Below are 1,153,433 nucleotides of genomic sequence, written 5' to 3' on the forward strand. Positions count from 1 at the left end.
ATGTGTTCAACCCCACAAGTTTGAGCAGAGGGGAGGGATATGTAATGCAGCGACTTGCTGGCATTACGGTAATGGTCCAGGATGTGTTTTACCTGACCATGTACCTTCCCCCTCAGGTGACTGGTCACATGACTGTGACATAGCACAGGTCCTGCGCGCACAGAATGTCTGTCTGATCACATGACTGTGGCATCAGCAAGGTCCTGTCAGTATGCGTGTGTGTGTGCACGGGATGCATATATAAACCCTGCTTGATGGGAGACAGGTGTGTTCGGTGTGAGGCGTGAGGCTCCGTGTGTGTGGGACACCGTTTGTGAGAGGCCTAGTGAGGCCGAGTGAAGCCTGGCTGCCTGAAAGGCAAAGACTGGATCCTGTGTGGATGCTAGTGGCCTTGAAAGGCAGAGGCTTGAGGAAGAGTCCTGAAAGGCAGAGCCTGGATCTTGTGTGGATGTCAGTGGCCTTTGAGGGAACGACGGCTGGAGACCCCTACCTGGGAAGCCGCATAGCCACAGTGGTGGCAAGCCTAAAGGACTGCAGCAGCTAAACCCGGCAAAGGTAATACCCTGTGTTATATGGATATTAATATGGACATTGCTATTTTATTACCTTGCTGAAGGCTGTTACTTGGGCCACTTGGGCCTGTCTGCTACTTGAGAGACTCCCGGATGTTAAGTGTGTAAACATGCTGGTGATAAACTAAGATGGACTGTGTGAACTGTGGTTTATGAAGTGTAATAAACTGCAGCATTAAGAAATACCGTAAGGACATAGCTGGTGTGCTTTGATTTACCCAGTGCAGCGAGTATTCCCCATTATGATGTCTAGCGCTGCCTTACATTACGTACGAGTGTAATGGCTTCTACTAACCCTCCAAATGGTATAATGGCTCACACACAGCCCTCCAAACAGTGTAATGGCCCCCACACAGTATAATGGACCCCATACAACCCTCTACACTGTATAATGTCTCTCCCAGAGTATAATGGCCCTCCGTACAGTAAAAATGGCCTCCACACAATATTATGACCCTTACACAACTCTTCACACAGTATGATGGACCCCACACAAGTATCCACATTGTAAAATGGTCTGCGCATAGTATAATGCCATCAAAACAGTATAATGGTCCCTCACAAAACCCTCCAAACAGTATAATTGCCCCACGCAACCCTAAATACTGTTTGATAGACCGTATGAAATGAGGTTCAGGGCCGGTTTCAACAAGCTGTGGGATGGAACTGAGTTGTCTTCGCCCTGGGACCCCTCTTCTAAATAGGAGTAAGAGTGGAGTGTACTGTGTGATGGAAGATTTTCTTTGCTCACTGTTAGTGTTGAGCCACCCCCGTAGTGTTCGGGTTCGGTTCGTCGAACACTGGCATGTTCGAACACCGTCGAACACTTTTAAAACCAATGGCAGGCAAACAAAAACACATAGAAACACATAGAAAACACATAGAAAACACCTTCAAAGGTGTCCAAAAGCTGACAAACTGCTCAGAAGATACAACTAACACATGGAAAAGTGACAAGTACATATAGTCATGCGAAAAGAAAAGAGGTGGAGGAGTAAAAGAAGTAGGAGACACAGATATAGTCATGTCATGCCCTTCTAAAATCAAGAAAGGCTGGAGTAAAAATCTAAAATCAGCCTACCAACACCCAGACGTCGTGACAAAAAAATTAAAAAAAGAAATATCTTTAGGTAGAATGGTGGTTCCATTCAGAACACTTTCCTTACAAGACGTAGTGGTATCCTGGTTGGGAGTCGTGCCAAAAACGGAACCCAATACATTCGGACTAATCCACCATTTGTCATATCCAAAGGGCAGGTCAGTAAACAACAACATCGACGCGGAACCAAGTACAGTAGTATATACTGTACCTCCTTTGACAAGGCAATCAGGCGGGTCAAGAAGTTGGGAAGGGGCACCCTAATGGCCAAAAAAGACATTGAGGGGGCGTTCCGGTTACTTACTACTAGAGATGAGCGGTGTTCGACTCGAACTGTTCGACAATCTCAAATTCTAGCTGTTTTGGGCGGTGTTCAAGTTGTTCGACGACCTCGAACGATTTGCAAAAAATTCGGCTGTTCGAGGTTTTGTTCGATAACTGTTCGTGCACCAAAAGCGTAACTGGATTTTTCCACAGTAATACTGTTAATTAGTGATGAGCGAGCATGCTCGCCACTGCTTGGTACTCGCCCGAGCATCTCAGTACTCGAGATGCTCGGAGCTCGCCGAGTACTTTCGAAATGCTCGGGCGGGAGCTTGGGTCCCCATCCTGCATGTCTGGTGCTATTTAGAGCACCAATCATGGAGCGATTGTCTGCCACTCACTGTAATGCCACAGCCATGGAGGTTGTGGCATTACAGTGGTTGCCCAAATCGATGGGAACAGTGCTCACAGTGAAACATGAAAAGCCGGCAATTCAGCAGCGGCATACACCGGTACCGACAATTTAGAACAGAAAGAATAGAGCATCACACATAGATTAGATAGATGAAAACATGTCAGTCACATATATAATAAGTACAGTGACAGTGTTGGTTACTGTACTTGTCATTTAGTGTTAAAATAAAGGATTTATTAAAAAAAAAATTGGTGTGGGGTTGCCCGTAATTTTAGTCTCTAGCGGAGGTTAAGCAGACGGCTGGGGCAGATGTTTGAAGCCTGTGAAGGGGGTAATACCCATGGAGCTTCCCTGGCTACTATTATCAGCCCCCAGCTGAATACCTAGCCTTTTTTAGCTATTAAAATGGGGGATCCAAAAAAAATGACGTGGGGTCCCCCTATTTTAATAGCTAGCAAAGGCTAGGCAGACAGCTGGGGTCTGATATTAGTAGCCTGGGAAGCTCCGTGGGTATTACCCCCTTCCCAGGCTTCAAACATCGGCCCCAGCCATCTGCTTAACCTCCGCTAGAGACTAAAATTACGGGGAACCCCACGCCAATTTTTTTTTTAATAAATCCTTTATTTTAACATCCTACTCCGAAACATGCTCAATGATGTTCATGTCTGGTGACTGGGCTGGCCAGTCCTTGAGCACCTTGATCTTTTTTGCCTGGAGGAACTTTGTTGTAGAGATGGATGTATGAGATGGAGCACCATCCTGCTGCAGAATTTGACCCCTTTTATGATTTGGAATGTAAGAGGTAGCTAATGCTTCTTGATATTTTAGGCTATTGATATTGCCTTCCACCTTGCAAATGTTTTGCACACCCCCATACTGAATGTAACCCCAGACCATGATCTTTCCACCACCAAATTTAACTGTTTTCTGGGTGTATTTTGGATCCATACGGGCTCCAGGAGGTCTCCTGCAGTATTTGCGGCGGCTGTGGTGTAATTCTACTGAAGATTCATCAGAGAAATCCACCTTCTGACACTTTTCCAGCGTCCATCTGTTTAGCAGGCTGTGGGACTTTGCAAATGCCACACGGTTTTTTATTTGCCTTTTGTTTAGTGCTGGCTTCTTGGCACTGATTCGACCATGGAGGCCATTTTGAGACAGAATCCTACAAACTGTTCTAGTTGACACAGGGACTTGAGGTGACCAGGCTGTTGGAGCTCTGCTGCAGTGGAAGAGGGGCTAGCTTTGGATTTTCTAACCAACAAACGTTCCTCCAGAGCAGTTGTCTTGCAGGGTCTGCCGGACCTGGGCTTGTCAAACACATCTCCAGTCTCTTCAAATCTTTCTTAAATTCTTTGTACTTGACGCTGAGACACATTAAAGGTGCCAGCCACCTCTGCAGTGGATCTGGTCTTATGCCTCTTGATAATCAAGGCTTTGATCGCAGGGTGGATTTTTGGCATATTGTCAGACCTCAAGTTGCAGTTCAAGTGAAGGTCTGGGGTGCTGGGTTTCTTTTTATACACACCCACTAATTAACCGATCATTTACTGAGCACTGGTGAGGATGTGAACTAGGATTGGGTGCATTATATGACCAGGCGACAAAACTTTTGTCTTGCCAAAATCTGACCATTCTGTGTTCATTAAATGATCAATATTTCAGCATTGATGCCAATTTATTTTCTTAACCTAACCCAAATTTGGGAGGGTTTCAGCTTTCAAAAGAGTAATTTATAAAACCAATGGATGAAAAGTTAGGTTATAAGCTTTTATTTACATAACATGGATAAGCGACATAACTTCTGTCAGGGAGTGTATAATGCCAATAAAAGTAAAATAAAAAACCAACCTCATCCTTACCTTTCCATGGCTCCCAGGACAGCTTCAGCTCTGCTACATTGACATGACAGGCTGGAGCGCAGCAGAATGCTGCCATCCAGCTTGCCATGCCGCAGACACTGAGAAGCTCCTCAGTGAAGCTCCTCAGTGTCTGGCTGTAACGGCATCCAGATAAGCCGAGTTCATGTCCCATGAACTCAGCTCACCTCATGCACGTCACTGACAGCGTGGGAGAATTCTCCTGTGCATACGGTGTCGGCAAATGACATCACCGCTTGAGCAGGAGAATTCTCCCACGCTGGGATGGCATTTAGATGACAGGCTGGATCGCAGCAGAGCGCTACCATCCAGCTTGTCATCCTTCAGAGACACTGCAGAGCGCAGGCATGCTTGCGCTCTGCAGTGTCTCTGAAGCACTACCTGCAGTGTCTCTGAAGTGCTGGATCGCAGCAGAGCACTACCATCCAGCTTGTCATCCTTCAGAGACACTGCAGAGCGCAAGCAAGGAAGGGGCAGTAATAGTCGATAAATCAGCAAGCGCTCTGTAGTGTCTCTGAAGGATGACAAGCTGGATGGTAGCGCTCTGCTGCGATCCAGCCTGTCATCTCAATGCCATCCCAGCGTGGGAGAATTCTCCTGCTCAAGCGGTGAGCGCAGGAGAATTCTCACACACTGTCAGTGACATGCATGAGGTGAGCTGAATTCATTGGACATGAACTTGGCTCATCTGGATGCCGTCACAGCCAGACACTGAGGAGCTTCACTGAGGAGCTTCTCAGTGTCTGCGGCATGGGAAGCTGGATGGCAGCATTCTGCTGCGCTCCAGCCTGTCATATCAATGAAGCAGAGCTGAAGTCGTCCTGGGAACCATGGAAATGTAAGGATGAGATTGGTTTATTATTTTACTTTTATTGCAGGAGATCGTTGGCTTCAGCTGAAAAGGGAGATACTGTAAATAGAGTTTAATTTAGAACATTAAAGGAATGTGTCTTTATTTCAATTAAAGGACTTTATTCTGGGTGTTTGTGTTTTTTTTAACTTTGACTATGGGGGTAGTAATAGGGGTGTCTTATAGACGCCTCTCCATTACTAACCTGGGCTTGATGTCAGCTGGCATTATAAGCTGACATCAACCCCAACCCTATTACCCCACTGCCACCGCTACAGGGTAGTGGGAAGAGCGAGGCTAAGTGCCAGAATTGGCACATCCTATGGATGTGCCATTTCTGGGGCGGCTGACGGCTGGTGTTTCTAGCCTGGGAGGGGGCCAATATTCATGGCACCCTTCCTGGGCTATTAATTTCAGCCCCCAGCTGTCTGCCTAGCCTTTGCTAGCTATTAAAATAGGGGGGACCCCACGTCATTTTTTTGGGGGGTCCCCCACTTTTTGGGGGGTCCCCAATTTTAATAGCTAGTAAAAGTTAGGTATTCAGCTGGGGGCTGATATTAGTAGCCTGAGAAGCTCCGTGGGTAATACCCCCTTCCCAGGCTTCAAACATCTGCCCCAGCCGTCTGCTTAACCTCCGCTAGAGGCTAAAATTAAGGGGAACCCCACGCCAATTTTTTTTTTCATAAATCCTTTATTTTAACACTAAATGACAAGTACAGTAACCAACACTGTCACTGTACTTATTATATATGTGACTGACATGTTTCTATTAGTGTTGAGCGAGCATGCTCGACACTGCTCGGTACTCGCCCGAGCATCTCACTTATCGGGATGTTCGGCGAGCACCGAGCATTTTCGGGTTACTCGGGCGGGAGCTCGGGTCTCCGCCCTGCATGTTTGGCGCTCTTTACAGATCCAATGAACATGCAGGGATTGCCAGCCAGTCCCTGTAATGTCGCAGCCATGTTGGTTGTGGGCATTACAGTGATTGGCTGGCCGAACAGCATCACCTCGAGTATTTAAAACCGGGCACCACCATCTTGGACACAGTCGCTCCGGATCAGACAGTGTAGGGAGAGTGCTGCTGAGCTAGGGAGAGATTTATACTGCGAAATAGGTAGTGTAGGGTCTCCAAAGACTGCAAAATCAAACAAACAGTCCTTCTGAGGACTAATATCCATCCCAGATAGACAAGGACTTGCACGGGGATAGTTGCAAGTCTGCATCTTCTGATGAAGCAAGGATCACTTCTGATGGGCACACTTTTAGGCAGTGACCTGGGTGTCAGAGATGCTTCCAGGGGTCTTCCCCATGCTCTTCCCATGTCTTTTCAGCACTATATGCATGTGTCACACAGCACATGGCCAGATAAGGTTGTAAAATGTTAAAATGACATTTCCCTGTGAATGCATTTGTCACGGTTGAAAGCAATACAAAAGTGCAAAAACGCATAAAAATGCTACTTGTGAACATAGCCCAAGGTGTGGAGGAGTATTTTTGTTTTTGGTTATTTATTTTACCTTATACACAAGTCTTTACCCTGGAAAGGATGTTCCTTAACATATTTCACAGGAAAACAGTTTCAGTTTCGTTTTTGAACGTTTTATTGTGAGTCCTTAAAAGTGGCTTAATACCTTTGACCACGTTGTTGACAGCAGTGACCTGGGGGTCAGAAATGCTTCCTGGGGCGATCCCCATGCTGTCCCCATGTCATTTGAGCACTGTCACTATCGTTTTGGGCACTTGCTAGGCTTTCTACAGACTGCCGGGGGTGCCGCCGCAAAAATGCTCGGGTCTCCCATAGACTAACATTGGGCTCGTTGCTCGGGTCGAGCACTCGAGTATCACGGTGTGCTTGGCCCGAGCTTTGAGCACCCGAGCATTTTAGTACTCGCTCAACACTAGTGACACCCGCTGGCACTGGTCGTGGACCCTGGGGTTCGCCCCACAAAGTCGGGTGCTTTGCTGACATGTGCCTGATCATGCTGGTGGTGGTCAGGCTGGTAGTTTTGTCACCCCTGCTGATGCTGGCCTGGCAGGTGGTACAAATGGCCTTTTTGGGGTTATCAGCAGAGTCTTTAAAAAATTCCAGACTCTGGAAGACCTACCAGTTGTACTGGCAACGTCCCTCATGCTGGTGTTACGGGGAACCGTTGCCCGCCTTCTCTCTGCGGCCACCACACTGCTTCTTCCTGCCTGTTGGGGTACTCTGCCTCCCTCCCCCTGTGTGCTGCTGGCCTCGCTCTGCGTGTCCTCGTGCCACGTTGAGTCAGTTACTAGATCATCCACCACCTCCTCCTCTTCCACTTCCGCACCACGGTCCTCTTCCTCACATCGTGGCAATTGTGTCTTGTCATCGTCCACTTCTTGTGACAAATTGCCAGCGTCGCCTTCCTGTGGCCGTGGCTGTTCAAATATTTGGCCATCGCTACATGGGATCTCCTCTTCCACCACTTCAAGTGGAGCAGGCGAGGGGCCCAAATCTGGAAATGGACCAGTGAACAGCTCTTCAGAGTGTTCAACTGTGGGATCAGTTGCAGTCTGACGACACGCGGCATGGTGGGAGGAAGGAGCATCAGGGTGAGGAGGAGTATGCGGTCGAGACTCATGGCTACTAAGACTTGACTGTGTGGAAGACAGACGGAGATGGTGGTGCACAGGTGACAGGAAGTATTATCTGCTATCCAACTAATAACCTGTTCACACTGATCAGTTCGCAATAGTGGTGTTGTTGTGTGCTTCCCTAGTAATTCGGTCAAGAACTGGGAGCGAGAAGATGTGGCTGTTGGTTGTGGCACATTTTCACCTCGGCCACGGCCCCGTCCTCTGCATGCACCATCACCAGAATGTCCAGTTCCATGTCCCTTGCCACGCGCCTTGCCCATTGTATATGAAGTAAAATAGCTTACGCTTGCACTATCAATGGCAAAAGGGTAATAGAAAGGAGATTAGAACCGTGGAAGAGGAAAACCACAGTTCTATTTCTCTGGCCTACACCAGAATCTTTTAAACAGATATATTTGTGTCTGAACAGTCAGCGAGACATTCAAACTGTTTTTTTTTTATGTAAAAAAGGCAAAAACGTGGATTACACCCAGATTTGAGCCGTGGAAGAGGAAAACCACAGTTCTAGTTCTCTGGCCTACCCCAGAATCTTTTAAACAGATATGTTTGTGTCTGAACAGTCAGTGAGACACTCAAACTGTTTTGTTTTATGGAAAAAAGGCAAAAAGGTGGATTACACCCAGATTTGAACCGTGGAAGAGGAAAACCACAGTTCTAGTTCTCTGGCCTACCCCAGAATCTTTTAAACAGCTATATTTGTGTCTGAACAGTCAGCGAGACACTCAAACTGTTTTTTTTTATGGAAAAAAGGCAAAAAGGTGGATAACACCCAGATTTGAACCGTGGAAGAGGAAAACCACAGTTCTAATTTCCTGGCATATACCAGACTTTTTAAAATAGATATATTTGTGTCTGAACAGTCACCGAGACACTCAAACTGTTTTTTCTTATTTAAAAAAAGCAAAAAAGTGCATAAACAGAGATTTGAACCGTGGAACTGCAAAACCACAGTTCTAGTTATCTGGCCGAAACCAGACTCTATTAAACAGATATATTTGTGTCTGAACACTCACAGACACACTCAATTTTTTTTTGTGGGGGGGGGGAAATACCAAAAGGTTAATAAGATGGGTATTTGTACAGTCTGACTGAAGGAAAAAAAAGAAGAGGATTTAGATGAAAAAAAAGGATTTTTCCTGGCCCCTGAGACCTGGGGCTAAGTCTAGCAATTTGAGCAGCAGCAGCACACAGGACTGTAATGCAGTGTTTGTTGGTATAACCACTGCGTCTCCTATACAGCCTGCCTGCCTGCCTGATATCTGGGATGGATATTAGTCCTGAGAAGGACTGTTTGTTTGATTTTGCAGGCTTTAGAGACCCTACACTTTCTATTTCGCAGTATAAATCTCTCCCTATCTCAGCAGCACTCTCCCTACACTGTCTGATCCGGAGCGACTGTGTCCAAGATGGTGGCGCCCGGTTTTAAATACTCGAGGTGACGCTGTGCAGCCAGCCAATCACTGTAATGCCCATAGCCAACATGGCTGCGGAATTACAGTGACTGGCTGGCAATCCCTGCATGTTGATTGGCTCTGAAAAGAGTGCCAAACATGCAGGGCGGAGACCCGAGCTCCCACCCGAGTAACCCGGAAATGCTCGGTGCTCGCCGAACATCCCAAGTAGTGAGATGCTCGGGCGAGTACCGAGCAGTGTCGAGCATGCTCGCTCAACACTAATTGTGACATAGAGTGTGATAAGTTTTGATAGTGTAATGTAATGCATGGTGTACAGTATAGGATAGGATATGGTAAGACATATGTTAGGACTTAGACATAAGATAGATAAGGTAGTGGTAGTGGAGGGTTTGACAACTACTCCCCTCCCCCCAATGATCAGCTATTCTCAGTGCCAGCAGCAGCCAGAAGTGAGCATTTGCAGAGAAGAACTATACAGCCTAATTAGCTATATACTGGCAAAAGCAAGGTACTGCAGATCCACCCCAATTCCAATGATGTGCAGTACCCATCCATGGCAACTTTACAGTTGACGGAACTGTGTAGTTCCACTCTGCAAACAGCACATTCAGCTGCTGCCAGCACTGAGAATAACTGATGAGCATCAGTGCCCCATCTTGCACCCCCACAATATGTTACCATTTTTTCATCATTTGCATATTATTAACATGTCTATAGATCCAGTGATTTCCACAACTCCATGACTTTTCCTTCTTGGTATTGCAATTTCATTGTTGAGGACTGTGTATGCGAAACTGCTAAACAGTTCAGGGTGAAATTGCGGTTAGTGCACTGTTGTGTGGTTAGTAGCAATGAATGTACTACATTTTTCAACCTAATTTACTGCAAACAGTAAAACATGTACAGTACAGACCAAAAGTTTAGACACACCTCATTTAAAGATTTTTCTGTATTTTCATGACTATGAAAATTGTACATTCACACTGCAGGCATCAAAACTATGAATTAACACATGTGGAATTATATACTTAATAGTGTTGAGTGAGCACTAAAATGCTCGGGTGCTCGAAGCTCGGGCCGAGCTCGCCGTGATACTCGGGTGCTCGACCCGAGCAACGAGCCCAATGTTAGTCTATGGGAGACTCGAGCATTTTTGCAGCGGCTCCCCCGGCAGTCTTTTAAAAGCCTAACAAGTGCCCAAAACGATAGTGACAGTGCTCAAATGACATGGGGACAGCATGGGGATCGCCCCAGGAAGCATTTCTGACCCCCAGGTCACTGCTGTCAACAACGTGGTCAGAGGTATTAATACACTTTTACAGGCTCAAAATAAAACGTTCAAAAAAGAAAGTGAAAGTGCTTTCCTGTGAAATATGTTAAGGATAGTGTTGAGCGATACCTTCCGATATCAGGAAATATCGTATCGGATTGGATCGGACCAATACCCAAAAAGTATCGGATATCGCCGATTCCGATACAGGAAACCAATGCAAGTCAATGGGACACAAATATCGGAATGAAAAAAACCCTTTCTTTCCTTGTAGGTTAATTCTACATGAAGTAAAACAACTAAGAATAATGTAGAATGTTTTACGCGAAAAGCCGGCAATTCATCAGCGGCATACACCGGTACCCGACAATTTACAACAGAAAGAATAGAGCTTCACACATAGATTAGATAGATAGAAACATGTCAGTCACACATATATGAAGTACAGTGACAGTGTTGCTTACTGTACTTGTCATTTAGTGTAAAGGATTTATTTAAAAATATAATAGTGTTTTCATGCACCGTCTCTTTAAAAAAGCCGGCCGGCAATTCAGCATCTGTACCCGACAATTTAGAATAGAAGGAATAGAGAATCACACATAGATTATATAGATAGAAACATGTCAGTCACATATATATGAAGTACAGTGACAGTGTTGATTACTGTACTTGTCATTTAGTGTTAAAATAAAGGATTTATTTAAAAAAAAATTGGCGTGGGGTTCCCCTTAATTTTAGTCTCTAGCGGAGGTTAAGCAGACGTTTGAAGCCTGGGAAGGGGGTAATACCCACGGAGCTTCCCAGGCTACTAATATCAGCCCTCAGCTGAATACCTAGCCTTTACTAGCTATTAAAATGGGGGACCCCCTCAAAAAAATGATGTGGGGTCCCCCCTAATTTAATAGCTAGCAAAGGCTAGGCAGACAGCTGGGGGCTGATATTAATAGCCCAGGAAGGGTGCCATGAATATTGGCCCCCTCCCAGGCTAGAAACACCAGCCGTCAGCCGCCCCAGAAATGGCGCATCCATAGGATGCGCCAATTCTGGCACTTAGCCTCGCTCTTCCCACTGCCCTGTAGCGGTGGCAGTGGGGTAATAGGGTTGGGGTTGATGTCAGCTTATAATGCCAGCTGACATCAAGCCCAGGTTAGTAATGGAGAGGTGTCTATAAGACACCCCCATTACTAACCCCATAGTCAAAGTTAAAAAAAAAAACACAAACACCCAGAATAAAGTCCTTTAATTGAAATAAACACACAATTCTTTATTGTTCTAAATTAAACTATACTTACCATCACGCCCATTCCAGCTGAAGCCAACGATCTCCTGCAATAAAAGAAAAATAATAAAGCAACCTCATCCTTACCTTTCCATGGTTCCCAGGACAGCTCCAGCTCTGCTACATCGAGATGACAGGCTGGACCGCAGCAGAACGCTGCCATCCAGCCTGTCATCCCGCAGACACTGAGAAGCGCAAGCTTGCTTGCGCTCCTCAGTGTCTCTCTGTGACGGCATCCAGATGAGCCGAGTTCATGTCCAATGAACTCGGCTCACCTCATGCACGTCACTGACAGCGTGGGAAAATTCTCACGCTGAAGCGCTGAGTGCAGGAGAATTTTCCCACGCTGTCAGTGACGTGCATGAGGTGAGCCGAGTTCATTGGACATGACCTCGGCACATCTTTATGCCGTCACAGAGAGACACTGAGGAGCGCAAGCAAGCCTGCGCTTCTCAGTGACTGCGGGATGACATGCTGGATGGCAGCGTTCTGCTGCGGTCCAGCCTGTCATCTCGATGTAGCAGAGCTGAAGCTGTCGTGGGAACCATGGAAAGGTAAGGATGAGGTTGCTTTATTATTTTTCTTTTATTGCAGGAGATCGTTGGCTTCAGCTGGAATGGGCGTGATGGTAAGTATAGTTTAATTTAGAACAATAAAGAATTGTGTGTTTATTTCAATTAAAGGACTTTTTTTCTGGGTGTTGTGTTTTTTTTAAATACTTTACTAGAAATTCATGGTGGTCATGTCTAATATTGGCGTGACCCCATGAATTTCGGGCTTAGGGCCAGCTGATAATGCCAAGCTGGCCTTAACCCCTTTATTACCCAGTGAGCCACCGCACCAGGGCCCTCGATGAGTTGGGTACAGCGCCAGAAGATGGCGCTTCTATGAACGCGCCATTTTCCGGGGTGGCAGCGGACTGCAATTTGCAGCGGGTGGGGCCCAGAAAGCTTGGGCCTCCCTGCGCTGCGAATTCCAGCCCCCAGCTGCCTAGTTGTACCTGGCTGGACACAAAAATAGGGCGAAGCCCCACGTATTTTTTTTTAAAATTATTTCATGAAATTCATGAAATAATTAAGAAAAAAAGGCCTTCCCTATATTGTTGTGTCCGGCCAGGTACAAATAGGCAGCTGGTGGTTGGGGGCAGCCCGTTCCTGCCTGCTGTACCTGGCTGGACACAAATATAGTGCGAAGCCCCACGTCAATTTTTTTTAAATTATTTCATGAAATAATTTTTTAAAAAAAGGGCTTCCCTATATTGTTGTGTCCGGCCAGGTACAAATAGGCAGCTGGTGGTTGGGCTCAGCCCGTTCCTGCCTGCTGTACCTGGCTGGACACAAATATAGGGCGAAGCCCCACATCAATTTTTTTTTAATTATTTCATGAATTTCCTGAAATAATTAAAAAAAAATTGACTTGGGGCTTCGCACTATATTTGTGTCCAGCCAGGTACAGCAGGCAGGAACGGGCTGCGCCCAACCACCAGCTGCCTATTTGTACCTGGCCAGACACAACAATATAGGGAAGCCCTTTTTTTGTTTATTATTTCATGAATTTCATGAAATAATTAAAAAAAAAAATATGTGGGGCTTCTCCCTATTTGTGTGTCCAGCCAGGTACAACTAGGCAGCTGGGGGATAGAATATGCAGCGCAGGGAGGCCCAAGCTTTCTGCCCCCCCCCGGTGCAAATTGCAGTCCGCAGCCACCCCGGAAAATGGCGCATTCATAGAAGCTGGATGCTGTACCTGGCTGGCATACAAAAATATGGCAAAGCCCACGTCAAAATTTTTGGGAAAAATTAATTAAAAAATAAATAATAATTTAGGGACTGCATCTTTATTAACTCCTCAAATGTCATTTAGTGTTAAAATAAAGGATTTATTTAAAAAAAAATTGGCGTGGGGATCCCCCATAATTTTAGGCTCTAGCGGAGGTTAAGCAGATGGCTGGGGCAGATGTTTGAAGCCTGGGAAGGGGGTAATACCCACGGAGCTTCCCAGACTACTAATATCAGCCCCCAGCTGAATACCTAGCCTTTACTAGCAATTAAAATGGGGGACCCCCCCAAAAAATGACGTGGGGTACCCCCTATTTAATAGCTAGCAAAGGCTAGGCAGACAGCTGGGGGTTGATATTAATAGCCCAGGAAGGGTGCCATGAATATTGGCCCCCTCCCAGTCTAGAAACACCAGCGGTCAGCCGCCCCAGAAATGGCGCATCCATAGGATGCGCCAACTCTGGCACTTAGCCTCGCTCTTCCACGCTGCCCTGGTGCGGTGGCAGGGGGTGATTGGGTCGGGGTTCATGTCAGCGCCAGCTGCTATGAAGCCCAGGTTAGTAATGATGGGCGTCTATAAGACACCCCCATTACTAACCTACAAAGTGTTAAAAAGAAAAAACACACACTACACCCAGAAAAAAATAATTTATTTGAAATAAAACACACAATTTTATTTAATTCTTAGTTTACTAAAAAAAAATAGTTACCTGTCCACGTTCCTGCGCTGTTCTCCCATGCACAGTTGTCACATCTGGAGATGGTGACAGCTGTGCATGGCTGCTGTAAGCTCACGCTGCCGGGAACACGTCCGCTCCCGGCAGCGGGAGCCACTGACTGAGGTCACCGGAGAGCATTCAGGCAGCGCAGCTCCGGAGACCTCCTTTACGGCACTGCTGTACCGTGGGAATTTCTCTCGATACAGCAGGGCCGTAAAGGAGCTAACCGGAGCAGCGCTGCCTGAACTCCGGCGAAACCTTACGGCCCCATCATTCTAGCGGCGGCAGCGGTTCAGAGCAGTCACATTCTATGTGGCTGCTCTAAACTGGAGATCATCGTGGGACACTCGTGGACTACTATGGAGGGGTAAGAATAAGGTTGTGGTTTATTATTTTATATTTTATTACAGGAGATCGATGGCTTCGGGGAATTAGGTGTCTAGGTGAGTATAGGTGTAGTTTTTTATTTTTTACATTATTTTAGGTGGCGATCGGCGGGGACAGGTAATGTATGAACTAATTTATTGTAGGTAACCACTGGCCGCCAATGACATGTATTTAAAATTTATTGGGGACACAGTAGGGCAATTTATATAGCAGTATCAGGCTGATGGGAACTACTGCTCCCATCGAGCTGATCCTGCTGGCACGAGTGGACCGGGGACAGACATAGGCCGATGGGAGTAGTAGTGTCACATCGGCCTATGTCTGCCTGCACGCACACACCCGCACACATCCCGCACACATCGCACAGACACCGCACACACTCGCAGACATCGCACAGACACTGCACACACTTGCAGACATCGCACAGACACCGCACACACCCGCAGACATCGCACAGACACCGCACACACCCGCAGACATCGCACAAACACCGCACACACTCGCAGACATCGCACAGACACCGCGCACACCCGCACACACCCGCAGACATCGCACACACTCGCAGACATCGCACAGACACCGCACACACTCGCAGACATCGCACAGTCACCGCACACACTCGCAGACATCGCACAGACACCGCGCACACCCGCACACACCCGCAGACATCGCACACACTCGCAGACACACGCACAGACACCCACACACACCAATCATGACGGGCTGATCGTCTGGGAGGTGACGCTGTGCGGCCAGCCAATCACTGTAATGTCCACAAACAACATGGCTGCGGCATTACAGTGACTGGCTGGCAATCCCTGCATGTTCATTGGCTCTGTAAAGAGCGCCAAACGTGCAGGGTGGAGACCCGAGCTCCCGCCCGAGTAACCCGGAAATGCTCGGTGCTCGCCGAACATCCCAAGTAGCTTGATGCTCGGGCGAGTACCGAGCAGTGTCGAGCATGTTCGCTCAACACTAATACTTAACAAAAAATGTGAAACAACTGAAAATATGTCTTATATTCTAGGTTCTTCAAAGTAGCCACCTTTTGCTTTGATGACTGCTTTGCACACTCTCGGCATTCTCTTGATGAGCTTCAAGAGGTAGTCACCGGAAATGGTCTTCCAACAATCTTGAAGGAGTTCCCAGAGATGCTTAGCACTTGTTGGCCCTTTTGCCTTCACTCTGCGGTCCAGCTCACTCCAAACCATCTCGATTGGGTTCAGGTCTGGTGACTGTGGAGGCCAGGTCATCTGGCGTAGCACCCCATCACTTTCCTTCTTGGTCAAATAGCCCTTACACAGCCTGGAGGTGTGCTTGGGGTCATTGTCCTGTTGAAAAATAAATGATGGTCCAACTAAACGCAAATCGGATGGAATAGCATGCCGCTGCAAGATGCTGTGGTAGCCATGCTGGTTCAGTATGCCTTCAATTTTGAATAAATTCCCAACAGTGTCACCAGCAAAGCACCCCCACACCATCACACCTCCTCCTCCATGCTTCACGGTGGGAACCAGGCGTGTAGAGTCCATCCGTTCACCTTTTCTGCGTCGCACAAAGACACGGTGGTTGGAACCAAAGATCTCAAATTTGGACTCATCAGACCAAAGCACAGATTTCCACTGGTCTAATGTCCATTCCTTGTCTTCATTAGCCCAAACAAGTCTCTTCTGCTTGTTGCCTGTCCTTAGCAGTGGTTTCCTAGCAGCTATTTTACCATGAAGGCCTGCTGCACAAAGTCTCCTCTTAACAGTTGTTGTAGAAATGTGTCTGCTGCTAGAACTCTGTGTGGAATTGACCTGGTCTCTAATCTGAGCTGTTGTTAACCTGCGATTTTTGAGGCTGGTGACTCAGATAAACTTATCCTCAGAAGCAGAGGTGACTCTTGGTCTTCCTTTCCTGGGGCGGTCCTCATGTGAGCCAGTTTCTTTGTAGAGCTTGATGGTTTTTGCAACTGCACTTGGGGACACTTTCAAAGTTTTCCCAATTTTTCAGACTGACTGACCTTCATTTCTTAAAGGAATGATGGCCACTTGTTTTTCTTTACTTAGCTGCTTTTTTCTTTCCATAATGCAAATTCTAACAGTATTTTCAGTAGGACTATCAGCTGTGTGTCCACCAGACTTCTGCACAACACAACTGATGGTCCCAACCTCATTTATAAGGCATGAAATCCCACTTATTAAACCTGACAGGGCACACCTGTGAAGTGAAAACCATTTCTGGTGACTGCCTCTTGAAGCTCATCAAGAGAATGCCAAGAGTGTGCAAAGCAGTCATCAAAGCTAAAGGTGGCTACTTTGAAGAACCTAGAATATAAGACATATTTTCAGTTGTTTCACACTTTTTTGTTAAGTATATAATTCCAAATGTGTTAATTCATAGTTTTGATGCCTTCTGTGTGAATGTAGAATTTTCATAGTCATGAAAATACAGAAAAATCTTTAAATGAGAAGGTGTGTCCAAACTTTTGGTCTGTACTGTATATTTGAAACTCAGTATTCATTCATACTGGTACAAAGTTCTGTTCAGAATTTTGGACAGTACAATGTTCTACAGCTAATAATGGTAAGTACATCAATTTTTCTCAATCTACCGTAATTTACAATTAGTACACAAGATGGAATTGAAACAGTAACAAATTCATTCACGCATATTAAAACAAAGATCAATCCATGTTCCTATGATTCTATTATTGAACCGAAAATAAAATAAAATTTATTATATTAAACTCATTAACTCATGACCTGTGGATCCAAGAAGCCTTTTGTTTATTCAGATCTGTGAGAGTCCCATTAATGGTTGTTGTACTTACTCTAAAATTTGGAATCCCAATTGGAATGCATTATGTTTGATAATTGCTAGAATATGAAGTTCACTGATATTAGGAAAAGAATAGGATAGAAGACACCAATGTTTTTTATTAATGCCCCAAATCTTATGACAGCACGGATGATATTTATTCACAAAATGCTATCCTACTCCTCTTATGATACACTCTCTAAAATATTTCCTTTCTCATTTTCCTTTCTCAATATCTTTTCTCTATACCCACTCATCTTATACAGTATATTGCAGTCATTTCATTGTCTGCCCTCCAAATTTACGAGGTGTCTTACAATTCCTCATACCCTCTGGAACTAAGAATAAGACAACACTTTCTTTAAATAAGGCAGATTATAATTATTATTAAAAAAGGTAATAAGCTATTTCTATCAATTGGCTTCATGAAAAGATCAGTTATTAACCCCTTCACGACGGCACATGTCGGAAGCGGATGTGTGGAGCAGGCTCACGCAACGAGCCCACCCCATACCAGGCAGGTGATGGCTGTGTATTACAGCCATGACCTGCCCCTAACAATAGCGGATGGAGCAGTGCTCCGCCCACGATTGCTAACTTGTTAAATGTTGCCGTCAATCTCTGACAGTAGCATTTAACACGTGCCGACATGCGCGCGTGTCATGATCATGTTGTGACGTGATTGTGGGTCGCCGATGGGTTTTCATGACAGCCAGAGGTAAGCCGATGACCCTGTGCTTGTCATTACTGAGCTCCTTTGAAACCCTGCCTGCTGCCGGGCTTCAAAGGAGATCATAACTTCTGCTATATAGCACAAGTGATCGGACGATCACATCTTCAAGTCCCCTAAAGAGGCTAAGAAGAGCAGTAAAAAGTAAAAAAAAAGTAAAAAAAATCTGAAACAAAAAAAACCTAAAAGTTCAAATCATCCCCCTTTCAGCCATTGAAAATAAAGATCTTAAAATTTTTAAAAAAATACACATATGTGGTATTGCTGCATTCATGAAAGTCCGATCTATCTATAAATATAATTGTCTTATCCCGTCTGTCTGTCTGTCTTTCTGTCTGTCTGTCTGTCCTGGAAATCCCGCGTCGCTCATTGGTCCGGTAGTGGCCAATCAGCGCCGCGGGATTTCTGAAAAAAGATGGCGGCCGTTAGCAGCTCATCTGCGGGACGGAGCTCAGCGGCAATGCAGCCGGGAGATGACCGGCGCGAGGCGCTCATCTCCCGGCCAGTACCAGCAGAAGGACCTCGACCGCCGGACCCATCTGCGGGACGGAGATGCAGCCGGGAGATGAGCGGCGCGAGGCGCTCATCTCCCGGCCGGTAGCAGCGGAAGGACCGCCGGAGTCGCTGACCTCCATGCGGAAGGGAGGACCGGGGAGCGGCGCTGCGGGTCGGGATACTTCTGCTGCGAGCGCCCGCTCATGTCCCGGGTTCTCGCAGCGGAAGTACCCGCACAGGCTGCGCCGCTCCCCGGTCCTCACCAAGACGATTCGATGATTGGTCGCGGACTCTGCCCGCGACCAATCACCGATTTGGGCGCCACATTTATATATCGGCCGCGACCAATCACCAATCTTGGCTCCACATTTAAACACCGCTGTGCTGATTGGTCGCCGACGCTGGGCGCAACCAATCATCGATTTTGGCACCACATTTAAATAGCGTCCGTGACCAATCAGCACAGCGGTGTTTAAATGTGGAGCCAAGATCGGTGATTGGTCGCGGCCGATATTTAAATTTGGCGCCCAAATTGGTGATTGGTCGCGGGCAGCGTCCGCGACCAATCAGCACAGTAGTGTTTAACTTTTGCGGCAAGATCAGTGATTGGTCGCGAGCCAGGACCGTGACCAATCACCGATTTGTGCGGCACATTTAAATAGCGGCCGCGACCAATTGGATGTCAGCGCCGCTCCCCGGTCCTCCCTTCACACCCTAGGCGCATGGATCCGCACAGGCAGCGGCGCTCCCCTGTCCTCACCAATACGATTCCGCTCCCCGGTCCTCACCAATATGATTCGCTGATTGGTCGCGGGCGGAGAGCGTGACCAATCAGTGATCTTGGCGCTAAAGTTAAACACCGCTCTGCTGATTGGTCGCGGCCACTGCCCGCGACCGATCACCGATTTGGGCGCCACATTTAAATAGCGGCCGCGACCAATCACCGATCTTGCCGCCACATTTAAACACTGCTGTGCTGATTGGTCGAGGACGCCAGCCGCGACCAATCACCGAGCTTGGCGCCAAATTTAAACAACGCTCTGCTGATTGGTCGCGGACGCCAGATGCGACCAATCAGCGAGATTGGCGCCAAATTTAAACAGCACTCTGCTGATTGGTCGCGGCTGCCGTCCGCGACCAATCAGCGAGATTGGCGCCAAATTTAAACAACGCTCGGCTGATTGGTTGCGGATGACAGCCGACCACGACCAATCAGCGAGATTGGCGCCAAATTTAAACAACGCTCTGCTGATTGGTTGCGGCCGCCAGCCGACTGTGACCAATCAGTGTGATTGGCGCCTAATTTAAACAGCGCTATGATCTCCCGACAGCAAGTGTGAACGGAGGACCGAGGAGCAGCGCCGCCGGTCGGGATGCTTCTGCTGCGAGCAGCCGCTCATCTCCCAGCTGCTCGCAGCGGAAGTACCCGCACAGGCAGCGCCGCTCCCCGGTCCTCACTAATGCAACGCTGATTGGTTGCGGCCGCCGGCCCCGACCAATCATCGATATGGGCAGCAAATTTAAACCCCGCCAGCCGCGACCAATCAGCGAGATTGGCGCCAAATTTAAACAATGCTCTGCTAATTGGTCGCGGTCGCCGGCCACGAACAATCAGCAGTATTGGCGCAAAATTTTAACCCCGCTCTGCTGATTGGTCGTGACCACCGGGCGTGACCAATCAGTGATTTTGGCGACAAATGTAAACCCCGCTCTGCTGATTGGTCGCGGCCGGCGACTGCGACCCATCAGCAGTATTGGCGCCAAATTTAAACACCGCTCTGCTGATTAGTCGCAACCACCGGCCGTGACCAATCAGCGATATTGGCGCCAAATTTAAACACCGCTTCGCTGATTGGTCGCGGTGGCCGGCCGCAACCAATCAGCGATATTGGCGCCATATTTAAACACCGCTTCGCTGATTGGTCGCGGTTACCGGTCACGAATAACAAGCATTATTGGCGACAAATTTAAACACCGCTCTGCTGATTGGTCGCGGCCGTGACCAATCACCATTATTGGCGCCAAAGTTAAATACCGCTCTGCTGATTGTTTGCGGCCGGCGGTCGCGACCAATCAGCATTATTGCCGCCAAATTTAAACCCCGCTCTGCTGATGGGTCACGTTCGCTGGCCGCGACCAATCAGCATTACTGGCGCCAAATTTAAACCCCGCTCTGCTGATTAGTCGCGACCGCCGGCCGTGACCAATCTGCAATATAGGCGCCAAATTTTAATACCGCTTTGCTGATTGGTCGCGGTTGCCGGCCTCGACCAATCAGCGATTTTGGCGCCAAATGTAAACACCGCTCTGCTGCTTGCGCCCGGTCGGCCGCATACCTATTCTAGAATAACCGATGCGTTAGAATCGGGCCACCATCTAGTCAAAATATAAAAGCAATTAACCCGATCGGTAACCAACCACCGTAAACAAAAAAAATTAAAGAACATCAAAATGACGTTTTTTTAATCGTCGCAATTCCACAAAAAATGCTGCAACAAGCGATGGAAAAGTCACATCTATCCTTAAATGGTACTAATAAAAACATTTTCTTGCCCGCAAAAAAATAAGTTATCACACAGCTCCATGAGCTGAAAACTAAAAATGTTATGGGTCTCGGAAAATGGCGACACAACCCCCAAATTTTTTTTTGCAAACTTCTGATTTTTTTTTCACCACTAAAATAATAAAAAAAATAGACATGTTTGGTTTCACTGTAATCGTATTGATGAGGAGAATCATAATGCAAGGTCATTTTTACCATAAATGTACAATGTAAAAACAATTCCCAAAAAACAGTGTCAGAATTGCTTTTTTTTTCACAATATCGCCGCACTTGGAATTTTTTTCCCGTTTTCCAGCACACTATGTGGTAAAATGAATGGTGTCATTTGAAAGTACAACTCATTCCGCAAACAACACGCCCTCATATGTCTATGTGGACAGAGAAATAAAAGTTGGCTGCAGTGTGAAGAGGTTAAACGTGTATCTTCAACGCATTTTCTCATTGTTATGCTGAACTGAGACAACTTAGGCTGCAGTTCTTTGGATGTATGTCTAGGTTTTTTTATGAACCCTTGGATGAGTCATTGATGCGCTATCTGTGAAATCTTGGCTGGCTAGTCACTCCTGGAAAACTTCACTATTGTTCAAGATACGGGATAATAGATAGAGAATACTTTGTCGTTTTGGGAAAATCCCTATAACATTATTTTTTCTTATTTCAAAATGTTTAAATAACTTGTAGCTAAGAAAAGATACTGCATCGTCACCTATCTTTAGACCTATCTTTGTATTCAGGACACATAGAAAATAAAAATACCAGCAACAAGATTAATCAAGTGTCTCCCAAAAATCATATATCTTTGAACCGTGTTAGCCAGTAGATAGAAAAATATTTAGATTTGAGTGTCCTCAGTGGTTGATACCTTTTAATGGCTAACTGAAAAGATGGTAACAAATTGCAAGCTTTCCAGACTACTCAGGTCTCTTCATCAGGCGGGCATTCCATTCTATGCCTGATGAAAAAACCTGAGTAGTCTCGAAATCTTGCAATTTGTTACCATCTTTTCAGTTAGCCATTAAAAGGTATCAACCACTGAGGACTCTCAAATCTAAATATTTTCCCCAAAATCAGTCACCAAGAGAAGCTAAAATCAGGCAGTCAGGCCTCAGATTGCACTCAGGGTTTATTCACAAATTATCATACTGGACTAGATGGACACCTTCTCTGCTCCTTGTGCTGAATTCAGACAAAGCATTCAAATATTTTAGCTGGAGATTTGTCCTTGCATATTGAACAACTGAGAGTCCCAGTTGAGAGATTCATTAAATCTGGATATTTGTGTTTTATCTGCAGGTAGAATCAATTTGAACTTTCTATGTTGTATCATTTCATCATTATTATCCTATTCAATAATATATAACTTATAACTATCAAAATAGTGTAGATTGTAAATTTACACAGATAAAAGAAATTGGGAGTGTTGTACATTTTTGGTGTGGTAGAGTTTTATTACATTGAGACCATGGAATATTTTAATCATTAAAAAGCTAAAAATGAAATATTGCCAGTGACCATAAATGAATATTATCAAGTAAATAACCCAGATTTGTCATGTTTTTGCTGTGTTTTTTCAGTGCAGATGTGTCACAAAACCTGAAGGGAATCCTGATGCAGCAAAGTGGATGAGAATCCTGAAGTCTCGTGCACACGTTGCTTATTTGTGATTAGCAGATTTAAATCTGCAGTATGTCAGTTCTTTCAGCGTTTTTGCTGCACATTTAACTCATACTAATGAGTGGGGAAAAATCTGCACCAAAAACTCATATAAAAAAACGCATCAAAAAGACATCAAAAACGTATCTAAAATGCGCCTATTTTCCGCAGCATTTTTCCTGCCAAGAGATGCAGAAATGGTGCAGAAATTTCTTCTGCAAATACTGAACGTGTGCACATACCCTAAGTACCACTTATTCAAATCCTTATTTTAATATTTCTAATTAGATAAAAGTTAACCTCCTGCACTGCACATACAGTGTATGGCATCTTTACATTTTCTATACATTATGTACCAAGCTCTATGAGACTTGCAATGGGATATTTTCTCTACATTTTATTCATTTATTTATTTTTTTTGCTTGCATAAACTGATTTTATTTCTTGGATAATTAATTAGATTTTTTAGTATTAAAAATTTATAAATATTAGGCAGGTGATTCTGTATTTTCCAGAAAAAGCTTCTGCCTAGCCTGAGAAATAACAGGATTTATTTTAACTGCATGATCTGAGTAGAAAGTGCCCTTTAAAGAAATAAGTAGGTCATTGGCAGGCTAAACTTTCCCAGTATACTAAACAATCTGATATGATTGGTGGTGATGAGGTCAGTTTCACTTTGCTTTGTTCATGCGGTGCTCTTGTCAGGAGGGATTCCTTCTGAGCCAATGAACAATAATATCAGGCTCCAATGGGCGCAGCATCTCTGCACGTGGCTGCAGCCCCTGGCATCCACAGTGTCCCCAAATTAACACACTGTTGCATGCTGGACGCTCATCGAAGATAAAATATAGGACACTGCGACAATAGTTCTTTTACTGCCGCTCACTGTCATGTGGAGCGTGTGCCCCTATATAATGGTTTTTGGCCATGCAAAGGTCAATAAATGATTGTTTTTAACAGTTAAGCCAAATTCCACATTAGATGCCCTCGAATGGTCGTTGGCTTGGTAGCTCACATACCTGCCAAAATTACAAATGTATTATTTAATCAGGCAGTAATTCGCTGTGTACTAAACTTTCAGAGTCTAGAGAAACCTGACTTTTTCTTTTCTCCATAAAACCAAACAATTTGCTCGTGTCTCGACCTGACGAATAAACAAGCGACCCTATAAAAATTAGGAGCACTTTTCTCATTATATCTATTAAACATCTTGTCTATTTATTTTATGTCGTCCTAAACGCACTTACGCCGTGATTGCAGTTTAAGAGAATCTATTCGGCTAGAAAGAGAAGAATGACACAATCTGTAAGGAGGTTCTACAAGGTTGCTCTGCTGACCTGACACACAGCATAGGCTGTCAGTCTCCTCACCCATGGGAAGCATTGCAGGGAGCAATCAGTGCCGCTTGCTCAGCCGGTGACAGTCTGTATTCAGCGGAATGATGGGAATCTCCTGTTCTTCCGGATCCAAACAATTCTGTGCTAAGATCTAGTCTGACAATGTGTGTTGTGACAATTTGTTTTTAAAAGAGAAAAAGCAAAATCCATGATTCCCAGTATAATATATATGTATGTGTTGTATGAAAATATACTACTGGTTGTCAGGGTATGGATTGTGATTTCCGATGATTATTTTAATTTGACCATATAATAAGGTTTAATACCCTTTTATGGATTTTTTGTACTTATAACTCTGGAATTGGCATCAGCCCATATGAAGTCTTCCTCTGTCACACGTACAATCAGCTGGATCAACATTGATGTTATTCTGCTTTTAGCATGTTATTGGTTGAGTCAATGTATTTACGTGCTGCATTACTAATTATAATTCCAGGCTGGCCAACGAGGGGCAATAATACAAGGTGGGCAAACATCATTTATGCAGACATCAACAGCAAAGACTTAGATAAATGATTGGGAGGGTTTTCACAGTTCATCTCTCTGGTCTCCTCCGCGCAGCATCTATAATCTCACTTGCAGAGGCCCTACTCTGCTGTCAGCTCCAGCTGCCTTCAGCATGTGAGGGGCTCAGATCAGCTTGGTTATAAGAACAGCTAATGAGCGGGTAACACATATGTGCAGCCATGCGGAAAGGCTTCATGTGATAACATCTGAGTCAGCTCAGCTCTCACCTGGCGCGGCCAGTCAACACATTCACCCACTAATGTCAACTAACAGATGAAAAACAAGCTCTTTCGGGCATCCAGTGATCAAACTGTCATACAGAGGTGCAATATAAAAAGGGAGGGATAGGAAATCCATAACCACTTCTTATGAAAGCTCGTTTCACAATAATCTCTTAATGTAAATGGGTTGCCGATCACCTGATGAACTAGCAAAAGGCACAAAAGATAATTATTCTCAGCGATTCATCGTCCTGCCGAGAACAAGGACAGCTTATTCACACTGAACGATCTAGCTCAGTAAGTATTGTTTAAAGGGAACCTGTCACCATGAATATAAAGTGCTATCTGCAAGCACCATGTTAAAGGGCAGGGGGAGATGGGCAGATTAATGTATATTTTTTTGATAAAAGATTCAGTATAATTTGTGATTTCATCATTTAAACCTCTGCTCTTTCTGGGATTTCAGTAAAGTGGGCGGTCCTACCAGTGACTTACAGCTTTCTTTGTAAAAGAGTAAATAGTCACTGATAGGACCACCCACTGGACCGAAAATCTCAGACAGAGCAGAAGTTTAAATGATGAAAGCACAGGCAATACTGAATCTTTTCTCACAAAATATATGTCAATCTGCTCTGCTCCCCCTGTGTCACACCAGTTGTGGGAAAGATTTAGTGCAACACAGAGGGAAGAGGGAAAGGGAGCCCAGACACTAGGGAAAGGGGGAAGTGGAGACCTCTTAGTTTGGTCTAGTGTCACCCTGTCTCAACTACCGTCCCTATATTGGCTCTTCACCAATCGCTGCACGCGTGCTTCACCCTGTCTTTCCCTGGCGTATGACTAAGGCTAGGGATGAGAGGAGATGAGCACTAGTCGATCTCCATTAAACTCTATAGACAACAAGGGTAGACAAACAGGGGGAGAATGCTTAGCTTTACACGACACCAGACAAATGCAAACTCTGCCTCAAGCTCCAGAGAGGACGAAATACTGCTCTTGCTAAGTCTTAACAAGTAGAAATGAATATAGCCGGCACCTCCCTCTCAGACACACCAGGTATATTTACACCCAGGCCAGGTATATTTACACCAGGTATATTTACACCCTAATTACCAGAGGGAGGTAGCCGCTAGGTCCTAGAGACAGCCTCTCATCTAAGAAGATGTCTTTAATGCCAAACATAGAAATCTCCTGCAATCAACTGCAGGGCGACTGTCTGTCACCTCTGATACACCCGTGACACCCTGCTCTATAACATGGTGCCTACAGAATGGACTGCATTTTCATGGTGACAGGTTCACTTAAATTTGGTCTTCCTGATTAAACAGGCTAATAAACAACTGCTGATTGGTGAATGTTTACTGATCAGCGGCTGTTTAGTGCTACCGGTCAGTCAGGGTAAATTAATCCTAAGATGTGATACGGGAATGAAGATTGAGACCCATCATTTAAATTACTAGCCATACAAATCCTAAAAACATTGGATGCAAGATTCTCTGGAAGTGTTCACCTCTGCCATTCTATACTTATCAAATATGCAAGTAGTTTCTCCAGAGAAGAAGAGGACTTGAACTCTAATGTCTCCTATTGAGGAAGCAATCCTAAAAGTCAATATCAATCCATTAACAAGCCTTGTCACATTACTTAAGGTAAGAAACCAAATCGGGCTTTTGTTGACGTGTTTTGGGGTGTTTTCAAAGTAAGAGGTCTGATTTGGCTAGGTCAGAGGCATCTGACAGTGGGTCTAAGAGAGAATGTTTCTCCTTATGGTGAGTGCCAAGCTGGTGTAAGGAGACTTATAGACCATGTAATGCTCCTTTGGGTATTTAAATATGTAAATACCATCTTCAGAGAGGAAGAGGACTTGAACTCTAGCGCAACATATGGGGATATCAATCCTAAATGTCATTATCGACCCATTTACGCTACGCTTTAAGCTACTTGACTTTGGATTAGATGATAAATCACACACTCCATTTGCAGACACGTGTTTTGAGCTGTTTGCCCATCATAATTGCAAAAAATGGGGGGCTGATTTGGTGAAGTGAGAGTCCACTGACAAGGGCACTAAGAGGTAATGTCTTGCTTTATTGAAAATGCCAAGTCAGCGTTAAAAAACCTTATAGACCATGCAATGCTCCTCTAGTAATTTAAATCTGAAAATAGCTTCTTTATAGAGGAAGAGGGCTAGAACTCTGGAGCCACCTACTGGTGTAGTGTGGCGCCCCTGAGGGTTTGGTCGCCACAGAGGTACTGCATCTCACCCAGAGGTGTGGTATCTCACTCTCAGGTAAGGAAGGAGTACAGCTCAGGACCCTAACACCTGCATTCATTACACCACACTTCAGAGGGCAGGGCGAGATTGCTCCTACGGGAGAGCACAGTCCCTGGTCCCTGACTGGAGTGGTGGGGGACCTAGTAAAGGAGAACCATGTAGTGGGTGTGGGTAGAGGACGTAGTTAAGGGGTGCAAATAGAAGGAAGATATAAGTAGAGAAGCCATCTTAGAGATTGAGATTAGTCTGAGGAGGAACGTGCCAGGAGCAGAGGCTCTGTAGGAGCTCTGCTCCAGAGGTGGGCCTAGCCAGTGAGGCCCAAGTCTGAGAGGAGAAGGAGAGAAGAGAGGAGAGGGAGCAGAGAGGCTCCAGGAACAGAAGAAGGGACCCTAGGGGTACAGGCCGTGCAGAAGGCCACCCGTACGCCCGCATCTACCGGGAGGTGGAGGGGTCAGGCTGCATATAGGGATCCAGATCCCTCAACTAGCAAAAGATTGTATGTCTTAACTAGAAACTGGAGGCTGCAGTATTTCATGTCCTGTAGCCAACATTCCATACAAGTCTCACCAGGAAGGTAGCTATATAGGACCCAGGGGACGGAACAGACGTCGCCCGCCAAGGCCCGCAAATACTGGACTGGGACACTTGGTATGAGGTTCAGGGAGACAGCCAGAGAGAGGACACAGAAGGGGGTCCTGCTATGTACTCTGGAGTTACCTGGGGGTGGACTGAGCCCCTCACTGAGTAAGCGCAGCACGGCACGGAAGTTACCTTGACGTCTGTAACTTGGACTGCAATAAACGTGAGTAAAGACCCAGAGGACTGTACCACCTTGTCTCTGTGTTTCTTGCTGCGCCATCACTCCCTGCACAGCAACGCCCAGCGGAACCTACAACAACATCTACACTGCCCTGGAGCTAGCTCTTCCTGTGGAGAGCCACACCATCCCTGCTGCAGTAACATCAGCTTCAGAGGACTGCTCCGCAGCGGCGGCTCCCTTTAGCCGCATTCCACAGGTGGCATCACAAACTTTAATATAAACTATAAAAATCCCCTGTAAATATAACCCCTTTTATTGACCGCCCTGGGCCACAGACCGGGTCACCGCCACTGTGACATTCCCCCAACATCCACCGGCCCGGCACCGGGTACCCCACGGCCCAGGGGGCGCGTCATACTTGGCATCACGAACAGGATATGTAACCCACCCGTTATCACCGGGTATTGTGCGCCTAGAGACTGTATTTAAAGACTGAATGTGATGCCCGCCCCAGAAGAACAGGCGCCATTATGTGCATGATCAAAGACAACAATTCCGAACCTCCCATCGTGGGCCGGGTCCCAGAATGGCGCCAAAAGCGCAACCAGTCCCTGCAACTGTGGCCATACACATAGATGTGTCCATCAAGGTGGGGAAGACGCCCCCAGGTGTGACCGACAGCAAGCAGCCATGGGACCGCCCCAGAAAGGGGAGAGGAGAAATGAAACCTGGGAAACAGGGTGTGGTCTCCAGCAGACCAGATAGAACACACCCGGCAGGCAAGATGGAGGGAGGTGAGCCTGAGACCCCGACTCGAGGCCTGCAGCCAAGCGAGACACCTCTTACCCTGGCGGAGGTGATCTACAAGCTGACCCTGGAGGACGTGGAGTTCCTTCATGCAGAGATGCGTGAGGTCAGCCGGCGGGTAGGAGAGGCCGAGAGAACAGCCAACGCCGGCTGGAAGAAGGAGGTGCTGAGGAAGATAGAGGCCAGGCGGCAGCGAGTCCCGTGTTCCACCCACAGTGTCCCGGCCCCAGCGGAGCCAAACCAGGACCAGAAGGCAGAGAGCAGTCAAGGAGCGGCCGTGGGAACAGGTAGGAAGAGTTTCCCTGTCCTGGGCGCAGACCGCGCTGACCTGCTCCTGGGCCCCCTGGCGGCGCCTCCTTACCCAGGCGCTCATGCTCCCGACTTGCTCCCAGGCCCAGAATCCACTACCCCGGGGGCCTGCTCCATCGAACAGCTCCGTGATCCTCTGGCGGAATCTCCATACCACCTGGCCAGCTCCGCCAATCCGCTCCTCGATCCCCTGGCGGAATCCTCGCACAACCCGGGCGCCTGCTCGGAAGACCTGCTCCTGGGGACGTTACCAGAGCCGCCTATCTCCACATCCAAGTGGGGATATGGTGTTAAGGGAGGGCAATAACCCTTCATGGTTGACCAAGTGAGTGTCAAATTATTATGTTGATTGCGCAATCCACAGAAAACCAAACGGAGGCAATGCATGCTCTGTATTGGGAGGATTCAAAGAATCTCTGATCCCGTTTAATTTGCTTAGCATTTAATATTGTTTTGAGTTTATTAATGTCCAATCATCTACTGCCATACTACAGGCTTGAACCAGTGTTAGTACAATTATTATGGAAACACATATAAGGTCATATTATCGTTAGTTCGAAGCACGCTGGAAATTTACAAGGTCAATCCTGGCCTAGACTAGTTAGATAACAGGAGCAAGGTGTCTGAACAAAATGTTCTCTTGAGAAAAAGTTAGTGCGAGAAAGTTGCTTGGGAAGAGAAAGAAAGAATGTATGTTATGCAAGGAGTGATAATAACATGATTTTGAAACAAGCAGACAAAATGGAGTTGCTCTAGCATGAGTATCAATATGTCCTTTACACTTGGATAGCATGAATATTAATATGTCCTTTACAACGGGACCCCAACCTTCGACTGGTCTGCCAGGAATGAAGGTCAGCAGAGACCCCCCCCTTGCTCCCACACCTGCGCCCCCGATTGCCTGCGCAGAGGGAGAGGAGTTCCGATGGGACAACCTGGAGGGGGACCTCATCGGGTTCCCGAGGGAGACTCAGGTCCAGGCCCTCCAGAGGGAAGAGCACTGCAGGAGGGAGCTCCTGCAGATGGAGAAGGAGCGGTATGACCGGCAGGTGCGATGGGAGCGCATGGAGGCCAGAAACATGGCGGCCAAGACACGGGCCCGCCAAGAAATGTCCACTAAACCCAGTCCCCGTCTGGAGGGGATAATAGTGAAGTTTGACTTGGATGCCGGGTGGGGCTTTATCCGGGAGCCACAGACAGATCGAGACGTCTTCGTCAACTGGCGGGACATAGAACCCCACCTCCATCAGGGGCATCCCGGTCGAGACCTCTATCCCGGTGACCATGTCACTTTCACCCGTCACAAAGGAGAGCGCGGGGGGTATGCCCTCCAAGTCCACAAGGTGGCAAAGGAAAGAAAGAATGTGCCCCCGCAGTACCAGGCTGAACGCCCGGCTGGGTCAGTCGGTAAAAATCAGGAGTTCCCCCGGCGGGAACGCCACTATTGAACATGTGTTGTAAGGAACTGTATATAGTTACCCGTAAGGGTAAAGCAAGAATGCTGCAAGTTTGAAAAAGTTTACAATTAAAAATTTTTTTTTTAAAAAAAAGTTCTTGTTTACATATGCCTTTAGCTACCCGTGAGGGTATAGAGACATTAGGGTACAGGACGGTGGTGATCTCCCTAAAAACTTTCCATTGTATATAATTGCACTTCTTAAAGTGCCCCTTATTGGTTTTATAAATGTACAACAAATGACTCAAGAACAAAAACCCATTTGGCGTGGCCGAAGACGTGGTCCAACACCTGGATCATCTATGCCCTGCAGCCACGCCCAGGGCCTACGTTGAGGGTTTTTGGACGGGTCCCTCATACTCAAGTTTGCACCTTAATAAAGAAAGTGGACACCTAGTTGCAGATCATGCTGTAACCTGTTAATAAATGTTTGATATGAAGAATGTTTATGAGAAAAATGTTTTATATGCGAAAGATGTGTTTATACAAGTGAAAAGAGTTTTATAATGTTTTGTATGGTAACCTGAAACGTTCAAGGAAATGTGCCTCCCATAAAGGGAAGAAATGTTACGTTGGTAATCTTATATGTGATGCATCTAAAATTTTGCATGTCTTTAAAATGCTTTGTCTTTTAATCTGTTCCAGCCCGCGGACGTGCTGTGTTTTACCAGGGGTGTGTGTGGCGCCCCTGAGGGTTTGGTCGCCACAGAGATACTGCATCTCACCCAGAGGTGTGGTATCTCACTCTCAGGTAAGGAAGGAGTACAGCTCAGGACCCTAACACCTGCATTCATTACACCACACTTCAGAGGGCAGGACGAGATTGCTCCTATGGGAGAGCACAGTCCCTGGTCCCTGGCTGGAGTGGGGGGGACCATGTAGTGGGTGTGGTGGAGGACGTAGTTAAGGGGAGCACATAGAAGGAAGATATAAGTAGAGAAGCCATTTTAGAGATTGAGATTAGTCTGAGGAGGAAAGTGCCAGGAGCAGAGGCTCTGTAGGAGCTCTGCTCCAGAGGCGGGCCTAGTCAGTGAGAAGGAGAGAAGAGAGGAGATGGAGCAGAGAGGCTCCAGAAACAGAAGACGGGACCCTAGATGTTAGGCATCAGGCTGTTGCTGGATTCAAAATGGGTCCAGAAGCTTCTGTGGTCTCCCATTGTAGTCCAGCCAGGGCTGATGTTGCTCAGCATCATCGTCAGCCTCAACACCTACCTGGTCCACGAGATGCACAGATCGTCTCTTGAATATTTGTGCCTAGCAATGTTAAGCATAGGTTGCGGAGGGAGACAGGGCTCTTGGAGTCTAAGTCCAGGATTCGCCGCACTGAGCATGCCCGTGACCTGGCGGACCGTGATTGGTGGTTTGGCAACCACCTGACCCGGTGACCTGGCACCGCCTGATTGGTCCACGGGTGGTGTCACCAATGGTGCAACGGAGGGCAGGGCTTAGTCTTTAAAAGGCCCGCCCACAAACATGGCGGCGCGCTCTGATCATTTAGCAAGTGATGCTGTTGTGTGGACGACTGTGTTCCACTTAGTTTCCATAGGCAGGTGTAGTGGAAATAGACAGGCTAATGGAAATAGGCAGACAGCTTCGTCTAGCAGTCTGGCTCTGCCAAAGGGGTCCCCTAACACCCCGAGCAGCCTGCAGATGTCCTATCCACGGCTATCGCCTGTCAGCCACGTGGAGTAGTACCCTTCAGTCCGGTACCACGCCGGCTGGAGGCACGTGTACCCGTCGACGTAGTCACACACGCATCCTAGCGCCGCCAGTGTAGTCCCTGTGCTGTAACAGGACTACAGATAGTTTTTCACCGCATATCTCTCGTGCTGCTAACGGAGATAGTGCGAATTGCTATACCCGTTCCAGTGCGCAGTAACACGGAAGGGTTTATCATTTAAGTTGGTTACTTTCCTTTTCACCCGGAAAGTGTTCGTCAGCAGTCCACCAGGCTGCATTGCGGACCCCGGAGTCGGTTGCGTTCCATTATAATAAAGTTGTTTGCAACCGCTCTCCTAACAGTATCAGAGCGCCAGGGTCTTGCCGAACATGGCTGACAACAAGCAACTGCAGCACTATATCCAGCAGCTTGAGACCAGACTTAGAACTCTGGAACAAGCTGACCCGGTAGCTCATATCACTGCAGTAGCTACCCAGGCGGCTTCTCAAGCAGCCAATCTGGTTAACTCGGCTGCGGTGAATGCTGCGACAGCTGCAACTGCCTCATTACCCCGTTTTGCTCTCGCGGAAAAAATTTCTGGAGACAGTAAATCTTGCAGGGTTTTTATTAATTTATGCTCCATTCAGTTGGAGATGATGGAGGCATGGTTCCCCTCCGAAAGAGCCAAAGTGGGTTATGTCATCTCAATACTCTCCCACAGGGCTCTGGAGTGGGCTACTCCTCTATGGGAGCGGAATGATCCAGTAATAGCAAATGCGGGTCTTTTCCTTAAGACCCTGAAAAGTATATTCCTAGGTCCTCAGGTCACGCATGATACGGCTCTTAAGCTTCTTGCGTTGATCCAGGGTTCAGCCACCGCCAGCCACTATGCCATCCAGTTCAGAACCCTAGCGGCTGAACTGGATTGGTCTGAGCGGTCGCTTATCCCGGTGTTCTGGAAGGGTCTGGCTGGGCATATTAAAAATGCTCTATCTACCAGAGAGATTCCAACCTCCCTGGAGGAGTTAATCTCTCTTGCTAACCGAATTGATTTGCGACATGCAGAACACAATTTAGAGTTGGAGGTTCCCAGACCTCAGTATCGGTTGGCAACGTCCTTCTCTAGACCCGTTTCCAAAACTGCGACTCCCGACCCGGAGCCTGAGGCTATGGATATATGCCGGACTGAGTCTAGTCCCTCTCATTCCCGACCTGCACGTCTCTTGGAGTACCCCATAAATAAGGGCTCCAAGCAGTCGGGATAACGAATAGGTCTTACCACCATTGGAGGAGGTGTGTTAGATTCTGGGTCTTTTCCTCCAAATTATTATATAAGGTGACATTGTCCTTTGGTACATCTGCAGTTACTGCCAAGGCGAGGGTGGACTCCGGTGCTGATGGCAATTTTTTGTCATCTACGTTTGCCCAGAGGCACGCCATCGCTATAGAGATACTGCCAAGACCAATGAACATTAGAGTAGTCAAAGGTTCACTCCTGGACACACAAATCACCCACCCATTGATTCCCCTCACCATGTCATTTCCTCAGGGCCACCGGGAGGTCATCTCCTTTCTTATTATTCCCGGTGGATTAGACGAGGTGTTATTGGGTCTCCCCTGGTTACGTTGTCACACTCCACACATTGACTGGAATACGGGGAGAATTTCTTCCTGGAGTGAGAATTATGTGTCTCAGTGTATGGTCACAGTCACCCGGAGGGTAGTCTCTGATCCCTCTACCGTAGTGGCTTCCGGTACAGATTCTTTGTCTGTCCCCAGGACCCGGGTCTTGTCAGACTATGTCAAAAAGAACTCTCAGGTAGAGAGGGTGGCTGCAGTGTCCTCTAACCAGGTTCCGTCGGGGAGGACGTTTGTTTCCCCTAATTTACAAAATGTGGTGCTCTCCTGGGCTCATGCCCCTAAGATCGGAGCTCATCTGGGGGTCAAACGTACCACTAAGTCCCTTCAACGGTCCTATTGGTGGCCCCGGTGGCGCCAGGACGTCAAGGAATTTGTTGTCACGTGTGCCTTCTGTGCGAAAGATAAATCATTCCGTCAAAGTCCGGCTGGTCTTCTCCATCCATCACCCGGGATGGACTCCACAGATAGAGTCGGTTGACACTTCTCGTCGTCCTGCCCCCGTATTCTATCCGGGCGACAGAGCGTGGCTCTTGGCTTGCAATACTAAATTATGCGGGAGATCTGCCAAGTTTGCTCCTCGCTTTATTGATCCGTTCAAAATTTTGGCCCTGGTAAACCCTGTAATGTACCGGTTACAGTTACCACGACACCTATGGGGTCACAACACTTTCCATGTGTCGCTCCTTAGACCCGTTCACCTGTCAAAACTTGCTGAACCCCAACCTGCTACAGACATCAGGGGTGATAATCTTGAGCTGCAGGATATTATGGGGTCTAAGATGGTTCGTGGAAAAAAAGGGTACCCTGTACACCGGAGGGGTCACGGACCTGAGGATCTTCCCTGTGAACCACATTCATGCTCCCCTGCTCGTTGAGGAAAATGAGCGTCAAGTGGAGGGGGATGTTAGAAGAGTGGATAATGTTAGGTGTCGGGCTGTTGCTGGATTCGAAATGGGTCCAGAACCTTCTATGGTCTCCTAGTCCGGTCCAGCCGGGGCTGATGATGCTCAGCATCGTCATCAGCCTCAACGCCTACCTGGTCCATGAGATGCACAGATTGTCTCTCGGGTATTTGTGCCTAGCAATGTTAAGCATAGGTTGCGGAGGGAGACAGGGCTCTTGGAATCTAAGTCCAGGATTTGCTGCACTGAGCATGCCCGCGACCTGTTGGACCGTGATTGGTGGTTTGGCAACCACCTGACCCGGTGACCTGGCACCACCTGATTGGTCCACGGGTGGCGTCACCAATGGTGCGACGGTGGGCAGGGCTTAGTCTTTAAAAGGCCCGCCCACAAACATGACGGCGCGCTCTGATCATTGAGCAAGTGATGCTGTTGTGTGGACGACTGTGTTCCACTTAGTTTCCATAGGCAGGTGTAGTGGAAATAGGCAGGCTAGTGGAAATAGGCAGGTAGCTTCGTCTAGCAGTCTGGCTCTGCCAAAGGGGTCCCCTAACACCCCGAGCAGCCTGCAGACGTCCTATCCACGGCTATCGTCTGTCAGCCACGTGGAGTAGTACCCTTCAGTCCGGTAGCACGCCGGCTGGAGGCACGTGTACCCGTCGGCGTAGTCACACACACATCCTAGCACCGCCAGTGTACTCCCTGTGCTGTAACAGGACTACAGATAGTTTTTCACCGCATATCTCTCGTGCTGCTAACGGAGATAGTGCGAATTGCTATACCCGTTCCAGTGTGCAGTAACACGAAAGGGTTTATCATTTAAGTTGCTTGCTTTCCTTTTCACCCGGAAAGTGTTCGACAGCAGTCCACCAGGCTGCATTGCGGACCCCAGGGTCGGTTGCGTTCCATTATAATAAAGTTGTTTGCAAAAGCCCTCTTAACACTAGGGATGCGGGCCGTGCAGAAGGCCACCCGTACGTCCGCATCTACCGGGAGGTGGAGGGGTCAGGCTGCATACAGGGAACCGGATCACTCAACTAGCAAAAGATTGTACGTCTTAACTAGAAACCGGAGGCTGCAGTATTTCATGTCCTGTAGCCAATATTCCATACCAGTCTCACCAGGAAGGTAGCTATATAGGACCCAGGGGACGGAACAGACGTCGCCCGCCAAGGCCCGCAGATACTGGACTGGGACACTTGGTATGAGGTTCTGGGAGACAGCCAGAGAGAAGACACAGAAGGGGGTCCTGCTATGTACTCTGGAGTTACCTGGGGGTGGACTGAGCCCCTCACTGAGTAAACGCAGCACGGCACGGAAGTTACCTTGACGTCTGTAACTTGGACTGCAATAACTGTGAGTAAAGACCCAGAGGACTGTACCACCTTGTCTCTGTGTTTCTTGCTGCGCCATCACTCCCTGCACTACAACGCCCAGCGCAACCTACAACAACATCTACACTGCCCTGGAGCTAGCTCTTCCTGTGGAGAGCCACACCATCCCTGCTGCAGTAACATCAGCTTCAGAGGACTGCTCCGCAGCGGCGGCTCCCATTAGCCGCATTCCACATGTGGTGTCACGAACTTTAATATAAACTATAAAAATCCCCTGTAAATATAACCCCTTTATTGACCGCCCTAGGCCACGGACCGGGTCACTGCCACTGTGACATTCCCCCAACATCCACCGGCCTGGCACCGGGTACCCCACGGCCCAGGGGGCGCGTCAGTAGCAATCTTAAAAGTCTGCATTAATGAGCCCAGCCACATACTGTAACATTGGATAAGAAGCCAAATCAGACTTTCTATTTGCAGATATGTGTTTCTGGACGTTTGCCCCTCAACAATAAAAGGCAGGTTTTACTTGTCTAGGTGAAAAGCCTCTGAGAAGTGGTCTAAGGCCACGGCCTCACTGTCAGTATTTGGTCAGTATTCGGTCAGTATTTTTTCTCAGGAGTGGAAGCCAAAACCAGGAGTGGCTGATAAATGCAGAATTGATGACTTGTTTCTATTATATCTTTTATCTGATTGTTCCTCTCCTGGTTTTGGCTCCCACTCCTGAAAAAAAATACTGACCTGATACTGACCAGATACTGATAGTGAGGCCGTGGCCTTAGAGGGAATGTTTCTTCTTGTGGAGAGTGTCAAGTTGGCACAGGGAGACTTATATGCCATGCAATGTTCCCCTGAGAATTTAAATATCCAAATATCCTCCTTATATTTATCAAACGTGTACCTTATGATACATTTGGCACAAATTTAAATTTAATCATTTTAGACAAGGTAATAAACTCCCTCAATGTGAGATAAGAGCGGGAGCCCAATGTTTTAAATGTTACAACTAGTGTTGAGCCACCCCCGTAGTGTTCGAGTTCGGTTCGGTTCGTCGAACACCCGTGTGTTCGCCGAACTGTTCGTCGAACTGTTCGTCGAACACCTTCGAACACCGTTAAAACCAATGGCAGGCAAACAAAAACACATAGAAACACATAGAAAACACCTTCAAAGGTGTCCAAAAGCTGACAAACTGCTCAGAAGACACAACTAACACATGGAAAAGTGACAAGTACATATAGTCATGCGAAAAGAAAAGAGGTGGAGGAGTAAAAGGAGGGGGAGACACAGATATAGGCATGTCATGCCCTTCTAAAATCCAAAAAGTGAGAAGCCGAGACGGCCAGTCCGCTCCTGCCCGTGCCACCTCCGTGTCGCCGGGTTTGTGCCAGAGCCGCGGTGAACCCTGACGGCCAGCCCCCCTCTCCCAATACTGGTGCCTGTCCGCTGGTGGGTCGAGAGAGCCCCCCTGTGGTGGAGGCAGCTCTAAGCTTTTTAATTTAAATTGTCCCTCTAATTTGAATGAATACACTTTAAATCCATTTACAAGGATCTATTGGAGGGCAAATCTCATGCCAGCAGCCGCGTAATTCCAGCTCCAGTAGCGTCCACTAAAGCTGCTGCAGTTAAAAAGCTTTTATAAGGATCGAGCTCGGCTGTCCACCGCAAGGCATCCTAGTGCCAGTCCCAGCCCCTATGCCTTGGGGTGCCTCCTGATGCTCTTCACTGAGTATCCCGTGGTCCCGAAGCATTTCCTTTGAAAAAATTAAGTGTCCAAACTACAGGTGGTGTAGCTTGCTTAACAGCCGGGAAAATCCGCTGACTAGCAGACACTGCTACTAGGCACAAAGTATTTCCTGGGCTAGATGCAGTTAAAAATTTGTAAGTAGATACTCTCGTTGGATGCTGAGAAAGCATTCCATAGAGTCTCCTGGCACGCCATATATGATTCTCTTAAAAAGCTTGGGGTAGGGGTCTAGGGGACCCTTTTATAGCCAAAATCACGGCCCTGTATCACAATACGTCACCTAGGCTGAAGATAAATGGAACTGTAGCACCGAGGGCTCGGTTGCTACAGACGTATTGCACCTCACCCAGAGGTGTGATATCTCACTCTCAGATAAGGATGGAGTGTGGATCAGGACCCGACACCTGCATGCATTACACCACATTGCCGTGGGGCAGGGCGACCAATATGCCCCTGAGATGGGCACGACAGTCCCTGTCCCTGGCTGGAGTGGGGGGAGGGAACACTGAGGAAGGGGAACCCTGCAGTGCAGGATCAGGGAGGAAGCAGTTCCTGGGTGCATTGAGAAGGGAGTATAAAAGGTGGGCACCATCTTAGTTCAGTGCAGAGAAGTCTGAGCAGAAGTGGCAGGGAGCAGGGGCTCTGCATGAGCTCTGCTCCGGAGGCGGGCCTAGTAACAGAGGCCCAGGCCTGCAAGAGGGAGAAGGAAGGAAGAGGAGCGGAGAAGGCTCCAGGAACGAGGAATGAAGGGATCCCAGGGGTGCGGACGGGCGAGTCGCCACCGCACGCCCGAATCCACCTGCGTGGAGGGGTCAGGCCAAAGGGGGAGACCGGTCCCCGAACTAGTGGAGGCAGGAAATGACCCTCAGCTAGAAACCGGAGGCTCTGACATTTTATGTGGCGCAGCCCCTTGCTCCACCCGCTAGGAAGGCACCACATAGGGTCAGGGAAACTGGCGCCAAGTTTACCAAGAGGAGGCCCGAGGCAGCCGGACAGAAGTGTTGGTAAGAAAGGCCAGACAAAGGACACACAAAGGGGGTCCTGTGAAGCGCTCCAAAGTTATCTGGGAGTTGTCTGAGCCCCTCACCTGGTGAGCACAGTACGACGTGGGCAGCCGTTACCTGCAGACGTGGTCTGGATAATAAGAACTGTGAGTAAAGGCCCTGAACTGCATCACTGACTCCGTGTCGTTACTGCTGCTGCCCTGCACCATCACCCCCATCCTCCGCATACACTGCCCTGAGGCTATACTCCTCCCGTGGGGAGTTATGCTACGCTCTGCTGCACCCACAACACCAGCCTTAGCGGTCTGCCCTGTAGCGGCGGTTCACTCTGACCGCAATCCACGGGTGGCGTAGTCGGACATTTAAACATCAAAACCACATAAATAGTTCCGCCACTGGTTTGACCGCCCTGAGCCACGGAACCGGATCGCCGCCACGAAGACTACAACCACCAGCATCCACCAAAAAGGGTCCGGCTCCGGGTGTCCCAAGGCCCAGGGGGTGCGTCAGAACATTTTCATCACCTTTCACAATCACCAATGGGACAAGGCAGGGATGTCCTCTGTCCCCTCTCTTATACATCCTAGTGACGGAGCACCTGCTCTCATCAATTCGCCATAACCCCAATATTAGGTGGATTGAGGTGGGAGGCACCGAGTACAAGTGCTCTCTATTTGCTGATGATGTCCTAGTATATATCACTCAATCACATATATCCATCCCTGCTGTTATGGCTGAAATAGATCACTTTGTTACATGGTAAAATTTTAAAATCAATGCAGCGAAGTCTGAGGCCCTCGATGTCTCCCTCCCTAAATCCATATAGGATTCCATCCAGTCCAACTTTCCCTTTGCCTGGCCCTCACAGGGTATCAAATACTTAGGAATTCCTATTCATAGAGACCTCTCCCATCTATGTTATCTTAATTTTGGGCCCTTTATTGAACAATTCCATACAGACCACGGTTGGCAAGTTAGAACTGTAAGATTCACTACGTAAACCACTGGTGTTTTGTGGAAAAGCACATGTACACCGCGTTCCAAATTATTATGCAAAAAGTGTTTAGGAGTGATAAGGGAAGAATTTGTTTGTTTGTCAGTTAAACTCATTGATGGTGATGTGTGTCAGGGCTCTTTATATCACTGTAAGCAATTGCAGACACCTGTGCTAATTAGTTTGGCAGGTGTGTCCAATGAAAGGCAAGACTACTTAAGAAGGCTCTCTCACATTATTAAGCAGCCTACATTTTCTGCCAAAATGGGAAAGAAAAAGGATGTGTCGGCTGCTGAGAAGCAACAAATTGTGGAGTGTTTAGGTCAAGGCATGACTACAATCAACATTGTGCGATGATCAGGATGAAGTGTCTTGGCAATCAAGAAGTATGTAGCTGATTCACAGTACACACGTGTGCGTGCTGATAAGGGCAAATTGAGGACTCTTTCCTACAGGCAATTACGTCAGGTTGAAAGAGCAGCGGCAAAAAAGCCTTGTCATAGCAGCAGACAAGTTTTTGAAGCTGCTTGTGCCTCCAACGTCCCCCGAACAACAAGATGCAGGGTCCTTCAGAGGTTTGCAGCTGTGCATACGCCATCCTGTCGACCTCCTCTATCCACTTCACACAAGCAGAAACGGCTCCAGTGGGCCAAACATTACATGAAGACTGATTTCAAAACTGTTTTGTTCACGGATGAGTGCCGTGCAGCGCTCGATGGTCCAGATGAATGGAGTGGAGGATGGCTGGTTGATGGACACCCCACGCAAACACGGCTACAGCGCCAACAAGGAGGAGGTGGAGTAATGTTTTGGGCTGGAATCATGGGGAGAGAGATTGTCGGCCCCTTTAGGATCCCTGAAGGCGCTAAAGATGAACTCCATAATGTATGTGGATTTTCTCAAACAGCACTTCCTGCCATGGTTCAAGAAGAAGAACCGTGTATTTCACAGCAAGATCATTTTTCTGCATGATAATGCACCATCTCATGCTGCACATAAAACATCTGCATCTCTGGCTGATATGGGCATAAAAGGGGACAAACTTATGGTGTGACCCCCATGCTCCCCTGACCTCTACCCCATTCAGAACCTTTGGAGCATCATTAAAAGGAGTGTCTATGATGGCGGGAGGCAGTTCACATCTAAGCAACAGCTCTGGGAGGGTATTCTGTCCTCATGCAAAACAATTGAAGCAGAAACCATCCAAAACCTGACAAATTCAATGGACGAGAGAGTTCAGAAGCTCCTTTCGAACAAGGGGTCCTATGTGAAAATGTAACATCACCTAGAATAAAGTTTTGAGTTGAAAACTGTTTGATTTCAGTTTCTAACAACCTGCTAATGCTTATAATTTCAAAAATGACCATTTTTTTGGTCTTTATTAAAATGAAAAGGTTGATCGAAAAGTTTGGGGGATCTAAGAGTGTGGCAACCCAGTAGTCATGATTACTTCGAATTCTGACAATATGAGGGTCATGCTGCAGGTAGTGCAGCAAGAAGGCACTTATGTGTCTTGCGCATCTCGGAGCCCCAAAATTATTTTCCGGGCTAGATGCAGCTAAAAATTATTTTTAATTTTAAATCTGGTGAAGCTTATTATAGATGGCCTAATAGGATCAGTGCTGCACACTGCTACAAAGCCCAAATTATTTTCCAGTCAAGATACAGATAAACATGATTAGTAATTTGAAAGCTTAAAACGGTTGGTAGGGTGATTTTAACCAATCATCAAGCTTTTACTCTCCCCAGGATGACACAGGGGTAGAAAAGTCGTTTCGGATCCATGATTTGTTCATCTTTATGAACGTGAGTCTGTCTACATTATCAGTGGAGAGCCGCGTGCGCTTATCTGTCAGCACACCACCAGCAGCGCTGAACACACGTTCAGACAGAACGCTGGCTGCGGGGCATGACAAGATCTCCAAGGCGTAAGTGGCTAGCTCCGGCCATTTATCCAGATTGGAAGCCCAAAAAGAGCAAGGGTCCAGTGACACAGTCGTGGCTTCAATGTTTACTTGGAGATACTCCTGTACCATCGTCTCTAGGCGTTGACTATGTGTCAGACTTCTTGTCTCCTGTGGCCTTGCAAAGGATGGGCTAAAAAAGTGGTGAAATGATTCCGCAAAATTGATGTTACCAGCAGATACTGTGGTTCTGTTACGGTTTGAGTGCTGAACACTTGACGGTCCCACGGTTGGCAAGTTGGAACTGTGAGATTCACTACGTGCACCACTGGTATTTTGTGGAAAAGCACATGTAAGATTCTGCAACAGTCTCTGCTGATACTCCTGCATGCGTGCATCCCTTTCTATGGCAGGAATAATTTCTGCAAATTTACTTTTGTACCGGGGATCTAACAGTGTGGCAACCCAGTAGTCAGGATTATTTCTAATTCTCACAATTCGAGGGTCATGTTGCAGGTAGTGCAGCAAGAAGGCATTCATGTGTGTTGCGCATCCAGGAGCACCAAGTCCCTGTTGTGTTGGTGGCGAGGTAACAATCATGCTTCCTTCCTCTGTCCTCTCCCCCCAACCTCGCACAACAGAAATGTGATCAAGGTCTCCCTCATCTGATGAGTCTTCCATCAGTTCGTCCTCCACTTCTTCCTGGGCTCCTGCACCTTCCTCACTAGTTTGGCTGCTACCATGCGCCCTGGTAAAATCATCTCCCCCACCCTCACATGCCTGCCGCCTTGGTGCTGCCGACCGTCTGGACCTTGCAGATGTTAGCCCTTCCGCATACAACTCCTCCTCCTCTACTTCCTCCACCTCCTCTTGTGCCACCACCTGACTCCGAATTCTGTTTAACATGTGCTCCAGCATGTAAATCACCAGAATAGTCATGCTGATAATGGCATCGTCAGCACTAAACATCTTCGTCGCCATTTCAAAACTGTGCAGAAGGGTGCATAGGTCCCTGATCTGAGACCACTCCTCCAGCGTGATTTGCCCCACCTCTGAATCTCGTTGGCCCAGGCTATACATCAGAACGTATTGCACCAGGGCTTGTCGGTGCTGCCACAGTCGCTGCAACATGTGCAGAGTTGAATTCCACCGGGTAGGCACATCGCATTTTAGCTGGTGAAGTGGCAGGCCCAACGACTTCTGTAGAGATGTAAGTCGCTGAGCTGCGGGATGCGAACGGCGGAAGTGAGCACACAGCGACCGTGCCCTCTGCAGAAGGCCATCTAGTCTGGGATAGTGGGCTAAAAATTGCTGGACAACCAGGTTCAACACGTGAGCCATACAAGGCACGTGTGTGACATTGCCCCGGCGAAGGGCCGCACCCAGGTTTGCAGCATTGTCGCACACGGCCTTCCCTGGTTTCAGGTCCAGTGGAGACAACCATTCATGAAATTGGTTCTCCAGAGCTGACCACAACTCCTCAGCTGTGTGACTCACATTTCCCAGACATTTCAATGTAAAAACCGCCTGATGACGTTGAGCCCTACTGCCAGCATAGTAAGGAGGTATGCAGGATCCCTTCTGCGCAGTTAGAAAGCTTGTGGCATGACCAGACAGGCTTTGGGTGCAGGTGGAAGACCGAGAGGAGGTTGAGGAGGCAGAAGCAGTGGAGGAACTTTGACATAAAGAGGATTGACGCACAACTCGTGGGGACGGCAAGACTTGGACAGCAGCCCCTTGTCCTGCTGTCACCATAGTTACCCAGTGCCCAGTCAGCGACATGTAACGCCCCTGTCCATGCCTACTCGTCCAAGTGTCTGTGGTGAAATGCACCCTGTCACACACAGAGTTTCTCAAAGAAGCGGTGATGTTGTGTGCGACATGCTGGTGGAGCGCAGGCACACCTTTCTTTGAGAAGTAGTGCCGACTGGGCATCTGGTACTGGGGCACTGCGACGGACATAAGGTCTCGAAAATCCTCTGTGTCCACCAGGCGGAAAGGCAGCATTTCTGTAGCCAAGAGCTTGCAGATGGTGAAATTCAACCTCTTAGCTTTCTCATGGCTAGGAGGAAATGGTCTTTTACTTGTCCACATCTGAGGGACCGAGGGCTGGCTATTGTGCTTAGACGGGGTTGATAAGGGTGTCCCCGGCAAACTGCCGGTCTGTGAGGAAGATGCAGGCGGACATGTTAGGTTGCCTTGATCCAAAGGTGGTGCTATCGATGTCGGACAGCGCTCAAGACCAGCTGGTGTTACCACCTCCAAAGAAAATGATGACCTGCCAATCACGCTGGCTGTTGCGGGTAAAGAGGTGGCAGGTCTGCGCCCCAAAACAGGTGTGACTGCTGTCCCCCCAGTCACAGAGGATGAAGAGGCCGCGGATGCACAAGACATGGCAGACGGTGGTTGGCCCGGCCGGCTAGGCCGCATTGTAGCACACTGAGCTTCCCACTGCAACTTATGCTTCATGTCCATGTGCCGGTTCATGCATGAAGTACTCAAACTATGTATTTTTTGGCCTCTACTTAGCTTTTGCTGACAAATGTTACAGATAACACGAGTTGGGTCATCTTTATCGATCTGAAAAAATGCCCAGGCTATGCAAGGCTTAGCACCCATGCGACCTGAAGAGCCACCACGACTTGTGGTGAGAGGCAGAGTTGTGTTTGAGGATGCAGTTGTTGACGTGCTTCCAGTACTACGTCTCTGTCCAGGAAGGCGCAACCTGACCTCGTCGTCACTAGCATCTTCCTCCACCTCCTCTGCTGACCTCATCTCTTGGCTGACTGTGGGTTGACAGTAAGTGGGATCTCCGACCTCATCATCATCACCCTGTGCGTTATCACACCCGTCGTCCTCAGAGCCAACCTGTTCCTGCCCTGACAAAAGACTAAAGTTGTCGCTCCAATCAGGTATTTGAGTCTTATCATCGTCTTCCTCATTGTCTCCACCAACAGGAGTTACAGTTTGGGAATGAGGGTCTACATTATGGTCAGAACCTTCTGCGTCTGGTCCTGGATCCGACTCATAAAGATTCTGGGCATCAGTGCAGATCATTTCCTCGTCTGGATTCACAGAAGCGCTGGAGTCGACCTCTGATTCCCAGGCTATAGTATGAGTAAACAGCTCTGCAGACTCAACCATCTGTTCTACCTCATACTCAGACGGGCAGCTGGAGATTTGGGAGCTGTGAGGAAGCAAGTGCGATTTGGGTGACACCTTTGAGGACTGGAGTATTTGTGATGTTGAAGTTGATGTGGAGGAGAGCCCACTTAAAGGAGCACTTGATATCCGTTGAAGCACCTGCTGTTTTTGTGCCTCATCTGGAATTTGTAGCGATTGGCGTGGCCGTAAGAAAGGGATCTTATCACATTGTCCGCTAAAAGAAGTAGACATTTTAGTTTGGCTGGAAGATGGTCTTTCTTCTGCACCTACCCCACGGACACAACCTTTTTTCCCCTTCCCAACACGCCTATTCCCCTTTCCACCAGCAGCAGGCCTTTTTCCACTCATTTTGGTGGTTAACTAATTCACAACTCTGGAGTTGTTTGCACAAAAAAACAATGGATGGTAACTGAGCAGAGCTGAGTGGCCAAACTGTGGTATTAGGCCAAAACTATTGGCTGGGTTAGATGCAGAAAAAAATTATTTTTAATTTGCAACCTGATGGAGGTCAGTATAGATGGACTAATAGACCAAGTCCCACACACCGCTAGAAGCCCAAATATTTTTTCAGAGCTAGATGCAGAAATTTTTTTTATTCAATTTGCAACCTGATGGAGGTCAGTATAGATGGACTAATAGACCAAGTCCCACACACTGCTAGAAGCCCAAATATTTTTTCAGAGCTAGATGCAGAAAATTTTTTTATTCAATTTGCAACCTGATGGAGGTCAGTATAGATGGACTAATAGACCAAGTCCCACACACTGCTAGAAGCCCAAATATTTTTTCAGAGCTAGATGCAGAAAAAAATTATTTTTAATTTGCAACCTGATGGAGGTCAGTATAGATGGACTAATAGACCAAGTCCCACACACCGCTAGAAGCCCAAATATTTTTTCAGAGCTAGATGCAGAAAAAAATTATATTCAATTTGCAACCTGCTGGAGGTCAGTATAGAAAGACTAATAGAACAAGTCCCACACACTGCTAGAAGCCCAAATATTTTTTCAGAGCTAAATGAAGAAAAAAATTATTTTTAATTTGCAACCTGATGGAGGTCAGTATAGATGGACTAATAGACCAAGTACCACACACTGCTAGAAGCCCAAATATTTTTTCAGAGCTAGATGCAGAAAAAAATTATTTTTAATTTGCAACCTGATGGAGGTCAGTATAGATGGACTAATAGAACAAGTCCCACACGCTGCTAGAAGCCCAAATATTTTTATAGAGATAAATGAAGAAAAAAAATATTTTTAATTTGCAACCTGATGGAGGTCAGTATAGATGGACTAATAGACCAAGTCCCACACACTGCTAGAAGCCCAAATATTTTTTCAGAGCTAGATGCAGAAAAAAATTATTTTTAATTTGCAACCTGATGGAGGTCAGTATAGATGGACTAATAGAACAAGTCCCACACGCTGCTAGAAGCCCAAATATTTTTTCAGAGATAAATGAAGAAAAAAATTATTTTTAATTTGCAACCTGATGGAGGTCAGTATAGATGGACTAATAGACCAAGTCCCACACACTGCTAGAAGCCCAAATATTTTTTCAGAGCTAGATGCAGAAAAAAATTATTTTTAATTTGCAACCTGATGGAGGTCAGTATAGATGGACTAATAGACCAAGTCCCACACACCGCTAGAAGCCCAAATATTTTTTCAGAGCTAGATGCAGAAAAAAATTATATTCAATTTGCAACCTGCTGGAGGTCAGTATAGAAGGACTAATAGAACAAGTCCCACACACTGCTAGAAGCCCAAATATTTTTTCAGAGCTAAATGAAGAAAAAAATTATTTTTAATTTGCAACCTGATGGAGGTCAGTATAGATGGACTAATAGACCAAGTACCACACACTGCTAGAAGCCCAAATATTTTTTCAGAGCTAGATGCAGAAAAAAATTATTTTTAATTTGCAACCTGATGGAGGTCAGTATAGATGGACTAATAGACCAAGTCCCACACACCGCTAGAAGCCCAAATATTTTTTCAGAGCTAGATGCAGAAATTTTTTTTATTCAATTTGCAACCTGATGGAGGTCAGTATAGATGGACTAATAGACCAAGTCCCACACACTGCTAGAAGCCCAAATATTTTTTCAGAGCTAGATGCAGAAAAAAATTATTTTTAATTTGCAACCTGATGGAGGTCAGTATAGATGGACTAATAGACCAAGTCCCACACACTGCTAGAAGCCCAAATATTTTTTCAGAGCTAGATGCAGAAAAAAATTATTTTTAATTTGCAACCTGATGGAGGTCAGTATAGATGGACTAATAGAACAAGTCCCACACGCTGCTAGAAGCCCAAATATTTTTTCAGAGATAAATGAAGAAAAAAATTATTTTTAATTTGCAACCTGATGGAGGTCAGTATAGATGGACTAATAGACCAAGTCCCACACACTGCTAGAAGCCCAAATATTTTTTCAGAGCTAGATGCAGAAAAAAATTATTTTTAATTTGCAACCTGATGGAGGTCAGTATAGATGGACTAATAGAATGATGCTATGCCCAAAAGATTTTACTTCACTAGGTGCAGTAAAAAAATTGGTATTCTATACACAGGTGGTATATCTTGCAACACAGATAGGCTACTCCACTGACTAACACACTCTGCAATAGGCCAAAAAGGATTAGCTTTGCTAGATTCAGCCAAATGCTGTGAAAAAAACTTGCACAGCACTGGCACAGACCTGCCTGGCAAAAACTGATAGGAACTGATGTAACCTAGTCCTGAAAAGGACTCCAATTACAATTAGTCTTTACTCCCACAATCTATCTATTTAAGAGCACAGACCTGCTTGATAAAAGTCGTAGGAAATGCTGTAACCTAGTCCTTAAAAGGACTGCAATCACAACTATTCCCTACTCCCAAGCTATCTGTATATTTGTGCGAAAATTGGCTTGAAATTAACAAGGTATAGCGCACACAGCAACAGCGGTGCCGTCTAACACGCAGCTGCAGCAGTGAGAAAATGGTGGCGACGGGGAAAATGGCTTGGTCTTATAGGGCAAGGACATGTGACATACACTGCCAATCACACATGCCCTTGCTTGTGTGAAAAAAAGCACTTCGCTCCGTGTGTGCGCTGCTGATAGGCTGACAGATTGCACCTCCCCACTGCAAATGCGGGAAAGAGAAAAAAAAATGGAGATCTTCATTGTTCCTGCAGAGATCCATCCCCTGCCCCTCCCCCCGCCCCGCTGTACACTCAAACTGCGTATTAACATTAATTTTCATCATTACTGAGAAAAAATCCAGTTATGATTTTGGTGCACGAACAGTTATCGAACATAACCTCGAACAGCCGAATTTTTCTCAAATTGTTCGTGTTCGCCGACCGGCTCGAACACCACCCAAAACAGCTCGAATTTGAGATTGGCGAACAGTTCGAGTAGAACAATGCTCATCTCTAGTTACAACTACAAGTTAATGTAGAATTTTGCATAAAAAGCAACTGTTATAAATGGTTGACACATAATTGTATTTGTTGCACACCTTTTTAAGACAGCGATGACCTGATTAGATTATGCAACTATTTTTTCAACTTTCATATAGAAATACATTGATAAATATATAGTACTTCACGTCAAAATGTTTACTTAGTCCCTTTACTCATCATTTTTAAGTTTTGGTGTAAGTACTAAAAAGATAATTATTACATTTCTTAATACGTTGTTAGATATGGTGCAGAATGTATAGAAATCTGCCAAATTTTGGGTTCAAATGCAATGATAAATGTTCCCCATTATGAGCTACAGAATTGCTTAGCAATCGATTGTTGGGTGCTATACACACAGCATTCCGTAAAGGTACTTTAAAGATTATGAAGTAAATCCCTAAATGAAATATCATGGAGCAGTTTATGTATTTCCAGATGCTTCCTCTGTAACCAGGTGTCTAGCACAGATGGATGTTCAGTGCTCCAGCTGTATAGTGGTGAAAGTGTTCTTACAGTAAAGCTATGATCTAAAGACCTTGCATGCCCTTCTATGGCACCTTGTACTGCATACTGAAAATGTGTTGACAAAAAAATGTGTAAAAAGATGTTGAAATCTTCTGATATCCAACTTTGTCGCAATCTGATAGTTTTCTCATCTTTTGCAATTGAAGCTAGCCTGGCAATCAGATAACGACTGAGCTAATGAAGTTGATGATGATCAAACCTACTCAGAAACTGCACACATACTATTTGGAATAATTCAAAGAAAAAGCATAATTTTATTGAACAGAATGAAATAAAATACATGATTACGCCCTTAAGTAACAATCATTACACCTTTACGGTGGTCATAAAAAGTATATTACAGTTGACACCCTGCTGCATTAACCACAATCAGTGAAGACAATCATGCTGTCAATAGCAACATGGGCATTTGGATCATTAACAGAGGAAAGGTGCTTCCTCTTTTACCCAGTCAGCAACCCTGCAACACGTATGCAGGGGGCCAATAGTTGCTATAGCAAACCAAGGCCATGAAATACCATAAGCCTGGTCAAATAGGCCCCCTGTTAGTGTAAGGCTAGAGCTACACCCGCAACATGTGTTTTGCGCAACCAAAACCAATTGTATATAATCATTAGTGTTGAGCGAGCATGCTCAACACTGCTCGGTACTCGCCCGAGCATCACGCTACTCGGGATGTTCGGCGAGCACCGAGCATTTCCGGGTTACTCGGGCGGGAGTTTGGGTCTCCGCCCTGCATGTTTGGCGCTCTTTACAGAGCCAATGAACATGCAGGGATTGCCAGCCAGTCACTGTAATGCCGCAGCCATGTTGTTTGTGGGCATTACAGTGATTGGCTGGCCGCACAGCGTCACCTCGAGTATTTAAAACCGGGCGCCGCCATCTTGGACACAGTCGCTCCGGATCAGACAGTGTAGGGACAGCGATGCTGATTTAGGGAGAGATATATCCTGCGAAATAGTTAGTGTATGGTCTCTAAAGGCTGCCAGATCAGACAAACAGTCCTTCTCAGGACTAATATCCATCCCAGATATCAGGCAGGCAGCCAGGCTGTATAGGAGATGCAGTGGTTATACCAGCAAATGCTGCATTACAGTCCTGTGTGCTCCTGTTGCTGAAATTGCTGGACTAAGCTCCAGGTATCGGGGGCCAGGAAAAATCCTTTTTTTTTCATCTAAATCCTCTTTTTTTTTTCCTCCTTCACACTGTACAAATACCAGTCTTATTAACCTTTTGGTCCCCCCCCCCCAAAAAAAAAAGTGTGTCTCTGATTTTTCAGACACAAATATATCTGTTGAAAATAGTGTGGTGTAGGCCAGAGAGATACAAGTGTGGTTTTGCAGTTCCACAGTTCAAACCTCTGTATTATCCACTTTTGGGCCATTTGTATCTAAAAAAAACGAGTTTGATTGTGTCGCTCACTGTTCAGCCGCAAATATATATATTTAAAAATGTCTGGTATACACCAGTCAATTATAACTGTGGTTTTGCTGTTCCACGGTAAAAAATCTCTATTATCCTGCTTTTGGCATTTTTTGCCGTAAAAAATAAATAATAGTGTCTCCTGATTGTTCAGACACAGATATATCTGTTGAAAATAGTCTGGTGTTGGCCCGAGAAATACAAGTGTGGTTTTGCAGTTCCACGGGTCAAATCTCTGTATTATTCACTTTTGGGCCATTTGTATCTAAAAAAAACAGTTTGAATGTGTCGCTCAATGTTCAGCCGCAAATATATCTATTTAAAAAAGTCTGGTATACACCAGTAAATTATAACTGTGGTTTTGCTGTTCCACAGTAAGAAATCTCTATTATTCAGCTTTTGTTTTTTTTTCCGTAAAGAAAAACAGTAATAGTCTCTCCCTGATTGTTCAGATTGTTTAAAAGAGTCGGATGTAGGCCAGAGAAATAGAACTGTGGTTTTCCTCTTCCACGGTTCTAATCTACTTTTTATTACCCTTTTTCCATTGATAGTGCGAGTGTAAGCTATTTCACTTCCTTTACAATGGGCAAGGCGCGTGGCAAGGGACGTGGAAGTGGACGTTCTGGTGATGGTGCGTGCAGAGGACGGGGCCGTGGCCAAGGTGAAAATGTGCCACAACCAACAGCCACATCTTCTCTCTTCCACTTCTTGACCGAATTACTAGGGAAGCACACAACAACACCACTATTGCGAACTGATCAGTGTGAACAGGTTATTAATTGGATAGCAGATAATACTTCCAGTTACCTGGGCACCACCACCTCCGACCTGTCTTCCACATGGTCGACTCTTAGTAGCCGTGAGTCTCGACCGCATACTCCTCCTCACCCTGATGCTCCTTCCTCCCACCATGCCGAGTTTCGTCAGACAGCAACTGATCCCACACTTGGAAACTCTGAAGAGCTGTTCACTGGTCCATTTCCAGATTTGTGCCCCTCGCCTGCTCCGCTTGAAGTGGTGGAAGAGGAGATCCCATGTAGCGATGCCCAAATATTTGAACAGCCACGGCCACAGGAAGTCGACGCTGGCAATTTGTCACAAGAGGTGGACGATGACGAGACACAATTGCCAGGAAGTGAGGAGAAGGATTGTGGTGCGCAAGTGGAAGAGGAGGAGGTGGTGGATGATCTAGTAACTGACCCAACGTGGCAGGAGGACATGCAGAGTGAGGCCAGCAGCACACACGGGGAGGGAGGCAGAGTACCCTAACAGGTAGGAAGAAACAGTGTGGTGGCCGCAGACAGAAGGCGGGCAACCGTTCCCCGTAACACCAACACGAGGGACGTTGCCAGTACAAGCGTTAGGTCTTCCAGAGTCTGGAATTTTTTTAAAGACTCTGATGATAACCCCAAAAAGGCCTTTTGTACCACCTGCCATGCCAGCATCAGCAGGGGTGACAAAACTACCAGCCTGACCACCACCAGCATGATCAGGCACATGGCAGCAAAGCACCCGACTTTGTGAGTCGAACCCCAGTGTCCACAACCAGTGTCAGCGGGTGTCACCACTGCTTCTCCCGCTGTTGTGCGTGCAATAGAACCCCCTGTTGTGTGTGCACCTGTACAACTGTCATACCGTCGGTTCAGCGTGGGTGGCCTGAGGACAGGGGGGAGGAGGAGGAGGAGAGCATGGTCAGTCGTCATCTTGGTGAGGACACAGAAGTCTTGTCTGTTACCAGTCTGGCACGCATGGCTGACTTTGTTACGCTGCCTTAACCGTGACCCTCGCGTTGTCAAAATGTTGGGTGACAGTCATTACTGGTTGGTGACACTTTTAGACCCCTGCTACAAGGAGAACTTTCACTCTCTTATTCCTAAGGTGGAGAGGTGTACAAAAATGGGGCAGTACCAGAAGGCCCTTGCTGCAGAACTGTTAAAAAAGTTCCCATCTGAACACGCTAGCGGCAGAGGTCACAGTTCGTTGACCAACCAAGGTGTGCAAGTGAGAGAGAGGCAACTCCAATCCAGCAGAGGCAGGGGAACACTGTCAACCTTCTGGGACAGTTTTCTGAGACCCACCCAGCTTACAGGCCCTGAGGCGCGGGGTACTCTCACAAGGAGTGGAAAGTTTCAAAAGATGGTGAGGCAGTACCTTGCCGACCGTACCAGCGTCCTCCGTGATTCCTCTGTGCCTTTTAATTATTGGGTATCCAAGCTGGACACTTGGAATGAACTCGCTCTGTACGCCTTGGAGGTCCTGGCCTGCCCTGCCGCTAGCGTGTTATCGGAGCGTGTTTTTAGTGCCGCTGGGGGAATTATAACTGATAAGCGCACTCGCCTGTCAACTGACAATGCTGACAAGCTGACCCTTATCAAAATGAACAAGGCTGGATTGGGCCAGACTTCTCATCACCACCAAATGACAGCAGAGTAACATAAAGTCAAATCCACTGTGTTTTGTCGGGAGGTGTATTCACATGCACCGCTTCACACCCACACATGGGTATAAGCTTCCTCATTTCGGCTGTTTTATGTTCTTCTCCTTATCCTCAGCCTCCACCACCACTATACCACCAGGGTGACCGTGGTCCGTGTTGCCATTATTGAAAGTTCCTCCGTCCTTATTTTTGTCAGCTTTTGCTTGGAAGGCATAAGCAAAGACTGTAGGAGACCCACTCCCCAATCATGGGAATAATATTTTTAAGAAGCTGTACTGTATGGCTCTTGTAAGGGGCATTGCAAGTTCCTCCGTCCTAAATTTTGGCAGCTTTTGCTTGGAATGCATAAGCAAAAACTATGGTAGACATACTCCCCAATAATGGGAATAATGTTTGTAATATGCTGTCCTGCATGGCGCTTGTAAGGCGCATTGCAAGTTCCTCCATCCTAATTTTTGGCAGCTTTTGCTTGGAAGGCATATGCAAATACTATGGGAGGCCGACTCCCCAATCATGGGAATAATGTTTGTAACATGCTGTACTGCATGGCTCTTGTTAGGGGCATTTCAAGTTCCTCGGTCCTAATTTTTGGCAGCTTTTGCTTGGAAGGCATAAGCAAATACTATGGAAGACCCACTCCCCAATCATGGGAATAATGTTTGTAATATGCTGTACTGCATGGCTCTTGTAAGGTTCATTGCAAGTTCCTCCATCCTAATTTTTGGCAGCTTTTGCTTGGAAGGCATAAGCAAATACTATGGGAGACCCACTCTCCAATCATGGTAATCATGTTTGTAATATGCTGTACTGCATGGCTCTTGTAAGGGGCATTGCAAGTTCCTCCATCCTAATTTTTGGCAGCTTTTGCTTGGAAGGCATAAGCAAATACTATGGGAGACTCACTCCCCAATCATGGGAATAATGTTTGTAATATGCTGTACTGCATGGCTCTTGTAAGGGGCATTGCAAGTTCCTCCATCCTAATTTTTTGCAGCTTTTGCTTGTAAGGCATAAGCAAATACTATGGGAGACTCACTACCCAATCATGGGAATAATGTTTGTAATATGCTGTACTGCATGGCTCTTGTAAGGGGCATTGCATGTTCCTCCATCCTAATTTTTGGCAGCTTTTGCTTGGAAGGCATAAGCAAATACTATGGGAGACCCACTACCCAATCATGGGAATAATGTTTGTAATATGCTGTACTGCATGGCTCTTGTAAAGGGCATTGCAAGTTCCTTCGTCCTAATTTTTTGGCAGCTTTTGCTTGTAAGGCATAAGCGAATACTATGGGAGACCCACTCCCCAATCATGGGAATAATGTGTGTAATATGCTGTACTGCATGGCTCTTGTAAGGGTCATTGCAAGTTCCTCCATCCTAATTTTTGGCAGCTTTTGCTTGGAAGGCATAAGCAAATACTATGGGAGACCCACTCCCCAATCATGGGAATAATGTTTGTAATATGCTGTACTGCATGGCTCTTGCAAGGGGCACTGCAAGTTCCTCCGTCCTAATTTTTGGCAGCTTTTGCTTGGAAGTGACGCGCCCCCTGGGCCGTGGGGATACCCGTAGCCGGGCCTGTAGATGCTGGGGGTTGTAGTCACGGTGGCGGTGACCCGGTCCATGACCCAGGGTGGTCAAACCAGGGTAGTCTATGTGTCTCTGTTATATATAGTCCGACTACGCTACCTGTGTTATCAGTAATGATAACACGGAGTCTTTGCAGTGCAGTCCTAGGGTCTTTACTGGTAGTAATTATATAGGCCCCAACGGGAGTACTTGCTAGGGATGGGGGCCTGTTCAGTCTGGGAGAAATCCTAGAATTCTCCTGGCCAGGTGGAGTTGTAGGCCTGCTGTTCTGACTGTACTCTTTGGCTATCCCGCTTTTAGTTGTGTTGTAGCCCACGTCCCTGAGTGTAATGTGCTGCTCACCCGTATGGCTGGCGACTCGGACCTTGTGTATTCCTCGCTTCTCTGTGGCGGTACTGGTCCTTCCGTGTGGCTGAGCCTCCGGGCTTCTGATGGGCCAGGAAACCTGCAATCCCCTGCCCTGCGGTATCTGCTGCTGGGCCTGAAGGGTCCCACAGCCTCAGACTCCGGTGTCCGGTCCTCTGTATGCTGTCCAGGACGAGCTATCTCAGCTCCAGTCCCTGGCTTCTTACTCCTGTGTCCTCAACTCGACTTAGACTGACTAACCCCGCCTCCAGATCCAGTTATATAGGGCAGGATCCTCCCCTTTCTGGTTTGGAGCAGGAGGTGTTGCATGTCGTGTGTTCCTGACCAGGAAACTCCTGTTTTGCTCCCAGACATGGCATTACTACCACTGTGGCAACCAGACCTTCTGGGGTGCCACATTCCCCCCTAGTAAATTTCAGTACTCCGGGACTGAACATATTTTGCAAAAGTAACAGGTAACAATAAACAAGGTACAGTCATGGCCAAAAGTTTTGAGAATGACACCAAAATTATATTTTCACATGATCTGCTGGCCTCTGGTTTTTATTAGTGTTTGTCTGATGTTTATATCACATACAGAAATATAATTGCAATCATATTATGAGTACCAATAGGTTATATTGACAGATAGAATGAGTTAATGCCGCAAGTCAATATATGCAGTGTTGCCCCTTCTTCTTCAAGACCTCTGTAATTCTCCCTGGCATGCTCTCAATCAACTTTTGGACCAAATCCTGACTGATAGCAGTCCATTCTTGCATAATCAATGCTTGCATTTTGCCAGAATTTGTTGGTTTTTGTTTGTCCACCCGTCTCTTAATGATTGACCACAAGTTCTCAATGGGATTAAGATCTGGGGAGTTTCCAGGCCATGGACCCAAAATCTCTATGTTTTGTTCCATGAGCCATTTAGTTATCACCTTTGCTTTATGGCAAGGTGCTCCATCATGCTGGAAAAGGCATTGTTGGGCGCCAAACTGCTCTTGGACGGTTGGGAGAAGTTGCTCTTGGAGGACATTCTGGTACCATTCTTTATTCATGGCTGTGTTTTTAGGCAAGACTGTGAGTGAGCCGATTCCCTTGGCTGAGAAGCAACCCCACACATGAATGGTTTCAGGATGCTTTACAGTTGACATGAGACAAGACTGGTGGTAGCGCTCACCTCTTCTTCTCCGAATAAGCTGTTTTCCAGATGTCCCAAACAATCGAAAAGGGGATTCATCAGAGAAAATGACTTTGCCCCAGTCCTCAGCAGTCCACTCCCTGTACCTTTTGCAGAATATCAGTCGGTCCCTGATGTTTTTTCTGGAGAGAAGTGGCTTCTTTGCTGCCCTCCTTGAAACCAGCCCTTGCTCAAAGAGTCTCCGCCTCACAGTGCGTGCAGAAGCACTCAAACCAGCCTGCTGCCATTCCTGAGCAAGCTCGGCACTGGTGGTAGTCCGATCCCGCAGCTGAAACAGTTTTAAGATACGGTCCTGGCGCTTGCTTGTCTTTCTTGGGCGCCCTGGAGCCTTTTTGACAACAATGGAAGCTCTCTCCTTGAAGTTCTTGATGATGCGATAGATTGTTGACTGAGGTGCAATCTTTGTAGCTGCGATACTCTTCCCTGTTAGGCCATTTTTGTGCAGTGCAATGATGGCTGCACGTGTTTCTTTAGAGATAACCATGGTTAACTGAAGAGAAACAATGATACCAAGAACCAGCCTCCTTTTAAAGTGTCCAGTGATGTCATTCTTACTTAATCATGACTGATTGATCGCCAGACCTGTCCTCATCAACACCCACACCTGTGTTAATGGATCAATCACTAAAACGATGTTAGCTGCTCCTTTTAAGGCAGGACTGCAATGATGTTGAAGTGTGTTTTGGGGGTTAAAGTTCATTTTCTGGGCAAATATTGACTTTGCAAGTACAGTAATTGCTGTTAAACTGATCACTCTTTGACATTCAGGAGTATATGCAAATTGCCATTACAAAAAATGAAGCAGTAAACTTTGGAAAAATTACTATTTGTCTCATTCTCAATACTTTTGGCCATGACTGTACATTAGAATATTACAAACATTACAGTCTTTATATGTCACGGTATCATCCGTAACCAGGTGTCCATTCCACTGAAGATATAGTTTGAGAGACCCGTCCCAAACCCTCCACAGGGGCCCTGGGGTGGCTACAGGGCATTCATGATCCGGATGTTGGACCACGTCTTCAGCTACCTCCATGGGTTTTTGTTCTGTGGTCTGGCACAAAAGGGGCACTTTATAGGAGCAACTATTTACAAGGTAAAGTTTTTGGTTATCCATTGTCCATATCCTGAAAGTCTTTTTGGACCCTGTTGGGTGACTGTAAAAACATATTTAATACACACATATACAACATTTGCAATAATACAGTTATACATTACACCTTAAATTCTCCAACGAGCAGGGATCTGACCTCTGGTGATTCTGGTAGACCTACGGAGTACAATTTCTGTCAGTGCTCTACCTTGGTCCCCTGTATTTACCCCTGGTGTGGTGGGCTCAATGTTCACCTCACTACAGGTGTTTGGAGGTGTCTCTGGTAGGTTGGGCAGCTTCCTACGGATTCTTCGGCTTACCGTGGGTACGACAGGCTCTCTACTAGCAGAGGGTAGATTCTCCTGGTCTGCTGATGAGGAATCTTCCGTCTCCGGGGCCAATGGTTTTTCCAACTCTATTGGGACTTCTACAGCTTCTTGAGGGGCTGGTTGGAGAAATGTAAGGACTGGCACAACTATTGCATTATTTACTTGTGTCCACGACCGTGGAAATTCTCCGAGTACTGTGCTGACCATTTCTTCCACTTCCTCTGCGCGTTTGAGGGATATCTTGGCCTTCTTCAGCGTGCTGTAGCTGCTCGAGACATTTCTTCAGGTGGTCTCTGGAAACCGTTGCTGTTGTCTCACCTCCGTCCTTACTTATGAGGCACACCTTGGTGTTATCATGGTTTGAGGGTAGAACGGTGTACGGCTCTTCCTCCCACTGGTCATCCAAGTTGTGTAGTCACCTTTTTCTCTTGAGGACTTGCTCTCCAGGTGACAAGGGGGCAGCAGGTGCATGTTGATTGTAAGTCCTCTCTTGCCTTTCTCTTGCTTGGGACAGACTTCTTTCAACACTTTCCTGTACCTTGCGGTATTGCTGTTGCCGCTCAGTGTCCCAATCCGCATCCGGTGAGGCGTCCTCTGGTGTCAAAACTCCCATATCCAGATCGATGAGCAGCTTACCAGGCCTCGCTCGCATCAGGTAAGCTGGTGTGCAGTTGGTGGAATTCACTGGGATGTAGTTGTAGAGATCCACCAGGTCTGGCAACTTTTCTGGCCACAGGCTGCGTTCCTCCAGGGGCAACATCTTCAGTAGGTTTATCACCACCTGATTCATCTTTTCACACATCCCGTTGGTCTGGGGGTGATAAGGCGTTGTCCTGATCTTCTTGCAGCCGTACAGGTTGCAGAACTCCTAGAATACCTTCTCTTCGAAGGCCGGACCTTGGTCAGTTAGCACACGTTCTGGGTAACCATGCGGGCGGCAGAAGTGCTGTTGGAAAGCTCTGGCTGCTGTCTGAGCCGTTTGGTCCTTGACTGGCACTACTACCAGGAACCGGGAGTAGTGGTCTACGATGGTGAGAGCGTAGACATAGCCTGACCTGCTCGGGGATAGCTTCACATGGTCCAGGGCTACCAGTTCGAGTGGCTGCTTGGTGATGATGGGCTGCAGGGGAGCCCTCTCGCTGTGACGGTCTTTTCTTCTCAGGTTGCGCTGTCCGCATTCTCGACACCACCTCTCGACTGCTTTCCTCATGCCAACCCAATAGAACTGTTCACGTAGCAGGACTTCCAGCTTCTTCCATCCAAAATGTCCCGCTCCATCGTGGTACACTTCCAGGACCATAGACGCATCTTGCCTCGGGACTACCACCTGCAAGACCAGCTCATGTGTCCGGGAGTTGGCAGTTCTTCGACACAGCTTCCCTTCATAGGTGAACAGCTTGCTCTTTTCTTTCCACAGCTGTTTGGTCTCTTCTGGAGCATCTGAATCAGGGTATGAGTCAGCTTGTGTCAGCAACTCTTTGACTATGTGAACAGCCGGGTCACTGTCTTGTGTTTCTGCCCATCCATGGTGGGGCAATGGATTGAACTTGGCTTCTCTGTTGGCAGAGCACCTGTTCTTCACACAATGGGAGCACTTCTTTATCCCATGGCAGTGGAACGCGGGGATTTCTATCTCTTCCAGCTCGTCTGGGTCTTCTCCCCCATCTGGAAAGTTAGGCATTCTGGACAGCGCATCTGCGTTTGCATTCTTGTGTCCAGCCCGGTACTTGATGGTGAATTCATAGTTAGTGTTAGAACCCTCCTGTTAGTTCTTTTTCTATTTTGTTGGTCACATGACTTTCTGCCTATTTAATCCAGCTCCGCCCTTCTGGCCTTGCTGGACTTCAGTGTTACATTTACTCTTAAGCTAGCCAGGTGCCTTGTACCTAACTCTGTAGTTTGCTTGGTCTTTTGACCACTAGTACTTTTTGTTTGTTTGTCTTTGCTCTGCTACAATTTCTGCTAGGAGGTGTCCAACTATATCCCAGTCCTTAGTTCTTGTAGGGACCCCTCCCTTATATCCATAGGTGTGAGTTCAGACTAGCCGAGGACTTAGGCGTGTCTGTTCACAAGGAACAGGTCTCCCGCTGCATCGTAGGGAATCAGCTTAGTCCTATTGTAGGGACAGTTTTCCTATCTTTCCTTAGTGCTTGTAGCAGTTCATAACAGTATGTCCAGCCAAAAATAAAACACTCTAAGGAAAGTAATCCAGAATTCAGCATGGTGTCGGTTCAGGAGTTGTCTCAACGCCTGCAGGGACTGTCTTTGGAGGTGGCCGAGCTCCAGCAACATGTGAGTAGCTGTCCTGGAGCACATTTTGTCGAACCGAAGGTAGGACTGCCAGATTTTTTTTATGGTAAACAGCAAGATTTTTTTTCCTTTAAAAATGCTTGTTTATTATATTTCGTTTAAGACCCAGATCCTCGGGGAATGAATCACAGCGCATTGGGTTTATAATGTCACTTTTGCGTAAAGAACCACAGGGATGGGCCTTTTCTCTACAACCTAATGATCCGTGTTTTAGATCTGTGGAAGATTTTTTTTCTGCTATGGGGTTGTTATATGATGATCCTGATCGAGTCTCATCTGCTGAAACGGAATTAAGACGTTTGAAGCAGCGATCAGGTGATGTGGAAAATTATTGTACATACTTCAGAAGATGGTCGGCCGAAGTGGAATGGAATGACTCAGCATTAAAATGTCTGTTTCTTGCTGGTCTAGGTGAAAGGGTTAAGGATCTGCTGATTGCCTTCCCAAAACCTGGAACCTTGCAGGAGGCAATGCAATTAGCTATACGTGTGGACAAGAGACTGCGTGCTAGGATTAATGAGGAGAAATCTACTGCTATGGCAGCTCCTAGTTTTCAGAGGGTCTGCTCAGAAGGTGGAGAACCGATGGAGATTGGGGTGATGTCACTCCACTCTCAGGAAAAAGACCGCAGGTTTGCTAAGGGATTGTGTTTTTATTGCGGTAAATCTGACCACTTTATTAAGAACTGTGTGCTTCGTTTGAACAAAGAAAAAAAAAAAGAGGTCAGTTACGCACGTATAGCTTGTTTAAACTCAAAAGGAGTATTTCTTTCTGGAAGCACCTCATTCCAGGAGGAGTTGATTCAATTTCGGGTATTTGTGGATTGTGGTTCTACACTCAATGTGATTGATAAGGGATTTTTGGAAAAATTTTAATTAGAATCCAAACTTTTGTCATCTCCTATTTCTGTGGTTGCTGTTGATGGCTCTCCCTTGAAATGTATTACTTACAAGGTTTTTGAATTTCCCCTCACCATTAATGGTATTGACCAAGAGAATTTGGATTTGGCGGTATTAAATAATTTGCCTTCTCCAGTGGTTTTGGGGTTACCTTGGATAAAATTGCACAATCCTGTACTGGACTGGTCTACCCATGAAATTAAGTCTTGGAGTCCTAAGTGTCATGATAAATGTTGTAACGGTCGCATTGCTGCTGTGGAAAGAGGGGAATTACCTGTACCTAGTCAGGATTTTTGGAAGGTTTTTTCTGAGGAGGAGTTGCAAATTTTGCCTCCTCATAGGGACTATGATCTCACCATTGAGTTTGTTCCTGGAGTTACTCTTCCCAAGAGTCGCTTATTTAATCTGACTATCCCTGAGAGAAAGGCTTTGGAGGAATACATACAGACAAGCTTGGCCGCCGGTCACATTAGACCTTCTAAGTCTCCTGTGGCTGTTGGATTTTTTTTTGTAAAAAAAAAGGACGGCTGTTTACGTCCATGTCTGGACTTTCGCGAAATTAATAAAATTACCGTACGCAATTCCTACCCACTGCCATTAATTCCTGACTTGTTCAACCAGTTAGTGGGGGCCAAGTGGTTCTCTAAAATTGATCTCCGGGGGGCATACAATTTGTTACGTATGAAGGAAGGTGATGAATGGAAAACTGCTTTTAACACTCCTGTGGGTCATTTTGAGAATCTGGTTATGCCTTTTGGTCTTACCAATGCACCAGCGTTTTTTCAGAACCTTATTAATGACATCCTAAGACCGTTGATTGGTAAGAATGTGGTGGTGTATTTGGATGACATTTTGATTTATTTGTCGGATCTGGAGTCTCATTGGCAGAGCATACGTGAGGTATTGCAGTTGTTAAGTGACAATTCGCTTTTTGCTAAGCTGGAGAAATGTGAGTTCGCTGTGCAGAGAATTAGTTTTTTGGGCTACATTATCTCCAGCGAGGGCTTTGAGATGGACCCGGTGAAGGTTCAGGCGGTGCAGGAATGGCCTAGGCCTATTGGTTTGAAATCGATACAGAGATTTTTGGGTTTCGCCAATTATTACAGAAAATTCATTAAGAATTTTTCTATAATTGTTAAGCCGCTGACCGATCTCACCAGGAAAGGTGCGAATACGGTTCAGTGGACTACGGAGGCCATTGAAGCTTTTGTGTATCTCAAGGAGAGGTTCAGTTCTGCCCCCATCCTTATGCAGCCTGATGAGACCAAGCATCTTTTGGTCGAGGTTGATGCTTCTTCGGTGGGGGTCGGGGCTGTTTTGTCTCAGGAAAACAAGGATGGAGTACATCCCTGTGCCTTTTTTTCAAAAAAATTTTCTGAGACCGAACTTAATTACGATGTTGGTAATTGGGAATTGCTGGCTATTAAACTCACATTTGAACATTGGCATCATCTCTTGGAAGGTGCTAAATTTCCCATTCAGGTTTTCACTGATCATAAAAATCTGATCTATCTTGATGCTGCCAAGCGCTTGAATGCCCGTCAGGCTAGGTGGGCACTTTTTTATTCGCGGTTTAATTTTTCTGTTACTTACATCCCGGGTACCAAGAATGTAAAAGCTGATGCTTTATCTCGCAGCTTTTCTCCCATGGTTGGTACCGAGAAAGAGGAGAGCATTTTACAGGAAGGTGTTGTGATAGCAGCATTGGACTCCGTTTTGGAAGATGGGATTCTGAAAGCCAAGGAGGATGCCCCGTCTAACATTCCCCATGGGAGATTGTTTGTGCCTAGGAACTTTAGGAGAGATTTGTTTGTGGAGTGTCATGAGTCTCGGTTGGCAGGTCATCCAAGAATTTCTGAGACTAAGAGACTTGTAGGTCGCAGTTTTTGGTGGCCTGGGTGGTAGAAGGAAGTCATTAAGTGGGTGCGTCAATGTACTGTGTGTGCTAGATCAAAGTCTTCACATGCTCCTGCTGCGGGGTTGCTTTGCCCTCTGGAGGTTCCTAGTTCACCTTGGACGCATCTTGCTATGGATTTTATTACTGACCTTCCTGCCTCTGAGGGTTTCACTCTCATCTGGGTGGTCGTGGACCATTTTAGCAAGATGTGTCACTTGGTTCCTTTCATCAAACTGCCCTGCGCTAAGACACTCGCTAAGGCTTTTGTTAAGGAAATTGTCAGACTCCATGGCGTTCCTACCGACATTGTTTCCGATAGGGGACCTCAGTTCGTGGCTCGTTTTTGGCGTGCCTTTTGTGACAGGTTGGGAGTTCATTTGTCATTTTCATCTGGATATCATCCTGAGTCAAATGGATAGACAGAAAGAAAGAACCAGGATGTTAAACAGTTTTTGCGTTGTTTTGTGGCTGACAATCAAGAGGGGTGGTCTGAGTTTCTGCCACTTGCTGAATTTGCTCTTAACAACCATACATCCTCTTCTGCTGGGTGTTCTCCTTTTTTTTGTTGTACTGGGAGACATCCGTCGTTTGGGTCATTCTCCAAATTGGTATCGGCTGTGCCGGAGGAGGAGAATTTTTCCGGTGATTTGGACTGATGTACGTTGTAACCTTCAAGAGGCTAACGAAAAATCTAAAAGGTACTTTGACAGGAAACGTCAAGAGGTTGAATTTGGAGGAGGCGAGATAATGCTTGAAGCGCTCAGTCACAGCCCAGACGATGGCAAGGAACTCCAACTTGAAGGAGCTGTAGTTCTCTGGGTTTCTTTCTGTGGGATGGAGCTTCCTGCTGGCGTAGGCTATTACCCTCTCCCTGCCTTGTTGGATCTGAGACAGCACCGCTCCCAGTCCCTCATTGCTCGCATCCGTGTGAAGGATGAAGGGCTGTCCATAATCAGGGTAGGACAGGACCTCGTCTCCTGTTAGTGCCATCTTCAACCTGGTGAAGGACTCCTCTTCCATCTTGTCCCATTTGAATGGTGGTTTCTGGTTCTTGGCCTTTCTGGACTGGCCTATCAGGAGGTCCTGCATAGGTGCCGCCATCTTGGTGAAGCCTGGTATAAACCTTCGGTAGTAGCCTACCAACCCGAGGAACTGCCGCACTTCTTTAATGGTGGAAGGTATCGGCCAGTCCTTGATTACAGTGATCTTGTCGGGGTCTGGTGTTACACCGTCAGCGCTTGCCACATGTCCTAAGTACTGTACTTTGGACTTCAGCAGGTGGCACTTAGACAGCTTCACCTTCAGGCCAAAGCCAGCCAGGGCTTCAAACACTTCCACCAGGTGCTTCAGATGATCCTCATATGTTTTGGAGTATACTATGACGTCATCCAGGTACAGGAGGACTGTCTCGAAATTCTTATGTCCTAGAAAGCACTCCATCAACCGCTGGAAGGTTCCTGGGTTGTTGCAGAGCCCGAATGGCATGCAGTTGAACTCGCTGAGGCCCATCGGGGTGGTGAATGCGGTCTTTTCCTTATCCGCCTCTGCTACAGGAACCTGCCAATACCCACTAGTAAGATCCAAAGTAGATAAATAATTAGCAGATTTTAACGCAGTTAGTGACTCCTCTATCCTGGGTAGCGGGTATGCATCTTTATGTGTTATGCAGTTAATTTGCCTGTAGTCTACACACATTCTCATTGTGCCATCCTTTTTCTTTACAAGAACTAATGGAGCTGCCCAGGGGCTACAACTGTCTCTAATTACCCCAGCCTCCTTCATCTCTCGCAACATCCCTTTGGCATTTTGGTAGTGTGCAGGGGGTACAGGCCAGTACCGCTCTTTAATGGGTGGATGGTCTCCTGTGGCGATATGGTGTTGAACCCCCTTTACCTGCTCGAAGTCGAGTGGGTATTTACTGAAGACCCTATCATACTCCTGGACCACCCGGTATACTCCTTGTTTTTGATGTGGAGGGGTGGAGTCAGTGCCCACATGCAGCTTCTGGCACCAGTCCTCCATCTGTCCATTGGAGCCATTGTCCTCCGCCTGTTTGGATGGAGGTAAGGGTTCCACTGTCTTTATAGAATTTTGGTTGACAGTGAATAGCTTGGCCAGGGTGGCATACCGGGGCAAATTAACTTCTTTTTCCCCAATGTTCAGGATGCAGACTGGCACTCTCCCATGGTGAACATCAACCACCCCCCTGGCTGTCAAAATGGTGGGCCTACTGTCAGAGTAGACAGGCTCTACCAGGGCCTGGTAATCTCTACCCCTTAGACCGATGGCTGCCCGGCACCATATCAGCATTTCACTTCTTGGGGGCATGGCAATAGGGAATGGGTCACTCATCCTAACACTGCCAATCTCACCACCAGACAGTTCTACCTGTTGTCTTTTCATCAGGGCCCTGATCTCTCTCTGTAGAACCCGCTGCTGGCTGGAACTAGTGGTCTCCGCAACCTGCTGTAACAAGACAATTACTTCTGCAAGACAATTTTCAATGACATTAGTGCCCAAGGTTATCATGGGATGACTTTCTCGGCGATCAATGTCGACAATAATCACTCCTTGTTCTGGCAGTTCGACCTTGCCAACCTTTATGGTCACTTCTTTGAACCCCACCTGAGGTACGGGTTGACCATTGCTGGCATAAATGCTCAAATGTTCATCTGGACAGCGGGTGATGTCAGAGTCAGTCCAGTACCGTTTGAAGAGAATGTAGGGGATGGTGGTCGCCTGGGATCCAGTGTCCAGCAACGCGCTCATTGAAAAGCCGTCCAGCACGACAGGTAGGACCGGTCGTCCTCCCACATATTTGTCTCGCCAGCTTGATGGGCCTGGTGGTCTTATGCCTGGGGGTTGGCCCTCTGCCCCAGATTTTGCTTGTTTAAATGACAGTACCTTGCATAATGTCCTGGCTGGTTGCAGCGGCGGCAGATGGGTTGTCTGTCCTGGTCGTAGCGGTCGCTGTTCCTCCCTCTGGATGGTGGAGTCCTCTTCTGGAGTCCTCTTTTGTCGGCGCCACGGGACGTCCTCCGGACTGGAAGCCAGCTGGATCTTTCCTTTAAGGGACACCTGCAAAGACTGCACAGTTTTGGTCAGTGCAGCTACACTTTTAGTTAACTCTTGGACCTGATGGTGCAGGTCTGTAGACGGGGCATTGTCCAGAGTCTGTGCATCAGCTCCTATAGGATCCGGGGAAAAGGGTGTCACCTCCTGGTGGTAGGTGATAGCTGGGTGCCGGTGAGCTGTAGCTCCACCTGGTGCTGGTTCCCGTAGCACCCGGATGGCCCTGTCCTTAAAATGGGCAAACTCCAAGTCAGGGTTTTGCAGAGCCATTATGCGCAGCTGAGTTCGGTGGGCGCTGGACAGTAAACCCTCAATAAATTGCTCAGTTAACAGTATGCTTTCATCACGCACACTTTCAGGGTCTACCTGTTTGATGGCCCTCAGTGCCTCCTGCAGGTTTAAAGCATAGTCCCGTACACTGTCCTGTGCCCGTTGTTTGCACCCATAAAACTTCATTTTTATCTCTGCTGTAGTACGGGTGTCAAAAGTGTCCTTTAGGCGGGCCAGTGTCTCTTTTACAGTCCCTTTTTCCCTGGTTGACCAGGACTTTACTTCTCTCTGGGCTGCACCAATCAACTGGCCTATTAGGATGCTCACTTTCTGCTCCTCAGACAGGGGGTATACTTTAAATAAACTGCTTAGTCTCTCCTTGAAGTCACTCAGGGTGTGCGACTCTCCTGACTACTGGGGCAACCACACTGCCCCCGGTATATAAGGCATGGTGAATGGCATTGTGATGCTTCATGCTCGAAAAAGTCCTTTAGTTTACCCTGGGTGATGGGGGATTCGGAGTCGGGTCCTATGATGGAGAGATGGGGTGCAGCCGTGGCCCGGACCCGACCCGTGCTCAGGGCCGTCACATTAAAAGGGATGGTGTGGGCTCGTCCGGGTTGAGTGGCTGATTTACGACTACGCCACCTGTGGTACCTGGTGAAGGCCACCAGCGCCGCTGCAGTCCACTGAGGCATGGTGTTATGGCGGCCAAAGTTCTTACTACTCCCCACAGGCGGAGCAAGGCCTCAGGGCAGAGGGACAGGATGGAGGGGTAGTAGTAGAGGATAACGGATGCCGCGTAGCGCGGTGTGGCGCAGAATAAACAGTCCGGGGGCCATGGGGGTTAACTTCCAAGGCTTTACGCACTTTAGAGATGGCAGAAGGAAGGCGACTCCCTGCTCCCCGCGGAGTCCTGCGGTCACCAGAGACGGGGGTCCGTCAACCTCCGAGTAAGTCCAGCATTCAGTCGGGACCCTACACCAGAGTGTTCCTGAACTACAGACCGAATCCTTTCCTGTCCGTGTGTGTGCGAATAGGCCGGGTCTCCCTCTGAGCTCCTCTCAGAACAAGGGCACGGGTGGCAGCTCCGCTCTGTCCGATACCCGGTGGGATCCTCAGGGCCTACCGGGCTTTCCCAACCAGGACAGAGAGTTGCAAGGTCGGGTGTCGGGGGCCGGTACCCCTCTTGCAGCCGGACTCCCTCTGAATATATCGGTGGGCGAGGACAGGTGACGTACACCGCTCCGTCTGCATCCTGCCTGGGATCCATTTGCTGTGGAGCCACACTCTTAAGCTCCGGGCCTTCTTCATCCTGGTCATTGGCCGGGTTGAGACATTTCCCGTCTGCAACCTGCCCCTCGTCCCAAGGCCGGGGTATGAGGACCGTGTCTCCCTCCCCTGCAGGTCCACACAGGATCCACGCTAAGGGTGGGAGATCACAGTCACACACAGTGTTTGACAGCACAGAACGACTGCTCGACAGACAAAGACCAAAACCAAAGATGGCTTTTTATTAAATATGAAATTTAAAGTGTAACTAACTTGTAAGTCCTCCACCCTCACCCACTAACTGGTTCCCCTAACTCTTGGTTCCCCAGTCTCCCTGTAACCAGGGGAGCAGCACCTAGTGCATACTAGCCCCCTCTGGTGGAGAAGTACGGTGTTGGATGCAAAGGTTGGGTCACGACTATCACACTGTTCTTACCTCAGAGGAGGAACACTACACTCCATTAGAGAAGTGCAGCATCCCTGTGGCGGTCGAACCCTCAGGGGCACCACAGCATTACTGCGGCAGCGGCCGCGCCGGTGGTTGAAGTTCCCTCCATACCAGGCGTCTTCCTCCCCCCCTAGTGAACCATGGCCTACCTTCCGTCTCTTTCCTTCAGAAGGCCGCAGTTCCGCAGGTGGTGGTCTCCGTTGAGGACCTGGCGTCGCACGCGTCTGACGTCAGCGCTCGCTGTGGCTCCTTCCAGGGCCTGGCGCTGCATCAGTGCGTGGGGCGGGGCTTTGGACGTCGCGCGTTTTCAGCGATCACGCCCCTCCTCTTCCCGCACGGTGACTTGAAAATGGCGGACAATGGTGGGAAAATGGCGACAGATGGCGGGGAATCTTCACCAAGGTATGCGACACAGTTTGTGAAGGCGCGCAGTTCCCGGTGGTACCGGGTGGTAATTATGTAGGCCCCAACGGGAGTACTTGCTAGGGATGGGGGCCTGGTCAGTCTGGGAGCAATCCTAGAATTCTCCTGGCCAGGTGGAGTTGTAGGCCTGCCATTCTGACTGTACTCTCTGGCTATCCCGCTTATAGTCGTGTTGTAGCCCACGTCCCTGAGTGTAACGTGCTGTTCACTCGTATGGCTGGTGACTCGGACCTTGTGTATTCCTCGCTCCTCTGTGGCGGTACTGGTCCTTCCGTGTGGCTGAGCCTCCGGGCTTCTGATGGGCCAGGAGACCTGCAATCCCCTGCCCTGCGGTATCTGCTGCTGGGCCTGAAGGGTCCCACAGCCTTGGACTCTGGTGTCCGGTCCTCTGTATGCTGTCCAGGATGAGCTATCTCAGCTCCAGTCCCTGGCTTCTTACTCCTGTGTCCTCAACTCGACTTAGATTGACTAACCCCGCCTCCAGATCCAGTTATATAGGGCAGGATCCTCCCCTATCTAGTCTGGAGCAGGAGGTGTTGCTTGTCGTGTGTTCCTGACCAGGAAACTCCTGTTTTGCTACTAGACATGGTATTACTACCACTGTGGCAACCAGACCCTCTGGGGTGCCACAGAAGGCATAAGCAAATACTATGGGAGACCCACTCCCCAATCATGGGAATAATGTTTGTAATATGCTGTACTGCACGGCTCTTATAAGGGGCATTGCAAGTTCCTCCATTCTAAATTTTGGCAGCTTTTGCTTGGAAGGCATAAGCAAATACTATAGGAGACACACTCCCCAATAATGGGAATAATGTTTTTAAGATGCTGTACTGTATGGCTCTGGTAAGGGGCATTAAAAGCGTCTTGTTAAGCTATTGCGACCTCCACCACTTTTCCGAGGGACATTAAAAGCATCTTGTTAAGCTACTGGGACCTCCACGTCTCTTCTGAAGGGCATTAAAAGCGTCTTGTTAAGCTACTGGGACCTCCACCACTTTTCCGAGGGGCATTAAAAGCATCTTGTTAAGCTACTGGGACCTCCATGTCTCTTCTGAGGGGCATTAAAAGCGTCTTGTTAAGCTACTGGGACCTCCACCACTTTTCCGAGGGGCATTAAAAGCGTCTTGTTAAGCTACAGGGACCTCCATGTCTCTTCTGAGGGGCATTAAAAGCGTCTTGTTAAGCTACTAGGACCTCCACCACTTTTCCGAGGGGCATTAAAAGCATCTTTTTAAGCTACTGGGACCTCCACGTCTCTTCTGAGGGGCATTAAAAGTGTCTTGTTAAGCTACTGGGACCTCCACGTCTCTTCCGAGGGGCATTAAAAGCATCTTGTTAAGCTACTGGGACCTCCACGTCTCTTCTGAGGGGCATTAAAAGCGTCTTGTTAAGCTACTGGGACTTCCACGTCTCTTCTGAGGTGCATTAAAAGCGTCTTGCTAAGCTACTCGGACCTCTACCACTTTTCCGTGGGGCATTAAAAGCGTCTTGTTAAGCTACTGGGACCTCCACATCCCTTCTGAGGGGCATTAAAAGGGTCTTGTTAAGCTACTGGGACCTCCACCACTTTTCCGAGGGGCATTAAAAGCATCTTGTTAAGCTACTGGAACCTCCATGTCTCTTTTGAGGGGCATTAAAAGCGTCTTGTTAAGCTACTGGGACCTCCACCACTTTTCCGAGGGGCATTAAAAGCGTCTTGTTAAGCTACTGGGACCTCCACGTCTCTTCTGATTGGCATTAAAAGCATCTTGTTAAGCTACTGGGACCTCCACCACTTTTCCGAGGGGCATTAAAAGCATCTTGTTAAGCTACTGGGACCTCCACGTCTGTTCTGAGGGGCAGGAAAAGCTTCTTGTTAAACCACTCTGAACTCCACAGCTCTTCCAAGGGGCATTGAAATGTTGTTTTTAATTGACTCTAACCTCCATGACTCTTCGAACGGTCATTGCATTTCCTTCTAATTTTTGGCAGCTTTTGCTTGGAAGGCATAAGTAAAGACTATAGGAGACCCACTCCCCAATCATGGGAATAATGTTTGTAATATGCTGTACTGCATGGCTCTTGTAAGGGGCATTGCAAGTTCCTCCGTCCTAATTTTTGGCAGCTTTTGCTTGGAAGGCATAAGCATATACTATGGGAGACCCACTTCCCAATCATGGGAATAATGTTTGTAATATGCTGTACTGCATGGCTCTTGTAAGGGGCATTGCAAGTTCCTCCGTCCTAATTTTTGGCAGCTTTTGCTTGGAAGGCATAAGCAAAGACTATGGGAGGCACACTCCCCAATAATGGGAATAATATTTGTAATATGCTGTACTGTATGGCTCTTGTAAGGGGCATTAAAACCATCTTGTTAAGCTACTGTGAGCTCCACTACTTTTCCGAGGGGTATTAAAACAGTCTTGTTAAGCTACTGTGACCTCCACGTCTCTTCCAAGGGGCATTCAAACCGTCTTGTTAAGCTTCTGGGAGCTCCATGTCTATTCCAAGGGGCATTAAAACCGTCTTGTTAAGCTACTGTGACCTCCACGTCTCTTCAAAGGGGCATTAAAAGTGTCTTCTTAAGCCACTCTGAACTCCACAGCTCTTCCAAGGGGCATTGAAATGTTGTTTTTAATTACCTCTAACCTCCACGACTCTTCCAACGGGCATTGCATTTCCTCCTAATTTTAGTCAGCTTTTGCTTTTCAATGAAAAGGCAAAAATTAAGGGAGACCCACTCCCCAATAATGGGTAGAAGGTTTTTAGTACGCTGTAATCCTCGTCTGTTTCAAGGGGCATTGCAGTTCCTCATAGTTTTTGGAAAGCCTTCCATTCACTGCTTAGGCCAACAGTGCACAGGAGACCCAGTTGCTATAAATGGAAAAAACGGTTTAGTTAAGGCCCTCTGACCTCCATGTAATTTCCAAGGGGCATTGGAGTGCCTTAAAATTTTTGGTAGGCATTGCACTCACTGTATGCCCTATAACTGTGTAGCTGAACCGCTCATTTTGTTACAGAAACATATCCTACAAGACATATGTGGTTGACTGGCCTGATATTGATGTGAATGGTCCCTGTTCCTCCTGCTCTTTCTCCTTTGCCACTACCTCATCCATCATTTATCACCTGAAGCTTTGTTTTAACGGGAGTCATAGAACTGAGATAGCAGCAGGAAAACATCCAGAAATCCTCGGAGGAGGTAGAATATGCGCCAAAACGCTGACCACCTAAGGCCTAGCTGCTACTACATACATGCGCTTGCATTCCAAGAAAACAAAACAGTAGCTAACTTCTATCCTCATCATCATCATGGTCCTCACCTTGGCACTCTCAACTCTCCTGATGGAGAAGCCAGGGCCCACCGGAGGAGTCTGGTTTAGAGATGAGCGGTGTTCGACTAGAACTGTTCGCCAATCTCAAATTCGAGCTGTTTTGGGCGGTGTTCGAGTTGTTCGACGAACCCGAACGATTTGCAAAAAATTCGGCTGTTCGAGGTTATGTTCGATAACTGTTTGTGCACCAAAAGCGTGTCCTGCATGTCTGGCGCTATTTAGAGCACCAATCATGCAGGGATTGTCTGCCACTGACTGTAATGCCACAGCCATGGTGGTTGTGGCATTACAGTGATTGCCCAAATCGATGGGAACAGTGCCAACAGTGAAACATGAAAAGCCGGCAATTCAGCAGCGGCATACACCTGTACCCGACAATTTAGAACCGAAAGAATAGAGCTTCACACATAGATTAGATAGATATAAACATGTCAGCCACATATATACGAAGTACAGTGAAAGTGCTGCTTACTGTACTTGTCATTTAGCGTAAAGGATTTATCAAAAAAAATAATAGTGTTTTCATGCACCGTCTCTTTAAAAAAGCCGGCTGGCAATTCAGCAGCGGTACCCGACAATTTATAACAGACAGAATAGAGCTTCACACATAGATTAGATAGATAGAAACATGTCAGCCACATATATACGAAGTACAGTGACAGTGTTGCTTACTGTACTTGTCATTTAGCGTAAAGGATTTATCAAAAAAAATAATAGTGTTTTCATGCACTGTCTCTTTAAAAAAGCCGGCCGGCAATTCAGCAGCGGTACCCGACAATTTATAACAGACAGAATAGAGCTTCACACATAGATTAGATAGATAGAAACATGTCAGTCACATATATATGAAGTACAGTGATAGTGTTGGTTACTGTACTTGTCATTTAGTATTAAAATAAAGGATTTATTATTAAAAAAATTGGCGTGGGGTTCCCCTTAATTTTAGGCTCTAGCGGAGGTTAAGCAGACGGCTGGGGCAGATGTTTGAAGCCTGGGAAGGGGGTAATACCCACGGAGCTTCCCAGGCTACTAATATCAGCCCCCAGCTGAATACATAGCCTTTACTAGCTATTAAAATGGGGGACCCCCCCAAAAAAATGACGTGGGGTCCCCCCTAATTTAATAGCTAGCAAAGGCTAGGCAGACAGCTGGGGGCTGATATTAATAGCCCAGGAAGGGAGCCATGAATATTGGCCCCCTCCCAGGCTAGAAACACCAGCCGTCAGCCGCCCCAGAAATGGCGCATTCATAGGATGCGCCAATTCTGGCACTTAGCCTCGCTCTTCCACGCTGCCCTGGTGCGGTGGCAGGGGGTAATAGGGTTGGGGTTGATGTCAGCTTATAATGCCAGCTGACATCAAGCCCAGGTTAGTAATGGAGAGGCGTCTATAAGACACCCCCATTACTAACCCCATAGTCAAAGTTAAAAAAAACACAAACACCCAGAATAAAGTCCTTTAATTGAAATAAAGACACAATCCTTTATTGTTCTAAATTAAACCATACTTACCGTCACGCCCATTCCAGCTGAAGCCAACGATCTCCTGCAATAAAAGAAAAATAATAAAGCAACCTCATCCTTACCTTTCCATGGCTCCCACGACAGCTTCAGCTCTGCTACATCGAGATGACAGGCTGGACCGCAGCAGAACGCTGCCATCCAGCCTGTCATCCCGCAGACACTGAGAAGCGCAGGCTTGCTTGCGCTGCTCAGCGTCTCTCTGTGACGACATCCAGATGAGCCGAGTTCATGTCCAATGAACTCGGCTCACCTCATGCACGTCACTGACAGCGTGGGAAAATTCTCACGCTGAAGCGGTGAGTGCAGGAGAATTCTCCCACGCTGTCAGTGACGTGCATAAGGTGAGCTCATGTCCAATGAACTCAGCTCACCTCATGCACGTCACTGACAGCGTGGGAGAATTCTCCTGCACTCAGCGCTTCAGCGTGAGAATTCTCCCACGCTGAAGCGCTGAGTGCAGGAGAATTTTCCCACGCTGTCAGTGACGTGCATAAGGTGAGCTCATGTCCAATGAACTCAGCTCACCTCCTGCGCGTCACTGACAGCGTGGGAGAATTCTCCTGCACTCAGCGCTTCAGTGTGAGAATTCTCCCACGCTGAAGCGCTGAGTGCAGGAGAATTTTCCCACGCTGTCAGTGACGTGCATGAGGTGAGCCGAGTTCATTGGACATTAACTCGGCTCATCTGGATGCCCTCATAGAGAGACACTGTGGAGCGCAAGCAAGCCTGCGCTTCTCAGTGTCTGCGGGATGACAGGCTGGATGGCAGCGTTCTGCTGCGGTCCAGCCTGTCATCTCGATGTAGCAGAGCTGAAGCTGTCATGGGAACCATGGAAAGGTAAGGATGATGTTGCTTTATTATTTTTCTTTTATTTCAGGAGATCGTTGGCTTCAGCTGGAATGGGCGTGATGGTAAGTATGGTTTAATTTAGAACAATAAAGAATTGTGTGTTTATTTCAATTAAAGGACTTTTTTCTGGGTGTTGTGTTTTTTTTAAATACTTTACTAGAAATTCATGGTGGTCGTGTCTAATATTGGCGTGACCCCATGAATTTCGGGCTTAGGGCCAGCTGATAATGCCAAGCTGGCCCTAACCCCTTTATTACCCAGTGAGCCACCGCATCAGGGCCCTGGATGAGTTGGGTACAGCGCCAGAAGATGGCGCTTCTATGAACGCGCCATTTTCCGGGGTGGCTGCGGACTGCAATTTGCAGCGGGGGTGGCCCAGAAAGCTTGGGCCTCCCTGCGCTGCGGATTCCAGCCCCCAGCTGCCTAGTTGTACCTGGCTGGACACAAAAACAGGGCGAAGCCCCACGTCAATTTTCTTTAAATTATTTCATGAAATAATTAAGAAAAAAAGGGCTTCCCTATATTGTTGTGTCCGGCCAGGTACAAATAGGCAGCTGGTGGTTGGGGGCAGCCCGTTCCTGCCTGCTGTACCTGGCTGGACACAAATATAGTGCGAAGCCCCACGTCAATTTTTTTTAAATTATTTCATGAATTTCCTGAAATAATTTAAAAAAATTGAAGTGGGGCTTCGCACTATATTTGTGTCCAGCCAGGTACAGCAGGCAGGAACGGGCTGCCCCCATCCACCAGCTGCCTATTTGTACCTGGCCGGACACAACAATATAGGGAAGCCCTTTTTTTCTTAATTATTTCATGAATTTCATGAAATAATTAAAAAAAAAGTACGTGGGGCTTCGCCCTATTTTTGTGTCCAGCCAGGTACAACTAGGCAGCTGGGGGCTGGAATCTGCAGCGCAGGGAGGCCCAAGCTTTCTGGGCCCCCCCCCGCTACAAATTGCAGTCCGCAGCCACCCCGGAAAATGGCGCGTTCATAGAAGCGCCATCTTCTGGCGCTGTACCCAACTCATCCAGGGCCCTGGTGCGGTGGCTCACTGGGTAATAAAGGGGTTAGGGCCAGCTTGGTATTATCAGCTGGCCCCAAGCCCAAAATTCATGGGGTCACGCCAGTATTAGACATGACCGCCATGAATTTCTAGTAAAGTATTTAAAAAAAACACAACACCCAGAATAAAGTCCTTTAATTGAAATAAAGACACAATTCTTTATTGTTCTAAATTAAACCATACTTACCATCACACCCATTCCAGCTGAAGCCAACGATCTCCTGCAATAAAAGAAAAATAATAAACCAACCTCATCCTTACCTTTCCATGGTTCCCACGACAGCTTCAGCTCTGCTACATCGAGATGACTGGCTGGACCGCAGCAGAACGCTGCCATCCAGTCTGTCATCCCGCAGACACTGAGAAGCGCAGGCATGCTTGCGCTCCTCACTGTCTCGCTGTGACGGCATCCAGATGAGCCGAGGTCATGTCCAATGAACTCGGCTCACCTCATGCACGTCACTGACAGCGTGGGAAAATTCTCACGCTGAAGTGCTGAGTGCAGGAGAATTCTCCCACGCTGTCAGTGATGTGCATGAGGTGAGCTCATGTCCAATGAACTCAGCTCACCTCCTGCACGTCACTGACAGCGTGGGAAAATTCTCCTGCAATCAGCGCTTCAGCGTGAGAATTTTTCCACGCTGTCAGTGACGTGCATGAGGTGAGCCGAGTTCATTGGACATGAACTCGGCTCATCTGGATGTCGTCACAGAGAGACGCTGAGCAGCGCAAGCAAGCCTGCGCTTCTCAGTGTCTGCGGGATGACAGGCTGGATGGCAGCGTTATGCTGCGGTCCAGCCTGTCATCTCGATGTAGCAGAGCTGAAGCTGTCGTGGGAACCATGGAAAGGTAAGGATGAGGTTGCTTTATTATTTTTCTTTTATTGCAGGAGATCGTTGGCTTCAGCTGGAATGGGCGTGATGGTAAGTATGGTTTAATTTAGAACAATAAAGGATTGTGTCTTTATTTCAATTAAAGGACTTTATTCTGGGTGTTTGTGTTTTTTTTAACTTTGACTATGGGGTTAGTAATGGGGGTGTCTTATAGACGCCTCTCCATTACTAACCTGGGCTTGATGTCAGCTGGCATTATAAGCTGACATCAACCCCAACCCTATTACCCCCTGCCACCGCACCAGGGCAGCGTGGAAGAGCGAGGCTAAGTGCCAGAATTGGCGCATCCTATGAATGCGCCATTTCTGGGGTGGCTGACGGCTGGTGTTTCTAGCCTGGGAGGGGGCCAATATTCATGGCTCCCTTCCTGGGCTATTAATATCAGCCCCCAGCTGTCTGCCTAGCCTTTGCTAGCTATTAAATTAGGGGGGACCCCACGTCATTTTTTTTGGGGGGTCCCCCATTTTAATAGCTAGTAAAGGCTATGTATTCAGCTGGGGGCTGATATTAGTAGCCTGGGAAGCTCCGTGGGTATTACCCCCTTCCCAGGCTTCAAACATCTGCCCCAGCCGTCTGCTTAACCTCCGCTAGAGCCTAAAATTAAGGGGAACCCCACGCCAATTTTTTTAATAATAAATCCTTTATTTTAATACTAAATGACAAGTACAGTAACCAACACTATCACTGTACTTCATATATATGTGACTGACATGTTTCTATCTATCTAATCTATGTGTGATGCTCTATCTTTCTGTTCTAAATTGTCGGGTACCGCTGCTGAATTGCCGGCCGGCTTTTTTAAAGAGACAGTGCATGAAAACACTATTATTTTTTTAAATAAATCCTTTACACTAAATGACAAGTACAGTAAGCAACACTATCACTGTACTTATTATATATGTGACTGACATGTTTCTATCTATCTAATCTATGTGTGAAGCTCTATTCTTTCTGTTCTAAATTGTCGGGTACAGATGCTGAATTGCCGGCCGGCTTTTTTAAAGAGACGGTGCATGAAAACACTAATATTTTTTTTAATAAATCCTTTACACTAAATGACAAGTGCAGTAACCAACACTGTCACTGTGCTTCTTATATGTGTGACTGACATGTTTCTATCTATCTAATCTATGTGTGATGCTCTATTCCTTCTTGTCTAAATTGTCGGGTACCGGTGTATGCTGCTGCTGAATTTGCCGGCCGGCTTTTTTAAAGAGAGTGTCTTCTGAGCAGTTTGTCAGCTTTTGGACACCTTTGCAGGTGTTTTCTATGTGTTTCTATGTGTTTTTGCTTGCCTGCCATTGGTTTTAACGGTGTTCGACGGTGTTCTAAGGTGTTCGACGAACAGTTCGACGAACAGTTCCTCGAACATCCCGGTGTTCGACGAACCGAACCGAACCCGAACACTACGGGGGTGGCTCAACACTAGTCTGGTTCTCTGGTGGGCTCGTATAATGCTGCCCTAAAGCAGGCCTGGCTAAGAAAAGTGTGTGGGGGGATGTTCGAAGGAGAAATAGGGGCGGCTGGGGACCGTTTATGGACACCCGGCTGCCCCCAGGCGGCTGGGGACCGTGTGTGGACACCCGGCCGCGGGGCGGCTGGGGACCGAGTATGGACACCCGGCCGCCCCCTGGCGGCTGGGGACCGAGTGTGGACACCCGGCCGCCGGGCGGCTGGGGACTGAGTATGGATACCAGGCCGCCAACGCAGCCATGACGTGGTGGCCAGATTCCGCCTCCACATGCCTAAAAGGCCCAATTTCAAGTGCAAGCTAGCAAGCAGTATGGTATTGCAGCCTGGGGGTGGGTGGGTGGTTGTCAGGCTGCTTACTTGCGCTTGCATTGCAAGGAATGGGGGAGGTACAATTGAACACTGCCCTGGGACAAGAACTTGCACGGGGATAGTTGCAAGTCTGCATCTTCTGATGCGGCAAGTATGACTTCTGATGGGCACACTTTTAGGCAGTGACCTGGGTGTCAGAGATGCTTCAATGGGTCTTCCCCATGCTGTTCCCATGTCTTTTCAGCACTGTATGCATGTGTCACACAGCACATGGCCAGATAAGGTTGTAAAATGTTAAAATTACATTTCCCGGTGAATGCATTTGTCACGGTTGAAAGCAATACAAAAGTGCAAAAACACATAAAAAATGCTACTTGTGAACATAGCCCAAGGTGTGGAGGAGTATTTTTTTTTGGGGTTATTTATTTTACCTTATACACATGTCTTTACCCTGTAAAGGAACTTCCTTAACATATTTCACAGGAAAGCAGTTTCAGTTTAGTTTTTGAACGTTTTATTGTGAGCCCTTAAAGTGGCTTAATACCTCTGACCACGTTGTTGACAGTATTGACCTGGGGGTCAGAAATGCTTCCAGGGGCGATCCCCATGCTGTCCCCATGTCATTTGAGCACTGTCACTATCGTTTTGGGCACTTGTTAGGCTTTTAAAAGACTGCCGGGGGTGCCGCCGCAAAAATGCTCGGGTCTCCCATAGACTAACATAGGGCTCGTTGCTCGGGTCGAGCACCCGAGTATCACGGCGAGCTCGGCCCGAGCTTCGAGCACCCGAGCATTTTAGTGCTCGCTCAACACTAATAATCATATTGAATCCTCAACTAGTGTTTTAATTTTAATCTCTTTCACAAAAATCAGAGTAGGTTAGGTTCACACTTATCCTGTGCTTTCATTCTATTTAGACTATAAGACGCACTCCCACCCCCCCCCCACACACATTTTGGAGGAAAATCAGTAATGCATCTTATAGTTCAAATCTAGCTTACCGGGGAGTTGCGGTGGTGGTGTAGCTGGATCATAGGAGGCAGGGTCTCTTTCTCAGGAAGCGGCGATGACAGAATCGGTGCAATGCTGCGTGCCCCATGTGGAAGGTGAGGCAGAGTGGATTGCATTGCTTTCCCAGAGGCCATTATCCTGAAACCATGGGAGATCTCTGTACAGCCGAGCTTTCAATGTACGCATGCGCCTCCTCTGGCAGCCATTTCCCTGAAACCCTTGTCATTGGGAAAAAGTGAAATCTGTGCTCCAGGATGAGGTTTTAACGGTATGATTGATCCAACTGGTTGGTCAGAATTGACTGACCAATCGCAGCGATCGCCAATGCAGAGGGTTTGCAATGTCCCCCTGGGTTGATGGAAGTCGGTCTGCTGACATCTTTACCTGATCACTGTGTGTTTTGACACGGTGATCATTTTCCCGCGTGACATACCAGTACATCCATTTGCAGGAAGTCATTGAAAAATATGACATAGAGGTATGTCACATGTTGGGAAGGGGTTAAAAGCTCCAAATTCAAGTGCTTTTGTCCTTACTAGGTTTGGCGTGTAAGTTTTTGCTGTTTGGTATATTGTGTGTTTGAAAATATGCCGCATTTCTCTTTGTTTGGCATTTTGCTGTGCTGGCTCCTCTCGCGTCACTTTGGTCTTCAACGGCAAATTTTAGCTGAAAGACCGCGTAAGCAGACTAGGCTATGAGTTCAACCTTTCGTTCAGCAATGACTCCTATGGCCATTTCAACAAGTCATATGGCAAACTTTAGCAGCATTCTTTTAAGTTTGTTGCTTTTGTTTCGTTTCTGTGTGGAGTTTTAACCTCCTCCTGGATCAGCTGCGGACTCATCTTGTTCACAAAGACACCTATATGCGACATATACAGTGTATTCCCAGATGGACGGTTACTAGTGACTCTGAGGTAAGTTTTGTTTCTTATTGAAAGTTATTAGCTTTTACTCTATACTTTAGTACATATAGTATTGTGTTGGTTGCTCTCTATATTGTTGAAGGATTTTTGTTTTAAATGTAGGTATTGTTTTTATGTGTGGCCATGGCTTTTTTTTTGTTGCTTTTTACTCATGGCATACCAATTTCTAGGGCATAGTTACTGTATTGTTGCCAGTATTGATTTCAAATGTTCATGTTGTTAAAGTGTTTTTGATTTTTTTTTTAATTTCTGTTTTGACTGTAATTTTCTAGCTACTGGCAATCCATTTGCATTCGTTTATTTAAATTTTCTGCTTGGGACTTCACCTATCTGTGGAATTGAGCATGAGATGTATAATATGTATAATATGATTTCGGACCAACTCAAAAGCCAGATGATACGTCATCTACACAGGACTCGTTGAAAATGAGTAGCATGTAGCACGTAGCACCACAACAGGCTTCAAGAAGCAGTGGGGTGGCCACAGATACAAGATGGGCAACTGTTCTCCAAAACACCAATACCAGGGAAGTTGCCAGTCCAACTGTTAGGTCTTCCCGAGTCTGACTCTTTTTTAAAGACTGTCCGGTTAACCCAAAAAAGGCAATTTGCCACATCTGCCAGGCCAGCATCAGCAGGGACAGCAAAACTACCAGCTTGAGCATCACCAGCATGCTCACGCACATGACAGCAAAGCACTGGACTAGTTGGGCCGAACGCCAGGGTCCAGAAACAGTGTCTGCGGGTGACACCACTGCCTCTTCACCTGTTGTATGTGCACGCCAAGCCTCCATCCATGATGCAGCGAAGATGCTTCCCACCCTGTACCTGTCGTTGCACACTTTCAACCATCACTGTCAGCAACCACGTCCACGTCCTTGTCCCAGCGCAGCGTTCAATTGTCCTTACCCCAGTCCTTTGAACGCAAGTGCAAATACACAGACAATCATACACAGTTCACAACACTAAACTGCCACATTTCTCAACTGCTTGCACTGGAAATGTTGCCTATTAGGCTCGTGGAGACGCAAGATTTCCGCAACCACATGGCGGCGGCCTTCCCTTGGTACTCGGTCCCCAGCCGCCACTATTTCTCCAGGTGTGCCGTCCCCACCTTACACAAGCATGTGTCCCAGAACATTACCCGTGCCCTCACCATCGCAGTTACTGGAAAGGTCCAACTAACCACGGACACATGGAGGGATGGTTCATCTTGCTGACGGCACACTGGGTTAATGATGTGGAAGCTGGGACCCAGTCAGACCCTGGGACGGAACACGTCCTCCTGATGCCAAGGATTGCGGGCCCTGGGTCAATCAAGGTTGACCCCACATTCTACTGCTCCTGTACCTATGTGGCACCCAGGGGATGGGGACTACTCGGCGCCCGGGCCTTAATGTCTGGCCTTGGGGGATGTCGCGGTGGTCGGCTCCCGGGCCTGTACCCTGGGGTCTCTCTTAAAAAGAAAGGGGTTAAATGGAAAATGAAAGTTCGTGACGCCACCTGTGGTGTCTGGTGAGGACCACCAGCGCTGCGGCAGTCCACTGAGGCCGGTGTTACGGCAGCTATGATGGGGTAGCTCCCCACAGGTGGAGCTAGGCCTCAGGGCAGTGATGTTCGGTAAGGTGCACTATATGGCGGTGACCCAGCCGGGTCAAAGGAAAAATGGGAGACACACTCACGTTTGGCTTCAGTACCTTTTTACTGGTGGAGTTGCGGTACCGCCCGGAGCACTGTAGGGTGAGGGGTGCACTGCAGGTCTCTCCCCAGTGAGCAGGTATAGGGCCTCCTGTATCCTTGCCGCTTGTGTAGTTTATGGCCTGTCTGAAACTAGGCCTAACTTAGTCCTTGTGTTGCGCCGGCTGACCTGGTGTTAGGGCCTTTTGCTGAAGAGCACGCTCCTGGTATGGCGGAGCCTCCGTGCCTCCTGGTCCTGTTACGTGTCAGCTACTGGGCTATCCTGAGACAAGTCTTCCAGGAAAGATCCGGTTGTTTTCCACAGAGGGTATACTGCTCTGCAGACTCGGAGCCTGTGTCCGGTATATTTCTGGGGTGAGCTTATGAAGCTACTCAGTCCCCGATGCTACTGTTCCACTAGCCTTCGGCCTACTCTGGGCCCTCACTAGGCTATACACACTGGCAGTAAGCTGGCTGCCTCTTCTGCCGCTCTTTAGAGCGTCGGCAACGCTCCTAGCTGTCTCTCTCTGAGCTGCTTGCAGCAGACTCCAAACAACTCCTCTCAGCAGAAACCTGCTCAGTCACTAACCTTCTGTGTCTCAGCAGAGACTCCTGACTGGACTCACTCCTTAGACAACTGACTGAACTCCCCCTCTTCCTGCCTCCACCCTCCTTTATATATTCACTAAAGGGCTCCCTCTGGTGGTTCTGAGGTAGGGTGGAGGTGTGTGTATGCTCTGAGGGCCTCTTGTGGAGAAAACCTGAAATGCACCCCCCTTTGGTCTGTGACTCCATGCACAGCAGGGCGTCACATTCCCCCCTAGTTAAAGTCAGCACTCCCGGGCTGAAGCACATTTTGTAAACAATAGAAATAACAAGCTTCCCTTTATGGGAGGTTAGAACACTTGAACGTTGCATAACAAAACATGAATAAAAATATATATATATACATTGCAAAAGCAGTAGGCAGTGAGCAACCAGAAAGTCCAAGTCTCTTCCGGAGAGGTTGCTCAAAGGGGCACTCCAGGGAGCGCAAATATTTACAAAGAAAATCTTTGGGCTGCACAAAGTCCTCAGCCTCAGAGTTCATATATAAGGAATAAACAGGTTAGGGTTAAAGTGTCTATATCACTTGAATTGTCCATTCAAAGGGAAGAAATATAAGTTACACACATTAATACAATACGTAGTATAATACATAATACCTCTGGGGTAACTATCTACATTCTCAGAAATTGTACTATTTTATTCAATGTACCTAGCAGGGGGTTTACCTCTCGTGCTGCGTACTGATCTGCGTAATGCAGTGGTCTGTGGGGTATCAATGTCTGTATCATCAGTTACCCTGTCTGCCCTTCGTGTGGGTAAGTGGTAAAATTGCCTTAACCTCTCTATGGGACTGGCAAGTGTACCATTGGCTGGGCCTTCTTGCTCTGCTCCAGCCAGAGATCCTTCTTGAGCTGGCTCTTCAGCAGCACTTACAGGTCCAACTTGCTGTAGAGAGTTTTCTGGTTGCTGGAAGAAGTGGAGTACTGGGACGATCACCGCTCCTCCTATTTGAGGCCAATCTGCCGGGAAGTCACCTAAGTCAGTATGGATTACTGCTTCTTCAGGTTCCTCCTGGATGATGAGGGGCACTTCTTCTTGGGGTTTTAGCAGATCCGGACACAACTTTAGATGGTCCCGAGATACTGTTGCAGTGGTTCTCCCTCCATCTTTGCTGATCAAACACGTCTTCCTGTTGTCAAACCTTGAATTCAACACAGTGTAGGGTTCTCTCTCCCACTGGTCATCAAGCTTGTGGTTCCTCCGCTTCCTTTTCAATACCACTTCTCCAGGTGTGAAGGGTTCTGCTGGTGCACTTCTGTTGTATTGCGCCTCTTGTTTATCCCTCACCCGAGTGAGACTGTCTTCGACACAGGCTTGTACTCTTCTGTACTGCTCCTGTCTGGCTGTGTCTCAGTCCTCAGTGGTCGCATCAGCTTCAGGTTCTACCACACCAAGCTCCAGGTCCATGGGCAACTTCCCAGGTCTTGCCCGCATTAGATATGCCAGAGTGCAATTGGTGGAGCTTACTGGTATGTGATTATACAGATCCACTAAGTCAGGTAAGTAGGTCTGGCCACTGGTTTCTCTATTCTAGTGGTATGGTCTTCAGTAGATCGATGATGATGTTGTTCATCTTTTCACAGAGACCGTTAGTTTGGGGGTGGTACGGTGTAGTCCTGATCTTTTTACACTCGTACAGATGGCAGAACTCTTTGAACAATTCAGTCTCAAAGGCCGGGCCTTGGTCAGTCAGTACCTGCTCAGGGTATCCATGGGGTCTGCAGAAGTACGCTTGAAACGTCTTGGCTGCTGTCTCTGCTGTCAGGTCTTTGACAGGGGCGACCACCAGGAACCTGGAGTAGTGATCCACCATGGTCAGGGCATAGGAGTATCCTGACCGACTAAGTGACAACTTGACATGGTCCAGGGCCACGATCTCCAAAGGGTGAGTCATCTTGATGGGTTGCAGGGGTGCCTCCTGGCTGCTGTAGTCTCTTCTTCTGAGGCCACAAGGTCCACAGTCTCTGCACCACCTCTCAATGGAGCTGCGCATCCCCACCCAGTAGAATCGGCACCTCAACAGGGTCTCTAGCTTTTTCCAGCCAAAGTGCCCCGCTTGATTGTGGTAGGCCTCCAACACCATCTGGATGTCCGTCTTGGGGACCACTATCTGCCACACCATCTCGTGGGTTTTGAGATTGACGTACCTCCGGCACAACTTCTCACGGTAGATAAACAGCCGGCTTCTCTCATTCCACAGCTGCTTTGCTTGGAGAGACGCATCCTTCTCCAGGGAGGAACCTTCTTGGGTTATCAGTTCCTTGATACGGCTGACAACCGGGTCGCTGTCCTGGGTCTCTTTCCAGCTGTGGTGAGGCAAGGGGTTTAACGTCTTACCGCGTTGCCTCCTGGAGGCTCGTAGCTCATGGGTCATCCCATTCCGGTGGAAGGCAGGTAGTTCAACCTCTTCCAGGTCATCCACTTCTTCTTCTGTGTCTGACTGGTGAGGCATCCTGGACAGGGCATCGGCGTTGGCGTTCTTGCGGCCCGCCCGGTACTTTATGGTGAATTGGTAGTTTGACAGCCGAGCCATGCATCGTTGTTCCATGGCTCCCAGCTTGGGTGTTTCAAGATGAGTTAAGGGGTAATTGTCAGTGTAGGCAGTGAACTTGCTGGAGGCTAGGTAGTGCTTGAACCTTTCTGTAATGGCCCAGACCAAGGCCAGAAACTCCAACTTGAAGCTGCTATTGCTCTCTGGGTTCCTCTCGGTCGGGCGGAGCTTCCTGCTTGCATACGCGATGACTTTCTCCTGGCCATTCTGCTTCTGACTTAGGACAGCTCCCAATCCTTCATTGCTGGCATCAGTATACAGCAGGAACGGTTGGCTGTAGTCAGGGTAGGCTAGGATCTCATCACCTGTCAGGATCTCCTTCATTTCTTGAAATGATTCAGCCTGTTCTTTACCCCAGTGGAACGGGGGATTTCTGCCCTTGGGGGACTGTCCTACCAGGAGGTCTTGCAGAGGTGCTGCTCTCTTGGTGTAATCTTTTACAAACCTCCGGTAGTATCCTATCAGTCCCAGGAACTGACGCACCTCCTTGAGGTTCTTCGGCTACGGCCATTTCTGGATGGCAGTGACCTTCTCTGGGTCTGGTGCTACCCCTTCTGGACTGACAATGTGTCCCAGGTACTGTACCTTCTTCTTGAGCAGGTGGCACTTGGAGGGCTTCAACTTCATCCCATACTGGGACAGTGACTCAAATACCTCCGCCAGGTGCTTCAAGTGGTCCTCATACGTCTTGGACTACACAATCACGTCATCCAGGTATAATAACACAGTCTCGAAGTTGCGGTGTCCCAGGCAGCACTCCATCAATCTCTGGAACGTTCCGGGGGCATTGCAGAGTCCAAACGGCATACTGTTGAACTCGCAGAGTCCCATCGGGGAGGTGAAGGCTGTCTTCTCCCAATCCTCCTCAGCCACAGCTACTTGCCAGTACCCACTAGTGAGGTCAAGGGTGGAAAAGTAATTTGCAAACTTCAAGGCAGCCAGGGATTCCTCAATACGTGGTAAAGGGTATGCATCTTTATGTGTAATGCGATTTACTTGACAGTAATCTACGCACATTCTTATGCTTCCATCCTTCTTCCTGACTAGAACTAGGGGAGCTGCCCAGGGACTACAACTATCCCTTACTACCCCTGCCTTCTTCATGTCATGCAACATCTCCTTGGCTTTCTGGTAGTGTGCTGGAGGTATAGGCCTGTATCGTTCCTTGATGGGGGAATGGTTGCCTGTGGGGATGTGATGTTGTACCCCCTTAATCCTCCCAAAGTCAAGCGGGTGTTTGCTGTATACCTGCTCGTATTCCTGAACCACCTGGTGTACTCCCTGTTTCTGGTGGGCAGGAGTGGTGTCTGTCCCAACGTGGAGCTGTTGACACCAATCCCCCTCTTGTGTTGTAGGGTCATTATCCTCCACTTGGTCTGGGGAGGTTAAGGACTCTGCCGTGTGAATAGAGTTATTAATTACAGTGTAGAGTTTGGCAATAGTGGCATAACGTGGTAATTTAACCTCGTCTTCCCCATAGTTAAGAAGACGGACGGGCACCCTCCCATTGCGTACATCTACTACCCCCCTGGCGGTTAAGAGTGTAGGTCTGTGCTCTGAGCTAAGGGGTTCTACTACCGCCTGGTAGCTCTGTCCTTTAAGACCTATTGCTGCTCTACACCAGATAAGCATTTCACTCATTGGGGGAATTACGATGGGTATTGGGTCAATTACCCGCACGTTACCAATCTCACCGCCGGTCAGCTGCGCTTGCTGCTGGTACCTCAGGGCTCGGATCTCCTTCTGGATCGCTCTCCTCTGCCCTGGTCTGGCAACGTCAGCGAGCTGTTGGAGTAAAAACACAACCTCCTCCAAACAGTTACCAACAATGTTAGTGCCTAGTACCATATTCAGTCCATTTTCCTCATTGACAGTCTTCACTACAATGAGTCCCTGGTCCTTTAACTCCACTCTCCCCACTTTTACTGCTACATTCTTAACCCCGAGTAGGTCAAGAGGGAGGCCGTTAGAGGCATATACTGAAATGTCTGGGTTTGGGGGTTGGAGACTGTCCATGGACCAGTATTTGCTATAGAGGATATCAGGTATGATTGTTACCTGGGATCCGGTGTCCAGCAGGGCAGGTATCGCAATGCCGTCAAGTATGATGGATAGGAAAGGTCTTCCTCCCACGAACCTGCGGTGCCAGTCTGAGGGGCCTGCTGAGTCTATTCCTGGGTGCTGGCCCTCGGACCCAGGGTTTGCTCGTTTAAAGGACACTGGTGCACTGTGTGACCAGCCTTCTGGCAGCGGTGGCAGACGAACTCTTGGTGAGGATGGCGCTGGTTGTTGGTCCTTCCTGGGGGTGGCGTTGTCCTCCTCTGGGGTGGCGATGTCCTCCTCCGGGGTGGCGACGTCCTCCTTCTCCTCCGGTTCATCCAGGGGACATCCTCAGGGCAGTCGGATAGCAGGATCTTTCCTTCCGTCTCTGGCTCAGTCCGTAGTTGCAGGGCACTCATCACACTGGCCAGGTTTTTGGTCAGCTGGCGCACTTCTGAGCGCAGACAGTCCAGCTCAGTAGGGGGCGCTGCCTGCACTTTGGCTTCAGCAGCCAGCGGGGAAAAGGTGGGTGCTGCTGGCGTTGGAGTGGCCCCACCCTGGTAACGCTGGATAGACGTATCTGCTGTCTCCAGGGGTTGCAGTCCCTTGATAGCCATGTCCTTAAGGGTGTCGAAGGTAGCATCTGGATGGTCCAAGGACCGCCAACGCACAGTCCTGCTCTCCGCTTGGGACCTCAGCCCCCGGACAAATTGGTTATGCTAATTGGACTAACCTGTTTTAGAGCTCGCAGGGCCACCTGTAAACGGCAGGCATAGTCCCGAACGCTGTCCTCCGGCTTCTGAGAGCATTGGTAGAACCTCATCCGGAGGTCTGCCTCAGTGCGGTCCTCAAAGGCAGTCTGTAACTTTTTGAAAATTGTGGACACTGATTCCTGGTCTGCGGCCGACCAAGTCTCTACTTCTCTCTCCGCAGCACCAGTCAATTGTACCACAACTACTGCAGCTCTTTGTTTGCCGGTCATAGAATACATGTCCAGGATGCTGCATATTTTGCGCTTGAATCCGGACAGGGTGTCCGGCTTGCCATTGTACTGGGGGAGCCACTTTGCTCCAGGCATGTACGGTAAAGTCAATGGTACAATAGGGGCTACAGGCCCTGGTAATGGGGCGGCTGCTCCGTCTTGCGCAGCGGCGGCTGCGGGCGCATCATCGGGGCTGTCAGCCTGGTCAGCGACGTCGGGCTGTTGCTGCAACATCTTGGCGCCCCCCTAGTGAACCGTGGCCTACCTTCCTTCAGTAGGCCGCAGCTCCGCAGGCGGAGGTCTTCTGATAGGACCTTGCATCTCTTACGTTCCACGTCAGAGCGTTCGCTTGGGCTTCCTGCCAGGTACTGACGCTGCGTCAGTGCGTGGGGCATGTCCTCGACTTCGCGCGCTTTCAGCTGTTACGCCCTCTAGTTTTCCCGCGGTTACGCCCTTCTTCTCGCATGGCGACCTGAAAGATGGCGGCCAATGGCGGGAAACTCCAGAAAATGGCGGGAAAAGCTTCACCACTGTGAGTTTTTTACAGTTTCTTAAGGCGCACAGTACCCGGTGGCAACGGGCACAACTCCTTCTGTTGCCGCGGGCACGCATTCCTGTTTATGACGCCAGTTAGAGAGATGTGGCACCCAGGGGATGGGGACTATTCGGCGCCCGGGCCTTAATGCCTGGCCTTGGGGGAAGTCACGGTGGTCGGCTCCCGGGCCCGTACCCTGGGGTCTCTCTTAAAAAGAAAGGGGTTAAATGGAAAATGAAAGTTTGTGACGCCACCTGTGGTGTCTGGTGAGGACCACCAGTGCTGCGGAAGTCCACTGAGGCCGGTGTTACAGCAGCTATGATGGGGTAGCTCCCCACAGGTGGAGCTAGGCCTCAGGGCAGCGGTGTTCGGTAAGGTGCACTATATGGCGGTGACCCAGCCGGGTCCAAGGAAAAATGGGAGACACACTCACGTTTGGCTTCAGTACCTTTTTACTGGTGGAGTTGCGGTACCGCCCGGAGCACTGTAGGGTGCACTGCAGGTCTCTCCCCAGTGAGCAGGTATAGGGCCTCCTGTATCCTTGCCGCTTGTGTAGTTTATGGCCTGTCTGAAACTAGGCCTAACTTAGTCCTTGTGTTGCGCCGGCTGACCTGGTGTTAGGGCCTTTTGCTGAAGAGCACGCTCCTGGTATAGCGGAGCCTCCGTGCCTCCTGGTCCTGTTACGTGTCAGCTCCTGGGCTATCCTGAGACCTGAAGTCTTTCAGGAAAGATCCGGTTGTTTTCCACAGAGGGTATACTGCTCTGCAGACTCGGAGCCGGTGTCCGGTATATTTCTGGGGTGAGCTTATGAAGCTCCTCAGTCCCCGATGCTACTGTTCCACTAGCCTTCGGCCTACTCTGGGCCCTCACTAGGCTATACACACTGGCAGTAAGCTGGCTGCCTCTTCTGCCGCTCTTTAGAGCGTCGGCAATGCTCCTAGCTGTCTCTCTCTGAGCTGCTTGCAGCAGACTCTAAACAACTCCTCTCAGCAGAAACCTGCTGATTCACTAACCTTCTGTGTCTCAGCAGAGACTCCTGAATGGACTCACTCCTTAGACAACTGACTGAACTCCCCCTCTTCCTGCCTCCACCCTCCTTTATATATTCACTAAAGGGCTCCCTCTGGTGGTTCTGAGGTAGGGTGGAGGTGTGTGTATGCTCTGAGGGCCTCTTGTGGAGAAAACCTGAAATGCACCCCCCTTTGGTCTGTGACTCCATGCACAGCAGGGCGTCACACCTACTCCTCCTCTTCAGTTTCCATCTTCAAAATGACCACATCAGTGGCAAGCTGGAAGCACTGCAGAACTGCCTTGGCCAAGCAGCAACAGTCTCTGCTGAAGCTTATCTGTTTAGACGACAAACCGCACACTGCTGCAGAGTTGTTGAAAGCTGTAACAGAGCAGGCAGATCTGTGGCTCTTACCGCTGAACCTACAGCCACGCATGATTGTGTGTGACAATGGCCGGAACCTGCTGGTGGCTCTGAATTTTGGCAACCTTGCACACCTTACCATTCCTGACCCATGTACTCAACTTAATGGTTCAGAAGTTTTTCAAAACCAACCGAGATCTGCCTGAGTTGCTTGTGAAAGTATGCCGTGTGTGTGCCCATTTCAGAAAGCCAGCTACAGCTTCTGCCGCCCTAACAGTGTTTCAGCAGCATTTGCAGCCTCCAGCTCACAGACTGATGTGCGATGTCACCATGCATTGGAACTCAACCTTGCAGATGTTGGGAAGAATTTGTGATCAGCAGAGGGCAGTTGTTGATTACAAGCTTCAACACACCCGTCGATATATACAGGACAGCCTCCGCACATAAGTGCTTATGAGTGGGTATGGATGTCTGACATCTTTGCCGTTCTCCAAAAGTTTGAGAACTCCACCAAGATGGTGAGTTGCAATGACACCATCATTAGCATCACCATCCCGATTTTATGTCTACTGAAATGCTCGCTGTTCACAATTAAAGAGGAAGCATTTCAGGCAGAGCACAATGAGATGGAGCAAGGAACTATACAGGGTGATGCCACACAGCCCAGCCTCATCTCATCTCAATGCGGATTGGGTGATAATGAGGAGGAGGAGTAGAAGGAGGAATAGGAGCTGGTTTCCTGCGCTACAGACTGTACTATCCACACCACATTCATGCCGTCTGTTCAGCGTGGATGGCCTGAAGAGGGGAAGGAGGAGGACCGGGAGGAGGATGAGGAGGAGAACATGGACAGTTGTCCTTTTGGTGGGGACAGGGAAGTCTTGGCTGATGACAGTCTGGCACAAAAGGCTGACTTTATGTTCCGTTGCCTTCCCTGTGACCCTCGCATTTTACACATTTTGGGCAACAGCATTTACTGGTTGGTCACACTTCTAGACCTGCACTACAAGGAGAACTTTCCATCTCTTCTTCCCATGGCGGAAATGTCTAATAAAATGTTGCAGTACCAGAAGGCCCTTGTTAATTAGTTATTTAAAAAATTCACAGCTGACAATGCTGGCGGTAGAGATCACAGTTCCTTAGACAACCAAGGAGTACAGGCGAGGGAGACACAAATACGATGCAGCAGAGGCAGGGGAACACTGTCAAAGGTCTGGGACAGTTTTCTCAGACCTGCCCAGTGCCCAGGCCCTGATGCGCGATGTACTCTGTCAAGGATGGAAAAGTTTTGGAAGATGCTGAAGGAGTATCTTGCAAACCGTACCAGCACCCTCCGTGATTCCTCTGTGCCTTACAACTATTTGGTATTCAAGCTGGACTCATGGCATGAACTGTCTCTCTACACCTTGAAGGTCCTGGCCTGACCTGCTGCTAGCATTTTGTCAGAGAGGGTTTTTAGTGCAATCGGGGGTATTAAATGCTGACAGGCTGACTGTTATCAAAATGAACAAGCGCTGGATTGGGCCAGACTTCTCAACACCCCCAGATGATAGCAGCAGAACATGAACTCAAATCCAATGTTTTTTTAAGGAGGGTCTATTCCCATGCACCCCTTCACACTTAGACACAGATATATACTTCAGGATTTTGTCTATTTTATGTAATTTTCCTCCTTATTCTTCTCCTCATTCTCCATCACCATATCACCAGGGTGACTATCATGCAACGCCAACATCATTTTTTTAAAGGGTGTTTATGATGCCTGTAGGAACTATTTTTAGAGGCCAACCATTAACATTCTATATAATATATATGTATGCCCCCAGGGATAAATGTTTTTAAGCCCAAGAACTAAGTGCATTGGCAATACCAGTCTATAAGACCCACTGCTTAATAATGGAAAATATTTTTTTTTTACTGAGGCCCTCCACTACATCTCTTCAAATTGGTATTGGAGTGCGTCCTAATTTTTATCAGCCCTTGAACTTGCTGCATATACAATCACATTCTATGAGACCCCTTCTTAATAATGGAAAATACATTTTTTACTGATGCCCTCCACTACGTCTCTTCAAATTGGTATTGGAGTGCGTCCTAATTTTTGGCAGCCCCTGAACTTGCTGCATATGCAATAATAGTCTAGGAGACCCTCTGCTTAATAATAGAATTTTTTTTTTACTGAAGCCCTCCACTCCGTCTCTTCAAATTGGTATTGGAGTGCGTCCTGATTTTTGGCAGCCCTTGCACTTACTGCATACGCAATAACAGTATAAGAGACCTACTCCTAAATAATGGGAAGGCAAATTCAAATCGATTCTACATTCTACAATATTAACTCTTATCTTAAATACTTGCACTGGTGAGCTATCGCACTATGGATAACATATTACACGCATCCAGACAGGGATTATATACTCTTGCTGCTGCAAACAAACTAAAAAAAATCTGTTCCCTATTAATACCACTGTTATCTAGCACCTGTCCCTATTCTAAATGCAGCTATCATTGGGTGTAAATGAGTGTTCATTCTGGTTGCATACATCTCTTATACTGTCTAATAACTTCATTGCTTTTTTCCAAAAATCATTGACATATTCATGTTTTTAATACAATCTACACGCAGAAATTCATCAAAGCAAGCAGGATTGCTTGCATTCCTACATAATTTGGTGCTGCCACGTACCAAAAAATCATAGCTGGTTAAAATCTATTTTTTATCTGAAATATCTTATGTTTATCAATATCTTATCTGAAATTTGTGTACGGGTGAGCTATTGCAGTATGGATAGCGTATTACACAGATCCAGCCAGGGATTATTGCCTTATCCTGTGTGCTGCTGCTGCAAAAATAATATATTCTATTCCCTATTGATACCTCTGTTAGCTGCTTTTAAAATAGGGACAGTTGCTAGATGGTATCATCAGCTGGAAATGAGTGTTCATCTTGGTCACATACATCCCTAGAACAATCCATAACTTGATTGATTTTTTCCATGCATTCGTTGACCGATTCATAATTTTTAACGGTGATCTTTACTCACAAATTCACAGTTTGGTGTTGGAGCATACCAAAAAAAACCTCTTCAGAGCCGGTTAAATTCTATTTTTTATTGTACAATATTACCTCTCTTATCTGAGATTTGTGTGCGGGTGAGCTATAACAGTTGGGATAGCGTCTTACAGGCATCTAGCCAGGGATAACTGTATTATACTTCGTGCTTAAAAAAAAATTATATTCCCTATTGATACCACTGTTAGCTGCTTTTAAAATAGGGACAGGTGCTAGATGGTATCATCAGCTGGAAATGAGTGTTCATATTCTGGTCACATACATATCTTCCACAGTGCATAACTTGATTGATGCTTTCCATGCACTCATTGACCGATTCATAATTTTTATGGTGATCTGTACTTAGAAATAAACTGAGGTTGACAGAAATTTATCATAGTCGACAAAAATTCATCAAAGTTGGCAGAAATTTTCCAAATTTGACAGAAATTAATAAAAGTTAACAAAATCTACTGATTTAATGTGTCCATTCGCAGTTTCTTTGTAGCTTTGGTATGTAAGGATAGTGTTGGGAGACTTGACGCTACTGGAGCTGGAATTACCACTTCAGAACTCTCCAGTGCTTTGTTTCCATCTATTTCTGGGTGCTTCTTGAAGTATTTTTGAGGTTATTGTTCTGCTGGAAGACCCATGACCTAGGATGCAAATCCAGCTTTATGACACTGGGCGCTACATTGCAACCCAAAATCCTTTGGGAATCTTCACATTTCATGATGCCTTGCACACAGTCAAGGCACCCTGTGCCAGAGTCAGCAGAACAACCCCTAAATATTTTTGAACCTCCACCATATTTGACTAGAAGTACTGTGTTCTTTTATTTGTAGGCCTCATTCCATTTACAGTAAACAGTTGAATGATGTGAATTAACAAAAAGCTCTATCTTGGTCTCATCTGTTCCCAAGATGCCTGCTAACCCTCTAAAAGTAGTGGAGGCAATCTGCTGGCACTCTATAAATTGTGAGGGCCGCCTGCTGGACATTCAAATTTCAAACTTTACAGAATATATATAAGAAAAAGAAAATTTGACCACCTAAGATGGATAGGTTATATTGCAGTAGAAATATATGGCTATGCAAAGTATAGCCGAAGTATAGCCGAATGATGGCCCTCTAACAATAGTGAGGCCAACTGCTGGCCCTTTAACAATAGTAAGGGCCACCTGATGGCCCTGTAAAAATAGGCTTAATAACTTTCAGAGTCCCTCTTTCATAATGAAACATGATGCATCTGATGATGTGTCACACAGCACATCGCCAGATAAGGTAGTAAAATGTTAAAATTACATTTACTGGTGAATATATTTTTCAACGTAGAAAGCAATGCAAAAGTGCATCAAAAACACTATGTGTGAACATAGCCCAAAGTGTGGAGAAGCATTTTGTTTTTGGTAATTTATTTTGCCTTATATACAAGTTGTAGCTAGTGTTGAGCCACCCCCGTAGTGTTCGAGTTCGGTTCGGTTCGTCGAACACCCGTGTGTTCGCCGAACTGTTCGTCGAACACCTTCGAACACCGTTAAAACCAATGGCAGGCAAACAAAAACACATAGAAACACATAGAAAACACCTTCAAAGGTGTCCAAAAGCTGACAAACTGCTCAGAAGACACAACTAACACATGGAAAAGTGACAAGTACATATAGTCATGCGAAAAGAAAAGAGGTGGAGGAGTAAAAGGAGGGGGAGACACAGATATAGGCATGTCATGCCCTTCTAAAATCCAAAAAGTGAGAAGCCGAGACGGCCAGTCCGCTCCTGCCCGTGCCACCTCCGTGTCGCCGGGTTTGTGCCAGAGCCGCGGTGAACCCTGACGGCCAGCCCCCCTCTCCCAATACTGGTGCCTGTCCGCTGGTGGGTCGAGAGAGCCCCCCTGTGGTGGAGGCAGCTCTAAGCTTTTTAATTTAAATTGTCCCTCTAATTTGAATGAATACACTTTAAATCCATTTACAAGGATCTATTGGAGGGCAAGTCTCATGCCAGCAGCCGCGTAATTCCAGCTCCAGTAGCGTCCACTAAAGCTGCTGCAGTTAAAAAGCTTTTATAAGGATCGAGCTCGGCTGTCCACCGCAAGGCATCCTAGTGCCAGTCCCAGCCCCTATGCCTTGGGGTGCCTCCTGATGCTCTTCACTAAGTATCCCGTGGTCCCGAAGCATTTCCTTTGAAAAAATTAAGTGTCCAAACTACAGGTGGTGTAGCTTGCTTAACAGCCGGGATAATCCGCTGACTAGCAGACACTGCTACTAGGCACAAAGTATTTCCTGGGCTAGATGCAGTTAAAAATTTGTAAGTAGATACTCTCGTTGGATGCTGAGAAAGCATTCCATAGAGTCTCCTGGCACGCCATATATGATTCTCTTAAAAAGCTTGGGGTAGGGGTCTAGGGGACCCTTTTATAGCCAAAATCACGGCCCTGTATCACAATACGTCACCTAGGCTGAAGATAAATGGAACTGTAGCACCGAGGGCTCGGTTTCTACAGACGTATTGCACCTCACCCAGAGGTGTGATATCTCACTCTCAGATAAGGATGGAGTGTGGATCAGGACCCGACACCTGCATGCATTACACCACATTGCCGTGGGGCAGGGCGACCAATATGCCCCTGAGATGGGCACGACAGTCCCTGTCCCTGGCTGGAGTGGGGGGAGGGAACACTGAGGAAGGGGAACCCTGCAGTGCAGGAGCAGGGAGGAAGCAGTTCCTGGGTGCATTGAGAAGGGAGTATAAAAGGTGGGCACCATCTTAGTTCAGTGCAGAGAAGTCTGAGCAGAAGTGGCAGGGAGCAGGGGTTCTGCATGAGCTCTGCTCCGGAGGCGGGCCTAGTAACAGAGGCCCAGGCCTGCAAGAGGGAGAAGGAAGGAAGAGGAGCGGAGAAGGCTCCAGGAACGAGGAATGAAGGGATCCCAGGGGTGCGGACGGGCGAGTCGCCACCCCACGCCCGAATCCACCTGCGTGGAGGGGTCAGGCCAAAGGGGGAGACCGGTCCCCGAACTAGTGGAGGCAGGAAACGACCCTCAGCTAGAAACCGGAGGCTCTGACATTTTATGTGGCCCAGCCCCTTGCTCCACCCGCTAGGAGGGCACCACATAGGGTCAGGGAAACTGGCGCCAAGTTTACCAAGAGGAGGCCCGAGGCAGCCGGACAGAAGTGTTGGTAAGAAAGGCCAGACAAAGGACACACAAAGGGGGTCCTGTGAAGCGCTCCAAAGTTATCTGGGAGTTGTCTGAGCCCCTCACCTGGTGAGCACAGTACGACGTGGGCAGCCGTTACCTGCAGACGTGGTCTGGATAATAAGAACTGTGAGTAAAGGCCCTGAACTGCATCACTGACTCCGTGTCGTTACTGCTGCTGCCCTGCACCATCACCCCCATCCTCCGCATACACTGCCCTGAGGCTATACTCCTCCCGTGGGGAGTTATGCTACGCTCTGCTGCACCCACAACACCAGCCTTAGCGGTCTGCCCTGTAGCGGCAGTTCACTCTGACCGCAATCCACGGGTGGCGTAGTCGGACATTTAAACATCAAAACCACATAAATAGTTCCGCCACTGGTTTGACCGCCCTGAGCCACGGAACCGGATCGCCGCCACGAAGACTACAACCACCAGCATCCACCAAAAAGGGTCCGGCTCCGGGTGTCCCAAGGCCCAGGGGGTGCGTCAGAACATTTTCATCACCTTTCACAATCACCAATGGGACAAGGCAGGGATGTCCTCTGTCCCCTCTCTTATACATCCTAGTGACGGAGCACCTGCTCTCATCAATTCGCCATAACCCCAATATTAGGTGGATTGAGGTGGGAGGCACCGAGTACAAGTGCTCTCTATTTGCTGATGATGTCCTAGTATATATCACTCAATCACATATATCCATCCCTGCTGTTATGGCTGAAATAGATCACTTTGTTACATGGTAAAATTTTAAAATCAATGCAGCGAAGTCTGAGGCCCTCGATGTCTCCCTCCCTAAATCCATATAGGATTCCATCCAGTCCAACTTTCCCTTTGCCTGGCCCTCACAGGGTATCAAATACTTAGGAATTCCTATTCATAGAGACCTCTCCCATCTATGTTATCTTAATTTTGGGCCCTTTATTGAACAATTCCATACAGACCACGGTTGGCAAGTTAGAACTGTAAGATTCACTACGTGAACCACTGGTGTTTTGTGGAAAAGCACATGTACACCGCGTTCCAAATTATTATGCAAAAAGTGTTTAGGAGTGATAAGGGAAGAATTTGTTTGTTTGTCAGTTAAACTCATTGATGGTGATGTGTGTCAGGGCTCTTTATATCACTGTAAGCAATTGCAGACACCTGTGCTAATTAGTTTGGCAGGTGTGTCCAATGAAAGGCAAGACTACTTAAGAAGGCTCTCTCACATTATTAAGCAGCCTACATTTTCTGCCAAAATGGGAAAGAAAAAGGATGTGTCGGCTGCTGAGAAGCAACAAATTGTGGAGTGTTTAGGTCAAGGCATGACTACAATCAACATTGTGCGATGATCAGGATGAAGTGTCTTGGCAATCAAGAAGTATGTAGCTGATTCACAGTACACACGTGTGCGTGCTGATAAGGGCAAATTGAGGACTCTTTCCTACAGGCAATTACGTCAGGTTGAAAGAGCAGCGGCAAAAAAGCCTTGTCATAGCAGCAGACAAGTTTTTGAAGCTGCTTGTGCCTCCAACGTCCCCCGAACAACAAGATGCAGGGTCCTTCAGAGGTTTGCAGCTGTGCATACGCCATCCTGTCGACCTCCTCTATCCACTTCACACAAGCAGAAACGGCTCCAGTGGGCCAAACATTACATGAAGACTGATTTCAAAACTGTTTTGTTCACGGATGAGTGCCGTGCAGCGCTCGATGGTCCAGATGAATGGAGTGGAGGATGGCTGGTTGATGGACACCCCACGCAAACACGGCTACAGCGCCAACAAGGAGGAGGTGGAGTAATGTTTTGGGCTGGAATCATGGGGAGAGAGATTGTCGGCCCCTTTAGGATCCCTGAAGGCGCTAAAGATGAACTCCATAATGTATGTGGATTTTCTCAAACAGCACTTCCTGCCATGGTTCAAGAAGAAGAACCGTGTATTTCACAGCAAGATCATTTTTCTGCATGATAATGCACCATCTCATGCTGCACATAAAACATCTGCATCTCTGGCTGATATGAGCATAAAAGGGGACAAACTTATGGTGTGACCCCCATGCTCCCCTGACCTCTACCCCATTCAGAACCTTTGGAGCATCATTAAAAGGAGTGTCTATGATGGCGGGAGGCAGTTCACATCTAAGCAACAGCTCTGGGAGGGTATTCTGTCCTCATGCAAAACAATTGAAGCAGAAACCATCCAAAACCTGACAAATTCAATGGACGAGAGAGTTCAGAAGCTCCTTTCGAACAAGGGGTCCTATGTGAAAATGTAACATCACCTAGAATAAAGTTTTGAGTTGAAAACTGTTTGATTTCAGTTTCTAACAACCTGCTAATTAGTGTTGAGCCACCCCCGTAGTGTTCGAGTTCGGTTCGGTTCGTCGAACACCCGTGTGTTCGCCGAACTGTTCGTCGAACTGTTCGTCGAACACCTTCGAACACCGTTAAAACCAATGGCAGGCAAACAAAAACACATAGAAACACATAGAAAACACCTTCAAAGGTGTCCAAAAGCTGACAAACTGCTCAGAAGACACAACTAACACATGGAAAAGTGACAAGTACATATAGTCATGCGAAAAGAAAAGAGGTGGAGGAGTAAAAGGAGGGGGAGACACAGATATAGGCATGTCATGCCCTTCTAAAATCCAAAAAGTGAGAAGCCGAGACGGCCAGTCCGCTCCTGCCCGTGCCACCTCCGTGTCGCCGGGTTTGTGCCAGAGCCGCGGTGAACCCTGACGGCCAGCCCCCCTCTCCCAATACTGGTGCCTGTCCGCTGGTGGGTCGAGAGAGCCCCCCTGTGGTGGAGGCAGCTCTAAGCTTTTTAATTTAAATTGTCCCTCTAATTTGAATGAATACACTTTAAATCCATTTACAAGGATCTATTGGAGGGCAAGTCTCATGCCAGCAGCCGCGTAATTCCAGCTCCAGTAGCGTCCACTAAAGCTGCTGCAGTTAAAAAGCTTTTATAAGGATCGAGCTCGGCTGTCCACCGCAAGGCATCCTAGTGCCAGTCCCAGCCCCTATGCCTTGGGGTGCCTCCTGATGCTCTTCACTAAGTATCCCGTGGTCCCGAAGCATTTCCTTTGAAAAAATTAAGTGTCCAAACTACAGGTGGTGTAGCTTGCTTAACAGCCGGGATAATCCGCTGACTAGCAGACACTGCTACTAGGCACAAAGTATTTCCTGGGCTAGATGCAGTTAAAAATTTGTAAGTAGATACTCTCGTTGGATGCTGAGAAAGCATTCCATAGAGTCTCCTGGCACGCCATATATGATTCTCTTAAAAAGCTTGGGGTAGGGGTCTAGGGGACCCTTTTATAGCCAAAATCACGGCCCTGTATCACAATACGTCACCTAGGCTGAAGATAAATGGAACTGTAGCACCGAGGGCTCGGTTGCTACAGACGTATTGCACCTCACCCAGAGGTGTGATATCTCACTCTCAGATAAGGATGGAGTGTGGATCAGGACCCGACACCTGCATGCATTACACCACATTGCCGTGGGGCAGGGCGACCAATATGCCCCTGAGATGGGCACGACAGTCCCTGTCCCTGGCTGGAGTGGGGGGAGGGAACACTGAGGAAGGGGAACCCTGCAGTGCAGGAGCAGGGAGGAAGCAGTTCCTGGGTGCATTGAGAAGGGAGTATAAAAGGTGGGCACCATCTTAGTTCAGTGCAGAGAAGTCTGAGCAGAAGTGGCAGGGAGCAGGGGCTCTGCATGAGCTCTGCTCCGGAGGCGGGCCTAGTAACAGAGGCCCAGGCCTGCAAGAGGGAGAAGGAAGGAAGAGGAGCGGAGAAGGCTCCAGGAACGAGGAATGAAGGGATCCCAGGGGTGCGGACGGGCGAGTCGCCACCGCACGCCCGAATCCACCTGCGTGGAGGGGTCAGGCCAAAGGGGGAGACCGGTCCCCGAACTAGTGGAGGCAGGAAACGACCCTCAGCTAGAAACCGGAGGCTCTGACATTTTATGTGGCGCAGCCCCTTGCTCCACCCGCTAGGAAGGCACCACATAGGGTCAGGGAAACTGGCGCCAAGTTTACCAAGAGGAGGCCCGAGGCAGCCGGACAGAAGTGTTGGTAAGAAAGGCCAGACAAAGGACACACAAAGGGGGTCCTGTGAAGCGCTCCAAAGTTATCTGGGAGTTGTCTGAGCCCCTCACCTGGTGAGCACAGTACGACGTGGGCAGCCGTTACCTGCAGACGTGGTCTGGATAATAAGAACTGTGAGTAAAGGCCCTGAACTGCATCACTGACTCCGTGTCGTTACTGCTGCTGCCCTGCACCATCACCCCCATCCTCCGCATACACTGCCCTGAGGCTATACTCCTCCCGTGGGGAGTTATGCTACGCTCTGCTGCACCCACAACACCAGCCTTAGCGGTCTGCCCTGTAGCGGCGGTTCACTCTGACCGCAATCCACGGGTGGCGTAGTCGGACATTTAAACATCAAAACCACATAAATAGTTCCGCCACTGGTTTGACCGCCCTGAGCCACGGAACCGGATCGCCGCCACGAAGACTACAACCACCAGCATCCACCAAAAAGGGTCCGGCTCCGGGTGTCCCAAGGCCCAGGGGGTGCGTCAGAACATTTTCATCACCTTTCACAATCACCAATGGGACAAGGCAGGGATGTCCTCTGTCCCCTCTCTTATACATCCTAGTGACGGAGCACCTGCTCTCATCAATTCGCCATAACCCCAATATTAGGTGGATTGAGGTGGGAGGCACCGAGTACAAGTGCTCTCTATTTGCTGATGATGTCCTAGTATATATCACTCAATCACATATATCCATCCCTGCTGTTATGGCTGAAATAGATCACTTTGTTACATGGTAAAATTTTAAAATCAATGCAGCGAAGTCTGAGGCCCTTGATGTCTCCCTCCCTAAATCCATATAGGATTCCATCCAGTCCAACTTTCCCTTTGCCTGGCCCTCACAGGGTATCAAATACTTAGGAATTCCTATTCATAGAGACCTCTCCCATCTATGTTATCTTAATTTTGGGCCCTTTATTGAACAATTCCATACAGACCACGGTTGGCAAGTTAGAACTGTAAGATTCACTACGTGAACCACTGGTGTTTTGTGGAAAAGCACATGTACACCGCGTTCCAAATTATTATGCAAAAAGTGTTTAGGAGTGATAAGGGAAGAATTTGTTTGTTTGTCAGTTAAACTCATTGATGGTGATGTGTGTCAGGGCTCTTTATATCACTGTAAGCAATTGCAGACACCTGTGCTAATTAGTTTGGCAGGTGTGTCCAATGAAAGGCAAGACTACTTAAGAAGGCTCTCTCACATTATTAAGCAGCCTACATTTTCTGCCAAAATGGGAAAGAAAAAGGATGTGTCGGCTGCTGAGAAGCAACAAATTGTGGAGTGTTTAGGTCAAGGCATGACTACAATCAACATTGTGCGATGATCAGGATGAAGTGTCTTGGCAATCAAGAAGTATGTAGCTGATTCACAGTACACACGTGTGCGTGCTGATAAGGGCAAATTGAGGACTCTTTCCTACAGGCAATTACGTCAGGTTGAAACAGCAGCGGCAAAAAAGCCTTGTCATAGCAGCAGACAAGTTTTTGAAGCTGCTTGTGCCTCCAACGTCCCCCGAACAACAAGATGCAGGGTCCTTCAGAGGTTTGCAGCTGTGCATATGCCATCCTGTCGACCTCCTCTATCCACTTCACACAAGCAGAAACGGCTCCAGTGGGCCAAACATTACATGAAGACTGATTTCAAAACTGTTTTGTTCACGGATGAGTGCCGTGCAGCGCTCGATGGTCCAGATGAATGGAGTGGAGGATGGCTGGTTGATGGACACCCCACGCAAACACGGCTACAGCGCCAACAAGGAGGAGGTGGAGTAATGTTTTGGGCTGGAATCATGTGGAGAGAGATTGTCGGCCCCTTTAGGATCCCTGAAGGCGCTAAAGATGAACTCCATAATGTATGTGGATTTTCTCAAACAGCACTTCCTGCCATGGTTCAAGAAGAAGAACCGTGTATTTCACAGCAAGATCATTTTTCTGCATGATAATGCACCATCTCATGCTGCACATAAAACATCTGCATCTCTGGCTGATATGGGCATAAAAGGGGACAAACTTATGGTGTGACCCCCATGCTCCCCTGACCTCTACCCCATTCAGAACCTTTGGAGCATCATTAAAAGGAGTGTCTATGATGGCGGGAGGCAGTTCACATCTAAGCAACAGCTCTGGGAGGGTATTCTGTCCTCATGCAAAACAATTGAAGCAGAAACCATCCAAAACCTGACAAATTCAATGGACGAGAGAGTTCAGAAGCTCCTTTCGAACAAGGGGTCCTATGTGAAAATGTAACATCACCTAGAATAAAGTTTTGAGTTGAAAACTGTTTGACTTCAGTTTCTAACAACCTGCTAATGCTTATAATTTCAAAAATGACCATTTTTTTGGTCTTTATTAAAATGAAAAGGTTGATCGAAAAGTTTTGGGGATCTAAGAGTGTGGCAACCCAGTAGTCATGATTACTTCGAATTCTGACAATATGAGGGTCATGCTGCAGGTAGTGCAGCAAGAAGGCACTTATGTGTCTTGCGCATCTCGGAGCCCCAAAATTATTTTCCGGGCTAGATGCAGCTAAAAATTATTTTTAATTTTAAATCTGGTGAAGCTTATTATAGATGGCCTAATAGGATCAGTGCTGCACACTGCTACAAAGCCCAAATTATTTTCCAGTCAAGATACAGATAAACATGATTAGTAATTTGAAAGCTTAAAACGGTTGGTAGGGTGATTTTAACCAATCATCAAGCTTTTACTCTCCCCAGGATGACACAGGGGTAGAAAAGTCGTTTCGGATCCATGATTTGTTCATCTTTATGAACGTGAGTCTGTCTACATTATCAGTGGAGAGCCGCGTGCGCTTATCTGTCAGCACACCACCAGCAGCGCTGAACACACGTTCAGACAGAACGCTGGCTGCGGGGCATGACAAGATCTCCAAGGCGTAAGTGGCTAGCTCCGGCCATTTATCCAGATTGGAAGCCCAAAAAGAGCAAGGGTCCAGTGACACAGTCGTGGCTTCAATGTTTACTTGGAGATACTCCTGTACCATCGTCTCTAGGCGTTGACTATGTGTCAGACTTCTTGTCTCCTGTGGCCTTGCAAAGGATGGGCTAAAAAAGTGGTGAAATGATTCCGCAAAATTGATGTTACCAGCAGATACTGTGGTTCTGTTACGGTTTGAGTGCTGAACACTTGACGGTCCCACGGTTGGCAAGTTGGAACTGTGAGATTCACTACGTGCACCACTGGTATTTTGTGGAAAAGCACATGTAAGATTCTGCAACAGTCTCTGCTGATACTCCTGCATGCGTGCATCCCTTTCTATGGCAGGAATAATTTCTGCAAATTTACTTTTGTACCGGGGATCTAACAGTGTGGCAACCCAGTAGTCAGGATTATTTCTAATTCTCACAATTCGAGGGTCATGTTGCAGGTAGTGCAGCAAGAAGGCACTCGTGTGTTGCGCATCCAGGAGCACCAAGTCCCTGTTGTGTTGGTGGCGAGGTAACAATCATGCTTCCTTCCTCTGTCCTCTCCCCCCAACCTCGCACAACAGAAATGTGATCAAGGTCTCCCTCATCTGATGAGTCTTCCATCAGTTCGTCCTCCACTTCTTCCTGGGCTCCTGCACCTTCCTCACTAGTTTGGCTGCTACCATGCGCCCTGGTAAAACCATCTCCCCCACCCTCACATGCCTGCCGCCTTGGTGCTGCCGACCGTCTGGACCTTGCAGATGTTAGCCCTTCCGCATACAACTCCTCCTCCTCTACTTCCTCCACCTCCTCTTGTGCCACCACCTGACTCCGAATTCTGTTTAACATGTGCTCCAGCATGTAAATCACCGGAATAGTCATGCTGATAATGGCATCGTCAGCACTAAACATCTTCGTCGCCATTTCAAAACTGTGCAGAAGGGTGCATAGGTTCCTGATCTGAGACCACTCCTCCAGCGTGATTTGCCCCACCTCTGAATCTCGTTGGCCCAGGCTATACGTCAGAACGTATTGCACCAGGGCTTGTCGGTGCTGCCACAGTCGCTGCAACATGTGCAGAGTTGAATTCCACCGGGTAGGCACATCGCATTTTAGCCGGTGAAGTGGCAGGCCCAACGACTTCTGTAGAGATGTAAGTCGCTGAGCTGCGGGATGCGAAAGGCGGAAGTGAGCACACAGCGACCGTGCCCTCTGCAGAAGGCCATCTAGTCTGGGATAGTGGGCTAAAAATTGCTGGACAACCAGGTTCAACACGTGAGCCATACAAGGCACGTGTGTGACATTGCCCCGGCGAAGGGCCGCACCCAGGTTTGCAGCATTGTCGCACACGGCCTTCCCTGGTTTCTGGTCCAGTGGAGACAACCATTCATGAAATTGGTTCTCCAGAGCTGACCACAACTCCTCAGCTGTGTGACTCACATTTCCCAGACATTTCAATGTAAAAACCGCCTGATGACGTTGAGCCCTACTGCCAGCATAGTAAGGAGGTGTGCAGGATCCCTTCTGCGCAGTTAGAAAGCTTGTGGCATGACCAGACAGGCTTTGGGTGCAGGTGGAAGACCGAGAGGAGGTTGAGGAGGCAGAAGCAGTGGAGGAACTTTGACATAAAGAGGATTGACGCACAACTCGTGGGGACGGCAAGACTTGGACAGCAGCCCCTTGTCCTGCTGTCACCATAGTTACCCAGTGCCCAGTCAGCGACATGTAACGCCCCTGTCCATGACTACTCGTCCAAGTGTTTGTGGTGAAATGCACCCTGTCACACACAGAGTTTCTCAAAGAAGCGGTGATGTTGTGTGCGACATGCTGGTGGAGCGCAGGCACACCTTTCTTTGAGAAGTAGTGCCGACTGGGCATCTGGTACTGGGGCACTGCGACGGACATAAGGTCTCGAAAATCCTCTGTGTCCACCAGGCGGAAAGGCAGCATTTCTGTAGCCAAGAGCTTGCAGATGGTGAAATTCAACCTCTTAGCTTTCTCATGGCTAGGAGGAAATGGTCTTTTACTTGTCCACATCTGAGGGACCGAGGGCTGGCTATTGTGCTTAGACGGGGTTGATAAGGGTGTCCCCGGCAAACTGCCGGTCTGTGAGGAAGATGCAGGCGGACATGTTAGGTTGCCTTGATCCAAAGGTGGTGCTATCGATGTCGGACAGCGCTCAACACCAGCTGGTGTTACCACCTCCAAAGAAAATGATGACCTGCCAATCACGCTGGCTGTTGCGGGTAAAGAGGTGGCAGGTCTGCGCCCCAAAACAGGTGTGACTGCTGTCCCCCCAGTCACAGAGGATGAAGAGGCCGCGGATGCACAAGATATGGCAGACGGTGATTGGCCCGGCCGGCTAGGCCGCATTGTAGCACACTGAGCTTCCCACTGCAACTTATGCTTCATGTCCATGTGCCGGTTCATGCATGAAGTACTCAAACTATGTATTTTTTGGCCTCTACTTAGCTTTTGCTGACAAATGTTACAGATAACACGAGTTGGGTCATCTTTATCGATCTGAAAAAATGCCCAGGCTATGCAAGGCTTAGCACCCATGCGACCTGAAGAGCCACCACGACTTGTGGTGAGAGGCAGAGTTGTGTTTGAGGATGCAGTTGTTGACGTGCTTCCAGTACTACGTCTCTGTCCAGGAAGGCGCAACCTGACCTCGTCGTCACTAGCATCTTCCTCCACCTCCTCTGCTGACCTCATCTCTTGGCTGACTGTGGGTTGACAGTAAGTGGGATCTCCGACCTCATCATCATCACCCTGTGCGTTATCACACCCGTCGTCCTCAGAGCCAACCTGTTCCTGCCCTGACAAAAAACTAAAGTTGTCGCTCCAATCAGGTATTTGAGTCTTATCATCGTCTTCCTCATTGTCTCCACCAACAGGAGTTACAGTTTGGGAATGAGGGTCTACATTATGGTCAGAACCTTCTGCGTCTGGTCCTGGATCCGACTCATAAAGATTCTGGGCATCAGTGCAGATCATTTCCTCGTCTGGATTCACAGAAGCGCTGGAGTCGACCTCTGATTCCCAGGCTATAGTATGAGTAAACAGCTCTGCAGACTCAACCATCTGTTCTACCTCATACTCAGACGGGCAGCTGGAGATTTGGGAGCTGTGAGGAAGCAAGTGCGATTTGGGTGACACCTTTGAGGACTGGAGTATTTGTGATGTTGAAGTTGATGTGGAGGAGAGCCCACTTAAAGGAGCACTTGATATCCGTTGAAGCACCTGCTGTTTTTGTGCCTCATCTGGAATTCGTAGCGATTGGCGTGGCCGTAAGAAAGGGATCTTATCACATTGTCCGCTAAAAGAAGTAGACATTTTAGTTTGGCTGGAAGATGGTCTTTCTTCTGCACCTACCCCACGGACACAACCTTTTTTCCCCTTCCCAACACGCCTATTCCCCTTTCCACCAGCAGCAGGCCTTTTTCCACTCATTTTGGTGGTTAACTAATTCACAACTCTGGAGTTGTTTGCACAAAAAAACAATGGATGGTAACCGAGCAGAGCTGAGTGGCCAAACTGTGGTATTAGGCCAAAACTATTGGCTGGGCTAGATGCAGAAAAAAATTATTTTTAATTTGCAACCTGATGGAGGTCAGTATAGATGGACTAATAGAACAAGTCCCACACGCTGCTAGAAGCCCAAATATTTTTTCAGAGATAAATGAAGAAAAAAATTATTTTTAATTTGCAACCTGATGGAGGTCAGTATAGATGGACTAATAGACCAAGTCCCACACACTGCTAGAAGCCCAAATATTTTTTCAGAGCTAGATGCAGAAAAAAAATATTTTTAATTTGCAACCTGATGGAGGTCAGTATAGATGGACTAATAGACCAAGTCCCACACACTGCTAGAAGCCCAAATATTTTTTCAGAGCTAGATGCAGAAAAAAAATATTTTTAATTTGCAACCTGATGGAGGTCAGTATAGATGGACTAATAGACCAAGTCCCACACACCGCTAGAAGCCCAAATATTTTTTCAGAGCTAGATGCAGAAAAAAATTATTTTTAATTTGCAACCTGATGGAGGTCAGTATAGATGGACTAATAGACCAAGTCCCACACACTGCTAGAAGCCCAAATATTTTTTCAGAGCTAGATGCAGAAAAAAATTATTTTAAATTTGCAACCTGATGGAGGTCAGTATAGATGGACTAATAGAACAAGTCCCACACGCTGCTAGAAGCCCAAATATTTTTTCAGAGATAAATGAAGAAAAAAATTATTTTTAATTTGCAACCTGATGGAGGTCAGTATAGATGGACTAATAGACCAAGTCCCACACACTGCTAGAAGCCCAAATATTTTTTCAGAGCTAGATGCAGAAAAAAATTATTTTTAATTTGCAACCTGATGGAGGTCAGTATAGATGGACTAATAGACCAAGTCCCACACACTGCTAGAAGCCCAAATATTTTTTCAGAGCTAGATGCAGAAAAAAATTATTTTTAATTTGCAACCTGATGGAGGTCAGTATAGATGGACTAATAGACCAAGTACCACACACCGCTAGAAGCCCAAATATTTTTTCAGAGCTAGATGCAGAAATTTTTTTTATTCAATTTGCAACCTGATGGAGGTCAGTATAGATGGACTAATAGACCAAGTCCCACACACTGCTAGAAGCCCAAATATTTTTTCAGAGCTAGATGCAGAAATTTTTTTTATTCAATTTGCAACCTGATGGAGGACAGTATAGATGGACTAATAGACCAAGTCCCACACACTGCTAGAAGCCCAAATATTTTTTCAGAGCTAGATGCAGAAAAAAATTATTTTTAATTTGCAACCTGATGGAGGTCAGTATAGATGGACTAATAGACCAAGTCCCACACACTGCTAGAAGCCCAAATATTTTTTCAGAGCTACATGCAGAAAAAAATTATTTTTAATTTGCAACCTGATGGAGGTCAGTATAGATGGACTAATAGAACAAGTCCCACACGCTGCTAGAAGCCCAAATATTTTTTCAGAGATAAATGAAGAAAAAAATTATTTTTAATTTGCAACCTGATGGAGGTCAGTATAGATGGACTAATAGACCAAGTCCCACACACTGCTAGAAGCCCAAATATTTTTTCAGAGCTAGATGCAGAAAAAAATTATTTTTAATTTGCAACCTGATGGAGGTCAGTATAGATGGACTAATAGACCAAGTCCCACACACTGCTAGAAGCCCAAATATTTTTTCAGAGCTAGATGCAGAAAAAAATTATTTTTAATTTGCAACCTGATGGAGGTCAGTATAGATGGACTAATAGAACAAGTCCCACACGCTGCTAGAAGCCCAAATATTTTTTCAGAGATAAATGAAGAAAAAAATTATTTTTAATTTGCAACCTGATGGAGGTCAGTATAGATGGACTAATAGACCAAGTCCCACACACTGCTAGAAGCCCAAATATTTTTTCAGAGCTAGATGCAGAAAAAAATTATTTTTAATTTGCAACCTGATGGAGGTCAGTATAGATGGACTAATAGACCAAGTCCCACACACTGCTAGAAGCCCAAATATTTTTTCAGAGCTAGATGCAGAAAAAAATTATTTTTAATTTGCAACCTGATGGAGGTCAGTATAGATGGACTAATAGACCAAGTACCACACACCGCTAGAAGCCCAAATATTTTTTCAGAGCTAGATGCAGAAAAAAAATATTTTTAATTTGCAACCTGATGGAGGTCAGTATAGATGGACTAATAGACCAAGTCCCACACACTGCTAGAAGCCCAAATATTTTTTCAGAGCTAGATGCAGAAAAAAAATATTTTTAATTTGCAACCTGATGGAGGTCAGTATAGATGGACTAATAGACCAAGTCCCACACACCGCTAGAAGCCCAAATATTTTTTCAGAGCTAGATGCAGAAAAAAATTATTTTTAATTTGCAACCTGATGGAGGTCAGTATAGATGGACTAATAGACCAAGTCCCACACACTGCTAGAAGCCCAAATATTTTTTCAGAGCTAGATGCAGAAAAAAATTATTTTAAATTTGCAACCTGATGGAGGTCAGTATAGATGGACTAATAGAACAAGTCCCACACGCTGCTAGAAGCCCAAATATTTTTTCAGAGATAAATGAAGAAAAAAATTATTTTTAATTTGCAACCTGATGGAGGTCAGTATAGATGGACTAATAGACCAAGTCCCACACACTGCTAGAAGCCCAAATATTTTTTCAGAGCTAGATGCAGAAAAAAATTATTTTTAATTTGCAACCTGATGGAGGTCAGTATAGATGGACTAATAGACCAAGTCCCACACACTGCTAGAAGCCCAAATATTTTTTCAGAGCTAGATGCAGAAAAAAATTATTTTTAATTTGCAACCTGATGGAGGTCAGTATAGATGGACTAATAGACCAAGTACCACACACCGCTAGAAGCCCAAATATTTTTTCAGAGCTAGATGCAGAAATTTTTTTTATTCAATTTGCAACCTGATGGAGGTCAGTATAGATGGACTAATAGACCAAGTCCCACACACTGCTAGAAGCCCAAATATTTTTTCAGAGCTAGATGCAGAAATTTTTTTTATTCAATTTGCAACCTGATGGAGGTCAGTATAGATGGACTAATAGACCAAGTCCCACACACTGCTAGAAGCCCAAATATTTTTTCAGAGCTAGATGCAGAAAAAAATTATTTTTAATTTGCAACCTGATGGAGGTCAGTATAGATGGACTAATAGACCAAGTCCCACACACTGCTAGAAGCCCAAATATTTTTTCAGAGCTACATGCAGAAAAAAATTATTTTTAATTTGCAACCTGATGGAGCTCAGTATAGATGGACTAATAGAACAAGTCCCACACGCTGCTAGAAGCCCAAATATTTTTTCAGAGATAAATGAAGAAAAAAATTATTTTTAATTTGCAACCTGATGGAGGTCAGTATAGATGGACTAATAGACCAAGTCCCACACACTGCTAGAAGCCCAAATATTTTTTCAGAGCTAGATGCAGAAAAAAATTATTTTTAATTTGCAACCTGATGGAGGTCAGTATAGATGGACTAATAGACCAAGTCCCACACACTGCTAGAAGCCCAAATATTTTTTCAGAGCTAGATGCAGAAAAAAATTATTTTTAATTTGCAACCTGATGGAGGTCAGTATAGATGGACTAATAGAACAAGTCCCACACGCTGCTAGAAGCCCAAATATTTTTTCAGAGATAAATGAAGAAAAAAATTATTTTTAATTTGCAACCTGATGGAGGTCAGTATAGATGGACTAATAGACCAAGTCCCACACACTGCTAGAAGCCCAAATATTTTTTCAGAGCTAGATGCAGAAAAAAATTATTTTTAATTTGCAACCTGATGGAGGTCAGTATAGATGGACTAATAGACCAAGTCCCACACACTGCTAGAAGCCCAAATATTTTTTCAGAGCTAGATGCAGAAAAAAATTATTTTTAATTTGCAACCTGATGGAGGTCAGTATAGATGGACTAATAGACCAAGTCCCACACACCGCTAGAAGCCCAAATATTTTTTCAGAGCTAGATGCAGAAAAAAATTATATTCAGTTTGCAACCTGATGGAGGTCAGTATAGATGGACTAATAGAATGATGCTATGCCCAAAAGATTTTACTTCACTAGGTGCAGTAAAAAAATTGGTATTCTATACACAGGTGGTATATCTTGCAACACAGATAGGCTACTCCACTGACTAACACACTCTGCAATTGGCCAAAAAGGATTAGCTTTGCTAGATTCAGCCAAATGCTGTGAAAAAAACTTGCACAGCACTGGCACAGACCTGCCTGGCAAAAACTGATAGGAACTGATGTAACCTAGTCCTGAAAAGGACTCCAATTACAATTAGTCTTTACTCCCACAATCTATCTATTTAAGAGCACAGACCTGCCTGATAAAAGTCGTAGGAAATGCTGTAACCTAGTCCTTAAAAGGACTGCAATCACAACTATTCCCTACTCCCAAGCTATCTGTATATTTGTGCGAAAATTGGCTTGAAATTAACAAGGTATAGCGCACACAGCAACAGCGGTGCCGTCTAACACGCAGCTGCAGCAGTGAGAAAATGGTGGCGACGGGGAAAATGGCTTGGTCTTATAGGGCAAGGACATGTGACATACACTGCCAATCACACATGCCCTTGCTTGTGTGAAAAAAAGCACTTCGCTCCGTGTGTGCGCTGCTGATAGGCTGACAGATTGCACCTCCCCACTGCAAATGCGGGAAAGAGAAAAAAAAATGGAGATCTTCATTGTTCCTGCAGAGATCCATCCCCTGCCCCTCCACCCGCCCCGCTGTACACTCAAACTGCGTATTAACATTAATTTTCATCATTACTGAGAAAAAATCCAGTTATGATTTTGGTGCACGAACAGTTATCGAACATAACCTCGAACAGCCGAATTTTTCTCAAATTGTTCGTGTTCGCCGACCGGCTCGAACACCGCCCAAAACAGCTCGAATTTGAGATTGGCGAACAGTTCGAGTAGAACAACGCTCATCTCTAGTTGTAGCATCGGCGTCTCTGCCCCCTGCCAGGCAGAGACGCCGTCCCACTCACCTCCTCGCTCCCCGCGCTCCCCGCTCTGCATTCTCCTGTGCTCCTCTTCTTGCTGCCGGTGCGCGCAGCTCCCCGGGCACTGTGCTTAGGGTGCGCGCGCGCTCCCTCCCTCTTAATGGGGCCGCGCGCGCCGTCCTAAGGAGTCCCTGGCCAATAGCCGAGGGTCCTCCCATATATAAAGCACCTCCTCCAAAATGGAGGTGCCCAAGCAAAAGTTGTTGCACAGTGTTTCTGACCTCTGCTTCAGTCCTCAGGTCCCACTGCTAGCCTGACTACCAGTCCTGCCCGCCAGCCTGTTACCTGCCTGTTACCTGCCGTACCTGCCAGCCCGCTCACCTGGGAGCACTTGCCTGTGACCTGCCTGTTACCCGCTCGTTACCTGCTGTGCCTACCCGGAGGCTCCTGCTGTCACTTGCCATGACCACCTGCCAGCCCACCTAGAGACTCCTGCCGTCACTTGCCGTGACCACCTGCCAGCCCACCTAGAGACTCCTGCCGTCACTTGCCGTGACCACCTGCCAGCCCACCTAGAGACTCCTGCCGTCACTTGCCGTGTCTACCTGATAGCCTACCTGGAGGCTTCTGCTATCCAGCCTGCCTGCTGTGCCTACCTGCTATTCTGGTCAGTCCCTGCCATCTGTACCGAGGGAGTCACCTAGTCCCTTACAAGGTCGCCCCCAGAGTAGCACCTGGTCCCTCTGCTGGTCACGGAGTCGATAGCTGCCGTACGACTAGGGTCGGACTGAGTTGTTACTTAGTTACGCCCCTCTGGGTCCTTCCTTGCACCGTAGCTCAGAGGTTCCCCCTCCCAGACCCGTAACAGTTTGCTCGGGCCATGGAACCTGGTGGCCCCCAAACCACCTCGCTTACAGACCTGTACCAGGAGGTTTCTCGTCAGAGATCCCAACAGGAAATCATTCTGAACTACCTGCGGAATGTCAACTCCCGTCTGGACACGCTGTCTGTCCCACCTGTATCCACCTCGAGTCGTGTGACTTCCGCTCCGGCAGCACCGCTGCCCACCAATACCACGGCATCCAGCCCAGGCCCCCGGCTTTCTGCGTCTCCTCGTTTTGGAGGTGACCCCGTCTCATGTTGGGGCTTTCTTAAACAGTGCACGCTGCACTTTGAACTTTTGGCACATCAGTTTCCCTCCGACCGGGCCAAGGTGGCGTTCATCATGTCTCACCTCACAGGGGAAGCACTGGCATGGCTAAATCCCCTGTGGGAGAGAGGGGATCCCCTGGTGTCTGACCTTTCGTCTTTCCTCGCTGCTTTCCGGAAAGTCTTCGATGAACCAGGACGAAAATCCTGTTCACAGCCTCCTCTCTGCTACGTCTCCGCCAAGAGTGTCTCACCGTGGGCCAATATGCCATACGGTTCCGTACCCTCGCTTCTGAGCTTGCCTGGGACAACGAGGCTCTGGTGTCCGTCTTCTGGGAGGGTCTTTCCGGTCAGATTAAGGACGAGTTAGCCGGTCGGGACATTCCTACCACCCTGGATGACCTGGTGTCACTAGCTACCCGGAATGACATCCGTTTCCAAGAACGTACCAAAGAGACTACCCGGGAGAGAAAGTTTCCTCGCCTTGCTCCTACTTTCCAGAGACCTGCCTCTCAACCAGTCACTCCCGGGTGCACTCGCCCGAACCTATGCAGATCGACCAGACCAAGGTAGTAAAATTTCGCCAAGAGTCACGCCGAGCTGAGGGGAGCTGTTTCTATTGTGGCAGTAAGGAGCACTTCATCTGTTCCTGCCCGGAGAAGCCGGGAAACTCCAGTGTCTAGGACTGCTCGGAGAGGTCGTCCTAGGCAAAAGTAAGCCCTCTCCATCCCTGACTTTGTCTGTCTCTATCTCCTGGGGAGAGAACCGTTACTTTGAAATTGCTCTCCTGGATTCTGGAGCTGCTGGAAACCTCATTTCCCAGTCCCTGGTAGAGAGATACCGGATTCCCACCAAACCTCTGGCTGAACCATTGTCAGTCGCCTCCGTGGATGGAAGACTCCTTCCGGTGACCATCCTGCTCGTCACTGAACCCATAACCTTGCAGGTGGGAATGCTGCACTCTGAGAAGATCTCCTTCCATGTGCTGTCCGGACCCTCTCACTCCCTATTGCTAGGTCTACCCTGGCCCCAGACACATGAACCCGTGCTGAAATGGCAATCCGGTGAAGTACTCCGATGGGGGCAGGATTGCCATAGGACCTGCCTGGTTCCGGTTCGCCCGGCTCGTCCTCCACCTTCCCCGGCTAATTTACCCGGTCTACCGGCACCTTACTGGTCCTATGCAGATGTCTTCAGTAAAAAGGAAGCAGAGACACTGCCACCTCATAGGCCATATGATCGCCCGATCGACCTGGTACCCGGCGCCACTCCACCCCATGGGCTTATTTACCCGTTGTCGTCGGCCGAAACCTGGGCCATGTCGGAGTACATCGAGGAGAATCTGGCCAGGGGATTCATCCGGAAATCTACCTTCGTCAAGAAGAAAGATTGTTCATTACGCCCCTGTATTGACTATAGAGGACTCAACCAAATCATGGTAAAAAACAAATACCCCCTGCCGCTCATCTCCGAGTTGTTTGACCGTCTTAAGGGAGCTAGGATCTTTACCAAGCTAGATCTACGTGGGGCATATAACCTGGTCCAAATCTGTCACTGAGACGAGTGGAAGACGGCATTCAATACCCGGGACGGTCACTATGAATACCGTGTGATGCCCTTCGGTCTCTGCAATGCTCCCGCCGTCTTCGAAGAATTGGTCAACGACATCTTCCGTGATCTTCTTTACTCTTGCGTGGTGGTATACCTGGACGATATCTTGGTCTTCTCTCCGGATCTTCCCACACACCGGAGGGATGTTCGTCAGGTCCTGCTTAGGCTCAGGCAGAATCACCTCTGTGCAAAATTCGAGAAGTGCCTCTTCGAGCAGACCTCTCTTCCATTCCTGGGCTATGTTATCTCCCAGACAGGCCTACGAATGGATCCCGAGAAGCTCTCTGCTGTCCTAAAGTGGCCCCGTCTGGAGGGGTTGAAGGCGATTCAGCGATTCCTGGGCTTCGCCAACTACTATCGTCTCTTCATCCCACACTTCTCTTCCCGGACTGCTCCCATATCTGCGCTCACCCGTAAGGGAGAAAATCCCAAGGAATGGTCGCCCGAAGCTGAGGAGGCCTTCCTTTCCTTAAAGCAAGCCTTCTCCTCTGCCCCAGTGCTGCACCGTCCGGACTGCAACAAACAGTTCTACCTGGAGCTTGATGCTTCCTACTCCGGAGCCGGAGCGGTGGTCACCCAAAAGTCTTCATCCGGGAGAATGGTAACCTGCGGCTTCTTCTCCAAACTCTTCTCCTCGTCTGAGTGCAACTACTCCATAGGAGAACGAGAACTGTTAGCCGTTAAATTGGCACTGGAGGAGTGGCGTTACCTGCTTGAAGGGGCTCTATACCCAGTGATCATCTTTGCGGATCACAAAAACCTGGCATATCTCCAGAATGCCCAAAGACTCAATCCGCGTCAGGCCCGGTGGTCTTTGTTCTTCGCCCGCTTCGACTTCGTCCTACATTTCCGCCCGGCGGACAAGAATGTCAAAGCCGATGCTTTGTCCCGATCCTTCCTGTCCTCCGATCAAGTGGAAGAGCCTATGCACATCATTGACCCCTCCAAAGTGATGAATGTGGTCCCCTTGGATATGACTCGTCTTCCACCCGGTAAGACGTTTGTAGCGGCACCAGATCGTGAGAAGGTTCTTCACTGGGGTCATTCATCTAAACTAGCCGGCCATGCTGGCCAAAAGAAGACCTTCCTACTCATTACCCGGCATTACTGGTTGCCTACCCTGCTCAAGGATGTGGTAGACTTCGTCTCGGCCTGTTCGTCCTGTGCCCGCAAAAAAGTTCCCAGACATCTTCCAGCCGGTCGCCTCCTGCCTCTTCCCATACCTGCTGCCCCGTGGCAGCACACTGCCATGGACTTTATTACTGATCTCCCTGTTTCTGCCGCTTGTTCAGTCATTTGGGTGGTCGCCGACCCCTTCTCTAAGATGGCCCCTTTCATCCCTCTGCCTGATCTCCCGTCTGCATCGGAGCTAGCTAAGGATTTCTTCCATCATATCTTCCGTCTCCATGGCCTACCCCTCCACATTGTGTCGGATCAAGGGGTTCAGTTCACCTCACGTTTCTGGAGAGCTATCTGTAAGCTACTGGATGTCACCCTGGATTTCTCCTCTGCTTACCATCCAGAGTCCAATGGCCAAGTGGAGCGTATCAACCAAATCCTTACCAGCTACCTCCGGCACTTTGTTAACGCTCACCATACCGATTGGGTGGAGCTCCTACCATGGGCCGAATTCTCCTACAACAACCATGAGAGCGAATCTACTTCTAAATCCCCGTTCTTCGTGGTCTACGGTCAACTTCCTCGGATTCCGTTTCCCATCTCCGCCTCGGTGGACAACCCTGCCGCGGAGGCTCTTGTCAGCGAATTCTACACCATTTTGGAAAATACTAGGTCTGCACTTCTTCAGTCCTCTGAGCGGATGAAGAGACATGCTGACAAGAGACGTCTGGATCCGCCTCAATTCCGCCCGGGAGATAAAGTCTGGCTCTCTTCCAAACATGTCCGACTCAAAATGCCCTCCTATAAGTTGGGTCCTTGGTTCCTCGGTCCAGTTGAAGTTCTCAAACAAATCAACCCAGTGGCCTACAAGTTAAAACTCCCGGCCACCTTACAGATTCCCAACTCCTTCCATGTATCTCTCCTCAAACCAGTTGTGTTTAACTCTTTTTTCCAACAATCCAGGTACTCTCCCTGCTCCGGTTTCCGCTGAGGACGTTTTTGAGGTAGAGAACATTCTGGCCACTAGGAGGGTAAGAGGAAAAACCTTTTATCTTGTGGATTGGAAGGGGTTTGGGCGAGAGGAGAGAACTTGGGAACCCAGGGAGAACATTCATGCCCCTCTTCTCCTTGAAAAATTCCTTTCTGGCCTAAAAAAGAGGGGGCATAAAGGGGGGGGGGTACTGTAGCATCGGCGTCTCTGCCCCCTGCCAGGCAGAGACGCCGTCCCACTCACCTCATCGCTCCCCGCTCTGCGTTCTCCAGCGCTCCTCTTCCTGCTGCCAGCGCGCAGCTCCCCGGGCACTGTGCTTAGGGCGCGCGCTCCCTCCCTCTTAAAAGGGCCGCGCGCGCCGTCCTAACGAGTCCCCGGCCAATAGCCGAGGGTCCTCCCATTTATAAGGCACCTCCTCCAAAATGGAGGTGCCCGAGCAAAAGTTGTTGCACAGTGTTTCTGACCTCTGCTTCAGCCCTCAAGTCCCGCTGTTAGCCTGACTACCAGTCCGCTCACCTGAGAACACTTGCCTGTTGCCTGCCTGTTACCTGCCGTGCCTGCCAGCCCACTCACCTGGGAGCACTTGCCTGTGACCTGCTTGTTACCCGCTCATTACCTGCCGTGCCTACCCGGAGGCTCCTGCCGTCACTTGCCGTGACCACCTGCCAGCCCACCTAGAGACTCCTGCCGTCACTTGCCGTGACCACCTGCCAGCCCACCTAGAGACTCCTGCCATCACTTGCCGTGTCTATCTGATAGCCTACCTGGAGGCTTCTGCTCGCCAGCCTGCCTGCTGTGCCTACCTGCTATTCCGGTCAGTCCCTGCCATCTGTACCGTGGGAGTCACCTGCTCCCTTACAAGGTCGTCCCCAGAGTAGCACCTGGTCCTTCTGCTCGGTCCCTCCCTGGTCACGGAGTCGTTAGCCGACGTACGACCAGGGTCAGACCGAGTTGATACTTAGTTACGCCCCTCTGGGTCCCTCCTTGCGCTGTAACACAGAGGTTCCACCTCCCGGACCCGTAACACAAGTCATTACCCTGGAAACAATGTTTCTTAACATTTTTCCAGGAAAATCCATTTTAGCTTTGTTTTTGTATGCTTTATTGTCAGTCCGTAACAGTGGCGTAATACTCTGACAACATTCTTCACAGCAGTGACTTGGGATTCAGAGATGCTTCCAGTGGTCTTCCCCATGTTGTACCCATGTTCTTTCAGCCCTGTTTTCATAGATTTGACCAATTTTTAGGCCCCCTCCAGACCTTTTGGTGGGGCCGCTGGAAAAATGCTTGGGTTTCCATTGACTTTAGATTGTACTCGTTACTCGGGTCAAGCACCCGAGCATTACGATGTCCTTGACCCGAGTAACGAGTACCCGAGCATTTTAGTGCTCACTCATCACTAATAATGAAGCCTATGGGAGTGTTTTGGATGCTGGCAACTTTTGATTTTCCAGAATGACTAGGTGGCTTCTGAACATGACTCCTGCACTTAGTAGCCTCTGACCCACCTGCACTCTATGTTATGATTGATGATGAGGGGTTTGGTCTCTCCAGACATGTTCTTCTGCCTTTTGCAAGTTGAGATTTGGACACACTGAAGCTCATAGTTAACCCCTTCACACTGTGCCCAATATCCAATTTTTCATTTTTTTCTCATTTTCTTCCTAGAACAATAACTTTTTTCCATCCACATAACTACATGAGGGCTTGTTTTTTTGGGTGACGAGCTGAACTTTTGAATGACACCATTCATGTTATCACATAGTGTACTGGAAAACAGGAAAGAAATTCCAAATGGTGAGAATTTGTGGAAAAAAATGCAATTCTGACATTGTTTTTTGGAATCGTTTTCATGGTGTACTTTTTTTTTCCAAAAATTACCTTGAACTGTGATTATGCTCATCAGTACAATTATGGTGATATCAAATATGTCCAGTTTTTTTATTATTTTAGTGGGAAAAAAAATAAGATTGAAAACATTTTTGGGGGGTTGTGTTGCCATTTCTGAGACTAGTTATGTTTTTATCTTTTGGTCAAAAGAGCTGTGTGAGATGATATTTTTATTGATACCATTTTGAAATAGATATGACGTTTTGATCGCTTGTTACAGCATTTTTTGTGGTATTGCAGCACAAAAAAATCCGCAATTTTGACATTGTTTAATTTTTTATGTTTACAGTGTTTAATGATCAGGTTAATTATTTTTATATTTTGATAGATTGGACTTTTTTGAAAGTGGCGATACCACATATGGGAATAATTTTCTTTTCTTTATTTTTAATTGAGGAAAAGGGGGGGTGATTTGAACATTTATGTTTTTTTGATTGTTTTCACATTTTTTACAACTTTTTTTACTTTTTACTATGCTTGTTAGTACCCATAGGGGACTTGAACATGCAATCAACTGATTGCTTATACTATATACAGCAATGTCATAGAATTGCTGCATGTAGTAACAATCACAGTCTCCTTTGAAGCCCGGCCACAAGCTTTGTTTGAAGGGGGCTCCAAAATGATAAGCATGGAGGTCTTTAACAGATCCCCGGTTGTCATAACAACTTATTGGCAACCCACGATCATGTGACGGGTGCAGTGATGGGCGCATAGAATGACGCCCCCAATGATAGAGAGAAGACTCAGTGTACAGTCCAGCCCATATGCTCCAAAATCTAATGAGCAGGAAATTTCAAATGGTGATAAAAAAAAACAACAAAGTGTATTTCTTCACCAAAGGTGTTAATTTAATTTGTATTACAGCTCCATTACAGTCATGTCTTTACTTTACATAACAAAATCTTGCTGAAATTTTCTCTTTAACCACTTACTGACGAATGGACTAATTATGAGAATGACGAGCTTATCAGCAGGCAGTAGCCATATCATGACAAACATAATTACCACAAGGATTGCGCAGGTAATAATCCTGTGGCCATGTGATAATTAGCAATGTAATATTAGCAATAAAAAGAAAGGACTAAATAGGCGAAAAATCAGCTTGACCTCATCACAGTCAACACAAGTGACACTCCACAAATTTTAATGTAATGCAAAGGCAAAATTACAATAAAACACATGCATTAAACAGTATCTTTAACAGAGGTGTAACTAGAACAGCCAAAGCCCCATAACAGACTTTTAAATATCCCCCTACGTATAATATTCCATGCAGCACAGATTGTGTGACAAATGTATGGTATTTTTGAACACTAGGATGCACCTTATTATAAGATGCAGCCCAGGTTTAAATATTAGAAATATTAACTTAAGATATCAGAAACTAGTAAAAACAAGTTTTCTAATTTAAACTTCCTTATTGGCATAAATAAGTGCAGGGTAGAGAGTAGGGATGATCGAATCTTTTGAAATTCAAATCCACCAGCTTTGCCAAATTTTACAAAAAAATCTCGATACTTCAAAATCTCTAACTGCTCAGAAAAGATGAGATGAAAACTCTGAGGTCTCCTAGGACTATATTGAAGCCCTTTTGAGATCTTTAACACAAGAACAGCCTTAGAAACCAAGTGATCTGAAGATATGTGGCTATGGGTAAATGAAAAGTAACTGGTGGTACCTAATAGCCAGTTTAATAACACAAACAGAATTTTCATGCTTCTCTAAAAAACTGTCCAAAAATTATCCCTCTTAGTCTTTTGTCATCAGGCACATCATTGTGTCGATGCGGGTAAGTCCATAAGAATGACTGATATCTGTATTTGGTACAACTGAGAATTCACCTACTTGGACCTGTGGTTTATGCATACCTAATTGACCATGGATTTTATAAATGAAGCAGGTTTTTGGACTTGATGATGGTCATACATTCTTGAGACAACAATGGAGTGTCTGTGTGACCTATCAAGTTTAGATGGTCCTTTACAAGGGGTAAAATGGTTCTTAGGCTAGGAAACAGAGTTATGTGTCCTCTTTTGAGTGAAACTCTCCATCAATGTGACTTCGTGCCAACAAATGGGATATTGTGAAGTTGGAACTGAAGGGTCAACAATAGATACTTCATCACCTGAAAAATTAGCAATTACTTATGTAGATTATTTGCTTTTGAACCTTAAATGTTTGAAGAAATTATGCCTTCTCATGATAACTTTAATATTGCCACCTCTTGAATATACCTCCAACAGTAATGAGGATTTATCTGTCTCCTAGCTGAAATTTGTTTCATAGTGAATACAGAAAGTATAATAAAAGAAACACAACCAGAGCCTTTATTTTAACAGTCCTGAGCTGGGGCCCAATATAGCACAGACCCCAAAAATAATTATTAGTGATGAACGATCACTAAAATGCTCGGGTACTCGTTGTTCGAGTCGACCAAATTGGAATGCTCGAGTGCTCGGACCGAGCAACAAGCCCAATGTACCGCACAGACCAAAAGTTTGGACACACCTTCTCATTTAAAGATTTTTCTGTATTTTCATGACTTTGAAAATTGTACATTCACACTGAAGGCATCAAAAATGAAACCGAAATGGATTTTCCTGGGAAATATCTTAAGGCAGAGGTCCCCAACCGCCGGTCCGCGGACCAGGACCGGGCCGTTGGGGTTTTTCAGCCGGTCCGCGGCGCCGCTGACAGTTGTAGAGGATCAGCAGGGAGAAAGCCAGCATGTGATCAGTAGCCTATAAGAAAAGAGAAGGAGGGACTGGCAGTGAATAGATAATTAGCCATGCGGCCCTACTCGCAGAATGTGCTCAGGCAGGAGCAGGGACAAGCAGGTCATGTGTGTCCAGCGCTCCTTCCCCTCCTGCTAGCTGCGAGTTGGAGGGGGAGGGGCTCTGGATGCTAACGGGCAGCTAGATATGACGTCAGGTGTCCCACCCTTATGACTCCTGTAGCTGTGTTCTGGTGTCGTGTGGCCCAGCAGCAGATTTTCTGGTTAAAGTGAAAAAAGCAAATAACAGTGAAAATTCATAGCAGCAGTGGCTGTGTCCAGTAGCAGCAGTAGTGGTCATCATCATCAGATGGGACCTAGATGGGACCGTCTTGTTGCAGGAAAACAAGCCCAGTGCTCCCACTGATCCAGGGAAACAAGCCTGGTGCTCCCACTCATTCTGAACCTATGGTAAGTTGAATCACATTCTCATTATAAATGTCATAATTATATGATAAGTATGCACTAAGCTCCACCCCTCCATAACCCCACCCACATATGACCAAAGCCCCACCCCCACCCCCACCGGGCCATTGAAAACTGGTCTTGCTTAAAGCCGGTCCCTGGTGCAAAAAAGTTTGCCGACCACTGTCTTAAGGAACATCCTTTCCAGGGTAATGACTTGTATATAAGGCAAAATAAATAACCAAGACCAAAAATGCTCCTCCTCACCTTGGGCTATGTTCACGTGTAGATTTTTGATGTGTTTTTACACGTTTGCATTGCTTTCAACCAAGACAAATGCATTTACTGGGAAATGTAATTTTAACATTTTACAACCTTAACTGGCCATGTGGTGTGTGATACATCATCAGATACATGCATACAGTGCTGAAAACACATGGGAACAGCATGGAGAAGACCCCTGGAAGCATCTCTGACTCCCAGGTCACTGGCTAAATGTGTGCCCATCAAAAGTGATCCTTGGTGCAAGCGAAGATGCCTCCCGCCATGCACCTCCGACCACGTCCTTGTCCCAGTGCAGCGTTCAGTTGTCCCTACCCCATTCCTTTGAATGCAAGCGCAAGTATGCAGCCAGCCACCCACCCACCCACGGGCTGCAATATTATACTGCCAAATTTTTGACAGCTGCTTGCACTTGAAATGTGGCCTTTTAGGCTCGTAGAGGCAGAGGGTTTTCACAACCTCATGCCGGTGGCTGCCGGGTGTCCATACTCGGTCCCCAGCCACCACTATTTCTCCCGGAGTCGTCTCTGCCTTCCACAAGCACGGGTCCCACAACATTACCCATGCCCTCCCCAGTGGACTTACTGGGAAGGACCGCCTAACCACAAACACGTGGTCAAGTGAATGTGGCCAGGGACGGTACGAAACCAGTCCACAGCTTTTTTTGCTGAGAGTTGTATGTCACCACAGCCATATTTTTTAGCTTGGTGAAAGTACTTGGGAAACCGTATCTACTCCAGCTGTTATTTCTCCCAGGAAGTCCTCTAAAGCTGCTAGCACTTGAAATGTGGCCTTTTAGGCTCATGGAGGCGGAGGCTTTTCACAACCTCATGCCGGTGGCTGCCAGTGTCCATACTCGGTCCCCAGCCACCACTATTTCTCCCGGTGTCATCTCTGCCTTCCAAAAGCACGGGTCCCACAACATTACCCGTGCCCTCCCCAATGCACTTGACGCGCCCCCTGGGCCTGTGCTGTGCAGGGGGATACCCGGAGCCGGATCGCTGGGGGTTGTAGTCCCCCGTGGCGGTGACCCGGTCCGTGCCCAGGGCGGTCAAACCAGTGGCAGTCTTAGGTAATAACAATGTCCGACTACGCCACCCGTGGATTGCGGTCAGTGGGGACCGCCGCTGCGCTGCAGACCGCTGAGGCTGATGTTGTTTGCGCAGCCGAGTATGGGATAACTCCCCACGGGAGAAGTATTGCCTCAGGGCAGCTAGTGTGGATGATGGGAGTGATGGTGTGAGCGTCCCAGTACTGATGGTGCTGGTGCGGCGATGAAACACAGAGACGTGTGGTGTAGTTCAGGGTCTTTACTGATGGTAGAACGCAGACCCTCCCGGGAGTACTGGTTAGCAGTAGGGGCCTCGTCAGTCTGTAAGCAAGTAGGATCTCCCCTGGCCAGGTGGAGTTGTAGGCCTCCCCGACTATCTGCACTCTTTCCTGGCTACCTTGCTCTATGCGGGTAGAAGTAGCCCACGTCCCTGAATATACCGTGTGGTGCTCAGCCATATGGCTGGTGACTTGGGGCCTTCCGTTAGCCTCCGCTTCACTATGGCGGTGCTGGTCCCTTGCTTGTGACCGTGCCTCCGGGCTTCTAAGGCCAGAGGACATGGAATCCCCTGCCGGTTGGATTCTGCTGCTGGACCTGGTTGTCCCCACAGCCTCGGACTCCGTGTCCGGGTTTAGTGTCTTCAGCCAAGGCGAGCTATCTAGCTTCCAGCCTCTGGCACTCGCTCCTGCTCCTACAGAGCTCCTGTTGTCACTTTCCCTGTGTCTGCTGTCCTCCAGACCAGACTGCGTCTCTGTCTGGGACTTCACTCCAGGCTCTGACTGACCTAATCCCGCCCCAGACCCAGTTTATAAGGGCAGATTCCTCCCCTCCCAGGTCTGGGTGGGCCATGTTGCATGCTTAGGGCTCCTGACCAGAGAAACCTCCCACTTGCTCTTAGACATAATATTTCTATTACTGTGGCAACCAGACCCCTGGGGTGCCACACACTTACTGGGATGGACCGCCTAACCACAAACACGTGGACAAGTGAATGTGGCCAGGGACGATACGGAGCCAGTCCACAGCTTGTTGGTGAGTTGTATTTCACCACAGCCATATTTTTTAGCTCGGTGAAAGGACTGACATTTGGGAAACCGTATCTACTCCGGCTGTCATTTTTCCGTCACCAGGTTCCGCCCATTGTCACACACAACCATGCCTGGCTGTATGTTCATTGGTGAGAGCCACCAATCAGGCTGCTTTATTACAGCTTTCAACAACTCTGCAGCGGTGGGCGGTTTGTCACCTAAGCATAAAACATGTTATCTTCAGCACAGCCTGTTGCCGCTTGGCCAAGGCAGTGCTGCAGTGCTTTCGTCTTGTGACTGATGTGGTCATTTCGGAAACGGAGGCTAAACTGGATGAGGAGGTACAGGAGCTGAACAATGTGATTACATTGAGGGTACATTGGCGACTCTGGTTTTTATACTAAAGAAAGATCCTACTGTGTTTTTTATTTTTATGTTATTTTTTAAGACAAATGCATTCACCGGGAAATGTCATTTTAACATCTTACAGCAACAATCTGGCCATGTGGTGTGTGACACATCATCAAACACATCCTGTTTCATTTATAATGGCGGGACTCTGAAAGTCACAAAGCCTATTTTTATAGGACCGTCAGGCGGCCCTTACTATTCTTAAAGGGCCAGCAGTTGGCCCTCGCTATTGTTAGAGAGCCATCAGCCGGCTATGCTTTGTTGTTCCCATTATTAATGAGTGGGTCTCCTATACTGTTATTGCATATGCTGTGACTGCAAGGGCTGCCAAACATTTGGAGGAACTCCAATGCCCTTTGCAAGAGACATAGAGATCAGAGAGCCTCCTAAATACAATGTTCCCATTATTACGAAGTGAGTCTCCCATAGTGTTTGCCTATGCAGTGAAGCAACGGCTGCCAAAAATTTGGAGGCACTCCAATGCCCCTTGCAAGAGATGTAGAGGTCAGAGAGCCTCCTAAAAACAATGTTCCCATTAATAGGAAGTGGGTCCCCCATAGTGTTTTCCTATGCAGTGAAGCAACAGCTGCCAAAAATTTGGAGGAACTCCAATGCCCCTTGCAAGTGACGTAGATATGTTGATATGGTACATATGGTGGTGATATGGTGGTGGAGGATGAGGATGCGGAGAAGGAGGAGGACAAGAGCAAATAGACAAAATCAGGAAGCGTATACCCATATCTGGGTGTGAAGACAGAGGTGCATGGGAATAAAGTTAGACCTCCCCAAAAAAAGACACTGTATTTGAGTTTATGTTACGCTGCTATCATTCGGTGGAGTTGAGAAGTCTGGCCCAATCCTGCCCTTGTTCATGTTTATAAGAGTCAGCCTGTCAGCATTTTCAGTTGAAAGGCGGATGCACCTATCGGTTATAATTCCACCGGCGGCACTAAAAACCCGCTCTGACAAAACGTTAGTGGCAGGGCAGGCCAGGACCTCCAAGGCGTAGAGAGCCATTTCATGCCACGTGTCCAGCTTGGATACCCAATAATTATAAGGCACTGAGGAATCACGGAGGACATTGGTACGATCTGCAAGGTACTCCCTCACCATCTTCCGAAACTTTGCACTCCTTGTGAGAGTACCCCGCACCTCAGGGCCTGTGCGATGACAGGGTCTGAGAAAACTGTCCCAGAACTTTGACTGTGTTCTCCTGCCTCTGCTGGATTGCATTTGTGGCTCTCTCACTTGTACTCCTTGGTTGTAAAAAAAACTGTGACCTCTGCCGCTAGCATTTTCAGATGGGATTTTTTTTAATAATTCCGTAAAAAGGGCCTTCTCGTACTGCACCATTTTATTAGGCCTGTCCTGCAAGGGATTAATAGACATAAAGTTCTCCCTGTAGCGTGGGTCTACAAGCGTCACCAACCAGTAATGACTGTCACCCAAAAGTTGGACAAGGCGAGGGTCATGGGAAAGGCAGCATAACATAAACTCAGTCATGTGTGCCAGACTGCAAAAAGGCAAGACTTCTGTGTCCTCACCTAAAGGACGACAGACCTTGCTCTCCTCCTCATCCTCCTCCTCCTTGTCCTCAGGCCATCCACGCTGAACAGACGGTATGACAGTTGTGCAGGTAGTACTGTCTATAGCGCGGGAAACTAGCTCCTGTTCTTCGTCCTCCTCCTCTTCCTCATTGTCACCAAATCAACGTTGGGATGAGATGAGGCTGGGCTGTGTGTAATCACCCTGTATGTTTCCTTGCTCTATCTCATCGTGCTCCGCCTGCAATGCATCCTCTTTAATTGAAAGCAGAGAGTGTTTCAGAAGACAGAGAAGCGGGATGGTGACGCTAATTATGGCGTCATGACCGCTCACCATCTTGGTGGAGTCTTCAAAGTTTTGGAGGATGGTACAGATGTCTGACATCCATGTTTACCCCTGAGATTTTATGTGTGGAGTCTGACATGAATACCGATGGCCTTGTTGATGCAGCTAGTCAACAACTGCCTTCTTCTGCTCACAAATCCTTCCCAACATCTGCAATGTAGAGTTCCCTTCGCGTGGGGACATCGCATTCCAGTCGGTGAGCCGGAAGCTGCAAATGCTGCTGAAGAACGGCAAGGGCGGCGGAAGCCGTGATTGACTTTCTAAAATGGGCACACAAGGGGCGTACTTTGACAAGCAGACCAGCAGATTCAGTTTTGAGAAACTGCTGAACCACATGGGCCAGGCATGGTACGTGTGCGAGCTCGCCTTGCCTCAGAGCCGCCACCAGATTCTGGCCATTGTCACACACGACCATGCCAGGCTGTAGGGTCAACGGTGTCAGCCACAGATCTGCCTGCACTTTCAGAGCTGTCCACAACTCTTCAGCGCTGTGCGGTTTGTCACCTAAGCATATTAGCTTCAGCACAGCCTGTTGCTGCTTGGCCGAGGCAGTGCTGCAGTACTTCCAGCTTGCAACTGATGTGGTCATCTGGGGTACATGTGATGAACATGGCGGCGCCAGGTCTTATATAGACCTGATGACGCTATGCGGCCAGCCAATCACTGTAATGCCACAACCAACATGGCTACGGCATTGCAGTGTGTTGCAGGTAATCCCTGCATGTTCATTGGCTCTCTAAAGAGCGCCAAACATGCAGTGAGGGGACCTGAGCTTACGCCCTAGAAACCAGAAAATTCTCGCAGAGCGCCAAGCATCTCGAGCAGTGAGATGCTCGCGCGGGTACCGAGCAGTGGCAAGCACGTTCGCTCATCACTAATAATTATTTATACAATAACTGATATTTTTGTTAAAGAAAATTGCTTAGAGGAATAAAAAAACATTTTTCTTGCTAAGCTATAACAATTTTTGCCTTTGTGCATCCTGCACAAGGGCCCAATCACCCAATCTGGCACAGGGTCCTACCTGGGGAAAGTTACCTGAGTAGATTCCTCCCCCAAAAATTATCATTTCTACAAAAAATGATGGAGAAACGGAGACCTAAAGAAAATTGGAAGTCATACAAACCAAACAATTCTTTTATAACAAAGTTTGCCCTTCATGCCAATGCCTGCACAATTTTGTTCAGTGTCCTAACCACGAAAAGTTGCCCTAGTAGATTTCCCCCCAAAACGTAATTTCTACATAAAAGGTTGGAGAGACGAAAAACGACAAAAATGATTTGGGAGTGAAACAAGACCAACAATTTTTATAACAGTTTTCGCTCTTTGTGCCCAACATAGACAGATCCTAAGCCATACTCCCAACTGTTCTGGATCCAGGATAAATATATAGTTGAATACAACAGTGTTTTGGAACTCCACTGTTCAGTCTGAGTAGAGATTGGCGGATCTGCAAAGATCTTCAGGTCAGCATGTTTGTATGATAGCATCTTGCTCTGTGGAGTGGACACTGGACACATTATACTGTGTGGAGGGGTCAGTCGGGGCATCATACTGTTTGGGGGAACACTATGGGGGCATTATAATTTGAGGTGTGGACACTGGGGGCATCATACTATGTAGGAAAACTGTGAGAGAGGTATCTGTCTATGTGATAATGTACTGTAGTGTTCATCATTCTGTGTGAGTAGACTGTGAGATCATAATACTGAATAGGGAACACTATGAGGCATCATACTGTATGGGAGGTTGTGAGGGTGCACTATGGAGGCCTAATTTATTAAGTGGCAACATCTTACAAGGGCTGCGTGTTTACCAGAAATGGAGTCTGTACTGGAGTACATGTACATGTCTGCTGACATTTACGCCGCTAAAATGTCGTAAATTTTGATACTTCATAAGGGCGGATTTAGTAACCCCACCCCATCCCATGTCCACCAATCTTGGCATAGTTGGTGTGAAAATGCCAAACGTGACACAATTTTTGAGTTGCAGAAAAAAAATTTATTGACTTTTTAAAGTGTTTTACTTCAGAATTCTGGCAAAAATACCTTAGGAATTACATTAATTCAACATCTCATTCTAAATCCATTGGCATTAATGTGAAGTTAGTGCCCCTTGTGCCTGTGTAAATATTTTCCCATTCACATCCAGAAGATCATTTGTGAGGTCAAACACTGATATTGGACAAGATAACCTCGCTTGTTATCTCTATTCTTGTACATTCCAAAGGTTTTCTGTAGGATTGAGGTCAGGAATCTATGCAACCTGTCAAGTTATTCCATTCCAAACTCAGCCAGCCAAGGACACCTTGGAGATTATAAGCGTGGACCATTTATACATTTATACAGTGAGTATTTTACCATTTATTTTTTTCTACTCTTATTAAGTTGGAAAGCTTTTTGTAATACCATGCAAGTCTTAGAAAGCTCCAGCATCATGTGTTGTAAGCTACATAGTAAGGACCAGCTTCTACTGATTGATAGGACTCTTTGGATGAATGCATACTGTAAGTAAACATAGAAATCTGGAGCACTGGTCATGGAGAAAAAATAGTTCATTAGAGAGAATGACCCATAATAACACATTGTTTAAAAGTTTCTGATTGCCAGGGGTCTAACTACTGGAACACCCACAATCCTGAAAATATGGTTCTGCAGTACCCAATTTGAGTAAAGTGATGGCCATGCATACTACGGATCCATACACGGTCATCAAAAGGACCAATGGAGATAGCGCAGTTGTGTACTTTGCTATATGTCTGCATTAGTCCCATAGACAAAGGACAAAATGAAGATGCACAGACATCCCTCCATTTAATAGGGGACTTTGGAGCCCTGTTCTTGGGATGGTCACAGTCTAAGACCCCAGAGATCAGATACTTAGCAGTTGTCATGATCAGTCAATCCTTTTAATGTTGGACATCATTTTGCATATTTCACATTATGAGAAGATTGTTTAAGTAGTTTTTTTTTCTTTCTTAATGTGATAATAATCATCTTTACAATGTAGGTATTCTGTATAACAGATGTGTCTAATAGCAAAATATGAGTAATATATATTTGGTAACCTGGCATTGCAGTAAAATGTGGGGGAAATACAGTACAGACCAAAAGTTTGGACACACCTTCTCATTTAAAGCTTTTTCTGTGTTTTCATGACTTTGAAAATTGTACATTCACACTGAAGGCATCAAAACTATGAATTAACACATGTGGAATTATATACTTAACAAAAAAGTGTGAAACAACTGAAAATATGTCTTATATTCTAGGTCCTTCAAAGAAGCCACCTTTTACTTTGATGACTGCTTTGCACACTCTTGGCATTCTCTTGATGAGCTTCAAGAGGTAGTCACCGGAAATGGTTTTCACTTCACAGGTGTGCCCTGTCAGGTTTAATAAGTGGGATTTATTGCCTTATAAATGGGGTTGGGACCATCAGTTGTGTTGTGCAGAAGTCTGGTGGATACACAGCTGATAGTCCTACTGAATAGACTGTTAGAATTTGTATTATGGCAAGAAAAAAGCAGCTAAGTAAAGAAAAACGAGTGGCCATCATTACTTTAAGAAATGAAGGTCAATCAGTCCGAAAAATTGGGCAAACTTTGAAAGTGTCCCCAAGTGCAGTTGCAGAAACCATCAAGCGCTACAAAGAAACTGGCTCACATGAGGACCGCCCCACTAAAGGAAGACCAAGAGTCACCTCTGCTTCTGAGGATAAGTTTATCCGAGTCACCAGCCTCAGAAATCGCAGGTTAACAGCAGCTCAGATTAGAGACCAGGTCGATGCCACAGAGAGTTCCAGCAGCAGATACATCTCTTCATCAACTGTTAAGAGGAGACTTTGTGCAGCAGGCCTTCATGGTAAAATAGCTGCTAGGAAATCACTGCTAAGTAGAGATGAGCGTTGTTCTACTCGAACTGTTCGCCAATCTCAAATTCGAGCTGTTTTGGGCGGTGTTCGAGCCGTTCGGCGAACACGAACGATTTGAAAAAAATTCGGCTGTTCGAGGTTATGTTCGATAACTGTTCGTGCACCAAAATCATAACTGGATTTTTTCTCAGTAATGATGAAAATTAATGTTAATACGCAGTTTGAGTGTACAGCGGGGCGGGGGGAGGGGCAGGGGATGGATCTCTGCAGGAATAATGAAGATCTCCATTTTTTTTTTCTCTTTCCCGCATTTACAGTGGGGAGGTGCAATCTGTCAGCCTATCAGCAGCGCACACACGGAGCGAAGTGCTTTTTTTCACACAAGCAAGGGCATGTGTCATTGGCAGTGTATGTCACATGTCCTTGCCCTATAAGACCCAGCCATTTTCCCCGTATCCACCATTTTCTCACTGCTGCAGCTACGTGTTAGACGGGACCGCTGTTGCTGTGTGCGCTATACCTTGTTAATTTCAAGCCAATTTTCGCACAAATCTACAGATAGCTTGGGAGTAGGGAAGAGTTGTGATTGCAGTCCTTTTAAGGATTAGGTTACAGCATTTCATACAACTTTTATCAGGCAGGTCTGTGCTCTTAAATAGATAGGTTGTGGGAGTAAAGACTAATTGTAATTGCAGTCCTTTTCAGGACTAAGTTACATCAGTTCCTATCAGTTTTTGCCAGACAGGTCTGTGCCAGTGCTGTGCAAGTTTTTTTCACAGCATTTGGCTAAATCTAGCAAAGCTAATCCTTTTTGGCCTATTGCAGAGTGTGTTAGTCAGTGGAGTAGCCTATCTGTGTTGCAAGCTACACCACCTGTGTATAGAATACCAATTGTTTTACTGCAACTAGTGAAGTAAAACCTTTTGGGCATAGCATCATTCTATTAGTCCATCTATACTGGCCTCCATAAGGTTGCAAATTGAATATAATTTTTTTCTGCATCTATCTCTGAAAAAATATTTGGCCTTCTAGCTGTGTGTGGGACTTGTTCTATTAGTCCATCTATACTGACCTCCATCACGTTACAAACTGAATATAATTTTTTTCTGCATCTAGCTGTGAAAACATATTTGGCCTTCTAGCAGTGTGTGGGACTTGTTCTATTAGTCCATCTATACTGACCTCCATCAGGTTGCAAATTCAAAATAATTTTTATCTGCATCTAGCTCTGAAAAAATATTTGGCCTTCTAGCAGTGTGTGGGACTTGTTCTGTTAGTCCATCTATACTGACCTCCATCAGGTTGCAAATTGAATATAATTTTTTTCTGCATCTAGCTCTGAAAAAATATTTGGGCTTCTAGCAGTGTGTGGGACTTGTTCTATTAGTCCATCTATACTGACCTCCATCAGGTTGCAAATTGAATATAATTTTTTTCTGCATCCAGCTCTGAAAAAATATTTGGCCTTCTAGCAGTGTGTGGGACTTGTTCTATCAGTCCATCTATACTGACCTCCATCAGGTTGCAAATTGAATATAATTTTTTTCTGCATCTAGCTCTGAAAAAATATTTGGCCTTCTAGCAGAGTGTGGGACTTGTTCTATTAGTCCATCTATACAGACCTCCATCAGGTTGCAAACTGAATATAATTTTTTTCTGCATCTAACCCAGACAATAGTTTTGGCCTAATACCACAGTTTGGCCACTCAGCTCTGCTTGGTTCCCATCCATTGTTTTTTTGTGCAAACAACTCCAGAGTTGTGAATTAGTTAACCACCAAAATGAGTGGAAAAAGGCCTGCTGCTGGTGGAAAGGGGAATAGGCGTGTTGGGGAGGGGAAAAAAGGTTGTGTCCGTGGAGTAGGTGTTAAAGCAACAGTAACATCTGCAGAAGAAAGACCATCTTCCAGCAAAACTAAAATGTCTACTTCTTTTAGCGGACAATGTGATAAGATCCCTTTCTTACGGGCACGCCCATCGCTATAAATTCCAGATGAGGCACAAAAACATGAGGTGCTTCAACGGATATCAAGTGCTCCTTTAAGTGGGCTCTCCTCCACATCAACTTCAACATCACAAATACTCCAGTCCTCAGAGGTGTCACCCCAATCGCACTTGCTTCCTCACAGCTCCCAAATCTCCAGCTGCCCATCTGAGTATGAGGTAGAACAGATGGTTGAGTCTGCAGAGCTGTTTACTCATACTATAGCCTGGGAATCAGAGGTCGGCTCCAGCGCTTCTGTGAATCCAGATGAGGAAATGATCTGCACTGATGCCCAGAATCTTTATGAGTCGGATCCAGGACCAGACGCAGAAGGTTCTGACCATAATGTAGACCCTCATTCCCAAACTGTAACTCCTGTTGGTGGAGACAATGAGGAAGACGATGATGAGACTCAAATACCTGATTGGAGCGACAACTTTAGTTTTTTGTCAGGGCAGGAACAGGTTGGCTCTGAGGACGATGGGTATGATAACACACAGGGTGATGATGATGAGGTTGGAGATCCCACTTACTGTCAACCCACAGTCAGCCAAGAGATGAGGTCAGCAGAGGAGGTGGAGGAGGATGCTAGTGACGACGAGGTCAGGTTGCGCCTTCCTTGACCTCGTCAACAACTGCATTCTCAAACACAACTCTGCCTCTCACCACAAGTCGTGGAGGCTCTTCAGGTCGCATGGGTGCTAAGCCTTGCATAGCCTGGGCATTTTTTCAGATCGATAAAGATGACCCAACTCGTGTTATCTGTAACATTTGTCAACAAAAGCTAAGTAGAGGCCAAAAAATACATAGTTTGAGTACTTCATGCATGTTCTGGCACATGGACATGAGGCATAAGTTGCAGTGGGAAGCTCACTGTGCTACAATGCGGCCTAGCCGGCCGGGCCAACCACCGTCTGCCCCATCTTGTGCATCTGCGGCCTCTTCATCCTCTGTGACTGGGGGGACAGCAGTCACACCTGTTTTGGGACGCAGACCTGTCCACCTCTTTACCCGCAACAGCCAGCATGATTGGCAGGTCATCATTTTCTTTGGAGGTTGTAACACCAGCTGGTGTTGAGCGCTGTCCGACATCGATAGCACCACCTTTGGATCAAGGCAACCTAACATGTCCGCCTGCATCTTCCTCACAGACCGGCAGTTTGCCGGGGACACCCTTCTCAACCCCGTCTAAGCACAACAGCCAGCCCTCAGTCCCTCAGATGTGGACAAGTAAAAGACCATTTCCTCCTAGCCATGAGAAAGCTAAGACGTTGAATTTCACCATCTGCAAGCTCTTGGCTACAGAAATGCTGCCTTTCCGCCTGGTGGACACAGAGGATTTTCGAGACCTTATGTCCGTCGCAGTGCCCCAGTACCAGATGCCCAGTCGGCACTACTTCTCAAAGAAAGGTGTGCCTGCGCTCCACCAGCATGTCGCACACAACATCACCGCTTCTTTGAGAAACTCTGTGTGTGACAGGGTGCATTTCACCACAGACACTTGGACGAGTAGGCATGGACAGGGGCGTTACATGTCGCTGACTGGGCACTGGGTAACTGTGGTGACAGCAGGACAAGGGGCTGCTGTCCAAGTCTTGCCATTCCCACGAGTTGTGCGTCAATCCTCTTTATCTCAAAGTTCCTCCACTGCTTCTGCCTCCTCAACCTCCTCTCGGTCCTCCACCTGCACCCAAAGCCTGTCTGGTCATGCCACAAGCTTTCTAACTGCGCAGAAGGGATCCTGCACACCTCCTTACTATGCTGGCAGTAGGGCTCAACGTCATCAGGCGGTTCTTACTTTGAAATGTCTGGAAAATGTGAGTTACACAGCTGAGGAGTTGTGGTCAGCTCTGGAGAACCAATTTCATGAATGGTTGTCTCCACTGGAACTGAAACCAGGGAAGGCCGTGTGCGACAATGCTGCAAACCTGGGTGCGGCCCTTCGCCGGAGCAATGTCACACACGTGCCTTGAATGGCTCACGTGTTGAACCTGGTTGTCCAGCAATTTTTAGCCCACTATCCCGGACTAGATGGCCTTCTGCAGAGGGCACGGTCGCTGTGTGCTCACTTTCGCCATTCGCATCCCGCAGCTCAGCGACTTACATCTCTACAGAAGTCGTTGGGCCTGCCACTTCACCGGCTAAAATGCGATGTGCCTACCCGGTGGAATTCAACTCTGCACATGTTGCAGCGACTGTGGCAGCACCGACAAGCCCAGGTGCAATACGTTCTGACGTATAACCTGGGCCAACGGGATCCAGAGGTGGGGCAAATCATGCTGGAGGAGTGGTCTCAGATCAGGGACCTATGCACCCTTCTGCACAGTTTTGAAAAGGCGAAGAAGATGTTTAGTGCTGACGATGCCATTATCAGCATGACTATTCATGTGATTTACATGCTGGAGCACATGTTAAACAGAATTCAGAGTCAGGTGGTTGCACAAGAGGAGGTGGAGGAAGTAGAGGAGGAGGAGTTGTATGCGGAAGGGCTAACATCTGCAAGGTCCAGACGGTCGGCAGCACCAAGGCGGCAGGCATGTGAGGGTGGGGGAGATGGTTTTACCAGGGCGCATGGTAGCAGCCAAACTAGTGAGGAAGGTGCAGGAGCCCAGGAAGAAGTGGAGGACGAACTGATGGAAGACTCATCAGATGAGGGAGACCTTGATCACATTTCTGTTGTGCGAAGTTGGGGGGAGAGGACAGAGGAAGGAAGCATGATTGTTACCTCGCCACCAACACAACAGGGACTTGGTGCTCCTGGATGCGCAAGACACATGAGTGCCTTCTTGCTGCACTAACTGCAACATGACCCTCGAATTGGGAGTATTAGAAATAATCCTGACTACTGGGTTGCCACACTGTTAGATCCCCGGTACAAAAGTAAATTTGCAGAAATAATTCCTGCCATAGAAAGGGATCCACGCATGCAGGAGTATCAGCAGAGACTGTTGCAGAATCTTACATGTGCTTTTCCACAAAACACCAGTGGTGCACGTAGTGAATCTCACAGTTCCAACTTGCCAACCGTGGGACCGTCGAGTGTTCAGCACTCAAACCGTAACAGAAACACAGTATCTGCTGGTAACATCAATTTTGCGGAATCATTTCGCCACTTTTTTAGCTCATCCTTTGCAAGGGCACAGGAGACAAGAAGTCTGACACATAGTCAACGCCTAGAGACGATGGTACAGGAGTATCTCCAAGTAAACACTGAAGCCATGACTGTGTCACTGGACCCTTGTTCTTTTTGGGCTTCCAATCTGGATAAATGGCCGGAGCTCGCCACTTACGCCTTGGAGATCTTGCCATGCCCCGCAGCCAGCGTTCTGTCTGAACGTGTGTTCAGCGCTGCTGGTGGTGTGTTGACAGATAAGTGCACGCGGCTCTCCACTGATAATGTAGACAGACTCACGTTCATAAAGATGAACAAATCATGGATCCGAAACGACTTTTCTACAACTGTGTCATCCTGGGGAGAGTAAAAGCTTGATGATTGGTTAAAATCACCTCACCAACCGTTTTAAGCTTTCAAATTACTAATCATGTTTATCTGTATCTTGGCTGGAAAATTATTTGGGCTTTGTAGCAGTGTGCAGTAATGATTCTATTAGGCCATCTATACTAAGCTCCACCAGATTTAAAATTACTAATCATGTTTATCTGTATCTTGGCTGGAAAATAATTTGGGCTTTGTAGCAGTGTGCAGTACTGATTCTATTAGGCCATCTATACTAAGCTCCACCAGATTTAAAATTAGTAATAATTTTTAGCTGCATCTAGCCCGGAAAATAATTTTGGGGCTCCGAGATGCGCAAGACACATAAGTGCCTTCTTGCTGCACTACCTGCAACATGACCCTCAGATTGTCAGAATTCGAAGTAATCCTGACTACACTCTTAGATCCCCCACACTCTTCGATCAACCTTTTCATTTTAATAAAGACCAAAAAAATGGTCATTTTTGAAATTATAAGCATTAGCAGGTTATTAGAAACTGAAATCAAACAGTTTTCAACTCAAAACTTTATTCTAGGTGATGTTACATTTGCACATAGGACCCCTTGTTCGAAAAGAGCTTCTGAACTCTCTCGTCCATTGAATTTGTCAGGTTTTGGATGGTTTCTGCTTCAATTGTTTTGCATGAGGACAGAATACCCTCCCAGAGCTGTTGCTTAGTTGTGAACTGCCTCCCGCCATCATAGACACTCCTTTTGATGATGCTCCAGAGGTTCTGAATGGGGTAGAGGTCAGGGGAGCATGGGGGTCACACCATAAGTTTGTCCCCTTTTATGCCCATATCAGCCAGAGATGCAGATGTGTTATGTACAGCATGAGACGGTGCATTATCATGCATGAAAATGATCTTGCTGTGGAATACACGGTTCTTCTTCTTGAACCATGGCAGGAAGTGCTGTTTGAGAAACTCCACATACATTATGGAGTTCATCTTTAACCCTTCAGGGATCCCAAAGGGGCTGACAATCTCTCTCCCCATGATTCCAGCCCAAAACATTACTCCACCTCCTCCTTGTTGGCGCTGTAGCCGTGTTTGCGTGGGGTGTCCATCAACCAGCCATCCTCCACTCCATCCATCTGCACCATCGAGCGTTGCACGGCACTCATCCGTGAACAAAACAGTTTTGAAATCAGTCTTCATGTAATGTTTGGCCCACTGGAGCCATTTCTGCTTGTGTGCAGTGGATAGAGGAGGTCGACAGGATGGCGTACAGACAGCTGTAAACCTCTGAAGGACCCTGCATCTTGTTGTTCGGGGGACGTTGGAGGCACCAGCAGCTTCAAAAACTTGTCTGCTGCTATGACAAGGCTTTTTTGCCGCTGCTATTTTAACCTGACGTAATTGCCTGTAGGAAAGAGTCCTCAATTTGCCCTTATCAGCACGCACACGTGTGTACTGTGAATCAGCTACATACTTCTTATTGCCAAGACACTTCATCCTGATCATTGCACAATGTTGATTGTAGTCATGCCTTGACCTAAACACGCCACAATTTGTTGCTTCTCAGCAGCCGACACATCCTTTTTCTTTCCCATTTTGGCAGAAAATGTAGGCTGCTTAATAATGTGGGACAGCCTTCTTAAGTAGTCTTGCCGTTCATTGGACACACCTGCCAAACTAATTAGCACAGGTGTCTGCAATTGCTTACAGTGATATAAAGAGCCCTGACACACATCACCATCAATGAGTTTAACTGACAAACAAACAAATTCTTCCCTTATCATTCCTAAACACTTTTTGCATAATAATTTGGAACACAGTGTACATGTGCTTTTCCACAAAACACCAGTGGTTCACGTAGTGAATCTTACAGTTCTAACTTGCCAACCGTGGTCTGTATGGAGTTGTTCAATAAAGGGCCCAAAATTAAGATAACATAGATGGGAGAGGTCTCTATGAATAGGAATTCCTAAGAATTTGATACCCTGTGAGGGCCAAGCAAAGGGAAAGTTGGACTGGATGGAATCCTGTATGGATTTGGGGAGGGAGACATCGAGGGCCTCAGACTTCGCTGTATTGATTTTAAAATTTGACCATGTAACAAAGTGATCTATTTCAGCCATAACAGCCTGCTGATGGATATATGTGATTGACATCATCAGCAAATGCAGAGCACTTGTATTCGGTGCCTCCCACCTCAATCCGCCTAATATTGGGGTTATGGCGAATTGATGAGAGCAGGTGCTCCGTCACTAGGATGTATAAGAGAGGGGACAGAGGACATCCCTGCCTTGTCCCATTGGTGATTATGAAAGGTCAGAGTGAACCGCCGCTGCAGGGCAGACCGCTGAGGCTGGTGTTGTGGGTGCAGCAGAGCTTAGCATAACTCCCCACGGGAGGAGTATAGCCTCAGGGCAGTGTATGCGGAGGATGGGGGTGATGGTGCAGGGCAGCAGCAGTAACGACACGGAGTCAGTGATGCAGTCCAGGGCCTTTACTCACAGTTCTTATTATCCAGACCACTTCTGCAGGTAACGGCTGCCCACGTCGTACTGTGCTCACCAGGTGAGGGGCTCAGACAACTCCCAGATAACTTTGGAGCGCTTCACAGGACCCCCTTTGTGTGTCCTTTGTCTGGCCTTTCTTACCAACCCTTCTGTCCGGCTGCCTTGGGCCTCCTCTTGGTAAACTTGGCGCCAGTTTCCCTGACCCTATGTGGTGCCTTCCTAGCGGGTGTAGAGAGGGGCTGCGCCACATAAAATGTCAGAGCCTCCGATTTCTAGCTGAGGGTCGTTTCCCGCCTCCACTAGTTTCGGGGACCGGTCTCCCCCTTTGGCCTGACCCCTCCATGCAGGTGGATTCGGGTGTGCGGTGGCGACTCTCCAGTCCACACCCCTGGGATCCCTTCGTTCCTCGTTCCTGGAGCCTTCTCTGCTCCTCTTCCTTCCTTCTCCCTCTTCCAGGCCTGGGCCTCTGTTACTAGGCCCGCCTCTGGAGCAGAGCTCATGCAGAGCCCCTGCTCCCTGTCACTTCTGCTCAGACTTCTCTGCACTGAACTAAGATGGTGCCCACCTTTTATACTCCCTTCTCAATGCACCCAGGAACTGCTTCCTCCCTGCTCCTGCACTACAGGGTTCCCCTTCCTCAGTGTTCCCTCCCCCCACTCCAGCCAGGGACAGGGACTGTCGTGCCCATCTCAGGGGCATATTGGTCGCCCTGCCCCACTGCAATGTGGTGTAATGCATGCAGGTGTCGGGGTCCTGATCCACACTCCATCCTTACCTGAGAGTGAGATATCACACCTCTGGGTGAGGTGCAATACCTCTGCAGCAACCGAGCCCTCGGAGTGCTACAGTTCCATTTATCTTCAGCCTAGGTGACGCATTGCGATACATGGCCGTGATTTTGGCTATAAAAGGGTCCCCTAGACCCCTACCCCAAGCTTTTTAAGAGAATAATATATGGCGTGCCAGGAGACTCTATGGAATGCTTTCTCAGCATCCAGCGAGAGTATCTAATTACAAATTTTTAACTGCATCTAGCCCAGGAAATACTTTGTGCCTAGTAGCAGTGTCTGCTAGTCAGCGGATTATCCCGGCTGTTAAGCAAGCTACACCACCTGTAGTTTGGACACTTAATTTTTTCAAAGGAAATGCTTCGGGACCACGGGATACTCAGTGAAGAGCATCAGGAGGCACACCAAGGCATAGGGGCTGGGACTGGCGGTAGGACGCCTTGCGGTGGACAGCCGAGCTCGATCCTTATAAAAGCTTTTTAACTGCAGCAGCATTAGAGGATGCTACTGGAGCTGGAATTACGCGGCTGCTGGCATGAGACTTGCCCTTCAATAGATCCTTGTAAAAGGATTTAAAGTGTATTCATTCAAATTAGAGAGACAATTTAAATTAAAAAGCTTAGAGCTGCCTCCACCACAGGGGGGCTCGCTCGACCCACCAGCGGACAGGCACCAGTATTGGGAGAGGGGGGCTGGCCGTCAGGGTCCACCGCGGCTCTGGCACAAACGGAGGTGGCACGGGCAGGAACGGACTGGCCGTGTCGGCTTCTCACTTTTTGGATTTTAGAAGGGCATGACATGCCTATATCTGTGTCTCCCCCTCCTTTTACTCCTCCACCTCTTTTCTTTTCGCATGACTATATGTACTTGTCACTTTTCCATGTGTTAGTTATGTCTTCTGAGCAGTTTGTCAGCTTTAGGACACCTTTGAAGGTGTTTTTTATGTGTTTCTATGTGTTTTTGTTTGCCTGCTATTGGTTTTAACGGTGTTCGAAAGTGTTCGACAAACAGTTTGACGAACAGTTCGGCGAACACAAGGGTGTTCGACGAACCGAACCGAACTCGAACACTACGGGGGTGGCTCAACACTACTGCTAAGGACAGGCAACAAGCAGAAGAGACTTGTTTGGGCTAAAGAACACAAGGAATGGACATTAGACCAGTGGAAATCTGTGCTTTGGTGTGATGACTCCAATATTGAGATCTTTGGTTCCAACCACCGTGTCTTTGTGCGACGCAGAAAAGGTGAACGGATGGACTCTACATGCCTGGTTCCCACCCTGAAGCATGGAGGAGGAGGTGTGATGGTGTGGGGGTGCTTTGCTGGTGACACTGTTGGAGATTTATTCAAAATTGAAGGCATACTGAACCAGCATGGCTACCACAGCATCTTGCAGTGGCATGCTATTCCATCCGGTTTGCGTTTAGTTGGACCATCATTTATTTTTCAACAGGACAATGACCCCAAACATACCTCCAGGCTGTGTAAGGGCTATTTGACCAAGAAGGAGAGTGATGGGGTGCTACGCCAGATGACCTGGCCTCCACAGTCACAAGACCTGAACCCAATCGAGATGGTTTGGGGTGAGCTGGACCGCAGAGTGAAGGCAAAAGGGCCAACAAGTTCTAAGCATCTCTGGGAACTCTTTCAAGATTGTTGGAAGACCATTTCGGGTGACTACTACTTCTTGAAGCTCATCAAGAGAATGCCAAGAATGTGCAAAGCAGTCATCAAAGCAAAAGGTGGCTACTTTAAAGAACCTAGAATATTAGACATATTTTCAGTTCTTTCACACTTTTTTGTTAAGTATAAAATTCCACATGTGTTAATTCATAGTTTTGATGCCTTCAGTGTGAATGTACAATTTTCATAGTCATGAAAATATAGAAAAATCTTTAAATGAGAAGGTGTGTCCAAACTTTTGGTCTGTACTGTATGTGCAATACAGATGTGTGCTTTCTTACCTTTGCTCTTAGCTGAGCACATCCATGGATGTGTAACATGAGATAACTAGCTTTTTAAAAAACGTAATTTTGTGATGCTCTGTCATGAGATGAATATGCTACCTGTGTCTATCTGTAGCCACTAGTGATGAGTGAGCATGCTCGTTGCTCGAGATTTAAGAGCATGCTTGGGTGTTTCCCGAGTATTTTCAGCATGCTCGGGTGATATGTTTGAGTCGCGCTGTGTCCATGATTTGTGACTGTTTGACAGCTTTAATACATGTGAGGAATGCCTATTTCTTAGGCATTCCTCACATATATTAAAGCTGTCAAATAGAGATGAGCGGTTTTTAACTCGAACTGTTCGCCAATCTCAAATTCGAGCTGTTTTGGGCGGTGTTCGAGCCGTTCGACGAACCCGAACGATTTGAAAAAAATCCAGCTGTTCGAGGTTATGTTCGATAACTGTTCGTGCACCAAAATCGTAACTGGATTTTTTTCACAGTAATACTGTTAATCAATGTTAATAGACAGTTTCAGTGTAGAGTGGGCGGGGGGAGGGGCAGGGGATGGATCTCTGCAGAAATAATGCCGATCTCCATTTTTTTTTTCTTTCCCACATTTACAGTGGGGAGGTGCAGCCTATCAGCAGCGCACACACGCAGCGAAGTGCTTTTTTTTCCACACAAGCAAGGGCATGTGTCATTGGCTGTGTATGTCACATGTCCTTGCCCTATAAGACCCAGCCATTTTCCCCATCGCCACCATTTTCTCACTGCTGCAGCTGAGTGTTAGATGGCACCGCTGCTGCTGTGGGCGCTATACTTTGTAGCTGTGTGAATTGCAAGCCAATTTGCTCTTAAATAGACAGATAGGTTTAGGGAGTAGGGACCAGTTGTAATTGCAGCCCTTTTGAGGGCTAGGTTACAGCAGTTCCTAGCACTTTTTGCCAGGCAGGTCTGTGCCAGTGCTGTGCAAGTGTTTTTAACAGCATTTGGCTAAATCTAGCTAAGCCAATTATTTTGGGCCTCTAGCAGTGTGTGTTAGTCAGTGGAGTAGCCTATCTGTCTTGCAAGCTATACCACCTGTGTATCTAATACCAATTTTTTACTGCACGTAGCCAAGTAAAACCTTTTGGGCATAGTAGCAGTGTCTGTTACTCATTGGAGTAGCCCATCTGTACCAAGCTACACCACCTTTGTATTTAATAACAATTTTTTACTGCATCTAGCCCAGTAAATACTTTTGGGCCTGTAGCAGTGTCTGTTACTCATTGTAGTAGCCCATCTGTACCAAGCAACACCACCTTTGTATTTAATAACAATTTTTTACTGCATCTAGCCCAGTAAATACTTTTGGGCCTGTAGCAGTGTCTGTTACTCATTGTAGTAGCCCATCTGTACCAAGCTACACCACCTTTGTATTTAATAACAATTTTTTACTGCATCTAGACCAGTAAATACTTTTGGGCCTGTAGCAGTGTCTGTTACTCATTGTAGTAGCCCATCTGTATCAAGCTATACCACCTTTGTATTTAATAACAATTTTTTACTGCATCTAGCCCAGTAAATACTTTTGGGCCTGTAGCAGTGTCTGTTACTCATTGTAGTAGCCCATCTTTACCAAGCTACGCCACCTTTGTATTTAATAACATTTTTTTACTGCATCTAGCCAAGTAAAACCTTTTGGGCCTGTAGCAGTGTCTGTTACTCATTGGAGTAGCCCATCTGTGCCAAGCTACACCACCTTTGTATTTAATAACAATTTTTTACTGCATCTAGCCCAGTAAATACTTTTGGGCCTGTAGGAGTGTCTGTTACTCATCAGAGTAGCCCATCTGTACCAAGCTATACCACCTTTGTATTTATTAACCATTTTTTACTGCATCTAGCCCAGTAAATACTTTTGGGCCTGTAGCAGTGTCTGTTACTCATTGTAGTAGCCCATCTGTTCCAAGCTACACCACCTGTGTATCTAATAAAATTGTTTTACTGCATCTAACCCAGCCAATCCTTTTGGGCTAGTACCACAGTTTGGCCACTCAGCTCTGCTCAGTTTCCATCCATTGTTTTTTGTGCAAACAACTACAGAGTTGTCAATTAGTTAACCACCAAAATGAGAGGCAAAAGGCCTGCTGCTGGTGGAAATGGGAATAGGCGTGTTGGAAAGGGAAAAAAAGGTTGTGTCCGTGGGGTAGGTGTTAAAGCAACAGTAACATCTGCAGAAGAAAGACCATCTTCCAGCCAAACTAAGATGTCTACTTCTTTTCGTGGACAATGTGATACGATCCCTTTCTTACGGACACGCCCATCGCTACAAATTCCAGAAGAAGCACAAAAACAGCAGGTGCTTCAACGGATATCAAGTGCTCCTTCAAGTGGGCTCTCCTCCACCTCAACTTCAACATCACAAATACTCCAGTCCTCAGAGGTGTCACCCCAATCGCATTTGCTTCCTCACAGCTCCCAAGTCTCCAGCTGCCCGTATGAGTATGGGGTAACACAGATGGTTGAGTCTGCAGAGCTGTTTACTCATACAGTTCTATGAAAAATTTGGGCACCCCTATTAATCTTAAGCTCAATGTTTTATAAAAATTGGTGTTTTTGCAACAGCTATTTCAGTTTGATATATGTAATAACTGTTGGACACAGTAATGTTTCTGCCTTGAAATGAGGTTTATTGTACTAACAGAAAATGTGCAATCTGCATTCAAACAAAATTTGACAGGTGCATAAGTATGGGCACCCTTATCATTTTCTTGTTTTAAATACTCCTACCTACTTTTTACTGACGTACTAAAGCACTTTTTTTTGGTTTTGTAACCTCATTGAGCTTTGAACTTCATAGCCAGGTGTATGCAATGATGAGAAAAGCTACTTAAAGTGGCCACTTGCAAGTTGTTCTCCTGTTTGAATCTCCTCTGAAGAGTGGCATCATGGGCTCCTCAAAACAATTGTCAAATGATCTGAAAACAAAGATTATTCAACATAGTTGTTCAGGGGAAGGATACAAAAAGCTGTCTCAGAGATTTAACCTGTCAGTTTCCACTGTGAGGAACATAGTAAGGAAATGGAAGAACACAGGGACAGTTCTTGTTAAGGCCAGAAGTGGCAGGCCAAGAAAAACATCAGAAAGGCAGAAAAGAAGAATGGTGAGATCAGTCAAGGACAATCCTCAGTCCACCTCCAGAGAGCTGCAGCATCAACTTGCTGCAGATGGTGTCACTGTGCATCGGTCAACTATACAACGCACTTTGCACAAGGAGAAGCTGTATGGGAGAGTGATGCGAAAGAAGCCGTTTCTGCAAGCACGCCACAAACTGAGTCAGCTGAGGTATGCAAAAGCACATTTGGAGAAGCCAATTTCTTTTTGGAAGAAGGTCCTGTGGACTGATGAAACCAAGATTGAGTTGTTTGGTCATACAAAAAGGCTTTATGCATGGCGGCAAAAAAACACAGCATTCCAAGAAAAACACTTGCTACCCACAGTAAAATTTGGTGGAGGTTTCATCATGCTTTGGGGCTGTGTGGCCAATGCCGGCACCGGGAATCTTGTTAAAGTTGAGGGACGCATGGATTCCACTCAGTATCAGCAGATTCTTGACAATAATGTTCAAGAATCAGTGATAAAGTTGAAGTTATGCAGGGGATGGATCTTTCAGCAAGACAATGATCCAAAACACCGCTCCAAATCTACTCAGGCATTCATGCAGAGGAACAATTACAATGTTCTGGAATGGCCATCCCAGTCCCCAGACCTGAATATCATTGAACATCTGTGGGATCATTTGAAGAGGGCTGTCCATGCTCGGCGACCATCAAACTTTAGTGAACTGGAATTGTTTTGTAAAGAGGAATGGTCAAAAATACCTTCATCCAGGATCCAGGAACTAATTAAAAGCTACAAGAAGCGACTAGAGGCTGTTATTTTTGCAAAAGGAGGATTTACTAAATATTAATGTCACTTTTCTGGTGAGGTGCCCATACTTATGCACCTGTCAAATTTTGTTTGAATGCAGATTCCACATTTTCTGTTAGTACAATAAACCTCATTTCAAGGCAGAAACATTACTGTGTCCAACAGTTATTACATATATCAAACTGAAATAGCTGTTGCAAAAACACCAATTTTTATAAAACATTAAGCTTAAGATTAATAGGGGTGCCCAAACTTTTTCATAGAACTGTACTATAGCCTGGGAAACGGAGGTCTGTTCCAGAGCTTCTGTTAATCCAGACGAGGAAATGATCTGCACTGATGCCCAGAATCTTTATGAGTCGGATCCAGGACCAGATGAAGAAGATTCTGAGCATAATGTAGACCCTCGATCCCAAACTGTAACTCCTGTTGGTGGAGACAATGATGAAGACGATGATGAGACTCAAATACCTGATTGGAGCGACAACTTGACTTTTCGGTCAGGGCAGGAAGAGGTTGGCTCTGAGGACGATGGGTGTGAGAACACACAGGGTGATGATGACGAGGTTGGAGATCCCACTTACTGTCAACCCACAGTCAGCCAGTCTATGAGGTCAGCAGAGGAGGTGGAGGAGGATGCTATTGACGACGAGGTTAGGTTGCGCCTTCCTGGACAGAGACGGAGTACTGGAAGCACATCAACAACTGCATCCTCAACAACAACTCTGCCTTTGACCACAAGTCATGGTGGCTCTTCAGGTTGCATGGGCTCTAAGCCTTGCATAGCCTGGGCATTTTTTCATATCGATAAGGATGACCCAACTCATGTTATCTGTAATATTTGTCACCAAAAGCTAAGTAGAAGCCAAAAAATCCATAGTTTGAGTACTTCATGCATGAACTGTCACATGGATATGAAGCATAATTTGCAGTGGGAAGCTCACTGTGCTAGAATGCGACCTAGCGGGCCGGGCCAACCACCGTCTGCCCCATCTTGTGCATCCGTGGCCTCTTCATCCTCTGTGACTGGGGGGACAGCAGTCACACATGTTTTTGGATGCAGCCTGCCACCTCTTTACCCGCAACAGCCAGTGTGATTGGCAGGTCATCATTTCATTTGGAAGTGGAAACACCAGCTGGTGTTGAGCCCTCTCCGACATCGAGAGCACCACCTTTGGATCAAGGCAACCTAACTTTTCCGCCTGCATCTTCCTCACAGACCGGCAGTTTCCGGGACACCCTACTCAACCCCGTCTAAGCACAACAGCCAGCCCTCGGTCCCTCAGATGTGGACAAGTAAAAGACCATTTCCTCCTAGCCATGACAAAGCTAAGAGGTTGTATTTCACCATCTGCAAGCTGTTGGCTACAGAAATGCTGCCTTTCTGCCTGGTGGACACAGAGGATTTTCGAGACCTTATGTCGGTCGCAGTGCCCCAGTACCAGATGCCCAGTCAGCACTACTTCTCAAAGAAAGGTGTGCCTGCGCTACACCAGCATTTTGCACACAACATCACCGCTTCTTTGAGAAACTCTGTGTGTGACAGGGTGCATTTCACCACAGACACTAGGACGAGTAGGCATGGACAGGGGCGTTACATGTCACTGACTGGGCACTGGGTAACCATGGTGACAGCAGGACAAGGGGCTGCTGTTCAAGTCTTGCCGTCCCCACGAGTTGTGCCTCAATCCTCTTTATCTCGAAGTTCCTCCACTGCTTCTGCCTCCTCAACCTCCTCTCGGTCCTCTACCTGCACCCAAAGCCTGTCTGGTAATGCCACCCGCTTTCTAACTGCGCAGAAGGAATCCTGCACACCTCCTTACTATGCTGGCAGCAGGGCTCAACGGCATCAGGCGGTGTTTACTTTGAAATGTCTGGGAAATGTGAGTCACACAGCTGAGGAGTTGTGGTCAGCTCTGGAGACCCAGTTTCATGAATGGTTGTCTCCACTGGACCTGCAACCAGGGAAGGCCGTGTGCGACAATGCTGCAAACCTGAGTGCGGCCCTTCGCCAGGGCAATGTCAAACACGTGCCTTTTATGGCTCACGTGTTGAACCTGGTTTTTAGCCCACTATCCCAGACTAGATCGCCTTCTGCAGAGGGCACACTCACTGTGTGCTCACTTTCGCTGTTTTCATCCCGCAGCTCAACGACTTACATCTCTACAGACGTCGTTGGGCCTGCCAGTTCACCGGCTGAAATGCGATGTGCCGACACGGTGGAAGTCAACTCTGCACATGTTGCAGCGACTGTGGCAGCACCGACAAGCCCTGGTGCAATACATTCTGACGTATAGCCTGGGCCAACGACATCCAGAGGTGGGGCAAATCACGCTGCAGGAGTGGTCTCAGATCAGGGACCTATGAAACCTTCTGCACAGTTTTGAAATGGCGACGAAGATGTTTAGTGCTGACGATGCCATTATCAGCATGACTATTCCGGTGATTTACATGTGGGAGCACACTTTAAACAGAATTCGGGGTCAGGTGGTGGGACAAGAGGAGGTGGAGGAAGTAGAGGAGGAGTCGTATGCAGAAGGGATAACATCTCCAAGGTCCAGACGGTCGGCAGCACCAAGGCGGCAGGCATGGGAGGGTGGGGGAGAGGGATTAACCAGGGCACATGGTAGCAGCCAAGCTGTTGAGGAAGGTGCAGGAGCCCAGGAAGAAGTGGAGGACGAACTGGCGATGGGCATGGAAGACTCATCAGATGAGGGAGACCTTGATCACATTTCTGTTGTGCGAGGTTGGCGGGAGAGGGCAGAGGAAGGAAGCATGATTCTTACCTCGCTACCAACACAACAAGGACTTGGTCCTCCTGGATGCGCAAGACACATGAGTGCCTTCTTGCTGCACTGCCTGCAACATGACCCTCGGATTGTCAGAATTCGAAGTAATCCCGACTACTGGGGTGCCACACTCTTAGATCCCCGGTACAAAAGTAAATTTGCCGAAATAATTCCTGCCATAGAAAAGGATGCACGCATGCAGGAGTATCAGCAGAGGCTGTCGCAGAATCTTACATGTGCTTTTCCACAAAACACCAGTGGTGCACGAAGTGAATCTCACAGTTCTAACTTGCCACCGTGGGACTGTCGAGTCTTCATCACTCAAACCGTAACAGTAACTCAGTATCTGCGGGTAACAGCAATTTTGTGGAATCTTTTCACCACTTTTTTAGACAATCCTTTGCAAGGCCACAGGAGACAAGAAGTCTGACACATAGTCAACGCCTAGAGAGGATGGTACAGGAGTATCTCCAAGTGAACATCGCAGCCATGACTGTATCACTGGACCCTTGCTCATTTTGGGCTTCCAATCTGGAAAAATATCTGGAGCTCTCCACTCACGCCTTGGAGATCTTGTCATGCCCTGCAGCCAGCGTTCTCTCTGAACGTGTGTTCAGCGCTGTTGGTGGTGTGCTGACAGATAAGCGCACGCAGCTGTCCACTGAGAATGTAGACAGACTCACGTTCATAAAGATGAACAAATCATGGATCCGCAAGGACTTTTCTACCCCTGTGTCATCCTGGGGAGACTAAAAGCTTGAGGATTTGGTAAAATCACCTCACCAACCGTTTTAAGCAACTCTGGGGCAATTGATGGCACCTGTGCATCTAATAAGAATTTTTAACTGCTTCTAGCCTAGGCAGACTGTGGGAACCCCCAACCAAACCCAGATGATCAGCCCCCCTACCGCCCCCCTTTCCTTGACAATACAATAATGTAACTCTTACAACTGGATGGGTGAGGTTCGGTCACAGCTTTATTAACTCTTTATACTCATTCCATTAGAAAGGCATTTTATTTCTAAAATAATTCAGCTTGTTGCAGCATGACCTGTGTCTCCACACCGGCAAGTTGGCCAACAAGTGTAACTCTCCAACATGTCCTTTCTATTTCCAGGCCACGGAGGATCCTGCATACTCGTATGCAGGACTCTGACCCCCATCCATCACTCTTAACGCTTGTTCCACTCTGTCCTGGAGTCCTGACAGGAATATGTCCATTCCAATATCCATTAAGTGAACACCGTCAGGCCATATGAGGCCTGCTTTATCTCCTTCCAGTTGTCGGTGTCGTATCACTACACCACCTCTGTCTCTTCTAAATTTTGCCATCCGAATATTTATTACCCGCCTTGTCCGTTCGATGGTCGTGATGTCTCACGCACCTTGCCATACCGCTATCGGCACAATCTCTGACCATACTATAGTTAGTTTTGTGAAAAATTCTCTGAAGCGCTCAGTGTCTAGTTTCATTATTGCCATTAGTTATGCGCTCTTGTGATGACCTAGGTCTTTTCCCCCGGCCTGTATAACTAAGATGATCGGACCTCTTGCCTCTCTCCCTACCTTGATTACCTCTATTAGTACCTGTGGCCATTGCAGCCCTCTAATACCTCTCCAGTTGAAATATGTGTTATGAAACTCTAATTTCCTCCCGCCTGGGTGGATGTTCGTGCTTTTTTCTGCCGAATATATATACGAGTGGCCTATCACCCACACTGTTGGCTTAGCGTCACCTGTAAAAGAAACAAACCACGTTAGGATAACAAGTCCGGTCTTATGTATCTCGCCAAACACGTGGATCGCCATCTCCCTATCCTCTGAACTTCCGTTTCTGACAGTCCTGCTCTTGCTGTTTCCGTGGCCGCGCCTATGCGAAATGAGTGTGTCCCGTAATCTTTGGGGTGGTTCCCTGCCCATGTTAGGCATTTATTAAATATAGCTTGGAACTGGTATCTTGATAATGGCATTCCATCAATGTGTGATAGGAAGAAATTACTTTGTGATCTGATGGTTATATATGTTATTACTATTATTACCCGACTCAGTGTACCGTTTGTGGGTTGTAGAAGTACCCAAGTGCCCCTGCCCGCTGGAACCGTTTTCGATTTGCGTATGCGTAGACGTATTGCATTATTGGCTATGACTACGTCCTGGTGTAATAAGCCTCCACTGGTGGTAATTTTGGATTGAGGGACTAATTCGCTTATGCATAGCGCCCCGAAGAAGGCGATCGCAAATGCAGTAGACAGTAGTGTTGCTTCAAATTGTGAGTGTCATGTTAATGGTGTTAGGGATATGATGTGAGAAATCAGTTTTAGTGACACGGGACGGGACGTCTACACTCCTGACTTGGCTGACCCCTTTTCCACCCTTTTATGGATTGTCTGATGATGAATCTCTTTGTCACATCTCCCCAATTCAGTAGTTGGAAGTGAAATGCTGCTCCGGTCAGACACCGCTGCGCTGATGCCCCTGATATGCCTTTCATCATTAGCTGGTGGAGAAATTCTATGGTGACTTGTAATCTGGCTTGTTCACATTGGTTAACCCGTCTGCCTGCTACTAGTCGTGTCCACTCTTCCCATGCCTTACCGTATGCTTGCCACGTCAACGGGGCAACTGACGCTCTGATTAATGGCATCAACTACTCGCCACTAGATCCCATAGGGAGGGTGGGCAACTGTTGCCCGATGGGTGGGTGTTGGGGAGGAGCTCTGTGAAAATCTGCCAATTGAATTGTGATAAAGCGTTAGCAGCAGCGTTAGACCCCTCAGCATCGTGGCTAGCGCGGACCCATGCATTGTGTTTTAGGCACAGGAATGCTAGCCGACATAGTAGGCCTAGCACTAGGAGAGACGATGATGCCATCTTATTAATGCAGTGCGCTAGGCTGGTGTTTTTTGTTATGAAGCGTGTATTTTTGTTAGCCAGGCGCGCGCTCCATATTTCTATTGCTACCACTATTGGGAAGAGTTCCAGGAGTGTCTGTTTTTTTGTCAGCACTTGTTCTGCCCAATACAGAGGTCATAAGCTTGTGCACCATTGGTTATTTAGTATCGCTGCATATCCACCTGATTCTGCCGTCCCGGTGAATAATATTAGTTCAATGTTGGACTGTTCTGCTGACATAAATAACGTGTGACCATTGAATGATTATAAGAAGGTTTTCCACACCTTTAAATCCGCCCATAGCTGCCTGCTGATTCTGATTCTATGACTCGGTTTTTTGATGCCCCTTTTGTTGAGGGCAATAAATGACGAGAAAAAACTTTTCCGACTGGCATCACCCAGCTCGCAAACACGAGGAGACCTAGTAATATTTGCATCTGCTGTAGTGTTACTTTCCATACTGCGCAAAAACCCTCGATCAGGTGTAATGTTTTTGTATTTTTTTCCCATGAGTGGCGGAACAACCTTGCTGTGGTGTCGATTTCGATGTCTAAGAACGATAGCTTTGTTGTGGGGCCTATGGTTTTTGTTGGGCATAATGGGATTCCAAACCAACGGGAGATGTTTGTGAATTCGTTGAGTAAGGAGCAGCGAAAGGGGATGACCAATCGCCACGGCCCGTGGAGGGGCCACCACAGTCAGTGACTCCTTCCTTATTTAGTATAGAGTCTACCAATACTTTGGGTGTAGTAGCCCAGCTGTGATGCAAGCTACACCGCCTGTGTATCTAATAAGAATTTTTAACTGCATCTAGCCCAGGCAATACTTTGGGCGTAGTAGCCCAGCTGTGAAGCAAGCTGCACCGCCTGTGTATCTAATAATTTTTTACTGCATCTAACCCAGCCAATCATTTGCTAGTATTGCTAGTAGCAGTGTCTCATGGGCTCTAAACCTTGCATAGCCTGGGCATTTTTTGAAATTGCTAAGGATGATCCAACTCATGTTATCTGTAACATTTGTCACCAAAAGCTAAGTAGAGGCCAAAAAAACAATAGTTTGAGTACTTTATGCTTGAACCGTCACATGGATATGAAGCATAAGTTACAGTGCGAAGCTCACTGTGCTACAATGCAACCTAGCGGACCAGGCCAACCACCATCTGCCCCACCTGTGTCATACTGGGGAGACTAAAAGCTTGAGGATTTTGGAAAATCACCTCACCAACCATTTTAAGCAACTGTGGGACAATTGATGCCACTTACGTGGTGTCTGTGCCACAATTTTTGGAAAAAATGGAGACTCTTTTTGGAGTCCACTTGCTGTGTTTTACATGACTTTGGCATCGTCAATTCCAGGTGGGTCGGGTCTCTCCCCCCCCTTTTAACCGTAAGAAACTACATACACTATGGCTTGGGGTAACGCAAATGGTTGAGTCTGAAGAGCTGTTTACTCATACTATAGCCTGGGAATCAGAGGTCTGCTCCAAAGCTTCAGTGTCTGCTAGTCAGCGGAGTAGCCACTGCCTGTAGATCTAATTACAAATTTTTAACTGCATCTAGCCCAGGCAATACTTTGGGCCTAGTAGCAGTGTCTGCTAGTCAGAGGAGTATCCCAGCTGTTAAGCAAGCTACACCACCTGTGGTTTGGACACTTAATTTTTTCAAAGGAAATGCTTTGGGCCCCCGGGACACTCAGTGAAGAGCATCGGGGAGGCTCCCCAAGGCAGAGGGGCTGGGACTGGCGGTAGAACGCCTTGCGGTGGACCGCCAAGCTCGATCCTTATAAAAGCTTTTTAACTGCAGCAGCTTTAGAGGATGCTACTGGAGCTGGAATTACCGCGGCTGCTGGCATAAGACTTGCCCTCCAATAGATCCTTGTAAAAGGATTTAAAGTGTACTCATTCAAATTACAGAGCCAATTTAAATTATAGAGCTTAGACCTGCCTCCACCACGGGGGGGGCTCGACCCACCAGCGGACAGGCACCAGTATTGGGAGAGGGGGGCTGGCCGTCAGGGTCCACCGCGGCTCTGGCACAAACCCGGCGACAAAGAGGTCGCACGGGCAGGAATGGACTGGCCGTGTTGGCTTCGCACTCCAGCGTAGTCCCTCTGCCCGCTCGCGACCGTAACCTCAAAGGGATGCGCAAGCGGCTTTTCTTCCCAGGGCTGTTCCCCGCCAAGCAGTACAGGTCGGCCTTCTACTGTACTCCCTTACCTCCCTCGCCCTCTTTCCTTCTTCCGTTCTCCATCTAACCCCTCGGCTCTGTGGTGTCCGCTCTCCCTCCAGCTCTCTCCTTCTCACAGGTGGACTACCGTGTGTATTCACACTGTGGCGAATCTTTTGGGCTCAGGCATAAGAAGTTGTCGAGGTAATGGATAATATGTGCCCCCTTAGAAACGTCCATTACAACCCATTCGAGGAAGCCACTAAACGCCTCAAATAGTGAGCAGGATCTGGACCACCCCATGGGCAAACAGCGATCTATATAGTATGCTCCTTCCCAGAAGCAGCCCAATAGGTGGACACTATTCGGAGGCACAGGTAGTAAGTAACCGGAACGCCGCATTAATGTCTGTTTTGGCCATTAGGGTGACCCTTCCCAACTTCTTGATCCGCCTGATTGCCTTGTCAAAGGATGTAAAGTATATACTACTGTACTTGGTTCCGAGTCGATGTTGTCGTTTACTGACCTGCCCCTTGGATATGACAAATGGTGGATTAGTCCGAATGTATTGGGTTCCGTTTTTGGCACAACTCACAACGGGGATACCACTACGTCTTGTAAGGAAAGTGTTCTGAATGGAACCGCCATTCTACCTAAAGATATTTCTTTTTTTAATTTTCTTGTCACGACGTCTGGGTGTTGGTAGGCTGATTTTAGATTTTTACTCCAGACTTTCTTGATTTTAGAAGGGCATGACATGCCTATATCTGTGTCTCCCCCTCCTTTTACTCCTCCACCTCTTTTCTTTTCGCATGACTATATGTACTTGTCACTTTTCCATGTGTTAGTTGTGTCTTCTGAGCAGTTTGTCAGCTTTTGGATACCTTTGAAGGTGTTTTCTATGTGTTTCTATGTGTTTTTGTTTGCCTGCCATTGACTGGTTGTAACGGTGTTCGACGAACAGTTCGGCGAACGCACCGGTGTTCGACTAACCGAACCGAACCCGAACACTACGGGGGTGGCTCAACTTTACTGTCAAACAGTCGCAAATCATGGATACAGCGTGACTCAAACATAACACCCGAGCATGCTGAAGATACTCGGCGAGCACCCGAGCATGTTCGCTTAAAGGGTTATCAGAACATACTCACTCATCAATAGAATCCACCCAATGAGTGTAAAGTGTGTTGCAGAATATCAAGGGTTTGTTCGCACATTGCAATAATGTATTAAATTTGTTTTGTGAGCAATTGGACTTGTTAACAAAATTCATCTATGTATATTTGCAGTAGACATTACGGAGAATGTACTTGATTTAAAAAATATGATTATTAATGGAAAGTACAAAATGTTCAAGCTTGCAATCATGAAATATCAAGACAGTAAAATGCTGTCATCCTGCTTCCCTGTGATATAAATCATGTATACTACGGAGATATTGTTTTGATGATGGATCAGCCATTACAAACATATTTAGGCATTGGAGAAACTTAATAGCACTGGGTCTTCATCCAATCTCAGACCCCATTGTTAATAGAAATGAGCATAAAGCCAAAATAAAGTATATTTGTGTGACAAACTGCGAGAAAGGAAGAGGAGGACGACATGTGATGTAAATGCTGGGTCTGCAGGACAGCAGTGGACCCCATGTGGCTTGGATTTGATATATTTTTATGCAATAATACAGATTCCGCTGAGGTGATCACACTGCTTTCTCTCAGCTGTGTCCAAGCATTTGGAGTTGGCGTCAGTCCCTGTCTTAGTAATGAGGCCCTTCTTTGTTACATTCCATTCCCTGAGCTGCTGCAGCCCTATACTCCCAGCCAATCCCATAATCTCAGTTTAATGGGAATTGGTTAACCCATTTACTGCTGGAGCAGCTGGTGTAGAAATGGCCCCCATGCATCCAGCCCCTACTGGCTGCCAAGTGGTAATAAAACACAGAGTATACCCAGAAAACAGCGGTCTAAACATCAGAACATCAATGCTTCCTGTGGTAATTGGGGTCGTAAGATATTTAATCTTTACCCTGGAAATTTGAGCTGTTCAGCTCAGTTTTGCCTGCTACATCCATTACTACGATCCAGAATGATCTATTGTATTCATTCTCCAGATCTCATTCTCTCTACCTCTCCCAATTTATAAAGATATATTTAATACTACCATAACATTTTGTCAGGAACGGAAAAGGCATGTGAACTGATGTCCAAATATCCAGGATCAGAAAACAGCGGCCTATTTATCATTGTTGGTAAGACAAGAAGGGGAGGGTGATGCTGCTCTTCTTTGCTCTGCTCAAAATTGTATTTCGTTCTTATCTTTCCACCATGGCATGCCCAGATGGTTTTTTCACTAGTTTAACGAAATTGGTAATTATGGAATTGTGCAAAATATTGTGTTCTTTTGCTAGAAAGACTTAATTAATTGTTCTTTAAAGGGTAAAATAAAGGCTAATAAAACTTTCATGTGTTAAATAGTATGGTTTCTGTTGAGCAACATTTTATTGTTGTTATATAGATGTAATCCTACAGTAACTTGTAAAATGCATTAAATCGCGTACCTTGTACAAATCGTGACTTACAGTCTATATTTTAATTCAGTATCGCTATCAAAATTCTGCAGGTAACATTATTGTGATATAACTTAGCTTAAAAACTGAGAATTATCAGGTTTATATATAATTAGGGATGAGCGAACCCGAACTGTGAAGTTCAGCCAAGTCAACCAAGTTAGGTGCAGCCAATCAACAAGCCTTTAAGCTGTGGGCACTTTTGGAGCCATCACAGCCATGCCAAATATTGGCATGGCTGTGTTTGGCCGATGTCACCCATAACCCGGCCAGTATAACCACCGGATCACTCGTGGCAATGCAGGTCATGTGAGGGACAGTGTAAAATAAATTAATAATTAAAAAAAAATACTTGCGGTCCCTTCCCGTTTTTATTAACCAGCCAAGGGAAAGCTGACAGCTGTGAGCTAGTGTTATCATGTTGGAAAGGGGATAATATCTAAGGAGCTTCCCAGCCTACTAATATCAGCCAAATAGAACATACACGTATACTGTATGTACAAACACCCTGCACATAGACATGTATATGCATTCACAAAGAGTGTACTGTATATACATGAAGAACAAACATACACACATATATGTGTATATATATATATACAGTACAGACCAAAAGTTTGGACACACCTTCTCATTTAAAGATTTTTCTGTATTTTCTTGACTATGAAAATTGTACATTCACACTGAAGGCATCAAAACTATGAATTAGCACATGTGGAATTATATACTTAGCAAACAAGTGTGAAACAACTGAAAATATGTCTTATATTCTAGGTTCTTCAAAGTAGCCACCCTCTGCTTTGATGACTGCTTTGCACACTCTTGGCATTCTCTTGATGAGCTTCAAGAGGTAGTCACCGGAAATGGTCTTCCAACAATCTTGAAGGAGTTCCCAGAGATGCTTAGCACTTGTTGGCCCTTTTGCCTTCACTCTGCGGTCCAGCTCACCCCAAACCATCTCGATTGGGTTCAGGTCTGGTGACTGTGGTGGCCAGGTCATCTGGCGTAGCACCCCATCACTCTCCTTCTTGGTCAAATAGCCCTTACACAGCTTGGAGGTGTGTTTGGGGTCATTGTCCTGTTGAAAAATAAATGATGGTCCAACTAAACGCAAACCGGATGGAATAGCATGCTGCTGCAAGATGCCGTGGTATCCATGCAGGTTCAGTTTGCCTTCAATTTTGAATAAATCCCCAACAGTGTCACCAGCAAAGCACCCCCACACCATCACACCTCCTCCTCCATGCTTCAAAGTGGGAACCAGGCATGTAGGTAGAGTCCATCCGTTCACCTTTTCTGCGTCGCACAAAGACACGGTGGTTGGAACCAAAGGTCTCAAATTTAGACTCATCAGATTAAAGCACAGATTTCCACTGGTCTAATGTCCATTCCTAGTGTCCTTTAGCCCAAAGAAGTCTCTTCTGCTTGTTGCTTGTCCTTAGCAGTGGTTTCCTAGCAGCTATTTTGCCATGAAAGCCTGATGCACAAAGTCTCCTCTTAACAGTTGTTGTAGAGATGTGTCTGCTGCTAGAACTCTGTGTGGCATTGACCTGGTCTCTAATCTGAGCTGCTGCTAACCTGTGATTTCTGAGGCTGGTGACTCGGATAAACTTATCCTCAGAAGCAGAGGTGACTTTTGGTCTTCCTTTCCTGGGGCGGTCCTCATGTGAGCCAGTTTCTTTGTAGCACTTGATGGTTTTTGCAACTGCACTTGGGGACACTTTCAAAGTTTTCCCAATTTTTCAGACTGACTGATCTTCATTTCTTAAAGTAATGATGGCCACTCATTTTTCTTTACTTAGCTGCTTTTTTCTTGCCATAATACAAATTCTAACAGTCTATTCAGTAGGACTATCAGCTGTGTATCCACCAGACTTCTGCACAACACAACTGATGGTCCCAACCCCATTTATAAGGCAATAAATCCCACTTATTAAACCTGACAGGGCACACCTGTGAAGTGAAAACCATTTCCAGTGACTACCTCTTGAAGCTCATCAAGAGAATGCCAAGAGTGTGCAAAGCAGTCATCAAAGCAAAATGTGGCTACTTTGAAGAACCTAGAATATAACACATATTTTCAGTTGTTTCACACTTTTTTGTTAAGTATATAATTCCACATGTGTTAATTCATAATTTTGATGCCTTCAGTGTGAATGTACAATTTTCATAGTCAGGAAAATACAGAAAAATCTTTAAATGAGATGGTGTGTCCAAACGTTTGGTCTGTACTGTATATATACTGTATGGGAGAAAGTTCCACAAAGTCAACTATCACTGCAGCCCTCCACCAGTCGGGCCTTTATGGTAGAGTGGCCCGACGGAAGCCTCTCCTCAGTGCAAGACATATAAAAGCCCGCGTAGAGTTTGCTCAAAAACACATGAAGGACTCCCAGACTATGAGAAATAAGATTCTCTGGTCTGATGAGACGAAGATAGAACTTTTTGGTGATAATTCTAAGTGGTATGTGTGGAGGAAACCAGGCACTGCTCATCACCGGCCCAAAACAATCCCAACAGTGAAACATGGTGGTGTCAGCATTATGCTAGGGGGTTGTTTTACAGCTGCAAGGACAGGATGACTGGTTACAATTGAAGGGAACATGAATGCAGCCAAGTACAGAGATATCCTGGATGAAAAACTCTTCCGGAGAGCTCTGGACCTCAGACTTGGCCGAAGGTTCACCTTCCAACAAGACAATGACCCTAAGCATACAGCTAAAATAGCAAAGGAGTGGCTTCAGAACAACTCTATGACCATTCTTGACTGGCCCAGCCAGAGTCCTGACCTACACCCATTTGAGCATCTCTGGAGAGACCTGAAAATGGCTGTCCACCAATGTTCAACACCACCTGACGGAACTGGAGAGGATCTGCAGGGAAGAATGGCAGAGGATCCCCAAATCCAGGTTTGAAAAACTTGTTGCATCATTCCCAAGAAGACTCATGGCTGTACTAGCTCAAAAGGGTGCTACTGAGTAAAGGGTCTCAATACTTATGACCATGGGATATTTCAGTTTTTCTTTTTTAATAAATTTGCAAAAATTTCTACATTTCTGTTATTTTTTTAAGTCAAGATGGGATGCAGATTGTACTTTAATGAGAAAAAAATGAACTTTTTAGAATTTACCAAATTGAAACAAAGAGTGAAAAATTTAAAGGGGTCTGAATACTTTCCATACCCACTGTATGTGCAGAGAGCACATACATACACATATGTATATACAGAGCACATGCAAAAACATGTATATATACACAAAGTATATATATAAACACATATATACACAGAGTACATAAATACACATATATGTATGCATAGGGCACATACACGGTAGTAGGGGATCCAGCACAAGTGAGTAAATGAAATTATTAAAACATTTTCATCAGTATATATTCTATAGCAAGAATAGGCAAAAAGTCTACATGAGATGGTTATAAATGAGTTATTGTGTGATTGGAACCTCTGAATTCCTAGTCATTGTTAGGCGTCGGTCTGGTGCTGCATTTGAAATGGGTCCAGGACCTTCTGTGGTCTCCTATTTCTGTCCAGCTGGGGCTGATGCTGCTCAGCATCACCATCAGCCTCAACGCCTAGCTGGTCCGCGAGCACTGTTTATCTCACAGGTAGTTGTGCCTAGCAATGTTAAGCCTGGGTTGCAGAGGGAGACAGGGCTTGTGGAATCTAAGTCCAGGATTTGCCGCACTGAGCATGTCCATGACCTGGCGGATGATGATTGGTGGGTTGGCACCCACCTGATCCGGTGACCTGGAACCGCCTGATTGGTCCACGGGTAACGTCGCCAATGGCGCGTCGGTGGGCAGGGCTTAGTCTTTAAAAGGCCCGCCCACAAACATGGCGATGCGCTCAGATCATTTGAGCTTGTGATGCTGGTGTGTGGACGACTCTGGTCCACGTGTAGTTTCGCTAGGCAGGTTAGCTCCATAGAGGCAGGTAGCTTCATCTAGCAGTCTGGCTCAGCCAAAGGGGTCACCAAACACCCCGGGCAGCCTGCAGACGTCCTGTTCACGGCTATTGTCTGTCAGACACGTGGAGTAATCCGCAGCAGGCCGGTAGCACGCCAGCTGGAGGCACGTGTACCCGTCGGCGTAGTCACTCACGCATCCCAGCGCCAACCCCTACTGCGCAGCGCCTGTATCGAAGACAGGGCTACTGCTTCTTCCCCGGTCGCACATCTCCCTGCGGTTCTTGGGGATTGTGTGAACCGCTGAAACCCGCTCCGTGTGCTTTAACACGGAGTGGTTTATCAGTTCAGTAGGTGCTATCCCGGACGCTCTTCTCCCGTGCAGTTAACGGAGATAGAGCGTACCGCTATGCCCGTTCCTGTGTGGAGAAACACGGAAGGGTTTAATATTTAAGTTGTCGCTTTCCTTTCCACCCGGAAAGTGTTCAGCATCAGTCCTCCAGGCTGCATTGCGGACCCCGGGGTCGGTTGCGATCCATTTATTAAAGTTGTTTGCAACCGCCCTCTTAACAGTATCTGAGCGCCAGGGTCTTGCCGAGCATGCCTGTCAATCAACAACTGCAGCGTTATATACAAAATGGGGTCACTTGTGGGGGAGCTCCAAAGTTTGGGCACACAGGGGCTTTCCAAACGCAACATGGTGTCCGCTAACAATTTGAGCCGACAATTTGTTAGCGGATATCATGTTGCAATTGGAGAGTCCCTGTGTGCCCAAACATTGGAGCTCCCCCACAAGTGACCCCATTTTGGAAACTAGACCCCCCAAGGCACCTATCTAGCACTTGGAACCCCAGGTGCTTCACAAATTGATTCATAAAAATGAAAAAGTGTTTTTTTTTTCACTTTTTCATTTTTACGAATCAATTTGTGAAGCATCTGGGGGTTCCAAGTGCTCAATATGCATCTAGATAGATTCCTTGTCTGTTTCCAGGACCCGGGTCTTGTCAGATTATGTCGCAAAGAACTCTCAGGAAGAGAGGGTGGCTACACTGTCCTCCAACCCGGTTCTGTCGGGGAGGACATTTGTTTCCCCTAATCTACGGAGTATGGTGCTCTCCTGGGCTCATGCCCCTAAAACCAGAGCTCACCTGGGGGTCAAACGTACCACTAAGTCCCTTCAACGGTCCTATTGGTGGCCCCGGTGGCGCCAGGACGTCAAGGACTTTGTTCTCGCATGTCCCGTCTGTGCGAGAGATAAATCTTTCCGACAGAGACCGGTGGGTCCTTTCCCTCTGTCAAACGTGAAAGATCCCACACATAGAGAACCGGTTGTCACTTCTTGCCATCCTGCTTCCCTCCCTAAAAAAGGGTATCCTGTACACCGGAGGGGTCACAGTTTCGTGAATCCTCTCTGTGACCCGATGGACCACATCCTTGCTCCCCGAGGAAAATGAGCATCAAGTGGAGGGGGATTATGTTAGGCATCGGTCTGGTGCTAGATTCGAAATGGGTCCAGGAACTTCTGTGGTCTCCCATTTTGGTCCAGCTAGGGCTGAGACTGCTCAGCATCACCATCAGGCTCAACGCCTAGCTGGTCCGTGAGCACTGTTTATCTCACAGGTAGTTGTGCCTAGCAATGTTAAGCCTGGGTTGCAGAGGGAGACAGGGCTTGTGGAATCTAAGTCCAGGATTTGCCGCACTGAGCATGTCCGTGACCTGGCGGATCATGATTGGTGGGTTGGCACCCACCTGACCCGGTGACCTGGCACCGCCTGATTGGTCCACGGGTAACGTCACCAATGGTGCATCGGTGGGCAGGGCTTAGTCTTTAACCCCTTAAGCCCCGCGGGTGGTTTGCACGTTAATGACCGAGCCAATTTTTACAATTCTGACCACTGTCACTTTATGAGGTAATTACTCTGGAACGCTTCAACGGATCCCCCTGATTCTGAGATTGTTTTTTTCGTGACATATTGTACTTCATGATTGTGGAAAAATTTCTTCGATATCACTTGTGTTTATTTGTGAAAAAAACGGAAATTTGGCGAAAATTTTGAAAATTTTGCAATTTTCAAAATTTGGCGAAAATTTTGAAAATTTTGCAATTTTCAAAATTTGAATTTTTAAGCCCTGAAATCAGAGCGATATGTCACACAAAAGAGTTAATAAATAACATTTCCCACATGTCTACTTTACATCAGCACAATTTTGGAACCAAAATTTTTTTTTGTTAGGGAGCTATAAGGGTTAAAATTTGACCAGCGATTTCTCATTTTTCCAACAAAATTTACAAAACCATTTTTTTAGGGACCACATCACATTTGAAGTCACTTGGAGAGGTCTTTATGACAGAAAATACCCAAAAGTGACACCATTCTAAAAACTGCACCCCTCAAGGTGCTCAAAACCACATTCGAGAACTTTATTAACCCTTCAGGTGCTTCACAGGAATTTTTTGAATGTGGAAGAAAAAAATGAACATTTAACTTTTTTCACAAAAATGTTACTTTAGACCCATTTTTTTTTATTTTTACAGGGGTAACAAGAAAAAATGGACCGCAAAATTAGTTGTGCAATTTCCCCTGGGCACGCAGATAACCAATATTTGGGGAAAAAACACTGTTTGGGCGCACGGCAGGGCTCGGAAGGGAAGGAGCGCCATTTGACTTTTTGATTGTAAAATTTGCTTGAATAATTAGCGGACGCCATGTTGTGTTTGGAGAGCCCCTGTGTGCCCAAACTTTGGAGCTCCCCCACAAGTGACCCCATTTTGGAAACTAGACCCCCCAAGGCACCTTTATAGATGCATAGTGAGCACTTGGAACCCCCAGGTGCTTCACAAATTGATTCGTAAAAATGAAAAAGTGAAAAAAAAACACTTTTTCATTTTTATGAATCAATTTGTGAAGCACCTAGGGGTTCCAAGTGCTCACTATGCATCTAGATAGGTGCCTTGAGGGGTCTAGTTTCCAAAATGGGGTCACTTATGGGGGAGCTCCAATGTTTGGGCACACAGGGACTCTCCAAATGCAACATGATTTCCGCTAACAAATTGAGCAGACAATTTGTTAGCGGATATCATGTTGCATTTGGAGAGTCCCTGTGTGCCCAAACATTGGAGCTCCTCCACAAGTGACCCCATTTTGGAAACTAGACCCCCCAAGGCACCTATCCAGATTCATAGTGAGCACTTGGAACACCAGGTGCTTCCCAAATTGATTCATAAAAATAAAAAAGTGTTTTTTTTTTCACTTTTTCATTTTTACGAATCAATTTGTGAAGCACCTGGGGGTTCCAAGTGCTCACTATGCATCTAGAAAGGTGCCTTGGGGGGGTTAGTTTCCAAAATGGGGTCACTTGTGGGGGAGCTCCAAAGTTTGGGCACAGAGGGGCTCTCCAAACGCAACGTGGTGTCCGCTAACAATTTGAGCCGATTTTCCATTCAATTTGTTAGCGGATATCATGTTGCATTTGGAGAGTCCTTGTGTGCCCAAACATTGGAGCTCCCCCACAAGTGACCCCATTTTGGAAACTAGACCCCCCAAGGCACCTATCTAGATTCATAGTGAGCACTTGGAACCCCAGGTGCTTCCCAAATTGATTCAGAAAAATGGAAAAGTGTTTTTTTTTTCACTTTTTCATTTTTACGAATCAATTTGTGAAGCACCTGGGGGTTCCAAGTGCTCACTATGCATCTAGAAAGGTGCCTTGGGGGGTCTAGTTTCCAAAATGGGGTCACTTGTGGGGGAGCTCCAAAGTTTGGGCACACAGGGGCTTTCCAAACGCAACATGGTGTCCGCTAACAATTTGAGCCGACAATTTGTTAGCGGATATCATGTTGCAATTGGAGAGTCCCTGTGTGCCCAAACATTGGAGCTCCCCCACAAGTGACCCCATTTTGGAAACTAGACCCCCCAAGGCACCTATCTAGATTCATAGTGAGCACTTGGAACCCCAGGTGCTTCACAAATTGATTCATAAAAATGAAAAAGTGGTTTTTTTTTCACTTTTTCATTTTTACGAATCAATTTGTGAAGCATCTGGGGGTTCCAAGTGCTCAATATGCATCTAGATAGGTGCCTTGGGGGGTCTAGTTTCCAAAATGGGGTCACTTGTGGGGGAGCTCCAATGTTTGGGCACACAGGGGCTCTCCAAACGCAACATGGCGTCCGCTAACAATTTGAGCCGATTTTCCATTCAATTTGTTAGCGGACACCATGTCGCGTTTGGAGAGCCCGTGATGTGCCTATACAGTGGAGCTCCCCCACAAGTGTCCCCATTTTGGAAACTATACCCCTCAAGGATTTTATTAAGGTGTATAGTGAACATTTTGAACCCAGAGGTACGGCACAGAATTTGTTTACATTAGGTCATCATATTGAATAAGTTGTCATTATTCTTGAGCGCAAGTGCTCGCTACTTGAGTTTGCTTCGGGTACTCAGGTATGCACCATGTACAGCGTGTGCTCGAGTGACATGCTCGAGTCCCTGCTCCGCATGTTTCACGGTTATTAGACACCCAAAAAAAAACATGCGGGGATCGCTCGTGCATGGCAGGCAATCCACGTAAAGTTTTTTGGCCGCGAAGCATATGGGGCAGAGACTCGAGCATGTCACTCAAATACCCACGATACTCAATGCATACCAGAGCACCCGATGCAAACTCAAGTAGCGAGCACTTGCTCTCAACACTAGTCGCCATATCGTCATCTTTTTTTCTTACTTTTGAAAAAAATCCCAACCCCAGCCCTAACCCTAGCACAACCCTAGCCCTAGCACAACCCTAGCCCTAGCACAACCCTAGCCCCAGCACAACCCTAGCCCCAGCACAACCCTAGCCCCAGCACAACCCTAGCCCCAGCACAACCCTAGCCCCAGCACAACTCTAGCACCAGCACAGCCCTAGCCCCAAACCCAGCCCTAACCCTAGCCCAATCCTAACCCAAGAGTTTATTTTTGACGCTGTTCCTTGTGCAGTATAAGTGATTAGACGACTTTATTCTTCGGGTCGGTGTGATTACAGCAATGCCAGAATCATATGGGTTTTTTATGACTGACAGCTGTCACACACTAAAAGACGCATTTTTTGTAAAATCTAGTTTTTGCATCGCCATATTTTGAGAGCTATAATTTTTCCAGATTTTGGCAGACAGTCATGTAACGGCTCGTTTTTTGCGGGATGACTTGACGTTGTTATTGGTGCCATTTTCAGGCACGTGACATTTTTTGATCGCTTTCTATTCCGATTTTTGGGAGGCAGAATAAACAAAAACCAACAATTCAGGAATTGTTTTTTTTTTTTTTTTTTTAATTCTGTTCCGCGTGTGGTAAAATTGATGAGGTATCTTTATTCTTCGGGTCAGTACGTTTACAGCGGTACCACATTTGTATCATTTTTCTATGTTTTAGGGCTTATACACAATAAAAGCTATTTTATAGAAAAAAATATTTTTTAGCATCGCTTTATTCTGAGAGCTATAACTTTTTTATTTTCCGGCTGATGGAGCTGTATGGTGGCTTGTTTTTTGCGGGACGAGATGGCGTTTTCAGCGGTATCATTTTTATTTATATGCGTCTTTTTGATCGCGTGTTATTCCACTTTTTGTTTGGTGGTATGGTGATAAAGCATTGTTTTTTGCTTCTTTTTTTTTTTTTTCTTTTTTTTACCGTGTTCACTGAAGGGGTTAACTAGTGGGACAGTTTTATAGGTCAGGTTGTTCCGGATGCGGCGATACCAAATATGTGTACTTTTATTGTTTTTTTTGTTTTTTTTTACAATAATATTTATTGATGGGTACATTATATTTTTATTTTTGGTGGATTATTTTTTTTATTTTTTTTTAATATTTTTGGAAACTTTTTTTTTTTTTTTTTCCACTTTCACACAGTTTATACACTTTATTACTTTGTCCCACTCTGGGACTTTCACTTTTTTTTCTCTGATCGCCTGCATGGCACAGGAATGCAGCACCATCCCTATGCCATGCAAGCTGTCAGAAATGCACAGTGTGAAGATTGCTTGGAGATGCACTGCGCATGTCCAAGCAATCTTCCTGCTGTCTGGTGACCCGGATGTTGTCATGACGACATCGGGTCGTCATGGCAACACCCGGGAAGCCTTTGCAGACTGCGCTGGAAGCCGGAAGAGGAGGTGAGTATCGGCGATCACCTCCCCTTGCCCCCGCAATGCCGCGATCGACTTCGATCGACTTCGATCGCAGCATCGCGGGGGTTAATGTACTGGGAGCGGTGCAGGACTGCTCCCTGCACATAGTACCGGGTGTCAGCTGTGACAATCAGCTGACACCCGGCGGCGATCGCGCCCGCACAGCCTGTGTGCGCGCGCGATCGCCATGACGTACTAATACGGGTCTGGCTCTTAAGTCCCAGGGCACAGACGCGTATTAGTACGGCAAATGTTGTTAAGGGGTTAAAAGGCCCGCCCACAAACATGGTGACGCGCTCAGGTCATTTGAGCTTGTGATGCTGGTGTGTGTACGACTCTGGTCCACCTGTAGTTTCGCTAGGCAGGTTAGCTCCATAGAGGCAGGTAGCTTCGTCTAGCAGTCTGGCTCAGCCAAAGGGGTCGCCAAACACTCCGGGCAGCCTGCAGACGTCCTGTTCACGGCTATTGTCTGTCAGACACGTGGAGTAATCCCCTGCAGTCCGGTAGCACGCCGGCTGGAGGCACGTGTACCCGTCGGCGTAGTCACTCACGTATCCTAGCGCCAACCCCTACTGCGTAGTGCCTGTATCAAAGACAGGGCTACTGCTTCTTCCCCGGTCGCACGTCTCCCTGCAGTTCTTGGAGATTGTGTGAACCGCTGAAACCCGCTCCGTGTGCTTTAACACGGAGTGGTTTATCAGTTCAGTAGGTGCTATCCTGGACGCTCTTCTCCCGTGCAGTTGACGGAGATAGAGCGTACCGCTATACCCGTTCCTGTGTGGAGAAACACGGAAGGGTTTAATATTTAAGTTGTCGCTTTCCTTTCCACCCGGAAAGTGTTTGGCAGCAGTCCTCCAGGCTGCATTGTGGACCCCGGGGTCGGTTGCGTTCCATTTATTAAAGTTGTTTGCAACCGCCCTCCTAACAGTCATGACTAGCCATTGTAGGGGAAATATTGTGGTTTTACAGCGTTCACTATATGTGTGTGATTCATTACCGCATAAAATCAAGATTTATACAGAAAGCACATACACATACTGTACATGCATTCACATAGCATATATATATATATATATATATATATATATACAGAAAGCAAAATAAACATATACAAAGGCACATACACACATGTATACAGAGAGCACATATATTCACATACTTATATGCAGCACACACACATGCACACAAACTTATACAAAAAGCACATACATAAACATGCATGTACAAGCAGAGCACATACATCCACACACATACATACATGTATATACACAGAGCACATACATCCATTTGCCTATACACACAGCACATACACACATTTATACATGGAACATAGGCACATAGGTATTTACACATAGCACATACACACATAGCTATACAGAGAGGGCACATACACACATAGTTTTGCTGAGATCACATACACAAATATACAGTCTTGGCTGAAAGTGTTGCAACCAGTGCCAGAGGCAGCAAAACAACCCCAAAACATCTTTGAATCTCTACCATATTTGACTGTAGGTACTGTGTTTTTTTCCTTGTAGGACTCATTCTATTTTCGATAAAAAGTAGGATGATGTGCTTTACCATAAAGCTCTATCTTGGTCTCATCTGTCCTCAAGATGCTTTCCCAGAAGGATTTTGACTTAATTACATACATTTTGGTAATCTCCAGTCTAGCTCTTTTATGTCTCTGTGTCAGCAGTGGGGTCCTCCTGGGTCTTCTGCCATAGCTTTTCATTTTATTCAAATGTTGACGAATAGTTCATGCTGACACTGATGCACCCTGAGCCTGCAGGACAGCTTGAATTTCTTTGAAATTTGATTGGGGCTGCTTATCCACCATCCAGACTATCCTGCATTGCAACCTTTCATCAATTGCTTTCTGCCGTCCTTGTCTACGGAGATTAGCTACAGTGTCATGGGTTGTAAACTTCTTGATTATGTTGCACACCATGGACAAAGGAACATCAAGATTAGAGATGAGCGTTGTTCGACTCGAACTGTTCGCCAATCTCAAATTCGAGCTGTTTTGGGCGGTGTTCGAGCCGTTCGGCGAACACGAACGATTTGAAAAAAATTCGGCTGCTCGAGGTTTTGTTTGATAACTGTTCGTGCACCAAAATCATAACTGGATTTTTTCTCAGTAATGATGAAAATTAATGTTAATACGCAGTTTGACTGTACAGCGGGGCGCGGGGAGGGGCAGGGGATGGATCTCTGCAGGAATAATGAAGATCTCCATTTTTTTTTCTCTTTCCCGCATTTACAGTGGGGAGGTGCAATCTGTCAGCCTATCAGCAGCGCACATAGAGAGCGAAGTGCTTTTTTTCACACAAGCAAGGGCATGTGTCATTGGCAGTGTATGTCACATGTCCTTGCCCTATAAGACCCAGCCATTTTCCCCGTTGCCACCATTTTCTCACTGCTGCAGCAGCGTGTTAGACGGCACCGCTGTTGCTCTGTGCGCTATACCTTGTTAATTTCAAGCCAATTTTCGCACAAATCTACAGATAGCTTGGGAGTAGGAAATAGTTGTGATTGCAGTCCTTTTAAGGACTAGGTTACCTCATTTCCTACGACTTTTATCAGGCAGGTCTGTGCTCTTAAATAGATAGGTTGGGAGTAAAGACTAATTGTAATTGCAGTCCTTTTCAGGACTAAGTTACATCAGTTCCTATCAGTTTTTGCCAGGCAGGTCTGTGCCAGTGCTGTGCAGTTTTTTTTCACAGCATTTGGCTAAATCTAACAAAGCTAATCCTTTTTGGCCTATTGCAGAGTGTGTTAGTCAGTGGAGTAGCCTATCTGTGTTGCAAGCTACACCACCTGTGTATAGAATACCAATTTTTTTACTGCACCTAGTGAAGTAAAACCTTTTGAGCATAGCATCATTCTATTAGTCCATCTATACTAACCTTCACCAGGTTGTAAATTGAATATAATTTTTTTCTGCATCTAGCTCTGAAAAAATATTTGGGCTTCTAGCAGTGTGTGGGACTTGGTCTATTAGTCCATCTATACTGACCTCCATCAGGTTGCAAATTCAAAATAATTTGTTTCTGCATCTAGCTCTGAAAAAATATTTGGGCTTCTAGCAGTGTGTGGGACTTGGTCTATTAGTCCATCTATACTGACCTCCATCAGGTTGCATATTAAAAATAATTTTTTTCTGCATCTAGCTCTGAAAAAATATTTGGGCTTCTAGCAGTGTGTGGAACTTGGTCTATTAGTCCATCTATACTGACCTCCATCAGGTTGCAAATTCAATATAATTTTTTCTGCATCTAACCCAGCCAATAGTTTTGGCCTAATACCACAGTTTGGCCACTCAGCTCTGCTCGGTTCCCATCCATTGTTTTTTTGTGCAAACAACTCCAGAGTTGTGAATTAGTTAACCACTAAAATGAGTGGAAAAAGTCCTGCTGCTGGTGGAAAGGGGAATAGGCGTGTTGGGAAGGGGAAAAAAGGTTGTGTCCTTGAGGTAGGTGTTAAAGCAACAGTAACATCTGCAGAAGAAAGACCATCTTCCAGCCAAACTAAAATGTCTACTTCTTTTAGCGGACAATGTGATAAGATCCCTTTCTTACGGCCACGCCAATCGCTACAAATTCCAGATGAGGCACAAAAACAGCAGGTGCTTCAATGGATATCAAGTGCTCCTTTAAGTGGGCTCTCCTCACATCAACTTCAACATCACAAATACTCCAGTCCTCAAAGGTGTCACCCCAATCGCACTTGCTTCCTCACAGCTCCCAAATCTCCAGCTGCCCGTCTGAGTATGAGATAGAATGGATGGTTGAGTCTGCAGAGCTGTTTACTCATACTATAGCCTGGGAATCAGAGGTCGGCTCCCGCGCTTCTGTGAATCCAGATGAGGAAATGATCTGCACTGATGCCCAGAATCTTTATGAGTTTGATCCAGGACCAGACGCTGAAGGTTCTGACCATAATGTAGACCCTCATTCCCAAACTGTAACTCCTGTTGGTGGAGACAATGAGGAAGATGATGAGACTCAAATACCTGATTGGAGCGACAACTTTAGTTTTTTGTCAGGGCAGGAACAGGTTGGCTCTGAGGACGACGGGTGTGATAACGCACAGGGTGATGATGATGAGGTTGGAGATCCCACTTACTGTCAACCCACAGTCAGCCAAGAGATGAGGTCAGCAGAGGAGGTGGAGGAGAATGCTAGTGATGACGAGGTCAGGTTGTGCCTTCCTGGACAGAGACGTAGTACTGGAAGCACGTCAACAACTGCATCCTCAAACACAACTCTGCCTCTCACCACAAGTCGTGGTGGCTCTTCAGGTCGCATGGGTGCTAAGCCTTGCATTGCCTGGGCATTTTTTCAGATCGATAAAGATGACCCAACTCGTGTTATCTGTAACATTTGTCAGCAAAAGCTAAGTAGAGGCCAAAAAATACATAGTTTGAGTACTTCATGCATGAACCGGCACATGGACATGAAGCATAAGTTGCAGTCGGAAGCTCACTGTGCTACAATGCGGCCTAGCCGGCCGGGCCAACCGCCGTCTGCCATATCTTGTGCATCCGCGGCCTCTTCATCCTCTGTGACTGGGGGGACAGCAGTCACACCTGTTTTGGGACGCAGACCTGCCACCTCTTTACCCGCAACAGCCAGCGTGATTGGCAGGTCCTCATTTTCTTTGGAGGTGGTAACACCAGCTGGTGTTGAGCGCTGTCCGACATCGATAGCACCACCTTTGGATCAAGGCAACCTAACATGTCCGCCTGCATCTTCCTCACAGACCGGCAGTTTGCCGGGGACACCCTTATCAACCCCATCTAAGCACAATAGCCAGCCCTCGGTCCCTCAGATGTGGACAAGTAAAAGACCATTTCCTCCTAGCCATGAGAAAGCTAAGAGGTTGAATTTCACCATCTGCAAGCTCTTGGCTACAGAAATGCTGCCTTTCCGCCTGGTGGACACAGAGGATTTTCGAGACCTTATATCCGTCTCAATGCCCCAGTACCAGATGCCCAATCGGCACTACTTCTCAAAGAAAGGTGTGCCTGCGCTCCACCAGCATGTCGCACACAACATCACCGCTTCTTTGAGAAACTCTGTGTGTGACATTGTGCATTTCACCACAGACACTTGGACGAGTAGGCATGGACAGGGGCGTTACATGTCGCTGACTGGGTACTGGGTAACTATGGTGACAGCAGGACAAGGGGCTGCTGTCCAAGTCTTGCCGTTCCCACGAGTTGTGCGTCAATCCTCTTTATCTCAAAGTTCCTCCACTGCTTCTGCCTCCTCAACCTCCTCTCGGTCCTCCACCTGGACCCAAAGCCTGTCTGATCATGCCACAAGCTTTCTAACTGCTCAGAAGGGATCATGCACACCTCCTTACTATGCTGGCAGTAGGGCTCAACGTCATCAGGCGGTTTTTACTTTGAAAGTCTAGGAAATGTGAGTCACACAGCTGAGGAGTTGTGGTCAGCTCTGGAGAACCAATTTCATGAATGGTTGTCTCCACTGGACCTGAAACCAGGGAAGGCCGTGTGCGACAATGCTGCAAACCTGGGTGCGGCCCTTCGCAGGGGCAATGTCACACACGTGCCTTGTATGGCTCACGTGTTGAACCTGGTTGTCCAGCAATTTTTAGCCCACTATCCCGGACTAGATGGCCTTCTGCAGAGGGCACGGTCGCTGTGTGCTCACTTCCGCCGTTCGCATCCCGCAGCTCAGCGACTTACATCTCTACAGAAGTCGTTGGGTATGCCACTTCTCCGGCTAAAATGCGATGTGCCTACCCGGTGGAATTCAACTCTGCACATGTTGCAGCGACTGTGGCAGCACCGACAAGCCCTGGTGCAATACGTTCTGACGTATAGCCTGGGCCAACGAGATCCAGAGGTGGGGCAAATCACGCTGGAGGAGTGGTCTCAGATCAGGGACCTATGCACCCTTTTGCACAGTTTTGAAATGGTGACAAAGATGTTTAGTGCTGACGATGCCATTATCAGCATGACTATTCCGGTGATTTACATGCTGGAGCACATGTTAAACAGAATTCGGAGTCAGGTGGTGGCACAAGAGGAGGTGGAGGAAGTAGAGGAGGAGGAGTTGTAAGCGGAAGGGCTAACATCTGCAAGGTCCAGACGGTCGGCAGCACCAAGGCGGCAGGCATGTGAGCGTGGGGGAGATGGTTTTACCAGGGCGCATGGTAGCAGCCAAACTAGTGAGGAAGGTGCAGGAGCCCAGGAAGAAGTGGAGGACGAACTGATGGAAGACTCATCAGATGAGGGAGACCTTGATCACATTTCTGTTGTGCGAGGTTGGGGGGAGAGGACAGAGGAAGGAAGCATGATTGTTACCTCACCACCAACACAACAGGGACTTGGTGCTCCTGGATGCGCAAGACACATGAGTGCCTTCTTGCTGCACTACCTGCAACATGACCCTCGAATTGTGAGAATTAGAAATAATCCTGACTACTGGGTTGCCACACTGTTAGATCCCCGGTACAAAAGTAAATTTGCAGAAATTATTCCTGCCATAGAAAGGGATGCACGCATGCAGGAGTATCAGCAGAGACTGTTGCAGAATCTTACATGTGCTTTTCCACAAAACACCAGTGGTGCACGTAGTGAATCTCACAGTTCCAACTTGCCAACCGTGGGACCGTCGAGTGTTCAGCACTCAAACCGTAACAGAAACACAGTATCTGCTGGTAACATCAATTTTGCGGAATCATTTCACCACTTTTTAGCCCATCCTTTGCAAGGCCACAGGAGACAAGAAGTCTGACACATAGTGAACGCCTAGAGACGATGGTACAGGAGTATCTCCAAGTAAACATTGAAGCCATGACTGTGTCACTGGACCCTTGCTCTTTTTGGGCTTCCAATCTGGATAAATGGCCGGAGCTAGCCACTTACGCCTTGGAGATCTTGTCATGCCCCGCAGCCAGCGTTCTGTCTGAACGTGTGTTCAGTGCTGCTGGTGGTGTGCTGACAGATAAGCGCACACGGCTCTCCACTGATAATGTAGACAGACTCACGTTCATAAAGATGAACAAATCATGGATCCGAAATGACTTTTCTACCCCTGTGTCATCCTGGGGAGAGTAAAAGCTTGATGATTGGTTAAAATCACCTCACCAACCGTTTTAAGCTTTCAAATTACTAATCATGTTTATCTGTATCTTGGCTGGAAAATAATATGGGCTTTGTAGCAGTGTGCAGCACTGATTCTAATAGGCCATCTATACTAAGCTCCACCAGATTTAAAATTACTAGTCATGTTTATCTGTATCTTGGCTGGAAAATAATTTTGGGGCTCCGAGATGCGCAAGACACATAAGTGCCTTCTTGCTGCACTACCTGCAACATGACCCTCAGATTGTCAGAATTCGAAGTAATCCTGACTACTGGGTTGCCACACTCTTAGATCCCCCACACTCTTCGATCAACCTTTTCATTTTAATAAAGACCAAAAAAATGGTCATTTTTGAAATTATAAGCATTAGCAGGTTATTAGAAACTGAAATCAAACAGTTTTCAACTCAAAACTTTATTCTAGGTGATGTTACATTTGCACATAGGACCCCTTGTTCGAAAGGAGCTTCTGAACTCTCTCGTCCATTGAATTTGTCAGGTTTTGGATGGATTCTGCTTCAATTGTTTTGCATGAGGACACAATACCCTCCCAGAGCTGTTGCTTAGATGTGAACTGCCTCCCGCCATCATAGACACTCCTTTTGATGATGCTACAGAGGTTCTGAATGGGGTAGAGGTCAGGGGAGCATGGGGGTCACACCATAAGTTTGTCCCCTTCTATGTCCATATCAGCCAGAGATGCAGATGTGTTATGTGCAGCATGAGACGGTGCATTATCATGCATAAAAATGATCTTGCTGTGGAATACACGGTTCTTCTTCTTGAACCATGGCAGGAAGTGCTGTTTGAGAAACTCCACATACATTATGGAGTTCATCTTTACCCCTTCAGGGATCCTAAAGGGGCCAACAATCTCTCTCCCCATGATTCCAGCCCAAAACATTACTCCACCTCCTCCTTGTTGGCGCTGTAGCCGTGTTTGCGTGGGGTGTCCATCAACCAGCCATCCTCCACTCCATCCATCTGGACTATCGAGAGTTGCACGGCACTCATCTGTGAACAAAACAGTTTTGAAATCAGTCTTCATGTAATGTTTGGCCCACTGGAGCCGTTTCTGCTTGTGTGAAGTGGATAGAGGAGGTCGACAGGATGGCGTACGCACAGCTGCAAACCTGTGAAGGACCCTGCATCTTGTTGTTCGGGGGACGTTGGAGGCACTAGCAGCTTCAAAAACTTGTCCGCTGCTATGACAAGGCTTTTTTGCCGCTGCTCTTTTAACCTGACGTAATTGCCTGTAGGAAAGAGTCCTCAATTTGCCCTTATCAGCACGCATACGTGTGTACTGTGAATCAGCTACATACTTCTTGATTGCCAAGACACTTCATCCTGATCATCGCACAATGTTGATTGTAGTCATGCCTTGACCTAAACACTCCACAATTTGTTGCTTCTCAGCAGCTGACACATCCTTTTTCTTTCCCATTTTGGCAGAAAATGTAAGCTGCTTAATAATGTGGGACAGCCTTCTTAAGTAGTCTTGCCTTTCATTGGACACACCTGCCAAACTAATTAGCACAGGTGTCTGCAATTGCTTACAGTGATATAAAGAGCCCTGACACACATCACCATCAATGAGTTTAACTGACAAACAAACAAATTCTTCCCTTATCACTCCTAAACACTTTTTGCATAATAATTTGGAACACAGTGTACATGTGCTTTTCCACAAAACACCAGTGGTTCACGTAGTGAATCTTACAGTTCTAACTTGCCAACCGTGGTCTGTATGGAGTTGTTCAATAAAGGGCCCAAAATTAAGATAACATAGATGGGAGAGGTCTCTATGAATAGGAATTCCTAAGTATTTGATACCCTGTGAGGGCCAGGCAAAGGGAAAGTTGGACTGGATGGAATCCTGTATGGATTTGGGGAGGGAGACATCGAGGGCCTCAGACTTCGCTGCATTGATTTTAAAATTTGACCATGTAACAAAGTGATCTATTTCAGCCATAACAGCAGGGATGGATATATGTGATTGAGTGATATATACTAGGACATCATCAGCAAATAGAGAGCACTTGTACTTGATGCCTCCCACCTCAATCCACCTAATATTGGGGTTATGGCGAATTGATGAGAGCAGGTGCTCCATCACTAGGATGTATAAGAGAGGGGACAGAGGACAATGTGTTGTAATGCATGCAGGTGTCAGGTCCTGATCCACACTCCATCCTTACCTGAGAGTGAGATATCACACCTCTGGGTGAGGTGCAATACCTCTGTAGCAACCGAGCCCTCAGGGTGCTACAGTTCCATTTATCTTCAGCCTAGGTGACGTATTGCGATACAGGGCCGTGATTTTGGCTATAAAAGTGTCCCCTAGACCCCTACCCCAAGCTTTTTAAGAGAATAATAAATGGCGTGCCAGGAGACTCTATGGAATGCTTTCTCAGCATCCAACGAGAGTATCTAATTACAAATTTTTAACTGCATCTAGGCCAGGAAATACTTTGTGCCTAGTAGCAGTGTCTGCTAGTCAGCGGATTATCCCGGCTGTTAAGCAAGCTACACCACCTGTAGTTTGGACACTTAATTTTTTCAAAGGAAATGCTTTGGGACCACGGGATACTCAGTGAAGAGCATCAGGAGGCACCCCAAGGCATAGGGGCTGGGACTGGCGGTAGGATGCCTTGCGGTGGACAGCCGAGCTCGATCCTTATAAAAGCTTTTTAACTGCAGCAGCTTTAGTGGACGCTACTGTAGCTGGAATTATGCGGCTGCTGGCATGAGACTTGCCCTCCAATAGATCCTTGTAAAAGGATTTAAAGTGTATTCATTCAAATTAGAGAGACAATTTAAAATAAAAAGCTTAGAGCTGCCTCCACCACAGGGGGGCTCGCTCGACCCACCAGCGGACAGGCACCAGTATTGGGAGAGGGGGGCTGGCCGTCAGGGTCCACCGCGGCTCTGGCACAAACCCGGCGACACGGATGTGGCACAGGCAGGAACGGACTGGCCATGTCGGCTTCTCACTTTTTGGATTTTAGAAGGGCATGACATGCCTATATCTGTGTCTCCCCCTCCTTTTACTCCTCCACCTCTTTTCTTTTCGCATGACTATATGTACTTGTCACTTTTCCATGTGTTAGTTATGTCTTCTGAGCAGTTTGTCAGCTTTTGGACACCTTTGAAGGTGTTTTCTATGTGTTTCTATGTGTTTTTATTTGCCTGCCATTGGTTTTAACGGTGTTCGAAGGTGTTCGACGAACCGAACTGAACCGAACTGAACTCGAACACTACGGGAGTGGCTCAACACTAATCATGATCTTTGGAATATGGACTTGTAACCTTGAGATTGTTGATATTTTTCAACAATTTTGGTTCTCAAGTCCTCAGACAGCTCTCTTCTCCTCTTTGTGTTCTCCATTCTTAGTGTGGCACACACAGACACACAATGCAAATATTGAGATAACGTCTCCCCTTTTTATCTGGTTACAGGTGTGATTTTCATATTGCCAACACTTGTTACTTGTCACAGGTGAGTTTGAACGAGCATCACATTCTTGAAACAAAGTTGTTTACCCCCAATTTTGGAAAGATGCCAACAATTTTGTCCAGCCCATTTTTGGGATTTTGTCTTAAATGATGTCCAATTTTCATTTTTTCTGTCTTTTTTTTGTGTTGTTCCAATACGCACAAAGGAAATAAACATGTGTATAAAAAACATGTGTAATTGCAATAATTTTGTGGGAAAAATACTTCATTTTCACCACTTTGTTGATCTATGTGCAGAACAGCCAAGGACTAGGCTGTGCAATATCTATTGTTCTCACCTTATAAATTAATTGGCTTTTAGGGAAACTCGTCAGGAGGGAAATTCTTGAGAAAGCCCTTCTTCCCTGTAACAAATCAACATAAAGCATGACTTCCGCCTAATATAAGGAAAGTTGATTTAAAACAGCAGGGACAGTCATCTGACTATTGGTGAGATTGTTTCTAATTTTTCTTATAATTCAGGACGTGTTGGTCAACACATTAGGGCTTGAAGTCTAATATAATTTAGGACATGTTGGTCAACACATCAGGGCTTGGAGTACAGACAATTTGGTTATATTTTTTGTGTGTTTTTTAATATGCCCCAGAATAGAAATTTGAAATGATTAATAAAAAGTTATATTTTACCTACTTTAATGCTGGGCTCCAATAATTAGAGAAAGCAGCCTAAAGGCCCATGGTCACTCTGGAGGAGTTGCAAAGATCCACAGGTCAAGTGGGAGAATCTGTCCACAGAACAACTATTATTCGAATACTCCACAAAAATGCACCTTTATAGAAGAGTGACAAGGCGAAAGCCATGTTTGAAAGCAAGCCATAATAAGTCCCGTTTGCAGTTTGCAAAAAGCTATGTAGGGGACATAGGTAGCATGTGGAAGAAGGTGCGCTGGTCAAATGAGACCAAACTAGAACTTTTTGGACTAAATGCAAAACGCTATGTGTGGCGGAAAATTAACACTGCACATCACCATGAAAACACCATCCCCACCGTCAAACATGGTGGTGGCAGCATCCTGCTGTGGGAATGCTTTTTTTCAGCTGATGGGAAGATGGATGGAGCACATTACAAATACAACTCATCCCATAAGAAACAAGTTGTCATACAGGTACAGTATGATGACAAAAAAATACAAATACTGTGACATCTGGAATTTGACAATGATAAAAACAAATAAGAAAAAATGCTTTGTTCTTAAAGCTAAATATGGGCAAGTCCTTAAGTGGGTTAACAATGTTTCATATTGTTATACATACTTTGCTCTGTGTTGCCCTTTTTCTTGGTAGGTGTGTGCTCATAGATGCTGGAGCATGAGCATTATTTGCCTTGTATCAGTTAAATAGACACTAGATACTGCTCAGTATGAGACTACAGACATTCAAGGACCCCCCCTCTGTGTTTGGTTTTGTTATATTGGTATGTGTATGTTTATGATAGATAGGCAAGGCATCACTGGCACAGGCTTCACATCATAGCATTTCTCCTATATAAAGGATAATGAGGTGCTGAGTGGAATTATTTATTTATGAATTAACAAAGTGAAAGAAGGAAACTGACTTGGGTAAAAAGAAAATCTTTGTGCAGTCTCGAAGTGGTTGAAGGCAACATATGTACTGAGTTTTTGGTAACAGTTGATTAATACAGTAAGGGAAAAGAAAATCCTGCAAAAGACAAAATCGCCTCCATATAAAAGATGACTGAGGTGGCCTGAGGTTTCCAATGGATAGGAAAATAGGCAGACCAGTGAATGTTATATTACTCAATGCTGTTGTCTGGGATAATCTACTGGGATGAATGATAAAGGTAACACAATGCAGAAACAAGATATTCAGGACATATTCATTATTGCTGTGCCTGGATATTATTATCTACAGTCCAATGTTTAACTTTTAATAATACATTTTCTTCAATGTAATTTAATATATATTATCCTATTATATACATATGTATGTGTTAATAAAAGGCTTAAAATATAGGGATATGTATTCTGAAAACTGAAACAGTGGTCACAAATCTTTAAGATACATTACCCTCTTATACTTCAAATTTTTCTCAAAAAATAACTGAAGCATATAAACTCCGCAAAGGTATAAATAGAAATTAAGAAAAAATAAAGCTCAAAAAGTATGGGCCTTAGTGATCACAAATGTCTAACACATATCTAGTCTTATTGATCATAGAATCAGAAAGAGCTTAGCTTTATTTTCAGCAAATACCTAGAAAAGGAGAAAGCTACACTCTGGCTGTTATAGACAACAAGGCATGTTTTAGTTAGTAATTGAGACAGCATATAGATTTTATATATATATACAGTACAGACAAAAAGTTTGGACACACCATCTCATTTAAAGATTTTTCTGTATTTTCTTGACTATGAAAATTGTACATTCACACTGAAGGCATCAAAACTATGAATTAACACATGTGGAATTATATACTTAACAAAAAATGTGAAACAACTGAAAATATGTCTTATATTCTAGGTTCTTCAAAGTAGCCACCTTTTGCGTTGATGACTGCTTTGCACACTCTTGGCATTCTCTTGATGAGCTTCAAGAGGTAGTCACCGGAAATGGTCTTCCAACAATCTTGAAGGAGTTCCCAGAGATGCTTAGCACTTGTTGGCCCTTTTGCCTTCACTCTGCAGTCCAGCTCACTCCAAACCATCTCGATTGGAATCAGGTCTGGTGACTGTGGAGGCCAGGTCATCTGGCATAGCACCCCATCACTCTCCGTCTTGGTCAAATAGCCCTTACGCAACCTGGAGGTGTGTTTGGGGTCATTGTCTTGTTGAAAAATAAATGATGGTCCAACTAAACGCAAACCGGATGGAATAGCATGCCGCTGCAAGATGCTGTGGTAGCCATGCTGGTTCAGTAAGCCTTCAATTTTGAATAAATCCCCAACAGTGTCACCAGAAAAGCACCCCCACACCATCACACCTCCTCCTCCATGCTTCACGGTGGGAACCAGGCATGTAGAGTCCATCCGTTCACCTTTTCTGCATCGCACAAAGACACGGTGGTTGCAACCAAAGATCTCAAATTTGGACTCATCAGATTAAAGCACAGATTTCCTCTGGTCTAATGTCCATTCCTTGTGTTCTTTAGCCCAAACAAGTCTCTTCTGCTTGCTGCCTGTCCTTAGCAGTGGTTTCCTAGCAGCTATTTTACCATGAAGGCCTGCTGCACAAAATCTCCTCTTAACAGTTATTGAAGAGATGTGTCTGCTGCTAGAACTCTGTGTGGCATTGACCTGGTCTCTAATCTGAGCTGCTGTTAACCTGCGATTTCTGAGGCTGGTGACTCAGATAAACTTATCCTCAGAAGCAGAGGTTACTCTTGGTCTTCCTTTCCTGGGGTGGTCCTCATGTGAGCCAGTTTCTTTGTAGCGCTTGATGGTTTTTGCAACTGCACTTCGGGACACTTTCAAAGTTTTCCCAATTTTTCGGACTGACTGACCTTCATTTCTTAAAGTAATGACGGCCACTCGTTTTTCTTTACTTAGCTGCTTTTTTCTTGCCATAATACAAATTCTAACAGTCTATTCAGTAGGACTATCAGCTGTGTATCCACCAGACTTCTGCACAACACAACCGATGGTCCCAACCCCATTTATAAGGCAAGAAATCCCACTTATTAAACCTGACAGGGCACACCTGTGAAGTGAAAACCATTTCTGGTGACTTCCTCTTGAAGCTCATCAAGAGAATACCAAGAGTGTGCAAAGCAGTCATCAAAGCAAAAGGTGGCTACTTTGAAGAACCTAGAATATAAGACATATTTTCAGTTGTTTCACACTTTTTTGTTAAGTATATAATTTCACATGTGTTAATTCATAGTTTTGATGCCTTCACTGTGAATGTACAATTTTCATAGTCATGAAAATAGAGAAAAATCTTTAAATGAGAAGGTGTGTCCAAACTTTTGGTCTGTACTGTATATATATATATATATATATAACAGTGGCATGTAAAATTTTGGGCACCCCTGGTCAAAATTAATGTTTATTGTGAACAGTTAAGCAGGATGCAGATGAAATGATCTCTAAAAGGCCTAAAGTTAAAAGTAAGGATGACACATTTCCTTTGTATTTTAGGCAAAAATTTTTTTTTTTTCATTTTTTACATTTTAAAAATTAAAATGAGGAAAATGAGCCAATGCAAAAGTCTGAGCAAACTTGAAAATTTGTGTGCTCAGATAACTGTGACCAAGATTTCAGACCTTAAATACCCTGTTAGGCTTATGGCTTGTTCACCATTAGGAAAGGCCAGGTGATGCAAATTTCCCAACCCAAAAAACAGCAGCCATGGGTTCTTCTAGGCAGCTCCCTAGCACTCTGAAAATGAAAATGGTGGAGGCCCACAAAGCAGGAGAAGGCTATAAGAAGATAACAAAGCATTTTCAATTTGCCCTCTCCTCAGTTAGAAATGTAATTAATAAATGGCAGTTAACAGGAACAGTGGAGGTCAAGATAAGGTTTGGAAGACCAAGCAAATGTCAGTGAGAGCTGCTCGTAGGATTGCTAGAGAAGAAAATCAGAACCCCAGGTTGACTGCAAAAGACCTTCAGAAATATTTAGCAGACACTCAAGTTGTGGTACATTGTTCTACTGTTGTGATACACCTGCACAAATATGGCCTTCATGGAAGAGTCATCAGAAGAAAACCTCTCCTGCATACTGACCATAAAATTTAGTATCAGAAGTATGCTAAAGAACGTGTAAATAAAGCTGATGCATTTTGGAATCTAGTCCTGTCGACCGATGAGATTTAAATGGAACTCTTTGGCCACAATGATCAAAAGTATGTGTGGAGAAAAAAGGGCACAGAATTCCAGGAAAAGAACATCATGCCAACCATTAAGCATGGTGATTCATCAATCATTTCACGGGTTGAGGGAAGAATGGGGTAGCCTGACTGCCATTAGATACCGAGATGAGATCCTCAGACCCCTTGTGAGGCCATATGCTAGTGGGATTGGCCCTGGGTTCCTCCTAATGCAGGACAATGCCAGACCTCATGTGGTCAGTTGCCAGGTCCTTCCATGTAGTTCTGGACTGATTCCTGACCTTTCTCAGAATCATCCTTACCCCACGAGGCGAGATCTTGCATGGAGCCCCAGACAGAGGAAAATTGACAGTCATCTTGTGTTTCTTCCATTTTTAAATAATTGTGCCAACAGCTGTTGCCTTCTCACCAAGCTGCTTGCATATTGTCCTGTAGTCTATCCCAACCTTGTACAGGTCTAGAAATGTGTCCCTGGTGTCCTTAGACAGCCCTTTGGTCTTGGCCATGGTTAAGAGGTTGGAGTGTCATTGATTGAGTGTGTGGACAGGTGTGTTGTATACAGGTAATGAGTTCAAACAGGTGAAAATTAATACAGGCAATGAGTGCAGAGTAGGAGGGCTTCTTAGCGAAAAACTACCAGGTCTGTGAGAGCCAGAATTCTTGCTGGTTGGTAGGTGATCAAATACATATTCTATGCCATAAAATGCAATTTATTTATTTAAAAATCATACAATATGATTTTCTATTTTTTATTTTTAGATTCTGTCTCTCACAGCTAAAGTTTACCTACGATAAAAATTACATACCTCTCCATTCTTTGTAGGTGGGAAAACTTGCAAAATTGTCAGTGTATCAAATACTTAATACTTATTTTCTCCACTGTATATGTAGGGTCGGACTGGGGCAGAGGGACACCGGAGAATTCTCCGGTGGGCCTTGGTCCTCAGTGGGCCCCCGAACAGGACGCACGAGGCCTCTGCTTAACATGGCCGCCGGTGCTCCACACTGCAAGGGCCTGGAGGGTCAGGAGGGCCCTTGCAGTGCGGCTAATGAGGGCAATCTGGCCTGCTTCTCGGATCCCCAGGCTCCATGGGGCCCATGGCCAGATTGCCCTCATCCTGTGTGATGGGCAGGGAGCAATCCCTCCAGCTCCGCTGCTGACAGGAGGAAAATGGCAGCGGAGCTGGAGGGATCCGTCCTCACCTTTGCTTCCTGCCCGCCGCTTCCTCCCTGAAACAGGATTGCGCTGCTTGATAATGTCATCATGCAGCGCGAGCCTGTGTCAGGGAGAAAGATGCCGGACAGGAAGCAGAGGACGATGCTGCGAGGGAGAGTGTCGAGATGTAAGTGGTTTTTTTGTAGCTAATAGACTGTACTGGAGATGGGGAGAAATGGGGACAGCAATGGTGATAGAAGAGGTGGGAGAGATGAGAGAGAGCAATGGTGATGGTGGGGGGAGATGTGGAAGAGCAATGGTGATGGTGGGGGGAGATGAGGGAGAGTGATGGAGGAGGTGGGGGAGATATGCATGACATGGTGATGGAGTAGGTAGGGGGAGATATGCATGACATGGTGATGAAGGAGGTGGGGGGAGATAAACATGTCATGGTGATGGAGGAGGCGGGGGGAGATATGACATGGCACTGGTGATGGATGAGGTGGGGGAGATATGGCAATGATGATGGAGCAGGTCGGGGAGATATGGCAATGATGACGGAGCAGGTGGGGGAGATATGGCAATGATGACGGAGCAGGTGGGGGAGATATGGCAATGATGATGGAGCAGGTGAGGGGAGATATGGCAATGATGATTGATGAGGTAAGGGGAGATATGGCAATGATTATGGAGGAGGTGATGGGGGAGATATGGAAATGATGAATGTGGGGGGGGGATATGGCAATGATGATGGAGGAGGTGGGGGAAATGTGGAAATGATGATGGAGGAGATATGACAATGATAGAGAAGGTGGGGGAGATATGACAATTTTGGAGATGGTGTGGGAGAGCAATGATGGAGAAGGTGGGGGAGAGCAATGATGGGGATGGGAGGGAGCAATGATGGAGGAGGTAGGGGAGAGCAATGATGGGTATGGGGGAGAGCATTGATGGAGGTGGGGGAGAGAAATGATGGGGAATTATTTGGATGCTATATGCTGTTAATATCTGGTCTGGTCACGGTGTGGTGGTATTTTTCCCTTGTATGTGGTATTATTCGGTCACTATGTGATGGTAATATGTGGTCTGGTCATGGTGTGGCGATATTTCTCCCTTGTATGTAGTATTATTCAGTCACTATGTGGTGGTAATATGTGGTCTGGTCATGGTGTGGTGATATTTCTCCCTTGTATTTACTATTATTCGGTCACTATGTGGTGGTAATATGTGGTCTGGTCATGGTGTGGTGATATTTCTCCCTTGTATGTAGTATTATTCAGTCACTATGTGGTGGTAATATGTGGTCTGGTCATGGTGTGGTGGTATTTCTCCCTTGTACAGTATGTGGTATTATTCAGTCACTATGTGATGGTAATATGTGGTCTGGTAATGGTGTGGTGGTATTTCTCCCTTGAATGTGGTATTATTCAGTCACTATGTGGTGGTAATATGTGGTCTGGTCATGGTGTGGTGGTATTTCTCCCTTGTATGTGGTATTATTCAGTCACTATGTGGTGGTAGTATGTGGTCTGGTCATGGTGTGGTGGTATTTCTCCCTTACATATGGTACTGTTGGTGTTGGTATAGTGGATTGTGTTGTGTATGGCGGTCATTTGTTCTCTCTGATATTAATAAGGAGAAGATTCTTTATTTCCATTAGTGATTAAATACTTGGAACAAGATGCACTTACAGGGGTTCTCCGGGAAAAACAAGTAATCACCTCTCCACAGGATAAGTGATAAATTATTGATTAGTGGGGGTCTGACTGCTGGGACCCACACTGCATTCCCTCAGTGGCTGTTCTTGTTTTTTTCTGGAAGCCCCAAAGAGAATGAATGGAGCTGCAGTCAGACGTCCCACCTGCTGTTGCATTTTAAAATGGGGATAAGTGTCCTGACAGGGATAAAACTTCTCCATTCTTCCGATAGGTGCGCTTTCCAATGTTCAGACCCAAACGATCAATAAGTGATCACTGATCCTGTGGATCCCATGGATCAGTGATAACTCATTTTAACCAAAGAACCCCTTAACTGCAAACTACCAGTTATGGTGGTGCACAGTAGATGTGCAGGAGCCGCCTGTGATTTACAGTCGACACTCCACTATAACAGGTATAATGGCTAGCAGGTATTTGCATATAGATGTAGGGTAGGCCCTGAGGATCAATTCCTCCTGTGGGCCCCAGACACCCCTTACCAACACTGTATATATGTGTATACATATTGTTAGCAGAGGATTAATCCGCGTGACATCCAGAGTTTAGAACACAGAATGTAGGTTTATTCATATCCAGCATAGGCACAGAATGGAGTCTGGTGTTACTGCAGCATGAGGAAATCAAATACATATATAACAACAACAGAGGAAGAGAAGGAGGGGGCATTCTGTCTGTGGGAGTTTTTTTTTTTTTTAACTAAACTTTGTTAACAACCTCACAATATGCACAACATATGAAACAGCACAGTAGTTGTTGCAATACACATACAGATTAATATGTATTATTCCAACACCTCCCACTCAAAAACTACTTATCCTCTTAGTCCCATTGTGGTTCTCAATTCTTGGAACCTAGCTCGTGGCAATGGCTTTGTCATAATGTCAACTACCATCTTATCAGTTTCACAATAGACAAACTGAATTATCCCACGATCTATCAAATCACGTAGATGATGATGTCTGACGTCAATGTACTTGGTTCTAGCACTGATCTTTTCACTGCATGCAAGTTTAATGCATCCTTGGTTGTCCTCATAAATCACCGTCGGCTGAGTTGTCGGTTTGCCAAGATCGTCCATCAATTGTCTTAGCCAAACAACCTCCTGGCTTGCATAGGCTGCGGACACATACTCCGCTTCTGTAGATGACAAGGCAACAACAAACATTTATTTCCTACTAGACCAGGAGATTGAACTTTCTCCAACTTTAAACAAGTATCCACTTGTGGATTTACGATGACGCGAATCACCAGCCCAATCCGCATCTACATAGCCGGTAAGTTCTAGATCTCCTGCTGCAGATAGTTTTAAATTTACATCTTGCGTTTCTTTCAAATATCGGAGAAGTCTCTTAACAGCATTCCAGTCTCTTTGGCGCGGTTTTTCCACATATCTGCAAAGGATTCCAACTGTTGTTGTGATATCCGGTCGAGTCATAGTTGATATGTATAGAAGTGCCCCACTGCCTAACGATATTTCTCATTGTTAGGCAACAGGTCATCTTCTCCTTCCAGCTTCAGGTAGGATGGTTCCATTGGGGTTGATATACCTTTGGCCTCTGACATTTTAAACTGATTCAGAATCAAATTAATTTTTGCACTTTGGTTTAGAAGAAAACTTCCATCTTCCTCTCTCTGGATTTTGATTCCTAGATAATATGTCACACTTCCAAGGTCTTTTGTTTCAAAGTGCTGATTCAGAATTTCAGTCATTTTTCCAATTTCTGGTCGTCTTGATGAACAACAATCACGTCGTCCACATATAAGAGAATATACATCCAGTTTCCATCTGTATATTTTGTGTATAAGCACGGATCTGCTTGACCTCTTTTAAATCCTTCTTCCAACAAGACTTTATTCATCTTGGTGTTCCATGCTCTTGCTGATTGCTTAAGACCATAGAGAGATTTTTGTAGTTTGCAAACAAGATTCTCTTCACCTTTTTTTACATAACCTTCAGGTTGAGTCATGTATAAGTCCTCCTCAATGTCACCATTTAAAAAGGCAGTTTTTATATCCAAATGTCTGACATACATCTTTTGTACAGCAGCTACAGCTAACAAAGCTCTGAACGTGGTCTGTTTAGCGACTGGAGCAAATGTAGCATCGTAATCTTCGCCATACTTTTGAGAATATCCTTTTTCGACCAACCTTGCTTTGAATCTGTGGACTTTACCTTCAGAGTCATATTTGGTTTTGAAGACCCACTTGCACTTGATTGCCTTTTTGCCCTGTGGTAGCTTGGTGAGTTTCCAAGTTTGGAGTTGATGAAGCGATTTGATTTCCTCATTAGCGGCATCGATCCACTTTGTTCTTTCATGGACAGGTAGTGCTTGCATTTCATCTCATGACTGCGGCTCTGACTCAGGTAGTGTCTTGACAACTTTGATATACAGTAAGGTTTTTAATATAGGCAGTATAGGTACCGTCCCAATTTAGGGTCACCTTGCCGCTGGTGGGACGGCTTGTATACTTTTTTTGATCAAAAATAGTTCACTAAGTACCCTATATTTATTATGCAACTTTGCTTTACATTTATATATAATGATGGTAGGGTATGAGATATATTTTTGTCTTCTGTAGGTTTTGCTTCTTTTTGCTAGTGTGAACATGCTCCTATTTCTTGCATGTCTGCCATCTTAGACCTCAGTTCACATTGCTTGGTTTTTTGTCTTGTTTGCATTCTGTGCAATTTAAGGGTGTGGCATACCCTTTGTTGAGCTGATTAGTATATATGTAGCTTACCACGGGCCTAGGTGGTCTGGAGTTGGGACCCGGTCCTATTTGTCTACCCTTTTATGTGCATTACTTCAACTTTGATATACAGTAAGGTTTTTAATATAGGCAGTATAGGTACCGTCCCAATTTAGGGTCACCTTGCCGCTGGTGGGACGGCTTGTATACTTTTTTTGATCAAAAATAGTTCACTAAGTACCCTATATTTATTATGCAACTTTGCTTTACATTTATATATAATGATGGTAGGGTATGAGATATATTTTTGTCTTTTGTAGGTTTTGCTTCTTTTTGCTAGTGTGAACATGCTCCTATTTCTTGCATGTCTGCCATCTTAGACCTCAGTTCACATTGCTTGGTTTTTTGTCTTGTTTGCATTCTGTGCAATTTAAGGGTGTGGCATACCCTTTGTTGAGCTGATTAGTATATATGTAGCTTACCACGGGCCTAGGTGGTCTGGAGTTGGGACCCGGTCCTATTTGTCTACCCTTTTATGTGCATTACTTCAACTTTGATATACAGTAAGGTTTTTAATATAGGCAGTATAGGTACCGTCCCAATTTAGGGTCACCCTGCCGCTGGTGGGACGGCTTGTATACTTTTTTTGATCAAAAATAGTTCACTAAGTACCCTATATTTATTATGCAACTTTGCTTTACATTTATATATAATGATGGTAGGGTATGAGATATATTTTTGTCTTTTGTAGGTTTTGCTTCTTTTTGCTAGTGTGAACATGCTCCTATTTCTTGCATGTCTGCCATCTTAGACCTCAGTTCACATTGCTTGGTTTTTTGTCTTGTTTGCATTCTGTGCAATTTAAGGGTGTGGCATACCCTTTGTTGAGCTGATTAGTATATATGTAGCTTACCACGGGCCTAGGTGGTCTGGAGTTGGGACCCGGTCCTATTTGTCTACCCTTTTATGTGCATTACTTCAACTTTGATATACAGTAAGGTTTTTAATATAGGCAGTATAGGTACCGTCCCAATTTAGGGTCACCTTGCCGCTGGTGGGACGGCTTGTATACTTTTTTTGATCAAAAATAGTTCACTAAGTACCCTATATTTATTATGCAACTTTGCTTTACATTTATATATAATGATGGTAGGGTATGAGATATATTTTTGTCTTTTGTAGGTTTTGCTTCTTTTTGCTAGTGTGAACATGCTCCTATTTCTTGCATGTCTGCCATCTTAGACCTCAGTTCACATTGCTTGGTTTTTTGTCTTGTTTGCATTCTGTGCAATTTAAGGGTGTGGCATACCCTTTGTTGAGCTGATAAGTATATATGTAGCTTACCACGGGCCTAGGTGGTCTGGAGTTGGGACCCGGTCCTATTTGTCTACCCTTTTATGTGCATTACTTCAACTTTGATATACAGTAAGGTTTTTAATATAGGCAGTATAGGTACCGTCCCAATTTAGGGTCACCTTGCCGCTGGTGGACGGCTTGTATACTTTTTTTGATCAAAAATAGTTCACTAAGTACCCTATATTTATTATGCAACTTTGCTTTACATTTATATATAATGATGGTAGGGTATGAGATATATTTTTGTCTTTTGTAGGTTTTGCTTCTTTTTGCTAGTGTGAACATGCTCCTATTTCTTGCATGTCTGCCATCTTAGACCTCAGTTCACATTGCTTGGTTTAGTGTCTTGACAATGTAGGATAGACGTTTAGCTGGTATACCTTTATTTGATCTTGATGATCTCCTGATTTCAGATTCACCTGATTTTTCTGTTGTTCCTTCATTAGTTGAAGAATCCAGCCAGACCTCTACATCCTCCTTGTTGCTGTCTTGTAATTGTGACTTCAGCTGGACTACTGGCGTGATGTCACAAAACTTGGGTGATACAAAGTTCTCATCAATCACTACATCTCTACTTATTGTGATCTTGTTTGTTTCTGGGTGTAGAATCCTATAACCTTTCTGGGTTTCGCTGTAGCCTACCAGGATACCTTCTTTAGCGTGAGATTCCCACTTAGTTCGCTTTTCTTTGGGAACATGTACAAATGCTTTACTTCCGAATATTCTTATGTGATGTAGTTTTGGCTTTCTGCTATTCCATTGCTCAAATGGAGTTTGTCCCTCAAATGTCCCTGTCACAGCAGGTGACAGGGACAGTCTCTGGGAAAACGGGCAGGTGGTCACGGCAAGTGACCGGGACAGTCTCTGGGTAAACGGGCAGGTGGTCACGGCAAGTGACCGGGACAGTCTCTGGGTAAACGGGCAGGTGGTCACGGCAAGTGACCGGGACAGTCTCTGGGTAAACGGGCAGGTGGTCACGGCAAGTGACCGGGACAGTCTCTTGATAGGCGGGTGGTCACGGCAAGTGACGGCAGAGCCTCCAGGTAGGCAAGCAGGCTGGTAGCAGGTGGACGCTCCCAGGTGAGCGGGCAAGAGTCTCTGGACAGGCAGGTGGTCACAGCACGTGACGGCGGAGCCTCCAGGTAGGCAAGCAGACTGGTAGAAGGTGAGCGCTCCCAGGTGAGCGGGCAAGAGTCTCTGGACAGGCTGGTGGTCACAGCACGTGACGGCGGAGCCTCCAGGTAGGCTAACAGACAGGTAGATGGTGAGCGCTCCCAGGTGAGCAGGCAAGAGTCTCTGGACAGGCTGGTGGTCACAGCACGTGACGGCGGAGCCTCCAGGTAGGCTAGCAGGCAGGTAGCAGATGTGCGCTCCCAGGTGAGCGGGCAGACATATCCATAGACAGACTGGCAGGGCTGGCAGGCAGACTGTCGGACCGCAGGAATAGTAGCAGGTTGACACGAGACAGGCAGGTATCAGACAGGAAACTGGCAGGAAACTGGCAGGTAACTGGCAGGTAACTGGAAATGGGACCTGAGGGCTGAAGAAGAGTGATGAACTGTGCTACAACATTGCTCGGGCACCTCCATTTTGGAGGAGGTGTCTTATATATGGTGAAGTCCTCCGGCCATTGGCCGGGGACTCCTTAGGACGGCGCGCGCGGCCCCTTTAAGAGAGGGGGAGCGCGCACGCGCGCGCCCTAAGCACCGTGGCCGGGAAGGAGCGCGCGCTGCTAGCAGAGCGGGAGGAAGACACCGGGCACAGAGCGGAGAGGTGAGGGGAACAGCGTCCCTGCCTAGCAGGAGGCAGGGACGCCGATGCTACAGCTTCTAGCAGTGTGTGCGACTTGTTCTATTAGTCCATCTATACTGACCTCCATCAGGTTGCAAATTGTATATAATTTTTTTCTGCATCAAGCTTTGAAAAAATATTTGGGCTTCTAGCAGTGTGTGGGACTTGGTCTATTAGTCCATCTATACTGACCTCCATCAGGTTTCAAATTAAAAATATTTTTTTTCTTCATCTAGCTCTGAAAAAATATTTGGCCTTCTAGCAGTGTGTGGAACTTGTTCTATTAGTCCATCTATACTGACCTCCATAAGGTTGCAAATTGAATATAATTTTTTTCTGTATCTAGCTCTGAAAAAATATTTGGGCTTCTAGCAGTGTGTGGGACTTGGTCTATCAGTCCATCTACACTGACCTCCATCAGGTTGCAAATTAAAAATAATTTTTTTCTTCATCTAGCTCTGAAAAAATATTTGGGCTTCTAGCAGTGTGTGGGACTTGTTCTATTAGTCCATCTATACTGACCTCCATCAGGTTGCAAATTGAATATAATTTTTTTCTGCATCTAGCTCTTAAAAAATATTTGGGCTTCTAGCAGTGTGTGGGACTTGGTCTATTAGTCCATCTATACTGACCTCCATCAGGTTGCAAATTCAAAATAATTTGTTTCTGCATCTAGCTCTGAAAAAATATTTGGGCTTCTAGCAGTGTGTGGGACTTGGTCTATTAGTCCATCTATACTGACCTCCATCAGGTTGCATATTAAAAATAATTTTTTTCTGCATCTAGCTCTGAAAAAATATTTGGGCTTCTAGCAGTGTGTGGAACTTGGTCTATTAGTCCATCTATACTGACCTCCATCAGGTTGCAAATTCAATATAATTTTTTCTGCATCTAACCCAGCCAATAGTTTTGGCCTAATACCACAGTTTGGCCACTCAGCTCTGCTCGGTTCCCATCCATTGTTTTTTTGTGCAAACAACTCCAGAGTTGTGAATTAGTTAACCACTAAAATGAGTGGAAAAAGTCCTGCTGCTGGTGGAAAGGGGAATAGGCGTGTTGGGAAGGGGAAAAAAGGTTGTGTCCTTGAGGTAGGTGTTAAAGCATCAGTAACATCTGCAGAAGAAAGACCATCTTCCAGCCAAACTAAAATGTCTACTTCTTTTAGCGGACAATGTGATAAGATCCCTTTCTTACGGCCACGCCAATCGCTACAAATTCCAGATGAGGCACAAAAACAGCAGGTGCTTCAATGGATATCAAGTGCTCCTTTAAGTGGGCTCTCCTCACATCAACTTCAACATCACAAATACTCCAGTCCTCAAAGGTGTCACCCCAATCGCACTTGCTTCCTCACAGCTCCCAAATCTCCAGCTGCCCGTCTGAGTATGAGATAGAATGGATGGTTGAGTCTGCAGAGCTGTTTACTCATACTATAGCCTGGGAATCAGAGGTCGGCTCCCGCGCTTCTGTGAATCCAGATGAGGAAATGATCTGCACTGATGCCCAGAATCTTTATGAGTTTGATCCAGGACCAGACGCTGAAGGTTCTGACCATAATGTAGACCCTCATTCCCAAACTGTAACTCCTGTTGGTGGAGACAATGAGGAAGATGATGAGACTCAAATACCTGATTGGAGCGACAACTTTAGTTTTTTGTCAGGGCAGGAACAGGTTGGCTCTGAGGACGACGGGTGTGATAACGCACAGGGTGATGATGATGAGGTTGGAGATCCCACTTACTGTCAACCCACAGTCAGCCAAGAGATGAGGTCAGCAGAGGAGGTGGAGGAGAATGCTAGTGATGACGAGGTCAGGTTGTGCCTTCCTGGACAGAGACGTAGTACTGGAAGCACGTCAACAACTGCATCCTCAAACACAACTCTGCCTCTCACCACAAGTCGTGGTGGCTCTTCAGGTCGCATGGGTGCTAAGCCTTGCATTGCCTGGGCATTTTTTCAGATCGATAAAGATGACCCAACTCGTGTTATCTGTAACATTTGTCAGCAAAAGCTAAGTAGAGGCCAAAAAATACATAGTTTGAGTACTTCATGCATGAACCGGCACATGGACATGAAGCATAAGTTGCAGTCGGAAGCTCACTGTGCTACAATGCGGCCTAGCCGGCCGGGCCAACCGCCGTCTGCCATATCTTGTGCATCCGCGGCCTCTTCATCCTCTGTGACTGGGGGGACAGCAGTCACACCTGTTTTGGGATGCAGACCTGCCACCTCTTTACCCGCAACAGCCAGCGTGATTGGCAGGTCCTCATTTTCTTTGGAGGTGGTAACACCAGCTGGTGTTGAGCGCTGTCCGACATCGATAGCACCACCTTTGGATCAAGGCAACCTAACATGTCCGCCTGCATCTTCCTCACAGACCGGCAGTTTGCCGGGGACACCCTTATCAACCCCATCTAAGCACAATAGCCAGCCCTCGGTCCCTCAGATGTGGACAAGTAAAAGACCATTTCCTCCTAGCCATGAGAAAGCTAAGAGGTTGAATTTCACCATCTGCAAGCTCTTGGCTACAGAAATGCTGCCTTTCCGCCTGGTGGACACAGAGGATTTTCGAGACCTTATGTCCGTCTCAATGCCCCAGTACCAGATGCCCAATCGGCACTACTTCTCAAAGAAAGGTGTGCCTGCGCTCCACCAGCATGTCGCACACAACATCACCGCTTCTTTGAGAAACTCTGTGTGTGACATTGTGCATTTCACCACAGACACTTGGACGAGTAGGCATGGACAGGGGCGTTACATGTCGCTGACTGGGTACTGGGTAACTATGGTGACAGCAGGACAAGGGGCTGCTGTCCAAGTCTTGCCGTTCCCACGAGTTGTGCGTCAATCCTCTTTATCTCAAAGTTCCTCCACTGCTTCTGCCTCCTCAACCTCCTCTCGGTCCTCCACCTGGACCCAAAGCCTGTCTGATCATGCCACAAGCTTTCTAACTGCTCAGAAGGGATCATGCACACCTCCTTACTATGCTGGCAGTAGGGCTCAATGTCATCAGGCGGTTTTTACTTTGAAAGTCTAGGAAATGTGAGTCACACAGCTGAGGAGTTGTGGTCAGCTCTGGAGAACCAATTTCATGAATGGTTGTCTCCACTGGACCTGAAACCGACAATGCTGCAAACCTGGGTGCGGCCCTTCGCAGGGGCAATGTCACACACGTGCCTTGTATGGCTCACGTGTTGAACCTGGTTGTCCAGCAATTTTTAGCCCACTATCCCGGACTAGATGGCCTTCTGCAGAGGGCACGGTCGCTGTGTGCTCACTTCCGCCGTTCGCATCCCGCAGCTCAGCGACTTACATCTCTACAGAAGTCGTTGGGTATGCCACTTCTCCGGCTAAAATGCGATGTGCCTACCCGGTGGAATTCAACTCTGCACATGTTGCAGCGACTGTGGCAGCACCGACAAGCCCTGGTGCAATACGTTCTGACGTATAGCCTGGGCCAACGAGATCCAGAGGTGGGGCAAATCACGCTGGAGGAGTGGTCTCAGATCAGGGACCTATGCACCCTTTTGCACAGTTTTGAAATGGTGACAAAGATGTTTAGTGCTGACGATGCCATTATCAGCATGACTATTCCGGTGATTTACATGCTGGAGCACATGTTAAACAGAATTCAGAGTCAGGTGGTGGCACAAGAGGAGGTGGAGGAAGTAGAGGAGGAGGAGTTGTATGCGGAAGGGCTAACATCTGCAAGGTCCAGACGGTCGGCAGCACCAAGGCGGCAGGCATGTGAGCGTGGGGGAGATGGTTTTACCAGGGCGCATGGTAGCAGCCAAACTAGTGAGGAAGGTGCAGGAGCCCAGGAAGAAGTGGAGGACGAACTGATGGAAGACTCATCAGATGAGGGAGACCTTGATCACATTTCTGTTGTGCGAGGTTGGGGGGAGAGGACAGAGGAAGGAAGCATGATTGTTACCTCACCACCAACACAACAGGGACTTGGTGCTCCTGGATGCGCAAGACACATGAGTGCCTTCTTGCTGCACTACCTGCAACATGACCCTCGAATTGTGAGAATTAGAAATAATCCTGACTACTGGGTTGCCACACTGTTAGATCCCCGGTACAAAAGTAAATTTGCAGAAATTATTCCTGCCATAGAAAGGGATGCACGCATGCAGGAGTATCAGCAGAGACTGTTGCAGAATCTTACATGTGCTTTTCCACAAAACACCAGTGGTGCACGTAGTGAATCTCACAGTTCCAACTTGCCAACCGTGGGACCGTCGAGTGTTCAGCACTCAAACCGTAACAGAAACACAGTATCTGCTGGTAACATCAATTTTGCGGAATCATTTCACCACTTTTTAGCCCATCCTTTGCAAGGCCACAGGAGACAAGAAGTCTGACACATAGTCAACGCCTAGAGACGATGGTACAGGAGTATCTCCAAGTAAACATTGAAGCCATGACTGTGTCACTGGACCCTTGCTCTTTTTGGGCTTCCAATCTGGATAAATGGCCGGAGCTAGCCACTTACGCCTTGGAGATCTTGTCATGCCCCGCAGCCAGCGTTCTGTCTGAACGTGTGTTCAGTGCTGCTGGTGGTGTGCTGACAGATAAGCGCACACGGCTCTCCACTGATAATGTAGACAGACTCACGTTCATAAAGATGAACAAATCATGGATCCGAAATGACTTTTCTACCCCTGTGTCATCCTGGGGAGAGTAAAAGCTTGATGATTGGTTAAAATCACCTCACCAACCGTTTTAAGCTTTCAAATTACTAATCATGTTTATCTGTATCTTGGCTGGAAAATAATTTGGGCTTTGTAGCAGTGTGCAGCACTGATTCTAATAGGCCATCTATACTAAGCTCCATCAGATTTAAAATTACTAGTCATGTTTATCTGTATCTTGGCTGGAAAATAATTTTGGGGCTCCGAGATGCGCAAGACACATAAGTGCCTTCTTGCTGCACTACCTGCAACATGACCCTCAGATTGTCAGAATTCGAAGTAATCCTGACTACTGGGTTGCCACACTCTTAGATCCCCCACACTCTTCGATCAACCTTTTCATTTTAATAAAGACCAAAAAAATGGTCATTTTTGAAATTATAAGCATTAGCAGGTTATTAGAAACTGAAATCAAACAGTTTTCAACTCAAAACTTTATTCTAGGTGATGTTACATTTGCACATAGGACCCCTTGTTCGAAAGGAGCTTCTGAACTCTCTCGTCCATTGAATTTGTCAGGTTTTGGATGGATTCTGCTTCAATTGTTTTGCATGAGGACAGAATACCCTCCCAGAGCTGTTGCTTAGATGTGAACTGCCTCCCGCCATCATAGACACTCCTTTTGATGATGCTACAGAGGTTCTGAATGGGGTAGAGGTCAGGGGAGCATGGGGGTCACACCATAAGTTTGTCCCCTTCTATGTCCATATCAGCCAGAGATGCAGATGTGTTATGTGCAGCATGAGACGGTGCATTATCATGCATAAAAATGATCTTGCTGTGGAATACACGGTTCTTCTTCTTGAACCATGGCAGGAAGTGCTGTTTGAGAAACTCCACATACATTATGGAGTTCATCTTTACCCCTTCAGGGATCCTAAAGGGGCCAACAATCTCTCTCCCCATGATTCCAGCCCAAAACATTACTCCACCTCCTCCTTGTTGGCGCTGTAGCCGTGTTTGCGTGGGGTGTCCATCAACCAGCCATCCTCCACTCCATCCATCTGGACTATCGAGAGTTGCACGGCACTCATCTGTGAACAAAACAGTTTTGAAATCAGTCTTCATGTAATGTTTGGCCCACTGGAGCCGTTTCTGCTTGTGTGAAGTGGATAGAGGAGGTCGACAGGATGGCGTACACACAGCTGCAAACCTGTGAAGGACCCTGCATCTTGTTGTTCGGGGGACGTTGGAGGCACTAGCAGCTTCAAAAACTTGTCCGCTGCTATGACAAGGCTTTTTTGCCGCTGCTCTTTTAACCTGACGTAATTGCCTGTAGGAAAGAGTCCTCAATTTTCCCTTATCAGCACGCATACGTGTGTACTGTGAATCAGCTACATACTTCTTGATTGCCAAGACACTTCATCCTGATCATCGCACAATGTTGATTGTAGTCATGCCTTGACCTAAACACTCCACAATTTGTTGCTTCTCAGCAGCTGACACATCCTTTTTCTTTCCCATTTTGGCAGAAAATGTAAGCTGCTTAATAATGTGGGACAGCCTTCTTAAGTAGTCTTGCCTTTCATTGGACACACCTGCCAAACTAATTAGCACAGGTGTCTGCAATTGCTTACAGTGATATAAAGAGCCCAGACACACATCACCATCAATGAGTTTAACTGACAAACAAACAAATTCTTCCCTTATCACTCCTAAACACTTTTTGCATAATAATTTGGAACACAGTGTACATGTGCTTTTCCACAAAACACCAGTGGTTCACGTAGTGAATCTTACAGTTCTAACTTGCCAACCGTGGTCTGTATGGAGTTGTTCAATAAAGGGCCCAAAATTAAGATAACATAGATGGGAGAGGTCTCTATGAATAGGAATTCCTAAGTATTTGATACCCTGTGAGGGCCAGGCAAAGGGAAAGTTGGACTGGATGGAATCCTGTATGGATTTGGGGAGGGAGACATCGAGGGCCTCAGACTTCGCTGCATTGATTTTAAAATTTGACCATGTAACAAAGTGATCTATTTCAGCCATAACAGCAGGGATGGATATATGTGATTGAGTGATATATACTAGGACATCATCAGCAAATAGAGAGCACTTGTACTTGATGCCTCCCACCTCAATCCACCTAATATTGGGGTTATGGCGAATTGATGAGAGCAGGTGCTCCATCACTAGGATGTATAAGAGAGGGGACAGAGGACAATGTGTTGTAATGCATGCAGGTGTCAGGTCCTGATCCACACTCCATCCTTACCTGAGAGTGAGATATCACACCTCTGGGTGAGGTGCAATACCTCTGTAGCAACCGAGCCCTCAGGGTGCTACAGTTCCATTTATCTTCAGCCTAGGTGACGTATTGCGATACAGGGCCGTGATTTTGGCTATAAAAGTGTCCCCTAGACCCCTACCCCAAGCTTTTTAAGAGAATAATAAATGGCGTGCCAGGAGACTCTATGGAATGCTTTCTCAGCATCCAACGAGAGTATCTAATTACAAAATTTTAACTGCATCTAGGCCAGGAAATACTTTGTGCCTAGTAGCAGTGTCTGCTAGTCAGCGGATTATCCCGGCTGTTAAGCAAGCTACACCACCTGTAGTTTGGACACTTAATTTTTTCAAAGGAAATGCTTTGGGACCACGGGATACTCAGTGAAGAGCATCAGGAGGCACCCCAAGGCATAGGGGCTGGGACTGGCGGTAGGATGCCTTGCGGTGGACAGCCGAGCTCGATCCTTATAAAAGCTTTTTAACTGCAGCAGCTTTAGTGGACGCTACTGTAGCTGGAATTATGCGGCTGCTGGCATGAGACTTGCCCTCCAATAGATCCTTGTAAAAGGATTTAAAGTGTATTCATTCAAATTAGAGAGACAATTTAAAATAAAAAGCTTAGAGCTGCCTCCACCACAGGGGGGCTCGCTCGACCCACCAGCGGACAGGCACCAGTATTGGGAGAGGGGGGCTGGCCGTCAGGGTCCACCGCGGCTCTGGCACAAACCCGGCGACACGGATGTGGCACAGGCAGGAACGGACTGGCCATGTCGGCTTCTCACTTTTTGGATTTTAGAAGGGCATGACATGCCTATATCTGTGTCTCCCCCTCCTTTTACTCCTCCACCTCTTTTCTTTTCGCATGACTATATGTACTTGTCACTTTTCCATGTGTTAGTTATGTCTTCTGAGCAGTTTGTCAGCTTTTGGACACCTTTGAAGGTGTTTTCTATGTGTTTCTATGTGTTTTTATTTGCCTGCCATTGGTTTTAACGGTGTTCGAAGGTGTTCGACGAACCGAACTGAACCGAACTGAACTCGAACACTACGGGAGTGGCTCAACACTAATCATGATCTTTGGAATATGGACTTGTAACCTTGAGATTGTTGATATTTTTCAACAATTTTGGTTCTCAAGTCCTCAGACAGCTCTCTTCTCCTCTTTGTGTTCTCCATTCTTAGTGTGGCACACACAGACACACAATGCAAATATTGAGATAACGTCTCCCCTTTTTATCTGGTTACAGGTGTGATTTTCATATTGCCAACACTTGTTACTTGTCACAGGTGAGTTTGAACGAGCATCACATTCTTGAAACAAAGTTGTTTACCCCCAATTTTGGAAAGATGCCAACAATTTTGTCCAGCCCATTTTTGGGATTTTGTCTTAAATGATGTCCAATTTTCATTTTTTCTGTCTTTTTTTTGTGTTGTTCCAATACGCACAAAGGAAATAAACATGTGTATAAAAAACATGTGTAATTGCAATAATTTTGTGGGAAAAATACTTCATTTTCACCACTTTGTTGATCTATGTGCAGAACAGCCAAGGACTAGGCTGTGCAATATCTATTGTTCTCACCTTATAAATTAATTGGCTTTTAGGGAAACTCGTCAGGAGGGAAATTCTTGAGAAAGCCCTTCTTCCCTGTAACAAATCAACATAAAGCATGACTTCCGCCTAATATAAGGAAAGTTGATTTAAAACAGCAGGGACAGTCATCTGACTATTGGTGAGATTGTTTCTAATTTTTCTTATAATTCAGGACGTGTTGGTCAACACATTAGGGCTTGAAGTCTAATATAATTTAGGACATGTTGGTCAACACATCAGGGCTTGGAGTACAGACAATTTGGTTATATTTTTTGTGTGTTTTTTAATATGCCCCAGAATAGAAATTTGAAATGATTAATAAAAAGTTATATTTTACCTACTTTAATGCTGGGCTCCAATAATTAGAGAAAGCAGCCTAAAGGCCCATGGTCACTCTGGAGGAGTTGCAAAGATCCACAGGTCAAGTGGGAGAATCTGTCCACAGAACAACTATTATTCGAATACTCCACAAAAATGCACCTTTATAGAAGAGTGACAAGGCGAAAGCCATGTTTGAAAGCAAGCCATAATAAGTCCCGTTTGCAGTTTGCAAAAAGCTATGTAGGGGACATAGGTAGCATGTGGAAGAAGGTGCGCTGGTCAAATGAGACCAAACTAGAACTTTTTGGACTAAATGCAAAACGCTATGTGTGGCGGAAAATTAACACTGCACATCACCATGAAAACACCATCCCCACCGTCAAACATGGTGGTGGCAGCATCCTGCTGTGGGAATGCTTTTTTTCAGCTGATGGGAAGATGGATGGAGCACATTACAAATACAACTCATCCCATAAGAAACAAGTTGTCATACAGGTACAGTATGATGACAAAAAAATACAAATACTGTGACATCTGGAATTTGACAATGATAAAAACAAATAAGAAAAAATGCTTTGTTCTTAAAGCTAAATATGGGCAAGTCCTTAAGTGGGTTAACAATGTTTCATATTGTTATACATACTTTGCTCTGTGTTGCCCTTTTTCTTGGTAGGTGTGTACTCATAGATGCTGGAGCATGAGCATTATTTGCCTTGTATCAGTTAAATAGACACTAGATACTGCTCAGTATGAGACTACAGACATTCAAGGACCCCCCCTCTGTGTTTGGTTTTGTTATATTGGTATGTGTATGTTTATGATAGATAGGCAAGGCATCACTGGCACAGGCTTCACATCATAGCATTTCTCCTATATAAAGGATAATGAGGTGCTGAGTGGAATTATTTATTTATGAATTAACAAAGTGAAAGAAGGAAACTGACTTGGGTAAAAAGAAAATCTTTGTGCAGTCTCGAAGTGGTTGAAGGCAACATATGTACTGAGTTTTTGGTAACAGTTGATTAATACAGTAAGGGAAAAGAAAATCCTGCAAAAGACAAAATCGCCTCCATATAAAAGATGACTGAGGTGGCCTGAGGTTTCCAATGGATAGGAAAATAGGCAGACCAGTGAATGTTATATTACTCAATGCTGTTGTCTGGGATAATCTACTGGGATGAATGATAAAGGTAACACAATGCAGAAACAAGATATTCAGGACATATTCATTATTGCTGTGCCTGGATATTATTATCTACAGTCCAATGTTTAACTTTTAATAATACATTTTCTTCAATGTAATTTAATATATATTATCCTATTATATACATATGTATGTGTTAATAAAAGGCTTAAAATATAGGGATATGTATTCTGAAAACTGAAACAGTGGTCACAAATCTTTAAGATACATTACCCTCTTATACTTCAAATTTTTCTCAAAAAATAACTGAAGCATATAAACTCCGCAAAGGTATAAATAGAAATTAAGAAAAAATAAAGCTCAAAAAGTATGGGCCTTAGTGATCACAAATGTCTAACACATATCTAGTCTTATTGATCATAGAATCAGAAAGAGCTTAGCTTTATTTTCAGCAAATACCTAGAAAAGGAGAAAGCTACACTCTGGCTGTTATAGACAACAAGGCATGTTTTAGTTAGTAATTGAGACAGCATATAGATTTTATATATATATACAGTACAGACCAAAAGTTTGGACACACCATCTCATTTAAAGATTTTTCTGTATTTTCTTGACTATGAAAATTGTACATTCACACTGAAGGCATCAAAACTATGAATTAACACATGTGGAATTATATACTTAACAAAAAATGTGAAACAACTGAAAATATGTCTTATATTCTAGGCTCTTCAAAGTAGCCACCTTTTGCGTTGATGACTGCTTTGCACACTCTTGGCATTCTCTTGATGAGCTTCAAGAGGTAGTCACCGGAAATGGTCTTCCAACAATCTTGAAGGAGTTCCCAGAGATGCTTAGCACTTGTTGGCCCTTTTGCCTTCACTCTGCAGTCCAGCTCACTCCAAACCATCTCGATTGGAATCAGGTCTGGTGACTGTGGAGGCCAGGTCATCTGGCATAGCACCCCATCACTCTCCGTCTTGGTCAAATAGCCCTTACGCAACCTGGAGGTGTGTTTGGGGTCATTGTCTTGTTGAAAAATAAATGATGGTCCAACTAAACGCAAACCGGATGGAATAGCATGCCGCTGCAAGATGCTGTGGTAGCCATGCTGGTTCAGTATGCCTTCAATTTTGAATAAATCCCCAACAGTGTCACCAGAAAAGCACCCCCACACCATCACACCTCCTCCTCCATGCTTCACGGTGGGAACCAGGCATGTAGAGTCCATCCGTTCACCTTTTCTGCATCGCACAAAGACACGGTGGTTGCAACCAAAGATCTCAAATTTGGACTCATCAGATTAAAGCACAGATTTCCTCTGGTCTAATGTCCATTCCTTGTGTTCTTTAGCCCAAACAAGTCTCTTCTGCTTGCTGCCTGTCCTTAGCAGTGGTTTCCTAGCAGCTATTTTACCATGAAGGCCTGCTGCACAAAATCTCCTCTTAACAGTTATTGAAGAGATGTGTCTGCTGCTAGAACTCTGTGTGGCATTGACCTGGTCTCTAATCTGAGCTGCTGTTAACCTGCGATTTCTGAGGCTGGTGACTCAGATAAACTTATCCTCAGAAGCAGAGGTTACTCTTGGTCTTCCTTTCCTGGGGTGGTCCTCATGTGAGCCAGTTTCTTTGTAGCGCTTGATGGTTTTTGCAACTGCACTTCGGGACACTTTCAAAGTTTTCCCAATTTTTCGGACTGACTGACCTTCATTTCTTAAAGTAATGACGGCCACTCGTTTTTCTTTACTTAGCTGCTTTTTTCTTGCCATAATACAAATTCTAACAGTCTATTCAGTAGGACTATCAGCTGTGTATCCACCAGACTTCTGCACAACACAACCGATGGTCCCAACCCCATTTATAAGGCAAGAAATCCCACTTATTAAACCTGACAGGGCACACCTGTGAAGTGAAAACCATTTCTGGTGACTTCCTCTTGAAGCTCATCAAGAGAATACCAAGAGTGTGCAAAGCAGTCATCAAAGCAAAAGGTGGCTACTTTGAAGAACCTAGAATATAAGACATATTTTCAGTTGTTTCACACTTTTTTGTTAAGTATATAATTTCACATGTGTTAATTCATAGTTTTGATGCCTTCACTGTGAATGTACAATTTTCATAGTCATGAAAATAGAGAAAAATCTTTAAATGAGAAGGTGTGTCCAAACTTTTGGTCTGTACTGTATATATATATATATATATAACAGTGGCATGTAAAATTTTGGGCACCCCTGGTCAAAATTAATGTTTATTGTGAACAGTTAAGCAGGATGCAGATGAAATGATCTCTAAAAGGCCTAAAGTTAAAAGTAAGGATGACACATTTCCTTTGTATTTTAGGCAAAAATATTTTTTTTTTCATTTTTTACATTTTAAAAATTAAAATGAGGAAAATGAGCCAATGCAAAAGTCTGAGCAAACTTGAAAATTTGTGTGCTCAGATAACTGTGACCAAGATTTCAGACCTTAAATACCCTGTTAGGCTTATGGCTTGTTCACCATTAGGAAAGGCCAGGTGATGCAAATTTCCCAACCCAAAAAACAGCAGCCATGGGTTCTTCTAGGCAGCTCCCTAGCACTCTGAAAATGAAAATGGTGGAGGCCCACAAAGCAGGAGAAGGCTATAAGAAGATAACAAAGCATTTTCAATTTGCCCTCTCCTCAGTTAGAAATGTAATTAATAAATGGCAGTTAACAGGAACAGTGGAGGTCAAGATAAGGTTTGGAAGACCAAGCAAATGTCAGTGAGAGCTGCTCGTAGGATTGCTAGAGAAGAAAATCAGAACCCCAGGTTGACTGCAAAAGACCTTCAGAAATATTTAGCAGACACTCAAGTTGTGGTACATTGTTCTACTGTTGTGATACACCTGCACAAATATGGCCTTCATGGAAGAGTCATCAGAAGAAAACCTCTCCTGCATACTGACCATAAAATTTAGTATCAGAAGTATGCTAAAGAACGTGTAAATAAAGCTGATGCATTTTGGAATCTAGTCCTGTCGACCGATGAGATTTAAATGGAACTCTTTGGCCACAATGATCAAAAGTATGTGTGGAGAAAAAAGGGCACAGAATTCCAGGAAAAGAACATCATGCCAACCATTAAGCATGGTGATTCATCAATCATTTCACGGGTTGAGGGAAGAATGGGGTAGCCTGACTGCCATTAGATACCGAGATGAGATCCTCAGACCCCTTGTGAGGCCATATGCTAGTGGGATTGGCCCTGGGTTCCTCCTAATGCAGGACAATGCCAGACCTCATGTGGTCAGTTGCCAGGTCCTTCCATGTAGTTCTGGACTGATTCCTGACCTTTCTCAGAATCATCCTTACCCCACGAGGCGAGATCTTGCATGGAGCCCCAGACAGAGGAAAATTGACAGTCATCTTGTGTTTCTTCCATTTTTAAATAATTGTGCCAACAGCTGTTGCCTTCTCACCAAGCTGCTTGCATATTGTCCTGTAGTCTATCCCAACCTTGTACAGGTCTAGAAATGTGTCCCTGGTGTCCTTAGACAGCCCTTTGGTCTTGGCCATGGTTAAGAGGTTGGAGTGTCATTGATTGAGTGTGTGGACAGGTGTGTTGTATACAGGTAATGAGTTCAAACAGGTGAAAATTAATACAGGCAATGAGTGCAGAGTAGGAGGGCTTCTTAGCGAAAAACTACCAGGTCTGTGAGAGCCAGAATTCTTGCTGGTTGGTAGGTGATCAAATACATATTCTATGCCATAAAATGCAATTTATTTATTTAAAAATCATACAATATGATTTTCTATTTTTTATTTTTAGATTCTGTCTCTCACAGCTAAAGTTTACCTACGATAAAAATTACATACCTCTCCATTCTTTGTAGGTGGGAAAACTTGCAAAATTGTCAGTGTATCAAATACTTAATACTTATTTTCTCCACTGTATATGTAGGGTCGGACTGGGGCAGAGGGACACCGGAGAATTCTCCGGTGGGCCTTGGTCCTCAGTGGGCCCCCGAACAGGACGCACGAGGCCTCTGCTTAACATGGCCGCCGGTGCTCCACACTGCAAGGGCCTGGAGGGTCAGGAGGGCCCTTGCAGTGCGGCTAATGAGGGCAATCTGGCCTGCTTCTCGGATCCCCAGGCTCCATGGGGCCCATGGCCAGATTGCCCTCATCCTGTGTGATGGGCAGGGAGCAATCCCTCCAGCTCCGCTGCTGACAGGAGGAAAATGGCAGCGGAGCTGGAGGGATCCGTCCTCACCTTTGCTTCCTGCCCGCCGCTTCCTCCCTGAAACAGGATTGCGCTGCTTGATAATGTCATCATGCAGCGCGAGCCTGTGTCAGGGAGAAAGATGCCGGACAGGAAGCAGAGGACGATGCTGCGAGGGAGAGTGTCGAGATGTAAGTGGTTTTTTTGTAGCTAATAGACTGTACTGGAGATGGGGAGAAATGGGGACAGCAATGGTGATAGAAGAGGTGGGAGAGATGAGAGAGAGCAATGGTGATAGAAGAGGTGGGAGAGATGAGAGAGAGCAATGGTGATGGTGGGGGGAGATGTGGAAGAGCAATGGTGATGGTGGGGGGAGATGAGGGAGAGTGATGGAGAAGGTGGGGGAGATATGCATGACATGGTGATGGAGTAGGTAGGGGGAGATATGCATGACATGGTGATGAAGGAGGTGGGGGGAGATAAACATGTCATGGTGATGGAGGAGGCGGGGGGAGATATGACATGGCACTGGTGATGGATGAGGTGGGGGAGATATGGCAATGATGATGGAGCAGGTCGGGGAGATATGGCAATGATGACGGAGCAGGTGGGGGAGATATGGCAATGATGACGGAGCAGGTGGGGGAGATATGGCAATGATGATGGAGCAGGTGAGGGGAGATATGGCAATGATGATTGAGGAGGTAAGGGGAGATATGGCAATGATTATGGAGGAGGTGATGGGGGAGATATGGAAATGATGAATGTGGGGGGGGGATATGGCAATGATGATGGAGGAGGTGGGGGAAATGTGGAAATGATGATGGAGGAGATTTGACAATGATAGAGAAGGTGGGGGAGATATGACAATTTTGGAGATGGTGTGGGAGAGCAATGATGGAGAAGGTGGGGGAGAGCAATGATGGGGATGGGAGGGAGCAATGATGGAGGAGGTAGGGGAGAGCAATGATGGGTATGGGGGAGAGCATTGATGGAGGTGGGGGAGAGAAATGATGGGGAATTATTTGGATGCTATATGCTGTTAATATCTGGTCTGGTCACGGTGTGGTGGTATTTTTCCCTTGTATGTGGTATTATTCGGTCACTATGTGATGGTAATATGTGGTCTGGTCATGGTGTGGCGATATTTCTCCCTTGTATGTAGTATTATTCAGTCACTATGTGGTGGTAATATGTGGTCTGGTCATGGTGTGGTGATATTTCTCCCTTGTATTTACTATTATTCGGTCACTATGTGGTGGTAATATGTGGTCTGGTCATGGTGTGGTGATATTTCTCCCTTGTATGTAGTATTATTCAGTCACTATGTGGTGGTAATATGTGGTCTGGTCATGGTGTGGTGGTATTTCTCCCTTGAATGTGGTATTATTCAGTCACTATGTGGTGGTAATATGTGGTCTGGTCATGGTGTGGTGGTATTTCTCCCATGTATGTGGTATTATTCAGTCACTATGTGGTGGTAGTATGTGGTCTGGTCATGGTGTGGTGGTATTTCTCCCTTACATATGGTACTGTTGGTGTTGGTATAGTGGATTGTGTTGTGTATGGCGGTCATTTGTTCTCTCTGATATTAATTAGGAGAAGATTCTTTATTTCCATTAGTGATTAAATACTTGGAACAAGATGCACTTACAGGCTTTCTCCGGGAAAAACAAGTAATCACCTCTCCACAGGATAAGTGATAAATTATTGATTAGTGGGGGTCTGACTGCTGGGACCCGCACTGCATTCCCTCAGTGGCTGTTCTTGTTTTTTTCTGGAAGCCCCAAAGAGAATGAATGGAGCTGCAGTCAGACGTCCCACCTGCTGTTGCATTTTAAAATGGGGATAAGTGTCCTGACAGGGATAAAACTTCTCCATTCTTCCGATAGGTGCGCTTTCCAATGTTCAGACCCAAACGATCAATAAGTGATCACTGATCCTGTGGATCCCATGGATCAGTGATAACTCATTTTAACCAAAGAACCCCTTAACTGCAAACTACCAGTTATGGTGGTGCACAGTAGATGTGCAGGAGCCGCCTGTGATTTACAGTCGACGCTCCACTATAACAGGTATAATGGCTAGCAGGTATTTGCATATAGATGTAGGGTGGGCCCTGAGGATCAATTCCTCCTGTGGGCCCCAGACACCCCTTACCGACACTGTATATATGTGTATACATATTGTTAGCAGAGGATTAATCCGCGTGACATCCAGAGTTTAGAACACAGAATGTAGGTTTATTCATATCCAGCATAGGCACAGAATGGAGTCTGGTGTTACTGCAGCATGAGGAAATCAAATACATATATAACAACAACAGAGGAAGAGAAGGAGGGGGCATTCTGTCTGTGGGAGTTTTTTTTTTTTTTTAACTAAACTTTGTTAACAACCTCACAATATGCACAACATATGAAACAGCACAGTAGTTGTTGCAATACACATACAGATTAATATGTATTATTCCAACACCCCCCACTCAAAAACTACTTATCCTCTTAGTCCCATTGTGGTTCTCAATTCTTGGAACCTAGCTCGTGGCAATGGCTTTGTCATAATGTCAACTACCATCTTATCAGTTTCACAATAGACAAACTGAATTATCCCACGATCTATCAAATCACGTAGATGATGATGTCTGACGTCAATGTACTTGGTTCTAGCACTGATCTTTTCACTGCATGCAAGTTTAATGCATCCTTGGTTGTCCTCATAAATCACCGTCGGCTGAGTTGTCGGTTTGCCAAGATCGTCCATCAATTGTCTTAGCCAAACAACCTCCTGGCTTGCATAGGCTGCGGACACATACTCCGCTTCTGTAGATGACAAGGCAACAACAAACATTTATTTCCTACTAGACCAGGAGATTGAACTTTCTCCAACTTTAAACAAGTATCCACTTGTGGATTTACGATGACGCGAATCACCAGCCCAATCCGCATCTACATAGCCGGTAAGTTCTAGATCTCCTGCTGCAGATAGTTTTAAATTTACATCTTGCGTTTCTTTCAAATATCGGAGAAGTCTCTTAACAGCATTCCAGTCTCTTTGGCGCGGTTTTTCCACATATCTGCAAAGGATTCCAACTGTTGTTGTGATATCCGGTCGAGTCATAGTTGATATGTATAGAAGTGCCCCACTGCCTAATGATATTTCTCATTGTTAGGCAACAGGTCATCTTCTCCTTCCAGCTTCAGGTAGGATGGTTCCATTGGGGTTGATATACCTTTGGCCTCTGACATTTTAAACTGATTCAGAATCAAATTAATTTTTGCACTTTGGTTTAGAAGAAAACTTCCATCTTCCTCTCTCTGGATTTTGATTCCTAGATAATATGTCACACTTCCAAGGTCTTTTGTTTCAAAGTGCTGATTCAGAATTTCAGTCATTTTTCCAATTTCTGGTCGTCTTGATGAACAACAATCACGTCGTCCACATATAAGAGAATATACATCCAGTTTCCATCTGTATATTTTGTGTATAAGCACGGATCTGCTTGACCTCTTTTAAATCCTTCTTCCAACAAGACTTTATTCATCTTGGTGTTCCATGCTCTTGCTGATTGCTTAAGACCATAGAGAGATTTTTGTAGTTTGCAAACAAGATTCTCTTCACCTTTTTTTACATAACCTTCAGGTTGAGTCATGTATAAGTCCTCCTCAATGTCACCATTTAAAAAGGCAGTTTTTATATCCAAATGTCTGACATACATCTTTTGTACAGCAGCTACAGCTAACAAAGCTCTGAACGTGGTCTGTTTAGCGACTGGAGCAAATGTAGCATCGTAATCTTCGCCATACTTTTGAGAATATCCTTTTTCGACCAACCTTGCTTTGAATCTGTGGACTTTACCTTCAGAGTCATATTTGGTTTTGAAGACCCACTTGCACTTGATTGCCTTTTTGCCCTGTGGTAGCTTGGTGAGTTTCCAAGTTTGGAGTTGATGAAGCGATTTGATTTCCTCATTAGCGGCATCGATCCACTTTGTTCTTTCATGGACAGGTAGTGCTTGCATTTCATCTCATGACTGCGGCTCTGACTCAGGTAGTGTCTTGACAACTTTGATATACAGTAAGGTTTTTAATATAGGCAGTATAGGTACCGTCCCAATTTAGGGTCACCTTGCCGCTGGTGGGACGGCTTGTATACTTTTTTTGATCAAAAATAGTTCACTAAGTACCCTATATTTATTATGCAACTTTGCTTTACATTTATATATAATGATGGTAGAGTATGAGATATATTTTTGTCTTCTGTAGGTTTTGCTTCTTTTTGCTAGTGTGAACATGCTCCTATTTCTTGCATGTCTGCCATCTTAGACCTCAGTTCACATTGCTTGGTTTTTTGTCTTGTTTGCATTCTGTGCAATTTAAGGGTGTGGCATACCCTTTGTTGAGCTGATTAGTATATATGTAGCTTACCACGGGCCTAGGTGGTCTGGAGTTGGGACCCGGTCCTATTTGTCGACCCTTTTATGTGCATTACTTCAACTTTGATATACAGTAAGGTTTTTAATATAGGCAGTATAGGTACCGTCCCAATTTAGGGTCACCTTGCCGCTGGTGGGACGGCTTGTATACTTTTTTTGATCAAAAATAGTTCACTAAGTACCCTATATTTATTATGCAACTTTGCTTTACATTTATATATAATGATGGTAGGGTATGAGATATATTTTTGTCTTTTGTAGGTTTTGCTTCTTTTTGCTAGTGTGAACATGCTCCTATTTCTTGCATGTCTGCCATCTTAGACCTCAGTTCACATTGCTTGGTTTTTTGTCTTGTTTGCATTCTGTGCAATTTAAGGGTGTGGCATACCCTTTGTTGAGCTGATTAGTATATATGTAGCTTACCACGGGCCTAGGTGGTCTGGAGTTGGGACCCGGTCCTATTTGTCTACCCTTTTATGTGCATTACTTCAACTTTGATATACAGTAAGGTTTTTAATATAGGCAGTATAGGTACCGTCCCAATTTAGGGTCACCCTGCCGCTGGTGGGACGGCTTGTATACTTTTTTTGATCAAAAATAGTTCACTAAGTACCCTATATTTATTATGCAACTTTGCTTTACATTTATATATAATGATGGTAGGGTATGAGATATATTTTTGTCTTTTGTAGGTTTTGCTTCTTTTTGCTAGTGTGAACATGCTCCTATTTCTTGCATGTCTGCCATCTTAGACCTCAGTTCACATTGCTTGGTTTTTTGTCTTGTTTGCATTCTGTGCAATTTAAGGGTGTGGCATACCCTTTGTTGAGCTGATTAGTATATATGTAGCTTACCACGGGCCTAGGTGGTCTGGAGTTGGGACCCGGTCCTATTTGTCTACCCTTTTATGTGCATTACTTCAACTTTGATATACAGTAAGGTTTTTAATATAGGCAGTATAGGTACCGTCCCAATTTAGGGTCACCTTGCCGCTGGTGGGACGGCTTGTATACTTTTTTTGATCAAAAATAGTTCACTAAGTACCCTATATTTATTATGCAACTTTGCTTTACATTTATATATAATGATGGTAGGGTATGAGATATATTTTTGTCTTTTGTAGGTTTTGCTTCTTTTTGCTAGTGTGAACATGCTCCTATTTCTTGCATGTCTGCCATCTTAGACCTCAGTTCACATTGCTTGGTTTTTTGTCTTGTTTGCATTCTGTGCAATTTAAGGGTGTGGCATACCCTTTGTTGAGCTGATTAGTATATATGTAGCTTACCACGGGCCTAGGTGGTCTGGAGTTGGGACCCGGTCCTATTTGTCTACCCTTTTATGTGCATTACTTCAACTTTGATATACAGTAAGGTTTTTAATATAGGCAGTATAGGTACCGTCCCAATTTAGGGTCACCTTGCCGCTGGTGGGACGGCTTGTATACTTTTTTTGATCAAAAATAGTTCACTAAGTACCCTATATTTATTATGCAACTTTGCTTTACATTTATATATAATGATGGTAGGGTATGAGATATATTTTTGTCTTTTGTAGGTTTTGCTTCTTTTTGCTAGTGTGAACATGCTCCTATTTCTTGCATGTCTGCCATCTTAGACCTCAGTTCACATTGCTTGGTTTTTTGTCTTGTTTGCATTCTGTGCAATTTAAGGGTGTGGCATACCCTTTGTTGAGCTGATTAGTATATATGTAGCTTACCACGGGCCTAGGTGGTCTGGAGTTGGGACCCGGTCCTATTTGTCTACCCTTTTATGTGCATTACTTCAACTTTGATATACAGTAAGGTTTTTAATATAGGCAGTATAGGTACCGTCCCAATTTAGGGTCACCTTGCCGCTGGTGGGACGGCTTGTATACTTTTTTTGATCAAAAATAGTTCACTAAGTACCCTATATTTATTATGCAACTTTGCTTTACATTTATATATAATGATGGTAGGGTATGAGATATATTTTTGTCTTTTGTAGGTTTTGCTTCTTTTTGCTAGTGTGAACATGCTCCTATTTCTTGCATGTCTGCCATCTTAGACCTCAGTTCACATTGCTTGGTTTTTTGTCTTGTTTGCATTCTGTGCAATTTAAGGGTGTGGCATACCCTTTGTTGAGCTGATTAGTATATATGTAGCTTACCACGGGCCTAGGTGGTCTGGAGTTGGGACCCGGTCCTATTTGTCTACCCTTTTATGTGCATTACTTCAACTTTGATATACAGTAAGGTTTTTAATATAGGCAGTATAGGTACCGTCCCAATTTAGGGTCACCTTGCCGCTGGTGGGACGGCTTGTATACTTTTTTTGATCAAAAATAGTTCACTAAGTACCCTATATTTATTATGCAACTTTGCTTTACATTTATATATAATGATGGTAGGGTATGAGATATATTTTTGTCTTTTGTAGGTTTTGCTTCTTTTTGCTAGTGTGAACATGCTCCTATTTCTTGCATGTCTGCCATCTTAGACCTCAGTTCACATTGCTTGGTTTAGTGTCTTGACAATGTAGGATAGACGTTTAGCTGGTATACCTTTATTTGATCTTGATGATCTCCTGATTTCAGATTCACCTGATTTTCCTGTTGTTCCTTCATTAGTTGAAGAATCCAGCCAGACCTCTACATCCTCCTTGTTGCTGTCTTGTAATTGTGACTTCAGCTGGACTACTGGCGTGATGTCACAAAACTTGGGTGATACAAAGTTCTCATCAATCACTACATCTCTACTTTTTGTGATCTTGTTTGTTTCTGGGTGTAGAATCCTATAACCTTTCTGGGTTTCGCTGTAGCCTACCAGGATACCTTCTTTAGCGTGAGATTCCCACTTAGTTCGCTTTTCTTTGGGAACATGTACAAATGCTTTACTTCCGAATATTCTTATGTGATGTAGTTTTGGCTTTCTGCTATTCCATTGCTCAAATGGAGTTTTCTCTGTAGCTTTACCTGGTAGTCTGTTCTGAAGATAGCAAGCTGTCATGATTGCTTCACCAAAATATGCTGTGGGCAGATTTGCATCAAATAACATGCTTCTTCCACTTTCACATAGTGTTCGGTTCCTTCTTTCCGCGACACCATTTTGCTCTGGCTTGCGGTCTGAAATAGGATTCCATTTTTCTTTAAAATGCTCTGTGTCTCATTACTTGTATATTCAGTCCCATTATCTGCACGTAGAATCTTTGGCATTCTTCCAAATTTATTATATACTTCAGCTAGGTATATTTCAAGTTTCTCTGGAACTTCCTTCTTGCTGTGAAGCAGGTGGACAACTGTATATCTTGAATGATCATCAATAAATGTGAGAAAATATCTCTTCTTCCCTGGAGTCAGAGTGCTCATTGGACCACAGACATCTGTGTGTATTGAATCTAGTGGCTGTGCTGTTGTTGTACTAATTCTCTTAGGTAAAGCTTTCCTAGACATTTTCCCTTTGATGCAGCTAGTACACTTCATTGTCTGGTTACAAAGATCAATTGTAATATCCTCAGCTAGTTGCTTTTGGACTAACTTTCTTATTGCTTCTGGGTCTCTGTGTGCCAGACGCCTATGCCACACATGAATACAGTTTTTATGCTCTTCTTGTTGCGCTGTATACACACACTCTTTGCATTTCAGCTGATAAAGTTCATCTGTGATGTTTCCTTCTGCTAGTGTGTGACCTTTCTTTGAGATGATGCAGCTATCATGCTTAAATGTAACTTCATTTCCTTGTTTTGTGAGTTTCTTCACAGATAGTAGATTACTTTCAAGACTAGGCACATACAGCACATCCTTTACTGGGATCTTCCTGCTTTGTGTTGGTGAGATTTGACAATCAATATAACCATCTCCTATGCCTTCTGAAGTCATGTACTGACCATTAGCCATAATCACTTTCTCTGATTTACTTTGGTCAAGCTTAGAAAAGAAGTCTCTGTTATTAGTCATGTGACTAGTTGCTCCAGAGTCTATACACCATGCATGCTTTGATGTATTTGCACTGACAGTAAATGCAGTTTCAGTATTCACAGAATCATTTTCTCCAGATACAGCACTTTTAACCCTTTGATGACTGCTTTGCTTTTTCAGCTGATTCATTCTAGCTTTCCAGACTCTGCAGTCAGCTTTCAAATGTCCTGATTTCTTGCAAGCAAAACATTCACGTGTTTCTTTTATGTGCTTCCTGTTATCAGTTAGGTTTTGTGTCTGTAAAGCAGATTCTGTGTTGCATGTCCTACTGTTTACACCTTCTGCCTTTCGCTTATATTCATCTATGAGCTTCCCCCTGACATACTCCAGTGTAAGCTCATCATCTGGATGTGCATCTAGTGCGGTTACAAGCGCATCATAGCTCTCTGGAAGGCCACTAAGCAGTAATGCGGCCACATGAAAGTCCTTTAGATCTTCCCCAATGCCGCTCAGGCGTTCTACAATTTCCAGAACACTTCTTATGTAATCCTGCATATCCTGGCCTTTCTGTAGCTTAGACTGGTACAGCTTTCTCATGAGATAGAGCTTATTGCTTAAATTTATCCTCTCATGTACCTTTTGCAACTGCTCCCACATTTCCTTTGCAGTATTACATTTACACACATGCACAATCTGGTCATCATCTATACTGAGTGATATGGTACTTTGTGCTTTCTGATCCATCTCTGTCCACTCCTGTGGCACTGGGTCAGGTTTAGGCTCCTGTGTGTATTTCCACGTACCTTCTCTTATCAGCAGCATTTTCACTTTGAATTTCCAGGATTGATAATTCTGGTTAGTGAGACTTGGCACTGTAAATTTCATGGAGCTGCTGCTGGTGGCCATCTTTGCTTCTTCTCAGTTTGCTGTCTTTCTTTCTTTTCTTTCCTCTGTGTTCTGGGGATCTGTGACTCTGGGACTCAGGTACATCTGGGCCCATAACCTGTTAGCAGAGGATTAATCCGCGTGACATCCAGAGTTTAGAACACAGAATGTAGGTTTATTCATATCCAGCATAGGCACAGCATGGAGTCTGGTGTTACTGCAGCATGAGGAAATCAAATACATATATAACAACAACACAGGAAGAGAAGGAGGGGGCATCCTGTCTGTGGGAGTTTTTTTTTTTTTTTTTAACTAAACTTTGTTAACAACCTCACAATATGCACAACATATGAAACAGCACAGTAGTTGTTGCAATACACATACAGATTAATATGTATTATTCCAACACATATACATAGATATATACACATATACAGTGGGGTAAATAAGTATTTGAAAGACTGCTGATTTTGCAAGATTTCCCACCTACAGCCCCGAAACCTAAAAGATATGGAGAAGATCTGTATGGAGGAGTGGGCCAAAATCTCTACTGCAGTATGTTCATTGTTCAAACTTGATCAAGAACTACAGGAAACGTCTGACCTCTGTAAATGCAAACAAAGGTTTCTGTACCAAATATTAAGTTCTGTTTTACTATTGTATCAAATACTTATTTCATAAAATAATATGCAAATTAATTCTGTAAAAATCATACAGTGTGATTTTCTGTAATTTTTTTAAGATTTTGTCTCTAACGGGTGAAGTGTACCTACAATAAAAATAACAGACCTCTCTATTCTTTAGTGGGATAACTTGCAAAATCAGCAGTGTATCAAATACTTATTTTCCCCACTGTACAGTATAAATGCAAAATTAAAAATTGTTTATTTTAACAACTTGACTTCTGGCTTTGATTAGCTAAACATTTCCATATAAAGCTGACTGTCAATCTGACACATCAAGGGGCTTCAAATGCGATCCTTCAACTGATAGTTGCAAACTTTGTTTAGCCATTAACAGGAGCTGGCTTCTGCAGGAGACCCCTGTGGTTGTCATAGCTGATCTGCTATGAGTGCCGTCCAGCAGTCAGCGGTTATAGTAGATGACCATTTTGTTACACATAGCAGGGCTGAAGCAATCGCAGCTTCGAGTCTCCTATGGAGACTATTGAAGCTAGTAAAAAGTAAAAAAAAAAGAAATTTTTAAAAATATGAAAAAAATTTAAAAAATATAAAAGTTGAAAACACCCCCTTTTGCCCCTTTGTAAACAATTAAACAAAAAATACACATATTTGGCATTGGCACATTCAGAATCTCTTAATCTATCAATATATAAAAAGGATTAATCTGATTGGTAAACGGCGTAAGAAGAAAACAAATCTAAACGCCAGTATTACGTTTTGTTGGTCACTGCAACATTGCAATAAAATGCAAAACATTTTATCTACCCCAAAATAGTATCAATAAAACCATTAGCAAAAAATAAGCCCTCAGCCAACTCCAGATCCCGAAAAGTGGAGACGCTATGGGTCTCGGAAAATGGCACCATTTTTTTTTTACAAACTTTGGACTTTTTTTATCACTTAAATAAAAAAGAGCCTATTCATGTTTGGCATCGGAAAACTCATAATCACCTGGGGAATCATAATGGCAGGTCAGTTTTAGCATTTAGTGAACATAGTAAAAATGAAATCAATGGTATTGTTCAAAAGTAGAACTCGTCCCACAAAAAAACAAGCAAGCCCTCACATGGCCATATTGATGGAAAAATAAAAAAGTTATGGCTCTGGAAAGAAAGGGAGAAAAAAACAAAAAACGCAAAATCTGAAAAACCCTAGGTGGTGAGGGGGTTAAAAGACACAAAACAATTGTTTTAACAACTGCATAGAGTGAAGTTTATGTGATCATTATACCATCCAGCTAAAAATCATTGAAATACGCTATATGCTTCGTCCGTCAACTATAATACACTTACATGAACGCCTACATCTTTTAGACTGGCGTCAACCCTGAACAAAAACAAGCTTGCGCAGCTTTGTACATTTTCCATGTGCAAGTTGAACTGATTCAATCTATTTCAGATTACTGTGATATTCTGTGTTAGTGAAAAATCCTTTGTTTTTGAAGATAAAATTATAAAAAGTGAAGACTTTTCAGACTTTGCTAAACAGGAGGAGTTGTGCTGATGCTCAGTTTAGAGAAGTTTTCCTATTGCAGTAGCAGAAATGATCAGTTAGTTCACCAGTACAATCCAATGTCAGAGCACGGCCAAGCTCCTGCCCAGCATCTCAGCATGCCGATAACAAAAATGTGTCTATTGCTAGAAAAACTGTGTAGAAAAATTATCTATTTTGAATAGAAAAATAAATATAACATGCACATAGACCAAGTCAAAAAGATCTCACAAACTGATGCTTTTCAGAGGAACTCGGCATCCTTAGTTATTAAGTATTAAGGACGCTGAGCAAATCTGAGACTCATTCTGGGAGAACCTTGTAACCTGGTCTTTGTGAGTTTTCACTGTATTCTTCTACATTATAAAGGTCTTCCTATTACTACAAATGACCATAATAAAGAGATCTTTTATAGATCAAGCTAGATTGTAAAATATATCAGTTAACATTTTTTCCCCATTTGGAAGAAATCTAAACACATTTTGCCCTTGTGCAGTTTTTAGGAAGTTCTTGCAAAGCCGGAATGCCGTCCTTCGTCTGGTCAAGTCCTCTTCCTTCGTGAGCAGTGTATGATTCAGACATTCTTCAATCACATTGATTTCTATGTGTTCCATTGAAGCCAATGTAGCTATAAGACATATGAACATGGCCGACCATGCCTAACAAATAGCAGTTACTCATCATTGTTAGGTGAAACATTTTTAAATTAAGTACTTTACAAAAAAGTTTTATTTTTGTAGTGATTTAAAAGCCATATAATGGGTATGGTACTGCCAGATGCTCTACGAGGAATGGTTAAAGGATTTGCGAATGTTCAACTTGCAGAAAAGAAGTCTGAGAGGATACTTAATAGCTGTCTACAAATATCTGAAGGGATGTCACAGTCTAGAGAGATCTGTAGCACCCTGAGGATTCGGCTGCTACAGGGGTATTGCACCTCAACCCAGAGGTGTGATATTCCACTCCCGGGTAAGGAAGGAGTGTGGAACTGAGCTCAGATAGACTGCATGCACTACATACATCCCATTCCAGAGGAGCAGGCCGACGGTACTCCCACTTAGAAATGTGCAGGTACAACCGAGCCTGTTCCTGGCTGGAGTGGGAGGGGGGTGGTACATCCCATGTAGTGTAGGGGCAGATAGGGGGAGCAGTCTGGGTAGTGATAGGAGCTCATTGGGTGCTGGTCACCTGAGCTCACACATAGAGGGATATATAAGGAGGGCACCAACTTAGATCAGGGTCAGACGCTGAGAACAAGTCAGTTGGAGAGGAGAGAGAAGGAAACAGCAGCCCTGGAGAGAGAGAGAGTGGAGCAGAGAAAGACCCAGAGGGGGAAGACTGAAGGGACCCAAGAACCCAAATTAGAGCACCGGGTGAGGAGTCAGCAAGAGGGTACCGGAACCCAAGCTGGTGGGGGCAAAGACATTCCCCAGCCAGAGACCGGAGACCGTGGGCAGTGTCTGTCACGGTCACCCACCACATTCACCCCGAAGGCACACCACATGAAGGGTCAGGGAACCCAGGGCCAAGGGTGTCCCAAAAGAAGGCCCGAGGGAGCTGGACCTAGGTGAATCACTGGTGGGGACGGCTGAAGAAAGGACAGAGGGAGAGCTCAGGGCCACGCTCCGGACTTGTTTGGGGGTTGGCTGGATCCAGGACCTGGTGGACGCAGCACGGCTCGGGTGGTCACTAGCAGCTGGAGTGACCAGTACAACATCTGCAGTAAGTAAACACCCTTAACTGCACAACCCGAGTCTGTCTTCATTGCCGGCTGCACCGCACCATCACAACCCCCATCCTCTGCGCCTGTCCCCTCTGAGGCTATACCCCTCCCGTTGGGGGTTATCCCACCAAGCTGCGCATCCACCATCAGCCTCAGCGGACCCTGCTGCAGCGGCGGCCACAGTGACCGCATCACAACGGGTGGCGTAGTCGACACAAAAGAACTTTAGTAACATCTGTAAAGCTGCCACATAACACTTAGCTTGACGCCCTGGGCACGGGACCGGGTCACAGCCGCTCGGAGACTACAACCCCCCATCTGATCCGGTGCCGGGTACTCCCCTCAAAAAGGAATATGTCCCAGGGGGCGCGTCAACTTTGGCGTAGTCGGCAGGATTACGTGCCCGCAACACCCGGGTACTGCGTGCCTGAAGAAAAGTGCAAGTTTACCTCAGAAAGAAGACTCCTGCCGGTTCCGGAGGGTCCACGCCATCGGACTCCATCACCAGTCGTTTCCCGCCGATTGTCCGCCATTTCCAGCTTGTTCCCGCCATCTGCAGAGTTTCCCGCCACTGGGCGACGCTTCCCGCCAAAACCGCAGATTTCCCGCCTTGGAAGAGCAGCGGACGCCATTATGGGCGTGCCAAAGGAGGGCAAGAGGCCACCTCCCATCGTGGGCCAGGACAGAAAATGGCGCCAAAAGTGGAAACCGCCCCCACCAACAGAGACTGTGATGCTGGAGGTGTCTGTCAGCGTGAAAGAACTCCCCCTGGAGCTGACAGTCACCGAGTTGCCCCGGGACCGCCCTCGAAGTGGGAGGAGACGAAAGAGAAGAGAAAAGATGGGTGTCGCTTGGAGCAGTCTGGAGCGAGCGCACCCGGAGGCAAGAGGTCTAACAAGGAGTAGCGGAGGAGCTCACCCGGAGATGGAGAGAAAGCAGAACAGCACCGGCCCGCTGGCCAGGAGTCTGCTAGAGACCGAGGAAGGAGGGCAGAGCAGCACCGGCCCGCTGGCCAGGAGCCTGCCGGAAGCAGAGCAGAGCAGCACCGACCCGATGGTCAGGAGCCTGCTGGAGTCCACAACCCCGCTAGGTCTAGCGGAGATCCTAGCGCAGCTCCCCCGAGACCGGGAGTGTGCACAAACTGCCCTGGAGGGCCTCGCAAGGAGGATGGCCCGGGTACAGCGGGAGATACTGGCGGAGTGGAGCCGGGAGATGGCTCAGCACGCAGAGACCAGTCAGCGGAGCACGCTACCCTGGAAGAGGAAGCAGACCGCCTCTGAGGATGGCGCAGGAGGACCCAAGGCCGGAGACGGCGCCGAGGAGGGAGCCGAACGCATGGAGGCAGGTAAAGGGGACGCCTATACCCCAAGCCGTGACACCGCTTACCTGCCCCAGCTCCCCGTCGCAGAGCCTGAAAGTCCCCCTGCTGTGCCCGTAGCCGCCACGTCACCGCTATGGACTAGGCCCCGACCGGAAGCCGCCGCAGCGACCCCTGTGACGTCACGCGCCCCGACCCGGAGCGTGACAAAGCAGGAATTACCACCAGCCTGGTCGCAAGGCCTAGTACCCCCGGGCGCCGCACCACCAACAGCGCCCCCTACCTCCGCGGAGCCTCCGGCCTGGCCGCAAGGCCAGGTAGCCCAGGGCGCCGCCGTCCTAACGGTGCCCTTCACCTTCCAGGTGCCCCAGGCCTGGCCGCAAGGCCTGGGCAACCCGGGCGCCACCACCACCGCGCCCGCGCCCGCAATACCTAGGGTGCCACACCTGGGGGAGGACCTCTTCGGCCAGCTCACATGGCCGGACGGGCGGCCCTTCATCTGGCCCGAAGGGTACCCTGAGCTGGAGCGGCAGCAAAGACTAGGGCCCTTGTGTGAGCCCCTAATCCCGGCTCCGAAGCCCGTGGCTCGGGTCTCGCCTCCTCTAGCAGAAGCCCAATTCGTGTGGGACCCCACGGGAGAAGATTTGATGGGGTTCACCGGAGAAACTCGGGCAGCCGCAGCTGAACGTACAGAGTGTTGCCGTCAACAGCTGGCAGAGTTTAAGAGAGAACGGGAGGAGAGGCGGGTCAGAGAACAACAGGCCCAAATCCAGAGCGCGGAGCAGAAGAGCCGGACTAGGAGGAACCCCCGTGCAGCGCATTGTCCCCGCACCATCGGGACAGTGATAAAGTTCAACCCGCAGCATGAGTGGGGCTTTATTCGGGACCGTAACCACCGCGGTGACGTTTTTGTGACCCGCAGAGACGTCGAGTCCCACCTGCCGGAAGGTCACAAAGGCCGTGACCTCTACGTCGGAGACGAGGTCACTTTCATCCGGCACAAGTGTGCCAAAGGACCTTACGCCCTCCACGTACACCGCTTGACGGAGGAGGAGTCAGAGGACCCGGACGGGTCTGAAGAAACATCATATGAAGAAAGAGCAGGAGGAAGACGCCGTTGAGTGCGGCCGAGAAGTGATGTAAATAGTTACCCAATCGGGGTATAAAGGAACTGAAACTGGAACTGTTGCTGCTGCTAAAATAGTCCCCGTTGGGACCAGTGAACTGTTTTACCCGTTAACCCCTTCATCCTACAGGCTGAGGACTGTGAGCAGCCATTCCCTTTCCTCTAACTGGCCGAGGACTGAGAGCGGCCAACTTTCAACTTCCCCTGTATATAGTTGCGCGTCCTAAAGCGCCCCCTACCGGTTTTATAGAAAACCAGTTTTTCTAAGAGACTGTCGCACTTTTCCCGGACACACGTTGCACAGTGTCCGGAGGAGGAACCAGAGACAAGAGAAGTCTACGAGAATGTTTATATAAAAAGTTTTATATATATAAAATGTTTATATGTTTTATATGTTCATATAAAAATTTTGTATGTTTTGGTGTTTTATGTCTTACAGCCCGAGGACGTGCTGTGATTTACCAGGGGGGAATGTAGCACCCTGAGGATTCGGCTGCTACAGGGGTATTGCACCTCAACCCAGAGGTGTGATATTCCACTCCCGGGTAAGGAAGGAGTGTGGAACTGAGCTCAGATAGACTGCATGCACTACATACATCCCATTCCAGAGGAGCAGGCCGACGGTACTCCCACTTAGAAATGTGCAGGTACAACCGAGCCTGTTCCTGGCTGGAGTGGGAGGGGGGTGGTACATCTCATGTAGTGTAGGGGCAGATAGGGGGAGCAGTCTGGGTAGTGATAGGAGCTCATTGGGTGCTGGTCACCTGAGCTCACACATAGAGGGATATATAAGGAGGGCACCAACTTAGATCAGGGTCAGACGCTGAGAACAAGTCAGTTGGAGAGGAGAGAGAAGGAAACAGCAGCCCTGGAGAGAGAGAGAGTGGAGCAGAGAAAGACCCAGAGGGGGAAGACTGAAGGGACCCAAGAACCCAAATTAGAGCACCGGGTGAGGAGTCAGCAAGAGGGTACCGGAACCCAAGCTGGTGGGGGCAAAGACATTCCCCAGCCAGAGACCGGAGACCGTGGGCAGTGTCTGTCACGGTCACCCACCACATTCACCCCGAAGGCACACCACATGAAGGGTCAGGGAACCCAGGGCCAAGGGTGTCCCAAAAGAAGGCCCGAGGGAGCTGGACCTAGGTGAATCACTGGTGGGGACGGCTGAAGAAAGGACAGAGGGAGAGCTCAGGGCCACGCTCCGGACTTGTTTGGGGGTTGGCTGGATCCAGGACCTGGTGGACGCAGCACGGCTCGGGTGGTCACTAGCAGCTGGAGTGACCAGTACAACATCTGCAGTAAGTAAACACCCTTAACTGCACAACCCGAGTCTGTCTTCATTGCCGGCTGCACCGCACCATCACAACCCCCATCCTCTGCGCCTGTCCCCTCTGAGGCTATACCCCTCCCGTTGGGGGTTATCCCACCAAGCTGCGCATCCACCATCAGCCTCAGCGGACCCTGCTGCAGCGGCGGCCACAGTGACCGCATCACAACGGGTGGCGTAGTCGACACAAAAGAACTTTAGTAACATCTGTAAAGCTGCCACATAACACTTAGCTTGACGCCCTGGGCACGGGACCGGGTCACAGCCGCTCGGAGACTACAACCCCCCATCTGATCCGGTGCCGGGTATTCCCCTCAAAAAGGAATATGTCCCAGGGGGCGCGTCAGATCATCCTTATTCTCATCTGCACATGGAAACATGAGAAGCAATGGAATGAAACTGAAAAAGAGAAGGTACAAATTAGATATTGGAAAAAACTTTCTGACTGTGAGGGTGATCAATAAGTGGAACAGGCGGCAATGAGAGGTGGTGAGTTCTCCTTCAATGGAAGTCTTCAAACAAAGGCTGGACAGACATCTGTCTGAGATGGTTTAGTGAATCCTGCATTGAGCAGGGGGTTGGACACGATGACCCTAGAGGTCCTTTCCAACTCTAACATTCTAGGATTCTATGAAATTAACTGTATGTTTTTATTTTGTTCAAGAAATGACAATTTTATAAGTTGTACCGTTATTCACATCCATTATGTTATAGATTTACAATTTGTAGAAGTTTTGCCATATACAAGCTGCTAATGTGTTATTTAGCATGTAATGTAAAATATGCCTTTAGATCTACACGCCACTGAAATAATAGCAGGTGTGATTGAAGCCTTAAATATAGATCACTAGCCTCTGTAACTTGCATGCACTGGCATCCGTCACATCAGTAGATTGGATTTCTGTTTAGCTTGGGTGAAAAAAAAAATCCTCAGAAACATGATTGTGATAGACAGGCAGGTAAAGAAGCAACGAAGCCCCTGAGCGCTCTGCTCACCCATGTCCTAATGCCACTGCGGCTGGGCCCTGTGGTTGACACTACGAAGCTTTGCTGGCTCTAGATGTTGCCATAGAAGCAGACGGACAGTCTGAGGTTACTGTGGTCTTGCGTCAAGATAATGTTTTAGTAAGCATAATTTGATCTCTGTCCTCCCTCACAAGACCTGCTCTGCTAGGGAATACAACCACCACAAATACATTGTTTAGCATGCATTATGCCTGCAATTATATAGTAATTTTCGGCTTTGAAAAAATATATCAGAGAACTGATTGTTTTTTTAGCACTCACATAATTATGCAATGATGGAAAGGCTTACTATATATTTAATGACATCATGCAAAAGATCAGTCTTCATATTTTTCAACGTATTTTATATGATGTCATTCCTAACACAATAGTCACAGTGTGGTTTCAATGGCTGCAACATCAACTGAAGATCTTGGAAGTTCCTTCACCTCTAAACAATGCCTCAACATTCATTTAAGTGTTGCAGCTGGATGTATAGCCCCTGATCTTGGGGTTCACAGAGATCGGATATTGATTATTTATACATGCTTATTTATTACATTTTATAGGATTCAAAAATGTATGAAATATACGTATAATACCATCCTTCCTCCATAGTATGATTGTATAGAAGAATGGTTGTAAATGAAAATCAGCAGTTCCCCACTTCAGCATTACGGAGCAAATTGTAATTCATGCCTGGTGGGAGTTTCTTTGGCCCATGAGAGGAAATGGTTATAAAGGCTTGTGACGACACAGAATTTAATCGTAATTATCCAGATGTCTATTTTCAGTAGATCAGGAGACTTTGTCATATTGTCTGAATGTTGACACTTGAGTTGATATTTATGCAACTTATTGCCTGTTAATTTTATAAGACAGAGACTGATGGTCTTTGAACAATGGATGTTTACTAATATTGCTAAATACAGTCATATGTAAAAGTTTGGGCACCCCTATTAATCTTAAGCTTAATGTATTATAAAAATTTGTGTTTTGGCAACAGCTATTTCAGTTTGATATATGTAATAACTGTTGGACACAGTAATGTTTCTGCCTTGAAATGAGGTTTATTGTACTAACAGAAAATGTGCAATCTGCATTCAAACAAAATTTGTCAGGTGCATAAGTATGGGCACCCTTATCATTTTCTTGTTTTAAATACTCCTACCTACTTTTTACTGACTTACTAAAGCACTTTTTTTGGTTTTGTAAACTCATTGAGCTTTGAACTTCATAGCCAGGTGTATGCAATCATGAGAAAAGCTACTTAAAGTGGCCACTTGCAAGTTGTTCTCCTGTTTGAATCTCCTCTGAAGAGTGGCATCATGGACTCCTCAAAACAACTGTCAAATTATCTGAAAACAAAGATTATTCAACATAGTTGTTCAGGGGAAGGATACAAAAAGCTGTCTCAGAGATTTAACCTGTCAGTTTCAACTGTGAGGAACATAGTAAGGAAATGGAAGAACACAGGGACAGTTCTTGTTAAGGCCAGAAATGGCAGGCCAAGAAAAACATCAGAAAGGCAGAGAAGAAGAATGGTGAGATCAGTCAAGGACAATCCTCAGACCACCTCCAGAGAACTGCAGCATCAACTTGCTGCAGATGGTGTCACTGTGCATCGGTCAACAATATAACGATTTTTGCACAAGGAGAAGCTGTATGGGAGAGTGATGCGAAAGTAGCCGTTTCTGCAAGCACGCCACAAAAAGAATCGGCTGAGGTATGCAAAAGCACATTTGGAGAAGCCAATTTCTTTTTGGAAGAAGGTCCTGTGGACTGATGAAACCAAGATTGAGTTGTTTGGTCATACAAAAAGGCGTTATGCATGGTGGCAAAAAAACACAGCATTCCAAGAAAAACACTTGCTACCCACAGTAAAATTTGGTGGAGGTTCCATCATGCTTTGGGGCTGTGTGGCCAATGCCGGCACTGGGAATCTTGTTAAAGTTGAGGGACGCATGGATTCCACTCAGTATCAGCAGATTCTTGACAATAATGTTCAAGAATCAATGATAAAGTTGAAGTTACGCAGGGGATGGATCTTTCAGTAAGACAATGATCCAAAACACCGCTCCAAATCTACTCAGGCATTCATGCAGAGGAGCAATTACAATGTTCTGGAATGGCCATCCCAATCCCCAGACCTGAATATCATTGAACATCTGTGGGATTCATTTGAAGAGGGCTGTCCATGCTCGGCGACCATCAAACTTAACTGAACTGGAATTGTTTTGTAAAGAGGAATGGTCAAAAATACCTTCATCCAGGATCCAGGAACTCATTAAAAGCTACAGGAAGCGACTAGAGGCTGTTATTTTTGCAAAAGGAGGATCTACTAAATATTAATGTCACTTTTCTGGTGAGGTGCCCATACTTATGCACCTGTCAAATTTAGTTTGAATGCAGATTGCACATTTTCTGTTAGTACAATAAACCTCATTTCAAGGCAGAAACATTACTGTGTCCAACAGTTATTACATATATCAAACTGAAATAGCTGTTGCAAAAACACCAATTTTTATAAAACATTAAGCTTAAGATTAATAGGGGTGCCCAAACTTTTTCATATGACTGTATGTTGATAAACCATTGTGTGGAACCTGTGGCTTGTTGACTCGCAAAACAGAGAAGGACAAACTATGCAAATTGATTAAATACTCAAACAATGAGACATGCGCCCCTGCTAACTTCCCCCGTTAACCTATGAATGATGACCTGAGCCACAGATGTAAATATAAAAAGGGATTTCTATCGTGCTGCAAGGAAAATCAGAGAGACTGTTCAGAACACCAGCTAGGACGCATGACTCCATCAAGAGGTATACAGATTTGACTTTATCGGATGTCACCTTAGGCGACCCCGGCCTCAGCTGAAGGGTTACAGATCAGCTCTATTGACCATCACTGACCCTATGGAGACGTTTGGTGAAACCAGGATTGTGACTCTCCGGTCACCTGGTCCCATGGATATGTTCTGAGAAGCCAGGTTGGGACCATCTGGTCACCTGGCCCCATGGAGACATTTGGGAAAGCCAGGATTATGACCCTCCAGTCACCTGGTCCCATGGATATGTTCGGAGAAGCCAGGTTGGCACCATCCGGTCACATGGAACCCATGGATACACTCGGAGAAAGCCAGATTGGAACCATACGGTAACCTGGTTCCATGGATACGTTCAGAGAAGCCAGGGTGGGACCCTCGGGTCTCCTGGCCTTGTATCTCAATGGACAGTCAGCTTCCTAAGCTAGCTGCTACCTCCTCTCTGTGGGTGACCACCCAAAGCGGGTTGCCACTGGTTGAGGTAGTTGGCCCTGGAGGTCCCAAAATCACAGCTGCTCTATTCCCAGCGGGCCAGCGGAAGGGTGATACTGTGTAATTTTGCACTGTCTTGGGTGTTTGCTGGGACTTTACTATATGTTTATTGTCTGTTTGGTGGTTCAATAAAGTATTGGCACACCGTATTGTAGTATTATGCCCATGGAAGACTCCATCTTCACAGAACAAATGTATTATTAATTAATAAACATTGTTGCAATCATTGTATAACCAGGACACATAATCAAAAGGGTCTAATAGGTTGTTTATTAATGAGGCTGTTCACTACATTGTATAATGCCCCCATCGATTTACCCCTTTCAACTAAGTATTTTTGTAAATACCTTCTGCTGTCATATGAGGTAGGTCCACTACATTATATAATGTCCCCATCAATTTACCCCTTTTAATTAAGTATTTTTGTAAATACCTTCTGCTGCCATATGTGCCTGTGAGCGGCGCTATTGTTGACCGCTCAGTTCACATTACATGCGAAGCCGCCGCTGACATCTGCTGATGTCTCATCAACTTCCGGATTTCCTAGATTCACCAAGGCGTGACACAGTCGCACACAAACGTTCTGATTGACAGGGCTGTGGGTGGCATTTCACCGCAAATCGCAGCCCAGTATGCAGTGAGCGCTTTCCTTCTCTCCTCTGCTTTCATTGGCTGCAAACATGCGCTGGATACTGGACTGTGACGTGCGGTGAAACGTCGCCCACAGTCTAGTCAATCAGGAGGAGGGTACGTGCAACTTGGTCACGCCTGAGTGAATTAAGGAAATCCGGAAATTGATCTGACAGCAGCGGATATCAGAGGCAGCTGCAGCCGGGGTCGCATGATACGGACTGAGCGGTCAGCAAAAGCACTGCTCACAGGCACATACGGAAGCAGAAGGTATTTACAAAAATACTTAGTTAAAAAGGGTAAATCGATGGGGACATTATATAATGTAGTGGACCTACCTCTCTAATTAATGGGGTGTTCCAGGCAATAACATTTTTTTTAAATTGTTACAACAGTAATATTTGCATTAAACATACATTCACAACTGTAATTAGTTTATCTGTTTCTGTTAGCAGAGGACTGCAAGCTGTCTACTTTCTCAGTCTCAAAACAGGATGAAAACATATCCTATGTCAGTTCATCACAATACCCCTAACTGGCATGATCATTGTGGCGGAAGTTCTCTTCACATTATTTGTACCCCTTCTACTTCCTAAAAGGCAAGCTGTCAGGTTTTTGCTTTGTAATCTGAGGACAGCATGTGGTAGCAGCTGAGACACTGAATTCAGCGCTGTATCACTGTGTGAGTAAAATCTTAATTATGCCAGACATACTTTCTGATGGCAAGAGCAGCACATCTTTATTTTTATGTTGACTCTTTAATCTGTGTTCTTCTTTAGTTGATTAACACAGACTATTATTTATATAACCCTGAATGCTATCTGCTTTGATGTGTATTTACAAGAGCCCCTGTGATACAAACTATGTAAATAGATTAGCTAGAACAATGAATGTTTGCTAGATATGTTAAATACCATTGTAGGGTGTTTGCCAGTCAATCTTGGGGGATGAGCTGTGGATACTCAAGCCCTGCACCTTTACCTTTCACCTGTGCTTGATGACCTCACACAGGTGTAAATATAAACATGGATGTCTGTAGTGCTAGAGACAGAATGAGACTTGAAGCAGAGTCAGAAGGACTTTGGAAGGAGAATGGGAGACATCCTTCAGGAAAGTAGATGGATTGCATGGCATCTAAAGAGACACAGATTTGTATTCTAAATGATTCTAGTCAAAAGGTACTGGTCCTGACTGAAAAGATTTGGATCTTCTCCATTAACATAGTAACATAGTAACGTAGGTTGAATAAAGACCTAGGTCCATCAAGTTCAACCTTTCTCCCCCAATTATACTCGCCATACCAACACTACACTAACATACTGGAACTACGCCTCACAAATGAATTACCATTTTTATTTTATTATTACTGCACTATTACAATTACAAATTAACCAGTTTAGAATTTTTTAACTATTTTTATTTTTGTATTACTGTTATAGTATTACTAAAATCCCTGTACCTAAATCTGTTGATCCAGAAGAAGGCAAAAACCCCAGGATACATTCAGCAAATTTTCATCAAGGAGAAAAATTCCTTCTTGACCCCGAGAAAGGCAATCGGTACAAGAACCCTGGATCAAAAGTACTACTATAGGTGTAACATTTTGTCTAATTTAACTGTAGCCAACAATGTTATGTGTGTCGAGGAAATCATCCAGCCCTTTTTTGAATGCTGTTATAGTATCTGCCATTACTACCCCTTGTGGCAGGGCATTCCACAGCCTGACTGCTCTGACAGGAAAGAACCCTTTCCTGTTTAGGTGCCAAAATCGCCTTTCTTCTACCCGTAATGAGTGCCCCCTGGTCCTTAGTATGGTCTTTGGAAGGAATAAGTCATGTGCTAGACCTTTGTACTGACCACACACATATTTACACATGTAAATGAGATCCCCTCTGAGGAGTCATTTATCTAAGCTAAAGAAGCCCAACTTTTTCAACCTCTCATCATATGAGAGGCCTTCCATCCCTTGTAATAATCTAGCTGCCTGCCTTTGAACTGACTCTAACTTCTGAATATCTTTTTTAAAATGTGGAGCCCAAAACTGGATTCCATATTCTAGATGTGGCCTCACCAGTGATTTATAAAGAGGTAAAAATATGTTGGGATCACGAGATTTTATTTCTCTTTATATACACCCTAAAATCTTGTTTGCTTTTGCGGCAGCTGCTTGACATTGAGTACTGCTGCTCAGCTTACTTGTGAACAGAATACCCAAGTCCTTCTCATGTTCTGTAGTCCCGAGTATACTCCCATTTAATGTATATGTAGCAATAGGATTACTCCGTCCTAGGTGCATTACTCTACATTTATCTACATTAAACCTCATCTGCCAAGTGTTTATCCATTCAGTCATCTTATCCAGATCACGCTGCAATATTGTAATGTCAAGATCAGATTTTAATATCCTACATAGTTTGGTGTTGTCAGCAAAAACTGACACTTTACTCACAATCCCATCCCCCAGGGCATTAATAAAGAGGTTAAAGAGAATTGGTCCTAGCACAGATCCCTGCGGCACCCCACTGCTGACTACGTCCCATTTAGAGAGCGTACCTTTATGACGACTCTTTGTTTCCTATCATTTAGCCAATTCCTTACCCATCTACATATAGTTCCCCAAAGTCCTTGCTTCTGTAGCTTCAGTATAAGGTTGCTATGTGGTACAGTATCAAATGCCTTCGAAAAGTCCAGATAAATCACATCAGCCACATTACCAACATCCAGATTTGCACTTACCTCCTCATAGAACCCCAGCATGTTTGTTAAACACAACCTATTCTTCATGAATCCGTGCTGACTATCATTTATTATATTATTCTCTGAGATGTAACTCTGCAGGTCATCTCTTATGATGCTCTCAACGCTGATGTCAGACTTGCCGGACAGTAATTACCTGGATCCACCTTCTCATCTTTCTTAAAAATCGGTACCACATTGGCTATCCTCCAATCCTACCCCTGTTACAAGAGAGTCTAAGAATATGAGATACAGCAGTTTATCAATTACTGAGCTCAATTTCCTCAGTATCCGTGGATGAATGCCATCTGGTTCAGGGGATTTGTCAATGTTTAATTTGTTAAGACGCAGTCGTACTTCTTTTTAACCATCAGAGAGACATGGATACATTTTGGGGAGTCCAGGAGATGACAAAGAAGTCACCTGGCCCCATGGATATGTTGTTTTGGGGTTGCTAGGAGGGACCCACCGGTCGCCTAGAACCCATGAAGACATTTGGAGTTGCCAGGAGGGACCCACTGGTTGCCTGACCCCATGGATACTCTCGGAGAGGTCAGATTTGGACCCAAGGGTCTCCTGGTCTTGTACCTCGATGGACTGCTAGCTTCCTAAGCTTGCCGCTACCTCCTCTCTGTGGAGGCAGGGGGCCACTGGTTGAGGTAGTTGGCCCTGGAAGTCTCCAAAGTCACAGCTGTTCTAGCCCAGGCAGGTCAGCAGAAGGATGAGACTGTGTAATGTTGTACCATCTTGGGTATTTACTGGGACTGTTCTGTATGTTTATTGTCCACTTTGTGGTTCAATAAAGTATTGCCACGCTGTTTTACCATCACCCTGTGCTGTCTGAGTAGCGTTACGCCCCATGGAAGACCCCGGGTCGTCACAGTCACTTATTAGGCTGTGTGCTGTTGTTTACTTTCAATGAAGGGTTTATCACTAGGACATTATCATCGCCTTTACCACAGTGCACATGAGCCCTGGTTCAACCACGCCCCCTCCTCTGATAAGCAGCTCACTGTTAATAGACAATGTACACAGAAAGACAGGGGCATCTATCTAAGCTCTGCAACATCTAAAAAAGTCTGATTGTGTCACAAATGCTGCAACAAAGTAAACTACATGATACATCATTGGAATCAGGGTCTCTTTTCCTATATTATGCTACTCTTGGATGAGGTAGCAAAAACCTGCTGACATATTCCCTTTAACCAGTATTCTTTAACCATATCTAGTATAATTAAACTGCCAAGAATAATACAGAGGTCAGGTGATGATATGATGCAGACAGCTGGGATTGGAACAAGAATAATGTGGAGAGGAAAGCCTACCCCACATTAAACTGTGGTGGCTAAGGGGTAGAGACCTGTGTGGGCAGGGTCCAATAATACTGTGAGACCTCAACCAAAATCTGTTTTCTCCTATGTTGAAAAAGGAGAAATCTTCCAGTTCTCTTCTAAGAAGACAGAAACTGCTAAAATAATTCAACATTTTTAATTGATTCAAAATACAAAGATCGTCGTTTAAACAGATGCTGTCAGTTTTAGAAGTGTGCGGAGATAATATAATCACCAAGTCATTTTGGCTAGACAACAAACCACTAGTGTATTGCTTTCTAAAAATTATTGGTATATCATGGATTTGCTTCAGTTCCTCTAATTTTTTTCTAAATGTTATTTTTATGTTACTGTAATATTGATTTTTTTATCCAATAAATAAAAACATGATTTTATCATTTGAAAAGGTGGGTTTTAAACATATTTCTAAAGGGTGTTTCTAAAAATATCTTCACTTGTACTATGTGTGTGTTACATAGAGGAAGTAAGATATCCTCATCTAGTCTGATCTTTATCCACTGGAATGTGCATTAGGTGGACTGAGGAAATAATACATTCTCAAAGCAGCAAAACTATAATTTAATTAAGCACCAAAATGGTTAAATCAATATAGAAAGTACAGAACAGTGGTGACAGAAAAAGACCAAGAGGTCCATTTACCCTCTCCTTTCTTTTCCTCTCCTTGAATGATCATATTTGTAAAATTATTATTAATCACCATCTTAACAATTATATATCATCAGCTTCCACTATATACATTTCATATAAGTGTTAGCTGAACTGCAGTGTATACTAGTAGGGAAAGTTCACTGTTTATTCACACAAGTACATATTGTTAGAATCAGAGCAAACTTCTCTAGAAAACATAACAATAGAAAATGGTCTTGTTTCCTGCATCAGAGCTGTGTATATATATATATATATGTATATATATATATATATATATATATATATATATATATATATATGTGGCACCCCAGGGGTCTGGTTGCCACAGTAATAGAAATATTACATCTGAGAGCAGGTGGGAGGTTTCTCTGGTCAGGAGCCCTAAGCATGCAACACTTCCTGCCCAGACCAGGGAGGGGAGGAATCTGCCCTTATAAACTGGGTCTGGGGCGGGATTAGTGAGTCAGTCAGAGCCTGGAGACAGTTCCAGACACAGGGAGAGTTACAGCAGGAGCTCTGTAGGAGCAGTAGCTGAAGACCAGGGCCTGGTGCTGAGCAGAGCTCGCCCTGGCAGAAGAAACCAAGTACCGGACACCGGAGTCCGAGGCTGTGGGGACTGATATCCACCCAGCAGCAGAAACCAGCCAGCAGGGGATTCCAGGTCCTCTGGCCATAGAAGCCCGGAGGCTCAGTCACAAGGAAGGGACCAGCACCGCCATCCAGGAGCGGAGGCTAACAGAAGGCCCCAAGTCACCAGCCATACGGGTGAGCACCACACGGTATACTCAGGGACGTGGGCTACTTCTACCCGCTTACAGCAAGGTAGCCAGAAAGAGTGCAGATAGACGGGGAGGCCTACAACTCCACCTGGCCAGGGGAACTCCTGTTTGCTCGCTGACTGACCAGGCCCCTTATGTTAGCAAGTACTCCTGGGAGGGTCTGCCTTAATATCACCAGTAAAGACCCTGAACTACACTGCAAAGACTCTGAGTCGTTCCTGCTTCATCGCCGCACTAGCACTACTAGTGCTGGGACTCCCGTGCACTATCACCCTCACCATCAACTACACTGCCCTGGGGCTCCACTCTCCCCGTGGGGAGTCACACTACCTCAGCTGCACACACCATCAGCCCCAGCGGTCTGCCTGGCAGCGGCGGTCCGCGCTGACCGCAATCCACGGGTGGCGTAGTCGGACAATTAACCTAAAACCCCCACAAAATATCGCCATCGGCCTGACCACCCTGAGCCACGGGACCGGGTCACCGCCACGGATTCTACAACCCCCAGAGACTCGGCTCCGGGTATCCCACACACGTCCACACGAGGCCCAGGGGGCGAGTCAGCTTTGGCATAGTCGGCAGGATTTCGTGCCCGCAAACACCGGGTGCTGCGCGCCTTCAAAAGACGGTCATACCTGCCGTGGTGAAGGTCCCCGCCATCCGAAGCCATTTCCCGCCATCCGGAGCCGTTTCCCGCCATCTTCAAAAGTTTCCCGCCATCTTCAAAAGTTTCCCGCCATCCGCAGTCGTTTTCCCGCCATCGGACGCCATCTTCGGGACGCCGCGCGGGAAGAAGAGGGGCGTGGACGCCGAAAGCGCGCGAGACCCGAAGCTCCGCCCCACGCACCGACGCTGCGCAAGGTCCTGGAAGGGAGAGAGAGCGACGCTGACGTCTCCAGAGCGCGACGCAAGGTCCTCCACCCTGACGATTGTCTGTGGAGCCGCGGCCTATGGAGAAGAGGCAACAGAAGGTAGGCCACACTTAACTAGGGGGGAGGAAGATGATGGATACGGAGGGACCCTCTACCACCAGTGCGGCCGCTGCCGCAGTAATGCCATTTACAATACTATATCCCCGGAGCGGCCTGGCTGCCCCAGTACTCAGGGGAGTCGCATACCCTAAGTGACTTTAAAGAGAGACTGTAGAGCCTGTTTAAGGTGTACCCCCTGACAGAGGGATAAAAAGTGAGCATATTGGTAGGCCAGTTAACCGGGGCAGCCCAACGTGAAGTAAAGTCCTGGTCAGTCCGGGACAAGGAGACTGTAAAAGAAATCTTAACCTGTCTGAGGGACACTTTTGATACCCGTACCTCAGCAGAGATCAAAATGAAATTCTATGGGTGCAAGCAGCGGGCCCAAGACAGTATAAGAGACTATGCTTTGAATTTGCAAGAGGCCCTGGGAGCCATTAAACAGGCAGACCCTGACAGTGTGCGGAATGCAGATGAACTGTTAACTGAGCAATTCATTGAGGGTCTGCTGTCCAACGCCCACCGAACCTAGTTGCGTGCAATGGCCTTGCAGAACCCTGGTTTAGACTTTGCAAAGTTCAAAGACAGGGCCATCCGGGTGCTCCGAGAACCGGCACCGGGTAGCGCTGTAACCCACCGGCGTCCTGCTATTACCTAACACCAGGAGGCAGCGCCCTTGTCTACAGAGTCTGTAGGAGCTGGTGCGCAGGCTTTGGATAACAACCCGGCTACAGACCTGCACCATCAGGTCCAAGAGTTAACCAAAAGCGTAGCCGCGCTAACCAGAACTGTGCAGTCTTTACAGGTTTCCCCTCCAGGGAAGATCCAGCTGGCATCCGGACCGGAGGACGTCCCATGGCGCTGACAGAGGAGCATCCCAACATCCAGAGGAAGACCCAGCGACATATACAACGAGGACGGACAACCCATCTGCCGCCGCTGCAATCAACCCGGACACATGGCAAGGTACTGTCATTTAAACGGGCACAACCTGGGGTAGAGGGCAAACCCCCAGGCATAAGATCATCAGGCCCATCGAACTGGCGTGATAAATACGTAGGGGGACGTCCGGTCTTGCCTGTGGTACTGGATGGCATTCCTATGAGTGCCCTACTGGACACTGGGTCACAAGTGACTACCATCCCGTACGTGCTCTTTAAGCGGTACTGGATTGACTCGGACATAACCCGCTACCCAGATGACGACCTGAGTATCATCGCCAGCAATGGTCAGTCCGTGCCGCAGGTGGGATTCAAGGAGGTGACCATTAAGGTCGGTAAAGTGGAGCTGGCGGCACAAGGACTGATTATTGTTGACATAGACCGTCATGAGAGCCACCTTAAAATCACCTTAGGGACTAACGTGATTGAAAATTGTCTTGCAGAGGTGATTCTCATTTTACAGCAGGTTGCCAAGAATGCCAGTTCCTGCCAGCAGCGTGTGCTCCACAAAGAGATCCGGGCACTGATGAAGCGGCAACAAGTGGAACTATCTGGTGGTGAGATAGGTAGCGTGAGAATGTGTGACCCGTTCCCTATTGCCATGCCCCCGAAAAGTGAGATGATGATCTGGTGCCGGGCAGCTATTGGTCTGAGAGGTATAGACTACCAAGCACTGGTAGAACCCGTCTACTCAGACAGTAGGCCCACCATTTTGATAGCACGGGGGGTGGTCGATGTACACCATGGGAGGGTGCCCGTCCGCATCATAAATATCGGGGAGAGAGAAGTATACCAGCCCCGGTATGCCATACTAGCCAAATTGTTCACCATAAACCAAAATTCTGTAAGGGCCGTGGAACCCTTGCCTCCATCTCAACCAGAGGAAGGTAACGGCTCTAAGAAACAAATGGAGGACTGGTGTCAGCAACTGCATTTGGGTACTGACTCCACTCCCTCACACCAAAAACAGGGAGTCTACCGGGTGGTTCAGGAGTACGAAAGAGTCTTTAGTAAACATCCGCTAGACTTCGGGCGAGTAAAGGGGGTAGAAAATCACATCCCCACAGGAGACCATCCACCCATAAAGGAAAGATACTGACCTGTACCCCTTGCACACTATCAGCATGCAAAAGGGATGTTGCGGGACATGAAGTAGGCTGGGGTAATCAGGGACAGCTGTAGCCCCTGGGCAGCTCCACTAGTTCTAGTGAAAAAGAAGGACAACACAATGAGAATGTGTGTGGACTACAGAAAGGTCAACCGTATCACACACAAAGATGCGTACCCGTTACCTAGGATAGAAGAATCTTTAGCTGCATTAAAATCTGCTAACTTCTTCTCCACTTTGGATCTTACTAGCGGGTACTGGCAGGTTCCTGTAGCAGAGGCAGACATGGAGAAGACTGCATTCACCACCCCGATGGGCCTCAGCGAATTCAACTGTATGCCGTTCGGGCTCTGCAACGCACCAGGAACCTTCCAACGGTTGATGGAATGCTGTCTGGGACACCGGAATTTCGAGACGGTCCTGTTATACCTGGACGATGTTATCGTCTATTCCATAACCTACGAGGACCATCTGAAACACCTGGCAGAAGTGTTTGACGCCCTGGCAAGCTACGGCCTCAATGTGAAACCCTCCAAGTGTCACCTGCTGAAACCAAAGGTGCAGTACCTGGGACACGTGGTGAGTGCTGACGGAGTGGCTCCCGACCCCGATAAGATCACCGTGATTAAAGACTGGCCAAGACCCTCCAGCATAAAGGAAGTGCGGCAGTTTCTCGGGTTTGTAGGCTACTACCGAAGATTCATTCCCGGTTTCACCAAAATGGCAGCTCCTATGCAGGACCTCCTGATAGGCCAATCCAGGAAGGCCAAAAACCAGAAGCCGCCCTGCAGATGGGAAAAGCTGGAAGAAGAGTCCTTCCGCCAGCTGAAGATGGCCCTCACGGGGGATGAAATCCTGGCGTACCCTGACTACAGCCAGCCCTTTATCCTCCACACGGACGCGAGCAACATCGGGCTAGGAGCCGTACTGTCCCAGATCCAGCAGGGGAAAGAACGGCTAATTGCTTACGCCAGCCGAAAACTACGGCCCACAGAGAGAAACCCTGAGAATTATAGCTCATTCAAGCTAGAGTTCCTGGCCGTGGTGTGGGCAGTGACCGAACGTTTCAAGCATTACCTTGCCTCTTCCAAGTTCACCGTGTACACGGATAACAACCCGTTGACACACCTGGACACTGCAAGACTTGGTGCCCTGGAGCAGAGATGGATGGCCCGCCTGTCCAACTATGAATTCACCATCAAATACCGGGCGGGACGCTCAAATGCCAACGCTGATGCCCTGTCAAGAATGCCAAACCTACCGGACGTAGGGGAAGATCCAGAAGAACTGGAAGAAATCAAACTCCCTGCGTTCCACCGCCATGGGATTACCCTGTATTCCCACCATGTGAGGGACAGGCGCTCTGCTACGTTCCACCCCTTACCCCACTACAGCTGGGCAGAGAGACAAGACAGTGATCCCGCAGTCCGTCTGGTGAAGGAAATGCTGACACAGGCTGATGCTCGTCTTGACCCAGACGCTCTGGAGGAGACCAAGCAACTGTGGAAGGAGAAAAGCAGGCTGTTTCTTTACAAGGAGAAGCTGTGCCGGAGAATGGTCAACTCTAGAACACATGAGCTGACCTGGCAGGTAGTGGTCCCAAGACGAGACGCGGCTATGGTTCTGGAGGCGTACCACGACGGAACAGGACACTTCGGATGGAAAAAGCTGGAGTTCTTGTTGCGTGAACGGTTCTACTGGGTAGGCATGAGAGGAGCCATCGAGAGGTGGTGCAGAGACTGTGGCCCGTGCAACCTAAGAAGAAAGGACCGTGCCAGCCAGAAGAGTCCCCTGCAGCCCATCATCACCAGGCAGCCACTGGAACTGGTAGCCCTGGACCATGTGAAACTGGCTCCAAGCAAATCTGGGTACGTCTACGCCCTCACCATCGTAGATCACTACTCCTGGTTTCTCGTGGTGGTCCCTGTCAAGGACTTAACGGCCCAAACAGCAGCCAGGGCCTTCCAGCTGCACTTCTGCCATCCACACGGGTACCCGGAGCTAGTGCTGACGGATCAAGGACCAGCCTTCGAAGCGGAGGTCTTCCAGGAGTTCTGCAATCTGTATGGCTGCAGGAAGATAAGAACAACGCCCTATCACCCTCAGACCAACGGACTATGTGAGAAAATGAACCAGGTGGTGATAGACTTGCTGAAAACGTTGCCCCTGGAGGAACGCAGTCTGTGGCCTGAAAAACTGCCTGATTTGGTGGACTTGTACAATCACATCCCCGTAGGCTCCACCAACTGTACCCCGGCTTACCTAATGAGAGCAAGACCTGGTAAGCTGCCTATTGACCTGGATATGGGAGTCCTGAAACTTGAGGACACCTCGCCAGAGGCAGACTGGGATACAGAACGGCAGCAGCAGTATCGGAAAGTACAGGAAAGCGTCGAGCGAAGTCTGTCTCAAGCAAGAGAAAGGCAAGAGAAGGCTTATAACCAGTATGCTCCCGCTGTTCCCCTGGTACCTGGAGAGCAGGTGTTGAAGAGAAAGAGACGGCTCCACAAGTTGGATGACCAGTGGGAGAAGGACCCGTACACCGTACTGCCCTCAAGTCATGAGAACCCAAAAGTATGTATCATCAGTAAGGACGGAGGAGAGACCACAGCCATTGTCTCCAGAGACCACCTGAAGAAGTGTCCTGAGCAGCTGCAAAGCCCTGAAGAAGATCAAGAAAACCCTCAACCCGCAGAGGAAAGGGAAGAAATGATCAGTACCGTACTCGGAGACTTTCCCCGGTCCTGGACTCAGATCAACAACGCAGTCGTGGTACCCGTCCTCACCTTTCTCCAGCAAGCCCCTCAAGGACCTACAAAAGAACAGGTAGTGTCAGAAGAGCAGCCGGCCCGGGAGGCAGAAGAACCCATACCAGCAGACCAGGAGAATCAACCCTCTGCTAGTAGTGAGCCTGTAGTGCCCCTAGTAAGCCAAAGAGTACGCAGAAAGCTGCCAGGCCTGCCCGTAACACCCTCTACAGCCTGTAGTGCAGAACCAGATAGTGGGTTACGTAGGTCCACCAGGAGCACTAGAGGACAGATGCCCGCTCGCTGGAGAATCTAAAATGTAATCTGTAAATTGCAAATGTTGAAAAAGGTTTATGTTTTTGTTACCTGGTTACTAATTATGTTTCTCTAGTTGCCCTTCAGGTTTTTTTGGACTGACAGGTTATGGACGCTGAGTAACCGGAACTACATGTAGATAGTTGCACCTTGGTGCCTCTTGCGAAGATGGCCGCGGAAGAGAAAACCTGTCTGGCGTGGCCTCCTTGTGGCCCAAAGTAGCTAGCTTCAGCCTTGCAGTCACGCCCAGGGCCAATGCTTGGGGTTTGCTTTGGACAGGTCCCCTACTCTTTGCCAAGACTTCACCTTGTTGGGTGATATGGACACCCGGTTATGGACACGCCGTGACCTCTAAAGACTAAAGCTTCTTGTATATATGTTGTTGTATTATTGTTTATACCCTGTATTTGTGTTTTCTTAAAAATGTGTTTATTCCCGGTGTACTAAAATTCACTAGGGGGGAATGTTGCACCCCAGGGGTCTGGTTGCCACAGTAATAGAAATATTACGTCTGAGAGCAGGTGGGAGGTTTCTCTGGTCAGGAGCCCTAAGCATGCAACACTTCCTGCCCAGACCTGGGAGGGGAGGAATCTGCCCTTATAAACTGGGTCTGGGGCGGGATTAGTGAGTCAGTCAGAGCCTGGAGACAGTTCCAGACACAGAGAGAGTTACAGCAGGAGCTCTGTAGGAGCAGTAGCTGAAGACCAGGGTCTGGAGCTGAGCAGAGCTCGCCCTGGCAGAAGAAACCAAGTACCGGACACCAGAGTCCGAGGCTGTGGGGACTGATATCCATCCAGCAGCAGAAACCAGCCGGCAGGGGATTCCAGATCCTCTGGCCATAGAAGCCCGGAGGTTCAGTCACAAGGAAGGGACCAGCACCGCCATCCAGGAGCGGAGGCTAACAGAAGGCCCCAAGTCACCAGCCATACGGGTGAGCACCACACGGTATACTCAGGGACGTGGGCTACTTCTACCCGCTTACAGCAAGGTAGCCAGAAAGAGTGCAGATAGAAGGGGAGGCCTACAACTCCACCTGGCCAGGGGAACTCCTGTTTGCTCGCTGACTGACCAGGCCCCTTATGTTAGCCGGTACTCCCGGGAGGGTCTGCCTTAATATCACCAGTAAAGACCCTGAACTGCACTGTAAAGACTCTGAGTCGTTCCTGCTTCATCGCCGCACCAGCACTACTAGTGCTGGGACTCCCGTGCACTATCACTCTCACCATCAACTACACTGCCCTGGCGCTCCACTCTTCCCGTGGGGAGTCACACTACCTCAGCTGCACACACCATCAGCCCCAGCGGTCTGTCTTGCAGCGGCGGTCTGAGCTGACCACAATCCACGGGTGGCGTGGTCGGACAATTAACCTAAAACCCCCACAAAATACCGCCATCGGCCTGACCACCCAGAGCCACGGGACCGGGTCACCGCCACAGATTCTACAACCCCCAGAGACCCGGCTCCGGGTATCCCACACACGTCCACACTAGGCCCAAGAGGCGAGTCATATACACTGCTCAAAAAAATAAAGGGAACACTCAAATAACACATCCTAGATTTGAATGAATGAAATATTCTCATTGAATACTTTGTTCTGTACAAAGTTGAATGTGCTGACAACAAAATCACACAAAAATCATCAATGGAAATCAAATTTATTAACCAATGGAGGCCTGGATTTGGAGTCACCCCCAAAATTAAAGTGGAAAAACACACTACAGGCTGTTCCAACTTTGATGTAATGTCCTTAAAACAAGTCAAAATGAGGCTCAGTATTGTGTGTAGCCTCCACGTTCCTGTATGAACTCCCTACAACGCCTGGGCATGCACCTGATGAGGTTGCTGATGGTCTCCTGTGGAATCTCCTCCCAGACCTGGACTAAAGCATCCGCCAACTCCTGGACAGTCTGTAGTTGGTGGATGTGCTCAATTGGATTCAAGTCTGGGGAACGAGTGGGCCAGTCCATAGCTTCAATGCCTTCATCTTGCAGGAACGGCTGACACACTCCAGCCATATGAGGTCTGGCATTGTCCTGCATAAGGAGGAACCCAGTGCCAACCGCACCAGCATATGGTCTCACAAGGGGTCTGAGAATCTCATCTCGGTACCTAATGGCAGGCAGGCTACCTCTGGCGACCACATGGAGGGCTGGACGGCCCTCCAAAGAAATGCCACCCCACAACATTACTGACCCACTGCCAAACCGGTCATGCTGAAGGATGTTGCAGGCAGCAGATCGCTCTCCACGGCGTCTCCAGACTCTGTCACGTCTGTCACATGTGCTCAGTGTGAACCTGCTTTCATCTGTGAAGAACACAGGGTGCCAGTGACGACTTTGCCAATCCTGGTGTTCTGTGGCATTTCTTTGGAGCCAGAGCGTATTAAATGCCACTGTCAAACTTTGACAGCGGCATTTAACAGGTTAACAGTCCTGGGCATTGCTCCACTCCACCCGCAATCGTGGGAGGCAAGTCCAGGCTGTAGATCACAGCCATCGCCTGCTGAGTATGGGGCAGGCTCACCCTGTGAACCATCTCCATACACCTGTTTCTGAACATATACGGTGGATGTCATGAAGCGGTTAAAATGCCCAACTAGAAGTTTATTTCATTCATCCACTACTATTATAGTGAAATAACTTTCTGTAATATTACTCATAAACTCTACACCTTCTATTTCACTTTCACTTGTCCTTGATCTTAATTCACGCTCAACTTCTTTAAGCAAATTACAAAAGAAATCACATTAACCATTTTCGGGCAAAGGGAGCCTGCTGGCAAGCAGAAATTATGAATTGGAAAAACTTCGAAGGAAAAATGTTATATATTTCCAAACCATCAAAAGAGCATATCACAAGCAAGTTTAAAGATGCATTGACCTGTTGAACTTGGCTTGAAACGCGTAAACACAATAGAACTATGCATGTCTGAATTTCTTATTTAATATGCTTTTGTGACATTTTGGAAATAAAAGGAATTAATTACTGAAGTACTGGACTTTTTAAAAATATTTTTTAACTTTCTAATGCTACTTCTGAATTTTATAAAGCAGTTTTTACAAGTGCATATGTGTGACGCTACTGGAAAGCCCTACCCTGGGAGATGGGGGCCTCGGAGCCGGGTCCTGTGTGGTAGATGGGGTGCAGCCGTGGCCTGGACCCACTCCGTGCCCAGGGCCGTCGCACTAAAAAAAGGATGGTATGGGCTTATCCGGGTTGAATGGCTGATCTCGACTACGCCACCTGTGGCACCTGGTGAAGGCCACCAGCGCTGCTGCAGTCCGCTGAGGCATGGTGGTATTGCAGCCATGGTTGTTACTACTCCCCACAGGCGGAGCAGTGCCTCAGGGCAGAGGGACAGGATGGAGGGAGTAGTAGTCTAGGAGGTCTGGTGCTGCGTAATGCGGTGTAATGCAGAATAAAGAGTCGGGAGGCCATAGGGGTTAACTTCCAGGGTTTTTACTCACGATGGAGATGGCAGTAGGAAGGCGTCTCCCTGCTCCTCGCGGAGTTCTGCGGTCACCAGAAATGGGTGGGTCCGACAACCTCCGAGTAAGTCAGGTGTTCGATCAGGACCCCGCACCAGAGTGTTCCTAGACTTCAGACCGGGTCCTTTCCTGTCTGTGTGTGTGGAGATAGACCGGGCCTCCCTCTGAACTTCACTCAGAAAAAGGGTACGGGTTGCAGCTCCGCTCCTTCCGTTACCCGGTGGGATCCTCAGGGCCTACCGGGCTTCCCTGACCAGGACATAGAGTAGCAAGGTCAGGCGTTGGGGGCCAGTACCCCTCTTGCAGCTGGGATCCCTCTGAATATATCAGCATAGCGAGGACAGGTGGCGTATACCACTCCGTCTGCATCCCCCCTGGGACCCATTTGCGGTGGAGCTACACTCCTGAGCTCCGGGCCTTCTTGGTCATGATCCTTGACTGGGCTGAGACATACATTATCTGCAACCTGCACGTCGACCCAAGGCCAGGGTATGAGGGCCGTGTCTCCATCCGTTGCAGGTCCACACAGGATCCACGTTCAGGGTGGGAGATCACAATCAAAAGACGACCAAAGAACCAAGATGGCTGAGCATTAAATATTAAATTTAAAGTGTCACTAAAATGGGAGTCCTCCACCCTCACCCACTAGGTGGCTCCCCTATCTCTTGGTTCCCCAGTCTCCCAATTCCCAGTAGGGGCAGCACCTAGTGCCTACTAGCCCCCTCTGGTGGGAGAAGTGTGGTGTTGGATGTGGAGGTAGGATCCTGACCATCGCACTGTTCTTACCTCAGAGGAGGAACACCACACTCCATTAAAGAAGTGCAGCATCCCTGTGGCGGTCGAACCCTCAGGGGCGCCACACATACACATTGATGACACCATGCTTTGATCACTAGAATCTATGGAATGTAAGGACCTCGGTCACTTTATCTGCGCATGACATGCACATGACATGACTGATACTGATAATAGCATGATGTATGTTAGCTATATGCAATAGCCATAGACCATCAGAAAATGTCTTGAATATTACCTGAAATAATCACTCACTTTTCTTTATCTTTCGATCTCATAGCTGATCAACATTTTACTAACATGAAGATCAAATGGCGAAATAGTGAACACAACTGAGACTTGTACGTCAGTCTACTAATGCAGATGTGCTTTTATCCATAGCAGATATTTAAAGTGTAATAAACACTTAAATTGTTTAACCTTTGTCATACGACAACCAGATTATTTCTGGGACTCACATGTGCACCACACGGTGTTATTTACTAACAGAGTGTAGTGTCCCATGGATTCAAGCAATGAGCTTCGGTCCGAGGCGGCAGATGTGGTCAGATGCTCCAGAAATAGCCAAAGTTCCAGGAAAGCAAATGCCTGGTGGCTGATTTAGTTTTTCCTGGCCTTGTATCTTACAAATATCAAACGCTAGTCCCTGGAGAGCAATATGTCAGCAGGTGGCCCTTGAGCAGTATACATGCTGCCCTGCCCAAACTTCAATTTTGACCCTATTTTTTATAAAAAGAAATCTGAACTTCTATCATGATTAGGAATTGCTATCAAACAGAGATCATAATGATCTTTCAATCTAGTTCCAAGAAAAATAGAATTAACTACACAATGTATAGGTGATGAAACACGTTACAGTATTGAATTTGTATATTGTTGTTGGTAATGTTGAAAAAAAGCACAGTTTGAAGTCATGTCTATAGACTTTTACTATAAAATTGTTAGAAAAATTTTTGATTAGTAGACACTGACAACAGAGATCACACACAATTGTCAGACCCTTTAAAGGAGATTGTTTGGCCTTAGGCTACTAGTCTGCAGTCACTATATGACTGCAGGCTCATGAATCCTCACAAGCTGTCCATTATGAGGATTCTCCAGTGCTGGTAAATACTTCCGACCACATTCTGACTAGACTCATCCGGCCTCGTTCAACACACTTACTTTGAGCGAGACTGTGCCCATCTATACTGTGTGCCGAGTTATTAGGCAAATGAGTCTTTTGATCACATGATACTTTTTATACATGTTGTCCTACTCCAAGCTGCATAGGCTTGAGAGCCAACTACCAATTAAATAAATCTGGTGAAATGCATCTCTGTAATGAGGACTGGTGTTGACTAATGACATCAACACCCTATATAAGGTGTGCTTAATTATTAGGCAACTTCCTTTCCTTTGGCAAAATGGGTCAGAAGAGAGATTTGACGGGCTCTGAAAAGTCCAAAATTGTGAGATGTCTTGCAAAGGGATGCAGCAGTCTTGAAATTTCCAAACTTTTGAAGCGTGATCACCGAACAATCAAGCGTTTCATGGCAAATAGCCAACAGGGTCGCAAGAAGCATGTTGGCCAAAAAAGGAGCAAAATAACTGCCCATGAATTGAGGAAAATCAAGTGTGAAGCTGCCAAGATGCCATTCACCACCAGTTTTGCAATATTTCAGAGCTGCAACGTTACTGGAGTATCAAAAAGCACAAGGTGTGCGATACTCAGGGACATGGCCATGGTAAGGAAGGCTGAAAAACGACCACTTTTGAACAAGAAACATAAGATAAAACGTCAAGAATGGGCCAAGAAATATCTTAAGACTGATTTTTCAAAGGTTTTATTGACTGATGAAATGAGAGTGACTCTTGATGGGCCAGATGGATGGGCCAGAGGCTGGATCAGTAAAGGGTGGAGAGCTCCACTCCGACTCAGATGCCATCAAAGATGAACTTGTGGGACCTTTTCGGGTTGAGGGTGGAGTGAAGCTCAACTCCCAGACCTACTGCCAGTTTCTGGAAGACAACTTCTTCAAGCAGTGGTACAGGAAGAAGTCGGTATCGTTCAAGAAAAACATGATTTTCATGCAGGACAATGCTCCATCACATGCATCCAAATACTCCACAGCGTGGCTGGCCAGTAAAGGTCTAAAAGAATTAAAAATAATGACATGGCCCCCTTGTTCACCTGATCTGGACCCCATAGAGAACCTGTGGCCCATCATAAAATGTGAGATCTACAGGGAGGGAAAACAGTACACCTCTCGGAACAGTGTCTGGGAGGCTGTGGTGGCTGCTGCACTCAATGTTGATCGAAAACAGATCAAGCAACTGACAGAATCTATGGATGGAAGGTTGTTGTGTGTCATCATAAAGAAAGGTGGCTATATTAGATCACTAATTTTTTTGTTTTTTGTTTTTGCATATCAGAAATGTTTATTTCTAAATTTTGTGCACTGATATTGGTTTACCTGGTGAAAATAAACAAGTGAGATGGGATTATATTTGGTTTTTATTCAGTTGCCTAATAATTCGGCACAGTAATAGTTACCTGCACATACAGATATTCTCCTAAGATAGCCAAATCTAAAAAAAACCCAACTCCAACTTCCAAAAATATTAAGCTTGGATATTTATGAGTCTTTTGGGTTGATCGAGAACATAGTTGTTGATCAATAATAAAATTAATCCTCTAAATTACAACTTGCCTAATAATTCTGCACACAGTGTAGTCGGCACATGACCGCATGTATGCAAATTCTCACAACACACAGTGCACGCAATGTCAGAATTCACAAGTCTGCAGTCACTTAGAGTGAAAGGCTGGACAACCCCTTTAAGTAAATTTTTGAGAACAAGATTTTTGTCATAACTCCTTCATGGAAACCTAGAAAATCTCTTATAAAATTCTTTGTTCGATAATTCAGTCATATTTGAATAGTGTCAATTGGTGTAATAGTGAGAACTGATATTTTCTTGTAAAGGGGTGTCCCATTGAAGTATCATTAATAAAGGTTCTGAATATGAACAACTAAGTTTTCAATCTTAATATTAATATAGTAAAGCATTTTTTCTCTGAAGAGAAAATTTTCATTTGTGTCACTGGTAGTGCCCTACATTTTCATTGGCTCCTGGACACATATATATTAATTTTCTTTTCTCTGCTGACATTACAATGGAACTAACTGTCATGCCCTACTAGAAGATAGAGTGGAGGGAGGGTCATGTGTTATGGTGCTGCTGATCCTCCAAAATACCCTTGCAAATCACAGAAAGGAGAGAACTAATAAAAATGAAATAAAGGGAAAATTATGTTTACAAATAAAGGTTAAGCAGATTTTTATCAAGAATGAATGTTATCTCCTGTTCTTGCGATAAGGAAACCACTGCAACCACCATCAATCCCAAAATAGGAGATCAAAAAAGTAATTTGTGATTGTATCATAAACAGAGATGGGCGAACTTGGACAGAAAAGTTTGTTGTTTGTACCTTACACCTAGTGTTCGGGTTCGGCAGCCCAAACATCCCTTGTTTCCCATGCAGTCATCTGTGTGACAGCGCGAGAAACACGGGCTCTGATTGGCGGTAAGATCATCATCTGACAGCGTGAGCCCGCAGCTGTGACTGTGACCGGTGGTAAAAAGTTTACTGCTGGTCACAGGCGTCGGCTGTAGAGAGAGTATTACTCCCATCAGCTTATGCTTGCTGTCGCTGATATCAGCAAGAGCAGGCACTGCTGATTAGAGTATTAAAAAAAATTGAATAAATAAATAATAAATATTGAAATAAAAATAAAACTGCATTATAGTCACCTAATCCCAATGACCTTGTCTTCTCTAAAAGACAAAAAAAGAAAAAAACAGCATAATACTCACCTTAATGCCTAATCCCCGATGCCCTTGTCACCTGTAAAAGATAAAAAATAATAAACCACCATAATACTCACCGGTCCGCTATGAAGATAATCCATGTGACTATTCTCCCCGGCAGCCAGCTCACACTGACAGGAGCGTAATTGCTCCTGCAGTGTGTAGCGCTGAGCTGCGGTGAGAAAGTTAAGTGGAGTTCATCAGCTGATTAACCACGGTGATCTCACGGCGCCGCTCGCTGTGTGAGAAAGTTCTCAAGCAGCAGCAGTGCCGTAAGTGAGTTTACCAGGTTCATCAGCTGATGAACTCTGGTGAACTTTCTCACAACAGCTCAGCGCTACACACTGACACAGGAGTGATTACACTCCTGTGTCAGTGTGAGCCTACTGCCGAGGAGAACAGTCACATCAGTGACTGCTGATGTGACTGCTCTTCAAGTAATCTGGATCGTCGTGGGACAGTATGCATTGCTTAAATTTGGACAGGTGAGGGATATGGTTGTTTTTGTTGTTTTTTTACAGGGGACAATGACTTTGGAGATTTGATGTTAGGTGAGTATCAATTTGCTTTTTTTATTTTTGTTTTTTTTTTAATAGGGGACAATGGCTTCATTGGATTAGGCATTAGGTGAGTATAATTGTGTTTTTTTTTAAATAAATGTGTAAAATGGTGTGGACATTAATTTCAAATAAAGGATTATATTCAGGCTGTGTTTTTAATTACAAATTTTGGTAATGAGGGTGTCTTATAGACGCTTCTCCATTGCTAACCCATGGGCTTTATGTCAGCTGCCAATGCAAGGCTGAAATGAACCCCAACCCTATTACCCCACTTGCCACTGCACCAGGGCAAGTGGGAAGAGTCGGGGCCAAGCCAAGGTAATATACTCACCTAACACCTAATCCTCTGAAGACAAAAAACAAATATAAAAAAACAACCATATCCCTCACCTGTCCGAAGTGAAGAGATAATCTATTCAGTCCCACGACCAGGTGACTTGGAGAGCAGTCCCTAATGACACAGTAATATAATCGCTCCTTTGCCAGTGTGTAGCTCTGAGCTGCTATGAGAAAGTTTTCCGGAGTTCATCAGCTGATGTTAGACTAGGGAATAGCCTTTAATCTTGGTAAAATCCCTATAAGTAGTCTTAAGATTAGATTGGTGTTTTGCAGTAACTGGAGTTTTGGGTAACACATTCATGGGATTAAGGTCCCCATACACATTAGTTTAAAGTAGACCGAGCCAGGCATCCAATGTGCATGTGGCCTCCCGACTCTCCATCAACAGCTGTTGATATGGCAATGTGAATTGAAGTACTCAATCTTTTTGATCTCCTGCTAAATAAACCACTGCCAAAGATGTTGGTATCAACCTTCTTTCCTCTTCCGCTTAAAAACACTTGAATCTTCAGTGAAGCCCAGCATTCATGTGTGTGGGGAAGTCAGGAGAGATAGCTGCTGGCTGAAGATGCAATCAGTTATTAGGCCAGCTAAGGTGTGTGGAAGTGTGGACACCATGACACACTGAGCAGCACAGACTGGACTTATAGTATTTGGCTTCCATTTTTTTTTCAAGTTTATACAAAGTGCAATTTTTTTTTATTAAAAATTGTTTTAGATCTAAATGTCAAAAACAACACATTAAAAAAACGCAGCCTAATTGTTGACATTGGCCTTTGAATGATGAATATATTGTTCATAACCACCATAAATGCCACATTTCTTTCTCAATCAACATTTCAGTCGAATCAGAAGTGAAGCTAATGTGTTTACTTAGCAACAGCCGGTTTACTTAATCATAAAATCAGACAATTTTTATCTCTGAGGATCTGTTTCTTCCAGGTGGAATGTGTATAATTTATTGCTCGTTTCTAATTTTCTTATCAAAATGAGAAAATGTTTCATTATGTGTTTTAGCTCCTCCATCTAAAATCAATTTGTACACGAGTACTAAAATGAGAATGACACTTCTTCAGTAAGGTACTTTGTATTGTTGCATAGTTTTCTTTCAGTGTAAGTCAATTAACAATGCATTTTAATAATCTTCATTTTTTTTTTCTAAACGATTATTGCATCTTGTGTTTCCATTAGGGAGATAGGTGGATTTGGGTTGGGGGTGAGGATAGTATTGATACTAATTTAGGTTGTGAAAAACAACAGCAAAAGATTCAGTGGTAAATATAATTATTGATGAGGACTGTAGATGAGCTAGAGGTAAATGAAGGGGCATGTGGTTGACCCTCTTGAAGTGCTATTTACAATCATGTTTGATTGTAATGTGACTGGCATTTGGAGGTGGCATGCTGCAAACTCTGTTGAAGGGGTGTACGTATGATACTAACAAAGAGAGCCTTTCACCAAATGTCCATGTTTAATTAGACACAGGATGTAATATGGCTGCAAAAATTAATACCTTTCTGTTGCAGATATATTAGCAATCAAAGTATTTGCCACCTAATAAGTCAACTTTTTTTAAACTCAAATAGGAGTTAGTAGACAAGTTTTCAATCGGGGGTGAGTACTTTTTCCACCTTTATGATGCTGACAAATCATAACCAGGCAGCAACACTCAAAGAAAAGAAGAACACACCTCCACCATAACTTATAGCAGATTTCTCAGTGTGTGAGATGTAATGACTAATGGTCCTGACCTCCTGCTCTAACCTCTTGCAAGAGTTAGTGAGGTGGGAGGGCAGTGCAGCTGAGTTTAGTTGTGTCACATTACAATGCCTTCTATCAGCTCTCCTGATTACTAAGTGTGTCAGTAATCACTAGAGATGAGCGGTGTTCGACTAGAACTGTTCGCCAATCTCAAATTCGAGCTGTTTTGGGCGGTGTTCGAGTTGTTCGACGAACCCGAACGATTTGCAAAAAATTCGGCTGTTCGAGGTTATGTTCGATAACTGTTCGTGCACCAAAAGCGTGTCCTGCATGTCTGGTGCTATTTAGAGCACCAATCATGCAGGGATTGTCTGCCACTCACTGTAATGTCACAGCCATGGAGGTTGTGGCATTACAGTGATTGCCCAAATCGATGGGAACAGTGCCAACAGTGAAACATGAAAAGCCGGCAATTCAGCAGCGGCATACACCGGTACCCGACAATTTAGAACCGAAAGAATAGAGCTTCACACATAGATTAGATAGATATAAACATGTCAGCCACATATATACGAAGTACAGTGAAAGTGCTGCTTACTGTACTTGTCATTTAGCGTAAAGGATTTATCAAAAAAAATAATAGTGTTTTCATGCACCGTCTCTTTAAAAAAGCCGGCCGGCAATTCAGCAGCGGTACCCGACAATTTAGAATAGAAGGAATAGAGAATCACACATAGATTAGATAGAAAGAAACATGTCAGTCACATATATATGAAGTACAGTGACAGTGTTGCTTACTGTACTTGTCATTTAGTGTAAAGGATTTATTAAAAAAAATAATAGTGTTTTCATGCACCGTCTCTTTAAGAAAGCCGGCCGGCAATTCAGCATCTGTACCCGACAATTTATAACAGACAGAATAGAGCTTCACACATAGATTAGATAGATAGAAACATGTCAGTCACATATATATGAAGTACAGTGATAGTGTTGGCTACTGTACTTGTCATTTAGTATTAAAATAAAGGATTTATTATTAAAAAAATTGGCGTGGGGTTCCCCTTAATTTTAGGCTCTAGCGGAGGTTAAGCAGACAGCTGGGGCAGATGTTTGAAGCCTGGGAAGGGGGTAATACCCACGGAGCTTCCCAGGCTACTAATATCAGCCCCCAGCTGAATACATAGCCTTTACTAGCTATTAAAATGGGGGACCCCCCCAAAAAAATGACGTGGGGTCCCCCCTAATTTAATAGCTAGCAAAGGCTAGGCAGACAGCTGGGGGCTGATATTAATAGCCCAGGAAGGGAGCCATGAATATTGGCCCCCTCCCAGGCTAGAAACACCAGCCGTCAGCCGCCCCAGAAATGGCGCATTCATAGGATGCGCCAATTCTGGCACTTAGCCTCGCTCTTCCACGCTGCCCTGGTGCGGTGGCAGGGGGTAATAGGGCTGGGGTTGATGTCAGCTTATAATGCCAGCTGACATCAAGCCCAGGTTAGTAATGGAGAGGCGTCTATAAGACACCCCCATTACTAACCCCATAGTCAAAGTTAAAAAAAACACAAACACCCAGAATAAAGTCCTTTAATTGAAATAAAGACACAATTCTTTATTGTTCTAAATTAAACCATACTTACCATCACGCCCATTCCAGCTGAAGCCAACGATCTCCTGTAATAAAAGAAAAATAATAAAGCAACATCATCCTTACCTTTCCATGGTTCCCACGACAGCTTCAGCTCTGCTACATCGAGATGACAGGCTGGACCGCAGCAGAACGCCGCCATCCAGCCTGTCATCCCGCAGACACTGAGAAGAGCAGGCTTGCTTGCGCTCCACATTGTCTCTCTGTGACGGCATAAAGATGAGCCGAGGTCATGTCCAATGAACTCGGCTCACCTCATGCACGTCACTGACAGCGTGGGAGAATTCTCACGCTGAAGCGCTGAGTGCAGGAGAATTTTCCCACGCTGTCAGTGAGGTGCATGAGGTGAGCTGAGTTCATTGGACATGAGCTCACCTCATGCACGTCACTGACAGCGTGGGAGAATTCTCCTGCACTCAGCACTTCAGCGTGAGAATTTTCCCACGCTGTCAGTGACGTGCATGAGGTGAGCCGAGTTCATTGGACATGACCTCGGCTCATCTGGATGCCGTCACAGCGAGACACTGAGGAGCGCAAGCATGCCTGCTCTTCTCAGTGTCTGCGGCATGACAGGCTGGATGGCAGCGTTCTGCTGCGGTCCAGCCTGTCATCTCTATGTAGCAGAGCTGAAGCTGTCGTGGGAACCATGGAAAGGTAAGGATGAGGTTGGTTTATTATTTTTCTTTTATTGCAGGAGATCGTTGGCTTCAGCTGGAATGGGCGTGATGGTAAGTATAGTTTAATTTAGAACAATAAAGAATTGTGTGTTTATTTCAATTAAAGGACTTTATTCTGGGTGTTGTGTTTTTTTTAAATACTTTACTAGAAATTCATGGCGGTCATGTCTAATACTGGCGTGACCCCATGAATTTTGGGCTTGGGGCCAGCTGATAATACCAAGCTGGCCCTAACCCCTTTATTACCCAGTGAGCCACCGCACCAGGGCCCTGGATGAGTTGGGTACAGCGCCAGAAGATGGCGCTTCTATGAACGCGCCATTTTCCGGGGTGGCTGCGGACTGCAATTTGCAGCGGGGGGGCCCAGAAAGCTTGGGCCTCCCTGCGCTGCAGATTCCAGCCCCCAGCTGCCTAGTTGTACCTGGCTGGACACAAAAATAGGGCGAAGCCCCACGTATTTTTTTTTTAATTATTTCATGAAATTCATGAAATAATTAAGAAAAAAAGGCCTTCCCTATATTGTTGTGTCCGGCCAGGTACAAATAGTCAGCTGGTGGTTGGGGGCAGCCCGTTCCTGCCTGCTGTACCTGGCTGGACACAAATATAGTGCGAAGCCCCACTTCAATTTTTTTTAATTATTTCATGAAATTCATGAAATAATTAAGAAAAAAAGGCCTTGCCTATATTGTTGTGTCCGGCCAGGTACAAATAGGCAGCTGGTGGTTGGGGGCAGCCCATTCCTGCCTGCTGTACATGGCTGGACACAAATATAGTGCGAAGCCCCACTTCAATTTTTTTAAATTATTTCAGGAAATTCATGAAATAATTAAAAAAAAATTGACATGGGGCTTCGCACTATATTTGTGTCCAGTCAGGTGCAGCAGGCAGGAACGGGCTGCCCCCAACCACCAGCTGCCTATTTGTACCTGGCCGGACACAACAATATAGGGAAGCCCTTTTTTTCTTAATTATTTCATGAAATAATTTAAAGAAAATTGACGTGGGGCTTCGCCCTGTTTTTGTGTCCAGCCAGGTACAACTAGGCAGCTGGGGGCTGGAATCCGCAGCGCAGGGAGGCCCAAGCTTTCTGGGCCACCCCCGCTGCAAATTGCAGTCCGCAGCCACCCCGGAAAATGGCGCGTTCATAGAAGCGCCATCTTCTGGCGCTGTACCCAACTCATCCAGGGCCCTGATGCGGTGGCTCACTGGGTAATAAAGGGGTTAGGGCCAGCTTGGCATTATCAGCTGGCCCTAAGCCCAAAATTCATGGGGTCACGCCAATATTAGACATGACCACCATGAATTTCTAGTAAAGTATTTAAAAAAAACACAACACCCAGAAAAAAGTCCTTTAATTGAAATAAACACACAATTCTTTATTGTTCTAAATTAAACCATACTTACCGTCACGCCCATTCCAGCTGAAGCCAACGATCTCCTGAAATAAAAGAAAAATAATAAAGCAACATCATCCTTACCTTTCCATGGTTCCCATGACAGCTTCAGCTCTGCTACATCGAGATGACAGGCTGGACCGCAGCAGAACGCCGCCATCCAGCCTGTCATCCCGCAGACACTGAGAAGAGCAGGCTTGCTTGCGCTCCACATTGTCTCTCTGTGACGGCATAAAGATGAGCCGAGGTCATGTCCAATGAACTCGGCTCACCTCATGCACGTCACTGACAGCGTGGGAGAATTCTCACGCTGAAGCGCTGAGTGCAGGAGAATTTTCCCACGCTGTCAGTGAGGTGCATGAGGTGAGCTGAGTTCATTGGACATGAGCTCACCTCATGCACGTCACTGACAGCGTGGGAGAATTCTCCTGCACTCAGCACTTCAGCGTGAGAATTTTCCCACGCTGTCAGTGACGTGCATGAGGTGAGCCGAGTTCATTGGACATGACCTCGGCTCATCTGGATGCCGTCACAGCGAGACACTGAGGAGCGCAAGCATGCCTGCTCTTCTCAGTGTCTGCGGCATGACAGGCTGGATGGCAGCGTTCTGCTGCGGTCCAGCCTGTCATCTCGATGTAGCAGAGCTGAAGCTGTCGTGGGAACCATGGAAAGGTAAGGATGAGGTTGGTTTATTATTTTTCTTTTATTGCAGGAGATCGTTGGCTTCAGCTGGAATGCGCGTGATGGTAAGTATAGTTTAATTTAGAACAATAAAGAATTGTGTGTTTATTTCAATTAAAGGACTTTATTCTGGGTGTTGTGTTTTTTTTAAATACTTTACTAGAAATTCATGGCGGTCATGTCTAATACTGGCGTGACCCCATGAATTTTGGGCTTGGGGCCAGCTGATAATACCAAGCTGGCCCTAACCCCTTTATTACCCAGTGAGCCACCGCACCAGGGCCCTGGATGAGTTGGGTACAGCGCCAGAAGATGGCGCTTCTATGAACGCGCCATTTTCCGGGGTGGCTGCGGACTGCAATTTGCAGCGGGGGGGCCCAGAAAGCTTGGGCCTCCCTACGCTGCAGATTCCAGCCCCCAGCTGCCTAGTTGTACCTGGCTGGACACAAAAATAGGGCGAAGCCCCACGTATTTTTTTCATGAAATTCATGAAATAATTAAGAAAAAAAGGCCTTCCCTATATTGTTGTGTCCGGCCAGGTACAAATAGTCAGCTGGTGGTTGGGGGCAGCCCGTTCCTGGCTGCTGTACCTGGCTGGACACAAATATAGTGCGAAGCCCCACTTCAATTTTTTTTAATTATTTCATGAAATTCATGAAATAATTAAGAAAAAAAGGCCTTCCCTATATTGTTGTGTCCGGCCAGGTACAAATAGGCAGCTGGTGGTTGGGGGCAGCCCATTCCTGCCTGCTGTACCTGGCTGGACACAAATATAGTGCGAAGCCCCACTTCAATTTTTTTAAATTATTTCAGGAAATTCATGAAATAATTAAAAAAAAATTGACATGGGGCTTCGCACTATATTTGTGTCCAGTCAGGTGCAGCAGGCAGGAACGGGCTGCCCCCAACCACCAGCTGCCTATTTGTACCTGGCCGGACACAACAATATAGGGAAGCCCTTTTTTTCTTAATTATTTCATGAAATAATTTAAAGAAAATTGACGTGGGGCTTCGCCCTGTTTTTGTGTCCAGCCAGGTACAACTAGGCAGCTGGGGGCTGGAATCCGCAGCGCAGGGAGGCCCAAGCTTTCTGGGCCACCCCCGCTGCAAATTGCAGTCCGCAGCCACCCCGGAAAATGGCGCGTTCATAGAAGCGCCATCTTCTGGCGCTGTACCCAACTCATCCAGGGCCCTGATGCGGTGGCTCACTGGGTAATAAAGGGGTTAGGGCCAGCTTGGCATTATCAGCTGGCCCTAAGCCCAAAATTCATGGGGTCACGCCAATATTAGACATGACCACCATGAATTTCTAGTAAAGTATTTAAAAAAAACACAACACCCAGAAAAAAGTCCTTTAATTGAAATAAACACACAATTCTTTATTGTTCTAAATTAAACCATACTTACCGTCACGCCCATTCCAGCTGAAGCCAACGATCTCCTGAAATAAAAGAAAAATAATAAAGCAACATCATCCTTACCTTTCCATGGTTCCCATGACAGCTTCAGCTCTGCTACATCGAGATGACAGGCTGGACCGCAGCAGAACGCTGCCATCCAGCCTGTCATCCCGCAGACACTGAGAAGCGCAGGCTTGCTTGCGCTCCACAGTGTCTCTCTGTGAGGGCATCCAGATGAGCCGAGTTAATGTCCAATGAACTCGGCTCACCTCATGCACGTCACTGACAGCGTGGGAAAATTCTCCTGCACTCAGCGCTTCAGCGTGGGAGAATTCTCACACTGAAGCGCTGAGTGCAGGAGAATTCTCCCACGCTGTCAGTGACGTGCAGGAGGTGAGCTGAGTTCATTGGACATGAGCTCACCTTATGGACGTCACTGACAGCGTGGGAAAATTCTCCTGCACTCAGCGCTTCAGCGTGGGAGAATTCTCACGCTGAAGCGCTGAGTGCAGGAGAATTCTCCCACGCTGTCAGTGACGTGCAGGAGGTGAGCTGAGTTCATTGGACATGAGCTCACCTTATGCACGTCACTGACAGCGTGGGAGAATTCTCCTGCACTCAGCGCTTCAGCGTGAGAATTTTCCCACGCTGTCAGTGACGTGCATGAGGTGCGCCGAGTTCATTGGACATGAACTCGTCTCATCTTTATGCCGTCACAGCCAGACACTGCAGAGCGCAAGCATGCCTGCGCTTCTCAGTGTCTGCGGGATGAGAGGCTGGATGGCAGCGTTCTGCTGCGGTCCAGCCTGTCATCTCGATGTAGCAGAGCTGAAGCTGTCGTGGGAACCATGGAAAGGTAAGGATGATGTTGCTTTATTATTTTTCTTTTATTACAGGAGATCGTTGGCTTCAGCTGGAATGGGCATGATGGTAAGTATGGTTTAATTTAGAACAATAAAGGATTGTGTCTTTATTTCAATTAAAGGACTTTATTCTGGGTGTTTGTGTTTTCTTTTTTACTTTGACTATGGGGTTAGTAATGGGGGTGTCTTATAGACGCCTCTCCATTACTAACCTCGGCTTGATGTCAGCTGGCATTATAAGCTGACATCAACCCCAACCCTATTACCCCCTGCCACCGCTACAGGGCAGCGTGGAAGAGGGAGGCTAAGTGCCAGAATTGGCGCATCCTATGAATGCGCCATTTCTGGGGTGGCTGACGGCTGGTGTTTCTAGCCTGGGAGGGGGACAATATTCATGGCTCCCTTCTTCCTGGGCTATTAATATCAGCACCCAGCTGTCTGCCTAGCCTTTGCTAGCTATTAAATTAGGGGGGACCCCACGTCATTTTTTTGGGGGGGTCCCCCATTTTAATAGCTAGTAAAGGCTATGTATTCAGCTGGGGGCTCATATTAGTAGCCTGGGAAGCTCCGTGGGTATTACCCCCTTCCCAGGCTTCAAACATCTGCCCCAGCTGTCTGCTTAACCTCCGCTAGAGACTAAAATTAAGGGGAACCCCACGCCAATTTTTTTTAATAATAAATCCTTTATTTTAATACTAAATGACAAGTACAGTAAGCAACATTGTCACTGTACTTCATATATATGTGACTGACATGTTTCTATCTATCTAATCTATGTGTGAAGCTCTATTCTGTCTGTTATAAATTGTCGGGTACAGATGCTGAATTGCCGGCCGGCTTTTTTAAAGAGACAGTGCATGAAAACACTATTATATTTTTTAATAAATCCTTTACACTAAATGACAAGTACAGTAAGCAACACTGTCACTGTACTTCATATATATGTGACTGACATGTTTCTATCTATCTAATCTATGTGTGAGGCTCTATTCCTTCTTGTCTAAATTGTCGGGTACCGGTGTATGCCGCTGCTGAATTGCCGGCCGGCTTTTTTAAAGAAAGCGTCTTCTGAGCAGTTTGTCAGCTTTTGGACACCTTTGAAGGTGTTTTCTATGTGTTTCTATGTGTTTTTGTTTGCCTGTCATTGGTTTTAACGGTGTTCGACGGTGTTCTAAGGTGTTCGACGAACAGTTCGACGAACAGTTCCTCGAACATCCCGGTGTTCGACGAACCGAACCGAACCCGAACACTACGGGGGTGGCTCAACATTAGTAATCACACTTATATCTGCTGTACTCAGGCAACTTGTATTCACTCTGTAGTAACATCAGTGCTGTCTTCACATATCACACAGGAGAAGCCTTTCTGTTCTGGACTATTCTTGTATGAGATGTAATGACACATGGCTCTGATCTTACTGCAGAGCGATTTCAAGTTGCTCTGAGCCCAAGAGACATAAGTATAACACTGACACTTTGAGATCTCACTTCTGAACAGGCAGTGTTGGGGAGGGGCAGTAAAGCAGAGTTGACAGAGCTAAGAGTAGATGTCTGATAGAAAGCCTTGTAATATGACGCAGCTAAACTAAGCTGTACTTTCCCCTCCCTAACGGGACCTTATTGGAGAGATGTTAGCAATCTGTGTTTTCTAATCATGCAACAGGTTAAACAAGGAAATCAGGGCTGTAGCATTACATCTCACTCACTAAGAAATATGCTCTAAGCTATGGTGGGAGCATGTCCTTCTGTACTTTCAGTGTTGCTACCTGCTTATGATTGGTCAGCATCATACAGGGTGACATAAATGCACATGTTACCAATAAAAACGTATTCAATATTTAGACCTAAGCAATTGTGAAATGTATATACAGCATAGATGCACAATAGTCAGTGGTGAGTATTCATAATATATACCCAACACTAATCAGCTAATAATATTCAGTGCTATGCACTCCGCACTACGTTCATATAGCATCTATATAGAATTAATACACCAATGTTTTAGAAGCTCTAGCATTGAGGATTCATATTTAAAGGGAATCTGTCACCAGGTTTTGCTACATCATCCGAGAGAAGCATAATGTAGGAAAAGAAACCCTGGTTCCAACGATGTATCATTTAGTTTACTGGGCATAACAGTTGTGACTGGTCAGACTAGCAAGCGCATGCCATGTAGTTCAGGCAATAATAATCAGTAGGTGATAAAAGTTTTGCTGTAAGTAAACAAGAGCACACAGCCTGATAAGTGACACATTGTGGAAATCTTTGTTTTAGCCCCTGCCTCATGCTGTCCTCACATTACATAGCAAAACACGCTGACAGATTTCCTTAAGGCTATGTTCCCATGATGAGCTTTGGGTGCATTTTTGGCACTTTATGTTTTTTCTGCATCAAAAATGCAGTGTCTTAGAGTTCCAACAAAGTGGATGGGATTTATAGAAATCTCCTGCCCATTGTGTTTTTTTTGCTCAGCACAAACTGACCTCCGGTGCGTAGTTCAGATCTGCAGCATGTCCATTTCTTTTGCAGGTACGCTGAGTTTTTCTAGGCAGATTTTTCCCATAGACTTGGATTAGATGAGGAAAATCTAAAGATAAAAAATGCACATGCGTTTTAGCGGCAGAAACGCAACAAAGACGCATGTAATCCGCACTTAAGTATATCAATAAAGTTTTGTCAAACCGAAATACCAGGAAGTATCAAAAAACAAAGCAATTTTATTTAAAGCATGACGCACCAACAAGAGACAAAAACGCAGAGTCAAAAATGTGATAAAAATGCATGTTAAAAAATTCACCCAAAAACACAATTAAAAAATGCAAGTAACCTAATTTATATAATAAGTGCAAAAATTCTGTAGCATCAAAAACTCAACAAAAGCTCATCGTGGGAACATTTACTGTTCAAAGGACTCCCAGTAGGAAAGACTCAATATTAAAGACTCTCAGTATTAAAGTCTTGAAGTCTCGAGTCTTAAATATTGAGTATTTTTTAATAAAATAAATATTTAATAAAATTATAATTTAATAGGTACAAAAAATATTGTAGCATGCAAGAAAACAAACGTGGCATATTTTGATTATTTTCTGGAGGTTCCATAAGTAAAAAACACTCAGTGATTCATTTATGAGCGTCTGCCCAGTTTTCTTCTACTATTAACACTGGGAAGAATGACCTAAGTAACTCTTACAGCTCTTGAACTACAGGACATTTTCTATCTTTGATGTTTTGCTACTTTTGTATGGTTTTTCTGAGCCCTACATCATTTCTGAATGTGCCTGATACTTTAGCTTTTGTTACTCTATTGCACTAGAAAGATACTATATATAATTGTACAGAATGTGGGTTGTGTGCACCATTCAGTCTTACATTGAGGACAGTATCGTTATCGTTCACAAGGAAATAATACTATTTAAACATATGCGTATAATAGTTATATGATACGGTACACTGGGAGGGGTTAAACTCCCCACGCTGTCTGTGAATGGGAGGTTTCTTCTCTCGGTCCCGATGATAATTGAGTAATCACAGAGAGATGAATACATGGAATATTAATGACACATTTAAGTGCCATGTAGAGATACATATTTCTTTCTTCTCCATTAGGCTCCTGAACGGCTCAGACTGTGCTACAACTCCAGAGCCATGACCTTACTCAACTGCAGACTGACTGCTGCCCATAATTGCCAATTAAGATAACTTTTTGCAAGATGGTAAAAGCTGGATGTAATTGGATCTATCAATTAGTAATTTGTAGCTGTTCTGTGAGGGAGACGTACCCTCCAGATGCTTTATTGCAGGCAGCAGAAATAAAACAGCCATGTGTATTTGGCAGTGGAAAGAAAAGAAACAGGGTTTTTTGGAGTGCGGCTGGATACTGCTGGGCAACTACTGAAGGACGTTGATGTTTGGGGCAGAGGCGTTAAGATTAATTGACAATTTAAGTGAAGTGAAGGCTGTGTGTGTCTGGCTGCTAAATAGCTGCTGCTTACCGAGACATGCTAGAAAATGAAGTCTTTATGATTTCCACTCAGTTTGTTTTTTTGCTTTATTTCAATCACTTAACGCCCTCCTCCCTTGCCATACTCACGTATATCTAGCCAAGCAATCTCAGCAGGGTGGGTTAGTCTATGAAGTTTTACACGTGTTGAGTCCTTAGTCTTTCCATCGTTACTGCTGTGCGAAAAGTAGAATCCAATAGGACTGAACCTTGCTTAGCAGAGAGAATGGATTATATAGTATGTTAGGAAATTGAAGAATCAATAATCCTATATTATCACATATATCTGTAGTGAGTACAGAATAGGGACATGACAAAGGGTATTGGCAAGTCATGAGTAACGTATCCCTCATTCTACCCCTCCCATTGAAATAACCATACTGCGTACTGAAATGGATTAAATTGGCCACAGCAGCCTTTTATTAGACAAAGAATGTAAATAACCAAAGTGAACAATATAGAGAAAATGGAGGGTGGTCCACAAAGTCCCATACTTAAGGCAGGTAGAATATGTCCACGATATTAGAAGTGGATGCTAGCTCACCTGTTGCGTTTCAATATAACGGAGCACAGATATGTGTCCTGCCCAGATGTGGAAGAATCAGGAGCTTTGACAAAGGACGCCGGAGCCACATTCGAAATAAATTGCATTTGTTCGTCAGTTTTATTATCCTGCCTATCATAGATTTGTTATTCTTCAATGAAGGAAATGTTTTTACCGGCGCTGGAAATCACTTTTTTTCTCCCGTAGAATATGTCCACCTCTGCAGTGGTTGTATCTTATTTCTAGCCATTGTGCACCATCTCATTCGCACCTGTTAACCAACCTGGCAATTAAACATAATCCACTACCTTCGGGCCCTTCAGTCCCTTAAGTTGGGATTTTTTACTACTCGTCACCACTTAATTAAGTCCACTTGGGGGGTCTGAACTTTGTGGGGGCTCTCCCCCACCGATCCACCATAAGCCACATCCACCAACTTCGAGGACCTCCCCCCGCCCCACTGCTATGACAAAGAGTTCAAAATTCCCCTAATTGATCAAAACTAAATAAAACTTCCACCACTCTAATGAACCAAATCTCTTGGTGAAACGCACCCAAATAACAAACAAGGGAGGTTGGTGGGGGGATTGCTTCACTCAAGGTTGCACCTTAAATGGCTGCCCCCTCACAATTGTCCCAACCTTTTAAACTTCTTCCAATGGCCCTCCTGCTCTGATGTCAACCCTTAGTCACAGCCTCACCACTAACCCATCGTAACCATGAATGCCTCTGTTCACTATATTCCCGCCCCAAACCCTGTCATGTTGGACTCCTTTTAAAGCCGGGGGCTCATTACGGCCTCTCTTTACAGTCGCTGAGCTGGGAATAAATTATAATCCTCATACTTTTCTGTTAACCTGTCAGTAGTCTACAACTATTTTGACAATTTTTGTTTTTTGCTTGAGATCCAGATTACAGACTGCCATAAATGGCTACCTGCACCCTTGAGTGAGCGAGGCCAGGTCCATCAGAGAAGGAGAGAGGCGTTCTCAGCTGCTCTCCTCTCTGCCTCAGCTTCACAGCACTGCTTCATGACTGAACCCCATTAAATGAGATCTATACTGTGAGAATAAAATAACTTTTCAAAATGTTTCTGCCAATTTTAAACAGACATATATAATAAAATAAAGACTAACATGATATAATCATTAGTGAAGAGCGAGCATGCTCGTTACTCGAGATTTAGGAGCATGCTCGGGTGTTTTCCGAGTATCTTCAGCGCGCTCGGGTGTTATGTTTTAGTCACACCGTGCGCATGATTTGCAACTGTTTGACAGCTTTAATATATGTGAGGAATGCCTGTTTCTTAAGCATTCCTCACATGTATTAAAGCTGTCAAACAGTCGCAAATCATGCTCATATTGTGACTAAAACATAACACCCGAGCACTCCAAAGATACTAATACTTGGCGAGCAGAAGAGCATGCTCCCCGAAAGGGTTAACAGAACATGCTCGCTCATCACTAATAATCATATATTATGGAATCCTATTACAGTTTATACGATATGTCCACATTAGATTTATCCATTTCAAATTTTCTACTCGAGAAAATGCACAATGAGATCCACGACATCAAAATCCACATTAAATCATGTTGTGAAAATGCTGTGGATCCGCTGGAGAAATCCACAGCATCAACCAAACTGCGAATGATTAAAAATCTACACAGCAATTTATGCGTCAAATTTTTTTATGCAGCACGCGGACGAGATTTTGTACAATTTCATGCACTTTGCTGACGTAGTGTCCAATGCCCTGAAGCTGGTAGACGGGCATATTGTACATTACATGCAGCTCTTGTTATACCCCATGTCTGGTCTTCCCTGATGAATATTTATGATTATATATTAGAGTGAGCCCATTTAAGAAATGTTAATCGTTCACAGAGGAATCATGTTTAAATTCATTTATGTATATAATTTAAATACTTGCCTAATTTATTTGGCCCAAAATCATAAGTAGTGTTTATTAATGTGATTATATTTGTCACTATGGTAACAGATAATAGACATGTCCTCAAAGTACCTCTCCAATTGTGCACAAGGGAAGCTTTTAGTCTGAAGCCTTCCCTCTAGTTTATACTTGTGCCTAAAGACCCCTATTCACATTTAATTTAAGTTGGCCAAACCTGCCAGTTTTTGGACTAGCCAAACATGCTGGTTTTGAGACTGACTGCACCTGCCGGTTTTCGGACTGGCTGCTCCTACCAGTTTGGGGACGGGCTGAACATACCAGCTTTGTGACTGTCTGAACCTGCATTTTTTGAGACTGGCTGAACCTGCTTGTTTTGGGATTGGTTAAGCATGCTTGTTTTGTGACTGGCTGAATCTGTTAGTTTTGAGACTGACTGGACCTACCGATTTGAGACAGGCTGAACCTGCCAGCTTTGTGACTGGCTGAACCGGCCTGTTTTTGGATTGGTTGAGCATGCTTGTTTTGGAACTGGCTGAATCTGACAGTTTTGAGACTGGCTGAACCTGCCGGTTTTGAGACTGGCTGAACCTGCTGGTTTTGGGACTGACTGAACATGCTTGTATTAGTACTGGCTGAACCTGCCTTTTTTGGGACTGGCTGAATCTGCCTGTTTTGAGACTAGCTGAACATGCTTGTATTCGGACTGGCTGAACCTGCCTGTTTTGGAACTGGCTTAACCTGCCTGTTTTTGGGACTGGCTGAACATGCTTGTTTTGGGATTAGCTGAATCTACCAGTTTTGGCATTGGCTGAACCTACCAGTGTCGGGACTAGCTGAACCTACCGGTTTTGGGATTGGTTGAACCTGTTGGTTTTGAGACTGGTTGAACCTAGCTGTTTTAGTATTGGCTGAACTTGCCTGTTTTGGAACTGGCTGAACTTGTCAGTTTTGAGACTTACTGAACCTGATGATTTTTGGACTGTCTAAATTTGCTGGTTTTGGGACTTGCTGACCAGTTAATTTGTATGGGGGTCCAAATTCAAATGTTTTATCCTTTTGTTCTACCGTGAAAAGTGTCTGTCAGGGGTTTTCCATGCTCTTCCCTTTAAAACACGTTGTTCAGATGAGCTTAATGTTCATATGTTTATGGGAATCAAGAAGAGACATACTGTCCACCCAACGAGTGTTCGTCCAACATTATCTAAAACCCCCAGACACAATGAATTAAAAACATCAGGATGCCGACCATCTAATGTATATGGGTCCTCTGCTTGGCTGAGTGTTCATGTGAATGGGACAGCGTTTTGCTGACAATTAAGAGTCCACATATATATTAGATCAGAAACTGATCGAACATCTAATACCCATTAGGCCTCATTTTTGGCGTTCATGTGTATGGGGGCTCAGGAGCGATGGCTGATGATTGAAGGTGAATGTTGTACACCTTAAGGTATATGTGCATTTGTAGGGTACTGATTCCATGAGTATTCCTGTCCAATCCAACCTCAACTTCTCCCCCACCTCACATCGAAACCCTGCTACCCTAATTAACATGGATCAGGGAAATGCTGTAGATATAGTATATCTTGACTTCAGCAAAGCATTTGACAAAGTATCTCACACCATCCTTATTGAAAAAATGACCAAGTATGCAATGGACCAGGCAACTGTTAGGTGGATTCATAACTGGCTTAGTGATCGGACTCAAAGGGTGGTTGTAAATGGCTTCACATCCAGCTGGATGAATGTCTCAAGTGGGGTACCACAGGGCTCCGTCCTGGGACCTGTATTGTTCAACATCTTTATCAATGATTTAGATGAAGGAATTGAGGGTAAACTGATTAAATTTGCTGATGACACAAAGCTAGGAGGGATAGCTAATACTAGAGAAGAGAGAGAGAGGATTCAAAAAGACCTAAATAAACTGGAGCAGTGGGCAGCAACCAACAGAATGGTTTTTAACAGGGAAAAATGCAAAGTACTACATCTGGGCAATAAAAATGAAAAAAGCATATACAGAATGGGAGGAATAGAGCTAAGCAACAGTACATGTGAAAAAGACTTAGGTATACTAATAGATCATAGACTGAACATGAGTCAACAGTGTGATGCAGCAGCAAAAAAGGCAAATACAATTCTGGGATGTATTAACAGAAGCATACAGTCTAGATCACGTGAAGTCATTATCGGTCTTTACTCCTCTTTGGTCAGACCTCATCTGGAATACTGTGTACAGTTTTGGGCACCACATTTTAAAAAAGACATAGACAAACTGGAGCAAGTTCAGAGAAGAGCGACCAGAATAGTGACTGGTCTGCAAACCATGTCCTATGAGGAACGGTTGCAGGATTTGGGAATGTTTAGCTTGCAAAAAAGAAGACTGAGAGGAGACTTAATAGCTGTCTACAAATATGTCAAGGGCTGTCACATTGTAGAAGGATCATCTTTATTCTCATTTGCACAAGGAAAGACTAGAAGCAATGGGATGAAACTAAATGGGAGGAGACACAGATTAGATATTAGAAAAAACTTTTTGACAGTTAGGGTGATTAATGAGTGGAACAGGCTGCCACGAGAGGTGGTGAGTTCCCCTTCAATGGACGTCTTCAAACAGAGGCTGGACAGACATCTGTCTGAGATGATCTAGTGAATCCTGCTTTGAGCAGGGGGTTGGACCAGATGACCCAGGAGGTCCCTTCCAACTCTACCATTCTATGATTCTATGATTCTATGATTCTAACATCAGCTGTACTCCTTCATCTCCCTCCTTCAACTGCGCACTGTGGAATCCACGGTCTGTATGCAACAAGCTTCCTTTCCTGCAAAATTACTTTCTGTCCAACTCTCTCAATCTGCTGGCCCTCACTGAAACCTGGATCCAGGACTCTGACACTGTCTCCCCTGCTGCTATTTCTCATGGCGGCTTGCATTTTTCCCATTCCCCGAGACCTGCGAACACACTTGGTGGTGGAGTCGGCTTACTCCTGTCCCCACAATGCACCTTCCAGGTCATCCCGCCAGTACCATCACTCTCATTCCCTTCTTTTGAGGTACACACCATCAGGCTCTTCCATCCCCTCTCCCTCAGAGTAGCGGTCGTATACCGTCCCCCAGGCTCACCCACCCAGTTCCTTGACCATTTTTCTGCCTGGCTGCCACACTTCATGTCCTCAGATTTACCAACCCTTATCCTGGGAGACTTCAACATCCCCATAAACAGCCCCACCTCCTCATCCGCATCCCAGCTTCTATCTTTAACCACTTCTCTCGGCCTCTCACAGCTTTCAACCTCTGAGACACACAAAGATGGAAACACCCTTGATCTGGTCTTTGTCCGGCTTAGTTCAATCCCCCACCTAAATAACTCCGCTCTTCCCCTCTCTGATCATAACATTCTCTCCTTCACGCTCACAAATCCTCGCCCGCCCCAGCACACTCCTACCTATCACACATTCAGAAATCTACAAGCCATTAACCCTCATACACTTACAGACTCCCTTCACTCATCACTGTTCCCAATCTCCTCTTCTTCCTGTCATAATCTGGCTGTAAACCACTACAATGACACTCTCAGAAGCATGCTGGACCAATTAGCGCCCCTCACCCTCAGAACCTCTAAACACAGAGTAAAACAGCCCTGGCTCACACCGCAAACCTGATTTCTCCAGCGATGCTCTAGAGGTGCCGAACGGCTATGGAGGAAAACTCGGACACCAGAAAACTTTATCCACTACAAATTTATGTTAAAAACATATAACTCTGCCCTTCACTTCGCCAAACAGACCTACTTCACCACCCTGATCTCCTCACTATCCAACAACCCCAAAAAACTCTTCGATACCTTTCACTCCCTCCTCAGTCCTAAAGCGCAGGCCCCCACCACGGACATTTGTGCTGAGGACCTGGCCTCCTACTTCGCAGAGAAAATAGACACCATCCGTCAGGAAATCAGCTCCCAGCCACAAAGTGCCGTCACTCCCACCCCCCCCCCCCACATCCCCTCTGGATCCCTCTCCACATTTGACCCAGTCACAGAACACGAAGTCTCCAGGCTCCTCTCTTCTTCTCATCCCACCAAATGCACCACTGACCCCATCCCCTCACATCTACTCCAGTCTCTTTCTTCAGTCATCACTACTCATCTAACTAAAATCTTCAACCTCTCCCTCTCTTCTGGAATCTTCCCCTCCTCCTTCAAACACTCCATCATCACTCCATTATTAAAAAAGCCCTCTCTTGACCCTTCCTGCACAAACAACTACAGACCAGTCTCCAATCTTCCCTTCATCTCTAAACTCTTGGAGCGCCTGGTCTACTCCCGCCTTACCAGCTACCTCTCCACTCACTCTCTTCTAGACCCATCACAGTCCGGCTTCCGCCCTCTACATTCTACAGAAACTGCACTCATCAAAGTAACCAATGACCTTCTGACAGCAAAACGTAATGGTGACCACTCTTTGCTCATTCTTCTTGACCTCTCTGCAGCCTTTGACACCATTGACCACCACCTCCTACTCTCTATGCTTCACTCAATCGGCATAAAGGACACTGCTCTCTCCTGGTTCTCCTCCTACCTATCTGACCGCTCTTTCAGTGTATCGTTCGCTGGCTCCACTTCTTCCCCTCTTCCTCTCACTATTGGTGTTCCTCAGGGTTCAGTCCTTGGCCCTCTTCTCTTCTCTCTCTACACAGCCCCATTTGGACAGACAATCAGCAAATTTGGTTTGCAGTATCATCTTTATGCTGATGACACACAACTATACACCTCATCCCCTGACCTCACCCCCTCTGTTCTACAGAACACCAGTGACTGTCTGGCCGCAGTTTCTAAAATCATGTCCACTCTCTATCTGAAACTCAACCTCTCAAAAACTGAACTTCTTCTGTTCCCGCCGTCTACTCACCTCTCTAAATCTGACATCTCTCTCAGTGTGTGGCACCACAATAATGCCGAGCAAGCAGGCACGTTGCTTGGGCGTTGTGTTTGACACCAATCTCTCCTTCACCCTCCACATACAATCTCTTGCCCGCTCTTATCGCTTGCACCTGAAGAACATCTCTAGAATCCGCCCCTTTTTCACCTTGGAAACAACAAAAACCCTCACTGTTGCCCTGATCCACTCCCGCCTTGACTATTGTAACTCTCTCTTAATTGGCCTCCCTCTCACTCGACTTTCCCCCCTCCAGTCCATCTTTAATGCTGCAGCCAGGGTCATCTATCTGGCTAATCGTTACTCAGACGCTTCCGCTCTGTGCCAGTCATTGCACTGGCTGCCCATGAATTATAGGATCCAATTTAAATAGCTTGCTCTCACCCACAAAGCTCTACACAGTGCGGCACCACCCTACATCTCTTCCTTCTTTTCTGTTTATCGGCCTACCCGTTTTCTACGCTCTGCAAGCGACTTTCGACTAACATCCACACTAATCCGTACCTTCCACTCCCGGCTTCAAGACTTCTCCCGAGCTGCACCTATTCTTTGGAATGCTCTACCCCAAGAAATTAGGATGAACCACAATTTACACAGTTTTAGGCGCTCCCTAAAAACACATCTGTTTAGGGTGGCCTATCACGTTCCCTAATCAAAGTCTTTTTAAATTCTTATAGCCCATTCCTTATTTCTCCAAACATAAGTCTCCACCTAACCAAAAAGCACTACAGATACTGGCTGGTGACGAGCTCATGCAGCCTTTATCTATCCCTCATCCCCTCAAGATGGCTGGACCATCCTTGTAAATAAGCCATTGTACTTTGTGTCACCCCCACCTCATTGTAGATTGTAAGCTCTTAGGAGCAGGGTCGTCATTATTTTTGCTGTAATTATTGTATTATCTTTAGCTATGTTACTTATGACTGTTGTACATGAACCTGTGAATTGTTAAGCGCTGCGGAATATGTTGGCGCTATATAAATAAAGATTATTATTATTATAGCTGGAGAGAAGCACCGGGTCACAGAACTTTCTCATCGGAGGAATCCACACAGCGTTGATTACCTTAGGTGTAATATTTATTTAAGAGCAGGCACTATATAATAGAATTTGCAATATATCTGTGACTATACAGTACTTTAGGCTGCTTGCTGCTGTTGTATTTGCATTTGTTATAGAATTATAAACTGTATGGGATGAAAACTACGGTAACATCTGTGTTAAAGGCTTCAATATTTCTTACCACTTGGGGGCAGCATTGAATCAAAAATATTTTACTACATGCGAGCTGGACTGAGCCCAGAACATACATTCACTTTTTCTCAGAGACACAGGAACCTGTATGGAAAGTGTGATTATTGTGTTCTGGGAATGTATAACACACGTGTGTGTGGGGGTGGTGGTTCATATAGGATGCTATATTTATATTCCATAATGATCCCTGGATTACAACGGTGAACAAACTAGGAAGTGAAAATTGTACAAACAGCAAAGTTTGTTAGTACGTGTGAAGCGGCTCAAATCTCCCAACTGCAAAACTGGGAATAATCCATGTTTCACATTACCGGGCCGCCCAGTGCTTCAGAGATCCCTGTGCTATGTGTTCATACTTCAGAAAGAAATCTCCTCTCCCGCTTCCTGAATCAGTTAGTAATGGATTATGGTGGCCACTTAGTGAACCAACGTGAGTTCTCCTATGCATAAAGCTATGCACAACAGTCATGATGAACGGTGCGCTGGGGTAACATGCGCCAAATTCATGAGACGTAAGAAATGTGATTCAGTCAGGAACTGTAGTTCATGTCTGTCATAACTTTCGCCACTTCTCTGGCATAAATTATGAGGAATTTGCTGGCCGCGCTCATCTACTCCTTCTTCTTGTGAAACTTCACTCACTTTTCAAAAAGTTAGCATGTCTGCTGCAAAAACAACAAAAGTCGCAAAAGTTTTGCACAACTATGAGTTGTGCACAAATTTGGTGACATTTCATTCAGTTTTATGCTAGAATCCTTTATACCAGAACTTTTTGATAACGCCCCTTTGTGTGCTATATTTTGGTCACTGTCCAGGACCCCTAGACGCCCGTAATGTCTCTTCCCACAGCCATCTGAAGCATGTACATCATTTATTTACTCAGGTATCAACTTTTTTACTTTTTTCTTTTTACCACTTTCTTGTAGGGCAGCACGGTGGCTCAGTGGTTAGCACTGCAGCCTTGGGGTCCTGGGTTCAAATCCCACCAAGGACAACATCTGCAAGGAGTTTGTATGTTCTCCCCATGTTTGTGTGGGTTTCCTCCGGGTTCTCCGGTTTCCTCCCACACTCCAAAGACATACTGATAGGGGATGTAGATTGTGAGGCACAATGGGGACAGTGCGGATAATGTATGTAAAGTGCTGTGGAATTAATGGCGCTATATAAGTGAGTAAAATAAATAAATAAAATAAATAGTAAAAGTTGTTAAAGGTCTGATGCACAGAAAGTACAACACTCCCAAGTGCTATCACATGCTGCTCCATGTCTAAGGTATTCTCAGCATTCAATGGAGAATGCTACTAGTTTTTCTGTTGGGTTTGTGAATATTCCAGTTTGACACCATGTAAAATCTGAGCTGTAGCAAGTCCCCTTTGAATAGATGTCGTCTTCCAATTTGTACAAAGATACCATTTGACTATGTGAATGAGGCACATGACAGATTTCCTTTGGAACTTGTACAAAGACAATCAATCCCAAAATGTCCAATAAGGCCTGACTTATACACCAGATTTATAACGTGGTTGTCCGATTTCTGACAAAAGTAGATAATGTATTGAAGCAATCCAATAGTCTGTACTTCCCTGAAGCCTCTTGCTGCCTCCCATTACTGTTTCCTTTAGCTGTTATGGAAATTATAGAGTTAAAACTTCTAAACTTTGCAGCCAGAGAGGGCAGGTATGATGCTTGTTAGTCCGCATTATTACATTACTTTAACTATTACCATTCCTGAATGAACAGATTAGATGGAATAGTACTTTCTGTTATCCCATCTACAACACATGACCGCTGCAGCCAATCACTGGCCTTAGTGGTGATGTTAAGATAAATGTCCCAACACAACTGAGGTGTAGGATTGCCTGCAGTGCTCACGTCTCTTAGACAGGACATCCACAATACTGCCAAGTAAACATACATGGTGACGATGAGGCGCAGGAGCATAAGGGGATTCAAAAGTACTACTTGTTTTTAATTACTCAATATTACCTGTCTGTGGTCCAATTTTACCTGATGTCCGACGATCCTTTTAACATCACTGGCATTTCATAGTGTAGTCTTAATGCGGGACATGTAGGAATATGATTTGCCAATTTCGTTAAGAGGTTCATGCCACTTCATGAAATCTGCGCATCTTCTCAGTGGCATGAGGCAATGTGCGCTTTGCCAGAAATGTTACTCTAGTCATGGATAGGAGTAATATTTTTAGTGTATGACACACTGTCACTTTCCATGAATTTAATGGACAGGGCGTAGATATGCCTCATCCTGCTATGGCTCCTCCCCAGGTCTACCCATTTTGTCAGAACTTGTATGAAAACACCAAAGGTTGCAAAGTTTTTATGCAACTCTGCATGGACTGTTCATGCCACGAGGTGGTCTGGATTCACACTCCACGAATCGTAGACCCAAAATGATTAAACAGAGAATACAATATTTTACATTATAATCATCTTAATATACAGTACAGACCAAAAGTTTGGACACACCTTCTCATTTAAAGATTTTTCTGTATTTTCATGACTTTGAAAATTGTACATTCACACTGAAGGCATCAAAATTATGAATTAACACATGTGGAATTATATACTTAACAAAAAAGTGTGAAACAACTGAACACATGTCTTATATTCTAGGTTCTTCAAAGTAGCCACCTTTTGCTTTGATGACTGCTTTGCACACTCTTGGTATTCTCTTGATGAGCTTCAAGAGGTAGTCACCAGAAATGGTTTTCACTTCACAGGTGTGCCCTGTCAGGTTTAATAAGTGGGATTTCTTGCCTTATAAATATGGTTGGGACCATCAGTTGTGTTGTGCAGAAGTCTGGTGGATACACAGCTGATAGTCCTACTGAATAGACTGTTAGAATTTGTATTATGGCAAGAAAAAAAGCAGCTAACTAAAGAAAAATGAGTGGGCATCATTACTTTAAGAAATGAAGGTCAGTCAGTCCGAAAAATTGGGCAAACTTTGAATGTGTCCCCAAGTGCAGTTGCAAAAACCATCAAGCGCTACAAAGAAACTGGCTCACATGAGGACCGCCCCAGGAAAGGAAGACCAAGAGTCACCTCTGCTTCTGAGGATAAGTTTATCCGTGTCACCAGCCTCAGAAATCGCAGGTTAACAGCAGCTCAGATTAGAGACCAGGTCAATGCCACACAGGGTTCTAGCAGCAGACACATCTCTACAACAACTGTTAAGAGGAGACTTTGTGCAGCAGGCCTTCATGGTAAAATAGCTGCTAGGAAACCACTGCTAAGGACAGGCAACAAGCAGAAGAGACTTTTTGGGGTAAATAACGCAAGGAATGGACATTAGACCAGTGGAAATCTGTGCTTTGGTCTGATGAGTCCAAATTTGAAATTTTTGGTTCCAATCACCGTGTCTTTGTGCGACGCAGAAAAGGTGAACGGATGGACTCTACATGCCTGGTTCCCACCGTGAAGCATGGAAGAGGAGGTGTGATGGTGTGGGGGTGCTTTGCTGGTGACACTGTTGGGGATTTATTCAAAATTGAAGGCATACTGAACCAGCATGGCTACCACAGCATCTTGCAGCGGCATGCTATTCCATCTGGTTTGTGTTTAGTTGGACCATAATTTATTTTTCAACAGGACAATGACCCCAAACACACCTCCAGGCTGTGTAAAGGCTATTTGACCAAGAAGGAGAGTGATGGGGTGCTACGCCAGATGACCTGGCCTCCACAGTCACCAGACCTGAACCCAATCGAGATGGTTTGGGGTGAGCTGGACCGCAGAGAGAAGGCAAAAGGGCCAACAAGTGCTAAGCATCTCTGGGAACTCCTTCAAGATTGTTGGAAGACCATTTCCGGTGACTACCTCTTGAAGCTCATCAAGAGAATGCCAAGAGTGTGCAAAGCAGTCATCAAAGCAAAAAGTGTCTACTTTAAAGAACCTAGAATATAAGACATATTTTCAGTTGTTTCACACTTTTTTGTTAAGTATATAATTCTACATGTGTTAATTCATAGTTTTGATGCCTTCAGTGTGAATGTACAATTTCCATAGTCATGAAAATACAGAAAAATCTTTAAATGAGAAGGTGTGTCCAAACTTTTGGTCTGTACTGTATACTTACCTTGTAATGTCTTCACATCCGGTTCCATACAGATGTGTCTGGATCCCTGAATTCCAAGCGGCGGAAGTTCGTCGACCGCCATATTGGGACACCCAAGTGAAGGGTGTCTCAATATGGAAACTACTGGTGGTATCAGCCTCTTGCGCGGTACCACCATCGGAACACCGTCTCGTACACACCGTACACGCCGCCGCCGGGATCAGCCGAATGATTCACTGACCGCCATATCTAATGTCAGGGATTCCTCAGGCAGAATTGCAGCAGACAACCTTTGTACTTTAAGATCCATGAGACAGTAGGATTCCCTGTAGTTTTATGCAGTGACGTCACAGAACCAAATGACAAACTCAGCTCTGCACCTGTACAATTCAGAGCTTACTAGCGCACTAGGTCCTGATACAACATGGCCTCATTACACTGTGTTCCAAATTATTATGCAAATAATATTTTCTCAGATTTTCCCAAATTACCTATATGAATTGCAGTCATTGTAATTTTCCAGTCAAATAACTATTAGAGTACAATTGAAAGGTTTTTGTACAAACTGCCTATGATAACAGTAGATTTTTAAAAAAATAAAAAACTCAAACTGCACTAAAAATGCATGTTCCAAATTATTATGCACAGCAGAGTTTTCAACCTTTTCATTTTAATAAAGAACAAAAAAATGGTCATTTTTGAAATTGTAAGCATTAGCAGGTTATTACAAACTGAAATCAAACAGTTTTCAACTCAAAACTTTATTCTAGGTGATGTTACATTTGCACATAGGACCCCTTGTTCGAAAGGAGCTTCTGAACTCTCTCGTCCATTGAATTTGTCAGGTTTTGGATGGTTTCTGCTTTAATTGTTTTGCATGAGGACAGAATACCCTCCCAGAGCTGTTGCTTAGATGTGAATTGCCTCCCGCCATCATAGACATTCCTTTTGATGATGCTCCAGAGGTTCTCAATGGGGTTGAGGTCAGGGGAGCATGGGGGTCACACCATAAGTTTGTCCCCTTTTATGCCCACAGCAGCCAGAGATGCAGATGTGTTATGTGCAGCATGAGACGGATGGAGTGGAGGATGGCTGGTTGATGGACACCCCATGCAAACACAACTACGGCGCTAACAAGGAGGAGGTGGAGTAATGTTTTGGGCTGGAATCATGGGGAGAGAGATTGTTGGCCCTTTTAGGATCCCTGAATGGGTAAAGATGAACTCCATAATGTATGTTGAGTTTCTCAAACAGCACTTCCTTCCATGGTTCAAGAAGAAGAACCGTGCATTCCGCAGCAAGATCATTTTCATGCATGATAATGCCCCGTCTCATGCTGCACATAACACATCTGCATCTCTGGCTGCTATGGGCATAAAAGGGGACAAACTTATGGTGTGGCACCCATGCTCCCCTGACCTCAACCCCATTCAGAACCTCTGGAGCATCATCAAAAGGAGTGTCTATGATGGCGGGAGGCAGTTCACATCTAAGCAACAGCTCTGGGAGGGTATTCTGTCCTCATGCAAAACAATTAAAGCAGAAACCATCCAAAACCTGACAAATTCAATGGACGAGAGAGTTCAGAAGCTCCTTTCCAACAAGGGGTCCTTTGTGCAAATGTAACATCACCTAGAATAAAGCTTTGAGTTGAAAACTGTTTGATTTCAGTTTGTAATAACCTGCTAATGCTTATAATTTCAAAAATGACCATTTTTTTGTTCTTTATTAAAATGAAAAGGTTGAAAACTCTGCTGTGCATAATAATTTGGAACATGCATTTTGAGTGCAGCTTGAGTTTTTTATTTTTTTTTAAATATACTGTTATCATAGGCAGTTTGTACAAAAACCTTTCAATTGTACTCTAATAGTTATTTGACTGGAAAATTACAATGACTGCAATTCATATAGGTAATTTGGGAAAATCTGAGAAAATATTATTTGCATAATAATTTGGAACACAGTGTATACTGAATGATTGGTCTGAGAAGACGGGATACAGAAATAGGGAAAAGGAGCAGTGCAGAGCAGGGTCAAGCGGCGTCAGCAAGCAGGGCAGCATGGCAGAGCGGTATGAGCAGGCAGAGCGATATGAGCAGGGAGTGCACAGCAGAGCGGCATGAACAGGCAGAGCAGAGCGGCATGAGCAGGCAGAGCACAGTGGTATGAGCAGAGCGGTATGAGCAGGCAGAGCAGAGCGGCATGAGCAGGCAGAGCAATGCAGCAGAGCGGCATGAGCAGGCAGAGCACAGTGGTATGAGCAGAGCGGTATGAGCAGGCAGAGCTGAGAGGCATGAGCAGGCAGAGCAAGGCGTGAGTAGGCAGAGCACGGCAGAGTGCGGCGTGAGCAGGCATAGCGCGACTTGAGCAGGCAGAGCGCGGCAGAGATGAGCGTGAGCAGGCAGAGCACGGCGTGATCAGGCAAGGCACAGCAGCGTGGAGTGAACAGGCAGAGCGTGGCAGCGTGGCGTGTTCAGGCAGAGCACAGCAGCGCGGCGTGAGCAAGGAGAGCGCTGCAGCGTGGCGTGCTCAGGCAGAGCGCAGCAGCGTGGCGTGCTCAGGCAGAGCGCAGCAGTGTGGCGTGAGCAAGCAGAGAGCAGCAGCGTGGCGTGTTCAGGCAGAGCACAGCAGCGCGGCGTGAGCAAGCAGAGCGTGGCAGCATGGCATGTTCAGGCAGAGTGCAGCAGTGCAGCGTGAGCAGGCAGAGAACAGCAGTGTGGCGTGAGCAGGCAGAGCGCGGCAGCGTGGCATGCTCAGGCAGAGCGCAGCAGCGCGGCGTGAGCAGCCAGAGCACAGCAGCGCGGCGTGACATTACCGCCCTCCCGATGTGATAGCATTGGGCCTCCATCTAGTTTTTTATAAAAGGACAGCTCATTGACCCATACAGATTCATTGACCCATACACACATCTCTTTTAAAAACAGATTTGTGTGTATGATGTGTGTGACATGGTGCATATCGCTTGACGGATCATGCTCAGCCATTATAACTTTCTAATTCAGTGTTCCATCAATGTTTTATCCGTTTTAACTGATCCATTGTTAAGAGTTAATAGACAAATAAAAGTGCAGACAGTTTATACATTTATACGTTTTTAAAAACAGATAAGAAATAAACGGATGCAACACCGAGTCAAAATGGTCCATTTTACATGGATATAAAAATACATGTATGTGTGAATGCGGCCAGGAATGAGACAGGCATACTGTGATTATTCTACTGATAACCTGTTCTCTAATGATTTTGTAGTTGTTTTAGAAATGTAAGGGATGTGTTACTTTGGTTATTATTCATTTTTATATATTTTTGCTATTTATACTGTGAAGATGTCCCTTCCATCGGCACTGAGTCCTGACTGCTTTAATCTTTTCCCAGATTCAAAGCCGGGCTTCAATGTCTAAGAAACTGATGACTTACATTTTGCATAGTCCAATGTCAGAATAGCCATGCAAAAGAAACCATTGTCTAATCATATCTGATGTGTGTTTAGTTCCGTGCCAGAGAATCACACTGAAACTATCCTTGGCATTCGTCACCAATATCAGATTGTGGGGTCTGACCACAGATACCCCAACTATTCCAATGTTACCAGATTCCCTGGCTGCAAAAAGTGTGCAGTGTAGGAACATAATAGCTGCTATTAAATAACTCCTTTTATCAGCATTAGAGACCTCACTAATGACCTGGAGCTAAAAGTGTATTGAGGTTCTACAACTTTGTGAAGATCTGACTTCAAGAATACAAAGTTTCAAAATTTTCTTCACTTGTAAAATTACTTAAATTTCATTAAAGTGAACCTGACAGGACATTTAGGCTTACCAAACTAATTACCTCTCTGGGAAGCAAAGTAAAGACAAGTTCAGACATACTGTACCTTCCTGCCTGGAAATTTTAATCAAAACCATACATTTCAATAAAGAGTCCGCTGCTGATGTTCTGCGCCAATTCTGGTCTTCTTCAGGTCTTCCAGTGTCCACACCTCATTAATCTATGCTTTATGTTCTACAAGGAAAATATGTTTATCTATTATGTAACAACTAATTGATCACCATTATTACTCCCCTGCTACCATGACTGAATCCTGATACTGGGAGGCTAATTCATCCAATGAGAAAGCCAAAACTGGTGAAGAACATCCATGAACGCCCATGTGCAACCCCTTCTGACCGAAACGTTTGCAATGGGAGCTATGGAAAGTTTTATATCCTTTTGAATATATTTTCTGTAGATGGGAATGGAGACATATTTGCTTTAGGACACATTTTAGTTTTAACTAACACCCTGAAAGAGGCTGTAGAGGGGGTGTTATAAGGAAATATTTTTTTGTACTCTTTCAACTGAATCAGCAATGCAGAAAAAGTAAATATTCCTGAAACACAAAAACAGTAGCTACAGGAACAAAATGAAAACATTATACCCAAGAAAGATATAACTTAAAGGTTAAAGCACAAAAATCAGCTATTCGAAACGGCTTAATAGCTGGAATCTGCAATGCAAGATCAATCAACAACAATATAGTCATCACACATGACGTATTCAAATCTCATGATTTAATAAATGAAATGTGGCTTGATGGAAATACTGAAGCCTCACTAAAAGCTGCCAAACCAAGGAACTACTTGGCACTGTACAAGGAGACACAGGGAAGAAAAGAAAGTGGGGCAGTGATCTGCTTCAAATCTACTTTATAGATAAAAAAAAGATCACACCTTGGTGCAACCAATTCTTTTCAATGCATTGGTGCCCAAATTTCAGCAATAAAGAGCATCAAAAAAGTCAAAGGCAGCTGGGAGGAGTAAAGTTAATTTCCTCCTGGTAGCCGGGCTTTCAATGAGTCAGCAGCTCAGCTTTAGGACGCTCTTAACCTGCAGATTAACCCAATATTTGAAGGTTAATAGCGTTATTTGACATTACTTGTTCTCGTTAATTCTTCTTTGCATTGTGGGATCTTCCCTGATCTACTAAAAGAAGCATCCATCAAGACTTCAAGGCTTCAAGACTTCAAGGCTTCAAGAAGTCATGGATCCCGATGCTATGAGTAGCTACATACCTGTTTCTAACCTGCACTTCTTGGGGAAAGTCATTGAAAAGACTTTTGCTATCCAACTAGATACCAGACTGTCAGGGGATTGCATCTATGACTCTTTCTAGTCTGGCTTCCGGAAAAAACACATAGCACTGAATCAGCATCACAAGAGTACTAAATCACATTACAAGAGACAGGGGTGAACACACCATTCTAATTCTCTTCTTTCTGCAGGGCAGTTGCCCATGATATCCTAATATAAAGACTTAATTAAATCTGTAGAATTGATGGCGCAGTTTTCCCATGGTTCAGTTCCTTCCTGGCTGTAAGTCCACAAAGAATATCTATTGTCTCCTCATCCTCCTGGCCTGTCTCGTCAAAATAAGGAGTACCTCGGGGCTTGGTTCTATCTCCAATGTTGTTTGCAATTTAGCAAAATTTCAACCTTCTACTCAAACACCTTTATTCCCGGGAAATACAACCCTTCTAATATCTGATCAAGCTGGGTGTAGTTATTGACGAGGAACTGTCACTCAGGAACTAAATATCATCTGTTATTAAATCTTCATTCTTCCAACAGAGAAACCCTGACAAAATTAAACACTTTATTCCACCAGGAGACCTTTCAACACTGGTACATAACTTCATAACCTACCAGCTGAACTACTGTAATGCCCTATTTGTAGGCCTTCCAGACAAAGCAAGTCATCAATCTTATCATGGCCCAATAACACCAGTCCTCCGCAAGTTGCACTGGTTGCCCAATAAAATCGAGAATAACTTTAAAAATTTGCCTTGTAAATGTTAAAGCTATGGACAACTTAAACAGAACCTGTCAGCAGAAATATCCATGTTAAACTAAAGGTATGGGCATAATGGCTCTGTCATACTGGTTTAATACATACCTCTAGTGTAAAAATCTGCAGCCTGGTTTTCGTTAAAGCATCATGTTAACTCATAATGATCTGCACTCTCACAGATCCAGCTGGGGGCAGTCTTCAGGAAAATGGGACAGGTGCATGCGCAGATTGGCCTCCATCAGTTTTCAGGAAAAGGAGCCGGGAGGCGGGGCATGCGCAGAATTAAATTTTGCTCAATAACGAGCTGAGATCTCATTCTGCACATGTGCCACCTCAGCTGCCATTTTCCTGAAGACTGCCGGAGGTCAATCTGCGCATGCACCCATGCCATTTTCATGAAAACACCACTAGCTGAATCTGCGAGAGTGCCACCTACAGCTAGGATGGTGCCAGCTCCAAATTTAAACAACCAAGATGATGACTGCAACCGAGGCAGTGGAGGGGCCGTGGCTGAGCCATCTGAGCCGAAAACTCTACCCACAGTCCCGCCTTGAAGAACAAAGCACCGAGGAAATCGAAATTTATCATGATGATTTAAAGAAAGCCAGGCTGCAGATTTTTACACTAAATATATGTATTAAATCAGTATGACAGCGCCATACTGCCCATGCCTTTAGTGAAATCACAACTCAGTAAACATCTGTTCAGATTGGCGTTTAAAGACAAATAATACACTCGCCCTCTACATCGGGCATTATATCATATTGGCTAATTTACTTTCTAAACATGCTTTAACTCCATTATAAGAAAAGCGGAATACAAATGTTTGTTATTGTTGGAACAGATGCATGACCTTAAATATTTCACATTTTTATTTCTATCAACAGATCTTTTTGACAAATGTGCCATAGATTAAAATATGTGACATGATGGATGCACAGCTTCAAAACTCAATCTTTTCCTACTTTGACCTTGTATAATAATGCACATAAAGTATGTGGTGTTCCAGGCTTGTGGTTAAGCATCTTCCTTCTTGATAGCAATGTCCATAGAATATACAATACTCGAATGTCCATGTGATAGCAAAAGACAAAAGTCCGTTAAATGGATTTCCAGCCCAGCATAATGACACCTTCACACATAGACCATCTTGGAGATTATAGGAAAAAATTTGTTGTTTTTTTTTAATCTAAGGACTTTTCTCATGACATATTTTTCCTGTGAGTGGCACTCCAAAAAAAAAGTGAGATTTCACAGATCATTGTCAAACCAATGTGAGCAAGAAGAGATTGCATTACTGGAACATAACATTTTAATTAGCAATGAAAAGTCAATGTATTGCAGCTGCTCTGAACCTTCAAGTCGAGGCCTTTTCCTGCATAATTCTGATAATACTCCATTACAGTCTAATTACCATCATAAAATACGAATCCTATTTATCAACAAGTTTCTTGACCTTGATGTAGATAACCCAAAGCAACGAGACGCATATTATCTTCTGCTTCCAGTCTTGGTCCAAGCAGCCAATTAACTTTTCTTTGACCAGCGTCCTTCCTTGTTTTTCGGTTTCTGTGCTGTGTCAGGGGATTATATTCCTCTCTTTAACCCCAGATTGTTGAATTTTAATCTAAATAAAGTTTTAAACTCTGTTTGTTTCTTCTAAAAAAAGAAAGCACACGCATTACAGTTCAGATGTCCGCCTGAGGCAGGAAAACGTGCAAACTCTCTGAGAGGTCTATCCATTGGGAAATATTGTGGAAATTAATCTGATTACCAGAAGCATAACACAACATTCATAGAGAATGTGAACTGTCAGCCCCCCTCCTCTGTTGATAAAGGGTGAGCCCTCCTGTTTGATATTGCAATATGTGAAGAATTCCATCCACTTCATGCAACATGAAGAATTATAGTAAAAAAAAAGATAAAACAAACCCATTTTAATCCAACGTAATCTGCAATGAATCACAGAAGCCAACAGCAGATAAGAATGGACCTATGCTGCTCATTATTTTAGGGGCTTTAAAACTACAGATGTTTCATCCTCGGCTTTATCGTGTGCTATTGATGCCAAGCATTTTAACGCTCTTTTAGGCTAAATTAAAGCAAACTTCCAAGTAGTAGAAAAATGATTGCAACAAATAGTGTGTAGCTGAGATCTTCTTCAATTTTGCAAGATCTGTACGAGTGACTGGTTATATGATGGTTCCCTTGCTTTCTACAAAATGGAGAGTTCCTTGTCATAGAGAAGTTGCGACAGTTTAGTCTAGACTGCGGTCTACGACTGGAAGAGCGGTCAATTCCTTTATGAACTTTGTTGATACAGTTCCATTAACTACATCCTCCCATTAAAGGTCAGTGCTGATATACCACACCACCCACCCATTACACTAAAAATAGAATTGAAAATGTATGTTGTTATGTTTTCTTAGCAAGTAAATTACTCTATTTTACGTCAGACTATTATCTGGATGGCATTCATACGTATGGCATCCATTATCTCTTATTCCAGAGACTTAGAGGTTTCCAGATTAGATTCTTTTTTTTTCCTTCTTTTGTGATTTGAAATACCACTTCTGCAACATACTAATTTATTTTTGAAAATCACTTATGTCTTCTGAACTCCGCACTTTAAATTTCCTTCTTTCTTAATATGTTTGGATATCATAAGGATAATACTTTGACAACAATTCTCCGAATATGGATGTATGACATGAAGTGTACATGGTGGAAATATAGTAAACATCAATAACTTTCATCAATTAATTTATAACTTTGTATCACTACCCCTTCCTAATAAATGTATGACGCTGCATAACATAAAGAAAAGCTAAAGCAGTAATTAAAAAGGAAGAACAAAACAAAAGTTGATCTTCCCCTTGAATTATTACTGCTCTAAGTTTTTTAAAATATTTTCTCTTTTTTTTTCCTATTACTCCTAAATACAAAGATTATAATGGATAATTGTGTTTATCGATATCATGGTACGGTCTTTTTTTCTTTTTAAAATCTTTGAATAAAATAACAACAAGAAGCATGGTTTGGGAATGGTAAAAAAAATCTACTTATTGATCTCCTTCCTGTGGCACTGCCCAGGAATCACTGGGTCCAGCTGCGTTCAGTGATGAGCTGCAGCGGTCACACACCATTCCTGACAGAGGAGCAGTAGGAAAACAATAGGTGAAGATATATCGAAAAAAGTTTAGGACAATTCTGTTAATGGAATATGAAACAATAGATGCAGGTACATGGTATTTCTATTGTGCTCTGCAAACTGCCACTGCATTTCCTCCAACATGAACTTTTATCCTGCATAAATGTAAAGTAGGAAATAGAAGAGATCGAGACATTTGTAATTTAGGATGGGAACAGTAATTTTATATATGTAATGACCTCCACCTTCAGCCGTGAGATAAACTGTCACTGTTCCACCTCTCAGGGTATCTGGGATGCAGTTACTGATGGCTCAGCCATCCATTCTGGTACAGGGGTGTTCTGAAGCTATCAGTACTTTGATTGACAACTCAGTGTTCAGTCTGGTGCAAGGGTGTGCTGAGTTGTCGGTATTTTGATTGACAGCTCGGCCATTCAATCTGAGACTGGGAGGTGCAGGACTGTCTCCAGGTGTTCATTGTCCCAGGTGATTGTCCGGTTACTTATCTGGGCTGTTAGTCCCAGACCTCTGCTAGACTTACATTCAGCTTTTGTGTGGCTTGTCTCTCTGTGCCTTGTGTTCTGTTAGTTGATCTTTGGTTGCCTGACCTTGGACCTTGTTCTGGCCATCTGTGTGTTTAACCCCTGTGTTATGATCCACTATCTTTCTGGTATTTTGACCTCGAACCGTTACCTGACTACGCCTTTGTCTCTTTCTTCTGTTTATGACTTACCCTCTTGGCTTTTGACCTTGAACTCCTTGACTATCCCAACTCATGGCTTGTCCATGAGAAGTGACTCAGCATCACATAAACAAAGTACATCCTCTTTGAATTCAATGTTTTTACATATCAGGATAAATTAGGTCTTAAAATTAGGTAAATGTAACCACAGCTGAATAATACACACATATTACAGTCTGTCATTATTTATTTAACAGAAACTAGGCCAAATGCAGAACTAGTTTGTGAAAAAATATGTAGACCCCAGGAATTAAAAGCTTGTATTACCACTTTTAGCAGTAATAACTTGAAGTAATTGTAAGAATTTTGGCCTACTCTTCTTTACCACATTGCTTAAATCAATGAGGTTTGTGGATATTTGATGGAAGTATCATCAAGGCATCAGGAATTTTCTCACCTTTGGAAATCCTGAAAACATGACCTGGTGGGGGGCCGTGAGGACTGGAGTTTAGGAAACACTGCTCTAGAAGATGACTAAAAGTGTAGAAGCCCTTTAAAACAATACTTCTTCACAGACTGATTCTGCTTGCGAAATAGGAAATCTGTTCTGAATTCCGCCAAACCGAAAAAGCCGACATAATAACAGATAAGTGTTCCGGCATTTCCTTTTTCTATTTACAGCTGTGGTCTAAATATTTTCATAACTGATATTTTCCTTTTCAACTTGTCTCAGCAATCATATTTTAAGATGGATTTAATTTGCATCATGTCAGACTTTATGAGATATAATGCAGATTATATTTTACTTCTTGCTTTTTGATAATATGACACTTGATTGGCAGACACAGTTCCAGAAATGTTGGATATTTGACTCATATATTTAATTTTTCATACTTTCATACTAACACAAACCAAGTCCCCTGCCTTAAAGGGGTTGTTCACTTCTATGATGTTGATGACTCTTCCATTGGACAGGTCATCAATATCAGATATTTGAGGGTCGGACACCAGGTTCCCCCATCAGTCAGCCATTACCAGCTCCCACTGGTGTCAGATGTAGGAGTAGAACAGGAGAGCTCCATCACCGAGTACTATAATATCCAATCACAGACATTGCACAATATGGCAGAGCTGTCTTGTTCTACTCCATACACTTTTTATATCATACCACTGCCTAACATGACAGCTGATCTGTGGGGGACGAAAACCTGGCACCCCACCGAAGGATAGGTCATTAATATCCCGGTAGTGGACAATCTTTTAAAATGACCAAAGAAGAACCATGAAATATACAACAGCACCTGTCTACCAGTCCCTACAGTACAGTGGTCATACCCTTAATATTTAGTCACACTGGAACAAGTAGCCTCAATTTGACATAATGAACTTTTGAATATTAATTATTTTTCTATCCATAAATTGAAGGTACCTATAAACATTATGCATTAATGAACAAACCTTCATTTATACATACAGTACAGACCAAAAGTTTGGACACACCTTCTCATTTAAAGATTTTTCTGTATTTTCATGACTATGAAAATTGTACATTCACACTGAAGGCATCAAAACTATGAATTAACACATGTGGAATTGTATACCTAACAAAAAAGTGTGAAACAACTGAAAATATGTCTTATATTCTAGGTTCTTCAAAGTAGCCACCTTTTGCTTTGATGACTGCTTTGCACACTCTTGGCATTCTCTTGATGAGCTTCAAGAGGTAGTCACCGGAAATGGTCTTCCAACAATCTTGAAGGAGTTCCCAGAGATGCTTAGCACTTGTTGGCCCTTTTGCCTTCACTCTGCGATCCAGCTCACCCCAAACCATCTAAATTGGGTTCAGGTCTGGTGACTGTGGAGGCCAGGTCATCTGGAGTAGCACCCCATCACTCTCCTTCTTGGTCAAATAGCCCTTACACAGCCTGGAGGATTTGTTTAGGGTCATTGTCCTGTTGAAAAATAAATTATGGTCCAACTAAACGCAAACCGGATGGAATAGCATGCCGCTGCAAGATGCTGTGGTAGCCATGCTGGTTCAGTATGCCTTCAATTTTGAATAAATCCCCAACAGTGTCACCAGCAAAGCACCCCCACACCATCACACCTCCTCCTCCATGCTTCACGGTGGGAACTAGACATGTAGTTCACCTTTTCTGCGTCGCACAAAGACACGGTGGTTGGAACCAAAGATCTCAAATTTGGACTCATCAGACCAAAGCACAGATTTCCACTGGTCTAATGTCCATTCCTTGTGCTCTTTAGTCCAAACAAGTCTCTTCTGCTTGTTGCCTGTCCTTAGCAGTGGTTTCCTAGCAGCTATTTTACCATGAAGGCCTGCTGCACAAAGTCTCCTCTTAACAGTTGTTGAAGAGATGTGTCTGCTGCTAGAACTTTGTCTGGCATTGGCCTGGTCTCTAATCTGAGCTGCTGTTAACCTGCGATTTCCGAGGCTGGTGACTCGGATAAACTTATCCTCGGAAGCAGAGGTGACTCTTGGTCTTCCTTTCCTGGGGCGGTCGTAATGTGAGCCAGTTTCTTTGTAGCGCTTGATGGTTTTTGCAACTGCACTTGGGGACACTTTCAAAGTTTTCCCAATTTGTCGGACTGACTGACCTTCATTTCTTAAAGTAATGATGGCCACTCATTTTTCTTTACTTAGAATTTGTATTATGGCAAGAAAAAAGCAGCTAACAGTCTATTCAGTAGGACTATCAGCTGTGTATCCACGTGACTTCTGCACAACACAACTGATGGCCCCAACCCCATTTATAAGGCAAGAAATCCCACTTATTAAACCTGACAAGGCACACCTGTGAAGTGAAAACCATTTCCGGTGACTACCTCTTGAAGCTCATCAAGAGAATGCCAAGAGTGTGCAAAGCAGTCATCAAAGCAAAAGGTGGCTACTTTGAATAACCTAGAATATAAGACATATTTTCAGTTGTTACACACTTTTTTGTAAGGTATATAATTCCACATGTGTTAATTCATAGTTTCGATGCCTTCAGTGCGAATGTACAATTTTCATAGTCATGAAAATACAGAAAAATCTTTAAATGAGAAGGTGTGTCCAAACTTTTGGTCTGTACTGTATATGTTAATATATTGCATCTTTATTTTATGTTATTTTTAGTCCATTTAATGGGGCTGAATCGGAGAATGAACGTTCCGGTATCGACCTGCAAAAATAGACTTGCAAACACCTTATGGACAAGCAAAACCGTAAATGAGGAAGGGGATAATTACACCAGAGGGGCTGTGACAGAGCCAAAAACTCTACCCACAGTCCCGCTCCACAGTCCCACCCCGATGCAGGAAGAGATTAGAAAACCAAACTTCTAATGATGATTTAACAAAAACCAGGCTGCAGATTTCTTCACTGAAGGTATCCATTAAATCAGTATGACAGCACCATTATGCCCTTACCTTTACTTTAACATGAATAATCCTGATGACAGGTTCTCTAAGCGTTGCAATCAATCTACTTATGTAGTCCTCTGTCTTGTCATCTTTGTCTCCTGTGATTTTTAGTAATTAGTCCACTTTATCATTTCCTACCATAATGCTATTGGTTTTCTCTTTAAGGTGTAATTTACAAAACTGTAATAATAGTATAGTATAGTATATCATCCTTCAGTATTTTTGCTTTATTGGTATCTTAACATTGAAGAAGTAATTAGCAGAGCATCCCTTGTTTCCAGTAATATTGAAATATTAGGTTGATATTGGCCAGATTTTATGCAAAGTGGGAAGGTGAAGTACGCAGAGTACACCACATACTTATATCTTACCAATATATTTAATTACATGGATTTAGGATGCAGCAAAGAAACCCATATCTCTTCTGTCGATTTCCATAGTGTTTTGTTTTTTCTTCAATCTTTAGGTGCGAAAACACAACGCAGAGACAGAGAAATAGACTAGATAGACATGTACACACCTGAGTATGCACCAGATATATTCATACACGGAATATGTTAAATCCACACTTCATAAATAGACAATACTTATAAAAAGAAGGTACTTCATGTATGAGCCATGAGAAGGAAACCTTTCTTTAACGGGATCAGACATGCCTCTCCTGGGTCAAAATCCTACACATTTAAAGAACAGGTAGGTTGCAGAACTAATTAATAAAGTTTTAGACTGTTTTTAGATAGATAGACAAACAGATCGTAAGCGTTAGGATCATTATAAGTTAATCTTCCGGTGGATCCCTACTTCCTGCTGGGTGTCCCCATGTTTGTCCCAGCAGTGATCCCCATGTGCTTAATTAATTTAGCCATACATAATACAATGAGCACATATTTGTTTGTTTGGATTTGGTTTCCGCAAGAGATTGGGAATGAAGCGCAGCCAGGAGGATAACATATGGAGATAGACCATGAGAAAGATAACTCTTTGGGCCAAGACTATTAGAGGATGCTGTTTACAAATATTGTTCATGAGCTTGTAAAGCCATTAAATGAAATGGTCTGCAATAACTTGTCTATAACAGCCCTTGTAAATCACCATGGCAGCTGCAGCAGACGCCGATGGTGTGTGTTAGACCGGCAGTGCTCTCTCCGCCTGGCTCGTGAAATCTACTATTATAGCGGTAATGTTATTGCAGGTCTAGCACTGTAAGATTGGCAGAGGCACTAAATCCTGTATCCCAGCTTGTAATCTCAATATTTGAGCCTGGGACTCGTGAATAATAATGAGAACATAAGAGGATCAGATTTTATGTTGCAGTACAATGTGCACATTGATAATTGACAACTCACATATGAATATCACTAGAACAGCTAGATTGCTAATTTAAATATTGGACATTTTAGTCTATCATTTTGATAACGTTGCTTACTCTACAATCTGGGGAAAGAACACTCCAGAGAGCATTATCGGCCATAACAACTCAGGTGGCTTTGATTTGCCATCACTTTTATTAAACTGATGAAAATTGAAACTTCTAGAACCTAATACAAAATTAGCGATAGGACACCCCCACTATTAAGTGTCACATTTACAAATTATAGCAATGGATTTCTCATGCAGGACAGACAGACATTTGGGGCTTTGTTATGCTTAAAGGCTTTTTTTTCATTCAGGCGTCAGTGATTTTTCTTGTATACAAAAAGCGATCAGAGTTTCGTTATCAGAGTATTATCAGAGTTTGATCAGAGTCTTAGTTTTTTCCATCAGAGTTTGATCAGAGTTTCATCCATTTTTCTCAGATGGAAAAAAACAAACTGATGGAGGCTTCTTAAGCTTCTCCTTTCAAACAGTCCATGAAAAACAGGCACCAAAACAATGCCATCCCAGTCCTGTCCCAATTTTTCATAGACCCATAGACTTGCATTGGAGAGTTTGATAGCAGACTCGTATCAAAATCGGATATATATCTGAGATTTTGTGCAGACCATTCTGTCAGCAGAAATACTCGGACATGTGAACAGCCCCATTAATAAGTACAAGTTATATCAATCAAAAAGCTCAGATAGAAATCGTACAAGAAAAGCTGATGTCTGAATGAGCCCTAACGTGAATGAAGTATGAGACAATGTTGCGCTGCCCGTGTGCAATTTCTCCACTAAATACTAATATGATAGGGTAAATACTTATCCAATCAATTCTTTTGTGTTGTTGGGGCAATTGTTCATTTTTTTAAAAAGATTTTTTTCACTCAGATATTTGAAAGTTTTTACTCTCAGCCTATTTTAGGGCTTATTACTACACAGCAAAAACGCAACGCGTGAACATAGCCTGAGGCTATGCTCATACGTTGCGTTTTTGCCCCACTTTTTTCCGCAGGCAAAACCTGCTCTCTTGGCAGTAAAGAAGCTGCTTACAAAAAGCAGTTTTTGCTGCTTTTTTTGCTGTGATTTTGTCAGGTACATTTGTCTATTTTGCATGCTGATAAAGTTTAGGGCATGAAAAAAAAAACATGGTTCAACTTCCTTCGATTTTTGCACCAAAATTGCTGCATTTTTGCGGCATTTTTGCATTTACCCATTGCTGTCTATGGGTGAAAAAAACGCTGAAAGAAGTGACGTGCTGCATTTTGCAAAAACATAGCAGTTTTCCAAATCAGTCAAGAAAGAAAAATGTGTGTGCATGAGATTTCTGAAATCTCATAGCCTTTGCTGGTACTGTAAAACGCAGATGGAAATTTGCATAAAAAAAAACACAGCAAAAAAATGCAGTAAAAACGCAACATGTGAACATCGCCTTATAACATAGCTGCATGAGTAGACATTTCAGGTCGATCTACTAAGGTGTTTTTATGCCAGAATTCAGGCATCAAACACCTTAATAAGTCGCAATATTTTTGTGCAATTCAGAAGTTGTACAAAAATATTGCAACAATTGGCGTTTTCATGTCTGTCAATAAGAGTGGGACAGGGCATGGCTACTCCTGCTTGTCAAATTCATGAAAAGTCAGGCCACTTTAGTACTGTAACTTAGTCCAGAAATGTACTCCACTTGTAAGATTCACCAAATTCATTAAGTGAAGCATTTTACTCCGGCTGCCTCGTTCATTAAAGGGGTTGCCCAGTCTAAATTGACAAGTCTGCAATCACTCTGTTTGACTGCAGACTTTTGATTCTCTCCAGCACGTGCACTGTGCGTTGCAAAAATTTGCCGGTTTCTGAGCTGGGAACGGTGGTGATGTATATGTTATGCATATGACGCGCCCCTGGGCCTGTGTCGCGCTGCGTTGCGCACGCGGGAGCTTACCGGGAGCCGGATCTCTTTAGGGTTGTAGTCTCGTGGCGGTGATCCGGTCCGTGCCCAGGGAGTCAGACTAAGTGGCGCTGTATCAGCGGTAGATGATGGACGACTACGCCACCCGTTGAATGCAGCTATGGAGCTGCCGCTGCAGGGCAGACCGCTGAGGCCGGTGGTAGGATAGTGCAGCGTAGATGGTATAACCCCCAACGGGAGGGGTATGGCCTCAGGGCAGCCGACGTGGATGATGGGGGTAGCAGGAACCACTCAGAGACGATGCGGTGTAGTTCAGGGTCTTTACTGGTGACAAAGATAGACCCTCCCGGAGTACTGGCTAGCGATTGGGGCCTAGTCAGTCCTTGAGCAGATGGGATCTCCCCTGGCCAGGCGGAGTTGTAGGCCTCCCAAACTAACTGTACTCTTCTGGCTACCTTGCTAGAGGCGGGTATAAGTAGCCCACGTCCCTGAGTGTACCGTGTGGTGCTCACCCGTATGGCCGGTGACTCGGGGCCTTCTAGTAGCTTCCGCTCCACGACGGCGGTGCTGGTCCCATGCGTGTGACCGTGCCTTCGGGTTTCTTGGCCAGAGGACCTGAAATCCCCTGCCTGACGGATTCTGCTGCTGGGTAGGAGTTAGTCCCCACAGCCTCGGTCTCCGGGTCCGGTAAGAAATCTTCTCAGTCAGGGCGAGCTCTGCAGCTGCCAGCCCCTGACTCCTTGTAACACTGCTCCCACAGAGCTCCTGTTGTTTCTTCCCATAGCTGCTTCTCTTCTCTGTCTCTACTTCTGGCATGGCCCAGGAGCTGGGCCCAGCCGGAGCCACAGCTCCCTGTCAGCCCTCTTGGCTGAACTCTCCCTCTGAACTCTCTAACCCTGCCTCAGCCCCAGGTTTATACAGGGGAAGTTCTTCCCCTCCCAGGACTGGGCAGGAGGTGTGGCATGCACAGGATCCCTGACCAAGAGACCTCCCACCTGCTCTCAGACATAACATTGCTTGTTACTGTGGAAACCAGACCCCTGGGGTGCCACACATACTCCTGGGCAGAACCAGTCTCGTGGGCATACACTTGTATAGAGCGAGGCTGCACCCTGTATAGTTTTGTGGCCATCCACTAGATGGGATCTGGCCGGGAGTATGTATAACGCATACGTACCCGCCAGTCTGGGCTCAGAAACTGGCAAATCCTCGCAGCGCACAGTACTTGCGCTGGGGGAATTCATTAGTCTGCAGTCACACACAGTGACTGCAGACTTATCAGCTTAGACTGGACAACCCCTTTAAGATTGGAGTGCATAATGCTGGTCTTAATGGTCGGAATCTTCTTTTATATCTTTAGGTTATCATCACTATAAAATGCATATTATCTACATATAAATAATGTTTCCTATGCAAGAATAAGCATGCTATTACAAGAAGCTGGACAGGTGAGCTGGTGGATTGGAAGCTCAGGGATCAGACATGGTTATCCTACAGAAAAAGACTTCAGGATGTAACACAAAGACAGTGGTAACAGCAGTTATTCATCAGAGTATGAGGCTGGAAAGATATAAAGTGCATCAGATTCATAAATCACACCCAGAGCTTCCAGGAAGAAAGATAGATGGCTTGGGACATGGGCTAATCTGTCCTCACTACATAGGCATGATAAACAAGCTTTACTTCTCCGGGGACTGGGAAAAAAGTCTGCAAATACACAAAATCTCAGAATTTTATTAGATGTCCATGAGCTGCATAGCGAGAACTATGGGCTGTCACCTAATACCGTCTGAATTCTTAAGATGTTTACATTGTTTACATTGTCCTAAATTATTTTGTTTTCTTGTTTTCTATATCGATACATGGGTAACATTGTATATCCAACCAAGTCAGAATGCAACAGGGGAAATGTATCTTTATATGCAGACCAAATACATCAAGCTTTCCAGACTTGGAGCGGTGTTTGGACTCTACTTTTGAATTGGACTTTGGGGCTTGATGTCATCAGATGACCCCTGTAATGTTATTCTTTATTGGTTTGAATATGTCTTGAGGATATTGCTGTATACCTTTTAGTGACTATCACTGTAGAGAAGCATACGGGAAGAAACAGTACAATACTATTAAGGTGGACAGTTGTTAGAAAGATGTTTAGAAAGTGTGTGAACTGATGAAACAGCTACATCAGAAAATAAAGATATAGGCCCTCAATTCATCAAAAAGTTTGCGGCAAAATTCTATCAAAAAACTGTTTGAAATTGTGCAAAACAGTTGTGTAAAAACGATAGTGTTAGTTATACTAGTTATTACAATTGTTATAATTGTGGCTGCACAGACTTTTTGAAAAGTAGCTAGAGCTTAGAGTGTATGGGGCATTGATTTGTGCGGCAGACAAAATCATTCTAATTTATGCCACAAAAGTGTTATAAATTATTATAGAAATACACTATAGTCCGTGTCTAGAGCACATTTCTTTCAGTGGCCCACTGCAGCTGTAAGATGCACCAAATTTATTAAGAGGTGCATGTCTTTGAAAGGGAATAGGTCATCATGTTTTTGAATATGTAATCAGAGAGCAACATAATTTAAGGGCAGAGAACCTGATTCCAGCATAGTGTCACTTATTGAGCTGTGTTTTGTTGTTTCAATACAATCAGTGTTTTATCAGCAGGAGATTATCACTACAGGACAACTCCCCTTGTGACTTCTAGTCCAACCACGCCCCCAGCACTGATTAGCAGCTCTCTGTCACTGTACAATGTGGGCGGGGTTATACAGAGAAAACTGTGATGCAACCATAACTGCAGCGCCCAGTAAACTAAGTGATAAATCTCTAGAATGAGGATCTCTGTGCCTACTTCATACTGCTGACAGATTGCATAGCAAAAACCTGCTGACAAATTCCCTTTAAAGGGATAGTCCACTCCTTGAAAACCCCCTTTTCAGTCTATAAGTTTGCCTACAGTAAAATAATAACACTAAGGAGACGGCACCACTCTCAGTATTTGGTCAGTATTCGGTCAGCATTTTTTCTCAGGAGTGGGAACCAAAACCAGATGAGGAACAATCAGAGAAAAGGTAGAATAGAAACAAGTCACCAATTCTGCATTTATCACCCACTCCTGGTTTTGGCTCCCACTCCTGAGAAAAAATACTGACCAAATACTTCTGGTGGGGCCGTGTCCCTATACTCACCTCCTGTGCCAGTGCCGTTTCAGGTGTGTGGGCACTGTCTGTCCTGAGGCTTTCTTAACATAGGTAAAGCGATCCATGTGGCCAATCAGTTTTAGCTTAACTCTCTCTGCCTTTGCACAGATCACATACATCTGGAGGAAATGAGAGCTGCTTCTCTCTCACTTCCTCTAGATATATGTGATATGTCCAAAGCCACGGAGAGTGAAGCCAAAACTGATTGGCCTCAGGGATTGCGTGACAATGTTATGTGAGCCCCGGGACAGACAGTGCTGACACTCTTGGAATGGCACTGACACCATAGGTGAGTATAAGGCCACGACCCCACTATTAGTATTTGGTCAGTACTCGGTCAGTATTTTTTCTCAGGAGTGGGAGCCAAAACCAGGAGTGGGTGATAAATGCAGAATTGGTGACTTGTTTCTATCATACCTTTTATCTGATTGTTCCTCACCTGGTTTTGGCTCCCACTCCTGAGAAACAATACTGACCAAATACTGATAGTGGGGCTGTGGCCTAAGCGTTATTATTTTACTGGGAGCAAACATTCAGATTGAGATGGGGTAGTCCAAGTAGTGGATAACCCCTTTAATGATCTTGCAGCCTCTTACTTCAGCATACTAGCATTCTTTCTGTGAAGTAAAACATTGTTTAACAGCAGGCAGTGAAATATTTTTACCTCACAAAAAGATTCAGCTGTGATCCCCTGCTGTAATATCTGTATACTGTTTTGCTTCCCCCCTGCCCAGGAGATGTGGTCTGATCAGACCATGTCCCTGTATGGTCAGACACAGCCATTGATTAAAATGAACTTTTATTCATGGGAAAACCCCTTTCAGTAGTTTATTTAAATACTCAATAGTTGTAAAACAGTATTTTCATGCATATATTCTATAGATAATGTGGGTGGGATATCCTGTATGAAAGAAGGGGAAGTACCAGGGATAATGTGTGAGCCGGAAGAACCGTGTACTCACACAAAACAATTGTTGCACATTTCACTAATGTCTCTTTCTTAAATACAGAATTTTCTCTGAATGTCTCTTGTTCTCCTCTGAACTTTCATGATCTTTTACAAGTATCAAGATGAGTACCATGAGACATGCTATTACAATCTGGATATTTTTTGTTTGATCCTATTCTTTCCTTGCAACTGTATGTGGTGGCAGTGCCAGCATTTTCACTGTGATCTTTTTGCATATTTTCTATAGTTCTACCACTATCCTGTCATATATTCAGGAATGTGGATGATTATGATCTGTAGAGATAATGTAGAGGCTTCTAGATTGTGCTACCATCAGTGCCATTCAAAACCATATAAAACCCTCTTAAAATGATTGACAAGGTACACCACAATAATGATGATATAAAGCATGGCCCAGTTTGTGAAATTGCATTGGGCTAGGGCTTTTGCCACATTGGCAAGGCGTTCTTACGACCCCCTAGAAGGTCATAACAGACCCTTTGGGGGACATGTTTCATTAATCATCTGAGAGTTTTCATTTGGCAGATCCTCCTTGAAATGGTTCTACTCCTTCATTGGAGTCCAGTTGTGTTTAATTAAACTGAGAGGACTTGATTTGGAAAGGCACACACCTGTCTATATAAGACCTCACAGCTCACAGTGCATGTCAGACCAAATGAGAATCATGAGCTCAAAGGAAGCTACCCAAGGAGCTTAGAGACAGAATTGTGGCAAGGCACAGATCTGACCAAGGTTATAAAAGAATTTCTGCATTGCTCAAGGTTCCTAAGAGCACAGTGGCCTCCATAATCCTTAAATTGAAGAAGCTTGGGACCACCAGAAGTCTTCCTAGAACTGGCCATCCAGCCGAACTGAGCAATCGTGGGAGAAGAGCCCTCGTGAGAGAGGTAAAGAAGAACCCCAAGATCACTGTGGCTGAGCTCCAGAGATGCAGTAGGGAGATGGGAGATAGTTCCACAAAGTCAACTATCAATGCAGCCCTCCACCAGTCAGTCCTTTATGGCAGAGTGGCCCAACGGAAGCCTCTCCTCAGTGCAAGACATATAAAAGCCCGCATAGAGTTTGCTCAAAAACACTTGAAGTACTCCCAGACTATGAGAAGTAAGATTGTCTGGTCTGATGAGACAAAGATAGAACTTTTTGGTGATAATTCTAAGCGGTATGTGTGGAGAAAACCAGGCACTGCTCATCACCTGCCCAATACAATCCCAACAGTGAAACAAGGTAGTGGCAGCATCATGCTATGGGGTGTTTTTCAGCTGCAGGGACTGGACGACTGGTTGCAATTGAAGGAAACATGAATGTGGCAAAGTACAGAGATATCCTGGATGAAAATCTCTTCAAGAGACCTCAGACTTGGCCGAAGGTTCACCTTCCAACAAGATAATGACCCTAAGCACACAGCTAAAATAACAAAGGAGTGGCTTCAGAACAACTCTGTGACCATTCTTGACTGGCCCAGCCAGAGCCCTGACCTAAACCCAATTGAGCATCTCTGGAGAGACCTGAAAATGGCTGTCCACCAATGTTCACCATCCAACCTGACAGAACTGGAGAGGATCTGCAAGGAAGAATGACAGAGGATCCCCAAATCCAGGTGTGAAAAACTTGTTGCATCATTCCCAAGAAGACTCATGGCTGTACTAGCTCAAAAGGGTGCTTCTACTCAATACTGAGCAAAGGGTCTGAATACTTATGACCATGTGATATTTCAGTTTTTCTTTTTTAATAAATTTGTGAAAATTTCTACATTTGTTTTTTTCAGTCAAGATGGGGTGCAGAGTGTACTTTAATGAGAGAAAAAATGAACTTTTTTGAATTTACCAAATGGCTGCAATGAAACAAAGAATGAAAAATTTAAAGGGGTCTGAATACTTTCCGTACCCACTGTATACTTATTGAGGACTATGTATAGAAAAATTAAAAGCAGTAAAATGAAGCCTTCTCTCCTGGGTTTCCGGCTGTACCCATCTGGCCACACGACCTGCAGCTGCAGAAACATTTATGTGGTCACTATTGTGTTCGGCCATGTTTCCAGTGTGCCCCTTAATGACCTCCATGAAAACACATACAGACAGTTGTAAAAGTGTTATGTTTATTGATCCAGAGCCAAATCAATATAACATGTCAGGAAATGTTATCAGCCTAAGCTGACAATCAGACCTGAGAGTCACAAAAGATTCAGTTGTTACACTTAATAAACCCTGAAAGCCTGTCCTGAAAATGGAGAGCTAATAGAAAGGAGAACTGTCTTACTCCATAACACTATGACACGGTGACGGCAAGAAGATGTCTTTGTCTTTGTAAAGAGACAGAGTTTTCAGCATCCAGTAAATCAGGAAGAAAGATGCTAGGAGCTGTTAAAAGGTAAAGGAAGGATTTATACATGTCCTGCTGCCCGTACATTATTCTTTATGCAGTGTACATTAACCGCAGTCCTTTGTACCTGTCACTTATCCCTGGAGTCACATGCCTATAAGGGACCTAAGAGAGAATCCTTATGTGTTACAGCACTTTTTTATTGTCTAATGTGTTTATCGTCTAATGTTACCAAACTTGCATTAAACATAAGAATACTGGGTTGTCTTTTATTAATACAAACAGCCCCAAACAGCCTGATTATTGCAAGGCTCTTGCATAGACATCTACTGCTATCTAATGGGATTTAATTATTCTGAAGTAGATGAAATATTGTGGTATGACACAATAAGCCCCCGGGAACAGATGCATGTATATGTATGTGTGAGCCCATCTTTTCATCTAAATATACTGTATTCATTATCCAAGCAATGAAATCCTGATTAGATCTAGGCAGGCAGAACCACATCAGTGGAGTGCCGGCACTGATCCTTCCACTTGTTGCGCACATTAGCCATGCACCGCTCTGAAATGATGTGCTCCCAAGGGGCCTTTTGACAGCAATAATCTTGTGGTTTAAGATGTCACCAATCCACTTAGATGAATTATTTGCCAATGAATCACTGTAATCCTTGCTCATCCTCCCATCCCTGTGTGCCTGCTACCACCTCTGTTTTTCTAATCCCATTTACTTGACTATATAAATATCCACGTTGGAAAGAAGCTAGATCACATTGAGTAAATTTTACAGGCAGCAATCCATACTTACACGGCTATATGTAACCAGCGGAGGATCTACAGTACATTATAGAGCTTCTGCCTAAGTTCCTCATCCAGTTCTCCTGCAGCACCGGACCCTATTAGGCCCTGTATTAGACTATGTTCAAACAGAATTTTATGAGGCATTCAAAAACACTGAGTTTTTCACTTACAGACAGCTTTGGGGAATGCTCTGTTTATGGCAAGTTTTTGGAGGTAATTCTTTTTTCCTGAAACATTTCCTGAAGGGGGTTTGGAAAAGTTTTAGAAGAGTTTTGTTTTGTGAAGGTTTTTTTCGCAGTCATTTAAGTTGACATTGTCTAGTTTGGAGAACATTCCTTCAGGAACACTTCAAAGAAGTGCATGCATTTTTTTTCATGGCAGGCGTATTTAAACATTTATTCAGTGAAAATAATTTTTTAAAAAAACTTCTCATTTAAGCAGCAAAGTGTATTTCCCATAGAAATAAATGGGAAAAGTTTTCCAAGTGTTTTTCATGCCATTTTTAAAAGATTTTGGAACAGATGGGCTCAAAAAATTCTGTGTAAGCATATAGCCCAATTAGGCAGATTAACCTTTCGGAAGTTCCAGAAAGCTGGGGGACAATTCATATGAGAGAAGTAATGGGACTGGTGAACAGGCAGACAATGCACTTGTGATTGGGTCATTGGGCAGAACAAACTCATCCCCTTGACTTCATTCTCAATAGTTATTAACTAAACAAGGGGCTTCTAAACAAGGAGATGGGGACCTAGCCTATGGGAGGTTCAAAAGGTGTAGAGGTAAAAGGAACACTTTTATTGGGTAGCTATACTTGACATAATTTTGGTGAGCGTCTTTTACATTTTTGTGTACTCTAATCTGCAGCATGTAAGCCTCTATATCAGGGTTGGGAAATCTGTGGCCCGTGGCTTCATTTGGTCTACGGGAACCTTTCCGATGGCAGTAGTGTTTGGGCTGCTGGCACTTTTTCCCTGGAGTGGAGGCACACACACGCAGCGCTCACTACTTTACACCACAGTGCATGCAATGCTGGATTAAGCCCTGACACTGGCTAATTTTGGCATCAGGACATTCTTTGTAGGCGGAGTTAGCGCTCTCTATGCTCAATTCCTGCTACTGTGGGACATGTGTATACCAGATTCAGTGTCTCCTATGTGATGTATTCACCAGACCCAGTGTCTCCTATGTGATGTATGTATATCAGCCTCAGTATCTCCTATGTGATGCTCCAGCTCCAGTGTATCCTATGTGATGTATGTATACCAGATTCAGTATCTCTTATGTGATGTATTCACCAGACCCAGTGTCTCCTATGTGATGTATGTATACAGTTATATGAAAAAGTTTGGGCACCCCTATTAATCTTAAGCTTAATGTTTTCTTAAAATTGGTATTTTTGCAACAGCTATTTCAGTTTGATAGATGTAATAACTGTTGGACACAGTAATGTTTCTGCCTTGAAATGAGGTTTATTGTACTAGCAGAAAATGTGCAATCTGCATTCAAACAAAATTTGACAGGTGCATAAGTATGGGCACCCTTATCATTTTCTTGTTTTAAATACTCCTACCTACTTTTTACTGACTTACTAAAGCACTTTTTTGGTTTTGTAACCTCATTGAGCTTTGAACTTCATAGCCAGGTGTATGCAATCATGAGAAAATCTACTTAAAGTGGCCACTTGCAAGTTGTACTCCTGTTTGAATCTCCTCTGAAGAGTGGCATCATGGGCTCCTCAAAACAACTGTCAAATGATCTGAAAACAAAGATTATTCAACATAGTTGTTCAGGGGAAGGATACAAAAAGTTGTCTCAGAGATTTAACCTGTCAGTTTCCACTGTGAGGAACATAGTAAGGAAATGGAAGAACATAGGGACAGTTCTTGTTAAGGCCAGAAGTGGCAGGCCAAGAAAAACATCAGAAACGCAGAGAAGAAGAATGGTGAGATCAGTCAAGGACAATCCTCAGACCACCTCCAGAGAGCTGCAGCATCAACTTGCTGCAGATGGTGTCACTGTGCATCGGTCAACTATACAACGCACTTTGCACAAGGAGAAGCTGTATGGGAGAATGATGCGAAAGAAGCCGTTTCTGCAAGCACGCCACAAACAGAGTCGGTTGAGGTATGCAAAAGCACATTTGGAGAAGCCAATTTCTTTTTGGAAGAAGGTCCTGTGGACTGATGAAACCAAGATTGAGTTGTTTGGTCATACAAAAAGGCGTTATGCATGGCGTCAAAAAAACACAGCATTCCAAGAAAAACACTTGCTACCCACATTAAAATTTGGTGGAGGTTCCATCATGCTTTGGGGCTGTGTGGCCAATGCCGGCACCGGGAATCTTGTTAAAGTTGAAGGACGCATGGATTCCACTCAGTATCAGCAGATTCTTGATAATAATGTTCAAGAATCAGTGATAAAGTTGAAGTTACACAGGGGATGGATCTTTCAGCAAGACAATGATCCAAAACACCGCTCCAAATATACTCAGGCATTCATGCAGAGGAACAATTACAATGTTCTGGAATGGCCATCCCAGTCCCCAGACCTGAATATCATTGAACATCTGTGGGATCATTTGAAGAGGGCTGTCCATGCTCGGCGACCATCAAACTTAACTGAACTGGAATTGTTTTGTAAAGAGGAATGGTCAAAAATACCTTCATCCAGGATCCAGGAACTCATTAAAAGCTACAGGAAGTGACTAGAGGCTGTTATTTTTGCAAAAGGAGGATCTACTAAATATTAATGTCACTTTTCTGGTGAGGTGCCCATACTTATGCACCTGTCAAATTTTGTTTGAATGCAGATTGCACATTTTCTGTTAGTACAATAAACCTCATTTCAAGGCAGAAACATTACTGTGTCCAACAGTTATTACATATATCAAACTGAAATAGCTGTTGCAAAAACACCAATTTTAAGAAAACATTAAGCTTAAGATTAATAGGGGTGCCCAAAATTTTTCATATAACTGTATCAGCCCCAGTGTCTCCTATATGGTGTATGTATACCAGCTCTATTGTCTCCTATGTAATGTATGCATACCAGTACATTGATGTATTCACCAAGCTCCAGCACCAACTTTATGATGTGTGTATACCAGAAACCATTGTCTCCTATGGGATGTCTGTGTACCAGCCCCGGTGTCTACTATGTGATGTATGTATAACAGTCTGTGTCTGCTATGGGATGTATGTTTACCAGCCCCATTGTCTTCTATGTGATGTATGTATACCAGCCTCAGTGTTTTATATTTAACGTATGTATACTATCCCCAATGTATCCTATGTGCTCAGGGGTGGAGAACCTTTATCCTGCCAAGGACCATTTGTATATTTATAACATCATTCGCAGGCCATAAAAAATTATCAACTTAAAAATTATCCAGTTATATTTGGTTAAACATTTAATTAACTCACTGCTAATGTGAATTGCTCAAACGAATTATCCATGGTGAAGGTGTGATATTAGGTGGTATTGATGATGCTACTCAAAACTGCTTTTCTCGGTTTGCAACTGTCAGTCTGGAGTGAAGTCAACTCTACAGTGAGGCTGGTATATACAGTGGGGAAAAAAAGTATTTAGTCAGCCACCAATTGTGCAAGTTCTCCCACTTAAAAAGATGAGAGAGGCCTGTAATTGACATCATAGGTAGACCTCAACTATGAGAGACAAAATGAGAAAACAAATCCTGAAAATCACATTGTCTGATTTGGAAAGAATTTTTTTTTACATTTTGGTGGAAAATAAGTATTTGGTGGTTGACCAAATACTTTTTTCCCCACTGTACATAACATAGGAGACACTTTTAATGTTAATTCTAGCTATATACAATATATGAAAAAAACATTAGCCACAAATACAGCTGTGTAAAAAACCCAGACATGTGTGTTTATTTATTCAGTTAAGGCTATATGTATTGTGTAACCTCTTTAATAGCATGCTGGCTCAGTGATTAGCACTGCAGCCTTGCGGTGCTGGGGTCCTGAGTTCAAATCCCACCAAGGAGAACATCTGCAAGGAGTTTCTATGTTCTCCCCGTGTTTGCGTAGGTTTCCTCCGGGTTCTCCGGTTTCCTCCCACACTCCAAAGACATACTGATAGGGGATTTAGATTCTGAGCCCCAATGGGGACGGTGCACATAATGTCTGTGTAGTGCCGGCGTCCCTGCCCTCTGCTAGGCAGGGACGCTGCTCCCCTCACCGCTCTGCTCCGTGCCCGGCTTCCTCCCCCCGCTCTGCTGTCAGCGCGCGCTCCGTCCCGGCGTCCTCCTCCTGCTCTGCTCTCAGCGCGCGCTCCTTCCCGGCCCCTGTGCTTAGGGCGCGCGCGCGCTCCCCTCCTCTTAAAGGGGCCGCGCGCGCCGCCCTAAAGAGTCCCCGGCCAATGGCCGGAGGACTTCATCATATTTAAGGCACCTCCTCCAAAATGGAGGTGCCCGAGCAATGTTGTTTGCACCTGTGTCTCACCTGTGCTTCAGCCCTCAGGTCCCGTTGCCAGTTTCCTGCCAGTTTCCTGCCAGTTTCCTGCCAGTTTCCTGCCAGTTACCTGCCAGTTACCTGCCTGATTCCTGCCTGAATACTTGTTACCTGTCTGCCAGTCTGAGGTCCGACGGTCTGCCTTACTACTCCTGTCAGTCTGTCTAAAGGACCAGCCTGCCGGCTCACCTGGGAGCGCATATCAGCTACCTGCCTGCTTGCCTGAGGTCCGACGGTCTGCCTTACTACTCCGGTCAGTCTGTCTATGGACCAGCTTGCCCGCTCACCTGGGAGCGCATCTCCGTTACCTGCCTGCTTGCCAGCCCGGAGGCTCCGTTGTCACGTGCTGTGACCACCAGCTATCTCAGAGACTCTTGCCCGCTCACCTGGGAGCGCATCTCCGTTACCTGCCTGCTTGCCAGCCCGGAGGTCCCGTTGTCACGTGCGGTGACCACCAGCTATTCCAGAGACTCTTGCCCGCTCACCTGGGAGCGCTTCTCCGTTACCTACCTGCCTGCCAGCCCGGAGGTTCCGCCGTCACGTGCCGTGACCACCTGCTATTCCAGAGACTCTCGCTTGCTCACCTGGGAGCACACATCTACCATCTGCCTGCTAGCCTACCCGGAGGCTCTGCCATCACAGGTCGTACCTACCCCTTACCCAGAGACTGCCCTGATCACTTGCCGTAACTCCCTGTCCGTTCACCCAGAGACTGCCACCCGCTCCCTTACAAGGGCCGCCCCCTTGTATAGTAGCTCAGAGGTTCCGCCTCCCGGACCCGTTACAGTTTGCTCGGGCCATGGAACCCGGTGGCACCCAAGCTCCCTCGCTCTCGGACCTCTGTCTTGAACTGTCCCGTCAGAGGTCCCAACAGGAGGCCATCCTGGGTCACCTGCGGAATGTTAATACTCGCCTGAACACTCTGTCTGATCCACCAACAACCTCCGCCAGTGCCATATCTTGCAATCCGGCAGCTCCGCTGCCCACTAATACTATGGTATCCTACCCCGGACCCCGGCTTTCTGCACCTCCTCGCTTCGGAGGCGACCCCGTCCAGGCTCGGGGCTTCTTAAATCAGTGCACCCTGCATTTTGAACTTTTGTCCTACCAGTTTAACTCCGACCGGGCCAAAATTGCCTTCATCATGTCCCATCTCACCGGGGAGGCCCTGGCCTGGCTGAATCCTCTATGGGAGAGAGGAGACCCCCTGGTGTCCAACTTGCCTGCTTTTCTCACGGCTTTCCGGAAAGTCTTCGACGAACCCGGACGGAAGACCTCATCTGCATCATCGTTGCTACGCCTCCGTCAGGGGAGTCTCACCGTGGGCCAATATGCCATACGGTTCCGTACCCTTGCCTCGGAGCTGGCCTGGGATAACGACGCTCTGGTTTCCGTCTTCTGGGAGGGTCTGTCCGGCCGTATTAAAGATGAACTTGCCGGTCGGGACATTCCTACCACTCTCGATGACTTAATAACTCTTGCCACCCGGATTGACCTACGGTTCCAGGAGCGTGCCAAAGAGGTCACCCGTGAGAGAAGGATTCCACGTTTAGCTCCTACTTTCCAGAAACCCGTCATTCCCTCCATCTCTCCCCAGGTACACTCTCCTGAGCCTATGCAGGTCGACCAGACCAAGATGGTCAAAACCCGTCAGGACTCACGCCGTGCCGAGGGGAGCTGCTTCTACTGTGGCAGTAAGGAGCACCGGATCCGTGCCTGCCCGGAGAGGTCGGGAAACGCCTGTGTCTAGGTTCGCTCAGAGAGGTCCACCTAGACAAGAATAAATCCTCTCCATCCCTGCTGTTGTCAGTTTCGATCATCTACGGGGAGAACCGTTATTTCGAACTAGCCCAACTTGACTCTGGAGCAGCCGGGAACCTTATTTCACAGTCCCTGGTTGAGAAATACCGCATCCCCACCAAACCTCTGGCTGTACCCTTGTCTGTCGCTGCCGTGGATGGGGGCCTCTTACCTCGCCCCATTCAACTCATCACCGAATCCATTACCCTGCAGGTGGGAATGCTGCATTCTGAAAGTATCTCCTTTCATGTTCTGCCTGGACTCTCTCACGCCCTCTTGCTAGGTTTGCCCTGGCTCCAGAGACATGCACCCGTGCTAGACTGGCAAACCGGAGAGGTCCTTCGCTGGGGACAAGACTGTCATAAAACCTGCCTGGTTCCCGTCCATCCCGTCCGTCCCTCTCCTACCCCAGCTAATCTACCTGGACTTCCGATTCCTTATTGGTCTTATGCAGATGTCTTTAATAAAAAGGAGGCAGAGACATTACCACCACATAGACCATACGACTGTCCCATCGATCTGCTACCCGGTACTACTCCTCCCCGTGGGCGTATCTATCCTTTATCCGCTGCTGAGACCCGGTCAATGTCCGAATATATTGAGGAGAATCTGGCCAGAGGATTCATCCGGAAATCTACCTCCCCGGCGGGAGCAGGCTTCTTTTTCGTCAAAAAGAAGGACGGCTCTCTCCGTCCCTGTATAGACTATAGAGGCCTAAACCTGATCACGGTGAAGAATAAGTACCCCCTTCCGCTCATTCCAGAATTATTTGATCGTCTGAGGGGGGCTAGGATCTTCACCAAACTGGACCTTCGTGGGGCGTACAACCTGGTTCGTATTCGTCAGGGGGATGAATGGAAGACGGCATTCAACACCCGGGACGGCCACTATGAATACCTGGTAATGCCCTTTGGTCTCTGTAACGCTCCTGCCGTCTTTCAAGAGTTGGTCAATGACATCTTCCGGGACCTTCTCTACTCCTGCGTAGTGGTGTACCTGGACGACATCTTGGTCTTCTCTCCGGATCTCCAGACTCACCGGAGGGACGTTCGTCAGGTCCTGCTCAGGCTAAGGCAGAACCATCTCTACGCTAAATTTGAGAAGTGCCTCTTTGAGCAGACCTCGCTTCCGTTTCTGGGCTACATTATCTCTCAGACCGGCCTACAAATGGATCCTGAGAAACTGTCTGCCATCGAGAAATGGCCCCGACCGGAGGGGTTGAAGGCCATTCAGCGATTCCTGGGCTTCGCCAACTACTACCGCCTCTTCATACCACACTTCTCTTCCCGGACGGCCCCAATTTCTGCGCTCACCCGTAAAGGTACTAATCCCAAAGAGTGGCCACCCGAAGCAGAGGAGGCCTTTCTTTCCCTTAAACAGGCCTTCTCTTCCGCCCCGGTGCTGCATCGCCCAGATGGCAACAAGCAGTTCTTCCTGGAAGTTGACGCCTCCTCCTCTGGAGCCGGAGCGGTACTTACTCAAAAATCATCTTCCGGGAGGATGGTAACTTGTGGCTTCTTCTCTAAACTCTTCTCCTCCTCTGAGCGCAACTATTCCATAGGAGACCGAGAGTTATTGGCCATCAAACTGGCATTGGAGGAGTGGCGTTACCTGCTCGAGGGGGCTCTTCACCCGGTAATAATTTACACTGACCACAAGAACTTGGCTTACCTCCAGCATGCCCAGAGACTTAACCCGCGCCAAGCCCGGTGGTCCTTGTTTTTTGCTCGTTTTGATTTTGTCCTTCATTTTCGCCCGGCTGACAAAAACGTCAAGGCGGACGCCTTGTCTCGATCCTTTCTGGTGTCTGATCTCGAGGAGGATCCGAAACATATCATCGATCCCGCCAGAGTAATGCAGGTGGCTCCCGTGAGTCTAAATCGTCTTCCTCCTGGTAAGACGTTCGTACCAGTACCTGATCGGGAGAAGATCCTACACTGGGGTCATTCGTCTAAACTAGCTGGCCACGCCGGTCAGAAAAAGACCCTCCAGCTTATTACCCGGCACTACTGGTGGCCTAACCTGCACAAGGATGTAATAGACTTTGTTTCTGCCTGTGTGTCCTGCGCCCGCAACAAAGTTCCGAGACACCTGCCGGCTGGCCGCCTCCTACCTCTGCCAGTACCTGCTGCCCCCTGGCAGCATATAGCGATGGACTTCATTACTGATCTGCCCGTCTCTGCCGGTTGTACGGTCATTTGGGTGGTCGCTGACCGCTTCTCCAAGATGGCTCACTTCACTCCACTGCCAGGTCTTCCGTCTGCACCCGAGCTGGCTAAAGACTTTATCCGCCACATCTTCCGTCTTCATGGCCTGCCCCGTCACATCGTGTCGGATCGTGGGGTACAGTTCACTTCCCGTTTCTGGAGAGCCACTTGTAAATTGCTGGACGTCACCCTGGACTTCTCCTCCGCTTACCACCCACAGTCTAATGGTCAAGTGGAGCGGATCAATCAGAACCTGACCAGTTACCTTCGGCACTTCGTTAATGCCCACCATTCTGACTGGGTGGATCTCCTGCCATGGGCCGAATTCTCGTACAACAATCACGAGAGCGAGTCTTCCTCCAAATCCCCGTTTTTTGTAGTCTACGGTCAGCATCCTCGGATCCCGTTTCCCGTCTCCACCTCGGCGGACAATCCGGCTGCGGAATCTCTTGTTAACAAATTTTCCTCCATATGGGAGAGTACCCGGTCCGCACTCCTTCTGTCATCCGAGCGTATGAAAAGACACGCTGACAAAAAACGTCTGGACCCTCCTCAATTCCGCCCTGGGGATAAAGTCTGGCTCTCGTCCAAATATGTCCGGCTCAAGATCCCTTCCTATAAGTTAGGGCCTCGGTTCATCGGCCCACTGGAGGTCATCAGTCAGATCAACCCGGTGGCCTATAAATTGAAACTCCCGGCCAACTTACGGATCCCTAACTCCTTCCATGTGTCTCTCCTCAAACCTGTGGTGCTTAACTCTTTTTCCAAGTCTACAGGTACGCCTCCTGCTCCGGTTTCTGCTGAGGACGAGTTTGAGGTAGAGAACATTCTTGCCACCAAAAGGGTAAGAGGAAAGACCTTTTTCCTGGTAGATTGGAAGGGGTTTGGTCCTGAGGAGAGAACGTGGGAGCCCCGGGAGAACATCCATGCCCCTCTCATCCTAGCTAAATTTCTGTCTGGCCTAAAAAAGGGGGGGCCTAAAGGGGGGGGGTACTGTAGTGCCGGCGTCCCTGCCCTCTGCTAGGCAGGGACGCTGCTCCCCTCACCGCTCTGCTCCGTGCCCGGCTTCCTCCCCCCGCTCTGCTGTCAGCGCGCGCTCCGTCCCGGCGTCCTCCTCCTGCTCTGCTCTCAGCGCGCGCTCCTTCCCGGCCCCTGTGCTTAGGGCGCGCGCGCGCTCCCCTCCTCTTAAAGGGGCCGCGCGCGCCGCCCTAAAGAGTCCCCGGCCAATGGCCGGAGGACTTCATCATATTTAAGGCACCTCCTCCAAAATGGAGGTGCCCGAGCAATGTTGTTTGCACCTGTGTCTCACCTGTGCTTCAGCCCTCAGGTCCCGTTGCCAGTTTCCTGCCAGTTTCCTGCCAGTTTCCTGCCAGTTTCCTGCCAGTTACCTGCCAGTTACCTGCCTGATTCCTGCCTGAATACTTGTTACCTGTCTGCCAGTCTGAGGTCCGACGGTCTGCCTTACTACTCCTGTCAGTCTGTCTAAAGGACCAGCCTGCCGGCTCACCTGGGAGCGCATATCAGCTACCTGCCTGCTTGCCTGAGGTCCGACGGTCTGCCTTACTACTCCGGTCAGTCTGTCTATGGACCAGCTTGCCCGCTCACCTGGGAGCGCATCTCCGTTACCTGCCTGCTTGCCAGCCCGGAGGCTCCGTTGTCACGTGCTGTGACCACCAGCTATCTCAGAGACTCTTGCCCGCTCACCTGGGAGCGCATCTCCGTTACCTGCCTGCTTGCCAGCCCGGAGGTCCCGTTGTCACGTGCGGTGACCACCAGCTATTCCAGAGACTCTTGCCCGCTCACCTGGGAGCGCTTCTCCGTTACCTACCTGCCTGCCAGCCCGGAGGTTCCGCCGTCACGTGCCGTGACCACCTGCTATTCCAGAGACTCTCGCTTGCTCACCTGGGAGCACACATCTACCATTTGCCTGCTAGCCTACCCGGAGGCTCTGCCATCACAGGTCGTACCTACCCCTTACCCAGAGACTGCCCTGATCACTTGCCGTAACTCCCTGTCCGTTCACCCAGAGACTGCCACCCGCTCCCTTACAAGGGCCGCCCCCTTGTATAGTAGCTCAGAGGTTCCGCCTCCCGGACCCGTTACAGTCTGTAAAGTGCTGTGGAAATAAGGTGCTATAAAAGTGAGTAAATTAAATAAATAATGCATAGGTTACTATAAGGTCAAAAGCTAGACTGGAAACCTCTGCGAAATGTAAGATTGAACAAAATTGCTTAAAGCTTTTGTATAGAAAATATTAATGTGTTGATCAGGAGATATTGTTCACATATGCCACAGTGTAAGATGTTTACTGTTTTACAGCGACACGTGTAATTCAGGGTTCCCCAATTTCCTCAGAGTTGGACTGATAATACATGTTTATATTTTTCTGCAAAAGACGGATATTGACTTTATCTCCTTCCTATAATTTAGATACAATACTTTAGAACAAGACTGCCAGGAAAGGAAATGAAGGAGGCTATAAATATACATAGATGAACTCTTTTATATTGCAAATAGTCCTCTCCAGCACAGACCACGGAAAGTTGAATTTAATATGAAGCACAACTAACCAAGTTACGTGTCAAAAGAAATAAAAAAGAGTGCAACAACTAAAGATTTCTGGAGTAGTGTTTGGTCACATACAGTAGACTTGCTTATTTTCTATGAAAGTTTCCTTTTTGGTAATTTTATTAGTAAATCTCTTGACAACTTAGAAACATTTTTCAAAAATTATTTATTTTGCTGCTAATGCTTGATGGCTGTAAAAGAATAAATAGAGCTTTAATTACCATCTGCTGCTCAAGCTCTGGCTCTCTGACGCAGACCCCGATTTACACAGTGGGTATGGAAAGAATTCAGACCCCTTTAAATTTTTCACTCTTTGTTTCATTGCAGCCATTTGGTAAATTCTAAAAAGTTCATTTTTTTCTTATTAAAGAACACTCTGCATCCCATCTTGACTGAAGAAAAACAGAAATGTAGAAATTTTTGCAAATTTATTAAAAAAGACAACTGAAATATCACATGGTTATAAGTATTCAGATCCTTTGCTCAGTATTGAGTAGAAGCTCCCTTTTGAGCTAGTACAGCCATGAGTCTTCTTGAGAATGATGCAACAAGTTTTTCACACCTGGATTTGGGGATCCTCTGCCATTCTTCCTTGCAGATCCTCTCCAGTTCCGTCAAGTTGGATGGTGAACATTGGTGGACAGACATTTTCTGGTCTCTCCAGAGATGCTCAATTGGGTTTAGGTCAGGGCTCTGGCTGGGCCAGTCAAGAATGGTCACAGAGTTGTTCTAAAGCCATTCCTTTGTTATTTTAGCTGTGTGCTCAGGGTCATTGTCTTGTTGGAAAGTGAACCTTTGGCCAAGTCTGAGGTCCAGAGCACTCTGGAAGAGGTTTTCATCCAGGATTTCTCTGTACTTGGCCGCATTCATGTTTCCTTCAATTGCAACCAGTCGTCCAGTCCCTGCAGCTGAAAAACACCCCCATAGCATGATGCTGCCACCACCATGTTCACTGTTGGGATTGTATTGGGCAGGTGATGAGCAGTGCCTTGTTTTCTCCACACATACCGCTTATAATTGTCATCAAAAAGTTCTATCTTCGTCTCATCAGACCAGAGAATCTTACTTCTCATAGTCTGGGAGTCCTTCAAGTGTTTTTGAGCAAACTCTATGCGGGCTTTCATATGTATGGCACTGAGGAGATGCTTCCGTCGGGCCACTCTGCCATAAAGGCCCGACCGGTAGAGGGCTGCAGTGATAGTTGACTTTGTGGAACTATCACCCATCTCCCTACTGCATCTCTGGAGCTCAGCCACAGTGATCTTGGGGTTCTGCTTTACCTCTCTCACCAAGGCTCTTCTCCTACGATTGCTTAGTTTGGCTGGACGGCCAGGTCGAGAAAAGACTTCTGGTGGTCCCAAGCTTCTTCCATTTAAGGATTATGGAAGCCACTGTGCTTTTAGGAACCTTGAGTAATGCAGAAATTCTTTTGTAACCTTTGCCAGATCTGTGCCTTGCCACAATTCTGTCTCTAAGCTCCTTGGGCAGTTCCTTTGAGCTCATGATTCTCATTTGGTCTGACGTGCACTGTGAGCTGTGAGGTCTTATATAGACAGGTGTGTGCCTTTCCAAATCAAGTCCTATCAGTTTAATTAAACACATCTGGACTCCAATGAAGGAGTAGATCCATTTCAGGGAGGATCACAAGGAAATGGACAGCATGTGACTTAAATATGAGTGTCTGAGCAAAGGGTCTGAATACTTATGACCATGTGATATTTCAGTTTTTATTTTTTAATAAATTTGCAAAAATTTCTACATTTCTGGTTATTTTCAGTCAAGATGGGTGCAGAGTGTACTTTAATGAGAAAAAAATGAACTTTTTAGAATTTACCAAATGGCTGCAATGAAAAAAAGAGTGAAAAATTTAAAGAGGTCTGAATACTTTCCATACCCACTGTATAGACTAGCTGCAACAGTGACACCCCAACTAGAGTGAAAACAAAAAACTGAGCTGGACTATATGCTGGTAAATCTGCAAAGAGTAAAAGCACATTCACATAATGGCCATTTCACAGACAAAACCCAAGAAAAAAATATGAGCATAAACCCTACAGCAAGTAAATAAGTAAATAGTAATAGTACATGTAAATACTATAAATAATATAGGGTACTTAGTTAGCGCTATTTTGATTAAAAAAAAGCATAAAAGCCATCCCACCATGACAAGGTTTACCCATCGGGACAGTCCTAACCTGTCTCTAGTATTAAAACTAGTGATGAGCGAGCACTAAAATGCTTGGGTGCTCGTTGCTCGGGTCGAGCAATTTATAATGCTCGGGTGCTCGACCCGAGCAACGACCCCAATGTAAGTCTATGGGAAACTTGAGCATTTTTTTGGCTCCCCCCGGAGGTTTGCAGGGGCCTAAAAATTGCCCTAATCATTGGAAACAGTGCTCAAATGACATGGGATGGTGAGCTGTGCCATAATTAGAGTCGCCATCCCACTTTTCTGTCTCCTGAAATGCTCGCTGCTCACAATTAAAGAGGAGGCTTTGCAGGTGGAGCAAGGAACTATACAGGGTGATGCTAGGTGGTATCATCAGCTCGAGATGAGTGTTCATTCTGGTCGCATAAGTCTCTTCCACAGTCCATAACCTTTTTTTTTAATTTATTTGACCTTATGTACAAGTCATTACCATGGAAAGTATGTTTCTTAACTTTTTTTTCCCGGAAAATCCATTTTAGCTTGTTTTTTGTATGTTTTATTGTCAGTCCGTAAAAGTGGCGTAATACTCTGACAACATTGTTCACAGATATGCTATTGGTCAGCGACCAACTGTGAATAGGTTTGAACACACAACTGTTATACTTTAAATGGAATATAATATCTGACACGCTGCCAAATATTTATGTATTATTGCGGCAGTAATATGAGATCAGATCATTTCTGATGAGTACGGTTTCAGTCAGTCGCCTAATAGTTTGTTATTTGTCAGCAACCAAGTGTCAATAGCTTGAAACAACATACACCTGCAAGACTTTAAATGGAGCGTAATATCTGACACGCACCCAAAAATTTCTGTATTAATACGGCAGTAATATGCAATCACGTCTGATGACCACGGTTTCAGTCAGTCGCCTAATAGTATGGTATTTGCCAGCGACAAAGTGTCAATAGTTTGGAACAACATACACCTTTAAAGACTTTAAATAGAAGTATGGTATTTGTCAGTGACCAAGTGTGAATAGGTTCAACAAAACACAGCTGGCTGACTTTAAATGGAGTGTAATATTTGGCACACTCCCGAAAATGTCTGTATTATTACAGCAGTAATATGGGATCACGTGTCATCATGGAAAAGTTTCTCTGCTTCCACAATACAGAAATGCGAATATAATCAAAAAAATCTGGCTATATTCTGCTAACAAGCAAATGGAGCAGTAAAATGGTGTACTCTGGATTGCTTTTTAAGCAAATAATCAGGTTTAAAAGCCAAAAGAAAATAGCCCAGATATGTAGGGCTATGGATATCTGTAACAGCAGCAGCAGACAGAACGTGCAATGGACCCTATTGTGCTGTATACACTTCCATAAACCCTGCCTGCCTAACTCCTGCTATCACCAGTAATATGGGCAGCTGGATTAGTCCTCAGAAGGACTCTTAGTTCTGATGGATATATATCTTGCTGTGGAATACCAATACCTAACTAATAAACTGCCATTTCTCTCCCTAGCTCAGCAGCAAAAGAGCATCAAACATGCAGGACGGGGACCTTAGCTCCCGCCCGAGTATCCTGGAAATACTCGAGGAGAGCCGAGAATGTCGAGCAGTGAGATGCTTGGGCGAGTAAAGAGCAGTGTTGAGCATGCTCTCTCATCACTAATTAAAACCTTACCATGTGTCAAATAACAACAATGTGAATAGGGGCAGAACAGGGTAGGGTTCAACTGACACACCCATCCATGGGAAGCTATGCAGCTATGCCCACTGTTTGTACAAAATACAAGAATTAAGTGCAAAATAAAAGAACTGAGCTGGACTATAAACTAGTATACGTGCAAAGTGTAAAAGCATGTTCACTGTGGGTATTTTTAAGGCAAAACCCAAGAAAACAAAAGAAAACCACAAAAATGATCATGAAGCCGACAGCAAGAAAATAAGTAATAGTACATGTAAATAACATTAGGTACTTAGATAGCGCTATTTTAATAAAAAAAAGTATAAAACCCATCCCACCACAACAAGATGTACCCATCTGGATGGTCCTAACCTGTCTCTGGTTTTAAAACCTTACCATGTGTCAGACTTTGTCAATTTGAATAGGGGCAGAGCAAGACAGGGCCCAACTGAAACATCCATCCACAGGAAGCTATACAGATGAAATACTACGTCCTCTGTTTGTACAAAATAGATGAAAAATTACAGCAACTTTGGTGCTGTAAAAATGTTGTAGTAAGAGCTAGGGGTTCTCAAAAGGAAGCAAAATGAGGGTAAGAGCAGGACAATTACCCTGCAAACAAATGTGGATAGAGAAATTACTTAAATTAACATGGAATAAAAACATAAAAAAATAATAATCTTGAACCAGGAGGCAGAGGTCCAAATGGAAGATTGGAGCAGTGCCTTGTGTGTGCAGTTTACTGTACTTGTTAATAAATAAAAAAATGAATGAAGAAAACGATGTGGAGTCCTCCCTATTTTTAATAACCAGCCAAGGGAAAGCAGACAGCTGTGAGCTGGTCTTATTATGCTGGGAAAGGGCCAATATCCATGGACCTTTCCAGCCTATCAATATCAAACGCCAGCTGTCTGCTTTGCCTTTGCTTGCTATTAAAAATGGGGGAACCCCACAAAAAATAACATGGGTTCCCCCCTATTCTTAATAACCAGCTAAGGCAAATCAGACAGCTAGGGGCTAATATTAATAGGCTAGAAAGGTCCATGGATTTTGGCCCCTTTGCAACCTAATAAGACAAGCCCTCAGTCGCCCCAGAAATGGCGCATCCGTAAGATGCGACAATCTGGTGCTTAGCCTCAGCTATTTCCAATTGCCCTGCTGCAGTGGCAATTGGGGTCATAGTTTTTGGGGATGATGTCAGCTGTGTAATGTCAGCTGGCATCAAGCCCAGCTCAGAGGCATCTATTAGACATCCCCATTACTAACCTTGTATTTAAAAATAAAAAGATAGTTTGTTATTTGGCCTCAATTTATATACAATTTTTGGGATATTTTGTGGGGTATTCCAGAGCAAATAAGGTTACAACTAGCCTTGAGATTGTTGCAAATCTGAATGATATGCACGACACCTTTTTGACTGGATAAAAAAATGGAATGCCAATCTGATATATGTCAGATTTTGGGGGCATGGCCACCAGCTATGTGAATTGTGGCCTTGAACAATCACTTATATACGCCTTTCTTGTAAACATCATTCTTTAGACAAAGAGTGTACAGACGTTATACAAACTATGTGGGTAGTCATAGCTTGCAGATTTTTGGATTTGCAGCCCTGCATTTCCATTTTTTTGGTGAGAACAAACAAAAACTCATCCATTGTCCATTCTACATGTCAACTAATCTGGTCTGGCTGAAGAACATTGTTATGCCTGAGCAAACTGAACAACAGTGGTTGCAGATATCATAGGGATTCTATGGCAATTCACACTTTCGAAACTACCTGGGTGCTTTGGATGGGAAGCACTTTCGTGTTAATAGGCCACCTTACTTTGGATCCTGATATTACAATTATAAGTAGAGCTGAGCGAACTTCTTGGGTTCAATTCGTTTTAGATTGGCGAACTTCCCGATGTTCTCTGAAAAATTTGTCAAACGGTTCGTCGAACATATCCGAATCCCATTGCAATCAATGGGAGGCAAAACCAAACGTATACACAACGTCTTCAATGGGACCCAAAAGCTGCCAAAACAGCTCAAATTAGGGCCAGACACAGGGAAAATGGCATCAATTGAACCACAGTACAAATAGTATAATTATTATTATTATAGTGCCATTTATTCCATGGTGCTTTTTATGTGAAAAGGGGTCACCGACTGGTACAGAAGGAGAGATGACCCTGCCTGTGGGGGCTCACAGACAATCTACAAGAGATGGGTGATGATACAGTAGTTGAAGGTAGAGCTGGTTGTGCAGTGGTATAGTGGAGCGAGGGTTACTGCAGGTTGTAGGCTTGTCGGAAGTGGTGGGTCTTCAGGTTCCTTTTGAAGATTTCCATGGTAGGAGAGAGTCTGGTGTGTTGAGGTAGAGCGTTCCAGAGTAGGGGAGATGCACAGGACAAATGTTGTATTCGATTGTGGGAAGACGAGATTAGAGGGAAATAGAGAAGGAGATCTTGTGAGGATCTGAGGTTGAGCGCAGGTAACTAGTACAGGGAGACTAGGTCACATATGTATGGAGGAGACAGGTTTTGGATGGCTTTGTATGCCAAAGTTAAGCTTTTCAACTGGAGTCTCTGGGCAATGGGGAGTCAGCGAAGGGATTGACAGAGGAGAGAAGCCAGGGAATAGTGGGGTGACAGGTGGATTAGTTGGCCAGTAGAGTTTAGGATAGATTGGAGGAGTGTGAGAGTGGTAGAAGGGAGGCCACAGAGCAAGAGGTTGCAGTAGTCGAGGCGAGAGATGATGAGAGCTTGCACTAGTGTTTTTGCAGATTCATGGTTGAGGAATGTGCAGATCCGGGAGATATTTTGGAGATGGAGTCAGCAGGAAGTGGAAAGGGCTTGGATCTCAGATTTGAATGAGAGATCAGAGTCAAGGTTGCGGAACTGGGGAGAGTGGGCTGCCATTGACTTCGGTCAGTTGGGGGGGTTGAATGAGATGATGGAAAGATGATGAATTCAGTGATACTGATGAGACTCAGATGCCTGAGGTGCACATGAACTGTACTGTGCTGTCAGGGCAGGAAGAGGAGTCGGAGAACAGATAGGATGACGATGAGTTTGTAGATCCCACTTGGTGTGAATCCAGAGGCATGTAACTGAGTAGCTCAGCAGACGAGATGGAGGAGGAAGACGTGGAGGTTATGTTGCGGCTTCCCGCACAAACACTGAGTGATGCAACCACGACAAGCACTGCATTCACATCCACAACTGTAGCTGTGGCCAGCAGCGGTCGCGGGTCTGCAGTTCACAGGGCCGGCAAGGGTTGCCTGCCTGGGTCTTTTTGGAGACTGCAAAGGATGACACAACTCAGGTTATGTGCCCACTTTGTTAAAAACGACTGAGTAGAGGCAAAAATTGCAATAATTTGACTACTACATACATGAACTGGCATATGCGCGATCAACATTCGTTAGACTGGGAATCTTACTGAGCTAAAATTCAGACTAATGGGCCTCACCAATCACCGGCAGCCCCATCAACCACAATTGCTGCTTCTTCCTCCTCCGTCACCATGGAAAGTGTTCTCACACAGGTCTCCGGCCGCAGAATCTCCACTTGTTCACCCGCTACAGTCGGGGTGAGTGAAAGCCCATCAGCTGTTATGGAAATGACATGCCTGCTGTGTTTGACTGATCCTAGACACCAATCAAACCCTGTCTTTCTCAATCCACCACTGCCACTTGCCCACTCTCCATTACTTCTCTAAGAAAGCTGTTCCTGCACTACACCAGCATGTTGCAGCCAGCATCATCCATTCCTTGAAAAAATCCATGTCTGCCAGGGTGCATTTCACCACTCACACCTGGATAAGCAAGCATGGCCAGGGGTATTACATCTGGACACTAAGTGACTCTAGTGGCTGTGGGGGCAGACAAGGAATGGGCTGCTCCACAAGTCTTGGAATCCCCAAGGCTTGCAGTATGCTTGGGGGTGGAGAACTAAACCATTACCCACCTGAAGATGGAGAACTAACCTACTAGACAACAGGTGTTTGAGAACTAAACTTCTAAACACTTAGGGTTGGAGAATGAAACAAATACACACCAAAACATGGAAAACTGACCTACTAGACAACAGGGGAAGGAGAACTAAACTAATAATCAGCTAGGGTTTGAGAACTAAACCATTACACACCAGGGGAAGGAGAACTAAACTATTAGACACCAAGTCTTGGAATCCCCAAGGCTTGCGGGACAAACCTCTGTATCTATCACTTCCTCCAGTGCTTCTGCCTCCGCCACCTCCTCTAGGGCTTCCACCTGCACCCTCAATATCTGCCTTAATGAGATACGCATTTCAACAGTGGAGAGAGAATCCCCCCCACCTCCGTACTGCGCAACCAGGGCTCACCGCAATCAGGAAGTGTTTTTATTAAAATGCCTTGGAGATCGCAGTCATACAGATCAAGAGTTGTGGACAGCTATCAATGCCGAGTTTGAGCAATGGCTGTCTCCACTGAACCTGGAGCCACGGAAGGCCGTGTCCGATAACGGTGCAAATCTGGTGGTGGCCCCACGCCAGGGCAAACTCACACACGGGCCTTGCATGGCTCACATCCTCAACCTGATGGTACACAAATTTCTCCGCCACTATCCTGGCCTGGATGAGCTGCTGCCGAAACCACGGTCGCTGTGTGCTCACTTCCGCCGTGCTCAACCTATAGAGATCTTTTGGCCTATCTGTTAACCGGTTGATATGCGATGTACCAACATGGTGTAATTCAACTCTGCACATGTTGCAGCGACTGTGGCAGTAGTGATGAGCCCTGATGCAGTATCCCATATCTTACAGTCTGGGCAAATGCAGTACAGACGTGGTGCAAATCACACTTGTGGAGTGGACACAGATGAAGGACCTCTGCACCCTTCTGCACATTTTCGAAAAGGCTACTTAAATGGTTAACGCAGACAATGCCGTCATCAGCATCACTATTTCGGTCATCTACATGCTGAAGCACACTTTGAATAGCCTGTGGGAGGAGGTGGTGGCCCCAGGGGAAGAGGACGAAGCAGAGGAGGATGCAGATGGGTTAACAATATCTCTAAGGTACGGTCTGTCGTCGCACAGGTGGTTGCCATGGGAGGAACAAATGAAGGAGGACAAGGAGGAAGAGGCGATGGACGCGCAACAGTTAGGAGATGAAGAGGATAAAGATTCCCACTTTGTTTTCCGTGGTTACCAGGAGGGGATGGAGGAAGCAAGCTTGAGTTTTATCCCACCACCAACACACTATGGATTGAACCTCATGAAAGAGATCGACCCATGAGCGCCTTCTTGCAGTACTATCTGCAACATGATTGTTGCCCGTATTGTTAGGATTAGAAATAGTGCTGACTACTGGGTTGCCACTCTGTTGAGTCCATGGTACAAAAGTAAATTTTGCCAGTTGCTTCCCATCCTGGAAAGGGACGCGTCCATGCTATAGTATCAAAACATGCTTGAAGACAATCTTGAGAGGGGTTTTCACGAAGAAAGCTGTGAGGCACACAGTGTGCATCGCAGTGATAGACTTCCAACCCCGGGAAAGTTGAGTCATCAACACAAAAACATTAGCAGCCTTGCAGCGCTAGGGTCCTGGGTTCCAACTTCACCAAGGACAACATCTGCAATGAGTTTATATGTTCTTTCCGTGTTTGTGACGGTTTCCTCTGCATACTCATTTTTCTTCCCTCACTCCAAAGACATATTGATAGCAAATTTAGATTGAGAGCCCCAATGGGGACAGTGCCACTAATGTCTGTAAATGTCTGTAAAGCGCTGTGGAATTGTTGTCACTATATAAGTGAGTAAAATAAATAAATAAATAGAAATTGATGCTACTTTAGTGGTATCTGCCCTTAATTATTGGAAATGTGGAGACTCCAAGTTGGGTCTCCTTCATTTGTGTTGCCTGAATTTGGCAACGCTCTAAGACCACCAGGCCTACACCTGTCACTCATCCACCAGTTATTGATCAAAATTTAAGCTAGAAATACTGCTCCAAGCCCTGTCCAGTGCTTCAGTGTGGCATGGTTTGCGAACCATGCTATTAGAACAAACCAATTTAAATTCTAAAATTTGGACTCCTGGATGGAGCACAATATTAGCACAAATATTTATCTGCTGAAATGTGGCCTGGTTTCTGGAGCATGCTATTAGCACAAATAATTTATATTGTGAAATGTGGACTCCTGGCTGGAGCACAATACCAGCACAAAATAATTAAAAGATAAAATATGGCCTGCTTTAAGTAGCATGGTAGTAACAGAAGAAAATAGATTTTTAACTGTGGATGAACCTTCAATACAGCAGAATCTAAACGCAAGAGTTACAACCTCAGATGTGGCCTACTTTTTGTTGCACTGTAGTAACAGAACAAATTTGGATTTTATCATGTCAACCCCTGTATGGAGAACAATATCAGCACCAAAGAATTAAATGCTGAAATGTGGCCTACTTTATGTAGCACAGTGGTAAGACAACTAACTTAGATTTTATCATGTGAAGCCCTGGATTGAGAACAATACCAGCACCAAAGAATTAAAAACTCAAATGTGACCTAGTTTGTGTAGCCCTGTAATAGCAGCAGATTTTGAGATTAAGTAATGTGAACCCCTGGATGGAGCAGAATATCAGCACCAAAGAATTTAAAGCTCAAATATTGCATGGTTTTTGTAGCACACTGGTAAGACAACAAAGTTCGATTTTATCATGTCAACCCCTGGATGGAGAACTATATCAGCACCAAAGAATTAAAAGCTCAAATGTGGCCTAGTTTGTCTAACACCGTAGTAGCAACAAATATTGAGATTTAGTAATGTGAACCCCTTGATGGAGCAGAATATGAGCACCAAATAATTTAAAGCTCAAATATGGCATGGTTTTTGTAGCACGGTAGTAAGACAACATAGTTCAATTTTATCATGTGAACCCCTGGATGGAGAACAATATCAGCACCAAAAATTACAAACGGAGATGTGGCCTGCTCTATGTATCACATTAGTAGCAGAAGAAATTAGTTTTTTTTTTTTACTGTGGACGTGGCCTGTATCCACAGAATATATGCGCTAGAAAATTACAAGCTGAAATGTGGTCTGCTGTATGTATCACGGTAGTAAGACAACAAACTAACATTTTATCATGTGAACCACTGTACAGAGAACAATATCAGCACCAAAGAATTAAAAGAGGAAATGTAGCCTGCTTTATGTAGCACTGTAGTAAGAAAGCCAATTTAGATTTTATCATGTGTACCCTTGTATGGAGAACAATATCAGCACCAAAAAAATTAAAAGATGAAATTCAGCCTGTTTTATTTAGCACAGAAGAAAAAAAACAATTTAGATTTTATCATGTGTACCCCTGTATGGAGAACAATATCAGCACCAAAGAATTAAAATTTGAACTATAGTCTGCTTTATGTAGCACAGCAGAAAAAAAATTAGATTTTATCATGTGTATCCCTGTATGGAAAACAATATCAGCACCAAAGAATTAAAAGATGACATATAGCCTGCTTTATGTAGCGCAGTAGTATGAAAGCCAATTTAGACTTTTTGTGAACCTCTGGATGGAGAACAATATCAGTGCCATAAAATAACAAGTGGAGATGTGGCCTGCTGTATCACGTTAGTACCAGAAGAAATTCAATTTTTTACTGTGGACGAGGCCTGTATACAATAGAATATATGTGCCAAAAAATTTCAAGCTGAGATGTGGCGTGCTGTGTCATGTTAGTAACAGAAAAATTAGATTCTTTTTACTGTAAAGAGCTCGGCATACAACTGAATTTCACCGCAAGAAAATTACAAGTTGAGATGTGTCCTGCTGTATCACATTAGTAAAAGAAGAAATTCAAATTTTTACTGTGAACAAGGCCTGTATACAGCAGAAGATATGAGCCAAAAAATGTCACAAAAAGATGTTACCTGCTTTATGTATCACGGAAGTAACAAAAAAAAAAAGATTTTTTACTGTGGAGCCCTGGATACAGCTGAATCGCAGCGCAAAAGAATTTACAAGGACAGATGTGGCTTACTTAATGTAGTATGGTAGGAACAGAAAAAATGAGAGTTTCAAAGGTGTACTCGTGCATGGAGCACAATATAAGCAGTGCACAACAGATTTCTATGCTGAAATGTGCCCTGCTGTCTCTGTCTTGACCTCACTATTAGCGAAAGATTGATCTGCAGGAAGGTAAATTTCACAGCCACATAGGACCCTACCTATCTAAACTATCAGAATTAGAAACAACCACCTAACTATTCAAAATCTCGTAGTATCCAGGACCAGCATCAGGAGCATCCTCTCTGCGCTATTATACTAGCAAAATGGCACTAAAGCAACATGTCCGCTCTTTATATTGAGAGGGACATGTGACTTCAGAAGCCAGTGGCACAAGCTCTTGTGTCTGGACATTGTGGATGGTTCCTGGGCCCTGATTGGCTTGCTGGAATCCACACACATTAAGTTAAAAAAAAAATTAGATTAACAACACTCCGCTACTCTAACCTCTCCCAACCTCCTCCCCTCATCAAACATGTACCCCCCGCTCATCATACAGCACCACTATCCTAACCAAAGTGCTAAAAATACTGTAGTGGAAACGCGATAATTTCCATTTTACACATTTTTGCCAATTTTAAGTAAAAATGCTTTGGTGTCCAATCACGAATCCGAATGTGCAACGTTCGTGCCAAATTTGAAATTGGCAAACGTTTTTTGAACATGGTTCACTCATCTCTAATTATAAGCAATAATTATCTGTAATGCTGTTAGTCTTGATGGATAGCAACTACCACTTTATAATTTTTGAAATTGGGGCCTTTGAAAGCTATGTTGATTCACGAATCTTCACAGCTTCCATATTGGATCAACGGCTTCTTAAAAGTCAATGGGACATCCACCAACTGTAGTTTCTGCACGAATCTTCAGGATCACCTGCCCCATTTGTTATAGTGGCTGATGAGGCTTTTGGCTTGTTCAATCATGTTCTGTGGCCTTTTCCCAGTAAAGGCCTGAACAGTCAGTGGTGCATTTATAACTAAAGGCTAAGAAGAGCCAGAATATTTATGGACTATTCTTTTGGGTTTCTCTCTTCCAAATGGCAAGTTTTGTTGAGAGGATTCAGCTTTGCAAGCCTAATTTGAATTCGGTTATTCAAGCCTCTGTCTTTCTCCATAACTTTGGCCGGATGAATGACACATCCTTAGATGAAGTTATAGACATTCCTGAGTAGTGATGAGCGAGCACTAAAATGCTCGGGTACTCATTGTTCGAGTCGAGCAAATTGGAATGCTCGAGTGCTCGGTCTGCGTAACGAGCCCAATGTAAATCTATGGGAAACTCAAGCATTTTTCCGACAGCTCCCCCCCCGGCGGTCCGCAGAGGGCCTAAAAATTGCTTGCCCAAATCAATGGAAACAGTGCTCAAATGACATGGGAACAGCATGGGGAAGACTCCTGGAACTATTTTTGACTCCCAGGTCAATGCTGTCAAAAATGTTCTCAAAGGTATTACGCCACTTTTACAGACTCACAATAAAACATACAAAAGCGAAACCAAAATGGATTTTCCTGGGAAATATGTTAAGGAACATCCTTTCCAGGGTAATGGCTTGTATATAAGGCAAAATAAATATACAAAAACAAAAATGCTCCTCCACACGTTGGGCTATGTTCACACGTAGTGCTTTTGATGCGTTTTTGCACTTTTGCATTGCTTTCAACTAAGACAAATGCATTCACCAGGAAATGTCATTTAACATTTTACAACCTTATCTGACCATGTGGTGTGTGATACATCATCAGACACATCCTGTTTCATTTATGATGGAGGGACTCTGAAATTCACAAAGCCTATTTTTATAGGGCCATCAGGCAGCCTTTACTATTCTTAAAGGGCTAGTTGTCTGCCCTTGCTATTGTTAGAGAGCCATCAGCCGGCTATGCTTTGTTATTCCCATTATAAAGGAGCGGGTCTCCTATAATGGTAATGCCCATGCTGTGACTGCAAGGGCTGCCAAAATTTAGGAAAAACCCCACTAACATTTTAAAGACACATAGATCTGGGACACAATAATGACATGTTCCTATTAGAAAGGAGAGGGTCTGCTATTCAGTTATAGGGTATGCAGTGAGTGCAACGGCTACCAAAATTTAGGAAAAACCCCACAAACAATTTAAAGACACATAGAGCTGGGCCAAAGTTAAGATATGTTCCCATTAGAAAGGAGGGGGTCTGCTATACCGTTATATGGTATTCAGTGAGTCCAACGGCTGTCAAAATTTAGGAAAACCCCCACTAACAATTTACAGACACGTAGAGCTGGGCTACAGTAACGACATGTTCCCATTAGAAAGGAGAGGGTCTGCTATGCAGTAATAGGGTATGCAGTGAGTGCAACGGCTGCCAAAATTTAGGAAAAACCCCAGTAACAATTTAAAGACACATAGAGGTGGGTCTCAGTAACGACATATTCCAATTAGAAAGGAGAGGGTCTCCCACACTGATAGCCTATGCAGTGACTGCAATGGCAGTCAAAAAATGGAGGAACTCCAATGCCCCTTGCATGAGACGTAGAGGTCGGAGGGCATCCTGAAAACAATGTTCCCATTATTAGGAAGTTGGTCTCCCATACTGTGTGCCTATGGAGTGAATCAACGGCTGCCAAAAATTTGGAGGATCTCCAATGCCCCTTGCAAGAGACGTAGAGGTTGGAGGGCCTCCTGAAAACAATGTTTCCATTATTAGGAAGTGGGTCTCCCATACTGTTTGCCTATGCAGTGAAGCAATGGCTGCCAAAAATTTGGAGGAAATCAAATGTCCCTTGCAAGAGACGTAGATATGCTGATATGGTGCATATGGTGGTGATATGATGGTGGAGGATGAAGATGCAGAGAAGGAGGAAGACAAGAGCAAATAGACAAAATCAGGAAGCATATACCCATGTCTAGGTGTGAAGAGAGGTGCATGGGAATAGAGTTAGACCTCCAAAAAAAAGACACTGCATTTGAGTTTATGTTATGCTGCTATCATTCGTTGGTGTTGAGAAGTCTGGCCCAATCCAGCCCTTGTTCATTTTTATAAGAGTCAGCCTGTCACCATTTTCAGTTGACAGGCGGATGCGCTTATCAGTTATAATTCCACCAGCGGCACTAAAAACCCACTCTGATAAAACTCTAGCGGCAGGGCAGGCCAGGACATCCAAGGCATAGAGAGCCCGTTCATGTCACGTGTCCAGCTTGGATACCCAATAGTTATAAGGCACAGAGGAATCACGGAGGATTTAGTACGGTCGGCAAGGTACTCCCTCAGCATCTTCCGAAACTTTTGCCTCCTTGTGAGAGTACCCCGCACATCAGGGCTTGTGCGATGGGAGGGTCTGAGAAAACTGTCCCAGAACTTTGAAAGTGTTCCCCTGCCTTTGCTGCATCGCATTTGTGTCTCTCTCGCCTGTACGCCTTGGTTGTCAATGAACTGTGACCTCTGCCTCCAGCGTTTTCAGATGGGAATTTTTTTAATAATTCCGCAACAAGGGCCTTCTCATACTGTCCCATTTTATTAGGCTTGTCCTGTGCAGTAATAAGAGACAGAAAGTTCTCCTTGTAGCGTGGGTCTAGAAGTGTCACCAACCAATAATGACTGTCACCCAAAATTTGAGCAACGCAAGGTCACGGGAAAGGCAGTGTAACAAACTCAGCCATGTGTGCCAGATTGAAAAGAGGCAAGACTTCCAAGTCCTCACCAAGAGGGCGACTGACCATGCTCTCCTCCTCATCCCTGTCCTCAGGTCATCCATGCTGAACAGACGGTATGACAATTGTGCAGGTAGTACCGTGCATAGTGCAGGAAACTAGCTCCTGTTCTTCCTCCTCCTTCTCCTCTTCCTCATTGTCACCCAATCTACAATGGGATGAGATCAGGCTGGGCTGTGTGTAATCACCCTGTTTGGTTCCTTGCTCCATCTCATCGTGCTCCGCCTGCAATGCATCCTCTTTAATTGTGAGCAGAGAGCATTTCAGAAGACAGAGAAGCGGGATGGTGACGCTTATTATGGCATCATCGCCGCTCACCATCTTGGTGGAGTCCTCAAAGTTTTGAAGGATGGTATATATGTCTGACATCCATGTCCACTCCTGAGGTCTTATGTGTGGAGTCTGAACTGAATACCGACGGCCTTGTTGATGCTGGTAGTCAATAACTGCCCTCTTCTGCTCTCAAATCCTTCCCAACATCTGCAGTGTAGAGTTCCAACACGTGGGGACATCGCAGATCAGTCAGTGAGCTAGAAGCTGCAAACACTGCTGAAGCACGGCAACGGTGGTGGAAGCTGTAGCTGACTTTCTAAAATGGGCACACAGGCAGCGTACTTTGACAAGCAGATCCGGCAGATAGGGGTAGGTTTTGAGAAACCACTGAACCACGAGGTTAAGCACATAGGCCAGGCATGGTATGTGTGTGAGCACGCCTTGCCTCAGAGCCGCCACCAGGTTTGTCACCTAAACATCTTAGCTTCATCACAGTCTGTTGCCGCTTGGCCAAGACAGTGCTGCAGTGCTTCCAGCTTGCAACTTATGTGGTCATATTGGAGATGAAGGCTGAAGAGGAGGAGGAGATGCAGAAGCTGTAGAATGATTGACCCAGGGCCCGCAATCCTCGGCTTCGGGAGGACGTGTTCTGTCCCAAGGTCCGACTGGGTCCCGGCTTCCACTATATTAACCCTGTGTGCCGTCAGCGAGATCTACCGCCCCTGTTCACAAGCACTTGTCCACGCGTCCGTGGTTAGGTGGATTTTCCAAGTAACTACGTTGTTGAGGACACGTCTAATGTTGTGGGACACGTGTTCTTGTAATGCGGGGATGGCACACCGGGAGATATAGTGGCGGCTGAGGACCGAGTACCGAGGGATACCATCAGGTTGCGGAAAGCTTCCGTCTCCAAGAGCCTAAAAGGCAACATTTAGAGCGCAAGCATTCACTTTGGATTCCCTGGGACAAGGACGTGGATGTGCTTGCTGATCGTGCTAGTTGAAAGTGTTCAACAACAGGTGCAGGGCGGTAGGCATCTTGGCATGCGCCATGGACAGGGGATTGGCGTGTATGCACAACAGCGGAACAAGCAGTGGTGTCACTCACAGACACTGTTGCTGGACCCTGGGGTTCGGCCCACTTAGTCGGGTGCTTTGCTGCCATGTGCCTGATCATGCTGGTGGTGGTCAGGCTGCTAGTTTTGCTACCCCTGCTGATGCTGGCCTGGCAGGTGGTGCAAATGGCCATTTTGGGGTTATCTGCAGAGTCTTTAAAAAATAACTAGACTCAGGAAGACCTAATAGTTGTACTGACAACTTCCGTCATGTTGGCGTTACGAGGATTGCTTTACCTCCTTGTGTCTGCGGCCACCACACTGCTTCTTCCTGCCTGTTGTGGTGCTACGCCTCCCTTCCCCTGTGTGCTGCTGTCCTCGTTCTGTATGTCCCCCTGGTTAAGTCAGTCACTATATCATCTATCACTTCATCTACCACTTCCGCACCCTGATCCTCCTCCTGACTTTCTGGCAATTGAGTCTCATCATAATCATCATCCACCTCTTGCGACAGTAATTGCATTTTCCCACCGTCGCCTTTGTGTGACCATGGCTCCTCCAATATTTGGGCATCGCTACACGCGTTCTCCTCTTGACTCGCTTGAAGCTGGCTGGGTGAGAGGCCTGAATCTACAAATGGAAAAGTGAACAGATCTTCTGAGTGTCCAAATGTTGTCTCTGGGTACTCGGCATGGTGGGAGGAAGGAGGATCAGGGTGAGGAATATGCAGTCCAGACTCACAGCTACTGAGACTTGACCGTGTGGAAGACAGAGTGGTGGTTGTGGCTAAATGACTGGAAGCATTATCTACTATCCAACTAACAACCTTTTGACACTACTCTGTGTTCAATAGTGGTGTTCTGCGTTCCCCTAGTAAATGGGACAGGAAGGTCGAGTGACAAGATGTGGGTGTTTGTTGTGGCACAATTTCAGCTTGCCCACTGCCATGTCCTCGGCCTCAGCATGCACCATCACCATGAAGTAAACTTCCCCGTCCCTTTCCACGCACCTTGCTTATTTTTAATGGAGGACTATATTTTCCACGTTCACGAGAAATGGCTGATTTTGTGACGCAGTTATATGTGATACGTCAGACAGAGAACCACGATTTTAAATAGCAGGCCTGTAACTTACTAATATTATTCTATACCGAGACCTAGTGTGAATAGCTTGACTGACACACTGCAATAGAATGGAAATGGAAGAAATGTCTGATTTTGGAACAGTCTAATAGGTGATATGTCTGACAGAGAACCACGGTTTTAAATAGCAGGCCTGTAATTTACTAATACTATTCTTCACAGACACTTAGTGTAAAGCTTGACCGACACCCTGCAACAAAATGAAAATGGAAGAAATGTCTGATTTTGGAACAGTTTTATAGGTGATATGTCTGACAGAGAACCCCAATTTTAAATAGCAGGCCTGTAGTTTACTAATACTAGTTTTCACAGACACCTAGTATGAATAGCTTGGCCGAAACACTGCAACAGAATGGAAAAGGAGGCCAATATTTTCCACGTTCAGTTTAAATTTCTGGATTTTTTCGCTAAAATATGGAACAGATCTGGCTTTATTCTGCAGTGAGAACAAGCAAATTGAGCAGAAAAATAGTGTACTCTGGATTGCTTTTTAAGCAAATTACCAGGATTAAGAAAAAAAAAATTGCCCTGGCCACTGATATCTGGGGCTATGCCTACAAATATTTGTAATTATTACAGCAGACAGGACGTTCAATGGACCCTCTTGTGCTGTATCATACACTGCAGTCTGCCACATACACTGCCTGCCTGCCTAGCACTGATTATATGCATCTGGATTAGTCCTCAGAAGGACTGTTAGTTCAGATGGATATATATATATATATATATATATATATATATATATATATGTTGTGGAATACCTATACTAACAGGACGTTCAATGGACCCTCTTGCACTATATGCACTGCAGTCTACCACATACCCTGCCTGCCTAACTTCTGCTATCACCACTGAATATACAGTATGCAGCTAGACTAGTCCTCAGAAGGACTGTTAGTTCAGTTGGATATATATATATGTTGTAGAATACCTATACTAACTATAAACAAGCAAATCTCTCCCTGATGCAGCAGCACCTCTCCCTACTCTGCCTGATTCCGGGGTAGACTATGACAAGCATAGCGGCGCCAGGTCTTATATAGACCTGATGACGCTGTGTGGCCAGCCAATCACTGTAATGCCACAAGCACCATGACTGCGGCATTACAATGAGTGGCAGGCAATCCCTGCATGTTCATTGGCTCTCTAAAGAGCGCCAAACATGCAGGGAGGGGACCCGAGTTCCCACCCTAGCAACTCGGAAATACTCGCTGAGCGCCGAGCTTGTCGAGCACCGTGATGCTTGGGCGAGTACCGAGCAGTGGCGAGCACGTTCGCTCATCACTATTCCTGAGTCATTCACATTTACAAATATAATTGAGGATAGCTTAGCTAAGCTAAGTTAGACCGGTAGCCTCTCGTTTGAGGGTATGAAACCAGTAAAAAGATTATTTTGCATCCCCTGAAGGCAGAGCGCCATGGCTGTTTTCATTCATGCATAATTGTGTGTTGTTTTTAATTATAATCTATGCACATACCGTATGTTATTAGTATATGAATGTTTTTAGGAGGCTAAGTTTAGCAAGAATTGAGTTACAATAGAATAAAAAATGCACTGCGCCCATCTGTTTATTACATTTTTTTTAAAGTTCTCAGACCAAGGCACCCCACTTTATCCAAAAATTTGGATAACAAAATAAAAATTCCACCTTGTTTTTTTCCTGTTTGAACAACAATGATCACACCCTCCTCAACATAATAAATACAACATAGTCCTTTACTATTTCAAACAACTATAAAACAACAACTGGGGAAAACACATCTACAACTAATAATGATAATATTTAGATGGAAATAAGGGTTTGGTCTGCTGGGTAAGCTGGATCTTTGAGGGGCCTGATGTCTTCGTAAAGTTGAAGGTCCATCATACTGTATGTACTGCAGATTGCATGGAATCGGGCATGAGCTTTGATAAGTGAATGGAAGATAAAGAGTGACATAAGAACAATCCAAATTTAGGTTATTAAAAGGTAGTTCTTGGAGGTGGACATGATAAGAATGTGCCTGATCATGGCTTAGTGCATAAATTGATGGGTTTGGCCCACAATAGGACATGTGAGGAGCTGGTGGGCTAGAAGCTGGCAGAGCCAAAAATGGTGTTGCACCAATATGTCCTGTGTAAGGATCTAAAGCTGAGAAACAATCTTTTATATCATTGGGTGGGGTAACTGCTTCCAACAATATACTGTGTGAATTGCTGAATGTACTGTACTCACTTTCTTTCTTTGTTCTTTACTGGTTGCTGGTAGTGGTAATTGCGACAGTGTTGACTTCAATATCATGGATGGTACTTGGCCTAGCACTTTAATACAGGGAATTCTTTCTCAAGACTCACAGGGTTTGCAAAATGGTTGGAAACATCGGCTTCAGTTGTCTACGCCTGTGGGAGATCTGTCTCTGTTTTAAAAATAAAACATTAAACAAATAGAGTAGAAAAATAAATGTGCAACATTAACTAAACAATATGTGGTATTTTGTAGTTTCAAAAAGGGAGCTTCCAAAGACCACCAAAAAAAGATGAAAAACATGGACAGTATCAAAGCATCCAATATCATTAGATTATACAGTACATATATTGTCTTGTGAATATCGTCCAGATAGATAAGATATCAAATGTATATTGGACAAGTATTGAGAGATACTTTATGCTAATGACATTGACAAAAAAGTGGCTTATTATAACACTTATTGTCATAAGTAGGCAAAGTTCACTAACTTACATCATTGATTAATAGTTTGAATTGCTACTGGAATATTCTTTTTAGAAGTCCCGACAAGTTTCTGACCAAGTCGCTTCTTTTCTATGCTTGTCACTGTAGGAGGGTCATGTATGTCCCACACAATATGCCTCTCCTTGACCAGAATAATCAAACGGTCGACATCCAGCCACTTCAGTATGACTGCAAAAATGCACCACAGTTCCCCCCCAACTACTTCCTGGGACACTTGCAGGTTTCATGTGTCATTACAAGTTGGTTCCATAAAAATTAGATGCCACATGAATGTACAAAATGCGATCCATATATTTTTTACTTTAATGGGCGATTCTCATCCAATAAATGCATGAAAGTAGCGCATGCTGAGATTTTTATCTCACAATTAAGCACCCAATACACCTGAGGCATCCATTTGAAACTGATGGGTTGCTTTCACAGTAAGGGGCCACATGAAGGCCCCCGTAACTGTCATGTGATTTCTCCTTTGACATCCAATTTGGGCATCATAGGAGACATTTTTACTATATACAGTATCCTATGTTTTTTCTGTATATAGTAGAAGCGCAGGTTCATGTCATCAATGGGGATTAAAAATATAAGTGAAAAAAAAAACATTTTTATAAATATATTCAAATAATAAAAAAACATGGAAATACCAGTATCGGTGTCATAAGTGCTGCATGTCCATTTGACATACTTGTGTATGTGTGCATCATCCGTATGGCATCCATGTGTCGTCCGTGTGCTGTCAGTGTGACACGTACCGGAATAAAAGACCTTGCAGAAATAATTATTTTTATGTGTTAAAGGTTTGCAAACTTTGCAAAGACCCTTTATAGATAGATAGATAGATAGACATCTAGTTTCACACCAGGACACATTCTGAAAAATGGCATCATTTAGTGCCTTGTATGTTGGCCTAATGTTACAGCTATTAACCTAATAAATAAATTTTTAAAAAAATGACGTGGTGTCCCCCCATTTTTTTACAGCTAGCAAAGGTAAAGCAGACAGCTGATAGTAGTAGGCTGGGAAGGTCCATTGTTATTGGGCCTTACCAGTTTAAGCTAGCACCTGCTCTGACTCACTGTTAGAGTTCCTAGATCAGAGCGCGCACACTTATCTCAGTCATCTTTACTACAGCCGATCCATTTTTAGCATGCAGTTGCAGCAAAGAGGAGAGAGCTCTGTGCACACATGCTCCATTCTAGAAATTCCGACAAGGTACAGGCAAAAGCTTTCTCCCGAGACAGCACTCTGGGCAACCAGCGCTTTCAATCACCAGAGTGGCACACACTAGATTTTTCCTGAGACTGCATTGTTTTGTACATTCAATCACCAGAGAGGAAGGAAGAAGTATCCACATTCAAGGTGAAGAACAATGCTCTGAAGCTGTCGGCTGTTCCAAGGGTGCATCGAGCACCCTACAACTATGGGAATAAAGAGAATTTTTAGCATAAAGGAGAGTTGGGTATATAGAGTAAGTTCCCTATACAACTATGTGTTTAGTTTGAATTGTGTTTTGGGGGTGGTAGATTCCCTTTAACAAGTTTACAAATTCCTTATCTGTCTGACACATTAATCTGTATTCCTTCACCCCATCTAGTTGCAGTCATTAGTTTCCAATGCATCAGGAAATAAAGCAATGGAGTATCCTCTGCTGTTTGTACAGACCCAGAGGCATGTAATGTAACAAGGATAACAAGGAAAGCAGGTTGACAAGTCTGTGCACACAGCAGTCCCTAGCAGCTACGTTATTGCTTGTGTGTAAACACTATCTGATTAAATCCCTTAGTCTCAGCTCTAAATAAGGTTTTCTTTATTCCCAAAGCGATGAATTTTTCTTCAGTAAAGTTAGCTGAAGGAGTGGAAAAACAAACTACAAGTAAATATATTTGTGTCCAAAGTAAACTAAACAGAGCCAAATAGAGAAAGGGCTTGATCTAAGTCAATGCACTTAATTTGCATTCATATGGTTGATTTATACAGTAAGGATTGACAGAGGGACAAGCTAGGAATGAATAATGTATGGCTTTAAATGATTTTAAACTTAAGGCTAAAGTATAAGTGTAGTACATTTCTTTAAAAGGCTTCACTCAGTATTTCTCGCATTGGCATAACTAAAGTCAGAGCAAATGATTTGGGGCCAAGGATCAGGGGGTTCAATCGGGTACAGGTTAATTGTTCCTCTTTGGGCTTACTCACACTGACGTATAACTTGGATGAGTTCTATGTGATGTTTTATATGATAGCATTCAAACCAATCTTATACTATGGGACAGTGCCGATCAGAGTTTTTTTTTCTCATGCCAATTTGGCATGAGAAAAAAACTTACATCATGCTGCGAGTGGTACCGCAAATCGGATCACGTGCACCTATTTAAGTCTATGAGTGCATGTAAAACATTAAACTGCACTTGGAGCTCATCCTAGTGCAGTCCAATTTACGGGGTCACTGACAATGGAGAAGATGGAGAAACTAAGTTCTCCATCTTCACCACACCTGTGCTGTGATTTTCTCAGCCAAGTGAATCGGATCACAGCAAAATGACACTCTGATCTGAGTTTGAGCCGAGTGTCATTACCATAATTGAGCACATTCTCCTTCTGAGAGAATCATCGCTGTTGTGAGCAAGCCCTTTGAGGTGAAAATAAGCTGGTGGTTTCTAGCTAGTGCAGAAGATTATACTTCTGGTCATCCCTCCATTGTTGCTCAAGTATAAGATGTTTTGCTGGTGTTTTGATTACTCTAAGATCAGATTAATGTAAACCAGGTGGTGGTGGTCCATCACTGACTTTGCTATCAAGCACTATGATTTATAAAAGTCAAGAGAAATGTCCATCATCAAAAATTTATTAATGCTTCTAACTTTATTTGAATTCCATAAAAAATAGTAGATTGGCATTTGTAGTTCTGATGGGTAAATGTTAAAGCGGTTTCTCCAAAATCATAAGTTCTCATTTCCATAAAAGTGGTAATCACTGGGAGTCCAATTAATGGGAGAGATAGACTCCAGTACTTCGAGATCAGCGAATCTTGAATGCAGCTAAGGTGAGCATGCTAGCCCTCCATTCTGTTCATTGTCTATAGGTCTTCCAGATAAAGCATAGTCCAGAACACAGTTCTTTCCAGCAGTCCCATTGATGCTAAATGGAGTTGAGGCTGAGCATGAACACCTCTGCTCCATTTAAGAAAGGGCTCCCCATTCTCAGGATCGCTGGGAGTCCCAGAGGTCAGACCCCCAATGATTAGCAAGTCATTCAATATTTTTTGGATAGTGAATAACTTGTAATTTTGGGAAAACCTTTATTTAACCCATTTTGAGATCTGTAATGCAAACCCAACTTATGGGTGTTAGTGATTTTTGTTGTATAAGAAAAACAGTCCATTTTCCAAGACTTGTAACATTTTCAGTTTTAGGTTGTTTTTTTATTGATATCATTTTGGTATAGATATTACATTTTGATTGCTTGTTGCAGCATTTTTTGAGGTATTGAAGCGATCAAAAAAATTTAATTTTGGTGTTTTTCTCCATTTACAGTGATTACCGATTGGGTTAATTTTTTTAATATTTTGGTAGATTAGACGATTCTCAATGCGGCGATACCATTTGTGTATTTTTTATTTTTTTTGCTATCTTTATTTTTAATATTTTTTTTTTCATATTATTTTATTTATTTTTTTTTACATTTTCAATGTATTTGTTAGTCACCTTAGGGGACTTTAGGCAGCTATTGTTTGATCACTGATGCTATATACAGCAATACCACAGTATTGCTGCGTATAGCATGTTTCCCCAGAAATAAGACCTACCCCGAAAATAATCCCTACCAAAAGTTTACTGGGTTTATGGAGTATGCTTGAAATATAAGCCCTACTCCAAAAATAAGCCATAGTTACAGTAAGGGCCGGCATTGGGGGAGTGTAAACTGGGCAATTTTTAAGGGCCCCCACTCTCTCAGGGGACTCCAGCATTTCTTTTTCGAGGTTAAGACTGCTTAAGGACCTTTGGTGACATCAAGGTCTTTTTACTGCAGGAGTCTAGAGAAACTGAAGAGGAGACATGTATGTACTGCATGTGCAGTGTGTGTGACGCGCCCCTGGGCCTGTGTCGCGCTGCGTTGCGCATGCGGGAGCTTACCCGGAGCCGGATCTCTTTAGGGTTGTAGTCTCGTGGCGGTGATCCGGTCCGTGCCCAGGGAGTCAGACTAAGTGGCGCTGTATTAGCGGTAGATGTTGGACGACTATGCCACCCGTTGAGTACAGCTAAGGAGCTGCTGCTGCAGGGCAGACCGCTGAGGCCGGTGGTAGGATTGTGCAGCATGATAGTATAACCCCCAACAGGAGGGGTATGGCCTCAGGGCAGCCGACGTGGATGATGGGGGTAGCAGGAACCACTCGGAGACGGTACAGTGTAGTTCAGGGTCTTTACTGGTGACAAAGATAGACCCTCCCGGAGTACTGGCTAGCGATTGGGGCCTGGTCAGTCCTTGAGCAGATGGGATCTCCCCCTGGCCAGGCGGAGTTGTAGGCCTCCCAAACTAACGATACTCTTCCGACTACCTTGCTAGAGGCGGGTATAAGTAGCCCACGTCCCTGAGTGTACCGTGTGGTGCTCACCCGTATGGCCGGTGACTCGGGGCCTTCTAGTAGCTTCCGCTCCACGACGGCGGTGCTGGTCCCACGCGTGTGACCGTGCCTTCGGGTTTCTGGGCCAGAGGACCTGCAATCCCCTGCCGGTCGGTTTCTGCTGCTGGATAGGAGTTAGTCCCCACAGCCTCGGACTCCGGGTCCGGTGATAACTTCTCAGTCAGGGCGAGCACTGCAGCTGCCAGCCCCTGACTCCTTGTAGCACTGCTCCCACAGAGCTCCTGATGTTCTTTTCCTATATCTGCTTCTCTGTCTCTACTTCTTCTCTACTCACTAACCCTGCCTCAGCCCTAGGTTTATATAGGGGAAGTTCTTCCCCTCCCAGGACTGGGCAGGAGGTGTGGCATGCATAGGATCCCTGACCAAGAGACCTCCCACCTGCTCTCAGACATAACATTGCTGTTACTGTGGAAACCAGACCCCTGGGGTGCCACATTCCCCCCTAGTGAAATTTAGTACTCCGGGACTAAACATATTTTTAGAAAAACATAACAAGGTATAAACAATAATAATACAATAAGAAAAACACATAAAGATGGTTACGGCGTGTCCGCAACCGGGTGCAGTTTTGAAGAAAAGCAAGGTGTCCATTTCACCAAAACAGGGAGACGTAACCAGGTAGGGGTCTGTCCTGCCCCGAGTCCTTAACAGTCTTTAGTCCATTCCTAGGTTATGCTCCAACCAATTGTACAAGGATTCCCGGTAAATCCACCAAGAACTCCTAAAAATAACTAGAAACACATAATTATTTACAAGTAACAAGAAAAACAGGTAACCATAAATAAAACAACTTATACACTTCAAATCCTCCAACGTGCGGGTAACTGGCCTCTAGTGGCCCTAGTGGACCTACGGAGCTGACTGTCTAGCCCCGAACTACAGGGTGTAGGAACTGTCAAGGGTAAACTGGGCAGCTGTCCACGGGCCCTTTGGCTCACTAGAGGCATGGCAGGTTCACTATAAGCAGAGGGTTGATCCTCCTGGTCTGCTGGTGTGGGGTCTTCTGCCTCCTGGACTGGCTGTTCTTCCAGCTCTACCTGTTGCTCCATAGGTGCTTGGGATGCTGGTTGGAGGAAGGTGAGTACGGGTACCACAACTGCGCCATTGACTTGAGTCCAAGACCGAGGGAAGTCTCCGAGCACAGTACTAACCATATCTTCCCTTTCCTCTACGGGTCGAGGGTCTTCTTGTTCCTCTTCAGGGTTCCGTGGCTGTTCGGGACACTTCTTCAGGTGATCCCGGGATACAATGGTTGTGGTTTCCCCTCCGTCTTTACTGATGGTACAGACCTTTGGCTTGTCGTGGCTTGAGGGCAGTACGATGTACGGGTCCTTCTCCCACTGGTCGTCCAACTTGTGGAGCCGCCTTTTCCTCTTCAAGACCTGCTCTCCGGGTACCAGGGGAACAGCGGGAGCATACTGGTTGTAAGTTTTCTCTTGTCTTTCCCTAGCTTGACAGAGACTTCGCTCCACGCTCTCCTGTACTTTCCGGTACTGCTGCTGCCTCTCTGTGTCCCAGTCTGCTTCTGGTGAAGTGTCCTCGGGTGTCAGGACTCCCATCTCCAGGTCAACAGGTAGCTTACCAGGTCTTGCCCTCATCAGGTAAGCCGGGGTACAGTTGGTGGAACCTACCGGGATATGGTTGTATAGGTCCACTAGGTCGGGCAGCCTCTCAGGCCACAGACTGCGTTCTTCCAGGGGCAATGTTTTCAGAAGATCTATCACCACCTGGTTCATTTTCTCACAAAGTCCATTAGTTTGCGGATGATAGGGTGTCGTCCTTATCTTCCGGCAGCCATACAGAGTGCAGAATTCTTGGAAGACCTCCGCTTCAAAGGCAGGTCCCTGGTCTGTCAACACTTGGTCCGGGTACCCGTGTGGACGGCAGAAATGCTGCTGGAAGGCTCTAGCTGCTGTTCGAGCGGTTAAGTCCTTGACGGGGACGACAACCAAGAACTGGGAGTAGTGATCCACGATGGTTAGTGCGTAGACGTAGCCACTTCTGCTTGGGGTCAGTTTTACATGATCCAAGGCTACCAGTTCCAACGGCTGCCGGGTGACGATGGACTGCAGGGGAGTCTTCTGGCTGGCACAGTCCTTCCTTCTTAGGTTGCACGGGCCACAGTCTCTGCACCACCTCTCGATGGTTCCCCTCATGCCTACCCAGTGGAACCGCCCGCGCAGCAGGAACTCCAGCTTCTTCCATCCGAAGTGTCCAGCCCCGTCGTGGTATGCCTCCATCACCACGGCTGCGTCTCTTCGTGGCACCACTACTTGCCAGATTAGTTCATGCGTCCGGGAGTTAACCATTCGGCGGCACAACTTCCCCTTATAAAGGAACAGTCGACTCTTCTCAGCCCACAGTTGATTGGCTTCCTCCGGAGCGTCTGGGTCAAGGCGAGCCTCTGGCCGAGTCAGCATCTCCTTCACCAGTCGGACGGCAGGGTCACTGTCTTGCGTTTCCTCCCAGTTGTAGTGAGGCAAGGGGTTAAACGTAGCGGCTTGCTTACTCCTTACCCGATGGGAATACTGGATAGTCCCATGACGGTGGAACGCGGGGAGTTCGACTTCTTCCAGTCCCTCTGGATCTTCTCCTACGTCCGGTAGGTTTGGCATCCTGGACAGGGCGTCCGCGTTGGTATTGGAGCGTCCTGCCCGGTATTTGATTGTGAACTCGTAGTTGGACAGACGGGCCATCCATCTCTGCTCTAGGGCACCGAGTCTTGCCGTGTCCAGGTGTGTCAACGGGTTGTTATCCTTGTACACGGTGAACCGGGAAGAAGCGAGGTAGTGCTTAAAGCGTTCGGTGACTGCCCACACCACTGCCAGGAACTCTAGCTTAAATGAGCTGTAATTCTCAGGGTTTCTCTCGGTGGGTCGCAGTTTTCGGCTGGCGTAAGCGATTACTCGTTCTTTCCCCTGCTGGATCTGGGACAGCACGGCTTCTAGCCCGATGTTACTTGCGTCGGTGTAGAGGATAAAGGGCTGGCTGTAATCAGGGTACGCCAGGATTTCATCCCCCGTGAGGGCCATCTTCAGCTGGCGGAAGGACTCTTCTTCTAACTTCTCCCATCTGAAGGGTGGCTTCTGGTTCTTGGCCTTCCGGGACTGGCCTATCAGGAGGTCCTGCATAGGAGCTGCCTTTTTGGTGAAACCGGGGATGAATCTGCGGTAATAGCCTACCAACCCGAGGAACTGCCGCACTTCCTTTACACTGGAGGGACTTGGCCATTCCTTAATTGCGGTGATCTTATCAGGGTCGGGAGCCACTCCATCAGCGCTCACCACGTGTCCCAGGTACTGCACCTTTGGTTTCAGGAGGTGACACTTGGAGGGTTTCACCTTTAGGTCGTAGCTTGCCAGAGCTTCGAACACTTCCGCCAGGTGTTTCAGGTGGTCCTCATACGTCTTGGAATATACGATGACATCGTCCAGGTACAGCAGGACCGTCTCGAAGTTTCTGTGGCCCAGACAGCACTCCATTAATCGTTGGAAGGTTCCTGGTGCATTGCAGAGTCCGAACGGCATGCAGGTAAACTCGCTAAGTCCCATCGGGGTGGTGAATGCGGTCTTCTCCCGGTCCGCCTCTGCTACAGGAACCTGCCAGTACCCACTAGTGAGATCCAAGGTAGAGAAGAAGTTAGCAGATCTTAAAGCAGCCAAAGACTCCTCTATCCTTGGTAAGGGGTACGCATCCTTGTCTGTGATACGGTTGATTTTCCGGTAATCTACACACATCCTCATGGTGTTGTCTTTCTTTTTGACTAAGACTAGTGGAGCTGCCCAGGGGCTACAGCTATCCCTGATCACCCCAGCCTCCTTCATGTCTCTAAGCATCCCCTTGGCGTGTTGGTAGTGTGCAGGGGGTACGGGTCGATACCTCTCTTTTATGGGAGGATGGTCTCCCGTGGGGATGTGGTGTTCTACCCCCTTGACTCGCCCGAAATCTAACGGGTGTTTACTAAACACTCTCTCGTACTCTTGAACCACCCGATAGACTCCCTGTTTCTGGTGTGAGGGAGTGGAGGCAGTACCCAAATGTAGTTGCTGACACCAGTCCTCCATTGTTTTCTGAGAGCCGTTACCTTCCTCCGGGGAAGATGGAGGCAAGGGTTCTACGGACTGTATGGAATTTTGATTGATGGTATACAATTTGGCTAGCGTGGCATACCGGGGCAGGTACACTTCCCTCTTCCCGATATTTATTATGCGAACGGGCACCCTCCCATGGCGTACATTGACCACCCCCCGTGCTGTCAAAATGGTGGGCCTACTGTCTGAGTAAACTGGTTCTACCATTGCCTGGTAATCTCTACCTCTCAGACCAATAGCTGCCCGGCACCAAATCATCATTTCACTTTTTGGGGGCATGGCAATAGGGAAAGGGTCACACATTCTTACGCTACCAATCTCACCACCGGAGAGTTCTATCTGTTGCCGTCGCATCAGTGCCCGGATCTCTTTCTGGAGCACTCGCTGCTGGCCGGAGCTGGCGTTTTTGGCAACCTGCTGTAAAAGGAAAATCACCTCTGCAAGACAATTTTCAATTACATTAGTTCCTAGAGTTATCTTTGGGTGACTCTCGTGCTTGTCAATGTCTACAATGATCAGTCCCTGTGCCGCCAGTTCAACTCTACCGATTTTAATGGTCACCTCTTTAAATCCAATCTGTGGCACGGGCTGACCATTGCTGGCGATGATACTCAAATCGTCGTCAGGGTAGCGGGTGATATCCGAGTCATTCCAGTACTGCTTGAAGAGCACGTACGGGATAATGGTAACCTGTGACCCGGTGTCCAGTAGGGCACTCATAGGGATGCCATCCAGTACCACAGGCAAGACTGGACGTCCTTCCACATATTTGTCGCGCCAGTTCGATGGGCCTGATGATCTTTTTCCTGGGGTTTGGCCCTCTACCCCAGGTTGTGCCAGTTTAAAGGACAGTACCTTGCCATATGTCCGGGTTGATTGCAGCGGCGGCAGATGGGTTGTCCGTCCTCGTTGTATCGATCGCTGGGTCTTCCTCTGGCCGGTGGGGTCCTCCTTGGTCGACGCCACGGGATGTCCTCCGGTCCGGATGCCAGCTGGATCTTCCCTGGAGTGGAAACCTGTAAAGACTGCACAGTTCGGGTTAGCGCGGCAACGCTTTTAGCTAGCTCTTGGACCTGATGGTGCAGGTCTGGAGCCGGGTCATTGTTCAAAGCCTGCGCATCAGCTCCCACAGGCCCTGCCGACAACGGCGCCGCCTCCTGGTGGTAAGTGGTAGTGGGGCGTCTGTGGGTCACAACGCCACCTGGTGCCGGTTCTCGGAGCACCCGGATGGCTCTGTCCTTGAACTGTGCAAATCACAGATGAGGGTCCTGTAAGGCCATTGCCCGCAACTGGGTTCGGTGGGCATTGCAATATAAACCCTCTATAAATTGTTCAGTCAACAGCCTGTCTTCGTTTCCCAGGCCGTCAGGGTCGGTCTGCTTAATGGCTCTCAGGGCCTCTTGTAGGTTCAGGGCATAGTCCCTTATACTCTCGTGTGCTCGCTGCTTGCACCCGTAGAATCTAAGCTTGATCTCGGCTGAGGTGCGGGTATCAAAGGTGTCCCTCAGCCGGGTTAGTATCCCTGCAACAGTCCTCCCCCCAGGTGGCCAGGACTTTACCTCCCTTTGGGCTTCCCCGGTTAATTGGGCCACCAGGATGCTCACTTTTTGCTCTTCTGTGAGGGGATACACCTGGAAGAGGCTATCCAGCTTTTCTCTAAAGTCATGCAGGGTATGTGACTCCCCTGAGTACTGGGGTAGCCAGGCCGCTCCCGGGATATAGGGCATGGTGAAAGGCATGACTGCAGCAGCGGTGGCGCTGGCGGGGGTTGAGGCAGTGAAGCTCTCCTCCGTATCCGACATCTTCCTCCCCCCTAGTGGACCGTGGCCTACCTTGCGATGATCCTCTTCCGTAGGCCGCGGCTCCGCAGTGGATCGTCAGGGTTGAGGACCTTCCGTCGCGCTCCTGTGACGTCGGCGTCTGCTGGGCTCCTTCCAGGACCTTACGCAACGTCCGGACGTGAGGCGGGGCTTCAGTTCTCGCGCGCTTTCGGAGTCCACGCCCCTCTTCTTCCCGCGCGGCGTCTTCAAGATGGCGTCCAACGGCGGGAAAACTCCACGGATGGCGGGAAGAAGGCAGAAGATGGCGCCGGATGGCGGGAAAACTTCGCGGATGGCGGGAAGAAGGTAGAAGATGGCGCCGGATGGCGGGAAACCTCCACGGATGGCGGGAATCTTCACCACTGGTAAGTTTGAACAATCTTTTTCAGGCACGCAGTACCCGGTGGTTGCGGGCACGAGATCCTGCCGACTACGCCAAAAGTTGACGCGCCCCTGGGCCTGTGTCGCGCTGCATTGCGCACGCGGGAGCTTACCCGGAGCCGGATCTCTTTAGGGTTGTAGTCTCGTGGCGGTGATCCGGTCCGTGCCCAGGGAGTCAGACTAAGTGGCGCTGTATTAGCGGTAGATGTTGGACGACTACGCCACCCGTTGAGTACAGCTAAGGAGCTGCTGCTGCAGGGCAGACCGCTGAGGCCGGTGGTAGGATTGTGCAGCGTGATAGTATAACCCCCAACGGGAGGGGTATGGCCTCAGGGCAGCCGACGTGGATGATGGGGGTAGCAGGAACCACTCGGAGACGGTACGGTGTAGTTCAGGGTCTTTACTGGTGACAAAGATAGACCCTCCCGGAGTACTGGCTAGCGATTGGGGCCTGGTCAGTCCTTGAGCAGATGGGATCTCCCCCTGGCCAGGCGGAGTTGTAGGCCTCCCAAACTAACGATACTCTTCCGGCTACCTTGCTAGAGGCGGGTATAAGTAGCCCACGTCCCTGAGTGTACCGTGTGGTGCTCACCCGTATGGCCGGTGACTCGGGGCCTTCTAGTAGCTTCCGCTCCACGACGGCGGTGCTGGTCCCACGCGTGTGACCGTGCCTTCGGGTTTCTGGGCCAGAGGACCTGCAATCCCCTGCCGGTCGGTTTCTGCTGCTGGATAGGAGTTAGTCCCCACAGCCTCGGACTCCGGGTCCGGTGATAACTTCTCAGTCAGGGCGAGCACTGCAGCTGCCAGCCCCTGACTCCTTGTAGCACTGCTCCCACAGAGCTCCTGATGTTCTTTTCCTATATCTGCTTCTCTGTCTCTACTTCTTCTCTACTCACTAACCCTGCCTCAGCCCTAGGTTTATATAGGGGAAGTTCTTCCCCTCCCAGGACTGGGCAGGAGGTGTGGCATGCATAGGATCCCTGACCAAGAGACCTCCCACCTGCTCTCAGACATAACATTGCTGTTACTGTGGAAACCAGACCCCTGGGGTGCCACATGTGCATATACATGTGTATGTACAGTGTATGTATGTGTGTGTATGTATAAACATATGCAGTGTGTGTATATACTTGTGTATTTGCAGTGTATGTATGTGTGTGTGTATGTATATATGTGCAGTGTGTGTGTATATACTTGTGTGTATATACATGTGTATTTGCAGTGTATGTATGTGTGTTTATATGTATACATGTGCAGTGTATGTATATACTGTTATGAATCGTGGTTCTGTGCTCCCACCTGGTAAAGGAGCTGGTTTGTTGTGGCGTTACTCCGGTCGTAAGCGTCGCCATTGTCCTGACCCAGGAGACAGAGTTACCACGCGTGCAGGGAAATTGTCCCAATCTTGTGGAGTGTCTGGTGTTGTGGGGTGTGTGAGGACATGGGACATTTTGTCCCTCACTGATTTCTCTGCCCAGGGAAGATGGGACGCTGTCTTCCCTGGTTGACAAGCAACGCAGGACACTGTTTTGTTTGGCAATATGCAATGGTGGGATTTTGTCCAGCCTGCTGTTGAAGATAGCAGGGAGTAGATGTCTGGGGAGGATTGGGAGGTTGTCAGCACCTGACCTTTAGGCAGGCTATATAATCCTTCTACCTGCTCAGTCCTTTGCTGTTTATTGTAGTTTCCCATGTGCTTGTTAGTTTGTGGTGTTAGCATTAGGTTTTGCTTTTTCAGCAGGGTTTTCTCATTTTCTCTTTTGGTTATGCTTTCTGGGGTTTCTGCAGAGGTACACACCTGGTTCTAAACTGGTCACCAGGTGCCACAGCTGTCTGGCGATAGTGGACCTGGGAAGGGCTCTGCCAAAGTCCCCCTTTCATTTAATGGGAGCTGGATGAAGAGTATTCTCGGGCCTCAAGGGCTCGCCTAGCTGGGCAGCTTGTGCCAAGTGCATCTGTGGCTGCGCCTTTGCTGGCTTGGTGCCACTCTTTTTGGGTCCCTCTTTGTAGCGCAAAACATATACATGTGTATGTGCAATGTGTGTGCTGACATGATTATATATGAATAAATGTTGATTTTTTTGTTCATTGTTTTTAATAGAAAAAAAATAAGACATCCACTGAAAATAAGCCCTAAACCAATGTTTCGGAGCAAAAAAATAATATATGACCCCATCTTACTTTCAGGGAAACATGGTAGTGAATCACCGGTCTCTTTTAAAGCCTGGCCACAGGTAGGGTTTCAGTGGGACTCTATAATGATAGGCATGGAGGTCTTCAACAGAACCCCGGCTGTGATAGTAACCCATCGGCATCCCGCGATCACGTCACAGGCGCCGATGGGTGCATAAAATAACTTACATGGATTCCAGCTCACAGTTGATATTAACCCAATCCATTCGGGGCTCGGACACTGGATCTGCCACGGCCTGGATAATTGAGTACTGAAGGAGGAAATCCAGCTCTACGAACAGATGCTTCTATATTCAAACATAGTTCATACAGAGGATGAAAGCAAAGCGATTAGCACAGGCATTGCGAAGACCTCTATGCGTTTCAGATGTTTGCACACCCTTTCTCATGATCAAGGATGTGTTTACACCTGAAACGTGTAGATGTCTGCGCAATGCCAGCGCTAATCTATTTGCTTTCACACTCTCCTATGTCGTCTGTATGAACTTTGCTTGAATAAAGAAGAACATGTTCGTAGAGTTGAATTTCCTTCTTCATTCCGCATAAAATGGTGTGCCCCCTTACTGACGCATTGTTAAAGTCACTGTCAGAGTTTGTCAGCGGCATTTAACAGGTTAACAATCAAGGGTGGAACTTTGCGCTAACCGCAATTGTTAGAGACAGGTTCTAGTTGTAACACACAGCCATTAACGTGAGCCCCCTCCATACACCCACTACCGACTTATGCCACACATGAGTATAGAAAATTTCTATACTCTAGTGATTGTGGAGTCTGCAACTGCCTTCCACCTGCACCTCACTCTAGCTGTGTGCACGCCAATTTTTGTAATCATTATGCCACACATGTATGATGGATGTCGGTAAGGGGTTAAGGTGCTCTTACTGCAATCCATAAAAGATCCACCAATTCACAGTCACACTGAGTGACTATGCAGGTACAGAACTTCCCTATATCACTTAAATCTTTGGATTATTATTCACAAAATAAGAATACTATACCCATCTTTAATGGGCTTCAGCTCTGCAGTAGTACACTATGAAATGTAGGACTTTTTCTATCCCCAAAGGTAGTAAGCTGTGTGCTCTTGTAAGGGTTAATCACAGTTTACCGTAATGTTGGAGATTTGTGATGTAATATATGATCTGGCCAATAAAAGGAAGCAGAGAGGCCAGAGTTGCAGTGCAGGGGTTTGGCTGTTGGTAACTGTTGCTAGGGGAGTTCAAGGAGAGAGCGAAGCTATGCATTGTTGAAAAAAGGTCTGGATAGAGCGGTGTGACTCTGTTCTGGTTTGGGTGACTCTGGGACCCGTTGTTCGGCTTGACATGAGCCGACTCAGTGAGGACAACCAAGGACACAGCATCTTGGGCTAGGCCATGTGAGGCCTTATTTCTAAGGACTTAGAGAAGCCCTGCATTTGAGAGATTGGCATTTTCTAAGAGATTCAAGTCAGCGTTTCTGATTATTCGGGACTCAGCCCAGCAAGGGCACTTCAGTCTCAGGACGTACCGGTACCATTTACAGCTGAATATATATGCGCATATATAAATAACTTTATGGAGGTATAGTTAGTTAGAAGAAAAGGCCTCTTCTGTAAGAGACAGTCAAAAAAAACTGCTCTGAGTATGCGATTACTAAAGTACTGGCACAACACTGTCTATTTATGGATATACGCATAGAAAAGGTTAATCGCATGTATTTTTTTCTTGCAAATAACTGTTAATTCTGTTAACTGTACCTGTCGGTGTTATTTAGAGTAACTGCTGTCATCGTATTTGTTATATATACGCTGTTTACCTACCCTCCTTTCCTTTGTTTTATAAACTGCTTAGTAAATGTTCATATTATATTATCTAATCTTTGTGCGTGTCTGCTGATTGCTGCTGTACCCCTCGTCCTGTGGCCATCCTTCGTCCACGTTTCACTCTTCTCTCCTAACATGTAAATGCATAACATAGCCTCTGCTTGACCAAGCCTCATCTTCTATAATGCAGTGATAGCTCCTTTATTTGCTGTGCTGGAGCATGTGATGTTATAACTGACATAACAAGCCCACTATCTTAGTCTTCAGCAATGTGTGAAATGGCTCTGGGCATTTTTTTTTATCCAAATGGCAGTGTTGAAATTTCGGGGACTCCTCGTTACTCTAATATTTTTTGCAATGCTGCCACTGATTATCGGCCAATCGAAAATAATGTTTCTTAGTCAAGATTTCTATAAGTGTATTCATGTAAGTAAACTGTGTGTATATATATATATATACAGTACAGTACAGACCAAAAGTTTGGACACACCGTCTCATTTAAAGATTTTTCTGTATTTTCATGAGTATGAAAATTGTACATTCACACTGAAGGCATCAAAACTATGAATTAACACATGTGGAATTATATACTTAACAAAAAAGTGTGAAACAACTGAAAATATGTCTTATATTCTAGGTTCTTCAAAGTAGCCACCTTTTGCTTTGATGACTGCTTTGCACACTCTTGGCATTCTCTTAATGAGCTTCAAGAGGTAGTCACTGGAAATGGTTTTCACTTCACAGGTGTGCCCTGTAAGGTTTAATATGAGTGCCCATCATTACTTTAAGAAATGAAGGTCAGTCAGTCCAAAAAATTGGGAAAACTTTGAAAGTGTCCCCAAGTGCAGTTGCAAAAACCATCAAGCGCTACAAAGAAACTGGCTCACATGAGGACTGCCCCAGGAAAGGAAGACTAAGAGTCACCTCTGCTTCTGAGGATAAGTTTATCCGAGTCACCAGCCTCAGAGATCGCAGGTTAACAGCAGCTCAGATTAGAGACCAGGTCAATGCCACACAGAGTTCTAGCAGCAGACACATCTCTACAACAACTGTTAAGAGGAGACTTTGTGCAGCAGGCCTTCATGGTAAAATAGCTGCTAGGAAACCACTGCTAAGGACAGGCAACAAGGAGAAGAGACTTGTTTGGGCTAAAGAACACAAGGAATGGAAATTAGACCAGTGGAAATCTGTGCTTTGGTCTGATGAGTCCAAATTTGAGATCTTTGGTTCCAACCACCGTGTCTTTATGCGACGCAGAAAAGGTGAAAGGATGGACTCTACATGCCTGGTTCCCACCGTGAAGCATGGAGGAGGAGGTGTGATGGTGTGGGGGTGCTTTGCTGGTGACACTGTTGGGGATTTATTCAAAATTGAAGGCATACTGAACCAGCATGGCTACCACAGCATCTTGCAGCGGCATGCTATTCCATCCGGTTTGCGTTTAGTTGGACCATCATTTATTTTTCAACAGGGCAATAACCCCAAACACACCTCCAGGCTGTGTAAGGGCTATTTGACCAAGAAGGAGAGTGATGGGGGGCTACACCAGATGACCTGGCCTCCACAGTCACAAGACCTGAACCCAATCGAGATGGTTTGGTGTGAGCTGGACCGCAGAGTGGAGGCAAAAGGGCCAACAAGTGCTAAGCATCTCTGGGAACTCCTTCAAGATTGCTGGAAGACCATTTCCGGTGACTACCTCTTGAAGCTCATCAAGAGAATGCCAAGAGTGTGCAAAGCAGTCATCAAAGCAAAAGGTGGCTACTTGGAAGAACCTAGAATATAAGACATATTTTCAGTTGTTTCACACTTTTTTTTAAGTATATAATTCCACATGTGTTAATTAATAGTTTTGATGCCTTCAGTGTGAATGTACAATTTTCATAGTCATGAAAATACAGAAAAATCTTTAAATAAGAAGGTGTGTCCAAACCTTTAGTCTGTACTGTATATAGATATTATTCTACCATTTTGTAATCACATTAATTAAATCTTGTGTAATCACAAGTAAAGTACGGTGCATATCATTTTAGTTATCAGATTGGTCACTTATTCTTTGAATAAGTATATAATGACTAGAGATGAGCGGTGTTCGACTAGAACTGTTCGCCAATCTCAAATTCGAGCTGTTTTGGGCGGTGTTCGAGTTGTTCGACGAACCCGAACGATTTGCAAAAAATTCGGCTGTTCGAGGTTATGTTCGATAACTGTTCGTGCACCAAAAGCGTGTCCTGCATGTCTGGCGCTATTTAGAGCACCAATCATGCAGGGATTGTCTGCCACTCACTGTAATGCCACAGCCATGGTGGTTGTGGCATTACAGTGATTGCCCAAATCGATGGGAACAGTGCCAACAGTGAAACATGAAAAGCCGGCAATTCAGCAGCGGCATACACCTGTACCCGACATTTTAGAACCGAAAGAATAGAGCTTCACACATAGATTAGATAGATATAAACATGTCAGCCACATATATACGAAGTACAGTGAAAGTGCTGCTTACTGTACTTGTCATTTAGCGTAAAGGATTTATCAAAAAAAATAATAGTGTTTTCATGCACTGTCTCTTTAAAAAAGCCGGCCGGCAATTCAGCAGCGGTACCCGACAATTTAGAATAGAAGGAATAGAGAATCACACATAGATTAGATAGATAGAAACATGTCAGCCACATATATACGAAGTACAGTGACAGTGTTGCTTACTGTACTTGTCATTTAGCGTAAAGGATTTATCAAAAAAAATAATAGTGTTTTCATGCACCGTCTCTTTAAAAAAGCCGGCCGGCAATTCAGCAGCGGTACCCGACAATTTATAACAGACAGAATAGAGCTTCACACATAGATTAGATAGATAGAAACATGTCAGTCACATATATATGAAGTACAGTGATAGTGTTGGTTACTGTACTTGTCATTTAGTATTAAAATAAAGGATTTATTATTAAAAAAATTGGCGTGGGGTTCCCCTTAATTTTAGGCTCTAGCGGAGGTTAAGCAGACGGCTGGGGCAGATGTTTGAAGCCTGGGAAGGGGGTAATACCCACGGAGCTTCCCAGGCTACTAATATCAGCCCCCAGCTGAATACATAGCCTTTACTAGCTATTAAAATGGGGGACCCCCCAAAAAAAATGACGTGGGGTCCCCCCTAATTTAATAGCTAGCAAAGGCTAAGCAGACAGCTGGGGGCTGATATTAATAGCCCAGGAAGGGAGCCATGAATATTGGCCCCCTCCCAGGCTAGAAACACCAGCCGTCAGCCGCCCCAGAAATGGCGCATTCATAGGATGCGCCAATTCTGGCACTTAGCCTCGCTCTTCCACGCTGCCCTGGTGCGGTGGCAGGGGGTAATAGGGTTGGGGTTGATGTCAGCTTATAATGCCAGCTGACATCAAGCCCAGGTTAGTAATGGAGAGGCGTCTATAAGACACCCCCATTACTAACCCCATAGTCAAAGTTAAAAAAAGCACAAACACCCAGAATAAAGTCCTTTAATTGAAATAAAGACACAATCCTTTATTGTTCTAAATTAAACCATACTTACCGTCACGCCCATTCCAGCTGAAGCCAACGATCTCCTGCAATAAAAGAAAAATAATAAAGCAACCTCATCCTTACCTTTCCATGGTTCCCACGACAGCTTCAGCTCTGCTACATCGAGATGACAGGCTGGACCGCAGCAGAACGCTGCCATCCAGCCTCTCATCCCGCAGACACTGAGAAGCGCAGGCTTGCTTGCGCTGCTCAGCGTCTCTCTGTGACGACATCCAGATGAGCCGAGTTCATGTCCAATGAACTCGGCTCACCTCATGCACATCACTGACAGCGTGGGAAAATTCTCAAGCTGAAGCGGTGAGTGCAGGAGAATTCTCCCACGCTGTCAGTGACGTGCATAAGGTGAGCTCATGTCCAATGAACTCAGCTCACCTCCTGCACGTCACTGACAGCGTGGGAGAATTCTCCTGCACTCAGCGCTTCAGCGTGAGAATTCTCCCGCTGAAGCGCTGAGTGCAGGAGAATTTTCCCACGCTGTCAGTGACGTGCATGAGGTGAGCCGAGTTCATTGGACATTAACTCGGCTCATCTGGATGCCCTCACAGAGAGACACTGTGGAGCGCAAGCAAGCCTGCGCTTCTCAGTGTCTGCGGGATGACAGGCTGGATGGCAGCATTCTGCAGCGGTCCAGCCTGTCATCTCGATGTAGCAGAGCTGAAGCTGTCATGGGAACCATGGAAAGGTAAGGATGATGTTGCTTTATTATTTTTCTTTTATTTCAGGAGATCGTTGGCTTCAGCTGGAATGGGCGTGATGGTAAGTATGGTTTAATTTAGAACAATAAAGAATTGTGTGTTTATTTCAATTAAAGGACTTTTTTCTGGGTGTTGTGTTTTTTTTAAATACTTTACTAGAAATTCATGGTGGTCATGTCTAATATTGGCGTGACCCCATGAATTTCGGGCTTAGGGCCAGCTGATAATGCCAAGCTGGCCCTAACCCCTTTATTACCCAGTGAGCCACCGCATCAGGGCCCTGGATGAGTTGGGTACAGCGCCAGAAGATGGCGCTTCTATGAACGCGCCATTTTCCGGGGTGGCTGCGGACTGCAATTTGCAGCGGGGGTGGCCCAGAAAGCTTGGGCCTCCCTGCGCTGCGGATTCCAGCCCCCAGCTGCCTAGTTGTACCTGGCTGGACACAAAAACAGGGCGAAGCCCCACGTCAATTTTCTTTAAATTATTTCATGAAATAATTAAGAAAAAAAGGGCTTCCCTATATTGTTGTGTCCGGCCAGGTACAAATAGGCAGCTGGTGGTTGGGGGCAGCCCGTTCCTGCCTGCTGCACCTGACTGGACACAAATATAGTGTGAAGCCCCATGTCAATTTTTTTTTAATTATTTCATGAATTTCCTGAAATAATTAAAAAAAATTGAAGTGGGGCTTCGCACTATATTTGTGTCCAGCCAGGTACAGCAGGCAGGAACGGGCTGCCCCCAACCACCAGCTGCCTATTTGTACCTGGCCGGACACAACAATATAGGGAAGGCCTTTTTTTCTTAATTATTTCATGAATTTCATGAAATAATTAAAAAAAAAGTACGTGGGGCTTCGCCCTATTTTTGTGTCCAGCCAGGTACAACTAGGCAGCTGGGGGCTGGAATCTGCAGCGCAGGGAGGCCCAAGCTTTCTGGGCCCCCCCCCGCTACAAATTGCAGTCCGCAGCCACCCCGGAAAATGGCGCGTTCATAGAAGCGCCATCTTCTGGCGCTGTACCCAACTCATCCAGGGCCCTGGTGCGGTGGCTCACTGGGTAATAAAGGGGTTAGGGCCAGCTTGGTATTATCAGCTGGCCCCAAGCCCAAAATTCATGGGGTCACGCCAGTATTAGACATGACCGCCATGAATTTCTAGTAAAGTATTTAAAAAAAACACAACACCCAGAATAAAGTCCTTTAATTGAAATAAAGACACAATTCTTTATTGTTCTAAATTAAACCATACTTACCATCACACCCATTCCAGCTGAAGCCAACGATCTGCAATAAAAGAAAAATAATAAACCAACCTCATCCTTACCTTTCCATGGTTCCCACGACAGCTTCAGCTCTGCTACATCGAGATGACTGGCTGGACCGCAGCAGAACGCTGCCATCCAGTCTGTCATCCCGCAGACACTGAGAAGCGCAGGCATGCTTGCGCTCCTCACTGTCTCGCTGTGACGGCATCCAGATGAGCCGAGGTCATGTCCAATGAACTCGGCTCACCTCATGCACGTCACTGACAGCGTGGGAAAATTCTCACGCTGAAGTGCTGAGTGCAGGAGAATTCTCCCACGCTGTCAGTGATGTGCATGAGGTGAGCTCATGTCCAATGAACTCAGCTCACCTCCTGCACGTCACTGACAGCGTGGGAAAATTCTCCTGCAATCAGCGCTTCAGCGTGAGAATTTTCCCACGCTGTCAGTGACGTGCATGAGGTGAGCCGAGTTCATTGGACATGAACTCGGCTCATCTGGATGTCGTCACAGAGAGACGCTGAGCAGCGCAAGCAAGCCTGCGCTTCTCAGTGTCTGCGGGATGACAGGCTGGATGGCAGCGTTCTGCTGCGGTCCAGCCTGTCATCTCGATGTAGCAGAGCTGAAGCTGTCGTGGGAACCATGGAAAGGTAAGGATGAGGTTGCTTTATTATTTTTCTTTTATTGCAGGAGATCGTTGGCTTCAGCTGGAATGGGCGTGATGGTAAGTATGGTTTAATTTAGAACAATAAAGGATTGTGTCTTTATTTCAATTAAAGGACTTTATTCTGGGTGTTTGTGTTTTTTTTAACTTTGACTATGGGGTTAGTAATGGGGGTGTCTTATAGACGCCTCTCCATTACTAACCTGGGCTTGATGTCAGCTGGCATTATAAGCTGACATCAACCCCAACCCTATTACCCCCTGCCACCGCACCAGGGCAGCGTGGAAGAGCGAGGCTAAGTGCCAGAATTGGCGCATCCTATGAATGCGCCATTTCTGGGGCGGCTGACGGCTGGTGTTTCTAGCCTGGGAGGGGGCCAATATTCATGGCTCCCTTCCTGGGCTATTAATATCAGCCCCCAGCTGTCTGCCTAGCCTTTGCTAGCTATTAAATTAGGGGGGACCCCACGTCATTTTTTTGGGGGGGTCCCCCATTTTAATAGCTAGTAAAGGCTATGTATTCAGCTGGGGGCTGATATTAGTAGCCTGGGAAGCTCCATGGGTATTACCCCCTTCCCAGGCTTCAAACATCTGCCCCAGCCGTCTGCTTAACCTCCGCTAGAGCCTAAAATTAAGGGGAACCCCACGCCAATTTTTTTAATAATAAATCCTTTATTTTAATACTAAATGACAAGTACAGTAACCAACACTATCACTGTACTTCATATATATGTGACTGACATGTTTCTATCTATCTAATCTATGTGTGATGCTCTATCTTTCTGTTCTAAATTGTCGGGTACCGCTGCTGAATTGCCGGCCGGCTTTTTTAAAGAGACAGTGCATGAAAACACTATTATTTTTTTAAATAAATCCTTTTCACTAAATGTCAAGTACAGTAAGCAACACTGTCACTGTACTTATTATATATGTGACTGACATGTTTCTATCTATCTAATCTATGTGTGAAGCTCTATTCTTTCTGTTCTAAATTGTCGGGTACAGATGCTGAATTGCCGGCCGGCTTTTTTAAAGAGACGGTGCATGAAAACACTAATATTTTTTTTAATAAATCCTTTACACTAAATGACAAGTGCAGTAACCAACACTGTCACTGTGCTTCTTATATGTGTGACTGACATGTTTCTATCTATCTAATCTATGTGTGATGCTCTATTCCTTCTTGTCTAAATTGTCGGGTACCGGTGTATGCCGCTGCTGAATTTGCCGGCCGGCTTTTTTAAAGAGAGTGTCTTCTGAGCAGTTTGTCAGCTTTTGGACACCTTTGCAGGTGTTTTCTATGTGTTTCTATGTGTTTTTGTTTGCCTGCCATTGGTTTTAACGGTGTTCGACGGTGTTCTAAGGTGTTCGACGAACAGTTCGACGAACAGTTCCTCGAACATCCCGGTGTTCGACGAACCGAACCGAACCCGAACACTACGGGGGTGGCTCAACACTAATAATGACTTATATGTTCTATTATAACTTTTCTTGGGTTAATCATTGTACCATATTTTCTTCTATTGGAGGTTACACTGATTTTAGGGGATATATATATATATATATATATATTGTAAGGTAGCGGTATTGATCATGTTGGGGGGCACTCACTTCACCGGGTCAATTAAAGCACACAAGGCACGTTTTCCAGTAAACTGAAGTCCAGCAGTTTATTACACATCATAAACTCCTTATAACATTGTCCATCTCAGTGGCTCGCAGGCATGTTACACATGTAATATCCTAGAGCCTTTCAGTGGCAGTTATGCCCGCTTGGCTTTAGATACAGACTTCAGCAAGGTACAGCATCAATGTCCATATAAAGAACCATTTTTACCTTTGTCGGGTCTTAGCTGCTTCTCTCAGCTCTGTTCTGCCACAGCTGTGGCTTTAAGGCTCCCCAACCGTGGTCTCCAAGCCACGTGCCTTCCAGGGCTACTGCGTCCAAAACACAGGGATCTAGCCTCTTGCCTCACCAGGCCTCTCTCTTCCAGCCTCACCAGGCTAATGGTGTCCCACACACAGGGATCAGGCCTCACGCCTTTCACACCTGTTTCAAAACTACCAGGGTTTATATATCAGTCTGTGCACACAGGACCTGTGATGATGTCACAGTCATGTGATCAGTCACCTGACTGGAGGTACATAGTCAGCCAGAACACACCCCCTGACATTTTAGCAATGCAGCAAGGCGCTGCATTACATATCCCCCCCTCTGTTCAAACTTTTGGGGTTGAACACATAATATACACAATCACATTATAACCCACGGTTCACACAGAGACTATGTACTTGACAATTGCGCTGCTCAGCCCCTGGAACATTAGTCACCAACATTAGCCCATTCCTTAGGAACCTACCATCTGTCATTGTCACTAACTTCGTCAAGTCACATTTCCGAGTCGTAACCTTGTCAGTCCTCCCCCGCTCCCAGTGGTCAGTCGTAACCTTGTCAGACCTCCCCCGCTCCCAGCGGTCAATACAGCAGTGTGACTCACTTGCCCTTGTATCTAAGGTCCGGTCCGACTCCGTACGGTCTCGTACTCTATTGGGTCGTTGGTATGGGCCTCTCAGACCTGAGTTACTGGACGTCTCACTACCTCTAAACCACGCCCACTATCCTCAGGACATCTTGAAAGGTCCCTAACTTCAGCTGTAGCTGTTCTGTTATTTAGGGGGCCCTTTCTCTGTCTGGTCTCACAATTTCTAGACGGCTGCCACCTTCTGCCGCTCAGGCGATGCTGTCTTTCCACTCAGTCTGGCGAGATTCAACTGTTCTACCTCTCGCAGGTAGGTCACTCGGTACTCCATCAGCATGCGTATATATGCAAGATTTTCTTCCGTTCCTACAGCGGTGAATGACACCATGCCGTCTTCATCTGGTATCCAGTCCTGACGATCACGAGGACTGCTTACTTTCATCACACCAAACTTCTTTACCATCATTTGCATGGCTTGGCAATTTCTCCCAATGAGCTTTCTCACCAGAACATGAGGCACCCGGATGACTTCTTCCCGCAGACTGTGAGCTTTTCTCATAAGCTCCAGTTGTCTAACGGCTTGTTCCGTCTTCAACCGGAGAAACCGCTTCGTGCGAATACATCGCCAGTGCATGTCACTTAGGATCGCCACCCTCTTCACTGTGACTTCAGTCGTGGACAGGACCACCAGCTGTTTAGCTTCTGAGGTCGAGTACACCTTACAGGCTCCCACTGCCTTCTTAAACTCTTCATGCACTGACTCTCTGGTGCATTCTTCTCTCAAATCTTTGGGTACATCTATGAGGCACTTGTACCGAGAGGTTTCTGTCTCACCAGTGGTCTCCAAACGATCATCTGGCTCAGGTTTCAGGGGCAACTGACCTGCTGCTTCTTCACCCTTTATGCTTCCCGTGAGCTGACTCACAGCTACAAATTCAAGAATTTTCATCTTGACCACTTCCATTTCATACTTATCTTCTGTTAACACTCTCTTAGCTCTCCTCAGGTCAACCTTCTCATGGTATAAAGGAGTAAGTGCAACTTGTTTGCCCTTTTCCTTCTCCAAGGAGGCCTCGTTCACTGAGTAATACTTTGCCAGGCGACCTTTGAGCTCGAAAACGTCTTCCTCTAGCTCAGCTACTCGCCTCTCAGCAGCCAGTTTCTCAAACTTCTCTTGCTTCAAATGGGCTTGTAGCGTCTCCTTGAGCTCCTTGATCTTGGCTCTAACATCCACCGAATCATCCGAGCTCGCCTTATTCGAGGAGGTATTTGCTTTATACCTCCCATCTCCAGTGGCCAACTCCTTGCCCTGGTCTGTGGCTTCTCCGATAGACTACTTCATCTTTTTCCGCTCTGCTTCCATCTTGCTGATTCTTTCCTTAAGGCACGTCTCTGCCCTCTGGAGATTATCACTAGTATTGAGCCACCCCCGTAGTGTTCGAGTTCGGTTCGGTTCGTCGAACACCCGTGTGTTCGTCGAACTGTTCGTCGAACTGTTCGTCGAACACCTTCGAACACCATTAAAACCAATGGCAGGCAAACAAAAACACATAGAAACACATAGAAAACACCTTCAAAGGTGTCCAAAAGCTGACAAACTGCTCAGAAGACACAACTAACACATGGAAAAGTGACAAGTACATATAGTCATGCGAAAATAAAAGAGATGGAGGAGTAAAAGGAGGGGGAGACACAGATATAGGCATGTCATGCCCTTCTAAAATCCAAAAAGTGAGAAGCCGACACGGCCAGTCCGCTCCTGCCCGTGCCACCTCCGTGTCGCCGGGTTTGTGCCAGAGCCACGGTGAACAATGATGGCCAGCCCCCCTCTCCCAATACTGGTGCCTGTCCGCTGGTGGGTCGAGCGAGCCCCCCTGTGGTGGAGGCAGCTCTAAGCTTTTTAATTTAAATTGTCTCTCTAATTTGAATGAATACACTTTAAATCCATTTACAAGGATCTATTGGAGGGCAAGTCTCATGCCAGCAGCCGCGTAATTCCAGCTCCAGTAGCGTCCACTAAAGCTACTGCAGTTAAAAAGCTTTTATAAGGATCGAGCTCGGCTGTCCACCGCAAGGCATCCTACTGCCAGTCCCAGCCCCTATGCCTTGGGGTGCCTCCTGATGCTCTTCACTGAGTATCCCATGGTCCCGAAGCATTTCCTTTGAAAAAATTAAGTGTCTAAACTACAGGTGGTGTAGCTTGCTTAACAGCCGGGATAATCCGCTGACTAGCAGACACTGCTACTAGGCACAAAGTATTTCCTGGGCTAGATGCAGTTAAAAATTTGTAATTAGATACGCTCGTTGGATGCTGAGAAAGCATTCCATAGAGTCTCCTGGCACGCCATATATGATTCTCTTAAAAAGCTTGGGGTAGGGGTCTAGGGGACCCTTTTATAGCCAAAATCACGGCCCTGTATCGCAATACGTCACCTAGGCTGAAGATAAATGGAACTGTAGCACCCTGAGGGCTCGGTTGCTACAGACGTATTGCACCTCACCCAGAGGTGTGATATCTCACTCTCAGGTAAGGATGGAGTGTGGATCAGGACCCAACACCTGCATGCATTACACCACATTGCCGTGGGGCAGGGCGACCAATATGCCCCTGAGATGGGCACGACAGTCCCTGTCCCTGGCTGGAGTGGGGGGAGGGAACACTGAGGAAGGGGAACCCTGTAGTGCAGGAGCAGGGAGGAAGCAGTTCCTGGGTGCATTGAGAAGGGAGTATAAAAGGTGGGCACCATCTTAGTTCAGTGCAGAGAAGTCTGAGCAGAAGTGGCAGGGAGCAGGGGCTCTGCATGAGCTCTGCTCCGGAGGCGGGCCTAGTAACAGAGGCCCAGGCCTGGAAGAGGGAGAAGGAAGGAAGAGGAGCGGAGAAGGCTCCAGGAACAAGGAATGAGGGGATCCCAGGGGTGCGGATGGGCGAGTCGCCACCGCACGCCCGAATCCACCTGCGTGGAGGGGTCAGGCCAAAGGGGGAGACCGGTCCCCGAACTAGTGGAGGCAGGAAACGACCCTCAGCTAGAAACCGGAGGCTCTGACATTTTATGTGGCGCAGCCCCTCGCTACACCCGCTAGGAAGGCACCACATAGGGTCAGGGAAACTGGCGCCAAGTTTACCAAGAGGAGGCCCGAGGCAGCCGGACAGAAGTGTTGGTAAGAAAGGCCAGACAAAGGACACACAAAGGGGGTCCTGTGAAGTGCTCCAAAGTTATCTGGGAGTTGTTTGAGCCCCTCACCTGGTGAGCACAGTACGACGTGGGCAGCCGTTACCTGCAGACGTGGTCTGGATAATAAGAACTGTGAGTAAAGGCCCTGGACTGCATCACTGACTCCGTGTCGTTACTGCTGCTGCCCTGCACCATCACCCCCATACTCCGCATACACTGCCCTGAGGCTATACTCCTCCCGTGGGGAGTTATGCTACGCTCTGCTGCACCCACAACACCAGCCTCAGCGGTCTGCCCTGTAGCGGCGGTTCACTCTGACCGCAATCCACGGGTGGCGTAGTCGGACATTTAAACATCAAAACCACATAAATAGTTCCGCCACTGGTTTGACCACCCTGAGCCACGGAACCGGGTCGCCGCCACGAAGACTACAACCACCAGCATCCACCAAAAAGGGTCCGGTTCCGGGTGTCCCAAGGCCCAGGGGGTGCGTCAGAACATTTTCATCACCTTTCACAATCACCAATGGGACAAGGCAGGGATGTCCTCTGTCCCCTCTCTTATACATCCTAGTGACGGAGCACCTGCTCTCATCAATTCGCCATAACCCCAATATTAGGTCGATTGAGGTGGGAGGCACCGAGTACAAGTGCTCTCTATTTGCTGATGATGTCCTAGTATATATCACTCAATCACATATATCCATCCCTGCTGTTATGGCTGAAATAGATCACTTTGTTACATGGTAAAATTTTAAAATCAATGCAGCGAAGTCTGAGGCCCTCGATGTCTCCCTCCCCAAATCCATATAGGATTCCATCCAGTCCAACTTTCCCTTTGCCTGGCCCTCACAGGGTATCAAATACTTAGGAATTCCTATTCATAGAGACCTCTCCCATCTATGTTATCTTAATTTTGGGCCCTTTATTGAACAATTCCATTCAGACCACGGTTGGCAAGTTAGAACTGTAAGATTCACTACGTGAACCGCTGGTGTTTTGTGGAAAAGCACATGTACACCGCGTTCCAAATTATTATGCAAAAAGTGTTTAGGAGTGATAAGGGAAGAATTTGTTTGTTTGTCAGTTAAACTCATTGATGGTGATGTGTGTCAGGGCTCTTTATATCACTGTAAGCAATTGCAGACACCTATGCTAATTAGTTTGGCAGGTGTGTCCAATGAAAGGCAAGACTACTTAAGAAGGCTCTCTCACATTATTAAGCAGCCTACATTTTCTGCCAAAATGGGAAAGAAAAAGGATGTGTCGGCTGCTGAGAAGCAACAAATTGTGGAGTGTTTAGGTCAAGGCATGACTACAATCAACATTGTGCGATGATCAGGATGAAGTGTCTTGGCAATCAAGAAGTATGTAGCTGATTCACAGTACACACGTGTGCGTGCTGATAAGGGCAAATTGAGGACTCTTTCCTACAGGCAATTACGTCAGGTTGAAAGAGCAGCGGCAAAAAAGCCTTGTCATAGCAGCAGACAAGTTTTTGAAGCTGCTTGTGCCTCCAACGTACCCCGAACAACAAGATGCAGGGTCCTTCAGAGGTTTGCAGCTGTGCATACGCCATCCTGTCGACCTCCTCTATCCACTTCACACAAGCAGAAACGGCTCCAGTGGGCCAAACATTACATGAAGACTGATTTCAAAACTGTTCTGTTCACGGATGAGTGCCGTGCAGCGCTCGATGGTCCAGATGGATGGAGTGGAGGATGGCTGGTTGATGGACACCCCACGCAAACACGGCTACAGCGCCAACAAGGAGGAGGTGGAGTAATGTTTTGGGCTGGAATCATGGGGAGAGAGATTGTCGGCCCCTTTAGGATCCCTGAAGGCGCTAAAGATGAACTCCATAATGTATGTGGATTTTCTCAAACAGCACTTCCTGCCATGGTTCAAGAAGAAGAACCGTGTATTTCACAGCAAGATCATTTTTCTGCATAATAATGCACCATCTCATGCTGCACATAAAACATCTGCATTTCTGGCTGATATGGGCATAAAAGGGGACAAACTTATGGTGTGAACCCCAAGCTCCCCTGACCTCTACCCCATTCAGAACCTTTGGAGCATCATTAAAAGGAGTGTCTATGATGGCGGGAGGCAGTTCACATCTAAGCAACAGCTCTGGGAGGGTATTCTGTCCTCATGCAAAACAATTGAAGCAGAAACCATCCAAAACCTGACAAATTCAATGGACGAGAGAGTTCAGAAGCTCCTTTCGAACAAGGGGTCCTATGTGAAAATGTAACATCACCTAGAATAAAGTTTTGAGTTGAAAACTGTTTGATTTCAGTTTCTAACAACCTGCTAATGCTTATAATTTCAAAAATGACCATTTTTTTGGTCTTTATTAAAATGAAAAGGTTGATCGAAAAGTTTGGGGGATCTAAGAGTGTGGCAACCCAGTAGTCATGATTACTTCGAATTCTGACAATATGAGGGTCATGCTGCAGGTAGTGCAGCAAGAAGGCACTTATGTGTCTTGCGCATCTTGGAGCCCCAAAATTATTTTCCGGGCTAGATGCAGCTAAAAATTATTTTTAATTTTAAATCTGGTGGAGCTTATTATAGATGGCCTAATAGGATCAGTGCTGCACACTGCTACAAAGCCCAAATTATTTTCCAGTCAAGATACAGATAAACATGATTAGTAATTTGAAAGCTTAAAACGTTTGGTAGGGTGATTTTAACCAATCATCAAGCTTTTACTCTCCCCAGGATGACACAGGGGTAGAAAAGTCGTTTCGGATCCATGATTTGTTCATCTTTATGAACGTGAGTCTGTCTACATTATCAGTGGAGAGCCGCGTGCGCTTATCTGTCAGCACACCACCAGCAGCGCTGAACACACGTTCAGACAGAACGCTGGCTGCGGGGCATGACAAGATCTCCAAGGCGTAAGTGCCTAGCTCCGGCCATTTATCCAGATTGGAAGCCCAAAAAGAGCAAGGGTCCAGTGACACAGTCGTGGCTTCAATGTTTACTTGGAGATACTCCTGTACCATCGTCTCTAGGCGTTGACTATGTGTCAGACTTCTTCTCTCCTGTGGCCTTGCAAAGGATGGGCTAAAAAAGTGGTGAAATGATTCCGCAAAATTGATGTTACCAGCAGATACTGTGGTTCTGTTACGGTTTGAGTGCTGAACACTTGACGGTCCCACGGTTGGCAAGTTGGAACTGTGAGATTCACTACGTGCACCACTGGTATTTTGTGGAAAAGCACATGTAAGATTCTGCAACAGTCTCTGCTGATACTCCTGCATGCGTGCATCCCTTTCTATGGCAGGAATAATTTCTGCAAATTTACTTTTGTACCGGGGATCTAACAGTGTGGCAACCCAGTAGTCAGGATTATTTCTAATTCTCACAATTCGAGGGTCATGTTGCAGGTAGTGCAGCAAGAAGGCAATCATGTGTGTTGCGCATCCAGGAGCACCAAGTCCCTGTTGTGTTGGTGGCGAGGTAACAATCATGCTTCCTTTCTCTGTCCTCTCCCCCCAACCTCGCACAACAGAAATGTGATCAAGGTCTCCCTCATCTGATGAGTCTTCCATCAGTTCGTCCTCCACTTCTTCCTGGGCTCCTGCACCTTCCTCACTAGTTTGGCTGCTACCATGCGCCCTGGTAAAACCATCTCCCCCACCCTCACATGCCTGCCGCCTTGGTGCTGCCGACCTTCTGGACCTTGCAGATGTTAGCCCTTCCGCATACAACTCCTCCTCCTCTACTTCCTCCACCTCCTCTTGTGCCACCACCTGACTCCGAATTCTGTTTAACATGTGCTCCAGCATGTAAATCACCGGAATAGTCATGCTGATAATGGCATCGTCAGCACTAAACATCTTCGTCGCCATTTCAAAACTGTGCAGAAGGGTGCATAGGTCCCTGATCTGAGACCACTCCTCCAGCGTGATTTGCCCCACCTCTGAATCTCGTTGGCCCAGGCTATACGTCAGAACGTATTGCACCAGGGCTTGTCGGTGCTGCCACAGTCGCTGCAACATGTGCAGAGTTGAATTCCACCGGGTAGGCACATCGCATTTTAGCCGGTGAAGTGGCAGGCCCAACGACTTCTGTAGAGATGTAAGTCGCTGAGCTGCGGGATGCGAACGGCGGAAGTGAGCACACAGCGACCGTGCCCTCTGCAGAAGGCCATCTAGTCTGGGATAGTGGGCTAAAAATTGCTGGACAACCAGGTTCAACACGTGAGCCATACAAGGCACGTGTGTGACATTGCCCCGGCGAAGGGCCGCACCCAGGTTTGCAGCATTGTCGCACACGGCCTTCCCTGGTTTCAGGTCCAGTGGAGACAACCATTCATGAAATTGGTTCTCCAGAGCTGACCACAACTCCTCAGCTGTGTGACTCGCATTTCCCAGACATTTCAATGTAAAAACCGCCTGATGACGTTGAGCCCTACTGCCAGCATAGTAAGGAGGTGTGCAGGATCCCTTCTGCGCAGTTAGAAAGCTTGTGGCATGACCAGACAGGCTTTGGGTGCAGGTGGAAGACCGAGAGGAGGTTGAGGAGGCAGAAGCAGTGGAGGAACTTTGACATAAAGAGGATTGACGCACAACTCGTGGGGACGGCAAGACTTGGACAGCAGCCCCCTGTCCTGCTGTCACCATAGTTACCCAGTGCCCAGTCAGCGACATGTAACGCCCCTGTCCATGCCTACTCGTCCAAGTGTCTGTGGTTAAATGCACCCTGTCACACACAGAGTTTCTCAAAGAAGCGGTGATGTTGTGTGCGACATGCTGGTGGAGCGCAGGCACACCTTTCTTTGAGAAGTAGTGCCGACTGGGCATCTGGTACTGGGGCACTGCGACGGACATAAGGTCTCGAAAATCCTCTGTGTCCACCAGGCGGAAAGGCAGCATTTCTGTAGCCAAAAGCTTGCAGATGGTGAAATTCAACCTCTTAGCTTTCTCATGGCTAGGAGGAAATGGTCTTTTACTTGTCCACATCTGAGGGACCGAGGGCTGGCTATTGTGCTTAGATGGGGTTGATAAGGGTGTCCCCGGCAAACTGCCGGTCTTTGAGGAAGATGCAGGCGGACATGTTAGGTTGCCTTGATCCAAAGGTGGTGCTATCGATGTCGGACAGCGCTCAACACCAGCAGGTGTTACCACCTCCAAAGAAAATGATGACCTGCCAATCACGCTGGCTGTTGCGGGTAAAGAGGTGGCAGGTCTGCGCCCCAAAACAGGTGGGACTGCTGTCCCCCCAGTCACAGAGGATGAAGAGGCCACGGATGCACAAGATATGGCAGACGGTGGTTGGCCCGGCCGGCTAGGCCGCATTGTAGCACACTGAGCTTCCCACTGCAACTTATGCTTCATGTCCATGTGCCGGTTCATGCATGAAGTACTCAAACTATGTATTTTTTGGCCTCTACTTAGCTTTTGCTGACAAATGTTACAGATAACACGAGTTGGGTCATCTTTATCGATCTGAAAAAATGCCCAGGCTATGCAAGGCTTAGCACCCATGCGACCTGAAGAGCCACCACGACTTGTGGTGAGAGGCAGAGTTGTGTTTGAGGATGCAGTTGTTGATGTGCTTCCAGTACTACGTCTCTGTCCAGGAAGGCGCAACCTGACCTCATCGTCACTAGCATCTTCCTCCACCTCCTCTGCTGACCTCATCTCTTGGCTGACTGTGGGTTGACAGTAAGTGGGATCTCCGACCTCATCATCATCACCCTGTGCGTTATCACACCCGTCGTCCTCAGAGCCAACCTGTTCCTGCCCTGACAAAAAACTAAAGTTGTCGCTCCAATCAGGTATTTGAGTCTTATCATCGTCTTCCTCATTGTCTCCACCAACAGGAGTTACAGTTTGGGAATGAGGGTCTACATTATGGTCAGAACCTTCTGCGTCTGGTCCTGGATCCGACTCATAAAGATTCTGGGCATCAGTGCAGATCATTTCCTCGTCTGGATTCACAGAAGCGCTGGAGTCGACCTCTGATTCCCAGGCTATAGTATGAGTAAACAGCTCTGCAGACTCAACCATCTGTTCTACCTCATACTCAGACGGGCAGCTGGAGATTTGGGAGCTGTGAGGAAGCAAGTGCGATTTGGGTGACACCTTTGAGGACTGGAGTATTTGTGATGTTGAAGTTGATGTGGAGGAGAGCCCACTTAAAGGAGCACTTGATATCCGTTGAAGCACCTGCTGTTTTTGTGCCTCATCTGGAATTTGTAGCGATTGGCGTGGCCGTAAGAAAGGGATCTTATCACATTGTCCGCTAAAAGAAGTAGACATTTTAGTTTGGCTGGAAGATGGTCTTTCTTCTGCAGATGTTACTGTTGCTTTAACACCTAACCCACGGACACAACCTTTTTTCCCCTTCCCAACACGCCTATTCCCCTTTCCACCAGCAGCAGGCCTTTTTCCACTCATTTTGGTGGTTAACTAATTCACAACTCTGGAGTTGTTTGCACAAAAAAACAATGGATGGTAACCGAGCAGAGCTGAGTGGCCAAACTGTGGTATTAGGCCAAAACTATTGGCTGGGTTAGATGCAGAAAAAAAATATTTTGAATTTGCAACCTGATGGAGGTCAGTATAGATGGACTAATAGAGAAAGTCCGACACACTACTAGAAGGCCAAATATTTTTTCAGAGGTAGATGCAGAAAAAAATATATTCAGTTTGCAACCTGATGGAGGTCAGTATAGATGGATTAATAGAACAAGACCCACACACAGCTAGAAGCCCAATATTTTTTCAGAGGTAGATGCAGAAAAAACTATATTCAGTTTGCAACCTGATGGAGGTCAGTATAGATGGACTAATAGAACAAGTCCCACACACTGCTAGAAGCCCAAATATTTTTTCAGAGGTACTGTAGATGCAGATAAAAATTAGTTTTAATTTGCAACCTGATGGAGGTCAGTATAGATGGACTAATAGAGAAAGTCCGACACACTACTAGAAGGCCAAATATTTTTTCAGAGGTAGATGCAGAAAAAAATATATTCAGTTTGCAACCTGATGGAGGTCAGTATAGATGGATTAATAGAACAAGACCCACACACAGCTAGAAGCCCAATATTTTTTCAGAGGTAGATGCAGAAAAAAATATATTCAGTTTGCAACCTGATGGAAGTCAGTATAGATGGACTAATAGAACAAGTCCCACACACTGCTAGAAGCCCAAATATTTTTTCAGAGGTACTGTAGATGCAGATAAAAATTATTTTGAATTTGCAACCTGATGGAGGTCAGTATAGATGGACTAATAGAGAAAGTCCGACACACTACTAGAAGGCCAAATATTTTTTCAGAGGTAGATGCAGAAAAAAATATATTCAGTTTGCAACCTGATGGAGGTCAGTATAGATGGACTAATAGAACAAGTCCCACACACTGCTGGAAGCCCAAATATTTTTTCAGAGGTACTGTAGATGCAGATAAAAATTAGTTTTAATTTGCAACCTGATGAAGGTCAGTATAGATGGACTAATAGAGAAAGTCCGACACACTACTAGAAGGCCAAATATTTTTTCAGAGCTAGATGCAGAAAAAAATTATATTCAGTTTGCAACCTGATGGAGGTCAGTATAGATGGACTAATAGAGAAAGTCCGACACACTACTAGAAGGCCAAATATTTTTTCAGAGGTAGATGCAGAAAAAAATATATTCAGTTTGCAACCTGATGGAGGTCAGTATAGATGGATTAATAGAACAAGACCCACACACAGCTAGAAGCCCAATATTTTTTCAGAGGTAGATGCAGAAAAAACTATATTCAGTTTGCAACCTGATGGAGGTCAGTATAGATGGACTAATAGAACAAGTCCCACACACTGCTAGAAGCCCAAATATTTTTTCAGAGGTACTGTAGATGCAGATAAAAATTAGTTTTAATTTGCAACCTGATGGAGGTCAGTATAGATGGACTAATAGAATGATGCTATGCCCAAAAGATTTTACTTCACTAGGTGCAGTAAAAAAATTGGTATTCTATACACAGGTGGTATATCTTGCAACACAGATAGGCTACTCCACTGACTAACACACTCTGCAATAGGCCAAAAAGGATTAGCTTTGCTAGATTCAGCCAAATGCTGTGAAAAAAACTTGCACAGCACTGGCACAGACCTGCCTGGCAAAAACTGATAGGAACTCATGTAACCTAGTCCTGAAAAGGACTCCAATTACAATTAGTCTTTACTCCCACAACCTATCTATTTAAGAGCACAGACCTCCCTGATAAAAGTCGTAGGAAATGCTGTAACCTAGTCCTTAAAAGGACTGCAATCACAACTATTCCCTACTCCCAAGCTATCTGTATATTTGTGCGAAAATTGGCTTGAAATTAACAAGGTATAGCGCACACAGCAACAGCGGTGCCGTCTAACACGCAGCTGCAGCAGTGAGAAAATGGTGGCGACGGGGAAAATGGCTTGGTCTTATAGGGCAAGGACATGTGACATACACTGCCAATGACACATGCCCTTGCTTGTGTGAAAAAAAGCACTTCGCTCCGTGTGTGCGCTGCTGATAGGCTGACAGATTGCACCTCCCCACTGTAAATGCGGGAAAAAGAAAAAAAAATGGAGATCTTCATTGTTCCTGCAGAGATCCATCCCCTGCCCCTCCCCCCACCCCGCTGTACACTCAAACTGCGTATTAACATTAATTTTCATCATTACTGAGAAAAAATCTAGTTATGATTTTGGTGCACGAACAGTTATCGAACATAACCTCGAACAGCCGAATTTTTCTCAAATTGTTCGTGTTCGCCGAACGGCTCGAACACCGCCCAAAACAGCTCGAATTTGAGATTGGCGAACAGTTCGAGTAGAACAACGCTCATCTCTAATTATCACAGAACGTCTGTAGCTCCTTCACCTGAGCTTCCAGACCTAGGGTCTTTCTGCGGAGATCATCATTTACATCACGGGTGTCCTGCAGAGTGGTCTCAATAATTTGGCGCCTGTGCTCTGCATCCGCCATATCATCCTCTAGTTTTTCCTTGACCTTGAGGAGATCCTCATAGTCTCTCTTAGTTTGTTGCAGTTCCCTATTGAACTTTTCATGCCTCATTTCTGCCTCTTTCATGGTGGATAGCTCCCGGTCTCGCTGGTACAGAGAGTCCACCAGCAGCTCCTTCTCCTGCATTAGAGGCTTTACTTGGTCCTGGAATTGCTGCAGCTCCCTCATTAGTTCACCATGCTCCTTCTTGGATTCACACTGCTCCCGGTTGAACTATTCACGCAGTCGTTCTAGGTCTTGTTCACCTCCAGAAACTTCATCCTGCAGTGCCCCTTTTAAGGCAGATAGCTCCCTATCCCTCTGGAGTAGACCCTCATCCAGCCTTTGCTTCTCCTACATCAGCTCTAACTGTACCAGGGAGAAATGATCTTTCATCTCGCAGAGCTCATCTTCAGACATCGCTTTGTCAAACTACAACTGAACAACCTCCTCTTGGGTTCTGCGGAGGTCCTCTTTAATTTTCTGGAACATCTCCTTCCATTTGTTGATTTCCTCGCTGCTTTCCTCCAGTTTTTGCTGCCCATCACTCTAGCACTGCTGCCTGATAGGCTCCAGCTCTTGGTCATGACTGGCCACCTCCTCTTTCAGGGCTGTCAGATCCTGATCCTTCTGTCTCAGTACTGTACAGGAGGTTGCTACTGGCAACGTCACCTCCTCTTCTGCCTCTAAAGGAGGATCCACAAGTGAAACAAAGGCACACAGTATTACATTTTCTTTATTTTCACTTTCAGCAAAGACTACAGGAGCAACCTTTTTGTGGCCCTTACGACGTCGACGACGAGAGGGGGACTTTCTCCCCTCGTCTAGCCCCTCCTGACTGAACGCTCTTTCTACTTTCATAGCGTCACCATCAGTTGTGGGGTCTGTGTCACTCCCCATGGAGTCGTGGACCAGCAAGTCACCTCCCACATTGATGTCAACCCCTTCTAGTGGAGCTACCCCGTTATCAACGGTCAAATTGTCATTTTTAGGCCGTACCAGCCCACAATCAGTAACAAATTTTGTTTTTTTATACTCCACGCTCTTTTGAAAATCCGCCCCCTTTTTAGACTCCGCCCCCTTATGGACAACTACACCTAAAAGGGGTACTTTAACAAAAAAAACCGCAACAGTCTTAGGACTCAGTTCACAACATCTCTTACTACCTCCCTAGGCACTCTGGCATAGTACCGGCGCCACAGGAGAACTCAAGGAATGGTCCGCTTCCACCATTCTGTAAGGTGCCAACAGCTTCTGCCGTTCCTGCACCAAGTCCTGTTGTTCGTTTCTCAAATACCTGCTGTTGTTTCTCAAATACCTGCTGCAAGTCCTGTTGCTGTTTCTCAAATACCTGCTCTTGTTTTTCAAATACCTGCTGCAGGCACTTTAATCGCTCAACAGCTTCAGTCTCATTTGCTGCTCCCTTCACAGCCATCTTTATCAGCTCCTGCATTTCTTCAGGATACTTTATTTTGTTGAAGAGCATTTGCAGCCGGTCATCTAACCCCTTCTCCATTCCGTCTGGGGATACTGCTCACACCGCTCTCCCCGGAAAAATTTTCGTGGCCCCACCAAGCCACAGCAAACCAGGTTTGAGTGCGACGACAATTTTCGTAACCCCGCCAAGTTACAGCCAGATGCTTTAATCTTCGTGGCCCCGCTGAGCCACAGCAAACCAGGTTTGAGTGCGACGATAATTTTCGTAACCCCGCCGAGTTACAGCCAGATGCTTTAATCTTCGTGACCCCACCGAGCCACAGCAAGATGCTTGCATCCACGTTCGTCGTCCTGTGCCGTTACCCCTAGCAACCAGGCTGCAGTTGCCCGCATTCTCTAACCAATTGTAAGGTAGCGGTATTGATCATGTTGGGGGGCACTCACTTCACCAGGTCAATTAAAGCACACAAGGCACGTTTTCCAGTAAACTAAAGTCCAGCAGTTTATTACACATCATAAACTGCTTATAACATAGTCCATCTCAGTGGCTCGCAGGCATGTTACACATGTGATATCCTAGAGCCTGTAACATACCTGGCGGCGTCCTTGCATGGTGGTCCTTCTCCCACTGTGCAAGAGGGCGCACTTGATCTCCTGTCCAGAATGTCTCTCTGGCTTCCCTCCATGCTGTCTGTTTGTGTCTGTTTCTGCTGCTTAAGGGCGGCGCCCGATCACTTCCTGCCTTTTGTACCTGCTGTGGGTCACACCCCTTGTGCGTCCTCAGCCTATTGCTGTCTGTCACTTGGTATATAGCTCAGCAGCTCCCTTCTATCCCTGCCTGAGCATAGTGTTTCCTTCAGTGTGTGCTTGCACTCTGAAGGTGCCAGGTCCCGTTCTTTGTTTCCTTGTCTGCCTTTCCTGGAGGCTGTATTTCCAGGCCTGTCTGAACTGAGTCCTGTATGTCTTCTGCTTTGCGGTATCAGCTCCCGTGTCTGAACTGAGTCCTGTATGTCTCCTGCTTTGCGGTATCAGCTCCCGTGTCTGAACTGAGTCCTGTATGTCTCCTGCTTTTCGGTATTAGTTCCCGTGTCTGAACTGAGTCCTTTCTGTGTTCTCTTGTCTGTCCTGTCTGAACACGCTCCTAGCCTGTTCCTCCTGCCTTCTAGGGGCCAATTACCTAGACCCGTTCCTGTATCTTGTCTGACCTGTCTGAACACGCTCCTAGCCTGTTCCTCTCGCCTTCTAGTGGCCGATTTCCTAGACCCGCTCCTGTGTCTGGTCTGTCCTGTCTGAACACGCTCCTTGCCTGTTCGCTCCGCCTTCTAGTGGCCGATTTCCTAGACCCGCTCCTGTGTCTGGTCTGTCCTATCTGAACACGCTCCTTGCCTGTTCGTTCCGCCTCTCTGGGGGCCGTATTCCCAGACCCGCTCCTGTATCCCTCTGCAGTGTCGGTCTCCTCCGTACACTCAGTTCCAGTCTGAACTCTCTCCTGTCCTTTACCTGTTTTGCCTCTATGTCCGTTCCCTTCCTTTTTCTGCAGAGTCTGAACTCGTACCTAACTCCTGCTTGTTGTCTCTGCAAGTACTGTGTGAGTATCTGGCTCTGTCTTTCCCTTCCTGTCTGTTCCGTGTGAACAGAGCCCTGTCCTCCCTGCTCAGCCTTGTCTGCACTCTAGCTGTGCTTGCCTGTAACCCTCTGCCTGTATTGTTCCTTAGTCCCGGTGTGTACTGGGTCCTATCCCGCCTGTGTTCCTACCTGCTAGTGCCTCCCTGTCTGCACTCTAGCTGTGCTTGCCTTTACCCCCCTGCCTGCATACCCGCCTGCCTGCATACCAGTCGTGCCTGCCTATACCCTCCAGTCTGTGTGCCAGCCTACCAGCCTGTTCCTGTATTTCCCTGTGTGGGTCAACAGCCGTGTCTGGGGTCTGTCCTGGAGTAGCACCTGGTCCCTCTGCTCGGTTCCTCCTTGGTGCACTGGCGTCGTATGCCGTCGTGCGACCCTGGTCGGATCGGGTGAATACTTAGTCACGCCCCTCCAGGCATTCACTCTCCGGCACGGTCCAGTGGAATTACTACCAATCACACGCACACGCCGCTTAGCCCGGGCGTGTGCATAACAGCATGCTCAGGCCATGGTTCCCGTTGAGCCCCACGGCCTTCGCTCTTTGTGAAGTTTTTCCAGCGAATACATGCATTAAAATAAAATAAATAAATTTTTTTTCCCCCTTTAGCTGAGTTCCAGGCGAATTACGCACCCGTCCAGATGGATCTATCAGCCCTCGTTCCTGCGGATCCGCCACGTTACTATGGGGATCCAAGACAGTGTCGTGCATTTGTGGAGCAATGCATGCTACACTTTAAGGCCTACCCTCTCTATTTTCCTTCCGATTGGGCTAAAGTGGCCTTTATGATTGACTACCTAGCGGGTGATGCCTTGAAATGGGTCACCCCCCTATGGGAAGCATGGGATCCTGTCATCCTTGACCTGCAGGCCTTCCTGGTGGCCTTTCGTATGGTCTTCGAGGACCCTAACTCTGAAGCCCCTGCTGAAGCTTCACTTCCCAATATCCCGGAGCAGCCCCGACGGGTAATGTGTGTGGGTAGCGCAATAGTCCTCCAGCCCAATGAGACTACTGCCCACCCAGAATCCTCACAGGGTGACTACGCTTTCCGGAATACTTCTCTCAACCTCAAGAGGCAGTCCAGACGTGCTAGACTTAGAGGCAAGCCGTCACGCCAGGGTCTGTCCTCCCTGAGACCTCCTGACCCCAGCCTTGGAGTCCCTACTGAAGCTTCATCTCCCTGTATCCCGGAGAAACCCCAATGGGTAATGTGCGTGGGTAGTGCACCAGTTCTCCTGGCCGAAGAGACTTCTGCCCATCCAGACTCCACACAGGAGAACTTCCTGCACCCGGCATCAGATGCTTCTTTCTCTTTAACCGGTGTGCATGTCCAAGGATGCTCCAAAGCTGTGGTTACCTCAGAGTCTATGCACCTCTACTACCTGGCGGAGGATCCCCTGTTGCCTCCTGAACCCTCCGGGATACCACTCGATGACAAATGGAGAGAGACTTCTCTACACCCGGTACTCAATACTTTGTCCGCTTCGTCCTGTGAGCCTGACAATGGGTACCCCAAAGTGGTAGTTACCTCCGAGTCTCTACACCCCTCCGACCAGGCGGAGGATCTCCAGTTGTCTCCTGAACCCTTCGGGGTGCTACCTGGTAGCGAAAGGACAGAGACTCTCCTATACTCTGTACCTGATACCTCGCTCGCTTCGTCCAGTGAGTCCAACCTAGTGTACTCCGAAGCAGAGGTTACTCCTGAGTCTCTACACCCCTCCGACCAGGCGGAGGACCTCCAGTTGTGTTCAGAATCCTTCGGGGTGCCACCTGGTGGTGAATGGACAGAGACTTTCCTATATCCTGTACCTGATACCTCGCTCGCTTCGTCCAGTGAGTCCGACCTAGTGTACTCCGAAGCAGAGGTTACTCCCGAGTCTCTACACCCCTCCGACCAGGCGGAGGACCTCCAGTTGTGTTCAGAACCCTTCGGGGTGCCACCTGGTGGTGAATGGACAGAGACTTTCCTATACTCGGTACCCGATACCTCGCCTGCTTCCTCCAGTGAGTCCGACCTAGTGTACTCTGAAGCAGTTGTTTTCTCTGAGCCTCTGCACTCTTCTGACCCGGCGGAGGACCTCCAGTTGTTTCCTGAATCCTCCGGGATACCACCAGATAACAAAGAGACAGTGACTTTTCCTCATTATGTACCTGATAACCCGTCTATTTTTTCCTGTGAGCTTGACAAGATGTACCTCGAAGCAGAGATTACCCTCAAGTCTCTGTCCCCCTCCAACCCAGTGAACGACTGGTCCTCGAATTCCCTGCGGAAGATTCTGGCAGGCCTGAAGAAGAGGGGGCGTAAGGGGGGAGGTACTGTAACATACCTGGCGGCGTCCTTGCATGGTGGTCCTTCTCCCACTGTGCAAGAGGGCGCACTTGATCTCCTGTCCAGAATGTCTCTCTGGCTTCCCTCCATGCTGTCTGTTTGTGTCTGTTTCTGCTGCTTAAGGGCGGCGCCCGATCACTTCCTGCCTTTTGTACCTGCTGTGGGTCACACCCCTTGTGCGTCCTCAGCCTATTGCTGTCTGTCACTTGGTATATAGCTCAGCAGCTCCCTTCTATCCCTGCCTGAGCATAGTGTTTCCTTCAGTGTGTGCTTGCACTCTGAAGGTGCCAGGTCCCGTTCTTTGTTTCCTTGTCTGCCTTTCCTGGAGGCTGTATTTCCAGGCCTGTCTGAACTGAGTCCTGTATGTCTTCTGCTTTGCGGTATCAGCTCCCGTGTCTGAACTGAGTCCTGTATGTCTCCTGCTTTGCGGTATCAGCTCCCGTGTCTGAACTGAGTCCTGTATGTCTCCTGCTTTTCGGTATTAGTTCCCGTGTCTGAACTGAGTCCTTTCTGTGTTCTCTTGTCTGTCCTGTCTGAACACGCTCCTAGCCTGTTCCTCCTGCCTTCTAGGGGCCGATTACCTAGACCCGTTCCTGTATCTTGTCTGACCTGTCTGAACACGCTCCTAGCCTGTTCCTCTCGCCTTCTAGTGGCCGATTTCCTAGACCCGCTCCTGTGTCTGGTCTGTCCTGTCTGAACACGCTCCTTGCCTGTTCGCTCCGCCTTCTAGTGGCCGATTTCCTAGACCCGCTCCTGTGTCTGGTCTGTCCTGTCTGAACACGCTCCTTGCCTGTTCGTTCCGCCTCTCTGGGGGCCGTATTCCCAGACCCGCTCCTGTATCCCTCTGCAGTGTCGGTCTCCTCCATACACTCAGTTCCAGTCTGAACTCTCTCCTGTCCTTTACCTGTTTTGCCTCTATGTCCGTTCCCTTCCTTTTTCTGCAGAGTCTGAACTCGTACCTAACTCCTGCTTGTTGTCTCTGCAAGTACTGTGTGAGTATCTGGCTCTGTCTTTCCCTTCCTGTCTGTTCCGTGTGAACAGAGCCCTGTCCTCCCTGCTCAGCCTTGTCTGCACTCTAGCTGTGCTTGCCTGTAACCCTCTGCCTGTATTGTTCCTTAGTCCCGGTGTGTACTGGGTCCTATCCCGCCTGTGTTCCTACCTGCTAGTGCCTCCCTGTCTGCACTCTAGCTGTGCTTGCCTTTACCCCCCTGCCTGCATACCCGCCTGCCTGCATACCAGTCGTGCCTGCCTATACCCTCCAGTCTGTGTGCCAGCCTACCAGCCTGTTCCTGTATTTCCCTGTGTGGGTCAACAGCCGTGTCCGGGGTCTGTCCTGGAGTAGCACCTGGTCCCTCTGCTCGGTTCCTCCTTGGTGCACTGGCGTCGTATGCCGTCGTGCGACCCTGGTCGGATCGGGTGAATACTTAGTCACGCCCCTCCAGGCATTCACTCTCCGGCACGGTCCAGTGGAATCACTACCAATCACACGCACACGCCGCTTAGCCCGGGCGTGTGCATAACAGAGCCTTTCAGTGGCAGCTATGCCCGCTTGGCTTTAGATACAGACTTCAGCAAGGTACAGCATCAATGTCCATATAAAGAACCATTTTTACCTTTGCCAGGTCTTAGCTGCTTCTCTCAGCTCTGTTCTGCCACAGCCGTGGCTTTAAGGCTCCCCAACCGTGGTCTCCAAGCCACGTGCCTTCCAGGGCTACTGCATCCCAAACACAGGGATCTAGCCTCTTGCCTCACCAGGCCTCTCTCTTCCAGCCTCACCAGGCTAATGGTGTCCCACACACAGGGATCAGGCCTCACGCCTTTCACACCTGTTTCAAAACTACCAGGGTTTATATATCAGTCTGGGCACACATGACCTGTGATGATGTCACAGTCATGTGATCAGTCACCTCAGGGGAGGTACATGGTCAGCCAGAACACACCCCCTGACATTTTAGCAATGCAGAAAGGCGCTGCTTTACAATATATACCGTATTTTTCGGACTATAAGACACACCGGACCATAAGACGTACCTAGATTTTAAAGGAGGAAAATAGGAAAGAAAATGTAAGCAAAAAATGTGGTCATGATGCCCTGTTATGCGGGAGGGGGTCTGCTGCTGACACTGGTATTGGAGTAATGTCCCCCAGTTCTGTAATATCCTCCATCCTGGTATGTATGGCCCCTCCTTCCTGCTATAAGTGGCCCCCATCCCATCCTGGTTTACCTGGCCCTCATCCGCATCCTGGTATGCATGGTACCCCTTGATCCCCCATCCTGGTATGCATGGCATCCCTTTATCCCCCATCCTGGTATGCAAGGCACCCTTTTATACCCCATCTTGGTATTCATGACACCTCCTGATTCCCCATCCTGGTATGCATGGCACCACTTTATCCCCCATGCTGGTATGCATGGCACCCCTTGGGCCCCATCCTGATATGCATGGCACCCTCTGAGCCCCATCCTGGTATGCATGGCACCCTCTGAGCCCCCATCCTGTTATGCATGGCACCCCATGAGCCCTCATCCTGGTATGCATGGCACCCTCTGAGCCCCCTTCCTGGTATGCATGGCACCCCTTGAGCCCCCATCCTGGTATGCATGGCACCCCCTGAGCCCCCATCCTGGTATGCATGGCACCCTCTGAGCCCCCATCCTGGTATGTATGGCACCCTCTGAGCCCCCATCCTGGTATGCATGGCACCCCTTGAGTCCCATCCTGGTATGCATGGCACCCTCTGAGCCCCCATCCTTGTATGCATGGCACCCCTTGAGCCCCCATCCTGGTATGCATGGCACCCTCTGAGCCCCCATCACGTTGCCTACAAAAAAAATAAACAATCATACTCACCTCCTCTCTCCTCCAGCGCTGTCCCGCTCTGCTGCTGACAATCTCACTGTGTGACCCGCGCATGGCAGGGGGCGAATGGGGTCCCTGCCATGTGCCCTCACACAGTGTGAGATGCTGTGCTTGAATAGTCACTGCTCCCCACGCCGGGACTCTGTGCGTGGGGAGCAGTGACCATTCAGTCTGTTCAATAGCTGGCACACTGTTCCGCAGCGCAGCTCCTGCTGCCGCTCTGCGGTCAGTGTGCCTGCTACTAAAGACCATGAATATTCACTACAACCCATGGGAGTGTGTTGTAGGGAATATTCATGAGCTTTAATAGCGGGCACACTGACCGCAGAGCTGCAGCAGGAGCCGCACTGTGGCTCCAGTGCACCAGCTATTAAGAAAAATGAATATTCATTGCTCTCCACGCCCATGGGCGTGGGGAGCAGTGAATATTCACTTTCTTTAGTAGCAGGCACAGTGTAGGCTGCAGCAGGCGTCTGCTGCCTCCTGTACCCCGCTGATCCCCTGCTGCCGCTCCCCCACAGCCACCACCACGCACAGCCATGTATATAGTATTTGGACTATAAGACGCACCCCCCACTTTACTCCAAAATTTTGGAGGAAAAAAGTGCTTCTTATAGTCTGAAAAATACGGTATATATGCACATGATATAATTCCTTTTATCTATGCTCTTTGATACATTAACAAGACAATATTTGTGACGGGCCAAAAATCAGTGGAGGCTGCTTTGAATGTAGCTCCGACTCCTAATTAATGTATATAAAATCTGTTTATCTTTTATCCGTATACCAGATGAAGGTTTGATTACATAAGCCAAAACACATTGTATCAATAAAATTCATTGTAGATACAGTATTCTCTTCAAATGGAGTATCGCCAATGAATAGTTGTCCATTTTTATACTTTAATTACAAAGTTATTGTACTCCAGTCCCTTGGAAGCTGAAAAATTTTCCACATTCATTAAGAGATGCACGCTATATCTGGCTTTGCAACGTTGCTACAACCAGGTGCCTGTCTTAATTTGAAAAACAAGCAGAGTTTCGATGGGGGCCACATATTCACCCTCTCTAACAAATCTGAATATGTCCTATTGGGAAAAGCATTTCATTTTTTCTGTTTCCAATTCTTACCATGATTCCACTTTCTGGTTTGGAAGATTCATAGACGATTTACTCTTCATCTGGAGAGGTTCTGTGCCTACCATACCAGAATTAGTGATTATTTCAACCGCAATTCTTTTAATCTCAGTTTTACAAGCCAATATCACCCAGATCAAATTACTAAATTTGGATTTGTCACTTTCAGGATGATCGGGCCAACAAATTTCCTCCATTATAAATAGAAAACCTATGGCAGGTAAAACTGTTCATCACACCAAGAGTAGTCAACCCAAACACACCATTAGATCTATACCTTTGGGGGAATTTATTTATTTGTTTGCACAAAAGGAAACTGTAGGGACAATTTCAAATTAAAACATTAATTTAAAAAAAAAAACATGCTCCTATAAGACCCTTTGCAAATCTTTTTGAATTCATCTGGGTCCAATACATATTCCATTAAACAGTTTATTAACTGCAATAGTGAGAATGTAGTATATATAATCACATGCACGCTATGTCATAAATATTATGTTGGTTGCACATGCAGAAAATTAAAAGTGCACGTAAGAGAACACTTAAATGACTTGGATAACATGAATTCAAACAGGCACATTTCGTCAGCAGCAGATCATTATATTTCAATACATAACAGGAATACATCCACTTTAAAAATATTTGGGATTAAGAAAATAAATAATCCACATAGAGAAGGGAATAAAAAAAGATGCCTTCTGGATGGAGAGGTGTTTTTGATGTTCACGTTTGATACAATTTATCCTAAAGGCATGAATTCAAGAATGGAACTGATGTTTTATTAAAGGGAATCTGTCACTCATTTCTTCATTACTTTCTCCTGTAGTTGCCACTCACAACCCGATGGCAGTGGCAGTAAGAGAGTGTCCCAGAACCGTAGTCAGCCGGGTGAAGAGGTCTGCATCTTCCAAGCTCGCTCCCCAAGACAGGACTGACTCTCCTTAGTCTCCCTGAGGCAGACCTGGCCACTCACCTCTAGCTGTACCCTGTTAATCCCCCTGGTTGCTGGATGCTAAACAACATCATGTGTGGTATCTACCCATCACAGTACCTACCTGCCGACTGAGCTCTGCTGAGGTAGAAGAGACAAATTTCTGGACAGTAACCAGGTGTCTGGTTAGTCCAGCTTCACTGTATCAATAGCAAGTCAATGGTCTGTGCTTCTCACCCTGAACTACGAATTAGCTAATTCATCTCGTGAGGTGAGCCCTTAAGAGGAATACTCAGGCCATTGATTCCCAAGGTGTAGTGGCATCAACAAGAATGCTGTTGAAAACTGAGAACTTAGTTATGCAAATTGTTGTGAGCCAATAGGATGTGGTACAGGGTGTGCGTGACCTCTCTGCCAATATGGATACACTGCTTTGCTCATCTGCAGTTTCATTTTTGGCTTCTCAACATCTGCCACAATTTTCTTATCATCGTAAACTTTCTTCTTGGGGATATTCCCAATATCTGCCCACTCCTGCCTGTTTTGAACGTGATCCAAATGCCTACCAGGGTTATGTTAACCAATGCACCATACATTTTTACTTTGTCCTCAACATTTTTTTTTATAGTTTTTCATTGCTTTCCAGTGAAGCCTTGACCTAAGTTGCGTCTTTATGGGAAAGAGATGATCCAATGATGCCCTCCATTCCATCCTTCTTACAAGTAATCTATAGATTGTTTGATGAACTAGGTTGAAGTAAAATAACTTTGCTTATGACCCTATTACAATTCAGGAAGCACACTTTCTCTGACACTCAAGCATTAGTTTTAGGATGTTTCTTCAGTAACAAAATTAGAAAAGAGGGATATTAAACTGCCCTTATAGTTTGCAGTGTGTCAGAGTAAAAAAAATGTGCTATGCTTCAAGGTGCTGTACTGCTGTGTATCAAGTATCAATCAATTCACAGACACACTGACTCTACAGGTTCTACATCTCACTATCACTTGAATATTGTATTATTATTCACAGACTGAGACAACATCTCTCATTTTCAAGATTCTTCTGCACTAAAGTAGAACAACACATTCAGATTTAGACCTTTCTATACCTACTGTACCTGTAATGAGCCGTGTGCGCTGAACTCCAAGCTTTAGATTGAAATATACTATAATGGCTGCTGCTTTCCCTTCCCTCAGCTTTTACAGGACCTTGGATAGTCCACACTGATTGCATTTGCAAGAACTTGTGATGATGTGACAGCTGCAAGGTAAAATGGGAAGCCCACGTGGCAGCAGCTGATATCATGAGCCTGCACTTTGAATGGTGCAATCCACAGAAATTTGTGAAATAGCGATGGGTATTATTATTTGGTGATCTACGCAACTCAAATTGCAAGTTATTTGAATTTGCTGAATCCTCAAAGTTGATTTACAATTGATTGTTTCGCTCATCTCTAGTCACTATAAATATCTTATGTCATTTTATTTGTGAAACCATTTGTCTGTAATCCAGCATTTTATTTATGAAATCTTTTGAGATAAATTATACTAGTGTGTTTTTGTGTACCTGGATGACATCTTGATCCTTCCATAAGACCTGGACTCCAAACATTTTCATGTCTCCTCTGTGTTAAAGAGACTATGACAAGATCATTTTCATGCTAAGTTAGAAAAATTTTAGGTGGAACAAGCGTTGACCTGGGAGGTTAGTACTATTTGATCTTTTGGCCATTTTACAGTGCTTGGGGTCTACTTTCCTAGAAGTGGAAAGCCATTTCGCAGCACTTCAAAGTTTCCTTGGCTTTAAATTAATTCAAAACTATTCATAAGTGGTAACTCACTTGAAAAGGTGCTAATTTAAGCATTATATATCTTGTTTTTTCTTGGCTCTGGTTCTGCACCATACAGATGTCTACAGGCGATTTTTCCTTTACGTAGATTCCTCTTCCATTGGTGTACAAGGTCCATCAAAAAATTGTTATGAATCTGGAAATTATCTCTGTGGTTTCTAAGTCTTTATTCTCTCTCTGTTGAACTGAATTACTCCATTGGTGATTGAGAACTTTTTTAAGCTATAAAACTAGCTTTAGACGTGGAGTCATATCTTCTTAAAGAAGGTAAGTTCCTAGTAAACATCAATACAGAGAGTAGCAATCTGGAGAATCCACAGTCAGTCCATAAACTGAAGCCTCATCAAGCTTGATAGATGCTTTTCTACTCACACTTTGACTTCATCCTTACCTATTGTCCAGCTAGTAAAACCCATAGGGCTGAGTCTCTTTCAGGTCCTTTGATTTTTGTGATGCCACTGCGGACAGACACTCACATGTAATTGAACACAACATATTCTTGCTTCTATTTCATTTTCAACTAATTCTCAAATAGTTAATTTTTTTTTTAGCATAATGACATCTCTAAAACACTTCACTAGAATGTCTTAACTTGGGCTCTTTTTCTCATGGTCACACAGAAGTAAAATGAACTGTTGCACTCCATTCCCATTTTGATTTATGGCCTGCATTGAAGCAGAATGTTAAAGAGTTTGTTGCATTTTTTCCTCACTCTCAGGCTGTGTTCACACGATGCGTATTTCATGCGTTTCCGCGGCGTTTTTGCAGTTGCGTAAACGCCGCGGAAACGCATGAAAAACGCATGGTAGAAGGGAAGCAATCTTCCCCAATGGAAATCCGCATGTGCTGTGCCCATGATGCAGATTTTTCCGCAGCGTTAACGCTGCGGTCAAAAATCCGCAGCATGTCAATTAATTTTGCGGAAACGCGGCGATTTCGCCGCCATTGACTTGCATTAGAACGCACCAATTCCGCAAGACAGCATTTGTACTTGCGTAATTGGTGCGTTCTAATGTGCGGATGGTACCCGGGTGTGGAGGAGAGGAGAGTCTCATCCACACCCAGGTACCATTAAAAAAGCTGTAAAACAAGAATAAAATAAAAAATAAATGTATTCTTACCATCTGTCGGCCCGCACAGCGCTCCCGCTTGGTTCCCGGCACTTGCAGTGAGTTGTAGGACCTGCGGTGACGTCAGAGTCATGTGACGGGTCACGTGACGCTGACGTCGGCAGGTCTTTCAATTCAAAGTTGCCGGTGAGGGAGAACAGATTGAGCAGGACAGCGCGGGCCATCGGAGGTAAGTATATACACTCTCTCGGTTCACACTGTATAAATCCATGCTGTTTGCATGGATTTATATAGTGTGACCTAGTTATCAAGCACTTTCCAGGTGATGCTAACATCGCCTGGAAAGCGCTTGTCAATCTGCATGCGGAAACGCATGTGAATCTGCATGTGGATCCGCATGTATTCTGCAGGAAAAACGCATGCACAATCTGCATGCGTTTTTTCTGCCAGGGAGATGCAGAAATGATGCAGAAATTTTCTGCTTCATTTCTGCATCGTGTGCACATACCCTCAAAGTGCCAAATTCAAATCTATTGAGCAAGCAACTTTAGATCCACTATAGCCACTTTCTATTCTACAAGAACACTTAACTGTAATTTTTAAGGACTTTGTTACTGTTCTTTCCAAAGCATATGGGATCACTACCATGTGGGTTGTGATTTACCAGTTTTCTAAGATGTCTCATTTTGTTTCATTACTAGTTGCCCCAAGTATTCTACAGAGATATTTTTGAATTCCACGGCCTCCTTGCTTAATTTGTACAAATTGTTTCCAGGTCTGGGAGGGCACTCTACAAAATTTTAAAAATCTCCTTAGACTTTTACTCTGCCTTTTACCCCAAATGAATAGGTAAACTGAAAGGATCAGTTTATAAACCATACTTTTGAATTTAAAGAGATTGTCTACTACTTTATCATTAATGACCAATCCTTAGGATAGGTCATCAATGTCTGATAGGTCGGGGTCTGACACCCGACACCCCTGCCGATCAGTCGATCTCAATGTTGGCGGCCAAGCCGCCAGCCAGAAATGCCCAGTTGCAGAGCTGCTCCGTCTTCTGATTTGAATAGGAGACGAATGTGTAGTACCCAGTCATGACCACTATTACAAGAGAGCATTTCTGATCATCAGTCACCACCGCTGACATGAGAACAGCTGATTGAATTTTGGCCATACAGGAGAAACCTTCCACAAGTGACCCCATTTTGAAAAATGACACTCTTCAAGGAATTCATCTAAAGGTGTGGTGATCATTTTAATCTCACAGGTGCTTCACAGAATTAAATAACTTTGAGACATAAAAATGAAAATTTTAATTTTTTCCAGAAAAAATATTGCTTTAGCCATCAATTTTTCATCTTCAGAAGAGCACCAAGATAAAGTAGACCACATAATTTGTTGTGCATTTTCTTCTAAGTACAATGATATGGCATATCTGGTCAGAAACTACTGTTTGAGCACAAGGCAGGGCTTGGAAAGGAAGTGGCACTATTTGACTTTTGGAGCACAATTTTGTCTGCAATACAGTAGATTGCGAATGCCATGTCACATTTGCTGAGCCACTGAGGTGCCAAAATATCAGGAATAGTAATGAGCGAGCACTAAAATGCTCGGGTACTTGTTGCTCGAGTCGAGCAAATTGGGATACTCGGGTGCTCGACCCGAGCAACGAGCCCAATGTAAGTCTATGGGAAACTCGAGTATTTTTCAGGCGGCTCCCCCCGGCGGTCTGCAGAGGGCCTAAAAATTGCCTAAATCGATGGGAACAGTGCTCAAATGACATGGGATAAGCATGGGGAAGACCCCTGGAAGTATTTCTGACTCCCAGGTCACTGCTGTCAACAACATCGTCAGAGTATTACGCCATTTTTACGGACTCACAATAAAACATACAAAAAAAAAAAAAAAGGATTTTCCTGGGAAATATGTTAAGGAACATCCTTTCCAGTGTAATGACTAGTATATAAGGCAAAATAAATAACCAAAACTACTCCTCCACACCTTGGGCTATGTTCACACGTAGCGTTTTTGCACTTTTGCATTGCTTTCAACCAAGACAAATGCATTCACTGGGAAATGTCATTTTAACATTTTACAACCTTGTCTGGCCATGTGGTGTGTGACACATCATCAGACACATGCATACAGTGCTGAAAAGACATGGGAACAGCATGGGGAAGACCTCTGGAAGCATTTCTGACTCCCAGGTCACTGCCTAAAAGTGTGCCCATCATAAATGATCCTTGGTGCATGCGAAGATGCCTCCCGCCATGCACCTGTCGTTGCAGACTTGTCCCGTCCATGCCCTTGTCCCAGTGCAGCATTCAGTTGTCCCTACCCCATTCCTTGGAATGCAAGCACAAGTATGCAGCCAGCCACCCACCCACAGGTTGCAATTCTATACTGCCAAATTTCTGGGCAGCTGCATGCACTTGAAATGTGGCCTTTTAGGCTCGTGGAGGCGGAAGCTTTTCACAACCTCATGCCTCGTGTCCATACTCGGTCCCCAGCCGTCACTATTTCTCCCGGTGTTGTCTCTGCCTTCTACAAGCGCGGGTCCCTGAACATTACTGCTGGTAATTTTCTGTGGGAATTTGCTTGCCTCCTACCAGCCTGGAATATTTCCAGTAAACTATGGTACGACGCCATGGTATTAGCACTGCCCCTAGTACCAGTAGTGAAGCCATCCCCAATTTCCTTCTCAGGAATTTTATTTGGTAGACTGAGTGGCTGCCCAAATACATTAGTTTCTCACAAAGGAGCTGAAGATAGAGTGGCAGTAGGTGCAAGTTTCTCCAGCCTGTTAGATATTAGAGGGTGAACAGCAGCACATTGGATCAGTGGTTAGCACTGAAGCCTTGCAGCATTGGGATCCTGGGTTCAAATCCCAGCAAGGACAACATCTGCAAGGACTTTGTATGTTCTCCCCGTGTTTCCGTGTGTTTCCTCCTCAGTAAAAAAGTAGCCATACAGTGTCCGGGAACCTTCCCACACACTTTTCTTAGCCAGGACTGCTTCTCGGCAGGGTTCAACGGTCCCACCAGAGAATCCTCTGGTGTGCCTTGGCTTCTACCTCAGGAGAGTTCATGATAGCACTAACTTTGCAGCTGCTATGGGGCTCTTGAGGGGGGAGAAAGGTGAGCCCTCAGAATCAAATCCTCTGGTGGGCACAATGTTTTTCAATCTGAAACAGCTTCTCAGTGGGAGTTGTATTTCACCACAGCCATATTCTTTAGCTCGGTGAAAGGACTGGCATAGAGGGTAACCGTATCTACTCGGGCTGTCATTTCTCTGTCACCAGGTTCCGCCCATTGTCACACATGACCATGCCTGGCTGTATGTTCAGCGGTGAGAGCCCCATATCAGGCTGCTGTGTTCCAGCTTTCAACAACTCTGCAGCACTGGGCGGTTTGTCACCTAAGCATTATGCATGTTATCTTCAGCACAGCCTGTTGCCGCTTGGCCAAGGCAGTGCTGTCAGCTTGTGATTGATGTAGTCATTTCAGAGACGGAGGAGGAGGTGCAGGAGCTGAACAATGTGATTACATTGAGGTTAAATTGGAGACGCTGTTTTTTATACTAAAGAAATATCCTATTGTTTTGGTTGTTTTTTTACGTTATTTTTTAAGACAAATGCATTCATCGGGAAATGTCATTTTATCTGGCAATGTGGTGTGTGACACATCATCAGACGCATCTTTTTTCATTTATAATGGAGGGCCATCAGATGGCCCTTACTATTCTTAAAAGGCGAGCTGTCGGCCCTCGCTATTGTTAGAGAGCAATCAGCTGGCTATGCTTTGTTGTTCCCATTATTAACAAGTGGGTCTCCTATACTGCTATTGCGTATGCAGTGACTGCAAGGGCTGCCAAAAATTTGAATGCAACACAATACCCCTTTGAAGAGACATAGAGGAGTGTCTCAGTAAAAAAAATGTTCCCATTATAAAGGAGCGGGTCTCCTATAGTGGTAATGCCCATGCTGTGACTGCAAGGGCTGCCAAAATTTGGGAAAACCCCCACTAAGAATTTAAAGACACACAGAGCAGGGCCACAGTAACAACAAATTCCCATTAGAAAGGAGAGAGTCTGCTCTACAGTTATAGGGTATGCAGTGAGTCCAACGGCTGACCAAATTTAGGAAAAACCCTACTAAGAATTTAAACACACATAGAGCAGGGACACAGTAACAAGTACGACATGTTCCCATTAGAAAGGAGAGGGTCTGCTATACAGTTATAGGGTATGCAGTCAATGGCTGGACCAAATTTAGAAAAAATCCCACTTAGAATTTAAAGACACATAGAGCAGAGCCACAGTAACAACAAATTCCCATTAGAAAGGAGAGAGTCTGCTATACAGTTATAGGGTACGCAGTGAGTCCAACGGCTGACCAAATTTAGGAAAAACCCCACTAAGAATTTAAAGACACATAGAGCAGGGCCACAGTAACAAGTACGACATATTCCCATTAGAAAGGAAAGGGTCTGCTATACAGTTATAGGGTATGCAGTGAGTCCAACGGCTGACCAAATTTAGGAAAACCTCACTAAGAATTTAAAGACACATAGAGCAGGGCCACAGTAATGAGTACGACATGTTCCCATTAGAAAGGAGAGAGTCTGCTATACAGTTATAGGGTATGCAGTTGTAAGAGGGAAGACCGAAGTGTAAGTACTTTCAGAACAAGGGATCTGGAACTGTCGGGGCTGTGCCTCTTGTTGCAGGGGGAAGACAGACAGCGAGACAGGAGTCAGGTGACCGGGAAGCTGGGGGTGTGTTCAGGGAGAGAGCTGAAAAGTCAAGTGACCGGGGAGCTGAGCTCGTGTCTTAGAAGAGTGTGGAAAAGGAGTTTTTACGCCGGAAAAGCAGCAGTGGACAGTGGGAGTCAAGCCCGACTATAGGGAGAAGAGACGCAGGATCCCTGGAGCCGAGCAAGTGAGGTGCACTGTTATGGACTAGGGGCTCAGCGGGTCAAACCGGAGACCGCCCGCTGCTGCCAGAATACGGAGCATTGTTTAGGCGGGGAAGCCGGAAGAAAGAAACACCGGCACCAGCCGGCAACTGCCTTGTGAGAAGCAAGAGTCAGCTAAGTGAAAAAAATGCCGATTACAATTAAAATTTTGAGAATGCGAGGGTCATGGGAAAGGCAGCGTAACAAAATCAGCCATGAGTGCCAGACTGCTAACATGCAAGACTTCCGTGTCCTCACCAAGAGGATGACTGACCATGTTCTCCTCCTCTCTGTCCTCTGGAATTCCACGCTGAACAGACGGTATGACAGCTGTGCAGGTAGTACCGTCTATAGCACATGAAACTAGCTCCTGTACTTCCTCCTCTTCCTCATTGTCACCCAATCTATGTTGGGATGAGATAAGGCTGGGCTGTGTGTAATCACCCTGTATGGTTCCTTGCTCCATCTCATCGTGCTCTGCCTGCAACGCATCCTCTTTGATTGTGAGCAGAGAGCGTTTCAGAAGACAGAGAAGTGGGATGGTGATGCTAATTATGGTGTCATTGCCGCTCACCATCTTGGTTGAGTCCTCAAAGTTTTGGAGGATGGTACATGTCTGACATCCATGTCCACTCCTGAGGTTTTATGTGTGGAGTCTAAACTGAATACCGACGGCTTTGTTGATGCTGGTACCCAACAACTGCCCTCTTCTGCTCACAAATCCTTCCCAACACCTGCAGTGTAGAGTTCCAACACGTGGGGACATCACACACCAGTCTGTGAGCCGAAAGCTGCAAACGCTGCTGAAACACGGCAAGGGCGGCAGAAGCTGTAGCTGACTTTCTAAAATGGGCACACAGGCGGCGTACTTTAACAAGCAGATCCGGCATCTCCGTGTAGGATTTGAGAAACCGCTGAACCACGAGGTTAAACACATGGACCAGGTATAGTACGTGTGAGCTCGCCTCGCCTCAGAGCCGCCACCAGGTTCCGGCCATTGTCACACATGACCATGCCTGGCTGTAGGTTCAGTGGTGTGAGCCACAGATCTGCCTGCTCTTTCAGAGCTATCCACAACTCTTCAGCATTGTGCGGTTTGTCACCTAAGCATATTAGCTTCAGCACAGCCTGTTACCGCGTTGCCGAGGCAGTGCTGCAGTGCTTCTAGCTCGTGACTGATGTGGTCATTTCGGAGATGGAGACTGAAGAGGAGGAGGAGGCTGATGAGGATGAGGTGCAGGAGCTGTAGACTGTGGGGGGCAACCCTGATTGACCTAGGGCCCGCAATCCTTGGCGTCGGGAGGACGTGTTCCATCCAAAGGTCCGACTGGGTCCCGGCTTCCACTATGTTAACCCAGAGTGCCGTCAGCGAGATGTACCGTCCGTGGTTAGGTGGACTTTCCCGGTAACTGCGTTGTTGAGGGCACTGATAATGTTTTGGGACACGTGCACACGTGTGTAATGCGGGTACGGCACACCGGGAGAAATAGTGGCGGTTGGGGACCGAGTACCGAGGGACGGCCGCCGCCATCAGGTTGCGGAATGTTTCCATCTCCACGAACCTAAAAGGCAACATTTCGAGCGCAATCAGTCGTGAAATGTGGGAATTTAGTAGTGTGGCCTGTGGAGCGTTGGCTGCATATTTGCACTTGCGTTCCAAGGACTGGGGTATGGACAACTGAACGCTGTGCTGGGACAAGAACGTGGACGTGATTTCTGATGCTACTACTTGAGAGTGTGCAACGACAGGGGCAGGGCAGGAGGCATCTTCGCATGCACCATGGACAGGGGATCGGCTTGCATGCACAACAGCAGAAGAAGCAATGGTGCCACCCGCAGACACTCTTCCTGGACCCTGGGGTTCGGCCCCCAAAGTCGGATGCTTTGCTGCCATGTGCCTGATCATGCTGGTGGTGGTCAGGCCGGTCGTTTTGCCACCCCTGCTGATGCTGGCCTGGCATGTGGTGCAAATGGCCTTTTTGGGGTTATCGGCAGAGTCTTTAAAAAACAACCAGACTCGGGAAGACCTAACAGTTGTACTGGCAACGTTCTTCGTGTTGGTGTTACGGGGAATGTTTGCCTACCTTCTTTCTGCATCCACCACACTGCTTCTTCCTGCCTGTTTGGGTGCTCTGCCTCCCTCCCCCTGTGTGCTGCTCTCCTTGCTCTACATGTCCTCCTGCCAGGTTGGGTCAGTTACTAAATCATCCACCACCTCGTCTTCCACCTCCGCATTCTGTTCCTCCTCCTGACTTTCTGGCAATTGTGTCTCACTCTTGTGACACTTTCTCACCGTCGCCTTCGTGTGACCGTGGCTGCTCAAATATTTGGGCATTGCTACATGCGATCTCCTCTTGCCCCACTTCAAGTGGACCGGACGAGAGGTCTGAATCTATAAATGGAAAAGTGAACAGCTCTTCGGAGTGTCCAAGTGTAGGATCAGTTGTCTCTGGGCACTCGGCATGGTGGGAGGAAGGAGGTTCAGGGTGAGGAACATGCGGTCCAGACTCACAGCTACTGAGACTTGACCGTGTGGAAGACATGGTGGTTGTGGTGGTGGTGGCTAAGTGACTGGAAGCATTATTTGCTATCCAACCAATAACCTTTTCACACTGCTCTGTGTTCAATAGGGGTGTTCTGCGGTCCCCTATTAATTGGGACAGGAAGGTCAAGCGAGAAGATGAGGGTGTTTGTTGTGGCACAATTTCAGCTTTCCCATGGCAAGCACCATCATCACCATCACATCCAGTTCCCCGTCCCTTGCCATGTGCCTTGCCCATTTTAAATGGAGGACAATATGTTCCACGCTCACAACAAATGACTGAATTTGGAGCGAACTTATATGTGATCCGTGTGACGGACAAACCACAGTTTTAAATACCTGGCCTGTAGGTAACTATTATGAACAGCAATCTGGTGTCAATTGCTTCTCTGACACACTGAAACAAAGTTTTAATGGAGGTCAGAAATGGCAATATTTTCTGAAAACGTATATGTGATCCGTGTGACGGAGAAAACACAGTTTTGAATACCTGGCCTGTAGGTAACTATTTTGAACAGCAAACCAGTGTCAAAAACTTTGCTGATACACTGAAAAAAAAATTTAATGGAGGCCAGAAATGGCAGTATTTTCTGAAAACGTATATGTGATCCGTGTGACGGAGAAAACACAGTTTTAAATACCTGGCCTGTAGGTAACTATTTTGAACAGCAGTCTGGTGTCAATTGCTTCACTGACACACTGAAACAAATTTTTCATGGAGGTCAGAAATGGCAGTATTTTCTGAAAACGTATATGTGATCTGTGTGACGGAGAAAACACAGTTTTCAATACATGGCCTGTAGGTAACTATTTTGAACAGCAAACTGGTTTCAATTGCTTCAATGACATACTGAAAAAAATTGTAATGGAGGCCAGAAATGGCAGTATTTTCAGCGCAATTATATGTGATCCGTGTGACGGACAAACCACAGTTTTAACCCTGTATGGACCCTGGGATTTTCCGTTTATGCATTTTCGTTTTTTGCTCCCCTTGTTCCCAGAGCCATAGTGTTTTTATTTTTTGGTCAATATGGCCATGTGAGGGCTTATTTATTGCGGGACGAGTTGTACTTTTGAACGACATTACTTGTTTTACCATATCATGTACGGGAATACAGGAAAAAAAAATCCAAATGCGGTGAAATTGTAAAAAAAAGTGCAATAACAAAGATGTTTTTTTAAAAATTTTTTATCACGTTCACTGAATGCTTAAACTGACCTGACATTCTTATTCTCCAGGTCATTCTGAGTTCGTGGATACCAAACATGTATTGGTTATTTTTTATTTAAGTGGTGAAAAAAAAATCAAAAGGTGCCATTTCCAAGACCTGTAGCATCTCTATTTTTTGCAATCTGGGGCCGGGTGAGGGCTTATTTTTTGTGCGTCGAGCTGAAGTTTTTATTGATACCATTTTGGGGTAGATCCGATGTTTTGATCGCCAGTTATTGCATTTTATTGCAATGTTGCGGCGACCAAAAAACGTAATTCTGGCGTTTAGAATATTTTTCTCGTTACGCCGTTTACAGATCGGATTAATTCTTTTTTTATATTGATAGATCAGGTGATTCTGAATGCGGTGATATCATATATGAGTATGTTGGTTTTTTATTATTTTATTTGGAAGGGGCGAAAGGGGGGTGATTTAAACTTTTATATTTTTTTTATATTTTTAAAAACTTTTTTTTTTACACTTTTTGCTTGCTTCTATAGTCTCCATAGGAGACTAGAAGCATCAACTGTCCGATCGCCTCTGCTACATAGAGGCGATGAGCAGATCACCTCTATGTAGCAGAAATGCTCCTGTGCTATGAGCGCCGACCACTAGGTGGCGCTCATAGCAATCAGTACATGAGAATCACTGGGGTCTGCTGCACACCCAGGGTTGTCATGCCCACCCATCAGTGACCCGCGATCACGTGACGGGTCACCGATGGGCGAGGTAAGTGACGCGCTTCCGGCGCGGCGCTGTTAAATGCAGCTGTGAGAGATTGACAGCGGCATTTAACATGTTAACAACCGCGGGTGGATTGCGATTCCACACGCAATCCACCCACAATCCACTCGATTGCGAGTCACAGTGCAAAGTTCAGAACAGAAGGAGCATCATTTTGGAGTGCAGATTTTGCTTGGATAGTTTGCAGGTGTCATGTTACAATGGGAGACCTTTAGGGGTGCAGTGAGCATATTAATACCTCAGGTTTGTCGCAGAATATTATAGAATTGGGCGGTTATGTAAAAATAATTACATTTTTGCCTCTAAAATGTTGTTACATCCCCAGATTTTACATTTTCTCAAGGATAAATAGGAAAAAATTCATGATTTATTACAAAATTTCTCCTGACTGTGACAATGTCCTACATGTGACTGCACAGTACAGTTTGACCACACAGCAGGACTTGGGAAGAATGGAGAACTATTTGACTTTTCGAGTGCAGATTTTCCTAGAATAGTTTTCAGATTCTACAAGTATTTGCCGAGCCCCCAAGTAAGAGAACAGCAGAAACAGCAGAAACCTCCATCAAGTGGCCCTATTTTGGAAAGTACACCCCTTTTGGAATTCATCTAAGAGTGTAGTTACAATTTTTACTTCATGGGTGTTTTTTCAGAAACAAGCAGCAGTGAATGTTGCACATAATACAGTATAGTGCCAAATATATTGAAACATCCACTTTATTGTGAGCAGCTTCTGCTTCTGGAAACATGCATTTGTAAATCAAGTGGTCTCTCCTCACTGCAGTAATGCTAAACATGTGGACATTAACTGTGGTTAAGTCTCATTTTGTGGCTCAGAGGAGGGGGCATTTGGATTTGGGAGCAGATTTTGCTGGATTTCTTTTAGGGGGGTGCCATAAAAATAATTTATTTTTATAGTGCCAAAATATTATGCAGCATTTTACAATTAAGCGGGGACATGTGTAGACAATAAAGACAATACAAAGTAACACATACAGGTGCTTCTAACAAAAAGTTAATTTATTTCAGTTCTTCAATACAAAAAGTGAAACTCATATATTATATAGAGTCATTACAACCAGAGTAATCTATTTTAAGTTTTTATTTCTGTTAATGTTGATAATTATGGCTTACGGCCAATGAAAACACAAAAGTCATTATCTCAGTAAATTAGAATACTTTATAACAACAGCTTGAAAATGTTTTAAAAATCCGAAATGTTGGCCCACTGAAATGTATGTTCAGTAAATGCACTCAATACTTGGTCGGGGCTCCTTTTGCATCAATTACTGCATCAATGCGGCGTGGCATGGAAGCGATCAGCCTGTGGCACTGCTGAGTAGTGTTGAGCCACCCCCGTAGTGTTCGAGTTCGGTTCGGTTCGTCAAACACCTTCGAACACCGTTAAAACCAATGGCAGGCAAACAAAAACACATAGAAACACATAGAAAACACCTTCAAAGGTGTCCAAAAGCTGACAAACTGCTCAGAAGACACAACTAACACATGGAAAAGTGACAAGTACATATAGTCATGCAAAATGAAAAGACGTGGAGGAGTAAAAGGAGGGGAAACACAGATATAGGCATGTCATGCCCTTCTAAAACCAAAAAAGTGCGAAGCCGACATGGCCAGTCCGTTCCTGCCCGTGCGACCTCCGTGTCGCCGGGTTGGTGCCAGAGCCACGGTGGACCCTGATGGCCAGCCCCCCTCTCCCAATACTGGTGCCTGTCCGCTGGTGGGTCAAGCGAGCCCCCCTGCGGTGGAGGCAGGTTTAATCTTTTTAATTTAAATTGTCTCTCTAATTTGAAAGAGTACACTTTAAATCCTTTTACAAGGATCTATTGGAGGGCAAGTCTCATGCCAGCAGCCACATAATTCCAGTTCCAGTAGCGTCCACTAAAGCTGCTGCAGTTAAAAAGCTTTTATAAGGATCGAGCTTGACGGTCCACCACAAGGCGTCCTACCGCCAGTCCCAGCCCCTGTGCCTTGGGGTGCCTCCCCGATGCTCTTCACTGAGTGTCCCGGGGGCCCGAAGTATTTCCTTTGAAAAAATTAAGTGTCCAAACTACAGGTGGTGTAGCTTGCTTAACAGCCGGGATAATCCGCTGACTAGCAGACACTGCTACTAGGCACAAAGTATTTCCTGGGCTAGATGCAGTTAAAAATTTGTAATTAGATACTCTCGTTGGATGCTGAGAAAGCATTCCATAGAGTCTCCTGGCACGCCATATATTATTCTCTTAAAAAGCTTGGGGTAGGGGTCTAAGGGACCCTTTTATAGACGAAATCACGGCCCTGTATCGCAATACGTCACCTAGGCTGAAGATAAATGGAACATTTTCATCACCTTTCATAATCACCAATGGGACAAGGCAGGGATGTCCTCTGTCCCCTCTCTTATACATTCTAGTGACGGAGCACCTGCTCTCATCAATTCACCATAAACCCAATATTAGGTGGATTGAGGTGGGAGGCACCGAGTACAAGTGCTCTGCATTTGCTGATGATGTCCTAGTATATATCACTCAATCACATATATCCATCCCTGCTCACTTTGGTACATGGTCAAATTTTAAAATCAATGCAGCGAAGTCTGAGGCCCTCGATGTCTCCCTCCCCAAATCCATACAGGATTCCATCCAGTCCAACTTTCCCTTTGCCTGGCCCTCACAGGGTATCAAATACTTAGGAATTTGTATTCATAGAGACCTCTCACGTCTATGTTATCTTAATTTTGGGCTCTTTATTGAACAACTCCATACAGACCACGGTTGGCAAGTTAGAACTGTAAGATTCACTACGTGAACCACTGGTGTTTTGTGGAAAAGCACATGTACACTGTGTTCCAAATTATTATGCAAAAAGTGTTTAGGAGTGATAAGGTAAGAATTTTTTTGTTTGTCAGTTCAACTCATTGATGGTGATGTGTGTCAGGGCTCGTTATATCACTGTAAGCAATTGCAGACACCTGTGCTAATTAGTTTGGCAGGTGTGTCCAATGAAAGGCAAGACTACTTAAGAAGGCTGTCCCACATTATTAAGCAGCCTACATTTTCTGCCAAAATGGGAAAGAAAAAGGATGTGTCGGCTGCTGAGAAGCAACAAATTGTGGAGTGCTTAGGTCAAGGCATGACTACAATCAACATTGCCAAGGCATTTCATCCTGATCATCGCACAATCAAGAAGTATGTAGCTGATTCACAGTACACACGTGTGCGTGCTGATAAGGGAAAATTGAGGACTCTTTCCTACAGGCAATTATGTCAGGTTAAAAGAGCAACGGCAAAAAAGCCTTCTCATAGCAGCAGACAAGTTTTTGAAGCTGCTGGTGCCTCCAACGTCCCCCAAACAACAAGATGCAGGGTCCTTCAGAGGTTTGCAGCTGTGCGTAAGCCATCCTGTCAACCTCCTCTATCCACTGTACACAAGCAGAAACGGCTCCAGTGGGCCAAAACAATACATGAAGACTGACTTCAAAACTGTTTTGTTCACCGATGAGTGCCGTGCAACGCTCGATGGTCCAGATGGATGGAGTGGAGGATGGCTGGTTGATGGACACCCGATGCACACGCGGCTACGGCGCCAACAAGGAGGAGGTGGAGTAATGTTTTGGGCTGGAATCATGGGGAGAGAGATTGTCGGCCCCTTAAGGATCCCTGAAGGGGTAAAGATGAACTCCATAATGTATGTGAAGTTTCTCAAACAGCACTTCCTGCCATGGTTCAAGAAGAAGAACCGTGTATTCCGCAGCAAGATCATTTTCATGCATGATAATGCACCGTCTCATGCTGCACATAACACATCTGCATCTCTGGCTGATATGGGCATAAAAGGGGACAAACTTATGGTGTGACCCCCATGCTCCCCTGACCTCAACCCCATTGAGAACCTCTGGAGCATCATCAAAAGGAGTGTCTATGATGGCGGGAGGCAGATCACATCTAAGCAACAGCTCTGGGAGGGTATTCTGTCCTCATGCAAAACAATTGAAGCAGAAACCATCCAAAACCTGACAAATTCAATGAATGAGAGAGTTCAGAAGCTTCTTTCGAACAAGGGGTCCTATGTGCAAATGTAACATCACCTAGAATAAAGTTTTGAGTTGAAAACTGTTTGATTTCAGTTTCTAATAACCTGCTAATGCTTATAATTTCAAAAATGACCATTTTTTTGTTCTTTATTAAAATGAAAAAGTTGATCGAAGAGTGTGGGAGATCTAAGAGTGTGGCAACTCAGTAGTCAGGATTATTTTGAATTCTGACAATCTGAGGGTCATGTTGCAGGTAGTGCAGCAAGAAGGCACTCATATGTCTTGCGCATCTAGGAGCCCCAAAATTATTTTCCGGGCTAGATGCAGCTAAAAATTATTATTAATTTGAAAGCTGGTGGAGCTTAGTATAGATGGCCTAATAGAATCAGTACTGCAAACTGCTACAAGGCCCAAATTATTTTCTAGCCAAGATACAGATAAACATGATTAGTAATTTTAAATCTGGTGGAGTTTAGTATAGATGGCCTAATAGAATCAGTACTGCACACTGCTACAAGGCCCAAATTATTTTCCAGCCAAGATACAGATAAACATGATTAGTAATTTTAAATCTGGTGGAGTTTAGTATAGATGGCCAATAGAATAAGTACTGCACACTGCTACAAGGCCTAAATTATTTTCCAGCCAAGATACAGATAAACATGATTAGTAATTTTAAATCTGGTGGAGTTTAGTATAGATGGCCTAATAGAATAAGTACTGCACACTGCTACAAGGCCCAAATTATTTTCCAGCCAAGATACAGATAAACATGATTAGTAATTTGAAAGCTTAAAACGGTTGGTGAGGTGATTTTAAGAAATCATCAAGCTTTTACTCTCCCCAGGATGACACAGGGGTAGAAAAGTAGTTTCGGATCCATGATTTGTTCATCTTTATGAACGTGAGTCTGTCTACATTATCAGTGGAGCGCCGCGTGCGCTTATCTGTCAGCACACCACCAGCAGCGCTGAACACACGTTCAGACAGAACACTGGCTGCGGGGCATGACAAGATCTCCAAGGCGTAAGTGGCGAGCTCCGGCCATTTATCCAGATTGGAAGCCCAAAAAGAGCAAGGGTCTAGTGACACAGTCATGGCTTCAATGTTTACTTGGAGATACTCCTGTACCATCGTCTCTAGGCATTGACTATGTGTCAGACTTCTTGTCTCCTGTGGCCTTGCAAAGGATGGGCTAAAAAAGTGGTGAAATGATTCCGCAAAATTGATGTTACCAGCAGATACTGTGTTTCTGTTACGTTTTGAGTGCTGAACACTCGACGGTCCCACGGTTGGCAAGTTGGAACTGTGAGATTCACCACGTGCACCACTAGTGTTTTGTGGAAAAGCACATGTAAGATTCTGCAACAGTCTCTGCTGATACTCCTGCATGCGTGCATCTCTTTCTATGGCATGAATAATTTCTGCAAATTTACTTTTGTACCGGGGATCTAAGAGTGTGGCAACCCAGTAGTCAGGATTATTTCTAATTCTCACAATTCGAGGGTAACAATCATGCTTCCTTCCTCTGCCCTCTCCCCCCAACCTCGCACAACAGAAATGTGATCAAGGTCTCCCTCATCTGATGAGTCTTCCATCAGTTCGTCCTCCACTTCTTCCTGGGCTCCTGCACCTTCTTCACTAGTTTGGCTCCTACCATGCGCCCTGGTAAAACCATCTCCCCCACCCTCACATGCCTGCCGCCTTGGTGCTGCCGACCGTCTGGACCTTGCAGATGTTAGCCCTTCCGCATACAACTCCTCCTCCTCTACTTCCTCCACCTCCTCTTGTGCCACCACCTGACTCCGAATTCTGTTTAACATGTGCTCCAGCATGTAAATCACCGGAATAGTCATGCTGATAATGGCATCGTCAGCACTAAACATCTTCGTCGCCATTTTAAAACTGTGCAGAAGGGTGCATAGGTCCCTGATCTGAGACCACTCCTCCAGCGTGATTTGCCCCACCTCTGGATCTCGTTGGCCCAGGCTATACGTCAGAACGTATTGCACCAGGGCTTGTTGGTGCTGCCACAGTCGCTGCAACATGTGCAGAGTTGAATTCCACTGGGTAGGCACATCGCATTTTAGCCGGTGAAGTGGCAGGCCCTACGACTTCTGTAGGGATGTAAGTCGCTGAGCTGTGGGATGCGAACGGTGGAAGTGAGCACACAGCGACCGTGCCCTCTGCAGAAGGCCATCTAGTTTGGGATAGTGGGCTAAAAATTGCTGGACAACCAGGTTCAACACGTGAGCCATACAAGGCACGTGTGTGACATTGCCCCGGTGAAGGGCCGCACCCAGGTTTGCAGCATTGTCGCACACGGCCTTCCCTGGTTTCAGGTCCAGTGGAGACAACCATTCATGAAACTGGTTCTCCAGAGCTGACCACAACTCCTCAGCTGTGTGACTGACATTTCCCAGACATTTCAAAGTAAAAACTGCCTGATGACGTTGAGCCCTGCTGCCAGCATAGTAAGGAGGTGTGCAGGATCTTTCCTGCGCAGTTAGAAAGCTTGTGGCATGACCAGACAGGCTTTGGGTGCAGGTGGAGGACCGAGAGGAGGTTGAGGATGCAGAAGCAGTGGAGGAACTTCGAGATAAAGAGGATTGACGCACAACTCGTGGGGACGGCAAGACTTGGACAGCAGCCCCTTGTCCTGCTGTCACCATAGTTACCCAGTGCCCAGTCAGCGACATGTAACGCCCCTGTCCATGCCTACTCGTCCAAGTGTCTGTGGTGAAATGCACCCTGTCACACACAGAGTTTCTCAAAGAAGCAGTGATGTTGTGTGCGACATGCTGGTGGAGCGCAGGCACACCTTTCTTTGAGAAGTAGTGCCGACTGGGCATCTGGTACTGGGGCACTGCGACGGACATAAGGTCTCGAAAATCCTCTATGTCCACCAGGCGGAAAGGCAGCATTTCTGTAGCCAAGAGCTTGCAGATGGTGAAATTCAACCTCTTAGCTTTCTCATGGCTAGGAGGAAATGGTCTTTTACTTGTCCACATCTGAGGGACCGAGGGCTGGCTGTTGTGCTTAGACTGGTTTGAGAAGGGTGTCCCCGGCAAACTGCCGGTCTGTGAGGAAGATGCAGGCGGACATGTTAGGTTGCCTTGATCCAAAGGTGGTGCTATCGATGTCGGACAGCGCTGAACACCAGCTGGTGTTTCCACCTCCAAAGAAAATGATGACCTGCCAATCACGCTGGCTGTTGCGGGTAAAGAGGTGGCAGGTCTGCGTCCCAAAACAGGTGTGAATGCTGTCTCCCCAGTCACAGAGGATGAAGAGGCCGCGGATGCACAAGATGTGGCAGACGGTGGTTGGCCCGGCCGGCTAGGCCGCATTGTAGCACAGTGAGCTTCCCACTTCAACTTATGCTTCATATCCATGTGCCGGTTTATGCATGAAGTACTCAAACTATGTATTTTTTGGCCTCTACTTAGCTTTTGTTGATAAATGTTACAGATAACACGAGTTGGGTCATCCTTATCGATCTGAAAAAATGCCCAGGCTATGCAAGGCTTAGCACCCATGTGACCTGAAGAGCCACCACGACTTGTGGTCAGAGGCAGAGTTGTGTTTGAGGATGCAGTTGTTGACGTGCTTCCAGTACTACGTCTCTGTCCAGGAAGGCGCAACCTGACCTCGTCGTCACTAGCATCCTCCTCCACCTCCTCTGCTGACCTCTTCGACTGGCTGACTGTGGGTTGACAGTAAGTGGGATCTCCAACCTCGTCATCATCACCCTGTGTGTTATCACACCCGTCGTCCTCAGAGCCAACCTCTTCCTGCCCTGCCAAAAAACTCAAGTTGTCGCTCCAATCAGGTATTTGAGTCTCACCATCGTCTTCCTCATTGTCTCCACCAACAGGAGTTACAGTTTGGGAACGAGGGTCTACATTATGGTCAGAACCTTCTGCGTCTGGTCCTGGATCCGACTCATAAAGATTCTGGGCATCAGTGCAGATCATTTCCTCGTCTGGATTCACAGAAGCTCTGGAGTCGACCTCTGATTCCCAGGCTATAGTATGAGTAAACAGCTCTGCAGACTCAACCATCTGTTCTACCCCATACTCAGACGGGCAGCTGGAGACTTGGGAGCTGTGAGGAAGCAAGTGCGATTGGGGTGACACCTCTGAGGACTGGAGTATTTGTGATGTTGAAGTTGAGGTGGAGGAGAGCCCACTTAAAGGAGCACTTGATATCCGTTGAAGCACCTGCTGTTTTTGTGCCTCATCTGGAATATGTAGCGATTGGCGTGGCCGTAAGAAAGGGATCTTATCACATTGTCCGCTAAAAGAAGTAGACATCTTAGTTTGGCTGGAAGATGGTCTTTCTTCTGCAGATGTTACTGTTGCTTTAACACCTACCCCACGTACACAACCTTTTTTTCCCTTCCCAACACGCCTATTCCCCTTTCCACCAGCAGCAGGCCTTTTTCCACTCATTTTGGTGGTTAATTAATTAACAACTCTGGAGTTGTTTGCACAAAAAAGAAATGGATGGGAACCGAGCAGAGCTGAGTGGCCAAACTGTGGTATTAGCCCAAAAGTATTGGCTGGGTTAGATGCAGATAAAAATTAATTGAATTTGCAACCTGGTGGAGGTTAGTATAGATGGACTAATAGAACAAGTCCCACACACTGCTACAAGCCGAAATATTTTTTCAGAGCTAGATGCAGAAAAAAATTATATTGAATTTGCAACCTGGTGGAGGTTAGTATAGATGGACTAATAGAACAAGTCCCACACACTGCTACAAGCCAAAATATTTTTTCAGAGCTAGATGCAGATAAAAATTATATTGAATTTGCAACCTGGTGGAGGTTAGTATAGATGGACTATTAGAACAAGTCCCACACACTGCTACAAGCCGAAATATTTTTTCAGAGCTAGATGCAGAAAAAAATTATATTGAATTTGCAACCTGGTGGAGGTTAGTATAGATGGACTAATAGAACAAGTCCCACACACTGCTACAAGCCGAAATATTTTTTCAGAGCTAGATGCAGAAAAAAATTATATTGAATTTGCAACCTGGTGGAGTTTAGTATAGATGGACTAATAGAACAAGTCCCACACCCTGCTACAAGCCGAAATATTTTTTGAGAGCTAGATGCGGAAAAAAATTATATTGAATTTGCAACCTGGTGGAGGTTAGTATAGATGGACTAATAGAACAAGTCCCACACACTGCTACAAGCCGAAATATTTTTTCAGAGCTAGATGCAGAAAAAAATTATATTGAATTTGCAACCTTGTGGAGGTTAGTATAGATGGACTAATAGAACAAGTCCCACACACTGCTACAAGCCAAAATATTTTTTCACAGCTAGATGCAGATAAAAATTATATTGAATTTGCAACCTGGTGGAGGTTAGTATAGATGGACTAATAGAATGATGCTATGCCCAAAAGGTTTTACTTCACTAGGTGCAGTAAAAAAATGTTTATTCTATACACAGGTGGTGTAGCTTGCAACACAGATAGGCTACTCCACTGACTAACACACACTGCAAGAGGCCAAAAAGGATTTGCTGTGCTAGATTTAGCCAAATGCTGCGAAAAAAATTTGCACAGCACTGGCACAGACCTGCCTGGCAAAAAGTGATAGGAACTGATGTAACCTAGCCCTGAAAAGGACTGCAATTACAATTAGTCTTTACTCCCAACCTATCTATTTAAGAGCACAGACCTGCCTGATAAAAGTCGTAGGAAATTATGTAACCTAGTCCTCAAAAGGACTGCAATCACAACTATTCCCTACTCCCAAGCTATCTGTAGATTTGTGCGAAAATTGGCTTGAAATTAACAAAGTATAGCGCACACAGCAACAGCGGTGCCATCTAACACGCAGCTGCAGCAGTGAGAAAATGGTGGCGACGGGGAAAATGGCTTGGTCTTATAGGGCAAGGACATGTGACATACACTGCCAATGACACATGCCCTTGCTTGTGTGAAAAAAAGCAGTTCACTCCGTGTGTGCGCTGCTGATAGGCTGACAGATTGCACCTCTCCACTGAAAATGCAGGAAAGAGAAAAAAAATGGAGATCTTCATTATTTCTGCAGAGATCCATCCCCTGCCCCTCCCCCCGCCCCGCTGTACACTCAAACTGCGTATTAACATTAATTTTCAGCATTACTGAGAAAAAATCCAGTTATGATTTTGGTGCACGAACAGTTATCGAACATAACCTCGAACAGCCGAATTTTTTTCAAATTGTTCGTGTTCGCCGAACGGCTCGAACACCGCCCAAAACAGCTCGAATTTGAGATTGGCGAACAGTTCGAGTCGAACACCGTTCATCTCTACTGCTGAGGTGTTATGGAAGCCCAGGTTGCTTTGATAGCAGCCTTCAGCTCGTCTGCATTGTTGGATCTGGTGTCTCTCATCTTCCTCTTGACAATACCCCATAAATTCTCTATGGGGTTAAGGTCAGGTGAGTTTGCTGGTCAATCAAGCACAGTGATTCTGTTGTTTTTAAACCAGGTATTGGTACTTTTGGACGTGTGGACAGGTGCCAGGTCCTGCTGGAGAATGAAATTTCCATCTCCAAAAAGCTTGTCGGCAGAGGGAAGCATGAAGTGCTCTAACATTTCCTGGTAGACGGCTGCGCTGACTTTGGTCTTGATAAAACACATTGGACCTATACCAGCAGATGACATGGCTCCCCAAACCATCACTGATTGTGGAAACTTCACACTAGACCTCAAGCATCTTGGATTATGTGCCTCTCCACTCTTCCTCCCGACTCTGGGACCTTGATTTCCAAATGAAATGCAAAATTTACTTTCATCTGAAAACAACACCTTGGACCACTGAACAACAGTCCGGGTCTTTTTCTCCTTGGCCCAGGTAAGACGCTTCTGGCGTTGTCTATTGGTCATGAGTGGCTTGACACAAGGAATACGACACTTGTAGCCCATGTCCTGAATCCATCTGTGTGTGGTGGCTCTTGAAGCAATGACTCCAGCAGCAGTCCACTCCTTGTGAATCTCCACCAAATTTTTGAATGGCCTTTTCTTAACAATCCTTTCAAGGCTGCGGTTATCCCGGTTGCTTGTACATCTTTTTCTTCCACACATTTTCCTTCCACTCAACGTTCCATTAATATGCTTGGATGCAACACTCTGTGAACAGCCAGCTTCTTTAGCAATGACCTTTTGTGGCTTACGCTCCTTGTGGAGTGTGTCAATGACTGCCTTCTGGACATTTGTCAAGTCAGCAGTCTTCCCCATGATTGTGGAGCCTACTTAAACAGACTAAGGGACCTTTTTAAATGCTTCAGAAGCCTTTGCAGGTTTTTTTTGTTAATTATTCTAATTGACTGAGATAATGACTTTTGTGTTTTCATTGGCTGTAAGCCATAATCATCAACATTAACAGAAATAAACACTTGAAATAGATCACTCTGTTTGTAATGACTCTATATAATATATGAGTTTCACTTTTTGAATTGAAGAACTGAAAAAAAATAAGTTTTTGATGATATTCTAATTTTGTGAGAAGCACCTTACAGTTACAGGAAGAATGAGGAGCCTGCTAGCAAGCTTACAATTTATAGGAAAATATGGAGGGGGGGGGGACACATAGGTAAAAAGTGCTTGTCATTTATAGTCCAGCCATCATTATAATAGGGCATTTCAAATATGCTGCATGATCCGGTTATCAACCAATACCTCTCTAAGCACAGCTACCAAGTGCTATTGAGTGCATAGAGGATGTGGAGACAGGTGAATAGGAAGGACCAGATTCTGAGGAAAATGTAAAAAGAAGGAACAGGGAAGAATTAGATTAGTGAAGTGAGGTGATATTCTCGTCTAAATTTAAGCACACTTAAAAATGTGAGGGATGGGTATTATTCGGATCGTCTGAGCTAGTGCATCCCAGAAAACTGGCACAGCACGAGAGAAGTCTTGGAGATGGAGGTGCGAGGTTTGGATAATGTAGGATGTTAGTCTTAAATCATTTGCAGGATGGACAGTGATGAGGGAGGAGATATAGTTTGGTGCAGAACTGTTAAAAGCTCTGTGGGTGAAGGAGATAAGTTTGTATTGTATTCTGTAGCTAATGGGCTACCAGGGCAATGACCGGCAAAAGGAGCAGGAATTAATGAAGCTGCTGGACAGAAATTCGACCTTCGCTGCCGCATTCAAGACAGATTGGACAGGAGAAAATTGGGCTAGAGGGAGACTGATCAGTAAACAGTTGCAGTAGTCCAGATAAGAATGAATAAGAACAATAGTAAGGCTTTGTGCCCACGATACGGATTTAATGCGTTTCTGCGGCTGTATTTCTGCCTTGGAAACGCATTATAATCGCTTGTTCCGATGTCTGCCATGTTTCCCAATGATAATCTGCATGTGCTGTGCACATGCTGCGGAAATTTCCACTGCAGATTATCATTGCGGAAAAATCCGCAGCACAACCATTTATTGTGTGATTTTGCGGCAAAATCGCCGCCATTGACTTGCATTGAACCGCATAACATCCGCATGTAGACTCTCCTCCAACTCGGGTACCATGGTACCTGCAAGATAAAAAAGAATTCAAAAGTAAAAAATAAATATTCATACACACCTCCCAGCGGTCCCCGCTCTGCTCCAGGCGGCATCCTCTCTTCTCGGTGTCCAGCGGTGTACTGGCAGGACCTGCGGTGACATCATTTAGTCAGCTGATGGTCACGCGACCGCTGATGTCAGCGGTCAGGTGATGGTCACGTGACCATCAGCTGACTAAATGATGTCACTGCAGGTCCTGGCAGAACACTGCGGGCCGCCAAGGAGAGAGGACGCCACCTGGAGCCGATCGGGGGCTGCCCGAGAGGTATGTATGAATATATATATATTTTTTTTACTTTATAATTCTTTTTTTTTTCCCCTATAGGTACAGTATTTTAAGCAGAAATCTCGGTCACACAATATAAATCCATGCCAATTGCATGGATTTATATTGTGTAACCAACTTGTAAAACCCTTTCCCAAGTGATGCTCAAAATCGCCTGGAAAAGCGCATGAAAAAACGCATGCATAAACGCATGTAAAAACTCTTAAAAAACACTTTTCCCTGGCTTAAAATCAGCATCGTGGGAACATACCCTAAGATTTTTTGCACTTTCAAGGTGAGAAATGCTCAGATTCTAAAGTTGTTTTTAAGATGCAGGTAACATGAATGAGTCATTGATTGGATATAGGGAATAAAGAAAAGTTCTGTGTCAAATATGATCCCAAGACAGTGAGTGTGGGCGTTATGATTGAACCACCCAAGGCAATTGCAATATCGGGTATAGGTAGGCTATTAGGGGGAGGAAACATGAGAAATTCAGTTTTGGAAAGTTTCCGTTTCAGACAGAGGGAGGAAATGATGTTAGAGAAAGCGGTCAGACAATCCCTGGTATTTTGTATTAAGGTGGGGGTGATGTCAGAAGAAGAGGTGTATAACTGGGTGTCATCAGCATAAAGATGACACTGGAAACTGAATCTACTCATGGTTTGTCCCATGGGGGCAGTGTATACAAAGAAAATGACTAGGATTGAGCCTTAAGGAACCCTGATAGTAAGGGGAAGATTAGAGGAATAAGAGCTGGCAAAAGATACAGTGAAGGAGCTGTCAAAGAGGTAGGAGGAGAACCAAGAGAAAGAGCAGTTTCTTTGAGGACTATAGAAGGGAGCATAATGAGGAGGAGCTGGTGATTCACACTGTCAAATTCAACAGAGATCGAGTAGAATCAGCAGGAAGTAGTGACCATTAGATATAGCTGTTAGTAGATCGTTAGAGACTTTAGGGAGGGCAGTTTCTGTAGAGTGTAAAGTGCGCAAACCGGATTGTAAAGGGTCAAGAAGAAAATTGCCTGACAGACACTGAATTAAACAAGAATAGACCAAGTGTGGCGCCCCTGCAACGGCGGCCCCATATAGCTGCATACTGCAGGTGGCGTCACGAACACTATATCTAAAAACTTTATTCCCCTTTTCCTTTAATTGATCGCCCTGGGTCACAGACCGGATCACTGCCACCGTGACATCCCCCAGCATCGACCGGCCCGTCTACCGAGTACCCCACGGCCCAGGGGGCGCGTCACAAGCGTTCCAAGAGTTTAGAGGTGAAGGGAAGATTAGAGACAGGTCTGTAATTATCACTGTTTTTTCTAGGAAATAAGTGATCAAATCACCAGCACTGAGGTTGGTGATGAGGTCCTGTACTTTAGGACTTGGCAGGGAATGGGGACTTGTTTTTTATGGGTTAAGGTGAAGCTTTTATTAGTAGAATTTGGAGGTACATAACATTTTGGATGACTTTTATGGTTTGGTTCACATTTATCTTCGGCTCCACATTGAGAACATACATTGGGGTCTCCGTCAAAATCTCCAAAATATATGATTCAGATGAAACCCTGATGGATCCATACATTATAATGAGGCAGCAGAAATACTCTCGACTCAAGCCAACATTCAGTGGTGCATAAAACTGTGGTCGACCACAGTTAAGTCGAGCTCCCTAGGTCAATTGTGCGGGCACACCTCCATAATTGCCAATACGTCCATTTGGAATGCACTGCAAAATAGGAAATATCGTTAAGTCCAATGTCAAGAACGGGTTAATAGTACTGCTCTTCTAATATGGGCCAAATGGACTTTTTGAGTTCCTCTAAACCCCATAACTGCAAACCTTTACACCACTACCACCATTTCATGGCACTTTCAACTTAGATGAGCAGTTTTCTTGCCTTGGTATCTATCCTGCATTGTACATTGTGTTACTACTATATGGTGCACCATGAATTGCTTCTTCTTTTCTTTTAATGCTCTTACTCATGACAGCGTAGAATGGCATATGATTGGAGACATGCATAGTCAAGTAGAAATATTATTTTTATTATTATTTGTAGTAACATGATTTCCTTACATAACTAATATTGCAATGGAATCATGATTACACCAATACCAATCATAACATTTACTTGAACTAAAATAAAAAGACAGAAAAACAAGCAAGAGGCCGTCATAACCATGCTACATTTTTTAATTAAAAAGATATAGATCAAAATGTTCTCTCAGTTAACTTCTCATTGTGTTCAGTCCATGCTTAGAAAGAAAGTCTCCAAGCCAATTGCACTAACCCGTGAAAAAGAAAAGCTTTATTTACCGCTGTAGAAGCGTTAGTCTGTAAAGCACGCAGTTATTGCTGTCATTCAAAATGCATTCACTATGATGTATAAAAAGGGTCAGTGCAGGTGGTGAGCCGTCTCTCCTACCGCTCTGAGCATCTTGACACAAACATCTCAATAATAATGCAGAGAGATTGCCTTTTGCACGGTCAGCCCCTCCTAGTAGAAGAGTCATCTCAGGACAGTGACTAGGATAATCACTGAAATGGAGCTGATTGACAGATCTAGACATTGAAAAAATATTACACTAAGTTGTTTAAAACAATTTTCTTGACCCGCATCAATGGAATGACCTTGCAGAATAGAGATGTAAGAATCTGGCCCAAATCAATTTGTCAGAACTATATTCTTGTTGCATCTTTATTTCTGCTGCATAGAATAGGGTTGGCTTGTCTTATAGTGGCACTCAGATCTGACCAGTATTATCTCATATATTTTGTAACGGGTCTGGGAGGCGGAACCTCTGAGCAACTTATACAAGGGGGCAGTCCTTGTAAGGAAGCGGGTGGCGACCAGGGAAGACAGGCAGGCAGTCACAGCAGGTGACCGGGACAGTCTCTGGGCAAACGGGCAGGAGGTCACGGCAAGTGACCGGGGCAGTCTCTAGGTAAACGGGCAGGAGGTCACAGCAAGTGATCGGGACAGTCTCTGGGTAAACGGGCAGGAGGTCACGGCAAGTGACCGGGGCAGTCTCTGGGTAAACGGGCAGGAGGTCACGGCAAGTGACCGGGGCAGTCTCTGGGTAAACGGGCAGGTACGACCTGTGACGGCTGAGCCTCCAGGTAGGCTAGCAGGCAGATGGCAGATGAGTGCTCCCAGGTGAGCAGGCGAGAGTCTCAGGATAAGCAGGTGGTCACAGCATGTGACGGCGGAGCCTCCAGGTAGGCTAACAGGCAGGTAGCAGATGAGCGCTCCCAGGTGAGCGGGCAAGAGTCTCTGGACTGGCAGGTGGTCACGGCACGTGACGACGGAGCCTCCAGGTAGGCTAACAGGCAGGTAGCAGATGAGCGCTCCCAGGTGAGCAGGCAAGAGTCTCTGGACTGGCAGGTGGTCACAGCACGTGACGGCGGAGCCTTCAGGTAGGCTAGCAGACAGATAGCAGGTGAGCGCTCCCAGGTGAGCGGGTAAGCTGGTCCATAGACAGACTGACAGGTGTCGGAAGGCAGACCGTCGGACCTCAGGCTAGCAAGCAGGAAAGCGGATGACAGGCAGGAATCAGGCCGCAAACTGGCAGGAAACTGGCAGGCAACTGGCAGGCAACTGGCAGGAAACAGGCAGGTAACAGGCAGGTAACTGGCAGGTAACTGGCAGGCAACTGGCAGGTAACAGGCAGGTAACAGGCAACGGGACCTGAGGGCTGAAGCAGAGTAGTGAACAGTGCAACAACATTGCTCGGACACCTCCATTTTGGAGGAGGTGCCTTATATATGGAGGGATCCTCCGACCATTGGCCGGGGACTCCTTAGGGCGACGCGTGCGGCCCCTTTAAGAGAGGGGGAGCGCGCGCGCGCGCCCTAAGCACAGTAACCGGGGGAGAGCGGGCGCTGCAAGCAGAGCGGGAGGAAGCCGCCGGGCACGGAGCAGAGAGGTGAGGGGAACAGCGTCCCTGCCTAGCAGGAGGCAGGGACGCCGACGCTACATATTTTATAGCATTGCATTAGGTTTGCCCATACTGTTGATAAGAGCTCACACTCAAGGCCAAATTACACGTCCATATTCGTACTCAATTCTTATTATTACAGAATCCAATGAAAAACAATGTCCCATAACATGTCAGTTTTTCATAGAAGCATAGAGAAAAGCTCCATCAATGGAATATTGGTCGCCGCTGATTGGCAGGGGTGTCAGGTATCCAAATGATAGGCCATCAATGTTAAAATTATGGATAAACCCTTTAAGAATAAAATGCCACGCAAAAGCACCACACATGTGTACACAAAGTTTCTGACTCCTTAACACCTTCACGACTTTTGACATACCTAAATGTCATGGTCGGGAAGGGGTTCCAGGTCAATGATGTAGAGATACGTCATGGCGATTGTGCCTTCACGGCCCCAGGCTAAATGCCACGATCAGTAGACCTCTGCATTTGTCAACTACGGCCTACGGTGGCCTGTTAGACCATGCCATGAGCATGGTCTAAAAGGTGTTCAGTCAGTGTAACACCATTGATCAGAGTAATACAAATTAAAGTCTGATGGAGGGACTAAGTAAAAAGGTTAAAAAAATGGAAAAATATTTAAAAAAAAATGACAAAAAACGTTATAGCAATAAATACAGAAATTTAAGTAAAAACAAAAATAAACAAAAAAGCCCATATATTTGGTATTGCCACATACGGAACAACCTGATCTACAGTATAAAACTGTCATACTAGATAACTTTTTCAGTGAACACTGTAAAAAAAGAAACGTGACAAAAAAACTATGGTTTTACATCATACCACTAAAAAAGTGGACTAAAACACAATCAAAATGTCAATTGTAAATAAAAAATTAAAAATTCCCTATAATAAGGCAGATGAAGGCACTGTGGATGCTGCCTGGCCTATTATCTAGTGGTGTCCGTCTAGTGGTGTCTGCATAAAAGCGCAGTCGGTCACCGTTTTGTGCACCTCTGAAATGAAAGACAATGAACAAAGGCCAGGATAAATGTGATCCAAAATAATACGGAAAATATTCCCAATAAACACATCAACTTAATCCAAAAAAAAAACAAGTCACCACATAGGTTTGTCATCTGCCAATGAAAATATAGGGGGCTTCCACGTTACTGGTAACACAAAGGCTGTGGAAAAGTGTTATGGCTCCTCACACTCCACAAGAAATCTAGTGAATTTTGCACTCCCAAATCCAAATGCCCCCATCCCTTTTGAGCCCCACAGCATGCTTAAACCATATTTAATGCGCACGTTTGGCATTTCTGTAGTGATGAGAGCCCATTTAATTAACGGGTGCGTGTCTCCAGAAGCATGAGCTGGGAATAATGTACCGGCACTACAATGTACGGGCACTACAATGGCAGTTTTGCAATTTTCACTCACTCACGGCGTCAAAATCATCACTACACCTGTAGATAAATTCCAAGATGGGTATAATTTCCAAAATGAAGTTACTTGAGGGGAGATTCTGCTCTTCTGGCACTTAGGAGCTCTGTATACGAAGTCTGCAAACTTTTCAACTAAAATTTGTTCTCCAAGAGTCAAATGGCGCTCCTTCCCTCCAGAGTAGAGCTGTGTGGCTAAGCAGTACAGTACAATCACATAAGGGGTATTGCCACGTTCATCACAAGTTGTGTAACATATTTTGGTGCCATTTTTCCCCATTTCCCCATGTGAAAATGTAAAATCTGGGGCTAAAAAAAACATTTTTTTGATAAAAATGTAATTATTTTTTCTTCACTGCCCAAAGATACCCGTGATGTCAATATGATCACTGCACCCTTAGATGAATTCATTGAGAAGTGTAATTTGGAAAATGGAGTCACTTATGGGGTTCTGCTGTTCTAGCACCTCAGGGGCTTTTTCAGTGGGTCATGGCACCCACAAATCATAACAGCAAAATCTGCACTACAATATGGTGCTCCTTCCCTTCTGAGCTTTCACTGTGCCTAAAAAGTACTTCCCGATTACATGTAAATTATTGGCACACTCAGGAGAACTTACACAACAAACTGTGAGGCCCTTTTCCCCTATTAGCCCTTATAAAAATTAAAAATGTATTACTGAAAAACATTTTAGTGTTAAAAATGTAATTATTCTTTATTCACAGCCAGTGGTTTAAAATTCTGAGGCACATGTGGTGTCAACATGCTCACTGCACCACTAGATGAATTAATTGGGGGATAGTTTGTAAAATAGGGTCACTTGCAGAGGGGTTCTGCTGTTCTGGCACCTTAGGGGCTTTGCCTCAACCTCAAACTATTTCAGCAAAATCTGAACTCCAATATGGCGCTCCTTTCCATCTGAGCTTTGCACTGTGCCTCAAAAGTAGTTTTTGACCACATGGGGTGTTGGCTTACTCAAGAGAAATTGCATAACAAATTGTACCATTCATGTTTTCCTATTATCCCTTTTGAAGATAAAAACTTGGGGCCGAAGCAACATTTTAGTGGAAAAAATGGTAATTTTCTATTTACTTAGCCCATTGCTATACAATTCTGTGAATCGCCTGAAAGTTAAAAATGCTCACTACACTCCTAGATTAATTCCTTGAGAGGTTTAGTTTCCAAAGTGGGGTCACTTTTGGTATTTTCTATTGTTTTGGCATGTCAGGGGCTCTTCAAATGTGACATTGCATCCGCAATCTATTCCAGCCAAAATTTTGCTCCAGAATTCAATTGGCTCTCCTTCCCTTCCGAATCCTGCCGTGTGCCCAAACAGTAGTTTTCTACCACATATGGGGTATCCATGTACTTAGGAGAAATTTCACAACAAATTGTGACATCCATTTTCTGCTATTCCTCCCTTGTGAAATAGAAACATTTGGGGCTAAAGCTATCATATTTTCCGGCGTATAAGACAACTTTTTAACCCCTGAAAATCTTCTCAAAAGTCAGGAGTTGTCTTATATGCCGGGTGTCATCTTATAGGGCGTATAATTATGATAATTTATAAGCCCTCCCTGTCTCCAAGACTATCAGAGCGGTAGCACATCCCTCTTGCCCGCCCTTGTATCCTATTACTGGTACCTCCTTCTTTGCCTCTCTGATCTTGCTCCTGAGGACTGCAGTGATGAGGCGAGGGGGTGCCTCACCAAGAAAGTGTAAGTGAAGCAAGCTGCAGGCGTCCGGGACACCCGGGGTATGGAAAAAAGAGAAAGAGCTGTGCTGTGCCCAGAAAAACACACCTCTTTTACTCGTCTGGCCCTCCCTTGTATTACCTCCTTCTCTACCTCCCAGAACCCACACATATGCGCCTGCACTGCTTCACTGCAGTCCTCATGAGCGAGATCTGAGAGGCAGAGAAGGAGGTACGGGTAATAGGATACAAGGGCGGGCCAGAGGGATGTGCTACCACTCTGAAAGTCTTGGAGACAGGGAGGGCTGGGCAGACAGGGAGAGCTGACCAATCCAAGCAGGATTTGTATACAACAACCAGCCAATCACCGGTAAGGTTCATCACTTTAAAATTACCATATTGAAATCAAATCTGATTTTTTTTACAATATGGCGAGTATATCCCAAACTCTATATTTTAACTGGAAAAGTTGGGGGTCATCTTATACTCTGGAAAATACGGTACATTTTTGAAGGAAAAGTGTATTTTTTAATTTTCATTGCTCAACATTATAAAATTCTGTGAAGTTCCTGTATCTTCAAGGTACTCACCACACCTCTAAGTAAGTTCTGTGAGTTGTGTAGTTTTCAAAATTGGGTCACTTTGGGGGTTTCCACTGTTTAGTCACATTAGGGGCTCTGTAAATGTGACATGGTGTTCGCTGTTTATTCAAGCCAATTTTAAGCTCCAAAAGTCAAGTGATGCTCCCTCCCTTCCGAGCCCTGCCGTGCGCCCAAACATTAGTTTATCCCACCACAAATGGTGTATCATTGTACTCAGGAGAAGTTACTTACAAATTGTATGGTCCACTTTCTCCTGTTATTATTAAGAAAATGAAAAAAATGGGGCTAAATCAACATTGTTGTGGGAAAAATTACAATTTTCATTTTTTCCTTCCACATTGCTTTAATTCCTGTGAAGCACCTAAAGGGTTAATAAACTTATTGAACATGGTTTTGAGCACTTTGAGGATAGACGTTTTTAAAATGGAGTCACTTTTGTTTATTTTCTGTCACATAGGCCCCTCAAAGTCACTTCAAATGTGATGTGGTTGCTAAAAAAATTGGTTTTATACATTTTTGTTGGAAAATTAAAAATTGAGGATTAACTTTTAACCCTGGTAACTTCGTAACAAAAAATTATGTTACAAAAAGGATACTGTTGTAAAGTAGACATGTGGTAAATGTTATTAGTATTTATTTTGAGTGGCATAACCATCTGGTTTAAGGCCAGAAAAATTAAGTTTGAAAATTGCTACATTTTCACATTTCTTGTCAAATTTTCATAAATACATGCAAAACATATCAACCAATATTTACCACTACCATGAAATACAATGCGTCATGGTAAAACAATCTCAGAAGCACTGTGATATGTTGAAGCATTCCAGAGTTATTACCTCATAAAGTGACATTGGTCAGAATTGAAACATGTACATCTTGTGTAAGGGTGTGACAGGGACTGTCATACACCTCTCCCCCTGAAAACAACGTGGACAAGGTGTGTTCTTAAATATGATTTTATTGCAATTTTGTGATGTGTGAAACTGCATAGAATTGTATAGGCACTAACATATGCGGTTCTCCTAATGTACTGTGATTAATGTATAGTGTAATTTGTGTATGAGATATAGGGAAAGTATAGGATACAGTGTAATGCTTAGGTTAGAGATGGCTAGTGACTTTAGATAGATGAGAACATGAGTATAGTATAAGGCTGATAGTTAGATTTAGGAAAGGGAAATATGCAGAGGTGGGCTTATTAGGTATAGGAAGTAGAACACAAGGTTAGATACAGTTATGTTTGCAACCAGACCAGCATGGGAGGGGAATTGATCATATAGAAGAGGGAGCACTTCCTGGTTAGATTAGCTGGAGACAGAGATTGAGAGATAGATTAGGTTTAGTGAGAGTTCAAGGCCAGAGGGTTGGAGGGCACGAGAAGTATGGATTTTTCTGGCAGTATGAAAGCGTCAGCAATGATCTTCAGCTGACATTCATGTAACATCCGGGGCCTATTGCCCAAATTAGGCTCTGGGAAGCGTGCCTTACTCCCTTTCAACAAGTTTAAGCCGGATGGGAAAATGCGTGATGGAGACAGGACGAGTCTAGTTAATACTGAGGAGTATCCTGGTGGCTGGAGTAACCAGTAAGTGAAGTGATAGCTCAGGCTGAACAAACGGAGAACATGGATACGTACTATGCTGTATCAATTGAACTCAGACTGTTAAGTAAAGTTGGACTGTTTGATAAGAAGTGAGAGTCCTCTGATTTATGTGCGGATTTTCCTAGACCAAAGGACGTGGATACAGAGGAGGCCTCCAGCCTGAATGTGAGTACATTGCGTTGTACACAATGTGACACTAAGGGACTGGGACACTGTTTATTTGTGGGGTGCCAGGGCATGGGAACGCAGCCCCTCGACCATGACTACCGCCCTGTACACCTTACACATGTCTGCTTTACATAAGTACCATCTGTAAAATGTTCTTTTATTTTGTTAGGATGTTGGAAACTTTGAAAATGTAGCAACAATTTTTCCTTTTTTTCATGTAAAATTAGAAAATTATTTTTTTAGGGACCTATTCATTTTAAAATGAATTTGGGGGATGAATCTGTTGGAAAAATCCCAAAAGTGATACCATTTTAAAAACAGCACCCCTCAACTTATTCAAAACTGCTGTCAGATAGGTTATTAACCCTGGCATGTACAAAACTGGTCTTATTGAATATTGGCCCTTATATACATGTTTTGACAGGTATATTAGGTTTCATCTAGTAGAAGTAAAGGATCAATTAAAGCTTGTTTTAAATACTATTTATTTGAAAAAATATTATAAATGTTATGGAACATAGTTGGCCATTGATCTTCAGTCAGTTGTATCTTCCGATCATTCTCTCATTTGAGTAAGTGGATGTCTTCGTAAATTTGGATTTATCTGTAAGAATGTTACAGAAGAAGGACATACCCTTTTTCTTTGAAGGTTACTTGTTGATAAATTCCAGAGTCTACGGTTCTTATTGTTTGTTTTTGGAAGTTTATGAAGCGGGAAGTTTTTTGGATTCATGTAGAATTGTTTATATTGTATCTGGTATTTTTTATGAATTGGAAACTAGGAGTCTCACTCTGGTCAAAAAGGGTAGCTACACTTAGTTGTCAAATTTAGCCTCTATAGCGGATAAGAATGTTGAGAGTTTTTTAGGTTCCATGGGATGTAGATAAGATTGGATCTAAGAAAGAAGAATGTACTCATCATAACCCTTTCAATATTGGGGGGTGATCCATGGAACTATTCTAATTGCCATATGTGGAGTTGGGAAGGAATTTTCCCCCTAATAGAGAGCTATTAATGTCTGCCCCGTGGGGTTATTGCCTTCCTCTGGATTAACATGTTAGGCTATAGGTTGAACTCAATGAACTTAAGTCCACCTTCGACTTTAAAAACTATGAAATATTAACCCATTGTTCATCTTCAGAGTCATGCCATCAGTGATTTAATTAGTCTAGTACGCAAGCTCTATAGTAGTCTCGTATGTTGGATACACCAAGTATTCCAACTTTCAAGTGTTTAGTCAGAATTAAAGCTAAGACTCTGGGAAGATGGAGGTTCCCTTTAAATATTTTCATTAATATATGGGCTCTAGAGAACAACGATGTCATAGAGCCTGTACCTGTAGCTCAGATGGCCACATGTGACTCGCGGTTCCATGAATTGTGGCTCGCACCTGTCTGCCAGTTTTGTGCACTAACTCCAGGTCTAGCAAACAGGCATGAAGAGCAAAATGGTGAATTTTGTAAGTAGTCCTGCACAGAAGAGCACATCTTGATGCACATATACTGTTCTTAGGGGTTTAGAAATAATTTAAGTATGGTACACTGGAGACAGGATGATACTGACGCACCCCCTGGGCCTGTGTTGTGCAGGGGAACCCGGAACCGGCCTGTTGTAGAATGCTGGGGGTTGTAGTCTCCGTGTGGCGGTGACCCGGTCCGTGCCCAGGGTGGTCAAACCAGTGGCAGTCTTAATGTATAGCAAATGTCCGACTACACCACCCGTGGATTGCGGTCAGTGGGGACCGCCGCTGCGCTGCCGACCGCTGAGGCTGATGTTGTTTGCGCAGCCGAGTATGGGATAACTCCCCACGGGAGAAGTATTGCCTCAGGGCAGCTAATGTGAGAGATGATGGGAGTGATGGTGTGAGGGTCCCAGTGCTAATGGTGCTGGTGCGGCAAGGAATCACAGAGACGTGAGGTGCAGTTCAGGGTCTTTACTGATGGTACAAGGCAGACCCTCCCGGGAGTACTGGCTAGTATAAGGGGCCTGGTCAGTCTGCGAGCAAGCAGGAGTTCCCCTGGCCAGGTGGAGTTGTAGGCCTCCCCGTTTATCTGCACTCTTCCTGGCTACCTTGCTGTCAGCGGTTACAAGTAGCCCACGTCCCTGAGTATACCGTGTGGTGCTCACCCGTATGGCTGGTGACTTGGGGCCTTCTGTTAGCCTCCGCTCCTGGATGGCGGCACTGGTCCCTTCTTTGTGACTGAGCCTCCGGGCTTCTATGGCCAGAGGACCTGGAATCCCCTGCCGGCTGGTTTCTACTGCTGGGTGTATATCAGTCCTCACAGCCTCGGACTCCTGTGTCCGGCTTTAGTAACTTCAGCCAGGGCGAGCTATATCTCTGCTCACAGCCCCTGGTCTTCAGCTGCTGCTCCTACAGAGCTCCTGATGTATCTTTTCCTGTGTCTGCAGCTTCACTCTCTAATCCCGCCCCAGACCCAGTTTATAAGGGCAGATTCCTCCCCTCCCAGGTCTGGGTGGGCCGTGTTGCATGCTTAGGGCTCCTGACCAGAGAAACCTCCCACTTGCTCTCAGACATAATATCTCTATTACTGTGGCAACCAGACCCCTGGGGTGTCACATTCCCCCCTAGTAAATTTTAGTACTCCGGGACTAAACACATTTTTAAAACATAATAACAGGGTATAAACAATTATACGATAACATATTTACAAGAAGCTTTAGTTCTTTAAAGGTCACGGCGTGTCCGCAACCGGGTGTCCATATCACCCAAGGTGAAGCTTTAAGCGAAGTAGGGGACCTGTCCAAAGCAAACCCCTTGCGTTGTCCTTGGGCGTGGCTGCAAGGGTAGACTAACTACTTTGGGCCGCAAGGAGGCCACGCCAGACAGGTTTTCTCTTCCGCGGTCGTCTTCGCAAGAGGCACCAAGCTGCAACTATCTACAAAACTGTTCCGGTTATCCAGCGTCCATAACCTGTTAGTCCAAATAAATCTGCAGGGTAACTGAGAAACATAATTAGTAACAGGCAACAAACATAAACCATAAACATTTAAACAGATAAATTCACAGTGCATTAGTTCAGATTCTCCAGCGAGCGGGCATCTGACCTCTAGTGACTCTAGTGGACCTACGGAGCTCACTAACTGGTCCTGCACTACAGGGTGTAGGAGGTGTTATGGGTAAGCTGGGCAGCTGTCTGCGCACTCTTTGGCTCACTAGGGGCACGGCAGGCTCACTACTAGCAGAGGGTTGATCCTCCTGTACTGCTGGTGTGGACTCTTCTGCCTCTTGGGCCAGCTGCTCTTCCAGCTCTACCGGTTCCTCTGTAGTCACTTGGGGGCTGGCTGGAGAAAGGTGAGGACGGGTACCACGACAGCGCGTTTACTTGTGTCCAAGACCGGGGGAAGTCTCCGAGTACGGTACTGATCATTTCTTCCCTTTCCTCTGCGGGTTGAGGGTTTTCTTGATCTTCTTCAGGGCTTTGCAGCTGCTCGGGACACTTCTTCAGGTTGTCTCTGGAGACAATGGCTGTGGTTTCTCCTCCATCCTTACTGATTACGCAGATTTTTGGGTTCTCATTTCTTGATGGCAGTACGGTGTACGGGTCCTTCTCCCACTGGTCGTCCAACTTGTGGAGCCGCCTCTTCCTCTTCAAGACCTGCTCTCCAGGTACCAGGGGAACAGTGGGAGCATACTGGTTATAAGCCTTCTCTTGCCTTTCTCTAGCTTGAGACAGACTTCACTCGACGCTCTCCTGTACTTTCCGATACTGCTGCTGCCGTTCTGTATCCCAGTCTGCCTCTGGCGAGGTGTCCTCAGGCATCAGGACTCCCATATCCAGGTCAATAGGCAGCTTACCAGGTCTTGCTCTCATTAGGTAAGCCGGGGTACAGTTGGTGGAACCTACAGGGATGTGGTTATACAGGTCCACCAGATCGGGCAGTTTCTCAGGCCACAGACTGCGTTCTTCCAGGGGCAATGTTTTTAGCAGATCTATCACCACCTGGTTCATCTTCTCGCAGAGTCCATTGGTTTGAGGGTGATAGGGCGTTGTTCTTATCTTCTTGCAGCCATACAGGTTGCAGAACTCCTGGAAGACCTCCGCTTCGAAGGCTGGTCCTTGGTCTGTCAACACTTGGTCCGGGTACCCATGTGGACAGCAGAAGGGCTGCTGGAAGGCTCTAGCTGCTGTTTGAGCCGTTAAGTCCTTGACCGGGACCACCACCAGGAACCGGGAGTAATGATCTACGATTGTGAGGGCGTGGCTTGGAGCCAGTTTCACATGGTCCAGGGCTACCAGTTCCAGTGGCTGTCTGGTGATGATGGGCTGCAGGGGAGTCTTCTGGCTGGCTCGGTCTTTTCTTCTCAGGTGGCACGGGCCACAGTCTCTGCACCACCTCTCGATGGCTCCTCTCATGCCTACCCAGTAGAACCGTTCACGCAACAAGAACTCCAGCTTCTTCCATCCGAAATGCCCTGCTCCGTTGTGGTATGCCTCCAGAACCATAGCCGCGTCTCGTCTTGGGACCACTACCTGCCAGGTCAACTCATGTGTTCGAGAGTTAACCATTCTCCGGCACAGCTTCTCCCTGTAGAGGAACAGCTTACTTTTCTCCTTCCACAGTTGCTTGGTCTCCTCCGGAGCATCTGGGTCAAGACGGGCATCGGCCTGGGTCAGCATTTCCTTCACCAAATGGACTGCGGGATCACTGTCTTGCGTCTCCGCCCAGTTGTAGTGGGGCAAGGGATTGAACGTCACGGAGCGCCTGTCCTTCACACGGTGGGAATACAGGGTAATCCCATGACGGTGGAAAGCAGGGAGCTCAACTTCTTCCAGATCTTCTGGATCTTCCCCTACGTCCGGTAAGTTCGGCATTCTAGACAGGGCATCCGCGTTGGCATTTGAGCGTCCTGCCCGGTATTTGATGGTGAATTCAAAGTTGGACAGGCGGGCCATCCATCTCTGTTCCAGGGCACCGAGCCTTGCAGTGTCCAGGTGTGTCAACGGGTTGTTATCCGTGTACACGGTGAATTTGGAGGAGGCAAGGTAATGCTTGAAACGTTCGGTCACTGCCCACACTACTGCCAGGAACTCCAGCTTGAATGAGCTATAATTCTCAGGGTTCCTCTCCGTGGGCCGTAGCTTTCGGCTGGCATAAGCGATTACCCGTTCTTTCCCTTGCTGGATCTGGGACAGTACGGCTCCTAGCCCGATGTTGCTTGCGTCCGTGTGGAGGATAAAGGGCTGGCTGTAGTCTGGATATGCCAGGATTTCATCCCCCGTGAGGGCCATCTTCAGCTGGCAGAAGGACTCCTCTTCCAGCTTTTCCCACCTAAAGGGCAGATTCTGGTTTTTGGCTTTCCGAGATTGATCTATCAGGAGGTCCTGCATAGGGGCTGCCATTTTGGTGAAACCGGGAATGAATCTTCGGTAGTAGCCTACCAACCCGAGGAACTGCCGCACTTCCTTTATGCTGGAGGGTCTTGGCCAGTCCTTAATCACGGTGATCTTATCAGGGTCAGGAGCCACTCCGTCAGCACCCACCACGTGTCCCAGGTATTGCACCTTTGGTTTTAGGAGGTGACACTTGGAGGGTTTCACCTTTAGGCCGTAGTTTGCCAGAGCTTTGAACACTTCTGACAGGTGTTTCAGGTGGTCCTCGTAGGTCTTGGAATAGACGATGACATCGTCCAGGTATAACAGGACCGTCTCGAAGTTCCGGTGTCCTAGACAGCATTCCATCAACCGTTGGAAGGTTCCTGGTGCATTGCAGAGCCCGAACGGCATACAGTTAAATTCGCTGAGACCCATCGGGGTGGTGAATGCGGTCTTCTCCCGGTCCGCCTCTGCTACAGGAACCTGCCAGTACCCGCTAGTGAGATCCAAAGTAGAGAAGAAGTTAGCAGATTTTAATGCAGCTAAGGACTCTTCTATCCTTGGTAACGGGTACGCATCTTTGTGTGTGATACGGTTGACCTTCCTGTAGTCTACACACATTCTCATGGTGTTGTCTTTCTTTTTCACTAAGACTAGTGGAGCTGCCCAGGGGCTACAGCTGTCCCTGATTACCCCAGCCTCCTTCATGTCTCTAAGCATCCCCTTGGCGTGTTGGTAGTGTGCCGGGGGTACGGGTCGGTATCTCTCCTTTATGGGAGGATGGTCTCCCGTGGGGATGTGGTGTTCTACCCCCTTTACTCGCCCGAAGTCTAGCGGATGTTTACTAAACACTCTCTCGTACTCTCGAACCACCCGATAGACTCCCTGTTTCTGGTGTGAGGGAGTGGAGTCAGTACCCAAATGCAGTTGCTGACACCAGTCCTCCATTGGTTTCTTAGAGCCGTTACCTTCCTCTGGTTGAGATGGAGGCAAGGGTTCCACGGCCTGTACAGAATTCCGGTTTATGGTGAACAATTTGGCTAGCGTAGCATACCGGGGCAGGTATACTTCTCTCTCCCCGATATTTATGATGCGAACGGGCACCCTCCCATGGCGTACATCGACCACCCCCCGTGCCGTCAAAATGGTGGGCCTACTGTCTGAGTAGACGGGTTCTACCATTGCTTGGTAGTCTCTACCTCTTAGACCAATAGCTGCCCGGCACCAAATCATCACCTCACTTTTTGGGGGCATGGCAATAGGGAACGGGTCACACATTCTCACGCTACCTATCTCACCACCAGATAGTTCCACCTGTTGCCGCTTCATCAGTGCCCGGATCTCTTTTTGGAGCACACGCTGCTGGCCGGAACTGGCGTTCTTGGCAACCTGCTGTAAAATGAGAATCCTCTCTGCAAGACAATTTTCAATCACATTAGTTCCCAAGGTTATTCTAGGGTGACTCTCATGACAGTCTATGTCCACTATAATCAGTCCTTGTGCCGCCAGTTCGACTTTACCGATCTTAATGGTCACCTCTTTGAATCCCACCTGCGGCACGGGCTGACCATTGCTGGCGATGATACTCAGGTCGTCATCTGGGTAGCCGGTTATGTCCGAGTCATTCCAGTACTGTTTAAAGAGCACGTACGGGATGGTGGTCACCTGTGACCCAGTGTCTAGTAGGGCACTCATAGGAATGCCATCCAGTACCACAGGCAAGATTGGACGTCCCCCTATGTATTTATCACGCCAGTTTGATGGGCCTGATGGTCTTATGCCTGGGGGTTGGCCCTCTACCCCAGGTTGTGCCCGTTTAAATGACAGTACCTTGCCACATGTCCGGGTTAATTGCAGCGGCGGCAGATGGGTCGTCCGTCCTCGTTGTATCTGTCGCTGGGTCTTCCTCTGGCCGGTGGGGTCCTCCTCAGTCGGCACCACGGGACGTCCTCCGGTCCGGATGCCAGCTGGATCTTTCCTGGAGAAGAGACCTGTAAAGACTGCACAGTTCTGGTTAGCGCGGCAACGCTCTTAGTCAGCTCTTGGACCTGATGGTGCAGGTCTGTAGCCGGGTCACTGTTTAAAGCCTGCGCATCAGCTCCCACAGGCCCTGCAGACAAGGGCACCGTCTCCTGGTGGTAAGTGATAGCAGGGGGCCTGTGGGTCACAGCGCCACCTGGTGCCAGTTCTCGGAGCACCCGGATGGCTCTGTCCTTGAACTGTGCAAAGTCCAGGTCAGGGTCCTGTAAGGCCATTGCCCGCAACTGGGTTCGGTGGGCATTGCACAGTAGACCCTCAATAAATTGTTCAGTCAACAGCTTATCTTCATTTCCCACGCTGTCAGGGTCTGCCTGCTTAATGGCTCTCAGGGCCTCTTGTAGGTTTAGAGCATAGTCTCTTATACTCTCATGTGCCCGCTGTTTACACCCGTAAAATCTGAGCTTTATTTCGGCTGAGGTGCGGGTATCAAATGTGTCTTTCAGCCGGGCTAGTATTTCCCTGACAGTCCTCTTCCTCCCAGGTGGCCAGGACTTTACCTCCCTTTGGGCTGCCCCGATTAATTGGGCCACCAGGATGCTCACTTTTTGCTCTTCTGTGAGGGGGTACACCTGGAAGAGGCTATCCAGTCTTTCTCTAAAGTCATTTAGAGTATGTGACTCCCCTGAGTACTGGGGTAGCCAGGTTGCCCCCGGGATATAGGGCATGGTGAATGGCATGACTGCTGCAGCGGTTGCGCTGGCGGTGGCTGTGGCAGTGGAGCTCCCCTCGGTATCCGGCATCCTCCTCCCCCCTAGTGGACCGTGGCCTACCTTGCGATGCTCTTCTTCCGTAGGCCGCAGCTCCGCAGTCGATCATCGGGGTTGAGGACCTGGCGTCGCGCTCTGATGACGTCAGCGTCGCTCTTCCTCCCTTCCAGGACCTTGCGCAGCGTCAGAGCGTGGGGCGGAGCGTGGGGCGGAGCTTCGGATCTCGCGCGCTTTCGGCGTCCACGCCCCTCTTCTTCCCGTGCGGCGTCCCGAAGATGGCGTCCGAAGGCGGGAAGCAGCTGCGGATGGCGGGAAGAAGGCAGAAGACGTCGGGAAACGGTCCAAGATGGCGTCTGATGGCGGGAATCGGCTCCGGATGGCGGGAAACGACTCCGGACGGCGGGAAACTTCACCACAGGTAAGTATAAAAGTCTCTTTTTCAGGCACGCAGTACCCGGTGGTTGCGGGCACGAAATCCTGCCGACTACGCCAAAGTTGACGCGCCCCCTGGGCCTGTGTTGTGCAGGGGAACCCGGAACCGGGCCTGTTGTAGAATGCTGGGGGTTGTAGTCTCCGTGTGGCGGTGACCCGGTCCGTGCCCAGGGTGGTCAAACCAGTGGCAGTCTTAATGTATAGCAAATGTCCGACTACGCCACCCGTGGATTGCGGTCAGTGGGGACCGCCGCTGCGCTGCCGACCGCTGAGGCTGATGTTGTTTGCGCAGCCGAGTATGGGATAACTCCCCAAGGGAGAAGTATTGCCTCAGGGTAGCTAATGTGAGAGATGATGGGAGTGATGGTGTGAGGGTCCCAGTGCTAATGGTGCTGGTGCGGCAAGGAATCACAGAGACGTGAGGTGCAGTTCAGGGTCTTTACTGATGGTACAAGGCAGACCCTCCCGGGAGTACTGGCTAGTATAAGGGGCCTGGTCAGTCTGCGAGCAAGCAGGAGTTCCCCTGGCCAGGTGGAGTTGTAGGCCTCCCCGTTTATCTGCACTCTTCCTGGCTACCTTGCTGTCAGCGGTTACAAGTAGCCCACGTCCCTGAGTATACCGTGTGGTGCTCACTCGTATGGCTGGTGACTTGGTGCCTTCTGTTAGCCTCCGCTCCTGGATGGCGGCACTGGTCCCTTCTTTGTGACTGAGCCTCCGGGCTTCTATGGCCAGAGGACCTGGAATCCCCTGTCGGCTGGTTTCTGCTGCTGGGTGTATATCAGTCCCCGCAGCCTCGGACTCCTGTGTCCGGCTTTAGTAACTTCAGCCAGGGCGAGCTATATCTCTGCTCACAGCCCCTGGTCTTCAGCTGCTGCTCCTACAGAGCTCCTGATGTATCTTTTCCTGTGTCTGCAGCTTCACTCTCTAATCCCGCCCCAGACCCAGTTTATAAGGGCAGATTCCTCCCCTCCCAGGTCTGGGTGGGCCGTGTTGCATGCTTAGGGCTCCTGACCAGAGAAACCTCCCACTTGCTCTCAGACATAATATCTCTATTACTGTGGCAACCAGACCCCTGGGGTGTCACAATACTACTTGTCAGAGGAGGTGCTTGAAGCTGGATGCAACAGTGTGCTGGGAGTGCTTGATGGGAGATTACTGAATATTGTGGGAACCCTTGGATCTTGGTATTCTGCTTCGGGGTGATTTTTGTGGAATAGCTTTGGTTATCATTTTACCCGTAATGGGGGCTTTGATTGCCACTACTGTGAGGGGGGCGAGATCTGAATGTGGCTCGCAAACCTCTCCCAGAGCTGAATGTGGCTCTCAAGGTCAGAAAGGTTGAGGACCACTGTCATAGAGAAATGTAAAAGGTTCTGAAAATAGTATAGGAATTTTGAAAGAAGCAACATTTTCAAAACTGCCACCCTATCACACTGAGAGATTATATATTTAGATAACTGTTGGGTATCACTTTTAATACTTTTCTAGAGAGGTAGAAGTTTGCTTCAAACTTTTGTAGGAAGATGAGACTAACTTAAGTCTTAGATAAGAAATCTCTTCAGATTGCGAGTCAAGAGTGAATGATTGCAAAAAGGAGAAGGGCAAATCAATTAAGAGAATATATGATTTAGTGCCATTAAGTCTGTAGCATGAAACTTTGCTGTATTCATCTAGCATTTTGAAAATCGCTGGCAAGGAATTGACTTTGTCAAAACTTATGGCACTGTGGGAAAACGGAAATATTTTGTGGCTTAGATCACCTGCTTTCCCTCCTGACAAATTGGGATTAGCGTGGATTAATTCAGTGAGTGGTTCTACAGATAATACAAAATAAATGGGTATAGTGGGCAATCTTGAAAATTCCTGTTGGAGAAGAGGATTAACTCTGGAACAGTTTTTTTAATAAAGACTTTTGGTGCTGTACTAAAGTAAAGTGCTTTAAATGCAGATAGTATGGGTCCTAAAAATCTGATTTTGAAATTCATAGTTCAAATTAAGAATTAAAACGCTTGTGGGCGATATTGAGTGTTCAGATCTTTGCACAAGGGCTCATGTTTCGGTCTGAATGCAATCTGTCAAAACATTGGATCAAATTTGGACCAATGTTATTCAATAACCGACTGATCAGAGCAAAAAAATCGCAGCATGCTCGATTTGCCTCCGATAATCAGATTACACTCAGTCATTCAAGTCTATGGGTCAGTGAAAAAAATCGGACTGCACTCGGATGACAGAATGGAGAAGATGGAGAATTTCTTTTTTATTCTGCACATCTGAGAAAAACTAATCCCACTTTGATCATACTCTGATCAGAGTTTGATTAGCATAATCCGACCGTTTTTCTTGGATGGAGAACATACAGCCATGTGACACTAGCCTAAGAAAAGGTATTCCTTTCATATTATCTAGGGTTTATCTGCCATATGTGAAGTCAGTTTGGCAGTACTTAAAAAAGAACTCCCATCAAAGTTTTTATCCTCTTACTGTATTGCAGTCATCATATTATATGGCACTGTGCACTTACAATTGCTCATTTTGCCTTTCTGCCCAGCTAATTCTTCTATTTTTTTTCTGTTCTATGTTGAAACAGGAAGTCTCTTGTCCCTTCATTTATCATCCCTTTCTTCAACTTCTGACCCAGTTGCTCCCTCCTCCCTCTGCCAGGGACATTTGCAGTGACTGATGACTCATGCAGGGAAAATTGATTCTTGAGCTTAGAAGGATTCAGCTTGTCAGTTTTTATTCATGTGATGTCATAGATCTAATGGAAATGAGAAGAATTAGCTGGGTAGAAGGGCAAAATGAGCAATTGTAAGTACACAGTGCCATATAATATGATGATTGCAATATATTAAGTGGATAAACATTTTGATGGGAGTGATTCATTAATCAGCAAAAGCACAAGACAGTCTAAGAGTATATGCACACATTCAGTTTTTTCAGCATGAAAATAATGATGTGTTGGCAGGAAAAATGCAGCGTAAAATAAATACATTTTGTACATGTTTTTTGCATGCATTTTTATGCATTTTTCCCCATTTACTAGTATGGGTGCAATCTGCAGCAAAAACACTGAAAGCATTGACATGCTGCAGATATGAATCTGCTGCAAATCAAGAATAAGATTAGCAACATGTGCATAAGGTTACGTGCACGCGTAGCGTTTTTGCTGCATTTCCGTGGTGGTTTTCCCACCACGGAAACGCTGAGAAAATGCTTGGCAATGGGTCTGCCAGGTATTTCAATGGTAATCCTGATGTGCTGTGCACATGATGCGGAAATTTCTACTCAGGATTACCATTGCGGAAGAAAACACAGCATGTCAATTGTGCACGCGTTTCCGCCGCAAATTCAGGCCCATTGACTTTAATTGAACTGCTGCAAATCCGCAGTTTTAATATCTATACCTGCGGATTTGCTGTGTTTCAATTAAAGCCAATGGGCGCAAATTCGCGGCAGAAATGGTGTGGGTGGTACCCGGGTAGGCAGAGGAGGAGTATTACTCTTTTCATCCGACCACCTCTCCCGCTGATAACAGCGAGAGCAGCGCAGCTGAGGGGAGTAGTAGTCTCCTCAGCCGAGCCGGGAACCACACTGTGTACTGTGTAAAAAAAATTTAAAAAGTAAAAAATAAAAAATACACTATACTCACCTGTCCGGCGCCCCCCGGTGTTACCCTGTTCCTCGGTCCCCAGCAATCTGATCAGGTCGGCAGCTGGCGGTACACTGCTGGGAGCGCGCTTGCTCCCTGCAGCATACTGTGCTGCCAGGACCTGCGGTCACGTGACGGTCATGTGAGCTCTCAGCTGAAGATCATGATGGAATCATGATGGAATCGTGGACTACATCGTGACAGCGGACAGGTGAGGGATATGATTTTTTTTATATTTTACTTTTTTACAGGAGACAAGGGATTTAGGGACTGAGAGTACAATAAAAAAAAATTTTAAAACTGTGTTTTTTATTTAATTAAAATACTTTATTCTGGCCGTGTGTTTATTGAAAAAGCAGCGACCACTTTACTACGCGGTTAGTAACGGGGGCGTCTTATAAAATCCCTCCATTACTAACCTGGGCTTCACGTCAGCCGCCAATACAAGGCTGACTTGAACCCCAGCCCCATTACCCCACTCGCCACCACTACAGGGCAGTGGGAAGAGCGGAGGCTAAGAGCCAGATTTGGTGCATCTTATGGATGCGCCATTTCTGGGACTGCTGAGGGGTAATATTATTAGCCGCGGAGGGGGTCAGGATCCATGGCCCCTTCCCTGGCTATTAATATCAGCCCGCAGCTGTCTTTTTAGCCTTTTATGGTTAGATTTTATAGGGGGACCCTACGTCAATTTTTTTCTGGGGTCCACCTGTAATCTAGCCAGTAAAGGCTAAGCAAACAGCTGTGGGCTAATATTAATAGCCAGGGAACATTTTTGTCTAATGGCCCCTTCCCCGGCTACTATCAGCCTCCAGCGGTCGGCTTTCCCTCTTCTGGTTATAAAAATGACGCGGAAGCCCACAACATTTGTTTTTTAAATTTTAGGCTCTGTGCCCACGATCCAGACGTAGCATCGCTTTGGACGCATATTTTTTGCTGTATCCAAAACGTTGCATTCTATTGAACGCAGGTAAATCCACATGTGTGCACTGAACTATGTGGATTTACAGCATTCAATACATTCTAGTGGTCACATTTCTGTTGCAGAGACTAGAGACTCCACAAGAGAATTTGACATGCTGCGGTCCTGAAAGACGCTCCACATGTCAATGTCCATGGGTGATTCGGAGCCTCTGATTCACGCATAGTGGATATAGGATTTCTAGAGATCCCATTCACTATGCTGTAACATCTGGACTTTGCGGGCTTGACGCTGTATAAACACGCCGCGTCAAACCTGCAGCGGCTCCTGAACGTGGCCACGTACCCAAACTCACCCGCAACATGTCAATTTCTGTTGCAGACACGCTAGTCTCCACTGCTGATTTTAACCGATTGAAGTGTCACTAGTACCGACAACAAAAGTGCGGCATTAGAACACCGTGTTTTGAATGCAGCAAATATACTACATCCAAAGCACTGCTGAGTGATGATCGGGGGGACATAGCGGCTAACGAAACAGCTGTGAGCTGTTAATTATAGCCAGGGACCATCTCTGCCTAATGGCATCTTCCTAGGTTAAAAATAGCAGCTCACAGCTGCCCCAGAAATTACATGAATGGAAATGCTAATGAAGATTGGGTGAATGGGATTAGCTGACACCTAGCTCTTTTGTTTGGTGATGACAGGGTGTCAATCAGCCCCTTTCATCACCAAGCCTAATTAAAGAAAAGTAAAGAGTTAAGTAATCACACAGACATAGAGTAAACACTTTATTTGAAATACAACAGATACATTCTTTAATCATTTAAATTGACCAATATACTCACCCCAGTTCTGACGGTAATCCAAAAAGCAATGTCCCACCAAATAACTTTATTTAGCTCCAAAAAGCATTCATTGATGTACAAAAATGCTTCAAAAACCGCATAAAATAAACTTCAAAAAACACATCAAAGCCAAGTAAAAAACACGTCAAAAAGGTGGCAAAACTGCACATTTTTTCCGCAGCGTTTTTTCCTCCCAAGGAGATGCAGAAACGTTGTGCAAACATAGCCTAAGACATCAGAGAAATCAGTTTTTGAATTGATATGCAAGTATGATTGTAGATCTAAAGCCTCTGTCACGTCAGCTCTATTCCCCACCCAGCTCCACCTTTCCCTACTTGACTGACAGCTCTTTTCTTTGAAGTCACCAAATATTGAGGCGTCAAGCAGGAGGAGTCGGGGCTGGGTGAGGAATAGAGCTGGAGTGACAGAGGCTTCAGATCTACAGTCTTATTTGCATATTAATTCAGACTCTGATTTCTCAGTAATGGAGGAATGGACTGGCTATGCAAAAGTATTGCTAGACTTGTCTTTGAAAAAGCTACATGCACTTATAAATAGTTTGAGGTTTGAAATCCTTCTGACAGATTTCCTTTAAAGCTGAGAGCATCTCTCTAGGAAATGTGCTCATGATGATGACAAAAGAAAATACTGTTTGCATATCATCTATTAGGATATGGGAAAAAAATCTAAAATCCATTAGAAAGCACATTGGGGCCACGAGGAATATCTAGGGTAAAATATATAAAGGGAACCTACCAGGTGATACATTCTGCCTGAATCTATAATTATTTTGAGAATCTTTAGTAAATGATTCGATCTTGAAAGTTCAATTTAAGAAATGTTGGCAAGTTTTATTTTCCCAAAAAGTCAAGCAATATATTGCAAGAGCTGTGGTGCTATTGCATTGTCTTTCACATTATATAAGTGGTAATAATAGTAATTAAATGCATTAGTTCTTTTTTCTTGGTGTTACTTGGAAGAATCTGTAAAGACGTAAAAAGAATTATAAATATGCTAATACTAACAATTTCAATGAATTGCTCAGTTTTACATCCCTAATTAATATTTGAAGCTTGTCATATCCATATTTTACCCAGTGGTATCTATGTTAAGATTCAGTGTACGTACATTTAAAATGCATATCTGTATCTTGGGTGCTAGTAACGAACAATTGTTTTAATTGATCGGAGTTTCTTATACAGTACATGGAGACTTTTGGCACAATCTTAAAGATGACATATTTATCATGGCAAAATGACTTTAACATCATTATAGTGATGCTTAATTGTAACAGCTTGAACTTGAAACTTGCTCTGGAAATAGATCATGGCAAAGTGGATTTATTGGATGAGTGCAGATAACAGGTCAGAACTCTGGCACTTGACAAATGCAGTAAGGTAAAAACCATTAATAACACATTACACCTATAATTTTCATTCACAGGATCCAGTACAACCTGACCTCAATAAGAGGTTTTTGACATGCAGGTAAAAACAGGTATAAAAAGCAGATTCTGACTATAAATAAGGAATTCAAGGTTTAGAAAGGAAAAGCTGCCGCTCCTACAAATATAAGGAACATGGGCAAAGAGCCATGGAACCAGGAAGGATAACAAAAAAATACTAGAAACTGGAAGAATTAAACAGTTGGTTTTGTTGGTAATTCCCAGAACAAACCAACAGAAAGGTAACAGTGTTATTGCTTTTGAAGCTGGAAGGAAAGCTGAATAAGTATTAGATGGCATATTTGAAACATGGCCAAGTCGCAAATCTCACAGGGTTCATTCTTTAATATATATTCAATCTTATCTAAATTAGAGAATCATGCTGGCAAGTAGTGGACCAGTTATCTGCAAAAAATAATCATTAGGAAACAATAGTTGTGCTTCACCAGAGATCCAGATACAATACAAGCAGGGGCAACTTCTTCTTTATGATCCAGGAAAAGAGTTGAGAATTTACAGCAGACACTGAGTATTACAGGGGTTGTCCGGCCTTAAGCAATAAGGGTCTGTGCCCACGGTCAGGGGCCCCGACGCTGCGGAGCAGCCGCGCGGCTTCCGCTCATTATGCAAATGAGCGGTGCCAATTTATTATTATTTTTTTTACATGCAGACTTTCCTCATAGAGGTTAGTCTATGGGGAAAGACCACATGCAGACCCACAAGAGAAATTGACATGCTGGGGGTCTAAAAGACGCGTAGCATGTCAGTTTTCGTGGGTGAGCCGCAGGTGCCCAGATACGCATAGTGGACATGGTATTTCTAGAATTCCCATCCACTATGCTGTAACATCTGGCCGCTGCGGGTTTGATGCTGCATAATACACAGCTTCAAACCCGCAGCGGCTCCAGACCGTGTGCACATACCCTTAGTCTGCAGATGAGTATAGTCGGAATGTGGCCGGAAGTTTGCAAATCGGCACAAGAAAATCCTCACAGCCCGCAGTGTTTGCGATATGAGGATTCACAAGTCTGTTGTCACATAGAGTGACTGCAAACTTGTAGCCTAAGGCCAGACATCCCCTTTAAGAACTACACTCCTTAAAGGGAATCTGTCAGCAGGCTTTTGCTATTTAATCTAACATTAGCATAATATAGGGCACAAGACCCTGATTTCAGGGATGTGTCACTTAATGGGCTGGGTGTTGTAGTTTTAATACAAACAGTGTTTTTTCAGCAGGAAATTATCTCTGCTCGGACTACATTTCAGGAGCAGAGCAGTCCAGCTAATCTGTGTAACCCGGCCCCCAACACTGACTGGCAGCTTCCTCACTATGTACAGGGTAGACAGGATGCTTCCAGTCAGTGCTTTTGGCGGGTTTTATACTGAGCTGCTCTGGTAAATCTACATCAGACTAAACAAGTATTCTATGAAAACTACACCAAGAAGCCAAGCAAGTGATACATCCCTGGAGTCATGCTTTCTTGCATTTTATGCTGCTCTCAGATTATATAGCAAAAAGCTGCTGACAGTTGCTTTTAACCCCTTCATCCCGAAGCCTGTTTTCACCTTCCTGACCAGGCCAATTTTTTTAATTCTGACCACTGTCACTTTATGAGGTAATTACTCTGGAACACTTCAATGGATCCCGGTGATTCTGAGACTGTTTTTTCATGACATATTGTACTTCATGAGACTGGTAACATTTCTTTGATATGACATATTTATTTGTGAAAAAAATTCTAAAATTTTCAAACTTTTAATCTTTATGCCCTTAAATCAGAGAGATATGTCAAACAAAATAGTTAATAAATAACTTTTCCCACATGTTTACTTTACATCAGCACCATTTTGGAATCAAAATTTTGTTTGTTAGGAAGTTATAAGGGTTAAAAGTTGACCAGCGATTTCTCATTTTTCCAACAAAATTTACAAAACCTTTTTTTAGGGACCACGTCACATTTGAAGTCACTTTGAGGGGTCTATATGACAGAAAATATCCAAAAGTGACACCATTCTAAAAACTGCACCCCTCAAGGTTCTCAAAACCACAATCAAGAAGTTTATTAACCCTTCACATGCTTCACAGGAATTAATGGAATGTGGAAGGAAACAATCAACATTTAACTTTTTTTTCACAAAAATGTTACTTTAGACCCAACTTTTTTTTACTTTTACAAGGTTAATAGGAGAAAATGGACCCCAAAATTAGTTGTACAACTTCTCCTGAGCACACCGATACCCAATATGTGGGGGAAACCACTGTTTGGGCGCACAGCAGGGCTTGAAAGGGAATGAACGCCATTTGACTTTTTGAATATAAAATTTGCTGGCATAATTAGCGGACGTCATGTCGCATTTGGAGAGCCCCTGACGTTCCTAAAAAGTGGAAACCCCCCACAAGTGTCACTATTTTGGAAACTAGACCCCCTCAGGGAAGTAATCTAGATGTGTGGTGAGCAATTTGAACCCCCAGGTGCTTCACAGAAGTTTATAACATTGACCCGTGAAAATAAAAAAAATAAAAAAATTTTCCCACAAGAATGTTTTTTAGCAAAAAATTTTGCACATTCACAAGGGTTACAGGCGAAAGTGAACCCCAAAATTTGTTGTTCAATTTCTCTTGAGTATGATGATACCCCACATGTGGTCGAAAACTACTTTTGAGGCATAGTGCAAAACTCAGAAGGGAAGAAGATACATATTGGAGTTCAGATTTTGCTGAACTGGTTTGAGGGTGCCATGTCACATTGGTAGAGAGCCTGAGGTGCCAGATCAGCTGAACCCCCCCATAAGTGACCCCATTTTACAAACTACACCTCTCAATGAATTCATCTAAGGGTGCAGTGATCATATTGACACCACAGGTGTGTCATAGAATTGTATACCATTGGGCAGTAAAGAAAAAATAATTAAATTTTTGCCACGAAAAATTTTGTTTTAGCCCTAGTAATGCAGGAATTATTTTTGGGGACTTTTTTTATGCCATTCCGCATGTGGTAAAATTGATAAGGCAGCTTAATTCTTCGGGTCAGTACGATTACAGCGATACCAGATTTATATCGTTTTTTTGGTTTTGCAGCTTTTACACAATAAAAACTATTTTATAGAAAAAATAATTATTTTGGCATCGCTTTATTCTGAGAGCTGAAACTTTTTTCTTTTTCCACTGACGGAGCTATATGGTGGCTTGTTTTTTGTGGGACAAGATGACGTTTTCAGTGGTACCATATTTATTTACAGGCGTCTTTTTGTTCGAGTTTTATTCCACTTTTTGTTCGACAGTATGATGAAAAAGCATAGTTTTTGCCTTGTTTTTCATTTATTTTTTTTACGGTGTTCACTGAAGGGATTAACTAGTGGAACAGTTTTATAGGTCGGGTCATTACCAATGAGGTGATATCAAATATGTGTACTGTTTTTGTTTATTTTTTATTTTTTACACAGATAAATATATTTATTGGATTAAGATTTTTTCTTTTTTTTTCTTTATTTTGTGTTTTTTTTAATATTTTTATAGTTTTTATTAACTGTTGTTTTTTTTTTTTTTTTTACATTGTCCCAGTATGGGCCATCTTTTTCAAACTGTCAGATTGCTGATCCGTTCTGCTATGCATCTGCACTGCAGAGCATCAGATCAGCGTCTGACAGGCAGGAAGGAGGCATTTCAATCCTGGTATGTGTGGCCCCCTCATCCCCCAATCCTGGTATGTGTGGCCCCCTCATCCCCCAATCCTGGTATGTGTGGCCCCCTCATCCCCCAATCCTGGTATGTGTGGCCCCCTCAACTCCCAATCCTGGTATATATGGCACCCCTCATCCCCCAAGCCTGGTATGCATGGGCCCATCACCCCCCAATCCTGGTATGTGTGGCCCCTCACCCCCCAATCCTGGTATGTATGGCACCCCTCATCCCTTTCACGCTGCACACATACAAAAAAAACCAAACACTTATACTCACCTTTCTTCCCAGTGCTTCGGCGCTGCTGTGTCCTGTTCTGCCAGAGGCCGGGGAGGAGAGTGGCGCCGGAGTACGCACGTGCCCATACCGCGCTGTCCGGCGCCATTTTGCTGAAGACACACTGCAAATGTGTCTTCAGTAAAATGGCGCCGGATATCGATATGCGCATGCGTTGACTCCGACGCCTTCACTCCTGCCCCGGTCTCCGGCGATAAGCGAGGCTCCGCGGCAACGCTCCTTCCGGTCAGGTAAGTATGTAAGTATGGCGTCGGTATGCGTTCAGTGTCTACGCATACCGCAATCTCCGGCGCCATACTCTCCTCTTACCTGTAACAGCTCCATGTGTGCTTCTGTCTGGAGCCAGACTGGACAGGCGTGACGCACTTGTGCAGTCTATAGAGGCTTCAGACAGAGGGACGCTTGTAGCGTTATTATATTATATTACATATTATTTTAATAGAGTGAAAAAGGAATTAAATGGAACCTTTGATGTGATATATGCTGTTCAGGCCAAGGACAGCATGATTCACAGAAAGGCTCCATCAATACATTATATTTTTTGTATAGGGAAAGACCTGTCAGTCAAGCAGAGCCAGGCGTGCAGTAGCTAGTATGGACGTGCCCCCTGGGAGCAGTCTTCTTAGTCACCTCATTTCTGAGTCCCTGTTCTCAAAATGTTTTCTCTGAAACACTGTATTGTTTTTGAGTAAAACATGAATTTTTGTAATGATGAAGCCGTTCTCTGATTCATGTTGCCCATGGTTTGATGAATCACAAGACAAGTTCACTTTAATTGTTTTGAGGATCTCTTCCTTAGTAAATGATTTATTTAATCTTGAAAGGTCAGCCTCTGAGATATTAAGAAGTTTTATTTTCCCCAAGAAGGAAAAAAATATCCCTTTGCAAGGGTTTTGGTGTTGTTACATCATCTTTCAGATTATATAAGTGGGAAAAGTAGTTTTGGAATGCATTAACTAATCCTCTCGATATGGAGGTATTAAAGAAGCACTCCCATGAATATTTGTTTTCATTAAATGTGTGTATATGTGTATGTAGTATAATGTGAATGTATGAATATACTCATCTATCGATCCAGCACCGCCCCTGTTCTCCTCTCAGTGAGGTCACCGCAATTCAGACTAGCCATCTCCACTCTATGCTCTATGTGTGAGCTGGAAGTCTTTTTTGCAACGTAACCTATGGATCCACATTCTGATGCTCTATAGGGTTACACTATTATAGCCACCTCCAAATCATGCAGAGCGTAGTGTGACCCTGAGAGTCTGCAGAGTGGTGACCTCAGTGAGAAGCAAAGCAAAACGGCGCTGGACACTGGACAAAGTGACAGTAGGTGAGTATATTAATGCTCTCACACTACACACCATATACATATTATACACACATTTATTGAAAAGAATTTTAAGCGAATGCTTCTTTAACTACTTCGTACCAGAGCCTGTTTTTGCCTTCGTGACCGGGCCAATTTTTTCAATTCTGACCACTGTCACTTTATGAAGTAATTACTCTGGAACGCTTCAACGGATCCCCCTGATTCTGAGACTGTTTTTTCGTGACATATTGTACTTCATTATAGTGGTAAAATTTCTTCGATATCACTTGCGTTTATTTGTGAAAAAATCGGAAATTTGGCGAAAATTTAGAAAATTTTGCAATTTTCAAACTTTGAATTTTCATGCCCTTAAATCATAGAGATATGTCACACAAAATAGTTAATAAATAACATTTCCCACATGTCTACTTTACATCAGCACAATTTTGGAACGAAAATTTTTTTTTGTTAGGGAGCTATAAGGGTTAAAAGTTGACCAGCGATTTCTCATTTTTCCAACAAAATATACAAAAACATTTTTTTAGGGACCACATCATATTTGAAGTCACTTTGAGGGGTCTTTATGACAGAAAATACCCAAAAGTGACACCATTCTAAAAACTGCACCCCTCAAGGTGCTCAAAACCACATTCATGAACTTTATTAACCCTTCAGGTGCTTCACAGGAATTTTTGGAATGTGGAAGAAATAAATGAACATTTAACTTTTTTCACAAAAATGTTACTTTTGACCCATTTTTTTTATTTTCACAGGGGTAACAGGAAAAAATGGACCCCAAAATTTTTTGTGCAATTTCTCCTGAACACACTGATACCCCATATGTGGAGGCAAACCACTGTTTGGGCGCACGGCAGGGTTTGAAAGGGAAGGAGCGCCATTTGACTTTTTGAATGTAAAATTTGTTTGAATAATTAGCGGACGCCATGTTGCATTTGGGGAGCCCCTTATGTGCCTAAACAGTGGAAACCCCCCCACAAGTGACACCATTTTGGAAACTAGACCCCTTAGGGAACTTATCTAGATGTGTGGTGAGCACCTTGCACCCCCAGCTGCTTCACAGAAGTTTATAATATTGAGCCATAAAAATAAAATTTTCACATTTTTCCCACAAAAAATGTTTTTCATTCCCTAATTTTGCATTATCATAAGGGTAACAGGATAAATTGCACCATAAAATTTGTTGTGCAATTTCTCCTGAACACGCCGATACCCCATATGTGAGGGAAAACCACTGCTTTGGTGTACGGCAGGGTTCGGAAGAGAAAGGAGCGCTATGTTGGCTGGGATAGGTTGCAGACACCGTGTCACATTTGAAGAGTCGCTGACATGCCGAAACAGCAGAAACCCCCAAAAGTGACCCCATTTTGTAAACTACACCTCTCAAGGAATTCATCTAGGGACGTAGTGAGTATTTTTTAATTTTTTAATTTATACCATTGGGCAGTGAAAAAAGCATAATTATATTTTTACCGCAAAAAAATGTTTTACCCTCAGATTTTACATTTTCACACAGGGCAATGGGTAAAAATGGTGCCGAAACGTGTCACACAATTTCTTCTAAAAGTGTCAATACCCCATATGTGGCTGTATCATACCGCTCAGCCATACGGTGAGATCTGGGGGGGACGGAGCGCTATTTGACAATTGGAGAACAAATTATTGTAGAATAGGCGTTTGGATTTGGGAGCACAAAATTTTCTGAATTTCTTTTGGGGGGCAAGGGCCATTTTGCTTTTCCAGAGCCTTTCTGCTACCAGTAACTTGGAAGTCCCTTATATTTTTAACATATGACGGACCTGAGTGGGGACTAGCTTTTTTTGAGGACTGAGTTATTGGGAACATTTTACGTAACATTTATCCGGCGCTCGAGGCTGAGCACTTACATCGGGGTTTCCATCTAAATTTCCAAGTGATGTAATTCAGATGAAACCCCTGCGGGATCCATTCACTGTAATGAGGCAGCAGAGTTACTCTGGACTCCGTCTGGCCTCTGTTTAGCAGTGTCCTTTTTTTCAGAAGTGCACAAAACTGTGGCCAACCGCACTTTTATGCACACCTAAAAAAACTGACACCGTGGGATCACAGGCCAGACGGCATCCACAGTGGCCTATATCTGCCTCATTACAGGGAATCTTCCGTCATGGGTTCCGGCTGAATCACGTATTTCAGAGATTTACACGGAAACTCTGGTGTAAGCGCTTAGCGCAGAGCGCAGGATAAATGTGAGAAGAGCCTTACTGCGATCTTTGGGAGACATAATAAACAAATCAGTAGCAGGTGAAGAATTGGTTTTATTTAATTTTTACGCCGTTCTTCGTGCAGTATAAGTGATGAGATTACTTTATTCTTCGGGTCGGTGCGATTACAGCGATACCAGATTCATATCGGGTTTTTATGACTGACAGCTGTCACACACTAAGAGACGCTTTTTTTTGCAAAATCTAGTTTTTGCATCGCCATATTTTGAGAGCTATAATTTTTCCATATTTCGGCCGACAGAGTCATGTGACAGCTTGTTTTTTGCGGGACGAGTTGACATTTTTATTGGTACCATTTTTGGGTACGTGCCATTTTTTGATCGCTTTCTATTCCATTTTTTGGGAGGTAAAATTAACAAAAACCAATAATTCAGGAATTGTTTTTTGAGTTTTTTTTTTATGCCATTCTGCGTGTGGTAAAATTGATCAGGCAGCGTTATTCTTCGGGTCAGTACGTTTACAGTGATACTACACTTACTGTATATTTTTTATGTTTTGGCGCTTTTACACAATAAAACAATTTTATAGAAAAAATATTTTTTTTGCATTGCTTTATTCTGAGCGCTATAACTTTTTTATTTTTTGGCTGATGGAGCTGTATGGTGACTTTTTTTTTGCGGAACAAGATGACGTTTTCAGCAGTACCATTTTTATTTCCATTTTGCTTTTTGATCGCATTTTTTTCCACTTTTTGTTTGGCGATATGATGAAAAAGCATATTTTTTTGCTCCTTTTTTATTTATTTTTATTACGGTGTGCACAGAAGGAGTTAATTAGTGTGACAGTTTTATAGATCGGGTTGTTTCGGACGCGGAGATACCAAATATGTGTACTTTTTTTGTTTTTGCATAAATATACGGATTTATTGGTTTAATATTTTATTTATTTATTTTTATTTATTTTGTGATTTTTTTTTAACAGTTTAAAAACATTTTTTTTAACTTTTTTTTACATTTTTACTTAGTCCCTGTATGGTACATTAATTTTTATATTTCTGATCACTGATCTCATGTAATGTAATAGACTTGTATTACATTACATGAGATCTTCGCTGACTGTTTCACAGTCAGAGTCTCCTGCCTGGCTTCAGCTGCAGGCTGAGCCAGGCAGGACACCATATATGGCAGAGCTGGAGGCGGTCATGTGACCTCCAGCTGCCATAGCAACGTCTGGTCCTGGAAGGTATCAGGGGTCTTCGGAGAGGTAAGTAAGATGACCCCCTCTCCTCCTGCTGTCTTCTATATGCCGCGATCACTATAGATCGCGGCATATAGAAGACAGCAAAGGGTTAACATCACTGGGACCTGATCCAATCAGGTCCCGATGATGTCCCCTGTCAGAGCTATCGCACTGCACCGCAAACGTAGCGCTTGCAGGACCCTGGGGGTCCTGAGTGCTGCGGGACCACCGACCGTTTTTAAACGTCCGCGCTGCACAGAGCCCAGCAAGCGCCGATGTTTATCTACAGTGGGCGGTCGGGAAGCGGCTAAAAATCTCACCAATGAGAAGTGCAATGCCCTTTATCAGCAAGGTTTGTGCTAATAAATCCTGATACACTGTTGGAGAGTGGTTTCAAAAAGAGGTTGTGTCCTAGATAAAGCCAAATTAAAGGGAACCAAGTCCTTTGTAGTATCTAAACTGCCCCCATTGCGTTGTTAGTAATGCAATGTGCATCACTAACATGCTTTTTTCATTAAAATCGGCGCTAATAGCATTTGTAAAAAACACTTTATATGTTTATATCCTACCTGCTTGTTTAATGATAGGGGTGTGATTCCTCGCATTTAGTTAGGATATTCTGCTCCTGGCTTGCGCTGATGTCACTATGCCGCGCTTGTGCAGTATGTCATGGACAGCCGTGCTTGTTGATCTGGGAGCCGCTCATGCGCTGTGGCGAGCAGCTCCCACGCGTGCACAGTGAAGCTGTGTGTAGTTCCCTGCTTCACTGTGTGCGGCCGGAGCCCTGCAAAGAATACGCCTTCACACAGATATATCGACTGAGGTAACGTTGGTTTCGGGGACAGGTCTGGTCTCTGCATTTCTTGCTCACCGGGTAATCTCTTTACAATACACACTGACAGTGCGCTCTCTTGCCGGCTCATCAGTTCTCATCAGAGGCGGTGAGGGAGAGCACTGTCAATGTGCATTATAAAGAATATTACACAGTGACAAGATCCTACTGAGCATACGCCTGCATTGACAACTGACACATCCTCAGTAGTGTATGGACTAGCCCAGCCCATGAAGCAGACCTCACTGATGATGCTTCAGGGTAGGGTCAGAGACTGCGGCAGTGAAGTAGAAAAAAAAAGTGTATTAGAAAAGTGATTTGGTTATTACATTAAATAGATAGAGATTCATGATTAAGTCAATGTTATTTGGACTACCCCTTTAATGTAATACTACTAGTGCAGGAGAAATGCCTGGATGAAGGTATACCATTACAAAATATCCTATTCAAAAACTATTAAAATAAAAAAGAAATAATATACTATGTGAAAACATTATTCTTTAAAAGTTAGCCACATTGTTTGTGATCTACTAAATCTTTCTCTGACAAAAACGTGTAAATGAATTAAACAGTTGTGAGGAAATAGATGTGATTGTACATGTTTGTACGTTTCTTCCTACACTCTGTGTTTATAGTTGGTGTGAGTTATGTCTATAAACTAAGGCCCAACCTGAAACACATTACATTCTCCCAGAGCAAGTTCAAAAAGGTTTGGTATCGTACAGTTTGGTCTCTTCCCATGAGTTGCACATCAGGGAATGTTAAAACATGCCAACATACACTGTTTAATACACCAGCAGAGTGATGTGTTTGTCACACGCCTCCAGTAAAAATAAACCCGAGTGTAGGCCATGACATCACATTACAGATCCTCAAAATAAAGATAACACGCACATACTGCCAGCGAGAAACTTGGTTCCAACAGTCCAAACATTGTCACACCGGACAGTTTCTACTATGAACACCTGCAAGATGATGAGCACACTTGTTACTACTGTACCGCAGCCAGGCCATGGAGAAATCACCTAAACCTTTTGTAATTGTCTTTGTCATGGACCGACAGCGAGGCTCCCACAAACGGCCAAAAGCCAGACCTACCTACAGCAGTAAATGGGCACACAAATTAATGAAGGGAAGTTAATGTGCGCCTTCTTCTATGCATGCGGTAGGCACAGTGTGAGACTGTAACCTTATCTTTTATTTTGGTTGTTTCAGGCACATTTTGGAAAATGTAAATGTTTGCTCACCCAGGTGGTATTTACTAAGAAACATCAAATGGTTGAATTAATCATGATAGAGAATAATCCAAGTACTACTGGACCAAATTCATTGAATAGCACGAAGCTCACTTAAAGCACCACTCCAGCATTTTTTTTATTGCACTAATGGAGAGACGCTTTAAAAGTAAGTCACCTACCCCTGGTCATAAAGTCATCCTCCGGTGTCTTCACCAGTTTTCGGGGCCGATCCGGCCCCGTGGCGCTATCTTGTAACATTAATTTCTTACTGGCTGGAAATCAGAAGCTACGTCATAAGCTCTCAATGTAAGTCTATGAGAGCGAGAACGAGGTAAGAACGAGATTCTCATAGACTTGTATTGAAAAGTGACCTCTGCACAGCTCCATGAAACACTGGAGCTGCCGGCAAGTCACTTTTCGCAGGAGTCCGACAGGAGGAGTGACGAAAACATGCCGAGTATGAGATAGGTGACAGGGGACTTACATTTAAAGCACCACTCCAGCGGTGCAATAAAAAAAAACGCTGGTGTGGTGCTTTAATAATGGGTTCCATACATATAGTATGCCATTATCTCTCCCACATGCAGCTTGCTCCAGAATCATCAGCAGGGCATTTTCCTAAAATTGATGTTTAATATGGCTCTTTATTCCTGCACTCTATTCTATACACATTGTCATGTACCAGAAGATGCGTCTGCTTGAAACAAAACATACTTGGCAAGTCTCCTGAACCGTCCATGAGGCTCCCAAAAAGTGCTGGAAAATCTGCCAAGCAATCTGCACCCTCAAGCCATACATACAGTGCAAAACAATGGCAGGGCAGGGAGCTGTAAATCCCTTAATGGAAATCTGTTACCAGGTTTTTGCCACCTAATCTGAGAGTAGCATGATGTAGAAAGATACCAGCGATTTATCACTTACTGGTCTGCTTGCTGTAGAATTGATAAAATCAGCACGAGATTACCACTAGAGAACTAGTAAACCTGCTGCCATTTAGTCTTCCACATTCATGAGCTCTGTATAACTTCGTCCCTGCCACTGATTGGCAGTTTTCTGCCTATGCAGAGTGTACACAGAAAGCTGCCAAATAGTTATGTGAGGGGAGGAGGTGGTTATGCTGTGCTCAGTATTCACAGAACTTCTAGATCCACAGCAGATAAAACAGTGATTTTATAAAAATAACAGTATGCAGCTCATTAAGTGATACATTACTGGAATCAGGGTTTCTGCCTCTATATCTTGCTGCTCTGTGATGGGACCCATAGTCTGTCAGCGGTCCAGAGAGCTAAAGGATGGCAGATGTATCACATCAACATTCTGCTTGTGCCTGGCCGCAGGCTACAGGAAGGAGGAAGACAGAGAAGATTGCTGCTTATTTTGGGACTGATGTGAGATGAGTTTAGGTTTATTTCTTTTTATTGGCACTAAAGATGGGCAAATCAGGCAAAATTCGAATTTGCCTGTTCATGCGTTTTTCCCAGGAAATTGATTAGTTAGTGTATATGCTTGCCAGAGGCAAGAAAGACCATGTGTATCCTGATTTTTTAGCCATTAATACTGCTGAGATGGTTGCTGCCAGGAGTACTAGAGGTGCTGCTGCCAGCAGTACTAGAGGAGCAGCTGCCAACACTTCTCACATTTTGTATATTTTTTTTCTCTCTCATGCTACCACATCCATTGCCAGTGCCTCATTTTGATTTCACATACATTTTTGACACAAGTATGACATTTAATTTGTTTGCAAAAATGTTAACAATAGCAAGCCAACCTAGGAAAAATATGGAATCATTTAGTAATGCTAGGTAGGGTTCATGTGACAGCCAAATAGTTATTGTGTGCCTTTTATTCCATAAAGCCCTTTGCTTCCTCCTCACTGATACCCTTGTGTGACGATATAGAGTAAAATCTTAATTATGTCAGACATACTTTCTGATGGCAAGAGCGGCACACCTTTATTTTCATGTTGACTCTTTAATCTGTGTTCTTCTTTAGTTGATTAACACAGACTATTATTTGTATAACCCTGAATGCTATCTGCTCTTTGATTCTGAAACAATGATGTGTATTTACAAGAGCCCCTGTGATACAAACTATGTAAATAGATTAGCTAGAACAATGAATGTTTGCTAGATATGTTAAATGCCATTGTAGGGTGTTTGCCAGTCAATCTTGGGGGATGAGCTGTGGATACTCGAACCCTGCACCTTTACCTCTTTCTTACCTATGCCTGTTGACTTCACACAGATGTAAATATAAACAGGGATGTCTGTAGTGCTGGAGTCAGATTCATTCTTGGGACAGAGAATCAGAAAGACTTTAGAGGTAGAATTATAGACATCCTTCAGGACAGCAGGTGGATTGCATGGCATCCAAAGAGACACAGATTTGAATTCTATATGATTCTAGCCTTGGGGCACAGCCCTGACTGGAAAGATTCGGATCTGCTCCATTAACCATCAGAGAGACATGGATACATTTTGGGGAGTCCAGGAGAGGATGAAGAAGTCACCTGGCCCCATGGATATGTTGCTTTGGGGTTGCTAGGAGGGACCCACCGGTCACCTAGAACCCACAGAGACATTTTGAGTTGCCAGGAGGGACCACCTGGCCCCATGGAAGCTCTCGGAGAGGTCAGGGTGGGATCCTCGGGTCTCCTTGTCTTGAACCTCAATGGACTGCTAGCTTCCTAAGCTTGCCACTACCTCCTCTCTGTGGGGGCCCTCCAGAAGCGGGGGGCCACTGGTTGAGGTAGTCGGCCCTGGAAGTTTCCAAAGTCGCAGCTGTTCTATCCCAGGCGGGTGGAGAAGGAAGGGTTAGACTGTGTAATGTTGTACCATCTTAGGTATTTGCTGGGACTGTTCTATGTGTTTGTTGTCCACTTTGTGGTTCAATAAAGTATTGCCACTCTGTTTTACCCTCACCCTGTGTTGTCTGAGTAGCGTTATGCCCATGGAAGACCCCGGATCTTCACACCTTGCAAAAGGCAAAGGAGGCCAATTGAGCATTTGGTACTACTACTGCTGGGATGGTTGCTGCCAGCAGTAGTAGTGGCTCTCACATTTTGTATAGTTTTTTTCTCTTACACTACCATATCCATTGTTAGTGCTAGGTTTTGATTTCACATAAATATAATACTTAAGTCAAAAATGTAACTTGTTTACAATATCTAGTCATCCTAGGAAAAATAATGAATCATCCAGTAAGGCTTGGCAGGGTTCCTGTGATAGCCAAAAAGCTAACGTGTGCCTTGTATGACATAACAATAATGTCTGTAAAGCACAGTGAAATTAATGGCGCTATATAAGTGAGTAAAATAAAAAAAAGAAAAAGAAATAAATGACCCCTTTTGCTTACTCCACATGAAAAGGAACAGCAGTATTTTTAAGTAATTCAGTTATGCAAAAATTACCCTTTTTGGCTTTTATTTTCTAGATTTTTGTTTTACATTCCCCCACCCTCATTACAAACATTTGATAATACTAAAAAACTGTGTCACACTTGCTACATAGGTGAATGCCCAGAAAAGAAGTTGCAGCCAGCAGTGTTGTTGTGGCACATACAATTATTATTATTTAATTATCTCCTCCAAATAAAAATCCAATGAAACGCTAAAATGGTACGTTGCAAAGTAGCTACAACTCAGTTCATCACTGCAAACAAACATGTGGAAATGCATTATGGTTTTGGGGTGTATGTTTGCATTTAAAAAAAGGATGGGACACAACAACCAAGTGTGCAAAAAAAAATTGCAACTCTCAAGCTTTGTGAGGTAGACAGTTGGGTTTAAATTTAAAGAAAATGGAGATTTTCCTTTTCTTTTATTTTCTTAACTTATTGCTTGGCCGTCTCACAATACAGGAAGTACAGTTTCTGTGACGCACAAGCCTTGGTTTCGGGATTTTAATTTAGCAAATTAGGACAAAGGGGTATTGAAATGTTCTCTTTGATTGCATTGTATGAATAATACCAATGACTTTTGTTAAGGTGTTGTTACTGAAGTATTTTACAGATCAATCAATTCAGTTACAGCTGCATTTCAAAAAGGATGGGAAAAGAAAAGGCAGGTAGGTTCACATCCAAAAAGCAAACACCAGCAACAGGCCACTTATTTGGGTTTCATATATGGGTCTAATATTAGACAAGTACAACAACCAAATGTGGAAAAAAAATTACAAGGCGCAAAGTTTGTGAGGTAGACAGTTGTGCTTAAAAGTATTTATTATGGAAATTTTTCTTTTCTTTTTTTTAATTATTGCTTGCCGGTCTCATAATTCAGGAAGCACTCTTGACACACAAGCCTTGTTTTCAGGATTCTCATTTAGCAAAATTAGAGCAGAGGGGTATTAAAATGTCCTCCTTGTTTACATTGTATGAAGAATTAAAAAGGCTTTTGTTATAGTGCTGTGACTGCAGTATTTTACAGATCAATCAATTCACAGTGACATTGAGTGACTATGCAGGTCCAGCACTTCCTTATATTGTACTTGAATATTTCTATTATTATTCACAGACTGAGATTTTTACTCCTATTTTCAATGTGTTTCAGCACTGCAGTAGTACACCAATTCAGATTAGGCCTTTTTCTATCTCTATGTGTAACAAGCTGTGAGCCTTAATGTCCTATCCCTATGCTGGAAAAACCTAAAATGGTGCTGCTTCTACCTTGATTGGCTGGACTATGCCATATGGTGTCATAGCTGCATAAAATTATGGGGAAGCCTGAGTGGCGCCACTTGACGTCATTAGCCTGCGGTCACTATCTTCAGCTGTTTATGAAATGACGCTGGCCATTTTTCTTTTTTTTTTGCGACTTTCTCAAATCGAATCACCTAAATGTTTAAATTTATGGAGACTTGTGAATTTGAGGAAATTAAACTCAAAGTCAATCCTCCCAACACAAATGACTGCCCTTTCAAAAGAAAGGCTCCACAATTGTTGGTGCTGTACATGAGATTCTAAAAGGATTGTGATATTTATTTTTACTAGCGATATGCTTTAATTTACATTTCTAAACTCAATAATATAGAAAATGCAAACCCCCCATAGCATCTCATGTTAATTATTTTAAACCATAACTCATTTATTATTAAATATTACAATAATATTATTGCACCAGGAAAAAAAATATCTGGTATATATAGAAATAACAGATGGTAAACATTGATAGTGATTCAAGGACTCAAAAAGTAAAAGTAGTTGAACCTACTTAATAAGCCTGTGAAAGTTGCTTTATGCAAGCTGTGTCAACCTTACAGGACTAATCTGGTTGTAATAAGCAAAGTCGCTCTAAAACAAAATGGAATTGTTTCTCTGTAGAGTGACAAACTAGAGTTTTAACAGTTAGATTTGTCCCGGCATAAAGAAATAACATATCAAGGAAGGCCATCCAAAGGTTATTACACTATCATGTGAATAGACAGCACCTTTATTGAGGCTTATATTATTTATCACCCAATAACATACTATCTACCTCTGGCTGTAAAGATGGTTGCTCTTTAGTTTTAAAACTCTTGGTGCCCATTTGTTTTTATTATTACATACTCTGACATTGTACTGAGCTTTAATAAGAAGCCAATATCAGAACCTATGGGACTGTTACTATCTTAACCGCTATAGTAAATTACAACAGAACCACTTGGAACAAGGAATATCCTTTAGGCTGAGCAAGAAAAAGTGCATACTTAGACAAGCAATAAATGAAAAGTGCCTAATAAGATAAAGAATAACTGGGGGTAATGCCATCAATTCAGAAACACTTCTATTGTTATTAGATTGAAGTAGCAATAGAGACCTCTTCTCACTATGTGGGAGAAAAGTAATTGCGTAGCTGATGTCCAGGGACTGGTTATGTTTCTAAAGATATGCATGGGTGAAGCAAAGTATAGGAAATATAGTTGGCTAACAGTGCATTCATTCTTGCACAGTCATGCCATTTTCACCATTTGTAATGAACTTCCTGACAGATACATTATTACATATCTATCAGCAGAAAAGCAAAAAAAGATCACAAGAGACAATTCATTTTGTAGACCACCCTATAAAACATTTTTTAGTCTTGTGAGAATTACTGTGCTGAGCAATTTTGGGGTCCTGAAATTTTTAAACGACTGAGTTCTTCAACAAGGAATTACTTAATTTAAACTTTATAACTTAAAAGTAGCAAATCTTGATTCTCATAGATGGTAATTAGTGATGAGTGAGCGTGCTTGCTACTGCTCGGTACTCGCCCGAGCATCTCACATTTCGAGATGCTCGGCAAGTATTTCATGGATGCTCGGGCGGGAGCTCGAGTCCCCGCCCTGCATGTTTGGTGCTGTTTAGACAGCAAATAGACATGCGGAGATTGCTTGCCACTCACTGAAATTCCGCAGCCATGTTTGTTGTGGCATTACAGTGATTGGCTGGCCGCACAGCATCATCAGGTCTATATCAGACCTGGCGTCGCCATGCTCGTCACAGTCACTCCGGAATCAGACAGTGTAGGGAGAGCTGCTGCTGAGCTAGGGAGAGATTTGGCAGTTTATTAGTTAGTTATAGGTATTCCACATCAAATTTTTATATAATTTTTTTTTGCAAGCTGTGTCAACCTTACAGGACTAATCTGGTTGTAATAAGCATAGTCGCTCTAAAACAAAATGGAATTGTTTCTCTGTAGAGTGACAAACTAGAGTTTTAACAGTTAGATTTGTCCCGGCATAAAGAACCAACATATCAAGGAAGGCCATCCAAAGGTTATTACACTATCATGTGAATAGACAGCACCTTTATTGAGGCTTCTAAGGACTAAACAAGCTATATATATTAATTCTGATGATAACAGGAGTTAGGCAGGCAGAGTTAGTGGAGAATGTAAAGAACAGAATAGGGTCCATTGCATGTGCTGTCTGCTGCTGTTACTGATATCCATAGCCCTAGATATCAGGGCTAATATTCTTTTTGCTCTTAATCCTGATTATTTGCTTAAAAAGCAATATAATCCACCATTTTTACTGCTTCATTTGCTTGTTAGCGGAATACAGACAGATTTGGTTGATTTAATTCGCATTTCTATATTGTGGAAGCAGAGAGACTTGTCCATCATCAGACGTTATCCAATATTACTGCCGTAATAATCCTGACATTTTGGGGAGTGTGCAAAATATTACACTCCATTTAAAGTCAGCCAGTTGTGTGTTGTTCAACCTATTCACACTTGGTCACTAACCAATACTATACTACAAGGCCATTGCCTAAAACCGTGGTCATCAGATGTGATCCGATATTACTGACGTAATAATCGTGACATTTTTGGGAGCATGCCAAATATTACACTCCTTTTAAAATGGGCAAGGTGCATGGAAAAGGACGGTGAAGTAGACGTGATTGTGATGGTGCATGCAGAGGCAGAGGCCATGGGCAAGATGAAACTGTGCCTGCTGAGGGAGCACAACAAACACCCATATCGTGTCGAACTACCTTCCTCTCCCAATTCACTGCCAGCACAGGAACATTTTATTTAAACACATCCAATTGTGGAACTTATTAATATTCCAAGATCTTTTAATTAAAATCAACTTTTGTTCGTGGGCAAACCCCTTTAAGCTTAATATTTTATGTGGACAAAAACACTTTGTCCCCAACTCCAAAGCTTGGGCCCCTAGAATGTCTCTTTTTGGCAGCTGAGGTCTGACTAAACTTGCACATTCCTCAAGTTCTCTCTGACCACAGACAGCCAATCTTTAATTTATCCACAGACTTTTCGACTGCTGGCATATTCATCACGGTGGTGGAGAAAAAAACAAAACGAGGATGAAGCCCAAGATTTCAGAAAAACTGAGATGTTTTAATTAATTCTTGATATTGATTGTTAATAGGAAAATCAGCTAACGGCAGATGTTCAACCCAGTCAGACTGATGATTAGACACATAACACTGAAGATTTTTATTGAGTATCAAATTAATACGTTCTGTCTGATCATTGATTTCTACATAGTAGGTGGAAGAAAAAAAAACAACTCAATATGGAACTTTTTACAGAATGCCTTCCAAAATTTGGAAATCAAGGAAGTCCCCTGATCAGAAACAATATTTTCTGAAAAACATGTGAATGTAAAATATGCTTGATGAATAACTTACTTAAAGTTTGAGAGTTAGGCAATCCAGACTGAGGGTAGTAGGTTAGTAATGAAGTACATTTGAGGTAGGTTCAAGAAGTCTTTGGTGCAGCTAAAGGCTAGAGAAAACACATTTCACAAGCAAGCTCATATTCCCTACGTTCCCTAACAATGGTTGGCCACCAAAAATTTCTGGTTACCAATCGCATGGTGTTACTAATTCCAAATCAGGATTGACTCTAGCCACTCCATTTACCAGATCTCTGGTGTTACCCTTGCTTTCACCATTTAACCTCTGTACAAAGGTCTAGTGTTACACATGGACCCAAGGGCTGAGGCCACTGGGTCAGCTCTTGTTTGGTGGTGCAGGCTGGCAGTAATAGTCTGCTAGCCAGGTGATAACCAGGAGGGCAGACACTGTGGGCCCAATGCTCTTCAGTCTGACACTGTTAGTGATGGATGGCTTTCTGACAAGAGCATTCAAGATGATAAAGTATTCTTATAGAACCGAACTAAGGAATATCATCTGGTGTGCTCTGGACATTACATTTTTGACTTACTATACCTGAAAAAATAAATTGTGCCTTTTTATGGGACACAGCAGTGTATTGTTTCTTTTTTCTTGTTTCACAAGCCACAGCTGGTAAAACGGATGAACACTTCCCATTATACTGTTATCCGACCCATGATGATATAACCATTTGGCTAGCAAAAGTAGGCATTTGACAAATAAGTATACATTGTGGCAAAATATGTCCACGTATTCACTAACCCAACATTTAGGGTTAGTAGTGTTTCTAGTCTTGTCTTTAAGGGGTTATCCATTACATGGACAGTCCCTTCTTTAATTCCTGAGTCTCCTGAGTAAAATAAAAACAGCTTATACTCCTGCAGGAGTATAAAGAGTAACATGACAATGTAACTCCAGTGCTGTAGCCAATTGGCGGCCATTGACTGGCGAAAGCCTTTGCTATTTTGTCAGAGCGGACATCCACGTGTATGGTGCCTGAGCGAAGTAGTCGTGGGTGAGCTGCTGCTTCTGCTCGCTTTGGCACCCTGCAGATAAAGTGTGTCCCCATCCCGGTGTGCTGCTGAGTATACCACCTACTTCTGGCCCACAGGTCCCACTAACTCCAGGAATTCCTCTTCTGGAAACAGGGCAGCAATCAATTCAAGGGACACGAGATTCATAAAAACAATCAAACTTTTACTGGGTAATTGGCAGGCTTTACAGGCAGGCATATACATATAAGGCCCAACTGGTCGACATCTTTCCCACAGGTACTGGACACACCTACAGCCCTGGTTCTCGGTATTGGTAGAGTATCCCTCTGTCTAACTTCTCTAGCCCTAGGGATTCTTTGCAACCACTAGCAGTATATTCGGATTCCATCTCACTCCTCTGAGAGCTTGAGTCCAATATCTCCTGCAGCTTAGGAGATAGAGTGTGCCCCTAGACCCCAATGTTTGTCTCGAGGTTCCCAGGCCAGCAATGGGACTCATTCAGAGGGGATCTCTGACAATCCACTGCCCCAACGTACTAAGCCCATGTTGTCCCTAGCAGCGCTTAACCTATCTCTGCTGCTTGTCACCACTCACAACTGACTGTCACTTCCTGAACTTGCCACTAACTCTTAATTTTCTCCTCCCCAATCTGGGCAGGCCTTAACCTTCACACTGCCTCTGTGCCTGCTGTGTAACTGGGCAGACTTCATCTTTTCCCTACATTCTAGACATCTTGTGACCGTTAGTTAATACTGCAGCCCACAGGGAAACATATTAGGAAAAAACATTATTCACGTCCTTTACCACAGCAGCATTGATGTCTTCAGGGGGAACATGGCAGCTGGTCTATTTCCTTACACATGCAAATATAATATAGATGAGCAGCAGCTGATCAGTGACCACTGATTGGCTGCAGTGGTCATGAGACATAAAAATTTCACATCACCCACCAGGAACAGCAGATCCATCATCGCTGGAATGGCATGCTGTGGGAGGTGAGTATAGATTGTGTTTATTTTCTATGGGGCACTGAATTGATGAAATAGTTTTTACAAGAGTAGATAACCCCCTTAAATGCATAGACAATAAAGGTCTGGAGGAACTGAAGCTTGAAAAATGGCTACACATGCTTGCTAGACGCGTTGGTTATAAAGCATTGTGAAACATTACATTCTGTTTATGTAAAAAATAATATTTTTTCTTTTTAAAGTATCAATCAAAAGTAAAAATGTATGTAAACTGAACAGAAGGCCATATCTTATCAGCAATATGATACCTAATGAGGTAGATTGCAATCCTTCCTGACATTATATATCTCAAAGCGAGCCACCAGCTTTTCTGATGCATGGTACAATACACAATGGTAGAGTTAGCACATTTCTACCATCACATTTAGCTGCTAATGTTCTCCCCTTTGGCTACTATTGAATTCATGTGCCCTTCCACTTAGTTCGATGATAATATGTAGGTCATGCAGTTGTACCAGGGAATATGCACTGAACCAGCTGGTTAAAACAAGTGAATGGCAACAAAAACCCTGGTTTACCCCAGTGCCACTATGCGCTGATCAAAAGGGTGTTAGGATTTTTATTGACCATTTCATCTACTTCTATTTAGCTCTACGATCTTTTGACGCTTTGGTTCTGAAAATAACTGCTTTAGGAAAAAGCACACTTTGATTTTTATAGAATATATATCCAAACATTGTTTAATCAGTTTAGTATATTAAAAATAATGGAGGTATGTCAGGTTAGGTATGTTGCTATAATACATCCTATAGGTGTGAGAATATTAGAGTTTTGTGACCAGCTAAGGGGCCATGGTACATGTCACTTATTATGTGTCTGTGTTCTGATGTTGAAAAAAAAGATGCTAATTATCTCACAAAACGTTTTGTTCTTTTTTCAAGAGACTTTACACTAGATACAATTTCATAAAATATGTTCTGCTTCCAAGGAGACTGTCAGTAAACCTAATCAATAGACTAAAGGTGCTCTTCACATCATCTGAGCAGTGAAGGGTTAAAAGTCAGCTTCCCTACGTTGTCATTTTGGCTGCTTTCTGTCGGTGCCGTTTGACGGATGAAGTGGAAGAGCGGGGCGGTTTATTTTAATGGAGGGGTAATGCTGCTGCTGCTCTTTGTTTATAAACACATTGAAACCACAGATGATGTTAAAAGAGTCTGGCATTAAACAAAAACTCTCAAGTTTTTCTTCCACGACTATAAAAATAAAGTGAATGAAACTATTTTTTTTTATCTTCTTGGCATTGCCGTTTCTCCTGTGAATCCAGCTAAGATTTACCTATCCAACTGCTAGAAAACGAGCTATGTAGAACTTGCTCTGTACTCCTCTCTATTAACCAAGTAGCAGCTCTTGCTCTGGAAGACTTGGACCATACATGCAGTGCAGGAATGGCTATTTATCTGAATAGCTGATATGTAAATATTAATGTATGATGTTTTTTTTTTCCAAAAGTTTGATTAGAGTTAAATAAATTTGCCACAAATACCTGATGCTCGAATTGCCCTGAAAAAATGTGTTTAACACTCCAACATAAATATCTATGTATGCTGTATATGTGTACTCTCTCTCTCTATAAAGAAAAAATCTTTAAAGGGATGGTCTGGCACCTAAACAACATGTATGTAAGTACCTGGATAAGCATGAAGTTATTAACCAGACTCAGTATGGGTTTGTAACTAACAAGTCATGTCAGACTAACTTAATTTCCTTCTATGACAGAATGGTGGATCAAGGAAATGCTGTAGATATAGTATATCTTGACTTTAGCAAAGCATTTGACAAAGTATCTCACACCATCCTTATTGAAAAAATGACCAAGTATGGAATGGACAAGGCAACTGTTAGGTGGATTCATAACTGGCTTAGTGATCGGACTCAAAGAGTGGTCGTAAATGGCTTCACATCCAGTTGGATGAGTGTCTCAAGTGGGGTACCACAGGGCTCTGTCCTGGGACCCTTTATTGTTCAACATCTTTATCAATGACTAAGATGAAGGAATTGAGGGTAAACTGATTAAATTTGCTCATGACTAGTGTTGAGCATTCCGATACTGAAATATCGGGTATCGACCGATATTCGCGGTATCGGAGTTCCGATACTTTTACAATATCGAATACCGGAATCGGAAGTTCCCATAATGCCTGCGCTCTGCCGTGTCTCTGAAGGATGACAAGCTGGATGGCAGCGCTCAGCTTACTGTACTTGTCATTTAGTGTAAAGGATTTATTAAAAAAAACAATAGTGTTTTCGTGCACCGTCTCTTAAAAAAAGCCGGCCGGCAATTCAGCAGCGGCATACACCGGTACCCGACAATTTAGAATAGAAAGAATAGAGCATCACACATAGATTAGATAGATAAAAACATGTCAGTCACATATATATGAAGTACAGTGACAGTGTTGGTTACTGTACTTGTCATTTAGTGTAAAGGATTTATTTTAAAAAATATTAGTGTTTTCATGCACCGTCTCTATAAAAAAGCCGGCCGGCAATTCAGCAGCGGTACCCGACAATTTAGAATAGAAAGAATAGAGCATCACACATAGATTAGATAGATAAAAACATGTCAGTCACATATATATGAAGTACAGTGACAGTGTTGGTTACTGTACTTGTCATTTAGTGTAAAGGATTTATTTTAAAAAATATTAGTGTTTTCATGCACCGTCTCTATAAAAAAGCCGGCCGGCAATTCAGCAGCGGTACCCGACAATTTAGAATAGAAAGAATAGAGCATCACACATAGATTAGATACATAGAAACATGTCAGTCACATATATAATAAGTACAGTGACAGTGTTGATTACTGTACTTGTAATTTAGTGTTAAAATAAAGAATTTATTTAAAAAAAAATTGGCGTGGGGTTCCCCGTAATTTTAGTCTCTAGCGGAGGTTAAGCAGACGGCTGGGGCAGATGTTTGAAGCATGGGAAGGGGGGAATACCCACGGAGATTCCCAGGCTACTGATATCAGCCCCCAGCTGAATACGTAGCCTTTACTAGCTATTAAAATGGGGGGCCCCCCCAAAAAAATGATGTGGGGTCCCCCCTATTTTAATAGCTAGCAAAGGCTAGGCAGACAGCTGGGGGCTGATATTAATAGCTCAGGAAGGGTGCCATGAATATTGGCCCCCTCCCAGGCTAGAAACACCAGCCGTCAGCCGCCCCAGAAATGGCGCATCCATAGGATGCGCCAATTCTGGCACTTAGCCTCGCTCTTCCCACTGCCCTGTAGCGGTGGCAGTGGGGTAATAGGGCTGGGGTTGATGTCAGCTTATAATGCCAGCTGACATCAAGCCCAGGTTAGTAATGGAGAGGCGTCTATAAGACACCCCCATTACTAACCCCATAGTCAAAGTTAAGAAAAAAAACAAACACCCAGAATAAAGTCCTTTAATTGAAATAAAGACACAATTCTTTATTGTTCTAAATTAAACCATACTTACCATCACGCCCATTCCAGCTGAAGCCAACGATCTCCTGCAATAAAAGTAAAATAATAAAGCAACATCATCCTTACCTTTCCATGGTTCCCACGACAGCTTCAGCTCTGCTACATTTACATGACAGGCTGGATCGCTGCAGAAAGCTGCCATCCAGCTTGCCATGCCGCAGACACTGAGAAGCACAGGCATGCTTGCGCTCCTCAGTGTCTGGCTGTGACGGCATCCAGATGAGCCGAGTTCATGTCCAATGAACTCAGCTCACCTCATGCACGTCACTGACAGCGTGGGAAAATTCTCCTGCTGAAGCGCTGAGAGCAGGAGAATTTTCCCACGCTGTCAGTGACGTGCATGAGGTGAGCTGAGTTCATTGGACATGAGCTCACCTCATGCACGTCACTGACAGCGTGGGAAAATTCTCCTGCACTCAGCGCTTCAGCGTGAGAATTTTCCCACGCTGTCAGTGACGTGCATGAGGTGAGCTGAGTTCATTGGACATGAACTCGGCTCATCTGGATGCCGTCACAGCCAGACACTGAGGAGCGCAAGCATGCCTGCGCTTCTCAGTGTCTGCGGCATGGCAAGCTGGATGGCAGCTTTCTGCAGCGATCCAGCCTGTCATGTCAATGTAGCAGAGCTGAAGCTGTCGTGGGAACCATGGAAAGGTAATGATGATGTTGCTTTATTATTTTTCTTTTATTGCAGGAGATCGTTGGCTTCAGCTGGAATGGGCGTGATGGTAAGCATGGTTTAATTTAGAACAATAAAGAATTGTGTTTATTTCAATTAAAGGACTTTATTCTGCGTGTTGTGTTTTTTTAAATACTTTACTAGAAATTCATGACGGTCATGTCTAATATTGGCGTGACCCCATGAATTTCAGGCTTAGGGCCAGCTGATAATACCAAGCTGGCCCTAACCCCTTTATTACCCAGTGAGCCACCGCACCAGGGCCCTGGATGAACTGGATACAGCGCCAGAAGATGGCGCTTCTATGAACGCGCCATTTTCCGGGGTGGCTGCGGACTGCAATTTGCAGCGGGGGGGGGGCCCAGAAAGCTTGGGCCTCCCTGCGCTGCAGATTCCAGCCCCCAGCTGCCTAGTTGTACCTGGCTGGACACAAAAATAGGGCGAATCCCCACGTATTTTTTTTTAATTATTTCATGAAATTCATGAAATAATTAAGAAAAAATGGACTTCCCTATATTGTTGTGTCCGGCCAGGTACAAATAGGCAGCTGGTGGTTGGAGGCAGCCCGTTCCTGGCTGCTGTACCTGGCTGGACACAAATATAGTGCGAAGCCCCACGTCAATTTTTTTAAAATTATTTCAGGAAATTCATGAAATAATTTAAAAAAAATTGACGTGGGGCTTCGCACTATATTTGTGTCCAGCCAGGTACAGCAGGCAGGAACGGGCTGCCCCCAACCACCAGCTGCCTATTTGTACCTGGCCGGACACAACAATATAGGGAAGCCCTTTTTAATCTTAATTATTTCATGAATTTCATGAAATAATTAAAAAAAAAAAATACGTGGGGCTTCGCCCTATTTTTGTGTCCAGCCAGGTACAACTAGGTAGCTGGGGGCTGGAATCCGCAGCGCAGGGAGGCCCAAGCTTTCTGGGCCCCCCCGCTGCAAATTGCAGTCCGCAGCCCCCCGGAAAATGGCGCGTTCATAGAAGCGCCATCTTCTGGCGCTGTACCCAACTCATCCAGGGCCATGGTGCGGTGGCTCATTGGGTAATGAAGGGGTTAGGGCCAGCTTGGCATTATCAGCTGGCCCTAAGCCCGAAATTCATGGGGTCACGCCAATATTAGACATGACCGCCATGAATTTCTAGTAAAGTATTTAAAAAAAACACAAACACCCAGAATAAAGTCCTTTAATTGAAATAAAGACACAATTCTTTATTGTTCTAAATTAAACCATATTTACCATCACGCCCATTCCAGCTGAAGCCAACGATCTCCTGCAATAAAAGTAAAATAATAAAGCAACATCATCCTTACCTTTCCATGGTTCCCACGACAGCTTCAGCTCTGCTACATTGACATGACAGGCTGGATCGCTGCAGAAAGCTGCCATCCAGCTTGCCATGACGCAGACACTGAGAAGCGCAGGCATGCTTGCACTCCTCAGTGTCTCGCTGTGACGGCATCCAGATAAGCCGAGTTCATGTCCAATGAACTCGGCTCACCTCATGCACGTCACTGACAGCGTGGGAAAATTCTCCTGCACTCAGCGCTTCAGCGTGAGAATTCTCCCACGCTGTCAGGGACGTACATGAGGTGAGCTGAGTTCATTGGACATGAGCTCACCTCATGCACGTCACTGACAGCGTGGGAAAATTCTCACTCTGAAGCGATGAATGCAGGAGAATTTTCCCACGCTGTCAGTGACGTACTTGAGGTGAGCTGAGTTCATTGGACATGAACTCACCTCATGCACGTCACTGACAGCGTGGGAAAATTCTCACGCTGAAGCGCTGAGTGCAGGAGAATTTTCCCACGCTGTCAGTGACGTGCATGAGGTGAGACGAGTTCATTGGACATGACCTCGGCTTATCTGGATGCCGTCACAGCCTGACACTGAGGAGCACAAGCATGCCTGCGCTTCTCAGTGTCCGCGGGATGACAGGCCAGATGACAGCTTTCTTCTGCGGTCCAGCCTGTCATCTCGATGTAGCAGAGCTGGAGCTGTCCTGGGAACCATCAAAAGGTAAGGATGATGTTGCTTTATTATTTTTCTTTTATTGCTGGAGATCGTTGGCTTCAGCTGGAATCAGCGTGACGGTAAGTATGGTTTAATTTAGAACAATAAAGAATTGTGTGTTTATTTCAATTAAAGAACTTTATTCTGGGTGTTTGTGTTTTTTTTTAACTTTGACTATGGGGTTAGTAATGGGGGTGTCTTATAGACGCCTCTCCATTACTAACCTGGGCTTGATGTCAGCTGGCATTATAAGCTGACATCAACCCCAACCCTATTACCCCACTGCCACCGCTACAGGGCAGTGGGAAGAGCGAGGCTAAGTGCCAGAATTGGCGCATCCTATGGATGCGCTATTTCTGGGACGGCTGACGGCTGGTGTTTCTAGCCTGGGAGGGGGCCAATATTCATGGCACCCTTCCTGGGCTATTAATATCAGCCCCCAGCTGTCTGCCTAGCCTTTGCTAGCTATTAAAATAGTGGGGACCCCACGTTTTTTTTTTGGGTTCCCCATTTTAATAGCTAGTAAAGGCTAGGTATTCAGCTGGGGGCTGATATTAGTAGCCTGGGAAGCTCCGTGGGTATTACCCCCTTCCCAGGCTTCAAACATCTGCCCCAGCCGTCTGCTTAACCTCCGCTAGAGACTAAAATTACGGGGAACCCCACGCCAATTTTTTTTTAAATAAATCCTTTATTTTAACACTAAATGACAAGTACAGTAAGCAACACTGTCACTGTGCTTCTTATATATGTGACTGGCATGTTTCTATCTATCTAATCTATGTGTAATGCTCTATTCTTTCTATTCTAAATTGTCGGGTACCGCTGCTGAATTGCCGGCCGGCTTTTTTAAAGAGACGGTGCATGAAAACACTATTGTTTTTTTAAATAAATCCTTTACACTAAATGACAAGTACAGTAAGCAACACTGTCTCTGTACTTCTTATATATGTGGCTGACATGTTTCTAGCTATCTAATCTATGTGTGAAGCTCTATTCTTTCTGTTCTAAATTGTCGGGTACCGGTGTATGCCGCTGCTGAATTGCCGGCTTTTCATGTTTCACTGTGAGCACTGTTCCCATCGATTTGGGCAACCACCTCCCCCAATACATTCTACATTATTGTTAGTTGTTTTCCTTCATGCAGAATTAACCTACAAGGAAAGAAAGGGTTTATTTTCATTCCGATATTTGTGTCCCATTGACTTGCATTGGTTTCCGGTATCGGAATCGGCGATATCCGATACTTTTTGAGTATCGGCCCGATCCAGTCCGATATTTCCTGATATCGGAAGGTATCGTTCAACACTACTGATGACACAAAGCTAAGAGGGATAGCTAATACTAGAGAAGAGAGAGAGAGGATTCAAAAAGACCTAAATAAACTGGAGCAGTGGGCAGTAACTAACGGAATGGTTTTTAGCAGGGAAAAATGCAAAGTACTTCATCTGGGCAAAAAAAATGAAAAAAGCATATACAAAATGGGAGGAATAGAGCTAAGCAACAGTACATGTGAAAAAGACTTAGGTATACTAATAGATCATAGACTGAACATGAGTCAACAGTGTGATGCAGCAGCAAAAAAGGCAAATACAATTCTGGGATGTATTAACAGAAGCTTACAGTCTAGATCACGTGAAGTCATTATCGGACTTTACTCCTCTTTGGTCAGACCTCATCTGGAATACTGCGTCCAGTTTTGGGCACCACATTTTAAAAAAGACATCGACAAACTGGAGCAAGTTCAGAGAAGAGCGACCAGAATGGTGACCGGTCTGCAAACCATGTCCTATGAGGAGCAGTTACAGGATTTGGGAATGTTTAGCTTGCAAAAAAGAAGACTGAGAGGAGACTTAATAGCTGTCTACAAATATCTCAAGGGCTGTCACATTGTAGAAGGATCATCTTTATTCTCATTTGCACAAGGAAAGACTAGAAGCAATGGGATGAAACTGAATGGGAGGAGACAAAAATTAGATATTAGAAAAAACTTTTGGACTGTTAGGGTGATCAATGAGTGGAAAAGGCTGCCACGAGAGGTGGCGAGTTCCCCTTCAATAGACGTCTTCAAACAGAGGCTGGACAGACATCTGTCTGAGATGATTTAGTGAATCCTGCTTTGAGCAGGGGGTTGGACCAGATGACCCAGGAGATCCCCTCCAACTCTACCATTCTATGATTCTATGTCTTTCTGTCTTAAAGAAAAATTAAAATCCAAGAGGCAGAGAAGTACACTTCTGAGGCAAAAGCTTCCTCTGTTCAAAGCACTGGTCCCAGACTTTCTGTAGCCAGTGGTCAGTGATGAATATTGGGGTTTGCATTGATCCAATATTTATAGGAGATATATTGTTGGCGTTGTAGCAAAGGGACGAACAAAATGTATTCACTCACATCACGGTAAGGCCATTCTAACCCCTGCATCTTAATATCAGTCTGATGGATGGTACTATGTATGCCATGTTTCATCTCTATAGAAAGGTAAAATCGCGATAGTAATCATGATGACAATATCTCCTGCCTGGGACATCCAGGGGTGAAGATATCCTGAATGTTGCGGATCTCATAATCTGCTAAAAGGCCTAGCACATCCCACAACCAGCTGCCACATTAGCTCACCGAGGGGAGGTATGTGGATGTAACCTTGATGTAATAAAAATCAGATTTTGTTTTTTTGTAATTTTTCATTTCTGGAAAACACAGTTCCCTGTGAGAGTGTACCATTTTCCTAATTGGAGCGCTTTCCTCTATAAAGATAAGAGCCATTCCTGCATCATCAGGTTTAGTATTCCTTTTTCATTATTACTTTTTACTTTGTGTAATTGTATATACCAAATTGTTTTGTTTTCATTTGGTAACATCTTTGTATATTTTTTATAAACACTGCTTACCTTTCCGGATTAAATATATCAAACGTAATAGCTTCTTTCCTTTTCTCTGTAAACTGCACCCCTGAAGCCATACGCTACCTGTAACAGGTGTCCAATTGGCCTGTATAAACGATTGGTTGTGGCAGCTAGGAGTTATTTTGTTACTGTGGAGTTGGCAGTGACCTTACCGGGTTATATATATATATATATATAAATATATAAATATATATATATATATATATATATATATATATATTCCATGAGATGGAATCGGAAGCCTAGTAGTGGAAGCAGCGGTGGCCTTGTCCATCACTGATGAATCAATTGTGTAATTGTCCTGACAATTGGAGGCAGCGGAGTTGCGTCCCCTGACACCTTCCTAAATATCTATCATTGCACCCCAACTACTTTTTTTAATTAGCTTAATTACGAAATAACCTACAATTCTCCCTATTTTTATTTATTTTATTTACTTATATAGCGCCATTTATTCCATAGCGCTTTACAGACATTATCGGCACTGTCCCCATTGGGGCTCACAATCTAAGTTTCCTATCAATATTAGTGATGAGCGAATGTGAATGCCACTGCTTGATACTCGACTGAGCATATGCGAGTATTTCCTGGTTGCTCAGGCGGGAGCTCGGGTCCCTTCCCTGCATGTTTGGCACTCTTTAGAGACCCAATGAACATGCAGGGTTTGCCTGCCACACACTGTAATGCCATAGCCATGTTGGCTCTGGCTTTACAGTGATTGGCTGGCCTCACAGCATCATCAGGTGAATATAAGACCGGGTGCTGCCATGCTCGTCACAGTACCCTGGAATCAGGCAGAGTAGGGAGAGGTGCTGCTGTGTCAGGGAGAAATTTGCTTGTTTTATAGTTAGTATAGGTATTCCACAACATATATCTATATATACACATCTGAACTAACAGTCCTTCTGAGGACTTATCCAGCTGCATATAATCAGTGGTGATAGCAGGAATTAGGCAGGCAGGCAGTGTATGTGGCAGACTGCAGTGCATATAGCAATACGGTCCATTGAAGGTCCTGTTAGTCTAGGTATTCCACAACATATACAGTGCCTACAAGTAGTATTCAACCCCCTGCAGATTTAGCTGGTTTGATAAGATGCAAATAAGTTAGAGCCTTCAAACTGCAAACGAGAGTAGGTTTTATGAACAGAAGCATAAATCTTACAAACCAAAAAGTTATGTTGCTCAGTTGAATTTTATTAAATTTTAAACATAAAAGTGTGGGTCAATTATTATACAACCCCTATGTTTAATATTTTGTGGAATAACCCTTGTTTGCAATTACAGCTAATAATCGTCTTTTATAAGACCTGATCAGGCCGGCACAGATCTGTGGAGTTATCTTGGCCCACTCCTCCATGCAGATCTTCTCCAAGTTATCTAGGTTCTTTGGGTGTCTCATGTGGACTTTATTCTTGAGCTCCTTCCACAAGTTTTCAATTGGGTTAAGGTCAGGAGACTGACTAGGCCACTCCAACACCTTGACTTTTTCCCTCTTGAACCAGGCCTTGGTTTTCTTGGCTGTGTGCTTTGGGTCATTGTCTTGTTGGAAGATGAAATTACGACCCATCTTAAGATCCTTGATGGAGGAGCGGAGGTTCTTGGCCAAAATCTCCAGGTAGGCCGTGCTATCCATCTTCCCATGGATGCGGACCAGATGGCCAGGCCCCTTGGCAGAGAAACAGCCCCACAGCATGATGCTGCCACCACCATGCTTGACTGTGGGGATGGTATTCTTGGAGTCGTATGCAGTGCCATCCAGTCTCCAAACGTCACGTGTGTGGTTGGCACCAAAGATCTCGATCTTGGTCTCATCAGACCATAGAACCTTGAACCAGTCTGTCTCAGAGTCCTCCAAGTGATCATGAGCAAACTGTAGACGAGCCTTGACATGACGCTTTAAAAGTAAAGGTACCTTACGGGCTCGTCTGGAACGGAGACCATTGCGGTGGAGTACGTTACTTATGGTATTGACTGAAACCAATGTCCCCACTGCCATGAGATCTTCCCGGAGCTCCTTCCTTGTTGTCCTTGGGTTAGCCTTGACTCTTCGGACAAGCCTGGCCTCGGCACGGGAGGACACTTTCAAAGGCTGTCCTGGCCGTGGAAGGCTAACAGTAGTTCCATAAGCCTTCCACTTACGGATGATGCTCCCAACAGTGGAGACAGGTAGGCCCAACTCCTTGGAAAGGGTTTTGTACCCCTTGCCAGCCTTGTGACCCTCCACGATCTTGTCTCTGATGGCCTTGGAATGCTCCTTTGTCTTTCCCATGTTGACCATGTCTGAGTGCTGTTCACAAGTTTGGGGAGGGTCTTAAATAGTCAGAAAAGGCTGGCAAAAGAGATCTTTAATCCACACATGTGAAGCTCATTATTCTTGGTGCCTGAACTACTTCTTAATACTTTTGGGGGACCAAACAGAATTCTTGTGGTTTGAGGGGTTGAATAATAAATGACACTCTGAATTAACTTTTAACGTTTTTTAAAAAAAAAAAAAAAAAAAATTTGCTGCAGTGCATTTCCCACTTCCAGGCTGATCTACAATACAAATGTCACAATGCCAAGTTAATTCCGCATGTGTCAACCAGCTAAATCTGCAGGGGGTTGAATACTACTTGTAGGCACTGTATATAGATATATATCAGAGCTAGGCAGGCAGGCAGTGTATGTGGCAGACTACAGTGTATAACACAGCACAAGAGGCTCATTTCCAGTTCTGTCTTCTGCTGCTGTTACAGATATTTCTACAAATAGCCCCAAGTATCAGGGGCCAGGGATAATTATTTTTTTGATTTTAGTCCTCATTATTTGGTTAAAAAGCAATCCAGAGAACAGTGTTTTTCTGCTCCATTTGCTTGTTGCCACAGCAGAATGCAACCTGATTCTTTCCATATTACAGTGATAAAAATCCAGAAATTTGTAGTGAAAGTGAAAAATATTAGCCTCCATTTAAATTTTGTTGCAATGTGTCAGTGAAGTTATTGACACCAGGTCACTGTGAAAAATAGTAACCTACAGGTCAGCTATTTAAAACTGTAGTTTACCGTCATACGTATCACATATCACTGTGGTTCAAATCCAGCCATTTGTAGTGAATGTGGAAAATATTGTCGTCCATTTAAAATTGGCAAGGCGCATGGCAAGGGACGGGGAAGTGGACGTGATGGTGATGATGGTGCATGCATAGGACGAGGCCAAATCCATGGGCAGCTGAAATTGTGCCACAACAAACACCCACATTGTGTCGCTCGACCTTCCTGTCCCAATTAATAGAAGACCGCAGGACACCACTATTGAACACAGAGCAGTGTGAAAAGGTTATTGGTTGGATAGCAGATAATGCTTCCAGTCACTTAGCCACCACCACCACCCTGTCTTCCATATGGTCAAGTTTCAGTAGCCGTGAGTCTGGACTGCATATTCCTCACCCTGATCCTCCTTCCTCCCACCATGTCGAGTGCCCGGAGACAACTGATCCCACACTTGGACACTCCAAGGAGCTGTTCACTTTTCCATTTATAGATTCAGGCCTCTCGCCCGGTCCACTTGAAGTGGGGCAAGAGAAGATCGCATGTTGAGATGCCGAAATATTTGAGCAGCCACGGTCACACGAAGGCGACGGTGGGAAAGTGTCACAAGAGGTGGATGATGATGAGGCACAATTGCCAGAAAGTCAAGAGGAGGACCAGGGTGTGTAAGTGGAAGATGAGGTGGTGGACGATGAAGTCACTGACCCAACCTGGCAAGGTGACATGCAGAGCAAGGACAGCAGCACACAGGGGGAGGGAGGTGTAGCACCACAACAGGCAAGAACAAGCAGTGTGGTGGCCATAGACAGAAGGCGGGCAACCGCTCCCCGTAACATCAACACAACGGAAGGTGCCAGTACAACTGTTAGGTCTTGTCGAGTCTGGTTGTTTTTTAAAAACTCTGCTGATAACCCCAAAAAGGCCATTTGCACCACCTGCCAGGTCAGCATCAGCAGGAGTAGCAAAACTAGCAGCCTGACCACCACCAGCATAATCAGGCACATGGCAGCAGAGCACCCGACTAAGTGGGCCGAACCCCAGGGTCAAGCAACAGTGTCTGCAGGTGACATCACTGCTTGTTCTACTGTTGTGTGTACATGCCAATTCCCTGTCCATGGCGCATGCCACGATGCCTCCTGCCCTTCACCTGTTGTTGAACACTCCCAACTAGCACCATCAGCAAGAAAGTCCACGTCCTTGTCCCAGCACAAAGTTCAGTTGTCCCTACCCAAGTCCTTGGAACGCAAGCGCAAATACGCAGCTAACGCCCCACAGGCCACACTTCTAAATTCACACATTTCGCTTGTGCTCGAAATGTTGCCTTTTAGGCTTGTGGAGACGGAAGCTTTCCGCAACCTGATGGCGGCGGCCGTCCCTCGGTACTCGGTCCTCAGTCGCCACTATTTCTCCTAGTGTGCCGTCTCCGCATTACATAAGCACATGTCCTATAACATTAGCCGTGCCCTCAACAATGCAGTTATTGGGAAAGTCCACCTAACCACGAATACGTGAACAAGTGCTTGTGGGCAGGGACGGTAAATCTCGCTGACGGCACACTGGGTTAACATAGTGGAAGCTGGGAGCCAGTTGGACCTTGGGATGGAACACGTACTCCCGACGTCGAGGATTGCGGGCCCTGGGTCAATCAGGGTTGCCCCCACATTCTACAGCTCCTGCACCTCCTCCTCTCAGCATCCATCTCCGAAATGACCACATCAGTAAAAACTGGAAGCACTGCAGCACTGTGTCGGCCAAGCGGCAACAGGCTGTGCTGAAGCTAATATGCTTAGGTGACAAACCACACAACGCTGAAGAGTTGTGAACAGCTCTGAAAGAGCAGGCAGATCTGTTGCTGACACCGCTAAACCTACAGCCAGGCGTGGTCGTGTGTAACAATGGCTGGAACCTGGTGGCTACTCTGAGGCGAGGCGAGATCACACACGTGCCATGCCTGGCCCATGTGCTTAACCTCGTCGTTCAGCGGTTTCTCAAAATCTTCCCGGAACTGTCGGACCTGCTTGTCAAAGTACGCCGCCTGTGTGCCCATTTTAGAAAGTCAGCTACAGCTGCCGCCGCTCTTGCCATTCTTCAGCAGCGATTACAGTTTCCGGCTCACCGACTGGTGTGTGATGTCTCCATGAGTTGAAACTCTACACTGTAGATGTTGGGAAGGATTTGTGAGCAGAAGAGGGCAGTTGTTAACTACCTGCATCAACAAGGCCGTCTGTATTCAGGTCAGACTCCACACATAAAACCTCAGGAGTTGACATAGATGTCAGACATGTGTACCATCCTCCAAAACTTTGAGGATTCCACCAAGATGGTGAGCGGCGATGACGCCATAACACATCACCATCCCGCTTCTCTGTCTTCTGAAATGCTCTCTGTTCTCAATTAAAGAGGATGTGTGGCGCCCCTGAGTGTTCAGTTGCCACAGAGGTACTGCATCTCACCCAGAGGTGTGGTATCTCACCCTCAGGTAAGGAAGGAGTACAGCTCAGGACCCTAACATCTGCATTCACTACACCACATTTCAGAGGGCAGGGCGAGATTGCTCTTATGGGAGAGCACAGTCCCTGATCCCTGGCTGGAGTGGGGGGAACCACAGTAAGGGGGAACCATGTAGTGGGTGTGGGTGTTGGACATAGATCAGGGGAGTACTTCAGTAGCTGTACAAAAGAGGGAACCATCTTGAAAGGACAGATCAGTCAGAGGAGGAGAGGTGACAGGAGCAGAGGCTCTGTATGAGCTCTGCTCCAGAGGCGGGCCTAGCCAGTGAGGCCCAAGTCTGGGAGAAGAGAGGAGAGGGAGCAGGAAGGCTCCAGGAACAGAAAGGATCCTAGGGGTACGGGCAGTGCTGGAGGCCACCCGTACGCCCAAATCTACTGGGAGGTGGAGGGGTCAGGCCACATACAGGGAACCTGATCCCTCAACAAGTAGAAGATTGCAAGTCTCAGCTAGAAACCAGAGGCTGCAGAACTTTATGTCCTGTAGCCACAAGTCCACGCCAGTCTCACCGAGAAGGTAGTTACATAGGACCCAGGGGACGGAACATACGTCGCCCGTCAAGGCCCGCGGGTACCGGATTGGAGTCACTAGGTGTGAGGTGCAGAGGAAGGACACAGAAGGGGGTCCTGCTAAGTACTCCAGAGATATCTGGGGGTGGACTGAACCCCTCACTGAGTGAACGCAGAATGACGTGGGCAGTTACATGGATCCCTGTTGTCTGGACTGCAACAATTGTGAGTAAAGACCCTGGGACTGCACTATCTTGTCTCTGTGTTCCTTGCTGCGCCATCACTCACTGCACTACAGCGCCCAGCACAACCACCAACATCCACGCACACTGCCCTGAAGCTAACTCTTCCTGTGGGGAGTAATAATACCCTTGCTGCAATACCACCAGCTTCAGAGTACTGTTCTGCAGTGGCGGCCCCTTTAGCCACATTCCACAGGTGGCGTAGTCGGACTCTTTAATAGAACCTATACACATAAATACCCTTGGATTGACCGCCCTGGGTCACGAACCGGGTCACCGCCACTGTGACTACAACCCCCAGCATCTACCGGCCCGGCACCCGGTACCCCACGGCCCAGGTGGCGCATCAGATGCATTGCAGGCGGAGCACAATGCGATGGAGCAAGGAACCATACAGGGTGATTACACACAGCCGAGCCTCATCTCATCCCAACGTGGATTGGGTGACAATGAGGAAGAGGAGGAGGAGGAGGAGGAAGAACAGGAGCTAGTTTCCTGCACTATAGATGATACTACCTGCACAACTGCCATACCGTCTCTTCAGCGTGGATGGCCTGAGTACAGGGAGAAGGAGGAGGATGTGGAGGAGAGCATGGTCAGTCGTCCTCTTGGTGATGACATGGAAGTCTTGCCTCTTTGCAGTCTGGCACACATGGCTGAGTTTATGTTACGCTGCCTTTCCCGTGACCCTCACGTTGTCCAAATTTTGGGTGACAATCATTACTGATTGGTGACGCTTCTAGACCCACGCTACAGGGAGAACTTTATGTCTCTTATTCCTTTGCAGGACAGACCTAATAAAATGGGACAGTACGAGAAGGCCCTTGTTGTGGAATTAGTGAAAAAATTCCCATCTGAAAACGCTGGCGGCAGAGGTCACAGTTCGTTGGACAACCAAGAAGTACAGGCAAGAGAGACACAAATGCATTCCAGCAGAGGCAGGGGAACACTGTCAAAGTTCTGGGACAGTTTCTTCAGACCCTCCCATCGCACAGGTCCTGAGGCGGGGGTACTCTCATAAGGAGTGCAAAGTTTCAGAAGATGGTGAGGGAGTACCTTGCCGACTGTACCAACATCCTCCGTGACTCCTCTGTGCCTTATAATTATTGGGTATCTAAGCTGGACACGTGGCATGAACTGGCTCTCTATGCCTTGGAGGTCTTGGCCTGCCCCTCCGCTGGCCACTCTATGGGAGACACACTTCCTAATAATGGAAACATTGTTTATAGGAGGCTCTTTGACCTCTACGTCTCTTGGTAAGGGCCATTGGTGTTCCTCCAAATTTTTGGCAGCCTTTACAGTTACTGCATATGCAATAACAGTATAGAAGACCCACTCGTTAATAATGGGAACAACAACGCATAGCCGGCTGATGGCTAACAATAGCATGGGCCGACTGCTGGCCCTTTAAGAATAGTAAGGGCCGCCTGATGGCTCTATAAAAATAGGTTTTGTGACTTTCAGAGTCCCTCCATCATAAATGAAACATGATGTGTCTGGTGATGTGTCACACACACCACACGGCCAGATAAGGTTGTAAAATGTTAAAATGACATTTCCCGGTGAATGCATTTGTCTTAAAAAATAACGTACAAAAAGAAAAATAAACACAGTAGGATCTTTCTTTAGTATAAAAACCAGAGTCGCCAATGTAACCTCAATGTAATCACATTGTTCAGCTCCTGCACCTCCTCCTCCAGTTCAGCCTCCATCTCCGAAAGGCTGTGCTGAAGATAACATGCTTAATGCTTTGGTTTCAAACTGCCCACCACTGCAGAGTTGCTGAAAGCTGTAATACTGCAGCCTGATCTGTGGCTCTCACCGCTGAACATACAGCCAGGCATGGTCGTGTGTGACAATGGGTGGAACCTGGTGATGGAGAAATGACAGCTGGAGTAGATATGGTTTCCCAAAAGTCAGTCCTTTCACCGAGCTAAAAAATATGGCTGTGGTGAAATACAACTCACCGACAAGCTTTGGACTGGCTCCGTACCGTACCTGGCCACATTCAATTGTCCACGTGTTTGTGGTTAGGCGGCCCTTCCCAGTAAGTTCACTGGGAAGGGCACAGGTAATGTTGTAGGACCCGTGCTTGTGGAAGGCGGAGACAACAATGGGAGAAATAGTGGCGGCTGGGGACCGAGTATGGAGACATGACCGCAGCCATGAAGTTGTGGACAGCTTCCGCCTCCACGAGCCTGAAAGGCCGCATTTCAAGTGCAAGCAGCTTTAGAGGACTTTCTGGGAGAAATTATAGCTGGGGTAGATGTGGTTTCCAAGTCCTTTCATCAAGCTAAAGAATATGGCTGTGGTGAAATACAACTCTCAGAAAAAAAGCTGTGGACTGGCTCCGTACCGTCCCTGGCCACATTCACTTGTCCACGTGTTTGTGGTTAGGCGGTCCTTCCTAGTAAGTGCCCTGGGGAGGGCACGGGTAATGTTGTGGGACCCGTGCTTGTGGAAGGTGGAGACCACACTGGGAGAAATAGTGGCGGCTGGGGACCGAGTATGGACACCTGGCTCCGCCACCATGAGGTTGTGGACACCTTCCGCCTCCACGAGCCTCAAAGGCCACATTTCAAGTGCAAGCAGCTGTCAAAAATTTGGCAGTATAGTATTGCAGCCTGTAGGTGCGTGGGTGGCTGGCTGCATACTTGCACTTGCAATCCAAGGAAAGGGGTAGGGACGACTGAACGCTGCACTGGGACAAGGACGTGGACAGTGATTGTTGCAAGTCTTCAATGACAGGTGCATGGCGGGAGGCATCTTCGCATGTGCCAAGGATCACTTATGATTGAGACACTTTTAGGCAGTGACTTGGGAGTCAGAGATGCTTCCAGAGGTCTTCCCCATGCTGTTCCCATGTATTTTCAGCACTGTATGCATGTGTCTGATGATGTGTCACACACGACATGGCCAGATAAGGTTGTAAAATGTGAAAATGACATTTCCCAGTGAATGCGTTTGTCTTGGTTGAAAGCAATGCAAAAGTGCAAAAATGCATCAAAAACACTATGTGTGAACAGAGCCCAAGGTGTGGAGAAGCATTTTTGGTTTTGGTTATTTATTTTGCCTTATATACAAGTCATTACCCGGGAAAGGATGTTCTTTAGCATATTTCCCATGAAAATCCATTGTGGTTTCGTTTTTGCATGTTTTATTGTGAACCCGTAAAAGTGGCATAATACCTCTGACAACGTTGTTGACAGCAATGACCTGGGAGTCATAAATGCTTCCAAGAGTCTTCCCCATGCTGTTCCCATGTCATTTGAGCACTGTTCCCATCGATTATGGCAATTTTTAGTCCTTCTGCAGACTTCTGGGGGGAGGCGCCGGAAAAATGCTCGAGTTTCCCATAGACTTACATTGGGCTCGTTACTCGGACTGAGCACTCGAGCATTCCAATGTGCTTGACCCGAGCAACGAATACCTGAGCATTTTAGTGCTCGCTCATCACTAATCAATATGTCTTTGAAGTGTGGGAGGAAACCGGAAAACATGGGGAGAACATACAAACTCCTTGCAGATGTTGTCCTTAATGGGATTTGAACCCAGGACCTCAGCACCAATCATGCTAATCCCTACATTTGTTATTTTTTTTTCTGAACTTTCCTGTGAAGTTTCTTTTAAGAGGAGTCTCAAATGCAACATCACAGGAGACTGGTGCTTCACTCACTCCGCATAGCATCTATAGCCCCTCTTAGAACTGGACATTCCAGGGGCCAGCGCTACAATTACTTACTACTGTTTCTTGTTTCTCCACGCTCTGAAGACATCCTGGATGTGGGAGATGTGAGTGCAACTCCAGCACTCTGCTTTTGTCTCCTCCATCGTTGTATGTTCTCACTGTAAAGTCTGAAGGAGGCCACAGGTCCAAAAGGCTGCCTCAGACAGACTTGGCACAAGCCGCTCCATCTGGCAGACTCCAGAAAAATCCAGGGATCTAGTTTTACAATAGGACCCAGTAGAATGCTACCATGGAAGGGTTGCCGTCCAGGAGTTGGAACGGTCGCCAAGCAGGGTCAGAGCAAAGAGGTCATGTCAAGGACAAAATCAAGATCCGTAAGAATAATCAGAAACAAGCCGCCGTCAAAACAGGAAAACACTAAACAAAACAGGAGCAGAAGAGGCAAGTCTAGCCAGGGAAACACTAAGCTATATCTGGCAGCTTCCAGCAGCAACCTGGAAGACTTAGTAGGGTGTGGTGGTCTCCAATAGGCTGGAAAAGGGAGCTGATAACTTCAGCAGGAAAGCACATACACCCATACTGCCAGACTGGGCGGCACTACAGGTCCCAGCCATTCTAACCTTAGTGGCTGGAAAGAGCATGCCATCCTGAGCTTCTGGTTCTGACAACTCTATCACCAGCGCCACCCGCAGAGTGAATATGGCAGCACCTGGCGACAGAAGCAGAAGTTGCAGGAGCAGGTTCAGGAGGAGATGTGGCACTAACTGAGAAAAAATGGTGGAGATATAAGAAGTGAGTGACACCAGCGCTAAGTGTAGCATATAGTGTAATACAGCAAATTGCAAAAGTGGTTAGCGTGCAAAGATATATATTTAGGAAGGACATTTTAGGTGCCTTTAAAGGTGGCATTAAAATATTGAAATAAAACCATGGTAAGGATACAATTAATAAGATTCATCATTACAGGAACACTATTCCTGTATTGTTTTAGGCTCTCCTAAAAACAGATATGATTCTTGTTGTGAAACATCACTCCATTAAGCAGAACCTCCTCTATAAATGACAATAAAGTGCATAGGTAAGCCCTTCGGTAACTCCAGTGCTCTTCAACTCCATGTTGCTGGACATAAATTCTATAGCATTGCATTCAGATAACTAGGATACGGCAACTCTTGGCATTGTAATTTTTCTCTGTAAGCCAAAATAACAGAAATAAATATATTTTGTGAGAGTTAATATGTTTAAGTAGAGACAGACATAGAAATTGGCACGTTAAGTAGCAAAGTATTTTCCAATGATAACTCATTATTTCCTATGATATAATGATAAAAGTGGGAGCTCTTCTGTCCTTTCTCATGCCCCTAACATGTAGGTTTCCTTAAGAAAAGTCTATTGTTAATAAACTTCTTTTACCTTCCTTGATCGTTGCCAATCATTGTTGATGTTATCTGGAGTGCTCCTTTGTTATTAGCGGAGGTTTATATATCTTCTGGATTATGGTTTGGCTTCCCTTGATTTCTTATAATTGGTTCCTGCCTTACAGCTTATTCAGCGTGATTTCTTGTCACATTGTGCTGTATATTATTACTTAGCCTGTGGAATTGGTTTCCAAATCTGGACTATGTGACAACAGAGGTCTTCAGGTGCCCATCTTTATATGCCATGGCAATGTGTAGAGTCTATCTGGCAAATTAATGTCACTTCATGCTAACAGAAAGAGAAAATGTTCTCGCAAAAAAAGAGCAATCAATAATGAAATATAATTTGTGAGTATCTGTTGCATATCCACCATTAACCAAATAAATGGTTTAAATGAACTTTAAAATATATACTGTATGGTCACTCAGTGGTTAGCACTGTTGCTTTGCAGTGCTGGGGTCCTGGGTTCAAATCCCACCAAGGACAACATCGGCAAGGAGTATATATGTTCTCTCCATGTTTTTTCCTCCCAAACTCTAAAGACAAACTGATAGAGAATTTAGATTGTAAGACCCAATGGGGACAGTTATTATGGAGAATTCCCAATTTAAATGTTCAACTTTTGTACATGGAAAATTAAAGGAACACTCAAGGCATTTTGTTTTGTCCTTTGAAGGACTTGGTGGTGGTCAATGACTAATAGACTTACTATTTTATTAATACCTGAACTGTGCACAAGAGAGGGACAGTGGAAGTCACATCATTTGAAGACTATAATTGATGCGTTAATGTATTTTTTGCATGCTGGATTGCACTATTGTTATTGCATAATGATTACATTGCAAAATAGTATTGCCAATTGGATAGGTTGTGTATGATACCTAATTATTGGTACATTGGACCTTTGAAAGGGGTTTTAGGTAAGAAGAGCATTAACATTTAGATGATATGTAGAAACCTCCATGCTGGGGGTGGCTTAGGTTATAAGAGGGGCTATAGAGGCCTGTAGAACCGGAGTGCCAGTGGTTGAAGTTTGGTGTAGTGTTAGAGACAGAAAGTCCTGCAGAAAATAAATTCAGAGTGACACAAGAGTGAATACATGTAGGGATAATGCTGGGAAGTGAGGAATGGCTACGAGTGAAGCAACACTGGGAGCATTGGTGGAGCAGAGCTGCGGGGAGTCCTGAGACTGCTTTGGGTTGAGAATGTTGCCCTGTAACAGTGGTGAACTGATAGGTATCAGCCTAATGTGGAAGTTTTATAGAAGGAATTTTAAATCTTGCCTCGTGGAAGCATCTGGGAAAGTAGCTGCTGTAGACAGATTACTGGGTATGTAAAGAAGTGACATGTTCTTCTGCGCCTGTATCACTGTGAGGTTGTGATGAAGAAAGTATGTGATGTGCTGCCAAGTGTGACTAGAAAGCTGAAGCTTCTGTCAATGTCGGATGAGAGAAATATCACATATTGTGTATGCTGTTCATTATACAGTAGTTGTTCCCCTTTCAAAACTACAGTAAATGGAATCCTATTTGTCATGATATTGACCTCATCTGCTTCCTTGTTTTTCCAGACAAGAAGGCATAGGTAGGGTTTTAGCACAGGAGGGAACAAAACACATGTAAGTAGGGTCCTAAACTTGGAAAATCGTGTTTAGAAGTATGGTGGTGCACTCTAATAGTGGGTATAGGGAACTACAAAATGGAGTGCGATATGACAGGGAGATCATAGTATTCATTGTATCAGTATGCTGATAGAGTGAGTGGTCACTCCGGTTAGACCTCACCTTGTGAGTGGCCCTATTCCACTGTAGCTATGCAACTACCACAACACAAATCAGGCCGCTGTCACCAGCCCACAAGGAAGCAGTTTAGGGTCAGGGTTGAAGCAGATGTGGTGAGGGTGGGAGCTGAGCCATTGACACGTTTAACACTGGTGTTGAGTGGTTCAAGACTGTATTTGGCTGATGGGAATCTTAATACAGGGTCTCAGGGGCCGCGTCTATCACAAATTTTATATCAGCTTCATCTATAGTAGTCCTCTAAGCATTACAGTGAAATGACTCAATAAATCTACTTCTAGTATATAACTATCCGGCTGCACTTTGCACTTACTCTCCATAACACAAAGGACAGGTTCCCATATTACCCAATGGGAAGAAGTAATATTAGCATATAGTTCTGGGCATGTGTAAAAGAACTGGCCATTTCTTCACATAATTGCTATGAGTATTAGTATTTGCTTTGCTTGTATTAGATTGTTTCAAAAATGTAATAAAAAAATATCAACTTTTGATAGATTTTTTTTTTTTTAATTGACTCACTTTTTCAGATGTGCTTTTTTAATTCAGCATTGTAAATGTGCTTTTGTTGTCCCGGATTTCCACACCAGAGTAAACACATGGAATATGCATTAGCTGGACAGGAATCAACCTGAGCAAAGCTTTCATCACAACGTGCTGCAATAAACCATTACACTAATTTCTGGCACTGGACGGTACAGCCTAAAGACTCCTGTAAGCTGCGGATTAATGCATTGTGATAGCAGAGAACTGAAATGATTCATATTCAGAGAATGTGTAGATCAGACAGGAACAGATGATTAATAATGAGAAAATAATAGGACGTCAGTTTAAGAATATCCACCTATATTGCAGGAATCAACTTGATTCATGTATCAGTTCCTCCCTCTCTCTGCCCTTCATCTTATAAGCTGCACTTTCCCCTGACTCTGTTTGTTATTCAGCCCATCACTCTTTTTCACTTTCCAGTTCTGCTTCTCATCTGTCTCTTCCTCTCATCCGTTGTTCCCTGGTGTCATAGCAAGTAGTATTGTGACTTTCATTTATATATTAGACGTGTCTCCTTGCTCTGAGAGTCATCAAACAAGCTCATCCTACAGAAAAATTCCAGCCACGGATAGCTCGATGAGTTATTCACTAGAGCAATGACACAACACTTCATCAGTGTACTGAGAAAAATGTTTGGATTGCCTGCTTTTCTGTCTGTCTCCAAATGGGGGCACTGTTCCATGTCTCATCATTTTCCTATTTAATAGATTCATTTATATCTGATTTACAATTACTTGATCTCATTCTACAAACTTGATGACTCACTGAATATTCTTCAGTCGTACTTATTTTTCAAACTGGATAACTGACAGTATCAATACAATTCATTTAAGTAGAAAATATAGAATTCCTAAGCGGTATAACAACGTTTGGAAAGTGGCATGGAGGTCACCCGACTGCTTCTTGCTGGCAAGACTGGATGCATGCATAGATTAAATCAATGCTTATTTGTACAATGGATAAAGCTTTTGTATCATTATCATCTGTTCATCCATAGCAATACTGTCCAATGCCTCGTAAGTAAGATGCTGTAAAAAATGGGATGTTCTTTCTGAGGTCTAATTTTTTTTTTCAAATGTATATAACCAGTCCACAAGTTGTTTTAGTCCAACCACAAAGAACCTCACCTATTATAAAGAAAGGGCTTTGGAGTGATGATCACACTTGCACAATGCTACTCAACTTATTGTCTAGAGGGCCGATGAAGATAGTCGAGCACTGTGCTTAGGCTCTTTTCACATTATGTTCTTGCCCACATTCAGTGGTCCCGATGGGGCTTGTGTTTGAACAGAATTGGAGAATATGCGCTGATGGGGTTATTGACTATAATGGTGTCAATGTGTGCTCTGTCATGATTCATTTTAGGGCATATACGTATACTGGAAGAGGACACCGAGACGTAATAGACGGCATCTGAGTGTCAGCCTCCAGTAGTGTACACGTCCGAAAATGATACTCCCAAAAATGATGCACATGTTCGGACGCAAGCCATGACAAGACCACTGAAAATGGGCAAGAACGCAATGAGAAAGGGGCCTAAGCAGTTTCCTTCAGCCCTATAGACAATGAAGACAGCAGCAGGACATGACCATCACTCCAATTACGCAGGAGAATCCAGAGCCTTGTTCTTGACATTACTGGGATCCTAGTGGTTGGATCCCCCTACGATCAGTAACTTTTCAGCTATTTGTAGTTTGCTCGTCAGCTTAGTTGTATAAACTGAGCTATAAAAAGTCATCCCATCAATTAGAGGTTGGGTAATTAAATAAATTGTCCTGTCAGATTATATTGATGACGTACTTGTGGCACCCCAGGAGTGCGGTTGCCACAGTGGCATGGCCTCCCTCACAAGGGGGTGATGCCATGCCTAGAAGCAAGAAGGGGTCCCCTAATCAGGTTTTGCTAGCATGCAACACTTTCCTGGCTCCAGACCAGCAAGGGGAGCTCCTCCCCTTAGCAACTGGGATCTGGAGTCGGGGTTAGTGTGAGGAGAGCAGAGAGGAGTTGAAGTCAGGACGTCGACGAGGAAAGACCTGGGGAGTGGAGCTGCACGGCAGTAAACCCCAGAGGAGAGAAGCACAGAAGAACCGGACACCGGAGTCCGAGGTTGTGGGGCACTGAAGGCCCAGCAGCAGAAACCGGAGGGCAGAAGACTGCAGGTCTCCTGGCCCCATCAGACGCCCGGAGGCTCAGCAGCACGATAGGGCCCAGCACCGCCATGTGGGAGCGACACTCCAGGAAGGCCCAAGATGCCTGCCATACGGGTGAGCACAAAGACGTTTTACTCAGGGACGAGGGCCACAGCATAGCTTCAAGCAGCAGGGCCAAAGAGATTAGCGCAAAGGGAAGGCCTACAACTCCACCTGGCGAGGTGGATTCCCAACTTGCTTCCTGGCCGCCCGCACCTCTACTACCAGCTGGTACCCATGCCCCGGTTTGCCTAACCACTGCAAGTAAAGATAAGAGGAAACCGCCATTAAGTTGTGGACTGATTATTAACTGCGCCATCCTCTGCACTACACCGCACAGCTACATCTATAAAATCACTACTTCCTGCCCTGGAGCTAAGCTCTACCTGTGGAGAGCTGAACCAACTCTGCTGCGTCATCATCGCCTCCAGAGGTTCTGCACCGCAGCGGCAGCTCCATATAGCTGCATACCACAGGTGGCGTCACGAACATTATATAAAAACTATAATCCCCTTTCCAAAATCCCCTTTTATTGACCGCCCTGGTGTTATGTTCTGCTACCAGAGCTAAGGAAAGAGAGGAGATCTGTCCCTACGATAGAACTCAGCTTTATCCCTACGATGTAACAGGGAACCTGATCCTGCGATCAGACCTGCTAAAGTCCTAAGCTAGTCTGTACGGAGACCTATAGATGTGGGGAAGGAATCCCTACAAGTACTAAGGACTGGGAGGAAAATGGGACACCTCCTAACAGAAATAGTAGCAGACAGACGAACAAACAAAATATATAGAACATAGAGGTCCGTAGACCAAGCAAACTAACAGAGTTAGATACAGAGCACAGGCTAGCTAGAAAGTAGTTAAACAATGAAGTCCAGCAAAGCCAGAAGGGCGGAGCAGGATTAAATAGGCCAACAAGGTCATGTGACCAGCAAAGGAAAAAACCTAAGAACAACGTTCTAACAGTACCCCCCCTTCTAAGAGGATCCTCCGGATCCCCTAGGACCAGGCTTATCAGGAAATCTCCTGTGAAACGCTCTGATAAGTCTGGACGCGGAAACATCATCCGACCTCACCCAAGAGTTATCCTCGGGTCCGAAACCTTTCCAGGCCACAAGATACTGCAAACTACCTCTATACTGTCTAGAGTTAAGGATGCGAGAAATTTCATATTCCCCGTCCTCCACCACCGGAGGAACAGAGGCAGAGGCGTCACAATCCGATACAACAGCTTTTTTCAACAAAGAGACATGAAAAACCGGATTAATTCTCCAGGAGGTAGGAACCTCCAACCTAACAGCAGATTGGTTGACAACCTGAAGCACCTTAAAGGGCCCTACAAACTTGGGACCCAATTTCTTAGAAGGAATCCTCAACCGCAGATTCCTAGAGGACAACCAGACCATGTCACCAACAGCGAACAAAACCTCCTGTCGTTTCCTATCAAAGTAGTCTTTAGATTTTCTGTTGGCCTCCTGAAGATTACCACGCACATCCGACCAAACTCTCTCCAAATCACCGGAAAAATTCTCCTCCTCAGGCACGGCAGATCCCAACTTGGAGAACGACCCAAACGACGGATGTCTCCCAGAACAACAAAAAAAAGGCGACAACCAGCAGAAGAAGATGTATGATTGTTCAGAGCAAATTCAGCAAGTGGCAGAAACTCAGACCACCCCTCTTGATTGTCTGCCACAAAACAACGCAAGAACTGCTCAACATCCTGGTTTTTCCTTTCTGTCTGGCCATTAGATTCAGGATGATATCCGGACGAGAACGACAAATGAACTCCCAACCTGTCACAAAAGGCATGCCAAAAACGAGCCACGAACTGAGGACCCCTATCAGAAACAATGTCAGTAGGAACGCCATGAAGTCTGACAATTTCCTTGACAAAGGCCTTAGCGAGAGTTTTAGCGCAGGGCAGTTTGACGAAGGGGACCAAGTGACACATTTTGCTAAAACGGTCCACGACCACCCAGATGACAGTAAAACCCTCAGAGGGGGGAAGGTCAGTTATAAAGTCCATTGCCAAATGTGTCCAAGGAGCACTGGGAACCTCCAAAGGACAAAGCAACCCCGCAGCAGGAGTATGTGAGGACTTAGATCTAGCACATATAGTACATTGACGCACCCACTTAATGACTTCCTTCTGCCATCCAGGCCACCAAAAACTGCGACCCACCAGTCTCTTGGTCTCAGAGATTCCGGGATGACCTGCCAACTGAGATTCGTGACACTCAACAAACAAATCTCTCCTAAAGGTCCCAGGCACAAACAACCTCCCATGAGGAGTGTTAGATGGGGCATTCTCCTGTGCTTTAAGAATCTCATCTTCCAAAACGGAGTCCAAAGCAGCTATCACAACACCTTCTTGTAAAATGTTCTTCTCTTTCTCAGCACCGACTATGGGAGAAAAACTGCGAGACAAGGCATCCGCCTTAACATTCTTAGTACCAGGGATGTAAGTAACGGAGAAATTAAACCGCGAGAAAAACAGTGCCCACCTAGCCTGACGGGCATTCAGGCGCTTGGCAGCATCAAGATATATCAGATTTTTATGATCCGTAAGAACCTGAACGGGAAATTCCGCACCTTCCAAGAAGTGGCGCCAGTGTTCAAATGCGAGTTTAATAGCCAATAATTCCCGATTACCAATATCGTAATTCAGTTCAGTCTCAGAAAATTTTTTTGAAAAAAAGGCACAGGGATGTAATCCATCCCCGATAAACCGGAGACAATACTGCGCCAACCCCCACAGAGGAAGCATCAACCTCAACCAAAAACGGCTTAGTCACATCAGGCTGCATAAGGATGGGAGCAGAGGTGAACCTCTCCTTGAGATACACAAAAGCTTCAATGGCCTCAGAAGACCACTGAACCGCATCAGCACCTTTCCTGGTGAGATCGGTCAGAGGTTTGACAATACTAGAAAATTTTTTTATGAATTTTCTGTAATAATTGGCGAAACCCAAAAACCTCTGTATCGATTTCAAACCAATAGGCCTAGGCCATTCCTGTACAGCTTGAACTTTAACCGGGTCCATCTCAAAACCTTCGCTGGAGATAATGTAGCCCAAAAAACTAATTCTCTGTACAGCGAACTCACATTTCTCCAGCTTAGCAAAAAGCGAATTGTCCATTAATAACTGTAATACCTCACGTACGCTCCGCCAATGAGACTCCAGATCCGGCGAATAAATCAAAATGTCATCCAAATACACAACCACATTTTTGCCGATCAAAGGTCTAAGGATGTCATTAATAAGATTCTGAAAAAATGCAGGAGCATTAGTAAGACCAAAAGGCATAACCAGATTCTCAAAATGACCCACAGGAGTGTTAAAAGCAGTCTTCCATTCGTCACCCTCCTTCATGTGCAACAGATTGTATGCCCCCTTAAGGTCAATTTTAGAGAACCACTTGGCCCCCATTAACTGGTTAAACAGATCAGGAATCAATGGCAGTGGGTAAGGATTGCGTACAGTAATTTTGTTAATCTCACGAAAATCCAGACAAGGACGTAAACCGCCGTCCTTTTTTTTTACAAAAAAAAATCCAACCGCCACAGGAGACTTAGAGGGCCTAATGTGACCGGCGGCCAAACTTGTCTGTATGTATTCCTCCAAAGCCTTTCTCTCAGGAATAGTAAGGTTAAATAAACGACTTTTAGGAAGAGTCGCTCCAGGGACAAATTCAATAGAACAATCATAGTCTCTATGGGGAGGCAAAACCTGCGATTCCTTCTCAGAAAAAACTCTCCAAAAATCCTGAATAGGAACAGGCAATTCTCCCCTATCCAAAGCTGCAATACGCCCGTTACAACACTTGTCATAACATTTATGGCTCCAGGATTTAATTTCACTGGTAGACCAATCCAGTACAGGATTGTGAAATTTTAACCAGGGCAATCCCAATATTACTGGTGAAGGCAAGTTATTCAACACTACCAAATCCAATTTCTCATGGTGAACACCATTAATAGTGAGAGGAAATTCACAGACCTTGAGAGTAATATTCTTCAAAGGGGAACCATCCACAGAAACCACAGCAATGGGGGATGATAAAGGTTCGGGTTTCAATTTGAGTCTTTCCAAGAATCGCCCATCAATAACATTCAGAGTAGACCCACAATCAACAAACACCCGAAATTCCATTAATTTTTCCTGAGCAATCGTGGAAGCAGCTAAAAATACACCCTTGGAATTTAAACAGGCAATACGGGCATGACTGACCATTTTTTTTTCTTTCTTGATACGAAGCTCACAGTCTTTAATCAAATGACCAGATTTTCCGCAATAGAAACACAAGCCTTCAGAAAATCTGCGATCTTTTTCTTGAGAGCGAGGTGCCATCGCTCCAATCTCCATCGATTCATCACTGTTAGTACACACATTCTCATAACCAGAAACTGACATAGCAGAGGATTTGCTCTCATTAACCCTTGCACGCAGTCTCCTATCCACCCGTATAGCTAATTGCATAGCCTGTTGCAAATCTTCAGGTGAAGGATAAGCAATTAGCAGGTCTTTAACCCTTTCACTGAGCCCAGCAAGAAATAGACTTTTCAGAGCAGAATCGTTCCACCCTGTTTGAGTAGACCATCGACGGAAATGAGTACAATATTTTTCCACATTACCTGATCCCTGTCTCAAACGTCTTAACTCTGTCTCAGCTGATGAGACACGGTCAGGATCATCATATAATAGTCCCAAAGCAGAAAAAAAACTATCCACTGAACTGAAGCATGTATCACTAGGTTGCAAAGAAAAGGCCCACTCCTGAGGCTCTTTGCGCAAAAGTGACATTATAAACCCTATGCGCTGGGAATCATCCCCAGAGGACTTGGGTCTCAAACGAAAATACAATAAGCAAGCAGTTTTAAATGAAAAAAATTCTCGGTGTTCACCAAAAAATAAATCCGGCAAACGTACCTTAGGCTCCAAGAAATGTGCTCCAGGACAGTTACTCACGTGCTGACGGAGCTCAGTCACCTCCAAAGAGAGTCCCTGCAGGTGTTTAGCCAAATCCAGAACCGACACCATGATGGAACAGAAAAAATCTTTCCTTAGAGCATTTGCTGGGCTGGACTTACTGTTATGTTCTGCTACCAGAGCTAAGGAAAGAGAGGAGATCTGTCCCTACGATAGAACTCAGCTTTATCCCTACGATGTAACAGGGAACCTGATCCTGCGATCAGACCTGCTAAAGTCCCAAGCTAGTCTGTACGGAGACCTATAGATGTGGGGAAGGAATCCCTACAAATACTAAGGACTGGGAGGAAAATGGGACACCTCCTAACAGAAATAGTAGCAGACAGACGAACAAACAAAATATATAGAACATAGAGGTCCGTAGACCAAGCAAACTAACAGAGTTAGATACAGAGCACAGGCTAGCTAGAAAGTAGTTAAACAATGAAGTCCAGCAAAGCCAGAAGGGCGGAGCAGGATTAAATAGGCCAACAAGGTCATGTGACCAGCAAAGGAAAAAACCTAAGAACAAGGTTCTAACACCTGGCTCACGGACCGGGTCACCGCCACTGTGACATCTCCCCTAGCAACGACCGGCCCGGCTACCGAGTACCCCACGGCCCAGGGGGCTCGTCAACCTCACAGGATGGGTCATCAAGTTTAGATATGGGGGGTTCTACATCCAGTACCCTCGTTGATCAGATGCTTGAACTGCCAGTGTTGGCCAGATGTAAACAATGAGCAAAGTTGCACTGTGGAGCTCCTTTATATTTGTAGTGGTTGCTGCCAAGCACTGCAGACAATGAAGGAGCTGATCTTCAGCACTGGCAGCGGTCTCTGCACAATGGATGGAGCTGTGCAGTGTAACTCTGCTCAATGTTTCCGTTAAGCCACTGATGGGGCAAAAAACTATTTATTGCTGGGAGTGCGGTGTCAGATCCTTATAATCAGATATTGATGACCTTTTAAAAGATAGGTCATCAATATAAAATAAAAGGACAATACATTTTCTGAGACCTGTAACATTTTAGTTTTCTGTCATGCATCTGTCTGAGGGTTTGTTATTTTGCGTGGCGAGCTAATATTTTAATTTGCTCCATTATGGGGATGATTTTTTTTTTGCTTCTTATTGTATTTTTTGGCGGTGGTGCCCTGACCAGCTATTTTTAAGTCTTTGCCGTATTGTTACTGATTGATTAATTAATTTTATACTTTGATAACGCTGACTTTTATGGATGCAGTGATACCATATATGTTTATTTTTAATGTCTTTATGTTTAGTGGGGACAAAAGGTGGGTGATTCAGATGTTTATTATTTTTATAAACTTTTTTTTTCCTTTATTTTTTAGTCCCCCTTAGAAGATTTGACCCTGTGATCATCTGCTCACTTGTTCTTTGTAGTGTAATACAATTGCATTGCATTATATAGACAAAATTGTGTTTTTCTATGAAGCTCCTACTAGGCTGGTCTTCAGGGGAGGACAAAGATAACAGCCATGGGTGGCTTCAGCAGATCCCCTGCAGCCATGACAACTGGATGATTGTGACATAGGGGTGGTGAGGCTGTGTTTGAAGCGAGTGTTTGCGAGCTTGTCGATCATGACATTTAAATGATGCTGTCAGCAATATAAGTGACATTTAAAATTCATTCAAGAAAAAGAATTCCAGCACTCATCATTCACCATGGATTTCCCCGCACTCCCTGCACAACGCCTGCATGTCCCGAGTATTGCAATAAATGACTGATTTTTAGGAAATGGTGAGTGCTGCATTTCTTTTTCTTGAATGAATTTTACACTACTCTTCTGCTAAGCACCAGAAAATTCCTTATTGTATACCGCACTGGTTGACAGAAGGGTGAATGTTCATATGTAATGGTATAGTGCCGAAGGCCGATTCTTCTTGATTGAACATTATTTATAAATGACATTTAAATGGCTTGATAGCAACGATTGGATCATCTGCAGGCTGAGCTCCTGAACCCATTGCATACATGAGGACCCAACATATGACATGCCATTTCGTCATACTGTCCGGAAAAGTTTAATGAATTATTCTCATGTTATGAAATAGGCAAATGGACAGTAAGCTAATCAAGTTTGCAATTAAAGGGAACCTATCAGAAGGATTTCACTTCCCAAACTATTAAAGAGCACATATAGCTCTTTCAAAGACAAGTTGTCACGACTATGTTGTCGGGTATCCCGGGACCAGGGGCTCCTTACCTGTCCCTAACGCTAGGGGCGCCCTAGCTGGCCCTGTTCCCCGGATTACTTCTGAAGGTGAAAACACCAGGGCTACGTTCTTTGTCTGAGCTCCTCAATTTGCCCTCAGTCTTTTCCCTCCTTCCACCCAGGGAAGCAGGGACTAGTAGTGTATTGCAATACACCAACCATACTAACAAGGTAATACAAACAGGGATAAAGGAAAATACCAATCATACAAATATATGCACACAAGCAACCGAGGATAACACCGGGGAGTAGAGGATGGGGAAAACCAAAGTAAGAGAAGGAAAGGATTAACATACACCCAAAACCATGCGAAAGTCTTAGCAAAATCCACCAAACGTCTTCTCAAACAACAAACCACCAAACTCCTAGAACCATGGAGCATGAAGCTAACTCTGGCAAAGACTCCTAGCCAGTGTCCAGTATATACAGGAGAGGGGAGTGACTAACAGTGAACAGCTGATAGCGCTAAGACAGGTAAGCTTCCAGGAGCTCTCAACGGAGCAGATTAACCCCTGCACTGCTAAAATAAATCTGCACCGTTTAATATGAAGGTGAAAGGCTTCTAATGAGTGCTGGAGTAGGAGGAATTTGATGCTGCGGACTTCTGGCTCCTCTCTGTCACAGTAAACCCGTGACACAAGTCAAACAACCCATCATAACCCACCTCTGATCCCCTTATCATTATACAGATCCTGATCTAGAGCTGCTTGAGATCGCACTAATCCCCTGTCAAGATGCGGCTCAGGATTGCATCCGCAATATCAGGACAATGTTTGGCATCACAGTCCAGCCTTTACCAAAAACACCCACCATCGTTCCTTCTCCTACTGCATCTAAAGCATTGGATGCAGACAAGGCTGCCTCACATAACTGCGGCAGGAGCGTGCATAGCTCAGTCCAGTAATGACAATGCTGTTGGTCACTCAAAGAGGAGTGTCCACCACAGAGCAATCAGGAAGTCGGGAGGTCGGGGAGCTGCGTGCTCCTGAAGATATAACTTAAGAAAACCCTTTGAAGATTAAAATCAAAGTAAAGTAGAGTAATCTCATCAATGAAAAATTCATCACAATGTTTATAAAAAACAATATCACGATGCATTTCCTCTATGAAGAGACAAACTTTCAATTATATCCCTCTTGTAAAACATTTGTGTAATGACTAATAGATTCGTTCACCATATAAATAGTAAATTATTTCTATACATTTTTGTTCTCAGACTCGAAAACTGTTCACATCGTATGTTTGTGTCATGGGTTTGTCTAGGCAGCTACTATCTTTTCTTATGCGAGTACCGACCATAACACAATAAGCAGCTGTGATGTACAATTATGTAACGTTCTACATTTAATTACATTAATATTTCAATGAAATTCAAAACTGCTGGTGAGGGGTGTGAATGTGTTCTGAGTATGTGCAAGTGTAAGTATTTTGTAGAACAACATTTTGTTTCTATTTTACAAGGTATTCAGAAGGAAAGTTCTTGCAAAATTAACGATAACAATCTAGCTACAGTGTGTAAAGTACAGAACAATACAGAGTGCAGGAAAAACGTATCACTTATATAGGAGAGATGGGATTAGCTTGAAGCATATAGGAAAAAAACAATAATGACCTATAGCGCAAAGCTGAGTTTCCAACAAAGCCACAGGTCCATGTAATATAGAATGTTAGAAGTGCCACAAGTATGCATCCAATTGGGAGGTCAGTTCTCAAAATTTCTTGTAATATAAGATACACTGTGGTTTATTTATAAAAACTATGAAATTGTATCAAACTAAACCAATCATTGTACATCATTCATTTTATAAGAGTAGAATATGGAATGTAAGCTGAGCTGTGATTGGTCTCTAAGAGTCACAAACACAGTTTCTCTTTTAGACTGTTTCATAAATAAATCTCCATCTATATGGGAGATATTTTAGATTAAAATGGTGCATGCATAAGAGCCACATTCATGTACCGATGTAATCAGGATTAATGGTTCACTGTTAACCCCTTAAGCCCCGAGGGTGGTTTGCACGTTAATGACCAGGCTATTTTTTACAATTCTGACCACTGTCACTTTATGAGGTAATTACTCTGGAACGCTTCAACGGATCCCCCTGATTCTGAGATTGTTTTTTCGTGACATATTGTACTTCATGATTGTGGTAAAATTTCTTCAATATCACTTGCGTTTATTTGTGAAAAAACGGAAATTTGGTGAAAATTTTGAAAATTTTGCAATTTTCAAAATTTGAATTTTTTATGCCCTTAAATCAGAGAGATATGTCACACAAAAAAGTTAATAAATAACATTTCCCACATGTCTACTTTACATCAGCACAATTTTGGAACCAACATTTTTTTTTGTTAGGGAGCTATAAGGGTTAAAAGTTGACAAGCGATTTCTCATTTTTCCAACAAAATTTACAAAACCATTTTTTTAGGGACCACATCACATTTGAAGTCACTTTGAGAGGTCTTTATGACAGAAAATACCCAAAAGTGACACCATTCTAAAAACTGCACCCCTCAAGGTGCTCAAAACCACATTCAAGAACTTTATTAACCCTTCAGGTGCTTCACAGGAATTTTTTGAATGTGGAAGAAAAAAATGAACATTTAGCTTTTTTCACAAAAATGTTACTTTAGACCCAATTTTTTTTATTTTCGCAGGGGTAACAAGAAAAAATGGACCCCAAAATTGTTGTGCAATTTCCCCTGGGCACGCAGATACCCAATATTTGGGGAAAAAACACTGTTTGGGTGCACGGCAGGGCTCGGAAGGGAAGGAGCGCCATTTGACTTTTTGATTGTAAAATTTGCTTGAATAATTAGCGGACGCCATGTTGTGTTTGGAGAGCCCCTGTGTGCCCAAACATTGGAGCTCCCCCACAAGTGACCCCATTTTGGAAACTAGACCCCCCAAGGCACTTATCTAGATGCATAGTGAGCACTTGGAACCCCCAGGTGCTTCACAAATTGATTCGTAAAAATGAAAAAGTGTTTTTTTTTTCACTTTTTCATTTTTACAAATCAATTTGTGAAGCACCTAGGGTTTCCAAGTGCTCACTATGCATCTAGATAGGTGCCTTGGGGGGTCTAGTTTCCAAAATGGGGTCTCTTGTGGGGGAGCTCCAATGTTTGGGCACACAGGGACTCTCCAAATGCAACATGGCATCCGCTAGCAAATTGAATGGAAAATCGGCTCAAATTGTTAGCGGACACCATGTTGCGTTTGGAGAGCCCCTGTGTGCCCAAACATTGGAGCTCCCCCACAAGTGACCCCATTTTGGAAACTAGACCCCCCAAGGCACCTATCTAGATGCATAGTGAGCACTTGGAACCTCCAGGTGCTTCACAAATTGATTCGTAAAAATGAAAAAGTGAAAAAAAAAACACTTTTTCATTTTTATGAATCAATTTGTGAAGCACCTGGGGGTTCCAAGTGCTCACTATGCATCTAGATAGGTGCCTTGAGGGGTCTAGTTTCCAAAATGGGGTCACTTGTGGGGGAGCTCCAATGTTTGGGCACACAGGGACTCTCCAAATGCAACATGATATCCGCTAACAAATTGTCGGCTCACATTGCTAGCGGACACCATGTTGCGTTTGGAAAGCCCCTGTGTGCCCAAACATTGGAGCTCCCCCACAAGTGACCCCATTTTGGAAACTAGACCCCCCAAGGCACCTATCTAGATGCATAGTGAGCACTTGGAACCCCAGGTGCTTCACAAATTGATTCATAAAAATGAAAAAGTGTTTTTTTTTTCACTTTTTCATTTTTATGAATCAATTTGTGAAGCACCTGGGGGTTCCAAGTGCTCACTATGCATCTAGATAGGTGCCTTGGGGGGTCTAGTTTCCAAAATGGGGTCACTTGTGGGGGAGCTCCAATGTTTGGGCACACAGGGGTTCTCCAAACGCAACATGTTGTCCGCTAACAATTTGAGCCGACAATTTGTTAGCGGACACCATGTTGCATTTGAAGAGTCCCTGTGTGCCCAAACATTGGAGCTCCCCCACAAGTGACCCCATTTTGGAAACTAGACCCCCCCAAGGCACCTATCTAGATCCATAGTGAGCACTTGGAACCCCCAGGTGCTTCACAAATTGATTTGTAAAAATGAAAAAGTGAAAAAAAAAACACTTTTTCATTTTTATGAATCAATTTGTGAAGCACCTGGGGTTCCAAGTGCTCACTATGCTTCTAGATAGGTGCCTTGGGGGGGTCTAGTTTCCAAAATGGGGTCACTTGTGGGGGAGCTCCAATGTTTGGGCACACAGGGACTCTTCAAATGCAACATGGTGTCCGCTAACAAATTGTCGGCTCAAATTGTTAGCGGACACCATGTTGCGTTTGGAGAGCCCCTGTGTGCCCAAACATTGGAGCTCCCCCACAAGTGACCCCATTTTGGAAACTAGACCCCCCAAGGCACCTATCTAGATGCATAGTGAGCACTTGGAACCCCCAGGTGTTTCACAAATTGATTCATAAAACTGAAAAAGTGAAAAAAAAAAAACTTTTTCATTTTTATGAATCAATTTGTGAAGCACCTGGGGGTTCCAAGTGCTCACTATGCATCTAGATAGGTGCCTTGGGTGGTCTAGTTTCCAAAATGGGGTCACTTGTGGGGGAGCTCCAATGTTTGGGCACGCAGGGGCTCTCCAAACGCAACATGGCGTCCGCAAACAATTTGAGACGATTTTCCATTCTATTTGTTAGCGGACACCATGTCGCGTTTGGAGAGCCCGTGATGTGCCTAAACTGTGGAGCTCCCCCACAAGTGACCCCATTTTGGAAACTATACCCCCCAAGGATTTTATTAAGGTGTATAGTGAACATTTTGAACCCAGAGGTACGACACAGAATTTGTTTACATTAGGTCATCATATTGAATAAGTTGTCATTAGTCTTAAGCGCAAGTGCTCGCTACTTGAGTTTGCATCGGGTACTCAGGTATGCACCATGTACAGCGTGTGCTCGAGTGACATGCTCGAGTCCCTGCTCCGCATGTTTCACGGTTATTAGACACCCAAATAAAACATGCGGGGATCGCTCGTGCATGGCAGGCAATCCCTGTAAAGTTTTTTTGGCCGCGAAGCATATGGGGCAGAGACTCGAGCATGTCTCTCAAATACCCACGATACTCAATGCATACCAGAGCACCCGATGCAAACTCAAGTAGCGAGCACTTGCGCTCAACACTAGTCGCCATATCGTCATCTTTTTTTCTTACTTTTGAAAAAAATCCCAACCCCATCACAACCCTAACCCCAACCCCAGCCCTAACCCTAGCACAACTCTAAACCGTAGCACAACCCTAACCCTAGCACAACCCTAGCCCTGGCACAACCCTAACCCTAGCACAACCCTATCCCCAAACCCAGCCATAACCCTAGCCAAATCCTAACCCAAGAGTTTATTTTTGACACCATTCCTTGTGCGGTATAAGTGATTAGACGACTTTATTCTTCGGGTCGGTGTGATTACAGCAATACCAGAATCATATGGGGTTTTTATGACTGACAGCTGTCACACACTAAAAGACGCATTTTTTGTAAAATCTAGTTTTTGCATCGCCATATTTTGAGAGCTATAATTTTTCCAGATTTTGGCAGACAGTCATGTGACGGCTCATTTTTTGCGGGATGACTTGACGTTGTTATTGGTGCCATTTTCAGGCACGTGACATTTTTTGATCGCTTTATATTCCGATTTTTGGGAAGTAGAGTAAACAAAAACCAACAATTCAGGAAATGTTTTTTTTGTTTTTTTTTATTCTGTTCCGCGTGTGGTAAAATTGATAAGGTAGCTTTATTCTTTGGGTCAGTACGTTTACAGCGGTACCACATTTATATCGTTTTTCTATGTTTTGCATTTTTACATAATAAAAGCAATTTTATAGAAAAAATATTTTTTAGCATCGCTTTATTCTGAGAACTATAACTTTTTTATTTTTCGAATGATGGAGCTGTTTGGCAGCTTGTTTTTTGCGGGACGAGATGACGTTTTCAGCGGTACCATTTTTATTTATATTTGTCTTTTTGATCGCGTGTTATTCCATTTTTTGTTTGGCGGTATGGTGATAAAGCATTGTTTTTTGCTTTTTTTTTTTTTTTTTTTTACCGTGTTCACTGAAGGGTTTAACTAGTGGGACAGTTTTATAGGTCAGGTTGTTCCGGACGCGGCGATACCAAATATGTGTACTTTTATTGTTTTGTTTTGTTTTTTTTATAATAATATTTATTGATGGGTACATTATATTTTTATTTTTGGTGGATTATTTTTTTAAATTTTTTTTAATATTTTTGCAATTTTTTTAAAAATTTTTTTTTCACTTTCTGGAAGCTTATATAGTTTATTACTTTGTCCCACTCTGGGACTTTCACTTTTTTTTCTCTGATCGCCTGCATGGTACAGGAATGCAGCACCATCCCTGTGACATGCAGGCTGTCAGCGCCGGACAGGGAGAAGATTGTTTGGAGATGCACTGCGCATGTCCAAACAATCTTCCTGCTGTCTGGTGACCCAGATGTTGTCATGACGACATCGGGTCGTCATGGCAACACCCGGGAAGCCTTTGCAGACAGCGCTGGAAGCCGGAAGAGGAGGTGAGTATCTGCGATCACCTCCCCTTCTTCAATCGCAGCATCGCGGGGGTTAATGTGCTTGGAGCGGTGCAGGACGGCTCCCTGCACATAGTATCGGGTGTCACCTGTGACAATCAGCTGACACCCAGCGGCGATCGCGCCCGCACAGCCTGTGTGCGCGCGCGATCGCCATGACGTACTAATACGGGTCTGGCTCTTAAGTCCCAGGGCACAGACGCGTATTAGTACGTCAGATGTTGTTAAGGGGTTAATAGCTATAGCTAAAAATGGTGCAGGAGTGTACCTACACCATTGGTGTCCCCATCAAGAAACTGCAACACCAAGAAGGAAAAGTCATGAAGTTATGGAAATCACAGGATTGATATTAATGAAAATGAGTTAAAAAGCGAATGAGAAGTAATTTGGCATTGAGCACAACCATGCAAGTTAAATACTTGTGGTAACGTGATGACAGCTCAAACTGTCAAGGAGAGATGATTCCTAACAGTCTGCGTATTGCACAATGTTAGGATTACCAAAGGGATTGGAGATGTCTTGAGCTGCTGGAAAGACAATACAAGATCCAAGGATCGATGAGATGTAAATGGTTGAATTGTCTATGGATGTCACGGGTGTCTTAGGTGTGACAGGCAGTCGTTCTGGATACAACTTTAGAAGGTCATTGCGCTTGGCTCTGCAGGCACCTTCTTGATCTTTTCATCTCTGTAGTGTAGTGATATCCTTCTCCTTCTAGAACCTAGCAGTGACCTTCACCTTCTGCTGCTAATTGACACACCCTTGCTGGATGTTTAAATACCTTCAGTCTCTCCAGAGAGTCGCCGGTGATAGCTCTATTTTTCTCTGTCCAGGTTGAAGTACTAGTAGTCTGCTAGTGTCTTCTTGGAGTTCCCTTGCTAGTTGGCATGATATCTCTGGTGTCTTCTCAAGCTAAGTGTTTCCCTTGTCTGTTTATCAGTTTGTCTTTAGTTGCAGTGGGGGCTGACTATTGCTCTCCCCGTCCCCTCTCTATCTAGGGCCTATCGCTAGGGGCAGTCAGGGATTAGGTTTCCTGCTAAGCGATAGGTGCAGAATCTATTTAGGGACCTTAGGGGAGCCAGGGTGTTGTCAGATCTGCCTAGGGGTCTCCACTCCCCCTTTCCCTAGTGTTTGGGCTTCCGCCCCATTTTCCCGTTGTTGTGCACTTAGTCTTTCCCTCACCTTGCGTGACAATAAGTTTCAATTGCAGGTTTTAAACCTTTAAACTTTCTCAATCATGGTTCACTGCTTTTCCTCTATTTTTTCTAAAGTAGCAATGGCCCCTTTGTTGCACAGTGTGCACATATGGTATGCCTAACATTTCATTAGTCTCATCTTATCTTTTATATTCTTTCTATTGTTTCTTACCATCTTCATCTGAGAAACCAAAAAAAGCATACAGTAAACTTGACATGGATATTAGGCAAAAGTCCCAGGACTGTTCTTCAATGTAATTAAGGATATTTCCTGCCTATTATTAAAAATATCACACAATTATCTGCAGAAAATCAAGGGTAGACATCTTGTGTTACTTATTTTAATGTCTATTTATCACTACTCAAAGCTCTTTTGTTTCTTTGCTTCTTTTTATAGCAAAGATCTTCACGTGTAAGCAATTACAAAAAAGGAAGAAAAGACAGTTTAGCTCCTTCGGTGCTTACACTTCCAGCTGTGGTGCATGACTACATGAGACATACAACACTATAAAAACCTGTTCAATGTTAGTCCCTTGTTATACACAAAAAACAGCAACAGGTTGCCTGACGGCATTTCTACTCTAAATGAACTTCCAGATTTGGAAATTCACATAGTCTAGGAGACATGACATCATCACTGCGTGCAGCGAGCACACACCACTGCCATCTTTATTTGCCAGAGATTCTTATACTGAGTAAAGCAGGAAATTAAGAAAGCAGAAAAAGTCATGATATGTAGCTAAATAGTAAAAACTAACATGTGCGCCTGTTGTAGTCATTCTCCATTAAAATTATTGGATTCCCCATTTCATGAGATTAGAGGATGTCTGGGCTACTTGTCCCCTAACTATCTAACTTTTCTTGACATTATCTTATTTTTCAAGTCTGAAAACATACAAACTACTACATCTAAAACACAAAAGGAATTTAAAGGAAATTCATCAGGCAAATTTTTCTGCTAAAATTACTGGCAGTATTGGTTCAAGTATGACAATAAAATTTAGACCTGTTTTGTAGTATCTGATGTGCTTGCACTGAGAAATCAAGCACTGAAGCCATATGTAAATTAGGCTGGAAGTGCATTGGGGTGTATTGATGCACAATTTGGTACACTAGGGGGAAATTCACACACAGTATTTTTTTAATGCAAATTTGGTTGCATAAACCTCTCAAAAACATAGATAACTGGTGCTAGGGGTGAAACTAGGTTTTCCTGCACCCTTAAGGAAAAATTCAGTTTGACTCCCCTTCCCATAAATAGCTAAAGCATATTATACATATGATATGAATCTTTTCTGTAAGATGCTACAGTCACTGGATGTCCAGGATGTGGCTCATTTGAAGTAGTAGTCATATGTAGGCAATTACTATAGGCCACCTGGGAAAGCTGAAGATATGGACAAACTCTTTATGCATCTGATGGCCAAGTTATCATAAAATATAATGGAGTGAGCATGGGAGATTTCAACTATCCAGACATTTGTTGGGAATTTCTCTCAGGCAAAAGTAACAGGTCCAGAAATTTCTTATCCTCTATTGCTGACAACTAGTGTTGAGCGATACCTTCCGATATCAGGAAATATCGTATCGGATTGGATAGGGCCGATACCCAAAAAGTATCGGATATCGCCGATTCCGATACCGGAAACCAATGCAAGTCAATGGGACACAAATATCGGAATGAAAATAAACCCTTTCTTTCCTTGTAGGTTAATTCTACATGAAGTAAAACAACTAAGAATAATGTAGAATGACATGAAAAGCCGGCAATTCATCAGCGGCATACACCGGTACCCGACAATTTACAACAGAAAGAATAGAGCTTCACACATAGATTAGATAGATAGAAACATGTCAGTCACATATATATGAAGTACAGTGACAGTGTTGCTTACTGTACTTGTCATTTAGTGTAAAGGATTTATTAAAAAAAATATTAGTGTTTTCGTGCACCGTCTCTTTAAAAAAGCCGGCCGGCAATTCAGCAGCGGTACCCGACAATTTATAACAGAAAGAATAGAGCTTCACACATAGATTAGATAGATAGAAACATGTCAGTCACATATATATGAAGTACAGTGACAGTGTTGCTTACTGTATTTGTCATTTAGTGTAAAGGATTTATTTAAAAAAATAATAGTGTTTTCATGCACCGTCTCTTTAAGAAAGCCGGCCGGCAATTCAGCATCTGTACCCGACAATTTAGAACAGAAAGAATAGAGAATCACACATAGATTAGATAGATAGAAACATGTCAGTCACATATATATGAAGTACAGTGACAGTGTTGATTACTGTACTTGTCATTTAGTGTTAAAATAAAGGATTTATTTAAAAAAAAATTGGCGTGGGGTTCCCCTTAATTTTAGGCTCTAGCGGAGGTTAAGCAGACAGCTGGGGCAAATGTTTGAAGCCTGGGAAGGGGGTAATACCCACGGAGCTTCCCAGGCTACTAATATCAGCCACAGCTGAATACCTAGCCTTTACTAGCTATTAAAATGGGGGAACCCCCCCAAAAAAATAACGTGGGGTCCCCCCTAATTTAATAGCTAGCACAGGCTAGGCAGACAGCTGGGGGCTGATATTAATAGCCCAGGAAGGGTGCCATGAATATTGGCCCCCTCCCAGGCTAGAAACACCAGCCGTCAGCCGCCCCAGAAATGGCGCATCCATAGGATGCGCCAATTCTGGCACTTAGCCTCGCTCTTCCACGCTGCCCTGGTGCGGTGGCAGGGGGTAATAGGGTTGGGGTTGATGTCAGCTTATAATGCCAGCTGACATCAAGCCCAGGTTAGTAATGGAGAGGCGTCTATAAGACACCACCATTACTAACCCCATAGTCAAAGTTAAAAGAAAACACAAACACCCAGAGTAAAGTCCTTTAATTGAAATAAAGACACAATTCTTTATTGTTTTAAATTAAACCATACTTACCATCACGCCCATTCCAGCTGAAGCCAACGATCTCCTGCAATAAAAGAAAAATAATAAAGCAACCTCATCCTTACCTTTCGATGGTTCCCAGGACAGCTCCAGCTCTGCTACATCGAGATGACAGGCTGGACCGCAGCAGAAAGCTGCCATCCAGCCTGTCATCCCGCAGACACTGAGAAGCGCAGGCATGCTTGCGCTCCTCAGTGTCTCTCTGTGACGTCATCCAGATGAGCCGAGTTCATGTCCAATGAACTCAGCTCACCTCATGCACGTCACTGACAGCGTGGGAAAATTCTCCTGCACTCAGCGCTTCAGCGTGAGAATTCTCCCACGCTGTCAGTGACATACATGAGGTGAGGTCATGTCCAATGAACTCAGCTCACCTCATGCACGTCACTGACAGTGTGGGAAAATTCTCACGCTGAAGTGCTGAGTGCAGGAGAATTTTCCCACGCTGTCAGTGACGTACATGAGGTGAGCTGAGTTCATTGGACATGACCTCGGCTCATCTGGATGCCGTCACAGCCAGACACTGAGGAGTGGAAGTATGCCTGCGCTTCTCAGTGTCTGCGGGATGACAGGATGGATGGCAGCGTTCTGCTGCGGTCCAGCCTGTCATCTCGATGTAGCAGAGCTGAAGCTGTCCTGGGAAGCATGGAAAGGTAAGGATGAGGTTGCTTTATTATTTTACTTGTATTGCAGGAGATCGTTGGCTTCAGCTGGAATGGGCGTGACTGTAAGTATGGTTTAATTTAGAACAATAAAGAATTGTGTCTTTATTTCAATTAAAGGACTTTTTTCTGGGTGTTTGTGTTTTTTTTAAATACTTTACTAGAAATTCATGGCGGTCATGTCTAATATTGGCGTGACCCCATGAATTTCGGGCTTAGGGCCAGCTGATAATGCCAAGCTGGCCTTAACCCCTTTATTACCCAGTGAGCCACCGCACCAGGGCCCTGGATGAGTTGGGTACAGCGCCAGAAGATGGCGCTTCTATGAACGCGCCATTTTCCGGGGCGGCTGCGGACTGCAATTTGCAGCGGGTGGGGCCCAGAAAGCTTGGGTCTCCCTGCGCTGCAGATTCCAGCCCCCAGCTGCCTAGTTGTACCTGGCTGGACACAAAAATAGGGCGAAGCGCCACACATTTTTTTTTTAATTATTTCATGAAATTCATGGAATAATTAAGTAAAAAAGGGCTTCCCTATATTGTTGTGTCCGGCTAGGTACAAATAGGCAGCTGGTGGTTGGGGGCAGCCCGTTCCTGCCTGCTGTACCTGGCTGGACACAAATATAGTGCGAAGCCCCACGTCAATTTTTTTTTAATTATTTCATGAAATAATTTAAAAAAAAAGGGCTTCCCTATATTGTTGTGTCCGGCCAGGTACAAATAGGCAGCTGGTGGTTGGGGGCAGCCCGTTCCTGCCTGCTGTACCTGACTGGACACAAATATAGGGCGAAGCCCCACATAATTTTTTTTTAATTATTTCATGAATTTCCTGAAATAATTAAAAAAAAATTGACGTGGGGCTTCACACTATATTTGTGTCCAGCCAGGTACAGCAGGCAGGAACGGGCTGCCCCCAACCACCAGCTGCCTATTTGTACCTGGCCAGACACAACAATATAGGGAAGCCCTTTTTTTCTTAATTATTCCATGAATTTCATGAAATAATTAAAAAAAAAAAAACGTGGAGCTTCTCCCTATTTTTGTGTCCAGCCAGGTACAACTAGGCAGCTGGGGGATGGAATCTGCAGCGCAGGAGGCCCAAGCTTTCTGCCCCCCCCCCCCGCTGAAAATTGCAGTCCGCGGCCGCCCCGGAAAATGGCGCGTTCATAGAAGCTGGATGCTGTACCTGGCTGGCATACAAAAATATGGCGAAGCCCACGTCAAAAGTTTTGGGAAAAATTTATTAAAAAATAAATAATAATTTAGGGACTGCATCTTTATTAAGTCCTCAAATGTCATTTAGTGTTAAAATAAAGGATTTATTTAAAAAAAAAATGGCGTGGGATCCCCCATAATTTTAGTCTCTAGCCGAGGTTAAGCAGACGGGTGGGGCAGATGTTTGAAGCCTGGGAAGGGGGTAAAACCCACGGATCTTCCCAGGCTACTAATATCAGCCCCCAGCTGAATACCTAGCCTTTACTAGCTATTAAAATGGGGGACCCCCCCCAAAAAAATGATGTGGGGTCCCCCCTATTTTAATAGCTAGCAAAGGCTAGGCAGACAGCTGGGGGCTGATATTAATAGCTCAGGAAGGGTGCCATGAATATTGGCCCCCTCCCAGGCTAGAAACACCAGCCGTCAGCCGCCCCAGAAATGGCGCATCCATAGGATGCGCCAATTCTGGCACTTAGCCTCGCTCTTCCACGCTGCCCTGGTGCGGTGGCAGGGGGTAATAGTGGTGGGGTTCATGTCAGCGCCAGCTGCCATGAAGCCCAGGTTAGTAATGATGGGCGTCTATAAGACACCCCCATTACTAACCTACAAAGTGTTAAAAAGAAAAAACACACTACACCCAGAAAAAAATAATTTATTTGAAATAAAACACCATTTTATTTAATTCTTAGTTTACTAAAAAAAAATAGTTACCTGTCCACGTTCCTGCGCTGATCTCCCATGCACAGCTGTCACATCTGGAGATGGTGACAGCTGTGCATGGCTGCTGTAAGCTCACGCTGCCGGGAACACGTCCGCTCCCGGCAGCGGGAGCCACTGACTGAGGTTACCGGAGTGCATTCAGGCAGCGCAGCTCCAGAGACCTCCTTTACGGCAGTGCTGTACCGTGGGAATTTCTCACGATACAGCAGTGCCGTAAAGGAGCTAACCGGAGCAGCGCTGCCTGAACTCCGGTGAACCCTTACGGCCCCGTCATTCTAGCGGCGGCAGCGGTTCAGAGCGGTCACATTCTATGTGGCTGCTCTGAACTGGAGATCTTCGTGGGACACTCGTGGACTGCTACGGAGGGGTAAGGATAAGGTTGTGGTTTATTATTTTATATTTTATTACAGGAGATCGATGGCTTCGGGGAATTAGGTGTCTAGGTGAGTATAGGTGTAGTTTTTTATTTTTTACTTTATTTTAGGTGGCGATCGGCGGGGACAGGTAATGTATGAACTAATTTCTTTTCGGTAACCACTGGCCACCAATGACATGTATCTAACATTTATTGGGGACACAGTAGGGCAATTTATATATCAAGATCAGTCTGATGGGAACTACTGCTCCCATCAAGCTGATCCTGCTGGCACGAGTGGACGGGGGACAGACATAGGCCGATGGGAGTAGTAGTGTCACATCGGCCTATGTCTGCCTGCACGCACAGACACCCCACACACACACACACCCCGCGCACACACACCCCGCACACACTAATCATGACGGGTCTGGGAGGTGAGGCTGACCTGTGCGGCCGTGGGAAAGTTCATGTGAGTTCATGCAGTCAAGCATGAACTCACATGAACCCTCTGAGGGCACCGCGGCTACTTCAAATGAACAGCTGATCGGCATCACCTGATACCTCAGCTGTTCATTTGAAATAACCGGCGGGAAAGCGCAGCACAGAACGGGAAAGCCGGCGGTGAAGTCTTTTCACTGCCGGCTTCCCCGCCCGGGTCCTTCGCTCCTTGGTGCTGCGCTCCCCGCCCGGTCCTAATTTACGATTGGGATGGGAGGTGGCGAGGGGAGCGGAGGATCGGGGTGGGAGGCTGCGGGGAAGCAGTATGGGGCTGTGTGATTGTTTAAAAGCCGGCGGCTTTTTACCGCCCGCCGGCTTTTAAACAATCAGGAGAATTCTCCCACGCTGGGATGGCATTCTGATGACAAGCTGGATCGCAGCTGAGCGCTGCCATCCAGCTTGTCATCCTTCACAGACACTGCAGAGCGCAGGCATTATGGGAACTTCCGATTCCGGTATTCGATATTATAAAAGTATCGGAATTAAGTATCGGAATTCCGATACAGTGAATATCGGCCGATACCCGATATTTCAGTATCGGAATGCTCAACACTACTGACAACTTTATCTTCCAGAAGGTAGAAGAGAGAACAAGGGGATCTGCTACCTTGGATCTAATCCTCATAAGCAGGGAGGAAATGGTTGAGGAGGGAAGGGTTGCTGAGACCCTAGGAGGCAGTGATCATGCTATCATAGAATTTTGGATAACTAGAGGAGGAAGACCTGGGAAGAGATAGACTTCAAGGTTGGATTTCAGAAAGGCAGATTTTAAGGGATTCAGAAAGAAGATAGGAGAGATCCAATGGCTTAATGTCCATATGGACAGAAATGTCCAGGAAGGATGAGAAATTTTGAAAAAGGAGATTCTCAAAGCACAATCATTAACAATCCCTAAAATAGGGAAGAATGGGAAGCATTTAAGGAAGCTAGGATTGATGAAAACAGAACTTAAACATATGCTAAAAAAGAAGAAAGAAATGTTTCTCAAATGGAAAGAGGTACGCATATCTAAAGTAGAATATAATGCTGTCTGCAGAACCTGCAGGGAACGCATCAGATTGGCTAAAGCTGATAATGAATTAAGGCTTGCAAGAGATGTCAAAAGCAATAAGAAAGGATTTTGGGGGTATGTCAAAAGTAAAAGAAAAGTCAAAGGTGCTATAGGATTTTTTACAGGATGAAAATGGTGAAATGGTAAAAAATCATGCTGAGAAGACCGAACTTTTAAATTCCTATTTTGCATCTGTTTTCTTTCTAAAATAAATGTAACATCAACTGATCTTCACTGTACTATTGAAGGAGTAGAAGAATCCACACTATCTATAAACAGAGCGATAGTGAGTGAATAGTTGTCTAACATAAATTCAAGTCTCCAGGTCCAGATGAACTACATCCTAGGTCACTGGTGGAGGTAGCAGAGGAAATTATTGAACCACTCTCCACAATCTTTGAAAATTCTTGGAGAACAGGAGAAGTCCCAGAAGAGTGAATGTTGTCATTATATTCAAAAAGGGGAAGAAGGTGGACCCAGGGAACTATAGGTCTGTGAGCCTTACTTGTATACCAGGAAAGATCTTTGAACAAATTATTAAATGTATGCAAGTACTTTTATGAGAATGAAGTGATTAATCAGTGCCAGTATGGGTTTGTAACTAATAAGTCATGGCAGACTAGCCTAATTTACTTTTATGACAGAATCACTAACTGGGTGGATCAGGGTAACACAGAAAATATAGTATGTTTTGGCTTCAATGGAATGGACAAGGCAACTGTTAGGTGGATTCATAACTGGATTAGTTATTGGACCCGAAGAGTGGTCATAAATGGTTACACATCCAGTTGGAAGAATGTCTCAAGTGGGGTACCACAAGGCTCTGTACTGGGCCCTATGTTGTTCAACATTTTTATCAATGATTTAGGTGAAGGAATTGAGGGTAAAATGATTTAATTAGCTGATGACACAAAGCTAGGAGGAATAGCTAATACTAGAGAAGAGAGAGAGGATTCAAAAAGATCTAAACATACTGGAACAGTGGGCAGTAACTAACAAAATGTTTTTTAACAAGGAGAAATGCAAAGTCCTTCATCTGGGCAAGAAAAATGAAAAAAGCATATACAGAATGGGAGGGATAGGGCTAAGCAACAGCATATGTGAAAAAGACTTTGGTAGACTAATAGATCACAGACTGAACATGAGTCAACAATGTGATGCAGCTGCAAAAAAGGTAAACACAATTCTGGGTTGCATAAACAGAAGCTTACAGACTAGATAATGTGAAGTAATTATCCCCCTCTACTACTCTTTGATCAGACCTCATCTGAAATACTGTGTCCAGTTCTGGGCACCACATTTTAAAAAAGAAATGAAGGAACTGGAGCAAGTTCAGAGAAGAGCGACCGGAATAGTGACCGGTCTGCAAACAATGTCCTATGATGAACGGTTAGAAGATTTTGGAATGTTCAGCTTGCAAAAGAGAAGACTGAGAGACTTACTAGCTGTCTAGAAATATCTCAAGGGCTGTCACACTGTAGAGGGATCAGCTTTATTCTCATTTGCACAAAGAAAGACTAGAAGCAATGGGATGAAACTGAATGGGAGAAGATACAGATTAGATATTATTATTATTAATTATTATAGCGCCATTTAGTCCATGGCACTTTACATGTGAAAAAGGGGTATACAATCAAGAACAATTACAATAATCTTGAACACAATGTGTAAGCGATTGGTACAGGAGGAGCGAGGTCCCTGCCCTCGAGGGCTCACAATCTACAAGGGATGGGTGAGGATACAGTAGGTGAGGTTAGAGCTGGTCGTGCAGCGGTGTGGTGGATCAGTGGTTACTGCAGGTTGTAGGCTTTTCGGAAGAGGTGGGTCTTCAGGCTCCTTTTGAAGGCTTCCATGGTAGGTGAGAGTCTGACGTGTTAGGGTAGAGAGTTCCAGAGTAGGGGGGAAGCACGGGAGAAATCTTGTATGCGATTGTGGGAGGAGGAGATAAGAGGGGAGTAGAGAAGGAGATCTTGTGAGGATCGGAGGTTGCGTGCGGGTATGTAACGGGAGACTAGGTCAGAGATATATGGAGGAGATAGGTTGTGAATGACTTTGTATGTCATGGTTAGGGTTTTGAACTGGACTCTCTGAGCAATGGGGAGCCAGTGAAGAGATTGACAGAGAGGAGAGGCCGGGGAATAGCGGGGTGATAGGTGGATTAGTCGGGCAGCAGAGTTTAGGATGGATTGGAGGGGTGCAAGAGTGTTGGAAGGGAGGCCACAGAGCAGGAGGTTGCAGTAGTCAAGGCAGAAGATGATGAGGACGTGCACTAGTGTTTTTGCAGATTCATGGTTGAGGAATGTGTGGATCCGGGAGATATTTTTGAGTTGGAGTCGGCAGGAAGTGGAAAGGGCTTGGATATGTGGTTTGAAGGAGAGTTCAGAGTCCAGGGTTACCCCAAGGCAGCGAGCTTGATGGACTGGGGAGAGTGGACAGCCATTGACGTTGATAGATAGGTCAGTTGGGGGTGGTGAATGAGATGGCAGAAAGATGATGAATTCTGTTTTGTCCATGTTAAGTTTTAGAAATCTAGCAGAGAAAAAGGATGAAGTAGCAGACAGACATTGTGGGATTTTGGTTAGTAAGGAGGTGATATCGGGTCCAGAGAGGTAGATCTGTGTGTCATCAGCATAGAGGTGATAATGAAAGCCATGAGACTCTATGAGCTGTCCCAGGCCGAAGGTGTTGATGGAGAAGAGCAGGGGTCCTAGAACTTGGGGGACACCGACAGATAAGGGGCGAGATGAGGAGGTGGTATGTGAGTGGGAGACACTGGATGTGTATATTGGAAAAAACTGTTTGACAGAGAGGGTGATCAATGAGTGGAATAGGCAGCCATGAGAGGTGTTGTTGAGTTCTCCTTCAATGGAAGTCTTCAAACAGAGGCTGTACAGCCATCTGTCTGAGATGATTTAGTGAATCCTGCATTGAGCAAGGGGATGGACCAGAGGACCCTGGAGGTCCTTTCCAACTCTACCTTTCGAAGTTTTTTTCTTAAGTTTTCTAAGCTCCCACCAGATTACACTCTGAATTTACACAGTAAAGGTGCTGTGTGAAGTGTCAGAGGTGGAATTCATGTGTTAATTATGTTCTTTCAAGCAAGATGAGAGACATTTACAATTTACAGGGATCATTAGACATTTGGGAGTCAGTGGAATATATGGGGCTTAGACAAAACACATTTTATACAATACATATAAATTACAATGGCCTATCTTCATTACACCCCCAATACTGTCCCCTCACACCTGCCTCCATGTTGTCCCCTCACATTTTTCTCCCCATACTGTCCCCTCACACTTTCCCATATCAAACTTTCCTCTTTCATTATTCCCTCCTTACATGTCACCCCATAGTGTTTGCCCACACTGTTCCCACCATAATGTCCAAACCCACTTTTCTCACCTATATTGTCAAGGCTCTCCTCCCAACAATAAAATTACTCTGTGCTTTGCACACGCCGGAACTGACTGGCATGTGCGTGATTAGTGATCCCACTGTGCCATGAACCGGAGAGTGCCTGGAGGGGCATAACTAAGTATCAACCCGATCCGACCCAGGTCGCACGACGGCTATGACGCCGTGCACCAGGGAGGAACCGAGCCCCCAAAAATGGCAGACAAACAGGCTAGAAGACACAGATAACAGGTCTGGGTATGCGGCCCCCAGAAGGCAGGACGAACAGGCTAGTAGCGTGTTCAGACAGGCTTGGGAATACAGCCTCCAGGAAGGCGGACAGGCAGGAAAAACAGAACAGGACCTGGCACATCAGAGGCAAGGAGCCCTCTGAGGATAAGAGTTGCTCAGGCACCAGCTTCAAGGTGGAGCTGGTTTAAATATCCAGTGACAGACAGCAATAGGCTGAGGACGCATTAGGGGTGTGCCCACAGCAGCTACAAAAAACAGGAAGTAACCGGGCTGCCGCCCTAAGCAGTCAGGACAGGGACAAGCAGACAGCATGAACAGAAGCCAGGCTGGCAGACTGGACTGAAGATTAAGTTTGCGATCTTGCATAGTGGGAGATGGTGCACTATACAAGTACGCCGCAAGGTATGTTACAGTACCCCCCCTTACGCCCCCTCTTCTTCAAGCCTGTAAGAGTGTTCCTCAGAGAATTTGGAGGCCAATCCTTCTATTCAAGAGGATTACCTCTTCTCTCCACTAGAGGAAATGAAACTGGTCTCATCATCTTGGTAACTAGGATGCTTCCTCTCATCAAGCCACCCTCAGCAACAGATGAAGTGGGTGAAGTACCAGGAGCAGCACACAGGAAAGTCTCTCTTCATTTATTATTAAATAGCACCCCGGTGGATTCAGGAGACAACTGGAGGTCCTCCGCCTGGTTGGAGGGGTGCAGAGACTCAGGGGTGACCATCGCCATGGCGTATACTTTGCCAAACTTACTGGATGAAGTGGGCGGCGTACCACGTACAGGATGTAGAAAAGTCTCACTCCAATTGTTACCAGGTAGCACCCCGGGGAATTCAGGAGACAACTGGAGGTCCTCCGCCTGGTTGGAGGGATGCAGAGACTCGGGGGTAACCACTGCTTCGGGGTACACCTGGTCAAACTCACTGGATGAAGTGAGCGAGGTATCCGGTACAGGGAGTAGAAAAGTCTCTCTCCATTTGTTATCAGGTAGCACCCTGGAGGATTCAGGAGGCAACTGGAGGTCCTCCGCCTGGATGGAGGGGTGCAGAGACTTGGGGGTATCCACCGCCTTGATGGATGTAAGACCAGATTTACTAGAGATGGTGGGTCATTGCTTTGGGACTATCTTCAATCTGGTTTCAGAGATGACCTGTCTGTGAGGTGGGGCGGTACCTGAAGCCAGATCATTGGTACAATCATCGAGATTGTGTGGGGACATTGCCTCCATTTCTCCTCCTTCAGAGACTTCAGCACACAGCGAGTCAGCGACTAGCAGATCTTGTGAAGAAGAAGAAGACATTGCTGACTGTCCTGAAGATATGGGGACTGGACACCCCTTAAACTTTAGCAGTCCCCCAGGATACACCATACCAGGTCTCCAGACCTGGGCGGGCACTAGATCTCTCGGCTCTGGACGACTTGTGGGTAAACCAGTCAGCACCTGAAATGAAAGCTTCTTCAAGTGTAATGCTCCAATCTGGAGCTTAATTTGTACAGACATCTTTTGACTATTTCTGAGTAGGGCTTGTCCTTCCGCTGACAATGCCCAAACCGGCTTTTGGAGTTTTCGGACGGGAATCAAGCAGAGATTCTTCAAGTCTTTATGCCCGAAACTTCCGGTTAATCCGAGGCTTTCACTTGCCACGGAGACAGTCATGGTCATCTGTGGAGAGGAAACACTAACGCCAAGAGCAGCCTCTCCTACAGGCCTAATGTCTTGGGGTTCTCCAACCTTCGCTGGACAAAGACCGTCAGGGGGTCTCAAACAACCGCAGCGGGACCGCAATCCGATTTTGTGACTGAGTTCCGGCCTCTGCTTTGCTTGCCGAACATGGTCAACCATCATGGATTCAGTGCGGGTAGCTGCTTCTACAGGCTGGGGAACAGGAGGTCTTTGGGAGGACAGAACCTGGCGTGATGGCTTGCCTCTATGCCTTGCACGTCTGGACTGACTCTTGAGGTTGGGAAGAGAAGTATTCTGTGGAGCATAGTCATCCTGTGAGGATTCTGGGTGGGCAGCAGTCTCTTCAGGCTGGAGAACTGGTGAGTTACCCACACACATTACCCATCGGGGCTGCTCCGGGATATTGGGAAGGGAAACTTTAGCAGAGGCTTCAGGATTGGGGTCATTGAAGACCATTAGAAAGGCCACCAGGAAGGCCTGCAGGTCAAAGACGATAGGATCCCATGCTTCCCATAGGGGGGTGATCCATTTCAAGGCATCACCCGCTAGATAGGACATCATAAATGCCACTTTAACCCGATCGGTAGGAAAATAGTGAGGATAGAACTTAAAATGCAGCATGCATTGCTCCTCAAACGCACGACTTCGTTTTGGATCCCCGTAGTACCGTGGCGGATCCACAGAAATGAGTGCTGATAGCTCCATTTGGACTTGTGTGTACATCGTCTGGACATTAGCTTGCGAAAAAAAATTTTCTTGGTGCACGTATTCGCCAGACAAGGATTCAAAATGTCTCTGACAGCAAAGGGCCATGGGGCTCAACGGAACCATGGCCTGAGCAAACTGTTATGCACACACCGGGACTGACTGGCGTGTGCGTGATTAGTGATCCCACTGTGCCATGAACCGGAGAGTGCCTGGAGGGGCGTAACTAAGTATCAATCCGATCCGACCCAGGTCGCACGACGGCTATGACGCCGTGCACCACGGAGGAACCGAGCAGAGGGACCAGGTGCCACTCCAGGTCAGATCCCAGACACGGCTGTTGACCCACACCGGGGAATACAGGAACAGGCAGGTTAGAGCACAGGCTGGGTAGGGTCCAGTACAGACTGGGAGACGGATTCAGAGCCGCAGATGCGGTAATCAAGCAGAGTAAAGCAAAACTGCAGGTGCGGTGGACAAGGCTGAGCAGAGCGAAACTGCAGGTGTGGTGGACAAGGCTGAGCAGATCGAAACCGCATGTGCGGTGGACAAGGCTGAGAAGAGCGAAACCGCAGGTGCGGTGGACAAGGCTGAGCAGAGCGAAACCGCAGGTGCGGTGGACAAGGCTGAGCAGATCGAAACCGCAGGTGCGGTGGACAAGGCTGAGCAGAGCGAAACCGCAGGTGCGGTGGACAAGGCTGAGCAGAGCGAAACCGCAGGTGCGGTGGACAGGGCTGAGCAGAGTGAAACCGCAGGTGTGGTGGACAGGGCTGAGCAGAGCGAAACTGCAGGTGCAGTGGACAGGGCTGAGCAGAGCGAAACCACAGGTGTTGTGGACAGGGCTGAGCAGAGCGAAACTGCAGGTGCGGTGGACAAGGCTGAGCAGAGCAAAACCGCAGGTGCGGTGGACAAGGCTGAGCAGAGCGAAACCGCAGATGCGGTGGACAAGGCTGAGCAGAGCGAAACCGCAGATGCGGTGGACAAGTCTGAGCAGAGCGAAACTGCATGTGCGGTGGATAGGGCTGAGAAGAGCGAAACCACAGGTGCGGTGGACGGGGCTGAGCAAAGCGAAACCGCAGGTGCGGTGGACAAGGCTGAGCAGAGCGAAACCAGAGATGCGGTGGACAAGGCTGAGCAGAGCGAAATCGCAGATGCAGTGGACAAGGCTGAGCAGAGCGAAACCGCAGATGCAGTGGACAAGTCTGAGCAGAGCGAAACCGCAGGTGCGGTGGACAAGGCTGAGCAAAGCGAAACCGCAGGTGCGGTGGACAAGGCTGAGCAGAGCGAAATCGCAGATGCGGTGGACAAGGCTGAGCAGAGCGAAACCGCAGATGCAGTGGACAAGTCTGAGCAGAGCGAAACCGCAGGTGCGGTGGACAGGGCTGAGCAGAGCGAAACCACAGGTGCGGTGGACAGGGCTGCGCAGAGCGAAGCCGCAGATGCAGTGGACAAGGTTGAGCAGAGCAAAACCGTAGGTGCGGTGGACAAGGCAGAGCGAGCAGGAACCGCTGGAGCGGTAAGTAAGGCAGAGCAGTTATGCACACGCTGGGACTGACTGGCGTGTGCGTGACTAGTGATCCCACTGTGCCATGAACCGGAGAGTGCCTGGAGGGGCGTAACTAAGTATCAATCCGATCCGACCCAGGTCGCACGACGGCTACGACGCCGTGCACCAGGGAGGAACCGAGCAGAGGGACCAGGTGCCACTCCAGGTCAGACCCCGGACACGGCTGTTGACCCACACCGGGGAATACAGGAACAGGCAGGTTAGAGCACAGGCTGGGTAGGGTCCAGTACAGACTGGGAGACGGGTTCAGAGCCGCAGATGCGTTAATCAAGCAGAGTAAAGCGAAACCGCAGGTGCGGTGGACAAGGCTGAGCAGAGCGAAACCACAGGTGCGGTGGACAGGGCTGAGCAGAGCGAAACCGCAGGTGCGGTGGACAAGGCTGAGCAGAGCAAAACCGCAGGTGCGGTGGACAAGGCAGAGTGAGCAGGAACCGCTGGAGCGGTAAGTAAGGCAGAGCAGAGATAAACCGCCGGGGCGGTAAGCAAGGCAGAGCAGAGGGGACAGGGCTCTGTTCACATGGAACAGACTGGAAGGGAAAGACAGAACAAGATACACACGAGGTACTTGCAAAGAAGTAGCGAGTGGACTCCAAACTCACAAACGGAAGTACAGCAACAACGAGTAGGAGTTAGGAGCAGGTTCAGACTCTGCAGAAAAAGGAAAGGTACAGACATAGAGAAAAACAGGTAACAGGCTAGGAGAGTGTTCAGACCGGAACTAAGTGTTAAGATAGGAACTGACACGGCAGCGAGATACAGGAGTGAGTCTGGGTATGCGGCCCCCAGAATGGCGGACAAACAGGCTAGAAGACACAGATAACAGGTCTGGGTATGCGGGCCCCAGAAGGCAGGACGAACAGGCTAGGAGCGTGTTCAGACAGGCCTGGGAATACAGCCTCCAGGAAGGCGGACAGGCAGGAAAAACAGAACAGGACCTGGCACATCAGAGGCAAGGAGCCCTCTGAGGATAAGAGTTGCTCAGGCACCAGCTTCAAGGTGGAGCTGGTTTAAATATCCAGTGACAGACAGCAATAGGCTGAGGACGCATTAGTGGTGTGCCCACAGCAGCTACAAAAAACAGGAAGTAACCGGGCCGCCGCCGCCCTAAGCAGTCAGGACAGGGACAAGCAGACAGCATGAACAGAAGCCAGGCTGGCAGGCTGGACTGAAGATTAAGTTTGCGATCTTGCATAGTGGGAGATGGTGCACTATGCAAGTACGCCGCCAGGTATGTTACTTCTTCTCCTCCTCCTCTGTGGCAGATGAGTGATATTAGCTGTGTGATCAGGTGATATGATCACTCTGCTGACATCACCTTGACACCAGAAGTGCTGGTGCTCAGAGCTTTAATTGTACTCATGACTGAAATATGCTAGTACAATTGAATGCAGGGAGCTGACCTTTTACATATTGTCAAAGCCAGCTGTTTGTTTAAATCTCACTCTCTGGCGGCGGCAAAATGCCGCCGCCCAGAAGACACCATGAACGGACACATTTGGCGGCCCTACATCACCTCCCTGCTGCCTGAGTACTAGACAAATGCGCCACCCCTAGTTATGTCCCTGACTAATACCACAACACTATTCTCATTATTTGGAGGAAAATCTGTATCTGTATCATTGGCAACATTTTTCTTTGCAGATGAAAAAATTAGTTCATAAGTAAAATGTTAACCAAGAGTACAAAATTTAGCCACACGTGGATTAGTCCAATTTTTTGATGTACACAAGACAGGGGAGTAACATAAGTAAAAAAAAATCTCACTTACTTTGACAGACACCCAACTATAGTTACTGGGTCAAGTTTTTAGCTTATATAGTATGTTTTGCATGTAGTCCCGGTGACTAAAATTGTGTATTTTTTTCTTTTGACTTATATTATTCATCTGTCTTGTACATGTCAGGTTACCAAAGTAACCCCAGACACCTCTGATGCCACTCTTCTTTTAAAGCCAGCTCGGGCGGTTGCATACTGCCTGAGCATCGAGGTAACAAGCCCACCTAACTGCCGTGTGCCACATGCAGTTAACAATTGGAATCATCTGACAGCTCTGTAATTGCTGGGCTCTGCAGCAGTCTTTACTAAGTGTCTTTCCTCACAAACACAACTCTACTAGTCAGCATATCTGACTTTGCATTACCAAAGTGCCTCACCACATACATGGCACTAAAGCTCCAAGGTGCAATCTGCACTTTTGGCTCTAATATGCCAAGATGCCTGACTGCTTGCATACTTACTATTCCCAGTTATGATATGCATACTCGGCTTTGCAATATCATGATGCCTGTCTTTCTACACGGCTGTACTGTTCAAAGGTGCTGTTTGCATACTCGTCTCTGCAATACCAAGATGCCTGACTTTATACACAGCTTAGCTCCACAAGGTGACTGTCCGCATCCTCAGTTCTACTGCTTCAAAATACCTGTTTGCACATCAGACTCCACTGTACCACATTGTTCCAAATTCCATTCATTATATTTAGTTCTAATGCTTCACATGCCGTCAAGAGTATCTAGCTCCACTTGTCCACACTGTTCCATGTGCTGTCCAGCATATCCAGCTTTACACTAGAGTTGTTGAGAATCTATTTGCATGTTCCATTCCATTGGTCACCACAGTGGTCTTTGGCCGTTACCATCTTTTTTTTGATTAGCCAGCCTATTGTGCTGTTTCATCACGCCAGACCACTTTCATAGCCAATAGAATAGGTTGATTTGTGCCAATGACTCGCCCCCTGGGCCGTGGGGCACCCGGAACATGGCTTCAGTGCGATGATGGGGGTAGTAGTGGCAACCCAATCCCGTGGCTCAGGGTGGTCAGACCAAATGCTGTGGCAGTCTATTTGTAGAGTTATGAATGTCCGACTACGCCACCCGTGGATTGCGGTCAGGGATGACCGCCGCTGCAAGGCAGACCGCTGAGGCTGATGTTGGTGTGCAGCACAGGGATAGGATAACTCCCCACGGGAAGAGTGTAGCCTCAGGGCAGGGTATGTGAATGCTGGGGGTGATAGTGCAGGCCGCAATAATCAGAGTTCAGAGACCGCTTCAAACAGTCCAGGGTCTTTATTGCAGGTATTTCTAATGACCCAACAGGAGTACTGGGTAGGAATGGGCCTGGGTGTCCGAGAACATTCGGGCGAGCCCCACTGGTCAGGGTGAGTAGCAAGGCCTACCGTTCTCTCTCTGCCCTTGCTGACTATCCCCCTTTTCGGGGTGTGATAGCCCACGTCCCTGAGCTGGCCGCGTACTTCGCCTGTATGGCTTGCGACTTGGGCCTTAGGTACCTTTTGCCTCTCCGTGCTGTACTGGTCCCTTTGTGTGGCGGAGCCTCCAGGCTTCTTAGGCCAAGGGACCTAAAATCCCTCGCGGGTTGGTTATCTGCTGCTGGGCTTGCAACCCTTACAGCCTCGGACCCCAATGTCTGTTAGTGTAGTCCTCTCAGCCATGACCGGCTCTCGTCACCTCTGTCCCTGGCTCGCAGCTTCTCCTCTGCCTCCTGGACTCCTCGGCTACAGCAGAACTGTCCCTACTCGTCTGGGACTAGTCTCAGCCCTGAGCTAGGTCGTCCAGTGCTCTCTAACCCTGCCCCCAGTTCCAGCTTTTATAGGGGCAGCCAGCTCCCCCTACTGGCCTGGGACAGGAGGTGCTGTATGCTAATTGTCCCTGACCAGGGAACCTCCCTCCTGCTCTCAGACACAGCCTTTAATATTTGTGGTATCCAGGCCTGGGGTGACACACCAACACTAGTTCACACTGTTACAAATGCTGTCCTGGTTTTCCAGCTCTTCTGTTGCACTTTATGCTGTTCTTCGCTCAAGCTTTGGCGAAGCATAGTGGAATAGGAAATAGAACAGTCTATTGGATTGGTCCATTCTTCTATATGGAAAGACTGGCTTGAACCATTCGAGAACAAATCCTGGTTGTGATAGCTTTTAACCTCATAAACTTCTAAAAGATAATAATAAATTTAATTACCTTTACCAAATGCTTTTTAATATTGTTGTCTTGTATCCTGATCTAGTATAGTGGCTTGGTAAACGGTCAACATGCAAGCATAATTTAGACCCCCCCATAGAAATCATTTAAAGTCTGTTACCTAAAATGACTGGACAAATAAGAAAACATAGGTCTTGGCCAATTGACTCCTATTTCAGTGACCAAAATTAGAAAAAATATTATTTTTTTTTTAAATAAAGAAATTACTTAGAACAGAAACTGGGACACAAAACTAAAGGAAATTCTTCAGTCTTAGTAGAAAGTCTTTGCTTCCTGCCATAGTAAAATAACATAAGTTTATTAAGTAAGTCCCATAGACTGCTTAATGGACTGATTGAGTTGGCCTGCATGTATAAAGGGTCTCTCCAAAGCCTCGTAGAGGTTAAGTGCTGACTTGTCTTCCCCTGCAATTCGCTGGCATGGATTCAGTGATTATTTTCTCAGTCCCCTCCTGCTTTCTAATATTCAGTCCTGACTTCTGCAATAAACACAGTTTTTCAGGCTCCCATAGGGTCATTTTAAAACCACCCAAGATGTGGCAAAAATATTAGTGACAGATAATACAGATTTGTTCCTCCTGGTATGCCGCAGACTTAACCCGTTTTCCACAGAGTAGTTTCTGAGCACTGATTTATTTTCAGTCCAAAAAGGATTAGAAAAATGTCTGTGTCTCTGTGAGAGGTTTTCATTTACATATCACAGCTGGATTTTTCATTATGTGATATCATTATATGTTACTGTATATACCATTTTCTGCAAGCTTAATTATAGGAAATGCAGCTATCTACCATTATGAGAATAGGATGTACAGTATGTATTAAAAATAGGAATCTGAGCTGTTTCATCAGACATTAAACGCATAGATTTATGTAAATGACTTAATGTATGTGTCCAGATGGAGAAAAGGAACCACTAAAACTTAAAAGTTTTTCTGGGACTATTCTGTTTTTTATGCATAGTGTATAGTCTGTACTGCAGCGATCAATGTGTTATTACCTTTGTCTTCTTATTCTGTGGCTACTTCTCCCTTGGGTTGCAGATCACATGATTACTCCACACTAGGACATGCCAACTTGTGACATCTCATTGACAGATCACTTCCTTGTCTTCTGCTCTAGTCTGTCATTGGGATGTCACAGCTGACATCACATTAGTTGACAGGAGAAGTCTTCCTAACCCAGCAGAGGTGAAGTGGGCTATTTTTACTGTGCTTGAATGTTGGCTCTCGGTAACTTTCAGACTGATTGGAGTGGGTGTAATGCAGGTACCGGAAGGCAAAACACAGAGACACAAGGCGAGGACAGTCAGAGATGAATATAAACAGTTTATATATAGATATAACAGGTATTCTGAACAAGGGAATAGCAACAGCGGTAATGAACGGTAATTTTAAATATTAATAAAATGCAAAGTCTCTCAAGGTAGTGTGATGCACCCAATCATGGGAGTTACCACATCAGTTCTTTAACTCTGTATATGGCCCTAGCAGGGGTCACCAGTTGGTCCCTCTAGGCAGAAAGTCTTTTCCAGGAAGACCAGATCAGAGCTCAAACGCAGCCGCTCTTTCAAGATCTGCCTCAGGGAAGGGTGTTTCAAGCCAGCAATCAGTTGGTTACGCAACACTTCATCCAATGGTCCCAGTCCTCGGTTCTCATCTTGAGTCTTCTTAACGATATGGGCAGTCACTTCCTGTAATGCATTAACATACTGATTTATGGTCTCATTTTCCCCTTGGACCCACTGAAATAGCCATAGGCGCAAGTGTCCCGGATCCGTGGTGTCACCGTGCATGTCCTCTAGAATTTTTATCACTTTGTCGACAGTGTCATGATCCCCAGGTGGGCGGTACATCAGAGTTTGCCAGGCCTCTCAATCAAGGGTTAGGAGGGCAAGTTCCACCTGGGCTAGGGGATCGAGGGGATACATACATACTTCTCAGTCTTTCTACCCAGTCCCACAGTGACATGCCATCCCCCGTGAAGTTGGGAAGATGGCTGAGCATAGCCCTCAGGGGTATATGGCTCCGGCCGGACCCAGCCACAGACTGATCCGCCATCTCTGCGTCTGAATGTTGCATCCTGCCGACTAAGCCAAATGTAATGCAGGTGCCGGAAGGCAACACACAGAGACACAAGGCGCGGACAGAACATTTTATATATAGATATAACAGGTATTCTGAACAAGAGAATGGCAACAGGAATAATGAACGGTAATTTTAAATATTAATAAAATACAAAGTCTCTCAAGGTAGTGTGGTGCACCCAATCATGGGAGTCACCAGGTCAGTTCTTTAACTCTGTATATGGCCCTAGCGGGGGTCACCGGTTATTCCCGCTAGACCAAAAGTCTTTTCCGGACCAAGTCAATTAAATCACGTTTAGATTCTTCCGCCCCAACCGTTCCCCTCCCAACCTGAGTACCTAAACCAAACTGGCCCCGGTATTGTGAGTGAACAGTAGAAATCACGGCCCTGTTCACGTATGCAGCTCCTCTGCTTTCACTGGCGTGACTTTCCTGGTGCGGCCGTCTGCCAACTCCTCTCTTCCTGGCTAATGGAGGCAGACTTGGCGCTCTGGCCTCTTATACCCAGGAACTCCTTCCTGGAAGTCACCTGACTGGGCCCAGTGTCTAAATCTGCTCCCCCTTCAACTTCCCTTGCACATGTTGGTTCTGCTTGACAGTGCCTGCCCAGCAGATGGCAATCTCTCTCCATCTTTGAAGCATCCTGTAAGAATTCTCTTAAAGGCTCTCTTGTCTCTACTATATGGGCATGAAATATAAATTAAAATGATGGTTACTGTTTAAGTAGGCCATGACAGATGATGGCTGAGCATTCATTCAGCCATCTCACATGACTCCTCATGTGCACAAACATTAGTTTTGGTAAAACATTTGTGTGATGTCAAAGGGGAGAACAGAAAAAGCTGCTGCCAAACATTTTCACCTATTTTCCCTTACATCGTATTTCAAGGGAGAGTTGGGAGATTCCCATACACTTTTTAGATTATTAGCTGATCCCATCAATATCCATGGGTTTGGCCAACTGTAGTCTAATGTGTACAATAATAAGAGACAATATGCTCACCTTGTTAGAACTATTATTTCTTCATGTGTTTAGGCACAGATAGTCAGCTGCTCGGGTGATGGGAATCATCAAAATGAAGATGAGCCAGTGTATAAGTCATAATGAAAACTTGGAAAAATCTTTATAATCCTCATAACCATTTAAAATGGTACTAGAGGTTAATACATCCAAAGAAGTGGGTGATTTATAAATACATAAGGACACGCATTTCGACACTGCACTAGTGCTTTTCTTAGAGGATGGATTTACCTTCAGTACCATTTTAACTTTTTTGATCTGCAGCATGTAGCTTTCATTGCTTTTGCTATTATCATATTCTTGATGCACATTAAAAAATGTCTATTTCTTCAGCATATGATAGTGATGCTGCTAAAAAAAACAGGGTGGCCAAATATGGTAAATTTGTCAATAAATTTTACAGCACAGGAATCAGAGATCCCCACTTCTGACCCATGGTTCTCACAAACTGAGTGCATGGTTGAGTTTTAAGCTGAGTTCACACGATGCGTTTTTCATGCGTTTCCGCAGCGTTTTTGCAGTTGCGTAAACGCCGCGGAAACGCATGAAAAACGCATGGTAGAAGGGCAGCAATGTTCCCCAATTGAAATCCGCATGTGCTGTGCCCATGATGCGGATTTTTCCGCAGCGTAAACGCTGCGGTCAAAAGTCCGCAGCATGTCAATTAATTTTGCGGAAACGCTGCTCTTTTGCCGCCACTGACTTGCATTAGACCGCATGGAATCCGCATCACTGTATATGTTGATGCGCTTTTCATGCGGTCTAATGTGCGGATGGTACCCGGGTGTGGATGAGAGGACTCGCATCCAGACCCAGGTACCATTAAAAAAAAAAGAATAAAATAAAAAATATATATATTCTCACCTTCTGACGGCCCGCGCTGCGTCCTGCTGGCTTCCCGGGCACTTCGCGGTTGATTGAAGGACCTTCGCTGACGTCAGAGTCATGTGACGTCGGAAGGTCCTAAAGTCTTCACTGCCGGCAGCCGGGACCGATGAAGCAGGACACCGGGGGCCATCAGAGGGTAAAGTATATATTTATTTTTTATTTTTTGACATTCACACACTATATAAATCCATGCCGGTTGCATGGATTTATATAGTGTAAAGTTGACAAGCACTTTCCAAGTGATGCTAAAATCGCTTGGGAAGCGCTTGTCAACCCGCATGCGGAAATGAAAGTGAAGACCGCTTCATTTCCCCATGTCCCTGGCAGGAAACCGCATGTACAATCCGCATGCGTTTTTTCCTGCCAGAGAGATGCAGAAACGCTCAGGAAAAAATCCTGAGCATTTCTGCATCGTGTGCACATACCCTTAATATGAAAATTGCCTCTTCAGAGATGGAGAGGACTTGAACTCTATAGCGCCACCTAGTGAGTTTTAGGAGTTCCTTTCTCCAATATGACCAAGTTGTGCTATAGTTCAGTTATCAGAAAGCAGCAATATAATTTATATAGTATAGTGTAAATGCTTCAGATTAATGGCAGGCTTTTGATGGCTCATATTAAATATATTTGGGCTTTTTTTATTAAATGAGACAGATTGGATGAGCAACCTGAAAAATATCATTCAGTTCAGACAGATTGGATGAGTAACCTGAAATGTCAATTCAAAATATCAACATAATTACTTTGCAAACTTCCTCCATCGATTGCTACAAACTACCAAACTCTTACTTTCAAATATGTGCCAGATAGGTGTGACACTGAGTCACTTTTCATGGCCAAGCCATGAGACGGAATAGTCAAGGAGTCCAAAGTCAAAAGCCAAGAGGGTAAGTCATAATCAAAAGAAAGAAACAAAGGCGTAGTCAGTTAACGTTCCGTTGGTCAGAAAGAATACAAGGAGGATAGCAGATCTGAGCAGAAGGGGTTAAACAGACGGATGGTCTGGACAAGGTCCAAGGTCAGGCAACAGAAGATCAAAACACAGAACACTTAGGCACAGAGAAACAAACCTCACACTAGCTGAATGTACATCTGGCAGAGGTCTGGGGGAAACAGCTCAGTTAAGTAGCCTGGCAGTCACCTGGGATAATGAACACCTGGAGATAGCTAGTTCCTCCCAGTCTCAGATTGGACATCCGAGCTGTGAATCAACACACTGACAGCTTCAGCACGCCCCTGTACCAGATTGGATGACCGAGCTGTCAAAGTACTGACAGCTCCACCACGCCCCTATATAAGATTGGACGGCTGAGCTGTTAGTAACTGCATCCTAGACACAGTGAGAGGTGGAACCGTGACAATAGGATTGTATGAGCGAAACAAAACTTTAATGCTTTTAAAGTATATGTCCAGCTTCATGATTTTCCAGTGGGTAAAGCATTTCCAAATTAATTTCTAAAGTGATAGGTAAATATTGAATTTGGTCAGAAATGCAGTTTCTCACAAACATACAGTATACATACACGATGCGTCAGTACACTGCGACTAATGAATCTATGAACTCTAATATTGCTGGAGGTACTTAGTGTTTTTGATCAAAGAGTGCAAAAGTCATCCAACTATGTCAAGGTGTAACTTTAAAGGGCACCTGTTATGCCTCCTGTGCCCACAGAACCCCCAGCAGTTGTGTCTGCATGTATAAACACCCTGCACCCTGTAGTACACTATACACATAACCAGATCTTTAGAAAAAGTATTTCTAAAGTCTGTTTATGATATGCAAATGAGGGCTTTGACTAGTCGATGGGGCGTTAGTGTCTCTAGACTAGTCGACCCTCTTTGCATGTTATCACGCCCCTGTGGGTATGATAACATAATTTACAAGTGCCGGTGTTATTGCAGTGCTATACTTACCTTGCTTCTTCCCCTCTCATCATTGATCCTTTGAAGTCAGGTATAACCGTGCCAGCTTCAGAGAGGCGCATTGCGCATGATCGTATGTCTTCTGAACTTCCAATTATGCACAGTGCGCCTCTCTGAAGCCATGATGACATTAGGTCACCATGGCAATGATCAGCCCCTTGCGATGACGTCACGGGGGCGCCGATCAGAGAGCAGAGGGGTCTCCCTCCCTCTGCATGCCTGTTAAATGCTGCGATCGCTAATGATCACAGGATTTAGGAGAATTAAGTGCCGGAAGAGGTGCGGCACCACTCCTGGCACTAAGTGCTGGGTGTCAGCTATCAAAATCAACTGACACCCGGCGACGATCGGGCGCGCACAACCTCTTTGTCCATAAAATCGCCTGGATGTACTCAGTACATCCAAGGTCGGGAAGCACTTCCCAACCAGGACGTACTGGGTATGTCTAAGGTTGGGAAGGGGTTAAAGAGGATCCATTACCAGTCTGGTGTGTTCCTTGGTTTTCATTAAGCTTTTTAATACTTAATATTCTCAAACAAACCTCTGAGGCCTTCACAGGATGGCTGTAGTTATATTGACAATAAATTACACACAAGTGAGCTCAATTTACTAATTATGTGTGTGCTTTTTCAAGGCATTGCATACTTGTAGGCCATGATTCATTAAAGTGTTTCTGCCCAATTTAATGCAACTCAAGGTTGAAGAAAAATTTTCAGACTTTTGCCTATTTCATGGCAGTTTTGCGCAGCTCAACATAAATGGACAGAATTCGAGTGATACTGAACTGGAATGTGGGCATGATGTTACAGTTCATCCATCTACTTCATGACAAGCTGTGGCATACCTTACACCACAAACCTTACTCTAGTTCCTGACTGAAGAAAGATTAGTGGCGAGGCAAATTTTTCATATGCACCTAATTCATTAACCCCTTTCTGACATTGTCAGTAATAGTACGTCCCTGTGCCCTGGGTCTATTGGACCAGGTACGTACTATTATGCGCAATGCCATCGCGCCCGCACACAAGCTGTGTGGGGCGATTGTCGCCGGGCGTCAGCTGATTCTCACAGCTGACACCTGGTGCTATGTGCCAGGTGCCAGGAGCAGTACATCACCGCTCCCAGCAAATTAACCCCCGAAATGCTGATATAGAAGTCAATCGCAGCATTCCGGGAGTGAGGAGAGGTAAGTGCGGTCCTCTTGCCTTGTTTCCGGGGTCCCATGCTGTGCCTGCTGCATCCCAGTAGTTGCAATGGTGACCCAGTGTCATGACGACATCCGGGTCACCAGGCATCAGGAACTTACTTTGATCATGCACACTGCACAATCAAAGTAACTTCGGCATGCAGGGCTGTCAGGCTGCATAGCATAGAGATGCTGCTGCTGTATCTCTATGCTATATGCGATCAGCCTGCAACAAGTAAAAGTCCCATAGGGGAACAAAGTGTAAGTGTAAAAAAAAAGTGTCAGAAAGTGGAAAAAAAATTGTAAAAATATAAAAAAAAAAAGTGAAAAAACAATCCCAAAAAATTAAAAATATACTGTACCCATAAATAAATATTATTATGAAAAAAACAAACAAGACAATAAAAGTACACATATTTGGTATTACCGCATCCGGAATGACCTGACCTATAAAACTATCCTACTAGTTAACCCATTTAGTGAACACGGTAAATTTTTTTTTTTTTTTTTTTAAAACGAAGCAAAAAACAGTGCTTTATCATCATACCCCAAACAAAACATGGAATAAAACGCAATCAAAAAGACAAATGTAAATAAAAATGGTACCGGTGAAAACTTCATTTTGTCCCACAAAAAACAAGCTGCCATACAGCTCCATCAGCCGAAAAATAAAAAGTTATAGGTCTCAGAATAAAGCGATACAAAAAAAATATTTTTTCTATAAAATAGTTTTTATTGTGTAAAAGCGCCAAAACATAAAAACGATATAAATGTGGTACCACTGTAAACGTACTGACCAGAAAAATAACGCTGCCTTATCAATTTTACCACACGCGGAACGGCATATAAAAAAAAAGAAAAAAACAATTCCTGAACTGTGGGTTTTTGTTTATTCTGCCTCCCAAAAACCGGAACAGAAAGCGATCAAAAAAATGTCACGTGCCCCAAAAATGGTACCAATAAAAACGTCAACTTGTCCCGCAAAAAACAAGCCATCACAAGACTCTGTCGGCTGAAATATGGAAAAATTTTAGCTGTCAAAATATGGTGATGCAAAAACTAATCTTTGCAAAAAAAAGGGGTTTTTAGTGTGTGACAGCTGTCAATCATAAAATCCCGATATGAATCTGGTATCGCTGTAATCATACCGACCCGAAGAATAAAGTCGTCTAATCACTCATACCGCACGAGGAAAGGCGTAAAAAATAAACCCAGGGTTAGGGTTGTGCTAGGGTTAGGGTTAGAGTTGTGCTAGGGTGAGGATTGTGCTAGGGTTAGGGTTGTGCTAGGGTGAGGGTTGTGCTAGGGTTAGTGTTGTGCTAGGGTTAGAGTTAGGGTTGTGCTAGGGTTAGGAAGGTGCTAGAGTTGGAGTTAGGGTTGTGCTAGGGTTGAGTTTAGCGTTGTGCTAGGGTTGGGGTTAGGGTTGTATTAGGGTTGGGGTTAGGGTTGTGTTGGGGTTGGGATTTTTTCAAAAGTAAAGAAAAAAAAGTATGATGATATGGTGACTAGTGTTGAGCGCAAGTGCTTGCTACTTAAGTTTGTATCGGGTGCTCGGATATGCACCGACTATCACGAGTGCTCAAGTGACATTAGCGCATCAGGGGCTCTCCAAAAGCGACATGGCGCCCGCTCTCGATTCCAGCCAATTTTGAGTTCAAAAAGTCACACAGTGCTCCTTCGCTTCTGAACCCTGCCATGTGCCTAAACAGTGTATTTTCCCTACATATGGGGTATCGGCATACTCAGGATAAATTGCACAACAGTTTTTGGGGTCCATTTTCTCCTCTTACCCTTAAATTTGGGGCTAAAAATCATTTTTGTGGAAAAAGTTTGATTTTTTTATTTTCACGGCTCTATGTAATAAACCTCTGTGAAGCACCTGGGGGTTTAGGGTGCTCACCACACATCTAGATAAGTTCCCTGAGGGGTCTAGTTTCCAAAATGGTGTCACTTGTGGGGGTTTCCACTGTTGAGGCACATCAGGGGCTCCCCAAACGCGACATGGCGTCCGCTAATTATTCAAACAAATTTTACATTCAAAAAGTCAAATAGCGCTCCTTCCCTTCCGAGCCCCGCCGTCAGGGCCGGCGTCAGCACCCGGCGCACCCGGGCAAGTGCCGGGGTCCTGAGCAGGCGAGGGGGCTTACTCTCCTTCGGGCACCCTGGCGCGCTATGGGACCTGTGAGCGGTGCAGTGCCGTAGTCAGCGCCCGCTTTCCCCCGCTTGCTCAGGGCCCCGGCACAATACTTACCTTTCCACGTGCCTCCGCAGAAGCTCCAGTCTCTTCTGCGGCGCGGTGGCATCTTTACACCATGCTCTCTCCTGAGCCGTCAGAGGCAGCACAGAGCGAGAAGACGCCTGCGCGGGTGAGGGGTCTGGAGCAGCGGCAGCAGATGAAGAGTGAGGTGAGTATTTGATTTTTTTTTTTTATATGTATGGAGGCATGGGGCATTATACTGTGGGGGAGAACAAGGGGCATCCTGCATGGCGCATTATATAGGGGGGGACAAGTGACATCGTGCATGGGGCATTATATGGGGGGAGGTGACATCCTGCATGGGGCATTATATGGGGGGGAGAGGTGACATCCTGCATGGGGCATTATATGGGGGGAGAGGTGACATCCTGCATGGGGTATTTTATGGAGGGGTGACATCCTGCATGGGGCATTATATGGGGGGAGAGGTGACATCCTGCATGGGGCATTATATGGGGGGAGAGGTGACATTCTGAATAGGGCATTCTATGGGGGGAGAGGTGACATGCTGCATGGGGCATTATATAGGGGGGGACAAGTGACATCCTGCATGGGGCATTATATGGGGGGAGGTGACATCCTGCATGGGGGGGAGGTGACATCCTGCATGGGGCATTATATGGGGGGAGAGGTGACATCCTGCATGGGGTATTATATGGGGGGTGACATCCTGCATGGGGCATTATATGGGGGGAGAGGTGACATCCTGCATGGGGCATTATATGGGGGGAGTGACATCCTGCATGGGTCATTATATGGGGGGGAGAGGTGACATCCTGCATGGGGCATTATATGGGGGGGAAGGTGACATCCTGCATGGAGCATTATATGGGGGGGAGAGGTGACATCCTGCATGGGGCATTATATGGGGAGGTGACATCCTGCATGGAGCATTATATGGGGGGAGAGGTGACATCCAGCATGGGGCATTATATTGGGGGGGGGAGAGGTGACATCCTGCATGGGGCATTATGTGGGGGCCAGTATTCTGTATGGAGCATTATAAGCGGACAAGTATCCTCTATGGAGCATTATAAGTGGGCCAGTATCCTCTATGGAGCGTTATATGGGGCCAGTAACCTGTATGGAGCATTATATAGGGACCAGTATCCTGTATGGAGCGTTATATGGGGACCAGTATCCTGTATGGAGCGTTATATGGGGACCAGTATCCTGTATGGAGCGTTATATGGGGACCAGTATCCTGTATGGAGCGTTATATGAGGACCAGTATCCTGTATGGAGCGTTATATGGGGACCAGTATTCTGCATAGAGCAATACATGGGGCCCATAATACTGTATGGAGAACTATACTGTCCGGTCTGCACTGTGCGTTGAGAGAATTCGCCGGTTTCTGAGCTATTGTACAATTTACAATAGCTATCTCTCATGTAATGTAAAAAGTGAAATCTTTGACATTGTACTACATATATATATAATTCTCTGCGGTATCTGTGCATCATGAATCGTGGTATGTGTTAAAGGGGCCCACTGAGACTCTTTCGCCCAGGGCCCACAAAAACCTGGAGCCGGCCCTGCCTGCCGTGTACCCAAACAGTGGTATTCCCCCACATATGGGATATCGGCTTACTCGGCATACAAATGGTATGGTGTAATTTCTAGTGTTACCCTTATGAAAATGCAAAATTGGGGGCTGAAAAACATTTTTGTGGGAAAAATGTGAAAATTGTATTTTTACGGCTCAGTGTTATAAACTTCTGTGAAGCACCTTGGGGTTCAAGGTGCTCCCCACACATCTAGATAAGTTCCCTGAGGGGTCTAGTTTCCAAAATGATGTCACTGATGTCTGCTAATTATTCAAACAAATTTTACATTCAAAAAGTCAAATTGCGCTCCTTCCCTTCCGAACCATACCGTGTGCCCAAACAGTGATTTTCCCCCACATATAGGGTATCAGCGTGCTCAGAAGAAATTGCACAACAAATATTGGGGTCCATTTTTTCCTGTAACCCTTGCAAAAATAAAAAAAAATGGGTCTAAAGTAACATTTTTGTGAAAAAAGTTAAATGTTCATTTTTTTCTTCTACAAATAAACGCAAGTCATATCCAATAAATTTTACCACTATCATGAAGTACGATATGCCAAGAAAAAAAATCTCAGAATCAGGGGGAACCATTGAAGCATTTCAGAGTTATTACCTCATAAAGTGACAGTGGTCAGAATTGTAAAAATTGGCCTGGTCATTAACATGCAAACCACCCTCGGTGCTAAAGGGGTTAAAAGGCATTTGTAGGTGTTGCCTCTTATTGAATTAGTAGAGTCTGTCTTCAACATGCCCTGTCATCAAAACCGGCATTGTTCATGTCGGACCTGATCAATCAAGGCCAATGTCTTTTAACTGCAATGGTCGCTCACTCATCTGTTTCCAAATATTCCAGGAAAGATATAAAAGTGGAAAAGAAAATGGAATTCATCATTCTCTCATTGAGGGGATGTCTTGAGTATTAAACTGCTATAGACAAACCATTTTTGTCTTAATGTGCAATAAATATATTTTTGGGGAGATCCCATCAATGATGTTCAAATTTATTTGAAATGTTCTTGCACTTCTAAATGTCATACACAATCCATAGCTGTATGTACAGAGCCTGTATGCTGTCTCTATGGCATACTTACCAAACTGGATGTCGGGAGCACTCCGAGATGCTGCCAAAGCTTTCCAAAGCCTTCTAGAAGGTAGAACTTTGGATCAGATTTTGTACCGAGATGCCAATGCCAAGATGTTCTTTTATCCAAACATACATTCAGAGGGTGCTTAAGTTAAGAGATGTGGAAGAGCATGGCTTCTGAAAAGGGTTGTGGCTGCTGAGGGAAAAATTACCTTCGCTACCACCTCAGAGATTCCTTTGCAAAAGTTAGCATGTATGACCAAAGATTTTATATATTACTGAGTTGCAGACATTTTATGTGCCTCCATATTGTGCCACCATGTGAGGCTTGCAATGGATACCATGTATAAAGTCAAAGTGTGGATATATATGTTTTGATAAAGTACAAAAGTTACCTCAAATTTAAAGTCCTATCAATAGTCATCTTACAATATGTTAAAGAATTTAAATGGTAGAAAAATATCAATAAATGTGAAGCATAATTAGTACATATCAACTAGAGGTGAAGGCTTTGGCATCGATCATGTACTTAGTATCCATTTTCCTGTCTGTATTACAGTTTGGTTGCCTTTATTTAATAGGGGCTTAAGGAACTAAATTTGTCACTCTATGCCTGTACTGTAGCCTAGTATAACTCCTCCCCTGGACAAAAGCCCACATTTGTCACTTATATTACATCTCCCTTCTTACTAAAGACTTACTTACCAGACCTGCGTCAGAACTGCATGAAAAACCTCCACCTGTTTGTTATTAAAAAGTTTCTCTTTCTCATCAAAATGCTTTATAGCGCTCTAATCCCACATTTCTTATACTCATTTTCCAAAAACATCACAGAAAAGTTAAGCTATAACCCATTCTATATGTAGCAGCATGCTGTACCAGGAACACTCTTTCAGTCCTCTTACTAACTCCTGTTACTAAAGCAATTTTTATCTTGGCATGGCATCTGGAAACAGCAGTTGAATGTAAAATTCTATAATTTTATCTGTGTCAGACAATGCAGTCACTTTATAGATATATTAGCTCTCTCATGAGACAAGACTTAGTGTTACTCATCTATCCTTGCTCCGGTGCTGGTCTGTGCGTCTTGCCTCTTTGGCAGCCGGCTCCCTCTATTGTGGTGTGTGTTGGGTTACCATGGTAACCTGGTGTGCAGCTCTGTCTTTAGACCTTTTAAGGCCTGTTCTGGTGGCTGCATGCTGCCTGAGTATTCAGGTAGTGCAGCAGTCCACATTAACAACGTTGCTTGGACTGCAAACCAAAATCTGCATTGCTGGTCTCTCTTTTTGTTCTTCTAATGTGTGCCTCCAGATAAACTGCTCTCTGCTGTTCAAACATTCAGCTCTACTGCAATGAGGTGCCTGCACGTATATGCTGCTCCATGGTTCTTCATGCTGTGCAATTATCCTGCTCTGCTGTATCTCTGCACCAATGCCTCTACTCCACACTGTCTATCCAGACCTAAGGCTTATCAAATCCATCTTACTAGGTGAGCCACAAAGCTTGTGACATTACATATTTGCCGATTGGTGTTTATGTGGCGCCCCTGCAGGTTCAGTCTTCACAGAGGTACTTTTTCTCACCCAGAGGTGTGGTATCTCACTCTCAGGTAAGGATAGAGTGCAACCCGGGACCCTAACACCTGCATCCAACACTACACTGCTCCAGACCAGCAGGAGGGGCAAGATGCGTTGCTTCCCTGCTGAGCCCTGTCCCTGGCTGGAGTGGGTGGAACCAAAGTGAGGGGGAACCATGTAGTGGGTGTGGGTGGAGGAAGCAGATTAGGGGAGTGCTTGTTAGGGATAGTATAAAGAGAGAAGCCATCTTGGGTGAGTGGTCAGTCAGTCAGTGGAGTTTGAGAGGAGAAGTAGAGGAGCAGGAGCTCTGCAGGAGCTCTGTTCAGGAGGAGGGCCTAGAGAGAGGCCCAAGACAGACTGAGGAGGAGAGGAGCAGGAGGAAAGCTCCAAGAACGAAGAAGGGATCCCAGGGGTACGGGCAGTGCTGGAGGCCACCCGAACGCCCGAATCTGCCAGGTGGTGGAGGGATTGAGTCGCAAAGGGGACTGGCACCTAACTAGTGAGAATTACAAAGTTCAACTAGAAACCGGAGGCTTCTGTACTTTCAGGGTGCAGTTGCCACATCCGCACTCAAGTCGCCAAAAAGGTAACCACATAGGATCCAGGGAACTCTAGGTTGCCCAGAAAGATCCAACGATACCGGTTTGAGACATTGTTTGGCGAGGCGCAGGGCAAGAAGGGTGAGGGCCAGCGCAGGAAGATGGCTGAGAAGGGCATATAGAACGGGGTCCTGTCAGGCACTCGTGAAACACCTGAGAGTTTGCTGAACCCCTGCCTAGTGAACGCAGCGCGACGTGGGAGGTCGTAATCCAGAAAGTGTAACCTGAGGAACTTAACAACTGTGAGTAAACCCTGAAGACTGCACCCCACTGTCTCTGTGAAATTATTGCGGCGCCATCACCCGCTGCACTACACTGCACCACGAGTGCTACTTCCATAACAGCAACTTCTACACTGCCCTAGAGCTAAGCTCTACCTGTGGAGAGCTAAACCAACTCTGCTGCATTAACACCAGCTCCAGAGGACCTGCACCGCAGCAGCGGCTCCCTTTAGCCGCATACGACAGGTGGCATCACGAACTATATAAAAGAACTTTAATCCCCCTGTAAATATTCCCCTTTTATTGACCGCCCTGGGTCACGGACCGGGTCACCGCCACTGTGACATCTCCCCTAGCAATGACCGGCCCGGCACCGAGTACCCCACGGCCCAGGGGGCGCGTCATTTAGACAGAAAGAATGGGTTTTCAATGCGCATACAGCAATCAGGAATAGATCGTTCAGTGAACATACAGTAAGCTGGCATTTTTCTCTGCAGCATATGTTCTGTTTATACACTATGAGGCGTTGCTGACAACGATGATTTCCCAACAAAGTTAAAAGATCATTTCACCTGACGAATGTTGTCTGGTCGTGATGTCTCAAAGAGGCCGCATTGCAGCCATGTCAGCACCACCCTCTCTGGCCTTACCCCAAACATAATACTTTTCCTCTTTATAACACTACCTGTCAATGGCACATTGGCCCAGCTCCTGGAGATGACAAGATTTGTGACCCTTAGGCCTGTAATAAAGCCTCATGAGTGTCAGCTTAAAGGGGTTTTCCCACAAACAATAGTTGATTTTAATCAATAGATCTTGTAATAATAATAAGTTCCATTGGATGTGTTTCAATTAAATGTTCCTGTGCTGAGATAATCTTATAAATGTGCCCCTGCTGTGTACTGTGTAATGGCTGTGTCTGACCATGTATGGAACACGGTCTGATCATACCACATCTCCTGTGCAAGGAAGGAAGCAAAAGAGTATACAGGCACTACAGCACGGGATCACAGCTGATTCTGTTTGTGAGGTAAAACATTTCACTCCCTGTTTTTAAACAATGTTTTACTTCAAAGAAAGAATCAGCTGTGATCCCCTGCTGTAATGTCTGTATACTCTTTTGCTTCCTCCCCTGCCCAGGAGCTGTGGTATGATCAGACCATGTTCCTGTACAGTCAGACACAGCCATTACACAGTACACAGCAGGGGCACATTTATAAGATTATCTCAGCACAGGAACATTTTATTTGAATACATCCAATTGTGGAAATTATTATTATTCCAAGATTTATTGAATAAAATCAACTTTTGTTCATGGGAAAACCCCTTTAAGGCCACGGCCTCACTATCAGTATTTAGTCAGTATTCAGCCAGTATTTTTTCTCAGGAGTGGGAGCCAAAACCAGGAGTGGGTGATAAATGCAGAATTGGTGACTTGTTTCTATTATACCTTTTCTCTGATTGTTCCTCACCTGGTTTTGGCTCCCACTCCTGAGAAAAAATACTGACCAAATACTGACCAAATACTGATAGTGGGGCTGTGGCCTAAAATAAACAATGCCTCTCTCTGCCTCTTTTATAAAGTATTAATACACCTTTAGAAAGTAATGATGCCCACTGAATGTCTCCTCCAAAAGTAATAATGCCACATTCATGCAGTCGGCAACAAAAATTAAATCCAAGTGGAAAAAAATGAATCCAAGTGACTGCTTCCTTTTCTCCCCTATACACTGAGTGAGTTGGCACAGGTGGCACAATGTAGTGATGTCATTGTACCGCCTGTGCCAGGATGCAGTTGTCCTATGGTTCCCTGCTCTACCACAGGATCCAGCAATATCATTTTCATGCCAGTGGCAGTAAAGTTCAAAGTGGCATTCGCCTAAAGATCTGGGGCCCAAGCCAAAAGTGCGGGGCATGTGCCCTGGATCTATAGAACTCTGCCACTGCTACCTGTTGGAATAGCATACCTAGTAAGAAGACTGTGGGAAATGATGAAGTAGAACTCTAAAACCACACTATAATGGGATAAAGGGTTAAATCTACAGTGTGGTTACAGGGCAAGTAGTGTAAATGAGTCATTCCCAGCTATTAGTTCCTGAGAGCAGGGAGGGGGCTCTTTGATGAAAGAGTCTACAGTATATCCAGCACTTAGTCCATTGCTTGTTGTGATAAGATGCAATCAAGACCTGCAGATAATCTCTGGACAACAACAATAGCAGGAAAGGCAGGACACCCCAACTCCTGTCTCCCCATTCATTTCGTCTTGTCTATTTTAAAGAGTTATGAGTAATATTCTGCTATTAAGGATTAACACGTGTTTAACTCTTTTGTAACTTTGTGGCTTTACAGTTGGATCATGATTAAATTGGTAACACAGTCTCTTCTGGTTTCTCAGGCTTCTGACTGTGCCATTTCCTTAAAAGCTTAAAAACAGCAACTTTCTATCCAGGAGCGGACACAGAGAGAGCAGGTCCCTTGTTCAAGAACAGTAGATGGGTCCTTTGTAATCTAATAGTTCATCATAATGCACTCGTTTATGTGTCTGTGACAGCAGATGCCTTAAAGCTGGAAATGGGCCCCATTACTTTTTTGGGCCACTGTGCAGCAGCGCAGGTTGTACCGATATTATATCCATCCCTGTTTCTAACCCCTTTGATTCCTCACAGTTTATGTAGATACAAAAAGAAACAAAAAATCATAAACATAATTGATATCGCTGCATCTGGAGCAACTTATGAAACTGTCACATTATTTATCCCAAATAGTGAACACCATGAAATAAAAGAAATCAAAACTGTGCCCTGCACTCGCATGGTTGTGAGTACCTTTTCCACCCTTCTATGGGCAGTGACGTCACCATTCTTCTGCTCAAGCAACGGCGAGTCACTGCTACTTCAGTAACTTGCCTGAGAAGAAGAACGGTGAGGACACTGCCCATAGCAAGGCAGAAAAAGTACTCATAACCGTGCGAGTGAAGGGCGAAGGTGCGGGATTCCGGCACCACAACTGCACGTCACATAGCACTGTAACGTACAGGGGAGGGAGGAGGTACCCAAATTAACACAGTAGGCAGAGTTTTCTTCCAGGCACTGCACGCCCCGAAGCCTGGAAGAAGTATTTAACATTAACTATTAAAAGTTTATTTCTCAACAAGACAAAAGCTATGAGGCATACAGGTAGGACTGTTTTAACAATGCTATGACCAAAATGCCCATAGTAATAGCTTAAAAGCATCCCAGGGGGTGACAGGTTCCGTTTAAAATTCAATACTTGAGCAAAATCTGCACAGAGCTGCCCACTAATAGTTCAAGTCACTTGAATAAGTGTGTTCAATTTTATTAAAGGCTTTATTGTTATGCAAATGACGCGCCCCCTGGGCCTGTGCTGTGCAGGGGGATACCCGGAGCCGGATCGCTGGGATGCTGGGGGTTGTAGTTCTCCGTGGCGGTGACCCGGTCCGTGCCCAGGGCGGTCAAACCAGTGGCAGTCTTAATGTAATAGCAAATGTCCGACTACGCCACCCGTGGATTTCGGTCAGTGGGGACCGCCGCTGCGCTGCCGACCACTGAGGCTGATGTTGTTTGCGCAGCCGAGTATGGGATAACTCCCCACGGGAGAAGTATTGCCTCAGGGCAGCTAATGTGGATGATGGGAGTGATGGTGTGAGGGTCCCAGTAGCAATGGTGCTGGTGCGGCAAGGAATCACAGAGACGTGTGGTGCAGTTCAGGGTCTTTACTGATGATATAAAGCAGACCCTCCCGGGAGTACTGGTTAGCAGTAGGGGCCTGGTCAGTCTGTGAGCAAGCAGGATCTCCCCTGGCCAGGTGGAGTTGTAGGCCTCCCCGACTATCTGCACTCTTTCCTGGCTACCTTGCTCTATGCGGGTAGAAGTAGCCCACGTCCCTGAGTATATTGTGTGGTGCTCACCCGTATGGCCGGTGACTTGGGGCCTTCCGTCAGCCTTCGCTTCACGATGGCGGTGCTAGTCTCTTGCTTGTGACCGTGCCTTCGGGTTTCTAAGGCCAGAGGACATGTAATCCCCTGCCGGTTGGATTCTGCTGCTGGACCTGGATGTCCCCACAGCCTCGGACTCCGTGTCCGGGTTAGTGTCTTCAGCCAAGGCGAGCTTTCTAGCTTCCAACCTCTGGCACTCGCTCCTGCTCCTACAGAGCTCCTGTTGTAACTTTCCTTGTGTCTGGAACTGTACTGTCTAATCCCGCCCCAGACCCAGTTTATAAGGGCAGATTCCTCCCCTCCCAGGTCTGGGTGGGCCATGTTGCATGCTTAGGGCTCCTGACCAGAGAAACCTCCCACTTGCTCTCAGACATAATATCTCTATTACTGTGGTAACCAGACCCCTGGGGTGCCACATTCCCCCCTAGTAAATTTTAGCACTCCGGGACTAAACACATTTTTTTTTTTTAAAGAAACATAAATACAGGGTATAACAATAATACAATAACATATTTACAAGAAGCTTTAGTTCTTTAAATGTCACGGCGTGTCCGCAACCGGGTGTCCATATCACCCAAGGTGAAGTTTTAAGCGAAGTAGGGGACCTGTCCAAAGCAAACCCCTTGCGTTGGCCCTGGGCGTGGCTGCAAGGCTGGAGCTAACTACTTTGGGCCGCAAGTAGGCCACGCCAGACAGGTTTTCTCTTCCGCGGCCGTCTTCGCAAGAGGCACCAAGGTGCAACTATCTACAAGCATTGTTCCGGTTATCCAGTGTCCATAACCTGTTAGTCCAAATAAATCTGCAGGGTAACTGAGAAACATAATTAATAACAGGCAACAAACATAAACCATAAACAGTTAAACAGATAAATTCACAATGCATTAGTTTAGATTCTCCAGCGAGCGGGCATCTGACCTCTAGTGACTCTAGTGGATCTACGGAGCTCACTAACTGGTCCTGCACTACAGGGTGTAGGAGGTGTTATGGGTAAGCTGGGCAGCTGTCTGCGCACTCTTTGGCTCACTAGGGGCACGGCAGGCTCACTACTAGCAGAGGGTTGATTCTCCTGGGCTGCTGGTGTGGATTCTTCTGCATCCTGGGCCGGCTGCTCTTCCAGCTCTACCTGGTCTTCTGTAGGCTCTTGAGGTGCTGGCTGGAGAAAGGTGAGGACGGGCACCACGATAGCGTTGTTTACTTGTGTCCAGGACTGGGGAAAGTCTCCGAGTACGGTGGTGATCATTTCCTCCTTTTCCTCTACGGGTTGAGGGTCTTCCTGATCTTCATCCGTGCTTTGCAAATTCTCGGGGCACTTTTTCAGGTGGTCTCTGGAGACAGTGGCTGTGGTCTCTCCTCCATCCTTGCTGATGACGTACACCTTTGGATTATGGTGGCTTGAGGGCAGTACGGTGTACGGGTCCTTTTCCCACTGATCGTCCAACTTATGGAGCCGCCTTTTTCTTTTCAAGACCTGCTCTCCAGGTACCAGGGGAACAGCGGGAGCATGTTGGTTGTAAGTCCTCTCCTGCCTTTCTCTTGATTGACAGAGACTTCGCTCGACGCTCTCTTGTACTTTCCGGTACTGCTGCTGCCGATCTGTATCCCAGTCTGTCTCTGGTGAGGTGTCCTCGGGTATCAGGACTCCCATATCCAGGTCAACAGGCAGCTTACCAGGTCTTGCTCGCATCAGGTAAGCCGGGGTACAGTTGGTGGAACCTACCGGGATGTGGTTATACAGGTCCACCAGATCGGGCAGTTTCTCAGGCCACAGACTGCGTTCTTCCAGTGGCAATGTTTTTAGCAGATCTATCACCACCTGGTTCATCTTCTCGCAGAGTCCATTGGTTTGGGGGTGATAGGGCGTTGTTCTTATCTTCTTGCAGCCATACAGGTTGCAGAACTCCTGGAAGACCTCCGCTTCGAAGGCTGGTCCTTGGTCCGTCAGCACTTGGTCCAGGTACCCGTGTGGGCGGCAGAAGTGCAGCTGGAAGGCTCTAGCTGCTGTTTGTGCTGTTAAGTCTTTGACGGGGACCACCACTAAGAATCAGAAGTAGTGATCCACGATGGTTAGGGCGTAGACATACCCGCTTCTGCTTGGAGCCAGTTTAACATGGTCCAGAGCGACCAGTTCCAGCGGCTGCCTGGTGATGATGGGCTGCAGGGGAGTCCTCTTGCTGGCACGGTCCCTTCTTCTTAGATTGCACGGGCCACAGTCTCTACACCATCTCTCAATGGCTCCTCTCATGCCTATCCAGTAGAACCGTTCACGCAGCAGGAACTCCAGCTTCTTCCATCCGAAGTGCCCTGCCCCATTGTGGTAGGCCTCCAGCACCATAGCTGCGTCCCGTCTCTGTACCACCACCTGCCAGATCAGCTCATGTGTCCGGGAATTGACCATTCTGCGGCACAACTTCTCCTTGTAGAGGAACAGTCTGCTCTTCTCCGTCCACAGTTGCTTGGTCTCTTCCGGAGCGTCTGGGTCTAGGCGGGTGTCAGCCTGGGCCAGCATTTCCTTCACCAGACGGACTGCGGGGTCACTGTCTTGCGTCTCCGCCCAGTTGTAGTGGGGTAAGGGGTTGAACGTAGCGGATCACTGGCCCCTTATACGATGGGAATACTGGGTAATCCCATGACGGTGAAATGCAGGGAGTTCGATCTCTTCCAATTCTTCTGGATCCTCACCTTCGTCCGGTAGGTTTGGCATCCTGGGCAGGGCGTCCGCGTTGGTATTGGAGCGTCCTGCCCGGTATTTGATCGTGAACTCAAAATTGGATAGGCGGGCCATCCATCTCTGCTCCAGGGCACCCAGTCTTGCAGTGTCCAGGTGTGTCAACGGGTTGTTGTCCGTGTACACTGTGAACCTGGAAGAGGCAAGGTAATGCTTAAAACGTTCGGTTACTGCCCACACCACTGCCAGGAACTCTAGCTTGAACGAGCTGTAGTTCTCCGGGTTTCTTTCTGTGGGTCGCAGTTTTCGGCTGGCGTAAGCAATTACCCGTTCTCTCCCCTGCTGGATCTGGGACAGTACGGCTCCTAGCCCGATGTTGCTTGCGTCCGTGTAGAGGAAAAAGGGCTGGCTGTAATCAGGGTACGCCAGGATTTCATCCCCAGTGAGGGCCATCTTCAGCTGGCGGAATGACTCCTCTTCCAGCTTTTCCCATTTGAAGGGTGGCTTCTGGTTTTTGGCCTTCCTGGACTGGCCTATCAGGAGGTCCTGCATAGGAGCTGCCTTCTTGGTAAAACCGGGAATGAATCTTCGGTAGTAGCCTACCAACCCGAGGAACTGCCGCACTTCCTTTATACTGGATGGTCTTGGCCAGTCCTTAATCACAGTGATCTTGTCAGGGTCGGGAGCTACTCCGTCAGCACTCACCACGTGTCCCAGGTACTGTACCTTTGGCTTCAGTAGGTGACACTTTGAGGGTTTTACTTTTAGGCCATAGTTTGCCAGGGCTTCAAACACTTCTGCCAGGTGTTCCAGATGGTCCTCATACGTCTTGGAATAGACGATGACATCGTCCAGGTATAATAGGACCGTCTCGAAGTTCCCGTGTCCTAGACAGCATTCCATCAACCGTTGGAAGGTTCCTGGTGCGTTGCAGAGCCCGAACGGCATACAGTTAAATTCGCTGAGCCCCATCGGGGTGGTGAATGCGGTCTTCTCCCGGTCCGCCTCTGCTACAGGAACCTGCCAGTACCCGCTAGTGAGATCCAAAGTAGAGAAGAAGTTAGCAGATTTTAATGCAGCTAAGGACTCTTCTATCCTTGGTAACGGGTACGCATCTTTGTGTGTGATACGGTTGACCTTCCTGTAGTCTACACACATCCTCATGGTGTTGTCTTTCTTTTTCACTAAGACTAGTGGAGCTGCCCAGGGGCTACAGCTGTCCCTAATTACCCCAGCCTCCTTCATGTCTTTTAGCATCCCCTTGGCGTGTTGATAGTGTGCAGGGGGTACGGGTCGGTATCTCTCCTTTATGGGAGGATGGTCTCCCGTGGGGAGGTGATGTACCACCCCCTTTACTCGCCCAAAGTCTAGCGGGTGTTTGCTAAACACTCTCTCGTACTCTTGAACCACCCGATAGACTCCCTGTTTTTGGTGTGAGGGAGTGGAGTCAGTACCCAAATGCAGTTGCTGACACCAGTCCTCCATTGGTTTCTTAGAACCGTTACCTTCCTCTGGTTGAGATGGAGGCAAGGGTTCCACGGCCTGTACAGCATTCTGGTTTATGGTGAACAATTTGGCTAGCGTGGCATACCGGGGCAGGTATACTTCTCTCTCCCCGATATTGATGATGCGGACGGGCACCCTCCCGTGGCGTACATCGACCACCCCCCGTGCTGTCAAAATGGTGGGCCTACTGTCTGAGTAGACGGGTTCTACCATTGCTTGGTAGTCTCTACCTCTTAGACCAATAGCTGCCCGGCACCAAATCATCATCTCACTTTTTGGGGGCATGGCAATAGGGAACGGGTCACACATTCTCACGCTACCTATCTCCCCACCAGATAGTTCCACTTGTTGCCGCTTCATCAGTGCCCGGATCTCTTTCTGGAGCACACGCTGCTGGCTGGAACTGGCGTTCTTGGCAACCTGTTGCAAAATAAGAATCACCTCTGCAAGACAGTTTTCAATTACGTTAGTACCTAGGGTAATTTTTGGGTGACTCTCGCGACGGTCAATGTCCACAATGATAAGTCCTTGTGCTGGCAGTTCAACTTTACCGACCTTGATGGTCATTTTCTTAAATCCTATCTGTGGCACGGGCTGACCATTGCTGGCGATAATGCTCAGGTCGTCATCTGGGTAGCGGGTTATGTCCGAGTCATTCCAGTACTGCTTGAAGAGCACGTACGGGATGGTGGTGACCTGTGACCCGGTGTCTAGTAGGGCACTCATAGGAATGCCATCCAGTACCACAGGCAAGACCGGACGTCCCCCTACGTATTTGTCACGCAAGTTTGATGGGCCTGATGATCTTATGCCTGGGGGTTGGCCCTCTACCCCAGGTTGTGCCCGTTTAAATGACAGTACCTTGCCATATGTCCGGGTTGATTGCAGCGGCGGCAGATGGGTCGTCCGTCCTCGTTGTATCTGTCGCTGGGTCTTCCTCTTGCCAGTGGGGTCCTCCTCAGTCGGCGCCACGGGACGTCCTCCGGTCCGGATGCCAGCTGGATCTTTCCTGGAGAAGAGACCTGTAAAGACTGCACAGTTCTGGTTAGCGCGGCAACGCTCTTAGTCAGCTCTTGGACCTGATGGTGCAGGTCTGTAGCCAGGTTGTTGTTCAAAGCCTGCGCATCAGCTCCCACAGGCCCTGCAGACAAGGGCGCCGTCTCCTGGTGATAAGTGATAGCAGGGCGCCTGTGGGTCACAGCGCCACCTGGTGCCGGTTTTCGGAGCACCCGGATGGCTCTGTCCTTGAACTGTGCAAAGTCCAGGTCAGGGTCCTGTAAGGCCATAGCCCGCAACTGAGTTCGGTGGGCATTGCACAGTAGACCCTCTATAAATTGTTCGGTCAACAGCTTGTCTTCATTTCCCACGCTGTCAGGGTCTGCCTGCTTAATGGCTCTCAGGGCCTCTTGTAGGTTTAGAGCATAGTCTCTTATACTTTCATGTGCCCGTTGTTTGCACCCATAAAATCTTAGTTTTATCTCGGCTGAGGTGCGGGTGTCAAACGCGTCTTTCAGCCAGGCTAGTATCTCTCTGACAGTCCTCTTCTTCCCAGGTGACCAGGACTTTACCTCCCTTTGGGCTGCCCCGATTAACTGGGCCACCAGAATGCTCACTTTTTGCTCTTCTGTGAGGGGGTATACCTGGAAGAGGCTATCAAGTATTTCCCTAAAGTCACTCAGGGTATGTGACTCTCCTGAGTACTGGGGCAACCAGGTTGCCCCCGGGACATAGGGCATGGTGAATGGCATGACTGCTGCAGCAGTTGCGCTGGCGGTGGCTGTGGCAGTGGAGCTTCCCTCGGTGTCCGACATCCTCTTTCCCCCCTAGTGGACCGTGGCCTACCTTGCGATGCTCTTCTTCCGTAGGCCGCGGCTCCGCAGTCGATCGTCGGGGTTGAGGACCTGGCGTCGCGCTCCGATGACGTCAGCGTCGCTCTTCCTCCCTTCCAGGACCTTGCACAGCGTCAGAGCGTGGGGCGGAGCGTGGGGCAGAGCTTCGGATCTCGCGCGCTTTCGGCGTCCACGCCCCTCTTCTTCCCGTGCGGCGTCCCGAAGATGGCGTCCGAAGGCGGGAAGCAGCTGCGGATGGCGGAAAGAAGGCAGAAGACGGCGGGAAACAGTCCAAGATGGCGTCTGATGGCGGAATCGGCTCCGGATGGCGGGAAACGACTCCGGACGGCGGGAAACTTCACCACAGGTAAGTTCAAAAGTCTTTTTCAGGCACGCAGTACCCGGTGGTTGCGGGCACGAAATCCTGCCGACTACGCCAAAGTTGACGCACCCCCTGGGCCTGTGCTGTGCAGGGGGATACCCGGAGCTGGATCGCTGGCATGCTGGGGGTTGTAGTTCTCCGTGGCAGTAACCCGGTCCGTGCCCAGGGCGGTCAAACCAGTGGCAGTCTTAATGTAATAGCAAATGTCCGACTACGCCACCCGTGGATTGCGGTCAGTGGGGACCGCCGCTGCGCTGCCGACCGCTGAGGCTGATGTTGTTTGCGCAGCCGAGTATGGGATAACTCCCCACGGGAGAAGTATTGCCTCAGGGCAGCTAATGTGGATGATGGGAGTGATGGTGTGAGCGTCCCAGTAGCAATGGTGCTCGTGCGGCAAGTAATCACAGAGACGTGTGGTGCAGTTCAGGGTCTTTACTGATGATATAAATCAGACCCTCCCGGGAGTACTGGTTAGCAGTAGGGGCCTGGTCAGTCTGTGAGCAAGCAGGATCTCCCCTGGCCAGGTGGAGTTGTAGGCCTCCCCGACTATCTGCACTCTTTCCTGGCTACCTTCCTCTATGCGGGTAGAAGTAGCCCACGTCCCTGAGTATACCGTGTGGTGCTCACCCGTATGGCCGGTGACTTGGGGCCTTCCGTCAGCCTTTGCTTCACGATGGCGGTGCTGGTCCCTTGCTTGTGACAGTGCCTTCGGGTTTCTAAGGCCAGAGGACATGGAATCCCCTGCCGGTTGGATTCTGCTGCTGGACCTGGATGTCCCCACAGCCTCGGACTCCGTGTCCGGGTTAGTGTCTTCAGCCAAGGCGAGCTTTCTAGCTTCCAGCCTCTGGCACTCGCTCCTGCTCCTACAGAGCTCCTGTTGTAACTTTCCCTGTGTCTGGAACTGTACTGTCTAATCCTGCCCCAGACCCAGTTTATAAGGGCAGATTCCTCCCCTCCCAGGTCTGGGTGGGCCTTGTTGCATACTTAGGGCTCCTGACCAGAGAAACCTCCCACTTGCTCTCAGACATAATATCTCTATTACTGTGGTAACCAGACCCCTGGGGTGCCACACAAACACTATTTTTCTCTGAATGCTATTTTTCTTAAATAGTTGATGCAAATGAGTCAGTATAATGTTCAAATTATCAAATGTTTGTGCATAAATCAGTTTTTATTGGGCAAACCTCCCAATGATAATAGGAGGTGATACACTTTTCAAAATAAAAAAAACTCAAAATGTACTGTTCCAAATTATTATGCACAACAGAGTTTCCAAACATTTTATAGGTTGTAAAGACTTGTAAATGGTCATTTTTTGAATTTGCAGAATTAAATGTTTACTGAAATCAAAAGCTTTTTCAATCAAAAACATTTTAACAGGCCAAGTTACATGTTAATGCAGTGGACGTAAGGGCCTAGGGTACTCGGTAGCCAGGCCGGCAGTCTTCCAGGGAGGTCACTGTGGCAGTGGCCCAGCTCCGTGGCCCTGGCCGAGCAGATGAAGGGAGTATTTACAGGGGATTCGTAGTCTTTATGTGACCTCACCTGTGGTGCCTGGTCAGGGATGACCAGCGCTGCTGTGTGGACCCTGAGGTATAGATGGTATAGCAGCTGGGATGAAACACTTCCCACGAGTGAAGCGGGCCCCCAGGGATTGAGAAAGCTTATATGAAGGATGGCAGCAGGGGAAACAGGGTGCAGAGAGCAGGGTGACAGCAGTGATGATAGTCGCAGTGGTAGCACAGCTGCGGGGAGGCGCAGAAGAAGAAGACAGACACGAGGAATGCAGTCCGGTTACCTTTACTGCAGAGAAAGCTGTGGAGTCCGGGGCACTGGTCACTAGGTCCAGGAGGGTCCGGTCAGCCTGGAAGTAATCGGAGTCCTCCCCGTCAGGTGGGTTTGGAGGCCTGCCTGCTGCGCTTCTCCGTTGCGGGCCCCGCTCCCTGTGAGCTATCATGCGGTCCCTTTTCTTCACTCCTGCCCTAAGCTCCGTACAAGCAGGCGGTGCGAACCTATAACAGGTACTGCCGTCTTGGGTGAAGCTCTGGGCTATAGTTATACCGTTGTGTTGCCGGGCCTCTGCTTATGGCCAGGAAACTTGCAGTCTCCTGTCCCCCAAATTCAATTGCCGGGACGTGCAATGCCTGTACAACCCAGGACTCTGGCGTCCTCTGCTCCACTGCCTGGGGTGAGCTCTTCACTTGCTCTGCTCCCCAGAACTTTCTCCTTCTCCCTCTGCTGCTTTCTCCCTTCCCTCTCACACTAACTGACTAACTCCTCCCTTCAGCCGGAAAAGGCAACTCCCCAAAATAGGGTGTAGAGCCCCCCCTTCAGGTCAGGGATCAGAACCTGTGTGTGCATGTGAGGTTTACCTAACATGGGGAGCTCTTCCTGCTTGCAAGCGTAATATCACCTCCGGTGATGAAGGCAACACTACTGTGGCAACCAGCCCTTGGGGAGCCACCTTAACATAGGACCCTTTATTTGATATCACCTCCTTCATACTCCAAAGGTTCTCAATAGGGTTGAGGTCAAGGGAGGATGGTGGCAATATCATGAGTTTCTCTTCTTTTGTGTCCTTGGCAGTCAATAACTCAGAGGTTTCTTTGCAGCATGAGATGGTGCATTGTCATGCATGAAGATGATTTTGCTATGGATGGTACGGTTCTTCTTTTTTGTACTATAAAAGAAAGTGGTCAGTAAGAAACTCTAAATACTTTGCTGAGGTAATTTTCACACCTTCAGGGACCCTAAAATGGCCTACCAGCTCTTTCCCCATGATCCCGGCTCAAAACATGACTCCGCCACCTCCTTGCTGACGTTGCAGCCGTTTTGGCACATGGTGACCTGTGGCACCCCTGCGGGGGATTACCACAGGATCCATAGGTGCAGGGAGAGATGTACACTTGGGCACACACAACACCTTCCACCCCAGGTCTGAGGGGAGGAGTCAGTTTCCAGGGACACAGCAAAAGCGGCAGTTAGTCTTGTTAGTGATGAAGGAGGAGAGAGACAGAGAGCTGTTGGCTGAGGACCAGTTAAGCCCTGAACTAGGAAACTGGTCTGTGTTGTGAAGCACCCTAGAGAGAGGGACGGAGGCTAGAAGGAGAAATAAAGAGATAAAACTATTATCCCTTTAGCTCACCCGGACACCGGAGTCCAATATTGCTATTAATTCAGGAATAGCATAGAAAACCCGGACAGATCAGGAGGATCTACTCCCCCTGAAGAAGAACAGGAAAGAGTTGCCAACTTGACCAAGTATAGGACCAGTGGGCCAGAAAGAGAATTGGTAGCCCCAATGAAAGGTCCTCATTGTCAGTTGTGGAGAAGGACCCCAAAGAAAGTAAAAGGTGGCACGTTCAGCTTAAGGCAGGACTGATCCCAAACAACGCACACATTGTTAGAGGAGGCCTCACAAATCTCCAGAGTGAATATCTCTACCTGCACCGAAAACCTGGTTACCCTCTTGAACTGTACCTGTTAGCGGACATCATTAACTGAAAGGTACTGAAACAAAGACTTAATATGTGTGTGTGCCTACTTTGACATTACTGCCTATAGCGTTCGTACAACCCGTATGCCGATCACCCCAGCAACCGTACACAGCGCTGGTAACCGATTTTACCAGTTACCACAGGAGGCGTCAGGACACAATACTCCCATCATCCCGACCCCCATCCCTTTACTGACGGTCCAGGGCACGAAACCGGGAACCAACCAACCGTGATCCCCACAGAAGTAACCCATCCATCCCTGTATCCGAGTACCCCTACCCCTGTCGAACAATTCAGTTTGGTGACACGAACAGGATTTGAACTTGGTAGAACCGGGTACTGTGTGCTTAAATTGGACTTTATTGAATGTTTGCGTACTGTAAAAAAAGGCGGTCATTACTGCGCCATAGAGAAATTAAACTGCGTCACAGAGCGGAGAGAGTCACGGGGGCGCGGCTAAAGGAGTGCGGGGATAGCCCTGCCGTTTTTTTTTTTAGAGTCACCGGTTACTGAAGGAGTTGATCGTAGCGGCTGGCAATGGTTAACTAAGGGGGCACCGTCATGTGTGAAGCAAACAATATCCGAGACCTTGAGCTAGGGGATGCCCAAGACGCAGCAGCAGCCGGTTCCTCAGCTGGTGAGGGAGCTGCAGCATCTGGAGCGATGGCCCCGATAATGCCATTTGCCTTGCCGTATGTACCGGGAGCCAAGTGGTTACCAACATATGAAGGTAAACCTGGTACCTTAGCAGCTTTCAAACGTAAAATGTGTGCGGTGCTGGACATGTATGCGATGACAGGAAAGCAGCGAGCCTCCGTTGTGTAGGGACAATTAATAAGTGCAGCAGAGCTAGAAGCTGAGACTTGGAGTCATGCTGATGGAGACTCTATAGAAAATGTGTTTGATAAGCTCAAAACGGCTTTTGAAAAACGCACACAGTCTGCACTAACGATGCTATTCTACCAATGCAAGCAGAGACCGCAAGATACCATCAGAGACAAGCGGCACTCCGGTCCATAAAACAGGTAGATCCAGCAAGTGTGCAGATGAAGATAAATTGCTTGCAGAACAGTTTATGAATGGGTTGAGATCAGACATTCACCGTCAGCAGGTGCACATGTGGGTCCTAGATCATCCAGATGTGGATTTTAATACCTTAAAGGACCGTGCTATAACTGTACTACGAGACCCATTACCTGCAAAACCTGCAATTCCATCCTGGCAGGTTAATACCTCTCCCATGAACTTAGAGCCTACCCCTAAAAACTCTGTAGAAGCGGTAGGACAAGCTGTCGCACCCGAATCTGCTGATGACCTACGTAATCAGGTGTTACAACTAACCAAAAACATGGACTACGTGCTAAAACTCTTGCAAGCCAGAGCGGAGGCACAATCATCAAGCAAAATCCAGTTAGCTGAATCCCCTGAGGATGTTCCATGGATGAGGAGAAAGCTCATGTCGCCCGTGCAGGGGACCAACGCACCATTCCAACGCAGAGCCATGTCGCCCGTGGAGGGGATCAACAAGTCGCCCATTCAGGGGACCAATGCACCATTCCGACGCAGAGCCACCGACCACACGGATTCTTCAAGACAACCCGTTTGCCTTCATTGCAACAAACTGGGTCACTTTGCAAGAAGATGTTGTTTAAACCCAAGATTCCTGGGTCCCAGGGCCAACCCCCAGGAATGAAACGGCAAGGCCCATATGACTGGCGTAGTCGGTATGTAGGAGGCTGCCTGTACCTCAACATTAAGCTAGGAGGAATCACCACATCGGCCCTATTGGACACTGGGTCACAAGTCACCACCATCCCACATATCCTTTACAAGCAATTTTGGTCTGATTCTGATCTTAGCCCCCCAGACTCTAGTCTTTTCATTTTAGCAGCTAATGGTCAACCACTGAATCAGGTGGGGTTTAGAGAAGTGACAATAAAGCTGGGGAGGGTGGAGTTAAGAGGCCAAGAGTTATGTGTGGTAGAAGATGACCCCAATAACAAATATTCTTACATGGTGCTTGGTACTAATGTGATTGAAAACTGCCTTGAAGAAGTGCTGTTTTTACGCCAACAGAGACTGCTGGCATTGGGCGGAGGAGAGTCCTTCAAAGAGAAATCCGTTAATTCACAAGCAACAGGTAAATCTGTCTGGGGGGGAGATTGGCAGTCCACGGGTCACAGACCCATTTCCCATTATATTACCACCAAACAGTGAAATGATGATATGGTGTCGAGCAGCTATGGGTATCAGAAGAAAGGAATACCAGGCAATTGTAGAACCGGTATATTCAGAGCATAGACCTACACTGCTGACAGCTAGAGGGGTAGTGGATGTATGCAGGGGAAGACTACCAATCCGTTTGTTGAATTGTGGTGAGGAAGAAGTGAAACTACCCCGGTATGCTACTGTAGCAAAGCTGTACACTGTCAGTAATAACAACATACAGACATTAGAGCCCTTGCCCCTGTCAAGTCAGGCGGAGGACAACAACCCCAAGGGACAGCTGGAGGAGTGGTGTCAGCAGTTGCACATAGGGACTGATGCCACTCCCGACCACCAGAAGCAAGGAGTTTACCAGGTAGTACAAGAGTTTAGCCAAGTATTCAGTAAGCATTCATTAGATTTTGGGAGGATAAAAGAGGTACACCATCACATAACCACAGGAGATCATCCCCCGATTAAAGTGAGACATAGACCCATCCCATCAAACCACTACCAGTGTGCTAAAGAAATGTGTGTCACCCCAGGCCTGGATGCCGCAATTAATAAAGGCTGTGTCTGAGAGCAGAAGGGAGGTTCCCTGGTCAGGGACCATTAGCATGCTGCACCTCCTGTCCCAGGCCAGTAGGGGGAGCAGGCTGCCCCTATAAAAGCTGGAACTGGGGCAGGGTTAGAGAGACCAGAACCCACTTCTGAAGTGTCCAGAAGGGTTCTCAGAGAAGAGGTACAGGTCAGCAGCAGCTGAGGAGTCCGTGAGGCAGAGGAGAGACTGCGAGCCAGGGACAGAGGTGACGAGAGCCGGTCTTGGCTGAGAGAAGCACACAACCGGACATTGGGGTCCGAGGCTGTCAGGGTTGCAAACCCAGCAGCAGAGAACCAACCCGAGAGGGATTTCAGGTCCCTTGGCCTAAGAAGCCTGGAGGCTCCTCCACACAGAGGGACCAGTAGAGCAAGGAGAAGCAAAAGGTACCTAAGGCCCGAGTCGCAAGCCATACAGGCAAAGTACACGGCAAGCTCAGGGACGTGGGCTATTACACCATGAAAAGGGGGATAGTCAGCAAGTGCAGAGAAAGAACAGTAGGCCTACACGCTCACCCTGAACAGTGGGGCTCGCCCGAATGCTCTCAGATACCCAGGCCCATTCCTACCCAGTACTCCTGTTGGGTCATTAATAATACCTACAATAAAGACCCTGGACTGTTTGAATGGACTCTAAACTCTTACTATTGCGGCCTGCACTATCACCCCTAGCATTCACATACGCTGCCCTGAGGCTACACTCTTCCCCTGGGAGTTATCCTATCCCTGTGCTGCACACCAACACCAGCCTCAGCGGTCTGCCTTGCTGCAGCGGTCATCCCTGACCGCAATCCATGGGTGGCGTTGTCGGACATTCATAACTCCATAAATAGACTACCAAAGCATTTGGTCTGACCACCCTGAGCCACGGGATCGGGCTGCCACTACTACCCCCAGCATCGTACAGAAGCCCGGTTCCGGGTGCCCCACGGCCCAGGGGGCGAGTCAGATGCTGCAGGACATGAAGGAGGCCGGGGTTATAAGAGATAGCTGTAGTCCCTGGGCGGCCCCCTTAGTCTTAGTCAGAAAAAAAGATGGCACTATGAGGATGTGTGTGGATTACAGAGAGGTCAATAAGATCACTCACAAATATTCTTACCCGTTTCCCCGGATAGAGGAGTCTTTTGCTGCATTAAAGACGGCTAAGTATTTCTCCACATGAGATCTCACTAGTGGGTATTGACAGGTCTCCGTTGCAGAAGAAGACCGGGAGAAAACAGAATTCACAACACCAATGGGCCTATGTGAATTCAATAGCATGCCATTTGGGTTATGCAATGCACCGGGGACGTTTCAGAGACTCATGGAGTGCTGCCTGGGACACCTAAATTTTGAGACGGTACTTTTATACCTGGATGATGTCATAGTGTATTCCAAAACCTATGAAGAACATCTGGAACACCTGGTGGAGGTGTTATGATCTGCAACATAAACTAAGGAAAGAATGGGAAAAGCTGTCCCTACAGTAAGACTAAGCTGAATCCCTACGATGTAGCGGGCAGCCTTTTCCTTGTGAACAGACCCGCCTTCGTCCTCGGCTAGTCTGAACTGAGACCTATAGAATAAAGGAAGGAGTCCCTAAAAGAACTAAGGACTGGGACAAAAATGGGACACCTCCTAACAGAAGTTGTTGCAGAGTAGTGTTGAGCCACCCCCGTAGTGTTCGAGTTCGGTTCGGTTCGTCGAACACCCGTGTGTTCGCCGAACTGTTTGTCGAACTGTTCGTCGAACACCTTCGAACACCATTAAAACCAATGGCAGGCAAACAAAAACACATAGAAACACATAGAAAACACCTTCAAAGGTGTCCAAAAGCTGACAAACTGCTCAGAAGACACAACTAACACATGGAAAAGTGACAAGTACATATAGTCATGCGAAAAGAAAAGAGGTGGAGGAGTAAAAGGAGGGGGAGACACAGATATAGGCATGTCATGCCCTTCTAAAATCCAAAAAGTGAGAAGCCGACACGTTCAGTCCGCTCCTGCCGGTGCCACCTCCGTGTCGCCGGGTTTGTGCCAGAGCCGCGGTGAACCCTGACGGCCAGCCCCCCTCTCCCAATACTGGTGCCTGTCCGCTGGTGGGTCGAGCAAGCCCCCCTGTGGTGGAGGCAGCTCTAAGCTTTTTAATTTAAATTGTCTCTCTAATTTGAATGAATACACTTTAAATCCATTTACAAGGATCTATTGGAGGGCAAGTCTCATGCCAGCAGCCGCGTAATTCCAGCTCCAGTAGCGTCCACTAAAGCTGCTGCAGTTAAAAAGCTTTTATAAGGATCGAGCTCGACTGTCCACCGCAAGGCATCCTACTGCCAGTCCCAGCCCCTATGCCTTGGGGTGCCTCCTGATGCTCTTCACTGAGTATCCCGTGGTCCCGAAGCATTTCCTTTGAAAAAATTAAGTGTCCAAACTACAGGTGGTGTAGCTTGCTTAACAGCTGGGATAATCCGCTGACTAGCAGACACTGCTACTAGGCACAAAGTATTTCCTGGGCTAGATGCAGTTAAAAATTTGTAATTAGATACTCTCGTTGGATGCTGAGAAAGCATTCCATAGAGTCTCCTGGCACGCCATATATGATTCTCTTAAAAAGCTTGGGGTAGGGGTCTAGGGGACCCTTTTATAGCCAAAATCACGGCCCTGTATCACAATACGTCACCTAGGCTGAAGATAAATAGAACTGTAGCACCCTGAGGGCTCTGTTGCTACAGAGGTATTGCACCTCACCCAGAGGTGTGATATCTCACTCTCAGGTAAAGATGGAGTGTGGATCAGGACCCGACACCTGCATGCATTACACCACATTGCCGTGGGGCAGGGCGACCAATATGCCTCTGAGATGGGCACGACAGTCCCTGTCCCTGGCTGGAGTGGGGGGAGGGAACACTGAGGAAGGGGAACCCTGTAGTGCAGGAGCAGGGAGGAAGCAGTTCCTGGGTGCATTGAGAAGGGAGTATAAAAAGTGGGCACCATCTTAGTTCAGTGCAGAGAAGTCTGAGCAGAAGTGGCAGGGAGCAGGGGCTCTGCATGAGCTCTGCTCCGGAGGCGAGCCTAGTAACAGAGGCCCAGGCCTGGAAGAGGGAGAAGGAAGGAAGAGGAGCGGAGAAGGCTCCAGGAACGAGGAATGAAGGGATCCCAGGGGTGCGGACGGGCGAGTCGCCACCGCACGCCCGAATCCACCTGCGTGGAGGGGTCAGGCCAAAGGGGGAGACCGATCCCTGAAACTAGTGGAGGCAGGAAACGACCCTCAGCTAGAAACCGGAGGCTGTGACATTTTATGTGGCGCAGCCCCTCGCTACACCCACTAGGAAGGCACCACATAGGGTCAGGGAAACTGGCGCCAAGTTTACCAAGAGGAGGCCCGCGGCAGCCGGACAGAAGGGTTGGTAAGAAAGGCCAGACAAAGGACACACAAAGGGGGTCCTGTGAAGCGCTCCAAAGTTATCTGGGAGTTGTCTGAGCCCCTCACCTGGTGAGCACAGTACGACGTGGGCAGCCGTTACCTGCAGACGTGGTCTGGATAATAAGAACTGTGAGTAAAGGCCCTGGACTGCATCACTGACTCCGTGTCGTTACTGCTGCTGCCCTGCACCATCACCCCCATCCTCCGCATACACTGCCCTGAGGCTATACTCCTCCCGTGGGGAGTTATGCTACGCTCTGCTGCACCCACAACACCAGCCTCAGCGGTCTGCCCTGCAGCGGCGGTTCACACTGACCGCAATCCATGGGTGGCGTAGTCGGACATTTAAACATCAAAACCACATAAATAGTTCCGCCACTGGTTTGACCACCCTGAGCCATGGAACCGGGTCGCCGCCACGAAGACTACAACCACCAGCATCCACCAAAAAGGGTCCGGCTCCGGGTGTCCCAAGGCCCAGGGGGTGCATCAGAACATTTTCATCACCTTTCACAATCACCAATGGGACAAGGCAGGGATGTCCTCTGTCCCCTCTCTTATACATTCTAGTGACGGAGCACCTGCTCTCATCAATTCGCCATAACCCCAATATTAGGTGGATTGAGGTGGGAGGCACTGAGTACAAGTGCTCTCTATTTGCTGATGATGTCCTAGTATATATCACTCAATCACATATATCCATCCATGCTGCTATGGCTGAAATAGATCATTTTGTTACATGGTCAAATTTTAAAATCAATGCAGCGAAGTCTGAGGCCCTCGATGTCTCCCTCCCCAAATCCATATAGGATTCCATCCAGTCCAACTTTCCCTTTGCCTGGCCCTCACAGGGTATCAAATACTAAGGAATTCCTATTCATAGAGACCTCTCCCATCTATGTTATCTTAATTTTGGGCCCTTTATTGAACAACTCCATACAGACCACGGTTGGCAAGTTAGAACTGTAAGATTCACTACGTGAACCACTGGTGTTTTGTGGAAAAGCACATGTACACTGTGTTCCAAATTATTATGCAAAAAGTGTTTAGGAGTGATAAGGGAAGAATTTGTTTGTTTGTCAGTTAAACTCATGGATGGTGATGTGTGTCAGGGCTCTTTATATCACTGTAAGCAATTGCAGACACCTGTGCTAATTAGTTTGGCAGGTGTGTCCAATGAAAGGCAAGACTACTTAAGAAGGCTGTCTCACATTATTAAGCAGCCTACATTTTCTGCCAAAATGGGAAAGAAAAAGGATGTGTCGGCTGCTGAGAAGCAACAAATTGTGGAGTGTTTAGGTCAAGGCATGATTACAATCAACATTGTGCGATGATCAGGATGAAGTGTCTTGGCAATCAAGAAGTATGTAGCTGATTCACAGTACACACGTGTGCGTGCTGATAAGGGCAAATTGAGGACTCTTTCCTACAGGCAACTACGTCAGGTTAAAAGAGCAGCGGCAAAAAAGCCTTGTCATAGCAGCAGACAAGTTTTTGAAGCTGCTGGTGCCTCCAACGTCCCCCGAACAACAAGGGTCCTTCAGAGGTTTGCAGCTGTGCATACGCCATCCTGTCGACCTCCTCTATCCACTTCACACAAGCAGAAACGGCTCCAGTGGGCCAAACATTACATGAAGACTGATTTCAAAACTGTTTTGTTCACGGATGAGTGCCGTGCAGTACTCGATGGTCCAGATGGATGGAGTGGAGGATGGCTGGTTGATGGACACCCCACGCAAACACGGCTACAGCGCCAACAAGGAGGAGGTGGAGTAATGTTTTGGGCTGGAATCATGGGGAGAGAGATTGTCGGCCCCTTTAGGATCCCTGAAGGCGCTAAAGATGAACTCCATAATGTATGTGGATTTTCTCAAACAGCACTTCCTGCCATGGTTCAAGAAGAAGAACCGTGTATTTCACAGCAAGATCATTTTTTTTCATGATAATGCACCATCTCATGCTGCACATAAAACATCTGCATCTCTGGCTGATATGGGCATAAAAGGGGACAAACCTTATGGTGTGACCCCCATGCTCCCCTGACCTCTACCCCATTCAGAACCTCTGGAGCATCATCAAAAGGAGTGTCTATGATGGCGGGAGGCAGTTCACATCTAAGCAACAGCTCTGGGAGGGTATTCTGTCCTCATGCAAAACAATTGAAGCAGAAACCATCCAAAACCTGACAAATTCAATGGACGAGAGAGTTCAGAAGCTCCTTTCAAACAAGGGGTCCTATGTGAAAATGTAACATCACCTAGAATAAAGTTTTGAGTTGGAAACTGTTTGATTTCAGTTTCTAATAACCTGCTAATGCTTATAATTTTCAAAAATGACCATTTTTTTGGTCTTTATTAAAATGAAAAGGTTGATCGAAAAGTTTGGGGGATCTAAGAGTGTGGCAACCCAGTAGTCATGATTACTTCGAATTCTGACAATATGAGGGTCATGTTGCAGGTAGTGCAGCAAGAAGGCACTTATGTGTCTTGCGCATCTCGGAGCCCCAAAATTATTTTCCGGGCTAGATGCAGCTAAAAATTATTATTAATTTTAAATCTGGTGGAGCTTAGTATAGATGGCCTAATAGGATCAGTGCTGCACACTGCTACAAAGCCCAAATTATTTTCCAGTCAAGATACAGATGAACATGATTAGTAATTTTAAATCTGGTGGAGCTTATTATAGATGGCCTAATAGAATCAGTGCTGCACACTGCTACAAAGCCCAAATTATTTTCCAGCCAAGATACAGATAAACATGATTAGTAATTTGAAAGCTTAAAACGGTTGGTAGGGTGATTTTAACCAATCATCAAGCTTTTACTCTCCCCAGGATGACACAGGGGTAGAAAAGTCGTTTCGGATCCATGATTTGTTCATCTTTATGAACGTGAGTCTGTCTACATTATCAGTGGAGAGCCGCGTGCGCTTATCTGTCAGCACACCACCAGCAGCGCTGAACACACATTCAGACAGAACGCTGGCTGCGGGGCATGACAAGATCTCCAAGGCGTAAGTGGCTAGCTCCAGCCATTTATCCAGATTGGAAGCCCAAAAAGAGCAAGGGTCCAGTGACACAGTCATGGCTTCAATATTTACTTGGAGATACTCCTGTACCATCGTCTCTAGGCGTTGACTATGTGTCAGACTTCTTGTCTCCTGTGGCCTTGCAAAGGATGGGCTAAAAAAGTGGAGAAATGATTCCGCAAAATTGATGTTACCAGCAGATACTGTGGTTCTGTTATGGTTTGAGTGCTGAACACTTGACGGTCCCACGGTTGTCAAGTTGGAACTGTGAGATTCACTACGTGCACCACTGGTGTTTTGTGGAAAAGCACATGTAAGATTCTGCAACAGTCTCTGCTGATACTCCTGCATGCGTGCATCCCTTTCTATGGCAGGAATAATTTCTGCAAATTTACTTTTGTACCGGGGATCTAACAGTGTGGCAACCCAGTAGTCAGGATTATTTCTAATTCTCACAATTCGAGGGTCATGTTGCAGGTAGTGCAGCAAGAAGGCACTCATGTGTGTTGCGCATCAAGGAGCACCAAGTCCCTGTTGTGTTGGTGGCGAGGTAACAATCATGCTTCCTTCCTCTGTCCTCTCCCCCCAACCTCGCATAACAGAAATGTGATCAAGGTCTCCCTCATCTGATGAGTCTTCCATCAGTTCGTCCTCCACTTCTTCCTGGGCTCCTGCACCTTCCTCACTAGTTTGGCTGCTACCATGCGCCCTGGTAAAACCATCTCCCCCACCCTCAAATGCCTGACGCCTTGGTGCTGCCGACCGTCTGGACCTTGCAGATGTTAGCCCTTCCGCATACAACTCCTCCTCCTCTACTTCCTCCACCTCCTCTTGTGCCACCACCTGACTCCGAATTCTGTTTAACATGTGCTCCAGCATGTAAATCACTGGAATAGTGATGCTGATAATGGCATCGTCAGCACTAAACATCTTCGTCGCCATTTCAAAACTGTGCAGAAGGGTGCATAGGTCCCTGATCTGAGACCACTCCTCCAGCGTGATTTGCCCCACCTCTGGATCTCGTTGGCCCAGGCTATACGTCAGAACGTATTGCACCAGGGCTTGTCGGTGCTGCCACAGTCGCTGCAACATGTGCAGAGTTGAATTCCACCGGGTAGGCACATCGCATTTTAGCAAGTGAAGTGGCAGGCCAAACGACTTCTGTAGAGATGTAAGTCGCTGAGCTGCGGGATGCGAACGGCGGAAGTGAGCACACAGCGACTGTGCCCTCTGCAGAAGGCCATCTAGTCTGGGATAGTTGGCTAAAAATTGCTGGACAACCAGGTTCAACACGTGAGCCATACAAGGCACGTGTGTGACATTGCCCCGGCGAAGGGCCGCACCCAGGTTTGCAGCATTGTCGCACACGGCCTTCCCTGGTTTCAGGTCCAGTGGAGACAACCATTCATGAAATTGGTTCTCCAGAGCTGACCACATCTCCTCAGCTGTGTGACTCACATTTCCCAGACATTTCAAAGTACAAACCGCCTGATGACGTTGAGCCCTACTGCCAGCATAGTAAGGAGGTGTGCAGGATCCCTTCTGCGCAGTTAGACAGCTTGTGGCATGACCAGACAGGCTTTGGGTGCAGGTGGAAGACCGAGAGGAGGTTGAGGAGGCAGAAGCAGTGGAGGAACTTTGACATAAAGAGGATTGACGCACAACTCGTGGGGACGGCAAGACTTGGACAGCAGCCCCTTGTCCTGCTGTCACCATAGTTACCCAGTGCCCAGTCAGCGACATGTAACGCCCCTGTCCATGCCTACTCGTCCAAGTGTCTGTGGTGAAATGCACCCTGTCACACACAGAGTTTCTCAAAGAAGCGGTGATGTTGTGTGCGACATGCTGGTGGAGCGCAGGCACACCTTTCTTTGAGAAGTAGTGCCGACTGGGCATCTGGTACTGGGGCACTGCGACAGACATAAGGTCTCGAAAATCCTCTGTGTCCACCAGGCGGAAAGTCAGCATTTCTGTAGCCAAGAGCTTGCAGATGGTGAAATTCAACCTCTTAGCTTTCTCATGGCTAGGAGGAAATGGTCTTTTACTTGTCCACATCTGAGGGACCGAGGGCTGGCTATTGTGCTTAGACGGGGTTGATAAGGGTGTCCCCGGCAAACTGCCGGTCTGTGAGGAAGATGCAGGCGGACATGTTAGGTTGCATTGATCCAAAGGTGGTGCTATCGATGTCGGACAGCGCTCAACACCAACTGGTGTTACCACCTCCAAAGAAAATGATGACCTGCCAATCACGCTGGCTGTTGCGGGTAAAGAGGTGGCAGGTCTGCGCCCCAAAACAGGTGTGACTGCTGTCCCCCCAGTCACAGAGGATGAAGAGGCCGCGGATGCACAAGATATGGCAGACGGTGGTTGGCCCGGCCGGCTAGGCCGCATTGTAGCACACTGAGCTTCCCACTGCAACTTATGCTTCATGTCCATGTGTCGGTTCATGCATGAAGTACTCACACTATGTATTTTTTGGCCTCTACTTAGCTTTTGCTGACAAATGTTACAGATAACACGAGTTGGGTCATCTTTATCGATCTGAAAAAATGCCCAGGCTATGCAAGGCTTAGCACCCATGCGACCTGAAGAGCCACCACGACTTGTGGTGAGAGGCAGAGTTGTGTTTGAGGATGCAGTTGTTGACGTGCTTCCAGTACTACGTCTCTGTCCAGGAAGGCGCAACCTGACCTCGTCGTCACTAGCATCCTCCTCCACCTCCTCTGCTGACCTCATCTCTTGGCTGACTGTGGGTTGACAGTAAGTGGGTTCTCCAACCTCATCATCATCACCCTTTGCGTTATCACACCCGTCGTCCTCAGAGCCAACCTGTTCCTGCCCTGACAAAAAACTAAAGTTGTCGCTCCAATCAGGTATTTGAGTCTCATCATCGTCTTCCTCATTGTCTCCACCAACAGGAGTTACAGTTTGGGAATGAGGGTCTACATTATGGTCAGAACCTTCTGCGTCTGGTCCTGGATCCGACTCATAAAGATTCTGGGCATCAGTGCAGATGATTTCCTCATCTGGATTCACAGAAGCGCTGGAGTCGACCTCTGATTCCCAGGCTATAGTATGAGTAAACAGCTCTGCAGACTCAACCATCTGTTCTAGCTCATACTCAGACGGGCAGCTGGAGATTTGGGAGCTGTGAGGAAGCAAGTGCGATTGGGGTGACACCTTTGAGGACTGGAATATTTGTGATGTTGAAGTTGATGTGGAGGAGAGCCCACTTAAAGGAGCACTTGATATCCGTTGAAGCACCTGCTGTTTTTGTGCCTCATCTGGAATTTGTAGCGATTGGCGTGGCCGTAAGAAAGGGATCTTATCACATTGTCCGCTAAAAGAAGTAGACATTTTAGTTTGGCTGGAAGATGGTCTTTCTTCTGCAGATGTTACTGTTGCTTTAACACCTACCCCACGGACACAACCTTTTTTCCCCTTCCCAACACGCCTATTACCCTTTCCACCAGCAGCAGGCCTTTTTCCACTCATTTTGGTGGTTAACTAATTCACAACTCTGGAGTTGTTTGCACAAAAAAACAATGGATGGGAACCGAGCAGAGCTGAGTGGCCAAACTGTGGTATTAGGCCAAAACTATTGGCTGGGTTAGATGCAGAAAAAAATTATATTCAATTTGCAACCTGATGGAGGTCAGTATAGGTGGACTAATAGAACAAGTCCCACACACTGCTAGAAGGCCAAATATTTTTTCAGAGCTAGATGCAGAAAAAAATTATATTCAGTTTGCAACCTGATGGAGGTCAGTATAGGTGGACTAATAGAACAAGTCCCACACACAGCTAGAAGCCCAAATATTTTTTCAGAGGTAGATGCAGAAAAATTTTTTATTCAGTTTGCAACCTGATGGAGGTCTGTATAGATGGATTAATAGAACAAGTCCCACACACAGCTACAAGCCCAATATTTTTTCAGAGGTAGATGCAGAAAAAAAATATATTCAGTTTGCAACCTGATGGAGGTCAGTATAGATGGACTAATAGAGAAAGTCCCACACACTGCTAGAAGGCCAAATATTTTTTCAGAGCTAGATGCAGACAAAAAATTATTTTGAATTTGCAACCTGATGGAGGTCAGTATAGAAGGACTAATAGAACAAGTCCCACACACTGCTAGAAGGCCAAATATTTTTTTCAGAGCTAGATGCAGAAAAAAATTATATTCAGTTTGCAACCTGATGGAGATCTGTATAGATGAATTAATAGAACAAGTCCCACACACAGCTAGAAGCCCAAATATTTTTTCAGAGGTAGATGCAGATAAAAATTATTTTTAATTTGCAACCTGATGGAGGTCAGTATAGATGGACTAATAGAGAAAGTCCCACACACTGCTAGAAGGCCAAATATTTTTTCAGAGCTAGATGCAGATAAAAATTATTTTTAATTTGCAACCTGATGGAGGTCAGTATAGATGGACTAATAGAGAAAGTCCCACACACTGCTAGAAGGCCAAATATTTTTTCAGAGCTAGATGCAGATAAAAATTCTATTCAATTTGCAACCTGATGGAGGTCAGTATAGATGGACTAATAGAACAAGTCCCACACACAGCTAGAAGCCCAAATATTTTTTCAGAGGTACTGTAGATGCAGATAAAAATTATTTTTAATTTGCAACCTGATGGAGGTCAGTATAGATGGACTAATACAACAAGTCCCACACACAGCTAGAAGCCCAATATTTTTTCAGAGGTAGATGCAGAAAAAAATATATTCAGTTTGCAACCTGATGGAGGTCAGTATAGATGGAGTAATAGAACAAGTCCCACACACAGCTAGAAGCCCAAATAATTTTTCAGAGATAGATGCAGATAAAAATTATTTTTAATTTGCAACCTGATGGAGGTCAGTATAGATGGACTAATAGAGAAAGTCCCACACACTGCTAGAAGGCCAAATATTTTTTCAGAGCTAGATGCAGATAAAAATTATATTCAATTTGCAACCTGATGGAGGTCAGTATAGATGGACTAATAAAGAAAGTCCCACACACTGCTAGAAGGCCAAATATTTTTTCAGAGCTAGATGCAGAAAATAATGATATTCAGTTTGCAACCTGATGGAGGTCAGTATAGATGGACTAATAGAGAAAGTCCCACACACTGCTAGAAGGCCACATATTTTTTCAGAGGTAGATGCAGAAAAAAATATATTCAGTTTGCAACCTGATGGAGGTCAGTATAGATGGACTAATACAACAAGTCCCACACACAGCTAGAAGCCCAATATTTTTTCAGAGGTAGATGCAGAAAAAAATATATTCAGTTTGCAACCTGATGGAGGTCTGTATAGATGGATTAAAAGAACAAGTTCCACACACAGCTAGAAGCCCAATATTTTTTCAGAGGTAGATGCAGAAAAAAATATATTCAGTTTGCAACCTGATGGAGGTCTGTATAGATGGATTAATAGAACAATTTCCACACACAGCTAGAAGCCCAATATTTTTTCAGAGGTAGATGCAGAAAAAAATATATTCAGTTTGCAACCTGATGGAGGTCAGTATAGATGGACTAATACAACAAGTCCCACACACAGCTAGAAGCCCAATATTTTTTCAGAGGTAGATGCAGAAAAAAATATATTCAGTTTGCAACCTGATGGAGGTCAGTATAGATGGACTAATACAACAAGTCCCACACACAACTAGAAGCCCAATATTTTTTCAGAGGTAGATGCAGAAAAAAATATATTCAGTTTGCAACCTGATGGAGGTCTGTATAGATGGATTAATAGAACAAGTCCCACACACAGCTAGAAGCCCAATATTTTTTCAGAGCTAGATGCAGAAAAAAATATATTCAGTTTGCAACCTGATGGAGGTCTGTATAGATGGATTAATAGAACAATTTCCACACACAGCTAGAAGCCCAATATTTTTTCAGAGGTAGATGCAGAAAAAAATATATTCAGTTTGCAACCTGATGGAGGTCAGTATAGATGGACTAATACAAGAAGTCCCACACACAGCTAGAAGCCCAATATTTTTTCAGAGGTAGATGCAGAAAAAAATATATTCAGTTTGCAACCTGATGGAGGTCAGTATAGATGGACTAATACAACAAGTCCCACACACAGCTAGAAGCCCAATATTTTTTCAGAGCTAGATGCAGAAAAAAATTATATTCAATTTGCAACCTGATGATTCAGTTTGCAACCTGATGGAGGTCAGTATAGATGGACTAATACAACAAGTCCCACACACAGCTAGAAGCCCAATATTTTTTCAGAGGTAGATGCAGAAAAAAATATATTCAGTTTGCAACCTGATGGAGGTCAGTATAGATGGACTAATACAACAAGTCCCACACACAGCTAGAAGCCCAATATTTTTTCAGAGATAGATGCAGAAAAAAATATATTCAGTTTGCAACCTGATGGAGGTCTGTATAGATGGATTAATAGAACAAGTCCCACACACAGCTAGAAGCCCAATATTTTTTCAGAGATAGATGCAGAAAAAAATATATTCAGTTTGCAACCTGATGGAGGTCTGTATAGATGGATTAATAGAACAATTTCCACACACAGCTAGAAGCCCAATATTTTTTCAGAGGTAGATGCAGAAAAAAATATATTCAGTTTGCAACCTGATGGAGGTCAGTATAGATGGACTAATACAACAAGTCCCACACACAGCTAGAAGCCCAATATTTTTTCAGAGGTAGATGCAGAAAAAATATATTCAGTTTGCAACCTGATGGAGGTCAGTATAGATGGACTAATACAACAAGTCCCACACACTGCTAGAAGCCCAATATTTTTTCAGAGGTAGATGCAGAAAAAAATATATTCAGTTTGCAACCTGATGGAGGTCTCTATAGATGGATTAATAGAACAATTTCCACACACAGCTAGAAGCCCAATATTTTTTCAGAGGTAGATGCAGAAAAAAATATATTCAGTTTGCAACCTGATGGAGGTCAGTATAGATGGACTAATACAACAAGTCCCACACACAGCTAGAAGCCCAATATTTTTTCAGAGGTAGATGCAGAAAAAAATATATTCAGTTTGCATCCTGATGGAGGTCAGTATAGATGTACTAATACAACAAGTCCCACACACAGCTAGAAGCCCAATATTTTTTCAGAGGTAGATGCAGAAAAAAATATATTCAGTTTGCAACCTGATGGAGGTCTGTATAGATGGATTAATAGAACAAGTCCCACACACAGCTAGAAGCCCAATATTTTTTCAGAGCTAGATGCAGAAAAAAATATATTCAGTTTGCAACCTGATGGAGGTCAGTATAGATGGACTAATACAACAAGTCCCACACACAGCTAGAAGCCCAATATTTTTTCAGAGGTAGATGCAGAAAAAATATATTCAGTTTGCAACCTGATGGAGGTCAGTATAGATGGACTAATACAACAAGTCCCACACACAGCTAGAAGCCCAATATTTTTTCAGAGGTAGATGCAGAAAAAAATATATTCAGTTTGCAACCTGATGGAGGTCTGTATAGATGGATTAATAGAACAATTTCCACACACAGCTAGAAGCCCAATATTTTTTCAGAGGTAGATGCAGAAAAAAATATATTCAGTTTGCAACCTGATGGAGGTCAGTATAGATGGACTAATACAACAAGTCCCACACACAGCTAGAAGCCCAATATTTTTTCAGAGGTAGATGCAGAAAAAAATATATTCAGTTTGCAACCTGATGGAGGTCTGTATAGATGGATTAATAGAACAAGTCCCACACACAGCTAGAAGCCCAATATTTTTTCAGAGCTAGATGCAGAAAAAAATATATTCAGTTTGCAACCTGATGGAGGTCAGTATAGATGGACTAATACAACAAGTCCCACACACTGCTAGAAGCCCAATATTTTTTCAGAGGTAGATGCAGAAAAAAATATATTCAGTTTGCAACCTGATGGAGGTCTCTATAGATGGATTAATAGAACAATTTCCACACACAGCTAGAAGCCCAATATTTTTTCAGAGGTAGATGCAGAAAAAAATATATTCAGTTTGCAACCTGATGGAGGTCAGTATAGATGGACTAATACAACAAGTCCCACACACAGCTAGAAGCCCAATATTTTTTCAGAGGTAGATGCAGAAAAAAATATATTCAGTTTGCATCCTGATGGAGGTCAGTATAGATGTACTAATACAACAAGTCCCACACACAGCTAGAAGCCCAATATTTTTTCAGAGGTAGATGCAGAAAAAAATATATTCAGTTTGCAACCTGATGGAGGTCTGTATAGATGGATTAATAGAACAAGTCCCACACACAGCTAGAAGCCCAATATTTTTTCAGAGCTAGATGCAGAAAAAAATATATTCAGTTTGCAACCTGATGGAGGTCAGTATAGATGGACTAATACAACAAGTCCCACACACAGCTAGAAGCCCAATATTTTTTCAGAGGTAGATGCAGAAAAAATATATTCAGTTTGCAACCTGATGGAGGTCAGTATAGATGGACTAATACAACAAGTCCCACACACAGCTAGAAGCCCAATATTTTTTCAGAGGTAGATGCAGAAAAAAATATATTCAGTTTGCAACCTGATGGAGGTCTGTATAGATGGATTAATAGAACAATTTCCACACACAGCTAGAAGCCCAATATTTTTTCAGAGGTAGATGCAGAAAAAAATATATTCAGTTTGCAACCTGATGGAGGTCAGTATAGATGGACTAATACAACAAGTCCCACACACAGCTAGAAGCCCAATATTTTTTCAGAGGTAGATGCAGAAAAAAATATATTCAGTTTGCAACCTGATGGAGGTCTGTATAGATGGATTAATAGAACAAGTCCCACACACAGCTAGAAGCCCAATATTTTTTCAGAGCTAGATGCAGAAAAAAATATATTCAGTTTGCAACCTGATGGAGGTCAGTATAGATGGACTAATACAACAAGTCCCACACACAGCTAGAAGCCCAATATTTTTTCAGAGGTAGATGCAGAAAAAATATATTCAGTTTGCAACCTGATGGAGGTCAGTATAGATGGACTAATACAACAAGTCCCACACACAGCTAGAAGCCCAATATTTTTTCAGAGGTAGATGCAGAAAAAAATATATTCAGTTTGCAACCTGATGGAGGTCTGTATAGATGGATTAATAGAACAATTTCCACACACAGCTAGAAGCCCAATATTTTTTCAGAGGTAGATGCAGAAAAAAATATATTCAGTTTGCAACCTGATGGAGGTCAGTATAGATGGACTAATACAAAAAGTCCCACACACAGCTAGAAGCCCAATATTTTTTCAGAGGTAGATGCAGAAAAAAATATATTCAGTTTGCATCCTGATGGAGGTCAGTATAGATGTACTAATACAACAAGTCCCACACACAGCTAGAAGCCCAATATTTTTTCAGAGGTAGATGCAGAAAAAAATATATTCAGTTTGCAACCTGATGGAGGTCAGTATAGATGGACTAATACAACAAGTCCCACACACAGCTAGAAGCCCAATATTTTTTCAGAGGTAGATGCAGAAAAAAATATATTCAGTTTGCAACCTGATGGAGGTCAGTATAGATGGACTAATACAACAAGTCCCACACACAGCTAGAAGCCCAATATTTTTTCAGAGCTAGATGCAGAAAAAAATTATATTCAATTTGCAACCTGATGATTCAGTTTGCAACCTGATGGAGGTCAGTATAGATGGACTAATACAACAAGTCCCACACACAGCTAGAAGCCCAATATTTTTTCAGAGGTAGATGCAGAAAAAAATATATTCAGTTTGCAACCTGATGGAGGTCTGTATAGATGGATTAATAGAACAAGTCCCACACACAGCTAGAAGCCCAATATTTTTTCAGAGGTAGATGCAGAAAAAAATATATTCAGTTTGCAACCTGATGGAGGTCAGTATAGATGGACTAATACAACAAGTCCCACACACAGCTAGAAGCCCAATATTTTTTCAGAGGTAGATGCAGAAAAAAATATATTCAGTTTGCAACCTGATGGAGGTCAGTATAGATGGACTAATACACCAAGTCCCACACACAGCTAGAAGCCCAATATTTTTTCAGAGCTAGATGCAGAAAAAAATTATATTCAATTTGCAACCTGATGGAGGTCAGTATAGATGGACTAATAGAATGATGCTATGCCCAAAAGATTTTACTTCACTAGGTGCAGTAAAAAAAATGGTATTCTATACACAGATGGTATATCTTGCAACACAGATAGGCTACTCCACTGACTAACACACTCTGCAATAGGCCAAAAAGGATTAGCTTTGCTAGATTCAGCCAAATGCTGTGAAAAAAACTTGCACAGCACTGGCACAGACCTGCCTGGCAAAAACTGATAGGAACTGATGTAACCTAGTCCTGAAAAGGACTCCAATTACAATTAGTCTTTACTCCCACAATCTATCTATTTAAGAGCACAGACCTGCCTGATAAAAGTCATAGGAAATGCTGTAACCTAGTCCTTAAAAGGACTGCAATCACAACTATTCCCTACTCCCAAGCTATCTGTAGATTTGTGCGAAAATTGGCTTGAAATTAACAAGGTATAGCTCACACAGCAACAGCGGTGCCGTCTAACATGCAGCTGCAGCAGTGAGAAAATGGTGGCGACGGGGAAAATGGCTTGGTCTTATAGGGCAAGGACATGTGACATACACTGCCAATGACACATGCCCTTGCTTGTGTGAAAAAAAGCACTTCGCTCCGTGTGTGCGCTGCTGATAGGCTGACAGATTGCACCTCCCCACTGTAAATGCGGGAAAGAGAAAAAAAAATGGAGATCTTCATTGTTCCTGCAGAAATCCATCCCCTGCCCCTCCCCCCACCCCGCTGTACACTCAAACTGCGTATTAACATTAATTTTCATCATTACTGAGAAAAAATCCAGTTATGATTTTGGTGCACGAACAGTTATCGAACATAACCTCGAACAGCCGAATTTTTCTCAAATTGTTCGTGTTCGCCGAACGGCTCGAACACCGCCCAAAACAGCTCGAATTTGAGATTGGCGAACAGTTCGAGTAGAACAACGCTCATCTCTATTGCAGAGCAAAAAGACAAACTGACAAAAAGTACAAGAGGTCCCAAAGGACCAAGCAAACTAGACAGAGATAGGCACCGAAGCACCTGGCTAGAGAGACAGGCAAAAAACACTGAAGTCCAGCAAAGCCAGAAGGGCGGAGTTGGAATATATAGGCAGCTGGTCACGTGACCGCAAAACACAAGATAGCAAAAACTAACAGGAGGTTTCTAACAGTACCCCGTCTTCTATGAGGATCCTCCGGATCCTCCAGACCCAGGCCTATCAGGAAACCTCCTGTGGAAAGCTTTAACAAGCCTAGGAGCAGAGACATCATCCGTCCTTACCCAGGAGTTGTCTTCGGGACTGAAACCCTTCCAGGAGACAAGATACTGTAATATTCCTCTATGCCATCTTGAATTCAAAATACGAGAAATTTCATATTCACCGTCTTCCACCAAAGGAGGAACTGTGACAGTGGCGTCCCTATTAGAAACATCAGCCTTTTTCAACAAGGAAACATGAAACACAAAATTAACCTTCCAGGAAGTAGGGACACCCAACCTGACAGCAGATGAGTTAACAACCTGAAGCACTTTAAATGGACCCACAAACTTAGGACCCAGTTTTTTAGAGGGAATCCTCAACTGCAAGTTCTTCTAGGACAACCAAACCATGTCACCCAGAGTAAACATAACCTCTTTACGTTTCCTGTCAAAATAATTCTTGGACTTCTTGTTAGCCTCTTGCAGGTTACAATGTACATTAGTCCAAACTCTCTCCAAATCACCGGAAAAATTCTCCTCCTCTGGCACCGCCGACCCCAATTTGGAGAACGAACCAAAAGACGGATGTCTCCCAGTACAAAAGAAAAAGGAGAACACCCAGCAGAGGATGATGTATGATTGTTAAGAGCAAATTCTGCGAGAGGCAGAAACTCAGACCACACCTCCTGATTGTCCGCCACAAAACAACATAAAAACTGTTCAACATCCTGGTACTTTCTTTCAGTCTGTCCATTAGACTCGGGATGATAACCAGATGAAAATGACAAATGAACTCCCAACCTGTCACGAAAAGCACGCCAAAAGCGAGCCACAATTTGAGGTCCTCTATCAGAAACAATATCCGTGGGAACGCCATGGAGCTTGACAATCTCCTTAACAAACGCCTTAGCGAGTGTCTTGGCGCAGGGCAACTTAATGAATGGAACCAAATGACACATCTTACTAAAACGGTCTACGACCACCCAGATGACAGTAAAACCCTCAGACACAGGAAGATCAGTAATAAAATCCATAGAGAGATGAGTCTAAGGCGCACTAGGTACCTCCAGAGGGCAAAGCAACCCCGCAGCAGGAGTATGTGAAGCCTTTGACCTAGCACACACAGTACACTGACGCACCCACTTGATGACTTCCTTCTGCTCACCAGGCCACCAAAAACTGCGACTGATAAGTCTCTTAGTCTCCGAAACTCCTGGATGACCTGCCAGCCGAGACTCATGACACTCCACAAACAAATCTCTCCTAAAGCCTCTAGGCACGAACAACCTCCCATGGGGAGTGTTAAATGGAGCATCATCTTGAGCATTCAGAATCCCATTCTCCAAATCGGAGTCCAATGCCGCCACCACAACTCCTTTCTGCAAAATGCTCTCCTCCTCCTCGGTACCGACCGTAGGAGAGAAGCTGCGAGATAAAGCATCGGCTTTAACATTCTTAGTAAAGGGATATAGGTAACAGAAAAATGAAACCGAGAAAATAAAAGTGCCCACCTAGCTTGACGGGCATTCAAGCGCTTGGCAGCATCCAGATAGATCAAATTCTTATGATCTGTGAAAACCTGAATAGGAAATCTAGCGCTTTCCAAAAAATGACGCCAGTGTTCAAACGCAAGTTTAATAGCCAGCAACTCCCGATTTCCAACATCATAATTCAGTTCGGTTTCCGAAAATTTTTTCGAAAAGAAGGCACAAGGATGTACTCCACCCTTGTTCTCCTGAGACAAAACTGCTCCGACCCCCACCGATGAAGCATCGACTTCGACCAAAAAAGGTTTGGTCTCATCAGGCTATATAATGATTGGGACAGAACTGAACCTCTCTTTGAGATACTCAAACGCTTCAATGGCTTCAGTAGTCCACTGGGTCGTATTCACACCTTTCCTGGTGAGATCGGTTAGAGGTTTAACAATTACAGAAAAATTCTTAATGATTTTCCTGTAATAATTGGCAAAACCCAAAAACCTCTGTATAGATTTCAAACCAATAGGCCTAGGCCATTCCTGCACAGCCTGAACCTTCACAGGGTCCATCTCAAAGCCCTCGCTGGAGACAATGTAGCCTAAAAACTAATTTTCTACACAGCGAACTCACATTTCTCCAGCTTAGCAAAGAGTGAATAACTCAATAACTGCAAAACTTCACATACACTCTGCCAATGGGACTCTAAATCTGGTGAATAAATCAAAATGTCATCCAAATACACAACCACATTCTTACCAATCAAAGGTCTCAGGATGTCATTAATAAGGTTCTGAAAAAATGCAGGTGCATTGGTAAGACCGAAAGGCATCACCAGATTCTCAAAATGACCTACCGGAGTGTTAAAAGCAGTTTTCCATTCATCACCCTCCTTCACGCTAACAAATTGTATGCCCCTCGGAGATCAATTTTTTGAACCACTTGGCTCCCACTAACTGGTTAAACAAGTCAGGAATTAATGGCAATGGGTAGGAATTGCGTACGGTAATCTTATTAATTTCATGAAAATCCAGACATGGACGTAAACCGCCGTCCTTTTTTTTAACAAAGAAGAATCCGACTGCCACAGGCGACTTAGAAGGTCTAATGTGACCAGCAGCCAGGCTAGTCTCTATGTACTCCTCCAAGGCCTTTCTTTCAGGGATAGTAAGATTAAACAAGTGACTTTTGGGAAGAGTAGCACCTGGAACAAACTCAATGGCGCAATCATAATCCCTATGAGGAGGTAAAACTTGCGACTCCTCCTCCGAAAAAACTCTCCAAAAATCTTGAATAGGTACTGGTAATTCCCCTTTTTCCACAGCCGCAATGCGACCATTACAACATTTATCATAGCACTTCGGACTCCAAGACTTAATCACATTAGTAGACCAGTCCACCAAAGGATTGTGCAGTTTTAACCAAGGCAATCCTAGAACAACTGGAGAAGGCAAATTATCCAAGACAACCAAGTCCAAAATTTCTTGGTGAACACTATTGATAGTGAGAGGAAATGCAGCAGTCTTGTGAGTAATACATTTCAAAGGAGTGTTATCAATTGCAACCACAGAAATAGGAGATGACAAAGGTTTGGATTTCTATTTAAGTTTTTCCAAAAACCCTTTATCAATCACATTAAGTGTTGAACCACAATCCACAAATACATAAAATTCAATCAAATCTCCCTGCAGATTAGCACACCCAGAAAGGAACACTCCTGCAGAGCGTAAACAAGCTATACAGGCGTAAATGACCTTTTTTTTTCTTTACTTAAACGACGCTCACAATACTTAATCAAATGATCATCTTTACCACAATAAAGACACAAACCTTCGACGAATCTCCGATCTCTTTCTTGAGAGCGGAGTGACATCGCCCCAACCTCCACTGGTTCTCCGCTGTCAGAGCAGATTTTCTGGAAACTATGACCTGAAGTTACAGGAGTCTTTACATCATTGACCCTGGACCTTATTCTCCTGTGCACACGAACAGCTAACTGCATAGCTTCCTGCAGAGTTTCAGGTGCAGGGAATGCAATTAGCAAATCCTTAACCCTTTCACTCAGACCAGCAAGAAATAAACTTTTCAGCGCCGAATCATTCCACTTAACTTCTGAAGCCCATCTCCTGAAGTGTGTGCAATAAATTTCAACATCATCTGACCCCTGATTCAAACGTCTAAGTTCTGATTCAGCAGATGAGATTCGATCAGGATCGTCATATAATAGCCCCATAGCAGAAAAAAATTCCTCAACAGAAGTTAAACACGGATCATTAGGTTGGAGAGAAAAGGCCCACCCCTGTGGTTCTTTGCGCAAAAGTGACATGATAAAACCAATGCGCTGTGATTCATTCCCAGAGGACCTCGTTCTCAAACGAAAATATAACAAACAAGCATTTTTAAAGGAAAAAAAAATCTTGCTGTTTACCATAAAAAATATCAGGCAGTCCTACCTTCGGTTCCACAAAATGCGCTCCAGGACAGCTACTCACGTGTTGCTGAAGCTCGGTCACCTCCAGAGACAATCCCTGCAGGCGTTGAGCCAACTCCTGGACGGAAACCATATTGATCCTCGAATTTCTTTCCTTTTAGTTTTTTTTTTTTGGGCTGGACTTACTGTTATGATCAGCAACATAAACTAAGGAAAGAATGGGAAAAGCTGTCCTTACAGTAAGACTAAGCTGAATCCCTATGATGTAGCGGGCAGCCTGTTCCTTGTGAACAGACCCGCCTTCATCCTCAGCTAGTCTAAACGGAGACCTATAGAATAAAGGAAGGGGTCCCTAAAAGAACTAAGGACTGGGACAAAAATGGGACACCTCCTAACAGAAGTTGTTACAGAGCAAAAAGACAAACTGACAAAAAGTACTAGAGGTCCCAAAGGACCAAGCAAACTAGACAGAGATAGGCACCGAAGCACCTGGCTAGAGTGACAGGCAAAAAACACTGAAGTCCAGCAAAGCCAGAAGGGCGGAGCTGGAATATATAGGCAGCTGGTCATGTGACCGCAAAGCACAAGATAGCAAAACTAACAGGAGGTTTCTAACAGGAGGTATTTACAGCTCTAACAAAGTATGGAATGAAGCTCAAACCATCTAAATGTTACCTGCTGAAGCCAAAAGTCCAATACCTAGGGCAAGTGGTCAGCGTGGATGGCGTAGCACCAGATCCAGAAAAAGTGACAGCTATCCAGGACTGGCTGAGGCCGACCACCATCAGAGAGGTACGTCAGTTCTTAGATTTGGTTGGGTATTACAGAAGATTTATTAAGGGCTACATGAAGATGGCAGCGCCCCTACAAGATCTTCTAGTAGGCCAAGCTAAGAAGAGAAGGTCTTCAGAGTCGCCGTTGGAATGGGGAAAGAAACAGGAAGACTCCTTCCAAAAAATGAAACAAGTCCTGACTGGTGAGGAAATCTTGGCGTACCCAGATTATAACCTACCATTTGTCCTCTACACGGATGCAAGTAATGTAGGCCTGGGAGCAGTACTGTCCCAAATACAAGAAGGCAAGGAAAGAGTAATTGCCTATGCCAGTAGAAGACTTCAACCAACCGAGAGGAACCCGGAAAATTACAGCTCTATTAAGTTGGAGTTTCTGGCTTTGGTCTGGGCAGTCACGGAGAGGTTCAAGCATTACTTAGCAGCTTCAAAATTTACCATCTTTACGGACAATAATCCGCTAACACACTTGGATACTGCAAAGCTTGGTGCATTGGAGCAGCGCTGGATGGCCCGGTTATCGAACTACGACTTTACCATCAAGTACCGAACAGGCCGTGGAAATGCAAATGCTGATGCCCTCTCCAGAAACCCTCAAGTACATTTTCAAGGACTTGAAGGAGAAACAGATGACTTGGAGGAAATAGAACTTCCAGCTTTCCATAAAAGTAGAAAATGGAAAATGACAGAAACCCATATTTACCAGAACCGTCAGGATGTTGCACTAAACCCGCTGCCTCATTATGGATGGAAAGAGACCCAAGATAGTGATCCGACAGTGAGCCTAGTGAAGAGGCTGGTAACCCAACCGGATTCCAAACTTGAGAAGAATGCGCCCCCAGAAGTCCAATACCTGTGGAAAGAAAGAAGCAGGTTATTTATCAATAAAAACCAATTGTGCAGACGGTATATCAATCCAAGGACACATTAAATGGTATGGCAAGTTGTGGTTCCAAAGAGAGATGTCCAAATGGTATTCGAAGCGTACCATAATGGACGAGGAAACTATGGATGGAGAAAACTGGAAATACTGTTACGTGAGAGGTTTTATTGGATTGGAATGAGGTCTTCCATAGAAAAATGGTGTGAAAATTGTGGCCCATGCTCATTAAGAAGAGGAGATCGTAACAACAAGAAAGCACCACTCCAGCCTATCATAACCAAACAGCCCCTGGAACTAGTAGCCTTGGATCATATCAAACTCACACCCAGTAGATCAGGCTATACTTATGCTCTTACCATGGTGGACCACTATTCCAGATTCCTAGTGGTAGCTCCTGTGAAGGACTTGACAGTTCAGACAGCAGCAAGAACCTTTCAAGCTTATTTCTGCAGGCCACAAGGATTAGAGATGAGCGTTGTTCTACTCGAACTGTTCGCCAATCTCAAATTCGAGCTGTTTTGGGCGGTGTTCGAGCCGTTCGGCGAACACGAACAATTTGAGAAAAATTCGGCTGTTCGAGGTTATGTTCGATAACTGTTCGTGCACCAAAATCATAACTGGATTTTTTCTCAGTAATGATGAAAATTAATGTTAATACGCAGTTTGAGTGTACAGCGGGGTGGGGGGAGGGGCAGGGGATGGATCTCTGCAGGAATAATGAAGATCTCCATTTTTTTTTCTCTTTCCCGCATTTACAGTGGGGAGGTGCAATCTGTCAGTCTATCAGCAGCGCACACACGGAGCGAAGTGCTTTTTTCACACAAGCAAGGGCATGTGTCATTGGCAGTGTATGTCACATGTCCTTGCCCTATAAGACCAAGCCATTTTCCCCGTCGCCACTAGAGATGAGCGGTGTTCGACTAGAACTGTTCGCCAATCTCAAATTCGAGCTGTTTTGGGCGGTGTTCGAGTTGTTCGACGAACCCGAACGATTTGCAAAAAATTCGGCTGTTCGAGGTTATGTTCGATAACTGTTCGTGCACCAAAAGCGTGTCCTGCATGTCTGGTGCTATTTAGAGCACCAATCAAGCAGGGATTGTCTGCCACTCACTGTAATGCCACAGCCATGGTGGTTGTGGCATTACAGTGATTGCCCAAATCGATGGGAACAGTGCCAACAGTGAAACATGAAAAGCCGGCAATTCAGCAGCGGCATACACCGGTACCCGACAATTTAGAACCGAAAGAATAGAGCTTCACACATAGATTAGATAGATAGAAACATGTCAGTCACATATATATGAAGTACAGTGACAGTGTTGATTACTGTACTTGTCATTTAGTGTAAAGGATTTATCAAAAAAAATAATAGTGTTTTCATGCACCGTCTCTTTAAAAAAGCCGGCCGGCAATTCAGCATCTGTACCCAACAATTTAGAATAGAAGGAATAGAGAATCACACATAGATTAGATAGATAGAAACATGTCAGTCACATATATATGAAGTACAGTGACAGTGTTGCTTACTGTACTTGTCATTTAGTGTAAAGGATTTATTAAAAAAAATAATAGTGTTTTCATGCACCGTCTCTTTAAGAAAGCCGGCCGGCAATTCAGCATCTGTACCCAACAATTTAGAATAGAAGGAATAGAGCTTCACACATAGATTAGATAGATAGAAACATGTCAGTCACATATATATGAAGTACAGTGATAGTGTTGGTTACTGTACTTGTCATTTAGTATTAAAATAAAGGATTTATTATTAAAAAAATTGGCGTGGGGTTCCCCTTAATTTTAGGCTCTAGCGGAGGTTAAGCAGACAGCTGGGGCAGATGTTTGAAGCCTGGGAAGGGGGTAATACCCACGGAGCTTCCCAGGCTACTAATATGAGCCCCCAGCTGAATACATAGCCTTTACTAGCTATTAAAATGGGGAACCCCCCCAAAAAAATGACGTGGGGTCCCCCCTAATTTAATAGCTAGCAAAGGCTAGGCAGACAGCTGGGGGCTGATATTAATAGCCCAGGAAGGGAGCCATGAATATTGGCCCCCTCCCAGGCTAGAAACACCAGCCGTCAGCCGCCCCAGAAATGGCGCATTCATAGGATGCGCCAATTCTGGCACTTAGCCTCGCTCTTCCACGCTGCCCTGGTGCGGTGGCAGGGGGTAATAGGGCTGGGGTTGATGTCAGCTTATAATGCCAGCTGACATCAAGCCCAGGTTAGTAATGGAGAGGCGTCTATAAGACACTCCCATTACTAACCCCATAGTCAAAGTTAAAAAAAACACAAACACCCAGAATAAAGTCCTTTAATTGAAATAAAGACACAATTCTTTATTGTTCTAAATTAAACCATACTTACCGTCACGCCCATTCCAGCTGAAGCCAACGATCTCCTGTAATAAAAATAAAATAATAAAGCAACCTCATCCTTACCTTTCCATGGTTCCCACGACAGCTTCAGCTCTGCTACATCGAGATGACAGGCTGGACCGCAGCAGAATGCCGCCATCCAGCCTGTCATCCCGCAGATACTGAGAAGAGCAGGCTTGCTTGCGCTCCACATTGTCTCTCTGTGACGGCATAAAGATGAGCCGAGGTCATGTCCAATGAAATCGGCTCACCTCATGCACGTCACTTACAGCGTGGGAGAATTCTCACGCTGAAGCGCTGAGTGCAGGAGAATTTTCCCACGCTGTCAGTGAGGTGCATGAGGTGAGCTGAGTTCATTGGACATGAGCTCACCTCATGCACGTCACTGACAGCGTGGGAGAATTCTCCTGCACTCAGCACTTCAGCGTGAGAATTTTCCCACGCTGTCAGTGACGTGCATGAGGTGAGCCGAGTTCATTGGACATGACCTCGGCTCATCTGGATGCCGTCACAGCGAGACACTGAGGAGCGCAAGCATGCCTGCTCTTCTCAGTGTCTGCGGCATGACAGGCTGGATGGCAGCGTTCTGCTGCGGTCCAGCCTGTCATCTCGATGTAGCAGAGCTGAAGCTGTCGTGGGAACCATGGAAAGGTAAGGATGAGGTTGGTTTATTATTTTTCTTTTATTGCAGGAGATCGTTGGCTTCAGCTGGAATGGGCGTGATGGTAAGTATAGTTTAATTTAGAACAATAAAGAATTGTGTGTTTATTTCAATTAAAGGACTTTATTCTGGGTGTTGTGTTTTTTTTAAATACTTTACTAGAAATTCATGGCGGTCATGTCTAATACTGGCGTGACCCCATGAATTTTGGGCTTGGGGCCAGCTGATAATACCAAGCTGGCCCTAACCCCTTTATTACCCAGTGAGCCACCGCACCAGGGCCCTGGATGAGTTGGGTACAGCGCCAGAAGATGGCGCTTCTATGAACGCGCCATTTTCCGGGGTGGCTGCGGACTGCAATTTGCAGCGGGGGGGGCCCAGAAAGCTTGGGCCTCCCTGCGCTGCAGATTCCAGCCCCCAGCTGCCTAGTTGTACCTGGCTGGACACAAAAATAGGGCGAAGCCCCATGTATTTTTTTTTTAATTATTTTATGAAATTCATGAAATAATTAAGAAAAAAAGGCCTTCCCTATATTGTTGTGTCCGGCCAGGTACAAATAGTCAGCTGGTGGTTGGGGGCAGCCCGTTCCTGCCTGCTGTACCTGGCTGGACACAAATATAGTGCGAAGCCCCACTTCAATTTTTTTAAATTATTTCAGGAAATTCATGAAATAATTAAAAAAAAATTGACGTGGGGCTTCGCACTATATTTGTGTCCAGTCAGGTGCAGCAGGCAGGAACGGGCTGCCCCCAACCACCAGCTGCCTATTTGTACCTGGCCGGACACAACAATATAGGGAAGCCCTTTTTTTCTTAATTATTTCATGAAATAATTTAAAGAAAATTGACGTGGGGCTTCGCCCTGTTTTTGTGTCCAGCCAGGTACAACTAGGCAGCTGGGGGCTGGAATCCGCAGCGCAGGGAGGCCCAAGCTTTCTGGGCCACCCCCGCTGCAAATTGCAGTCCGCAGCCACCCCAGAAAATGGCGCGTTCATAGAAACGCCATCTTCTGGCGCTGTACCCAACTCATCCAGGGCCCTGATGCGGTGGCTCACTGGGTAATAAAGGGGTTAGGGCCAGCTTGGTATTATCAGCTGGCCCTAAGCCCAAAATTCATGGGGTCACGCCAATATTAGACATGACCACCATGAATTTCTAGTAAAGTATTTTAAAAAAACACAACACCCAGAAAAAAGTCCTTTAATTGAAATAAACACACAATTCTTTATTGTTCTAAATTAAACCATACTTACCGTCACGCCCATTCCAGCTGAAGCCAACGATCTCCTGAAATAAAAGAAAAATAATAAAGCAACATCATCCTTACCTTTCCATGGTTCCCATGACAGCTTCAGCTCTGCTACATCGAGATGACAGGCTGGACCGCAGCAGAACGCTGCCATCCAGCCTGTCATCCCGCAGACACTGAGAAGCGCAGGCTTGCTTGCGCTCCACAGTGTCTCTCTGTGAGGGCATCCAGATGAGCCGAGTTAATGTCCAATGAACTCGGCTCACCTCATGCACGTCACTGACAGCGTGGGAAAATTCTCCTGCACTCAGCGCTTCAGCGTGGGAGAATTCTCACACTGAAGTGCTGAGTGCAGGTGAATTCTCCCACGCTGTCAGTGACGTGCAGGAAGTGAGCTGAGTTCATTGGACATGAGCTCACCTTATGCACGTCACTGACAGCGTGGGAAAATTCTCCTGCACTCAGCGCTTCAGCGTGGGAGAATTCTCACGCTGAAGCGCTGAGTGCATGAGAATTCTCCCACGCTGTCAGTGACGTGCAGGAGGTGAGCTGAGTTCATTGGACATGAGCTCACCTTATGCACGTCACTGACAGCGTGGGAGAATTCTCCTGCACTCAGCGCTTCAGCGTGAGAATTTTCCCACGCTGTCAGTGACGTGCATGAGGTGCGCCGAGTTCATTGGACATGAACTCGTCTCATCTTTATGCCGTCACAGCCAGACACTGCAGAGCGCAAGCATGCCTGCTCTTCTCAGTGTCTGCGGGATGACAGGCTGGATGGCAGCGTTCTGCTGCGGTCCAGCCTGTCATCTCGATGTAGCAGAGCTGAAGCTGTCGTGGGAACCATGGAAAGGTAAGGATGATGTTGCTTTATTATTTTTCTTTTATTGCAGGAGATCGTTGGCTTCAGCTGGAATGGGCGTGATGGTAAGTATGGTTTAATTTAGAACAATAAAGGATTGTCTCTTTATTTCAATTAAAGGACTTTATTCTGGGTGTTTGTGTTTTCTTTTAACTTTGACTATGGGGTTAGTAATGGGGGTGTCTTATAGACGCCTCTCCATTACTAACCTGGGCTTGATGTCAGCTGGCATTATAAGCTGACATCAACCCCAGCCCTATTACCCCCTGCCACCGCTACAGGGCAGCGTGGAAGAGCGAGGCTAAGTGCCAGAATTGGCGCATCCTATGAATGCGCCATTTCTGGGGCGGCTGACGGCTGGTGTTTCTAGCCTGGGAGGGGGCCAATATTCATGGCTCCCTTCCTGGGCTATTAATATCAGCCCCCAGCTGTCTGCCTAGCCTTTGCTAGCTATTAAATTAGGGGGGACCCCACGTCATTTTTTTGGGGGGGTCCCCCATTTTAATAGCTAGTAAAGGCTATGTATTCAGCTGGGGGCTCATATTAGTAGCCTGGGAAGCTCCGTGGGTATTACCCCCTTCCCAGGCTTCAAACATGTGCCCCAGCTGTCTGCTTAACCTCCGCTAGAGACTAAAATTAAGGGGAACCCCACGCCAATTTTTTTTAATAATAAATCCTTTATTTTAATACTAAATGACAAGTACAGTAACCAACACTATCACTGTACTTCATATATATGTGACTGACATGTTTCTATCTATCTAATCTATGTGTGAAGCTCTTTTCTGTCTGTTATAAATTGTCGGGTACAGATGCTGAATTGCCGGCCGGCTTTTTTAAAGAGACAGTGCATGAAAACACTATTATATTTTTTAATAAATCCTTTACACTAAATGACAAGTACAGTAAGCAACACTGTCACTGTACTTCATATATATGTGACTGACATGTTTCTATCTATCTAATCTATGTGTGAGGCTCTATTCCTTCTTGTCTAAATTGTCGGGTACTGGTGTATGCCGCTGCTGAATTGCCGGCCGGCTTTTTTAAAGAAAGCGTCTTCTGAGCAGTTTGTCAGCTTTTGGACACCTTTGAAGGTGTTTTCTATGTGTTTCTATGTGTTTTTGTTTGCCTGCCATTGGTTTTAACGGTGTTCGACGGTGTTCTAAGGTGTTCGACGAACAGTTCGACGAACAGTTCCTCGAACATCCCGGTGTTCGACGAACCGAACCGAACCCGAACACTACGGGGGTGGCTCAACACTAGTCGCCACCATTTTCTCACTGCTGCAGCTGCGTGTTAGACGGCACCGCTGTTGCTGTGTGCGCTATACCTTGTTAATTTCAAGCCAATTTTCGCACAAATCTACAGATAGCTTGGGAGTAGGGAATAGTTGTGATTGCAGTCCTTTTAAGGACTAGGTTACAGCATTTCCTACGACTTTTATCAGGCAGGTCTGTGCTCTTAAATAGATAGATTGTGGGAGTAAAGACTAATTGTAATTGCAGTCCTTTTCAGGACTAGGTTACATCAGTTCCTATCAGTTTTTGCCAGGCAGGTCTGTGCCAGTGCTGTGCAAGTTTTTTTCACAGCATTTGGCTGAATCTAGCAAAGCTAATCCTTTTTGGCCTATTGCAGAGTGTGTTAGTCAGTGGAGTAGCCTATCTGTGTTGCAAGATATACCACCTGTGTATAGAATACCAATTTTTTTACTGCACCTAGTGAAGTAAAATCTTTTGGGCATAGCATCATTCTATTAGTCCATCTATACTGACCTCCATCAGGTTGCAAATTGAATATAATTTTTTTCTGCATCTAGCTCTGAAAAAATATTTGGCCTTCTAGCAGTGTGTGGGACTTGTTATATTAGTCCATCTATACTGACCTCCATCAGGTTGCAAACTGAATATAATTTTTTTCTGCATCTAGCTCTGAAAAAATATTTGGCCTTCTAGCAGTGTGTGGGACTTTCTCTATTAGTCCATCTATACTGACCTCCATCAGGTTGCAAGCTGAATATATTTTTTTTCTGCATCTACCTCTGAAAAAATATTGGGCTTCTAGCTGTGTGTGGGACTTGTTCTATTAATCCATCTATACAGACCTCCATCAGGTTGCAAACTGAATATAATTTTTTTCTGCATCTACCTCTGAAAAAATATTTGGGCTTCTAGCTGTGTGTGGGACTTGTTCTATTAGTCCATCTATACAGACCTCCATCAGGTTGCAAATTAAAAATAATTTTTATCTGCATCTACCGCTGAAAAAATATTTGGGCTTCTAGATGTGTGTGGGACTTGTTCTATTAGTCCATCTATACTGACCTCCATCAGGTTGCAAACTGAATATAATTTTTTTCTGCATCTAGCTCTGAAAAAATATTTGGCCTTCTAGCAGTGTGTGGGACTTTCTCTATTAGTCCATCTATACTGACCTCCATCAGGTTGCAAACTGAATATATATTTTTTCTGCATCTACCTCTGAAAAAATATTGGGCTTCTAGCTGTGTGTGGGACTTGTTCTATTAATCCATCTATACAGACCTCCATCAGGTTGCAAACTGAATATAATTTTTTTCTGCATCTACCACTGAAAAAATATTTGGGCTTCTAGCTGTGTGTGGGACTTGTTCTATTAGTCCATCTATACTGACCTCCATCAGGTTGCAAATTAAAAATAATTTTTATCTGCATCTACCTCTGAAAAAATATTTGGGCTTCTAGCTGTGTGTGGGACTTGTTCTATTAGTCCATCTATACTGACCTCCATCAGGTTGCAAACTGAATATAATTTTTTTCTGCATCTAGCTCTGAAAAAATATTTGGCCTTCTAGCAGTGTGTGGGACTTTCTCTATTAGTCCATCTATACTGACCTCCATCAGGTTGCAAATTAAAAATAATTTTTTGTCTGCATCTAGCTCTGAAAAAATATTTGGCCTTCTAGCAGTGTGTGGGACTTTCTCTATTAGTCCATCTATACTGACCTCCATCAGGTTGCAAACTGAATATATTTTTTTTCTGCATCTAGCTCTGAAAAAATATTGGGCTTCTAGCTGTGTTTCGGACTTGTTCTATTAATCCATCTATACAGACCTCCATCAGGTTGCAAACTGAATATAATTTTTTTCTGCATCTACCTCTGAAAAAATATTTGGGCTTCTAGCTGTGTGTGGGACTTGTTCTATTAGTCCATCTATACTGACCTCCATCAGGTTGCAAACTGAATATAATTTTTTTCTGCATCTAGCTCTGAAAAAATATTTGGGCTTCTAGCTGTGTGTGGGACTTTCTCTATTAGTCCATCTATACTGACCTCCATCAGGTTGAACATTAAAAATAATTTTTTGTCTGCATCTAGCTCTGAAAAAATATTTGGCCTTCTAGCAGTGTGTGGGACTTTCTCTATTAGTCCATCTATACTGACCTCCATCAGGTTGCAAACTGAATATATATTTTTTGTGCATCTACCTCTGAAAAAATATTGGGCTTCTAGCTGTGTGTGGGACTTGTTCTATTAATCCATCTATACAGACCAACATCAGGTTGCAAACTGAATATAATTTTTTTCTGCATCTACCTCTGAAAAAATATTTGGGCTTCTAGCTGTGTGTGGGACTTTCTCTATTAGTCCATGTATACTGACCTCCATCAGGTTGCAAATTGAATATAATTTTTTTCTGCATCTTACCCAGCCAATAGTTTTGGCCTAATACCACAATTTGGCCACTCAGCTCTGCTCGGTTCCCATCCATTGTTTTTTTTGTGCAAACAACTCCAGAGTTGTGAATTAGTTAACCACCAAAATGAGTGGAAAAAGGCCTGCTGCTGGTGGAAAGGGGAATAGGCGTGTTGGGAAGGGGAAAAAAGGTTGTGTCCGTGGGGTAGGTGTTAAAGCAACAGTAACATCTGCAGAAGAAAGACCATCTTCCAGCCAAACTAAAATGTCTACTTCTTTTAGCGGACAATGTGATAAGATCCCTTTCTTACGGCCACGCCAATCGCTACAAATTCCAGATGAGGCACAAAAACAGCAGGTGCTTCAACGGATATCAAGTGCTCCTTTAAGTGGGCTCTCCTCCACATCAACTTCAACATCACAAATACTCCAGTCCTCAAAGGTGTCACCCCAATCGCACTTGCTTCCTCACAGCTCCCAAATCTCCAGCTGCCCGTCTGAGTATGAGGTAGAACAGTGGTTGAGTCTGCAGAGCTGTTTACTCATACTATAGCCTGGGAATCAGAGGTCGACTCCAGCGCTTCTGTGAATCCAGACGAGGAAATGATCTGCACTGATGCCCAGAATCTTTATGAATCGGATCCAGGACCAGACGCAGAAGGTTCTGACCATAATGTAGACCCTCATTCCCAAACTGTAACTCCTGTTGGTGGAGACAATGAGGAAGACGATGATGAGACTCAAATACCTGATTGGAGCGACAACTTTAGTTTTTTGTCAGGGCAGGAACAGGTTGGCTCTGAGAACGACGGGTGTGATAACGCACAGGGTGATGATGATGAGGTTGGAGATCCCACTTACTGTCAACCCACAGTCAGCCAAGAGATGAGGTCAGCAGAGGAGGTGGAGGAAGATGCTAGTGACGACGAGGTCAGGTTGCGCCTTCCTGGACAGAGACGTAGTACTGGAAGCACGTCAACAACTGCATCCTCAAACACAACTCTGCCTCTCACCACAAGTCGTGGTGGCTCTTCAGGTCGCATGGGTGCTAAGCCTTGCATAGCCTGGGCTTTTTTTCAGATCGATAAAGATGACCCAACTCGTGTTATCTGTAACATTTGTCAGCAAAAGCTAAGTAGAGGCCAAAAAATACATAGTTTGAGTACTTCATGCATGAACCGGCACATGGACATGAAGCATAAGTTGCAGTGGGAAGCTCAGTGTGCTACAATGCGGCGTAGCCGGCCGGGCCAACCACCGTCTGCCATATCTTGTGCATCCGCGGCCTCTTCATCCTCTGTGACTGGGGGGACAGCAGTCACACCTGTTTTGGGGCGCAGACCTGCCACCTCTTTACCCGCAACAGCCAGCGTGATTGGCAGGTCATCATTTTCTTTGGAGGTGGTAACACCAGCTGGTGTTGAGCGCTGTCCAACATCGATAGCACCACCTTTGGATCAAGGCAACCTAACATGTCCGCCTGCATCTTCCTCACAGACCGGCAGTTTGCCGGGGACACCCTTATCAACGCCGTCTAAGCACAATAGCCAGCCCTCGGTCCCTCAGATGTGGACAAGTAAAAGACCATTTCCTCCTAGCCATGAGAAAGCTAAGAGGTTGAATTTCACCATCTGCAAGCTCTTGGCTACAGAAATGCTGCCTTTCCGCCTGGTGGACACAGAGGATTTTCGAGACCTTATGTCCGTCGCAGTGCCCCAGTACCAGATGCCCAGTTGGCACTACTTCTCAAAGAAAGGTGTGCCTGCGCTCCACCAGCATGTCGCACACAACATCACCGCTTCTTTGAGAAACTCTGTGTGTGACAGGGTGCATTTCACCACAGACACTTGGACGAGTAGGCATGGACAGGGGCGTTACATGTCGCTGACTGGGCACTGGGTAACCATGGTGACAGCAGGACAAGGGGCTGCTGTCCAAGTCTTGCCGTTCCCACGAGTTGTGCGTCAATCCTCTTTATGTCAAAGTTCCTCCACTACTTCTGCCTCCTCAACCTCCTCTCGGTCTTCCACCTGCACCCAAAGCCTGTCTGGTCATGCCACAAGCTTTCTAACTGCGCAGAAGGGATCCTGCACACCTCCTTACTATGCTGGCAGTAGGGCTCAACGTCATCAGGCTGTTTTTACTTTGAAATGTCTGGGAAATGTGAGTCACACAGCTGAGGAGTTGTGGTCAGCTCTGGAGAACCAATTTCATGAATGGTTGTCTCCACTGGACCTGAAACCAGGGAAGGCCGTGTGCGACAATGCTGCAAACCTGGGTGCGGCCCTTCGCCGGGGCAATGTCACACACGTGCCTTGTATGGCTCACGTGTTGAACCTGGTTGTCCAGCAATTTTTAGCCCACTATCCCAGACTAGATGGCCTTCTGCAGAGGGCACGGTCACTGTGTGCTCACTTCCGCCGTTCGCATCCCGCAGCTCAGCGACTTACATCTCTACAGAAGTCGTTGGGCCTGCCACTTCACCGGCTAAAATGCGATGTGCCTACCTGGTGGAATTCAACTCTGCACATGTTGCAGCGACTGTGGCAGCACCGACAAGCCCTGGTGCAATACGTTCTGACGTATAGCCTGGGCCAACGAGATTCGGAGGTGGGACAAATCACGCTGGAGGAGTGGTCTCAGATCAGGGACCTATGCACCCTTCTGCACAGTTTTGAAATGGCGACGAAGATGTTTAGTGCTGACGATGCCATTATCAGCATGACTATTCCGGTGATTTACATGCTGGAGCACATGTTAAACAGAATTCGGAGTCAGGTGGTAACACAAGAGGAGGTGGAGGAAGTAGAGGAGGAGGAGTTGTATGCGGAAGGGCTAACATCTGCAAGGTCCAGACAGTCGGCAGCACCAAGGTGGCAGGCATGTGAGGGTGGGGGAGATGGTTTTACCAGGGCGCATGGTAGCAGCCAAACTAGTGAGGAAGGTGCAGGAGCCCAGGAAGAAGTGGAGGACGAACTGATGGAAGACTCATCAGATGAGGGAGACCTTGATCACATTTCTGTTGTGCGAGGTTGGGGGGAGAGGACAGAGGAAGGAAGCATGATTGTTACCTCGCCACCAACACAACAGGGACTTGGTGCTCCTGGATGCGCAACACACATGAGTGCCTTCTTGCTGCACAACCTGCAACATGACCCTCGAATTGTGAGAATTAGAAATAATCCTGACTACTGGGTTGCCACACTGTTAGATCCCCGGTACAAAAGTAAATTTGCAGAAATTATTCCTGCCATAGAAAGGGATGCACGCATGCAGGAGTTTCAGCAGAGACTGTTGCAGAATCTTACATGTGCTTTTCCACAAAACACCAGTGGTGCACGTAGTGAATCTCACAGTTCCAACTTGCCAACCGTGGAACCGTCAAGTGTTCAGCACTCAAACCATAACAGAACCACAGTATCTGCTGGTAACATCAATTTTGCGCAATCATTTCACCACTTTTTTAGCCCATCCTTTGCAAGGCCACAGGAGACAAGAAGTCTGACACATAGTCAACGCCTAGAGACGATGGTACAGGAGTATCTCCAAGTAAACATTGAAGCCATGACTGTGTCACTGGACCCTTGCTCTTTTTGGGCTTCCAATCTGGATAAATGGCTGGAGCTAGCCACTTACGCCTTGGAGATCTTGTCATGCCCCGCAGCCAGCGTTCTGTCTGAACGTGTGTTCAGCGCTGCTGGTGGTGTGCTGACAGATAAGCGCACGCGGCTCTCCACTGATAATGTAGACAGACTCACGTTCATAAAGATGAACAAATCATGGATCTGAAACGACTTTTCTACCCCTGTGTCATCCTGGGGAGAGTAAAAGCTTGATGATTGGTTAAAATCACCCTACCAACTGTTTTAAGCTTTCAAATTACTAATCATGTTTATCTGTATCTTGACTGGAAAATAATTTGGGCTTTGTAGCAGTGTGCAGCACTGATCCTATTAGGCCATCTATACTAAGCTCCACCAGATTTAAAATTAATAATAATTTTTAGCTGCATCTAGCCCGGAAAATAATTTTGGGGCTCCGAGATGCGCAAGACACATAAGTGCCTTCTTGCTGCACTACCTGCAACATGACCCTCATATTGTCAGAATTCGAAGTAATCATGACTACTGGGTTGCCACACTCTTAGATCCCCCAAACTTTTCGATCAACCTTTTCATTTTAATAAAGACCAAAAAAATGGTCATTTTTGAAATTATAAGCATTAGCAGGTTATTAGAAACTGAAATCAAACAGTTTTCAACTCAAAACTTTATTCTAGGTGATGTTACATTTTCACATAGGACTCCTTGTTCGAAAGGAGCTTCTGAACTCTCTCGTCCATTGAATTTGTCAGGTTTTGGATGGTTTCTGCTTCAATTGTTTTGCATGAGGACAGAATACCCTCCCAGAGCTGTTGCTTAGATGTGAACTGCCTCCCGCCATCATAGACACTCCTTTTGATGATGCTCCAGAGGTTCTGAATGGGGTAGAGGTCAGGGGAGCATGGGGGTCACACCATAAGTTTGTCCCCTTTTATGCCCATATCAGCCAGAGATGCAGATGTTTTATGTGCAGCATGAGATGGTGCATTATCATGCAAAAAAATGATCTTGCTGTGAAATACATGGTTCTTCTTCTTGAACCATGGCAGGAAGTGCTGTTTGAGAAAATCCACATACATTATGGAGTTCATCTTTAACGCCTTCAGGGATCCTAAAGGGGCCGACAATCTCTCTCCCCATGATTCCAGCCCAAAACATTACTCCACCTCCTCCTTGTTGGCGCTGTAGCCGTGTTTGCGTGGGGTGTCCATCAACCAGCCATCCTCCACTCCATCCATCTGGACCATCGAGCACTGCACGGCACTCATCCGTGAACAAAACAGTTTTGAAATCAGTCTTCATGTAATGTTTGGCCCACTGGAGCCGTTTCTGCTTGTGTGAAGTGGATAGAGGAGGTCGACAGGATGGCATATGCACAGCTGCAAACCTCTGAAGGACCCTGCATCTTGTTGTTCGGGGGACGTTGGAGGCACCAGAAGCTTCAAAAACTTGTCTGCTGCTATGACAAGGCTTTTTTGCCGCTGCTCTTTTAACCTGACGTAATTGCCTGTAGGAAAGAGTCCTCAATTTGCCCTTATCAGCACGCACACGTGTGTACTGTGAATCAGCTACATACTTCTTGATTGCCAAGACACTTCATCCTGATCATCGCACAATGTTGATTGTAGTCATGCCTTGACCTAAACACTCCACAATTTGTTGCTTCTCAGCAGCCGACACATCCTTTTTCTTTCCCATTTTGGCAGAAAATGTAGGCTGCTTAATAATGTGAGACAGCCTTCTTAAGTAGTCTTGCCTTTCATTGGACACACCTGCCAAACTAATTAGCACAGGTGTCTGCAATTGCTTACAGTGATATAAAGAGCCCTGACACACATCACCATCAATGAGTTTAACTGACAAACAAACAAATTCTTCCCTTATCACTCCTAAACACTTTTTTGCATAATAATTTGGAACACAGTGTACATGTGCTTTTCCACAAAACACCAGTGGTTCACGTAGTGAATCTTACAGTTCTAACTTGCCAACCGTGGTCTGTATGGAGTTGTTCAATAAAGGGCCCAAAATTAAGATAACATAGATGGGAGAGGTCTCTATGAATAGGAATTCCTAAGTATTTGTTACCCTGTGAGGGCCAGGCAAAGGGAAAGTTGGACTGGATGGAATCCTATATGGATTTGGGGAGGGAGACATCGAGGGCCTCAGACTTCGCTGCATTGATTTTAAAATTTGACCATGTAACAAAGTGATCTATTTCAGCCATAACAGCATGGATGGATATATGTGATTGAGTGATATATACTAGTACATCATCAGCAAATAGAGAGCACTTGTACTCGGTGCCTCCCACCTCAATCCACCTAATATTGGGGTTATGGCGAATTGATGAGAGCAGGTGCTCCGTCACTAGGATGTATAAGAGAGGGGACAGAGGACATCCCTGCCTTGTCCCATTGGTGATTGTGAAAGGTGATGAAAATGTTCTGATGCACCCCCTGGGCCTTGGGACACTCGGAGCCGGACCCTTTTTGGTGGATGCTGGTGGTTGTAGTCTTCGTGGCGGCGACCCGGTTCCGTGGCTCAGGGTGGTCAAACCAGTGGCGGAACTATTTATGTGGTTTTGATGTTTAAATGTCCGACTACGCCACCCGTGGATTGCGGTCAGAGTGAACCGCCGCTGCAGGGCAGACCGCTGAGGCTGGTGTTGTGGGTGCAGCAGAGCGTAGCATAACTCCCCACGGGAGGAGTATAGCCTCAGGGCAGTGTATGCGGAGGATGGGGGTGATGGTGCAGGGCAGCAGCAGTAACGACACGGAGTCAGTGATGCAGTCCAGGGCCTTTACTCACAATTCTTATTATCCAGACCACGTCTGCAGGTAACGTCTGTCCACGTCGCACTGTGCTCACCAGGTGAGGGGCTCAGACAACTCCCAGATAACTTTGGAGCGCTTCACAGGACCCCCTTTGTGTGTCCTTTGTCTGGCCTTTCTTACCAACCCTTCTGTCCGGCTGCCTCGGGCCTCCTCTTGGTAAACTTGGCGCCAGTTTCCCTGACCATATGTGCTGCCCTCCTAGCGGGTGTAGCGAGGGGCTGCGCCACATAAAATGTCACAGCCTCCGGTTTCTAGCTGAGGGTCGTTTCCTGCCTCCACTAGTTTCCGGGACTGGTCTCCCCCTTTGGCCTGACCCCTCCATGTAGGTGGATTCGGGAGTGCGGTAGCGACTCGCCCGTCCGCACCCCTGGGATCCCTTCGTTCCTCGTTCCTGGAGCCTTCTCCGCTCCTCTTCCTTCCTTCTCCCTCTTCCAGGCCTGGGCCTCTGTTACTAGGCCCGCCTCCGGAGCAGAGCTCATGCAGAGCCCCTGCTCCCTGCCACTTCTGCTCAGACTTCTCTGCACTGAACTAAGATGGTGCCCACCTTTTATACTCCCTTCTCAATGCACCCAGGAACTGCTTCCTCCCTGCTCCTGCACTACAGGGTTCCCCTTCCTCAGTGTTCCCTCCCCCCACTCCAGCCACGGACAGGGACTGTCGTGCCCATCTCAGGGGCATATTGGTCGCCCTGCCCCACGGCAATGTGGTGTAATGCATGCAGGTGTCGGGTCCTGATCCACACTCCATCCTTACCTGAGAGTGAGATATCACACCTCTGGGTGAGGTGCAATACCTCTGTAGCAACTGAGCCCTCAGGGTGCTACAGTTCCATTTATCTTCAGCCTAGGTGACGTATTGCGATACAGGGCCGTGATTTTGGCTATAAAAGGGTCCCCTAGACCCCTACCCCAAGCTTTTTAAGAGAATCATATATGGCGTGCCAGGAGACTCTATGGAATGCTTTCTCAGCATCCAACGAGAGTATCTAATTACAAATTTTTAACTGCATCTAGCCCAGGAAATACTTTGTGCCTAGTAGCAGTGTCTGCTAGTCAGCGGATTATCCCGGCTGTTAAGCAAGCTACACCACCTGTAGTTTGGACACTTAATTTTTTCAAAGGAAATGCTTCGGGACCACGGGATACTCAGTGAAGAGCATCAGGAGGCACCCCAAGGCATAGGGGCTGGGACTGGCAGTAGGATGCCTTGCGGTGGACAGCCGAGCTCGATCCTTATAAAAGCTTTTTAACTGCAGCAGCTTTAGTGGACGCTACTGGAGCTGGAATTACGCGGCTGCTGGCATGAGACTTGCCCTCCAATAGATCCTTGCAAATGGATTTAAAGTGTATTCATTCAAATTAGAGAGACAATTTAAATTAAAAAGCTTAGAGCTGCCTCCACCACAGGGGGGCTCGCTCGACCCACCAGCGGACAGGCACCAGTATTGGGAGAGGGGGGCTGGCCGTCAGGGTTCACCGCGGCTCTGGCACAAACCCGGCGACACGGAGGTGGCACGGGCAGGAGCGGACTGAACGTGTCGGCTTCTCACTTTTTGGATTTTAGAAGGGCATGACATGCCTATATCTGTGTCTCCCCCTCCTCTTACTCCTCCACCTCTTTTCTTTTCTCATGACTATATGTACTTGTCACTTTTCCATGTGTTAGTTGTGTCTTCTGAGCAGTTTGTCAGCTTTTGGACACCTTTGAAGGTGTTTTCTATGTGTTTCTATGTGTTTTTGTTTGCCTGCCATTGGTTTTAACGGTGTTCGAAGGTGTTCGACGAACAGTTCGACGAACAGTTCGGCGAACACACGGGTGTTCGACGAACCGAACCGAACTCGAACACTACGGGGGTGGCTCAACACTAACAAGGATATCCAGAACAGGTATTGACAGATCAGGGTCCTGCCTTTGAAGCGGAAATATTTCAAGAGTTCTGTAGCTTGTATGGATGCAAGAAAATTCGTACCATGCCTTACCATCCTCAAACTAACGGAATGTGCGAAAAAATGAATCACGTGGTTACAGAACTGCTGAACTCTACCCTTGGTAGACAGAAAAAGAGGGCCAGAGAAATTACCAGATCTTATTGACATCTATAACAACATCCCAATAAGCTCAACTAATTGTACCCCGGCATACTTGATGAGAGCGAGACCAGGAAAATTGCCAGTGGACTTTGAAATGGCATTGTAGTTCCTGAGGAAGACCACTCAAGTGCAGATTGGAATACTAGAAGAACAGAACAATACAAAAAAAATACAAGAGTGTGTTGAGAAAAGTCAAACAAAATCCAGAGAAAGACAAGAAACCAATTTCAATAAAAACACACAAGGAATCCCGTTAACCCCCGGAGAATTGGTTTTGAAAAGGAAAAAGAGACTTCATAAGTTAGATAATCAATGGGAAGAAGAACCATACACTGTATTACCATCCAATTTTGACAACCAGAAAACCTGTCTAATCAGCAAGGATAACGGAAAAACAACAGCAACAGCGTCCCGAGAACACTTAAAGAAGTGTCCTCAACCCTTACAACAAAAAGAATATATCCCTTGTCCCATACCAGAAGAAGAGACGCCAAGGACTATTAAGACAATCTTAGGAGAGTTACCCGCAGATTGGCCTCAAATAGAAGGAGCATACTTAATTTTCATGTTGACATTCCCACAACCAGTAGAAGGTTGAAGAGAAGAAGGACCACCTGCTGTAGCCGAGCCAGGGAATCCTGCAATCGGTGTACCTGCCATTCTTACTAGGGGAGTGGGAAGACACTCCGGCATACCTGTGCTACGTAGACCAACACATGAGTCAGTAAGTAGTGTTCGCTCCACACCAGGCTTACGCATCAGTGGGATACCAGTTTTACGGAGGTCATCACGTATTAATTTTGGACACCCACCACTCAGATACAGGGAGTAAACCATAACAAAAGGGAAATGTAAATAGGTTCAAAAATGTAAATATGTAGCTAAAGTCAGTATATAGAAGGGTGACGAGTAGACCAAAACAGGTTATACCAGGTACATAACATAAAAAAAGGGGTGAGTAGAGTTGGCATAAGAAGCTGTCTAGGGAGAGCAAAATCTTGGCCAATAGGTGACCACAGGGCCAAAGGGCCTACAGTGCTTATGACCGGGAGAGACCCCTGCAGTACCTAGGACTCTTGCGCCAAGGCACACATAGTAAATATTTTGTTGTGCATTGTGAATTATTAAGTCTATTTGAATCTTTAAACCTAAAGAGACTTTACCTGTTTGGACGTTTGAAACTTTTTGAAAATTTTAAAGAATGGACCGAAGCCACAGGACTGGTGATAGCAAAAACACATTCTCTTTAACAGCCTGCAACAGATCGACTAGCATTGTATGAACTGCTTATCCGTTTTTCCCATTTTCCCTGGTTATTGTAAATTTTATTTTTGAGACTCTGTTCAAATTACAAATATAAATGTTAATGTTATGTTATCTTTGTTAAAAAAAAAAAATGTTTCAGTCCCGGAGGACTGAAGTTAACTAGGGGGGAATGTGGCACCCCTGCGGGGGATAACTACAGGATCCATAGGTGCAGGGAGAGATGTACACTTGGGCACACACAACACCTTTCACCCCAGGTCTGAGGGGAGGAGTCAGTTTCCAGGGACACAGCAAAAGCGGCAGTTAGTCTTGAGAGGGGTGAAGGAGGAGGGAGAGACAGAGAGCTGTTGGCTGAGGACCAGTTAAGCCCTGAACTAGGAAACTGGTCTGTGTTGTGAAGCACCCTAGAGAGAGGGACGGAGGCTAGAAGGAGAAAGAAAGAGATAAAACTATTATCCCTTTAGCTCACCCGGACACCGGTGTCCGAGATTGCTATTAATTCAGGAATAGCATAGAAAACCCGGACAGATCAGAAGGATCTACTACCCCTGAAGAAGAAGGGGAAAGAGTTGCCAAACTTGACCAAGTATAGGACCAGGGGCCCAGAAAGAGAATTGGTAGCCCCAAGGAAAGGTCCTCATTGTCAGTTGTGGAGAAGGACCCCAAAGAAAGTAAAAGGTGGCAAGTTCAGCTTAAGGCAGGACTGATCCCAAACAATGCACACATTGTTAGAGGAGGCCTCACAAATCTCCAGAGTGAATATCTCTGCCTGCACCGAAAACCTGGTTACCCTCCTGAACTGTACCTGTTACTGGACATCAGTAAAAGAAAAGTACTGAAACAAAGACTTAATATGTGTGTGTAACGTTCGTACAACCCGTATGCCGATCACCCCAGCAACCATACACAGCGTTGGTAACCGATTTTACCAGTTACCACAGGAGGCGTCAGGACACAATACTCCCATCATCCTGACCCCCATCCCTTTACTGACGGTCCAGGGCACGGAACCGGGAACCGACCAACCGTGATCCCCACAGAAGTAACCCATCCATCCCTGTATCCGAGTACTCCTACCCCTGTCGACCGATTCAGACCATCCACCAATCATCCACTACTCCAGGGATCACGTACTCCATATACATCCAGGGATGTACGGAACTCATCAGTAAACAAGTCTTCATGCAAGTCTGGGATCACTGCAACCATTTCTAATTATGAGCACTGTTTAGTGGTGGCCGAATAGTAGGTTTATGCAAAACTGCAAGCCTCTGGAGAATCCTACACCTTGAGGTTCTCGGGATTCCTGAGGCACCAACAGCTTCAAATACCTGTTTGCTGCTTTGTGATAGTATTTTAGCAGCTGCTCTCTTAATCTGATGAATTTGTCTTGTTAGTACCTGAGAACTCTTTTCTTTCCCATATTGCTTGAAACCTCAGGCCTGCTTAATAATGTAGAACTTCCTTCTTAGGTAGTTTTCCTTTAATTGGGCTCATCTGCCAAACTAATTATCACAAGTATTTGAGATTTATTTCAGTGATCCAAAGACCCTGAGACATAATACCATCCATGAGTTTATTTTTCAAACAAAAAATTACATCTTTATGACACTTAAATCCAATCTTAAATATTATTGTATGTGTATGCATGGTCACTGTATATTAATAATATTTTTCTTACTATAGTGGTTTTATATCTTTATTTGCATGTTTTTGGAGGGGTGAAAACATCTGTACAGACCCCAGCTGTGCCATTGGGACTCCTACATTCAAGGAACAAGCAGTTGTGGGGCAGTTTTAAAGTTTGCCCTTGTATACATAGAACTTTCGTTAAGTCCCTGCTGAGATTGTTTTTAGATATGAGTCAGATTTATTATTTGACACAAGAGAAGCACAGGGAGATCTAAAAATGTAAGCATGATGTTAGGGAATTTCAAAACATTTTTACTGAGTGATGTATAGAAAGCAAAAATTTGTACTTTGAAGGTGAAAAGCTCCATTTTTTGCCAGCCAATAAATTAGCATGGATATCTAATTGCTCTTTGAATACCTAATTACTGTCCATGTTGGTCAGACCTCTAGGTCTAGCATGTAACCACTGAAGCACAGTACATGAAACGCTAAAGGGTATGGAGGTTTTCTATTTGTAGGCAGATAATTATTGTAATATTATCACAGTTAATTCCTGATTCTCTTTCCTGATGCTCCTTAAGGTTTCTGCGGTGATTCCCGAGGGAGGCTTGCTCGCTCTGGTCTGGTTAATATCTTCATTAAGTCTGATTGCTCTTGATTGCTCTCATCATCACGCCACAAAGTCATTTCAAAGAAGGAAGTTAAGAGCCTCTGGGGAACAACACAGAGGAATTAACAAGAAGTAACAATGTAAGATGTGTGAAAATCATGGCAACCAAATAGGCCATCCTTAGAACAGCAATCCTCAGTGTCTGGAAGCATTGTTTGTGTCGGCTGCGGAAGAACAGATACAATGTGACCTCTTCCCATTGATGTCATGTTATATAATTGATGTACAAATAGTTTCCAGTGCAGCCATGATTATCTGAAGATGTGGAAAACGGAAATCGGTACTAATGGCTTATCATCTTCGTATTTCTGTATTTAGGTGAAAATATATTTATCCGTCTTATTTTTGCAAACAGTTTTGTTTTCAGTGAGGTGCAGCGAAGCATTACAAGAAGTAATATGGTTTAGTAAGATAATATGTGCCTGGAGATTATAATGCTGGTTTGTCACATTTCCTATCGAGAATGTATCTAGATGGGATTTTAATTGCTTGCTTGTGTTATTTACTTTATAAGACATTAGTGCAGATTTTGAAGACAGAAGTTCCTCCAAGCAGTGTCTCGAGCTAACGTTTGCGGAAGAAGAGACAGATTTATAGTGGCGACATAATGAACTTAAAACAGCATCATTTTCCCGTAGTTACAGTGCCATTATATTAACCAGCAGTAACTATATTCCAGAAATTTTGATTCTACAATAAACAATAAAAATAACCATTGCCAGATTAACAGGAAATTATTTAGTCCAGATGGTCAGATACATTATCATTGGAGTTTCTGGGTCAGTATTAGGACACCAATATCCTGCATGAGGAAAACAGTATGGCTCAGTGAATTACATTGTTTCCATAACTCTTATTCACTTCTATAGGCATGATGGAAACCGTGTAGAGGAGTCCACCTAGCTATCTCTGTAATCCCATCCACCACTGCTGCATATTGAAACAAAGATAAGATAAGAATACTCCTCAGGATTTATAGGTGTTTTATTAAAGGGAACCTGTCATGTGACATAATGCTATAAAACCTGCAGATTAATTAATCTGCAAGTTAAAAGCGTTCTGAAACTGCCCGGTGCCGGGACTTTGAGCCACGCTGCCGGGAGGAAATGAACTTTATTTCTCCTGGCAGCATTTGGCTTTCAGCCACAGGATGGCACCGGATTGGGTTCAGTCACCGCTCTGTGTACAGAGAGCAGCAGCTGGAACCATGCCCCCTGCACTGACAGCCAGCAGCTCAGCATTAGGGCTGGGTTTCAGTGTCGGGGGCCCGGATACAGCTGCTGCTCTCTACCAGACTACCGTGACTGTACCAGAGCACCATGACTGAAACCCGAACGCTGACGGGAGGAATAAAGTTAATTTCCTCCCTGCAGCGGCGCTCTAAGTGCCGGTGCCAGGCAGGCTCAGAATGCTAATAGCCTGCAGATTAACTCCATATCTGCAGGTTAATAGCATTTTTTCACATGACAGGTTCCCTTTAAATATTTTTTTATTGCTTTTTTTTTAAGCATTCAAAGGTTTACAGTTTGTATGTAATTAATACCCATCTCTACATTACAGGAAGAATGCTATTTATGATCCTTAGGATTTTTTATGTGTAGGTTTCCTTTAATTTATTGATTCAATAATCATCATAAGAATAAAAATTATGTAATCATGTAATGGAGATATCCTGTAAACGAGGTGCAACTCTGCAGCAAAGTGCCTACTATAATGTGGCTACCAGTCTATATCGCACGTTTGTAGGAGTCTGTGATTGCTTCACATGTACAGGGTCTGTATATGAGGCAATGTCATGCTCACAAAATACTAAGTATAAAGCACAGCCAGGCACATCAGCAAATCAAAATGTGGGCTTCAGCGGAGAATTGCTGAAAATTTTCACTGTGGATTTTGTACTACAATTGAAGCCCACAGGAAGATCTACAGTGGGGAAAATAAGTATTTGATACATTGCCGATTTTGCAAGTTTTCCTACCTACAAAGAATGGAGAGGTCTGTGATTTTTACGCTTCAACTGTAAGAGACAGTCTTAAAAAAATCCAGAAAATCACATTCTATGATTTTTACATAATTAATTTACATTTTATTGCATGAAATAAGTATTTGATACAACAGAACTTAATATTTGCTACAGAAACCTTTGTTTGCAATTACAGAGGTCAGATGTTTCCTGTAGTTCTTGATCAAGTGAACACACACTGCAGCAGGGTTTTTGGCCCACTCCTCCATACAGATCTACAGATTTTTCAGGTTTTGGGCTGTTGCTGGACAACATTGAGTTTCAGCTCCCTCCAAAAATTTTCTATTGGGTTCAGGTCTGGAGACTGGTTAGGCCACTCCAGGACCTTGAGGTGCTTCTTACGGAGCAAATCCTTAGTTGCCTTAGGTGTGTGTTTCGGGTCATTGTCATGCTGAAAGACCAAGCCATAACCCATCTTCAATGCTCTTACTGAGGGAAGGTAGTTCTTGGCCAAAATCTTGCGATACATGACCCCATCCATCCTCCCTTCAACACAGTGCAGTCGCCCTGTCTTCTTTGCAGAAAAGCACCCCCAAAGTAGGATGCTTCATCCACCATGCTTCATGGTTTGGACGGTGTTCTTGGGGTTGTACTCATCCTTCTTCTTCCTCCAAAATACAGCAAGTGGAGTTAATACCAAAAAGTTTTATTTTGGTCTCATATGACCACATGACCTTCTCCCATGCTTCCTCTGAATCATCCAGATGGTCATTGGCGAATTTCAAACGGGCCTAGACATGTGCTGGCGTGAGCTGGGGGACCTTGCGTGCCCTGCAGGATTTTAATCCATGATGGCGTAGTGTGTTACTAACGGTAATGTTTGAGACTGTGGTCCCAGATCCCTTCTGGTCATTGCCCAGTTCCTCCTATGTAGTTCTGGGCTGATTCCTGATCTTTCTAAAAATCATCCTTACCCTATGAGGCGAGATCTTGCATAGAGCCCCAGACCTGGGAAGATTGACAGCAATTTTGTGTTTCTTCCATTTTATAATAATTGTGCCAACAGTTGTTGCCTTCTCACCAAGCTGCTTGCCTATTGACCTATAGCCCATCCCAGCCTTGTGCCGCTCTACAATTTTATCCCTGGCGTCCTTAGACAGCTCTTTGGTCTTGGCCATGGTGGAGAGGATGGAGTGTGAATAATTGAGTTTGTGGACAGGTGTCTTTTATACAGGTAACAAGTTCAAACATGTGCAATTAATACAGGTAATTAATGCAGAGTAAAAGGGTATCTTAAAGAAAAACTAACAGGTCTGTGAGAGTAAGAATTGTTGCTGGTTGGCAGGTGATCAAATACTTATTTCATGCAATAAAAAGCAATTTAATTATTTAAAAGTCATACAATGTGATTTTCTGTATTTTATTTTTAGATTCTGTCTCTCACAGTTGAAGTGTACCTTCGATAAAAATTACAGACCTCTCTATTCTTTGTAGGTGGGAAAACTTGCAAAATCAGCAGTGTATCAAATACTTCTTTTCCTCACTGTATCTATTACAGACTTCTTACTCATTTATTATTAGTCATAACAGAACAAAATCTTCATGATGATTCATATGACTTAGCCCATCTTAAAAAAATTAAACTTTACTACTAGTAGCTTTCTTGACAGCACCTTTCCACAGCTTCACATTCTCTGTAGATAGATGGCTCATCACATTTGCCTCTAGCGCATGTAAAAGAATTTTTAAATGTTTTTTGCCTATGGCCTCTTGTGCTTTGACTTATGTCAAACCTTCACATTTATTTACTTGTAAAATCCTTAAAAACATGGAGACAGGACAAATTTAACTTATACCTCATCACACAGTATAACTAATTTAACACAGTTAGAAGTACGGCTGCATTGGAGCCAATTAAATATTGACAAAGCCCCTGAGCCAGATGGCATTCATCCACTGATATTGAGGGAGTTGAGCTCAGTAATTGACAGACTGATGTATCTCATCTTCTTAGATTCTCTTGTAACAGTGTCAGTGACACAAAGTTGGAGGATGAGAGAAAAACTGTAGGGGAACAAAACCATTGAGTGATACCTTTTGGGTGCATGGAAAGTAAAAGGGAAATGCTCACCTGAGCAGGTTGTTTGCAGGCAAACTCCTATGAACTTCTGAAAATATCAGTTGCTGCTGCCTTGTGGCTGGGGGATAATATGCTCAAACATAGTTGACCAATTTGGACGATAATCCAATATCAAGCGGCACTGCTGTATTGAAGAATCCTTTGGACCAAGATGAGTTGAACAGTTTTTATTTCCACTACACTACTACTCTTTCACTGAAACAAATCATCAGGGGGTGGTGATAGAAGCAATGTGAGTGACACAAGCACCACCCTTTGATGATGATTCCTTTGAGAAAGGTGACAGAAGCTGTGGGGTGGCAGTGCTGTCACTTCCCCAGGGCTTTAAGGGTGTTGGATCACCCCTTTAAATATTGTGCTCTTAATTCAGATACTCATTTGTACTCTCTCCTGATGAAGGAGTCTCTGTGCTCTAAAAGCTTGTAAGTATACTTTTCTGTTTAGCCAATAAAGGTATCACTCCTAGGATACGTTTATCTCTTTTTTGGACATGAAAGTACTTGCATACAGTTAACTTGCCGAAACAGATGAGTGTGGACGTTTATTGCTGCAAGGTGATATCTTACTGCCTGATACTTTTGACACTACATTGATTAATATAACATATCAAAGTTTTAGTCAGTGGAATAGCTGTCCTTTTCTCTGCAGTCTCCACCAAGCCTCATTTCATCTGCATTCCTTCCCCCTCTTGTGGTTTGCGTATCCAGCCCAGAGATGGATGTTAAATGTGAGGTTTGTTCCATAAAATTAATGTCCTCGGTGGTGACCCTCAGAGGGAGTTACATGTGATTGAATGCAGATGCTGCAGTGTACACAGTCAATAGGTTAATTATCTGTAAAGGAAATAATTATGCATCAATTAAAGAGTAATTCTCCCATAATGGGATCATGTCCTGCATATAAAAAAATACTTCAGAGCCAGTTATGTTCCTTACGAATATGATCATCTGCTTCTGTGAAGAGTCATATTTATGTGACTTCATCCTCATCATTATGTATACCTCATGTCATTTCCATCATGTTTGTAAAGCCATCGGTCTATCATGTCAATCTGTGACGGTTCACATGGTGCAGTATTCCTTATAAGCAGTAATCTGTAAGTGAAAACTAGGAAAGTAACACGGATGCACTTAGCACTGGCATAAATATAATTGTGGATTATTTTCTAAATAGACATAAATAGTACAAGGAAGAATGAATTCTATTACATGATTATCAGTACCCAGAGAGTTAATCTATGATGTTACATAGGACTGCAGGTAAAATCTACTACATTATCTGTGCTTCAAGAGTAATCACTATGTTATCTGTTGTGCTACATAGGACTGCAGGTAATATCTTCTACAATCTATAATATAACCGGGGATGCATGTCTCTGTCTGAAGCCTCGATAGACTGCACATGCGTGATGCGTAGTCTGGCTCCAGACAGAAGCAGGCATCCAGCCGTTACAGGTAAGAGGAGGTGTATGGCGCCGGAGATCGCGGTATGTGTAGACACTGAACGCATACCGCGATCTCCAGCGCCATACTTACATACTTACCTGACCGGGAGGAGCGTTGCCGCGGCGCATCTCTTCGCCAGAGACCGGGGCAGGAGTGAGGTGTTGGATCGGCGCATGCACATAGCGCTATCCGGCGCCATTTTACTGAAGACACATTTAATCTTCTTGACCCCGCCGAGCCACAGCAAACCAGGTTTGAGTGCGAGGACAATTTTCGTAACCCCGCCGAGTTACAACAAGATGCTTATATCCACACTCGTCGTCCTGTGCCTTTACCCCTAGCAACCAGGCTGCAGTTGCCCGTATTCTCCAACCACATGTAAGGCAGTGCTAGTCATCATACTGGGGGACACTCGCTTCACCGAGTCAATTAAAGCACACCTGCAACATTTTCCAGTAACATGAAATCCAGCAGTTTATTACACTCCATAACTGCTTATAACATAGTCCATCTCAGTGGCTCACTGGCATGCTTACACACATAACATCCAAGTGCCTTTCAAGTGGCAGACAGGCCCACTTGGCTCCAGTTACAGCCTTCAGCAAAGTAACTATATCAATGTCCATATAACGCACCGCTATTACCTTTTGCCGGGTCTAGCGATTTCCATCAGATTTGTTCTGCCACAGCTGTGGTTTTACGGCTTCCCAGATGGGGGTCTCCAGCCCCCGTACCTTCCAAGGCTACTGGCATCTCTTACACACAAGGATCCAGCATCTTCCTTTCATGATTCACTAGGCTTCACCAGGGCTCTCCTGGCTAACGGTGTCCCACACAGGGAACAGGCCTCACGCCTTTCACACCCTGTTTCAAAACCACCAGGATTTATATATCCTCCAGCGCATACAAGACCTGTGCTGATATCACAGTCATGTGATCAGTCCATCTGTGTGCACAGGACCTGTGCTGATGTCACAGTCATGTGATCAGTCACCTGAGGGAGAGGTACATGGTCAGCCAGAACACACCCTGGACCATTACAGTAATGCCGCAAGCCGCTGCATTACACTACGTTCTATGTACTCAAAGAGTTATTAGTGTGGATTATCTGTGGTGTTACATAGGATACTAGATAATATCGCCTACTTTTTATATTCTCAGAGAATTATCACTGTGTTTTACCTGTGGGATTATATAGCACTGCAAACAACACCTAATATATTATACAGAATATACTCAGAGGATAATCATTATGTGAAATCTGCAGTGTTACGTAGGACTGCAGGTAAATATCTCCTACATTACATGTACTGAGAGAATTATCAGTGTGGATTAACTGTGATGTTTAGTGTTGAGCATTCCGATACTGAAATATCGGGTATTGACCGATATTCACTGTATCGGAGTTCCGATACTGAGTTCCGATACTTTTACAATATCGAATACCGGAATCGGAAGTTCACATAATGCCTGCGCTCTGCAGTTTCTCTGAAGGATGACAAGCTGGATGGCAGCGCTCAGCTGCGATCCAGCCTGTCATCAGAATGCCATCCCAGCGTGGGAGAATTCTCCTGCTCAAGCACTGACATTACATTATCTCCCTTACATTACAATTAAATGGAATAGCAGGAATTAATATTTTTTTAAGACGTTAATGCCACAGCCATGGTGGTTGTGGCATTACAGTGGTTGCCCAAATCGATGGGAACAGTGCTCACAGTGAAACATGAAAAGCCGGCAATTCATCAGCGGCATACACCGGTACCCGACAATTTAGAACAGAAAGAATAGAGCTTCACACATAGATTAGATAGATAGAAACATGTCAGTCACATATATAAGAAGCACAGTGATAGTGTTGATTACTGTACTTATCATTTAGTGTTAAAGGATTTATTTAAAAAAATAATATTGTTTTCATGCACCGTCTCTTTAAAAAAGCCGGCCTGCAATTCAGCATCGGTACCCGACAATTTAGAACAGAAAGATAGAGCATCACACATAGATTAGATAGATAGAAACATGTCAGTCACATATATAATAAGTACAGTGACTGTGTTGGTTACTGTACTTGTCATTTAGTGTTAAAATAAAGGATTTATTAAAAAAAAAATTTGCGTGGGGTTCACCGTAATTTTAGTCTGTAGCGGTGGCAGTGGGGTTGGGGTTGATGTCAGCTTATAATGCCAGCTGACATCAAGCCCAGGTTAGTAATGGAGAGGCGTCTATAAGACACCCCCATTACTAACCCCATAGTCAAAGTTAAAAAAAAACCTCAAATACCCAGAATAAAGTCCTTTAATTGAGATAAACAAACACACAATTCTTTATTGTTCTAAATTAAACCATACCTACCGTCACACCCATTCCAGCTGAAGCCAACGATCTCCTGCAATAAAAGAAAAATAATAAACCAACATCATCCTTACCTTTCGATGGTTCCCAGGACAGCTCCAGCTCTGCTACATCGAGATGACAGGTTGGACCGCAGCAGAACGCTGCCATCCAGCCTGTCATCCCGCAGACACTGAGAAGCGCAGGCATGCTTGCGCTCCTCAGTGTCAGGCTGTGACAGCATCCATTCTGGGTGTTTGTGTTTTTTTTTAACTTTCACTATGGGGTTAGTAATGGGGGTGTCTTATAGACGCCTCTCCATTACTAACCTGGGCTTGAAGTCAGCTGGCATTATAAGCTGACATCAACCCCAACCCCACTGCCACCGCTACAGGGCAGTGGGAAGAGCAAGGCTAAGTGCCAGAATTGGCGCATCCTATGGATGCGCCATTTCTGGGACGGCTGACGGCTGGTGTTTCTAGCCTGGGAGGGGGCCAATATTCATGGCACCCTTCCTGGGCTATTAATATCAGCCCCCAGCTGTCTGCCTAGCCTTTGCTAGCTTTTAAAATAGGGGGGACCCCGCGTCATTTTTTTTTTGGGTTCCCCATTTTAATAGCTAGTAAAGGCTAGGTATTCAGCTGGGGGCTGATATTATTAGCCTGGGAAGTTCCATGGGTATTACCCCCTTCTCAGGCTTCAAACATCTGCCCCAGTCATCTGCTTAACCTCCGCTAGAGACTAAAATTATGGGGAACCCCACGTCAATTTTTTTTAAATAAATCCTTTATTTTAACACTAAATAACAAGTACAGTAACCAACACTGTCACTGTACTTCTTATATATGTGACTGACATGTTTCTATCTATCTAATCTATGTGTGAAGCTCTATTCTTTCTGTTCTAAATTGTCGGGTACCGGTATGTGCCGCTGCTGAATTGCCGGCTTTTCATGTTTCCCTGTGAGCACTGTTCCCATCGATTTGGGCAACCACCTCCCCCAATACATTCTACATTATTGTTAGTTGTTTTCCTTCATGTAGAATTAACCTGCAAGGAAAGAAAGGGTTTATTTTCATTCCGATATTTGTGTCCCATTGACTTGCATTGGTTTCTGGTATCAGAATCGGCGATATCCGATACTTTTTGGGTATCGGCCCGATCCAATCCGATCCGATATTTCCTGATATCGGAAGGTATCGCTCAACACTAGTGACATTACATAGGACTGCAGGTAAAATATGCTGCATTGTCAGAGAGTTATCGCTATGGGTTATCTGTGGCTGAGGGGCCACAAGTGAGACCATGAATATATACTGTGTGGGGGGAAAGGGCGGCAAATCAATACAAATTCTGTTCAATATTAACATTATTATATTATTATTATTTTATATTACTACTAATTTTATTGATTATTATTGAGCAGATCAAAACAATATAATTTAGTGATTTTTATACCATTTAAAGAAAGCAGTAAATCATACTGTGCCTGTTATTCAGCCCTTGTACTATGATCAACAACTCCCCCTAAACCAATGTGATGTCACCACAGCCCCACACACAGTTTGATGCCCCTACTGCCCCCCAACACAGTATGATAGCCCCCATAACTACAAAAAAAGTATGATACCAGACCCAGTATGATGCCCCCACAAAGTATGATTGCCAACACACAATGACCCCCCACCACAGTATGGTCCCCTACAACTTCCAACACAATATGACAGCCTCCATAGACCCCCAAAATTATGATCCCAGACAGAGAATGATGATAATGATAATGATGACCACACAGCTACTTATGTATAGAATAATGACCTCACAGTGTGATCCTTTTTAGCCCACAGCACAATATGAGGGCTAGCACAGTCCCCAAACAGTTTGATGGCCCCCATAGCTACTTATAAAAAGTATGATGGTCCCAATGGTTCCTCATGCAACATAATCCCCCACAACCCGCAAATACAAAATGATGACCTCCTACAGTATGATCCCCCAGAATGATGGTTCCCACAATATGATCGCATACAGCCCCTAAACACAATATGATGCCACCACAGAACCCCCTACACAATATGATCCCCCACAATCACTCAAACAGAGTGATTACCCCCACAGTGTTATTTCCTACTGCCGACAAATAAAAATAATGACCCCTACAGTATGATGCCCCATAACCCACAGCACATTTTGATGGCTACCACAGTCCCCAAACAGTATGATGGCCCCCACAGCCAGTTATATATAGAATGAAGATCCCTCCCTCACCGTATAATCCCCTACAGCCCTCAAACACAGAATGATCATCCTACAGAGCCAAAAGAACAAAGAATGATTAACGCCACAGTCCCCAAACACAGAATGATGACCCCACAGTATGATCCCCGACAACTCCAACACAGTGTGATTACCACCCCATAAATTATGATTGCCCCCACAACCTCCCAACTTAGTATGATGAGCCCCATGGTCTACACATACAATATGACCACCTCACACAACACCTTTAACACAGAATAATAACCCTCACAATATGATCCCCACAGTCCCCAAATACATAATGATGGCCCCACATATTCCCCCCATAAGTGAATGAAGAAAAACAAGCAAACACTACTCATCTCACCCCTTTCCCCACGGTGTTTGCTTTGAACACTCAGGTTCCACAGTATATGCGATCTAATGTCATTGCGCGTGTTGAGCTGAGACACTCAGTTGCACAGCCTTAAAGGGGTACTCCGGGGAGATAAAAAATATTTGTACTGTCCCTGCCCTCATAAACTATAAAGATGAGATGCCCACTGCGATTTAATTATTTTTATAACCCTTGTAATTCCGTGTGACAGCAGCTGCTCCTCATTGCTCCCCTTCCCTTCTTGGACATTACATTACACACCAGTGTTCAGCTCCCCCTGTGAGGAACAGCCAGTCTGAAAAGAGAGGCATGGCCACATCTCCCACCCAACCCAGTGTTTTTCCGGTCAAAATACTTTTTTTTGATGCAGAAATTTCAGGAACAAATACTTAACCTGTGCACATACTCTTCCACATTGTGTTTTTTCCGACATTCAGTGCTTACATCTTAACACCCACCCCACTGCAAAATGAGATTCGAACATATATGCTGATGGAGCCATAGACTATAATAATGTGTGATCTGTATTGCATCATTTTCGGCCATACACAACGATACGTCTATTGGAGGTGGACAACAAGAAAGAGTAGACTAAAATCATATAATCCGAGTCTGAGTGGAGAACATTCATATCCCCCTGCAAAAAAGATTGAATAAAAAGTGTACAAAAAAGCTACGTGTACCCCAAAATAGTAACAGTGAAAACTACTGCTTGCCCCATACAAATTAGGCTGTCAAACAACTCTTTCTACAGAATAATAAAAAATTATAGGTCTCAGAAAATGGTCACAAAAAAACAAAAAAAAATATTTTTTTTCTTTAAAATTGTTTTTTTTTTTTTTTAAAGTAGTAAATCATAAACAACTAAATCAATTTGGTAGTATCATTATTATACTGACTTCCAGAAAAAGTAACATGATAATCATATTCCGTGGAGCTTAAAAATAATAAATTACAGAATTTCTGCTTTTTTGTAAAAAAAATATTCCAGAATTTCAGTTTTTTTGTTAATTTCGCTTCTCAAAAGTGTAATAAAGAGTGATCAAAAAGTCATATGTGCTTGAAAACGGGACAAGTGAACACTAAAAAGCCCACATACAGCTCTGTTGCAAGAAAAATGAGAGACTTATAAGGCTACGTTCCCACGATGAGCTTTTGGTGAGTTTTTATGATATTGCAGATTTTCTACAGCATTTCTACACCCATTAAATAAAATAGGTTACTTGCATTTTTTCGAAAATATGTAGCATAAAAAAACTCACCAAACACTCATTGTGGGAAATATGGTAAGTCTTAAAATATGGTAAAAGTAAAAGATTTTTTTTCAAACAATGTATTTATTGTATAAAAGTAGAAAAACATAAGAAAAAATCGATAGAAATTTGATATCTACAAAATGGTGCTTATCCACAGAATAAAGTGAATAAAGTTAACACTTTGTGTGACAAATGAAAAGCGTAAATTTGAAAATCTAAAAAAATAGCAAACTTTGTGTTTTTTTTCCTTCTCTTAAATTGTTAATAAAACTTACGTATTTGTCAGTGTCACCATTTTATGGCTTATGGAATTTGACAATGAAAAAGCACAAAAAAATTGTGTGGACAAATAAGCTATTACAGGGCTGGTTCTTAAATTATTATTAACAGAACACAGATTTCATAGGTAGTCCTACGTCCTGGTCACACAATATGTATGCTGCCTCTTAAGCAGAATACAAGCCACTGTAAAGAGCAGCCTGTATTCTGTATACTGTTATGGAATGATTTACATTCAAAAAATTTGTATAAAGCAAGAGAGGACATAATTAATATATCTATTTGACCTGCAATTCCATGTTCTTTACCACAACCTTGCCAATTCTTCCAAAACATCTAGGAGGCTCCAAAAACATGGGAGACTGTTGGAAAGGTTGTCCACTCAAACTATCTTCAAGCTAGCACTTCCCCTACCCTTTAGGACTTATTCACATATTCAGTATTTGGTCAGTTGAGTTGAAAGATTGACTCCTGTTCTGTGTTTTGGAGACACTCCTGGTCTTGGAAGAGAAATAATGATCAAAAATACTGGTGTGTGAATAAAGCCTTAGTATGAGACTGGATGGTGTATCGGTAGATTTAGCCTTCATCCAGATATAAATGTTTGGAGCAAGAACAGAGAGTGCAGTGTTTGGGGCAGGACATGTCACAAAACGGGGTATAAAAAATGTCAATAGCTTGCTTCATACACTGAAATTATAGATTTTCTGGATAAAAAGTCATCAAAGTTGGCAAGTATTATTATTATTTGTAACAATTGCTTTGCTTTCCACTGAGAGAATTGAAAGGCAGAACGGCTTGTATGCAGGTAAGTACTTCTCATTAATCAACGTTAAGAATGAAGGAAAAGAAGAAATGTCTTGGTGCAAATATGAGTTTTGTGGCTTATGCTGAATGAACAGGGAAACAATCTGAAAGTACTGATTGGCATGATTGGTCTTTTCCCTAATATACAGCATATGACAAGTCTCCCCAAATCTTCCAGAAAAAGGAAAACAAAAAAGAAAATCAGTCATAAAAATAAATGGTTTTGAAAACAGAATCCCCGAGCACGGAAACCGGCGTAATCAAAAACACGTCTTAAGAAGGAAAACAAAGCCCTCTACATAAAGAAAACATTCAGAGCCATTTCATTCATTGTAATTGTTTAATATAGAATTCTTTGCTTTCTCTCACTGGAGCCCGGGATAAGCGCCAGAACGAGTGTTTATATGGCTTTTATTCTGAAAGCTGATGCCGTGTATCCAGTGCTTAGGGGTGTTCAGTCTCCTCGCTTCTCACATTGAGAACAAATTATGTTCTTTTTCTTTTATGTACATGTAGAAATTATTATTTGTAGCATGTCATACATATTTTTGTATTTATATTATTAATGTCAATTTGCAATATAAATGTGCCCTCCACAGACCTACATGTCTAGCTCTAGAACAGATTGTCTAGGCAGGACCACCAGAAGGGCAGTACTGGCGGTCCTGCAGTCAGGAGCCAGAGAAAAAATGTAATGAAATGATTGGGTGTGGAGCTTGGTAGGATGATGGAGTGGAGTGTTGTCGGTAAATGGGCATGGCTTAGGCACACAATGGACATGCTGCCCCAAAAACAAAGATTTATGGAAATAAGTATTACAATTTTATCTAGTGATTGTTATGGTTTGTTAACCTATCTAGTTCTGCATGATGCACTTTTTTCTTACATTCTAAAAATTAATCTAGACAAAATCCAGATAAACTCCAAAATAATGAGTGGGGCCCGTCTGCTTCCATCTGCGTCACTAACACAAAGGATCCATTTTGGCCATGAATTCCACTTTTCTGCTCCTGAACCAGAAAAAATAAATCTTCCAAACAGAAATTTGAAGACAGCATTAATGGTGTACTGCAGGTGTAAAAAATGTGAGCGGTAATCAGTGTAGAAGAGAACAAGAAAATAGCACTCACCCGATCCTTTTTTTGATTTGACTCATAAAAGCATCGGCTAGACGCGAAACGACCGTCGTCCACCTTCCCCCCGCCTAGCTCCCCTGCATGCCGCCAAACTAATGTCCAAACTAGTCGGAATAAAGGACTTTTAACCACAAAATGATCAGGTGAGTGCTATTTTCTTGTTCTCTTCTACACTCAGGCACGGATTGGCCCACAGGAGAACAGGTGATTTCCCCGGTGGGCCTCCCAACCCTTATATAAGCAGAGTTTGGCACAGTAAAGCTATAGGCAGCATCTTGCCATTCATTTAACAAGCTTTAACAAATTCATTTAACCCAGTATATTAGTATATAGAAGCATGTACAAATTTGTGAACAAGGGTCAGGAAATATTGCATGTAGCTGAACAGTGGGCCCCCAGAATCAATGCCATTGGTGAACCCTTGGCACCCCAGTCAGACACTGTCTACACTGATTATGTATGTCTCAGCTTTTGTACCACCATCGTATATCCTTAAGAAGTTGACATTGTCATATACCACTTTGTTTAGCATGGGAAATTGGTACCTAGTCATTTCTTTTCTATGTGGTCTAAAAATGTGAGCGGTGTATACGCCATGTGTCTAATGTGTAAGCACTGTTTTTACTGTATGTGTCTAATATATGCACAATGTGTGTGTGTGGTATGTGTCCAATAAATGAGCTGTGTGTATAACAAGGGTTGGACTATAATGGGGGCAGTCTGGATTACCGCTCAGGTCCAAAAGCTCCATGGGAAGGGGCATGGGTTATATTTTTTTGCTTTGCAGGTGAGCATTCCTGTTGCTCCACTGCCAGCAATAGAGAATTGCAGCATAGCTATATGCCATTTGTCTCTTCAGAGAGGAAGACAACTTGAACTCTAGCGCTACCTATTGGAAGTCAAAATCAACCCTTCAACGAGCCTTGCAATATGACTTAGGAAATTGCAAGGCTCGTTAAAGGGTCGATATTGACTTTTAGAATTGCTGATTGCAATAAGTGGCAGTAGAGTTCAAGTCCTCTTCCTCTCTGATGAGACAATTTGTATTTTTAATTTCCCATGTCTTTTAAGTCTCTTCACTCTTGAAATGCCAAGCTTGACATGTTACTCTCCACAAGGAAAATATTTACCTCTTAGACCTCAGCATAGCCATAGTGAGCCGCACTTAGCCTCCTGCCTGGTATTTTCTCTATGAATCATCCGATGCAGTGAGATTATCACATTGGCTGTATCATATAGCATATACTCGGCAATCACAAGAAGATGGAAGTAAAGCTATATACGATCATCTAGAGCAGTTAGTTATTCCTATTTTTTTTTTAATTGAATGACCGCAGACAGGAAAAATTGAAAAGGTTGACAGGTCATGCACGCATGTATGTACATCTGCATGTCTATGATATGTAAAATACCCAAGTATAATTCCAGGAAAAGAAGACATACTACCAGTAAATTTAGATTGCAAAATCCAATTTCAACAGCGAGTTATGACAATGTCTGTATAGCACCGCGGCACAGACAAAAAAGGGTTTCTGTGCAAGAACAATATATGGCCCGTTTGCAGTGAAATAGTTCTGTCTATGTTGCTTTGGAGGTAGAAGTGGACCACCTTACTTTTCGGGCATCAATAATTTGTCCGCCCCTGCACAGCATGTTGGTATTATATAAGTAAGAAAAAAATAAAGAATGAATGAATAAATAATACATATAGGTACACTTAGCTTGGCTACTTTTGTTAGTGTCATAGACCAAAAATTGAGTGACCTACCATACCATTCAATTTCTCTACTGAACTTCATGGTCTTATGGCCAGAAGTGAATCATGGAAGAATTAGAGATACACATTTTGACTGGAATTGTCTTAGGACATGTGAAAGAAATATATAATTGTAAAGGAAAATATATCAGTAAATTAACTAGTTAAGGCTGCATCCAAATGACTGTCTCTACACAAAGGACATAAAATCTGCCTACTCTTATTGTAGGAACTCAGAACCACAGGAGGGTCTCCTGGGAGGATACTCAGAGGTGTCAAACATGGCACCTCGGCTCCTGGACCCTTAGCTTCAAGGGAGCTAGCAGATGGCTTGTAAATAGGAAGAATATTTCCTATTGACTGTATAGACAGGAGTGGGGGAGACATAGGATATTTGAAATGGAAGACCAAAACGTAGGCCATCGTCCAGTCACAAAAAGCAACTTTTCAATATGACAATTTGGGTCATCCTGCAAATATGAGCCTACAGTGGGTACATAAAGTATTCAGACCCCTTTAAATTTTTCACTCTTTGTTTCATTGCAAACATTTGGTAAATTCTAAAAAGTTATTTTTTTCTCATTAAAGTACACTCTGGACCCTATCTTGATTAAAAAAAAACAGAAATGTAGAAATTTTTGCAAATTTATTAAAAAAGAGAAACTGAAATATCACATGGTCATTAGTATTCAGACCCTTTGCTCACTCATATTTAAGTCACATGCTGTCCATTTCCTTGTGATCCTCCTTGAGATGGTTCTACCCCTTCATTGGAGGCCAGTTGTGTTTAATTAAACTGATAGGACTTGATTTGGAAAGGCACACACCTGTCTATATAAGACCCCACAGCTCACAGTGCATATCAGACCAAATGAGAATCATGAGCTCAAAGTAACTGCCCAAGGAGCTCAGAGACAGCATTGCGACAAGGTACATATCTGGCCAAGGTTACAAAAGAATTTCTGCATTATTCAAGGTTCCTAAGAGCACAGTGGCCTCCATAATCCTTAAATGGAAGAAGTTTGGAACACCAGAAGTCTTCCTAGACCTGGCCGTCCAGCCAAACTGAGCAATCGTGGGAGAAGAGCCTTGGTGTGAGAGGTAAAGAAGAACCCCAAGATCATTGTGGCTTAGCTCCAGAGATGCAGTAGGGAGATGGGAGAAAGTTCCACAAAGTCAACTATCACTGCAACCCTCGACCAGTCGAGCCTTTATAACAGAGTGGCCCAACGGAATCCTCTCCTCAGTGCAAAACATATGAAAGTCTGCACAGAGTTTGCTCATAAACACATGAAGGACTCCCAGACTTTAAGAAATAAGATTCTCTGGTCTGATGAGACGAAGATAGAACTTTTTGGTGCTATTTCTAAGCTGTATGTGTGGAGAAAACCAGGCACTGCTCATCACCTGCCCAATACAATCCCAACAGTGAAACATGGTGGTGGCAGCATCATGCTATGGGTGCTTTTCAGCTGCAGGCACAAGACGATTCTTTGCAATTGAAGGAAACATGAATTCAGCCAAGTACAGAGATATAGTGGATGAAAACCTCTTCCAGAGTTCTCTGGCCCTCAGACTTTGCCGAAGGTTCACCTTCAAACAAGACAATGACCCTAAGCACACAGCTAAAATAACAAAGGAGTGGCTTCAGAACAACTCTGTGACCATTCTTGACTGGCCCAGCCAGAGCCCTGATCTAAAACCAATTGAGCATCTCTGGAGAGACCTGAAAATGGCTGTCCACCAATGTTCACCATCCAACCTGACAGAGCTGGAGAGGATTTGCAAGGAAGAATGACAGAGGATCCCCAAATCCAGGTGTGAAAAACTTGTTGCATCATTCCCAAGAAGACTCATGGCTGTACTAGCTCAAAAGGGGGCTTCTGCTCAATACTGAGCAAAGGGTCTGAATACTTATGACCATGTGATATTTCAGTTTTTAGTTTTTAGTAAATTTGAAAAAATTCTACATTTCTGTTTTTTTTTTTTAGTCAAGATAGGGTGCAGAGTGTACTTTAATGAGAAATTTTTTTTTTAGAATTTACCAAATGGCTGCAATGAAACAAAGAGTGAAAAATTTAAAGGGGTCTGAATACTTTCTGTACTCACTGTATGGTCAGGACTATAAAAATCTGGATGGCACAAAAAATGTTGTTCGCATGTGGGGGCTGCCGATAATGCTTGTGATCCTTAATTAATTTTCTCCTTCCCCCATGGAAACAGAAGAACAATAGGTATTTCTGTTATTTCTCCCTTTTTATTTTATACCTGTTTTGCATATTAGTGTGTCGTTTTATTTTTGTCTTTGTATATCTTTTATTTTAAGCACTGTATATTTTTAAATTAAATCTTTAATAAGTTTGATCCTTGTATGCTCTAAAGAATCCATAGCCTTTCAGAATGTTTGTGATCTTTTGATTGTCTGAGAGTAACATATTAGAGGTGGCAGCGAGTTAAGAAATCGGGGTGTACTGAATGTGTCGGGGTGTGATTTATGCTCACTTTATAGTCTAGAACCGAGGTTGAGTGTTGGATTGAGTGAGAGGAGATAAATTAACCCTTGCAGGCACACCCCACATCACGTTCTCACAATCATATCGATGAGGTCCGATAGCTGGCACCCTCAGATTGTTTGCAGCATTTAAGGATAAATCATCAATGCATACGTCTGGTCTTGGACAAGGGTTTTAGGAAAACAAACATTTTTTTAGGTTTCAGATAGGAAACCTGTAAAGTTTTATTCTGCACATAACAATCTGTAGCTGAGAAGAAAGCTACAAATTACAGTTATAAAGAAAGCAGTAATGTCAGCTTTAACACTTTAGGCTGTAAACCATTTATTTATGAAAAGAGCTGCATAATAGCAGTTTGTAATTTTAGTTATATTTGTAGGGTTACAGAAAGTTCTATGAAGTTTATATTGACACCCAGAATTAGGGAGTTCTAAAGGACAGTCCATGGGCCTGTTACTGTAAGCAAGAGGAGAACATCTAAAGCTGAATAACACAAATGTCTTTAAGGCAGTAACACGCTTATTAGATAACACAGTAAAGTTAAAACTCTCAAATTACTGTATTGCTAGAATAAACTATAACATTTTGTTGTTATAGCTGAGTAAACTTTGAATTTTGCCAGTTGCTCACATAAACTGCACAAACACCCCAAGATGTGTCACTCACTGTGCCTAGCTTCCATACTAAGTAAGCTGGCATCTTAAGAAAAAAATCATTGGCCGATAGCTCTCTCTGGCAATTAGATCACACTTGGCCCTTCATATCTAGTAAAGGCCATAGGTGCAGAGAAACAGGACTTTGTGTTTGCCCCAAACTAAATATGTTTCAGTTCAATTGTTCTGTCTTCAATTACATTGATTTAATTCAATGTTATGGAACTATATTGATGCTGGAAGTAAACCAGCATGTCCGAGTTCAATGGCTAAAATGCAACGTAATGAGCCACAAAATAATTCAGTCTCCAATCCATTTGCAACCGTCAAAATTCCAGCCCAATTAGCCCTAAAATACCTAAGAGGACAAAGGAACCATCTCATCTGTATGGCAACCATTGAAGCAAAGACACCAGGGGCCCGATTCATCAAAGCTTTAACAGCAGAATTCTGGCATAACAACTTTGAAAACTAACAAAATTTTGTGACTTTTGGAGTTTCACACCAGTTTCTCCCAGGAGTGAGTGAGATTTCTTACGTAGCGCATGTTGGCGTGCACCACTCGTCAGATGCTTCAGGTTCATAAAGAGGCATGCACCTCTGCATGAATCAAGAGAATCTGACTACACCACACCCCCTCCTCAAGACTGATGTGAACCATACTGGTCATGATGAATTGGGTCCTTAGTGTAGATGTATGTGAGCAATATGGTGCCATTTCCACATGACACAACTGTAGTAGTGAGGAAGGACGTAGCTTCCCTATAGCACTGAAAGAGTTAAAAAGAGAATGTTCCCAATAGTTAGATCTCTCTGAGCTGCAGTTAGGTCCAGTTAAGGGGTTAGCTGTGATAATCCAGCCAGCAGAGTAGAGGGGGAACTTAGTGCCATGATCAAGCATAGAGTGTGTATAAAGCTTGTTTCTAATATAATTCCTTGTGGGCAGTAGTATTAGTAACCAGCCACAAGATGCCACTGTCCCTTGTGCAGATGCCAGGTTGAGTCTGCCAGCAGTATTGCAGACAGTGAAGGGGTTAATGTTGTGTGATGACAGCCCATAGAGGGTGGGCACATTAGGAAAATCTCTGTTTAGTTTCCAAATGCAGGAAGTGATGAGTCAGTGAGAGTTTGGACAGTGAACCTTACGGACAGCCTAATATAGTGGCTGCTAGGGTAGAAGGGAGCTCTGTACTCTCAGACAGTAGGATCACCAGTGTGAAGATCTCCCTACGCAAGAGTCCTGTTAGCCGGCCGGAGAAACTCAACGGAGGTATTGAGGACCCGGAGCACTTTCAGTCTGCAGGCAGCAGACGAAGATAAGACTCCAGGCTAATATGTGGGGGAGATATAAGATCCAGATACACTGTCGATAGTGAGGAACATTCTCTTGGGCTAGAGATTAGAGTCACAGAGATGCTTCACTTAAAGAGGGAACCAGGGCTTAAGATGTTGCCAGCGCCTGTCAGGGAGATGATAACTTGTCGGGCCTTATCCATTATATCTGCCTGTAAATACTGTATATATTCCTCTTCCCCAAGTAAAGTCCCAGTTATGGTTAAGAACCTTGTGTCCTCTGAATTTATTGCTGCCCTGGTCCCAGAAGAGAAATGCCTGGGAACAGCCGTGATCGGATGGTCTGAAGTAAGTGTAGAGCACCACATACACAGCCACACATCAGAGGGATGACACGTATTGTCTGCAGGGTGCCAGAGTGAGCAGGGGCTACAGCTTGCCCATGACTACCTCGCTGGGGCACCTTACACAACTTCACTAGAAATGGAAACAGTTTAGTCTGAAGTTTCTGGATGTAAAGGAATAAACAAATGAACTATTAGTTCTATAAACATTAGACCCTGTGGAACATTTGTACACTTGTTGCTCCAGTTTTAAGATATTATATCTTCACATTTCCTTCTTTTTGGTCACACGCTAAAAATACAACATTGCCTATTTTCATTAGTTCAGATTGCAAACTGATACTATTCAAAACATATTATGTTTTCATATATTTTAATAAGAATACCTGTGAGTAAACCATTGTTTTTTCGGCCTTTGATTATAAGAGAGACCACTCTTACTTTTGTTTCCCTGCTTTGAATCCTCTCTAGCTCTCTTATGTACATTCTATAATATGGATCCAAAATAATACATTGAGACCATTCATGGGAATTGCAGTGTGGTTAGATTATATTATATTGGGATCACAGCTTTCTTTATTATGCATTTAACTTTTACAGTTTTTTCTATCATTTGGTGCTGCTGAGCTTACTGATAACTGGTACATACATTCCATTATGAACAACTTTAAGTCTAATGGTGGCTGAGTGCGTGGAAAATGCCAGCAGACCACCACTACCACAAATATATACCCACTGGTACGTTCCCCTAGGATACATCTGTTGACCTGGTATGGACCCTGTGTACCTCTCACTGCAGATGTTCTCTTGGATAATGGTGATATACCACATAATACTGACTCTACAGGAGTCTCTTATCATACGACTTCAATTCACAACTGTGAAGTTAGGAAATTAAGATACTTACTCTTTTGCTGCTTTGTTAGTTTTCTGATTTTTTACATTAATGTGGCATTTCCAGATGTTTTAGACTGATACATTAAAAATGACTTTTAAAAAAGAAAAATCACAAACTTTGGTGTAATTGTACTATAGAGTCCCCTTGTAGTTATAATTTTAAGTACAGCAGTTACTTTGGTGCAACTCTTGCTCCATTTTGCAAAAAAAAGAACATTTTTTTTATTTTGCGTAGAATTAATGAAAAAAGTGTGCCATTATGAAAAAGTTCACACAATAAAGAGCAGCAAAAACCATTAGACAAAAAAAAATGACTTAAAAAAATGCACAAATGATGAAGTGGAGCCACAAACTGCAACTAAACTCAAATTTCTAACCCCTTACCTCTGCAGTTAATTTTCTTTTTTACACTTGCATTTCTCCATCCCCTTTTTTCAAGTCTTAACTTTTTTATTTTTCCAGTAACATAGCCTTATGAGGGCCAGTTTATTGGTGACAAGCTGTAGTTTTGAATGACAGTATCTGTTTTACCAAACAATGTAGTAAAAAAGATTAAAACAAACTGCAGGTGAAATGAAATGTGATAAAAGCAACTCTGCCATGTTTTTGGGGCTTAAAAACAGGCAAAATTGCATTATTCTCTCCTGATCATCCCACTTGGATTTTTTTTAATATTTTCCAGTACATTATATGATAAAATGAATGGTGCTTTTCAAAACTACATCTCATCCAGCAAAACAAAATAGCTCTCATACGACTATTTTGATGGGAAAAATAAAAATGTTATGCCTCTCAGAAGAGAGGAAAAAATGAAAATGCAAAAAAAAAGAGCAAAGACTAAAACTGCAAAAAAAATCACCGTAAGAGGTTAAATAACAATATAAAAAATAGGAGATCTATACCTCCTTTTTTATTCTTGGGCATAGTAATGGTTTTAGGTGGAGCTTAGTTGGAACTTGCATTTTAAAGTAGAATAAACTAAATTATTACACCATTTTTTTCGGCTCCAGGCTATGGATTCATGGACATTTCTTTCTTGTTGATGGGGTCACTAAAGTCTCTATATTTCCTAAGGGAAACTGCCAGCTTTTATCTTTCTTTGTGAGGTGTGAAGACATGTCAGAGATGCTAATCATGCAAATAAGACAGCAGAGATGACAAAATTAGAAGCATCCCATTAACATCTCCAGAGCTGACGGCTTTGATATGTATGCTAATAAAACCATGTTAACTTGGCAGTGGGTTAGAAAGTGTTAAAGGTACATGCCCTTCCTCAATGATATGTAACTTAATTGATACTGCTTCATTTTATAGTAAGGTACAATAAATGTGAAGTAAAATAAAGCCGCATCATGTATAATGTACAAGAACAGAAAAGAAAACTGCTTACCCACCACTAACATTCATCATCTATCCAATAAAATCTTATGTCAGAAAATCCCTCAAAGTATTAATGTATTATTATTATTGGTTATATTATATTGTATTAAAGGGGTCACCCGGGACTATTTTATTTTTTTATTATGGGCCTAATAACCAACAGGAAGGTAGTTACTAACTACTTGTCTGTTCTGCCCGCTGATCTCTGCCGGCTTGCTCCTGCCGGCGAATCTGTTGCTTCCGTTGATGTCAAGTTGGCAGTGCAGCTGCTTCTCTTTCGCTCTGCTCTGTCGACGGGACATGACTGCTGATGTCAAGCTGATTGACATCTGCCTCCTCGCTGCCTAGCTGTAGGAAGCCGGCATGAAGTCGGAAGTCACGACCCATCGACAGAACATCTCAGAAGAGGAAGATCTGCTCTGTTTGATGTGAAGCAGCAGAACTGCCAGCAGGAGTGGTCCGTGACCCTTCTGAGCTGGCGTGGGATGGAACCAGCAGGTAGTTAACAACAAACTGCCTTTTAGTTCTTAGGCACATGGTAAAAAAATAAACTAGTCCTGGATAACCCCTTTAATATGTCACGTAAACACATATAAAGGGTTTTATCAAGGTTTTAAAGGGAACCTGTCACCATAAAATGCAGTCCAATCTGCAGGCACCACATTATAGAGCAGAGGGAGCTGAGAAGATTGATACATATTTTCTGAGAAAAAAATCATTATATTCTGTGTTTTACTCATTTAAACTCCATTTATAGGACCGCCCACTGGACTGAAAATCCTAGAAAGTGCAGAGGTTTAAATGAGTAAAACACAGTTTATACTGAACATTTTCTCAAAAAGCTACATATCAATTTACTCAGCTTTCCCTGCTCTATAACATGGTGCCTGCAGATTGGACTGCATTTTCATGGTAACAGATTCCCATTAAATAATCTTCTATTGATTGGATAAATTACAGATTGCTGGGGGAATCCTCAGTGATCCTAAGAACAATGCCCTGCCAGAATAGAGCGTCTCTCTCTCCATTCATTCTGTGCTGCTTTGGTGCTGTACTTGGATGTCCTAAGGAGGTGTGATGGACAAGTGAAGCAGAGGTGTGCATGCTTACCTCTGCTCTATTCAGATAAAGCTCTGCAGAGCCTGGATTTTGTGCCCCCCAACGATCAGTAAGTTATCCACTTTTCTATTGATAAGGGATAACTTAAAAACAATTGTGTAGCAAATTTTTAAAATGAGACTATTGTACATTGCATATGCCAAATGTGTCATTCCCTACATGAGCGATGACCTTGAGGCAAACTTTCCAAAAATATCAAGAATGTAATAACATGTCCCTGTCGCATAATTCGAACAGCAGCGCATCCTAGTAGCATGTCATGACAGAATGCCGTCCGAAGAAATACAGCTCCCAAGACCTGTGTCTCAACTGACAGGAGCTGTTTCATAAACATACATACTGCCGAGGAGACGTGTGTGACAGGAGAAGAATAAATCTTCACAAAGAATTTTTATCTCCAGCCTCAGTCCTCCATGCTTAGTCAGTCAAGGAGAAGATTTATTTATTTTCCTGTCATATACTCCTCTTTGGCTCACTGAGCTATTTGTGCATATGAGACTTAACTTCTGATCGTTGAGACCCAGGAATCAGGAGCTGTTTTTCTTAATATGGCAGCCTGTCCTGACATGTGAGTAGGATAAGCTGCTGTTTGAATTACGCAATGGAGGCTACTTTGTTACAATCTTTGAGAACCTCTTTAATTTTGCTAATTTTGATTCTTCAATTAAAAGGAACCTGTCAGCAAAGAAAATAATAGATATTTTCGTTAAGACATAGTGTTAATCTGCAGGTAAATATCGTTTTAAACATACATGGCAGTCAATTTAAAGGAGCAGCTACAGGAGAAATGAAGTTATATTCTCCCTGCAGCCACTTGCTTCTGGTCATCGGGGCAACAATAGGGCAGTGATCAGTCAGCACGCCCTATACAGTGAATGAGCTGTAATCATTTCTCTTGCCCCCTGACTGACATACTGCTCTGCAGAGCTTGTGATCATAGGGACTGATTACAGCAAGCTGATTGTGTAGTGACTGGTCACTGAAAGGAAAATATGTCTTCATTTCTCTCCATAGTCTCTCTATCAGTTAGACAGCTAAAGATGTTTAAAACAGTATTTATCTCTAAACTATCACTTTATCTGCAGGTACTTACCTGGTTACTTTTACGTGTACCAAGATAAGCCAGAGGACAGACATTCAAGAGAGTCTAGAGATCCTGCTGGAGTAAGATATGCCAAGTTTAATGAGAGATGCATGTCTCCTAAAAATTTCTTGTGCATTTTTAGGCTGTCCATGTAACTAAACAGAATTTCCACACTAGCTATGATCTGGTAGAGATTTCAGCTACAATGATTTGTGCCACACAATATAATACACTACTACACTTGTAGTGCAGTGGTTGGCCTTGGTCTCCTTTGTCTAATTAATTTCTAGTTTTGAGAAAAATGTCGAGCCAGTGCAAAAAGACAAGGAATTACAGCATTTTTCGCAAATGACACTTTTTGAGACCTTCTGACACCAGAAAACTGAAATGGAGGAAATGATTAAGTTTTACTATCAGGATATAAGGTTGATTCAGACAAAGGAGAACAGAGGATTCAGCTAGATTGCTCACAACACATCTAGGGTCTTTTGTTGTTTGTTTCAACGTTAGTACCACCCTAAGTAATATGGTTGCTGTAACTAAAACTACACTTGTCAGACACTTGGAAGCTCAGCTCACTGTAGTATGCATGTTTTCTGAATGAGAAGAGAGACGATAGACACCTAAGACAGTGGCTCATGTTGCACGAGAGCAAAGGATCAGCCATGTTGAAATCCAACATTCCTGGTCCATCTTACCTTCATCTGCCATTTTTGGAGAGTTTTGTAAAACTAAGCAATAATACAGCATGGCTCTTTATGTACTATATTTTAAATCATAAAAAGTAGATAAAAGTCCTGACTAATAGGGTTTCCACCTGTAAGCAATTCCCTGCTCTTTGACTCAACAGTTGCCGTCATGTGATTGACTATGTTTGACATTTTATTGTTGCCCGTGTGTGGGGTTGCAATGCTGGTGATACTATTGGTGATTTCATCCAATTTCAAGGCACACTTACCCAGCATGGCTAATATAGCATTCTGCAATGACATGTCATCACATCTGGTTAGCAGCCAGTAGTACCATCATTTGTGTCTGAACAAGACAATGACCCAAAACAAATCCAGGCTATGTAAGGGCTACGTGGCCAAGAAGGAGAGGGATGGAGTGCTGCATCCGATGAAATGGTCTCCATGATCACTTGACCTCAACCCAATTATGAAGGTTTGCGATGAGTAGGATTGCTAAGTGAATGCAAAGTAGCCATCAATTGCTCAGTATCTCTGGGAACTCTTTCAATACTCCTGAAAAGCCATTCTCGGTGACTACTTGATTAAGTTGCTTGAGAGAATGCCAGGGCTGTGTATGCACTCCTGTCCTCAGCATTAAAATTGAAACAATAAGAAGGCAAAGTCATGGAATTTGGGAAATCACAATACCAGTAGACATGTTAATGATATGCAAATGGTGAAAAAATAGAAACAACATTTTTAAAACATTAGATTTATTCAGGATCATGACTGAGTCCAATGTGCTGAAATTGACACACTTACATACCCTGTCATGCTATCAATGAGATTATTAATGTTTGTGGAATATTCTGCCATGCTGACATATTGTGACAGCTCCTTTAGTTGACCAATGATGTCCCAGACGTGTTTGAAGGGAGACAAGTCTGCAGATGCTGCAGGACATGTAAGCTCATTGAGGCCATGCGCACTTCTCACAGTAGCATGAGCAGCAAGCAGCTCCTGGGACACTTGAACAAATGACTGTACCACTGTTTTTTTGACCAAATCAGTGTAACACCGAAATGATAGTGTACGTGGAATGAAAACTAGATGGGTTTGCCTCTTCATAGCATTGCCCATGTGGTATCCAGATGGAGACCAGAAGCTGGAATGCAGCAATGGAGACTGTAATGAAGGTTTATCTTCAGCTTTTGCCTTGGACACACTGATAGATGGAGATTGGTCCATGAGGGAACATCACATCAGTCCTACATCAGGATTCATGATGTGGGGTGGTGTAATGCACAGTCGCTGGATGCCTCTAGTCTTCATTCCAAGTACAATAACAGATCGGTGTTGAATTGATTTATTTGTGGAACAATTGGTACGGCCATTTCTCCACAATGTCCCAAGAGCCATTTTTCAACATGACAACACCAGGCCTTGTGCTAATCTGAGCAGCCTGCATGGCTCAAACATGCGATCATGGTCTGCAGCATCTCCAACCTTGTCTCCCACCAAGTAAATCTGGGACATCCTTGGTCGAGAATTGTAAAGGTTGCTGCCAGAAATGGATCTTGATGGTTTTCATGCTCAAGTGTATTCAGTGTGCAGAACATTCCTTAGACAACCATTAATAATCTCATTGATAGCATGGCAGGGCGTGTAAGTGCTATATTTCTGCAGATTATGCTCAGACATGATACAGAATAAAGGTAATGTTTTAAAAATTTTGTTTTCAATTATTTCATTATTTGCATATCAGTAACATGTCTGCTGATTATTAGATATGAGCGGTGTTCGACTAGAACTGTTCGCCAATCTCAAATTCGAGCTGTTTTGGGCGGTGTTCGAGTCGTTCGACGAACGCGAACGATTTGCAAAAAATTCGGCTGTTCGAGGTTATGTTCGATAACTGTTCGTGCACCAAAATCATAACTGGATTTTTTCACATCATGCAGGAATTGTCTGCCACTCACTGTAATGTCACAGCCATGGTGGTTGTAGCATTACAGTGGTTGCCCAAATCGATGGGAACAGTGCTCACAGTGAAACATGAAAAGCCGGCAATTCAGCAACGGCATAGACCGGTACCCGACAATTTGGAACAGAAAGAATAGAGCATCACACATAGATTAGAGAGATAGAAACATGTCAGTCACATATATAAGAAGTACAGTGACAGTGTTGGTTACTGTACTTGTCATTTAGTGTTAAAATAAAGGATTTATTAAAAAAAAAATTGTCGTGGGGTTCCCCGTAATTTTAGTCTCTAGCGGAGGTTAAGCAGGTGGCTGGAGCAGATGTTTGAAGCCTGGGAAGGGGGTAATACCCATAGAGCTTCCCAGGCTACTAATATCAGCCCCCAGCTGAATACCTAGCCTTTACTAGCTGTTAAAATGGGGGACCCCCCAAAAAATGACATGGGGTCCCCCCTATTTTAATAGCCAGCAAACAGCAAAGGCTAGGCAGACAGCTGGGGACTGATATTAATAGCCCAGGAAGGGTGCCATGAATATTGGCCCCCTCCCAGGCTAGAAACACCAGTCGTCAGCCGCCCCAGAAATGGCGCATCCATAGGACGCGCCAATTCTGGCACTTAGCCTCGCTCTTCCCACTGTCCTGTAGCGGTGGCAGTGGGGTAATAGGGCTGGGATTGATGTCAGCTTATAATGCCAGCTGACATCAAGCCCAGGTTAGTAATGGAGAGGCGTTTATAAAACACCCCCATTACTAACTCCATAGTCAAAGTTAAAAAAACCACAAACACCCAGAATAAAGTCCTTTAATTGAAATAAACACACAATTCTTTATTGTTCTAAATTAAACCATACTTACCATCACGCCCATTCCAGCTGAAGCCAATGTCTTCTGCAATAAAAGTAAAATAATAAACCAACATCATCCTTACCTTTCTATGGTTCCCAGGATGGCTCCAGCTCTGCTACAGTCACATGACAGGCTGGATCGCACCCGAAAGCTGCCATCCAGCTTGCCATGCCGCAGACACTGAGAAGCGCAGGCATGCTTGCGCTCCTCAGTGTCTGGCTGTGACGGCATCCAGATGAGCCGAGTTCATATCCAATGAACTAGGCTCACCTCATGCACATCACTGACCGCGTGGGAAAATTCTCCTGCGCTTGCGGTGAGCGTGAGAGAATTCTCCAGCGCTCACGGCAAGCGCCGGAGAATTTTCCCACGCTGTCAGTGACGTGCATGAGGTGAGCTGAGTTCAATGAACTCAGCTCACCTCATGCACGTCATTGACAGCGTGGGAAAATTCTCCTGTGCTTACGCTTGCCGTGAGCGCAGGAGAATTCTCTCACGCTCACCGCATGTGCAGGAGAATTCTCCCACGCTGTCAGTGACGTGCATGAGGTGAGCTGAGTTCATTGGACATGAACTCGGATCATCTGGATGCCGTCACAGCCAGACACTGAGGAGCGCAAGCATGCCTGCGCTTCTCAGTGTCTGCGGCATGGCAAGCTGGATGGCAGCTTTCTGCTGCGATCCAGCCTGTCATTTCGATGTAGCAGAGCTGGAGCCGTCCTGGGAACCATGGAAAGGTAAGGATGATGTTGGTTTATTATTTTACTTTTATTGCAGGAGATCGTTGGCTTCAGCTGGAATGGGCGTGATGGTAGGTATGGTTTAATTTAGAACAATAAAGAATTGTGTGTTTATTTCAATTAAAGGACTTTATTCTGGGTGTTTGTGTTTTTTTAACTTTGATTATGGGGTTAATAATGAGGGTGTTTTATAGACGCCTCTCCATTACTAACCTGGGCTTGATGTCAGCTGGCATTATAAGCTGACAATGACCCCAGCCCAATTACCCCACTGCCACCGCTACAGGGCAGTGGGAAGAGCGAGGCTAAGTGCCAGAATTGGCGCATCCTATGGATGCATGCACCATTTCTGGGGCAGCTGACGGCTGGTGTTTCCAGCCTGGGAGGGGGCCAATATTCATGGCACCCTTCCTGGGCTATTAATATCAGCCCCCAGCTGTCTGCCTAGCCTTTGCTAGCTATTAAAATAGGGGGGACCCCACGTAATTTTTTTGGGGGGTCCCCCATTTTAATAGCTAGTAAAGGCTAGGTATTCAGTTTTGGAGCTGATATTAGTAGCCTGGGAAGCTCCGTGGGTATTACCCCCTTACCCCCATTACACTATCACTGTACTTATTATATATGTAACTGACATGTTTCTATCTATCTAATCTATGTGTGATGCTCTATCTTTCTGTTCTAAATTGTCGGGTACCGATGCTAAATTGCCGGCCGGCTTTTTTAAAGAGACGGTGCATGAAAACACTATTATTTTTTTTAATAAATCCTTTAACACTAAATGACAAGTACAGTAACCAACACTGTCACTGTACTTCTTTAATATGTGACTGACATGTTTCTATCTATCTAATCTATGTGTGATGCTCTATTCTTTCTGTTCTAAATTGTCGGGTACCGATGCTGAATTGCCCGCCGGCTTTTTTAAAGAGAATGTCTTCTGAGCAGTTTGTCAGCTTTTGGACACCTTTGAAGATGTTTTCTATGTGTTTTTATTTGCCTGCCATTGGTTTTAACGGTGTTCTACGGTGTTCGACAGTGTTCTAAGGTGTTCGACGAACAGTTCCACGAACATCCCGGTGTTCGACGAACCGAACCCGAACACTACGGGGGTGGCTCAACACGAATGATTACTCCTTCGACAACCATTAATAACATCATTGATAGCATGCCAAGGTGTGTAAGTGATTGATATTTCCTTATGTGGTGCTCCTACTCAATACATGAATAAATTGAGATATTTTAAAAATGTTTCCATTTTTCCATCACTTAAACATAATTAAAATATGTATTGGTCATATTCTTTCCATAATTTCTTGAATTTTCCTTCTTAGTGAAGCAATTTCCATTTTCCATGTTGAGGGGTGGATATATTTATTGTTATGCACCTGTCTTGGCTGGGTCGGGCTTCCCCTATGGCCACTACCCTTTGCTGCACTTAACTTTTAAAAATATTTCTTTCATCAATAGAGCCTTGAGTAATGCTGTTTACCTGCAAATATAGGGTTTATCTGCAGGAAAAGAGTTACTATGGTGCTCGACCACCTTACTGAAAGTGCAGCTCCCAGAAGAAAATGAATTTTATTCCTCCTGGAAGATGCCGGTTTTCAGCGATACAGCCATGGCTACAGTGATCGATCACTGCACTGCCACTGTAAGCATGCCCCCGCACTTTCACTGATAGCCGCCTCAGCAGTGCATGAGTGCAGAGCCGGTTGTCAAAGTTAATTTTCTCCCTTTCAATATGGCAGCCGAGCACCTATCTAATACTATGTATCTACAAGCTAAGCATATATATGCAAGTAAATAGCATTATCCGACGTGACAGATTCACTTTAAGTCCAAATATGCATCCACTTTTGTTCTGATGGACATAGCCTGATGTAAAGCTGCAGATGTTCTTGGCTATCTAAACCCAAGAATGCCTTTTCTTATATGGCATCAAGATTCCATAGATTGACATACTATAGCCTTATATTAAACATGCCTTTCTCATAAAGCGCACCCGTGTTGTATTACACACATACTTTTTGGCTTTCTTCCCTTGCTTTCTGATGATCCATAATTCTTTAGACATACTTTTTTGGAAGGCTTTGGCCTTACTCTCTCATTTTTTATGCAACTGCTTTGGTTTAAGTTCTAAGGAATTGGGAGCGCCATAACATTGAAGTACTGGGAAGTTTCTATTTTCCACTGATGACTTCAAGATTCAAGGTCCAGATTCTTTCTCGCAGCCATATAACTTTCAATATAACACTTGTTTCTTCCAATCCGAAGGATTGTGCACCATCATCACTCAGAGATACTTTACTTCCACTGACAGCCTAATGCTGTTTACATGTGTTATCTACCATCACTTTTCAAAGAAATCTCCGTTTACTGATTTCTGTGCTACAAAACCCACTCAGATAATAATTTCATTCCTGTCTTTATGGGTGCATGCCTGTTGGGTGATTTATAAGGATAGATTAAAAATACACAGAGTTCCTAATGTTTTTAGAAGTACTTTGAGTTCCTGCGGTTATCTTGCATACAATTTTAGATGGTTTGCGGCCGAAGTTCCAGGTGCCGTATGCCAGATAGAAGATCCTCCGTCTTTCTAAACTCTAGTATTGAGTGAGGTTTATCCAAGAATATGTTTTACTGCACATTCAGCTGTTTATTGCTCTTTGTGTTACTTGGAATAGAAGATTTTCTCTGGAGAGCAGATTCCCATATGCAGGGCCAAAAAATCCTCAGTCTTACACATCTCGTCGTTGGAGAGTAGAAAACAGTACTGTACAATACTATCCTTCTGAATGTGTGTACATAAACAAAACAAAATATAATACGATATAATACTAATATTATTTGGATTTGTATAGACTAAGAACCCCCCACCATCCCAAAAATCCGCGTCTGTTTATGTGATCTACAATTTATATCAGCAGTAATTATTTCTTACGTCTCAATAGTTTTTTTTATACTCATTTTCTGTTTACATCAAACTCAAAGTAAAAGCTTTCTAATGTTCCTGTGGTGTGGCATGTGTAATCACAAAGTCTACTAGGCACTAAAAGGGTCTGCTTTGGCACGTAAATCCCTGAGCTGACGAGCCCAGCTTTCTTGCATATATACATGGTTTTCAGAGCTGTGCTTGAGTGCAGATCTAAGTTATGAAGAAGTGTGATTTCTGGCAATGGACAGGTAGGATTTCGTGGTCACATGATCTCATCCACAGAGACTGCAGCATATTTATCTGGTCTTTGTAGTATAAAGTGAGATAGATCCAAGTTTCAGTCCTGGTAGTAGTCAGGGGACTATCAATCGCCAGGACAGCCAGGTGTCTGATATAATCTGAAATGATGCTTCTACCAGGACTTCATTCATTTCCTTTTGTGGGTTAACCTGGCTCTCACAACTGAGGAAGTAACATACACAAATGTTTCCACATTTGAAATGTTTGTACCTGTGTCCTCCACAGAAAATGTGTGAGAGATGTGTCTGTCATCATTGCAACATTCAATCATTTTGATTATTTCGACATAGACATTGATCTGCAAGAAAGCCACCTATGTGCAAAACAAAGGTATGCAAATGTTTGTTCATCCAACTGTGGCGCGCCTGAGGGTTCAGTCGCCACAGAGGTACTGCACCTCACCCAGAGGTGTGGTGTCTCTCTTCTCTCAGGTAAGGAGGGAGTCCTGCCCGGAACCCCAACACCTGCATCCAACACTACACTGCTCCAGGCCGGCTGGAGGGGCAACATGCAGAGAGCAGCTGCTGAGCCCTGACCCTGGCTGGAGTGGGGGGGAACCCAAAGGTAGCGGGAACCAGTAGTGGGTGTGGGTGGAGGAAGTAGTTAGAGGGAGAACTTTGGTAGGAGTATAAAATAGGGAAGCCATCTTAGGGTGGCAGAACAGTGCAGAAGATAAGTGAGAGCCGTTCAGAAGAACAGCTCGGGACAGTTCAGAAGAACAGTCCGGGGGCAGAGTCTCATTAGGAGCTCTGCTCCACAAGTAGGGCCCAGTGTCAGAGGCCCAGGAGGGGAGCAGGGAGTAGGCTCCGTTCTAAGAAAGGATCCTAGGGGGTACGGCGAGTGCAGGAAGGCACCCGTACGCCCCACACCTGTCAGAAGACAGGGGGATCGTAAGCCGCATTCTAATCCCCAGTAGGGTCAAGTAGGTCCGGGATCCGACTTATAGAAAGGACTTCAGAGCACCCAAGCGGGATTGAGAGTGGGCAGCGCAGGGCAGGAGGGAGAAAGACCGAGTGTGAAGTCGGTCTAGAGAGGAACACGAGAAAGTGGGGTTCTGTCAGGCATTCCTAAATCCCCTGAGGATGAGCTGAACCCCAGCCTGGTGAACGCAGCGCGACGTGGGAGGCTGTAAGCTGACAGTGCACCCTGTGGAACTAAAGAACTGTGAGTAAAGACACGGATGACTGCACTGCACCGCCTCTGTCCAATTATTTCGTCCGCGCCATCTTACCCTCCCTGCACTACAACGCCCAGCGCAACCACCACTCCACCTTTCGCTGCCCTGGAGCTAGCTCTACCCGTGGAGAGCCACACTATCCCTGCTGCCGTAACACCAGCTCCAGAGGACTGCTCCGCAGCGGCGGCTCCCTCTAGCCGCAATCCACGGGTGGCGTCATGAACACTTAAATCTCCTATACCAAATATCCCTCCTTTTAAGTGATTGCCCTGGGCCACGGACCGGGCCAGCCACCGTGATAACCCCCGGCAACCAGAGGCCCCCCTGCCGAACACCCCACGGCCCTGGGGGCGAGTCACAACAACTGTTCCTCCCTTTTGCCCTTTGTTATATATATACGTCGCCTTGAAAAAGTATTCATACCCCATGAACGTTTCCATGTAACACCCACAAACTTACATGTATTTTGTTGGGATTTTATGTGATATGCCAACACAGGGTATTTGAGAAGCGTAAAGGAAATGATACATGGTTTTCTAATTATTTTAAAAATATAAATCTGAAAATTGTGATGTGCATTTGTACTCAGCTCCCCCCCTGTAGTCTGATAACCCTAAATAAAATCCTGAGTGACCAATTGTCTCCAGAAGTCTCATAATTAATAAATTGAGTGCACCTGTGTGTAATATATTCTCAGTACAACTACAGCTGTTCTGAGAAGGCCTCAGAGAAGAGCACTAATTAGAGATGCAGCCAAGAGGCCCATAGTCACTGCAGAGGAGCTGCAGAGATCCGCAGCTCAGGTGGGAGAACCTGTCCACAGGACAACTATTAATTGTATACTTCACAAACCTGACTTTTATGGAAGAGAGGCAAGAAGAAAACCAATAAAATACATAGAGTTTTGCGAATGTAACATGAAATAGTGTGGAAATGTCCACAGGATATAAATACTTTTTCAAGGCAATATATATATATATATATACATATATATGTATATATACACTGTGTTCCAAATTATTATGCAAATAATATTTTCTCAGATTTTCCCAAATTACCTATATGAATTGCAGTCATTGTAATTTACCAGTCAAATAATTATTAGAGTACAATTGAAAGGTTTTGGTACAAACTGCCTATGATAACAGTATATTTTTAAAAAAATAAAAAACTCAAACTGCACTCAAAATGCATGTTCCAAATTATTATGCACAGCAGAGTTTTCAACCTTTTCATTTTAATAAAGAACAAAAAAATTGCCATTTTTGAAATTATAAGCATTAGCAGGTTATTACAAACTGAAATCAAACAGTTTTCAACTCTAAACTTTATTCTAGGTGATGTTACATTTGCACATAGGACCCTTTGTTCAAAAGGAGCTTCTGAACTCTCTCGTCCATTGAATTTGTCAGGTTTTGGATGGTTTCTGCTTCCAGTTGTTTTGCATGAGGACAGAATACCCTCCCAGAGCTGTTGCTTAGATGTGAACTGCCTCCCGCCATCATAGACACTCCATTTGATGATGCTCCAGAGATTCTCAATGGGGTTGAGGTCAGGGGAGCATGGGTGCCACACCATAAGTTTGTCCCCTTTTATGCCCATAGCAGCCAGAGATGCAGATGTGTTATGTGCAGCATGAGACGGGGCATTATCATGCATGAAAATTATCTTGCTGCAGAATGCACGGTTCTTCTTCTTGAACCATGGAAGGAAGTGCTGTTTGAGAAACTCAACATACATTATGGAGTTCATCTTTACCCTTTCAGGGAGCCTAAAAGGGTCGACAATCTCTCTCCCCATGATTCCAACCCAAAACATTACTCCACCTCCTCCTTGTTAGTGCCGTAGCCGTGTTTGCATGGGGTGTCCATCAACCAGCCATCCTCCACTCCATCCATCTGGACCATCGAGATCATTTCATGCATGATAATGCCCCGTCTCATGCTGCACATAACACATCTGCATCTCTGGCTGCTATGGGCATAAAAGGGGACAAACTTATGGTGTGGCACCCATGCTCCCCTGACCTCAACCCCATTGAGAAACTCTGGAGCATCATCAAAAGGAGTGTCTATGATGGCGGGAGGCAGTTCACATCTAAGCAACAGCTCTGGGAGGGTATTCTGTCCTCATGCAAAACAATTAAAGCAGAAACCATCCAAAACCTGACAAATTCAATGGACGAGAGAGTTCAGAAGCTCCTTTCGAACAAGGGGTCCTATGTGCAAATGTAACATCACCTAGAATAAAGTTTTGAGTTGAAAACTGTTTGATTTCAGTTTGTAATAACCTGCTAATGCTTATAATTTCAAAAATGACCATTTTTTTGTTCTTTATTAAAATGAAAAGGTTGAAAACTCTGCTGTGCATAATAATTTGGAACATGCATTTTGAGTGCAGTTTGAGTTTTTTATTTTTTTAAAAATATACTGTTATCATAGGCAGTTTGTACAAAAACCTTTCAATTGTACTCTAATAGTTATTTGACTGGAAAATTACAATGACTGCAATTCATATAGGTAATTTGGGAAAATCTGAGAAAATATTATTTGCATAATAATTTGGAACACAGTGTATATATACATATATATATATATATATATATATATATATATATATATATATGTATATATATATATTTATACACGTATGCACAGTGCTGCTCACCATTATTGTCACCCCATCATTTCTTCATAAACTGTACAATAGCTTTAGAAATAAATGAAAGTGTACCAAAGTTATATCCTCAGGATTATTTAATTAGTGGTCCAAAGTAATACAACAATAAAACATTATTTTTAAACTTCCATATTGCAATTGCAAACAAAAAAAAGAATAAACAGCATATGCAGCAATAAAGGCACCTCTAATTAACACTTGGTTGCACATCCTTTGGCATTGCTGACAGTCTCCAAACATTTCTTGTAACCATCTATAAGCTTCTTGCACTTCTCAGATGGAATTTTCTCCAACTCTTTCTTTGCAATTTGTTTAAGCTCTTGAATGTTTGCAGAGTTCTTTTTCCCAATGGCAGGTTTCAGGTCACCCCAGAGATTTTCTATGGGATTGAGGTCAGGAGTCAGGACTCGTTGCTGGCCATTTTAAAACAGTCTATTTTTTCTTTTTCAACCATTCCTGTGTACATTTGAATGTATGCTTTGGGTCATTGTCTTGCTGGAGGACCCACGATCTCCGACTCAAACCAAGTTTTCTTACACTGGGTAGGATATTTCGCTGTAAAATATCTTGATAATTCCTTGATTTCATGATTCTTGTGATACGGTCAAGGCCTCCAGTACCCGGTGCAGCAAAGAAACCCCACAGCATTATGGATCCTCAACCATGCTTAACTGTTGGTAAAGTGTTCTTTTCCTCATAAGCTTCATTGCGTCGTCTGTAAACAAACTGTTGCTTTGCATTGCCAAAAAGCTCTATTTTTGCTTTCTCTGTCCACAGAACACATTCCCAAAAGGATTGTGGTTTGTGAAGGTACTGTTTGGCAAATAGTATTCATTCCTTTTCATGTCTTTTCTTCAGCAATGGTTTCTTCCTTGGCCTTCACCCATAAAGCTCTGCTTGGTTTAGTGTGCAACGTATGGTACTTGTTGAAACCATTACCCCAGACTGTTCCAGGTTGGCCCTCAGGTCTTTGGATGTTTGATGTGGTGTTTTTTCACCATTTGCACCAACATTTGAAGACATCTCTTGTCAATTTTCTTCTTTACCCCACATCCAGGGAGGTTCTTGACGGTCCCATGCTTGGTAAACTTCCTAATAACATTGTGCACTGTTGAAACTGGGATACCAGGGTCTTTGGAGATGGCCTTATACCCTTTGAAAATCTTGTGTTTGATAATGATAGCAGTTCTGATGTCCTCAGGCAGCGCATTTGTCTTCACCATTGTGACAAAGGAACAGGGCCTTCCAAGTGGCTTTTTCAAACACTGAAGTCATTTATTGGCTAATCCATGTCATATGGGCACTGACAATTAATCATAGGTGAATCTCTTTTGTGATTTACCACAGGCGAGTCAAAATGTGTTTTAATACTAAATTAATGTAAAGGGTGCCAATACCAGTGAAACAGCAAGCTTTAGGTTTTTCTATTTTTCCCTCCCATTGTTTTTTGTTTTAAATTATTGTTTATCATTTGCTATTTTCTATTTAACACGAGTGCTCTATACAAAAAAACTGTTTCACTTGATTCATGTTTTTCAGGAGATATTCCACATTATGTACTTAAACTTCATGGGTGCTCATAAGGATGACCAAGACTGTTTATATGTATGTAGTAGAGAGAGGAAAGAGGCCCTTGCCAACCAACACCATATCAAGATGCTTTTCTAAGTAGGCTAGAAAATAGAAAACTCTCAAATTCCTTGCGCATATTTTAACACGATTGATTTAGTTTACCAAATGTAATTAGTTTACCAACTCTAACAATTAGACAATAGATTTGATTGAAGTCACACCAGCAAATAAAGAGCAACTAAACTTTGGATTTTTTTTTAATATTTGTTTGGCCATTAATCGCTTAAAAGATTGATGAGAAGAGCACAGCTCCGGAAGCAGAAGTTCACACTTCTGAATGGAGCATAGAGTAGAGTATGAAAACAAAAGATTTTCTATTAAATCTGCAATCCGCTGTGTGCAAACTTTAACCAATTTTCTAATTCCCAGCAATGAGCAGCTGACAATCATTGAAATTGTTTATTTCCTCTATTATATTCCTTTCAAGTGGCCAAGCAAATCACCAAAGCGTGAAGCACTCTTTAAAATTACTCTCTGCTTTGGCTCATAAAAGTTGGGGTGGACTTTACTCTTTACTTTATGGTGGCCATATGATCCTATATACTAAACAAATGTCTGTCCAAAAGAAACCCTGCTTTGAAAAGTAAAGTGTCATCTAGAGATGAGCGGATAGCTTCACGCAACTCCAGTCCACGCACGGTTCAGATCTGTGCTCTCTGGCCATGGACATGAGCTGTGCAAATTTCCTGAGCTTTCAAGTTTTCCTGGTGCTACTCTTGATTTGCCGACCTGAAGTGACATCATCTATACACACAGGTAACCTCACCAGCCAGCAAATCATCAGCCGAGCCTGGTATCTTAGAGGGTAAGGAAATTTGCACAGCTCCTTTTCAGGGCCAGAGAGCATTGTTCTTGACCATGGACTAGGGTTGCGCAAAGTGATCCGCTCATCTCTAGTGTTATCATTTTAAAAATTTAGAAAAAGGTACATTTTTTAAAGCCCCTATAAAAATCTCAACATTTGTGTTTTAAAGTTGCCACCAGTCATCAGAAACTGAGGTTTAATCAATTATATTTGTTAGTGTGCTTGGTAGAACCCTGATGTAGCCAAGAGGCTCAGTGCACCATTCTGTTCACTAGTTTTGCATGGCCAGCTGAGCCAGTTTTGTCAGTCATCAGTGAGGAAGGCAGAGGCATCCGAAACAAGGAGGTAGAACAGTGCACTGAACCTTTTGGCTCAAAAAATATGAAGACTGGTTGACTCTATATTGGTGCCGGGAGATACATTTGTTTGATGGAGTCATGAACTCACTGATGTACTGCTCTATACGGAAGGAGAAGATGCTAACATCACTCCTTGCCCTTGATAGACGTGCACTTTTCTAACATAAGAAGGATCCAAAACACACAATAAAGGTCACTGTTGCATTTCCGAAGAAGAACGAGGTGAAAGTCATTCAGCGGTCAAGTGTGTCTCTTGATTTGATCCCAATTGAACACCTATCAGGAATTCTGAAGAGGCAAGTTGAGCATCACTTTCTATCGAGCATCTAAAATCTTAAAGAGGTCGTTCTTGAAGATTGGAAAAAGGTTCGTCTTGCAATATGTCACTAACTTGTTTATTCCATGCCTAGAACACTTGGTACTGGTCTTAAAAATCATGAAGGTCATACAAAATACTAGATATAGTTTATTTTTTTATATGGCATGTATTCTTTTTTGCATCAACTAATGGGAGTAAAATGGGATCATTTTTAATTAAAGTTATACTATTAACATTACTTTCATATCATGGGTTAAAAAAGTGTTCTATAAAACTTAATCTTGTCAAAATTGTGCAAAATGTTCTTGTGTTCAGTGAGATATTAATTAATATCTTACTTTTCAAAGGGGGTGTACTCATTTATGCTGAGCACTAAGTGTGTATATATATATATATATATATATATATATATATATATATACAGTGCCTACAAGTAGTATTCAACCCCCTGCAGATTTAGCTGGTTTGATAAGATGCAAATAAGCTAGAGCCTTCAAACTGCAAACGAGAGTAGGTTTTATGAACAGAAGCATAAATCTTACAAACCAAAAAGTTATGTTGCTCAGTTGAATTTTATTAAATTTTAAACATAAAAGTGTGGGTCAATTATTATACAACCCCTATGTTTAATATTTTGTGGAATAACCCTTGTTTGCAATTACAGCTAATAATCGTCTTTTATAAGACCTGATCAGGCCGGCACAGGTCTGTGGAGTTATCTTGGCCCACTCCTCCATGCAGATCTTCTCCAAGTTATCTAGGTTCTTTGGGTGTCTCTTGTGGACTTTATTCTTGAGCTCCTTCCACAAGTTTTCAATTGGGTTAAGGTCAGGAGACTGACTAGGCCACTCCAACACCTTGACTTTTTCCCTATTGAACCAGGCCTTGGTTTTCTTGGCTGTGTGCTTTGGGTCGTTGTCTTGTTGGAAGATGAAATTACGACCCATCTTAAGATCCTTGATGAAGGAGCGGAGGTTCTCGGCCAAAATCTCCAGGTAGGCCGTGCTATCCATCTTCCCATGGATGCGGACCAGATGGCCAGGCCCCTTGGCAGAGAAACAGCCCCACAGCATGATGCTGCCACCACCATGCTTGATTGTAGGGATGGTATTCTTGGGGTCGTATGCAGTGCCATCCAGTCTCCAAACGTCACGTGTGTGGTTGGCACCAAAGATCTCGATCTTGGTCTCATCAGACCATAGAACCTTGAACCAGTCTGTCTCAGAGTGCTCCAAGTGATCATGAGCAAACTGTAGACGAGCCTTGACATGACACTTTGAAAGTAAAGGTACCTTACGGGCTCGTCTGGAACGGAGACCATTGCGGTGGAGTACGTTACTTATGGTATTGACTGAAACCAATGTCCCCACTGCCATGAGATCTTCCCGGAGCTCCTTCCTTGTTGTCCTTGGGTTAGCCTTGACTCTTCGGACAAGCCTGGCCTCGGCACGGGAGGACACTTTCAAAGGCTGTCCTGGCCGTGGAAGGCTAACAATAGTTCCATAAGCCTTCCACTTACGGATGATGCTCCCAACAGTGGAGACAGGTAGGCCCAACTCCTTGGAAAGGGTTTTGTACCCCTTGCCAGCCTTGTGACCCTCCACGATCTTGTCTCTGATGGCCTTGGAATGCTCCTTTGTCTTTCCCATGTTGACCATGTCTGAGTGCTGTTCACAAGTTTGGGGAGGGTCTTAAATAGTCAGAAAAGGCTGGCAAAAGAGATCTTTAATCCACACATGTGAAGCTCATTATTCTTGGTGCCTGAACTACTTCTTAATACTTTAGGGGGACCAAACAGAATTCTTGTGGTTTGAGGGGTTGAATAATAAATGACACTCTGAATTAACTTTTTACGTTTTTAAAAAAAAAAAAAAAATTTGCTGCAGTGCATTTCCCACTTCCAGGCTGATCTACAGTACAAATGTCACAATGCCAAGTTAATTCCGCATGTGTCAACCAGCTAAATCTGCAGGGGGTTGAATACTACTTGTAGGCACTGTATATATATATATATATATATATATATATATATATATATATATATATATATATAGATATGTCACATAAAAATTAGTTCCCACGTATCACAAAAAATATCTATAAATATATATTTGAATCGCTGAATAGAGGAAAATGTCTGGGTCTTGGACTAGTTAATTATTTTCATAACTCTACTCTTTCTTAACTTAACTCTTACTGTCCTATGAACAGTAAACTGGCAGCCAAATCATAATAGCTATACCATGAGTATGATTTTTATTGTTCTGCAGTCTTTACATAATGCATGATAAGTATACCACATAAATCATCTCTCTGTATGACTGCCAAGCTTGTTGCAGTACTAAGGGATGTCTTGTAATATTATAAACCTTTATCTTTGAGTTGTTTCATACCACTTCCCCTCCTTTATTCTCTTACCATGTGGGTTTTCTGTGCATGATGTTTGATATTCACATCATTGTGGTATCATTGTGTGCATGTATATGGTGCACTTGGTGACAGGGATGTGTTATACTCAAACAATAGTAGTAGAAGTAGAAGTGAAACTTTTACGTTGATGTGCGTTCATATTTAATACTTTCATAAGTGGAGAGAGAAAATATACCTTACTCGGTTGTTCTTGTATCATATAAACCAGAACAAGCTGTTTTGCCCATCTCTTGTGTTACTTGCTTCCACCTGGATTTACTTTACAGGAAAGATCTTAAGTTAGTACGGCCATCATTCCATTCAGACAGCTTTTTCCTCTGAGCCTTAGATACTGTGATCTATCATGATCACCTCTTCTTATAACACATTTACACAGAGGGTAGATGAAAATGGACAATTCTGATGATTTAAAACCAGGAGAGAGAAAACTGTTTGACCCATAGGTGTCTGTTCTGATCTCGTAGTTACGCCAATACTTAGGTCCGCAGCAAGTAAGGATAAAATGTGCAAATACATAGAGAGTTACTCAGAAATAAATGTATCCTAGGCTTAAACACCATTATTCACATTATTATTAATTTGAAGGTAATAATGCAGATGTAAAGATCAGATGAATTATTTCCTAAATTATCACATGCATTATGGCATTGAACCAACTCTTTTCAAATTAATTTAAAAGGCATATTTAGAGAGAGTAACAGTGATTAGCATTGTTATATTGTTATTATAGCTAATGCTATATACAGTATATAGTTCTTACATAGTGTAGTGTGGCAGTGTTCACAGTGTGCTGTAATGAAGCACTGACCCAGGAAAAGTTCTTAATCAAATGTCTTTATTATCCAGAAACTCACAAAGTAACGTTAATTGTCATACTCTGGATCGCAGCCGGGCTGTCAAAGTACAGTCCGTTTCCAGACCCGTTGCCGTAAACGACTGCACCGTCGTATCACTCTGAGGTGTGTCAGAATTTTGCCTTTTTGGGCTCTGTGTTTAGGTCACACAGGCCTCTATAGCACAGAGCCTCCTGCTCTTCAGATTGTAAACACAAAACTGACCCACCCAAACCTTTTCTGCAGGTTTTTAAATTAAAACTGTGGACATGAGCCACTTGTAAGACCCGACTGGAGGGAGTGGACTGCCCCACTGCCATCCTGTAGTCCACTCCAAGAATAAAAGCCCATGTCGCGTTCTACTGAATCTGCCTTGGTCAAATAGCTTGAACAAGTCCAAACTTACTTTAATTCTGCACTGCAACCACAGCTATGTCTGTGATTGTAATGCACTCCAGTGGGTTCATTATGCTTCTATGCGCATCCTGGGGCATACATACCATCCCTTGCATATAATTCCCCTCACCACCTCACAATAGTTAGTTATTTTGAACAAGACAGGTGTCCAAAAACTCTTCCAGATTTAGTTGGTTGACGCAGAAGACAAAACAAATTCTACAGTATGTACGGAAAGTATTTATACCCCTTTAAATTTTTCACTCTTTGTCTCATTGCTGCCATTTGGTAAATTCTAAAAAGTTCATTTATTTTCTCATTAATGTACACTCTGCACCCCATCTTGACGGAAAAAAAACAGAAATGTAGAAATTTTTGCAAATTTATTAAAAAAGAAAAACTGAAACAACACATGGTCATAAATATTCAGACCCTTTGCTCAGTATTGAGTAGAAGCACCCTTTTGAGCTAGTACAGCCATGAGTCTTCTTGGGAATGATGCAACAAGTTTTTCACACCTGGATTTGGGTATCCTCTGCCATTCTTCCTTGCAGATCCTCTCCAGTTCCATCAGGTTGGATGGTGAACGTTGGTGGATAGCCATTTTCAGGTCTCTCCAGAGATGCTCAATTGGGTTTAGATCAGGGCTCTGGCTGGGCCAGTCAAGAATGGTCACAGAGTTGCTCTGAAGCCACTCCTTTGTTATTTTACCTGTGTGCTTAGGGTTAGTGATGAGCAAGCATGTTTTCTACTGTTCGGTGCTCGGCCGAGTATCTCACTGCTCAAAATGCTCGGCGCTCGCTGAGTATTTCCGGGGTTGCTGGGTGGGAGCTCAGGTCCCCTCCCTGCATGTTTGGCGCTCTTTACAGAGATTTACAGTGATTGGCTGGCCGCACAGCATCATCAGGTCTACATCCGACCTGGCGCAGCCGTGCTTGTCACAGTCACTCTAGAATCAGACAGTGTAGGGAGAGGTGCTGCTGAACTAGGGAGAGATTTGCTTGTTTCTAGTTAGTGTAGGTATACCAAACTATATTAGAGACATATATCCATCTCAACAAACAGTCCTTCTGAGTACTAATCCATCTGCAGAGATATAAGGCAGGCAGAGTATATAGGCAGGCAGGCAGTGTATATAGCAGACTGCAGTGCATATAACACAAGAGGCTCTATTCCAGTTTTGTCTGCTGCTGCTGTTAGAGATTTCTAGACATAGGCCCAGGTCTCAGGGGCCAGGAATAATATTTTTGGGATCTTAATCCTCATTATTTGCTTAAAAAGCAATCCAGAGAACACCGTTTTTCTGTGCCATTTGCTTGTTGGCACTGCAGAATACAGCCAGGTTATTTCCATATTACAGCACTAAAAATCCAGCTATTTAAAATTGTGTTTTCTCCGTCACAAGGATCACATATACGTTTTCAGAAAATACTGCCATTTCTGGCCTCCATTAAATTTTTTTTTCAGTGTGACAGTGAAGCAATTGACACCAGTTTGCTGTACAGGTCAGCTATTTAAAACTGTGGTTTGTCCGTCACACGGATCACATATTAGTTCGCTCCAAGTTCAGCCATTTGTAGTGAGCATGGAAGATATTGTCCTCAATTTAAAATGGGCAAGGCACGTGGCAAGGGACGGGGAACTGGATGTGATGGTGATGGTGCATGCAGAGGCCGAGGCCGTAGGCAAGCTAAAATTGTGCCACAACAAACACCCTCATCTTCTCGCTCGACCTTCCTGTCCCAATTAATAGGGGACCGCAGAACACCATTATTGAACACAGAGCAGTGTTAAAAGGTTATTGGTTGGATAGCAGATAATGCTTCCAGTCACTTAGCCACCACCACCACCACCCTGTCTTCCACACGGTCAAGTCTCAGTAGCCGTGAGTCTGGACCGCATAATCCTTACCCTGAACCTCCTTCCTCCCACCATGCCGAGTGCCCAGAGACAACTGATCCCACACTTGGACACTCCGAAGAGCTGTTCACTTTTGCATTTATAGATTCGGGCCTCTAACCTGGTCCACTTGAAGCGGGGCAAGAGGAGAACGCATGTAGCGATGCTCAAATATTTGAGCAGCCACGGTCACACGAAGGCGACGGTGGGAAAGTGTCACAAGAGGTGGACGATAATGAGACACTATTGCCATAAAGTCAGAAGGAGGACCAGGATGTGTAAGTGGAAGACGAGGTGATGGATGATATAGTAACTGACCCAACCTGGCAGGAGAACATGCAGAGCGAGGACAGCAGCACACAGGGGGAGGGAGGCAGAGCACCCCAACAGGCAGGAAGAAGCAGTGTGGTGGCTGTAGATAGAAAGCAATCAACCCTTCCCCATAACACCAACACGAAGGAAGTTGCCAGTACAACTGTTAGGTCTTCCCGAGTCTGGTTGTTTTTTAAAGACTCTGCCGATAACCTCAAAAAGGTCATTTGCACCACCTGCCAGGCCAGCATCAGCAGGGGTGGCAAAACTACCAGCCTGACCACCACCAGCATGATCAGGCACATGGCAGCAAAGCACCCGACTTTGTGGGCCGAACCCCAGGGTCCAGGAACAGTGTCTTCGGGTGGCACCACTGCTTCTTCCGCTGTTGTGCATGCAAGTCAATCCCCTGCCTATGGTGCATGCGAAGATGTCTCCTGCCCTGCACCTGTCATTGCACACTCTCAAGTAGCAGCATCAGGAAGCACGTCCATGTCCTTGTCCAAGCGCAGCGTTCAATTGTCCATACCCAAGTCCTTGGAACGAAAACGCAAATACGCAGCCAACGCCCCACAGGCCACACTACTAAATTCCCACATTTTGTGACTGCTTGCGCTAAAAATGTTGCCTTTTAGGCTCGTGGAGATGGAAGCATTCCGCAACCTGATGGCGGCGGCCGTTCCTCGGTACTCGGTCCCCAGCCGCCGCTATTTCTCCTGGTGTGCCGTCCCCGCATTAAACAAGCACGTGTCCCAAAACATTAGCCATGCCCTCAGTAACGCAGTTACCGTGAAAGTCCACCTAACCTTGGACACGTGGACAAGTGCTTGCGGGCAGGGACGGTACATCTTGTTGACGGAACACTGGGTTAACATAGTGGAAGCCGGGACCCAGTCGGACCTTGGGACGGAACACGTCCTCCCGACGCCAAGGATCGCAGGCCCTAGGTCAATCAGGGTTGCCCCCACAGTCTACAGCTCCTGCACCACATCCTCCTCTGCCTCCTCCTCCTCTTCTGCCTCTATCTCTGAAATGACTACATCAGTCACAAGCTGGAAGCACTGCAGCACTGCCTCGGTCAAGCGGCAACAGGCTGTGCTGAAGCTAATATGCTCAGGTGACAAACCGCACAATGCTGAAGAGTTGTGGACAGCTCTGAAAGAGCAGGCAGATCTGTGACTCACACCACTGAAGGTACAGCCAGGCTTGGTCAGGTTTGACAATGGCCGGAACCTGGTGATGGCTCTGAGGCGAGCCGTGTTTCAGCGGCGTTTGCAGCTTCCGGCTCACAGACTGATGTGTGATGTACCCACGCGTTGGAACTCTACACTGCAGATGTTGGGAAGGACATGTGAGCAGAAAAGGGCAGTTGTTGAGTACCAGCATCAACAAGGCTGTCAGTATTCAGTTTAGACTCCACACATAAGACCTCTGGAGTGGACATAGATGTCAGACATATGTACCATCCTCCAAAACTTTGAGAACTCCACCAAGATGGTGAGCGGCGATGACAACATAATTAGTGTCACCATCCCGCTTCCCTGTCTTCTGAAATGCTCTCTGCTCACAATCAAAGAGGATGCATTGCAGGCAGAGCACGATGAGATGGAGCAGGGAACCATACAGGGAGATTACACAGCCCAGCCACATCTCATCTCAACGTGGATTGGGTGACTGTTAGGCATCGGTCTGGGGCTGGATTTGAAATGGGTCCAGGACCTTCTGTGGTCTCCCATTCCAGGCCAGCTGGGGCTGATACTGCTCAGCATTGTTGTCAGTCCCAATGCCTAGCTGTTCCACGAGCCCTGCAGATTGTCTCCCAGGCATTTGTGCCCAGCAGTGTTAAGCATAGGCTGCAGAGGGAGACAGGGCTTGTGGAGTCTAAGTCCAGGATTCGCCGCACTGAGCATGCCCGTGACCTGGCGGATCATGATTGGTGGGTTGGCACCCACCTGACTCGGTGACCTGGCACTCCCTGATTGGTTCACGGGTAACGTCACCAATAGCGCGTTGCTGGGCAGGGCTTAGTCTTTAAAAAACCCGCCCACTAACATGGCGGCGCTCTCAGATCATTTGAGCTAGCTGTTTGGTGTGCACGCTTACTCTGGGCTCAAAGAGCCATAGCTTTAGTTAGGTAGGCCGGGCTCAAAGAGCCATAGCTTTAGTAGGCAGGTAGATTCGCCTCGCTCACTGGCTCTAACTAGGGGGTACGCCTTACACCCCGAGCCGCCTGTGAGCTAAATAGAGCGGGTTTGCTCGGTCCGGTAGCACGCCGGCTGAGTGCTCGATTACCCGGCGGGAATCACCTGCACGCTAGCGCTGTCTCCTATAGCGTAGCGCCTGTACCAAAGACTGGGCTACTGCTCATAGTCCGGTCACACGTCTCCCTGTGGTTCTTGGAGATTGTGTGAACTGCTTTAACGCCAATCCCCATAGCGTAGCGCCTGTATCAAAGACAGGGCTACTGCTGTTCCCACGGACGCACGTCTCCCTGCGGTTCTTGGAGATTGTGCGTACCGTCTTACCCTTCCGTGTGCATTAACACGAAGGGCTAAGATATTTGTTAGGCGCGTCGCCGGTCGCTCTCTCCTCCGTGCAGTAAACGGAGATAGAGCGTACCGCTATACCCTGTCCAGTGTGTAGTTAACATGGAAGGGTTTATCTTTTAGTTGTCGTTTGCCTTTCCACCCGGGAAGTGTTCGGCAGCAGTCCTCTAGGCTGCATCGCGGACCCCGGGGTCGGTTGCGTTCCATTAAATAAAGTTGTCTGCAACCGCTCCCCCTAACAGTGACAATGAGGAAGAGGAGGAGGAGGAGGAGGAAAAACAGGAGCTAGTTTCATGCGCTATAGATGGTACTACCTGCACAACTGTCATACTGTCTGTTCAGTGTGAATGGCCAGAGGACAGAGAGGAGGAGGAGGAGATCATGGTCACTCGTCCTCTTGATGAGTACACGGAAGTCTTGCCTGTTAGCAGGCTGGCTGAGTTTATGTTACTCTGCCTTTCCCATGACCCTCGCGTTCTCGAAATTTTGGGTGAAAGTCACTATTGGTTGGTGACACTTCTAGACCCACGCTACAAGGAGAACTTTATATCTCTTATTCCTGAGGAGGACAGGTCTACAAAAATGGGGCAGTACCAGAAGACCCTTGTTGCGGAACTATTAAAAAAATTCCCATCTGAAAACGCTGGCGGCAGAGGTCACAGTTCGTTGGACAAACAATGGCTACAGGCAAGAGAGACACAACTCCAGTCCATCAGAGGCAGGGGAACACTGTCAAAGTTCTGGGAGAATTTTCTCAGCCCCTCCCATCGCACAGGCCCTGAGGCGCGGGGTACTCTCAGAAGGAGTGCAAAGTTTGGGAAGATACTGAGGGAGTACCGTGCCGACCGAACCAATGTCCTCCGTGATTCCTCTGTGCCTTATAATTATTGGGTATCCAAGCTGGATATGTGTAATGAACTGGCTCTCTACACCTTGGAGGTACTAGCCTGCCCTGCTGCTAGCATTTTATCAGAGCGGATTTTTAGTGCCGCTGGTGGAATTATAACAGATAAGCGCATCCACCTGCCAACTGAAAATGCTAACAGGCTGACTCTTATAAAAATGAACACCACCGAATGATTGCAGCGTAACATAAACTTAAATCCAGTGTCTTTTTTTGGGAGGTGTATTCCCATGCACCTTTTCACACCGCACATGGGTATACGCTTCCTGATTTTGGCTATTTGCTCTTGTCCTCCTCCTTCTCCCTATCCTTCTCCTAAAGGGCATTGGAGTGCCTCCCAATTTTTGGGAGCCCTTGCATTCACTGCATAGGCCAATATTATGGGAGACCCACTTCCTAATAATGGGAACATTTTTTCATGAGGCCCTCTACGTCTCTTCCAAGGGGCATTGGAGTGCCTCCCAATTTTTGGCAACCCTTGCATTCCCTGCACATGTCAACACTATGGGAGACTCACTTCCTAATAAAGGGAACATTTTTTCATGAGGCCCACTACGTCTCTTTCAAGGGGCATTGGAGTGCCTCCCAATTTTTGGCAACCCTTGCATTCACTGCATAGGCAAACACAATGGAGACCCACTTCCTAATAATGGGAACATTGTTTTCAGGAGGCCCTCTAACCTCCACGTCTCTTCCAAGGGCATTGGAGTTCCTCCACATTTTTGGCAACCCTTGCATTCACTCCATAGGCAAACACAATGGGAGACCCACTTCCTAATAATGGGAGCAATGTTTTCAGGAGGCCCTCTGACCTCCACGTCTCATCCAAGGGCATTGGAGTGCCTCCACATTTTTGGCAACCCTTGCATTCACTGCATAGGCAAACACAATGGGAGACCCACTTCCTAATAATGGGAACATTGTTTTCAGGAGGCCCTCCTCTAAGTCTCTTCAAAGGGGTATTGGGGTGCGTCCAAATTTTCAAAGGGGTATTGGAGTGGGTCCAAATTTTGGGCAGCTCTGCCACTCATTGCATACGTAATAACAGTATAGGAGACCCAGTCTTTAATAATGGGAACAACAAAGCATAGCCGGCTGATTGCTCTCTAAGAATAGTGAGGGACAACTGCTGGCCCTTTAAGAATAGTAAAGGCCTCCTGATAGCCCTATAAAAATAGACTTTGTGACTTTCAGAGTCCCTCCTTCATAAATGAAACAGGATGTGTCTGATCATGTCTCACACACCACATGGCCAGGTAAGGTTGTAAAATGTTAAAATGACATTTCCCGGTAAATGCATTTGTCACCGTTGAAAGCAATGCATAAGTGCAAAAACGCATCAAAAACGCTATGTGTGATCATAGCCCAAGGTGTGGAGGAGTATTTTTGTTTTTGGTCATTTATTTTGCCTTATATACAAGTCATTACCCTGGAAAGGATGTTCCTTAACATATTTCCCAGGAAAATCCATTTTGGTTTTGTTTTAGTATGTTTTATTGTGAGTCCGTAAAAGTGGCGTAATACCTCTGACAACATTGTTGACAGCAGTGACCTGGGAGTCAGAAATGCTTCCAGGGGTCTTCCCCATGCTCTTCCCATGCAATTTGAGGACTGTTCCTATCGATTTGGGCAATTTTTAGGCCCTCTGCAGACCGCCGGAGGGAGCCACCTGAAAAATGCTGGAGTTTCCCATAGACTTACATTGGGCTCGTTGCTCGGGTCGAGCACCCGAGTATCCCAATGTGCTCGAACCAGGCAACAAGCACCCGAGCATTTTAGTGCTCGTCCATCACTACTTAGGGTCATTGTCTTGTTGGAAGGTGAACCTTCGGCCAAGTCTGAGGTCCAGAGCACTCTGGAAGAGGTTTTCATCCAGGATATCTCAGTACTTGGTCGCATTCATGTTTCCTTCAATTGCAACCAGTCGTCCTGTCCCTGCAGCTGAAAAACACCCCCATAGAATGATGCTGCCACCACCATGTTTCACTGTTGGGATTGTATTGGGCAGGTGATGAGCAGTGCCTGGTTTTCTCCACACATATCACTTAGAATTATCACCAAAAAGTTCTTTCTTCATCTCATCAGAAGAGAGAATCTTATTTCTCCTAGTCTGGGAGTCCGTCATGTGTTTTTGAGCAAACTCTATGCAGGCTTTCATATGTCTTGCATTGAGGAGAGGCCACTCTGCCATAAAGGCCTGACTGCTGGTGGACTGAAGTAATAGTTAACTCTGTGGAACTTTTTCCCATCTCCCTACTGCATCTCTGGTGCTCAGCCACAGTGATCTTGGGGTTCTTCTTTACCTCTCTCACCAAGGCTCTTCTCTGAAGATTGCTCAGTTTGGCTGGATGACCAGGTCTAGGAAGACTTATGGTGGTCCCAAACTTCTTTGTGTGGTAACCCAAATCAATAAATCCCCTTAAGCCACAGGTATATTGAATATTGAACACGTCCTATGCTGACGCCGAAATCATGCTATGCCTTGGGCTCTCACCTGTAAAGGGTCACACTAAATTGGACACAGTATTTAAAAGCATATGTGTCCACTGACAACTTACCCTTGACGAAGCTGCGGTCTAGCAGCGCAACGCGTAGGGTCTTCAGTGCCGGCAGCTAACTATCCCAATGCATTCCCTGAGCACATATCAATTCATGATATGACTACTCAGGGAGACCTTTACTGTTATTTATACTTTTGTGTGTTATCTTGCTCATAATATAGATGTCATGGCATTTTTGACAGCTATGTTTGCTCTGTACTTTGGGTTATGACAAATGATGTTCAATATACCTGCGGCTTAAAGGGGATTTATTGATTTGGGTTACCACACTAATACCCCCCCTTTTTTCTGCAATTGTGTAGTGTAATGTTTTGCCTTCTTTTAAACGTTTTTTTTATATTTTTTTGTGTCTATGGTCATTTGTAAAACTGTGATTAATAAAGATTTTTTGATATATCTTCTCTATTTTGTGGGTGTGCATAGTTTGTATACCTTGAATCTTGTTCTCTTATTATTGCACTTTAATCTTGCCAGGTTACTGTAGCACCCCGCCACGCTAATTTGTAGTTTTTGAATAGTTTATTTTTACCAACTAACAAAATGCACAGAAATAGAAATCAAATCAATATTTGGCGTGACTGACAATCCTTTGCTTTCAAAACAGCATCAAAGCATCAACTGTTTAAAAGAGCTCAGCAGTGAGTTCAAAACATCTTGGAGAACTAACCACATATCTTCTGTGTGCAAATTCTTCTGTCTCTTCATGTAATCCCAAACAGATTCCATGATATTAAGATCAGGGCTTTATGGGGGCCATACTTCACTTCCAGGAATTCTTGTTCTTTTTTATGTTGAAAATAGTTCCTAATGACATTGGCTGTACGTTTGAGGTTGTTTTCCTACTGCAGAATACATTTGGAGAGAAGCAATTACCTTCCTGATGGTGCTACATGATATATATTTACCTGCATGTATTTCTTAGCTTTGAGGACATAATTAATCCTGACTAGTGATGAGCGAGCGTGCTCATTTAACCCTTTCACTGAGCATCCTCAGGTGCTTACCGAGTGTCTTCGGTGTTCTCGTATATTATGCTCCAGTCCCTGCGTCTGCATGATTTATGGCTGTAAGACAGCCTGAACACGTGAGGATTCCCTAACAAACAGGTAATCCCTGCATGTGATGAGGCCATCTAAATCATGCAGGCGCAGGGACTCGAACATAATATACGAGCGCGCCGAAGATAATCACATAACACCCGAGCGTGCTAGGTGAAAGGGTTAAATGAGCACGCTCGCTCATCACTAGTCAGGATTAATTATGTCCTCAAAGCTAAGAAATACATGCAGGTAAATATATATCATGTAGCACCATCAGGAAGGTAATTGCTAATCCTGACCAAATGCCCAACTCCATTTGCAGTTGTGCTGTCCCAAACTTGTGGAAACTCATTATTATGATGCCCTTGCTGAATAAACGGTCTTCTGATTGAGCCTAGTATTAAAAAAATTGATCTGAACACCTGCTGATATTTTTCTGTTCATTATTTTCTATGGTTTTTGTACATAGTGGAGTTGCTTGGTCTTGTTTTAATGTCAAAGGTATGTTTTTTGGCTGCAATTCTTCAATGAAGGCCACTTTGGCCAGAATTCTCTGAATGGTAGATGGGGGGTAGGTAGGTCCCTCTAGCTGCTGCCATTACTGAGCTAATGGCACTGCTGGACATCTTTTGATTTTGATGAAGTTTGCATGATGTATCTTTCATCTGCTGCACTTAGTTTCTTTTTAAAAGCACTGTATCCATAGTCCCAAAATTGCCATTTCTTGGTGTCCTCAATGCTGAGAAATACAAGCAGATGCTTATCCATCATGCAAAACCATTACAAAGGCGTCTGAGTGGCTCAAAAATTCTCCTACAGCAGAACAATGACTTAAACATACAGACAATATCATTGAGAGCTATCTTCAATGTAAAGAAGAGCAAGAAGTTTTAAAAGTGATGATATGGCCCCACACACCTCTTATCTCAACATCAACCAATCTGGGATTATATGAAGAGACAGAAGAATTTGCACAAGCGACATCCACAGAAAATCTGGTTCTCCAAAATGTGTGGAACAACCTTTCTGCCGAGTTCCTTCAAAAGCTCTGTGCAAGTGCATATAGAAGAACTGAGGCTTTGTTGCTCTTTTGAAAGCAAAGGGCGGTCACACCAAATATTGATTTGACTTAGATTTCTCTTTTGTTTATTCATTTGCATATTGCGAATTGATAAAAATGAACTATTAACAATTCTATTTTTGAAAGCATTCTTACTTTTCATCATTTTTTCCAGACTTGCCTAAAACTTTTGCACAGTAGCTCAAATTTTCATACAAGTCCCAAAAGTAGATAAAGAGAAACAAATGTGTCAAAATATTATAATTTATAATTACTTATTGAGGGAAATTATCCATATCACATGTCTGTGAGTGGAAAAGTATGTGACCCTTTGCTTTTAGTATTTGGTGTGACCCCCTTCTGCAATAATAATTGCATCTAAACATTTCTGGTAATTGTTGATTAGTCCAGCACATTGGCTTAATGGATTCTAACTTATTTTTCACTAAAAAAACAGTTATTGGCGGGTTTTCTCCCAATAACTGCTTATTTCAGGTCCTTCCAAAACATTTCTACAGGATTAAGGTCAAGTCTTTGATTTGGCTATCCTACAGCTTTAACTTTATTCTTCTTTAACTAGTCTTTTGATGTGCAACTTGTGTGCTTTGGGTCGTTGTGGGGCATGATCCACATTCTTTTCAGATTCAGCTTAAGGAGAAGTCCTCATGTTTTCCTTTAGTGTTTGCTATTATAATTTAGAATCCCTTGTTCCATCAATGATGGCAAGCTGCTTTCACCCATATGCAGCAAAACAGACTCAAGCCATGATGCTATAAATACTGTATTTCACGGATGGTATAAGGTTTTTATGCTGTAATTCAGTATTTTCATTTCTCTAAACATTAGATTTCTCATCATTGTTCATTTAAATCAAAAACCTCTATTTTGTTCTTTTCTGTCCACAAAACATTGTTCTGGTAGCCTTCTGCCTTAATCTTTAGCAAACTGCAGATGGGCAGCAATGTTCTTTTTGGTGAGCAGTCTTTCTCTCCTTGAAACTGTGCCAAGCACAGCATTGTTAGCCAGTGTCCTGATGTTGGAATCATTCTAATGAGAGAGAGGCCTTTAGTGTGCTTAGAGTTTACCTTGGGTTCCTTTGTAACCTCACATACTATTATACGCCTTGCTCTTGGAGTGTTTTTTGTTGGTCAACCACTCCTGGAAAGGGTAATAATGGTTTGGAATTTCCTCTGTTTGTACACAGTCTGTCTAACTGTAGATTGGTGGAGTCCAAACTCTTTGTTACATGATACATTTCCCCAAACATGTGTTGTTGTGTATATCAGACTTTGATATATCTCTGTTCTTTAAATAAAATAATTTGTCCGTTCACAGCTGATTGTTATCCCCATGGTTGAAAATGCCACACTCTAATTTCTCTTTCAAATTATTTGATAATCCTAAAGGTTCACTTACTTTTGCCATCCACAGACATGTGATATTGGATTATTTTCCTCATTAAAAAATATATGAAGTTTAATATTTTTGAATTGTTTGATTTTTGGACTTGTGAAAATCTTATGTAGTTTAGGGTCACATTTATGCAGGAATTCTGAAAAATTCTGTACAGTTCTCAAGCTTTCAAGCACAGATCTATATTAATATTTGTGTTTGTGACTCCATCAGGGGCCTCTATTGCAGTTTCTGTCACATTTCACCTTCAACAGAAATCTAAAACTGGGTACTATTGGTTCTATCACATGGCGTATTCAGCTCTGTTTCACTTTTTATATTTGTAATGAAAACCCTAATGCTGATGTAAACAGAGACTTACTTGTTAGGTAAATGTCTCGATCAATTTTTCAAATTCTGGCATTGATTTTATGCTAATTCTTGTGTTAGAACATTACAAACTGTTACTGTAAAGAATTATACCTATTTTGTTATTGCAATTAATTTTCCATCCAACATGAAACCAATGTCACTGTTCTGTTAAGCAAATATTAAAAATGTCGATGTAACTTTTCATCTAGCGAATATATATTTATACATATTTATACATATTATGATAATATATTTAGCTTTTTTTCTACCCTTTTTATCACCTTCCATTCATTATTCTAATTCTTCTTTTGGAACGATCTTCAAATAAACAATTTCCTTTAAGTCTTTTTTAAAGTGTGGAACCCTAAGCTATAACGCACATTGAAGATGAGGTGTTGCAAATTATTTGCAGAGACAATGTTGCTTTCTTTTATTTGTAAGCCCCATATGTTGGAAACCACCATCAAATAAAATCCCTCTCTTTTTAATGAGTAATGGGGTTTATGGTATTCACCAGTGGCATTGCTTGGTCAAGGCATCAGAAGAACATTCCCGGGGTTATGTGCTCCATGACTCATTGCTGAATATCTACTATCAGACTAACTGATTATTACTGTATTTACTGGTCCTGTAAGTTCTGATAAAAATTAGGCATGCTATGGTGAAATTATTTGGATTTGTTCTAACACCTAGGATGAGGCAAGCATTTCATGTTGGGTATGTGTTGGGGTATATGCCTAGATGGTATTCCTCCTACACATAATCTTAATTCTTGGTACTTCTCCAATTAAACCAGAGCTCCGAGGTATTTTTACAGTGCAGAAATGCCACTGATCAAAGGTTTCTGTGTACCAACAGATGATTTATTGGCCATTTTTGCCAGTGACTCTTTTCCCGATTATTAAGGAGTTAGATAAAAAACAGTTTTAGAAGAATAAATATTTTTTTATGTTACTTTGGATAGAGTGTGGGAAATGTACCTGTTCATTTTTCTTTACCAGATAAAGACCACATGACTTTAATAAAGATGTCTGGCCTCAGATGGTAGTACTATTTACTGCACCAAGATAATATAGATCTACTCAGAGAGCAAAATAATTTTCTGCAGATGTCAAGATAGGGGTCCTATGGGCTGCTCAGCCTCTTCATATATTTTATGTCTTGTTTTAATTCACATTATGATTGTGCTTTGAATACTGCTCTATGGCTTATTTATGGAGTTAGCAGGACTGTATATTTTGCAAATGTCTGAGGTCCAGATGAATTAATAAAATGATGTCATAAAATAATCCTGTAACATTCCCCTAGAGGCTGAGGTCTGCATTAATGTTGCCAATTGCAAAATGACCGAGAAAGGATATGTCGGACTCTCTGATGATTCTGTGTATGAACAACTGTATAATAAAAAAAAAAAGAAATAACAGAAAATTGGAAGCATATGGTCAGTGCACACACCTAAATCACTCGGTGACTCTAGACTGTATTTGAACTGCGGCCACTCAGGGGGTTTAATCTTTTTGTATTACAATGATTTGCAAATTTGTTACTTTTTTTCCCTCCTGCCTCTGTTCTATGCCTGGTATGTAACTTATAATGTTTCTTTTTCATTTGATTAATATTTCCTTTCTTTTCCCCTTAAGAATAGGTATGACTGCTGTATACATGTCTATTTATCTACCCTACTAACGCATTTGGCTAGTACAAATCATGTTTCCTTGGTCTGTGTAAATGGACTTCTCCATATGAATACTGGCCAGTAATGTCTGGAGCGTTCATTATTCCTGATAGACCATTTTTAATAGTAGGAAAAATGCTTTGAAGTCATATGAAACGTTGGGCCAGATGTAGATCCTATGCTTCACAGATATTTAGCTCTAATTTTAGGCGTCTGGATGCCATTTTATAGAATAAGCCTAATTTCTAATTGGTATGATATATTTTAAGTGCAAGGTAGACACATTTCCTTTCTGCTAATTATTGAATCCTTCTCTAAGAGCTGAAAACAAACTACTTAAGAGTTTACCACTTCACTCTTTGAATATTAACAAGCTAGGAGCTTTGTAGGGCAATGTACCTAAAGAATGCTTTGTATTTATAGCATGGGAACACCATAACATCTGATGATTTGTCTTGTTATTTATGTATTTAGGGACTCTACATTGTGCCTTTATTATATATTGTAAGCTTAATAATCCTCATTGTAACCCCAAAGACATCAAATGGATCCAGAGTAGTGATGAGCGAGCATGCTTGCCACTGCTCAGTACTCGCCCGAGCATCTCAGTACTCGAGATGCTCGGAGCTTGCCGAGTACTTTCGAGATACTCGGGCGGGAGCTCGAGTCCCCGTCCCGCATGTCTGGCGCTATTTAGAGCACCAATCATGCAGGGATTGTCTGCCACTCACTGTAATGCCGCAGCCATGGTGGTTGTGGCATTACAGTGATTGCCCAAATCGATGGGAACAGTGCTCACAGTGAAACATGAAAAGCCGGCAATTCAGCAGCGGCATACACCGGTACCCGAAAATTTAGAACCGAAAGAATAGAGCATCACACATAGATTAGATAAATAGAAACATGTCAGTCACACATATAATAAGTACAGTGACAGTGTTGGTTACTGTACTTGTTATTTAGTGTTAAAATAAAGGATTTATTAAAAAAAAAATAATAGTGTTTTCATGCACCCGTCTCTTTAAAAAAGCCGGCCGGCAATTCACCAGCGACATACATTGGTACCCGACAATTTATAACAGAAAGAATAGAGCATCACACATAGATTAGATAGATAGAAACATGTCAGTCACATATATAATAAGTCGAGTGAAAGTGTTGGTTACTGTACTTGTCATTTAGTGTTAAAATAAAGGATTTATTAAAAAAAAAATTGGCGTAGGGTTCCCCGTAATTTTAGTCTCTAGCGGAGGTTAAACAGACGGCTGGGGCAGATGTTTGAAGCCTGGGAAGGGGGTAATACCCACAGAGCTTCCCAGGCTACTAATATCAGCCCCAAGCTGAATACCTAGCCATTACCAGCTATTAAAATGGGGGACCCCCCCAAAAAATGATTTGGGGTCCCCTCTATTTTAATAGCTAGCAAAGGCTAGGCAGACAGCTGGGGGCTGATATTAATAGCCCAGGAAGGGTGCCATGAATATTGGCTCCCTCCCAGGCTAGAAACACCAGCCGTCAGCTGCCCCAGAAATGGCGCATCCATAGGATGTGCCAATTCTGGCACTTAGCCTCGCTCTTCCCACTGCCCTGTAGCGGTGGCAGTGGGGTAATAGGGTTGGGGTTGATGTCAGCTTATAATGCCAGCTGACATCAAACCCAGGTTAGTAATGGAGAGGCGTCTATAAGACACCCCCATTACTAACTCCATAGTCATTGTTAAAAAAAAACACAAACACCCAGAATAAAGTCCTTTAATTGAAATAAACACACAATTCTTTAATGTTCTAAATTAAACCATACTTACCATCACGCCCGTTCCAGCTGAAGCCAACGATCTCCTGCAATAAAAGTAAAATAATAAAGCAACCTCATCCTTACCTTTCCATGGTTCCCAGTACGGCTTCAGCTCTGCTACATTCACATGACAGGCTGAATTGCAGCTGAAAGCTGCCATCCAGCTTGCCATGCCGCAGACACTGAGAAGCGCAGGCATGATTGCGCTCCTCAGTGTCTGGCTGTGACGGCATCCAGATGAGCCAAGTTCATGTCCAATGAACTCAGCTCACCTCATGCACGTCACTGACAGCGTGGGAGAATTCTCCTGCACTCAGTGCTTGAGCAGGAGAATTCTCCCACGCTGGGATGGCATTCTGATGACAGGCTGGATCACAGCTGAGCGCTGCCATCCAGCATGCCATTCTTCATAGATACTGCAGAGCGCAGGCATTCTTGCGCTCTGCAGTGTCTCTGAAGGATGACAAGCTGGATGGCAGCGCTCAGCTGCGATCCAGCCTATCATTAGAATGCCATCCCAGCGTGGGAGAATTCTCCTGCTCAAGCGCTGAGAGCAGGAGAATTCTCCCACGCTGTCAGTGACGTGCATGAGGTGAGCTGAGTTCATTGGACATGAACTTGACTCATCTGGATGCCGTCACAGCCAGACACTGAGGAGCGCAAACATGCCTGCGCTTCTCAGTGTCTGCGTCATGGCAAGCTGGATGGCAGCTTTCGGCTGCGATCCAGCCTGTCATGTGAATGTAGCAGAGCTGAAGCTGTCCTGGGAACCATGGAATGGTAAGGATGAGATTGCTTTATTATTTTACTTTTATTGCAGAAGACATTGGCTTCAGCTGGAATGGGTGTGATGGTAAGTATGGTTTAATTTAGAACATTAAAAAATTGTGTGTTTATTTCAATTAAAGGACTTTATTCTGGGTGTTGTGTTTTTTTTAAATACTTTACTAGAAATTCATGGCGATCATGTCTAATATTGGAGTGACCCCATGAATTTCGGGCTGAGGGCCAGCTGATAATACCAAGCTGGCCCTAACCCCTTTATTACCCAGTGAGCCACCGCACCAGGGCCCTGCATGAGTTGGGTACAGTGCCAGACAATGGTGCTTCTATGAACGCGCCTTTTTCTGGGGTGGCTGCGGACTGCAATTTGCAGTGGGCGGGGCCCAGAAAGCTTGGGCCTCCCTGCGCTGCGGATTCCAGCCCCCAGCTCCCTATTTGTACCTGGCCGGACACAACAATATAGGGAAGCCCTTTTTTTATTATTATTTCATGAAAATCATGAAATAATTAAAAAAAAGCGCTTCCTTGTATTTTTGTTTCCAGCCAGGTACAAATAGGCATCTGGGGGTTGGGGGCAGCCCGTTCCTGCCTGCTGTACCTGGCTGGACAGAAAAATAGGGCGAAGCCCCACGTCAATTTTTTTTTAATTATTTAATGAATTTCATGAAATAATTAAAAAAAAAATACGTGGGGCTTTGCCCTATTTTTGTGTCCAGCCAGGTACAACTAGGCAGCTGGGGGCTGGAATCCGCAGTGCAGGGAGGCCCAAGCTTTCTGGGCCCCACCCGCTGCAAATTGCAGTCCGCAGCCACCCCAGAAAATGGCGTGTTCATAGAAGCGCCATCTTCTGGCGCTGTACCCAACTCATCCAGGGCCCTGGTGCGGTGGCTCACTGGGTAATAAAGGGGTTAGGGCCAGCTTGGTATTATCAGCTGGCCCTAAGCCCGAAATTTATGGGGTCACACCAATATTAGACATGACCGCCATGAATTTCTAGTAAAGTATTTAAAAAAAACACAACACCCAGAATAAAGTCCTTTAATTGAAATAAACACACAATTTTTTAATGTTCTAAATTAAACCATACTTACCATCACGCCCATTCCAGCTGAATCCAATGCCTTCTGCAATAAAAGTAAAATAATAAAGCAACCTCATCCTTACCTTTCCATGGTTCCCAGGACAGCTTCAGCTCTGCTACATTCACATGACAGGCTGGATCGCAGCCGAAAGCTGCCATCCAGCTTGCCATGACGCAGACACTGAGAAGCGCAGGCATGTTTGCGCTCCTCAGTGTCTGGCTGTGACGGCATCCAGATGAGTCAAGTTCATGTCCAATGAACTCAGCTCACCTCATGCACGTCACTGACAGTGTGGGAGAACTCTCCTGCGCTCAGCGCTTCAGCTGGAGAATTCTCCCACGCTGGGATGACATTGAGATAACAGGCTGTATCGCAGCTGAGCGCTGCCATCCAGCATGCCATCCTTCATAGACACTGCAGAGCGCATACAGGGCAGTGAGAAGAGCGAGGCTAAGTGCCAGAATTGGCGCATTCTATGGATGCGCCATTTCTGGGGCGGCTGACGGCTGGTGTTTCTAGCCTGGGAGGGGGCCAATATTCATGGCTTCCTTCCTGGGCTGTTAATATCAGCCCCCAGCTGTCTGCCTAGCCTTTGCTAGCTATTAAAATAGGGGGAACCCTACGTCATTTTTTGGGGGGGTCCCCCATTTTATTAGCTGGTAAAGGCTAGGTATTCAGCTGGGGGCTGATATTAGTAGCTTGGGAAGCTCCATGGGTATTACCCCCTTCCCAGGCTTCAAACATCTGCCTCAGCCATCTGCTTAACCTCCGCTAGAGACTAAAATTACGGGGAACACCACGCCAATTTTTTTTTAATAAATCATTTATTTTAACACTAAATGGCAAGTACAGTAATCAACACTATCACTGTACTTATTATATATGTGACTGACATGTTTCTGTCTATCTAATCTATGTGTGATGCTCTATTCTTTCTGTTCTAAATTGTCTGGTACCGGTGTATACTGGTGATGAATTGCAGGCCGGCTTTTTTAAAGAGACAAAAACACTTTAATTTTTTTTTAATAAATACTTTATTTTAACACTAAATAACAAGTACAGTAACCAACACTGTCACTGTACTTATTATATATGTGACTGACATGTTTCTATCTATCTAATCTATGTGTGATGCTCTATTCTTTCTGTTCTAAATTGTCGGGTACCGGTGTATGCCGCTGATGAATTGCCGGCCAGCTTTTTTAAAGAGACGGGTGCAGGAAAATCGGAGGGCACTAGTGTGTTCCAAGTGCCCTGCTATGTTTTTCATGCACCCTTCTATATACCCTGCCTGACTGTCTGCCTATATATTCTGCCTGCCTGACATTTAATTGAGCACCGTTCCCATCGATTTGGGCAATTTTTGACCTTCTGCAGACCGCCGGGGGGGACCACCAGAAAAATGCTCGAGTTTCCCATAGACTTACATTGGGCTCGTTGCTCGGGTCGAGCACCCAAGTATTCCAATGTGCTCGACCAGAGCTTCGAGCAACCGAGCATTTTAGTGCTCGCTCATCACTAATCCAGAGACAATAGAAATATGATCATAACAAAAAATATTATGAACCAGCACTGCCACTAATTAAGGTGTATAAAGCTGCATACACGGATGCACGGTATGCCTGCATGAGTAATGGGTTTGCATTTGCATAATGCATTTAGCGCAAACTTTTCTCCTTTTCTAGAAATATAATCCAACATAGCTCTGCTTTTAGTGACCTGCTAAATTCACCATTGAGAAAAAAATTGTAGAAAAATCCAGCCCATGGGCCTTGTTCTCTTGATGTAGTTTCATAGTTTTTAAAGTTGAAGGTAGACATAAGTCCATCAAGTTCAACCTATAGTCATGTTGATCCAAATGAAGGCAAAAACCCCATGGGGCAGATGCTTATAACCCCATAATAGGGGAAAAATTCCTTCCTGACTTCACATATGGCAATCAGAATAGTTCCCCAGATCAATGCCTCAACACCCCATGACAGAATCTAGTGCCCAAAACCAGTAATTGTATATTTTTCTTGACCTTTCTTGAATAGCAATGGTTTTCAATCTGTAGTCCCATGGTTGTCCTAACATGCATTGAGTTAAGACAGTAACAGACACTACACTATGCAACTTTATAAATGATGCTGTCATACAACTGACAAATTACTCCGCCATGCATGCCACTTAGGTAACTTTGTTCCTTCCAAAGTCAAAGTTTCAGTCCACTTCCTGTTGTCAAATGTAATCCGTTTACAGCAGCAGAGACACTAAGAAGTGTTAGAGGAAGTCAGGATTGTACAAGTACTTATAATAGGGAGGTGGGCTCCCAGTTTAGGACAGCCAAGCCATTGGACAATTTCAGTTGCAATACATTCAGGGAAGTGAGAGTAGAGAAGTTAAAGCATCTATAGTATTGGTGGAGTTCTGAAGAGGAGGAACTGCCCACTGAAAAATGAGTGGATGGCAAGTTACACAGCAAGAAAATCAGTAAGCTCATGGATATGCTAGGTTAGTGTGTCCACAAAAAGATGCTTAGGATGTGGTAAAAGAGCAGCAAAATAATGCTCTTCTAGAGGCTTTGTGTTGGGGTATGCTCACACTGTGTCTTTTTAAACTGATTATTTTAGTGGGTCCACTCAAAAAAATGGTAGAAAAGGTGCTAACAAAATGATCAAAAGAAAGTTCCCATCAATTTGTATGGAAAAATGACTTGCTCTTCATTTGTTCAGGCTATTGAATTTCTTCTAAATGCTTCTGGCTTTCAAAGATGTCAAGCGTTTGATATACCATATTTTTCGGTTTATAAGACACACTTTTTTCCCCCCAGATTTGGGGGGAAAATAGGGGTGCATCTTACAAAGAAAACTCACCTTACGGCTGCAGTGGATCGGGGTCCCAGAATTGCTGCTGGCTGAGGCAGGAGATGGTGGCGAGGCAGGAAATGCTTTGGAGGCCGGAGTCGGGTGCGGGCCCTATGCTGTCTGCCACGTTCTGCTACAGGTGTTCAGTGGTGCGGGGGCTCCACCGACTTTTTGTGGAAGCCGGAGCCCTGCACCATCCATCCTCTCCTATGCCGGTGGCGTTTGCATGCTCAGATTGAGATCTCTGTGCCGAGAATCTGAGCATGTGCCGGTGGCCATTTTTCCAGGTAACAGGTAAGCTGATTATAACACGCACCGGTTTATTAACAAACATTTTTTTTCAATTTTCCTCCCCAAAATTAGGGGTGCATCTTATAAACCGAGGCATCTTATAATCCGCAAAATACGGTAAATGGAATGGAATGATTAACGTTCATCAATCTCAAAGTCAGCACGAACTTTGCTCATTCGGATTCGTGTTCGGATTCCAGAGCATTTTCCTCAAAATAGGCAAAAATCAGGCAAAGTTCGGTAAACAACTTTCCACTCATGCTTTTGTTAGACGGACTTTGTGTGGGGTAGGTGCGCTGTATAATGAGCGGGGGGATGTATTTGATCACACGTACCAGCGCTGTGGAATCAGCGGCACAGTTCGTGATGTTTCCCTGCACCATGTGCTGAAAGCAGCTCACATCATTGTTGGCTGCTCACACTGACATTAGAGCGACCATGGGACAATCATGGGAGTTGTCCTCATCAACCGCTGAGTACATTTTGTGTAAAATTAAGAATTGAATAAACAAAAACTGTGTGGGCTCCCACCAATTATTTATAAATAGCAGAGGGAAAGCCAACCACTGGTTAGCTGGTATTGCTAGCCAGGGAAAGGGCCATTAGCTAAAGATGTTCCCTGGCTATTAATAACCTCTCACAGCTATTTAATTAGCCTTTACTAGCTAGATTACATGGCGACCCCAGAAAAAAATTGACATGGGGTCCCCCTATAAATTCTAATCAACACAGGCTAGGTAGACAGCTGTGGAAAGGGAACCTGTCATGACCTATCTACTATGTAAACTGCCCCCATTGCGTTGTTAGTGATGCAATGTGCATCACTAACACGCTTTTTCAATAAAATCAGTGCTGATATCATGAGTATAAAGCATTCTATAAACTTATATGATACCTGCTCGTTCAGTCATAGGGGTGTGATCCTTGCATTCAGTCAGGGCTGGCACCACCCGCGCATTTAAATTCTTCTCCCGTCTCGTGCTGAAGTATGGGGTGCTTGTGCAGTATGACATGGCCAGTCAGCAAAGCTTGCATCGAGGGGAGTCATGCATGTGCTGTGACAGGCGCCTCCCCGCGCGTGCACAGTGAAGCTGCGTAGTTCCCATTTTCAGGCTGGGCTGTCAAATCTTCGCACTGCCCAAGTTAAAAATTATTTCTCGCAAGCATGGATTACGGCGTGTGACTAAACGTCGGACAGATGAGGGATATGGTTGTTTTTTTTATTTTTTATTTTTTACAGGAGATGATGGCTTCAATGGAATGTACGTTAGGTGAGAATAACTGAGTTTGTTATTTTTAAGTAAAAAAGTAAAAGTGTGTCTTTATTTCATAAATTTTACTATGAGGTTAGTAATGGGGGCATCTATTACTAACACCTGGGCTTCTTGTCAGCTGTCAATTTAAGGCTGACAGGAACCCCAACCCTATTACCCCACTTGCCACTGCCACAGGGCCAGTGGGAAGAGAAAGGCTAAGTGCCAAAATTGGCGCAACTTATTGATGCACCATTTCTGGGGCGGCAGAGAACTGATGTGTTTAGTGTGGGAGGGGGCCAATAACCATGGCCCCTTCCTAGGCTATTACTATCAGGCTGTAGCTGTCATGGGTGTATCAGAGGTGACACACAGTCGCCCTGCAGTTGGCTGCAGGAGATCTCTACGTTTGGCATTACAGACATCTTCTTAGATGATAGGCTGTCTCTAGAACATAGCGGCTACTTCCCTCTGGTAATTAGCTCCCTGGACTGGGTGTATAAATACCTGGTGTGTCTGAGAGGGAGGTGCCGGCTATATTCATTTCTACTCTTGAAGGCTTAGGAAAAGAAGTACTTCGTTCTCTCTGGAGCTTGAGGCTGAGTTCGCGATTGCTGAAGAGGCAATATATGGACGGTAGTTGAGACTGAGTAACACTAGACCAGTCAAGGAGGTCTCCACTTCCCCCTTTCCCTAGTGTCTGGGCTCCCTTTCCCTCTTCCCTCTGTGTTGCACAAAGTCTTTCCCATACCTGGCGTGATAGTAGCTGTCTGTTTAGCCTTTGCTGGTTAGTGAATATAGGGGGGACCCCACATAATTTTTTGCGGGTCTCCCCTATAATAACCAGTAAAGGCTACCTGTGAGCTGATATTAATATCTTGGGAACCTTTATAGGTATTGGCCTGTTCCCAGAATATTAACATTCGCCCTAAGCTGTCAGCTTTCCCTCTGCTGGTTATTAGTGATGGGCGAGCACTAAAATGCTCGGGTCCTCGTAGCTCGGGTCTAGCAGATTGGAATGCTCGGCTGCTCGACCCGAGCAATTGGTCCCTTTAAAAACAGGGTGGCACATGTTAAGGAGCTGAAACTCCTAAACCCTTCATCCAATTTTAATGTGGATACTCTCAAATGAAAGCTGAAAGTCTGAACTTCAACTGCATCTGAATTGTTTCATTTATGAAGGAGGGACTCTGAAAGTCACAAAGCCTATTTTTATAGGGCCATCAAGCACCCTTTACTATTCTTAAAGGGCCAGCAGTCGGCCCTCACTATTCTTAGAGAGCCATCAGCCGGCTATGCTTTGTTGTTCCCATTACTAAAGAGTGGGTCTCTTATACTGTTATTGCATATGCAGTGAGTGGCATGGCTGCCAAAAAATTGGACCTTTCTCCAATGCCCCTTGGAAGAGATGTAGAGGAGGGCCTCGTGAAAAAAATGTTCCCATTATTAGGAAGTGGGTCTCCCATTGTGTTTGCCTATGCAGTGAATGCAAGGGTTGCCAAAAATTGGGAGGCACTCCAATGCCCCTTGGAAGAGACGTAGAGGCCCTCATGAAAAAATGTTTCCATTATTAGGAAGTGGGTCTCCCATTGTGTTTGCCTATGCAGTGAATGCAAGGAGTGCCAAAAATTGGGAGGCACTCCAATGCCCCTTGGAAGAGACGTAGAGGCCCTCATGAAAAAATGTTTCCATTATTAGGAAGTGGGTCTCCCATTGTGTTTGCCTATGCAGTGAATGCAAGGAGTGCCAAAAATTGGGAGGCACTCCAATGCCCCTTAAAAGAGATGTGGAGGTCAGATGTAGAGGGCCTCCTGAAAACAATGTTCCCATTATTAGGAAGTGGGTATCCCATAGCGTTGGCCTATGCAGTAAATGCAAGAGCTGCCAAAAATTTGGACCTACTCCAATGCCCCTTGGAAGAGACGTAGAGGGCCTCATGAAAAAATGTTCCCATTAGATAGGAGCGGGTCTCCTATACTTGTAATGCCCATGCACTAAGTGTATGGGCTGACAAACATTTACCTCTGGGGGGTATACATGAACATACTGTATAAAAATATTTTTTTACGGGCATCATAAACATCCTTTAAAAAAATTATGTGGGTGTTGCATCACGGACCACAATCACCCTGGTGATATGGTGGTGGAGGATGAGGTTGAGGAGAAGGAGGAGGACAAGAGCAAATAGCCAAAATCAGGAAGCATATAGGCATGTGTTGGTGTGAAAAGGTGAATGGGAATACACCTCCCAAAGAAAGAAACTGAATTTGAGCTTATGTTACCCTGCTATCATTCGGTGTTGTTGAGAAGTCCTGCCCAATCCAGCCCTTGTTCATTTTTATAAGAGTCAGCCTGTCAGCAGTTTCAGTTGACAGGCGGATGCGCTTATTAGGCACTAAAAACCCACTCTGATAAAACGCCAGCGGAGGGGCAGGCCAGGACCTCCAAGGTGTAGAGAGCCAGTTCATTCCACATATCCGGCTTGGATACTCAATAATTATAAGGCACAGAGGAATCACGGAGGATGTTGGTACGGTCGGCAAGATACTCCCTGGGTATCTTCCCAAACTTTGCATTCCTTGTGAGAGTACCCCGCACCTCAGGGCCTGTGCGATGGGTGGGGCGGACAAAATTCTCCCAGAACTTTGACAGTGTTCCCCTGCCTCTGCTGGATTCGAGTTGTGTCTCTCTGACCTGTACTCCATGGTTGTCCAATGAGCTGTGACCTCTGCCGCCAGGGTTTTCAGATGGGAATTTTTTTAATAGTTCCGCAACAAGGACCTTCTGGTACTGCCCCATTTTTGTAGACCTGTCCGCCTCAGAAATAAGAGGTATAAAGTTCTCCTTGTAGCATGGGTCTAGAAGTGTCACCAACCAGTGATGACTGTCACCCAATATTTTGACAAAGCGAGGATCATGGGAAAGGCAGCGTAACATAAACTCAGCCATGCGTGCCAGACTGCTAACAGGCAAGACTTCCATGTCCTCACCAAGAGGACGAGTGACCATGCTCTCCTCCATTCTCTCTGTCCTCAGGCCATCCACGCTGAACAGACGGTATGACAGTTGTGCAGGTATTACCGTCTATAGTGCATGAAACTAGCTCCTGTTCTTCCTCCTCCTACTCTTCCTCATGAGATGAGGCTGGGCTGTGTGTAATCACCCTGTATGGTTCCTTGCTCCATCTCATCGTGCTCCGCCTGCAATGCCTCCTTTTTGATTGTGAGTAGAGAGCATTTCAGTAGACAGAGAAGCGGGATTGTGACGCTAATTATGGCATCATCGCCGCTCACAGTCTTGGTGGAGTCCTCAAAGTTTTAGAGGATAGTACATATGTCTGACATCCATGTCCACTCCAGAGGTCTTATGTGTGGAGCCTGAACTGAATACTGACAGCCTTGTTGATGCTGGTAGTCAACAACTGCCCTCTTCTGCTCAAAAATCCTCCCCAACATCTGCAGTGTAGAGTTCAAATGCGTTGGGACATCACACACCAGTCTGTGAGCCGGAAGCTGCAAATGCTGCTGAAACACGGCAAGAGCGGCGGAAGCTGTAGGTGACTTTCTAAAATGGGCACACAGGTGGCGTACTTTAACAAGAAGATCTGGCAGCTCCGGTTAGGATTTGAGAAACCGCTGAACCACGAGGTTAAGCACATAGGTCAGGCATGGTACGTGTGTGAGCTCGCCTCGCCTCACCTGGTTCCGGCCATTGTCACACACAACCATGCCTGGTTGTACGTTCAGCGGTGTGAGTCACAGATCTGCCTCCTCTTTCCGTCTCCACGAACCTAAAAGGCAACATTTCGAGCGCAAGCAGTCGCGAAATGTGGGAATTTAGTAGTGTGGCCTGTGGGGCATTGGCTGCGTATTTGCGCTTGCATTCCAAGGACTGGGGTATGGACAACTGAATGCTGCACTGAGACAAGGATGTGGACGTGCTTCCTGATGATGCTACTTGAGAGTGTGCAACGACAGTTGCAGGGCAGGAGGCATCTTCACATGCAACATGGACAGGGGATTGGCTTGCATGCACAACAGCGGAAGAACCAGTGGTTCCACCCGCAGACACTGTTTCTGGGGTTTGGCCCACAAAGTTAGGTGCTTTGCTGCCATGTGCCTGATCATGCTGGTTGTGGTCAGGCTGGTAGTTTTTCCGCCCCTGCTGATGCTGGCCTGGCAGGTGGTGCAAATGGCCTTTTTGGGGTTATCGGCAGAGTCTTTAAAAAGTAACCAGACTTGGGAAGACCTAACAGTTGTACTGGCAACTTCCTTTGTGTTGGTGTTACGGAGAACGGTTGCCTGCCTTCTGTCTGCGGCCACCGCACTGCTTCTTCCTGTCTGTTGGAGTGCTCTGCCTCCCTCCCCCTGTGTGCTGCTGTCCTCGCTCTGCATGTTCTCCTGCCAGGTTGGGTCAGTTACTATATCATCCATCACCTCGTCTTCCACTTCCACATCCTGGTCCTCCTTCTGACTTTATGGCAATTGTGTCTCATCATCGTCCACCTCTTGTGACACTTTCCCACCGTCGCCTTCGTGTGTCTTCTCAAATATTTGGGCATCGCTACATGAGATCTCCTCTTGCCCCGCTTCAAGTGGACTGGGCGAGAGGCCCGAATCTATAAATGGAAAAGTGAACAGCTCTTTGGAGTGTCCAAGTGTGGGATCAGTTGTCTCTGGGCACTCGGCATGGTGGGAGGAAGGAGGATCAGGGTGAGGAATATGCAGTCCAGACTCACGGCTACTGAGACTTGACCTTGTGGAAGACAGGGTGGTGGTGGTGGCAATGGGACTGGAAGCATTATCTGCTATCCAACCAACAACCTTTTGACACTGCTCTGGGTTCAATAGTGGTGTGCTGCGGTCCCCTAGGAATTGGGACAGGAAGGTCAGGTGAGAAGATGTGGGTGTTTGTTGTGGCTCAATTTCAGCTTGCCAACGGCCTCGGCCTCTGCATGCACCATCACTATCATGTCCAGTTCCCCGTCCCTTGCTATGCGCCGTGCCCATTTTAAATGGAGGACAATATCTTCCACGCTCACTACAAATGGCTGAATTTGGAGCGAAGATATATCTGATCCGTGTGACAGACAAACCACAGTTTTAAATACCTGGCCTGTAGGTAACTATTTTGAACAGCAAACTTGTGTCAAAAATTTCGCTGACACAATGAAAAATTTTTTTTAATGGAGGCCAGAAATGGCAGAATTTTCGGAAAATGTATATGTGATACATGTGATGGAGAAACCACAGTTTTAAATACCTGGCCTGTAGGTAACTATTTTTTACAGCAAACTGGTGTCAATAGCTTCACTTACACACTGAAACAAAATTTTAATGGAGGCGAGAAATGGCAATATTTTCAGCGCAATTATATGTGATCCGTGTGACGGACAAACCATAGTTTTAAATACCTAACCTATAGGTAACTATTTTTAACAGCGCCGACCTCGTGTCAATCAGTTCACTGACACACTGCAACAAAATTTAATTGGAGGCCAGAAATGGCTGAATTTTGAGCAAACTTATATGTGATCCGTGTGACGGAGAAACCACAGTTTTAAATACCTGGCCAGTAGGTAACTATTTTTAACAGCAAACTGGTGTCAATAGCTTCACTGACGCACTGCAACAAAATTTTAATGGAGGCCAGAAATGGCAATATTTTCAGCGCAGTTATATGTGATCCCTGTCACGGACAAACCACAGTTTTAAAGAGCTAGATTTTTAGCGCTGTAATATGGAAAGGACCTGGCTGTATTCTGCAGTGCCAACAAGCAAATGGCACTGATAATCGGTGTTCTCTGGATTGCTTTTTAAGCAAGTAATGAGGATTAAGATCCCCAAAAAATATTCCTGGCCCCTGAGACCTGGGCCTAGGTCTAGAACTGTCCAACAGTAGCAGCAGACAGAACTGGAATGGAGCCTCTTGTGCTATATGCACTGCAGTCTGCTATATACACTGCCTGCCTGCCTGCCTATATACTCTGCCTGCCTGATATCTCTGCAGATGGATTAGTCCTCAGAAGGACTGTTTGTTGAGATGGATATGTGTAATATACTTCTGTTCTACCTACACTACCTAATAAACAAGTGAATTTCTCCCTAGCTCAGCAGCACCTCTCCCTACACTGTCTGATTGTGGAGTAGACTGACGAGCACAGTGACGCCAGGTCTGATATAGACCTGATAATGCTGTGCAGCCAGCCAATCACTGTAATGCCACAACCAACATGGCTGCGGCATTACAGTGAGTGGCAGGCAATCCCTGCATGTTCATAGGCTCTGTAAAGAGTGCCAAACGTGCAAGGAGGGGACTCGAGCATCCGCCCGAGTATCTCGAAAGTACTCGGTGAGCTCTGAGCATCTCGAGTGCTGAGATGCTCGGGCGAGTACCGAGTACTTGCGAGTATGCTCGCTCATCGTTACTGGTTGTGAAATTTACAGGGGACCCCACACTGTTTTTTTTTCATTTTTTTATTTATTTATTAACAAGTACAGTATAATACTCACCCAAGGTAACCTTAGTTGACAGCCTCCAGGTCTTCCAGCAGTAGAAAACTCCAGTGAACATTAAATGTCCCTCAAATTTTCTCATGAGGTTTCCAGGCCCCGCAGCTGGTAGGACTCTGAACTTGAAAGTTCATGAGGTTTCCAGGCCCCGCAGCTGCTAGGACTCTGAACCTGAAAGTTCACCCTAGTTCAAGCCACCGGGTCACATGGTAGCTCTAGTACTGGACTGTTGAATGCCGGAGTTCCAAGTGCCGGACAGGTGGCGGGTACTTTGTGCCGCTCACATCATTGTCGCCTGATCAGCATGACAAGGTGACAATGATGGGAGCTGTAGTCAGCACCCGCAGTGTACATTTTGTGTAAAATAAAGAATTAAATTAAAAAAGCAGCGTATGCTCCCGCCGATTATTCAAAGCCAGCAAAGGGAAAGCCATCTGCCAGGGGCTGATATTACTAGCCAGGGAAAGCAGCCATAAACCCAAAATGTTCCTTGGCTAATAATATAAGCTCACAGCTGTTTGATTAGCGTTTACTGGTTAGTTTACAGGGTTACCCCATAAAAAAATTGACATAGGGTCCCACTATAAATTCTAAACAGCAAAGGCTAAACAGACAGCTGTGGGCTAATTTTAATAGCCAGGGAAGACACCATAAATACTAGCCCCCTTTGAGGCTAATAGCATCAGCCCTCAGCCACCCCAGAAGTGCTGCATCAATAAGAAGCGCCAAATCTGGCACTTAGTCTCAACTCTTCCCAATTGCCCTGCTGCGGTGGCAAGTGGGGTAGTGGGGTTGGTGTTCATGTCAGCCTTGTATTGGCAGCTGACATGAAGCCCAGGTTAATAATGGAGAGGCGTCTATAAGATGACCCCATTACTAACCCTATAGTAAAAGTTTTTAAATAAAGACTCTGCAAGAATAAAATCCTTTAAATAAATCCTTTTAAATAAAAGTCCACCCCATTTTTTACATATTTATTTAAAAATAAAAAACACAGTTATACTCACCTAACATTTAATCCCTGAAGCCATTGTCCCCTGTAAAAAAACAGAAAATAAAAAAGCAATCTTATACTCACCTAACGCCCAATCGATTTGAAGCCATTATCACCTGTAAAATAACAAAAATAAAAAACAATATCCCTCACCTGTGTGACATCATGAAATAATCCATACTGTCCCACGCCGATCTCACCTGTAGAACAGTTACATCATCAGATGTGACTGCTCTACAGGACAGCCGGCTACACACTGATACAGTCAGTGTGTAACGGTGAGCTGCCATGAGAAAGGTCACAAAAGTTCATCAGCTGATGAGCTCCGGTGATCTCACTTATGACACCACCGCTGAATGAGAATTTTCTCACGCAGCGGAGGTGCAGTAAGTGATATTACTGGAGCTGATCAACTAATGAACTCCTGCGACCTCTCTCATGGCAGCTCAGCGCTATATACTGCAGGAGAGATTATGCTCCTGTAAGTGTGTAGCCGGCGGCAGGGTAGAACAGTCACATCTACCTATGTGACTGTTCTACAAGTGAGATCGGCATTGGACAGTATGGATTGCCTGGATTATGGCGGATAGGTGAGTATTATGGTGTTTTATTATTTTTGATTTTTTACAGGGGACAAGGACTTTAGGAATTAGGTGTACGTAAGTATGCTTTTTATTTTTATTTGAATATTTATTAATTTTAACTTTTTTTTTCACTTGGAACACTGGCGCCGGCTGATGAATATTCCCATCAGCGGCGCCTGCGTGTTTACAGTGACAGCAGGCGTTGGCTGATGGGAGTAGTAGTCTCATAAGCCGACGCCTGTGACCTGTGGTAAGCTTTTTACCATGGGTCACAGTCACAGCTGTGGGATCAAGCTGACATCTGCAGCGCTTTGACCGGCTGTAACAAGGTTATCCCCCGATCAGAGCCCCTGTTTCCCACTCTATCACGCAGATGACAGTGTTGGAAACCACGGATATTTGGATCCCCCTTTCGGGTTTCGAGTTCTGGCTTGGGTACCCCAACCCAAACTTTTAATAACTGTTCGGCAGAACCTGAACATCCAGGGGTTCGCTCATCTCTAGCCACGAGACCGTGGACCAGTTCTACTAATTTTATGTGCATATGGACTAACATTCATGAGCATTCATATATTTTACATGCCAATGATTCTTACTACGTTCACATTGGTAGCTCTCCCTTTCATTTATAATAATTTCTGGAGGCAGATTTTCATGCAGATCTGGGTTGGCCCATAAATGTTAAAGGGAATCTGGCAGCTGGTTTTTGCTATCTCATCTGAGAGCAGCATAATGTAAGAAAAGAGAGTTCTTAGATGTAGCATGTAGCAGAGCTCAGAAAGCTTATCCTGCCCTCACCAGGCTCTCTATGTTTATAGTCTATAGACAGTAATCCCTCACAGGAGGGGGCCGGGTTGGACAACTTGGCATGAGGGAGCTAGTCTGTGCAGTAATAATTCTCCTGGTGATAAAACATTCATTGTATGGAAACAACAGCACGAAACCTGATAAGTAACACATCACTGAAATCAGTGTCTCAGCCCCGATCTCATGCTTTTCTCAGATTACATAGCAAAACTTGCCGACAAATTCCCTTTAACAGCTCATTTTCATATAAGAAATATGTGGATTTCTCTGAAATAAGATGTCAGATCACAGATATCAATGCAGCATTTTATTCAATTTGCTATGACCTGCATGCCCATGTAAATAGAGGAAAACTCAACACTTGGGGGTTGAGCAGTAGCATAGTGAAATTTTTTATTTAGGCAATCCAATTGCATTATACTGTATATTTAATGTTCCGGTCCTAGATTCCAAACCTTCATCAGAAAGTAATGAATTGTCGTGGAGGGGGTAGCTTCAGGAAATGAAGCACAAAGGAATTATGAACATAGTTGCACATGCAGAGGTGCTTCTTTGGCTTCTGGCATAAAATGAAAAAGGAACCTGGCATAAAGTTTGAGCGAGGGACAATCCACCAACAAAAATGGTCACATAAATCTTTCAAATTATGGTAAAACCTCAGGTAAACGTCGCTATGGAGTTTACTTTTTCTGTATATGGTAAGTTGTAGGCATCATGGCAGTAGCAAGACTAAAGTCCTCAAAGGTTCACAATGTCATTTTTGAGTAGTTTTCATTTCCTGATGCCCTTCTGAAAATGAAGTAGCAGAAGAGGGATATCAGGCAGACGGTTTCTGCTTAAGGCATGTTCGGGAGTCATGAAATTGCTTTCCATTTATTACTGTTCTGGGTGCTGAATTTATTCCCATTGACTTTTGCTGCCTGAAAGTGATTGAGGTCCTTTTTATATCGCTAAGAAAACAGAGATCAAATTGTATTAACTCGCTTTGACATTTGAAAACCAATCGGAATATTAATGGAAAAGCCCTCAGATCTATTTCCCACCTGGGATGTAAAACATTGTACATGATGAGGTAGACATAATGATTACAGGCATTCATGGATACTGTATTTGAAAAGAGTCTATATCTTTCTTAAAAATAATCTAAAGGAGACATATGTTGCAAGAATTGCAATTCCATACATATTGTAATTCCTATTCTGCTATTATCCTCAAGACACTCATGGGCCGATCTGACCTTTTCGTTCAAAAACATGAATCTTTGGCCGTAAGCCAAGTAGACATTGCCTTATCTACCTGCAAATGTTTGATGAAGGCTGCAAAAGTGGACACAAGTCCAAAAGCTCGACCTTTCTCAGCCTAAGAAGTCTCAAATGCATGCAAACTGAACCATTCTTCACAATTGTGGCCAAGCTTGTCTCATGTTGAATATAATTCCTTCTTATCCTCACATGCGCAGTCAGATATTTCTCTACATCATTCACAATAATTCTCCCATTTGTACACTTCCTATAATTAATATTTCATGTGCCAGTTTTTTGTTGCAACCTTTTACATATTTATCCATATTATTACGCTATAATACAGTAGTCACAAATTGTGAAATAAAAGTATAAAGCAGGAATGTATGCTTAGATCCCTCTGTCCATTGACTATTATTGGTAAAAAAGGAGCCATTATTTTTTTTCCCCTTTAGTAGCTTCAAAGATGTAGCATCGGTGTCTCTGCCTCCTGCCAGGCAAAGACGCCGTCCCCCTTACCGCCGCGGTCCTGCTCCGGCGTCTTCCAACCTCCCTGCAGCTGCTGTTGCACGCAGCTTCCCTGGCTCTGTGCTTAGGGCGCGTGTGCTCCTTCCCTCTTAAAAGGGCCGCGCGCGCCATCCTAAAAGGTCCCCGGCCAATGACCGGAGGACTATCCCTATAAAAGGCACCTCCTCCAATATGGAGGTGCCCGTGCAAGGTTGTTGCTTTGTGTTACTTACTTTGCTTCAGCCCTCAGGTCCTCTGCAAGTCAGTCCTGTCCACCAGCCTGTTCTACAGTCCAGTCTGCCAGTCTGACTACTATCCAGCCCGCCAGTCTGTCTATAGTACAGTCCGCCAGTCTGTCTATGGGCTCTGCCAACCCGCTTACCTGGAAGCACCTGCCTGTTACCTGCCGTGCCCTCCAGCCAGCATTACCTGGAAGCACCTGTCTGCTACCTGCTGTGCCCGCCAGCCTGCTTACCTGGAAGCACCTGCCTGTTACCTGCCATGCCCGTCTGCTTGCTTACCTGGAAGCCCTTGCCAGCTATCTGTTGTGCCCATGTGGCACCCTACTACTACAGGTACCACAGGACCCAAAAGGGTGCATGGACGGACTTCTCCACAAGAGGTCCTCACTACATTACAAACACCTCCACCCTTCCACCTCATACCACCAGAGGGAGCCCTGTTAGGGATATATATACATGGAGGGTGGAGTTAGGCAGTCTGAGAGACAGTGTGCTGGAACTTAGACCAGTGAAGAAGCAGCATGTGAGCTGCTGTGTACTGAGGGCCCCCAGCGTGGCCGGAGGCAAAGAGGAGAAAGGAGTTAAGGGGGCAGAGGAACATCACAGGCTCACCCCAGAATACAAACCGGACACCGGGTCCGCGCCTATAGGGTCCTCTATACCCAATAGGGACTACCGGCATACCAGGAGGATTACAGATCCCTGGTCGACCTGAAGCTAAACCCTTTACAGGACTAGGAACCACAAAGGCCCCGGCATCCAGGGATAGTGGTTGCCAGAGAAAGGTCCTACTACCAAGCGACAGGTGAGGGAACGACACAACACAGAAGCTAGGCCCAGTTGCAGGCTGGCCAGGAGCATAGAGAGAGAGGGAGAAAGGGACCAGGAGGCCTTATACCCACTCACTGAGGAGAGTCCAGAAGTGCACCCTTCCTACCGAGTACCCTGGACTGTACCTGACATCCGCACCAGTAAACGTACTGAAGTGAATCTCCTGTCTCTGTCAGTTACTCCTGCTGCGCCATCTCTTCTGCACTGCAACGCCCAGCATCACCATCTGCACCTACACTGCCCCGGGGACCCGCTCCGCCTGTGGGGAGCAGAAACATCCCAGCTGCCATCCCATCACCCCCGGAGGTCTGCAGCAGCGCCGGTAACTATTACCGGAAACCACAGGTGGCGTCACGAGACAAGCTGTACACTAAAACCCCTTTTCAAGAGAGACACCAGAGTACGGGCCCGGGAGCCGACTGTCGTGACATCCTAAACAAGGTAAAAGGCCCGGGTACCGAGTCCCCTATATCCCCCTGGGCGAGACACTCTCTTCCTGGTGTCACAAACAGGATTTCGTGCCCCTTGCCATTGGGTACTGTGTGCCGTAATTGAACTGTGTTTAAACTGTGGTGAACATCGCCGCCATTACCGTGTCGCTGCGCGGGAAGAAGAGGGGCGTAACCGCGGGAACCAGAGAGGCGTGACTGTTGGTAGCGCGCGAAGCCAAGGCCCTGCCTCGCGCCTCGACGCCGAACCAGGAAGCGTCAGGTCCTGGAAGGAGACCGTCGTCAAGCGCACACTCTGACGTCAGCCGCGAGGGAAACACAAGGTCCTGGAAAAAGACCATCGCCTGCGGAGCTGCGGCCTACCCGATCAAAAGTAAAGGAGGACAATGCCACCCCGTGGGAGGACCAATGACCAACGTCGCCCTCCAAGAGAATTCGTCTGCTACCGTTGCCACAAGGCAGGCCATACCACCCGGACCTGTCCTTTAAAGGGGCAAACCCTGGGGCCGAGGGCCGACACCCAGGAGTAGACCAACAAGGCCCATCAAGCTGGTACCACCGGTTTGTAGGAGGAAGGCCTTTCCTGTCCATCGTGCTGGATGGGATAGCAACACCTGCACTACTGGACACCGGGTCACAGGTAACCATCATACCAGACATCCTCTACAAAGGTACTGGTCCCTAGATGAACTCCATCCGCCAGCCCAAAATCTCTCTGTGTATGCATCCAATGCCCTTCCTCTTAACCTAGTAGGGGTTAAGGACATGACAGTGAAGGCGGGGAGAGCAGAACTAAAGGACCAAAGGCTGATTGTAGTGGAGTCTAACCCTGGTGATACAGACTTGTATATGATACTTGGTGCAAATGTAGTTGGTAACTGTTTGGGAGAAGTGTTGTTCTTACTTCAACAGATGGCTGACACTGCCAAACCGGGGCAGAGGAAGGTGCTCCAGAAGGAAATTCGAGCCCTCCTGTTCCAGCAGCAGGTAAAACTAACAGGTGGTGAGATTGGTAATGTACGGGTGACAGACCCGATACCCATTGTAATTCCCCCATTGAGTGAAATGCTGATTTGGTGTAGGGCAGCAATCAGTCTCAAGGGACAGAACTACCAGGCGGTAGTGGAGCCCATCAGTTCAGAACACAGACCTACACTCCTAACTGCTAGAGGGGTAGTTGATGTGCGCAATGGAAGGGTACCCGTACGCCTCCTAAATTGTGGGGAGGAGGAAGTTAAATTGCCACGATACGCCACTGTTGCCAGACTGTATACTGTGAATAATGATGCCATACACACAGTGGAATCCTTGACCCACCGGATACAGTGGACTACAATGACTCCAAAGCACAGCTGGAGGAATAGTGTCAACAGCTCCATGTTGGGACTGACGCCACTCCTGTCCATCAAAAACACAGTGTTTACAGAGTGGTTCAGGAATATGAACAGGTGATTAGTAAACACCCACTTGATTTTGGAAGGGTTAAAGGGGTACAACACCACATACCCACCGGTAACCATCCACCAATTAAGGAACGTTACAGACCCATACCACCAGCACATTACCAAAAAGCCAAAGAAATGTTGCATGACATGAAAAAGGCAGGGGTAGTAAGGGAGAGCTGTAGCCCCTGGGCAGCTCCCCTGGTCCTGGTCAGAAAGAAGGACGGTAGCATGAGGATGTGAGTAGATTATAGACAAATTAATCGAATAACACATAAAGATGCATACCCTTTGCCCAGTATAGAGGAATCCCTGGCTGCACTAAAATCTGCCAATTATTTCTCTACATTGGATCTCACTAGCGGGTACTGGCAAGTCTCTGCTGCTGAGGAAGACCGGGAGAAGAGAGCCTTCACCACTCCGATGGGATTATGCGAATTCAACAGCATGCCATTTGGACTCTGCAATGCACCCGGAACGTTCCAGAGGTTTATGGAGTGTTGCTTGGGATACCGGAACTTTGAGACAGTGCTGCCATACCTGGATGACGTTATTGTGTACTCGAGGACGTATGAAGACCATCTAAAGCACCTGGCGGAGGTATTTGAGGCATTGTCCCAGTATGGGATGAAACTAAAACCTTCCAAGTGCCACCTGCTCAAACAGAAGGTTCAGTACCTGGGACACGTGGTCAGCTCAGAGGGAGTAGCACCAGACCCGGAGAAGGTCACTGCCATCCAGAAGTGGCCTGAACCAAGGAACATCAAAGAAGTACATCAATTTCTGGGACTCGTCGGGTACTACAGGAGGTTCATTAAGGACTATACCAAAAAGGCAGCACCTTTACAAGACCTCCTGGTAGGACAGTCCAAAAGAGGTAAAAATCCCCCATTCCAGTGGGGTAAGGAGCAGACTGAGTCCTTTGCATTAATGCAGGAAGTCCTAACCGGTGAGGAAATCCTGATTTACCCCGACTACAGCCAACCTTTATTGTTGTACACCGACGCCAGCAACGAGGGACTGGGAGCTGTGTTGTCCCAGAAGCAAAATGGCAGGGAAAAGGTAATTGTCTATGCCAGTAGGAAGCTTCGGCCTACTGAGAGGAACCCAGAGAATTACAGTTCCTTCAAGCTGGAGTTCCTGGCCTTGGTCTGGGCTATCACTGAAAGATTCAAGCATTACCTAGCCTCAACTAAATTCAAAGCTTTTACCGACAATAACCCCTTGACACACCTGGAGACAGCCAGGTTGGGAGCCATGGAACAGCCTTGGGTGGCCAGTTTGTCGAATTATCAGTTCACAATCAAGTACCAAGCAGGTCATAAGAACACCAATGCTGATGCCCTGTCAAGAATGCCCCACCAGTCGGACACCGAGGATGAAGTGGATGACCTAGAAGAAATTGAATTACCTGCTTTCCACAGAAGCGGAATGGTTCTCGAGCAACACGCCTCCAGAAGACATCATGGTAGGATGCCAAATCCTTTACCTCATCACAGTTAGAAGGAGACCCAGGACAGTGACCCGGTTGTCAGCCTCATCAAAAGACTGATAACCCAAGAAGGTTCTCACCTGGAGAAGGATGCTCCTCCACAAGCCAAACACCTGTGGAATGAGAGAAGCCGGCTGTTCATCTACAGAGAAAAGCTGTGCAGAAGGTATGTCAACCCCAGAACCCATGAAATGGTGTGGCAGATTGTTGTACCCAGGACGGATATCCAGATGGTGTTAGAGGCCTACCACGACCAAGCAGGTCACTTTGGCTGGAAGAAGCTGGAAACCCTGCTGAAGGACTGATTCTATTGGGTTGGAATGCGGAGTTCCATAGAAAGGCGGTGCCGGAATTGTGGACCCTGTAGCCTCAGAAGGAAAGATTACGGCAGCAAGAAAGCACCCTTGCAGTCCATCAAAACTACCCAACACCTGGAGATTGTCGCTCTGGATCACGTCAAACTGTCGCCCAGCAAATCAGGCTATTCCTATGCTCTAACCATGGTGGATCACTATTACCAGTTCCTGGTGGTAGCCCCTGTCAAGGATCTGACAGCAGAAACTGCAGCAAGAATGTTTCAAGCCTACTTCTGCAGACCCCATGGATATCAGGACAAGGTGCTAACAGATCAAGGCCCTGCTTTTGAAGCTGAGCTATTCAAGGAATTCTGTCACCTGTGTGGATGCAAGAAGATCCAGACTACGCCATATCATCCGCAAACCAACGGTATGTGCGAGAAAATAAATAACATCGTCATAGATCTGTTAAAAACCCTGCCATTGGAAGAAAGGAACCAGTGGCCAGAAAAGCTACCTGACCTAGTGGACCTGTATAACCACATACCCGTGAGTTCTACAAATTGTACCCCAGCGTACCTTATGAGAGCAAGACCTGGAAAATTGCCCATGGACGTGGATCTCGGAGTGGTAGAACCTACCGCAGATATGTCCACTGAAGATTGGGACATGAGTCGGCAAGAGCAGTACAGGAAAGTACAGGCCTGTGTCGAAGACAGTCTAAACAGAGTAAGGGAAAGGCAAGAAGAACAGTACAATAAGCATGCACCAGCAGAACCCTTGGCACCTGGAGAAATAGTGCTAAAGGGGAAAAGAAGAGGTCACAAGCTTGATGACCAGTGGGAAAGAGAGCCCTACACCGTGTTAAACTCCAGATTTGACAACAGTAAAACCTGCCTGATCAGCAAGGATGGAGGTAAAACAACCACAACAGTCTCAAGAGACCACTTAAAATTGTGCCCAGGTCTACTGATGATACCGGAAGAAGAAGCACCTCTTGTAATACCGGAGAAACCCAAGAAGATGTACTTCATACAGTTCTAGGAGACTTACCTGTGGACTGGCCTCAAATTCATGGAGCAGTTATCATACCAGTGATACACTTCTATCAGCAACCAGAAGAACCTCCACCACCAGTAGAACCTGAAAGCGCCCTATAAGAACCTGCTCAGGAACAGGAAGAGTCCCCAGTAAGAGGAGGATCACCCGTTGAAGCAGAGTCTGAAGGCCCAGTGATCAGTGCACTTGCCAGTCCCATAAAGAGATTGAGGCAGTTCTATGACTTACCTACACGTAGACCTGAAAGGTTAGCGGAAAGTGTATGTACAAACACCAGTACCACCCCAGTGCTATGAAGGTCCACACGCAGCACGCAAGGCCAAATCCCTGCCAGGTTTAGGGATTAAAATACAAAATGCCTACATTGTAAATAGTTACCCAGTTGGGTATTGTTACTGTTATTTATGATGTGAACTGCAAATAATGTACTCATTTAGTTACCCGTAAGGGTATAAAGACTTGTAGACTGAGGACTGTGAGTAGCCAAAAACTTTCCTTGTAAATAGTTGCACTTATCAAAGTGCATCCTTATTTGTTGCATATAAAAAGACCTCAGAACAAAAACCCGTTTGGCGTGGCTGAAGACGAGGTCCAGGATCTGGATAGTCTATGCCCTGTAGCCACGCCCAGGGCCTACGTTGAGTGTTTTCAGGGGGGTCCCTCATGCTCCTGTTGTTACACCTTCATCAGCGAAATGTACTCCTGGTGACGGGACTTATTGTAACGTTGTTGTAGTTACTATTGTTATTGTTGTTACCTGTTTTAAAAATGCTTCAGTCCAGGAGTACTGAATTGTACTAGGGGGGAATGTGGCACCCTGCCACTACAGGTACCACAGGACCCAAAAGGGTGCATGGACAGACTTCTCCACAAGAGGCCCTCACTACATTACAAACACCTCCCCCTGGGCGAGACACCCGCCTGCCTGCTTACCTGGAAGCACCTGCCAGTTACCTGTTGTGCCCGCCTGCTTGTCTACCCAGACCACTCGTCAGTCTGGCTGCCGAACTCATCCGCTGTACCGGTCAGTTCCTGCTTTCTGACCCGTGGGAGCCACCTGCTCTCATACAAGGTCGTTCCCAGAGTGGCACCTGGTCCCTCTGCTCGGTTCCTCCCTGGTTCACGGAGTCGACTGACCCGCCGTGCGACCTTGGTCGGGCCGAGTAGATACTTAGTCACGCCCCTCTGGTCCCTCCTTGCACCGCAGCACAGAGGTTCCACCACCCGGATCCGTAACAAAAGATGGTGTTTTGCAATATGTTTACCCTGTATAAACTTATGAAATGTTGTGCTATAAGTTGTTATATTTTCTTTTGTTATGCAAAATAGCCATATAAAGAATGTGCTACATATGATCACTTCTATGATAAGTACCTCCCCACCTGTGCCTCGCCAACAACCAGTGTCAAAATGGGGTGCCAAGGGCCCACCAGTAATCAAATCCATGGCCCCACTTTTCAGCTACATGCAAATGTGACAATATCCTCAATCACAAATGTATATAACAATGAACTGGGTAGATTGATAAATGAATAATATGCTGCCTTTGTCTGTACATAGTGATTCAAGTATATTGTGCAAAGTACTGTTCATATAAGAGGGTGGTGGCCCACTCTTGCACAGGTGCCCGCTGGAGGATTCTCCTGCTCTCCTGTGGGCTAGATCAAGCCTGCCAACAACTAAGGGGCACCTCACTGATGAGGAATGCCCAAGGGCCCCCACCAATATCGACAGGTTCGGCCAACGGTCTTATATGTATGGTGGCGCCAGCCGACTGATGGTCGGGAGAGATGTCCACCACATTTGTCGAATTTCAGAATGCCAATTGTGTTGTTCTCCATAAGATAAGCCACCAGCCGACATGTCAGCAGGTAGCTTTCTCATAGAAAGAGCAGGAGCTTTCTGCCGAGTGAGCGCTCCAGTGCATAGGAGTGTCGGTAGAGATGGTTGAAGAATCATTCGACGGACAGTCATCTGATGTGTATGGCCAGCCTAACAGTTTGATAAGCACTGCCATAGAGAATGAATGCAATTGAAATCAAGCCTGAACACTGCGACTACACTGATTTAGAGGTTCTCACCTGTCCAATGGCGCTGTGACAACTTCTTATTACCGGAATACCACTTTAACTAAATGTATGCAACTTTCCTGCCTCTGTGTGTACCGCAGCTTTTATCTAGGAGATCTTACTGTTGGTCAGACATGGTTCCCCTTAACTCCTTCCTGACATAGGATGTAATAATATGTCCTACATTAAATGCTACAGAGATGACATCTGCCTATAAAAGTAGCAAACAGCAAGCTTTGATAATGATGTTAAACAATTTACCCTGTCTATGTCTGACAGTTGCATCTAAATGGATTGATTGTCGGTGCGTGTGCAACACAATTCTAGGCTGCCAATGGGATGTCATAGAAGCCAGGGCCATGCTGAAGGGGCCCTATGGCAGCGATCATAGTCCTCCTGTGAAGCCTAGCCTGTGAATAGTCTTGATAGTAGAATGTCATTTTTTATATTTCTATATATACTGAAATACTCTAGGGACTAAAATATAGAGTAAAACATAAAAAAAAAGTTTTTTATTTTTAAAAAAGATAGAAAGAAATTATTTAAAAATAAAAAAATATATGTTTGGTATCACCATGTTCATAAAACTTGTGATAAATGTCATAAAGAGGAACAATTGCCAAGATTAGTTGTTTTTTAGCAGACGCATATATTCCTAAAAAATGCCAAAAAGTTATCAACATATCGTATGTTCTCAGAATGATAAAAATAATTATATCTGCTCAGCAATCAAAAACCAACGCTCACACAGCTCTAGTGATGGGAAAATACAAAAAATATATATTTTCATTACTACGTAATTAAAAAAATATATACAAGTTTGGTATTGCAATATTTGTACTGACCAGGAAAATCATGTCATTTTTAATACACAATAAATACTGTAAAAATGAAAAAATCAATGATGGAATTGTGTTTTAGTCACCATTACACATCACCTTGGATTTTTTTCCCTTTTTCTAGAACAGTATATAGTAAAAAGAATGGAATCATTAAAAACTATAGTTCCTTCACAAAACAAACCCTAACACGACTATGGCGACAGAAAAATAAAAAAACTTATGGCTCTTGGAATAAAAGGGGAAAAAAAGGAAAGCACAAAAATGAAAATTGGCCTCAACGGGAATAGATTAAAATCAAATGATACATTTAATTGGAAACATGGTAATATAATTTCTCCTAGGATGCCAGGGCCAAAAATGTGTGTGGCAAGACGACAGGTGGTGGTATACCTACACAAAATACATAAATGATGTAAAGCATGGAAGCTGTAGCCAGACAAATGTACAGCTACAGTACTACATAATGCCTGCTAACCATTCCAGCAGAAAAGGTGATATTAAAATATTTCGGGGAAAGTGCATGACACAAGTCACTGACTGCCGAAGGGCTGAAACACTAAGCAGAGAAGGATATATTTCACTTCCAAAGAAATGCATCTGCAAATTGGCAGTAATGCATTGTGGGGCCCTCTGGCATTGGAAAGAATAAAGCTTTTAGTGAATCTTCTGTTTATGAAATATTCCTCTGTCCTCCCTTAGAGCAGATCAAACAGAAAGGTCCTCAACCTGATAAATGTTCTACAATAGACATCACAGGCGTTCTGACAACAGGCTGCTTGGGTGCTGCTTCAGACACGTGTGTCTATGTACTCCTGTGGGTCAGAAGGGTGGAGTTTTTGAGTTGGAATTAGGATCAGGTAAAGAGACCCTCTTATTTTGCTTCTGTGTGTCTTTCAGATTGATTGGGTGAATGGTGGTGCCTCCAGAAACAGATTCCAAGATCATTACTCATTGAGGCATAAAGCACTCGGCTGGCTGACATGAAAGGCTCTGGGCCAAGGGACCATTTGTATCAGTCTCGTGGAAATGTATCCCTGTAAAAAGATTATTATTAGCATAGCAGTAATTTCACACTTCCCTCAGGCCTAAGATTATAACGCAGTTGGAGTTTATGTCCTACAAGTCATTGAGTGAATAACTCCTGCTGGGACTAGTGACAGGAGGTCAACGAGGGCTCATGGGCTCACCCACACTGTCCCTTCCTCATATATTGGCTTGAACACAGAAGATGATGAATACGTTTAGTGTCTTACTCAAAGAAACTATCTAATCTTGTTGGAGAAGCAGGGATTTGTGATCCTAAGCCAGAGGAATTGTATTACTCAGGAGCTGTATTGATTTATTGCCCTCCATCATGAAATTGGATTTTAGTGAACTTTCTGATAAATGTCTCCAAGTAGTGCAGGCATCCTACAGAGAGTCTTAATAAAAAGAAGGTGAGAGGGAATGTTTACATGAAGTGCATCAATATGGGACCGCTGCTTGTTACAGCTGGAGCAGATGCTGCTGGGGAGGAGTATAAATCACAGACATGTTATATGGCTTCCCCCTCCCTACCGGATTCTCACATGGAGATTTTTCCGATGTGAGATAAATAATGATGTTAGAGTGAGAGCTGTGACATCTCCAATACCATCACGAATTACTGCCACTGTAATGCGAGATTAATCCGGCACAAAATGCTAAAAGTTAGGGGAGGTTTTCATAAATCGTTTCCTGGATTTAATATGGAATGTTAACAAGTAGAGAGATGATTTGCCAGATTCTTCTGTAAACACTTCTTTTTTTTTTCTCTAGAGATAGGATTTTTCTTAAAACTGGTGGACTATTGTATTCTGTAAAACATGTATTGTGAACTCATTGCCACAAGTGTGGAGAATGGAGAATGAAAAAGAGGGGTTGGGCAAGGAAATGACATAAGAAAAAGCTTTTTTTCCCCAACTTTCTTTATTTAGCTCCCAACAGCATTCATTGCTGTATAAAAACGCATCAAAAATGTGGGAAAACGTGCATTTTTTTCTGCAGCGTTTTTCCGGCCAAGAGAGGAAAAAACCTTAAGGAATTTTCTGCATTCAAATCCTGAACGTGCACACATAGTACAACAGTTCTTCTATGCCAAGTATATTTGATTATTTAGCACAAGCTAATATTGTGTAGGTCCACCTCACGTCCATATTGACTCCATGGGTAAAATTTGTTTTTGCAGCAGATCCCACAGAGGCTCAATCAAATTGAGATTTGGGAATTTGAGGTCAAGCCAATTTTTTTGTCTGGTACCTCAAACCATTGCTGAACAATCTTTGCAGGTAGGTAGGGAGAATTTTCCTGATGAACAAGACTACTAACATTAGGAAATGCATGAAGGAGTTTCTTGCAATGGTATTTAGGAAATGGACACGCATGAAAGTACCTTTCACATGAATGCCAAGACCCAAAATATCAATCATCAAAATGTCTCTTCCAGCTTATGTTCGTCCCATAGTGGTGACATTTCTTCATCAGGTAAACACACACATGTACTTCACATGATGTTAAAGAAAGCGGTTCGCTGTTTCTTCGTCAGGGGGTGTGTATGGAGCCAGGCCACGTCCACTAGATGGTTTCTGCCTGGGAGCATGCACATAGCATACATCATCGCCGTTCCCGGCTCAGAAGCCAGTGAATCCTTGCAGTGCACAGTGAATGCGCTGTATGGATTCATAAGTCTGCAAAGAACTTTTATTATACGGAGGGCAGTCTGGTCCGAAAGGCGCCGCTAGTTTTGGTCCGGTGCCTCCCTTCTTCTTGCAATACCATCCTCCTTCTGTCTTTGTGTGGATGGCGCATCCCTACGTTATCTACACATGGTTCCCAACATCTCACTCCTGTGCAGGCATACTTCTCTTGACCGACTAGGGCAGAATAAATTACTGCAGTGCACATGCGCAGGGGCTTTTTGACCTTTCCCGACACCTGAACACTGTAGTACTTTTTTCTGTCCTTGTATACAGAATTAAAGAATACAAAAAATATGTAAAACACAAAATAAAGTGGTGCAAGGCATATTAAGCAAGACTTTTGAAACATTTAGCTTCAAAAATGTCCTCCAAAGATTTTTGTACTGTGCTCACTCAACTTATCCACTCAAACACTATGTATCTTTTGCATTCCATGTTTGTTATATAGCAGCTATCGTATTCCTTGAATATGATTTCTCACATAACATTTTCATACACTGTCTATTTCTACATTTTTAGCCCCATATGATCAGCAATTAAAGGGAATCTGCCATCAGGTTCTTGCTACCTCATCTGAGAATAGCATTATGTAGGGAAATACACCCTGATTCCAGTGATGTATCACTTAGTTTACTGGGTGCAGTAGTTTTTATATACTCAAGTGTTTTCTCTACTGTAGATGAAGCAGAGCTCAGAAAGCTAGGCCCACCCACATCACTGATTAGCAGCACAGCAGCAAAACATTGTATATTAGCAGTAAGCTGTTAATCAGTGCTGGGGGCAGGGTTGGACAAGGGAGCACACTGGTAGCTAGTCCTGCAGTGATAATCTGTTGATAAAACACTTTGTTTTTGAAAGAGCACACAGCCTAATAAGAGCCACATTGCTGAAATCAGTTTCCTAACCCATACCTCATGCTACCCTCAAATTATATAGTAAAATCCTGCTGACAGATTCCCTTTAAAATAATTCATATACTATAGTTAGCATTTTTCTGAGTTGCAAAACATTTCAATTGGATATCATGTTAAGTTGAGATATGGTAAAAAAGGGAATATGATAAAACAAGGAAAAAATGATTGCACAATGTGTCAAAATATTAATTTGTAATCATCACCGCGAATTGAATCTGACTTCATGTTCAATGTGATATTCCTTAGACAGATGGTTTTATCTCTGAGTTCATCATTAGAGGATACAGCTTACTGTTCAGTCTGGGATTCGGGAAGGGTATTATTTTAGGATAGCGTCAACATTTTGCATCTAAAGTATTATGTTGGCTATTTTATTACGACCAGCACATTGTGACAGTATTGAAAAACCTCTCTATAGACTTCATATGTTGGAGATGAAGAGAGGGTGTAAAAACAATTGTCAACAGCATCATTGGTCAACTGAAGTGCAAATCACTATAACTATTAGATCATTTCTTGCTTTCATGTTCTGCTTCTAATTCTGAAATAGGTTACTTGTTTCCTCCTTTAAACTACTTGACAATATTAGAAAACTTGAGTTTGATATGTGGCGCCCCTGAGGGTCCAGTCGCCGCAGAGGTACTGCATCTCACCCAGAGGTGTGGTACCCCACCCTCGGGTAAGGAGGGAGCACTACCCGGGACTCACACACCCACATCCAACACCACATCACTCCAGTAGGGAAGGGAGAGATTGCTCCTGAGGGAGAGCACAGTCCCTGTACCTGTCTTGAGGGGGGAACTAGGTAGAGGAGGTGGGTGGAGGAAGTAGTTTGCGTGAGCACTGAAGGAAGGACTGATGGTAGAGGGGATCACGTAGAGTGACAGTTGGTAACGTGAGTCACATGACAGGTAGTATAAAAAGACGGGTAGAAAGATCTAGAAAGTCAGTTAGTCAGTCAGAGCAGTTGGTGACAGGAGTCTGTCACAGGGAGTGAAGAGAGAAGACCAGAGCAGTGAGAAGGGCTCCAGAGACAGAGAAAGAATCTTAGGGGCACAGGAAGTGTGGAGCCCACCCGTGCGCCCGAGTTCACACTGACAGTGAAGGGATCTGGTCGCAGCAAGGGACTGGCCCCAGACTGGTGGAGGACAGCAAGACTCAGCTAGCTAACCGGAGGCTGCGGTATCTCTAAGTGCCGTAGCCAAAAAACACACACATTCGCTGAAAAGGTGGCCATATAGGACCAAGGGGACAGAGAGGATGTTGTCCGACAAGGCCCGAGGCCACCGGCTCGGGACACTGTGTGTGAGGAGCAGGGCAGGAGGGCGAGAGCCAGTGCAGAGAGACGACCCGGGAAGGTACATAAGAAGGGGGTCCTGATCAAGTGCACTCAAGTTATCTTAGAGTTGGCTGGATCACTTCCCCGGAGGACAAAGGACTCGGTGGGCTGTTATAACATGGCTAGCAGTTGTAACCTGGAGCACCGTAAAAACTGTGAGTAAAGCTTGAAGACTGCACCCCGCTGTGTCCTTGACTTAATTGCTGCGTCACCTGCCTTGCACTATACCAACAACATCAAAGCCTACCTGACACGCCCCCTGGGCCGTGGGGTACTCGGTAGCCGGGCTGGTCGATGCTGGGGGATGTCACGGTGGCAGTGACCCGGTCCGTGACCCAGGGCGGTCAATTAAAGGGAAAGTAAAAGGGGAATAAAGCTTTTAGGAGATAATGTTCGTGACACCACCCCTGGTATGCGGCTATATGGGACCACCGCTGCGGTGCAGATCCACTGGAGCTGATGGTGACGCAGCGGAGTTGGTTCAGCTCTCTACAGGTAGAGCTAGGCTCCAGGGCAGTGTAGAGGATTTGAAGAGTAGGTGTTGTCGGCAGGGACAGTGTCATGCAGGGCTGAGGGCGCAGGTAATGAACAGACAACACATTAATGGCGGTTTCCTCTTGCTTTACTTGCGGTTTGTCAGAGCAGACCGGAGCACGGGTAGTAGCTGGTAGTGGAGGTCCAGGCGGCCTGGAAGCAAGTTGGGGATCTATGGCGCCCCTGCGGGTCCAGTTGCCACAGAGGTACTGCATCTCACCCAGAGGTGTGGTACCCCACTCTCAGGTAAGGAAGGGGCACTACCCGGGACCAACCCACCTACATCCTATACTACACCACTCCAGACCAGCAGGCGGGGCAAGATGCACTTGTCCACTGCTGAGCCCTGTCCCTGGTTGGAAAGGGGGGAAACAAGAGAGCGGGAACCATGTAGTAGGTGTGGGTGGAGGAGGAAGGTCAGTGGAGCACAGACATAAAGGGTATAAAAAACAGTGAGAAACATCTAGAAAGGCCCAGTCCAGTCCAGTCCTGCTCAGGAGAGCAGTGCAGAAGGGTCCATGCTCCTGGCTCCAGTGCTTGTGACTAGCCCAGGGGATGGGAATGACTCGGCGCCCGGGCCTTGTTGTTAGTTTGGGGGATGCCACGGTGATCGGCTCCCGGGCCCGTACCCTGGGGTCACTCTTTTACTGAAAAGGGTGGACAACTAAATAAAAGTTCGTGACGCCACCTGTGGTGTCTGGTGAGGATCACCAGCGCTGCAGCAGCCCACTGAGGTCGGTGATAAGGCAGCTTGATGGTACAGCTCCCCACAGGTGGAGCTAGGCCTCAGGGCAGCGGGGGAAGAAAGTATGCAGGGACAGACGGGACCCAGCCGGGTCAGACCAAGAACAGGGACAGACACGATAGTCACTTCAGTACCTTTTACTGATGGAATTTCAGGCATGTCCCAGAGCACTGTAGGGTGAAGGGTGCATATCAGGATCTTCCCCAGTGAGCGGGTATAGGGCCTCCTGTCTCTTGCCTTTGTGTGGTAAGTTTCTGACCTGCCTGGAGCTAGGTCTAACTTTGTCTCTGTCCTGCACCGGCTGACCTTGTGGTAGAGCCTTCTCTTGGAGTACACTCTTCCAGCTTGCGGGGCCTCTGTGACTCCTATATCTGATACGTATCAGCTCTTTGGTGATCCTGAGACCTGAAGTCTTCCAGGGGTCTCCGGTTGTCTCTACAAGGGGATATACGGCCCTGTAGACGTGGACCCGGTGTCCGGTATATGTTTCTGGGGTGAGCTTGTACTGCTCCTCTACCCCCAATGCTACTCACTCCTCTAGCCTTCGGCCTACTCGGTGCACTCACTAGGCTATACACACTGGCAGTTAGCTGGCTGCCTCTTCTGCCGCTCTTATGGCATCGGCACACCATAAGCTCTAACTGAGCTCCCTGAATCTAGCTAGCAGGAGCCTCGTGCTCCACTACTGAACTATTAGCTGAGTTCTCTAAACTAGATTGAGCTTCACTGCAGACTGACCTCTCTTAGGCTTCTCTACTGCAGGAACTCTTCAGAGGAGCTGACTGCCTAGCTCCACCTTCCCTATTTATATCCCTAATGGGCTCCCTCTGGTGGTCTGAGGTGGAAGGTGGAGGTGTGTGTATGCTGCGAGCGGCCTCTTGTGGAGAAATCCGTTAATGCACCCCTCTAGGATCTGTGGTACCAAGCGCAGCTGGGCGCCACATTCCCCCCTAGCAAAGCTCAGCACTCCCGGGCTGAAGTACATTTTGAATAAACATGAACAATAACAATCTTCCCTTTATGGGAGGCACATCCTTGAACGTTGCATATAACATTATATATAACAAATATATACATACAGACCATAAGCAACCTCAGCATTTAAGTCTCCTTTGGTGAGGTTCCCCGAAAGGATGTCCATCTCACAGAGCAGAGTACTTGGTAGCTTGAGGGACCTGTTCCAAACCCTCAACGTAGGCCCTGGGGTGGCTGCAGGGCATGAAGATCCGGAGTTGGACCTCCAAGAGAGCCACTCCAGACAGGTTTTACTTCTGAGGTTACCTAAAGGGGCACTCCAGGGAGTGCAATTATTTACAAGAAATAGTTTTTGGGCTGCACATAGTCCTCAGCCTCAAAGTTCTGTATGGGTATAACAAAGGAAATAATTAGGCAAAGTGTCCATATCACTTAAATTGTCCATTTGCAAGGCAAAGCACAAATTAATAAAGACATACATATAAAAAAGTACACAATATAATACAATACAATGTTATTTAGTACCCCAGGGGCAACTATCTACACTTGTCAGAGATTATACCTGACAGGGGGTTGACCTTTAGTACTACGCGTGGACCTGCGTGGTACTGGAATGCGTGAGGCACTAGTAGGTGCTCTACCTCCCAATGTGTCAGTACTAGGTGTGGAGGGGCTACAAGGCTGCATTGACCTCTCTGCAGGGCTGGCAAGTTCACCATTGGCTGGGACCTCTTGCTCTGCCCCGACCGGGGATCCTTCATCCAGGGATACTTCTTGAGCTGGCTCTTCTGCAGCACTTACTGGTTCTTCTTGCTGTGGGTAGAAGGTGATTACAGGGATGATTACTGCTCCTCCTAGTTGGGGCCAATCTGCCGGGAAATCTCCTAAGTCAGTGTGTATCACTGCTTCTTTAGGCTCCTCTGGTATGGTGAGAGGCACTTCCTCCTGGGGATTTAGCAGGTTTGGACACAACTTTAGATGGTCCCTGGACACTGTTGCAGATATTTTCACTCTGTCTCTACTAAATAGGCAGGTCTTCCTGTTATCAAATCTTTAATTCAACACAGTGTAGGGTTCTCTCTCCCACTGGTCATCAAGTTTGTGGTTTCTTCTCTTCCTTTTTAACACTACTTCACCAGGTGTGAAGGGTTCTGCTTGGGCACCTCTGTGGTATTGAGCTTCCTGCTTGTCCCTCACCTGAGTGAGGCTGTCTTCGACACAGGCTTATACTCTTCTGTACTGCTCCTGTCTGGTCATGTCCCAGTCCTCAGTGGTCACATCCGCTTCTGGTTCTACAACACCAAGCTCCAGGTCCATGGGCCGCTTTCCTGGCCTTGCCCGCATGAGATATGCCGGAGTGCAGTTGGTGGAACTTACTGGTATGTGATTGTACAGATCTACTAGGTCAGGCAGTAGGTCTGGCCACTAGTTTCTCTCCTCTAGTGGTATGGTCTTCAGCAGGTCGATGATGATGTTATTCATCTTTTCACAGAGACCATTAGTTTGTGGGTGGTACGGTGTAGTTCTTATCTTCTTACACCCGTAAAGATGGCAGAACTCCTTGAGTAACTCAGCCTCAAAGGCCGGGCCTTGGTCCGTCAGCACCTGCTCAGGGTACCCATGGGGTCTGCAGAAACACGCCTGGAACGTTTTTGCTGCTGTCTCTGCCGTCAGGTCCTTGACGGGGGCAACCACCAGAAACCTAGAGTAGTGATCCACCATGGTCAGGGCATAGGAGTACCCTGACCTCCTGGGTGACAACTTGACATGGTCCAGGGCCACGATCTCCAGGGTTCGAGTTGTCTTGATGGGTTGCAGGGGTGCCTTCTGACTGCTGCAGTCTTTTCTTCTGAGGCTACAGAGTCCACAGTTTCGGCACCACCGCTCAATGGAGCTGCGCATTCCTACCCAGTAGAATCGACACTTCAGCAGGGTCTCTAGCTTTTTCCAGCCAAAGTGTCCCGCCTGATCGTGGTAGGCCTCCAACACCATTTGGATGTCTGTCTTCAGGACCACTATCTGCCATACCATTTCATGGGTTTTTGGATTGACGTACCTCCGACACAGCTTCTCACGGTATATAAACAGACGGCTTCTTTCATTCCACAGCTGCTTTGCTTGGAGGGACGCTTCCTTCTCCAGGGAGGAACCTTCCTGGGTTATCAGCTCCTTAATACGGCTGACAACCGGGTCACTGTCCTGGGTCTCTTTCCAGCTATGGTGAGGCAAAGGGTTTAACGTCTTCCCAAGCTGCCTCCTGGAGGCTCGTTGCTCGTGGATCATCCCATTCCGGTGAAAGGCAGGTAACTCAATCTCCTCCAGGTCATCCACTTCCTCTTCTGTGTCTGACTAGTGAGGCATCCTAGACAGGGCATCGGCGTTGGCGTTTTTGCAGCCCGCCCAGTATTTAATTGTGAATTGATAATTTGACAGCCGAGCCATCCATCGCTGCTCCAGGGCTCCCAACTTGGCTGTCTCAAGATGGGTCAAGGGGTTAAGGGGTTATTGTCTGTGTAGGCAGTGAACTTGCTGGAGGCTAGGTAGTGCTTGAACCTTTCAGTGATGGCCCAGACCAAGGCGAGGAACTGTAACTTAAAGCTGCTATAGTTCTCTGGGTTCCTCTCGGTCGGGCGGAGCTTCCTGCTTGCATATGCGATCACTTTCTCTTGGCCATTCTGCTTCTGACTTAGGACAGCTCCCAGCCCTTCGTTGCTGGTATCAGTATACAGTAGGAACGGCTGGCTGTAGTAAGGGTAGGCTAGAATCTCATCGCCTGTCAGGATCTCTTTCATCTCCTGGAATGACTCGGCTTGCTCCTTACCCAAGTGGAACGGGGGGTTTCTGCCTTTGGGGGACTGTCCTACCAGGAGGTCTTGCAGAGGGGCTGCTTTCTTAGTATAGTCTTTTACAAACATCCGGTAGTATCCTACTAGTCCCAGGAACTGACGCACCTCCTTGAGGTTTTTCGGCTCCGGCCACTTCTGGATGGCAGTTATCTTCTCCGGATCTGGTGCTACCCCTTCCGGACTGACAATATGCCCCAGGTACTGTACCTTTCTCTTGAGCAGGTGGCACTTTGAGGGCTTCAGCTTCATCCCGTACCGGGACAGTGACTCAAATACCTCCACCAGGTGCTTCAAGTGGTCCTCGTACGTCTTAGAGTACACTATCACATCGTCCAGGTAAAGTAACAGTCTCGAAGTTGCGGTGTCCCAGGCAGCACTCCATCAATCTCTGGAATGTTCTGGGGGCATTGCAGAGTCCAAACGGCATACTGTTGAACTCGCAGAGTCCCATCGGGGTGGTGAAGGCCGTCTTCTCCCGATCCTCCTCAGCCACAGCTACTTGCCAGTACCCACTAGTGAGGTCAAGGGTGGAAAAGTAATTTGCAGACTTTAAAGCTGCTAGGGACTCCTCTATGCGTGGTAAGGGGTATGCATCTTTATGTGTAATGTGATTCACTTGTCTGTAATCCACACACATTCTCATGCTCCAGTCCATCTTCCTGACTAACACTAGGGGAGCTGCCCAGGGACTACAACTATCCCTTACTACCCCTGCCGTCCTCATGTTGTGCAGCATCTCCTTTGCCTTCTGGTAGTGAGCTGGTGGTATAGGCCTGTAAAGTTCTTTGATTGGGGGATGGTCACCTGTGGGGATATGATGTTGAACCCCCTTAATCCTCCCAAAGTCAAGTGGGTGCTTACTGAACACCTGCGCGTACTCCTGAACCACCCGGTGTACACCTTGTTTCTGATGGGCAGGAGTGGTGTCTGTCCCAACATGGAGCTGTTGACACCAATCCTCCACCTGGGTTGCAGGGTCGTTATCCTCCACTTCGTCTGGTGAGGTTAAGGACTCCGCCGTATGTATAGAGTTGTTATTTACAGCATGTAACTTGGCAACAGTGGCATAGCGTGGTAATCTGACCTCATCGTCCCCACAGTTGAAAAGACGGACGGGCACCCTCCCATTGCGTACATCCACTACCCCTGTAACAGTTAAGAGTGTAGACCTGTGCTCTGAGCTAAGGGGTTCTACTACCGCCTGGCAGCTCTGTCCTTTAAGACCTATTGCTGCTCTACACCAGATAAGCATTTCACTCATTGGGGGAATCACAATGGGTATGGGATCCGTTACCCGCACATTACCAATCTCACCACCGGATATCTTTACTTGCTGCTGGTACATCAGGGCTCGGATCTCCTTCTGCAGCGCCCTTCTCTGCCCTGGCCTGGCAGTGTCAGCTATCTGTTGGAGCAAGAACACAACTTCTCCCAAACAGTTACCAACAATATTAGTGCCAAGTACCATATACAAATTGGTATCATCAGGATTAGTCTCTACTACAATTAGTCCCTGGTCCTTCAGCTCCACTCTCCCCACCTTTACTGTCACATTTTTAACCCCGATTAGGTTAAGGGGGAGTCCGTTTGAGGCATAAACGGAAAGATTTGGAGCTGGTGGGCTTAAATCGTCCATGGACCAGAACCTCCTGTAGAGGACGTCAGGCATGATGGTTACCTGAGATCCGGTGTCCAGCAGGGCATGCGTCGGGATGCCATCCAGCACAATGGACAGGAAAGGTCTTCCTCCCACGAACCTGTTTTACCAGTCTGAGGGGCCTGGGGAACTTACTCCTGGATGTCGGCCCTCGGCCCCAGGGTTTTCTCGTTTAAAGGACAGCTCTGGACGATGTGGCAGGACTTGTGGCAGCGGTGGCAGACAGGGTCCCTCGGTGGACGGCGTTGATCGCTGATCCTCCCAGGAGGTGGTGCTGTCCTTCTCCTCCTTCTCATCCAGGGGACATCCTCAGGGCTATCGGCTAGCAGAATCCTTCCCTCTTCCTCGGGCTCCGTCCGCAGCTGCAGGGCACTCAGCACAGTGGTCAGTGTTTTGCTCAACTGACGCACTTCAGAGCGCAGGCTGTCCAGCTCACTAGGGGACGTTGCTGGAACCTTGGCTTCAGCAGCCACCGGGGAAAAGGTGGGTGTTGCAGGCACTGGGGATGGCATTTGTTTCCAGGGGCTGCAGTCCTTTAATAGCCATGTCCTTAAGGTTGTCAAAGGTAGCATCTTGATGATCCAGGGACCACCAACGCACAGTCCTGCTCTCCTCTGGAGACCTCAGCCCCCGACAAACTGTTCCTTCAGCATTTTGTTATCATTGTCGATGCTGGTTGGACTAACCTGTTTCAGAGCTCGCAGGGCCCCTTGTAGTCGCCAAGCATAGTCCCGAACACTGTCCTCCGGCTCCTGAGAGCAGTTGTAGAACCTGATCCGGAGGTCCGTCTCAGTATGATCCTCAAAGCCAGCCTGTAACTTTTTAAAGATTGCGGACACTGACTCCTGGTCTGTGGCCGACCAAGTTTCTACTTCCCGCTCCGCAGCACCAGTCAATTGTCCTAATAAAACAGCGCCTCTCTGTTTGCCTGTCATAGAGTACATGTCCAGGATACCGCAGATCTTCCGTTTAAATCCAGACAGGGTATCTGGTTTGCCGCTGTACTGGGGGAGCCACTTCGCTCCAGGGATGTACGGTAGGGCCATGGGTACGACAAGGGTTACAGGCGCTGGTGGTGGAGCGGCTGCCCCGGCCTGCTCAGCGTCGGGCGCGGGTTGTACATCAGGGCCATCCACCGGTGCTCCGGCGTTTTGCTGTACCTCGGACATTCTGGCGCCCCGCTAGCGAACCATGGCCTACCTTCGCTTCTTTTCTTCCGGTAGGCCGCAGCTCCACAGGTGTCAGTCTTCCTCAGGACCTTGCGTCCTACGTCAGAGCGCTCGTTGGTGCTCCTTCCAGGACCTGGCGCTTCCTGGTCTGACGTCGAGGCGTGGGGCGTGTCCAGGGCTTCGCGCGCATTAGCTGGTACGCCCCTCAGTTTCACGCCGTTACGCCCTTCTTCTCGCTCGGCAGCCCAACAATGGCTGCAATCTTTGCCACAGTTAAACACACAGTTCTTATTAAAGGCGCACAGTACCCGGTGGCAACAGGCTCAACACTCCGTCATTGCAGCGGGCACGGGATCCTGTTCGTGATGCCAGGAGAGATGACTAGCCCAGGGGATGGGGATGACTCGGCGCCCGGGCCTTGTTATTAGTTTGGGGGATGCCGCGGTGGTCGGCTCCCGGGCTGTACCCTGGGGTCACTCTTTTACTGAAAAGGGTGGACAACTAAATAAAAGTTTGTGACGCCACCTGTGGTGTCTGGTGAGGATCACCAACACTGTGGCAGCCCACTGAGGCTGGTGATAAGGCAGCTTGATGGTACAGCTCCCCACAGGTGGAGCTATGCCTCAGGGCAGCGGGGGAAGAAAGGATGCAGGGACAGACGGGACCCAGCCGGGTCAGAGCAAGAACAGGGACAGACACGATAGTCACTTCAGTACCTTTTACTGATGGAAATTCAGGCACGTCCCGGAGCACTGTAGGGTGAAGGGTGCATATCAGGATCCTCCCCAGTGAGCGGGTATAGGGCCTCCTGTCTCTTGCCTTTGTGTGGTAAGTTTCTGACCTGCCTGGAGCTAGGCCTAACTTTGTCTCTGTCCTGCACCGGCTGACCTTGTGGTAGAGTCTTTTCTTGGAGTGCACGCTCCCAGCTTGCAGGGCCTCTGCGACTCCTAGCTCTGATACGTATCAGCTCTTTGGTGATCCTGGGACATGAAGTCTTCCAGGGGTCTCCGGTTGTCTCTACAGGGGGATATATGGCCCTGTAGACGCGGACCCGGTGTCCGGTATATGTTTCTGGGGTAAGCTTGTACAGCCCCTCTGCCCCCAATGCTACTCACTCCTCTAGCCTTCGGCCTACTCAGGGCACTCACTAGGCTATACACACTGGCAGTTAGCTGGCTGCCTCTTCTGCCGCTCTTATGGCGTCGGCACACCTTAAGCTCTAACTGAGCTCCCTGAATCTAGCTAGCAGGAGCCTCGTGCTCCACTGCTGAACTATTAGCTGAGCTCTCTAAACTAGACTGAGGTCCACTGCAGACTGACCTCTCTTAGGCTTCTCTACTGCAGGAACTCTTCAGAGGAACTGACTGCCTAGCTCCACCTTCCTTATTTATATCCCTAACGGGCTCCCTCTGGTGGTCTGAGGTGGAAGGTGGAGGTATGTGTTTGCTGTGAGCGGCCTCTTGTGGAGAAATCCGTTAATGCACCCCTCTAGGATCTGTGGTACCAAGCACAGCTGGGCGCCACACTTGGAGTACAATAGAGAGAGAGGAGTCAGGCCTAGTCAGAGAGGCCCAGGAGGAGAGGAGAGAGTAGCAGTGGGACAGGCTCCAGAGAGACAAAGGGAATCCCAGGGGCACGGCGAGTGAGGATGCTACCCATGCACCCGAATTCATGCTGATGTGGAGGGATCAGGCCGCAGAAGGAGACCAGCCCCAAAACTAGTGGAGAACAACCAGGCTCAGCTAGCCAACCGGAGGCTGCCGCATTTTCAAGGTATTGCAGCCAAGATCCACAATTACATCGCCGAAAAGGTGGCCAGATAGGGTCCAGGGACTAAGAGCAAGTCGCCCAACAAGGCCCGAGGCCACTGGCTAGGGACACTGATTGTGAGGCGCAGGGCAGGAGGGTGAGAACCAGCACAGTGAAACGAAAGGTACAGAGAACTTGATCCCGTTTAAGTACTCCTGACATACCTGAGAGTTTTCTGGACCCCTACCCCAGAGGACACAGGACGACGTGGGCGGTTACACACTGGTAACTGTAACCTGGAGTGTTGAACAACTTTAAGTAAAACCTGAAGACTGCACCACACTGTGTCCTTGAATAATTGCTGCGCCATCACCGGCCCTGTGCTGCACCACACCAACAAACATCTACCTCATAAAATCACTATATCCTGCCCTGGAGCTTAGTTCTACCTTTGGAGAGCTGAACCAACTCTGCTGCGTCACCATCAGCTACATTGGATCTGCACCGCAACAGCGGCCCCATATAACTGCATACCACAGGTGGCATCACAAACATTATTCTCCAAAAACTTTAATTCCCTTTTTACTTTTCCTTTAATTGACCGCCCTGGGTCACGGACCGGGTCACTGCCACCATGACATCCCCAGCACCAACCGGCCTGGCTACCGAGTACCCCACGGCCCAGGGGACGTGTCATATTCACCTCACCAGGTGGAGTTGTAGGCCTTCCTTCTGCGCTATTCTCTTTGGACCTGCTGCTTGAAGCTATGCTGCCTCATAAAATCACTATATCCTGCCCCGGAGCTTAGCTCTGCCTGTGGAGAGATGAACCAACTCTGCTGCGTCACCATCAGCTCCAGGTGATCTGCACCGCAGCGGCGGCCCCATATAGCCGCATACCACAGGTAGTGTCACGAACATTATCTCTAAAAAACTATATTCCCCTTTAATTGATAGCCCTGGGTCACGGACCGGGTCACTGCCACCGTGACATCCCCGACCACCAACCGGCTTGGCTACCTAGTACCCCATGGCCCAGGGGGCGCGTCAAACATGGCGTCATGAATAGGATGAACCGACCCATTATACCGGGTCCCGTGCGCCTACCGACTGTGTTGAATACTGAAAGCGGTGCCCGCCCCAGAAGAACAGGCGCCATTATGTGAGTGATGAAAGATGACAAGAAACCTTCCATCGTGGGCCAGGCTCCAGAATGGCGCCAAAAGCGGAGCCCGCCCCCTGCACCTGCGGCAATATACATAGACTTGTCCATCAGTCTGGGGGAGCCGCCCCTGGTGTGGCCGACAGCAAGCTGCAATGGAACCGCCCCCGGAAGGGGAGAGGAGAAGAAAAACCTTGGAGACTGGGAGGGGCCACCAGCAGTGGAGACAGAACACACCCGGCAGGCACGATGGAAGGTGGCCAGAACCAGACTCCCACCCGTGGCCTGCAGCCAATGGATTCCTCCCTCAACCAGGAGGGGTCCTGGGTAAGCTTTCCCTGGAGGACACGGGGTTCCTCCGCGCCGAGGTACAGGAGCTGGGCCGGCAGATGGAAGAAGCACAGCAGGCCACCGTCGTGTGGTGGAACGACGAACTGCTGGTGAAACTGACCCAGCAGCGGTCCGCGCTGAGTCCCACCATCAGCACCCCAGCCCCGGCGGAGCCTGTCTTGAATCTGGAGGAAACGTACAGTACCGGAGCGGCCGCAAGAGCAGGTAAAGACAACACCCCTGCCCCCGGCGCCGACAGGACTGACACTCTCCTGGGCCCCCTGGTGGAAGCACATGCCCCTACACTCGGCTTGGTGTACAGGAGTACTGATTGGGACTGGTCCGTGAAATTTGAGGATCAGCAGAGTGCCCCTTTACTGCCCACGCCAGCGCCCGTGGTTGCCTGAAAGGAAGGAGAGGAGTCCAGGTGGGACAACCCGGAGGGTGAGCTCATGGGGTTCCCAAGCCGAGGCCCCCCAAAGGGAGGAGTACTGCCAGCAGGAGCTCCGAGAGTTGACAGTGGAGTGACCGGAGAGTGAGGAGCGGTGGGAGGCCATGGAGGCCCGCAATACGAAGGCCACAACCCGGGCCCGCAAAGTAAAGCCAGCCAAACCCAGTCCCCGTGCAGGGGGAATTGAGGTCAAATTTGACCTGGACGGAGGATGGGGCTTCATCTGGGAGCCTCAACTGGCCACGGACCTACAGTACAGACCAAAAATTTGAACACACCTCATTTAAAGATTTTTCTGTATTTTCATGACTATGAAAATTGTACATTCACACTGAAGGCATCAAAACTATGAGTTAACATAAGTGGAATTATATACTTAACAAAAAAGTGTGAAACAACTAAAATGATGTCTTATATTCTAGGTTCTTCAAAGTAGCCACCTTTTACTTTGATGACTGCTTTGCACACTCTTGGCATTCTCTTGATGAGCTTCAAGAGGTAGTCACCGGAAATGGTCTTCCAACAAACTTGAAGGAGTTCCCAGAGATGCTTAGTAGTGTTGAGTAGTGTTGAGCCACCCCCGTAGTGTTCGGGTTCGGTTCGGTTCGTCGAACACCGGGATGTTCGAGGAACTGTTCGTCGAACTGTTCGTCGAACACCTTAGAACACCGTCGAACACCGTTAAAACCAATGGCAGGCAAACAAAAACACATAGAAACACATAGAAAACACCTGCAAAGGTGTCCAAAAGCTGACAAACTGCTCAGAAGACACTCTGTTTAAAAAAGCCGGCCGGCAAATTCAGCAGCGGCATACACCGGTACCCGACAATTTAGACAAGAAGGAATAGAGCCTCACACATAGATTAGATAGATAGAAACATGTCAGTCACACATATAAGAAGCACAGTGACAGTGTTGGTTACTGCATTTGTCATTTAGTGTAAAGGATTTATTAAAAAAAATATTAGTGTTTTCGTGCACCGTCTCTTTAAAAAAGCCGGCCGGCAATTCAGCATCTGTACCCGACAATTTAGAACAGAAAGAATAGAGCTTCACACATAGATTAGATAGATAGAAACATGTCAGTCACATATATAATAAGTACAGTGATAGTGTTGCTTACTGTACTTGTCATTTAGTGTAAAGGATTTATTTAAAAAAATAATAGTGTTTTCATGCACTGTCTCTTTAAAAAAGCCGGCCGGCAATTCAGCAGCGGTACCCGACAATTTAGAACAGAAAGATAGAGCATCACACATAGATTAGATAGATAGAAACATGTCAGTCACATATATATGAAGTACAGTGATAGTGTTGGTTACTGTACTTGTCATTTAGTATTAAAATAAAGGATTTATTATTAAAAAAATTGGCGTGGGGTTCCCCTTAATTTTAGGCTCTAGCGGAGGTTAAGCAGACGGCTGGGGCAGATGTTTGAAGCCTGGGAAGGGGGTAATACCCACGGAGCTTCCCAGGCTACTAATATCAGCCCCCAGCTGAATACATAGCCTTTACTAGCTATTAAAATGGGGGACCCCCCAAAAAAAATGACGTGGGGTCCCCCCTAATTTAATAGCTAGCAAAGGCTAGGCAGACAGCTGGGGGCTGATATTAATAGCCCAGGAAGGGAGCCATGAATATTGGCCCCCTCCCAGGCTAGAAACACCAGCCGTCAGCCGCCCCAGAAATGGCGCATTCATAGGATGCGCCAATTCTGGCACTTAGCCTCGCTCTTCCACGCTGCCCTGGTGCGGTGGCAGGGGGTAATAGGGTTAGGGTTGGGGTTGATGTCAGCTTATAATGCCAGCTGACATCAAGCCCAGGTTAGTAATGGAGAGGCGTCTATAAGACACCCCCATTACTAACCCCATAGTCAAAGTTAAAAAAACACAAACACCCAGAATAAAGTCCTTTAATTGAAATAAAGACACAATCCTTTATTGTTCTAAATTAAACCATACCTACCATCACGCCCATTCCAGCTGAAGCCAACGATCTCCTGCAATAAAAGAAAAATAATAAAGCAACCTCATCCTTACCTTTCCATGGTTCCCACGACAGCTCCAGCTCTGCTACATCGAGATGACAGGCTGGACCGCAGCAGAACGCCGCCATCCAGCCTGTCATCCCGCAGACACTGAGAAGCGCAGGCTTGCTTGCGCTGCTCAGCGTCTCTCTGTGACGACATCCAGATGAGCCGAGTTCATGTCCAATGAACTCGGCTCACCTCATGCACGTCACTGACAGCGTGGGAAAATTCTCACGCTGAAGCGCTGATTGCAGGAGAATTTTCCCACGCTGTCAGTGACGTGCAGGAGGTGAGCTGAGTTCATTGGACATGAGCTCACCTCATGCACATCACTGACAGCGTGGGAGAATTCTCCTGCACTCAGCACTTCAGCGTGAGAATTTTCCCACGCTGTCAGTGACGTGCATGAGGTGAGCCGAGTTCATTGGACATGACCTCGGCTCATCTGGATGCCGTCACAGCGAGACAGTGAGGAGCGCAAGCATGCCTGCGCTTCTCAGTGTCTGCGGGATGACAGACTGGATGGCAGCTTTCTGCTGCGGTCCAGCCAGTCATCTCGATGTAGCAGAGCTGAAGCTGTCGTGGGAACCATGGAAAGGTAAGGATGAGGTTGGTTTATTATTTTTCTTTTATTGCAGGAGATCGTTGGCTTCAGCTGGAATGGGCGTGATGGTAAGTATGGTTTAATTCAGAACAATAAAGAATTGTGTCTTTATTTCAATTAAAGGACTTTATTCTGGGTGTTGTGTTTTTTTTAAATACTTTACTAGAAATTCATGGCGGTCATGTCTAATACTGGCGTGACCCCATGAATTTTGGGCTTGGGGCCAGCTGATAATACCAAGCTGGCCCTAACCCCTTTATTACCCAGTAAGCCACCGCACCAGGGCCCTGGATGAGTTGGGTACAGCGCCAGAAGATGGCGCTTCTATGAACGCGCCATTTTCCGGGGTGGCTGCGGACTGCAATTTGTAGCGGGGGGGGGCCCAGAAAGCTTGGGCCTCCCTGCGCTGCAGATTCCAGCCCCCAGCTGCCTAGTTGTACCTGGCTGGACACAAAAATAGGGCGAAGCCCCACGTACTTTTTTTTTAATTATTTCATGAATTTCATGAAATAATTAAGCAAAAAAGGCCTTCCCTATATTGTTGTGTCCGGCCAGGTACAAATAGGCAGCTGGTGGTTGGGGGCAGCCCGTTCCTGCCTGCTGTACCTGGCTGGACACAAATATAGTGCGAAGCCCCACTTCAATTTTTTTTAATTATTTCATGAAATTCATGAAATAATTAAGAAAAAAAGGGCTTCCCTATATTGTTGTGTCCGGCCAGGTACAAATAGGCAGCTGGTGGTTGGGGGCAGCCCGTTCCTGCCTGCTGTACCTGGCTGGACACTAATATAGTGCGAAGCCCCACTTCAATTTTTTTAAATTATTTCAGGAAATTCATGAAATAATTTAAAAAAAATTGACATGGGGCTTCGCACTATATTTGTGTCCAGCCAGGTACAGCAGGCAGGAACGGGCTGCCCCCAACCACCAGCTGCCTATTTGTACCTGGCCGGACACAACAATATAGGGAAGCCCTTTTTTTCTTAATTATTTCATGAAATAATTTAAAGAAAATTGACGTGGGGCTTCGCCCTGGTTTTGTGTCCAGCCAGGTACAACTAGGCAGCTGGGGGCTGGAATCCGCAGCGCAGGGAGGCCCAAGCTTTCTGGGCCACCCCCGCTGCAAATTGCAGTCCGCAGCCACCCCGGAAAATGGCGCGTTCATAGAAGCGCCATCTTCTGGCGCTGTACCCAACTCATCCAGGGCCCTGATGCGGTGGCTCACTGGGTAATAAAGGGGTTAGGGCCAGCTTGGCATTATCAGCTGGCCCTAAGCCCGAAATTCATGGGGTCACGCCAATATTAGACATGACCACCATGAATTTCTAGTAAAGTATTTAAAAAAAACACAACACCCAGAAAAAAGTCCTTTAATTGAAATAAACACACAATTCTTTATTGTTCTAAATTAAACCATACTTACCATCACGCCCATTCCAGCTGAAGCCAACGATCTCCTGCAATAAAAGAAAAATAATAAAGCAACCTCATCCTTACCTTTCCATGGTTCCCACGACAGCTTCAGCTCTGCTACATCGAGATGACAGGCTGGACCGCAGCAGAACGCTGCCATCCAGTCTGTCATCCCGCAGACACTGAGAAGCGCAGGCTTGCTTGCGCTCCACAGTGTCTCTCTGTGAGGGCATCCAGATGAGCCGAGTTAATGTCCAATGAACTCGGCTCACCTCATGCACGTCACTGACAGCGTGGGAAAATTCTCCTGCACTCAGCGCTTCAGCGTGGGAGAATTCTCACGCTGAAGCGCTGAGTGCAGGAGAATTCTCCCACGCTGTCAGTGACGTGCAGGAGGTGAGCTGAGTTCATTGGACATGAGCTCACCTTATGCAAGTCACTGACAGCGTGGGAGAATTCTCCTGCACTCACCGCTTCAGCGTGAGAATTTTCCCACGCTGTCAGTGACGTGCATGAGGTGAGCCGAGTTCATTGGACATGAACTCGGCTCATCTGGATGTCGTCACAGAGAGACGCTGAGCAGCGCAAGCAAGCCTGCGCTTCTCAGTGTCTGCGGGATGAGAGGCTGGATGGCAGCGTTCTGCTGCGGTCCAGCCTGTCATCTCGATGTAGCAGAGCTGAAGCTGTCGTGGGAACCATGGAAAGGTAAGGATGAGGTTGCTTTATTATTTTTCTTTTATTGCAGGAGATCGTTGGCTTCAGCTGGAATGGGCGTGACGGTAAGTATGGTTTAATTTAGAACAATAAAGGATTGTGTCTTTATTTCAATTAAAGGACTTTATTCTGGGTGTTTGTGTTTTTTTTAACTTTGACTATGGGGTTAGTAATGGGGGTGTCTTATAGACGCCTCTCCATTACTAACCTGGGCTTGATGTCAGCTGGCATTATAAGCTGACATCAACCCCAGCCCTATTACCCCCTGCCACCGCACCAGGGCAGCGTGGAAGAGCGAGGCTAAGTGCCAGAATTGGCGCATCCTATGAATGCGCCATTTCTGGGGCGGCTGACGGCTGGTGTTTCTAGCCTGGGAGGGGGCCAATATTCATGGCTCCCTTCCTGGGCTATTAATATCAGCCCCCAGCTGTCTGCCTAGCCTTTGCTAGCTATTAAATTAGGGGGGACCCCACGTCATTTTTTTGGGGGGGTCCCCCATTTTAATAGCTAGTAAAGGCTATGTATTCAGCTGGGGGCTGATATTAGTAGCCTGGGAAGCTCCGTGGGTATTACCCCCTTCCCAGGCTTCAAACATCTGCCCCAGCCGTCTGCTTAACCTCCGCTAGAGCCTAAAATTAAGGGGAACCCCACGCCAATTTTTTTAATAATAAATCCTTTGTTTTAATACTAAATGACAAGTACAGTAACCAACACTGTCACTGTACTTCATATATATGTGACTGACATGTTTCTATCTATCTAATCTATGTGTGATTCTCTATTCTTTCTATTCTAAATTGTCGGGTACCGCTGCTGAATTGCCGGCCGGCTTTTTTAAAGAGACAGTGCATGAAAACACTATTATTTTTTTTGATAAATCCTTTACGCTAAATGACAAGTACAGTAAGCAGCACTTTCACTGTACTTCGTATATATGTGGCTGACATGTTTATATCTATCTAATCTATGTGTGAAGCTCTATTCTTTCGGTTCTAAATTGTCGGGTACAGGTGTATGCCGCTGCTGAATTGCCGGCTTTTCATGTTTCACTGTTGGCACTGTTCCCATCGATTTGGGCAATCACTGTAATGCCACAACCACCATGGCTGTGGCATTACAGTGAGTGGCAGACAATCCCTGCATGATTGGTGCTCTAAATAGCGCCAGACATGCAGGACACGCTTTTGGTGCACGAACAGTTATCGAACATAACCTCGAACAGCCGAATTTTTTGCAAATCGTTCGGGTTCGTCGAACAACTCGAACACCGCCCAAAACAGCTCGAATTTGAGATTGGCGAACAGTTCTAGTCGAACACCGCTCATCTAGTGTTGAGCGAACATGCTCGACACTGCTCGATACTCGCCCGAGCATCACGCTACTCGGGATGTTCGGCGAGCACCGAGCATTTCCGGGTTACTCGGGCGGGAGCTCAGGTCTCCGCCCTGCATGTTTGGCGCTCTTTTCAGAGCCAATGAACATGCAGGGATTGCCAGCCAGTCACTGTAATGCTGCAGCCATGTTGGTTTTGGGCATTACAGTGATTGGCTGGCCGCACTGCGTCACCTCGAGTATTTAAAACCGGGCGCCGCCATCTTGGACACAGTTGCTCCGGATTAGACAGTGTAGGGACAGCGCTGCTGATTTAGGGAGAGATATAAACTGCAAAATAGTTAGTGTAGGGTCTGTAAAGGCTGCCAGAGCAAACAAACAGTCCTTTTCAGGACTAATATCCATCCCAGATACCAGGCAGGCAGGCTGTATAGGAGACACAGTGGTTATACCAGCAAACGCTGCATTACAGTCCTGTGTGCTACTGTTGCTGAAATTGCTGGACTTAGCACCAGGTGTCGGGAGCCAGGAAAAATCCTTTTTTTTCATCTAAATCCTCCTTTTTTTTCCCTCCTTCACACTGTACAAATACCCGTCTTATTAACCTTTTGGTGTGTCCCCCCCCCCCCCAAAAAAAAAAGCGTGTCTCTGTTTTTTCAGACACAAATATAACTGTTGAAAATAGTCTGGTGTAGGCTAGAGAAACAGTAGTGTTGTTTTGCACTTCCACGGTTCAAACCTCTGTATTATCCATTTTGGGCCATTTGTATCTAAAAAAAAAAACAGTTTGAGTGTGTCGCTCACTTTTCAGCCGCAAATCTATATATTTAAAAAAGTCTGGTATACCCCAGTAAACAATAACTGTGGTTTTGCCATCCCACGGTAAAAAATCTCTATTATTCAGGTTTTGGTATATTTTCCGTAAAGAAAAACAGTAGTGTCTCCTGACTGTTGTGACACAAAAATATATCTGTTGAAAATAGTCTTGTGTAGGCCCGACATCCCAGTGTGGTTTCGCAGTTTCATGGGTCAAATCGCTGTACTATCCAGTTTTGGGCCTTTGGTATCTAAAAAAAAAGCAGTTTGAGTGTGTCGCTCACTGTTCAGCCGCAAATATCTCAAATTAAAAAAGTGTGGTATAGCCCAGTAAACAATAACTGTGGTTTTGCCATCCCACGGTAAAAAATCTCTATTATTCAGCTTTTGGTAGTTTTTTCCGTAAAGAAAAACAGTAGTGTCTCCTGACTGTTGTGACACAAAAAATATATCTGTTGAAAATAGTCTTGTGTAGGCCCGACATCCCAGTGTGGTTTCGCAGTTCCATGGGTGAAATCGCTGTACTATCCAGTTTTGTGCCTTTGGTATCTAAAAAAAAAGCAGTTTGAGTGTGTCGCTCACTGTTCAGCCGCAAATATCTCTATTTAAAAAAGTGTGGTATACCCCAGCAAACAATAACTGTGGTTTTGCCATCCCACGGTAAAAAATCTCTATTATTCAGGTTTTGGTATATTTTCCGTAAAGAAAAACAGTAGTGTCTCCTGACTGTTGTGACACAAAAATATATCTGTTGAAATTAGTCTTGTGTAGGCCCGACATCCCAGTGTGGTTTCGCAGTTCCACGGGTCAAATCGCTGTACTATACAGTTTTGGGCCTTTGGTATCTAAAAAAAAAGCAGTTTGAGAGTGTCGCTCACTGTTCAGCCGCAAATATCTCTATTTAAAAAAGTGTGGTATACCCCAGTAAATAATAACTGTGGTTTTGCCATCCCACAGTAAAAAATCTCTATTATTCAGCTTTTGGTAGTTTTTTCCGTAAAGAAAAACAGTAGTGTCTCCTGACTGTTGTGACACAAAAATATATCTGTTGAAAATAGTCTTGTGTAGGCCCGACATCCCAGTGTGGTTTCACAGTTCCATGTGTCAAATCGCTGTACTATCCAGTTTTGGGCCTTTGGTATCTAAAAAAAAAGCAGTTTGAGTGTGTCGCTCACTGTTCAGCCGCAAATATCTCTATTTAAAAAAGTGTGGTATACCCCAGTAAACAATAACTGTGGTTTTGCCATCCCACAGTAAAAAATCTCTATTATTCAGCTTTTGGTAGTTTTTTCCGTAAAGAAAAACAGTAGTGTCTCCTGACTGTTGTGACACAAAAATATATCTGTTGAAAATAGTCTTGTGCAGGCCCGACATCCCAGTGTGGTTTCGCAGTTCCATGGGTCAAATCGCTGTACTATCCAGTTTTGGGCCTTTGGTATCTAAAAAAAAAAGCAGTTTGAGTGTGTCGCTCACTGTTCAGCCGCAAATATCTCTATTTAAAAAAGTGTGGTATACCCCAGTAAACAATAACTGTGGTTTTGCCATCCCACGGTAAAAAATCTCTATTATTCAGCTTTTGGTAGTTTTTTCCGTAAAGAAAAACAGTAGTGTCTCCTGACTGTTGTGACACAAAAATATATCTGTTGAAAATAGTCTTGTGTAGGCCCGACATCCCAGTGTGGTTTCGCAGTTCCACGGGTCAAATCGCTGTACTATCCAGTTTTGGGCCTTTGGTATGTAAAAAAAAAGCAGTTTGAGTGTGTCGCTGTAGCATCGGCGTCTCTGCCCCGTTCTAGGCAGAGACGCCGTCCCTCTCACCGCCCCGCTCCTGGCACGGCGTCCTCCAGCGCTTCTCTCCCCGCTGCTTCCGGCACGCACTCCTTCCCCGGCAGTGTGCTTAGGGTGCGCGCGCTCCCCCTCTTTTAAAGGGACCGCGCGCGCCGTCCTAAGGAGTCCCCGGCCAATTGCCGGAGGACCTCCCATATAAAAGGCACCTCCTCCAAAATGGAGGTGCCCGAGCAATGTTGTAGCACTGTTCACTACTCTGCTTCAGCCCTCAGGTCCCGTTGCCAGTTACCTGCCAGATACCTGCCAGATTAGTGCCAGTCTGCTGTCTAATTCCTGCCTCATATCCTACTACCTGCCTGCTAGCCTGAGGTCCGACGGTCTGCCTTCCAACTTCTGTCAGTCTGTCTAAGGACCAGCTTGCCCACTCACCTGGGAGCGCACATCTTCTACCTGCCTGCTTGCCTGAGGTCCGACGGTTTGCCTTCCAACTCCTGTCAGTCTGTCTAAGGACCAGCTTGCCCGCTCACCTGGGAGCGCTCATCTGCTGCCTGTCTGCTAGCCTACCAGGAGGCTCTGCCGTCACGTGCTGTGACCACCCGCCTGTCCAGAGACTCCTGCCCGCTCACCTGGGAGCGCTCATCCGCTACCTGTCTGTTGGTCTTCCTGGAGGCTCCGCCGTCACATGCTGTGACCACCCGTTTATCCAGAGACTCTCGCCTGCTCACCTGGTAGCTCACGTCTATCATCTGCCGCCACAGGTCGTACCAATCCTTTACCCAGAGACTGCCCCGGTCACTTGCCGTGACCTCCTGCCCGTTCATCCAGAGACTGCCCCGGTCACTTGCCGTGATCTCCTGCCCGTTCATCCAGAGACTGCCCCAGTCACTTGCCGTGACCTCCTGCCCGTTCATCCAGAGACTGCCCCGGTCACTTGCCGTGACCTCCTGTCCGTTCATTCAGAGACTGTCCCAGTCACCTGCTGTGACTGCCTGCCCGTCTACCCTGGTCGCCACCCGCTCCTTTACAAGGACCGCCCCCTTGTATAGTAGCTCAGAGGTTCCGCCTCCCAGACCCATTACAGTTTGCTCGGGCCATGGAACCCGGTGGCACCCAAGCTCCCTCGCTCTCGGACCTGTGTCATGAACTGTCCCGTCAGAGGTCCCAACAGGTGTCCATCCTGGGTCACCTGCGGAATGTCAGTTCTCGCCTGGACACTCTGACTGCTCTGCCTGCAACCACCGCCAGTGCCATGACTCGCAATCCGGCAGCTTCACTGCCCACTAATAACATGGTATCCTACCCCGGACCCCGGCTTTCTGCACCTCCTCGTTTTGGAGGCGACTCCGCCCAGGCTCGGGGCTTCATAAATCAGTGCACCCTGCACTTTGAACTCCTGTCTCACCAGTTTAACTCCGACCGGGCCAAAATTGCCTTCATCATGTCCCATCTCACCGGGGAGGCCCTGGCCTGGCTAAATCCTCTATGGGAGAGAGGAGACCCCCTGGTGTCCGACTTTCCTGCCTTTCTCACGGCTTTCCGGAAAGTCTTCGACGAACCCGGACGGAAGACCTCATCCGCATCATCTCTGCTACGCCTCCGTCAGGGAAGTCTCACCGTGGGCCAATATGCCATACGGTTCCGTACCCTTGCCTCGGAGCTGGCCTGGGATAATGACGCTCTGGTTTCCGTCTTCTGGGAGGGTCTGTCCGGCCGTATTAAAGATGAACTTGCCGGTCGGGAATTCCTACCACTCTCGATGACCTTATAACTCTTGCCACCCGGATTGACCTGCGGTTCCAGGAGCGTGCCAAAGAGGTCACCCGTGAGAGGAGGGTTCCACGTCTAGCTCCTACTTTTCAGAAACCCGTCACTCCCTCCGTCTCTCCTCAGCTACACTCTCCTGAGCCTATGCAGGTCGACCAGACCAAGATGGTCGGTTCTCGCCAAGAATCTCGCCGAGCCGAGGGAAGCTGTTTCTATTGTGGCAGTATGAAGCACTTCATCCGTTCCTGCCCGGAAAAACCGGGAAACGCCAGTGTCTAGGACCACTCGGAGAGGTCATCCTAGACAAAAGTAAGCCCTCTCCGTCTCTGACCTTACCGGTCTCTATTGCTTGGGGAGAAAACCGTCTCTTTGAACTCGCCCATCTGGATTCTGGAGCTGCTGGAAACCTCATCTCCCAGTCTCTGGTAGAGATATACCATATTCCCACCAAGTCCTTGGCTGAACCATTGTCAGTCGCCTCCGTGGATGGAAGACTTCTCTGGGAGACCATCCTGCTCGTCACCGAACCCATAACCCTGCAGGTGGGAATGCTGCACTCTGAGGAGATCTCATTCCATGTGCTGTCCGGACTTTCTCACTCCCTGTTGCTAGGTCTACCTTGGCTCCAGACACATGAACCCGTATAGAACTGGCGGTCCGGTGAAGTACTCCGATGGGGTCCTGACTGCCATAGGACCTGCCTGGTCCCGTTCCGTCCACTTCGCCCTCAGCCTACTCCAGCTAACTTACCTGGTCTCCCGGCTCCCTACTGGCCCTATGCGGACGTCTTCGGTAAGAAGGAAGCTGAGACGTTGCCACCCCATAGGCCATACGATTGCCCGATCGACCTGGTACCTGGCACCACTCCTCCCCATGGGCGTATCTACCCATTGTCTGCAGCCGAGACCCGAGCCATGTCTGAGTACATTGAAGAGAATCTAGCTAGGGGATGTATCCGAAAATCTACCTCCCCAGCTGGAGCCGGATTCTTCTTTGTCAAACAGAAAGACGGCTCGCTACGTCCCTGTATTGACTACAGAGGACTCAATCTCATCACGGTAAAAAACAAATATCCCCTGCCACTCATCTCCAAATTGTTTGACCGTCTCAAGGGCGCCAGGATCTTCTCCAAGCTGGATCTACGAGGAGCGTATAATCTGGTCCGTATCCGTCAAGGAGACGAGTGGAAGACGGCATTCAATACCCGGGACGGTCACTACGAGTACCTTGTGATGCCCTTCGGTCTCTGTAATGCTCCCGCGGTCTTTCAGGAACTAGTCAACGACATCTTCCGTGACCTCCTGTACTCCTGCGTAGTGGTATACCTGGACGATATCTTGGTCTTCTCTCCGGATCTCCCCACACACCGGAGGGATGTTCGTCAGGTCCTGCTTAGGCTTCGGCAGAACCACCTTTACGCCAAATACGAGAAGTGCCTCTTCGATCAGACCTCCCTTCCGTTCTTGGGCTATGTCATCTCCCAAACAGGTCTGCAAATGGATCCCGAGAAGCTCTCTTCCGTTCTAAAATGGCCTCGTCCTGAAGGTTTGAAGGCGATACAGCGATTCCTGGGCTTCGATAATTATTATCGTCTTTTCATCCCACAATTCTCGTCTCGGACTGCTCCCATATCTGCACTTACCCGTAAGGGGGCTAACCCCAGGACATGGTCGCCTGAAGCCGAGGAGGCCTTCCTTTCCCTAAAGAAAGCCTTCGCCTCTGCTCCCGTCCTGCACCGTCCGGACTGTAATAAACAATTCTACCTGGAGGTTGATGCCTCCTCCTCCGGAGCCGGAGCGGTGCTCACCCAGAAGTCTTCTACCGGGAGAATGGTAACGTGCGGCTTCTTCTCCAAAATCTTCTCCTCGTCGGAGCGCAACTACTCCATTGGAGACCGTGAATTGCTAGCCATCAAATTGGCACTGGGAGAGTGGCGCTATCTGCTTGAAGGGGCTCTCTACCCGGTAATTATCTACACGGATCACAAAAACCTGGCATATCTCCAAAATGCCCAGAGACTCAATCCTCGCCAGGCCCGGTGGTCGTTGTTTTTTGCCCGCTTCGACTTCATTCTTCATTTCCGTCCGGCGGACAAGAACGTCACAGCTGATGCCTTGTCCCGGTCCTTCCTGTCCTCCGATCAAGAGGAGGAAACTACGCACATCATCGACTCCTCCAAGGTGATGAATGTGGCCCCCTTGGATCTGACTCGTCTTCCACCCGGTAAGACGTTCGTAGCTGTGCCAGATCGGGAGAGGGTTCTTCGCTGGGGACATTCTTCTAAACTAGCTGGCCATGCTGGCCAAAAGAAGACCTTCCAACTTATTACCCGGCATTACTGGTGGCCTACCCTGCGTAAGGACGTGGTAGACTTCGTCGCGGCCTGTTCATCCTGTGCCCGTAACAAAGTTCCCCGACATCTACCTGCCGGCCATCTCCTGCCCCTTCCCGTACCTGCTGCTCCTTGGCAACACATCGCTATGGACTTTATCACCGACCTTCCAGTTTCTGCCGGTTGTACTGTCATTTGGGTTGTCGCTGACCGTTTTTCTAAGATGGCCCACTTCATTCCCCTGCCTGGTCTTCCGTCTGCACCCGAGCTGGCTAAAGACTTTATCCGCCACATCTTCCGTCTCCATGGTCTGCCCCTCCACATCGTGTCGGATCGTGGGGTTCAGTTCACCTCTCGCTTCTGGAGAGCCACATGTAAGCTGCTGGACATTACCCTGGATTTCTCCTCCGCTTACCACCCTCAGTCCAATGGTCAAGTGGAGCGGATCAATCAGATCTTGTCCAGCTACCTCCGGCACTTCGTTGATGCTCACCACTCGGACTGGGTGGATCTCTTACCATGGGCCGAGTTCTCTTATAACAACCATGAGAGCGAGTCCTCTTCCAAATCCCCGTTCTTTATAGTCGGTGGCCAACATCCCCGGATTCCACTTCCTGTCTCCGTTTCTGTGGACAACCCTGCTGCGGAGTCTCTTGTCAGCGAATTTTCTACTATTTGGGAGAGCACCAGGTCCGCTCTTCTTCTCTCCTCTGAGCGGATGAAGAGATATGCTGATAAGAGACGTCTGGATCCGCCCCAATTCTGTCCGGGAGACAAGGTTTGGCTCTCATCCAAACATGTGCGGCTCAAAGTACCCTCCTACAAGTTGGGTCCTCGATTCATCGGCCCCTTCGAAGTCCTCAGGCAAATTAACCCTGTGGCCTACAAATTAAAACTACCGGCCACCCTACGGATCCCCAACTCCTTCCACGTATCTCTCCTAAAACCCGTTGTCTTTAACTTTTTTTCCAAAAATCCAGGTGCCCCTCCTGCTCCGGTTTCCGCTGATGACATCTTTGAGGTAGAGAGTATTCTGGCCTCCAAGAGGGTAAGAGGAAAAACCTTTTTTCTGGTAGATTGGAAGGGGTTTGGTCCTGAGGAGAGAACTTGGGAACCCAGGGAGAACATCAACGCCCCGCTTCTCCTTGAGAAATTTCTTTCTGGCCAAAAAAAGAGGGGGCCTAAAGGGGGGGGGTACTGTAGCATCGGTGTCTCTGCCCCGTTCTAGGCAGAGACGCCGTCCCTCTCACCTCCCCGCTCCTGGCGCGGCGTCCTCCAGCGCTTATCTCCCTGCTGCTTCCGGCACGCGCTCCTTCCCCGGCAGTGTGCTTAGGGCGCGCGCGCGCGCGCTCCCCCTCTCTTAAAGGGACCGCGCGCGCCGTCCTAAGGAGTCCCCGGCCAATTGCCGGAGGACCTCCCATATAAAAGGCACCTCCTCCAAAATGGAGGTGCCCGAGCAATGTTGTAGCACTGTTCACTACTCTGCTTCAGCCCTCAGGTCCCGTTGCCAGTTACATGCCAGACACCTGCCAGATTCCTGCCAGTCTGCTGTCTAATTCCTGCCTGATATCCTACTATCTGCCTGCTAGCCTGAGGTCCGACGGTCTGCCTTCCAACTTCTGTCAGTCTGTCTAAGGACCAGCTTGCCCGCTCACCTGGGAGCGCACATCTTCTACCTGCCTGCTTGCCTGAGGTCCGACGGTCTGCCTTCCAACTCCTCTCAGTCTGTCTAAGGACCAGCTTGCCCGCTCACCTGGGAGCGCTTAGCTGCTGCCTGTCTGCTAACCTACCAGGAGGCTCTGCCGTCACGTGCTGTGACCACCCGCCTGTCCAGAGACTCCTGCCCGCTCACCTGGGAGCGCTCATCCGCTACCTGTCTGTTGGTCTTCCTGGAGGCTCCGCCGTCACATGCTGTGACCACCCGTTTATCCAGAGACTCTCGCCTGCTCACCTGGGAGCTCACGTCTATCATCTGCCGCCACAGGTCGTACCAATCCTTTACCCAGAGACTGCCCCGGTCACTTGCCGTGACCTCCTGCCCGTTCATCCAGAGACTGCCCCGGTCACTTGCCGTGACCTCCTGCCCGTTCATCCAGAGACTGCCCCGGTCACTTGCTGTGACCTCCTGCCCGTTCATCCAGAGACTGCCCCGGTCACTTGCCGTGACCTCCTGTCTGTTCATTCAGAGACTGTCCCAGTCACCTGCTTTGACTGCCTGCCCGTCTACCCTGGTCGCCACCCGCTCCCTTACAAGTACCGCCCCCTTGTATAGTAGCTCAGAGGTTCCGCCTCCCAGACCCGTTACAGTCGCTCACTGTTCAGCCGCAAATATCTCTATTTAAAAAAGTGTGGTATACCCCAGTAAACAATAACTGTGGTTTTGCCATCCCACGGTAAAAAATCTCTATTATTCAGCTTTTGGTAGTTTTTTCCGTAAAGAAAAACAGTAGTGTCTACTGACTGTTGTGACACAAAAATATATCTGTTGAAAATAGTCTTGTGTAGGCCCGACATCCCAGTGTGGTTTCGCAGTTCCACGGGTCAAATCGCTGTACTATCCAGTTTTGGGCCTTTGGTATCTAAAAAAAAAGTAGTTTGAGTGTGTCGCTCACTGTTCAGCCGCAAATATCTCTATTTAAAAAAGTGTGGTATACCCCAGTAAACAATAACTGTGGTTATGCCATCCCACGGTAAACAATCTCTATTATTCAGGTTTTGGTATATTTTCCGTAAAGAAAAACAGTAGTGTCTCCTGACTGTTGTGACGCAAAAATATATCTATTGAAAATAGTCTTGTGTAGGCCCGACATCCCAGTGTGGTTTCGCAGTTCCACAGGTCAAATCGCTGTACTATCCAGTTTTGGGCCTTTGGTATCTAAAAAAAAAAGCAGTTTGAGTGTGTCGCTCACTGTTCAGCCGCAAATATCGCTATTTAAAAAAGTGTGGTATACCCCAGTAAACAATAACTGTGGTTTTGCCATCCCACGGTAAAAAATCTCTATTATTCAGCTTTTGGTAGTTTTTTCCGTAAAGAAAAACAGTAGTGTCTCCTGACTGTTGTGACACAAAAATATATCTGTTGAAAATAGTCTTGTGTAGGCCCGACATCCCAGTGTGGTTTCACAGTTCCACGGGTCAAATCGCTGTACTATCCAGTTTTGGGCCTTTGGTATCTAAAAAAAAAGCAGTTTGAGTGTGTCACTCACTGTTCAGCCGCAAATATCTCTATTTAAAAAAGTGTGGTATACCCCAGTAAACAATAACTGTGGTTATGCCATCCCACGGTAAACAATCTCTATTATTCAGGTTTTGGTATATTTTCCGTAAAGAAAAACAGTAGTGTCTCCTGACTGTTGTGATGCAAAAATATATCTGTTGAAAATAGTCTTGTGTAGGCCCGACATCCCAGTGTGGTTTTGCAGTTCCACAGGTCAAATCGCTGTACTATCCAGTTTTGGGCCTTTTTTATCTAAAAAAAAGCAGTTTGAGTGTGTCGCTCACTGTTCAGCCACAAATATCTCTATTTAAAAAAGTGTGGTATACCCCAGTAAACAATAACTGTGGTTTTGCCATCCCACGGCAAAAAATCTCTATTATTCAGCTTTTGGTAGTTTTTTCCGTAAAGAAAAACAGTAGTGCCTCCTGACTGTTGTGACACAAAAATATATCTGTTGAAAATAGTCTTGTGTAGGCCCGACATCCCAGTGTGGTTTCGCAGTTCCACGGGTCAAATCGCTGTACTATCCAGTTTTGGGCCTTTGGTATCTAAAAAAAAAGCAGTTTGAGTGTGTCGCTCACTGTTCAGCCGCAAATATCTCTATTTAAAAAAGTGTGGTATACCCCAGTAAACAATAACTGTGCTTATGCCATCCCACGGTAAACAATCTCTATTATTCAGGTTTTGGTATATTTTCCGTAAAGAAAAACAGTAGTGTCTCCTGACTGTTGTGACGCAAAAATATATCTGTTGAAAATAGTCTTGTGTAGGCCCGACATCCCAGTGTGGTTTCGCAGTTCCACAGGTCAAATCGCTGTACTATCCAGTTTTGGGCCTTTGGTATCTAAAAAAAAATGCAGTTTGAGTGTGTCGCTCACTGTTCAGCCGCAAATATCGCTATTTAAAAAAGTGTGGTATACCCCAGTAAACAATAACTGTGGTTTTGCCATCCCACGGTAAAAAATCTCTATTATTCAGGATTTAGTATATTTTCCGTAAAGAAAAACAGTACTGTCTCCTGACTGTTGTGACACAAAAATATGTCTGTTGAAAATAGTCTTGTGTAGGCCCGACATCCCAGTGTGGTTTCACAGTTCCACGGGTCAAATCGCTGTGCTATCCAGTTTTGGGCCTTTGGTATCTAAAAAAAAAGCAGTTTGAGTGTGTCGCTCACTGTTCAGCCACAAATATCTCTATTTAAAAAAGTGTGGTATACCCCAGTAAACAATAACTGTGGTTTTGCCATCCCACGGTAAAAAATCTCTATTATTCAACTTTTGGTAGTTTTTTCCGTAAAGAAAAACAGTAGTGCCTCCTGACTGTTGTGACACAAAAATATATCTGTTGAAAATAGTCTTGTGTATGCCCGACATCCCAGTGTGGTTTCGCAGTTCCACGGGTCAAATCGCTGTACTATCCAGTTTTGGGCCTTTGGTATCTAAAAAAAAAGCAGTTTGAGTATGTCACTCACTGTTCAGCTGCAAATATCTCTTTTTAAAAAAGTGTGGTATACCCCAGTAAACAATAACTGTGGTTTTGCCATCCCACGGTAAAAAATCTCTATTATTCAGCTTTCGGTAGTTTTTTCCGTAAGGAAAAACAGTAGTGTCTCCTGACTGTTGTGACACAAAAATATATTTGTTGAAAATAGTCTTGTGTAGGCCCCACATCCCAGTGTGGTTTCGCAGTTCCACAGGTCAAATCGCTGTACTATCCAGTTTTGGGCCTTTGGTATCTAAAAAAAAAAGCAGTTTGAGTGTGTCGCTCACTGTTCAGCTGCAAATATCTCTATTTAAAAAAGTGTGGTATACCCCAGTAAACAATAACTGTGGTTTTGCCATCCCACGGTAAAAAATCTCTATTATTCAGCTTTTGGTAGTTTTTTCCGTAAAGAAAAACAGTAGTGCCTCCTGACTGTTGTGACACAAAAATATATCTGTTGAAAATAGTCTTGTGTAGGCCCGACATCCCAGTGTGGTTTCGCAGTTCCACGGGTCAAATCGCTGTACTATCCAGTTTTGGGCCTTTGGTATCTAAAAAAAAAGCAGTTTGAGTGTGTCACTCACTGTTCAGCCGCAAATATCTCTTTTTAAAAAAGTGTGGTATACCCCAGTAAACAATAACTGTGGTTTTACCATCCCACTGTAAAAAATCTCTATTATTCAGCTTTCGGTAGTTTTTTCCATAAAGAAAAACAGTAGTGTCTCCTGACTGTTGTGACACAAAAATATATCTTTTGAAAATAGTCTTGTGTAGGCCCAACATCCCAGTGTGGTTTCACAGTTCCACGGGTCAAATCGCTGTACTATCCAGTTTTGGGCCTTTGGTATCTAAAAAAAAAGCAGTTTGAGTGTGTCGCTCACTGTTCAGCCGCAAATATCTCTATTTAAAAAAGTGTGGTATACCCCAGTAAACAATAACTGTGGTTTTGCCATCCCACGGTAAAAAATCTCTATTATTCAGCTTTCGGTAGTTTTTTCCGTAAAGAAAAACAGTAGTGTCTCCTGACTGTTGTGACACAAAAATATATCTGTTGAAAATAGACTTGTGTAGGCCCGACATCCCAATGTGGTTTCGCAGTTCCATGGGTCAAATAGCTGGACTATCCAGTTTTGGGCCTTTGGTATCTAAAAAAAAAGCAGTTTGAGTGTGTCGCTCACTGTTCAGCCGCAAATATCTCTATTTAAAAAAGTGTGGTATACCCCAGTAAACAATAACTGTGGTTTTCCTCTTCCACGGTTCTAATCTACTCTTTATTACCCTTTTTCCATTGATAGTGCAAGTGTAAGCTATTTTACTTCATTTACAATGGGCAAGTCGCGTGGCAAGGGACGTGGAAATGGACGTTCTGGTGATGGTTCGCGCAGAGGACGGGGCCGTGGCCAAGGTGAAAATGTGCCACAACCAACAGCCACATCTTCTCGCTCTCACTTCTTGACCGAATTACTAGGGAAGCACAGAACAACACCAGTATTGAGAACTGATCAGTGTGAACAGGTTATTAATTGGATAGCAGATAATACTTCCAGTTACCTGGGCACCACCACCTCCGGTCTGTCTTCCACACGGTCAACTCTTAGTAGCCGTGAGTCTCGACTGCATACTCCTCCTCACCCTGATGCTCCTTCCTCCCACCATGCCGAGTGTCGTCATACAGCAAGTGATCCCACACTTGGACACTCTGAAGAGCTGTTCACTGGTCCATTTCCATATTTGGGCCCCTCGCCTGATACGCTTGAAGTGGTGGAAGAGAAGATCCCATGTTGCGATGCCCAAATATTTGAATAGCCACGGCCACAGGAAGTCGACGTTGGCAATCTGTCACAAGAGATGGACGATGACGAGACAGAATTGCCAGGAAGTGAGGAGGAGGATCGTGGTGCGCAAGTGGAAGAGGAGGAGGTGGTGGATGATCTAGTAACTGACCCAATGTGGAAGGAGGACATGCAGAGTGAGGCCAGCAGCATACAGGGGGAGGGAGGCAGAGTACCCCAACAGGCAGGAAGAATCAGTGTGGTGGCTGCAGACAGAAGGCAGGCAACCGTTCCCCGTAACACCAACACGAGGGACGTTGCCAGTACAAGTGGTAGGTCTTCCAGAGTCTGGAATTTTTTTAAAGACTCTGCTGATAACCCCAAAAAGGCCATATGTTCCACCTGCCATGCCAGCATCAGCAGGGGTGACAAAACTACCAGCCTGACCACCACCAGCATGATCAGGCACATGGCAGCAAAGCACCCGACTTTGTGGGGCGAAACCCAGGGTCCACGACCAGTGTCAGCGGGTGTCACCACTGCTTCTTCCACTGTTGTGCGTGCAATAGAACCCCCTGTTGTGTGTGCAAGGCAATCCCCTGTCCATACTGCATGTAAAGATGCCCTCTCCTCTCAGTCTTCACTTGTTATGGCAGTTTCTCAAGAAACAGAATCAACGTCCACGTCCCACCGCAGGGTTCAATTGTCCATATCCCAGACCTTTGAACGAAAGCGGAAATTCACAGCTAACGCCCCACAGGCCATAATCCTAAATTCGCACATTTCACGACTGCTTGTGTTGGAAATGATGCCTTTTAGGCTGGTGGAGACGGAATCCTTCTGCAATCTTATGGCGGTGGCCGTCCCTCGGTACTCGGTCCCCAGCCGACACTATTTTGCCTGGTTTGCCATCCCCGCACTACACAAGCACGTGTCCCAAAGCATCTGCCGTGCCCTCAACAACGCAGTTACTGGGAGAGTCCACCTGACAACGGACACGTGGACGAGTGCTTTTGGCCAGGGACGGTACATCTCTCTGACGGCACACTGGGTAAACATAGTGGAAGCCGGGACCCAGTCGGACCTTGGGACGGAACACATCCTCCCCACACCGATGATTGCGGGCCCTATGTCAATCAGAGTTGCCCCCACAGTGTACAGCTCCTGCGCATCCTCCTCCTCCTCCTCATGTTCAACCTCCATCTCAGATATCACCACATCAGTTACAAGCTGGAAGCATTGCAGTACTGCCTCCGCCAAGCGGCAACAGGCTGTGCTGAAACTCATAAGCTTAGGTGATAAACCTCACACTGCTTGTGAGTTGTGGACAGCTGTGAAAGAGCAGGCAGATCTGTGGCTGAGACCGCTGAACCTACATCCCGGCATGGTCGTGTGTGACAATGGCCGTAACCTGGTGGCGGCTCTGAGGCGAGGTGAGATCACACACGTACCATGCCTGGCTCATGTGCTTAACCTCGTGGTTCAGCGGTTTCTTAAATCGTACCCCCAGTTGCCAGATCTGCTCGTGAAAGTACGCCACCTGTCAGCTCATTTTCGCAAGTCGGCTACAGCTTCCGCCGCCCTTGCTGTGTTGCAGCAGCGTTTGCAGCTTCCGGCACACCGACTGGTGTGTGATGTCCCCACACGTTGGAACTCTACCCTCCACATGTTGCAAAGGATTTGTGAGCAGAAGAGAGCAGTTGTGGAGTACCAGCTGCAACAAGGCCGTCGCTATTCAGGTCAGACTCCACACATAAGGCCTCAGGAGTGGACCTGGATGTCTGACATATGTACCATCCTGACAAACTTTGAGGAGGCCACCAAGATGGTGAGTGGCGATGACGCCATCATTAGTGTCAGCATCCCACCACTTGTCTATCTTTTGCAACGCTCTCTGCAGAGAATTAAAGAGGAGGCATTGCAGCCAGAGTATGATGAGATGGATCAAGAAGCCGTAGCGGGCGATTACACACAGCCCAGCCTCATCTCATCCCAACGTGCATTGGGGGACAATGAGGGAGAGGAGGAGCAGGAGGAGGAAGAACAGGAGCTGCTATCATGCGTTGTAGACGGTAGTACCTGTACAAGTGTCATACCGTCGGTTCAGCGTGGGTGGCCTGAGGACAGGGGGGAGGAGGAAGAGGAGGAGGAGGAGGAGAGCATGGTCAGTCGTCATCTTGGTGAGGACATGGAAATCTTGCCCGTTACCAGTCTGGCACGCATGGCTGACTTTATGTTACGCTGCCTTAACCGTGACCCTCGCGTTGTCAGAATGTTGGGTGACAGTCATTACTGGTTGGTGACACTTGTAGACCCCCGCTACAAGGAGAACTTTCACTCTCTTATTCCTGAGGTGAAGAGGTCTACAAAAATGGGGCAGCACCAGAAGGCCCTTGCTGCAGAACTCTTAAAAAAATTCCCATCTGAACACGCTAGCGGCAGAGGTCACAGTTCGTTGCCCAACCAAGGCGTACAGGCGAGAGAGATGCAACTCCAATCCAGCAGAGGCAGGGGAACGCTGTCAACGTTCTGGGACAGTTATCTGACACCTGCCCAGCTTACAGGCCCTGAGGCGCGGGGTACTCTCACAAGGAGTGGAAAGTTTCAAAAGATTGTGAGGGAGTACCTTGCCGACCGTATCAGCGTCCTCTGTGATTCCTCTGTGCCTTTTATTTATTGGGTATCCAAGCTGGACACTTGGAATGAACTCGCTCTGTACGCCTTGGAGGTTCTGGCCTGCCCTGCCGCTAGCGTGTTATCGGAGCGTGGTTTTAGTGCCGCTGGGGGAATTATAACTGATAAGCGCACTCGCCTGTCAACTGACAATGCTGACAAGCTGACCCTTATCAAAATGAACAAGGGCTGGAATGGGCCAGACTTCTCATCACCACCAAATGACAGCAGAGTAACATAAAGTCAAATCCACTGTGTTATTTCGGGAGGTGTATTCACGTGCACCGCTTCACACCCACACATGGGTATACGCTTCCTCGTTTCGGCTGTTTTATCTTCTTCTCCTTATCCTCAGCCTCCACCACCACTATACCACCAGGGTGCCAGCATTGCAAGTTCCTCCGTCCTTATTTTTGGCAGCTTTTGCTTGCAAGGCATAAGCAAATACTATGGGACACCCACTCCCCAATAATGGGACTTATGTTTGTAATATGCTGTACTGCATGGCTCTTGCAAGGGGCATTGCAAGTTCCTCCGTCCTAATTTTTGGCAGCTTTTGCTTGGAAAGCATAAGCAAATACTATGGGAGACCCACTCCCCAATAATGGGATTTATGTTTGTAATATGCTGTACTGCATGGCTCTTGTAAGGGGCATTGCAAGTTGCTCCGTCCTAATTTTTGGCTGCTTTTGCTTGCAAGGCATAAGCAAATACTATGGGACACCCTCTTCCCAATAATGGGACTTATGTTTGTAATATGCTGTACTGCATGGCTCTTGTAAGGGGCATTGCAAGTTGCTCCGTCCTAATTTTTGGCAGCTTTTGCTTGCAAGGCTTAAGCAAATACTATGGGACACCCACTCCCCAATAATGGGACTTATGTTTGTAATATGCTGCACTGCATGGCTCTTGTAAGGGGCATTGCAAGTTGCTCCGTCCTAATTTTTAGCAGCTTTTGCTGGCAGGCCATAAGCAAATACTATGGGACACCCACTCCCCAATAATGGGACTTATGTTTGTAATATGCTGTACTGCATGGCTCTTGTAAGGGGCATTGCAAGTTGCTCCGTCCTAATTTTTGGCAGCTTTTGCTTTGAAAGCATAAGCAAATACTATGGGAGACCCACTCCCCAATAATGGGACTTATGTTTGTAATATGCTGTACTGCATGGCTCTTGTAAGGGGCATTGCAAGCTGCTCCGTCCTAAATTTTGGCAGTTTTTGCTTGCAAGGCATAAGCAAATACTATAGGACACCCACTCCCCAATAATGAGACTTATGTTTGTAATATGCTGTACTGCATGGCTCTTGTAAGGGGCATTACAAGTTGCTCCGTCCTAATTTTTGCCAGCTTCTGCTTGCAAGGCATAAGCAAATACTATGGGACAACCACTCCCCAATAATGGGACTTATGTTTGTAATATGCTGTACTGCATGGCTCTTGTAAGGGGCATTGCAAGTTGCTCCGTCCTAATTTTTGGCAGCTTTTGCTTGGAAAGCATAAGTAAATACTATGGGAGACCCACTCCCCCATAATGGGACTTATGTTTGTAATATGCTGTACTGCATGGCTCTTGTAAGGGGCATTGCAAGTTGCTCCGTCCTAATTTTTGGCAGCTTTTGCTTGCAAGCCATAAACAAATACTATGCGACACCCACTCCCCAATAATGGGACTTATGTTTGTAATATGCTGTACTGCATGGCTCTTGTAAGGGGCATTACAAGTTGCTCCGTCCTAATTTTTGGCAGCTTCTGCTTGCAAGGCATAAGCAAATACTATGGGACAACCACTCCCCAATAATGGGACTTATGTTTGTAATATGCTGTACTGCATGGCTCTTGTAAGGGGCATTGCAAGTTGCTCCGTCCTAATTTTTGGCAGCTTTTGCTTGGAAAGCATAAGTAAATACTATGGGACACCCACTCCCCAATAATGGGACTTATGTTTGTAATATGCTGTACTGCATGGCTCTTGTAAGGGGCATTGCAAGTTGCTCCGTCCTAATTTTTGGCAGCTTTTGCTTGCAAGGCATAAGCAAATACTATGGGAGACCCACTCCCCCATAATGGGACTTATGTTTGTAATATGCTGTACTGCATGGCTCTTGTAAGGAGCATTGCAAGTTGCTCAGTCCTAATTTTTGCCAGCTTTTGCATGTAAGGCATAAGCAAATACTATGGGACACCCACTCCCCAATAATGGGACTTATGTTTGTAATATGCTGTACTGCATGGCTCTTGTAAGGGGCATTGCAAGTTGCTCCGTCCTAATTTTTGGCAGCTTTTGCTTGCAAGCCATAAACAAATACTATGCGACACCCACTCCCCAATAATGGGACTTATGTTTGTAATATGCTGTACTGCATGGCTCTTGTAAGGGGCATTGCAAGTTGCTCCGTCCTAAATTTTGGCAGCTTTTGCTTGCAAGGCATAAGCAAATACTATGGGAGACCCACTCCCCAATAATGGGACTTATGTTTGTAATATGCTGTACTGCATGGCTCTTGTAAGGGGCATTGCAAGTTGCTCCGTCCTAATTAGTGTTGAGCCACCCCCGTAGTGTTCGAGTTCGGTTCGGTTCGTCGAACACCCGTGTGTTCGCCGAACTGTTCGTCGAACTGTTCGTCGAACACCTTCGAACACCGTTAAAACCAATGGCAGGCAAACAAAAACACATAGAAACATATAGAAAACACCTTCAAAGGTGTCCAAAAGCTGAAAAACTGCTCAGAAGACACAACTAACACATGGAAAAGTGACAAGTACATATAGTCATGCGAAAAGAAAAGAGGTGGAGGAGTAAAAGGAGGGGGAGACACAGATATAGGCATGTCATGCCCTTCTAAAATCCAAAAAGTGAGAAGCCGACACGTTCAGTCCGCTCCTGCCCGTGCCACCTCCGTGTCGCCGGGTTTGTGCCAGAGCCGCGGTGAACCCTGACGACCAGCCCCCCTCTCCCAATACTGGTGCCTGTCCGCTGGTGGGTCGAGCGAGCCCCCCTGTGGTGGAGGCAGCTCTAAGCTTTTTAATTTAAATTGTCTCTCTAATTTGAATGAATACACTTTAAATCCATTTACAAGGATCTATTGGAGGGCAAGTCTCATGCCAGCAGCCGCGTAATTCCAGCTCCAGTAGCGTCCACTAAAGCTGCTGCAGTTAAAAAGCTTTTATAAGGATCGAGCTTGGCTGTCCACCGCAAGGCATCCTACTGCCAGTCCGAGCCCCTATGCCTTGGGGTGCCTCCTGATGCTCTTCACTGAGTATTCCGTGGTTCCGAAGCATTTCCTTTGAAAAAATGAAGTGTCCAAACTACAGGTGGTGTAGCTTGCTTAACAGCCGGGATAATCCGCTGACTAGCAGACCCTGCTACTAGGCACAAAGTATTTCCTGGGCTAGATGCAGTTAAAAATTTGTAATTAGATACTCTCGTTGGATGCTGAGAAAGCATTCCATGGAGTCTCCTGGCACGCCATATATGATTCTCTTAAAAAGCTTGGGGTAGGGGTCTAGGGGACCCTTTTATAGCCAAAATCACGGCCCTGTATCGCAATACGTCACCTAGGCTGACGATAAATGGAACTGTAGCACCCTGAGGGCACGGTTGCTACAGAGGTATTGCACCTCACCCAGAGGTGTGATATCTCACTCTCAGGTAAGGATGTAGTGTGGATCAGGACCCGACACCTGCGTGCATTACACCACATTGCCGTGGGGCAGGGCGACCAATATGCCCCTGAGATGGGCACGACAGTCCCTGTCCCTGGCTGGAGTGGGGGGAGGGAACACTGAGGAAGGGGAACCCTGTAGTACAGGAGCAGGGAGGAAGCAGTTCCTGGGTGCATTGAGAAGGGAGTATAGAAGGTGGGCACCATCTTAGTTCAGTGCAGAGAAGTCTGAGCAGAAGTGGCAGGGAGCAGGGGCTCTGCATGAGCTCTGCTCCGGAGGCGGGCCTAGTAACAGAGGCCCAGGCCTGGAAGAGGAGGAAGGAAGGAAGAGGAGCGGAGAAGGCTCCAGGAACGAGGAACGAAGGGATCTCAGGGGTGCGGACGGGCGAGTCGCCACCGCACGCCCGAATCCACCTGCGTGGAGGGGTCAGGCCAAAGGGGGAGACCGGTCCCCGAAACTAGTGGAGGCAGGAAACGACCCTCAGCTAGAAACAGGAGGCTGTGACATTTTATGTGGCGCAGCCCCTCGCTACACCCGCTAGGAAGGCACCACATAGGGTCAGGGAAACTGGCGCCAAGTTTACCAAGAGGAGGCCCGAGGCAGCCGGACAGAAGGGTTGGTAAGAAAGGCCAGACAAAGGACACACAAAGGGGGTCCTGTGAAGCACTCCAAAGTTATCTGGGAGTTGTCTGAGCCCCTCACCTGGTGAGCACAGTACGACGTGGGCAGCCGTTACCTGCAGACGTGGTCTGCATAATAAGAACTGTGAGTAAAGGCCCTGGACTGCATCACTGACTCCGTGTCATTACTGCTGCTGCCCTGCACCATCACCCCCATCCTCCGCATCCACTGCCCTGAGGCTATACTCCTCCCGTGGGGAGTTATGCTACGCTCTGCTGCACCCACAACACCAGCCTCAGCGGTCTGCCCTGCAGCGGCGGGTCACTCTGACCGCAATCCACGGGTGGCGTAGTCGGACATTTAAACATCAAAACCACATAAATAGTTCCGCCACTGGTTTGACCGCCCTGAGCCACGGAACCGGGTTGCCGCCACGGAGACTACAACCACCAGCATCCACCAAAAAGGGTCCGGCTCCGGGTGTCCCAAGGCCCAGGGGGCGCGTCAGAACATTTTCATCACCTTTCACAATCACCAATGGGACAAGGCAGGGATGTTCTCTGTCCCCTCTCTTATACATCCTAGTGACGGAGCACCTGCTCTCATCAATTCGCCATAACCCCAATATTAGGTGGATTGAGGTGGGAGGCACCGAGTACAAGTGCTCTCTATTTGCTGATGATGTCCTAGTATATATCACTCAATCACATATATCCATCCATGCTGTTATGGCTGAAATAGATCACTTTGTTACATGGTCAAATTTTAAAATCAATGCAGCGAAGTCTGAGGCCCTCGATGTCTCCCTCCCCAAATCCATATAGGATTCCATACAGTCCAACTTTCCCTTTGCCTGGCCCTCACAGGGTATCAAATACTTAGGAATTCCTATTCATAGAGACCTCTCCCATCTATGTTATCTTAATTTTGGGCCCTTTATTGAACAACTCCATACAGACCACGGTTGGCAAGTTAGAACTGTAAGATTCACTACGTGAACCACTGGTGTTTTGTGGAAAAGCACATGTACACTGTGTTCCAAATTATTATGCAAAAAGTGTTTAGGAGTGATAAGGGAAGAATTTGTTTGTTTGTCAGTTAAACTCATTGATGGTGATGTGTGTCAGGGCTCTTTATATCACTGTAAGCAATTGCAGACACCTGTGCTAATTAGTTTGGCAGGTGTGTCCAATGAAAGGCAAGACTACTTAAGAAGGCTGTCTCACATTATTAAGCAGCCTACATTTTCTGCCAAAATGGGAAAGAAAAAGGATGTGTCGGCTGCTGAGAAGCAACAAATTGTGGAGTGTTTAGGTCAAGGCATGACTACAATCAACATTGTGCGATGATCAGGATGAAGTGTCTTCGCAATCAAGAAGTATGTAGCTGATTCACAGTACACACGTGTGCGTGCTGATAAGGGCAAATTGAGGACTCTTTCCTACAGGCAATTACGTCAGGTTGAAAGAGCAGCGGCAAAAAAGCCTTGTCATAGCAGCAGACAAGTTTTTGAAGCTGCTTGTGCCTCCAACGTCCCCCGAACAACAAGATGCAGGGTCCTTCAGAGGTTTGCAGCTGTGCATACGCCATCCTGTCGACCTCCTCTATCCACTTCACACAAGCAGAAACGGCTCCAGTGGGCCAAACATTACATGAAGACTGATTTCAAAACTGTTTTGTTCACGGATGAGTGTCGATGGTCCAGATAGATGGAGTGGAGGATGGCTGGTTGATGGACACCCCACGCAAACACGGCTACAGCGCCAACAAGGAGGAGGTGGAGTAATGTTTTGGGCTGGAATCATGGGGAGAGAGATTGTCGGCCCCTTTAGGATCCCTGAAGGCGCTAAAGATGAACTCCATAATGTATGTGGATTTTCTCAAACAGCACTTCCTGCCATGGTTCAAGAAGAAGAACCGTGTATTTCACAGCAAGATCATTTTTCTGCATGATAATGCACCATCTCATGCTGCACATAAAACATCTGCATCTCTGGCTGATATGGGCATAAAAGGGGACAAACTTATGGTGTGACCCCCATGCTCCCCTGACCTCTACCCCATTCAGAACCTTTGGAGCATCATTAAAAGGAGTGTCTATGATGGCGGGAGGCAGTTCACATCTAAGCAACAGCTCTGGGAGGGTATTCTGTCCTCATGCAAAACAATTGAAGCAGAAACCATCCAAAACCTGACAAATTCAATGGACGAGAGAGTTCAGAAGCTCCTTTCGAACAAGGGGTCCTATGTGAAAATGTAACATCACCTAGAATAAAGTTTTGAGTTGAAAACTGTTTGATTTCAGTTTCCAACAACCTGCTAATGCTTATAATTTCAAAAATGACCATTTTTTTGGTCTTTATTAAAATGAAAAGGTTGATCGAAAAGTTTGGGGGATCTAAGAGTGTGGCAACCCAGTAGTCATGATTACTTCGAATTCTGACAATATGAGGGTCATGCTGCAGGTAGTGCAGCAAGAAGGCACTTATGTGTCTTGCGCATCTCGGAGCCCCGAAATTATTTTCCGGGCTAGATGCAGCTAAAAATTATTATTAATTTTAAATCTGGTGAAGCTTTAGTATAGATGGCCTAATAGGATCAGTGCTGCACACTGCTACAAAGCCCAAATTATTTTCCAGTCAAGATACAGATAAACATGATAAGTAATTTGAAAGCTTAAAACGGTTGGTAGGGTGATTTTAACCAATCATCAATCTTTTACTCTCCCCAGGATGACACAGGGGTAGAAAAGTCGTTTCGGATCCATGATTTGTTCATCTTTATGAACGTGAGTCTGTCTACATTATCAGTGGAGAGCCACGTGCGCTTATCTGTCAGCACACCACCAGCAGCGCTGAACACACGTTCAGACAGAACGCTGGCTGCGGGGCATGACAAGATCTCCAAGGCGTAAGTGGCTAGCTCCGACCATTTATCCAGATTGGAAGCCCAAAAAGAGCAAGGGTCCAGTGACATAGTCGTGGCTTCAATGTTTACTTGGAGATACTCCTGTACCATCGTCTCTAGGCGTTGACTATGTGTCAGACTTCTTGTCTCCTGTGGCCTTGCAAAGGATGGGCTAAAAAAGTGGTGAAATGATTCCGCAAAATTGATGTTACCAGCAGATACTGTGGTTCTGTTACGGTTTGAATGCTGAACACTTGACGGTCCCACGGTTGGCAAGTTGGAACTGTGAGATTCACTACGTGCACCACTGGTATTTTGTGGAAAAGCACATGTAAGATTCTGCAACAGTCTCTGCTGATACTACTGCATGCGTGCATCCCTTTCTATGGCAGGAATAATTTCTGCAAATTTACTTTTGTACCGGGGATCTAACAGTGTGGCAACCCAGTAGTCAGGATTATTTCTAATTCTCACAATTCGAGGGTCATGTTGCAGGTAGTGCAGCAAGAAGGCACTCATGTGTGTTGCGCATCCAGGAGCACCAAGTCCCTGTTGTGTTGGTGGCGAGGTAACAATCATACTTCCTTCCTCTGTCCTCTCCCCCCAACCTCGCACAACAGAAATGTGATCAAGGTCTCCCTCATCTGATGAGTCTTCCATCAGTTCGTCCTCCACTTCTTCCTGGGCTCCTGCACCTTCCTCACTAGTTTGGCTGCTACCATGCGCCCTGGTAAAACCATCTCCCCCACCCTCACATGCCTGCCGCCTTGGTGCTGCCGACCGTCTGGACCTTGCAGATGTTAGCCCTTCCGCATACAACTCCTCCTCCTCTACTTCCTCCACCTCCTCTTGTGCCATCACCTGACTCCGAATTCTGTTTAACATGTGCTCCAGCATGTAAATCACCGGAATAGTCATGCTGATAATGGCATCGTCAGCACTAAACATCTTCGTCGCCATTTCAAAACTGTGCAGAAGGGTGCATAGGTCCCTGATCTGAGACCACTCCTCCAGCGTGATTTGCCCCACCTCTGGATCTCGTTGGCCCAGGCTATACGTCACAACGTATTGCACCAGGGCTTGTCGGTGCTGCCACAGTCGCTGCATCATGTGCAGAGTTGAATTCCACCGGGTAGGCACATCGCATTTTAGCCGGTGAAGTGGCAGGCCCAACGACTTCTGTAGAGATGTAAGTCGCTGAGCTGCGGGATGCGAACGGCGGAAGTGAGCACACAGCGACCGTGCCCTCTGCAGAAGGCCATCTAGTCTGGGATAGTGGGCTAAAAATTGCTGGACAACCAGGTTCAACACGTGAGCCATACAAGGCACGTGTGTGACATTGCCCCGGCGAAGGGCCGCACCCAGGTTTGCAGCATTGTCGCACACGGCCTTCCCTGGTTTCAGGTCCAGTGGAGACAACCATTCATGAAATTGGTTCTCCAGAGCTGACCACAACTCCTCAGTTGTGTGACTCACATTTCCCAGACATTTCAATGTAAAAACCGCCTGATGACGTTGAGCCCTACTGCCAGCATAGTAAGGAGGTGTGCAGGATCCCTTCTGCGCAGTTAGAAAGCTTGTGGCATGACCAGACAGGCTTTGGGTGCAGGTGGAAGACCGAGAGGAGGTTGAGGAGGCAGAAGCAGTGGAGGAACTTTGACATAAAGAGGATTGACGCACAACTCGTGGGGACGGCAAGACTTGGACAGCAGCCCCTTGTCCTGCTGTCACCATAGTTACCCAGTGCCCAGTCAGCGACATGTAACGCCCCTGTCCATGCCTACTCGTCCAAGTGTCTGTGGTGAAATGCACCCTGTCACACACAGAGTTTCTCAAAGAAGCGGTGATGTTGTGTGCGACATGCTGGTGGAGCGCAGGCACACCTTTCTTTGAGAAGTAGTGCCGACTGGGCATCTGGTACTGGGGCACTGCGACGGACATAAGGTCTCGAAAATCCTCTGTGTCCACCAGGCGGAAAGGCAGCATTTCTGTAGCCAAGAACTTGCAGATGGTGAAATTCAACCTCTTAGCTTTCTCATGGCTAGGAGGAAATGGTCTTTTACTTGTCCACATCTGAGGGACCGAGGGCTGGCTATTGTGCTTAGACGGGGTTGATAAGGGTGTCCCCCGCAAACTGCCGGTCTGTGAGGAAGATGCAGGCGGACATGTTAGGTTGCCTTGATCCAAAGGTGGTGCTATCGATGTCGGACAGCGCTCAACACCAGCTGGTGTTACCACCTCCAAAGAAAATGATGACCTGCCAATCACGCTGGCTGTTGCGGGTAAAGAGGTGGCAGGTCTGCGCCCCAAAACAGGTGTAACTGCTGTCCCCCCAGTCACAGAGGATGAAGAGGCCGCGGATGCACAAGATATGGCAGACGGTGGTTGGCCCGGCCGGCTAGGCCGCATTTTAGCACACTGAGCTTCCCACTGCAACTTATGCTTCATGTCCATGTGCCGGTTCATGCATGAAGTACTCAAACTATGTATTTTTTGGCCTCTACCTAGCTTTTGCTGACAAATGTTACAGATAACACGAGTTGGGTCATCTTTATCGATCTGAAAAAATGCCCAGGCTATGCAAGGCTTAGCACCCATGCGACCTGAAGAGCCACCACGACTTGTGGTGAGAGGCAGAGTTGTGTTTGAGGATGCAGTTGTTGACGTGCTTCCAGTACTACGTCTCTGTCCAGGAAGGCGCAACCTGACCTCGTCGTCACTAGCATCTTCCTCCACCTCCTCTGCTGACCTCATCTCTTGGCTGACTGTGGGTTGACAGTAAGTGGGATCTCCAACCTCATCATCATCACCCTGTGCGTTATCACACCCGTCGTCCTCAGAGCCAACCTGTTCCTGCCCTGACAAAAAACTAAAGTTGTCGCTCCAATCAGGTATTTGAGTCTTATCATCGTCTTCCTCATTGTCTCCACCAACAGGAGTTACAGTTTGTGAATGAGGGTCTACATTATGGTTAGAACCTTCTGCGTCTGGTCCTGGATCCGACTCATAAAGATTCTGGGCATCAGTGCAGATCATTTCCTCGTCTGGATTCACAGAAGCGCTGGAGTCGACCTCTGATTCCCAGGCTATAGTATGAGTAAACAGCTCTGCAGACTCAACCATCTGTTCTACCTCATACTCAGACGGGCAGCTGGAGATTTGGGAGCTGTGAGGAAGCAAGTGCGATTGGGGTGACACCTTTGAGGACTGGAGTATTTGTGATGTTGAAGTTGATGTGGAGGAGAGCCCACTTAAAGGAGCACTTGATATCCGTTGAAGCACCTGCTGTTTTTGTGCCTCATCTGGAATTTGTAGCGATTGGCGTGGCCGTAAGAAAGGGATCTTATCACATTGTCCGCTAAAAGAAGTAGACATTTTAGTTTGGCTGGAAGATGGTCTTTCTTCTGCAGATGTTACTGTTGTTTTAACACCTACCCCACGGACACAACCTTTTTTCCCCTTCCCAACACGCCTATTCCCCTTTCCACCAGCAGCAGGCCTTTTTCCACTCATTTTGGTGGTTAACTAATTAACAACTCTGGAGTTGTTTGCACAAAAAAACAATGGATGGGAACCGAGCAGAGCTGAGTGGCCAAACTGTGGTATTAGGCCAAAACTATTGGCTAGGTTAGATGCAGAAAAAAATTATATTGAATTTGCAACCTGATGGAGGTCAGTATAGATGGACTAATAGAGAAAGTCCCACACACTGCTAGAAGGCCAAATATTTTTTCAGAGCTAGATGCAGAAAAAAATATATTCAGTTTGCAACCTGATGGAGGTCTGTATAGATGGATTAATAGAACAAGTGCCACACACAGCTAGAAGCCCAATATTTTTTCAGAGGTAGATGCAGAAAAAAATATATTCAGTTTGCAACCTGATGGAGGTCAGTATAGATGGACTAATACAACAAGTCCCACACACAGCTAGAAGCCCAATATTTTTTCAGAGGTAGATGCAGAAAAAAATATATTCAGTTTGCAACCTGATGGAGGTCTGTATAGATGGATTAATAGAACAAGTCCCACACACAGCTAGAAGCCCAATATTTTTTCAGAGGTAGATGCAGAGAAAAATATATTCAGTTTGCAACCTGATGGAGGTCTGTATAGATGGATTAATAGAACAAGTCCCACACACAGCTAGAAGCCCAATATTTTTTCAGAGGTAGATGCAGAAAAAAATATATTCAGTTTGCAACCTGATGGAGGTCAGTATAGATGGACTAATACAACAAGTCCCACACACAGCTAGAAGCCCAATATTTTTTCAGAGGTAGATGCAGAAAAAAATATATTCAGTTTGCAACCTGATGGAGGTCTGTATAGATGGACTAATACAACAAGTCCCACACACAGCTAGAAGCCCAATATTTTTTCAGAGGTAGATGCAGAAAAAAATATATTCAGTTTGCAACCTGATGGAGGTCAGTATAGATGGACTAATACAACAAGTCCCACACACAGCTAGAAGCCCAATATTTTTTCAGAGGTAGATGCAGAAAAAAATATATTCAGTTTGCAACCTGATGGAGGTCTGTATAGATGGATTAATAGAACAAGTCCCTACACACAGCTAGAAGCCCAATATTTTTTCAGAGGTAGATGAAGAAAAAAATATATGCAGTTTGCAACCTGATGGAGGTCAGTATAGATGGACTAATACAACAAGTCCCACACACAGCTAGAAGCCCAATATTTTTTCAGAGCTAGATGCAGAAAAAAAATATATTCAATTTGCAACCTGATGGAGGTCAGTATAGATGGACTAATAGAATGATGCTATGCCCAAAAGATTTTACTTCACTAGGTGCAGTAAAAAAATTGGTATTCTATACACAGGTGGTATATCTTGCAACACAGATAGCCTACTCCACTGACTAACACACTCTGCAATAGGCCAAAAAGGATTAGCTTTGCTAGATTCAGCCAAATGCTGTGAAAAAAACTTGCACAGCACTGGCACAGACCTGCCTGGCAAAAACTGATAGGAACTGATGTAACCTAGTCCTGAAAAGGACTCCAATTACAATTAGTCTTTACTCCCACAATCTATCTATTTAAGAGCACAGACCTGCCTGATAAAAGTCGTAGGAAATGCTGTAACCTAGTCCTTAAAAGGACTGCAATCACAACTATTCCCTACTCCCAAGCTATCTGTAGATTTGTGCGAAAATTGGCTTGAAATTAACAAGGTATAGCGCACACAGCAACAGCTGTGCCGTCTAACACGCAGCTGCAGCAGTGAGAAAATGGTGGCGACGGGGAAAATGGCTTGGTCTTATAGGGCAAGGACATGTGACATACACTGCCAATGACACATGCCCTTGCTTGTGTGAAAAAAAGCACTTCGCTCCGTGTGTGCGCTGCTGATAGGCTGAGAGATTGCACCTCCCCACTGTAAATGCGGGAAAGAGAAAAAAAAAATGGAGATCTTCATTGTTCCTGCAGAGATCCATCCCCTGCCCCTCCCCCCACCCCGCTGTACACTCAAACTTTGTATTAACATTAATTTTCATCATTACTGAGAAAAAATCCAGTTATGATTTTGGTGCATGAACAGTTATCGAACATAACCTCGAACAGCCGAATTTTTCTCAAATTGTTCGTGTTCGCCGAACGGCTCGAACACCGCCCAAAACAGCTCGAATTTGAGATTGGCGAACAGTTCGAGTAGAACAACGCTCATCTCTAGTCCTAATCTTTGGCAGCTTTTGATTGCAAGGCATAAGCAAATACTATGGGAGACCCACTTCCCAATAATGGGACTTATGTTTGTAATATGCTGTACTGCATGGCTCTTGTAAGGGGCATGGCAAGTTGCTCCGTCCTAATTTTTGGCAGCTTTTGCTTGCAAGGCATAAGCAAATACTATGGGAGACCCACTCCCCCATAATGGGACTTATGTTTGTAATATGCTGTACTGCATGGCTCTTGTAAGGAGCATTGCAAGTTGCTCCATCCTAATTTTTGGCAGCTTTTGCATGCAAGGCATAAGCAAATACTATGGGACACCCACTCCCCAATAATGGGACTTATGTTTGTAATATGCTGTACTGCATGGCTCTTGTAAGGGGCATTGCAAGTTGCTCCATCCTAATTTTTGGCAGCTTTTGCTTGCAAGCCATAAGCAAATACTATGCGACACCCACTCCCCAATAATGGGACTTATGTTTGTAATATGCTGTACTGCATGGCTCTTGTAAGAGGCATTGCAAGTTGCTCCGTCCTAATTTTTGGCAGCTTTTGCTTGGAAAGCATAAGCAAATACTATGGGAGACCCACTCCCCAATAATGGGACTTATGTTTGTAATATGCTGTACTGCATGGCTCTTGTAAGGGGCATTGCAAGCTGCTCCGTCCTAAATTTTTGCAGTTTTTGCTTGCAAGGCATAAGCAAATACTATAGGACACCCACTCCCCAATAATGGGACTTATGTTTGTAATATGCTGTACTGCATGGCTCTTGTAAGGGGCATTGCAAGTTGCTCCGTCCTAATTTTTGGCAGCTTTTGCTTGCAAGGCATAAACAAATACTATGGGACAACCACTCCCCAATAATGGGACTTATGTTTGTAATATGCTGTACTGCATGGCTCTTGTAAGGGGCATTGCAAGTTGCTCCGTCCTAATTTTTGGCAGCTTTTGCTTGGAAAGCATAAGCAAATACTATGGGACACCCACTCCCCAATAATGGGACTTATGTTTGTAATATGCTGTACTGCATGGCTCTTGTAAGGGGCATTGCAAGTTGCTCCATCCTAATTTTTGGCAGCTTTTGCTTGCAAGGCATAAGCAAATACTATGGGAGACCCACTCCCCAATAATGGGACTTATGTTTTGAATATGCTCTACTGCATGGCTCTTGTAAGGGGCATTGCAAGTTGCTCCGTCCTAATTTTTGGCAGCTTTTGCTTGCAAGGCATAAGCAAATACTATGGGAGACCCACTCCCCAATAATGGGACTTATGTTTGTAATATGCTGTACTGCATGGCTCTTGTAAGGGGCATTGCAAGTTGCTCCGTCCTAATTTTTGGCAGCTTTTGCTTGCAAGGCATAAGCAAATACTATGGAAGACCCACTCCCCAATTATGGGACTTATGTTTGTAATATGCTGTACTGCATGTGACGTGCCCCCTGGGCCGTGTGTGCACGTGTGTGGGATACCCGGTGCCGGGTCTCTGGGGTCTGTAGTCTCCGTGGCGGTTACCCGGTCCCGTGGCTCAGGCTGGTCAAACCAGTGGCTGTCTTTCTTAGGTTTTGAGGTTAATTGTCCAACTGCGCCACCCGTGGATTGCGGTCAGGGATTACCACCGCTGCGAGGCAGACCGCTGAGGCTGGTGTTGTGTGCGCAGCAGAGAATGGGATAACTCCCCACAGGAGGAGTATAGCCTCAGGGCAGTGAGTGTGGATGATGGGGGTGATGGTGCACGAGCGCAGCAGGAACAACTCAGAGTCTTTGCAGTGCAGTTCAGGGTCTTTACTGATGATTATAAGGTAGACCCTCCCGGGAGTACTGGCTAGCATAAGAGGCCTGGTCAGTCTGTGAGCAAGCAGGAGTTCCCCTGGCCAGGTGGAGTTGTAGGCCTCCCCGTCTGTCTGCACTCTTCCTGGCTACCTTGCTGTAAGCGGGTAGAAGTAGCCCACGTCCCTGAGTGTACCGTGTAGTGCTCACCCGTATGGCTGGTGACTTGGGCCTTCTGTTAGCCTCCGCTCCACGACGGCGGTGCTTGTCCCTTGCTTGTGACTGAGCCTTCGGGCTTCTATGGCCAGAGGACCTGAAATCCCCTGCCGGCTGGTTTCTGCTGCTGGATATATAAGTCCTCACAGCCTCGGACTCCTGTGTCCGGTTCCTATTGTCTTCTGCCAGGACGAGCTCTGCTCAGCTTCCAGCCCCTGGTCTTTAGCTCCTAGCTCCTACAGAGCTCCTTGCTGTTACTTTCCCTTGCTCTCACTCTGACTCTGACTGTTCTCTGTTCTCTGACTCACTCAACCCCGCCCCAGATCCAGTTTATAAGGGCAGAATTCTTCCCTCCCAGGACTGGGGCAGGAGGATGCTGCATGTTTAAGGGATCCTGACCAGGAAACCTCCCACTTTCTCTCCGACGTAATATCTCTATTACTGTGGTGACCAGGCTCCTGGGGTGCCACACATGGCTCTTGTAAGGGGCATTGCAGTTCCTCATAATTTTTGGAAAGCCTTCCATTCACTGCTTAGGCCAACAGTGCACAGGAGACCCAGTTGCTTTAAATGGAAAAAAAGGTTTAGTTAACGCCCTCTGACCTCCATGTCATTTCCAAGGGGCATTGGAGTGCCTCGAAATTTTTGGTAGGCATTGCACTCACTGTATGCCCTATAACTGTGTAGCCGAACCGCTCCTTTTGTTACAGAAACATATCCTACAAGACATATCTGGTTGACTGGCCTGATATTGATGTGAATGGTCCCTGTTCCTCCTGCTCTTTCTCCTTTGCCACTACCTCATCCATCATTTATCACCTGAAGCTTTGTTTTAACGGGAGTCATAGAACTTGGATAGTAGCAGGAAAACATCCAGCAATCCTCGGAGGAGGTAGGATATACGCCAAAACGCTGACCACCTCAGGCCTAGCCGCTACTACATACATGCGCTTGCATTACAACAAAACAAAGCAGATGCTAACTTCTATCATCCTCATCATGCTCCTCACCTTGGCACTCTCAACTCCCCTGATGGAGAAGCCAGGGCCCACCGGAGGAGTCTGATAGTCCGGTGGGCTTGGCCAATGCTGCCCTAAAGCAGGCCAGGCTAAGAAAAGTGTGGGAAAGGTTACCGGGACAAACAGGGGTGGTTGGGGACCGAGTATGGACACCCGGCCACCCCCTGGAGGCTGGGGAGCAAGCGGGGACACCCGGCCACCAGGCGGCTGGGGACTGAGTATGGATGCCAGGCCGCCGACACAGCCATGACGTGGTGGCCAGATTCCGCCTCCACATGCCTAAAAGGCCCAATTTCAAGTTCAAGCAAGCAAGCAGTATGGTATTGCAGCCTGGGGGTGGGTGGGTGGCAGGCTGCATACTTGCGCTTGTACTGCTAGGAATGGGGGAGGTATAATTGAACACTGCCCTGGGACTAGAACTTGCATGGGGATAGTTGCAAGTCTGCATCTTCTGATGCGTCAAGGATCACTTATGATGGGCACACTTTTAGACAGTGACCTGGGAGTCAGAGATGCTTCCTGGGGTCTTCCCCATGCTGTTCCCATGTCTTTTCAGCACTTTATGCATGTGTCACACAGCACATGGCCAGATAAGGTTGTAAAATGTTAAAATGACATTTCCCGGTGAATGCATTTGTCATAGTTGAAAGCAATACAAAAGTGCAAAAATGCATAAAAAATGCTACTTGTGAACATAGCCGAAGGTGTGGAGGAGTATTTTTGTTTTTGTTCATTTATTTTAACTTATACACAAGTCTTTTCCCTGGAAAGGATGTTCCTTAACATATTTCACAGGAAAAAAGTTTCACTTTCGTTTTTGAACATTTTATTGTGAGCCCGTAAAAGTGGCTTAATACCTCTGACCACGTTGTTGACAGCAGTGACCTGGGGGTCAGAAATGCTTCCTGGGGCAATCCCCATGCTGTCTCCCATAGACTAACATTGGGCTCGTTGCTCGGGTCGAGCACCCGAGTATCACGGCGAGCTCGGCCCGAGCTTCGAGCACCCGAGCATTTTAGTGCTCACTCAACACTAATGCTTAGCACTTGTTGGCCCTTTTGCCTTCACTCTGCGGTCCAGCTCACCCCAAACCATCTCGATTTGGTTCTGGTCTGGTGACTGTGGAGGCCAGGTCATCTGGTGTAGCACCCCATCACTCTCCATCTTGGTCAAATAGCCCTTACACAGCCTGGAGGTGTGTTTGGGGTCATTGTCCTGTTGAAAAATAAATGATGGTCCAACTAAACGCAAACCAGATGGAATAGCATGCAAGATGCTGTGGTAGCCATGCTGGTTCAGTATGCCTTCAAATTTGAATAAATCCCCAACGGTGTCACCAGCAAAGCACCCCCACACCATCACACCTCCTCCTCCATGCTTCATGGTGGGAACCAGGCATGTAGAGTTCATCCGTTCACCTTTTCTGCGTCGCACAAAGACACGGTGGTTGGAACCAAAGATCTCAAATTTGGACTCATCAGACCAAAGCACAGATTTCCACTGGTCTAATGTCCATTCCTTGTGTTCTTTAGCCTAAACAAGTCTCTTCTGCTTGTTGCCTGTCCTTAGCAGTGGTTTCCTAGCAGCTATTTTACCATGAAGGCCTGCTGCACAAAGTCTCCTCTTAACAGTTGTTGAAGAGATGTGTCTGCTGCTAGAACTCTGTGTCTGGTCTCTAATCTGAGCTGCTGTTAACTTGCGTTTTCTGAGGCTGGTGACTCGGATAAACTTATCCTCAGAAGCAGAGGTGACTCTTGGTCTTCCTTTCCCGGGGCGGTCCTCATGTGAGCCAGTTTCTTTGTAGCGCTTGATGGTTTTTGCAACTGCACTTGGGGACACTTTCAAAGTTTTCCCAATTTTTCGCACTGACTGAACTTCATATCTTAAAGTAATGATGGCCGCTCGTTTTTCTTTACTTAGCTGCTTTTTTCTTGCCATAATACAAATTCTAGCAGTCTATTCAGTAGGACTATCAGCTGTGTATCCACCAGACTTCTGCACAACACTGATGATCCCAACCCCATTTATAAGGCAAGAAATCCCACTTATTAAACCTGACAGGGCACACCTGTGAAGTGAAAATAATTTCCGGTGACTACCTCTTGAAGCTCATCAAGAGAATGCCAAGAGTGTGCAAAGCCGTCATCAAAGCAAAAGGTGGCTACTTTGAAGAACCTAGAATATAAGACATATTTTCAGTCGTTTCACACTTTTTTGTTAAGTATATAATTCCATATGTGTTAATTCATAGTTTTGATGTGTTTTTGAAAAGTTTTTGTTTATTTGTTTAGTGTAGCTGGTTAAGGTACAAAGACTTATAGGTTGCGGACGTTGAGCAGCCAAAAACTTTATTTGTAAATAGTTAGCACTACTTAAGGTGCTTCTTGTTGTTTTTATCAAGACCACCGAACAAAAACCCGTTTGATGTGGCCGAAGACGAGGTCCAACAGGCGGATCACCTATGTCCTGCAGCCACGCTCAGGGCCTACGTTGGGGGCTTGTTGTGGACGGGTCCCCCCACTTTGCACCTTCTCCAGTGAGATGGACACCCGGTTAGGGGTCTCACTGTAGCCTGCTGAAAAATGTTTTATATGTAAGAAGAAAAATGTTAGTTAAAGACGTTTTATAAAGTAACCTGAAACATTCAAGAAAAAGTGCCTCCCATAAAGGGAAGAAAAGTTATTTGCTGTTCTTCTATGAGAATGCATTCAAAAATTTTGTGTTTCCAAACACCTGTGTTTTTACTCTGTTTCAGCCCACGGATGTGCTGTGTTTAACGGGGGGGTATGTGGCGCCCCTGTGCGTCTGGTCGCCACAGAGGTACCCCACTCTCAGGTAAGGAGGGAGTACTACCAGGGACCAACACATCTACAACCAACACTACACCACTCCAGACCAGCAGGCGGGGCAAGATGCACTTGTCCACTGCTGAGCCCTGTCTCTGGCTGGAAGGGGAGAACCAAGAGAGGGGGAACCATGTAGTGGGTGTGGGTGGTGGAAGTAGATCAGTGGAGCACAGAGAGTAGGAGTATAAAAAGGAGGGTGGAAGGTTCTAGAGAGAGTTCTGCTCAGGGGAGCAAAGGGAGCAGTTAAGCCAGTCTCCTGCTCCAGTGCTTGGAGCAGGAGTGCAGAGTGAGAGAGGAGAGGGGCCCAGCCAGAGAGGCCCAGGAGTTGAGAGAGAGAGACAAAGAAGAGAGGAGCAGTGAGGAGGGCTCCAGGAAAGACAGAAGGGATCCCGGGGGTACGGCGAGTGCAGAGGCCACCCGTGCACCCGAATCCACGTTGACATGGAGGGATCAGCCTTCAGAAGGGGACCGGCCCCAGAGTAGTGGAGAACAACCAGGCTCAGCTAGCCAACCGGAGGCTGCAGCATTTTCATGGTGTTGCAGCCAAGATCCACAATTACATTGCTGAAAAGGTGGCCACATAGGGTCCATGGGACTGAGAGCACGTCACCCAACAAGGCCCGAGGCCACAGGCTTGGGACACTGATTGGGAGGCGCAGGGCAGAAGGGCGAGAGCCAGTGCAGTGAGACGACCGGGAAAGGTACATAGAACAGGGTCCCATTTAAGTGCTCCTGAGGTACCTGAGAGATTGCTGGATCCCTACCCCGGAGGACACAGGACGACGTGGGCGGTCATTACCGGCTGCAGCGGTAACCTGGAATTGACTAGAACTGTGAGTAAAGCCTGAAGACTGCACTCCACTGTGTCCTTGACTCATTACTAGTGTTGAGCCACCCCCGTAGTGTTCGAGTTCGGTTCGGTTCGTCGAACACCCGTGTGTTCGCCGAACTGTTCGTCGAACTGTTCGTCGAACACCTTCGAACACCGTTAAAACCAATGGCAGGCAAACAAAAACACATAGAAACACATAGAAAACACCTTCAAAGGTGTCCAAAAGCTGACAAACTGCTCAGAAGACACAACTAACACATGGAAAAGTGACAAGTACATATAGTCATGCGAAAAGAAAAGAGGTGGAGGAGTAAAAGGAGGGGGAGACACAGATATAGGCATGTCATGCCCTTCTAAAATCCAAAAAGTGAGAAGCCGAGACGGCCAGTCCGTTCCTGCCCGTGCCACCTCCGTGTCGCCGGGTTTGTGCCAGAGCCGCGGTGAACCCTGACGGCCAGCCCCCCTCTCCCAATACTGGTGCCTGTCCGCTGGTGGGTCGAGAGAGCCCCCCTGTGGTGGAGGCAGCTCTAAGCTTTTTAATTTAAATTGTCCCTCTAATTTGAATGAATACACTTTAAATCCATTTACAAGGATCTATTGGAGGGCAAGTCTCATGCCAGCAGCCGCGTAATTCCAGCTCCAGTAGCGTCCACTAAAGCTGCTGCAGTTAAAAAGCTTTTATAAGGATCGAGCTCGGCTGTCCACCGCAAGGCATCCTAGTGCCAGTCCCAGCCCCTATGCCTTGGGGTGCCTCCTGATGCTCTTCACTAAGTATCCCGTGGTCCCGAAGCATTTCCTTTGAAAAAATTAAGTGTCCAAACTACAGGTGGTGTAGCTTGCTTAACAGCCGGGATAATCCGCTGACTAGCAGACACTGCTACTAGGCACAAAGTATTTCCTGGGCTAGATGCAGTTAAAAATTTGTAAGTAGATACTCTCGTTGGATGCTGAGAAAGCATTCCATAGAGTCTCCTGGCACGCCATATATGATTCTCTTAAAAAGCTTGGGGTAGGGGTCTAGGGGACCCTTTTATAGCCAAAATCACGGCCCTGTATCACAATACGTCACCTAGGCTGAAGATAAATGGAACTGTAGCACCGAGGGCTCGGTTGCTACAGACGTATTGCACCTCACCCAGAGGTGTGATATCTCACTCTCAGATAAGGATGGAGTGTGGATCAGGACCCGACACCTGCATGCATTACACCACATTGCCGTGGGGCAGGGCGACCAATATGCCCCTGAGATGGGCACGACAGTCCCTGTCCCTGGCTGGAGTGGGGGGAGGGAACACTGAGGAAGGGGAACCCTGCAGTGCAGGAGCAGGGAGGAAGCAGTTCCTGGGTGCATTGAGAAGGGAGTATAAAAGGTGGGCACCATCTTAGTTCAGTGCAGAGAAGTCTGAGCAGAAGTGGCAGGGAGCAGGGGCTCTGCATGAGCTCTGCTCCAGAGGCGGGCCTAGTAACAGAGGCCCAGGCCTGCAAGAGGGAGAAGGAAGGAAGAGGAGCGGAGAAGGCTCCAGGAACGAGGAATGAAGGGATCCCAGGGGTGCGGACGGGCGAGTCGCCACCGCACGCCCGAATCCACCTGCGTGGAGGGGTCAGGCCAAAGGGGGAGACCGGTCCCCGAACTAGTGGAGGCAGGAAACGACCCTCAGCTAGAAACCGGAGGCTCTGACATTTTATGTGGCGCAGCCCCTTGCTCCACCCGCTAGGAAGGCACCACATAGGGTCAGGGAAACTGGCGCCAAGTTTACCAAGAGGAGGCCGGAGGCAGCCGGACAGAAGTGTTGGTAAGAAAGGCCAGACAAAGGACACACAAAGGGGGTCCTGTGAAGCGCTCCAAAGTTATCTGGGAGTTGTCTGAGCCCCTCACCTGGTGAGCACAGTACGACGTGGGCAGCCGTTACCTGCAGACGTGGTCTGGATAGTAAGAACTGTGAGTAAAGGCCCTGAACTGCATCACTGACTCCGTGTCGTTACTGCTGCTGCCCTGCACCATCACCCCCATCCTCCGCATACACTGCCCTGAGGCTATACTCCTCCCGTGGGGAGTTATGCTACGCTCTGCTGCACCCACAACACCAGCCTTAGCGGTCTGCCCTGTAGCGGCGGTTCACTCTGACCGCAATCCACGGGTGGCGTAGTCGGACATTTAAACATCAAAACCACATAAACAGTTCCGCCACTGGTTTGACCGCCCTGAGCCACGGAACCGGATCGCCGCCACGAAGACTACAACCACCAGCATCCACCAAAAAGGGTCCGGCTCCGGGTGTCCCAAGGCCCAGGGGGTGCGTCAGAACATTTTCATCACCTTTCACAATCACCAATGGGACAAGGCAGGGATGTCCTCTGTCCCCTCTCTTATACATCCTAGTGACGGAGCACCTGCTCTCATCAATTCGCCATAACCCCAATATTAGGTGGATTGAGGTGGGAGGCACCGAGTACAAGTGCTCTCTATTTGCTGATGATGTCCTAGTATATATCACTCAATCACATATATCCATCCCTGCTGTTATGGCTGAAATAGATCACTTTGTTACATGGTAAAATTTTAAAATCAATGCAGCGAAGTCTGAGGCCCTCGATGTCTCCCTCCCTAAATCCATATAGGATTCCATCCAGTCCAACTTTCCCTTTGCCTGGCCCTCACAGGGTATCAAATACTTAGGAATTCCTATTCATAGAGACCTCTCCCATCTATGTTATCTTAATTTTGGGCCCTTTATTGAACAATTCCATACAGACCACGGTTGGCAAGTTAGAACTGTAAGATTCACTACGTGAACCACTGGTGTTTTGTGGAAAAGCACATGTACACCGCGTTCCAAATTATTATGCAAAAAGTGTTTAGGAGTGATAAGGGAAGAATTTGTTTGTTTGTCAGTTAAACTCATTGATGGTGATGTGTGTCAGGGCTCTTTATATCACTGTAAGCAATTGCAGACACCTGTGCTAATTAGTTTGGCAGGTGTGTCCAATGAAAGGCAAGACTACTTAAGAAGGCTCTCTCACATTATTAAGCAGCCTACATTTTCTGCCAAAATGGGAAAGAAAAAGGATGTGTCGGCTGCTGAGAAGCAACAAATTGTGGAGTGTTTAGGTCAAGGCATGACTACAATCAACATTGTGCGATGATCAGGATGAAGTGTCTTGGCAATCAAGAAGTATGTAGCTGATTCACAGTACACACGTGTGCGTGCTGATAAGGGCAAATTGAGGACTCTTTCCTACAGGCAATTACGTCAGGTTGAAACAGCAGCGGCAAAAAAGCCTTGTCATAGCAGCAGACAAGTTTTTGAAGCTGCTTGTGCCTCCAACGTCCCCCGAACAACAAGATGCAGGGTCCTTCAGAGGTTTGCAGCTGTGCATATGCCATCCTGTCGACCTCCTCTATCCACTTCACACAAGCAGAAACGGCTCCAGTGGGCCAAACATTACATGAAGACTGATTTCAAAACTGTTTTGTTCACGGATGAGTGTCGATGGTCCAGATAGATGGAGTGGAGGATGGCTGGTTGATGGACACCCCACGCAAACACGGCTACAGCGCCAACAAGGAGGAGGTGGAGTAATGTTTTGGGCTGGAATCATGGGGAGAGAGATTGTCGGCCCCTTTAGGATCCCTGAAGGCGCTAAAGATGAACTCCATAATGTATGTGGATTTTCTCAAACAGCACTTCCTGCCATGGTTCAAGAAGAAGAACTGTGTATTTCACAGCAAGATCATTTTTCTGCATGATAATGCACCATCTCATGCTGCACATAAAACATCTGCATCTCTGGCTGATATGGGCATAAAAGGGGACAAACTTATGGTGTGACCCCCATGCTCCCCTGACCTCTACCCCATTCAGAACCTTTGGAGCATCATTAAAAGGAGTGTCTATGATGGCGGGAGGCAGTTCACATCTAAGCAACAGCTCTGGGAGGGTATTCTGTCCTCATGCAAAACAATTGAAGCAGAAACCATCCAAAACCTGACAAATTCAATGGACGAGAGAGTTCAGAAGCTCCTTTCGAACAAGGGGTCCTATGTGAAAATGTAACATCACCTAGAATAAAGTTTTGAGTTGAAAACTGTTTGATTTCAGTTTCTAACAACCTGCTAATGCTTATAATTTCAAAAATGACCATTTTTTTGGTCTTTATTAAAATGAAAAGGTTGATCGAAAAGTTTGGGGGATCTAAGAGTGTGGCAACCCAGTAGTCATGATTACTTCGAATTCTGACAATATGAGAGTCATGCTGCAGGTAGTGCAGCAAGAAGGCACTTATGTGTCTTGCGCATCTCGGAGCCCCAAAATTATTTTCCGGGCTAGATGCAGCTAAAAATTATTTTTAATTTTAAATCTGGTGAAGCTTATTATAGATGGCCTAATAGGATCAGTGCTGCACACTGCTACAAAGCCCAAATTATTTTCCAGTCAAGATACAGATAAACATGATTAGTAATTTGAAAGCTTAAAACGGTTGGTAGGGTGATTTTAACCAATCATCAAGCTTTTACTCTCCCCAGGATGACACAGGGGTAGAAAAGTCGTTTCGGATCCATGATTTGTTCATCTTTATGAACGTGAGTCTGTCTACATTATCAGTGGAGAGCCGCGTGCGCTTATCTGTCAGCACACCACCAGCAGCGCTGAACACACGTTCAGACAGAACGCTGTCTGCGGGGCATGACAAGATCTCCAAGGCGTAAGTGGCTAGCTCCAGCCATTTATCCAGATTGGAAGCCCAAAAAGAGCAAGGGTCCAGTGACACAGTCGTGGCTTCAATGTTTACTTGGAGATACTCCTGTACCATCGTCTCTAGGCGTTGACTATGTGTCAGACTTCTTGTCTCCTGTGGCCTTGCAAAGGATGGGCTAAAAAAGTGGTGAAATGATTCCGCAAAATTGATGTTACCAGCAGATACTGTGGTTCTGTTACGGTTTGAGTGCTGAACACTTGACGGTCCCACGGTTGGCAAGTTGGAACTGTGAGATTCACTACGTGCACCACTGGTATTTTGTGGAAAAGCACATGTAAGATTCTGCAACAGTCTCTGCTGATACTCCTGCATGCGTGCATCCCTTTCTATGGCAGGAATAATTTCTGCAAATTTACTTTTGTACCGGGGATCTAACAGTGTGGCAACCCAGTAGTCAGGATTATTTCTAATTCTCACAATTCGAGGGTCATGTTGCAGGTAGTGCAGCAAGAAGGCACTCATGTGTGTTGCGCATCCAGGAGCACCAAGTCCCTGTTGTGTTGGTGGCGAGGTAGCAATCATGCTTCCTTCCTCTGTCCTCTCCCCCCAACCTCGCACAACAGAAATGTGATCAAGGTCTCCCTCATCTGATGAGTCTTCCATCAGTTCGTCCTCCACTTCTTCCTGGGCTCCTGCACCTTCCTCACTAGTTTGGCTGCTACCATGCGCCCTGGTAAAATCATCTCCCCCACCCTCACATGCCTGCCGCCTTGGTGCTGCCGACCGTCTGGACCTTGCAGATGTTAGCCCTTCCGCATACAACTCCTCCTCCTCTACTTCCTCCACCTCCTCTTGTGCCACCACCTGACTCCGAATTCTGTTTAACATGTGCTCCAGCATGTAAATCACCGGAATAGTCATGCTGATAATGGCATCGTCAGCACTAAACATCTTCGTCGCCATTTCAAAACTGTGCAGAAGGGTGCATAGGTCCCTGATCTGAGACCACTCCTCCAGCGTGATTTGCCCCACCTCTGAATCTCGTTGGCCCAGGCTATACGTCAGAACGTATTGCACCAGGGCTTGTCGGTGCTGCCACAGTCGCTGCAACATGTGCAGAGTTGAATTCCACCGGGTAGGCACATCGCATTTTAGCCGGTGAAGTGGCAGGCCCAACGACTTCTGTAGAGATGTAAGTCGCTGAGCTGCGGAATGCGAACGGCGGAAGTGAGCACACAGTGACCGTGCCCTCTGCAGAAGGCCATCTAGTCTGGGATAGTGGGCTAAAAATTGCTGGACAACCAGGTTCAACACGTGAGCCATACAAGGCACGTGTGTGACATTGCCCCGGCGAAGGGCCGCACCCAGGTTTGCAGCATTGTCGCACACGGCCTTCCCTGGTTTCAGGTCCAGTGGAGACAACCATTCATGAAATTGGTTCTCCAGAGCTGACCACAACTCCTCAGCTGTGTGACTCACATTTCCCAGACATTTCAATGTAAAAACCGCCTGATGACGTTGAGCCCTACTGCCAGCATAGTAAGGAGGTGTGCAGGATCCCTTCTGCGCAGTTAGAAAGCTTGTGGCATGACCAGACAGGCTTTGGGTGCAGGTGGAAGACCGAGAGGAGGTTGAGGAGGCAGAAGCAGTGGAGGAAAAATGACATAAAGAGGATTGACGCACAACTCGTGGGGACGGCAAGACTTGGACAGCAGCCCCTTGTCCTGCTGTCACCATAGTTACCCAGTGCCCAGTCAGCGACATGTAACGCCCCTGTCCATGCCTACTCGTCCAAGTGTCTGTGGTGAAATGCACCCTGTCACACACAGAGTTTCTCAAAGAAGCGGTGATGTTGTGTGCGACATGCTGGTGGAGCGCAGGCACACCTTTCTTTGAGAAGTAGTGCCGACTGGGCATCTGGTACTGGGGCACTGCGACGGACATAAGGTCTCGAAAATCCTCTGTGTCCACCAGGCGGAAAGGCAGCATTTCTGTAGCCAAGAGCTTGCAGATGGTGAAATTCAACCTCTTAGCTTTCTCATGGCTAGGAGGAAATGGTCTTTTACTTGTCCACATCTGAGGGACCGAGGGCTGGCTATTGTGCTTAGACGGGGTTGATAAGGGTGTCCCCGGCAAACTGCCGGTCTGTGAGGAAGATGCAGGCGGACATGTTAGGTTGCCTTGATCCAAAGGTGGTGCTATCGATGTCGGACAGCGCTCAAGACCAGCTGGTGTTACCACCTCCAAAGAAAATGATGACCTGCCAATCACGCTGGCTGTTGCGGGTAAAGAGGTGGCAGGTCTGCGCCCCAAAACAGGTGTGACTGCTGTCCCCCCAGTCACAGAGGATGAAGAGGCCGCGGATGCACAAGATATGGCAGACGGTGGTTGGCCCGGCCGGCTAGACCGCATTGTAGCACACTGAGCTTCCCACTGCAACTTATGCTTCATGTCCATGTGCCGGTTCATGCATGAAGTACTCAAACTATGTATTTTTTGGCCTCTACTTAGCTTTTGCTGACAAATGTTACAGATAACACGAGTTGGGTCATCTTTATCGATCTGAAAAAATGCCCAGGCTATGCAAGGCTTAGCACCCATGCGACCTGAAGAGCCACCACGACTTGTGGTGAGAGGCAGAGTTGTGTTTGAGGATGCAGTTGTTGACGTGCTTCCAGTACTACGTCTCTGTCCAGGAAGGCGCAACCTGACCTCGTCGTCACTAGCATCTTCCTCCACCTCCTCTGCTGACCTCATCTCTTGGCTGACTGTGGGTTGACAGTAAGTGGGATCTCCGACCTCATCATCATCACCCTGTGCATTATCACACCCGTCGTCCTCAGAGCCAACCTGTTCCTGCCCTGACAAAAAACTAAAGTTGTCGCTCCAATCAGGTATTTGAGTCTTATCATCGTCTTCCTCATTGTCTCCACCAACAGGAGTTACAGTTTGGGAATGAGGGTCTACATTATGGTCAGAACCTTCTGCGTCTGGTCCTGGATCCGACTCATAAAGATTCTGGGCATCAGTGCAGATCATTTCCTCGTCTGGATTCACAAAAGCGCTGGAGTCGACCTCTGATTCCCAGGCTATAGTATGAGTAAACAGCTCTGCAGACTCAACCATCTGTTCTACCTCATACTCAGACGGGCAGCTGGAGATTTGGGAGCTGTGAGGAAGCAAGTGCGATTTGGGTGACACCTTTGAGGACTGGAGTATTTGTGATGTTGAAGTTGATGTGGAGGAGAGCCCACTTAAAGGAGCACTTGATATCCGTTGAAGCACCTGCTGTTTTTGTGCCTCATCTGGAATTTGTAGCGATTGGCGTGGCCGTAAGAAAGGGATCTTATCACATTGTCCGCTAAAAGAAGTAGACATTTTAGTTTGGCTGGAAGATGGTCTTTCTTCTGCACCTACCCCACGGACACAACCTTTTTTCCCCTTCCCAACACGCCTATTCCCCTTTCCACCAGCAGCAGGCCTTTTTCCACTCATTTTGGTGGTTAACTAATTCACAACTCTGGAGTTGTTTGCACAAAAAAACAATGGATGGTAACCGAGCAGAGCTGAGTGGCCAAACTGTGGTATTAGGCCAAAACTATTGGCTGGGTTAGATGCAGAAAAAAATTATTTTTAATTTGCAACCTGATGGAGGTCAGTATAGATGGACTAATAGACCAAGTCCCACACACCGCTAGAAGCCCAAATATTTTTTCAGAGCTAAATGAAGAAAAAAATTATTTTTAATTTGCAACCTGATGGAGGTCAGTATAGTTGGACTAATAGACCAAGTCCCACACACTGCTAGAAGCCCAAATATATTTTCAGAGCTAGATGCAGAAAAAAATTATTTTTAATTTGCAACCTGATGGAGGTCAGTATAGATGGACTAATAGACCAAGTCCCACACACCGCTAGAAGCCCAAATATTTTTTCAGAGCTAGATGCAGAAAATTTTTTTATTCAATTTGCAACCTGATGGAGGTCAGTATAGATGGACTAATAGACCAAGTCCCACACACTGCTAGAAGCCCAAATATTTTTTCAGAGCTAGATGCAGAAAAAAATTATTTTTAATTTGCAACCTGATGGAGGTCAGTATAGATGGACTAATAGACCAAGTCCCACACACTGCTAGAAACCCAAATATTTTTTCAGAGCTAGATGCAGAAAAAAATTATTTTTAATTTGCAACCTGATGGAGGTCAGTATAGATGGACTAATAGAACAAGTCCCACACGCTGCTAGAAGCCCAAATATTTTTTCAGAGATAAATGAAGAAAAAAATTATTTTTAATTTGCAACCTGATGGAGGTCAGTATAGATGGACTAATAGACCAAGTCCCACACACTGCTAGAAGCCCAAATATTTTTTCAGAGCTAGATGCAGAAAAAAATTATTTTTAATTTGCAACCTGATGGAGGTCAGTATAGATGGACTAATAGACCAAGTCCCACACAACGTTAGAAGCCCAAATATTTTTTCAGAGCTAGATGCAGAAAAAAATTATATTCAATTTGCAACCTGCTGGAGGTCAGTATAGAAGGACTAATAGAACAAGTCCCACACACTGCTAGAAGCCCAAATATTTTTTCAGAGCTAAATGAAGAAAAAAATTATTTTTAATTTGCAACCTGATGGAGGTCAGTATAGATGGACTAATAGACCAAGTCCCACACACTGCTAGAAGCCCAAATATTTTTTCAGAGCTAGATGCAGAAAAAAATTATATTCAGTTTGCAACCTGATGGAGGTCAGTATAGATGGACTAATAGAATGATGCTATGCCCAAAAGATTTTACTTCACTAGGTGCAGTAAAAAAATTGGTATTCTATACACAGGTGGTATATCTTGCATCACAGATAGGCTACTCCACTGACTAACACACTCTGCAATAGGCCAAAAAGGATTAGCTTTGCTAGATTCAGCCAAATGCTGTGAAAAAAACTTGCACAGCACTGGCACAGACCTGCCTGGCAAAAACTGATAGGAACTGATGTAACCTAGTCCTGAAAAGGACTCCAATTACAATTAGTCTTTACTCCCACAATCTATCTATTTAAGAGCACAGACCTGCCTGATAAAAGTCGTAGGAAATGCTGTAACCTAGTCCTTAAAAGGACTGCAATCACAACTATTCCCTACTCCCAAGCTATCTGTATATTTGTGCGAAAATTGGCTTGAAATTAACAAGGTATAGCGCACACAGCAACAGCGGTGCCGTCTAACACGCAGCTGCAACAGTGAGAAAATGGTGGCGACGGGGAAAATGGCTTGGTCTTATAGGGCAAGGACATGTGACATACACTGCCAATCACACATGCCCTTGCTTGTGTGAAAAAAAGCACTTCGCTCCGTGTGTGCGCTGCTGATAGGCTGACAGATTGCACCTCCCCACTGCAAATGCGGGAAAGAGAAAAAAAAATGGAGATCTTCATTGTTCCTGCAGAGATCCATCCCCTGCCCCTCCCCCCGCCCCGCTGTACACTCAAACTGCGTATTAACATTAATTTTCATCATTACTGAGAAAAAATCCAGTTATGATTTTGGTGCACGAACAGTTATCGAACATAACCTCGAACAGCCGAATTTTTCTCAAATTGTTCGTGTTCGCCGACCGGCTCGAACACCGCCCAAAACAGCTCGAATTTGAGATTGGCGAACAGTTCGAGTAGAACAACGCTCATCTCTAGTCATTACTGCGCCACCAGCCCTGCACTACACCGCACCGACAACATCTACCTCATAACATCACTATATCCTGTCCCGGAGATTAGCTCTGCCTGTGGAGAGCTGAACCAACTCTGCTGCATCACCATGAGCTCCAGAGGATCTGCACCGCAGCGGCGCCCCAATATAGCCACATACCACATGTGGCGTCACGAACATTATCTCTAAAAAACTTTATTCCCCTTTTACTTTCCCTTTAATTGACCGCCCTGGGTCACGGACCAGGTCACTGCCACCGTGACATCCCCCATCACCGACCGGCCCAGCTAACGAGTAACCTACGGCCCAGGGGGCGCGTCATAAAGCTAATGTTTGGAGAGCCATTAGAACTAAAGAGGTTAGCAACTACTTTTTTTATTGATGGCTTATCCTTAGGGTAGGTCATCAATATCTGATCTGTAGGGATCTGGCTGGAGGTTATCGGATGCTGTTGGAACAAAGTAGCTTCATTATTTCAAGAATGTCTACTCCTGGGTACTGCTTCCACAGAATTTAAAAAATAATTAAACTTATGAAATAGGCCTGGACAGAAATGATGGTACTCTTGACTTAATATTTTGTGGAACAACCTTTTGAGGCAATCACTGCAATCAAATGATTCCTGTAACTGTCAATCAGACTTCTGCATCTCTCGACAGGCATTTTGGCCCACTCCTCATGAGCAAACTGCTCCAGTTGTCTTGTGTTTGAAGGTTGCCTTTTCCAGACGGCATGTTTCAGCTCTTTCCAAAGATGCTCAATAGAATTTAGGTCAGGGCTCATAGAAGGCCACATCAGAATAGTCCAAAGTTTTCCTCTTAGCCATTCTTGGATGTTTTTAGCTGTGTGTTTTGGGTCATTATCCTGTTGCAAGACCCATGACCTGCGACTGAGACCAAGCTTTCTGGCACTGGGCAGCACATTTCTCTCTAGAATCCCTTGATAGTCTTGAGATTTCACTGTACCCCACACAGATTCAAGACACTCTGTGCCAGATGCAGCAAAGCAGCCCCAGAAGATAACAGAGCCTCCTCCATGTTTCACAGTAGGGACAGTGTTCTTTTCTTGATATGATTCATTTTTCTGTCTGTGAACATAGAGCTGATGTGCCTTGTAAAAAACTTCCATTTTTGTCTCATGTGTCCATAGGACATTCTCCCAGAAGCTTTGTGGCTTGTCAACATGTAGTTTGGCAAATTCCAGTCTGGCTTTTTTATGATTTTTTTCAACAATGGTGTTCTCCTTGGTCGTCTCCCATGAAGTCCACTTTGGATCAAACAACGACGGATGGTGCAATCTGACACTGATGTTCCTTGAGCTTGAAGTTCACCTTTAATCTCTTTAAAAGTTTTCCTGGGCTCTTCTGTTACCATTCGTATCTTTGACTTGTCATCAATTTTCCTCCTGCGGCCACGTTCAGGGAGGTTGGCTATTGTCCGAAGGATCTTAAATTTCTGAATAATATGTGCAACTGTAGTCACAGGAACATCAAGCTGTTTGGAGATGGTCTTATAGCCTTTACCTTTTACATGCTTGTCTATGATTTTCTTTCTAATCTCCTGAGACAACTCTTTCCTTTGCTTCATCTGATCCATTTTGAGTGTGGTGCACACCATGTCACCAAACAGCACAGTGAGTATCTGTAGCCCTATATACAGGCCCACTGACTGATTACAATATTGTAGACACCTGTGATGCTAATTAGTGGACACAACTTGATTTAGCATGTCCCTTTTGTCACATTATTTTCAGGGGTACCATCATTTCTGTCCAGGCCTATTTCATGAGTTTAATTTTTTTTTAAATTCTGTGGAAGCAGGGTTGAAAAGAAGGGTTTAAAGCTGACTTTCATTTGTTCATTTTCATAGATTTTTAATTTAATTTTACTTTTGTCCGATTCAAGTTATTTCTGTGACCATTGTGTTTTTTTTTTTCATTAAATTTGGGGTACCAACAATTTTGACCACGTGTGTACTCCAGAGATGAACATAAGAAAAGCTAATTTGCCCCGTAGGATGTTTTTAGAGCATGTCGATTGTGCTGTGTATCACTGATGCCAGCAACCAACTCCTCTGATGTCCGCAACTCCTCATGTAGTTCTCAGGTTTTGTCCAATACATAATCATCATCATCTTCATTGTCATCCATGGTTCATCTGACAGGTTCCTCTGTATGTGAAATGGCTAGCACTCTTTGCCCCCACCCCCCTTCTCCTGAATCCCACCCCAAGGTTTACACTGACTCAGAGTGCTACTACCACAGACATTATCCCTACCACCTTGGCTCGCAAAACCTGCAATACAGATTGGCATTAGATTCATGTTGTCCATCTCCTTCAGAGAACAAAGGCTGACTGTTCATGTCCTCCAAAATATCAATTGGAAGAAGTTTTTCTGCTGTAGTATGTTCCGTAGCCCCCAGTTTGCTGTTGGTTAGGGGAATTTGGGGCAGAATAGAAACAAGTTTCATTGACAGATTGTAAATTCTACTATATATAACATTAACTAATATAGCGGCAGAGGAGTTGGACTGAGCAGAATGCTGACTCCAGCTGACAGTATCACTGTCAGAGGCTATATCATCCTGCTGTGATTGAGACTAGGGATGGGATATATACTCTATTATGCCGTGCACTTCCTTCCCTCTTGCGTTTGGTTCTAATATTGCTAGGACGATTGCTGCCAGCACTACTAGTGTTGGTAGAGTTGCTGTTAGCGGCAACCACATTATTATCCATAATATAAATTATTTTTCTATTGCTCTGCCTCATCTGTTGTCCATGCCATGTTTCTGCTTAGAATACATTTTAGACAAAAGTATAACAACTATATTTTTACATAAACTTTGTTAAAAAACCTTAAAATATTTTCGGTTAAAAATTGTCCCACCCTTGGCATAAAAAAAGTTTGATCCTGAATATAGAGGTCACTATGTAAGTAACTACATTTATGGAATGTCATTTGCAGCAACAGCATTATTAAACGTTAAACTCTTAATGTGACACCTCTACTCGAAAAGCCCTTTTCTTTACCCTGGGAGATGGGGGACTCGGAGTCGGGTCCTGCGATGGAGAGATGGGGTGCAGCCGACCCGTGCTCAGGGCCGTCACAGTTAAAAAGATGGTGTGGGCTTATCCGGGTTGAGTGGCTGGATAAAAACTACGCCACCTGTGGTACCTGGTGAAGGGCCACCAGCGCTGCTGCAGTCCACTGAGGCATGGTGTTATGGCGGCCAAAGTTATTACTACTCCCCACAGGCGGAGCAGTGCCTCAGGGCATAGGGACAGGATGGAAGGGGGCAGTAGTAGAGGAGTACGGGCTCCGCGTTGCGCGGAGTGGCGCAGAATAAACTGTCCGGAGGCCTTAGGGGTGAACTTCCAAGGCTTTACTCACATAGATGGCATGAGGAAGGTGACTCCCTGCTCCCCGCGGAGTCCTGCGGTCACCAGGGACGGGGGTCCGACAACCTCCGAGTAAGTCCAGCATTCAGTCGGGACCCTACACCATAGTGTTCCTGAACTACAGGCCGAATCCTTTCCTGTCCGTGTGTGTGCAAATAGGCCGGGTCTCCCTCTGAGCTCCTCTCAGAACAAGGGCACGGGTGGCAGCTCCGCTCCGTTCGATACCCGGTGGGATCCTCAGGGAAATTCCGCAGCGGAAAAGCATGAAAAACGCATCGTGGGCACGCAGCCTAACAAATATGTGGCAATCTGGTCGTGCCTTTAAAAAAAATCATGGGAACAGAAATCTAGGTAGAATTATGTCCCAATAACAAGAACATGCAACTGGCCGATGTATTCAGTTGGTATGTGTACAAGTTTAATACTAGACAATTGGAGCAATATAGGGTTAAAGAAATATTTTAAAAAAACTTGCATACTTTTGAAATTGAACACTTGTGTTTAGTTTTTAGAATTAGGGAAATTTATCTTTAAAAAAATGGCGCATCCCAAAACACAGGACTCACACTTTTATTTAGAGACAGAAACAAGCCTTGAATTCAGAATTTGGATTTAGTTGCAAAATCTGCAATGGCTGGTTTAATGCTAACCTTGTTTGCTGTCACTATGTGAAAAATAGTAGAAAGAAAGTAGCTGTCAAGGTGCTATTGCTGCTGTGTATCACTGATGCATTAATTCACAGTCACACACTGAGTAATGATAATGAGACTGCAGTTCACTGTATATCACTTGAATCTTGCATTTCTATTCACAGACTGAGACCGTCATTCCCATTTCCAATCTGCTACATCAGCATAAAAGTAATAAACATTAATCACATTAGGCCTTTATCTATTCCTATCCTGCGTGCTCTGATTGCTCCTATCCCTACACAATACAGGCAAAAAATGGCATTCTTTGGCCAGTCCCTATCTTTTATGCTGCCTGTTTTAGCCTCCTTGGTTGGCTGTGTTACACCATTTGATTAGATTGCTGCAGAGCTTTACGGGGAAGTACTCACTTCTGTTCCTGGTGCAATTAGTCCACTCACTAAGTGTGCAGCATGTGTGAAATGGTGCCTGGCATTTTTTTGGCCATCCTAGTCAATTGGATTGCAGATTGTTTGAATTCATGTGGAACCATGGATTCAGTAAATCTGAGTCGAATTCAATCTTCCGAAGGTCAATCCATTCATCACTAATTTTGACCAAGTCAAGCTTACTACATAGATACAATAACAGAACCAAGCTTACTACATAACAAGATGTATTATGTAGATATGGGAACAGAAACAGAAGTAGTGCAGACATCAAACCACCCCAACTTTTTTAAGGCATTGAAAGAATTTATGGTATTACTCCCCACAATCAACATTTTTTTGTGATATGAAAAATAGATCCACTCTATTAGTTTAAAAAATCCATAAAAAATAACATACAAGTGACATACAATTACATCCCCTTTTTGTATACAGTGCAAGATTTGAACACCTGGTGCAAATCTAGCTTCAGCTACATTACGTACATAAGCCTATACTGTATATACATGCTTATACACAGGAATATTTACATATACATACACTCGGTTTAAACATACATATACACAGCACACACTTTTACACATAACTAACCATATATATCTACACATACATAGACCTTAGAATATATTCATACATACACATATACTGTACATAGGCATGCAAAGGCATATTTACATATACATAGACATTATGTATACACATATGTAGGCATATTTAAATATATAGATAGTAATACAATCTATTCATATATTGGTGTACTTTTAGACTTAGTGTCATGGCACTGTTGCAGGATATCCTGGGGCTATGGGCTCCTTCTCTATCTCTCAAGCTAGGGGTACACTAGTCTGTCCTGGCTCCTTGGATTACTTCTGATGGTGAAGATGCCAGGGCCACGTGCCTTGCTGAGCTCCTAAATCAGCCCTTATATGTTCCCTCCCCCACCAAGGGAAGTGGGGAGTTGCAGTGTGTAAGAATACACAAACTAGGCTAACAAGGGAAGATGAACAGGGATAAATGAAAATGCTAATCATACAAATATGCACTCACAAACAACAGAGTGGAACACTGGGAAGTATAGGTAGGAAAAAACAAGTAGAAGAAGATTAAGATATGCACACAGACAAATCACCAAGCAATAGTCTTCTGAATAACACTCCAAATACCCTCCTCAAACAACCAACACATCTAATTACAGAAACATGCAGTATGCACTAACACTGATAATCTCTAAGTGCTAGAGGCAAGTATAAATAGCTGAGGGGATGGCCAACACTGAACAGCTGAGACCGACAAAGCAGGGAAGCTTCAGGAGCTCTCAACTGAACAGATTAATCCCTGCACTACCAGCAAGGAGAAAACCTGTTTAATATAATGGTGAAGTGCTTCTAACCAGTGCAAGAGTACGTGAAGCCAGACACCGTGGTCTTCTGCCCTCTCGCTGTCACGGAATACCCGTGACACTTAGAATATCTGGCAGCTCAGGCAGGGAGTAGAAGCCATGTCTGGCTCTTGAGAAGCCAGGAGAAAAAGTACAGAAATTGAAAGTGCACACAGCCGATACTTCTTCGGCAGACATCAGAGTCCTCTGCACACCATAGCCATATGTTAGCGTCAGACATTCTGAGCACTGTAGCTGCTGTATACCACATCCTGATACTTGCTTTTGTTAGGTCCTTGTGCAAATGGCCATTAACAATAAGCAATTCATTTATTCTGTAATTTCTAAAAATCCATTTACAAGCTGCTGTGACCTTTAGAATTATTAGAAATCCAGTATAAATTAATTGCTTAATGTTAATGGCCTTCCTGTCTTTGCACAATAGAGTGGCCATTAAGAATAAGCAAACAATATTCAGTAAAATTCAAATAATCCATTTAAAAACTGTTAAGACTTTAAAAAGTGTCCATAATGCAGCCATATCTTGGCCATTCCCTGAGCTTGCAATGATCACTACGAAGGACCCTGCAAAAAGTTTTTTGTTAGGGTTGACTTTGTACTTTAAAGCACCACTACAGTGTTTTTTTTATTGCAGCGATGGAGTGGTGCTTCTAATCTAAGGTCTCTGAATCTACTCTCAGACTTACCTGCTGTGGTCTTCATGTTCCATCGCCACCATTGCGGTCCGTCTCCATCAGTTTGTGAGCTGCCGATTTGCTCCAATCTTTGCTGTAGCGAGCCAGAGGTCACAACTCAATGCAAGTCCATGAGAACCTAGTTCTGACTCTCATAGACATGCATTGAGAACTTGTCACCATTACCTCTGACTTTTGGCCAGTCAGAAGTTGCAGTCATAAAATAGGACCGGAGCAGTGCCGAAAAAAAGGTGAAGGTGGCTGGTGGTGAGTATAAGAGTAGGGGCAAGGACCTTACTTTAGAAGCACCATTACAGTGCGGAAAAACAAACGCTGGAGTGGTGCTTTAATCACTCAGTGTTGTTAGTGATGGCACATTACAAAGGTGACAAAATAAAATAAAAAAAAGGTCTCACATTAAGGCATTAAAAAAAAGGTTTCGTGTGATTTAAAAAAATTGGCCATGAGTTGAAAATGCTTCCTCACTGCCAAGGAGTCTCCTGAGGGACCTGCAATGATGTCATTCCGTCTATTACTCACATGACCACTACAGTCAATTGAAGGTCTCATCGGTGACTTAGATGTATAACACATGACTGAGGTCAGGGATCACTTGCAGTGGTCACAAAAAGAATGACCACAACAATATCACCCCATTAGGTGGTAGAGTACTGGGGATTCAGCAGGTAAATGATAGTTATTTGTTTTATTTATTTATTTGATTGTTGTTTATTTTATTATTTCTTTAGTTATAAAATTCCCTATTCATAAATAAGCATTTTAAATTACCCGTAAACCTGTTTAAGATAATGTCCAATTATTCTATTACACACGTTATTGGAACCAACAATACATTTCAAGTAACTATTTGGGTGATGCGAAGGCTTCTCTGAGGCAGTCTTGAGACATCTGCATATACCATGAAACAAAGTCTCTATGTTCTCATTATTTAGCATCTAGAGAGCACTGTCATATTGCTGACACTATAATAACTGTGCTGCTCTGTGGCCTATCTAGCATGAAATACTACATCTTTATGTGTGGTCTGATTATTTACCTAGGCAGAAAAAGTGACAGGTAAGCTCCTTTGTATAATAAATGCAAGCATGATACTAAAAGCACATATCAGGTGTACCATTTGGTCGTACTTGTCAGTCTATATTATGATGTTTTTCAGAGCTAATAAGGACAACCTGAAGGTTCAAAAGGATAGGACAATTTATCTGCAACAAATTATTATCAAGTTGTTAGAAAAATATTGTCCACATGGCTCAGCTTTCTTCACGATCATCCTTGAAGCAGACTTGGTCCCTAGATGTCAAGGCAGCAACAATGCAAATGCAATATCAGTAAATAGAGCTGAAAATAAACAGCTCAAAAGTCTCGTTATTTCCCCACAATCAATAATTTGTGCATGTTGTGCTTAACAAATCGATGATTAAATCAGAAACTCTCAATCTTTTTGTTTTGGGGCCTTAACGTCCAGAACATGATGAGTGAACTTAAAATTAAAAAATTCTGCTTGATGTATCCATTTACCCTTCATAAACATTAAAATAATCCCCCAAAAAGTTAAATTTGTTGCTAAACCAGAAACTACTGTAGCTAAAGAAAGGCTTGTGCAGCTTATGATTACTTTTCTAAGTACAGCCTCCCCAACTCAGCCTCACCAATAATAGAGGGGGCCTCACAGATGGAGAAGCACTAGTCTAGACAATATGCAAATTGCCTCTTCAGAGTAGAGGAGGACTTGAACACTAGTACCACCTATTAGAAGTCTCCTTACCCTGGTATATCAGGCGTGTCCACAAGGATAGATGTTACCTCTTAGACCTCAGTCTGAGGCCTCTCATACAGCCAAAGCAGATATCGTGCTTTGCACTAATGAAGGGCAACACCCCTAAACACGTGTCTGCAAATTAAGATTGTGGTTTGGCTTTTATCCTAAGGCTCGATATTGACTTTTAGAATTGCTACTTACAAAAGGTGGCACTAGAGTTCAAGTCTTCTTCCTCTATGAAGAGGCAATTTGCATATCTAATTTCCTAAATGAGTAATGCATGGTCTATCAGTCTCCTTACATTGACATCTCAGGCACGTTACGCTCCACGAGGAACAACTTTACCCCTTTGACCTTATTTTAGACAAAATTTTAGTCAAAGTACAATATGCAGATTACACTTTGAAGGAATATTTTTTATAAAATTTGGCTCTATGTCTTCCACACATCAACCTAACATGTTCCTTGGTCCTTCAATTCTACTGCTGCATCACATATGTACAAGAGATGACATAAATGTCTATTACATATAGATCCCATCAATACTAATCCTGGTGAATTTGGAACTCCCATTAAAGTGAATAGAGAAATCCATGGAGATGCAGCCACTTCTGCCTTCACACTGGCTCAAGATGGGGCCCTATTCTCACAATAGGCACATGTCCCTGTGGTGGTGGGACGCACATACAGTACAGACCAAAAGTTTGGACACCCCTTCTCATTTAAAGATTTTTCTGTATTTTCATGACTATGAAAATTGTACATTCACACTGAAGGCATCAAAACTATGAATTAACACATGTGGAATTATATACTTAACAAAAAAGTGTGAAACAACTGAAAATATGTCTTATATTCTAGGTTCTTCAAAGTAGCCACCTTTTGATTTGATGACTGCTTTGCACACTCTTGGCATTCTCCTGATGAGCTTCAAGAGGTAGTCACCGGAAATGGTCTTCCAACAATCTTGAAGCAGTTCCCAGAGATGCTTAGCACTTGTTGGCCATTTTGCCTTCACTCTGCGGTCCAGCTCATCCCAAACCATCTCGATTGGGTTCAGGTCTGGTGACTGTGGAGGCCAGGTAATCTGGCGTAGCACCCCATCACTCTCCTTCTTGGTCAAATAGTTCTTACACAGCCTGAAGGTGTGTTTGGGGTCATTGTCCTGTTGAAAAATAAATGATGGTCCAACTAAATGCAAACCGGATGGAATAGCATGCCGCTGCAAGATGCTGTGGTAGCCATGCTGGTTCAGTATGCCTTCAATTTTGAATAAATCCCCAACAGTGTCCCCAGCAAAGCACCCCCACACCATCACACCTCCTCCTCCATGCTTCACGGTGGGAACCAAGCATGTAGTGTCCATCCTTCACCTTTTCTGCATCGCACAAAGACACAGTGGTTGGAACCAAAGATCTCAAATTTGGACTCATCAGACCAAAGCACAGATTTCCACTGGTCTAATGTCCATTATTTGTGTTCTTTAGCCCAAACAAGTCTCTTCTGCTTGTTGCCTGTCCTTAGCAGTGGTTTCCTATCAGCTATTTTACCATGAAGGCCTGCTGCACAAAGTCTCCTCTTAACAGTTGTTGAAGAGATGTGTCTGCTGCTAGAACTCTGTGTGGCATTGACCTGGTCTCTAATCTGAGCTGCTGTTAACCTGTGATTTCTGAGGCAGGTGACTCGGATAAACTTATCCTCAGAAGCAGAGGTGACTCTTGGTCTTCCTTTCCTGGGGCGGTCCTCATGTGAGCCAGTTTCTTTGTAGCGCTTGATGGTTTTTGCAACTGCACTTGGGGACACTTTCAAAGTTTTCCCAATTTTTCGCACTGACTGACCTTCATTTCTTAAAGTAATGATGGCCACTCGTTTTTCTTTACTTAGCTGCTTTTTTCTTGCCATAATACAAACTCTAACAGTCTATTCAGTAGGACCATCAGCAGTGTATCCACCCGACTGCTGCACAACACAACTGATGGTCCCAACCCCATTTATAAGGCAAGAAATCCCACTTATTAAACCTGACAGGGCACACCTGTGAAGTGAAAACCATTTCCGGTGACTACTTCTTGAAGCTCATCAAGAGAATGCCAAGAGTGTGCAAAGCAGTCATCAAAGCAAAAGGTGGCTACTTTGAAGAACCTAGAATATAAGACATATTTTCAGTTGTTTCACACTTTTTTGTTAAGTATATAATTTCACATGTGTTAATTCATAGTTTTGATGCCTTCAATGTGAATGTTCAATTTTCATAGTCATGAAAATACAGAAAAATCTTTAAATGAGAAGGTGTGTCCAAACTTTTGGTCTGTACTGTATGTCAGACATTTATGTTATATCCTTTATGGTTGTGTTCTAAATGTCAGTACGTATAAAATATCAAAACAAAAAATTGCAAACATAGCTCTTAACATTAACACAACATAAGACACCTGCTTTCTCCATTCCAGGTTTTCCCAGTAAGAGAAAAGTTGTATTAAAATGTTTTATATGATGTTTTTGGTCTCCGTGGAGTTCTCAGCATTTTCTTAGGATAGCGAAGGAGTTAACACATCTGTACTGATTTATTTCTTCGGACTCCATGAGGAAGAGAGAATCTTCTCACAAGCCAGAGACGCCATGAATCCTATTGAGACTCCGTTCACTTGTCAGTAGACTCCACTAATGAAAATAAACAGATGTGAGCTGGATAGGAAAAAATTGCAAGTCACCGCCACAGGCTCATCTCAGACACCAACACCTGGATACGACAGTCTTATTGGCTTCACTTGGGACCTACTTTCTGTTCAATCTATTGCTTTTAGGAGCTTGTCACATTTTGCTCCCATTTCCATCTTATATAAAACACACCTTTTTCTTAGAAGATATACGTTATTGTGCTGGTCATTTTTCTACTGTAATATGTATATTATGCATTATTAGACTTGAAGTAGATTCGGGGCCTTCAAGTTTTTAGAGTCATGGATGCATTTTACGTTAAAAACCATTGACATCACAGTCCTAGTAAACTGTTGTACAGCACCATGACGTAACACATCCACTGTATAATTCATGAAATAGAAAAATATTTGTAGATTGCAATACACAACTAAATGAGTCTATGAATAACTATGATATTTTCCTACATGGTAAGGTGCTACTAGATGTTCACAGTAGAGAGGAGCAAATCAGGCAAAATTTGAGTTTGCTTGTGCGTGTGGATTTCACCGCGAAATTCAATTTGTAGAGACATTATTCCCCGTGAATTTAATGTACCTTATTATGCTTTAAGGGTTTCTCTGAACACCAAAAAATAATAAACATAAAAAACTCATACTCATCTAACCACTCACCTCTCCGGCCTCTCCTGATGCTACCTGCCCACTGTCCAGTCCTCTGCGGAGATCTGAACAGTGGTCAGGGAGCAATGGGGGCGATCAGGTAGGTGAACCTTAAGATGAGTATGTTATTTTTCTTTTTATCCATTTTCCCACCCTCTACTGTTCAGCAAGATGGAAGTCACAGCTGGCTTCCATTTTGCTTAATTTGCGTGAAACAAATTACCAAAAAAACTGTAAACTTGAAGTAGAATTCAAATTCCCTTGAATAAATTTGCTCATCTCCTGCGCAGAGTATATAGCAAGTTCCAGTTCTCTGCATTGTGATGTTCTGATCACTGCAGAAAAGCCAATAATAATGGCTTGCAGGGCAGAAAGCTAGTTCTATTGGCTGCTATGTACTATTTGGTGAATTTTATGCAGATATTGGAAGAGTGACTGACATCTAGACTGAACTGATTCCTAGCTGATGGTATATGGTGCAACCCAGATAAGAGTCCAAGAATTAGGAAAGTCAAACTCACATTTACTTGCAGTGCAATAAATCATCACAGGTACATGGCCTGAGAATTAGCAAAGGAGTTGACATCAGAACAGCCGCTGAATATGCAGAGCTCATGTGAATCCCCAAGTGGATGTTTAAGCCAGGATATGGCTGGGGAATGCATCTCTGAGTTCAGAGGAGCGTTTTTTTTATTTTTGATGTTTTCACTTATTTTATCTTGTGGAAAAAAGATGTGTAGTTGGAAGGCAAAATTGGATTAAATGAAGTTAGAGACAAGGACACAGAAGTTCTGCTCTCAATGGTTTTCTCCTGTTCTTTATTGATGAGGTATAAAGTACATGCAAGGTCCTTACATCCAGGCACAAAACACATACAGTATGATGCCCTGCTCGGCAAAGCACTAGTGATGGGCAGACCCGTGGATGTTTGGGTCCATCGAGTTTGGCCTAACTTTATTAAAAAGTTTGGTTCAGGGAATAGAATAGTACCCCAACTCAATCCCAATCCCGGACAGCATTCAAATGAATGGGGGGCCGAAACATCCTGCGGTTCCCACGCTGTCATCTGTGAGACAGTGCGGGAAACGCCAGCTTACCGCTGATCACAGCGCTGCGCTTCCCATGCTGTAACACAAAAATGACAGGGTGTGAGCCAGCAGGTGTGACCGGTGGTGAAAAGGTTACCTCCGGTCAGGAGTCGACAGATGAATACTACTCTCATCATCGTATGCCTGGTCTCGCTGATAGGAGCGAGAGCTGGTGTACTCTAATGAGAGTAATCGCAAGCAGGTGCCTGTGCATAGAAAAAGATGTCAGCGAGATATATAATTAGTGCAGTATGTGTGTATTTTACTGTACATTTCTTTACCTAATAAATACATAAAAGAAAAAAATGGTTTGGGGTCCCCCCTATTTTTTCTAACCAGCTGAAGGAAAGCAGAAAGCAGGGGGCTGGTGTTGTTATTCTGGGAAAGGGACAATATCAATGAAGCAATAGAGAACTGAATGTCTAACAAAACCCCTTAGGGATGAGAAATCATTCTAACAAATTACCCAAAAGGTAAATGGACCCAACTTAAGGAATAATGTGATTAAAACTTGACTTTCACTGTAATTAATTAATATGGTCTAGCAAAGATTAAAATAGCTCAGGTGGTATTGCTGTGTAGCATTTCTTTGGGATTCCTCTATGGGATATCACTCTCCTAAAGCTAATATATCTCCTACCTAGAGATAGTCCACTAACTCGGATAGTTTTTCTAAGGACAAAGAAAAATGTCAGTTGTAAGACCAATAGAAGTGATTAAAATTCACTAGTAACCTCCCCGACATGTTTCTCCATGACTGGCTTCATCAGGGGACTGAGGCTAGACTAAGTTAAAAAACAGAGTGAAGGTCTTTTAAGGCTTCTGTTGTGACATCATCAAATTACGTCACCCGGTCACAGGCCAATCACCAAACCAAGATTGCAATGATGTCTAAGTCACATGTTAAGGTCCTGTAAAACAGAGACCACATTCAGTCCTACATTGATCATAGGCCAATCACCAAACCAGGATTGCGATGATGTCACAGTCACATTCTAAGGTCCTGTAAAACAGAGACAACATTCAGTCCAATTGTATCATTACTATTAAAATGTCCTATTGCATACTGTATATCATTGGACTCTAATCAATTTGCTCATACTGTTACTCTGCATATCAAGGGATCTTAAAAATCTTTCATTTAACAACCAATATAATTTCTAATAAACTCATATACCAACTATACCGTAGGTTTGTTCAAGGATCGTCCGGGTCCTTTGAAAGTATGCATCAGACAACATCTTTCTGATGTGATTAATCCACTTGCAGTATCCACATCTGCGGTTTCCAAACATTTTGCCAATATACACAAATGGGATGTGAGTGGCTTTAGATCCTGCGGCATAGAAAAGGTGTATCGACCTTATTGAGGAGGGGATTACAAACGTAAATTACTAAACAGAGAGTCCTATTGGATTTTCATGTTAGAAACTAGAACTCCCCATGGACTCAACCTTAAGCAGGACCTAATCCTACAATATTGATCATGTCTTTCCATTCTAGGCGCACTTTTCTTTGTCTCCACATACTATGTTGTGCTTAGGTACTGCTGTTGTTTTAATTTGATTTTAATGATCCATTTTGTCTAGCCAATCACATTGCTGTGAGGTTATGCCCTCAAAGGCATCTAATTTTACTTTCTTGACTAGGAAGTTAGACCATGAGTAAGACGCAAGTCAAAACACATAGGTTCTATCACTAGTACCTAAATGTACATCTATACTAATGTGCGCTCATAAGTAGATTGAATTTGCTTTTTAAGTGGCTCAATAAAAGCTTTATTTTATAACAAGATTCAAAGTCTACATCGCTGGATCTTCTATCTCTACATGTATTATTTAAAACATATACATACATATAAATATCAGAGATAATAATATAGAAGATAAAAGAAAAACTCTGCCTGAAACTTTATAAAGGATGGATTATTTTGTCTTGTTTTGCTATTTTGCTCTGGGTAGAATTCATCTCAATATGTGCTATGTCAAATCTTCAAAGAATGACACGACTCAATAAAGCTTGAAGCTGACTTGTGATGGCGTGGGTGGACCAAGGGTAACATGTCCTTTGCTTCAGTGATGCCAGATTTGCCTTCAGTGTGGTTATCAGTCTATTACAAGCACCAGGCAGATACAGAAGAAGGACAGATGCTGTACATCAGTACTATACCTTCAAGTAATAAGGAAAAAGGGATTATTCATGTAATAGCCCCTTTCTGATGTGGAGCGTAATAGTACGCCCCCCGTCAGATCCCCTGATCTATACAGCTGACATGTGCCCACAACAGCCGTGGGTGGAATCGCGATCCACCCGCGGCTGTTAACTAGTTAAATGCCGCTGTCAATCTCTGACAGCAGCATTTAGCTTGCACAAACCGGATGCGCGTCATTGGCCCCACCCTTTGGCGACCCCGTCACATGATCGCGGGTCATCCCAGGTTGGTATGACAACCTGGGGTCTACAGCAGACACCTGTGGTTGTCACTGACAGATTGCTATGAGCGCCGCCCAGCGGTCGACACTCATAACAAGTGAGCTAATCTGCTACATACAGGTGATCTGCTCATCGCCTGTGTGTAGTACAGGAGATCAGACAACTGCTGCTTCTAGTCTCCCATGGAGACTATTGAAGCAAGCAAAAAGTGTAAAAAATTGCTTTTAAAAATATTAAAAAAATAAATAATATATAAAAGTTTAAATCACTCCCATTTTGCCCCATTCAAAATAAAACAATAAAAAAACTCATACATACACATATTTTGGTATCGCCGCATTGAGAATCGCCCGATATACCAATATGAAAAAATAATTAATCCGATCGGTAAACGGCGTAATGAAAAAAAAATTCTAAACGCACGAATTATGTTTTTTTTTGTCATCATAACATTGCAATAAAATGCAATAACGGGTGATCAAAACATCGGATCTACCCCAAAATGGTATCAATAAAACCATCAGCTCGGCGTGCAAAAAATAAGCCCTCACTCAGCCCCAGATCCCAAAAAATGGAGACGCTACGGGTCTCGAAAAATGGAGCAAATTTTTTAAGCAAACTTTGGATTTTTTTTCACCACTTAAAAAAGAACCTATACATGTTCGGTGTCTACAAACTCGTAATGACCTGGAGAATCATAATGGCAGGTCAGTTTTAGCATTCAGTGAACATGGTAAAAAATAAACAACTGTGGAATTGCCCTTCTTTTGCAATTTCACCGCACTTTAAAATTTTTTCCCGTTTTCCAGTACACGATATGGTAAAACCAGTGATGTCGTTAATAGGTACAACTTGTCCCGCAAAAAATAAGCCCTCACACGGCCATATTGACAGAAAAATGAAAAAAAATGATGGCTCTGGGAAGAAGGGGAGCAAAAAACGAAAATGGAAAAAAACGGAACATGGTCCTGTCATGAAGGGGTTAACAAATATGATTAAGATATATGATAGTTTGAATAGGTGGGTTATCTTATTAAGGTATACCATGCTGGACAAATTCTGAAGACTGATGAAAAAATACAGTTTCAGAAGAATAGCTTCATTGTACAGTATAAGTTATAGAACTTCTGTTCTTGTAGGGATTGATCAGCAGTTTCGCCTGTCCAATCCTTGTACACATGTGTCACCAGTACAGATTTACTTTGTATATATTTTTTTATATAGCTGTACGCATTATAAATTCATGAAAATTATACAAATTGTTCCTTTCTCGACCATGAACCATAGCCAATAGGAAAAACAATGGTACGCGTTACTCTGGGTGTTTAGCATGTATGAATAGGTTCTACTCCATATCAAACCAAAGATAAAGAACTCGACACATCACCATTTATAATGAAAAAAATGTATTACTAGGTGATTCCAAACAAAAATAACGTTTCAGTCCGCTATCTGGACTTTTGTCTGAGAAACTTAGGCATGAAGAACAAAAAATGCAAAAAAACTGTATATAATACAAAGCAGAAAAATGCTCAATAATCCACAAAATATATTTGAAGCAATAATCGCCACAAGTATATGACACACAAAAATGTCTTAATGCAGCTTGTTGTTGCAAAGTTACTGAGTTCTACAAGTCATTGTGCAAAATTCTTAATGGAATAATGAAGAAAAGAAAGATGAAAAATATTGCCTCACCGAAGAGCAAAGTACAGAGGAGAAACATATATAATGATACATTGCTAACTACATTTCTTGCATTATAGCACTTTTTAAATGTTCCATATAGGTAGGAAAGAAATTGAGGGGCGCCTTCATTTGTGATAAGCAGACAGATAATCCACATCGGAAGAGAGAGGAAGCAATAAAATGAGAAGCATACAGTATTAGAAAATCTAACATGTTTACCGGATTGTTCAAGAAAACAAGGAAAATGCAATTAATTAGAAGAAGGCCACAAGAGCAATAATGAGGATGACCTCTGAATCTTCTGAACTTCACAGGTACCCGTGAATTTGAAGGGAATCTGTGACCCCCTTGGACGTACCTAAGATATTAATATGGGCATAGAGGTTCTAGAATACTTAAAATAGTCATACCTCTATGCCTTATATCTGCAGTCTTGTTCTTTAGCAATCATCTTTTAATCCTGTGTTCTTCCAGGTTTTGGGGCGTGTGGTGCCTCGAAGGAAACTTGGCCTCCAGTCTTCATTTGTGTGCCTCTCGCCTCCCCTCAGCATCCCAGGGCCCTGTGACATCATGTGGTTGTCCCTCATCTGCGCCCCTGCGATTGCTATATTCAACTTTACTTTTCTGCCCTTCTATGGGCATTGGCTTCTTGTTTCTTCTGCGCAGGCAAAAATATGAAATACCAAAAAACACGATAAAAACACATGTAAAAAAATACTCAAAAAATCAATGAAAAAAATAAAAGTAACCTAATTTACCTAATCTGCAACATCAAATACTCACCATATACTCATCCTAGGAACTTTGCTTAATACAGCTGTGTTTGCATTAAAGTGCTCAAAAAGTGTTCAGTACAGTCCTAATGAATCTCAGAGTGCTATACACATATTTTCCGTGCAGTTAAAGGCTTTTCAGAATTACGATACGTGTCAAATCAAGTTTTTCAGGGAAGAATCGGTGAAGGTGGCGTATTTGAATTTCAAATGATTCGCTTATCTCTAATCAGAGCTTTTATAAAAAAAGATCCATTTCTTTTTTTATTTGACTGTAGATGGAGGTATATTAGGGTTTATTTTTTACATGATGTGATTTGAAATGGTATCATTTTCGGGTACATACAACTTTTTAATAGCTTGGTATTCAATTTTCTGAGCAGGAAAGATGACCAAAAATGCTATTCTCTAATTTAGATTTTTTTGCCTCATTTACCATACAGGCTAAATAATTTATTCATTTGAATGACTTGACATTTATGAGGTGCAGCAATGCCAAAGATGCTTCAAATTTTTAATATTTGTAGTCTAAATTTTTAAATTAAGTAAAGGGACTAATTATTATTAGTTTTTTTACAATTTTTCAATTATTATTTTACCTTTATTTTCAAATGTTATATCCCTCCCCCCAAGGCTTTTGAACCTCCAATTGTTAGATCAGTTGTAAAATGTAGAATGTATTGTCAGTTTACCAATCTCCCATGAAGCCCAGCTGCAGGCCACAGGCTGTGCTTCATAGGCACACCAAGTTGATGTTGCATTGTGTCTCTTCACTTAAATGTCATTGTCAGATTTTAACAGCAGCATCTAAGTATTTAAAGTGAATCTGTCAGTAATATTAACCCACCAAAAATACATGTATGGGCATGAAGGTCTTTGAAAGTTAAATCCATTGCCACCTTTAGGCTATGTGTGCACGATCAGGATTTGAAGCAGAAATTTCCTGAGCATTTCTGCATCTCTTTGGCAGGAAAAATGCTCTGGGAATAAAGTTATTTGGTGGGACATTGCTTAAACCCTTGGATTACCGTCAGAACTGGGGTGAGTTTATTGGTTAATTTAAATGATTAAATAATGTGTCTGTTGTATTTCAAATAAAGTGTTTGCTCTGTGTCTGTGTGTTTATTTAACTCTTTACTTTAATTAGGTTTGGTCATGAAAACGTTTGATTGACACCTTTCCATCACCAAATAAAAGAGCTAGATGTCAGCTAATCCCATTCACACAATCTTCATTAGCATTTTTATTCATGTAATGTAGGCGGCAGTAGTGAGCTGCTATATTTAGCCTGGGAAGGTGCCATTTGCAAACATGTTCCCTGGCTATAATTAACAGCTCACAGCTGGTTCGTTAGCTGCGTTAGCTGCTTTAGCTGATTAGCACTCTTGGATTACCATAAGAACTGGGGTGAGTATATTGGTTCATTTAAATGATCAAAGAATGGGTCTGTTGTATTTCAAATAAAGTGTTTACACTGTGTCTGTGTGCTTCTTTACTTTGTTTGGTCATGAAAAGGTCTGATTGACACCTTGACATAACCAAACAAAAGAGCTGGGTGTCAGCTATTCCCATTCATCCAATCTTCATTAGCATTTCTATTCATGTAATTTATGCTTCACAGCTGGTTCGTTAGCTGCTTTGTCCCCCCGATTAGCACTCAGCAGCGCTTTGGATGCAGCGTATTTTTGTTGCGTCCAAAACGCTGTGTTCTAATGCCCCACTTTTGTTGTCGGTAAATGTGAATCCATCGCATATAATGACACTTCAATTGGTCAAAATCTGCAGTGGAGACTAGCGTGTCCGCTACAGAAATTGACATGCTGCGGGTGAGTTTGGGTATGTGGCCAAGGTCAGGAGCCGCTGCATGTTTCACACTGCGTGTTTATACAGCATCAAACCCGCAGCGTCCAGATGTTACAGCATAGTGGATGGGATCTCAAGAAATCCCATGTCCACTATGCATGCATCAGAGGCTGCAAATCACCCGTGGACATTGAAAAGTGGCGTGTCTTTCAGGACCACAGCATGTCAAATTCTCTTGCGGAGTTGCTAGTCTCCACAACAGAAATTTGACCACTAGAATGTATTGAATGCGGTAAATCTGCATGGTTCAGAGAACACATATGGATTTACCTGCGCTCAATAGAACGCAGCGTTTTGGATACAGCAAAAATAAGCATCCAAAGCGCTGCTAAGTCTAAGTCTAAAATAAAAAAAAAATGGAGTGGGCTCCCATGTCATTTTTATAACCAGCAGAGGGAAAGCCGACCACTGGGGGCTGATATTAGAAGGCGGGGAAAGCGGCCATTAGGCAACAATGTTTCTTGGCTATTAATATCAGCCCCTAACTGTTTGTTTAGACTTTACTGGCTACATTACAGGGGGACTCCATAAAAAAACTTTACATGGGGTCCCCCATAAAATCTAACCAGAAATGGCTAAACAGACAGCTGCGGGCTGATATTAATAGCCAGGGAAGGGGCCATGAATACTAGCCCCCTCCACGGCTATTAATATCACCCCTCAGCAGTCCCAGAAATGGTGCATCCATAAGATGCGCCAAATCTGGTGCTTAGCCTCCCCTTTTCCCACTGCCCTGTAGTGGTGGCGAGTGGGGAACTGTGGTTGGGGTTCACGTCAGCCTTGTATTGGCTGGTGACGTGAAGCCCAGGTTACTAATGGAGGGAGTCTATAAGACGCCCCCATTACTAACTGCGTAGTAAAATGGTCGCCGCTTTTTCAATAACTACACGGCCAGAATAAAGTATTTTAAAAAACACCCGTTTTTTTTTATTTTTTTTATTGTACTGGGGGAAGCCAATGATCTTCTGAAAAAAAAAGTAAAAAAAACAAACAACCTTATTCCTCACCTGTCCGCCATCATGACGCAGTCCACGCACCACCAACACTTGTCCCACGGCGATCCAGGTCACTTATACAGCAGTGACATTACCAATCACTGATGTCACTGCTGTAGAAGACAGCAATGTACACACGTGGTCAAAATTGTTGGTACCCCCCGTTTAATGAATGAAAAACCCACAATAATCACAGAAATAACTTGAATCTGACAAAAAAAATAATATATTAAAAATCTATGAAAATGAACAAATGAAAGTCAGACATTGCTTTTCAAAGCGGCTTCCACAGAATTTAAAAAAAAATTAAACTCATGAAATAGGCCTGGACAGAAATGATGTGACAAAAGGGTCATGTGAAATCCTTTGAAAACCATCCTTTGTCCGGCTTTCTTTCTTATTTTAATAAATAAATGAAAAAAAAAGATTTTTCTGGATTTGGGTTAGGTTGTGCATATATGCATACATGCATGCATTTGCATGTACAGTGCCTACAAGTAGTATTCAACCCCCTGCAGATTTAGCTGGTTTGATAAGATGCAAATAAGTTAGAGCCTTCAAACTGCAAACGAGAGTAGGTTTTATGAACAGAAGCATAAATCTTACAAACCAAAAAGTTATGTTGCTCAGTTGAATTTTATTAAATTTTAAACATAAAAGTGTGGGTCAATTATTATACAACCCCTATGTTTAATATTTTGTGGAATAACCCTTGTTTGCAATTACAGCTAATAATCGTCTTTTATAAGACCTGATCAGGCCGGCACAGGTCTGTGGAGTTATCTTGGCCCACTCCTCCATGCAGATCTTCTCCAAGTTATCTAGGTTCTTTGGGTGTCTCATGTGGACTTTATTCTTGAGCTCCTTCCACAAGTTTTCAATTGGGTTAAGGTCAGGAGACTGACTAGGCCACTCCAACACCTTGACTTTTTCCCTCTTGAACCAGGCCTTGGTTTTCTTGGCTGTGTGCTTTGGGTCGTTGTCTTGTTGGAAGATGAAATTATGACCCATCTTAAGATCCTTGATGGAGGAGCGGAGGTTCTTGGCCAAAATCTCCAGGTAGGCCGTGCTATCCATCTTCCCATGGATGCGGACCAGATGGCCAGGCCCCTTGGCAGAGAAACAGCCCCACAGCATGATGCTGCCACCACCATGCTTGACTGTAGGGATGGTATTCTTGGGGTCGTATGCAGTGCCATCCAGTCTCCAAACGTCACGTGTGTGGTTGGCACCAAAGATCTCGATCTTGGTCTCATCAGACCATAGAACCTTGAACCAGTCTGTCTCAGAGTCCTCCAAGTGATCATGAGCAAACTGTAGATGAGCCTTGACATGACGCTTTGAAAGTAAAGGTACCATACAGGCTCGTCTGGAACGGAGACCATTGCGGTGGAGTACGTTACTTATGGTATTGACTGAAACCAATGTCCCCACTGCCATGAAATCTTCCCGGAGCTCCTTCCTTGTTGTCCTTGGGTTAGCCTTGACTCTTCGGACAAGCCTGGCCTCGGCACGGGAGGACACTTTCAAAGGCTGTCCTGGCCGTGGAAGGCTAACAGTAGTTCCATAAGCCTTCCACTTACGGATGATGCTCCCAACAGTGGAGACAGGTAGGCCCAACTCCTTGGAAAGGGTTTTGTACCCCTTGCCAGCCTTGTGACCCTCCACGATCTTGTCTCTGATGGCCTTGGAATTCTCCTTTGTCTTTCCCATGTTGACCATGTCTGAGTGCTGTTCACAAGTTTGGGGAGGGTCTTAAATAGTCAGAAAAGGCTGGCAAAAGAGATCTTTAATCCACACATGTGAAGCTCATTATTCTTGGTGCCTGAACTACTTCTTAATACTTTAGGGGGACCAAACAGAATTCTTGTTGTTTGAGGGGTTGAATAATAAATGACACTCTGGATTAACTTTTAACGTTTTAAAAAAAAAAAAAAAAAATTGCTGCAGTGCATTTCCCACTTCCAGGCTGATCTGCAGTACAAATGTCACAATGCCAAGCTAATTCCGCATGTGTCAACCAGCTAAATCTGCAGGGGGTTGAATACTACTTGTAGGCACTGTATGTGTTGCACAATTAAGGTCTTGGTGCTTTGGTTTTATTGAGCATTTATCATTTCAGTTCAGCTGCCCAATTTTTCACTATCATTATATCCATACAATATTATTTAATGGTTGGTGCATTATCAGTCTCATTATTTATTTTTTCATTCATTTATTTTATCTTTTTCATTAATTTTTCATCTTTTATTATTTTTGATTTCTAATTATTTTTATTTTTTAATTTAATTTATTTTTCATTATTATTTTTTCAATATATTGGTATATGTACAGGTTCACTATTTACATATATATGCAACTGCACTATTACACACTACGCGGCATATGCATGTGTATATTCATGTATGCATATGTATATGCATAATGTTTTGCATGTTAGCATCAATCACACCCAATTTTTATTATTTATTTATGTTTTCTCCCATCACACATTCTATATATTTAAGTATATATGTATGTGTATATTTTATATACACATATATATATATATATATATATATATATATATATATATATGCATGTATATATTTCATATATACTAACAAAAAAAAAAATCTTGTCCTTCACACTTTTCATATTCATCTCACACTCATTTTATTTATTCCACCAACACATTTTTTATTTTTTTCATTTTTTACTATTTCATTACATTTCATTCTCACTTTTTATTTCACATTTCTTATATTCATATATTTTTTCAATTATTTTTTATATTGTATCTCACTGAGTGCATATATTTATATATTAAATTATTTTTTCACTCACCTTTCACTTTTGCATATATATTTTTCACATATATGTGTGTGTACACACCTCACCATATATATTTTTTTTTTCACTCCCCCCCTTTTTTTGTTTTTCATGTCGTTTTCCTTATTTCATTCTCCCTTTTTTCACTTTCCACTCCTCTTATTTTTCATTCTATCTCATACTTTCCTCTTTTCATGCTTTTTATCATCACTTTCTTTATGGTTTTCCTAATCCTTATGTTCTCTATGGGCAATTCCTCCCTTTTCCAATATGGCTGTTATAATACTGTGCCGCTTTGAATTTGGGGCTTCTCTTTATACTTATTGGCATCCACCTTTTTTCCCCTTCTTAACATGGCTGTGGCAGTGTTGAGCGCCGCTCTGCGCATGCGCTCTGCCGTCCAGCATCTTGGTTGACCTGGATACCACGTCGCCAACTGTGAGCAGCGCCACACTTGGTGATGTGTTTCCCGGACTTCCGGTACACGGACTGGCGGCGCTTGCGGTAGTTGCGTGCCATGTAACTATAGTGTTGCCTAATTGCAAAGTATGTTCAGCTGTGTGGGGCCTTTATATTCCTTCCCAGATCCCCTCCACTTCACTCCCTGACGAAGCGAGAGCAAAACGCACGTTGGAGTGGTGTGAGGGGATCTGCGGTGGGTCCAGTTTTGGGGAATTTTGTACCCTTCATTATTCTTTTGATTGGCCATCATCTCTACGTGCAATTTTGGTATAAATTCCACTTGGAATATATCTATATATTTTATTGTTGACCACATACACCCATTTATTATATATCTATGGTCCATAAACTTATTTATAGTTACATAAAGCACTTTGCACTTTCTAGCAATTTGTTATAATATTACGCATTTATATTTATTTATGGTTTATAGACCTACCTTGGTTGCTAAAGCACTTTGCACTTTTTGATTATATTATCTATTATCATGATTTATTAAATTGATGTATTATAAGATCATGCATTGTGTATAGATATTTATATTGCAACTATTTTAGCACAAATAATTAATTAATTATTTTTGCACATTGCACTTCAACAAGGACTTATGTAATATTATTATGTGCTGTTTTTTTTGCATGTTGGCCTATATTTATGACATTCATGGATACACCCAGATCTCCTCCATTTTTATATCTTGTGTTTTTATCATTGTGGTTTTATTTTGTGCTGTGTAGTCTTGTATTAATAAATTGATTTTTTCATCTATTCTGGTCTCAGAATGCATTTTTTGGTGTTCCTTTGATTTTTGCATTCTTTGACAATTATATATGGTTTATTTGTGGTATTTCCTTTTTGTATGGGTTTTTTCTTTTATGTAGGTATTAACTGATAACTTTCGGTAAGAAATCCTGGCAATGGAGGAAAACTCTCAAATAATTTTTCACTTTTAATCAGGCATGGAAATATTTTTGCTGGATTGTCAAAATGTTGAGCCCAAATAACAATTACTGTAATATTAGTACATTTAAAATTCAAATCATACATATTATTCATATCCAGTTTTTTATATAAAATGGTCAAGATATCATAGAAGAAGATAAGAAATGTTCCGATACTGTAATACATTGAGTATATAGTACATGCAGTACAAACGTATAGTAGATGCTTTTAAGAAAAACAGAGATATGGTCATGTACACATCCTAGGAAATCATAGAAAGATAGTGATTGTGACTCCACAGAGTGTCTTGCAATTTAGCTGAGCCATCAGTTTTTGCAGATTAATTGCCCGCAACCATAACAGGAAGGTGCCCATGTGAATATGGCCTTAGGTGCTGCCTGCTGATACTGCTTGACTGAATTACACAACAAATGCAGGATTCTGAAATCACCTGACTATAGAAGTCACGGCCAATAACTGTGTGCAGCAGGTGTATTAAGGAGCATCGTGGAGGCAGCAACTGTCCTACTGCACCACATGGAGCGTCGGCTCAAGAAATGACTCCGTAAGCAGAACTGCAATTTCTAGAAAAATTAAACCTGTGTTACTGTTTTAAAGTAAAGCCATTTACAAATGTAATTATGTGACATGCAATAGGATAGTCGGAAACATAGTGGAATGTAAAAGTTGAGAAGAATTGTAAGAACTACTATTCATTCCCAACAATTTAAAGGAGTCAGACTATAAATGCACGTTATCACCTATCTACAGGATATCCCAGCTCTCTGACTCCCAGCAATCAGCAAGTTTTCCTATGATGCTTAATTTTATGGCCAAACCCCTTTAAAACTATAATCTTTAAACATTACATATATACATTATGTGTTTCTTTATTCCAGGTTTATTTGTTAGCTCAACATTTTAATCAGTTGTTTCTAAGAAAGTTCTACAAGCTCTCTGCTATTTGATTAATTTCATGTCTTTTTTCATAGGTATCCTAATCATATCATTCATAACCTTAAACATAAGTCTAAAAGATTTCTATGATCTTTCAAAGATATGTGATTGATTTATTATACAACTTTGTGCAAACAGTGGAAAATGGAGAAATTGGTTTCAATTTTTTGGTTGCCTCTATGTATGTTATATACATTTTGCTGTGGTTATTTTGCTGTAACTAATTTTTTTTTATTTTTTTTATTTTTTACATTTGTCTCACAAAATTCTTTTTATTGTGTAGTTTTTACTGTAATTGGATAACCCATAGTAAGCCCAATAATGGTCGGAGGTGGGGAAGGAGACAGATGCTTAGGATATGTGCTCATAAAGTTTTTTTTGAGCAATCAAAAATGACTAGCTTTTCCAGCAGACATTGCTTCAAGAAACACTCCTTCCAGGCAATTTTTATTCCTGAATTTTTTTGTTACCGTTTTGTTAATGTGTTTCTGGAGCATTTTCCGTAAATATTTTGTAATCTTTTTTTTAATTGTGTTTTTAAGTAATTTTTTTGTGGACAATTTTCTCATGGTTTTGGAAATATATCCCAGTGGAGGATGGACTATCCAACATCGCTATATAAACTCCACCCAAATACCAATTCATTTTCTGCAGAATTTGGAGCACATTGTCTTTATTTTTTGGGGCTTTTTGGGTGGCAGTAATCTGTCTGAGAATTGTGCTCCTTATCTGCCTTTGGTGCAGGATCATCAGGGAAACACATCAGGGCTGGAAGAGTGTCGTCACCTCAGATTAGTATAAGGTTTTTTATAAACCTTGAGTATAAAGGGTCTATTTGAAAAATGTGTAAAAAACAACTTGAAGAGCCTGAAGGGACATGTATTTTCCTAGTAGCGGGTCTGTGACAAGTGACTCAGAGTTCCAGTTTAAGGCTGCTCTGATACTGGGAAAGATAAATCAGCATGGGGGCAGTAATTCTGTTCCTCATATTAGTTTGCATTAATACTATTTTTCTAAAAATAATAAAAAAAAGAACTTAAAGGGAAACCGTCACCAGAAAAAACGCTATTAACCTGCAGATATGATGGGATTAATCGGCGGGTTAATAGTGTTAATAACCTGCCCGGCACCTGCACTTAGCCGAACGTTAGCGTTCGTGTTTCATTCACTGGGGTGACAGCGGTGCCGGTCCAGTCACTGTTCTGAGTATAGACAGTGGAGGCTGTAACTGCGCCCCTGGCCATGATTGACACTCGCTTTGTATTGGGGACGACTGTCAGTCAGTGCCGGGGGCACGGTTACAGTCGCCCTTCTGTATTCTCAGAGAAGTGACTTTGACTTAACCCGCACCAGCTCCGCCCCCATGACTGAATCCGAAACGCTGCCGGGGAGAATAAAGTTCACTTTCTCCCTGCAGCGTTCGGCTACCTGCAGGCGCCGGGCAGGTTAGTAATGCTATAACCTGCAGATTAACCCCATATCTGGTGATAGGTTGCCTTTAAATTAAATCATTTCCTAAACTTTGAGGTGAAAGTAAGTACTCTGTAAAAGAATTAGAAAGTTTAAATATACATAAAAGATGTAACATGCTGCTACCTGTTTAACATCCTATGCAATGCTTCATAGTAATGCCATTAACTTGCGAATTTAGCACTACCTGATAAGGTAACAAATGTGGCAAAATTTTAACAAAGTATCAAAATTTTATTAGCGATGCAAAAAATAAACAGTTGTGATCCTTGCTCTTCTGCGCAACAAAAATATTATTTGTAACTTGCAAAATAAGCATTTTAATCTGTGTTTAACTCGGCGTCTGCCTGCACCTCCTCTCCAGACTGTTTTCCAGAATTGTGCAGTCAGCAATGGAAAACATCAGCAGGATTAAGTGTCATAGTAAAGCTTTGTGAAACCACAACAGATGAATGCGTGGTGCTGTGAAATGATTCGGGACTTAAACAGTCCAGCCAAGAGACAAGCAGGAAAATGGGATTTAACAGTGAGACGCTCTGCTGCCGGCATCCAGGCTCCTTATTGCTTATACATTTTTTATAAACATGAAGTTATTATTTTTAATGAACAAACATAAACAAAACGAGCTTCAGTTAATGCATACAATACATTGCAGATAGTTCATGGCGTGATACCACTGATTCCTATACTGTGGTAATGATGCTGACGGTCTCTACTCCAGACCCAGTTGGTATATTTACTGCATAAATCCTATAGAATTTATTATGATCTGAAGCCATCAATTGTTTCCTATAGCTCTCCTTAAAGAATAAACGTAATTTTAATTATTATTTCATAAATGAATACTACACGTGGAAATAAGTAAATTTGCAATATATCTTATCAGAGAAATCTGCTTCTTTTTCCGCCTGGATTGATCTTTCATTCCCCATTTAAGGGTAAAATCTGTAAAATTTGTATTCAGTGAAGACAGATTTTCCCATTACTGAGATAGGAGATGCTAGTTGGATCCAAAGGCAGTCACAGACATTCTGCTACACATTTCCCTGTACATTTCTCCATAGAACTTTATGAGCACCAACTATCATCTCCTATCTCAGTAATGGAAAAGACTTTATTCACTGAAGACAACCTGTGAATTGAGAATTTTGACAATGAATTATCAGTCCAGGAGGAGAAAAAAGCAGATTTCTCTAATGAGATATATAATGTTTCTTATTTTTATGTGTAGTATTGATTTATGAAATAAAAATTAAAATTACTTTACTCTTTAAGAATTATTAAACAGTAGTAATGATGTAGCACTAAAATGCTTGAGTGCTCGTTTCTCGAATCAAGCAGGTCAGATTCTCGGACCCGCTCTAGTTGAATAATAAGTATAATGAAAGAGTGTTTTTCCGGCACAACCGAGCAGGAGGGCTGGGAAGGGGGGCAGGAAAATCGCTGAAATGGATGGAAACAGCATGGTAAAGATGCCTGGATGCATCTTTTGACTCCCAGGTCGCTACTGGGAAGTAAATAAATAAATAATCTAAAATAATGATGTGGATCTCCCCTATTTTTGATAACCAGCCAAGGTAAAGCAGACAGCTGGGGGCTGATATTATCAGGCTGGGAAGGTCCCTTCACAGCCTAAAAATACTAGCCTGCAGCCACCCAAGAATTGGTGCATCCATTAGATCCCAGTTCTAATCCCAGCTCAATCAATTCATGATCCCAATTAGGATAAAAACAATGGAAACTCACCTCCTGCAGCGGCACTACTGTTCTTCGATAGTGGCGTGACTAAAGTCACATGCAGCCAATGAACAGCTGTGAATTGGCTGCAGCTCATCAATATTCTATTGGGGGAATATCCGCCTTGAAGAAGCAAATGCTGTTGCTGCTGAGAGACCACCCATTGGCTGCAGCCGGCACCTGACACAACAAGTCATGTCACTCTCCGGCAACAGCGGCTCCAATATTGCTGGAACAGTGCCAACGCAAGAGGTGAGAATCTATTGCTTTTATTTTAGAGTCATGAATTTAATAAACTAGGATTGTCCAATAGTGGACAACCCTTAGAATGACTTTAATAGTCATTAGTGTTGAGCGAGTATGTTCTGTTAACCCTTTCGCCAAGTATGCTCGGGGCGAGCTCCGAGTATTTACAGCTGCTCGGTGATATGGTTGAATCACTCCCGTGTGCATGATTTGCAATTGTTTGACAGCTTTATTACATGTGAGGAATGTGCAAGAAATAGACATTCCTCACATGTAGTAAAACTGTCAAACAGTCGCAAATCATGCACGGGAGCGATTCAACCATATCACCGAGCAGCTGTAAATACTCAGAGCTCGGCCCGAGCATACTCGGACAGAACAACGCTCAACCCTAATAGTCATTCTAAGATGCCATATGCATAATCAGGGTCAAAGTTAGAGTTTATGCTGCTCTTTTTTGTGCTCACAATCTCTTTTGGTGAGTCAGACCCAGGGCTGGTTTTAGAAAGAGTGAGGCTATGGGCAAAAGTTAAAAGTGAGGCCTCAAATGCTAACATATTGCACCATCCCACACAAACATTGTTGCATTTATACAAGCTGATCTCAAACTCTTGAATGACTGGCAATCGTCTATATTCGAGTCGTTCTGTACTTGTTTACAAGCCTCTTTACACAAACTGAGAAAGAATAGGTCATTTTGTACTAAAACAGTACCATGTTATCGGCAGCACATGTCTTCTTTACACCAGGCGATGTGCTGCCAAGAACAATGATTTTTGTTCCAGCCAAATACAGCCAATTTCCTGATGAATGAGCAGCATTTTGCTTGTTCGCTGGGTAATTGACAGCTATGAACTCTTGTCTGCACTGCCAATATATATAAATGTAGATGCAACATATACACAGTCACTCCTTGTTACACAAACTGTATTTTACACACACATCAGTATATAACACACACATCATAAATAACCCATACATCAATATATAAAGTACATGACTCCAAAGACATATTGGTAGAGAATATAGATTGTGAGCCCCATTGTGGACAGTGATGACGTCTCTAAAGCACTGTGGAAGTAATGGTGCTGCATAAGTGAGTAATACAGTATACTGTATATACTTATGACACAAATCAGTATATAACACACACCAGTATATCCAGTTGGAGCCATTGGGTGTAACATATGTACTGGTTTCTGCTTCGGCCACTAGACGACACCGACACTTTTTTGCAGATGATGCTTGACAGCTTTAATCCCAGATTATTCCTGGGATTTATGGCTCTGGCTAGTCCAAAATTTACAGGGTTAATCCTCTTCGTTTGGGTTTCTATCTGTTGTCAGCACTGGGTGAGGCTGTTAGTATTTTAACACCTGAGAGCAAGTTCCCACTGCCAGTCAGTGTTTGTCCTTCCTGGCTTTACCGGTGTGCTGGGCATCTGGTGTTTCATCCTAATTTATTCCGTTTACTGACTAGCTATTTTATTGATGCTTCTCCTGTGTGAACCTGACCCGCTACCCGACTGTCCTTCTTGCCAGCCTGTGCCACCAAACAACAGCTGACTCTGTGTAAGTCTAGATGCCTATTCAGAGGTTAAGGGGTGAAACTGGGTTCTCAAGTAGCTTGCCCCAAGAGTGTTAGCGGTAGCCATTATGGAGCTGGAAGATGACTACGAACAGTGCTCACATGACAATGGGGCTCACAATTTAAAATGTAAGTGTGTATTTGGAAACTAGCGCAAACATGAAAACATGGAAAGAACATACAAATTCCTTACAAATGTTGTCCTTAGTGTTACTGGAGACCAGAACCCCAGCGCTGCAAGGCTACAATGCTTAAGACTAAGCCACCATGCTGCCCACCAGTATATAACACACACATCAGCATATAAGCATATAGTACACATAACATATACACACAACACTATCCAACACACACATTAGATTATAACACACATTAGTATATAACACACATCAGTATATAACACTTAGGCACAGCAGTATTTTTCAGTGACAGTTTTACCCAGTGTTTTACAATTTAGTACATAATTATACATTTTATTTCCTCTGCCCCAATGTTTGAGCATTTATCTACATTAAACTTAAATTGCTATTTTTCAGCCTAAGCCTCAAGCTTACATAAATCTCTCTGTAATATTAAATTATCATACTCTGTGTTAATTACCTTGCAGAGTTTAGAATAATCTGAAAATATTGAAATTCTTCTGTGTATATCCTTCATTTATTTATTATTATTTATTAGGTCATTAATAAATATGTTTAAAAGAAGAGGGCCCAATACTGACCCTTTTTACTCCTCATTGTTAAGTAGGACCCAATTCAAGTGTTCTCCATTAATAATACGTGCCTATTTGCAAATAGAGGGCTGTGTATAGTCCACAATTTTGCATGTCCAATTAAACAATATATGGAAGAATTACATAAAGTATTAAGATACACAGTAGTTTGATATTAAACTTGTTAACAATGCACTGACATTTTAATAAATAAATTTAATAGATCTTGGAATAAAAATAAGCTCCACAATTGGAAGCGTTAGAAAAAAATGTTCCCGTGCTGAGATAATCTTAGAAATATGCCCTTGCTATTTACTGTTTAATGGAGCTGTGGTATGATCAGACCATGTTCCTGTACAGTCAGACACAGCCATTACACAGTACACAGCAGGGGCACATTTATAAGATTATCTCAGCACAGGAACATTTTATTTAAACACATCCAATTGTGGAACTTATTATTATTCAAATATCTATTGATTAAAATGTTAATTCAAATTAACTTTGTACATGGGAAAACCTTTATATTGAAGGATTAATGGTATAATCACTGTGAAATCTGCGAGGGGACTTTGACTACTAAAAGAAGCAGTCAATTAGCATGTTTAACAAATGCTTGTTGTTAACATATCACATACCCTTAGCACTTGCTGCCTCATTCCCTCCAGAGGTATAGGGAGCATATTTCTGTAATTGTGTCATTCTATAATGATGTAATGCAGTCACTCCATTTTTCAGGACATTTTACATGTCCTTAAAATTTCAAGAATTATGATTTGCACTGTGAGGTTTTGTTTCCACTAGTGTTTTAGCTTTACCTTGATTATTCAAGGGATTTTTAGAGTTAATTTTTAAAGAGAAACTATCACACATTCATGCTGCCCTTTCGGAGTTATAAACCAGCAACTTGAAGGGTTTTTCTAGAGCCAAAAAGAAAGGAGTGACATAACCCATATTGTCATGGAGTCATGGGGGTGCTGCTATCAATGCATTACAAACTGCACAAGTAATCAATTGCTAAAGGGCAAAGCACACAACAAATAATGAAGAATAAATCAAGATATTGACACATCTTTGTTGCAAAAAGAATAATGTACATTAAGGACAAAGCTTAAAATCACTTAAAAAGCACCATATTTGGATGAAATATAGACTCTGTGGTAATGGTAATAGTAAACCCACCACATCCACAAAACGTCTCCAATATACAAATATGTATAATATAGTGACACCCTGATACAAAGTAAAAGCCCAAATACAGACTATTATTATTATTATTATTATTATTAGCATTAGAGTATATACAGTACCAAATTAATAACACATAATTAAAGTTACCAAAAAATAACCAAAAGATTAAATAATATAGACAAGTATTAAAAATAGGAAAGATGAGTACAAAAGTTCGGTTGCACCCCCTACATTTTAACTTTATAGTTCTTTATTGTATAGCAAATACAAAAACCTAGACAAGACAAATAAAAACAATTTAAAATGTGCATATTGTGCCAGAACCTCTTTCCTAGACTAAAAGCTGGCACAGGGATACAACCCATACGTCTGACATGATAACCAATAGAGCCATGGAAATATAATGATAGCTGAACTCCGTATAAATAGACACTACCCCTAAAGTGAGGTCAAATAGTATTCAGTAGTGATGAGAGGTGCAATGCACTCATACAGATACCAATGTTCATGTGTAAGGGTGGTGGACTGTACTATTGCGTTCCTTCCTCTGAAGATACCAATTGTGTTGTATTGTAGTGTAAACTATATTTAAGGTATATATTGTGTAGTTATTTGATTTTATGTGACTTGCAATGTATTGTGATATAGAGTGTGATATGGTAATGCATAGTGTATAGTTAATGTAAAGATAATGTTAAATGTAATAGTGTAAAGCATAGTATAGCCCAGGTATATAGTATAGGGCTTAGGACAAATAATAGGCTGATTAAAGTAGCTGACAGTAGTTAGACATTGACTTTAGGGAAAGGTAAGAGTTAATGTTGGGAACTAGCCCACAGTGGGAGGGGCTAGGTAGGAAGGCAGTAAGGAACTTCCTGATAGTTAGATAGGGCCAAGGTCAAGTTGGTGTAGGAAGCAAGAGCTGGACAGCAAGGAAACTACATGGTGTTCAGGTCAGTACGAGTCCTTACTATTATTCCCTGGGCGAATATACTCTTGTAACATCTGGAGCTCAAAGTTCGATTATAGTGCTATGGAGAGCATTTTAACCCCTTCCTTACATAAGAAGATTGACGTGGAAACGAGTGTAGAAGAAGTAATGGACTTTGGACCTACTGTGGGACTGTGCTGGGAATCCCTGGGACTGACAAAAGCAGGGCCGGCAGGGATAGTCCAGGTAAAATGGAAGCAGAAAACACAGAATTTTATTAAAAAGTGCTCCAGCATTGGTATTTTATGGAAACTGCAGATATTATCTAAATGAGAGATGTCATATGAGATAATAGATGCTTTTTGTTAACTCATTCATCCATCTATAATTGAAAGCCCAGGAAATCTATTGTACAATGCCAGGTTTGAGAAGATAAGTCTAGTAGACTGCTCCTCTGTGACTTTCTTTGCCATGCTCAGTGTGAAGTGTCACCTTCCTTATTACTAACTTTATTGTTAACTTTTTCTCCCACAGACAAGGCAGCATGAACATTAACTTTAATCCATAACATATTTCTGAAAACATTGAATCGCATAAGACCTCTAAATATTAGGAGACATTTTAACGTTCATTGTCCTCTTGATAGTTTCATGGTTTATGGATGAAATTTGGGGTATTTAGATGGGGTTCAGAGGTAGCAATTGCACAAGAACGCTGGTGACTGAGGAGACCCAATAGTCCCTTTGTCAATCCAGTAGCTATGAGGTCCTTGTACAGATGTTACAATGGGCACCAGGAGTTTTATGTTCTGCCTATGACTGCAATTAACTAGGCCTTGTTCACATCATGTTATTAGCCTATATATGAGGTCTATGTCAGAGTAGAAATACTGATATAAACCTCTTCACAAAAGATTGTCTACTGCAATAATTCCTACATTTTTGGGAAGATAATGAAGTACACAGGCCAGTTGGACGTTAAAAGGAAACTCTTTTGGCTTCTGTCTGGCGATGGAAGCCTATTGACACATTTAGTGTGTAGATTGGAGGCATTCCAAACCAAATGGATTTTAATTTTTATGGTCCGTTTACATGGATCGGCCAGTGGCACATAACAACTGACGATCGGTAAACGTTTACCGATTGGCGGTCTCTCAATGCATGTTTACACAGATAGACCAAAGTAAACAAAGCACACTGAGCAATCTGTAACAGATCGCTCTTTGCCCATGGTCTGCCATGGCTCTCGGCAGTGTGAGTCTTGTTTAGATAGACCACTGAGAACGATGATGTTTTATGCTGCATTATAGATCATTTCACCAGGTGAAAGAGCATTTTGGTCATTCATCGGGTGATCAGCAGCCTGTTTACATGGCAAGATAATTGTGAAACAAGAGTTTTTAACATCGCTCATTCACGATTATCTTCCAGTGTAAATGACCCTTAGGCCACGGCCCCACTATCAGTATTTGATCAGTATTCGGTCAGTTTTTTTTCTCAGGAGTGGGATCCAAATCCAGGAGTGGGTGATAAATGCAGAATTTGTGCACTTGTTTCTTTTCTTTTATACCTTTTCTCTGATTCTTTCTCACCTGGTTTTGGCTACCACTCCTGTGAAAAAATACTGACCTAATACTGGCCAAATACTGATAGTGGGGCCAAGGCCTTAAAGCACCACTCCAGCATTTTTTGTTTTTTTTCAGCACTGGAGTGATGCTTAAGGTCTCCTACTTTCAAGGCCGCAAGACCAGAGCATCTTGTGACTGCAGCTTCTGACTGTCCGGAAGCCAGAAATTACGTGACAAGCACTCAGTGCAAGTCTATGAGAGCCAGAGCAAGGCTCTTATAGACTTGTATTGAGTTGTGTCCTACAGCTCACTCCATCAAATGGAGGCAGGTGATTATAGGAGTAGTGTCAGGGACCTTAGATTAGAAGCGCCACTCCAGTGGTAAAATTAAAAAAAAAACACTGGAGTGGTGCTTTAAGAGGTGACATCACTGTAGCTATTCATTTATTTTAGTGCATTCCACTTATTACCCGCTATGCATTTTCCATTTATTTTCCCACACTGAAAAATAAAGACTTTCTTTACTTTAAGACAGCAGACAAGTTAACTTTTAGGCAGAGCTCTCATTACACAGCCCTTTTCCTTCCAGAAAGATTTACAGTAATTTGCAAAGTCTCCTTTCCCTGGAGATTTCCAAAGCCTTTACTTAGCTCAGTGGCTGCGCAATCATCAGCCTGTGAATAAGTAGCCCCTAGCTCCGTCTCACACCGTGCATGAAATAAAATGTTATTTTATTTCATTACTACATGGTTTGGAGCTCAGTGCTTATCTTACAGACCACAACCTGACACCGAGGAGCGATGCCCTGAACATGGAAACACACTACTGTCTATAGTGATTATGGTTATCATGAAAGTCACTGTCAAGTTAGGAAGACCTTAGGCAAATCGCAAGCATTGTGACCTGGAGCTTCAGGTAGCAATAAGTACGAAAGGTGGAGGATAGCCATCTTCTCTGGTGAAATAACAAGTTATGCAATAATTGAAGCCTGTGGGGCATGGTGCAAGCTGAGCAGTGGGTTAAATCTATCACAATGTGTGGATTAAACACGCACAATTCACAAAGGTATTAATCAGGCATGGACTAAGTAGGTTAATTAGTTGTTATCAGATTTCCTTTTTTGATCGTAAGCTTCTTGGGCTAGGAATTAATTGCATGTGATTATATGGAAATGAAAGTGTGTTATTCTAATCAGGTTACCATCAGATAATCCATGACTGCAGTGGGTTTTCTTCTCCCGATCTTAAATTAGAGTTATCTATTAATAAACCTTCTCCTGAAATAATCCTTAGCTCAAGCTCCCTGGGAGGGGGAGTTATTAAAAGGCAGACATAGCAGACAGCAGCCGCGGGCTAATAACCCCCGTGTCACTACGGCCGCTGTGCTGAATTCAACCCATAACAGACTGTCTGACTTTGAGAAGCCGCTGATACTGCTGGAAATAATGGGGTTATTTTTCCTCCGTCACTGTCCCTGCGGCCAGTTTAGATGGTAGAGAGAAAACTGATCAGGATGCTGCAGTGATATAGTATCGCACGTCAGGCTCTATTGTTACACAGGCATTGAAGGTAAGTAAGGCTCCATTAATGTGTTAAATAGCCTAGCCACGTACACAGAAATCCACACTGGACCAGAAGAGTGAATGGAACAAAACACTTCAGGGACATTTTAATCAAAGAAAAAAATCTTCACTATATACTGATAAGACAGAAAGCTAGACATAAAAGTAGCAGACGTAATCCCTGTCCCAGAGAGCCTACAATTCTACTTATATTTTATAATCCAATTATAAGGCAATAGGGAGGAACAAAAAGAAGAGAGAGTTAACTCTTCAAATTTCCCATTCTTGAAGCTCAATAATACAGCTCCGTGAAAGGGGGTTGTCGATAGCTAGAACCAATTAATGGGGTAAAATAACATTTATCCCAAACTTTAAAGAGTGATTCTTATTGAGCTATTAATTATTTCTGATATGAACATTGTAGATGCAGACCATGCAGGTCTGAAACATGTTGCCTGGGAGTACAGAGGATATTTCTTTTCTGTCTTTTTAATTTTTGTGCTGTTGTGTTCAACCATTTTTTGTGCCCTTTATACTACTGGATCAATAAAGGAATTCTTTTAAGAAGATGTGAGTGCCGGCTATTTGTTTGGACTGTTGAATATTTACATTGTAGATTGCCAAACTATTCCATGTAACCCCATAAGGACACGGCCTATCGTACCCCAAAGTACTTATCTTTTATATCTTGGCACTATAGAGATGATATCATTTTACTTTTGTAGCTGTAAGAGGTCACATTTTGGTAAAACCTTATTTTTAGAAGAATTTTAACTTTTAATTTATTTGATTTTGAAAATGTAGAAATAAATGAAATAGATGAAAAATAGTAAATTTCACAAATGAATAAGTTGTTAAAACTAATTTAAGTTTCATAGCAGATATTGAGATTCTGAATTTATGTATGTAATTTATTGAATGTGACCTATACTTAATAAACTTATACATACATTTCTACGTATGATTTGTGGTGGTACCAATTAGGGTTTGAGAAAAGTCCAAGTGGAACACAACATGAGAATTGTCTGACATATAGTAAAATCTTCACTGATTCATTTTCAAGCCTGTGTCCAAAGTTCTTCTTTATACTACGAGTTTTGGGATCCTACTTTTGCAGCTGCAAACACAAAAGGTCTGAAGAGCAAGTGACCACCTAGAAAGTCAGGCCCCAGAAAAATCATGTTCGAAGTACAATGCCGCAAGAAAACTCTTGACGTCCTCTTGTTTTATTTTAACGTGCTCTGTAACTTTTACCCACTCTTACTTTAACCTACTTTTCTTGCACTAAAGCAAATTCGCCATCGACACTTGAAAGGACAATCATAGTATGTACAGATTCAGTAAGAATTACAGAAAGACCTAAAATTCTTACATTCTTTTTATGAACTATTTTTTATATATGTTGTTCATGTCTCAGATTCCTAGAGCTGCTCACCAGTGCATTAAGTGGTGTTTGTCACTGTGTAGAGAGGTGATTCCTTTGCCAAGGTTTGGGATTGTCCATTTGTCTATTTATTTATTATTATGTCATGCTAATATAGTGCTATCATATTCTTTGGGACTTTAAAGACATTATCAGCACTGTCCCCATTGGAGCTCACAATCTACACTCCCTATCAATATGTCTTTGGAGTGTGCGAAGAAACCCACGCAAACATGGGGAGAACATACAAACTCCTTGCAGATGTTGTCCTTAGTGGGATTTGAACCCATGAGCCCAGCGCTGCAAAGCTGCTGTGCTAACCACTGAGCCACCAAGCTGCCCATGTATATTATTATTATTATTATTATTATTATTATTATAGTGCCATGAAATTCCATGGTGCTTTACATGTGAGAAGGGGTATACATAATAAATACAAGTTCAATAATCTTGAACAATACAAGTCGCCGACTGGTACAGGAGAAGAGAGGACCCTGCCGGCGAGGGTTCACAGTCTACAATGGATGAGTGAGGGTAAACATGGGGAGAACATACAAACTCCTTGGAGTGGGATTTGAACCCAGGACCCCAGTGCTGCACAGCAACAGTGCTAACTACTGAGAATCCATGATGCCATCTTTTGTAGTTACAGAGACAAGGCTTAGGTGTTACAAGTCACATTATATACTATGATCCGGAACACATATCAGATCTATAAACTGTCCACTTCAAATAGATTGTTTTCCAACGAAACAATTAACCCTGTTCTGCTCTGTTTTGAGGCTCCGTTGCAGAACAGACAACTATACAGAGCAAAATAAAGTATAAGTATCATACTGTGTTATTTTGTCTGGTAAAAGAATGGACACCATAACGGAAACCCTACTCAACCCATTATCGTTAATGAGGTCTACCGAGTGCTGCTGGTGTCCATCATGTAACAAATCTATCACTTCTGCTACTTATGTTCTTGTTCTCATATACTAGAGCAGAACTTAGAGATGAGGCATTGAGCAGAGCCTATATTATGATCACTGAAATTAACCCCATGCCATAATTCTATATGATGTGCGACACTGCAGACTTTATTCGAGCCCCGCAGGTTTGCTTCTTCCTTTTTACACACCACAAGCTGTCTGTAAAAGATCCAACAAAGTGGAGATCATTGCTGCTGACACATCTTGGGGCCATGGTTTTAATTGGAACCTGGGGAATGCCATACTGCACAAAATGTACCATGATCATTAACCCCCTGGTTTCCTCAAAGGTCTTGGGGTTCTTTATATACAAATCAGACATTCAGAGAAGGGGTTCACAGGAGACAAAGAAATTAAGTCAATGTTTTGCAGCACTGAAAGGGTGACAGCATATAAGCATGCCTTGATATATTCTTACTCAAACCCGCTCCTTATACATCTGGCTATGTCCCAGTTTGTCTCAGACCGCCTGCTCCGGAGCTTTTCTGAGCTGCATTGATTTACATGTCTTTTGCATTCTAACATCTCTTCTGTCCCTCCTTACGGCACCACAAAACCACCCAGCAGAAACACAAACGATATCCAAGAAGTGAAAGTAAGTGATGCTTAGCCAGCTTGTGCCACTTTCCAACCTCATGCCACACTATGTCCTTGTTTCCTCAGGAAAAATCATTTTTCACTCAGTCTTTTTGGCCTAAGGGGAACTCACGTTCTGTCATAGTAACCTTCTGCTTCACCTTCCTGTCCCTTCCAAGCACATCACTAAATCCCGCTAGTTATTTGCTGGATTCTAAAAATCTAAATGTATTATCATTTTTCTTGGGTTAAAGCGGTTGTGGGTATTTCTGTAATGTATGCCCGGCTTAAGAATAGAAAGTCACAGTCACCGTCTTTTTTTGCAGAAATATAATTCTTCAATCTACAGTCAAACTAAAATCCAAAGCACATTACACAACAGTAATTGAAAGTGCTGATAATTTATGATCACATGCGCCGACAAAAAGATGTTCTTAATGAAATACGATTTTAGAATAGCCTGAAAGGATATGAAATCTATGTCTTCTCTGAGGAAACAGATTTGCACCAATAATCTGCAATTTTCTGGTTTTTAGAGCTCATGCAGAGGAGCATGTAAATCGGATGTGTGCTATCCGATTTTTAATTTGACATTACACTGACCCATTGTTAGTAATCATGGTTCTGCGCTCCCACTTGGGAATGGAACAGGTTCAGTGCTACACTTCGGTCACAGATGCTGCCATTGTCCTGACCCAAGAAGCGTCCGAATCTTATGAAGCATCACGTTCTGGTGTTGTATGATGTGTGAGGATGCGTGACGCAGTGTCTCTCACTGATTTCCCCGGTTGCCAGGCAATGCTGGACGCTGCTTTGTCTGGCACTAAGCAGTGGTGGAATTATATTCATTCTGCTGTGCAAGCTAGCAGGGATTGGCTATCTGGAGATGATCATTAGACGGGCTATTTAATCCTGCTCCCTGCTCAGTGCTTTGCTGTTTATTGCAGTTCCTATGTGCTGTGGTGGTGAGTGGTGCTAGCATTAGTGTTGCTATCTTTTCAGGGATTTTCTCATTTTCTCTTCTGGTTACACTTCCTGGGGCTCTTGCAGAGGTACTCACCTGGATCTTGACTAGGTATCGACCGCGTCACCAGATGCCAGCTGTCCAGCAACAGAGGCTTGGGAATGGCTCTGCCAAAGTCCCCTTTCCATTTACTGGGAGCTGGGTGAAGAGTATTCCTGGCCCTCAAGGGCTTGCCTAGCTGGGCAGCTCGTGCCAAGTGCGTCTGTGGCTGTGCCTTTGCTGGTTTGGTGCCAGTTTTGCTGAGTCCCTCTGCAAAGTGCATAACACCCATGTTATTCAATAGGGCTGGTCAGATAAATTATTTTTTTCTCAGTCCGAGTGTCCAAGAGAAAAAAAATCACAGCATTCACTTTTTTCATCCGAGTCTCCAGTCTATGGATGCAAGAAATAAATCAGATGCCACATGAATCATCAGCGCAGCATCCGATTTTTATGGATAGATTTTTATTTTAAATCTAGGAAACTGTGTGTGATCATGTACATGTTTTAATGTAGTTGTATGAAAATGAATCGCATATGGATGGCACATGGATGTAAAAAAAAATGGACACACAGATAACACATGGATGAGAATAAGAAAACAATTGTCCGAGTTTTCTGGATGAAACTCAGATGATTTTTCATACATACGTCTGCAGGCATCCTTCGTTTAATAAATTTGCGTAGTCACTTTTTCCATATTGTCTTCAAATCCTAACTGTTGAAATGACATTTTGGAGCTAATTATGGTTCACAAGATGATTTACATAATTTAGAGTAGTCACAGTATTGAGCTTAGTGTCACTCAATAAAGGCTGCAGATTTGGACTCGTCATCAGCATCATCATTTAAGAAAAGGTTTAATGGCTGACGCTTTTCAAGTATTCTTTGTGTACCCTAATATGTGATATACTACCCCCCCTTTTTAATGCATGATTTCTGAAGACATTTGTTCTTCATAACAATAGTTTCTATATTAAAAGTCCTATCATCAGTATTCTTAGACCTTCTAACACAATCCTGGAGCACAGCTAGAGAAGACTGGCCCCCATAGTGAACTTTAGAAGGTCACTCCGTCATTCTCACCCCTGCCCAGATCAAACTCCAGACTAGACCACTAATCTCTTTACACTAAAGACCCCTAAATTATCAGACCCTCAACTGCAAAGATGGAAATGTCTGTTAATTCCTATACAAAACATAAAAAGAGGGAACTTTCTCCGTTGATTTTTTTAAGCCTTTACCGACATTGGACATACTTGTAGATGCAATGTTGGGACCCTGTCATTGATGTGGACTCAGGAGCTGTGCTTGCATCTTTCCTGGCAGATGATGTGTCATTCAGCTTCATCTGTTTGGAACATCCGCAGGTAGAGCCAAGCTCTGCTTGTTGCTGTTAACCTGTTATAAACCACTCTCAGTCCTTCACAGCAGCATTTTACACTGCTCAGCTTGAGGAAAGGTGCGGTTCTAAGCAGCCATCACTCACCCCTCTCCTGTGATGTAATTGTGCGTTGCCAATGGATTGCCATAACATCCGGGGGGCTGCTGAACCCACCAGACCTGTAAAGATGGGACTTCTATGAAGTTTAGCCTGTGGCTGGTATCTGATCTCGGACCTCCTGACTACCCTGTCTGACTGCTTGCCCACTAAGAAGTGACTCAGACTCACAACAGCCCCGTAATTATAGGCCCCCTTTCCCACAATGTTTTGATATAGGCCAATATCCGAACTTACGTTGTATGCCCTACGCTCCAAAAGTCATTGAACCTTATCTTCCATTTTTTACTAGCTTCCTCACAGCTAGCACATTGAATATTTGGGTAAGTAGCAGCTACTTTGTCAGAATATTAACAAATTGTTAACAGTATGTGCCATCAAAGAATAGAGTATGTACTTTTCTCATCTTCTCTATGTCTGGCTTAATTAATTTAACTTTATTAGAAGGTAACGTTGACTGTAACTAAAGTTAGTTTCCATTCAAAAAGGTTATAGAAGAAGACATCATGGAGTAAAGACAACATATAATGTTTCTTTCTTTGAAACATTTCTTTAAAGAAGCACCCCCGTCAAAACTTTACCCTGCTAATATATTGCAACCATCATATTATATAGCACTGTGTACTTACAATGGCTCATTTTGCCTTTCTACCAAGTTAATTATTTTTTTTCAATTAAGTCTATGATATCACGTGATTAAATCTGACTAGCTGAGTCCTTCTAAGCTCTATGAAACAGGAAGTCTCTTTTCCCTGAATGAGTCATGAGTCACTGCAAAAGTCCCTGGCAGGGGAGAGCAGGGAGCAGCTGGGTCAGGAGTTGAAGAGGGGTATGAGTTATACAGTGCCATATAATATGATGACTGCAATATATTAAGAGGATAAAATCTTTGATGGGAGGAGTGCTTCTTTAAATGTGACAATGTGGAAGAATCGGAACACTTTTGTTTTTAAATATACAGTATCTATAACTTTCATGCGCTAGAGAAAGATATGTGAAACATATGAACGCAGGCAACACATTTACAATGACAGAACATATGGTGAAGAGGTAAGATGCCTCAAATTGATGAAGGGCAGAATCATTTCGGATACAGAGGCAAAAGGTTATACAGCATGAGAATGGTAGAGTAAAGATATACAGTGTTAAAGGGCCAACATTGAATCACATAGTTGTGTCGGAATCCGAATTCTTAGAATGTCAAACTTATGATGATGATCCTGAGCAGAAACGAGTTGAACATTTAAGTACATTTTTGCTGTATTGTAACTCATGAGACCTCATTTGACTGTTAGCTAAATGAAGAACACCTGGGTACAATTTTTATGTCATAACAACTAAAGTAGGCAAAAAATTCCCATCCAACTTACAAGGAAATTTCATAAGTGATACAGAATTTGGAATAAATTTGGTAAGCCAATTTGAATTGCAAAGGGGAATGTTGACAAGTTGGGTTTAAACCAAGGTAACGCTGACGAAACCGGATTTTTGTCCAGGCAGCTTATCGAAATGTAACCCAAGCATATCAATTGAGGAAACTTGTAGAAAGTTCATTTTGTATTAAAGGGCGAGAAATAACATTGTAATAAGTCTTAACAAAGCCTCCATAGCTGTCAGTTCTTATGTAGGGTACACTTCCCTACAGCTAATGAAATTCTGGCACTGGTTAAAGTGCATTTTGAAAGCAAGATACTTGGACGGAGAAGAGGGAAAATGTTTTTCTTGGAGATGTTATCAGAAAAGTCTGGTCCAGGCTATTTCTTTGTTAATGAAGGTTTAGAGGTCATTCACCTGTGCATTACATCATTTTTTAGGATGTTCCAGAATCCTTAGCTCCACCTTGTTCTCATTTCGTTTTGGTTTTGGAGTTAACCCTATGGTCTGTGGGTTTGGAAGTATGGCTTATGTCTTCTATACCCTGACTAAATACTAGAAAACTGTCAAGTGTCTCCATGGTTACATACAACTAACAAACCATGTGAAAATTACACAGAAGTGAAAGGAGAAATAGAATGGAGTTGATCTACAAGATCAAATTATACAAGTTTGATTTGTGGTCTGTATCCATGGAGACACATAGGTCTGCATTGACACTGTAGACAATGAATGGTAGGATATATTTCTCCTTTCACGACTTAGGAGCCCCATAAATAATAGATAGATGTCGGCCGAACAATGATTTGACCAATTGTTCTTCTAGCAGCTATCTTTTCCACCTGCTGCATGCCAATCATTCCTCTGTGCTCTACAAGAGAGTTGCTGCCAGACTTATTTGGCATAGACTTGTCTCGCCGAGAACAAAAGGATTCAACAGGTTAAAATGAAACCTGCCGGAGCCTTATCTGATGAACATCATCTGTCAAAGGAGATTCAGGAGGCCACATAAACATCAGACTGTTAGCCCAGCCCACCGTTAGACATTAGTCTAATCTATACGAGTGCCTTCACACTGGTTTATGCTTAAATCTAATCTCCTGGTATTTCTATAAAACATTACATGTGCGATGTTACTTAGAATTTTGTGTTAAATCATTATTTATATCAGACTGCAGAGATCCAAAAGCAAACATACCCAATGTGCTCCACCACCCCACCAATTCTGCAGAAATAAGAGACAGGTCACACAACTTGATGAGTAAAGACCAGTCACATCTTCTAACTATTGTATGCAAACAATACCAAGGAATGCACTTCATTTAACAAAATGATAAAGTTAAGTGTCACATAGCCAAATGCTAACTGTTGAACTTCAACAGGCAAGTCAACCTAGGTAGCCAATCTCCAAGCTTTCTTTCTTTTTCTCTGTCCATCGCTGTGACTTGAATTTGTACGTAGGAATAACAATATAACAACATACAAAGAAGAAGGGAGATCAGGACGAGTACCTCCAGGACCCAGAGAGGGGAAGAGGTGAAGCCAAGAAAATGAAAAGGTAGGTTAACAGGGAAAAATATAATCAGGGGTATAATGATCGCGGTCACAGTTGGTGCGATCAAGACTGGGCCCATACAGGAGGGGGGCCGCCAATGCCAGCACCCATTCCAGTTGGATATACATTGGAGAATGCACATTCAGCTGAAATGTATTGGGGCACAGGGACCTCCCATGTCCCTACACCCCAATCCACGCCACCGGCCAATCAGAGACCGGCACCTGCTGTCAGCAGGTGACACATGGTAGTGATCTCATACATTGCCCATAGCAGGCATGTCAATTTCAGCTGCCGGCCTCAGCACTGGCTATAGAAGAGGACATCGTGTGTCATGGGAGCAGGGGAGGGTAAGAAGAATTTTTTTTTAATGAGTTAGAGATCAGCGGCAGAATGGGGGAGAGATATATACCAGAAAGGAACCCAGGATGAAGAGTGTATATACCAGGATGGGGGACATATATAGTAGGATGGGGACATATTTACCAGGAATGAGCTAAGGGGCCAACAATTACACAGAGATATCCAACAGCTAAAATGTAGGACTGCACTCAGATTACAGGGTGCAAAATTGTGTACGACTTTTAGAATGTCACTCAGGAGTAGCAGCAGCAATGTTTCGGACAGTGATAAAGCTGATGGATGCTGGTCCATGCTCTCCATTAGCTTAATGAAGGAAACTACCTTCTGAAAATATTGCTACTCTAATCTTTAATAGTGATGAGCGAGTAAGTTCTGTTAATCCATTCAGCGAGCATGCTCGGGTGCTCGCTGAGCATCTTCAGCATGCTCGGGTGTTATGTTTGAGACATGCCGTATGCATGATTTGCGACTGTTTGACAGCTTTAATACATGTGAGGAATGCCTAAGAAACAGGCATTCCTCACATGTATTAAAGCTGTCAAACATTTGCAAATCATGCACACAGAATGACTCAAACATAACACCCAAGCACGCTGAAGATACTCGGAAAACACCCGAGCATGCTCGTAAATCTCAAGTAATGAGCATGCTCATCACTAATCTTTAAGTGACACTGGAGCTTCTATAAAATTTGCACACGTTTAGGCACTGCTCAGTCTGTGTGCTGCACTACCATTTTGTTATTGTGCTATTATTCTGGACTTGTGACAGTAGGCTCAAAAGGGACATGCACCATTTTTCATTAAGCATGCTACTAGTGTGTATGCTGCTCTACAAAAACACTAAACCTGAAACAGTTAATCTTATGGAAATGCTGCGAAGAACACAGCAATTAATCTGCTGATCAGTTTCATTTAAGGTTTAGCAATTCTATCGTGCATGTAGACATGCCTATTTCATCCCATCAATGCACCTTCACAAACGCAGATCGACTTTATACAAGTCCATGGTGTTGCTTTACTGTCTTGTTTATACCAGCTAACTAATACTGATGGAAGCAGTGTAAGGATGGTGGACTGTGCTGCAATATTTCAACCATTGAAGACAACAATCGCATTGTGTGGGAATAATGTCCTACATCTTTGTATATGTTGTGTCATGTCAATTGTGTTGTAATGTATAATGTAAGATAAGTAATGTCAGTAATGTACAGTATAGGGTGTATAGTATAGGACATAGTGTATGAGATAGGTAGTCTAGGCATAGATACTTGATGGTAGTTTAGGTAATGACAGAAGGGCAAGATAGAGTTAATGTTTGGGACTAGCCCATAGTGGGAGGAGCTAATTGGTAGGGCAAGTGACTGCTTCCTGTAGTTAGTTCGAGTTTGGAGTTTCAGGTGCTGCCAAAAAAAGGGTGATCCATAGATTAAGGAGACTTAAGGCCAGGGATAGCAAGATCCTAAAGAAGAAGTCACTGACTAGTTATAGTGGCCTGCCAGAGGAGGCATCCATGGATAGGATGCTGAGTCACAAACCCCTGAGCTTGCTACGATGAAGATGATGGACCTAAACAGGACTGAATTCATGGGACTGGTGGGGTTCCTGAGTGGTAGATCCGGGGTGACAGTGGTGGTAGAAATAGGATGCAGAACCGCTGAGCGAGTAGAGAGACATACTGATCAGGACTGGGTTGTGGCAACGTAGGACGAAATAGTGTGTTTTCAAAGCCCTGGAGTAGAATTACTTAGGAAGGATACGCTATGAGGGGAAAATGCTTTGTACTGTAGAGGAAACATCTATAAGACGTTGTACCTGCTATCCCTTGTACATAAGCTTTGCCAAGTTATCGTTCAGTAAAGACTCTATGTTTGAACGACGGTCTCCTTCATTGAACCATAGAATCAATGGTCCTGGCCACATTACCACCTGCTACACACAGCCTGCACACCGTGATGCCCTCATAGCACAAGTCCACACACCCAGACAGTACCCACACTTTCATGTAGTGTGTCACGGCTTTAAAGGAGATGAGCGCCTCACCCGCGGTACCGCCCTGCGCCGTCCTACAGCAGAACAATCATTAAATGGGTTGTCTTCTTTAAGAAACTTTTTGCTGTAAGCAAATTAAAAACATATTATGTATTACTTACCCTTCCTGGGTCTAGTGCTAGCTCTATGGCGGTATCTGGTATTTGTTGTTAGTCTGTAGTACTGAAGTCATGTTGACAGCGCAACAACCAATCAATGAGCTCAATGGCTCGCGCCTTCTACACGTGGACATGGCTGCTGAGCTTAATGATAGGCTGCAGCGTGGTCAATGTGACATAAGCAATGCAGACAAACAACAGACTAGGGCAGTGGCGGAGAGCCTGCACTGGACCCATGGATGGTAAATAACATCTTGTATTTATTAATTATGACAGCTTTTAGATAAATTCTTCTGAAAGTGGACAACCCCTTTAATATTATTGCTTTGCTCAGACACAGAATCATGTAATTGGAAGCAAATTCATTTTTTACATGGGATGATGTGTTGCTTTTATCCCAGTTTAAAAGATCCGACCACCCCAGAAGGGAACATTTGTCGGATGATTGCAGCCTTTTTACACAGAGGGATAGTCATGATTGAACATTCATACAACACTCGTTAGGCCACAGCCCCACTACCAGTATTTGGTCAGTATTTGGTCAGTATTTTTTCTCAGGAGTGGGAGCCAAAACCAGGATTGGAACAATCAGATAAAAGGTATAATAGAAACAAGTCACCAATTCTGCATTTATCACTCACTCCTGGTTTTGGCTCCCACTCCTGAGAAAAAATACTGACCAAATACTAGTAGTGGGGCCGTGGCCTCAGTCAAACATTAGCCACCTAAATGCACCTTAAGCTCCCCAAAAACACTTAGAAGATTTTTTTAAAATATTCAGTGTTTTTGCTTTAATACGAGACAAATTAGGGTCAAAGAAAAGGAAGAGATTTAGGAAATGTGCATAGTTTAAATATTTGCTGCAGATATTTCTGCACGAAAACGTGACTCTTGGCAGCACAAATGCCGCATCAAAAAAAACAGCATGTATGCATGTGTTTTTGATGCAATTTTTTATGCTTTTTTCCCCATTCATTTGAATAGGTAAAAACACTGCAAAAACTGTGAAAGAAATGACATGCTGCAGATGTGAAACGGCGTCAAATCTGTAAGAAAAAACAAGCAGCGTGTGCACGAGATTTCATAAACACACGGGAAAAAAACTGGGAAAAACAAGGCAAAAACGCAAGATGTGAACATGCCCTAAGAAAGGAATTACTGGGGTAATAATAATCTTTTTATTTATATAGCTCCAACATATTCCACAGTGCTTTACAATTCCAACAATTTACAAACATTATTGGCACTGTCCCCTTTGGGGCTCACAATCTACATTCCCTATCAGTTTGTCTTTGGAATGTGGGAGGAAACCGGAGAACCCGGAGGAAACCCACACAAACACGGGGAGAACATACAAACTCCTTGCAAATGTTGTCCTTGGTGGGATTTGAACCCAGGACGCCAGCTCTGTAAGGCTGCAGTGTTCACAAATGAGCCATCGTGCCACCTTATTATTTTTTCCTTTTTCTTTTTTGTGTTTAGTGTTAAAGAAAACATATTAGCTAACACAGAAATAAACTGGGTGTCTTAGTGATAGAACAAGAGGAGAACTTATCAGTTACAGTTTACATTTTGGGAAAATAATAGTATATACAGTTGTGCTCGAAAGTTTACATACCCCAGCAGAATTTTTCCATTCTTGGCCTTGTTTCAGAGAATATGAATGATAACAAAAAAACTTTTACTCCATTCATGGTTATTGGTTGGCTGACGTCATTTATTGTCAAACTACTGTGTTTTCTCTTTTTAAATCTTGATGACAACCAAAAACATCCAAATGACCCTGATCAACAGTTTACATACCCTGGTGATTTTGGCCTGATATAACATGCACAGAATTTGACACAAATGGGTTTGAATGGTTAGTAAAGGTAACATCCTCACCTGTGACCTGTTTGCTTGTAATCAGTGTGTGTGCATAAAAGCTGAGTGAGTTTCTAGGATCCAGACAGACTTTTGCATCTTTCATCCAGCCACTGACATTTCTGGATTGTGAGATCTATGGGAAAAGGTAGTTGAACTGTATAACACAGGAAAGAGATACAAAAAAATCTAAGGAATTGATAATGCCAGTCAGCAGTGTTCAAGCTGTGATTAACAGTCAGGTAGACCAAAAAAATTTCGGCCACAACTGCCAGGAAAATTGTTCAAGATGCAAAGAAAAACCCACAAATAACATGCACAATAAGGAGGCACTTGAAAAAAAATGGGCTGCATGGTCGAGTCGCCAGAAGAAAGCCATTACTGCGCAAATGCCACAAAGTATCTTCCCTACAATATGCCAAACAGCACAGAGACAAGCCTCAAAACTTCTGGAACAAGGTAATTTGGAGTGATGAGACCAAAATTGAACTTTTTGGCCACAACCATAAACGTTACATTTGGAGAGAGGTCAACAAGGCCTCTGATGAAAGGAATACCATTCCCACAGTAAAGCACGGAGGTGGATCGCTGATGTTTTGGGGATGTGTAAGCTACAAACACACAGGAAACTTGGTAAAAGTTGAAGTAAAGATGAATGCAACACATTATAAGCAAATACTGAAGGCAAATTTGCACTCATCAGCTTGGAAGCTGAGCATGGGACGTACTTGGACATTCCAACATGACAATGATCCAAAACACCAGGCTAAGTTGATCTGTCATTGGTTACAGCAGAACAAAGTGAAGGCTCTGGAGTGGCCATTTCAGTCTCCTGACCTCAATATCATTGAGCCATCCTGGGAGATCTCAAGCGCGCAGTTCATGCTAGACAGCCCAGGAATTTACAGGAACTGGAGGCTTTTTGCCTAGAAGAAAGAGCAGTTTTACCATCTGAGAAAATAAAGAACTTCATCCACAACTACCACAAAAAAATTCAAGCTGTCATTGATGTTAGAGGGGGCAATACACAGTATTAAGAACTGGGGTATGTGAACATTTGATCAGGGTCATTTGGATGTTTTTGGTTGTCAATAAGATTTAAAAATAGAAAACACAGTAGTTTAACAATAAATGGCTTCACCCAACCAATAACCATGAGTGGAGAAAAAGTTTTTTTGTTATCATTCATATTCTTTGAAACAAGGCCAAGAAAACAAAAATTCTGCCGGGGTATGTAAACCTTTGAGCACAACTGTATAAGTGTTGACTTGTGTGACAGGTTTAGTAATCACTCACTATCAGATTCATAAATCTCCCTCACTATGGATTCTTCAAAAGGAAATTAGAGACTATGATTTATGACGTTTAATTAAAGGACAACGATGATGGTTTCTGTCCAGACTTTTGTAACTTCTTATGATTGCTTTATTTGTGAAACGAGGATACCTGAAATAACACAAGCCATTATAGTTCTCTGTGGCTGAAAGCTAGACAGCCCATTGTCTTGTAATTTGCGGTATAACGAAGTCCATTTAAGCTGCATGTATACACACAATATGCATTATGATGCATTAGATGTAAAGTATACTGCTAAAAGGCATGTAAGACACACTAGGCCATCAATATCTCTGGTATCATGCTAATGTGTCATAATGGGTTAAAAGCACTTAAATGACTTAGATCAGTTAATATTTCACAACTGATATTTGTATATTCCGACATCCATATGGGTCCTTTTTCTAAACAATTATTGTCTTTGGGTCATTAGATGAAACCTCTTATATACACATGGTCAAAGTGGTTTTAATAAGCCGTATAAATAGTCATAAAGCAATTCTACTTTTTTTTTGCAGTTTTCAGCTTGGACTATGAGGGAACAACCATTTCATGGATCCATGTTGTACAGATAATAAAAGTGCACCCATGCACCCATAGAGACCCATATACGTACTTCTGTGGGATTTTGATGCTATATCGAGTTACTGTTTAAGAAATGTGCAAAAGTAAAGTATAGCAACACACAAAGTCAGAAACGTTCCAAATTGTGGCATACTGTTAGACACCGTACAAGGATATTGATGAGACCCTGCATTCTCCTTCTAGAAGTAATGCATAAAATTGTATTCCCATCGGCGAAATCCTACCCTAATGTGTAGTAAGTATAATAATAATAATAATATTAGCAAATACCTACAATTAGAAATGTAGTATAGTTCTTCTGATTTACTGTGTCGCTTACCCCATGTGCAGGGCATTGCGATAACTTAGGTATCCATGGTTACGACCACTCAAAGTGACAGCTGTTAATAGTCGTAATAATGGATTCCTAAGCTGCTGCAATGCCCTGCACATTGTATAAGAGACATGGCTAATCAGAACTATGCTACATTTCAAATTGGAGGTATTTGCTAATATTTTTACTAGGGATGAGTGAACCCATGGAAGTTCGAGTTTATCGGGTTCGACCGAACTTTAGTTTGGGTTCCAGAACTGTACCTGAACTTGAACCTGAACACGAACCCCATAGAAATCAATGCAGACCCGGACTTTGGAGCAGGAAAAACTCTCTCTCTAATGGGAATACCCCTTTAATGAAGACCCCTTACACATAAGCAGAAATAATTTCATACTATGAAACCTTAAAAATTGTGTTATTGCTTGTGATATCACAAACTGAATTTTTCTAAATTGGGAAATATTGTGGCTCGGAACAACAGCAATCATAATGTAATCCAATGACACTGACTCTTTAATGTGCAGCACTGGTTATTAAAAGTCATATTCAAAAGTAAAAGAACCAACTTTTGATCATCTTCCTAATTCCATTGCTTTTTCCTATGGCGTGATCTCCAACCTTGACTCTCCGACTGTTGCGTAACAACTCCCAACATGTTCTGACATCTGCTGTCATAGGTTTATAACAGTTAAGAACTATCTACTGATCTTGATTCTCGTGTTATATTGCCCTTTCCTGTGCCAATTTCTAATAAGAGGCAACTTAATATCTAGGTGGTATTCATGGTGAACTAATCTTAGAAAAACAATAGTTGGCATTGCTTGTAATCCATCGTACAAAATCTATAACTGCTATGCAGGTAAGAACGAGGAGTTCCCCAAAATGTAAATGATCTTTGAAAAATTGGAGTTTTCTCTAACACAAATAGCCGTGCCTTTCTGGATTGCTTCCTGAAAGATAAATTGCATTGAGTCACTCAGAAGCCGTGCTGTGGGAAACGAGGCCGATGCCGAGAAGTAAACATTTATGTAGGCTGAAATCTTTCATTATTCCCTAGCAGAAAGAGATGTAGCAGAACTTGAGCAAGACTGATCATCAGCAGGGTAAAATTTGTAATAAACATCGCAATGGAAGGAGCGGAAAATCTCTGTCGCAAATGAATAATATAAAAAGATATGAGATTTTCTAGAGTTAGTTCTAATTCTCTATTTGTAGATATAGTAAGAACTTATAAAACGCCCCGTTATTGTCTCAGCAAACCTGACATTGTTCTAACCGGATGTTATAGGTTTATACATGTGGTGGTTTCTTTAAAATGAATCTGACAGATGATGCATGGCCCCAATCCATAGACAATATGTATCAGGCACTGGCTGGATGATCTCAGCCAGGTATGTTTGACTCTGAAATGCTGCGGTGTTTCAGAGAACAACATACTTTAATAGCTACTGGGGACTAAACCTTGCTGGAGACTAGTTGGACAGGCGGGTCCTGGGCAGCTTCTCCCCACCTGCTGGCCTGGATACACATGTAGACAGAGAACTTTCATCGCACAGAAGACCAGGCGGGAGAAGCCACCGGGGACCGGCCTGTCCAACTATTCTCCAGCTCTTAAAGGAAGAGGAAGCAGTGTGGCACATCTACTGGGTAAAATGAACAATCTTTATTGGAACATCTTTAAAACATGTGGATCTATACAAAAAAACATTAAAAAACCTGACGTGTTTCTGGCAGAGCAAAAGCCCTTAGGCACCTTATGACTAAGGGCATATGTTGTGGCCAGAAATGTTAATTTTTGGAACATGTTTTTTGTTTAGATCCACTTAGAGATGTTCCAATAAAGATTTTTAATTTTACCCAGTGGAAGTGCTGCACTTCTTCTTCTTTCTCTACATGTTTTGCTCTTCTCCACAAGCAGGATTCGGCACCCAACCGCTTTGGCTTTGGTCCTCTCAGCTCTCTATCGTCAAACAAATGTGGTGAGCTTGAAATTCTTTGCTTCTAGTCTCCAGAGCGGGTCGGTATGTTCTTCTCATGTGGATTGGCACATACTGTCAGGTTCACTTGAAACATCAAGCTCCATAAAATAATCAATACAATAATCACCAAACAATATGTTGAACCTAAGAATAGGTCATTAATATTAAAGTCCATTAAACACAATAATATCCTCATCTGTGGATCCTGGTACTATCAGTGCCTCTATAAAATATCTATTTTTATTAGGGATCATCATCACATTTAAATGATCAGCCAAGACTTTTTTAACAGCGTTTAATTTTTTTTTACTATATTTTCCTGCTTGGTTGACCATCAGGAGTCTATAATACTTCTTAAAACACCCTCTTGTAAAGGCTTTAACATCCATAACACACAAACAGAAACTGATGTGTATAGCATCAGACCGTAAAACTGCGGCCAAAAAAAACTCCAGCTGGCAATGTCAACAGGGCCTGTTGGTGATGCTGATACAGTCATCAAAAGGGTTAAACTGGCAGGAAATTTAGACAGTGAAGGCGGCAGCTTTCAGGAGAAATGTGGAGATTGATTGCGCTGACATGAAGAGCAGCTGTGGGTTTGGGACATCGCCCAGTCTCACAATATTTAGCCAATTAACTCAGCGTTAACTGGCCTTGCACTGGCTCTTTCAGCTTTGCCTTGTAAAGGAATCATCATCTTGTCAGAGAAAGAAAGTCCTGCTAAATAAGGTGTACAATGAAGGGGAAAATTGGAAGCATTAAACATTCTTATTTGCTGCAAGGTAAGTTAATGCATTTTATTGTCACATGTCCTGAAATTTTAACACTCACATATCTGGTCTGTCCATGTTCTAGATTCATCAAGTTGGCTGAAATCCCGTTTACACTGGGTATTTGACGTTATGGCTCATTTCTGGACAATAGTTTCTATGATTGCCAATGTAAATTCATAAGAATATAAAATGATAAAATGATTATCATTCAACACGATTCATGGTGCATATCTACACAAAGTCATCAGTGGCGGCATCGGTTGATGTCACTTATTGCAGCTCTTACAATCTCTTGTGCATGGCTCTTAGGAGAGTCAGTGCTACTTAATAATTAAAAATGTTCTCTACAATGATTGTAAATTGAAATCTTTTCAAGATTTTTTTACTTAAGGTTTTGAAACTACGGGGTCTTTGAACCTTTCTAAGAAACTATTTTTTATATCTGATTTCATGGAATTTAGTAGTCTTAAACTCTCCTGAAAAGTCCAATCATTAATTTTCTCATCTTATCGCTCAGGCATGCTCAAAGGTATAATTTGAAGTTTCTGAGCCCCAATACATAACCTGAAACAGGACCCCCTTATGACTTTGAACCATTTATAATTAGGCACATATTCGTGGCCACAATGTGGGTCATAATTCTACTGGAATTTATTGTCTTTATAATATGTGGTGCCCTGCTGCGCATCGGTGCCACAGAACCCAGAAGGGTGCATGGATGGACTTCTCCACAAGAGGCCCTCACACATTCACACACCTCCACCCTACCACCTCAGACCAGCAGAGTGAGCCCATTAGGGAGATATATAGGGAGGGTGGAACCAGGCAGCTCAGTTTAGTGTTCAGAGACAGAGAGGAACACAGGTCAGAGTTGATCAGAGAGCGTGCTGATGCTCAGAGAGCAGTGAAGAGCAGCAAGCTGGCTGCAGTGCTTAGGCGAGCCAAGGCCTACAGCACGTGTGAAAGCCTAGTGAGGGCCTTGAGTGGGCCGAAGGCGAGAGGAGAAAGAAGAAGTAGCAAGGGGGCAGAGGAGCATACCAGGCTCACCCCGATATATATACCGGACACCGGGTCCGCGCCTACAGGGACTCCTTATACCCAGTAGGAACCACCAGAACCCCAGGAGGACTACAGGTCCCAGGTTTGCCAAATGTTGATTACAGTACCAGAGCTAGGAGTCACGGAGGTCCCAGCGTCCAGGGAGAGTGATCTCCAAAGAGTAGGCCCAACCACCAGGTCAGCAGGTGCAAAGAGAGATAGTAACCAAGCTAGGCCTAGCTCCAGGCAGGTCAGAAGCTTAGAGAGTAAAGCAACGAATCAGGAGGCCCTATACCCGCTCACTGGGGAGAGTCCAAAAGTGTGCCCTTCACCTGAAGTACCCTGGACCGTGCCTGCAGCATCACCAGTAAAGGTACTGAAGCTTACCCCTGTGTGAGTGTCTGTCTTTCCTCTGGGACCGTCCTGCCGTCTCTCCCCTGCACCACCATCCAGTATACCCCATGCTGCCCTGAGGCCTGCTCCACCTGTGGGGAGCCATTCCATCACAAGCTGCCCTACCATCAGCCTCAGAGGACTGCTCCGCAGCGGCGGCACCCCTTAGCCGCATTCCACAGGTGGCGTCACGAACTTTCCAAATCCCCTATATAATCCCCCTTTTACTGACCGCCCTGGGTCACGGACCGAGCCAGCCACCGTGATATTCCCTATACCGGCATCCAGAGGCCCGGCTGCCGAGTACCCCATGGCCCAGGGGGCGCGTCAGCTTTGGCGTCACGAACAGGATTCCGTGCCCGTTGCCACCGGGTACTGTGCGTCTTAAGAGACTGTGATACTCACTGAGGTGAAGTTTTCCCGCCATTCCCGAGATTTCCTGCCATTGTCCCCCATCTTCCTGTCGCCGTGCGGGAAGAAGAGGGGCGTAACCGTGGGAATCGGAGAGGCGTAACCGCTGGAAGCGCACGAAGTTGAGGACACGCCCCGCCCCTGACGTCGAACCAGGAAACGTCAGTTCCTGGAAGGAGCCAGAGGACGCTCTGATGTCAGACGCAAGCGACGCAAGGTCCTGGAAGAAGACCGTCGCCCGCGGAGCTGCGGCCTACCTGGTAAAGATAGTGAAGAAGGAAGGCTCCGGTTCACTAGAGGGGAGCAACAATGGCCGACGACCAGCAAGCCGCCGGAGCATCGGTTAACGCAACTGATGCCGAACCTGTGCCCGGCGCTGCACAGGCCGGAGCGGCCACTCCACCAACAGGGGTCATGACCCCGTTATAACCTATGGCCCTGCCGTATATCCCTGTAGCGAAGTGGCTCCCCCAGTATAACGGCAAACCGAACACCCTGTCCGGATTCAAGAGAAGAAATGCGGTGTGCTAGACATGTATTCTATGACCGGTAAACAGAGAGCCGCTGTTGTGCTGGGACAATTGACTGGTGCCGCAAAGCGGGAAGTTGAAACCTGGCCAGCTGCAGACCAGGAATCAGTATCCATCATCTTTAAGAGACTGCAGACTGTGTTTGAAAACCGCACCGAGACGGATCTCCCGAAGAGGTTCTACCACTGTTATGAACTGCTACAAACACTAAGGAAAGATAGGAAAACTGTCCCTACAATAGGACTAAGCTGATTCCCTATGATGCAGCGGGGGACCTGTTCCTTGTGAACAGACCCGCCTAAGTCCTCGGCTAGTCTGAACGCAGACCTATAGATATAAGGGAGGGGTCCCTACAAGAACTAGGGACTGGGATATAGTTGGACACCTCCTAGCAGAAATTGTAGCAGAGCAAAGACAAACAAACAAACAGAAGTACTAGTGGTCAAAAGACCAAGCAAACTACAAAGTTAGGTACAAGGCACCTGGCTAGCTTAAGAGTAAAAGTAACACTGAAGTCCAGCAAGGCCAGGAGGGCGGAGCTGGATTATATAGGCAAAAAGTCAAGTGACCTGCAAAATAGAAAAAACTAACAGGAGGGTACTAACAACCACTGTGTCCAGAAAACTGAGGACAGTATCCGGGACTACGCCTGGCATTTACAAGAGGCACTGCGGGCCCTGAAACAGGTTAGTCCAGCCAGCATACAAGATGAAAATAAAATGCTGACGGAACAGTTCATCCGGGGGTTAAGGTCCCAGGAGGAGAGCAGAACTGTACGGTGGTGGGCCTTAGATCATCCAGATGCCACCTTTGACACCCTTAAGGACATGGCTATAAAGGGTCTGCAGCCCCTGGAACCATCAGATACTGCTGTCTGAGTCCTTAACCTCACCAGATGAAGTGGAGGATAATGACCCGGGAACCCAGGTGGAGGATTGGTGTCAACAGCTCCATGTTGGGACAGACACCACTCCTGCCCATCAGAAACAGGGTGTACACCGGTTGGTTCAGGAATACGAGCGGGTATTCAGTAAACACTGACTTGATTTCAGGAGGATTAAAGGGGTACAACACTATATACCCACAGGTGACCACCCACCCATCAAAGAATGTTACAGGCCAATCCCACCAGCACACTACCAGAAAGCGAAGGAAATGTTGCATGACATGAGGAAGGCAGGGGTAATAAGAGATAGCTGTAGCCCCTGGGCAGCTTCCCTGGTGCTAGTCAGGAAAAAGGATGGAAGCATGAGAATGTGTGTAGATTACAGACAAGTAAATCGCATAACACACAAAGATGCATTCCCTTTGCCCTGTATAGAGGAATCCCTGGCTGCATTAAAGTCTGCAAATTACTTCTCCACCCTTGACCTCACTAGTGCGTACTGGCAAGTCGCTGTTGCTGAGGAGGATCGGGAGAAGACGGCCTTTACTACCCCGATGGGACTCTGCGAGTTCAACAGTATGCCGTTCAGACTCTGCAACGCCCCCGGAACGTTCCAGAGATTAATGGCGTGCTGCCTGGGACATCGAAACTTCGAGACTGTACTGCTATACCTGGATGACATGATAGTGTACTCCAAAACGTACCATGACGATTTGAAGCACCTGGCAGAGGTATTTGAGTCTCTGTCCCGGTGTGGGATGAAGCTGAAGCCCTCCAAGTGCCACCTGCTCAAGCGAAATGTACAGTACCTGGGGCACATCGTCAGTCCAGAAGGAGTAGCACCGTACCCGGAGAAGGTCACTGCCATCCAGAAATGGCCGGAGCCGAAGAGCCTCAAGGAGGTACGTCAGTTCCTGGGACTAGTCAGGTATTACCAGAGGTTTGTGAAGGACTACACCAAGAAAGCGGCACCTTTGCAAGATCTCCTGGTAGGACAGTCCGGGAAAGGCAGAAACCCCCCGTTCCAGTGGGGTAAGGAGCAAGCTGAATCCTTTGAGGTGATGAAGGAGATCCTGACCGGCAAAGAGATCCTAGCCTACCCTGACTACAGCCAACTGTTCCTGCTGTACACTAATGCCAGCAACGAGGGATTAGGAGCTGTGTTAATTCAGAAGCAGAATGGCCGAGAGAAGGTGATCGCCTATGCAAGCAGGAAGCTCTGCCCGACCGAGAGGAACCCGGAGAACTATAGCAGCTTCAAGTTGGAGTTCCTAGCCCTGGTCTGGGCCTTCACCGAGCGGTTCAAGCACTACCTAGCCTCCAGTAAGTTCACTGCCTACACTGATAATAACCCCTTGACTTATCTGGAAACAGCCAAGTTAGGAGCCATGGAACAATGAAGGATGGCTCGGCGGTCAAACTACCAGTTCACCATTAAGTACCGGGCAGGCGGTAAGAATGCCAACGCCGATGCCCTGTCCAGGATGCCGCACAATTCGGATACTGAAGAAGTGGATGACCTGGAGGAGATTGAGCTACCTGCCTTCCACCGTAATGGAATGGTCCACGAGCAACGAGCCTCCTGGAGGCATCGCGGTATGACGTTAAACCCTTTGCCTCACCACAGCTGGAAGGAGACCCAGGACAGCGACCCGGTTGTCAGCCATATCAAAGAATTGATAACCCAGGAAGGTTCCTCCCTGGAGAAGGACGCGTCTCCACAAGCCAAGTAACTGTGGAATGAGAGAAGCCGGCTGTTCATCTATAGGGAGAAGCTGTGCTGAAGGTACGTCAACCCGAGGACCCATGAGATGGTATGGCAGATCGTAGTGCCTAGGACGGACATCCAGATGGTGTTGGAGGCCTACCACGATCAAGCAGGGCACTTTGGCTGGAAAAAGCTAGAAACCCTCCTGAAGAGTCGGTTTTACTGGGTTGGAATGCGGAGTTCCAAAGAGAGATGGTGCCGGGATTGTGGACCCTGTAGCCTCAGAAGAAAGGACTACGGCTGCCAGGAGGCACCCCTGCAGTCCATCAAGACAACCCAGCCCCTGGAGATCGTCGCTCTAGACCACGTCAAGCTGTCACCCAGCAGGTCAGGCTACTCGTATGCCCTGACCATGGTGGATCACAACTCCCGGTTCCTGGTGGTAGCCCCCGTCAAGGATCTGACGGCAGAAACTGCAGCAAGGACGTTTCAAGCCTACTTCTGCAGGCCCCATGGATACCGGGATGAGGTGCTGACGGACGAAGGCCCTGCCTTTGAAGCCGAATTATTCAAGGAGTTCTGCCATCTGTACGGGTGTAAGAAAATCCGGACTACACCGTACCACCCCCAAACCAATGGGTTATGTGAAAAGATGAATAACATCGTCATCGACCTGTTGAAGACCTTACCACTAGAAGAAAGAAACCAGTGGCCAGACAAGCTATCTGATCTGGTAGATCTGTACAACCACATACCTGTGAGTTCCACCAATTGTACTCCAGCATATCTCATGTGAGCAAGACCCAGAAAGTTGCCCATGGACCTGGAGCTTGGTGTAGTAGAACCCGAAGCAGATATGTCCACTGAAGGCTGGGACATGACGCGACAGGAACAGTACAGGAGAGTACAAGCCTGTGTCGAAGACAGTTTGAATAGGGTAAGAGACAAGCAGGAAGCACAGTACAACAAGAGTGCACCAGCAGAACCCTTTTCACCTGGAGAAGTTGTGCTAAAGAGAAAAAGAAGAAACCACAAACTTGATGACCAGTGTGAGAGGGAACCCTACACTGTGTTAAATTCAAGATTTGATAACAGGAAGGCCTGTTTAATTACCAAGGACGGAGGAAGAACGACTGCAACAGTATCTAGAAACCATCTGAAGTTGTGTCCAGGTCTGCTAAAGCCCCAGGAAGAAGTGCCTCTCATCGTACCGGAGGAGCCTAAAAAAGCAGTAATACATACTGAATTAGGAGATTTCCCGGCAGATTGGCCCCAACTAGGAGGAGCAGTGATAATACCTGTGATCCACTTCTACCAACAGCCAGAAGACCCTCCACAGCAAGTAGAACCTCTAGGTGCCCCAGAAGAGCCTGCTCAGGAACAATCCCCGGAAGAAGGATCACCAGTAGAAGCAGAGCAAGAAAGCCCAGCCAATGGTACACTTGCCAGTCCCGTATGGAGGTTAAGACAGTCTTGCAGTCCCTCCACACCTAGAACTGACAGAATGGGAGGTAGTACAAACACCAGTACCACACGCATCCCAGTACTACGTAGGTCAACACGTAGCACGCAAGGTCAGACCCCTGTCAGATACAGAGAGTAGAAAGAGAAACTCTGATAGTATAAATAGTTGCCCCTTGGGGTATGTTATTCTTGTGTAATTTTCATGTATGTATTGACTTATTTTTGCCTTACAATGGACAATTTAGGTGACATGGACACTTTTCTTGTTGCATTTAGTTACCCGTAAGGGTATATATAAAGGATTCGGTGGCTGAGGACTGTGTGCAGCCCAAAAACTGTTTACTTGTACATAATTGCACTCCCTGGAGTGCCCCTTTTAGGTAACCACTGAACAAAAACCTGTTTAGCGTGGCGGAAGACGTGGTCCAACTCCGGATCACCTATGCCCTGCAGCCACGCCAAGGGCCTACGTGGAGGGTTTACGGACAGGTCCCTCAAGCTCCCTTGTACTTTGCAGTGAAATGGACACCCTGTTAGGGGACTCCCTGACAATTGCTCAAAAACTCTAACTATTGTACATATATTTATTATTTATTACGTTTTTGTTACCTGTAATGTTCAAGCAAAGTGCCTCCCATAAAGGGAAGAAAAGTTGTTATTGTTAACGAACCTGTTTTTGAGAAAAATGCTTCAGTTCAGGAGTACTGAGTTTTACTAGGGGGAATGTGGCGCCCTGCTGCGCATCGATGCCACAGAACCCAGAAGGGTGCATGGATGGACTTCTCCACAAGAGGCCTTCACACATTCACACACCTCCACCCTACCACCTCAGACCAGCAGAGGGAGCTTGTTAGGGAGATATATAGGGAGGGTGGAGCCAGGCAGCTCAGTTTAGTGTTCAGAGACAGAGAGGAACACAGCTCAGAGTTGAGCAGAGAGTGTGCTGACGCTCAGAGAGCAGTGAAGAGCAGCAAGCTGGCTGCAGTGCTTAGGCGAGCCAAGGCCTACAGCACGTGTGAAAGCCTAGTGAGGGCCTTGAGTGGGCCGAAGGCGAGAGGAGAAAGAAGAAGTAGCAAGGGGGCAGAGGAGCATACCAGGCTCACCCCGATATATATACCGGACACCGGGTCCGCGCCTACAGGGACTCCTTATACCCAGTAGGAACCACCGGAACCCCTGGAGGACTACAGGTCCCATGTTTGCCAAACGCTGATTACAGTACCAGGGCTAGGAGTCACGGAAGTCCCAGCGTCCAGGGAGAGTGATCTCCAAAGAGAAGGCCCTACCACAAGGTCAGCAGGTGCAAAGAGAGACAGTAACCAAGCTAGGCCTAGCTCCAGGCAGGTCAGAAGCTTAGAGAGTAAAGCAACGAATCAGGAGGCCCTATACCCGCTCACTGGGGAGAGTCCAAAAGTGTGCCCTTCACCTGGAGTACCCTGGACCGTGCCTGCAGCATCACCAGTAAAGGTACTGAAGCTTACCCCCGTGTGAGTGTCCGTCTTTCCTCCGGGACCGTCCTGCCGTCTCTCCCCTGCACCACCATCCAGTATACCCTACGCTGCCCTGAGGCCCGCTCCACCTGTGGGGAGCCATTCCATCACAAGCTGCCCTACCATCTGCCTCAGAGGACTGCTCCGCAGCGGCGGCACCCCTTAGCCGCATTCCACAGGTGGTGTCACAAACTTTCCAAATCCCCTATATAATCCCCCTTTTACTGACCGCCCTGGGTCATGGACCGGGCCAGCCACCGTGATATCCCCTATACCGGCAACGAGAGGCCCGGCTGCCGAGTACCCCACAGCCCAGGGGGCGCGTCACATACACTCATTTATAACCATCACATATACTGTTGCTACAAACAGCTTTGTAACTTAAAAAAAATAAAATAGTTTTGATGGACCTTATGCCTGTGTAACACTTGCATTACCATCTAGTTCCCTCAGCTAATAAAAGGTAGAAGAGTAAACTTTGCGTTTGCTGTGATCAAACATGTAAAATCTGTCTGAGACAACCAGCTTAGGAAGGCTGCCTTGGTTGGATAGACTTGGCCTTAGCCACTCTATCTACCAGTTCGCAGAGAAACTCTGGCATTTACTCTCTAAACCCTGCACAGGGACTTAGTGCTGAGTTTCCTGGGTTGCAACCACAAGAGTGACTGCTGGATGGAGGAGTGATCCCGAGACAAGAGTAATCTTCTTTGCCAAGTCAGTAATTGGAAGGACAAACTTGGGATAGAATCAGGAGACAAAATTATAGTCAATAAAATAGCTTCGTTCAGATACCAGGTGATCAGTCAAAGCATAATTAGAAAGGCCAAGGTCAGGGTCAGGGGGCATCATAGAGGCAGGCGTAGTCAGACTACAAGCCAGGTTAAGATCTGGATACACAAAACAAAAAAAAAACAAGAGTCCAGAGGGTAATTAAGGAATAATAACTGGCAACTCACAGCTTGAAGCCTAACCGGGTATGGTGCTGCCTCATTGACCACAGCAAGGAGCAGATGATTCCTGCTGAGTTGCTGGACAGGAATAATTAGCCTGGCTAGGTGGCACCGCAGGTTCCAGACATACTAATATATGTATGTGTGGCACCCCAGGGGTCTGGTTTCCACAGTAACAGCAATGTTATGTCTGAGAGCAGGTGGGAGGTCTCTTGGTCAGGAATCCTATGCATGCCACACCTCCTGCCCAGTCCTGGGAGGGGAAGAACTTCCCCTATATAAACCTGGGGCTGAGGCAGGGTTAGAGAGTTCAGAGGGAGAGTGCAGCCAGGAGGGCTGACAGGGAGCTGTGGCTCCGGCTGGGCCCAGCTCCTGGGCCATGCCAGAAGTAGAGAAGAGAAGCAGCATAGGAAGAAACAACAGGAGCTCTGTGGGAGCAGTGCTACAAGGAGTCAGGGGCTGGCAGTGCAGAGCTCGCCCTGACTGAGAAGATTTCTTACCGGACCCGGAGTCCGAGGCTGTGGGGACTAACTCCTACCCAGCAGCAGAATCCGTCAGGCAGGGGATTTCAGGTCCTCTGGCCAAGAAACCCGAAGGCACGGTCACACGCATGGGACCAGCACCGCCGTCATGGAGCGGAAGCTACTAGAAGGCCCCGAGTCACCGGCCATACAGGTGAGCACCACACGGTACACTCAGGGACGTGGGCTACTTATACCCGCCTCTAGCAAGGTAGCCAGAAGAGTACAGTCAGTTTGGGAGGCCTACAACTCCGCCTGGCCAGGGGAGATCCCATCTGCTCAAGGACTGACCAGGCCCCGATCGCTAGCCAGTACTCCGGGAGGGTCTATCTTTGTCACCAGTAAAGACCCTGAATCACACCGCATCGTCTCTGAGTGATTCCTGCTACCCCCATCATCCACGTCGGCTGCCCTGAGGCCATACCCCTCCCGTTGGGGGTTATACCATCTACGCTGCACTATCCTACCACCGGCCTCAGCGGTCTGCCCTGCAGCGGCAGCTCCATAGCTGCATTCAACAGGTGGCGTAGTCGTTCCAACATCTACCGCTGATACAGCGCCACTTAGTCTGACTCCCTGGGCACGGACCGGATCACCGCCATGAGATTACAACCCTCAACAGATCCGGCTCCGGGTAAGCTCCCGCGTGCGCAACGCTGCGCGACACAGGCCCAGGGGCGCGTCAACTTTTGGCGTAGTCGGCAGGATTTCGTGCCCGCAACCACCGGGTACTGCGTGCCTGAAAAAGACTGTTCAAACTTACCAGTGGTGAAGATTCCCGCCATCCGGCGCCATCTTCTGCCTTCTTCCCGCCATCCGTGGAGTTTTCCCGCCGTTGGACGCCATCTTGAAGACGCCGCGCGGGAAGAAGAGGGGCGTGGACTCCGAAAGCGCGCGAGAACTGAAGCCCCGCCTCACGTCCGGACGTTGCGTAAGGTCCTGGAAGGAGCCCAGCAGACGCCGACGTCACAGGAACGCGACGGAAGGTCCTCAACCCTGACGATCCACTGCGGAGCCGCGGCCTACGGAAGAGGATCATCGCAAGGTAGGCCACGGTCCACTAGGGGGGAGAAGGATGTCGGATACGGAGGAGAGCTTCACCGCTTCAACCCCCGCCAGCGCCACCGCTGTTGCGGTCATGCCTTTCACCATGCCCTATATCCCGGGGGCAGCCTGGCTACCCCAGTACTCAGGGGAGTCACATACCCTGCATGACTTTAGAGAAAAGCTGGATAGCCTCTTCCAGGTGTACCCCCTCACAGAGGAGCAAAAAGTGAGCATCCTGGTGGCCCAATTAACCGGGGCAGCCCAAAGGGAGGTAAAGTCCTGGCCACCTGGGAGGAGGACTGTCGCAGAGATACTAACCCAGCTAACCGAGGAAGAGCTGCAGTACTACCAATACGAGGAAAGCCAAGAGGACCCGGATGGGTCTGAGGACTACCCTCAGGAGGGAGCACAAAGAGGACATAGCTACTGAAGGGAAGTAGCGTGAATAAAGAGCTGTAAATAGTTACCCGTAAGGGTACAAGGACTGCTGCTAATTAAAATATGGTCCCCGTTGGGATTAGTGAATTGTTCCCCATGTGCCCCTATCTTAAACCAGCTTGAGGACTGTGAGCAGCCATTCCTTATCCCCACAGGCTGAGGACAGTGAGCAGCCGTTCCTTATCCCCACTGGCCGAGGACTGAGAGCGGCCATATCCTGTAAATAATTATGTGTTTCTAGTAATTTATGGGAGTCTTTGGTGGATTTACCGGGAATCCTTTGTACATGGTTGGAGCGTAACCCAGGAATGGACTAAAGACTGTTAAGGACTCGGGGCAGGACAGACCCCTACCTGGTTACGTCTCCCTGTTTTGGTGAAATGGACACCTTACTTTTCTTCAAAGACTGCACCCGGTTGCGGACACGCCGTAACCATCTTTATGTGTTTTTCTTATTGTATTATTATTGTTTATACCTTGTTATGTTTTTCTAAAAATATGTTTAGTCCCGGAGTACTAAATTTCACTAGGGGGGAATGTGGCACCCCAGGGGTCTGGTTTCCACAGTAACAGCAATGTTATGTCTGAGAGCAGGTGGGAGGTCTCTTGGTCAGGAATCCTATGCATGCCACACCTCCTGCCCAGTCCTGGGAGGGGAAGAACTTCCCCTATATAAACCTGGGGCTGAGGCAGGGTTAGAGAGTTCAGAGGGAGAGTGCAGCCAGGAGGGCTGACAGGGAGCTGTGGCTCCGGCTGGGCCCAGCTCCTGGGCCATGCCAGAAGTAGAGAAGAGAAGCAGCATAGGAAGAAACAACAGGAGCTCTGTGGGAGCAGTGCTACAAGGAGTCAGGGGCTGGCAACTGCAGAGCTCGCCCTGACTGAGAAGATTTCTTACCGGACCCGGAGTCCGAGGCTGTGGGGACTAACTCCTACCCAGCAGCAGAATCCGTCAGGCAGGGGATTTCAGGTCCTCTGGCCAAGAAACCCGAAGGCACGGTCACACGCATGGGACCAGCACCGCCGTCATGGAGCGGAAGCTACTAGAAGGCCCCGAGTCACCGGCCATACGGGTGAGCACCACACGGTACACTCAGGGACGTGGGCTACTTATACCCGCCTCTAGCAAGGTAGCCAGAAGAGTACAGTCAGTTTGGGAGGCCTACAACTCCGCCTGGCCAGGGGAGATCCCATCTGCTCAAGGACTGACCAGGCCCCGATCGCTAGCCAGTACTCCAGGAGGGTCTATCTTTGTCACCAGTAAAGACCCTGAATCACACCGCATCGTCTCTGAGTGATTCCTGCTACCCCCATCATCCACGTCGGCTGCCCTGAGGCCATACCCCTCCCGTTGGGGGTTATACCATCTACGCTGCACTATCCTACCACCGGCCTCAGCGGTCTGCCCTGCAGCGGCAGCTCCATAGCTGCATTCAACGGGTGGCGTAGTCGTTCCAACATCTACCGCTGATACAGCGCCACTTAGTCTGACTCCCTGGGCACGGACCGGATCACCGCCACGAGACTACAACCCTCAACAGATCCGGCTCCGGGTAAGCTCCCGCGTGCGCAACGCTGCGCGACACAGGCCCAGGGGCGCGTCATATGTACTGCGTCTGCACCACCCAGAAATACTCCCCATGATGTCTCCTCCATCACCAGCGCTGCTAGTAGAGCAAATACTGCAGCACCTGGTGACATAAGTAGACCACTGAAGCAGGTCTAGGTAGAGATGTAAAAAAATGCATGTAGTTCTCCTGCCAATAGTAGTCTTTAAACCACCAAAAAGCCGAAGCTTGGGTCCTATCTTTTACATTAAATCAGATAGAAAATAAACCACAATATAGATCAGGGGTATTGATTATTATATTTAAAAATAAGGATTTAAAAATCCTTAAACTCTATTACCTCAGCTTACTAGGTCTCTTTGTAGACAGTTTTAAAGGGATTATCTAGGATGATAAAAATTGTTTAATTAATTTACATTTTCAAAGCATCCAAACAATATTTTTTGTCACCAGATAACCCCTTTAACTTGTTATATTAACACCATTGCAGTTTAAAAATAGCCCTCACAATGCCAACCTAAGTAATACCAACAAAAACAACTTTATACGTATAAATGTCCAAACTCTCTGCCTGAAATGGAAAAATCCCTTTATATGAAGCTACTTAGAGTCCTATAAAGTAGGATATACAGTAAATATGAAATAAAAGTGACCTTCTCCTGCTCATACACTTTAAAGGACAGTCACTGTCATGCAAAGATTAAATTTCAGAAGGACTGGCCAACAATCTTATGGGGCATCCCAATACTACCATAAGAGCAGTTGTTAGGGGAAAGAGGGGTGAAGTATGTTGTTCTGTAGGGCTGTTGTGTTACACTGTCAGACCCTTACACATTCTAACCATATACAGTGGTTTTAATTAGCGATGGGAAAACAGATTGCAGGACTCTGGTTCAATGGCCGGGTCAGTGATCTGTAACTCCTGGACTGGAGACCTGTGATCTTCATACTCCTGGACGGGAGGCCTGTGAATCTCCATACTCCTGGACGGAAGGCCTGTGAATATCCATACTCCTGGACGGAAGGCCTGTGAATCTCCATACTCCTGGACGGGAGGCTTGTGACTCTCCTTACCTCCCTGTATTCCCGGCTCCTCTTTTGATTAGCTGGGCTGGTGTGATGTCATCATTGGAGCATGATACACTCATGACATCGCATCAGCCCAGCTAATCCAAAGATGAGTCGGTAATAGCGGAAGTTAAGGAGAGCCACAGGCCCCCAGTCAAGGGGGTACAGATTGCTGACCTGGCCAATAGACCGGAGTCCTGTGAATTGATTCTCCCAACTCTAGTCCCAATTCATTATAATATTTTTGTCTTTTTTGATGAGTATTTGGTGTTCGTAGCCTGTTTTTTCTATGTCCTAAATTCTTCTTTGAATTTTTTGTTGTCATTTTTTCATGTTCATTTTTTTATGTCCATCAGTATGGGCATGCTTTTTGTTCTCTATATGTTTATAGCTAATTAATCAATTGTGACTTTATGAAAAATTGCAAAATTGCTTCACAAATGTACTCCATTTATGTATGCCTGGAATTTTTAGGCAAATTTTGCGAGATTTTATCAGAATTTGACTTTTTGCTCTAGAAAGGCGCTAGGAGAGGCAAAAGAGTGAAATACGGAGTTTTTTTTATTTATTTTGCAAAACATTAATAACCCATGTGCGCCATTCTGAAGAACTTGGTGCAAAAAAAATCACCGATTACCACAAGACAAAACAATAAAAGTGAATAAAGAATAGGGCCCAATATGTGTGTTGTTCTGTCTTTATCAGGCTATATGTTTATGGTAGAAAGCATAGACAGCTAGCAAACTTAATTTGGAGTTAAGTGTATATTAGTACAGTGGTCTCAGCTAGGCTTTCCCTCTTCTGGGTCAAAGATTCAGTTAGTTTCTCTAGCATTGTATGTATATAACCTGGCCCAAGCAGACTGGCTTCCTGGTGCCCTGATACACTACTCCCGGTGCCCATGCACTCCCAGCCTTTCCTTATCTCTGCCCTTGGATAGTCCATTACTCTTGTCCTTTATCTCCTCTTTTGCTTATATACAGGATACTACATGCAGGCATCACATACTGGTAACAAACCTTGCTGTTTCTGCACTTTTCTCTGCTAATATTCCAGAAAATGTAGAAGAGCAATCATCTGACAGATGTTCCCTTCTCAACAACATTACTATTAGAGTGTGTGACTAGTACAGTTCACGAGGATCGGGTCATAACCATTGCACAGTGGTATAGGTAGAGAATGAATGGTATATAACAGTTATATCGAGATCATTCTCCTAATATAGCATACAGAAAATGTCTATTCTGCAAGAGTTTAACAAATATAAAATAACTCATAATAGTCATATTATCAAATTTCCTGGAAAAATCAAGTATGGCTAATTATCTAGACGTGGTTTTCAAGGAGTCTCCGGGGTAGAAGGTGTCTCTTAAGATGTAAATAAATTTACTCAGTATGTAAATGATGACTAATGATATCCTGTTGTTCTTACTATGATCTTAATAATCTTAATAATGATCTAATTTTGACACCTGAGGCCATGGCACTCGTTCTCTTTTCATATTACAAGCACTTGAACTTTAGTGTGCAACCTAGAAGCGTATCAACCTAGATGTGTAGCAACTCTGCATTTGGAAAGTGTCTAGACACCACTAAATAGCATTGCGCAGGGTTTTATTTTGTTATAGAGGCTCTTTTTCTTTGATATTTCTACCTTTTTCCTCTTTTAATATTCCAGGGAGTCAGATCAAATAAGCTTTCTTATTAGCTCTATGAAATACTATCTGTAATGATAATACCAAAATTAAAACTAGAGGAAAGGGTCGGATTTACACATTTTTACGACTTTGGCCAAAGCACATAATTCTTCGCCCCTTCACCCCTCATCTTAAATAATTGATTTGAAATGTATTGATTTGTAAGTTGTCACGTCTTCTTAAACGAACTTCACCATCACGTGTCTCATCAGATTGAAGTTTCAAACACTTTTCATCACGCTCATATACTTTCTTTTCAGAAATGTTGAGAGCTTTTCCTCATATGAATGAAATTGTTCTCGCAGTTCTATCAAGAACTTTACTAGCGATTGAAGGACTTCAGTTATTTCTAAAACTTCAATTTCCACGTTTAGCATCGTTTCTCAAAACTGTGCCATGAACGAAGCTTCAAGTCTTCGCAGCTTGACAAGTATGCCTCTAACTTCTGCTCGAGTTCCTGATATTTGGGTTTTGTCACTTTCGAGGTATTTTAGAGCATCTATGATGGCCGTAGAGATGTCAAGCAATATGAGCGTACTGAATTACTTGGAATTACTATGTTAACACCAAATCTGGATTTTTCCTTTAACACATGCTTTATGCTGAGTGTGTGAGACAGAAATGGCAAATACTTTTTGCCTGTAAGTGAGCAAGACAGCGCAAGCTATAGAGATGGGCAACGTAAATGTACTGCTCAATTTATTTAATGTATATGGATGTAAATTTTAAAAACAGCATTTTATATGGCCTTTTCAAAATAATGCTGAAAAATTTGTAAATATTTCGTAGCTCTTTCTTTTGTATATATGCCCCCCTGTCGGGAATTAGGGAGCGCAGATTTCACTGGATTTTATTTTAGGGGTGAGAGCTATGTTGCTTTTTCAGAGTTTTTGTTCTACCAGTAATGTGGGAACCCCCTATATTTCCAGTGACAGATGATGAACCTGAGTGGGGGCTGGTTTTGTGTGAGATAAGTTAGGGTCTTCATAGTTTTTATTGGTAACATTTTGGGGTTCATCACATTTTTTGATCACTTTCGGTATAAGGCTAGGATCACATTCTTATGTTCTACTTTGAGCAATTACGACCGGGTTCCTCTGTAAATGCCACAAAAATGCAATTCACATGAACCCACAATGAAACTGCTCCTTATCAGGAGGCAGATGGAGACACCTTGGCTTCTGTTTTGGTGGAATCCATCTTTTTAGATGTGCACAGAACTGTGGTCAACCACAATTGTGCATTAAAAAGACACCTAAAATGATGGGACCCCGTTGGAACAAAGACCAGACGGAGTCCAAAATGACTCCATCTGCCTCTTTATCATGAGTAGTTCCATTAGAGTTTTGTCTGAACCATATTTTTGGGGATTTACATGGTAACCCGACGTAGGTGCTCAGTGGAGAGCACAGGATAAATGTGAACCAAGCCTTATTCCAGTATTGGGCGGTAGAATGAACAAATAGACAGCAGTACAAGAATAATTCTTATTTTTTTTTGTGCTGTTCACCCTGCAGTATTAGTGATAAGATGGCTTTATTCTTTAGGTTGTTTCAATTACAATGATATCAGATTCATATAGTTTTTTATGTTTTGTTACTATCACACACAAAATGCTTTTTTAAACAAAATAGTTTTTTTCAAAGTCATGAAAATACAGAAAAACCTTTAAATGAGAATGTGTGTCCAAACTTTTGGTCTGTACTGTATATATATATATATATATATATATATATATAAATAATGTTTTGTTCACCATGCAGTATAAGCTATAAGACCAATTTATTTTTTGGATCAGCATGATTATAGTGATACCAGATTTATATTGTTTTGTTTGCTTTGCTACTTTTACAGACTTAAAACAATATTTTACAAAAATACATTTGTTTTTGCTTCATCATAGTCTAAGAGCTGTAACGTTTTTATTTTTTTTTTCGAATGAGCCATATTAGAGCTTGTTTTTTGCGTGACGGTTTGGCGCTTTTATTTATAATTTATATTTTTTTACATATGACTTTTTGATCTCTTTTTATTCAGTTTTTTTGTGTCGGTATTATGAAAAAGTTACATTTTTGGTGTGTTTTTGTTAATTTTTTTATATGGTGTTTGCTGTACAGAATAAATAATGTGACAGTTTTATGGATCGGGTTGTTCTGGACACGGCTATACCAATTATGTGTATGTGTTTTTGTTTATTTTTATTTGAACAGAAAGGCTGCATTTTTAGTGGCAAATTGGGTATTCGTGATTTGTATATGCTTATTTGTGTGTTGTTTTACTTTTTTACATAGTATATATAACTTTGTTTTTTACTTTTTCACTTAGTCCCACTGTGGGACATATATATTTTTTACTTTGATCATTGGTCTCATGCATTGCAGTAGTCGAGTATTGCAGTGCCTGACACCTGTCACTGTCTCATTGACTTTGCCTGCTTATGGCAAGATATAACAGGTCTCTGTACCCTTGGTCATCAGATGACCTTTGGGTACCATGGCAACCATCGGTACCCATGATTATGATTGTCTGGGACAAATGGTGTCAAAGGGGGTCTTTTAACCCCCTTTTAACAACTTAGATACATCTGTCAATCGCCACAGGTATTTAAGGGCTTAATCGGCCCGATCGGTTCCAAAACTGGTCTGGGACAATGCTGTAGTGTGTCAGCTGTCATAATAGATGTCACTCATGGCATTTTCATCTGCTGGGGGGCACTAAACACTTACACTTATTCCTGACTACCATTTTAAAACGGCGATCAGGAATAATGCCTCTTAACGACCGCCATTTTAATGTGTATCGGCGGTCATTAAGGAGTTAATGGTATCATACACATAACTTTTTGTTTTGTTTTTCTTATAACCCTATTTGGTCCTTTCGGTTATGTCGCCACTTCTTTTGGCTGTTTTTTAAGCCTTTATTATTTCATTCAATAAAGTATACATTTTCTTACATACAGTAGTTGCGTCAGTATTTATTCGTGCTTTATCCCATATTTGTTGTAGATTTATCTGCTTTAACCCCTTTACAACCCAAGGTGGTTTGCACGTTAATGACTGGGCCAATTTTTACAATTCTGACCACTGTCACTTTATGAGGTAATTACTCTGGAACGCTTCAACAGATCCCCATGATTCTGAGACTGTTTTTTCGTGACATATTGTACTTCATGACTGTGGTAAAATTTCTTCGATATCACTTGCGTTTATTTGTGAAAAAAATGGAAATTTGGTGAAAATTTTGAAAATTTTGCAATTTTCAAAATTTGAATTTTTATGCCCTTAAATCAGAGAGATACAGTGCAGACCAAAAGTTTGGACACACCTTCTCATTTAAAGATTTTTCTGTATTTTCATGACTATGAAAATTGTACATTCATACTGAAGGCATCAAAACTATCAATTAACACATGTGGAATTATATACTTAACAATAAAGTGTGAAACATCTGAAAATATGTCTTATATTCTAGGTTCTTCAAAGTAGCCACCTTTTGCTTTGATGACTGCTTTGCACATTCTTGGCATTCTCTTGATGAGCTTCAAGAGGCAGTCACCAGAAATGGTCTTCCAACAATCTTGAAGGAATTCCCTGAGATGCTTAGCACTTGTTGGCCCTTTTGCCTTGGATTCAGGTCTGGTGACTGTGGAGGCCAGGTCATCTGGCGTAGCACCCTATCACTCTCCTTCTTGGACAAATAGCCCTTACACAGCCTGGAGGTGTGTTTGGGGTCATTGTCCTGTTGAAAAATATATGATGGTCCAACTAAACGCAAACCGGATGGAATATCATGCCGCTGCAAGATGCTGTGGTAGCCATGCTTGTTCAGTATGCCTTCAATTTTGAATAAATCCCCAACAGTGTCACTAGCAAAGCACCCCCACACCATCACACCTCCTCCTCCATGCTTCACGGTGGGAACCAGGCATGTAGAGTCCATCCGTTCATCTTTTCTGCGTCGCACAAAGACACGGTGGTTGGAACCAAAGATCTCAAATTTGAACTCATCAGACCAAAGCACAGATTTCCACTGGTCTAATGTCCATTCCTTGTGTTCTTTAGCCCAAACAAGTCTCTTCTGCTTGTAGCCTGTCCTTAGCAGTGGCTTCCTAGCAGCTATTTTACCATGAAGGCCGGCTGCACAAAGTCTCCTCTTAACAGTTGTTGTAGAGATGTGTCTGCTGTTAGAACTCTGTGTGGCATTGACCTCGTCTCTAATCTGAGCTGCTGCTAACCTGCGATTTCTGAGGCTGGTGACTCGGATAAACTTATCCTCAGAAGCAGAGGTGACTCTTGGTCTTCCTTTCCTGGGGCGGTCCTCATGTGAGCCAGTTTCTTTGTAGCGCTTGATGGTTTTTGCAACTGCCCTTGGGGACACTTTCAAAGTTTGCCCAATTTTTCTGACTAAGTGACCTTCATTCCTTAAAGTAATGATGGCCACTCGCTTTTCTTTACTTAGCTGCTTTTTTCTTGCCATAATACAAATTCTAACAGTCTATTCAGTAGGACTATCAGCTGTGTATCCACATGACTTCTGCACAACACAACTCATGGTCCCAACACCATTTATAAGGCAAGAAATCCCACTTATTAAACCTGACAGGGTACACCTGTGAAGTGAAAACCATTTCAGGTGACTACCTCTTGAAGCTCATCAAGAGAATGCCAAGAGTGTGCAAAGCAGTCATCAAAGCTAAAGGTGGCTACTTTGAAGAACCTAGTTTATAAGACATACTTTCAGTTGTTTCACACTTTTTTGTTAAGTATATAATTCCACATGTGTTAATTCATAGTTTTGATGCCTTCAGTGTGAATGTACAATTTTCAAAGTCATGAAAATACAGAAAAATCTTTAAATGAGAAAGTGTGTCCAAACTTTTGGTCTGTACTGTATGTCACACAAAAGAGTTAATAAATAACATTTCCCACACGTCTACTTTACATCAGCACAATTTTGGAACCAGAATTTTTTTTTGTTAGGGAGCTATAAGGGTTAAAAGTTGACCAGCGATTTCTCATTTTTCCAACAAAATTTACAAAACCATTTTTTTAGGGACCACATCACATTTGAAGTCACTTTGAGAGGTCTTTATGACAGAAAATACCCAAAAGTGACACCATTCTAAAAACTGCACCCCTCAAGGTGCTCAAAGCCACATTCAAGAACTTTATTAACCCTTCAGGTGCTTCACAGGAATTTTTGGAATGTGGAAGAAAAAAATGAACATTTAACTTTTTTCACAAAAATGTTAATTTAGACCCAATTTTTTTTATTTTCGCAGGGGTAACAGGAAAAAATAGACCCCAAAATTTGTTGTGCAATTTCCCCTGGGCATGCAGATACCCTATATGTGGGGAATAACCACTGTTTGGGCGCACGGCAGGGCTCGGAAGGGAAGGAGCGCCATTTGACTTTTTGATTGTAAAATTTGCTTGAATAATTAGCGGACGCCATGTTGCATTTGGAGAGCCCCTGATGTGCCTAAACAGTGGAGCTCCCCCACAAGTGACCCCATTTTGGAAACTAGACCCCCCAAGGCACCTATCTAGATGCATAGTGAGAACTTGGAACCCCTAGGTGCTTCACAAATTGATTTGTAAAAATGAAAAAGTATTTTTTTTCCACTTTTTCATTTTTACGAATCAATTTGTGAAGCACCTGAGGGTTCCAAGTGCTCACTATGCATCTAGATAGGTGCCTTGGGGGGTCTAGTTTCCAAAATGGGGTCACTTGTTGGGGAGCTGCACTGTTTAGGCACATCAGGGGCTCTCCAAACGCAACATGGTGTCCGCTAACAAATTGAATGGAAAATCGGTTCAAATTGTTAGCGGACACCATGTTGCGTTTGGAGAGCCCCTGATGTGCCTAAACAGTGGAGCTCCCCCACAATTGACCCCATTTTGGAAACTAGACCCCCCAAGGCACCTATCTAGATGCATAGTGAGCACTTGGAACCCTCAGGTGCTTCACAAATTGATTCGTAAAAATGAAAAAGTGGAAAAAAAAATACTTTTTCATTTTTACGAATCAATTTGTGAAGCACCTAGGGGTTCCAAGTTCTCACTATGCATCTAGATAGGTACCTTGGGGGGTCTAGTTTCCAAAATGTGGTCACTTGTGGGGGAGCTCCACTGTTTAGGCACATCAGGGGCTCTCCAAACGCAACATGGTGTCCGCTAACAATTTGAGCCGATTTTCCATTCAATTTGTTAGCGGACACCATGTTGCGTTTGGAGAGCCCCTGATGTGCCTAAACAGTGGAGCTCCCCCACAAGTGACCCCATTTTGGAAACTATACCCCTCAAGGATTTTATTAAGGGGTATAGCGAACATTTTGAACCCAGAGGTACGACACAGAATTTGATAACATTAGGTCATCATATTGAATAAGTTGTCAATACTCTTGATCCAAGTGCTCGCTACTTGAGTTTGCATCGGGTACTCAGGTATGCACAATGTATCACGGGTGCTCAAGTGAAATGCTCGAGTCCCCGCCCGCATGTTTCACGGTTATTAGACACCCCCAAAAAAACATGCGGGGATCGCTCGTGCATGGCAGGCAATCCCCGCGAGGTTTTTTTGGCCGCGAAGCATATGGGGCGGAGACTCGAGCACCCGCGATACTCAGTGCATACCTGAGCACCTGATGCAAACTCAAGTAGCGAGCACTTGCGCTCAACACTAGTCGCCATATCGTCATCTTTTTTTTTTTTTTTTTTTTTTTACATAGGAAAAAAAAAACAACCCCAACCCTAACATTAGCACAACCCCAGCCCTAGCGTTTATTTTTTACGCCGTTCCTCATGCGGTATAAGTGATGAGATTACTTTATTCTTCGGGTCAGTGCGATTACAGCGATACCAGAATCATATCGGGTTTTTATGATTGACCGCTGTCACACACTAAAAGACACAAATTTTGTAAAATCTAGTTTTTGCATCGCCATATTTTGGCAGACAGAGTCATGTGACGGCTTGTTTTTTGCGGATGAGTTGACGTTTTTATTGGTGCCATTTTCAGGCACGTGACATTTTTTGATCGCTTTCTATTCCTATTTTTGGGAGGCAGAATAAACAAAAACCAACAATTCAGGAATTGTGTTTTTTTACATTTTTTTATTCTGTTCCGCGTGTGGTAAAATTGATAAGGTAGCTTTATTCTTCGAGTCAGTACGTTTACAGCGGTATTACATTTATATAGTTTTTCTATGTTTTGGGCTATTACACAGTAAAAGCTATTTTATGGAAAAAATTATTTTTTTGCATCGCTTTATTCTGAGAGCTCTAACTTTTTGATTTTTCGGATGATGGAGCTGTATGGTGGCTTGTTTTTTTGCGGGATGAGATGACGTTTTCAGCGGTACCATTTTTATTTATATTCGTCTTTTTGATCGCGTGTTATTCCATTTTTTGTTTGGCGGTATGATGATAAAGCATTGTTTTTTTTTTGTTTTTTTTTACCGTGTTCACTGAAGGGGTTAACTAGTGGAACAGTTTTCTAGGTCAGGTCGTTATGGACGCGGCGATACCAAATATGTGTACTTTTATTGTTTGTTTGTTTTTTTTCATAATAATATTTATTGATGGGTACATTATATTTTTATTTTTAGTGGATTATTTTTTTTCTTTTTTTTTAAATATTTTTACAATTTTTTTTTATTTTTTTTTCACTTTCAGACAGTTTTTTTACTTTTTTACTTTGTCCCACTATGGGACTTTCACTTTTTTTATTCTGATCGCCTGCATGGCACAGGAATGAAGCACCATCCCTGTGCCATGCAGGCTGTCAGCGCTGGATAGGGAGAAGATAGTTTGGAGATGCGCTGCGCATGTCGAAACAATCTTCCTGCTGTCTGGTGACCCGGATGTTGTCATGACGACATCGGGTCGTCATGGCAACACCCGGGAAGCCGCGGCAGACAGCGCTGGACGCCGGAAGAGGAGGTGAGTATCGGCGATCACCTCCCCTTGCCTCCGCAATGCTGCGATCGACTTAGGACCGCTCCCTGCACATAGTATCGGGTGTCAGCTGTGACAATCAGCTGACACCCGGCGGCGATCGCGACCGCACAGCCTGTGTGCGCGCTCGATCGCCATGATGTACCAATATGGGTCAGGCTCTTAAAGCCCAGGGCACAGACGCGTATTAGTACGTCATGGGCTTTAAAGGGGTTAAATAGGTCTAGATAAACTGAGGATGCCTTTGTTTTACCAGTGAAGTGACTTATGTTAGGAAATAAATTAATAGGATACATATCATAGCGGCAGACTGTGCAGCTGCTACAGGGGCATTGGAGAGAGGGTTGGCCCAGTTCTGGGTGTTTCTATATGCTGGAAACTGGGAAAGACGGCGATCAATTAGTATATTACTGCACTTACCCTACATTACATATACATCTACATAGGTTTAGTCAACAAAAAGGTGAATGGGAGAGCTTATTTAATCTTCTTACTCAATATCTATCTCTTCTGCAGTGGCTAATCTTGCAGAGATTCTCATCAAGTATTGGTAAAAAAGAGGCAATAGGACATACCCTTTCTCGAATGTCCCTATAGCAGCTCCACAGTTTGCCTCTATGATATGTATGTTGTTCATTTATTTCCTAACATAAGTCACTCCACTGGAAAAACATAATCACTCTTGGGTTATTTAGATCTATTTAAAGCAGATAAATTTATAAAAAAAAATCTTTAAAAAATGGGATAAAGCACAAATAAAGACTGAAGAACTAATAAGGAGTGCTTCTTCTCTGTATAAGGGAGGGGAAGGAGAAGGGAGGAGCTCTGGTGACGTGCCCCCTGGGGCCATGGGGTACTCGGTAGCCGGGCCGGTCCTTTTTGGGGTAGTCACGGTGACAATGACCCAGTCCGTGGCCCAGGGCAGTCAATAAAGAAAAGTCAATTGGGGAATAAAGAAAAGGGGAATAAAGTTTGTGACGCCACCTGTGGTATGCAGCTATAGGTGGCCGCCGCAGCTGTTCAGATCCACTGGGGCTGTTGGTGACGCAGCAGAGACGGTTCAGCTCTCCACGGGCAGAGCTAAACTGCAGGGCAGCATATAGGACTTGATGAGGTAGATGTTGTTGGCAGGGACAGTGTAATGCAGAGCCGGTGATGCAGCAATAAATCAAGGACACAGTGGGGTGCAGTTTTAAGGCTTTACTCACAGTTCTTAGGCAGTTCCAGGTTACTGCTGCAGCCGGTTATAACCGCCCACGTCGTTCTGTGTCCTCCGGGGAAGTGATCCAGCCAACTCTCAGACAACTTGGGTGCACTTGAACGGGACCCCTTTCTGTGTGCCTCTCCAGGTCTTCTCCCTGCGCTGGCTCTCTCCCTCCTGCCCTGCACCTCACACACAGTGCCCCGAGACAGTTTCCACGGGCCTTGTTGGGCGACGTCCTGTCTGTCCCCTTTGTCCTATAAGGCCACCTTTTCAGCGAATGTGTGTGGATTTTGGCTACGGCACATGAAGATACCGCAACCTCCGGTTTGCTAGCTGAGTCTTGCAGTCCTCCACTAGTCTGGGGCCGGTCCCCTTCTGCGGCCTGATCTCTTCATGGTCGGCGTGAACTCGGGCGCACGGGTGGACTCCGCACTTCCCGTGCCCCTAAGATCCTTTCTCTCTCTGGAGCCCTTCTCACTTCTCCGGTCTTCACTCCTCACTCTCCTACTGGGCCTCTCTGACTGGGCCCCTCTCCTCCACGGTCCTCACTCACTGAACTCCTGCTCCAAGGACTGGAACCAGGAATGGAACCAGACTGAACTCCTTCTAGATGTTTCTACCCTTCCTTTTATACTCTTCCTTCAGTGCTCCCCTAAACTACTTCCTCCACCCACCTCCTCTACTTAGTTCCACCCTCCTGACAGGGACAAGGCCTGTGCTCTCCCTTAGGAGCTATCTGGACCTTCCCTCAGGGCTGGTGTAGTGTTGGATGTGAGTGTGTGGGTCCTGGGTAGTGCTCCTTCCTTACCTGAGAGTGAGGTACCACACCTCTGGCTGAGATGCAGTACCTCTGTGACTACTGGACCCGCAGGGGCGCCACATTGGCTTTAGCTCCTGTCCAGCTACTTTTACACAGAATATTATCAAAAACATAAAGAAATGAACTGGAGTATAAGTTAATGTGCATGAAACGCGTAGGTACATGTTCACACTGGCCACTAATCAGACAAAACCTAAGGTAAAAACAAAGTGAGCAAATACCCTGCAGTAAATAAATAAGTAGCAATAGTGCATGAAAATAACATAGAGTACTTGGTTAATATAATTTTGATAAAAAAACGTAAAGGACATCCCACCACGTCATGGTGACCCTATTCAAGACGATCCTAACCTCTAGTATTAAAACCTTACCATATGTCAAATTACATAAATGTGAATAAGGGCCGAGCAGAATCTTAGAATCTTACCAGTAGTTGCTGTCATCTCCTCTCTCAGTAATGTAATAATCAGTCTTCAATGAATACAGATTTTACCTGTACATTGAGAATAATTTGAGAATGGATCTTCAGTCCTGAAGGAGAAAGAAGCAGATTTCTCTGCTAGAATGTGTTACAAAGTTGTTTATTTTCATGTGAATTATTGATTTCTGAAATAAATATTAAAACGAAAGTTACACTTTAAGTAATAGAACAAAAGGACATGTGCATGTGATCATGAATGGCTGTTATGTTCTGCTACCAAAGCTAAGGAAAGAGAGGAGATCTGTCCCTACTATAAGACTCAGCTGAATCCCTACGATGTAACAGGGAACCTGATCCTGCGATCAGACCTGCTAAAGTCCTAATCTAGTCTGTACGGAGACCTATAGATTTGGGGAGGGAATCCCTACAAGTACTAAGGACTGGGAGGAATATGGGACACCTCCTAACAGAAATAGTAGCAGACAGACGAACAAACAAAATAGATAGAACCTAGAGGTCCGTAGACCAAGCAAACTAACAGAGTTAGATACAGAGCACAGGCTAGCTAGAAAGTAGATATACAATGAAGTCCAGCAAAGCCAGAAGGGCGGAGCAGGATTAAATAGGCCAACAAGGTCATGTGACCAGCAAAGGAAAAAAAACCTAACAGCAAGGTTCTAACAGTACCCCCCCTTCTAAGAGGATCCTCCGGATCCCCTAGGACCAGGCTTATCAGGAAATCTCCTGTGAAACGCTCTGATAAGTCTGGACGCGGAAACATCATCTGACCTCACCCAAGAGTTATCCTCGGGTCCGAAACCTTTCCAGGCCACAAGATACTGCAAACTACCTCTATACCGTCTAGAGTCAAGGATGCGAGAAATTTCATATTCCCCGTCCTCCACCACCGGAGGAACAGAGGCAGAGGCGTCACCATCCGACACAACAGCTTTTTTTAACAGAGAGACATGAAAGACCGGATTAATTCTCCAGGAGGTAGGAACCTCCAACCTAACAGCAGATTGGTTGACAACCTGAAGCACCTTAAAGGGCCCTACAAACTTGGGACCCAATTTCTTAGAAGGAATCCTCAACCGCAGATTCCTAGAGGACAACCAAACCATGTCACCAACAGCGAACAAAACCTCCTGTCGTTTCCTATCAAAGTAGTCTTTAGATTTTCTGTTGGCCTCCTGAAGATTACCACGCACATCCGTCCAAACTCTTTCCAAATCACCGGAAAAATTCTCCTCCTCAGGCACGGCAGATCCCAACTTGGAGAACGACCCAAACGACGGATGTCTCCCAGAACAACAAAAAAAAGGCGAACAACCAGCAGAAGAAGATGTATGATTGTTCAGAGCAAATTCGGCAAGTGGCAGAAACTCAGACCACCCCTCTTGATTGTCTGCCACAAAACAACGCAAGAACTGCTCAACATCCTGGTTTTTCCTTTCTGTCTGGCCATTAGATTCAGGATGGTATCCGGACGAAAACGACAAATGAATTCCCAACCTGTCACAAAAGGCACGCCAAAAACGAGCCACGAACTGAGGACCCCTATCAGAAACAATGTCAGTAGGAACGCCATGAAGTCTGACAATTTCCTTGACAAAGGCCTTAGCGAGAGTTTTAGCGCAGGGCAGTTTGACGAAGGGAACCAAGTGACACATCTTGCTAAAACAGTCCACGACCACCCAGATGACAGTAAAACCCTCAGAGGGGGGAAGGTCAGTTATAAAGTCCATAGCCAAATGTGTCCAAGGAGCACTGGGGACCTCCAAAGGACAAAGCAACCCCGCAGCAGGAGTATGTGAGGACTTAGATCTAGCACATATAGTACATTGGCGCACCCACTTAATGACTTCCTTCTGCCATCCAGGCCACCAAAAACTGCGACCCACCAGTCTCTTGGTCTCAGAGATTCCGGGATGACCTGCCAACCGAGATTCGTGACACTCAACAAACAAATCTCTCCTAAATGTCCCAGGCACAAACAACCTCCCATGAGGAGTGTTAGATGGGGCATTCTCCTGAGCTTTAAGAATCTCATCTTCCAAAACGGAGTCTAAAGCAGCTATCACAACACCTTCTTGTAAAATGTTTTCCTCTTTCTCAGCACCGACTATGGGAGAAAAACTGCGAGACAAGGCATCCGCCTTAACATTCTTAGTACCAGGGATGTAAGTAACGGAGAAATTAAACCGCGAGAAAAACAGTGCCCACCTAGCCTGACGGGCATTCAGGCGCTTGGCAGCGTCAAGATATATCAGATTTTTATGATCCGTAAGAACCTGAACGGGAAATTCCGCACCTTCCAAGAAGTGGCGCCAGTGTTCAAATGCGAGTTTAATAGCCAATAATTCCCGATTACCAATATCGTAATTCAATTCAGTCTCCGAAAATTTTTTTGAAAAAAAATGCACAGGGATGTAATCCATCCCCGTTATCCTGAGACAATACTGCGCCAACCCCCACAGAGGAAGCATCAACCTCAACCAAAAACGGCCTAGTAACATCAGGCTGCATAAGGATGGGAGCAGAGGTGAACCTCTCCTTGAGATACACAAAAGCTTCAATGGCCTCAGAAGACCACTGAACCGCATCAGCACCTTTCCTGGTGAGATCAGTCAGAGGTTTGACAATACTAGAAAATTTTTTTATGAATTTTCTATAGTAATTGGCGAAACCCAAAAACCTCTGTATTGATTTCAAACCAATAGGCCTAGGCCATTCCTGCACAGCCTGAACCTTAACCGGATCCATCTCAAAACCTTTGCTGGAGATAATGTAGCCCAAAAAACTAATTCTCTGTACAGCGAACTCACATTTCTCCAGCTTAGCAAAAAGCGAATTGTCCATTAATAACTGTAATACCTCACGCACGCTCCGCCAATGAGACTCCAGATCTGGCGAATAAATCAAAATGTCATCCAAATACACAACCACATTTTTACCGATCAAAGGTCTAAGGATGTCATTAATCAGATTCTGAAAAAATGCAGGAGCATTAGTAAGACCAAAAGGCATAACCAGATTCTCAAAATGACCCACAGGAGTGTTAAAAGCAGTCTTCCATTCATCACCCTCCTTCATGCGCAACAGATTGTATGCCCCCTTAAGGTCAATTTTAGAGAACCACTTGGCCCCCAATAACTGGTTAAACAGATCAGGAATCAATGGCAGTGGGTAAGGATTGCGTACCGTAATTTTGTTAATCTCACGAAAATCCAGACAAGGACGTAAACCGCCGTCCTTTTTTTTTACAAAAAAAAATCCAACCGCCACAGGAGACTTAGAGGGCCTAATGTGACCGGCGGCCAAACTTGTCTGTATGTATTCCTCCAAAGCCTTCCTCTCAGGAATAGTAAGGTTAAATAAACGACTTTTAGGAAGAGTCGCTCCAGGGACAAATTCAATAGAACAATCATAGTCTCTATGGGGAGGCAAAACCTGCGATTCTTTCTCAGAAAAAACTCTCCAAAAATCCTGAATAGGAACAGGCAATTCTCCCCTATCCAAAGCTGCAATACGCCCGTTACAACACTTGTCATAACATTTATGGCTCCAGGATTTAATTTCACTGGTAGACCAATCCAGTACAGGATTGTGCAATTTTAACCAGGGCAAACCCAATATTACTGGAGAAGGCAAGTTATTCAACACTACCAAATCCAATTTCTCATGGTGAACACCATTAATAGTGAGAGGAAATTCACTGACCTTGAGAGTAATATTCTTCAAAGGGGAGCCATCCACAGAAACCACAGCAATGGGGGATGATAAAGGTTCAGGTTTTAAATTGAGTTTTTCCACGAATCCCCCATCAATAACATTCAGTGTAGACCCGCAATCAACAAACACCCGAAATTCCATTAATTTTTCCTGAGCAATCGTGGAAGCAGCTAAAAATATACCCTTGGAATTTAAACAGGCAATACGGGCGTGACTGACCATTTTTTTTTCTTTCTTCATACGAAGCTCACAGCCTTTAATCAAATGACCAGATTTCCCGCAATAGAAACACAAGCCTTCTGAAAAACGACGGTGTTTTTCTTGAGAGCGAGGTGCCACCGATCCAATCTCCATCGGTTCACCACTGTTAGTACACACATTATCATAACCAGAAACTGACATAGCAGAGGATTTGCTCTCATTAACCCTAGCACGCAGTCTTCTATCCACCCGTATAGCTAATTGCATAGCCTGTTGCAAATCTTCAGGTGTAGGATAAGCAATTAGCAGGTCTTTAACCCTTTCACTGAGCCCAGCAAGAAATAGACTTTTCAGAGCAGAATCGTTCCACCCTGTTTGAGCGGACCAACGACGAAAATGTGTACAATATTTTTCCATATTACCTGATCCTTGTTTTAAACGTCTCAACTCAGTCTCAGCTGATGCCACACGGTCAGGATCATCATATAATAGTCCTAAAGCAGAAAAAAAACTATCCACTGATCTGAAGCATGTATCACTAGGTTGCAAAGAAAAGGCCCACTCCTGAGGCTCTTTGCGCAAAAGTGACATTATGAACCCTACGCGCTGGGATTCATCCCCAGAGGACTTGGGTCTCAAACGAAAATACAATAAGCAAGCATTTTTAAATGAAAAAAATTCTCGATGTTCACCAAAAAATAAATCCGGCAAACATACCTTAGGCTCCAAGAAATATGCTCCAGGACAGTTACTCACGTGCTGACGGAGCTCGGCCACTTCCAGAGAGAGTCCCTGCAGGTGTTTAGCCAAATCCTGAACCGACACCATGATGGAACAAAAAAAAATCTTTCCTTAGAGAATTTACAGGCTGGACTTACTGTTATGTTCTGCTACCAAAGCTAAGGAAAGAGAGGAGATCTGTCCCTACTATAAGACTCAGCTGAATCCCTACGATGTAACAGGGAACCTGATCCTGCGATCAGACCTGCTAAAGTCCTAATCTAGTCTGTACGGAGACCTATAGATTTGGGGAGGGAATCCCTACAAGTACTAAGGACTGGGAGGAATATGGGACACCTCCTAACAGAAATAGTAGCAGACAGACGAACAAACAAAATAGATAGAACCTAGAGGTCCGTAGACCAAGCAAACTAACAGAGTTAGATACAGAGCACAGGCTAGCTAGAAAGTAGATATACAATGAAGTCCAGCAAAGCCAGAAGGGCGGAGCAGGATTAAATAGGCCAACAAGGTCATGTGACCAGCAAAGGAAAAAAAACCTAACAGCAAGGTTCTAACAATGGCCACTGATGTATACTTACAGATAATCACAAGAGGAGACTAAATTAATGTCCGACCAATGAGTAAATATCAGGATGAGAATGAATATTCTGGCAGATGCTTTAACAAGCAGAACAGAGTGTTAGTGCTGTATGCTGTATATACAATCTTGCCAGCCGCTGCAAACTATGCAAATGATGGTAAGCCTGAGAGCTGAGTATAGAGATAGTGAAGAGGATATTTGGACATGATTATTCAGATTGCAGTGCTCTGTGATGTTGGATTTCAGAGCAGAGTCAGATCTCCAGATGACCAGCCGTTGTATTGCCGACATCCATTTAACGCCTCTGTCTCAGCCGCTAATCAAATTGGCCGCTGCTCAGGAAGCAGAGATTAGAAGCACACTATTGAAATGGAGGCATTTAAGGATCCTTCCTAAGCCGGTAATAATGTAATAATGCTTTAGTACCGCTGAGTAATTTCCCTGTGTTTTTTCAATAGTCATTAGTAAAGACTTTCTGGAAGGCTTGGCCAAAAAAGCTTTCTCCATTTACTTCAGTGCTGTGCCACCTGTCAACATCCCAAACCCTAGTGCATAATGCTAGAGCCTAGCTTCTCCGGGCTGGCAGAGCTCATAGGAAGGATTGTAGGGCACACAAGTCATTGCTGGCATCAAACTGGCAGATGCCTGAGGGTAAGATAAGTCCGGCCCAGACTTGTGGATTTTAGTCACTTTGGAGATTGACATATAGAGCCAAAATTGTCTGAAAGCGCCATGCAGCTTTCACTTAACCAACAATTTGGCAAAATAGTATTGTCACACCCTATAAAATGCTTATTGTTCAATGTTGTCTAAGCAGCCCATAATGGGACCACATTCAGATCAGATGTTAAAGTGAAGGTTTTCCCTATGCCTCACTATGTTTTCCATTTTGCGTTCTTCTACCTCATACATTACTAAAGCTTCTCGTAAAAGACTCTTAAACATTACATGCTATTATCATTTTTCCTGTTAATTGGAAAAATACAGTAATCCATAGATGGGCAGAGGGTTATGGAGCTTTTGCACTTTCAAGAACACATTTCTGTCTTAAAGCACCACTCTAGAGGGTTTTTTTTCATTTCAGCACTGGAGTGGTGACACTAATGTACGTTTCCTGCCCCTAGTATTATACTCATTAACTGTTCCCAGCGCCGAGCCGATCCCGTGCCACCATCTTGTGACCGCAATTTTTGACCTCGTTCAGGTCTTTTTCTGGCTCTCATAGATGTACATTGAGTAGTGACTTCAGTCTCGCCCAGAAAACACTGGATCGATCCAGCAGTTTACAACCACCAGAAGACGACCAGAGAGGCTAAAATAACAGAAGAAGGCGTTGGTTGATAAGTATAATTCTGGGGACAGGGAATTAACATTAGTGGCACCACTCCAGCAGTAAAATAAAATAAATGTTGGAGTGGTGGCTTATTGTCTAAACTTGAAAATAATAGGTGGCCACATAAACATAATGACCCCGATCCTTCATTTGTGTTTTTAAGCTACTTTTCTTTCGTCTTGTGGTTTTTTTTACCATTTATTTTGTTCAAATTTTTCAAAATGGCTCTGGTGTTCCATGAATTTTTTGCTAAATAGAAAATGCTTTTTTTTTCTGTCTATGACCCATTTTGTTTCCTGTTAGTGCAAAAAGTCACATTTCTCAAAATACCTAAAACACATGCATCAAAGACTGGAGCATAACTGCCTCCAATTTTTGTGATTTTTTTTCGAAAAGTTGCATTTGATGAATCAGTCTAAAATGTCTATATAAGCCACACTGACATAAAAATCAGAAAAACTAAAACAACAAAAGACAACTTTACAAAAAGGTGCAAATTGTCTGATGAAATTGTTGCAAATCAAAAAGTCACTAATTGTGAGATATCCTAGCCAAAAAATCTGGCAAAAAATGCAATGATGAATCACGCCCAATGTGCAATATAATTTCTTATGTAAATATGCGCATGTAGTATATAAATATGGGCAGTAATAACAATTACAAGAGACAAAGTTAAAACAAAGAAATGTCATGGTGGGGGAGCGGAATAATTCTTTAAACCAAATTGGACAATGACCCAGGAAAAGATGTAAAGGGAACCTGTCTTGTCCCAAAACACTATTAACCTAGGGATATGGGGTTAATCGGCAGGTTAATAGCGTTTTAAGGTCGTGCAGCCACCAGCCGGCTCAACAGTGCATCAATACAGAGCCGGCTGTCAGTCAGCGCCGGCTGTGGTTACAGCCGCCCCTCACTATTTACTAAGCAGTAACTGTGCCTATATAACTGAAAGCCCAAGGCTGCCTGTGGGAACAAAGTTAATTTCCTCCTGGCAGCTGGGCTCTCACCCGTGTGGAAGCTGCACAGCTTTAGAATGATATTAACCTACAGATTAACCCCACATCGGCAGGTTAATAGCTTTTTTTGATTGGACAGGTTCCCTTTAATTCTATATTTTACCATTTATATCTATTTTATTACAAGCAATCCCTGTGGTTTGGCAAAGAATGATAACCAAAGGAGCAGACGAGAGTGTCCTGCAGCAGTGGTCGTCAGACATGAAGATACAATACATGCAAAAGTACATTAACAAACAGGCAGATAAAAGAGATCCACCCTCAGGCATAGAGATGTAATGCAGTTACATAATTCTCCTCTGATATGTCTGCATACAGTAAAGTAGTGCAACATTGTGATAATATGCATACAGATTCCTTCAGTATATTCCTGTATTTCATTTTGTTTAAGTTCATATTTACTTCTAATCGTGGCCTCAGTATTTCCTGAAAAAGAGCAGGTTGTACTCATTTGATGACTAAAAAAACACTAGTCATATTGAAAGCATTCAATAACTTTACATCTCTGCCTCTACCATTCTGTGACAGCCTATACAACAGATGCAATCAAAATTATTAACTGGAATCCCCATTGGAAGTTAAGTATATTAGCCAAATTTACAAAATTTCTGCTGTTTTGCTCAACACAAGTATGTTGTAAAAGGACAAGTGGTTTCTCCAAATACAACACTAAATGACAATTTTAAGAACTACTGCCATTTCACAATTATTCAACCCTTTTATGGCAAATGTGTTTAGTACTTGGAAGAGAATCTTTTGCTTGTAATCACCAGTTGCAAATGTGATGCAAAGCCAGACACCAACTTCTTGAAGAGTTCCCTAAGAATCTTAGCTCATTCCTCTTTTGCAACTTTCTACAATATTCTGCAACTGACTTCTTCAAATCCCATTAAAAAGGTATTCCCATCTCCAAGATCCTATCCCAGCATGTAGTAGGTGTAATAATTAGTGATGAGCGAGTATGCTCGATACTCGAGATTTGCGAGCATGCTCTGGTGTTTCCCGAGTATTTGCGGCTTGCTCGAATGTTATGTTTCAGTCACTCCGTGCGCATGATTTGCAACAGTTTGACAGCTTTAATACATGTGAGGAATGCAGCTTTAATACATGTGAGGAATGCCTTAGGCATTCCTCACATGTATTAAAGCTGTCAAACAGTCGCAAATCATGCACACAGCGTGACTCAAACATAACACCCAAGCACGCTGAAGATACTTGGCGAGCACCCGAGCATGCTCGCCGAAAGGGTTAACAGAACATACTCGCTCATCACTAGTAATAATAATTTTGTCAAATACCTCCAATCAGTAATGTAGTACAGTTCTCTTCGTAAGGTATGTTGCTTACCCCATGTGCAGGGCATTGCAGCTTAGGTATCATGGTTACAACCACTCTTATAGTGACAGTTGGTTAGTTGTTTGTGGTAAAAAACATGGATACCTAAGCTACTGCAATGACCTGCACATGGGGTAAGCGACATAACGAATCAGAAGAACGATACTACAATACTTGCTGCAAATTTTTTGCAGTGATACAAGGGTTTTTGACCACCTGCCTCCTCAGGAATCTGGTGGATTCGGTGGTAACTTTATCTTTCTGCCACATCCAGGTAGTGTAGTCAGTGTTCCTTTGAACTTGTGGACTTTGCTTCTAACACTATCTCTATCAACATTTAATGCCTTTAATGACACCAATGGTTGTGATGAGGAAATAACATTGAAGTTGCTATTTATTGACAAATTGACTATTTTGTTACAACAATGAACATCCTCAACCTGGGGTTATGTTACTAAATGCTAAATGTGTAAAACTGCAGGACGGAGCGTGGACCAAAGGCTGAAACATTGTTTGCTTTTCCAAGCCTTCAAAAATTCAGTATGTTTAAAAATTAAAATATGAGTTGTCCCCCTCTGTGGGAAGAGAATGAATGAAATAAACCAAATCACTGAGCGGGAGATCAGAGCTGTATAGCCATGGCAACCAAGCTCATTCACCGTATAGCCCCCAAAATAAAGGATTTTGGATAGAGTAGAAATGTCTGCTGGCCGGTTCCTTGTGATGACCACTAGATGCTGCTGCAGACTTCAGCTGTCCTGTGGATTCATCTGAATGTTCCTGGGCTGGAGCCCACAGTCTACTGAAATCTGCTTTACATTGAAGACACATTAAATGCTGAATAAATCTGAAATGAAGGCGATTCATACGATTCTCAATCAGCTCCTGATGATGATGGTCTTCTCTTCAAATGTTCATGTAGCCTCTTATACAAAACCATTAGACTCCATGTAGAGTTTTAACTTTGTCAGTTTTCAACTTGTATAGTGTTTGGTTTAAGTGTGTGATGTGTGTCAGACTCTGGTTACCAATATTCAATAGCACATGCCATTATTGTCTTGATGTTTGTATTCCCTAGGTCTTTCCCTTCATGAAGCGGCAGGTATTGTTATAGTCTACTAACACCCTACTATAAAAAAAATTTAAGCACCACGGTTTTTGACATTTTTTGGCAGCATGCAGGGTCCCATTGATAAACTTTGTAGCTGCATTTGAAATTATTGTAATAGAGATACAAAAAACAATCGTGCAGGAGACTGTAATTTCTTATACTTCAATGTTACATGTAAAATCCTTTCTATGGATTATTTTACATTCAATCTTTCTATCCATATTATCTATCTATCTATCTATCTATAGCTAAAGGTGCTTCTCACTAAATTAGAATATCATCAAAAAGTTAATTTATTTCAGTTCTTCAATACAAAAAGTGAAACTCATATATTATATAGAGTCATTACAGACAGAGTGATCTATTATATAAGAGTCATTACACACAGTGATCTATTATATAGAGTCATTACACGCCAAGTGGTCTATTATATAGAGTCATTACAAACAGAGTGATCTATTTCAAGTGTTTATTTCTGTTAATGTTGATGATTATGACTTACAGCCAATGAAAACACAAAACTCATTATCTCAGTAAATTAAAATAATTAACAAAAAACACCTGCAAAGGCTTCCTAAGCGTTTAAAAATGTCCCTTAGTCTGTTTCAGTAGGCTCCACAATCATAGGGAAGACTGCTGACTTGACAGATGTCCAGAAGGCAGTCATTGACACACTCCACAAGGAGGGTAAGCCACAAAAGGTCATTACTAAAGAAGCTGGCTGATCACAGAGTGCTGTATCCAAGCATATTAATGGAAAGAAACAGGACCAGCACATGGTCAGTGTGCCAAGCCTCCCACATAAAGACCAAACCTTCAATATGTAGAAAGAAAAAATGCAGGCAGCACACATATTTGAGAAAGTGAAAAAAGTGATATTTAATAGCCCATAATGGGGACTTTTTAGTTCTGACTGAGAACCTTTTTGAAGTAGTGAACGTGTGCAATAGCCCACCTTTTATGGGTGCATCAATTACTATAAGTGATTAGCCATCAATGTATAATAAAGGTATATCACAACATGCAACATATGATATACATAAAGTGCACAACAGTGCATATCTATGATTCATGAATAAAGTGCATTACAATATATATAAAAAGAAACACATTAATTGATCATTAGGCAGCATATGTGTATTATGTATACATGCATTATCATCCTATTATACTCCAAAGACATACTGATAGGGATTGTAGATTGTGACCGTGCCGATAATGTCGGTAAAATTGTCTGAATTGTAAAGCGCTGCGGAATATGTTGGCGCTATATAAATAAAAAGTTTATTATTATTATAGTTTGGAAAAAAATGACAATATTGGCGTCTTAGAATATGCACTGCACAGGTCAAAAGAAAAACAGAGGAAATGATCATCTTTTCGCGCAGGTGTGAAGACGTAATGAATTTCAGGTGCCATATTGGTACAGGACAAAGGTTCTCAATTGAACCAAAATGTTCAACGGGCTATTAATGGGCAATTAAATCACTTTTTCTACTTTTTTTCTAAATGGTGTGCTGCCTTCATTTTTTTAGGTAACTGGAAGATTAGTAATTGCCTAGAAGGTTTGGCACCCGTATTAATCTTTGTCTGTTTGCTAGTGCTGTTTCTGTTTTCTTTATTTAATTCATTTATTTAGTTACCTATCAATCCAGTGGCATAGCTAGAGTCTGTTGGGCCCCCATGCAAACTTTGGACCTGGGTCCCCATCTGCATGTTAGTCAGATGTATGGGCCCTTGTAGCATTCCAGTTCTTGTGGAGACATAACTTTCGCCACCCCCCATTTAACAATGTCCCCATCCTGTAATAATGTCTCCAATTCTGGCTCCTTCCTGTTATAAAGTCCCCCATTCTGTGCCCCTTTCCTGTAATAATGTCCCCCATTCTAGCCCCTTCCTGTAATAATATCCTCCATCATGGCCCCTTCCTGTAATAATGTCAACCATCCTGGTCCCCATCCAGTTATAATGTCTTCCATCCTGGGCCTTTTCCTGCTTTGATGTCCCCCATCCTGGGTCCTTTCCAGCAATAATCATCCCTATCCTGGTATAATGTCTCCATCATGGGCCCCTTCCTGGTATAATGTCTCCCTTTTCTAGTATAATGTCCTCCATCCTGGGTCTTTTCCTCATATAATCCCGCATCCTGGGCCCCTTCCAGTAATATATGTCTCCATTCCTGGTATAATGCCCCCATTCTGGGCCCCTTCCAGTATTATATGTTCCCCATCCTGGTATAATATCCCCTATCTTGGGCCCCCTCCAGTAATATATGTCCTCCATTCTGGGCCCCTTGCAGTAATATATGTCACTATCCTGTTATAATGCCCCCCATCCTGGGCCCATTCCAGTAATATATATCCCCCATCTTGGCATTATGTGCCCTATCCTGGGCTTCTTCCAGTAATAATGTCCCTGTTATGCAGCTCTTCTCCAATAAATGAAAAAAACAAACAAAAGAGAATACTCACCTTGCCCCGGTCCCACGACACGTGACATTCTCTTCTATTGCCGGTGTAGAAGAGGGCACCTGACTTCAACATGCAAGCGATGGGCAGTGCATGACGTCACTATCATGCACCGCCAGAGACTTGCACGCCAACGTCAGCTGCCGGCTTCTGATTGGCTGGCAGCATGCATTCCAGTGCAGTAAGCCAGCTGGGGTCTGCGCTGCAATATATTTCAGCAGAATGTCCGTCCTCAGACGCATATCCAACTGAAATAGTTGATAGCGTCGGCGGGCCTCCCTCCAGCACATGCACCGTCGCAGTCACACTGTCTGCGATTGCGATCGTTATGCCCTTGTATCTTTCTGTCATCTATCTATTTTTCAATCTTGCTTTGGAAAGGTCCAGATAATAAGCCAACATGTCACTAGGGGAGGAGTCCTGAGGAGATAATTTGCATATTCCCACTGCATTTTGGGGTAAGTGAAGAGTCTCCGCGAGCTCAAAGAACACTGGATTTTGGCTGTTGGAGCTGAAAAGAGGACATCGGTAAACCGCGCGCCGGTAGGCGCGCGCATTTTGAAGCTTTTTTTTAAGCTTTTTTCACTGTTTTCAGAACATTAACAATAAGAACATGGAAGAGTCCAGGAGCCATTTGGTGAGCTGCATATCCTGCTACATGTTCACAGACTTGCCAGTGGAAAAGCCAGACTTCACATGCCAGAAATGCAAGCTTGTGTCCCTGTTGGAGGAAAAGTTGCGAAATCTAGAAGAGAGGTTAACTACCTTGAAAATCATTAAGGAAGGTGAAGAGTTCTTAGACAGAGCAGAATTATCTCTTCATGATTCAGAAAGAGAAGAAATTCGAACTGCACCTGACAAAACAGAGGAATGGAAGCATGTGACCCACAGAAGCAGGAGGATCGAGAGGCAGTCAGCACCCATACTGCTCAGGAACCAGTACCAGGCTCTCACACAGGAGAACCATGAAGAAATACAGCAAGATAAGACTTTGCCAGCAATGAATAACCTTGTAAGCCCTCAGAATCCTCCTGGATGGAGAAAGAAGAATGTTGTGAAGAAAAAACGGAGAGTGGTGGTCATGGGGGATTCCCTGTTAAGAGGAACAGAGGCCGCTATCTGCAGACCAGACATAACCTCAAGAGAAATGTGCTGTCTTCCAGGAGCAAAAATTAAAGATGTGTCTGACAGGATATCAAGACTCTTCAGACCTACAGATCACTACCCATTCCTGCTAATACATGTGGGGACAAATGACACCGCAAGAAAGGACCTGGAAACCATCTGCAGTGACTTTGAAGACTTAGGCAAGAAAGTGAAAGAATTGGGAGCGCAGGTGGTCTTCTCATCCATCCTCCCAGTGGATGGCCATGGAACAATGAGGTGGAATAAGATTCTACAGGTGAATAACTGGCTACGTCGATGGTGCCGTCAACAAGGATTTGGATTTCTGGATCACGGAATGAATTACCTATACGATGGACTACTTGCTAGAGATGGGGTGCACCTTACGAAGACTGGAAAACATGTATTTGGAAGTCGCCTTGCTACACTCATCAGAAGAGCTTTAAACTAGAACAATGTGGGAAGGGAAGCAAAAGGCCAGAAAAAGCCATACAGCTGACAAATACTATTGAGATCTCTGCTACTGGAAGTGGAAAAGAAGAACAAAGACAAAAAAATCTAAATAATAAAAATATGGGAGGAAGAGAAACCAATCACAAACTAAAATGTTTTTATACAAATGCACAAAGCATGGGCAACAAACAAGGAGAATTGGAACTACTAATGCAGGAAAAGGAATATGATGTCATTGGAATCACTGAAACTTGGTGGGACGATACACATGATTGGAATAAAAGGCTAAAAGGATACAACTTATTTGCAAGAAACAAACTTGATAAACGAGGAGGAGGTGTTGCATTGTATGTTAGAAAAGCGTATATCTGCACAGAGATTGAAGCTTCAGAGACTGGGAGTTCTGTGGAAACTGTTTGGGTAAGAATACAAGGAGAGAACAACGGAAAGGACACCATTGTAGGCATTTACTACAGGCCACCTGGGCAAGCTGAAGATATGGATGAACTCTTTATGTATCAAATGACCAAGTTCTCCAAAAAATATGACGTAGTGGTCATGGGAGATTTCAACTATCCAGACATTTGTTGGGAATCTCTCTCAAGTAAAACTAACAGGTCAAGCAAATTCTTATCCTCTCTTGCTGACAACTTTATCTTCCAAAAGGTAGGGGAGAAAACAAGGGGATCTGCTACTTTGGATCTAATCCTTATAAACAGGGAGGAAATGGTTGAGGAGGTAAAGGTGGCTGGGACCCTAGGAGGCAGCGATCATGCTATTATAGAATTTTGGATAACTAGAGGAGGAAGACATGTGAAGACTCAAACTTCAAGGTTAGATTTTAGAAAGGCAGATTTTAAGAGACTCAGAAAGAGAATAGGAGGGATCCAATGGCTGGATGTCCTTAAGGACAAAAATGTCCAGGAAGGATGGGAAATTTTTAAAAATGAGATTCTCAAAGCACAATCGTTAACAATCCCGAAAAGTAGGAAGAATGGGAAGCATTTAAGGAAACCAGGATGGATGAACACAGAACTTAAACACATGCTAAAAAGAAAGAAAGAAATGTTTATTAAATGGAAAGAGGGAGGCATATCTAAAGAAGATTATAATGCAGTCTGCAGATCCTGTAGGGCACGTATCAGGTTAGCTAAAGCTGACAATGAATTAAGGCTTGCAAGAGATGTCAAAAGCAATAAAAAAGGATTTTGGGGGTATGTCAAAAGTAAAAGAAAAGTCAAAGATGCTATAGGATTTTTACAGGATGAAAATGGAGAAATGGTAAGAGAGGATGTTGAGAAGGCCGAACTTTTTAATTCCTATTTTGCATCTGTTTTCTCTCAGAAAGAAAATGTAACATCAACTGATCTTCACTGTCCTTTTAAAGGAATAGAGGAATCCAAGTTATCAGTAAACAGAAAGATTGTGAGGGAATATTTAGCTAACATAAATGAGTTCAAGTCTCCAGGTCCAGATGAATTACACCCCAGAGTACTGAAGGAGATTGTAGAAGAAATTTTAGAACCACTCTCCATAATCTTTGAAAATTCTTGGAGAACAGGAGAAGTCCCAGAAGACTGGAGAAGAGCAAATGTTGTTCCTATCTTCAAAAAGGGGAAGAAGGTGGACCCAGGGAACTATAGGCCGGTGAGTCTGACTTCTATACCAGGAAAGATCTTTGAACAAATTATTAAACAACATGTATGTAAGTACATGGATAAGAATGAAGTGATTAACCAGAGTCAGCATGGGTTTGTAACTAACAAGTCATGTCAGACTAACTTAATTTCCTTCTATGACAGAATCACTGACTGGGTGGATCAGGGAAATGCTGTAGATATAGTATATCTTGACTTCAGCAAAGCATTTGACAAAGTATCTCACATCATCCTTATTGAAAAAATGACCAAGTATGCAATGGACCAGGCAACTGTTAGGTGGATTCATAACTGGCTTAGTGATCGGACTCAAAGGGTGGTTGTAAATGGCTTCACATCCAGCTGGATGAATGTCTCAAGTGGGGTACCACAGGGCTCCGTCCTGGGACCTGTATTGTTCAACATCTTTATCAATGATTTAGATGAAGGAATTGAGGGTAAACTGATTAAATTTGCTGATGACACAAAGCTAGGAGGGATAGCTAATACTAGAGAAGAGAGAGAGAGGATTCAAAAAGACCTAAATAAACTGGAGCAGTGGGCAGCAACCAACAGAATGTTTTTTAACAGGGAAAAATGCAAAGTACTACATCTGGGCAATAAAAATGAAAAAAGCATATACAGAATGGGAGGAATAGAGCTAAGCAACAGTACATGTGAAAAAGACTTAGGTATACTAATAGATCATAGACTGAACATGAGTCAACAGTGTGATGCAGCAGCAAAAAAGGCAAATACAATTCTGGGATGTATTAACAGAAGCATACAGTCTAGATCACGTGAAGTCATTATCGGTCTTTACTCCTCTTTGGTCAGACCTCATCTGGAATACTGTGTACAGTTTTGGGCACCACATTTTAAAAAAGACATCGACAAACTGGAGCAAGTTCAGAGAAGAGCGACCAGAATGGTGACTGGTCTGCAAACCATGTCCTATGAGGAACGGTTGCAGGATTTGGGAATGTTTAGCTTGCAAAAAAGAAGACTGAGAGGAGACTTAATAGCTGTCTACAAATATGTCAAGGGCTGTCACATTGTAGAAGGATCATCTTTATTCTCATTTGCACAAGGAAAGACTAGAAGCAATGGGATGAAACTAAATGGGAGGAGACACAGATTAGATATTAGAAAAAACTTTTTGACAGTTAGGGTGATTAATGAGTGGAACAGGCTGCCACGAGAGGTGGTGAGTTCCCCTTCAATGGACGTCTTCAAACAGAGGCTGGACAGACATCTGTCTGAGATGATCTAGTGAATCCTGCTTTGAGCAGGGGGTTGGACCAGATGACCCAGGAGGTCCCTTCCAACTCTACCATTCTATGATTCTATGATTCTATGATTCTATATGAGTCATTAAAGTCCTATAGCTTTGAACTATACTTTTAGAATGCTGGCTGCATTTTTTTATGTGTAAGGTTTGGTAATTGCCTGCAGTTAGTTGGTGCTGTTTTATTTTTTGTTTTTCTATCTATTTATTTTACTCACTTATATAGTGCCATTAATTCCACAGCTTTACAGACAATATTGTCACTGTCCCCATTGGGGCTCACAATCTACATTTCCTATCAGTATGTCTTTGGAGTGTGGGAGGAAACAGGAGAACCCGGAGGAAACTCACACAAACACTGGGAGAACATACAAACTACCTATCTATCTATCTACCTATCTAATATATTTATCTATCTATCTATTATCCATTTATGTATCTATCTATTTAATATATTTATCTATCTATCTATCTAATATATTTATCTATCTATCTATTATCTATTTATTTATCTATCTATTATCTATTTATTTATCTATCTATCTAATTATATTTATCTATCTATTATCTATTTATTTATTTATTTATCTATCAATCTATTTATTTAATATATTTATCTATCTATCTATCTATCTATCTATCTATCTATCTATCTACCTCTCATATCTACTATCTATGTCAAAAAAAGATATGGCACTAGGCAAAAAAGTTGAAAAGACTACCCAAAGTATATATTTCAGCTGCAGTAGTGAACTTTTCTCAAGTGAATAACATGATGTCTAAAGTTACAACAAAATATAAATGATGCAACATTAGGCCCAAAAAATACAAAGTTTAAATGACAAACTATGCAGAATGCAGACTCATTTTCTTAAACATGATTGAAATCCAGGAGCCAGTCTGTCTGGAATATCATAGCCATACCTTTCAGATTAGTGCTGCTTTACTTTTTTTACACCTAACTATGTAACTATGGTGTTTCCATCTTAAACGTTAAAGGCATATAAAAGTTATCAGTGCAGGTCCTACCTCAACAGATCTCCTATGACTTTGGCTTATGATTAGAGATGGGCGGACTGGTGGAAGTTCGAGTTTTGCTACCCAACCCAAACTTTATTTCAAAGTTCAGTTTGGGTAGCAGAACATTACCCAAACTTCTCTCTTTGTCTCTCTCTCTTCCGAACACTGCAACGGACTTCCAGACAAAGTCTGTCTTCGGCATTCAGCCTCCGGTACAAAAGCCTATGATTCTTAGTGGCTGTTGTTCCTTGGCTACACTTACACACTGCCCTATTCTCAATAAAAATCTCTGAGAGTTATGGAAGGAGCTGAGTTTACATCAAGAACATTGCTCTCAGAATAGGTGGGTCTACAAGAAATAACACCTACACCCTGCAGCTAGACATTTATTGGATATCATGACAGTTTTGGTTAAAAGATCAATAATCCAAATTAAAGGGAATCTGGCACCAGACTTTTGCCACCTAATCTCAGAGCAGCATAATGTAGGGGTAGAGACTGTGATTCTAGCAATGTTTCACTTAGTGGGCTGCTTTCTGTGGTTTTGATAAAATCTATGTTTTATAAGCAAGTGATTATTACTAGAGGACTACTTGGCCTGCTGCCGGGTAGTTCAACCACGTCTCCACCACTGATTGGCAGCTTTTTGCCTATGCACAGACAGCTGCCAATCAGTGGTGTGGACGGGTTATACACAACTCAGCATTCAGAGGACTTGTAGATAAACAGCAGCCCAGTAAGTGATACATCGCTAGAAACAGGGTCTCTGCCCTTATATGATGCTGCTTTCAGATAGAGTAGCAAAAACCTGGTGACAGATTCCCTTTAACACATAGTAGTATTTCACTGTTTGGTTTTTTTGTTTTTATTTTTTATTAACTGTGACATTCTCTTCGCAACTTTATATGTCCCTTTTAACCCATAGACTACCGTAGCGAAAATATGATTGGTAAAAATAAGTTAAAAGAAGTTCTAGAAACCTGCAAAATTTTGCAGAAAACTGACGAAGCTAATGCAAAGTGACTTAGAAATTAGAAGAGATACCTTACAGCTAGTTTAGTACTGATTTCCATGTGGTTTTAAAGTTCTTTCTGCCCTGTGTTCTGTAGGCACTTAAGAAAAGTTGTACTGTAACATATTGACATGTCTTTCTAGTATAAATTTCTCCTGCAATGACTTAGTCCAGCCATTAGGGGTCAGCAAGAGACAAGTAAAGAAAAAGCCCGGGGATCTGTAAAAAAAGCCAGGGAAACACAGAACAAGGAAGTCCTCTGAGGAGACGAGACTTGTCTGATGCCCAGGGACGTTTGGAGCTTGTACAGACTGGAGCCGGATGGTGTGCCCAAGAAGAAGCTGTGCCTTGTGAGTAACTGAGATATGTGACCGGTCACCAACTGTGTAGTCATTTAGGGAGAGCTAGTTAGTGATTCCAGTAGTGCTGAGAACTGCCTGGTGTATATCACTGCTGATGGACTGATCAGGCTTGATCCAGAGATTGTGAAGGATCTGGTATACTAAGACTCTGTGTACGTGGATACTACAAAGGAGCCCTGTTGTGAACTACACTTTGAAACTGAGATTGATTCTAATTCCTGCTTACACCTGGATGTGCTGGAGAGCTTGGTGAGAAGGAGAAGCTGATCAAACCCTGTGGCCGGGTTAACTGTTTGTATAGGTATTAAGTCTGAGAGATTTCGCTTTGCTCTTGTCAGAAGAGAAACTGTACACTGTATAGGTGTATTGCCTAAATATATATATGAGTGTTCTCCAAGGGGAAAACAAGGGTACCCAGAACCCATAGTATTAGTGTGGTAAGGGGGTGTAAGGTTATATACCTGGGAGGCCCACGTGCCACGCCCATGGTAACATTCTGGGTAGGCCCTGTACTGAATTAGGGTGGGAGCGGCTTAGCCCAGAGGTAGTCTGGCTCATTCCCGCGAGATTGGCACTTGGGCTCTCTCGGGCTGCATAACTTGTATTTTGTCTTAGTGGCTGTTGTGGCCCATATTTTGTAGAATCATTTAACCATGTCATTTGTGTGAGCAGTATAAAGAAAGTTATTTGCCACTATACGAGGTCGGAGTCATTCATAGCAGCGCCGTATCCCTCATACACATTCGACCGGCGTTCCGGTCATTAAAGTATCTGAGCCCCGATGCCTCTGAATGGCTTTTACAATCGACTTATTCTATTCAGGGCCTACAAATGTTTAATGTCAGTGTTTCTTGACCATTCAACCATTTAGTCACTGCAATCCAACAAAGTAAGAATAGCAAGTTATAGTTGAGTGCGAAGTACTAGAAAATGGAAAACACTAAATGTTTCTCCAAATGAGCATTCAGGATACATGGGCTCCACTTGTAATATACATACAAAGTTACTTTATCGTAGCCATATCACATTGATGCCTAAAATTCATTATAAGTGGTGGAGCCCTGCGTCTACAGTGGACATAAAAAGTTTATGCACCTCTGTTAAAATTACCAGGTTTTTGTCATAACACAGAAATTAGATCACTAACTGAGGTGAGGATATAAATACATTTCACAACAACAACACCCCATACAATTTAACTTTTACTAGATATAGCTAAAATATTGCCCTTGAGGACATACACTAAATGCTGTGCACAGAAAAATAGACAGAATAATACTTAAAGAGACATAGTGCAAAACCAGAGAAAATACTCAAGTATAAATCATACAGCCATTACAAAGGATATACAGTGGGTACGGACCCCTTTAAATTTTTCACTCTTTGTTTCATTGCAGTCATTTGGTAAATTCTGAAAAGCTGATTTTTTTTCTCATTAAAGTACACTCTGTATCCCATCTTGACTGAAAAAGAAACATAAATGTAGAAATTTAAAAAAGAAAAACTGAAATATCACATGGTCATAAGTATTCAGACCCTTTGCTCATACACTCATATTTAAGTCACATGCTGTCCTTTTCCTTGTGATCCTACTTGAGATGGTTCTACTCCTTCATTTGAGTACAGCTGTGTTTAATTAAACTGATAGGACTTGATTTGGAAAGGTGCACACCTGTCTATATAAGACCTCACAGCTCACAGTGCATGTCAGACGAAATTGGAATCATGAGCTCGAAGGAACCGCCCAAGGAGCTCAGAGACAGAATTGTGGCAAGGCACAGATCTGGCAAAGGTTATAAAGAATTTCTGCATTACTCAAGGTTCCTAAGAGCACAGTGGCCTCCATAATCCTTAAATGGAAGAAGTTTGGGACCACCAGAAGTCTTCCTAGACCTGGCCGTCCAGCCAAACTGAGCAATTGTGAGAGAAGAGCCTTGGTGAGAGAGGTAAAGAAGAACCCCAAGATCACTGTGGCTGAGCTCCAGAGATGCAGTAGGGAGATGGGAGAAAGTTACACAAAGTCAACTATCACTGCAGCCCTCCATCAGTCAGGCCTTTTTGGTAGAGTGGCCCAACGTAAGCCTCTCCTCAGTGCAAGATATATGAAAGCCTGCATAGAGTTTGCTCAAAAACACATGAAGGACTCCCAGACTATGAGAAATAAGATTCTCTGGCCTGATGAGATGAAAATAGAACTTTTTGGTGATAATTCTAAGTGGTATGTGTGGAGAAAACCAGGTACTGCTCATCACCTGCCCAATACAATCCCAACAGTGAAACATGGTGGTGGCAGCATCATGCTATGGGGGTGTTTTTCAGCTGCAGAGACAGGATGACTGGTTGCAATTGAAGGAAACATGAATGCGGCCAAGTACAGAGATATCCTGGATGAAAACCTCTTCCAGAGAGCTCTGGACTAGAGATGAGCGTTGTTCTACTCGAACTGTTCGCCAATCTCAAATTCGAGCTGTTTTGGGCGGTGTTCGAGCCGTTCGGCGAACACGAACAATTTGATAAAAATTCGGCTGTTCGAGGTTATGTTCGATAACTGTTCGTGCACCAAAATCATAACTGGATTTTTTCTCAGTAATGATGAAAATTAATGTTAATACGCAGTTTGAGTGTACAGCGGGGTGGGGGGAAGGGCAGGGGATGGATCTCTGCAGGAACAATGAAGATCTCCATTTTTTTTTCTCTTTCCCGCATTTGCAGTGGGGAGGTGCAATCTGTCAGCCTATCAGCAGCGCACACACGGAGCGAAGTGCTTTTTTTCACACAAGCAAGGGCATGTGTCATTGGCAGTGTATGTCACATGTCCTTGCCCTATAAGACCAAGCCATTTTCCCCGTCGCCACCATTTTCTCACTGCTGCAGCTGCGTGTTAGACGGCACCGCTGTTGCTGTGTGCGCTATACCTTGTTAATTTCAAGCCAATTTTCGCACAAATATACAGATAGCTTGGGAGTAGGGAATAGTTGTGATTGCAGTCATTTTAAGGACTAGGTTACAGCATTTCCTACGACTTTTATCAGGGAGGTCTGTGCTCTTAAATAGATAGGTTGTGGGAGTAAAGACTAATTGTAATTGGAGTCCTTTTCAGGACTAGGTTACATCAGTTCCTATCAGTTTTTGCCAGGCAGGTCTGTGCCAGTGCTGTGCAAGTTTTTTTCACAGCATTTGGCTGAATCTAGCAAAGCTAATCCTTTTTGGCCTATTGCAGAGTGTGTTAGTCAGTGGAGTAGCCTATCTGTGCTGCAAGATATACCACCTGTGTATAGAATACCAATTTTTTTACTGCACCTAGTGAAGTAAAATCTTTTGGGCATAGCATCATTCTATTAGTCCATCTATACTGACCTCCATCAGGTTGCAAATTAAAACTAATTTTTATCTGTATCTACAGTACCTCTGAAAAAATATTTGGGCTTCTAGCTGTGTGTGGGACTTGTTGTATTAGTCCATCTATACTGACCTCCATCAGGTTGCAAACTGAATATATTTTTTTCTGCATCTACCTCTGAAAAAATATTTGGGCTTCTAGCTGTGTGTGGGTCTTGTTCTATTAATCCATCTATACTGACCTCCATCAGGTTGCAAACTGAATATAATTTTTTTCTGCATCTAGCTCTGAAAAAATATTTGGCCTTCTAGCAGTGTGTCGGACTTTCTCTATTAGTCCATCTATACTGACCTCCATCAGGTTGCAAACTGAATATATTTTTTTCTGCATCTACCTCTGAAAAAATATTGGGCTTCTAGCTGTGTGTGGGTCTTGTTCTATTAATCCATCTATACTGACCTCCATCAGGTTGCAAACTGAATATAATTTTTTTCTGCATCTAGCTCTGAAAAAATATTTGGCCTTCTAGCAGTGTGTCGGACTTTCTCTATTAGTCCATCTATACTGACCTCCATCAGGTTGCAAATTAAAAATAATTTTTATCTACATCTACAGTACCTCTGAAAAAATATTTGGGCTTCTAGCTGTGTGTGGGACTTGTTGTATTAGTCCATCTATACTGACCTCCATCAGGTTGCAAACTGAATATATTTTTTTCTGCATCTACCTCTGAAAAAATATTTGGGCTTCTAGCTGTTTGTGGGACTTGTTGTATTAGTCCATCTATACTGACCTCCATCAGGTTGCAAATTAAAAATAATTTGTATCTGCATCTACAGTACCTCTGAAAAATATTTGGGCTTCTAGCTGTGTGTGGGACTTGTTGTATTAGTCCATCTATACTGACCTCCATCAGGTTGCAAATTAAAACTAATTTTTATCTGCATCTACAGTACCTCTGAAAAAATATTTGGGCTTCTAGCAGTGTGTGGGACTTGTTGTATTAGTCCATCTATACTGACCTCCATCAGGTTGCAAACTGAATATAATTTTTTTCTGCATCTAGCTCTGAAAAAATATTTGGCCTTCTAGCAGTGTGTCGGACTTTCTCTATTAGTCCATCTATACTGACCTCCATCAGGTTGCAAATTAAAAATAATTTTTATCTGCATCTACAGTACCTCTGAAAAAATATTTGGGCTTCTAGCTGTGTGTGGGACTTGTTGTATTAGTCCATCTATACTGACCTCCATCAGGTTGCAAATTAAAAATAATTTTTATCTGCATCTACAGTACCTCTGAAAAAATATTTGGGCTTCTAGCTGTGTGTGGGACTTGTTGTATTAGTCCATCTATACTGACCTCCATCAGGTTGCAAACTGAATATATTTTTTTCTGCATCTAACCCAGCCAATAGTTTTGGCCTAATACCACAGTTTGGCCACTCAGCTCTGCTCGGTTACCATCCATTGTTTTTTTGTGCAAACAACTCCAGAGTTGTGAATTAGTTAACCACCAAAATGAGTGGAAAAAGGCCTGCTGCTGGTGGAAAGGGGAATAGGCGTGTTGGGAAGGGGAAAAAAGGTTGTGTCCGTGGGGTAGGTGTTAAAGCAACAGTAACATCTGCAGAAGAGAGACCATCTTCCAGCCAAACTAAAATGTCTACTTCTTTTAGCGGACAATGTGATAAGATCCCTTTCTTACGGCCACGCCAATCGCTACAAATTCCAGATGAGGCACAAAAACAGCAGGTGCTTCAACGGATATCAAGTGCTCCTTTAAGTGGGCTCTCCTCCACATCAACTTCAACATCACAAATACTCCAGTCCTCAAAGGTGTCACCCAAATCGCACTTGCTTCCTCACAGCTCCCAAATCTCCAGCTGCCCGTCTGAGTATGAGGTAGAACAGATGGTTGAGTCTGCAGAGCTGTTTACTCATACTATAGCCTGGGAATCAGAGGTCGACTCCAGCGCTTCTGTGAATCCAGACGAGGAAATGATCTGCACTGATGCCCAGAATCTTTATGAGTCAGATCCAGGACCAGACGCAGAAGGTTCTGACCATAATGTAGACCCTCATTCCCAAACTGTAACTTCTGTTGGTGGAGACAATGAGGAAGACGATGATAAGACTCAAATACCTGATTGGAGCGACAACTTTAGTTTTTTGTCAGGGCAGGAACAGGTTGGCTCTGAGGACGACGGGTGTGATAACACACAGGGTGATGATGATGAGGTTGGAGATCCCACTTACTGTCAACCCACAGTCAGCCAAGAGATGAGGTCAGCAGAGGAGGTGGAGGAAGATGCTAGTGACGACGAGGTCAGGTTGCGCCTTCCTGGACAGAGACGTAGTACTGGAAGCACGTCAACAACTGCATCCTCAAACACAACTCTGCCTCTCACCACAAGTCGTGGTGGCTCTTCAGGTCGCATGGGTGCTAAGCCTTGCATAGCCTGGGCATTTTTTCAGATCGATAAAGATGACCCAACTCGTGTTATCTGTAACATTTGTCAGCAAAAGCTAAGTAGAGGCCAAAAAATACATAGTTTGAGTACTTCATGCATGAACCGGCACATGGACATGAAGCATAAGTTGCAGTGGGAAGCTCAGTGTGCTACAATGCGGCCTAGCCGGCCGGGCCAACCACCGTCTGCCATATCTTGTGCATCCGTGGCCTCTTCATCCTCTGTGACTGGGGGGACAGCAGTCACACCTGTTTTGGGGCGCAGACCTGCCACCTCTTTACCCGCAACAGCCAGCGTGATTGGCAGGTCATCATTTTCTTTGGAGGTGGTAACAGCAGCTGGTGTTGAGCGCTGTCCGACATCGATAGCACCACCTTTGGATCAAGGCAACCTAACATGTCCGCCTGCATCTTCCTCACAGACCGGCAGTTTGCCGGGGACACCCTTATCAACCCCGTCTAAGCACAATAGCCAGCCCTCGGTCCCTCAGATGTGGACAAGTAAAAGACCATTTCCTCCTAGCCATGAGAAAGCTAAGAGGTTGAATTTCACCATCTGCAAGCTCTTGGCTACAGAAATGCTGCCTTTCCGCCTGGTGGACACAGAGGATTTTCGAGACCTTATGTCCGTCGCAGTGCCCCAGTACCAGATGCCCAGTCGGCACTACTTCTCAAAGAAAGGTGTGCCTGCGCTCCACCAGCATGTCGCACACAACATCACCGCTTCTTTGAGAAACTCTGTGTGTGACAGGGTGCATTTCACCACAGACACTTGGACGAGTAGGCATGGACAGGGGCGTTACATGTCGCTGACTGGGCACTGGGTAACTATGGTGACAGCAGGACAAGGGGCTGCTGTCCAAGTCTTGCCGTCCCCACGAGTTGTGCGTCAATCCTCTTTATGTCAAAGTTCCTCCACTGCTTCTGCCTCCTCAACCTCCTCTCGGTCTTCCACCTGCACCCAAAGCCTGTCTGGTCATGCCACAAGCTTTCTAACTGCGCAGAAGGGATCCTGCACACCTCCTTACTATGCTGGCAGTAGGGCTCAACGTCATCAGGCGGTTTTTACATTGAAATATCTGGGAAATGTGAGTCACACAGCTGAGGAGTTGTGGTCAGCTCTGGAGAACCAATTTCATGAATGGTTGTCTCCACTGGACCTGAAACCAGGGAAGGCCGTGTGCGACAATGCTGCAAACCTGGGTGCGGCCCTTCGCCGGGGCAATGTCACACACGTGCCTTGTATGGCTCACGTGTTGAACCTGGTTGTCCAGCAATTTTTAGCCCACTATCCCAGACTAGATGGCCTTCTGCAGAGGGCACGGTCGCTGTGTGCTCACTTCCGCCGTTCGCATCCCGCAGCTCAGCGACTTACATCTCTACAGAAGTCGTTGGGCCTGCCACTTCACCGGCTAAAATGCGATGTGCCTACCCGGTGGAATTCAACTCTGCACATGTTGCAGCGACTGTGGCAGCACCGACAAGCCCTGGTGCAATACGTTCTGACGTATAGCCTGGGCCAACGAGATTCAGAGGTGGGGCAAATCACGCTGGAGGAGTGGTCTCAGATCAGGGACCTATGCACCCTTCTGCACAGTTTTGAAATGGCGACGAAGATGTTTAGTGCTGACGATGCCATTATCAGCATGACTATTCCGGTGATTTACATGCTGGAGCACATGTTAAACAGAATTCGGAGTCAGGTGGTGGCACAAGAGGAGGTGGAGGAAGTAGAGGAGGAGGAGTTGTATGCGGAAGGGCTAACATCTGCAAGGTCCAGACGGTCGGCAGCACCAAGGCGGCAGGCATGTGAGGGTGGGGGAGATGGTTTTACCAGGGCGCATGGTAGCAGCCAAACTAGTGAGGAAGGTGCAGGAGCCCAGGAAGAAGTGGAGGACGAACTGATGGAAGACTCATCAGATGAGGGAGACCTTGATCACATTTCTGTTGTGCGAGGTTGGGGGGAGAGGACAGAGGAAGGAAGCATGATTGTTACCTCGCCACCAACACAACAGGGACTTGGTGCTCCTGGATGCGCAACACACATGAGTGCCTTCTTGCTGCACTACCTGCAACATGACCCTCGAATTGTGAGAATTAGAAATAATCCTGACTACTGGGTTGCCACACTGTTAGATCCCCGGTACAAAAGTAAATTTGCAGAAATTATTCCTGCCATAGAAAGGGATGCACGCATGCAGTAGTATCAGCAGAGGCTGTTGCAGAATCTTACATGTGCTTTTCCACAAAATACCAGTGGTGCACGTAGTGAATCTCACAGTTCCAACTTGCCAACCGTGGGACCGTCAAGTGTTCAGCACTCAAACCGTAACAGAACCACAGTATCTGCTGGTAACATCAATTTTGCGGAATCATTTCACCACTTTTTTAGCCCATCCTTTGCAAGGCCACAGGAGACAAGAAGTCTGACACATAGTCAACGCCTAGAGACGATGGTACAGGAGTATCTCCAAGTAAACATTGAAGCCACGACTGTGTCACTGGACCCTTGCTCTTTTTGGGCTTCCAATCTGGATAAATGGCCGGAGCTAGCCACTTACGCCTTGGAGATCTTGTCATGCCCCGCAGCCAGCGTTCTGTCTGAACGTGTGTTCAGCGCTGCTGGTGGTGTGCTGACAGATAAGCGCACGCGGCTCTCCACTGATAATGTAGACAGACTCACGTTCATAAAGATGAACAAATCATGGATCCGAAACGACTTTTCTACCCCTGTGTCATCCTGGGGAGAGTAAAAGCTTGATGATTGTTTAAAATCACCCTACCAACCGTTTTAAGCTTTCAAATTACTAATCATGTTTATCTGTATCTTGACTGGAAAATAATTTGGGCTTTGTAGCAGTGTGCAGCACTGATCCTATTAGGCCATCTATAATAAGCTCCACCAGATTTAAAATTAAAAATAATTTTTAGCTGCATCTAGCCCGGAAAATAATTTTGGGGCTCCGAGATGCGCAAGACACATAAGTGCCTTCTTGCTGCACTACCTGCAGCATGACCCTCATATTGTCAGAATTCGAAGTAATCATGACTACTGGGTTGCCACACTCTTAGATCCCCCAAACTTTTCGATCAACCTTTTCATTTTAATAAAGACCAAAAAAATGGTCATTTTTGAAATTATAAGCATTAGCAGGTTGTTAGAAACTGAAATCAAACAGTTTTCAACTCAAAACTTTATTCTAGGTGATGTTACATTTTCACATAGGACCCCTTGTTCGAAAGGAGCTTCTGAACTCTCTCGTCCATTGAATTTGTCAGGTTTTGGATGGTTTCTGCTTCAATTGTTTTGCATGAGGACAGAATACCCTCCCAGAGCTGTTGCTTAGATGTGAACTGCCTCCCGCCATCATAGACACTCCTTTTAATGATGCTCCAAAGGTTCTGAATGGGGTAGAGGTCAGGGGAGCATGGGGGTCACACCATAAGTTTGTCCCCTTTTATGCCCATATCAGCCAGAGATGCAGATGTTTTATGTGCAGCATGAGATGGTGCATTATCATGCAGAAAAATGATCTTGCTGTGAAATACACGGTTCTTCTTCTTGAACCATGGCAGGAAGTGCTGTTTGAGAAAATCCACATACATTATGGAGTTCATCTTTAGCGCCTTCAGGGATCCTAAAGGGGCCGACAATCTCTCTCCCCATGATTCCAGCCCAAAACATTACTCCACCTCCTCCTTGTTGGCGCTGTAGCCGTGTTTGCGTGGGGTGTCCATCAACCAGCCATCCTCCACTCCATCCATCTGGACCATCGAGCGCTGCACGGCACTCATCCATGAACAAAACAGTTTTGAAATCAGTCTTCATGTAATGTTTGACCCACTGGAGCCGTTTCTGCTTGTGTGAAGTGGATAGAGGAGGTCGACAGGATGGCGTATGCACAGCTGCAAACCTCTGAAGGACCCTGCATCTTGTTGTTCGGGGGACGTTGGAGGCACAAGCAGCTTCAAAAACTTGTCTGCTGCTATGACAAGGCTTTTTTGCCGCTGCTCTTTCAACCTGACGTAATTGCCTGTAGGAAAGAGTCCTCAATTTGCCCTTATCAGCACGCACACGTGTGTACTGTGAATCAGCTACATACTTCTTGATTGCCAAGACACTTCATCCTGATCATCGCACAATGTTGATTGTAGTCATGCCTTGACCTAAACACTCCACAATTTGTTGCTTCTCAGCAGCCGACACATCCTTTTTCTTTCCCATTTTGGCAGAAAATGTAGGCTGCTGAATAATGTGAGAGAGCCTTCTTAAGTAGTCTTGCCTTTCATTGGACACACCTGCCAAACTAATTAGCACTGGTGTCTGCAATTGCTTACAGTGATATAAAGAGCCCTGACACACATCACCATCAATGAGTTTAACTGACAAACAAACAAATTCTTCCCTTATCACTCCTAAACACTTTTTGCATAATAATTTGGAACACAGTGTACATGTGCTTTTCCACAAAACATCAGTGGTTCACGTAGTGAATCTTACAGTTCTAACTTGCCAACCGTGGTCTGTATGGAGTTATTCAATAAAGGGCCCAAAATTAAGATAACATAGATGGGAGAGGTCTCTATGAATAGGAATTCCTAAGTATTTGATACCCTGTGAGGGCCAGGCAAAGGGAAAGTTGGACTGGATGGAATCCTATATGGATTTGGGGAGGGAGACATCGAGGGCCTCAGACTTCGCTGCATTGATTTTAAAATTTGACCATGTAACAAAGTGATCTATTTCAGCCATAACAGCATGGATGGATATATGTGATTGAGTGATATATACTAGGACATCATCAGCAAATAGAGAGGACTTGTACTCGGTGCCTCCCACCTCAATCCACCTAATATTGGGGTTATGGCGAATTGATGAGAGCAGGTACTCCGTCACTAGGATGTATAAGAGAGGGGACAGAGAACATCCCTGCCTTGTCCTATTGGTGATTGTGAAAGGTGATGAAAATGTTCTGACGCACCCCCTGGGCCTTGGGACACCCGGAGCCGGACCCTTTTTGGTGGATGCTGGTGGTTGTAGTCTCCGTGGCGGCAACCCGGTTCCGTGGCTCAGGGCGGTCAAACCAGTGGCGGAACTATTTATGTGGTTTTGATGTTTAAATGTCCGACTACGCCACCCGTGGATTGCGGTCAGAGTGAACCGCCGCTCCAGGGCAGACCGCTGAGGCTGGTGTTGTGGGTGCAGCAGAGCGTAGCATAACTCCCCACGGGAGGAGTATAGCCTCAGGGCAGTGTATGCGGAGGATGGGGGTGATGGTGCAGGGCAGCAGCAGTAATGACACGGAGTCAGTGATGCAGTCCAGGGCCTTTACTCACAGTTCTTATTATCCAGACCACGTCTGCAGGTAACGGCTGCCCACGTCGTACTGTGCTCACCAGGTGAGGGGCTCAGACAACTCCCAGATAACTTTGGAGCGCTTCACAAGACCCCCTTTGTGTGTCCTTTGTCTGGCCTTTCTTACCAACCCTTCTGTCCGGCTGCCTCGGGCCTCCTCTTGGTAAACTTGGCGCCAGTTTCCCTGACCCTATGTGGTGCCTTCCTAGCGGGTGTAGCGAGGGGCTGCGCCACATAAAATGTCACAGCCTCCTGTTTCTAGCTGAGGGTCGTTTCCTGCCTCCACTAGTTTCGGGGACCGGTCTCCCCCTTTGGCCTGACCCCTCCACGCAGGTGGATTCTGGCGTGCGGTGGCGACTCGCCCGTCCGCACCCCTGAGATCCCTTCGTTCCTCATTCCTGGAGCCTTCTCCGCTCCTCTTCCTTCCTTCTCCCTCTTCCAGGCCTGGGCCTCTGTTACTAGGCCCGCCTCCGGAGCAGAGCTCATGCAGAGCCCCTGCTCCCTGCCACTTCTGCTCAGACTTCTCTGCACTGAACTAAGATGGTGCCCACCTTTTATACTCCCTTCTCAATGCACCCAGGAACTGCTTCCTCCCTGCTCCTGCACTACAGGGTTCCCCTTCCTCAGTGTTCCCTCCCCCCACTCCAGCCAGGGACAGGGACTGTCGTGCCCATCTCAGGGGCATATTGGTCGCCCTGCTCCACGGCAATGTGGTGTAATGCATGCAGGTGTCGGGTCATGATCCACACTACATCCTTACCTGAGAGTGAGATATCACACCTCTGGGTGAGGTGCAATACCTCTGTAGCAACCGAGCCCTCAGGGTGCTACATTTCCATTTATCTTCAGCCTAGGTGACGTATTGCGATACAGGGCCGTGATTTTGGCTATAAAAGGGTCCCCTAGACCCCTACCCCAAGCTTTTTAAGAGAATCATATATGGCGTGCCAGGAGACTCTATGGACTGCTTTCTCAGCATCCAACGAGAGTATCTAATTACAAATTTTTAACTGCATCTAGCCCAGGAAATACTTTGTGCCTAGTAGCAGGGTCTGCTAGTCAGCCGATTATCCCGGATGTTAAGCAAGCTACACCACCTGTAGTTTGGACACTTCATTTTTTCAAAGGAAATGCTTCGGGACCACGGGATACTCAGTGAAGAGCATCAGGAGGCACCCCAAGGCATAGGGGCTGGGACTGGCAGTAGGATGCCTTGCGGTGGACAGCCGAGCTCGATCCTTATAAAAGCTTTTTAACTGCAGCAGCTTTAGTGGACGCTACTGGAGCTGGAATTACGCGGCTGCTGGCATGAGACTTGCCCTCCAATAGATCCTTGTAAATGGATTTAAAGTGTATTCATTCAAATTAGAGAGACAATTTAAATTAAAAAGCTTAGAGCTGCCTCCACCACAGGGGGGCTCGCTCGACCCACCAGCGGACAGGCACCAGTATTGGGAGAGGGGGGCTGGCCATCAGGGTTCACCGCGGCTCTGGCACAAACCCGGCGACACGGAGGTGGCACGGGCAGGAGCGGACTGGCCGTGTCGGCTTCTCACTTTTTGGATTTTAGAAGGGCATGACATGCCTATATCTGTGTCTCCCCCTCCTTTTACTCCTCCACCTCTTTTATTTTCGCATGACTATATGTACTTGTCACTTTTCCATGTGTTAGTTATGTCTTCTGAGCAGTTTGTCAGCTTTTGGACACCTTTGAAGGTGTTTTCTATGTGTTTCTATGTGTTTTTGTTTGCCTGCCATTGGTTTTAACGGTGTTCGAAGGTGTTCGACGAACAGTTCGACGAACAGTTCGGCGAACACACGGGTGTTCGACGAACCGAACCGAACTCAAACACTACGGGGGTGGCTCAACACTACTCTGGACCTCAGACTTGGCCAAAGGTTCACCTTCCAACAAGACAATGACCCTAAGCACACAGCTAAAATAACAAAGGAGTGGCTTCAGAAAAACTCTGTGACCATTCTTGACTGGGCCAGCCAGAGCCCTGACCTAAACCCAATTGAGCATCTCTGGAGAAACCTGAAAATGGCTGTCCACCAATGTTCACCATCCAACCTGAAAGAACTGGAGAGGATCTGCAAGGAAGAATGGCAGAGGATCCCCAAATCCAGGTGTGAAAAAGTTGTTGCATCATTCCCAAGAAGACTCATGGCTGTACTAGCTCAAAAGGATGCTTCTACTCAATACTGAGCAAAGGGTCTGAATACTTATGACCATGTGATATTTCAGTTTTTCTTTTTTAATAAAATTGCAAAAATGACTACATTTCTGTTTTTTTCAGTCAAGATGGGGTGCAGAGTGTATTTTAATGAAAAAAAAATGAACTTTTTAGAATTTACCAAATGGCTGCAATGAAACAAAGAGTGAAAAATTTAAAGGGGTCTGAGTACTTTCTGTACCCACTGTAAAGGCTCAGAATAGACCGTATAACAAGGTCTATTTTTTCTGGGTTTATATTTTCTTATTAAAGGGGTTGTCCACTACTATTGAAAATAGCCCAATGTATTTTTATGATGAATAGAAGTTTCTTTGTTATTACCATTCTCTGCTGTCTCACAGGCATCAACTGACCCCCGGCTGCAGCCGGCTCTGACATCCGCTGATGTCACATCATGGTTCCGAATGCAGCCCGGGGTCTCTCACTTCTGCGTCCCATGGTGGATGCTGGGTTGCCGGTGGGGTTACCCCCCCTAAATACATTAGTTTGACAATAAATTGTTATGATCAGCAACAAGTACTAAGGAAAGATAGGGTAAAGCTGTCCCTACAGTAAGACTAAGCTGAATCCCTACGATGTAGCGGGCTGACTGTTCCTAGCGAACAGACCCGCCTTAGTCCTTGGCTAGTCTGAACGAAGACCTATAGCAGGGGTCCCTAAAAGAACTAAGGACTGGGACAAAAATGGGACACCTCCTAAACAGAGAAGTTGTTGCAGAACACAAAAAGACAAACTGATGAAAAGGTACTAGAGGTCCCAGAAGGACCAAGCGAACTGACAGAGAAAGGCACCGAAGCACCTGGCTAGAGAAACAGTCAAGCACTGAAGTCCAGCACAGCCAAAAGGGCGGAGCTGGAATATAAAGGCAGATGGTCACGTGACCGAAAAATACAGGATGGAAAAAACAAACAGGAGGGTTCTAACAGTACCCCCTCTTTTATGAGGATCTTCTGGATCCTCCAGGCCCAGGCCTATCCGTAAACCTCTTGTGGAAAGCTTTAACAAGCCTAGCAGCAGAGACATCATCCGTCCTTACCCAGGAGTTGTCTTCGGGACCGAAACCCTTCCAGGAGACAAGATACTGTAATCTCCCTCTATGCCATCTAGAATTCATGATACGAGAAATTTCATATTCGCCATCTTCCACCACAGGAGGAACTGTGACAGTTGCATCCCTATCTGATACATCAGCCTTTTTCAACAAGGAAACATGAAACACTGGATTAATCTTCCAGGAAGTAGCGACATCCTACCTAACTGCAGACGGGTTAACAACCTGAAGCACTTTAAATGAACCCACAAACTTAGGACCCAGTTTTTTAGAGGGAATCCTCAACCGCAGGTTCTTTGAAGACAACCAAACCATGTCACCCACAGTAAACAAAACCTCCTTACATTTCCTGTCAAAATACTTCTTGGACTTCTTGTTAGCCTCTTGAAGGTTGCAACGTACATTAGTCCAAACTCTCTCCAAATCACCGGAAAAATTCTCCTCCTCCGGCACCGCCGACCCCAATTTGGAGAATGAACCAAAAGACGGATGTCTCCCAGTACAACAAAATAAAGGAGAACACCCAGCAGAGGAGGATGTATGATTGTTAAGGGCAAATTCTGCGAGAGGCAGAAACTCAGACCACACCTCTTGATTGTCCGCCACAAAACAACTCAAAAACTTTTCAACATCCTGGTTCTTTCTTTCAGTCTGTCCATTAGACTCAGGATGATAACCAGACGAAAATGAGAAATGAACTCCCAACCTGTCACAAAAAGCACGCCAAAAGCGAGCCACAAACTGAGGTTCTCTATCAGAAACAATATCCGCGGGAACGCCATGGAGCTTGACAATCTCCTTAACAAACGCCTTAGCGAGTGTCTTGGTGCAGGGCAACTTAATGAATGGAACCAAATGACACATCTTACTAAAACAGTCCACGACCACCCAGATGACAGTAAAACCCTCGGACACAGGAAGATCAGTAATAAAATCCATTGTGAGATGCGTCCAAGGCGCACTAGGAACCTCCAGAGGGCAAAGCAACCCCGCAACAGGAGTTTGTGAAGCCTTTGACCTAGCACACACAGTACATTGACGCACCCACTTGATGACTTCCTTCTGCCATCCAGGCCACCAAAAACTGCGACTGATAAGTCTCTTTGTCTCCAAAATTCCTGGATGACCTGCCAACCGAGACTCATGACACTCCACAAACAAATCTCTCCTAAAGGCTCTAGGCACGAACAACCTCCCATGGGGAGTGTGAGATGGAGCTTCATCTTGAGCTTTCAGAATCCCATTCTCCAAAATGGAGTCCAATGCCGCTACCACGACTCCTTTCTGAAAAATGCTCTCCTCCTCCTCGGCACCGACCGTAGGAGAGAAGCTGCGAGATAAAGAATTGGCTTTAACATTCTTAGTACCAGGGATATAGGTAACAGAAAAATGAAACCGAGAAAAAAAAAGTTCCCACCTAGCTTGACTGGCATTCAAGCGCTTGGCAGCATCCAGATAGATCAAATTCTTATGATCTGTGAAAACCTGAATAGGAAATCTAGCGCCTTCCAAAAAAATGACGCCAATGTTCAAACGCGATTTTAATAGCCAGCAACTCCCGATTTCCAACATCATAATTCAGTTCAATTTCCGAATTTTTTTTTCGAAAATAAGGCACAAGGATGTACTCCATCCTTGTTCTCCTGAGACAAAACTGCTCCGACCCCCACCGATGAAGCATCGACCTCGACCAAAAAAAGGCTTGGTCTCATCAGGCTGCATAAGGATAGGGGCAGAACTGAACCTCTCTTTGAGATACTCAAACGCTTCAATGGCCTCAGTAGTCCACTGGACCGTATTCGCACCTTTCCTGGTGAGATCGGTCAGAGGCTTAACAATTATAGAAAAATTCTTAATGAATTTCCTGTAATAATTGGCAAAACCCAAAAATCTCTGTATAGATTTCAAACCAAGAGGCCTAGGCCATTCCTGCACAGCCTGAACCTTCACCCTTTGCTGGAGACAATGTAGCCCATAAAACTAATTTTCTGCACAGCGAACTCACATTTCTCCAACTTAGCAAAGAGTGAATTATCACTCAATAACTGCAAAACTTCACGTACACTCTGCCAATGGGACTCTAAATCTGGTGAATAAATCAAAATGTCATCCAAATACACAACCACATTCTTACCAATCAAAGGTCTCAGGATGTCATTAATAAGGTTCTGAAAAAATGCATGTGCTTTGGTAAGACCAAAAGGCATCACCAGATTCTCAAAATGACCTACCGGAGTGTTAAAAGCAGTTTTCCATTCATTACCCTCCTTCACTCGTAACAAATTGTATGCCCCCCGGAGATCAATTTTAGAGAACCACTTGGCCCCCAGCAACTGGTTAAACAAGTCAGGAATTAACGGCAATGGGTAGGAATTGTGTACGGTAATCTTACTAATTTCACGAAAATCCAGACATGGACGTAAATCCCCATCCTTTTTTTAACAAAGAAAAATCCAACTGCCACAGGCGACTTAGAAGGTCTAATGTGACCAGCAGCCAGGCTAGTCTGTACGTACTCCTCCAAGGCCTTTCTTTCTGGAATAGTCAGATTAAGCAAGCGACTCTTGGGAAGAGTAGCTCCAGGAACAAACTCAATGGCGCAATCATAATCCTTATGAGGAGGTAAAACTTGCGTCTCCTCCTCTGAAAAAAACCCTCCAAAAATCTTGAATAGGTACAGGTAATTCCCTTTTTTCCACAGCCGCAAAGCGACCATTACAACATTTATCATAGCACTTCGGACTCCAAGACTTAATCACATTAGTAGACCAGTCCAGCAAAGGATTGAGCAGTTTTAACCAAGGCAAACCTAAAACGACCGGAGGGGTAAATTATCTAATACAACCAAGTCCAAAATTTCTTCGTGAACTCCATTGATAGTGAGGGGAAATGCAGCAACCTTGTGAGTAATACATTTCAGGGGATTGTTATCAATTGCAATCACAGAAATAGGTGATGACAAAGGTTTGGATTTCAATTTAAGGTTTTCCAAAAACCCTTAATGTGATTGATAAAGTGTTGAATCACAATCCACAAATACCTGAAATTCAATCAAATTTTCCTGCAAAGTAGTACTCCCAGAAAGAAATATTCCTGCAGAGCATAAACAAGCTATCCGGGCGTAACTGACCTTTTTTTTTTCTTTACTTAAACGAAGCTCACAATACTTAATCAAATGGTCAGCTTTACCACAATAAAGACACAATCTCTCGGCGAACCTCCGGTCTCTTTCCTGAGAGCGGAGTGACATCGCCCCAACCTCCATCAGATTTTCTGGGGACTAGGACCTGACATTACAGAAGTATTTACCTCATTCACCCTGGACCTCAATCTCCTGTCCACACGAACAGCTAACTGCATGGCATCCTGCAGAGTCTCAGGTGTGGGGAATGCAATTAGCAGATCCTTAACCCTTTAACTCAGACTAGCAAGAAATAAACATTTCAGCGCAGGATCATTCCATTTGACTTCTGAAGCCCATCTCCTGAAGTGTGTGCAATAATTTTCAACATCACCTGACCCCTGATTCAAACGCCTGAGTTCTGCCTCAGCAGATGAGATTCTATCAGGATCGTCATATAATAGCCCCATAGCAGAAAAAAATTATTCTACAGACCATAAACACGGATCATTAGGTTGGAGAGAAAAGGCCCACCCCTGTGGTTCATTGCGCAAAAGTGACATAATAAAACCAATGCGCTGTGATTCATTCCCAGAGGACCTTGGTCTCAAACGAAAATATAACAAACAAGCATTTTTAAAGGAAAAAAAATCTTGCTGCTTACCATAAAAAACATCAGGCAGTCCTACCTTGGGTTCCACAAAATGCGCTCCAGAACAGCTACTCACGTGTTGCTGTAGCTCGGCCACCTCCAGAGACAATCCCTGCAAGCGTTGAGCCAAATCCTGGACGGAAACCATATTGATCCCCGAATTTCTTTCCTTTTAGTTTTTTGGGCTGGACTTACTGTTATGATCTGCAACAAGTACTAAGGAAAGATAGGGGAAAGCTGTCCTTACAGTAAGACTAAGCTGAATCCCTACGATGTAGCGGGCTGACTGTTCCTAGCGAACAGACCCGCCTTAATCCTTGGCTAGTCTGAACGAAGACCTATAGCATAAGGGGAGGGGTCCCTAAAAGAACTAAGGACTGGGATAAAAATGGGACACCTCCTAAACAGAGAAGTTGTTGCAGAACACAAAAAGACAAACTGACAAAAAGGTACTAGAGGCCCCAGAAGGACCAAGCGAACTGACAGAGAAAGGCACCGAAGCACCAGGCTAGAGAAACAGTCAAACACTGAAGTCCAGCACTGCCAAAAGGGCGGAGCTGGAATATAAAGGCAGATGGTCACGTGACCGCAAAACACAAGATGGAAAAAACAAACAGGAGGGTTCTAACATAAATGGCTTCACCCAACCAACAACCATGAGTTGAAAAAAACTTTTTTTGTTGTCATTCATATTCTCTGAAACAAGGCCAAGAAAGGAAAAATAAATATATATATATATATATATATATATATATTTATATGGGGGTTGGTACTCACTCAGCCGCTTTTAAAGTAGTCACAGGAGTCAGTTTCTTTTAAAATGTCAAGGGTGGGTTCATTCGGACTTCATAAACCGCACTCTCCATGTAAATGAAACATAGCCTTGTCTGGCAGAAAGTAACAAAACAAGAAAAACAGTCCATAGAGTGCTACGGGTTCGTCCACTACCATTCAGTGTCCTGTAGCACAGACATGCTGGAGATCTCCATACCTCCAGCCACAGACACTGAATGAGACACTCGGTCTCCATTTTATACACAGGTCCTGGGGTGGGGATATGTGAGCCGCCAATCCCGCCCAACTCTTATGACTGCTCGGAAAAAACGTCCCTGATATTCCCTATTAACCCTCTCAGCACTAAACGTGCTGAAGCATGCTTTCCCAGTTTTACATCACCGAAGCTACTAACCTGGGTTATGCATATCTCTCGTCAAGGACATGTACATATCTCCCGTCAAGGACATGTCCGGCAGCCATCTTACAATATGTATATACATATACATACATACAGTTGAAACCTGAAGTTTACATACACTATATAAAAATACACATATGCATGTTTTTCTCAATATCTGACATGAAATCAGAATAAACCTTTCCCGTTTTAGGTCAATTGGGATAACGATAATTTTTAATATTTGCCAAATGCCAGAATAATGAGAGAGAGGGAGAATGTTTTAAGGTATTTTTATTACTTACTGAAAGGTCAAAATATTACATATATTTCATTAATATTTGGTAGCATTGCCCTTAAACTGAATGACTTGGGTCAAACGTTTGGGATATCCTTCCACAAGGTTCTCACAATAGTTGGTCGGAATTTGGGACCATTCCTCCTGACAAAACTGGGGTAACTGATCCAGGTTTGTAGGTCGCCTAGCTCGCACCTGCCTTTTCAGCTTTGCCCATAAATTTTCAATACAGTTGAGATCAGGGCTTTGTGATGGCCATTCCAAAACATTGACTTTGTTATCCTTAAGCCACTTTGTTACCATTTTTGCAGTATGCTTCAGGTCATTGTCCATTTGGAAGACCCATTTCTGCCCAATCTTTAACTTCCTGGCTGATGTCTTGAGATGTTGCTCCAGTATTGCCACATAATTTTCATTTCTCATGATGCCATCTATTTTGTGAATTGCACCAGTCCCTCCTGCATAAAAAAAACTCCACAACATGATGCTGCCACCCCCCCGTGTTTCACAGTTGGGATGATGTTTTTAGGCTTCCAAGCTTCTCCCTTTTTCCTCCAAATGTAACAAGATCATTATGAACAGAAAGTACTATTTTAGTTTCATAAGATCACAGGACATGTCTTCAAAAATTAAGGTCTTTGTTCCTGTGTGCATGTGCAAACATTAATCTGGCTTTTTTATGTTTCTTTTGGAGTAATGGCTTCTTCCTGTCAGAGTGGCCTTTCAGCTCATGTTGATACAGTACTCGTTTTTGCAGTATGCTTCAGGTCATTGTCCATTTGGAAGACCCATTTCTGCCCAAGCTTTAACTTCCTGGCTGATGTCTTGAGATGTTGCTCCAGTATTGCCACATAATTTTCATTTCTCATGATGCCATCTATTTTGTGAATTGCACCAGTCCCTCCTGCATAAAAAAAACTCCACAACATGATGCTGCCACCCCCCCGTGTTTCACAGTTGGGATGATGTTTTTAGGCTTCCAAGCTTCTCCCTTTTTCCTCCAAATGTAACAAGATCATTATGAACAGAAAGTACTATTTTAGTTTCATAAGATCACAGGACATGTCTTCAAAAATTAAGGTCTTTGTTCCTGTGTGCATGTGCAAACATTAATCTGGCTTTTTTATGTTTCTTTTGGAGTAATGGCTTCTTCCTGTCAGAGTGGCCTTTCAGCTCATGTTGATACAGTACTCGTTTCACTGTGGATATTGACACAATCTTACCAGCTTCCGTCATCATCTTCATAAGGTATTTTGCTTTTGTCCTTGAGTTGATATGCTCCTGTTGAACCAAAGCACATTCATCTCTGGGACACAGAACCCATCTCCTTCCTGAGCGGTATGATGGCTGGACATTCTCATCTTGCTTGTACTTGCGTATAATTGTTTGTACAGATGTATGAGGCATTGTACCCAAGGATGAGCCAGACATGTGCAAATCCACAATTCTCTTCCTGATATTTTGGCTGATTTTTTTTTACTTTCCTATGATACTATACAAAGAAGCAGTGTGCTTCAGGTGTGCATTAAAATACATCCATAGGTGTGTCTCTAACTCAGATGTTGCCAAAAAAACTATCAGAAGCTTCCAAATTCTCGACATCATCATATGGGCAGTCCAGAATTGTTTAAAGGCATAGTAATCTTAGTGTATGTAAACTTTTGACTTTGCAGTAAGTAATAAAAATGCCTTAAAACATTCTCTCTCTCCCATTATTCTGACATTTGGCAAATATTAAAAATTATGGTAATCCTAATTGACCTAAAACAAGAAAGGTTTATTCTGATTTCATGTCAGATATTGAGAAAAACATGCATGTGTCTTTTTATATAGTACATGTATATATATTCATCGCAATATTTGTCCAAATGACTGTAGCTTTATTCCTTATTTAGGCACAGTTTGAGCCTTGTCATTAATATTATATTGTGTATACTGGCTATTTCTGCATGTGGGGTTTTGGCCATTTCTGCGCCATTGGAGGTTGATGGACCTTATTATCTCTGTCTTTCTCTTCCTCTCTTTCAAAATTACTTATCTGTATATTCTCTAATAAATATATATTTTTATAATTGAAATGGCCTCTATTCCCTTTTTTACCGTAGGTTTACAATTTATTATACTAACTAGGAAGCTATAATATGTATGAAGAGTTATTGGTATCTGATTAACTGGTAATATTCTTTATAATGCAGATAGTTTTATAAAGGTTCAAGAATGCTCAAACAAATGTAGGAGAAGGCATCACAAAATGAGAAGCTTTCACATTAGTCTTATAGACAAACAGTGGTCATAAATCAATGAAACAAAGAAAAGAATGGAGCCAAAATATGATTGTTATGGTGCTGCTAACAAACTGTGGTACACAGATGGAAACTCTTTCTTATGGGCAGATGTCAGTATACATCACTTCTGTACCTGAAGCTAACATACTCGATAAAGAGCTGTCAACTCTCACAGCTAAGTTACTCAGTGCAGCTGTGTTATTTGACAGATGCCCAATAGTACAATCTGTACAAAGAAAAGAAAAACATTTTCATCTTTGCAGTGTACCTGTAATTAAAGAAGCTTGTTCATTATAAACTGTCTGCTGCTCCCTGCTACATCGCTGCAAGTGAGTCTCCTGACATGCCCAGCTCTGCTAATCCACTGGGCTCTGCTACATTACTCAACTCTGCTTCTTCACTGGTCTCTGCTTTATCGACAAGTCTACTCTACAGTGCTTTTTTGCCTTTGGTCTGTAACATTACACTTCCAGTTACCATTCAGTCACCAAATACTTCATTCTATCAAATGCCATAGAACCGAACCTCTACTACCTCCGTTGCTTCTACTAGTTCATCCTGCTGCATCAACGTCATCTGTCCGTGCTGTATTCCAACAGTCATCTAGACTAATAGTTTCTAGGATCCATGTCATCAAGTGATATATAACATAAAAAATTGTACAGGTCCTTTAAATCCTATGAAAACCTAAAAAAGGCCCATCACAAGCACAGGGCACTTCCAAAATCAAGAAATACCGAAAAATGAGAAGCCAGTACAGCCCATATACTGTAAGAATCAGGTAACAAACTTTTATTGATAGAAGCAATTATAATAAAATCAATTACAATTGTATAGGGAGAGGAGGACTGCAGAAATCCCTTTAATCCAAGGTCAAAATATACAGACAAAAAATTGTAGCAGTACCATGCTTGAGGGGGATAGCAGTGTAAATAGCTGATGATATGATAAACCAAATAAATCCCAATTGTAAATATAAGTAAATAGTTCAACAATAGATCCTATAGTGGTAGAATCCAGAAGAAAAATACAGGAATGAGTGACGGTCCAAGTGGACCCTGATTCATCCACAATAGGATATGGAGTGGAAAATCAACAAGCCAATGTTTTGTTCACAAAAAAAAGTATAAAGTAAAAAGACAGTAACATAAAAATAATGTTCTCTAGTGGTCAGTGTATAAAAAGTACATAAAAGATATGCATGGTAAATTTAGACAAAAAGTAATAACCTGTAGTGATGCCTGGACCAGAAACCAAAAGCGCGTTTCGCGTTAGCTTCTTTCTGGAGGTGTACATACAAGGCAACCTGATGTCTTTAAATACCCATAAATCCGTAGTTCGGCTGGGCGTGTCACTCATACAGGAAGAGCGGTGAGCTGGAAGTGGTGGGTTCGAGGTCCGATGTCAAAAGTCGCCGCTCACTGCTAATTCATTAGAGGTTTAGGGAGGAGAGAATGACATCGGAGGGCGCATTACCACGATGACCGAGGACACCTCAGTGAGGGTACGCTACAGAGTTGAGAGGGGTACTATTATTTTTTGTCTGTATATTTTGGTCTCGGATTAAAGGGATTTCTGCTGTCCTACTCTCCCTATACAATTTTAACTGATTTTCTAATTGTTAATATCAATAAAATTAAACTTTGTTACTTGAGTCTTATATTAGCTGCCCTGGGTTCCCATTTTTTGGTATTTTTTTATTTGAATCCTACTACACTGTTGGCACTTTCCATACAAGTTTCCAGGTGGATTAATATGGGCACTTTATGACTACTGAATATGCAAAGCTAGGCAACCAAGCCAGGACTATTTCTTTTTGCCTCCAGAAATAGCTCCTTGGACTTAGACTCCAGCTCTAGCTTTACAGATTTTCCTAATATTCCTGGACAAAAGTATATTCAAGGCTCTCAGTGATCTGCATGACCATAAGTTCAGTTCAACAATTCTCCCCATTAAATGGTGCCTGGTATAGAAATCATCTGTCAGACACCATTAGCATTAGGCAATATATATTTTTTTGTTATTTAGTGGCTGGTTTTTAGCTAAGATACTATCATTATCGTTTCCATGCCATAGAGCACTTCCATTCCAATGTTCCATTTTGTTAAATTGAATAAGCTAAAAGGAATGTGTCTAATGACATCTTACTGTGTAATGGTTGACTTGTGATCCATAATTCAATTACATATAACAAGGTGGCATGATGGAATGAGCAGAAAAGACAGATAATGGTGTTTACCACATGCCACAGTTTTATAGAGAATAGGGAGCGATGCAATAGGTTTGTTATTTCTTTAGAATAAATATACCGTATTCAAATAGACACAAGAATAATTATGACAACTAGAGATGAGTGGATTGTTTGAAATCTGAATTCGCTGGATTTGGCGAATTTTCTCAACCGATTCCATTTGTGACAATTAATCCTCATTAGCCAAAATGTGGATTTTTTGTACGGGTTAAGCTAAATTTTCATTATCATCCATGATTTAGCTGACCTGTGACTCGGTATGGGAAATGGCCAGCGCTCCTTGCCCCCCCCCCCCCACCTGAATCCCACCCCGATATTTGAGATTGAATGGTGTTCTCCATCTTCCCCAACACTATTTTTTCCAAGAACAAACACTGGCTGTTCATCTCTTCCAAAAATCAACTGGAAGAATTTTTTCTGGTGTGTTATGTCCCTTAGTCCCCAGGGTGCTGTGGGTCATTGGACTATGAGACACATTGGAAATTCTGCTATCTACACTATTAAGTGTTATGGTGGGGGAGATGTGATCTGAGCAGAACACTGACTTCAGCAGTCAGAGGCTACATCATCCTGCAGTGATTAAGATGCATGATGAGACATATAGCTGCTGCTAGCAGCTAACACATTCTTATTAGTGATGAGCAAGCACTAAAATGCTCGGGTACTCGTTGCTCGGGTCGAGCAAATTAGAATGCTCGAGGGCTCGGACCGAGAAACGAGCCCAATTTAAGTCTATGGGAAACTTGAGCATTTTTCCGGCAGCCCCCCGGCGGTCTGCAGAGGGCCTAAAAATTGCCCAAATCGATGGGAACAGTGCTCAAATAACATGGAAGACCCCTGGAAGCATCTCTGACTCCCAGGTCACTGCTGTCAACAATGTTGTCAGAGTATTACGCCATTTTTTACCAACTCACAATAAAACATACAAAAACGAAAAATGACTTGTAGGGTCTCCTATAGTGGTAATGCCCAAGCAGTGACTGCAAGGGCAGCCAAAATTTGGGAAAAATCCCAATAACAATTTAAAGACACATAGAGGTGGGCCTCAGTAATGAGTATGACATGTTCCCATTAGAAAGGAGCGGGTCTTCTATCCAGTTATAGGGTATGCAGTGAGTCCAACGGCTGCCAATATTTAGGAAAAACCCAATAACAATTTAAAGACAAGTAGAGCTGGGCCAAAGTAACAACATGTTCCCATTAGAAAGGAGCAGGTCTGTTATACAGTTATAGGGTATGCAGTGAGTCCAATGGCTTCCAAAATTTAGGAAAAACACCAATATCAATTTAAAGACAGATAGACCTGGGCAACAGTAACGACATGTTCCCATTAGAAAGGAGTGGGTCTCCCGTACTGTTCTTGCATATGCACTGACTGCAAGGCCTTTCAAAAATTTGGAGGTACTCCAATGCCCTTTGCAAGAGATGTACATGAGGGCCTCCTGAAATTTTTTTTCCCCATTATTAGCAAGTGAATCTCCCATACCGTATGCCTATGCAGTGAATGCAACGGATGCTAAAAATTTGGAGGAACTCTAATGCCCCTTGCAAGAGACGTAGAGGTCGGAGGGTTTCCTGAAAACAATGTTCCCATTGTTAGGAAGTGGGTCTCCCATAGTGTTTGCCTATGCAGTGAATGCAACAGCTGCCAAAAATTTGGAGGAACTCCAATGCCCCTTGCAAGACATATAGAGATCAGAGGGCCTCCTGAAAACAATGTTCCCATTATTAGGAATTGGGTCTCCCATACTGTTTGCCTATGCAGTGAATGCAACGGCTGTCAAAACTTTGGAGGCACTCCAATGCTCCTTGCAAGAGACGTAAAGGTCGGAGGGCCTCTTGAAAACAATTTTCCTATTATTAGGAAGTGGGCTCCCATACTGTTTGCCTATGCAGTCAATGCAACGGCTGCCAAACATTGGAAGGAACTCTAATGCCCCTTGCAAGAAACGTAGATATGGTGATATGGTAGATATGGTGGTGATATGGTGGTGGAGGATGAGGATGAGGAGAAGGAGGAGAACAAGAGCAAATAGCCAAAGATAGAGGTTGTTGGGAATTGAGTTACAGCTCCCAAAAAAAGACACTGGATTTGAGTTTATATTAGGCTGCTATAATTCGGTGGTGTTGAGAAGTCTGGCCCAATCCAGACCTTGTTCATTTTTATAAGAGTCAACCTGTCAGCATTTTCAGTTAACAGGCGGATGCACCTATCAATTATAATTCCACCAGCAGCACTAAAAACCTGCTCTGATAAAACGCTAGCAGCAGGGCAGGCCAAGGCGTAGAGAGCCAGTTTATGCCACGTGTCCAGCTTGGATACCCAATAATTTTAAGGCACAGAGAAATCATGGAGGACGTTGGTACGGTCGACAAGGTTCTCCTTCAGCATCGTCCGAAACTTTTCCCTCCATGTGAGAGTACCACACGCCTCAGGGCCTGTAAGATGAGAGGGGCTGAGAAAACTGTTCCAAAACTTTGACAGTGTTCCCCTGACTCTGCTGGATTGGATTTGTGTCTCTCTCGCCTGTATTCCTTGGTTGTCCAACGAACTGTGACCTCTGCTGCCAGCATTTTCATATGGAAATTTTTTTAAAAATTCCGCAACAAGGGCATTCTGGTACTGCCCCATTTTATTTGGCTTCTCCGACGCGGGAATAAGAGACAGAAAGTTCTCCTTGTAGCATGGGTCTAGAAGTGTCACCAACCAGTAAAGACTGTCACCCAAAATTTGGAGAACGCAAGGGTCATGGGAAAGGCAGCGTAACATAAACTCAGCCATATGTGCCAGACTGCAAAAAGGCAAGACTTCCGTGTCCTCACCAAGATGATGACTGACCATGCTCTCCTCCTCATCCGCCTCCTCCTCCTCAGGCCATCCACGCTGAACAGACGATATGACAATTGTGCAGGTAGTACCGTGTACAGCGCTGGAAACTAGCTCCTGTTCTTCCTCCTCCTCCTCATTGTCACCAAATCCATGTTGGGATGAGATGAGGCTGGGCTGTTTAGAATCACCCTGAATGGTTCCTTGCTCCATCTCATCGTGCTCTACCTGCAATGCATCGTCTGTAATTGTGAGCAGAGAGCGTTTCAGAAGACATAGAAGTGGGATGGTGACTCAAATTTTTGTGTCATCGCCGCTCACCATCTTGGTGGAGTCCTCAAAGTTTTAGAGGATGGTACAGATGTCTGACATTCATGTCCACTCCTCAGGTCTTATGTGTGGAGTCTGACCTGAATACCAACGGCCTTGTTGATGCTGGTAGTCAACAACTGCGCTCTTATGCTCACAAATCCTTCCCAACATCTGCAGTGTAGTGTTCCAATGTGTGGGGACATCTCACATCAGTCGGTGAGCTGATAGCTGCAAACACTGCTAAAGCACGACAAGGGCGGCAGAAGCTGTAGCTGACTTTCTAAAATGCCCACATTTGCAGAGTACTTTGACAAGCAGATCCGGCAGATCTGGGTAGGTTTTCAGAAACCGCTGAACTACGAGTTTAAGCACATGGGCCAGGCGTGGTATGTGTGTGAGCTTGCCTCGCCTCAGAGCCGCCACCCGGTTCCGGCCATTGTCACACATGACCATGCCTGGCTGTAGGGTCAGCAGTGCTAGCCACAGATCTGCCTGCTCTTTCAGAGCTGTCCACAACTCTTCAGCATTGTGCGGTTTGTCACCTAAGCATATTAGCTTCAGCACAGATTATTGCTGCTTGGTCGAGGCAGTGCTGCAGTGCATCCAGGTTCTGACTGCAGTGGTCATTTTGGAGATGGAGGCTGAAGAGGAGTAGGAGGAGGTGCAGGATCTGTAGACCGTGGGGGCAACCCTGATTGACACAGGGCCCGCAATCCTCGGCATCGGGAGGACGTGTTTTGTCCCAGGGTCCAACTGGGTCCCAGCTTCCACTATATTAACCCAGTGTGCCGTCAGCGAGATGTACCATCCCTGCCTTCAAGCACTTGTCCATGCATCCGTGGTTAGGTGGACTTTCCCAGTAACTGCTGTTGAGGGCACGGCTAATGTTGTGGGATACATGCTCGTTTAATGCGGGGACGGCACACCAGGAGAAATAGTGGTGGCTGGGTACCGAATGCCGAAAAGGCAACATTTTGAGCGCAAGCATTCTCGAAATGTGTGAATTTAGTAATGTGGCCTGTGGGGTGTTGGCTGTGTATTTGTGCCTGCATTCCAAGGACTGGGGTAGGGACAACTGACCGCTGCGCTGGGACAAGGATGTGGACGTGCTTGCTGATGGTGCTAGTTGAGAGTGTGCAACGACATGGGCAGGTCGAGAGGCATCTTCGCATGCGCCATGGACAGAGGATTGACATGCATGCACAACAGTGGAAGAAGCAGTGCTGTCACCCGCAGACACTTTTTCTGGACCCTGGAGTTCGACCCACTTAGTCGGGTGCTGCTCAAATATTTGGGCATCGCTACACGCATTCTCCTCTTGACTCACTTGAAGATGGCCGGGTGAGAGACCCAAATCTACAAATGGAAAAGTGAACAGCTCTTCTGAGTGTCCAAGTGTGGAATCAATTGTCTCCGGGCACTCGGCATGGTCGGAGGAAGGAGGATCAGGGTGAGGAATATGCTACTGAGACTTGGCCATGTGAAAGACAGGGTGGTTTTGATGGTCTTGGAACAGGAAGGTCGAGTGACAAGATGTGGGTGTTTGTTGTAGCATAATATCAGCTTGCCCACAGCCTCGGCCTTGGCCTCTGCATGCACCATCACCATCACGTCCACTTACCCATCCCTTGCCACGCACCTTGCCCATTTTAAATGGAGGACAATATTTTCCACCTTCACTAGAAATGGCTGATTTTGTAACGCAGTTATATGTGATACATCTGACAGAGAACTATGGTTTTAAATAGCAGGCCTGTAGTTTACTAATACTATTCTTCACAGAGACCTAGTTTGACTAGCTTCACCGACACACTGCAACAAAATGGAAATGGAAGCCAAAAATGCCTGATTTTGGAATGCAGACATATGTGATACGTCTGACAGAGAACCACAGTTTTAAATAGCAGGCCTTTAGTTTACTAATATTATTCTTCACAGAGACCTCGTGTGAATAGGTTGACTGACATACTGCAAGAAAATGGAAATGGAGGCCAATATTTTCCATGTTCACTTGAAATTTTTGTATTTTTATCGCTGTAATATGGAAAAAAATCTGGCTGTATTCTGCAGTGCAAATAAGCAAATGGAGCAGAAAAATGGTGTACTCTAGATTGTTTTTTAAGCAAATAATCAGGATTAAGATATTAAAAAAACTAACCCTGGCCCCTGATATCTCGGGCTATGTCTACAAATATTTGTCACAGCAGGATCAGTCAGAAGTTGAACGTGCAATAGACCCTCTTGTGCTGTATCATGTACTGCAGCCTGTCACATACCCTGCCTGCCTAACTCCTGCTATCACCTTCACCACTGAAAATATGCAGCTGGATTAGTCCACAGAAGGACTGTTAGTTCAGATGGATATACACTGCTCAAAAAAATAAAGGGAACACTCAAATAACACATCCTAGATCTGAATGAATGAAATATTCTCATTGAATACTTTGTTCTGTACAAAGTTGAATATGCTGACAACAAAATCACGCAAAAATAATCAATGGTAATCAAATTTATTAACCAATGGAGGCCTGGATTTGGAGTCACCCACAAAATTAAAGCGGAAAAACACACTACATGCTGATCCAACTTTGATGTAATGTCCTTAAAACAAGTCAAAATGAGGCTCAGTATTGTGTGTGGCCTCCACGTGCCTGTATGTCCTCCCTACAATGCCTGGGCATGCTCCTGATGAGGTTGCGGATGGTCTCCTGTGGAATCTCCTCCCAGACCTGGACTAAAGCATCCGCCAACTCCTGGACAGTTGTGGCGCCCCTGAGGGTTCGACCGCTACAGGGATGCTGCACTTCTTTAATGGAGTGTAGTGTTCTTCCTCTGAGGTAAGGCCAGTGTGATGGTTGTGACCTAACTTTTTGCATCCAACACCACACTGCTCCCCTGGTTACAGGGAGACTGGGGAACACAAAGTGGTAGGAACCAGTTAGTGGGTGAGGGTCGAGAGCTTACAAGTTAGTTGCACTTTAGAATTCATATTTAATAAAAAGCCATCTTTGATCTTGGTCCTTTGTCTAGCCCTTGCTAGTCTATTGGCAGTCTGTCTGTCAAGTGGTCCTTCTGCTAATTAGTTAATTAACAATCTAATTAGTTAATTAGTTGGTCGTACTGTGCGGTCAAAATACTGTGTGTAATGTGACCTCCCTCCAGGAGCGCAGATCCTGGGCCTGTGCCGGTAAGGGACACAACCCTCGTACCCTGGCCTTGGGACGAGAGGTAGGTTGCAGACAAGGAATGTCTCAACCCGGCCGAGGACCAGGATCAAGAAGGCCCGGAAACTTTAGAGTGTGGCTCCCCAGCAAATATGTCCCAGGGAGGATGCAGACGGAGCAGAGTACGCCACCTGTCCTCACCTACTTGATATATTCAGAGGGATTCCGGCTGCAAGAGGGGTACTGGCCCCCGACACCCGACCTTGCATTCTATGTCCTGGACGGGAAAGGCCGGTTAGGCCTTGAGGATCCCACCGGGCATCGGATGGAGAGGAATTGCCACCCATGCCCTAGTCCTGAGAGGAGCTCAGAGGGAGACCTGGCCTATCTACACACGCACAGATGGGAGAGGGCGAAGTCTGTAGTGCAGGAACACTCTGGTGTAGGGTCGCTACTGAACATTGGACTTTCTCGGAGGTAGTCGGACCCCCGTCCCTGGTGGCCGCAGGACTCCGCAGGGAGTCACCTTCCCGCTGTCATCTCTGAGTGAGTAAAGCCTTGGAAGTTCACCCCTATGGCCTGCGGACTGTTTATTATGCGCCATACCATGCGACTCGGTGCCCGTACTCCCCGCACTACTACTCCCCCCCCTCCATCCTGTTTGCCTGCCCTGAGGCCTTGCTCCGCCTGTGGGGAGCAGTGAGAACTTTGGCCGCCACGACACCAGGCCTCGATGGACTGTAGCGGCGGCGTTGGTGACCCTTCACCAGGCACCACAGGTGGCGTAGTTGTTAAAATAAGCCACTCAACCCAGACGAGCCCACAACATCTTCCTTTTCATGTGACGGTCCGGGCCATGGCTACATCCCATCTCTTCGTCACAGGGCCCGACACCGAGTCCCCCAACACCCAGGGTAAACTCAAGACCAAAAGGGCTCCTTCGAGAATTGAGGCGTCACACAGTCTGTGGTGCAATGTTGGTGGATGGAGCGAGACATGATGTCCCAGATGTGCTCAATCGGATTTAGGTCTGGGTAAAGGGCGGGCCAGTCCATAGCTTCAATGCCTTCATCTTGCAGGAACTGCTGACACACTCCAGCCACATGAGGTCTGGCATTGTTCTGCATTAGGAGGAACCCAGGGCCAACCGCACCAGCATATAGTCTCACAAGGGGCCTGAGGATCTCATCTCGGTACCTAATGGCAATCAGGCTACCTCTGGCGAGCACATGGAGGGCTGTGTGGCCCTCCAAAGAAATGCCACCCCACACCATTACTGACTCACTGCCAAACCGGTCATGCTGAAGGATGTTTCAGGCAACAGATCACTCTCCACGGCGTCTCCAGACTCGTCACGTCTGTCACATGTGCTCAGTGTGAACCTGCTTTTATCTGTGAAGAGCACAGGGCACCAGAGGTGACTTTGCCAATCCTGGTGTTCTGTGGCAAATGCCAAGCGTCCTGCACGGTGTTGGGCTGTGAGCACAACCCCCATCTGTGGACGTCTGGCCCTCAAGGAGTCGGTTTCTAACCGTTTGTGCAGACACATACACATTTGTGGCCTACTGGAGGTCATTTTGCAGGGCTCTGGCAGTGCTCCTCCTGTTCCTCCTTGCACAAAGGAGGAGGTAGCCGTCCTGCTGCTGGGTTGTTGCCCTCCTATGGCTCCCTCCACATCTCCTGGTATCTGCTCCATGCTCTGGACACTGTGCTGACAGACACAGCTACCCTTCCTGCCACAGCTCGCACTGATGTGCCATCCTGCATGAACTGCATTACCTGAGCAACTTCTGTGGGTTGTACTGTAGACACCGCCTCATGCTACTGTACCTCTAGGGGTGAGAGCAATGGCAAAATGAAAAAGTGACCAAAACAACAGCCAAAAAGGATGAAAATAAAGAAATGGTCTGTGGTCACCACCTGCAGAACCACTCCTTTATAGGGGGTATCTTGCTAATTGCCTATCATTTCTACCAGTTGTCTGTTCCATTTGCACAACAGCAGGAGAAATTGATTCACAATCAGTGTTGCTTCATAAGTGGACAGGTAGATTTCACAGAAGTGTTATTGACTTGGAGTTACATTGTGTTGTTTGAGTGTTCCCTTTATTTTTTTGAGCAGTGTATATATGTTGTGGAATACATATACTAACTATAAGCAAGCAAATCTCTCCCTAGCTCAGCAGCACCTCTCCCTACTCTGCCTGTTTCCAGGGTAGACTGTGACGAGCATGGCGGCACCAGGTCTTATATAAACCTGATGATGCTGTGCGGCCAGCCAATCACTGTAATGCCACAACCAACATGGCTTCGGCATTACAGTGCATGGCAAGCAATCCATGCATGTTAATTGGTTCTCTAAAGAGCGCCAAACATGTAGGGCAGGGACCCGAGCCCCCGCCCAAACAACCCGGAAATACTCACCGAGCGCGAGCTTGTCGAGCACCGTAATGCTCGGGCGAGTACCGACTAGTGGCGAACACATTTGCTAATCACTAATTCTTATCCATGATATTAGGTCCTTTGCTTGGACAGTTAAATTCAGCAGAATTTCTGTGCATAAAAAGCAGCAGAAAAAATGCATCATTTACATAACATGTGAACATGGCCTAAATGTCTAAGTAATGTAGTGGATGTGATTTTCATTTCAGGAAAACTCCACTCTCAAAGCATTTAAAGACACTGTTGTACTGTGCAGTTTTGGTGCTTTTTCTCAATGTAAGTGACGCGCCCCCTGGGCCATGTTGTTAGGGATACCCGGAGCCGGATCAGATGGGGGTTGTAGTCTCCGAGTGGCTGTGACCCGGTCCGTGCCCAGGGTGTCAAACTCAGTGTGCGGCAGTCCTTGCAGATGTTCTTAGTGTCGACTACGCCACCCGTTGATTTGCGGTCAAAAGGCCGCCGCTGCAGGATGGTCCGCTGAGGCTGGTGGTGTGTGTGCAGCTGTGGTAGTATAACCCCCAACGGGAGGGGTATAGCCTCAGGGGGTCAGACGTGGATGATGGTGGTTGTGAAGGTGCAGCAAGGAGACTCAGAGGCATGAAATGCAGTTTCAGGGTTTTTACTCACTGGTGTTGCTCGGGTCACTCTGTACAGCAGTGACCACCCAAGCCGTGCTGCGTCCACCAGGTGCGGGACTCGGTCAACTCCCGGGCAATTCCTGAGTATGGTCCTGAGCTCCCTTCTTCTCTCTCTCTCTGGCCGTTCTCACCAGGGATCCACCTATGTCCGGCTCTCTCGGGTCTCTTGGTGGTTGAACCTTCTCTGGCTTCCCTGACCCTATGCTCGGTGTGCCATTCTGGTGGATTTGGTGAGGGTCGTGGCAAATCTTGCCCACGACCTCCGGTTCCTGGCTAAGGTTTGCTTTGGCCTCCGCCAGCTTGGGATCCGGTACCCTTTTTGCCGACCCTTCACCCTTTTGTCCTTATTCTGGGATCTTGGGGTCCCCTCTCGTCCTGCGCCTCTGGGTCCCTCTTCCTTCTCCTCTCCTGGAGTTACTGCTGACTCACTGACTGACTGACTGACCCTGTCCTAAGATGGTGCCCACCTTATATACTCCCTCTATGTGTGAGCTCAGGTGACCAGCACCCAATGAGCTCCTATCTTTACCCAGACTACTCCCCCTATCTGCCCCTACACTACTGGGATGTTCCACCCCCCTCCCACTCCAGCCAGGGACAGACGCTGTCGTACCTGCACATAAACTGGTGGAAGTACCGTCGTTCTGTCCCCCGGAAATGGGATGTATGTAGTGCATGCAGCCTACTGAGCTTAGTTCCACACTCCATCCTTACCCGGGAGTGGAATACCACACCTCTGGCTTGAGGTGTAATACCCCTGTAGCAGCCGAGTCCTCAGGGTGCTACATTCCCCCCTGGTAAATCACAGCACGTCCTCGGGCTGTAAAAGAATACAAACATCCAAAAACATACAATTTTTTTTTCAAAACATCATAAACATATAAAACACTATATATATCATAAAACTTTTCATATAAAACTTTCTTGTTTCTCCGGCCACGGTGCAACTTGTGACCGGGTAAAGTGCAACAGTCTCCTGTAGAAAAAACACAGTTTCCTATAAAACCGGTAGGGGGCGCTTTAAGAAGCGCAACTATGTACAAAGGGGAATATGGCCGCTCTCAGTCCTCGGCCAGTGGGGAAAAGGAATGGCTGTTCACAGTCCTCAGCCTGTGGGGAGATGGGACACACTGTAACAGTTCACTTGCTGGTCCCGACGGGGACTACACTTTGGTAGCAACAGTTTTTGTACCCACACGGGTAACTATTTACATATTCTATTTACAGTTCATCAGTGGCGGTGTGCTCTTGGCTGAGGGTAATCTTTAGACCCGTCCGGGTCCTCTTGATCCTCCTCACCCCGTAGCTCCTTCTCAGTAAGTCTATGCACGTGCAGGGCATACGGGCCCTTGGCGCACTGATGCCGGGTGAAGGTGACCTCATCACCTAGGTATAGGTCACGACCTCTGTGTCCCTCCGGCAGATGACTTTCAACGTCTCTGCGGGTGACAAAGACGTCGCCGGGGGTCTTGTGGTCCCGGATGAAACCCCACCCGTGCTCCAACTGGAATTTTATTACAGTCCCGCTGGCACGGGGACCGTGGGCAGCACGGGGGTTTCTGCGGGCTCGGCTCTTCTGCTCGGCGCTCTTCACTTGGAGCCGCTCCTCGCGGACCCGCCTCTCTCGTCGCTCTCTAGCAAAAACCTCCAATTGTTGCTGGCAGCACTCCGCACGCTGGGCTGCGGCTGCCCGGGTCTCCTCGGTGAACCCGATGAGGTCTTCTCCGGTGGGGTCCCACGCAAACTGCGCTTCCTCCAACGAGAGTGGGGTGATCTTGGCGGGCGCCGGAGCCGGGATCAGGGCCTCATCCAGGGGTCTTTCCTTCCGGAGTCGGGGATGGTAATACTCCGGTGGCCACACAAAGGGCTGCCCATCCGGGCATGTGTGCTGGGCAAATAGGTCTTCACCCAGGTGTGGCGCTGTGGACGTTGAGGGCGCTGTTGTGGTGGCGGCGCCCGGGTTCACCAGGCCTTGCGACCAGGCCTGGGGCACCCTGAATGTAAAGGGCACCGTGAAGACGGCGGCGCCCGGGGTTACCTGGCCCAGTGACCAGGCCGGTGGCTCAGTGGAGGTAGAGGGCGCTGTTGGCACTGCGGCGCCCGGGGGCACTCGGCCTTGCGACCAGGCCGGTGGCGTCTCCTGCTTGGCCGTGCTCTGGATCGAGGCGCGTGACGTCACAGGGGGCGTGGCCGCGGCTCCGGCCGCTTGAGGCCTAGCTTGGAGCGATGACGCAGCGGCTACGGGAACGGTGAGTGGGGCTTCGGGCTCTGCGACGGGGAGCTGGGGCAGGTTTACGGCTTCTGGGCACGGGATATTGTCGTCCCCATTACCTGCCTTCATCTCTTCGGCTCCCTCCGCGGCGTTGTCTCCGGCCGTCGTCCCTCCTTCGCCGTCCTCAGAGGTGGACTTGCTCCTCGCTGCGGGTGGCATGCTTCGCTGGCAGGCTCCAGCCTGCAGGGCCATCTCTCGGGTCCACTCCGCCAGTGTTTCCTGCTGCACCCGGGCCATCCTTCGTGCGAGGCCCTCCAGCGCGGTCTGTGCACGCTCCCGATCTCCGGGGAGCTGCGCCAGGATCTCCAGCAGGCCTTCTGGAGTGGTGGCCTGCAACAGGCTCCTGACCACAGGGTCGGTGCTGCCTGACTCTCCCTCCATCTCCGGGTGTGTTCTCTCTGGACTCCTCCAGGCTGCTCCCATCTTCTTCCTTTTGTTCTGTATCCGCCCACATTGGGGGTCGTCCTGGGGCAACTTTGTGATTGCCAGTTCCAGGGGCAGTTCCCTCACGCTGATGGACATATCAATCATCACAGTCTCTGCTGGTGGGGGCGGTTTCCACTTTTGGCGCCATTTCCGATCCTGGCCCACGATGGGAGGTGGCCTCTTGCCATCCTCTGGCACGCCCATAATGGCGTCCGCTCTGCCAAGGCGGGAAATCTTCTCAGATGGCGGGAACCGCTTCCCAGTGGCGGGAAACACTGCAGATGGCGGGAAAAGACTGCAGATGATGGGCAAATGGCGGGAACTGATCCGAGATGGCGTCCGATGGCGGGGACCCTCTGGAATTGGTGGGAGACTTCGTTTTGAGGTAAATGCGAATTTTTCTTCAGGCACGCAGTACCCGGTTGTTGCGGGCACGTGATCCTGCCGACTACGCCAAAGTTGACGCGCCCCCTGGGCCATGTTGTTAGGGATACCCGGAGCCGGATCAGATGGGGGTTGTAGTCTCCGAGTGGCTGTGACCCGGTCCGTGCCCAGGGTGTCAAACTCAGTGTGCGGCAGTCCTTGCAGATGTTCTTGGTGTCGACTACGCCACCCGTTGATTTGCGGTCAAAAGGCCGCCGCTGCAGGATGGTCCGCTGAGGCTGGTGGTGTGTGTGCAGCTGTGGTAGTATAACCCCCAACGGGAGGGGTATAGCCTCAGGGGTTCAGACGTGGAGGATGGTGGTTGTGAAGGTGCAGCAAGGAGACTCAGAGGCATGAAATGCAGTTTCAGGGTTTTTACTCACTGGTGTTGCTCGGGTCACTCTGTACAGCACTGACCACCCAAGCCGTGCTGCGTCCACCAGGTGCGGGACTCGGTCAACTCCCGGGCAATTCCTGAGTATGGTCCTGAGCTCCCTTCTTCTCTCTCTCTCTGGCCGTTCTCACCAGGGATCCACCTATGTCCGGCTCCCTCGGGTCTCTTGGTGGTTGAACCTTCTCTGGCTTCCCTGACCCTATGCTCGGTGTGCCATTCTGGTGGATTTGGTGAGGGTCGTGGCAAATCTTGCCCACGACCTCCGGTTCCTGGCTAAGGCTTGCTTTGGCCTCCGCCAGCTTGGGATCCGGTACACTTTTTGCCGACCCTTCACCCTTTTGTCCTTATTCTGGGATCTTGGGGTCCCCTCTCGTCCTGCGCCTCTGGGTCCCTCTTCCTTCTCCTCTCCTGGAGTTACTGCTGACTCACTGACTGACTGACTGACCCTGTCCTAAGATGGTGCCCACCTTATATACTCCCTCTATGTGTGAGCTCAGGTAACCAGCACCCAATGAGCTCCTATCTTTACCCAGACTACTCCCCCTATCTGCCCCTACACTACTGGGATGTTCCACCCCCCTCCCACTCCAGCCAGGGACAGACGCTGTCGTACCTGCACATAAACTGGTGGGAGTACCGTCGTTCTGTCCCCCGGAAATGGGATGTATGTAGTGCATGCAGCCTACTGAGCTCAGTTCCACACTCCATCCTTACCCGGGAGTGGAATACCACACCTCTGGCTTGAGGTGTAATACCCCTGTAGCAGCCGAGTCCTCAGGGTGCTACATTAGCATTCATGAAGAGCTTGAAAAAAATGCATGTAGGAAAAAATGTGCAGAATCAAAGCTTTTTCGCACTATAAAAACCATATTAAAAATGCAGCTTCACATCAGCATCAAATAAGCATCAAAGAAGGAGGAATACCATCCATCCTTGTGGTACCTTCATCCGTATAGACTCCTGCATCTTCCGACTCTGGCTGCAGATACCACACAGTGTATGGGGGAGAGACACATATGCAGGGGATCGCTGCATAGGTGCCGGGTCAGAGCAGCTTTATCGGATGATTAGCTGCGGATCGGCGGATTTTTACTCTCGCTGACTTTGGTGCGGAGAGGTGGGCGGGATTATGGGCATGGTGAGCAGTGCATATTAAATCCAAATTAATATCACTGATGCCGGTGTAAAGGTGTGAGCAGGATTAAGGGTATGGGGAGCTGTGCCTATTCATTTTGAAATTTACTATCAGCAACATCAACACAGAGGGGTAAGTGGGATTATGGGTGTGGGGAGCAGTGCATATTCAGTTTGAATTTACATATGCTTGAATTTGCGTGGTTGTGAATTGTCCAGTGCTTACAGCAAGAAAACTGGAAAAGTTGCAGCAATAAAAGTTACATATTCTGAAAGGGTTGCCCAAGCCATGTTTCAGGATACCATTAGTATCCTACTAAAAGCTCGTCTGACAGATTCCCTTTAAAGAACTCAGCAACCATGAAATAATCAGAGAAAATTGTTATTGCTTCCTGTGGTGCAAACACCTACAGAAAACAAGCAGTTGAAAAAGCGCAGCATTTGTGCTATGTGTGAACACGGCTACAGCATTACATATTTATTATCCATTTTTTATCCAACCATGTGATTTTTTCCCCAAAAAAAATACTTCAAAAGGTTTATGTGTTTCCATTCCAAAGCAGGGGCCCAGTCCTACGTAGGTTTCTACCAAATAGCATCACACCAAGTGAAACACAAAAAAAATCCTCCTTTTCACAAAAAAAATAAATTTAGTTACAATAAATTGTAGTAATGAAAGACAGAGAATTTTAGTTTGGGCCTGTACATGGACCTTCATCCTATGTAGGCTCTTATGGGGCAAATACACAGTTGATGACCAAAATCTTATTTTCACTAAAATGAGATGGTTAGAAAATTGTACTCATGGGTGATGGGTGAGGATACAGTAGGTGAGGGTAGAGCTGGTCGTGCAGCGGTATGGTGGAGCGGTGGTTACTGCAGGTTGGAGGCTTGTCGGAAGAGGTGAGTATTCAGGTTCCTTCTGAAAGTTTCCATGGTAGGCGAGAGTCTGATATGTGTTGGGGTAGAGAGTTACAGAGATGGGGGAATGCACTCGAGAAATCTTGTATACGATTGTGGGAAGAGGAGATAAGAGGAGAGTAGGGAAGGAGATCTTGTGAGGATTGGAGGTTGCGTGCAGGTAAGTACCGGGAGACTAGGTCACAGGTGCATAGAGGAGACAGGTTGTAGATGGCTTTATATGCCATGGTTAGGGTTTTGAATTGGAGTCTCTCGGCAATGGGGAGCCAGTGAAGGGATTGACAGAGAGGAGAAGACAGGGAATAGCGGGGGGACAGGTGGATTAGTTGGGGAGAAGAGTTTAGGATAGATTGGAGGGGTGCGAGAGTGTTAGAAGGGAGGCCACAGAGCAGGAAGTTGCAGTAGTCGAGGTGGGAGATGATGAGGGCATGCACTAGTGTTTTTTCAGATTCGTGGTTGAGGAATGTGCGGATCCGAAAGATATTTTTAAGTTGGAGTCGGCAGGAAGTGGAAAGGGCTTGAATATGTGGTTTGAAGGAGAGAGTAGAGTCCAGGGTTACCCCGAGGCTGCGAGCTTGCTGGACTGGGGAGAGTGGGCAGCCATTGACTTTGATGGATAGATCAGTTGGGGGGGTTGAGTGAGACGGTGGAAAGATGATGAATTCAGTTTTATTCACGTTAAGTTTTAGAAATCTGGCAGAGAAGAAGGATGAAATAGCAGATAGATATTGTGGGATTCTGGTTAGTAGGGAGGAGATATTGGGTCCAGAGATGTAGATCTGTGTGTCATCAGCATAGAGGTGATACTGAAAGCCATGGGACTCTATGAACTGTCCCAGGCCGAAGGTGTAGATGGAGAAGAGTAGGGATCCTAGGACTGAGCCTTGGGGGACACCGACAGATAGGGGACGTGAGGAGGAGGTGATGTGTGAGTGAGTGGGAGACACTGAATGTCCTGTCTGTTAAATATGATGAGATCCAATATAAGGCCAAGTCTTTGATGCCAAGAGATGAGAGAATCTGTAGTAATGGTCCACTGTGTCAAAGGCAGATGACAAGTCCAGGAGGGGGAGGACAGAGTAGTGTCTCTTGGATTTGGCAGTTAATAGGTCATTGGTGACTTTAGTCAGGGCAGTTTTAGTGGAGTGTTGTGGTCGGAAGCCAGATTGTAACCGGTCAAAGAGGGAGCAGGAGGAGAGGTGGGAGGAAAGTTCAGAATGGACGTGTTATTCCAGTAGTTTTGAGGCATAAGGGAGAAGTGATATGTGGCGATAGCTAGTCAGAGAGGATGGGTCAAGGGATGGCTTTTTGAGGATGGGTGTGATCGAGGCATGTTTGAAGCATGAGGGGAAGACACCAGTTGTTAGTGACAGGTTGAAAAGGTGGGTTAGGGTTGGGATGAAGACTGTGGTCAGGTTAGGGATGAGATGGTATGGGATTGGGTCAAGTTCGCAGGTGGTGAGGTATGATTTGGAGAGTAAAGAGGAAAGTTGAACATCCGCAATGCTGGAGAAGCTGGTTTGGAGGAGGAGGGTTGAGTAGATATGAGGAGGGGCTGTGGGGACTTTAGGCAAAAGCTTTGTCTGATGTTGTCAATCTTCTGTTTTAACAATGAGGCAAAGTCTTCAGCTGAGATGAGGGGAGAGGGAGGAGGCACTGGGAGACGGAGGAGAGAATTGAAAGCGTTGAATAGCTGTTTAGGGTTGTGAGACAGAGAGGATATGAGAGATGAGAAGTAGTTTTGTCTTGCTGCAGTAAGTGTGAACTTGAAAGTAGTGAGGGACTGTTTGTATGCAATGAAATGCTCGTTGGATGCCCTTCGCAGTTTTTTAGTCAGGTTGGTGTGCCAGGGTTGCCCGTTGAGTGGGAGAGGTGTGGTATGTGTGAGGGGGGCGACCAAATTGAGAGCTGCAGCTGTTGTGGTGTTATATAAAGTGGCAGCAGCATCTGCATCGTGTAATGAACTTATGCCTGTGAGAGGGAGAAGGTATTCAGAGAGTGAGTATAGGCCAAGGTGTTTGAGATTTCTGTGAGGGTGTGCAAGTTTGTGGAGTGGGGCTTGTGCACCTGGAGAGAAGAGGGAAGAGAATGTGAGTAGGTTGTGGTCAGAAAGAGGGAGAGGTGAGGTAGAGAGGTTAGATACGGAACAGAGGCGGGTGAAGTTGAGGTCCAGTGTGTGGCCATCTTTGTGAGTGGGGGCAGAATACCATTGAGCAAGGCTGGAGGAGGAAGTGAGGGATAGAAGCTTGGAGACAGATGAGTGGGAAGTGTTAATGGGGATGCTGAAGTCACCCATGATGATAGCGAGGATGTCAGCGGAAAGGAAATGAAGCAGCCAGGTTGTGAAATGGTCAAAGAAGGTAGTGGCTTGTCCTGGGGGGCGGTAAATGACGGCCAGTTGGAGGTTGGAGGGGGAGTTGATGCACACACAGTGCACCTCAAAAGAGGGGAGAGTAATGGAGGTTGGCAGTGGGATTTGGGTGAAGGAGCAGTTGTCTGACAGGAGAAAACCTTCTCCTCCACCATGCTTGCCATTGGAGTGGGGTGTGTGAGAAAGATGGAATCCACCATACGAAAAGTGCAGCTGGGGAGGCTTTGTCAGAGAGGGTGAGCCAGGTTTCGATGATGCCGAGGAAGGAGAGTTTGTTAGTAATGAAAAGCTCATGGATGCAGGAAAGTTTGTTGCAGACGGAGCGAGAGTTCCATAGAGCTCCTGTTAGTAAGACTGGGGAAGCGGGGAAGCGGGGGCTGAGTGGATGGGTATAAGGTTTGAAAGGTTGAGAGAGTTTGTGACAGATCGTGGATAGGAGGCGGAAGTGGCTGTGGGGATGTGCAAGGGAGGTGAAGTATTTGGAGAGGTATTACTGGCAGTCAGAAGGAGCAGGGAAAGTATTAGAAGGTGGGAACAGGAGAGGGCATGAGGCGGCTGTTTGTTTTTGGAGACACAGGAGTGAATATTGAGAAATCGTTCTGAGGAGGAGGTGAGATGAATGGGGAGGATGGAGGGAGAGATGCTTACTAGGTGAAGGGATTAGGGGGGTTAGTAGAAAGTGAAGGACTACAAGAGAGAGTGAAAACATACGGAAACGTTGTTTACTTTGCCTGGGTATCCAGTTTCCTTCTGTTCCCTTCAGGTTCAATTCATGATTAATTCAATTCCACACTTGTATGATCACACTTGGTGATACACACTGGCCAGACTATGTCACCAGACTTAGATTTCACAATATATATGCTAGCAAATGTATTCAGCTGTTAAACAGAGGGGAGAGGCCTCTGACTCATGTTTGTCAGATAAGTACAAATTGGGCCAAATGCAGGATATAAAACACAAGCAAAGTAAAACAGGCTGGTGATAAAGAAAAGTGTTGAATAGGGGTCGTGCTGTGGTCCCCTTACAAACATACCAGGTTAGTGCAGACAGGAATGGCAAGATAGATCACACATACAGTATGTGGTTATTTCACAGATAAAGCCTAAGGAAAAAAACAAACAAACAAAATGAGCATATACCTTACAGCAAGTCAATAAGTAGATAGTAATAGTACATGTAAATAACATAGGATACTTAGTTAATGCTATTCTGATCAAGAAAGCATAAAAGCCATCCAACACAACAAGGTGTACCCATCAGGATGGTCCTAACCTGAGTATATTATTGTTTTTTTCTTGGGCATTGTCTGAAATCGCCACAGTGTGTATGTCCTCTTACACTTTGCACATATACCAGCTTATAGTCCAGCTCATTTTTTTGGTTTTGCTGTAATCTCTTGTACTTTGTATAAACAGGGGGTGTGAACCCCTTGCTGAGCTAGGTATCTCATCTGTATAGCTTCCCATAGATGGATGTCTCAGTCTGACTTTGTCCGGCTCTGCCCTTATTCACTTAGAAGTAGTTTGACACATGGTAAGGTTTTAAAACTAGAGACAGGTTAGTACTGTTCCGATGGGCACATCTTGTCATGGTGGGATGGCTTTTATACCCTATGAACCCTATATTATTTACATACACTATTACTATTTACTTATATTTTTTCTATAGGGTATATGCTCATTTTGTTTTGTTTTTTTGTTTTTTTCTTTGTTTTTTTGTAATTAAAAGTCTAGATTTTTGCTTTTTTTTATTTTGACAAATTCAACTCCCTCTTTCAAAAAACGACTAAGTAAGAAATGCTAGGTATTTACGTACACATACAGGAAAACAAAAGGTTTCTGTCACCATAAGATTTGGATTGAATTCATTTACTCATCTTTAATGGGTTTTATTGTTTTCAACCTTGTTGCAAAATGTGTGTAAATGCTGAATTTCTACATTTCTTTTATTTTTCATTTGCAGTGTTTTAGTAATCTGTAGGAACATCTGCAAGTAAGGACTGGTTAACAGGATTAATTAGCAAAAAGAGAAAAAGTAGTAATTATAGTTTCAAACATAGTAACAATGAATGTAATAGGAAGTTTACTGAATTGTGAATGGAGATTGCAATTCTGGTTCAGTCTAAGAAATGACACATGATTGAACACAGCTGAATGCGGCCATAGATGTAAAGAATAGTCTTGATTAGAAGAACTTTCTGATATTTCTCAATAGTGGAACATTCATATGTGTGCTATGGTCACAATAGTCCTAAACAATGATCTAAATATTTTACAGGTGATATATTAGCCAAATAAAGAACAATATGAAAAGAACCAAATAATTATGCTACAATATTAATAAATTAGTAAATACTCATTAAAACATGATAGAACTTTGTAAAAGAATGATGGGGTAGATGACACTGCCAACTGTCTCAAAGGAAAAAACAGGCATAAAGTCTATGCATATAATAAGGAGAAGACAGTGTTGTACTGGTTTGTCAAGGGCCCACAGTAACAATACATCTGGGGCCAATACATCAGTTACAAATATTACCTGCACCTGAGTCACAAATACCCAGCCAACACATTCCCCATACATTTGAAAAGGAATGTTGGTGTGACGCCTCTACTCAGAAAGCCCGTGTTTTACCCTGGGTGTTCGGGGACTCGGTGTCGGGCCCTGCGTGGTAGAGATGGGATGCAGCCGTGGCCCGGGCCCGACCCGTGCTCAGGGCCGTCACATTAGAAAGAGATGGTGTGGGCTATTCCGGGTTGAGTGGCTGATTTTTACGACTACGCCACCTGTGGTGTCTGGTGAAGGGCCACCATTGCCGCTAGCAGTCCGCTGAGGCTCGATGTCATGGCGGCTAAAGTTATTACTGCTCCCCACAGGCGGAGCAAGGCCTCAGGGCAGGCAAACAGGATGAAGGGGGGTAGCAGTAGCGCGGGGAGTACGGGCACCGCGTCGCGTGGTATGGCGCGTAATGAACAGTCTGGAGGCCATAGGGGTGAACTTCCAAGGCTTTACTCATTCAGAGATATTAGCGGGAAGGCGACTCCCTGCTCCTCGCGAAGTCCTGCGGCCACCAGGGACGGGAGTCCGACTACCTCCGAGGAAGTCCAGTGTTTGGTAGCGACCCTGCACCAGAGTGTTCCTGCACTACAGACTTCACCCTTTCCCGTCTGTGCATGTGTAGATAGGCCGGGTCTCCCTCTCAGCTCCTCTCAGGTGTATGGGTCAGGTGGCAATTCCTCTCCATCCGACGCCCAGTGGGATCCTCAGGGCCTAACCGGGCTTTCCCGTCCAGGTCGTAGAGTATGAGGTCGGGTGTCGGGGGCCGGTTCCCCTCTTGCAGCCGGAATCCCTCTGAATAGATCAGGTAGGCGAGGACAGGTGGCGTGCTTCGCTCCGTCTGCATCCTCCCCAGGACCCATTTGCTTGGGAGCCACACTCTAAAGCTCCCGGGCCTTCTTGATCCTGGTCCTCGGCCGGGTTGAGACATTCCTTGTCTGCAACCTACCTCTCGTCCCAAACATCGGGGTACGAGGGCTGTGTCCCATGCCGGTGCAGGCCCACACAGGATCTGCGCTCCCGGAGGGAAGTCACATTACACACAGTTGTTTGACAGCACAGTGACAGCCGACAGACTAGCAAAGGCTAGAATGAATGTCCGAACAGACCAAAAGAACAGGACAGAACCAAGATCAAAGATGGCATTCTATTAAATACTAGATTTGAAGTGTAACTAACTAGTGTTCCTCCACCCACACCCACTAACTGGTTCCTACCACTTTGTGTTCCCCAGTATCCCTGTAACCAGGGGAGCAGCACATAGTGCATAATAGCTCCCTCTGGTGGAAATGTGGTGTTGGATGCAAAAGGCTAGGTCACTACCATCACACCGGCCTTACCTCAGAGGAGAAACACCACACTCCATAGAAGAAGTGCAGCATTCCTGTGGCGGTCGAACCCTCAGGGGCGCCACATTCCCCCCTGGTAAAGCACAGCACATTCGCGGGCTGCAAAGGAAGTAACACCTAGGAAATTTTCTTTTTTTAATAACAAAACTATCATCCCTTTATGGGAGGCACATCTCTTAAACGTTGCATAACGAGGTATAAAAGTGTAAAAGTGCAAAAGTACAAAATTATAAAAGTACAAAGCATAAATTAGGACAAGAGACTTTTGACAATTGCAGCAGACTGGTTAGAAGTGGCGACAGTCAGTTCAGTAGCAAGAGGGACCTGCCGTATACCCTCTACGTGGGCCCTGGGGTGGCTGCAGGGCATGAAGATACGGAGTTGGACCCCCACACATGCCACTCCAGACAGGTTTTGCTTCTGAGGTCTGATGTAGAAAGAAAGGCACGGTTTTGCATCAAACCAATAGGGAGCACCTAAATAGATGCATAACTATATACAATGCACAGTCCGCCGCCTGCCATAGTCCGCAGGGACCAAAGTCTCTGTAAACAGGGAAAAACACAAAAATAGCTGCATTCAACTAAACTTTAAACAACTACAACAGCAGCCGGGGGCTGCTTTAGACTTCAGGCTCTCGTCTTGGGAAAGGCTCGTTTCTCCCGATGGAGGCTAGCCGGTCACCTGAGGCCGAGGGCGGGGTGGCGTCACTCCCAGACACTTTGTGGACATCCAGGGCGTACCACCCACGCTCCCCCTGGTGGCGAGTGAAAGTCACTGTGTCGCCCGGGAGGAGGTTCCGACCGGGGTGTCCCTTCTTAAGGCGCAGCTCGACGTCCCGCCGGCTGACGAACACATCGTCCTGGAACAGGGGACACCGGATAAACCCCCACCCCGCCTCATGGTGAAAGCAGACGACTTGGCCTTCGTACCGGGGACTGGAACGGGTGGTCTCCTCCTGACGCGCCCGAGTCTTTGCAGCCTTGGTCCTGACCTCGAGGCGCTCGCAGCGCTTCTCCCGCCGACGTTGCTCCCGTGCTAGCTGGAAGATCTGGTCGCTGCACCACTGGCTCCTCCTTCGTGCTTCAGATCGGGTCTCCCACGGGAAGCGCATTAGGTCGCCCCCCTGGTTTTCCCAGGCCCACTCCTCGGCCTCGGGCCAGGTTACCGCCGGTGCAGATAGCGGGGTGAGGACGGGTTGCTGCGAGTCCTCGATTGATGCGGACCAGTCCGGGTTGGAGCCGGTAGCCTCCTCCGCAGCTTCAGGCACCTCCATATCTGAGCTTGGGCGCCATCGCAGGTCCCCACCGATGGCTGCCGATTGCAGCTCAGGAGCTAGCGCTTGCTCCCAGGTGACCGCACGGGGAACTATGTACTCCGCCATGAGGTCCAGGATAGTCTCTGTTGGCTCTGCAGCCTGGGCAGGGGTTGCACACTCACCCACCGCGAGGTCACCCTCGACCTCGGTCTCCGAGTCGACTGGTCCTGGAACCTCTACTCCTCGGCGGCGGTCTCGGATATGCAGTAGCATCTCTGCTTTCCACGCTGCCGTTGCCACCTCCTGGGCCTCCTTCTGCCTCCTGGCGAGTCCCAGAGCTTCTTTATGGAGAAACTCTATATCTCCCGGGGTTAAAACGCTGCCGCTATGCTCTCTGCTGGGTGAAGCGCCTGAACCGGGTTCAGTAGTTGCGTGGTCTTGCTCCCCAGAGGCATCCATGTCCGCCTCCGTTGACTGCAAAGCTCCGACTGCAATGGCCGCACCTTGTTACTTCTCTTCTTTCTCCTCTTTCGGGGTGGTTCCTGGGCGGAATGCTGAGAGGCCCGCCTTCGTTCAACCCATACAGTTTGACGGGCATTACCCTGCGGACAGTCTCTGATGGAAGGGGCAGTCCTCATTTTTGGCGCCAAACGGGAGCCCAGCCCACGATGGGAGGCGTTCAAAGACAGTCTTTTTACAGCGTTATGGCGTCTGTTCTTCTTGGGTGGGTGCCATTTTAAGTGTAAAACAACAGTTCAAGGTGTAAGGCACACAGTACCCGATAGCAATGGGCACTCTTCTCCGTTGCTGTGGGCACGATATCCTGTCGACTACGCCAGGTTGTGACGCCTCTACTCAGAAAGCCCGTGTTTTACCCTGGGTGTTTGGGGACTCGGTGTCGGGCCCTGCGTGGTAGAGATGGGATGCAGCCGTGGCCCGGGCCCGACCCGTGCTCAGGGCCGTCACATTAAAAAGAGATGGTGTGGGCTATTCCGGGTTGAGTGGCTGATTTTTACGACTATGCCACCTGTGGTGTCTGGTGAAGGGCCACCAGCGCCGCTAGCAGTCCGCTGAGGCTCGATGTCATGGCAGCTAAAGTTATTACTGCTCCCCACAGGCGGAGCAAGGCCTCAGGGCAGGCAAACAGGATGAAGGGGGGTAGCAGTAGCGCGGGGAGTACGGGCACCGCGTCGCGTGGTATGGCGCGTAATGAACTGTCCGGAGGCCATAGGGGTGAACTTCCAAGGCTTTACTCACTCAGAGATATTAGCGGGAAGGCGACTCCCTGCTCCTAGCAGAGTCCTGTGGCCACCAGGGATGGGGGTCCGACTACCTCCGAGGAAGTTCAGTGTTTGGTAGCGACCCTGCACCAGAGTGTTCCAGCACTACAGACTTCACCCTTTCCCGTCTGTGCGTGTGTAGATAGGCCGGGTCTCCCTCTGAGCTCCTCTGAGGTGTAGGGGTCGGGTGGCAATTCCTCTCCATCCGATGCCCGGTGGGATCCTCAGGGCCTAACCGGGCATTCCCGTCATGGACGTAGAGTACGAGGCTGGGTGTCGGGGGCCGGTACCCCTCTTGCAGCCGGAATCCCTCTGAATAGATCAGGTAGGCGAGGACAGGTAGCGTGCTCCACTCCATCTGCATCCTCCCCGGGACCCATTTGCTTGGGAGCCACACTCTAAAGCTCCCGGGCCTTCTTGATCCTTGTCCTCGGCCGGGTTGAGACATTCCTTGTCTGCAACCTACCTCTCGTCCCAAAGATCGGGGTACGAGGGCTGTGTCCCATGCCGGTGCAGGCCCACACAGGATCTGCGCTCCCGGAGGGAAGTCACATTAGACACAGTAGTTTGACAGCACAGTGACAGCCGACAGACTAGCAAAGGCTAGAATGAAGGTCCGAACAGACCAAAAGAACAGGACAGAACCAAGATCAAAGATGGCAAACTATTAAATACTAGATTTGAAGTGTAACTAACTAGTGTTCCTCCACCCACACCCACTAACTGGTTCCTACCACTTTGTGTTCCCCAGTATCCCTGTAACCAGGGGAGCAGCACATAGTACATAATAGCTCCCTCTGGTGGAAATGTGGTGTTGGATGCAAAAGGCTAGGTCACTACCATCACACCGGCCTTACCTCAGAGGAGAAACACCACACTCCATAGAAGAAGTGCAGCATTCCTGTGGCGGTTGAACCCTCAGGGGCGCCACATTGGCAGCAATTGCATGCACTTTTACCACAAAATGCAGGTTTCAAATCCATTGTTAATGGCTGCACATTTTTTTTTAGAGAAAAGGGATGACAGGAATTAAAAAAGTGATTTAAATTACCAAGTAGAGAGGGGATACACACTTTTTTTTCAGTGTTAGATGCCTGATCTTAGTGTTTGATTATGGGTTTTCTTAGCACCATAATCCATGATCACACAATGGCAAGAGAATTGATGTGTAAGGGGTCCCAGTGGTGATCTGGAGAAGGTGAGGTCCAGTGATGGAGGTTACTATGTGGTCTCACATTTCAGTAGGGGGAATAGGGATGTTTACCTATATCTTGACATCAGCAAAGCATTTGAAAAAGTATCTCATACCATCCTTATTGAAAAAATTACCAAATATTGAATGGACAAGGCAACTGTTAGGTGAATTCTTAACTGGCTTAGTGATCGGACCCAAAGAGTGGTCATAAATGATTGCACATCCAGTTGGAAGAATGTCTCAAGTGGGGTACCACAAGGCTCTGTCCTGGGCCCTTTGTTGTTCAATATTTTTCTCAATGATTTATATGAAGGAATTGAGGGTAAACTGATTAAATTTGTTGATGACACAATGCTAGGAGGGATAGCTAATACTAAAGAAGAGAGAGGATTCAAAATAGCTCATCAAACTGGAACTGTGGGCAGCAACTAACAGAATGATTTTTAACAGGGAGAAATGCAAAGTCCTACCTCTGAGAAAAAAAATTAAAAAAGCATATAAAACATGGGAGAAATATGGCAAATCAAACAGCACATGTGAAAAATACTTGGGTATACTTGTAGATCACAGACTAAACATGAGTCAATAGTGTGATGTAGCAGCAAAAAAAGGCAAACACAATTCTGGGTTGCATTAACAGAAGCATACAGTCTAGATCACGTGAAGTAATTATCCCCCTCTACTCCTCTTTGGTCAGCCCTCATCTGGAACACTGTGTCCAGTTCTGGGCACCACTATCACGCAAGGTGTGGGAAAGACTTAGTGCAACACAAAGGGCAGAGGGAAAGGGAGTCCAGACTTTAGAGAAAGGGGGGAAGTGGAGACCTCTCAAGTTGATCACCCTGTCTCCCCTAACGTCTCTGTATTGGCTCTTCACCAATCGCCGCACGCGTACCTCGCCCTGTCTTTCTCTGGCATATGGCTAAGGATAGTGAAGGGAGGAGATGAGCACTATTCGATCTCCAATAAACACTATAGACAACAGAGGTAGACAAACAGGGGGAAATTGCTTAACTTTAGAAGAACTCCAGACAAATGCGCACACATCCTCAAGCTCCAGAGAGGATGAAGTACTACTCTTGCTAAAGCTTTCACTAAGTAATAATGAATATCGCCGTCACCTCCCTCTGAAACACAGCAGGTATTTATACACCCAGGCAGGGTGTTAATTAGCCAGAGGGAGGTCGCCGCTGGGTCCTAGAGACAGCCTCTAAGAAGATGTCTGTAATGCCAAACGTAGAGATCTCCTGCAACCAACTGCAGGGTGACTGTCTGTCACCTTTGACACACCAGTGACAACCTCATTTTAAAAAAGACATCGAAAAACTGGGGCAAGTTCAGAGAAGAGCAACCAGGATGGTGAGCATACTGCAAACTAGGTCCTATGAGAAACGGTTAAAGGATTTGGGAATGTTTAGCTTGCAAAAGAAAAAACTGAGAGGAGACTTACTAGATGTGTACAAATATCTCAAGGGCTGTCACACTGTAGAGGGATCAGCTTTATTCTCATTTATATAAAGAAAGACTAGAAGCAATGGAATGAAATGGAATGAGAGAAGATACAGATTAGATAATAGAAAAAACATTTTGACAGTGAGGGTGATCAATGAGTGGAACAGGCTGCCCCGAGAGGTGGTGAGTTCTCCTTCAATGGAAAACTTCAAATAGAGCCTCGACAGACATCTGTCTGAGATGGTTTAGTGAATTCTGCATTGAGCAGGGGGTTGGACCAGATGACCCTGGAGGTCCTTTCCAACTCTACCTTTCTATGTTGCTATGTTCTTATGCTACCTTCAACCAGTGCTGGATTTACACATTTCTACAACCTAGACAAAAACAAATAATTCAGCACCCCCTCCTCCCCTCAAACAATTGATTTATAATTTTTAATTTAATATGTAATATTTTATTTTTGAAACATATAAGCACTTAATACAATCCTTATATTCTCTAAACCTCATTATATTTTTTAATTATAAATTAATTACACTACTTATGAAATTGCATGACATTATCACCAATTAAAAAATCTTTCCATCGAATTTCTTCAAGTCATCTTAAATACCTACTAGAATTTCTTCCTTTGTCTATGAAAAGGTTTCTAATATTACTGTATAAGCTCACTCACACGGGTTATGTACAAACCAGGGGAGATAATAAATCTGCACCTCACAGATTCATATTCAGACTAGGCAATCCCTAACCATGCCTTGATTTGTCCTTGACTGACCACGAAGGTTGGCACCCTAAGCATACGCAATGGCGCCCCCACTCAATGTCAGCTGACCCGGAGTGTCCTTAAGTGCACCCAAAAGTACACATGATATGTATAAAGTGGGAAGGCACCTCCAGTTAAAAAAATCTTCAAACTTTATTCCATATCAAAAAAAAGAGAATAAAATTTCCACATGTTGGTGGTAAAAACACTCTGACACGTCGGTATTCGGTCAGTATTTTTTCTCAGGAGTGGGAGACAAAACCAGGAGAGGAACAATCACAGAAAAGTTATAATAGAAACAAGTCACCAATTCTGCATTTATCACCAACTCCTGGTTTTGTCTCCCACTCCTGAGAAAAAATACTGACCGAATACTGATAGTGGGGCCTTAGCCTTAGGGCAGAAACATATTTGTATTTCTCTTGGGAGGATCGCCTCATAAACCAGGTACTGGCCGGCACTTCTCCTGACCTGAGCTTGACAGCTGCATAGGAATCCATCATGCTGTCAGGCTCAGGTCAGGAGAGGTGTTGGGCCAGTCCATTCAGTGCGATGCTATCATCACACGAGTCATACGGCAATGTGTCCCTGCCCTTAGCTAGAGACATCTCACTACACAAGCTGTATGGTATGTGAGACCCAAGGATTAGATACCACTCCAGGGCTTTCTGTTTGCCCCCCAGGATAAAATTTGCCAGCCAGCACAGGATCAGCAGATAAGTAGAAGCCAAGCATGAGCGACATAAGTGTAATGAATCACTTGAAATCACTTGGAATCACTATTGTAATGCCATTTCTGGAATTTTCCTTTAACACGTGATATACGCTGAGCGTGTGGGACAGAAATATCAAATACAGGTGACTGAGCAAGACGGCACAAGCTATAAAGATGGGCAACATAAATGTACTGGTCAATATATTTAATGTACAGTACAGACCAAAAGTTTGGACACACCTTCTCATTTAAAGATTTTTCTGTATTTTCATGACTATGAAAATTGTACATTCACACTGAAGGCATCAAAGCTATGAATTAACACATGTGGAACTATATACTTAACAAAAAAGTGTGAAACAACTGAAAATATGTCTTATATTTTAGGTTCTTCAAAGTAGCCACCTTTTGCTTTGATGACTGCTTTGCACATTCTTGGCATTCTCTTGATGAGTTTCAAGAGGTAGTCACCGGAAATGGTTTTCACTTCACAGGTGTGCCCTGTCAGGTTTAATAAGTGGGATTTCTTGCCATATAAATGGGGTTGGGACCATCAGTTGTGTTGTGCAGAAGTCTGGTGGATACACAGCTGATAGTCCTACTGAATAGACTGTTAGAATTTGTATTATGGCAAAAAAAAGCAGCTAAGTAAAGAAAAACTAGTGGCCATCATTACTTTAAGAAATGAAGGTCAGTCAGTCCGAAAAATTGGGAAAACTTTGAAAGTGTCCCCAAGTGCAGTTGCAAAAACCATCAAGCGCTACAAAGAAACTGGCTCACATGAGGACCACCCCAGGAAAAGAAGACCAAGAGTCACCTCTGCTTCTGAGGATAAGTTTACCTGATTCACCAGCCTCAGAAATCGCAGGTTAACAGCAGCTCAGATTAGAGACCAGGTCAATGCCACACAGAGTTCTAGCAGCAGACACATCTCTTCAACAACTATTAAGAGGAGACTTTGTGCAGCAGGCCTTCATGGTAAAATAGCTGCTAGGAAACCACTGCTAAGGACAGGCAACAAGCAGAAGAGACTTGTTTGGGCTAAAGAACACAAGGAATAGACATTAGACCAGTGGAAATCTGTGCTTTTGTCTGATGAGTCCAAATTTGAGATCTTTGGTTCCAACCACCGTGTCTTTGTGCGATGCAGAAAAGGTGAACGGATGGACTCTACATGCCTGGTTCCCACCATGAAGCATGGAGGAGGAGATGTGATGGTGTGGGGGTGCATTGCTGGTGACACTGTTGGGGATTTATTCAAAATTGAAGGCATACTGAACCAGCATGGCTACCACAGTATCTTGCAGCGGCATGCTATTCCATCCGGTTTGCGTTTAGTTGGACCATCATTTATTTTTCAACAGGACAATGACCCCAAACACACCTCCAGGCTGTGTTAGGGCTATTTGACCAAGAAGGAGAGTGATTGGGTGCTACGCCAGATGACCTGGCCTCCACAGTCACCAGACCTGAACCCAATCGAGATGGTTTGGGGTGAGCTGGACCGCAGAGTGAAGGCAAAAGGGCCAACAAGTACCAAGCATCTCTGGGAAATCCTTCAAGATTGTTGGAAGACCATTTCTGGTGACTACCTCTTGAAGCTCATCAAGAGAATGCCAAGAGTGTGCAAAGCAGTCATCAAAGCAAAAGGTGGCTACTTTGAAGAACCTAGAATATAAGACATATATTCAGTTGTTTCACACTGTTTTGTTAAATATATAATTCCACATGTGTTAATTCATAGTTTTGATGCCTTCAGTGTGAATGTACAATTTTCATAGTCATGAAAATACAGAAAAATCTTTAAATGAGAAGGTGTGTCCAAACTTTTGGTCTGTACTGTATATGGACGTGAATTTGGAAAACAGCATTTTGCATGGTCTTTTAAAAATAATACTGAAACATGTGTTAATATTTTGGTATCTCTTCTATAAATGCACCTCCCTGACTGCTGCACCCTAAGTCTTGTGGGAAATATGACCCTGCCTCCATTCCTCTTTGGAACGCCCCTGACCCATCCCAGAACACTCACTATTGAGCAGGGTTTACATAAAACCCAACCCCCTTTTGATATGACGTGCTCTGAATTTTTACGGATTGTGTCTGAATATTCAAAACTAAAGCGAGCAGGACAAGTAAGTGACACATCACTGGAATATGGGATGATGAGCCTGATTCATTAAAGCTTTTACGCTATTGTTCTGTAGTACAAGGCTTTGAAAAGTCTCATCATTTTGGTGCAACTGGCAACTGCGACAAAACTATGCGACTTTTGTTTTTTTAACAAAATGTTTGCTCAACTCGGGCCTGGCGACCACTGCTCATAAAATTCATGCTGACCTGTGACTTTCATTATACCACAAATCTTACTCCTGCAGTGACTTGAGTAATAATTGTGGTGAGCAACACAGTGGTGCATACCACTTGTCAGGCGCTCCTGATTCATAAAGAGGCCTGTGCCTCTACATGAATCAGGAGTGTCTAATTGCAGCCCATCTCCTCATTAAAACTAGAGTGAACAACATCAATCTTGATGTATCGGGCTCTCTGTCCCTAGATTATGCTGCTCTCAGATTAGATAGCAAAAATCTGGTGACTATGACTAACTCTCTTTAAATCAGTAGAGGGGTTACAGAAAAATATCACTGTATACATATTCTGTGGTGTATACCTACATGGATAGATTCAAGAGATATTGCCTGAAAAGAATAACGGCAGAACCACCCATGTGGTATCACATCACAGCTCTACTGCCATATATGATCACCTGACTAGTAAAAAGGTGATGTATTAACCCCTTTACCACCTATGACGTACTCATACGTCCTAGGTGGTATCCCTGCACTCAATGCCGGCTCCAGCGCTGAGTCCACATGTTACCGAGCACAAGACAGCTGATCTGTACAACTGTTATGTGCCCTGAATCGCGATTCACCCGCTGCTGTTAACTAGTTAAATGCCGCTGTGTATCTCCGCGGCGGAAGGAAGTCATAAGTCCCGCCCATCGGCGCCCGTGTCACGTGACTGTTGTCATTGCCGGGATACTATAAGCGCCACCCAGCGGTCGGCACTCATAGCAAGTGAGCATTTCTGCTACTGTGGCACCCCAGGAGTCCGGTTGCCACAGTGGCATTGCCTCCCTCACAGGGGGTGATGCCATGCCTGGAAGCAAGGAGGGGTCCCCTAATCAGGTTTTACCAGCATACAACACTTTCCTGGCTCCAGACCAGAAAGGGGAGCTCCTCCCCTTCAAACTGGAATCTGGAGGAGGGGTTAGCTAGAGTGAGTTGAGAGGAGTTGGAGACAGGAGAACGACGAGGAAGGACCTGGGGAAGGGAGCTGTGTACAAGCTCGCCCCAGAGGAGAGAAGCGCAAAGGAACCAGACACCGAAGTCCATGGTTGTGGGGCACTGAAGGCCCAGCAGCAGAATCCGGAGGGCAGGAGACTGCAGGTCTGCCTGCCATACGGGTGAGGAAAAAGATGTTTTACTCAGGGACGAGAGCCGCAGCATAGCTACAAGCAGCAGGGCCAAAGAGATTAGCGCAGAGGGAAGGCCTACAACTTTACCTGGCGACGTGGATCCCCAACTTGCTCCCAGGCTGCCCGGACCTCTACTACCAGCTAGTACCCGTGCCCCGATCTGCTTAACAAACCGCAAGTAAAGATAAGAGGAAACCGCCATTAAGCTGTGGACTGGTCATTATCTGCGCCATCACCCTCATTACACCACACCAACAACATTTACCTCATAAAATCACCATCTACTGCCCTGGAGCTAAGCTCTGCCTGTGGAGAGCTGAACCAACTCTGCTGCTTCACCATCAGCTCCAGAGGATCTCCACCGCAGTGGCGGCCCCATATAGCTGCATACCACAGGTGGCATCACAAACATTATCTCTAAAAACTTTATTCCCCTTTTACCTTTTCCTTTAATTGACCGCCCTGGGTCACGGACCGGGTCACTGCCACCGTGACATCCCCAGCACGGACCGGCCCGGCTACCGAGTACCCCACGGCCCAGGGGGCACGTCACTACACACAGGCGATCAGATATTCACAGCTTCTAGTCTGCCATGGAGACTAGTAAAAAAATGAAAAGTAAAAAAAAATGTTTTCAAAAATATTTAAAAAATTTAAAAGTTCAAATCAGCCCCCTTTTGCCCCATTTAAAATAAAACAATAAAAAAAAATCAAATATACACATATTTGGTATTGCCGGATTCAGAATCGCCCGATCTATCAATATATGAAAATAATTAATCTGATAGGTAAACGGCGTAACGAGAAAAAAAATCAAAATGCCAGAATTAGGTTTTTTTGGTCGCCACAACATTGCAATAAAATGCAATAACGGTCGATCAAAAGATCATATCTACACCAAAATGGTATTAATAAAAATGTTAGCTCGGTGCACAAAAAATAAGCCCTCACCCATCCCCAGATTCCGAAAAATTTAAACGCTACAGGTATTGGAATATGGCGCATTTTTTTTTTTTTTGCAAATTTTAGATTTTTTTCCACCACTTAAAGAATATATACATGTTTTGTATCTATGAACTTGTAATGACCTGGAGAATGATAATTGTAGGTCTTTTTTAGCATTTAATGAACATGGTGGAAAAAACACCAGTGCACTTTTTTTGCAATTTCTCCGCACTTTTAATTTTTTTCCCAATTTTTTTTCAGCACACAATATGGTAAAACCAATGGTGTTGTTCAAAAGTACAATTCGTCCTGCAAAAAACAAGCCCTCAGGTGGCCATATTGATGGAAAAATGAAAAAGTTATGGCTCTGGGAAGAAGGGGAGCAAAAAATGAAAATGCAAAAACTGAAAAACCCAAGGTCTTTAAGGGGTAAAGCATAATGTACAAATCCTTTTTGGGAGTCCCAACTTATCCTTTTCCCAAATTTATATCCCATTTTCACAATATTTCCATTGACTTCTCCTCAAATCTGCTGCAAAATTGGGCTATATTTAGATTCCTCTGCAGATTACCATGGCTACATCAACCCATTGAGGACACAGCTATTTTTCTTCTTTAGGCTTTTTCTCCCTGCCTTCCAAGAGTCTTTACTTTTTTTATTCTCCAATTTCAAGGTGAAATTAAGTTTTTTTTTATTTTTTATGGTATAAGTTGTAATTTATATTTGTGCCATGCTATCTACTGTATAAATGATTACTCTGGCATAAGTTGGCACTTTAACTTGACGAAATGCCTGGGAGCTGGAAACTCGTGACTAGAGATGAGCGGTGTTCGACTAGAACTGTTCGCCAATCTCAAATTCAAGCTATTTTGGGCGGTGTTCGAGTTGTTCGACGAACCCGAACGATTTGCAAAAAATTCGGCTGTTCGAGGTTATGTTCGATAACTGTTCATGCACCAAAAGCGTGTCCTGCATGTCTGGCGCTATTTAGAGCACCAATCATGCAGGGCTTGTCTGCCACTCACTGTAATGCCACAGCCATGGTGGTTGTGGCATTACAGTGATTGCCCAAATACATGGGAACAGTGCTCACAGTGAAACATGAAAAGCCGGCAATTCAGCAGCGGCATACACCGGTACCCGACAATTTAGAACAGAAAGAACAAAGCATCACACATAGATTAGATAGATAGAAACATGTCAGTCACATATATAAGAAGTACAGTGACAGTATTGATTACTGTACTTGTCATTTAGTGCAAAGGATTTATTTAAAAAAATATTAGTGTTTTCATGCACCGTCTCTTTAAAAAAGCCGGCCGGCATTTCAGCAGCGGTACCCGACAATTTAGAATAGAAGGAATAGAGAATCACGCATAGATTAGATAGATAGAAACATGTCAGTCACATATATATGAAGTACAGTGACAGTGTTGATTACTGTACTTGTAATTTAGTGTTAAAATAAAGGATTTATTTAAAAAAAAATTGGCGTGGGGTTCCCCATAATTATAGGCTCTAGCGGAGGTTAAGCAGACGGCTGGGGCAGATGTTTGAAGCCTGGGAAGGGGGTAATACCCATGGAGCTTCCCATGCTACTAATATCAGCCCCCAGCTGAATACCTAGCCTTTACTAGCTATTAAAATGGGGGACCTGCCCAAAAAAATGACGTGAGGTCCCCCCTATTTTAATAGCTAGCAAAGGCTAGGCAGACAGCTGGGGGCTGATATTAATAGCCCAGGAAGGGTGCCATGAATATTGGCCCCCTTCCAGGCTAGAAACACCAGCCGTCAGCTCCCCCAAAAATGGCGCATCCATAGGATGCGCCAATTCTGGCACTTAGCCTCGCTCTTCCCACAGCCCTGTAGCGGTGGCAGTGGGGTAATAGGGCTGGGGTTGATGTCAGCTTATAATGCCAGCTGACATCAAGCCCAGGTTAGTAATGGAGAGGCGTCTATAAGACACCCCCATTACTAACCCCATAGTCAAAGTTAAAAAAAACACAAACACCCCGAATAAAGTCCTTTAATTGAAATAAAGACGCAATTCTTTATTGTTCTAAATTAAACCATACTTACCATCACGCCCATTCCAGCTGAAGCCAATGTCTTCTGCAATGAAAATAAAATAATAAAGCAACATCATCCTTACCTTTCCATGGTTCCCACGACGGCTTCAGCTCTGCTACATTCACATAACAGGCTGGATCGCAGCAGAAAACTGCCATCCAGCTTGCCATGCCGCACACACTGAGAAGCGCAGGCATGCTTGCGCTCCTCAGTGTCTCGCTGTGACGGCATCCAGATGAGCCGAGGTCATGTCCAATGAACTCGGCTCACCTCATGCACGTCACTGACAGCGTGGGAAAATTCTCCTGCGCTTGCAGTGAGCGTGAGAGAATCGCGCTTCAGCAGTAGAATTCTCTCACGCTCACCGCATGCGCAGGAGAATTCTCCCACGCTGTCAGTGACGTGCATGAGGTGAGCTGAGTTCATTGTCGGCTCATCTGGATGAAGTCACAGCCAGACACTGAGGAGCGCAAGCATGCTTGCGCTTCTCAGTGTCTGCGGGATGACAGGCTGGATGGCAGCTTTCTGCTGCGGTCCAGCCTGTCATCTCAATGTAGCAGAGCTGGAGCTGTCCTGGGAACCATCGAAAGGTAAGGATGATGTTGCTTTATTATTTTTCTTTTATTGCAGGAGATCGTTGGCTTCAGCTGGAATGGGCGTGATGGTAAGTATGGTTTAATTTAGAACAATAATGAATTGTGTGTTTATTTCAATTAAAGGACTTTATTCTGGGTGTTTGCGTTTTTTTTTAACTTTGACTATGGGGTTAGTAATGGGGGTGTCTTATAGACGCCTCTCCATTACTAACCTGGGCTTGATGTCAGCTGGCATTATAAGCTGACATCAACCCCAACCCTATTACCCCACTGCCACCGCTACAGGGCAGTGGGAAGAGCGAGGCTAAGTGCCAGGATTGGCGCATACTATGGAAGCGCCATTTCTGGGACGGCTGACGGCTGGTGTTTCTAGCCTGGGAGGGGGCCAATATTCATGGCACCCTTCCTGGGCTATTAATATCAGCCCCCAGCTGTCTGCCTAGCCTTTGCTAGCTATTAAAATAGGGGGGACCCCACGTCATTTTTTTGGGGGTGTCCCCCATTTTAATAGCTAGTAAAGGCTAGGTATTCAGCTGGGGGCTGATATTAGTAGCCTGGGAAGCTCCATGGGTATTACCCCCTTCCCAGGCTTCAAACATCTGCCCCAGCCGTCTGCTTAACCTCCGCTAGAGACTAAAATTACGGGGAACCCCACGCCAATTTTTTTTTTAAATAAATCCTTTATTTTAACACTAAATGACAAGTACAGTAATCAACACTATCACTGTACTTCTTATATATGTGACTGACATGTTTCTATCTATCTAATCTATGTGTGATGCTCTATCTTTCTGTTCTAAATTGTCGGGTACCGCTGCTGAATTGCCGGCCGGCTTTTTTAAAGAGACGGTGCATGAAACCACTAATATTTTTTTTAATAAATCTTTTACACTAAATGACAAGTACAGTAACCAACACTGTCACTGTACTTCTTATATATGTGACTGACATGTTTCTATCTATCTAATCTATGTGTGATGCTCTATTCCTTCTTGTCTAAATTGTCGTGTAACGGTGTATGCCGCTGCTGAATTGCCGACCGGCTTTTTTAAAGAGAGCGTCTTCTGAGCAGTTATCAGCTTTTGGACACCTTTGAAGGTGTTTTCCATGTATTTCTATGTGTTTTTGTTTGCCTGCCATTGGTTTTAACGGTGTTCGACGGTGTTCTAAGGTGTTCGACGAACAGTTCCTCGAACATCCCGGTGTTCGACGAACCAAACCGAACCGAACACTACAGGGGTGGCTCAACACTACTCATGGCCCTGGTCTCCAAATGCCGCAACCATAAAAGCCACATCTAATATGGCAATTGTTATGTATGTAGGCAGTTTATACTCATATTATAATCCGCCACTATTACAAACACTTCTAAATTGTCTTACCTATTTTCAGTTCCTTAGCTACAAACCCATGCATTGGAAGCCCTTTATGATTTCAGAAACACCACCATAACCATGCTAATCATCATCTATCATTTCACATTTCTATCTTTTTCCCATTCCTTATCTCATGTAAGATGCAGCTTCCAGTGATTAATCTATGAAAGTTGTAGATGTATTGTGGCCAATATCCTAAACTCGCTGTAACTTGCTGGGAAACCCTATTTCATTTCCAACCTCTTGACCCCCAGAGCTTCTATCTGCTAGTTGGAAGTAGCTGGCAATGAATTTGTCAGAAAAATGCCTTGGATTTACCTGTCTAGTAGAAACCACAGATATTTGAAGTAATAGCAATCTAGAGAATTTGGAGGTAAAGCCAACACCTTGAACTCTTTATTATCCTCCTCAGATCATTCAGAACAGTTTTTTTAATGTGTCAGAGGCATTATCTGGCTAAAATGTACACACTTTCTGGCCTTCTCATAATGCATTCTGACACCATCTGTTTCCCATGTACTGTGATGAAGTACACTACCAACATGATGTAAATGAAAATGTGTAACAACAGACCAGGTCTCTTCCGCTGCTTCATAGTCTAGTACTGATGCTGACATGTCAATTCTAGATACTTTCTATGGTAGACCAGTTTGCAGCTTTGCAGGCCAATGCATAGTATCATACAATGCACCGTGTGTTGTGACACTTTTCTATCATAGCCTGTTGTAAAATTTACAGCAATTTCAGGGAAGAGACAAGTCAAGCTAGCGTTCATTCATCATTAGAGATTAGCATATCATTAAAAATTGATTTTGCTACGAGTTTCCCCAAAGTTTTGAGTTTCAATGAATTCAAATTTTTTGAAGCTTCAACTTCCACAAATCCAACAAAATAGTGGCCAGCCACTATTTTGCTGGATTCCAAAGGCCTGGAAAGGGGTTAAATAAATAGTTAAAAATAAATAAAAACTCTTATACTTACTCTCCTTAGCCCTTCCTATAACTTTTCAGCACAATCTTCTGGCTTGTCTTCTCTTTAAGGTAGCTTCCACTCTTCTCTCTTCAGGTACCTCTGCAGATAGGGCTCCATTTTGCCACATGAGACGAAACACATGTCATTAACATCAATGACATGTGTCTCATCCCATGTGACCTCATCAGACCTAGACAGTGGCAGAGAGAAGAAGAAGAGGAGCTAGAAGACCATGCGACGAGACAGGTATGGGAAGGGACGAGAAAAGTATTAGTTCATTTTTTAACCCCTTCTTGGCAGATTCAGTTTTCACTGAATACATTTGTGGCCAATGGAACCCCATTCCTGAATTGAGCAAAACTGCCTGGATTGAATTTTAGGAGAATCACTTAGCTGTACTCTCCAAGTGCGTTGCCGAGCCTTGACACCCTTGATCTTGCTGCTGGTTCACTGGTTGTCATTCCTTGGACCACTTTTAATAAGTACTAACTAGTGTTGAGCAAGCACTAAAATGCTCGGGTGCTCGAAGCTCGGGCCAAGCTCACCATGATACTCAGGTGCTCGACCCGAGCAACGAGCCCAATGTTAGTCTACGGGAGACCCGAGCATTTTTGCGGCGGCACCCCCAGCAGTCTGTAGAAAGCCTAAAAAGTGCCCAAAACGATAGTGACAGTGCTCAAAAGACATGGGGACAGCATGAGCATCGCCCCAGGAAGCATTTCTGACCCCCAGGTCACTGCTGTCAACAACGTGGTCAGAGGTATTAAGCCACTTTTACGGGCTCACAATAAAACGTTCAAAAACGAAACTGAAATGGTTTTCCTGTGAAATATCTTAAGGAACTTCCTTTCCAGGGTAAAGACTTGTGTATAAGGTAAAATAAATAACCAAAAACAAAAATACTCCTCCACACCTTAGGCTATGTTCACAAGTAGCATTTTTTATGCATTTTTGCACTTTTGTATTGCTTTCAACTGTGACAAATTCATTCACCGGGAAATGTCATTTTAACATTTTACAATCTTATCTGGCCAGGTGCTGTGTGACACATGCATACAGTGCTGAAAAGACATGGGAACAGCATGGGGAAGACCCCTGGAAGCATCTCTGACACCAAGGTCACTGCCTAAAAGTGTGCCCTTCAGAAGTGATCCTTGCCACATCAGAAGATGCAGACTTGCAACTATCCCCATGCAAGTCCTTGTCCCAGGGCAGTGTTCAAATGTACCTCCCCCATTCCTTACAATGCAAGCGCAAGTATGCTGCCTGCCACCCACCAACCCCTAGGCTGTAATATCATACTGCTTGCTGACTTGCATTTGAAATTGGGCTTTTTAGCCATGTGGAGGCAGACGCAGGCCACCATGTCATGGCTGCGTCGGCGGCCTGGTATCCATATTCAGTCCCCAGCCGCCCGGCGGCCTAGTGTCCACGCTCGGTCCCCAGCCGCCAGGGGGCGGCCGGGTGTCCATAAACAGTCCCCAGCCCACCAAAGAACCAGACTCCTCCGGTGGGCCCTGGCTTCTCCATCAGGGGAGTTGAGAGTGCCAAGGTGAGGAGCATGATGATGATGATAGAAGTTAGCATCTGCTTTGTTTTCTTGGAATTCAAGCGTAAGTGTGCAACCTGCCTCCCACCCACCCCCAGGCTGCAATACCATACTTCTAGCTTGCACTTGAAAGAGGGCCTTTTAGTTTGGAGGAGGCCGAAGCAGGCCACTACCTCATGGCTGCTTCGGCAGCGAGGTATCCATACTCAGTCCCCAGCCGCCCGGCGGCCGGGAGTTCAAGCGCGGTTCCCAGCCGCAAGGGGCGGCCGGGTGTTCATACTCGGTCCCCAGCCGACCCACGGCTGGGTGTCCACACATGGTCCCCAGCCTCCTGGTGGTGGCCGGGTGTCCATAAACGGTCCCCATCCGCCACTATTTCTCCTGGGAACTTCCCCCACACTTTTCTTAGCCTGGCCTGCTTTAGGGCAGAATTGGACGAGCCCACCAAAGAACCAGACTCCTCCGGTGGGCCCTGGCTTCTCCATCAGGGGAGTTGAGAGTGCCAAGGTGAGGAGCATGATGATGATGATAGAAGTTAGCATCTGCTTTGTTTTCTTGGAATTCAAGCGTAAGTGTGCAACCTGCCACCCACCCACCCCCAGGCTGCAATACCATACTTCTAGCTTGCACTTGAAATAGGGCCTTTTAGTTTGGAGGAGGCCGAAGCCGGCCACTACCTCATGGCTGCTTCGGCAGCGAGGTATCCATACTCAGTCCCCAGCCGCCCGGCGGCCGGGTGTCCATGCTCGGTCCCCAGCCGCCATGGGTCGTCCGGGTGTCCATACTTGTTCCCCAGCCGCCCCGCGGCCAGGTGTCCACACACGGTCCCCAGACGCCTGGGGGCATCCGGGTGTCCATAAACGGTCTGCGACGCCCCTATTTCTCCTTGGAACTTCCCCCACATTTTTCTTAGCCTGACCTGCTTTAGGGCAGCATTGGACGAGCCCACCAGAGAACCAGACTCCTCCGGTGGGCCCTGGCTTCTCCGTAAGGGAAGTTGAGAGTGCCAAGGTGAGGAGGAGCATGATGATGATGATAGAAGTTAGCATCTGCTTTGTTTTCTTGGAATGCAAGCTCATGTATGTAGTAGCGGCTAGGCCTGAGGTGGTCACCGTTTTGGCGCATATCCTACCTCCTCCGAGAATTGCTGGATGTTTTCCTGCTACTATCCCAGTTCTATGAATCACGTTAAAACAAAGCTTCAGGTGATGAATGATGGATGAGGTGGTGGCAAAGGAGAAAAAGCAAGAGGAACAGGGACCATTCACATCAATATCAGGCCAGTCAACCACACATGTCTTGTAGGATATGTTTCTGTACCAAAAGGAGCGGTTCAGCTACACAGCTATAGGGCATACAGTGAGTGCAATGCCTACCAAAAATTTCGAGGCACTCCAATGCCCCTTGGAAGTGACATGGAGGTCAGAGGGCCTTAACTAAACCGTTTTTTCCATTTATAGCAACTGGGCCTCCTGTGCACTGTAGGCCTAAGCAGTGAATGGAAGGCTTTCCAAAAATTATGAGGAACTGCAATGCCCCTTGAAACAGATGTGAATTACAGCATACTAAAAACCTTCTACCCATAATTGGGGAGTGGGTCTCCCTTAGTGTTCGCCTATGCATTGAAAAGCAAAAGCTGACTAAAATTATGAGGAAATGCAATGCCCGTTGGAAGAATGGTGGAGGTCGCAGTGGAATAAAAAGACAATATCAATGCCCGTAGGAAAAGTGGTGGCGGTCGCAGTAGCTTAACAAGACGGTTTTAATGCCCCTTGGAAGAGATGTGGAGGTCGCCGTAGCTTAACAAGACGGTTTTAATGCCCCTTGGAAAAGTGGTGGAGGTCGCAGTAGCTTAACAAGACGGTTTTAATGCCCCTTGGAAAAGTGGTGGAGGTCACAGTAGCTTAACAAGACGGTTTTAATGCCCCTTGGAAGAGACGTGGAGGTCGCAGTAGCCTAACAAGACGGTTTTAATGCCCCTTGGAAGAATGGTGGAGGTCGCAGTGGAATAAAAAGACAATATCAATGCCCCTTGGAAAAGTGGTGGAGGACGCAGTAGCTTAACAAGACGGTTTTAATGCCCCTTGGAAGAGACGTGGAGGTCGCAGTAACTTAACGAGACGGTTTTAATGCCCCTTGGAAGAGACGTGGAGGTCGCAGTAGCTTAACAAGATGGTTTTAATGCCCCTTGGAAGAGACGTGGAGGTCGCAGTAGCTTAACAAGATGGTTTTAATGCCCCTTGGAAGAATGGTGGAGGTCACAGTGGAATAAAAAGACAATATCAATGCCCCTTGAAAAAGTGGTGGAGGTCACAGTAGCTTAACAATACGGTTTTAATGCCCCTTGGAAGAGACGTGGAAGTCGCAGTAGCTTAACAAGACGGTTTTAATGCCCCTTGGTAAAGTGGTGGAGGTTGCAGTATCTTAACAAGATGGTTTTAATGCCCTTTGGAAGAGACGTGGAGTTCAGAGTAGCTTAACAAGACGGCTTTCATGCCCCTTACAAGAGCCATGCAGTACAGCATATTAAAAACATTATTCCCATTATTGGGGAGTGGGTCTCCCATAGTCTTTGCCTATGCCTTCCAAGCAAAAGCTGCCAAAAATTAGGATGAAGAAACTTGCAATGCTGGCAACACGGACCACGGTCACCCTGGTGGTATAGTGGTGGTGGAGGCTGAGGATAAGGAGAAGAGCAAAATACAGCCGAAATTAGGAAGCGTATACCCATGTGTGGGTGTGAAGCGGTGCATGGGAATACACCTCCCGACATAACACAGCGGATTTGACTTTATGTTAATCTGCTGTCATTTGGTGGTGATGAGAAGTCTGGCCCAATCCAGCCCTTGCTCATTTTGATAAGGGTCAGCTGGTCAGCATTGTCAGTTGACAGGCGAGTGTGCTTATCAGTTTTAATTCCCCCAGCGGCACTAAAACACGCTCCGATAACACACTAGCGACAGGGCAGGCCAGGACCTCCAAGGCATACAGAGCGAGTTCATTCCAACTGTCCAGCTTGGATACCCAATAATTAAAAGGCACAGAGGAATCACTGAGTACTTTGGTACGGTCGGCAAGGTACTCCCTCACCATCTTTTGAAACGTTCCACTCCTTGTGAGAGTACCCCACGCCTCAGGGCCTGTAATCTGGGCGAGTCTCAGAAAACTGTCCCAGAATGTTGACAGTGTTCCCCTGCCTCTGCTGGATTGGAGTTGTGTCTCTCTCGCCTGTACGCTTTGGTTGGTCAACGAACTGTGACCTCTGCCGCTAGCGTATCCACATGGGAATTTTTTTAACAGTTCTGCAGCTAGGGCCTTCTGGTACTGCCACATTTTAGTAGACCTCTCCACCTCAGGAATAAGAGAGTGAACGTTCTCCTTGTAGCGGGGGTCTAAAAGTGTCACCAACCAGTAAAGACTGTCACCCAACATTTTGACAACGCGAGGGTCACGGTTAAGGCAGCGTAACATAAAGTCAGCCATGCGCGCCAGACTGGTAACGGGCAAGACTTCCGTGTCCTCACCAAGATGACGACTGACCATGCCCTCCTCCTCCTCCCCCTTCTCCTCCCCCCCTGTCCTCAGGCCACCCACGCTGAACCGACTGTATGACAGTTGTACAGGTACTACCATCTACAGCGCATGATACCAGCTCCTGTTCTTCCTCCTCCTCTTCTCCCTCATTGTCCCCCAATGCACGTTGGGATGGGATGAGGCTGGGCTGTGTGTAATCGCCCATTACGGCTTCTTGATCCATCTCATCATACTCTGGCTGCAATGCCTCTTCATTAATTCTCTGCAGAGAGCGTTGCAAAAGACAGACAAGTGGGATGCTGACGCTAAAGATGGCATCATCGCCACTCACCATCTTGGTGGACTCCTCAAAGTTTGTCAGGATGGTACATATGTCAGACATCCAGTTCCACTCCTGAGGTCTTATGTATGGAGTCTGACCTGAATATCGATGGCCTTGTTGCAGCTGGTACTCCACAACTGCTCTCTTCTGCTCACAAATCCTTTGCAACTTGTGGAGGGTAGCGTACCAACGTGTGGGGACATCACACACCAGTCGGTGTGCCGGAAGCTGCAAACGCTGCTGCAATGCAGCAAGGGCGGCGGAAGCTGTAGCTGACTTCCGAAAATGAGCTGACAGGCAGCGTACTTTGACGAGCAGATCTGGCAACTCGGGGTACGATTTAAGAAACCGCTGAACCATGAGGTTAAGCAAATGAGCCAGGCATGGTACGTGTGTGATCTCGCCTCACCTCAGAGCCGCCACCAGGTTACGGCCATTGTCACACACGACCATGCCTGGATGTAGGTTCAGCGGTCTCAGCCACATATCTGCCTGCTCTTTCACAGCTGTCCACAACTCACAAGCAGTGTGAGGTTTATCACCTAAGCTTATGAGTTTCATCACAGCCTGTTGTCGCTTGGATGAGGCAGTACTGCAGTGCTTCCAGCTTGTAACTGATGAGGTGATATCTGAGATGGAGGCTGAACATGAGGAGAAGGAGGAGGATGATGCGCAGGAGCTGTACACTGTGGGGGCAACTCTGACTGACATAGGGCCCGCAATCCTTGGTGTGGGGAGGATGTGTTCCGTCCCAAGGTCCGACTGGGTCCCAGCTTCCACTATGTTTACCCTGTGTGCCGTCAGGGAAATGTACCGTCCCTGGCCACAAGCACTTGTCCACGTGTCCGTTGTCAGGTGGTCTCTCCCAGTAACTGCGTTGTTGAGGGCACGGCAGATGTTTTGGGACACGTGCAGGTGTAGTGTGGAGATTGCACACCGGGCAAAATAGTGTCGGCTGGGGTCCGAGTACCGAGGGATGGCCACCGCTATAAGGTTGCAGAAGGATTCCATCTCCACCAGCCTAAAAGTCAGCATTTCCAACGCAAGCAGTCGTGAAATGTGCAAATTTAGGACTGTGGCCTGTGGGGCGTTGGCTGCGAATTTGCGCTTTCGGTCAGAGCTCTGGGATATGGACAATTGAACGCTGCGGTGGGACGTGGAAGTGGATGTTGTTGCTGTTTCTTGAGAAACTGCCATAACAAGTGAAGACTGAGAGGAGGGGGCATCTTTTCATGCAGTATGGACAGGGGATTGCCTTGCACACACAGCAGGGGGGTCTATTACACGCACAACAGCGGAAGAAGCAGTGGTGACACCCGCTGACACTGGTCGTGGACCCTGGGGTTTGCCCCATAAAGTCGAGTGCTTTGCTCACATGTGCCTGATCATGCTGGTGGTGGTCAGGCTGGTAGTTTTGTCACCCCTGCTGATGCTGGCATGGCAGGTGGTACAAATGGCCTTTTTGGGGTTATCAGCAGAGTCTTTAAAAAAATTCCAGCCTCTGGAAGACCTACCGGTTGTACTGGCAACGTCCCTCGTGTTGGTGTTACGGGGAACTGTTGCCCGCCTTCTGTGTGCGGCCACCACACTGCTTCTTCCTGCCTGTTGGGGTACTCTGCCTCCCTTCCCCTGTGTGCTGGCCTCGCTCTCCGTGTCCTCCTGCCACATTGGGTCAGTTACTAGATCATCCACCACCTCCTCCTCTTCCACTTGCGCACCACGATCCTCCTCCTCACTTCCTGGCAATTGTGTCTCGTCATCGTCCACCACTGATGACAAATTGCCAACGTCGACTTCCTGTGGCCGTTGCTGTTCAAATATTTGGGCATCGCTACATAGGATCTCCTCTTCCACCACTTCAAGCGGAGCAGGCGAGGGGCACAAATATGGAAATGGACCAGTGAACAGCTCTTCAGAGTGTCCAAGTGTGGGATCAGTTGCTGTCTGACGACACTCGGCAAGGTGGGAGGAAGGAGCATCAGGGTGAGGAGGAGTATGCGGTCGAGACTCACGGCTACTAACACTTGACCGTGTGGAAGACAGACCGGAGGTGGTGGTGCCCAGGTAACTGGAAGTATTATCTGCTATCCAATTAATAACCTGTTCACACTGATCAGTTCGCAATACTGGTGTTGTAGTGTGCTTCCCTAGTAATTCGGTCAAGAAGTGGGAGCGAGAAGATGTGGCTGTTGGTTGTGGCACATTTTCACCTTGGCCACGGCCCCATCCTCTACATGCACCATCACCAGAACGTCCAGTTCCACGTCCCTTGCCACGCGCCTTGCCCATTGTAAATGAAGTAAAATAGCTTACACTAGCACTATCAATGGAAAAAGGGTAATAAAAAGGAGATTAGAACTGTGGAAGAGGAAAACCACAGTTCTATTTCTCTGGCCTCCCCAGACTCTTTTAAACAGATATATTGGTGCCTGACCAGTCAGGGAGACACTACTACAGTTTTTTTTTACGGCAGAAAATGCCAAAAGCAGGATAATACAGAGATTTGACCCGTGGAACAGCAAAACCACAGTTCTATTTCTCTGGCCTACACCAGACTCTTTTAAACAGATATATTTGTGTCTGAACTGTCAGGGAGACACTATTACAGTTTTTTTTTACGGCAAAAAAAGCCAAAAGCAGGATAATACAGAGATTTGACCCGTGGAACTGCAAAACCACAGTTCTATTTCTCTGGCCTACACCAGACTCTTTTAAAAAGATATATTGGTGTCTGACTAGTCACTGAGACACTATTACAGTTTTTTTAACGGCAAAAAATGGCAAAAGCAGGATAATACAGATATTTGACCTGTGGAACTGCAAAACCACAGTTATATTTTTCTGACCTACACCAGACTCTTTTAAACAGATACAGTACAGACCAAAAGTTTGGACACACCTTCTCATTTAAAGATTTTTCTATATTTTCATGACTATGAAAATTGTACATTCACACTGAAGGCATCAAAACTATTAATTAACACATGTGGAATTATATACCTAACAAAAAAGTGTGAAACAACTGAAAATATGTCTTATATTCTAGGTTCTTCAAAGTAGCCACCTTTTGCTTTGATGACTGCTTTGCACACGCTTCTTGATGAGCTTCAAGAGGTAGTCACCGGAAATGGTCTTCCAACAATCTTGAAGGAGTTCCCAAAGATGCTTAGCACTTGTTGGCCCTTTTGCCTTCACTCTGCGGTCTAGCTCACACCAAACCATCTCGATTGGGTTCAGGTCTGGTGACTGTGGAGGCCAGGTCTTCTGGTGTAGCACCCAATCACTCTCATTCTTGGTCAAATAGCCATTACACAGCCTGGAGGTGTGTTTGGGTTCATTGTCCTGTTGAAAAATAAATGATGGTCCAACTAAACGCAAACCCGATAGAATAGTATGCCGCTGCAAGATGCTGTGGTAGCCATGCTGGTTCAGTATGCCTTCAATTTTTAATAAATCCCCAACAGTGTCACCAGCAAAGCACCCCCACACCATCACACCTCCTCCTCCATGCTTCACGGTGGGAACCAGGCATGTAGAGTCCATCCGTTCACCTTTTCTGCTTCACACAAAGACACGGTGGTTGGAACCAAAGATCTCAAATTTGGACTTATCAGACCAAAGCACATATTTCCACTGGTCTAATGTCGATTCCTTGTGTTCTTTAGCCCAAACAAGTCTCTTCTGCTTGTTGCCTGTCCTTAGCAGTGGTTTCCTAGCAGCTATTTTACCATGAAGGCCTGCTGCACAAAGTCTCTTCTTAACAGTTGTTGCAGAGATGTGTCTGCTGCTAGAACTCTGTGTGACATTGACCTGGTCTCTAATCTGAGCTGCTGTTAACCTGCGATTTCTGAGGCTGGTGACTCGGATAAACTTATCCTCAGAAGCAGAGGTGACTCTTGGTCTTCCTTTCCTGGGGCGGTCCTCATGTGAGCCAGTTTCTTTGTAGCGCTTGATGGTTTTTGCAACTGCACTTGGGGACACACCTTCATTTCTTAAAGTAATGCTGGCCACTCGTTTTTCTTCACTTAGCTGCTTTTTTCTTGCCATAATACAAATTCTAACAGTCTATTCAGTAGGACTATCAGCTGTGTATCCACCTGACTTCTGCACAACACAACTGATGGTCCCAACCCCATTTACAAGGCAAGAAATCCCTCTTATTAAACCTGACAGGGCACACCTGTGAAGTGAAAAACATTTCCAGTGACTACCTCTTGAAGCTCATCAAGAGAATGCCAAGGGTGTGCAAAGCAGTCATCAAAGCAAAAGGTGGCTACTTTGAAGAACCTAGAATATAAGACATATTTTCAGTTGTTTCACACTTTTTTGTTAAGTATATAATTCCACATGTGTTAATTCATAGTTTTGATGCCTTCAGTGTGAATGTACAATTTTCATAGTCATGAAAATACAGAAAAATCTTTAAATGAGAAGGTGTGTCCAAACTTTTGGTCTGTACTGTATGTTGGTGTCTGACCAGTCAGGAAGACACTATTACAGTTTTTTTTTACCGCCAAAAAATGCGAAAAGCAGGATAATACAAAGATTTGACCCGTGGAACTGCAAAACCACAGTTCTATTTCTCTGGCCTACACCAGACTCTTTTAACCCCTTTACAACCCAAGGTGGTTTGCACGTTAATGACCAGGCCAATTTTTCAATTCTGACCACTGTCACTTTATGAGGTAATTACTCTGGAACGCTTCAACGGATCCCCCTGATTCTGAGATTGCTTGTTTGTGACATATTCTACTTCATGATAGTGGTAAAATTTCTTCGATATCACTTGCGTTTATTTGTGAAAAAAACGGAAATTGGGCAAAAATGTTGAAAATTTAGCAATTTTCAAAATTTGAATTTTTATGCCCTTAAATTAGAGAGATATGTCACACAAAAAATTTAATAAATAACATTTCCCACATGTTTACTTTACATAAGCACAATTTTGGAACCAAATTTATTTTTTGCTAGGAAGCTATAAGGGTTAAAAGTTGATCAGCGATTTCTCATTTTTCCAACAAAATTTACAAAACCATTTTTTTAGTGACCACATCACATTTGAAGTAACTTTGAGGGCACTTTATGACAGAAAATACCAAAAAGTGACACCATTCTAAAAACTACACCCTTCATCGTGCTCAAAACCACATTCAAGAACTTTATTAACCCTTCAGGTGATTCACAGGAATTTTTGGAATGTGGAAGAAAAAAATGAACATTTAACTTTTTTCACAAAAATGTTACTTTAGACCCAATTTTTTTTTTTTTCGCAGGGGTAACAGGAAAAAATGGACCCCAAAATTTGTTGTGCAATTTCCCCTGGGCACGCAGATACCCCATATGTGGGGATAAACCACTGTTTGGGCGCACGGCAGGGCTCATAAGGGAAGGAGCACCATTTGACTTTTTGATTGTAAAATTTGCTTGAATAATTAGCGGACGCCATGTTGTGTTTGGAGAGCCCCTGATATGCCTAAACAGTGGAAACCCCCCACAAGTGACCCCATTTTGGAAACTAGACCCCCCCTGGGAACTTATCTAGATGGGTGGTGAGCATTTTGAACCCCTATGTGCTTCACAAATTAATCCGTAAAAATGAAACAGTATTTTTTTTTTTCACTTTTTCATTTTTACGAATCAATTTGTGAAGCACCTGGGGGTTCCAAGTGCTCACTATGCATCTGCATAGGTGCCTTGGGGGGTCTAGTTACCAAAATGGGGTCACTTGTGGGGGAGCTCCAATGTTTAGGCACACAGAGGCTCTCCAAACGCAACATGGTGTCCGCTAACAAATTGAATGGAAAATCCGCTCAAATTGTTAGCGGACACCAAGTTGAGTTTAGAGAGCCCCTGTGTCGTACCTCTGGGTTTAAAATGTTCACTATACCGCTTGATAAAATCCTTGAGGGGTCTAGTTTCCAAAATGGGGTCAATTGTGGGGGAGCTCCAATCTTTAGGCACACAGGGGCTCTCCAAACGCGACATGGTGTCCGCTAACAAATTGGAACAATGTCGAGTTTGGAGTGCCCCTGTGTTTCTAAACATTGGAGCTCCCCCACAAGTGACCCCATTTTGGAAACTAGACCCCAAAAGGCACCTATCTAGATGCATAGTGAGCACTTGGAATCCCCAGGTGCTTCACAAATTGATTCATAAAAATGAAAAAGTGGAAAAAAAATAATTTTTCATTTTTCCGAATCAATTTGTGAAGCACCTGGGGGTTCCAAGTGCTCACTATGCATCTAGATAGGTGCCTTGGGGGGTCTAGTTTCCAAAATGAGGTCACTTGTGGGGGAGCTCCAATGTTTAGGAACACAGGGGCACTCCAAACTCAACATTGTTCCAATTTGTTAGCGGACACCATGTCGCGTTTGGAGAGCCCCTGTGTGCCTAAAGATTGGAGCTCCCCCACAATTGACCGCCTTTTGGAAACTAGACCCCTCAAGGATTTTATCAAGCGGTATAGTGAACATTTTAAACCCAGAGGTACGACACAGAATTTGATAACATTAGGTCATCATATTGAATAAGTTGTCATTAGTCTTGAGCGCAAGTGCTCGCTACTTGAGCTTGCATCGGGTACTTGGGTATGCACCATGTACTGCGTGTGCTCGAGTCCCTGCCCCGCATGTTTCACGGTAATTAGACACCCAAAATAAACAATGCAGGGATCGCTTGTGCATGGCAAGCAATCCCCGCAAAGTTTTTTTGGCCGCGAAGCATATGGGGCGGAAACTCGAGCATGTCACTCAAATACCCACGATACTCAATGCATACCAGAGCACCCGATGCAATCTCAAGTGGCGAGCACTTGCCCTCAACACTAGTCACCATATCGCCATCTTTTTTTCTTACTTTTGAAAAAAATACCAACCCCTTGATAACCCTAACCCTAACCCCAGCCCAACCCTAACCCTAGCGTTTATTTTTTACGCCGTTCCTCGTGCGGTATAAGTGATTAGACGACTTTATTCTTCGGGTCGGTGCGATTACAGCGATACCAGAATCATATGGGGTTTTTATGATTGACAGCTGTCACACACTAAAAGACGCATTTTTTTGTAAAATCTAGTTTTTGCATCGCCATATCTTGAGAGCTATAATTTTTCCAGATTTTGGCAGACAGTCATGTGATGGCTTGCTTTTTGCGGGAAGATTTGATGTTTTTATTGGTGCCATTTTCAGGCACGTGACACTTTTTGATCGCTTTTTATTCCGATTTTTGGGAGGCAGAATAAACAAAAACCAACAATTCAGGAACTGTTTTTTTTTAATTTTTTTATTCTGTTCCGCGTGTGGTAAAATTGATAAGGCAGCTTTTTTTCATTGGGTCAGTACGTTTACAGCGGTACCACATTTATATAGTTTTTCTATGTTTTGCCGCTTTTACACAATAAAAGCTATTTTATAGAAAAAATTATTTTTTAGCATCGCTTTATTCTGAGAGCTATAACTTTTTTATTTTTTGGTTGATGGAGCTGTATGGCAGCTTGTTTTTTGCGGGACGAGATGACGTTTTCAGTGGTACTATTTTTATTTATAATCGTCTTTTTGATCGCGTGTTATTCCATTTTTGGTTTGGCGGTATGGTGATAAAGCATTGTTTTTTGCTTAGTTTTTTATTTATTTTTTTTACCGTGTTCACTGAAGGGGTTAACTAGTGGAACAGTTTTATAGGTCAGGTCGTTCCGGACGCGGCGATAGCAAATATGTGTACTTTTATTGCTTTTTTTGTTTGTTTTTTTCATAATATTTATTGATGGGTACATTATATTTTTATTTTTGGTGGATTATTTTTTTTTATTTTTTTTTAAATATTTTTACAATTTTTATTTTTTTTTTTTCACATTCTGACAGTCTTTTAACTTGTTTACGTTGTCCCACTCTGGGACTTTAACTTTTTTTCTGATCGCCAGCATAGCATTGGGATGGAGCACCATCCCTGTGCCGTGCAGGCTGTCAGCGCTAGACAGGGAGAAGATAATTTGGAATTGCACTGCGCATGTCCAAAAAATCTTCCTGCTGTCTGGTGACCCAAATGTTGTCATGACGACATCGCGTCGTCATGGCAACATCCTGGAAGCCGCGGCAGACAGCGCTGGAGGCCGGAAGAGGAGGTGAGTATACCGATCACCTCCCCTTAGCCTCCGCAATGCTGCGATCGACTTCGATCGCTGCATTGCGGGGGTTAATGTGCCGGGAGCGGTGCACATAGCACCGGGTGTCAGCTGTGACAATCAGCTGACACCCGGCGGCGATCGCGCCCGCACAGCCTGTGTGCGGGCACGGTCGAGATGACGTACTATTATGGCACAGGCTTTTAAAGCCAAGTGCACAGACGTGTATTAGTGCGTCATAGGTTGTAAAGGGGTTAAACAGATATATTGGTGTCTGACCAGTCAGGGAGACACTATTACAGTTTTTTACATCAAAAAATGCCAAAAGCAGTATAATACAGAGTTTTGACCGGTGGAACTGCAAAACCACAGTTCTATTTCTCTGGCCTACACCAGACTCTTTCAAACAGATATATTGGTGTCTAACCAGTCAGGGAGACACTATTACAGTTTTTTTACGGCAAAAAACGCCAAAAGCAGGATAATACAGAGATTTGACCTGTGGAACTGCAAAGCCACAGTTATATTTTTCTGGCCTACACCAGACTCTTTTAAACAGATATATTGGTGTCTGACCAGTCAGGGAGACACTATTACAGTTTTTTTTACGACAAAAAATGCCAAAAGCAGGATAATACAGAGATTTGACCTGTGGAACTGCAAAACCACAGTTCGATTTCTCTGGCCTACACCAGACTCTTTTAAACAGAAATATTGGTGTCTGACCAGTCAGGGAAATAGAAAAAAGAGAGGGGTCGCTCACTGGTCTATTCGGGTGCTCTGAAGAAAAGAGTAATATCAATTGCAAAAAGAACTTCGGCACTCCATACATGAAAATATAAGAAATATTGTATCTAGACTAATGTCACTTTGAAAAATGAAGGTTTTTTGCGCATAATTTGGCCAATTTATGTGTGCCCATCAACCACGACAAGGTCACCTTCGTATGATGGGAAACTACGCTACGCTACCACTGGATATGCCACTCTTGGACTGTAAGCCTGTATGGACAATATGTCTTTGCTTGGGCTTTTAACCTACAATGTATGGGCTGGTAGAGCTAGTTAAAACCACCTGTGACTGAATGGGAGGGACACATGGTCAGAAAAAAGGCTGTCAAACTTCTAATAGTGTGAACACGTACCTGCTGCAATGCTCCAGGAGCGGGATCCCAAAAATGATTAATAGAAAAAAGAGAGGGGTCGCTCACTGGTCTATTCGGGTGCTCTGAAGAAAAGAGTAATATCAATTGCAAAAAGAACTTCGGCACTCCATACATGAAAATATAAGAAATATTGTATCTAGACTAATGTCACTTTGAAAAATGAAGGTTTTTTTGCGCATAATTTGGCCAATTTATGTGTGCCCATCAACCACGACAAGGTCACCTTCGTATGATGGGAAACTACGCTACGCTACCACTGGATATGCCACTCTTGGGCTGTAAGCCTGTATGGACAATATGTCTTTGCTTGGGCTTTTAACCTACAATGTATGGGCTGGTAGAGCTAGTTAAAACCACCTGTGACTGAATGGGAGGGACACATGGTCAGAAAAAAGGCTGTCAAACTTCTAATAGTGTGAACACGTACCTGCTGCAATGCTCCAGGAGCGGGATCCCAAAAATGATTAATAGAAAAAAGAGAGGGGTCGCTCACTGGTCTATTCGGGTGCTCTGAAGAAAAGAGTAATATCAATTGCAAAAAGAACTTCGGCACTCCATACATGAAAATATAAGAAATATTGTATCTAGACTAATGTCACTTTGAAAAATGAAGGTTTTTTGCGCATAATTTGGCCAATTTATGTGTGCCCATCAACCATGACAAGGTCACCTTCGTATGATGGGAAACTACGCTACGCTACCACTGGATATGCCACTCTTGGGCTGTAAGCCTGTATGGACAATATGTCTTTCCCATCATACGAAGGTGACCTTGTCGTGGTTGATGGGCACACATAAATTGGCCAAATTATGCGCAAAAAACCTTCATTTTTCAAAGTGACATTAGTCTAGATACAATATTTCTTATATTTTCATGTATGAAGTGCCGAAGTTCTTTTTGCAATTGATATTACTCTTTTCTTCAGAGCACCCGAATAGACCAGTGAGCGACCCCTCTCTTTTTTCTATTAATCATTTTTGGGATCCCGCTCCTGGAGCATTGCAGCAGGTACGTGTTCACACTATTAGAAGTTTGACAGCCTTTTTTCTGACCATGTGTCCCTCCCATTCAGTCACAGGTGGTTTTAACTAGCTCTACCAGCCCATACATTGTAGGTTAAAAGCCCAAGCAAAGACATATTGTCCATACGGGCTTACAGCCCAAGAGTGGCATATCCAGTGGTAGCGTAGCGTAGTTTCCCATCATACGAAGGTGACCTTGTCATGGTTGATGGGCACACATAAATTGGCCAAATTATGCGCAAAAAACCTTCATTTTTCAAAGTGACATTAGTCTAGATACAATATTTCTTATATTTTCATGTATGGAGTGCCGAAGTTCTTTTTGCAATTGATATTACTCTTTTCTTCAGAGCACCCGAATAGATCAGTGAGCGACCCCTCTCTTTTTTCTATTAATCATTTTTTGGATCCCGCTCCTGGAGCATTGCAGCAGGTACGTGTTCACACTATTAGAAGTTTGACAGCCTTTTCTCTGACCATGTGTCCCTCCCATTCAGTCACAGGTGGTTTTAACTAGCTCTACCAGCCCATACATTGTAGGTTAAAAGCCCAAGCAAAGACATATTGTTCATACAGGCTTACAGCCCAAGAGTGGCATATCCAGTGGTAGCGTAGCGTAGTTTCCCATCATACGAAGGTGACCTTGTCGTGGTTGATGGGCACACATAAATTGGCCAAATTATGCGCAAAAAACCTTCATTTTTCAAAGTGACATTAGTCTAGATACAATATTTCTTATATTTTCATGTATGGAGTGCCGAAGTTCTTTTTGCAATTGCTATTACTCTTTTCTTCAGAGCACCCGAATAGACCAGTGAGCGACCCCTCTCTTTTTTCTATTAATCATTTTTGGGATCCCGCTTCTGGAGCATTGCAGCAGGTACGTGTTCACACTATTATAAGTTTGACAGCCTTTTTTCTGACCATGTGTCCCTCCCATTCAGTCACAGGTGGTTTTAACTAGCTCTACCAGCCCATACATTGTAGGTTAAAAGCCCAAGCAAAGACATATTGTCCATACAGGCTTACAGCCCAAGAGTGGCATATCCAGTGGTAGCGTAGCGTAGTTTCCCATCATACGAAGGTGACCTTGTCGTGGTTGATGGGCACACATAAATTGGCCAAATTATGCGCAAAAAACCTTCATTTTTCAAAGTGACATTAGTCTAGATACAATATTTCTTATATTTTCATGTATGGAGTGCCGAAGTTCTTTTTGCAATTGATATTACTCTTTTCTTCAGAGCACCCGAATAGACCAGTGAACGACCCCTCTCTTTTTTCTATTAATCATTTTTGGGATCCCGCTCCTGGAGCATTGCAGCAGGTACGTGTTCACACTATTAGAAGTTTGACAGCCTTTTTTCTGACCATGTGTCCCTCCCATTCAGTCACAGGTGGTTTTAACTAGCTCTACCAGCCCATACATTGTAGGTTAAAAGCCCAAGCAAAGACATATTGTCCATACAGGCTTACAGCCCAAGAGTGGCATATCCAGTGGTAGCGTAGCGTAGTTTCCCATCATACGAAGGTGACCTTGTCGTGGTTGATGGGCACGCATAAAATGGCCAAATTATGCGCAAAAAACCTTCATTTTTCAAAGTGACATTAGTCTAGATACAATATTTCTTATATTTTCATGTATGGAGTGCCGAAGTTCTTTTTGCAATTGATATTACTCTTTTCTTCAGAGCACCCAAATAGACCAGTGAGCGACCCCTCTCTTTTTTCTATTAATCATTTTTGGGATCCCGCTCCTGGAGCATTGCAGCAGGTACGTGTTCACACTATTAGAAGTTTGACAGCCTTTTTTCTGACCATGTGTCCCTCCCATTCAGTCACAGGTGGTTTTAACTAGCTCTACCAGCCCATACATTGTAGGTTAAAAGCCCAAGCAAAGACATATTGTCCATACAGGCTTACAGCCCAAGAGTGGCATATCCAGTGGTAGCGTAGCGTAGTTTCCCATCATACGAAGGTGACCTTGTCGTGGTTGATGGGCACACATAAATTGGCCAAATTATGCGCAAAAAACCTTCATTTTTCAAAGTGACATTAGTCTAGATACAATATTTCTTATATTTTCATGTATGGAGTGCCGAAGTTCTTTTTGCAATTGAGATTACTCTTTTCTTCAGAGCACCCGAATAGACCAGTGAGCGACCCCTCTCTTTTTTCTATTAATCATTTTTGGGATCCCGCTCCTGGAGCATTGCAGCAGGTACGTGTTCACACTATTAGAAGTTTGACAGCCTTTTTTCTGACCATGTGTCCCTCCCATTCAGTCACAGGTGGTTTTAACTAGCTCTACCAGCCCATACATTGTAGGTTAAAAGCCCAAGCAAAGACATATTGTCCATACAGGCTTACAGCCCAAGAGTGGCATATCCAGTGGTAGCGTAGCGTAGTTTCCCATCATACGAAGGTGACCTTGTCATGGTTGATGGGCACACATAAATTGGCCAAATTATGCGCAAAAAACCTTCATTTTTCAAAGTGACATTAGTCTAGATACAATATTTCTTATATTTTCATGTATGGAGTGCCGAAGTTCTTTTTGCAATTGACCAGTCAGGGAGACACTATTACAGTTTTTTAACGGCATAAAATGCCAAAAGCAGTATAATACAGAGATTTGACCCGTGGAACTGGAAAACCACAGTTCTATTTCGCTGGCCTACACCAGACTCTTTTAAACAGATATATTGGTGTCTGAACAGTCACAGACACACTCAATTTTTTTTGGGGGGGGTGGGGAATACCAAAAGGTTAATAAGATGCGTATTTGTACAGTCTGACTGAGGAAAAAAAAAAATACAGGATTTAGATGTAAAAAAAAAGATTTTTTCCTGGCCCCTGAGACCGGGGAATAAGTCTAGCAATTTGACCAGTAGGAGCACACAGGACTGTAATGCAGCATTTGCTGGTATAACCACTGCGTCTCCTATACAGCCTGCCTGCCTGGCTGCCTGATATCTGGGATGGATATTAGTCCTGAGAAGGACTGTTTGTTTGATTTGGCAGGCTTTAGAGACCCTACATTACCTATTTCGCACTATATATCTCTCCCTAACTCGGCAGCACTCTCCCTACACTGTTTGATCCCGGGCGACTGTGTCCAACTAGGCGGCGCCCGGTTTTAAATACTCAAGGTGACGCTGTGCGGTCAAGCAATCACTGTAATGCCCACAAACAACATGGCTGGCAATCCCTACATGTTCATTGGCTCTGTAAAGAGCGCCAAACGTGCAGGGCGGAGACCGGAGCTCCCGCCCGAGTAACCCGGAAATGCTCGGTGCTCGCCGAACATCCCGAGTAGTGAGATGCTCGGGCGAGTACCGAGCGGTGTCGAGCATACTCGCTCAACACTAGTACTAACCACTGTATTCCAGAACACCCCACAATTAAAAAAGCTGATGCCAATGTCTTGCTATTAAAATTTGTTCTGTGTCAAAGTCGATCAGATCCTTTTGTGTGCCCAATTTTTCTTCTTTCAGTTCATCTTCAGTAACTAACTGTTCATTTGCTGCCTAAGTGACATATAGAAGCAAGGTGAAGGCCAGGTATCATTCTGCTTTTTATGAAGTGATTTATACTATATGTTTATAATGAGAAATGTTGTTTTAAGGGTATGTTGATAGGTGTTGGGATTAATGTGTTTTTAAGGATTGTAAAATATTAGTCTGCAGTGAGGGGTGAAAAACAGGTAATGTTAAATGACATCTGCCATCAGGAGCAAACATGGCAAGATTATTATGATGCTCAGTGACAGCAGATATATGATGGAATGAAACAAGATTCACCCGTGTATTCCAGTGATTTGAAATGACAGCACCCTGCTCATGCTCTGCGAAATGCCATGACAGATAGGTGTGAAATGAACAATGACAGGAATAGTAGACGCGCTTCATTGACTGTTGTAACATAGGTTTAGTTCACATTCAGTCATAAAGCTCTTCTGATAGCTACGCTACACACTCAAACTGTTAATCAGGTAGTGATGGTTAATATTACTTCCGTCCCATCGCCTGGGCCACCGCCTGGGCTCCCTTTAGTTACGATGTAGTTAAACTCTTATATAGGTTTTGATGTTATAAGGTTTCTTAAAAGCCTTTAGAGTGGTCAGAGCACATGACAGAAGCACTCCATTCACCATGAAAAAGCCTTAGCTCCTGAACCAGGGCACGACCATCAGTGATAAGGACTGTAGACTTTCTACTGAGCCCATATACTGAATATCATTTTGCCCAGATCTAAATATGGGAGTGACCAGGCAATCACAGCAAACACTCAAAAAAGGGTATTAAAGCAATAATACTTTATTAATGAAAAAATACAAAAATAAATAAATATTATAAGGTTAAGAAGGTTCCTCACAATTAGTGTTGAGCCACCCCCGTAGTGTTCGAGTTCGGTTCGGTTCGTCGAACTGTTCGTCGAGCACCTTCGAACACCGTTAAAACCAATGGCAGGCAAACAAAAACACATAGAAACACATAGAAAACACCTTCAAAGGTGTCCAAAAGCTGACAAACTGCTCAGAAGACACAACTAACACATGGAAAAGTGACAAGTACATATAGTCATGCGAAAAGAAAAGAGGTGGAGGAGTAAAAGGAGGGGGAGACACAGATATAGGCATGTCATGCCCTTCTAAAATCCAAAAAGTGAGAAGCCGACACGTTCAGTCCGCTCCTGCCCGTGCCACCTCCGTGTCGCCGGGTTTGTGCCAGAGCCGCGGTGAACCCTGACGGCCAGCCCCCCTCTCCCAATACTGGTGCCTGTCCGCTGGTGGGTCGAGCGAGCCCCCCTGTGGTGGAGGCAGCTCTAAGCTTTTTAATTTAAATTGTCTCTCTAATTTGAATGAATACACTTTAAATCCCTTTACAAGGATCTATTGGAGGGCAAGTCTCATGCCAGCAGCCGCGTAATTCCAGCTCCAGTAGCGTCCACTAAAGCTGCTGCAGTTAAAAAGCTTTTATAAGGATCGAGCTCGGCTGTCCACCGCAAGGCATCCTACTGCCAGTCCCAGCCCCTATGCCTTGGGGTGCCTCCTGATGCTCTTCACTGAGTATCCCGTGGTCCCAAAGCATTTCCTTTGAAAAAATTAAGTGTCCAAACTACAGGTGGTGTAGCTTGCTTAACAGCCGGGATAATCCGCTGACTAGCAGGCACTGCTACTAGGCACAAAGTATTTCCTGGGCTAGATGCAGTTAAAAATTTGTAATTAGATGCTCTCGTTGGATGCTGGGAAAGCATTCCATAGAGTCTCCTGGCACGCCATATATGATTCTCTTAAAAAGCTTGGGGTAGGGGTCTAGGGGACCCTTTTATAGCCAAAATCACGGCCCTGTATCACAATACGTCACCTAGGCTGAAGATAAATGGAACTGTAGCACCCTGAGGGCTCGGTTGCTACAGAGGTATTGCACCTCATCCAGAGGTGTGATATCTCACTCTCAGGTAAGGATGGAGTGTGGATCAGGACCCGACACCTGCATGCATTACACCACATTGCCGTGGGGCAGGGCTACCAATATGCCTCTGAGATGGGCAAGACAGTCCCTGTCCCTGGCTGGAGTGGGGGGAGGGAACACTGAGGAAGGGGAACCCTGTAGTGCAGGAGCAGGGAGGAAGCAGTTCCTGGGTGCATTGAGAAGGGAGTATAAAAGGTGGGCACCATCTTAGTTCAGTGCAGAGAAGTCTGAGCAGAAGTGGCAGGGAGCAGGGGCTCTGCATGAGCTCTGCTCCGGAGGTGGGCCTAGTAACAGAGGCACAGGCCTGGAAGAGGGAGAAGGAAGGAAGAGGAGCGGAGAAGGCTCCAGGAACGAGGAATGAAGGGATCCCAGGGGTGCGGACGGGTGAGTCGCCACCGCACGCCTGAATCCACCTGCGTGGAGGGGTCAGGCCAAAGGGGGAGACCGGTCCCCGAAACTAGTGGAGGCAGGAAACGACCCTCAGCTAGAAACCGGAGGCTGTGACATTTTATGTGGCGCAGCCCCTCGTTACACCCGCTAGGAAGGCACCACATAGGGTCAGGGAAACTGGCGCCAAGTTTACCAAGAGGAGGCCCGAGGCAGCCGGACAGAAGGGTTGGTAAGAAAGGCCAGACAAAGGACACACAAAGGGGGTCCTGTGAAGCGCTCCAAAGTTATCTGGGAGTTGTCTGAGCCCCTCACCTGGTGAGCACAGTACGACGTGGGCAGCCGTTACCTGCAGACGTGGTCTGGATAATAAGAACTGTGAGTAAAGGCCCTGGACTGCATCACTGACTCCGTGTCGTTACTGCTGCTGCCCTGCACCATCACCCCCATCCTCCGCATACACTGCCCTGAGGCTATACTCCTCCCGTGGGGAGTTATGCTACGCTCTGCTGCACCCACAACACCAGCCTCAGCGGTCTGCCCTGCAGCGGCGGTTCACTCTGACCGCAATCCACGGGTGGCGTAGTCGGACATTTAAACATCAAAACCACATAAATAGTTCCGCCACTGGTTTGACCACCCTGAGCCACGGAACCGGGTCGCCGCCACGAAGACTACAACCACCAGCATACACCAGAAAGGGTCCGGCTCCGGGTGTCCCAAGGCCCAGGGGGTGCATCAGAACATTTTCATCACCTTTCACAATCACCAATGGGACAAGGCAGGGATGTCCTCTGTTCCCTCTCTTATACATCCTAGTGACGGATCACCTGCTCTCATCAATTCGCCATAACCCCAATATTAGGTGGATTGAGGTGGGAGGCACCGAGTACAAGTGCTCTCTATTTGCTGATGATGTCCTAGTATATATCACTCAATCACATATATCCATCCATGCTGTTATGGCTGAAATAGATCACTTTGTTACATGGTCAAATTTTAAAATCAATGCAGCGAAGTCTGAGGCCCTCGATGTCTCCCTCCCCAAATCCATATAGGATTCCATCGAGTCCAACTTTCCCTTTGCCTGGCCCTCACAGGGTATCAAATACTTAGGAATTCCTATTCATAAAGACCTCTCCCATCTATGTTATCTTAATTTTGGGCCCTTTATTGAACAACTCCATACAGACCACGGTTGGCAAGTTAGAACTATAAGATTCACTACGTGAACCACTGGTGTTTTGTGGAAAAGCACATGTACACTGTGTTCCAAATTATTATGCAAAAAGTGTTTAGGAGTGATAAGGGAAGAATTTGTTTGTTTGTCAGTTAAACTCATTGATGGTGATGTGTGTCAGGGCTCTTTATATCACTGTAAGCAATTGCAGACACCTGTGCTAATTAGTTTGGCAGGTGTGTCCAATGAAAGGCAAGACTACTTAAGAAGGCTGTCTCACATTATTAAGCAGCCTACATTTTCTGCCAAAATGGGAAAGAAAAAGGATGTGTCGGCTGCTGAGAAGCAACAAATTGTGGAGTGTTTAGGTCAAGGCATGACTACAATCAACATTGTGCGATGATCAGGAGGAAGTGTCTTGGCAATCAAGAAGTATGTAGCTGATTCACAGTACACACGTGTGCGTGCTGATAAGGGCAAATTGAGGACTCTTTCCTACAGGCAATTACGTCAGGTTAAAAGAGCAGCGGCAAAAAAGCCTTGTCATAGCAGCAGACAAGTTTTTGAAGCTGCTGGTGCCTCCAACGTCCCCCGAACAACAAGATGCAGGGTCCTTCAGAGGTTTGCAGCTGTGCATACGCCATCCTGTCGACCTCCTCTATCCACTTCACACAAGCAGAAACGGCTCCAGTGGGCCAAACATTACATGAAGACTGATTTCAAAACTGTTTTGTTCACGGATGAGTGCCGTGCAGCGCTCGATGGTCCAGATGGATGGAGTGGAGGATGGCTGGTTGATGGACACCCCACGCAAACACGGCTACAGCGCCAACAAGGAGGAGGTGGAGTAATGTTTTGGGCTGGAATCATGGGGAGAGAGATTGTCGGCCCCTTTAGGATCCCTGAAGGCGCTAAAGATGAACTCCATAATGTATGTGGATTTTCTCAAACAGCACTTCCTGCCATGGTTCAAGAAGAAGAACCATGTATTTCACAGCAAGATCATTTTTTTGCATGATAATGCACCATCTCATGCTGCACATAAAACATCTGCATCTCTGGCTGATATGGGCATAAAAGGGGACAAACTTATGGTGTGACCCCCATGCTCCCCTGACCTCTACCCCATTCAGAACCTCTAGAGCATCATCAAAAGGAGTGTCTATGATGGCGGGAGGCAGTTCACATCTAAGCAACAGCTCTGGGAGGGTATTCTGTCCTCATGCAAAACAATTGAAGCAGAAACCATCCAAAACCTGACAAATTCAATGGACGAGAGAGTTCAGAAGCTCCTTTCGAACAAGGGGTCCTATGTGAAAATGTAACATCACCTAGAATAAAGTTTTGAGTTGAAAACTGTTTGATTTCAGTTTCTAATAACCTGCTAAGGCTTATAATTTCAAAAATGACCATTTTTTTGGTCTTTATTAAAATGAAAAGGTTGATCGAAAAGTTTGGGGGATCTAAGAGTGTGGCAACCCAGTAGTCATGATTACGTCGAATTTTGACAATATGAGGGTCATGTTGCAGTTGGTGCAGCAAGAAGCCACTTATGTGTCTTGCGCATCTCGGAGCCCCAAAATTATTTTCCGGGCTAGATGCAGCTAAAAATTATTATTAATTTTAAATCTGGTGGAGCTTAGTATAGATGGCCTAATAGGATCAGTGCTGCACACTGCTACAAAGCCCAAATTATTTTCCAGTCAAGATACAGATAAACATGATTAGTAATTTTAAATCTGGTGGAGCTTATTATAGATGGCCTAATAGAATCAGTGCTGCACACTGCTACAAAGCCCAAATTATTTTCCAGCCAAGATACAGATAAACATGATTAGTAATTTGAAAGCTTAAAACGGTTGGTAGGGTGATTTTAACCAATCATCAAGCTTTTACTCTCCCCAGGATGACACAGGGGTAGAAAAGTCGTTTCGGATCCATGATTTGTTCATCTTTATGAACGTGAGTCTGTCTACATTATCAGTGGAGAGCCGCGTGCGCTTATCTGTCAGCACACCACCAGCAGCGCTGAACACACGTTCAGACAGAACGCTGGCTGCGGGGCATGACAAGATCTCCAAGGCGTAAGTGGCTAGCTCCGGCCATTTATCCAGATTGGAAGCCCAAAAAGAGCAAGGGTCCAGTGACACAGTCATGGCTTCAATGTTTACTTGGAGATACTCCTGTACCATCGTCTCTAGGCGTTGACTATGTGTCAGACTTCTTGTCTCCTGTGGCCTTGCAAAGGATGGGCTAAAAAAGTGGTGAAATGATTCCGCAAAATTGATGTTACCAGCAGATACTGTGGTTCTGTTACGGTTTGAGTGCTGAACACTTGACGGTCCCACGGTTGGCAAGTTGGAACTGTGAGATTCACTACGTGCACCACTGGTGTTTTGTGGAAAAGCACATGTAAGATTCTGCAACAGTCTCTGCTGATACTCCTGCATGCGTGCATCCCTTTCTATGGCAGGAATAATTTCTGCAAATTTACTTTTGTACCGGGGATCTAACAGTGTGGCAACCCAGTAGTCAGGATTATTTCTAATTCTCACAATTCGAGGGTCATGTTGCAGGTAGTGCAGCAAGAAGGCACTCATGTGTGTTGCGCATCCAGGAGCACCAAGTCCCTGTTGTGTTGGTGGCGAGGTAACAATCATACTTCCTTCCTCTGTCCTCTCCCCCCAACCTCGCACAACAGAAAGGTGATCAAGGTCTCCCTCATCTGATGAGTCTTCTATCAGTTCGTCCTCCACTTCTTCCTGGGCTCCTGCACCTTCCTCACTAGTTTGGCTGCTACCATGCGCCCTGGTAAAACCATCTCCCCCACCCTCACATGCCTGCCGCCTTGGTGCTGCCGACCGTCTGGACCTTGCAGATGTTAGCCCTTCCGCATACAACTCCTCCTCCTCTACTTCCTCCACCTCCTCTTGTGCCACCACCTGACTCCGAATTCTGTTTAACATGTGCTCCAGCATGTAAATCACCGGAATAGTCATGCTGATAATGGCATCGTCAGCACTAAACATCTTCGTCGCCATTTCAAAACTGTGCAGAAGGGTGCATAGGTCCCTGATCTGAGACCACTCCTCCAGCGTGATTTGCCCCATCTCTGGCTCTCTTTGGCCCAGGCTATACGTCAGAACGTATTGCACCAGGGCTTGTCGGTGCTGCCACAGTCGCTGCAACATGTGCAGAGTTGAATTCCACCGGGTAGGCACATCGCATTTTAGCCGGTGAAGTGGCAGGCCCAACGACTTCTGTAGAGATGTAAATCGCTGAGCTGCGGGATGCGAACTGCGGAAGTGAGCACACAGCGACCGTGCCCTCTGCAGAAGGCCATCTAGTCTGGGATAGTGGGCTAAAAATTGCTGGACAACCAGGTTCAACACATGAGCCATACAAGGCACGTGTGTGACATTGCCCCGGCGAAGGGCCGCACCCAGGTTTGCAGCATTGTCGCACACGGCCTTCCCTGGTTTCAGGTCCAGTGGAGACAACCATTCATGAAATTGGTTCTCCAGAGCTGACCACAACTCCTCAGCTGTGTGACTCGTATTTCCCAGACATTTCAAAGTAAAAACCGCCTGATGACGTTGAGACCTACTGCCAGCATATTAAGGAGGTGAGCAGGATCCCTTCTGCGCAGTTAGAAAGCTTGTGGCATGACCAGACAGGCTTTGGGTGCAGGTGGAAGACCGAGAGGAGGTTGAGGAGGCAGAAGCAGTGGAGGAACTTTGACATAAAGAGGATTGACGCACAACTCGTGGGGACGGCAAGACTTGGACAGCAGCCCCTTGTCCTGTTGTCACCATAGTTACCCAGTGCCCAGTCAGCGACATGTAACGCCCCTGTCCATGCCTACTCGTCCAAGTGTCTGTGGTGAAATGCACCCTGTCACACACAGAGTTTCTCAAAGAAGCGGTGATCTTGTGTGCGACATGCTGGTGGAGCGCAGGCACACCTTTCTTTGAGAAGTAGTGCCGACTGGGCATCTGGTACTGGGGCACTGCGACGGACATAAGGTCTCGAAAATCTTCTGTGTCCACCAGGCGGAAAGGCAGCATTTCTGTAGCCAAGAGCTTGCAGATGGTGAAATTCAACCTCTTAGCTTTCTCATGGCTAGGAGGAAATGGTCTTTTACTTGTCCACATCTGAGGGACCGAGGGCTGGCTATTGTGCTTAGACGGGGTTGATAAGGGTGTCCCCGGCAAACTGCCGGTCTGTGAGGAAGATGCAGGCGGACATGTTAGGTTGCCTTGATCCAAAGGTGGTGCTATCGATGTCGGACAGCGCTCAACACCAGCTGGTGTTACCACCTCCAAAGAAAATGATGACCTGCCAATCACGCTGGCTGTTGCGGGTAAAGAGGTGGCAGGTCTGCGCCCCAAAACAGGTGTGACTGCTGTCCCCCCAGTCACAGAGGATGAAGAGGCCGAGGATGCACAAGATATGGCAGACGGTGGCTGGCCCGGCCGGCTAGGCCGCATTGTAGCACACTGAGCTTCCCACTGCAACTTATGCTTCATGTCCATGTGCCGGTTCATGCATGAAGTACTCAAACTATGTATTTTTTGGCCTCTACTTAGCTTTTGCTGACAAATGTTACAGATAACACGAGTTGGGTCATCTTTATCGATCTGAAAAAATGCCCTGGCTATGCAAGGCTTAGCACCCATGCGACCTGAAGAGCCACCACGACTTGTGGTGAGAGGCAGAGTTGTGTTTGAGGATGCAGTTGTTGACGTGCTTCCAGTACTACGTCTCTGTCCAGGAAGGCACAACCTGACCTCGTCGTCACTAGCATCTTCCTCCACCTCCTCTGCTGACCTCATCTCTTGGCTGACTGTGGGTTGACAGTAAGTGGGATCTCCAACCTCATCATCATCACCCTGTGCGTTATCACACCCGTCGTCCTCAGAGCCAACCTGTTCCTGCCCTGACAAAAAACTAAAGTTGTCGCTCCAATCAGGTATTTGAGTCTCATCATCGTCTTCCTCATTGTCTCCACCAACAGGAGTTACAGTTTGGGAATGAGGGTCTACATTATGGTCAGAACCTTCTGCGTCTGGTCCTGGATCTGACTCATAAAGATTCTGGGCATCAGTGCAGATCATTTCCTCGTCTGGATTCACAGAAGCGCTGGAGTCGACCTCTGATTCCCAGGCTATAGTATGAGTAAACAGCTCTGCAGACTCAACCATCTGTTCTACCTCATACTCAGACGGGCAGCTGGAGATTTGGGAGCTGTGAGGAAGCAAGTGCGATTGGGGTGACACCTTTGAGGACTGGAGTATTTGTGATGTTGAAGTTGATGTGGAGGAGAGCCCACTTAAAGGAGCACTTGATATCCGTTGAAGCACCTGCTGTTTTTGTGCCTCATCTGGAATTTGTAGCGATTGGCGTGGCCGTAAGAGAGGGATCTTATCACATTGTCCGCTAAAAGAAGTAGACATTTTAGTTTGGCTGGAAGATGGTCTTTCTTCTGCAGATGTTACTGTTGCTTTAACACCTACCCCACGGACACAACCTTTTTTCCCCTTCCCAACACGCCTATTCCCCTTTCCACCAGCAGCAGGCCTTTTTCCACTCATTTTGGTGGTTAACTAATTCACAACTCTGGAGTTGTTTGCACAAAAAAACAATGGATGGGAACCGAGCAGAGCTGAGTGGCCAAACTGTGGTATTAGGCCAAAACTATTGGCTGGGTTAGATGCAGAAAAAAATTATATTCAATTTGCAACCTGATGGAGGTCAGTATAGATGGAATAATAGAACAAGTCCCACACACAGCTAGAAGCCCACATATTTTTTCAGAGGTAGATGCAGAAAAAAATTGTATTCAGTTTGCAACCTGATGGAGGTCAGTATAGATGGACTAATAGAACAAGTCCTACACACAGCTAGAAGCCCAAATAATTTTTCAGAGCTAGATGCAGACAAAAAAATATTTTTAATTTGCAACCTGATGGAGGTCAGTATAGATGGACTAATAGAACAAGTCCCACACACTAATAGAAGGCCAAATATTTTTTCAGAGCTAGATGCAGACAAAAAATTATTTTTAATTTGCAACCTGATGGAGGTCAGTATAGATGGACTAATAGAGAAAGTCCCACACACTGCTAGAAGGCCAAATAATTTTTCAGAGCTAGATGCAGATATAAATTATTTTGAATTTGCAACCTGATGGAGGTCAGTATAGATGGACTAATAGAGAAAGTCCCACACACTGCTAGAAGGCCAAATATTTTTTCAGAGCTAGATGCAGACAAAAAATTATATTCAGCTTGCAACCTGATGGAGGTCAGTATAGATGGACTAATAGAACAAGTCCCACACACAGCTAGAAGGCCAAATATTTTTTCAGAGGTAGATGCAGATAAAAATTATTTTTAATTTGCAGCCTGATGGAGGTCAGTATAGATGGACTAATAGAGAAAGTCCCACACACTGGTAGAAGGCCAAATATTTTTTCAGAGCTAGATGCAGACAAAAAATTATTTTGAATTTGCAACCTGATGGAGGTCAGTATAGATGGACTAATAGAGAAAGTCCCACACACTTCTAGAAGGCCAAATATTTTTTCAGAGCTAGATGCAGACAAAAAATTATTTTGAATTTGCAACCTGATGGAGGTCAGTATAAATGGACTAATAGAGAAAGTCCCACACACTGCTAGAAGGCCAAATATTTTTTCAGAGCTAGATGCAGATAAAAATTATTTTTAATTTGCAACCTGATGGAGGTCAGTATAGATGGACTTATAGAGAAAGTCCCACACACTGCTAGAAGGCCAAATATTTTTTCAGAGCTAGATGCAGAAAAAAATTATATTCAGCTTGCAACCTGATGGAGGTCAGTATAGATGGACTAATAGAACAAGTCCCACACACAGCTAGAAGGCCAAATATTTTTTCAGAGGTAGATGCAGATAAAAATTATTTTTAATTTGCAGCCTGATGGAGGTCAGTATAGATGGACTAATAGAGAAAGTCCCACACACTGCTAGAAGGCCAAATATTTTTTCAGAGCTAGATGCAGACAAAAAATTATTTTGAATTTGCAACCTGATGGAGGTCAGTATAGATGGACTAATAGAGAAAGTCCCACACACTTCTAGAAGGCCAAATATTTTTTCAGAGCTAGATGCAGAAAAAAAATATATTCAGTTTGCAACCTGATGGAGGTCAGTATAGATGGATTAATAGAACAAGTCCCACACACAGATAGAAGCCCACATATTTTTTCAGAGGTAGATGCAGATAAAAATTATATTCAGTTTGCAACCTGATGGAGGTCAGTATAGATGGACTAATAGAACAAGTCCTACACACAGCTAGAAGCCCAAATATTTTTTCAGAGGTAGATGCAGAAAAATATATATTCAGTTTGCAACCTGATGGAGGTCAGTATAGATGGACTAATAGAGAAAGTCCCACATACTGCTAGAAGGCCAAATAATTTTTCAGAGCTAGATGCAGACAAAAAAATATTTTTAATTTGCAACCTGATGGAGGTCAGTATAGATGGACTAATAGAACAAGTCCCACACACTAATAGAAGGCCAAATATTTTTTCAGAGCTAGATGCAGACAAAAAATTATTTTTAATTTGCAACCTGATGGAGGTCAGTATAGATGGACTAATAGAGAAAGTCCCACACACTGCTAGAAGGCCAAATATTTTTTCAGAGCTAGATGCAGATATAAATTATTTTGAATTTGCAACCTGATGGAGGTCAGTATAGATGGACTAATAGAGAAAGTCCCACACACTGCTAGAAGGCCAAATATTTTTTCAGAGCTAGATGCAGAAAAAAATTATATTCAGCTTGCAACCTGATGGAGGTCAGTATAGATGGACTAATAGAACAAGTCCCACACACAGCTAGAAGGCCAAATATTTTTTCAGAGGTAGATGCAGATAAAAATTATTTTTAATTTGCAGCCTGATGGAGGTCAGTATAGATGGACTAATAGAGAAAGTCCCACACACTGCTAGAAGGCCAAATATTTTTTCAGAGCTAGATGCAGACAAAAAATTATTTTGAATTTGCAACCTGATGGAGGTCAGTATAGATGGACTAATAGAGAAAGTCCCACACACTTCTAGAAGGCCAAATATTTTTTCAGAGCTAGATGCAGACAAAAAATTATTTTGAATTTGCAACCTGATGGAGGTCAGTATAAATGGACTAATAGAGAAAGTCCCACACACTGCTAGAAGGCCAAATATTTTTTCAGAGCTAGATGCAGATAAAAATTATTTTTAATTTGCAACCTGATGGAGGTCAGTATAGATGGACTAATAGAGAAAGTCCCACACACTGCTAGAAGGCCAAATATTTTTTCAGAGCTAGATGCAGAAAAAAATTATTTTTAATTTGCAACCTGATGGAGGTCAGTATAGATGGACTAATAGAGAAAGTCCCACACACAGCTAGAAGCCCAAATATTTTTTCAGAGGTAGATGCAGATAAAAATTATATTCAGTTTGCAACCTGATGGACGTCAGTATAGATGGACTAATAGAACAAGTCCCACACACTGCTAGAAGGCCAAATATTTTTTCAGAGCTAGATGCAGAAAAAAATTATATTCAATTTGCAACCTGATGGAGGTCAGTATAGATGGACTAATAGAATGATGCTATGCCCAAAAGATTTTACTTCACTAGGTGCAGTAAAAAAATTGGTATTCTATACACAGGTGGTATATCTTGCAACACAGATAGGCTACTCCACTGACTAACACACTCTGCAATAGGCCAAAAAGTATTAGCTTTGCTAGATTCAGCCAAATTCTGTGAAAAAAACTTGCACAGCACTGGCACAGACCTGCCTGGCAAAAACTGATAGGAACTGATGTAACCTGGTCCTGAAAAGGACTGCAATTACAATTAGTCTTTACTCCCACAATCTATCTATTTAAGAGCACAGACCTGCCTGATAAAAGTCATAGGAAATGCTGTAACCTAGTCCTTAAAAGGACTGCAATCACAACTATTCCCTACTCCCAAGCTATCTGTAGATTTGTGCGAAAATTGGCTTGAAATTAACAAGGTATAGCGCACACAGCAACAGCGGTGCCGTCTAACACGCAGCTGCAGCAGTGAGAAAATGGTGGCGACGGGGAAAATGGCTTGGTCTTATAGGGCAAGGACATGTGACATACACTGCCAATGACACATGCCCTTGCTTGTGTGAAAAAAAGCACTTCGCTCCGTGTGTGCGCTGCTGATAGGCTGACAGATTGCACCTCCCCACTGTAAATGCGGGAAAGAGAAAAAAAAATGGAGATCTTCATTATTCCTGCAGAGATCCATCCCCTGCCCCTCCCCCCACCCCGCTGTACACTCAAACTGCGTATTAACATTAATTTTCATCATTACTGAGAAAAAATCCAGTTATGATTTTGGTGCACGAACAGTTATCGAACATAACCTCGAACAGCCGAATTTTTCTCAAATCGTTCGTGTTCGCCGAATGGCTCGAACACCGCCCAAAACAGCTCGAATTTGAGATTGGCGAACAGTTCGAGTCGAACAACGCTCATCTCTACTCACAATGTGAGGGACATAAGAATAGACCTACTAATCTCAGCATAGGACCATACTATATGCATATTACCATCATCCAATCCCTAGCGGCTGTCTTGATGCAACCCTAAAGTACATAGCTGGTCTCAATTATATAGCCACATCATAAAGGGTGCCATTACTTTCTAGATAAAGTGAATGAGGTTTAGCAAATGTAAAGCAGCAACATTATAAAGGCTGTCATTACCTTCTAAATAAAGTGCACAGGGTTAGCAAATGCAGAGCAGGTCCAATGTCCCTCCACCCTCTCCTCAGGGGGTAGGGCAATAAAATCCCATTTTAACCAATCCAAAATAAAACATACAGTAACTTTTAATTGTTAAACTAAAAATATAAGTAACTAGTGCAAATCAAACGTAAAGGTGACATTAAAAATACACTCTGTTCCTTATTGGTCCTATCTATGATTAAATGCATCCCAAGTGTTCAAATTGCTGCATTAGTTGGGTCTTTCAATTTGCAATATACAAATGGATAAGTCTACCTGTTTGTAACTACATAGGTGTACAGCTCCAATAGCCTTAACTTGTAAAACTAGCATAAAGCAAAGGGACTGCCATTCATTAACTAACCATCGGGGTTTGTATCCTATTTTGTAATGTCTATTGACCAGGGGAACAAGGCACTATTACAAGAGAGAAGGAGCCTCCTCAACATGTTTCACCCTTATAGACTTCATCAGTGTAATGAGGAAAATTAGATCTCTAAAAGACTTCATTAAGCCGAGTCTCAATCTGCACTTGCACCACCATTTTATTGAAGACTGCAGGGAGGTCAACCTGCACAAGCTCCACCACCGGTGCAATTCTATTGAAGACTGCTGGGAGGTCAATCTGCACAAGCGTCATTTTATTGAAGACCACCGGGAGATCAATCTAAGCAAGCGCCTGAGGCAAGGTTGGTGCCAGCACAAAATTTCAAACAGGAGGCAGGTAACTCACAGCGCAGTGATCTGTCATACAGACTCCTGAGGCAGGTGGAGGGGCTGGAGCAGTAACCAAAGACCCTACCCACAGTCCCACTCTTGTGGACCTAAATTTAAATGCGGATTAAAGGACAACCATGATGGGAATTTCTTCACTAAAGGAATCAGTTTAATCAGTATAACAACGCCATTATGGCCATGCCTTTACTACAGTATATAATGCTAAATCATGCTGATAGCTTCTCTCTAAATACCACAGAGGATTAGTGAGTGCCATGTTATTTTTTTTTTTTAGTAGTCACAGTTTACCTCTACTGTTTCATGTAGAACCACCATTAACTGTTAATAATATCCCTTGGAGCAATTACAATATATTCATAAGGTATAGTACCGTGGTCTGGGATTTTTTTTTAGAAATTGGTGGTGTTTATAATCCTGGGGAAATGGAAGATTTGGTTTGATGCTGCTGAGAGATAATTGACAATAGATACTTGTTTTGGCCACCTTCTCGCCACAGTCCTTCTCAGCAATCATTATGCTCTAATATAAGCAAGTCCCACAGCCCCGTATGTATATTCCACTGCTTGTTCCAGCATCCTGTTGGCCCTCCTTCATCAAGGTGTGGGATCAGACTCTGAGAAGCAGTATTAGGGCTACCATGAGCACTTTAACACATTCCGCAAATAACAACTTCCTTCTTTGTCAGTGGTTATTGAAAGAGTTTTCTGAGATGTACAGGTATGTTATTTTTATTATATAGGCATTTAGTTCAAAGGCTTTCCATATACCGTATTTTTCGGACTATAAGACGCACTTTTTTCCTCCAAAATTTTGGAGGAAAATGGGGGGTGCATCTTATAGTCCGAATGTTGGGGGTGTGTATATATATATATATATATATATATATATATATATATATATATATATATATAGGGTGTGGGGGGATCGGTAGCGGTGGAGGTGGGGCACAGGAGGCAGCCGCCGCCCGCTGCAGCCTACACTGTCCCCGCTGCTAAAGAAAATGAGTATTCACTGCTCCCCACGTCCACTGAATATTCATGCTCCTTAATAGCAGCACACAATGTAGCCGCGCTACGGCTCCTGCTGCTGCCGGAATCGCCTGTGCCCGCTGTTAAAGGGTATGAATATTCAACCTCTCTCCACGCCCATGGGCGTGGGGAGGGGGTGAGTATTTATGCCCTTTAATGAGCGGGCACACGAGATAGCCGGCAGGAGCCGCAGCGCGACTACACTATGTGCCGGCTATGAAGGAGAGTGAAGTCACTGCTCCCCACGAACACAGTCCCGGCGTGGAGAGCAGTGACTTCCGGCAGCTGATCTCTCCTTGTGAGCCGCGCATGGCAGTGACATCATGCACGGCTCACATGGAGAGATCAGTGCAGGCAGACAGGATGCAGCGCTGGAGGAGAGAAGAGAGGTGAGTAGGAGTGTTTATTTTTTTTTTATGTGCAGCATGATGGGGATTAGGGGGACCATGCCTTCTAGGATAGGAATTAGGGGTGCCATGCATACCAGGATAGGGATTAGGGGTGCCATGCATACCATGACAGGGATGATGGGTGCCATGCATACCAGGATAGGGATGAGGGGTGCCATGCATACCAGGACAGGGATGAGGGGTGCCATGCAGACCAGGATAGGGATGAGGGGTGCCATGCATACCAGGATGGAGGGGTTCCATGCATACCAGAATGGAGGGATGCCAGGCATACCAGGATGGGGATGGGGACCACGTATAAAAGGAGGGGGGCATATATACCAGGATGGGGGATATTGTCAGAATTGGGGGACATTACCCCTATACCAGTGTCAGCAGAAGACCCCCTCCCCATTAAGAGTGCATCATGACCACATTATTTGCTTACATTTTTTTTTTATTTTTCTCCTCTAAAACCTAGGTGCAACTTATGGTCTGGTACGTCTTATAGTCCGAAAAATAAGGTACTTGTTTTTCACAAAATGTACTCCCTCTGGCCTCTGGAGTCCATTATCTGAAGGATTAAAACAGCACAGAACTATACCTAGGCACCTTCTCATTGTCTGCGCAATATATAAGACAATTCATACTTTGCACATACTGTAAGTGTCTCTACTAGTGATGAGCGAGCATGCTCGCTACCACTCGGTGCTCGCCCGAGCATCTCACTACTCGAGATGCTCGGCGCTCGTCGAGTATTTCCGAGGTTGCTTGGCGGAAGCTCGGGTCCCCTCCCTGCATGTTTGGTGCTCTTTAGAGCGCCAATCAACATGCAGGGATTGCCTGCCACTCACTGTAATGCCGTAGCCATGTTGGTTGTGGCATTACAGTGATTGGCTGGCCGCACAGAATCATCAGGTCTATATCAGACCTGGTGCCGCCATGCTCGTCACAGTCACTCCGGAATTAGCCAGTGTAGGGAGAGGTGCTGCTGTGTCAGGGAGAGATTTGCTTGAGTATTAGGTAGTGTAGGGAGAAAAAACGTACATTACACATATCCATCTTAACAAACAGTCCTTTTGAGGACTAACTAATCCATCTGCAGAGATATCAGGCAGGCAGTGTATATAGGCAGGCAGGGTATATAGCAGACTGCAGTGCATATAGCACAAGAGGCTCCATTCCAATTCTGCCTTCTGCTGCTTTTAGATATTTCTATACAAAGGCCCAGGTCTCATGGGCCAGGAATACTTTTCTTTGGATCTTAATCCTCATTATTTGCTTAAAAAGCAATGCAGAGAACACCGTTTTTCTGCGCCATTTGCTTGTTGGCTCTGCAGAATACAACCAGGTCCTTTCCATATTACAGCGCTAGAAATCCAGGTATTTAAAACTCTGTTTTCTCCGTCACACGGATCACATATACATTGTCAGAAAATACTGCCATTTCTGGCCTCCTTTAAAAATTGCCTTTAGTGTGTCAGTGAAGCAATTCACACCAGTTTGCTGTTCAAACTACTTACCTACAGGCCAGGTATTTAAAACTCTGTTTTCTCCGTCACACGGATCACATATAAGTTTGCTAAAAAACTCAGTCATTTGTAGTGAGCGTGGAAGATACTGTCCTCCATTTAAAATGGGCAAGGCATGTGGCAAGGGACGGGGAACTGGACGTGATGGTAATGGTGCATGCAGAGGCCGGTGACAAGCCCGTGGGCAAGCTGAAATTGTGCCACAACAAACACCCACATCTTCTCGCCTGACCTTCCCGTCCTAATTTCTAGGGGAAAGCAGCACACCACTATTGAACCCAGATCAGTGTCAAAAGGTTGTTGGTTGGATACTTCCAGTCACTTTGCCACCACCACCACCCTGTCTTCCACACGGTCAAGTCTCAGTAGCCATGAGTCTGGACCGCATATTCCTCACCCTGATCCTCCTTCCTCCCACCATGCCGAGTGCCCAGAGACAACTGATCCCACACATGGACACTCTGAAGAGCTGTTCACTTTTCCATTTATAGATTCGGGCCTATCGCCCGATCCACTTGAAGCGGGGCAAGAGGAGATCGCGTGTAGCAATGCCCAAATATTTAAGCAGGCATGGTCACACGAAGGCGACGGTGGGAATGTGTCACAAGAGGTGGACGATGATGAGACACAATTGCCAGAAAGTCAGGAGGAGGACCAGGGTGCGGAAGTGGAAGACGAGGTGGTGGATGATATAGTAACTGACCCAACCTGGCAGGAGGACATGCAGAGCGAGGACAGCAGCACACAGGGGGAGGGAGGAAGAGCACCCCAACAGGCAGGAAGAAGCAGTGTGGTGGCTGCAGACAGAAGGCAGGCAACCGTTTCCCGCAAAACCAACATGAAGGAAGTTGCCAGTGCAACTGATAGGTCTTCCAGAGTCTGGTTGTTTTTTAAAGACTCTGCCGATAACCCCAAAAAGGCCATTTGCACCACCTGCCATGCCAGCATCAGCAGGGGTGGCAAAACGACCAGCCTGACCACCACCAGCATGATCAGGCACATGGCAGCAAAGTACCCGACTTTGTGGGCCGAACTCCAGGGTCCAGGAACAGTGTCTGCAGGTGGCACCATTGCTTCTTCTGCTGTTGTGCATACATGTCCATGGTGCATGCAAAGATGCCTCCTGCCCTGCACCTGTTGTTGCCCACTCTCAAGTAGCAGCATCAGGAAGCAGGTCCATGTCCTTGTCCCAGCGCAGCGTTCAGTTGCCTATACCCCAGTCTTTGGAATGCAAGCGCAAATATGCAGCCAACGCCCCACAGGCCACACTACTAAATTCTCACATTTCACGACTGCTTGTGCTTGAAATGTTGCCTTTTAGGCTCGTGGAGACGGAAGCATTCCGCAACCTGATGGCGGCGGCCGTCCCTCGGCACTCTGTCCCCAGCCGCCACTATTTCTCCCGGTGTGCCGTCCCCGCATTAGCACGTGTCCCAAAACATTAGCCGTGCCCTCAACAAGGCTGATACCGGGAAAGTCCACCTAACCACGGACACGTGGACAAGTGCTTGTGGGCAGGGACAGTACATCTCGCTGACGGCACACTGGGTTAACATAGTGGAAGCCGGGACCCAGTCGGACCGTGGGACGGAACACGTCCTCCCGACGCCAAGGATTGCGGGCCCTAGGTCAATCAGGGTTGCCCCCACGGTCTACAGCTCCTGCACCTCATCCTCCTCAGCCTCCTACTCCTCTTCAGCCTCCATCTCCGAAATTATTAAATCAGTCACAAGCTGGAAGAACTGCAGCACTGGCTCGGCCAAGCGGCAACAGGATGTGCTGAAGCTAATATGCTTAGGTGATAAACCGCACAATGCTGAAGAGTTGTGGACAGCTCTGAAAGAGCAGGCAGATCTTTGGCTCACACGGCTGAACATACAGCCAGACATCGTCGTGTGTGACAATGGCCGAACCTGGTGGTGGCTCTGAGGCGAGGCGAGCTCACACACGTACCTTGCCTGGCCCATGTGCTTAACCTCGTGGTTCAGCGGTATCTCAAATCCTACCTGGAGCTGCCAGATCTGCTTGTTAAAGTATGCCGCCTGTGTGCCCATTTTAGAAAGTCAGCTACAGCTTCCGCTGCCCTTGCCGTGTTTCAGCAGCGTTTGCAGCTTCCGGCTCACAGACTGGTGTGTGATGTCCCCACGCGTTGGAACTCTACGCTGCAGATGTTGGGAAGTATTTGTGAGCAAAAGAGTGCAATTGTTGAGTACCAGCATCAACAAGGCCGTCTGTATTCAGTTCAGACTCCACACATCCTCCAAAACTTTGAGGACTCCACCAAGATGGTGAGGGGTGATGATGCCATAATTAGCCTCGCAATCCTGCATCTCTGTCTTCTGAAACTCTCTCTGCTCACAATCAAAGAGGATGCATTGCAGGCAGAGCAAGATGAGATGGAGCAAGGAACCATACAGGGTGATTACACACAGCCAAGCCTCATCTCATCCCAACGTGGATTAGGTGACAATGAGAAAGAGGAGGAGGAGGAAGGACAGGAGCTAGTTTCATGCACTATAGATGGTACTAGCTGCACAGCTGTCATACGGTCTGTTCAGCGTGGATGGCCAGAGGACAAAGAAGAGGAGGAAGAAGAGGAGGAGGAGGAGGAGAGCATGGTGAGTCATCCTCTTGGTGAGGACACGAAAGTCTTGCCTGTTAGTAGTCTGGCATGCATGGCTGAGTTTATGTTACGCTGCCTTTCCCATGACCCTCGTGTTCACAAAATTTTGGGTGACAGTCATTACTGGTTGGTGACACTTTTAGACCCACCCTACAAGGAGAACTTTATATCTCGTATTCTTGAGGTGGACAGTTCTACAAAAATGGGGCTGTACCAGAAGACCCTTGTTGCGGAACTATTAAAAAAATTCCCATCTGAAAACGCTGGCGGCAGAGAGCACACTTTGTTGGACAACCAAGGAGTACAGGCGGGAGAGACACAACTCCAATCCAGCAGAGGTAGGGAAACACTGTCAAAGTTCTGGGAGAGTTTTCTCAGACCCTCCCATCGCACAGGCCCTGAGGCGCGGGGTACTCTCACAAGGAGTGCAATGTTTTGGAAGATGCTGAGGGAGTACCTTGCCGACCATACCAACGTCCTCTGTGATTCCTCTGTGCCTTATAATTATTGGGTATCCAAGCTGGATACGTGGAATGAACTGGCTCTCTATGTCTTGGAGGTCCTGGCCTGCCCTGCCGCCAGCGTTTTATCAGAACGGGTTTTTAGTGCAGCTGGGGGAATTATGACTGATAAGCGCATCCGCCTATCAACTGAAAATGCTGACAGCCTGACTCTTATAAAAATGAACAAGGGCTGGATTGGGCCAGACTTCTCAACACCACCGAATGATAGCAGCGTAACATAAACTCAAATCCAGTGTCTTTTCTTGGGAGGTGTATTCCCATGCACCTTTACACAACCAGACATGGGTATACGCTTCCTGATTTTGGCTATTTGCTCTTGTCCTCCTCCTTCTCCTCATCCTCCACCACCATATCACCAGGGTGAACGTGGTCCGTGATGCAACTACCCACATAATTTTTTTAAAGGGTGTTTATGATGCCCGTAAAAAAATAATTTTATACAGTATGTTCATGTATACCCCACAGGGGTAAATGTTTGTCAGCCCATACACTTAGTGCATGGGCATTACAAGTACAGGAGGCCCGCTCCTTTCTAATGGGAACATTTTTTTATGAGGCCCTCTTCCTCGTCTCTTCCAAGGGGCATTGAAGTGCCTCCAAATTTTTGGCAGCCCTTGCATTCACTGCATAGGCCAACACTATGGGAGACTCTCTCCTTTCTAATGGGAATTTGTCGTTACTGTGGCCCTGCTCTATGTGTCTATAAATTCTTAGTGGGTTTTTCCCAAATTTTGGCAGCCCTTGCAGTCACAGCATGGGCATTACCACTATAGGAGACCCGCTCCTTTATAATGGGAACATTTTTTTTTACTGAGACCCTCCTCTATGTCTCTTCAAAGGGGTATTGGGTTGCGTAAAATTTTTGGCAGCCCTTGCAGTCACTGGATACGCAATAACAGTATAGGAGACCCACTTGTTAATAATGGGAACAACAAAGCATAGCCGGCTGATGGCTCTCTACCAATAGCGAGGGCCGACTGCTGGCCTTTGAAGAATAGTAAGGGCCATCTGATGGCCCTATAAAAATAGGCTTTATGACTTTCAGAGTCCTTCCATCATAAATAAAACAGGATGTGTCTGATGATGTGTCACACACCACATTGCCAGATAAGGTTGTAAAATGTTAAAATGACATTTCCCGGTGAATGGATTTGTCTTAAAAAATAACGTAAAAAAAACAAAACAATAGGATCTTTCTTTAGTATAAAAAACAGAGTCACCAATTTAACCTCAATGTAATCACATTGTTCAGCTCCTGCACCTCCTCCTCCATCTCCGAAATGACCACATCAGTCACCAGCTGACAGCACTGCAGCACTGCCTTGGCCAAGCGGCAACAGGCTGTGCTGAAGATACCATGCTTAATGCTTAATTGCCAAACTTCCCAGCGCCGCAGAGTTGTTAAAAGAGGTAACACAGCAGCCTGATCTGTGGCTCTATCCACTGAACATACAGCCAGGCATGGTCGTGTGTGACAATGGGTGGAACCTGGTGACGGAGAAATGACACCCAGAGTAGATACGGTTTCCCTCTATGCCTGTCCTTTCACCGAACTAAATACAACTCTCAGCAAAAAAAGCTGTGGACTGGCTCCGTACCATCCCTGGCCACATTCACCTATCCACGTGTTTGTGGGTAGGCGGTCTTTCCCAGTAAGTTCACTTGGGAGAGCATGGGTAATGTTGTAGGACCCGTGCTTGTGGAAGGTGGAGACGGCACCAGGAGAAACAGTGGTGGCTGGGGACCGAGTATGGACACCCGGCCGCCGCCGGTATGAGGTTGTGAAAAGCTTCCGCCTCCATGAGCCTAAAAGGCCATATTTCAAGTGCAAGCAGCTGCCCACAAATCTGGCAGTTTAGGGTTTTAGCCTGTGAGTGGGTGGGTGGCTGGCTGCATATTTGCGCTTGCATTCCAAGTAACAAATAACTAAGCAGATGGTGGCCTCTATCATCATCATGGCCTCACCTCGGCAATATGATCTCTCCTGAAGGAGAAGTAAGGGCCCACCGAAGGAGGCTCCGGTTCTCTGGTGGGCCCATCCAACCCTGCCGAGAAGCAGCCCTGGCTAAGAAAAGTGTGGGGGAAGGTTCCCGGACACTCTATGGCTGCTTTTTTAATGTGGATTGGACATGCTTATGCATATTATTTCTTAAACCGCATTGCAGATCAGGCCATTGTCCAACTCTGTATTCATGAAATTAAATGTGCAAAGAAAGATGTTTGTGTGTCAAAGCACCACCGACAAGTGCGAGTTGATGTTGGACGGGCTGCCAATGCTTCTGCAATGAGCTGCATTAGAGTACTTCCTGGGAGAAATGACACCCAGGGTAGATACGGTTTCCCTCTATGCCAGTCCTTTCACCGAGCTAAATACAACTCTCAGCAAAAAAAGCTGTGGACTGGCTGTGTACCGTCCCTGGCCACATTCACCTGTTCACGTGTTTGTAGTTAGGCGGTCCTTCCCAGTAAGTGCACTGGGGAGGGCACAGGTAATGTTGTGGGACCCGTGCTTGTGGAAGGCGGAGATGATACCGTGAGAAACAGTCGCGGCTGGGGACCAAGTATGGACACCCGGCCGCCGCTGGCATGAGGTTATTAAATGCTTCCGCCTCCACGAGCCTAAAAGGCCACATTTCAAGTGAAAGCAGCTTTAGAGGACTTCCTGGGAGAAATTACAGCTGGGTAGATATGGTTTCCCAAGTCCTTTCACCAAGCTAAAGAATATGGCTGTGGTGAAATACAACTCAGCAAAAAAAGCTGTGGACTGGCTTCGTACCATCCCTGGCCACATTCACCTGTCCACATGTTTGTGGGTAGGCGGTCCTTCCCAGTAAGTGCACTGGGGAGGGCATGGGTAATGTTGCGGGACCCAAAATTGTGGAAGGCGGAGACGACACCGGGAGAAGCAGTGGAGGCTGGGGACCGAGTATGGACACCTGGCCGTCGCCAGCATGAGGTTGTGAAAAGCTTCCGCCTCCACGAGCCTAAAAGGCCATTTTTCAAGTGCAAGCAGCTGCCCAGAAATCTGGCAGTTTAGTGGTGCGGCCTGTGGGTGGGTGGGTGGCTGCATACTTGCGCTTGCATTCCATGGAATGGGGTAGGGACAACTGAACGCTGCACTGGGACAAGGACGTGGATGGTGATTGTTGCAAGTCTGCAACGACATGTGCTTGGCGGGAGGCATCTTCGCATGTGCCAAGGATCACTTATGATGGGCCCACTTTTCGGCAGTGACCTGGGAGTCAGAAATGCTTCCAGAGGTCTTCCCCATGCTGTTCCCATGTCTTTTCAGCACTGTATGCATGTGTCTGATGATGTGTCATACACCACATGGCCAGATAAGGTTGTAAAATGTTAAAATGACATTTCCCAGTGAATGCATTTGTCACTGTTGAAAGCAATCCAAAAGTGAAAAAATGCATTAAAAACGCTACGTGCGAACATAGCCCAAGGTGTGGAGGAGTATTTTTGGTTTTGGTTATTTATTTTGCCTTATATACAAGTCATTACCCTGGAAAGGATGTTCCTTAATATATTTCCCAGGAAAATCCATTTCGGTTTTGTTTTTGTATGTTTTATTGTGAGTCCGTAAAAGTGGCGTAATACTCTGACAACGTTGTTGACAGCAGTGACCTGGGAGTCAGAAATGCTTCCAGGGGTCTTCCCCATGCTGTTCCCATGTCATTTGAGCACTGTTCCCATTGATTTTGGCAATTTTTATGCCCTCTGCAGACCGCCGTGGGGAGCCTCCTGAAAAATGCTCGAGTTTCCCATAGACTTACACTACCGTTCAAAAGTTTGGGTCACCCAGACAATTTTATGTTTTCCATGAAAACTCATACTTTTATTTATCAAATGAGTATCAAAATAAATAGAAAATATAGTCCACACATTGACAAGGTTAGAAACAATGATTTTTATTTGAAAGAATAATTTTCTCCTTCAAACTTTGCTTTCGTCAAAGAATGCTCCCTTTGCAGCAATTACAGCATTGCAGACCTTTGGCATTCTAGCTGTTAATTTGCTGAGGTAATCTTGAGAAATTTCACCCCATGCTTACTGAAGCCCCTCCCACAAGTTGAATTGGATGGTTGGGCACTTTTTCTGTACCATACGGTCAAGCTCCTCCCACAACAGCTCAATGGGGTTGAGATCTGGTGACTGCCCTATCCACTCCATTACAGATAGAATACCAGCTGCCTTCTTCTTCCCTAAATAGTCCATGCATAATTTGGAGGTGTGCTTTGGGTCATTGTCCTGTTTTAGGGTGAAATTGACTCCAATCAAGTGCTGTCCAGAGGGTATGGCATGGCGTTTCAAAATGGAGTGATAGCCTTCCTTATTACCAGCACCAAAGCAACCCCAGACCATCACATTAACTCCACCATGCTTGACAGATGGCGTCAGGCACTCTTCCAGAATCTTTTCAGTTGTTCTGCATCTCACAAATGTTCTTCTGTGTGATCCAAACACCTCAAACTTTGATTCACCTGTCCATAAAACTTTTTTCCAATCTTCTTCTGTCCAATGTCTGTGTTCTTTTGCCCATATTAATCTATTCCTTTTATTATCCAGTCTCAGATATGGCTTTTTCTTTGCCACTTTGCCCTGAAGGCCAGCATCCCGGAGTCACCTCTTCACTGTAGACGTTGACACTGGCATTTTGCATGTACTATTTAATGAAGCTGCCAGTTGAGGAGCTGTGAGGCGTCGATTTCTCAAACTGGAGACTCTAATGTACTTGTCTTGTTGCTCAGTTGTGCATTGGGGCCTCCCACTTTTCTTTCTCCTCTGGTTAGAGCCTGTTTGTGCTCTCCTCTGAAGGGACTAGTACACACCGTTGTAGGAAATCTTCAGTTTCTTGGCAATTTCTCACATGGAATAGCCTTCATTTCTAAGAACAAGAATAGACAGTCGAGTTTCACATGAAATTTCTCTTTTTCTGGCCATTTTGAGAGTTTCATAAAACAAACAAATGTAATGCTCCAGATTCTCAACTAGCTCAAAGGAAGGTCAATTTTATAGCTTCTCAAATCAGCCAAACCATTTTCAGCTGGGCTAACATACTTTTGCAAGGGTTTTCTAGGGTTTTCTAAACATCCATTAGCCTTCTTACACAGTTAGCAAACACAATGTACCATTAAATTACTGGAGTGTTGGTTGTTAGAAATGGGCCTCTATACACCTATGTAGATATTGCAATAAAAACAAGACATTTGCAGCTAGAATATTCATTTACCACATTAACAATGTATAGAGTGTATGTCTGATTAATTTAATGTTAGCTTCATTGAAAAAAAATGTGCTTTTCTTTCAAAAATAATGACATTTCTAAATGACCCCAAACTTTTGAATGGTAGTGTACATTGGGCTCGTTGCTCAGGTCGAGCACCCAAGTATTCCAATTTGCTCGACCCGAGCAACGAGTGCCCGAGCAATTTAGTGCTCGCCCATCACTAGTCTCTACTGCATCTATGTCACTTGGCATCTCGCACAATACACAGATAGTGTAAAAAGTGTGTCCATGCGTTTCAATGAGTATTAGGCAGATAAGAGGAGCGTTTCAACAAAGTAAATGCTAAACTACGCTGACATCGCACAGTATGACTTTTATTCCGTTCATTAAAAGTTGGGAGGAATGTCTATGTATATTTATCAAAGGAGTGGATAAATGCATTTATGAAGTGAGACTAGTAGGGAACCACTAAAGTTTCCTGTTGTCCTCTTTGAGATTTTCAGATTGCAGATTTTTTTGTATTGTACACAAATATCCTCTGTTGGGAACTTTAACAATGAGGACGAAAACCTAAGTATCATTCTCCTGCAAAAGTAGCAGATTCTGCCAAGGATATGTTCCCCAGTGATAGCACTGCTTATCCTGTTACACCTTACAATATCTCATATTCTCAGTAGCAGTGATAATACACAATGTCACAAATAGAATAACATATATCACACTAGAGGGAGTAATAATCTGGATATTGTTGCGTTGGTGTTAGATATGAGATGTAGAAGTTTCCCACGTCTTCGGTACTAAAAAATATCCATGATTTTTATGCTTCTTGCAAACCAGCTGCTCCAGTAATAACATTGTATCCAGAAAGCATGGACACAAGATATAAATACACAACATACTTTAATTTTCGCATATTAGTGTAGATATTTTATGATTGTGTTATATTGTGTTTACAATTTTTATCTTTTATTTTGAGTATTTTCAGCCTATCATCATTTTTATACATATTTTCCAACTTCAAGCTGTATAAACATGAATGCTTATTGGATGAAGCAGATCAGGTGATGTGTATTCGTGTAATGAGGGGTGTGTGGCTTAAGGGATATCAAGCATAATTATTAGGCAGTTTGTTTTCCTCAGGCAAAATGGGCCAAAAATCTGATTTAGCTGACTCTGAAAAGTCCAAAATTGCTAAAAGTCTTAGCGAGGGTTGCAGGGCTCTTGAAATTTCTCAGATATTGGGGCGTGAAAAAAAAAATATCAAAGGATTTGGGTTTGATCACAAAATGTTGAGAAAAAAAAAACACACAGTAATGTCACATTTCATGTCACCATCGCTGACTCTGTTCTCCACTGAGCACTTTTTGGTGAATAAAGAAAGAAGTTTGTTCACAAGTTCGTTGAGCTGGATTTTTTCTTGTTTATGTGATTTTTGAATGACACCATTTATTTTACCAGATAGTACTAGAAAATGGGAAGAAAATTCCAAGTGCGATGAAACTGCAAAAAAATATCAGTTCTGGAGTTGTTTTTTGATAATTGTTTTTGCGACGTACATTGTGTGGTAAAAACAACCTGACAGTATGATTTTCCTTATCAAAATGAATATGGCTATATCAATTTTGTCTAGATTTTTTATTATTTTAGTTTTAATTTATTTTATTTTATTTAGTTTTTTATTTAGTTTTTAGTTTAATTTGATTTTTTTGGGACAATAAAGCGGTAAAAGGGTTTATTTTTTGTGAGGCAAGACACTTTTATTGATACTATTTTAAGATAGATATGACATTTTGATAGCTTCTTACAGAATTTTTTGTGGTATTGCAACCAAAAAAACACAGTTTTGCCATTTTTATTTTTTTCTGTTTATGGTGTTTGCCAATTGGGTTAATTATTTTTACATTTTGCTAGATTGGATTGGTGATACCACATTTGTGTATTTTTTAATTTGTTTATTACCTTTATTTTTAGGGGAAAAAATATTCTTTTTTGTTTTCATGACTCAATCTTAAAAAAATTCTATGATTTAGTATGTTGATTTAAAAATGCTCAACACACTCCTAGATAAATTATAGGGTCCATTTTACTCCAATAAACTCTTGTGAAAATTACAAGTTTGATGATTTTACTGGAAAAAAAACATTTTTTTTCACATCTAAATGTTATAAAACTTTGTAATTCACCTGTTATTTAAAAATACTTAGTACACCCCTAGATGAATTTCTTGAGAGATCTCATTTCTAAAATGTCATTACTTCTGTTTTTTTCTGTTTTGGCATGTTAGGGGGATCTGCAAATGGAACATAATGTCCACAATCTATCCAAATTAAAATTGCACTCCCAAAATCAAATAACACTGTTTTCTTTCCGAGCTCTACTATGTGTCCGAGCATTAGTTTTTGAGTTTTTGACCAAATAAAGGGTATCTCCAAGTTCAGGAGAAAAAGTGTATCAAATTATGTGGTCAATTTTCTACTATTACCCCTTCAGAAAATTACAAACTTGGATCTTGAACAACATTTTACTGGATAACTGTTATGATCTGCAACATAGGCTAAGGAAAGATGGGGAGAGCTGTCCCTACAGTAAGACTAAGCTGAGCCCCTACGTTGTAGCGGGCTACCTGTTCCATGTGAACAGACCCGCCTTCGTCCTCGACTAGTCTGAACGGAGACCTATAGAGAAAGGGAGGGGTCCCTAAAGGAACTAAGGACTTGGACAAAAAATGGGACACCTCCTAACAGAAGTTGTTGCAGAGCAAAAGATAAACTGACAAAAAGTACTAGAGGTCCCAGAGGACCAAGCAAACTAGAGAGAGATAGGCACAAAAGCACCAGGCTAGAGAGACAGTCTAAACAACACTGAAGTCCAGCAAAGCCAGAAGGGCGGAGCTGGAAGATATAGGCTGCTGGTCACGTGACCGCAAAACACATGATAGCAAAAACTAACAGGATGGTTCTGACAGTACCCCTTCTTCTATGAGGATCCTCCGGATCCTCCAGGCCCAGGCCTATCAGGAAACCTCCTGTGGAAAGCTCTGACAAGTCTAGGGGCAGAGACATCATTCGCCCTTACCCAGGAGTTATCCTCGGGACCGAAACCTTTCCAAGCGACGAGATACTGCAATCTCCCTCTATGCCCTCTGGAATTCAGGATACGAGAAATTTCATATTCGCCGTCTTCCACCACCGGAGGAACTGTGACAGTGGCATCCCTATCCGATACATCAGCCTTTTTCAACAAGGAAACATGGAACACAGGATTAATCTTCCAGGAGGTGGGGTCCTCCAACCTAACAGCAGACTGGTTAACCACCTGAAGCACCTTAAATGGCCCCACAAACTTCGGAACCAATTTTTTAGAGGGAATCCTCAACCGCAGATTCTTTGAGGACAACCAAACCATCTCACCCTCAGTAAACAAAACCTCTTTACGTTTCCTGTTAAAATACTTCTTGGACTTTTTGTTAGCCTCTTGAAGGTTACAACGTACATTAGTCCAAACTCTCTCCAAATCACCAGAAAAATTCTCCTCCTCCGGCACAGCCGACCTCAATTTGGTGAACGAACCAAAAGACGGATGTCTCCCAGTACAGCAAAAAAAAGGATAACACCCAGCAGAGGAGGATGTATGGTTGTTAAGAGCAAATTCTGCGAGTGGCAGAAACTCAGACCCCCCCTCTTGATTGTCTGCCACAAAACAACGCAAAAACTGTTCAACATCCTGGTTCTTTCTTTCTGTCTGTCTATTAGACTCAGGATGATACCCAGACGAAAATGACAAATGGACTCCCAACCTGTCACAAAAAGCACGCCAAAAGCGAGCCACAAACTGAGGTCCCCTATCAGAAACAATGTCGGTGGGAATGCCATGGAGCCTGACAATTTCCTTAACAAATGCCTTAGCGAGTGTCTTAGCGCAGTGTAGCTTAATGAATGGAACCAAATGACACATCTTGCTAAAACGGTCCACGACCACCCAGATGACAGTGAAACCCTTGGACACAGGAAGGTCAGTAATAAAATCCATTGCCAGATGCGTCCAAGGCGCACTAGGAACCTCCAGATGGCAAAGCAAACCCGCAGCAGGGGTATGTGAAGCCTTTGACCTAGCACACACCGTAGATTGACGCACCCACTTGATGACTTCCTTCTGCCACCCAGGCCACCAAAAACTGCGGCTGATAAGTCTCTTAGTCTCAGAAATTCCTGGATGACCTGACAATCGAGACTCATGATACTCCACAAACAAATCTCTCCTAAAGGTTCTAGGCACAAACAACCTCCCATGGGGAGTGTTAGATGGGGCATCCTCTTGGGCTTTCAGAATCCCATCTTCCAAAACGGAGTCCAATGCTGCTACCACAACTCCTTCCTGTAAAATGCTCTCCTCCTCCTCGGTACCAACCATGGGAGAAAAGCTGCGAGGTAAAGCATTGGCTTTAACATTCTTAGTACCAGGGATGTAAGTAACAGAAAAATTAAACCGAGGAAAAAAAAGTGCCCACCTAGCTTTACGGGCATTCAAGCGCTTGGCAGCATCCAGATAGATCAAATTCTTATGATCTGTGAAAACCTGAATAGGAAATTTAGCACCTTCCAAGAAATTACGCCAATGTTCAAACGCGAGTTTAATAGCCAGCAATTCCCGATTAACAACATCGTAATTAAGTTCGGTTTCTGAAAATTTTTTCAAAAAAAAAGCACAGGGATGTACTCCATCCTTGTTCTCCTGAGACAAAACTGCACCGACCCCCACCGAAGAAGCATCAACCTCGACCAAAAAAGGCTTGGTCTCATCAGGCTGCATAAGGATAGGGGCAGAACTGAACCTCTCCTTGAGATACACAAAAGCTTCAATGGCCTCAGTAGTCCACTGGACCGTATTCGCACCTTTCCTGGTGAGATTGGTCAGTGGCTTAACAATTATAGAAAAATTCTTAATGATTTTCCTGTAATAATTGGCGAAACGCAAAAATCTCTGTATCGATTTCAAACCAATAGGCCTAGGCCATTCCTGCACAGCCTGAACTTTCACCGGGTCCATCTCAAAGCCCTCACAGGAGATAATGTAGCCCAAAAAACTAATTTTCTGCACAGCGAACTCACATTTCTCCAGCTTAGCAAAGAGTGAATTATCACTCAATAACTGCAACACTTCACGTACACTCTGCCAATGGGACTCCAGATCTGGTGAATAAATCAGAATGTCATGCGAATACACAACCACATTCTTACCAATCAAAGGTCTCAGGATGTCATTAATGAGGTTCTGAAAAAACACTGGTGCATTGGTAAGACCAAAAGGCATCACCAGATTCTCAAAATGACCTACCGGAGTGTTAAAAGCAGTTTTCCATTCATCACCCTCCTTCATACGTAACAAATTGTATGCCCCCCGGAGATCAATTTTAGAGAACCACTTGGCCCCCACTAACTGGTTAAACAAGTCAGGAATTAACGGCAATGGGTAAGAATTGCGTACGGTAATCTTATTAATTTCACGAAAGTCCAGACATGGACGTAAACCCCCGTCCTTTTTTTTAACAAAGAAAAGTCCAACGGCCACAGGCGACTTAGAAGGTCTAATGTGACCAGCAGCCAACCTGGTCTGTATGTATTCCTCCAAGGCATTTCTCTCAGGGATGGTCAGATTAAATAAGCGACTCTTGGGAAGAGTAGCTCCAGGAACAAACTCAATGGTGCAATCACAGTCCCTTTGAGGAGGTTAAACTTGCGACTCCTCCTCTGAAAAAAACTTCCAAAAATCCTGAATAGGAACAGGTAATTCCCCTTTTTCCACAGCCGTAATGCGACCATTATAACACTTAGCATAGCACTTAGGACTCCAAGACTTAAGCTCATTAGTAGACCAGTCCAGTAAAGGATTGTGCTGTTTTAACCAAGGCAAACCTAAAACGACTGGAGAGGGTAAATTATTTAATACCACCAAGTCCAAAATTTCTTGGTGAATACCATTGATAGTGAGGGGAAATGCCGCAACATTGTGAGAAATACATTTCAAAGGAGTGTTATCAATTGCAATCACAGAAATAGTTGATGACAAAGGTTTGGATTCCAATTTAAGTTTTTCCAAAAACCCCTTATCAATCACATTAAGTGTTGAACCACAATCCACAAATACCTGAAATTCAATCAAATCTTCCTGCAATGAGGTACTCCCTTAAAGAAATACTCCCTTAGAGCTCAAACATGCAATACGGGCGTAACTGACCTTTTTTTTTCTTTACTTAAACGAAACTCACAGTTCTTAATCAAATTGTCAGTTTTACCACAATAAAAACACAATCCCTTGGAAAACCTGCGGTCTCTTTCCTGAGAGTGGAGTGACATCACCCCAACCTCCATCGGTTCGCCACCATCTGAGCAGACCCTCTGGGGACTAGGAGCTGCCATTGCAGGAATTTTTTCATCATTAACCCTGGCACGTAGTCTCCTGTCCACACGTATAGCTAATTGTATGGCTTCCTGCAAGGTCTTAACCCTTTCACTTAGACCAGCAATAAAAAAACATTTTAATGCCGAATCATTCCATTTCACTTCTGGTGACCACCTTCTGAAGTGTGTACAATAATTTTCAACATCACCTGACCCCTGCTTCAAACGCCTCAGTTCTGTCTCAGCAGATGAGACTCGATCAGGATCATCATACAATAGCCCCATAGCAGAAAAAAAATCCTCCACTGACCTAAAACACGGATCATTAGGTTGGAGAGAAAAGGCCAACCCCTGTGGTTCCTTGCGCAAAAGTGACATGATAAACCCAATGTGCTGTGATTCATTCCCAGAGGACCTTGGTCTCAAACGAAAATATAATAAACAAGCATTTTTAAAGGAAAAAAAATCTTGCTGTTTACTATAAAAAATATCAGGCAGTCCTACCTTTGGTTCCACAAAATGCGCTCCAGAGCAGCTACTCACGTGTTGCCGGAGCTCGGACACCTCCAGAGACAATCCCTGTAGGCGTTGAGCCAAATCTTGAACAGAAACCATACTGATCCCCGGATTTCTTTCCTTAAAGTTTTTGTTTTGGCTGGACTTACTGTTATGATCTGCAACATAGGCTAAGGAAAGATGGGGAGAGCTGTCCCTACAGTAAGACTAAGCTGAGCCCCTACGTTGTAGCGGGCTACCTGTTCCTTGTGAACAGACCTGCCTTCATCCTCGGCTAGTCTGAACGGAGACCTATAGAGAAAGGGAGGGGTCCCTAAAGGAACTAAGGACTGGGACAAAAAATGTGACACCTCCTAACAGAAGTTGTTGCAGAGCAAAAGATAAACTGACAAAAAGAACTAGAGGTCCCAGAGGACCAAGCAAACTAGAGAGAGATAGGCACAAAAGCACTAGGCTAGAGAGACAGTCAAAACAACACTGAAGTCCAGCAAAGCCAGAAGGGCGGAGCTGGAATATATAGGCAGCTGGTCACGTGACCGCAAAACACAAGATAGCAAAAACTAACAGGAGGGTTCTAACAATAACATATGATTTTTCATTTTCACAGCCAAATAATATAAAGTTCTGTAAAGCTCCTGTGGGTTCAAAATGCTTAACATTTTGGGGACATTAATATAAGGAGGATGAGTGACAGCAGTGCTGCCCTACAGCTTCTATCACAATGCTCAAATGTATTGTCATCAGGGGTTGGTGATAGAAGCAGGGTAAGTGACTCTAGCGCTGGCTCCTGATAACGATTAGTTTGAGGGTGGTGATTGAAGCTGCCGGGCTGCTGTCACTCACCCTGCTTCTATCACTGCCCCCTGATGACATCTTGCTTTACAGTAAGATTCTGTGGTGGCAGAGACAGAAGTAAAGTTTCTCTTGTTGGCGCCTTTTTTGAGACTCCACTCAAACGAAATGTTACAGGAAGTTAAATATAAAGCACATTTAGGAACAACTGTAGGGAGAAGTGGAGGTTATTTTATATTAAGGCAAATTACAAAAGTGCTTAGGGTGTTAAACTAGATAATTATAAAGGACATTTTAGGTAATGGACCACGGTTTTAATTTCTATGTATCATCTGAAGGGTCAATAAATTTCCTGACAGTGGATTAGAATAACTTGAGGAATTCAGTTTTTAAAATTGTATCTCTTCTAGTGGTTTTGCAATACATAGTTTCCTCAAAGTCACTTAAAAACTGAATATGATTTGTAAATTCCTTTGAAATAATGAAAAATTGCTGCCAAATTTGAACCCTTTTAACATCCAAACAAAATAAAGGACATTTGAAAAATGATGCTCAAGTTAAGTACAGCAATAATGTAAATAAAGATAATATGGTGACCGCTGCATGTGAATAAGGATATTTCCAACTCTTCCATCCCACACTAGCAAACTTCACACAGTGCAGTATTTTTTGTTTGATAATTATTTGCATTCTCTTCTCGTAAGAACAAGTCATCAAAGGACAATAACTAAATACATCATGTAATATTCACTCAAAGGGCACGTTTACAGAGTACTTCTTCAGTTCCACAAATTAGCCAGATTAGCAAAAGTAAAGTAGACAGGGAAATATTATTTATTAACTATTTTACGTGGTTTAACTATCTGTTTTTAAAAGTAAGCATTCAAAGTTTGAAAATTACTATTTTTTTTCTACATTGGATTGGATAGGTTGTTACCGACATCTGGTGAGAATTTCATGACAATAGCACCTTTAGAAATATATTTACTTAGAAAATTGGTGAAATGTTCAGTATTTATTTCACCCGATGTAATTCAGTAACAATTAATGAAATAAAAAAAATCTATAAACGCACAGAATGTATATCACTATATTATAGTATTTACTTAATTCCCTTTCTTTTGTTTGATTTTATCCAAGGACAAATTACGATGTATGTTACTTGCAATATATCATTGCACATTTTGTGAGATGCTACTAGAGAGCTATTTATCATGACTGCCACATACAAGAGCAGCATACAGTTGGCATGCTAAGTATGGTAAGAATGCCCTTTCATACCAACCCCACCCATCACTGCAGCATTTTATCATCCAGACAATGTCCTAGTCCTGGCAGTGCTCCTATGGCAATAGGTGTCTGCCTGCCAACTGTAGCACTCTGAAATTGCTCAGTACATTAAACCATAATTAGATTCCTGTATTGTCATCCTATCCCTGACCTTGGGCTCGGTGAGAACTTTTTATGTCTGTTGTCAATTGGCATAGAAGCAAAGACAGAGGACAAACTGAGCGTGCATAAAATAAGTGCCATCAGTTTTCTGTTGTCTAATGATTCTTTTCACAGCTCAGGAGCTTCTATCTTAACATATCTTACAGTATGAATATAATTTCCAGTGTTGCATTAAATTGATCTATGGCTGGAAGAAACAGAAAGTCAATTAACTGCTCAGAATGTCAGAATGTTCCTGTGAGCATTTTTCTTCACATTTAACATGTTCAATTAAAACATTTTGCCAAGAATCCTGATATTTCCAGGACTATTCCAAATATCTGAGCACAGTAGCACAGTAGCCTTTCATCTCTAGGTCCTACCCAAAAAACTTAAGGCTAAAAGTTAAGGCTAAAAGGGTCATCATGTGGTGGAGCTACTGTCAGATGCTGCTACTCTGGATACATGTGTTAATGAGTGTATAAAGATGCACACGAGGGGGGTTGCACAGAAATACTGGCAGGTGGGCACAGACAGTTCCAACAGAGCAGAACTGAAAATGTTATTATCGTGAAGATTGCATCAATAAACCTGTTTGCAAGGATCAGAAGTACAGTAGATGATCACAGGTTGAAGGCAATTCTTCTCCAGGAAGAGTGGAACATTACTCCAGTAAGGTTTACTTCTTAATTGCATTATGCAAAGCACAGTATATGCAAAGTCCAGAACTATCTACTAGTCCACCAGCAAGTCCTTAAAGAGTACCTATCACCAGTCCAATAGTTTGTGGCTGCCCTTATTATTTAAGAAAACAATGGCCAGTCATAGACTGATGATTTTATTAAATAGCACCCATTACTAAAATGCTGCAAGTGTCCCTAATTGATTCCTAAAAGAATTGACTTTCTAGCAAATAATGAGTCCTAACTTCCAGGCTGTGGGATCATGGCATACAGAGTGGGATCCTACGACCTTTCATGGCCCCCGTCACTGAGAAAAGACAGGATGTCATGCTATTGCAAGATCTCACACTCTGTACTTAAACTTTATTAAGCAGTCACCAATCAGCAACATCATTAGAGCAACTACGGATCAATAACCACTTAATAAGGGATGCAACAGTCTTAATTTAGTTCAAAGTGGTATATCTCACAATAACAAACAAGATCGCATGCTTTTACTGTGAGATGTGATGCAGAGTGCTGTGGAATCCAGTTTACATGTTGGGATCTCGCAACCCGGAAGTTTGGATGAAACATTTGCTACAAAGTCAGGTCTTTTAGGACACATGACAGCATTATTTGTAATGTTATTTAGTAAAATCAGAAAAACGTGGCTTCCCATTTTTTTCTTTAATAAAAAAGGACAGGCGCAGAACGATAGGTACATAAGTCTTGCAGTCTAGTTGCAGCATCTACCATATAAACCTCTCAGAATGGAATACTTCTGCTACAGTCAGAGCTCTCTAACATTCCTTCCCACAGCATCAACACCCCCAACCCTCCAGCAATCTCTGCATGGCACAGGCATGAGGCAGGCATTTTGAATGAGGCACACACTTCAATATGTCCATGCTCCAATTTTACCCTCTATGCTGTTTTTAAGTTGCGCTTCCGGTTCTCCATTCAGGTCATATCAGTGATTCTACAACAGCCCACTCTTCATAGTTGTCAAGGATAACAGCAAGGAGATTAAACCGATTCCATCACTGTCACCAATGTGTCACGGGGAAGATCATGCAAATCCCAACTCTGTCACCAGTTTCTCAGGGGACGCAACTCCGCTGCTACCAGTAATCAGGACAATGACACAATAGACTGATGAGTGACGGATGAGGCCATGGCTGTTTCCACTACTAGGCCGGTTATTGGGGAACTCCCAGTTAGCTTATGGTATATACACCTCTGATTCCAAATCATGGAATATATATATCCCGTCACTTCCAACTCCACAATAACAAAAAGAACCGCTAGCTGCCCCTACCAATAATTTATCCAGGTCGATGGGACATCCGTTACAGGTAACATATGGCTTCAGGGGTGCAGTTTACAAAGAAAGAGGAACAGAGCTATTTAATTTTAGATATGTAATCCGGAAAAGTAGGTAGTGTGTTAAAAAATACACAAAGATTTTACAAAATAGGAACAAAACAATACAGTATATTCCTGTGTCATGGAAATGGCTCAGAGCTTAGCGGATGGAGGTACTCCTTAAGAAAGTGGACAGAACCACAGCAAGCTGTACCTTCCAGGACTGACAAATGACTGAAACACAAACTCTGATTTTTATTAGATCAAGTTTACGTCCACATACCACCCCTTGGTGAGCTTATATGGGGAGCTAGTTGTGAGATGTGCTAGGTCTAGGTCTGTTAGAATATTATGAGATCCTTAACTTTCAGGATATCTTTGCCCCTGAATGTCCCAGGCAGTAGATATTGTCGTCATGTTTCCTATTGTGATTTTACCTGTCTATAGAAATAAAACATGGCATGGATAGCATCATCCATCAGTACGATTTTAAGTTGGAGGGGTTAGAATGATCTTACCGTGATGTAAGTGAATGTGTTAGGTTCGTCCTTTCGCTATGACGCTGAAAATAGTTCTCCCATAAATATCAGATCGATGCAGACCTCCATATTCATCACTGACCACTAGCTCCAAAAAGTCTGAGAAAAATCCATTGAATAGAGGAAGCCCCTATACTTCTCCACCTCTGAATAAACGAATCCCAGTCTGGGTGGTTTCACAGAGCGGTTTCTGCTGTGATTACCTGGTCACTGCAGGAGGTCTCAATTTTAATGGAAGTGAAAATGTCAGCCTTCTCACTTGCTCAGTTATAATTAGCTTCTTTCTTTGAAAGTTATAATTAGTTTCTCTCTTCCGAAGTTATAATTTATTTCATATGTTCATGGTGAGGGTGATATGTGCCCTCTCTAGAGATGTCTTTATGGATTTTAATTTTCCTCTATGACAATAGTCAAGGCTGTTTTCCAGTCTCCACAGTGTTGGCAACTGCCCTGATAAGTTCCCAGCCAGGGACATAATCCCACTTGACAGTCAGCCTCCGGTACAAATATCTTCTGCTGCAGCCGCTGACTCTTCTTATATTCAGCTTCTGCAGCCTCTATCTCAGATTTCTCTGCCCTATATTATAATAATAATAATAATAATAATAATTTTTATTTATATAGCGCCAACATATTTCGCAGCACTTTACAATTAAGCGGGGACATGTACAAACAATAAATTCAATACAAGGTGAGACAGTTTAACAGTTACATCAGGAGTGAGGTCCCTGCTCGCAAGCTTACAATCTACATGGAAATGGGGGGACACAATAGGTGGAAAGTGCTTGTTATTTCAGGTCTGGCAATTATAATAAGTCGGGATTATCATATAAAGCTGTATGATCCGTTCATCAGCCTGTATGTTAAAGTGCAATACTCAATTACCGAGTGCAGTTATCGAGTGCATGGAGGGTGTAGAAACAGATGAACAGTAGGGTGCAGATTCTGAATAGTATTTAGGAGGGAACAGGGGAAAGTTAGTTTACTGAGTAGTTGAGGTGGTAGGCTTGTTTAAAGAGATGGGTTTTTAAAGCGCGCTTGAAGACATCGGGGCTAGGCATCAATCGGATCGTCTGGGGTAGAGCATTCCAGAGAACTGGTGCAGTATGAGAGAAGTCTTGGAGACGGAGGTGTGAGGTTCGGATTATGGGGGATGTTAGCCTTAGGTCATTTGTGGAACGGAGGGCACGTGTAGGACGATAGACTGAGATGAGAGAGGAGATATAAGGTGGTGCAGAACTGTAGAGAGCTTTGTGGGTGAGAGCAATGAGTTTATATTGGACCCTGTAGTGAATGGGTAACCAGTGTAATGACTGGCACAAGGTGGAGGCATCGGTGAAGCGGCTGGACATAAATACGACCCTGGCTGCCGCATTCAGGACAGATTGGAGAGGGGAAATTTTGGTAAGAGGGAGACCGATCAGAAGAGAGTTGCAGTAGTCCAGACGAGAGTGAATAAGAGCGACAGTAAGAGTTTTAGCAGTTTCCAAAGTGAGAAAAGGTCGGATTCTGGAGATGTTTTTAAGATGCAGGTGACAAGAGCGAGTGAGTGATCGGATATAGGGAGTAAAGGAAAGGTTAGTGTCGAATATGACCCCAAGGCAGCGGGCGTGCTGCTTGGGAGTTATGGTTGACCCCTCCAAGGTAATTTCGATATTAGGTAGAGTTAGGTTACTAGAGGGGGGAAACACAAGAAGTTCAGTTTTGGAGAGATTCAATTTGAGATAGAGGGAGGACATGATGCTACACACAGCAGATAAACAATCCTTGGTGTTTTGTATTAGGGTAGGGGTGATGTCAGGGGAAGAAGTGTATAGTTGGGTGTCGTCAGCATAGAGATGATACTGGAACCCAAATCTGCTGATTGTTTGTCCAATAGGGGCAGTGTATAGAGAGAAGAGGAGGGGGCCTAGGACTGAGCCCTGAGGAACCCCGATAGTAAGGGGATGAGGAGGGGAAGAGGAGCCGGCAAAAGATACAGTGAAGGAGCGGTCAGAGAGGTAGGAGGAGAACCAGGAGAGAACGGTTTCCTTGAGGCCTATAGAGCGGAGCATAGTGAGGAGGAGCTGGTGATCCACAGTGTCAAATGCTGCAGAGAGATCCAGGAGAATCAGCAGGGAGCAGTGACCTTTGGATTTGGCTGTTAGTAGATCGTTAGAGACTTTAGTGAGGGCAGTTTCAGTGGAGGGTAAGGAGCGGAAACCAGATTGTAGAGGGTCGAGGAGAGAGTTATCTGAGAGATAGCAGATTAGACGGGAGTGGACCAAGCGTTCCAGGAGTTTAGAGATGAAGGGAAGATTAGAGACAGGTCTATAGTTAGCAGTGCAGTTCTGGTCCAGGGATGGCTTTTTAAGTAAAGGGGTTATGATGGCGTGTTTAAATGAGGAGGGAAAGATACCTGACGAAAGAGAGAGGTTAAATATTTTAGTCAGGTGAGTGGTGACCACCGGTGAGAGGGACTGCAGGAGATGTGAAGGAATGGGGTCACTGTTGCAGGTTGTAGGCCGAGAAGAAGCGAGGAGCTGGGTAACCTCTTCTTCTGTCACAGGCTCAAAGATGGCTAGTGAGCTTGAAGTGCAGTAGGGAAGGGGATCCAGGCACTGAGGAGATTGGGCTGAGATGTCCTGATGGATGTGGTTGATTTTTTCCAAGAAATAAGTGGCCAGATCCTCACTGCTGAGGTCGGTGGTGGGGGCCTGTGCTTTAGGTTTCAGGAGGGAGTTTAAGGTTTCGAAAAGTCGTTTTGGGTTGTTGGACATTGAAGTGATGAGGGTGGTGAAGTAGGATTGTTTGGCCAGATGAAGGGCAGAGTTATAGGTTTTGAGCATGAATTTATAGTGGATGAAGTCCTCTGCTAAAAGAGATTTTCTCCACTGACGCTCAGCACACCTCGAGCAACGTTGAAGAAAGCGTGTTTGCATCGTGTGCCAGGGCTGCCGTTGTCTGTGTCGGATCTTTCTGCGAGTAGAAGGAGCTGCTTCATCTAGGGCGCTCTTCAGTGTATTGTTGTAGTGTGACAATGCCAAGTCTGGACAGGAGAAGGAGGAGATGGGGGCTAAAGATGTGTGGAGATTGTCCATAAGCTGCTGGGTATTAATGGTACGTGTATTCCTATAAGTGTGGTAAGTGGGGGTGTCCCGGGTGAGGAGACAATTCTTAACAGAGAAGGAGAGAAGGTTGTGGTCCGAGAGCGGGAGAGGGAAGTTGGTAAAGTCATCCAGCAAGCAGAGACTGGAAAAAACCAGGTCCAGAGTGTTCCCGTCTTCAAGGGTAGGAGAATTCGTAAACTGTGAGAGACGGAATGAAGAAGTTAGAGAAAGTAGATGAGAGGCAGATTGGGAGAGGGGGTCATCGATGGGGATGTTAAAGTCGCCCATGATGAGGGTGGGGATGTCACAGGATAGAAAGTGAGGAAGCCAGGTGGAAAAGTGAACGAAGAACTGGCGGGCGGAGCCTGGCGGGCGGAGCCTGGAGGGCGATACACAACTGGCACTCGCAGGGAGAAGGGTTTAAAGAGTCTGATGGTATGAACTTCAAAGGAAGGAAACATAAGTGAGGGAACTGGGGGGATGACCTGGAAAGCACATTGTGAGGAAAGGAGCAGACCAACACCTCCACCCTGTCTGTTGCCATGTCTGGCGGTATGTGAAAATTTCAGCCCACCAAACGAGAGAGCAGCAGCAGCGGTGGTGTCTAGCTGCTGAATCCAGGTTTCTGTGATAGCCAGAAGGTTAAGAGAATTAGAGAGGAAAAAATCATGGATGTAAGTTAGTTTGTTACACACAGACCGTGCGTTCCAGAGAGCGCAATGGAAATCAATAGGAGAGGGCATGCACTGAACGTTAATAAGATTAGCAGGGTTTCTATATGCAGCTGGAGGAGAGTGGTGTACGCTAGTGGAGGGGTGCCCAGGGTTGGGGGAGATGTCGCCTGCGACTAGTAAAAGGAGAAAGAAGAGAAAGATCAGGTGGTCTAATGATTTGTATGAACGTTTTGAATGCTGTATGGAGGTAGAGGATGGTTTGCAGTGGGTGAGGAATGTCAGTAGAGCCTCAGAGTTATACATGGGAGAGGGGAGAAGGGAGGGGCTGATATAGAGAGAGTGCACAGAATGTGTTGAAGGGCGGGTGAGTTGTGAGAAAGCAGAAGTGAAAACAAATAAAAAGCAGATTGATAAGACTAATGCATAATGCACTATGACTGACCAAGAAGCATGTTTGTATGAAAATTTTATGCACCTTACCTGTCTCCTGCCCTGTCCAACTGCCATGGTCTAACTGCACTTGTAATTATTGCACTTAAAATCTATTGCACGCGTGACCCAGCACGCGTGCTATTCCCAGCCAGAGCTGAATATATATATATTGAGCAGAATGCCAGAACAGCAACCCTCTTGGCACATCTCTTCTGAGACGCTGGACTCTCAAAACACACTCCTGTCTCCTCCTGTCCAGATCACAGAGCCAGTCACTCTGCTGACCGGCTTGGTTCCTCTTTCTGGCATTAGAGACACAGTTTTCATATCGAATGCCAGGATCTTGCTGTAGTCGATACCCTGCTGTCTTCAATTTCAAAGCTGAACTCTGTTCACACCTTACAAGTCCCAGTCTTTTTTTTACAAATGACCACTTTTCACATATGCTGCCAAATATTTATCAACCAGGTATCTGTATTTTTTCACTTATTTCTGTATTGCCAATATTACCTCTTTTGGCTCTATAATCCGAACCTCCCACTCCAGTCTCCAGGATTTCTCTCATGCTGCACCAGTTTTTTGGAATGCGCTACCCCAGATAATACGGTTAATTCCCAGTATCTGAAGTTTCAAATGTGCCCTAAAAACATATTTCCTTAGAATTGTCTATCACCTCACTCATCTAACTTACTATCCTCTGTTCTCTCTTTCATGCACTCGGTAGCACTTTGTACCTGAACTTGTACAGATACCAGCTAGTGTCTTATTCATGCAGCATTATTTGAATGCCCCTATATATTATACTGATGGCTGAACCGTACAAGACAAGTACTTTAGTTTTACCCTTTGTGTCTCTCTTATTTCCTCATCGATTGTAAGCAGGGCCCTCATTCCTCTTGGTATGTGTTGAGCTATGTATAACTCAATAATGTCTTATCTTGTTTGTACTATTACCTTTTGAATTGTAAAGTGCTGCAGAATATGTTGGCGCTATTGAAATAAAAATTATTATTATTGTTAACAGCAAGACACAACAATTTATTTTTATGTTAGGTAGGTGACTTATTTAATGGAACTTTGAAATTGTCTTCATTGCCTGCAGGTACATTCCTTGTCTGGCTTCTTGTGCCTGACTTATTGTTCTGCTCCTGACTCTTGATTTTGACTCCAACGTTGACCTCGGGTTTATTCCTGGATTAAACACCTGTCTTGTCCTTTGTTTTTTCTTTGTCTGGTTCCTGTCTCCAGTTGATGACTATTTCAAGAACTGTGATCTAGGAATCTGACGTGGACATATCATACTTCCTTATAGGGGTTAACAGTTAAAGACATGGAGTTTCCTTAGGTTTTTCATTTCAGCACCAAACTGAATGAGGCTAAGAGGATCCGGTTTTTAAGATATGATTATAGAGAGCTTGGTTAAAGGGAATCTGTCACCAGGTTAAAAATGGGCAGTTTTTGGTGTAAAATGTAATCCCATCTGCAAGCATCATATTATAGGGCAAGCTGAATAGATTTATAAATAGCTAAGTGAGAAAAATATTAGCATTATCAGTGTTTTAATCATTCTTCTATTTCTAGGATTTTTGGTCCTATGGGCGGTCCGATCAATGACTGACAGCTCTCTTTGTATAAGTGTGTATATAGAGGCAACTGTCAATAGGATCCGCCTACTGGACTAAAAATTCCAGAAAGAGCAGAGGATTAAATCATTAAAGCACATGTTATACTGAATCTTTTCTCACAAAACTATGAATCTATTTTTTCAGCTCCTCCTGCTCTATAACATGGTGTCTGCAGATTGGACTGCATTTTCATAGTGACAGGTTCCATTTAAACTTTATCTGCAGGCCAGGGATATGAAAAGAGCTAAATCAATGGTGTAGCATAGTTGGGGCCACAGGGCTTGTTTCCCCTCCACTGCCAGAGAATATGATGATTAAAGCATCAAAAGGCTGCTTTGACATTTAGGCCGATGCCGCAGATCCTTATGCAGAGCTCAAAAGTCAAAATGTTAAAGGTTACTGAATTCTGCATGGGTACCAAGTAAGAGAACAAAGCTCTCAATATAATTAAATGAGCATTGCTCTCTCGTTCGCAGCCTTTACGAAGAGCAACATCTGACGACAAACTCAACATAGGAAGCTCTGCATAGGAAGCAACTGAGATAACAAAATCTGCATTATGCTGCCACAGAGCTCAGTCTTTTCTCACATTTGTAATGATGTGAGAGGGGTGACAGAGACATGCTGGGAAATCTGCCCCAATTTTTTTTAAAAATTGTTTTCTGAAATAAGAAAATAACTCTAATGTTTCAACAAACTTCAAGTTTCTAAATACTTTTTCTAGCCCGAAATTAAGTTAGAGATGGGACAAGGATTAGGGCGAAGTTTAGGATTAGTATTAAGATTAATGTTAGGGCTAAGGTTAGGACTAGGTTTAGGGATAGTTTTAGGGAAAAGGCTAGAAAACAGTTATATAAAAACACAATAGAAAATAAAAGTTAAAAATTAATATTACTATGTATGACTTTATTTCTAACATTTCATTGTCTATTGGTCCATGGTTTAGGGTGCACAAACTCCTTGCTTTGGTCTTGTTGCTGACAACACATTGGTCACACTCACAATGTCTAAAAACAGCTACAGGAAAAAGATTTATCTTTGTTGTTTCCCAAATCAGTAAGCAAGGAAATTGTCTAGAGCTTGTCTACGTTCTCCAAGGAATATTGGCTTTCTTGTATTTTCTGCAACCTTCACCTCCTACAACATCAGCGAACTCAGAAGCTATTATTATACAAGGAAGGATAAAATTGAGCTGCAATATATTTGCATGAGCATATACTGTGATAGGCTGAAAATGATGGTGTCAGGCAAATGACCCCAAGTACTGCGGTTGTTGACAGGTTGCAAAAGAGTTTAGAAGTAGAGATGAACTGAGATGATCCACAGAAGATCCACTTTGAGTTTTATGTCTTGAAATTCACAGCTGCCCAAAAATGTGAACACTCTGCGATTCAATTTGCGAGGATCACAAAGAAAAAAAGGCTTGCCACAATTTCACTCAATGCCGAAGACTCAAAGAGTGGGCTAGATCATCATATGGCCTTGCCCAGCCAATAAGGGTGGAATATTACAGCCTGTATAAAAAATGGGGACCTGTCAAACAGTGCCATTTTTTACTTTTCCAGTATATCGATAGGAAGTCAGAAAGCACAGTTTATTCTATATAGGGATAGAAAAAGGCATTCATTTGATTGTGGAATACTAGTGCATAGCTGAAGCACAGTGAATGTGGGAGTGGTAAGTTTAAGTCTGTGAGTAATAATCCAAAGATTCAAGTAATATAGGGAAGTGCTGTACCTATATAGTCACTCATTGTGACCATGAATTAATTGATCTGTAATATATGTGGCAATAATAGCTATTTTTAAGAACAGACTCGTTTTAATTCTGTACACACAACAAACAGGGAAATATTAACGCCCTTAGTGCTAATTCTGCTACTAAACAAAAATCCTGAAATCAAGGCTTATATCACAGAAAGTGTGTTTTTGCACTGTGAGAAAGGCAAGCCATATTTAAAAAAAAAATAAAAAAAAAAGAAAAAGCTCCATAATCCAGAAACTTAATACAGCTGTCTTCTTCACAAATTGTGTGTGTTGTAAAAATAGTCTTGTTTTAATAGTCCAATATTGCACCCATTGCCACCACCCAAAAACTGTTGTTGGTTACCACAGATTACCATCTATTTTCCCCCAGCCAGATAAGTTGAGGTCACCTGGGCATTAATAAGGCTACAGTATGTCGGAATTAATGAGCTTCAAACAATCCGGCCAACTGAATCTATTATAAAAGATAATACAAAACTACAGAAATTAGGGTAGCAGAGGTAGTAGTCGGAGTCAGTAGAGTGTGGATATGTGTAGCAATCACATAATATTAAAAAATGGCATCGGGATGTTGGGGGTAAAATAAAAATAAAAAATAGAGAAATATTGGAGAGATATTTGGTGATGGCTGAGGTGTAGACTTGGCATTTATGCAATGGAAGACTGTAACCACATCTGAAGGGGCTGGCGGTGAAAGGAGATATTGAGGAATGCACCAACACTTTGGTGAAAATAAAGGACAAATAATACATTAACACCAATTAAAACTATAAGATAATGTGAATAGACAAAAAAAACATGATGGGCTGAGTTTAAGTACCTCAAGACCAAATAAAATGAATAAAAAGAGTTAAATTCCATCCCATCATTAAGGCCACCTATGTGTCATATGTACTTATACTAAAATAGATGACACATATAAGTGACCTTTACAGAATTGGGTTAAAAAAGAGAATTCTGTCATATCATCAGGAGAGTTTGGCTTCAGGCATGATAGCTCATACATCCATTATGATTTGATCTGCCTAAGCTTAAGAAACCTTTTTTATAGCAGAAATAGGTACTGTATTTTCTCAATTGAGCTTATGTTTAGTTATTTTAAGTCACCGTCATGGATGAAAGGACAATAGGAACTTCCATTCATATCTAGATCATCTCATCAAAGTGCCTTTATATGGATACAATCAAGCTTTACATTATTCAAAATTGCTGCAACTCATAGATCCCCAAACGCTCAATAAATTATTGGATTTCATGTACTGTTATCATCAATGTATTCAAGATTTTCTTCAAGTGTTCTCTCCACTCAATGTCTAAACCCGACAGAAGACTAATTTGAGCTCAGACCTAGTTTGAGCAGTTTAAGCATTCTCTTATTTTAAGACATTCATATCTTTAGCTCTAGTTACTCTTTATTCTTATTTAAGTGAACCACTCATTCTTAAGATCATTGTATCTTCAATTGTAATCAGAGGATTATTCTTTCAACAGTCCGAGGGTCAACCCCTTACCGACATATAACATAGAGTTAAGTCATATGATGGCTCTCAGACTTGCAAGCCCGCATCTTTCCAGGCAGATGATGGCTGGGATATTCAGCCATCATCTGCCTCTAACAGCTGAAGGTGGAGCAGAGCTACGCCCATGGCTGATAATCTGTTAAATGCCTCTGTCAATCTCTGACAGCAGCATTTACTGCACATTGACAGGGAGTTGTGTCATTCTATGCTTCCATGACGCGATCGTGAGGCGCTCATGGGTTTTCAAGATGGCCTGGATCTGCTGAAGACCGCTGTGCCTGTCATGTCAGTCCTCCTGTGAAAGTAAGGCCGTGGCTGGCATTCATAGGAGCATGATTTTTCACTATACCCCACAGTACTGTGGTATTGTATGATACAAACTATTAGATTATCGCAGGTTCAAGTCCCCTAAGGGGACTAACAATTACAAAAGAAAGTGGAAAAAAAGTTTTTAAAAATATATAAAAAAGTTCAAATCCCCATTAAAATAAAGAAATAAAAAATACACATATTTGGTATTGCTAAAAATCTGATCTATAAAAATATCAAATTACTTAATCGATTGGTGTAATCAGAAATAAATCTAAATTCCAGGATTATGGTTTTTCAGATACCACAACATTGCAAAAAATGCAATAAAAATGTCCACTCAGAGCACAAAAAATAAGCCCTCACACAGCTCCATTGATCAAAAATTGAAAATATTACGGGAAAATAGCAATCCAAATTTCAGAATTTTTTTTTGCTATTAAAATAAGAAAAATACATGTTTCCTATCTCTGTAATAATACCGACCTGGAGAATCATATTGGCAGGTAATTTTTACCATATAGGGAACATAGTACATTTTAAAACAAAAAAACAATTGTTGAATTGCACTTTTTACGCACTTGAAAATATTCCTGCCTTTTAGTACATTACATGATAAGATGAATAATATTAGTATTATTATTTATTATTATAGCGCCATTTATTCCATGGCGCTTTACATGTGAAGAAGGGATATACATAGCAAAAACATTTACATAGTCTTAACAAAACGAGTCAGCGACTGGTACAGGAGGAGCGAGGACCCTGCCCGCGAGGGCTCACAGTCTACAAGGGATGGGTGAGGATACAGTAGGTGGGGGTAGAGGAGGTCATGCAGTAATGTGGTGGAGCGGTGGTTATTGCAGGTTGTAGGCTTGTCGGAAGAGGTAGGTCTTCAGGTTCCTTTTGAAGGCTTCCATGGTAGACGAGAGTCTGATGTGTTGGGGTAGAGAGTTCCAGAGTAGGGGGGATGCACGGGAGAAATCTTGTATGCGATTGTGGGAAGAGGAGATAAGAGGGGAGTATAGAAGGAGATCTTGTGAGGATCGGAGGTTGCGTGCAGGTAAGTACCGGGAGACTAGGTCACAGATGTATGGAGGAGACAGGTTGTGGATGGCTTTGTATGCCATGGTTAGGGTTTTGAACTGGAGTCTCTGGGCAATGGGGAGCCAGTGAAAGGATTGACAGAGGGGGAAGGCTGGGGAATAGCGGGGAGACAGGTGGATTAGTCGAGCAGCAGAGTTTAGGATAGATTGGAGGGGCGCAAGAGTGTTGGAAGGGAGGCCACAGAGCAGGAGGTTGCAGTAGTCGAGGCGGGAGATGATGAGGGCATGTACTAGTGTTTTTGCAGAGTCTTTGCTGAGGAATGCACGGATCCGGGAGATATTTTTGATTTGGAGTCGGCAGGAAGTGGAAAGCGCTTGGATATGTGGTTTGAAGGAAAGATCAGAGTCAAGAGTTACCCCAAGGCAGCGAGCTTGTGGGACTTGGGAGAGTGAACAGCCATTGACGTTGATGGATAGGTCAGATGGGGGATATGTATGAGTGGGTGGAAAGATGATGAACTCTGTTATATCCATGTTGAGTTTTAGAAATCTGGCAGAGAAGAAGGATGAGATGGCAGACAGACATTGTGGGATTTTGGTTAGTAGGTAGTAGGGAGGAGATATCGGGTCCAGGAGGTAGATCTGTGTGTCATCAGCATAGAGGTGATACTGAAAGCCGCGAGACTCTATGAGCTGTCCCAGACCGAAGGTGTAGATGGAGAAGAGCAGGGGTCCTAGAACTGAACCTTGGGGGACACCGACAGATAGGGGGCAAGATGAGGAGGTGGTGCGTGAGTGGGAGACGCTGAATGTCCTGTCTGTTAAGTATGAGGAGATCCAAGATAGGGCTAAGTCTGTGATGCCAAGAGATGAGAGAATTTGTAGTTAGAGGGAATGGTCCACTGTGTCGAAGGCATGACAGGTCCAGAAGGAGGAGGATGGAGTAGTGTCGCTTGGATTTGGCATTTAGTAGGTCGTTGGTGACTTTGGTCAGGGCAGTTTCAGTCGAGTGGTGCGGTCGGAATTCAGATTGCAGGCGGTCGAAGAGGGAACAGGAGGAGAGGTGGGAGGACAGTTCAAGGTGGACATGTTGTTCTAGTAGTTTTGAAGCCAAGGGGAGAAGTGATATGGGGCGGTAGCTAGTCAGAGAGGATGGGTCAAGGGAGGGCTTTTTGAGGATGGGTGTGATTGCGGCATGTTTGAAACATGAGGGGAAGACACCGGTTGTTAGTGACAGGTTGAAAAGGTGGGTTAGTTTTGGGATGAAGACTGTGGTAAGGTTAGGGATGAGGTGGGATGGGATTGGGTCAAGTTCGCAGGTGGTGAGGTGTGATTTGGAGAGTAAGGAGGAGACTTGACCTTCTGTAATGGTGGAAAAGTAGGGTTTGGAGGAGGAAGGTTGATTAGATATGAGAAGGGGTTATGCGGATTTTAGGCAAAAGCTTTGTCTCATGGTGTCAATCTTCTGCTTGAAGAATGAGGCAAAGTCTTCGGCTGAGATGAGAGAAGAAGGAGGAGGTGCTGGGGGACGAAAGAGAGAATTGAAAGTGTTAAATAGCTGTTTAGGGTTGTGAGACAGGGAGGATATGAGAGATGAGAAGTAGGTTTGTTTTGCTGTAGTGAGTGCGGACTTGAAAGTAGTGAGGGATTGTTTGAATGCGATGAAGTGCTCGATGTAGTGAGACCTTTTCCATCTTCGCTCCGCAACCGTGGAGGCCCGTCGCAGTTCTTTAGTAAGTTTGGTGTGCCAGGGTTGCCTGTTGATTGTGCGAGATTTGGTGTGTGTGAGAGGGGCGATCGAGTCGAGAGCTGCAGCTATTGTGGTGTTATATGAAGCGGCAGCAACATCTGCATTGTGTAAGGAATTTATGTCTGTAAGAGGGAGGAGGGATTCAGAGAGTGAGTGTAGGTCAAGGTGTTTGAGGTTTCTGCGAGCGTGTGTAAGTTTGTGGAGTGGGGATTGTGCACCTGGAGAGGAGAGGGTAGAGAATGTGAGGAGGTTATGGTCAGAGAGAGGGAGGGGTGAGTTAGAGAGGTTAGATAGGGAACAGAGGCGGGTGAAGATGAGGTCCAGTGTGTGGCCATCTTTATGAGTAGCTGCCGAAGACCATTGAGCAAGGCCGAAGGAGGAAGTGAGGGATAGGAGCTTAGAGACAGACGAGTGGGAAGTGTCAATGGGGATGATGAAGTCACCCATTATGATAGTGGGGATGTCAGTGGAAAGGAAGTGAAGCAGCCAGGTGGTGAAGTGGTCTAAGAAAGTGGTGGCTAGCCCTGGGGGTTGGTAAATGACAGCCAGTTGGAGGTCAGAGGGGGAATAGATACGCACACAGTGCACCTCAAAAGAGGGGAGTGTAACGGAGGGTGGCAGTGATATTTGGGTGAAAGCGCAGGTATCTAACAGGAGAAAATCTACGCCTCCGCCATGTTTGCCGTTGGGTCGGGGGGTGTGGGAAAGGTGGAATCCGCCATATGAAAGTGCAGCTGGGGAGGCTGTGTCAGAGGGGGTGAGCCAGGTTTCGGTGATGGCGAGGAAGGAAAGTTTGTTAGTAATGAAAAGGTCGTGGATGTAGGAAAGTTTGTTGCAGACAGAGCGAGCATTCCATAGAGCTCCTGTTAGTGCAACTGAGGAAGTGGGTATTAGTTGGATGGGTATGAGGTTAGAAGGGTTGCGACAGTTTGTGGAAGGTCATGGATAGGAGGTAGAAGTAACTGTGGGGATATGGTGAGGAGGACCAGGATTTGGAGAGATATCTCCAGCAGCGAGGAGGAGCAGAGAAAGTGTTAGCAGGTGGGAGCAGGAGAGAGCATGAGGTGGCTGTCTGTGTTTGGAGATCCAGAATTGAATGTTGAGGAATAATTCGGAGGAGGAGGTGAGATGAATGGGGAGGATGGAGGGAGAGATGAAAAGTTCCTTACTAAGTGTAGGGATTTGAGTGGTTAATAGAAAGTGGAGGACTATAGAGGGAAAAGTGAGCGCTAACAGAAACATAGTTAATAGAGAGTAAGTGGTCAAAGTGTTGGTTACCTGACTCCTATTATTCAAAATTACGACTCCTCCTGCAAAAGCAAGCCCTCATGTGGCTATTTCAATAGAAAAATAAAAAAGTCAAGGCTCTCTGGAGATGAAGAAGAAAAATGAAAATGCAAAAATGGAAAATCACCCGGATGGGAAGGAGTTAAAAGCAAATTCTTTAGACTTTTTCAAAAAGTTCTCTAGCTTTGAGAGAAACTTTTTTCTTAGTGACTTTGATTGACAGTGAAATTTGCCCTGATAAAATAGCTTTTGGAGGGTTCAAGATTTGCAATCACTTTCTTTTTACAAAAATTTTGGAGAATCTCCAGTCTGCTCAGAGACCCAATTTACGGCAAGACTACTAAGCACCCTTCTTTTCCTCCTATTTTTTTACCACTTAACTTATCTTCCCACCTACAAGATTTGTAGAGTCAATGCTCTTTCCATGTCCATTTGATCCATCCTTCCTTTGACTCTCTAATACTGACATTTCTTTATGTTCCTATCAAAGACTGTTTGCTTCTATTTCCTAACCTCTTCCCAAAGGTGTTGTCTTGGCTTACTCTTTTCTACTACCTGGACAATCTGGATCCAAAAGTATTATAAGGCCATATTGTTGCTCTAATAGGGAAAACATGTGAGCCGCATAACTAGGATCAATTTTGATGAATGACTGAGTTGGGGTATAAATGCATGTGTTTCAAGATGGTGTTTGGGTAAGAAAAAAGGGGTGGTAAATCAGAAGAAGGGGTGAAGACAGAGCACGTGGGAGAGAGAGAAAGAAGTGTGCAACTAATGTGGCAGTATGGAAATATATAGGGTGGTTTCGGCAGCAGGAGACAGACCATGCACCCATTCTATTTCAGTCTGCCATAGTGGCAGTGTGATAGGATGATGGAGATTTTGTCTGTAGTTTGAGTCACCCCTCAGTATGTGGTGTTTCAACTACTTGGGGTTCCTATAGGGTCAAGGTACTAGAGGCACTTTATCAGGGATATCATTCAATGAGAGGGCCCCTGAATTGGTGTGGTGTGGTTGGTGGCAAAGAGGAGAAGCTGTGGTGTTGTTGGACTTTATCTGGTGTTCCTCCAAAGACCCCTTCCTTTCATACATGTTAGTCCTTTGCTTGAAGGTAAGCTGTTACCATGAAAATTAAGCTCAATATACAGGCACCATTTATATAGAGCAGGGGGCGCAAAGCAGATTGACATCCAGTTTTGTGGGAAAAAATTAAACATATTTGTTTTTTTGTTCATTTAAACCTGTCGGTCACTGATAGGACTGCTCACTGGACCAAAAATTGCAGAAAAACAGAGGTTTAAATATTTCTTACACCGAATTCATAGAATACATAGAATCTTTTCTCATAAAACTATATATTAATCTACTCAGCTCTTCCATGCTATACCATGGTGACTGCAGATTGGACTGCATTGTCATGGTGATAGGTTCTCCTTAAGATGGTACATTGTTATTGTCTGGATGTTAATTAATAAAGAGGTTGCTTTGGCCATTTCACCTAAGTCGCACAGCCAGTGTTGTTATTTATGGAGGTAGAAGGGGGAGTGATAGTAGCGGGCTAATTTGTTGGTTTGAAGGGAAGCCAATGGTCAGCCACTTATCAGTCACATCTTATACTTTATGTTGTGTTCTAACTGTAAATGTATTAATGACCCCTGGCGATGTTCATCCCTATGCGATAAGCCAATTGCCAATCTGTGACTATTACGGGGGCTGCAACAAGACAATACAACAGGAACATACCATCTTACCACAAATACCTTCTTGTTAGTGTTGAGTGTGAAGAACTGGGCGATTCTTTAGACTCTGCATCAAAGTCTACCAGCACCAAACTGATTGTGATTTAGATGATCCATTTATTTAGTCATATGCAGTTTGCAACAATGTGAACAAACATATTGTTACATCTCTTAGATCTTATGTACTTGCACATAATTTCATAGTTATTGAGGTTGATGGTAAATATAAGTCCATCGAGCTCAACCTATAACATAACTTATTTTTGCAATACATGTAAGTATAAAGTCTAAATCTTTTTTAAAAGTTTAAACTCAAACTCCGCCCATCTAGTCTGACTGACAGCTCTGCAATGTGCTCCTTCCTGGTGCTGCTAAAATCCCACATTGCTTAATATTAGCTGCAGTTGTCAGTCATTTTGGGTGAGCAGACTGAATACACTTGGACTCATCAGCTCTCACTCTTCAGCTGGACTAAAAAATAAAAATAAAATGCTCATTTTAATATCAAGATTATACAGCCATTGTGACATGGATTTTCAAAGTAAGTTCATCAGTGTTATAAGATCTAGAGATCTACTTAACTGTGTATGCAGTTTTTGTTGCAAAATTTGGTGAGTGATCCACGTCATTGCCTTTTATTCTTCAGTACCATAGGCTTTTTTACTTTTAGAGGGTTAAACCTTTTTCCACTTAAAATGAAGCCATATGAAGGATTTATTTCACAAAACTCTATGAAGTCTCAAGCCTTACAGATATTTGGACTTAGGCTCTCCAAACTGTTAATCCAAAATGATATCAGAAACTAGTGCTTCCTACAACTATATAGTTTAATGGGAACCTGTCATATAACACCCTCAAACCAATTACCTGATTGTATAGGCTATGAAAATGTAAGTAAATTGTGTACCTTTATTACACAAAATGGACTCGGTATTGCCAAGAATTCTACTTTAGAAGTATTATGCTAATGAGGCTGAAAGTACTCCGGGAGAGTCAGAGCACTTCCATTGCATCAGCTATTAGCATATTTCTCATAATTCTTCCCTCCTACAGGTGATAGACTTGCTGCAGCAGTGCATACTGTCAATCACATACAGGAGGGTGGAGTTAAGCTGAGAATAGAGCCGAGACAGTGGAAGTGCTCTGTCTAGCCCAGAGGACTTCCACCATCATTTGTATCATTTGCATAATAATTCTAAAATGAATTTCTTGGCAATATGGCAGCACTTTTGATTAATAAAGGAACAGAATTACTTATATTTTCAAAGCATACACAGTAACTTAATTGTTTTTTTTATTTGGAAGGGGGAGGGTGAATAAACTGACAGATTCCCTTTAAATAATTCCAATCAATATTAAATGTATAGTAGTCTAGTTTTACTTTTAATATATGTCACTTAACATGTAAAAAAAAGTGTTCCCTTTTCAAAATATATGTCCAATATTACAGGTATTTCTAAATCCTCACACCTCATTTCTTCTGAAAGGACATTTAACTTGAGTTATGTAGATGCACCACATAGTCTTTCTTTTTCACTTGTGAGCTAAGTCTCATTATTTCTTCTATTGTGATGGAAAATGAACAATGGCATGTGCTCATCCATTTAAATTGAAAGGGAATACCAATTCCCAGGCAACAAATATTTCATTAAAAATATGTGAACATAAGAAAATATGTCACTTTTCACCCATCTCTCTAGACATAGTTGAATTTCTCCAAGGAGAACTGTGCCATTATTGAAAGTTTATTACCAGGCCTTACTTTTTAATAGGGCACTCAGAAGACATACAGTGTAAGGATTTCTATTGATTGAGTCGTCCAACTGCAACTTTGATATCAAATGAAAAGCAAATGCTGATCAATGTATCACTGAACTCTGGTATGGCTATATTACTGAGAGAGTATAAAAGGTCTATGTACAATTTATACAAAGTATAAAGGTGTATATGCACTTCATTTTGCAATGCATTACTTATTTATGTGTGTATATTTATTGCTTTTTTCATAACTGCAAACTATAAAAAGTTTGTTAATGTACTAGAAAGTTTTTAACAAAGAGAAAATCTAACCTTTACAGTTTTTGTAAAATTACTGTGATATTTTATTATTTATGTCATTTTACGCAATTTAATTCTTTTATACAGGAAGGGAAACTCTACTTCTGTGTTCAAAATTCTGCTAAAATATTGGGGAGAAATTATGGACCAACTCTCAAAGTCAGCTAAAGTGAAGTGCAGATGTTAGCTTCATTTTCCTTAAGCCAACAATTCAATCACCTTTTTATCATACTTTGCTAATCTGAATGTCCCTAATGTAGAAGAACTTGACAGTAAGGAATGGAGAAGTAGTGGACAACCCCTTTAAGTAGATATTTCCCATAGACTTTTAAATTAACTTGTCAGGCAGCAGATTCCTAACAAGTTATCAAATTGCTTAAATAAAGGCTGTTGTAGCCATCCACCGCCCATCTGATGGATATTGGTAATCTCTATATTTAAAAATTTGCTGTAGATTATTTGATTTACTAAAAAGTATTATATGGAAGAATGACAATACACTTCAGGATGCAGGAAGTCCCAATGATAAAAAGCAGAGGTGTAACATCTGTGCCGGTTACTGCTTCGGCCGCTAGGCGGTGCCGCACCTTTGTTGCCTGTGATGCTTGACAGCATCATTCCTATATTATTCCTAGGATTCGTGGCTCAGCCAGTCCAGAAGCTACGGCATTAATCTTGTTAATTTGGCTTTCTATCTGCTGTCAGCACGGGGTGGAGGTGTTCTATATAAACCCCTGAGAGCCAGTTCCCATTGCCAGTCAATAGTTCTGCTATCCTGGTATATACCTTTGTGCTGTGCACTTGTGCTTTGTCCTGATTATTCCCTTTCTTTGACCTCAACTTGACATTTGACATCCCACTTGTTTTATGATTCTGTTCCTGAAGTGCATCCTGTATCTAACCCGGCTACAGAATATCCTTCTGGCCAACTTGCATCACCAACCAGCAATTAACTCTGTGGCTCTTATCCAGGGACCCCCGGGTAAGTTCAAATCCCTGTACAGGGGTTACAGGGTGAAGACCAGGGCAATCCCTGGGTTCTGGGCAACGGAGTAGCTAGTGTCAAGCCTGTTCATGGTAGTCATTTAAGAGTTGCAAGGTGACTGTGATGAGTGCACGCACGACTAGTAATAGCACAGATCTAAAATACTGATGGAAACATCTTCCATCCATGGAGGGAGTTGGTTGCTTAATATAAATGCACATGGATAAGGCTTGTACAAGGTGTCATATTTATACAGTAGTGCACCATGCTTACAGTCTATTGGTCTTGCCCATATTTTTAGGCGGGCTACCCAATAGTATTTGGTCTTTTTCTGTCATCATTATCCTATATTCATAGAGATCTGATCAGTTTATGTAGGGATATATTTGCTTTTATGCTCAGTATGAGGAAAAGTTAAACAGCAACCATAATTGTAATTTTAATTTCATAAATCAATAGTACACAAGAAACTTTGCAAAATATTTTTAGAGAATTCTACTTTTGTTCTCCTCATGGACAGATAATTCATTCTCAAAATTCTCAACTCATGAGTAGTGTTGAGCCACCCCCGTAGTGTTCGAGTTCGGTTCGGTTCGTCGAACACCCGTGTGTTCGCCGAACTGTTCGTCGAACTGTTCGTCGAACACCTTCGAACACCGTTAAAACCAATGGCAGGCAAACAAAAACACATAGAAACACATAGAAAACACCTTCAAAGGTGTCCAAAAGCTGACAAACTGCTCAGAAGACACAACTAACACATGGAAAAGTGACAAGTACATATAGTCATGCGAAAATAAAAGAGGTGGAGGAGTAAAAGGAGGGGGAGACACAGATATAGGCATGTCATGCCCTTCTAAAATCCAAAAAGTGAGAAGCCGACACGGCCAGTCTGCTCCTGCCCGTGCCACCTCCGTGTCGCCGGGTTTGTGCCAGAGCCGCGGTGAACCCTGATGGCCAGCCCCCCTCTCCCAATACTGGTGCCTGTCCGCTGGTGGGTCGAGCGAGCCCCCCTGTGGTGGAGGCAGCTCTAAGCTTTTTAATTTAAATTGTCTCTCTAATTTGAATGAATACACTTTAAATCCATTTACAAGGATCTATTGGAGGGCAAGTCTCATGCCAGCAGCCGCGTAATTCCAGCTCCAGTAGCGTCCACTAAAGCTGCTGCAGTTAAAAAGCTTTTATAAGGATCGAGCTCGGCTGTCCACCGCAAGGCATCCTACTGCCAGTCCCAGCCCCTATGCCTTGGGGTGCCTCCTGATGCTCTTCACTGAGTATCCCATGGTCCCGAAGCATTTCCTTTGAAAAAATTAAGTGTCTAAACTACAGGTGGTGTAGCTTGCTTAACAGCCGGGATAATCCGCTGACTAGCAGACACTGCTACTAGGCACAAAGTATTTCCTGGGCTAGATGCAGTTAAAAATTTGTAATTAGATACTCTCGTTGGATGCTGAGAAAGCATTCCATAGAGTCTCCTGGCACGCCATATATGATTCTCTTAAAAAGCTTGGGGTAGGGGTCTAGGGGACCCTTTTATAGCCAAAATCACGGCCCTGTATCGCAATACGTCACCTAGGCTGAAGATAAATGGAACTGTAGCACCCTGAGGGCTCGGTTGCTACAGACGTATTGCACCTCACCCAGAGGTGTGATATCTCACTCTCAGGTAAGGATGGAGTGTGGATCAGGACCCGACACCTGCATGCATTACACCACATTGCCGTGGGGCAGGGCGACCAATATGCCCCTGAGATGGGCACGACAGTCCCTGTCCCTGGCTGGAGTGGGGGGAGGGAACACTGAGGAAGGGGAACCCTGTAGTGCAGGAGCAGGGAGGAAGCAGTTCCTGGGTGCATTGAGAAGGGAGTATAAAAGGTGGGCACCATCTTAGTTCAGTGCAGAGAAGTCTGAGCAGAAGTTTTAGGGAGCAGGGGCTCTGCATGAGCTCTGCTCCGGAGGCGGGCCTAGTAACAGAGGCCCAGGCCTGCAAGAGGGAGAAGGAAGGAAGAGGAGCAGAGAAGGCTCCAGGAACGAGGAATGAAGGGATCCCAGGGGTGCGGACGGGCGAGTCGCCACCGCACGCCCGAATCCACCTGCGTGGAGGGGTCAGGCCAAAGGGGGAGACCGGTCCCCGAACTAGTGGAGGCAGGAAACGACCCTCAGCTAGAAACCGGAGGCTCTGACATTTTATGTGGCGCAGCCCCTCGCTACACCCGCTAGGAAGGCACCAAATAGGGTCAGGGAAACTGGCGCCAAGTTTACCAAGAGGAGGGCCGAGGCAGCCGGACAGAAGTGTTGGTAAGAAAGGCCAGACAAAGGACACACAAAGGGGGTCCTGTGAAGTGCTCCAAAGTTATCTGGGAGTTGTCTGAGCCCCTCACCTGGTGAGCACAGTACGACGTGGGCAGCCGTTACCTGCAGACGTGGTCTGGATAATAAGAACTGTGAGTAAAGGCCCTGGACTGCATCACTGACTCCATGTCGTTACTGCTGCTGCCCTGCACCATCACCCCCATCCTCCGCATACACTGCCCTGAGGCTATACTCCTCCCGTGGGGAGTTATGCTACGCTCTGCTGCACCCACAACACCAGCCTCAGCGGTCTGCCCTGTAGCGGCGGTTCACTCTGACCGCAATCCACGGGTGGCGTAGTCGGACATTTAAACATCAAAACCACATAAATAGTTCCGCCACTGGTTTGACCGCCCTGAGCCACGGAACCGGGTCGCCGCCACGAAGACTACAACCACCAGCATCCACCAAAAAGGGTCCGGCTCCGGGTGTCCCAAGGCCCAGGGGGTGCGTCAGAACATTTTCATCACCTTTCACAATCACCAATGGGACAAGGCAGGGATGTCCTCTGTCCCCTCTCTTATACATCCTAGTGACGGAGCACCTGCTCTCATCAATTCGCCATAACCCCAATATTAGGTGGATTGAGGTGGGAGGCACCGAGTACAAGTGCTCTCTATTTGCTGATGATGTCCTAGTATATATCACTCAATCACATATATCCATCCATGCTGTTATGGCTGAAATAGATCACTTTGTTACATGGTAAAATTTTAAAATCAATGCAGCAAAGTCTGAGGCCCTCGATGTCTCCCTCCCTAAATCCATATAGGATTCCATCCAGTCCAACTTTCCCTTTGCCTGGCCCTCACAGGGTATCAAATACTTAGGAATTCCTATTCATAGAGACCTCTCCCATCTATGTTATCTTAATTTTGGGCCCTTTATTGAACAATTCCATGCAGACCACGGTTGGCAAGTTAGAACTGTAAGATTCACTACGTGAACCGCTGGTGTTTTGTGGAAAAGCACATGTACACCGCGTTCCAAATTATTATGCAAAAAGTGTTTAGGAGTGATAAGGGAAGAATTTGTTTGTTTGTCAGTTAAACTCATTGATGGTGATGTGTGTCAGGGCTCTTTATATCACTGTAAGCAATTGCAGACACCTGTGCTAATTAGTTTGGCAGGTGTGTCCAATGAAAGGCAAGACTACTTAAGAAGGCTCTCTCACATTATTAAGCAGCCTACATTTTCTGCCAAAATGGGAAAGAAAAAGGATGTGTCGGCTGCTGAGAAGCAACAAATTGTGGAGTGTTTAGGTCAAGGCATGACTACAATCAACATTGTGCGATGATCAGGATGAAGTGTCTTGGCAATCAAGAAGTATGTAGCTGATTCACAGTACACACGTGTGCGTGCTGATAAGGGCAAATTGAGGACTCTTTCCTACAGGCAATTACGTCAGGTTGAAAGAGCAGCGGCAAAAAAGCCTTGTCATAGCAGCAGACAAGTTTTTGAAGCTGCTTGTGCCTCCAACGTCCCCCGAACAACAAGATGCAGGGTCCTTCAGAGGTTTGCAGCTGTGCATACGCCATCCTGTCGACCTCCTCTATCCACTTCACACAAGCAGAAACGGCTCCAGTGGGCCAAACATTACATGAAGACTGATTTCAAAACTGTTTTGTTCACGGATGAGTGCCGTGCAGCGCTCGATGGTCCAGATGGATGGAGTGGAGGATGGCTGGTTGATGGACACCCCACGCAAACACGGCTACAGCGCCAACAAGGAGGAGGTGGAGTAATGTTTTGGGCTGGAATCATGGGGAGAGAGATTGTCGGCCCCTTTAGGATCCCTGAAGGCGCTAAATATGAACTCCATAATGTATGTGGATTTTCTCAAACAGCACTTCCTGCCATGGTTCAAGAAGAAGAACCGTGTATTTCACAGCAAGATCATTTTTCTGCATGATAATGCACCATCTCATGCTGCACATAAAACATCTGCATCTCTGGCTGATATGGGCATAAAAGGGGACAAACTTATGGTGTGACCCCCATGCTCCCCTGACCTCTACCCCATTCAGAACCTTTGGAGCATCATTAAAAGGAGTGTCTATGATGGCGGGAGGCAGTTCACATCTAAGCAACAGCTCTGGGAGGGTATTCTGTCCTCATGCAAAACAATTGAAGCAGAAACCATCCAAAACCTGACAAATTCAATGGACGAGAGAGTTCAGAAGCTCCTTTCGAACAAGGGGTCCTATGTGAAAATGTAACATCACCTAGAATAAAGTTTTGAGTTGAAAACTGTTTGATTTCAGTTTCTAACAACCTGCTAATGCTTATAATTTCAAAAATGACCATTTTTTTGGTCTTTATTAAAATGAAAAGGTTGATCGAAAAGTTTGGGGGATCTAAGAGTGTGGCAACCCAGTAGTCATGATTACTTCGAATTCTGACAATATGAGGGTCATGCTGCAGGTAGTGCAGCAAGAAGGCACTTATGTGTCTTGCGCATCTCGGAGCCCCAAAATTATTTTCCGGTCTAGATGCAGCTAAAAATTATTTTTAATTTTAAATCTGGTGGAGCTTATTATAGATGGCCTAATAGGATCAGTGCTGCACACTGCTACAAAGCCCAAATTATTTTCCAGTCAAGATACAGATAAACATGATTAGTAATTTGAAAGCTTAAAACGTTTGGTAGGGTGATTTTAACCAATCATCAAGCTTTTACTCTCCCCAGGATGACACAGGGGTAGAAAAGTCGTTTCGGATCCATGATTTGTTCATCTTTATGAACGTGAGTCTGTCTTCATTATCAGTGGAGAGCCGCGTGCGCTTATCTGTCAGCACACCACCAGCAGCGCTGAACACACGTTCAGACAGAACGCTGGCTGTGGGGCATGACAAGATCTCCAAGGCGTAAGTGGCTAGCTCCGGCCATTTATCCAGATTGGAAGCCCAAAAAGAGCAAGGGTCCAGTGACACAGTCGTGGCTTCAATGTTTACTTGGAGATACTCCTGTACCATCGTCTCTAGGCGTTGACTATGTGTCAGACTTCTTGTCTCCTGTGGCCTTGCAAAGGATGGGCTAAAAAAGTGGTGAAATGATTCCGCAAAATTGATGTTACCAGCAGATACTGTGGTTCTGTTACGGTTTGAGTGCTGAACACTTGACGGTCCCACGGTTGGCAAGTTGGAACTGTGAGATTCACTACGTGCACCACTGGTATTTTGTGGAAAAGCACATGTAAGATTCTGCAACAGTCTCTGCTGATACTCCTGCATGCGTGCATCCCTTTCTATGGCAGGAATAATTTCTGCAAATTTACTTTTGTACCGGGGATCTAACAGTGTGGCAACCCAGTAGTCAGGATTATTTCTAATTCTCACAATTCGAGGGTCATGTTGCAGGTAGTGCAGCAAGAAGGCACTCATGTGTGTTGCGCATCCAGGAGCACCAAGTCCCTGTTGTGTTGGTGGCGAGGTAACAATCATGCTTCCTTCCTCTGTCCTCTCCCCCCAACCTCGCACAACAGAAATGTGATCAAGGTCTCCCTCATCTGATGAGTCTTCCATCAGTTCGTCCTCCACTTCTTCCTGGGCTCCTGCACCTTCCTCACTAGTTTGGCTGCTACCATGCGCCCTGGTAAAACCATCTCCCCCACCCTCACATGCCTGCCGCCTTGGTGCTGCCGACCTTCTGGACCTTGCAGATGTTAGCCCTTCTGCATACAACTCCTCCTCCTCTACTTCCTCCACCTCCTCTTGTGCCACCACCTGACTCCGAATTCTGTTTAACATGTGCTCCAGCATGTAAATCACCGGAATAGTCATGCTGATAATGGCATCGTCAGCACTAAACATCTTCGTCGCCATTTCAAAACTGTGCAGAAGGGTGCATAGGTCCCTGATCTGAGACCACTCCTCCAGCGTGATTTGCCCCACCTCTGAATCTCGTTGGCCCAGGCTATACGTCAGAACGAATTGCACCAGGGCTTGTCGGTGCTGCCACAGTCGCTGCAACATGTGCAGAGTTGAATTCCACCGGGTAGGCACATCGCATTTTAGCCGGTGAAGTGGCAGGCCCAACGACTTCTGTAGAGATGTAAGTCGCTGAGCTGCGGGATGCGAACGGCGGAAGTGAGCACACAGCGACCGTGCCCTCTGCAGAAGGCCATCTAGTCTGGGATAGTGGGCTAAAAATTGCTGGACAACCAGGTTCAACACGTGAGCCATACAAGGCACGTGTGTGACATTGCCCCGGCGAAGGGCCGCACCCAGGTTTGCAGCATTGTCGCACACGGCCTTCCCTGGTTTCAGGTCCAGTGGTTACAACCATTCATGAAATTGGTTCTCCAGAGCTGACCACAACTCCTCAGCTGTGTGACTCACATTTCCCAGACATTTCAATGTAAAAACCGCCTGATGACGTTGAGCCCTACTGCCAGCATAGTAAGGAGGTGTGCAGGATCCCTTCTGCGCAGTTAGAAAGCTTGTGGCATGACCAGACAGGCTTTGGGTGCAGGTGGAAGACCAAGAGGAGGTTGAGGAGGCAGAAGCAGTGGAGGAACTTTGACATAAAGAGGATTGACGCACAACTCGTGGGGACGGCAAGACTTGGACAGCAGCCCCTTGTCCTGCTGTCACCATAGTTACCCAGTGCCCAGTCAGCGACATGTAACGCCCCTGTCCATGCCTACTCGTCCAAGTGTCTGTGGTGAAATGCACCCTGTCACACACAGAGTTTCTCAAAGAAGCGGTGATGTTGTGTGCGACATGCTGGTGGAGCGCAGGCACACCTTTCTTTGAGAAGTAGTGCCGACTGGGCATCTGGTACTGGGGCACTGCGACGGACATAAGGTCTCGAAAATCCTCTGTGTCCACCAGGCGGAAAGGCAGCATTTCTGTAGCCAAGAGCTTGCAGATGGTGAAATTCAACCTCTTAGCTTTCTCATGGCTAGGAGGAAATGGTCTTTTACTTGTCCACATCTGAGGGACCGAGGGCTGGCTATTGTGCTTAGACGGGGTTGATAAGGGTGTCCCCGGCAAACTGCCGGTCTGTGAGGAAGATGCAGGCGGACATGTTAGGTTGCCTTGATCCAAAGGCTGTGCTATCGATGTCGGACAGCACTCAACACCAGCTGCTGTTACCACCTCCAAAGAAAATGATGACCTGCCAATCACGCTGGCTGTTGCGGGTAAAGAGGTGGCAGGTCTGCGCCCCAAAACAGGTGTGACTGCTGTCCCCCCAGTCACAGAGGATGAAGAGGCCGCGGATGCACAAGATATGGCAGACGGCGGTTGGCCCGGCCGGCTAGGCCGCATTGTAGCACACTGAGCTTCCCACTGCAACTTATGCTTCATGTCCATGTGCCGGTTCATGCATGAAGTACTCAAACTATGTATTTTTTGGCCTCTACTTAGCTTTTGCTGACAAATGTTACAGATAACACGAGTTGGGTCATCTTTATCGATCTGAAAAAATGCCCAGGCTATGCAAGGCTTAGCACCCATGCGACCTGAAGAGCCACCACGACTTGTGGTGAGAGGCAGAGTTGTGTTTGAGGATGCAGTTGTTGACGTGCTTCCAGTACTACGTCTCTGTCCAGGAAGGCGCAACCTGACCTCGTCGTCACTAGCATCTTCCTCCACCTCCTCTGCTGACCTCATCTCTTGGCTGACTGTGGGTTGACAGTAAGTGGGATCTCCGACCTCATCATCATCACCCTGTGCGTTATCACACCTGTCGTCCTCAGAGCCAACCTGTTCCTGCCCTGACAAAAAACTAAAGTTGTCGCTCCAATCAGGTATTTGAGTCTTATCATCGTCTTCCTCATTGTCTCCACCAACAGGAGTTACAGTTTGGGAATGAGGGTCTACATTATGGTCAGAACCTTCTGCGTCTGGTCCTGGATCCGACTCATAAAGATTCTGGGCATCAGTGCAGATCATTTCCTCGTCTGGATTCACAGAAGCGCTGGAGTCGACCTCTGATTCCCAGGCTATAGTATGAGTAAACAGCTCTGCAGACTCAACCATCTGTTCTACCTCATACTCAGACGGGCAGCTGGAGATTTGGGAGCTGTGAGGAAGCAAGTGCGATTTGGGTGACACCTTTGAGGACTGGAGTATTTGTGATGTTGAAGTTGATGTGGAGGAGAGCCCACTTAAAGGAGCACTTGATATCCGTTGAAGCACCTGCTGTTTTTGTGCCTCATCTGGAATTTGTAGCGATTGGCGTGGCCGTAAGAAAGGGATCTTATCACATTGTCCGCTAAAAGAAGTAGACATTTTAGTTTGGCTGGAAGATGGTCTTTCTTCTGCAGATGTTACTGTTGCTTTAACACCTACCCCACGGACACAACCTTTTTTCCCCTTCCCAACACGCCTATTCCCCTTTCCACCAGCAGCAGGCCTTTTTCCACTCATTTTGGTGGTTAACTAATTCACAACTCTGGAGTTGTTTGCACAAAAAAACAATGGATGGTAACCGAGCAGAGCTGAGTGGCCAAACTGTGGTATTAGGCCAAAACTATTGGCTGGGTTAGATGCAGAAAAAAATTATTTTGAATTTGCAACCTGATGGAGGTCAGTATAGATGGACTAATAGAGAAAGTCCGACACACTACTAGAAGGCCAAATATTTTTTCAGAGGTAGATGCAGAAAAAAATATATTCAGTTTGCAACCTGATGGAGGTCAGTATAGATGGATTAATAGAACAAGACCCACACACAGCTAGAAGCCCAATATTTTTTCAGAGGTAGATGCAGAAAAAACTATATTCAGTTTGCAACCTGATGGAGGTCAGTATAGATGGACTAATACAACAAGTCCCACACACTGCTAGAAGCCCAAATATTTTTTCAGAGGTACTGTAGATGCAGATAAAAATTAGTTTTAATTTGCAACCTGATGGAGGTCAGTATAGATGGACTAATAGAGAAAGTCCGACACACTACTAGAAGGCCAAATATTTTTTCAGAGGTAGATGCAGAAAAAAATATATTCAGTTTGCAACCTGATGGAGGTCAGTATAGATGGACTAATAGAACAAGTCCCACACACTGCTAGAAGCCCAAATATTTTTTCAGAGGTACTGTAGATGCAGATAAAAATTAGTTTTAATTTGCAACCTGATGGAGGTCAGTATAGATGGACTAATAGAGAAAGTCCGACACACTACTAGAAGGCCAAATATTTTTTCAGAGCTAGATGCAGAAAAAAATTATATTCAGTTTGCAACCTGATGGAGGTCAGTATAGATGGACTAATAGAGAAAGTCCGACACACTACTAGAAGGCCAAATATTTTTTCAGAGGTAGATGCAGAAAAAAATATATTCAGTTTGCAACCTGATGGAGGTCAGTATAGATGGATTAATAGAACAAGACCCACACACAGCTAGAAGCCCAATATTTTTTCAGAGGTAGATGCAGAAAAAAATATATTCAGTTTGCAACCTGATGGAGGTCAGTATAGATGGACTAATAGAACAAGTCCCACACACTGCTAGAAGCCCAAATATTTTTTCAGAGGTACTGTAGATGCAGATAAAAATTTGTTTTAATTTGCAACCTGATGGAGGTCAGTATAGATGGACTAATAGAGAAAGTCCGACACACTACTAGAAGGCCAAATATTTTTTCAGTGCTAGATGCAGAAAAAAATTATATTCAGTTTTCAACCTGATGGAGGTCAGTATAGATGGATTAATAGAACAAGACCCACACACAGCTAGAAGCCCAATATTTTTTCAGAGGTAGATGCAGAAAAAAATATATTCAGTTTGCAACCTGATGGAGGTCAGTATAGATGGACTAATAGAACAAGTCCCACACACTGCTAGAAGCCCAAATATTTTTTCAGAGGTACTGTAGATGCAGATAAAAATTAGTTTTAATTTGCAACCTGATGGAGGTCAGTATAGATGGACTAATAGAGAAAGTCCGACACACTACTAGAAGGCCAAATATTTTTTCAGAGGTAGATGCAGAAAAAAATATATTCAGTTTGCAACCTGATGGAGGTCAGTATAGATGGATTAATAGAACAAGACCCACACACAGCTAGAAGCCCAATATTTTTTCAGAGGTAGATGCAGAAAAAAATATATTCAGTTTGCAACCTGATGGAGGTCAGTATAGATGGACTAATAGAACAAGTCCCACACACTGCTAGAAGCCCAAATATTTTTTCAGAGGTACTGTAGATGCAGATAAAAATTAGTTTTAATTTGCAACCTGATGGAGGTCAGTATAGATGGACTAATAGAATGATGCTATGCCCAAAAGATTTTACTTCACTAGGTGCAGTAAAAAAATTGGTATTCTATACACAGGTGGTATATCTTGCAACACAGATAGGCTACTCCACTGACTAACACACTCTGCAATAGGCCAAAAAGGATTAGCTTTGCTAGATTCAGCAAAATGCTGTGAAAAAAACTTGCACAGCACTGGCACAGACCTGCCTGGCAAAAACTGATAGGAACTCATGTAACCTAGTCCTGAAAAGGACTGCAATTACAATTAGTCTTTACTCCCACAACCGATCTATTTAAGAGCACAGACCTCCCTGATAAAAGTCGTAGGAAATGCTGTAACCTAGTCCTTAAAAGGACTGCAATCACAACTATTCCCTACTCCCAAGCTATCTGTAGATTTGTGCGAAAATTGGCTTGAAATTAACAAGGTATAGCGCACACAGCAACAGCGGTGCCGTCTAACACGCAGCTGCAGCAGTGAGAAAATGGTGGCGACGGGGAAAATGGCTTGGTCTTATAGGGCAAGGACATGTGACATACACTGCCAATGACACATGCCCTTGCTTGTGTGAAAAAAAGCACTTCGCTCCGTGTGTGCGCTGCTGATAGGCTGACAGATTGCACCTCCCCACTGTAAATGCGGGAAAGAGAAAAAAAAATGGAGATCTTCATTGTTCCTGCAGAGATCCATCCCCTGCCCCTCCCCCCACCCCGCTGTACACTCAAACTGCGTATTAACATTAATTTTCATCATTACTGAGAAAAAATCCAGTTATGATTTTGGTGCACGAACAGTTATCGAACATAACCTCGAACAGCCGAATTTTTCTCAAATTGTTCGTGTTCGCCGCACGGCTCGAACACCGCCCAAAACAGCTCGAATTTGAGATTGGCGAACAGTTCGAGTAGAACAACGCTCATCTCTACTCATGAGTATGCAAATTGCCTCTTCAGAGAAAAAGAAGACTGGAACTCTACAGCGTCACCTATTGGAAGCAGCAATCGTACAAGTCACAATCAACCCTTTAACGAGCCTTGCAGTATGACTTAGGATAAAAGCCAAATCAGAATCTCAATTTGCAGACACGGTGTTTCGGGCTAATGCCCCTCGTCAGTGCAAAGTATGAGAACTGATTTGGCTAGATGAGAGGCTCTGGACTGAGGTCTAAGGGGTAACATTTCTCGTTGTTGGAGAGTGACATACTGGCCCTGACATTCCAAGGTAAAGAGGCTTATTACCGTGCAATGCTCCTCTGGGAAATTTAATATGCAAATTGCCTCTTCAGAGAAAAAGAGGACTTGAACTCTATAGCGCCACCTATGGGAAACAGCAATCCTACAAGTCACAATCAACTCTTTAACAAGTCAAATACAGATTTTCCCATTACTGAGATAGGGGATGACAGTTGGAGCTTATAAAGTTCTATGGAGAACTTTAACTTTCGTTACTAGAGAACCTGTATATGTCAGGAACGGGAAAATCTGTCTTCACTGAATACAGATTTTGCCCTTGAATGTAGAGTAAAAGATCAATACAGGAGACAAAAGAAGCAGCTTTCTCATATAAGATATATCACAATGTTGCTTATTTTACTATTACTATTGATTTAGGGAAAAAAAGAATTAGCCAGACACTGAAGCCCTTAAGATCATATGACATATTTGTGAGGCTGTGACATGAAATATCTAGCATAAATTCAGGTTATAAAGAGGTCAGTGATTTGAAGAAATGTCTCGCTTTTTTAGGAACTGTTGGAAGGGGCTTTTTGTATATTTATGAATGATTTTGATCACCCATCCTCTACACATTAAACATGTCGTAAAATTGCTGCATATGCTTGCAAGGTGCATTGGGGTTTGGATGAAACAGAATTGAGATTTTCTGTATATATTGTAAAATAGGGACTGTAATATTCAGCAATTACAGAGACAACTGGTGCCTTTTAAATGACACTAAAACCTCTGATCACTTGCATGGTTAATTAAGTTCAATGAAGTTGCTTAATTAAAACTTGCCTTTATGTAACAAGCCATTCAATTTTAGGACCACCACACAGGGAAAATGTAATATTTAATCATAATTTCAGTTAAAACAATGTATGTGTAATTAGTAATGCCTCCTTGTTAGAGCATTCTGTGAGCGATGAGATTACTAATCAGCAAATGCCGGCTCAAAATTTCTATTTTAGTATATTTAAATTAGACACATTGTAGCTGGGGTTGGTTAGAAATGGTAAAAAAAGAAAGCAAAGTCACTAGATTTTGTAGTCAGAGAACTTATGACAATGTATTTTAGGTTAGGTATTTATTATCTATGATCTCATGAAGAGGTGTGATCTTCTGCGTTGTGAAATATATTGCTTCACTTTGCATTATTTAGTGTATCTAGCATTTACCTGAAAATTGATTACAGGGGTTTTCTGACTTATAATTGAGGACAGGGCATCAATACCAGATTAGTCTTGGTCTGACACCTGGCACCCCCACTGATCAGCTGTTTTCAGTTCTGTCAGAGGCCAGATTTGGATCAGTTCCTCTGCAATGGGAAAAGCTGAAGTGGAGCTGGAGAGTAGCGGGGTCAGGACGGGGTGTGGTCCATAAATTAGTAATGAATAATGCATGGGCCACAAAGGGGAATATAATTAATGTCCCGTATTGTGGAGTAAAAGTATCCCCCATTCTGGCCCCAATACAGTAATATTGTCCCCCCATTGGTCCCATACAGTAAAAATCTCCCAATTTGCGTTCTATCATAATTATGTCCCCCACTTGCTACCAATCCTTGCCCCCATCTTGTAATAATGTCTCCTATACTGACCTCCATCCTGTAATAATGTCTACCATCCAGACCCCATTCTTTCATAATGAAACCCATCTTGTATTAATGTCCTCTATCCTGACCCCATGCATTAATAATAGTGATGGGCGAGCACTAAAATGCTCGGGTGCTCGATGCTCGATGCTCGGGTCGAGCAAATTGGAATACTCGGGTGCTTGACCCGAGCAACGAGCCCAATGTAAGTCTATGGGAAACTCAAGCATTTTTCAGGGCCTAAAAATTGCCCAAATCGATGAGAACAGTGCTCAAATGACATTGGAACAGCATGGGGAACACCCCTGGAAGCATTTCTGACTCTCAGGTCACTGTTGTCAAAAACGTTGTTAGAGGTATCACGCCACTTTTACAGACTCACAATAAAACATACAAAAACGAGACCAAAGTGGATTTTCCTGGGCAATATGTTAAGGAACATACTTTCCAGGGTAATGACTTATATATAAGGAAAAATAAATATACAGAAGCAAAAATGCTCCTCCACACCTTAGGCTATGTTCACACGTAGAGTTTTTGATGCGTTTTGCAATTTTGCATTGCTTTCAACCAAGACAAATCTATTCAATGGGAAATGTCATTTTAACATTTTACAACCTTATCTGGCCATGTGGTGTGTGACACATAATCAGACACATACTGTTTAATTTATGATGTCACAAAGTCACAAAGCCTATTTTTATAGGGCCAGCAGGTGACCCTTACTATTCTTAAAGGGCCAGCAGTCGACCCTCGCTATTGTTAAAGAGCCATCAGCCGGCTATGCTTTGTTGTTCCCATTATTAATGAGAGGGTCTGTTATACTGTTATTGCGTATGCAGTGGCTGCAATGTCTGACAAAAATTTGGAGGCACTCCAATGCCCTTTGTAAGAGACGTAGAGGTCAGAGAGCCTCCTAAAAACAATGTGCCCATTATTAGGAAGAAGGTCTCCCATAGTGTTTGCCTATGCAGTGAAGCAACGGCTGCCAAAAATTTGGAGGAACTCCAATGCCCCTTGCAAGAGACGTAGAGGTCGGAGAGCCTCCTAAAAACAATGTTCCCATTATTTGGAAGTGGGTCTCCCATAGTGTTTGACTATGCAGTGAATGCAAAAGCTGTCAAAAATTTGGAGGAACTCCAATGCCCCTTGGAAGAGACATAGAGGTCGGAGAGCCTCCGAAAAACATTGTTTCCAATTTTAGGAAGTGGGTCTCCCATAGTGTTTGCCTATGCAGTGAAGCAACGGCTGCCAAAAATTTGGAGGAACTCCAATGCCCCTTGGAAGAGACATAGAGGTCGGAGAGCCTCCTAAAAACATTGTTTCCATTTTTAGGAAGTGGGTCTCCCATAGTGTTTGCCTATGCAGTGAATGTAAAAGCTGCCAAAAATTTAGAGGAACTCCAATGTCCCTTGCAAGACTTGTAGAGGAGGTGATATGGTAGATATGGTGGTGAATGATATGGAGGATGAGGAGAAGAAGGAGGACAAGAGCAAATTGTCAAAATCAGGAAGCGTATACCCATGTGTAGGTGCATGGGAATAGACCTCCCAAAAAAGACACTGAATTTGAGTTTATGTTATGCTGCTATCATTCGGTGGTGTTAAGAAGTCTGGCCCAATCCAGCCCTTGTTCAATCCAGCCCAGTCAGCCTGTCAGCATTTTCAGTTGACAGGCGGATGCGCCTATCAGTTATAATTCCACCAGCGGGACTAAAAACCCGCTCTGATAAAACGCTAGCGGCAGTGCAGGCCAGGACCTTTAGGGTGTAGAGAGCCAGTTCATTCCACGTGTCCAGCTTGGATACCAAGTAATTATAAGGCACAGAGGAATCACGGAGGATGTTGTTATGGTCGGCAAGGTACTCCCTCACCATCTACCCAAACTTTGCACTCCTTGTGAGAGTACCACGCGCCTCAGGGCCTGTGCGATGGGAGGGTCTGAGAAAACTGTCCCAGAACTTTGACAGTGTTCCCCTGCCTATGCCGGATTGGAGTTGTGTCTCTCTCGCCTGTACTCCTTGGTTGTCCAATGAAATGTGACCTCTGCCGCCTGCGTTTTCAGATGGGAATTTTTTTAATAATTCTGCAGCAAGGGCCTTCTGGTACTGCCCCATTTTAGTATACCTGTCCGCCTTGGGAATAAGAGATAGAAAATTCTCCTTGAAGCATGGGTCTAGAAGTGTCACCAACCAGTAATGACTGTCACCCAAAATTTGGAGAACGCGAGGGTCACTGGAAAGGCAGCGTAACATAAACTCATCTATGCGTGCCAGACTGCTAATAGGCAAGACGTCCGTGTCCTCACCAAAAGGACGACTGTCCATGCCCTCTTCCCTGTCCTCAGGCCATCCACGCTGAATAGACGGTATGACAGAAGTGCAGGTAGCACCATCTATAGCGCATGAAACTAGCTCCTCCTCCTCCTCTTCCTCATTGTCACCCAGTTTTAGAGAATGGTACATATGTCTTACATTCATGTCCACTCCTGAGGTCTTATGTGTGGAGTCTGAATTGAATACCGATGACCTTGTTGATGCTGGTAGTCAACAACTGCCCTCTTCTGCTCACAAATACTTCCCAACATCTGCAATATAAATTTCCAATGCTTGGGGACATCACACACCAGTCGGTGAGCCCGAAGCTGCAAACGCTGCTGAAACACGGCAAGGGCGCCGGAAGCTGTAGGTGACTTTCTAAAATGGGCACACAGGCAGCGTACTTTGACAAGCAGATCCAGCAGCTCCGGGTAGGTTTTGAGAAACCGCAAAACTACAAGGTTAAGCACATGGGCTAGGCATGGTACGTGTGTGAGCTCGCCTCGCCTCAGAGCCACCACCAGATTCCCGCCATTGTCACACCTGACCATGGCTGGCTGTAGATTTAGCGGTGTCAGCCACATATCTGCCTACTCTTTCAGAGCTGTCCACAATTCTTCAGCGTTGTGCGGTTTGTCACCTAAGCATATTAGATTGAGTAAAGCCTGTTTCCGCTTAGCCAAAGCAGTGCTCCACTGCTTCCAGCTTGTGACTGATCTGCTCATTTCGGAGATGGAGGCTGAAGAGGAGCTGTAGAATGTGGGAAAAACCCTGATTGACCCAGGGCCCGCAAACCTCAGCATCAGGAGGACGTGTTCCTTTCCAACGTCCGACTGGGTCCCGGCTTCCACTATGTTAACCCAGTGTGCCATCAGTGAGATGTAACATCCTTCCCCACAAGCACTTGTCCACGTGTCCGTGGTTAAATGGACTTTCCCAGTAACTGTGTTGTTGAGGACACGGCTAATAGGCTAATATTCTGGGACATGTGTTGTGTAATGCGGGGACGGCACATCGGGAGAAATAGTGGCAGCTGGGGACTGAGTATCCAGGGTCAGCCGCTGCCATCAGGTTGCGGAAAGCTTTCATCTCCACGAGCCTATAAGGCAACATTTCGAGCGCAAGTAGTTGTGAAATGTGTGAATTTAGTAGTGTGGCCTGTGGGGTGTTGGCTGCGTATTTGCGCCTGCGTTCCAAGGACTGGGGTAGGGACAACTGAACGCTGCTCTGGGACAAGGACGTGGACATGCTTGCTGATTGTGCTTTTTGAGAGTGTGCAACGACAGGTGCAGGGTAGGAGGCATCTTTGCATGCGCCATGGACAGAGGATTGGCTTGCATGCATAGCTGCGGAAGAAGCAGTGGTGCCGCAGACACTTTTTCTGGACCCTGGGGTTCGGTTCACTTAAATGGGTGCTTTGCTGCCATGTGCCTGATCATGCTGGTGGTGGTCAGGCTGGTAGTTTTGCTACCCCTGCTGATTCTGGCCTGGCAGGTGGTGCAAATGGCCTTTTTGGGGTTATCGGCAGAGTCTTCAAAAACAACCAGACTCGGGAAGACCTAACAGCTGTACAGGCAACTTCTGTCGTGTTGATGTTATGGGAAATGGTTGCCCGCCTTCTGTCTGCAGCCACCACACTGCTTCTTCCTGCCTGTTGTGGTGCTACGCCTCCCTCCTCCTTTGTGCTGCTGTCCTCGCTCTGCATGTCACCGTGCCAGGTTGGGTCAGTGACTTCATCATCCACCACCTCATTTTCCACTTCCGCACCCTGGTCCTCCTCCTGACTTTCTGGCAATTGTGTCTCATCATCGTCCACTGTCAGTTTCCCACCGTTGCCTTCGTGTGACCGTGGCTGCTCAAATATTTGGACATTGCTACATGCGATCTCCTCTTGGCCTGCTTCAAGTGGACTGGGAGAGTGGCCCGAATCTATAAATGGAAAAGTGAACATCTCTTCGGAGTGTCCAAGCGTGGGATCAGTTGTCTCCGAGCACTCGGCATGGTGGGAGGAAGGAGGATCAGAGTGATGAATATGCGGCCCAGACTCACAGCTACTGAGACCTGACCGTCTGGAAGACAGAGTGGTGGTGGTGGTAGCTAAGTGGAAGCATTATCTGCTATCCAATCAGTAACCTTTTCACACTGCTCTGTGTTCAATAGTGGTGTTCTGCGGTCCCCTATTAATTGTGACAGGGAGGTTGAGCGAGAAGATGTGGGTGTTTGTTGTGGCACAAATTCAGCAAGCCCACGGCCTTGGCCTCGTCCTCTGCATGTATGATAATCACCATCACGTCCACTTTCCCGTTCCTTGCCACGCGCCTAGCCCATTTTAAATGGAGGACAATTTTTTCCACGTTCAGTACAAATGGCTGGATTTGAACCGCAGTGGTATGTGATACGTGTGACAGAAAACCATAGTAAATAGCTGGCCTGTAGGTAACTATTTTGAACAGCGACTTCGTGTCAATAACTTCACTGACACACTGCAACAAAATTTCAATGGAGGCCAGAAATGGCAGAATTTTCAGCGCAATTATATGTGATTCGTGTGACGTACAAACCACAATTTTAAATAGCTTGCCTGTAGGTAACTATTTTTGACAGCGACCTCGTGTCAATAACTTCGCTGACACACTGCAAAAAATTTCAATGGAGGCCAAAAATGGCAGAATTTTCAGCGCAATTATATGTGATCTGTGTGACGTACAAACCACAGTTTTAAATAGATGGATTTTTAGCGCTGTAATATGGAAAGGATCTGGCTGTATTCTGCAGTGCCAACAAGCAAATGGAGCAGGAAAACAGTGTTCTCTGGATTGCTTTTTAAGCAAATAATCAGAATTAAGATCCAAAAATAAATTATTCCTGGCCCCTGACACCTGACAGAACTGGAATGGACCCTCTTGCTATATGCACTGCAGTCTACCACATACACTGCCTGCCTGCCTAGCACTGATATCTATGCAGATGGATTAGTCCTCAAAAGGATTGTTAGTTGAGATGGATATGTGTAGAATATGTTGTGGTATACCTACACTAACTATGAAGATGCAAATCTCTCCCTAGCTCAGCAGCACCTCTCCCTACACTGCCTGATTCCGGAGTAGACTGATGAGCATGGCGGCGCCAGGTCTGATTGAGACCTGATGACGCTGTGCGGCCAGCCAATCACTGTAATGCCACAACCAACATGACTGCGGCATTAAAGTGTGTGGCAGACAATACCTGCATGTTCATTGGTGCTCTAAAGAGGGCCAAACATGCAGGGAGGGGACCTGAGCTCCTGCCGAGCAACCCCAGAAATACTTGGCGAGCACCAAGCATGTCGAGCAGTGAGAAGCTCGGGCGAGCACCGAGCATGCTCGCTCATCACTAATTAATAATGTACTCCATCTTTCCCCCTTTCTTTAATAATTTTCCTTCATCCTAGCCACTTTCTTTAAAGATTTGATAACTCTATTGACCTGAAGATAAAGGGTTAATATACAGGTTAATAACATTCTGAAGGTGCTTGGCCGCTGTCTTAAAAGTGCGGCACCCAGGAGAAAATGAATGTCACTGGCTTTCAGTCATACAGGTGTGCTGACGCAGCTACAGTCATTGCTCACTACATTGTGAATGGTGGTTTTAAGCACACCCCAGCACTATAATTGACAGCTCTCTCAGCAGTTGAGAGCAAGCTTTCAGACAAAGTGTGAGTCCATTCTTACAGTCACCACTCACAATATAGTGAGTGTTAGGCACCAGGCGTTTTCTGGATCTGAAATGGGTTCAGAACTGTCAGTGTATTTGGTGGTCTCCCAATCTGGTCCAGCCAGGGCTGATGCTGCTCTGCTACAGCCTAAGTCCTGGATTCACTGCACTGAGCATGCCCGTGACATGGCGGACCGTGATTGGTGGTTTGGGAGTCAGCTGATCCGGTGACCTGGCATCGCCTGATTGGTCGCGGGTGACGTCACCAATAAGGCGACGGTGGGCAGGGCTTAATCTTTAAATAGCCCGCCCACAAACATGGCGGCGCGCTCTGATCATTGAGCTATGATGGTGTAATTGTGTGGACGCTTGGTCATTTGGGCTCCATGTGTGCTTTAGCTTCTGTCAGGCAGGTTTAGCGGGGCATAGGTAGCCTTAGATGGAGGGAGGCAGGTAGCTTCGTCTGACAGTCTGGCTCCGACAAAGGGGTCGCCATACACCCCGAGCATTCTGCAGATGCCGTATTCCCAGCACCGCCTGTAAGCCACGTTGAGAGATACGCCTCAGTCCGGTAGCACGTCGGCTGGGAGCACGTATATGCCGGTGTGAATCACACACGCATCCTAGCGCCTGCTGCGTAGTCCCTGTGCAGTAAACAGGGCTATGGATACATTATTTGTAGCACATCTCTTGTGCGGTTAACGGAGATAGTGCGAATCCCTATTCCCATTCCGGCATGCAGTAACACGGATGGGATTGTTATTTCTGTTGGTTGTTTTACCTTCTTACGCGGAAGGTGTTCGGCCGCAGTCCACCAGGCTGCATCGTGAGCCCTGGGTTCGGTTGCTTTCCATTATTTAATAAAGTTGTTTGCAACCGTCCCCTTAACAGTGAGCAATAAGTGTAGCCATGCCCAGACCCCTCTATGACTGAAAGCTGGTGCCTCCCGGTCGGAATAAAGCTAATTTTATCTTCAGTGCTGCACTTTTATACAGGGACACTATTAAAGAGAACCTGTCACGTTAGATAACGCTATTAACCTGCAGATATAGGGTTAATCTGCAGTTTAATAGCGTTATCCAATGTGACAGGATCTCTTTAATAATGTACCCTGTCCTGGCCCCTTTCTTTAATAATGTTTCTTGTCCGGGTCCTTTTCTTTAACGCCTTCACGACCGATGAAGTATGATAATGTCATTGGCTGTGTCCCTGCCTTTGATGCAGGTACTGAGCCTGCATCTTTCCCCACATTTAATTGCTGATTTAATCGGCCATCAAGTGCCTCTAAGAGCCGCAAGTCCATCTGAGATCCACCCGCGGCTGTTAACCAGTAAAATGCCGCTGTCAAACACTTACAGCAGCGTTTAACACGCGCCAGCTGAAAGCGAGTAACAAGTCCTGCGCATTTGCGACCCTATCAGGTGATCATGGGGCACCGATGGGTTGTCATAACAGCCGGAGGCCTGCAGAAGACCCCCGTTGCCTGTCATCCTCCTGTGAACGCCAGTTTGTATAGCACAGGTGATCAGAAGATCGCACCTTCAAGTCTCCTTAGAAGACTATTGAACACAGTAAAAAGTAAAAGAAAAGTTTTAAAAAATATTAAAAAAATTAAAAAAACACAAAAGTTCAAATAACTCCTCTTTTGCCCCATTAAAAAAACTATAAAAAAATACACATATTTGGCATCGCTGCATTTAGAAATGTCCGCTCTATCAAAATATAAAGTAAATTAATCTGATCACTAACGTCAGAATTAATATTTTTGGTCACTGCAACACTGCAATAAAATGTAATAAGAGGGAATCAAAACATCGTATGTACCCCAAAATGATATTAATAAAAACACCAGATAAAGCCGCAAAAAATAAGCCCTCACCCGGCCCCAGATCCCAACAAATAGAAACGCTATGAGTCTTGGAAAAAGGCGCCAAACGCAAAAAATTATTTTCATACAAATTTTTTAATTTTTTTTCACCATTTAAATAAAAAATAACTTACACATGTTTGGTATTTGCATACTCATACTGACCTGTAGAATCATATTGCCAGGTAACCTTTACCATATAGTAAGCATGGTAAATAAAAAACCCCAAAAACAATTGTGGAATTGCATTTTTTTGCAATTTCACTGCACTTGGAAGTTTTTTTTTTTACCATTTTCCAGTACACTATATGGTAAAATCAATGATGGCATTCAAAAGTACAACTTGTTTCTCAAAAAACAAGCCCTCATATGACTAAACTGAGGGAAAATCAAAAAGTTATGGTGCTCGGAAGAAGGGGAAGAAAAAACAAAAGCTAGATATGGAAATCGCCTGTTAAATCTGCTGAAATGTATATATGTATGTGGTGTAGTGTGTGTGTGTGTGTTAATATGCTCACCCACCGCTGCCTTCTCCGGCATACAGCACCGTTCTGCTCCTATACTCAATGAGCTCACCTCTCTTCCAACTCTTTTGAAGTTCCTTTTACCTTGTAAGCTTATGGAGTACCAGAACGAGACTCCAAAGGCTTACATTTCAAAAAATACTTTTGGTACATGCCTAAAGCATAGAGTGAGCTGGATAGTTTGAAATCCGGTGACATCACTGAGAAGAGGAGCAGATCGGCACTGGATATCAGAGAAGGTGATGGCAGGAGAGTATATTAAAGGGGTTGTCTGGTCAAAACCGATAAGTCTGCAGTCACGCTGTGTGACTGCAGACTTATGAATCCTCCCAGCGCACGCACTGTGCACTAGGGGGATTCACTGGTTTCAGATCCGGTAAAGAAGGGTATTTATGAGTTATAATGTTTAAGAGACAAATGTACAGGGCTATGATCGTACAGCCAGTGGCTGATGTATGCTGCCCATGGGTTGAACAGCATGTATCAGCTGACAGGTTCCCTTTAAGTGGTGCTCATGCCCAGTGCTGATTCGCTGTTCATCTGAATGGAGCTAGCAGAAATTCATGTGTATGCTGCAGAAACAAATTCATTAAGATGAATGGCCAAGATTTTCAGAAATTTTTGAAACATAACCAACACGTGTGAACAAACTGTGTTGATGATCTTAACTGCAGAAAAATAGTATAAATGTAATATTATTATTTTACTGATTGATATGCCATCATTGGTAATTGTAATTGTTCCCTAGGTGGACATGATATTGCAAAAATTTTATATAATCTAAATCAAATTATTGTATCTATTAGGAGCAGGGCAATTTAAAACCTGATAACAATTTCTATCTTATTGTTATAATGAATTTTAATTATTTTTTTGGGAAGGGGGTATTAATAGTTTTTTGATGCCAGTTCTCTATTTTAAGGCTTTAGTTTATGATTAGGTTCTAATTTCCAAATTCGTGATATTGTTCATCCAAACTGAAATCCCACAAGGAAAAGAGTTTTGTTTTATTAAAAACATATTTTAATTTGACACTAAGTACATGTAACACTCAATGCCCTTCCCTTGTGCACTAATAACAATGTAAGGATAGTAAAACTGCATGGGTCCAACATCTCATTATGTTCTTAGATTATAAAGGATCGATGCTGTGTCAAATGGTAAGTGACTAGCTATAAGTCAATAAAACATGGAAATGAGTCGTAATTTATTATTAGATGATATCGTTGACTTTTTAGTTTTGTTTAATAATTTAATATAGGTAACTTTATATATACAGTGATCTGTTATAGAACAGCATAGTAGCTTCTCTATATGCTCTGGTTCAATACAGTGAAACAGTAATAACATTTTAATTACTTATGTTCCTTGTATATTGCTGCATTCTAATATGTAGAGTGTAATATGTACCAAGTAATGATGAAGCAAGTATATTAATGAAATGTACTAAGTGCATAATACACTGCTGGGGATATAATACACTACAGTAAAATGATAGCACATTTATCCACAAATGATAAAAGCACCAATTAAATTTTATTTTAGATATATTAAACAGTTGTTGCTGCTTTTTAATGTATGGCGCAATAAATATAGTACACTAAAGTTAATAAAGAGACAATTAGCTGAACATCTATTATATTGTGCACAGGAAAGATGAGCTGAAATTATGGAGGGTGTATGTCTAGACTGCAGTTACTGTGGTAAAGCTGGCATTTCTTTCTACATCAAAGCTACAATCTACTAACAAGGTCACAAACTACTGATCTACCAGATCTGCAATAATAGCTACATTCTCAAAATTATCGCTCAATATTACTTTTCTTTATTATTACATAATTAACATCAAATTATAATATTAAAATGTGAAAAGGAAATTTCTTTTTTTACTTAAATAAACATGAAGGGAAATGGTCACAAATCAAAATATTACCAGTAATTCATATATCATATAATTTAGACATAAGCCTCGAATAAAAATGTATAGCCATTGTTTAGTTAATGCAGATATTCATAAAGTGCAAAATAGAAATTAAAAACCCAGCCAAATATGTAATATCAGGGACAAAATGTGTAGGTCAACTGTAAAAAGTGATAGGCAATACATATAGTTATTACTTCTTAATTGGTAAATTAATAATAGCTTAACCTATGTAGCAATTTAGTATAAATATTATTGACAAGTAAGAAACTCATAAGGTAAATATGCAGAAGTATAAAGTGCATTAATGTTTACTAAATGAAGACCATTGAAAGGATAGAGTCACATTGCACATATGGAGGAGTAATAAAGTTCATAGCCATAGAAAAAGACACAACTCTGAAGCACATTTCGCTAATATACACATCATCGAAGCAGGTTTTGCCAGTCAGGTTCACACTTCTTCATTACCTCTTTGTAAACAATAAGTCCAATATGTACAGCCTAATTTTATGTAGCAACACAAATAATCAGACATGCCCTTTAGGTCAGAAACACATATAATCTAGAATACAAAACGACCCATGTGACTGGAGCCTACTATATAACAAATAACGCTTGCATCAGAACCATATATCAGGAACTTGTGGTTCATTAATTATCATTGAAGGTCATGGACTACATGCTTGCCACCAAACTGAAGGCTTCGGATTATGGAGAGGAAAATACGACACGGATTACATCACAACCAATGTGACTTCCGGGCCACAGAGAGGAGGTGCATACAGGTGAAAGGGCAAAACCACCCACATGACTAAAGGCCTCAATCACATAAATAAATCTAATCATTATTTTAAAACAGGGAGGGAAAAGACTACAAAGTAGAATGATTTACTGTAGATTTTAAAAAACAGCCCATCATACAGTTGTCATAGTGCCTTTGTATCGATCTTATTAGTAATGAAACTTTGTAATACAATAAACTCCAATTGGATTCTCCTCTCCCACAGCTCCAGGTAAAAATTAGCATATGCTAACCAGTTGGACAAAGAGGTTAATTTTTGGGCACGATGAAAAATGTGAAATTATTACTCAACTTAGGCTGTGTGCCCACGATGCGTTTTTAATGCGTTTCCGCAGCTGCGGAAACGCATTAAAAACGCATGGTAGAAGGCCTGCCATGTTCCCCAATGATAATCCGCATGTGCTGTGCACATGCTGCGGAAATTTCCGCTGCGGATTATCATTGCGGAAAAAAACGCAGCACTACCAATTATTTTGCGGAAGTGCTGCGTCTTTGCCGCCATTGACTTGCATTAGACCGCATGGATTACGCATCACTGCATATGTAGATGCGTAATCCAATCATTCTAATGTGCGGATGGTTCCCGGGTGTAGAGGAGAGGAGAGTCTCATCCACACCCAGGTACCATTAAAAAATCTGTAAAAAAAGAATAAAATAAAAAATAAATGTATACTTACCTTCTGTCGGCCCGCGCACCGCTCCTGCTTGCTTTCCGGCACTTTGCAGTGAATTGAAGGACCTGCGCTGAGGTCAGAGTCATGTGACGGGTCACGCGACGCTGACGTCGGCAGATCTTTCAATTCACTGCTGCCGGCAGCCGGGACCGAGCGAAACAAGACAGCGCGGGCCATCGGAGGGTAAGTATATATATATTTTTTTATTTTTACCACTCTCTCGGGTCACACTATATAAATCCATGCTGTTTGCATGGATTTATATAGTGTGACCTAGTTGTCACAAGCACTTTCCAAGTGATGCTAATCGCTTGGAAAGCGCTTGTCAAACCACATGCGGAAATGTCAGTGAATAACGCACCATTTCCGCATGTCCCTGGCAGGAAAACGCATGTACAATCCGCATGTACAATCCGCATGTACAATCCGCATGCGTTTTTTTCTGCCAGGGAGATGCAGAAACTCTCAGGAAAAAATCCTGAGCATTTCTGCATCGTGGGCACATAGCCTTAGGGAGTAAAGTTTTAGGTAACGGCCTTCCTTTTCTTCATAATCTTTCCTCCAGGATATTGAATGCCTCCTGTTCGCACACTGTTGGAAAACAAGATCTGAGATTATCATCATTATGACACTTCTTTGAAAGAAGTTTGTATGTGAACAGATATAAATCCGTTATCACTGAAAAGCAATCAAATTCCATAACATTTTAACCGAGTGTGATGCATCCCTCTTGCAAAGTAAAGGTATCGATTGAGTGTAATAGGCAAAAGTATTCTAGGAGTGATACCTTTATTGGCTAACCAGAAGAAATATATTTGCAAGCTTCCAGAACACAGAGGCTCCTTCATCAGACAGTTTACAAATGAATTACTGAGACAAGATGACAACATTTAAGAGATGCTATAACAGGACATTTGTGCAAGGGGTGGATGGGGTCATTCCTCCTAAAGATAAGCCAAAATCTACATACAGTGGATATAAAAAGTCTACACACCCCTGTTAAAATAGCAGGTCTTTGTCATGTTAAATATAATACCAAGAAGAATAATTTCATAATGTTTCCACCTTTAATGTCACCCATTATCTGTACTAAACCACTGAGAAACAAGTCAGGAGAAGGGTACAAAAAAATTCCAAGGCATTAAGTATACTATGGAGTACTGTGCAGTCAGTCATCAAGAAGTGGCTTAAATTTGGCACAATAGTGACATTACCTAGAACTGGACATCCCTCAAAAATTGTTTTAAAGACAGGAAGAAAATTGGTCTCAGAGGCTGCCAGTAGGTCTACAGTAACATTAAAGGAGCTGCAGGTTTTTCTGGAAAGTACTGGATGTGTACTGCAAGTGAAAAGAATCTACTATATTCTTCATATGCCTGGCCTGTGTTTAAGGTGGAAAAATTAAAGTATTTTCTTACAAAGAGAAACATTCATGTTTTGCCAAAACCTATATCAAATCTGCCAAAAGCATATAGGAAAACATGTTATGGTCTGACAAGTGTAAGGTTGAACTTCTTGGCCATAATTACAGAAGGTATGTTTGGTGCAAAGCCACCACTGCCTATCTTCAAAACAACACCATGTGAAGAAGCATGATCGAGACAACATTCTGCTTTGGGGCTGTTTTTCAGCAGCTGGAAATGGGATTTTAGTCAAGATTTGGAGCGCTACTGCAAGGAACAGTGGGCAAAGATTGCCAATTCTAGATGCACCATGTTGATAGACTCCTACGACAAAAAGACTGAATGCAGTCATAATTTCAAAGGGTACTGCAATAAAGTATTAGTATGAGGGTGAGCACATTTATGTTACTTTATGTCCTTATTTTTATTTTTCCACTAAAAAAAATTTCTGTTTATTTCTTAATGGATTTGTATAGATTATGAGTGACATTAAAGAGGAAAAAGTTCTGAAATGTTTCTTCTTGGTATGATTGTTTTTATATCACACAAAGATGGCATTTTAACAGGGGTGTGTAGATTTTTTTTATATATAGTGTAGTAGCTTCCGGTCACATGAGTTGTTTTGTTTGCTGGATTACATGTATATTTAAACTTTTGTTTACTAGAAGTTGATGTGACACAGACACAATGAAGAATTTTGAACCTGATTGGCAGATGTTCATGTGAACATTGTTACTCATTATCAGAATCTTTACTATGATTTTATCCTGTCAGTGATCTTTATTACGTACGGTTGTCTAGTACTTACAATAAGGCACTAAGCACTTTATACTTCTGCATACTTTTCTTATGAGTTTATTGCTTGTCAATAATATTTATTGAGCATAAGAATTTTGGGATATTATTAGTGATGAGCGAGCACTAAATTGCTTGGGTGCTCGATGCTCGGGTCGAGCACATTGGAATACTCGGGTGCTCGACCTGAGCAACGAGCCAAATGTAAGTATATGGGAAACTCGAGCATTTTTCAGGTGGCTCCTCCCGGCGGTCTGCAGAGGGCCTAAAAATTGCCTAAATCGATGGGAACAGTGCTCAAATGACATGGGAACAGCATGGGGAAGACCCCTGGAAGCATTTCTGACTCCCAGGTCACTTCTGTCAACAACGTTGTCAGAGGTATTACACCACTTTTACAGACTCACAATAAAACATACAAAAACGAAACCAAAATGGATTTTCCTGGGAAATATGTTAAGGAACATCCTTTCCAGGGTAGTGACTTGTATATAAAGCAAAATAAATAACCAAAAACAAAAATGCTCCTCCACACCTTGGGCTATGTTTACACGTAGCGTTTTTGATGCGTTTTTTCACTTTTACATTGCTTTCAACCGTGACAAATGCATTCACCAGGAAATGACATTTTAACATTTTACAACCTTATCTGGCCATGTGGTGTGTGAGATATCATTAGACACATCGTGTTTCATTTATGAAGGAGGGACTCTGAGAGTCACAAAGCCTATTTTTATAGGGCCATCAGGAAGCCTTTACTATTCTTAAAGGGCCTGCAGTCAGCCCTCACTATTATTAGAGAGCTATCAGCCAGCTATGTTTAATTGTTCCCATTACTAAAGAGTGGGTCTCCTATACTGTTATTGCATATGCAGTGAGTGCCAGGGCTGCCCAAAATGTGGACGCACCCCAATACCACTTTGAAAATTTGGATGCACGCCAATACCCCTTTGAAGAGACTTAGAGGAGGGCCTCCTGAAAACAGTATTCCCATTATTAGGAAGTAGGTCTCTCATTATGCATGCCTAAGCAGTGATTGCAAGGGTTGCTAAAAATTTGGAGGTAGTCCAATGTCCTTGGAAGAGACGTAGAGGTCAGAGGGCATCCTGAAAACAATGTTCCCATTATTAGGAAGTGGGTCTCCCATTTTGTTTGCCTATGCAGTGAATGCAAGGGTTGCCAAAAATTTGGAGGCACTCCAATGCCCCTTCGAAGAGATGTGGAGGTCAGAGGACCTCCTGAAAACAATGTTCCCATTATTAGGAAGTGGGTCTCCCATTGTGGTTGCCTATGCAGTGAATGCAAGGGTTGCCAAAAATTTGGAGGCACTCCAATGCCCCTTGGAAGAGATGTGGAGGTCAGAGGGCCTTCTGAAAACAATGCTCCCATTATTAGGAAGTGGGTCTCCCATTGTGTTTACATATAGTAAAAGGAAAGCCAGCTCACCCAGTACTTATAATCCAGCTTGCACGGAACCAGGTGGATCCACACCAGAATATGCTAAAAAAAAGAGGAATAGTTGTTCCAGCGTCTGGTAAAATAGTTCTTTCTTTATTTTTCGTCCATTAAAAACTTGCAAAAAATTACATAGACAGGGTAGGGGAGCAAGACACGTTTCGAACGCTCACTTGAGTTCTTTATCACTGCATAGCTACACAATGAAAAGGATTTTCTAAAATACTAAAAATGTGCTAAACAGTTGGAACAAATCACATGACATAATTACCACATTAAGCAACAGGTGCATGAAAACAGTCAATAGTGATACATGGTTTCTCTCTTCAGATTAAAACCCTTTGGGCTTCTTGAATCCAGATTAAATATCCAATACGCTTCTTTGGTCAATAATTTTCGCTTTATATCTCCACCTCTTGCATGTGGAAAAAGTTTTTCAATACCTAAAACTTGCAAAGAAGACATGTCACGATTGTGCTCAATAATAAAATGCTTTGCAATAGCAGAGACATTTCTACTGGTGTTATTTGAATTAAGTATGTCATTATAATGTTCATTAAACCTAGTTTTTAATTTACGTGTAGTACAACCTATATAAAATTTATAGCATATAGTACAATTCATTTTGTATACCACGTTCTCTGAATCACAATTAATATACTGTTTGATTTTATATTCATTTGAATGATCAGAACCATGAAAAACAGAACTGCACAGTGTGTATGAACAAATGCGACATTTCAGCGAACCACATTTAAACTGCCCTTTTTGCTGCAACCAAGTGCTTTTTTTTATGTGTGGATCAGAAAAAAATGTTGGAGAAAGTGAGTTACCTAATGAAGATGCCTTTTTTGCCACAACATTACAGCCTTTTTTCAAAATGCATGCTAATGTTTCATCTTCAAAAAGTATTGGTAGATGTTAAGTAAACAATTTTTTTATTTCTGAAAATTGTGCACTATATTGCAGCTAGATATAATTTTTTACTTTTGTTTTAGCACGCAATAGATCAGTGCGTTTTTTGTCAGAAATTATTTTTTTACCCGTCCAACACCCATTGGGGATAACCCCGTTGTTTTAATCTTTTTGTTTTACTTCATTTTCAGCAACTATGGGATCAGAGCAATTTCTGACAATTCTTGTGAACTCACCTACTGGTATGGCTTTAGCTACATGCTGTGGTTGACTACTAGAAAAATGCATGATGGAATTACCTGCAGATGGTTTGCGATGAATAGCAGTGGATACAATTTCACCTGGAATGCCCGAAAGAATCAAATCTAAGAACACCAAAACTTTTGAACTATAAGAAACAGTAAACTGCAAATTAAATGAATTGTCATTCAAAAATGTAACAAATCCTGGAATGGCAGATTCATCTCCTTGCCAGATGAATATCATATCATCAATAAATCTACCATACCAGGACAAATTAGTTATATAAGGATTACTATCTGAATACAAAAAACAATGTTTCCAATATGACAGTCAGATTTGCAAAGAAGGTGAGAAACGAGCACCCATTGAGACACCTTGGATCTGTAAATAAAAAATTCTGTCAAAAACAAAATAATTATGATTTAATAAAAAAATTGGTCACATCTAATATATATTCTTGCATTACATCTGGATACGGACTGTACTTTTCCAAATGGAATCTCAATGCTTCCATAGCTACATAACATGGTATAGAAGTATATAAAGAATTAATATCACAGCCTATCCAGGTATAACCCATTGTGTTTGCCTATGCAGTGAATGCAAGGGTTGCCAAAAATTTGGAGGCACTCCAATGCCCCTTGGAAGAGACGTAGAGGGACTCATAAAAAAAATATTCCCATTATTAGGAAGTGGGTCTCCCATAGTGTTGGCCTATGCAGTGAATGCAAGGGCTGCCAAAAATTGGGAAGCACTCCAATGCCCCTTGGAAGAGACGTGGAGGAGGGCCTCATAAAAAAAATGTTCCCATTGGAAAGTAGCGGGCCTCCTATACTTGTAATGCCCATGCACTAAGTGTATGGACTGACAAACATTTACCCCTGGGGGGTATTCATGAATATACTGTATAAAAATTTTTTTTTACGGGCATCATAAACACCCTTTAAAAAAAATATGTGGCTGTTGCATCACGGACAACGGTCACCCTGGTGATATGGTGGCGGAGGATGAGGAGAAGGAGGAGGACAAGAGCAAATAGCCAAAATCAGGAAGCATATACCCATGTCTGGGTGTGAAAAGGTGCATAGGAATACACCTCCCAAGAAAAGACACTGGATTTGAGTTTATGTTACGCTGCTATCATTTGGTGGTGTTGAGAAGTCTGGCCCAATCCAGCCCTTGTTCATTTTTATAAGAGTCAGCCTGTCAGCATTTTCATTTGACAGGTGGATGCGCTTATCAGTTATAATTCCACCAGTGGCACTAAAAATCCTCTCTGATAAAACGCTGGCGGCAGGGCAGGCCAGGACCTCCAAGGCATAGAGAGCCAGTTCATTCCACGTATCCAACTTGGATACCCAATAATTATAAGGCACAGAGGAATCATGGAAGATGTTGGTACGGTCGGCAAGGTACTCCCTCAGCATCTACCCAAACTTTGCACTCCTTGTGAGAGTACCCAGCGCCTCAGGGCCTGTAAGATGGGAGGGTCTGAGAAAACTGTCCCAGAACTTTGACAGTGTTCCCCTGCCTCTGCTGGATTGAAGTTGTGTCTCTCTCGCCTGTACTCCTTGGTTGTCCAATGAAGTGTGCCCTCTGCCGCCTGCGTTTTCAGATGGGAATTTTTTTAATAGTTTCGCAACAAGGGCCTTCTGGTACAGTCCCATTTTTGTAGACCTGTCCGCCTCAGGAATAAGTGATATAAAGTTCTCCTTGTAGCGTGGGTCTAGAAGTGTCACCAACCAGTAATGACTGTCACCCAAAATTTTGAGAACGCGAGGGTCATAGGAAAGGCAGCGTAACATAAACTCAGCCATGCGTGCCAGACTGCTAACAGGCAAAACTTCCGTGTCCTCACCAAGAGGATGACTGACCATGCTCTCTTCCTCCTCTTTGTCCTCTGGCCATCCATGCTGAACAAACGGTATGACAGCTGTGCAGGTAGTACCGTCTATAGCACATGAAACTAGCTCCTGTCCTTCCTCCTCATCCTCATTGTCACCCAATCCACGTAGGGATGAGATGAGGCTTGGCTGTGTGTAATCACCCTGTATGGTTCCTTGCTCCATCTCATCGTGCTCCGCCTGCAATGCATCCTCTTTGATTGTGAGCAGAGAGCGTTTCAGAAGACAGAGAAGCGGGATGGTGGCGCTAAGTAGGGTGTCATCGCCGCTCACCATCTTGCTGGAGTCCTCAAAGTTTTGGAGGATGGTACATATGTCTGACATTCATGTCCATTCCTGAGGTCTTATGTGTAGTCTGAACTGAATACCAATGGCCTTGTTGATGCTGGTAGTCAACAACTGCCCTCTTCTGCTCACAAATCCTTCCCAACATTAGCAGTGCAGAATTCCAACGTGTGGGGACATCACACACCAGTTTGTGAGCCGGAAGCTGCAAACGCTGATGAAACACGGCAATGGTGGCAGAAGCTGTAGCTGACTTTCTAAAATGGGCACACAGGCGGCGTACATTAACAAGCAGATCCGGCAGCTCCAGGTAGGATTTGAGAAACCGCTGAACCACGAAGTTAAGCACATGGGCCTGGCATGGTACGTGTGTGAACTCGCCTCGCCTCAGAGCCGCCACCAGGTTCCGGCCATTGTCACACACGACCATGCCTGGCTGTAGATTCAGCGGTGTGAGCCACAGATCTGCATGCTCTTTCAGAACTGTCCACAACTCTTCAGCATTGTGCGGTTTGTTCCCTTAAGCATATTAGCTTCAGCACAGCCTGTTGCTGCTTGGCCGATCAGTGCTGCAGTGCTTCCAGCTTGTACTGATATGGTCATTTTGGAGATGGAGGTCGAAGAGGAAGAGGAGGCTGAGGAGGGTGAGGTGCAGGAGCTGTAGACCGTGGGGGCAACCCTGATTGACCTAGGGCCCGCAATCCTTGGCGTCGGGAGGACGTGTTCCGTCCCAAGGTCCGACTGGGTCCCGGCTTCTACTATGTTAACCCAGTGTACTGTCAGTGAGATGTACCGTCCCTGCCCACAAGTACTTGTCCACGAGTCTGTGGTTAGGTGGACTTTCCCAGTAACTGCGTTGTTGAGGGCACGGCTAATGTTTTGGGACATGTGCTTGTGTAATGCTGGGACGGCACACCCGGAGAAATAGCGGCGGCTGGGGAACGAGTACCGAGGGACGGCCACCGCCATCAGGTTGCGGAATGCTTCCGTCTCCACGAGCCTATAAGGCAACATTTCGAGCGCAAGCAGTCATGAAATGTGAGAATTTAGTAGTGTGGCCTGTGGGGCATTGGCTGCATATTTGCAATTGCGTTCCAAGGACTGGGGTATGGACAACTGAACGCTGCGCTGGGACAAGGACATGGACGTGCTTCCTTATACTGCTACTTGAGAGTGTGCAATGACAGGTGCAGGGCAGGAGGCATCTTCGCATGCATCATGGACAGGGGATTGGCTTGCATGCCCAACAGCGGAAGAATCAATGGTGCCACCCACAGACACTGTTCCTGGACCCTGGGGTTCGGCCCACAAAGTCGGATGCTTTGCTGCCATGTGCCTGATCATGCTGGTGGTGGTCAGGCTGGTAGTTTTTCCACCCCTGCTGATGCTGGCCTGGCAGGTGGTGCAAATGGCCTTATTGAGGTTATTGGCAGAATCTTTAAAAAAACAACCAGACTCGGGAAGACCTAACAGTTGTACTGGCAACTTCCTTCGTGTTGGTGTTACCGGGAACGGTTGCCTGCCTTCTGTCTGCGGCTCCCACACTGCTTCTTCCTGCCTGTTGGGGTGCTCTGCCTCCCTCCCCCTGTGTGCTGCTATCCCTGCTCTGCATGTCCTCCTGCCAGGTTGGGTCAGTTACTATATCATCCACCACCTCGTCTTCCACTTCCGCACCCTGGTCCTCCTCCTGACTTTCTGGCAATTGTGTCTCATCATTGACCACCTCTTGTGACACTTTCCCACCGTTGTCTTCGTGTGACCGTGGCTGCTCAAATATTTGGGCATCACCACATGCGATCTCCTCTTGCCCCGCTTCAAGTGGACCGGGCGAGAGGCCCGACTCTATAAATGGAAAAGTGAACAGCTCTTCAAAGTGTCCAAGTGTGGGATCAGTTGTCTCTGGGTACTCGGCATGGTGGGAGGAAGGAGGATCAGGGTGAGCAATATGCTGTCCAGACTCACGGCTACTGAGACTTGACCGTGGTGGTGGTGGCTAAGTGACTGGAAGCATTATCCGCTATCCAAACAACAACCTTTTGACACTGCTCTGGGTTCAATAGTGGTGTGCTGCGGTCCCCTAGGAACTGGGACAGGAAGGTCGGGCGAGAAGATGGGGTGTTTGTTGTGGCACAATTTCAGCTTGCCCACGGCCTTGTCCTCGGCCTCTGCATGCACCATCACCATCACGTACATTTCCCCATCCCTTGCCACGTGCCTTGCCCATTTTAAATGGAGGACAGCATCTTCCACGCTCACTACAAATTACTGAGTTTGGAGCGAACTTATATGTGATCCGTGTGATGGGGAAAAAAGAGTTTTAAATACCTGGCCTGTAGGTAGCTAGTTTGAGCAGCAAACTGGTGTGAATTGCTTCACTGACACACTGAAAGAATTTTTTAATGGAGGCCAGAAATGGCAGTATTTTCTGACAACGTATATGTGATCCGTGTGATGGAGAAAACACAGTTTTAAATACCTGGCCTGTAGGTAACTAGTTGTTAGAACCTTGCTCTTAGGTTTTTTCCTTTGCTGGTCACATGACCTTGTTGGCCTATTTAATCCTGCTCCGCCCTTCTGGCTTTGCTGGACTTCATTGTATAACTACTTTCTAGCTAGCCTGTGCTCTGTATCTAACTCTGTTAGTTTGCTTGGTCTACGGACCTCAGTGTTCTATATATTTTGTTTGTTTGTCTGTCTGCTACTATTTCTGTTAGGGGGTGTCCCATTTTCCTCCCAGTCCTTAGTACTTGTAGGGATTCCTTCCCCACATCTATAGGTCTCCGTACAGACTAGCTTAGGACTTTAGCAGGTCTGATCGCAGGATCAGGTCCCCTGTTACATCGTAGGGATAAAGCTGAGTTCTATCGTAGGGACAGATCTCCTCTCTTTCCTTAGCTCTGGTAGCAGAACATAACAGTAAGTCCAGCCTGCAAATTCTCTAAGGAAAGATTTTTCTGTTCCATCATGGTGTCGGTTCAGGATTTGGCTCATCGCCTGCAGGGACTCTCTCTGGAGGTGGCCGAGCTCCGTCAGCACGTGAGTAACTGTCCTGGAGCACATTTCTTGGAGCCTAAGGTATGTTTGCCGGATTTATTTTTTGGTGAACACCGATAATTTTTTTCATTTAAAAATGCTTGCTTATTGTATTTTCGTTTGAGACCCAAGTCCTCTGGGGATGAATCCCAGCGCATAGGGTTCATAATGTCACTTTTGCGCAAAGAGCCTCAGGAGTGGGCCTTTTCTTTGCAACCTAGTGATACATGCTTCAGATCGGTGGATAGTTTTTTTTCTGCTTTGGGACTATTATATGATGATCCTGACCGTGTCGCATCAGCTGAGACTGAGTTGAGACGTTTGAAACAGGGATCAGGTAATGTGGAAAAATATTGTACTCATTTCCGTCGTTGGTCTACTCAAACAGGGTGGAACGATTCTGCTCTGAAAAGTCTATTTCTTGCTGGGCTCAATGAAAGGGTTAAAGACCTGCTAATTGCTTATCCTACACCTGAAGATTTGCAACAGGCTATGCAATTAGCTATACGGGTGGATAGGAGACTGCGTGCAAGGGTTAATGAGAGAAAATCCTCTGCTATGTCAGTTTCTGGTTATGAGAATGTGTGTACTAACAGTGGTGAACCGATGGAGATTGGATCGGTGGCACCTCGCTCTCAAGAAAAAGACCGTAGATTTTTTGAAGGCTTGTGTTTCTATTGCGGAAAATCTGGTCATTTGATTAAAGGCTGTGAGCTTCGTATGAAGAAAGAAAAAAAAATGGTCAGTCATGCCCGTATTGCCTGTTTAAATTCCAAAGGTGTATTTTTAGCTGCTTCCACGATTGCTCAGGAAAAATTAATGGAATTTCGGGTGTTTGTTGATTGTGGGTCTACTCTGAATGTAATTGATGGGGGATTCTTGGAAAGACTCAATTTAAAACCCGAACATTTATCATCCCCCATTGCTGTGGTTTCTGTGGATGGTTCCCCTTTGAAGAATATTACTCTCAAGGTCTGTGAATTTCCTCTCACTATTAATGGTGTTCACCATGAGAAATTGGATTTGGTAGTTTTGAATAACTTGCCTTCTCCAGTAATATTGGGATTGCCCTGGTTAAAATTTCACAATCCTGTACTGGATTGGTCTACCAGTGAAATTAAATCCTGGAGCCATAAATGTTATGACAAGTGTTGTAACGGGCATATTGCAGCTTTGGATAGGGGAGAATTGCCTGTTCCTATTCAGGATTTTTGGAGAGTTTTTTCTGAGAAGGAATCGCAGGTTTTGCCTCCCCATAGAGACTATGATTGTTCTATTGAATTTGTCCCTGGAGCGACTCTTCCTAAAAGTCGTTTATTTAACCTTACTATTCCTGAGAGGAAGGCTTTGGAGGAATACATACAGACAAGTTTGGCCGCCGGTCACATTAGGCCCTCTAAGTCTCCTGTGGCGGTTGGATTTTTTTTTGTAAAAAAAAAGGACGGCGGTTTACGTCCTTGTCTGGATTTTCGTGAGATTAACAAAATTACTGTACGCAATCCTTACCCACTGCCATTGATTCCTGATCTGTTTAACCAGTTAATGGGGGCCAAGTGGTTCTCTAAAATTGACCTTAAGGGGGCATACAATCTGTTGCGCATGAAGGAGGGTGACGAATGGAAGACTGCTTTTAACACTCCTGTGGGTCATTTTGAGAATCTGGTTATGCCTTTTGGTCTTACTAATGCTCCTGCATTTTTTCAGAATCTTATTAATGACATCCTTAGACCTTTGATCGGCAAAAATGTGGTTGTGTATTTGGATGACATTTTGATTTATTCGCCGGATCTGGAGTCTCATTGGCGGAGCGTACGTGAGGTATTACAGTTGTTAATGGACAATTCGCTTTTTGCTAAGCTGGAGAAATGTGAGTTCGCTGTACAGAGAATTAGTTTTTTGGGTTACATTATCTCCAGCGAAGGTTTTGAGATGGACCCGGTTAAAGTTCAAGCTGTACAGGAATGGCCTAGGCCTATTGGTTTGAAATCGATACAGAGGTTTTTAGGTTTCGCCAATTATTACAGAAAATTCATAAAAATTTTTTCTAGTATTGTCAAACCTCTGACCGATCTCACCAGGAAAGGTGCTGATGCGGTTCAGTGGTCTTCTGAGGCTATTGAAGCTTTTGTGTATCTCAAGGAGAGGTTCACCTCTGCTCCCATCCTTATGCAGCCTGATGTGACTAAGCCGTTATTGGTTAAGGTTGATGCTTCCTCTGTGGGGGTTGGCGCAGTATTGTCTCAGGATAACGGGGATGGATTACATCCCTGTGCCTTTTTTTCAAAAAAATTTTCGGAGACTGAACTGAATTACGATATTGGTAATCGGGAATTATTGGCTATTAAACTCGCATTTGAACACTGGCGCCACTTCTTGGAAGGTGCTGAATTTCCCGTTCAGGTTCTTACGGATCATAAAAATCTGATATATCTTGATGCTGCCAAGCGCCTGAATGCCCGTCAGGCTAGGTGGGCACTGTTTTTCTCGCGGTTTAATTTCTCCGTTACTTACATCCCTGGTACTAAGAATGTTAAGGCGGATGCCTTGTCTCGCAGTTTTTCTCCCATAGTCGGTGCTGAGAAAGAGGAGAACATTTTACAAGAAGGTGTTGTGATAGCTGTTTTGGACTCCGTTTTGGAAGATGAGATTCTTAAAGCACAGGAGAATGCCCCATCTAACACTCCTCATGGGAGGTTGTTTGTGCCTGGGACCTTTAGGAGAGATTTGTTTGTTGAGTGTCATGAATCTCGGTTGGCAGGTCATCCCGGAATCTCTGAGACCAAGAGACTGGTGGGTCGCAGTTTTTGGTGGCCTGGATGGCAGAAGGAAGTCATTAAGTGGGTGCGTCAATGTACTATATGTGCTAGATCTAAGTCCTCACATACTCCTGCTGCGGGGTTGCTTTGTCCTTTGGAGGTTCCCAGTGCTCCTTGGACACATTTGGCTATGGACTTTATAACTGACCTTCCCCCCTCTGAGGGTTTTACTGTCATCTGGGTGGTCGTGGACCGTTTTAGCAAGATGTGTCACTTGGTTCCCTTCGTCAAACTGCCCTGCGCTAAAACTCTCGCTAAGGCCTTTGTCAAGGAAATTGTCAGACTTCATGGCGTTGCTACTGACATTGTTTCTGATAGGGGTCCTCAGTTCGTGGCTCGTTTTTGGCGTGCCTTTTGTGACAGGTTGGGAGTTCATTTGTCGTTCTCGTCCGGATATCATCCTGAATCTAATGGCCAGACAGAAAGGAAAAACCAGGATGTTGAGCAGTTCTTGCGTTGTTTTGTGGCAGACAATCAAGAGGGGTGGTCTGAGTTTCTGCCACTTGCTGAATTTGCTCTGAACAATCATACATCTTCTTCTGCTGGTTGTTCGCCTTTTTTTTGTTGTTCTGGGAGACATCCGTCGTTTGGGTCGTTCTCCAAGTTGGGATCTGCCGTGCCTGAGAAGGAGAATTTTTCCGGTGATTTGGAGAGAGTTTGGACGGATGTGCGCGGTAATCTTCAGGAGGCCAACAGAAAATCTAAAGACTACTTTGATAGGAAACGACAGGAGGTTTTGTTCGCTGTTGGTGACATGGTTTGGTTGTCCTCTAGGAATCTGCGGTTGAGGATTCCTTCTAAGAAATTGGGTCCCAAGTTTGTAGGGCCATTTAAGGCGCTTCAGGTTGTCAACCAATCTGCTGTTAGGTTGGAGGTTCCTACCTCCTGGAGAATTAATCCGGTATTTCATGTCTCTCTGTTAAAAAAAGCTGTTGTGTCGGATGGTGACGCCTCTGCCTCTGTTCCTCCGGTGGTGGAGGACGGGGAATATGAAATTTCTCGCATCCTTAACTCTAGACGGTATAGAGGTAGTTTGCAGTATCTTGTGGCCTGGAAAGGTTTCGGACCCGAGGATAACTCTTGGGTGAGGTCAGATGATGTTTCCGCGTCCAGACTTATCAGAGCGTTTCACAGGAGATTTCCTGATAAGCCTGGTCCTAGGGGATCCGGAGGATCCTCTTAGAAGGGGGGGTACTGTTAGAACCTTGCTCTTAGGTTTTTTCCTTTGCTGGTCACATGACCTTGTTGGCATATTTAATCCTGCTCCGCCCTTCTGGCTTTGCTGGACTTCATTGTATAACTACTTTCTAGCTAGCCTGTGCTCTGTATCTAACTCTGTTAGTTTGCTTGGTCTACGGACCTCAGTGTTCTATATATTTTGTTTGTTTGTCTGTCTGCTACTATTTCTGTTAGGAGGTGTCCCATTTTCCTCCCAGTCCTTAGTACTTGTAGGGATTCCTTCCCCACATCTATAGGTCTCCGTACAGACTAGCTTAGGACTTTAGCAGGTCTGATCGCAGGATCAGGTCCCCTGTTACATCGTAGGGATAAAGCTGAGTTCTATCGTAGGGACAGATCTCCTCTCTTTCCTTAGCTCTGGTAGCAGAACATAACACTAGTTTGAACAGTAAACCGGTGTCAAAAACTTCGCTGACACAGTGAAAAATAATTGGAATGGAGGCCAAAAATGGCAGTATTTTCTGAAAACGTATATGTGATCCGTGTGACGGAGAAAACACAGTTTTAAATAACTGGATTTCTAGCGCTGTAATATGGAAAGCACCTGGCTGTATTCTGCAGTTCCAACAATCAAATGGCGCAGAAAAACGATGTTCTCTGGATTGCTTTTTAAGCAAATAATGAGGATTAAGATCCAAAAAAAAGTATTCCTGGCCCCTGAGAACTGGGCCTTTGTATAGAAATATCAAACAGCAGCAGAAGTCAGAATTGGAATGAAGCCTCTTGTGCTATATGCACTGCAGTCTGCTATATACACTGCCTGCCTATATACACTATATATCTCTGCAGATGGATTAGTCCTCAGAAGGACTGTTTGTTAAGATGGATATGTGTAATGTACGATTTTTCTCCCTACACTACCTAATACACAAGCAAATCTCTCCCTGACGCAGCAGCACATCTCCCTACTCTGCCTGATTCCGGAGTGACTGTGACGAGCATGGCGGCGCCAGGTCTGATATAGACTCGATGACGCTGTGCGGCCAGCCAATCACTGTAATGCCACAACCAACATGGCTGCGGTATTACAGTTAGTGGCAGGCAATCCCTGCATGTTGATTGGTGCTCTAAAGAGCTACATACATGCAGGGAGGGGACCAGAGCATCCGCCCGAGCATCTCGCAAGTACTCGGCGAGCTCCGAGCATCTCGAGTACTGAGATGCTCGGGCGAGTACCGAGTACTTGCCAGTATGCTCGGTCATCACTACTTATTATGAATTATTCCAATTAAGAGGTATTTATTATATTTATCATTTTTTCCAGCTGATTTAAGCACTTTGGTCATGACATTCCACACTTGGACTGGCTGTTTTATTCTTATTTGACACTTTATGAATATCTTCATAAACTATACCAGTGCTATATAATTTATCCTATACTGATGTCTGAGTATGCTGATATATAAATGTACATCTAATGTACATATTTAGATGTACATTAGTGCTCCCACTTAAATATGTACAGCTAACATTCAGAAGCGAACTAACAGCCTATGTAAGTAGTGTAACTAAATTTTGCCAAAAGAATAAGGAACGAAAGCGCTCATGCACATAATCCTAAAATCTATGCTCAGAAAGAATCAAGGCTTTGTGTAGTGCACAAATCTAAGCACAACCCTCATTTAACTGGTATGGAAAATGCGTTCCTATTTATATTGCCATGATATGTGGGAATGTCCAAATCTAGATATTATCCAAAAACATTTTCTCTCTATACCTCCTAGGATCAATAATACTTCCTTCTTCCTGAGCTGGTATAATTCTGGAAAAACCAACAGTCTGGCACACTTTAGTCGGTAGCGTGTATACTGTTGCTTTGTAGTATGACGTCAAACTCGAAATAGTCTGTACATACACTACTGGCCAGAGCATACCAGATCACCATGGTCTCCTAAACAGTGGATTCCTAAGACTTGGGTATGGAATTTCACAGGATTAAAAAACTTTCTTATGATGATGTGATTTGCATATAATGCGGATGTAAAACCTGAATGAGAAAGAAAGAAGACAAAAAAAGAGTCAACGCCTTCGAAAAGTGGTGGTTGAGAAGGAAGTTATCAATGCCATGGATGGCAAGAAGAACAAAAAAATCAGTTTTTGGAACAAGTCAAGCCAAACATGTCACTTGAAGTAAGGTTCCCCAAGCTATGACCTGCCTATTTTGGACACATCATACGGAGAGAGCAATTCCTGGAGAAGGACATCATGGTCGGAAGAATAGAAGGAACAAGGTGAAGAGGGAGACCAGCAACCCAATGGCTTGATACTATTAAGATAACGGCGGAAAAGGCCCTGGTAGTCCTATCTCTGCTCGTACAAGATCGATCTTCCTACAGATCTTTCATTCATTAAGTCTCCATGGCTGGAAATCATAAAAGAAAAATTGTATATAATATTGATTATTATATGTTTTTTCTTTGTGGGAAACTTTGCGAAAGGCTGTGATGTTATCTGACAGTACAGCAGATACAGCTAGCAGATGTTTTCGTAGTAGTCATTGATGGAGGATTGCTCTGTAGCTTGGGGACAAGGATGTGTTAACAGTGAACAGAAGTCTGAAGAGTGGCCTCCATTTGTGAAGACCATTTCCTTAGCTTGGCTAAAGTTTATATTCCTGTCAGTGTGTTTGCCTATGTGATATGTTTGTGTATTTTGCTTGGGATTTGGGCCTCTGTGTGTTCTGACCTTGGAGAAAAGGCAGCTGTGAATGATTGGACCTTACATCTCCCTTGTGTTAGTCTCTGGAAAGAATGAGATGGTTACAGGGGGACTGCGAGTCACTTGTATAGACTCCACAGGAAAACGAATGACGCAGAGAAAGAGCAGAGGTGGAAGATTGCATCTTTTCATTTTTTTCGTACCCTATTAAAACTACATAAGACTGGGACATATGTACCAGTGATTTTTTAGGTCCTCATAACTTTAAAGAGAGGATATAATCAAATTCAAGATCAAACCTCAAGACCCTTTACAATGCTGATCTTATTTCAGAGGGAAATGATGGAACGTGCAAACATTCTTAAACTAAACACTAAATGAGCCAGCTGCCCCCGCTGGAAACAGCAAGTTCTTTTCTATGAATATATTTTCATTTTCTGATAAAAGGCTACAGTATATTTTACCCTACCCTCGTATGAATTTTACATTTTTCCCTGTTTCGTCTGCTGTTGCTAGGTGACCTGTAAACTGAAATTGTTATGAGACTAAACATTGAGGGTCTGGCACACCTTCCATCCATCTGATTATGTTACCATGATCTGAGAGTATGTGAACGTGAAGCTGTCACTGGAACCATCATGAATATTCAAATACATTCCAACAATGACACCCGCCGATCTCTATTCTCCACTTTCCTTCTTCCATGTTTTTTATGTTCAAAATGATGTTTTTAATGTACAAAAGAATGACTTCAGTATCTATTCAGCAGAGAATTTTGATTTCATATATATGGTATTCTGCTATTCCTGTAGGGAACACCAAGTTTAGGTCCTCCTTGACCGGAATGTAAGTTCTCGTTAAGAAAGAGAATATTTATACAGTCCTGCAGTCCCCACGAGGTAACAGAGGCTGGAAGAGCCTGCAATACATTTACCTCTCTTACAATACTGACCAGTCAACTAAAGAGCATTTCTGAAGAAAATTAATTCCTAAGAGATGTTGGAAACCTTTGAGAGTCAGCACTCACTGAGTCTGAATTAATTTTACTTTAGTTAACTTTAATATGTTTTTGACATTTCCTGATGTTACCATTGTGGTTTCCATTGGTGCAAGGCTAGGATTTCACTGGAAATAAGAAATAATTTGATGTGTAGAGATGTGGTAAGGATTGTTCCCATATAAAAATAGTAAATGCAGTGAAGTTTATTTTTTAAAATAAATTTCTTAATAAAGGTCATAAATTCCAAACAACCAAGATACGGTTTTATATCTGTTCCATAAAGTCTTTCAAAATAATTATCAAGATCCCGTCAGATCTTTTTGGTATGAAAAGTTCCGGGCTAGTTGGTTAAAGCCTTTAGATAAAATACTATATGTTGCTGTTATAAACATTGTTTATGGTATAGAATGGACCATATGTCCCTGATTCTTGCAGCTTCAGCACCAGCTCCTTAACATCTGCAGCAGCTTAATATCCACCTGCAATACTCAGCCTGGGAGACATCTCCACATTTGCCCACCCCTTCACGTTTTGATGGTGAAATTAAGGCCTGCCAGGGTTTTGTGAATCAGTGCATCATACACTTTGAGCTGTGTCACCAGCAATTTTTTTTGGACCAGTCCAAATGGACTATATTTTTTTTTGTTGTCTGGTGATGCTTTGACAACCCCATCATGCATTCCTTACCATCTTTCCTGTCTGCCTTCTGGAAAGCGATTAAGGAACCGGGTTGTGTTCACTCCACTGACGATTCCATTCTGTGGCTCTGACAAGGGACTTGCACTGTGGAAAATTTTGCCATCCAGTTCTGTCTGCTGAGTTGAGATGGAACAATGACACTCTCCTTGCCGTATTCTATTCTGGCCTTGTTATGCGCTTTGCAGAGGGTCCCAGCAAGAATGGCACCAAATCAGCAAAGGCGCAGCCACCGATGCACTTGGCACAAGCTGCTCAGCTAGGAAAGCCCTTGAGGGCCAGTAATACTCTTCACCTAGCTCCCAGTACGTTGTAGGGGGATTTTGGCAGAGCCCTTCCTAGGTGCACTGTCATTAGACAGCTGGCGTCTGGTGATGCGGCTGGTGCCTAGTCAAAAACCAGGTGAGTACCTTTGCAAGAACCCCAGGAAGTGTAACCAGAAGAGAAAATGACAAAACCCCTGAAAAGATAGCATCACTAATGCTAGCACCACTCACCACCAAGCACATTGGAACTGCAATAAACAGCAAAGCACTGAGCAGGGAGCAGCATTAAATAGCCTTCCTAATGATCAGGTGTTGAATACCTCCTAATCATCCCCAGACTTCTACTCCCTGCTTGCTTGCACAACAGAATGAACATAATTCCACCACTGCTTAGTCCTAAACAAAGCAGCGTCTTGCGTTGTCTGGCAACCGGGGAAATCAGTGAGAGACACGGCATCCCGTGCTCTCACACATCCTACAACACCAGAACGTGATGTTCCATAGGATTGGGACAGTCTCCATGCATTCATAATAGCCCTGCCTACAGGGTCAGGACAATGGCGATGCCAGCAACCGGAGTAGTGTAGCACCGGACCTGCTCCATTCCCATGTGGGAGCACGGAATCACGATTCATAACACTACAACCCTCCCTAGGAGAGACTTCAGGGCTCTTACCACCCTCCTTGTCCAGAAACCTCTTATGGAACTCAGCGATGAGACGATTGGCATGTATATTACCTCTCGAGACCCAGGACCTCTCCTCAGGACATTAATTTCCAATGAATCAAATACTGAATGGAATTCCGAACTCTACGAGAGTCCACAATACTTTCTATCTCAAATTCCTCATTATTATCTACCACAATAGGTGGAGGAGGATCCTAGGTCACAAGTGGGGTAACCACCTTCTTTAATAATGTATTGTGAAAAACATTGGGAACCAGCACAGAGAAAGGCAGACCTACCCGAAAAGCCACCTCATTGATAACCTCAATAATGGGAAAAGGTCCTATAAACCTGGGTGCGAGCTTAGAAGATGGTAACTTAATCTTGAGATTTTTAGTAGACACACAAACTCTGTCTCCCACTCTGAGTTTGCAACCTTGCTGGTGACGCTTTGGCCTGCCTCTTCATGCTTTGCCCTGCTTTCTTGAGATGGATACAGGCTTCCCCCCAAACCTTCCAGAGGTGATGGATAGAAGCAGAGACCGCCGGAAGTACATGGATCTCTCAATCAAATCAAGAAGACCTAGGATGAAATCCTAGATTACAGAAGGAGGGAGACATTCCCAAGCCCTAATGGTGTCTATTGTTTAGGGCTAACTCTGCCAAGGCTAAGTATGATCCCCAATCATGCTGAGTATGGGAGCAAAACCATCTTAGATAGGACTCAAGACACTGGTTGGTTCATTCCATGTGCCCATTAGTTTGAGGATGGTATGCAGATGAAAACGAGAGTTCTGACCCGAGATGTTTACAGAAAGCTCTTCAGAATCTGGAGACAAACTGGAACTCATGATCAGAGACAATATTCATGGGAACCCCATGTAATCTTACCACCTGAACAAGGAACAAATCTATCGAGTCCTGAGCACCGGGCAACTGAGCCAAAGGAACCAAATGGCATTGTTTAGAAAAACAATAATCCACACCGTAGTCATACCCTTGGAGTCAGGGAGATCCGTAATGAAGTCTATGGAAATGTGGGACCAAATACTTACAGGAATGGGCAAAGGAAGAATTTTCCCTGCCGGGGCGATGCGAGGCACCTTTTTTCCTGGCACAGATCTCGCATGCTTTAACATAAGCTTCAACCTACTTACCAAGGATGGCCACCATTACTTTCTGCTCAACAGGTGACAAGTCCACTTAATGCCCGTGTGGCCTGCTGTGACCGAGTCATGACATTCTCTGAGTAAGCAGAACCATAACTGCATCGGAATGAATAATTTATCATGGGGTGTGCTGGATAGAGCCATCCCCTGAGCCTTAACCACCTCCCAAGCTAAATTCACAGAAGACACTACAATGCCCCTAGGAAGAATTAAATCAGGTTCCATAATTTCAGACTCACTAGAACAAAGACTCAGAGACAGAGCATCTGCCTGAAATTTCTTGACCCCAAGGAGGTAAGAGATCATAAAATGTAATCTGGTAAAAAAGAAGCCCCATCTGGCTTGTCTCAAGTTCAGTCTCTTAGCATTCTCTAAAAAAAATGATTCTTATGGTCAGTAAGCATTGTGAATGGGTGCTTAGCTCCCTCAAGGAGATGCTTCCACTCTTCCAGAGCTAACTTAATGGCAAGAAGTTCACTATTGTCGATGTCATAATTGACCTCTGCAGGAGAGAATTTCCAAGAAAAAAACGTATAGGTCCTTGTTACGGGTCCGGGTGGTGGAACCTCTGTGCCGAGGTGCAAGGAGGGACCCAGAGGGGCGTGACTAAGTATCCACCCGAACCGACCCTGGTCGTACGGCAGCTAACGATACCGTGACCAGGGAGGATCCGGGCTGAGGGACCAGGTGCTACTCTGGGGACGACCTTGTAAGAGATCAGGTGGCTCCCACGGGTCAGATGGCTGGGACTGACCGGTATGGCGGATGGACACGGCAAGCAGGCAGAAGTCTCTGGTAGCAGACAGACGAGGCAGGTAACTGGCAGGTAACAGGTAGGCGCTCCCAGGTGAGCGGGCAGACAGACGAGGCAGGTAACAGGCGGGTGCTCCCAGGTGAGCAGGCAGACAGACGAGGCAGGTAACTGGCAGGTAACTGGTGGGCGCTCCCAGGTGAGCGGTCAGACAGACAAGGCAGGCGGATGCTCCCAGGTGAGCGGACAGATAGCCAAGGCAGGTAACAGGCAGGTAACTGGTGAGCACTCCAGGTGAGCAGGCTGGCAGGCTCGGCAGGTAACGGACAGATAACAGGCTGGCAGGCAGGATGAGAAGTCAGGCTAGCAGCGGGACCTGAGGGCTGAAGCGCAGATCAGACACAGTGCAAACAACTTTGCTCGGGCACCTCCATTTTGGAGGAGGTGCCTTATATATGGGAAGTCCTCCGGGGACTCCTTAGGACGACGCACGCGGCCCCTTTAAGAGAGGGGGAGCGTGCGTGCGCCCTAAGCACAGTGCCCGGGAAGGAGCGCGCGCCGGCAGCAGCGAGGGAAGGAGCGCTGGAGGACGCCGCTTGCTGAACAGGAAGGTGAGAGGGACGGCGTCTCTGCCTAGCAGGAGGCAGAGACGCCGATGCAACAGTACCCCCCCCTTTAGGCCCCCCCTTTTTTAAGCCAGAGAGAAATTTCTCAAGGAGAAGCGGAGCGTTGATGTTCTCCCTGGGTTCCCAAGTTCTTTCCTCAGGACCAAACCCCTTCCAATCCACCAGAAAAAAGGTTCTCCCTCTTACCCTCTTGGTGGCCAGGATACTCTCCACTTCAAAGACGTCCTCAGCAGAAACCGGAGTAGGAGGAGTACCTGGATTGTCGTAAAAAGTGTTAACGACAACGGGTTTGAGGAGGGATACGTGGAAGGAGTTGGGAATGCGTAGGGTGGCCGGGAGTTTTAATTTATAGGCCACTGGGTTAATTTGCCTGAGGACTTCGAAGGGTCCGATGAACCAAGGGCCCAACTTGTAGGAGGGTACTTTGAGCCGCACATATTTGGAAGAGAGCCAAACCTTGTCTCCCGGACGGAATTGAGGTGGATCCAGACGTCTCTTATCAGCATATCTCTTCATCCGCTCGGAGGACAGAAGAAGAGTGGACCTGGTACTCTCCCAAATAGAAGAAAATTTGCTGACAAGAGACTCTGCGGCAGGGTTGTCCACAGAAGCGGAGACAGGAACTGGAATCCGGGGATGTTGGCCACCGACTATAAAGAACGGGGATTTGGAAGAGGATTCGCTCTCATGGTTATTATAGGAGAACTCGGCCCATGGTAGGAGATCCACCCAATCCGAATGGTGGGCATTAACGAAGTGCCGGAGGTAGCTGGTCAGGATCTGATTGATCTGCTCCACTTGACCATTGGACTGTGGGTGGTAAGCGGAGGAGAAATCCAGGGTGACGTCTAGCAGCTTACATGTGGCTCTCCAGAAGCGTGAGGTGAACTGAACCCCACGATCCGACATGATGTGGAAGGGTAGACCATGGAGACGGAAGATGTGGCGGATAAAGTCTTTAGCCAGCTTGGGTGCAGATGGGAGACCAGGCAGGGGAATGAAGTGGGCCATTTTAGAAAAGCGGTCAACGACCACCCAAATGACTGTACAACCGGCAGAAACAGGAAGATCGGTGATAAAGTCCATAGCAATGTGCTGCCATGGAGCAGCAGGTACGGGCAGGGGCAGGAGATGGCCAGCTAGTAGATGTCTGGGAACTTTGTTACGGGCGCAGGATGAACAGGCCGCAATGAAGTCTACAACGTCCTTATGCAGAGTAGGCCACCAGTAATGCCGGGTAATGAGCTGAAAGGTCTTCTTTTGGCCAGCATGGCCAGCTAGTTTAGAAGAATGTCCCCAGCGAAGAACCCTCGCCCGATCTGGTACTGCTACAAACGTCTTACCGGGTGGAAGACGAGTCAGATCCAAGGGGGCCACATTCATCAATGATGTGCATAGGCTCCTCCTCTTGATCGGAGGACAGGAAGGACTGGGACAAGGCATCAGCTTTGACGTTCTTGTCCGCCGGGCGGAAATGAAGAATGAAGTCGAAGCGGGCAAAAAACAACAACTACCGGGCCTGGCGAGGATTGAGTCTCTGGGCATTTTGGAGATATGCCAGGTTTTTGTGATCCGTGTAGATGATTACCGGGTAAAGAGCCCCTTCTAGCAGATAGCGCCACTCCCCCAGTGCCAATTTGACGGCTAGCAATTCATGGTCTCCTATGGAGTAGTTGCGCTCAGACAAGGAGAAGATTTTGGAGAAGAAGCCGCAGGTTTACCATTCTCCCGGTAGAAGATTTTTGAGTGAGTACCGCTCCGGCTCCGGAGGAGGAGGCATCAACCTCCAGGTAGAATTGTTTATTACAGTCTGGACGATGCAGGATGGGGGCAGAGGCAAAGGCTCTCTTTACGGAAAGGAAGGCCTCCTCGGCTTCAGGCGACCATACCTTGGGATTTGCCCCCTTACGGGTAAGCGCAGATATGGGAGCAGTCCCGGACGAGAAGTGTGGGATGAAAAGACGATAGTAATTGGCGAAGCCCAGGAATCGCTGTATCGCCTTCAAACCTTCTGGACGGGGCCATTTTAGAACAGAAGAGAGCTTCTCGGGATCCATTTGCAGACCTGTCTGGGAGATAACATAGCCCAAGAATGCAAGGGAGGTCTGGTCGAAGAGGCACTTCTCGTATTTGGCATAGAGGTGGTTATGCCGAAGCCTAAGCAGGACCTGGCGAACATCCCTCCGGTGTGTGGGGAGATCCGGAGAGAAGACCAAGATATCGTCCAGGTAAACCACTACGCAGGAGTACAGGAGGTCACGGAAGATGTCGCTGACCAGCTCTTGAAAGACAGCGGGGGCGTTACAGAGACCAAAGGGCATCACAAGGTACTCATAGTGACCGTCCCGGGTATTGAATGCTATCTTCCACTCGTCTCCTTGACGGATACGGACCAGGTTATATGCTCCTCGTAGATCCAGCTTGGAGAAGATCCTGGCGTCCTTGAGACGGTCAAAAAATTCGGAGATGAGCGGCAGGGGGTATTTGTTTTTTACAGTGATTAGATTGAGTCCTCTGTAGTCAATACAGGGATGTAGCGAGCCGTCTTTCTTTTTGACAAAGAAGAATCCGGCTCCAGCCGGGGAGGTAGATTTTCGGATAAATCCCCTAGCCAGATTTTCTTCAATGTATTCAGACATGGCCCGGGTTTCGGCCTCAGACAACGGGCAGATACGCCCACGGGGAGGAGTGGCGCCAGGTACCAGGTCGATCGGGCAGTCATATGGCCTATGGGGTGGCAACGTCTCTGCTTCCTTTTTACCGAAGACGTCCGCATAGGGCCAGTATGGAGCCGGGAAACCGGGTAGATTAGCTGGAGTAGGCGGAGGGCGAGCTGGGCGGACCGGAACCAGGCAGGTCTTATGGCAGTCAGGACCCCACCGGAGTACTTCGCCGGAACGCCAGTTCAATACGGGTTCATGTGTCTGGAGCCAAGGTAGACCTAGCAACAGGGAGTGAGAGAGTCCGGATAGCACATGGAAGGAGATCTTCTCAGAGTGCAGCATTCCCACCTGCAGAGTTAAGGGTTCATTGATGAGCAGGATGGGTACTGGAAGGAGTTTACCATCCACGGAGGCAACTGACAAAGGTTCAGTGAGAGGCTTGGTGGGAATACGGTATCTCTCTACTAAGGACTGGGAGATGAGGTTCCCAGCCGCTCCAGAGTCCAGGTGAGCGATTTCAAAGTGCCGATCCTCTCCCCAGGAGAGAGAGACAGACAAAGTCAGGGAGGGAGAGGACTTACTTTTGTCTAGGACGACCTCTCCGAGCGATCCTAGACACCGGTGTTTCCCGGCCTCTCCGGGCAGGAACGGATCAGGTGCTCCTTGTTGCCACAATAGAAACAGCTCCCCTCGGCCCGGCGTGACTCCTGGTGGGATTTGACCAACTTGGCATGGTCGACCTGCATGGGCTCGGGTGAGTGCTCCTTGATATGGTCTCTGGAAGTTAGGAGCAAGGTGGGGAAACCTTCTCTCACCGGTGGTTTCCTTGATACGTTCCTGGAACCGGATGTCAATCCGGGTAGCAAGTGACACCAGGTCATCCAGGGAGGTAGGGATGTCCCGACCGGCAAGTTCATCTTTAATCCGACCGGAAAGACCCTCCCATAAGATGGACAGCAGGGCCTCGTTATCCCAGGCAAGCTCAGAAGCGAGGGTACGGAACCGTATGGCATATTGGCCTACGGTGAGACTCCCTTTGGCCGAGACGTAGCAGAGAGGAGGCTGACGAGGTCATTCGTCCCGGTTCATCGAAGACTTTCCGGAAAGCAGTGATGAAAGCTGACAAGTTGGATACTAGGGGATCCCCTCTCTCCCACAGGGGATCTAGCCAAGCCAGTGCTTCCCCAGTGAGATGGGACATGATGAAAGCCACTTTGGCCCGGTCGGTGGTAAAGTGATGTGCCAAGAGTTCAAAGTGCAGGGTGCACTGGTTTATGAAGCCCCGAGCTTGAGCCGGGTAGCCTCCGAAACAAGGAGGTGCAGAAAGCCGGGGTCTGGAGCAGGATGCCATGGTATTGATGGGCAGCGGCGCTGCCGGGGTGCGAGTCGTGCAACTAGCGGTGGTTGCTGGTAAAGCAGTCAGTGTGTCCAGGCGGGAGTTGAAATTCCGCAGGTGGTTCAGGATGGACTCCTGCTGGGATCTCTGATGGGAGACTTCCTGGTATAGGTCAGAGAGCGAGGGAGCTTGGGTGCCACCGGGTTCCATGGCCCGAGCAAACTGTTACGGGTCCGGGTGGTGGAACCTCTGTGCCGAGGTGCAAGGAGGGACCCAGCGGGGCGTGACTAAGTATCCACCCGAACCGACCCTGGTCGTACGGCAGCTAACGACACCGTGACCAGGGAGGATCCGGGCTGACGGACCAGGTGCTACTCTGGGGATGACCTTGTAAGAGAGCAGGTGGCTCCCACGGGTCAGATGGATGGGACTGACCGGTATGGCGGATGGACACGGCAAGCAGGCGGAAGTCTCTGGTAGCAGACAGGTGGTCACAGTTCGAGAAAGCAGGGCAAGTAGCAGTCTTTAGGTTTACCAGGAAGGTGGTCACAGCAAGTGACGGCAGGGTCTCCAGGAAGGCTGGCACGAAACAGGCAGGTGCTCCCAGGTGAGCGGGCAGACATACGAGGCAGGTAACTGGCAGGTAACTGGGGGGCGCTCCCAGGTGAGCCGGCAGACAGACGAGGCAGGTAACTGGCAGGTAACAGGTGGGCGCTCCCAGGTGAGCGGGCAGACAGACTTGGCAGGTAACAGGCGGGTGCTCCCAGGTGAGCGGGCAGACAGACGAGGCAGGTAACTGGTAGGTAACTGGTGAGCGCTCCAGGTGAGCCGGCTGGCAGGCTCGGCAGGTAACGGACAGATAACAGGCTGGCAGGCAGGACGAGAAGTCAGGCTAGCAGTGGGACCTGAGGGCTGAAGCACAGATCAGACACAGTGCAAACAACTTTGCTGGGGCACCTCCATTTTGGAGGAGGTGCCTTATATATGGGAAGTCCTCCGGCAATTGGACGGGGACTCCTTAGGACGACGCGCCCGGCCCCTTTAAGAGAGGGGGAGCGTTGCGTGCGCCCTAAGCACAGTGCCCGGGAAGGAGCGCGCGCCGGCAGCAGCGAGGGAAGGAGCGCTGGAGGACGCCGCTTGCTGAACAGGAAGGTGAGAGGGACGGCGTCTCAGCCTAGCAGGAGGCTGAGACGCCGATGCAACAGTCCTCAAATACATTAGAGTCGTGGAGCCCTGGGAAAGCACCCAGGATCGTCAGAGTGAATGGATGAACTCCACCAGAGGGACAATCTTTCCCGACATCTCTCCAGTCTTCTCCGATCAAGTCGCACAGCTAAAGTCATGGCAGCCTCCAACGACTAGGTAGGATAGTAGTGCACTAGCATATCTTTAATGTGTTCATTAAGCCCAGACTGAAAGTACTACGAAGAGCGGTATCGATTCAGCTAAGGCCACCCTGTCCGATTCCTCATAAATCTGTCCCACAGCCTTAAAAACCACATCCACTGATGAGAGTATGAGTGAACCTGAGGGTAATGAAAATGCCCAAGACAGGGGATCCACTCTAAGAAGGGAAATAACACCAGAGTACCCACCCGAGTACCTTGATTACTGGAGTAAACAGGGCGAAGTTGAAAATATAATTTTCACCCTCCTTAAAATTATTAAATAGTTTCTGATCTCCCTCCAAAAAATCAGGAAGAATCAGAAAGGGGCACCTTATGTTTTATGGGAATGACCTCTGCTGCAGGACTGGAGTTAGAATTTGTCTGTGTCGGCAGGACCCCCTGAGCCAGGGTCTGTCTGTGCTGGTTCACGGTGCCCGCCAAATCCCGGAACAGTCCCAGAAGACTTTGCATCTGGTCAGTAAGCAGCTTGACTAGATGCATTTTTTTCTTAATATACACTGCTCAAAAAAATAAAGGGAGCACTCAAATAACACATCCTAGATCTGAATGAATGAAATATTCTCATTGAATTCATTGTTCTGTACAAAGTTGAATGTGCTGACAACAAAATCACACAAAAATGATCAATGAAAATCTAATTTATTAACCAATGGAGGCCTTGATTTGGGGTCACCCCAAAATTAAAGTAGAAAAACACACTACAGGCTGATCCAATTTTGATGTAATGTCCTTAAAACAAGTCAAAATGAGGCTCAGTATTGTGTGTGGCCTCCACGTGCTTGTATGACCCTCCCTACAATGACTGGGCATGCTCCTGATAAGGTTGCGGATGGTCTCCTGTGGGATCTCCTCCCAGACCAGGACTATATCATCCCCCAACTCCTGGACAGTCTGTGGTGCAATGTGACGTTGGTGGATGGAGCGAGATATGATGTCCCAGATGTGCTCAATCGGATTCAGGTCTGGGGAATGGGCGGGCCAGTCCATAGCTTCAATGCCTTCATCTTGCAGGAACTGCTGACACACTCCAGCCACATGAGGTCTGGCATTGTCCTGCATTAGGAGGAACCTAGGGCCAACCGAACCAGCATATGGTCTCACAAGGGGTCTGAGGATCTCATCTCGGTGCCTAATGGAAGTCAGGCTATCTCTAGTGAGCACATGGAGGGCTGTGCGGCACTCCAAAGAAATGCCACCCCACACCATTACTGACCCACTGCCAAACCGGTCATGCTGAAGGATGTTGCAGGCAGCAGATCGCTCTCCACGGAGTCTCCAGACTCTGTCACGTCTGTCACATGTGCTCAGTGTGAACCTGCTTTTATCTGTGAAGAGCACAGGGCGCCAGTGGCGACTTTGCCAATCCGGGTGTTCTGTGGCAAATGCAAAGCATCCTGCACAGTGTTGGGTTGTAAGCACAACCCCCATCTGTGGATGTTGGGGCATCATACCACCCTCATGGAGTCGGTTTCTAACCGTTTGTGCAGACACATACACATTTGTGGCCTGCTGGAGGTCATTTTGCAGGTCTCTGACAGTGCTCCTCCTTTTCCTCCTTGCATAAAGTCGGAGGTAGCGGTCCTGCAACTGGGTTGTTGCCATTCTATGGCCCCCTCCACATCTCCTGGTGTACTGGCCTGTCTCCTGGTAGCGCCTCCAGCCTCTGGACACTACGCTGACAGACACAGCAAACTGTTATGATCTGCTACAGGGACTAAGGAAAAACAGGAGAACTGTCCCTACAATAGAACTAAACTAGATCCCTACCATGTAACGGGGAACCTGATCCTGCGATCAGACCCGCTAAAGTCCTCGGCTAGTCTGAACGAAGACCTATAGATGTGAGGGAGGGATCCCTACAAGAACTAGGGACTGGGATAAGTTGGACACCTCCTAGCAGAAATAGTAGCAGTCAAAGACAAACACACAACAAAAAGCTTAGAGGTCAGAAGACCTAGCAAAACTAACAGAGAACGGCAACAGAGCACCAAGCTAGCTCAAGAGTAGTAAATACAATGAAGTCCAGCAAGACCAGGAGGGCGGAGCCGGATTAAATAGGCAAAAATGGTCATGTGACCAGCAAACTAAAAAAAACCTAACAGGAGAGTTCTAACACAAACTTTCTTGCCACAGCTCGCATGCAATCCTGGATGAGCTGCACTACCTGAGCAACTTCTGTTGGTTGTAGAGTCTGTCTCATGCTACCACGAGTTTGAAAGCACAACCATCATTCAAAAGTGACCAAAACATCAGCCAGAAAGCATTGGTACTGAGATATGGTCTGTATTCCCCACCTGCAGAATCACTCCTTTATTGAGTGTGTCTTGATAATTGCCAATAATTTCCATCGATTGTCTATTCCATTTGCACAACAGCATGTGAAATTGATTGTCAATCAGTGTTGCTTCCTAAGTGGATAGTTTGATTCCACAGAAGTTTGATTCACTTAGAGTTATATTCTGTTGTTTAAATGTTCCGTTTATTTTTTGAGCAGTGTATATATATATATATATATATATATATATATATATATATGTATAGTGGGTACGGAAAGTATTCAGACCCCTTTAAATTTTTCACTCTTTGCTTCATTGCAGTCATTTGGTAAATTCTAAAAAGTTCATTTTTTCTCATTTAAGTGCACTCTGCATCCCATCTTGACTGAAAAAAAACAGAAATGTAGAAATTTTTGCAAATTTATTAAAAAAAGAAAAACTGAAATATCACATGGTCATAAGTATTCAGACCCTTTGCTCAGACACTCATATTTAAGTCACATGCTGTGATCCTGGTGGTCCCAAACTTCTTCCACTCAGACTGGGTCTCAGTTAACAGTGGGGTACCACAGGGGTCAGTATTGGGCCCCCTTCTTTTTAACATATTTATTAATGACCTTGTAGGGGGCATACAGAGTAATATTTCAATATTTGCAGATGACACTAAACTCTTCAGGGTAATCAATACAGAGGAGGACAATTTTATATTACAGAAGGATCTATGTAAACTAGAAGCTTGGGCTGATAAATGGCAAATGAGCTTTAATGGGGATAAATATAAGGTAATGCACTTGGGCAGAGGAAATAAAATGTATAATTATATGCTTAATTGTAAAACACTGGGCAAAACTGTAACTGAAAAAGACCTGGGTGTATTGGTGGACGACAAGCTCACGTTTAGTGGCCAGTGTCAGGCAGCTGCTGCAAAGGCAAATAAAATAATGGGATGCATTAAAAGAGGCATAGATGCTCATGAGGAGAACATAATTTTACCTCTATACAAGTCACTAGTGCGACCACACTGGGAATACTATGTACAGTTCTGGTCTCTGGTGTATAAGAAAGACATAGCTGAACTAGAGCGGGTGCAGAGAAGAGCGACCAAGGTTATTAGAGGACTGGGGGGTCTGCAATACCAAGACAGGTTATTACACTTGGGGCTATGTAGTGTGGAAAAAAGAAGGCTTAGGGGTGATCTTATTACTATGTACAAGTATATGAGGGGACAGTACAAAGACCTCTCTACTGATCTGTTTACTCTGAGGCCTGAGACGGGGACAAGGGGGCATCTTCTACGTCTGGAGGAAAGAAGGTTTAATCATAATCACAGACAGAGATTCTTTACTGTAAGAGCAGTGAGACTATGGAACTCTCTGCCGCATGATGTTGTAATGAGTGATTCACTATTAAAATTTAAGAAGGGCATGGATGCCTTTCTTGAAAAGTATAATATTACAGGTTATATATACTAGATTCCTTGATAGGGCGTTGATCCAGGGAACTAGTCTGATTGTAGTATGGAGTCGGGAAGGAATTTTTTCCCCAATGTGGAGCTTAGTGTTTGCCACATGGTTTTTTTTTGCCTTCCTCTGGATCAACATGTTAGGCTATGGGTTGAACTAGATGGACTTAGTCTTCCTTCAACCTTAAAAACTATGTTACTATGTTACTAAATTCGAAAAAGTTATTTTTTTTCTCATTAAAGTACAGTCTGCACCCCATCTTGACTGAAAAAAACAGATATGTAGAAATGTTTGCAAATTTATTAAAAAAGAAAAACTGAAATGCCACATGGTCATAAGTATTCAGACCCTTTGCTCAGACACAAATATTTAAGTCACATGCTGTCCATTTCCTTGTGATCCTCCTTGAGATGGTTCTACTCCTTCATTGGAGTCCAGCTGTGTTTAATTTAACTGCTAGGACTTGATTTGGAAAGGCACACACCTGTCTATATAAGACCTCACAGCTCACAGTGCATGTCAGACCAAATGAGAATCATGAGCTCAAAAGAACTGCCCAAGGAGCTCAGAGGCAGAATTGTGGCAAGGCACAGATCTGGCCAAGGTTATAAAAGAATTTCTGCATTACTCAAGGTTCCTAAGAGCACAGTGGCCTCCATAATCCTTCTTTCCATTAATAACCACCCTTTGTTTCCTATCACTGAGCCAATTCTTAACCCACATACATATATTTTCCCCTATCCCCATTGTTCTCATTTTATGTATCAACCTTTTGTGTGGAACTGTATCAAAAGCTTTTGAAAAGTCCATATACACAACATCCACTGCATTTCCTTGGTCCAGTCCAGAACTTGCCTCCTCATAAAAACTGATCAGATTAGTTTGACAGGAGCGGTCCCTCGTAAACCCATGTTGATATTGGGTCATGAGGTTATTCTTCTTCAGATACTCTATTATAGAATCTCTTAGGAAACCCTCCAGGATTTTACCCACAGTAGAGGTTAAGCTTACTGGCCTATAATTTTCAAGTTCAGTTTTTGTCCCCTTTTTGAATATTTGCACCACATTTGCTATACGCCAGTCGTGTGGTACAGACCCTGTTATTATGGAATCTTTAAAGATTAAAAATTATGGTTTATCTATGACGTTACTTAATTCCTGCAGTACTCGCGGGTGTATCCCATCCGGGCCCAGGGATTTGTCAACTTTAGTGATTTTTAGACGCCGTCGTACTTCCTGCTGGGTTAAGCAAGTGACATTTAATGGAGAATTTTTGTTATCACTAATCATGTTGTCTGTCATGCGATTTTCTTGTGTAAATACGTTTGAAAAAAAATCAATTAGCATATTGGCTTTTTCCTCATCCTCATCCACCATTTCAACCAGACTATTTTTAAGGGGGCCAACTAGAGATGAGCGGTGTTCGACTAGAACTGTTCGCCAATCTCAAATTCGAGTTGTTTTGGGCGGTGTTCGAGCCGTTCGGCGAACACGGACAATTTGAAAAAAATTTGGCTGTTCGAGGTTATGTTCGATAACTGTTCGTGCACCAAAATAATAACTGGATTTTTTCTCAGTAATGATGAAAATTAATGTTAATACGCAGTTTGAGTGTACAGCGGGGCGGGGGGAGGGGCAGGGGATGGATCCCTGCAGAAATAATGAAGATCTCCATTTTTTTTTCTCTTTCCCGCATGTACAGTGGGGAGGTGCAGCCTGTCAGCCTATCAGCAGTGCACACACAGAGCGAACTGCTTTTTTTCACACAAGCAAGGGCATGAGTCATTGGCAGTGTATGTCATATGTCCTTGCCCTATAAGACCCAGCCATTTTCCCCGTCACCACCATTTTCTCACTGCTGCAGCTGCGTGTTAGACGGCACCGAAGTTGCTGTGTGCGCTATACTTTGTTAATTTCAAGCCAATTTTTGCACAAATCTACAGATAGCTTAGGAGTAGGGAATAGTTGTGATTGCAGTCCTTTTAAGGACTAGATTACATCATTTCCTACGACTTTTATCAGGCAGGTCTGTGCTCTTAAATAGATTGGTTGGGAGTAAAGACTAATTGTAATTGCAGTCCTTTTCAGGGCTAGGTTACATCAGTTCCTATCACATTTATCAGGCAGGTCTGTGCACTTAAATAGATAGGTTGGGAGTAAAGGCTAATTGTAATTGCAGTCCTTTTCAGGGCTAGGTTACATCAGTTCCTATCACTTTTTGCCTGGCAGGTCTGTGCCAGCACTGTGCAAGTTTTTTTCACAGCATTTGGCTAAATCTAGCAAAGCAAATCCTTTTTGTCCTCTTGCAGTGTATGTGTTAGTCAGTGGAGAAGCCTATCTGTGTTGCAAGCTACCCCACCTGTGTATAGAATACAAATTTTTTTACTGCACCTAGTGAAGTAAAACATTTTGGGCATAGAATTATTCTATTAGTCCATCTAATATTTCGGCTTGTAGCAGTGTGTGGGACATGTTCTATTTGTCCATCTATACTAACCTCCACCAGGTTGCAAATTCAATATAATTTTTTTCTGCATCTAGCTCTGATAAAAAATTTCGGCTTGTAGCAGTGTGTGGGACTTGTTCTATTAGTCCATCTATACTAACCTCCACCAGGTTGCAAATTCAATATAATTTTTTTTCTGCATCTTACTCTGAAAAAATATTTCGGCTTGTAGCAGTGTGTGGGACTTGTTCTATTAGTCCATCTATACTAACGTCCACCAGGTTGCAAATTCAATATAATTTTTTTCTACATCTAGCTCTGAAAAAAAATTTCGGCTTGTAGCAGTGTGTGGGACTTGTTCTATTAGTCCATCTATACTAACCTCCACCAGGTTGCAATTTCAATATCATTTTTTTCTGCATCTAGATCTGAAAAAATATTTCGGCTTGTAGCAGTGTGTGGGACTTGTTCTATTAGTCCATCTATACTAATCTCCACCAGGTTGCAAATTCAATATAATTTTTTTCTGCATCTAGCTCTGAAAAAATATTTTGGCTTGTAGCAGTGTATGGGACTTGTTCTATTAGTCCATCTATACTAACCTCCACCAGCTTGCAAATTCAATATAATTTTTTTCTGCATCAAGCTCTGAAAAAATATTTCAGCTTGTAGCAGTGTGTGGGACTTGTTCTATTAGTCCATCTATACTGACCTCCACTAGGTTGCAAATTCAATATAATTTTTTTCTGCATCTAGCTCTGAAAAAATATTTCGGCTTGTAGCAGTGTGTGGGACTTGTTCTATTAGTCCATCTATACTAACCTCCACCAGGTTGCAAATTCAATATAATTTTTTTCTGCATCTAGCTCTGAAAAAATATTTCGGCTTGTAGCAGTGTGTGGGACTTGATCTATTAGTCCATCTATACTAACCTCCACCAGGTTGCAAATTCAATATAATTTTTTTCTGCATCTAGCTCTGAAAAAATATTTCGGCTTGTAGCAGTGTGTGGGACTTGTTCTATTAGTCCATCTATACTAACGTCCCAATATAATTTTTTTCTACATCTAGCTCTGAAAAAAAATTTCGGCTTGTAGCAGTGTGTGGGACTTGTTCTATTAGTCCATCTATACTAACCTCCACCAGGTTGCAAATTCAATATAATTTTTTTCTGCATCTAGCTCTGAAAAAATATTTCGGCTTGAAGCAGTGTGTGCGACTTTTCTATTAGTCCATCTATACTAACCTCCACCAGGTTGCAAATTCAATATAATTTTTTTCTGCATCTAGCTCTGAAAAATTATTTCGGCTTGTAGCAGTGTGTGGGACTTGTTCTATTAGTCCATCTATACTAACCTTCACCAGGTTGCAAATTCAATATAATTTTTTTCTGCATCTAGCTCTGAAAAAATATTTCGGCTTGTAGTAGTGTGTGGGACTTGTTCTATTAGTCCATCTATACTAACCTCCACCAGGTTGCAAATTCAATATAATTTTTTTCTGCATCTAGCTCTGAAAAAATATTTCGGCTTGTAGCAGTGTGTGGGACTTGTTCTATTAGTCCATCTACACTGACCTCCACCAGGTTGCAAATTCAAACTAATTTTTATCTGCATCTAACCCAGCCAATACTTTTGGGCTAATACCATAGTTTGGCCACTCAGCTCTGCTCGGTTCCCATCCATTGTTTTTTGCGCAAACAACTCCAGAGTTGTGAATTAGTTAACCACCAAGATGAGTGGAAAAAGGCCTGCTGCTGGTGGAAAGGGAAATAGGCGTGTTGGGAAGGGAAAAAAGGTTGTGTCCGTGGGGTAGGTGTTAAAGCAACAGTAACATCTGCAGAAGAATGACCATCTTCTAGCCAAACTAAGATGTCTACTTCTTTTAGCGGACAACGTGATAAGATCCCTTTCTTACGGCCACGCCAATTGCTACAAATTCCAGATGAGGCACAAAAACAGCAGGTGCTTCAACGGATATCAAGTGCTCCTTTAAGTGTGCTCTCCTCCACCTCAACTTCAACATCACAAATACTTCAGTCTTCAGAGGTGTCACCCCAATTGTACTTGCTTCCTCACAGCTCCCAAGTCTCCAGCTGCCCGTCTGAGTATGGGGTAGAACAGATGGTTGAGTCTGCAGAGCTGTTTACTCATACTATAGCCTGGGAATCAGAGGTTGGCTCCAGAGCTTCTGAGAATCTAGACGAGGAAATGATCTGCACTAATGCCCAGAATCTTTATGAGTCGGATGCAGGACCAGACGCAGAAGGTTCTGACCATAATGTAGACCCTCGTTCCCAAACTGTAACTCCTGTTGGTGGAGACAATGAGGAAGACGATGATGAGACTCAAATACCTGATTGGAGCGACAACTTTAATTTTTTGTCAGGGCAAGAAGAGGTTGGCTCTGAGGACGACGGGTGTGATAACACACAGGGTGATGATGACGAGGTTGGAGATCCCACTTACTGTCAACCCACAGTCAGCCAGTCGATGAGGTCAGCAGAGGAGGTGGAGGAGGATGCTAGTGACGACGAGGTCAGGTCGCGCCTTCCTGGACAGAGGCGTAGTACTCGAAGCAAGTCAACAACTGCATCCTCAAACACAACTCTGCCTCTGACCCAAGTCGTTGTGGCTCTTCAGGTCGCATGGGTGCTAAGCCTTGCATAGCCTGGGCATTTTTTCAGATCGATAAAGATGACCCAACTCGTGTTATCTGTAACATTTGTCAGCAAAAGCTAAGTAGAGGCCAAAAAATACATAGTTTGAGTACTTCATGCATGAACCGGCACATGGATATGAAGCATAAGTTGCAGTGGGAAGATCACTGTGCTACAATGCGGCCTAGCCGGCCGGGCCAACCACCGTCTGCCCCATCTTGTGCATCTGCGGCCTCTTCATCCTCTGTGACTGGGGGGACAGCAGTCACACCTGTTTTGGGATGCAGACCTGCCACCTCTTTACCCGCAACAGCCAGCGTGATTGGCAGGTCATTATTTTCTTTGGAGGTGGAAACACCAGCTGGTGTTCAGCGCTGTCCGACATCGATAGAACCACTTTTGGATCAAGGCAACCTAACATGTCCTCCTGCATCTTCCTCACAGACCGGCAGTTTGCCGGGGACGCCCATCTCAACCCCGTCTAAGCACAACCGCCAGCCCTCGGTCCCTCAGATGTGGACAAGTAAAAGACCATTTCCTCCTAGCCATGAGAAAGCTAAGAGGTTGAATTTCACCATCTGCAAGCTCTTGGCTACAGAAATGCTGCCTTTCCGCCAGGTGGACACAGAGGATTTTCGAGACCTTATGTCCGTCGCAGTGCCCCAGTACCAGATGCCCAGTCGGCACTACTTCTCAAAGAATAGTGTGCCTGCGCTCCACCAGCATTTCGCACACATCACCGCTTCTTTGAGAAACTCTGTGTGTGACAGGGTGCATTTCACCACAGACACTTGGACGAGTAGGCATGGACAGGGGCGTTACATGTCGCTCACTGGGCACTGGGTAACTATGGTGACAGCAGGACAAGGGGCTGCTGTCCAAGTCTTGCCGTCCCCACGAGTTGTGCGTCAATCCTCTTTATCTCAAAGTTCCTCCACTGCTTCTGCCTCCTCAACCTCTTCTCGGTCCTCCACCTGCACCCAAAGCCTGTCTGGTCATGCCACAAGCTTTCTAACTGCACAGAAGGGATCCTGCACACCTCCTTACTATGCTGGCAGCAGGGCTCAACGTCATCAGGCGGTTTTTACTTTGAAATGTCTGGGAAATGTGAGTCACACAGCTGAGGAGTTGTGTTCAGCTCTGGAAAACAAGTTTCATGTATGGTTGTTTCCACTGGACCTGAAACCAGGGAAGGCCGTGTGCGACAATGCTGCAAACCTCGGTGCGGCCCTTCGCCGGGGCAATGTCACACACGTGCCTTGTATGGCTCACGTGTTGAACCTGGTTGTCCAGCAATTTTTAGCCCACTATCCCGGACTAGATGGCCTTCTGCAGAGGGCACAGTCGCTGTGTGCTCACTTCCGCAGTTCACATCCCGCAGCTCAGCGACTTACATCTCTACAGAAGTCGTTGGGCCTGCCACTTCACCGGCTAAAATGCGATGTGCCTTCCCGGTGGAATTCAACTCTGCACATGTTGCAGCGACTGTGGCAGCACCGACAAGCCCTGGTGCAATACGTTGTGATGTATAGCCTGGGCTAACAAGATCCAGAGGTGGGGCAATCACGCTGGAGGAGTGGTCTCAGATCAGGGACCTATGCACCCTTCTGCACAGCTTTGAAATGGCGACGAAGATGTTTAGTGCTGACGATGCCATTATCAGCATGACTATTCTGGTGATTTACCTGCTGGAGCACATGTTAAACAGAATTCGGAGTCAGGTGGTGGCACAAGAGGAGGTGGAGGAAGGAGAGGAGGAGGAGTTGTATGCGGAAGGGCTAACATCTGCAAGGTCCAGACGGTCGGCAGCACCAAGGCGGCAGGCATGTGAGGGTGGGGGAGATGGTTTTACCAGGCCGCATGGTAGCAGCCAAACTAGAGAGGAAGTTGCAGGAGCCCAGGAAGAAGTGGAGGACGAACTGATGGAAGACTCATCAGATGAGGGAGACCTTGATCACATTTCTGTTGTGCGAGGTTTGGGGGAGAGGGCAGAGGAAGGAAGCATGATTGTTACCTCGCCACCAACACAACAGGGACTTGGTGCTCCTGGATGCGCAAGACACATGAGTGCCTTCTTGCTGCACTACCTGCAATATGACCCTCAGATTGTCAGAATTCGAAATAATCCTGACTACTGGGTTGCCACAATCTTAGATCCCCCACACTCTTCGATCAACCTTTTCATTTTAATAAAGAACAAAAAAATGGTCATTTTTAGTGTTGAGCCACCCCCGTATGGTTCGGGTTCGGTTCGGTTCGTCGAACACCGGGATGTTCGAGGAACTGTTCGTCGAACACCTTAGAACACCGTCGAACACCGTTAAAACCAATGGCAGGCAAACAAAAACACATAGAAAACACCTTCAAAGGTGTCCAAAAGCTGACAAACTGCTCAGAAGACGCTCTCTTTAAAAAAGCCGGCCGGCAATTCAGCAGCGGCATACACCGCTACCCGACAATTTAGACAAGAAGGAATAGAGCATCACACATAGATTAGATAGATAGAAACATGTCAGTCACACATATAAGAAACACAGTGACAGTGTTGCTTACTGTACTTTTCATTTAGTGTAAAGGATTTATTAAAAAAAATAATAGTGTTTTCGTGCACCGTCTCTTTAAAAAAGCCGGACGGCAATTCAGCAGCGGTACCCGACAATTTATAACAGAAAGAATAGAGCATCACACATAGATAGATATAAACATGCCAATCACATATATAATAAGTACAGTGACAGTGTTGGTTACTGTACTTGTCATTTAGTGTAAAGGATTTATTTAAAAAAATAATAGTGTTTTCATGCACCGTCTCTTTAAAAAAGCCGGCCGGCAATTCAGCCTCGGTACCCGACAATTTAGAACAGAAAGATAGAGCATCACACATAGATTAGATAGATAGAAACATGTCAGTCACATATATAAGAAGTACAGTGATAGTGTTGATCACTGTACTTGTCATTTAGTGTTAAAATAAAGGATTTATTAAAAAAAACATTGGCGTGGGGTTCCCCGTAATTTTAGTCTCTAGCGGAGGTTAAGCAGACGGCTGGGGCAGATGTTTGAAGCCTGGGAAGGGGGTAATACCCACGGAGCTTCCCAGGCTCCTAATATCAGCCCCCAGCTGAATACCTAGCCTTTACTAGCTATTAAAATGGGGGACCCCCCCAAAAAATGACGTGGGGTCCCCCTATTTAAATAGCTAGCAAAGGCTAAGCAGACAGCTGGGGGCTGATATTAATAGCCCAGGAAGGGTGCCATGAATATTGGCCCCCTCCCAGGCTAGAAACACCAGCCGTCAGCTGTCCCAGAAATGGCGCATCCGTAGGATGCGCCAAATCTGGCACTTAGCCTCGCTCTTCCCACTGCCCTGTAGCGGTGGCAGTGGGGTAATAGGGCTGGGGTTGATGTCAGCTTATAATGCCAGCTGACATCAAGCCCAGGTTAGTAATGGAGAGGCGTCTATAAGACACCCCCATTACTAACCCCATAGTCAAAGTTAAAAGAAAACACAAACACCCAGAATAAAGTCCTTTAATTGAAATAAACACACAATTCTTTATTGTTCTAAATTAAACCATACTTACCATCATGCCCATTCCAGCTGAAGCCAACGATCTCCTGCAATAAAAGTAAAATAATAAAGCAACATCATCCTTACCTTTCCATGGTTCCCATGACAGCTTCAGCTCTGCTACATCGAGATGACAGGCTGGACCGCAGCAGAACGCTCCTCAGTGTCTGGCTGTGACGCCATAAAGATGAGCCGAGGTCATGTCCAATGAGCTCGGCTCACCTCATGCACGTCACTGACAGCGTGGGAGAATTCTCACGCTGAAGCGCTGAGTGCAGGAGAATTTTTCCACGCTGTCAGTGACGTGCATGAGGCTGATATTTAAATTTGGCGCACAAACCGGTGATTGGTCGCGGGCAGCGTCCGCGACCAATCACTACAGTAGTGTTTAACTTTGGCGGCAAGATCAGTGATTGGTCGCGGTCAAGATGGCGACCAATCACCGATTTGTGCGGCACATTTAAATAGCGGCCGCGACCAATTGGATGTCAGCGCCGCTCCCCGGTCCTCCCTTCACGTCCTAGCCGCATGGATGTCAGCGGCGCTGCCTGTGCGGATACTTCCGGTGCGAGAACCCGGGACATGAGCGGGCGCTCGGAGCAGAAGTATCCCGACCCGCAGCGCCGCTCCCCGGCCCTCTCTTCACACCCTAGCCGCTGATGTCCCCACAGTAACCGCATGGTGTTACAAAGGTCCGGACATTTGTGTTAAAAATCGCTGAATGGTCGCGGGCGCTGCCCGCGACCAATCACCGATTTGGGCGCCAAATTTAAATATCGGCCGCGACCAATCACCCATCTTGGCTCCACATTTAAACACCGCTGTACTGATTGGTCGCGGACGCTATTTAAATGTGGCGCCAAAATCGGTGATTGGTCGCGCCCAGCGTCGGCGACCAATCAGCACAGCGGTGTTTAAATGTGGAGCCAAGATCGGTGATTGGTTGCGGCCGATATTTAAATTTGGGGCCCAAATCGGTGATTGGTCGCGGGCAGCGCCAGCGACCAATCAGCGATTTTTCACACAAATGTACAGTAAGCAACACTGTCACTGTACTTCATATATATGTGACTGACATGTTTCTATCTATCTAATCTATGTGTGATTCTCTATTCCTTCTATTCTAAATTGTCGGGTACCGCTGCTGAATTGCCGGCCGGCTTTTTTAAAGAGACAGTGCATGAAAACACTATTATTTTTTTTAATAAATCCTTTACACTAAATGACAAGTATAGTAAGCAACACTGTCACTGTACTTCATATATGTGACTGACATGTTTCTATCTATCTAATCTATGTGTGATTCTCTATTCTTTCTATTCTAAATTGTCGGGTACCGCTGCTGAATTGCCGGCCGGCTTTTTTAAAGAGACGGTGCATGAAAACACTATTATTTTTTTTGATAAATCCTTTACACTAAATGACAAGTACAGTAAGCAACACTGTCACTGTACTTCATATATGTGACTGACATGTTTCTATCTATCTAATCTATGTGTGATGCTCTATTCTTTCTGTTCTAAATTGTCGGGTACCGGTCTATGCCGCTGCTGAATTGCCGCTTTTCATGTTTCACTGTTGGCACTGTTCCCATCGATTTGGGCAATCACTGTAATGCCACAACCACCATGGCTGTGGCATTACAGTGAGTGGCAGGCAATCCCTGCATGATTGGTGCTCAAAATAGCGCCAGACATGCAGGACACGCTTTTGGTGCACGAACAGTTATCGAACATAACCTCGAACAACCGAATTTTTTGCAAATCGTTCGGGTTCATCGAACAACTCGAACACCGCCCAAAACAGCTCGAATTTGAGATTGGCGAACAGTTCTAGTCGAACACCGCTCATCTCTAGTCATTTTTGAAATTATAAGCATTAGCAGGTTATTACAAACTGAAATCAAACAGTTTTCAACTCAAAACTTTATTCTAGGTGATGTTACATTTGCACATAGGACCCCTTGTTCGAAAGGAGCTTCTGAACTCTTTCGTCCATTGAATTTGTCAGGTTTTGGATGGTTTCTGCTTCAATTTTTTTGCATGAGGACAGAATACCCTCCCAGAGCTGTTGCTTAGATGTGAACTGCCTCCCGCCATCATAGACACTCCTTTTGATGATGCTCCAGAGGTTCTCAATGGGGTTGAGGTCAGGGGAGCATGGGGGTCACACCATAAGTTTGTCCCCTTTTAAGCCCATATCAGCAAGAGATGCAGATGTGTTATGTGCAGCATGAGACGGTGCATTATCATGCATGAAAATGATCTTGCTGCGGAATGCACGGTTCTTCTTCTTGAACCATGGCAGGAAGTGCTGTTTGAGAAACTCCACATACATTATGGAGTTCATCTTTACCCCTTCAGGGATGCTAAAGGGGTCGACAATCTCTCTACCCATGATTCCAGCCCAAAACATTACTCCACCTCCTCCTTGTTGGTGCCGTAGCCGTGTTTGCGTGGGGTGTCCATCAACCAGCCATCCTCCACTCCATCCATCTGGACCATCGAGCGTTGCACGGCACTCATCGGTGAACAAAACAGTTTTGAAATCAGTCTTCATGTATTGTTTGGCCCACTGGAGCCTTTTCTGCTTGTGTACAGTGGATAGAGGAGGTCGACAGGATGGCTTGCGCACAGCTGCAAACCTCTGAAGGACCCTGCATCTTGTTGTTCGGGGGACGTTGGAGGCACCAGCAGCTTCAAAAACTTGTCTGCCGCTATAACAAGGCTTTTTTGCCGCTGCTCTTTTAACCTGACGTAATTGCATGTAGGAAAGAGTCCTCAATTTTCCCTTATCAGCACGCACACATGTGTACTGTGAATCAGCTACATATTTCTTGATTGTGCGATGATCAGGATGAAGTGTCTTGGCAATGTTGATTGTAGTCATACCTTGACCTAAACACTCCACAATTTGTTGCTTCTCAGCAGCCGACACATCCTTTTTCTTTCCCATTTTGGCAGAAAATGTAGGCTGCTTAATAATGTGGGACAGCCTTCTTAAGTAGTCTTGCCTTTCACTGGACATACCTGCCAAACTAATTAGCACAGGTGTCTGCAATTGCTTACAGTGATATAAAGAGCCCTGACACACATCACCATCAATGAGTTTAACTGACAAACAAAAAAATTCTTACCGTATCACTCCTAAACACTTTTTGCATAATAATTTGGAACACAGTGTACATGTGCTTTTCCACAAAACACCAGTGGTTCACATAGTGAATCTTACAGTTCTAACTTCCCAACCGTGGTCTGTATGAAGTTGTTCAATAAAGGGCCCAAAATTAAGATAATATAGACGGGAGAGGTCTCTATGAATACGAATTCCTAAGTATTTGATACCCTGTGAGGGCCAGGCAAAGGGAAAGTTGGACTGGATGGAATCCTGTATGGATTTGGGGAGGTAGACATCGAGGGCCTCAGACTTCGCTGCATTGATTTTAAAATTTGACCATGTAACAAAGTGATCTATTTCAGCCATAGCAGCAGGGATGGATACATGTGATTGAGTGATATATACTAGGACATCATCAGCAAATGCAGAGCACTTGTACTCGGTGCCTCCCACCTCAATCCACCTAATATTGGGGTTATGGCGAATTGATGAGAGCAGGTGCTCCGTCACTAGGATGTATAAGAGAGGGGACAGAGGACATTCCTGCCTTGCCCCATTGGTGATTATGAAAGGTGATGAAAATGTTCCATTTATCTTCAGCCTAGGTGACGTATTGTGATACAGGGCAGTGATTTTGGCTATAAAAGGGTCCCCTAGACCCGTACCCCAAGCTTTTTAAGAGAATAATATATGGCGTGCCAGGAGACTCTATGGAATGCTTTCTCAGCATCCAACAAGAGTATCTAATTACAAATTTTTAACTGCATCTAGCCCAGGAAATACTTTGTGCCTAGTAGCAGTGTCTGCTAGTCAGCGGATTATCCCAGCTGTTAAGCAATCTACACCACCTGTAGTTTGGACACTTAATTCTTTCAAAAGAAATGCTTCGGGCCCCCGGGACACTCAGTGAAGAGCATCGGGAGGCACCCCAAGGCACAGAGGCTGGGACTGGCGGTAGGACGCCTTGCGGTGGACCGCCAGCTCGATCCTTATAAAAGCTTTTCACCTGCAGCAGCTTTAGTGGACGCTCCTGGAGCTGGAATTCTCGCAGCTGCTGGCATCAGACTTGCCCTCCAATAGATCCTTGTAAAAGGATTTAAAGTGTACTCATTCAAATTAGAGAGCCAATTTGAATTAAAAAGCTTAGACCTGCCTCCACCGCAGGGGGGGCTCGCTCGACCCACCAGCGGACAGGCACCAGTATTGGGAGAGGGGGACTGGCCGTCAGGGTCCACCGCAGCTCTGGCACAAACCCGGCGACACGGAGGTCGCATGGGCAGGAATGGACTGGCCGTGTCGGCTTCGCACTTTTTTGGTTTTAGAAGGGCATGACATGCCTATATCTGTGTCTCCCCCTCCTTTTACTCCTCCACCTCTTTTCTTTTCGCATGACTATATGTGTGGCACCAATGAGGGTTCGGTCGCCACAAGGGGGGATACTGCAGACTGTCAGCAGGTGTAGTGTCTCCTCACCCAGGTATGGAAGGTGCACTGGTCAGGACCCTGAATCTACATTCAACACTACACACTCCTGACCTATGGGAGGCAAGTATACACCATAGTGCTGCCTCAGGAGGATCACAAGTGAGGGGAACCAAAAGTTAGGGGAACCATGTAGTGGGTGAAGGGTAAAACACAGTTTTACACACATAATTTCATGTATAATAGCCAGCCATCTTAAGCACAAGGTTCTTTGATTGCGGTCTTTGCAGCTGACAGTGGCCTTGTGTAGGAGCCTGCAGTGTGCTGAAGATGCACGGTCCTCGTGCTCTGACCTTGACACGAGGAGCGGGTATGAGTTAACAGTGTCTCTATCCCGGTCAAGTTCCCTTGCTTAAGAAGGTCGGGAGCTATAGTGACAGCTCCACAAGCAAAAGGATCCCAGGGAGCACGGACGGAGCAGCGTACGCCACCTGTACTCTCCATTCTGGCCCTGCCAGAGGGACTCCTGCTGCAAGAGGGGTACCGACCCCCGACTTCTGACTTTGCCACTTCACGTCTCTGTCAGAGAAGCCTGGTAGGCTACAGTGGATCCCGTCGGGTGATGGGCGAAACGGAATTGCCACCTTACCCTATATCTGTGCATAGTCCAGAGGGAGACCCAGCCTTTGTACGCACACGGACTGGAAAGGTTCAAAGGGGACTGTTAGGAACACTCGGAGGGTCCTGATCGAGGTACCTGAATACCTTGGGTGCGCTGAGCCCTCATCCCTGGTGGCCGCAGTGATCCGTGAAGAGCAGGGAGAAGCCTTGCCGCTGCTTTAAAGAACTGTGAGTAAAAGACCTGGAAGACTATCCCAATGGCCTCTGGTTCTTTCATTTATGCACTGCACCACACAGCACCTGAGTGACCCAGGACTACTCTCCCCATCCTCCTGTCACATCTGCCCTGAGGCCCTGCTCCGCCCGTGGGGAGTTATAACATCGCCTGCTGCCACTACATCCAGCCTCAGAGGACTACTAGCAGCGCTGGTGGCGCATCACCAGACACCACAGGTGGCGTAGTCGATAAATACCACTCAACCCTGAAAGCCCATTACTTTTTAATGTGACGGCCCTGGGCACGGAACGGGTCCAGGCCACGACTGCCTCCCCAACATCTGACCCGGCTCCGAGTATCCCCCATCTTCCCAGGGCAGGGCTGTGAGCGTCACATATGTACTTGTCACTTTACCATGTGTTAGTTGTGTCTTCTGAGCAGTTTGTCAGCTTTTGGACCCCTTTGAAGGTGTTTTCTATGTGTTTCTATGTGTTTTTGTTTGCCTGCCATTGGTTTTAACGGTGTTCGAAGGTGTTCGACGAACAGTTCAGCGAACATACGGGTGTTTGACGAACCGAACCGAACTCGAACACTACGGGGGTGGCTCAACACTAGGGCCAACACTATCATTTTTTAGTTTTTTACTATTTATGTAGTTAAAGAATATTTTGGGGTTATTTTTACTTTCTCTGGCAATGATTCTCTCTGCCTCAATCTTTCCTGACTTGATTTTTTTTTTACATAATTTATTTCATTTTCTATATTTATTTAATGCCTCATCACTACCTACTTGCTTTAGTTCTCTAAATGTTTTCTTTTTGTCACTTATTGCGCCCCTTACAGCTCTATTTAGCCATAGTGGTTTCCTCCTATTTCTAGCATGCTTATTCCCAAAGGGTATATATTGTGCACAGGTCCTATTCAGGATGTTAATAAATGTCTCCCATTTGCTTTGTGTAGCTTTATGTCTCAGGATATCGTCCCAGTTTATTGCACTAAGATCATCTCTCAACCGTTGTAAATTTGCCTTCCTGATGTTTAGTGTCCATTTACCAAATGGCTGCAATGAAGCAAAGAGTGAAAAATTTAAAGGGGTCTGAATACTTTCCGTACCCACTGTATATATATATATATATATATGTTTATTCTGTTATGCACTTTTCAGAGGGAGCAAGACTAGCACCAAACCACCAGCAAAGGTGCAGTCACAGACACACTTGGCTTGAGTTGCCCAGCTAGGCGAGCCCTTGAGAGACAGAAATACTCTTCACACAGCTCCCAGTAAATGTAAGGGGGACTTTGGCAGAGCCCTTCCTAGGCTCACTGTCGCTGGACAGTTGGCGTCTGGTGACGCAGCTGATGCCTAGTCAAGATCTATGCGAGTACCTCTGCAAGAACCTCAGGAAGTGTGACCAGAAGAGAAAATGAGAAAACCCCGGAAAAGATAGCAACACTAATGCAAGCACTACTCAGCAGCAAGCACATAGGAACTGCAATAAACAGCAAAGCACTGAGCAGGGAGCAAGATTAAATAGCCTGTCTAATGATGAGGTGTTGAATACCTCCCAATCATCCACAGACAGCCACACCCTGCTTGCTTGCACATCAGAATGAACATAATTCCACCACTGCTTAGTGCCAGATAAAGCAGCGTCCTGCATTGTCTGGCAACTGGGGAAATCAGTGAGAGACAGGGCATCCTGCGTCCTTACAAATCCAACAACATCAGAATGCGATGTTCCATTGGATTGGGACAGTCTCTGTGCATGAATAGTAGCTCCACATCCAGGGTCAGGACTATAATGGCACCTGCGACCGAAGTAGCGTAGCATCGGACCTGCTCCATTCCCAGGTTGGAGCACAGAATCACGATTCCTAACAGTCCTTTCCAGTCGCGTTAAGGATAAATTTGCGGGTAAAGACCTACCATCTTCACTTGATGAGTTAATTTCCCTCGTTACTTGTGTGTACTTATATTTTAAAGAGAGATCTGGGGAGAAGACTCTGGATTCTTGTATCTTTCTTCCAAGAGCATCTGAAACACCACCTTCCAGGTCGGCTGCACTGGAACCTATGGAGATTGGTAAGAGCAAATTAACTCCACGTGAAAGTGTGAAGCTCGCAGCCCTGCCCTGAGAGATGGGGGTACTCGGAGCTGGGTCAGATGTTTGGTGGGTTTGTAGCCATGGCCTGGACCCGTTCCGTGCCCAGGGCCGTCACATTTAAAAGGGTGTAATGGGCTTTCAGAGTTGGTGTTAATCGAGTGGTTATATTGACTACGCCACCTGTGGTTTCTGGTGATTCTCCACCAGCACGGCATTCAGTCCTCTGAGGCGGAATGTAGTGGCAGCAGGAGATGATACTACTCCCCACAGGTGGAGCAGGGCCTCAGGGCAGAGAGAACAGGAGGATGGGAGTCATAGGGGAAGATGTGGTACAGTGTAGTGTGGTGCCACGTTGCAATAAGAAACTAAAGGCCATAGGGGTAGTCTTCCAAGCTTTACTCACGGTAGTATGCACAGCTGCAAGGCTTCTCCCTGCTCCTCACGGCGCGCTTGTGGCCACAAGGATGGGGGTCCGACAACCTCCGGGTAGTTCAGGTGCTTTAGTCAGGACCCCGCACCAGAGTGTTCCTAGACTTTCCCACTAGGTCCTCTCCTGTCCGTATGTGGTGCGTGTACTAAGGCCGGGTCTCCCTCTGGACTATGCACAGAACAAGGGTACGAGTGGCGACTCCACTCCGCTACCCGGTGGGATCCACTGAGCCTCCGGGCTTCTCCGACTGAGACATAGAGTAACAAAGTCAGATATCGGGGGCCGGCACCCCTCTTGCAGCAGGAATCCCTCTGACTAGGCCGGAATAGCGAGGACAGGTGGCGTATACCGCTCCGTCTGCATCCCCCTGGGATCCTTTTGCCTGCGGAGCTTTACTGCTAAGCTCCCCTCCAGACCTTCTTGGGTAGGGACCTTGACGGGGTAGAGACAGCCGTTAACTCTTGCCCGCTCCTCGCCTCAAGGCCAGAGTACGATGACTGTGTCCCCATCAACTGCAGGTTCACACAGAAAGCCACGTTCAGTGATGCAGATCACAATCAAAGGACCATAAGCCCAAGATGGCTGTTTATTAAATATGAATTTTGTGGTGTAACCTCTAAGTGTGTCCTCCACCCTCACCCACTACTAGGTTCCCCCTTACTTTTGGTTTCCCCATCTCCACTTATCCTGGCTGGGGCTGCACTATGGTGCCTATAAGCCCCCCCCTCAGGTGGGAGAGGTGTGGTGTTGGATGCAGAGGTGAGGTCCTGACAGTTGCACCATCCTTACCTCAAAGGAGAGATACCACACCTCATTAAAGAGATGCAGTACCCCTGTGGCGACCGAACCCTCAGGGGCGCCACAAAAGATACCCCTGGCTTTCACAGGGGCTCTGTTTGTATTGCGGTGAACAGGATCATTATCACTCCAACTGTTCCAAACTGAAGGCCAAACAGGGAAAACCTTTTAACCTACTCAAAAAGGAAGGTATTGCTCTAGGCCTAACTCTTTCCTCTACTAAAAACATAGTACTCTTATACTTATGACTGTTTCTTACAGTTCATCAGTGTTCTAGGGACAAGCACTTATTGATTCTGGAGCAGCTGAGAATTTTATGGATTTCTCTCTGGCTAAACGGCTGAAAATCCTTTTTTTTGTCTTTGCAGTCACCCCAGAAGCTAACCTTCATAAATGGCACTACAATTCAAGGTGGTCATATACAATTCAGGAGGACATTTCTTTTTTAGTTTTGCCACTCTCTGATGCACCAGTGCTTTTGGGACTTCCGTGGCTATGGCTTCACGCTCCAGTCACTGACTGGTTGTCCAACTGGATCACCCAGTTGAGTTCATCTTGTTTTAGCAATTGTGTCAAAACTCTTTCTCAACCTCCTCCTGTGAAATTCTGCTAAGCATCTACTGCTTTCGTAGCTCCTAATGTTCCTGCCTCCTATCAGGACCCCCACACATGTCTCCTCCAGGAATGGGGCCAAAGAAATTCACAGGTAAGATGTGACTGAGTCTGAATATGTCCTTGCTATTGACACATTTGGGAATGTCCATAAAAGAAGGTGTACTGTTACGCACCTGTACCAGATCTCTTCTTTGCTTCCCTCACCCTGGTCCGCTAAACTCTGTGGTGCTCCACATCAGGCTTCACAGATGGCCCGGCATGCTCCCATGTGAGCATCAGCCCAGGCCTATATAAGGCTCACTGAGACCCACCCTTGTGTTGTGGTGTGAATAGTCCGCACCTCGCTACCCCGCCTGATTTCACTATTACGTCTGAAGGATCACGTAATGCAGTCTCCCCACTTTTACCAATGTGACGTCCAGCACCCCCTGGGGACATGTAATGTCAGCTTTGTACAATTTTACACAGACACCCCCTGTCAACATGGGCCCAGGGAGGCATGGAGAGTGAGAGGATAGGGCTCATGTAGTCACTGACGTGGCACCACACTCGCCCACAACCCTGACAGTCTGAGAGGCCCCTTTCTCTAGCACCAGTGAAACAGCGCCTAGTCAGCCCGGTAGGACTGCTACCCGTTCCTTATTAGATAAAAGCCGGGTCCATTAACAGGATATATTTAGTGATGAGCGAGTGTATTCGTTACTATTCGCTATTCGCACGGAAACTACGGTATTCGGGTTACTCACTAAATTGCGAGTATTTGTGTACTTGCCTCGCTATATTCGGATGTCCCACCCTGCAGTTTTGGCGCAGACATCTTGGTTGTGGCATTACTGTGATTAGCTGGCCGCCCAGCGTCATAGGGTCTATTTAATCCCTGCCGCCGCAATTTTGTGCACATTGTGTCCGGAGCCTGTGTTCTACAAGCATAGTGAGAGATTGCTAGGGAGAGTGTTTAGGCCTCTTGATAAAACAAAAGCCCTTTTAAGGGCTACTTGCAGTATATGCTTGTTCAGTGTAGTGTAGGGTGGAAGAGCTATTCGAGTCGGGACAGTTTAAAGGAGCCACTCACTAGCTCCATAACACCACCAAAAAACAGCTCTTTTCAGAGCTGAAGACACACAACAAAGTCAGAGTACAGGGAGGGAGAGATTGTGTATTAGGTAAGGAGAGGTTAAAGTGTTCTTCCAGTGTCCATCTTAAAACAGCTCTTGTCAGAGGCAAAGCAATATTTTTCCAGCACACAGAGTAGTAGCCTTTTGTGCTGCCTTTTTTTTTTAAAAGCACCGGTCTTTTTTCCCCGCTGTTTTAGGGGTCAGAGCCTGGCTTCTGCTGTCCGCATTAGTCCACTTAAAAAGGCAGTTAGTGCCCAAAGCAAAGCAGTAGTCCAAACATTTCCTACTGCCTGCTGCAAAGCATGCACCAGTCCATTTTCCCCTCTGTTTTTGGGGGGAGAGCCTGCCTTTTGTCCACATAAGTCCACTTAAAAAGGCATTTAGTGCGCTATACATAGCAGTAGTCCAAACATTTCCCACTGCCTGCTATCAAGAACGCATCAGGCCATTTTCCTCGCTTTTTTTGGGGTGACAGCCTGCCTTCTGTCCACATTAGTCCACTTAAAAAGGTGTTTAGTGCACTACGCACTAACTGCCCAACTAAACTTGGTCAATTTTCAATAAACCAGCACAACAGCAAGGGCTATCTGTGCCTGAAACAATGCCAAGGAGGGATAAGTTGCAGAACATGGTCAAGGGGTACTTAAGTGACCATACGTGCGTCCTTTCTGACGCTTCAGTTCTCTTTAATTATTAGGTGTCTAAGCTGAACACTTGGCCCGACCTCTCCTTATATGCCTTGGAGTTGCTGGCCTGCCCGGCTGCTAGTGTGGTGTCTGAGTGTGTTTTCAGATCCGCTGGGGCAATCATCACTGATAGGCGCACACGCCTCTCCATGGAAAATGCAGATAGACTTACTCTGATTGAATTCAACAAGGACTGGATATCTCCACAGTTTGTAATCCCTCCATAAAACAGCAAGCCAACCTAAATTCACCAAAAATGCAGATTCATGCTACTGCTGTTAACGTCACCCCCTTCCCATAAAAACCCGTTTCCTTCCTTCGTCAACCATGACTCAGCCCATAGGGCTAATTTTTACAAACCCTATGCACATTGTGCAGTGGACAAACCAGGACAGTATTCCTACTCCAGCCTAGCTACTATTTGTGATTGGAGGCCCTTGGGATGGAGGCTTCCTGCGTCAACTTTGACTCAGCCCATAGGGCTAATTTTTATAAACCCTATGCACAATGTGCAGTGGACAAACCAGGACAGTAATCCTACTCTAGCCTAACTACTATTTGTGATTGGAGGCCCTTGAGATGGTGGCTTCCTGCGTCAACCATGACTCAGCCCATAGGGCTAATTTTTACAAACTCTATGCACATTGTGCAGTGGACAAACCAGGACAGTATTCCTACTCCAGCTTAACTACCATTTTTGATTGAAGGCCCTTGGGATGGTGGCTTCCTGTGTCAACCATGACTCAGCCCATAGGGCTAATTTTTACAAACCTTATGCACATTATGCAGTGGACAAATCTGGAATGTACAGTGGTCCTACCAAACTAATATTTGTCATTGGGGGCCCTTGTCACAGGTTGTGCCACATTATGACTGAGATAGGGGATACATATTCAATTGAAATTTACACTGACTGTTGATGACTGACTGATGGCCCTCTGAAAACTTGAATTGAGGGCCACAACTACTACAGTACTCCATCGTAGATAATGTTTGTCAAGGGATGCCCTTGTCATGGAATCTTCCTGCACCTATGACACAGCCCCCAGGAGTAATTTTTGGAAATACAATGCACATTCTGCACTGGACCAAGTAGAACAATATCAAGAAGTCTTCTCTTTCTATATAATCTTGGGAATATTGACAATCAAAATCTCTGAGCCATTTGGAGAAGCTTCTTCAACCCATCCTGGAGGGGGGCACCATATATCCTTTATCCATTGACTTGCACAAGTGATAAATTTGAGCTTGTCATCCAGTTGACTAGTGCAGCTTTATTTTTAAGGTTCACAAAGTTAAGCCAAACCTGAGGATCGCAGGCCGCACTCAGTGCTACCTTCTAGTACTCCATGTCTCTTGGCCTTTTTCTCTGTAGTCTCTGCCCTTAACTGAATTAAATAATAGAGTGAGGGCCCTACAATATGAATAAGTGAGGGCACTCTCAAATGTACACAAGAAGCACCTCCAAAATTTCTAGAGGAGGGCACTTCAAAATGTATGTTACAGGGCCACATGAGGGCTCACACAAAACTCAGCTTTCCTGCCTACTGCAGGCCCTCTGAATATTTGAATTTAGGGCTGCAGTATCACCTGGTGGTGGAGGAGGAGGAGGATCAAGCCCAATGCTACAATGGGCACATTTTAAACTGCTATGGAATATATATTCCAGTATCTGAGCGTCATTGATGAAGGGACCACCCAAATGTCTAAGTAACAGCTGTCCCTCCAAAACGCATGTTACAGAGCCACCTGAGGCCTCTCAGGTCAAAGATCAACATACCTACTGGTGCGTTCTAGCTGTGCTTGTAAAGTGCTGGGGAATAGCGAACTAAAAATGATGTATGACAGAGGGACCTACAAAATGTATAAGTCAGGGCCCTCCCAATTGTAAAAGGCGAAAAAAAGCCACAACAGTATGTGTGAACAAACGCTAAAAGGAATATTGTTTTGGTTTCTCTAGTTTATTTAGCCTTATATACAAGTGATTATGCAGGAAAAACTGTTTCTTAACCTTTATGGCCTGTTAAATGCAATTTAGGTTAGGTTTGGTAGTTGTTCTTGTGCATCTGTAAAAGTGGCGTAATACTGCGACAAACTTATTCCCGTATGTGAGTCAGAAATGCATGCAGGCATATTTTACAGGCTCTTTACATTCTGTTTCATCACTTTCACATTCATTTCAGCCTTTTCCTCAGGCCCCCAGACCTCTTTGTAGGGTCCAGAAGAAAATTACTTACATTGACTTACATTGTACTCGCTATGCGAACGAATACGCGATTATTTCAAAGTACTCATTATGAGTATAGTGATTAGGAAAATTACGGTACTCGCTCATCACTAGATATATTGGGCCAGAAACCAGCCCTGGTAGCATGGAAAGTTAAATTGAGAAACCGACTTGTTGATTCGTGGATCGAAATAAAAGAGCAGCCCAAGGTTAAATTATATATTTAATTGCCTTAAGGGCACACTATATACACAATGCATAAGGGCACACTATATAGTGTATATAGTGTGCCTTAAGGGCACACTATATACACAATGGTTATAAGCATACAATGGTCAGATATGCAAATACAATAGGGGTAGGACAAAAAATATAAGCAGATGGATCACGTCAATCACCGGTGTGATGTTCAACCAAGTATGCGCTGGGCTGCAGAGGGCAAGGGCTGCCAGCTGGGTCCTAGGTCATTCCAGCATGTTACTCGACGTGACCCCACTTTCGAAGTGGATCACATGCATAACAGAGAGAGAGTTCAAATGACCTTACACTAACCTTTATCCCCTTTGGGTCACTCCCCTCCTGCCCTCTGGGCGGAACCTAAATCCCAGCGCTTGTCTCTAGCAGCTAAAAACTCCAAAACGTAAGATGAACCATAGCTCCTTAATAGACAGTCCTAGGGTGGCGATTTTGGTGCCATCTGATCTGGACAGGCCCCTGCTACTCATTAAGGTCAAACACAGCTTTGATATCTGGTTTCTACTAGCTGTTCTATGTATCTCCATACCCCTTGGTGCTAGAATGGGTTGAGACCCAGGTGGGTGTTCACCATATACTGGGAATCTAAGAAATATACATGATGTACGGCTCAGACATATAGTATCTCCATATCTCCTAATGGAATTATAGCTGACTCAACAAAGCAGTTTAGACAGCATGTTATCCACATGGCAAGCAAGCCTTTTGTTTGGAGCTTAGCTGGCTCAAGCTGTGAGATCTGTAACTCACAGCCTTTTGACACTTGAGCCCCCCTGCTGCTAGTAGGTGTTCTGTTACAGTTGCACACTGAAGAGGTTTTTATAATCCCATGCCAAATAGGATACATATGATAGACATTAAATTATATCTCCAATATGCTTCTCACTTGGTATCACATTAATAAGATTTCTGTGTTGCTGGACCTTGGTTTGCTAACACACCGCCTACTTGCGATTTCCTGACATCCGTTCTTCTGCCTGTGGTTTCCTGATGTTCATCTGCCTGCGGTTTCCTTACGTTCTCCGCCTGCCTGCAGTTTCCTGACATCCACCTGCCTGCCTGCAGTTTCCTACATCCTGCCTACCTGCCTGTGGTCTCCTGTCCCTTGGCTGTCCGCGTCTCACTTGGCCCATCTAGCTGCTGCACCGACACCAACGGTCCGTGTGCCTACCCAGACCTTGAGGTTGGTGGATCCACCTCACTAAGTGAGCCTAACAATGATGTTATACTAGACTTAGCTTTGTATATTTATACTAAGTAGCCACCTCAGCTTATTACTGATTGTTTGTCAGTATTTTTCCCCTGTGTTACTTTTGCCTTTAATCATAGGGACCGTCTGTGTCCTTTACTACATTAGTATTGTAACCAAGTATTAGCAAGTATAGCTGATTTTTTCTGTGACATAACCACTAGCTTTGAATATTTTTATTTCATGGTCATGGAGCCAAGAAAGGTGAGTAACCCAATAGACACCAGCTATGAGATACCGTGTCATGACACTAGGCCTCCATCGACCTCTCACTGCTCTATGCCACCATCGATGTTAACATTGATCACCTTATTTCCATAGACCAATAGGGATACCTACATTAACCTTTTATTGCAATAGGCTGCAAGGGATGTTAGCGTTAACCAATTAATTACTTTTAATCATTATAAATGTTGACTTTTAATCCTTTCACTGCCCTAGATCTCAGGGATGTTAAATAGTAATCGCCTTTATAGCAAGGTCGCTAGCACTAGTTTTGATTATATCTTATCCATTATCTTTAACTCATGTAAATGAGAACATACTGGCAGCCATATTTTTACTGTTCAATTGTTTGGTTTGTTTTCAAGGACATGTTCCTTGTTGTCACTCACACTGAATGGATTTTGAGTTAGCAAAACTTTTGTGTATGAAGTGTAATTCTTCCCTTGATATAGTATTTATGTTTGCAGTAATTGTACACTCTGTTTCCAATAAGTACATGTGGCTGTTAAATAAAAGACTTCTTATTGTTTGAAGGTTGCTAAGCAAGCTCTTCATGTATTCTTATATGTTTGTAGATCCATCACAATATGGAGCTGTTTATCTGTGAAGTGTCTACTTGTGCTAAAACAATTTCAGCTCTCTTAAGCCCCGGTCTCACATAGCGAGATCGCTAGCGAGATCGCTGCTGTGGCACGGTTTTGGTGACGCAACAGCGACCTCACCAGCGATGTCGCTATGTGTGACACTTTGCAGCGATCAGGCCCCTGCTGTGAGGTCGCTGATCGCTCCAAAGTGTCCTGGACCATTTTTTGGTCGCTGCCCTCCCGCTGGTCAGCACGCATCGCTGTGTGTGACCAGCGGGAGCAGCGATCAGGCTGGTAACCATGATAAACATCGGGTTACTAGGGGCACACGCGCATCTAGTAACCCGTTGTTTATCATGGTTACGAGCCTGCTAAAGTGAGCGGTAACCTGCCACTCACCATAGCAGAGTGGTAACCATGATAAACAACGGGTTACTAGGTGCGCGTGTGCCCCTAGTAACCCGATGTTTATCATGGTTACCAGCCTGCTCCTGCTTCAGCAGGCTGGTAACCGGAGCAGGACATCGTGGAAAGATTCTTTCCACGATGTCGCTGCTCCCCTGATCGTTGGTGAGCCTGCCTGTTTGACAGCTCACCAGTGACCACATAACGACTCAGCATCGATCCCTGACAGGTCGTATCGTTGTCGGGATCGTTGCAGCATCGCTAAGTGTGATGGGGCCTTTAGCCCTAATATCCAGCAATATATCTCTTAGATTTATTACCCAGGAACAGCTCTCTTAGCCCTATTTTACAGGGACATCGCTCTTAGCCCTATTAGCCAGGAACACTCTATAGTGTAAATACTGAAGAATATGTTATAGAGATAAAAAGTAGTATTATAACAGCTCTCTTAGCCCTACTACCCAGTAACAGCTTTTTTAGCTCTACTACTCAGGAACAGCGCTCTTAGCAATACTACCCAGGGAGAGCACTCTTAGCCCTACTACTCAGGGACCGTGCTTTTATCCCCACTACCCTGGGACAGTGCTCTTAGCCCTACTACTGAGGAAGAGCTCTCTTAGCCTTACTACCCAGGGAAAGCTGTCTTATAGCCCTACTACCCCGAGACAGCTCTCTTATAACCATTGGCAAGTCTGTGCATTGCAGTCCGTGCTTTAACCATGTTGCACGAATGTCTGCATGAGCCCTTACAATTACAAGTGGCCCTTTGAAGTCAATCATAATGCTGATGTGGCCCTGTTGATGATTTGAACATTTGACTCATTGGCATCAACTGTTGATTGCATTCAGAGAAAAATAGCCATTTGCATAATAATTTGGAACATGGGGTACTTCTCATCCAGGCAAAGCTGTGTGAGGTATAAGAGAAACAAGAAGGCTAGCTATCTCTAGCAAAATATAGTTTACAAACGTCTTTGGTGATTCCTGTTTTGGGACCTTGATTTTTATGGAAAGATATGCAGGCTTGGTGGACGGGCTTAAAGGACGAATCCTATAGTATAACAGTCACATGACATTTAAAATACCAAAACACAAAGAATAACATTGCTCTTTTTGCATTTTAAATGTCATGTGACTGTTATCCCATAGGACTAGTCCATACCTGTTGATAGGATTGATGGGAAAATGTTCCCATCAGGCCTTGAGTAAGAACACTGGATTGTGTTCGAAGTGCGTTATCATGTGTTTTCCTGCTCCCCTTTTGACTGTCATGGAGTTTTAATGTTCGAATAAATACTTAATTTTTTACCATTCGACCTGAAGCTGGAATCTTCTTCTTTTTCACTAGTTGTAGTTGTCTGACCTTTGTCAGCCATGTGAATTCTTTTGTCAATGTCTTTGTCACCTAGGTTTCCATTTCCATCCTTAAAGGGAATCTGTCACCACATTTGACCTATCTAAACTATTAATATGGGCATACAGGTAATAGAATGCTGAAAAAGGTCCGAACTGTATGCCTCATAATAGATGCCTTGTTGTTGAGAAATCATCTTTTATCACTTCATATAAATGACCTCTTCCAGACTATGAGGAGGATGTCTGGTAGATAACTCTGCCTCCAGAGCTTATTTTACATGAAGGGGGAGTTACCAGTGTGAGACAAGTAACTAACACAGAACAGAAGAAATTAAATTTGTCTTCTTGCAAGTACATTTTTTACTCTCTGAGCTCTGATGTATTGTAACAATATTACAACCCTATCTGCCTGTGAGATAGAAGCTGAAGCTGAGAGGAAGCTGCAGATGTGTCAGGTATAATCACACAGAGTTCTGCAGTAAAACCAGAAGAGCAGAGAGCAGCCATCACACATCACATTTGTAACTCCCCCTTATATTTAAAATAAGCTCTGGAGGCAGAGTTATCTTCCAGGCAACGTCCTCCCTAGAGCCTGGAAGAGCACATTTATATAAAGTGATAAAAGATTTCTCAACAAGACATCTGATATGAGATATACAGGTAGAACTTTTTTTCAGCAGTCAATAACCTGTATGCCCATAATAATAGTTTAGATAAGTCAAAAGTGTTGACAGATTCCCTTTAAATTCTTCCCAGCAGTTAATCCCCATGACCAAACCATCCTACTCCTCTTGTTGGCAGCAGATTAATCTCTGTACAGTCCAGCCATTCAACAGTGAATATACACTGCTCAAAAAAATAAAGGGAACACTTAAACAACAGAATATAACTCCAAGTATATCAAACTTCTGTGAAATCAAACTGTCCACTTAGGAAGCAACACTGATTGACAATCAATTTCACATGCCACAGAACACAAGGATTGGCAAAGTCACCACTGGCGCCCTGTGCTCTTCACTGATGAAAGCAGGTTCACACTGAGCACATGTGACAGACGTGACAGAGTCTGGAGACGCCGTGGAGAGCGATCTGCTGCCCGCAACATCCTTCAGCATGACCGGTTTGGCAGTGGGTCAGTAATGGTGTGGGGTGTCTTTTCTTTGGAGGGCCACACAGCCCTCCATGTGCTCACCAGAGGTAGCCTGACAGCTATTAGGAGATGAGATCCTCAGACCCCTTGTGAGACCATATGCTGGTGCGGTTGGCCCTGGGTTCCTCCTAATGCAGGACAATGCCAGACCTCATGTGGCTGGAGTGTGTCAGCAGTTCCTGCAAGATGGAAGGATTGAAGCTATGGACTGGCCCGCACGTTTCCCTGACCTGAATCCGATTGAGCACATCTGGGACATCATAGCTCACTCCATCCACCAACGTCACGTTGCACTACAGACTGTCCAGGAGTTGGCAGATGCTTTAGTCCAGGTCTGGGAGAAGATCCCACAGGAGACCATCTGCAACCTGATCAGGAGCATGCCCAGGCGTTGTAGGGAGGTCATACTGGCACGTGGAGGCCACACACAATACTGAGCCTTATTTTGACTTGTTTTAAGGACATTTCATCAAAGTTGGATCAGCCTGTAATGTGTTTTTCCACTTTAATTTTGGGGGTGACTCCAAATCCAGGCCTCCATTGGTTAATAAATTAGATTTCCATTGATGATTTTTGTGTGACTTTGTTGTCAACACATTCAACTTTGTACAGAACAAAGTATTCAATAAGAATATTTCATTAAATCAGATCTAGGATGTGTTATTTGAGTGTTCCCTTTATTTTTTGAGCAGTGTATATTTATTCAGGAACAAAGATAACACAACTTACAACTGGTATTTCTTATAGCTTAGGATCTTAGCATCTTGTCTGTCAGCTTGCAAAGTGACAGTAAAATGTGCTCCAGCTACAAACACACAGTGAACATGAGCTTACTGGTTCCTTTTTTTTTAACAGTACTTTACTGTCAATATAACACTACTGCTGGATACAGAAACGCATGCACTATTAAACGGTTAAATATAGTATTTGATGTAATATATGCAATAATAAGTAGAGATGAGCGTTGTTCGACTCGAACTGTTCGCCAATCTCAAATTCGAGCTGTTTTGGGCGGTGTTCGAGCCATTTGGCGAACACGAACGATTTGAAAAAAATTCAGCTGTTCGAGGTTATGTTCGATAACTGTTCGTGCCCCAAAATCATAACTGGATTTTTTCTCAGTAATGCTGAAAATTAATGTTAATACGCAGTTTGAGTGTACAGCGGGGTGGGGGGAGGGGCAGGGGATGGATCTCTGCAGGAATAATGAAGATCTCCATTTTTTTTTCTCTTTCCCGCATTTACAGTGGGGAAGTGCAATCTGTCAGCCTATCAGCAGCGCACACATGGAGCAAAGTGCTTTTTTTCACACAAGCAAGGGCATGTGTCATTGGCAGTGTATGTCACATGTCCTTGCCCTATAAGACCAAGCCATTTTCCCCGTCGCCACCATTTTCTCACTGCTGCAGCTGCGTGTTAGACGGCACCTCTGTTGCTGTGTGCGCTATACCTTGCTAATTTCAAGCCAATTTTCGCACAAATCTACAGATAGTTTGGGAGTAGGGAAGAGTTGTGATTGCAGTCCTTTTAAGGACTAGGTTACAGCATTTCCTACGACTTTTATCAGGCAGGTCTGTGCTCTTAAATAGATAGGTTGGGAGTAAAGACTAATTGTAATTGCAGTCCTTTTCAGGACTAAGTTACATCAGTTCCTATCAGTTTTTGCCAGGCAGGTCTGTGCCAGTGCTGTGCAAGTTTTTTTCACAGTATTTGGTTAAATCTAGCAAAGCTAATCCTTCTTGGCCTATTGCAGAGTGTGTTAGTTAGTGGAGTAGCATATCTGTGTTGCAAGCTACACCACCTGTGTATAGAATACCAATTTTTTTACTGCACCTAGTGAAGTAAAACCTTTTGGGCATAGCATCATTCTATTAGTCCATCTATACTGACCTCCATCAGGTTGCAAATTGAATATAACTTTTTTCTGCATCTAGCTCTGAAAAAAAAATTGGGCTTCTAGCAGTGTGTGGGACATGGTCTATTAGTCCATCTATACTGACCTCCATCAGGTTGCAAATTAAAAATAATTTTTTTCTGCATCTAGCTCTGAGAAAATATTTGGGCTTCTAGCAGTGTGTGGGACTTGTTCTATTAGTCCATCTATACTGACCTCCATCAGGTTGCAAATTCAATATAATCTTTTTCTGCATCTAGCTCTGAAAAAAATGTGGGCTTCTAGCAGTGTGTGGGACTTGTTCTATTAGTCCATCTATACTGACCTCCATCAGGTTGCAAATTGAATATAATTTTTATCTGCATCTATATCTGAAAAAATATTTGGGCTTCTAGCAGTGTGTGGGACTTGTTCTATTAGTCCATCTATACCAACCTCCATCAGGTTGCAAATTGAATATAATTTTTTTCTGCATCTAGCTCTGAAAAAAATGTGGGCTTCTAGCAGTGTGTGGGACTTGGTCGATTAGTCCATCTATACTGACCTCCATCAGGTTGCAAATTCGATATAATTTTTTTCTGCATATAGCTCTGAAAAAATATTTGGGCTTCTAGCAGTGTGTGGGACTTGTTCTATTAGTCCATCTATACTAACCTCCATCAGGTTGCAAATTGAATATAATTTTTTTCTGCATCTAGCTCTGAAAAAATATTTGGGTTTCTAGCAGTGTGTGGGACTTGTTCTATTAGTCCATCTATATTGACCTCCATCAAGTTGCAAATTGAATATAATTTTTTTCTGCATCTAGCTCTGAAAAAAAATTTGGGCTTCTAGCAGTGTGTGGGACTTGGTCTATTAGTCCATCTATGCTGACCTCCATCAGGTTGCAAATTAAAAATAATTTTTTTCTGCATCTAGCTCTGAAAAAATATTTGGGCTTCTAGCAGTGTATGGGACTTGTTCTATTAGTCCATCTATACTGACCTCCATCAGGTTGCAAATTGAATATAACTTTTTTCTGCATCTAGCTCTGAAAAAAAATTTGGGCTTCTAGCAGTGTGTGGGACTTGGTCTATTAGTCCATCTATACTGACCTCCATCAGGTTGCAAATTAAAAATAATTTTTTCTGCATCTAGCTCTGAAAAAAAATTTGGGCTTCTAGCAGTGTGTGGGACTTGTTCTATTAGTCCATCTATACTGACCTCCATCAGGTTGCAAATTCAATATCATTTTTATCTGCATCTAACCCAGCCAATACTTTTGGCCTAATACCACAGTTTGGCCACTCAGCTCTGCTCGGTTCCCATCCATTGTTTTTTTGTGCAAACAACTCCAGAGTTGTGAATTAGTTAACCACCAAAATGAGTGGAAAATACTTGCTGCTTGTGGAAATGGGAATAGGCCTGTTGGGAAGGGGCAAAAAGGTTGTGTCCGTGGGGTAGGTGTTAAAGCAACAGTAACATCTGCAGAAGAAAGACCATCTTCCTGCCAAACTAAAATGTCTACTTCTTTTAGCGGACAATGTGATAAGATCCCTTTCTTACGGCCACGTCAATCGCTACAAATTCCAGATGAGGCACAAAAACAGCAGGTGCTTCAACGGATATCAAGTGCTCCTTTAAGTGGGCTCTCCTCCACCTCAACTTGAACATCACAAATACTCCAGTCCTCAGAGGTGTCACCCCAATCGCACTTGCTTCCTCACAGCTCCCAAATCACAAGCTGCTCATCTGAGTATGGGGTAGAACAGATGGTTGAGTCTGCAGAGCTGTTTACTCATACTATAGCCTGGGAATCAGAGGTCGGCTCCAGAGCTTCTGTGAATCCAGACGAGGAAATGATCTGCACTGATGCCCAGAATCTTTATGAGTGGGATCCAGGACCAGACGCAGAAGGTTCTGACCATAATGTAGACCCTCATTCCCAAACTGTAACTCCTGTTGGTGGAGACAATGAGGAAGACGATGATGAGACTCAAATACCTGATTGGAGCGACAATTTTAGTTGTTTGTCAGGGCAGGAACAGGTTGGCTCTGAGGACGACGGGTGTGATAACACACAGGGTGATGATGATGAGGTTGGAGATCCCACTTACTGTCAACCCACAGTCAGCCAAGAGATGAGGTCAGCAGAGGAGGAGGAGGAGGATGCTAGTGACGACGAGGTCAGGTTGCACCTTCCTGGACAGAGACGTAGTACTGGAAGCACGTCAACAACTGCATCCTCAAACACAACTCTGCCTCTGACCACAAGTCGTGGTGGCTCTTCAGGTCGCATGGGTGCTAAGCCTTGCATAGCCTGGGCATTTTTTCAGATCGATAAAGATGACCCAACTCGTGTTATCTGTAACATTTGTCAGCAAAAGCTAAGTAGAGGCCAAAAAATACATAGTTTGAGTACTTCATGCATGAACCGGCGCATGGACATGAAGCATAAGTTGCAGTGGGAAGCTCACTGTGCTACAATGCGGCCTAGCCGGCCGGGCCAACCACCGTCTGCCACATCTTGTGCATCCGCGGCCTCTTCATCCTCTGTGACTGGGGGGACAGCAGTCACACCTGTTTTGGGACGCAGACCTGCCACCTCTTTACCCGCAACAGCCAGCGTGATTGGCAGGTCATCATTTTCTTTGGAGGTGGTAACACCAGCTGGTGTTGAGCGCTGTCCAACATCGATAGCACCACCTTTGGATCAAGGCAACCTAACATGTCCGCCTGCATCTTCCTCACAGACCGGCAGTTTGCCGGGGACACCCTTATCAACCCCGTCTAAGCACAACAGCCAGCCCTCGGTCCCTCAGATGTGGACAAGTAAAAGACCATTTCCTCCTAGCCATGAGAAAGCTAAGAGGTTGAATTTCACCATCTGCAAGCTCTTGGCTACAGAAATGCTGCCTTTCCGCCAGGTGGACACAGAGGATTTTTGAGACCTTATGTCCATCGCAGTGCCCCAGTACCAGATGCCCAGTCGGCACTACTTCTCAAAGAAAGGTGTGCCTCTGCTCCACCAGCATGTCGCACACAACATCAACGCTTCTTTGAGAAACTCTGTGTGTGACAGGGTGCATTTCACCACAGACACTTGGACGAGTAGGCATGGACAGGGGCATTACATGTCGCTGACTGGGCACTGGGTAACTGTTGTCCAGCAATTTTTAGCCCACTATCCCGGACTAGATGGCCTTTTGCAGAGGGCACGGTCGCTGTGTGCTCACTTCCGCCGTTCGCATCCCGCAGCTCAGTGACTTACATCTCTACAGAAGTCGTTGGGCCTGCCACTTCACCGGCTAAAATGCGATGTGCCTCCCGGTGGAATTCAACTCTGCACATGTTGCAGCGACTGTGGCAGCACCAACAAGCCATGGTGCAATACGTTGTGATGTATAGCCTGGGCCAACGAGATCCAAAGGTGGGGCAAATCACGCTGGAGGAGTGGTCTCAGATCAGGGACCTATGCACCCTTCTGCACAGTTTTGAAATGGCGACGAAGATGTTTAGTGCTGACGATGCCATTATCAGCATGACTATTCCGGTGATTTACATGCTGGAGCACATGTTAAACAGAATTCGGAGTCAGGTGGTGGCACAAGAGGAGGTGGAGGAAGTAGAGGAGGAGGAGTTGTATGCGGAAGGGCTAACATCTGCAAGGTCCAGATGGTCGGCAGCACCAAGGCGGCAGGCATGTGAGGGTGGGGGAGATGGTTTTACCAGGCCGCATGGTAGCAGCCAAACTAGTGGGGAATGTGCAGGAGCCCAGGAAGAAGTGGATGGACTAACTGATGGAAGACTCATCAGATGAGGGAGACCTTGATCACATTTCTGTTGTGCGAGGTTGGGGGGAGAGGGCAGAGGAAGGAAGCATGATTGTTACCTCGCCACCAACACAACAGGGACTTGGTGCTTCTGGATGCGCAAGATACATGAGTGCCTTCTTGCTGCACTACCTGCAACATGACCCTCGAATTGTGAGAATTAGAAATAATCCTGACTACTGGGTTGCCACAAAGTTAGATCCCCGGTACAAAAGTAAATTTGCAGAAAATATTCCTGCCATAGAAAGGGGTGCACGCATGCAGGAGTATCAGCAGAGACTGTTGCAGAATCTTACATGTGCTTTTCCACAAAACACCAGTGGTGCACGTAGTGAATCTCACAGTTCCAACTTGCCAACCATGGGACTATCGACTGTTCAGCACTCAAACCATAACAGAAACACAGTATCTGCTGGTAACATCAATTTTGCGGTATCATTTCACCACTTTTTTAGCCCATCCTTTGCAAGGCCACAGGAGACAAGAAGTCTGACACATAGTCAACGCCTAGAGACGATGGTACAGGAGTATCTCCAAGTAAACATTGAAGCCATGACTGTGTCACTGGACCCTTGCTCTTTTTGGGCTTTCAATCTGGATAAATGGCCGGAGCTCGCCACTTACGCCTTGGAGATCTTGTCATGCCCCGCAGCCAGCGTTCTGTCTGAACGTGTTTTCAGCGCTGCTGGTGGTGTGCTGACAGATAAGCGCACGTGGCTCTCCACTGATAATGTAGACAGACTCACGTTCATAAAGATGAACAAATCATGGATCCGAAACGACTTTTCAACCCCTGTGTCATCCTGGGGAGAGTAAAAGCTTGATGATTGGTTAAAATCACCTCACCAACTGTTTTAAGCTTTCAAATTACTAATCATGTTTATCTGTATCTTGGCTGGAAAATAATTTGGGCTTTGTAGCAGTGTGCAGTAATGATTCTATAAGGCCATCTATACTAAGCTCCACCAGATTTAAAATTAATAATAATTTTTAGCTGCATCTAGCCCGGAAAATAATTTTGGGGCTCCTAGATGCGCAAGACACATGAGTGCCTTCTTGCTGCACTACCTGCAACATGACCCTCAGATTGTCAGAATTCAAAGTAATCCTGAGTACTGGGTTGCCACACTCTTAGATCCCCCACACTCTTCGATCAACCTTTTCATTTTAATAAAGAACAAAAAAATGGTCATTTTTGAAATTATAAGCATTAGCAGGTTAGTAGAAACTGAAATCAAACAGTTTTCAACTCAAAACTTTATTCTAGGTGATGTTACATTTGCACATAGGACCCCTTGTTCGAAAGGAGCTTCTGAACTCTCTCGTCCATTGAATTTGTCAGGTTTTGGATGGTTTCTGCTTCAATTGTTTTGCATGAGGACAGAATACCCTCCCAGAGCTGTTGCTTAGATGTGAACTGCCTCCCGCCATCATAGACACTCCCTTTGATGATGCTCCAGAGGTTGTGAATGGGGTAGAGGTCAGGGGAGCATGGGGGTCACACCATAAGTTTGTCCTCTTTTATGCCCATATCAGCCAGAGATGCAGATGTGTTATGTGCAGCATGAGACGGTGCATTATCGTGCATGAAAATGATCTTGCTGTGGAATACACAGTTCTTCTTGAACCATGGCAGGAAGTGCTGTTTGAGAAACTCCACATACATTATGGAGTTCATCTTTACCCCTTCAGGGATCATAAAGGGGCCGATAATCTCTCTCCCCATGATTCCAGCCCAAAACATTACTCCACCTCCTCTTTGTTGGCGCTGTAGCCGTGTTTGCGTGGGGTGTCCATCAACCAGCCATCCTCCACTCCATCCATCTGGGCCATCGAGCGTTGCACGGCACTCATCCGTGAACAAAACAGTTTTGAAGTCAGTCTTCATGTATTGTTTGGCCCACTGGAGCTGTTTCTGCTTGTGTGCAGTGGATAGAGGAGGTCGACAGGATGGCTTACGCACAGCTGCAAACCTCTGAAGGACCCTGCATCTTGTTGTTCGGGGGACGTTGGAGGCACCAGCTGCTTCAAAACCTTGTCTGCTGCTATGACAAGGCTTTTTTGCCGCTGCTCTTTTAACCTGACGTAATTGCCTGTAGGAAAGAGTCCTCAATTTGCCCTTATCAGCACGCACATGTGTGTACTGTGAATCAGCTACATACTTCTTGATTGTGCGATGATCAGGATGAAGTGTCTTGGCAATGTTGATTGTAGTCATGCCTTGACCTAAACATTCCACAATTTGTTGCTTCTCAGCAGCCGACACATCCTTTTTCTTTCCCATTTTGGCAGAAAATGTAGGCTGCTTAATAATGTGGGACAGCCTTCTTAAGTAGTCTTGTCTTTCATTGGACACACCTGCCAAACTAATTAGCACAGGTGTCTGCAATTGCTAACAGTGATATAAAGAGCCCTGACACACATCACCATCAATGAGTTTAACTGACAAACAAATTCTTCCCTTATCACTCCTAAACACTTTTTGCATAATAATTTGGAACACAGTGTACATGTGCTTTTCCACAAAACACCAGTGGTTCACATAGTGAATCTTACAGTTCTAACTTGCCAACCGTGGTCTGTATGGAGTTGTTCAATAAAGAGCCCAAAATTAAGATAACATAGACGGGAGAGGTCTCTATGAATAGGAATACCTAAGTATTTGATACCCTGTGAGGGCCAGGCAAAGGGAAAGTTGGACTGGATGGAATCCTGTATGGATTTGGGGAGGGAGACATCGAGGGCCTCAGACTTCGCTGCACTGATTTTAAAATTTGACCATGTAACAAAGTGATCTATTTCAGCCATAACAGCAGGGATGGATATATGTGATTGACTGATATATACTAGGACATCATCAGCAAATAGAGAGCACTTGTACTCCATGCCTCCCACCTCAATCCACCTAATATTGGGTTTATGGCTAATTGATGAGAGCAGGTGCTCCGTCACTAGGATGTATAAGAGAGGGGACAGAGGACATCCCTGCCTTGTCCCATTGGTGATTATGAAAGGTGATGAAAATGTTCTGACGCGCCCCCTGGGCCTTGGGACACGCGGAGCCGGACCCTTTTTGGTGGATGCTGGTGGTTGTAGTCTCTGTGGGGGCGACCCGGTTCCGTGGCTCAGGGCGGTCAAACCAGTGGCGGAACTATTTATGTGGTTTTGATGTTTAAATGTCCGACTACGCCACCCGTGGATTGCGGTCAGAGTGAACTGCCGCTGCAGGGCAGACCGCTGAGGCTGGTGTTGTGGGTGCAGCAGAGCGTAGCATAACTCCCCACGGGAGGAGTATAGCCTCAGGGCAGTGTATGCGGAGGATGGGGGTGATGGTGCAGGGTAGCAGCAGTAATGACACGGAGTCAGTGATGCTGTCCAAGGCCTTTACTCACAGTTCTTATTATCCAGACCACTTCTGCTGGTAACGGCTCCCCACATCGTACTGTGCTCACCAGGTGAGGGGCTCAGACAACTCCCAGATAACTTTGGAGCGCTTCACAGGACCCCCTTTGTGCGTCCTTTGTCTGGCCTTTCTTACCAACGCTTCTGACCGGCTGCCTCGGGCCTCCTCTTGGTAAACTTGGCGCCAGTTTCCCTGACCCTATGTGGTGCCTTCCTAGTGGGTGTAGCGAGGGGCTGCGCCACATAAAATGTCACAGCCTCCGGTTTCTAGATGAGGGTCGTTTCCCGCCTCCACTAGTTTCGGGGACCGGTCTCCCCCTTTGGCCTGACCCCTCCACGCAGGTGGATTCGGGCGTGTGGTGGCGACTCACCCGTCCGCACCCCTGGGATCCCTTCATTCCTCGTTCCTGGAGCCTTTTCCGCTCCTCTTCCTTCATTCTCCCTCTTCCAGGCCTGGGCCTCTGTTACTAGGCCCGCCTCCGGAGCAGAGCTCATGCAGAGCCCCTGCTCCCTGTCACTTCTGCTCAGACTTCTCTGCACTGAACTAAGATGGTGCCCACCTTTTATACTCCCTTCTCAATGCACCCAGGAACTGCTTCCTCCCTGCTCCTGCACTACAGGGTTCCCCTTCCTCGGTGTTCCCTCCCCCCACTCCAGCCAGGGACAGGGACTGTCGTGCCCATCTCAGGGGCATATTGGTCGCCCTGCCCCATGACAATGTGGTGTAATGCATGCAGGTGTCGGGGTCCTGATCCACACTCCATCCTTACCTGAGAGCGAGATATCACACCTCTGGGTGAGGTGCAATACCTCTGTAGCAACCGAGCCCTCGGGGTGCTACAGTTCCATTTATCTTCAGCCTAGGTGACGTATTGCGATACAGGGCCATGATATTGGCTATAAAAGGATCCCCTAGACCCCTACCCCAAGCTTTTTAAGAGAATAATATATGGCGTTCGAGGAGACTCTATGGAATGCTTTCTCAGCATCCAACGAGAGTATCTAATCACAAATTTTTAGCTGCATCTAGCCCAGGAAATACTTTGTGCCTTGTAGCAGTGTCTGCTAGTCAGCGGATTATCCCAGCTGTTAAGCAAGCTACACCACCTGTAGTTTGGACACTTAATTTTTTCAAAGGAAATGCTTCGGGACCCCGGGATACTCAGTGAAGAGCATCGGGAGGCACCCCAAGGCATAGGGGCTGGGACTGGCGGTAGGACGCCTTGCGGTGGACCGCCGAGCTCGATCCTTATAAAAGCTTTTTAACTGCAGCAGCTTTAGTGGACGCTACTGGAGCTGGAATTACGCGGCTGCTGGCATGAGACTTGCCCCCCAATAGATCCTTGTAAAAGGATTTAAAGTGTATTCATTCAAATTAGAGAGACAATTTAAATTAAAAAGCTTAGAGCTGCCTCCAACACAGGGGGGCTCGCTCGACCCACCAGCGGACAGGCACCAGTATTGGGAGAGGGGGGCTGGCTGTCAGCGTCCACCGCGGCTCTGGCACAAACCCGGCGACACGGAGGTGGCCCGTCAGGAACGGACTGGCCGTGTCGGCTTCGCACTTCTTTGCTTTTAGAAGGGCATGGCATGCCTATATCTGTGTTTCCCCCTCCTTTTACTCCTCCACCTCTTTTCTTTTCGCATGACTATATGTACTTGTCACTTTTCCATGTGTTAGTTGTGTCTTCTGAGTAGTTTGTCAGCTTTTGGACACCTTTGAAGGTGTTTTCTATGTGTTTCTATGTGTTTTTGTTTGCCTGTCATTGGTTTTAACGGTGTTCGAAGGTGTTTGACGAACAGTTCGACGAACAGTTCGGCGAACACACGGGTGTTCCACGAACCGAACCGAACTCGAACACTACGGGGGTGGCTCAACACTAATAATAAGCATTATTCCAACACCTCTCCAGAGCAAAAATGTGATTAACTGACTTTTCGTTCAGACATTGTGCAAACGTGATATCGTTTTAAAGATCAAATCTTTTATATGTCTATAAAAATATCATAGAGATCATAACTTTCAATTTAATTAGTTGTCTATACATTAACTTACAATGGCTGGTAAGTTACAAAAGTAAAATACAATGAATTTCTAAATATTTGGTTCAAAGCAAGGGAGGTAGCAGCTAATCCTCATTTATTAGACTTTTATTGCCTATCTGATAACTGTTGGATGATCTATTTAACACTAGAGTTGAGGGTATCTTAATAAATTATCTTTATTTATGATTCTAAAAAATGTAAGCTGCTCTTAACTTGAATATGAATAATTTATTTTTCCACCTCTATTTAATACTATAGATGGAAAAAGGTAGAGTATAGAATGTTACTTCTTCATTCATGTCAATTGACAAAACTACACTCATCAACGCCATGACATGTTGTATGACTATGAATGTTGTAAAATGTATAGAAAAGAGTTTTATTTAGAAAATGGCATATTCTGGACTTTTAGCATCACTTAATTCTCATTAATATTCTACAGGACATTACTGTAAAAATTTCTGTCTAATTTGCCTTTTATTTCTAATATGAATGTGAAGGATGAACATGATTCACCATGCTAAGCTCATAGATGACAGGTAAAAGTTAAACTGGAAAACTTATACCTATAAAGTCAGTTGATATTCAAACAAATTTGTTCTTAGTAATCAGTCTGAATAGCATTCAGATTTCAAGCGGGAATACTTTGTCCTTCAATATTCTCATTAACTAAAGAAAGTCATTGATCTGCTTTCGAGATAGACACACATTTCTCAGGCGATTCACACTAATTAAGCTTGAGACTGAAGGAACAAAAAAGAGAATTTGTGCCTGTTATTGTGTATATTGGGCAAACCTTGGTAATAACAGATTTGAATATGTCCTTTATTGATAACAACAAAATCATTTAAAAACATTTTACTTAAAGTTTTATTAGTTTCCCATAGTCATGGTTCCTTGAAACTAGGGCCAAGACAAGAGGTAAGCAGGGTAGGCAACCGCCTAGGGTGCTACATCTTGTCTCTTTGAGGGGGGCTCATTTAAAAAAAAACCTGACATTGCTGAATGTCTAGGGCCATCCGGCACCTTTCCCTGGCTGCAGACATTCAGCACACTGACAGCCAGGTCACAGGCACTTACCTGTGCCACAGCCATTGCTCCATCCCTGCACTCAATTTTATTCACGTCTGTAAGGCGCAAATAAAATTGATGTGAGCACCACCAGGAACTGAAGCAGAGGAGATGTCATCAGCTCCTTTCTCTGCCGGTAACTCCATCAGAACACAGGCTATTTCTGGCCTGTGCCCTGTTGAAGACAGCACATCAAGGGGATGTTGAGAGAAGGGATGAAATCACTGCATCGCTCCACCCAGTGCCCACTGCTGTGCAAGACAGAGGAGGAGACAGCGGCTGCGGTGTACAGGGAGCCTAGATTAGGTGAGTATGAGCTTTTTTTTATTTTTCTTATATTATTTGACTACTAAATGGGGGACATCAGATTAAGGGATGTGGGGACATCACAAGAGAGGCTATGGGGACATTACAGTGGGGGAAATAAGTATTTGATCCCTTGCTGTTTTTGTAAGTTTACCCACTGACAAAGACATGAACAGTCTATAATTTTAAAAGTAGGTTAATTTTAACATTGAGAGATAGAATATCCCCCCAAAAAATCAAGAAAATCACATTGTATAAATGAGATATTTTAGACATTTTTTTGCATTTTGCAGTGAGAAATAAGTATTTGATCCCTCTGGCAAACAACACTTAATATTTGTGGCAAAACCCTTGTTGGCAAGCACAGCAGTCAGACATTTTTTGTAGTTGATGAGGTTTGCGCACATGTCGGGATGAATTTTGGTCCACTCCTCCTTGCAGATCATCTCTAAAATCATTAAGATTTTGAGGCTGTCTCTTGGCAACTCAGAGCTTCTACTCCCTCCATAAGTTTTCACTTGGATTAAGGTCTGGAGACTGGCTAGGCCACTCCATGACCTTACTGTGCTTCTTTTTGAGCCGCTCCTTTGTTGCCTTGGCTGTATGTTTTGGGTCATTGTTTTGCTGGAAGACCCAGCCACGACCCATCTTAAATGCTCTTACTGAGGGAAGGAGGTTGTTGGCCCAAATCTCGCGATACATGACCCCATCCATCTTCCCTTTAGTATGGTGCAGTAGTCATGTCCCCTTTTCAGAAAAGCACCCCCAAAGTATAATGTTTCCCCCACCATGCTTCACGGTTGGAATGATGTTGTTAGGGTTGTACTCATCATTCTTCTTCCTCCAAACACAGCAAGTTGAGTTAATGCTAAAGAACTAAATTTTTGTCTCATCTGACCACAGCACCTTCTCCCAATAGCTCACAGAATCATCCAGGTGTTCACTGGCAAACTTCAGACCAGCCTGCACATGTGCCTTCATGAGCAGGGGGACCTTGCGGGCACTGCAGGATTTTAAACCTTTAAGGCGTAATGTGTTACCAATGGTTTTATTGGTGACTGTGGTCCCAGCTGCCTGGAGATTATTAACAAGTTCCCCCCGTGTAGTTTTAGGCTGATCTCTCACCTTCCTCATGATTAAGGGTACGCCACGAGGTGAGATTTTACATGGTGCCCCAGATCGATGTCGATTGACAGTCATTTTGTATTTCTTCCATTTTCTTACTATTGCACCAACAGTTGTCTCCTTCTCACCCAGTGTCTTACTTATGGTTTTGTAGCCCATTCCAGCTTTGTGCAGATCTATGATCTTGTCCCTGACATCCTTAGAAAGCTCTTTGGCCTTGCCCATGTTGTAGAGGTTAGAGTCTGACTGATTAATTGAGTCTGTGGACAGGAGCCTTTTATACAGGTGACTATGTAAGACAGCTGTCTTTAATGCAGGTAATGAGCTGATTAGGAGCATCTAACTGGTCTGTAGGAGCCAAAACTCATAATGGTTTGTAGGGGGATCAAATACTTATTTCTCAATTCAAAATGCAAATAAATTTATCTAATTTATACAATGTGATTTTCTTGATTTTTTTTTTGGATATTCTATCTCTCAATGTTAAAATTAACCTACCCTTAAAATTATAGACTGTTCATGTCTTTGTCAGTGGGCAAACTTACAAAAACAGCAATGGATCAAATAATTATTTCCCCCACTGTACATAAAGGTCTGTGGAGGACATAGCAAAAGTGGTTGTAGGGGACATCACAAGAGGGACTCTGGGGGACATACCATGAGAGGCTGTGGGGCACATTACAAGAGGGGCTGTGGGGACTGTAGGTTGCACACATCAGATCCAATGGGACATCCAGATGAAATGCGATGCATATTCACGTGACCAGCATAGTGCCAAGACATAGCGCCGAGAGGTACATTATCACATGCACAGCACTTTTATTTTTTTTGCATAGTACCAATAATTATCGTCTTCACATGGGAAAGGTCCCTTAAGTGAGTATTTGAGTATGGTTGATTCCTCTATATTGGGAGTATTTTTTGTTTTGGACTATCAAATTTGGACAAATAAGATAAAAAGACATGATCATATTTATAACTATATAAACAGTACACCTGGGATCATAGCAGCTCTACCTACCTGGTTATAACATAGAATATAAGTAATGATTTTAATTTTTACAGTGATTTTAATGTTATATGTTTTTCATTATAATTTTGATTATTATTATAATTATATACAGTTTCCATGACAACATGGCAGGAACCTGCGGGAAGATTAGAAGGGGTGTCTCAATGGTTTTCAAATATAAATAGCTTTGTATTCTGCTTGTGTTTTCATGTTTTTGTCACCTTATAATTGGCTTTAAAAAGGCTTACTGGTGGTCGGAACATTGCCATTTCATTTTTATGGACTTTGGACAATAAAGAGACAAAATAACTATTCCAGTGCCTTGGATACCTATATTTTCTAGAATCGTTTACAACTTGGTGGCAAGTTGTCCCAAAATCACACAGATTTAGTCCAGGAGTTAGTCCATGGAAACACAGCGGTAATCCATGGAAACATCAGTATGGACGCCATGTACTGATAGTGGTTCTGGTGATGTATTCATATACTGATGATGGTACTAATGTTGTATTTATGTTCTGATGATGGTTCTAGTGCTGTAGCCATGTAGTGATGGTGGTTCTGAATATGTATTTATGCACTGATGATGGTACTGGTGATGTATTTATTTTCTGATGGTGGTTCTGGTAATGTATTCATCTATTGATGATAATAATGTTGTATTTATTTTCTGCTGATGGTTCTGGTGCCATGGCCATGTAGTGATGGTAGCTCTGGTGATATATTCATGTATTGACGATGGGTCTGGGACTGTATTCATGTATTGATGGTGGATCTGGTGCTATATTGATGTACTGATGGTGGTTCTGGTGCCAAATTCCTGTACTGATGATGGTTCTTGTGCCAAATTCCTGTACTAATGATGGTTCTTGTGCCAAATTTCTGTACTGATGATTGTTGTGATGTGTTTATGTAGTGATAATGGTACTGTTGTTGTACTCATGTACTGATGGTGTTTTTGGTGATGTATTTATATACTGATGATGGTACTGTTGTTGTACTTATTTTCTGATGATGGTTCTGGTGATGTATTAATATACTGATGATGGTATTAATGTATTATTCATTTTCTGAGGATGGTGCTGTTTCCGTTGCCATGTAGTGATGGTGGTTCTTAGGATGTACTGAGGCTGCGTGCCCACTATGCGTTTTTCAAGCGTTTTTACAGCGGAGTTTCCGCAGCGAAAATGCTTAAAAAACGCTTGGTAATACGTGCACCATGGTCCCCAATGATAATCCGCATGTGCTGTGCACATGCTGCGGAAATTTCCGCTGCGGATTATCATTGCGGAAAAATACGCAGCATGTCCATTAATTTTGTGGACACGCAGCGTAATTGCCGCCATTGACTTGCATTGAAACGCATAATATCCGTGTCAGCACATTTGTATACACGGATATTATGCGTTTCTGTTTGCAGATGGTACCCGGGTTTGGAGAAGATGAGACTCTCCTCCAGACCCAGAATTTGTCGCAAAACTCATCAGACATATCCCTTTATCTATAATGGGATGTTTAGTTTCTATTAGGCTATCCACCAAATGCTGGACATCTTAATTAAAGCCAAATGGAACCAATTATAGTTAAGATATATTAGTTTACTTGGGTCTCACATTTAAAATATAAGATGTAAGGGATATCACAATTTGTTCCTTATATTGTTAAAATGGTTCTCAAACAATGAATGATTCTAAATCTAACTTTGAAATTGCACTCCCTGTTATGTCCCACTCCTAAAGTACATCACTTTTTGCTGGTATTTTTTTGGTGAAAAGGTAACAATACTAGTGAAAGGGGTGAAGGGAGCTTGTTACCTACCTGACCCATCGGAAGGGGGTGCATTAGGAGTCCTGTTAGGGGGTTGGCGCCATTGGTTCCATCTTTCTGCACGCCAAAATATTTTTATAATGTTGTTGTCAGATCTTCTGTTAGTATAACCCTTCATATTGCTTATTGTGTTTTTTTCATGTATTTTTACTCTGTGCCATTATATTATTGAATTAAGCTGCCTTTTTTCCCATAGTATCGTCAGCAAAAATGTCCAATTTGGGCATTTTCAGTCTGCCATCATTTTCAGACTATGCACTAATAATCATTTGGGATGGTTGATGCCAGATCTGTCAAAAATATGATCCCTCAGATTAGAAATTTTGCCCTTGGTGGGCCATAAATACAAGAGAATGGCATGATAGGATGAATTTATCACAGCAAAAGGCACCCTTTTTAAAAACTGGTTTCCGTTCTTAGTCTGCTCATTTAACATACCATATATTATCCATAACAAGAATTTATTTTTTCTCAGTTTTACAGACTGAAAGTATGGTAAGAAAGAAGAAAAAAAGTTCATTTTCTATCATTCTACAAACATTAATATTTAGCTTTTTTGCATAATATCTTCATTAATTTTTTTTGGGGGGGTTCCACTTATTTAAAGTTTTTAAAGAAGTGCCAGAGGGGAAGGTTTATAATAAAATAAAGAACTAAATCCATCTGTCACCTGACCCTGCAGTGGTCAAGTGACTGAATTAATCCAGGTATCAGCAGAGGCAGTGGGGATTCAAAGCGGTCCTGGAAAATTGATTTGCCATTTTTCTCTTTTACATTGTACAGTGCAAAGATAATTATTAGTACCTGAAAACTCCCAACAAGCACAACAAATGGATCTAATTGTGGCTTTATTAGTTGTCATTTTGGGTTAGTTTGAATCTCTAGTCAGGCTCAGATCAACGCCACATGAAAATCTTGTGTTCAGTCACATACATGTAAAAATGTAACTAGAAGGAATATAGAGTGCACATAGGGTCTTATCCGAGATAAAAGGAATATTTGTGAAAAATAATTAAATAATTCAAATTCACTCACCTATTAGGGTTATGTAAGACACAACCACTGTACTTAGCATTGGCGGCTGCTGCAAACCCCAAAGCAAAGGTCCTTTGTTAGGTGAAGAGAATGGGGCATCAGACTGTGCTGCTTGCCCATCAGAATAATGTACCAGAGGAATCCAAGTCGATGTAATGATGAAATAGGCTTTATTTCTACGCGTTTCATTGTGATCACACCATTTCCTCAGGACAGACTAAGTCTATTGCAGTCGCTCTGTCCCCTTTGCACAAAAGCACCCCCAAAGTATGATGTTTCCCCCAACATGCTTCATGGTTGGGACAATGTTCTTGGGGTTGTATTCATCCTTTTTCTTCCTCCAGACACAGCTAGTGGAGTTGATACCAAAAAGTTCTATTTTGGTCTCATTTGACCACATGACCTCCCATGCCTCCTTGGCAAACTTCCAGCGAGCCTGAGCATGTGCTGGCATGAGCAGGGGGACCTTGCATGTCTTGCAAGATTTTAATCCATGACAGCGTAGTGGGTTACTAATGGTAATGTTTGAGATTGTGGTCCCAGCTCTCTTAAGTTCTTCGACCAGGTCCTCCCATGCAGTTCTGGGCTGATTCCTGACCTTTTTTAGAATTATCCTTACCCCACGAGGTGAGATCTTGCATGGAGCCCCAGACTGAGGAAGATTGACAGCCATCTTATGTTTCTTCCATTTTCTAATAATTGTGCCAACAGTTGTTGCCTTCTCACCAAAATACTTGCCTATTGTCCTGTAGGTCATCTCTGCCTTGTGCAGGTCTACAATTTTGTCCGTGATGTCCTTAGACAGCACTTTGCTTTTGGCCATGGTGGAGAAGTTGGAATGTGATTGATTGAAGTGTGAACAGGTGTCTTTTATACAGTAACGAGATCAAACTGGTGCATTTAATACAGGTAATGAGTGCAGAAGGGAAGGACTTCTTAAAGAAAAACAAACAGATCTGTGAAAGCCAGAATTATTGCTGGTTGGTATGTGATCAAATACTTATGTCATGCTATAAAATGCAAATTAATTATTTAAAAACCATTTAAGGTGATTTTCTGTTTTTTTCTTTTTAGATTCTGTCTCTCACAGTTGAAGTGTACCTACAATAAAAATGACAGACTTCTCCATGCTCTGTAGACTGGAAACTTGCAAAATCAGAAGTGTATCAAATACTTATTTTCCCCACTGTGCAAACTGAAAATAGAGAGCTAAAGTAAGAATAGAGAACATATGCACTGGTACTCAGTCCAGGCCATTGCAGCACCAAACGTTATGGTAAGCACATTCAATACTAATCAATTCAATAACAACCGAAAATTTTTGAAATTTAGTGAAATCATTAATTTACTTTTATAAAAGAGTTTTGCATAAGTACTAACTCGAACTGCCCTTTGAAATCGTAGGTGATGCGTTACTCAGACATTTCATGCCTTTAAATGGCTCAATAGAGTTGAGCCTTGGTGATAGCACTGACCCAATTAGAATACCAACTGAAGGCTTCTGTCCGCAATAGATAATAAAGTGGTTATCCAACTTTTGGGACCTTTTTTTGTACTTAAATACATTTTTGCATTTGGGTTTCATCAAAAATTAAAATGTTGCACCATTTGGCTTTTACAGGCTCTTTGTGTCACTGCACATTCAACTTTGCTCTGGTCTGTACCATAAATCAATTCAAAGGAGGTTCAAGAAAGAAAAAAAGATAAAAAAGTTACAAATACTCTCCTCATTCAATCTAAATTAGTTCACTGATGGATTCTCAATTAAATCGTTCTGCAGCCAGCACTAGAAAATACAACACAGTAACTATAAAGAACAAATCATGCAAAAATTTTAATGAAGCTCAATTGCAAAAAAAATATTTTTAACCTCAAATACATAAATTTAAAGTGAACCTGTCACCTAAAAAAACTTGGCCTTAGGGTTGGCTGTCAGTTCCCTGGGGCGCGGTTACAGCCTCCGCTCTCTAAACACAGAGAGGTGACTGAACCCATGCCGGCGCCAGCCCTATGACTGAAACTGGAACACTGTCAGGGGGAGTAAACTTAATTTCCTCCCGGCAGCATGGTTCTAAGCACCGGCGGCAGGCCGCTTCACAGCGGTATTAACCTGCAGATTAACCTCATATCTGCAGGTGAATAGCATTTTTTCAGATGACAGGTTCCCTTTAAGTAAAAAAAAAAAGTGTCCCCAATGGTGGACAGCACCTTTAAAAATTTGAAACACTGCCTGGGGAAATATTTGTGTTGTTGGATAAAATTGCCTCTAATCAACCACCATCCAGTTATTATGACATGGTGCTGCAAAATGTAATCATTGTCTTTCTTTTATAAAGGGATTTTCCCATTAAATACAATTATCACCCATTTGCAGGCTATCCTTATCAGTTCCATAGAAATGATCAGATCTGTCCTGTTTTACGCATGGGGACTTTGAGACCCTTGTTCTTGGGATTGTTGGTGGTCACAGTGGTTGAGTCCCTGTTGATAATATCCTGTTGGTGATAAATGTATTTAATGAGAAATCTCCTTGTTCTCTGGGCACATTTCTCCGGTTTCCAGCACTATACCGACTTATAACACTCAACCGTCCTCCACAATATTTTCAATTGCTTTGTTTCAAATATTTTTCTCTGTAATTCAAGCACACTAAATTATCCTCAGTCCAATACCAGTCTTTTTTTCCCAGTTTAATATTTTATTTTATTGCCCAGTTTCAGATATGGCTTTTTCTTTTAAATTCTCATAACTTTACAGTTGAAGATGATATGTGTTTTGCAGCTACCGTTTCTCAAATTCAAGACACTGATGTGTAAATTCTCCGGCACGGTTGTGCATGGGGATCCCACAGTATCATCCTTTGTAAGATATCTTCAGATTTTTGCACTTTCTTGCTAGGCCAAATCTTTGTAAAAATATTTGTTTTAATCAAAGGTCAAGTGGTAGTCAAAAAATGGCAAGGGTGCATTGCTTTCTTCAATAGCACAACAATTTGAGCCATGTTAGCTCGCCAATTTATTTATTTTTTATTAAATGAATGTTAGTGGAAACAATAGTAATCATTAAAAAATAGCATATTTCCCAACGATTCCAAGTTTCTAATGGTTTTGTTTATATTGTAGACTACAGTAGAAATATGCAGACACATGATATTGTGCATGTATATTCACTTAATACCTAATATAAAAAAAAATTTTGGTAGACCATCAAAATATAAAAATGTAAAACACAATTAAAACCCACAAATGTTTTCATCCATATCTTCAAATATATTAACAAGTAAGATAGGTGACATGTGTCCTTCGCTGATAAACATGTTACAGTATCAAGCCTGGGAGGTTGATGACTTTCACATACCCCTCACAAGGCTGAAGGGGTCAGGTGTCTCAGACATTTTTATAGCTTCAGGCAGAACTGTTTAAGTGGAAAGGCACACTGGGGGATAATCAGTGTTTATATGACAGCATCCTTATTTTAGAGATTTCCACCCCCAACTGAAAGAATAAAATAACCCAATCTGTGGTTAGAAAAAGCTGAAAACATCCGAGGAGAAAACTGATCTTTATGGAATCCAGCGTGGAGAAGTAAGAGCCAACAAAAGGAAGTGATTACAGAGCAGACATGTGTGTGAACCTCTCTGCGCTGGGACTGGAACAATGATATGGAGAGCAGAAGACAAGCTAGACCTCAAGGTGGGGGCTAGGAGTGTGATGGAATTACTGTTCAGCTTTACATCACCAGTTTTTCTGGAGTTTCCAAATAAATTTCTTTTCTCTAACCACTGGACGTGATGTGGGCAAAGTACCAGAGAGGTGGAGTTTACATCAAAACATTTAACTAATTCCCACCCATAACCAGATGATTCAAGCTCAGTCCCTCTCAACTATACATCTCTAAATATTTTACTTTCTGCTGTTGGTAACCTCGCTTTGCCATTTGAAGATATTTTGGACTGTGAGAGAGGTGGCTGAGAGCCTAGGCAACTGCACAATGCTAAAAGTCTGTCTGGCAACACTCCAACTAATATCACCTAGTTGTGTGTAAAAAAAATCATATTTATTATAAGCTTTTGCCCCTAGTATGACACAGAAAATACTGCATTGATACAGTTAGACCAGAGAAGAGGCCTAAGTACCAAACTTTTTTGGAGCCACTCAAACTTTTCCATCAGTTAATATCTTAAACTCAACTTTCTAAAGAGGATGCAACCAAAACTAAGCTTTGCAAGAAGTGTTGTATTGCTTATTTCCAGTGACAGCATATTGTAGCTCTTAAGAAAAACATATATACCAAAACAAAAGACCATGCGAATGCTATAAGGCCCTTGGTGTAAGTCCTGGTTGGCCGATTCTACTTGCTGCTAGGTGGGGTAACATGTGCAGGACTCTTCTCTCCATAGAAAATGATCCGCCAAGAGATCTTCCTAATGAAAGTGCATGCATGGGCATTAGTGATAAAACCCAGCTTCAAAAGGGGGTACTATTGTGATTTTATTTTTATGAGGCCAACTTCCTACTATGAGAACTACTGGTTCCAAGTAGTTCCAGTTGGGTTCTGGTGCTCTGAAAAGCTTCTTGGGTTACTTTGTTTTGGAGTTCTTGGGTAGGGTAACATTTATGTCATACCTAGTGCACATGCTAGAGGATGAATTTAGAAGCTATGATTAAGGTGTTATTTTAGTGGCATACCCTTCTGCAATTAGAAGTGATGTCTGTGACGTCAAATCTACAGATACCTACCAGGAAACGTAGATTATCAGCAAATATCATGCATCTGACCATGACAGGTGCACAATACATACCAAATACCCTCTCAATAACTGCATGTCTTGCCAGTCATCTGTAGATGTGATGTTACTAGTGCAGCACACCTCACTCTATTTCAATTTTTTATGTTTCAAAAAAAAGATAGGGCTTAGGCAATGAGATTATAACTTGTCTTCTGACTCCCATTTTGAGGGGCCATTTTCCTAAAAGGAATTGTATGTAATATAATTATCATATTTGTTACCAGATGTTTGCTAAACCATGCGATTATAACCATTCATTGCTTTAAATGACAAATAGGATAAGATAGGGTGAACAGTGGCAATGAGATTAATTATGAAATCACAATATTTATCCTTGTGTCAGTCACCAGACTCCTTCCTCCAGAGTCCGATATCTGAAATATTACTGTTGAAACCAGAAGTTTATATACACTATATAAAAAGACACATATGCGTTTTTCTCAATATCTGACATGAAATCAGAATACACCTTTCCCTTTTTAGGTCAATTAGGATTACCATAATTTGTAAAATTTGTCAAATGCCAGAATAATGAGAGAGAGAGAATGTTTTAAGGCATTTTTATTACTTGCTGCACAATCAAAAGTTTACATACATTAGCATTTGGTACCATTGACCGTAAACTGAATGACTTGGGTCAAACGTTTGGGATATTCCACAAGCTCCTCACAATAGTTGGTCGGAATTGGGGCCCATTCCTCCTGACAAAACTGGTGTCACTGATCCAGGTTTGTAGGTCACCTTGTGGGCACCTGCCTTTTCAGCTTTGCTCATAAATTTTCAAAAGGATTGAGATCAGGGCTTTGTGATGGCCACTCCAAAAGATTGATTTTCTTATCCTTAAGCCACTATGTTAACAATTTGGCTGTATGCTTCGGGTCATTGTCCATTTAAAAGACCCATTTCTGCCCAAACTTTAACTTCCTGGCTGATGTCTTGAGATGTTGACTCAGTATTGCCACATAATCTTCTTTTCTCATGATGCCATCTATTTTGTGAAGTGCACCAGTCCCTCCTGCAGCAAAACAACCCAACAACATGATGCAGCCACCCCCGTGTTTCACAGTTGTGATGGTGTTCTTAAGCTTCCAAACTTCTCCCTTTTTCCTCCAAACGTAACTATGGTCATTATGCCCAAAAAGTTCAATTTTAGTTTCATCAGACCACATTACAAGTCTCCAAAAATGAAGGTATTTGTTCCTGTGTGCATTTGTAAACATTAATCTGGCTTTTTTATCTTTGTTTTGGAGTAATGGCTTCTTCCTAGCAGGGTGGCCTTTCATCCCATGTTGATACAGTACTCGTTTCACTGTGGATATTGACACATTCTTACCAGCTTCCACCATCATCTTCACAAGGTCTTTTGCTTTGTCCTTGGGTTGATATGCACTTGTCGGCCCAAAGCATGTTCATCTCTAGGACACAGAACCCGCCTCCTTCCTGAGCGGTATGATGGCTGGACATTCATATCTTGCTTGTACTTGCGTATAATTGTTTGTACAGATGAACAAGGCACCTTCAAGCACGCATCAGGATGAGCCAGACTTGTGCAAGTCCACAATTCTCTTCCTGATATCTTGCCTGATTTCTTTAGACTTTCCCGTGATGCTACACAAAGAAACTGTGTTTCAGATGTGCATTAAAATACATCCACAGATGTGTCTCTAATTAACTCAGATGTTGACAAAAAAACTTTCAGAAGCTTCCAAACACATGACAGCATCATATGAGCAGTCCAGAATTGTTTAAAGGCATAGTAATCTTAGTGTATGTAAACTTTTGACTTTGCAATAAGTAATAAAAATGCCTTAAAACATTATCTCTCTCATTATTCTGGCATTTGGCAAATATTAAAAATTATGGTAAACCTAATTGACCTAAAACGGGAAAGGTTTATTCTAATCTCATGTTAGATATTGAGAAAAACATGCATGTGTGTCGTTTTATAACAAAAAAATTTGAGAATCACTTTAATGTAATTAATTTTTCAGGATTGTTTTCTGTTCTCTACATAAATATCCTAGAACCAGTCTAGAACTGTCTATAATAAATAAGCAACACCATTAAACATTAAAGTTAAATAATGCAGAATGTGAAAAAAAAGATGAAAAATAAGAAAAATAATAGTTGTGATTGTAGCCTATACTTAATTATAATGTTTTTTACTCTTTACTGTATTTGTTAGTCCATCTAGGGGACTTGAACCTGTGGTTGTCTGATCACTTGTACTCTACACAGCAATACCACATTATTGCTTTATACAGTAAAAATCACGGTCTTCTTTGAAGCCCAGCCACAAGCTAGGTTTTGATGAGGCTCTGTGATGGAAGCTATTGTTTGCTGGGTATGGACTGGACTCAGATGGCTCCATACACCCGTTCCTGGCTTGCGCTGTACATATACAGTAGATGTTGGAAAGGGGTTAATTAAGCATTTTCATCACAATTTTATCACCTATTCCTTACTGATTGCCATCTTTGCCAGTTTCCATTGTCACCCCAGTTCTCTTCTGGGTCATATAAACCCTCCTTTTCTTTGCAGACTCACATGGGGAATGCTCTGTGGGGTCGTGCGCTTTCTACCAATGTAAGCCTACAGAGTCTCAGAACAAGGCTTTGTAGATTTACATTGTGCAAATGTAAAAACTTTATAAAACAACGCGTTTCAGAGTTGGATCAACTCCTTCTTCAGGTTGTTTCATATAGTTTTTTTTTTAAATAAATCCAATGCTCTACACCGGTTCCACTGTTCCTCCTTGGCAGCGCCCAGACATCACCCACTATATTAAATATTGTTTGGGCAGCTTGCTTCATCCAAAATTAATGTGCAGTTAATTTTTTCAAGTTTACTGGATTAACATCATAGACCCCTTTTCACTCGCACCTTCTTGCACTTCTTCAAATGCACTCCAAAATATTAGACACCTTTAAGCAGACAGCATAAGACACTGTGTTAACTATTATATTTCATTTATACACATGCAATTCTTCTGTATTCTATATTGTATGACCTCTCAGGTTTACAAGTGCATTCATTGTGTAACTCTCCATGTATATGATGATGCAGATAATGGTTGCCTTATGTCCTATGTAAAATGGTTCATTCTCCCACAATGTCTGAGTGCTGATCATGGTTTTAAAGATTGAAAGCTGCAATAGGTTATGGTCCCAACTGCATAGTCACAGAGAAAGAGCAAAGTACAGCACAGCTTGGTGAACAGACTCAAGGAATCTTCCAGAGCTTCTCATCTTCTGCATACAAGTAAGAAACTCAGTATATACAAAAGATAGTAGGAAATAGCTTGCAGCTTGCTTAAGGTGGAAATGCTACTGTCCAGAAATGACTTGTGGGTAGAGATAATCAAATCTTTTGAAATTTTAACTTAATGGGTTCACCGCATATCACTCTGAGACTCTGATTTCTCCTAGTACTGTATGCAACCCCGTTCAATATCTTTAATGTTAACACAGCATCAAAAATGTCAGAGTGACCTTGACTTAGAATTGCCTGCTTACCCCGTAGTGACCAGTCCATTAAATAACACAATGTACTGACTAATTTTTTATGTTTTTTTTCTTTTTTTCATATTAAAAAACAGTCCAAAAATAATCCCTCTTAGTTATTTGTGATCAGGCAGAACATCCTGGGTAGAGCACTGACTCAAACTGATAAGTATAAGACTCTGAGGTTTCCTAGTTCTGTATCCAACCCAGTTAAATATCTTTAACGTCAACATAGCATTAATAATGTCAGAGTGACCTTGCCATGGAAATGACTGCTAACCCGGTAGTGTCCAACAGTTCATTTAAAAACACACTGATTTTTATGTTTATTTTTTCATTTTCAAAAAAAAAGAGTCCAAAAATATTCCCTCTTAGTCATTTGTGATCAGGCAGATCATCCTGGGCAGAACACTGACTAAAACTGAGGGTGTCACTGTTAGACCACGGCCCCACTATCAGTATTTGGTCAGTATTTTTTCTCAGGAGTGGAAGCCAAAACCAGGTGAGGAACAATCAGAGAAAAGGTAGAATAGAAACAAGTCACCAATTCTGCATTTATCACCCACTCCAGGTTTTGGCTCCCACTCCTGAGAAAAAATACTGACCGAATACTGACTAATACTGATAGTGGGGCCGTGGCCTTAGAGGTAACATTATTCTGTTGTGATTGAGATGAGTAATATGCGATATATTCCATAATGCCCTGCGCTTCCTACCAGCTAATACACTTGTGTTGGAAATACTATTGCTGGGACAGCTAGTACTAGTGGTGGCAGTGTGCTTCTTCTTCACGTTACCTTGTCCTTTACCACTTTTTCTTTACCATACATTTTGTACAACACTATAATAAACTTTTGGCAATCTTTTAAACATCAATTATTCAACCTTTCCCAAAAAGGACAAAATAAAAAAAATGCTAGGTAGGTAGGTATAGAAATCAAAATCAAAATGTGTAAGCCGGCATTTTTATTTATTTTTAATATATTTTTTAATAAAATGTAATCTCTTTCGGTAAATTGAAAACAGTCAGCATTTGCAACAGGGCACTGTATTAGTTTGGTGAATCAGAAAGTGGAATTTTACTTAAAACATAAAGGCAAAAAAAAATTATTTGCGACATATACACCTTGTGAGTTATATAGGCACAGTTAAATGTCTGGATTTTAGGGAATTTTCTTTCTAATTTTTAAAAAATAAATTATTACCCCCTTCACAAAAATAATTGCACAAGAAATGCAAAAACTCAGTTTAGTCACATGTGACAAGTAAGCAGATTGTCTGCCACTCATTTCAGAAATATTTTCCTGTAAAAACTATTGTGCTACCTTGCTTCTGCTTTCTATTGCATTAAGTGAACTCTGTCCGTACAGAATGACTGATCAAAACAAATACAGGTGCTCAGTGCTTCACTGGCCAATCATTTAAATATACCTTACAACCTGCTTGGTTTCCATCTATCTCCATCCTTCTTTGTCTCTATGAAGCCAGAGTTGTCAATCAAAGAAGAGGGGATGGAGATTAAGGGAAACCAATCAGGTGGGAAGGTGTATTTAAATGAATTGCCACGCCATGAAGCACCAAGCAGTGGAACTTTGCTTGAACAATGATTCTGTGCTGACAGAGTCAGTTTAAGACTGAAGAAGAAAGTGTAATTGTAATTTAAATGCACTGATCAATCACACTGAGTCTGATACTGCTACTGGCATCTCTCCAATCTTCCTCTCCCCTATCACCTGTATTAACTGAATCTCTGAATGTATTATCACTAGTGTTGAGCGATACCTTCCGATATCAGGAAATATCGTATCGGATTGGATCGGGCCGATACCCAAAAAGTATCGGATATCGCCGATTCCGATACCGGAAACCAATGCAAGTCAATGGGACACAAATATCGGAATGAAAATAAACCCTTTCTTTCCTTGTAGGTTAATTCTACATGAAGGAAAACAACTAACAATAATGTAGAATGACATGAAAAGCCGGCAATTCATCAGCGGCATTCACCGGTACCCGACAATTTACAACAGAAAGAATAGAGCTTCACACATAGATTAGATAGATAGAAACATGTCAGTCACATATATATGAAGTACAGTGACAGTGTTGCTTACTGTACTTGTCATTTAGTGTAAAGGATTTATTAAAAAAAATATTAGTGTTTTCGTGCACCGTCTCTTTAAAAAAGCCGGCCGGCAATTCAGCATCTGTACCCGACAATTTATAACAGACAGAATAGAGCTTCACACATAGATTAGATAGATAGAAACATGTCAGTCACATATATAAGAAGTACAGTGACAGTGTTGCTTACAGAACTTGTCATTTAGTGTAAAGGATTTATTTAAAAAAATAATAGTGTTTTCATGCACCGTCTCTTTAAGAAAGCCGGCCGGCAATTCAGCATCTGTACCCGACAATTTAGAATAGAAGGAATAGAGAATCACACATAGATTAGATAGATAGAAACATGTCAGTCACATATATATGAAGTACAGTGACAGTGTTGATTACTGTACTTGTCATTTAGTGTTAAAATAAAGGATTTATTTAAAAAAAAATTGGCGTGGGGTTCCCCTTAATTTTAGGCTCTAGCGGAGGTTAAGCAGACAGCTGGGGCAAATGTTTGAAGCCTGGGAAGGGGGTAATACCCACGGAGCTTCCCAGGCTACTAATATCAGCCCCCAGCTGAATACCTAGCCTTTACTAGCTATTAAAATGGGGGACCCCCCCAAAAAAATGACGTGGGGTCCCCCCTAATTTAATAGCTAGCACAGGCTAGGCAGACAGCTGGGGGCTGATATTAATAGCCCAGGAAGGGTGCCATGAATATTGGCCCCCTCCCAGGCTAGAAACACCAGCCGTCAGCCGCCCCAGAAATGGCGCATCCATAGGATGCGCCAATTCTGGCACTTAGCCTCGCTCTTCCACGCTGCCCTGGTGCGGTGGCAGGGGGTAATAGGGTTGGGGTTGATGTCAGCTTATAATGCCAGCTGACATCAAGCCCAGGTTAGTAATGGAGAGGCGTCTATAAGACACCCCCATTACTAACCCCATAGTCAAAGTTAAAAGAAAACACAAACACCCAGAGTAAAGTCCTTTAATTGAAATAAAGACACAATTCTTTATTGTTCTAAATTAAACCATACTTACCATCACGCCCATTCCAGCTGAAGCCAACGATCTCCTGCAATAAAAGTAAAATAATAAAGCAACCTCATCCTTACCTTTCGATGGTTCCCAGGACAGCTCCAGCTCTGCTACATCGAGATGACAGGCTGGACCGCAGCAGAACGCCGCCATCCAGCCTGTCATCCCGCAGACACTGAGAAGAGCAGGCATGCTTGCGCTCCTCAGTGTCTCTCTGTGACGTCATCCAGATGAGCCGAGTCCATGTCCAATGAACTCAGCTCACCTCATGCACGTCACTGACAGCGTGGGAAAATTCTCCTGCACTCAGCGCTTCAGCGTGAGAATTCTCCCACGCTGTCAGTGACATACATGAGGTGAGGTCATGTCCAATGAACTCAGCTCACCTCATGCACGTCACTGACAGCGTGGGAAAATTCTCACGCTGAAGTGCTGAGTGCAGGAGAATTTTCCCACGCTGTCAGTGACGTACATGAAGTGAGCGGAGTTCATTGGACATGACCTCGGCTCATCTGGATGCCGTCACAGCCAGACACTGAGGAGTGGAAGTATGCCTGCGCTTCTCAGTGTCTGCGGGATGACAGGCTGGATGGCAGCGTTCTGCTGCGGTCCAGCCTGTCATCTCGATGTAGCAGAGCTGAAGCTGTCATGGGAACCATGGAAAGGTAAGGATGAGGTTGCTTTATTATTTTACTTTTATTGCAGGAGATCGTTGGCTTCAGCTGGAATGGGCGTGATGGTAAGTATGGTTTAATTTAGAACAATAAAGAATTGTGTGTTTATTTCAATTAAAGGACTTTTTCTGGGTGTTGTGTTTTTTTAAATACTTTACTAGAAATTCATGGTGGTCATGTCTAATATTGGCGTGACCCCATGAATTTTGGGCTTAGGGCCAGCTGATAATGCCAAGCTGGCCTTAACCCCTTTATTACCCAGTGAGCCACCGCACCAGGGCCCTGGATGAGTTGGGTACAGCGCCAGAAGATGGCGCTTCTATGAACGCGCCATTTTCTGGGGCGGCTGCGGACTGCAATTTGCAGCGGGGGTGGCCCAGAAAGCTTGGGTCTCCCTGCGCTGCGGATTCCAGCCCCCAGCTGCCTAGTTGTATCTGGCTGGGCACAAAAATAGGGCGAAGCCCCACGCATTTTTTTTTAAAATTATTTCATGAAATTCATGGAATAATTAAGAAAAAAAGGGCTTCCCTATATTGTTGTGTCCGGCCAGGTACAAATAGGCAGCTGGTGGTTGGGGGCAGCCTGTTCCTGCCTGCTGTACCTGGCTGGACACAAATATAGGGCGAAGCCCCACGTCAATTTTTTTTAAAATAAGTCCTTTATTTTAACACTAAATGACATTTGAGGAGTTAATAAAGATGCAGTCCCTAAATTATTATTTATTTTTTAATTAATTTTTCCCAAAACTTTTGACGTGGGCTTCGCCATATTTTTGTATGCCAGCCAGGTACAGCATCCAGCTTCTATGAACGCGCCATTTTCCGGGGTGGCTGCGCACTGCAATTTTCAGCGGGGGGAGGGGGGGGGGCAGAAAGCTTGGGCCTCCCTGCGCTGCAGATTCCATCCCCCAGCTGCCTAGTTGTACCTGGCTGGACACAAAAATAGGGAGAAGCTTCACGTATTTTTTTTTTTTAATTATTTCATGAAATTCATGAAATAATTAAGAAAAAAAGGGCTTCCCTATATTGTTGTGTCCAACCAGGTACAAATAGGCAGCTGGTGGTTGGGGGCAGCCCGTTCCTGCCTGCTGTACCTGGCTGGACACAAATATAGTGCGAAGCCCCACGTCAATTTTTTTTAAATCATTTCAGGAAATTCATGAAATAATTTAAAAAAATTGATGTGGGGCTTCGCCCTATATTTGTGTCCAGTCAGGTACAGCAGGCAGGAACGGGCTGCCCCCAACCACCAGCAGCCTATTTGTACCTAGCCGGACACAACAATATAGGGAAGCCCTTTTTTTCTGAATTATTCCATGAATTTCATGAATTTAAAAAAAAAAAAACGTGGAGCTTCGCCCTATTTTTGTGTCCAGCCAGGTACAACTAGGCAGCTGGGGGCTGGAATCTGCAGCGCAGGGAGGCCCAAGCTTTCTGGGCCCCACCCGCTGCAAATTGCAGTCCGCAGCCGCCCCGGAAAATGGCGCGTTCATAGAAGCGCCATCTTCTGGCGCTGTACCCAACTCATCCAGGGCCCTGATGCGGTGGCTCACTGGGTAATAAAGGGGTTAAGGCCAGCTTGGCATTATCAGCTGGCCCTAAGCCCGAAATTCATGGGGTCACGCCAATATTAGACATGACCACCATGAATTTCTAGTAAAGTATTTAAAAAAAACACAAACACCCAGAAAAAAGTCCTTTAATTGAAATAAACACACAATTCTTTATTGTTCTAAATTAAACCATACTTACCATCACGCCCATTCCAGCTGAAGCCAACGATCTCCTGCAATAAAAGAAAAATAATAAAGCAACCTCATCCTTACCTTTCCATGGCTCCCACGACGGCTCCAGCTCTGCTACATCGAGATGACAGGCTGGACCGCAGCAGAACGCTGCCATCCAGCCTGTCATCCCGCAGACACTGAGAAGCGCAGGCATACTTCCACTCCTCAGTGTCTGGCTGTGACGGCATCCAGATGAGCCGACAATGAACTCGGCTCACCTCATGTACGTCACTGACAGCGTGGGAGAATTCTCCTGCACTCAGCGCTTCAGCGTGAGAATTTTCCCACGCTGTCAGTGACGTGCATGAGGTGAGGTCATGTCCCATGAACTCGGCGCACCTCATGCACGTCACTGACAGCGTGGGAGAATTCTCACGCTGAAGCGCTGAGTGCAGGAGAATTTTCCCACGCTGTCAGTGACGTGCATGAGGTGAGCTGAGTTCATTGGACATGACCTCGGCTCATCTGGATGACGTCACAGAAAGACACTGAGGAGCGCAAGCATGCCTGCGCTTCTCAGTGTCCGCGGGATGACAGGCTGGATGGCAGCGTTCTTCTGCGGTCCAGCCTGTCATCTCGATGTAGCAGAGCTGAAGCTGTCCTGGGAACCATGGAAAGGTAAGGATGAGGTTGCTTTATTATTTTACTTTTATTGCAGGAGATCGTTGGCTTCTGCTGGAATGGGTGTGGCGGTAAGTATGGTTTAATTTAGAACAATAAAGAATTGTGTCTTTATTTCAATTAAAGGACTTTTTTCTGGGTGTTTGTGTTTTTTTTAAATACTTTACTAGAAATTCATGGCGGTCATGTCTAATATTGGCGTGACCCCATGAATTTCGGGCTTAGGGCCAGCTGATAATGCCAAGCTGGCCTTAACCCCTTTATTACCCAGTGAGCCACCGCACCAGGGCCCTGGATGAGTTGGGTACAGCGCCAGAAGATGGCGCTTCTATGAACGCGCCATTTTCCGGGGCGGCTGCGGACTGCAATTTGCAGCGGGTGGGACCCAGAAAGCTTGGGTCTCCCTGCGCTGCAGATTCCAGCCCCCAGCTGCCTAGTTGTACCTGGCTGGACACAAAAATAGGGCGAAGCGCCACACATTTTTTTTTTTAATTATTTCATGAAATTCATGGAATAATTAAGAAAAAAAGGGCTTCCCTATATTGTTGTGTCCGGCTAGGTACAAATAGGCAGCTGGTGGTTGGGGGCAGCCCGTTCCTGCCTGCTGTACCTGGCTGGACACAATTATAGGGCGAAGCCCCACATAATTTTTTTTTAATTATTTCATGAATTTCCTGAAATAATTAAAAAAAAATTGACGTGGGGCTTCACACTATATTTGTGTCCAGCCAGGTACAGCAGGCAGGAACGGGCTGCCCCCAACCACCAGCTGCCTATTTGTACCTAGCCGGACACAACAATATAGGGAAGCCCTTTTTTTCTTAATTATTCCATGAATTTCATGAAATAATTAAAAAAAAAAAAACGTGGAGCTTCTCCCTATTTTTGTGTCCAGCCAGGTACAACTAGGCAGCTGGGGGATGGAATCTGCAGCGCAGGGAGGCCCAAGCTTTTTGCCCTCCCCCCCCCCGCTGAAAATTGCAGTCCGCGGCCGCCCCGGAAAATGGCGCGTTCATAGAAGCTGGATGCTGTACCTGGCTGGCATACAAAAATATGGCGAAGCCCACGTCAAAAGTTTTGGGAAAAATTTATTAAAAAATAAATAATAATTTAGGGACTGCATCTTTATTAAGTCCTCAAATGTCATTTAGTGTTAAAATAAAGGATTTATTTAAAAAAAAAATGGCGTGGGATCCCCCATAATTTTAGTCTCTAGCGGAGGTTAAGCAGACGGCTGGGGCAGATGTTTGAAGCCTGGGAAGGGGGTAAAACCCACGGAGCTTCCCAGGCTACTAATATCAGCCCCCAGCTGAATACCTAGCCTTTACTAGCTATTAAAATGGGGGACCCCCCAAAAAAAAATGACGTGGGGTCCCCTCTATTTTAATAGCTAGCAAAGGCTAGGCAGACAGCTGGGGGCTGATATTAATAGCTCAGGAAGGGTGCCATGAATATTGGCCCCCTCCCAGGCTAGAAACACCAGCCGTCAGCCGCCCCAGAAATGGCGCATCCATAGGATGCGCCAATTCTGGCACTTAGCCTCGCTCTTCCACGCTGCCCTGGTGCGGTGGCAGGGGGTAATAGTGGTGGGGTTCATGTCAGCGCCAGCTGCCATGAAGCCCAGGTTAGTAATGATGGCCGTCTATATGACACCCCCATTACTAACCTACAAAGTGTTAAAAAGAAAAAACACACTACACCCAGAAAAAATAATTTATTTGAAATAAAACACCATTTTATTTAATTCTTAGTTTACTAAAAAAAAAATAGTTACCTGTCCACGTTCCTGCGCTGATCTCCCATGCACAGCTGTCACATCTGGAGATGGTGACAGCTGTGCATGGCTGCTGTAAGCTCAGGCTGCCGGGAACACGTCCGCTCCCGGCAGCGGGAGCCACTGACTGAGGTCACCGGAGTGCATTCAGGCAGCGCAGCTCCGGAGACCTCCTTTACGGCAGTGCTGTACCGTGGGAATTTCTCACGATACAGCAGTGCCGTAAAGGAGCTAACCGGAGCAGCGCTGCCTGAACTCCGGTGAACCCTTACGGCCCCGTCATTCTAGCGGCGGCAGCGGTTCAGAGCGGTCACATTCTATGTGGCTGCTCTGAACTGGAGATCATCGTGGGACACTCGTGGACTACTACGGAGGGGTAAGGATAAGGTTGTGGTTTATTATTTTATATTTTATTACAGGAGATCGATGGCTTCGGGGAATTAGGTGTCTTGGTGAGTATAGGTGTAGTTTTTTATTTTTTACTTTATTTCAGGTGGCGATCGGCGGGGACAGGTAATGTATGAACTAATTTCTTTTAGGTAACCACTGGCCACCAATGACATGTTTTTAACATTTATTGGGGACACAGTAGGGCAATTTAAATAGCAGGATCAGGCTGATGGGAACTACTGCTCCCATCGAGCTGATCCTGCTGGCAGGAGTGGACGGGGGACAGACATAGGCCGATGGGAGTAGTAGTGTCACATCGGCCTATGTCTGCCTGCACGCACACACACCGCACACACCCGCACACATCGCACAGACACACACCCCGCACACACACACACCCCGCACACACACACACACACACCCCGCACACACACACCCCGCACACACACACACCCCGCACACACACACACCCCGCACACACACACACCCCGCGCACACACACACACACACCCCGCACACACACACACACACACCCCGCACACACTAATCATGACGGGTCCGGGAGGTGAGGCTGACCTGTGCGGCCGTGGGAAAGTTCATGTGAGTTCATGCAGTCAAGCATGAACTCACATGAACCCTCTGAGGGCACCGCGGCTACTTCAAATGAACAGCTGATCGGCATCACCTGATACCTCAGCTGTTCATTTGAAATAACCGGCGGGAAAGCGCAGCACAGAACGGGAAAGCCGGCGGTGAAGTCTTTTCACTGCCGGCTTCCCCGCCCGGGTCCTTCGCTCCTTGGTGCTGCGCTCCCCGCCCGGTCCTAATTTACGATCGGGATGGGAGGTGGCGAGGGGAGCGGAGGATCGGGGTGGGAGGCTGCGGGGAAGCAGTATGGGGCTGCGTGATTGTTTAAAAGCCGGCGGCTTTTTACCGCCCGCCGGCTTTTAAACAATCAGGAGAATTCTCCCACGCTGGGATGGCATTCTGATGACAAGCTGGATCGCAGCTGAGCGCTGCCACCCAGCTTGTCATCCTTCACAGACACTGCAGAGCGCAGGCATTATGGGAACTTCCGATTCCGGTATTCGATATTATAAAAGTATCGGAATTAAGTATCGGAATTCCGATACAGTGAATATCGGCCGATACCCGATATTTCAGTATCGGAATGCTCAACACTAATTATCACTGAATCTCTGTATTATTCACAGACCACTGTTCTACAGTTATTCAACAAATTATTGTCTGGAGTATTTGTCCAATGTTTTAGGGCTTTCTCTTCTCATCTTTATTGCTGAGTTGTAAGCTCTCATGAACTTTCACTATCCTAAATGGTTGCATTTTCTGCATGGCTATTATACAGGCAATGACAGTCCCATCTGATTGGTTGCACTATTCCAAGTGATGTGACAGCAGCAAACCATTATAAGGAAGTCCATGCCACACTGGTCCAAGTTTCCTGATGTATCTGGCGTCTGTGAATAGTAGTAAAGTGACTGCTATTCACAGGCGCCGGGTAGTGACGTCAACGCTCATCATTGTTGCCAGGTCTCACTGAGCACAGCGAGACTCTGTGGCTCTGATGGGCATTGTAGTCACTACCCAGTGCCTGTGAATAGCTGCAACTTTACTGCTATTCATAGATGCTGGAGACATCGGGGAGCGTGGACTACATCGGACCAACATGGCAACATTTTGGGTAATGAATTTGTGAACGATGGAGTGTCTATTGTCTTTATTTATGTCTTTTTATATCTTTCAGTTATCCTTTTCTGGATTACTTTGGATTTGGTGGATTACTTTGGTCCTGCATGGGATTTTTTTTTAGTAGTTTGGTGAATGAGGGATAGTGTGGGGGTGTCTTTATTCAAACAAAGTGTTTTTTGTGTGTGTTTTTATTTTTTATTACTGTGTTAGTAATAGGGGTGTCTAATATACACCGCTCCATTACAAACTCCATGGGTTGATGGCAGCTGTGATTTTTGACTAATCACAGCTGTCATCAACCCTAACTACCATTACCCCGATTGCCACCGCACCAGGGCAATTGGGAAGAGCTGGGAAAAGCACCAGAATTGGCACATCTAATGTGATGCGTCAACTCAGGGGAGGCTGGGAAGGGTCCAATAACCATGAACCTTCCCAGCCCAATTATTTATGCCCGAAACTGTCAGCTTTACCTTGGCTGGCTATCAAAAATAGGGGAAACCCGATGTGGTTTTTTTGAATTATTTATTTATTAAAACCAGGCGAAAAACAGCTACATAAATGCACTTACAATGCATGTGATTTTTTTTAACTGCAGATTTACTGCTTCTAATGCAAGTCTATGGGGAAATTCCACGCAGAAAACTGAGTGTTCCTGCAAGAGAAATTGACATGCTGCGGCTCGGAAACTCGCACCGCAGGTGAGTTTACGCAGTATGAAAAAGAAGCACAGTGGGCATGGGATTTCTATTAATCCCATCCACTGTGCTTGCAATGTACAAAGCAATGTTTTGGATGCAGTAAAAATATGCTGCATCCAGAACACTAGTATTACTGATTGTGGGCACGCAGCATTTTGCCAGTAGCCAACATGGCTACAGCATTACGGTGTATGGCAGGCAATCCCCATATATTTATTTGCTATCTAACAGCCATGGAACTCGAGCATGGAGTAACGAGTAGAGATGAGCGTTGTTCGACTCGAACTGCTTGCCAATCTCAAATTCGAGCTGTTTTGGGCGGTGTTCAAGCCGTTCGGCGAACACGAACGTTTTGAAAAAAATTCGGCTGTTCGAGGTTATGTTCGATAACTGTTCGTGCACCAAAATCATAACTGGATTTTTTCTCAGTAATGATGAAAATTAATGTTAATACGCAGTTTGAGTGTACAGCGGGGCGGGGGGAGGGGCAGGGGATGGATCTCTGCAGGAATAATGTAGATCTCCATTTTTTTTTCTCTTTCCCGCATTTACAGTGGGGAGGTGCAATCTGTCAGCCTATCAGCAGCGCACACACGGAGCAAAGTGCTTTTTTTCACACAAGCAAGGGCATGTGTCATTGGCAGTGTATGTCACATGTCCTTGCCCTATAAGACCAAGCCATTTTCCCCGTCGCCACCATTTTCTCACTGCTGCAGCTGCGTGTTAGACGGCACCGCTGTTGCTGTGTGCGCTATACCTTGTTAATTTCAAGCCAATTTTCGCACAAATCTACAGATAGCTTGGGAGTAGGGAATAGTTGTGATTGCAGTCCTTTTAAGGACTAGGTTACAGCATTTCCTACGACTTTTATCAGGCAGGTCTGTGCTCTTAAATAGATAGGTTGGGAGTAAAGACTAATAGTAATTGCAGTCCTTTTCAGGACTAAGTTACATCAGTTCCTATCAGTTTTTGCAAGGCAGGTCTGTGCCAGTGCTGTGCAAGTTTTTTTCACAGCATTTGGCAAATCTAGCAAAGCTAATCCTTTTTGGCCTATTGCAGAGTGTGTTAGTCAGTGGAGTAGCCTATCTGTGTTACAAGCTACACCACCTGTGTATAGAATACCAATTTTTTTACTGCACCTAGTGAAGTAAAACCTTTTGGGCATAGCATCATTCTATTAGTCCATCTATACTGACCTCCATCAGGTTGCAAATTGAATATAATTGTTTTCTGCATCTAGCTCTGAAAAAATATTTGGGCTTCTAGCAGTGTGTGGGACTTGTTCTATTAGTCCATCTATACTGACCTCCATCAGGGTGCAAATTGAATATAATTTTTTTCTGCATCTAGCTATGAAAAAACATTTGGGCTTCTAGCAGTGTGTGGGACTTGTTCTAACAGTCCATCTATACTGACCTCCATCAGGTTGCAAATTGAATATATTTTTTTTCTGCATCTAGCTCTGAAGAAATATTTGGGCTTCTAGCAGTGTGTGGGACTTGATCTATTAGTCCATCTATACTGACCTCCATCAGGTTGCAAATTGAATATAATTTTTTTCTGCATCTAGCTCTGAAAAAATATTTGGGCGTCTAGCAGTGTGTGGGACTTGTTCTAATAGTCCATCTATACTGACGTCCATCAGGTTGCAAATTGAATATACTTTTTTTCTGCATCTAGCTCTGAAAAAATATTTGGGCTTCTAGCAGTGTGTGGGACTTGTTCTAATAGTCCATCTATACTGACCTCCATCAGGTTGCAAATTGAATATATTTTTTTTCTGCATCTAGCTCTGAAAACATATTTGGGCTTCTAGCAGTGTGTGGGACTTGGTCTATTAGTCCATCTATACTGACCTCCATCAGGTTGCAAATTGAATATAATTTTTTTCTGCATCTTGCTCTGAAAAAATATTTGGGCTTCTAGCAGTGTGTGGGACTTGTTCTATTAGTCCATCTACACTGACCTCCATCAGGTTGCAAATTGAATATAATTTTTTTCTGCATCCAGCTCTGAAAAAATATTTGGGCTTCTAGCAGTGTGTGGGACTTGTTCTATTAGTCCATCTATACAGACCTCCATCAGGTTGCAAATTAAAAATAATTTTTATCTACATCTAGCTCTGAAAAAATATTTGGGCTTCTAGCAGTGTGTGGGACTTAGTCTATTAGTCCATCTATACTGACCTCCATCAGGTTGCAAATTGAATATAATTTTTTTCTGCATCTAGCTCTGAAAAAATATTTGGGCTTCTAGCAGTGTGTGGGACTTAGTCTATTAGTCCATCTATACTGACCTCCATCAGGTTGCAAATTGAATATAATTTTTTTCTGCATCTAGCTCTGAAAAAATATTTGGGCTTCTAGCAGTGTGTGGGACTTGTTCTATTAGTTCATCTACACTGACCTCCATCAGGTTGCAAATTGAATATAATTTTTTTCTGCATCTAGCTCTGAAAAAATATTTGGGCTTCTAGCAGTGTGTGTGACTTGTTCTATTAGTCCATCTATACAGACCTCCATCAGGTTGCAAATTAAAAATAATTTTTATCTACATCTAGCTCTGAAAAAAAATTTGGGCTTCTAGCAGTGTGTGGGACTTGTTCTAACAGTCCATCTATATTGACCTCCATCAGGTTGCAAATTGAATATAATTTTTTTCTGCATCTAGCTCTGAAGAAATATTTGGGCTTCTGGCAGTGTGTGGGACTTGATCTATTAGTCCATCTATACTGATCTCCATCAGGTTGCAAATTGAATATAATTTTTTTCTGCATCTAGCTCTGAAAAAATATTTGGGCGTCTAGCAGTGTGTGGGACTTGTTCTAATAGTCCATCTATACTGACCTCCATCAGGTTGCAAATTGAATATACTTTTTTTCTGCATCTAGCTCTGGAAAAATATTTGGGCTTCTAGCAGTGTGTGGGACTTGTTCTAATAGTCCATCTATACTGACCTCCATCAGGTTGCAAATTGAATATAATTTTTTTCTGCATCTAGCTCTGAAAACATATTTGGGCTTCTAGCAGTGTGTGGGACTTGGTCTATTAGTCCATCTATACTGACCTCTATCAGGTTGCAAATTGAATATAATTTTTTTCTGCATCTAGCTCTGAAAAAATATTTGGGCTTCTAGCAGTGTGCGGGACTTGTTCTATTAGTCCATATATACTGACCTCCATCAGGTTGCAAATTGAATATAATTTTTTTCTGCATCTAGCTCTGAAAAAATATTTGGGCTTCTAGCAGTGTGTGGGACTTGTTCTATTAGTCCATCTACACTGACCTCCATCAGGTTGCAAATTGAATATAATTTTTTTCTGCATCTAGCTCTGAAAAAATATTTGGGCTTCTAGCAGTGTGTGGGACTTGTTCTATTAGTCCATCTATACAGACCTCCATCAGGTTGCAAATTAAAAATAATTTTTATCTACATCTAGCTCTGAAAAAATATTTGGGCTTCTAGCAGTGTGTGGGACTGAGTCTATTAGTCCATCTATACTGACCTCCATCAGGTTGCAAATTGAATATAATTTTTTTCTGCATCTAGCTCTGAAAAAATATTTGGGCTTCTAGCAGTGTGTGGGACTTGTTCTAATAGTCCATCTATACTGACCTCCATCAGGTTGCAAATTGAATATAATTTTTTTCTGCATCTAGCTCTGAAAAAATATTTGGGCTTCTAGCAGTGTGTGGGACTTGATCTATTAGTCCATCTATACTGACCTCCATCAGGTTGCAAATTGAATATAATTTTTTTCTGCATCTAGCTCTGAAAAAATATTTGGGCTTCTAGCAGTGTGTGGGACTTGTTCTATTAGTCCATCTACACTGACCTCCATCAGGTTGCAAATTGAATATAATTTTTTTCTGCATCTAGCTCTGAAAAAATATTTGGGCTTCTAGCAGTGTGTGGGACTTGTTCTATTAGTCCATCTATACAGACCTCCATCAGGTTGCAAATTAAAAATAATTTTTATCTACATCTAGCTCTGAAAAAATATTTGGGCTTCTAGCAGTGTGTGGGACTTAGTCTATTAGTCCATCTATACTGACCTCCATCAGGTTGCAAATTGAATATAATTTTTTTCTGCATCTAGCTCTGAAAAAATATTTGGGCTTCTAGCAGTGTGTGGGACTTGTTCTAATAGTCCATCTATACTGACCTCCATCAGGTTGCAAATTGAATATTATTTTTTTCTGCATCTAGCTCTGAAAAAATATTTGGGCTTCTAGCAGTGTGTGGGACTTGATCTATTAGTCCATCTATACTGACCTCCATCAGGTTGCAAATTGAATATAATTTTTTTCCGCATCTAGCTCTGAAAAAATATTTGGGCTTCTAGCAGTGTGTGGGACTTGTTCTAATAGTCCATCTATACTGACCTCCATCAGGTTGCAAATTGAATATAATTTTTTTCTGCATCTAGCTCTGAAAAAATATTTGGGCTTCTAGCAGTGTGTGGGATTTGTTCTAATAGTCCATCTATACTGACCTCCATCAGGTTGCAAATTGAATATAATTTTTTTCTGCATCTAGCTCTGAAAAAATATTTGGGCTTCTAGCAGTGTGTGGGACTTGTTCTATTAGTCCATCTATACAGACCTCCATCAGGTTGCAAATTAAAAATAATTTTTATCTACATCTAGCTCTGAAAAAATATTTGGGCTTCTAGCAGTGTGTGGGACTTAGTCTATTAGTCCATCTATACTGACCTCCATCAGGTTGCAAATTGAATATAATTTTTTTCTGCATCTAGCTCTGAAAAAATATTTGGGCTTCTAGCAGTGTGTGGGACTTGTTCTAATAGTCCATCTATACTGACCTCCATCAGGTTGCAAATTGAATATTATTTTTTTCTGCATCTAGCTCTGAAAAAATATTTGGGCTTCTAGCAGTGTGTGGGACTTGATCTATTAGTCCATCTATACTGACCTCCATCAGGTTGCAAATTGAATATAATTTTTTTCCGCATCTAGCTCTGAAAAAATATTTGGGCTTCTAGCAGTGTGTGGGACTTGTTCTAATAGTCCATCTATACTGACCTCCATCAGGTTGCAAATTGAATATAATTTTTTTCTGCATCTAGCTCTGAAAAAATATTTGGGCTTCTAGCAGTGTGTGGGATTTGTTCTAATAGTCCATCTATACTGACCTCCATCAGGTTGCAAATTGAATATAATTTTTTTCTGCATCTAGCTCTGAAAAAATATTTGGGCTTCTAGCAGTGTGTGGGACTTGGTCTATTAGTCCATCTATACTGATCTCCATCAGGTTGCAAATTGAATATAATTTTTTTCTGCATCTAACCCAGCCAATAGTTTTGGCCTAATACCTCAGTTTGGCCACTCAGCTCTGCTCGGTTCCCATCCATTGTTTTTTTGTGCAAACCACTTCAGAGTTGTGAATTAGTTAACCACCAAAATGAGTGGAAAAAGGCCTGCTGCTGGTGGAAAGGGGAATAGGCGTGTTGGTAAGGGGAAAAAAGGTTGTGTCCGTGGGGTAGGTGTTAAAGCAACAGTAACATTTGCAGAAGAAAGACCATCTTCCAGCCAAACTAAAATGTCTACTTCTTTTAGCGGACAATGTGATAAGATCCCTTTCTTACAGCCACGCCAATCGCTACAAATTCCAGATGAGGCACAAAAACAGCAGGTGCTTCAACGGATATCAAGTGCTCCTTTAAGTGGGCTCTCCTCCACATCAACTTCAACATCACAAATACTCCAGTCCTCAGAGGTGTCACCCCAATCGCACTTGCTTCCTTACAGCTCCCAAATCTCCAGCTGCCCGTCTGAGTATGAGGTAGAACAGATGGTTGAGTCTGCAGAGCTGTTTACTCATTCTATAGCCTGGGAATCAGAGGTCGGCTCCAGCGCTTCTGTGAATCCAGACGAGGAAATGATCTGCACTGATGCCCAGAATCTTTATGAGTTGGATCCAGGACCAGACACAGAAGGTTCTGACCATAATGTAGACCCTCATTCCCAAACTGTAACTCCTGTTGGTGGAGACAATGAAGAAGATGATTATGAGACTCAAATACCTGATTGGAGAGTCAACTTTAGCTTTTTGTCAGGGCAGGAACAGGTTGGCTCTGAGGACGACGGTTGTGATAACACACAGGGTGATGATGATGAGGTTGGAGATCCCACTTACTGTCAACCCACAGTCAGCCAAGATATGAGGTCAGCAGAGGAGGTGGAGGAGAATGCTAGTGCCGAAGAGGTCAGGTTGCGCCTTCCTGGACAGAAACGTAGTACTGGAAGCACGTCAACAACTGCATCCTCAAACACAACTCTGCCTCTCACCACAAGTCGTGGTGGCTCTTCAGGTCGCATGGGTGCTAAGCCTTGCATAGCCTGGGCATTTTTTCAGATCGATAAAGATGACCCAACTCGTGTTATCTGTAACATTTGTCAGCAAAAGCTAAGTAGAGGCCAAAAAATACATAGTTTGAGTACTTCATGCATGAACCGGAACATGGACATGAAGCATAAGTTGCAGTGGGAAGCTCACTGTGCTACAATGCGGCCTAGCCGGCCGGGACAACCACCGTCTGCCACATCTTGTGCATCCGCGGCCTCTTCATCCTCTGTGACTGGGGGGGACAGCAGTCACACCTGTTTTGGGACGCAGACCAGCCACCTCTTTACCCGCAACAGCCAGCGTGATTGGCAGGTCATCATTTTCTTTGGAGGTGGTAACACCAGCTGGTGTTGAGCGCTGTCCGACATCGATAGAACCACCTTTGGATCAAGGCAACCTAACATGTACGCCTGCATCTTCCTCACAGACCGGCAGTTTGCCGGGGACACCCTTATCAACCCCGTCTAAGCACAACAGCCAGCCCTCGGTCCCTCAGATGTGGACAAGTAAAAGACCATTTCATCCTAGCCATGAGAAAGCTAAGAGGTTGAATTTCACCATCTGCAAGCTCTTGGCTACAGAAATGCTGCCTTTTCGCCTGGTGGACACAGAGGATTTTCGAGACCTTATGTCCGTCGCAGTGCCCCAGTACCAGATGCCCAGTCGGCACTACTTCTCAAAGAAAGGTGTGCCTGCGCTCCACCAGCATGTCGCACACAACATCACCGCTTCTTTGAGAAACTCTGTGTGTGACAGGGTGCATTTCACCACAGACACTTGGACGAGTAGGCATGGACAGGGGCGTTACATGTCGCTGACTGGGCACTGGGTAAATATGGTGACAGAAGGACAAGGGGCTGCTGTCCAAGTCTTGCCGTCCCCACGAGGTGTGCGTCAATCCTCTTTATCCTCCACTGCTTCTGCCTCCTCAACCTCCTCTCGGTCCTCCACCTGCACCCAAAGCCTTTCTGGTCATACCACAAGCTTTCTAACTGCGCAGAAGGGATCCTGCACACCTCCTTACTATGCTGGCAGTAGGGCTCAACGTCATTAGGCGGTTTTTACTTTGAAATGTCTGGGAAATGTGAGTCACACAGCTGAGGAGCTGTGGTCAGCTCTGGTGAACCAATTTCATGAATGGTTGTCTCCACTGGACCTGAAACCAGGGAAGGCTGTGTGCGACAATGCTGCAAACCTGGGTGCGGCCCTTCGCCGGGGCAATGTCCCACACGTGCCTTGTATGGCTTACGTGTTGAACCTGGCTGTTCAGCAATTTTTAGCCCACTATCCCGGACTAGATGGCCTTCTGCAGAGGGCACGGTCGCTGTGTGCTCACTTCCGCCGTTCGCATCCCGCAGCTCAGCGACTTACATCTCTACAGAAGTCGTTGGGCCTGCCGCTTCATTGACTAAAATGCGATGTGTCTACCCGGTGGAATTCAAATCTGCACATGTTGCAGCGACTGTGGCAGCACCGACAAGCCCTGGTGCAATACGTTCTGACGTATAGCCTGGGCCAACAAGTTCCAGAGGTGGGGCAAATCACGCTGGAGGAGTGTTCTCAGATCAGGGACCTATGCACCCTTCTGCACAGTTTTGAAATGGCGACGAAGATGTTTAGTGCTGACGATGCCATTATCAGCATGACTATTCCGGTGATTTACATGCTGGAGCACATGTTAAACAGAATTCGGAGTCAGGTGGTGGCAGAAGAGGAGGTGGAGGAAGTAGAGGAGGAGGAGTTGTATGCGGAAGGGCTAACATCTGCAAGGTCCAGATGGTCGGCAGCACCAAGGCGGCAGGCATGTGAGGGTGGGGGTGATGGTTTTACCAGGGCGCATGGTAGCAGCCAAACTAGTGAGGAAGGTGCAGGAGCCCAGGAAGAAGTGGAGGACGAACTGATGGAAGACTCATCAGATGAGGGAGACCTTGATCACATTTCTGTTGTGCGAGGTTGGGGGGAGAGGACAGAGGAAGGAAGCCTGATTGTTACCTCTCCACCAACACAACAGGGACTTGGTGCTCCTGGATGCGCAAGACAAATGAGTGCCTTCTTGCTGCACTACCTGCAACATGACCCTCGAATTGTGAGAATTAGAAATAATCCTGACTACTTGGTTGCCACACTGTTAGATCCCCGGTACAAAAGTAAATTTGCAGAAATTATTCCTGCCATATAAAGGGATGCACGCATGCAGGAGTATCAGCAGAGACTGTTGCAGAATCTAACATGTGCTTTTCCACATAACACCAGTGGTGCACGTAGTGAATCTCACAGTTCCAACTTGCCAAACGTGGGACTATCGACTGTTCAGCACTCAAACCGTAACAGAAACACAGTATCTGCTGGTAACATCAATTTTGCGGAATCATTTCACAACTTTTTTAGCCCATCCTTTGCAAGGCCACAGGAGACAAGAAGTCTGACACATAGTCAACTCCTAGAGACGATGGTACAGGAGTATCTCCAAGTAAACATTGAAGCCATGACTGTGTCACTGGACACTTGCTCTTTTTGGGCTTCCAATCTGGATAAATGGCCGGAGCTAGTCACTTACGCTTTGGAGATCTTGTCATGCCCCGCAGCCAGCGTTCTGTCTGAACGTGTGTTCAGCGCTGCTGGTGATGTGCTGACAGATAAGCGCACGCGGCTCTCCACTGATAATGTAGACAGACTCACGTTCATAAAGATGAACAAATCATGGATCCCAAACAACTTTTCTACCCCTGTGTCATCCTGGGGAGAGTAAAAGCTTGATGATTGGTTAAAATCACCTCACCAACCGTTTTAAGCTTTCAAATTACTAATCATGTTTATCTGTATCTTGACTGGAAAATAATTTGGGCTTTGTAGCAGTGTGCAGTACTGATTCTATTAGGCCATCTATACTAAGCTCCACCAGATTTAAAATTAATAATAATTTTTAGCTGCATCTAGCCCGGAAAATAGTTTTGGGGCTCCGAGATGTGCAAGACACATAAGTGCCTTCTTGCTGCACTACCTGCAACATGACCCTCAGATTGTCAGAATTCGAAGTAATCCTGACTACTGGGTTGCCACACTCTTAGATCCCCCACACTCTTCGATCAACCTTTTCATTTTAATTAAGACCAAAAAAATGGTCATTTTTGAAATTATAAGCATTAGCAGGTTATTAGAAACTGAAATCAAACAGTTTTCAACTCAAAACTTTATTCTAGGTGATGTTACATTTGCACATAGGACCCCTTGTTTGAAAGGAGCTTCTGAACTCTCTCGTCCATTGAATTTGTCAGGTTTTGGATGGTTTCTGCTTCAATTGTTTTGCATGAGGACAGAATACCCTCCCAGAGCTGTTGCTTAGATGTGAACTGCCTCCCGCCATCATAGACACTGCTTTTGATGATGCTTCAGAGGTTGTGAATGGGGTAGAGGTCAGGGGAGCATGGGGGTCACACCATAAGTTTGTACCCTTTTATGCCCATATCAGCCAGAGATGCAGATGTGTTATGTGCAGCATGAAACGGTGCATTATCATGCATGAAAATGATCTTGCTGCGGAATACATGGTTCTTCTTCTTGAACCATGGCAGGAAGTGCTGTTTGAGAAACTCCACATACATTATGGAGTTCATCTTTACCCCTTCAGGGATCCTAAAGGGGCCGACAATCTCTCTCCCCATGATTCCAGCCCAAAACATTACTCCACCTCCTCCCTGTTGGCGCCGTAGCCGTGTTTGCGTGGGGTGTCCATCAACCAGCCATCCTCCACTCCATCCATCTGGACCATCGAGCGTTGCACGGCACTCATCCGTGAACAAAACAGTTTGGAAATCAGTCTTCATGTAATGTTTGGCCCACTGGAGCCGTTTCTGCTTGTGTGAAGTGGATAGAGGAGGTCAACAGGATGGCGTACGCACAGCTGCAAACCTCTGAAGGACCCTGCATCTTGTTGTTCGGGGGATGTTGGAGGCACCAGCAGCTTCAAAAACTTGTCTGCCGCTATGACAAGGCTTTTTTGCCGCTGCTCTTTTAACCTGACGTAATTGCCTGTAGGAAAGAGTCCTCAATTTGCCCTTATCAGCACGCACACGTGTGTACTGTGAATCAGCTACATACTTCTTGATTGCTAAGACACTTCATCCTGATCATCGCACAATGTTGATTGTAGCCATGCCTTGACCTAAACACTCCACAATTTGTTGCTTCTCAGCAGCCGACACATCCTTTTTCTTTCCCATTTTGGCAGAAAATGTAGGCTGCTTAATAATGTGGGACAGCCTTCTTAAGTAGTCTTGCCTTTCATTGGACACACCTGCCAAACTAATTAGCACAGGTGTCTGCAATTGCTTACAGTGATATAAAGAGCCCTGACACACATCACCATCAATGAGTTTAACTGACAAACAAACAAATTCTTCCCTTATCACTCCTAAACACTTTTTGCATAATAATTTGGAACACAGTAAACATGTGCTTTTCCACAAAACACCAGTGGTTCACGTAGTGAATCTTACAGTTCTAACTTGCCAACCGTGGTCTGTATGGAGTTGTTCAATAAAGGGCCCAAAATTAAGATAACATAGACGGGAGAGGTCTCTATGAATAGGAATTCCTAAGTATTTGATACCCTGTGAGGGCCAGGCAAAGGGAAAGTTGGACTGGATGGAATCTTGTATGGATTTGGGGAGGGAGACATCGAGGGCCTCAGACTTCGCTGCATTGATTTTAAAATTTGACCATGTAACAAAGTGATCTATTTCAGCCATAACAGCAGGGATGGATATATGTGATTAAGTGATATATACTAGGACATCATCAGCAAATAGAGAGCACTTGTACTCGGTGCCTCCCACCTCAATCCACCTAATATTGCGGTTATGGCGAATTGATGAGAGCAGGTGCTCCGTCACTAGGATGTATAAAAGAGGAGACAGAGGACATCCCTGCCTTGTCCCATTGGTGATTATGAAAGGTGATGAAAATGTTCTGACGCTCCCCCTGGGCCTTGGGACACCTGGAGCCGGACCCTTTTTGGTGGATGCTGGTGGTTGTAGTCTCCGTGGCGGCGACCCGGTTCCGTGGCTCAGGGTGGTCAAACCAGTGGCGGAACTATTTATGTGGTTTTGATGTTTAAATGTCCGACTACGCCACCCGTGGATTGCGGTCAGAGTGAACCGCCGCTGCAGGTCAGACCACTGAGGCTGGTGTTGTGGGTGCAGCTGAGCGTAGCATAACTCCCCACGGGAGGAGTATAGCCTCAGGGCAGTGTATGCAGAGGATGGGGGTGATGGTGCAGGGCAGCAGCAGTAACGACACGGAGTCAGTGATGCAGTCCAGGGCCTTTACTCACAGTTCTTATTATCCAGACCACTTCTGCAGGAAACGGCTGCCCACGTCGTACTGTGCTCACCAGTTGAGGGGCTCAGACAACTCCCAGATAACTTTGGAGCGCTTCACAGGACCCCCTTTGTGTGTCCTTTGTCTGGCCTTTCTTACCAACCCTTCTGCCCGACTGCCTCGGGCCTCCTCTTGGTAAACTTCGCGCCAGTTTCCCTGACCCTATGTGGTGCCTTCCTAGCGGGTGTAGCGAGGGTCTGCGCCACATAAAGTGTCACAGCCTCTGGTTTCTAGCTGAGGGTCGTTTCCCGCCTCCACTAGTTTCGGGGACCGGTCTCCCCCTTTGGCCTGACCCCTCCACGCAGGTGGATTCGGGCGTGCGGTGGCGACTCGCCCGTACGCACCCCTGGGATCCCTTCGTTCCTCGTTCCTGGAGCCTTCTCCGCTCCTCTTCCTTCCTTCTCCCTCTTCCAGGCCTGGGCCTCTGTTACTAGGCCCGCCTCCGGAGCAGAGCTCATGCAGAGCTCCCTGCTCCCTGTCACTTCTGCTCAGACTTCTCTGCACTGAACTAAGATGGTGCCCACCTTTTATACTCCCTTCTCAATGCACCCAGGAACTGCTTCCTCCCTGCTCCTGCACTACACGGTTCCCCTTCCTCAGTGTTCCCTCCCCCCACTCCAGCCAGGGACAGGGACTGTCGTGCACATCTCTGGGGCATATTGGTCGCCCTGCCCCACGGCAATGTGGAGTAATGCATGCAGGTGTCGGGTCCTGATCCACACTCCATCCTTACCTGAGAGTGAGATATCACATCCCTGGGTGAGGTGCAATACCTCTGTAGCAACCGAGCCCTCAGGGTGCTACAGTTCCATTTATCTTCAGCCTAGGTGACGTATTGCGATACAGGGCCGTGATTTTGGCTATAAAAGGGTCCCCTAGACCCCTACCCCAAGCTTTTTAAGAGAATAATATATGGCGTGCCAGGAGACTCTATGGAATGCTTTCTCAGCATCCAACGAGAGTATCTAATTGCAAATTTTTAACTGCATCTAGCCCAGGAAATACTTTGTGCCTAGTAGCAGTGTCTGCTAGTCAGCGGATTATCCCGGCTGTTAAGCACGCTACACCACCTGTAGTTTGGACACTTAATTTTTTCAAAGGAAATGCTTCGGGACCACAGGATACTCAGTGAAGAGCATCAGGAGGCACCCCAAGGCATAGGGGCTGGGACTGGCGGTAGGATGCCTTGCGGTGGACAGCCGAGCTCGATCCTTATGAAAGGTTTTTAACTGCAGCAGCTTTAGTGGACGCTACAGGAGCTGGAATTACGCGGCTGCTGGCATGAGACTTGCCCTCCAATAGATCCTTGTAAAAGGATTTAAAGTGTATTCATTCAAATTAGAGAGACAATTTAAATTAAAAAGCTTAGAGCTGCCTCCACCACAGGGGGGCTCGCTCGACCCACCAGCAGACAGGCACCAGTATTGGGAGAGGGGGGCTGGCCGTCAGGGTCCACCGCGGCTCTGGCACAAACCCGGCGACACGGAGGTGGCACGGGCAGGAACGGACTGGCCGTATCGGCTTCTCACTTTTTGGATTTTAGAAGGGCATGACATGCCTATATCTGTGTCTCCCCCTCCTTTTACTCCTCCACCTCTTTTCTTTTCGCATGACTATATGTACTTGTCACTTTTCCATGTGTTAGTTATGTCTTCTGAGCAGTTTGTCAGCTTTTGGACACCTTTGAAGGTGTTTTCTATGTGTTTCTATGTGTTTTTGTTTGCCTGCCATTGGTTTTAACGGTGTTCGAAGGTGTTCGACGAACAGGCTCCATTCTAAGAAGGAATCCTAGGGGGTACGGCGAGTGCAGGAAGGCGCCCGTTCGCCCCGAATCTGCCAGAAGACAGAGGGATCGTAAGCCACATTCTAATCCCCGTGAGTGTCAAGCAGGTCTGTGAACTCTGACGTACAGGAGGGACTTCAGAGCACCCAAGCAGGATTGAGAGTGGGCAGCGCAGGGCAGGAGAGAGAAAGACCCAGTGTGAAGACGGTCTGGCTAGGAACACGGAAAAGTGGGGTTCTGTCAGGTACTCCTAATCCGTCTGAGGAAGAGGCGAACCCCTGCCTGGTGAACGCAGCGCGACGAGGGAAGCTGTAAGCTGACAGTGCACCCTGAGGAACTAAAGAACTAAGAGTAAAGACTCGGATGACTGCACCGCACCGCCTCTGTCCATTATTTCGTCTGCGCCATCTTTCCCCCTGCACTACAACGCCCCGCGCAACCACCATCTACCTACGCTGCCCTGGAGCTTGCTCTACCTGTGGAGAGCCACACCATCCCTGCTGCCGTAACACCAGCTCTAGAGGACTGCTCTGCAGCGGCGGCACCCCCTTAGCCGCATTCCACAGGTGGCGTCAAGAACTTCCCAAATCCCCTATATAAAATTCCCCTTTTGTTGACCGCCCTGGGCCACGGACCGGGCCAGCCACCGTGATATTCCCCACCGGCATCCATAGAGGCCCAGCTGCCGAGTACCCCAAGGCCCTGGGGGCACGTCAGCTGCACTGACTTTAGTCTTGATAAAACACAGTGGACCTACACCAGCAGATGACATGGCTCTCCAAACCATCACTGATTGTGGAAACTTCACACTAGATCTCAAGCAGCTTGGATTGTGGACTCTCCACTCTTCCTCCAGACTATGGGACCTTGATTTCCAAATGAAAATTGGAACTCTGGGACCATGTGGAGTGTGTCAATGACTGCTTTCTTGACATCTGTCAAGTCAGCAGTCTTCCCCATGATCGTGGAGCCTACTGAAACAGATTAAGGGACCGTTTTAAATGCTTCGGAAGCCTTTGCAGGTGTTTCTTGTTAATTACTTTAATTTACTGAGATAATGACTTTTGTGTTTTCATTGGCTGCAAGCCATAACAATTAACAGTACCAGAAATAAACACTTGAAATAGATCACTCTGTTTGTAATGACTATATAATATATACAGTATGTTTCACTTTTTGTATTGAAGAACTGAAATAAATTAACTTTTTGATGATATTATAATTTTGTGAGATGCGCTTGTATTGTAATAATTAATTACTGGGTAATTATATTACATAGTTACATAGTTATATAGGTTGAAAAAAGACAGAGGTCCATCAAGTTCTCTATCGCTAGCTTATTTATAACCACAATGCCATTTGTTGTGAGAAAAGCATCCAAACATTTTTTAAAAACTGTTATATTATCTACCTCTTGTGGTCGGCATCTCACAGTCTGACTGCTCTAACTGTAAAGAACCCTTTCCTATTTAGCTGCCGGAATCACCTTTCCTCTGCACATAATAAATGCCCCCTGGTCTTTGTAAGGTTTTCAGAAAGAATAAGTCAGATTCTGTGACAGTTTCTTCCCCAGCACTTGTTAGTACCGATTTTATCATAGACTGCACAGCTGTTTGGTCACATGCTCCTCCAATAGCAGCCATTGTATGGACTGGAGATCTGTGTAGTCTGTGAGGAAAGCTGCACTAAGAAGAGTAGGAGAAGAACCTGTCATATGTACAGTATATAATAATCAGTGCCACAAAATCATGGCCCCAACACATCTGATAATTTATAAAGATAATGTGGCCGACCCTGTTAACTCATTCTACACCCAGCAATTGAGTAATACAGTGGTTTTTGGAGGGAATTGGTGCAACATTTTTATGAAACGCAATTGCAAAAATGATTTTTAGTCCCAATTGCATGTACTTAAGTAAGGAAAAAAATTGTTCACGAAGGTAGAGAACCACTTTAAGTATCTGCAGCATGCCCTAGTAAATGAACTTAATCCAGGAGCTAGTTGTCAATTGATCATAAGCCTTATGTTAACTAGAGTACATTGTTTCTGTTATGTTCTGCAACTTAGAACTAAGGAATAGGAGGGAAAAGCTGACCCTGCACTGAGACTCAGCTTTACCCTACGCTGGGTTGGGTGCCCTATTCCTTATGAATAGCCCCACCGAAACTCCTGCACATAACTCAAATGAAGACCTATAGGAAGGGGAAAGGGGTCCCTAAAAGATCTAAGGACAGGGAGCAAAAGCAGGAGACCTCCTAACTAGTGTTGAGCGAGCATGCTCGACACTGCTCGGTAATCGCCCGAGCATCTCCTACTCGGGATGTTCGGCGAGCACCGAGCATTTCCGGGTTACTCGGGCGGGAGCTCGGGTCTCCGCCCTGCATGTTTGGCGCTCTTTACAAAGCCAACGAACATGCCGGGATTGCCAGCCAGTCACTGTAATGCCGCAGCCATGTTGGTTGTGGGCATTACAGTGATTGGCTGGCCGCACAGCGTCACCTCGAGTATTTTAAACCGGGCGTCGCCATCTTGGACACAGTCGCTCCAGATTAGACAGTGTAGGGAGAGTGCTGCTAAGTTAGGGTCTGCAAAGCCTGCAAAATCAAACAAACAGTCTTTCTGAGGACTAATATGCATCCCAGATATCAGGTAGTCAGGCAGGCTGTATAGGAGACGCAGTGGTTATACCAACTAACACTGCATTACAGTCCTGTGTGCTGCTGCTGCTTAAATTGCTAGACTTAGCCCCAGGTCTCAGGCGCCAGGAAAAATCCTTTTTTTTTCATTTGACTGTACAAATACCCGTCTTATTAACCTTTTGGTACTCCCCCACTCTTAAAAAAAAAATTGAGTGTGTCAGTGAGTGTTCAGACACAAATATATTAGTTTAAAGAGTCTGGTTTCGGCCAGATAACAAGAACTGTAGTTTTGCAGTTCCGCGGTTCAAATCTCTGTATTATCCACTTTTTTGCCTTTTTTCCATAAAAAAAAACACTTTGAGTGTCTCGCTGACTGTTCAGACACAAATATATCTGTTTAAAGGATTCTGGTGTAGGCCAGAGAACTAGAACTCTGGTTTTCCTCTTCCACGGTTCAAATCTGGGTGTAATCCACCTTTTTGCCTTTTTTACATAAAAAAACAGTTTGATGAAACACAGTTGCCACAAAGCGAGGAGGAGGACCGTGGTGCAGAAGTGGAAGAGGAGGAGGTGGTGGATGATCTAATAACTGACCCAACGTGGCAGGAGGACACGCAGAGCGAGGCCAGCAGCACACAGTGGGAGGGAGGCAGAGTACCCCAACAGGCAGGAAGAAGCAGTGTGGTGGCTGCACACAGAAGGCGGGCAACCATTCTCCGTAACACCAACACGAAGGACGTTGCCTGTACAACCAGTAGGTCTTCCAGAGACTGGAATTTTTTAAAGACTCTGCTGATAACCCCAAAAAGGCCATTTGTACCACCTGCCAGGCCAGCATCAGCAGGGGTGACAAAACTACCAGCCTGACCACCACCAGCATGATCAGGCACATGGCAGCAAAGCACCCGACATTGTGGGGCCAACCCCAGGGTCCCCGACCAGTGTCAGCGGGTGTCACCACTGGTTCTTCCGCTGTTGTGCGTGTAAGAGAACACCCTGTTGTGCGTGCAAGGCAATCCCCTGTCCATACTGCATGCAAAGATGCCCCCTCCTCTCAGTCTTCACTTGTTATGGCAGTTTCCCAAGAAACAGCATCAACGTCCATGTCCACTTCCCACCGCAACGTTCAATTGTCTATATCCCAGGCCTTTGAACGAAAGTGCAAATTCGTAGCCAACGTCCCACAGGCCACAGTCCTAAATTTGCACATTTCACGACAGCTTGCATTGGAAATGCTGCCTTTTAGGCTGGTGGAGACGGAATCCTTCCGCAACCTTATGGCGGTGGCCATCCCTCGGTACTCGGTCCCCAGCCGACACTATTTTGCCCAGTGTGCCATCGCTGCACTACACAAGCACATGTCCCAAAACATCTGCCGTGCCCTCAACAACGCAGTTACTGGGAGAGTCCACCTGACAACGGACACGTGGACAAGTGCTTGTGCCCAGGGATGGTACATCTTTTTGATGACACACTGGGTTAACATAGTGGAAGCCGAGACCCAGTCGGACCTTGGGACGGAACACATCCACCCCACACCGAGGATTGCGGGTCCTATGTCAGTCAGAGTTACCCCCACAGTGTACAGCTCCTGCGCATCCACACATAAGACCTCAGGAGTGGACCTGGATGTTTGACATATGTACCATCCTGACAAACTTTGAGGAGTCCACCAAGATGGTGAGTGGCGATGACGCCATCATTAGCGTCTGCATCCCACTTGTCTGCACATAATGAAAGAGGAGGCATTGCAGCCAGAGTATGATGAGATGGATCAAGAAACCGTAGCGGGCGATTACACACAGCCCAGCCTCATCTCATCCCAACGTGCATTGAGGAGGAAGAGGAGGAGGAGGAGGAAAAACAGGAGCTGGTATAATGCGCTGTTGACCGTAGTACCTGTACAACTGTCATACCGTCGTTTCAGAATGGGTGGCCTGAGGACGGGGGGAGGAGGAGGAGGAGAGCATGGTCAGTCATCATCTTGGTGAGGACACGGAAGTCCTGCCCATTACCAGTCTGGAACGCATGGCTGACTTTATGTTACACTGTCTTAACAGTGACCCTCGAGTTGTCAAAATGTTGGGTGACAGTCATTACTGGTTGGTGACACTTTTAGACCCCCGCTATAAGGAGAACTTTATCTCTCTTATTCCTGAGGTGTTGAGGTCTACAAAAATGGGTCAGTACCAGAAGGCCCTTGCTGCAGAACTGTTAAAAAAATTCCCATCTGAACACGCTAGCAGCAGAGGTCACAGTTCGTTGTCCAACCAAGGCGTACAGGCGAGAGAGACGCAACTTCAATCCAGCAGAGGCAGGGGAACACTGTCAACATTCTGGGACAGTTTTCTGAGACCCACCTAACTTACAGGCCCTGAGGCGCGGGGTACTCGCACAAGGAGTGGAAAGTTTCAAAAGATGGCGAGGGAGTACCTTGCTGACTGTTCAAGCGTCCTCCGTGATTCCTCTGTGCCTTTTAATTATTGGGTATCCAAGCTGGACACTTGGAATGAACTCGCTCTGTACGCCTTGGAGGTCCTGGCCTGCCCTGCCGCTAGCGTGTTATCGGAGCGTGTTTTTAGTGCTGTTGGGGGAATTATAACTCACAAGCGCACTCGCCGGTCAACTGACAATGCTGACCAGCTGACCCTTATCAAAATTAACAAGGGCTGGATTGGGCCAGACTTCTCATCACCACCAAATGACAGCAGAGTAACATAAAGTCAAATCCACTGTGTTATTTCGGGAGGTGTATTCCCATGCACTGCTTCACACCCACACATGGGTATACGCTTCCTCATTTTGGCTGTTTTTTGCTCTTCTCCTTATCCTCAGCCTCCACCACCACTATACCACCAGGGTGACTGTGGTCCGTTTTGCCAGCATTGCAAGTTCATCCGTCCTAATTTTTGGCAGCTTTTGCTTGGAAGGCATAAGCAAAGACTATGGGAGACCCACTCCTCAATAATGGGAATAATGTTTTTAATATGCTGTACTACATGGCTCTTGTAAGGGGCATTGCAAGTTCCTCCGTACGAATTGTTGGCAGCTTTTGTTTGGAAGGCATCGGCAAAGACTATGGGAGACCCACTCCCCAATAATGGGACATATGTTTGTAATATGCTGTACTGCATGGTCCTTGTAAGGGGAATTGCAAGTTGCTCTGTCCTAATTTTTGGAAGCTTTTGCTTGGAAGGCATAAGCAAATCCTATGGGAGACCCACTCCCCAATAATGGGACTTAAAATCGTCTTGTTAAGCTACTGTGACCTCCACGTCTCTTCCAAGGGTTTTTCATATTGTCTTTTTATTCCACTGTGACCTCCACGTCTCTTCCAAGGGGCATTAAAACTGTCTTGTTAAACCACTCTGAACTCCACGTCTCTTCCAAGGGGCATTAAAATCCCCTTGTTAAGCTACTGTGACCTCCACGTCTCATCCAAGGGTCATTGATATTGTCCTTTAATTCCACTGGGACCTCCACCATTCTTCCAAGGGGCATTGATATTGTCTTTTTATTCCACTGCGACCTCCACCACTCTTCCAAGGGGCATTTATATTGTTTTTTTTTTGTTCCACTGGGACCTCCACCACTCTTCCAAGAGGCATTGATATTGTCTTTTTATTCCACTGGGACCTCCACGTCTCTTCCAAGGGGCATTAAAACCGTCTTGTTAAACCACTCTGAACTCCACGTCTCTTCCAAGGGGCATTAAAACCGTCTTGTTAAGCTACTGTGACCTCCAAGTCTCTTCCAAGGGGCATTAAAACCGTCTTGTTAAACCACTCTGAACTCCACAGCTCTTCCAAGGGGCATTGAAATATTGTTTTTAATTACCTCTAATCTCCACGACTCTTCCAACGGGCATTACATTTCTTCCTAATTTTAGTCAGCTTTTGCTTTTCAATGCATAGGCGAACACTAAGGGAGACCCACTCCCCAATAATGGGTAGAAGGTTTTTAGTACACTGTAATCCACGTCTGTTCAAAGGGACATTGCAGTTCCTCATAATTTTTGGAAAGCCTTCCATTCACTGCTTAGGCCAACAGTGTACAGGAGACCCAGTTGCTCTAAATGGAAAAAATGGTTTAGTTAAGGCCCTCTGACCTCCATGTCACTTCCAAGGGGCATTGGAGTGCCTCGAAATTTTTGGTAGGCATTGCACTCACTGTATGCCCTATAACTGTGTAGCCAAACCGCTCCTTTTGGCACAGAAACATATCCTACAAGACATGTGTGGTTGACTGGCCTGATAATGATGTGAATGGTCCCTGTTCCTCCTGATCTTTCTCCTTTGCCACCACCTCATCCATCATTCATCACCTGAAGCCTTGTTTTAACGGGAGTCATAGAACTATGATAGTAGCAGGAAAACATCCAGCAATCCTCGGAGGAAGTAGGATATGCACCAAAACACTGACCACCTCACGCCTAGCCGCTACTACATACATGCTCTTGCATTCCAAGGAACAGAAAGCTAAGGAGATGGATGGCCTCATAATCATGAATAATTTACTTGTTGTGTAGAAGGCCGACCACTGCTGCTGTCTACCTTCTGAACTTTGTGTTGAAGACTGATTGACCCAGGACCCGCAATCCCCTATGTCTAGAGGACGTGTTGCATCCCAGTGTCCAACTGTATCCCGGCTTCCACAATATTAACCCAGTGTGAATGCGTCAGTGAGATGGACCATCTCTGGCCACATTTACTTGTCCACGTGTTTGTGGTTAGGCTGTCCTTCCCACTAAATGCACTGGGGAGGGCACAGGTAATGTTTTGGTATGCGTGCTTGTGTATAACGCGCACCGGGACAAATAGGGGCGGCTGGGGACCGTTTATGGACACTCGGCCGCCCCCAGGCAGCTGGCAACTGTGTGTGGGCACCCGGCCGCAGGGCGGCTGGGGACCGAGTATGGACACCCGGCCGCCCCCTGGCGGCTGGGGACCAAGCGTGGACACCCGGCCGCCGGGCGGCTGGGGACTGAGTATGGATACCAGGCCGCCGACGCAGCCATGACGTGGTGGCCAGATTCCGCCTCCACATGCCTAAAAGGCCCAATTTCAAGTGCAAGCAAGCAAGCAGTATGTTATTGCAGCCTGGGGGTGGGTGGGTGGCAGGCTGCATACTTGCGCTTGCATTGCAAGGAATAGGGGAGGTAGAATTAAACACTGCCCTGGGACAAGGACTTGAATGAGGATAGTTGCAAGTCTGCAATGTAAGGTGCAGGGCGGGAGGCATCTTCGCATGTGTCATGAACAGGGGGTTGGCGTGCACACACTACAGCGGAATAGGCTGTCCTTCCCACTAAATGCACTGGGGAGGGCACATGTAATGTTTTGGTATGTGCGCTTGTGTATAAGGCGCACCGGGACAGATAGGGGTGGCTGGGGACCGAGTATGGACACCCGGCCGCCCCCTTGTGGCTGGGGACCGAGTGTGGACACCCGGCCGCTGGGCGGCTGGGGACTGAATATGGATACCAGGCCGCCGACGCAGCCATGACATGGTGGCCGGCGTCTGCCTCCACAAGCCTAAAAGGCCTCATTTCAAGTGCAAGCAAGCTAGCAGTTTGGTATTGCAGCCTGGGGGTGGGTGGGTGGCAGACTGCACACTTACGCTTCAATTCCAAGAAAACAAAGCAGATGCTAAATTCTATCATCATCATCATGCTCCTCACCTTGGCACTCTCAAATCCTCTGATGGAGAAGCCAGGGCCCACCGGAGGAGTCTCTGGTTGTCTGGTGGGCTCGTCCAATGCTGCCCTAAAGCAGACCAGGTTAAGAATAGTGTGGGGAAGGTTCCCGGGACAAATAGTGGCGGCTGGGGACTGAGTATGGAGACCTCGCCGACGACGCAGCCATGAGGTAGTGGCCAGCTTCGGCCTCCTCCAAACTAAAAGGCCCCATTTCAAGTGCAAGCTAGCAGTATAGTATTGCAGCCTGCGGGTGGGTGGGTGGTTGGCTGCATATTTGCGCTTGCATTGCAAGGAATGGGGGAGGTACAATTGAACACTGCCCTGAGACAAGGACTTGCACGGGGATAGTTGCAAGTCTGCATCTTCTGATGCGGCAAGGATCACTTCTGAAGGCCACACTTTTAGGCAGTGACCTAGGTGTCAGAGATGCTTCCAGGGGTCTTCCCCATGCTGTTCCCATGTCTTTTCAGCACTGTATGCATGTGTCACACAGCACATGGCCAGATAAGGTTGTAAAATGAAAAAATGACATTTCCCGGTGAATGCATTTGTCACGGTTGAAAGCAATACAAAAGTGCAAAAACGCATAAAAAATGCTACTTGTGAACATAGCCCAAGGTGTGGAGGAGTATTTTTGTTTTTGGTTAAGCAAATTGCCTCTTCAGAGTAAAAGAGGACTTGTACTCTATAGCGCCAACTATTGGAAGTAGCAATCCTACAAGTCACAATCAACCCTTTAACGAGTCGTGCAATATGACTTAGGATAAAAGCCAAATCAGATTCTCAATTTGCAGACATGGTGTTTCGGGCTGTTGGCCCTCGTCAGTGCAAAGTATGAGAACTGATTTGGCTAGGTGAGAGGCTCTGGACTGAGGTCTAAGGGGTAGCGTTTCTCCTCATGGAGAGTGACACACCAGATGTGCCAGAGCTGGAGTGTCACTCTCCATAAGGAGAAACGCTACCTGTCTTTGGTTATTTATTTTACCTTATACACAAGTCTTTACCCTGCAAAGGATGTTCCTTAACATATTTCACAGGAAAAAAGTTTCAGTTTTGTTTTTGAACGTTTTATTGTGAGCCTGTAAAAGTGGCTTAATACCTCTGACCACGATGTTGACAGCAGTGCCCTTGGGGTCAGAAATGCTTCCTGGGGCGATCCCCATGCTGTCCCCATGTCATTTGAGCACTGTCACCATCGTTTTGGGCACTTTTTAGGATTTCTACAGACTGCCAGGGGTGCTGCCGCAAAAATGCTCGGGTCTCCCATAGACTAACATTGGGCTCGTTGCTCGGGTCGAGCACCCGAGTATCACAGCGAGCTTGGCCTGAGCTTCGAGCACCCGAGCATTTTAGTGCTCGCTCAACACTACTCCTAACAGAAAAGTTAGTTGCAGAAACTAAAATTAAAGGAAACAAAACTGGTGGAACAAAAAGTCCCAGGATCAAAATAGTCCAAAGCAAGAAGAACTAAACAAGGCTACTTAGCCAGTGCATGAGCGTTACAACACTGATGTCCACCTGGGAGCCAGGTGCTGAGTAATAAAGAGTGCAGAGATCACGTGACCAAGAAACCCAGCACCAGAGGAAAATATTAGAAGCCAGCAAACCACAACAAGATGGCCAATAGTAAAACAAAATAGATTCTAACAGTTGCCATCCTGGGTGCAAAATGCATTAATAGTCTGGACGCCCTCACTCATTGGTGGATAGCTGATGTATGGTGCCTCCATATGGCATTATAAGGAAGGGATATTTTTCTCTAACGCATTAATGACAATTAGCTGGAACATACCACCTTTGAAATATAGGACAATAGTGTACAATAGTCTTCCTTGTATGTTATATATTGGCTTATACAATGCAGAGCTGTTCACATATGGAGCAAAAAAGATATTAGCCCGTCATACGAATATGCAGACTCTGCTCATATGGGTGTTTTATTATTGTTATTTCTAATCAATTTTTCATGCTTACAGAAAAATGCTCAAGTGAACATAGCCTTAAGTCATCATTTATTTGAATTCAAGTGCTTAATATTTTCTGAATGTGTTTCTGATCTGTTTGCCTTATTTTAAAAGACTCTCTATTATTTAGTGTACAAATTCCTTACATATGCACTTAAAAGAATCTAGCCTCAAAGACCCGAGCTGTACCAAAATCATGTGTTTTTCTATTTTTATGGAGAATAGCTATAAAGAGCTTGAACTTTTATTCACGAGATCATTTTATTAATAGCAGTAATCCAGTTTACTACCGGTACTATGGTCAGGGGCGCAGCCGCACTTCTTAAAAACAAAGATGCCTGTAAGACCTAATTAGATTTCTTACATACTGTAGCATCTTGTCGCCGACTCAGTTGGGTTTCCCATTCATACAGTTACTTGAACAGAACAGGCTCTATCAAATAAGGGCAATTCTATTGAGATAAGTGAAGTGACAAGTCCAGCAGTCACAGAAAAAATCCAATTGGCCATTTTTAAACCCAGCTCTTTTTATGACTATGTAAGTATTGTATTTCCTTGAGAAAGTTGTCAGTGAGAGTTTAAAAGGGCAGACAAGATCTGTGAAAAATAATGTAATTTATCTGTCCTCCAAAAGTTATAAAACTTTCCTCTAGGTAGCTACCCTGTAAGTCAATGTCTGACCCATTAAAGAGTCTTGAATCTTGAGCCAAACCATTCAAAAGGAAGCAGACACCCATATGACAGAAGGCAAATATTTATTACTCCTATGCCACCATGCTGCTTTCCCCTCAATCAGTAGCAAAGACAAGCAGATGATAACTTAACGTGTATCTGTCACCAGGCTTTTGCTCATCTGGGAGCAGTATAATGTAGGAAAAAAGACCCTGAATACACACAGCAAAGATGTATCACTTAGTTTACTGGGTGCAGCCGTTTTGAACAATCAGAATTTCTAGATTTACTAATGCAGCAGAGCTGAGAAAACTAACCCCGCCCACACCACAGCTGACCACACCCACAGCAGGCTTTGTATGTACATACTCTATAGACAGTGAGTTGCTTATCACAGAAGGGGCGGAGTTAGACTAAGAGGCACATGCTGCTGTAGTCCAGACAATGATAATGACAAGGTGATAAAACCTTCAGTGTAAGCAAAACAAAAGAAAAAAGGAAGAAGGGAAGAAAAAGGAAAAGAAGTGAGAAGAAAAAGAAAAGCAGAAAAAAACAGGAAATGTAGGCTTGGAATACAAGAGTTTGTTTTATTAAACGTAGAATTTTTAGAAACGGAATTAGAAGTTAATATATAATGTATTAATGGTGGATATAAAGTTGGTATAAATGTATTTTGTTTAGTTAATAATAGGTAATAGAATGTTTTTACCTGTTTAAACAGATCTTTTTTTTTGTTGAGAAAATGGACTATGCAGCATTTACTCCTGCTTTTATCCTAGATTTGGATATACCCATTTACCCTTTTAATCCCCCCCTCATTAATAAAATTTGCTGTTGTCCTTCTTGCCCTTCCCCTGCCTATCTCTCCCATTACAATAAATAATATGTTTTAAGTATAGTAAAATATTAAGAGAAGATATACTTAAAAGATGGACGTGATAAGCCATGTGCACAGTTTGTTATTGTTGTTAAAAAATTTTTTTTTTCTTTTTTGGAAAAATAAATAAAAAAATCTATTGAAAGCAAAAAAACAAAAAAACAACCTTCAGCGTAAGTGAACAGCAGCGCACAACCGGACATGTGACACATTGTTGAATTCTGCTTTTTAACCCTTACCTCATGCTGTGCTCAGATTACATAGCAGAAACTTGCTGACCTATTCCCTTTAATCCCACCCGGCATGTGCACCATGCTCACCCAACCCTGCTATTATGTATATATTTTTTCTGGTTACGTCAGGCAGCTTGTCGCTAGTACTCCTCTACTGGCTGATTCCTGGCTAGCTGTTTTTGGATTTTAGCCACAATCGTGGTCACAATTTTCACAATTTTAATATTGCATACAAGTTAGAGAGATTTTCTGCTTATTGGCTAGCTGATTTTTCCCACATTTTTGCACCAATCCTCATATGAAATAATTGGCTCTTCGTGTTCTGGTGCTTCCAAAAGTCAACTATAGCCTAGGAAGACTTCTGCGACACCCAGCACCATCTATGACCATGGATCATTTCTGCACCAGCCTGCAGTGACTGTGTCTCACATTGCCTGCTGGAGGTGGAAATGAGCGTATGGTTGAGGACGACAACACAATGAGTGACTTCATGTATTCACTAACTGTATTGTTGACTTTTTAATTTTTTCTCTTTCCATATTTAGATTTTTGATTGATATGGGCACCCACGATTCCTGTGCCCACTTCTTCCATTTTGGTTACTAAACTATAAAGAAAATGGACACAATCTTTAACTTTCCTGCTGCTTTTTTTATCAGATCACTTCCGCTCATAAACTTGCTCTTGCAATGCTCACAATAAGGTAACAGTCATTTATTAGGACGTTGCCTTATCTGCAGCACCTTAGTGTACCACAGCATTTCCTATAAAAGCCATACTACTTGAAAGTAGAGGTAGACTCAACATTCTGGCATACAGTATATGTGAATGCTCTTTCTACAGCCTGTAGTGAAGAATTCAGTTTTTCCTAACTTTATTTATTCTGTTAATCAAACTCACTTTGGCAATGTTTCAGTCTTAATGATACAAATATATACCATATTCCTAATGCCTGCTTGATATTTTATGTTTTAGTTAATTTTGCCAATAATTACCATGAGCTGAAAAGACTTGACAATATATTGGTTCTTTAATGGCACAAGAGCCCATTAGGATCTGCCATAGAAGTGACAGTGAAGCTTTCATTAGGTGAATAATACGGAGAACTGACTTCTGATGTCTGGGAATTGTGTCGGCCAAATGGTTTCCCCTATAAACCTCACATCTCTCCTGTCTTGCTGGGAAGAGGTCACAGGGTCTTCAAGGTAAAATCACACATTGAGATCCCTGCTTCTTAGAGACAAGGAGAGGTATGCTGAATGGGAGGGCAGAGTTCAGTCGCTCAGCAGGGTCCCACCACTCCTGCTGTTCCCAGACCAATTAGAGTGCCCGGCAAAAAAAATGGTAAAGGGATTTTTTTCATTTTCTATTTAATGATAGGCCCAGGGGGCTCCTAAGCTTTATTTAAAGATGGAAATCTTTTCCTGCCTCTTATGGCAGCTCCTGAAAGACTGGGTGGGGAAGATAATATTGTAGAGCCGAGTTTAGGACTTCACGGGAGGTATGGGATATATCGGAATGACTAGTCAGACATAAATAACTCTAACTTGTGAAATAGCTTCTTACTCAGTTGATAACACAAGGTGGGTACTTTATAATATTAGGTAAATACACTTCTCTATTTCAATCATAACATATAATTTCCAAATGGGATGCAGTTGGGTGGAGGTGGGGGGTTTGTCCAACCTATATAGTTAATAAGATATACCATCTGCAGTTCAGTATTTTCCTTACACATTAAGTTCATCATAATCACACGTCTACAAAGTTCATCCAAAAAAAAAAAATACAGACAATTTTTCCATCTACGTGTTGGATCAAATATTCATGCGGTTTTGGTCCATGTGTGAATTTTTATTATCAATGTGTCATTGGTTCTTCTTGTTTGCAAGGAAAACTGAGTGAGACTTCTCAATTTTCACCCAACAAACAGTCAGTGAAAAACAAATAGCACTAGGCTGCAACTTGGATGCCATCCAGCAGTGTATTTTTTCACTAAATGAAAAGCTCCATGGGGCAAGACACAAGCGGAAATGCAACAACACTCTCTCTGGCTGGATGAGCTGGACAATCATGTTGATGCAATGGAGGAGGAAAGAGATACAGTCTATTTGAACTTTTCTTAAAACTGCCTAAAAGTCCTTGAAATCCTATCATAACAATTTGAGGTTGGTTAGACTACCCAAGTCTATAAAATCATGAAATCTCCTAACTTTATGTTAGAGAAAGCTACCTAAGTTGCTAGGCCTGGACTATAAATGCTACATGGAAAGGGCACACTGTATAGGCCCTGGCACAGCAGCCTTAAGGACCACTCCCGAATTTCAAATTTTATGACCTCGCCAGGTCATCATGATATTTTTTGACTGTAAAGATAGACCTAGCATTGAGGTCATACTAGGAAAATAACACATAACGTTCAGAGGAAGCAGCATTCATCTATATAAAGATTTCTCCATAGAAGTGACAAAGGAAAAGGCATTAAAAGGTATTTACTAATAACAGTCCCCCCATGTTTTTCCATTCCTTTTTAGAAGCAGAAAACTCTCTGGGCTTATTACTGAAGAAAATGACAGGCGGCACAGCGCATCAACAACCAAGATCACCCCGATGTAAGCTCATGCTGCGAAATCAACATAACCTAGTCCTTGTCCCTCAACTAAAACACAAAGGAGAAAAGGATCCCTATATTAAATTATAAGGGTACAGAAAGATTACAAAAAGGCTACTTTCCATTATTGCTCTTGTGACTACTTTTCCTTAACCACTGTCAGATGGCCCAGATTTATTTTCTGCAGCCCAATTGTCTCAAAGATCTGGACATCTGTTTGCAAGACTTATTTAACTCATTGGATGCCACCAAGGTGTTATGATCTGCAAAATGTACTAAGGAAAGATAGGGTAAAGCTGTCCCTACAGTAAGACTAAGCTGAATCCCTACGATGTAGCGGGCTGCCTGTTCCTAGCGAACAGACCCACCTTAGTCCTCAGCTAATCTGAACAAAGACCTATAGCATTAAGGGAGGGGCCCCTAAAAGAACTAAGGACTGGGACAAAAATGGGACACATACTAAACAGAAAAGTTGTTGCAGAACACAAAAAGACAAACTGACAAAAGGTACTAGAGGCCCCAGAAGGACCAAGCGAGCTGACAGAGAAAGGCACCGAAGCACCAGGCTAGAGAAACAGTCAAACACTGAAGTCCAACAGTCTAACTCCACCTGATGAAGGCAGCAGACCGCTGCAGAAACGCGTTGTGGGCATTTTAACTTCAATAAAGAGGTTTGTTTTTTCCTTTTCCAGCTCCGTATCCAGTTTCTAGCGCCCCATTGACCATTTCAATTTGCACACTAAACACTGAAGTCCAGCACAGCCAGAAGGGCGAAGCTGGAATATAAAGGCAGATGGTCACGTGACCACAAAACACAAGATGGAAGAAACAAACAGGAGGGTTCTAACACAAGGTCCTTGTGCTGTGTTTTTATACTATGTCTTAGTCGAAGAAGTGGCCTGTGTTCCCAATCAGTATATGAAATTGGAATTGCATTACTGCTGTAGAAAACAAGTAAAAAAATTAAGATGCTTAGCGCATAAATTGGCCGCTTCATATGAGCCCAACTGCCAATGACAAGGCGTACTCATTTGTTGGGACCCTGACCTTAAATGATGCCTCTTCCGGGCTGAATGTCTACAATTATATGAACAGGTAGGATCAAGCAATCAAAAAGAAAAAAGCCAGCTCACCTATTGCAGTTCTGTGTGCAGGAGCACAGAAAGTTTGTCTTGACCAGACGTGATAAGTAGCAAAAAGGTGAGTATCCAGCTCTGAATCCAGTTAAAATTTTCCTTTATTGGAAACTTTAAATTAAAATAGTAACTCCATCACAGGGGACTGTTTAAATTTGTACCAAGGATTTTCTATTACCCCCATTTATTTACAAAAGCATATTAGGCTGGGGTGCTCCTACTCAGTGCATTTGTTCAACCTGGTTCTGGAGTCCTTAGGATCATAGTTTTGAGGACACGACTCTCTATTTTGACATTAAGGTGGGAGGGTTGAAAGTGAAGTTGACATTGCTTGCTGATGATGTTATGTTCCTCTCTGACTCTTTGACAAACTTAGGCTGTGTCTTGATATCCAAGTATTTAGGATATTAAGCTACTGGCGTAGCACTGCTGGAATCCAGTGGCCGGAGGAGCACGAGCAAGAAACGGCAGGCAGTAGTAGAAGTTCTACGTACTTGCAAGTAGCAGTAGGAGTTGTAGTAACAATCCATAGAGAATTTGGAACAGTCTGGGTAAGATAGTTCCCATAACAAGGAGATGGAGACTGAACTAGGCTAAACGGCTAGACACAATACTCAAAGCAATGAGTGAGGGATCCGTGTAACTTTAAGTAGGCCCAAACAGGAAGCAAGATGGATTCCACAGATTCAGAATCGGCCATCTTAGTAAAGGGCAATTGTAGGAAACAACAGCACCCTGCAGTGGTAAGAGGTGAAATTGCTGCATAATATCAAGGTGAACAATAGCAGCCACCAGTTGTCAAACTTTAGAAGGACAACAGGAACCCTGACATTACTCCCCCCTTTCAACAGCGGCTTCCGGATGATGCTTGACTTGGTTTATGTGGGTATTTTTGGTGAAACTCTTTAAGCAGTTGGGGAGCATTGATATTTTCTACAGGTTCCCAGAAGTTATCTTCAGGGTCGTACCCCTGCCACTTTATTAAGTATTGCAACTTGCTTTTGAATATTTGGGAGTCCAGGACCTTTTCAAATATATAATGTTCTTGTCCATCCACTTCAATAGGATCAGGAGGAGGTAGACAATGCCCTGGAAAATGATTTGGAACAAATGGCTTTAGTAGGAGACATGGAACACTGGATGTATCTTCATTGTTCTGGGCAGTTGAAGGCAAAAAGCTACTGAGTCAACTTGGCCAATGATGTTGAAAGCACCAATACATGTTTGGTCCAGTTTTGGTGAGGGAATATGGAATTTCAAATTCTTGGTGTAAAGCCATACTTCACCACCCACTAGGAAGCTTAGAGAAGGTTTGTGAGATTTATCCGCTGCTTCCTTATATTTCTCCTGGGCAATTCTTAAACTATCTTTTAGCATTTCCAGAATCTGTGGCAGTGATTGTATCCTGTCAGTGACAGCAGGAATAGACGTTTCTCTGGGAAAATAAGGAAGAATACTTGGATGGTAACCCAAATTTGTGAAGAATAGTGTTTGTTTGGTTGAAGCATTTTGAGAATTGTTGTATGAAAATTGTAGCATAGGAAGTAAATCAACCCAGTCATCCTGAAGATGACAAAGTAAGCATCTGAGATATTGCTCTAAAGTTTGGTTTGTGCATTCAGTCTGACCATTAGATTGGGTGAGGAATGCAGAAAATAAGCTGACATCAATGCCCAATGCTGCACAAAAATTCTTCCAGAATCTCGATGTAAATTGTGTTCCACGATCAGAGAAGACTTCATCTGGAACCCCATGAAGTTGAAACACATATTGAATTACAAAATTTGCAGTCTCTTTAGTAGAAGGCAAACTAGTGCAGGGGACAAAATGTGTTGCTTTGGTGAGTTGGTCCACCACTTCTAGAATGCAACTCTTCCCCTTTGAAACTGGTAGTTCAACAATAAAGTCGATAGATATAGAGCCCAAAGGACAAGAGAGATAGAATTTTTAGAGGCTACAATAATCCCCATTGGTGATGTGCGGGGAGTTTTGTACATGGCACATGTGCTACAGAAAGATACATATTTTTTTACATCTTTTTGGCAGTTGGGCCACCAAAAGAAGCGAGACAGAAAATCTTGTGTTTTTTTAATTCCTTTGTGTCCTGCTAACTTGGAGTCATGGTTCAATTTTAATACCTTTAGTCTCACAGTTTCTGGAACATGATTATTAATCCATACTTAATTTTGAAAGGTACTAGATATATCATCTGGTGGATGCAGAAGAATTGGGTCTGTCTCGTATGCTTCCTGTATATCGTCCAGCAAATCTTTGCTATGGATCACCCCCAGGAAATTGGACTCAGGCAGAATAGTTATTGGTGGTGCTGCTGTAGAAGAATCTTTGGAGAACATCCTAGATAAGGTATCAGCCTTACCAGTATGGGAGCCAGGTCAGTAAGAGATAACAAAGTTTAATCAGTTAAAAAAGAGACTCCATTTAGCTTGGCGGGGGGTGGGGGGGGGGGGGGGTGGGGAAAGGGGGAACAAACATTTGGCAGACCTGATAAATTCAAGGTTACAATGATTAATTAGAACAACAATTTGTTGAGCTGCTCCTTCTAGATGATGTCTCCATTCCTTGAAAGCGGCAATGACAGTTAAGAGCTCTTTTTTCCCCACATCATAATTATTTTCTGACACGGTCAAACCTAGGGAGAAATAGGCACAAAAATGTAGCAAATCTTTTGATCCTGTTCTTTGTGATAGAATGACCCTAACTGTACCGACTGAAGCATCCACTTCTACAATAAAGGCATGTTCAGGATTTGGATGAGTTAGTATAGGAGCTGTGGTGAACTTTGTCTTCAGACAAGAAAAAGCATCTTGTGCTTGACGAGACCAAACAAACGATTTCCCCTGCTTCGTTAATTCGGTGATTGGAGCAATAATACCTGAAAAATTCTTAATGAAACGTCTGTAAAAATTGTCAAAGCCCTCAAATCGTTGGACTTCTTTCACATTTTTTGGCATTCGCCAATCAATGATAGTTTTAGTCTTGCTATAGTCCATTTGTAATCCTTGAGCAGAGATTATATAGCCCAAGAGCTGGATCTCTGTTTTATGGAACTCACATTTCTCCAGCTTAATATAGAGTTGGTGGGTTCTTAGACTCTCTAACACAGTTTTTACATGATTCTGATGTTCTTCTGCAGAATTAGAAAAGATTAGTATATCATCCAGATGAATGACTACAAATTGATCAAGAAAGTCTCTGAAAATGTAATTAATGAAATGCTGAAACGTTGCAGGAGCATTGCAAAGTTCAAATAACATGACTAAGTACTCATAGTGTCCATAACGTGATCTAAATGCCATTTTCCATTAATTACTTGGTCTAACACGAACCAAGTTATACACACGTGGTCAAAATTGTTGATACCCCTCGTTTAATGGAAGAAATCCCACAATGGTCACAGAAATAACTTGAATCTGACAAAAGTAATAATATATTCAAAATCTTTGAAAATGAACAAATGAAAGTCAGACATTGCTTTTCAACCCTGCTTCCACAGGATTTTTAAAAAATGTAAACTCATGAAATAGGCCTGGACAGAAATGATGGTACTCTTAACTTAATATTTTGTTGAACAACCTTTTGAGGCAATCACTGCAATCAAACTATTCCTGTAACTGTCAATGAGACTTCTGCACCTCTCGACAGGAATTTTGGCCAACTCCTCATGAGCGAACTGCTCCAGTTGTCTCGTGTTTGAAGGTTGCCTTTTCCAGACAGCATGTTTCAGCTCTTTCCAAGGATGCTCAATAGGATTTAGGTCAGGGCTTAGAGAAGGCCACTTCAGAATAGTCCAATGTTTTCCTCTTAGCCATTCTTGGGTGTTTTTAGCTGTGTATTTTGGGTAATTATCCTGTTGCAAGACCCATGACCTGCGACTGAGACCAAGCTTTCTGACACTGGGCAGCACATTTCTCTCTAGAATCCCTTGATAGTTTTGAGATTTCATTGTACCCTGCACATATTCAATACACCCTGTGCCAGATGCAGCAAAGCAGCCCCAGAACATAACAGAGCCTCCTCCATGCTTCACAGTAGGGACAGTGTTCTTTTCTTGATATGCTTCATTTTTCTGTCTGAGAACATAGAGCTGATGTGCCTTGCCAAAAACTTCCATTTTTGTCTCATCTGTCCATAGGACATTCTCCCAGAAGCTTTGTGGCTTGTCCACATGTAGCTTGGCAAATTCCAGTCTGGCTTTTTTATGAATTTTTTTCAACAATGGTGTTTTCCTTGGTCGTCTCCCATGAAGTCCACTTTGGATCAAACAACGATGGATGGTGCGATCTGACACTGATGTTCCTTGATCTTGAAGTTCACCTTTAATCTCTTTAGAAGTTTTCCTGGGCTCTTTAGTTACCATTCATATTATTTGTTTCTTTGATTTGTCATCAATTTTCCTCCTGTGGCCACATCCAGGGAGGTTGGCTACAGTCCAATGGATCTTAAATTTCTGAATAATATGTGCAACTGTAGTCGCAGGAACATCAAGCTGCTTGGAGATGGTTTTATAACCTTTACTTTTAACATGCTAGTCTAGAATTTTCTTTCTAATCTCCTGAGACAACTCATTCCTTTGGTTCCTCTGGTGCATGTTGAGTGTGGTACACACCATGTCACCAAACAGCACAGTGAGTATCTGTAGCCCTATATACAGGAAGACTGAATGATTACAAGGTTATTGACACCTGTGATGCTAATTAGTTGACGCAACTTGATTTAACATGTCCCTTTTGTCACTTTATTTTCAGGGGTACCATCATTTCTGTGCAGGCCTATTTCATGAGTTCAATTTTTTTTTAATTCTGTGGAAGCAGGGTTGAAAAGCAATGTCTGACTTTCATTTGTTCATTTTCACAGATTTTTAATTTATTATTACTTTTGTCAGATTCAAGTTATTTCTGTGATCATTGTGGGTTTTTCTTTCATTAAACGAGGGGTATCAACAATATTAACCACGTGTTTATGCCCGTCGAAGATCTAGTTTCGTGAACAACTTTTCATGACGAACTCCATCCAACAACTCAGGGATCAAAGGCAGAGGGTAACGATTCTTTACAGTAATTTTATTCAATTCTCTGTAATCAACACAGAGTCTTAAGGAAACATCTTTCTTTTTGAGAAAAAATATAGATGCACCTGCTGGTGATGAAGATGGACAAATAAACCCTTTAGCTAAATTTTCATCAATGTATTCCTTGAGTTTTTTAATTCCTTCCCGGCCAGTGTGTAAATGCTTCCAAAGGGTATTGCTGCTCCAGGCAATAGATCAATTTGACAATCATACGGCCAATGAGGAGGGAGTTTGTTGGCATTTTTCTTGTCACATACATCAGCAAATTCCTTTTTTCATTTGGTGAAGCTTGTGGGGAGTGGACAACAGATGGAAAAGACACTTCTGTGGTTTGCCAATTGATTGTGGGATTTTGAGTTTGTAGCCATGGCAGCCCCAGGATTATTGGAAAATGTGGAGATGAGATTATTAGTAAGAAGGATAAGATCTCATGGTGATTAGATTCCATAGCTATCTCTAAGGCTGCGTGCCCACTATGTGTTTTTCAAGCGTTTTTGCCACGGAATTTCCGCAGTGAAAACGCTTAAAAAAAGCTTGGTAATATGTGCCCCATGTGCACATGCTGAGGAAATTTCCACTGCGGATTATCATTTCGGAAAATTACGCAGCATGTCCATTAATTTTGCGGACACGAAGCGTAATCGCCGCCATTGACTGACATTGGACCGCGTGACATCCGCATCACTGCATCTGCACATGCGGATATCACACGGTTCAATGTGGATGTTACCCGGGTCTGGAGAAGAGGAGACTCTCCTCCAGACCCAGGTACCATAGAACCTGTTAAAAAAGAATTTAAAATAAAAAATAAAGATTATACTTACCTTCCGGTCTCATTAGTCATGCGTCCGGTCTGTCGTATGGCTCGCGGTGGTGTGAAGGACCTGCCATGACGTCATTTAGTCATGTGACAGGTCACGCAACCGCTGACGTCGGCGGTCCCGTGACCTGTCACATGACTCAATGACGTCACCGCAGGTCCTTAATCACCACCGCGACCGATACAACAGACCAGAAGGAGCGGAGATAATACCGGGGGCCATTGGAAGGTAAGTATATTCTTTATCTTTTATTTTTTACCATTCTTATTCTTTTTTTTTTAACTATTACTTGGTCACACTATGTAAATCCATGCCGGCTGCATGGTTTTATATACAGTAATGTGACCAAGTTGTCAAGCACTTTTCCAAGTGATGCTAAAATCGCTTGGAAAAGCGCTTGATAACCCGCATGCAGAAATGCATGCAAAAACGCTTGACAAACGCTTCTACCTGGCGGGAAAAACACATGTAAAATCTGCATGTGTTCTTCCTGCCAGGGAGAAGCGGAAAAAAGATGCAGCATTTCTGCATCGTGGGCACTTAGCCTAAGGGTTCAGCTTCTTCATTATAATAATAATATAATAATCTTTATTTTTATTCATTCACTGGTCCTGAATTTAGTGGAGATCCATCAACAGTTTCCATAATAATAGATGAAAGTCTGTTTTGAATTTTCACCCCATGTTCCTTTCCAAAAGAGATGTCCATAAAATTTCTATTTGCTCCTGAATCAACCATGGCAGATGTGGAAATCCATTGAGAATCATATTCAAACTTGACAGGAATGAATCAATGAGAGTCCTTGTTTTCTTTTTATAATGTTGGGTGCAATAGAGAAGATTCACTAGAAATTGAATGGTTCAGACAAGATTGAATCTTCATCAGAAAAGTAGGGATCCTCTACCATTGCAACTGTTTAACATAGTCGAGAGGGACGATTGATGAGAAAATGGTTTGACTTGCCACAATAAAAACACAGATTTTCCCGAAGCCTCTGTTCTTTTCTCTCAGCACTTTCACATTTTAATAAGCTTTCAACCTGCATGGGTTCAGCTTCAGATATGTGAGGACTCTTTATCTCAAAGTCTCTGGGACTGGGGGTTGAAGTGTGGCACCCCAGGGATCCAGTTGTCACAGTGGCATTGCCTCCCTCAAAAGGAGTGATGCTATGCCTGGAAGCAAGGAGGGGTCCCCTAATCAGGTATACGAGCATACAACACTTTCCTGGCTCCAGACCAGGAAGGGGAGCTCCTCCCCTTGACAACTGGAACCTGGAGGCGGGGTTAGTGAGAGTTAGTGAAGAGGAGTTGAATACAGGACAGCGACGAGGAAGGACCTGAGGAAGGGAGCTGTGGAAAAGCTTGCCTCAGGAGAGAAGGAACCAGGCAACGGAGTTCGTGGCTGTGAGGCACTGAAGGCCCAGCAGCAAGATCCGGAGGGCAGGAGACTGCAGGTCTCCTGGCCCCACCAGATGCCCGGCGGCACAGCAGCACTATAGGGCCCAGCACTGCCACGTGGGAGTGACACTTAAGGAAGGCCAGAGCTGCCTGCCATACGGGTGATGAAAAAAACATTTTACACAGGAATGAGGGCCACAGCATAGCTACAAGCAGCAGGGCCAAAGAGAATAGCACAGAGGGAAGGCCTACAACTCCACCTGGTGAGGTGGATCCCCAACTTGCTTCCAGGTCGCCCGGACCTCCACTACCAGCTAGTACCCGTGCCCCGGTCTGTTATGAAAAACCGCAAGTAAAGCAAGAGGAAACCGCCATTAATGTGTTTTCTGTTCATTACCTGCGCCCTCAGCCCTGCATGACACTGTCCCTGCCGACAACACCTACTCTTCAAATCCTCTACACTGCCCTGGAGCCTAGCTCTGCCTGTGGAGAGCTGAACCAACTCCGCTGCATCACCATCAGCTCCAGTGGATCTGCACCGCAGCGGCAGTGTCAACGTCTACAGTGTCAACGTCTACAGTGAAGAGGCGACTCCGGGATGCTGGCCTTCAGGGCAAAGTGGCAAAGAAAAAGCCGTATCTGAGAGTGGCTAATAAAAGGAAAAGATTAATATGGGCAAAAGAACACAGACATTGGACAGAGGAAGATTGGAAAAAAGTTTTATGGACAGACGAATCAAAGTTTGAGGTGTTTGGATCACACAAAAGAACATTTGTGAGACGCAGAACAACTGAAAAGATGCTGGAAGAGTGCCTGACACCATCTGTCAAGCATGGTGGAGGTAATGTGATGGTCTGGGGTTGCTTTGGTGCTGGTAAAGTGGGAGATTTGTACAAGGTAAATGGGATTTTGAATAAGGAAGGCTATCACTCCATTTTGCAACGCCATGCCATACCTTGTGGACAGCGCTTGATTGGAGCCAATTTCATCCTGCAACAGGACAATGACCCAAAGCACACCTCCAAATTATGCATGAACTATTTAGGGAAGAAGCAGGCAGCTGGTATTCTATCTGTAATGGAGTGGCCAGCGCAGTCACCAGATCTCAACCTCTTTGAGCTGTTGTGGGAGCAGCTTGACCGTATGGTGCACAAAAAGTGACCATCAAGCCAATCCAACTTGTGAGAGGGGCTTCAGGAAGCATGGGGTGAAATTTCTCAAGATTACCTCAGCAAATTAACAGCTAGAATGCCAAAGGTCTGCAATGCTGTAATTGCTGCAAAGGGAGCATTCTTTGACAAAAGCAAAGTTTGAAGGAGAAAATTATTCTTTCAAATAAAAATTATTATTTCTAACCTTGTTAATGTCTGGATTATATTTTCTATTCATTTTGCAACTCATTTGATAGATAAAAGTAGGAGTTTTCATGAAAAACACTAAATTGTCTGGGTGACCCCAAACTTTTGAACGGTAGTGTATGTGTATATATATTACATTATATATGGTCATAATATAGAATTTTCTTATCTTATTCTGCTGAGCAGGTGGGTGATTTCCTCGCAATGTGCACACTATGTATTAAATTGATTCTGCATATGTATTACATTCTTTTTCCTTGGTGAGTATACATTTAAGGGTAATTTTCCAATTTTCCTATGGAATAAAAGTTTTAAAACCTTTCCCTTATGCCCAATCTTTCGCCTTCACAGTGATACTCCTCCACACATCCCAAGGCAGCCTGGCTAACATTCTAACAATGAAGTTATGGGAGTTTCCCAAGTGTTAATCTTGCTAAGAGGGGTGAATCTAGGAGAGAGCAATGGCCTTTACTTTCCAGTGTGCGGTATCATGTAACGTTCTGGCTGTCTGTGTAATGTTAGGTCAGTTTGTGCTGGAACACAGTGCATCTCCCACATTCAGCATTTCTCACACAAACACAGCATTCTTCATGTATTCTCTTCAGATGAAAGTTAGTTCTCAGCACAGAGATCTGTTTGCTAGCTTTAGAAAATGTATTGAAGGACAAGATCTGAGCGGTTTTCCTCCATCTATGAAACAAGTATGCATCTGTTATGATTTCCACCTTAAAGCAATGTGCACCCGGGCGTTTTTTATGCATTTTTTCCACGTGAAAATGGGCCAAAAACGCTAGGTAATCCATGTGCCAGCTAAAGCAATGACAATCCTGAAGTTCTGTGCACATAATCAGGAATTTTCCTGTCAGGATTGTCATTGCGTTTAAATCTACAGCATGTCAACTCTTTGTGCGTTTATGCAGCGTTTTTCCCCCATTGACTTCAATTGAGTCAGTCAAATCTGCAGCAAAGTGGATTTGCTGCGTATATTTGCAGCATATTTCACTGACTCGATTCAAGTCAATAAGTCAAAAACGCGGAACAAACGCACAATGAAATTGCCTGCCGGAGACTACTCCTCCCATCATCCTGCGACCCCTCCCGCTGACAATAGACAATAGATTTTGACCGATTGCAATGTCATTACATGCAGTGGATCTGCATGTACTGACAAAACAAGTGCGGCATTAGAACACAGTTTTAGATGCAGCAAAAATACGCTGCACCCAAAGCGCTGCTAGTTGCTGATTGTGGGGTTGTAATGGCTAACCAAATAGCTGTGAGCTGTTATTAAGAGCCAGGGAACATGTTGGCCTAATGGCCTGTTCCTAGGCTAAAAATAGCAGCGCTCAGCTGCCCCAGAAATGACAGGAATGGGAATTAGAGCTAATGGGATTAGGGTTTATGGAATTAGGCGTCGCTGACATCAATCTCTTTGCTTAGTGATGAAGAAGTGTCAACCAGATACCCTCATTACTAAACAAACCTGTAAGTAAAGAGTTAAACAAACACACACGCAGAGTAAAACACTTTATTTAAAAAACAACAGACACATTCTTTAATCATTAAAATTAAACAATATACTCACCCCAGGTCTGACGGTAATCCAAGGGTTAAAGCAATGTCCCACGTTTATTTTTTCAAATGTTTTTATTTAGGTCCAAAAAGCATTCCTTGATGTAAAAAATGCATAAAAAAATGAATCAAAAACACCAAAATCGCAGCAAAACGCACATTTTAGCCGCAGCGCTTTTACTGTCAAGAGATGCAGAAACCTTGCAGAAATTTCTGCAATAAAATCCTTAATGTGCGCACATACCCTTATTATACTGCCACATCAGTCCATATACAGTAGACATGTATTGTCACTTCCTTGTAAAACAAAAACTTCTTAAGCATAAAACACTGCATGAAGTGAAACTTATATGCTTCAGTCAACACTCAATGCGACATCCAGACACAATTTAACCCCTTAATCACCCTCCCTTCACCTTCCTGACCAGGCCAATTTTTTCAATTCTGACCAACAAAATTTACAAACCCAATTTTGTTAGGGAACACATCCCATTTGAAGTGGTTTTGAGGGCCTATGTGACTGAAAATACCCAAAAGTGACAACATTTTAAAAACTGCACCCCTCAAAGTGCTTGAAACCACATGCAATTAGTTTATTAACCTTTCTGGTGCTTCACAAAAATTAAAATAATTTGGAAGTAAAAAATTAACATTTTACTTTTTCCAACAAAAATGTTGATTTAGCCCCAAATTTTGCATTTTCACAAAGGTAATAGGAGAAAATGTACTGTACAAATTGTTGTGCAATTTCTCTTGAATACAATGATACTCTATATGTTGTGGAAAACTACTGTTAGGGCACACGGCAGGGCTCGGAAGGGAAGGAGTGCCACTTGACTTTTGGAACGCAAAATTGAATGGAATAGATAGTGGACACCATGTTGTCATGTTTGCAAAGCTCCTGATGTGCCTAAATAATGGAACCCCCCCACAAGTTACCCCATTTTGGAAACTAGATCCCTCAAGGAATTGATCTAGCTGTGTGGTGAACACCTTGAACCCACAGGAGCTTTACAGCATTTTATAATGTTAAACAGTGAAAATAAAAAAGCTAATTTTTCCACAAAAATGTTGCTTTAGCTCCCAAATTTTTTTTATTTTTTGCAAGGGTAACAGGAGAAAACGGGACTCCAAAATATGGTGAGAAATTTCTCCTGAGTACACCAATACCCCATATGTGATGGAAAACTACTGTTTGGGGGCACGGCAGCACTCAGAAGGGAATGCGCACCATTTGACTTTTGGAGTGCAAAATTAGCTGGAATAGATAGCTGAAGGTATGTCACGTTTGCAGAGCCCCTGATGTGCCTAAACAGTGGAAACCCCCCACAAGTGACCCCATTTTGGAAACTAGACCCCTCATGGAATTTATCTAGCTGTTTGGTGAACACTTTGAACCTGCAGGTGCTTTACAGAATTTTATAACGTTGAACAGTGAAAATAAGAAAGCATTTTTTTCCCACAAAAAATGTTGCTTTAGCCCCAATTTTTTCTTATTTTCACAAGAGTAGCAAGAGAAAATGGACCCCAAAATTTATTGAGAAATTTCTCCTGATTTCATCGATACCTCATATGTGGTGGGAAAACTACTGTTTGGGGGGCACGGTAACGCTTAGAAGGGAAGGAGCACCATTTGATTGCTTTTTTATTTCTCCTCTGATAGAGTTGTTTGGTGGCTTGTTTTTTTGCGGGACAAGATGACGTTTTCAACGGTACCATTTATTTTTACATTTTGATTGCGTTTTATTCCACTTTTTGTTTTCCGTATGATGTAAAAGCATAGCTTTTTACCACTTTTTTTATATATTTTATTATGGTGTTCATTGAAGGGGTTAAATAGCGTGACAGTTTTATAGTTCGGGTCATTACGGTCACGACGATACCAAACGTGTACTTTTTATTTTTGTTTTTACATAAATATATCAGAACCCCGATACTTGGGATTGGTGGGGGCCATGGCAGTGGAATCACAAGCAATTAGAAAGTTATTCCTTGTCCATCGGATAGGGGATAACTTTCAAACCGGAGAACACCTCTTAGTCTTTAATTTCTATTCCACATTTGTCTTCAAGTGTATCCAAAACAACCCTGACAGATCCCATTGATATACAGTTATATGAAAAAGTTTGGGCACCCCTATTAATCTTAAGCTTAATGTTTTATAAAAATTGGTGTTTTTGCAACAGCTATTTCAGTTTGATATATATAATAACTGTTGGACACAGTAATGTTTCTGCCTTGAAATGAGGTTTATTGTACTAACAGAAAATGTGCAATCTGCATTCAAACAAAATTTGACAGGTGCATAAGTATGGGCACCCTTATCATTTTCTTGTTTTAAATACTCCTACCTACTTTTTACTGACTTACTAAAGCACTTTTTTTGGTTTTGTAACCTCCTTGAGCTTTGAACTTTATAGCCAGGTGTATGCAATCATGAGAAAAGCTACTTAAAGTGGTCACTTGAAAGTTGTTCTCCTGTTTGAATCTCCTCTGAAGAGTGGCATCATGGGCTCCTCAAAACAACTGTCAAATGATCTGAAAACAAAGATTATTCAACATAGTTGTTCAGGGGAAGGATACAAAAAGCTGTCTCAGAGATTTAACCTGTCAGTTTCCACTGTGAGGAACATAGTAAGGAAATGGAAGAACACAGGGACAGTTCTTGTTAAGGCCAGAAGTGGCAGGCCAAGAAAAACATCAGAAAGGCAAAGAAGAAGAATGGTGAGATCAGTCAAGGACAATCCTCAGACCACTTCCAGAGAGCTGCAGCATCAACTTGCTGCAGATGGTGTCACTGTGCATCGGTCAACTATACAACGCACTTTGCACAAGGAGAAGCTGTATGGGAGAGTGATGCGAAAGAAGCCGTTTCTGCAAGCACGCCACAAACAGAGTTGGCTGAGGTATACAAAAGCACATTTGGAGAAGCCAATTTCTTTTTGGAAGAAGGTCCTGTGGACTGATGAAACCAAGATTGAGTTGTTTGGTCATACAAAAAGGCGTTATGCATGGCAGCAAAAAAACACAGCATTCCAAGAAAAACACTTGCTACCCACATTAAAATTTGGTGCAGGTTCCATCATGCTTTCGGGCTGTGTGGCCAATGCCGGCTCCGGGAATCTTGTTAAAGTTGAGGGACGCATGGATTCCACTCAGTATCAGCAGATTCTTGACAATAATGTTCAAGAATCAGTGACAAAGTTGAAGTTACGCAGGGGATGGATCTTTCAGCAAGATAATGATCCAAAACACCGCTCCAAATCTACTCAGGCATTCATGCAGAGGAACAATTACAATGTTCTGGAATGGCCATCCCAGTCCCCAGACCTGAATATCATTGAACATCTGTGGGATCATTTGAAGAGGGCTGTCCATGCTCGGCGACCATCAAACTTAACTGAACTGCAATTGTTTTGTAAAGAGGAATGGTCAAAAATCCCTTCATCCAGGATCCAGGAAATCATTAAAAGCTACAGGAAGCGACTAGGGGCTGTTATTTTTGCAAAAGGAGGATCTACTAAATATTAATGTCACTTTTCTGGTGAGGTGCCCTTACTTATGCACCTGTCAAATTTTGTTTGAATGCAGATTGCACATTTTCTGTTAGTACAATAAACCTCATTTCAAGGCAGAAACATTACTGTGTCCAACAGTTATTACATATATCAAACTCAAATAGCTGTTGCAAAAACACCAATTTTTATAAAACATTAAGCTTAAGATTAATAGGGGTGCCCAAACTTTTTCATATAACTGTAATTTATCAGATTTCTTACAAAGTTCTGGCAGTTTGGGGAAATGGAGAGTGTTGCAGATTTTCCGACCGAAGATCATCAGAAGTACTAAGAAAGTGAAAAATGTGAACAGAGCCTTATCCACAGAGTTTATGAATTTGCCATGTACAGTTGCATACAGCAAAATATATTTTTCCAGGATTGAGAACTGAGCTTTCTGTATGTGTAAAAATGAAACAATTATGTTTTTTCCATATAAGAATCATTGTACAATGTAGAGTTGTAAGTATAAAACTTTGTTCAATTACTTGGTACTTCACTATTTACAATGGGAGTTCCAAGCTACAGTATAAACTAGGATGTGTCCTATGAGAAGTTGTATAACACATGTATTTATTTTCTTCCATTGTAATTTCTTGCATTCAGTATAGCAAACCCTCAGTTGAGCAATAGTCTCGTAAGTGGAAGGAAGTTACATATTTCCCCTTTTTCACAAAAAATATTTATTTCCCACTGGAGATATTTTTTGTCCAACTGCTATTATAGTGTTTTATTGTAACACAAAAGGCCTCTCGAATCCCTTATTTGGTCTCACTGCAAAGAAAATCGGAAACATGGCAACAGTGCAGAACAGAACTAATTATGCCTGCAAGCAATGCACATTGTTTACAGGTAATCAAGCCTGACTCATTTTTGGAATTTTCCCATTAGAGTACATCTTTATGTGTAATACATATGGATTTTATACAGAGCATTTACAAGCACAACGAAAAATACTCCAAAAAATGCATTATTGTATGATCTAGTTAATTGACAGGTGTTGTATGCTGTTATCTGCTATCTGTTACATTCATATCCAATCATTTCAGTCTCATACCAATGAAAATTTTACAGCACTGTACCACTTCAGAATGGTGCAGAGCAGAGCTACCCTAGTCATTGGGCAAATCTGGCAATTGCCAGATGGACCAGTCTCTGCATTGACCTGCAAAAGTTTTAACAGTATTGGCGTCGTCGGGACGGCAATACTGGTAACAGTTGCAGTGGAACACAGAGTAATCAACTCCCTCCTGCGCAAGTTAATTTAGAAGGATGCAGGCTACTTCTGGTCTGCAGCTTGTCGGAAGACGGCATCATTCAGCGGACATCGGGCTCTGCAATGACATCACTTCATTGCGCTGCCCATGCCAGCCCACTGCGAGACAAGTTGGAAGAGAAGATGAAGGCTGCAGTGGATAGGGAACCAGAATTGGGGGAGTATAAGCATTTTTCCTGATTATTATTATTATGCATGGGATTATAGGAGACTATGGGGCTTCATCCTGTAAATATGGGGCTATGGGGTATCATACTGTGCATAAGGGGGTTATGAGCCATTAGACGGTATACAGTGGTGGCCAAAAGTATTGGCACCCCAGCAATTCTGTCAGATAATACTCAGTTTCTTCCTGAAAATGATTGCAATCACAAATTCTTTGGTATTATTATCTTCATTTAATTTGCTTGCAAGGAAAAAACGCAAAAGAGAATGAAGCAAAAATCAAATCATTGATCATTTCACACAAAACTCCAAAATGGGCCAGACAAAAGTATTGGCACCCTCAGCCTAATACTTGGTTGCACAACCTTTAGCCAAAATAACTGCGAACAACCGCTTCCGGTAACCATCAATGAGTTTCTTACAATGCTCTGCTGGAATTGTAGACCATTCTTCTTTGGCAAACTGCTCCAGGTCCCTGATATTTGAAGGGTGCCTTCTCCAAACTGCCATTTTGAGATCTCTCCACGGGTGTTCTATGGGATTCAGGTCTGGACTCATTGCTGGCTACCTTAGAAGTCTCCAGTGCTTTCTCTAAAACCATTTATAGTGCTTTTGGAAGTGTGTTTTGGGTCATTGTCCTGCTGGAAGACCCATGACCTCTGAGGGAGACCCAGCTTTCTCACACTGGGCCCTACATTATGCTGCAAAATTTATTGGTAGTCTTCAGACTTCATAATGCCATGCACACGGTCAAGCAGTCCAGTGCCAGAGGCAGCAAAGCAACCCCAAAACATCAGGGAACCTCCGCCATGTTTGACTGTAGGGACCGTGTTCTTTTCTTTGAATGCCTCTTTTTTTTTTTTCTGTACACTCTATGTTGATGCTTTTTCCCAAAAAGCTCTACTTTTGTCTCATCTGACCAGAGAACATTCTTCCAAAATGTTTTAGGCTTTCTCAGGTAAGTTTTGGCAAGCTCCAGCCTGGCTTTTTTGTGTCTCGGGGTAAGAAGTGGGGTCTTCCTGGGTATCCTACCATACCGTCCCTTATCATTGAGACGCCGACGGATAGTACGGGTTGACACTGTTGTACCCTCGAACTGCAGGGCAGCTTGAACTTGTTTGGATGTTAGTCGAGGTTCTTTATCCACCATCCACACAATCTTGCGTTGAAATCTCTCGTCAATTTTTCTTTTCCGTCCACATCTAGGGAGGTTAGCCACAGTGCCATGGGCTTTAAAATTCTTGATGACACTGCGCACGGAAGACACAGGAACATTCAGGTCTTTGGAGATGGACTTGTAGCCTTGAGATTGCTCATGTTTCCTCACAATTTGGTTTCTCAAGTCCTCAGACAGTTCTTTGGTCTTCTTTCTTTTCTCCATGCTCAATGTGGTACACACATGGACACAGGACAGAGGTTGAGTCAACTTTAATCCATGTTAACTGGCTGCAAGTGTGATTTAGTTATTGCCAACACCTGTTAGGTGCCACAGGTAAGTTACAGGTGCTGTTAATTGCACGAATTAGAGAAGCATCACATGATTTTTCAAACAGTGCCAATACTTTTGTCCACCCCCTTTTTTAGGTTTGGTGTGGAATTATATCCAATTTGGCTTTAGGACAATTCTTTTTGTGTTTTTTCATTGAAGACAAATTAAATAAAGATAATAATACCAAAGAATTTGTGATTGCAACCATTTTCAAGAAGAAACTGAGTATTATCTGACAGAATTGCAGGGGTGCCAATACTTTTGGCAACCACTGTATATGGGGTATATGGAGCATCATACTGTGTAAAGGGGGCTATGAGTCATCACTGTTTATAGGTGGGCTATGGGGCATCATACTGGATAAAGGGGGCTGTGAGTCATCATACTGTTTATAGGTGGGCTATGGGGCATCATATTGTATATAAAAAGGCTATAGGGCATAATAATGTATATAGGGAACTATGGGACATATTTGTGTGAAAGTGGCTATGGAGGCTTTCTTATTGTGTTGGGAGCTGTGGGGGTTATCATACTGTGTATGAGAGGCTGAGATGGCCAACATGGGGCTGTGGGGGCACTATTATATGGAGGCCCAATGGGAATCATTATATGGAAGCACAAGGGTATTATTGTCTTACAAAAGCACTGGGGTCATTATTATAACTATGTGAAGGTACTGAGTGATTATTACTATTATAAGAAAGGATAAGGGTTATTATTATTAAAGGCGGCACAGAGGGATTATTATTTTAAGGTGACACAGGGGGACATTATCATTACAGGGAAGCAAGAGTGCATTATTATTATTGTTAATATTAATATAAGAAAGCACAGGAGGGGATATTTTAAAATTATAAGGAGGTAAGGGGTCATTATTATTACACAAAAGCACAGGGGGATTATTATGAGGAGGCACTAGAGACATTATTACCATATGATGCTGTATAAATGTAAGGAAGCACAGGGGAGCATTTTTACTATGTAGAAGTACAGAGGGAAAGTTCTTACTGTGTAGGTCCACAGAGGGAGCATTATTACTGTCTAGGGCACTAATTATAGCACTATAGGGTTTATGTAGAGGTGGGGAAATGTGAGGAGGGTGCTGGAAAAGCGATAAGCCAAAGATGTCTTTGTGTTACATTTTGAAGGGATGACTTATGGATGGAAGAAGTGATTATGGCGGTTGGGGTGAATGGAAAACAAAAAGGAAAATGAATTACTATAATCAAAAAGAACATCATTGGTGAGTATCTGTACAGTATACACAGTATGGTCGGCAGAGCACTGGTGGAGAACTGATTTTACCATTATATGGTCAGTGTATGGTGCTAATATCAGCTTTAGTACAGAGGTTTAAATTAATGATCAGTATGGTGGTATAATCACTACTAAACATGCTGGTAATATATATGGTTATGGACTGGCGGTATTATTTGTCAATTATATTGCAATATTGATACAGTCATGTTTGTTAAAAGGGTTTTCACTCCTAAGGAAGTTGTCAGCAAGCACTGCAGATAGCCGAATCATTAGTGTGTGTAATATATACACTGTTGGGATTTGGCTCTGCTTGCTGGTTCCAATGGTTGTCACAAAGTCACAAGTATACAATTTGCATACTTGTAGTCACATGCCAACTAGAAAAGAACATTGAAAGAAGCCGCTGAGCCTTTATAGTCGGCACGTGAAAACAAGTATGCAAATCCCATACATGCAGTGGCATAACAATTGATGGAATTGGCATGCAAAGCTGAATTCTAATAGTGTGCATATTACACACTACTAAGACTTGGCAGGTTGCACTACTACTTGCAAAAATGTACTCAAGGGTGTGCAACCCCTTTAAGTATGTTTGCATTATTCTGTCACTAGGTGGTGTTATTATGTAATCATTGTGTAGTAATATTGTTTAATCTTATATAGCAGTATTATTTTTAATACTGCTATTTTAGTACATTTTGATTAATTCCAGGCAGAGTAATATTTGTAATACAGACCTCTATCTGGAGAAGAGTTGGGTGCAACATGGGCCTGTGTGTTTTCAAATGCCAGAGCTGAATTTCAGTTTCAGTCCATCCCTAGTATACGGCCATAAAAAGGTAAGTAATATTTCATACCTCTGTCTTATGCCATATGTGTCTAAGGAGATGGTTTTGTATGGAAATGTGTGGTACCAGATGAAAAACTTTGTGCAATGCGTGATCAGATGCCAAATAAGTTAGATGCTCTCTAGACAATGTTGAGGTCCTTGTGGTCCTTTATAAAATTTATTGGCAATTACGTATGTATACTCCTCATGACATTGAAATTTCAACACCAAGAAGTAAAAGGCGTGGAATTTTGGAAATCACAGGATTCATACATTGATACATAATTACCATATTTTTCAGACTATAAGACGCATCGGACCATAAGACGCACCCAGGTTTTAGAGGTGGAAAATAGTGCAAAAAAAACTTTTGAAGCATTCTGCCCATGGATTGTGACAGCTGATGCATGCTGCCCGTGGATCAGGCAGAATGTATCAGACACTGGATGTCCGACGTAAGGCTGATACGGTATGTTTCAATCTTCCGTCTGAAATGCTGCGGCAGAGGAAAGCATACCGTACTTTGGCTTCTCCTCTCCTGCTGTCAATGACTGACTGGTCTCTAACTGTACACACGCAGGAAGAAACGCCGAAAAACAAATGTGGCTGAAGTCATACAGCCAGTATGCCGTCCGATCCACTGGCGGCTTGTATCATGTACTGGCTGAATGACTTCAGCCACGTATTGGTATGTCCTCTTTAAGATCCCACAGGTATTGTGGTTGCCTTTGAGGGGCACTATAACTCCCAGAATATATAGAGCTCTTATGCCATGCTGGGAGTTATAGTTCACCACACATTTGTCATGTGGTTGCTCCGAGGAGAACTATAACTACCAGCAAGTCCTTCAGCTCTTATGGCATGCTGGGAGATATAGTTCATCACAAGAGTGGTACAATGCTTAATGACATGTGCTTTTTCACTTTACTTTATATTTTACTTTTACGTTATAATGCTTGCCTCTCATTCTGGACCCACGATAGGCAGGGAGCGGGGTCACACTGGCTGCAGCAGCGGAGGCAGCTGGGGCTGCGGCAGAGGAGGTGGAGGGATCCGGGGTTGCGGAGGGGGCCGGGGCAGTGAAGGCGGCTGTGGCTGTGGCAGCGGTGGCAGCTGGGGCTGTGGCAGCAGAGGTGGAGGGGGCTGGGGCTGCAGCGGTGGAGGGGGCTGCTGCTGGAGCTGGGGCTGGGGCAGTGGAGGCAGCTGGGGCTGGGGCAGCGGAGACACCTGGGGCTGGGCAGCGGAGATGGCTGGGGCTGTGGCAGCGGAGGTGGCTGGGACTGTGGCAGTGGAGGGGGATGGGGCAGCGGGGGGGCTATGGCTGAAGGGGGCTGTGGCAGGAGGGGGCTGGGGCTGTGGCAGTGGAGGCGGCTGGGGCAGTGGTAGCAGAGGCGGCTTGGACAGCGGAGGCTGGGGCTGTGGAAGCGGAGGCGGCTGGGGCTGTGGCAGCAGAGATGGATGGGGCTGTGGCAGCAGAGGTGGCTGAGGCAGCGGAGGGGGCTGGGGCTGGGGCAGCGGAGGGGGCTGGGGTAGCGGAGGAGGCTGGGGCTGTGGCAGCAGAGGTGGCTGGGACTGTGGCAGTGGAGGGGTCTGTGCCTGAAGGGGGCTCTGGCAGGATGGGGCTGTGGCTGTGGCAGCAGGGGGCTGGGGCTGGGGCAGCGGAGGCGGCTGGGGCTGTGGCAGCGGAGGCGGCTGGGGCTGTGGCAGCGGAGGCGGCTGGGGTTGTTGCAGTGGGAGGGGGCTGGGACTGTGGCAGCGAAGGGGGCTGTGGCTGTGGCAGCGGAGGGGGCTGTGGCTGAAGGGGGCTGTGTCTGCAGGGGGCTGGGGCTGTGGCAGCGGAGGGGGCTGTGGCTGTATGAGCGGAGGGGGCTTTCACAGGAGGGGGCTGTGGCAGGAGGGGGCTGTGGCTGTGGCAGCAGGAGGCTGTGGCAGTGGAGAGAGCTGTGGCGGCGATGGAGCAGTTTTACCCAGCAATGAGCGGCGGCAGCAGCATGTTTGTTCGCGCAGCCATGAATTCACTATGGCCACACTAGACATCAGGAGGTGGGCGGTCTCTCATCCAGATCGCGCACTGCAGTAACGCTACAAAGAACCCTTTGACTAGACAATGGGGCGTTAGTGTCCCCAGTCTAGTCAGCCCACTTAGCATGTTATATGGTTCTCCAGGTCAGAGAGTCAGTGCAATTACGGAGATACCAAACACACAGAGTTTTTTTACTTATTTAACCCTTTTACGACCTTGAACATAGAGGTACATCTAAGGTCGTCTCCCTCCCTTTTGAAGCGGATCTGGCGCTGAACCTCCATCTTTCCCGGAATATGACAGCTGATTTGATCAGCTGTCATGTGCCCCTAAGAGTTGTGGGCGGAATCGCGATCAACCCACGGCTGTTAACATGTTAAATGTTGTTGTCAAACTCTGACAGCAGCATTTAACATGGCTGTTCACAAGACCCGCCCATCAGCGCGTCTGTCACATGATCGCGGGCTGCCAATGGTTAGAATTACAACCAGGGGTCTGCAAGAGACCCCTGTGTTTGTCATAGCCAATCTCCTATGAGCGCCGCCCAGTAGTTGGAGCTCATAGCAGATGAGCACTTTTGTTACACATAGCAGGGCTGAAGCCCTGCTATGTGTAACACAGGCAATCAGATGATCGCAGCTTCTAGTCTCCCATGGAGACTATTGAAGCCAGTGAAAAGTAAAAAAAAATGTTTTTAAAAATATTTAAAAAATTAAAAAAGTTCAAATCACCCCCCTTTCACCCCATTCAAAATAAAACAAATAAAAGAAAATCAAAAATACACATATTTGGTATCGCCGCGTTCAGGATCACCGGACTTGGAATTTTTCTCCCATTTTCCAGTACATGATATGGTAAAACCAATGGTGTTTTTCAAAAGTACAACTCGTCCTGCAAAAAACAAGCCCTTATATTGCCATGTTGATAGATAAATAAAAATGTTATGGCTCTGGGAAGAAGGAGAACAAAAGACGAAAATGCAAAAACAGAAAAACCCAAGGTGGTGAAGTGGTTAAGTGCTGACATTTTTTTGGGAAATTTGTAAAAATAACCATAATACCAAAATACCAAAATAATAGCAAAAATCACTGTCTCCTATAAATACCAACCAGAAACAGCATTCACAGGAGTACCGTCATGACAGGTACAGGGGTCTTCAGCTGATCCCTGGCTGTTGTAACAACTCATTGGCATCCAGCAATTGTATCATGGGTGCGCCAGTGCGCACATGATATGATGCACCCACTTGCCAGAGCGCTGTAAGTGCTGCTGTCAGAGATTGACAGTGGCATGTAACAGATTAGCAGCCACGGGTGAAGCTCCACACGAGGCTGTTAGCGGCACATGTTGGCCACATCTTTCCTGGTGGGTTCAAGAACTGAGCCGCCGAGAAAAATGCTGACTCAGTTACTGAGCATCATGGTCATGGAGCCTGCATAAGATGTAACTGTAGGTTCTTTTTTATATGTATAAAATCACAGAGGAAAAACTGTAGATAAAAGCTGATACACTGACCAAACACTGATAAAGTTTGGATCCAAAGCACTGATTAACAACGATCTGTGTTTTTGCGTATGATTTAAATCACGGAGACATGTCTGTTGTTGATGGAGATCCAATTCATGGTCAAAACGTAAATTTTTCTGCCGTTATCTCAGGTAATTTTGGATATACCAGAGATAAAATAGGTATACGAAGACTCTAAATGCCAAGTCTTTGTATACCTGTTTTTCATCCGAATCATGGATCAAAATTACCCATACAAGTCTATGGGTCCATGACAATCATAGATGGCACACTGATGGCATTGAGGCCTTAGAGCTTGTTCAGACTACTGTAATAAATGTTCCTGTGCTTATGCAAAGCTGGTAACATTCATAACAGCACACTCACCAATGCAAGTCAATGTGGTTGTTCCCCTGAACGTTATAATCTGCCTCCATAAGAGTCACCCATTATCAGTCAAGGTGTGCGTTAGAAACAGATCACATGCGGATTACCATCTGTATATCAAGCATTTTTCACAAATGCATTACAATTATAAAGACAGAAAACGAAATAATCCCTTTATGATTTATTAAATTGTTCATGTAAAAAACAGAAACCGTGTGGATGGACAAAATAATGGACATATGGATTGCATACAGATGCAAGACAACGGAAATAGGGATGGCATATGGCTTGCACGCAGATGACAATACAGATGAAAAATCTTCATTTTTTTTCTGGACGTAAAACAGATCATTTTGCATACGCTCATGTGAACAGCATTGAGGTCACTCAGAAGAGAAGCTGAAAGGTGCTGGATCTCAGAGAAGGCAGCGGTAGGTGAGTATATTCACATACACGACACTATATACACAAATGCACAATACACAGATTTAGGGGAGGAAATAATGGAAGGGCTTTTCCAAATAATAAAATTGATAATTTGGCTGTTTGAAAAATATGTAGGCTCCACAATCATGGGGAAGACACCTGACTTGTCAGATGTCCAGAAGGCAGTCATTGACACACTCCACAAGGTCCCAGAGTTCCAATTTTCATTTGGAAATCAAGGTCCCAGAGTGGAGAGGCACAATCCAAGCTGCTTGAGGTCTAGTGTGAAGTTTCCACAATCAGTGATGGTTTGGGGAGCCATGTCATCTGCTGGTGTAGGTCCACTGTGTTTTATCAAGACCAAAGTCAGCGCAGCCGTCTACCAGGAAATTTTAGAGCACTTCATGCTTCCCTCTGCCGACAAGCTTTTTGGAGATGGAAATTTCATTCTCCAGCAGGACTTGGCACCTGTCCACACTGCCAAAAGTACCAATACCTGGTTTAAAAACAACAGTATCACTGTGCTTGATTGGCCAGCAAACTCACCTGACGTTAATGCCATAGAGAATCTATGGGGTATTTTCAAGAGGAAGATGAGAGACACCAGACCCAACAATGCAAATGAGCTGAAGGCTGCTATCAAAGCAACCTGGGCTTCCATAACACCTCAGCAGTGCCACAGGCTGATCGCCTCCATGCCACATTGCCGCATTGATGCAGTAATTGATGCAAAAGGAGCCCCGACCAAGTATTGAGTGCATTTACTGAACATACATTTCAGTAGGCCAACATTTCAGATTTTAAAAACATTTTTCAAGCTGTTGATATAAACTATTCTAATTTACTGAGATAATGACTTTTGAGTTTTCATTGGCTGTAAGCCATAATCATCAACATTAACATAAATAAACACTTGGAATAGATCACTCTTTTTGTAATGACTCTATATAATATATGAGTTTCACTTTTTGTATTGAAGAACTGAAATAAATTAACTTTTTGATGATATTCTAATTTAGTGAAATGCGCCTGTATATGTACAGTACAGACCAAAAGTTTGGACACACCTTCTCATTTAAAGATTTTTCTGTATTTTCATGACTTTGAAAATTGTACATTCACACTGAAGGCATCAAAACTATGAATTAACACATGTGGAATTATATACTTAACAAAAAAGTGTGAAACAACTGAAAATATGTCTTATATTCTAGGTTATTCAAAGTAGCCACCTTTTGCTTTGATGACTGCTTTGCACACTCTTGGCATTCTCTTGATGAGCTTCAAGAGGTAGTCACCGGAAATGGTTTTCACTTCACAGGTGTGCCCTGTCAGGTTTAATAAGTGGGATTTCTTGGTTTATAAATGGGGTTGGGACCATCAGTTGTGTTGTGCAGAAGTCAGGTGGATACACAGCTGATAGTCCTACTGAATAGACTGTTAGAATTTGTATTATGGCAAGAAAAAAGCAGCTAAGTAAAGAAAAACGAGTGGCCATCATTACTTTAAGAAATGAAGGTCAGTCAGTCTGAAAAATTGGGAAAACTTTGAAAGTGTCCCCAAGTGCAGTTGCAAAAACCATGAAGCGCTACAAAGAAACTGGCTCACATGAGGACCGCCCCAGGAAAGGAAGACCAAGAGTCACCTCTGCTTCTGAGGATAAGTTTATCCGAGTCACCAGCCTCAGAAATCGCAGGTTAACAGCAGCTCAGATTAGAGACCAGGTCAATGCCACACAGGGTTCTAGCAGCAGACACATCTCTACAACAACTGTTAAGAGGAGACTTTGTGCAGCAGGCCTTCATGGTAAAATAGCTGCTAGGAAACCACTGCTAAGGACAGACAACAAGCAGAAGAGACTTGTTTGGGCTAAATAACACAAGGAATGGACATTAGACCAGTGGAAATCTGTGCTTTGGTCTGATGAGTACAAATTTGAGATCTTCGGTTCCAACCACCGTGTCTTTGTGTGACGCAGAAAAGGTGAACGGATGGACTCTACATGCCTGGTTCCCACCGTGAAGCATGGAGGAGGAGGTATGATGGTGTGGGGGTGCTTTACTGGTGACACTGTTGGGGATTTATTTCAAATTGAATGCATACTGAACCAGCATGGCTACCAAAGCATCTTGCAGCGGCATGCTATTCCATCCGGTTTGCGTTTAGTTGGACCATCATTTATTTTTCAACAGGACAATGACCCCAAACACACCTCCAGGCTGTGTAAGGGTTATTTGACCAAGGAGGAGAGTGATGGGGTGCTACGCCAGATGACCTGGCCTCCACAGTCACCAGACCTGAACCCAATCGAGATGGTTTGGGGTGAGCTGGACCGCAGAGTGAAGGCAAAAGGGCCAACAAGTGCTAAGCATCTCTGGGAACTCCTTCAAGATTGTTGGAAGACCATTTCCGGTGACTACCTCTTGAAGCTCATCAAGAGAATGCCAAGAGTGTGCAAAGCAGCCATCAAAGCAAAAGGTGGCTACTTTGAAGAACCTAGAATATAAGACCTATTTTCAGTTGTTTCACACTTTTTTGCTAAGTATATAATTCCACATGTGTTAATTCATAGTTTTGATGCCTTCAGTGTGAATGTACAATTTTCAAAGTCATGAAAATACAGAAAAATCTTTAAATGAGAAGGTGTGTCCAAACTTTTGGTCTGTACTGTATATATAGAAATATACTGTATCTATATATGTGCCACAATACAAACTGTATGTACAGCCGCACTGAGTATGAGCAGTCCAACAATTAATGCAGGTTTATTGCTTCTTTAATGCCTCATCAACCAGTGTGGATGCTGAGGTCTCTCCTGATCCCCGGGCTGGTTTCTGGCAGGGAACGCTCTGGATGCAGTGATGGAGAACACTCTACACTGGACCATTCCTCATCGCAGTGACTGCTTTATAGGCTTTCTGGCTCCATTACTGTCAGGGACAGTACATTGCTGAGTTATGGGGCCCACCTTGTCCACATTTGTTTTTCACAGTACTGGAAGAATACTTGGAGACAATTAAATTAGCAATGATTACATTCACTTTTTTCCCTTTATTTAAACATTTTCTTGTGTATTTAAAGCTGGGAAATCTGCCAGCTTTGAAGCCTTGAAGACTAAAGTCTTATGAGCCGTCAGTGGATGATGATAGCCAGGGGCTCAGCAGATTCTGTCTCTTTTTCAAGTCTTTATATAGGACCTACAATAATCCAGCCTTTTGCTGTACAATTCTGTATACACAGTGGTCACTGCTATTTAATCCTTTGTTAGTGAATACCTTTTATTGTCTGACAAGAGATATAAAGCTTTACGATTTCCACAGAAGGTTGTATCTCATAGACTGAAGGCATTTACAAAAAGCAGAAACACTAGCTCATCCCAATTATTATAGGGGCATTGCATAGCTATCATTCATACACAAATATGTCGGAGGTTTGTGCAGTAAACCGCATGTATGCTTTTATCCAGAAGGAAATGACAAAATGGGAAGACAGCATTTATAAGAAATGTTGCTTTTCAGCAAAATTAATTAAATTCTTTTGGCGCACCTGATAGGGCAAGACGGGCAGTGCCAAAAGGAATGCAGGTTGTGCGACTTAAAGGGGTATTCTCATCTCCAAGATCCTATCCCAATATGGAGTAGATGTAATAATAATAATATTAGAAAATAACTCCAATTAGAAATGTATTATAGTTCTTCTGATTCGCTATGTCTCTTTCCTCATGTGCAGGCATTGCAGAGCCTTGTATTTATTTGTATTACACAATAAATAAATATATATATATATATAAATATATATGTATATATATATATATATATATAATAAAAAATATATATGCTATATTATATATACAGCATATGGTTGTATTGCTGCCACAGCAAACTTTTATCTGTTCATTCATTTTATTCTATAAGTAGCTCCGGACATATTTTATATATTCAGTAATATTATAGAGACAGTTCATTATCAAAGTAGACAATCCCTTTAAGCTAACTACATATTCAGCAAAATTCCTTTAATCACAAAGTGAAGACGTCCAACTCAACGAACAGGTTCTTCTTCAAAACTCCTACAAAGGACATCTGGTAAGATAATGACGAATGGACTGGCTCTAACATAGCGCTGGCATCTACGCGTTTCAGGTGTTGCAGCGCCCTTAATCATGATCCCTAAACAGAGTATATCAGAATGTGATTTTATCATATGTGTTAATCAATTAATTACCTAACCGGTGGTAACACCCGAATAGGCATCTATGGAAATGCATTAGTCACTTCTATGAACATAGAATAACAATATATTTAATATATCTGGGAAATGTGTAAGATAGTTATAAATGTGTATGTACTCATCTAGGTGTGGAGAATCAGCCCCAGCAATACGGAACCATATAGAAAAGATGAAACAAAAGCAGAAAATGTGCAGCACAGGCAAAAATTTAACTCGGTCACAGGAGATTGCTGCTATAACTAGCCGCATGTGTGTGACTAAACAAGTTACAGAACTAGCGCCCCACAATATCCTGACCAGCTAGTGTCTTTGTATATGGTGGAGGTTGGTGACTTGTACTCAGGGAGGAGGACAGGGACTGTTTATACTGACTAGCCATTCCCTCTACCGGCAGATGACTAGTATTCATCTGCTATGTGGGAGAGAAATGTCTTATTGTCAGTCATGTAGTGTGCTGTGCGTGAGATGAAGGATTCTAACTGTATCTGACTGATGTGCCTGATCTCCTATTATGGCTTAGCATGTGGCAGCTATTACTAAGGAAATCATATTGTGTCACAGGAACGCTCTACGCTTCACGGAATAAGTAAATAAACTTCACGCTTAAAAATCTTAGGCTCCGGCTTTTTCCTAAATTCAAAGGCATTCAGACTCCGTTGAAACTCTCCTTTTTGCATGGTATTATGACCTTCTAACTGCATGCAGACATAATGCATTCCATTTTCTAATTATTACATATCTGTGCCAGTATAGAGATTGAAATCCTATGCTGTGCTAACTACATGAAGAAACTAAAAATAAAAAATACCTACGTTCATTGTCACAATGTCCTAATACCTATGGACAAAATGCCAATGTCCAACATTAATCATAAAATCATATGTAGTTACATACATAGTTACATAGGTTGAATAAAGACCTAGGTTCATTAAGTTCAACCTTTCTCCACCAATTATAGGTTATAACTTACAAGTCTGGAGCACTTCTCAACCTTTACTGCAAACAGACCTAATCTTATGATGGAAACAGAATTATTTAAATATAGGTTTATATAATGCTTTTGTTATTTTACAGAATTTGGAGGGGTTTAAATTATATTGTGGTTGCACTAGAAAATTATGTTTCTTTTTATATTATATATAAATACTTATATTTATATACTAATATAATAATTATATATACTACAGTCCAGACCAAAAGTTTGGACACACCTTCTCATTTAAAGATTTTTCTGTATTTTCATGACTTTGAAAATTGTACATTCACACTGAAGGCATCAAAACTATGAATTAACACATGTGGAATTATATACTTAACAAAAAAATGTGAAACAACTGAAAATATTTCTTATATTTCAGGTTCTTCAAAGTAGCCACCTTTTGCTTTGATGACTGCTTTGCACACTCTTGCAAGCTCTTGATGAGCTTCAAGAGGTAGTCACCGGAAATGGTTTTCACTTCACAGGTGTGCCCTGTCAGGTTTAATAAGTGGGATTTCTTGCCTTATAAATGGGGTTGGTACCATCTGTTGTGTTGTGCAGAAGTCTGGTGGATACACAGCTGATAGTCCTACTGAATAGACTGTTAGAGTTTGTATTATGGCAAGAAAAAAGCAGCTAAGTAAACAAAAGCGAGGCCATCATTACTTTAAAAAATGAAGGTCAGTCAGTCCGAAAAATTGGGCAAACTTTGAAAGTGTCCCCAAGTGCAGTTGCAAAAACCATCAAGCGCTACAAAGAAACTGGCTCACATGAGGACCGCCCCAGGAAAGGAAGACCAAGAGTCACCTCTGCTTCTGAGGATAAGTTTATGCGAGTCACCAGCCTCAGAAATTGCAGGTTAACAGAAGCTCAGATTAGAGACCAGGTCAATGCCACACAGAGTTCTAGCAGCAGACTCATCTCTACAACAACTGTTAAGAGGAGACTTTGTGCAGCAGGCCTTCATGGTAAAATAGCTGCTAGGAAACCACTTCTAAGGACAGGCAACAAGCAGAAGGGACTTGTTTGGGCTAAAGAACACAAGGAATGGACATTAGACCAGTGGAAATCTGTGCTTTGGTCTGATGAGTCCAAATTTGAGATCTTTGGTTCCAACCACCGTGTCTTTGTGCGACGCAGAAAAGGTGAACGGATGGACTCTACATGCCTGGTTCCCACCGTGAAGCATGGAGGAGGAGGTGTGATGGTGTGGGGGTGCTTTGCTGGTGACATTGTTGGGGATTTATTCAAAATTGAAGGCATACTGAACCACCATGGCTACCACAGCATCTTGCAGCGGCATGCTATTCCATCCGGTTTGCGTTTAGCTGGACCATCATTTATTTTTCAACAGGACAATGACCCCAAACACACCTCCAGGCTGTGTAAAGGCTATTTGACCAAGAAGGAGAGTGATGGGGTGCTACGCCAGCTTACCTGGCCTCCACAGTTACCAGACCTGAACCCAATCGAGATGGTTTGGGGTGAGCTGGACCGCAGAGTGAAGGCAAAAGGGCCAACAAGTGCTAAGCATCTCTGGGAACTCCTTCAAGATTGTTGGAAGACCATTTCCGGTGACTACCTCTTGAAGCTCATCAAGAGAATGCCAAGAGTGTGCAAAGCAGTCATCAAAGCAAAAGGTGGCTACTTTGAAGAACCTAGAATATAAGACATATTTTCAGTTGTTTCACACTTTTTTATTATTTATCAGCGTGAATGTACAATTTTCATAGTCATGAACATACAGAAAAATCTTTAAATGAGAAGGTGTGTCCAAACTTTTGGTCTGTACTGTATATAATGTAATAAGTAGAGATGACTAAATCTTTTTAAATTTGACTTTACCAAATTTTTCCCAAAAATTTGATTTCAGCAAATTGATTCTCAGTGAAAAACATGTACTCTGTTTGCCCTGAAAAGACGTGTGTAACACTTTGAGGTCTCCTATGACTGTATCCAACCCCTTCCAAGCTCTTTAACCCAAACACAGCCTTATTAATGTTAGCGACCTCAACATATATTACTAAGGTAAATGGATGGCAGCCAGTAGTAAATAACCAAATCTAACACATTAACTGGAAGAAGTTGTAATTGTGAAACTTTTCCCCTGGAGTACTGTGGTTTAAGAGACTAAAAGGAAGAAAAGACAGAGGTGTAACTGATGGAATTGAAAGTCCACAATATAAAACATGAACTGTATGGTGGTAGGAGTGGAGGACTGTTCAGAACACTAACTCCAAACCGACAGTGTCACTGTCAGAGGTAACATTATTCTATTGACTGAGATAACTGAGATGAGGGATGTACCATATATAATTTTATAACATCCTTCAGGTCCCCCCTATCAATCGAAGGAAAAACGTTTATTATCTGTCCTTAGTAATACTTTTGCCCAAACAGCTCATGCCAGTGTTGGAAGCCCTGCTATTGTTTGCAGCTCTCGCATTCTTATTGCTGGATACCATTGAATGTTTTTTTATCCATTTACATTATTCTGTCTATTGCCTTTGCCACTTTTTCTTTTACCCTACACTTTTTTTTAAACTAGAATTAAATTACTGTGTTCAACCCAAATTTACCCTTTCCCAAAAAGGACTGAACAAGAAATGCTAGGCACACAACCAAAACCCAGCAGCAGCAACAAGCCACAGTATGTATTGGTGCCGTGTGTGTTGATGTCAAATTTAACTAGTAAAATGGATATGCAACAAAACCAGTAGCTTGTGACATGCACATATTGTGAGGTATTCAATTGCTTTTAAATGTCTAAATTTTTAAGTTGTCTTTTGCATTTTTTTAATACTACTATTTCCCTTCTCCAAACAGAACTGAAAAAGAAATGCTAAGTACTTGGAACCTTGTATTTTTTGTTCCCACAAAAGAAAAGAAAAAGATAGTGGCTACAAACCACATCGATATTAGAGTAATATAATGACAGGCGTGTAATAATCACTGCTACCACCTCTCTTTCCTTTCTTCAGAAAGTCTTCACTGTTTTAAGACTTTCTCTCCCTATCTCTATTGCTAAGCTGTGAGCTGTGATATCCTTTCTCTATTCCAGATTCACCCCAAAATGGATGTAGCATTTACCTTTGCTTTTCTGTAGGCTGTAATAGTCTTTCCTCATTGGTTGTGCTATAGCATGTGATAGCTGAAAGGCTTTATTGGGAAGCTTGCCCAGCCACAGCCAATATCATGGGAGCCTTCTCTGGCTGATACAATCTCCTGCAGTATGTAAAATGTCAGCGACCAGTTTAGGCGATTAGTGAGAAATTAGCAAATTACAAATTTTTTTAAATCACTTAATACAGTGAATGCATAAATATTTAATACAAATTTGATTAACATCAAATTAATTAATTCATCTTTAATAATTGTTTAAGATCTTTATACAAGTACACTACCGTTCAAAAGTTTGGGATCTCCCAGACATTTTAGTGTTTTCCATGAAAGCTCATACTTTTATTTATCAAATGAGTTGCAAAATGAATAGAAAATATAGTCCAGACATTGACAAGGTTAGAAATAATGATTTTTATTTGAAAGAATAATTTTCTCCTTCAAACTTTGCTTTTGTCAAAGAATGCTCCCTTTGCAGCAATTACAGCATTGCAGACCTTTGGCATTCTAGCTGTTAATTTGCTGAGGTAATCTTGAGAAATTTCCCCCCATGCTTCCTGAAGCCCCTCCCACAAGTTGTATTGGCTTGATGAGCACTTTTTGCATACCATGCGGTCAAACTCCTCCCACAACAACTCAATGGGGTTGAGATCTGGTGACTGCACTATCCACTCCATTACAGATAGAATACCAGCTATTTCTTTGCCACTTTGCCCTGAAGGCCAGCATCCCGGAGTCACCTCTTCACTGTAGACATTGACACTGGCGTTTTGCTTATACTATTTAATGAAGCTGCCAGTTGAGGAGCTGTGAGGCGTCGATATCTCAAACTAGAGACTCTAATGTACTTGTCTTGTTGCTCAGTTGTGTAGCAGGGCCTCCCACTTCTCTTTCTACTCTGGTTAGAGCCTGTTTGTGCTCTCCTCTGATGGAAGTAGTACACACTAGTGATGAGCAAGCATACTCACAAGTACTCGGTACTCGCCAGAGCATCTCAGTACTCGAGATGCTCAGAGCTCGCCGAGTACTTGCGAGATGCTCGGGTGGATGCTCGAGTCCCCTCCCTGCATGTTTGGCGCTCTTTAGAGCGCCAATCAACATGCAGGGATTGCCTGCCACTCATTATAATGCCGCAACCATGTTGGTTTTGGCATTACAGTGATTGGCTGGCCGCACAAAGTCATCAGGTCTGTATCAGACCTGGCGCCGCTGTGCTCGTCAGTCTAATCCGCAATCAGGCAATGTAGGGAGAGGGGCTGCTGATTTAGCGAGAGATTTGGTTGTGTATTAGGTAGTGTAGGGAGAAATCAAGCACATTGCACATAACCATCTCAACAAACAGTCCTTCTGAGGACTACTCCATCTGCAGAGATATCAGGCAGGAAGTATATAGCAGACTACAGGGCATATAGCACAAGAGGCTCCATTCCAGTTCTGCCTTCTGCTGCTCTTAGATATTTCAAGACAAAGGCCCAGGTCTCAGGGGCCAGGAATAATATTTTTTGGATCGTAATCCTCATTATTTTCTTAAAAAGCAATCCAGAGAACACCGTTTTTCTGTGCCATTTGCTTGTTGGCACTGCAGAATGCAGCCAGATCCTTTCCATATTACAGCGCTAGAAATCCAGCTATTTAAAACTGTGGTTTGTCCGGGTCACATATAATTAAGCTGAAAATACTGCTATTTTTGGCCTCCATTCAATTTTTTTTCAGTGTCAGCAAAGTTTTTGGCACCAGTTTGCTGTTCAAAATAGTTACCTACAGGCCAGGTATTTAAAACTGTGGTTTCTCCATCACACGGATTACATATAACTTCGCTTCAAATTCAGCCATTTGTAGTGAGCGTGGAAGATATTGTCCTCCATTTAAAATGGGCAAGGCGCGTGGCAAGGGACGGGGAACTGGACGTGATGGTGATGGCAGAGGCCGAGGCCGTGGGCAAGCAGAAATTGTGCCACAACAAACACCCACATCTTCTCGCTCCTTCCTGTCCCAATTAATAGGGGACCGCAGCAAACCACTATTGAACCCAGAGCAGTGTCAAAAGGTTGATGGTTGGATAGCGGATAATGCTTCCAGTCACTTAGCCACCACCACCACCACCCTGTCTTCTACACGGTCAAGTCTCAGTAGCAGTGAGTCTCGACCGCATATTCCTCATCCTGATCCTCCTTCCTCCCACTATGCCGAGTGCCCGGAGACAACTGGTCCCACACTTGGACACTCTGAAGAGCTGTTCACTTTTCCATTTATAGATTGGGGCCTCTTGCTCGGTCCACTTGAAGCGGGGCAAGAGGAGATCGTATGGAGCGATGCCCAAATATTTGATCAGCCACGGTCACACGAATGCGATGGTGGGAAAGTGTCACAAGAGGTGGACGATGATGAGACAATTGCCAGAAAGTCAGGATGAGGACCAGGGTGCGGAAGTGGAAGACAAGGTGGTGGATGATATAGTAACTGACCCAACCTGGCAGGAGGACATGCAGAGAGAGGACAGCAGCACACAGGAGGAAGGAGGCAGAGCACCCCAACAGGCAGGAAGAAGCAGTGTGGTGGCCGCAGACAGAAGGCAGGCAACCGTTCCCCGTAACACCAACACAAAGGAAGTTGCCAGTACAACTGTTAGGTCTGCCCGAGACTGGTTGTTTTTTAAAGACTCTGCTGATAACCCCAAAAAGACCATTTGCACCACCTGCCAGGCTAGCATCAGCAAGGGTAGCAAAACGACCAGCCTGACCACCACCAGCATGATCTGGCACATGGCAGCAAAGCACCCAACTTTGTGGGCCGAACCTCAGAGTCCAGGAACAGTGTCTGCGGGTGGCACCATTGCTTCTTACGCTGATGTGCATGCTAGCCAATCTCCTGTCCATGGTGCATGCGAAGATGCCTCCTGCCCTTCAACTGTTGTTGCACACTCTCAAGTAGTAGCATCAGGAACCACGACCACGTCCTTGTCCCATCCCAGCGTTCAATTGTCCATACCCCAGTCATTGGAAAGCAAGCGCAAATACGCAGCCAACGCCCCATAGGCCACTCTACTAAATTCCCACATTTCACAACTGCTTGCGCTTGAAATGTTGCTTTTTAGGCTCATGGAGACGGAAACATTCCGCAACCTGATGGCGCTGGCCGTCCCTCGGTACTTGGTCCTCAGCCGCCACTATTTCTTTCGGTGTGCCGTCCCCGCATTGCACAAGCAGGTGTCCCTAAACATTGGCCGTGCCCACAAAAATGCAGTTACCGGTAAAGTCCACCTAACCATGGACACGTGGACAAGTGCTTGTTGGCAGGGACAGTACAGCTCGCTGACATAGTGGAAGCCGGGACCCAGTCAGACCTTGGGACGGAACACGTCCTCCCGACGCCAAGGATTGCGGGCCCTAGGTCAATCAGGGTTGCCCCCACAGTCTATAGCTCTTGCACCTCATCCTCCTCAGCCCCCTCCTCCTCTTCAGCCTCCATCTCTGAAATGACCACATCAGTCACAAGCTGGAAGCATTGCAGCACTGCCTCGGCCAAGCAGCATCAGGCTGTGCTGAAGCTAATATACTTAGGTGACAAACTGCACAATGTTGAAGAGTTGTGGACAGCTATGAAAGAGCAGGCAGATCTGTGGCTCACACCGCTAAACCTACAGCCAGGCATGGTTGTGTGTGACAATGACTGGAACCTGGTGGCGGCTCTGAGGCGAGATCACACACGTACCATGCCTTGCCCATGTGCTTAACCTCGTGGTTCAGTGGTTTCTCAAATCCTACTCGGAGGTGCCAGATCTGCTTGTTAAAGTACGCCGCCTGTGTGCCCATTTTAGAAAGTCACCTACAGCTTCCGCCACCCTTGCCGTGTTTCAGCAGCGTTTGCAGCTTCCGGCTCACAGACTGGTGTGTGATGTCCCCATGCATTGGAACTCTACACTGCAGATGTTGGGAAGGATTTGTGAGCAGAAGAGGGCAGTTGTTGAGTACCAGCATCAACAAGGCCGTCGATATTCAATTCAGACTCCACACATAAGACCTCAGGAGTGGACATGGATGTCAGACATATGTACCATCCTCCAAAACTTTTAGGACTCCACCAAGATGTTGAGCGGTGATGACACCATAATTACCACCACCATCCCGCTTCTCTGTCTTCTGAAATGCTCTATGCTCACAATAAAAGAGGATGTATTGCAGGCGGAGCACGAAGAGATGGAGCAAGGAACCATACAGGGTGATTACACACAGCCCAGCCTCGTCTCATTCCAACGTGGATTGGGTGACAATGAGGAAGAAGAGGAGGAAGAACAGGAGCTAGTTTTATGCAATATAGATGGTACTACCTGCACAGCTGTCATACCATCCATTCAGCATGGATGGCCAGAGGACAGAGAGGAGGAGGAGTAGGAGGAGAACATGGTCAGTCATCCTCTTGGTGAGGACACAGAAGTCTTGCCTGTTAGCAGTCAGGCACGCATGGCTGAGATTATGTTACGCTGCCTTTCCCATGACCCTCGCTTTCTCAAATTTTTGGGTGACAGTCATTACTGGTTGGTGACACTTCTAGACCCACGCTACAAGGAGAACTTTATATCTCTTATTCCTGAGGCGGACAGGTCTTCAAAAATGGAGCTGTACCAGAAGGCCCTTGTCGCGGAACTATTAAAAAAATTCCCATCTGAAAACGCAGGCGGCAGAGGTTCGTTGGACAACCAAGGAGTACAGGCGAGAGAGACACAACTTCAATACAGCAGAGGCAAGGGAACACTGTCAAAGTTCGGGGAGAATTTTCTCAGCCCCTCCCATCGCACAAGCCCTGAGGCGCGGGGTACTCTCATAAGGAGTGCAAAGTTTGGGAAGATGCTGAGGGAGTACCTTGCTGACCGTACCAACGTCCTCCATGATTCCTCTGTGCCTTAAAATTATTGGGTATCCAAGCTGGATACGTGGAATGAACTGACTCTAAATGCCTTGGAGGTTCTGGCCAGCCCTGCCGCCAGCGTTTTATCAGAGAGGGTTTTTAGTGCCGCTGGTGGAATTATAACTGATAAGCTCATCCGCCTGTCAGCTGAAAATGCTGACAGGGTGACTCTTATAAAAATGAACAAGGGTTTGATTGGGCCAGACTTCTCAACACCACCGAATGATAGCAGCATAACATAAACTCAAATCCAGTGTCTTTTCTTGGAAGCTGTATTCCCATGCACCTCTTCAAACCCACACATGGGTATACGCTTCCTGATTTTGGCTATTTGCTTTTGTCCTCCTCCTTCTCCTCATCCTCCACCACCATATCACCAGGGTGACCGTGGTCCGTGATGCAACACCCACATCATTTTTTTAAAGGGTGTTTATGTTGGCTGTAAAAAAAATATTTATACACTATGTTCATGTATACACCCCAGGAGTAAATGTTTGTCAGCCCATGCACTTAGTGCATGGGCATTACAAGTATAGGAGACCCGCTCCTTTCTAATGGGAACATTTTTTTATGAGGCTCTCCTCCACGTCTCTTCCAAGGGGCATTGGAGTACCTCCCAATTTTTGGCAGCCCTTGCATTCACTGCAGAGGCAAGCATAATGGGAGACCCATTTCCTAATAATGGGAACATTGTTTTCAGGAGGCCCTCTGACCTACACGTCTCTTCCAAGAGGCATTGGAATGCCTCCAAATTTTTGGAACCCTTGCATTCACTGCATAGTCAAACACAATGGGAGACCCATTTCCTAATAATGGGAACATCATTTTCAGGAGGCCCTCTGACCTACATGTCTCTTTCAAGGGGCATTGGAGTGCTTCTAAATTTTTGGCAACCCTTGCATTTACTGCATAGACAAACACAATGGGAGACCCACTTCCTAATAATGGGAACATTGTTTTCAGAAGGCCCTCTGACTTACACGTCTCTTCCAAGGGCATTGGAGTGCCTCCAAATTTTTGGCAACCCTTGCATTTACTGCATAGGCAAACAGAATGGGAGACCCACTTCCTAATAATGGGAACATTGTTTTCAGAAGGCCCTCTGACTTACACGTCTCTTCCAAGGGGCATTGGAGTGCCTCCAAATTTTTGGCAACCCTTGCATTTACTGCATAGGCAAACACAATGGGAGACCCACTTCCTAATAATGGGAACATTGTTTTCCGGATGCCCTCCTCTAAGTCTCTTCAAAGTGGTATTGGTGTGCATCAAAATTTTCAAAAGTGGTATTGAGGTGCGTCCAAACTTTGGACAGCCCTGCCACTCACTGCATACGCAATAACAGTATAGGAGACCCACTCTTTAATAATGGGAATAATAAAATATTCCCAGCTGATGGCTCTCTAAGAATAGTGAGGGCCGACTGCTGGCCCTTTAAGAATAGTAAAGATCGCCTGATGGCCCTATAAAAATAGGCTTTGTGACTTTCAGAGTCCCTCCTTCATAAATGAAACACGATGTGTCTGATGATATCTCACACACCACATGGCTAGATAAGGTTGTAAAATGTTAAAATGACATTTCCCAGTGAATGCATTTGTCTTGGTTGAAAGCAATGCAAAAGTGAAAAAAACACATCAAAAACGCTACATGTGAACATAGCCCAAGGTGTGGAGGAGTATTTTTGTTTTTGGTTATTTATTTTGCTTTATATACAAGTCATTACCCTGGAAAGGATGTTCCTTAACATATTTCCCAGGAAAATCCATTTTGGTTTCGTTTTTGTATGTTTTATTGTGAGTCCGTAAAAGTGGCATAATACCTCTGACAACGTTGTTGACAGAAGTGACCTGGGAGTCAGAAATGCTTCCAGGGGTCCCCCCTATGCTGTCCCTATGTCATTTTAGTACTGTTCCCATCGATTTGGGCAATTTTTAGGCCCTCTGTAGACCACCGGGGGAGCCGTCTGAAAAATGCTCTAGTTTCCCATAGACTTACATTGGGCTCGTTGCTCAGGTCAAGCACCCGAGTAT

The sequence above is a fragment of the Phyllobates terribilis genome, unplaced genomic scaffold (genome assembly GCF_046119375.1).
Source record: "Phyllobates terribilis strain yellow unplaced genomic scaffold, ASM4611937v1 Scaffold_7__3_contigs__length_470593459, whole genome shotgun sequence".
NCBI lineage: Eukaryota > Metazoa > Chordata > Amphibia > Anura > Dendrobatidae > Phyllobates > Phyllobates terribilis.